Source organism: Elephas maximus, chromosome 5 (assembly GCF_024166365.1).
Source record: "Elephas maximus indicus isolate mEleMax1 chromosome 5, mEleMax1 primary haplotype, whole genome shotgun sequence".
NCBI classification, from domain to species: domain Eukaryota; kingdom Metazoa; phylum Chordata; class Mammalia; order Proboscidea; family Elephantidae; genus Elephas; species Elephas maximus.
The window spans coordinates 107,975,654-109,103,547 of NC_064823.1; the positions used below are offsets into that span (position 1 = coordinate 107,975,654).

The 1,127,894-nt window shown below is 40.6% G+C and overlaps 5 protein-coding genes, 1 long non-coding RNA gene, 2 other non-coding genes and 1 pseudogene across 27 annotated transcripts; 5 read left to right on the forward strand and 4 right to left on the reverse strand.

The window, feature by feature from the left end:
• Positions 1-23,339: 23,339 nt before the first annotated feature.
• LNX1 (ligand of numb-protein X 1) lies at positions 23,340-265,054 on the forward strand. 4 transcript variants are annotated; one of them, XM_049886898.1, is made up of 14 exons: positions 23,340-23,664; positions 98,574-98,653; positions 106,106-106,327; positions 111,685-111,812; positions 137,160-137,640; positions 209,258-209,499; positions 211,004-211,156; positions 217,085-217,287; positions 219,654-220,025; positions 238,824-238,958; positions 244,832-245,009; positions 246,297-246,525; positions 264,327-264,485; positions 264,917-265,054. In XM_049886898.1, exons 5-14 carry the CDS (start codon positions 137,249-137,251, stop codon positions 265,050-265,052), a joined length of 2,199 nt encoding a protein of 732 aa, XP_049742855.1. In that variant the 5' UTR covers positions 23,340-23,664; positions 98,574-98,653; positions 106,106-106,327; positions 111,685-111,812; positions 137,160-137,248; the 3' UTR covers positions 265,053-265,054. The 4 variants fall into 4 exon arrangements, with proteins under 4 accessions (XP_049742855.1, XP_049742856.1, XP_049742854.1 ...); XM_049886899.1 differs by lacking the exons at positions 98,574-98,653; positions 106,106-106,327 and adding an exon at positions 31,945-32,096; XM_049886897.1 differs by lacking the exons at positions 98,574-98,653; positions 106,106-106,327.
• A 1,359-nt stretch (positions 265,055-266,413) lies between these two features.
• On the reverse strand, positions 266,414-357,507 carry FIP1L1 (factor interacting with PAPOLA and CPSF1). 17 transcript variants are annotated; one of them, XM_049886904.1, is made up of 19 exons: positions 357,223-357,505; positions 355,997-356,041; positions 355,862-355,901; positions 351,264-351,321; positions 350,098-350,201; positions 346,389-346,453; positions 345,563-345,670; positions 344,993-345,123; positions 344,622-344,690; positions 324,431-324,534; positions 313,863-313,970; positions 303,622-303,715; positions 301,998-302,154; positions 291,577-291,603; positions 289,531-289,585; positions 287,998-288,053; positions 278,659-278,872; positions 267,328-267,465; positions 266,438-266,655 (listed from the first exon to the last, which is right to left on the reverse strand). In XM_049886904.1, the coding sequence occupies exons 1-19, from the start codon at positions 357,305-357,307 to the stop codon at positions 266,508-266,510; spliced, it is 1,806 nt and encodes a 601-aa protein (XP_049742861.1). In that variant the 5' UTR covers positions 357,308-357,505; the 3' UTR covers positions 266,438-266,507. The 17 variants fall into 17 exon arrangements, with proteins under 17 accessions (XP_049742873.1, XP_049742876.1, XP_049742874.1 ...); XM_049886902.1 differs by having other exon boundaries at positions 324,431-324,540; XM_049886916.1 differs by lacking the exon at positions 278,659-278,872 and having other exon boundaries at positions 266,414-266,655; positions 324,431-324,540; positions 357,223-357,507.
• Positions 305,774-306,149, forward strand: LOC126077441 (mth938 domain-containing protein-like; annotated as a pseudogene).
• A 13,529-nt stretch (positions 357,508-371,036) lies between the features above and the next one.
• On the forward strand, positions 371,037-926,030 carry SCFD2 (sec1 family domain containing 2). Its single transcript, XM_049886901.1, has 9 exons — positions 371,037-372,025; positions 402,161-402,329; positions 439,430-439,557; positions 469,780-469,955; positions 592,665-592,914; positions 861,285-861,430; positions 890,177-890,311; positions 910,330-910,449; positions 924,880-926,030. The coding sequence occupies exons 1-9, from the start codon at positions 371,188-371,190 to the stop codon at positions 924,970-924,972; spliced, it is 2,055 nt and encodes a 684-aa protein (XP_049742858.1). The 5' UTR covers positions 371,037-371,187; the 3' UTR covers positions 924,973-926,030.
• A 7,933-nt stretch (positions 926,031-933,963) lies between these two features.
• Positions 933,964-938,969, reverse strand: RASL11B (RAS like family 11 member B). The gene is made up of 4 exons (XM_049886924.1): positions 938,699-938,969; positions 938,003-938,059; positions 936,550-936,626; positions 933,964-935,513 (listed from the first exon to the last, which is right to left on the reverse strand). Exons 1-4 carry the CDS (start codon positions 938,838-938,840, stop codon positions 935,043-935,045), a joined length of 747 nt encoding a protein of 248 aa, XP_049742881.1. The 5' UTR covers positions 938,841-938,969; the 3' UTR covers positions 933,964-935,042.
• Positions 938,970-1,057,153: 118,184 nt separating this feature from the next.
• LOC126077638 (small nucleolar RNA SNORA26) lies at positions 1,057,154-1,057,275 on the forward strand. Its single transcript, XR_007517807.1, has one exon. It is a non-coding gene; the product is annotated as a small nucleolar RNA SNORA26 (small nucleolar RNA).
• A 43,182-nt stretch (positions 1,057,276-1,100,457) lies between these two features.
• LOC126077582 (translation initiation factor IF-2-like) lies at positions 1,100,458-1,103,029 on the reverse strand. Its single transcript, XM_049887104.1, has 3 exons — positions 1,102,711-1,103,029; positions 1,102,298-1,102,436; positions 1,100,458-1,101,634 (listed from the first exon to the last, which is right to left on the reverse strand). The coding sequence occupies exons 1-3, from the start codon at positions 1,102,958-1,102,960 to the stop codon at positions 1,101,598-1,101,600; spliced, it is 426 nt and encodes a 141-aa protein (XP_049743061.1). The 5' UTR covers positions 1,102,961-1,103,029; the 3' UTR covers positions 1,100,458-1,101,597.
• LOC126077639 (small nucleolar RNA SNORA26) lies at positions 1,101,895-1,102,016 on the reverse strand. The gene has a single exon (XR_007517808.1). It is a non-coding gene; the product is annotated as a small nucleolar RNA SNORA26 (small nucleolar RNA).
• A 615-nt stretch (positions 1,103,030-1,103,644) lies between the features above and the next one.
• Positions 1,103,645-1,116,366, forward strand: LOC126077583 (uncharacterized). Its single transcript, XR_007517772.1, has 3 exons — positions 1,103,645-1,103,761; positions 1,106,914-1,107,084; positions 1,116,346-1,116,366. It is a non-coding gene; the product is annotated as an uncharacterized LOC126077583 (long non-coding RNA).
• Positions 1,116,367-1,127,894: the final 11,528 nt, after the last annotated feature.

The window sequence follows — 1,127,894 nt, forward strand, 5'->3', positions numbered from 1 at the left end:
CCTAATCCCTCCTTAGTGGCGTTTTATAAAAGAGAAGGACAGACATGGAGAGTCACACACAGGGGAAGACAGCATGTGAGGATCTGTCTACAAGCCAATGAACACCAAGAGATGCCAAGGGCTGCCAGAATCTCAAGGAGACAAAAAAGGACAGAGAGAGATCATAGTTCTGTAGACACCCTGAATTTGGATTTCTAGCTTCCAGAACTATGAGACAATAAATTTCTGTTCTTAGGCCTACAAAACAAAACAAGACTAAAGGGGAACACCAGCCTAGGGGCAAGGACTAGAAGGCACAAGAGAACAGGAAAGCTGGTAATCGGGAACCCCAGATTGAGAAGGGAGAGTATTGACATGTCATGGGGTTGTTAACCAATGTCATAAAGCAATATGTGCACTAACTGTATAATGAGAAACCAGTTTGTCCTATAAACCTTCATCTAAAGTACAATAAAAAGTAAAATAAATAGAAATAAATAAATTTCTGTTCTTTAAAACAACATAAAACAGTACTCCATATGTTTATGGATGCACACATATATAGTGAAAGTATAAACTGATATGGTTTTGTATTTCATTGTTTGACTTTTATTTGGGCAACCAAAGAACCACCATGTGTCTCCACTGTCTTCAAATATGAGTACTGCCTCGAGGATGCTTGGAAACTTCAAAATAGCCCTGTGTGTCAACTAGAGGTACTCTCCGACTTGCTAGAGGGTTCTGCTTTGATAACTCCGTCTTAAGGTGGTTCTGATGTAAGCAGAACACCTCATTTTTTTTTTTTTTAAGTTTTCAATTTTATTGCCTTTTAGTATTAGTATCTTTACAAATCCAATCTTTTTCTTTGGGGGTTGAAAACATTATATATAAACTCATAGATATATTTTGATACATACATATGTTAAAAATATGCAAATACATAATACCAACAATTAAAAAAATACACAAATACATGTTACTAACGATAAGATGTACCCCCCCCAAAAAAAACAGACAGTCATAAGCGTGGTTAGTTGTGGCTCTATTTCTTCATGATTTGGGGACTACATGTAGTATCTTCTGCCCCACAAAAAATTTGAGAAGAGATGGAGGGAAAAAAGATATATATCCAGTCTCAGATTGGAGGGAGGGCCTGTGTTATACCAATCACAAATCATGCCCCTCCTGGGTTCAAGAACAGGCTTCTGATAGCTCCTGTCACCACACAGTAGCATATTCAACATTTCCAGCTGGTTTCTCACTGCCCCTAATGGCAAAGTGAGCATTTTTATGATTGATTATGATTAGCTGTATGAGAAGTTCACACAAGTATGAAAATTGAGTGAGACTTTTCTCAGTCAGAGTCCAAGATGAGTGACCAGCTGCTCCACAGTGAGAACTAAGGGAGTAGACAAGAATTAAAATGCCCCATGAGTAATGTAGAAAGAGTTCCATTAAATGTTGGCATAGGTACTGAGGCTGGCTGGGAATTTCTTTCTTTGGAGGTCTCTTAGCAATAAATACGTGAACACCTAACAGGATTTTTTTAATGAGATTGCCCTCATACAGGCAGAGAAATAGATTTAATTGATTTCCCACTCCATGGTTGTATAAAGCTCACATTTTATTTTATTCTAAGAGGAAAACCCACCAACCATCTGTCAGTTTGTCATACTTTTTTGTGTGTTGCTATGATGCTGGAAGCTATGCCATTGGTATTTCAAAAACCAGCAGGGTCGCCCATGGTGGATGGGTTTCAGCAGAGCTTCCAGACCAATACAGACAAGGAAGAAGGGCTTAGTGATCTACTTCCAAAAGTTAACCAATGAAAACCCCATAGATCACAAAAGAATATTGCCCTATATAGTGCTGGAAGATGAGTCCCCTAGGTTGAAAGACACTCAAAATATGCAGTGGCCTCAACAATGGACTCGAGTATAATAACAGTCATAAAGATGGTGCTGGACGGGGCAACATTTCGTTCTGTTGTACATGGGGTCATTATGAGTCATAGGCAACTTAATGGTAACTATCAACACAAGAGGAAAACAGCATCTAGTGACTAATTCAATTCTCCTTTTCCTTTCTGACTTTAGGTGAGTGTGGAACTTTTTATCTTCACCAGCTAGTCCTATAGGGTTAAAGTGTGCAGAGTCCAAGTTGTGCAAAGGATCAGCCCTGGATCACTTCAAAGGAGATTCAGGTTGCCTAAGCATGGGAATAGCTTTCCTCATCATAGGAATCCTCACATGGGATCTTCTCTGGATAAAGATTACTTTCCCTAGAACTGTACTGTCCAACACGATAGTCAGTAGCCACATATCACTATGTAAATTTAGATTTTAGCTAATTAAAGTTTGTTGGCAGGTTAGATATGGAAGTCTCCAGAGAACACACCAACACAAACAAGCAGTCCTGAGCATAAGATCATTGCCTACCTTTCATTTTTCTAAGATGCTTGAGAACCGTAACAAGTGTTGGTCGTCTCAAGTACATGTGGTGATAATTTTTTCTTTTAAAATAGTCTGTTCTCTTTTCATGTGCATAGAAAAGAGTTTAGAAGACTACATTCCTAGTGACTAACAGTGGTCAGCTCTGCAAGTGAGCCACAGGGCAGGAGGAAAAGGAAGAGGGGATGCAGGAACACAGGGGCAGCGGGACTTTCATTTTAAGTTTTAAGTCATAAAACTAATAAAAAGAAGTCAAAATAAATAAGCAAGCAAATAAGCACACTGCTCCAAAATTCTGGCCAACCTTGTTTTACTTCTCTAGAACAACGATTGTAACAAAGAATAAACAACTTTTGCAAGGAAAGCTTGTCAGCTTTCACCTGCCACATGTTTGGCCCACTCCAAAACAGCTGGAGTGGCATTGTTGACCCACAGTGTTTGCACGACTTGTGTTGGCTTCGTGTCCTGGGCTCTGCAGTTCTAAAATTATCATGCAGTTAGCTGGAAGGTTTCCTCTCCTTCACCCTCCAAAATTAGGGAGAGGCAGAGATTTGAATGGTTTTCTTTGCCGAGGGACCATCTTTGCGTAAGAAAAAAATAACTCTTTATCTTATTTAGGGGTCAAATTCAGTGAGAGTCCATTTTACTGCCTGCAAGTACTTAAACACTAACTTCCAGCAACATGTCAATAAGTTTTCTATCATTTTCTTGGTTAAATTGTTCGTTTCATTCCTATTTAAACAAAATCCATGCAGTCATTAAGCTCAGCAAATGATATTCTGAAATGTTTTTCATCTATGTGTTGACTTCCATTTGCACTGAATTTTGATGAATTATACTGTTCTATATAAATCTGCTAGAATATCTTTAAATGTATTTACCAGTAAATAGGTTTTAATGGTGGAGATTGTGTGTGTGAGAGAGAGTATGTTGTTGTTAGCTAGCATCAAGTTGGCCCCCAACTCATGGTGATCCTATACACAGTGGAAAGAAATTGAGCCTGAGCAGTTGCCGATCAAACCATTGTGATCCATAGAGTTTTCATTGGCTGATTTATGGAAGTAGATCACCAGGCCCTTCTTCCAAGTCTATCTTAGTCTGGAAGCTCTGCTGAAAGATGTTCAGCATCGTAGAAACACACAAGCCTCCACTGACAGCAGATGGGTGATGGCTATATGTATACCTATACACATACCTATACGTGTGTGTGTGTGTGTGTGTGTATGTGTGTGTGTATACACATACATATACACAGTGATGGAAAAATGGGAGGGAGCAGAAGAAGGTGGGAAAACCCTTATGGAACATTTAAAGTCTAAAACCTGTCAAAGAAGAGCAAGAAGGAAGGAGGATACTGAGTTTCTATTTAGGGTGATAAATTTGGAAATGGGTAATGATGATGGCCGCACACCAAGGTAAATGTAATTAATGTCACTGAATTGTACATACAAAAAAGCTTGAAATGGAAACTGTTTTGTTATATATTTTACCACAATAAAATTTTAAAAAAGGAGGGAGGATTGCTAAGAAAAGCTTCAGACTGCACTGTAGCTCTGAGAAAGTCTCTCCCATGCCAATAGAGTCTGGAGCAAAGGCTGCATGTTCAGGGAACACCTTTTCTATGTATCCCTTTGGCTTCTCTTACTGAGGAGAAACTTAAAAGAGGGACAAACTGTAGACCATATGAATGCAGTTAGCCACAGGGCATCAACTGGTACTCATCTTACCTCTCTGCCATTATTCATTCTGTTTCCCCTCTGCTATGGATTAAATTGTGTCCCCCAAAAGTTATGCTGAAGTCCTAACCACTGTGTCTGTGAATGTGATCCTCTCTGGGGATAGGCATTCTTTTTTGCTATGTTAATTAAGTCATACCAGAGTAGGGTGGGTCCTAAACCTAATCACTTCTCAGGAGTGTCTTATAAAAACACCAGAATAGAAACAGAGGCACACATACAAGGGAAGACAGATGCCATATGAGGATTGTCTGCAAACAAAGAAACACCAAGAATTGCCAGCAATCACCAGAAACTAAGACAGAGGTCCCACAGAAGCAATCAATACAGCTGAGACCCTGACTTGGACTTTCCGCCTCCAGAACTGAGAGAAAATAACTTTCTGTTCTTTAAAGCCACCCATTTCTGGTAGCTTTTGTTAGAACAGCAGTAGGTAACTACAACATCTACCCTCAACAATCGCCTTAGCAAGTGTTGGTAGTTTATCTGGCAGTGTGAAGTTAGTAAATTAGTCAATACTAATTTACCCTCAGTGAGGTCACCATTTAAGACAATATAACCTGAGGGGAAAAAAACTATTTTGTTCTTCACCAAAACTGCTTCTAAGATTTTATTCCTTCTACTGCCTTAAATTATACTCTATTTGGGAATACCAGAGAATGAGGATGCTCTTTTCTGGGGTAGGTATGCAGAAATTGGGACCATTTTGAATTTTAAGTGTAGGAGGTGGTCCAAGATAGCAGCAGAGTCAGATGCTTCATAATGCCCCTTAAAACAAAGACCCAAGAAAACAAGTGAATAAGATATAGATGACAACTTTGGAACCCTGAGCATCAGAGACAAGGCTGAAGAATCAGACAGCTTGCCACGTGGAAGAAGAGACTGTACAAAAACAGCAGACATGGAGACTGGTGTCCTGCCAGCCAGACCTGCCCAGCACAGCCATATTTAGACAAAGCAAGCAGCATTCTCAGCCAACACCCCCATCACCTGGTACTGCCAAGCAGGAGTAACTCTGCACCCATATCCAGAACCAGGCAGGATCACCCCCTACCCTGCAAAAGTAAAGCACACTCACTGCACACACCATGCCCCTCCAGCCTCATGTGCTGGAGGTCCACAGGCCTGTGGTATCCTCCAACTCCCCTCATCCAGCCTCCCATAAGCACTTGCAGACTGGTGGCACCACCCACCATCCAGCCCCCTGCCCAGGGGGCCCACAGACTGCTGGCACCTGCTTTTTTACTCAGCCACCCATGCCAGAGGCCCTCAGACTGTTGGCAGCCACCTCTCCATCCAGCCACCCACGTTGGAGGCCCGTGGACTGACAGCGCCACTTCCTCTACCTACCCACTCATGCCAGGGGCCTTTGGACCAACAGCTCCCGCTTATCCACCCAGCCACCCATGCCAGGGGTCTGCAGACTGATGGTGCGCCCTCTTCCTCCCACTACCTGCACGAGGGGCCCACAGACTGGTGGTGTACCTCCCCCATCATGCTCTAGAGATCAGGGGAGCAATCTCCAAGAATGCACCTGTAGGCAGAAGGCATTCTTCTTCTTGCCACCTGTACCACCATCCCCCCACTGCAACCAGAGGCTCATGCCTGCTCAGACCACCTTTGCACAGCTCCTCCCACCTAAGGCCATCAGCACAAGCTTCTGTGTCACCCACCTGGTGACCAGCAACCCATACACCCTCACTCTGACCACCCATTAACCAGCAGTGAAAACACACAGCACCACACAGTGACTACTGAGAATGCTCTCTGCACCCATGCCCCACTGATAGGTCATGAAGGCACATCACCTCAGCAGCAATGCCAGTTATATCCTGACTGGCAGCAGCCTACACCCCAGCCAAATGAAGACCGGGAGATCCTAGTGCCCTCATCCATTGTCCACCCAGCTGCAACAGCACATGTTCCACACCTGCAGGCCGTTTGCACTTGCACTGAAACCCCTTTGTACCTCAACACCTACTGAGAAGCTAATCCACCCGTGCTCAGCAGGCATACCCCATCCATTTGAGTACCACTCCCTTACAGCAGATATGGGGAAGTCCTGCCCTGACCTCCAGAGAATGCACTAACTGCTAACATTAAACTTGATACCTCGGAGACAGCAGACAATACCAAATCGTATGAAGAAACAGGATAAAATGGCTCAAACAAATGAGCAAAATAAAGGGGCAGAAAACCTTCTTGAGGAAGAAATTTTAATGGAAATACCTGACAAGGAAGTCAAAAGACTTATTTATAAGACCCTCAAAGAGATCAAGGAAAACATAGATAAATCCAAGGAAAACACAGACAAAACCCTGAAAGAATGCAGGAAAACAATACAAGAACAAAATGACAAATTCAATAGACAATTAGAAAGCATATGAAAACAGCAACTAGAAATACAAAAAATTAACAATAAAACGAAAGAAATGGATAATTCAATGAAAGGACATAGAAGTAGAATTGAATTAATGGAAGACAGAAGTAGAGAAACAGAGGGCAAATCCCTTGATACTAATTTGTTTGAGGAACAATCAAAAAAAAAAGAAAGAATGAAGAAAAACAAAGAAAGCCCAAGAGTTACTTGGGACAGTATCAAGAGAAATAACTTATGTATCATTTGAATTTCATAACAGAAGGAGTCAAAAAAAAAAAAAAAAGCACACAGAGAGTTTTTGAGGAATTGGTGGTAGAAAACTACCCTAATATCATGAAAAACAAGAAGATTTCCACTCAAGAAGTTCAACTATCCCATACAGAATATACCCCCCAAAAAGTCACCAAGATATATCATAATCAAACTTTCTAAAACCAAATACAAAGAATTCTGAGAACACCTGGAAAAAACAAAATATCACCTACAAAGGGGAACCAGTAAGAATAAGCTCTGACTTCTTGGCAGAAACCATACATCCAAGAAGGCAATTGGGTGACACATATAAAACCCTGAAAGAAAAGAATTGCCAACCAAGGATCATATATCCAGTAAAATTACCTCTCATATGCAATAGCGAAACTAGGATATTCCTAAATAAACAGAAATCAAGGGAATTTGTAAAAACTAGACCAATCTTACAAGAAATATATAGGGAATCATTCAGACAGAGAACCAGTGACATTAGACAACAGCCTGAGATTAGGACATGCAACAGTACCACCCAGATACCAACCCAGATAAAGAACTCTCAAAAAGAAAAATAAAGCTACAAACCTGAAAACAGGGAACCAGAGATGTCAATCTGAAATTGATGATAACTTCAAAACAAAAAGTGGGAACAAATGGTGTACTTACAGACCTTCCATATGAAGAGGGTGTCAAGATGATATCTAAAAATAACAGACTGTTTTAAACATAGGATGATAAAGGTAAAACTCACAGCAACCACAAAAAAGAAAATTAACAAACCTACCCACAAAAATAAAGAAGAAAATCAAAAAGACTCAGTAAACACAAAATCAACAAAAACGAAGGAAATGAAAACAGTCCATGAACAAAAAGAACTCAACACAGAAAATTAACCAGAACAAAGGAACTGTCAACACCACAAAATGACAGCAATAAATTCATGTTTATCAATCAAGAAACAGGAAGTGGCAGAAAGGATTAAAAGAAAAAAAAAATGACCCATCAATATGTTGCCTGCAAGAGACACACCTTAGACGCAAAGACATAAAGAGGTTAAAAATCAAAGGACGAAAAAATATATGTACCAAACACATAACCAACCAACCAAACCCGGTGCAGTTAAGTCGATTCCAACTCATAGTGACCCTATCGGACAGAGTAGAACTGCCCCATAGAGTTTCCAAGGAGTGCCTGGTGGATTCGAACTGCCGACCCTTTGGTTAACAGCCATAGCACTTAACTATTACACCACCAGGGTTTCCATCAAGCACATAGTAACCAAAAAAGGGGCAGGAATGGCAGGCTTTATTAATCCATGATAAAATAGACTTTAAGTCAAACTCCATTACAAGAGAAAAGGAAGGACATTATGTAATGACTAAGTGATCAATCCACCAAGAGGATATAACCATAATTAATATCCACACATCCTATGACAGAGATCCAAAATACATAAAAACCTTAACAGCAATGAAAAGAGAAATAGACAGTTGTGCAATATTAGTAGAGGACTTTAACATACCACTTTCAATGAAGGACAGAACAACTAGAAAGAAACTCAACAAAGACACAGGAGATTTAAAAACACAACAAGCTTGACGTCACAGATATATACAGAGCACTCCGCCCAAGAGCAGTTCACTACAGATTCTTCTCCAGTCCACATGGACCATTCTCTAAAATAGACCATATCTTAGGCCACAAAACAAGCCTCAGTAAATTAAAAAATATTGAAATAATACAAAGCATCTTCTCAGATCACAACGTTAAGAAATTAGAAATCATTACAGGAAGAACAACAAAAGAAAAATCAAATACTTGGAAACTGAACATCATTACAATTAAAAACCGTGGAAGAAATTTAAAAAATCCTAGAATCAAATAAGATTAAAAATACAATACATTAAAGTCTTTGGAACACACCAAAAACGGTGCTCAGAGGGCAATTTATAGCAATAAGTACACACATCAAAAAAGAAGAAAGTTCCAAAATCAGTACCTTAACCCTACAAATAGAACAAATAGAAAAAGAGCAGCAAAAGAAGCCCATAGCTGCCAGAAGAAATGAAATTATAAAGATAAGAGTAGAAATAAATGAAACTGAAAACAGAAAACCAGTTGAAACAATAAACACTACAAGCTGGTTCTTTGAAAGGATTAATAAAACTGACAAAACCAAAAAAAAAAAAAAACCCAGTGCCGTCGAGTCGATTCTGACTCATAGTGATCCTATAGGACAGAGTAGACCTGCCCCACAGAGTTTCCAAGGAGTGCCTGATGGATTCAAACTGCCGACCCTTTGGTTAGCAGCTGTAGCACTTAACCACTAGGCCACCAAGGTTTCCAAGACCGATAAACCACTGGCCAAATAGACAAAAAAAAAAAAAGGAGCGAGAGAGAAAGAAGATGCAAAAAACCCTAATAAGAAAGGAGTTGGGTGACCTCACAACAGAACCAATTAAAATAAAAAGGATCGTAACAGAATACTACAAACAACTACACTTCAACAAATTTGAAAAACATAGAGGAAATAGACAAATTCCTAGAAACAGCCTACCTACCTAAACTAAAATAAAATAAACTTAGGTAGAAAATCTGAACAGACCTATAACAAAAGAAGAAATTGAAGAGTTCATTTAAAAAAAAAAAAAACCTACCAAAAACAAAAATCCCAGGCCCAGAGATTTCACTGAAGAATTCTACCAAACATTCAAAGTTGACACCAATACTACTCAAGCTATTCTAGAACATAGAAAAGGACGGAATACTCTGAAATTCATTCTATGAAGCCAGCTAACTCTGATACTAACACCAGGAAAAGACACTACTGAGAAAGAAAATTATAGACCAATATCTCTCATGAACATTGATGCAAAAATCCTCCACAAAATTCTATCCAATAGAATCCAACAGCACACCAAAAAATAATACATCATGACCAAGTAGGATTTGTACCCGGTATGAAAGATAGTTAACATTAGAAAAGGAATCAATGTAATCCACCACATACATAAAACAAAAGAATCACATGATCATCTGAATCAATAAAGAAAAGGCATCTGATAAAGTCCAGCACCCACTCCTGATAAAACATCTCACCAAAATAGAAATAAAAGGGAAATTCCATAAAATAATTAAGGGCATTTACACAAAACCAACAGTCAACATTATTTTCAGTAGAGAGAGACTGAAAGCATTCCCCCTAAGAACAGGAACTAGTCAAGGATGCCCTTTATCACCACTCTTATTCAACATTGTACTAGAAGTTCTAGCTAGAGCAATAAGACAAGAAAGGGAAATAAAGAGCATCCATTCCATCAGGTTGGAAGGCACTCAAAATACAACTGGGGAAGAGCTGCTTCCTCAAGGTAGAGTCGACCTTAATGACTTAGATGGAGTCAAGCTTTCTGGACCTTCATTTGCTGATGTGGCATGACCCCAAATGAAAACAAACATTTCCAAACATCCATTAATAATTGGAGGCAAGAATGTACGAAGTATGAATCTAGGAAAACTGGAAATCATCAAAAATGAAATGGAACATATAAACATTGATATACTAGGCATTAGTGAGCTGAAATGGACTGGTATTGGTCATTTTGAATGAGACGATCATATGGTCTACTATACTGGGAATGACAACTCGAAGAGGAATGGCATTGCATTCATTGTCAAAAAGAACATTTCGAGATCTATCCTGAGGTATGATGCTGTCAGTGATTGGATAATATCCATATGCCTACAAGGAAGACCAGTTAATACGACCATTATTCAAATTTACACATGAACCACTAAAGCCAAAGTTGAAGAAATGGAAGATATTTTACCAACTTCTGCAGTCTGAAATTGATCAAATATGCAGTCAGGATGCACTGATAATTACTGGTGATTGGAATGCGAAAGTTGGAAACAAAGAAGGATTGGTAGTCGGAAAGTATGCCCTTGGTGATAGAAACTATGCCAGAGATCACATGACAGAATTTTGAAAGACCAATGACTTCTTCATTGCAAATACCTTTCACCAGCATAAACGGTGACTATACACATGGACCTCGCCAGATGGAATACACAGAAATCAAATCGACTACATCTGTGGAAAGGCATGTTGGAAAAGATCAATATCATCAGTCAGAACAAGGCCAGGGGCCGACTATGGGAAAAGACCATCAATTACTCATATACAAGTTCAAGTTGAAGCTGAAGAAAATTAGAACAAGTCCATGAGAGCCAAAGTATGACTTTGAGTATATCCCACTTGAATTTAGAGACTATCTCAAGAATAGATTTGATGCTTTGAATACTTATGATCGAACACCAGACGAGTTGTGGAAAGACATCATACATGAAGAAAGCAAAAGGTCACTGAAAAGACAGGAAAGAAAGAAAAGACATAAATGGATGTCAGAAGAGACTCTGAAACTTGCTCTTGAACATCGAGTAGCTAAAGCAAAAGGAAAAAATGATGAAGTAAAGGAACTGAACAGAAGATTTCAGAAGTCGGCTCCAGAAGATAAAGTAAAGTACTACGATGACACGTGCAAAGACCTGGAGATAGAAAACCAAAGGGAAGAACATGCTCAGCATTTCTCAAGTTGAAAGAACTGAAGAAAAACATTCAAGTCTGAAGTTGCAACATTGAAGGATTCTACGGTGAAAACATTGACTCAGGAAGCATCAAAAGAAGATGGACGGAATACACAGAGTCACTGTACAAAAAGAATTGGTCGACATTCAACCACTTCAGGAGGCAACATGATCAGAAACCAATGGTACTGAAGGAAGAAGTCCAAGCTGCACTGAAGGCGTTGTCAAAAAATAAGGCTCCAGGAACTGACGGAATACCAATTTAAGTGTTTCAACAAATGGATTAAGCACTGGAAGTGCTCATTCATCTATGCCAAGAAATTTGGAAGACAGCTACCTGGGCAACTGACTGAAAGAGATCCATATTTATGCCTACTCCCAAAAAAGGTGATCCAGCCAAATGTGGAAATTATTGAACAATGTCATTAATATCACATGCCAGCAAAATTTTGCTGAAGATCATTCAAAAGCGGCTACAGCAGTATATTGACAGGGAACTGCCAGAAATTTAGGCCAGTTTCTGAAGAGGACATGGAGCAAGTTATATGATTGCTGATGTCAGATCCAGCCTAAAAGCAGAGAATACCAGAAAGATATTTACCTGTGTTTTATTGACTATGCGAAGGCAATCGACTGTGTGGATCATAACAAATTATGGATAATATTGTGAAGAATGGGAATTCCAGAACGCTTCATTGTCATTGTGCTCATAATGACCTGTACACAGATCAAGAGGCAGTAGTTCGGACAGAACAAGGGGATACTGTGTGGTTTAAAGTCAGGAAAGGTGTGCATCAGGGTTGTATCATTTCACCATACCTATTCAATCTGTATGATGAACAAATAATCCAAGAAGCTGGACTATACAAAGAAGAATGGGGCATCAGGATTGGAGGAAGACTCATTAACAACCTGCATTATGCAGACGACACAGTCTTGCTTGCTGAAAGTGAAGAGGACTTGAAGCACTTGCTGATGAAGATCAAAGACCACAGCCTTCAGTGTGGATTACACCTCAACATAAAGAAAACAAAAATCCTCACAACTGGACCAATGATCAGCATCATGATAAATGGAGAAAAGATTGATGTTGTCGATTATTTTGTTTTACTTGAATCCACAATCAAAACCCATGGAAGCAGCAGTCAAGAAATCAAAAGACATATTGCATCGGGCAAATCTGCTGCAAAAGACCTCTTAAAAAGTATTGAAAAGCAAAGATGTCACCTTGAGGACTAAGGTGAGCATGACCCAAGCCATGGTGTTTTCATTCGCCTCATATGCATCAGAAAGCTGGACAATGGATAAGGAAGATCAAAGAAGAATCGACACATTTGAATTGTGGTGTTGGCAAAGAATATTGAATATACCATGGACTGCCAAAAGAATGAACAAATCTGTTATGGAAGAAGTACAGCCGGAATACTTCTTAGAAGCAAGGATGGCTAGACTATGCCTCAAATACTTTGGACATGTTATCAGGAGAGATCAGTTCCTGGAGAAGGACATCATGCTGGGTAAAGCACAGGGTCATTGAAGAAGAGGAAGACTCTCAATGAGATGAATTGACACAGTGGCTGCAACAATGGGCTCAAGCATAGCAACAATTGTGAGGACGGTGCAGAACCGGGCCTTGTTTCGTTCTGTTGTGCACAGGGTCTCTACGAGTCAGATCCGATTTGACAGCACCTAACAACAACATCTGTATATACTGACATGACAGGATGCCCACAATAGATTGTTAAGTTTTAAAAACAAGAAAATACAGACCACTGTTTATCATTTAGTAGCAGTTCTCCATTGCTGTATAACAAACCTTCCCCCAAACTTTAGCACCTTAACACAACAATCATGTACTTGGACACAATACTGTGGGTTGGCAATTTGGGTTGGGCTCAGCCAGGACAGTTGGTCTCTGCTACATGTAGTGTTTCTGGAGCTCACTCATATCCAGGTTCTAAGCAGGGATGGCCAGGACAGCTCTCTCCACCTGTTCTCTCATTTTCAAAGAAGCTAATCTAGGCTTTCTCACGTCGCAGCAGAATTCCAAGAGGATGAGAGCAGAAAAAGTAAATCCTCTTGAGACCCTTGGCAGGATTACCACAATATTAATTCCACCAATTTCTATTGGTTAACCCAAAAAACCCATTGCACAGAGCGGTTGGTGTGTTCAAACCACCAGCCTTTCAGTTAGCATCTGAGTGCTTTAACCACTGAACTGCCAGGGCTGCTTCTTTAAAAGGTAGCCCAGAATCAAGCAGTAGGGAAATAGATTCCACCTCTGGATAGGAGGAATTGTGTGGCAGCCACCATCCAAAATGGCCCTCCATCATCCTCACTTCCTGGTATTCCTGCATTTGTGTAGCCCTCTCCTATACCGGCTAGAGCCTTGGTGGTGACGTAGTTAATAGCTCAGGCTGCTAACCAAAAGATCTGCAGTTCAAATCCACCAGCCTCTCCTTGGAAACCCTATGGGGCAGTTCTACTCTGTCCTATAGGGTAGCTACGAGTCAGAAGCGACTCGAAGGCACACAGCAACAACTAAGTCCCACGCTGAGCCAGGGCTGGCCTCTGTGACCAATAGAATGAAGCAGAAGTGACAGTAGGTGACTTCTGAGGCTAGATCATAGCAGACTTTGCACTCGCTATCTTGCTATATTAGATCACTCACTATGGGGGAAGGCAGGTGCCATTTCTTGAGAATACTCAAGCAGCCTACTGTATGGAGAAACACAAATAAAGAGGAACTGAGGCCTCCTGCCAACAGCCAGTACCAATTTGCCAGCTGTGAGAGTAAACTACCTTGAAAGTGGAACCTCCAGCCCCAGTCAAATCTTCAAATGACTGCAGCCCCAGCCAGCATCTGACGGCATCCTCACAAGAGCCAGAACCACTCAGTCAAGCCACATGAACTGTAAGAGATAGCAAACGAGCAGTGTTATTTTAAGCCACTAAGTTTTTGCGTGAATTGTTATGCAACATTAAATAGTAAATACAAGCTGCAAATAATTTGTGGTCTTTATATACATGTATATTAATAATGGTTAATGGTTACCCCTAGAGACTGGTAATAAAGGTGTGTGTGTGTGTGTGTGCATGTATAGGTATGTTATTGTTATTAATGTTGGGTGCTCAGGGGGCAGGCAGATTTATACTTTTACTTGAGGCACTTTTTTCTTCATGCTTGTTTGAGTTTTCCCACTGAGCATGTATTATTTCTGTAATTTTTCAAACAATTAAAAATTAATTTCTCTTTATATGTCAAAGCACTTGTAAATGCAACATGCAGATGAGCAAACCAGATGGTACAAACCCATTTGAGAGTTTTTAGATGCCATCTGGTGTGCAAGCCCTAGACACTGAAAGTTCTAGTAACTGGACAACAAGCCCCCAGAACATTAGCACAGGCTTGGTTTGCCAAGAAGAAAGCTCTCAGGGGAAGTATATCAAGACTAAAGTAATAATGTAACCACAATGAGATTTAAGCATCCGTTTTCCTTTTAAATGAGATTTTCCCTGAAAAGACAACATCCAACCTAGTCACTGAAATGCAATTAGCCCGTAGAGCTGGATCTGGTTAGAACATGGAGAATCTGTCTGAAAAAAAACAAACACAAAATGGGGTCCAGCTGTCTGAGCCAGTTTAGAGAACTACACGTTTAAAACTAAAACACTCCTATATGTTTCCCAACTGCTTTTCCATGGCAATGCGGTTTTAAAAATCAACTGACCCAATCAATTAATCAGTACAACTGAGCAGGCCTTTCCAAAATAACGAGTCTAAAGGCTTTTTTCTTCCTGAAAATAGAGCTGTGTCATTACAGTTTCTTGGAATTTCTTCCCAAAGTCTGAGATAACTCCATGAATTTCTTCCTTGATTATAAGAAGTTTGAAGTGCCCCTCACATTGTTCTTCCTACTTGTAATGTTGATTATTACAGTTTTTATTTATTTATTACATGTTGACAGTATCCTCCAGGCTGGAAACAAAATCCTGGAGGAGGCTATAATCTTTGCCTAACATATGACATTTGGTTCTCTTTTCCATTCCTGCCCCAGAATGTACAGTATGAACTTAGTCTCCTGGCATTGCACAGAGCCCTGGAAATGCCCCAAACTTTAGAAAAAAATTTAAAAAAAAGAAAAGGCGTGAAATAAAGAGATGTATGTGTAAAGACGGCATATCCCTAACCCTAGAGATCATAAAAAAATTATTCAACAACTTCAAAAATTTGTAAGTTAGTGCAACAGTTTAAATCTATGTGTTTTTCCTCCTCTGATTAAAAACTTAAAGGTATTAGAAATGAAATCTGATTTTTCTTGATGCAACAACTCATTTTATATATTCTCACCGCTTTTAGCTGAACCTTTGTCCAAAATCCCCCTCAAAACAATAGCCTGGGGTAAGTTTGTTGTTGTTGTTGTTGTTAGTTGCTGCTGGGTTGGCCCCGACTCAAGGAGTCCCCATGCACAACGGAATGAAAGGCTGCCTGGTCCTGTGCCATCCCCGTAACAGGTTGAGAATCAGACTGTTGCGATCCATAGGGTTTTCACTGGCTGATTTTCAGAAGTAGAATGTCAGTCCTTTCTTCCTAGTCCGCCTTAGTCTGGAAGCTCTGCTGAAACCCGTTCAGCATTATAGCAACATGCAAGCCACCACTGACAGGTGAGAGTGGCTGCACATGAGATGTTTGGCAGGGAACTGAAACCTGGGTCTCCCTCCTAGGACAGTGGGAATTCTATCATTGAACCGCCAATGCCTCATTTGGGGTACCTTAGGTGTGTAAATATTAAAAAGATGGCATTTCCCCCAAAGATTGCAAACTGAGTTTTCCTGGAAGCTGTTAAGAGGAAGTAGCAGCCACTGCGAGCAGTTTAGGATTTATGGAGGGCAGGTTTCAGAGTCAGGTGCCTGAATCCAACGCTCAGCTCTAAGACTCACTGTGATCTTGGGCAAGCCAGCTATAACCTTCTAGGCCTCGTTCTCATCAATGGTATGATGAAATAATTATATGTGAGCAAAGTATTGTGAAAACTATAGATGACATAACACAGCATATAGAGAACAGAAATCCCAGCTATGGAGACGGGATGCATGTCTGTGTGTCGGATTGGTTGACTTAATGGCAAAGCCACTGAATAGAAAAATTCCTTGGGGAATTTGCCTAAGTTTTGTTGAAAAGTCTAGGAAGACTTCATTTTAACACTGGCTTTGGAAACATGACAAACACTTGATTTACACATTTTCTAGTTTTAGTGTGAGACTTTCTTTTACAAGTATTTTATACATTGGTGTAGAAAAAATGATTTAACTGTTTTACGAATGAAGCAAATTAAAATATAACCCAAATTACTGGAAGCTGGGGGTTAGGGGGGTCCCCTTCTGGTTGAAGACAGAAATAAAGAGCCAAAGCAGGTCTTACTAATATATAGTATCAGCTTCCTGAGTACTGGATTAAGAACGAAGAAAGCTTCATCTCTCCTTTCCCCTGAACCATGGGACCAACAAGGGGGCCAACTCCTCCAACCAAGTAGTGATGGGGAAGAACACAGAAGCAAGAGAACAGAGCTCTATCTCAGCTGGCCTGGAGACGCCACATGGCTCGCCTAAAACAGAAACCAGAGGCTGCATAAGTACTCCGTACCCACCCTCCAAGTCGAGAGAAAGACTGAAGGAGGCCTTCACTTCGCAATGCAGCAGTCTAGTCCCACACCTACAGGAGGCCAGGGAAGGATGTGCTCTCCATGTCTCATCAATCAGATTGGTCAGGGTCTCCTGGTCTCACCAATCAGATTGGTCATTTCTCCTACTGTTGGGAGGAGCAAGTCAGGATCTTGGAGGAAGCCAGAAGCATGGTTTGATACTGCACCTTCTTGGGAAACTTGAGAAACGAATCGGAAGTCCCTTCCTTAATATGGACAGGAAAATAAGTATTTCCTGGCTCTGCCTCAACTCAAATAAACACAATCCCTGTGTGAATAAATCATCTCATAGGCATTCCCAATATTGTTCAACTCTAGTTAACCAAGACCCAGATTAAGATGAGGGTTCAGGGAGGGTGTAGCTGGTGATGAGTCACCATAATTTTGCAAATTCGTATAAAACACAAAACAGGCAAACTCCTTTGTTTCAAGAGGATGTGTGCATGTGTGTGTGTGTGTGTGTGCTGGTTGTTTGAATCTGGAACACATTTTTCCCCATAAACTGATGTTCTAAATCTAAAATGGTGTTTAGTTTCCCAAAGCTGGCCTCCAAAAGTCTTTATGACAGTACAATTTCCACTCTGCCCTGTTGTTTTCATGAGGAATGAATTACAAAATCTAACTTGCGAAGCCAGAAACACATAAGTCCTTCATCCACACCACTCCCACCCCCAGCTCTCCCCCACCCCTTCCCTGGGCTGTGGAACAGCACTCCCAGAGGCAATAGAAAGCCATAGACAGTGCTTCCTTGGAAGGGACGACTCAGGGTAGATTCTCCAAGAACACAATTATTTGCTAATTCTCAACATCTGCACAGGGGAAATTATATCTCTGTATCAGAATAAGAACAAGTTAGTACCTCTCAACAGCTATTTAAGAAACTAAGTGATCTTCATTGAAAAAAGATTTTCCCGTTCAATTACTCATTCCTTCATTAAGTGTTGTATTTAAAAATGTGGAACCTATTTTTATGTACCAGGTTCTAGACATATAGTTGTGAACAAAATAAACATAGCTCCTGCCCTTATGGAAGGAAACCTAGCTGGGGTTGGGGGTAGTGGGTATGGGTGGGTAAACCGTATATTAAATGAATAGGCAAATAAAAATTATATTTACAAATTGTAACAAGAGCTACAGAGTCCCTGGGTGGCCCAAAGGACTACTGATCAACAGGTTGTTGGTTCGAATCCATCCAGAGATGCCTTGGAAAAAAAGTCCTGGTGATTTACTTCTGAAAAAGCAGCCATTTGAAAACTCTGTAGAATGCAGCTCTGTACTGACACACGTGGACTGCCCTGAGTTGGAATCACCTCAACGACAATTGGTTAGTTTTATTAAGTGCTGCAAAGGAAAAGTTGGTGAGTGGGGAGTGTCTCTAGGAAATGACATTTGAGCTGAGATCTGAAAAATGAAAAAGAAGCAGAGACAGTGTGTGTGTGTGTGTGTGTGTGTGTGTAAGTCAGTCCAGGAAGAGCAAAGGCTGTGAGATGGAGAAAAGCTTGGAGGGTTCTTGAACTGAGAGCAAGCTAGTGTGGCTGAAGTGTACTGAAGGAGGGGGAGCATAGCTGAGATAATGTTGGAGAGGTAAACAGGAACCAAATATTCCACACTTAGTGGGGCTATGTTGTATTTTATCCTGAGTGCGATAGAAAGACGTGAGGCTTTTATATAGGCTAATGACACAGTCAGAAACCCTGGTGGCGTAGTGGTTAAGAGCTATGGCTGCTAATCAAAGGGTTGGCAGTTCAAATCCACCAGGTACTCCTTGGAAACTCTATGGGGCAGTTCTACTCTGTCCTATAGGGTCACTATGAGTCGGAATCGACTTGACTGCACTGGGTTTGGTTTTTTTTTTTTTAATGACACAATCGGGGTTACCTTTAAAAAAATCTAACCTGGCTGTGGTGTGGAACATAGATTTGGTAGAGGGACTGGGGGCAAGAAGGGAAGCAGGCAGGATAGTTAGGATTGCCTACAGTAACCCAGGTGAGAGATGATGGACGGTCAGTTGGACCCCTGTGATAATGGAAACAGAGGGCAGTGGTTGAAGCTGATGTAAATTTTTGAGGTGGAATTGACAGGATGTACTTATGGATCCCACCACCTGTCTGTCAGTTTGTCGTACTGCGGTGGCTTAAGTGTTGCTGTGATGCTGGAAGCTACACCGCCATGAGTATGTCAAATACCCATGGAGTGTAGCTTTCAGTGGAGTTTCCAGACCAAGACAGGCTAGGGAGAAAGGCCTGGTGATCTACTTCCAAAAATTGTTGTTGTTGTTAGTTGCCATCAAGTCACTTCCGACTCATAGTGATCCCATGTTCAACAGAACAAAACACTGCCTGGTCCTGCGCCATCCTCACAATTGTTGCTATGCTTGAGCCCATTGTTGCAGCCACTGTGTCAATCCATCTCGTTGAGGACCTTCCTGTTTTTCAATGACCCTCTACTTTACCAAGCATGATGTCCTTCTCCAGGGACTGATCCCTCTGATAACATGTCCAAAGTATGTGAGATGTAATCTCACCATCCTTGCTTCTAAGGAGCATTCTGGCTGTACTTCTTCCAAGACAGATTTATTCATTCTTTTGGCAGCTCATGGTATAATCAGTATCCTTTGCCGACACCGTAATTCAAAGGCGTCAATTCTTCTTTGGTCTTCCTTATTCATCGTCCAGCTTTCACATGTATATGAGGCAACTGAAAACACCACGGCTTGGGTCAAGTGAACCTTAGTCTTCAAGGAGATATCTTTGCTTTTTAAGGCTTTAATGAGGTCTTTTGCAGCAGATTTGCCCAATGCAATATGTCTTTTGAATGCAAAAGATGCATTGCATCCAAAAATTAGCCAATGAAAACCCTATGAATCACACCTTAACACTGTGTGATATAGTGCTGGAGGATGAGCCCCCTAGGATGAAACGCATTCAAAACCGCAGTGGCCTCAACAATAGACTCAAGCATACCAATGATGGTGAAGATGGCCGAGGACTGGGCAACGTTTTATTCTGTTGTATATGGGGGTCACCGCGAGTCAGAGCCAACTCAACAGCAACTAACAACTTATGGATTGGATGTGGGGTTTAAGAAAGAAGGCGCATAATGGCAACTCCAGATGGAGCACTTGGGTGGATAAAAAAGCCATTTACTGAGATGGAGGAACAGGAGGAGGAGCAGGAGAAGAAGATGAAGAGCTGGCTTTGAAAGTGTGACGTATGAAATGGCTGTGAGTCGTGGAGCAAGCGGTTGGAAGATCTGACCCACAGATAGGAATATGGGGATTGTTGGCGTAAAGATGTTATTTAAAACCTTGGAGTGGGGCTTTGGACTCCTCCCCTTGTTGCCCTACCCGTTTGTATAAACTATAAGTTATATTCTTATGAGGAGAGAAAGGAAAGCAATCAGTCCATTACTGCTCAAAAAAACTATTTTCTATCTCTTATTATGATAAATCCATTTTAACCCTGATCAATCTCACAAGAGTGAAAAGGGACCTGAGAGAAAGCTAACTCAGGTTCTAGTTTCTTTATCACCATTTAAAGATAGAAATGGCTATTCTAAAAAATTCAGCATTTCTCAGATTTAATATTCCTCCTTCAAAATAGACCCAAAATAAGGCAATTTTCTCTGCAAATAACTGGGCATGCTATCTTTCCAGGATACTTTAAAAACGGGCCATCTTTCCTTCCAAGGGGAAGACAATTTGCTTTCCCATAATTATTAAAATGTTTAAGTACATCTGGACCTTTCTGCTGAGTTGAGATCTGTCACTCACCTAGAATATCCCACACCAAATGGAAATGATGCTCAAAAGCAGTGGAGTTTGAGCAGATCCAGGTCACCATGGTGTAAGTGATCTGGCTTTGGAGAGGGCACATTTGTAAAGTGAAATTAATACATCCTGTTTTCATCTGTGACTTCTCTCTGTTTCCAGTTTTGAACAGTCAGCTGCACTGGTTCCATGATCGTGCACAAAAATTTTGGGGGACGTTTATATGTTTGCTGTTAATCCTAGAATGGACTCAAGTCTTGGACGCCAATCAGTCGGTACTGATCCACATGCTCGGAGGAGCAGAGAGAGAAGTGAAATCTACCTACCTTACCCTTCTGCATTGAAAACCCCAGAGCTGCCCGCAGTACCCACATCTATCTTTGTTCCCTGATCGAAGGCTGTGGAGCAGATGCTGAACATGAAAGCTTCCATTACGTCAGCCCCTTTCCAAAATTTTGGTTTTTCATTTCATGTGATAAGGTTGAAAAGGCCCATTTGACTGTTATAAATTGCCTTCCTCATCAAAGAACTCCAAGACCAAAGTCTATAAACATATCTAGATGCTACGCTTAAATGTAAACCACAGGAAAAGAAAAATGAATTGATATCCAAACTAAATGCCCAGCCCCTAGCCCATCTTCCTCTTTATTACTATAACTCCAGTAAATAAGTCTATAGTCTCTGTTAAAAAGAATGAAAAGCTGACCAACCTCAAGTTGAGAGGTTTATGTGGCCCTAGGGCAAAATACCCCAAAGATCCACCAAACCAGATCCAAGGGTAAATAAGGGGAGCAATTGCCCTGATGTTGCAACTCCTATGTTTATGAAAACAGGCAACTTGGACCCCGCTGGGAGCCATCTCTCTGTCTCCTAATTAACGGTTTTACTTTCCTTTGACCAGTTGCCAGCTGCCCCGGGGTAACCACCATGGCACAGGAGAGCTAACTGCTAACAATTCGAAGTAAAGATGAAGACAATAAAACCCAAAAAGGTTGCAGTGTGACCTAAGGACTGAAGACTAAAAACACATGGGCTGGTTTCTTCTCACCAGGCAGAAGTTTCCAGGCCAGGAACTCAATCTCATTCCATGGATTGTTGATTAAAAGAAGCTTGTAACTGCTAGGCGCCTACTGTCAAAAGGACAAACTAGTGACCCGGCCATGACCAAAACACACCCAGAGCCAAGAGATTTACAGGGCACTTCCTGGTTTGTAAGTCAAAATCACAGCGGAGGGCCTGAGACAGACAGCAGCTAGCAGCACCACCTTTGACTAGAGAGGACATTGGGTACCTGGATTATACTTTTCCTGCATACACACTACATGTGAAATACACCAACGCACATCACCAGAGGGAGACCATGTAACTGATGACCAGTGATGCTGTTTAGAATTCTTTTCCCGCAGCTAGTAGCTTATTGAAGCAATGTCTTTGGCTATCCCTGAAGCTGTTCCCACACAGGTGTATAAGCCTACCTGGTGGGAAAAGCAGGTCATGGGTGGCTAAGTTTGCTCTCAACTACTAATTTAAAGGTTGGTGGTTTTAACCCACCCAGCAGTACCACAAAAGAAAGGTCTGGTAACCTGATTCCGTTAAGATTACAGCCAAAAAAACACTTATGGAGCAGTTCTACTCTGTAATACATGGGGTTGCCGTGCGCCAAGATCGGCTTGATGGCAACAGGTTCAGTTGGCTGTGTTTGTGTGTGTGTGAAAAGCAAGACTTCAAAAGCCCATGTCCAGAAATGTGATTTAACAAATTTTAAGTAGCTGAGTCACTTTGCAGTAGTTTAATCTCTCTAATACTCAATTTCTTTATAAAGTGGGAATGGTGATTATAGGATTATGATGAGAATTAAATGAAATAATGCACATCAGGAAATTAGCATAGGACCAGGCATTCGGTAAACACAATAAATGTCAGCAAAGATGTGGCTGCTAAAGGTGATGATGGTCAAAAGTAAACAGAAGACATTCTTATTTAAACAATAATCCTATATCTTTAGAATTAAAAATCTTTCATAGTGTCACCCTTAAACTTGCTCGTCACTTTTCTTTGTCTACGAACATTAGCTAGCATCCAGTGATGCGTGGTACTGCTTATGGAAAATCTTTGGAAGTTTTGGCAAGGTACTGGAAAAATTCAGGATTGTTTCATTTGCCTGATATAGAATTTCATGCACTTTTCTTTGCACATTTAAAAACAAAAAGACAAGCAGGATTCTGAGACAGGTCCAGTTGGAAGCCCTGGCTTATTTGGGGACTGGTTCTGAGCATGATGATGTCCCAGACCTAACGATGGCCGGAAGGTGCAGTGGCCAGTGTTTGTTTCCTTGTTGATTTCCTTTCCCTGGTTCCAAGCTCATGTTCCCATTGCCTGCAGGAAAACAACATCCAGGGGTGCGGTAGGCCTGACTTGGCAGCCCTAAAGGTGAACAAAAGTGTCCTGCATTTTGGCAAGAGCAGAAGGAAGTTTGAGGGAGGGAGGCTTAGCCCCATCCAAATGGATTTGTCACTGATGCGAACGAGCGGCTGCTCTGAGGGGCTGCTCTCCAACCGAAGTGGCGCCCTGACAGGCTGCCCTCTCTCGGGATCATGGATCTGCTCTGCCCAAACCTTGCAGAAAAGACAGGGGATGTGCTGATTAACCTCTGAGTATACGAAGGCAGAGTGGTCTGCACATATGTCTGGAAGACGAGGTGCAGGAAAGAGAAAGAAGCTTTCCCGAACTACTCTGGAGTCAGAAAACCTCAGCTTCCAAAAGAACTGTCACCTGAGGCCCCTTACACCTGGGAACTGATCCACAGGCAGCAAAGGTAAGATTGCCTGGTTTCTCCACCAGGTAGAATCTCATACAATTTGAGAAAATTTGACTCCTGACTATGCCAGCCTCCCACACCCACCTCTATCAGATGGGCACACACACACACACAAATTCTCTGAGGAGAGCCTTGCTGTTAGTTGCCGTTGTGTCCATTCCAACTCACGGCAACCTCATGTGTGCAGAGTAGGGTTTTTAAGGCCGTGACCTTTCAGAAGCGGATCGCCAGGCCTATCTTCCAAAATGCCTCTGGGTGGGTTCGAACTACCAAACTTTTGGTTAGTAGTCAAGTAATTAACCATTTGTATCATTGAGAAACTCCTAAGGAGAGTTCAGTAGACAGAAATACCTAGTTGTATCTTTTTTCAAAATACCAGAAAGGCCTCAGGACACTTGCTCTTCGCATGCTCATTTTTTCCCCCCGCACTGGTCTTCGCGGAAACGTCTTTCTTCCTTTACTTTCAAGAATGGAAACCATTTGCCAAACAGGTTAGTAAAACTGTAAGCAACCCTGTGAATGGCAATTGGATTGTATACAACTTTATTCTCATCAATATTCAAAACGCAGGCACATACACATTTTGTTTCATTTCTATGATAGGAACAGGTATTATCAGTCCCATTTTACCCATGGAGAAATTTAGGTCCAGAGAAATTGTGACTCAGCCACCGACATGTGTCAACTCCTGCCTCTTTTCACTAAAATGGTGACTGTATGTTCCTAGCCAAGTATCAGGCTACATTCATTGGCACATATTCTGATAAATGGTCCAATGAGAGGATGGAATTTTAAAAATTGGAACTGTCTTGAAAAATGCAGAAATACATCTTCACAGTATCCTGTTTACTTCCATTCCCGGGAATTGAATCCAGTTGGATGAATGTTGATAAACTCTGCTTCCTGTGCCTAGCACTGGGCCAGGCCGTGGTCCCAGCTATACACTCAAGGAGTGCAGAGCCATCGAAGCGGGGAGCTGCACATGGCAGCTGGTGGTAGTGGTAGTTGTCTTAAAGTTGTCTCAGGGTTTAAATGAGACAATGCACGTGAAGCCTTTGCTGGCACATACTAAAAAAATTTTTAAAAACCAGTTGCCATTGAGTTAATTTCGACTCATGAAGACCCCATGTGCTTCAGAGTAGAACTGTGCTCCATAGGGTTGTCAAGGCTGTGACCTTTCAGGAGCAGATTGCTAGACTTTTCTTCTGGGACATCTCTGGGTGGGTCCAAACTGCCAACCTTTTGGTTAGTAGTCAAGTGCTTAACTATTTGCACCAGCCAGAGGCTCCTTAAAAAAACCCAAAACCAACCCCACTGCCGTGGAGTCGATTGCAACTCATAGTGACCCTATAGAGGCTCGCAAGTGCTCAATAAATGCAAACTATTACCCTAGTGGTGCAGTGGCTAAGAGTTAGCCACTAATCAAAAGGTCAGCAGTTCGAATCCACCAGCCGCTCCTTGGAAACCCTATGTGGCTGTTCTACTCTGTCCTGTAGGGTCAATATGAGTCAGAATTGACTCAGCGGCAATGAGGTTTATTAATTTATTTGCTTCTAATCCTGGGTCCAGGCAAGATGCCGTGAATACAGAGAAGAGGGGCCCAGCCTTCAATCAAAGCTTTGTAAATTAGTTGTATGCAACTATGTACAGTTGATAGGTGCTCTGGGATCACACAGGAGGCAACCACTAATCTGTGGGAGTTGGGGTGGGGGTTTGGGAAGCCTGCTGGGTGCGAGAGGCAAGGTGGAAGAGGCTTCAGATCAAGAGGCCTTGTGTGAAGGGAGACGGCACAGAACAGCGAAAAGAGCTATTCAGATTTGGTTTCTAATCCCAGAGTCATCCCCTCCTAGAAGCGTAGCCTAACCAAGTTACTAAATCTCTCTGAGCTTCCATTTTCTCTTCTATAAAATGGAGATGTTTCTATAAAACATAAGTTGGAGAATCATCGTGATAATTAGAAAGAGAACACTAAAAGACCTCTCTCTGTTTCTGGCCCACAGAAGATGCCCAATAAGCAGTAGTTGTTATCACCACTTTAGACCAAGCCTCAAATGAACACGGGGACTGGCACAATCCATGTTCCAGGTAAACACTGAAGAGCTGGTCCTTAGTTATTCCCTCAGACTTTTCTGAGATGACAAAGGAGACCTTGGTGTTTCCACTTCATGGTGCTGGCAGATGAGCCCATCGTCAGATAAGTCGAATGGATTGCATGATCAGATATCATGTGTTATCTCTATCTAGCTATTCAGGAACCTTTCCAGTCTTTACTAAATGAGCGGGGTGAGCCCAACCCTCTCCCACACCTTGGCAGAGCACCAACAGGCAGGAGCTATACCCCAATTCTGCTTCTACGGCAGACACTCCAATCCTTCTCCACCCAGAGTGGCCTCTGAGTACGTGTTCTTTGCTAACTGAATTATTGCTGTTCTCAGCCCTCTCAGTGCACAGAGCTAAGACTTGTGTGTGTGTGTATTTCTATACTAATCTTTACATATTGAAGAGCATAAATTCACACAGGTGCTTCCAATTCCAATCCAACACCACAGAGTTCATTCTTGTTTTGTCCCTTTCCATATTTGTAACTCCCTTTTTCTCTGACAGTGAGATACCTGGCTCCCATTATCCTCAATATATTTCCTTATTTGATCAACCCCCTGACTGTAACCACCTGTGGTCACTACCACAGCTGTCTTCCCCATGCCGACACCCCCTCATCCTGTTTGAGTTCCAATGCCCAGGCCAGGCTGCCCTTTCACAGGGATGCCTTCCTTTGCCATCCAGACTCCAACACTTGTGCTGGACAGCCTTTCTGTTGGCTAACCTCCTCACCCCACTCAGACTATGACTCCCCATGAAGGTCATTTCCCATTATCTGCTTGGACACCATACTCACCTTACCAGATCTCTAACATTCCACGCCAGGGAGCCAGCAGCCCGCCTGCGTGAAAGCCCTTCTCTCCTGCTTCAGCTCTGACAACCTGCCCTGAGCCACTGTATCTTCTCTACCACCCACATGGATGCTCAGCCACACAAAATGGCCTTACGGTCTGAAGTACTTAGGAAGAAAAGGAAAGGGAATGAGGGGAGGGAGGAGAAGAGGACATTCACTCAATTGTGACATCGATGAGAAACTCAAACGTTGCTCTGTGACCATGACATGCATGTGTGTGCGCATGTTGTCACTGTCTTTGATTTGTTGGGGAGTAGAGCATATTCCTCCATATGGATTGGGTAGATGTCACAAACACCAGGCCTTAAAAAGTGTGGTTCAACCGGAGACTTACATCATCCTGAGACCAGAAGAACTAGATGGTGCCCGGCCACAACCGATGACTGCCCTGACAGGGAGCACAACAGAGAACCCCTGAGGGAGCAGGAGAACAGTGGGATGCAGACCCCAAATTCTCATAAAAAGACCAGACTTAACGGTCTGACTGAGACTAGAGGAATCCCGGCAGTCATGGTCCCCAAACCTGTTGGCCCAGGACAGGAACCACTCCCGAAGACAACTCATCAGACATGGAAGGGACTGGACAATGGGTTGGAGAGAGATGCTGATGAAGAGTGAGCTACTTGTATTAGGTGGACACTTGAGACTGTGTTGGCATCTCCTGTCTGGAGGGGAGATAGGAGGGTAGAGAGGGTTAGAAACTGGCAAAATTGTCACGAAAGGAGAGACTGGAAGGAGGGAGCAGGCTGACTTATTAGGGGGAGAGTAAGTGGGAGTATGGAGTAAGGTATATATAAGCTTATATGTGCCAGACTGACTTGATTTGTAAACGTTCACTTAAAGCTCAATAAAAATTATTAAAAAAAAATGTGGTTCAAGCCATGTATTCTATTACATTCAATACTGTTCTAAACTGCATGGCCAAGGCTCCTCGTTATCAGCTCAGGGTTGCTGTTGTGTACCATCAAGTCTATTCCAACTCATAGTGACCCTATAGGACAGAATACAGCTGTCCCAAAGGGTTTCCAAGGCTGTAATCTTTTTTTAATTGTACCTTAGGTGTAAGTTTACAGAGAAATTAGTTTCTCATTCAACAACTTATGCACAGATTGTTTTGTGATATTGGTTGAAATCCCCTCAATCTGTCAACCCTCTACCTTTCCTCCACCCCGGGTTCCCTGTGTCCATCAGTTCATTTTTCATGTCCCTTCCTGCCTTCTTGTCTTTGTTTTTGGGCAGGTGTTGCCCATTTGACCTCATATATATGACTGAACTAAGAAGCACGTTCCTCACGTGTGTTATCATTTGTTTCATAGACCTATCTAATCTTTGGCTGAAGGGGCCATACTCTCAGGAGTTTCTCCAGTCTCCACCAGACCAGTAAGCCTGGTCTTTGTCTGTATACATGTGTGTGTGTGTTGTGCGTGCATGTGTGTGTGTGTGTGTGTGAATCTGAAATTTGTGCTACATTTTTCTCCTGCTCTGTCAAGAGTGGTCAGTGGCAGTCACCCGGGAACATCTAGTTTTTCTGGGCTCAGGCTGGTGGAGGCTGTGGTGCTTGTGGTTCATTAGTCCTTTGGACAAATCTTTCCCTTCTGTCTTTGTTTTTCTTCATTCTCCTTTGCTCTGGGCGGGATGGCACCAGCTAATGTATCTTAGATGGCCACTTGCAAGTTTTTTAAACCCCAGACTCTATTCACCAAAGTTGAATGCATAACATTTTCTTTATGACCTATGCTATGCCAACTGGCCTAGATGACCCCTGCAACCATGGTCCCCAGCCCTCAGCCCCAGTACCTCAGTCCCGCAGGGTGTTTGGGTGTCTCTATGAAGCTCCTATGACTTTGCCTTGATCAAGTTGTGCTGATTTCGCCTCTATTATGTATTATGTCTTTCCCTTCAGCAAAGTTAACACTTCTACTATCTACTTAATGATTTCCCCTCCCCAGCCCTCCCCTCTCTTGTAAACACCAAGGATTGTTTCTCTCTGTGTGTAAACTTTTCATGAGTTTTTGTAGTAGTGGTCTCATATAGCATTTATCCTTTCACGATTGACTTATTTCCCTCAGCATAATGCCCTCCAGATTCATTCATATTGTAGGATATCTAATCTCACAGACTCATCATTGTTCTTTATCATTGTATAGTATTCCATTGTATGTATGCACCATAATTTGTTTTTCCATTCATCTGTTGACGGGCACTTGGGTTATTTCTCTCTTTTTGCTACTGTGAATAATACTACAGTGAACATGGATGTGGATATGTCTATTCACGTGATGGCTCTTATTTCTCTAGGAGATATTACTAGAAGTGGGATTGCTGAATTATATGTTATTTCTATTTCTAGCTTTTTAAAGAAGAGCCACATTGTTTTCCATAGTGGTTGTACCATTTTACAGTCCCACCAGCAGTGCGTAAGAGTTCCAGCCTCCCCAAAACTTCTCCAACATTTGTTATTTTCTGTTTTTTTTTATTTGTACCAGTAATGTCAGGGCGAGATGGTATCTCACTGTAGTTTTGATTTGCATTTCTCTAATGGCTAGTGATCTGGAGCATTTCCTCATGTATCTGTTGGCTGCCTGGATGTCTTCTTTGGTGACGTGTCTGTTCATGTTCTTTGCCCATTTTTGATTGGATTATTTGCCTTTTTGTTGTTGAGGTTTTACACTACTTTATAGATTTTAGAGATTAGACCCTTGTCAGGTATGCCATAGCCAAAATTTTTTTCCCAGTCTGTAGGTTCTCTTTTTACTTTTTTGGTGAAGTCTTTTGATGAGCATAAGTGTTTAATTTTTTAGGTGCTCTCAGTTATCTAGTTTATCTTCTGGTCTTCGTGCATTGTTAGTTATAGTTTATATTCTATTTATGCTGTATATTAGGACCCCTAGTGTTGTCCCTACTTTTTCTTCTATAATCTTTATACTCTCAGGTTTTATATTTAGGTCTTTGATTCATTTCAAAACAGTTTTTGTATATACTGTGAGGTATGGCTCCTGTTTCATTTTTTTACAGATGGACATTCAGTTTTGCCAGCACCACTCATTAAAGAGACTGTTTTTTCCCCATTTAATGGACTTTGGTCCTTTATCAAAGATCAGCTGACACTAGGTGGTTGGATTTATGGCCGGGCTCCCAATTCAGTCCCTTTGATCTATGTCTGTTGTTGTACCAGTACCAGGCTGTTTTGACTACCGTCACTGTACAATAGATTCTGAGATCAGGTAGTGTGAGGCCTCCTACTTTGTTTTTCTTTTTCAGTAACGCTTTTACTTATCTGGGACCTCTTTTCTTTCCATCTAAAGTCAGTGATTAGTTTTTCCATCTTGTTAGATAATGCTGTTGGTATTTGGATTGGGATTGCATTATATCTGTAGATCATTTGGGTAGGATTGACATTTTCACAATGTTGAGTCTTCCTATTCATGAGCATGGTATGTTTTTGCACATACGTAGGTCTCTTTTGATTTCTTACAGCAGTGTTTGTAGTTTTTTTTTTTTTTTTTGTATAGGTCTTTTATGTCCCTGGTTAGATTTATTCCTAAGTATTTTATATTTTTAGGGGCTTTTATAAATGGTATTGTTTTCTTGATTTCCTTTTCAGATTTCTCTTTGTTTGTATATAGGAATCCAACTGACTTTTGTATGTTGATCTTGTATCCTGCTACTTTGTTGAATCTATTAGTTCCAGGAGTTTTCTTGTGGAATCTTTGGGGCTCTCTCTATATAGGATCATAAAAAAAAAAAAAAAAAATGCAAATAGGGATAGTTTTACTTCTTCCTTTCTGATGTGGATACCCTTTATTTCTTTTCCTTATTTCTTATTGCTCTAGCTAGGACTTCCAGCACAATGTTAAATAGGAGTGGTGATAAAGGGCATTCTTGTATTGTTCCCATTCTCAAGGGGAATGCTTTCAGTCTCTGGAGAGATTGATGATGGCTGTTGGTTTTGTATAGATGGCCTTTATTATGTTAAGGAATTTCCCTTCTATTCCTACTTTGATGAGAATTTTTTTTTTTTTAAGTCAGGAATGAGTGTTGGACTTTATCAAATGCCTTTTCTGCATCGATTGAGATGATCATGTCATTTTTTTTTTGTTTTATTTTTGTGGTGCATTACCTCTATTGATTTTCTAATTTTGAACCATTCTTGCATACCTGGTATGAATACCACTTGGTTGTGGTATATTATTTTTTTTTGATATGATGCTGAATTCTGTTGACTAGAATTTTGTTAATTTTTACATCTATATTCGTGAAAGATATTTGTCTATAATTTTCTTCTTTTATGGTGGTTTTGCCTTGCCTCAGTATCAGGGTTATGTAGGCTTCATAAAATGAATTTAGGAGTATTTCTTCCTTTTTTATGTTTTGAAATAGTTTGTGTAGTACTGATGTGAGGTCTTCTCTGAATGTTTGGTAGAATTATCCATTGAAGCCGTGGAGGCCAGGGTTTTTTTGTTGTTGTTAGGAGTTTTTTTTACTACCTCTTCAATCTCTTCTCTTATTATAAGTCTTTAAGGTTTCCTATCTTAGCTTGTATTAGTTTAGGTAAGCAGTGTGTTTCTAGAAATTTGTCAAGGCTGTAATATTTACGGGAGCAGATTGCCAGGTCTTTTCTCCTAAGGAGCCATTGGTGGGTTTGAACGACCGACCTTTGGTTAGCAGTTAAGTGCTTAGCCATTGCACCACCAGGGTCCTTAGCTGGTATGTGGGCAATCACTGCTCATTTTTTCTATTCTACCAAGTCCTAGTTCAGGCTCTCCTTCATTTATTTTTTCAAAAATATATGCTAAGCGTTTCTACCACCCTTATGTCAGCTCACCATACTGTGGTAACCTGCATGTTGCTATGGTGCTGGAAGCTATGCCACGCATGGTAGACAAGTTTTAGCTGAGCTTCCAGACTAAAGAGACTAGGAGGAAATGCCCGGTGATCTACTTCTGAAAATTAGCCAACAAAAACCCTATGGATCACAGAACATTTTCTAAGACTTCAACTCGCTTATTTTGGATGCATCAACAGGAGGGGCCAATCACTGGAGAAGGACATTATGGTTGGTAAAGTGGAGGGCCAGCAAAGGCAACAGAAATGCTCAGTGAGATGGACTGACACAATGGGGCCACAACAATGGACTCAAACATGCCAATGATCATGAAGATGATGCAGGACAGGGCAATGTTTCTTTCTGTTATACACGGGGTCACCATGAGTCAGAGTCAACTTGATAGTAACTAGTAACAATAACAAAGCATTCATTGTGTACCAGATACTGGTCTAGGTTAGGGACACAGTGATTTAAAACACTTTTCTCTGCCCTCAAGGATCACTCTGCTGTGGGAAGCAGACAAGGAGTCATATGGTTGCAATTTCATGAACAAGTGCCATAACAGCCTGCCATGGGAGGCACCTACACAGACATGGTGCTCAGGGAAGGCTCTTCAGAGAGGAGATGCCCAAAGGGAACCTAGAATGGGTAGGTATTAACAAGGTAAAGAAGGGCTAGAATGGAGGCAAAGGGAGTGGTGTGTGAGAAGAGCCACAAGAGTGAAATGTGTGGTAAATTTTAGCAGCTAACTCAGGTAGCTGGTGCCAGGGCCAGAGGCAAAAGGAAGGACTGGAAAGGCAGGTTAGGGCTGGTCCAGGTGGGCCACATACACCATGCCAACAGGGCTGGGTTTTAGACGTTAAGACAAGAGACCCTAGAGCCAAACTCCTAGGTTTAATCCTGGCTCTGCCACTTAATAACTCTGTTATCTGATCTTAGGCAAGTTAAGTCTTTGTGCCTCAGTTTCCTTGACTATAAAACTAAAGATTATAATAGGACTTACATCATGTTGTTGTTGTTAGGTGTTGTCAAGCCAATTCTGACTCAGCGATGACACATTTTTCTGTATACTAGGTAAAAGAACAAATTTAATCATTATATCAATCCTATGAGACCCCTTACTTACCTCATAGGATAGAAATAAAGGTTAAATTTGTTCTCTTACCTAGTGCACAGAAAAATGCATGCATGACATGTAATAAGCATATGATAACTATTAGATTAGGTGTTGTTATCATTTCCAAATAGGCAGATCAAAAAGGGTTTACAACACTGGCAAAGCAAAGGCACCAAAAACATAATTAATTAGTTAAAAGAGAGAGAAACTTAAAAAAAAATAGATTTTGGCACTTAAAGAAACTCTGAAGTTGTTTTCTTTGGAAAAACTATAACTTCGTTGGGTTTCCATAAATTCATTTTATTGGCTTAGTGTTGTCTTTCTTTTGACGTATGGAAGGAGGTGGGGGGCACTGTAACCTTTTTATTGTTTTGATTTCTAAAAGTCCCAGTCTTGGCCTGCATGTTAAGAGGAACTTCTATCTTCTGTTGATTTCTCATTCACCATGATCTGTTAGGAATGGCCTTTGTATGCGTTCGGTGAGTTCTGAGCCAATAGTAATTGTCATGATCTCCTTGTTAAACCCAGCTCCAACCGAGATCAACTCTCCCCAAATCTGAAGGGGAGCCATCTTGAAATGCATCTGAATTTGAAATAGAAATTGACCATGTCTGACTTTGCAAGTGGAACGCTGCTCAATATCCTTGCCAGAAAGTGCATAGTAGTATGAGATTTCCCATTTTTTCAGTCATTCATCCCAAAAGACTTTCATAAGACACTCAAATAAACACCAAAAATACCTGTTTGTTTGTTTGTTTGCTTTGCCCCTATTGTCTCTAAGTCAGTTGGCCAGGTAGCTGTCTTCCAAATTTCTTGGCATAGACTAGTGAGAACTTCCAGCACTGCATTCCTTTGTTGAAACACCTCAGTTGGTATTCTGTCAGTTCCTGGAGCCTTGTTTTTCGCCAATGCCTTCAGTGCAACTTGGGCCTCTTACTTCAGTAGCAGCAGTTCCTGATCAAATGCTACCTCCTGTAATGGCTGAATGTTGACCAATTGTTTTTGGTACAGTGGCTCTGTGTATTCCTTCCATCGTCTTTTGATGCTTCCTGCATCGTTTAATATTTCCCCTGTAGAATCCTTCAATATTGCAACTCGAGCCTTGAATTTTTTTTTTTTCAGTTCTTTCAGCTTGAGAAATGCCTAGTGTGTTCTTCCCTTTCGGTTTTCTGTCTCCAGGCCTTTGCACATGTCATTATAATACTTTACCTTGTCTTCTTGGCCACCCTTTGAAACCTTCTGTTCAGCTCTTTTACTTCATCATTTCTTCCTTTTGCTTTAGCTAGTCTGCATTCAAGAGCAAGTTTCAGAGTCTCTTCGGACATCCACTTCCGTCTTTTCCTTCTTTCCTGTCTTTTTAATGACCTCTTGCTTTCTTTTTTTTTAAACTTGTATTAAGCTTCAAGTGAACGTTTACAAATCCAATCAGTCTGTCACATATAAGTTTACATACATCTCACTCCCTACTCCCACTTGCTCTCCCCCTCTTGAGTCAGCCCTTTCAGTCTCTCCTTTCTTGACAATTTTGCCGGCTTCCCTCTCTCTCTATCTTCCCATGCCCCCTCCAGACAAGAGTTGCCAACACAATCTCAAGTGTACACCTGATATAATTAGCTCACTCTTCATCAGCGTCTCTCTCCCAACCCCTGACCAGTCCCTTTCATGTCTGATGAGTTGTCTTCGGGGATGGTTCCTGTCCTGTGCCAACAGAAGGTCTGGGGACCGTGGCCACCGGGATTCCTCTAGTCTCAGTCAGACCATTAAGTTTGGTCTTTTTATGAGAATTTGGGGTCTGCATCCCACTGATCTCCTGCTCCCTCAGGGGTCCTCTGCTGTGCTCCCTGTCAGGGCAGTCATCGATTGTGGCCGGGCACCAACTAGTTCTTCTGGTCTCAGGATGATGTAGGTCTCTGGTTCATGTGGCCCTTTCTGTCTCTTGGGCTCTTCGTTGTTGTGTGGCCTTGGTGTTCTTCATTTTCCTTTGCTCCAGGTGGGTTGAGACCAATTGATGCATCTTAGATGGCCGCTTGTTAGCATTTAAGACCCCAGATGCCACATTTCAAAGTGGGATGCAGAATGATTTCATAATAGAATTATTTTGCCAATTGACTTAGAAGTCCCCGCAAACCATGTTCCCCAGACCCTCGCCCTTGCTCCACTGACCTTTGAAGCATTCATTTTATCCCGGAAACTTCTTTGCTTTTGGTCCAGTCCAGTTGAGCTGACCTTCCATGTATTGAGTGTTGTCTTTCCCTTCACCTAAAGCAGTTCTTATCTACTGATTAATCAATAAAAAACCCTCTCCCTCCCTCCCTCCCTCCCTCCCCTCCTCATAACCACACAAGTATGTGTTCTTCTCAGGTTTACTGTTTCTCAAGATTTTATAATAGTGGTCTTATACAATATTTGTCCTTTTGCCTCTGACTAATTTCACTCAGCATAATGCCTTCCAGGTTCCTCCATGTTATGAAATGTTTCAGAGATTTGTCACTGTTCTTTATCGATGCGTAGTATTCCATTGTGTGAATATACCACAATTTATTTAACCATTCATCCGTTGATGGACACCTTGGTTGCTTCCAACTTTTTGCTATTGTAAACAGAGCTGCAATAAACATGGGTGTGCATATATCTGTTTGTATGAAGGCTCTTGTATCTCTAGGGTATATTCCCAGGAGTGGGATTTCTGGGTTGTATGGTAGTTCTATTTCTAACTGTTTAAGATAACGCCAGATAGATTTCCAAAGTGGTTGTACCATTTTACATTCCCACCAGCAGTGTATGAGAGTTCCAATCTCTCCGCAGCCTCTCCAACATTTATTATTTTGTGTTTTTTGGATTAATGCCAGCCTTGCTGGTGTGAGATGAAATCTCATCGTAGTTTTAATTTGCATTTCATTTTTTTTTTTTTAATGGCTAATGATCGAGAGCATTTTCTCATGTATCTGTTGGCTGCCTGGATATCTTCTTTAGTGAAATGTGTGTTCATATCCTTTGCCCACTTCTTGATTGGGTTGTTTGTCTTTTTGTGGTTGAGTTTTGACAGAATCATGTAGACTTTAGAGATCAGGCGCTGGTCGGAGATGTCATAGCTGAAAATCCTTTCCCAATCTGTAGGTGGTCTTTTTACTCTTTTGGAGAAGTCTTTAGATGAGCATAGGTGTTTGATTTTTAGGAGCTCCCAGTTATCGGGTTTCTCTTCATCATTTTTGGTAATGTTTTGTATTCTGTTTATACCTTGTATTAGGGCTCCTAGGGTTGTCCCAATTTTTTCTTCCATGATCTTTATCGTTTTAGTCTTTATGTTTAGGTCTTTGATCCACTTGGAGTTAGTTTTTGTGCATGGTGTGAGGTATGGGTCCTGTTTCATTTTTTTGCAAATGAATATCCAGTTATGCCAGCACCATTTGTTAAAAAGGCTATCTTTTCCCCAATTAATTGACACTGGTCCTTTGTCAAATATCAGCTGCTCATACGTGGATGGATCTATGTCTGGGTTCTCAATTCTGTTCCATTGGTCTATGTGCCTGTTGTTGTACCAGTACCAGGCTGTTTTGACTACTGTGGCTGTATGATAGGTTCTGAAGTCAGGTAAAGTGAAGCCTCCCACTTTCTTCTTCTTTTTCAGTAGTGCTTTGCTTATCCGGGGCTTCTTTCCCTTCCATATGAAATTGGTGATTTGTTTCTCTATCCCCTTAAAATATTACATTGGAATTTGGATCGGAAGTGCGTTAAATGTATAGATGGCTTTTGGTAGAATAGACATTTTTACTATGTTAAGTCTTCCTATCCATGAGCAAGGTATGTTTTTCCACTTAAGTATGTCCTTTTGAATTTCTTGTAGTAGAGCTTTGTAGTTTTCTTTGTATAGGTCTTTTACATCCTTGGTAAGATTTATTCCTAAGTATTTTATCTTCTTGGGGGCTACTGTGAATGGTATTGATTTGGTTATTTCCTCTTCGGTGTTCTGTTTGTTGATGTAGAGGAATCCAAGTGATTTTTGTATGTTTATTTTATAACCTGAGACTCTGCCAAACTCTTCTATTAGTTTCAGTAGTTTTCTGGAGGATTCCTTAGGGTTTTCTGTGTATATAATCATGTCATCTGCAAATAGTGATAACTTTACTTCTTCCTTGCCAATCCGGATACCTTTTATTTCTTTGTCTAGCCTAATTGCCCTGGCTAGGACTTCCAGCACGATGTTAAATAAGAGCGGTGATAAAGGGCATCCTTGTCTGGTTCCCGTTCTCAAGGGAAATGCTTTCAGGTTCTCTCCATTTAGAGTGATATTGGCTGTTGGCTTTGCATAGATGCCCTTTATTATGTTGAGGAATTTTCCTTCAATTCCTATTTTGGTAAGAGTTTTTATCATGAATGGGTGTTGGACTTTGTCAAATGCCTTTTCTGCATCAATTGATAAGATCATGTGGTTTTTGTCTTTTGTTTTATTTATGTGATGGATTACATTAATGGTTTTTCTGATATTAAACCAGCCTTGCATACCTGGTATAAATTCCACTTGATCAGGGTGAATTGTTTTTTTGATGTGTTGTTGGATTCTATTGGCTAGAATTTTGTTGAGGATTTTTGCATCAATGTTCATGAGGGATATAGGTCTATAATTTTCTTTTTTTGTAATGTCTTTACCTGGTTTTGGTATCAGGGAGATGGTGGCTTCATAGAATGAGTTGGGTAGTATTCCGTCATTTTCTATGCTTTGGAATACCTTTAGTAGTAGTGGTGTTAACTCTTCTCTGAAAGTTTGGTAGAACTCTGCAGTGAAGCCGTCCGGGCCAGGGCTTTTTTTTGTTGGGAGTTTTTTGATTACCGTTTCAATGTCTTTTTTTGTTACGGGTCTATTTAGTTGTTCTACTTCTGAATGTGTTAGTTTAGGTAGGTAGTGTTTTTCCAGGAATTCGTCCATTTCTCCTAGGTTTTCAAATTTGTTAGAGTACAATTTTTCATAATAATCTGAAATGATTCTTTTAATTTCATTTGGTTCTGTTGTGATGTGGTCCTTCTCGTTTCTTATTCGGGTTATTTGTTTCCTTTCCTGTATTTCTTTAGTCAGTCTAGCCAAAGGTTTATCAATTTTGTTAATTTTTTCAAAGAACCAGCTTTTGGCTTTGTTAATTCTTTCAATTGTTTTTCTGTTCTCTAATTCATTTAGTTCAGCTCTAATTTTTATTATTTGTTTTCTTCTGGTGCCTGATGGATTCTTTTGTTGCTCACTTTCTATTTGTTCAAGTTGTAGGGACAGTTCTCTGATTTTGGCTCTTTCTTCTTTTTGTATGTGTGCATTTATTGATATAAATTGGCCTCTGAGCACTGCTTTTGCTGTGTCCCAGAGGTTTTGATAGGAAGTATTTTCCTTCTCGTTGCTTTCTATGAATTTCCTTATTCCCTCCTTGATGTCTTCTATAACCCAGTCTTTTTTTAGGAGGGTATTGTTCAGTTTCCAAGTATTTGATTTCTTTTCCCTAGTTTTTCTGTTATTGATTTCTAGTTTTATTGCCTTGTGGTCTGAGAAGATGCTTTGTAATATTTCGATGTTTTGGACTCTGCAAAGGTTTGTTTTATGACCTAATATGTGGTCTATTCTAGAGAATGTTCCATGTGCGCTAGAAAAAAAAGTATATTTTGCAGCAGTTGGGTGGAGAGTTCTGTATAAGTCAATGAGGTCAAGTTGGTTGATTGTTGTAATTAGATCTTCCGTGTCTCTGTTGAGCTTCTTACTGGATGTCCTGTCCTTCTCTGAAAGTGGTGTGTTGAAGTCTCCTACTATAATTGTGGAGGTATCTATCTCACTTTTCAATTCTGTTAAAATTTGATTTATGTATCTTGCAGCCCTGTCATTGGTTGCATATATATTTAATATGGTTATGTCTTCCTGATCAATTGTCCCTTTTATCATTATATAGTGTCCTTCTTTATCCTTTGTGGTGGATTTAAGTCTAAAGTCTATTTTGTCAGAAATTAATATTGCTACCCCTCTTCTTTTTTGCTTATTGTTTGCTTGATATACTTTTTTCCATCCTTTGAGTTTTAGTTTGTTTGTGTCTCTAAGTCTAAGGTGTGTCTCTTGTAGGCAGCATATAGATGGATCGTGTTTCTTTATCCAGTCTGTGACTCTCTCTTTATTGGTGCATTTAGTTCATTTACATTCAGGGTAATTATAGATAAATAAGTTTTTAGTGCTGTCATTTTGATGCCTTTTTATGTGTTTGTTGACAATTTCATTTTTCCACATACTTTTTTGTGCTGAGGCGTTTTTCTTAGTAAATTGTGAGATCCTCATTTTCATAGTGTTTGACTTTATGTTAGTTGAGTCGTTACGTTTTTCTTGGCTTTTATCTTGAGTTATAGAGTTGTTATACCTTTTTGTGGTTACCTTATTATTTACCCCTATTTTTCTAAGTAAAAACCTAACTTGTATTGTTCTATATCGCCTTGTATCACTCTCCATATGGCAGTTCAATGCCTCCTGTATTTAGTCCCTCTTTTTGATTATTGTGATCTTTTACCTATTGACTTCCATGATTCCCTGTTATGTGTATTTTTTTTAATTAATCTTAATTTGTTTGTTTTTGTGATTTCCCTATTTGAGTTGATATCAGGACGTTCTGTTTTGTGACCTTGTGTTGTGCTGATATCTGATATTATTGGTTCTCTGACCAAACAATATCCTTTAGTATTTCTTGTAGCTTTGGTTTGGTTTTTGTAAATTCTCTAAACTTGTGTTTGTCTGTAAATATCTTAATTTCGCCTTCATATTTCAGAGAGAGTTTTGCTGGATATATGATCCTTGGCTGGCAGTTTTTCTCCTTCAGTGTTCTGTATATGTCGTCCCATTCCCTTCTTGCCTGCATGGTTTCTGCTGAGTAGTCTGAACTTATTCTTATTGATTCTCCCTTGAAGGAAACCTTTCTTTTCTCCCTGGCTGCTTTTAAAATTTTCTGTTTATCTTTGGTTTTGGTGAGTTTGATGACAATATGTCTTGGTGTTTTTCTTTTTGGATCAATCTTAAATGGGGTTCGATGAGCATCTTGGATAGATATCCTTTTGTTTTTCATGATGTCAGGGAAGTTTTCTGTCAGGAGTTCTTCAACTATTTTCTCTGTGTTTTCTGTCTCCCCTCCCTGTTCTGGGACTCCAATCACCCGCAGGTTATCCTTCTTGATAGAGTCCCACATAATTCTTAGGGTTTCTTCATTTTTTTTAATTCTTTTATCTGATTTTTTTTCAGCTATGTTGGTGTTGATTCCCTGGTCCTCCAGATGTCCCAGTCTGCATTCTAATCGCTCGAGTCTGCTCCTCTGACTTCCTATTGCGTTGTCTAATTCTGTAATTTTATTGTTAATCTTTTGGATTTCTACCTGTTGTCTCTCTATGAATTCTTGCAACTTATTAATTTTTCCACTATGTTCTTGAATAATCTTTTTGAGTACTTCAACAGTTTTATCAGTGTGTTCCTTGGCTTTTTCTGCAGTTATCCTAATTTCATTTGTGATATCATTAAGCATTCTGTAAAGTAGTTTTTTATATTCTGTATCTGATAATTCCAAGATTGTATCTTCATTTGGGAAAGATTTTGATTCTTTTGTTTGGGGGGTTGGAGAAGCTGTCATGGTCTGCTTCTTTAAGTGGTTTGATATGGATTGGTGTCTCCGAGCCATCACTGGGAAACTAGTTTTTCCAGAAAATCCACTAAAAAAAATGCAGTCAGATCCCTATCAGAGTTCTCCCTCTGGCTCAGGTTATTCGGATGTTAATGAAGCCGCCTGGGGAGGGTGGGGGAGGGAACAGAGAGATAGGAGAGTAGCACCTCAGAATATAGCCAGAGTTGCTTGTCTTTCTTGGAATGACTATTATATCTGAGATTCCCGCGGGGCGCGTCGTCTATGTGTGCTGGCTGTGTGGCGATTGCCCCCGGGGGGTCTGGCCCACTGGAGTCACGGTCAGATCCTCCGCTTCCAGCCCCACGCCCAGTGTCAAGGCTCCCCTACTGGGACGGTGCACTCTCGACTCCAAAATCAGTCGCTGCCTCCCGGGGACTTCTCGTCCCTCCAGCCGCGTGGCCGTGCCGCCCCGAAGAACCACTTGGGCCTCCTCCCGGGGTTAGTTCAGATGGGTGGAGCAGCTCCCCGTGCTTGTGCCGTGACCGAGTGTCCCGGCTGGGACGCTGTTCTCCCCGCTCCAACACCAGTCGCTGCCTCCCGGGGACTTCTCTTACCGGCTGCGTCCCACGCCACCCGCGCGACCCGGCTGGGCCCCTTCCCGGGGTTAGTTCAGGGGGGTGGAGCAGCTCTGTGCTTGTGCCGTACCTGACTCGTACGCTGGCTCCAGGCTCTGGAAACAATTGCTGTTTCCCTGTATTAGTTCGTTCTCCATCTCTAAATCTGTGTTTGTTGTTCAGGGTTCGTAGATTGTTATGTACATGATCGATTCACTTGTTTTTCCGTGTCTTTGTTGTAAGAGGGATCCGAGGTAGCGTCTGCCTAGTCCGCCATCTTGGCTCCGCCCCCAGAGATCCCTCTTGCTTTCTTCATGTATGATATCTTTGATGTCACTCCACAACTCATCAGGTCATCAGTCATTAGTGTCCATGAGTCAAATCTATTCTTCATATGGACACAGTGTTTGCAACAATGGGCTCAAGCATAGCAACGACTGTGAGGATTGCACAGGACCAGGCAGTGTTTTGTTCTGTTGTACATAGGGTCACTATGAGTCAGAACTGAATCAACAGCACCTGACAACAACAACAACAACAGTGTTTCCAAAGCAATTCTGCTCCCTGAATGTGTGTGAGGTTTGGAAGGTGGGGTGGGAGTTCATGAAACCGGTATAAAAGTCAATTTGAAATGGAAGTAGGCAATGTTCCAGCAGTGGCCTTCTAGACCTCTGCTTTTGGAGCTGTGAGGCAGTCCTCCTTCCCCTGTAACTGTTTACGAATCAAGAGCCTCACATCCCCGTAGAACCAGAGGAATCAAAAATGGAAGCTCAGAAATGACAACAAAGCCTATCTTTTATTCTTTAACAAAATGGACCACTGACTCTGGGAAAGTTATTAGAACTGTAGAAGGAAAAAAAAATGCTAGGGCTTATAAGGAAATTTCCCATATCTTATAGTTTCTTATAAATGTTAGAGACTTAGATTTCAATACCCGAATTTTATTTTAAGGCTCTTCTCTGGCAAAACAAACAAATAAGAAAAATAAGTCTTAGTTAGAACTTGGCCAAGCTCTCAAAGATTGAGACATTCTCCACAAAAGAGTCTAGAGAACTTACAACTCTGCCAACAGCACAGAGAGATTACCTCCAAAAGATATAAGATCAACATCATATTGAAGATACAGATATGAAAGGGTCTATGCAATATGTTTAATTATTCCGTTATTATTTTTATATTGTTATCTTTTTTTTTTTTTTTTTTTGCTACTAAAACATTTTAAGCTTGCGGTTCTTGACAAGTGGCAGGTGAGCCAAAGGTGGTAGGTAAGAGGAGTTTAAGAGGCATGCACACTGATAGTCTAGTTCTGTACCAAGAGGTGAAGAAATAGACCCAGCAAGAGATTGAATCTGAATTCGAGGTCACAGCCTGTGTCAGGAGAAGCATCCACTTAACCTCCGGTTCTGGGGCAGGAAAGACAGAGGAAATGGAGCAAGCAGGGCCTTTCCTCTTTCTTTCCTGAATACCTGCTCAGAAAGCCAGCGCTGGCTGCTGCGGTTCCTGCCTTTTACAGTTTCCTCCACTTCTGAACATAGGTTTGCTTCATCTCTGAGGAGGTTATAGTTCTGTGCCATGTACTGTTCTGGGTGCTGGGGATACAGCAGAGGAAAGACAGACAATAACCAAGTAGACAGATAAATAATTACAGGAAACGATAAGTGCTATGAATAAAGCAGAGTTAGGGGATAGAGACTGACAATGGGGTTGAGGAACAATGTTATTTTAATAGAGTGGCTAGGGAAGATCTTGCTCAGTTTGCCAGAGTTCCTGCCATGCCCTATTACCCACTCACTTTAAATCATTTGCTGCTATCTGCTTGTGCTATTGAGGTTATTGACTAGATTGGCAGCATCTGAGGTTGTGAGCTCTGCAACAGAAAGATGAGAAAAGTAAAGAAGAATTTAAATTAGGAACAAGAGTAATATAAATAAGAATAGAATGACACAACAGAGAAAACAAGAATGAAGTATGGACACCATAAGAGCCTTCATAGTTGGTACAGTTGGCCATCAGATTTAACTCTGAGCTTCCTGGCAACCAGAGCAGAGGAAGGCATGCTCAGGGACATCATTTTTACCTTCAGAAAGGAAGAAATAGAATCAGTCCTTTAAAGGTACAAAGCTTTCCTTGACTGAACTTGGAGTAGAATTGACCGTGTCCAACTTTGTAAGGGGAGCTGTAATCAATAACCTCAATAGCACATGCATAGTAGTATGAGATTTTCCATCATCTCAGTCATTCACTCAAATACCTCTATTGAGACACTAACGTAAACACTAGAAATACAAAAAATGCCATGTTTTCCTAGTGTCCATAGATAAGAGATGAGGGTGTATCTCATCTAAAATAAACTCAGTAAAGGTGCTTGTGTGAGAGGCTAAGATAGTGCTGTGTAGACCCGTTCCTCCTGCTGACCTCAATTCACAGAGTAGAAGAATGGACAGAATGCCCACTATTCAAACTATCTTCCTTCCATAATCTGTTTTCCCTCAGATGGCTAGACAGAAAGAAAGTAAAGATTAAAAATCAGCAGTTCCTCATGATATGCCAAGGTCCCTGTTTTTGTTAGGTGCTGTCGAGTCGGCTCCAACTCATAGTGACCCTGTGTACAACAGGACGAAACACTGCCCAGTCCTGCACCATCCTCACAATCTTTGTTATGCTTGAGCCCAGTGTGTAGCCACTGTGTCATCCATCTTGTCAAGGGTCTTCCTCTCTTTCTATGACCCTCTGCTTTACCAGGTGTGATGTCCTTCTCCATGGACCGGTCCCTCCTGATAAAATGTCCAAAGTACATAAGATGAAGTCTTGCCATCCAAGCTTCTGAGGAGCATTCTGGCTTTACTTCTTCTAATATGGATTTGTTCATTCTTCTGGCAGTCCATGGTATATTCAATATTTTTCACCAATACAATAATTCAAAGACAGCAATTCTTCTTTAGTCTTCCTTGTTCATTGCCCAGCTTTTTTGCATGCATATGAGGTGATTGAAAATACCATGGCTTGGGTCACACAAATCTTAGTCCTCAAAGTACTTCTTTGTAGTGCAAATGGTTTGTGCTCAACTACTAACCAAAAAAAAGTTTGGTTGTTAAAACCTACCCAGGGGTGCCACAGAAGAAGGACCCTATGCACAAGGTGGCTCTGCCGTACTCCAGGGATGGTGACCGAAGGCCAGGATATCTAACTTGCCTTCTGGAATGTCCCTGGGGAGCTCTGTCATGGCTCCAGCATCCTTGCTGTTGTTGGCTGCCATTGAGTCAACTTTGACTTATAGTGACCCCATGTGACAGAGTAGAACTGCCCCCATCGGGTTTTCTAGGCTGTAATCTTTACAGAAGCAGATCGCCAGGTCTTTCTCCTGTGTAGCTGTTGGGCGGGTTCAAACCATAAACCTTTGGCTAGCATCCAAGAGTGCTTAAACATTGCACCACCAGGGCTCCTTCCAGGCTCCTTAGCTTCCCTCCCTAGAATCCCCTTGCCAAAGGAGCCCTTCCCTTGGGTTCTTAATTTGTGTTAGCTTCATCAAGTATCACCAGACGCAGAGCATAACTATGCTTTTAAACATGTGTCCTGCCCCAGGAGAAAACACATGAGTAAAAATATAGCTAAGCCAAATTTTGTTTCCTTATTTTTTGGCCCGGGTGCTGCCTGGCTGATGCATTATCACCTGGATTACCTTCTGTCTCACTGAAGATTTTGCGGATTTGCTCTTCTGCTGTTGGCAAGAATTGAGGAGTTGTCTGAGGGCCAGGAGCACAGCATTGCTTCCCCCTCACTCTTTTGAAAACCAAGAAGAGCATTTTGACTGTGCTGGTTGTAATCCTTACCCAGGCTTCCTCCACCCCGTTACCACACCTCTCTGTTACTCTGACTAAATATGCCCTTTGAGCCAACCTCACAGAACTGGTTCTCTGGGTTTGTAACAATGGCCTTCCAGAAATACCCAGAGCTCACTTTGGCACGAGCCTCACAGTCCCTGCTTGGCTGTCTCTGGCAGGGAGGCCTTCTGGTACCAAGGTAACCTACCCCCCTGAGATGTTATCCGAGGCACATGACATGGAATCCCACTTGGTCCTGGAATGCAACAGCCCTTGAGTTCCCGAGGATTTGCTATGAGCACTTCCAGCTAGTGTCGTGTTTTCTGACAAAGTGTTTTGAATCCATTTCTTATCATGAACTGTAAATAAGTTTATAGGCATATATTGGCACATCTGCATTAAATACTACAATATATAATACATTGTTTCAACTTAAATCATTTTTCATTCATTTATTTCTTCACTAAAATGAAGTACAAAACAGTGAGTTCAACCTACTCACCAGGTTTTGTTTTGAGGGGGGCAGTGGGATTGTCCTAACTAAGAAGACTTTAGAGTAAATATTTTTGTTGTTGTTATTGTTGTGTGCTCTCGAGTCGATTTCAACTCATAGCAACCCTATATGACAGAGTACAACTGCCCCATAGGGTTTCCTAGGCTGTAATCTTTACAGGGGAGCCCTGGTGGTGCAATGATTAAGTGCTTGGCTGCTAACCAGGAGGTTTGGGGTTGCAATCCACCAGTGGCTCTATGGGAGAAAAGATCTGATGATCTGCTCTGGTGAATATTATAGCCTAGAAAACCCTATTGGGCAGTTCTACCCTGTCCTATAAGGTCACTGTGAGTCAGAATCAACTAAACAGCACACAGATCAGCAGGTCCTTTCTCTCACAGAGCCACTGGTGGGCTCACACCACTGACCTTTCTTTCAGCCAGCAGCCGAGCACTTAACCACTGTGCCACCAGGGCTCCTTAACTGTTTTCGTAGACTCATGAAAACCATCGGCGAACTGACACTGAGTGGCTAGGAAATCCTCCAGGCACGGTGCTTTGTGTTGTGTAGGTGTTCGATTCATGGAATAATAATAATCACTGTCGCTGACTGAGTTCTCTCCACGCGCTAGGTATGGTTACGCTCTTCCGTGGTTTGGCTTATTTTGCGTACTTCTCATAATTCTGAAAAGTACTATTATCACCTCCATTCTTCAGGTAAAGAAACTGAGGTTTAAAGAGATTAAGTAACTTGCCCAAAGTCACCAAAATGTAAGCGGCAGGCTCTGAGTTTGAACCAGGTCCCTCACAAAGCTCTAACAGGAGGTAAGTGACAGAAGGGGAAGTGAGAGGCTGCAAGGTCTCAGGGAACCAGTTCCTCACGCCCCACCCTCTACACCGTATCGCAGCACTTGTCTGATTTATGAACAAAGAATGGCTCTTTCAGAACTTACTTTGGTCATACTCTGCCTATTCTGGTTGACACCTGATTAAATCATACTAGATCAGATTTTCCTCAACCTCAACATAACTGGCATTTTGGGGCCAGATAATTCTTTGTTATCGGGACTGTTCTCTGAGTTGTAGGTTTAGCAGCATCCCTGGCCTCCACCCATTAGGTGCCAGTAGCACCTCCCCATCCCCCCAGTGTGACAATTAGAATGTCTCCTGACACTGCCAAATGTCCCCTGGGGGACAAAATCGCCCCCATGAAGAGCCACTGCACTAGATACACCCAGAGGCAAAGGAAGGTTAAAGTTCCACAGGGACAATGGTAAAATTTCTCGGAGGGTGGGTGCCTTCATGGCTTGGCTGGGGAGACAAGTGGAGCAAGCTCTCTTAGCATCATAGCACCTCCCTGACTGTAAACATAAGCAGGAAAGCCCAAGACTCCAACCTCCCCAAGGGACGCCTCAGTCCCACAGGTGATGAGCACCTACGGAGGCTGCCTACATGGCATGCAGGTGGGTAGAATAAAAGGTCCCTCCAGATGCCCCCAAGGACCATGATTGGTCCCCCTCAGTGTTACCATTCTTGTGGGGAATCTGTGTATATCTGGGAAATGGTCATTTTTTCCCATAGCCATCTCTGTAGCACTCATTTGACCCCAAGCATGAAGGGTTAAAGGGTAGTCTTGCCAGACATGATTTTTGGGTCATACAGAGCATGTGAGGAGGGCCCCAAACTGGTGCTAACCTCTTATCACCTAGCCCAAGGTGGTCAGTGGCCAGAAGGGTCACTCACATTGGGCCTCAAATTGAGAATCATCACATCATCTCCTAAATTATATACATGTTGAATTTTTATGTATGCTCAAAAGCACTAATTTGTTAAATACACACATTTAAAATACATCATGCTTTTTATAAATCTACTTTGGGATTTCTTTCATTTTTAATATCCCAAGAGCCTAAACGTGGAAGTGGCCTAGGCCTTCATGCCATCACCAGAAGGCACAGGTAAACACATAGGAAGTGTGATCCCCAGGTGGAGGGCCCTGTGCCTCCAAGCCCTTCCCCATGCTCTGATTGTGTGGAAAATTCCACAAAGAGGAGAAACACCAGGATAATCCTTTAAATAAAAATTCCAGGATAATTATTTAAATAAAAATATTCAGGGAGAACGTAGAATAACCTCTCAAGACTTAATAATGAGAAAACAGATACCATCACACAGCTATTGTTGTTGCGTGCCACCGAGTTAATTCCAGCTCATAGTGACATCGGATGGCAGAGTAGAACTGCCCCATAGGGTTTTCTTGGCTGTTATGTTTACAGAAGCAGATCACCAGGTCCTTCTCCCATGGAGCCGCTGGGTGGGTTCAAACCGATAACTTTTCAGTGAGCAGTGAATTGCTTAACCATGTGCCACCAGGGCTCCTTACATGCCTATTAAGAGTAGCTAAAATTAAAAAGACTCACCATACCAAGTGTTGATGAGGATATGAAGGAACTGCCGGTGGGAAAGTAAAATGGTACAACCACTTTGGGAAACAGCTTCTTAAAAAGTTAAACGTACACCTACCATATAATCCAGCCATTGCACTTCTACCTATTTACCAAAAAGGAAAGCATATGTCCATATAAAGACTTGTACACAACTTTTTATAGCAGTTTATTGGTAATAGCCCCAAACGGGAAACAACCCTAATGCTCATCAACAGATGGATGAATAAACAGACTATGGTATGTCTGTCCATACAATTGAGCATAGCTCAGCAATAAAAAAGGAATGAACTGTTGATATGCAAAACAGCACGAACAAATCTCAAAATAATAATGCTTAATGAATGCTGAAAAAAAATGTTGCCACTGAGTTGATTCTTACTCATGGAGACCCGTGTATCTGAGCTCCATAGGGTTTTCAATGACTATAATCTTATGGAAGTAGATTGCCAGGCCTTTCTTCCATGGCACTGCTGGGAGGATTTGAATTGCCAACCTTTCGTGTTTAGTAGTCTAGTGCAAACTATTTGTACCATTCAGGGACGTTGAGAGAAAGAAAAACCCTTTGCTGTCGAGCTGATTCCAACTAATAGCGACCCTATAGGACAGAATAGAACAGCCCCACAGGGTTTCAAAGAGCACCTGGTGGATTCGAACTGCCGACCTTTTGGTTAGTAGCCGTAGCACTTAACCATCACACCACCTATGTTTCTATGAGTGAAAGAAGCCAGACAAAACAAGAATACATTCATTTATATACAATTCTAGAAAATGCAAACTATAGTGATAGAAAGGCTGCCTAGGATAATGGGAGTTGACGATTGAGAGAGATTACAAAGAGACACAAAGAAGCATTTTGGGATGATGGATACCTTTATTATCTTGATGATGGTAATAATTTTATGACTATATATACATATATATATTTTTTTTATACATACATATATAGTTGTTGTTGTTAGGTGCCGTGGAGTCAGTTTACACTCATAGCGACCCTATGTACAACAGAACAAAACACTGCCCGGTCCTGCGCCATCCTCACAATCCTTGTTACGCTTGAGTCCATTGTTGCAGCCACTGTGTCAGTCCGTCCTCGTTGAAGGTTTTTCCTCTTTTTCTCTTAAAGTGACATCTTTGCTTTTTTAACACTTTAAAGAAGTCTTTTGCAGCAGGTATGCCCAATGAAATACATCAGTTGATTTTTGACTGCTGCTTCCATGGGCAATGATTGTGGATCCAAGTAAAACGAAATCCTTGACAACTTCAATCTTTTCTCCATTGATCGTGATGGTGCTTATTGATCTAGTTGTGAATAAATAACCAAACCAAACCTATTGCCATCGAGTTGATTCTAACTCATACATCAGGAGTCCCTAGATGGCACAAACGGAGTACTTGGTTACTAACTGAAAGGCTGGCAGTTCAAATCCACCTAGCAGTGCCATGGAAGAAAAGCTTGGCAATCTACTTTCATTTTTTTTTAATAGGTATGTCAAAACTGATCAAATTATACAATTCAAATATGTGCATTAGGATGGACCCCTGTGTGTTTGAGGGGGACGGAGACATAATCATGAGGCCCACTTGGATGATTTCTCCATTTCCCTCTTCTCAGGCTCAGAGGGCACATCCGTCACTCTTCAGCACCGGGTGGATAGCGTTACTAGAGTGAAATGTGAGAAACTCATAAAAAATGCACCCGCTTATTAGTGGCCGGAAGCCCTGCTGCAGGCACCCTCTCACACTCCCTGAAGGGCACCTTTTATCTGGGTAAGTTTCCTCTGGGTGCCAGAAGAGATTACATCAAAATACACTGGATACATTTGCAAGGCTAAAAAAAATCTCTCCTGCTTGAAGAGTGGAGAAAAGAGGGTACCCCCAGAGCAGAGAAAGTGGCTGGTGCAGCTTGGATCCCCTCCAGCATAGTCAGGCCAAAAAAGCATGCAGCGTTCGGTGTTTACTACGGAAATACACCACTCACACAGAGCAGCACCCAGAGCCCAGCCACCTCCCAGGCTCGGGCTCTGCAGGTGCAAGCTCCAATTAGAGCAACCAGGCTTCCAGTGTCTTTTCATCCAGAACAACAGCCCCAGCCAGGATGGAGGAAGGCCTGCAGACCAGACTACGGGGAAACAAAGGCTTTCCAAATAAAAGCAGCTCATGTGGGTCGAACCTGAAACCCCAGCTTCGTTTTCAAAACCTTTCGTTAGAATTAGCCAATGCATAATTTGTGGAAAATCAGTCACTGGCCACAAGGAAACAAACCAGCTGCCTTCCAAGGTCATCCTCCACTTCCTCCAGAAGCTATTTGGGGGGTTTTCTTTTGCACACCAACAAGGCACAGTATTTCTATAATGGCACAGCCTCGTTGGTTGTTCTCACAGTGGACAACAGTTCCCCCTAAACTTGTGTGTTTTTCAGGGTTATGGATGCAGGATGGTCCCTCAGCAACTGTTGGCTCTTCATCATTAATATCCCAACAAGGGTAAAATGAAAGCAGTCACGATCCTTTATTTTTAGCAAAGACGTGTGTGTTTGAGGCACTTGCCAATGCTCTGTCTTCGGCAGAAAAGCACTGAGGCCACAGGTTCATTACTCCCTCCCCCCCCCGCCCCCATGCCCCTTGTTTCTTTAACTGACTTTAAAGAGAAGGTTACGAAGGCTGAGAGGTTTATACAGAGCTCCTTACTTCCTCTATAATCAAGGCAGCTTGTTCCACAGCCAAGGAAGTGCGCCAGAGGAAGAAGGAGTTCTTTGCAGTCTGAGTCACCTCCTCAAGGGCTCTCTGGGCTTGTTTTCTGTCACCACCGCCCTCTGTTAGTGGCTATGTTATGGGTTGAATTGTGTCCCTCCAAAAAAGATATGTGGGAATTCTAGCCCCCTGTATCTGTGAATGTGACCTTATTTGGATATAACAGATGAAATTAGTTAACTTAAGATCATGAGGGTGGCCCTGAATCCAGTATGATTAGATAGACAGATAAATAGATACAGACAGAGAGAGATAGACAGACAGACAGACAGATAATCAAATCAACTCCAACTCATGGTGACCTTATGTACAACAGAACAAAACATTGTGCCGTCCTGTGTTATCTTCACAATTGCTGGCATGTTCGACTCCGTCCTTGTGGATATTGTGCCAATCTGTCTCACTGAGGGTCTCTTTTGCCCTTGTTGGGCCTCTACTTCACCAAACATGATGTCCTCCTCTAACAACTGATCCCTCCTGGTGACGTGTCAAAGAAAATGAATCAGACAGCATTCTATGGTGATCCACAAGGTTTTCATCGGCTAATCTTCAGAAGTAGAGCTGTCTTAGTCTAGAAGCCCTGATGAAACCTGCGTACCATAGGTGACCCTGCTGGTATTTGAAATACAGGTGGCATAGCTTTTGGCAACCTATCAAGACAAAAGCCACTACAGAACAACAAACCGACAGACAAGTGGTGGTGAAGATGACTAATGCCTTTATAAGAAGAGGAGAAGGGAACAGAGACACCCAGAGAACACCATGTGACAATGGAGACAGAGATTTAGAGTTATGCTGCCATAAGCCAAGGGATACCTGAAGCTCCCAGTAGCTGGAAGAGAAAAGGAAGGATCTTTCTCTCAAGGCCTTGAGAAAGCATGGCCCCGCTGACATCTTTAATTCAGACTTCTAGCCTCCAGAATTGGGAGAGAATAAATTTCTGTTGTTTTAAGGCACCCAGTTTGTGGTATTTAGTTATGGTGGCACTAGGAAACTAACAAACTCTACTTTCTTGCCTTCTGGACAATCCTCCTTGATTTTAATATCCAAATTTCCAAACGAGTAGCAACAATTAGAAATGTTAAAAGAATGTTTAAAACTGCTATTCCCAGTACTGTCGTGCTATTTTTTTCTCTCTCCTTCTAGATCTTTAATTAGATGCATTTTTTTCTCCTTAATTAAAGTGTATATTTAACTCCTGATTGTTTCTCTGGTTCGACTTCTCCACTGGGCTTGCTATGTGATGTTTTACCACTCAAATGCCTGTATTAATGCAAAACACCATGAAGACAGGAGGCATGTGGTCATTTGTAGTTTCTTCCCCCCCCCCCCGCCCTTTTAATTTGTTTATTTATTATCTGTTTTTCCACTAGAATGTAAATTCCATGAGGGCAGGGATCTTGTCTGCTCCCTTCACAACTGTATCTCCAGTATCTAGAACAATCTAGATGTATAATAGGCAACCCATTGACCCCATTGCCATTGAGTCAATTCCAACTCATAGTGACCCTATAGTAGTCAGTAGATATTTTTTAAAATATTTTATTGTTGTTTTGGTGAAATTTTACACAGCAAATTAGGTTCCCATTTGACAGTTTCTACACAAATTGCTCAGTGACATTAGCTGTATTTTTCACAATGTGTCAACATTCTTTTTAATTACATTTTGGTTGTTCCATTTCCAGTACTCTAGTTTCCCTGCCCCCTTACCTTCTCATCTTTGCTTTAGAGTAATTGTTGAGCTCGCTCATAATTTCTTTTGAAAATAATTTGTTGTTGCTTGCTACAAATGCAACCATAATGGCTGTCATTCATCAATGATAAATTACTTTCTTCTAACGTGGTAGGTTGAGAAATACCTGGTAGGAACCTTCTAGCTTGCTTCAAGGATTATCTTCAGAATTTGGATTGAAGTGAGATGATCAGAATTTGAGTGACATTTTAGTCTCCATCAGCAGCCTGACCTTGAACAAGGCGTATGTTTCCTCATCAGTAAAACAGAAAGCCATCTCTCAGAATTGACACCAGCTCTAAGACAATCATTCTTTCACATTCTAACATCTCTGAATTTTTTTTTTTTTTTTTTACAATTTATGGTGTGTCATAGTTTATTTGGCAGCATTTTGTTTTCTTTCTGGGTGGTACATAAAATAATGGTGCATATTCTACCCTTTGGCATCTTAGGAGTGATGAAATACGGTAATACTGATACTTACCTCATGGTGTAGTGAGGATTGAGCAACGCTACAACTTCACAGGGTTGTGGTGAAAACTAGACGACCTGTGAAATTATATGTATGTTGCAACCAAAAAAGGAAAAACCAAACCCGTTGCTGTCACATCGATTCTGACTCATAGCAACCCTATGGGACAGAGTAGAACTGCCCTGTAGGATTTCCAAGGAGTGGCTGGTAGATTCAAACTGCTGACCTTTTGATTAGCAGCCAAATGCTTAACCACTGCAGCACCAGGGCCCTTTATATTGCAAAGCACTTGAAAACTAAGGAATTATTGCTAAGACTATAAGAATTTTCTTGCTCCTGAAATAGATAGATCTTTTACTTTTGAAGTGACTCGGGAAATTTCTTAAAAGCTGCGTCATTACCCTCTATGACTCTGATTAGATTTTTATGGAATGATTGGTACAAATAGATGAGCTTACTAAGTCATAAAATTTTTTTGTCATTGGAAAGTGATTCCAGAAAGACTTTGACAACCATTATCTAGAAGAAAGTAAAATATAAGTTTGTTTTTGGAGGTGGGGGTGTAGAGCAGTTCTTTTTCATGCCCATGGTACTGTGACCATGAAGGTGAGTTGATGACTGAGCTTCTCTTACTCATCAGCCATCCCTAAGTGGTGCAAATGATTTGCCCTTGACTATTAACCTAAAGGATGGTAGTTCAAGCCCACCCAGCAGCACCACGGAAGAAAGGCCTATCTGCTTTCTTTAAAAAAAGGTCACAGCCAAGAAAACCTTATGGAGCAGCTCTACTCTGTAACACGTGGGGTAGCCACAAATTGGAATCAACTCGATAGTAATGAGTTTTTTCTTTTTTTTTTTTTATTATTTACTTATGAGATTCTTTACTGGTGCAAATTGGGTTTCATCTCACAGAACTACTTCTGCCTATGTCCTGCCCTCTCTGTGGTAAAAGAAAAGTGAAATCATTGAGGCAGCAATTTAGTCCCAAGTTAGTAATATAACCTGAGATTCTTCCACCTATACCATCCAGATGATCAACTCACTTGCTGCTTTTTCTTACCCTTTGAGAGGGACCAGACTCTGCACACAAGAGTAAAGTTTATAACACTGTCACTAAACAGATGTTTTAAACTGCAGACCTTGATCGTGTTTCCACGTCTGTGTTTGTTTGCTCCTTGATATAAAGCAACAGTATAAAGCCATGAACTTCTGCTGGAGTCCAAGTAGGGACATATGATGGGATTAGCTAACTGGGTGTGTAGGGCTGAAAAGCCTGCTGCAGGTTTACTCCCTGATAGCAAAATACGGAGTTTATTTTATCCGCTGTCCTATTGCCAAAACAGAATAAATGGAAGAGGGTAGAAAAACAGAGTTTTTCAGGCATCTTCTCTGTGCCTGTCATTGTGTAAGGTATTTTGCGTATACTTGTTTCAACACACCTAAAATCACCATTTTACAGTTATAGAAGGTTACACTCGAAAGCAAAATGATTTGTTTAAAGTCGCAGAGATGAGGTACAGAATTACGGTAGCATCCCCGTCCTTCGGCCTCAAAGCCCCACTCTTTCTGTTCTAAGGGGCAAGAGGCCTAACCAGTGTCCCAGAGATGCCATTTCAATTCCTCCGCTGCCCCTGCTCCTATGTCCTTCTCTGAGGTACATTTAAAATCTGGCTCCTTTGTTCATATTGTTGTCTTCTTACCACAGTGACATGCCTAAGCAGGTGCTTATTAATTTTTTTGAGACAATGAGGTTTCATTTTCCCTCAAGCCAGGCCAGGATTCTTTCTTTTTGTTCCCCACTTCTCCTTCCAAAAAAAAAAGTAACAGATGTGCCATGTCTATGAGATTCCTCTTTGATTTCAGGTCCGAATAGCAGGTACTGTCCTCAGTAGTTATTGCTTTCATAGTGCTGCCCAGTAAAGGTTAGTATCCCCCTTTCATAAATGTAGCACTGGAGCAGAGAGGTTTTAACTGGCCTGCCCAAGGTCACGTAAGGAATTAGCAATGGAGCCAGAAACAGGGCCTAATGCTGCTAACTCCCCCGTCGTTGGCTCTATCGGCCCACGCTGCTGTTTCATGCACACTTAGTAAATATTTACTGCTTTAAATACCTTCCCAGCTGCAGTTAGGACAAGACATATATACATATAATACGTATATAAAACAGATGTGAGAAAATGTGAACTTGAATTAGATGTACATGACACCGCTGATATTAAAAGTCCTGGCTACACCCTGAGAGATCCAAGATTTAAGGCTAGTACATTGTCCCTTTTGGTCTCTTGGTTGTTCATTCATCCTCCAGGCAGATAGTATAAACCTCAACTTAAGAGACCAAATACCTGTGACCTCTTGAAAGTGCACCCACTGATGAAAAGGATGAGGAAAATGTTCAATGGGTTGCAACATTCTCAACCTCATGGTGCTATAAAAATATCATACGTTGGAAAAGATAGTAAAAGCCCATTATACAATGGGTTGTTTTTAATGAGTTGGCTAGAATATCAATCAAATCATGCTTCTTCTTCCCAGTAGATGTTAACATTAAATCATATACAACTTACAACAAGATATTAGGCCTATTTATAATTATATTGAAATAATTGCAATGTATTAACACATATTCTTTAATATGAGATATTCAAGGTAAGGGAACATCTATCTAAATAGAAGTTTATATTTTTTAAATGTGATTTTTTTTAAAACTTTGTAGTAAGTTACGTGAATCCCTAGAAAAGGACATCATGTTTGGTAAAGTAGAGGGTCAGTGAAGACAAGGGGAACCCTCAATGAGATGGATTAACACAACAGCCAAAACAATGGACTCAAACATACCAATGATCATGAAGATGACACCAACCTGGCAATATTTTGTTCTGTTCTGTGTAAAATCGCTAGGAGTCAGAGCCAACTGGATGGCAACTAACAGGAAGTCAGTTATGCAATGCAACCCCAAGTCACACTGAAATTAGTAGGACTGTCCCATAGAGTTTCCTAGGCTGTGATCTTTACAGGAGTAAATCACCAGGTCCTTCTCCTGTGGAGCTGCTGAGTAGTTTAGAACCACCAACCTTTTCGTTTGTAGCTGAGTATTTATTTGACCATTTGCACCACCAGGGCTCCTTAACTAAATAAAACAAGGGATTAAGAAAAAAAGAGGGGGATAAAATTGGTTTGCATAACTGGGAAGTCCAGAGGAGTGGACCTGGCTAGGAGCTCAAATGATGTTGCTGGTGTCTCTTTCTCTCTCCACACCTTGACTCCACACTCGGCTTCAGAATGTATTGACATCACTCTCTCTGTCCCCCACCACCCACACCATGTGACAGGAAAAATGGGTGGTGGGTCTCATCCTAACTGCTTGCTTTCAAAAAGGCAGGGAGATCATAACCACAATGAGATATCATCTCACACCCATTTGTTGTTATTAGTTGCTGTTGAGTTGATTCCAACTCATGGTGACCCCATGTGTGCAGAGTAGAGCTGCTCCATAGGGTTTTCAAGGATGTGACCTTTTGGAAGCAGATAGCCAGGCTTGTCTTCTGAGATGCCTCTGGGTGGGTTCGAACTGCCAAACTTTCAGCTAGTAGTTGAGCTCTTAACTGTTTGCACCACCCAGGAACTCCTTCATACCCATTAGGTGGCTCTTATCAGGAAAATGGAAACTAGCAAGTGGTGATTAAGATCTGGGGGAATTGGAGCCCATTGCACTGCTGGTGGGAATGCAGAATAGTGCAGCCACAATCAAAAACAGTTTGGCAGTTCCTCAGAAAGTTGAACATAGAACTGCCATATGGCCCAGCAATTCCCCTCCTAAGTATATACCCTAAAGAATTGAAAGCAGGGACTCAAACAGATACTTGCCCACCAGTGTTCACTGCAGCATTATTCCCTATAGTCAAAAGGTGAAAACAACCCTAGTGCCCATCAATGGATGAATGGACCAACAAAATGTAGTATATACATATATTACTCAGCTATGAAGAGAAATGAAGCTCTGATACATGCTAAGTCATGGATGAACCTTGAAAACATTATGCTGAGTGAAATAAGTCAGACACACAGGACAAACATGTATAATCTCTCTTAAAGGAAATATCTAGATAGGCAAATGCACAGAGACCAAAGTTTATTAGTGATTATGGGGGTTGGGGGGAGGAAATGGGAGTTACTGCAGAGGGGTCCTGAGTTTCTATTTGGGGTGATGAAGAACATTTGGAAATGGATAGTGGTGATGGTAGCACATGGTAAAAGATATTGCCACTGACTTGTACACTTAAAAATGGTTAAGGTAGCAGACTTTTTGTTGCATAGATTTCACCGCAATAAATTTTTTAAAAGGCAGGGAGAGCTATCTTTCTACCTCTAATTCCAAGCATTCTGTCTGGGGAAGGATCCTGATTGACTTAAATTGGCCACCCTTGTACCAATCCCTATGACCACAGAGAAGTGGACTATAGTCAACTGAGGCTGGGTCACATGCCCACCCTTCCTGCTGGTGTTTTGGGGAGTTGGTTGGGCAGTGACACACTATGATTGCACCCTCACTGAGACCCACGGAGTGGAGAAGTTGCTCTTTAAAGGAAAGGCAGTGTGATGCCAAAAGAAGGACTGAAAACTGAGCTGGATAGACAAAAAGTTATAGTTGTCTCAGTCTGTTACACTGAGTTTATGATGATATTTATCATAAAAATCCAGTTGAGTATCAATATAAGGCTGGTATTGGGTGCTCAGGACTGATATATGACTTTCAGATTCTCCACCCTCTTCAATCTAGAGTGTTATAGTGAAGTACTTGACATGATTTACGGTTGAGTTTATGACATTGTGATTTGCAATGGTCTCATTATGCTATTAACAAGAATATCAGTAACAAAATACATTGCTCTCAATCACTGTCTACATAAGTTTACAGTGCTTCCCAAAAAAATATTTTATGAATTCTCATAGGTCTCTTGTGAAGGAGCTGGCAAATATTTAGCTGCAGAGCTTCTCTGGGCCCTAAGGAGGTTATGCAATCTCCCCCAAAGTCCCACAACCAGTTTGTGGCCGAGCCAGTAAACTCCTGCCCAACCTCCTGACTGCAGAGATCAGCTCCCATCTGGGCCACCATTTGGCCCACATGAGGAAGATTGATGAGGGCTCCTATGTCAAGCACTAGCATGATAGATTTTTAATGACCTTAATTTTCATCTTACTGGGAAAATAGCATATCCTTCCCTGCCTGAACACTATTTCAGGAAAAACCACAAACCAGCCTCTTGAGAGTCCTATTTACAAAAATGAACCCAACCTAACTCTGCTGATCTGGCAAAAATTGATAACCTCAGAGCAGCTTCCCTGGCCATAGACCACAGAACAAGGATCAGTATTTCTGGGTATTGCTGGCGTTTTTCTTAGTTTATCATGACCATAGAAGCCCTGGTGGCACAGTGGTTAAGAGCTCGGCTCCTAACCAAAAGGTCAGCTGCTCAAATCCACAAACCACTCCTTAGAAACTCTGTGGGGCAGTTCTACTCTGTCCTATAGGGTCACTATGAATGGGAATCAGCTAGATGGCAATGTTTGTTTTGTTTTGTTTTTTTTCAGACATCACCTAACAACAACACAATTAGAAGCAGAGCAAGGATTCTTCTACAAAGGGTTTATTGACAGAGTGTTCTCAAAAGAGGAGTGAGGAAAGTAGGACAGGGCAGGGGAACTTCTAAATGTCATGAATTGAATTGTGTTTCCCAAAATATATGTCAATTTGGCTCAGCTATGATTCCCTGTACTGTGTGATTGTACACCATTTTGTGATCGTGTTGTAAATCCTACCTATATGATGTTAATGAGGCAGGACTCAATCTACAAGATTAGGTTGTGTCTTGAGTCAATCTCTTTTGAGATATAAAAGAGAGATGCGAGCAGAGAGACATTGGGACCTCATACCACCAAGAAACAAAAGCCAGAAGAATAGCACATCCTTTGGATCCATGGTTCCTGTGCTGAGAAGCTCCTCGATGGAGAAGATTGATGCCAAGGACCTTCCCGCAGAGAGAGAAAGCCTTCCCCTGGAGCTGGCTGAATTTGGACTTCTAGGCTCCTAGAGTGTGGGAGAATAAATTTCTGTTTGTTAAAGCCATCTACTTGTGGCATTTCAATTACAGCAGCACTAGATAACTAAGACACTAAGCAAGGATGTAGGCTCAGCTAGGCTCTAGGTTTAACCTGATTCAACAAGGAACAGGAATTGCACCATGGTTTATCCTGCCTAGAGGTAAGGGGGAAATCCTAGTGGCATAGTGGTAAGCCTGACGGCTACTAACCAGAAGGTCGGGAGATCGATTCCATCAGGTGCTCCTTGGAAACTCTATGGGGCAGCTCTACCCTGTTCTATAGGGTCACTATGAGTCGGAATCAATTCAACGGCCATGGGTTTTGGGTTTTTGAAGGCAAGGGAGCCCCACTTTTGAACCCTCATGTCAGTCAGTGATTGGCTGTGAGCAGTCCCCTGCTGGCCAGGGTGGAGGGGGATGTGGGAGGTATAACGTGTCAGGGGAGCAGCTGTTTAGTAGAAGGCAATTTTCTAGAAAAGGAGGTATCTGTAAGTCACTGGTGGCCACACTCGGAGCAGCTGGGATGGGTGCACCAGCTCAGCAAAGGGGCTCTGGGCAGGACAACAGCATCCACTGCACACTCTGCCACCAGCTTCTCACTGTGGGAGGGCAGAGCAGAGGGGAGCCCAGACAGAGGGGATTGCTGTCCCAGAGGTCATTGAGAACTGCAATCTGAATGCCAATGTCATTTTCAAAGAATCAGATCACTGCAGTAGCCTATCTCAGATAGCATACATCACAGAGAGAGAGTTCCTGTGATAATGCTGCCCTAAATCTTCCCCCAACCGCCCTGCTCCCCGCAGTGACCCACCCGCCTCCCCTCCCATCTAATTCAATGGATTAGAGGAAGCAGTGGACAGAGAACTTTGGCCTTACCTTTACCACATTCGTTTATTTTTCACCAACTCTTTCTCCATTCTCTTCTTCTGCAGGTTCTATTAAAAATTTTCTAACAGGTAATAACTGTAGTATTCCATTAACCAAAGCTTCTCAAAGACTTTGTGAAAAATACAATGCCTAGCCTCTACCTCCAAGAAGATTCTGAATCAATTAGCCCAGGATGTCTTTTAAGTACCTCCTCCAAAAAAATAATAATAATAAGTTGCCACGGAGTCAATTCTGACCCTTGGCAACCTGCGCGTTACGGAGTAGAGCTGTTGCATAGGGTTTTTTCTTTTTTGGCTATAATCTTTACAAAAGATCCCTGGGTTACTCAAATGGTCTGCAATGAACTACTAACCTAAAGGCTGGCAGTTCAAACTCACCCAGCAGTGCTGTGAAGGAAAGGCCTGGTGATCTGCTCCCATAAAGAGTACAGCCAAGAAAACACTATAGAGCAGCTCTACTCTGTAACATATGGGGTTGCCATTAGTCAGAGTTGACTCAACAGCAATGGGTTTGGTTTTTGGTTTAATCTTTATGGAAGCAGGTCACTGGGCCTTGCTTCTGTGGCACCACTGGGGGGATTCCAACTGCCAACGTTTAGGTTAGTAGTGGAGTGGAAACTGCACCACCCAGGGACCCTAAGAACCTCAGGTGGTTCTAGTTGAAGTGAAGACTGAGAATCACTACACCGGGCATTCCTCAATCAGTTTGGGCCTGTATATTAGAATCACCAAGGGCATTTAAAAAACTACTCTTATTTTGGCTTCCTCTCCCAGAGATTCTGATTTGACTGGTTTTAAGTGGGGCCCTGCCCTCAGAGTTTTTGAAAGCTCCCCAGATGCTTCTAATGTACAGCCAAGGGGGAGAACCACTGGCTTCAGGGGGGTTTCTAAATTGTACCACAGGGAAGATGTCAGGTTAGGGAGATTTGGGGCTGTGTTGGGATCGGTCCTGAGAGAAAAAGAGGCCTCAATGGATAGTAGCAGCAGAGGTGGAAGAAAAGACTCTCACTCTTAATTTAGCAATGAACAGTTAGTTTGATCGTAATGTTGTTAATTGTCATCTAGGCCGTTCTGACTTATGGTGACCCAATGTGTGTCAGAGTACAACTGTGCTCCACACGGTTTTCAAGGCTGCAACTTTTCAAAAACAGGCCTTACTTCCAAGGCACCTCCGGGTAGGTACGAACTGCCAAGCTTTCAGCTACTAGTAGAGCGCTTAACTGTTTGTGCCACCCAGGACTCCGTATTTCCTATAAAATGTAAAGTGGAACTAAATTGGGAATGATTTTGTTTCTTCAGGCCTTCTTAGCAGCTTTCTGTTGTAGGCCCACAAAGAGGTTCTGTTTTCTTCGAAAATATGGTGGGTAGGGAAGGGGATTAGTTTGTATGAGACCAGACCCAGGATTAGCTAACTCAGTCAAGACAGTTTAGGCTTCTGCATTACCCCATTTCACTCTTGATCCTCCTTTCCACTGGGTACACAAGCGCTTGTGGAGAGACCATCCACTGAGTACTGAAAGTGCCTTCAGGTAGCTGAATCCCTCATATCCATGGCCTTCTGCCCTCCTTTCTCTTCCCCACTCATCACACACGCGCGCGCGCACACACACACACACTCTCACTCCATAGGACCAGGTTCTATCCCATTCCATCCCAGCGGGCGGTCTTTGCTGCATGGTTCTGGCCAGTGTCCCTTGTTGGCCCACCTAGCCATACCACCCAAGCTGGCCTCCACAGCCAGGTGCTCCCTGACCCACCGTGGTGGATGGTCTTAATGCCAGATCCCGGTGCCCTCTCCCGACTGCTAAAAGATGACATCAACATCCAGTTTGGGGTGGCAAGGTTTTAACACTTCGGTATTAATTTAAAAGCCTTGTTTCAAGCAGGAGCTTCTGAAATAATGTATATATAGGTCATGGTACAGGGAAAATTCACACAATGTCGTTAACCAAGAAACTATTTTTATGGGGAAATACTCAGATTTCCAAAGATAATTCCAGTTGTTTCTCCAGTCCTGCCCTAGACCAGCAAAACATTATAGACAAAATTGGCATAAATGCATTGTATAGATTTTGGCACCCTTTCAATGGAAAGATATTTTGGAGGAATGATTTTTTAAAAAATAGAAGTGTGTATGGTCTTTATTGTAGATATTTAGAGTAAATTCTTTTTTAAAACAAAACAAAAGGTAACACCCATTTAAAATAGCAAGCAAAGGTATGGCTATAATACTTAAAAATGAAACAAAGGGTTCTGTCCAAGTTAGGTGAGTTGGAGCGTTATCCAGGTGAGATCTGTTGGGAAGAAGCACAGACTAACCACCATCCCCCCAATCACCCCAAAGATTGAGCAAACACAGAGAGTGGGCGGCTTTTTTCCCATTGCCCAGGTCTGAGCCTGTTCCTCACCTGCAGCTCAGCTCTGTTGCTTTATTCGTGGGGCAAATGGCTCTGCCGCTGGTTCATAGCAGCCTGGGGCAGGGCCGAGGCCTGGGGTGCAGACGAGCCATTTGGAGGGCAGACCACCCCTTTGACAACACACTCTATCCGGGTCTTAGAGGGAAGCCAAGCTTCAACACTGCCTGGGACATTTTTCAAAGGATAAGCCACAGCGAGGGCAGATGGAACCAGAGTGAGTGAGGCCTCTTAGCACTGAAACTCTGCCCCTTTGCTAGAGTTGCCCTGAACTCGGTCTCTTTCTTGGTTGCGAGGGCCTTGCAGCCATTACTCTGGCTTCTGGGACAGCTTCCAGTTCTATTTCCAGCAAGGACCTCCAAACCTAGTCTCCACCCTACCATCTGCTGTTCTTAAGTGCCCTCGAGGCAGTTCAGACACATAGTGACTCTATATCTAACAAAATGAAATGTTACCGGGTCCTGTGCCATCCTCACAATAGTAGGTATGTTTGAGCCCATTGTTGCACCCATTGTATCAGTTCACCTCATTGAAGGTGTCCCTCTTTGTCTCTGACCCTCTGCTTTACCAAGCATGATGTCCTTTTCCAGCAATTGGTAGACTGATGACATGTCCAAAGTAAGTGAAACAGTCTCTCCATCTTTGCTTCTAAGGAGCATTCAGCTGTACTTCTTCCAAGACAGACTGATTCGTTCTGGCTGTCCACGGTATGCTGTATTCAATACTCTTCACTAACGCCACCATCTAGGGAAGTCCTGTTACACCAGCTAAGCTCTCGGGCTCCCTGAAGACACCGGGTTCAGACCTTGAACTATCCTGCTCCACAGTCCTCTTAAAACCCTCTAAGCGTATCTGGGGCAAATACAGCTGAAGGGGACAAGAAGCATGGGGTATTGGGGCATGTGGTATTCCCACATGTCACACTCATCAAACCAGGCTGACCTCAGGTCCTTAGTCAATCTTTATATAGTAGTTTTTGTCAAAGGTGTGTGAGGAATGAAGGTGCCATCTTCCCAGACGACTTGCAGTGCTTCTAGCTTTATTTCTATCTCAGGCTCTTGGCAAAGATGGGCATATAGCATGCTTTTTATTAGATTGCAAAAGGAAACTTAATACTAAAGTCATTAGTTTTTACGATTATAAAGCTCTTTTTTGAAGCCCCTAAGAAACCTTGGGGCTTTCTTTGGATCATGAAAGAGCTGAAGCCGGACTTGTTTCCTTTCTTTATGGTGAAAAGAGTGTAAAGAAATGACGTTTGACTAAGAAGCAAAGAGACAATTGGCTAACTCCCAATTTTGTAAACTGCCCTATATCCCGTACAGCTTGATGCCCTGCCAATCTGATCTTCATGCTGAAGCCAGATGCTCTTTTCAGAATCCTGTTATGCCCAGCACTTGGCACAATTCAAAATATGTTCAATGAAGTTTTGGTGAATGAATGCATGAATGAATGAATGATCAAATAAACAGTAGCTTATAAACCAAACCAGTTTCCATGGAGTCAATTCTGACTCATGGTGACCCCACGTGTGTTCAGTAGAACTGTGCTCCGTAGGGTTTTCATGGCTGTGATCTTTCAGAAGCAGGTTGCCAGGACTTTCTCCCAAGGCACCTCTGGGGAGATTAGAACCCCAACCTTTCAGTTCTTAGCCAGGCAGTTAACCATTTGTGCCACTCAGGGACTCTATTTCAGAGAGCTAATGTGTATGCATTCTTTTTTTCCTTTTTAACAGTTTTATATAATTTTTTCTGTTGTTGTTTTTGTCTTGCTGTCATATCGAAGAAATCATTGCCAAATTCAACATGATCACAAAAATTTTCTTTGAAGACTTTTATAGTTTTTGCTCTTACATTTAGGCCAGCAAACCATTTTGAGTTGTATTTTGTATATGATATGCCTACACATTTTTAAGATATTTACCTTAAAAATATATCATTCTTTTTAAAAACAATTGAATTTATTCCTTACTCTGCAAAAGATGGCTATTGCTACAATGTTGGGCAGTTTCCTTTAAGTCATTTCCTTATAAATTCATTTAAAAGTACAGTAGCATGTTTATATGTAAAAACTTTTCCTGGTCTTCAGCCACATACATATCATACTTAAGAATTCAAAGAATGTCTGAATATTTCATTTATCACTTAATACATATTTTGAGTTACTAGTGTGTACATGCAGTGCTCCAAGAAGTGGATGGTCCTCAGTGCTAAACGCTGCAGACAGGTCAAGGAGAGAGACAACCCCGGAAAGGCCTTTGGATTTGGTGGTTGCAAATCACAAGCACCCTGTTGTTGTTCTTGTTGTTAGGTGCTGTCAAGTCAGTTCCGTCTCATAGTGACCCTGTGTGCAACAGAACAAAACATTGCCCAGTCCTGCACCATCCTCGCAATCGTTGTTATGCTTGAGCCCATTGTTGCAGCTGCTGTGTTAATCTGTTTCATTAAGGGTCTTCCTCTTTTTCACTGACCCTCTATTTTACCAAGCATGATGTCCTTCACTGGGGACTGGTCTCTCCTGATAACATGTCCAAAGTATGTGAGGCGAAATCTCGCCATCTTTGCTTTTAAGGAGCATCTGGCTGTACTTCTTCCAAGACGAATTTGTTTGTTCTTCTGGCAGTCCATGGGATATTCAACATTCTTCGCCAACACCACAATTCAAAGGCGTCAACTCTTCTTCGGTCTTCCTTATTCATTGTCCAGCTTTTGCATGCGTATGAGGCCTATGAAAATATGAGGGCCCTAAGAAAGCACAATTTCAGTAGAGTGGGACAGCGTATAGTGAGGGCCATGAAGCTGCACCTAAAGATATTATTTGTTGTGAAAAGGACAGAAATAGGATAGTGATGAAAAGGTACAAAAGATTCAGTTAAAAGATTATTCAAAATAAGGGAAACCTCAGCATGTCTGTTGTGGTGAAGAGGGAGCCAGTAGATAGAGAGCCTGAAGGAACTGACAAAAGGAATAAGGTTGGAGGTTCAAGTCCATCCAGAGGCCTGCTGATCTACTTCCAAAAAATCAGCGTTGAAAACCCTAAGGAGCACATTTCTACTCTGACACACATGGGGTCGCTATGAGTTGGAGTCAACTTGACGGCAATTGGTTTACTGTTATATTGCTTTGAGGAATAACTGCCTACAGATAGACCTATGCAAGACTGTATTTTTTTTTTTAACTAAATGAAGTTCAAAACCTAGAATTTGAGCTCTGGGTGAGGACAGAGACAGACCTGGGTTAAAAATCTGGCTTTGCCACTCATTAGCTATGAAAATTTGGGCAAGTTATTTAACTATTCTAAATTTCAGTGTTCACGTCTATAAAAAGGGAACAACAGGCCTACCTCATCAGGTTGTTTGTGCAGGAATTATATGAAGGCTATATAAAAATTTCTTGATACAATTTCTCAGCAGCTGTAAAAAAAAAAAAGCACAACCATTTACTTCAACTACGAATTAAATTGATTAAAATTATATTTTAGTACATCGTAACCCTTTTCCTAGGTCCCTGACTGGCACAAATGGTTTCCACTTGGCCACTAACCTAAAGGTTGGTATTTTGAAGCTACCCAGCAGTGCCATAGAAGAATGACCTGGTGACCTGCTTCAGTAAAGATTTAAGAAAAAAGAAACCCATTGTCCTCGAGTCGATTCTGACTGAAAGCAATCCTATAGGACAGAGTAGAACTGTCCCATAGGATTTACTAAGCTGAAATCTTTACAGAAGCAGACTACCACGCCTTTCTACTCCAGAGTCACTGGTGGGTTCAAATTGCTGACCTTCTGGTTGGCAGCTGAGAGCTTAACCACTGTACCAACTACAGCGCCCCCCCCACCCCCCGCCAAAAAAAAAAGATTACAGCCAAGAAAACCCTCTGGAACAGTTGTACAATGTAACACATGGGATTACCAGGAGTCGAATTCAACTGATGGCAACAGGTTTTGGAACTCTCTTACTACCACTAAGTCACAACAATTTTTTTTTTTTTTAAGTTGTGCTTTAAGTGAAGGTTTACAGCTCAAGTTAGTTTCTCATACAAAAACTTACACACACATTGTTATGTGACCCTAGTTGCTCTTTCTATAATGTGACAACACACTTCTCCTTTCCACCCCAAGTTTCCCGTGTCCATTCAACCAGCTCCAGTCCCTTTCTGCCTTATCTCACCTCCAGACAGGAGCTGCCCATTTAGCCCGTGTATCTACTTGAAGGAAACCCTGGTGGCGTAGTGGCTAAGTGCTACGGCTGCTAACCAAAGGGTCAGCAGTTCAAATCTGCCAGACGCTCCTTGGAAACTCTATGGGGCAGTTCTACTCTGTCCTATAGGGTCACTTTGAGTCAGAATTGACTTGACAGCAATGGGTTTGGTTTGGTTTGGTTTATCTACTTGAACTAAGAAGCACACTCCTCACGAGTATCATTTTATGTCTTATAGTCCGGTCTAATCTTTGTCTGAAGAGTTGGCTTCAGGAATGGTTTCAGTTCTGGGCTAACAGAGAGTCCAGGGGCCATGTCATCTGGGGAAGTCCCAATAATCTTGACAAAAATCTAGGAAGCTCATATGGTTTGTATATGAATTGCTCTTGACTCATCTTTATTCATGCTATAGAGTCAAACCTCTTTCTTATCCGTTTTCCGGTATAACTGAGGTGAAGTTAGCCTGCATTTTAGTCAAGGCATTCATGCTGGCCAGCTTCAATATATTTCAGTCCAGCTCCAGTCACTCAGTCTGGGATGATGAATCCTGAGTGATGACTTCAGCAGACCATTTTGAAATCTTTTCCAGCCCCAAGTTAGGATAAGTTATTAAAGCTCTTTATGACTGAATATCACCATACAACATTTTCCCTAATCTCTGGGTTATGAAAAAATAAGTTGTTTCCACCTTTCTTGTGCAACTGGACAAAACCCATTAAAACTCTCCTCCCCCAAAATTATATTTTACTTCTAAGAGAAATGAAATTGTGAAAGAAAATGCTATTGACTTCTACTTACGTGGGTAGATCTTAAAGTCTTGTGACATAGACATTGGTGAGCAATTTTTTCAGCAACACATGCGTCAATCCCACGGTCTCCCATAGTCTAGTCTCTCCAGCAGTGATGTTTTTCCCAGGAAACACAAGGAACTTTACCACTTTAGGAGTATCTTGTTTTTCTCAGAAGTATCTTTCGTTTCTGCTTTTAAACCTTTTCTCTCTCATGAGCTTCCTCTTTTGTTTTCTCTACTGTATCCTGTTGTAATAAGAGGATTTTGTTTTATACTGATTTGGAAAACTTCCTTCCTGGCATTCAGAATCTCTCTTCAGATGTCAGAATCTGAGATAATGGTCCATTGCTAGCCCTTCGGTAGGGCAGTGATGGAGGGAACAAGAGGAGCTGTAGTCTCCACACACCATCAGGTCGATGTACTTCATATGAGATGTGTGGCCCAGTGTGCATCAACAGTGGTTTACTGTTCACTCCCACGACACCGGGGCATTAAAATGCAAGGCTAGTGTTTTGAAAATTGTCCGTATTTTCTAATCCACGCACCCTTTGAAAAGTCGATGGATTTTCTAAAGAACTTAATCACTCAGAACAACATTGGATTTATTGTATCTTGATCGAGATCCACTCTTGCGTGGCTTACGGCATATATTCATCTTTCCAAAGCAGATTCCATTAAATGGTTTCCTTCTTGTGAAAAACTAAATATACAATGAATAACATGTTTAAAATATTTATTGATTCTTCCCCCTCCGAAACTATTCTGCATGATACTGTAATGGCGGATAGATGACATTATGCATTTGTCAAAACCCATAGAACTGTATAATATGAAGAGCAAACTCTAATGTAAACTAAAGGCTTTAGTTAATAATAACACATCAATCTTGGTTCATCAGTTGTAACCAATGTACCACACTAATGCAAGGTGTTAATAACAGGAGAAACTGTGTGGAGGGGGGAGAGCAGGTACATGGAAACTCTCTATACTTTCAGCATAATTTTTCTATAAACCTAAACCTGCTCTAAAAAATAAAATGTATTTTAAAAATAAATCTAGGGAAATAGGAAACATATATAACTTAGTGTAATCTGCCTATAACTAAACCAAAAAAACAAACCCATTGCTGTCCAGTCGATGCCAACTCATAGCAACCCCACAGGACAGAGTGGAACTGCCCAACAGGGTTTCCAAGGAGCAGTTGGAGGATTCGAACTGCCGACCTTTTGGTTAGCAGCTGTAGCTCTTAACCACTGTGCCACCAGGGCTCCACCTGTAGGCCTCTTTAGAAAGGAGCCCTAGTGGCACAGTGGTTAAAGTGCTCGGCTGCTAATCAAAAGGTTGATGATGGAGCCCCACCTGCCTCTCCATGGGAGAAAAATGTACGGCCTGCTTCCATAAAGATTTACAGCCTTGGAAACGCTATGGGGCAGTTCTATGAAAACTTCAGATAGAATAGATTACAGTTATTAACCTTTAGAGGCTGTTCAAACAAAGCTTTAACTTCTAAAGGGGCCTAAACACACCAAACTCATTGCCATTGAGTCGATTTCAACTCACAGTGACCCTACAGGACAGAGTAGAACTGCCGAATACGGTTTTCAGGGCTGTAAATCTTTACAGAAGCAGACTGCCATATCTTTCTCCCATGGAGCAGCTGCTGAGTTCAAACCACTGACCTTTCAGTTAACAGCCTGAAACCACTGCACCACCAGGGCTCCTTTCCAAAAGGGCCTGCATTCCATCAAATTATAGAACTGTGACATCTAAAAAGACCTGTAAGTTTGCTTAGTCCAACTCCCTCACTTATGCATGAGGAAACTGAGGCCCAGAGAGGTAAAATGGAATGCCCAAAGCAAATCGCTGCTGATTGGCACTGGACTTAGACCCTAGTGCTTATTTCATTTCATGGCAAACCTCTTTCGAGTGTGAGCTGGTAAACCAAAATATAATGAGAAATCTTTATTTAAACTTTTCAAAAGTAGAAACTAAAAAGATTTTCTTTGGGACTCCTAGCCATACCCCAGTCTCCTCCTGCCCGAACTTTCTGTCTAATTCTGTCTGACTATAACTAAACAAGTGATTAGAATTATGTGATCGAGTGGAATATAAATCGTTAGGTAAAATTCACAGGATTGTGTGAGGCAGAGAAGAAAATAAGTCTTCAGGTAAAATTCACTGAAGATGCTGAATCTACATTGGGTATTTAGCACATCTCCTTCATCCATCCATTGTTTCATCAAATGAACACTGAGCGTCCATTAAATGCAAGGCAGTGAGTAAGTCTTGAATCCCTGCAAATTACAGAGAAAAATAAAACTATCCCCTGCCCCCAAGAGGCTCACAAGCTAGTACTGTAGACAACAGATAAACAAGCAAACAAAAAAAAAGGCCACTTTAGGGGACACCGAGCTTCTGCTAAGGGTGTGGAAAAATTCGGGCATGGTTAATGGAGATGGCTAAACAAATGATGAACATATTTAATGACACTGAACTCTACATGTGAAGATTGTTGACATGGCAAATGTTTCATTACCTATATATTTACCACAATAAAAAATGTATTAAAAAAAAAAAAAAGTAAGCTACTGTCAGAGTGCCCTGAGCAGAGGGTTTCCAACTTGTCTTGGGTCAGGGAAGGCAAATGAGAGAAGGGCACTCGAGGCAGAGCGCAGAGAATTAATGTAGCCAGTTTAAACCTGTTGTCATCGAGTCAATGCCAATTCATAGCAACCGTATCAGATAGAGTAGAACTGCCCCACAGGGTTTACAAGGCTGTAATCTTTACGGAAGCAGACTGCCACATCTTTCTCCAGTGGAGCAGGGTAGTTTCGAACCGCAGACCCTTTGGTTAGCAGCCGAGCACTTAACCACTGCACCACCAGTAGCCAGTTAAGATAAAACCACAAATCTTTTTGGAGTAGCTAGAGCAGTGCTTCTGAAACCTTCACACACACAGGAATCTCACAGGATCTTGTTAAAACGCAGACTCTGAATTGGCAACTCAGGGGTGGGCCCTGAAATTCTTCACTGCTAACAAGCTCCCAGGCAATGTCCACGTGCTCTGTGCACCACACTTTGAGTAGCAAAGAGTTACAGGGGAGATGACGTTGGTGACATAAGCAGGAGCCCGCTAATAAAATATTTTGTAGGCCATGCTATGGAATTTGGATTCTCTCTCGAAAATAAAATGAATAACAAATATGCTTGAATATCTTTAAACTGATGTTGGCTTTCTAAGTTTATTGGGAGCTCAAAAGTTATTTCCACTGGGAAATCTCCTCCAGCCTTCCCTGGGTAAAATCACGTGCATGCCTTGATTTAGAGTGTGTTACACTGCATAGGTAGGCAGGTCCCTAGGTGGCACAAATGGTTTGCCTCAGCTACTAACCTGAAGATTGACCATTTGAACCCACCCAAAGACACTGCAGAAGAAAAGCCTGGCAATCTGCTTTTGTTAAGATTACAACCAAGAAAATCCTGTGGAGCAGTTCTAGTCTGTAACACATGAGATCGCCATGCTGATTCACCCATTTATCAAATTCGCTTGACTCTAAGCACTAGGAGGCCAGTTATATCTTTTTAAAGCTTTGAATCCTCAAAACAAAGGCACTCACCACTATTTCTGACCCATAAGAGCTTTTTGATAAACTTCGGACATATGATGTTTGCTCTAGATCAGACGTTCTCAAACTTCAGCAGGCATCAGTTACCTGGAGGGCTTGTTACAACACAGATTGCTGGGCCCCATGCCCAGAGTTTGTGATTCAGTTCGTCTAGGTTGGGGCCTGAGAGTTTGCATTTCTAACATGTTCCCAGGTGAGGTTGATGCTGCTGGTCTGGGAACAGCTCTTTGAGAACTACTTTCTAGAGGAGACCACCAATTACTTCCTACCAAGGGATGTTAACAATGAGGTAACATAGGTTAAGCGCGTGGACTGTAACCTGTGGAATCTTGGGCAAATTACTTAATCTCTCCATGCCAGAGTCCTCATCCATAAAATGGAAATGATGATAACACCACCTACACTCTGGGTACCCTGGGGGCATAGTGGTTAAGTGCTATGGCTGCTAACCAAGAGGTCGGCAGTTCGAATCCACCAGGCACTCTTTGGAAACCCTAGGGGGCAGTTCTACTCTGCCGTATAAGGTCGTTATGAGTCAGAATCAACAGCAACAAGTTCAGTTGTTTTTGTTTTGTTTTTAATAATAATTATTACAAGCCGTGGTGGCAGGCACAATAATTAAGCACTAGGTGTTAACTGAAAGGTCAGGGGTTCGAACCCACCAGCAGTTCTGTGGGAGAAAAGACCTGGCAATCTTCTCTTATAAAGATAACTGCCTAGGAAACCCCTGGGGCTATTCTACTCTGTCCTAAAGGGTCCTATGTGTCAGGCTGACTAGGCAACACACAACAAAAGTACAAAAAAAAAAAAAAAAGGAGCATGTAAAACATCGAAATAAATTATTAAGAGTGAAATGATAATATTTTGGATATCACTAAATAAAATACAGTATTAAAACTAATTTCATCTGTTTCTTTTTACTCTCTTTAATGTGGCTACTAGGAAGTTTGTAATTCTGTATGGGGTTTGCATTTGTGGCTCACCGTCTCTTTTTATTGGCCAGCACTGCCTTGGAGCTTCTGCCCAATAGGCTGTGTGCCTTTGTACAGGCACCTGAAAAGTGTATGCATCTGGGGGTTAGTGAAGCTTAGCCCTTTTCCTTTACATAAAACGCTCTGTACCCAGGGCTTGATTAGCTCTCACCATTAGCATGACTCAAATGCATGTAAACAGGGCAATTCAGTGAATGTTTCCAGTTTTTGTTCTTTGAGTACAAGGCCACCTGCAAAAACAGAGCCTTGTTATCTCAAAGAGCAAGGTTCTGAGCCGTTATTATTTTAGAAAGCACTTTTTGTGTCTCTCGCTAATGAACTACACAGCAAGCCATCTGAAAAAGAAATTTTTAAGGCATAATTACTTCCGTCCTCCAAGGAACATTTTTCCCAGCCTCAAGCCCTGTGCCAAAACATTCTTCACTTGGACACATATTTCTAGATATCAGTGGAAACTGATGGTAGGAATTCTGGAAGGGAAATTTATTTTAAATTGAGCTGAAGACACGAATTTATTAGGTAGGCTCAGTAGTTAAGGGAAATTTATTTAAATAGTGTAGGACTGTCTATCAGCAGGAAAGTTAAGTAAGTTGCTTAAAAAATCAGAATTTTTAACTATAAAAACAATATATTTTATTTTTGAAAATCTTCAAGAACACTAATAAGCAAAGAGAAAAAAAAAAAGTAACCTAAAATTCCCGACCCCACAACCAGAGATAACCACTGTTAACATATGGGTGGCCCTGAGTGTGCAAATGGTTAACATGCTCAGCTGCTAACCCCGAGGTGCCTCAGAAGAAATGCCTGGTGATCTTCCAAAAAATCAGCCACTGAAAACCGTGGAGCACAGTTCTACTCTGACATACACGGGGTCGCTATGAGTCAGAATCGACATACACCAGGTCGCTGTGAGTCAGAATCGACATACACGGGGTCGCTGTGAGTCAGGATCGATATACACGGGGTCGCTATGAGTCAGGATCGACATACACGGGGTCGCTGTGAGTCAGAATCAACCCCATGGCAGCTTTTTTTTTTTTTCCTCTATCCTTCCAGAAATAAGGTTTTGATAAGTGAAATTTATTCTACATAGAGAAAATTGACAGTCCAAGTTTGTCAGCCAATAACAGGACATTTATTTTTCATCCAGTCAAAAATACTTCTCGATGAACTACTATTTCCATATGAGCAACGCATGATGGTACAAAATCATGCATGAGTGAAATAGCCATTCAAAGTGTAAGACACGCCAATGGACGTTCATGTAACAGAATAGGAAAAATTCACTGGTAGAATTCCATATTCCACAGTACAACTAACATTTAAGAAACTACCACTTGTAAACAGGAAATTACTGCTTAAGGTGGTGGTGAGTTTCTGTTTGGGGAAATGAAAAACATTTGAAAGTGGATAATGGTGACGGTTGGACAACATGGTGAATGTAATTACTGTCACTGAATTGTACACTTAAGAATGGTTAAAATGGCAAAATTTTAGTTGTACGTATTTTATGACAATAAAATTAAAGAGAAAAGGTACTTCTATTGGCACCCTAAATTTTGGGAAGACAAATGCAATTTTCATAGACCTCATTACATAACATCCCTGTGTTACGATTTAGTGGCTGGGCTAAATGTAATCCTTTTGCCTTGACTTCAACAAAATAAGAAGGCTATTTACACTACACACACGTAGATGACGTGGGTGGGCAAGTCTCTATACATTTTTCTTTTCTCTTCACCAACAAGTCTGTATAAAAATATTTACTGTTTTCCTATAAATTCATGTATGTAGCATGGTATCCATGTCATTAGGCAGAAGGATGGATTATTCACTGGAGTTTTTATGGAACTGGATTCAAGTGTTTCCCCAGCTGTGTTTACAGCTTTGGGTTTCTACGCCTCTTGAGAAGTAATCAGTTTTGATCATCTTAAATCCCAAAGTAAATCTTCTTTTCTGGAGATTATTCTAGTTGCGAATACAGGTTAGTCTGGCCTTCTGAACCATCTTTTAAGGATGTGACATCCAAAAAATGAAAGCTGCGGTTTTGCTCCGAGAAGGAGAAAAGGCAGATTTGAAAAATGACTCAGATTCTTCCCTGTAAATAGGTAAGGTCTCAGAACTTCCCCGCTCTTTTTTAATTACATCCTGTCTTACTCTCTGGTCATTTCACTGTGTAAGTCTGGTCTCCTCTTGATTGTGTAAGTACCTTCGTAGTCAAGATTCTTAGATGGTGTTATTGTATCATAACTTACACCTGTATAAATTTCTGTAGGACCTAGCACAAGCTCGGACTTACATTATGTTCTCTGTAATACTGGTTTGTTGAATAGTAAAGCGTCCTGATGATTTTTAAAAGTTTTAGAGATTGTAACTTATGGGTGATTTCTATTTAGGGAACTTTTATAAGTGGCTATGTTTAATTCTGCTTGGTTGAAAGCTTCCAGCAGTAATGATACTATTAGCTGCATTTAGAGCTAAGATGCTTGTTAAGAGCCAAGGCTCTGTCATTTAACTAATTCTGTTAGGTTAGGCAAGTCCATTAACCCCTCTGTGCATCGGTTTTCTCATCTGTAAAATGGAAATTAATTATGACTAATTACCGAAATTAGTTAAGTCATGTAAAGTGAGTGGCATAATGACTGGCACACGGATAAGGCTTCAAAAAAACGTTACCTGCTGCTGCTGCTGTTGCTGCTATTACTACAGTCACTATACCCTTGACCACGAGCTCAGTATTCCACCAACTGGAAAGGTTCTCTTGTCCTCCAGGCTGGGGCTTTTGGGAGCTATCTATGTGAAAAAGTGAATCAGCAAGGGAACATCCATAAAGCTGGCCTGGTAAGCCAAATCAACCAGACTGTTCATGCCATGACACACCCAGTACTAAGGAAATGAGATGAAAATGGCAACAGGTGTCACTATGAGAGACTTGATTTGGTCAACATTTGGCGACCTCCCACTGGTTATATGGTGCTGTCTTGGGTGCAGGATACTGAAGAATAGAAATGAGTAAGATCAAGAGCTTGCCTTTGCAACCTTCTGTCTCCAACTAACATATAAGTTGTAATATAGAGGAGCTACTTGTGTCTATGTAGGGAGTGTTTTCTTGGGTTTCTAAGGAAAAAAATAGATGATTTTTCATTATACACAGAAAACTAGAACACAGAATGAAAAAACAGGTATTAATTTAAAGTGTCAAAGCCTCTGTGTCAGTCCGCTATTGCTACATTATAAACCACCCCAAAACTCAGTGGCTAAAGCAACAGCCATTCGCTATTTCTCACAATTCTGTGGATTGTCTGAGCCATACCTCTGCTGGTTTGCCTGGGATCACTCAGGAGCCTGCTTTAAGATGGAAGGCCCATGAGGTCCTCACTCACACATCTGGCAGTTGGCTCTGGCTGTTGGCTCGAGTCTCAGTTCTCTTCCTGAGGCTTTGCGTTCACCAATAAGGTAGACTGAGCTTCTTTACAACATGGTAGACCCAAGGTAGGCAAGAGTGGAAGCTGCAAAGCTGTTAATGCCTAGGCTCTGGAAATCATATACATCCGAAGGCCAGCCCAGGTAGATTCACAGAGGTGAAGAAATAGCCCTTACCTTTTGATGGAAGAGCAGTCCCTGAGTGGTGCAAATGGTTAACGTACTTGGCTGCTAACTGAAAGGCTGGAGGTTTGAGTCTACTCAAAGTTGTCTCTGAAGAAAGGCCCAGTGATCTACTTACAAAAAACCAGCCATTGAGAACTCTATGGAGCACAGTTCTACTCTGACACACATGGGGTAGTCATGCGTCAGACTTGATGGCAACTGGTGGTTTTGTTTTGTTTTTAGAGGGGAAAGGGGGAGAAGCAATGTCAGATTGTTAACTATTGCTGCATAACAAACCACCTCAAAAATTAATGCCTTAAAACAACAATGGGTTCATCTTTCACCGGGATTCACTGGAGGCCATTTTATATTGATTTCCCTCAACCTATTTACCACACTTCAAATTAAGCCCATTTATTATTTATTGGTATGTGTAATTACCCCTTCTGCTTCTGTCTACAGTTAATCAATTTGCAGTGTCAAGACAAAACTAGAGTCAATGATTTGAGGAAAGAGGAAAAAATACATTTTTTTCTCAGTCTCAGAGTTCAAAAGCAGTGAATGAATTTAGTAATAGCTTCAAAAGTCAACTTGGGATAGAGATGAAGAGAATAAATGTTTTAGTAAAGAAAAAGAGCCAGAATTTGAGGTGGGACCACACCCCTAGAATCTTCTCTGCACCTGGAGCTTCCTTTGAAGTGAAGGAAATTGCTCCACCACAAGGAGACTGGAGGAGGCAGGCAGATGTGAACATGGAATGTAGAACCATCAAAAATCCTGTAAACATCAAAGAGGCCATGGGGTCATGAGCAGTAAACAGCGTGGGCTGGCCAAAGGTAACTCAAGTTAGTTCTCTTACTTCTTACACTTTACATCAAATTTGACTCAAGAATTTCATGATTTAGGCAACTAAAAGGTAACAGGAAAGAGGATCTTCTAAGCTTCTGGACAATGAAAAAGGGAGACAGAAGAAGAACTGATGAATTCGAACTGTGGTGTTGACAAAAATATTGAATATACCATGAACTGTCAAAAAAGAAACAAATTAGTCTTAGAAGAAATCAACCAGAATGCTCTATAGAAGAGAGGATGGCGAGACTTCATCTTACTTCCTTTTGGACATGTCATCAGGAAAGACCAATCACTAGAAAAAAAAAATCATCGTTGGTAAAGAAGAGGGTCAGAGAAAATGAAGGACACCCTCAGTGAGATGGATTAGCACAATAGCCAAAACAACAGACTCAATATACTAACGATCATGAAGATAGGGCAGACCTGGGCAAAATTTTGTTCTGTTATACATAAGGTCGCCTTGTGTCAGAGCTGACAAAAACAACAGCCAGCTTCTGGAATTGCTGGACATTGTGAAAGACAGGAATGATGTGAGAAGGGCATTGGCTGAAAGAAGATTGTCATTATAAGAAACTGCACCACAAGATCTGGAGGAAAGAAAATTTCACAGCCCCCAAGATTTTCCCTAAGTGGCAATCTAGCTAGAGAGTGTTTGTATGGAATGAATGGCTCAGGTAGAACTAACAGTCCTTTCCAGCTCTAAAATTCTAAGATACATGGTCAAAAGTGCAACTGTTCCTTTTCCTAGGTACCTGTGATAGAACAAATTCACCTTCTGGATTTTTCTATATAGAGACAAGCAATGGCCTGACACCTTAGAAAGTCTGCCCCAAAATGGTTTGATTTGTTTTACCTTACTTTTTTACAGAGGTTAACCTGGGAGTCACTTCAAGAAAGGAAGTGTGGATGAGAAGGGATAGAGGTAAAAACCACAAAGAGGTACCCATTTCCAGGAGTACGCTGGAAGCTTTCTGCATGCTGTTTCTAAGAAAATGGCTAGGTCACAGAATGAAACGTCTTAGAATTCCCAAGTATGGAAGTCCCAGGGTCAGAAATTCCTTCCTTGAAAATGTGTTGAGGCAGGGGTACAAATGGAAAAGCAAATTTTCCTTGAATGCAAGCAGTTAACTTTGAGACAGAGTCCCTTCTACTAACTGGGTGATTTCTTTATATATGAACAGCACACATTCATATATTTTTGTAAAAGCAAGTATGTTATCACTTCAAACATAGGTACATGTGTGCAGTCTTGTGTGGGTGGTCTTTTGGCATGTTTGTTTCTTTTCCTTTTTTGGCTTGATTTCTCCTCCTTTATGCATATTAGTTTCCAATCCACCCGTTTACCCAATCTGTATTAGTAATCCAGTATGCATCTTTCATATTTTTCCCATGGCTGTATAATCATATACAGAAACATGCATGCACATAGCACAAAAGGAACTTTTTTTATCATCCTTTCTTTTAAAAAAATAGAATCATATTACATATATGATATATATATAAATAGGATCACAAATATGTATATATATATATATTTTTTTTTTTTTTCTCCCTGCATCATGCTATTCTCAGTCAACAATACTTTCTGGAATTTTTTCTGTCAACGAGCGCAACTCTAATTTGTTCTTCTGAATGGCTGTATAATATTCCATCATATGGATATATGGTAATCTATTCAGCCATTCCCCTATTGTTGAAAATATTTCTTAGCTCTTACAGACAATCTCCAAAAATAAAGAAAAACCACTTTGCATATGAGTCATTATGTTCTGGTGATTTTATTTCTTTAAGAGAGATTCTCAGGAAAAGGATTGCTGGCCTGAAGGGAATATGTATTTTAAATGTCAATATTGCCAGACTTCTTCCGCAAAATACAGTGACATTTCTCATTCTATCCATGCTCTGTGAAGAGTATTAATATGAGAACACCAAAGACACAATGTAATTATGAGCCCAAGAGACAGAAAGGGGCACATAAACCAGAGACTACATTAGCCTGAGACCAGAAGAACTAGATGGTGCCCGGCTACAACTGATGACTGCCCTGACAGGGAGCACAACAGAGAACTCCTGAGGGAGCAGGAGAGCAGTGGGAAAAAAAAAAAGCAGACCTCAAACTCTCATAAAAAGACCAGACTTAATGGTCTGACTGAGACTAGAAAGGGCCCAGAGGTCATGGTCCCCGGACCTTCTGTTAGCCCAAGACAGGAACCATTCCCAAAGCCAATCCTTCATACAGAGATTGGACTGGACTATGGGATAGAAAATAATACTGGTGAGGAGTGAGCTTCTTGGATCAAGTAGACACGTGAGACTATGTGGGCTGCTCCTGTCTGGAAGGGGGATGAGAGGACAGAGGGGGTCAGAAGCTGGCTGTATGGACATGAAAATAGAAGAGAGTGGAGGGAAGGAATGTGCTGTCTCATTAGGGGGAGAGCAACTAGGAGTATATAGCAAGGTGTATATAAATTTTTGTATGAGAGACCGACTTGATTTGTAAACTTTCACTTAAAGCACAATAAAAATTAAAAAATAAATAAAACTCAACCTAAAAAAAAAAGAGTACCAATATGACATTTCCTACAATACTACCAGCAATAAATGTTACAGATCTTTTAAATTTTAGACAATCTGATAGGTATGGAGTGATATCTCACTATTTGTTTAATTTGCATTCTTCTCACTTTTGGTAAACTTAAGAATCTTTCCATTTTTCTTGGTCATTTAGATTTGTTTTTCCGTGCATTGCCCATTCCTATCCTTTGCCCATTTTTATATTGGTTTGTTCTTTTCTTATCAAAGTATAAGAAATCTTTGTATATTATAAAATTTAAATCTATTACCTGCATTATATATGTTTCCTCAAATCTATCATTGTCTACTGTATTTTATGCCATCTTTGCCTAAAAAGTTATTAATTTTTAGAGTTGAACATACCTGTCTTTTCTCTCACAGCTTTTGACCACTAAGCCTTAATTAGGAAGGTTCTTCTGCCCCAATGAAATACATATAATCTACTAGATTTTCCTGCAAGACCTTTGCTTTACCTTTCATATCTTTTACTCAAGTATTTGTATCGTATCTTGGAATGTGCAATAAATACAACAGGGATCCTATAGGATAATGATTTGAATACAACAGCTTTATTGAGGCTTCTAATAACTGGTAAGGAAGTCCCCTGGCCCATTTCTATTTTTTTTAATTAACTTGTCTTTTCTTTAGTATTTATTTTTCCATAGAAACCTTAAGATCCTTTTATCCAATTATCAAAAACAGGCAAACACACACAAAAAAACCTTGTGATTTTGAGTGAAAGAGACACGCATGTACACATGCAATTTGAGGAGATTTAACATTATCATGACATTCAGTCTTCATATCCAGGAATATGGTATATCTTTCCATGTATTCATTTCTTATTTTATATATTTTAGCATGATTTTGTGGCTTATCCCCTCTTTTTTCATATATATATATATTTCTAAGTGTTTCATAGGATTTTTTTCCACTTTTTTAATATAATTTTTTGGATATAAATGCTTTACCAAATTCTCCTCTAGTTCTTGGAAATTTTTACAAGGTTCCTTAGGGTTTTCTATGTTTACAGTCATATCATTTGCAAAAAGAGATAGTTTTAATTCTCCTTTGCCCATGTTTATTTGAGTTTTCAAATTTGTTGCCAAAGTTTTATATTGTATTCTCTTTTAGCAACTTTAGTCATTTTAATATTTGTTCTTTCTGCTTCCTCATCTTTTATAATTTTGCTTTTTCTCCTCTTTTTTAAAAATCAAGCTTACTTATCAACTGTGTGGAAGTTTTATATAAAAAGATTTTAAGTTATTTACATATGCTACCTGTCCAGCTTCCTATTTCATTAATTTAAGCGTTTAACTCTATTGAGTCCCTCTTTATTGTTCTTTTTCTCATTTCATAGGATGAGTACTTAGTTTCCTTACTGCTCTTCTTCCTTCTTTACCAGTGAATACCTTCGGGCCACAAAATTTTCCTGATACAGTTTTCACAGAGCCCTAGGGCATATTATAAAGTTCTCCTCTTCACGGCTTTGAAGATAATAATTTCCCTTTTAATTTCCTCTTTGAGCCAAATGTTTTTCAAGAGTATTTCTTAATTTTCAAGTAGTCAATTTGTTGCTCACCTTTTAAGTGTGTGTTTCTTATTTATTGGATTGCAATCAGATGATGTAACCTATAAAATTTTGACCATTTAAATTTGCTGAAGTTTTCTTTGTAGGCGGGTACATGACCAATCTTTATAAATGTTCTGCAGACATATGAAAAATAATGAAGATCCTCTACATCAGGAATGTGGGGTTTTGTTCATTTATTATGTTGGAAGGTAGCATGGCATAGATGTAAAAAAGCAAAGACTCTAGAGAAAATATGCTGGATTCAAATCTTGACTTGACTGTGTAAGCTTGACCACATCAGTAAAATGTGAATAATATCTAATGGGGTTGTTATGATTAAATTATTTAATATTCATAGAGTATTTGGAAATAAATTAGCACATAGAAAATGCTATATAAAACCCAAAAACCATGGCCGTTGAGTAGACTGTGACTCATAGTGACCTTATAGCTATATAAGTAATTGCTATATAAATACTAAGCATTGAGGAACCTCTCTATGTTCTTATTTCTTTCTTTCTACAGAACTGTCTAATACTGACAGAGATATATTGTGTTAATATAAGCTTTTTGGTCTTTGCGAGAACAGCTTATGAGTTAAAACATATTATTCTGGTACTATTTTCTTCTTAACTAATTTTAAGTCATTAAAATGACAAATTTAAAACTTTTGTTCTTGCACGGTTCCTTTTTTATTTCTTTAGATTTTCGGTGCTCATCTTATTTCCTTGAATTTTTCTTATATTTACCACGTATTTTTTTATCCACCTTACCACAGTTAAATTAAAAGTTTTTGCTGTTTAACAAAATTGGTCCCAACCTTGTTCTTACTTGACTAAGTTATCTTGTTCCTCCACCACTACTCCCACCAAAGAGTACATAAGTAACGATTCTTGTTATACTTTAGGATGCTAGATGTTCTCCAGAGAAGTTCAGGGGAGATAAATAAGGTGGCCTGTGTGATCAGACTGAGTTAGGGCCATGCTCCCGAAGTGGTGTTAAATGGACTGAGATCCAGAATTCATTCATTTTTACTATTTCTCATGGTCTTTCATTTCTTTGTGAAGATCCAAGTTTCCATCTGTCCTTCCTGAAGAGCATCCTTTCGCATTTCTTGTAGTTCAGATCCATTGGTAATGAACGTTCTTGGTCTTTCTTTATCTGAAAAAGTCTTAACTTTCTTTCATTTTTGAAAGATATTTCCACTGAATATAGAATTCAGAGTTCACAACTTGTATTTTTTCCCCTTTGCCACTTTAAAGATGTTCCTCCACAGCCTTTGGTTTTCATTGTTTTGATAAGCAGTCTGCTGTCATTCTTATCTTTGTTCTTCTGCCTGAAATGTGTCTTTTCTCTGACTTCTTTCAAAATATTCCCTTCATGTTTGATTTTCAACATCTTGAATATGATTTGTCTAAGGGTACATTGTTTTTTGTGGGGACAGTGCACCTGCTTGGTGTTCTTTAAGCTTTTTTGGATCTGTGTTTGATATCTTTCAATAATTTTGGGATATCTCCACCATTATCTCTTCAAGTTTTCTTTTGGCCTCTTTCTCTCTCTTTCTGCAACTCCAATTACCATAAGGTATTTTTTCAGAGCTCTTGGATGCTCTGTTTTTGTTTTGTTTTGTTTCTTCACTCTTTTATCCTCTTTCTGTTTCAGTATGAGTGATTTCTATTGACCTATTTTCAGTTCAGCAGTCCCTGGGTGGTTCAAACAGTTAAGAGCTTGGCTTCTAATAGAAAGATTGGCAGTTGAAATCTACACAAAAGTACCTTGGAAGAAAGGCCTGGCAATCTACTTCCAAAAGATCACAGCCACTGAAAACTTTATGGAGAGCAGTTCTACTCTGAAACACATGGGATTGCCATAATCAGAATCAACTCAATGGAACTGGTTTTTTTCAATATCTTAATTCCCTGATTCTTTCCTCATGCATGCCAATCATGCATATTACACACTTTTTCCACTAAAACCTTTAGCATATTAATCATGATCAAATTTCTTCTCTGATATCTCCAACAAACTGTCATATCCGAATCTAGTTCTATCAATTGCATTGTCTCTTGATAGTAGTTCGATTTTTTCCTGATATTTCATGTGTCTCATAATTTTTGGTCAAAAGCCAGACATCATGTAAGACAGTACAGAATTAGGTAAGAAACACTTATGCCTAGAAATGGGCATGTCCCTTCTGTGAGGCATTTAGTATAGGATGGTGCCCCAATCTTGTCAGGAGTTGTGTTGTATTGGGTTTTATTGTTGCTATGGTTAACCTCAGTGTATCACACTTTTCTAAGTCCTGTGGTGTTACCTTGTGCTTAGTTTGGGGCTGTGTTGTCAGAAGGTTTTTCTCAATGTTCATTTTTACCCTCAGTTTAGGTCTTCCTTGTGATTCTGTTCCTCAGAGAGGATGTCTCTTGAAGCTCTTGACCCTGCCCCAATTGTAGACTGCTAATGTGTTACATGGAAACACTGGTGGCATAGTGGTTAAGTGCTATGGCTGCTAACCAAAAGATCGGCAGCTCAAATCCACCAGGCACTCCTCAAAAACTCTATGGAGAAGTTCTACTCTGTCCTATAGGGTCGCTATTAGTCGGAATCAAGTGGATGGTAACAGGCTTTTTTTTTTTAATATGTTACTTATTTATGACTATTCCAAAGAAAGGTGATCCAGCCAAATGTAGAAATTATCAAAAAATATCATTAATACCACATACAAGTAAAATTTTGTTGAAGCTCAAACAAAGGTGATTGTAGCAGTACATCCACATAGAATTGCCAAAAATTCAAACCAGATTCAGAAGAGGACCTGGAAACCTGGGATATCATTGCTGATGTCAGACAGACCCTGGCTGAAAGCAGAGAATGGCAGAAAGATATTTACCTGTGTTTTATTGACAATGCAAAGGCATTTGACTGTCTAGGTTATAACAAATTATGGACAACATTGCAAAGAATGGGAATGCCAGAACACTTAATTGTGCTCATGAAGAACCTGTACTTAGACCAAGAGGCAGTCATTTGAACAGAACAAGAGGATACTATATGGCTTTAAGTCAGGAAAAGTGTGCATCAGGGTTGCACACTTTCATCATACTTACTCAATCTTTATGCTAAGCAAACAATCCAAGAAGCTGGACTATAAGAAAAAGAACAGGGCATCAGGATTGGAGGAAGACTCATTAACACCACCTGTGATATGCAGATGACACAACCTTGCTTGCTAAAAGTGAAGAGGACTTGAAGCACTTACTGATAAACATCAAAGACTACAGCCTTCAGTATGTATTACTTGTCAACATATAAAAAACAAAAATCCTCACAACTGATCCAATAAGCAACATCATGATAAACGGAGAAAAGATTGAAGTTCTCAAGGATTTCATTTACTTGGATCAAACATCAACACCTGTGAAAGCAACAGTCAAGAAATCAAATAACACATTGCATTGGGCAAATCTGCTGCAAAGGACCTCTTCAAAGTGTTGGAGAGCAAAGATGTCACCCTGAAGACTAAGGTGGACCTGACCCAAGCCATGGTATTTTCAATCACATCATATGCATGTGGAAGCTGGACAATGAATAAGGAAGACTGAAGAAGACTTGACACCTTTGAATTGTGGTGTTGGTGAAGAATATTGACTACACCATGGACTGCCAAAACAACGAACAAATCTGTCTTGGAAGAAGTGTGGCCAGAATGCTCCTTAGAAGCAAGAATGGCGAGACTGCGTCTTACATATTTTGGACATGTTGTCAGGAAGGATTAGTTCCCGGAGAAGGACATCATGCTTGGCAGAGTACAGGGCCAGTGGAAAAGGGGAAGACCCTCAACAAGGTGGATTGACACAGTGGCTGCAACAATGAGCTCAAGCATAACAACGATTGTAAATATGGCGCAGGACCAGGCAGTGTTTCGTTCTGTTGTGCATAGGGTCGCTATGATTTGGAACCAACTCAACGGCACCTAACAACAACAACAACTGCAAAAGATCTCCTTAGGGAGGCCGGGCCAAGATGGCTGACTAGGTAGAAGCTACCTCGGATCCCTCTTGCAACAAAGACTCAGAAAAACAAGTGAATCGATCACATACATGACAATCTACGAACCCTGACCATCAAACACATATCTAAAGAGTTGACCTGAGTGACAGAGACTGAGAATGAACAACCATAGGGAAGCAGCAACTGCTTTCGGAGCCTGAAGCCAGCATCCCAGTCAGGAAACCTTGGCTCCAGGCTTTGGACTGGGCGCAGGGGGCTGAGCACGTCATCCTGAGACGGCGCAAACACAGGACGCAGCCCTAGCCCCCAGAAGTGACCTCGGGGGAAGCCCAGCCAGTGCACTCCGGCAGCGCAGTGACACAGCTGACAGGAGGAGAAGTCACCAGGAGGTAGTGGCTGGTTTTGGAGCCTGGAATGCGGCGTCCCAGCCGGGGAACCTTGGTGCTGGGCTTTGGACTGGGAACAGAGGAACTGACCAAAGCTTCTGAGACAGCACAAGCACGGGAGGCAGGCCTGACCCTCGGGGGCAATCTCGACCCAGCCAAAGCACACAGGCTACACACCCCTCGGGAATCTCAGATAAAATATTCATCACCAAACAGGATAAGTAACTTTGTCTATATTCCGGGGTGCGACTCTCTCCTATTTATCTGAACCCTCCCCTCCCCTTCCCAGGTGGCTTCATTAACATTGGAATTTCCTGAGCCAGAGAGTGAAGAGCGCTGCGATTTTTCTTTCTTTCTTTTTTTTTTTTTTTTGTCTTTTCCTAACCCGTTCTCCTGGCCTGAGAGAAGCAGCTACAAAAAACCCAGGGACCAAAAATCCTTCCCTAATTAGACTAATAACACAGAACAAGCTCCAGCCAAACATATGTGATCCACAGTCTTGAGCTTTCATCCCTACAGGGAACAAGGTGGCTATTATAATGCAAAGGCAATTCTGATAGGGATCTGACTGTAATTGTTTTAGCGGATTACTGGAAAGACAAGTTTCCCAGGTCTGATATCTCTGCGTATTCAACAGAGCCCTCACTGACCCACAACAGGGAACTGAGGGCTGAAGCTCCCCCCAGACCACCTAACCTCCTGCCTTAGGGGTCTAAGGAGGGTGACACCTACCAATCTGTAGAGGTACTTGCATTGGGTGCCTAAGGTACAGCTGCAGAGCCCACCCACCAAAGTGCTTTAGGAATAGAGAAGCACCTACCTCACTGGCACTTGGGGGAGCCTGTCAGCATCCTGCCCTCCCTGGAGTGTGAAAACTTGCTGCTACTAGAATCTGGTGCACACAACTATCACCACTACTTTTCTAGGTGGATAGGTGACAGTCTGCACCACACACTTGATGATGCAAAATCAGAATCTACTCAAGAATAATGAATGGACTCTTAGGCTTATATATCTGGTTACAGCCCTAACCAGCTGGTAATAGGACATAAGTGATTCAAGGGCTACAACAATCAAGACAGCACAATCTAGTAGCCCATCTACGTATATTGAAAGAAAACAAAACAAGATAAGACTCAGTGAGCAAATATAAAATCACTACAATATCTTAGAGGTAGCTCAGAGACAGCAGTCGATATCAAACCACGTAAAGAAACAGACCATGATTGCTTCTACAACTCCCCAAATTAAAGAATCAAAATCTTTCCCAAATGAAGATACAGTCCTGGAATTGCCAGATGCAGAATACAAAAAACTAATTTACAGAATGCTTGAAGACATCAGGGATGACCTCAGAAATGAAATAAGGCAATCTACAGAAAAAGCCAAGGAACACACTGATAAAGCAGTTGAGGAAATCAAAAAGATATTCAAGAACATAGTGGAAAAATTAATAAGCTGCAAGAATCCATAGAGAGACAGCATTCAGAAATCCAAAAGATTAACAGTAAAATTACAGAATTAGACAACTCAATAGGAAGTCAGAGGAGCAGACTCAAGCAATTGGAATGCAACATGGGGGATCTGGAGGACAAGGGAATTGACACCAATATAGCTGAAAAAAAATCACATAAAAGAATTAAAAAAAATGAAGAAACCCTAAGAATCACGTGGGACTCTATCAAGAAGAATAATTTGTGTGTGACTGGAGTCCCAGAACAGGGAGGGATAACAGAAAATACAGAGAGAATAGTTGAAGATCTGTTGGCAGAAAACTTCCCTGACATCATGAAAGACGAAAGGATATCTATCCAAGATGCTCATCGAACCCCATATAAGATTCATCCAGAAAGAAAATGACCAAGACATATTATCATCAAACTTGCCAAAACCAAAGATAGAAAATTTTAAAAGCAGCCAGGGATAAAAGAAAGGTCTCCTACAAAGGAGAATCAATAAGAATAAGTTCAGACTACTCAGCAGAAACCATGCAGGCAAGAAGGCAATGGGATGACATATATAGAGCACTGAAGGAGAAAAACTGCCAGCCAAGGATCATATATCCAGCAAAACTGTCTCTGAAATATGAAGACAAAATTAAGATATTTACAGATAAACACAAGTTTAGAGAATTTGCAAAAACCAAACCAAAGCTACAAGAAATACTAAAGGAAATTGTTTGGTCAGAAAACCAATAATATCAGATACCAGCACAACACAAGGTCACAGAACAGAATATCCTGATGTCAATTCAAATAGAGAAATCACAAAAACAAATTAAGATTAATTTTAAAAAGAAAAAAACACTCAAAACAGGGAATCATTGAACTCAAAATGTAAAAGATCGCAATAATCAAAAAGAGGGACTAAATATAGGTGGCACAGAACTGCCATATGGAGAGGGAAACAAGGCGATATAGGACAATACAAGTAAGGTTTTTACTTAGAGAAATAGGGGTAAATATTAAGGTAACCACAAAGAGGTATAACAACTCCATAAACTCAAAATAAAAACCAAGAAAAACATAATGACTCAGCAAACATAAAGTCAAATACTATGAAAATGAGGAATACACAATTTACAAAGAAAAACGTCTCACCACAAAAAAGTAAGTGGAAAAATGAAATTGTCAACAACACACATAAAAAGGCATCAAAATGACAGCACTAAACACATACTTTTCTATAATTACGCTGAATGTAAATGGACTAAATGCACCAATAAAGAGACAGAGGGTCTCAGACTGGATAAAGAAACACGATCCATCTATATGCTGCCTACAAGAGACACACCTTAGACTTAGAGACACAAACTAAAACTCAAAGGATGGAAAAAAATATATCAAGCAAACAACAAGCAAAAAAGAGCAGGAGTAGCAATATTAATTTCTGACAAAATAGACTTTAAAGTTAAATCCACCACAAAGGATAAAGAAGGACACTACATAACGATTAAAGGGACAGTAGACCAGGAAGACATAACCATATTCAATATTTATGCACCCAATGACAGGGCTGCAAGATACATAAAACAAACTTTAACAGAACTGAAAAGTGAGATAGACACCTCCACAATTACAGTAGGAGACTTCAACACACCACTTTCGGAGAAGGACAGGACATCCAGTAAGAAGCTCAATAGAGATACGGAAGACCTAATTGCTACAATCAACCAACTTGACCTCATTGACTTATACAGAACACTCCACCCAACTGCTGTAAAGTATACTTTTTTTTCTAGCGCACATGGAACATTCTCTAGAATAGACCACATATTAGGTCATCAAACAAACCTTTGTAGAATCCAAAACATCGAAATATTACAAAGCATCTTCTCAGACCACAAGGCCATAAAACTAGAAATCAATAACAGAAAAATCAGGGAAAAGAAATCAAATACTTGGAAACTGAACAATATCCTGCTCAAAAAAGACGGGGTTACAGAAGACATTAAGGAGGGAATAAAGAAATTCATAGAAAGCAACGAGAATGAAAACACTTCCTATCAAAACCTCTGGGGCACAGCAAAAGCAGTGCTCAGAGGCCAATTTATATTGATAAATGCACACATACAAAAAGAAGAAAGAGCCAAAATCAGAGAACTGTCCCGACAACTTGAACAAATAGAAAGTGAGCAACAAAAGAATCCATCAGACACCAGAAGAAAACAAATAATAAAAATTAGAGCTGAACTAAATGAATTAGAGAACAGAAAAACAATTGAAAGAATTAACAAAGCCAAAAGCTGGTTCTTTGAAAAAATTAACAAAATTGATAAACCATTGGCTAGACTGACTAAAGAAATACAGGAAAGGAAACAAATAACCTGAATTAGAAACGAGATGGGCCACATCACAACAGACCCAACTGAAATTAAAAGAATCATATCAGATTATTACAAAAAATTGTACTCTAACAAATTTGCAAACCTAGAAGAAATGGATGAATTCCTAGAAAAACACTACCTACCTAAACTAACACAATCAGAAGTGAAACAACTAAATAGACCCATAACAAAAAAAGAGATTGAAAAGACAATCAAAAAACTCCCAACAAAAAAGCCCTGGCCCGGATGGCTTTACTGCAGATTTCTACCAAACTTTCAGAGAAGAGTTATCACCACTACTACTAAAGGTATTTCAAAGCATAGAAAATGACGGAATGCTACCTAACTCATTCTATGAAGCCACCATTTCCCTGATACCAAAACCAGGTAAAGACATCACAAAAAAAGAAAATTACAGACCTATATCCCTCATGAACATAGACTCAAAAATCCTTGACAAAATTCTAGCCAATAGAATTCAACAACATAACAAAAAAATAATACACCACAACCAAGTGGGATTTATAGCAGGTATGCAAGGCTGGCTTAATATTAGAAAAACCATTAATGTAACCCACCACATAAATAAAACAAAAGACAAAAGCCACATGATCTTATCAATTGATGCAGAAAAGGCATTTGACAAAGTCCAATACCGATTTATGATAAAAACTCTCACCAAAATAGGAATTGAAGGAAAATTCCTCGACATAATAAAGGGCATCTATACAAAGCCATCAGTCAACATCACTCTAAATGGAGAGAGCCTGACAGCGTTTCCCTTGAGAACGGGAACCAGACAAGGATGCCCTTTTCATTCAAAATTGTGCTAGAGGTCCTAGCCAGAGCAATTAGGCTAGACAAAGAAATAAAGGGCATCTGGATTGGCAAGGAGGAAGTAAAATTATCTCTATTTGCAGATGACATGATCTTATACACAGAAAACCCTAAGGAATACTCCAGAGAACTACTGAAACTAATAGAAGAGTTTGGCAGAGTCTCAGGTTATAAGATAAACATACAAAAATCACTTGGATTCCTCTACATCAACAAAAAGAACATCGAAGAGGAAATCACCAAATCAATACCATTCACAATAGCCCCCAAGAAGATAAAATACTTAGGAATAAATCTTACCAAAGATGTAAAAGACCTATTCAAAGAAAACTACAAAGTAGTAGTACAAGAAACTAAAAGGGACCTATGTAAGTGGAAAAACATACCTTGCTCATGGATAGGAAGACTTAACATAGTAAAAATGTCTATTCTACCAAAAGCCATCTATACATACAATGCACTTCCAATCCAAATTCCAATGACATTTTCTAATGTGATGGAGAAACAAATCACCAGCTTCATATGAAAGGGAAAGAAGCCCCAGAGAAGTAAAGCATTACTCAAAAAGAAGAAGAAAGGGGGAGGCCTCACTCTACCTGATTTTAGAACATATTATACAGCCACAGTAGTCAAAACAGTCTGGTACTGGTACAACAACAGGCGCATAGACCAATGGAACAGAATTGAGAACCCAGATATAAATCCATCCACATATGGGCACCTGATATTTGACAAAGGCCCAGGGTCAGTTAATTGGGGAAAAGATAGTCTTTAACAAATGGTGCTGGCATAACTGGATATCCATTTGCAAAAAAATGAAATAGGATCCGTACCTCACACCATGCACAAAAACTAACTCCAAGTGGATCAAAGACCTAAACATAAAGACTAAAACGATAAAGATCATAGAAGAAAAAAATTGGGACAACGTTAGGAGCCCTAATACAAGGCATAAACAGAATACAAAACATTACCAAAAATGACAAAGAGAAACCAGATAACTGGGAGCTCCTAAAAATCAAACACCTATGCTCATCTAAAGACTTCACCAAAAGAGTAAAAAGACCACCTACAGACTGGGAAAGAATTTTCAGCTATGACATCTCCGACCAGCGCCTGATCTCTAAAATCTACATGATTCTGTTAAAACTCAAGCACAAAAAGACAAACCCAATGAAAAAGTGGGCAAAGGATATGAACACGCACTTCACTGAAGAAGATATTCAGGCAGCTAACAGACACATGAGAAAATGCTCTTGATCGTTAGCCATTAGAGAAATGCAAATTAAAAATACGATGAGATTCCATCTCACTCCAACAAGGCTGGCATTAATCCAAAAAACACAAAAGAATAAATGTTGGAGAGGCTGTGGAGAGATTGGAACTCTTACACACTGCTGGTGGGACTGTAAAATGGTACAACCACCTTGGAAATCTACCTGGCGTTTTCTTAAGAAGTTAGAAATAGAACTACCATATGACCCAGAAATCCCACTCCTCAGAATATACCCTAGAGAAATAAGAGCCTTTACACGAACAGATATATGCACACCCATGTTTACTGCAGCTCTGTCTACAATAGCAAAAAGCTGGAAGCAACCAAGGTGTCCATCGACGAATGAATAGTTAAATAAATTGTGGTATATTCACACAATGGAATACTACACATCGATAAAGAACAGTGACGAATCTGTGAAACATTTCATAACATGGAGGAACCTGGAAGGCATTATGCTGAGTGAAATTAGTCAGATGCAAAAGGACAAAAATTGTATAAGACCACTATTATAAGATCTTGAGAAATAGTATAAACTGAGAAGAACACATACTTTTGTGGTTACGAGGGGGGAGGGAGATAGGGTGGGAGAGGGTTATTTACTGATTAGTTAGTAGATAAGAAGTACTTTAGGTGAAGGGAAGGACAATACTCAATACACAGAAGTTCAGCTCAACTGGACTGGACCAAAAGCAAAGAAGTTTCCGGGATAAAATGAATGCTTCAAAGGTCAGCAGAGCAAGGGCGGGGGTTTGGGGACCATGGTTTAAGGGGACTTCTAAGTCAATTAGCAAAATAATTCTATTATGAAAACGTTCTGCATCCCACTTTGAAATGTGGCGTCTGGGGTTTTAAATGCTAACAAGCGGCCATCTAAGATGCATCAATTGGTCTCAACCCACCTGGAGCAAAGGAGAATGAAGAACACCAAGGTCACACAATAACTATGAGCCCAAGAGACAGAAAGGGCCACATGAACTAGAGACTTACATCATCCTGAGACCAGAAGAACTAGATGGTGCCCGGCCACAACCGATGACTGCCCTGACAGGGAGCACAACAGAGAACCCCTGAGGGAGCAGGAGATCAGTGGGATGCAGACCCCAAATTCTCATAAAAAGACCAGACTTAATGGTCTGACTGAGACTAGAGGAATCCCGGCAGTCATGGTCCCCAAACCTTCTGTTGGTCCAGGACAGGAACCATTCCCAAAGACAACTCATCAGACATGGAAGGGGCTGGACAATGGGTTGGAGAGAGATGCTGACGAAGAGTGAGCTACTTGTATCAGGTGGACACTTGAGACTGTGTTGGCATGTCCTGTCTGGAGGGGAGATAGGAGGGTAGAGAGGGTTAGAAATTGGCAAAATTGTCACGAAAGGAGAGACTGGAAGGAGGGAGCGGGCTGAGTCATCAGGGGGAGAGTAAGTGGGAGTATGGAGTAAGGTGTATATAAGCTTATATGTGACAGACTGACTTGATTTGTAAACTTTCACTTAAAGTACAATAAAAATTATTAAAAAAAAAAAAAGATCTCTTTAAAGTGTTAAATGGCAAAGATGTAAATTTAGAGACCAAGGTGCACCTGACCAAGCCATGGTGTTTTCAATCCCATCATGTGCATGTGAAAGCTGGGCAATGAATAAGGAAGTCCAAAGAAGAATTGATGCCTTTGAATTATGGTGTTGGCGAAGAATATTGAATATACCATGGACTGCCAAAGAAATGAAAAAATTCGTCTTAGAGAAGTACAGCCAGAATGCCCCTTAGAGGCAAGGATAGTGAGACTTCATCTTGTATACTTTAGATGTGTTATCAGAAAGGATCAGTCCCTGGACATCGTGCTTGATAAAGTACAGAGTCAGTGAAAAAGAAGATGTTCAACGAGATGGTTTGACACAGTGGCCGCAACAGTGGGCTCAAGCATAACAACAAACGTGAGGATGGCACAGGACCAGGCAGTGTTTCATTCTGTTTTAAGTAGGTTGCTGTGAGTCAAAACCACCTTGACAGCACCGAACAACAGCAACAGCTTTAGTTGCTAGTATTTTTTCAGTGGGATGGTTGGAAAAGAATAATATAAATTCTTTCCAAAAAGAGTAATATATATATAATGTAAATGGTTTCCTAAGGAGAGAACAAAAATCAGCAGCTCATTAGCAGCTTTGAGTGAACTTGCCATTAGTTTCACAAAATACCCTCCATCAAATCCAAAGAACGACAAACAGATTTTGGCAGCTCCCTTGTTTCTGTACTGTCATTGTCTATAAGAATTGCTCAATGTACAGTGAAATGACCATCAGAAACAAATGGGTGTTTTCCATTTGTGAAATCATAGCCAATTATTCCAGCCAATATGAAGGCCCATGTAACTGGGGTGGTTTTGAAAATATTTAACAATCAGTACAGTGATTTTTAAATTTTTTTTCACAGTATAGGCATCAGCCAATAGTAACAGACCCTACTCAATCAGAACAAATGCCAGGAGAAAACAATTGGTACAGACACATGAAGACACCAGCTGAATATCTACCTTGCCAATAACTCAGTAGTAACTCTGCCAATTCATACCATTTGTTGTTGTTGTTGTGGGTATGGGAGAAAATCTTGATTCTTGATAGAAAGTCAGAAAAATATGCATAATTTGGCCTTTACCCATAAAACAAATAGCAACTGTCTCCGGTTAAAGCAGGAATTAAACTTTGTCTTGGGCGTGGAAAAGAGAATCTTTTCCAATTGTATTATCAGAGGGTGTAGTAAATTTTTCCTGAAATAGTTTAGAGTCTCCATTTTGTCAGAATTATTTTCTTTGAATTCATATTTTATTAACTATGAATTATTTTTGCTTAATTTACATTTAAAGATTTAAAGGCCTGCAATATTGTATTCAAAGGATATATTTTTTTAACTTAATTAAATGATCTAACAAAACCCAAATAGTCAATGGCATCAAGAAAAACTTCCATGATCTGATGATGGATTTTTGGATTAGGGCCCTTGGAAGGGATGCCAGCCATTTATATTGAGGGGTCAGTTTTAATTTCGTCACAGTGAGTTTATATTGCCTCAGGTCAATGAACAGATCTGGGGCCCTCGAAAGCTAAGAATCTGTATATTCCACTGACCTTCGGAAATAACAATGATTCAATCAGGCCCTCGATACATATTCAGAAACATTTGTATCGTTTTGTACCCAAATGCTTCTGAACCATGCTTTGTTCGTTCATACATTCAGTTCATACATTCATTCAGTGACATTATTGAGTTTCTCCATGCACTAGGAACTGAGAGTACAGTGATGAGGAACTCCGCAAATGTAGTGGGGAGTCTGTGACCCCAGGTTTGTTCTACAACTACCTGCAAGCCCTGCTCTACCCCATGCCTGGCCACGTCAACCACATCGGATTCATTTGCTGCCTTAACACTGGAATAACTTGGTGCCCCAAATATTAGAAAATTGCTTTCCTTGGCCATTAGGAACTTCACGATCAGAGCATCATTTAACCTTAATGCAACCGAATATTTGTTCATGCAGTGAATGAGATAGGCAAGATCCTCGCCCACAATTATAGTAAGTATGTTGTCATTGTTAGCTGCCGTGGAGTTGATTCCAACTCATGCCGACCCCATGTGTGCATAGTAGAGCTGCCCCACAGGCTTTTCTTGGCTGTGATATTTACGGAAGCAGATAGCCAGCCCGTTTCTTCTGCAGTACCACTAAGTGAGTTCAAACCACCAACCTTTAGGTTAGCAGTGGAGCGCACACCATTTGCACGACCTAGGAACCTGAACTTTGACACTTTACACCTGGAAAGAACCTTTTGCAGATAAAGAAACTGAGGCCCAGACAGGTGATGACTTTTTCCCTAAACTCATTGTCTCTCCACTAGATGGCTCCACTAATTTTTGTCCTTTGACCTCTCTTTTCTAGCCTCAAAAGTGGTCTCATTTGAAATAAGTCAGACATAAAAGGACATATATTGTATGATCTCACTTATATGAAATATCTAGAATAGACAAATGAATAAAGACCAGACTTTTTACTAGTGGTTACCAGGGGCAAGGGTGTGTCATTGCTTAGGGGGCACTGAGCTTCTGTAAGGGTGATGGAAAATCTTAGACAAGGATCATGGTAATGGTTACACAACATGATGTTATTAATATCACTGAATCGTACACATAAAAATGGTTGAAATGGCAAATATTTCATGAAATATATTTCAACACAATAAAAAAAAAGCTAGTTTCAGAACTTCATATCTACTGTCAATGTTGACTAGGGCCAACTTGAAAAAGTAAGAAAGCTGTCAAGTTTGTAGGCTTTTGAGTATATTAAAATTGTTTTAAAATAGAGTAAAATTGTATATCATGGTTATACAGACCTTCTACTTCCTTCCTCCTGGGACCAATACAAGTGATCAGGTTTTAGCTTTGCTAACTATTTTTCCTTTCTTGAAACAATATCCTGGATGCCTTCACTGGGCTGATCTCCTCAGCCACCTCATTGCTTGCTGCTTTGAAGGCCAAAAGAATGTCCTGGCAGCACTCCAAACATTGGAAGTGTAACCGACCAAGGACTGAACCTTTGCACTCTGATGGCTACTTCTGTGCTTGTTTGCTCTCAGCCATGCTTCCCACATGCTGCTCCCAGCCGTTGACCAAGCACAGCAGTAATTCCAAAGCAGGCTTGTTCCTGGGAGATAAGAGATTGCTCTGACAGCCGACTTTGGCTCAAGGACACTTGCATCCAGTCTTTCCTCTTTCTTTCCTTCACTGAGGTCAGACTCTCATTGCCATCTGACAGTTCTTCCAGCCTTGCTCAGCTCCCTCCCAATTGCCCCTCACGTCTTAGTTATCTAAACAAAAAAACTAGTGCTGCTATAACAGAAATACCACTAGTGAATTGCTTTAACAAGCAGATTTATTCTCTTACAGTCTAGCAGGCTAGAGTCCAAATTCAGGGCATTATCCCCAGGGGAAGGCTTTCTCTCTCTGTTGGCTCGGGGGAAGGTCCTTGTCATCAATCTTCTCCTGGGTCTAGGAGCTTCTCAGCACAGGAGCCCCAGGTCCAAAAGATGCATTCCACTCCCGGCACTACTTTCTTGGTGGTAACGAGAACCCATCTCTGCTTGCTTCTCTCTCCTTTTATCTCTTGTAAGATAAAAGGCGATTCAGGTCACACCCCAGAAAAACTTCCCAGACATCTAATCAGAGCTGTGACCTGAGTAAGGGTATTACATCCTACCCTAATCCTCTTTAATATAACCTAATCTTGCCTCATTAACCACAGGCAGAGATTAGGATTTAAATCACATCAGATCACAAAATGGAGGACAACTACACAATACTGGGAATCATAGCCTGCCAAATTGACATACATTTTCGGGGGACCCAATTCGATCCGTGACACCTCACATGGTTATTTACTCTAACAAAGTCCTTGCATATGTAATCCATCTTGGAGTCTGCTTTTCCACCTGGATCAACCCCTTGTGGTAGATGCCAGACCGCAGATCTCACTTGCTATATTTGGATCCATCCAGTCACTGCAGAGGGTCGCTTTATTTCCATCACTTTGAGTGTGTGAGTTGACAGACCCAGCTTTCTGGCCCTCTTTCCATCATACCAGTGATGACGAGCCACTTTTGATTTTTTCTGAAATCTCATGGTGATTTCCAGGGAAGAACAATAGTGCAAACAGAAGTCAGCAATTTAAGCAGAGGCAAAGAGGTAAGTAGTATACAGATTCTACAGGATGGGAGGAGTCCCTGAATGGTGCAAATGGTTAAGGCTTTTGGCTGCTAACCAAAAGGTTGGTGGCTCAAGTCCACCCAGAGGCACCTGGTGATCTGTATTCAAAACTTCAGTCATCGAAGACCCTATACGGCACAGTTCCACTCTGACACACATGGGGTCTCCATGAGTCAGAATTGACTCGAAGGCAATTGGCTATAGGATGGGCAAATTTGTAGGACAGGAGACTGGGGACAGGGTGAAACCGTGGAAATCAGTTTGGAGAGTCTTGCTTTGAGGTAACTGGCAGCATGGGATGGGCCTGTTGGTGACCCCTGGCACATGGTACTGGAGGGAGTAAAATGCAAAGGGGTGTACAGCATTTTACAGTCTTTCAGGTCAAAACATGGCGACAGGAAAGAAAACAAACAGTAGCCTGGGTGGTATTTTGTCCTGGTTTCTGCTAACTGCAGAAGGTAGTACCTTAGGATAGGTTGAGAGTACACCAGGGACCTCACAGATCTCCTAACTTCAAGTTCAAAGGAACTGGTGTGTGCAGCAGCCTCTAGGGGCAGCGATGAGGAGAGGACACACCTAGCATAGCTGCTGTCCCCTGCCCCGATGCCTTGCAGCTACATAGCCTTGAAGAGTAAGCACCCCACGGTACACTTGGCTTGCTGCCACACTCACACAATAGTCATGGCTGCAAGTTTATGGGAGGATGGACTGGGCATAAACAGTGTTGGTTCAGTTTCAGCTTGACCACCTAGAAGGACTGGTCACCCTAAGGAGACGCTTCGGTGAGAGTCACCCAAATGTGGGGGTGTGAGAACGTCTGTGGCGGGACTTGTTCAAGCCTTTCCAGTCCACCTTCTGGCGAGACCAGCGAAAGTGAGGGAGGACTAGATGAGTGGACCAAACCACATAAACTGGATAGCCTGAGCTGGAAGAACCAGCCTGGCGACCCTAGGCTAATAGCTAGCACCAATACAGACAAAGCCTCGAACTAAGACAGCACAAGCAAGAAACCTGGAGATGTGGGGCCTCTATTCCCCAGACCGGTTAATAACACTGCTTCTATAGGGTTGCTATGAGTTGGAGTTGACTCGATGGCAGTGGTTTTGGGATTTGGTTTTGGTTAACACACTTTCCAGAAATACTCACTGAACTGAGCTGAATGGATTTGAATACAGTGCTGAGGCCTGTTCTCAGACATTCTGATATCCTGGGAGAAATGCGTTCCTGCTCTCTCACCTATGCTTTGGCCTCATGAGCGCAGTTAAAGTCAACATTTCCAATTAGGATTAGTTGAGCTACTTAGTGATGGGGGACTCCAGGGAAGGCTCATCATATGATAATGCTCCCACATTCTCACAATTGGCAAATTATAGTAAGAGAGGAAAGGACTCATTCCTCTGAGATAATCTGAACTCTGGACTGGAAGGGCAGCTTCCCTGCCAACCTGGGAGGAGAATGGCTGCTCCTGGGGCCAGAGTTACCAATATAGAACATGGACATGCCCTCCTTCCACACCACCCAAATCCCTGTCCACTACTCCAATTTGCTGTGACTTAGCCACCAGGAAGTCTAACTTCATTTATTCCAGGCACCTCATCATAGGTTAGTGACATGTGCCCCTACAACCACACAGCTCGAAGAAGGACTGAAAATCAAGGTCACCCCATCCAGGTTCATTGTCTGAGTTAAAGAGGAGCATCTTCACTTGTTCATAATTTGAGAAAAGCCAAATGAACTTACCTTTGCTGAGACTATGTTAGTCAGAATCTCACCACGAGGACGTTTCCCCATTGATGGTGAATGGCTTTCATGATACTCTCTTTCTTAAAATCTTTGACTTAGGAGAGCTAAAGGGATGGGCTCCTTGGCAAGGACCTGTGTTTTTGAGACCCTGTCCTTTCTTGGATGGAAACAAAAGTTCACTGGGAAGGAAAACACTTCCCCACCTAGAAAGTTGGCTTCTTTTGTGCTTATCACACCCAAATAGGCCAGCAACATGATTCTCCTTTGCTTTTGCCCTTTCCATTCCATTTCCCATTAGGACTTCTTTTGTGTGTGTCCTCGAGTCACTTTTATTACAAGTTATTATGAACTTTCAACCCCCTTGGGAAAAAGTTTGAAGAAGTTGGGCTCTTAGGCCTAGACAGAGAACTCTATTAAAAAAGAAAAGTTTATGTAGGGTTGTTATGTGGGAAATGATAATTTGTGCTTCTCCAGGGAGGACTGAATATATGAAAATAGTATCAACAGGAATTTAGATTACAACAATTCTTAAAATGTTTATGATGTTTGAGGTAGGATATTCAAAAAAGGTTTACTGAACTGCCAACTCTACCTTAAAGCAATTTAAATTCATCTAAATATCTCCAGATGTTACTTTCTCCTGTATAGTACAGGTCTTCTTCAAGTTCTTCTCCAGGTGCCAAGCAGCCCTGACTGTGGATGTGAAACTCTGAGGCCGCATTTGAGAGGTACTTCATCTTTTTACTCACTTAAAGAGCTTGCCTCTACATTTGTGCAAATGAGAAAGCTGTAAGATATCTCAACGGCACTGGGCACTGGGTTTAAGATGTCTCAGGTTCTCTGGCGAGACACAAATAGTACCTAGAGGCATGTGTAGGTTCTCGTTCCCATGGGCTTCCTTCTCTGCCTGGTCCCACATGGCTACAGGGTCAAGGTGAGGCTGTTGGGGCCTTGGAAGGCTACAGGCTCTGAAGTCAAATTAGAACTACAGGCAATGTTAGCTCAGCCATTTACTGGCTGGGTGAACGCAGGCAAGTACTTTTTTTTTTTTTTTTTTAACAACTTGGAGCCTTTAAATGAGCAGAAACACACAAACTGGCCCTCCTTTCTCAAGCAACTGTACCTGTAACAAGCTTCCATGTGGCAATTTCCACTTTGCGTCTTAATTGTTTGTCTTTAATGCTGCTTCTCCCTCAACTATAACTTCCTCAAGGGAGATTGTATATTTTTATCTTTGACATTGATTGTGGTGGTGTTTAATACATTACACACAAAAATAGCATTTTTGTTTTATTTGTTGAATAAACGAATGATGGATGTCTAGTTTGTAGCATTATTGTGAAAATTAAATGTGATAAATTTAGCTCCCTTCCCAAAGTAAAAGGTAGTTATGCCTCAAAATTTGATAATGTGAGTTCCCTCCATTCCTTCCTGTGTCTTATATTCATTGTTAGTTCTTTTAACTACTATTTATTGCAGGCTTTCTATGTCCTTTTCAGACACTGGGCTAAGGCCTGCGGATATATGAAAAGGACTACCTGAAAGGAGCCTGCAGTCTAGAAAGACAGTCTTCAAAAAATTACAATCAGTAGAATAAGCCTGTTGCCATCGATTCTAACTCATAGTGACCCTATACGACAGAGTAGAACTGCCCCATACAGTTTCCAAGGGGTGCCTGGTGGATTCGAACTGCCGGCCTTTTGGTTAGCAGCCATAGCTCTTAACCCCTACGCCACCAGGGTTTCCATCAGTAAAACAGCTGTTGAAATTGGAGGCAGTGGTGGTTCAGCGGTAGAATTCTCACCTCCCATGTGGTTTTCTGGGTATGTGGGAGACTGGGGTTTGATTACCGGCCAATGCACCTCATATACAGCCACGACCCACCTATCGGTGGAGGCTTATGTGTTGCTATTATGCTGAATAGGTTTCAGCAGAGCTTGCAGACTAAGATGGAATTTTTCTTTTTTTAGCTGATGTTGCTTTTTATTGACTAAAATAAGAGCAGAACAAGGGCACCATGGGCTGGGTGCATTTGAAAAGCAATGAAAAGAAAGAACCAGGGTTAGAGCCACTTAGCTGTTCCAAAAACACCCAAGAAGCCTTCATTTTTCTCCTGGTGCTGACACACTAAGGAGACTTCACCACGGCCTCACCAAGGCGGGACCACCAATCTAAGGGCTAACCATCCTCTAAAGGGGTACGGTTAAGAGGCAGCCACCACAGCCACCTGTTATGCAGCCCTCTATGCGTTCTGGCAGTTGGATTTCATCATGGAGGTTGTGCCCAGCCAAGGAACAGTATATATATTAAAAGAGCAGAGGGCTTTCTTCCTCGGGTGTGGCTGGTCATGGAAGGGATAGGTGGCTAAGTTGAGGTAGGACTCAGTACATGTGGTTTGTCTAATCTCCACGTCCAAGAATTAGTTCACCCCAGACATGATATGCTTGCAGGCCTGCACCACCTGCACCACATGGCTGTGGAACTTGCCACTGCTTGCCTTGTTGTACTCGCTGAGGGAAAAGTCTAGCACACCCTGCAGTCCCACTCATTCACATCCTTGTCCGTGAGGCCACCTACCAATCTGCTTGTGAAAATCAGCCGATGAAAACCCAATGGATCACAGTGAAACCATCTGCAATCAGTCATGGGGATGGTACAGGACTGGGCAGCATTTCATTCCATTGTGTACGGGGACACCATGAGTCAGGGGCCGACTCGATGGCAGCTAACACCACCAACACCAGAAAGCACAGAGCAGGCACTGATATCTGCTTGGAGAAGCCAGGGAAGGCTCTGTAAAGGGGGTAGCATTTAAGCTGAGCCCTGAAGATGGAGTAGGAGTTTTCCACGCTGAGGGAGGAGTAGTACACCTGACGCCTGGGCTTGTGTCTCAATTCTGCCCATAACCAGCCACGCATGTTAGACAAGTTACTTTACCTCTTCATTTGTTAAATAAAGTTATCTAATGGGGTTTCTGCAAGGATTCAGTGAGATAATGCAAGTAAAATACTTAACATCAATCCAGGCCCTGGTAAATGAACAATAAATGTTAGGATAATGCTTCATGGCTAAGAGCCTAGAAGTGAGAGAGTCTGGTTGTTATGATGGGAACTATAAACAGTCAGATGTTTTGGCATTTCCGAGAAGGACCCCAATAAACAGTACCTTTTTTCCCTACCTGAATTTAGGATGATTTGAGAAAATTTAAAGAGTAAACATAGAAGCCAAAAATATCACCTTTTTAATGTAAATGGCTAAATTGGAAAACAGGGCCTGGCAGATCTGAGCATAGCAGGCTCCCAAACAGAAGACTGTGCAGGAAGGACTCAGATCACAGATGGTTGCAGCTCTTGGCTGCCACTGAGTTGGTCTTCTACTCATGGAGATCCCATGCACAATATAATGAAGTACTATGATCCATAGAGTTTTCATTGAAGCTCTGCCAAAACTTGTTCAGCATCATAGCAACGCACAAGCTTCCACTGACAGGCAGAAGAATGAATGGGAATATCAATGGGAATGCCAAGGAGAGTGACAAGTGCAGTTGGCATTGAATAGCATACATATATGGTGGCACCGACCTTCATGCTCATAGGAAGAGAGAAGGCCAGTATAGGGTACAGATGTTCTTGGTCAGCTTCAAGGAGTTTAGGAACCAGAGGCTGCAATCAGTTCAGAGGAGAAGGTAAAATTTGAGTAAGGTAGTGAAGAACCTAAATGGACAAGAAAATATAGCAGAGAGTAGCATGTTGAAGTTTAAGGTATTCAGAAATGGAAAATTTCCGAGTGGTAACAAGGTCCACGGTGTGTCCCTGAGAGTGGGAGACTCAAGAGAAGTAAACATAAATGTCATTAAAGTTGAGATTAAGTATGCTAGAGGGGACATCCACAGAAACATGGAGGCCCTCAGGATGAGATCAAAATTAACAAGGACAGGAGACATTTTACATCTTTGATATGTGGAATTGGGCCAATTAAAGTAGCTGTGTAAGAAGTATCCAAAACAGAAACAAAGACATGACCACTTTCAAAATAGCAGCAACCATTACCAAAAAATTGCTTAAGAATAATCCACCTAATTTATGCAAGCATTGTTGTTGTTAGTTGCCATTGATTTGGCTCCAATACATGGTAACATTATGTATAAAATTACAAAACATTGCCCTGTCCTGTTCCATCTTCATGATCATTGGTATGTTTGAGTAAATTGTTGCGGCTACTGTGTAAATCCATCTCATTGAGGGATTCTCTCATTTTCACTGGCCCTCTACGTTACCGAACACGACGTCCTGTTCTACCAATTGGTCTTTCCTGAAGACATGTTCAAAGTAGGCGAGTTGAAGTCTTGCCATCCTTGTGTCTAAGGAGCATTCTGGTTGTATTTCTTCTAAGACTTATCGTTCATTCTTCTGGTAGTCCACGATACATTCAATAATCTTCACCAACACTACTGTTCAAGTGCATCAATTCTTCTACTTTCATTGTCCAGTTTTCACATGCATATGAGGTGATTGCAAAGAACATGGCTTGAGTCAAATGCACCTTAGTCATCAAAGCAATACCTTTGCTTTTTAAAATTTTAAGAGGTCTTTTGCAGTTGATTTGCCCAATGCAATACATCATTTGATTTCTTGACTGCTGCTTCCATGGACTTTGATTGTTGATCCGAATAGCAGAAAGGCTGGTGGATTTGAACTGCCGACCTTCTGCTTATCAGCCAAGCTCTTAACCACTGCGTCACCAGGGCTCTTTAATGCAAGTATAGGGGTCATATAAACATAAAGATATTTAAGGTTATAGAATATAGGCACTGTGACAATATAGAGGCAGCAACAATGAAGTCCATTTTTTTTTTCTGTTAAGCCCTATTTGGACTTCTCTACAAAAGAAGAGTGTAGCCACAAATCCATATATAGTAAAACTTTCAAAAAATGTGTGTCATCTTCAATAACTGATTTAAGAATTCTAATTTTTCTGAGATACTCTCTCTCCCAGCCAAAAGCACAAAACCAAAGAAGTTTCTCTTCTAAGCTGTAAATTCATAGGGTATCCTAGAAGCTTGTCTGCATACCAGGTAACACTGAGTTCTGTGTTTGTGAGAGAAATGGGATTCTCTTCCACATACACAGAGCCGCATGGCATTTATCACGACACAAGCTGATGTTTGTGATTGTTACTGATGTTCTCCATAATTGCCTTTCTGGAATCTGCTCATTGGCACTATGTTAAGCCCTTATAATTATCCAGTGAAAGATTTGGAACTGAACTAGTTAAGAAAAAAAGAAGAATTGAGACCAATGTGTTGGAATGCACACAGCAATTCCAACTCACATGCTTAATACTCTCAGAAATTACATAGCCAAAAAGGCTTTTTCTAGAAATGCATTTTATTAAAATTAGATGGAATATGTCCACTTTTGTTGTGGCATTTAGTCATCTTAGACAACTCTACAAGTATCCATGGAAAAAAAAAAAGGGAGCAAACAGGGGCAAAATAATTGTGCCAAATCACGAGATCACGAGGTCCGATCTTAGCAATAGGTTCATTGCCAGGAAGAATCCTTGAGGACGCCAACTTTCATTGTGATGATCTAGAAGAAAAAAGCTTTGAAAATAGACCTCCTTTTCCGTCTTTAGATTTCCCTGTCAAGATACATAAAAAGAATTCAAACTAATCAAAAAGCCCAGCTGAGCTGGCTGGTTAACTAGGACAGGCCCAACCTTGAGTTCAGAGAGCTTTCTAATATATTCCACCTGCCTCTCCAAAGAACAAAGTTTATAGAATATATTGGCTGCAAAGGAGGCTTACTCCTAAAGGGAAAGATGATCATGTAGTAACCAAAATGGTATATCATGGAAGTCCAGCTCAACACTGAAAGCACCATTACTCTTAATAAATTACCTCATGGTCAAAATACTGAATTTAAAAAAAAAAAAAAAGCTGTTTAATCATGATGAAAGCAGCCAACAAAAATGTGAAGACATGAAGCAGTCAGCCCTTGAGGCTTTTTATAATCCTGTCCCAATTTATCCACCCAAATTTAGCATCCAACAGATTCTCTTCATTCCAGCAGGGTGAACATTTCATTGTTTTGTCTTCCTCTCCTCCCCCACCGCATACACAGTTGCTATAATCATTCCTGCCTCCCCTCTTGCTCTGCCCTGCCTGGAATTGTTTGTTCCTTATCATCATCTCTCCAAACGCTTCAAGGTCCAATTCATGCCTCTTTTTCCATTAAGTCTTCCCCAATGGCACTAGTCAACATCAATCTCTTCCCTTTCCAACGCTTCTTCCTACTCATTGCCTAAAACTTGGGAAAGAAAATGGTTTGATCTTAAGGGTTAATACCAACTACTAGTGTTCCTCAAGTTTTATCTTGAGGATTCTGAAGTCACCTCTAAGCTCAAGAGTGCCATGGCCACTTAACAATGACAAAGGTATGGGAGGAGGGAATGGAACAGTGTGTGTCAAGTATTTGCCAACCCTGGTCTAAACCATACATCTTGGAGGGATGTGTATTAGAACTTAATTTTATGTTGCCTCGTATTATCCAATTGTATGTAGTTCCACAGTATGATCATTCTAACAAGCTTTCAGATTTTAAAGGGGGTAGACTGCTGAAGTTATGAAAGAAATGACCATAAAAGATGTCAGAGAGTTAAAACTGGCCTCTCAAGCTGGCATTCCCCTTTGGCATCAGTTTGATAGGCCTAAAAAAGATCATTTCAGGTACGCTGTAAGGGGTGATGGATTTCCTCGTGTGTTTTCTCATAAGAGACCAATGTACAAACCATATTGGTAATTTATTAATTTGCAACTGGAAACATCCCTTTCCAGAATCTACACTCCCCAGGCTTACTTTTCTAGGGTACTTCCTTCTGAATAACAAGATAATTAGGAAGCTGAATCAGAGTCCTAAAAGTTGCCCAGGGAACATGAAATCAAAGCAGGGCCGGTGGATGGTCTTGAGAAAATATTCACATGAGCAACAGCAAACCAGAAAAACTGTCCCTGTGCTACGACAGAGTAACCAAATGCACATGTCCCTCTGACACGGTGTCTTTCTTCTCTGAGCACTGTTTCTTCTTTTCATTTGCTTTTCTAGACTCCATGCAGGCCAATCTGCTTCTTAACTTCAGACAGAGCATGAAGCATCTGATTAAGATTGTGCCACCTCCAGCTTTTTCACTATACTGGATTATAGGCCAGTATTGGATTATGCCACAGCCTCATATCATTTACCACAAGTGGGTAGGTTTTAATTTCAGCTCAGCTGGTATTACAACGCCTTACTTTAGAGTCGCTGCTTACAAGGGATGGAAACCCACTTATGGAAGTTCATATGAAGCAGTTCATAGAGCTGAGAATCAAACACAGCCATGCTTCATGGAACAAGCTAGGAGGCTGATCAGAGCCAAGACTGCCTTCTCCATCTTCCAAACGCCACAGTGATTCTCTCATTCATTCTCTCTCAGAGATAAAACCAACTATCACCAAGTTGATTCCAACTCATGCCTACCCAATGTGTGTCAGGGTAGAACTGTGTTCCATCGAGTTTTCAATGGCTGATTTTTTTGGAAGTAGGTCACCAGGCCCTTCTTCGGAGGCACCTCTGGGTGGACTCAAACCTCCAATCTTTCAGTTACTAGCTGAACACATTAAGCATTTACAACACCCAACGGCTCCCTCTCAGATATGGCATGATCCTTTTCATTTGCCTCTTTGTCTTCTTTTTAACTAACTTCCCCTACTTGCTTATATGCCCAACACAGATGGCAACCCTAAATCTATATGAACTTGGAAATGTACTGATTGGCCATTTCCTCTGTCTCTTAGTGCAAATTCTCCAAAGACAGAATATCATTGGCTTCTGAATAGCCGATGATTTGCTTCATTTGAGTCAGGTGGTCATTCTGACTTTCCAATCAACTGAGGGTGGTGGCTGTCACATGATACAACGTGGGTACTCTGGTGATTTTAAACTATGTCCACAAAGTCTTTGATATTTCTTCCTTTAAGTGATGGAGCCTAATTCTCTTCCCCCTGAGTGTGGACTGGACTCAGTGACCCATTGCTAATAAACTAATAGTGTTCAAGTGAGTATGTGTGACTTTGGAGACTAGATCATAAAAGGCATTGCCGCTTCTCTCTCTCTCTCTCTTATTCCGGGGGAAACTAGCTGCCATGTCAAAAGTACACTCAAGCAGAGGCCACGTGGCCAGGAACTGAGGCATGTGACCAACAACCATGTGAGTGGGCCATTATGGAAGTAGAATCTCCAGGCCCACTCAAGCCATCAGGTGATGCTAACCTCGGCCAGAACCCCAACTGCAACTTCAAAAAGATGCCAAGACAGAATCACTCAGCTAAACTCCTCCCCAAATCCTCACTCCTGGAAATGGTAAGATAATAAGTGTGTGTTGTTTTAAGTCACTAAATTCTAAAATAATTTGTTACAGAGCAATAGATAACTAATACGGATACCAAGCCTTGTTCCTTTAGCTGGGGTCTTGAAAGTGGACATTGTTATACAATTTCTAATTAAAAAAAAAAAAAAAATTTCTACATAGGGTTGATAAAAAAAAAAAACCTGTTTACAAATACCTTTTTCAATAACATAAACGGCAACTATACGCCAGATGGAATACACAGGAATCAAATTGACTACATCTGTGGAAAGAGGTGACGGAAAGGTTCAATATCATTTCAGTCAGAACAATGCTAGGGGTTAAATGTGGAACAGGGCATCAATTGCTCCTATGCAAATTCAAGCTGAAGTTGAAGAAAAGTAGAACAAGTCCATGACAGCCAAATACATTCTTGAGTATATCCCATTTGAATTTAGAGACCATCTCAAGAACAGATTTGATGCATGACCAAAGACCAGATGAGTTGTGGGGTGACATCAAGGATATCATACACGAAGAAAGCAAGAGGTTATTAAAAAGAAAGAAAAGACCAAAATGGATGTCAGAAGAGGCTCCGAAAGTTGCTCTTGAACTTAGTAGCTAAAGCGAAAATAAATGATGAAGTAAAACGGTTGAACAGAAGATTTCAAAGGGCAGCTCAAGAAGACAAAGTAAAATATTACAATGACATGTACAAAGACCTGGAGATAGAAAACCAAAAGGGAAAAACACTCAGCATTTCTCAAGCTGAAAGAACCAAAGAAAAAAATTCAAGTGTTGAGCTGCAATATTGAAAGGTTCTATGGGCAAGATACTGAATGACACAGGAAGCATCAAAAGCAGATGGAAGGAATACACAGTCACTGTACCAAAAAGAATTGGTCAAAGTTCAACCATTTCAGGAGGTAGCCTATGATCAAGAACCGATGGTACTGAAGGAAGAAGTCCAAACTACACTGAAGGCACTGGCAAAAAACAAGGCTTTGGGAGTCGACGGAATAGTGATTGAGATGTTTCAACAAAGGAATGGAGCATTGGAAGTGCTCAGCAGTCTATGCCAAGAAATTTGGAAGACAGCTACCTGGCCAACCGACTGAAAGAGATTCATATTTGTACCCACTCCAAAGAAAGGTGATTCAGTGGAATGTGGAAATTATCAGTTATCATTAATACCACGCACAAGTAAAATTTTGCTGAAGATCATGCAAAAGCAGTTGCAGCAGTACATCTTCAGGAAAGTGCCAGAAATTCAAGCCCAATTCAGATGAGAACATGGAAGGAACAAGGTATATCATTGCTGATGTCAGAAGGAACCTGGCTGAAAGCAGAGAATACCAGAAAGACGTTTACCTGTGTTTTATTGACTATGCAAAGGCATTTGACTGTGTGGATCAGAACAAATTATAGATAACACTGAGAAGAATGGGAATTCCAGAACACTTAATTGTGCTCATGAGGAACCTGTACTTAGACCAACAGGCAGTCGTTCGAACAGAACAGGGAGATACTGCGTGATTTAAAGTCAAGAAAGATGTGCATCAGGGTTGTACCCTTTCTCCATACTTACTCAATCTGTATGCTGAGCAAATAATCCAAGAGGCTGAACTATATGAAGAAGAACGGGGCATTAGGATTGGAGGAAGACTTTTTAACAACCTGTGTTATGCAGATGACACAACCTTGCTTGCTGAAAGTGAGGAGGTCTTGAAGCACTTACTGATGAAGATCAAAGACCATAGCCCTCAGTATGGATTGCACCTCAACATAAAGAACACAAAAATCCCCACAACTGGACCAATAAGCAACATAATGATAAACGGAGAAAAGATTGAAGTTGTCAAGGATTTCATTTTACTTGGATCTGCCCATGGAAGCACCAGTCAAGAAACCAAAAGACACATTGCATTAGGCAAATCTGCTGCAAAAGATCTTTTCAAAGTGTTAAAAGGCAAAGGTGTTACTTTAAGAACTAAAGTGCACTGGACCCAAGCCATGGTGTTTTCACTTACCTCATATGCATGTGAAAGCTGGACAATGAATAAAGAAGACTGAAGAAAAATTGACGCCTTTGAATTATGGTGTTGGTGAAGAATATTGAATATACCATGGACTGCCAGAAGAATGAAAAAACCTGTCTTGGAAGAAAGCTCATTAGAAGCGAGGAAGGTGAGACTTCATCTCATGTACTTAGGACATGTTAACAGGAGGGAGCAGTCCCTGGAGAAGAACATCATGCTTCATAAAATAGAGGAGCAGCAAAAAAAGAAGACCCTCAACCAGATGGATTGACACAGTGGCTGCAAGAATGGACTCAAACATAACAATAATTGTGAGGCTGGCACAGGACGAGGCAGTGTTTTGTTCTGTTGTACGTGGGGTCCCTACGAGTCGAAGACGACTGGACAGGACCTAACAACAACAACAACATAGGGCTGACCTATTTATTACAATCATCCTAAAGTTCTAGGAGCTTCTTATGTCCTAACTCTAAGGATTTTGGCAGTTCAGAATTAGACAAATGGAATATTCTCCAGAGGTTACTGTTGAAAGAGAGTAAATTGAGTTAATTATGCTCCTCTGGGCGTGATATGAGCATCCCTGGTGATGTAGTGGTTAAGCACTTGGCTGCTAACCTAAAGGTTGCCAGTTCGAACCCACCAGCCTGCTCAGCAGAAGATGTTAGAGTCTGCTTCTGTAAACATTTATAGCCTTGGATACCCTGAGGGACACTTCTACTCTGTCCTGTAGGGTCCTATGAGTTGGAATAGAATGGACAGCAACAGGTTTGGTTTTGGTTTTTTATGCTGTTGTTTGCTGTCAGGTGCTGTCCAGTTGTTTCCTCTCCATAGCGACCCTACGAACAACAGAACAAAACACTGCCCTGTCCTGCGCCACCCTCACAATCATTGCTGTATTTGAGCCCATTGTTGCAGCCACTGTGTCAATTCATCTCGTTGCTGGTCCTTCTTTTTGCTTACCCTCTAAGTCAAGGGGTCCCTGAATGGTGCAAAAGCTGCTAACAGGAAGGTTGAAGGCCTGATTACACCACTTTTTTTTTTTTTTACACCCAGAGGGCGGGCTGACGCCAAAACTGCTGGAAGGCGTGGCCTTCCAGATGAATCATCAGGTCAGCCAGCCCGCCCAGGTTCTCCTCCCCGCTTCCTCCCGTGGACACCCCGTCGGAGTCAAGGGGGAGCGTTTGTTTTGGCGATGTTTTAAATAGAGTGCCCTACTGATGAGCTGGTACTTCTTCCTAAAAGACCTGCCTTCATTTTTTTTCCCTAATATAAGGGTAGCCACATTTACCTTAATTTCTATTGGATAAAGAAGTGATAAGGGGAATTTTTTTATTTTTAAACTTCTCACTCTCCTCAAAGCAAACCAAGTTCCCAAATGGGAAAAGGTGGTTTAGACCGCTCTGGGACGGCTTGGGGAAAGGAGCCAGCTCTTGCCTGTGAAGTATCCCAGAGCCTGCCCCGCACCCCGTGCCCTTGACTAGAATTTCTCTTCCTGCCCCTCCTCCATTGCTTTACAAGGTATTGAATGACTGGCCGCAGCCATTCAATGTTGAGGCCGAGAAAATGGAATCGGACTTTTCCTTTCCTTCCCCCTCCCATTTACCCTCCTTCCTCCACTCTACCCCCAGCCAAAACACCAACCAACCAACCAACCAAAAACCTCTAAAGTAGTACAATATTAGATCTTGTTGAACCAAAGCATTTCCAGTCTCAGGAGGTGGGGAACAGAAGAAAAGGGAGAAAGAATAGAGAAAAAAATGGGAATTTCAACTCTCATCCCCACCATGGGGGCTTAAAAAAAAAAAAAAAAAATCCCCACAGGGCAAGCAGGCCTTCCTCCAGGTAGGGAGAATCCATGGTTTCCTCAAGGTAGCACATTCCAGACAGTGAGCTAAATTGCCCAAGGATGCTGACACAGGCCATAGAAATACACAAAGCTTAAAGACAGCTAAGGAATTGTTTACAGTCCTCCTCGAAAGATGCCAAACCTTTTAAAAGTCATAATATCTCTCAGCGGCCCGTTGTGGTGCTGGCTGAGTCCTAGCGTCTCCCTTCCTTTCCTGCTGGAAAAGCTGAAGCAACACACTGACTTGCCCAGGGTCACATAGAAGCTTGAGTCAGAAATAACTCTGACTCTGCCTTCCAGGCTCTAACCAATAGAGCATAGTGCCTTATGACTGTCCTACCACTGGAATCTGAATCATTTAATTTGCTCCTAATTGAAGGCTTGCAGGGGACTGTGACCTCTGTGTGACTCTAACTGCCAGGCAAGCCAAGGTAGGAATGACTGAAGTTTTACCAATTCCTGAATACAGAATTAAAATCCTGGGGTGTGTGGGAGGGGAGGGGGAGTATATAAAAAGTTTGAAAACTCATCTTTGAAACTGCTGATGAGAATCATCTTTAGAATTTTTTTAAATGACTTTGAAAATGTCACCTGCAATTTGTTATTCTGTGGCGCAGAGAAGAACTTGTGGTTCAAGTTGTTGCCATTCAAAAAAGCATTTGGAGGTAAATCTGAGGTATTGCTAAGCGAGAAGCATGAAACTTCCTTTTGTGCCCACTAAATTACCCTCTCATTTGGGTGTTTCAACTCTTCTTTAACTCTTTCATATGCAGCTACCAGGTGGGGGGAGAGGAGCCCTGGTGGTGCAATGGTTAAGTGCTTGGCTACTAACCAAAAGGTTAGTTGTTCGAAACTACTAGCCTGTTCGCAGAAGAAAGAGGTGGCAATCTGCTCCTGTAAAGATTTATAGCTTTAGAAACCCTATGGTGCAGTTCTGGAAACCCTGGTGCCATAGTAGTTAAGTGCTATGGCTGCTAACCAAAGGGTCGGCAGTTCGAATTCCCCAGGCGCTCCTTGGAAACTCTATGGGCAGTTCTACTCTGTCCTATAGGGTCGCTATGAGTTGGAATCGACTCGACAGCACTGGGTGTTTTTTTATGGTGCAGTTCTACTCTGTCCTATTGGGTCGCTATGAATTGGAATTGACTGGATGGCAATGGGTTTGGGGTTTTGGTTACCAGGTAGGGTTAGGGAGAGAGGGCTGGAGTTGGTGAAGCAACCAGGCATATAAATTCAGAACTGTACACGGGGCTGGACACGTGCTGGCCCAGGAAAAGAAAGTAAATTCCATCCAGCAAATTGCTCTAACTGATTCATTTGTCCACTCAGAGACGCCACCTACCTGCTCACAGGTATTCAGGTAAATGATAGGTAGGCGGGACTGCTTCAATCCTGAGGTCCCAGCAATGCTCTTTATCTGTCGAGGCTCCCGTGATGTCACACATTTCCTGCTCCTGACCAACCAATACCCTCCTCCTTCCTCCAGGCACCTGTACACCGAGGCTGAAGCTGGTCACAGCTGGGGCAGCCCAAGGAGTTGCTCCATTCACCCACCAGGAATGAGAGCTGCTCAGTTGCTGCTGATTTGAGAGCCCCAGGCAGAGACTTGAAAAAGTAAGTTGACACCCTCCATTTTTCTCCCTTGGGGTTTAGACCACTAACCTGTGAGGGATCTGAACAGGGAATTTGAATGAAAAATGTATGCTGGATGGCTTAATGAGACTTCAGTTAGCAAGTCCTGGGTCTTTGCCCAAGAGGAAGAAGCTCTTTTGAGAGGGAAGAGCAGAGGGATGCCTTTGGCATTTTGGTTGCAGGGTATAAAGTTCTCCCAGGCCAGATTTTTAATCTTTGTTGTTAGCCTCTGCTTGTCTGCAAAATTGATCAGACTTTTTAAAAATCTTGGAGAAGAGTGGAGCCTTGGTGGCGCAGTGGTTAAGAGCACGGCTGCTAACCAAAAGGATGGCAGTTCGAATCCACCAGCCACTCCTTGGAAACCCTAAGGGGCAGTTCTCCTCTGTCCTATGGGGTCACTATGAGTCGGAACTGACTCCACGGCAACGGGTTTGTTTTTTGTTTTTTTTTTTTGGAGAAGAGTAGAGTGGAGACATTTTTTTACAAATTTAGCTCCGAGGTGCAGACCTGTTCAGCCCGTTTGATGGGGGTTGGGAGGGCCAGTGCCGACTGAGTTCAGTGTTGCCTGATTTTCTGCATTTATCTCGTCAGATCTAAACCTGTAAGACGTCCCTAGTGTTCCTGGGGCAGGTAAATTTTGTTGCCTAGCTCAGAAGCTGTCCACTCCAGCTCCCTCATTCCCTCTTCTCTAAAAAAAAGACTAGCACTTTCTTTGCTCTTTGGTGAACAGATCTTTTAAAACCACCTTGCGATCTGGATTAGAATTGTTTACATTCGCACTTGGACTGGTTGCCTGCTGACCTTTGGCTGAAGTAAAGGTTATTTCCTCAATGCCACAAGAATATAACATCAAGACTAGTGGAGTTTTGTTTTGTTTTTTTGCTGTTGAAACTCCTCTCTCCCACTTTCTTTCTCTTTTTCTTTTAATGACAAATATACCGAAGTGATTGTTCTGCCAGGACCTGAGTTTTTTTTGTTTTTTTTTAAGTAATTTTACCTCTAGGATCCATTTTTGTTTTCCTACTCCTTCTCAAACAGTCTGCATTACGTCTGTTTTTGATAGCCCAATAGCCACACTTTACATCCAACACTGCTATTAGAGAAGGGCCAGGAACCATCACCAAACCAAACGCCCTACTAGGGTGAAAACTTGGGGAAAGAATCTCGTGAGGAACCTGATTCTGAGCACCTTCGTCAGCTGTTTCTCTGAGACTTCAGTTTGCAAATATGTTTGCAGGGAAATGTTAGGAATGATGCCCATATTCGTCCACCCAGAAATTCAAAATTCTTCTAAAGCATAAATTGAAACAAGCTGAGAACCTGTTTACCTCAGACAGAGTAGCTTCTCACCACTGAAAACCAGCCTTGCTCTGGTTGTTAATTTCTCTCTTACTCCTGGGCGGCTTATATTGTTCTTCCTTTAAGTGACGTTTGTGTCTTTTTTTTTTTTCCCTGAGCTTTTGTATCTGAGGGGTGAAGGCAGGTGGCTACTGCTTATCCCTTACTAGAGTTCTCACTTGATTCAGCATTTCCTCAGCAGATGAAGAAAGGGGGAAAAAAATCCTATATCCTGAATCTTCTTATAAAAACGTATCTTTAGGTCACAAACCTATCCAGAAGAAGATTGCATTCCTGCTGGCGTACCATGGTTCATTAGTTCTTTGCGCAATAGTTAATTTAGAATTGAACAAACAATTTCTCACAGCTGCCCAAATGGGCACAAGGAGAGAGTAGAGGGAAGGAGTGTGCTGTCTCATTAGGGGGAGAGTAATTAGGAGTGTATAGCAAGGTGTATGTAAATTTTTGTATGAGAGACTGACCTGATTTGTAAACTTCCACTTAAAGTGCAATAAAAATTAATTAAAAAAAAATAACAATAATTTCTCAGGATGTGCCTGTGTCTCTATTAACAGAACAAAGCTGTAAACAACATGCCACCAGATGTAAGAAAAGAAAAAAATTACAGAGACTGGAATTCAGAGTCAGATTATCTCAGAATGCAGTTGACCTGTTGGGTAATTTGCACACATGTACTGTCCAAGGAGCCCTGGTGGCATACTAGTTAAGAGGTCGGCTGCCAGCCAAAAGGTTTGCAGTTCCAATCCACCAGCCGCTCTTTGGAAAGCCTCTTGGGCAGTTCTACTCTGTCCTGTAGGGTTGCTATGAGTCGAAATCGACTTTACAGCAGCAGGTTTGGTTTTGGTTTGGGTACTGTCCAAAGAGAGGGCAGTGGTGGTTCAGAGTAGAATTCTCACCTTCTATATGCGGGAGACCCAGGTTGGTTTCCTGGCCAGCTTACCTCATGGGTAGCCACCACCCGTCTGTCAGTGAAATCTTGTGTATGTTAGGATGCTGAACTGACTTCAGAGGAGCTTTCAGACTAAGATGGTCTAGGAAGAAAGGCCTGGTGATCTACTTCTGAAAATCAGTCAGTGAAAACCCTGTGGATCACAACGGTCTGATCCCCAACCCATCACAGGGATGGCACAGGGTTGGGCAGTGTTTCCTTCTGTTGTGAATGGGGTTGCCATGAGTCAGAGGCAACAACTGCCCGGTGGGGTGAAAAGACCTGCAGTGGTTCCCTACCTGTAGTATCTCCATCCCTGGGTCTAAGTTGTAATTAAAGCCTGATGGGAAAAAAAGTACAGTCTCTTCCATTTACATCCTTGGGTAAGCTACTTAACTTTTCTCACCCCGCACTTTTTTTTTTTTTATTGTGCTTTAAGTGAAAGTTTACAAATCAAGTCAGTCTCTCATATACTATATACTCCTACTTGCTCTCTTCCTAATGAGACAGCATACTCCTTCCCTCTACTGTCTGTTTTCATGTCCATTCAGCCAGCTTCTGAACCCCTCTGTCCTCTCATCTCTCCAGACAGGAGCTGCCCACATAGTTTCATGTGTCTATTTGATCCAAGAAGCTCACTCCTCACCAGCAACCCTCTCCATCCCATTGTCCAGTCCAATCCCTGTCTGAAGAGTTGGCTTTGGGAATGGTTCCTGGGGATCATGACCTTTGGAATCCTTCTAGTCTCAGTCAGACCATTAAGTCTGGTCTTTTTATGAGAATTTGAGGTTTGCATCCCACTGCTCTTCTGCTCCCTCAAGGATTCTCTGTTATGTACCCTGTCAGGGTGGTCATGATTGTAGCCAGGCACCACCTAGTTCTTCTGGTCTCAGGCTGATGTAGTCTCTGATTTACGTGGCCCTTTCTGTCTCTTGCTGACCTTCCACTTCTTTATCAGTAAAACGGGAAATAATAATCTCTACGATGTAGTGTAGTTGTGATAAGTAAATGAGGTAACATATGCAGAGCATTGAATGACAATGCTTGATGCTGAGTGGGTGCCAGGTAAACATCAGGTCCTTCCTCTTCCTAAATGAATTTTCCTGTGGTGCTTGGAGAAGATAATCTGATGCTATGAGACAAAAGATCTTACATGGCTAGGATTGTTAGGAACTGTGATAGCTCTTGTTGTGGTTATTAATTCTAAGTAATGAACTTCATTGTTAATAGTCTGGGAAAGAAACCAAGCAGGAGGCAGGAGCAGGGTTAAACTATGTCATTAAACGAGTCAGGTAAATTTGCCTTGGCTAGCCTCTGGCACAAACGGTTGATCAACTACTAGATGAAAGGTTGTCGGTTTGATCCCACCCAGAGGTGCCTCAGAAGACAAGTCTGGCAATCTGCTTCTGAAAGGTTACAGCCTTGAAAAGCAGAGGCAACTACAACGACAAAGCCTCCCAGGCATGGTGTTTAGGAGTTGCTGGCCCCTGCTATTTCACCTCCTCTCCTCACCTCGGAGCCCTGGTGGTACAGGGCTGTCATCCCACAAACCAAAACCAAACCTATTGCCACGGAGTCGATTCTGACTCATAGTGACCCCTATAGGACAGAGTAGAACTGCCCCATACGGTGTCCAAGGATCGGCTGTTGGATTCCGATTGCTGACCTTTTGGTTAGGAGTCGAGCTCTTAACCTTAACCATTGTGCCACCAGGGCTCCTCATCCCACAAATGTGTTCTCCACAGCTTCAGAGAAATGTCCTGTTGTCATTTGTTGTGATCTGACTGGTCAGGGAGCCCATTCTGTGTTCATTTGTGCTATCTCCAAGGCAGACTGTGCTTGGTCTTCTTCAATCTTTTAGAGAAATACACTTCACCACAGCCTGGGTGGTCTCCCAGGCTAAGTCGCTAGGGGAACGAGGCAGCCAGTCTGGAGCACACACTGTACTGTGGAAGAGAGGGTTGTGGATCAGTTGGATATGAACATCCCTCTAATGGAATATCTTATGCCCTCCAGTGACCTTAAGTCACTGCACAAGAGCAGGCATGTTCCCGGGACCCTGGTAGCTTCTCCAGGCCTCATGTCATTCCAAAGGGATAACCCAAGTTCCTGTCACTCAAGAGCAAGGTATCATGATTGAGGTTGGCGGGTTGTTAACCACAAGTGTACTACTAGCTTACTTAGGGGGCCCTGAGAAGAAACTTCAGCCTCCCTGTCTATTAGTTTGTCTACCCTTTCAAAAAAAAAAAAAGATGCTACAATGGTGTGCTTCACAAAACCCACCAGTCCTATAACAAGCTAGAATAGGCCTGGGTGAGTAGGTCAGGCTGACTAAGGGAAGGCCAGTGCCTCACTAGGTAATATTAATTTATTCATTTAATTCTTTGTGAAACAGTGCTACTGGCTTTAGGGTAGTGTTCAGGAGCCTGGTCTCTGGCATTAGACTACCTGGGTTCAAAACCCCCTCCACCATGTGCTAACGGTATGATCTGGGGCAGGTTATTTAAGCACACTTTACCTCAGCTGTAAAATGGATTTAATGTGAAGATGAAATGAATTCAGATATGTAAAATGCTTGGAATAGTACCTTGCACAATGTTAGCTATCACTAGTATTATTTTCTTGAAAGGGAGTCAGAGTGGGTAGGATCAGACAGACCTGGGTTCAAGACCCAGTTGTGCCATGTAATTACCAACATGTAAGTTACTTAATACCTCTTTGCCTCAGTTTCATTATCTGGAAAATAGGGATAGTTGCCAAACTCAGTGCTCTTGTGAGGAGTAGTTGAAATGGTTACATGTAAACCCCCTGGCATATATTAAGTGCTCAGTAGGTGTTTAAAAAAAACAAAACAAACAAACAAAAAAACCAGTTGCCATCAAGTTGATTCTGACTCGTGAGGATCTGATTATGTCAGAGTAGAACTGTGCTCCATAGGGTTTTCAGTGCCTGATTTTTTGTAAGTAGATTGCCAGACCTTTCTTCTGAGATGCCTCTGGGTGGATTCAAACCTCCAACCTTTCAGTTAGCAGCTGAGCGCGTGTTAGTCACTGCTATATTATAGAAAACATTTGTTGTGTTTTTTATAATTAGATGTCTTAGGTCGTGAGATAGTCTAGATGTAATGATGATGGAAACAGTAGTAAATTGAGGGCCAAAGATTCTTTGAGCAAAATAGATTCCCTGAGAGACCCTCAAAGGCTTAGAGGAAAACCTTTTAACAAAGACTATCTTGTTTATCTTGGAGTTCCTGGGTAGGGCAGCTGCCAGTTGAAATGCCTGGTCTTTTGCAGACCTGTGGGCAATAGAATTCTGCAATGTGAATAAACAGTGGGTCCTCCTGGAGCAGTGATTCCTGACTTACCTCTCAGTGTCTACTCTTCTTCTCGACCTTGGCCAGACTCTCCTTTTAATACCTGAATTCCTCATATAAAGTGGAGAAGATAGAATCCGCTAAGATTTTGACTACTTGAAAGGCCATCTTAAGATGCTGTCACAGAGAGGGTGTATAAGGGTGGTTCTGAAATGTGTCCTCCTCATTGCTTCAGTATCCATGGACTTCCTGGTGGTGTCTAACGATTACTGATATTTACGTGCTGCATGACATGGACTCACTTTTCTGTGGGTGGCAAATTTATTGTCATCTGACTGTGCCTTTAAAGTATCAAGGGCTTTTCAAAACTGTTTGAAAGAAAGACTGCACCATTGTTTCGGGGTTTTCTGATTTAACCATCTTCTATCCCCCTCCAAAAAATTTTTTTTTAATTTTTTTTATCCCCAAAGGAGGAGTTCCCGGGTGGTACAAATGGTTAAAGTGTTTGGCCACTAACCAAAAGTTGGAGGTTCAAGTCCACTCAGAGGGACTTCAGAAGCAAGACCTGGGAATCTACTTCTGAAAAAAATCAGCCATTAAAAACCCTACAGAGCATAGTTTTACTCTGACATGCCTGGGGTCACCATAGGTTGGAGGTGACTCCACAGGAACTGGGTTTACCCCCAAAGAGTATGAGTTAATATTAAAAACAAAAATGTTGAGTACAGAAAGCTGCACCGAGCTGAAATTGGAAACAGAACATATCGATTGTTCTCTGTAAACCTCTCACATTCACCATCCCCTCTCATCTCATTTTTCTCTGTGGGACACGACACCACAGTGACCTATTCATTGGTTACACAGAGACACATGCCAGGCCAACATAAGGAAGAACTTTCTCAGAATTAGAGCTGCCCATAAATACAGTAGGTTGCCTTTTAGGGTCCTGAATTACCTATCACTGAAACCCATTGCCGTCAAGTCAATTCCGACTCATAACAGCCCTATAGAACAGAGTAGAACAGCCCTATAAGGTTTCCAAGGCTGTAAATTTTTGTAGAAGCAGATCGCCGCATTCCCCTGTGGAGCCCCTGGTAGGTTCCAACTGCCAACCCTTTGGTTAGCAGCCAAGCACTTAAACACTGTACCACCAAGGCACCTTCCTATTACTGAATGTGATTATTTTTTGATATGTTTAGGGCCTAGCACAGACTAGGTGTTTGTTGAATGAATGAATGACAAAAGAATCTGTTTCTTATAACGACTCATACGTTGTTTGTTGTTGAGTTAGTGCTGGCTCACGGTGACCCCTTGTACAACAGAACAAAAGGTTGCCTGGTCCTACACCATCTTCAGGATGGTTGGCATGCTCCTGTCCATTGTTGCAGTCACTGTGTATTTTGAGTGCTTTCTAGCCCAGGAGGCTCATCCTTCTGCACTATATCTGACAAAATTCTGTTGTGATCCATAGGGTTTTCACAGGCTGATTTTCGGAAGCAGGTCTCCATACTCACTTGTAAAATGATTATATAACTCCTCCCAGAGGGTTATTTTAAAGATTAAATGAGAAAATACATGTAAAATTCTCAGCATTTTCTTGCACCTAGTCAACTGCTCAATAAATGGTAATAACGATTATTATTTATTTTATATTATATTCTAAAAAGGAGGGGAGAGAAGAGAGTCCTGCTTCAGGTAGAGGGTAGATAAGATGTCGTCCAAATTTGAGGTCTGAGATTTTTTTATGATAGTTTCTCTATCCCTATTCTCTTCACCCCCTGACCTTCCTCCACTGCTTTTCTAAAAAAACTCCTCCCTCCTTTAGGGAACCATGTTCCTGGACTTGGTGGCTTAATTCTGACACTTGTAACAATGGTAGTATATTCTATCCCAATTAACTGAAGGCGTTTTTTCTACATCACTAATTCATGTCTTGGAATGTACGGACTTAAATTCCACCATTGCTTTCAAGTGACTCTTATTTACTTCTTGTGTCTGATGTATTTGTCAGAGGGACACAAACGACCTCATCAACGGCGGATGGAAACTCCAAGAATTTCCTTTAATAGCCTCTTGTACAATGGGTGGCAATAGCACATGCATGATGGTGCAGTATGAATATGTCATTGCTGTCTGTTGGGATGGTTTGCATAACTTGCTTATGACTGCTTTTGTCAGTCACATGGCCTTTTTTGAATAGGACGCTGCATGTTTAGGCTCCGGCGTGCTCACGGTAATACATGAGTCATGTATTGTTTTCAAACTGCTCGTTAAGTTTATTGTTATACCTGTATTACGTCTGCCACAACACACACAGCTGTTCTATCTGTGGCCCTTTCCACCTCGGGGCCCTTGCAGATTTGGTCTAGCAGTCATCTGGTGAGGTATGTATTGTAACTTATGCATGTCTTAAAAAGGATTTATTACATTTTTATTCTAGAGTAGACCTGCCATCTCTAAGTATGTGGCAGTCTAATTGGCTTCCACCGCATTTTTTCCATATCCCTCAGCCATGCAGAGAAGTGTTGGAGTGGGTCATTAGGAATGTTTACCCCATTCCTGGGAGAATACCTGTGGAAATACATTACCAAAAAAAACCAAACCTGTTGCTGTCAAGTCAATTCCAACTCATAGCGACCCTCTAGGGCAGAGTAGAACTGCCCCATAGGGTTTCCAAGGAGCGGCTGGTGGATTCGAATTGCCAGCCATTTGGTCAGCAGCCTGACCTCTTAACCTCTGTGCCACCAGGGCTCCGTTATGGAAATACATAGTCCCTCTGTTTTAATTTCCTGCGGTTGCTGTAACAAATTATCACACATTTGGTGGCTTAAAACAATAGAATGTATTCTCTCACAGTTCTAGAGAACAGAAATCTAAAATCCAGATGTCAGCAGGGCCATGCTCCCTCTGAAGTCTCTAGGGGAGAATGCTTCCTTGCCTCGTCTAGCTTCTGATGGCTCCGGGTGTTCTTGGCTTGTGGCTACATAAATTCCTTCTCTGCTTCCACCTTCGTATTGCCGTCACCTCTGTGTCTATGTCTCCTTTTCTCTCTCTCATAAAGACACTTGTCTTTATAAGATTTAGGGCCTGACTGGATAATCCAGAGTAATCTCATTTCAAGATACTAATTTAACTACTTCCACAAAAATTCTTGTTTCAAAATAAGATCATACTCATAGGTCCCGGGGGTTAGGATGTGGACATATCTTTTGCGGGGTGGGGAGGGCATCATTCAGCTCACTACACCCTGCCGGTTGACATCTGTATGCACCGGCCCCTCCCACTACTTGTGGAGAGATTGCTTGTTCACTTGGAAATTGAAATATTGGAGAAAATACTGTCAAGAAGAGTCAGAATTGACAGCCACCACCACTATCATTATTTACTTCTGTGTTCAAGACACAATTCAAAGTGTTTTACATTCTTTATTTTTTTTTTTAAAGGCCAGTTGAGCTCTTGCCAACAGTGTGGTGTACCTACTAAAACAAACCAGTAAAGGCTACATACACTAGGTTGCGTTGGTAGACCAGCAGTATCCTAGTTAAGGATGCGTTCGCTCCATTGAACCCTCTGCTGATCAAACCACAACTGGATAAGTGTTGGCTTCCAGGTGCCATGTTTTCAAAGGGACCTTAACCAACTACAGGGCATCCCGGGGTGGACCCTTTACCTCCACCTGGACTACTCAAGAATACAATTGGAAGAACCAGGGACAAAAAGGCAAGACCGGGAGAAACTATCATTGCTGTCTTTAATTTTGAGGGGCTTCATGTTTTGAAGGAGTCAATGCTACACTGAAAGGCGGAACAAGGACCAAGGGTGAAAATAACAAAAGGGAATTTATCAGCTTTTTGAAAATAATGAGTTTCCCATCACAGGGGGTGTTTCAGTCAGAAGCTGGTTTCGGTCAGAAGCTTGGGGAGATTGCAAACAGGATTCTTCCACTTTGTGAGGGTCTGAGATCCATACCAAATTCAAAATCCTTTGATTTCTAAATGAATAATTTTTAAATCTCCAATACAGATTATCAGATTCGTTGACTGATGAATTTGTTCAGGTTTTTCCCCTCGTCTGAGTTCCTTCCCACTTGTCCAAATCCCATGTATCTTTTTTGGTCCTTCCATGACACTACTTTCTTTTCTTGTCCCTTCTCCAAAGCTTGGCTAGGGCTCCTATTTTTTGTGGGGTGTGGGGGGCATACTCACTGCCATTTATTGTGTATCCTCTTGCAGTGTTTTAACCTTTTTTTTTTTTTAATGTGTAATTCCATTTTCCTAATTAGGCTTTTAAACCCTTTAAGACGAAATTGAATTCCCACTGGAACTCCGCCAGAGTTTAAGACACCACCAGGCGTGTAACAGGCGGTCAATGAACACCTGCAGAATTGAAACACAGCAGACAAATGTTGAGAATTCAGATATCTTTCTTCATCTATCCTTCCCCCCATAAAACTGGGCTATCTGTTTAAAAAAAAAATTAGCATTTCCTGAAATTATTTTTTTGGCTTTGATTGGAAGAATGCCAGCTGCCTTCTTTTCCGTGTTTCTGCCCTGATGTCTGTCCTTCCCAGGAGCCTATAGTGGCTATTTGCATGAATGGAGCCCTTGATCAGTGCAAAATACTCTGCCTTCTCTTTTACTGGAGCTGTGGTGGTGTAGCGGTTAAAAGCTCAGCTGCTAACCAAAGGTCAGCAGTTCAAATCCACCAGCCGCTCCTTGGAAACCCTACGGGGCAGTTCTACTTTGTCCTGTAGGGTCACTATGAGTCGGAATCGACACAATGGCAACAGGCTTTTTTGGTTTTCATTTTTACTGTTGGCAGAGGATCAGTTCCATTTGACCATGTTTAGAGAGCAGGAAATGGAAGGACATCATTTTTGGTGCAGGTCTCTGACAAGCAAACCAAGTACGAAAGGTGCATCATGACACCCCAGGGGGAAGAGGTAAAATCTCCTGTCAAGAGAGGCAATACTCCTCTCTAACCTGCCTACGAAAGCCCTTCCCTGGTTTCTAAAACTTGTATCTAATTGGTTAGCCACTTGGGACTCTTTTACTTAACCACTTGCCTTGTTTTTCCCATTTTCTGAGAATCTATGTTCTCAGTTATTGACTCCAGATGTGTTACATTGTCTCTTTTTAGTTCAAATCTCCTTTAATTTCCTGACCATATTTCTGACCTCTTGAAAGACCATTTATATTCTTTTTCTGTCTTTTCTAGTGTTGGCAACATTCTGCAGGCCAGTATCATTCACAGATTTCATTGATGAGTCACCTACTCCCTCTTTAAGACCACTAATTTAGATGGTAAGCAGGAGCAGAACTAATTCAGAGCTTTGCAGCAGCCCACAAGCACCTGCTCTCCTTCGCCTCCCTTTCCTCTGCAATGTGTGGCTCCTCTCTCCCTCGTGACACAAAGAACAGGCATGCCACCCCACTCCCCAACCCTCCAAACCAGGCTGCTGGCTCAACGATGATTTTTATCTTGTTTTAGTTACCTAGCGCTACTGTTACCGTAACAAAAGTACCACTTTAGTGAGTGGCTTTAAAGAACAGAAATTTATTTTCTCACAATTCTGGAAGCCAAAAGTCTAAATAAGGGTCTCGGCTGTGGCGATCCTTTTGTGAGACTCCTTCATAGCTTCTGGTTTCTGCCGGTGAACTTTGGCACTCCTTGGCATCTGTCTTGCTCACTGTGTGTGGCTCCGTGTCTTTTCTACTGTTTTTTTTATAGCTCAGAAACTATTAGGTTTAGGGCCCACCCTACCTGGGTATTCCAAACAGGCTCATACCCACAGGTATGGGGTCCGGGACTTTAGTACAGATTTATAATATGATGTGTGACTTTTTGTCTAGGAATCATGGGTAGGGCAAATGGTTAAGTGTTGGACTGCTAGCTGAAAGGCTGGCCATTTGAACCCATCCAGAGGTGCCTCAGAAGACAAGCCTGATGATCTACTTCCAAAAATCACATCCTGGAAAACCCTGTGAAGCAGTTCTACCCTGACACACATGGGGTCGCCATGATTCTGCATTGACTCAGTGGCAACCAGCAATAATTTTTGTTTAAGTCACCAAAGCACCTAATTCCTTCCCATTACGTGTGAATCTATAAGCTTAGGAGTACCCCACAGAGCATTTGTGCATCCTCCTGTGTATGTCGGTTCACAACTGATATTTATAAAAAATGAGAGCCCATTCAGGATACCTCTGAATCTCACTAAATTTATCTAAATTTTAAAATGTTGTAAACTTACTTTGTTTCGTGGAGGACATTAGACTTTGCTCTAACTTTGTCAATTGTTTTTCTTTCCAATATTCTAACTTAGAGTGACAGCCAGGGCTAAGGCGCTGGTAGTGAATTATTTTAGAAAGAGAGACGAGGCCACCAGTGTGTAGACTTTACTGCTGCTGGTCCATTCGGCTCCTCCATTGGCGTGTTTCTGGTCTTCACGGTCCAGGATGGCATTCCTGACTGGGATTGCAATCTCTGCACTGAAGTGTGGCCTCAGGGTCCAGTTTGAAACCACCCAGCAACCGTTCTGTCCTGTGTAGCTTCATCCAAATTTTAAAGTATTATAAACAAAAAATCTTAAGCTCAGATTTTTGAAGCTAAACGTTACCTTGGCAATCATCTGATTTGATTCTTAGCCTTTAGGTATGAATGTGTTTAAGACACACTGTAAAACGTTAGAATTAGCTGAAGGGATTAAAAGATTCTGAACAACGCTAAGGAAGTCAGCAAAAAGCAAGAGGCAAACTCAACTACAGAACAGCAGAGCCTCACGCTGCTTAGAAATGTCACAATGTCACGCAGGGCAAGGTGTCCTTCCTGGGGAGAACTGTTTAGCAAGTCATTGGGCTCTCTTATACACTCATTAGACAAAGCTCTCACAGGAACCAATCATTTGTGATCCTTTTTGGGACCTGGCTTTGGATTATACTTCTTACGTCTTATCTGAAGGAGGTTGTCCCTCTTGCCCCATAAACCATTCAGCAAGCTGCTCCTCTGGCGTCTCTATCAAGTATAATTATCAGCTGTAGCAACGTCAGTTTAGATCTTGGTTAAAGTTTAGTGACGCATCTATGAAGAGTTTGTAATTCTCTGGTTTTACCATTGCACCATAACCAGGAACCCCTGACTTAGCTGTAGGGAATGGACTTAGGCCCACAAAGGTGGCTAGCGGCAGAGCTGGATCCAAACCTCTTTATTGACACCCCACTCTCTCTAACTGGGTTTCTGAAAATAATAATACCCTTTGGGTACAAAATTTGAGGGGGCACCAAGAATCTTAGTAATCAGATAATATTTTAAAAAATTGAACTTGTTGCAGAAGTCCACGATAAAGTAAAAAAAGCAGTTTTTAAAATTAAAGACAGAAACAGTAAGTAAAAGTTAATTAAAAATTATTTAGATCATTCCTTGGTCAAGAGAAATTGTCAGACATGCCAGGCAGTTCCCTCAGTTGAAAATATATAGTGAAGAAGTGGATTTTGAAAATACTATTATTGATGAGCCCATTTCCATTAAAGCCAGGAAAGTAGAATTCTGTCTGGGGTATAAATAAAATATTTGAACTTAAAATGATGTTCTCAGTTTTAATATACCTTTTTTCCAAATTTTCAACTTTTTTTTAACTACTGTAATGTTCTGGGAAAAAATAACCATTAGGAAAACATATAAACATATAAAAGCATGTACACATTTTTCGCTTTTCTTCAGGTTGCAAGATGGCTCAGCACGGCTTTGGCGAGATAAATGTATCTATTACTAAGGGAAGTATTCAGTGGACTTTCTGAACATACCTAGCAAAGGCAAAGCTGGAATTTTCTATAAGCAAGGCTTCCCAGGTGCCCTTTTCCTGGATAAAGAGGAGAATGGTCCAAGGTGACTAGGTCACCTCCTTAGACACTTTGCTTTTCCAGTGTGTGTCCAGTAATTTGGGGGTGGGAAGATAAGGAGCATCGGAAATTGCAGGGCTCTTGTCTTTCCCACTGCCCCGCCATCAGCTCCCCTGAGCCTGCCACTATTTTAATTTTTTCATTTATTAGGGAATTTCAGTGAAAGTTAATATTTGTGTTATTTGTAGGAGGAAAAAAAGGTTTCTGGTTTGCCATTTATTTTAATGGAAACTCTATCTCTTTTCTTGTGTTACTCATTATTGTCAGTACATTGTAGAACAGGATTGACCAAAATAAAGAAATGCTACCAACCAAAAGGGACAGCCCATACTATTACAATTTTTTTAAAAAAATTCCTGGCATATTATTAATTTTAAGGATCATGAAGTACACTGTGGATTCTAATACTGAACTGTTTAGTCACTGAGGACCTTCTTCTGTCTGTTTAAGCCCACCTAATGCCGTTAAAAGTCCTTGGGGGACACAAATGGATCGCGCTCAACTACTAATCTAAAGGTTGGTGGTCTGAACCCACCCAGCAGCACCAGGGAAGAAAGGTCTGGCAAGCTGCCTATGTAAAGATTACACCCAAGAAAATCCTATGGAGCAGTTCTACTCTAACACATGGGGTCTCCATAAGTCAGAATTGACTTGACTGAACCAAGTTTGGTTTTTTGTTCAATGCCATTAAAATATCTTTGCGTTATCTGAATTGTATCCATAGTCTTTGCTTCTAAAAGCCCTCTGCTTTTCTACTTTATTACCCTTGGGCGTTTTCCCCTCTGTGGCCAAGAATTACTGATAGCTTCCTCCAGATCAGGTCAGTGTCTCTTGCTCCACAGATACGTATTTTGAAAAGGCAGAAGATAGATTTTCTCAGAACTGGGTGTAAAAATGGTGGGCGGGGGGGAAGCATCTGACCTCCTCTAATTTCACGAGGGGGAAGGGAAATTAAGATCAACAGCCCAAGGCTGATTCCTATGAGGCGGAGGTCAGGCATACCTCATCTCTCTGACCTTTTTAGCAATTCTGACACCAACAGTATCTCCCACGACATCCTCTACTTCTCTATTGGGTTCAGTAATTCATTGCAATGGCCACAAAGAACTCATAGCTATGAGTTTTATTAGGAAAGTAACAGGTTACAATTTAGGTTCTTCTCCTCTTCTCAGTTGTGCCTACTGCAGGCCTCTTGGGTTGGCCCGGCCTCTGCCCTGCCGGGGAAAGTGTTAAAAAGCTCTTTAGCTCCATCGATAAGTGTGCAGAAGCACCTACTCCACCAGCAAGCCTCCTGCCCAAAGGCACTCAGCTCTCAGTAGGCCAGGAAGCTCACTGCGCCATCTCCCGCCGGTCTCCTGGTTCTGCTGCCTGTGCTGCCACTGTGTCTCTGCTGCTGCTTCTCTCACCATCTCCGGTATTACAGCTCTCTCTCTCTGTCTCCTGGGCCTAGGAGATTCTTAGCGCAGGGATCCCAGGTCCAAAGGATACGCTCTGCTCTGGTCTCTTTTTCTTTGTGGTAGTCAGGTCCCCAGCCCCTCCATCTCTGGGATGGCTTATTTTAAGCCTAGCAGGATGATGAAACTGACCAATCCCCTCATAGGACTCCATACACCTTATTTGCATGGTCCCATCCCCCCTAAAGGTGCCATGCACCTTATTTGCATTATTAGCAAGCTGTCCAATCCCCTTTGTGGGCCACAAGCACCTTATTTGCATAGACCCATCCACTCATTTGGTGGGAGTTACTAAGACTATGGCTAGAAGGGTCATATTAAGTAATTCACTCCACCTCACAGGGTGTGATTGCTCACATGGTAGCCTGCCTTTGGCTAAGCGTGCATAGAGGTTGTGCACAGGACAAGCTCAGCCCACTTGCTTGGTAACAGCAATGCAAGCTATTGCTACCAAAATCACCACGCTGTCCTATGATGTCTGGTGATCATTCAGAGAAGCAGGTACTCCCACTTTGCTCTGTCTTGGAGTTTTGGGTTTCATGCTACCTATACATTGCAGGAAGAATGCTTAAAAGTTGGGAAATGCACAGAGGGGTCAGGCTAGTAGACTCCGGGACATCTTGTCCTGAAGGCTGCTCAACCTGGGGGAGGACGTGTGGTCTGTCTTCAAATAACTGAAGGCCTTGAGCAATTAGGCATAGTCTAAATAGTTCCTAGGACATTGGTGATTTAGTGGTAGAATTCTCACCTTCCACACGGGATACCCGGGTTCAATTCCCGGCCAATGCACCTTGTGTGTGGCCACCACCTGTCTGTCAGTGGAGGCTTGCTTGTTGCTATGATGCTGAACAGGTTTCAGTGGAGTTTCCAGACTAAGATGGACTAGGAAGAAAGACTTGGTGATCTGCTTCTGAAAATACGAAAATGAAAACCTATGGGTCACAATGGTCAGATCTGCAACCCCTTGTGGCAATTGTGTGCAGGACCAGGCAGCATTTTGTTCAGTTGTGTGTGGGGCTGCCATGAGTCACGGACCAACTTGACAGTAGCTAACAACAAAAAATAGCTCATAGGATAATAATAGTACCCATGGAGGGGGTGGGTGAGTTCTAGGGGTGATCAAATTTTTGCTTAATAGATGGCTTATTTTTTCCTAATTGTTAGAGCTAACCAAATGCAAAGCGATCTATTTTATAAAGTAGTAAAGGCCTGTTTCATTTAAGGTTCACCTCTCAGGGCTCCCTTTCACCTAAAAGAATTTATAGCTACAACGTTCTTTCTTTCACCAGATGAAAGCACCAATGCAAGACACACTGGAATTTGACTGTAAGGATGGGTTCTTTTTAATAATACGAAATCCAGTCACTATTTTTGGAAAACTGTGACTCATGCAGCATTCAAGGGATGCTTCAGAGGCAAGTCTTGTCCTTTCAATAAGAGAAAAATGTGCAATTATTGGTGCAGCATGCCAAATAATAATAGGAAGCCTGCTGGTGCAGTGGTTAGGGCACTCAGCTGCTAACCGAAAATTTGGCGGTTTAAACCCACCAGCCACTCCATGGGAGAAAGATGTAGCAGTCTGCTTTTGTAAAGATTACAGCCTTGGTTACCCTATGGGGGAGTTCTACTCTGTCCTATAGGGTTGCTGTGAGTCAGAATTGACTCAACTGACAAATAATATTTTTATCTATTGCTGTTCTAATAGAGTATATGGTTTATCCTGGCAACTGCATCAGATAACCATTTTCTGTAAGACCAATGTGCTTATAAAGGAGAATTGGCAGGACAATAGCACACCAAAATAAATAAATAAAGCTAAACTCATTGTCGTGGAGCTGATTCCGACTCATAGCTCCCCTACAGTGACCCCATAGGGTTTCCAGTCTATGGAAGCATAGATTGTAATCTATGGAAGCAAGCTGCCACATCTTTCTCCCACTGAAAGAGTGGTGGGCTCAAACTGCTGACCTTTCGGTTAGTAGCCAAGGGGCCACTTAATCACTGCATAGCCAGAGCTCAAGTAGTACACCAGGACCCCATTTTTCTGGTGGATCACCTTATGCAGAAATTTTTCTACTTCCAAACAGGCTGTACTCTAAAGGCTCTTCTTAAGTCTCTATATTTAGTGCACAGTTATGGTATACACGTGACTTCTTAATAACCCTTTTGGTTGCAGGCAGCATTGACTTGATTTTGCTCTGGTATGTATCTTTGTTGTCAGCTGTGGAAGTTCAGAGTCTGAAAGTTAGTAGGCAGAGGAGCTTCTGTACCTGTTTCAGGCCAAACCATAAACTGGTGGGAAAGGAAACAGGCTTTGAGAACAGACAGAGATGGAGCTTTTTCTTGGCACTTCTTAGCACTGCATCGGTGGTTTTGACTATCCCCCGCCAAAAAAAAACAGCTGCCATTGAGCCCATTCAAACTATTGGTGACCCCACATGTGTCAGAGTAGAACTGTGCTTCATAGAGTTTTCAGTGTCTAATTTTTTGGAATTAGATCGCCGGGGCTTTCTATCGAGGTAACTGGAATGGACTCAAACCTCCAACCTTCCAGTTGGCATCCAAGCATGTTAACTTTTATACCACCCAGGAACTTTGGTTTTAACTATACATATCTCTAAAAGACTCATGGTGACCCTGTATATAGGACAGAGTAGAACTGCCCCATAGATTTTCCAAGGAGCTCCTGGCTGATTCAAACTGCTGACCCTTTGGTTAGCAGCCATAGCACTTAACCACTACGCCACCAGGGTCCTATGAGTAGGAATCGACTCGACAGCACTGGGTTTGTTTGTTTTTTTTGTAATCTGTAAAAGCTGTTTCCCACCACTCGTCTGTCAGTTCTTTGTACTGCGGGGACTTGTAAGTTGCCATGATGCTGCAAGCTATGCCACCGGCTTTTAAAATTCCAACAGGGCCACCCATGGTAAGCAGGATTCAGCAGAGCTTCCAGACCAAGAGAGACTAGGAAGAAAGCTCCAGTGACCTACTTCCAAAACTTGTTAGGTGCCAACTCATCGTGACCCTCTGTACGACACAATGAAACACCATGCAGATCTGCGCCATCCTTACTGTAGTTGCTATGTTTGAGCCCATTGCTGCAGCCACTGTGTCAACCCATCTCACTGAGGGTCTTCTTCTTTTTCACTGACCCTCTACGTTACCAAGCATGGTGTCCTTCTACAGAGACTGGGCTCTCCTGAGAAAATGTCCTAATTACGTGAGACAAGGTCTCGCCATCCTTGCTTCTAAGGAGTATTCTGGCTGTACTTCTTCCAAGATAGATTTGTTCGTTCTTCTGGCAGTCCATGGTACATTCAGTAGTCTTTGCCAACATCATAATTCAAAGGTATCAGTTCTTCTGTCTTCCTTATTCATTGTCTGTATTTCACATGCATGTGAGGGAATTAAAAACGTCATCGCTTGGGTCAGGCACACCTTAGTCCTCAAGGTGACATCTTTGATTTTCAACAGTTTAAAGAGGTCTTTTGCAGCAGACTTGCCCGATGCAATATGTCGTTTGATTTCTTGACCGCGGCTTTCATGGGTGTTGATTGTGAATCCAAGTAAAATGAAATTCTCGACAACTTCAATATTTTGTCCCTTTATCATGATGTTGCTTATTGGTCCAACTGGGAGGATTTTTGTTTTCTTTATGTTGAGGTGTAACTTAGCCAATGAAAACTTATGGATCACAACAGAATATTGCTTGATATAGTGCTGGCAGATCAGTCCCCTAGGTTGGAAGGCGCTTAAAACACACAGTGGCCACAACAATGGACTTGAGCATACCAACAGTCTTGAACAGCGGGACCAGGCAATGTTTTGTTCTGGTATACATGGGGTCACCAAGAGTCTGAGCCAACTCAGCAACTAATAACAGAAGCTGCCTCAGGCTCCTGTCCTACCTCCAGTCAGAAGGGAGGAAGAAAGGGTGGTTCCTAAATTACAATAAGATTGTTTCAGTGAAGTTTCTAAACCACCCACGCACACACACCTCAGGAAGGAATCCACTTCCCTATACTTTCTCACTCCGAACTGCAAAAAGCTGTATCAGAGCTTACCTCAGCCAGTGCTGAGGGCCCGTGCATTGTGTAAATTTAAGGGACTCAAAGCTGACAGGCCCACCCTCTTACTCTTTGAGGGAGACAATAGTTTACCTTTTAAGTCTTAATGATTTTTACTAATTTCTTCTCAATTCAGCAGCAATGCACATATATGCCTAAAAACCTCATACATGTTTATAAGTTGCAAACTGAAAATAATTAAAGTCAGGTAAATGATACTAATCAAGTTTCAAAAGTCTACCTCGTTCTTTCTTCAGAGTCGACACCGCTTGTTTAGTCAAATCTCTCATAATCTGTTTCTGTTCATATAGGCTTTATTTAGTTTAAAGCAAAGTCAGAAAATATACGCTGCAGTGTTTACATTAATATTATATTAAGAACCTGATTTACCCTCATGGGAAAGTGCCAGGGAGTTCAAATTGCTCTCAGAAAAAAAAAAAAAAGCAAAGAGAAAAAGAAAAGAATGGAGTTGGAGCTACAGAATGCCATTTTCTTAACCCATTCCATTCATTCATTCTGTCTCAGGCATTGCCACGCTGAGCAAAGCCAAAGAATCTTTTTATTCAGAGATTTGGGGAATACCTCCTTGCCATGGTACCTAAAGAGATTAAAAACTTTCTATTTGATTAGTTACATCATCAGAGTTCTATCTGGTCGTAACCAAGAAAAAGTGGTGAGATGTTTAGGAGCAGAGAGCCCGGGGGGGTTTGTTTCTTTTCTGTGTAATTGACAAGTGATTCGGGGTCCCTGGGTGTTATATATGGTTATCAGCTGCTGACAAAAAGACTGGAGATTCCAGTCAGAAGAAAGGCCTGGCAATCTACTTCCAAAAATCCTATGATTTGAAAACCCTGGGGAGCAGAAAAAGTTCAGAAAAGGAGGATGAGCACGGTAGCACAACTTGAGGAATGTAATCAGTGTCACTGAATTGTGCACGTGGAAATTGTTGAGCTGGCGTTTGTTCTGCAGTGTACATTTTCAACAACAAAAAATAAAATAAAATATAAAATATAAAAGAAGATAGCCCAATAGAGCACAGTTCTGCTCTGACACGCATGGGGCCACCATAAATTGGGATTGACTCAGTGGCAACTGGTGGTATGACAAGTTATTTAATGCTCCACAGCTCTGTTTCTTCGGCTCTTAAATGGGAGGATGAATAGTTCTACCTCTTAAGACTATGGGAGCATTTAAATAACAATATGCATAAAGCCCCTAGCACAGTGCTGGCACGTGCTAAATGCTCAAAATCTGTCAGAAAGCTGAGAAAAAAGGCTTTTTCAACTACCACAAAAACCCCAAGAAAACTTTATTAACAAAGAATCATACATAGAACTCTTTCTGAAAGGCACTTTACAGTATCTAGTCTGGTCGTTTGCAATTGTTTTTCTTAAGCCAGTGTTCTTTGTTGTTGTTCGGGGCCTTCACGTCAACTCTGACTCATCGCAACACCATGTAACAGAGTAGAACTGCCTCATAGGGGTTTCCAGACTGTAATCTTTACAGGGAGGAGCCCTGCTGGTGCAGTGCCTGAGCACTGAGCCGTTGTTGCTGTTGTTAGGTGCCGTCGAGTCGGTTCCGACTCATAGCGACCCTGTGCACAACAGAACGGAACACTGCCGGGTCCTGCGCCATCCTTACAATCGTTGTTATGCTTGAGCTCATTGTTGCAGCCACTGTGTCAATCCACCTCGTTGAGGGTCTTCCTCTTTTCCGCTGACCCTGTACTCTGCCAAAAATGATGCCCTTCTCCAGGAACTGATCCCTCCTGACAACATGTCCAAAGTATGTAAGACACTGTCTCGCCATCCTTGCCTATAAGGAACATTCTGGCCACACTTCTTCCAAGACAGATTTGTTTGTTCTTTTGGCACTGCATGGTATATTCATTCAATATTCTTCGCCAACACCACAATTCAAAGGCGTCAATTCTTCTTCGGTCTTCCTTATTCATTGTCCAGCTTTCACATGCATATGATGCGATTGAAAATACCATGGCTTGGGTCAGGTGCACCTTAGTCTTCGAGGTGACATCTTTGCTCTTCAACACTTTGAAGAGGTCCTTTGCAGCAGATTTGCCCAATGCAATGCGTCTTTTGATTTCTTGACTGCTGCTTCCATGGCTGTTGATTGTGGATCCAAGTAAAATGAAATCCTTGAGAACTTCAATCTTTTCTCCGTTTATCATGATGTTGCTCATTGGTCCAGTTGTGAGGATTTTTGTTTTCTTTATATTGAGGTGTCATCCATACTGAAGGCTGTGGTCTTTGATCTTCATCAGTAAGTGCTTCAAGCCCTCTTCACTTTCAGCAAGCAAGGTCGTGTCATCTGCATAACGCAGGTTGTTAACGAGCCTTCCTCCAACCCTGATGCCCTGTTCTTCATATAGTCCAGCTTTTCATATTATTTGCTCAGCATACAGATTGAATAAAAAAAAAAAAAATTTTTTTTTTTTTTGAATAGGTATGGTGAAAGGATACAACCCTGATGCACACCTTTCCTGACTTTAAACCAATCAATATCCCCTTGTTCTGTCCAAACAACTGCCTCTTGATGTATGTAAAGGTTCCTCATGAGCACAATTAAGTGTTCTGGAATTCCCATTCTTCGCAGTGTTATCTATAGTTTGTTATGATCCACACAGTCGAATGCCTTTGCATAGTCAATAAAACACAGGTAAACATCCTTCTGGTATTCTCTGCTTTCAGCCAGGATCCATCTGACATCAGCAATGATATCCCTGGTTCCACATCCTCTTCTGAATCCAGCCTGAATTTCTGGTAGTTCCCTGTGGATATACAGCAGCAGCCATTTTTGAATGATCTTCAGCAAAATTTTGCTTGCATGTGATATTAATGATATTGTTCTATAATGTCCACATGCAGTTGGATCACCTTTCTTGGGAATAGGCATAAATATGGATCTCTTCTAGTCAGTTGGCCAGGAAGCTGTCTTCCATATTTCTTGGCATAGATGAGTGAGCACCTCCACCGCTGCATCTGTTTCTTGAAACATCTCAATTGATATTCCATCAATTCCTGGAGCCTCATTTTTCGCCAGTGCCTTCAGAGCAGCTTGGACTTGTTCCTTCAGTACCATCAGTTCCTGATCACATGCCACCTCTTGAAATGGTTGAATGTAGACTAATTCTTTTTGGTATAATGACTCTGTATATTCCTTCCATCTTCTTTTGATGCTTCCTGTGTCGTTTAATATTTTCCCCATGGAATCCTTCACTATTGCAACTCGAGGCTTGAATTTTTTCTTCAATTCTTTCAGCTTGAGAAATGCCAAGCGTGTTCTTCCCTTTTGGTTTTCCGTCTCCAGCTCTTTGCACATGTCATTATAATACTTTACGTTGTCTTTTCGAGAGGCCCTTTGAAATCTTCTGTTCAGTTCTTTCACTTCATCAATTCTTCCTTTTGCTTTAGCTGCTCGATGCTCAAGAGCAAGTTTCAGAGTCTCCTCTGACATCCATTTTGGTCTTTTCTTTCTTTCCTGTCTTTTCAGTGACCTCTTGCTTTCTTCATGGATGATGTCCTTGATGTCATTCCACAACTCGTCTGGTCTTCAGTCATTAGTTTTCAATGCGTCAAATCTAATCTTGAGATGGTCTTTAAATTCAGGTGGGATATACTCAAGGTCATAGTTTGGCTCTCGTGGAATTGCTCTGATTTTCTTCAGTTTCAGCTTGAACTTGCATGTGAGCAATTGATGGTCTGTTCCACAGTCAGGCCCTGGCCTTGTTCTGACTGATGATATTGAGCTTTTCCTTTGTCTCTTTCCACAGATGTAGTCAATTTGATTTCTGTATGTTCCATCTGGTGAGGTCCATGTGTATGTATAGTCGCCGTTTATGTTGGTGAAAAAAGGTATTTGCAGTGAAGAAGTCGTTGGTCTTGCAAAATTCTATCATTCGATCTCCAGCATTGTTTCTGTCACCAAGGCCATATTTTCCAACTACTGGTCCTTGTTCTTTGTTTCCAACTTTTGCATTCCAATCGCCAGTAATTACCAATGCATCTTGTTTGTATGTTTGATCAATTTCAGACTGCAGCAGCTGATAAAAATCTTCTATTTCTTCATCTTTGGCCCTAATTGTTGATGCATAAATTTGAATAATAGTCATAGTAACTGGTCTTCCTTGTAGGCGTATGGATATTATCCTATCACTGACAGCGTTGTACTTCAGGATAGATCTTGAAACGTTCTTTTTGACGATGAATGCAGCACCATTCCTCTTCGAGTTGTCATTCCCAGCATAGTAGACTATATGATTGTCCGATTCAAAATGGCCAATACCAGTCCATTTCAGCTCACTAATGCCTAGGATATCGATGTTTATGCATTCCATATCATTTTTGACAATTTCCAATTTTCCTAGATTCATACTTCGTACATTCCAGGTTCCAGTTATTAATGGATGTTTGCAGCTGTTTCTTCTCATTTTGAGTCGTGCTACATCAGCAAAAGAAGGTCCTGAAAGCTTTACTCCAACCATGTCGTTAAGGTCGACTCTACTTTGAGGAGGCAGCTCTTCCCCAGTCGTCTTTTGAGTGCCTTCCAACCCAGGGGCTCATCTTCCAGCACTATATCGGACGATGTTCCGCTGCTATTCATAAGGCTTTCACTGGCTAATGCATTTCAGAAGTAGACTGCTGGGTCCTTCTTCCTAGTCTGTCTTAGTCTGGAAGCTCAGCTGAAACCTCCTCCTTGGGTGACCCTGCTGGTATCTGAATACCGGCTGCATAGCTTCCAGCATCACAGCAACACACAAGCTCCCCGCAGTACAACAAACTGACAGACACGTGTACTCAGCTGCTAACTAAAAAATTGGTGATTCAAACCCTCTCAGTGGCTCTGAGGGAGAAAAGACCTGGCTCTTGTAAAGATCACAGCCTGGGAAACTGTATGGGGCAGTTGTACTCTGTTATATAGGGTTGCTGTGAGTCGAAATTGACCTGACAGCACATAACAACAATCTTTACGGGAACGGATCACCAGGACTTTTTCCTGCACAGCCCCTGGGTGTGTTCAAACCGCCAGCGTTTCAGTTAGCAGCCAGGCATTTAACTGTTGTGCCACAAGGGCTCCTTAAGTGTTCTTTGAACAGAATGCTATGAGGAGCCTGGTGTGTCAAAGGAATAAAAAGCCGACCTGGGGCTGGGTGGGGTGGAGACATGGGCAGAGGTCCTCCCTTCCCTTTTCCCACCCCCACTCCCCTGGAAGGCCTTGAGACACCTGACACCCACCTGAACACCATCTGAAAACCAAAAACCTGGACCAACTCCCCCATTTCACTGTTAAGGGAATGGCCCAGAAATATGAAGTTGTTTTTTTCAGCGGAACAACCAGAGCTACATCTGGCATTCCTACTACAGTGTTTTCCACTACAACACAGTGACCAAGAATGGGAAAGACCAAAACATGTGGGAGTATAAGAAGAAACTCTGAAAGAGAAACTTTAAAACATCTAAAGGTTTAGTTCATAATATGTAAACTTTTCTTCTGTATAGTTGATGATCTTTTGGGTGGCCCGTTTCTATTTTCATGTTTATTTTTCAACTGCTTCTGATGCCACTGAAAGGACTTCCTCTGTGGTTCCAGAACCTTCTATCTGTCTTGTGGATAAATACCAGCTGTGTAGGTTTCCATGAAACTTGACTGGAAACAAGTTCACCCCCTCTTGCACCCTCTACCTTAACCTTCTGTTGTCCCTTTTGATACTAAATAAAATTCTATGATTTCTGACTGTTTTCATATTTGGGGCATTTCACTTCAACCTCTTGACCAGAGTGTTCTTTCAGGCATATTAGTGTAGCACAGAAATGTAAACACAAAGCTGACTCAATGAAAGTTTGAACTCAGTGTATTTTCTTTCCAAGATAAGGCTATGTTTGTGCAAACAACCTCAAACTTTATTTGGAAAAGAAAAAAGATGTAATGCAATTTATGACTGCCATGCTATTTTCAAATGTGGCTAGTTTTCTGTTAGGTTATACATGTATCTTTATATTCTTGAGGAAGCTTTTTTCATTTACTTTCAAAAAAGAAGAAAGTGGAGTTGGAGGTGGGGCAGGCGGGATTCTTAATCTAGTCAGGACAATTGACTGGAGTCTTCCGAGTCCATAACAAGGCAGTCACTCGCCCATAATCATGTCACTCCTTGCCAGGGTGGGCACTAAATCCTGGCTTTCTGAATCCTAGCTCAGTCCCCTGTTCACTAGGCAGCCCTGCCTCATGTCCACTACAAGCCTAGGCCTTCAGTTTGTTTTGAAAACAAAAAGATGAGCATCTTATTCTCTTTTAGGTTTGTGGATGGCTCCTAGAAGATATTGATTTGCTCCCAAGGAACGATTACTTTGCTGGGTGTCCTGCCATATTGTCTCCCAGTCAACCATGAACCAGCCAGACTCTGCCAATGACGCGGACCCCAGCCATGAACCCCTGTGTGTGGTGTGCGGCCAGGTCCACTCCTCTGAGGAAAACCATGTCTACGCCTACAAGGAAGATGTGGATGATGACCTCATTTGCCACATCTGCCTGCAAGCATTGCTGGACCCCCTGGACACTCCCTGTGGACACACCTACTGCACACTCTGCCTCACCAACTTCCTGGTGGAGAAGGACTTCTGCCCTGTGGATCGCAAGCGTGTGGTTCTGCAGCACTGCAAGAAGTCCAGCATCCTGGTCAACAAGCTCCTCAACAAGCTGATGGTGACTTGCCCTTTCGTGGAGCACTGCTCCGAGGTCTTGCAGCGATGTGACCTCGAGCATCACTTTCAAACGAGGTAAGTCCCGCTTCTAAACCAGCCCTGAGAAACCCCAGCCCTCCTGGGGGCAGCTGGAATTCGCCTGGTCTCCCATGGGTGTAGCTGACCTCAGATGCCCTGGGTGCACCACAAGATGCCTGATTCTCTTTTTCTTTGTAACCAATGAAAAAATTAATTTGAAGTAAGAAACGTTTTCGGTTTTAGTGGCGCTGGTTCAGTGTGAAGAAGCAGCAGATGACAGGCAGTGTTATGTGTGTGTGTTGTTTCATTTTTATATATTTATTTTAATAATTTATTTGGTGAAAATATACACAGCAAAATTGATACCACTTCAACATTTTCTACATTTACAATTCAATGACATTGATTATATTCTTTAAATTGTGCGACCGTTCTTGCTATCCTTTTCCAAATTATTCCTCTGCATTGACATAAACTCACTGTCCCCCTGAGCTTCTCATCTAACCTTTTGAGTTGCTGTTGTCATTTTGATCACCTAAAGATAATTCTTTAAGAGTGCACAGTGCTCAAGGCAGACATTCTTTACTAATTAAATTATTGTTTGGTTTAAAAAGGACTTCAGGGGATAGTTTTGGCTTAAGGTTTAAAGATTATTTCAGGGCAATAGTTTTGGGGGTTTATCCAGCCTAATGGCTCCCCAGAAAGTCTGGATTCCATTGAGAATTTGAAATTCTGTTCCATATTTCCTCCCCTTTTGATCAGCATTCTTCTATACAATCTTTGATCAAAACAATCAGTAATGGTAGCCAGTACCAGGCACCAGTTCTTCCAGTCTAATGACAAAGGAGGCCTCATGGAGGCAATTAGACACACATTCCATTTCTGCCTCCAATTCCTGATTTCCTTTTTCCTCTGCTGGTCTAGGGGATTAGAGACCAATGATAAGAACTTGCAAGCTTTTAAGACCCCAGGCACTCCGCAGTGAACTAGGAAGTAGAACAGAAGCACTAAAAACAGCATTAGGCCACTGGGCTGTCCCATGAAACCATGACCCTAAGCCTCCAAACAAGAAAACAAATCCCATGAGGTATTTGGTTGTACATAAGCAGTATCAGCACCTGCTCTATTTTTGTTGTTGTTTCTGTAAAAATATATATAACACAATTTTACATTTTTTAGGAATACCATTTAGTGATATCAATCGCATTAATCATGTTGTGCAACCACCAGCCCTAGTTGCTGCTATGTGTGTGTTTTGAAATGTGAAAAACATTGGAAAGATCAGATAAACAGCTTAGGTCACGAATCTTTATGATCCCCATAAAGATACCCTAGTGAACATGGCTTGTTTTTTCACTTAAGAAAAAATTTCTCCCTACTGACTCACGATTATTAGAATTTCGTCTGTATGGGAGTTGAAAATGCCTCGCCATTCTTTGTGAAGGCGTGCGGTGCTCTCAAGTAAGTTTTAAAAGGAGAAAAGGACATTATGCATGGTAAAGTAGAGGGTCAGCAAAAACAAGGGAAACCTCCGTGAGATGGATTGATGTAATATGCAAAATAAGGGCCTCAAATATACCAACAATTGTGAGAAGAGCGCAGAAACAGGCAATGTTTTGTTCTATTGGATGTAAGGATCACCCTGAGTTGAGTCAGAACCAACTTGAATGCAGCTAACAGTACCGCCGTTTCTTGTGAAGGTGTAAGGTGTTTTCAAGTAAGTTTTAAAAGGAGAAGTTGAGAAGGAGAGTATTTTTTCCCCCAGGTGACTCGTTCTGCTAACTTTCCTGCCAAGATACCCATATTCACAGAATTATGGTGTCTTAGTCATCTAGTGCTGCTATAACAGAAATACCACAAGTGGATGGCTTTAACAAAGAGAAGTTTATTCTCTCACAGTCCAGTAGGATAGAAGTCCAAATTCAGGGTGCTGGCTCCAGGGGAAGCCTTTCTCTCTCTGTCAGCTCTGGAACAAGGTCCTTGCCATCAGCCTTCCCTTGGTCTGGGAGCATCTCAGCGCAGGAATCTCAGGTCCAAAGGACACGCTTTGCTCTCGGTGCTGCTTTCTTGGTGGTATGAGGTACTCAACTCTCTGCTTACTTCCCTTTCCTTTTATCTCTTGAGAGAGAAAAGGTGGTGCAGGCCACACCCCAGGGAAACCCCCTTCGTATTGGATCAGGGATGTGACCTGGTAAGGGTGTTACAATCCCACCCTAATCCTCTTTAACATAAAATTACAACCACAAAATAGAGGACAACCACAGATTACTGGGAATCATGGCCTAACCAAGTTAATACACACATTTTGGGGTGGACATAATTGAATCCATGACAAGGGCATGATTGTCTCTGCTGATGGTCATCATCTCCTGCTCCACTTGTCTGCATCTTATTTTGTCCACTTACATTGTCATGTTCTTGGACATTCTTTGTGTGGATGACTTAGGAGTGGCACTGTGTCTTGTTCCACATGATGTACTCTCTTAGAACAGTTAAGGTACTTAATAAAAGGAACAATAATGCCAAGTTGCTGACATGATTATAGTTACTTTGTAAGAGGAAATGTGGAAGCTGGTATTTATCTTGGTTCCTGTGGTGACAAGGACAGGAGGCAGGCACAGGTATTTTTTGTTAAAGGTCACATACCTTACGTCATGAATCTGAGTCTTTGTCTTTGGGGGCATGCAGGAATTCAGTAACATGGAACTTGGCATCAAAAGCAGTGGCCTGAGTGTGACGCATAGCACATGTTTTCCATACTAATTATGTTGAACTCATTTTTCTCCCCAAAATGTTGAGCCAAATGTATCTAACTCAGCTTTGTTAGTTGCAGCCAACTCTGTTATCATTGGTGTTTCAACTAGAATGAGGGGACACTGGTGGTTCAGTGGTAGGTAGAATTCTAATCTTCCATGTGGGAGACCCAGGTTCAAATTCCAGCCAGTGAACCTCATGCACAGCCACCACCCATGTGTCAGTGGAAGCTTGTGTGTGGCTATAATTCTGAACAGGTTTCAGTGGAACTTCCAGACTAAGGCATACTAGGAAGAAAGGCCTGGCAATCTACTTCTGAAAATCAGCCAATGAAAACTCTATGGATCACAACAGTTCTGTCCGCAGCGGATCATGGGGATCGCTTAGGACCCAGCAGCACTTCATTGTGTTGTGCATGATGTTGCCATGAACTGGAGACTGACTGGATAGCAGCTAACAAGAACAGCAAACTAGGATTCCCCACTTCTCTGATTCCCCGGAAGAAGGCAAGACCAGAGGAGAAGGAGTTAGGGGAATCTCTCTGACCCTCCTTGCAAGTTTCACCCAGTATGATGGGCTTTGTCTAAGAGAAGGAGGCCTGGAGTCAGATGTAAGAAGATACTGACAGGTGCTGGTGCAGAGCCAGGGTCAAGACGAGAGCCACACCTGGAGGGGCAGGTGAGGAATAGGAGAAAAGGCCCTGGAAGAGCCCCCTCCACACAAATCGCTTTCCTATACTCTTTATATTTTACTATCTACCATATTTTTTTCCCCACAAATAATGTGTGCACCATGCCAGAACTGTTTTACTTAATTTTGTCATTTCTTAGAGTTATATATATGGGCATATCATTTTTTTAAAAAAAAAAAAAAAAAATATCATTTACATGTGAAAAATACAGTATACATTTGTGTTTGGGACTGTATTTGTTTCTTATTGCTGCTATAACAAATTATCACAAGTGTAGTAGCTTAAAACAAGACAAATTTATCATCTTAACAGCTCTGGAGGTCAGAAGTCTGAAATGGGTCTTGTGGAGCTTAAGTTGTCGGAAGGGCTATGTTCATTTTGGAGGCTTTAGCAAAGAATCTGTTTCCTTGCCTTTTCCAGTTTGTAGAGGCTGCCTGCATTCCTTGACTCATGGTCTCCTTTCTCCATCTTCAAAGCCAGCATCATAGCATCACCACATATCTCTGTTTCTGCCTCTGCTTTCATCATCACATCTTCTCTGACTCTGGCATTCCTGCCTCCCTCTTATAAAGACCCTTGTGATTGCATTGGAAACTCTGGTGGCGTAGTAGTTTAGTGCTATGGCTACTAACCAAAAGATCAGCAGTTTGAATCCACCAGGTGCTCCTTGGAAACTCTATGGGGCAGTTCTACTCTGTCCGATAGGGTCTCTATGAGTCGGAATTGACTGGACAGCACTGGGTTTGGTTTTTTGGTTTGGTGATTACATTGGGCGTACCTGGATAATCCCAATAATCCTATATAATCTCCTCATCTCAAAATCCTTAGTTTAATCACATCTACAAAGTCTCTTTTGTCATGTAAGGTGACATTCACAGGTTCCAAGGATTAGGATGAGGACATCTTTGGGGGGGGGGTGGTCATTGTTTTGCCAACTATAGTTTTGCAAGAGAAGAATGAGAAAGGAGAGAGAGAAAGAGAGAGGGAATGAAATGGAGGCACTTTCTGGAGAGAAAGTGGACACAGGGCAGCTTCTTCTCATCTCCTCACCTCAAAAACTGATTTGGGGCTAAAGATATTGCTAAAAGTGCCATGATGGCACATGGTTCTGATGATGAAGCTGGAACAGAAGTGGGAAAGGGGAAGGGCTGGGAAGAGGCCACTAGAGACTGATGGGGTGTCTGGGAGAGAGACCTCATTCACACTCAGCTTGTGGAGCTGAATTTCATTCCCCCGCCCGCACAGACTGTGTGACCCACACACCTCAAGAAAGCCCAAGATACAGGCCTGATTAACACTCAGCTGATAATGATATGCACTTTTGAAAAACTACAGTGAGGAAAGAGCCCAACACTAATTGAAATTGCAGCTTCGGAGTCCTTCACAGGCACTGATCAGCCGTGTCTCTTTGGAGAGGAAAGCTCCCACATAAATGAGGCGCTGGGCCTTGACACCTGCTCTTGAAGCACGCCACACTTCAGCTTCCTAAGTGGGTTAAAACCAGCATTTCCAAAAATATATTGTATATATTAGTCATCAGGTGCTTAACATATACTCCCTTTGCTCCCACCCCCTTGGCATTATAGGCACAGGTGAAGAATTTGGAGCTAATCCAGAGCCTGACTGAGAGCCCTCTTGGGCCTTGGGCCTGTGACTAGGCCAGCGGACCGCTTTTTCCTCCCCTCAGAAGGGACATTAAAAAGATTAAGTAGTTAAGGCCTCTGGAGCCTCTTGGACTAGGAAAACGAAGAAGTTATGAGGAGGCAAGTGTTTTCCTTAGACTTCTATATGAGACCTCCATGGTTGGAGGTTGCCTATATGGGAGTGTTGTCTTACACATGTGCTGGAAGATAGCTTTTGTTTATAAAGCTTGGTTTCTGTATTTAAAATGTGATGAGTTAAAAAAAAAAAAAAAAAAAAAAAACTCTTTCACTCATGGCATTTTAATGAATACAAACTAGGCAGGCTGAGAGAGAGAACTATAATTCTGACCCAGACCATTGCCCAGTCACTGAGAGGCTGTGTGGAGGAGAAGCTTTCACTTCCTCGACCTTGAATGGGAGTCACCGTAGGCCTAAGACCATGTCTTCACTGTGTAATACCATCACCTGCATATGATACTTACCAAGGACTCACATTAGGCCAAACCCTGAGTGGAAGAATAAGCTATACAAGCCATGATCTCTGCCTCAGAAGAAGTGGTAAAAGAGAGAAGCTGGATACAAGTGCACATTGACTTGTTTCGTAGCGTAAGTCACTTTGCCCTTCTTTTTCACTCTTGTTTTGTAATAAGGGTAGATAGACCCGTGTTAAGTATTTACTAGAGTGAATAAAGAGATCATTGTTCAATGTTTTGAAAACTGACCCGAATGAAAATGTGATATAATTGGCCCAAGACACACCTGGGTGAAAGCTCCCTGGGGTTATTTTCTTGATTAACTTTGTACCCAAGGTACTGGAAGTTTCTATTCCACAGACTTACCCTTGGACCTCTGTTGACCTTTGCTTCTGTCAGGTGGCTTGTTTCTGCAGTGTGTTGAGTTCCACACAGGCTTGGTTAGCTGTCGACAGTGCAAGGAAGATGTAACTGCAGAGAGGGAATGTAAGGGAGTGGTACCCTATGAAAAGGCAGGTAAGTTGCTAGAAGGCTTGGTGGTCATTTTGGCCCTAGTTAAACATCTCCACAATAATCATGCTTTGACACACATCATTTATGACTTTCTAACTTCGAATGTAACTTTTTCCTGGCTCCTAGTTGGAGTCCCTGGGAAGTACAAATAGTTAACTCACTCAACTGCTAACCAAAAGTTTGAAGTTTCGAGTTCACCCAGAGGTGCTTAGAAAGAAAGTCCTGGCAGTTTACTTCTAAAAAACAAACCACTGAAAACCCTATAGAGCACGTGGGGTTGCCATGGGTTGGAAATGACAGCATCTGGTTTTACAGCTGTACACCTCTCTGTATCCTGTTCCTGGAAAGTACGAGCCCATTTTTCCGCATTACCTTTTGAGTGAACCATTGAGTTTTGGTCAGATTATGCTCCATGCAATTCTTTCAAGAAACAACATTCTCCTGGTCACCTATTCCCAGAAATCTTCCTTAACTATTTCCTTTCTTCCTTGGGTATTTATTATTCATCTATACAAATGCCCAACCCCTCCCCTGACCCTTGTAAAGTTTGACTTTTTTTTTTTTTTTTTTTTGCTATCTTGCCTCTAATCCAGAAAGTTTGGTCCAAAAAATTGACTCTTTAACTAAGTCGAGTCCTCTTTCATTCAACAAATATGTACTGAGTATCTACTGTGTTCCAAGCTCTATGATGAGGAAACAATGGAAAACAAGACCAGTAGAACTCCTGCCTTTGAGGAGCTTTCTGTTTAAAAAAAAAAAAATTCTGTTTAGTGAAGGGAAAAGAGATTAAAAAAAAAAAAAAAAGCAGGAGGTAATAGTGATGCCTGAGATGATATTTAAGATAAATAGGACTTAGCCAGGCAAAGCATGGGTACGAGGGTTTGCATTAGGACTGCTTACTGGCAAGGAAGCTACAGAGCGATCTGTGAGCATTTGAGGGTGGGATTTTTGACCCCAAGGGACTGTGTTAGTTAGGATTATATTTGATAGTAAATAATAGAAAATTCAATTTATAGTAGTTTAACCATGTAGAAGTTTTATTTCTCTTATGTAACAAAAAGTCAAGTGTAGGCAGTTCAGGGCTAATATTATGTTGCCAGATGCCACCAAGCATTCAGTCTCATTCTGCTTTTCAGTTTTCATCCTCAAGCTTGTCACCTCTTGGTCTCAAAATGGCTGCTCAGCCTTCAGCCTCACATCTAAGTTTCAGGCAGGAAGAACTAGACAGGAAGGGAAAAATACAGTGTAAAAACTGAAACTGCTTCCTTTTAAAGAGCTTTTAGGAATGCATTACCCAGCAATTTCTGCTTACGCCTCATTGGCCCGAATTGTATAACATAGTCACCCCTAGCTGTAAAGGAGGCTAAGCACATTACCGCCATGAATAAAACCTAGGTTCTGATACAAGGAAGAGGGGAGATTAGATATGGATAGGCAACAGGGACATAAAGCAACAACAAAAAACAGTATTTTAGTTTCTTTACTGTATTCACATCTATTAATTAATTTTATCATCTTGAAATACAAAGAGGTGAGAGGTTAGATATTCTTATTTCTTTTTTATAGAGGCTTGGAGAGCCAACCCAACACAACTGATTATCAGAAATACAGTCCAATAACAGTATGAAGCTCACACCCTGTACTATACCCCATGTTGCTTATCAGATATGACTTATGTAGTAGATACTGGGCATTCAGAAGGAACATGTCCCAGGACTTTGTAAAACTCCAAATTCAGGAAAAGACTAGAACATGTAATTTCCCTAATAGTGCAAGGGGAAAGAAGGGATAAGAGTAACAAAGCCTCTTGGAGATGGGTGCTGAGCTACCAGCTAGGCTCATTTGCAACTAATATTAGCAATAGCAAGGAGCCCTTGTAGCACAGTGGTTAAGCATTTGGCTGCCAACCAAAGGTTGGCACTTTGAACCTGCCAGCTGCTACACAGGAAAAAGATGGGGCAGATGCCTTGGAAACCCTACGGGGCAGTTCTACTCTGTCGTATAGGGTCTCTCTGAGTCGGAACCAACTCAACGGCAACTTTTTTTTTTTTTTAATAACAACAGCTAACACTTTTCAACACCTGTCTGTCAATTTGTTGTACTGTGCTGGCTTATGTGTTGTTATGATGCTGGAAGCTATGTCACCAGTGTTTCAAATACCAGCAGTGTCACCCATGGTACACAGGTTTCCACAGAGCTTCCAGACTAAGAGTAGGAAGAAAGGCCTGGTGATTTACTTCTGAAAATTAGCTCATGAAAACCCTAGGGAGTCACAAGAATATGGTCTGATATAGTGTTGGAAGATGAGTCCCCTAGGTTGGAAGCCACTCAAAACACACAGTAGCTGCAAGAATGGACTCAAACATACCGGTGATCATGAAGAACATTTTGTTCTGTTGTACAGGGGGTCACCACAAGTCAGAGCCGACTTGATGGCAGCTAACAACAACAACGCTCACTGAGCCCTTTGTACTTTATAAGCATAATCTCACTCCACCCTCATAACAAAACTGTGAGTTAAACACTATTATTATTGTCTTTCTTTTACAGAGGAGGAAATAGAGGTTCAGAGAGATTAAGCAACATGCCCAGTGTCACACAGCTATTATGTGGCAAAGCTGGGGTTCACACTCAGGCCTGTCTGACTCCAGCACCTAAATACCAAGCCCAACTTCCTTTTTGCTGCTCTTCACCAGATCTGACTCACTTTTGCACACCAGCCTTAAAGGGAATGGGATTCAAGTTTGGCCCTCAACAAAATTATAAAGTGTTATATGTCATGTGTCATCAAGGTTGCTTGTCTCTGATCTAAACTGTAGAAGTTAAATCTCCACACTCTAAGGGTCTATCGTATTTAAATTCCGTTAGCGCTACCTCGGGTGAATACAGATTTCTGTTGCCAAATTCCTTAATACGCGGTCCACCGGGGTTGGTCGCACCCCGTAAACTTGTCTCTGGTCTTCTTCCTATAAAGTCTAGTTGTTGTAATTGCTTGGTTGTCAACATAACTACTCCTTTGAGCCATTTCTACTAAGAGTAGGCCTTGAGTTGGCAAAATGGATTTTAATGTTCTTGAAAATGGGATAGAGGGCAGTTCTGGGGTCTTCTATGGCATCCCAGAGCTTAGGCATGCGAAGACAGTCCTAATGTTAGGATAAATGGGGCCTTCTTGTATCATGGATTTTAAAGCTGGGACAGATGGTGTGGTCCGCCAGGCAGGAAAGGCTCCATTTCAAAGATGAGGTGACTGGAGTTCGGGAACTTAAATGAAATGCCCAGGGTCATGCAGCTAGTGTCACAACTTAATTCAATTACTCAGGGGAGAAGGAAGAATGGGGTGACTCCTTTTCTCACAGAACAGGAATCTGTACCTTGCTTGGAATGAACTTGATGTCTGTTTAGACTCTTTGTCATTCTCAGAGGGAATGACGCAGCCTATTCTTGTGTGTTGTTGTTATTGTTAACTGCTATTGAGCTGGCTTCAAACTCATGGTGTTACAGATCGGAACTGAGCTCCATAGGGTTTTCTTGCATAGGAGCAATGTATTTGCAAATGTTTTAAATTAGCAAGAAAGCCGTCCCTTCTCTTACATACGTTAGTGTGATGAGACAGTGGTAGGTAAAATGTCTTAAATGCATATTCTCTGTTTACATGCAGCACTCAGGAGATATGGAGTTGATGTATATTTAAAGGACTCCTATTTCTCTTTGAGCTCAGCTCTCCAGGCACTGTTCCAAAGATGCTAATTTCTTACAGTGTCTTACTGGAGCAAGCGGTAGGACAGCTTTTGGTTATTTGCTTGTTCACACCGTGGGGTCTGAATGTGCCATGTTCATGCCCTCTTCCAGCTCAGTTTAGCTACCAGCCCATCTGCTCCTAGCCGATGATGTAAATGTACCAGCTGCTTCCCAAGAACCAGTCTGCTTCCTCCAGGAGGAGGCAGGTCCCTTCCCCAGGCACCAGCCTGCTTGCTGTCAGCCTCAGCCTCTCATCAACTGTGCTGGGGCCCTCTGTTCTCCCATCTCCCCATCTGAGAGGCAGAGGGGGTAATCCTCTTACAGGCCTGTGATTTGGATGCGTGGTTTCATCTAAGAGCTTTCAGTCAGATTCGTTATCATCTACTGATTATAGGGACATGGCAAGGTTTGTTTAAAGGGGCTTGGCTGGCTGGGACCCCTGCAGCTGACAGAGAGGAGGTGGTCAGGAGGAAAGCAGCACTCTGCACGGAAAATGAAGGCGCTTTTGTTACTGGTCTTACCTTGGCTCAGTCCTGCTAACTACATTGACAATGTGGGCAACCTGCACTTCCTATACTCAGAACTGTGAGTCCCTTCTCTTACTGTGCCTGCCTGTTTCGTGTGTCGGGGATGCTAGGGGTGGGCCCTGAGTCAGTTCCCTGGCTGCTGTGTCTGTTTGGACGGATAAATTCCATATACCCAAGATGTGCTTGAATGAAATGCCCTGCCAACAGTTGAAGCAGTATGCTTGGCTGTCTGTGATGAACAAAAAATACCATCAATGCAGTGCTTTTTTTCCTGCTTCTGTGCCAACGCTGCTGCTTTTTTTTCCCCCCTTCCTTTGGTACTCTGCTTTTTCTCAATAGATGTGTCTTTTCTTCCATAAATAGAACCAAACAGCAGTTAAGAACAGAGCTTGCTTGCACAGATCTGCGGCTTCAAATGGGCATTTCTAATTGCAAACAGACAGTATCCCTTTATTGAGACCATCAGCCTGCAAATACTTACAGTATCAATACAAGGGAAAGCTATCCCTAGGTATAAAAATATATCTTCATTTTATTTTATTTTTGATAGTTTTTAAATACGTGGAAAAGTAGAAAGCACTTGTATTCCCATTGCCTAGTTTTAATAATGTGTTGCCACGCTTGCTTCATATGTTTGATTTTTTTGCAAAAACGATTTGGAGTAAATTATAGCCACCATGACATGTCACCCTGAACACTTCACTAAATATTTCTAAAATATTAGGACTTTTTCCTGCACGACCTGTGTGCGTTTTCTGAGAGGAAATGACTCATGTCCCCAACCTCTACCTTGATGCTTTTCTGGCTCTTTTGCAGACTGATGTGAACAGCTTCTTGCAAGCATATAAAAGTGTTGCTACATGTGCCTCAGTGTTTGGGGCATTTACAAAAATGTGTTTGTCCTTGCTAGCCAGAGATGTAAAAATAGCAAGGGTTGGCTTATGTGTAAATTAGAGTCAGTGGGTAAATTAAAGTAAGGAGTCTAAACAGAGCTTGTAGAACCAGGATTAGAAAAGCTTGGCTGGTCATATTTAGATAGTGATACCACACATGAATATGTGGTGATAACCAGTGTCTCTTTTGTAATTAGCTAGACTAACCAATTTGTCTAGTGCCTAAAGCACAGTTGTTGTTGTTGTTAGCTGCCCTTGAGTAGGCCCCCAAATCATGACGGCCCCACGCATAAGGGACCGAAATGCTACCTGCTCCTGCACCATCCCCATGATCGGTTGCGGATCAGATCGTTGGGATCCACAGAGTTTTCACTGGCTGATTTTCAGAAGTTGATTGCCAGGCCTTTCTTCCTAGCCTATCTTAGTCTGGAAACTCCTCTGAAATCTGTTCAGCATCATAGCAATACACAAGCCTCTACTGACAAATAGATGGTAGCTGTGCACGAGGGGCATTGGCCAGGAATAGATGCTTAATAAATATTTGATAAAGAGAGGAAAGAAAAAGTGAACTAGTTCCTTGGAGTTAGATCATTTGTTTTAATGACTGTGCGTTTCAGGATTATCTGGGCCTAGTATATTGTTAAGAACAGTAACCCCAGTCTATCTTAGATAAGAAAGTTCAAAGACAAAGTATCTGGCCTAAGCCTGAATAATGAGCATCTCTGGGGAATGACATTGTGGAAGATTTCTAGAAAAATATACAATGCAGAGCTAATTGAGATTATGAAAACGTTCCTTCTTCTTGCTTGATGGACACTGGAATCCAATGCCACAGCATTCCTCCGTCATCTGCTATCCTTGTCAGTTGCCACCGCAGTTTCCTAGGACTGCTGCAACAAATTACCACAAATTTGGTGGCATTGGGTACAGAAGTGTATCCTCATACAGTTGTGGAGGCCAGAAGTCTGAAATCAAAGTGTCGGCAGGGCCACAATCCCTGAGAAGGCTCCAGGGGACACTCCTTCCTTGTCTCTTCCAGCTTCTGGTACTTCCACGTGTTCATTGGCTTGTGGCTGCATCACTCTCATTTCTGCCTCTATTGTCACAGGCCCTTCTGTGTGTCCTCTCCTCTCCTGTCTGTGTCTTTTCTTCTTAAAAGGATACTTGTCATTGGATTTAGGGCCCACTCAGATAACCCAGGATTATTTCATCTTGAGTTCCTTAACTGTAAGGATTCAGTAAAACCTTGCTTCATAGGGTTTTCAGGAAGTAGATCGCCAGGCCTTCCTTCCAAGGCACCTCTGAGAAGACTTGAACCTCCAACCTTTCAGTTAGCAGCCAAGTGTGTTAACCATTTCTACCACCCAGGGACTCTGTATCTTTTGTTACATTGCTTAAAATATTAGTTTAGCAAAATTCCCAGGGAAAACCTTAAAGTTTGGTAGGGTGGTGTTAGTGGTGGTGATGTGTTTTATTCCAACTTTCAGATTTCCAGTTCCTATCATCCTTGGAGCAGAGCCCTGTGGCACAGTGGTTAGAAGCTCAGCTGCTAACCAGAAAAGATCAGCAGTTCAAATCCACTAGCTGCTTCTCACAAACCCTTTGGGGAAGTTTTTTTTTTTTTTAACCAACCTTGGAAATGCTTTTCACTTGGGCCTCGTATTCTGGTGGGTGCTGTGACCTGTTCACACCCACGATGTAACATTTGAGAATGTTCTGTGTAAGTTAGGGCCCTGCCTTTCAGAGTAAATGACTGTCCTTCATTTTAGGGTTGTGGTTGTCAACAAGACAGTGGGCACGATCCCTGGAGGATGACCAGTCCCTGAAACTAGTGCTACTGCTATGGCTGAGAGGCTTCTCAGGAAGTCAGGAAATGCTGGCTCTCTTTCTAGCTTACACTCCGATAAATATTTTTGGTTTATAAGTGGAAACACTATGAATAGTATTCATGCCAGAATCTGGAGAGAAAAATTATACTTTATTCCCTGACTCCTGCAGAGATAGTAGTTCTAAGTGGGGAAGGCTTATTCCCACCGGAGTTTTGTAGTCGGGAAATTAAAATGAATGATTCCAATTTCACAACTTGAATCATTGAGGGTTATGGAAAGATGAGGTCCCCTGGAGAAACTGCCAAGAACAGCAGGAGTTATGAAGCCATCCTGTGTATGTCCTTCCTGGGAAGTAGAGTAGGCCCCAGAAGGCAGAGACTCACAACATTTTCTCAAACCAACCTGCAGAAACACATCTCTGACAAATTGCTCTGTCTTCATGCAGCAAGGATGTTCACCTTTAGGCTCACAGGCCAAAAGAATCTTAAACTTAGCTGGGCATTCCAGACTTACAAGTGAGAAGATTGCTTGTCTTAGTTTCATATATCATTCATTAGGCCTTGGTCCCAGCTCCTCAATTTCCCTTTCTCTTTGTCAAGGCTAGCAACCGGTCTTTCCTGATGACGTGTCTGAAGTAAGCAAGTCAAAGTCTCACCATCCTCACTTCTAGGGAACATTCTGGTCTTCTAAGATGGGTTTTATTCTTTTGGCAGTCCACGGTATATTCAGGATTCTTTGCCAACACTACAGTTTGAACACAGCAATTCTTTTTCAGTCTTTCCTTTTCCTTATCCAACCTTTGCATGTATATGAGATGATCGAAAAGACTATGGCTTGGCCCCCAAACACCCTTTTAACTCAGTACCGAAGTCATTCCTGAGGTTCACCCTTCAGCCAAAGATTAGACAGGCCCATAAAACAAAATGCAACTAAATGGGCACACCAGCCCAAAGGTGAGGACAGTAAGGCAGGAGGGAACAGGAAAGCTGGTAATGGGGTTTAGAAAGGGAAAGTGTTGACATGTCATTTGGTGTGGTTGGTAACCAATGTCACAAAACAATACATGTATTGATTGTTTAATAAGAAACTAATTTACTCTGTAAACCTTTATCTGAAGTCCAAAAAAAAAAAGACAGTGGCCTGAGTCAGGTGCACCTTAGTCATCAAAGTGGCATCTCTGCTTTTTAAAACTCTTAAGAGGCCTTTTGCAGCAGTGCTCAGCCCAGTATGTTGTTTGATTTCTTGACTGCTGCTTACAGGGATGGTGATTGTTGATGCAAGTAGAATAAAATCATTGACAACTTCAATTTCTTCTCCATTTATTATGATGTTGTTTATTGGTTCAGTTGTGAGGATTTTTGTTTTTTGCACGTTCAGATGTAATCCAGTTGCTAGACCAATTTAGACCAATCCCTGGAAAAGGACATCATGCTTGTTAAATAGAGGATCAGTGAAAATGAGGGACACCCTCAACGAGAGAAACCCTCAATGAAATGGATTGACACAATAGCCAAAAAATAGACTTAAACATACCAATGATCATGAACATGGCACAAGCCCAGGCAATGTTTTGTTCTGTTAAACATAAGATTGCCATGAGTCGGCAATAGAGGGTCCCAGACAGAGCTGGAGGAAAACGTAGAACAAAATTCTAACTCACTAAAAAAGACCAGACTTCCTGGTCTCACAGAAACTGGAGAAACTCCAAGAGTATGGCCCCCAGACACCCTTTTAGCTGAGTAATGAAGTCACTCCCAAGGTTCACCCTTCAGTGAAAGGTTAGACAGGCCCATAAAAGAGAACAAGACTAAAGGGGCACACCAGCCCAGGGGCAAGGAACAGGAAGGTGAACAGAAGGGAACAGGAAAGCTGGTAAAAGGGAACCCAAGGTCAAGAAGGGAGAGTGTTGACATGTAGTGGGGTTGTTAACCAATGTCATGAAACAATACGTGTACTGTTTAATGAGAAACTAGTTCATTCTGTAAACCTTCATCTAAAGTACAATTAAAAAAAAAGATTGCCATGCGTCGGGGCAGACTTGATGGTAACTAACAACAACAACAGGTCAAGGCTGTATAGCAACGTTAGCTTTACCAGTTCCTTTACCTCCCTCACTAACTTGCACCAGGTATTGGGTTGTGAACTGCATAATCTGGGAAGCATCTTTTTAAAACCTTTGAACTAAATGGAGATCCACACAAGGCATGTCTACGAACCAACCAACCAACCAGCTGCCATTGAGTCAATTCTGATGCATTGCAGCCCCATGTGTTTCAGGGTAGGACTGTGCTCCCTAGGGCTTTCAGTGACTGATTTTTCAGAAGTCGGTTGCCAGGCCATTCTTCCAAGGTGCCTCTGGGTAGATTTAAGCCTCCAGCATTTTGGCTAGCAGCAAGCCTAGTAACGGTGTTTACCATTTGCACCACCCAGGGGCTCCAAGGCATGTCTAGATTGTTGAATTCTTTCTTGTAGTTTAAGAGGGTGGAGGCAGGAAGTATTAGAGGAATACAATGAAACTGGTGGGGGACAAGAAGTATGAGAGGAACACAGTGGGATTACTTCGACATCCATTTCCTCTTCACTTCATTTTCACTGTGTTAACTATTCGCAACACTTTCAAAGTTTAAACCACCAGGGTGAACTTTATGGATTTGCCATATTGAGTCTTTTCATCAAAATTGAAAAGAAAAAAAAAAAAAAAAAACGTGGCTAATCTCTGGGTTTTTCTCTTGCTATGTTTTGAGAATTTGAAGTCAAGTTTGGATTAGGAGCTGGAAGGAAGGAGGCTAAGTAACAGAGGAAATAGAGTGAGATGGGGAAATAACACTACAACAGAGAACAAGCTCCAGTTCCCAGAGCAAAGCCAGGGCCCTTTTGGGTTCAATGACTCTCTCAATGTCTTTCAAAGCATTTCGGTTCCACACGTGTTTAACTGGGCATTTGTTCTCAAATTTTTTAACTTGTGTATTTCTAAGGAAATTGAATCCGCATGTTCCTGGTTCATTTACACTTCGCTCATCAATAGGTTGCTTTGTAATGATTCTTTGATGTCCAGAGAGCCTTGCGATCTCATTTCATTGGTCTTATTGTTTTCTCCTTGAGAATCAGCAAGTTCTCTTTTGCCAGCAGTAAAGCATCTCCAGTCCCAAACCGTTCATTTCCTGGTCTTAAATGTAAAACTCAGGAGTTTCAAGAGGCCACACGCGTGCTTGGCAAGCTGCGTTTGCCTTGCCCTGGATCATGTGACTATGCGTCAGGTGGAGGAAAGGCAAAGTGGAGATTTCCTTCACAGGACATCAGAGGCCTCACTGATTCCTTCATGTTTGGTTTGTTTATTTCCTCCTCCTTCTTTCAAACATGTTGTAATGGAAAATTTCAAACCATACAAAAGTAGAGAGAATAGTATAATGAGCCTCCATGTACTCAGTACCCATCTTCAACAATGATCAACTCATGGTCAATCTCATCTCATTTATATCCCCTTGAATTATTTTGAGACAAATCTCAGAAATCGTATGGTTTCATTTGAGAATATTTTAGTATTTATCTCTAAAGGATGAGGAGTCTTAAAAAATAGAACCACACCACCAGTATCACACCAAAAACAATGAACCATAATTCCTTAATATCAAGTTTAAGGTGGGATAACTTTTCTTTGTATAGATTGTTTGAATCATGAGCTAAGTAAGGTCTAACATTGCAGTTGGTTGCCATATCTCTTAAGCCTCTTTTCCCCTCCTCCCCTTTCTCTTCTTTCCCCTTCTTTGCATTCCACTGATACAAAGGAGCCCCAGAGGTAAATATTCAGGAATATATGAAAAAAAAAAACTTTGCCAGTGAGTTGATTTCAATTCATAGTGACCCTTCCAAGGCCGTAATCTTTACGGAAGCAGACTGCCACATTTTCTCCCGTGGAGTGTCTGGAATGGGTGGAACCACCAACCTTTTGGTTAGCAGCCGAGTGCTTAACCACTGCTCCACCAGGGCTCCCTGAGGAAGGTAGCTTTGGCAAACACCAGATACTGGACTAGTAATGGAAAAACAAGGAAATATTCAAGTTGAGGGAAGTGTAAAGAAAGAAATCTCAAAATATTGAAAAATCTTCATGAATTTAATAATTTCACACTTTTAAGCAAGATGGTGGCAATTGATGACCTTGTCTCCCAGAAGCTTTATAATGGGCAACGTAAATAGAATGGGGCAATATCTTCCAAATATTTTGATTGTAGACCTATGTCATTAAAAAAAATTAGTCCATATTCCCATCATATATATACTTTTATTTGTAAATTATACACATTTACTACTGTGTTAGTATATTACATCCCCTATTCGATGACACTGGGTTTTTTTTAAATAATATATATAATATATTTAAAGGATAAAAGAAAATTATAGCTAAGAGTTCTGTTATAGCCTTCCCACGCTCCTCATGGGTTGTCTTCGACTGCTTGAGGAACAGGCTCTGAAGACTCACTGGTATTAGGACACAACCTCTCAAAGTAAACAGAGGAACATTTCTGACTGCCAGTCTGTGGGGTTAGTCTTGGAAGGAATGAGGCAGGAAATGGCCCACTTCTGCAGGCCAAATAAAACTTGTGGGCCAGAGAAACAGACATCCTTTTCTCTGAGTCATTTTCCCCTTTGGAACCGTTGCTCCTTCCTTCGTGTGGCCCGTGGGGGCCCCACACTCTCCCACCTTCCTCCGAAGCCCCTCCACCTTCCACCACACCTACCTTATAAATACCAAGAGTGGGACCCAGGAGCATCCAGGTTTGTGGAACCTGAAACATAAAGAATTTGAGGGGTCATTTAAAAAAAAACAGAAGACAAAATTAGGAATACACAACTGCTATGTTCCTTTTCAGGGTCTTGGAAAGGCCCAAGCATTCTGGGAACCTTGAAACACTAACATCGGTCTCACGGTAACCCTTGTTTGTGTGAGCACTGAAGTACCAACTTCATCTGTCTTTCTTTCTGACTCCCCTTTTCTCATGCTCTTATGTTTCCCTATAGAACCAGCTCTAAGAACTCCGGTGCCACGCTAAGCCCACTTCTCCTGTATACCCAGAGCTAGAACCATCTTCCTGATTCTTTGTGAACCAAGGAAGTATCTGTTATCCCTTCCGCACCTCTCCCTGCACTAGCGTCTCTACCCATAAGAGTAAGAGAGGGAGAGGCCAGCGCTCCAAGACCATGAATAAGCCCACTTGCCATTCTGAGGACCATAATTAAGTAGCCCACCACTGGAAGGTTGAGGCGGGATACCTTGGTGAATAAAGACACAAGCTCCGGAGTCATATTAACCCAGGTTTGTATTCAGTCTCTGCCAGCTAGGCAACTTTGGGCAAGTTTATTAGCCTCTCTGAGCTTTTCTCAGCTCTAAATGGGGATAATGACAAATACCTCACAGGTTGCTGTGAGTACTGAATAAGATCACCTATGTACAGCATTTAAAACAGTGCCTGATACATAAAATCAGTTGCTGTTGAGTTGACTTCGACTCATGGAGACTCCATGTGTATCAGAGTAAAACTATGCTCCATACGGTTTTCAATGGCCGATTTTTCAGAAATAGATCACCAAGCCTTCTGAGGCACCTTTGGGTGGACATGAACCTCCAACCTTTCAGTTAGCAGCCAAGCACGTTAAACATTTGAATCACCTAGGGACTCCTCCTAGTACATAAAAAACCCTTAAATTATGGGTTCTTTTATTAGTACTAGAAGTAGTTATAAGAACGATTCTAAGAATTCATCAATTCTAAGACATACTATTTAACATACCGAAAGCAGGCTGCATCTTAGAATTGATGGCACCGTACAGGGATAATTGGCAGTGCTTTCCCTCCTTGGTAATGTGTAAAATAATGGTCATGGAGTCTTTGATTTGATGAAATATGGGAATAATTAAATTTCATCCATGGTGAGAATGGATAGGCAGAGATCAAGAAAAATGGAAATGCTGAAACCAGACAGCCCCCCACTTCCCTCCCTCACGGAAGAGGCAGATAAGTGACTTACCTGAGCTAAGAAGGGGTGATGAGCACCTCAGGTAAAGTCTGTGGGGGAGAGGCCTGAGCCACTTGGCAGTGGGTGAGAGCCACGCCTTCCACGCAACTGTGCTTCTAGAGTGGATTCTTCTTTACGGCAACCGCCCTCCCCACCCCTCTGCCCCGCAACCATTCTTCTGCTACTTAGCGCATGGAGGGCTCCTTTCCTTTTTGCCTTGACACTGCAGCTATTTCCTTCCTCTTTCCTCTCCATTTTCTCCCTTCCCTGATTTGAAGGGGAAGACTGAATCCAGCATTTAGTTTTGCTAATTTGATTCCATGGCCCAGAACCATGGAGTTTTAGAGCTGAAGGAGGTCTTGGAGGTGAGCCAGTTCAAACACCTCATTTTTGTAGATGAAACTGAGGCATCATAATTTACTGAAATGACTCAGCCCTACCTGTAACAAGCTAAGTGACCTTGAACAGGTCATATGATTTTTTTTTTTTTCTGAAACAACGATAATGCATTCATTATTTTAATGTGCCAACCAGGAAACGGTAAAATTGGAGCTAGTTGTTAAAATTTTAAACTAACAGCTTTAGGCGAAGCGATGGCATAGATGTGATGCAATGATGCATACAGCCATGCACGTCACCCCTGTTGAACTGAGTGTCCTCTGATGGAGTCTGGGTGTTCAGACATGCTCAGGGACTGGTGTTATGGAGCTTCCTTGTACAATTTTGTACAAATGGAACCTGAGATCATTTGACAGTAATGAAGGTTTACTTCAGAACATGGCATTCAAGAGTTTTCATATGACCCAGAGACAAAGGACAGCAGCCAGGAGGCAGGCAGAGCCCAATATGAAGCAATTACAAGCTTTTGCCTCTGAAGTCACCCAGGTCTGAGTTCAAATCCTGGCTCATCACTTACTAGCTGTGTAACCTTGGATAGATTACTTACTTAGCCTTAGCTAACCATCAACTTCTTCATCCTTATACAAGATCTTTAAATGATAGTACCTGCTAATGGGGTGAAAATTACATACAACATCCATGAAGCAACTCAGTCAGTGCCTAGAACATTGCAAGTGCACTGTAAACATTAGCCGTGGTGATGATAAATAAATTACCTTATTTGAACCTCAGTAAAGGCAGCGATTCCTTATCCTACTGATGAGAAAGCTAAGGTTCAGAGAGATTGAGGAGGTTGCCCTGGATGATACAGCCAGCACTGGAATGCAGGCATCCTGACTCCAGAGCCGGAGTTTTTCTTCCTGCATCTTCCTTGTTGCCGTGGAGATGGTGTTGCTAGGGTCTCTTTGCAGTTCACCAGGGCCAGGTTAGGAGACTGAGACTGACTGTGAATGAGAAAAATAAATTGCTATATAGGTGAAAATATTTGGGTAATTTCTCTCAGCACTTGAAATTATGCTGAAGATGAGAACTTTCCAGCTTGCACAATTATTTCCCACTAAAACAGGCATGAGAGGGCAGACTACAAGTGGTCCCAATAATGTTCTTTAAAGCAGTCAGCCAAACATATTTTTTGGTTTCATGAGCTAATTGATGATAGATTAAAGAGGATCAAAGGAATCCTATTCAAATGCACCCGGACTAACCCTTCCCTCCTAGATGTCCCTACATTTATTTTCATATAGAAAAAGCATCTGGGTACCATCAAAAGTGTGGAATCCTCTCCTTCCCTGTGATGTTGTCAGTTGCCTTCAAGCGGGCTCTGACTCATGGCGACCTTATGTATAACAGGATGAGACATTTCTGGGTCCTGAGCCTCTTCGTGATCGTTGGTATGTTTGAGCCCACTGTTGCAGCTACTGTGTCAATCCATCTTATCAAGAGTTTTCCTCATTTTTTTGGCCCTCCACTTTACCAACTATGATGCCGTTTTCTAGTGATTGGTCTTTCCTGATGATGTGTCCAAAGTAAGCGAGTCAAAGCCTCACCATCCTCACTTCTCAGGAACATTCTGGTTGTATTTTTTTTCTAAGACTGATTTGTTCATTCTTTTGGCAGTCCACAGTATATTCAATATTCTTCGCTAATACCACACTTCCAACACACCAATTCTTCTTCCGTCTTCCTTTCTCATTATCCAACTTTCAGACACATACGAGGCACTTGAAAAATCCATGGCTTGGGTCAGATGTGCCTTAGTCATCAAAGTGACATCTTTGCTTTGTAAAACTTTAAAGAGGTCTTTTCCAGCAGTTTTGCTCAATGCAATACATCACTTGATTTCTTGACTGCTGGCTCCATAAATGTTGATTGTTGATGCAAGTAGAATGAAATCATCAACAACTCCAATTTCTTCTCCATTTATCATGATGTTGTTTCGTGGTCCACTTGTGAGGATTTTTGTTTTCTTCACATTCAGTTGTTATCTGTACTGAAGGCTATAGTCTTCGGCTTTTATCAATAAGTGCTTCAAGCTGTCTCCCTGTGTAGGTCTAAAAGTGCCGTAAGAGACGTGAGGTCGTGTAGGCTTCTGATTATGATGACAGACTCTAGAGCCAGAAGGACCCTGGCTCTGTCATTTATAGATGCATGCTTTTGGGAAATTTCCTTAATTTCTCTGAGTTGTGATAATCACGGTACCAGCCTTTTTGAGTTACTGCGAGGACTAAACAAGATCGTATGTATGCAGCCCTAGTACAATGTCTAGCACATGGACATTATTGATCATTAGATATTTTTATGTTTCCTTCTTTACTATTTGTTATGGGTTGAATTGTCCCCCCGCCACAAGTATGTTGAAGTCCTAGCCTCTGGTAGCTGTGAACTTATAAGGAAATACGGCCTTTATAGATGTAATTAGTTAACTGGACTAGGGTGGACCTAATCCACCATGACTGGTGTCTTATAAGGAGAGAAGAAGACACAGAGAGATACACAGGGAGAATACCATGTGAAGATGGAGGCAGAGATTAGAGTGACGCAGCTATAAGCCAAGGAGTGCCACAGATTGCCAGGAGGCACCAGAAGCAGGAAGAGGCCAGGGGACATTCTCCCTCAGAGCCTTCAGAAGGAATTGACATTGGAGCCTCCAGAACTGAGAGAGAATACCTTTCTGTTGTTATAAGCCACGCAATGGCCTGTTTCCCTAAGCCACAAACCAGTTTTCTTTCTTTGATGCCTGCATACTTTTTCTCTTAGGAAAAGTGTGTGAATGGAACCTAGGGCCATGTGACAATAATCAGGCTTTGCATTTGCACATGGGTATAGGGCAATGGTGCTGGTGTCTTACTACTTTAGAGACTTCTCCTAAGTACCTCTCTTTTGGCCTCTTTGGGGCCTACTCAAGACAACTGGCCTCCTCAGGGAATTATAATTCCTTCAACATCAAAAAGGAATTATTAAATACCCGAGAGGCGCTGATTTGATTAAAAAAAAAAAGAAAAACCCAAACACTTATAGTTCACTTCAGGGAATTGAAATATCCAGTTGGCAACTAGATAGGAATAACGTCCAGGATCAAAAGTAGGTCAAGGGAGGGTGGAGGAGACTAAGAAAAACAAGTGTTCCCTATAACTCAGACATTGCCTCTGCAATTACAAAATAACCAGACAATATCCATTATTCTGTGGGAAATGTGATCAATTTGATGTTTTAAATCCCCCATTCAGTTGCTTACTGTCATTTAAAGGAAACAGGGTGATTAATTGATTTTTCACCTTTCTTTGGTTTCTTGGGACATATGTTCCCCCCTCTACTTGCACTTTCTTGGTTTGGTTGACCGGCTGGATCGAGGCATGGGGACCCCCTTCAAATTTGATTTGATTCCCCCAGTGATTTGGTTCCCCTTCAAATTTGTTAGTTGTTTGACTTTCTTTAACATTCAACGAGAGCAGGGGATTTCTATTCATAAAAATAGTGCTATACAGAAACATTGCTTTGTCCAGCGGATGTAAATTACTTCATGTTCTTATAAAAATATCCAACAAAGGTATTTGCCCTTTCTTGGAAGTTCTTATCCTCTGTTCTGTGTTCTGTTTTCTGAGTGTGATTTTGCAAACTAGGCAAAAATTAAATTAGAAGTTTAAACATAGGTAGTAAAAAGAAAGTATTCATTCCTGGTAAAAGTATATATGATTCAGTAACAACAATATGAGATGTCAGGCATGTTTGAGGGCCTGGGGATTCTACAGTAAACTGATACTTCAGTGAGAGGGCAGTAAGCAGGCAAATATATAATGTATCAGGTGGTAGTAGGTGATGTGAAGTAAATAAACCAAGGCAAGGAGATGCTGTTTTCCATAACAAGGCCTTACTGAGGAATTGGCATTTGAATGGAGATCAGAAGGAAGCCAGGGGAGGGATCCTCCAGAGTGTGTGATGGGGGATGACTGTTGACTGTGGAGTCAGATTGTCCTGTTTGCAAACTCTAAATCCGCCACTTTGCAGCTCTGTGACTTATTATATGGCCTTAAGCCCTCTGCACCTCTGTTTCCTCATCCATAAAGTGGGGATGATGACTCCCACAGCACAGGATTCCTATGAGTAGAGAATGAGACCTCTGTAAAAGGACCCACCTCTTGGGCACACTCGGTGAATGTTGCTCCTGCTACTTCCACTTTTATTGTTGATGAATTATTCCTGGAGGAGGTGGGGAGAATCGTTAAGTGGTAGGATTCTCACCTTCCATGTGGAAGACCTGGGTTCGAGGCTCCACCAGTGTACCTCATGTGCAACCACCACCTGCCTGCCTGTGAAGGCTTGTGTGTTGCTATGATGCTGAACAGGTGTTAGTGGAGCTTCCAGACTAACTGCCTAGAAAGAAAGGCCTGGCAATCTACTTCCCAAAAATCACTCAGTGAAAACCCTATGGATCACAAAGTTCCGATCCCACTGTGTCTGGGGTTACCAGGAGTCGGGAGCTGACTCAAAGACAGCTAACAGCAAACATCACTCCACGTCACATGCTCTGAAAATAGTTTTAAGTGGAATCTGATAATACCAATGGCCTCCCCCCACCACCATCCCCAATTCTTGCTCAGTGTGGATTCCTGCTTAATTTTCCTCATTCCTACACTTCTTTGCTTTCTAAGTTTCTCCAGCCTATTCGTCTCTATATTTTCAGTGGTTTTTCTCTAGCTGCAGATGTGTCCGGGTCTAACCTTCTAGTTTATATTTTTTCTTACTCCTGCCTTGAGTTTTTGCGGCACTCCTCACCTACATGTTCATCCGTAAATTTCGAGACTCTCTGTCTTGGGTCATCAGTCAGGATGTCAATTCAGATTACTGTGATAGCGGGTTGTTAAGACACCGTCTGTAACAACTCCCCAAAACTGGATTTAATACCATTTTTGTTTGAAATTTCTGTCCATTCCCAGTCCCCCTTTGAATCTAGCCAGTTTGGACTAATAGTGAAAATAAAATCTTTCCCAAAACACTGCACATTCAGCTCGTTCCCCTCCTTTGTCCCTTCATGTTCTTAGCTACAATAAGAACGGTGTTATAGCCTTTGAGAGAATCTCATAAACTTGTCTGTGGTCATTTAAATGCAAACTGTCTTCTGGCTATTCATCCCCGGTTTGCTGAGCTTTTTTAGTTTTACTTCCCTAATGTTTACTCCACAATTTCTTTTTTAAACCAACAATTGCATATGTTGTACATTCATTTTTTTACTACCTTTCCTTCTATTTTCTTTCTGCATCAGGATCACATGCTGTTGGTCTTTTTCCAATCTTTTGACATCCCCCTAGAGTGCAAGGTAATTTTTCGAAATAATTATTCATTTTTACTGCACCATTGTTCAGTAAGCATATTAGTCAAATTCTTTTATCCTCCAAGGACGTGTGTCATCTGGAGCAACTGATTTATACGTGTTCATGTTTGCCAACTATTCCTTTACCTATTTTTTCTTGTCCAGAGTTATCTGCATGAGTTTATAGTTTTCAAAATTTCACTTATATATATTTATTACAAAGATATATTTTTAAAGGAGTTCAGCATCTCAGGGTTTTCAAATTATTATTTCAGCCTTCACCTCTTTTATTTAGTAGATCTGTGTACTTTCAAGCTTCTTGGCCTATTTTTTATGACTCAGGGCAAGCATACAGATTTTAAAGCTATTGCTGTGTGAAGTCCTTGGGTTTCAATTCATATTTTTGACTGCTGAGCTTAACTGACACAGTACATTTTCTCAGCCTCTTATTCTTGTTTCTTATGTATTCAGGACTGTTTAGTAATCCTAAAAGTTTCTGACACACAAGTATTTAGAATCCAGAATAACATAATTATGAACTATAAATTTCTTCCAGAAAAAATTAGCAATGGAAGGCACTGATCAGATCAGCTTCTTTAGAAACTACCAGGTCTCTCATCTCTCCAAAGTATGTTGTTGTTGTTTGCCATCGAATTGATTCCAACTCTTACCGACCCTATAGAGCACAGAACTGCCCCATAGGATTTCCTAGGCCATAATCTTTATGAAGGAGCCCTGGTGGTGCAGTGGTTAAGTGCTCAGTGCTAACCGAAAGGTCGGTGGTTTGAACACCAGCCGCTCTGAGGGAGAAAAGATATAGCAGTGTGTTTCCGCAAAGATTTACAGCCTTAGAAGCCCTACAGGGCAGTTCTACTCTGTCCTGTAGGTCACTATGAGTCGGAATCAACTTGATGGCAACGAGTTTGGTTTCTCTTAATCTTTACAGGAGCAGATCTCCAGGTCTTTCTTCCTGAGTTGCTGCTGGTGGGTTCCAACCACCAACCATTCAGTTAGTAGCTGAGAACTCAACCATTGTACTACTAGGGCTCCTTTCCCAGCGTATTAAATCCATTGCTGTCAAGTCGATTCCTACTCATACAACTCCATAGGACAGAGTAGAATTGCCTCATAGCGTTTCTAAGGAGCAGCTGGTGAATTTGAACTGCCGGCCTTTTAGGTTAGCAGCCAAGCTCTTAACCTCTGCACCACCAGGGCTCCTCCCAAACCACAGAGCTTTCCATTATGCAGATAAATTTGGCGCTAATTATCTGCCCTCTCCTCAGAGAAATAATGTTATTTAACCCAACCTTTTTTTTAACATGACCTTGCCAAGTCGACATGACTTTGGAGAGGATTTTGCTGAAGTTTATTCAGTTGTTATGGGTATCCTAACTTAGTTGATACCCCCACCCACCCACTGGAGAATCCTGAAGTCATAGAATACATTCTTGCCATTTATTTTTAGAATCTAATCCAACTCCCTGATTTTGCTAAAGACAAATGTTTGACCCCAATAAGCAAGGACACTTAAATCTGTAACCACCCCAGGCCAATCAATGATTATTCCAAAAGAAAGCTCCGCTTAGGATGCAATAACTTTTATCCTTAACAAACTTTTAGAAGATGGCGTGGCAGTTGGCTTTGAAATTGGTATTGGATTGAAGCCTCATCGTCATTTGGAGCTTTTAGCAGGAAGAGTTTAATCACTGTGCTATTTTATGTTATTCAAATGGCATTAGAGTTGATATTGATTAGTAGGCTGAGTAAAAATAATTGGAGCAACTAAAAATATTCCATTTCCCATTTTAACCACATGGGATGCCCCATGCAAGGCCAGCAAAAATAAATACTGATCAAAGCTGGTTGCAAAGAAACAACAGTCTTACTGTAGGGCAGGCCTCCCCATGCAGCCTACAAAAAGCCATTGTTCCTGTCCTGGAAGCATGCACTTATCTTAAAACACACAGTAACCAATGCCGTTGATAGTGTCAGCTTTAGGTAACAGCAGTCCTGGTAGTGGACACTGATATACACACGTGCACTTCAAAGAGATCAGAGCAGGGGTTAAACCAAACAAGTTGGAACTGAATCATCTTCTGCAAATGAAAGTGTTTGCATGAATCTTGCATGAATCTTATGCTCATGCTGTTAGTGGAGAAATTTCAAAATGCTGAAGTCTTAGGCTAAAATGAGGCATTGTAAAGAAGAAACTGAGGAATATCTGAGTATTAATGTCAGCCCAGACGTAACTCAGTAGGTAAATAGCTCTATACTGTGTTGTTGTTGTTGTTAGCTGCTATTGAGTAAGCCCTCGACTTGTGAGGACTCCACGTGTTACAGAGTAGAACCAAGCCTCATAGAGTTTTCTTGGCTTTAATCTTTATGGAAACAGATTGCCAGGCCTTTCTTCAATGGCACCATTGGATGAGTTTGAACCTCCAGCCTTTGGATTAGCAGCTGATGGCACCTAGGCTCCTCCATATACTATATACTATACTGTTCTCTCTCTCTCTTTTTTTTTGAGAGAGAGGGTAATATACTTTCCCTACTTCTCCAGACTCTACATGATTAGAGGACCAAACGGGGAGGAAATATTGCTGGGCGCCTGCTGGGACAGGGACACGTGGACATTTCTCTGTTCCAGATCCTGGCCTCAGGCATCCAGCAACTCCTCCACTAGGGGCTCTGCTGGCCCCGTTAGGGCCAGAGGGAGCCCTTGACCCATGTGTTTGCTGTAAAGAGCAATTCTGCTGTACAGCACGATGATTACACAGCTGACGTGATTTTAGCCAGGAAATCTTCCTAATTTCAAGTTAAAAACAAAAAACACACAAAACAGATTAAGCCTCTGGAACTGACCCACCGCTTTCAGTTGGACCCAGTTGATTTAGCCCTCTTTCTGGATCCCCTGGACTTGGCCCTGTAAGACTGTCTGCATGAACGTTAGTCGGCTGTGCGGCTTGCTCCCTGTGATGACTTCCAGAAGTTGCTGAACGTGTTGTCCCTATTGAGGGTCTTCAGTTACCTTGTTTTTTCCTCCCTACCCCAAAAGGGCTCTTGTTCCACTGTGTTCGCGTTGAGTCTTTCCTGGCCATGAAAATAATGAGACTGGACACTAATAGCTGCTGCGTTTTGAATTTCTGTGCCGTGTCCCCAGTGAGCTGAACACCTGTGAATTTGAAGGCTCTTTCAGTCACAGCTTTGGAATCACAAATGAGTCAAGTGAGATGCAGGCTACAGGGGAAGAGGTTTTCACCGGACACATGCCATAATACGAGTCGTCCGGCAGAGCAAGTGGATTCAGTCTGACTTTTCCCAAATTTAAAACTTAGATTAATTGGGCCTGCATTGCAATTTTAGTGCCTTTTCAGACATGAACCCTAATTCATTTATAAAAAAACATAGGGTTTCCAATCTCACACCCCACCTCACTTTACGTTCCTGCCTCCTCCTGCTTTCCCCATGAAGTATTGAGAGTCCCAAGCGTGGCGGAACTTTACAAAGAAAGCTGCTCTTGCTAACAAACCATGACGTGGCAGAAGCCTTTTTCTGTTACTGCCAAGCCTTACCCTGAGGCTTGAAGAAGGGGTCCCACCTAACAGTAGTTCTGTGGAAATGTCTAGTCTAGTGGTAGGAGGTGCGGATGGGAATGAACACCCAGACACCATGGCGTGCCATCCCCAGGAGCCATCCAGGCACCCATCCTTCCAGGCCTGTGTGCTACACAGGCTCCCTTTCTCTGAGTTCTGGGTGCTGGGCTTGGGAGTGAGGTTTTTGTGATTATTATTGATTCTATTTTAATGGATATTTACATTTAGCCAATGACCCATTGAAACCAGTCATTGCTTTGCAAAAGTCTTTATATACTTCCTGTTGTTCTGTGCTGTTGAGTTCCTTCTGACAATAGCAGCCCTATAGGACAGAGTAGAGCTGTCCCTTAGGGTTTCCTAGACTGTAATGTTTTTTTTTTTTAATGTTTACAGGAGCAGATTGCCAGAGCTTTTCTCTCGCAGAGACTGGTGGGTTTGAACTGCCAGTTTTTCAGTTAGTGCTTAACCATTGCACCAGCAGGGCTCCTTACATACTTCATATTAAAGAACAAATAAACAAACAAACCCTTTGCCATCAAGTTGATTCTGACTCCCAGAGACCCTATAGGACAGAGTAGAACTGCGGCTGGTGGATTTGAATTGCTAACCTTCTGGTTACCACTCAACCTCTTAACCAATGTGCCACCAGGGCTCCTTACATACATTATATATCACCTAATGTTTCACATTTGGAAAGAGCATAATTAGAGAAGCAATTACTGACAGTACCAAGCCCTGACTAGCCTGAGGATACTCTCTGTTGTCCATCCAGCAGGACTGACTCCCCTACTCATCTCCTGTAAAGAAGGGACTGGATGGACCAGGTTGTGGATATTATGAGGAAGGAGTGCCACTTGTTGAAAGCTGTTCCCTTTCCTTAGGTGTGTTATAGGGTGTGGACTGGGCAGACTCCTGTGAAACTTAGGGCATAGGCTAATGACAGATTGGCAGATAGTGCAATGGTGCAAAGGAAGGCACCTCCGGCTGTCCACCTGTGTGGGGCCCCAGGCAGTACTAAGGATCCCACAGGACTTCGAATGTGGTGGTAGATCATGGTGTCTGGTGCAACGTTGGGCTAGAGTTAAGGGAAAGATGAAGAGAGTGAAAGAATGCTAAAGAACTATAAAAAGGGACCATATCCCAATCCTTTATCACTATTCACTATTTTTGTTTTTGTCTTTGGTACAATAAAAGGAATAAAATGAATCAATGTTTTCTAAAGTACCTGCATCTGGCCACCTGTTGATAGAAACACTACAACCTCCCTCCCTTCTCCACCCACAAAAGAGGCTAGACACAGGAGGACAAGAGCTCATCTCTCAGACAAAAGATTCTGTCAGCCAAGAAAGGGTGGACCTAAGGCTACTGTAAACACAAGACGCCAAGGGTGTTGTTCACTGTTTCGAAGCATTTATGGACATGTTTGTAATTCCTTTATAATTTGCTGGGCATTTGACTCACATAAAAGGTGCCACGTGTTCCTGCAAGTTGGCTTCTTTTTTTTTTTCAACCATCTTTATCATGTGTTTTCAGGTAAATCACTTTTGACAGGAAAATCTATATTACTTCCCTACTTCCCACTTAGTGTTGAGTTGATTCTGACTTGTGGTAACCCCATATGTGTCAGAGTAGAGCTGCGCTCCATAGGGTTTTTAGTGGCTGATTTTGCAGAAATAGATCTCCAGGTCTTTCTAATGAGGTGCCTCTGGCTGGACTCGAACCTCCAACCTTTCATTTAGCAGCTGAGTGCGTTAACCATTTGATCCGCTCAGAGACTCCGCTTCCTCACTACCACTCCAAAATCAAAAGAAATAGACCTAGAGGTGAGTTTCTTCACCAAATGGCATGCCAGCTCAGGCTATAAACAAAAGAATAAACAAAAAGATTTTCCAGATAAAAAACTATAAATAATTACTGCTAAAACCATGTTAGAGATACTTGGAGAAAATAAAGGTCCTGGGGGTGAAGCTAACTGAAAGGTCAGTGGTTTGAAACCACCAGCTGCTTCACGGGAGAAAGACGTGGCAGCCTGCTTCCATAGAGATTTACAGCCTTGGAAACCCTATGGGGTCGCTATGAGTCAGAATTGATTCGCTCGACAGCTGTTGGTTGGTGGTTTGGGCATGAAGCAGAAATTCCATGTTAATGTTAATATTTTATCACTCAGGGGCAAATTAACAAGTGAGCATGGTATGCACGCCTTCATTGTGTTTACCTACTAATCTGTAGTGCACAATTTCACATGGGTTTTCACCACAGCTACACTACAGGTTAGTAAGTAAGCACAGTTAAGCCCCTGCATACCTTGCTTATTGGGTAATCTGTCTCCTCACACTGTATCGTAGTGTAATAAATGCAGTCTACAAATCTTCTGTGATGTTATTGTTTAACCAAGTCGATGGATCACTAAGCATGGAATTAAGAAGAGGAAGAGAACCAGCTAATTACAGAAAACAAAGGAGTGATTTTCGTGAACATTTTGTGCTTCCTCAATGTAATCAGAGAATCTTCAGTCATTCAGAGCATTCATTCGAGGAGCTGGGGTGACATCGGTGTTTGTAAAACTCTTTGTAAAGACGTGATGTGAGAATGCAAACACAGAATGTGGTGGCCCTGAGATCTAATCTAGCTTTGGAAAATCAGGGCTTCCAAACAAATTTTTATAAGGGGTTCCTTACACTGTGTTCAAGGAGGAACATGAAGAGGAAGAAGAAACTGTTTTATGTCACCGAGCACAGCAGGAGTTGCTTGTGGTCTAGGTACCATCACTATTCCACTCAGTAAAACCTCTAGATACTTTACTGTGACCATTTTTGTGCTTATCATCCAAAGTAAAAGCACATCAGGGGATGCCTTCCGTGGCTGGGGCCTCCTGCACTCTGTTAGGAATCTTGTCTTCCAACGAAACATGCAATGAGAATCTGTTCATCTGCGATGGATGATGGGTGGCTTCGGTCACGGGAGGAAATCCTGTCAGGCATTTCCTGTGAGATTCCCACTGAGAGTTTGTTTGACTTTCAGGTAAGAATATAGGAAGTGGATTCACAGACAAGGGCATTGCATTTATGTAGAAATGAACTTACTTGCTCTCTACCCACTTCCCCATGGGTAAATAAGGAAAACTATGCTACCCTGTTGCATGGAATAACTAATAAAATGATAGTAAAGTAGCTACAGGGTGCTCTAAAATGTTCACTAAAAGCAAGTGAAAAACTTGGGTCAGGGCCAGGTGATTAATCCACAGGCTTAAGTCAGAGCAGTCCTTGAAAACTTTTCAGGAGTTCCGACCTTCACTAAGTCTAATACCTTGGTATTTGAACTTCCCCATCTGTAAAATAGGGGTAATGGTGCCTTTGTCAATAGTTACTATGTGCTACATAAAATGTAATAGTGCTTGGTTGGCACAAACGGTTTGCACTTGACTACTAACCAAAAGGTTGGTTTGAACCCACCCAGTGGTGCTATGGAAGAAATGCCTGGTGATTTGCTTCCATAAATATTCCAGGCCATTCTTTCATGGCATTGCTGGGTGAGTTTGAACCACCAACCTTCTTGTTAGTAATCAAGTGCAAACCATTTGTGCCACCCAAGAAAATGCTATGGAACACTTCCGATATGTAACACATGGATCACCATGAGTTGGAATCAACTTGATGGCAACAAGTTATACCAAATGTAGAATTAAAGGTAGTATACCCATGTGCTCATGAACTGAGCCGATAAACAAATGAGAATCAATAGAGGAAATGAGTCCTTGGAGGTAAGCAGAGTAAAACAAGGTATGCTATCCTGGACAGATATTTCATTTGTAGCCACATCAAGGTTGCAGATTTTATGTTATAGAGATAATAATGTTTTGAGAGAAAGACAACGATTGCAATAGAATTTGCAAAAAGGACAAGAGTCATGCCTCAAGCAACCAAAACAACAAGGCTTGGTCTCAGTTGTTTATGGGGTCTGTATAACCTAATTACACAGACTTAGTTTGAAATGGAAACAGCCATATGACTCATATGACTTTGATTATATCCTTTGTGTTCCTTTATCAAAAAGTCTAAAACTTTCAATTATGATGCAGAAAGAAAATCTACTTTTTGTTCTTGTCCAATTGCTTATAGCCATGAGCATTCGTAATTATTTCTAGAAAATGACATACACCTCCATCAGCTCCATGACTTCAAAGAAAAACATTTTTTATTTTCAATAGGTTAATGCAACAAGTTTTTCTTTTCCTCCTTCTACCTACAAACACAATCACTTTTTCCCATTGCAGTTTTTTAAAGGCCCTTTCTTAGACACTCTTGGTGACCCTTACAACAATGCTATGAGTTAGATAGGTTAAGCATTATTATGGGATAGGACACTGAGGTGTTCACAGGTAGCAGTCTAGTCATATGACATGGCTGATGAAGAGAGAGGCAAAAATCTTGACTCTTAATATGACGTTTTCTGGAGTCCCTTAGCCTCCTGTTACACATCAAGCGATCAACATACAGGGCCTAGAATTAACTGGTAGGGCCCTATCCAGCAGCATAGTACACTTGAGAACTCCACACAATCTTCCAGAGCCAAATCAACAAAGCTATAAAGGTGATGGTGGACTAATTGGCAGTGAGGTTGATGTTTCTGAGGCACAGTTGCTCAACATGCTCTTGACTTTCTGCTTGTGGGTAACTGGACCCTATACCTTCTCATGAGAGCTGTCCCATTATTATTGTAAGTCCTATTATTAAAGTCTTCCATGGGTCTTAATTGGTCACTGTCGAGTCAGCTCTGATTCATGGCAACTCCACGTGTCTCACTTGCTGACTTTTTGGAAGTAGATCTCTAGGACTTTTTTCCGAAGCACCTCTAGGTGAACTCTAATCTCTGAACTTCCAGTTAGTAGCTGGGCATATAAATTGTTTACACCACCCAGGAACTCCTTCCTTGGGGTCTCATTTGGGATAAATTGCACGTAGTTCATGACTATTGTTAGTGCTAACGCTTTTGGTGGGCTCATATGCCCACCTTCGGCCCACCCTCATTGCTCTGGCAATCTCATGTCAGCTGGCTGCTAAGGTATGGGCCAACACCCACCACCGGAGAGTCGATTGCGACTCATAGCAACCCTTTAGGACAGTGTAGAACTGTCACATGGGGTTTACAGGGCTGTAAATCTTTACAGAAGCAGACTGCCACATCTTTCTCCCACAGAGTGGCTGGCGGGTTCAAACCACCGACCTTTCGGCTGGAGGCTGAATGCTTTTAACCACTATGCCACCAGGGTTCCTTAAGGCATGGGCAGTGGTTCTCAAAGCTCAGTGTGCATTAGAATCACCAGGAGAGACTGTTAAACCACAAATACTTGGCACCTCTCTTCCTCATAACGCAGGCTTCTCCACCTCTGTGCTGTTGCTGTTTCAGCCAGATAATTCTTCATTGTGGGGCTGTTCTGTGCGTTGCAGGATGTTTCCCAGCATCCCTGGCCTCTACCCACTCACTAGATGCCAACAGGAATCCCCAAGTTGAGGCAAGCAAAATGTTTCTGGACATTGCCCAATGTCTCATGGGGGGCAAAATTGCCCCCAATTGAGAATGATTGTTTTAGAAATTCCAATTCCTAAGAGAAGCAATGAGGTCCAGGATTCCACATTTTAGTAAGCTCCTCAGGTAACTTAGAAACCCTGGTGGTGTAGTGGTTAAGCGCTACAGCTGCTAACCAAAAGGTCGGCAGTTTGAATCCACCAGGTGCTACTTAGAAACTCTGTGGGGCAGTTCTACCCTGTCCTGTAGGGTCACTATGAGTCAGAATTGACTCAAAGGCAACGGTTTTTTTGTTTTTTTTTTTCAGGTAACTCTAACCTATTGCTGTCAAGTTGTCAATTCTGACTCATATAGACCCTATAGGACAGAGTAGAACTGCCACATAGGGTTTCCAAGACTGTAATTTTTATGGAATCTCCAGCAGAGTGGCTGGTGGATTCTAACCAGGACTTTGAACTGGTTTGTTCTGGCTCGACCCCCTGCTGAGAATTTGCCTTTGTAACTAAGGTATACTGAATCAGAATCTACAGTTTAACAAGGCCCCGGGGTAATTCTTAAGTCAGAATGGACATTTTATATATAAATAAGAATCACCTGGGGATTTTGTTAACTGCAGATTCAGATTCAGTATACTGGGGGTGAAAATGCAAATTCTCAGCAGGGGGTTTTGAACCAGAATAAACCAGTTCAAAGTCCCGGTTCTAGTTTCTGACCTTTTGGTTAGCAGCTGAGCACTTAACCACTGCACCAGCAGGGCTTCTTTGGATAACTCTAGCTCCTAGGAACTCCACACCCAGCTCAGAGTCCTTTTATGTCCCTTATTGGGCCTTTTCTTCCTTTTCAACACCCCTCAGCCCCTGCCACCATGGCCACTCAGAGGTTTACAACAGTCTCAAAAATTAAACCTTAGCTCTTCCCTTCCCAGTCCAGGCCCACCCTGCTGTCCAGAAGGCAATTTGAACTTGTTGCCATCAAGTCAATTCCTATTCATAGCCACCCTGTAGGACAGAATAGAACTGCCCCATACGGTTTCCAAGGAGTGCTGTGGATTTAAATTGTGGACCTTTTGGTTAGCAGCCAAGCTCTTAATCACTGTGCCACCAGGGCTCCAGAAGGCAGTTAACAATGAATAAACAAAATCGTGCTATGTGCTGCATCTAGGGGGGCTGTGTGCTTAATAATGGGGTCCTTGCTGTCATTGTGTAAGCCAGGAGAACACTAAATAGTCTCCCCACCCCATGGAGTGGAAAGCATTTAGGTAGCAGGCTCCAGGAGGGGCAGTATTTGGAACAGATGATGCCTGCCAGCAACTTCCTGGTCAGCCTGGAAGTTTCCCTGAAGGAAAGCCAGACCTGGCTTCACCCTCCGGTGAGGCGGCCTCCAGCAGAGGCTCATCCTCCCTCAGTCCAGCACAAGCTGGACACTAGCAAAGCAGAAGCCGGGACCTTCGTTTCTAGAATGAGTGACTTGAATGCTTTCAGGAATTCCGTTGTTTAGTCTGCCTCCTGTGGCTGAAACTTCCTATCCAAACGGTCCTGTCGGGGATGTTATTTTCAAACTGGCATGAGGAGAATTTCCTGTGGGGACTGTCCAAGTGTTGTGTTCTAGAAGAGCTGGTCTATTCAAGAGGACAGGCCTTCTGCAGGGATCTTTAGGGAAAGAACATTTTGTTAAAATAAGCCTGGGTTCAGTCTGTCAGTGCAAGGGCTTCCGGTCTGTGTGTCTCCCTGGGGCTTTTAGCTATTATAGCTGATGGCCTTGTGTCAATAGGTGCTTCTTGAGGGTCCACTGAATGTATTAATGGCATTTGTCTCTTTGATCCACGCTTTTTTAAAATAACCTAAGCCATTATACAGTGACATTTAGAAATAACGTTGCCTTTATTTGTTTCTCGTTGCGAGACTGAATAAACGCTTGGGTGTCGACTTGTGGCTGCTCCATTTCTTATAAAAGCAGATCATCAGGCCTTTCTTCCAAGACACATCTGGGTAGGTTCGAACCATCAACCTTTTGGTTAGTAGTTGACTGCTTAACTATTTGCACCACCCAGGGATTCCTTATAAAAGCACCCAAAATCATAAACCCATTGCCATCGAGTTGATTTCAAGTCATAGGGACCTGGTAGGGCAGAGTAAAACTGTCCCATAGGGTCCGAGGAGTGGCTGGTGGATTTGAACTGCTGACCTTTTAGTTAACAGCCGAGTTCTTAACCACTGAGCCACCAGGGCTCCTATAAAAGCACCAGGGCCCTTTTAACTCCTACCCATCCAGCAAAAAGGAGTAACCGAGGCAGCATTGGTTTCCAGTCCTCAAAGAGACCGCACTGTTTCTGTGCCCTAAACATTCATGAAGAGAGACAAATGTATCACCAGCATGTTGTTGTGATAGAACAAAGGGCAACAACAGCCGCATCTGGGAGAACTCGTGAGGCTCTCTCTTAGAACTCCAAGCATTAATTATGGCCCACTGTCAAGAAAAATGAAGTGCAGAAATTGTGGCTCACCAGCAGCTTGGTTCAAACGTTTTATAAACGGGGGGCATTTCAGTCTCGCGTTTAATCCTTGTTCACAGTTTACACAACGATTATGAGTTCATTCACCTCCCTTTATATTCTCCCCAAGCTTATATGTTTACGTGGTAGGGAAGCCACAGAACAGGCTAAACCAAACAACTCATTTCTAGCTAAAATAATTTATATGAAAAAATATTTTGAAGGCTAAATATTGTCTTGACCACTGTCTATTTCCGTGTGCTTCATCCAGGAAGCCAGGGGTGTAGCTGATGAGATGGACGTATGACTGGGCCAGGCTGAAACACGGAATGCTAAGATTATTCAGGACATTAGAGCTTGTTCAGTCTAAGTTTTTCACTTTACAGATGAGGGACCGGAGCCCCAGAAATGGTTTGCTCAAGAGAATGCAATTAGTTGGTGCAGAAAAGTACAGGCGGTGAATCTTTTTAATTTCTGACCTAGTTTTCTGTCCATTACCCAATTCTTTTCCCCATATAGTGTTCTTTCTCTACATCGTGTTCACAGCACTTTCTGGCCTAACAAAAGAGAGAAAAATTCTCAACTCATGTCAGTTGAGTTTAACTTCCTGCAAGAAATGCAGCAAGACTGAAGCAATGTGTATATATGTGTGCCTGTGCACACATGTTTGTGCAAGGGAGAGAGAGAGAAGCAGAAAGAGAGCATGAGAGATAGAACCGGAGCTAGAGGTATATTGTGGGCCTGTCTGGAAGTTCCAGGACCTTGGCAAGAGATTGGTGGAGAAAGGGAGGAAGAAATAAGTAAGGAAAAGAAGCTGGGGGTTCTACCTGGCTAATTACCTGGGCCCTAGGACTCCACTCCATATCATTGTCTGAAAGGGTCCAGTGAACTTGAGCGTGGTGCTGTTAGTCTTCCAAGAGAGCAGTCTAGGGGTTAGGGCATCATTGTTCTAGCTGGTTTATTTGTTTTGCAATTAGGCTAGCCGGGGTCCCGTATGTAGGGAAAGGGGTTTAAAAGAGCTTGCTTGCCCTGTGTTCTTCAATATGACAGCCACTAGCCACATGTGGCTAATGAACACTTGAAATGCAGGTCTTCTAAATTAAGATGTCCTGCAAATGTAAAATACATTGTAGATTTTGAAGACTTAGTATGAAAAAAGGAATGTAAAATATCTCAATAATAACTTTTCTATTAGATATTGAAATAGTTATGTTTTTATATGGAGTTAAATGAAATATATTACTAAAATTCATTTTACCTGGATTTTTTAAAAACTTTAATTTTTTTAATGTGGCTACTAGGAAATTAAAAGGTACATATGTAGCTTGCTTTAAACTTCTACAGGACAGTTCTGTGTTCTAGACTCTGCATCAAAAAAAGGATTGAATGGAATTAGGATCGTACTGTTTTGAAAGCATAGGAAGTATATGTACATGTATGTGTGTGAATATACATGTATGTAATTTTGTGTCTTGCATTTCTTAATGTTAATTCATAATCATGTTTACATTTTCTTTGCTTTTCTTTACAAATATGGTTTTAATTTTTCAGGGTAGAATGTCCCAAATGTAGAATGCAGTAATGTACACATTGCCAGTACAGATCAGTTTCAACACTCAATCAACATTTCGCAAATTTTATTTTGTCTCCACCACTTTTTTTCTTTTGATGGAATATTTTAAAACAAATTCCAGTTATTATGTCATTTTAACCAGAAATACTTCAACAAATAAAGCAAATAACGTGTTAGTTTTGTAAGTACGCTGTGCTATTTTTTTTTTTTTTTTTAACAGCAGCATGTAAAAAAAAAAAAAACTGGCATAGTGGTGCTTAGGAAAATACCTCACGGGAGGAGGGGGCGATGGGAAAGCAAACGTAAAAAAAAGCACATTATTTGCAAAAAATATGGTAAGTGGTTGCATAATAGTCCATCTTTTGTTGTGCCATAATTTATTAAACTATTCCCTAGACATTGGGGCATTTACTTAAACATGTATTGAAGTTGTTATCAAATTTTCGCTAACTGAAATAATTTATAATGAGCATTCTTTAAAATAAATCTATTTTTTAAGCTAAATTCTTACAAGCAGAATTACTGACTCAAAGTAGATTTTAAAATACTTGCTACGTATACCAAATTGCTTTCTAAAAATTTACACTCCTTTCAGTAGCTTATGGAAGTGCTTCATGGAAGACACTCCCATCAGTGCTGATACACGAGAGTGTTCTCTCAGTGTAGTTTCTTTAATTATAAGTTGCACTTCTTTAATTACAACTGAGGTCAGCAATGTTTTCTTATGTTTAATTTGCCTTGTACATGTCTTCAATACTTCTTCACCATTTTCGGTGGGTTTTGGGGTGCTTTTAATATTGTTTTTGTTAGGTGCCATTGAGTCATTTCTGACCCTTAGCAACCCTATGTACAACAGAACAAAACACAGCTTGATCCTGTGCCATCTTCACAATCGTTACTCTGCTTGAGCCCATTGTTCCAGCCACTGTGTCAATCCATCTTGTTGAGGGTCTTCCTCTTTCTCACTGACCCTCTACTTTACCAAGCATTATGCCCTTCTACAGAGCCTGGACCCTCTTAATACCGTATCCAAAGTACATAAGGTGAAGTCTTGCCATCCTTGCTTTTAAAGAGCACTCTGGCTGTACTTCTTCTAAGACAGATTTGTTCATTTCTCTGGCAGTCCACGGTAGATTCAATATTCTTCACCAACACCATAATTTAAATGTATCAATTCTTCTTTTATCTTCCTTATTCATTACCCACCTTTCACATGCTGAAAATACCATGACTTGACTCAGGCGCACCTTAGTTCTCAAGGTGCCACCTTTGCTTTTTAACACTTTGAATAGGTCTTTTGCAGCAGACCTGACCAATGCAATACATTGTTTGATTTCTTGCCTGCTGCTTTCATGAGCATTGATTGTGGATCCGAGTAAGTAAAATGAAATTTTAATGTACTTTTATATATATATTAAAGATATTAATTCTTTGATCATATATGTCACAATTATTTTTTCCAAGTTATTAGTCTTTTATTTTACTTAAGACCCTTTCTGTATTTTTTAAAACAACATTATTTAAAGACAACCTTAAGGAATGTTTTGAAGTACAGAGTACAAACATTATCTAGAACCACATTGCTCTAACACTGTTATCATTATTTGCTAGTTTTGTATATGGAGGCAAATATATTTTTACATAATTGCAATCAGCCTAAATATATCGAACTTTACCTCTTCAATTTCTTTGACATACGTTGTTATTGTTGTTAGTTGCCATCGAGTAGATTCCAACTTATGGCAACCCCATGTGTTACAGAGTAGAACTGCTCCATGGGGTTTTCTTGGCCATAGCCTTAATGGAAGCAGATCTCCAGGACTTTTCTTCCACTGTACTCTTAGGTGAATTTGAGCAGCCAACCTTTAGGTTAGCAGTGAAATGCAAACCATTTGCACCACCTAGGAACCTTTCTTTGAGTATAGAAAGTTGAGGTCTTCCCCATTCTTAAGTTATCTAAACCCACTGCTGTCGAGTCGATTCCGACCCTACAGGACAGAGTAGAACTGCCCTGTAGAGTTTCCAAGGAGCGCCTGGCGGATTTGAACTGCTGACCTTTTGGTTAGCAGCTGTAGCACTTAACTACTACACCACCAGGATTTGCCTTAGTCATCTCGCACTGCTATAACAAATACCACAAGTGGATGGCTTTAGCAAACTGAAGTTTATTCTCTCGCAGTCTAGGAGGCTAGAAGTCCAAATTCAGCGCACCAGCTCCCGGGGAAGGCTTCCTCTCTCCATTCTTCTAGGGGAAGATCCCTGTCATCAGTCTTGCCCCGGTCTAGAAGCTTCTCAACGCAGTGACCTTGAGTCCAAAGGATGCGCTCTGCTCCCGGTGCTGCTTTCTTGGTGGTGGGAGGTCCCCCATCTCTCTGCTCAGTTCTTTCTGTTATATCTCAAAAGAAATTGACTTAAGACATAACCTAATCCTGTAGATTGAGCCCTGCCTCATTAACATAACTGCCTTTAATCCTACCTCATTAACATCATAGAGGTAGGTTTATAACACCTAGGAAAATCACATCAGATGGCAAAATGATGGACATTCACACAATGTTGGGAATCATGGCCCAGACAAGTTGACATACATTTTGGGGGGACACAATTCAATCCATAACACCCATCTTTAGGCCTGAAAAGTATTCATTACATCTTCTTCTAGTCTTCCCACCATTCTTTCACAGCCCCCGAGTTAATTTCTTTCTCTTGGTTGTTGTCAGTTGCCATCGATTCTGCTCTGATTCATGATGACCTAATGTATAACAGGATGAAATGTTCCCCAGCCCTGTGCCATCTTCATGACCATTGACTGATATGTTTAAGTCCATTGTTGTATCTATTGTGTCAATCTCTTATCCTTCCTTGAGTGAGGGGAGCGCTTGTGTTTTACCTAGACAGGATTGTCCATTTTCCTTAGCTCTGATGACCATGCACTTGAGTCCCAGGGAAATCCTTTCTCAGAGCTACAGACATTCTCTTAGAAATCCTTACAACCATGCTAAATTAAACCCAGACCCATTACTGCTATAGTCAGTTTTCTCCAGGGAGGTTCTATTCTACTATAGTGGTACCTCATATAACCATCATCTTCTAGTTCTCTCACACTTTGGGAGCTTACAACGTGCATGAAACTGTTAAGTCCCATATTTGCACTGCTTGCAGGATAGGATCCCCTAGCACTGGTCCCAGACAACAGGACTTCATGCCTTACTGGGTGACTATACCTCCCAGGTAAAATGTGCCACTGAGGTACTGTCTCTCCTTGACTTGTGGCTGTCAGGTTTTCTGGGAATTGCAGTCTCTACACTGGTGTAGAAATATGCAAATGTGAATGTGATACATGAATATGATAACTATAGCTTGGTTGCCTCGAAAACCAGAACCCACATCACCCTGTTTTTCAGTTGGGATAGCCTCTCTAGGTCCCGGGACCAAGAAGCAGACAGAGAATAGAAGTATTTTTTTCCCCCATGCAGATTCTGTTGTTTCATGAATCAATACATGGGGCAGGCTAGCTATTGGGTTTCTCAGCCCAGCTCCAGTGGCCTTAGCTCCTAGACTGTGTTCCTGTCAATCTTAATTTTGATATTTAGGTTTTCTAATCTTTTCCCCTTGTTGTGTTGTGTTTTCCTGTGTGTTGCCTGTGTTGGTCAGTACTCTATGTGTAGATGTCAATAAACCAGTTCAAACAAGTTTAAGCAAAAACAGTACTGACTCATGAACTGAACATTCCAGGCACCAGTGATCTTAGGGCTGCAACAATGTCATTAAGGCTGTGGCTGTCTCTTGTCATCTTTGCTTTCCTCTGTGATGGCTTCTTTCTCAGGCAGCCTTTTCCCATCAGCCAGGCATTCATGGCCCCAACTCTGATTGATCTGATGTGGGTCACATGCCCCTCCCGGAACCAATCCTGCTGACTATGGACGTCTTGATTGACTAGGTTTGATCATGTGCTTCTCCCTCCCCCACGCCAAGGTAGAACTATTCAGCCAGTCTTTTCAGGCCAGCTTTGGTTCTTATTCACTGGTCAGTTATTTGCTCTCCCTAGTTGCTGTTCAGACTGCACCTGGTTTTTTAAATATTTTGGACGTCATCCCTGGGTGAGCCCACATGATTGAATGATTGATAGTCCCTCCAGGTGGGAGAGGGGTAGTTCTCCAGTGAAAAATAAGCCAACCAGTCTCAGAGGGCTAGACAACTTAATCTATGTTATAAGGAATTTGAGGACACAGATTGAAAGGAAGACACTTGAAAATAGATAAACCTGAATCCTAAGTATTAGATAAACTTAGCATAAAACTTTATTCCTAGAACCTGGCACATAGTTAGATTTACGATTAGTATTTTGGGATGAATGAGTGAGTAAACTATATTAGATCATGAGCACTACCTAATTGCCTTTGCAGTGGGACTAGAATTCCTTTAAGTTTCTCTCTTGATCATTGGAGAATATACTGAATCTGCCAGGGAGGGGCAGCTTTCACGAGGTTCATTGTCCTCAGAAAGCCCAAGAGCTGACAGCCCTGGGTCGCCCTCTCACTGTTGTGCTGTGTACCCTGTACTATGCATGTGTGGGCATGGGGCTTACCACTGATCCAGTAAGGACTCAGAATTCATGGATGGTGCAAACGTTTAGCACCCTTGGCTGCTGAATGAAAGACAGGAAGTTTGAGTCCACCCAGCGGTGCCTTGGAAAAAAGGCCTGGTGAGCTACTTCCTAGAAATCATAAAAAAAAAAATACAAACACTAAACCAGTTGCAGTGGAGTTGATTACAATTCAGGGCAACCCCGTAGGGCTTTCAATAGCTGTGATCTTTCAGAAGTAGATTACCAGGCCTTTCTTCTGAGATGCCTCTGGGTAGACTTAGAACTGCTAACCTCTTGCTTAGTAGCCGAGCACCATTTGCGCAACCAACCAAGGGACTCCTTTGAAAAAATCAGCCATTGAAAGCCCTATGGAGCACAGTTCTATTCTGACACACGGGATCGCCATGAGTTTGTGTCGACTACATTGCAGTTGGCACAGGAATGGAGGTGACAGTCCTGAGGGATGTAAAGAGACACAGGAAATGAGTGTTCCAAGGAGTTAAAAACATTTCCTATGTGTGATAAAGTGTTTGAAATGGAGCTAACTCTTCAAAGGCCAAGGGACGCCCTGGGGCTAAGGACTTTTTATTTATAGACTCAGCTCCAGACTTGTGGAAACTACTGTAGATGCGGGAAAGTACTGCACACCCACTCTCAGGGGTTTTGAAGCCATCAGGTACTGAGCACCACACCCATGGGCAGATTATCCATTAAGCAAGGTAAGCACGGGTTTACTCATGCTTACTTACTACTCTGTACTGAACAATTTCACATTTTTCACCACATCAAAGATTCTGCTTCCAGGTGTGGCTGCCATCTCTCCCAACACCACAGCACCTTCCTATAGAATCAAAGCAAAGCTTCTTTTCAAATTTACAGTCCCTGACGGGGCGGACGACCCAGTAAGCAAGCAAGGTAAGCACAGGCTTACTTGTGTTTACTTACTAACTGTAGTGAAGAATTTCACATTGGTTTCACTTTGTTCACTGCAGATTAGTAGGTAAACCTGTGCTTACCTTGCTTATTGGGTAATTCACCCCTCACCACACCAAATTAAGAGAACACATTTAAGTAGGTGAACTCTTAAAATAGAAGAAAAGTTCCATATAATGTATAATTAAATAACCCGACTTAGATAGCTTGTTTGTACCTTGAATCTGGAAATTAGCTAGTGCATTGAACACGTAGAAATAAAACAGTACCCATTCACTGAAATTCTATCCCTGTTTACAAAGATGGAATGAATGAACTGAACTTGTCTCAAATACAGAACGGAATTTTGCAATTCCTACTGAGACATTTTCGTTGCAACTAATGTCTATAAACACAAGTTTGGGTTGGCTTTCTGTTTGTGTACAAGTGTGTGTGTTTTAATGAGTTTGAACCTTCCTTGACCCAGCGTGGACTTGGTCTCCAATTCATGCATTTTCCATTCCTCTTCTAGCTTACATTTTCTCTTATTCTAGAACGATGATCGCATACTTTATAAAGATGGACATATTCTATATTTTTAAGATTTTTCATTGTGGTAAAGTATATATCACACAACATTTGTCATTTTAAGTGCATAATTAATTCAGTGACATTAATTCCACCCACCATATTGCACAGCCATCGCCACTGTCCGTTTTCATCACTCTGAAAATTTCTTCTATATTTTAACTCATTCTACAAACAGTGTGAGCCTTTTATGGGGCCAGGTTCTGGGAATATAAAGATTTTAAGCCACATTCTCTACCATTAAAACACTCACAATTCAACTGGAGAGATGGACATATTTGCAACTGAAAAGAGCCAGAAGTTACAAAGATGCAAAGGAAAAGAAAAGGATTTCACCCAGAGTGTTAAGAAAGGCTCTTGAAGGTGGAGCAGGGTTTTGCTGGGCACAGAAAGAAGCAAGGACATTTCAAGCAGAGGCTGGAGCAGATGTTAGGGTACGGAGGTGGGTGATGGTTCTCACAAGTGGTCCGTGTGGCTGGAGGGAAGTGGCTGACATCACTTGGATTGGGAAAGACTGTGTGTTCGTTTGTACTTTATCAGCTGTTGGCCAAGAGTTTTCATTGGGCTTTCAGATTTTTTTCCCCAAAAGTAGCCATTCTAACATTAAGTTGCACTCGGTAACGCTGGTTTCGCCACTTACTACCAGGGGTAGGTTGGTTGCGTGGTTGGTAATTCAGACGCAAGAATTCTGGATCATGGAAATAGTTCAGAAGTAGTTGTTGTGTCTCACTTATATAGTGAACAGCACTAATCATTTCACAGCAAGGTAAATAAATTCCCCCAAATTGATTTTCTGATGTAAAAATGGGGATGGACACAGAAAATGTGTGTAGTGGGCACTGTGTCTAGGGACTGTGTTTGCTCATTCATCTCACCACTGATTAGAAGAGGCTTCTTTTTAAATGTGACTTAAATTATCATGGAATCTTTATTAAAATTTTTCATTTCCAAAAAGGCAAAAAAAAAAAAAAAAGTTTTTCTGCAGCTTTAAAACAATGCCCTGCCTTATGTTTTAATTGAATGCCAGTAGCCAAGAGATTATTTGGATTAAATGATAGATTACTGGCAATTTGCAGAATCTAATTCACAAATTGCCCCTTTTCCCATTTTATTAAATGACAGGGTACAGGCTAGCACTGATCAGGTGGTATTTCCTAAAAATGCACTGAGCTTAACAAAGAACTTCATTATTTTAACCATTAGCGTGCGAGGGCCTTCCCCCAGATAAACCCCTTTCCCGGCTTTCAGAATGTTGTTGTGTGCCATTGAGTTGATTCCAACTGATAGCGATCTTATAGGGCAGGGTAGAACTGCACCATAGGGTTTCCGACGCTGTAATCTTTATGGAAGCAGACTGCCACGTCTTTCTCCAGGGGTTCTAACTGCTGAACTTTCAGTTAGCATTCAAGCACTTAACCACTTTGCCTCCAGAGGTCCTTGGCTTTCAGAATATTCTTCCTGAAAGAGAGATGCTGTTTCAACCACGGGATGATAGCATTGTCCACTGTGGTTTTGATCCAAGTTAAGAAGAATCTTCCATGACCTTTCAGAGCGTACCTTTCAGAAAGCAAAGTTTTGAACACCTGAGCTGTTCCCATCCGATAGACTGATGGTTCTCTCCACATGGTGGGATGATTGCCAATTAACTTTGTTTACTGAGAGACAGAAATATTTCTGAGATTTGCTGAGGTCAAAAGAGAGCTGGAATTGCGGCCAGGAAGTCAAGCATGTTTGCTCTGTGTGGTGACCTAGATAAGCGAGAGTAGGCTGAAAATTGGAAAACTAGAAGTAAGGAGGTTAGGAAAAGACTTATGCCTGGATCCTCTTGGTTTACTAGCTGTATGACTTTGCACAAGTGGCAGAACTGTTTTTTTATATCTGTAACAAGGGTGCTAATAGCCCAGGTTGAGTGGCTCTGAGTGTTCTAAATGAGAGCTAAAGAAGAGATTGAGAGTATGTAAAGTTTTGAAGGCCCTCTGGCTACGAAGGGCCATAAAATGTAGATTAGCTATTATTTGTTCAACAGGCAAGAGCTTTCTGAAAGCTTCCAGATGAAGCAAAATTCCCATCTGTGTTGGGGATTCCCTTAATGTGTTTCTATTAAGACTTACCTCCATTAAGGACCTTCTTCACATCATTGTGTAAATTATAAAAAGCACCCCATTAGCAAATGGACAGAGCTTTTGTGCAAAGAAAAGGCCCCTTCCTCCTGGCAGGTGTTTCCCCTTGCTGGCACAGAGCTTGGAACACAGAGCACTAGGTGGGTATCGTACCCCCAACCCCTCAGGCACCTTTGTGAGAGGTCCAAACTGCACAACTATGTTTATTTCCCCTAAACCTCACTTGCAATCTCCTGCATAAATGCAATAAACTTTTCAGGAATCAAGTCAGTCCTGGAGGCAACCATTGCCTAGTAGAAAGAGTATAGGCTTGAATTCATACAGACCCATTTTTTATTTCTTGATCTGCCTTTTACTAGCCAGGTTAGAATTGAGTGGACTTGTCATCTTGGTCTTCTTGCTGTGCAAACTTGGATGAGTGACTTAGCTTCCCTGAATGTGTTTCATCTGTAATATGGGGATTAATGACACCTTTGTCACCAGATTTGGTGATGAGTGGCACAAACGGTTGAGTGCCCAACTACTAGCCAAAAGATCGACTATTCAAACTCTCCCAGAGGCGCTTTGGAAGACAAACTTGGTGATAGGCTTCTGAAAGGTCACAACCTTGAAAACCCTATGGAGCAGTTCTACTCTGCACACATGGGGTGGCCATGAGTCATAATTGACTGAACAACAACTGACAGCAACAACAACAACATTAAATATGACAGATACCATGTATGAAAGGGTAGTACAGGGCTTAACAACTGTTTATTCCCCTGAAGGCCATTTTCTCTGGCACTTTCATGCCTGGCTCTCAACTTTGGGCTCTTTCTGGGACAGGAAGCCTCCACTCTCCATAACTAGCTCTTCAAATCACCAGTTTCCTTGAGATAATAACCTTAATGCTATCAAGGTCCAGCGAAAGCTGTGTTGACTGTAATTTTAAAAGACAAAAAAGTTAGTTTAAACCATAGTACTGTTTTTTATCAAATGAACTTTCAGATTAAACCAGATCTTCCCAAAACACATCGATAGTATTAAGACAGCAACAGTGAGCCAAATCTCCTGGTTTTCTGGAAGAACAAAGACCTGTATCCAAAATGTCAGTTTTATCTAATCCAGTCGATGGTCAATTTCAGAATAGGCTGACCAGCCAGGTTACAATTAACGTTAAAGAGAATAAAAGTTGTGTTCAGAAAATCAGTTCTTGGTATCATAATTAACTAAATCCTCTGTCATTGACAGACGAGCAGAAAGATGGGCGAACAGTGTGAATGGAGACTTCACAGGTTATTCTAGGACAATTTGCAAAGTAATCAAAAAGCCAGTTATTGTCGATTTCAACTCATGGCATCCCCATGTGTATCTGAGTAGAACTGTGTGCTCCATAGGGTTTTCAGTGACCGATTTTTCAGAAGTAGACCGCCAAGCCTTTTTTCTGAGGTGCTTCTGGGTGCGTTTGAACCTCCAACCTTTGGGTAGTAGCTGAGCACATTAACCATTTGCACCACTCAGAGACTCCTTACAAAGTTACCAAAACCAAAAAACCAAACCCAGTGCCGTCGAGTCGATTCTGACTCATAGCGACCCTATAGGATAGAGTAGAACTGCCCCATAGAGTTTCCAAGGAGCACCTAGCAGATTTGAACTGCCGACCCTTTGGTTAGCAGCCGTAGCACTTAACCACTGTGCCACCAGGTACGAGGGCTGCTAATTGTTTCAAGTGTCTGAAACTACCTGAATCCAGTGTAATTTCTGTAATGTGCCTGAGTTTGCCTTCATTTGAAGATATAAAAACTATACTTAAATTTGCATATGAAGCAGGAAATTCAGTCTCCTTCTTGTAGTCTACTGTCTGAATTTTATAGATGTATTTATATTTGAAAACTCATTTCATGATTTATAATAATCATTTTTGAAGTTCAAAAGAGAATTTTCTCCCCATACAGTAATCCTTACTCATTCTTTGTCAAGAGCATAAATCCATGCCTAGGTGGCATCTATAACCTCGCCTGTCAGTTTATTGTACTGTGGTGGCTTGCACGTTGCTTTGATGCTGAGAGCTATGCCACCAGTATTTCAAATACCAACAGAGTATCTTAAAGAAGATGGAAGGAAAACACAGAGTCACTGTACCAAAAAGAACTGGTCGATATTCAACCATCTCAGGAGATAGCATATGATCAAGAACCGATGGTGTTGAAGGAAGAAGTCCAAGCTGCACTGAAGGCATTGGTGAAAAACAAGGCTCCAGGAATTCACAAATACCAAATGTTTAATAAATGGATGCAGCGCTGGAGGCACTGGAGGCACAAGAAGTTTGGAAGACCAACTGACTGACTGGAAGAGATCCATTCCAAAGAAGGGTGATCCAACAGAATGTGGAAATTATCAAACAATATTGTTAATGTCACATGCAAGTAAAATTTTACTGAAGATCATTCAAAAGCAGTTGCAGCTGTACATCAACAGGGAACTGCCAGAAATTCAAGCCAGATTCAGAAAAGGATGTGGAATGAGAGATATCATTGCTGATGTCAGATGGATCTTGGCTGAAAGCAGAGAATACTAGAAAGATGTTTACCTGTGTTTTATGGACTATGCAAAGGCGTTGGACTCTGTGGATCATAATAAATTGTGGGTAACATTGCAAAGAACAGGAATTTCAGAACACTTAATTGTGCTCATGGAGAACCTGTACACAGATGAAGAGACAGTTGTTCAAACTGCCTGTGTGGTTTAAAGTCAAGAAAGGTATGTGTCAGGGTTGTATCCTTTCACTATACTTATATAATCTGAGATGCTAGACTATATGAAGAAGAATGCAGCATCAGGATTGGTGGGAAACTCATTAACAACCTGCAATATGCAAATAACACAACCTTGCTTGCCGAAAGCAAAGAGTACTTGAAGCACTTACTGATGAATATCAAAGACTACAGCCTTCAGTATGGATTACACCTCAACGTAAAGGAAACAAAAATCCTCACAACTGAACTGTCTTAGTTATCTAGTGCTGCTATAACAGAAATACCACAAGTGAATGGTTTTAACAAACGGAAGTTTGTTCTCTCACAGTCAAGGAGGCTAGAAGTCTGAATTCAGGGCTCCAGCCTCAGGGAAGGCTTTCTCTCTCTTCTGGCTCTGGAGGAAGGTTGCTGTCATCAGCCTCTTCCTCTGGTTTAGGAGCTTCTCAGCATAGGAACCTCAGGTCCAAAGGACTCACTCTGCTCCTGCCACTGCTTTCTTTGTGGTATGAGATCCCCCTGTCTCTGCTTGCTTCTCTTTTTTATATCTCAAGAGATTCATTTAACACACAACCTAATCTTGTAGAGTCCTGCCTCATTAACATAACTGTCTCTAATCCTGCCTCATTAACATCATAGAGATAGGATTTACCAAACAGGAAAATCACATCAGATGACAAAATGTTGGACAATCACAATACCGGGAATCATGGCCTAGCCAAGTTGACATATATATATATATGTATATATATATATATATATATATATATGTATATATATATATGTGTGTGTGTGTGTATATATATTGGGGAACACAATTCAATCCGTGGTACAGACCAATAAGCAGCATCATGATGAACAGAGAAAAGATTGAAGTTGTCAAGGATTTCATTTTACTTTGATCCACAATCAACGTTTGTGGAAGCAACAGTCAAGAAATCAGACAACATATTGCACTGGCAGCAAATCTGTTGCAAAAGACCTCTTTAAAGTGTTAAAAAAACAAGGATGCCCCTTTGAGAACTAAGGTGCGCCTGACCCAGGCCATGGTATTTTCATTCTCCTCATACGCGTGCAAAAGCTGGAGTGTGAATAAGGAAGACCGAAGAATTGACGCCTTTGAATTATGGTGTTGGTGGAATATATTGAATACACCATGGAATGCCAAAAAAAATTAACAAATTCATCTTGGAAGAAGTATAGCCAGAGTGCTCCTTAGAAGCAAGGATGACTTTGTGTCAAGTACTTTGGACATGTTATCAGGAGGGACCAGTCTCTGAAGAAGGACATCATGCTTGGTAAAGTAGAGGGTCAGCGAAAGAGAGGAAGACTCCCAACAAGATGGATTAGCACAGTGGCTGCAGTGATGGGCTCAAACACTAGCACAGGACTGGGCAGTGTTTTGTTTTATTGTATGTAGGGTTGCTATGAGTCAGAAGTGACTCGATGGCACCCAACAAGAACAGGTTGGTGTCTCCTTAGAAGAATTTTGGAGAGTCTTGTGGTTTAATCCAGCTGGGGGTCTAAACAATTGTTAATCTGTATTTATGTTATGATAAAACAACTCATAATAAATGAAATGCCTAACATCTTATAAAAGTTTGGAATATCTAGAAGAGCTCAGATCAAAAGGATGCTGGTACCAAATCCAACCATTTAGAGACGAAATCCTTGCTGATATGATAACCCCCTACAGCTTCACTTCCCAATCTCCCGTTTACATTGTTGGAAGATGGGTAAAGGCTTAATCTGAACAACTGGAAAGTCCACATGACCATGACCCTAGTAAATCTGGGGACTCAATTTACTCCCTCTGGAGTAATTGGACAGATTAAAATGTTTGACCCTATTAATTTCAGTGGAAAGAGGATTTAGTCACAAGCATTTCTGAGTGATAAATAAGGTGGTTGGCAAATAGCCAAAGTTTGGATTTTTTTTTTTCTCTAATTCCTTTCTTTGCTACCTCTTCTCTAGGGACTGTTGAATTCCTAGTGAAGTGAAAGGAAAAATAATCACCAGGATTGAGAACTAAAAGGTAACATCAGAGCCCACAAGTAGGAGCTAGGGCATGTTTAGGATTCAGTCAGGAGTCAAAACTAAACATCAAAGTGTCGGAGGATGAATAGTAAAGACAGCGCCTTTAACAGGTCTGCAGGCCCTAAACACTGCTTGTCTAAATTAATTCACTGAGATCATGTGGTAGACCCTGGGTACACAGCAAAAAAGCTGTTTAAGGCGTTTACCCACCTCAAGGATTTTATAAGCTTAGCGAGCACGGTATATATGTGTTGTAGAGAAGTGGATATGGAAACAGGATGCTGGAAAAATAGGCAGTGCTGTTAAAGTTATTCCAATTCTTGTCTGAGTGTAAGGAACCAGGAATCGGGTGACTAATTGTTACATAGGTGGTTGAAATCAGGAAAATAATTAATGAAATATTCTTGTATCATCATTGAACACGTGTTTATTAGATCCTAATGTATCACGCACTCTGTGTAGCTCTGAATAGGATTCTCAGGCTTATTATTATGGTTGAAAGAGGATCCAGTAGGTTTCATTGAAAGGTTTCTACAACTTAAGATAATGGGAAAATATCTTAATGTGGCTTATTTTTAGCCATAGAAATCCATCACTACATTTACTGAGGTGGCCTTTCAACTTATGCCCTGAGCTATATGTAAGTTTTGAGAATATTTTGTAATCATATTGGACATTCTTTGATGGGTTGTATTTTAACTGTATCGGGCAAATAAATAAAACTCTAAGAAGTCGACTCCCAGCATTTTAGATACAACGTGATTTGTGGAGGACATTGTAGTTCAGAGTACAGAGATAGCAGTGAGCCTTAATTCTCACCTTTTCCGGATCTAAATGGTCAGTTAGCATAGAAGAAACCCTGTTCCACCTCTTTCCATAAGGCACCAGCATAGCTAGGCCCCACAACCCGAGGCTTTATCCACAGATGGTTTCAGAACCGCCTTCACAAAGAGATAAGGGAAACTAACCTGAAAGAAAGGGCTCCTGGTCACCTAGCCATCAACAATGAAGTCAGTGATTTCAAGAGTTCACGCAGCATAGATTGGTCAATGGTCAGCTCTAAGTTGATGTGTCCAATTCAGTCAATTAAAATCAGCAATGAGATAGAAATGGTTGGGGCAGTGCTTCTCAACTCTGGCTACACATTGGGATCACCCTGGGAGTTTTCAAAACCACTAATGTTTAGCAGATTCATCTCCAAAGATTTCGATTGAATTAGTCTCAAGTACCTGAGTGGCTGAATTCTTTAAATCTCTCCACATGATCCTATTGTTCAGCCAAAGTTAAGAGTCACTGGATAGGGGGACAAGCGTGTTGACACATTGATGGTAGAGTCAAATCTCAAAAATCTTTAAAATGTGCATTTCACTTGGTCCAGTTACGAAGAAACAAAGCAAAAACATAAATGTACGTATATGTGTGTGTGTAGATGCATAGAAAAAAACACTGGAAGAATAAGTATCAACAAGTTAGCAGGGCTTTTCTTTGGGGGTGGAATTATGGGTTATTTTTAGTTTCTTTTTTCTTGTATTTTCTATTTTTTTAAATATATTTTAAGTTTTATGTATTTTCAAAAATTTATTCCCTGAACCTCTATTGCTTTTAAAACCAGGGGAAAAAAAAGGACTACTTCTATTTGGTTCAAATACACTAAGGAAGTATTTCATAAAGATCTGTCATGTTCTCAACCCTATTTGCATGGTGGAGAATACAAAAGAACTGTAAGACATGGTCTCAGGGAGTTTGCTATCTAGTTAAAGAGACCCAACCAACATCCCTGGAGCACCCTGTCAATTTATAATAAAGACTAAAGGTCCTTGTTTAAACAGCATAGTTCATACTGCACGTGTTTGCCTGTATGTCTTATATCCTGTGCTAGATTGCTAACTACTGGGGGGCCGGGTCTTAGTAGCAGCTAGTCTTGTGCCTTCCGTTGGGTAGACTTTAGTAGCCGAATGCTTGTGGAAGGAATGAATAAATGAATTAAGTTCAGAGAGAAGAATGATTACTATGAAGCTTCAATGGAGAAAGTAGGTTTTGAGGCAGGCCTTGGATAGAATGAGTAGGATTTGTTCAAATGGTGGCCACTCCATGTAAGAAGCCCACTTGGACAAAGACCTGGATATGGTAAATGGCTTTGATGTGAGGAGGGACAGTGCACAGATGTGACCAACTGCTAAAAGCCTTTATCTCCTGCACTGACTGGGCCACTCTAAAGGAATCAAGGAGAGCAATAGTCAAAAGGTGGGCCTGCCAAGAGAAAAGGAGAAAGAAGGGATTTCCAGTAACCCAGTGTCTTAGTTTTCCAGTGCTGCTGTAACACAAATGCCACAGGTGGGTGGCTTTAAAAAACAGAACTTACTTTCTCACAGGTCAGGAGGCTAAAAATCCAAATCAGGGTTTCAGCTGTGTCGATTCCTTCCATGAGCCTCTTTCCTAGTTTCTTGTGTCTGTGGGTCATCCTTGGCATTGCTTCATTTGTAGGCGGGTCATCACTTCATCTTTGTTCTTCTGTGTGCGTCTCTGTGTCTATTCCACTTTTTTCTGTAACTCAGAAGTGATTAGGCTTGGGACACACCCTACACTGACATTGCCTCATTAACATAACAAAGAAAACCCTATTCCCAAATGGGATTACATCTACAGGCAGATAGGGGGTAGGATTCCAGACACATATGTTGGGTGGACACAATTCAATCCATAACGTTCAGTGAATAAATAATAGAATCATCATTCCCTGCAAACAGGAGAAGCATGCACTCTTCCCACCCCCAGGCTATTTGCATGGTGCAATTTTGGGGAAATGAAATAGGATTCTCAGAAAGGAGTAACGTTGTTCCTTTAAATGTTTTGAAAGCAAAGAGGAAACTCATTTAGCCAACATAGAAACTGGCTGGAAAAATTATGATTTCTTGTTGCATGTAGCCACAAAAGGAGCCAAATCTCTCTGCAGGACATATTCTCAAACACAGACCGAGGAAGAACCCAATAAATTTCTCAGTGTCTGAGCGTCACATACCACATCCAGGAGGCCCTGTGACACCCAGCCTAGAAAGGGCCTGGAGAGAGCGTAGTGTTTCACATTCATCCTAAGAGCCTGAATGGAATGCACTTTCAAGAATGAAGGAAATGTTTTTAAATGTCGTCTGGGAATGATTTCCATTCGGGTGCCATCCCTATCCCCAGCTCCACACCGAGCTGTGACAACCTCTGTATGGCCCGTGGGTTCTATAGACTTCACCAAAATGCAAGGCACTGAAAAAAGACGTATAGCAGGCCGCTGGAAACCTAGGCTGCTTGCAGAGCTTGTCAGAAACCTCACTGGGCAGTCAGATCCAGTGTTTAGAAAACTCGCCACCATGAAGTCCACCCTTTCCCACCCTAAAAACACTCCCTAGTCAATCCTGAAATAGAAACCAAAGCACTGTTGATCCATAGTCCAGTTTCCCAAAAATGAGAAGCTAGACTTTGGTCAGGACACTGGGTGACGCAGTAGTTTGCCATGTCCTGCTAGCTGAAAGATAAGCGGTTCAACCCCACCCAGTGGCTCTTTGGGAGAAAGACCTGGTGACCTGCATTCGTAAAGATTACACCAAGAAAACCCTAAGGAACATTTGTACTCTATAACACAGGGGGTCACCATGTGCTGGAATTGACTGGGCGGCAATGGGCTTTGTTTGGTTTTAGACTTCGGTCATTTCCAAGTGTTTTAAAAGTTAATAGAGTAGTTCTGAATGGAACCAAGAATTGCAGGAATCAAGGTTAATTAACAAAAAATAAGGTGACCACCGCCCCCAACACAAACACATCCTAAACCGTGGGCAGTTAACAGAAAACTCAAATCATCTGTAGCATGGAGATTGTCTCCACTCACCCTGCTCCCCTCCCCCAGAAGTGTCCAGGAAAACAACTCAGTGACCCCAAAGATGCCAGAGACTCACAGAATGGATAAACTATCCTGACATCTCTATGAGGAATTGGCCTGGCATGTGGACTGTGCCCAAGTTCTCAAACCATTCCTCATGAGCCACTGACAACTTCACATCTGGTTTCAACTTTGGAATTCTTAGGCGTCACCCCAGGGAGCAGCGCTGGTATTTATCAGGTGCTCCTGGCTATCAGCATGGCTCTTCATAACTAAACAGCGAAGTCGGTTCTTTTAGTTGCTGGGAAGCCCTGGACTTGCGTAAAGTTTGGACCTGCAAGGGCTGCCCAAGAGTATGCTCAAGCAGCAGTTTGGGGTGGCATTTTGGACACCCATTGAAGAGGACGTCATATCAACGTGCACCAGCAGGGACCTGAATACACACACACACACAAAACCGTCCCCAACTCTAGCTTCTGTTTCTCTTCATTCTTTGAACAAAACATAAGAAAGGGAAGAAGATGCTGTAGAGTGTCATGGTTAAGAGTATATTCTTTGGAGCCATGACCTTAACCTCAAACCCTGTTTCTGACACTTATAGGGCTAACAGTTGGTCCTGGTTTGCCTGGGACTGTCCTGGTTTTAAAAGTGAAAGTCCTGCATCCCAGGACTTCCCTGCATGCTCAGGAACCCAGTCAGTCTTGAGCTAACTGGGGCATTTGGTCACCCTAGATACTAACTGTATGACTCTTGGGCAAGTTAACCTTTGTATCAAGTTTCCACATCTGTAAAATGGGTACGATAATCTCACTGATCTCATTAGATTGTTGTGAGGATTAAATGAGTATAGTGCAAAGTGCTCAGAACTGCCAGGCCCACGTTAAGGACTATGTGTGTTAGTTGTTAATATTATTATAAGATGATTTGCTGTGTATATTAAAAAAAAAAAAAACCCACAGCTGTCGAGTCAATTCCGACTCATAGCGACCCTATAGGACAGAGTAGAAATGCACCATAGAGTTTCCAAGGAGCACCTGGAGGATTCGAACTGCCGACCTCTTGATTAGCAGCCGTAGCACTTAACCACTACGCCACCAGGGTTTCCTGGTATATGTATACAGGGTTTAAAGCACCGGCAGCAACAGAATCCCATACAGAGCCAAATTCAACTTTCAGCTCTCCTGCTTTAATGCTATGTCATCTTGAGTAAATTACTTAACCTCTCTAAGCCTCATTTTCCATGCCAATACTAGTTAAAACCAACTGTCCATGAGTTGGTTCTGATTCATGGTGACCCAGTGTGTGTCAGAGTAGAAACGTGCTCCATAGGGTTTCCAAGGGCTGATTTTTTGAAAGTAGATGGCTAGGCTTTTCTTCCAAGGTGGATTCAAACCACCAGCCTTTTGATTAGTAACCAGCTCCCGAGGCAGTCTGGAGTGTTCAGTGGGGTGAGCACCTGCACCGTGTCTGCGTGGTAATAAAGAACAAGCTCATGGCCCCCAGACCTTCTGTTGCCCCAGGACAGGAACCATTCCCGAAGCCAACTCATCAGACATGGATCAGACTGGACAATGGGTTGGAGAGGGATGCTGGTGAGGAGTGAGCTTCTTGGATCAGGTGGACACTTGAGACTATGTTGGCATCTCCTGCCTGGAGGGGAGATGAGAGGGTGGAGGGGGTTAGAAGCTGGCGAAATGGACACGAAAAGAGAGAGTGGAGGGAGGGAGTGGGCTGTCTCATTAGGGTGAGAGTAATTGGGAGTGTGTAGCAAGATGTATATGGGTTTTTGTGTGAGAGACTGACTTGATTTGTAAACTTTCACTTAAAGCACAATAAAAATTATTTAAAAAAAAACAAGCACCGAACAAACGACAGCTCAGGAGGTCACTATATGGCTGTTGTTATTAACAGGAGAAGAGAAGATGTACTTCTAGTGGGCATGGATGGACAAGTGGGCCTCTTTTCTCCTTCTGATAGAGGCTGTTCTAACTACAAGTGCTGTGCGTTTATACTGCCCATTTAAGTATGTGACTACCTGACCTAAGAGACTCCTCTAGAGGAGGAATAAGTAAATCACCTAGAGATGCCCACACACCCAGAGGGATCATTTTGAGCTTCTACCTCTAGGATGCTTGGGCCACGCCTATTCCAAAAGATGATGTGGTTATTTTATGAGGGAAAGAACGGCAGTGAGACAGCAAGCCTGAGGGCATGTGGGGGCCATGCAGCCTTCCTCCCCCAGCCATCAACACCACAAAGCCTGCTCCACTGACAAATGGCCTTGATGACAAAGGGCAGAGGGAAAGGCATAGGAGTGTATATAAAGCTCACAGCTCGTGCTTATAGGATGCAGACCTGGAGATGCCCCCTAGTAAGAGCAGGGTGCGCCGAAGCAAGGGCATCCTTGCCAGCTCATGCTGTTTGTATTTCCCTAACAGCCTCTCAAGGAGCCCTGGTGGTATAATGGTTAACTGCTTGACTGCTAACCAAAAGGTCAGCAATTTGAACCCACAAGTCACTCCATGGGAGAAAAGACCTGACGATCTGCTCCCGTAAAGATTACAGCCCAGGATACCCTGTGGGACAGTTCTACTCTGTCCTATAGAGTCACTATGAGTCAGAATCAACTCCACGGCATGTAACACAGTAGCTGGCAGTGAATAATATCTGTAGTAAAGGATAGAAGATTATAAATAACTTGCTCCTAATTTTCTTTGTTTTGTCCCAGCCTACTTTTATTAAAGTCATCTCTGAATTCTGTGCCAGCCAGAGTGCATGGCATTTTATAGTCTTAGAGTGTATGCCTCGATTAAAAGTCTGTCTGCCTTGAATTCAAATGCCAGCCCCTCCACGTACCAGCTGTGTGGCCTTGAGGAAGTTTATCTCTCTGTGCCTCAATTTCTCATTAGCAAAAAGAGGATATAATAGAATCATCCTCATAGAGCTGATATGGAGATTAGCCAGTTGCTGTTCAGTTGATTCCAACCCCATAGGGTTTTCAATAGCTATTTTTTTGGAAGACTTTCTTCCAAGGTGCCTCTGGGTGGATTTGAACTGCCAACTTTCTGTTAGCATCAGAGCACTTAGGCATTTGCACACGATATGGGGATTAAGTGGGTTAATATGTGTAAAAAGTATAGAACAGTGCCTGGCCCATAGTGAGTGTGCCATAAGTGTTGGCTACAATTATAAGTAATTATGAATTTTGTGAGTTGGGGTTTGAAGGAGAAGAAGATGTACCCACAGATTATCTTAGAGGCATTAATTTAAACTAGTAGAAAAGATGGATGGAAAAAGAGAGCCCTTAACATTAAGTCGAAAAATATCCATTTCCTCTCTGCCAAAAAAAAAAAAATACATAATAAAATTTGGCACAGTGCAAAGACTGGCAACTGTTCCCATGCCTGCACGCTCTGGGTGATCTATCCCACAGGAACACGTCAGCATCTTTGGTAAACCAAGTCAAAAGTGCTTGCTTAGGCTGGCATTGCCTGAGTGTGCTGTGCCTTTAGGACATACTCGCCCGACCTCACGCTGCCCAAGCCAAGAGGCTGGGTTCGAGCTGCTGGTGACTTTGCATCTTCAAGTCTCTTTCCAGTTTGTTTTTAATTTTCTCTTTCTGGTGTTCATTAACAAAAGAAGCAGGAGTGGCTGGAAGAGTTGGGGACATTTTGCCCAGTGGTTTGGAGGCAGAAAAAAGAGGCTGATGAGGGGAAGGAGTGTGTGGTTGGCAGTGATGTAACCAGTCGTTTCTCCAGCGTGAGGACCATTCAGGCTCAAGCTCACACTCAGGGTCCAAACAGATTACCCAAGGGTGGGCTTGCTGAACTGATGACCTCTTTATTAATTGATGTTTACTTCACCCATGACCACACAAAAATGCTAATAATTTTTTTTTCAGGGATATATGAGTTCTTTCTTTTAAAGAAGGCATGTTCATTTCTTCTTAATGTAATGACAGCTAATTTTTTTTTTTAATGTATAGTTTCTGATAGATACGTGAGCAGCTGTGTAATTTGATCCTAGAGAACATGGGTTTTAACTTAGAGAGGGAGAAAAAGTAATCCAAACAAGGAAGAAATGACTTTGCTTAATGTTTTTAGACCAAAGAGATATCATTTAAGAAGATCAAGGTCTGGTGAGTAAAATGTAGAAATAATTATCCAATCTGAACTTGAAATGTTCCTGAAAGGCGTCTGTGCTCAGGGGTGCCGAGGACCAGAGGAGTTGTGTTAATTGAAGTGGAATTACTGTTACTTGGGATCTCTTCCAAGTACCAGGATCAGGACTTAATTAGCAAGGGCAGGTCCTGCTCCAGGGTGGGCTTGGAGAGCTCAGGATGGGACTGTTTTGGAAGCTGATGACGGATGCCTTTATTTTTATCCTAAACGATAAGGTTTCTGGTGCTTCATAATAAAAGAATTGTGAAGTGTTAGTTATCATATATTTAACATGTATAGCCTGCCTCCTTCCAAAACAAGAAGCAAGGCATTCTACAAATATTAAAACATCTGGGCCAACACAATTAAAACTAAAACCAAAACCAAAAACCAAACCTGTTGCCTTTGAGTTGATTCCAACTCATAGCAACCCTGCAGAACAGAGTAGAACTGCCCCATAGGGTTTCCAATGAGCAGCTGATGGATCCGAATGTCCAACATTTTGGTTAGCAGCCAGGCTCTTAACCACTGTGTCACCAGGGCTCCAAAAGTAAAGCAGAAAATATTTAATAAAAAAAAATACAGCTGCCTTTCTAATCTTTTGGGCTGCTTTAACGCAGGCACTAGTAGATACTTCGCATAAATCTTTAAACTTCACAGTAAGTAAACATTATTGTGCCCGCTTCACATATGGGAAACCAGGCTTAGAGGAATTAAGGAACTTGTCCAAGGTCACAGAGCTGGTAGATGGTGGACCTCGGATTCACACCCAGATGTGTTAAACTTAAAAGTCTGAAATTCTTTCCACTCCGCTGTGCCATCCTTCTTCGTAGGCCCTCCCTAAATCTTTATTGAATGAAAAAAATATATATTTCAATATCACTCTGAAAAAACAAAACACCGTACCAGCATAATCCATCAAAAGAAGGTATGTGGTAATTATTACCCTTAGTCCTACTATAGGAATGTTGTTGTTGGTAGGTGCTGTTGAGTCAACTTTCGACTCTTAGCGACCCCATGTGACAGAGTAGAACTGCCCCATAGAGTTTTCTTGGCTGTAATCTTTACGGGAGCAGGTTACCAGGTCTTTCTTCCTCAGCGCTGCTGGGTGGGTGTAAACCACTAACCTTTCCGTTACTAGCCAAGTGCTTAACTGTTGTGCCATCAGGGCCTTAAAATCTGGATCAGACAAAATCCTATCAAAGTTACTAGGGAAGTATGTGAAAAATGAAAGAATAATTGAGAACAGTCTTTCTTCTCCTTTTTCCCACTTTTCTCTCCTGAATTTGAGTGTAGGAAAATCATGAGCTTGCCGAGGATGGATAGCATCGATATCGCAATCAACCACAAGTAATTATGTGTTACAAGCCCTGCGTGGGCATATCCCTCAATTCCCAGTTTGGTAATTTCAATAAGCAGAACACCAAAAGAGTGACTGTTGTTCAGTTCAATTCAACAAAGGTTTATTGAGCATTGATTCTAGGAAGTATGTATAGTATGCAAGTCTTCTGAAAGGTACTCAGGGTAAACAAGACTTTGTCCCTTTATTCAAGTCTCTTATAGAAGTCTTGGTGGCGCAGTGGGGGCGCAGTAGTCCTCAGCTGCTAACTGAAAGGTCAGAGGCTTGAACCCACCAGCTTCCCTTCAGGAAAAAAAAGATCTGGCATCTGCTTCTGTAAAGATTATAGCCTGGGAAACCTTATGGGGCAGTTCTGTTCTGTCCTACAGGGTCGTAATGAATCGGAATAGACTTGACAGCACACAACAACTCAAGTCTCTTATAGTCTCATGGTGCAAGAGCTGTCCAGAGCACACCAGTGAGCTGAGACAGCTGATGTGCCTTGACTGGCAGTCATCAGTGACGCGGGACTCCGTGAGTTAATTCTTCCCAAAGAAGCCATCTTCAATCTAGGGGGAGAAAGCCTGTGTTTTCAAGATTTGGTTCTATTGGTTTCGTTTTGGAGCTAGACTTCCCCCCCCGCCCAAGCAGTTAATTCCAATCTCTGTGAAATGCCCTCATATCATAGTTTTCTGGTCTAGTAACTATTGCTCCATTTGGAATATAGATTCATTGAATATGTTGTTTGGATAGTGTATTTAGGTTTACCCCTCAGTTAAACAAATGTTAAAACTAAAATGTTTGGCCCACCCTCTAAAGTGGCTATAATGAAAAATAAAAAGCATATAATAACTAGTGTTGGTGAGGATGTGGAAAAACTGGAAACTTCATACATTGCTTGTGGGAATGTAAAATGGTTTGGCTGCTGTGGAAAACAGTTTGGCAGTTCCTCAGAAAGTAAAACATAGAATTACCATATGACTCAACAATTCCGATATTAGGCATATACCCAACAGCTAAAAGAGAGAAACAACCCAAGTATCCATCAACTGATGAATAGATAAAGTGCAATGTAGCCATACAATGGAATATTATTCAGACATAAAAGGAATGAAGTACTGATACATGCTACAACATAAATGAATCTTGAAAACATTATGCTAATGATAAAAGGTCACATAGTCTGTGATTCCATTTATATGAAATACATAGAATAGGTAAACCCATGCAGAGAAAAGATTAGTGATTGTCATGGGCTGGGGGAGAGGGGAGGAGGGAAACGAGGAGTAACTGCTTATTGGGTGTGGGGTTTTATTTTGGAACTAGATAGAGGTGGTGTTTGCACAACATTACGAATGTACTAAATGCCACCAAATTGTTCACTTCAAAATGGTTAAGTTTACGTGATATGAATTTTACCTCAATAGGAGTAAAATCCTTGGCCTTATTATTCAAATAAATGTTTCTCTGTTAAGATCATTATCACAACACTTGTTTAATAACTAGATCTTATGCCTTGTTCACGTTTCAGTACTCTTAGCTTGGAGAGACTGAGTATTAAGATGGTGTAGTGTGGTCTTTAACTGGGTAAAAAAACAAATAAGTAACCTAATTAGATAAAAAAAAAAAAAGATAGCCAATATAATTAATTCGCTCCACAGTCTACAAACTTCAGTAAGTTCTATGATCAGTAAAAGCCATTCTTTCATTCAAAAATTATATATCGAGTACCTCCTATATGCCAGTTACTGTTTTAGGGACTAGAGATACAATGGTTAAGAAAATGGGACCAAAATCTCTGCCCTTTTTGGAACTTGCATTCTATAGAGAAGAAATGAACAGGGGATAAGAGGTACGGATAGGATGTGCCAGGGAAGAAGCAGCCATTTCAAATAGAGTGGTCAGGCAAGGTAAATTTTAATCAGAGACCTGAAAGAGATGAGAGACCAAGCCATTTGGGAGCCTGGGTAAAGAATGTTCTAGGCAGGAGCAGCAGCAAAGGTCAAAGACCCTTAAGTAAAAATACTAGGCATGTTTGAGGACAGGGTGGGGCGGGGGGTGGGGGGTGTTGCTGAATGAGAGTGGAATGGAGAAAGTTAAAGGAGGTAAGGTCAGAAATAACAGGGGACAGAAAATATAGGGCCTTGTAGGCCATTTAAGGAGTCCCTAGGTGGTGCAAGCTGTGAACGGGCTTAGCTGCTAACTGAAAGGTTGAAGGTTGGATTCTACCCAGTGGTTCCTCAAAAGAAAGATCTGGCAATCTACTTCCAAAAAATCAGCCATTGAAAACCCTATGGGGCACAGTTCTGCACTAAAACACATGAGGTCACCATGAGTTGGCATCGGCTTAAAGGCACCTGGTGGTTAGGCCATTGTAAAGACCTTATGTATTTAGTAAAATGGAGAGCCATTTTAAAAGGATCACTCTGGCTGCTCTGCTGCGACTACATAGTGGAGGGGAGCAAGTGTGGAAGCAGGAACACCACATAGGAGACTGTTGCAATAATCCGGGCACTGCTGATGGTAGCTCAGACCATGCTGGTGGCAATGGGAGTAATGATACTTAGTTGGATTCTAGATGTATTTTGCAGGATTGTATCACAAGAAAGGAATCAAAGATGAGTCTGAGATTTTGGGGACTGAACAGGAAGGATGTAAGATGCTATTTAATGGGGGAAGATGTGGTAAGAGCTGGTTTGACAGAGCAGATCAGAGTGTTGGAATGTGTTAAATCTGAGACGCCTATTAGACATCTAAGTGAAAATGTGGAGTAAGCAGTTTGATATATGAATCTGAAGTTCAAGGGAAAGCTTCTGGGCTGGAGGCCAAGACCCATGAGGGGAAAAGCATAGAGCCCTAAAGCCTGGATTAAAACCCTAGCTCCGCTTGTGTGAACTTGGACAAAGCCTTTCTCCATTCTAGTTTCCATTTTCTCATCCATAAACTGGAGGTGGTACGACCAATCCTATGCCACAGCGAATAACACACAGTACATGATGTTGTTGTTAGTTGCCTTCAAGTCAGCTCCGACTCAGGGCGACCATACGTATAACAGAGCGGAACATTGCCCATTCTTTGCCGTCTTCGTGATCGTTGGTATATTTAAGTCCATTGCTGTGGCTATTGTGTCAATACATCTCATTGAATGTTTCCTCATTTTCACTGACTTTTTGCTTTTTCAAGTATGATGTTATTTGCTAGTGATTGGTTTCTCCTGATGACATGTCCAAAGTAAGCAAGATGAAGTCTTAACATCCTCGCTTCTAAAGAACATTCTGGTTGTACTACATAACCCAAACCAAAAAACCAAACCCATTGCTATCAGGTTGATTTGGACTCATAATGACCCTATAGGACAAAGTAGAACTGCTCCATAGGGTTTCCGAGGAACAGCTGGTGGATTCAGACTGTGGACCTTTTGGTTAGCAGCTTAGCTTTTAACCCCCCTGTACCACCAATGCTCGTAGTATGTAATAGGAGATCAATGATTTTTGGTTCTCTTCCCAACCCCTTCAGATTGTCCTGTCTTTAGAAAAGGCCAGGATTGATAACAGGATTCAGGGAATGCCTGGGATGTCCACATGAGGAGTGGGGACTCAATCCATAAGCAAAGGGAAACATTTCCATGGGAAGTTTCTGGATTAAAAAGTTTGTGTTTGGTGTGGTTAGCATTGACTGAGTGGAGGGAAGACTGAGGGCAGGGAGATGTGCTAGGGTGTATTGCAAAGCGATGGAGGCACAGGGTCAGGAGGGCCAGGGGCAGGGTGGCGGCTGTGAAGGTGCAGTTGGGGGCTGAGCCACCCTCAGTCTCCTGGGTCACTACCACTCCAACAAAGGCTTTCTCTGAGCCAGTGCTCTGTGAGTCCTCGAGGTTCCCACTGGCTTATTTCCCAGCTGCCTTACCTGAGGACACAAACGAGAGCCTGTCACTATCTCACGGCGACCATCTCCCCACCTGTGCACAGTCTTCCAGGCTGACCCTGGGCCCCCAATTTAAGCAAAGTTTCCAAATCACTCATCCTGTTCCGTGGAGCGGCAGAAGCCTCAGATCCAGCTGTTGGCAGGAAGCTCGCTTCCCTCCAGAGTCCCTAATCTTGATTCTCTTTGCCTGAAAGAGTGTGTACATCCATTAGGGTTGAATGTCTCCCGTTCCCACTAAGTAATAGCTTTGGGCAGGCACTTAGCTCTCCCAGGAGTGAAAGACGAACATTTAAGATTCAGTCTCATGCTTGGAAGCTTCCTTTAGGGGACCCTCTCACCTAGGCATGGACTTGTCCAGCCTCACACAGAGGTGGAGAGACCAAGATTGAGGAAGGAGTGAGAGGAGAGATGGTGCAGCTTTCTGAAGGACTGAAAAGAGAAAAATGGGTCTGACCTACTCCAACTGGCAGTATTTTGCTTACCAGAGGTTGGACATTGGCATCCCATGAGATAGATCTAGGTCCCTGGTGGTATAAACAGTTTGCACTTTACTACTAGCCTAAAGATTGGCAGTTTGAATTCACCCAGTGGCACCATGGAAGAAGGGCCTGGCAATCTGCTTTCATAAAGATTACAATCATCAAAAACCCTATGGGACAGTTCTACTCAGTAACACGTGGGGTCACCATAAGTCAGAATCCATTCAAATGCGATGGGTTTGGTTTTTTGGCTTTTGAGATAGATCTGGCCTGCAGGCATGTTTTATTTATTTAAAACTTTTTGAATTTGTTGCCAATTGTTAAGAATCAAGAGATTTCACATTAAAAACTGGATTTCAGCTTCTAAATTGCTTGCTCTGGCAGCGCTGGGCTGGCTTTCTGAATGCAGCCCTCCACAGAGCTCTGTGGAGGCTGCTGTGTCCTTAAAACAGAACAGCCCTGCTCCCCGCAGCCCCCGCCCAGCCTTGCCTCACTCATTTCCTCACCTGACAAGCATATGAGTGTAGGAGCCTTGGTTTAAAGGAAGATCAGACTGGACAGTTAATGAATTCAAAGTGAAATGACTCAGTGTTTACCTAACGCAGAAGGGAACCGAAAGAGAAAGAATGTGAGGGAATGAGAGTGATCAAAGGGAGGTTGTGTCATTAGCCAGACGGTTATGACGAGGGTATCACGGCTCGCTTTCTTGTGGGCAACTTTTCTTCTTCTCTCATAGGTGGGCAAGTTCACCAGCAAGAGGGAGCACCCCCACTGCAAACTAGCTCTAACTGCCCACCAAACTAAAAAACCCAACCCATTGCCATGGAGTCAATTCCAACTCATAGTGACCCTACAGGACAGAGTAGAAATGCCCCATGGGGTTTCCAAGGAAGGGCTAGTGGATTCAAACAGCTAAACACTTAACCACTGCACCAACAGGGCTCCCAAACTACCTAGTTGGCTGAATTCTGAGAATTATGCCTGCGGTCCATCCTGCTTCTAGTGTCCACATCCTGTTAGCAGTGAGCTCACTGACTCAGGAATTTTTTCAAGAAGGGGGTTCATTATCCCACCCTACACCACCGCCACCCCCCCAAAGAAGGAGACCAAAAGTCCATGGCATACCTAACTTCAGTATTCTTATATTAACACTGATTTTGTCTCTGCTCAGTTCTATATAGGCACTTGGGATGCTACCTTCATTATTACCAAGAAAACTGATTTTCATAGATTCTTTGTTTAGCAAGGAGTCCCTGGGTGGCAGAAATGGTTAATGTGTTCCACTGCTCACCAAAAGGGTGGAGGTTTGAGTCCACCCAAAGGTGAGCCAGGAGAAAAGCCTGGTGATCTACTTCCAAAAATCCTGTGGAGCACATTTCTACTCTGACACACATGGGGTCACTATGAGTCAGGGTCAACTCGACAGCAGCTTTTTGTTTTGTTTGTTTTTTGTTTAACGGACAACATAGCCAAAGTGCATGGTTTGTTCGAAAAATGGTTTCCCACGTTCGTTGATTTCATCCTTCAAGTTCATGGCCATCACCCATCACCACCTGAGAGTACTTAGTGCTCAGGATAACTGAAAGGGAGAATAAATCCTGCTTGCTTTGAACACAACCCAGGGTTCACTGTTATGTTCCTGTACCGGCCAATGCTAATCAGCTCTTCCTCTCCACTCCCCTCTTTTATGCTTGTAAATCAAGAGGCCCTAGGATTAGTCACCACAAAACAGATAATTAGTAAGTACAAGCAGCTACCTTCATAGATCACTCTGTGCCTCAGATTCAAGCTAAGCCAAGAGGCTGAAAAAGCCAGCATTACACAAATATGAGTTTCTTAAGCAGAATCTTTTTTACACCGGGTTATGAGTCTGAAAATCTAAACTAGATCCTTCACCCTCTCCAGCTGTTGTCCAGTCTTACTGTGAGGCCAAGGAGAAGACTACCTACCCATTGTATGGAATTTCCCATTCCTTTACCCAAAACTGTGTTTGGAGCCCCAAGGCTTTGAGACAGAATGATTTCTTAATGGCATAATTTGGGGATTCGGATGTTTTTGAATGCCTTAGCCCTCCTCACCAATGCGTAGCAGAATAAGATGTCACTTTCTTTCACTGGGATATGCTGTGTCCACCAGAAAACCACAGCTTCGCGCTTTTGCCAGCCATTTGTCCGATCGGAAAATTCATTCCTTGCACTGGCACACAGTCAAGGGCATTACCGCCCTGAGAAAAGAAGAACGATTTCCAGACAACTAAATAGTCTTGAAACTTCCTTCCCGTGTACTGCTAACCAAATACTGCTGGCCCGCCTAGAAGTGTTCCGCTCATGTATTTATGACTTTGGAGCTGCTCAAAACACCCTGACTTTTATTTTTTCCATCACGCAGTGTTTCTTCCAATTTTTTGAGTTTCCCGTATCAGCCACTTTGCTATTTTTAAGCGGAACAATTCCAAGCCAAAGTAGCTAATCAGTACGGTAAAACCTCACCATTCCAGCAGGGAGCTTGAACTCTTTCAGGGAAGAGGGAAAGCAGCAGCAGGATGAGCTGAAGGCCCGCTTCCTCTTCTCTAACATGAAGGGGTAGGGTTATATAATCTGTTACATTCTGTTACACTAATATTAAAAACAAATTTCATCAAATCTAAGATGTACCAATAAGAAAGGAAAATTTAAAAAAAAGAACAAAACCCCACCTCCAGTTAACTCTCCCGAAACGTCTTTAACGATGTTCCTTCGATGCGAGAATCAGTCACACCAGCCTTTAGTGGTTGTGAAATCATTCAGAGGCATCTGGCAATTTCTTCTGCCCTCAGCTGCATTGATTGGCATGTAATAGACCATCCTTTTGAACAATCTCAATAACAAATTGTAACCCACTTTTCATTGCCTTAAGAAACAAAACAACAACAAAAACAGCTGCCTTCAAGTCGATTCCAACTAAGGCGACCCCATGTGTTTCAGTGTAGAACTGTGCTCCGTAAAGTTTTCAGTGGTTGTGACCTTTCAGAAGTAGTTCACGAGGACTTTCTTCTGAGGCGACTGTCAGTGGATTTGAACTACCAACTTTTTGGTTAGCAGCCAAGTGCTTGATCATTTGTGCCACACAGGGACCCTTCATTGTCTTGCAAGTGTCTTTATTTCAGACTTCCCATAAAGCATTTGTTTGTCCTTCTGCAAGAAAATATAGAATTGCAGTTCTAATAATAATGAATTTTGCTTCATCAATATTGAATTGACACCCTGCTGCTCTGTTTTTAAGACTTTCTCTACATCCTTTGGAAACCCTGGTGGCATAGCAGTTAAGTGCTGTGGCTGCTAACCAAGAGGTGAGCAGTTCGAGTCCGCCAGGCGCTCCTTGGAAACTCTATGGGGCAGTTCTACTCTGTCTTATATGGTCGCTATGAGTCAGAATTGACTCGATGGCAACAGGTTTGGTTTTTTTTATACACCCGTTACCCCTCTTGCCATTGAGTCGATTCTGACTCCCAGTGACCCTACAGGACAGGGTAAAACTTCCCCGGAGGGTTTCCAAGGAGTGGCTGGTGGATTTGAACTGCTGACCATTTGGTTAGCAGTCAAGCTGTTTAACCACTGAGCCACCAGGTCCCCTTCTGTACACAGTAATTTTTTATTACAAGGCTGAATCACAGTGTAATCTTTTCTAAGACATTTAAATGGCAGCTAAACTCAATAGTAGAGTACCAACTCAATGGAGGTGACAAGATGGACATCAATGACTATTCATCAGGTGCAGGCAATGACTTTGTGTCAAGACTGCCACCTGCAACACCATCGATCACACGTGCATCCTGATCTCAGAGATGTTGAAAAACGGGCATCTTAGAATTGATGAGTTATAGAAATAGCTACTGTTTACTGAGAATTTACTGTTTATCTGGCAAGGTACTAAACTCTTGATAAGCCTAATGTCAATCAAAACTTGCAGCATCCCAAGAAGTATGTCCAGATTAGGAAACCGAGCCATTGCTAATAAAACTGCGCAGATCACACAACTAGGTAAATTTTAGGGCAAGGATTCTGATCCAGACAATAGGGCCCTAGCACCTTCTATTCTCCCTGTTCTGTGGCTCTGCAAGTAATGCAAACCATGTGTGCATATCAACTGCAGTCTGCCCTTGAATTCAGTTTACTTTTAAGAGCATGAAGCGTCACTCCACATAGGCTTGTTGTTATTGGTTACCGTTGAGTTCATTCTGATTCATGATGAAGAGTAGAACTGCTCCAGAGAGTTTGCAAGGCTATGACCTTTCGGAAGCATATCACCAGGCCTGTCTTCTAAGACACCTCCGAATGAGTTCAAATCACCAAGCTTTCACCTGGTAGTGGAGAGAGCACATAACCCTTAAAAGCCCCACCCAGGGAATGCCCAAATAGGGCATCGAAGTGTTATTTAAAATAACCATATGTGACTTTCTGTAAGGAATTGATAAGAATGATTTATAATTACCACATTCATTATACGCAAATTGCCACCTCTTAAAGGAGCACAACAGAAATGATTTCTGCCCTCACAACACCTGTGGAGGCTGGTGTGGCTGCCTGTGGCTGTTCCTCACCACAGCAAGACGAGATAGCTAAATCCTCACGTTTCCTGACCACAGCCCTACCTGAGAGCTGAAGTGACTTGTCCAGTAGCACACAGAAGTACGTTCACGGCACCATATGAACTCAGATCACATCAAATATTGGTCTCTTGACCCTCGAGTCTACTCTTTCTCCACTTCTCCCTGCTGCTCCGATGACTTGTTCCTCACCAAGATTTTTTTTTTTTTAAACTGATGTGAATGAATAAAACCAACACCAGTTGCTATTCAGTTGATTTCAACTCATGGCGACCCCATGCATATCACAGCAGAACCATGGTCCATAGGGTTTTCGATGGCTGATTTCTCAGAAGTAGGTCACCAGGCCTTTCTTTTGAGGCACCACTGGGTGGGCTCCAACCTCCAACCTTTAGGTTAGCAGCTGAGCATGCAAACCATTTGCACCATCCATGGACTCCAATGTGAATGAATAGAGACAATTATATTTTTGTTAAAGACTATAAAGCCGTTTTACTCTCCCAATATTGGAAGATATATGACAATGAGTGAAATTTTTCAGTGCATGGGAATCCCTAATCCCCCTTGTCCTGGCTGCTCAGCGGAACAAGGGAGGCCCTTTCAGACCAACCCAGCAGTAGAGGATGGAAGCCTGTCTCTGGAGAAAAGCTATGCTGAGTAAACTCCAGTGGTTTTGTGGCAACGGTGATTCTGTTTCCATGAACAGTTAAATACAGAATCTGATAGCAACTTTGTACTTGTGTTCAGTGCTCTGGAGGATTTCATTTGGGAGCTAACCCCAAAAGAAATGAGTGAGAGTGAGAATGTGGTTTGGTACAGGGCTTTCACGGTCAAAACAAGCACCAGCAAGAAATTAGCAAGTCCACACAGTTCAAGATTATCAGCCTCAAGCCCTGGTCATATAGATACCACTACAGATTTCATAAATTTGCGCTCCAGGGGCCAGTACAGAGATTTAATGGCATGAAATAAGCATCCTTTAAAATTACTTTCTCAATTTATTAATTCATTTGGTTGGCAAGTGTATATTGAGTTACCTACATGTGAAAAGGGAGGGAGGAATACAGGTATAATCAAATCATGTTGTTTCCAGCCTAGCAAACATGTATTTTTTTTTTTAAATAACATTTTAATAGTAATCCATTTTTAATGGATTTTACAAAAGTATCATTTCACACCAGGCTGGAATAACTGCTCCTTAACTATAGTCTGAGAAGCATTGCAATAAAAAAAACTATACAAAGTGAAAAGTGAAAGTCGTTTGCCACCTGCTTGTATTCCCCAATCCTTCACCAAAACTATCTCATTACCTGGTGCCCCTTGGAAACCCTATGGGGCAGTTCTACTCTGTCCTGTAGGGTCGCTATGAGTCGGAATCGACTCGATGGCAACAGGTTTGGTTTTTTGGTTTACCATCCCTAGAGGCAACAGCATGATGCCTATCCATCCAGATAGGTACATCTGCATAGCAAACATGGAACCCTGGTTAAGTGCTGGGCTGCTAACCAGAAGGTTGGTGGCTTGAACCCACCCAGTGGCTCCAAGGGAGCAGAGACCTGGCCATCTGCCCTCGTAAAGACTGAAACTGTTAAAACAAAGATCATATTAAGCCAATAGTAGAAATTGGTTGAAGTTTATTGAATATATAATTTGTAAATCAGAGTGACATTTCAACTAGAGGGTCAGAAATGTCCTGAAGATGAAAAGAACTGCCAAAATCCTTATACCAAATCTTATTATCATTGGATGGGAAGAAGAGTGGGAACAGAACTGATAAACAAATTTGTGGTCAGGAAGGATTTTCGAACAGCATTGTCTTGAAGAACAATTAAAATAATGCCTGACTTACCCTAAACTTAGCTCCCAGTCTGACCTTTGGAGTTTGTTTCTCAAAACTAACTGAATTCTCCAAAAGGGCAGGTTACAGTCACCAAGGACATGACATACATCCTAAAACAGTCTCTAGTCGGACCTTCCAGTTCCTGCTTCTCAAAGCTGGCTGCGCATAGATAATTTTCTTTAAAAAACCCAATGCCTAAAGGCAAACATCTCTGCTAAGCTGCTTAGTAAGTTATTATTTGACCTGAAGGTAACTTCAGGGAACCAGTTTTTTCAAGGCTGAAAGGGACACCTAAGGGCCTATGTGGGTTACTCCAACTTCCATGAAAGCCAAAAATCTGGATTCCAAGAGAATTAAAACTCTTCCATCACAGCCAAGGAAACCCTATTGGGCAGTTCTACTCTGTCACAAAGGGTCGCTGTGAGTCAAAAATCGACTCAATGGCACCTAACAACAACAATAGCAGAAATGTACTTGAAATGTGGCCCTGACTAAATAATGGCAACAAAACTGAAGCCTTTTCTAACCTCCCCATTGGATTTGTTACAGCTGTAAAGGTGCCTCCCACTATGGCCTGACCAAAGACAGAAAGAGGCGCTCACAAGATGGCGGTCCAGATGGCTGTGTCAGCCTCACAGCAATGGCACTTTCCCCAGAGTTTTCCGCAGCTGCCACCATCTCCTTAATGACAGACCAGCCAGGTCTAGACAACCCTGCCTACGTATCCACGGTGGAGGATGGCCAGCCAGCGAACAGCCCACTGGACCCTGGCCGGAGCAACCGAACTAGAAGTGAGTCAAATGGGTGGTTGTCTGGGAATGGGCTCCTTGCCTTGGGATTGCCCTCTGTGGAATATTCACTGGAAAGTTCTAGAAATGTTTTTTTAAGGGATAATAGTTCTGTTAGCCTTGGCAGCAACCCAATGTCCAATTCTCCAAAGTGAGATAAAACCACAAGTACCTCAGATTACTAAAACTGTGTGCAATCTGACTTGGTGAAAGGGATTGAAACTAGACCTAATGATTCATCACTCTTGCAGTGTCAGTTCCTTCCTATCCATGCAGCTCAAGAAAAATGCTATTATGTTCAGTCCAGCCCAGGGAAAAAAAAAAAAGAGCAGATTTTTAAACAAGTTATACATATGTCATTGTAGAAAACGTAGAAAATGCAGTTAAGCAAATTCTGTAGTTCTCTCCCTAGAGATAACCACTGTTAATGTTTTAGTGTATTGTGTATATATCTTAGAGTCCCTCAGTGTACAAACGGTTAAGCACTGAGCTGCCAACTGAAAGGTTGGTGGTTCCAATTGTAAAAATGGCCTAGGGGCAGTGTCTGACCTCCTGTTACTTCACAAGGGGAAAGGAGAATCAAGATCAGCAACCCAAGGCTGATTCCTGCGAGGTGGCAGTCAGACACACCTTTTTTCTCCTCCATCTTTACCAACTCTGACATCAACCGTCCCTCCCACGGCACTCTCTACTTCTCTGTTGGTTCGATAATTCATTGCAGTGACCACACAGAACTCACAGACCATACTCAGCATTATGGGGTTTATTAGGGATGTAACAGTTACAATTCAGGCTCGGGAACACTCAAGGATACAGTTCTTCCATCAGGACAGCCCCTTCCCAGCCATGCTCGAAGTTATGCCTCTCCTTGGCCCTAAGCCTCTCCCCAAAGGCACTCAGCTTTCTCTCTCTGTGGGCCGGGAAGCCCACCACTCCATCTCCTGATGCCAGGTCTCTGCTGCTGGGTCTCTTGCTACCGCTCCTCACCATCTTCAGGGTTACAGCTTGCTCTCTCTCTGTCTCCTGGTCCCAAGAGCCTCCCAGAGCAGCGATCCTGGGTCCAAAGGACACGCCTGCTCCTGGCTGTTCTTCCTTGGTTATGGTTGTGTCTTCTCCTTACCACGTCTGAGGTGGCTCATTTCAAGCTCAGCAGGATGGCAAAACTGACCAATCCCCTTGGTGGGCTACAATCTCACAGTCCCACCCGATCATTTAAGTGGAAGCTACAAGACCATGGCTAGAAAGACCATACAAAAGTGATCCATCACACTTCCCCAACCCACCTGGTGGCACCGCAGAAAAAAGTCCTGGTAATCTGCTTCTGAAAGATCATATCCATGAAAACATTATGGAACACATTTCTACTCTGAAACCTGTGGGGTCTCTATGAGTTGGAATTGACTTAACAGCAACTGTTTTTTTATATTTATATCTTATCAAATGTGTACCTACAAGATGATTTCTTTTAATACATAGTTGTCATTACTCTCTTCTCTCTTTTCCTCAGCACGGCCCTTTGAGCGATCTACTATCAGAAGCAGATCTTTTAAGAAAATAAATAGAGCTTTGAGTGTCCTTCGGAGGACAAAGAGTGGAAGTGTAGTTGCCAACCAAGCTGACCAGGGAAGAGAAAATTCTGAAAACACCACTGCCCCTGAAGGTACGTGAGCTCACTGGCAAAACTGGACATGGCTGGCCTTCCAGAGTGACTTCAGTGGTGATGACAACATGACCACCACTTCACCTTCTGTCTTAGTTATCTAGTGCTGCTGTAACAGAAAAAATATAAGTGGATGGCTTTAACAAACAGAAATTTTTTCTCTCACAGTTTAGGAGGGTTGAAGTTCAAATTCAGGGCGCCAGCTCCAGGGGAAGCCTCTCTGTTGGCTCTGGGGGAAGGTCCTTGTCTCCTTTCAACGTATGTGGGCCCAGCTTTCCTTGGAAATCTCCACGTGTATTGTCATCAATCTTCTTCTGGATCTACAGGGACCCCACATCCAAAGGAAGCACTCTACTCCTGGCTGTTCTTTCTTGGTGGTACTGAGGGCCCCCTCTCTGTGCTCCTTCTGTCTCTTTTTTATCTTTTATAAGATAAAAGGTGATGCAGGCCAAACCTCAGGGAAACTCCACTTACATCTGATCAAGGCTGTGACATGAATAATGGTGTTGCTGCCAACCTAATCTTCTTTAACATGGCCTAATCTTGCCTCATTAACCACAGGCAGCAATTAGGATTGACAACACATAGGACAACTACATCAGGTCAGAAAATGGAGGACAACCACACAGTGCTGGGAATCATGACCTATCCACGTTGATACATTTCTGGGTGACACAATTCAATCTATGACATCTTCTATGACACTTGTCTTCCAAAAAAACAGACAAAAAAACCCAAACCTGTTCTGTCAAGTCAATTCCAACTTGTAGGGACCCTGTAGGACAGTGTAGAACTACCACATAAAGTTTCCAAGGAGTGGCTGATGAATTGGAATTACCCATCTTTTGGTTAGCGGCCAAATAGTTAACCACTGCACCACGAGGGTTCTAGCTTAAGGCATATAAAGAATAATAATTATAGTCAGAGTTAAAAGCACTCAGAATGTTGCCTGGTATATTGTAAATGCTAGGTAAGTATTTACTGTTATGACTGTGTACAAGTTGTGGCTCTAAGTATATTACCTGTACTAATTCATTTCATCCTCACAAAACCCTTTGGAGTGGCTACTTTATTATCCCCATTTTACAAATGGGGAAACTGAGGCACAGAGGGTTTACTTAGCCCCAAATTACCTTGCTAAAGTTTGAATCCAGGTAACCTGGCTCTAGAATCCATGCAGGGAACTTTGTTAGATCTTAGATTCTGTGTGTTTTCCCCAGTATAAATGAAGTTGAGGAAATACTGTTTTACTTCTTTTTTTTTCATTTTATACTTGAAGAGCAGTAATAAAAATAGCTAACAAAAATGGAGCTCTTCCCTTGTGGCAGGAAGAGCTTACTATGTGTAAGCCACTATCCTAGCCACTGTAATGTTATGTAAAGATTATAAAATCCAGTTCCTGGCCTTACAAGGTTTGCTTTAGTCTGAGTTCTCCAGAGAAACAGAGCTACATATACATACATACGTACGTACGTACGTACTGAGAAATTTCTAAGTCGTTTGAATGTCACACAACAAAACTAAGGGATAGTTATCATCACTTCCACTTTACAGATGAGGAAACAGGCCCCAAATCACCTAGCTAGAAAGTGGCAGAACTAGGATTGTAACTCAGGCCGTCTGGCTCCAGAGTCCACTCTCTTAACCACAGGTCACACTGCTTTTTATTCCTGGGCGTTGGAGGATAGAGCTCAAACCCTCTATATTTATCTGTATTTATCATGCCTTCTGTGAGCTTGTGAGCAGTCATATAAGACCCCTCCTGGCTTATTCATCACCTCTCACCCTGTGTACACACACATATATACACATGCATACACATGCTGTATGTTCTAACTACACCCAACTAATTACAGTCCCTGTAAATACTGTGCCAGAGTCCCTGGGTGGTGCAGTTAACACACTTAACTGCTAACCAAAATGTTGGAGGTTCGAGTCCACCCAAAGGCAATTCAGAAGAAAGGCTTGGCAATCTACTTCTGAAAAATCAGTCATTGAAGACTCTACAGAGCACAGTTCTACTGTGAGACACGTATATGGGGTTGCCGTGAGTCAGAAGCAACTCAACAGCAACTGGTTTTCTAAATACTGTGTCTCTTTCTCTCTTTCCCCTTGCTGTCATCCATCCTACATTCCTACTCCCCCCTCCGCTGACTTTCTAATACATCCTTCCAGGCTCAGCCTAGGCTTTGCCTCCTCCTGGACGCTCTCCTTGACTTCTTGAGTTCCTCTTCCTTTGCATCCTGTATCACTATCATAGCAATGATTGCATTTCATTGTAACTGTACCTACCAGGGCAGGGATTCTTTTTCTGAGTCTTTGTATACGCAAGGCCTAGCACAGTGTCAGGCACATAATAATGTTGACTAAATGTTTGTGCAATGAATAAAGGAAAGGATTATAGCTTCCGTTCTGCCAATGTCCCTCTCTTATTAAGTGTTTTCCCTATAAACTTTTCTACTGCCCAAGCATGATTTATTTGCATGTTTATTGCAGAAACATTTTTTAAGAGATTAGTATGTGTAAGGCACTGGTGTAGGCACTGTAATTTTATGTAAGGATTGTAAAATCCAGTTCCTGGCTTCAAGAGGTTTGCTTTAGTTAGAGTTCTCCAGAGAAACAGAACCACATATACCACGAAAGCTGTAAGAGCCAAACTTGTTGAGACAGCTTTGTTTCTTCGGGTCCTGAAAGTTTTCCACCTTCGACAGGATGCAGCCTTACCACTTTTCTACCACTCGTTTTAGTGGAAAATGTCGGAGTTACCCTTCTCTGACTGGCTTCCATCTTACAGAGGCTCTGGCTTTTGCAGGTTTGACTGTATATATCCAAAAAACACCAAACTCATTGCCATCACATCAATTCTGACGCATAGTGACCTGTGTATATATAAAGACTTATTTGAATCAGCTCATGTGATTTTGAAGCTGGCGAGTCCAAAATCCATAGACCAGGCAGCAGGCTAGAAACTCCTGCAGGAGACCTACGTTACAGTCTTGAGGCAGAACTCCTTCTCTCTGGAAACCTCAGTTTTTGCTCTGAAGCCCTTCACCTGATTGGATGAGGCCCACCCACATTATCAAGAGTAATCTCCTTTACTTAAAGTTGACTGACTGTAAATGTTAATCACATCTACAAAATACCTTTACAGCGACATTTGAAAAAATTATTTGACAAAACAATTGAGCAGCATAGTCTAACCAAGCTGACACATAAAATTAACCATCACAGGGCTCACTCAAAACCGAAAGAAAATAAAATACCACGGGTAGTGTGGTATACATAAACAACAACAACAGCTGTAGAGAGAGGAACTTTACTTCCAAGTGGGGTAGTGTACTCCATGTTTAAGGAATGGTTTATGATCTAGATTAACATTGGGGTATTGAGCGTGTGTTGGGAAGTAATGGAAGATCAGAAAGGACCCTGGATGCCATTTAGGAGTCTGGACTAGATTTGGGGGCAGTGAACAAATGTGAAAGCTTTGAGTGGAGTCACTGAAGGATTTGAGCCATCTTTCAGAAAGATAAAGATGGCGGCCACGTTATGTATGCAGGGGTTAAATGGGGAGAGAATGGATTCCTTCAGATAGGCCAAGAAGTTATTACTCTAGGATGGGGTGAGGTATTTACAGGATTTGTGAGGCAGCACGGCTTCCAAAAATGGTAAGGATCTCATTCCTTCAGCAACCCACAGTTAGTCCTGTGAACTCTCTTGGCATGGCTTATCAGTAAAGAGTCTGGCTCCCCTATTTATCAACTGTATGACCTTAGCTGGGTTTCTTAATCTCTCTGAGTTTCAGCATTTCTTCATCTAAAAAAAACAGGGTTAATGATAATATATTTCATAGAGTGGTTGTGAGGATTAAGCAAACAAACCAAAAGCTATGCAAGTTGCTTAGCTCAGTGCCTTGTATCTAACAAACTCTTGATAAATAATAATTATATCTTTTAATATTTGAAGGAGAACACATGATTGAACAAATTCTTTTCTTCTCAGACCAACACAAGTTTGGCAGTTTAAAAATTACTTTAACCCTTCAAGGTCACTAGGGTCTCATTGGTGTGGTTCTAACTGTCATCATTTACAACGTGACTGGGTAGGTCATTTTGTGCTATCAACGCAACATCCTTGAGCAGTTTAGAACTGGGGGATGGGAGTGTGGGTTTTCAAAAATCTGTTAGGAGGGAGGTTAGAAGGGGTGAAGGAAGGGAGAGGCAAAATCAGCAGCTTTTGATGATTTTTTTCCAAGTCTTTCTTTGCTCAAAGTGGTTTGTTTTAAAAATCCCATTCCCTTTCAGCAGACACGTTCCAACAAATACTTGTGGTATTGCCTACTTAATGTAATCAAAGTAGTTTAAACATTAATTGAACTCAAATCACCCAAGTACCGTTAGCACCAGGAACTGACAGATTAAGACAGCTGCCCCACAGCCTTACAGCAAAGTCAATCGCTTACATTGAATTAAATCTGAAGGGAGGCTAAAGAGCCACATTTACAATATTTCAGGCTTCCTTTGGCCATTGAATTACTTTGTTTACCACATCCTGAATAATTAGAAATAATTTTAACTTTTTCTGTATTGTTCTTAGAGAGTTGAGTACTTGTTAGTTCATTAGAGAAAATGGACTAAGGTCATGTGTTTTTGAAAATAGTCACAGTGGATTATGCAGAACCAGGCCTGCGTTTTGATCTTTCCCAAAAACCAAACCCACTGCCATCAAGTCAATTCTGACTCATAGCAACCCTACAGGACAGAGCAGAACTGTCCCATAGAGTTTCTAAGGAGTGCCTGATGGATTTGAACTGCTGATCTTTTGGTTAGTACCCATGACACTTAACCACTACACCACCAGGGCTTCCTTGGTCTTTTTAGATGACTTAATAATGGGAGAATCTTACGGCCAAGGCAGCCATTAGCAGCTACAGAGGCAGCTTCACCCTCCACATTGAAACTTGAGCCTCAAGCTACTCAGAAGAACCTCTTCTTCCCTGAGCTAGGTGTGGTTTCATCCCAGCACTTGCTGGTGTCCCTTCTGAACACTTCTACTCAAACTGAAGTAGATAAACAATGCCAGTCGGTGCCACTGAAAACTCTACGGAGCACAGTTCTACTCTGATACTCATGGAGTGGCCATGATTTGGAATCAACTCAACAGCAACTGGTTGGATGATCTCTTACTCTCCTTTTAGCTCTGCATTCAGTGCTTTGGGGAGATCAAGGACAGATCTCTCTAAGCCATGAATGAGGCCTTGGCTGTGGCTTCTTTTCTTGATTATGAACTTTCTCTTCATTAACACACATGACTGATAGAGTGGACTGATGATTTCCCAAGCCTGAAAAGCAGAGTCTTCAGGGAAGAAATCTCTGAATGATCTGAGGGGCAGAAGAGCAGATTTGTTCTGTTTTATCCCTAAATAGACAAGTGATAAAATTGCAGCCCATTCCATAACAACAGGCCACGCATCCACTCACTCACTCCTGCTCACTCAGTAAAATCAGCTGGAGGCCCTGTACAGAGACCTGTGTGCAGAACCATGGAACAGCCTGAAATTATGCCCTTAAGAAGTTTAGAGTCTAAAGATGGGGTATAAGAAATTGACAGAAATGATAATAATAGAAGTTTGCGTGTCATGAGAAATAGAGGGCAAACTTCATGGGAAGTGGGGCGTTTGGAGGGACCAAGGGAGAGAGGGATCAGGGCAGAGTTTAAATTGGAAGTAATCGTTTCATGCAGGCCTTGAAGGAAAAATTGGGTTTAAACCTAGGATGAAACACATTCCAAGCAGAGAAACGTACACTGGCACAGAGGCCGGGAAGTGGAAACAGAGAATGAGAGTTTAGTTTGGCTGAAACTAAAGTTTGGCAAGAAGAAATGGCTGGAAGTGTGCATTGGGTGGGTGTCTTATGTCTTTGTCCATTTCAGTCTTTCCAAGGTTGTATCACCTGATTCCAGATGGTGAAATTACCAGCATCAAGATCAATCGAGTGGATCCCAGTGAAAGCCTCTCCATTAGGCTTGTGGGAGGCAGCGAAACCCCACTGGTCCATATCATCATCCAACATATTTATCGCGATGGGGCGATTGCCAGAGACGGCCGACTACTGCCAGGAGACATCATACTAAAGGTAGACACCAACTCTGTGGAGCAGCGATAAGAAGTTAATTTAAAAAAAAACCTTCAGAGCAAATCTTTGTGTAAATGAATGAATGAACAAGCGAATGAATAAGGGAAAACAATATATATGGAGAAGTCACTGTTCATGTTAATTTGACTCTTCATATGAGATTTATAATTGAATTGAGCTAGGTCTTTGTCTCTTTCTCAATCTTTGACTCTCCCCCCTTATATAAATACTTTCCTCTGTCTCTGTATTATTTTTTCTGTCTTTTCCTTCTCCCCTTGTCTCCCTTGCCAGCTTCCCCTGTCCTTCTCCCCCTTCCCTTTCTCCATCTCCTTTCTTCCCTTTCTCTTTCTCTCTTTCCTTCTTTCCACCCTTCCTCCCCCTTTAAACAGCAAACTGTTTATATATAAAACATATAAAATAATATAAAACTGGAGCATATATTCTCTTTTTTGTTACATTATTAAAATTATTTTAAACGAGTGGATTAATGGAACATCTTGTATTTTATCTAATCACTCACATTCACACACCCTCTAAAGTAAATTTCCTGGAACTTAGTAGCCCTGGATAAAAAAAAAAAAGTAATCCCTAAGCTATTCCTGCCAACCCACAGACATTCCAGGGGATACAGGTGGTGGGAGAGAATGCCTTGGATGTTACTGTCCTCCGAGGTTTAGTTGAGGGGAAGGACTTTAAGGAGGAATTTTCAGAAGAAGAGATAGGATAAAAGAGGAGTTGTTTATAAGGCAGAAGTAAAATGTGTGCCAAAAGTGACAAGAACTTTCTCCCCAGTCATATATTTCCTATGTGATACTCAGACAACAGTCTCATCCAATCCCTTCTAGCCTGAGGAGTGGCCAGCTCCTGTCTCCCCATGAGATGTTTCTTTGGCAAACTGGTTGGAATAAGAGGAGAAAAGAATTTAAGGCGGTAATTGCAGAAACGCTGAAATTCCCACTGGTCTTCAAGATGGAGTACAAGACAGGGCCCCTCGACCTCAGGTGGCAGGCAGTCTGCTGTCGGTGACACTCTGCATGGCTTCTTCCCAGTTCTAGTGGAAGCTGTGTGGCCTGGGAGGGTTGCATAATAAAACATTCTGATTCTTGCCGCCAGGACGCTTTAGCAGGCAAACTTGAGCTTCTCCTGGCCTGAGTGTGACGCCAAGTGCTCTGCTCACCTGGGCTTGGACGAAAGATGTGGGCCTTGCCTTTGCACAGGGAAGCCTCCTCCCTTCCCTGGAGAAGCATAAAAAAACTGGTGATTCTACACCCAAGAATCACCTCATTCCAAGGCTCCTCTAACAATTGGCTGCAAGCGCAAGAAATCTTACCAAACTATAGCAATTTGAGAATGTTGTTTCTCCTCCATGGGGCCTCTCTCCTCAAGTATACTGCGTGCAGTGTTGCTATGAAATTGTTTTCTTCCAGAGTGGTGCTACAGCCTCTGGGTGAGCCTGCTTAGCTAGAGTAATTAAAACCAGAAAGGCAATGCTGCTTCAGCTCTGCGGGTCGTTATTGAGGCACAAATGAGAGGAGCCAAGCCGAAGGATATTTGAATAGCATTATAAAGGGATACAGACCTTCAGTAAAAGCCAAAAACTTCCATTCATGTCAGTTTGCTTGGAGCTGTTCAGGGATTTCTGTTGTTGAGGATATGGACAAAAGAGCTTGTAGACAACCGCTTTGAGACCCTACATACACATACATAAACACTCTCAAATATACACACACACACACTGTCACATATGCACAACACACACCACATACAGACACACTCACATACACACACACACATACACACACGTATGCTCTCACATATACACTCTCACACACACATACTCGTACACACATACTCAGCAGTGGTGATTGAAAGTTCCATTATGGAAGAGCTGGGGAGAAAAAAATTGGTTGGAGATTTCTGGAAAGAAAATGCAGTTCAGTTTCATTTGAACAACAGCTTAATGTGATTATTTGACTGAGCTGAATGGGAAAATTTCTTTTTTTAACCTTTTTTTTTTCTCAGCTAAAAAGTAAATTTGGCAGGCAACAGAAATGAAGGATAAATACTTTTGTAATTACCTACAAAATTACTGTGTAGATAATTTTGCGGGCTTGTGTAAGAACAAGGTTGAGGAAAGACAGTTTCTGCTTAAGAGACCTGAAAAAGTGGTAGAGGTCACACTCAGAGAAAAAGAGTTAAAACATTAGAAGGTGGGCAATTTTGGATACAGGATAACCAAACAGAGCAGAGCAATCTTTAAAAGAAGGGCCTGGGTTCTTTGGTGGGCCTGGGCCTTTCCGGAAGGATTGTGGCAGATGGGGCTGACTGCATAATTGCTCCAGATTCTACGATCCACTGTCCCCCAGGTCAACGGGATGGACATCAGCAAAGTACCTCACAACTACGCCTTGCGCCTCCTGCGGCAGCCCTGCCAGGTGCTACGGCTCACAGTGCTTCGGGAGCAAAAATTCCGAAGCAGGAACAACGGACTGGCACTGGACTCCTATGGCTTCCAGGATGACAGTTTCCATGTGATTCTCAACAAAAGCAGCCCTGAGGAGCAGCTGGGAATAAAGCTGGTGCGCAAGGTGGATGAGCCTGGGGTGTTCATTTTCAACGTGCTGGATGGTGGCATGGCGGACCGACACGGCCAGCTGGAGGAGAACGATCGTGTGTTAGCCATCAATGGACATGACCTTCGATATGGCAGCCCAGAAAGTGCAGCTCATCTGATTCAGGTGGGTTACAGATCATTCCTAGGTCCCAGTCAGAAACTCTCATCATGAGCAAAAATGCTCACCACCCTGATGCACCCACCTGTTACTCCCACATTTAACACTCCATGCCTTCCTTTCAAAGAGTCAAGGTGGAAAGGCCAGAGTTTTCAAAGCTTCTGCCCGGGTAAGAATATTACTCAAGTAAATGATGTGTCTCATGGTCACGGACATTCTCTAGGTGTTGTCAGCCATCCAGTCTGACAGCACATAAAGGCACTGGGTTATGAGCTGCAGCCTCACAAGGTTAAGGTCACTCAAGGTCAGCAGAGTTGTATAATCCCCCCACCCAGTACATAAACCCCACTGCAGGGTTCATGATGATAACATTCTGGTCATATCCAAGACATCCACCCAAGACATCTAGTAGTCCTAAATCCCGTAAGAAGCTATGCTGTGCTACCTCCCAAGATCCTATAGACAGAGACCCCTATAGAATTGGCTAAAGCTAAGACCCTGGCCTCCATAGCTAAGTCTAGACCCCTTGAAAAGTCCATGGAAACTCTAGTTGAACCTAAGAGGAAGCTTACTTATTAGCAAGGGATATAAATTATTGATCATTTAGATACAACAGCCTGACACTGATTCAAACTGACCTCTTTCCTGAGCAGTGTGGTGTCACCAAGGCCCAGAATGCATCTTAATGACTTTGACTGGGTTACCATGACATTTCTTAACGTTTATGGACTTTCCAGCTTTATTCTCAGAGGGAAAGACTTTATTCTGGGGTCCTGGATTCTAACTCATTTATTCACTTTATTAAGAAAACACATAGTAAGTTTCTGCTATGTGACTGACCCTGGATTAGATACAGAGAACAAAAAGATGGCAACTACTTCATTTGCTCTCCAAAAAAAGCCCACAATCTAAAAGGAGACATGGCCTTGTTTGTAAATAACTTACCATACGGTATTATAACACTATAATGCAGATCTTCAGTACAGTGCTGGTGCAGAAGAAAAAGAGATTTTTGCTTGGCTGGGTCTAGGAATGCTTCACAGAAGAGGAAGAACTTTCACTGGGGCTTTGAGGAATCGGTAGAAGTTCTCTAGGACAAGGCAAGGAGAGTCATTCTAAAGAGACAGAACGCAAAGCCACAAAGGCCTATTAAGGGAATGGTTAATACTTGATGCATGGGGTGAATATAAAAAAGTAGTTAGAGAGAGGCAAGAGTGGTGGGCAATGTCCAGGCTATGCAGAATATGGTGAGCCATGATCAGGAGCTCAAAGGCCACAAGGCGTCATTGGAAGGGTTTGGGAAAGGAATTGACATGATCTTCTAGAATATCTCTCTGCAGGCGTGTTCTTCCCTTCTGGTTTTCTGTTTCCAAGTCTTTGTACATGTCATTATAATACTTCTCTTTGTCTCATAGGAGAGAGTCAAGATTAGAGACCTTCAGAAGCAGGCCACAATTATCCAGGCTCACAATGTCAGCTTCTATTTAGTGACTGAAGTATTATTACTTCAAAAGTAGATAGTGAAAATTGTACATGTGGAAAACGTTGAGTTGGCAAATGTTATCTGTATTTTTAAAACAATAAGGAATACTTGTATTAAAAAAAAAAAAGAATAGACAGTCAGCAATATTAATTGACTGAGCCCTGTACCAAGCTCTGTAGAATGTAACAAGCAGAAGACAGAGCCTCCCCTCAAGGACCTGATCATCCAAGTACAAAGAAGTCTTCCTAACCTTGGGTTCCGATCATGGAGTTCTTTCAGGTGTTAGCAACTCTTTTCTCCTTCTTGTGTGTAGTATCACATCTCTCCTTAAAGGAAGACCAAGTGGTGGATGGTATTATTGCTACTTTAGATGTGGGCAGACTGAGGCACAGGGTGCAAGGGGACTTGATCCATCAAGGCAGGCAATACATGTGGCGCTTTGACTCTTGAGTTGTGGCTCTTGGTGGTGTCTCAGTTCTGAGGGACACCTGTGGAGCAGGTGCAGAATAAAACCAGAATTACCAGAGGCATTTCTCTTTTGGAGTTTATGTCATCTATTCCCAAATTCGTATGACCAGCCCCAACTTTCCTGAACACCACAATTATATAATCTACTTGGTATCCTTACATGAATGTCTAAAAGACATCTCAAACTTAATGTCCAAAATGAACATTTGACTTCTCCTCACTCCACCCCTTGACAAGCCTGCTTCTCCCTCAGTCTTTCCCAGCCTCTAGAAATGGCACCAAATTTTACCTAGTTACTTGTACCAAAAACAGTCTTTACTGTCTTCAGCACCCCCCACCCCTATCCATTTCTCACCACTTCCTTGGAGCCCATCAACAAGGCCACCATCATCTTTGGTCTGGGCTGCTGCAAGAGCCACTGACTTCTTTGCTTCCACTCCATCCTCTACCTTTGGTTGTCCACACAGCAGTTAGAACGACCGTTTTACAAGGTCACGCCCTTGCACTTAGCCCTCTGGTGTTTCTCAAGATGCAGATTAAAATTGCAAATCCTTACTATGGCCTGCGGAACTATTCATAGTCTGGCCTTTGGTTGTCTCTCCACCTACTTAAGAAAAGGGAAGAATTTCTAGTATTCTCTTCCTTGCTTAACCAGCTCAGTCACATTGCCTCTTGCTATGCAAGGACTCAAATACTTCAAGCATACTTCCACAACAGGGCCAACATTTTGCTTTCATTCTGCCTGGAAGAATCTTCTCCCAAATATCTGAACTACTCATTCCCACGCTTCATTCAGGTTTCTCATCAAATGTCACCTCTTGGGAACACCTTCACTGACTTGTTGTTGTTGTTGTTAGGTGCTCTCAAGTTGGTTCCAACTTATAGTGACCCTGTGTACAACAGAACAAAACACTGCCCGGTCCTACACCATCCTTGCAGTCATTGTTATGCTTGGGCCCATTGTTGCAACCTCTGTGTCAATCCATCTCCTTGAGAGTCTTCCTCTTTTTCACTGACCCTCTACTTTACCAAGCGTGATGTCCTTTTCGAGGGACTGGTCCCTTCTGATAACATGTGCAAAGGTATGGTGAAAGGATACAACCCTGACGCACACCTTTCCTGATTTTAAACCACGCAGTATCCCCTTGTTCTATTTGAATGACTGCCTCTTAATCTATGTACAGGTTACTCATGAGCACAATTAAGTGTTCTGGAATTCCCATTCTTTGAAATGTTATCTATAATTTGTTATGATCCTCACAGTCGAATGCCTTTGCATAGTCAATTAAAGACAGGTAAACATCTTTCTGGTATTCTCTGCTTTCAGCCAGGAGCCATCTGACATCGGCATTGATATCCCTTGTTCCACATCATTTTCTGAATCCAGCTTGAATTTCTGGCAGTTCCCTGTCGATATACTGCTGCAGCCACTTTTGAATGATCTTCAGCAAAATTTTACTTCTGTGTGATATTAATGATAGTGTTCAATAATTTTCTCATTCGGTTGGATCCCCTTCCTTGGGAATAGGCATAAATATGGATCTTTTCCAGTCGGCTGGCTAGGTAGCTGTCTTCTAGATTTCTTGACATAGACGAGTGAGCACTTCAGCGCTGCATCCATTTGTTGAAACATCTCAATTGGTGTTCTATCAATTCCTGGAGCCTTGTTTTTTACCGCTGCCTTCAGTGCAGCTTGGGCTTCTTCCTTCATTACCATCGATCGGTTCCAGATCATATGCTACCTCTTGAAATGGTTGAACATCGACTAATTGTTTTTGGTGTAGTGACTCTGTGTATTCCTTCCATTTTCTTTTGATGCTTCCCATGTAGTTTAATATTTTCCCCGTAGAATCCTTTAATTTTTTTCTCCAGTTCTTTTGGCTTGAGAAATGCTGAGCGTGTTCTTCCCTTCTGGTTTTCTGTTTCCAAGTCTTTGTACGTGTCATTATAATACTTCTCTTTGTCTTCTGGAGCTGCCCTTTGAAATCTTCTGTTCAGCTCCTTTACTTCATCATTTCTTCCTTTTGCTTTAGCTACCTGACATTCAAGATCAAGTTTCAGAGTCTCTTCTGATATCCATTTTAGTCTTTTCTTTCCTTCTTGTCTTTTTAATAACCTCTTGCTTTCTTCAAGCATGATATCCTTGATGTCATTCCACAACTTGTCTGGTCTTTGGTCATTAGTGTTCAATGCATCAAATCTATTCTTGAGACGGTCTCTAAATTCAGGTGGGATACACTCAGGATCATACTTTGGCTCTTATGGACTTGTTCTAATGTTCTTCAGTTTCAACTTGAACTTGCATACGAGTAATTGATGGTCTGTTCCACAGTCGGCCCCTGGCCTTGTTATGACTGATGATGTTGAGCTTTTCCATGGTCTCTTTCCACAGATGTAGTCTATTTGATTCCTGTGTATTCCATCTGGTGAGGTCCACGTGTATAGTCTCTGTTTGTGTTGTTAAAAAAAGGTATTTGTAATGAAGAAGTCGTTGGTCTTGCAAAATTCTATCCTTTGATCTCCTGCATCATTTCTATTACCAAGGCCATATTTTCTAACTTCTGATACTTTTTCTTTGTTTCCAACTTTCGAATTCCAATCATCAGTAATTATCATTGCATCCTGATCACATATTTGATCAATTTCAGTTTGTAGACGTTGGTAAAAATATTCAATTTCTTCATCTTTGGCTTTAGTGATTGGTGTGTAAATTTGAATAATAGTCGTATTAACTGGATTCCTTGTAGGTATATGGATACTATCCTATATCCAGAGATTTTGAAATGTTCTTTTTGACGATGAATGCAGCTCCATTCCTCTTCATATTGTCATTCTCAGCATAGTAGACCATATGATTGTCCAATTCAAAATGGATGATACTAGTCCATTTCAGCTCACTAATGTATGGGATGTTTGTGCATTCTGTTTGGTTTTTGGCAATTTCCAATTTTCCTAGATTCATACTTTGTAAGTTCTGTGCTCCAATTATTAACGGATGTTTGCAGCTGTTTCTTCTCATTTTCTGTCATGCCACAGCAGCAAATGTAGGTCCCAAAAGCTTTACTCCATCCATATCATTAAGGTTGACTCTACTTTGAGGAGGCAGCTCTTCCGCAGTTGTCTTTTGAATGCCTTCCAACCTGAGAGGGGCTCATCTTCTGACACTGTATCAGACAATGTTCCGCTGCTATTCATAAGGTTTTCACTGGATAATTCTTTTCGGAAGTAGATTAGTGGGTCCTTCTTCGTAGCCTTAGTCTGGAAGCTCAGCTGAAACCTACCTGTCCTCCATGGGCTGGTATTTAAATACTGGTGGCATAGCTTCCAGCATCACAGCAACACACAAGCCCCTACAGTAGGACAGACTTACAGATGAGTATCAGACAAACTGACTAAAAAAAAAAAAAAAAATTTTTTTTTTTAATGATGACCCTACCTAAAATAGCACTGCCACCACCCCCAACACACACACACACACACACACACACACACACACACTATATTCTCTAATCTGCTTTTTTTTAACCTACTAAATAGGTAATTACTCGCTGGCAGTCTAGTTTAGTGTAGTACAGTACAGTATTGTATCCCGAGCACTAAAAACAATACCTGGCAATAGGAGGCACTCCATAAATATTTGTTGAATGAATACATGGAGTCAAAATTTTAAAATGTAAATATGTATAAGATATATGCAAAAAGATGTTTCACACATTAATTCCAGTCAAATCATTTACCAGAGAGCAAGCACCAAATCTATTTTTACATCCTATTTGTCTCCAAGATATTATCTCTACTTTTTGTCCCCTTGAATTTGTTCAGTACGTATTAGTTGAACACCTTTTATATGCCAACAGGTATGCAGTACAACAGTAAATAAAACTGATACAGTCCCTGGCCTCGTAGAGCTTGGAATGTACCCCTTTCTCTGATTTAAATATAATTAAGCCAGCCTTAAGCATGTGATTCCAGCCTAAATGTGCCAGTGGGTGAGAACAAAAAATAGACCGTGTCTAAAGGGGCGCACCAGCCCTGGGGCAGGGACTGGAAGGCAGGAGGGAACAGGAAGGCTGGTAATAGGGAAGCCAGTGTTGAGTGTTGACATATTGTGGGATTGTTAACCAACGTCATAGAACAGTGTGTGTACTGTTTGATGAGAAACTAGTTTGTTCTGTAAAGCTTCATCTAAAGTACAATTAAAAAAAAAAATAGACCATGTATATGAAAACACTGGAGTCCCTGGATGGTGCCTACAGGTTGGGTTAACACACCCAGCTTCTAACCATAAGGTTGGAGGTTCAAGTTCACACAGAGCAGCCCCAGGAGACAGGCTTGGCAATCTATTTCTGAAAAATCAGCCATTGAGAACCCTATGGAGTACAGTTCTATGCTGACACACATGGGGTGACCACGAATGGGAATCAACTTGATGGTCACTCGTGTTTTTATGAAAACATTAACAAGGTGAAAATGAATTCCATTTTTTTTCTTCATGAAGAAGCTGTATGCTCTGCATATTTTTTCTGTTTCAAAAACTAGATTTTAGGTGCTCATCAGTGTGTGTGTTGCTACACTTTTCCACTCCCTCTGCAGGTCAGTCATCAAAACTCGCATTCTAGAGATCATCTATGCCAACTATACTTCACAGCGGGCCAAAGAAAAGCACTCCCTTACTCATGTCAGTTTGCTAAATCTTGATTATATGTGGCATTTTCTCTTTGTAGATTAATGACAGAAGAGCAAAAAATTTTTTTCCCTGAGCAAGTTAATTTATGAAATAAAATCTTGCCTAACGGTGGGATTTCCTAAAAGATTCTTCTGCTTACTAAACAATGCCAGTGTGCTTTATAAGCAGGAAAAACCTTAAAAAAAAAAACAAAAAAACCCTAGGGCAAAGCTAGTTGGAAAAGAAATGGAAGAAATAAAATGCTGGAAAAATGCAGCTAAGCAAGCTCTTGTGTTTTTCAAGAGTGGATTTTATTTATGTGATACTTGTAACAGACACCAGGCTGAGGGGGGATTAAACTAAATACCCTTCAAAGGTTGAGACTCAAATTTCCAACCAATCCTTGGCCACGTTGCCTTGGTTTGTGTACGCCATGAATCACATTTTCTTTACCAAGAAATTCCCAGACAACATGTCCTTTTGGTCGTGTTTTCTCCCACAGTACCACACATTCTGTTTTTCTCTACGTTGTTTCGGGGAAGAGTTATTACAGAGAAGCCACAACTGTTTTGAATTTGACCAACTTTACACATGTTGGGCCTTAGCCTAGCTTAGTCAGCAGCAGCCTGGGTTTGCTAGACCCCAGCATTGGACCTACTGAGAGTCAGGCCTCTCTGAGAAGAAAAACCCTGAGGAGACAGAAACCTCCAATACAATATGGGCAATTGATTTACTTAGCAACTTCTTATTCTTAGCTGCCATTGAGTTGGCCATGGCGATCCCAAGCACAACAAATGCTGCCTGGTCTGTACTGTCTTCATGATTGTTGGTATGTTTTAGTCTGTTGTCGTGGCCACCATGTATTTTGAGTGCCTTTCAATCTAGGGGGCTCATCTTCCAGCAGTATATCAGACAGTATTCTGTTGTGATCCATAAGGTTTTCATTGGCTAATTTTTGGAAGCAGGTCACCAGGCTTTTCTTCCCAGTCTTAGTCTGGAAGCTGCGCTGAAACCTGTCCGCCGTGGGTGACCCTGCTGGTATTTGAAATACCAGTGGCATAGCTTCCAGTATCATAGCAACATGCAAGCCACTAGAGTATGACAAACTGACAGATGAATAGTGAATTTGGCAACTTAGTACAACTTTATTTTTCTCCATTGCCAGTTTCCCAGGTTTGATGAGCACCATGTTTGGAATAACTATTAAAGAGACAGCCTTGAGAAACTGGTTGTCATTCCTCAAATAATAAAACGAGGAAATATGGACCCTAGAAAAAAAATCTCAACTTCCCTAGCCTTGGAGAGTCAGCCTATATCCACCCAATAATCAAGCTAAGAATTATTTATTCTGATAATTATATCTATTTTGAGAAGCTCTCATCTATCTGCATTTCTGAATCAGTGAGTTCACATTTACCTAGGAGTTCTAATATATACGATTAATAAATGAAGAAAGTAATTATGGATTTCAAATTTGAGTACGCCTTTTGTGCCTTTTTTTCCCACACAACTCCCAGACTTGTGCCAAAGCTGTAAAAATTCAAAGCCGTTTGTACAGGTGGTGATAAGAGGAATTTTCATTAATACTGACAGATATGTAAATTTTTTTCTGTCATGAATTAATACTTAAATGAGAAGTTATTTCATCAAAGAACAACTGACAACCAGGCTCTTCAGACAATTAAAAAGAATGTGACAGGGCCTTTGACAGAGCCAGAAAACACTACTCCAATTGCCTACATTGGCTCTAAATATGTGATTCTGCTGCCTATCTGCAGAAAAAACAGAAAGTTTGTGGCAATTTACGCATTCAAGTCTTCTGGAGCATTAAGGATCTCAGGTGAAATAAGACCTGATAGATCTGTGTGTTTTTTTATGAATAGGCACAGCTAATACAGAATCTAATGCCTATTTAATAAATTATCTTATCATGCTATTGTAGTAAACTAAATGCACGTAGACCAAACTCTACACAGATTTTTTTTTTATTTCTCACTTTTATATATTACCAGTTGCCACTGAGTTGACTTTGACTCATGGTGACCCCATTTGTGCCAGAGTAGAACTGTGCTCCATGGGGTTTTCAGTGGCTGATTTTTCCAAAGTAGATTGCCAGGCCTTTCTCCTGAGATGCCTCAGGGTAGACTCAAACCCCCCACCTTTCAGTTAGCAACCAAGTCCATTAACCATTTGCACCACCCAGGGATTCCCAGTTTTATGCGGGCCCCCATATTTCAAGCATTCGTGGTAAAGTATGCTTTGGTGTGCTGTGTAGTTTGTCAACTTAGAATTTTATAAGAGCGAATCCCATGCACAGCTGTTGTTGTTAGTTGCCGTCAAGTCGATTCCAACTCATGGAGACCCCAAGTGAGCAGGGTAGAACTGTTCCATAGGGTTTTCTTGGCTGTAATCTTTATGGAATCATATCACCATGCCTGTCTTCTGAGGCACCTCTAGGTAGGTTCAAAAAACACCAACCTTTCAGCTAGTAGTGGAGCATTTAACTATTTGCACCACCCAGGGACCCTACGGAAACGCTGGTGGTGTAGTGGTTAAGTGCTACAGCTGCTAACCAAAAGGTCAGCAGTTCGTAATCCATCAGGCGCTCCTTGGAAAGTCTATGAGACAGTTCTACTCTGTCCTATAGGGTCACTATGAGTCGGAATCGACTCGATGGCAACAGGTTTGGTTTTTGGCGGGGATAGGGACCCTACACACTGGAAATACCAGGAGCTCATGAAACTTCGCTATCCTTTCTGCAGCCCACATATCCCCCAATGCACATTTTTACCCTGAGATAGAATAAATTACGAGAGTAACTTCTAGATACCATAAAAGAAATGGTGTTTGACGCAAAGCAGTTGAGTCATCCTGCTAACTTAGTAATCAGCAGATTTAGGTGCTCAAGAACTAAATTCTTATTTTGACCTTGTCACTGACATATGTATGATCCTATATAAGTCACCATTGTTATCATCAGTAATTTTTTAACACTTCGGAGTTGTGTGCCTCTGGGAACATATGGATGAACATACAGCAATAATCTAGTGGGAGAAATAGGCCAAATAGACAAAATTACCACCACACATCTTCTTTCCTGTTTTGGAGAGATAACCTGGACTAACTAAAAGTGCTAAGGTCCTGTTCACCACTCTTCACCAGAGCCCTCTTATTTTCGGTTTTCCTTGGTCAGATTCTGAGCACTTAGCTCTCTAAATGGGCTACTACTTCTCTAGCAGAAGATATTCACAAATTCTTTTTATAACGTACTAGGCAACACGCTAGATGCTAATGTTACTGTACCATAACTGTTGCCGTTGAGTTGGTTCCAACTTATGGCAACCCCATGTGTTTCAGAGTAGAATTGCTCCATAAGGTTTTCTTGGCTGTAATATTTATGGAGGCAGATCGCCAGGCCATTCTTCTGCCATGCTGCTGGATGGGTTTAAACTGCCAACGTTTAGGCTAGCAGTCGAGCACATACCAATTGTGGCACCCAGGGGCCTTGCTAAGGTTACAGTGGTGAACAAATAGACACACACGGGGCTCATTTTATAGGGAATATCACCTTACAATGCAACATTAGCTCATTCTGGAGTTATGTTTTTAGAGCTCTCAACTTTCTGCTCAACAGGAGGTATTTTTTCCTGGAAGTTCTTTTGATCATTGAAAGGAGAGTAAAGGCAAAGGCTTTGTTTCGGTACCTCGTTGGGTAGCGTGTTGCCAAATCTACAGGAATGACTGGCGACTTTGGTATTTTTTAGCGATATCATTTGGTAACTCTGTTCTGATGCTTCCAGTTGTTTGTGTTGCCACATAAGGTCTGTGTCCCATTACATGGTCTCAGAGCTAGATAACACTGCTGTCATTTGTTCTACAGTAGAAGCCTAGGAGCCTCCCTCTCATTCAGTTAACCAGTAATGAAGAAGATAGGCATCCATGGAGTTCCTGACTTCAGAGAGCACACAGACAACCATCTTTGCTCATACAAGATGGCAGAATCAGTCTCCATCAATGAGGTCTTTGGATGCAGCCAGTCCTCAGTAAAAGACCCTACTCTGTGCTGATCAGATTAGATCTTGTCTTCTAGGTCCAATTCTGCAAACCTCTGCTGCCAAATTCACCAAATTTTTGCAGTGACTCGAAAACATATTAAATATTTAGGAAACTAGGAATAATTAACCTGGAAAAGAGAAGAGCTAAAGGAGGATAAACAGAGTTGTTTTCAAACGGGATTATCACATGGAATTGACTTTGGATGTCTGACATCACTTCCATACCTGTGACTTTTTAATTTTATGGAACCAGGGCTCCACAGTTCCCCAGGGTCTTGTGAGTGCAAGATGGATGAACTGAGAACAGTACTTGAGCAGTTGCTGGAAGGGAGGATAAAGTGGGGCAACCCCAAAGAGGGTAGACAGAACCATCACTACAAGTATACATTGAAAATCAGTTAAAACCAGACTACCCCACTTTGTCATCCTTGGAAAAGAAATCAGTGGGGAAGGCAGATGCAGGATATATCGTTTTAAATAAACAGTCATTGAAGCCTCTGATATTACTGTATGGAACCATAGAGACAAACTCAATAAGCAGCTTATATCATTATAAACCCAAGCATAGCTTTCACCTGTCTCTGTAACAGAGGGCCCACACAGTCAAGCCTGGGTTTCATGTGGGCCTATACTACGCTATGAAGGGTGCTGCTTACGTGGTCTGCTTATTCTGACCAACACAATTTTGACAGCCAACTATCAGTCTGGGGTCTCTCTGTTCTAGCTTCATATACAATAATACCCTGAGGCAGGGTGGTCCTCTTTAACTTAAAACTTTGTTAAGCTAATGCAGGCAATAGAATGAATGAGCCCACATGAATTACATACCCAAACCCACCCACTGCCATCAAGTCGATTGTGACTCATGATGACCCTATTGGACAGAGTAGAACAGCCCCAGAGGGTTTCCAAGGCTGTGATCTTTATGGAAGCAGACCGCCACATCTTTCTCCCGGACAGCCGCTGGTAGGTTCAAACCACAGACATTTAGGTTAGCAGCTGAGCACTTTAACCACTGCGCCACTAGGGCTACTGAATTATATAGTTTACCGAATATTTTATTTAAGCATAACATATATACCAAAAAAAAAAAAAGTGGCACATGCTATCAAGCATTTGCTTTAACTCCAGTCCTTCCTTACGAATGAGTAAATGAAGGCTTTGGCTAGGAGAGGAGCTTGGTGTGAAGTTACAACAATGCCTGGCAACAGTAGGCACTCAATAAATATTTGTTGAATAAATCATAAAGCTGTAAATATGTATTAAATATATTTCACACACTAATTCCATCTCTTAGGGATTTATTATGAAATCATTTGCCAAAGAGCAAATACCAAACCTATTACATGCCATTTGTCCCCAAGATACAAGCACTTTGAAGTACAGATACTTACTTATCAGCTCTTTCTCTGCCTCTGGTTATTGCTGATCCTCTTGGCTACTACATGGAGCCCTGTAATGTGGGGGTGGTAGAAAAATCCTCTGCTCCAGCATACAACACTCCAAAATACTTCTCCTTGCTCTGTGTGAAGTACATCTTTCCTTGATTTCCATCTCTCTGCTCTGTGAAGTTGCTGGTCTGTGCTGCATCCTGATAATATGAGCAGTTCTTATCATCCATAAGAACTGCTTATATGGGAAGTCCCTGGGTAGGAAAATGGTTAAGTGCTCAGCTATTAACCACGGAAGTTGGAGGTTCAAGTCCACACAGAAGTACCTCAGAAGAAAGGCCTGGTAATATCCTTCTGAAGGATCACAGCCATTGAAAACCCTGTGGAGTGCAGTTCTACTCTGACACGCATGGGGCCACCATGAGTCGAATCAATTCCGTGGCAAGTGGTTTTTCTGTTATTCTTCATAGTGGAATTTGGAGGGCAAAGAGCTACTTCTTGGGTGAACACATCAGAGGACAACCTTCACCTTGTAAGAGGTCACACTGTAGCACTCCCAAGCTCCTCCCTCCTGCCATAAGCACTGGATTTGATTGTTTAAATATGGGCTGGCACAGTGGTTAGAAGCACAGGCTGGTAACCAAAAGGTCGGCAGTTCAAATCCACCAGCCACTCCTTGGAAACCCTATGAGGCAGTTCTGCTCTGTCCTATAGGGTTTCTATGAGTCGGAATCAACTGGATAGCGACAGGCTAAATATAAATAAGGCTGCTGGACTGTGGTTCCTTTCTTTGGCCTCTATTTACTCCCACCATATAAATACAGTAAAACCTGGGAAAGCCAGAACCTGTGTAAGGTGGAAACCTGTCAGAGAAGGAAAACTCAAATATTTTCCACTAATCAAGAGCAACAGAAAAGTGGTAAGACTGCACCCTGTCAAAGGCTGAAAACTTGCAAGACCCAGAAAAACAAGGCAGTCCCGTGGAGTTCTCACAGATTTCACTGTATTAATGATACTATTGAGTCAAATCTTGATAGAACAGAGCGAAATAGTCATTAAACAAAACAGAGCAAAAAAACAAGGCTTTCTCTGATAAATGCCACCCAGTTTTAATTCTCCGGTTTTCTCTTAACATTAGATTTTTCCTATTTCTTCAGCTAGAAGTAATTAGTCTCACCTCTGAAAACTCTCACTGTGTTGCCCATATCTCTTTCATGGCATCTACTCTGTCCCTAAAGTAGGCCAAGCTCTGTGAGGGCAGGACCCCTGTCACTAAGGCCCCTTAGTGTAGTGCCTCGCTCAGAGCAGGCACATGTCTGCTATGGGGACAGAATGTTGTGTTGAGAGGCATGACAGCAAGCTGAGGTCCACAAGGGAGAATGTGGATGGAGTCAGCATCCCCTTTCCTTTACCTGCAGACAGAAGAGGGAGTTTCACGCTTCAGCCTTTGGGAGAAAAAGAACGTGGTACAGTAATCAGGCTATCCACGGTGTAACCAGTATGTACAGAAGTTGCCTAGGGACATTTAAGGGAGAGAGGAGAAGAAAGCCCGAAGTCAAAAGGATCTACCTCTAGCCATGTCTACTAAATGAGATAGTCACCATAGTTAAACCATCTTTTTGCCAAAATTTCATATCCTGTGGAAAAAAGTGGCTGTCTTACTGTCTTAATTATCTAGTGCTGCTGCTATAACAGAAATATCACGAATGAATGGCTTTAACAAACAGAAATTTATTCTCTCACAGTCTAGGAGGCTAGAAGTCTGAATTCATGGCACCAGCTCTAGGGGAAGGCTTTCTCTTTTGGTTCTGGAGGAAGGTCCTTGTCGTTAATCTTCCCCTGATCTAGTGTCTTCTCAGTCCAGGGCCCCCGGGTCCAAAGGATGTGTTCTGGTCCTGGCACTACTTTCTTGGTGGTATGAGTCCCCCTGTCTCTCTGCTCGCTTCTGTCTTTTATATCGCAAAAGAGATTGACTTAAAACACAACCCAATCTTGTAGATTGAGTCCTGCCTCATTAACATAACTGCCTCTAATCCTGCCTTATTAACATCATAGAGGCAGGATTTACAACACATAGGAAAATCACTTCAGATGACAAAATGGAGGACAATCACACAATGCTGGGACTCATGGCCTAGCCAAGTTGACACATATTTGGAGGAGGCACAGTTCAATCCATAACACCTACCTCTCTCTTGCAGCAAACTCTTTCTTTGACTATTTGTCATTTAAATGGTAGGTCTGCTTTACCTATCTTCCTGGCACTTAGTATTATTGTTGTTGTGTGCCGTCGAGTCAATTCCAACTCATAATGGCCCTATAGGACAGAATAAAACTGCCCCAGAGGGTTTCCTAGGCTCTGATCTTTAAGACAGCAGATCTCCAAGTCTTTTGCCCCACAGAGCCACTCAATCCAATCCAACCCCACTGGCTTCGAGTCGATTACCAACTCATAGCGACCCTATAGGGCAGAGTAGAACTGCCCCATAGAGTTTCCAAGGAGCGCCTGGTGGGTTTGAACTGCTGACCTTTTGGTTAGCAGCCATAACTCTTAACCACTATGCCACCAGAGTTTCTCCCACAGAACCACTAGTGGATTTAAATCGCTGATCTTTCTTTTAGCAGCTGAGTGCTTAATTTTTGCACCACCAGGGCTCCTGAGCACGTAGTATACGGGTGTGAAATAAAGAAAAAAACAAGTTTCTGCCATTCTCACCTTCAGTCTTTCTTTGACTACCCCTCGCTCCTTTCCCACGCCCACACCATATTCACACCAGTGGAAGAAAAGACTCTGGTGCTGGGGGATGTTTCTACAGATTGAGTCCAGGGCTCATGAGAGATCCAGCCAAGGCAAACACATGAGCCCACTTTCCACCTTACGTTTTCAAACAGTAGGAAAGAAACACATCAAATAGAGTCTCTGTGTCAGCATTTTACAAGGTGGCTGGTAAGAACCACGGATTCAGCCTTGGAAAGAACTTAATTTCCGAGTAACTTGATACCAAAGTTATTACTGAGGTGCAGTTCCTGCCAGCATAACAATGTAATACCCAAGACAGCATTTGAAAATCCAGCAAGAAATTTGTGCTTGAAAATGTGAATTAAATAGTTCTTGCAGGCTGCTCTTTGGCACTTTGTATTTTATCTGGCAAGTTGACTCAATGGGCACGTCTAAAATTTTCTCAGTTCTTATGAAGTGCTTAGATCAGGTGTCTGCTCCTCATCCGAAATGAGCATGCAGGCCTAAAGGCAAACACACTGCTGAGATGTTTCAAAATATCGGAGTTTCCCCAAAGATGAAGGAAAGGAGCAAATCTGGGCTCAGCGATTGAAGTGCTGGCCTGAATGTTCACCACTTCTTATCTTTTAGTAGTTTTTGCTTCAGAGAGCTGTCAAAGATAACCTCATTAGGATAAGGGGGCTTGCAGTACAAAGAAAGAGACACAGTTATTACAAAATACTCTTCCAAGAGTTGAGTTTAGTTGGCTAATGCCATAGCTCTTCACATCAACTTTCTTAATTATTGCTTTTTTTTTTTTTGGACTTGTTATTTTCGTTTTCTGGCTCAGGCTTTATATGCGATGAGAAACATGAGGAAATTCAAGATAGGCAAACAACCAAAGGAAGGATACAGAAGTGATGACTGGGCTTTATGTGAATGGAGGACTTGAACTTTCTTTTGGGGCTCTATTCTTTAGAATTTTCTAGATTTATGTGAAATGAATCAACTCAACTGGACCACTGTCCATTGTGATGCTACAGTAGACACTCTTGCTGAGCGTTGTTGTTACCTGCCATTGAGTTGGCCCTGGCTCATGGTGACCCCCTGCACGATGGGAACAGACAGTTGTGATCCATAGGGTTTTCACTGGTTGATTTTGGAAGTAGATAACCAGGCCTTTCTTCCTAGGCAGTGTTAGTCTGGAAGCTCCACTGACATCTGTTCAGCATCTTAGCAACACACAGATCTTCACTGATAGTTGAGCTATGGCCATGCCGAGGTGCATTGGCTAAGAATCAAACTAGGGTCTCCTGCATACAAAAACCAACCCATTGCTGTCGAGTTGATTCAGACTCACAACGGCCCTAAAGGACAGAGTAGAACTGCCCCCATAGGCTTTCCAAGGAGTGGCTGGTGGATTCAAACTGCCAGCCTTTTGGTTAGCAGCCAAGCTCTTAACCACTGTGCCACCATGGAAGGAGGGAATTCTACGACTGAACCACCACTGCCCCCTACTGAACTTCACCTGTTGTCTTATTAAAAAAAAAAAAAAATCATCTAATTTATAATGACCTAACTTATGGCCCCTGAGTTTCAAGCGGCCAGTGTTGGACAACCATGGGGACCTGATTTCACTAATGGGATTCTTATTACTTAAGGTTTTAAAAACCAGGTCCTTGTTTCTGAGAGTGAGAGTGAATTACATCCTCAGGGAAGGAAGAGGCAGAGAGGCAGGAAGCAAACATCTCAACTCCCATTGTCTGAGCTAGTGGAGGAGACCAGAGCCTTTCCATGACCTCCTTTTATGACCTGACTTTTTTTTTTTTATAACATACCTGTGAAGGAAGGCAGGCCACTGTCCCTCTCTGCTGTGGTGGTGATTGGTCAAGGGACTGAATGAAGAGAAAGACTAATGGGAACTGTATATGTGTTCATTCTTATTTAAAACCTGACTCAAATCAATGTACTCTCCATTTTATTGCCTTACCGGAATCAGTCCTGTCTGGTTGATAATAGATTTTTTTTAATACACTCAAGTTTGATTTAAAAGTAAGCTCTAGACATTAAGCACTTTAAAAAAGAAACCCAGAAGCACGTTTTTCTGCACAAACCAGTTACAAAGTTGAGAAGTGTTTCTAATTTGTTTGCTGTGTGATTCAGTTTTTCACTTTGTGAACCACATCAGAGAGACGTGGCACTTGTGTGTTGCTTGTGCGTGTTTTATTTCTTTTGATTCTACTTTGGTTGAGAAGACTGTAGGAAAAGATTTTCTGGCTTTCTTGCTCACTTGGTTACATTCTTATAAAGTTCTGATAGCCAGTTGCTCAGATAAGAAGTGACAAGGCAGAACTCTGGAAAGCATTAAAATTCTTTAAACCTAAGTCTAAGTCTTGAATACATTATTGAATTCTTTAATATCCTGATGGCTGACAGATTGACAGCTGCACATTTGGCATGCTTTTTTTTTTTTTTTTTAATTTTTCATTGCAGATTTATTTGGCAGTGTTCAGTAAATTTTGTAAACCTCCATCAAGTTTATTAATAAAGAGCCATTTTTAAAAAAAAATCCTTTATTCCAGTGTATTTGCACAACGCTGTGTAATCCAAGTTTATAGGTGATTTTTCCCAGATTACGTTTTCGGTTGGCACCTTCTTGACAATACAGGAGGAATACTTGTTTTACTAATCAAGAAGCTGTCTCCAATCCCTCTGTAGAAACGCCAACCAGCCTCACTGATGGTGCCTACATTTTTCATTCACTTAGTCATCCAGTAGGAATTTAATGAGAACTATTCTGTGCCATGCTGCTTTCCAAGTGCTGAGGATATACAAGTAAGGTCCCTGCCTGCAAGGAGCTCACCTTCTAGTGAGAGAGACACAGTAACAAGTAAACAAACAAGAAAAAGCAATTCATACAGTGATAAGTGCTATGAAGAAAGTAAACAAGATGATGTGGTAATGATTTGGAGAGGAGATGCTTCTTTAGGTAGGGTGGCAAGAGGAAGCCAGTTTCCTGGAGCTGCATTGGAAGGACATTTCCAATAGAGAAAATGGCAAGTGCAAAGGTCCTGAGGCAGGGACAACCTGGGTATGTTCAAGGAAGGACAACAAGGCCCTTGTGAGCAAAGGGGAGAGAGGTAAAAGGCTAAATGGGAGAGGTGGGAAGGCCTTTGAAGGCCATGCTAAGGAGTTTGAACTTCATTCTTAGTACAGTGGAAAACCGCCAGATAGTTGAGAGCAGAAAAGTAACATGATCTGATACACATTTAAAAAAAAAAAAAAAGATATTTTTTAGTTTCGTATTCAGAGAGTGAGCCTTCTGGCCTTGTCTTCCTTGGATTTCTCGTTTGGGTCTCATAACCCTCATTCAGTAAATAGAACACTGTTGTTTTTTTTTGTTTTTAATTCCTACCTGTGAGTCTTCAGTCTCAAGAGTTCTGTGATATTTAGTGACACAGAAAAAGTCCACTTCTAAAGATGAACATGTTTCTAAATTCATTAATTCTTCTGCCAGTAACCCCAACATTACTTTTAAAAACTTTTTACTGTAGTAAAATATATATAACAAAACAGTTGCCATTTCAGCCATTTTTACAGGTACAATTCAGTGTTAATGATCATGCCCCGCATCAAGACCATTTGGACTGGGCTACTACTTGACTCTGTACACACTATTCAATATGGAAGGGCCTTCAGACGTGATTTGTGTGCAGCAGAACCGTTAATTAAAAACAACTTAGCAATGGCTGACAATGTCTTTTCAAAGACTGTTCCATGAGTCAGCCCTTCCCCAGATTTTCCCATGGAGCAATGTTCACTACCTGGTTTAAGAAAAAAGGCACTACTTCTCCTGCTCTTGTCAAATGACAAAAATGAACACTGACATAAAAAAAAAATAGTAAGAACAATGTTTTTCCATTTAAAAGGAAGGTAAAAACAAGCTCACATCTTCCTGCTTGCTTCTGTATGCTGTGGATGGGAGCACCCACAGTGGCTAACACCTGTGTCTTATCACCCAGGCCAGTGAGAGGCGCGTCCACCTCATCGTGTCCCGCCAGGTCCGACAGCAGAGCCCTGACATCTTCCAGGAAGCGGGCTGGAACAGCAACGGCAGCTGCTCCCCAGGGCCTGGGGAAAGGAGCCACACTCACAAGGTGAGGCTCTACCAGGGCCATGTCCACTGCTCCTGCAAGCAGCTGTTTATCAGGGAGGCTGCATACTTAAACATTTCTAAGTATCATCTCTGGACTTTGTCACTTAAAGAAACACTGTTTGACTTGTCTTATAAAACTAAAAGCTCAAAGTGTCATCTTTATGACCTGGTGAGATGACGGGTGTCTTCCATCCAGGCAGGAGAGAGGAGGGTGTGGGAGAGTTTTGAAATGTGATCTCATAGATTGTGTATGGAAACCTGATTTCTAGTCTAAACCAAATAGATGTCAGGCTTTCAAAGAATCGTTTTCCTTATGGGCTGTTTTCCATTCACTATGAAATGAAACAAGAGGTTTGCCTGGTCTCTGGTTTTGGAATATTAAGGTAATCATTCCCCTGCTATTGTTAATTTTTTTCTTTTTTTACAGATGTCACAAAGTCAAATCTGTAGAGGGGCTGCGACTATCATTTAAACACGTGAAGCTCATGTAGTATTAGGGAGTGGTGAGGACTGGGCAAATCAGAGAGTACATGTCCTGGCTTATGGCATTCAAACCCAGTAAACACTGTGATCAAGCAGAATACATCTGTGGGCACAGTCCATGCTTCAGGCCACCAGTTTACTGCCTCTCTTTAAATGGGGTGACTCAGCCCAATTTCAACTTTTCTCTGTGGCTTCTGTTAAAAGTACTGCCTTAACCTTTCCATTTGGATGGGTGTCTAAGCAACACAAACCTTGCTTGTCCAAACCAAGAGTCCTATAAAAAAATTTTTTTTTTTCTATACCCCTGGCTTAATAGCCTATTGTGATGGCAGTGACCTTCTGTCAGTCATTTCTTCTGGAGTCTGGTTTCATTACCTGACTCGTAGCTAGAAAACTCTTACAAGCAGCCCATTCTTCTTGCAATAGAAATGAGGGAATAGCTCCTTTCTTCTACAGCAGGATATGCTTTGGCTTGGAATAACTCATGAGTTGAGTTTTTGAGCAATGTATGCTGAAACAAGAATCCAAATTTTGTTTTTGGAATATCTCTGCCTTATACTCTGTTAATTACACAGCCTACAAGGCTACCCTCCCTCCCCATTCTCTAGCCAGTCATGTCCCAAAAATCCATAAATTCTAGGTTTATTTACAATAAGTAATCAAGACAGATCCTGTACATCCTGCTAAAAATCCTATACAGAACCTGTACATTCTGCTAAAACATTTTATGGATAAGAACTAACTGATATATTTTTGCTAGTTAGCACATTTAAATTAAACTAATGGTATTTATTAGAGGAAAACTAGTTTATTCATTTAATAACTACTTAATTAATTCATCTTTAATTAACTATAATAATTAATTAAAAATGAGTCTTAATAACTAGAATAAATTAACTTCTAGTTAACTAAACTAATAATGAGGCCTCCAGTGGCACTGTGGTTTTATAATTCCTTCTGTCTAACCATCATGAGAGAAACTCTTGTGGCACATTGGTTAAGTGTTTGGCTGCTAACCAGATGTTGGCGGTTCAATCCCACCCAGCAGCTCTGCAGAAGAAAGCTCTGTTGACCTGCTCGGGTAAAGATTACAGCCTAGAAAACTCTGTGAGGCAATTCTGCTCTGTCTCATGGGGTCACTATGAGTTGGAATTGACTCGACTGGACCCAGCAACGATAACCATCATGAGTCACGGGAAGAGCAAGAAGAATCTAATCAAATTTTCCCTGCAACCCTCTGTCATATGATGGATTCCTAGAAAACTGATATAACAAAGTGGTCTAGTGGAAAACTGTAGTTATTTTCATTTTAATTTGTGGTTCTATCTGCCCTCTGAAATGCCCTCACCAGAAAAGAAACTAAGACATGCATGGCTCCTTGATGATTTAGTTTTTAATGTTTCTCCTAAGGTTTTGCTTTGTTTAGGAAACAGTGTAGCTTTTTAAAAGTAAGGGCTTAACTGATTGAAAGAAGTAAAGATTTGTGGGAGATACAGTTTTTATGTTAGCCAGTTGAAAAGTAAGGGAATGATAAGCACCAAATTAAAGAGCCCTGGCTAAAGCACTCGTCTGCTAGCCAAAAGGTCAGTGGTTCGAACACACCAGCTGCTCCACGGGAGAAAAGATGTGGCGGTCTGCTTCCATAAAGATTTACAGCTTTGGAAACTTTATGGGGCAGTTCTACTCTGTCCTACAGAATTGACTCGATGGCACTGGGTTTGATGGTGAAAAGATTAAGTGCTCAGCTACTAATGGAAAGGTTGGCAGTTGAAACCCACCAAGAGGCTCCTTGGGAGAAAGACCTGGTGATCTGCTGCCATAAAGATTACAGCTAAGAAAACTCCATCACATGGAGTTGCTATGGGTTACAATCGATGCGATGGCACCCAAGAACAAGCACCAGATTTAGGAGCGAGATTCTTCTGAGGGAGAGGAAGGGAACGTGACTGTGGAGAAGTCACAGAGGAACTTCAGCCGTACTTACAGCATTCATTTCTGATGCTGGGTTTCAAGGTACATGGGTGGGTCTTTCTGTTTTTTCCTTATGCCTTTTTGCATGTCTAAAATGTTCTTTTTTAAAAAACAAAAATAAATGTGATAATGTAAATATTTGTTTTAGCTGAATGATAAGTATACAGCTGCCCGTGATAATTTTTAATAAGCTTGATCTCTGTCACGATAAGTTATGTTTTTAAACATTAGGGAACATTCTGAGCAGTCCGAAGTAGGGAATGGTGAGTGGGGAGAAAACATAGAAGGAAAAATAAATAAATAAATAAACCTCTGTCATATTTAATTCTTTCCTTTCCCCAAAGTTAGGCAACTATGGGTTCGAAGGTTTCCTAGGGAGACTTGAGTTGTTCCATTCCTAAGCTGTGTCTGTCTCTGGTGGGGAAAGCAATGCCCATCGGAGACACAGGATTTGTGGCATCCCAGTCATTCATATTGAGCCTCTAAGTGTCAACCAAACATCTCTGTGTTCAGTGGCGGGTATCTGTGTGCACACTGCCAGCAAGGCCAGTAGCTGAGAACTGTGGCCCCCTGAGGAAGGGTAAGAGAAGACTTTGCTCTCCAGACATTTGTACCTAAAAGCATAGATAGCACATCTGTGCGGCCAGGAGGACAGAGGTCTCAGCAGTTGAGTCTTACATGTCATCTATTGTATTTGACAGAATTACTTTTGGGTTTGAGTTCTTTAGTCAGTGAGCAAGTTGAACTCTTTCTGGGAAAATTAGGAAATTAATCCTTTTGTTTGTTTTTCTGATAGTTACCTGATCTTTGATAAAGAAAGAAAATTCTTTATCATAAAAAAAAATATGTCATAGATTCCTTTAATTCACATGTTTAAAAATTACCTCTAAAGGCAGAGTGGTGTAGTGGGGACAGCATGGATTTAAAGTCAGACGTCCTGGGCTTCAGAGCTGATTCCTCCTCATGCTGGCTTTTTTCACTGATCAGATTTTTTAAAATGTTGCGTGTCAGCATGCCTGACTTCACACATTTCATTAGATACCAAATAATATTTCTTTCCTTCTCTGAAAAGAGTACCTGGCCAACCTGTACATTATTCAGCCAATATTTATTCACAAAAAAATAATTAAAGCTTCACTAATTCTTACTTACTGGAGTGCCAAGAGAGAAGCCATTCTGAATTATATTCAGAGTAATTCTGAAATATTTCATAAAGCATGTAATTTTGCCACTCTTAAATGAATTTAGTGACACATTTTTTGGACTAAAATTCACTTAGGTAAAAGCCATATTTTTCCTGTAATTCCATTTCTTTTAGCCAACTCTTCCAAGGATATGTGCATGATGACCCATTTCATAAATGACATCAGAGGGGACTTGAATGATTATCCTACTGCAAGATCTCATATACTGATTACCATTAAAAACCTCAATACTGGTAAAAGGATGCTCAAACTTGCTACATAGAAATCCAGTTAAATTATTGAAATATATTTTTCCACCTGGGCAAATATAACTATTGAAAAAACCTATATTGTGGGGAAATCACCATTTTCACAACATGCTAGTGAAATTATAAATGATATAATAACCTTTTTCAAAAGCAATTTATCAATATCTATCAAAATTTTAAATGCTTAGGCTCCTTGATTCAGCAATTCTACTTCTAGGACATTAACATAAAGAAATTAATTTGTACAAGTGTACAAATATGCATAAGAATGTTCATAGTGCCACTGTTTAATTTAGCATATAGCATTGAATTTTCTCAGTCCAGTGTTGTTGAATTGAAATCATAGTTCTCTGAATTAAATTGCTTTTCAAAAGTTGGTCCCCAATGCATCCAGTGTGTGTAATATACTTTTATGTATAAAATTAAAGGATATAACTGACTACATATTATTTACAACTGCTGGAGTAGGAGGAAAGATGGTAATTGGGGGAACCCGGGAAATGTAGTTGTTAGGTGTTGTCAAGTCAATTTCAACTCACAAGGACTCTATGTACAACAGAACAAAACACTGCCCAGTCCTGCACCATTCTCACAATCATTGCTATGTTGGAGCCCATTGTTGCAGTCACTGTGTCAGTTCATCTTGTTGAGGGCCTTTCTCTATTTCCTTGACCCTCTATTTTGCAAAGAATGATGTCCTTTCCCGGAGACTGGTCCCTACTGACAACATGTCCAAAGTAGGTCAGACGAAGTCTCGCCACCCTCGCTTCTAAGGAGCATTCTGGCCGTACTTCTTCCAAGATAGATTTGTTCATTCTTCTGGCAGTCTGTGGTATATTCAGTATTCTTCATTAACACCATAATTCAAAGGCATCAATTCTTGTTTGGTATTCCTTATTCATTGTCCAGCTTTCAACATGCATATGAGGTTATTGAAAATACTATGGCTTGGATCAGGCATTTCTTAGTTCTCAAAGTGACACCTTTGCTTTTTAACAGTTTAAAGAGGTCTTTTGCAGCATATTTGTCCAATGCAATGGGTCCTTTGATATCTTGACTGCTGTTTCCATGGCCATTGATTGTGGATTCAAGTAAAATGAAATTCTTGACAACTTCAGTATTTTCCATATTTATCATGATGTTGTTTAGTGACCCAGTCATGAGGATTTTTGTTTTCTTTATGTTGAGGGTATTCTGAACTGAAGGCTGTAGTCTTTGATCTTTATCAGTAAGTGCTTCAAGCACTCTTCACTTTTAGCAAGCAAGATTGTGTCATCTGCATATCACAAGTTGTTAATGAGTCTTCCTTCAATCCTGATGCCATGTTCTTCTTCATATAGCCCAGCTTCTCAGATTATTTGTTCAGCATACAGATTGAATAAGCATGGTGAAAGGATATAATCCTGATGCACACCTTTTCAAAAAATGTGATTTTAAACCATGCAGTATCCCCTTATTCTGTTCTAACAACAGTAGTATCTATGAAATTGATTACTAATTTTCTTTGAGGGGTTCTATGATTTGGTTACCTGCATATGTTAAAATGAGACTATTTAATAGAAATATGTTTTTCTTTAACTTAGGAAAAATTTCTGATATTAATGATTAAAAAGAATTTTAAGAAATTTTGACACACTCTTATCAGGAATAAATGACTCACTTGAAAAAATTGAGGTATAGTTCACTTTGTATGCTTGATATTTCTCCAGTGGTCTCCAGCCTGTTCCTTGCTCCAGTTTTACTGTCCCATTGCAAATGTAAATTTTCTCTGACTCAGCCTATAGAATTTGGGATAATGTAACTCTCTTGGGGAGGAGGATGGAGATGGGTCTCTCCATATGTCTTTCTCTGTGATTTGCAGGACCGCTATCATATGTTTATGCCATTTGGGTAGCTTTTGCATGTAGGAAATGCAAGCCCCCTTGAGAACAAGCCCACCATGTTTGTTTTTCTGTCTGTGCTTTCAGTCCCTCCACCCTGCGGTCACTTGTCACGAGAAGGTGGTAAGTGTCCGAAAAGACCCCAGCGAGTCCCTGGGCATGACCGTGGCCGGGGGAGCATCACATAGGGAATGGGATTTGCCCATCTATGTCATCAGTGTTGAGCCTGGAGGCGTCATAAGCAGAGACGGAAGAATAAAAACAGGTAAAAAGTAAAGAGACTTAAGGAACTAGGGTGGCAGATGATTTAGCATCTTGCTGGATTAGGTAACACTTTTCAAAATTATCAAGAGAATAGACGGGTGATCTGGCCAGGATATATCATTGTTACCCACTGATAATGATTGACTTGAGTAAAGTTGCTAGACTGGGTTTCACTCCTCTTAGTTTATGAAGCTTGATGTGAGCCACCTTGCCTGCTAGTAAAGCAGGAGCCTTCAAATAATCCCACAAATTAACCAGGGAGCGGATACAGTTCTGGAGGTTCCTGGGTGGTACAAACAGTTAACATGCTCAGCTGCTAACCAAAAGGTTGGAGGTTCAAGTCTACTCAGATGCACCTTGGAAGAAAGGCCTGGTGATCTACTTCTGAAGAATCAGCAACTAAAACTTACTGCTGCTATGGTTATTCTGTTTGAAAAAGATGATATTCAAGGGAGGTAGGAACATGGGAGGGAGACAAAAGAAAAGAGGGGGTGGGGGAAGTACGTATTTAGTTTCTCTTCCTATTCTGCAAGCAACTGGGTGGAAAATGATGAGATCAACCAAGAAGTGACTTGTTAGAGAACATGAGCTAAGGATTATACAATATGGTGTATGAAAAAGGTCAGCATGTAGTAGGTACTTAACCAATGGTAGCTATTACCACCTTTGCAATGAATAGAAATGCTGTTAATTCCTCTTTTCCACCTCTCGAAGAGCATAGTTCCAGGACTTTTTTTGTACCGTTACAGACTCTCCTGCCAGACACTTTCATGGGTAGTGTCTTATTCATGCGTTCATCCATATTTATTGAGAGCCTACTGCATGCCAGGCTCTGTGCAGGTGCTGGGAGCTTCTGCCAGGTGCTCCCCCCTCACACGAAAATCAAGAAACAAAAGGAGTGGAAAAGTAGACTTTCTTTCATTAAATAGTGAATACAGCTAATCTCCCTTCTTTCCTTCCTTCCTTGCTTCCTTCCTCCCTCCCTCCCTCCCTTCCTTCCTTTTTTCCATTCTTTTTTTTTTAAGATAAGAGGCAGATACCGATAAGTATGCTTTAGAAAACCCCAAGTGAGATTCCCATTGAGTTTCCTACTTGCACCTTGGAATGTGCACACTCTTTACCATTTGCTATATGAGAATCAGCCTCATGTCAATAGAAGAGAACAATGACATCCCCTTTGCCCTCACTAATGCCCTGCACTCCAGCCAGCCCCTGCCCCTTTGACTTTAAGGAGAAGTTACTATTTTCACCCTCACTCAGGATGGCTTCTGTTGTCTCTGGCCATCAGGTGACATTTTGTTGAATGTGAATGGAATTGAGTTAACGGAGGTCAGCCGGAGCGAGGCGGTTGCATTATTGAAAAGCACATCCTCCTTGGTGGTACTCAAAGCTTTGGAAGTCAAAGAACAGGAGCTCCTGGAAGACTGCGACAGCCCAGCAGCCCTGGACTCCAACCACAACCTGGCCCCACCCGGCGACTGGTCCCCCTCCTGGGTCACGTGGCTGGAATTACCACGGTGAGTCCCAACGTGACATCCCTGTGGAGGCACGGGAGGAAACAATTACATTTCTTAGGCCACTCTTGTTCCGATTCAGGGCACTAGCATCTTAATGAAACCCAGGCTTGGTTGTGGGACTATTGGTAATAATTCTGTCTTCCCTTTTGTAACTGAAAATGCACGCAAAAATCCTGGGACAGGAGCAAAAACCTGGATGTGGAAACACTGTTAAGCAGTCACATTGAGGAGCAGGCAGGTCTGCTGTGAACAGTTATGTGGATTGTTCATGAACCAAGGAACACAGCTTACAGAGAGAAGGGGAAGAAATCCAGCCTGTGTCCACATGCTCTGGAGCAGAGCTGTACCCCCCCCAGAGGAAGGCTCACCACTTCCTAATTTGCTAGGTGCAGTCTTGGGACCTTGCTTGGAGGACGACTCCATTCCATGGCTTTAGCTCTGCAGCATTCACATGGCCTATAAAGCAGTGCTGCAGAGCCCTTTGCCTCTGCCCAGATGTTGAAGCACGTGCTGGTTGGAAACATTTCTCAGACTATCTCTCCTGAGTTCCTGGTCCTGAAAAGTTCTGGTTTCAAAGTTCAGGGAAACATCTGGGTTGTAATTTTAGTGACATGTAACTAGAGCCTTACAATGAAGCATTTAATTGTCTCACACAAACACTCCAGGGAAAGATTTCTGGGCTGCCCTACTAAATGGCTATCTGAAGAAATTAAATATTCAAAGGGCAGATTCACTGGGGTTCGCTCACCTTTATCAGAGCATACTATTGACTTGGGGAAAAAACAAACAAAAAAAAAAATGCATTGCTGTCAATTCCAACTCATAGCGACCCTATAGGATAGAGTAGAACTGTCCCATAGGATTTCTAAGAAGCAGCTGATGGATTCGAACTGCTGACCTTTTTTTGATTAGCAGCCAAGCTCTTAACCACTGTGTCACCAGGGCTGCACTATTGACCTTACGAATTCCAAATGCGTGATTTAAATGTTAAAATATTAGAGTCATTGAAGATGATATGCCGGCATAGGTTAAATGAGCGAAAGCAGGATATTTGGTTTTAGTACACTTTTTTGAGGGTAGAGATAGATCTCTTTCTCATGTTTTTAATTTTAAATGAGGTTAAAAAATATATATTTGCCTCAAACACTAACTGACCTAGGTTCCTTTTTGAACCTTCACTTACTAGCTGATAAATTATTTTTTAAAATTGGTACACTTTTAAAAAATCTTTAAACATTTGATAACTGAGCGCTGAAGTAGTTTAAAGATCTTTCAACGTTTGAAAACGGTGTTCAAGGGGAAGGTGAGAGCCAGGCTTACTTAAAATAAAACTTTGTTTTAAAAAAATCTTTTTGAAACTGGAATCTATTGAGTCATTTTTAATTTTTTGTTTGAAAGCTATTTTGTCATATAATCAAAGTTTCTTGTTACTCATTCATTTAAAACGGATAAATTTGAGAAGCCTTTTACTCCAAAGACACCAAAGAGTGGCTTTCTTTCCTTTTCCCTTTTGTCACTTGTCCTTGGTAGCAGCACTTCTGTTCTCTTGCTGGAAGTGTGGTCTAGATTTTTCTCCTTTTCTCTGCAAGGAGAGTAGAACAGAAGTGTAAAATGGTGCCAGCACAGAAGACACCGATTTCAAATCACCTTGGCAATTCTCAGTTTCCTTCATTTCCTCCTCTACCCACAGGTGATAAAATAAACACAATACAAAAATACAAATAGTACCAAAGGGAATATATAGAATGAAAAGTAAGTCTTCTTTGCACCCTGTACCCTGGATGCTCCCCAGCAGCAACCTCTGTTACCAATTTCTTGCGTATTTTTCCGAGTAGCGTCCATGTCAGGGTTTGGCAAACTTTTTCTGAAAAGGGTCAGATAGTTTAGGCTTTATGTTCTCTGTCACAACTATTCAATTCTGTTGTAGCATGAAAGCAGCCATAGGTGATACATAAATGAGTAGGCATGGCTGTGTTCCAATAAAACTGTATTTACAAAAACAGGTGATGGGCTGAGCTGTAGTTTGCTAATCTCCATTCAATACATATATGTACATACAACACACACGCACATACACACAAATACAAGGTAGCATACACACTGTTATATACCATGTTTTCTTTTTTAATCTAACAGTATACCTGGGTATCATTTCATATCAGTACATACAGAGCTGCCAATTCTTTTTTATGGCTGAGTAATATTCTATTGTATAGATGTACTGTATTTATTTAACCAGTTCCTAATGGTACTGGACACTTAAATTGTTTTGCACCTTCTACTTTGACAAGCAATGCTGTAATGACTATCACTGTGCATTCCTCACGGACAAGTGCATCTGAGGGCAATTTTTTAAAAAATGGAACCACTGGGTTGAATAATAGCTTTCATAGTCCATAACATCATTATCTGAAAAAATTAATACTGCTCTGGTTGGGGGTCTGCTTACTCTTGTTAGAGTATTTTGTATGTCTTTGGATGGTATGTTCATGTTCAGCAGAGCTTCATCTAAGGAAACCTTGGGTAGTCCAGGCTGAGGATATGTCCCCCCGATCAACGTGACATTTATCTCAGCCAGGAAGCCCAAGGCTACCACCAGCCTGAGACCACTCTTTATGCTAATTTCTTAGTTTGGAGTTTCTCGGATCACACAAATAGATTAAACTCAAATTCCAAACCTTCATGAACAGCAAATCTATTGTTATAAATCCTTAGTAGGCGGCTTTTTTTTCTTTAAATATATAACCTCAGTCCAGAGCCCAGGATAGTCCTGTAATGGTGGACAGATCCCCTTTTCCCTCAGTCATCTTTTTGTGGCTTTGAGGGTTTGAAGTGTTCTTAGTATCACCTTCCTACCTTCCTTAGGCCCAAGCTTTCATTTCCTGACCCTACCTGACCGTGAAAACCCAAGCCTCTCGTTACTGCTATAGCCTGGACTCCTCAAAAAGTACAGCCTAAGGCAAAGAAATTATGTTGTAATTGTTAGCTACTGTCGAGTCAGCCCCCTACTCATGGTGACCCTATATGCACAATGGAATGAAGTGCTGTCCTATCTTGTGCCACCCCATAACCGGTTGTGGATGGGACCATTGTGATCCGTAGGGTTTCCATTGGCTGATTTTTTCAGAAGTAGATCACCAGGCCTCTCTTCCTAGTCCATCTTAATCTGGAAGCTCGACTGAAACCTGTTCAGGATCATAGTAACACGCAAGCCTCCACTGACAAAGTGGTCATGCCTGTGCTTGAGGTACATTGGCTGGGAATAGAGCCTGGGTCTCCCACATGGGAGGCAAGAATTCTACCACTGAACCACTACTGCACTGATTTTTACTTATTAGGGAATGTGATTCCAGAGAACAGAGTTGAGGAAACAGGAATCAGTCTCTGTTTCCTTATAGTTCAACATTCATATCTTTCTCCTCTGACAAACTGGGCCATGGGAGCCCTGCCAACAGCCAGTGTGCCTGTTTCTGATGTTCCTGTGTGAATTGGGTGGTTTTGCCCTTCAGAGTGGTCACTCACTTTGGACCGCTGCCTGGGGCTACACTCTTCAGCCGTGAGTGTCCTCTGACTCCTCTCTGACTTTCGCTGCCTTTGACAGCTCTCCCTCATGTACTGTGACTCTTAGTTTTGTTTAAGATAGAGTTTGCATTTCTGTTTCCAGGTCTCCTAGTTGCTTTTTGAAGCAACTAATTTTTTTTTTTTTAATTGTACTTTAGATGAAGTTTTATAGTATAAACTAGTTTCTCATTAAAAAGTTAGTACACATATTGTTTTATGACATTGGGTAACAATCCCACCACATGTCAACACTCTCCCTTCTCAAACTTAGGTTCCCTATTACCAGCTTTCCTGTCCCCTCCTGCCTTAAAGTCCTTGCCCCTGGGCTGGTGTGCCCCGTTAGTCTTGTTTTGTTTTATGGGACTGTCTAATCTTTGGCTGAAGGCTGAACCTCAGGAATGACTTCATTACTGAGCTTAGAGGATGTCTGGGGGCCATGCTGTTAGGGTTTCTCTAGTCTCTGTCAGGCCAGTAAGTCTGGCCTTTTTTTTTTGTGAGTTAGAAATTTGTTCTACATTTGTCTCCAGCTCTGTCCAGGACACTCTATTGTGATTCCTGTCAGAGCAGTCAGTGGTGGCAGCAGGGCACCATCTCGTTGTACTGGACTTACTTTGGGGGAGGCTGTGGTAGTTGTGGTCCATTAGTCCTTTGAACTAATCTTTCCCTTGGATCTTTAGTTTTCTTCATTTTCCCTTGCTCCCGAAGAGGTGAGACCAGTGGAATATCTTAGATGGTTGCTCACCGGCTTTTAAGACCCCAGACGCTACTCACCAAAGTAGAATGTAGAACATTTTCTTTATGAACTATGTTACGCCAGTTGAGCTGGATGTTCCCTGAGATCCTGGTCTCCACAGACCTCAGCTCAGCAATTTGGTCCCTCAGGGAGTTTGGATGTGTCTGTGGAGTTTCCAGGAAACCCTGGTGGCACAGTGGTTAAGAGCTACAGCTGCTAACCAAAAGGTCGGCAGTTTGAATCCACCAGGCACTCCTTGGAAACTCTATGGGGTAGTTCTGCTCTTTCCTATAGGGTTGCTATGAGTCAAAATCTACTTGACAGCAATGGGCTTGATTTTTTTTTTTTTTTTTGGTTATGGAGCTTCCATGACCTTGCCTTGTACAAGTTCTGTTTGCTTCCCCAGTATTCTGTACTGTCTTACCCTTCACCAGAGTTACAACTTATCTGTTGTCTCTTTAGTGTTTTTCCATTCTCACCCCTCCCCTCCCTCATAACCATCAAATATTGTTTCTTTTTTGTGTGTAAAGTTTTCATGAGTTTTTACAGTAGTAGTCTCATACAATATTTGTCTTTTTTGATTGGCGTATTTCACTGAGCATAATGACTTCCAGATTCATCCATGTTATGACATACTTCACAGATTCATCATTGTTCTTTATCATTGCGTGATACTCCATTGTGTGTATGTACCACAGTTTGTTTATCCATTCATCTGTTGTTGGGCATCTAGGTTGTTTCCACCTTTTTGCTATTGTGAACAATGCTGCAGTGAACATGGGTGTGCATATGTCTAGTCATGTAATGACTCTTATTTCTCTAGGATATATTCCTAGGAGTGGAATTGCTGGATCATATGATATTTCTAGCTTTCTAAGGAAGTGCCATATCATTTTCCAAAACGGTTGTATCATTTTACATCCCCACCAGCAGTGCATAAGAGCTCCAGTCTCCCTGCAGCCTCTCCAACATTTGTTATTTTGTGTTTTTTTTGATTCATGCCAGTCATGCCAGGGTGAAATGGTATCTCATTGTGATTTTGCTTTGCATTTCTCTAATGGCTAGTGATCACAGTCGTTTCCTCATGTGTTTGTTGGCCACTTTAATGTCTTCTTTGGTGAAATATCTGTTTATTTCCTTTGCCCATTTTGTAATTGGATTATTTGTCTTTGTATTGTAGAGGTGTTGTATATCCCTGTAGATTTTAAAGATTAGACCTTTGTCTGATTTGTGATAGCCAAAATTTTTTTCCCAGTCTGTATGTTCTCTTTTTACTCTTTTGATGAAGTCTTTTGATGAGCATAAGTGTTTATTTTTAGAAGATCCCAGTTATCTAGCTTATTTTCTGGAGTTTGTGTGTTGTTAGTTATGGTTTGTATCCTGTTAATGTCATGTATTAGGGCCCCTAGAGTCGATCCTATTTTTTATTCTATGAACTTTATACTTTTTGCTTTATATTTAGGTCTTTGATCTATTTTGAATTTGTTTTTGTGTATGGTGTGAGGTGTACGTCCTGTTTCATTTTTTTGCAGATGGACATTCATTTTTGCCAGCACAATTCGTTAAAAAGATTGTCTTTTTCCCATTTGATTGACTTTGGGCTCTTGTTGAAGATCAGGTGACCATAGGTGGATGGATTTATATCTGGGCTCTCAATTCTGTTCCACTGGTCAATGTTTCTGTTGTTGTACCAGTACCAGGCTGTTTTGACTACTGTAGCTGTATAGTAGGTTCTGAGGTCAGGTAGTGCGAGTCCTTCTACTTTATTCTTCTTCTTCAATAGTGCTCTACTTATCGGGGAGAAGCAACTAATTTTTAAAAGCAGAAGGAAACACAATCACTGTGTGATTCTGAGATCTGAAGTAGGTCCACCTTGGCCTTTTCTGAAAGTCCTTGATATTCAGTCATGCCTCCTATATTAGGACCTCAGGTAGGATCAGCATATGACCTCCCAGTTGTAGCACTGCTTCAGTTTTCATGGGAAAGGGATCCACTGACATCTCTGTCTTGTTTGGACAGAGCCTCAAAGACTCAGCTTCTCCCTGATTGATCAAATGCCATTGACTTAAATGTCTTTAATCATCTGGTATGACCAAAAGTCATTTGCCCAAACTGCTAGCGATTTACGAAGGCTGCAAACAGATTAAAAAAAAAAAAAAAAAATTCACCAAGAAGAAATTTCTCTCCAAGTTAACAAATCTACTTGGCCAAACATTTTTCCCTTTTGTATAACAGCTTTTTGAGCAAATTTATTTCCCCTAGAGTATGACCCAGCCAATTAAACATTTATGTTAACCCTATCAATGAAGAAAAATGATACAGCATGTGAGCTGATCTAGAAACAGGAAATCCATTGTAATCATGTCCTCAGCTGCAGTCTAACACACGGAGAAGAATATGCATGAAGAGGGTGGCATTAGTATGCTGAACCAGTGGGTGTCAGATATTGGGCACTGGCGGAGAGAGTAAACGTGGGTTATAAAGGAAAATGCAAATGTGTTTCCCCCAATCAATAGTGCATTGTGTGCCACCTGGGCAGCAGCTCCAGACTGTGCCTTTTACTTATACAAATTCTCAGATGCCATTCAGTTGGAGGTGATTCAGAAAGCACTGAAGACCCTCTGCTGTATTGTCTGTTGGCTCTCGGGCCCATACTCCACATCTGGAAGTCTTTGAAAACATGCTCTCATCTGGACAAGAATGATCATAATACACATTCATTCCTTTCTCCTCTTGTCTAAGAAGTTAACCTTTTACTTTTCTGAAATTCTGAACATTCTCATGAAGCTCGTCTATACTGACTAGCAGGGAAGCAGATAGCAGTTTTTTGCTTTTCAAGCCATTGTGTCTTTAAAGACCTGACAGTAATTCACAATATGAAGATTCAAAGTTGCTCCCTTTGAAGGAGATGCTACCATAATTTCCTCACACAAGTATGATCAAAGGCTGGATTCCAAAGAGCAACAGTGGTAAACAGGGCTTCAAGGCTCACAGGCTGGAGAGCTTGGTTACAGAATGTCTCTGGGGGTAGCAGGAGGCAGAAGAGACATGGAATACAAGGGACCGTCAGGGGACAGGGTTAAGAGCTACGGCTGCTAATCAAAAGGTCGACAGTTCAGATCCACGAGCTGCTCCTTGGAAACCCTTTGGGGCAGTTCTACGCTGTACTGTAGGGTCACTATGAGTCAGAATCAACTCGACAGCAATGGGGGGGGGGGCGGGGGGCCAGGAGACAGGGCACAGTTGCTGGGTCATGAGCACCTGGACACATTTCTTAATGGTGATTCAGTGTCACAAGTATCTGTCATCTGGGGAGAACAAAGCAGGATGGGCTGAACAGGTCCCATAAGGGCAAGCTTCTTCAGGTATAGACCTGGTCTCCCTCGTCATTAATATTGGAGAAACACGACAACACTTAGACCAGATAGTCCAATTGCCTCTGCAAACGTGTCTGCAAGTCCGTCTGCCCGACGACCTCAGTATTAGTTTTTTTTTTTTTAGTCAAACAACTTGTACATTTTAACTGTAAGGTACATCCACACCATGGAGTAATAATGGTAACAACTGCAGCAGCAGCTAATACTTACCTAGCCCTTTCAATGTGCCAGGCAGTCTTCTAAGAGCTTGGTATGTTCTTTACATTTTCACTCGTTTAAAACTCACAACAACCCTGTGATTTAGGTACTAATATTATCCCCATGTCAAAGATGGGAAACTAAAGCACAGAGTGGTTATTACATGGCTATAAATAGGCAGAGCTGGGATTTGTACCAGGATGTCTGGTTTTGGAGGCTGTGATCAAATTATGCAATACTAAATTTGGTAAGAATTTTTTAACAGGATGTTAACCTGTATTTAGTTTTTATAATTTGAGTTTAGGAGTCCTGGGTGGTGCAAATGGTTAACATTTTCAACTCCTAACCAAAAGGTTGGAGGATGGTACACACCAGAGGCACCTGGAAGAAAGGCCTGGTGATCTACTTCTGAAAAATCAGCCATTGAAAACCCTATGGAACACAGTTCTACTGAAACACATGGGGTTGCCATGAGTCAGAACAGACTCGACGGCAATGGGTCGGGTTTGTGCGGGGGGCGGGGGCAGTCATTTAGGCGGCCGTCTCAGTTATCTAGTACTCTTGTAATAGACATACCACAAGTGGATGGTTTTAAACAACAGAAAGTTACTTTCTTACAGTTTAGGAGGCTAGAAGTCCAATTTCAGGGCACTGGCTCCAGGGAAAGGTCCTTTCTCTGGTCCCTGGGGGAAAACCTCTTTTAGTTTCAGTAGATCTGGCATTTTTTGATTCCTTGGTGATCTTCAAGTGGCATCTATGTTTCTGCTATGCCTAATCTGCTGTTTTTATAACTCAAAGTCAAGTTGGTTTAAGACACACCCTACACTGATGTGGCCTCATTGACTTGACAAAGAAAACCCTATCCAGATGGGATTACATCCACAGGTATATGGGTTAGGATTCCAACATATATTTGGGGGAACATAGTTCAATCCATAACATTCCACCCTTTGGCCCCCCAAAATTCATAACTTTCCCATATGCAAAACACATTTATCCTGTCACACCACTCCACTCCCCATTCCCACTGAGTTGATTCTGACTTACAGTGACCCTACAGGACAGAGTGGAGCTATCCCGTAGGGTTTCCAAGGCTGTAATCTTTACGGAAGCAGACTGCCACATCTTTCTCCTGCAGAGTGCTGGTGGGTTTGAACTGCTGACCTTTCAGTTAGCTGCTGAGCACTTTAACCAGTGTGCCACCAGGGCTTCTGTTTATTCTATCACATCATCCCAAAAGTCTTATCCCATTCCAGCATCAGCTCTAAGTCCAAAATCTCATCTTCTGAATCATCTGTGTTGCTTTAACAGAAATACCACAAGTGGGTGGCCTTAACAGACAGAAATTTCTTTTCTCACAGTTTAGGAGGCTAGACGTCTGAATTCAGGGTGCCAGCTCTAAGGGAAGGCTTTTTCTGTCGACTCTAAAAGTTCCTTGTCTCTTCTGAGCTTCTCCTGGGCAATCTTCATGTGGCTTGACATCTCTCTTACCCCATTTCTACTCTTGTAAGTTACTTGTTTAATCTCTTTTATTTCTCAAAAGAGATTAACTCAAGATACACCCCACATGAATCCTGTTTCATTAACATAACAAAGACAACACATTCCCAGATGGGATTATAACCACGGGCATAGAGGTTAGGGTTTACAACACATATTTTGGGGGGACATAGTTCAAACCAAGTATGGGTGAGGCTCTGGGTGTATTCCATGCTGGGGAAAAATTCCTCTCCATCAGTGGACCTGTGAAACCTAGAATACAAGTTACCTGCTTCTAAAGTACAATGGTGGAACAAATGCAAAGTAGACATTTCCATTACAAATGGAATAAATCAGAGGGAAAGAAGTGTTCATGGGCACCAAGCAAGTCTAAAATCCAGCAGAACACATTATATTCTCTATCAAGACTTGAAAATAATCCTCTCTTCTATGGGACCATCTGGGTCCAGACTCTGGGTGTTGGCCATGCTCTTCAGTTTCTGGGTAGAGGCCCCTCAACCCTGGACATCAGCCTCACCTTTCAGGTCCACTAGGACACCAACCCAGCCCCCTCAACCCGAGGTGGCTCCATTTTCCTGGCCCTTGGGCATGGCAGCCCCACCCTCTACACCTTGGGCAAAGTCCTTATTTTCTGGCTCTTGGGCATGGCAGCCCCATCCTCTTGGCCCACCTGAACTGCAGCCCCACACTCTAGAACCAAGATGGTAAAGATCTGACTCTTTAAAACCTTTGAATCCCCCCCCCCCCCGCTTTGAAATGACGACAGCCCTGCCCTCCATGCTGCCTTCAACTGTTGCGCTAGTCATCCAACTATTCCTGAGATGGTGCCTTCCTTTTCTTGGAGATCAACAGATGTTTGCAACCCTAATCACACCATTAGCCTTCTTCCTGCCTTTAGCACTCCAGGAGGTACAGCTTTCCTTCGATTTATACTGTCTCTGTCCCTTTCACTCTAAACTGATGAGATTTCTGCTGCAATGGTCTATTAGATCCATCAGTCACAAGCTTAATCTCTCCAACAAATTGAGTAGTGCTTCCTTCTCAGTGTCTAATCTGCTCTTTTTATATCCCAAAGGGGAGTAGGTTTAAGACACATGCTATACTGATCTGGCCTCATTAACATAAGAAATAAAACCCCATTCCCAAATGGGATTACATCCACAGGTGTATACGAGTTAGGATTCCACCACGTTTTGGATGGACGCAATTCAATCCATAACAGCGGTTTGGCTGGACTTGCTCACATGTCTATAGAGTTTGGCTGGCTGTTACTAACATCCCACTGATGATGCTATGGATGAGCCCAGAATCAGAATTGGGGGCACTACAAAGTTATGTGACAAGGGGCATGGATACCAGGGGAAGGGTAAAGAATTGGGATCATTAATGCAATTCTTTTGCCACAGTAGGGAAGAATGAGGAGTTAGTAGTTGTTTTGAACATGTTGAGTTCGAGATACCAGTGGAACATCCAAGTTTGATAAATATGTCTAGAGTAGCAATTCCCAAAGTTTTTCATGTCAAGAATCCTATATGCTCTTAAAAATTATTGATGATCTCAAAGAGCATTTGTTTATAAGCCCTGGTGGCATACTGTTTAAGTGCTACAGCTGCTAATCAAAAGGTCAGCCAGTTCATATCTACCAGGCACTCCTTGGAAACTGTATGGGGCAGTTCTACTTTGTCTTATAGGGTCACTATGAGTCACAATCGACTCGGTGGCAAAAGGTTTTTATATGAGGTATACCTTGTAAATTAATATGAGAAAAATTTCAAAGTATTTATGTATGACTTCATTTAAATAATAATAAACCCCATTGTGTTAACAAAAATAACGTTATCTTTTGTGGAAAAAAAACCAGTATTTTCAAAAAATTAATGAGAAGAGTGCCATCATTTTATATTTTTGGAAGTCTCTTTTATGTCTGCCTTAATAGAAGACAGGTGGATTCTCATATGTCCTTGCTTCTGCATTCAATCTATAGCCATATCACCCATCACGTAGCCTCTGGAAAACTCCATCATATGCTCATCATAAGAGAAAAAGGCAAATAACATCTTCGTGTTATTATGGAAACAGTTTTGACCTCTAGACTCCCTGAAAGGCACATACTTTGAGAACAGCACTTTGGGGAAAAGTCTAAGTTAAAGATAGATTTGGGCAGGGCGAACATGCAGATGGTGGCTGAAGAGCTTGGTGCAATATAGGGGCTCAGTGGACTATCGAGGTCTGCTGAGGAAACCTCTCGAAGGAAGCCCTTGAAGAAGGAGTCTGAGAAGGAATGGCCAATGAAAGAACAGAAGAATATCCTATTAATTCAGCCTTATGGGATGGTTAGAGGCATAAGCAAAAGAAGTTGCAGGAAGATACTGGAAGTGAGAGAATGAATACAGTAAGTTACAGAGTAAACTTTAAGGGGATAATCGCTTAGTAGAGTGACATAGCACTAGGGAGAGTCCTTATTTTCAGTCATCCTCTTCCATGGACTCAGCCCAAACTTGTCAACTCTCAGAACTGTTCTCCCTTTGAACTCATAAAGTCAAGATGTTCTGAGCAACAGCCTTCTACCCTTCTAGGTCCCCAGACCCTTCTAGTCCATAGACTCCTCTACTTTTTCCCTCAACCCCCTTCTGTCTTTTTACCTGCATCCTTCTCTTAGTACCCATGAGCCATCACTTTGGCCTTTTTTTTTTTTTTTTAATCATTTAGATCAGTATCTTACTCCATTGCCCTCTGGACCATCAGTCTGGCAAAATCACAACCCCTGATTTATTTAACTGTGTACATTTTCTCCAAGTCTACCTCTAGGTCCCAGAGCACTGCTGGAGAAAATCAAATAACTGATAACCCATTAAATTTAGTCACCACCTCAAAGTGGGCCTTCAGTGCTGCCCAAGTAGCCTCCTGCATTTCTCATCAGGTCTCGTTGCTCATTCTCCACAGCAGAGATTTGCCGTGTACTCCATATACCTTAAACGTCCAATATCTCTACCCCATTCGTTACTTCACAAGCTAAAATCCACTAGATTATACCTCCCATAACTTTCTGCCTTAACACTTCCCAATGCACCTGAATCCGTCTCCGGACTTTCCTCCTGTGATCATGAAGAGACTCTCCTCCTTTCTAAAAGTGATGCTCTGGTTCCTGCCCACTGCCACACTTCTTTTTCAAGGATATCCTTCCTGTCTTTCTGTGGTCTTGACCTCTACCTCTCTGCTGGCTTTATTTTCTTACCAGTTAAATATCTTCAAGTTTCTTACATCTTACAACAGTCACAAGCTTCTCTCAACTCTCTTTTTCTCCTATCCTTGAACAAGCAAACTTTTCGAGAAGTGATCTACACTTGCTGTATCCAGTTTTTTTTCATTCACTTCTCAACCTACCAGGCTCACTTCTCTCCCCACTCTACTCTTGCCTCTAAATTGCTCTCCCTAAGATGACCAAAGACCTGTTTATGGATTAATCCAATAGACATGTTTCAGTCTCTCCCCTGCTTTATTTCTTTGTAATATTTTCTCATCCTTATGGCCCTCATCTGTATCATTACCAATAATTACTACCCCAAATTGCCTTTTCAAGCATTCCACTCTGATCCGCACCTTCAGTGTTTCCAGATCATTTATTTAGTGCTCCCATTCCAACAGACCTTAGATTCCATCTGGTCTGGATGCCGACTTTCGGCCAGGTGGTTAGGAAAGGCTTCTGAAGAAATGACATTTAATCCATGACATAAATAGCAAGCAGCAATTAGCCATGTGCAGCATGGCAGAACATTTCAGGCAGAGAACAGTTAACACAAAAGACCTAAGGTGGGAACAAGCTTGCATAGCCTATGAACAGCCAAAAGGACTGTGTGTCTGGAACCTGCGAGTGAGGAGAGTTGTATGAGAGAAGGTCAGAGAAAAAGATAATGGCCAGGTTAGGTGAGAAGAGAAAGAACTGGAGAAGGAAGTGAACTAGGGGCTCAAAGAATGGCCATGTAAAATTGAAGACCATGACCTTGTAGCAGCAGAACTTCACAGTTGTGTTGCTTTGAAGTTCAGTTTGGAATGCTTTTCCTGCACCTATTGTGGTTGCTAGTTTTGTTTTATAAAATAATGCCTGGCTCTTTCAACTGATTAACCTACTCAAGATGATCTGTGTGCCTTTGGGCACTGGCTCAAACTTTAAAACTACTAGAGCATCACCTGAACAATAAAGAGGGTAAGAATTGTTGCACAGCTTGAAGAATGTAATCGGTCGCTGAATCGTACATGTAGAAACCGTCAAAATGGTGTATGTTTTGCTGTGTAGTCTCAACAACAAAAAAAAACTATAGGGCTCTGTCACGGATTGAATTGTGTCCCCCCAAAATGTGTCAGCTTGGCTAAGTCACGATTCCCACTATTGTATGATTGTCTACCATTTTGTCATGTGATGTGATTTCCCTGTGTATTGTAAATCCTATCACTACGATGTAATGAGATGGATTAGTGGCACTTACATTAATACAATCTACAAGATCAGGTAGTACTTTAAGCCAATCTCTTTTGAGATATAAAAGAGAGAAGTGAGCACAGAAACATGAGGACCTCATACCACCAAAAAATAGTGCCAGGAGCAGAGCATGTCCTTTGGACCTGAGGTTCCTGCACTGAGAGGCTCCTAGACCAAGGGAAGATTGATGACATGGACCTTCCTCTAGAGCCAACAGAGAAAGCCTTCCGCTGGAGGTGACACACTGAATTTGGACTCGTAGCCTACCAGACTGTGAGGGAATAGATTTCTCTGTTAAAGCCATCCACTTGTGGTATTTGTTAGAGCACCACTAAATGACCAAGACAGGCTCAGTTCGCAACCCAAGTTAATATAAATTGGAAATAAACTTGCCAAGGAAGTGTCAACGATAGGATAATATCCATACACATACAAAAAAGATCAGTTAATACAACTATTATTCAAACTTACACACCAACCACTAATGCCAGGGATGAAGAAATTGAAGATTTTTACCAATTCTGCAGTCTGAAATTGATTAAGCATGCAATCAAGATGCACTGATTATTACTGGTGGTTGGAATGCAAAAGTTGAAAACAAAGAAGAATCAGAACTTGGAAAATACAGCCTTGGTAATAGAACTACCACCAGAAATCCTATGACAGAATTTTTGTGAGACCAACAAACAATTCCTTCATTGCAAATACGTTTTTTTTCAACAACATAAGCAGCAACTGTACATGTGGACCTCACCAGATGGAATACACAGGAATCAAAACTGACTACAACTGTGGGCGGACAGAGACAATGGGGAAGCTCAGTATCATCAGTCAGAACAAGGCCAGGAGCTGACTGCAGAACAGACCATCAATGGTTCATATGCAAGTTCAAGCTTAAGCTGGGGAAAATTAAAACATGTCCAGGAGAGCCAAAGTAGACCTTGAGTATTTCCTACCTGAATTTAGACACCTATCAAGAATATGTCTGATGCACTGAACACTAATGACCAAAGACCAGATGAGTTGTAGGATGACATCAAGGACATTATACGTGAAGAAAGCGAAGGGTCATTAAATAGACAAAAAAGAAAAAAAAAAGACTAAAATGGATGTCAGAAGAGACTCTGAAATTTGCTTTTGAACACTGAGTAGCTAACGCAAATGAAGAAATGACGAAGTAGAAGAGCTGAACAGAAGATGTCAAAGGCGGGCTCGGGAAGACCAAGTAAACTATTATAATGAAATGTGCAAAGACCTGGAGTTAGAAAATCAAAAGGGAAGAATACACTCAGCATTTCTGAAGCTGAAAAAACTGAAGAAAAATTCAAGTCTTGAGTTCCAATATTGATGGATTCTATGGGCAAAATATTGAGTGACCGTAGAAAGCATCAAAAGAAGATGAAAAGAATACAGAGTTACTGTACCAAATAGAACTAGTCAACGTTCACCCATTTCAAGAGGTTGCATATGATTCAAGAACCAATAGTATTGAAAGAAGAAGTTCCAGGCTGCACTGAAGGCACTGGCAAAAGTTATACTAGGCAAAATCTTCTTGGATTTGGCCTAAATTTAGAAGATTAGTTCATGGTAGGATAAAAGCTCACACTTAGAGTTTAAAGTCACTATCTCAAGGTAAATCCCCAATGTCACTGATCAAAGACAGCTGCCACATTTCCCAATGGGAAGTGAAATAATTCAACTTAAGGAAAAAATACCCAAGTACTCACCAGTCCCAACTAACCAAGGTCTGATTTTGAGGGCTTAACATATTTAGTTCTGTTAAAGTTAAAATGCCCAACACAACTAAAAAGAAACATTTAATTCTAATGAAATAAAATAAGTAGCATCAATATCCACTTGAATACTACATGACAAGGTTTCTTTTGTTCACTGATAAATCCCAAGTATCTACAGCATCACTAAAAAAAAAAAAGTTGCCATCAACTCCGACTCATAGTGGCCCTACAGGACAGAGTAGAACTGCCCCACAGGGTTTCCAAGGAGTGACTTGTAGATTCTGCCAACCTTTTGGTTAGCAGTCCAGCTCTTACGAACTGTACCACCATATGCACTCAATAAACATATGCAGAAAGATGATCAAAGCAGCTAGTCTCTCTTCAGTATGAAAACAAGGGTTTAGGAAAATAGCCAGACACTCTTGTGACTTAGTATGTTATACTGAACACTTGAACGTTGGAATGTTTTAGATAGGCTTATAGCTTGTCCATATGAAATACGCAGAGTTGACTGTACAGTCCAAGGAGATACTTAATGAAAAAAATACACTTAATCAATGGTCAAAAGAATAAGAAACATTGACAGCAAGTTTCAAGTATTGTTCTATCTACCCATGCATGCATTTTACAAAATCAAGGCTGGGAAATGTTAAGACAGATATTTGATCGTGATGTTGGATAAGAACCTAATTCTCTACCTCCTTTCACCCCAAAATTGAGCACACAGTCCCCCAGGTGAGAATGTAATGCTTTGCCATTTGGGAAAGTCAATTACCTGCTTTGCACAGGAGCCATCAGTGAACCATTCTGTAAATATGGTAACACACCAAGCTCCTACAAGATGAATTTACTGCTAAAATGAATCTCAATGTGAAATACAGCAGATAACTGTTTTACAAGAAAAATATGGTATGCTGTTTGTCAACAGTTGGAATCCACCAGCTGCTCCTTGGAAACCCTATGGGGCAGTTCTGCTGTGTTCCATAGGATCGCTGGGAGTCCGAATCGACTCTTTGTTTTGTTTGCTTAATAATATTCTTACTGAAAGCTATCATTCTGGTGAAAGAAATCAATTATTGTAAATGATATGTATGTATGACAATGGATACAAAACAAAACTGGGTATAGAGTTGAAATTTAGAACATTTGAAAGGCAGTCAAGTAAACCCAGTTTGTTTTATTTCAAGTGGGAGACAACATCATGTAATACGTAAAAGTCATATTAATTGCTTAGCAGGGTTGGTAACAAATGTAATTATCAGCTTCATCATTTAACATTTCACAAGACTTTTTATTGGCTTTTTAAAAAGCAGTTAGTGAACAGTTAAGGTACAGTTTATAAAACAAACAGCCGTATCTTGATTTTTATCAACATGAAAATTCTAATTTTCTCTCAAACAAGTTCCTGCACTACAGCTACACATAGGGTGGACAAGGGGCTTTGAGCTCCTGACACACTTATCATAACTCTAAGTTTGCACTTAGCCTGCACCTATGTTAACACTGATCCAGTTGCCACTGAATATAAAGAAATTGTTTCTTCAATGTACTTTTTATTTTAGCCAAGGATTCTAGTCATTTACAGACTTGTGTGGGCTTCCCTTCTTCCATTCCTTTTCTAACTTGCTATTCACTTTACTACCAGCTTGTGTGTTTTTTCCAAATATGAATTGTTTTTAATAATCTTTAAATGTACAATTTCCATTCACTTTGTCTGCAGGCTTTACTGTAAGCTATCACACATGTAGAACTATATATAAACTGCTATTTTCCAAAGGTTAAAATAACCTCCACAAATTTATTATTAGCATTGTTTTTTTTTTTCCCCCACTGAGGTTGTTTATTCAAATGATTTTTGCCTTCATTAGAAATTATTTATATCCATAAGTAAAAATATGATATCCATGTTTGAATTTTGTTTATCAATAAGGATTTATGCATCTCCAACTCTTTGCTAATACAAATTGAGGCATAAAGTCTTATTTAAACCAAAAACATGGTTCTCTTTCCCAGTAGAAGTATAAACAACATACCAGATGGTGTCATTTTTTTTTTTTAGAGTGTTGAGCTGTGAAAAACAGACAATTTTGACTAAGGCCTGTGATGCTACTTAGCTTTAAAAAAAAAAAAAAAAAAAAAAAGGTCAACAATGGGAAGGGGAGCCAAATCACAACTGTTAAATTTAACTGTGTATATACATTGATTACATTCTATTTCAGACACTTGTATAACTGTAAAGATGTCATATTACGAAGAAACACAGCTGGAAGCCTGGGCTTCTGCATTGTAGGAGGTTATGAAGAATACAGTGGGAACAAACCTTTTTTTATCAAATCCATTGTTGAAGGAACACCAGCATACAATGATGGAAGAATTAGGTAATCATAATGACTAACAACAACAACAACAAAAAAAACCTAAATGTTCAATTTTGTTTTAGAAATAAGGTATATAATTATGAGAAAAATAACAAAAAATGAAGACTACTGATAATTTTTATTCAGCATGGAAGATATTACTACACAAATTTAAGTTTACATTTCTTTTTTTGGTAAGAAATGAAAAACATTTGTGTAGCATTCAACTTCTAAGAAATCCAAAATGATTACATTTACTCTTAGACCCATACTATGACTTCCTTCTAATACAAGCTGAATGGATGGGAGGGTTGGAGAATTTAAGTGAGGAGAATTATAAGTAATGTTATTAAAATTGACAGGTGTAGCAAAAACTAGAGCCATGAAAATAAATTTGCCTTAACTTCAGCTATGGATTAAGATTTTAATCTTGTATCTTGTTTTGTTTTTAGATGTGGTGATATTCTTCTTGCTGTCAATGGTAGAAGTACATCAGGAATGTTACATGCCTGCTTGGCAAGGATGCTGAAAGAACTTAAAGGAAGAATTACTCTCACTATTGTTTCTTGGCCTGGCACTCTTTTATAAAATCAACGGAGTCATAGAAAAACAGAAAATCACAGATAGGCTAATTAAGTTGAAACAATGTATTTATCTTGGGAATTTTTATATTTAAAGAATATATTGTAAAAATGTAAAACTTAATGTCAGGGAAGTATCATCTCATGAAAGCCAACTACACCTCATAAAAAGTAACTCTCAAAAAAACTAGTAAGTTTTTATTCAATGTGGAGGAGGATTTCATCGCTCCACAACTTTATATTTTTCTACTCAATAAAAAGCCCTTAAACAGCTGAAATGATTTGCATGCCCCACTGAATTCCAATCATACAATTAAGTAATTGGTATATGCTGAGGTCTGCACAGGGTACATTATGGGCTTTTAAAAAACAATTTAAAGCCAGAGAGTTTTAAAAGTGCATTACTGAAAAATGTTCCTTTCACCAAATGAGAATAAATATTTTTCAAAAATTATCGCTGTCCTTAATGTGATACTCATTAAGTTCTCTTCTACTGTCACTATTTAGAAGATCCTTGTAATTCATTCTCTCAAATACCATGTTACCTGTTACTAGGGTTATCTCTAAAACTACAGAATTATAAACTTGCATCTTCTTAGTTTTAACAAGAAATGACTAATCTAAAGCACTTGCTATTAAGTTTGTTTTTCGTCACGATACAGCTTCTAACTGTATAAAAACTCCACGTACAGTTCTACCAACAAGCCTTGGAAAAAGCTTCAAGACAGGCCAAACCAGCTTCACCCTGAATAGCCATGAGGTCATTCAAATTTGTCTCACAGTGACCAGTGTTTTTGTACATATGCCGGCTAGAAACTACACCAAGGATGTTATTTCACACGGGCCACCCAAACGCATTATAGATTTTATTAATTCGGATATAAAAGTGCCCCATCTAGTTTCACCAGAAACCCAAATTTAGAACACTAAAAACCTGAAAAAGGTTGTGATATCAAAAACATGTACAAGTCCTTTAATACGCCAGGCAAGAGTGCCACCGCAGTAACGATAAAGACTAGCTTTAATCTCGAGACTGAGAGGTGCCTTTCACTACCTTTTACAATACAACCTCTTAGGAGACTGGTCTTTGATTAACTCAGGAAAATTATGCCCCAAGGTAGAGCCCAGACCTTCATCAAGATACTGTGTATGTACACAGGTAATAATTTGTTTTTAGCTTTAAAAAGCTAAACATAGATGGCTCTTTAAATTCCCCACTGAGTGACTCGTTCAAATTCTTTCTTGGATATAAAGTCAATGCTTTTTATTTTTTTAAAATATTACGAGACAAAGATTTTTAACTTAACATGAAAAATTCACTTTTATTTTGGAAAAAAAAAGTTAACTTTTTATACTAAAAGAACAAGATTAAAGGTAAATTTCTTAAAGATTATCCAGAAAAATAACAAGATTTATAGACTCTACTCCTGGCACTAATATACACAGAAGGCCAAACCCATGCCTATTCTGCAGGTGCAGCTTCGGTGCTCTCCTGCTCAGGGGCAGGCTCGTTACCAGCTTCTTTTCCTTCTTTGCTTCTTTTTGATTTTTTGTGCTTGTGTCTCCTGTGACTGTCTCCTTCTTCACTTTCATGGCGACGTCTACTATTGCTGAAGGAAAAAAAGGTGTAGGTTCTGTTCAAAACTAAGTACACAAGTAGTGACAAAAATCAACACTTTGTACAGATAAATTCTTAATATAAGAGTGGGTTTTAAATAATTCTTTTTTCTCTTTCTCACAAACACATTTTGGGTAGTGATTAGTTTATGTGTCTTTTATGCAGGTATTAGATTTACATTCTAAGCTCCTTTTGATGTTATCCCGGATTCCCAGTATCCATATACTTTATTCTGAAAATCTAATTAGAAATTGAAGTGCTAAACCAGACCAGGGAATAGTTTACAGGTATTAAGACTTACTTTTGATAATACAAGGCATCTTAATTTTGATTAAACTGAATACTGCTTTGCTTTGTATTTACTACTAAAGATTGGTTCATATGCCAAAATTCCTCTTCTCCCAATGAGATAATGTAATATATACCAACTTATTATTTTTTATCCCATGCTAATTTTGGTTTTGAGTATTAAATGTAGTCTCATTAGTTAGATTTATGAATGTCTGTTGAAGGCTCATATTTAACCAACTATTTTAACAGATTATTCTGAATCTTTCAGTTAAGAATACATATGTTCTTTTGGTTATTTGAAAGTCTTTGTTTTTATCTCATGAAGTCAAATTTTAGGTTCAAAATGAATCACCGAGTTTACTAAAGAGCAAACCTGCGAGATGACTTGTGTCTGGTTTCCTCTTTCTCTCTGTGCCGCCTTTCTCTGTGCCGCTCCTCCTTCTCTCGGCTTGCTCTGTGACGCTCATACCCTCTTTCTGCATACTCCCTGTATCTGTATCGCTCTTCGTCACTGAAATTGCAACAGCAACAAGTCTGCTTGACTACTGGACTGTTAAAAGTAGATCAAAATCTGCTAAAAATATATTCTTACTGTAGTTCAGAAATATAAACTTCATACAGCAAACTGCCTTCAGTCCACTTTAGCAAACATTTCAGTACAATATAGAATTTTTATATGACTACTGGCTGAGTCAAACAGAGCCAAGTTTTAATCTTGACTCTGCCAATTACTAGCTATGTGATCATGGGCAAGTTATTAAACTTCTCAGTATGTTCTTGTCAACCAAAAAGATCTGGCTAACAGTTTCTATCTTAAGAGACACTATTTGAGGATTCAATTAACTATTCTCGCTAAGCAGAGTGCTTAGTGATTAGAAACACAGAGCACAGAGCTGGTATACAATTTATCCCTAACTTGTAACAACAATGCGCCAAGCCCTGAGCTAGGCTCTTAGAACAGGAAAAACAAACATGACACAGCCCCTGCCTCTAGGAACACAATCTCAAATGGAAAACGGACACGCAAACAATTAGCCCATGTGTAATGCACAGTCTAAATACATACAAATACAGATGGAACACAGAGAGGACATATTAAGCTTTTCAACAGCCTTCCTGATATGAAGACGAAAGAATCCAAGCTAAACTGATGCGTTAGCACTATGAGAATTAAAAATAAAGGTACACTACTATAAGACAGTTATTGTTTCAAGGCATATTAGGGGAGAGTTTCCAATTGACAAAGCAAAAGTTTTTTAAGGAATTGTTTGGCATTTTTATGAATTTTGTTATACTTTTGAAAACTTTACAAGATTCACTGTATGCTATAAAATATTGGGTCTGAAATTAAGCGATAAATGAATAATAATAATCATAACCAACCTTCACTAAACACTATATATCAAGGACTGTTCTAAGTACATACATGTATTATCTCACAGGGGTTATATATTTAAAAGGGCTACTCTATTTCTTGCCAAATAAAAATCCAAACAATTTTTTGAATATTCAGATGACAGTATTTTTTCATTAAAAGACAACACACAGCTTGAATAGAAATGATTTTACACTTTGGCATCGATAATAGAAATTAAGACCAACAATATCTTCACCCTTAAATAAAAATTCAATTTTACTCTACATTATCTAGTAGAAACAGACATACAAACAGCATTTGGCATTAGACCATTTCAGATGATAATATAATCTCTACTCATTTTTCTCAGCACCTGAAGATTCACCTACTTGACTTTTGTTCTAAACTTCTCTTAATGCCTAATACATTTCAATCTAATAAAATTTGATCACATTTCCCAATCATAAACAAGAAACAGTGACAGCTATCATGCTCAGCAAGACTTCTCTTCCTCCACATACATTTCTCAGTCTTTAGAAAATTAATCTTAGAATTCTAATATAATTACTGATTCAGTAACCTTAGACATCTCTTCAGTTGCTAAAACTGAAGGAAAAAAAGAGCTGAGTCTGTCTGGCAGTGATACAAAGGTGATTAATGTCCATGCTCAGGGCTTCAGCTGTATCACAATTTTAGAAATAAATGACACATAACACAGTCCATATAGCTTTGCAGAAAAGTATTTTGCTCAATTATCTAATCTCAGTAGTGGGCCACGGCTGATAAACAGTTAAAAGATAACTATTAGACTTCCAATACCTCACTCTTTGTATTCCTTATACTTTGTATCTCCCACAGTATTTTAGCGGAAGATTATAGAAAACAAAACCAAACCCACTGCCATGGAGTCAATTCTGACTCACAGCTACCCTATAGGACAGAGTAGAACTGCCCCATATGCTTTCCAAGCAGCACCTGGTAGACTTGACCTGCTGACCTTCTGGTTAACAGCCATAGTTCTTAACCATTATACCCCCAGCGTTTCTGCCTAAGATTACAGGCTTCCAATAAACAACTGCAAAAGTCTACCAAATTTTTGTGATGGAAGTAACGCAAAGCTAATGCTAATAACTTCAAATACATAAATTTAAGTTCCATCTCCATCATCTGATTTTGGGGTAGAATTATACAAACTGGCAAAACTAGAACTGATGGCTAGAGGTAGAGGGTGGTCTTTTTGTACCTCTTTAGACCTGCCCTCCTTTTATGTTCCTCTCTCCATCTCTCTCAATCCTTCTTTTTTTTTTTTTTTAAGGCACAGAAGTCAATTCTTTCTACAATCTAACATCAGTAAATTCTCTCACTTAGAATGGATTAAAATGTCTTTTAGAGCACTATATGCTGAAGAGTTTTGGCTTCTAGATATAAATTTCATGCAAATTAGTAATTGATAATGAAACATCAGTATGTTAAGGAATCTAAATGGGAGTATTAGGAGATGGAAGGAAAGTATGCACCATATAAAAGAACAAGTCAGTCTAACTGTGGTCTAGCAAGAGTAATAACTCAATAATGCTATGCTTAATACGAAGTCATATCGCTGACCAAGTAGTTATTATTGCCTGTGATAATTACATTTTTTAAACATTCTTCAAAAAAAGAAAATTGACAGACAGCGTAGAGTAGTGGAAAAGAGCAGACAGAGGTGGCCCAGGATCACATACTATTTTGCCACTTAGTGAATGTGTGACCCAAGGTACGTTCCTTAAATCTCCCAAGCTCAGTTTTCTTATCTGCAAAATGGGCTGCAATCCTTTCGAGGCTGTTTTAAGTACTAGCAGTAACGTTTATGAAGTGCTTGGTACAAGAGTAGGCACTCAATACACAGCAGCTATCATGCAGGCCCATGCTTAATTTTCAGAAGTAGAACTTTTTTTGTAAAGGTGACTGACCCTATAGTCATTTACCACACATCTAAATTAGAATAAAACAGCAAATGGATACTAGTGTTAACTCCTCTAAAAAACAAGACTCTTACAATGACTCAATCTGGATTTAAACAAAAATAATTAAGGTCAATTATCTCATAATTTGTCATCTGTAACCCTCTCTTCCCCTCCCTCTCACTCTCAAATCAACGCTTGTTAGCTTTGGTGCCTGCAGATTCTGAACATAGCCACATGGTGGGAACTTTACCACAGATGGTGGATGATTCAGTCCCACACACAAAATGTAAAGACTTCTTCTTCCATGCCCGTTTCTGATATGCAGCAGCAGCACAAAGGTTTCTCTGGGCCTGGAAATCATTAGAGCTCATTTCAAACACCCTAGAATGACTAGCCTTCTTTCTGGCCCACAATTAAGCTGCCTAAAAAACAGATGTTGAAACTGGTCTGCAATTTTCAAAACAACGACCCTGTAATTTGTAACACAACACACACAGCATGCCGTATTACTAAAATGCCAGTCTTCAAGAAAAAAACAGCCTTTTCCTATACATCATTTGGCTTTTTCAGACTATGCTTCATTCCTGGGATAATTCAGAACAACAGAAATTCCTTCACCTCACCGCCTCCTTTGGCCTTCAACTTTTACTCAGACTTAGATAAACATTGGCTCCTGCTGCCCTACAGCTCAACAACTTGAAAATGAAGCTTTGTTTAACCATTAACACTTTTAGCTTCAGTAAAATTTAAGTAGCATTTGCGCATGTGTGCATTTGAAATGGAAAAATCAGAGAATTTAGGCTCAAATCTACAAATGTATTTTTTAAGCAAAGGGAATTTATGACTTCTAGCAAAGCAATTCATTTTTGCCTTCTTTACTATCAACTTATCATTAAACTCCTTACTTGTGAATATGTACAATCTAAACAGTGCAGTACTACCCCAAATATACTCCTTTTAAATCCATTAGAAACAAATCATCATTCTGGAAAATAATGCCCTTGAATTTAACAGAATCATGCATTTAAGTAGCTGAAGAAACTGCACATGTTCCACCACACAAAACTGTACACTCACACATACACAAATACATTTATACAGATACATATTACCTTTGTTTGCTTATTTGATCAATAAAATTTTATTAAGTGCCTACAATGTATGAGTCATATAATTAAGAGGCATAAGAAAGAAAAAAGATTAATAAATCCCATTCAGTTTCTCCTTGCACAGTCCTTTTAGGTAAAGTTTTAAGCTACCAACCAGCACTAGTCAGTTTGATAATTATATAAGGCTAAACCTGTAAGGAAAGTATGTGAGTATTTCTGTATCCTCAGCACATGGTGCTGTGCCTGGTACATGATAAGGACTCAGAAAATACTGGATAATGAAGGTCTTTCCCTTTATTGTGTTTATCGTGATCAAGCTCATAAAAAGGGATAATGAGAATGACAAAAATTACAGAATTTTTAAACTACCTAACTCTAAGACTAGAAAGAACTTCGAGTAATACTGCAAGCACATCCTCAGTAGACAGTATGACTTTATCATTAATTTTTCTGTGCTTCCATTTCCTCACCTGACAAGACCTTTTGGGTTGATTTAAGTTTATGATTATATGACCAAACCTAACAAGAACAAATGCTGCCTGAATCAGGCATATGTTCACATCCTGGTTTTATAATGCTACATTTCATACAGCAAAATGAGAAGAACTTCTAGATACATTTATATACCTCATCTGTAAAAACAGCTGGTATAAAAAAATCATCTTGAACTTATTCTACTTGGCTGCTATGTTAATAAGATGCCCAAATTAACGCTATGATAATGATTGTTGTTTGTGGTTAGGTGCCATCTCGTCAGTTCCGAACCTATATACAACAAAACAAAACATTGCCTGGTACTGTGCCATCCTCACACAATCACTGCTATGTTTGAGCCCGCTGCTGCGGCCACTGTGTCAATCCATTTCCTTGACACTCTTCCACTTTTTCACTGACTCTGTACTTTACCAAGCATTATGTCCTTCTCTAGCGACTGGTCCCTTCTGATAAACATGACCAAAGTATGTGAGAAGTCTCCTCATCCTTGCTTCTAAGGAGCATTCTGGCTGTACTTCTTCCAAGACAGACTTGGTCATTCCTCTGGGAGTCCATGGTATATTCAATATTCTTGGCTAACACCATAATTCGAAGGCATCAATTCTTCTTCAGTATTCCTTATTCACTGCCCAGTTTTTGCACGAGGCAATTTAAAAAACCATGGCTTGTGGTTTCAGGGGCATCTAGGTCAATTGGTATAATAAAAACTATGAAGAAAACATTCTGCATCCCATTTTGGAGAGCAGCGTTTGGGGTCTTAAACGCTAGCAAGCAGCCATCTAAGATGCAACAGTTGGTCTCAACCCACATGGAGCAAAGGAGAATGAAGAACACCAAAGACACAAGGTAAGTATGAGCCCAAGAGTCAGAATGGGTCACATAAATCAGAGACTACAATATCAGCCTGAGACCAGAAGAACTAGATGGTGGCTGGCTACAACCGATGACTGCCCTTAGAGAGAGCACAACAGAGAATCCTTGAGGGAGCAGGAGAGCAGTAGAATGCAGACCCCAAATTCTCATAAAAAGACCAGACTTAATGGTCTGACTGAGTCTAGAGGGAACCCGGAGGTCACGGTCCCCAGACCTTCTGTTAGCCCAAGACAGGAACCATCCTGAAGCCAACTCTTCAGACATAGCCTGGACTAGACTACAAGACGGAAAATGATACTGGCGAGGAGGGGGCTTCTTGGATCAAGTAGACACATGAGACTATGTGTGTAGCTCCTGTCTGGAGGGGAGATGTGAAGGCCAAGACAGAAGCCAACTGACTGGACATGGAAACACAAGGTGGAGAGAAGGAATGTGCTGTCTCATTAGGGGGAGAGCATGATGAGAAGTATATAGCAAGGTGTATATAGGGTTTTGTATGAGAGACTAACTTGATTTGTAAACTTTCACTTAAAGCACAATAAAAAAAAAAAAAGAAACACCATGGCTTGGGTCAGGTGCATCTTAGTCCTCAGTCACATCTTTGCTTTTTAACACTTTAAAGAAGTCTTTTTGCAGATTTGCCCAATACAATACAGCATTTGATTTCCTGACTGCTGCTTCCACAGGCGTGGATCACGGATCCAAGTGAAATGAAATCCTTGACAACTTCAATCCTTTTCTCTGTTAATCAAGGTGTTCCTTATTGGTCCAGTCGTGAGGATTTGTTTTGTCTATGTTGAGGTGTAATCCATACCGAAGGCTGTGGTGTTTGATCTTCATCAGTAAGTGCTTCAAGTCCTCTTCACTTTTCAGCAAGCAAGGTTTTGTCATCTGCATAATGCTGATTGTTAAGAAGTCTTCCTCCAATCCCGATGTCTGTTCTTCTTCAAATAGTCCAGCCTCTCTTTGCTCACCATACAGTGAAAGGATTCAACCCTGACACACACCCTTCCTGAATTTAAACCACACAGTATTCCCTCGTTCTGTTTGAACACTGCCTCTTTGTCTGCATACAAGTTCCTCATGAGCAAAATTAAGTGTTCTGAAATTCTCATTCTTTGCAAGGTCATCCATCATTTGTTATGATCCACACAGTCAAACTCCTTTGCATAGTCCATAAGACACAGGTAAATAGCCTCCTGGTATTCTCTGCTTTCAGCCAAGATCCATTTGACATCGCAATGATATTTCTCCTTTTACATCCTCTTCTGAATCCAGCTTGAACTTCTGGCAGTTCTTTGTCAATGTACTGCTGCAACCATTTTTGAATTACCGTCAGCAAAAATTTACACGTGATATTAATGATATTGTTTGGTAATTCCTGCATTCTGTTGGATGTTCGTTCTTCGTAATGGTCAGAAATATGGATCTCCTCCTCGGCTGGCCAGGTAGCTGTCTTCAAAATTTCTTGGCATAGATGGGTAACTTCAGCTCAGCATACATGTGGTGAAACATCTCAATTGGTATTCTGTCAGTTCCTAGAGTCTTATTTTTTGGCAAAGCCTTCAGGTGCAAGAACATTTTGGTTGTTGATCACATCCTATCCTGCTGAAATGCCTAACGTCAATCAAATCTTTCTGGCACAGTGAGTCTGTATTTCTTCCATTTTCCTTTGATGCTTCCTGTGTCATTCAATATTTTGCCCATATAATCCTTCAATATTGCAACTCAAGGCTTGAATTATTTCTTCAGTTCTTTCAGCTTGAGAAATGCTAGGCATGTTCTTCCCTTTTGGTTTTCTAACTCCAGGTGTTTATATACTTCATTATAATACTTTACTTTGTGTTCTGGAGCCGCCCTTTGAAATCTTCTGTTCAGCTCTTTTACTTTATCATTTCTTCCTTTCGCTTTAGCCACTCCACGTTCAAGAACAAGCTTCAGAGTCTCTTCTGACATCCATTTGGGTCTTTTCTGTCTTTTTAATGACCTTTTGCTTTCTTCATGTATGATATACTTGCTGTCATTCCATAACTCATCTGGTCTTTGATCATTAGTGTTCAATGCATTAAACCTACTTTTGAGATGGTCTCAGAATTTAGGTGGGAAATACTAAGGTCATACTTTGGCTCTCATGAACTTGTTCTAATTTCTTCAGTTTCAACCTGAACTTGCATATTAGCAATTGATGGTCTGTTCCATAGACAGCCCCTCTCCTTATTCTGACTGATGATACTGAGCTTCTCCATGGTCTCTTTCCACAAATGTAGTCGATTTGATTCCTGTGGATTCCATCTGGCAAGGTGTATAGTTGCCATTTATGTTGTTGGAAAAAGGTATTAGCAATGAAGAAGTCATTGGTCTCGTACAATTCTATCATGTGATCTCTGGTGTCATTTCTAACAAGGCCATGTTTTCCAACTACTGATCCTTCTTTTTTGTTTCCAACTTTTGCATTCTAATCACTAGTAACTACCAATGCATCGTGATTGCATGATCAATCTCAGAATACAAAAACTGGTAAAAATGTTCAATTTCTTCATCTTTGGCATTAGTGGTTGGTGGGTAAATTTGAATAATGGTCATATTAACTGGTCTTCCTTGTAGGTGTACGGATATTATCCTATCACTGACAAGTGTTATACTTCAGAACAGATCTTGAAATGTTCGTTTGACAACGAATGCATTACCATTCCTCTTCTTTTTGTCATTACCGGCATTAACAGACCATAGGATCATCCGATTCGAAATCGCTAATACCAATCCACTTCAGCTCACTAACACCTAGGATATCAATCTTTATGAGTTCCAATTCATTCTTGATGGCTTTCAGTTTTCCCAGATTAATGCTTCATACATTCCATGTTCTGATTATTAGTGTATGTTTGCAGCTGTTTCTTCTCATTTTGAGTCATGCCACATCAGCAAATGAAGGTCCCGAAAGCTTGACTCCAGCCACGTCATTAAGGTCAATTCTGCTTTGAGGAGACAGCTCTTCCCCAGTCATGTTGTGAGTGCCTTCCAACCTGAGGGGCTCATCCTCCGGCAGGATACCAGAGAATGTTTTGCTGCTGTTCATGAGGTTTTCACTGGCCCCCCTTTTTTAGAACTAGATTGCTAGGTCCTTCTTTCTAGTCTGTCTTAGTCTAGAAGCTCCGCTGAAACCTGTCCACCCAGACTGACCCTGTTGGTATTTGAAACACCAGTGGCACAGCTTCCAGCAACATGGTAACATGTAAGCCACTGCCATACGACAAACTGACAGATGAGTGGTGACTGATAATGATTACTTCTATTCATGTCAACAACTGTCTAGGTAACACAATTTTTATTAACTGTTTTCAAAATTGTTTATTTTTCTATTGTATTCACCCCCCTGCCCTGAAACATTTGTGATTTATTCATTTACACATTTGTCATATGCCAAGCCTTGTACAAAGTGCTGAGGATACAAAAATGAAATACGGTGGTCAGTGCCCTTTAAAAAATATACTAAGACACACTTGTTTTAAAGACAGTATATAGAGTACTCACGGAGCATATTAAGATAATTCTATCTATAAGGTTCAGAGAAGCTCACAAAAGCTGGGATGTGAGCTGGACCTTGAAAGAGGAAGCAAAGATTGTGAGGCAGAGAAGAGAGGAACAACATGAACAACAGAAGTATGAAACTATGGGGGATTTCCTGAAACCCAACCACTTCAGTGTAGCTGGAACATAGGTGTACTGGCTTGGGAAGAAACTGAGGTTAGAATATAGAAAGGTGTGTTGAGATCAGATTGTAAAGTGATTTGTGTATTACAAAGAAGAATTTTGGAATTTATTCTTTGGGCCAGCAGTACATGCTAGTACCTCAACAGTAAATGAGTTCTTCCCAGTGGCACGGAAAGTTCTGGGGAATCAAATTTCAGATCCTCTGCTTCCATATTTATTCTTTCCTAAATCTGAACTGCCTAATAATAAAGACGCAATTAAAACATCACACCAGGTCTCCAGCTGATCTCTTCTCTCACACTCGCTCTCCTCTGCCTTTATAAAAGAAAGGCACTCCTTTCACCAGTCTTAGTATGGTGCAGTGGCTCAGAATATAAAAACTATCACAGCAGCAAAAAGATTTAATTTAAAGTATTAGTATAGTGAGATCTATTTTATTCAAGGCTTCATAAAGCTTCTATAAGGCTTTGTGTCTTCCCCTGTCTTATATACCTTTCTGTTAAGGACAAAGTGTACAGTACAAAATGGAACAATCTGGTTTGTGTCCTGGGATGTTCTAAGTTCAGATATACTACAGAGTAGTAGGGTGGGAGTTATAACAAATTTCCACTAAAGACTCTGCCCCTTCTTTCCCTGAACTAGTGTAAAAAATAAACAAAAAGGTATCCTTCTGAAGTCAACCCTATGAAAGCAAAGCAAAACAAAATATTGGGAGGTAGCACTTCATTTTGGGCTATATGACCATCCTGTTTATCTTAGACTGAGATGGGAAATATAGGTTAACTCATTTATCTAAACATAAAAATTAAACCTGACTTTGTTTCTGACAGAAATTGAGTGTGATTTGGCTGCCTGATTTGACAATAAGAACTGTCTTTTACCAATTAAGTTACACGGTAGCTATTTTCCATATATGCAGTGAGGAAAATCTATAGCTCAAAGGTTTGAATGAAAATAAATATTTAACACATAAGAGGTAAAAGTGTTTCATTTTTTTAAAAATTCTTTTGGTAGAGATGTCTGCTTTCAACAAAACTGGGTTGTAAGCTGAGATATCCTTAAAAATAACTGATAACAGGTTAACTGTATAATTTTGGGCCTATCACTAAATCTAAAGGTGTTCAAATTATTCTGTGATAGAAGTATAACAAAACTGTAAACTTATCTACATATGTATGTGAACAAGATCTCTCAGTGTTTACATCTACATAAAAATTAAAAACAGAGTTAATGGCAAACACTGTTTTATCCTAACAATAGTAATATTCACTCATGAATACATTAACTGGGGGTGAGGGGAAGCTCCTCCATCACCTTAAGATATGCATTTCCATCAATTTTTTTCAAAACGTGCAATATATTTATATTGGAATAACTAAACTTATATAAAAAAATTTAAACATCAAGTTTTATGGTCATAGGACAACATTTAAAACATTTTAACTTAGATACAAAGGGTTGTTGCAGGTAAAATTGATAGGATGATCAATTTAAAACAATTTTTTTTCAAGAATAAAAACATTTTACATTAGAATAAATTCTGTGCGGAAAGTGACACAAAAATACTAATCCGAGCACAAAAAGAAATGCAAAATTTCCAACTGTTAAAAAGAGCCTGCCTTACGCATTCTTTAAAACAGATGGTAGTGTATAACAAATCACTATGATAGTCTTAATCCATTGGATTTATTTAAAAGTGATAATCATTTTATTTTAAAATGCTAATTAAAAAAATTTACTGGAACTCATATTTTTGTAACTATTTAAACTTAAGATGAAAAATCTTAAGATAGCAAGATAAAAATACGAGGGGGTACAAAGTTTTAAAATTCTTTCAAGGCACAAGAGAACAACATGTTTGAAAACTGTTGTTTAAGGTGAATGGGAAGCCTCTAAGAATTAAATAGCCCTAGTGGCGCGGTTAAGGGGTTGGCTGCTACAAAAGGTTGGCAGTGCGATCCGCCAGCTGCTCCTTGGGGATCCTATGGGGCAGTTCTAACCCTGTCCTATAGGGTTGCTGTGAGCCGAAATAGACTCGACAGCAACGGGTTTGGTTTTCTGGGGGTTTTTTTGGATGGTTTTAAAATGGCTTTCCCAAGTGCTCTTCAAGCAATTCTTTCCCAACTGAACTGGGTTTTCCATCCTCATAATCACTATAAATTCTAAAGTCTATATAAAATACATGTGTACGAACTCTTGCACATTCAACAAACCTGTTGAAAACGCTTGGAGTAGGACTGTGGTCGCGCTCGCGCTCTCTCTCTCGGGTGCGCTCACGTTCTCTGTCACGATCACGGTCTCGCTCTCTGTCTCTGTCTCTTTCTCTATCTCGGTCTTTCTCTCTTCTGGCATAATAGTCCCACTGCTTGCTGGTGTCCACAAGACTAGGCCATGAAGGAGCAGAACCAGGAAGGTGGGGAAAAGCAACTAAAGAAAAAACAGAATAATTAAAAACAAAGGTCACAGTCCTTAAAACAACAAAAGACAAAAAAAGAAAGGCACTAAAAAATAAGATAAAACTTTCACCAAAAAAATGCTTCCTTAGATTACAACAGAAATTTCTTTTAAACAGAGAAGAGAAATAATATATGCTTAATACCCACAGTCTGAAGGAAGATCTAGCCACAAATCTTAAAGATGTACTATAGAAAGATGCTTCACCTTGCAAGGTGAAAGGAAATAAGTTAGATAAACTGCAAACCTACCAAAGTCAAAAACGGAAATCAAAATACAATAGAACATCTTCAAAATGTGAAGAGAAAATAACTTAACCTAGAAACGTGTACCCAGCTAAATTATGTTTCAAGAATAAAATAAAAGCATTTGTAGTTTAAAAAAAAAAAAAAAGACAGCGAGAAAGAAAAAGTTATAACCAACAGACCTAATCAAAAGAACATCTGTCAGATGCACTTAGGAAAAAATGAAAATAACCCTAGATAGGAGACCTAAGATGAAAAGAACAAATGGTTGAACAACTAAATGGTTATTATACATGCAAAGCCAAACACTACCTAATAGTAGAGATTTTTTTTAAAAAGAATTCAGTTAAAATAATGCATCACAATAGGATAGTTACAAGAAAATGATTAGTGTTGGAAGGTTTCTGCATTGATGGGCAAGGGGGTTCAGATATTGTTTGACTACGCTTCAAGTATACATGATAAATTTCAAGAGTAATCAGCAAAAAAACAAAATGTATAGTTTCAAAACAATACAGGGAAAAATAGAATTAAAAAACAAAGAACAACCAAAGACCATATATATGAGCAGTATAAATAAAGGAAAATATCATATATGAGCTTAGACGTCAAAACGCTAAATAAATATTAGCAAACAATTCATTAACATGTATACAAAAGAAAAAATAAACTGTCATGATCAAATTAGGTTTATCTCAGCAAAGCAACCAAAAGGAAAAAAACCAAACCCATTGTTGTCGAGTCAATTCCAACTTATAGTGACCCTAGAACTGCCCCACAGGGTTTCCAAAGAGCAGCTGATGGATTTGAACTGTATGGAGGTCCTAGCCAGAACAATAAAACAAAACAAGGGGGGAAGTAACAGAATGAGCAAGGATAGAAAAAAGCAACAACTGTCATTATCTGTACCTATTATTGCCTGAATAGACTTCATAGTGGGGGTTCAGAAAAATGGCTGGCTACAAAATTTAAAAAGAAAAAAAAAAAAAAAAACACGGATCGCAGAATTCAAATCTAACCAAAGATGTGCAAGAAGTGTATGGTGAGAACTATGGAGATTTATTGAAACACATTAAGAACAGATAGACCCAAAGCTGTAAAAAGGTATAAATTCCACATGAAGAGTGTTGAAGTAACTCCAACAATGTATAACACGAGTATGAGCTTGAGCCAGAATACTGACTCTGTCATTTATTGTGTGGTCTTGGGGAAATTACTTAGTCTGGCTGTTCCTCAATTTCTTAATCTGTAAAATGTGGATAACAATATGCCTGCCTTCATAAATCTGTCAAGATTATATGAGTTAATATAAACAAATTGCTTAGAACAGTGTCTGTCACATAATAAGCATTATATAAATGTTAATTATTAATCAAACTCTATATAGAGTTTTTCATGAAACCTGCGAAGTTTGTTTTAAAATGTATATGGAACAAGTGCTCGAAACATCTTACAACGTGAATAAACCTGGAAGACATTATACTGAGTAAAATAAGTCAATCACAAAAGGATAAATATTGTATGATTTCACTTTCATAAGAACAGATACACATACAGAGACCAACGCTCACTGGTAGTTACCAGGGATGGGTAGAGGGTGGGGAAGAAGGGAAAATGCTCTCTAGACAGTTGACACTTGATATTTTTGGAGATGGCAAGGTAACACTGGATATAGGTGAAGTGAGCACAGCTTGACCAAGGTAAAAATGATGTCGATGATGTGTACACGAGAAAAAAGGACATTTTGTTAAACAATGACATACGTAATTTTATGACAACCAAAAAATATGCGTGGATATATCTGTACGTATGTATATATGTATGTGTATAGGTACATATGTTTGGGTATATATACCCATCTGTATATGTGTGTTCATGCACATATATTCATATATTTAATATAGCACATAGGCAGCACAGTTTATGGATACTTCTCAGATAAAACCAAACACCTCACAAAACTGGTTTTCTGGGTTTGAAAATGTACAGCCATAGTCTTGTGGGACAACTTGGTCAACTGGCATAATACAGTTCATAAAGTTCATGTTTTGCATCCTAGTTTGGTGAGTAGTATATGGTGTCTTAAAACTTGTATGCAGCCATCTAAGATACAACTATTGGTCTCTACTTGTCCAGAGCAAAAGAGAAAGAAGGAAACCAAAGACTCAGAGAAGAAATTAGACTATAGGACTAAAAGTCTACACGAACCACAGGCCTCATCTATCCCGAGACCACAAGAACTAGAGTGCCCAGCTACCACTAATGGCTGCTCTGATCAGGGCCACAATAGATGGATCATGATAGAATAGGAGAAAAATGTGGAACAGAACTCAAAATTCTTAAGAAGTCTAGACTTACTGGACTGTTTGAGACTAGGACTCCCTGAGACTACTGCCCTGAGATACTTTTCAAACCGCGAATGGAAATTATCTCAAGGTCACTTTTTAACTAAATAACAGATTAACTCACAAAATAAAGTATATTACCAGGGAATACTGTGCTCCTTTGAAAAATCATCTATACGAGACCAAATGATCAACAATTACTTTGACACAAAGATGAGAAGGTAAGGGGACAGGAAAACTAGAATACTGGAAACAGAATAACCAGAACTGAAACAATGAGAATGCTGACACATGGTGAAAAATGTAACCAATGTCACTGGAAAATCTGTAGAAATTGTTGAATGGGAACCTAATTTGCTGTGTAAACTTTCACCAAAAACATTTTTTTTGTTGTTAAATGTGTATGGAAGAGCAGTGGCCCAAGAATACTTCTCAAGCAGATTACGGCAGATAGCTTTTGCTGTACCAGGTATCAGATTTACTATAAAACTCACAGTTAAAATAGTATTGCATTATTAGCACAACTGAACAGTCTAGAAATCCTAGAAAAAGATTCACATATATATGGAAACTTGACATGTGACAGAGATAACACTGTAGATTCCTAAAGGATAGACTATACAACAAATAGTTGACAACAGGATCTGACTTTATAACATATAAAAATTAATTCCAGGTGGCTTAAGGACTTAAATATGAAAACTAAACTTGAAAACTTTAAGGGAAAAAAATGTATTGAAGAATATCTTTTATGTCTTTAAGGTTGGAGAAAGTAATTGTCCAAATATGAACTCAACTAAAATGTGGTGTGACTTCACACAACTGATAGTGTTTATTAAAAAAAAAAAAAAGGTACTTTCTTTGCTATAGGAACTTTCTCCTTGGAGGGCTTGGGTATTTGTTATAATTATCTCTGCAGCGTACAATACCTACATAGTCATAATAATGTAAACAGTCTTTACTGTTTATCTTTTAGAATAAAAATCTGTCAGAGTACAGATAACAATTTTGGTTACAGGACAGAATGTAAATGTTACAAATAAAAACACAACTGATCAAAGCTGGAAGGAGAAAGGAGAAGGAGAGGTGAAGGCAAGGATACACCAATATCTTCATCTTACACAGCAGAGACTCACGGTACATGAAACAGAGGATAAAACCCAAAAAATCAAACCCACTGCCATCAAGTTGATTCCAACTTATAGCGACCTTACAGGACAGAGTAGAACTGCCCCATAGGGTTTCCAAGGAATGGCTGGTGGATTTGAACGGCTGACCCTTTGATTGGCAGCCACAGCTTGACATAGCTCTTAACCACTGCGTCACCCAGGGTCCAACCAGAGGACTGGCACATAAATAAAAAAGAGGAACAAAAATAGTGATATAACTTTACTAGTGGGAGTAAAGGACAGAAGTAGTGATGGTAAGTGAGCAAAACTCACATCTATCATAGCAGGAAGATAGTAGATGGTATCTAAAGTTACATAAACTAAGAAAAAGAGTGATATGCATATGTAGAAAAAACTATGGAAGCCATCGTAAGAACTAAAAATAAACCATTAAAAATGCTTACTTCCACAGTTCTTTATTATTCCTGTAAGGATTTTTTTTTTTTTTTTTAACTAAGTCTAACTTTATAAGCAAAGTCTTAAAATGACACAATGGCTGTAACAATGGGCTGAACCATAAAAATGATCATGAGGATGGCATAGGACCAGGCAGTGTTTCGTTCTGTTGTACACAGGGTCGCTATGCGTCGGAACTGACTCAATGGCACCTGACAACAATATTGCACATTCAGAACGATTATTATTTTCATCTACAATTACTTAATGGTGTTTTAGGATGATTACAAAATTGTAAATAAGTAAAAATAAAAGTAAAACAGAATCACCAACAAAGACAGAAACCATATTTATCTACATCACAGGGCTTTGTTCAACTAGGATGAAGAAAACTCTCAACTTTCTCCCATTTAATTCTTACAATATGCCTTATAATTGTTATCATTAGAGAAGTTCATTCAAAAGAAAATGTCTCTGAGAGAGGAGCTGGGGGTGGTGAAGAGTGAGCAGAAGATGCTTTTTGATAAACAATGTACATAGGACAGAAACCCTGGTGGCATAGTGGTTAAGTGCTACGGCTGCTAACCAAAAGGTTGGCAGTTCGAATCCGCCAGGCGCTCCTTGGAAACTCTATGGGGCAGTTCTACTCTGTCCTGTAGGGTCGCTATGAGTCGGAATCGACTTGACAGCACTGGGTTCTGGGTATATAGAACATTGATAAAAAGTTAAATGTTTAATTAGCATTAAAAACAAAAATCTTCCACAATGGGGCTGGGTAGGTAATTTCCAGAACAAAGTCTTAGTCTTTCTAATATGGACTATTCCTCGTGGTCATCTTTACTGAAATACACAAGAAATACAATGAGGCAAAGCAAAAAATGCTTTGCTTTTTTAAGTCCCACAAAAGAGGTAAAAATAAAATTTTAATTAATAAGTAATGCTTACTGAGTGCTTAGATATTACAGGTAATTTGCTAAGCACTTTATATTCAAATTTATTTTACAGAGGAGAAAAAAGACTTAAGTTATTTAACTTGTTCAAAGTTACCAAGATAAGATGGACCCAGGACTCAAACGAAGGCTGTCCAATTATGCTACACTGACTCAAAGTTCAGAAAAGGGACCTTGCTGGAGAAGGTGGTGATATTTATAAAAATTAACAGCTAACATTTCAGGTTTATTAAATGGCAGGACTAAAGTGCTTCAATGTATCCTCAGTGAACTTCACCTTATGAGGAAGAATCATGCTCTCTATTCAACAGCTGAAGGTCTATAAATGTCACGTAACTAGTAAGGGGGAGAAGCAAGATTGCAACCCAAGGAATATGACTTCCTGGGTGCCTAGCAAAAAAATATAGTCATTAAAACAGTGGGTCAACACAAAGACTACCTTATGAAATGAATAAATGGTAAACGCATTTTTGAACAAGTTGGTGCAGATATCTAGAAGGTAGCTGGAAATACATGACTGACACATCTATTACTCAAGGCTTATATATTCTCAAGTACAAATGCTTTGAAATCTATTCACTTTTTTCCATCCCCAATGGTATTACCTGGTACTACTAAAAACAAACAAACAAAAAAAAACACCTGTTGCCGTTGGGGTGATTCCGACCCATACCGACCCTAGACGACAAGAGTAGAACTGCTCCATAGGGTTTCCAAGGAGCAACTGGTGGATATGAACTGCCAACCTTTTGGTTAACAGCCGTATCACTTAACCACTGTGCCACCAGGGCCATTATTCCCTCCTCTGGATACTCTAACCACTTCTTATTTGTTCTTCCAAAATAAGCAAGCATTTTTAGCATCCCAACCCTTCTATCCACTCTATAAATCTGTAATTTCCACACAATAAGTAGCCATAGTAGAGCTTTTAAAACTGGAAATCTAAGCAATTTCATTACTCAGCATAAAATTTTTAAATGGTCCCGCGAAGCCTTCAGAATAAGGTTGGAAGCCAATGGCACGGAGATAATGTCCTGCATGATGTCTTGTATCATCTCTAGACATTCTCATGCATTCTCTCTACTTCAGCCACATCACCCTTCTGTCAATTCATAAAGCCTACCATGTTCTTTTCTCTCATGTCTTTGCACAGCTTAGAAGTCAAATCACCTCCTGTTCTACATCTCTGGAGTGGGAGACCCCTCTTCTGTGCTACCATGACACCCTCCTCTCCTATCACTGCACTATCACTTTCAACTTGGCTGTGTCTCCATTAGTCTGTAAGTTCGATGAGGGCAAGCACTGTCTATTAGCTTGCTGCATCCCTAAAATCTAGTACAACGCAGAATATTTTTAAGTGAATGAATGAGCAAGAGATCTAAGCAGAAAGTGATATTGGAAGGACTTGGAAAGAGTGAATGCAGTAAGACCACCTAACTAAATGATCCGAAGAAAAGATAAAACTAGTGTGGGGAAAAGACAAGAGCAAGGTTTGTTAGATGGCATATGATTCAAGAAACAAAGATTACGGACAATGAAGGCTAAGCACTTGGTTGACAAAAAGCTTTGGTTGCAGTAGAGAGCTTAGACATGGAACCTACTTATTTCACGAGGTTAGGATAAAATACTGAAAAGGCGTTCCGTAGTCATCACTCTCTAGGGAGGCTTAACAGTACAGGAATTAATCAAAAGGATGGAAACTAGAAGAAAGAGACGTTTAAAGTTCTTTTTAAGATACAGAATGGAAACTGAAGATGCAGTAAAAAACCAATCATCAGTCTCTCCATTTACTCCTCCTTCCTCCCTAAGGAAGACACATTCCTGTTACTACAATATGTTAAGGAAGCATTAAAAGAAGACGGAAGGAATACATGGAGTCACTATACCAAAAATAATTGGTCACGGTTCAACCATTTCAGGGGGTACCATATGAGCAGGAACCAATGGTATGGAAGGAAGTTCTAGCTGCACTGAAGGCCCTGGTGAAAGACAAGGTTCCAGGAATAGAGAGAATACTGACTGAGATGTTTCAACAAACAAATGCAGTGCTGAAGTACTCACTTGTCTATGCCAACAAATTTGGAAGACAGTTACCTAGCCAACCAACTGGAAGAGATCTATGTTTATGCCTATTCCCAAGAAAGATGATCCAACCGAATGAGGAAATTATCGAACACTATCATTAATACCACACGCAAGTACAATTTTGCTGAAGATCATTCAAAAACGGCTGCAGTAGTATATCTACAGGAAACTGCCAGAAATTCAAGGATGGATTTCAAAGAGGATGTGGAACCTGGGATACTGTTGCTGATGTCAGGTGGATCCTAGCTGAAAGCAGAGAATACCAGAAAAGATGTTTACCTGTGTTTTACTGACTATAAAAGGAATTTGACTGTGTGGATCATAACAAATTACGGATAACATTGCAAAGAATGAGAATTGCAGAACACTTAATTGCACTCATGAGGAACCTATACATAGATTAAGAGGCAGTCATTCGAACAGAGTAAGGAGATACTGGGTGGTTTAAAGTCAGGAAAGGTGTGCGTCAGGGCTGTATTCTTTCACCATACCTATTCAATCTGTATGCTGAGCAAATAATTTGAGAAGCTAGACTATGTGAAGAAGAACAGGGCATCAAGATTGGAGGAAGACTCATTAACAACCTGTAATATGCGGACGACACAACCCTGCTTGCTGAAAGTGAAGGGGATTTGAAGCGCTTACTGACAAAGATCAAAAACCTCAGCCTTCATTTATGCACTACTCCTCAACATAAAGAAAACAAAAATCCTCAAAACTGGACCAATAAGCAACATCATGATAGATGGGGACAACACTGAAGTTGTCAAGGACTTCATTCTACTTGGATCCATAAACAACAGCCATGGAAGCAGCAGTCAAGAAATCAAAAGACACATTGCATCGGGCATATCTGCAGCAAAAGACCTCTTCAAAGAGTGTTGAAGAGCAAAGACGTCACCTTGAAGACTAAGGTGTGCCTGACCCAAGCCAGGGTGTGTTCAATCGCCTCCTATGCATGTGAAAGCTGGACAATGAATAAGGAAGACCAAAGATGAACTGACGCCTTTGAACTGTAGTGTTGGCGAAGAAAATTGACTATTCCATGGGGTGCCAAAAGAACAAACAAATCTGTCTCGGAAGAAGTACAACCAGAATGCTCCTTAGAAGCAAGGATGGCGAGGCTATGTCTCACATACTCTGGACATGTCGTTAGGGGGGATCAGTCCCTGGAGAAGGACATTATGCTTGGTAAAGTAGAGAGTCAGCGAAAAAGAGGAAGGCCCTCTGCTTAACGCAGTGGCTACAACAATGGGCTTAAGCATAACAACGATTGTGAGGATGGTGCAGGTCTCGGCAGTGTTTTGTTCTGTTGTACACAGGCTTGCTATGAGTTGGAACTGACTCAATGGTACCTAACAACAACATAACATTGTGTCATTAAATTTCTCTCCAAAAGTCAGCTTTTCTAGTCCTCAAAACAAGTTTGTTTTCTCAACATTATATCTTCAACATACAAGTTTTTGCTAATCATACATTAGTACTTATGTTATTTTTTTGCATAAAATTATCGATATATTAAATCCCAAATACAAATTTTTTGTTTTGTTTTAAATACAAATGATCTTGTTGACAACTATACCACACTACTGTCAAAGGGCATTGCTTATGACCTTCTGTCTTTCCATTAATCCCTTAAAAGTCCTTTTAAGAAGAGGCGAGGTACAAATATACCCATTATATAACTTTGTATTAATTCTTTAAATTACAGTTGATAATTAAATGAAAATTATGCTGTTAATTTACCTGCAGATATAACTAGAGATAGCTATTTCTTTAGTTAATATTTTTTAAATTGATCTGTAAGGTATTACTTTAAACCATGGAAGCATATTTTTATTCCTTTAAAAATACTTATTTTAGTATTTTGATTCAAATTAAAACTGGGCAACTAATAATATTACTTACCGTTGCCATATGGAAATGCACGTGCAGAACGACTATCATAACCAGAGGAATGTCCACTATGGAAGAAAAAAATGTATTTTGATGTGTGTTACAAGTAGGTTCTGAATTTTAATAGTTTGGTTGCAAATACAAATGTCAAGACAAAACTACAAGGACCTTTATTTAAAAAAAAAAAAAAAAACTTTGGCTTTTTAAACTAAAAAATATTAAACCAACGTGGAGGCTCAGGGAGCTTCCCAGCTGATGACTGGGACACAGAAGCTCTATGCTGTGATCCCTCCCAGACCTCAACCTATTCATCTCTTTAATTGTATTCTTTTTGGTTATATTAAAGCTGTTATGGCAAGTAAAGGAGCCCTCGTGGTACAGTGGTTAAAGTGCTTGATTGCTAACCAAAAGGTTGGTGGTTCAAACCCGCCAGCCACTCCACAGAAGAAAGTTGTGGCAGTCTGATTCCATAAAGATAACAGCACTGGAAAACTTACGGGGCAGTTCTACTCTGTCCTACAGGATCACTACGAGTCGGAATTGACTCAACAGCAAGGGGTTTGGTTTGGGTTTTTGGTCTAAAGTGGAGGGAGTCTCATGGACTCCCAAGTGCAGCTAGCAGCCACTGACCCAGCCCTGGGTGGCTGGGCATCTGAAGAAAGAAGGGCTGTGTGGGCAGCTTGGGTCTGAACAGGAAAGGGAAGCTGAGCTTTCCAAAGACAGCAGCTGGCATGTGGAATGGGATTTGTTATCCACTATACAATTTAATGTCGGAAGTGGGTGACGTCAGTCACCCTGGACTGGTTTACACAACTGGTTTGCCATGAACAGAATCTGTTAGAGGACCCTTACGGTACAGTTGTAAATCAGTAATTCAATTCCACTGACAGAACCAACAAATAATGCTTCATAACATTTTAACTGAAGAAACAATATGTGTTTAACAGGAGCTTAATAAAATTAAATCCTTAGGCTCTCACAACTTCCTGAATTTTATCAATTCTTTGAAAACCAAATTCATGTTTTGATGCTACTGATATAAAGTTTTCACAACTTTTTGTCTTTTTACATCATTTGAATGTTTTCTTTTTTTTTTTTAAAGAAATACACGAGCAAGAGAAACATTCTCTAGGGTAGTATTCTTGCTAACTTAAACACTACATACAGAGTATTAAAAAAAAAAAAAAAACGCCACAGCCATGTGGAATGGATCCAATCCTTCTTTGTGAAAGCTGAGACGCAGTAGGGTAACAAAGAATAAGGTAACTTTTCCTTATTATGGTCCCTAATAGTATCTCTACTTACCTAATCCCCAAATAGATATGCATTATTAATGATTTCCTGTAACCTAGGCAGTTTTAGCAGTCTAGGGTTTTCTTCATCAGTGTGTCATAAATCAGAGCAAGGTATTATTTCAAAATACTATCATTAGCTTTCTTACCTATATAAAATTAAACCTCCGAAAATATTTCCAAGATATGTATACGATTATTCTGTCAAACACCTATCAATGATCAAAAATTTACAGTATCCACACTGATTTACCTTTCTATTGTTGGTATAAGAGACGGAGGTGGAGCGCCTGGTGGAGGAGGAAAACCTAAAAACATTCAATCAGAAGATAAAAGAAGTTAACAGAATGCACATTTAATGTCAAAAGAAAGAAAAAAGGTTGCTGCATATCACTAAATTTCTCTGGGGACATAATGTACTTCTCTATGTTATAATGAACAGGAAGAAAATGGAGCTTAAACTTATAAACAGATTTTTGGAGCTATAAAATGTTACATGAACAATCTGGTCTAAAACACAGAGCACAAACTGAGAGTCAGGACACCCGGTCTTATTTTCAGCACCACACACAGCCCATTTTATGAATGTGAGAAAGTTAATCTCAATGCCTTACCTTTTCCATATATATTATGGTAGTAGTGTTGCCACCAGATATATTATACTTAAGAAGCAAATAAAACAGCATTTACCTCTTTCAAAAATATTTTGAGAGTTTTAGATGTAGAGAAATTTCCTTAAAATGTGTGATTTATAAATAAAATCTTACCAGTAAATATATAAATGCTTAAGGCTGAGAACATACATCACAAAACATGTTTTAAACAGCACAACCCCAGAGAATTTTACAAAGAAAGGCACATAAGGTAGTTTTTGGATTAGTTCAGAAGGAAAATAATTTGCACCTTTGTATCATGAGGTCTGCATTCTCAATAATTCACAATACCTAAGTGAAATACCAGAGTAATAGAGCTGAAAAGGACCTTAACAGCTATCTACTCTATGCTTTCAAATTCAGATAGGCAATAACGCATCCCACCAAAAGAATTTAAGACCTCTAGATATGGCGATTCCATAACTACTGATACTAATTCCTTCCAAGTTTTAACAACTCTCACTATTAAAAAATACATTATATATAATTTAAATTAAATCTCTCATGCTATAATTCATATGCTGTCCTCAATGAGGACAAGAAGCATTCCATTCTCTCTAACCTTTTTATATTTGAAAACACGTCCCCTAAACTTCCTTTATAGCATTCTACATGAAAAATGAATCCCAATCCTCTCAACCTTTCTCCTGGGTCCATTTAAATCAACTTTTGAGCCCTGCTTCAACTTTGCCAGTTCACCATGCTCACCTTCACTGTATCCAGTTTCAGGATCTGTTAACTTCCCTATCAAACACCTTACGAGTGCAAAGTAATTACATTAGTCCTAGAGCACACAATCCTGTTTTACACAGCCTCACAATCAGACTGCTTTTAAACTAAAAAGACACACCAGTGATTCCATTATGACTTTTCCTGATAAGTCTTTTTTAGACACATTCATACACACTCAGCAACTCTCTATCCCACATCTAAACATGTACACTATCTTATGTTATCTGAACTTCACTACTTCTGTTTATCAAGATCATTTTAAATTTAGACTCATCCCTTCCAAGTACTGTCACCTTTCATTCTCTTTGCCTCCTTTGGCTTTTAGCATTGAACTCAGTAAGCATGCATGCTATCACGCTATAAAAAAAAAAAATAACTGACAAAAATGTAAAAAAACAACACTGAGCCAGGTATACACTCCTGTTGATCACATCCTTACAACAATGAGCAAGTAACCACCACTCTAAGAACAACCATCCAACCAGGTGTGAATCCATCTAACTGTCATAGAATTCAGAACGTATTTTCTCACCATACTGAGTTATGCCAGCAGGGTTAAAATCAGAAATCATGATAAGGTCGAAATAAATTTTCTCTTCTCTTGTAGTCACTTTATCACATAAAATATTAATATAAAAATTATATTTTATATCCTATACTGTTTTCTTCACAAATTGATATGGCAAGAATTTTCTCAGAGTCTCTATTTCTACAGAAATGGGTAAGACAGATATAAGAAAACTAAATATCTTGATCAAAACTGGAATGAAGCAAAGGCAGAGCTGAAAATAGGACCTTGAAATCCCAATAGCCTATTCCTAGTCTAACTGCATCAACACTGTCCTTCCTGTAACTAGAAGCTTGAAATTTCATGTTTATTAACAATGATGGAGAAAACATGAAAAAAGTTTTACCTGGAGGTGGTACAGTTATTGGAATACCTAAAAAACAAGTGATGAAATTTAATATAGTAATTGGATTTCATAACCTGTTATGTATTTATGCCATCACCAAAACAAACTTTGAAATAAAACCCCTGGCCTATTCGCTCAAGAGAATCATTCCGTTTTCTTGCAGAGGACCAACAATTCCAGTATAACAAATCTGACTTCCCTGATAAGAACTAACAACTTGATAACATATAGTTTCCCCTAATAGCTGTAATCACAGATGAAGTTAAAGATGTTATAAAGCACACTTGTGCATACACAAATATCAAATCCCATTAACACTAACTAAATTTGATAACCAATGTCTGATATTATCATCCCTAAAAATATGTATTTATATTTTAACATTTTAGTAGGTAAACTGATCAGTGGGCTCATTAATACTATAGGTACAGCAAGATAACTGAAGATGATGGCTATCATTCATTTCTGAAAAGTTCATTTAGATCACTTTACTGTGGTCAGCAGAAGTGAGGGAAAGTTGATGTTTCCCTTGATTTAGGGGAGTACAAAAAGGGGTATAGCCAATTTATATACAGACACCTCCAGGACATACAAAGTTCACTTCTATAGGTATCAGTAAACACTAATTTGAGTGATTCTTATTATTTGTGCATATTATAAACTTCAAAAAATAAGCTATGTATAAGCATTTTCATTTACATTGGTCAAATATACCCTAAACCCTGATGTGGAATTTACCAATAGATGTTTACTGAATACTAAAATCAAATTCAGCATTTTAAATTTAAGAGATGAGTAGAAAAAAATTTAACAACTTTTTCATCAAAAGTTTTATACCATAAATAACTTCAACACAGAGCGGTTTACTAAATCCTATCTTAGAAACTGCATCAAAATTAGTCCCAAAAAGAAATAATCAAATTCATTAACAAAATGCATGGCAAAAAAAAAAAAGAATCACTTTCTCAAGTTTTTTTCTGCGTAATGGAAACACCTGCTAATTATTTATTTAGAAATTTTCCAATGTGCATGTTTTGCCAGAGTAAGGGGTTTCATATAAAAAAATCTTAAAGCAGCAAATGGCCTTAAAACGGAGACTGAAGCACCTGACTTAACTGCCCATGCAATAAAAGGATATGCTAGGCTTATAAAATCAACACAACTGAAAAAGATATGTAAAGCAGCCATCATGTTTCAAAAATCATTAGGCTCTCACAAGAGTCTACTAAACTGACTCACAGTTAATGGCAATTCTCATCCACCCTGAGGTTATCTTGCTGCTTCCTAAGTTACTAAACTAAAAAAACCCAGCAAACAATACAAGCTCGCAGAGTCCCATGAACACCAAACTAAAAAGGGAAATGAAGAAAGGCAGAGAATACTGAATGTTCTTAGTATCTACTAACTGATTCTCTTTAGAATGGTAAGATTTTTTTAGAATATTACTGAGCTTCACTATTTGATCTAGTTTTCACATTTAAATAAATGAATTTTTTAGGCATATAAAATAAAGCACCACACCAAAATCAATCCCATCACCAACATCAACTCCATCACCAAAATCAACCCCTATACTACACTCCTAAAAAAAAAAAATACTACACTCCTTCTTTCACCTAAATGAGTACACGAGCAGCAGCATGCAGCACTTCAGCTAATGCTTCACTACAGCTTACTAAAATGTGAATTCATGCAAAATAACTAAGAAATTACCAGCCAGCCCCCTCAAAATTTAGTCCTCAAAAACTCTGTGAAACTTCCATAAAACATAAAAAAAGTATGACCAAATTATTAAGTACGCTATGAAGGCAGTTAACAAAAAGCCTGCCTTGAATTTCATTCTTACTACAGCAGTAGCACAGGACAGATTAGAGGGGGGAAAAACCCCAACTAGAAGGAATTAAGAACACAATCGAAGAGAAACGTGCTCTACATATATCTCCCCAACTGACATCTACACATCAGAATGCTGGCATGGCACTGAGAAAGGGCCCTTCTTGGGAGGCCCATACTTCATCTAAGACATTATTTCAACGCTCTACTTCATTGCTAAGTGTGGGTTCACTGAATCAGGACTATAAAGTTGATGAAACAATATGGCATCTATTCTTTGAAAATAATCAAATGTATTTTCCAACTATAACTGAAAAAAATTATGTGATATAATGTAAGGCCAATGTCATTCTCATCTAAAAATCACTATTTAATACCGGACTTTTGTTAACAAGAGAAACAGTGTAAGAAAGAAAATTCATTCAAAAATCCCTGTCCTCTAACTCAACACCCCACACCTAACTGGACAACACACACGCTGTTCAACCAACAGACCTGAAATACGTATTTTGTTTCTTTTCTGAATCCATCATCTGTAGAACGAGTATGAAAAAAAAAATTTTTATTTTCCTGAAGACTCTTGTATAACAGTAGTAAAAATAAGATTGCTAGTACTGGCCAAAAGCTTTTGCAAAAGTAATATTCAAGCTCTAATGGGGATGAATAAATCAGTGGTTCTGAAACTTTAGAGTACATCCAAATCACCTAGATGGTTTGATACTATACACGGATTTCTGGGCCCTACTCCTAGAATTCCTGATTCAGTAGGTCTGGGCTGGAGCCTGAGAATCTGCATTCCTAAGAGGTTTCCAGGAGATGGTGATATGCTGCTGGCCTGGGGACACTGTTTGAGAATCACTGTAATAGATTCTAAACTTTCCTAATTGTATTGCTGAACGACTCAGCACAGATGAAATAAATCCCATCCCAAATTTTTATGAAACATATAAGAGCACCTACATGTGACACTTAAGAGTAAAATGGCACAAAGCTGTATGACAGCCTATACCATCTGGCATTCTCAAAAGAAAGCAAACAGAATTTAATTTTTCTAATATGTAATGGTACACCCTTAAATGTCAACAGCTGGGGGAAGGGATCTGAAATCCTATTTCGGGAAATGAAGGAATTCAGGCAAGAGAATAGAAAGGCAGCAGTCCTGCCAAAAATTATATATAAAAGAATTTACTTATATTTTTTAAAAATTCCCGTTTACAAAAAAAAGTAAAAAACTGAATAAAGATCTATGAATTCATTCTCAAAGCATTTTATCATTATTTCGTAAAACAAAGACAAAGAAACTGATGTGGTAGGCAGCTTCTAACATGGCTCCCAATGATCCTTGCCTCCCAGTATCCATGCTGTTATCTATCTGTGGTATTCATGCACTTCCCATCATTGTGGGCTAGACCTAGTGACTTATTTCTACAAACAAAATACAGTAAAAATGATGGAATGTCTCTTCTGTGATTAGGCTACAAAAGACTGTGACTTCCATCTTGCTGGCACTCTCTCTACTGCCTTCTTGGCTTGCATGTTTTGAAGAAACAAGCTACTATGTTGGAGAGGTCCATAGCCAGAGAGGAAAGGAGGCCTTCTCAGTCCAACAGTCCAGAAGACATGAATCCCTCCAACCAACAGGTAAGTGAGCTTGGAGGTGAATCCTTCCTCAGTAAAGCCTTTGAGATGACTATGACGTTTGTGAAGTTTGAAGCAGAGGACCCAGCTGAGCAGTGTGGGATTCCTGACCCACATACCCCATTAGATAATAAATGTATGTTGTTTTATGCCATTATAATTTGGAGTAATTTGTTATGGAGCAATAAATAACCAATATATGACATAACCACCTATCTTTTCTCTATTTGGTTCAGGCAAAAGGAAAACAATGGCAAAGATTATGTGAATTATGCTTCTTACTTCTCGCTAGTAACTCCCAAATTTCATCTTAGCACTACTTATGTTAAGAATAGATAAGCCTGATCATTCCCCTCAGGGATTTCTAATTCGAAGCCATCAAGCGCAGATATAAATTTTACACAAAGGAATTGCGTACAAAAAGGCATGGTTTGTAAAAATCTTTAAATATCACGTTCCCCAGAAAGGCTTTTCTATATATACGTATTTTTAAAATAATACACACGCAAACATACATAACAACCCAAACATACAGACACACATATATACGTGTGATCTGTCATCTACCCTTTAGAAAAATAAAAAATAGAAACAGAATACTGTAAAACTCATGCTTAATAATTAAATAGATTAATTCTTCCTTTAACAAGGTGCAAAATTAGATGAAAGTAATTTTAAAGAAAAAACATGCTAAAGTCACCAGTACATATCACTGCTAAAGGGTGAAAAAGATAACTTTATATTGACTATAAAATGGACCAACTACTTTATCCTTATCAGGATCTCTGCATTCTCTAATTTATAAAATAATCTAAGGCCTCCCAAAACCAAAAACTGTTTTAGACAAATGAAAACATTTCTGATAGAAATGCCAATGCTTGCACAAAGAACTTGTAAAGAAGTTGATCTCTATCAGCTCACATATAATCACGAAATGACTGGAAGAGCAGTGCAAACAAAAGGTAGATATTAAACCATAATTAAACTCTAGAAAACACAGCTTCTATGACATATTAAATATTATAAGGGGCGCATCCATGGAACAAGACATTCAAAAATCAACACCCTAAAGAAAGTTTTAATCTCCATTAAATTTGTATTTAAATTAATGCTAATGGTGCCAGAAAATGCTGTTTATTACATTTAATTAACTTTATTCCCTATTTTGAATTTACTGAAAACACTACTAGTTTAAAATACAGAAAAACCTAACAACAGAGAAAGTGTACCATTTTTAAGAACTTCAAAGAATTCTTTTTCAAAGGGACCTGAAGATAATTTTTGAAATATTTACATTTTCTGGCAAATAGTGTCAGTCGCATCAATTCAACAATAACAGGTTTGCAGCCCTGGTGGCGTAGTGGTTAAGCATTTGGCTGCTAACCAAAAGGTCGGCAGTTCGAATCCACCAGCTGCTCCTTGGGGCAGTTCTACTCTGTCTACAGGGTCACTATGAGTTGGAATCGACGTGACAGCAATGGGTATGAGGTAAATAACACTGACCCCAACAGAAAAGGTGAATTCTTTTTTTGAAATGGCTTTTATGACAGGGTTGGCAGCAACACAATTTTAGTGTGAGAGAGCATGAGTCAAAATCAAAGCCTGAACGGTTATTTTTCAACATATACTTGAAACAACTGAAAACCAAAAAACCTGTCATAAATCTGCTGGGTAAGACCAAAAATTCTAATAGAACTATAAAATTAGCTTGCTGTTGTTGTGTGCTGTCAAGTCAATTCCAACTCACACAACCGTACAGGACAGAAAAGAACTGCCCCCATAGGGTTTCCTAGGCGATTATCTTTACAAGAGCAGATCGCCAGGTCTTTTCTCCCACAGAGCACTGGTGGGTATGAAAGGCAGGTGAATATTATTCAGAAAATAGCTTCTTAGTTAAACAAAACTGTACTTCCTTAAGGGTGCTGATATTAATCTAATACAGGCGGGGCTTTTGCTAAATCAGCAGTTCTCAAAGGGTGGTCCAGGGATCCCTGGTGTTCCCTGAGACCCTTTTCAGGAAATCTGCAAGGTCATAAGTACTTTTATAAAAATACTAACATGTTATTTGTCTTTTTTCACTCTTATTCTCTTACAAGAATATAGTGGAGTTTTCCAGAAGCTTTATAACGTGATATATCACAACCAATTTAATGCAGAAACAAAAACGAGAATCCACCTTTTTTCAATTAAGCCAGGTGGCAGAGATCTGTAAAAATGTAAAGCAAGGATACTCTTCTCACTAGGATTTTTGTTGTTCTGGAAAAATATTATGAGTTTATTTTGAGTATTTTAAAATAAAATAACTTTAAATTTCTAAAGAAAAAATATCAATAGACATAACATATATAAACAGAAGCTCTTTGGGGCTCACAATAACTTTTATGAGAACAAAGGAGTCCTGTGACCAAAAAGTTTGTGAAGTGCTATACTAAAGAACCAGACTGGTAAAAATAATCTAAAGAGAATGTAGGCCTTAGGGGAAATGCAGAAAGACTACAGGTGTGAGCTGCTTTTTTTCCCATGTATCATCTCTAACCTAAAATCAAGATATTTAAGGGATGAACAAGTTGTTAAGTTCATAAGATTAGTAGTACTAGATGACAAGACACTGATGTACATAACAATAGTCTTAGGAAAGAATCTACTTTCTTCTAAAACGCAAAATCTTATACATTTTTAAATCTAGATAAAGAGCTAAACCCTATATCGAACTTTAAAGCAGAGATGCCTTGTCCACGGTCCTGACTAGACAAGCTATGTCTCAGTAAAGCAAACAGCCTTCTCTGAGTAGAACTCTACTCCTGAACTAGATTTCAATTGTTCCCAATTCCTATAGAACATGAATCTTAATGGTGATTAATTCCACAAGAGGTAAGTTAAATGGAATTTGCCAACTATCCTTCAATAACTACATTATTAAAAATAAAGATACTGAAGTAACTTTTAAAAATCTAAAAGGTAATTAAATAAACTACCATAAAACCTAATATAGCTAGCATGAACACAGTTAAAAAAAGTTTGTTCACAATCATTAAGTTCTTTTATTTTAAAAACAAGAAAAATGATCTATCCTGTAACATAAATCTTTGTAATTTTTCTTCCAATAAGCAAGTTATTTCAAAACTGTTTCATCCAGTTAAACATAGATTTCTTAACACAAGTCAGATAAATAGTGAAACTTCAACTGGACTTTTAAAATAATCTGATTCCTGCTCTTACAACCTCCCTCACGTCTCTATCCACAAATACACATGCACACACTTCAATATCAGGGAAATACTTAAAAAAAAAAAAAAAAGAGTATTTTATTGGAATGAATACACATAATCCAATAAAGTTTTGTTACATAGATAATGATCCACTTCAATGTGGTTACTAAGAAAATAGGCTTTGGAGTCAGACTACCTGGATTAGAATTTTCGTTCTGCTACTTTCTAGCTATTATTACTTAAGGGTTTATGAGCCCCAGTTTTCTCATCTGTAAAATTAGAGTAATATTATTTACTTCAGATGATATTCGAGAATCAAATGGAATGAGCTCACAATAATAGTGCGTGGCACTTGGTCAGCAATCAGTAAGTATTAGCTATAGTTTTTATTATTGTTTAGTGGAAGCATGAAACCACATTAATATATTCCTGAAAAGACTTAATATAAAAGAAACTATTTTCTGGTTAACCAGAAGATGAAAGTAACAGGTTCTCCGAAAATTATAGAAGACCTTGATTAGCCAGTATTTGTTTCCAAGCTATTTCCAGTATTGCCACAAGGAACCACATTACTTCCCTATTTAAAAAAGCGAATTCAATAGTCAGACGTTAACTCAGGACCGGAGGTCCCCTCCATCTTTGCTGTACATTCTAATGCATAATCTACTCTTCATATAAATTCACTGGGGCCAGACATACTTTGTCCTCCTTGTGTAACTAACAAGATTTCATATATGTTTTGTAGACGTGTGTTTGAGGGGGAGGGGAGGCAATATATCTCTCTTCTTCTGTCAATATTCAACAGAAAAAGTCTCTTGGATGAGTTGTCTCTTACCTCATCGTTATTAAAGATTATCTACTTATACAAACAGTCATGTCTGTGAACCTCTAAGAATAGCTGACCATAAATTATATCTTCCAAACTACAGCATTTCTGAGAGTAAAATAAGTATGCTGAAACAAAAGCTATACACTGGTACCGTTCCTGGCAAATCTGGATGTCTGGTCATCAAAGTATGGATCATCTCAAAGAATGGACATGGAATATCATTATTATATTTGCCCTATCTTATATAGGACTTTAGTCTTAATAACTTAAGTATTAGAAAGCTAATGTTAACAAAGGCAACATTTAAATCAATTCTCAAAATATTGTTTTCCTTTTAGTATTTCATACAAAAAATAAAAAGGTTTCTCGCAGAAAAATGGAGTATTCTTTAAGGCAATACTTACAACAAGACTTCTGAGCCACACCTTTTTCTCATTAGCCGCTTGTGATTCTTTAGATGATCTAAATTACAGCACGCTCTATAGAACATACTATCATCACGTGGTTCTAAAGTAAATGCTAACTGAAAATGTGGCTTTAAGCGGGAACAACATTCAGCTGGCATATATCTATGCACCCATACTACTGTTTAGAGCCAGTGCTCATTTTGACTGGTAAGTGCCTGTACCAAGCTGTCAATCTGAAAATCACCTCTGGCTTTATAAATACATAAATATGTTAACTCAATTAGCTAGCAGATTTAGGGAATGTCAGTATATGCAAGACACTGCGACTAGCACTACAGGGAAATACAGATGAAAATGCACAATCTATACTCTTCAACAGCTAGCAAAAAAGCAATCTAGTAAAAATAAGAAATAATTCAGACAGTCTCAATTTATAAAAAATATCTGGTTTTAATATGAATTGGTATCCCTCCCCCCGCCCTAGCAAGTATGTCAGTTAGAACTGCTTAAATCAGCATTAGGATTAATCTGTATTCCTTAAATGCTGTCAGGACAGCATGCAAATGTAATCCAAGAACAAGCATAAAAGGAAATCTGGACCAAACAAAACAAAACAAACCCACTGTTTAGAGACCCTATAGGACAGAGTAGAACTGCCCCACAGGGTTTCCACGGAGTGACTGGTAGATCCTGGACAGGTATTTAAAATATAGAAAACATGTAGCTGGGAATTAACTTTAAGTAGATAAACAGATTAAGTAACATAAAAACAATCAGTAATACTCCACAGGATAATCCCATCCATAACCTAAACATGATAAAGAGATTTATTATCCTTATAAACAAAGGTTATACAGCAAAGAAATGGGATAATTTTACTATTCTGACAAAGGTGAATTTCCAGATAATATCAGTAATATCCTAAAGAGCTTTTGAATATTTTTATACCAATCAAATATTTATTTTTCAACAATAATTCATACCGTTTCTCTCTTATTTATTTTAATAAAGAGCTAATTTAAATGTACATCAAATGTTAGCCAATTGAGGGTATATTAGCCAATAAATAAGAAAATTCTTTCAAATTATGTACCTAGTAAAGTTTGAATAAGATTACAGAGCAATCCAGTCTAAGGATCATCTCATTTTTGTACCAACTGACTACATACACTGCTCCTCTTTTAGTCTCATTAATCAAATATGTAAAGAAAATGAACTATTTCTGCATTTTATCTAACTATTCCAAAGGACTAGGGACTCGTTTATGAACTATCTAAGTCCTCTTAACTTTCTTCATTTAGTTTATTCTTGGCATATTAAAGACTCAAGAATCATGGACCCAATCCCAACTTAAGAACAAGAAATTGAATCTTAGAAATAATGTCATCTGGAGTAAGCACCTCTAACCTACTCCAGTCTTTTCTTTCCTCTATTTTTGAGACAACAGAGTCTCTAAAAGCCCCAAGTCATTTTTCCCATTAATTTTTAAAATCTTTTTTGAGGGTAGGGGTGAGAGTGGAAGGGAATCAACAGTAATGTAGATGTGAGACAGAGGACATGGCTGACATTAAGGGGCTAAGGATGGGTATGTTAGGGAAGGACTATATAGGCCCTTTATTTTGGCTCTGTTCTCTGATCACAGTTGGTACCTGAAAATGACGACAGCTCTCTAGCAAACGCAAAGTGAGTGAGAGTACATGACTGTTTAGTACATATTAATTTTATTAATAGAAAGCATAGCCTAACACATCTGACATGCAGTTCTGATTAGTAACGGCAGCTAGTTTTTTAATATTAATGATAGCGCATAATCATATTACCATCTACAACTGGCATTTTTCCCCAGGAAGAAATTATAATCTCACTCAATCTTGTCAGTTTTGTAAAAATTTTCTAAAGTGATAAATACTGAAAGCTTACTGGGAATAAAAGAACGAAAAAGGCCTCTAGCGAGAAGCTGAAAGTGTAAATAAAAATGAAATTTTGGGATTGTTTGTGAATTTTGTTCTCTATTATGACTGACCTAGTTTTTCATGAATAATCAAAAGGTAGCTAAGAATAGTGAAAATTTACATCAATTTTCTGTCTTGTTTTAAAAAAGGAAATACCAAGTGCTTAGCACCCAGATGCAGTCTCCTAAAAGGAAACCAGTATACAAACAAGGAAGAAGATCAGGTTGAAGTTTTTTTTTTAACCATCTCCAATTCTAAAAGTGTCTTTAAAAAATCTTTCAAAACATACTAACATATGGTTTACAATTCAATATGGATTTACACATATACTATTTAGCAACTTTAGCTTGGGTTATTGTACATTCTTTAGATTTACATCAGTTTCAGTGTGAATCTGTTGAAGAGTGAACATAAATATTGTATCTATTACTTTAAACTACGCAATCACTGAAGATCTTACTTTCAAATATAATTTAACTGTTACATTCAAAATAGAAGTAACTCACAGGCTATTTTTTTCTTTCAAAAATCAAATGTCTTATTTACTATTTACCTGGTGGTGGAATCAGAGGTGGAGCCGTACTGACAGTTGGAGGAGGTGGAAGAAATGGAGGAGGTGGAAGGTGGGTGGGAGGAGCTCCTGGAGGGAAAAACGGAGGTGGTTTGCTGAAATTGTTGTCTACTTCAGTAGCTGATCTTTCAGAAAGAACCTAAAATTAGAACATAGTTAATTATAAAGATAAGTAAATGTTCTTATCTAAGATTAAATCAATTTCATTTAATTGAAACGAAATAAATGTTCTAAGATTAAATCAATTTCATTTAATTGAAGAAACAAAAGTTTTATTCACACACAAATATTTATTTGGAGGGATAATATTTCTGTGTTGATATGTGTGTGTACGTACTTAAACACGCATACTTTTTTAAATGTTCATATTCAAAGCCTAGAAAGAACTGAATTCTTACAAAAAAATTCTAAACACCAATTATTTTATAAACAAAACGAATGTTATCCATTTTACCTAACAAGAGTACTCAAGTTAAGACAATGGAATCATTAATCACAGATACTAGCATTAAGAGATTAACATGGCAGAAGACTCATTCACTGTAAAGAGCCTTTCATCTCCAGGTTGCAAAGTAAAAGACTAGAAGGTTGCATGTAACAAACAGCAAAACGTGTAAATAATTTCTTCATGTGAACCTTAGAAACTTAAAACACGGGTTTATACTTGGAAAAAAAAAAAAAGCAGTATTTGCAAAATGCTTGTCTGTATGAACAGGTAAGAGACAGACAGCATAAGAAGTACCCTAAACCTACTGAAATACAACAGCAAGGAAAGTGACATCTAGGAAACTGGATTTTCAACAAGCTCCCTAGTGACTGTGATGTGCAAACAAACAAGTTTTGGAAATACAGCAAAAACAGCCACGTTGTATATTCAGTTTATACTTCTAAGATCCTTTCTGACTAAAGCAGATGATTTAAACAAATAACCCCTCCTTTAATTAACTTTTCCTATATTTAAGTACAGTAATTTTTATAATGCTTCTGCTAATAAGAACATCTTATTAAAAACAAGGAATAAATGATGAAAAAGTGTGACCAAGCTACATAATTTGATCACTGAAAGTCTGTTACTCATCTCTTTACACTCTCACTTGAAAAAAAAGGAAATGCACTTCTGTCAGAAATGTTGTGTCATAATATACCCATACAATGATGCTACCATGAAAAGACTTCGAATCATATTAAGAATATGGGAAAATGCAAATGACAATTTTATATGAAAAAAGGATATGCATAATCATAGTGACAAGGAAGAGATGGACCATAATCTTAAGAGTGGTTATCTTCAAGAGAGAAGACTTACGGTGATTTTTATTGTCTTCTTAAACTTTTCTCATGCTTTCCTTTTAAAAAATTTTTTTTAATGAACCTATAGAATACATGTATAACAGGGGGTTGGGAGGGGACATACAACAATTCTTACTAAAAAAAGATCCAAAAGGTTATAAATTATAAAAGGGAAAGCTTTTGAAATAAATATAAGAGTGACTAGGTCTACATTTTAAATCTCTTTGTTGCACCTAAAGCATACCTACTGAGCAAATTAAATCAGGGCATGGATATAATCTTTAAGTTAGAAATAACTGATTTTTAAATACTAAACCTGTATATTGCTGTTTTCATTTGCCCGTCGTCTTCCTTCTACTCTGCTGATGGTTATAGTCTGACCAATAACATCGATTGCCCCAGACAATCTCCTGTAACATAAAAATGGAATCAATTCAGTTTCACCTAATTAGCTATTGGAAAACAAATGAAAATATTCACTGAAAATAAAATCTAAAACCTTTGCAATATACTTTAAAACCCGATTCACAACACACATTGAAGAAACTTCAATGACTGAGATCTCACTACTTCGTACTGCCATTAAAAGCTGAGTTTCTTAAATAAGCTAGAAACAACACACCCAACAATGATCGTAATATTCAGTTATAAGTATTTACACAGCTTTCCTTCTAAATTTACCATTTTTTAGTATTCTCCAACTGAATTTACCTTTGTGGAACTGAATCACGTGGCAAATGTCTAACGAATGGAAACAAAACGGGCTGATCACTCTAACTGTAACATGTATCACAGTTCCATTACAGAAACTTTTAAAAAATTCCCCAAAAAGGCTTGAAAAGAAAGAATGCTCATTTTCAAACAGAGGATACTTTCCTTATTGATATATTCTAAGCATTAGAATACTAAAAGGGAAGCAGTTTTCCACTCCTGATAACTTGTCTTTAGATGGAAAAAATTTAAATTGTCTGTTTTTACCTCCCGTTGTATTTCTTTTAAAGTTTAAAGTGTAGGATGATATGGAAAAACAGTCTACGACAAAACAATGCTGTAAACGTAACAGGGAAATCGAAGTTAAATTTTAAAAATTACAATGTTAAAAGTCATTGTATACTTGACTACGGACTTTATAAAAGTATATATGCTTAATGAGACACAGAAGTCACTTATAAGAATAGGCAATGAAAAAAATGGAAGCAAATTAGATCAATTTCTCTGTATTTCTGCTCTGAACAATTCTGCCTTTCAAACTTTACAGACGTAAAATACCATGTATCCTTCTACAACCCCCAGTTAGGTTCCTAAAGTGATTACTGATAACAGCAGTTACCATTTGTTGAATTCCTACATGTTACACCTAAACCTTACAATAACCCCTAACTTAAAAATTACTGTCTACTTTTTAGAAATGATAAAACTATGGATCAGAGTGAAGTCATTTATCTGAGTCATATTAGACGGCAAACGTTAAGTTTTAAATATGAGTCTTTCTGACTCCCAAGTCTACAGACTCCTTCCCTTGGGCCATGCTGCCTCATGGAAAAAGGATTCACCTTTGAGAAAGGTGAGAGTTGAAGAGAGTTCATCACAAGTGAACCTTGGAAAGCCCCATAATTTTATGCTCACGAAATAAAGACAGCCCTATAAAAAGTATAAAACGGCATCTGAAATGTCTTCAAGTACATAGTCGATCCCCACTTACCTTCTCTCGCCCACTTAAGACTTCCTTTCTCTATAATTTTAATCCGATAAAAAAATGTTCATTGCCAAATTTCTGATTTTATGCCCGGCTCACTGACTTCCCAGGTTCCCTCATGATTCCAGGGACAAAGAGAGATTTTATTTAACTTATCCGCTCCGATATATCTGGAAAAATATTCTAGTATTCACACAACAGAAAAATCCAAGCACCTCTAATATAAAACAAATATTGTTCCAATTTCTTTCTTAAAACTTAAGATTACAAAGCTATGCCCACCATTAACTTCATACCAAAGCACATGCCATCAGCCCTCTCATGTACAAACATCTCAGACTCCAACATCCTAACAGATACAGGTGTGTATTCTGAGGCTAGGATTTCCCTCATCATTTACTACAATCCAGACATACTGTAAAAATCTTTACTTCTACTATTCTCTTTCCCGCTCTTTTCTATTTCCAATCTCTGGAGTCTACCTTTCCCAACTTTTAAAATTTATTCCCATAAAGGGCAAATTCTCAAAAATTTTCTTGGATTTACAATTTGGATTGCTAATTCTCACAAACTGTTAAAAGCAGCAAAACTTAAGTCTAATACTTTAATTTTTGTGTTAAGCGGAAAGATTTCTATAGCCTTTTACTCTGGATTTCTAGGCATACCTGCTTTCAAAAACTCTGAGAGGAACAAACCAAGGTGAGAGGAAAGCACAGAACCATTTCGGAACACAACTCCAAGAAAAGAGGACATGTGATTTCAGATAAGCTCCTTATGTGTTCTCCTGAAATGGCTTTCCTCTCCTGGGAACAAATTAAAGTACAAGGTTCTACTAAAACCTGTAAGGACTGTAAAGTGTGGCCAGGGTCAGTCCAGTTTGGAATCGGAAAGAAACAAGAACTGAGCACTCTCCTGGTGGGCAGCCTGCAGATATGGAAGAAGTTTATCAAGAAGGGTGCACAGATTCCTGTGACTGGCTGAGAAATGAGTGAGGCCTTGAAGATGCCTTCATCACCTGTGGAGCACCTTGAAAAACAAGGCATTGATGTGCAGGTGCTCCAGACACAGCAGGCAGTAAGGAATATAATGCCTTGATTGCCCAAGGGCTCAGGGTGGAAGTGTTTGGTGCATTCCATTCCACCTGCTGATGGCGTCTTAAGAGGAGAATAAATCACTAAGCAACATACAACCCCATCCGTACCCACTGCCATGGAGTCAATTCCAACTCATAGCGACCCTACAGGACATGGCAGAACTGCCCCATTGAGTTTCTAAGGAGTGCCTGGTGGATTCGAACTGCAGACCTTTGGGTTAGCAGACGTCATCCTTAACCCACTATACCACCAGTGTACAAAAAAAAAAAAAAAAAAACCTCTGGGAAACATGGAAGTATTTATCTCTTAAAGTTTATTTTACATATAGTCAGAGAAATCTAATTACTTTTCTTCAGCTTTAGAAAATTTAAGCAGATTATGTAATCACTAAAGACTCCTAAGTGGCAAATTATTGTATTTCTAAAAACATGCAACTAAGAAATCAGCCTTACTAAATGTATATTCCTGGAAGGAGTCCAGAAAACTCCAACTCCCTACATTTTTATAATAATACACCCATGACCAGGCTTTTTTATCACACGAATGGATTTATCTTGATCAGAAATTTAAAGTTAACTGAGGTTTCACAATTTTGTGCAGAAATATTTAATGACTGGTAAGTATGCATCAAAATAACCAAAAAAAAAAAAAAATCACATAATACTTAATATAGATGAATGATGAAGCAATCCATTGTTACTGTGATGACACATTATGGAAAACAATAACCTCTTGAACCATATTATTCCATGAAAGTTCTTGATAGACTCCTTTTTATTTCACTGCATAAAAAGGTTTACTAGAGGTTCTCTATGAGGAAATCTACTGTAACTTGGAATTCCACATAGCAAAAGTTTAACTGGGCCTACTAACTTCTTTAATGAGACAGACAACTGATGCTGCTACGATTGTCTTCTCCATATTGGATTCAATCATACGATAAAAAGCTGACAGACAGAAACTAACCACCCTGGATAACTGAGTTAATCTACAGTTTAATACAGGCACTGACTGTTCAGAAAAGCCTCTAGCTTTCAATTGACACAGATGAATATGAAACATCTCTGAAATTATGATGTAATTAAATTGTCATTTTAACAATTCTGATGTTCTAGAAGGGGTTGAGGGCTGCTTAGAGATGTAACAGAAATTTTTTAGAACGACACAATCAGGGTCAAGGGAAGACAGACCAAAGACTAGTTGCTAACCTTGTACCACAAATTTATCTGGGCTTTCTACTGTTATCAGCCAAAGTAAAGGACGGCATTAATGACAAAAAGTCTTTAATGTGCATAAAATAAAAAGAAACCATTAGCTCTAAAGAAGGCCTCTTTTCTTGGTAATAATACTAATAGCTAGACTCTACCGACAGTCTACTATACGCTCCATAACGACTGTACTAAGTGCTTTATAGGATTTACTCCTCATAATAACCCTATGGTTAGTCCCATTCTACAGATGAGAATAAAGACAAAAAACCCCTCTGAGTCCACCTTAAAACAAAGTATGATAGGGTGCACGCAATATTTTTCAACTTTTTTGATCACAAAATGCAGTTAAGAAATACCTTTTGTATAGCAATCCAGTATACTCATTATATAAAAAAGTAAAACAAAAGTTACATGAAACAATATTTACACTTACTATAAAGGAAAAAGTATATTGATATCAAATATGATTTTATTAGTATTTAAATATAACAAAGGGAAAAAGCAAACTAAACAATTTAAAACCAAGAAATATTGGTCAAAACCACTAAACTGATTACATAACCCACTAATGGACTGCAAGCTTATGCTCTGAAAACACCGAAATAGGAACAAAGTCTTCAATATTACAACGAAAACAAAACTGCATTTCACAGAGCTGTTTCTCATAACGTGCTTCAATGGCTGGTGAAGCCTAACAGCAACGTACAACTCAGTAAAGGCAATTTAATCAAAGGGAAGCAAGACAATATTGTCTGGGTATACAGCCCTTCTAATAGCTTGATCTAAGGGTTTAACTGTGCTTAATGAGAGGTAAAAGTCTTAACTAGCATAGACAGTTCTTTAACGAGGGATTAGGAGTTCCCTAAACTAAATCAGATGAATACATGTATTCCTCAGACAAGAGTCCACAGTTTGCAGTAAACTTTCAAGTATCAGTGCTTAAAGTTCAGACCCACTATTCTAAAGGAATGGATGAATCCCACATCCTTGCAGAAATCTATGAATGTTGTTTTTTCACAACAGAGCTTTTAGTAAGAAGCAGCACTTGGCTATAATCAAAACGTTTGAGGTTCAAGTCTATCCAGAGGTACCTTAGAAGAAAGGCCTGGTGATCTACTTAAGAAGAATCAACCACTGAAAACCCTCTAGAACACAGTTCTACTCTGAAACACATGGGGTGGCCAAGAGTCAGGATCAACCGACAGCAACTGATTTTGTTTTTTTGGTTTGGGGTCTATTCTCTAGGAAAAAACCTAGAATACGGCTATTCCACATACCCACATTGAAAGACTGATGCATCTAGTATGTCTAACTAAGGTCATGCACCTAAACCTATGGCTGTAACAGTTCTGCATGGAAACTGGCATAGCATCTCTGAAAGTACTTTAGGAAAGAGATGAGTCTTGAAAGACAAGTAGGACGGATCTGGCCACAGGAGATGGCATTTAGATGAAGGAAAGAAGATGAGCAAAGAGAAAAGATGGGGGGAAACATGCGCAGGATTCTAATTCAGCAAATGTACTATCAATCTGCTTACAACACAAGAAATACAATCCACCTTTGAGAGTGGTTATCAGTCTCTTAAAAGACTTTTTTAAAAAGGCAGAGAATCTAAATGAGGATCATACACAGGAAAGGATTCTGTAAGGCTGTAAAATGCTACATGTGTCAGTTCTCCTTATAGCTAAATTTCATCATTTTACTTCAAAACCCAAGCCGCCAAGTTAGCATCTGACTTTAATCTTCATGCCAGAATCAATTCTCTAAATCAGTGGTTCTCAGCCCTACCTGCACACCAGAATCATCTGGGGCAGCTTTTAAAAATCCCGATGCCCAGGCTGCACATCAGACTATCTAAGTCAGAATCTCTCGACCCCAAGTATCAATTTCTTCAAGTTCCCTAGATACTTCTAATACATAGCCAAAACTGAGGACTACAACCCTAAAAGCAGGCCCAAGGCAGGGAGATATTCTGTTCTCCTCTAGAAAGAATGTAAAGTAGGAGATAAAAATCAATATTTCATTTTTTATTACTTAATAAATATAAACTCTTACCCATCAAGGTCTAGTAATTAAGGTAAGGATGTCCTTCATACATATTTTCATATTACTGCCTCAAGTTTTGTGGACTGACATGGTACTGCTTCTATACCTGTTTTTGATTTTTTACTTTTATAAGAATAATTTTGTCTATAGTGACAGTTTATAAAGAAAATTTAATATATTTATGTTTCAGGTAAAGATTTATTAATCATAACTCCTGTCTAAAACTGTCAAAAAAAAATCAGAGAACTTTTTTTTCATGACATATAATTTAATTCTATCATTGCTATATTTAAAGACACTGATAAAACCTGTGATGAGAGCAGAAGTCCAAAGGGAGCCAACACGTAAAAAACGTAAGTCCAAACAGTTTCATTTTACAGATACGAAAAGAGGCTCTTCTGAGTAGTAAAATGACAACACCATGATTCAGGCTCAGGTATGACCAACTCCAAGACCCTTCTCTCTTCCACAAGTGGTGTTCAACAACAACAGTATTTTAGTAGGGGACCTGAATTTTAAAAATGCTGTTACTTTTTAAGCTGTTTTTAAAAAGAAATAAAAAAACTTTGAATGTAAAATATATAATATGCTAAAAATTGACTTACTGGAGGATATGAACATATTCATTAGCGCAGCCAAATTAACTCACTTTTATGCAGAGCTTGGAATAAAACTTTGCCTGCCATCTTTAAGGCTTAACTTCATGCTTTTAAATGTGTCATTGATAGGAAAAGATATAGCTCTTTAGGGGAACTTTAAAAAAATAAGGGCTTTCTTATGTCTAGTCACATAAAATCTTACAAGCTACACACAACATCATGCATTCAAAGTGCTCAATCAAATGCCACAAAGGTACGGGGACAACTTTCCAGTACATTATCTCATTAATACATAATAGTAATAGTAAGTGATGCAAAAACAAACTGAACAGGAACTCTTAGATACAATACTGATTTAACATCCAAGTTTATCGGGTCCCTGGTGGTGCAGTGGTTAAACATTTGCCTGCGAACCAAAAGGTCAGCAGCTCGAACCCACCAGCAGCTCCTTGGAAACCCTATGGAGCAGTTCTAGTTCTACTCTGTCCTACAGAATCACTATGAGTCAGAAGCAACTCTATGGCAACGGGTTTGGTTTGGTTTAAGTTTAATATAACTTTGCTGTGTTTGTCTATTATAAGAAATGCAAGCAGGTTTAAATATTTAGTGATTCAACATTGAAAAGAAACTCACTATTCTTGAGTCTCAATCAGTTAAAAAGCATTCTAATATTGAAAACAATTTCAAAAAATCTAATATTTATAACTAAATGACCTAAGAAAAGCAGAATTTGATATTACAAAATAGAAACAGGGTACATAAATAAACCAGACATTAAGGGTAATTTATAGCAGTCAACCATACTGCCAATTTCAATCTTTGTGTTCATTAAAACTGCTTCATTCTTTCTACTAGCTGGCTTTGCAAGTGTTACAAATCTGAATTAAAAAAAAAGCAAATGTACACCAATAAAACACCATTGGCATGGAGAGTTAGCTTAAAGAGTACTGCTGGAGTTTGGAAAACATCATATTGTACAAATTAGGAAGAATTAAGTGAGAGATAAACCAGATTCTTCAAATAAAGCAGCTTATGAAAAGATCTCAGCCACTGCTTATTTGTTCTTTACAAATAGATCAAGAAACTTCCATATTTCTCAGTCATATTACATGCAAGAACTGAAAACTAGTTTTCTATCTTATGCTATAACAATGTGTATATTACACATCTGAAAAGAGAAAAGGGCTTTTCCCTAGGGTTTTATTCATTTATTAGGAGTACATGGGTGGTGCAATCGGTTAACATGTTTGGCTGCTAATCGAAAGGTTGGAGGTTTGAGTCTACTCAGCACCACCTTGCAAGAGAGGTCTGGCAATCTACTTCCAAAAAATCAGTCACTGAAAAAAACCTATGGAGCACAGCGTATTCTGACACACGTGGGGTTACCACGAGTCAGAGTCGACTCAATGACAAATGAATATCCAAATACTCACTTACTTATCTATCTCTGGAATTTTCAAAAGTGAAAATACAGTGCCAAATTTCCTACTAATTAGAGATTAATCACAAGGTCAGAGTGGGGAGTTTTGTGTTTCCAAGGATATTTTGGGGGGGGGAGGGAGTAGAGGTGATAGAGGCAACATAGGAGGAGTTATACAGTGTAAATACTGAGATCTATTACTTTCTGATATCAGAACTAATATTTTCTCTATAAATTAGTCATCGTATTTCAAGAAATAAAGTATTATCACAAACAGTTATCTTACATTAAAAAAATTCTAAGTCAAAAGATTGCTCTAAAAAGAATTTCAGATGTTATGACATAATAAAGCAAAACAAATATAAAGTTAAAAATTACGTTGAAAAATATCCGATTTTAAACATTTCTATCCTCTGGCTATAAAAGTAAACTTACCTGAACTGCAGGAACACTAAAAGGCAGAAAACTAGTTCTAGCTTTGCCTGTCAACTAGCTGTGAATTTGCGTAAATTCCCTATTTCTCACATCTCCTTTTCCATGTAAACCAGGGACTAACCAGAGAACAAAGAATTTCAGGATTGAAGAGGACTTACAGATGACAGTTTAGCCCCATCATTTTACAAATGTGGAAATTAAGGCTTAGAGACTTTAGGAAGCTTGCCTAAATTCACACAGGTGGTTACTAACAAAACCAAACATAAAATCCAAATCCAACATTTATGCCAAGAAACATTTGTAAGTTTAAGAAAAGTAATCATTCTTTATATGCAAAGATAGCTACTGATTCATTGCCAGTATAGTAGTGATGATGAATTTACACTGAAGTATCTTACTGTGCAATTCTTTTGGGATCAGTAAACAGGAGGTCCAAGTTATTGCCAGCTTATTTAAGTATAAATACAAGTGTGTCCCTGTGCGTGGTATAATAATCAAGTTAATTAATATATGGAAATTTCCACAGAGATGTCAAATGTGAAAAACTGTCAACACTCCACACTTTTCGTTATTTAAAATAACTCTCTTGAAAATGTGTTTCTATTGGTTTTTTCAAAGCTATTTTGGTTTTAAAAGCAAAGATCAATCAATATCACCATACATATGGAAAAACATCTAGAGGACAGGGAATTGCCCCCACAGTTTCCAAGGAGGAGCTGGTGGATTCAAACTGCTGACTTTTTGGTTAGCAGCTGAGCTCTTAACCACTGAGCAACCAGGGCTCCTTTAAAAATAATAGTTATCTCCAACTTTTTATTCTATAATTGGCTAAAACAATACATGCAATTTGTACTCTTAAGAATATAGATAACGTTTTTATCTATTCAATGACTAGACTTACCCTTTTATTTTGATCTTCAAAAAATTAAAATATTTTTTAAGATAAACACTTGCTTTTGAGACTACTAAGCTTACTCTCCAACAGGAAATCCAATCAAAGCAAGTTGACTAGAAATTCTTGTAATTCATGTAGAATATATAATTTAGACCCCACAGAAATCTAAGAAAATTAAATTTTGATAGTGTTTACCCCCTTTAGATTCTGCTTCCTTTGCTTTTCTTTCAGGTGTTATGGTCAAAGTATCTCATCATAATTTACATATTTACAAGTTTGTAAATTAAAATAATCACAGGCACATTAATGTAGCATCAAGCTGCCCAGGAAGCTTAAGGTTGTACAACAAAAGCAGAACAGCAGCAAACAAAATCATCCTACATATACCATAAATGTTTAAAACCTCGAATGGTAAATTGGGAAGTACTGCCGTCTGTATTTACAAGTCAGGCATCAAAGTATAATCTCTCAGACTGAATACTATTGGTAAAGTACTTTCATACCCTAACATATTTGCTTCTCACTACATCCCTCACAGTAGAAGTTATTATTCCTATTTTATAGGCTCAGAGAGATTACATTACCTGTATAAGGACACATGCTTAGTAAACATTAGAACACAAACCAAAATTCTAACAGGGTGAATCATGAGTAAAACCACAGCAACAGTTAAGGTAATGGTACATCCTAGGGCAGCTGGTAGACCCAACTTAATGGAGTGGCAGGTTTATGCAGTAAAACAATTGTATTAGAAAAATGCAGAGGAGTCAAATTTTATTTTTTTTTTAAAATAATGGCTTAGTAGGTTAGATTCTATTTAATAAGTAGTAGGAAGTTCCACGGGATTTTTCAACAAGGCATGATACGAGAAAGAAAAATCAAAGCTACAGCAAGGAGAAGAAAACATTTTATGAGCACTCATTAAGATGGTTCCATGCAACTTATTATATATAATAAAAGGCCAGAGGGAGGAAAGGCAAGACATGGGAGGATATAGCCTGATTCAAAGGTAATTTAAAAACCTAAACTCTATACTGAAAAAGCATAATTTCAGGGGTAAAATGTTGCAGTCTAATCAAAACTTATTATCTCGCTAATAAGACAAAACAATACTGAAGATCTAAATATCAGGGAATATCCAATGTTCAAAAACAGCCTTACCTTAGATCAGGTGATTCGGCCCTCCCATAACGATCCTGCCACTTCCCAACGCTTGAATTGGCTTTTCTGGAGGCAGTACTTGTCTGAGACTGAGAAGAGGTGCTGTTTCTGGTGAGATAAATTTTCTAGGTTTTTTCTTACATATTGTTGTCTCTCACCCCCCTTGTTGTTTCTTTCCTTGACATACTTTTCCTAAAGTTCTGTAGCATGTTCCTATAGTATCATTCTCTTCAAGTCATATAAAATAATTGCTTTGATACTAAGACTGCTACCGGTATTTAAATATAGACATAATACCAACATTTTATTAAATCTAAAATATTTTTAGAAATATTCTTCAGCATAGACATTACCATGTCAAAATGCAGAACTCACAACCAAGGACTTACTTCAGGTTACACTGCAAGACATAAATTTCTATGCTTTCAGGAATCAATAATATTAATTTCTGTGGTTTCACAAAATATTTTATATTTTAGTATTTCTTTCCCTATATTCTTCAGTAACAAGTAAAAGTATTATCAGTGCAACCAATTAACAGTAACAATGACATGTTCCATAAAAAACCTGAACTAAGTATCTGTTTTATAAAAATTCTACTTCAAAATAACAATTCTTTCAAAGTAAAATTCTAAAGAAAGCTAATTTTATCACTGGCAACATACTCCATAAAAAGTTCAGCTATTCACATTCTTGCAAATCTTTACAGGACTAGACTAGTAAGATGCTCTTTCAAAGCAATAGGAAAAAATAAAAAATACATACACACACATATGTTTACATAAAAACAAACACAGGAGGAATAAACCAAAAACTAAAATAAAAATGGTTATCAACAGCAGTGAAAAAAACAGGGAGAGGAGTAATAATCTTCTGAGTATACTTCAAACAATCTCACCTTTGAAACTATGTTAAATGTTATATAACGATAAAAATAAAATAAAAAATGGGTAAATGGAACTCTGTACAAAGTGCACACATTTTCTAAATTTCTAAAAACAGCCAATTTAGAAAAAATTAAATCAAGAAGCATGGAGGAAAAGAAATGCACAAACAGAAACAATGAACAAAATTATATTTTAAATGAATGACATAAACCACTCTGAAGAAAACTGCACAGAATATTTTGATTATATGCCCTCAACCAAAAATAATAAAAGAGAAGAATCGAACAGTTGCCTGACGTATCTTCGTCCACTGAATAGTTTCAATCATTTTACATATTTGCTTTAGATACATCTCATGTAAATAGCATATACTTGGATTTGTGTTTTATCCACTCTTATCTTTCCATTGTGAAATTTTCACTATTTACACTCTCAAAGTATAAATTTCAAAAAATTAAAATACAATTCTCATGCAAATAAAAAAAAGCAAGAAAAGAATCGCAAATAAACCTCGAACTCTATGTAAGTTTGTTCCTTGTAATGCTAAGTGCAGAAGTTCTGAATTCATTTTATGTGTACTCTAGGATTAAGAAAATGAGTATATACATTAAAGCTGTTGGCAACCAGGTTCTCCTTGTAGGGAAAGGAAGATGCAATATGGAACAGGGCCCTGTGGTATTGAACTGGAAGTAAAGGAATCATAAATTCATGATTAATTTATTTTAATATACATGTGGCAATTTCATATTAATAATGCTAGTTTTTTCTAGTTCTGACTGCTGAAAAGGTTTGGAAGTAACTACACCCCATTAGCAACAAGCTACTCCACGAGAGCCAAAGTACAACTTTGAGTATATCCCACCCGAACTTAGAGAGTATCTCAAGAACAGATCTGATGCACCGAAAACTAAATACCAAAGACCAGACAAGTTGTAGGATGACATCAAGGACATCATACATAAAGAAAGCAAAAGGTCATTAAAAAGACAGGAAAGAAAAAGACTAAAATGGATGTCGAGAGACTCTGAAACTTGCTCTTGAATGCAGTAGAGTTGCTAAAGCGAAGAAACGATGAAGTAAAAGAGCTGAGCAGATGATTTCAAAGGGCAATTCGAGAAGACAAAATATTATAATGAAATGTGCAAAAGACCTGGAGTTAGAAAACCAAAAGGGAAGGACAAGCTTGGCACTTCTCAGGTGGAAAGAACTATTTTCCACATAGAATCCTTCAGTATTGCAACTCAAACCTTGAAGGATTCTATGTGGAAAATACTTTTGAAGCATCAAAAGAAGATGGAAGGAATATAGAGTTACTGAACCAAAAAGAACTGGTCAATGTTCAATCATTTCAGAAGGTAGCATATGATCAAGAATTGATGGTCCTGAAGGAATTAACATTGTATTAAAAGCACTGGTGAAAAACAAGGCTCCAGGAACTGATGGAATACCAATTTAGGAATTTCAACACAAGGATGTTAACTTAGAAGTGCTCACTTGTCTATACCAAGAAATTTGGAAGACAACTACCTGGCCAACCAACTGGAAGAGATCGATATTTGTGCTCATTTCCAAGAAAGGTAATCCAACAGAATGTGGAAATTATCAAATATTATTAATATCACACACAAGTACATTTCTGAAGATAATTCAAAAGCAGGTGCAGTAGTACGTCGACAGGGAACTGCCAGAAACTCAAGCCAGATTCAGAACAGGACATTGAACAAGGAATATCACTGCTGATGTCAGAGGAATCATGGCTGGAAACAGAGAATACCAGAAGGATGTCTACCTGTGTTTTACCGACTACACAAAGCCATTCGACTGTGTGGATCATAACAAATTACGGATAACATTGCAAAGAATGGGACTTTCAGAAAATTTAATTGTGTTCAAGAGGAACCAGTACACAGACCAAAAGGCATTTGTTTGAACTGAACAAGGGGATACTGTGTGGTTTAAAATCAGGAAAGGTGTGTGTCAGGGTTGTATCCCTTCGCCATACTTATTCCATCTGTATGCTCAGCAAATAATATAAGAAGATAGACTACAAGAAGAACACGGATCAGGACTGGAGAAAGGCTCATTAACAACCTGTGATATGCAGAAGACACAACTTTGCTTGCTAAAAGTAAAGAGGACTTGATGCACTTACTGATGAAGATCAAAAACCACAGCCTTCAATATATCGAGCCACTACTGGACAAATAAGCAACATCATGACAAATGGAGAAAAGATTTAAGTTGTCAAGGATTTCGTTTTACCTGGATCCACAATCCACGCCCATGGAAGCAGCACTCAAGAAATCAAATAACGTATTGCATTAGGCAGATCTGCTGCAAAAGATCTCTTCCGAGTGTTAAAAAAAAAAAAAAAAAAGACGTCACTTTGAGGACTAAGGTGAGCATGACCCAAGCCATGGTATTTTCAATCGCCTCATATGCATGCGGAAACTGAACAATGAATATGGAAGACCAAAGAATTGATGCCTTTTAAATATGGTATTGGCAAAGAATACTGAATATACCATCAAATGCCAGAAGAATGAACAAATCTGCCTTGGAAGAAGTACTGACAGAATGCTCCTTAGAAGAAAGGATGGAAAGGCTTCATCTTACGTACTTTGGACACATTATCAGGAGGGACCAGCTCCTGGAGAAGGACTTCATGCTTGGTAAAGTAGACGGTCAGCGAAAAAAAAGGAAGACACCCAAGGAGATGGAATGACACAGTGGCTGCAAGAATGAGCTCAAACATAACAATTGTGAGGATGGTGCAGTACTGGGCAGTGCTTTGTTCCGTTATACATACAGTCATCAAGAGTTGGAACTGACTTGACAGCACCTAACAACAGCAACAGCAATGAGCACAGCTAGCACCCAGATCTTGGTTTCTAATTACCATTTCCTATTAAAAGTAATCAGGGCACCTTCGCGAAATGACTACCTCTGGGATGTGCAAGGGAAAGTACAAGATAAACCTGGAACACAGCTTAGTAATACTGAAGAGTAAAAAAAGCCCACAAAAAAATGATGAGGACGTATCAAAAGTACTCCAACTGGCCAAATTTGAAACAGCTGGAATGTGAAAATATATATAAATCATATATATATATAAACCCAAAACCAAACCCACTGCCACTGAGTCGATTCCGACTCATAGCGACCCTACAGGACAAGAGTAGAACTGCCCCATACGGTTTCCAAGGAGCACCTGGTGGATTTGAACTGCTGACCTTTTGGTTAGCAGCCATAGCTCTTAACCACTATGCTACCAGGGTTTCCATATATACAAATAAGCCATATACACACACATATATCCCCCAAAAAGATAATTAATGAGTCTAAAACGATAATAAATTAATAAGTGAGGGAACTGGTAAGGTTCATTTTTAAAGGACAATGTCAACTAATAAATACAAAAGAAACAACAGAGTTAGATAATCACTCTTTTGTAGCCATTACAGTAATAGTTGATTCAGGCAAAAAATCATCAGTGGGTGCTAAAATCTTTGTAATGTTTGAAGAGGGACAAGATACTTACGGTCTCCCCACAGATTACTTAGTAAACACAAAGGAGGAAAACAGTAACTTTGCAGTGGGAAAACAGTAGCTTTGAAGGACTTCACCACCACTAAGTGACTAAAGTTACCACTGATAAGAGGACAAGCTGGCATGACGCATCTCCAGTCTGATACACTGAAATGGACACAGTATCACTTATTTAGTATTCTTGCCTAAAGCAAAACCTGAATCTAATAATAAAGAAACATCAAGTAAACCCAGATTGAGGGACTATCTACAAAACAAATGAACTCTATACTTACAAAATTCAATGTCAAGAAATAGAAAAGGCGGCTGAGAAGCTGTTCCAGATTAAAGAAGACTAAAGAAATATAAGGACTCTGTCACGGATTGAACGGTCTTCCCCAAAAACGTGTGTCAAGCTGACTAAGCCATGATTTCTAGTATTGAGTAACTGTCCACCATTTTGTTATCTGATGTGATTTTCCTATAAGTTGTAAATCCTATCTCTAGGATGTTAACAAGGCAGGATTAGAGGCAGTTATATTAATGAGGCAGGATTCAAATCTACAAGATTCAGTTATAAATGAGTCAATCTCTTTGTAGATACAAAAGAAACGAGCAGACAGACAGAGGGATCTCCTACCACCAAGAAAGCAGAGCCTGGAGCAGAGCACATCCATAGGACCTTGGATCCCTGAGCTGAGAAGCTCCTTGACCAGGGGAAGATTGATGATGAGGACATTCCCCCAGAGACAACAAGAGAGAAAATGCCTTCCCCTGGAGCTGGCGCCCTGAATTGGGACTTCTAGCCTCCTAGACTGTGAGAGAATATATTTCTTTGTTTAAAGCCATCCACTTGTATTTGTTACAGGAGCACTAGATAACTAAGACAGAGTCCCTGCACAGTGACTCTTAACTGAAAGGCTGGAGTCCACCTAGAGGTACTGCAGAAGGCCTGGCAATCTACTTCCAAAAAAAAAAAAAATCAGCCATTGGAAACCTTCTAGCCCAGCTACCACTACCAGCTGTTCTGACCAGGCACACAATAGATGATACCTGATAGAATGAGAAAAAAGTATACAAAATAATTCAAATTCCTAAAAAAAAAAAAAAAAAGGCCAAGCTTACTGGACCAGTAGAAACTGGAAGAAACCCCAAGACTAACACCCTGCAATACCCTTTAAACTTGGAATTCAAACCACTCCCAGAGGTGTGGGATCAACCAAATCAAAAAACAGAGTGGCTCATAAATAATATTATCCATAAGTACTGTGCTCCTCTAAACAACCATCTAAATGAGACCTAACGGGCAACATCTACCCTCGACCAAAGATGAGAAAGTAAGGTGGGACAAGAAGGCCAGATTAATGAAACAGAATAACCAGAATGGAAATAATGAGAATGCTGACACACTGTGAAAAGTGTAACCGATGTCACTGAATACATATAAAAACCCACTGCCATAGAGTCAATTCCGACTCATAGCGACCCTATAGAAATTGTTAAATGAGAACCTCATTTGCTATGTAAACTTTCTCCAAAATCCCACCCTGCCAAAAAAAACCGCTATGGAACACAGTTTTACAGGAGGTCACCATGAGTAGGAATTGACTTGATAGCAGCTGGTCACTGATCAAAAGGATAGAGTTCAATGTAAAGAATAATCCTGGACTAGACAGGGGAAAAGAACAGAACTGCCACAACAAACATTATTAGAACAACTGGCAAAATCTGTATATGGCCTGTATACGAGGTAAAACAACTGATTCATTATTAGATTTTCTGAATTTGGTAATTGTACGTGCCTGTTCTCAGGCAATACATGCTGAAGCACTTCAAAAATATCTTTATTTTTGATAAATTATAAAACTAATGTGGCAAAATATTAACTGATGAATCTAGGTGAACGGTATATAGAAGTTGTGCTTTTCTTACAATTTTATAAGTTTGAATTTTCCTTAAAACATTAAAAAAGGTAAAACTATGAATGAAGGGGGCACAAGGGCTTTCGATGAGGTAGTGGTAATATTCTGTTTATCGATCTGTATGCTGGTTATGTGGGCGTGCTTGGCTTGTGAAAATTTATCAAGCTGTATATTCACAACGTCACTTTTCTGTGTGTACTTCAAAAATAGGGTAAATAATATGAAAACTTTTAAAGATTGAGCACAACATTCTGATATGTACAAATATTAAATATAACATTTGACTTAAGTATTCTAAGATGCTGAGCAGCACAGAAAGCTGGGCAGTACAGAAAGTTACAAAGCCAGGATTACTACTGAAAAAACCTAAAAAAAAAAAAGTTGTGTGCAAACACTACAACAGCCATTTATGCATTAACAAGACAACCTAAGATTTTAAACAATGGAAATATAGTGCTGAGGTTAATAATTCATTACTCTTAAGTATTTGCTGTACAGCCTCTATCATGCCTTAATAATGAATGACATTACTGTCTTCTCTCTAAAGTCAATACACTTTTACTTTCAAAGATGTCTCTCCCATTTCCATAAATATAAGTAAAATAGAAAAAGAGCACACTATTTGTATTAGGGAAAGACATAAAATAAATTTAAGGAAATTTATTTCACATCGACTGAAAAGTATGAAATCAAAGATGAATCTAGAAAACAAACTTTCTTAATAAGCAATGCATGGGTAAAAAAAAAACCCCAAACCAAACTCATTGCCGTTGAGGCAGTTCTGACTCATAACGACCCTGTAGGACAGAATAAAATTGCCCCATTGGGTTTCCAAGGAGCAGCTGGTGGATCTCTTCACCACTGGGCCACCAGGGCTCCTAAGCAATGGGTACTCTCCTTTATATCCAAAAGTGACAGTACTGACATGCTGGGTGTTACTATAAGTTGTGCTAGTAATTACCCATTTTTCCTTTAGTGGTAGCAAAGGACCTGCTAATTTTTCTGTCATTTCTTTACCTCCTTTTTTTTTTTTTTTAACTGGCCCTTACTCCCCTCTGTCCTCTCACCGCTCCTTACTGTCTCCACTTCTCCTTAGATCCACAGTCTATGATTATAATCACCCCCTCATGAATGCTCTCAACCTCCTTGCCCTTCTATCCCTGTCATATATGCCTGGCCTGGTATAACCTCAACCCTGTTAAATCCAACTCTGGTTACTCTTCATGAACACAAGCATACCTGACAATGGCAAGAGAAACACACGAGCAAGCTGGCTTGTCTCATTTTAAACCTGTGACTATTTACTTCCAAAAATGCTGGAAATGTACAGTCTCCCTATGTCATCAGTTTTCCACTCCACTTACTCATTCCCATCAGCATATAAAAATGCTGTAATTTCTCCCATCTTGAAAACAGTCATCTTTTGACCCTACATTTCCCTCCAGCTACTGCTTAGCAATCCTATGTATTTCTTGTAGTTTATTCACAAACCCCCAGGTTACTGTTTCATACCTTCTCAAACCTCTAATATCTTCTTCAACTATCCTCACTCTCACCAGGTAAATCTGTATCCTATTTCGCTGGAAAAAAAACCAAGGTAATCAGAAATAACTTTCAGTTGTTCCCATCACCATTATCTACAAACCCACCTGCACTGGCGCCTTCCCTATGACTATGGATGAACTCTTCGTGCTCCTAATTAAAGCTAACCCCTCCACTTGCACATTATATCCCACCCTCTCTGGCCTCCATAAAGACTACTGCTCTATGAACTACCCCTCCTCACACCCTGCATCAGTTTCCCCTTCTACTAACTCATTCCCCTCAGTATACAAATATACTGCAATTTCTTTCATGTTGAAAAAAATCTTCTCCTGACCCCACATATCCCTGTTTCCTTACAGCTAGTGTCCTATTTCTGACTTCTTATAGCAAATAATAATAATGATCACTGCTTTCTAATTCTTCCCCTCCCATTCTCTACTGAGCTCATTCCAATACATCTTTTATCTTCACCATTACCATTGAAAATGATCCTCGTCAGGATCACCAATGACCCCCACATTTTTAAACCAACAGTCAATTCTTGACCTTCAATTTACTTGGCCAATCAGTAAAAAAAAAAAATTTTTTTTTTTTAGAATCTGAAAATTGCTTATCTTTCCTTCTTTGAAAACACATGCTTTTCTTCCTACTTTACTAGTCATTCCTCCTTATTTCAGTCTGTCACTGCTTCATCCTTACTTTTCTGACTTGCAAGGGTATGCCCATGGGCTCTGCCCTTTTACCACTTCTCTATCAATACTCACCTCTTGGCAATCTAACTTAGTCTCACAGCTTCAAATACTATTTAAACACTGATCACTGCCAAATTTTATCTCCAGGTCATACCTTTTCCATCTCCTCCAGATTCATATACCCAATTGCTTCTTCAAATTTTCCATTTGTATGTATAACAGACATCTCAAATTAATTTATCCTCAATTGAAATCTTGGTCTTCTCCCTCTAAAAACCATGCCTCCTGCAGTCTCTTCCATACCAGTAAAGACAAATCCACCTTTCTGACTGAGTTGCTCAGCACAAAAAAGTTGGACTCATTCTTGACTTCTGTCTACAATCCACATTCGGGACATTCTATTGGCTGATCCTTTGAAAGATACGCAGAATTTGATTACTTCTCACCACTTCCACCATTACCACCTTGGTCCGAAAGTCACTATTATCCCTTGCATAGGTAACGGCTATACCCTCCTAACTGGCCTCCCAGTTTCCTACCTTAGCCTTTCTGTAGCCTGTTCTTAATAAAGCAGTTAAACTGAGGACTTATAAACCTAAATCAGATTATATCATTGCTCTGCTCAAAATGTGGTGGTAGACTCCCCTTTTGTTTTACTTATAAGAAAAGCCAAAGTTCTTATAACGGCAGAAGGCCCTACATAATCTGGCCAAAGGGGGGAAAAAGTGATGGAAGGATCTACATAACCATCCTGTGAGTGAAATACTATCACTACCTTTTACAGATTAGAAAATGGAGGCACAATGAGATTAAGGAAACCGTCCAAGGATACACAGCTAGTAAGTACTAGAGCCAGAATTTGAACCCCAGAGTCTAAGCTCTTCGATACCACTCTATGCCATTGAACACCACTAGCTCAATGAATGAAAGGGGACCTCTTTTTAAAAATGTAGAAACCAAAGTATATCACATATTAAAGGAAAGGATCGATATTCCTTCACTATTATAACTTCTTTAACCAAACATTTCATGAGATTGGGTTTAGTTAAATAATCACAATTGGAAATGTCCATGACTAGCTATTTAGAGAACAGCTAGTCGAAATCCCTGATGGCTTTCAGACATTTAATTTTGGCTGAAAGCTTTAAGAATCTGTATCTTAGGGCTAAAGTGGATGCTCCTATAAGGTCTCTTCCTGCCATTAGTGTACTACGAAATATAATCTCATAAGCGGAAAATACACAACTACAGAATAACAAAAACAGAAAACTGTATAAAATAAATTTAAATAACACAAAAGGTAAACAATCTGGCTGAGACCTAATAATAGTTGTTACTGACTTGTTGCAGGTTCAGAGAAATAACTGAGTTAGGTTGTCTTTAACCAAAGATTAAACTGCTAACATCAAACTTCCCTAGCCTTAGGGTACCCCTTGCCATTTTCCTGGTAATGAGGTGGCCATTTGTCACTTTTAAGTTAAAAGGACATTTGGCAGCATATTTGCCTCTTACGATTGGTACCCTCTAGAAAACAAAGTTAGGTATTATCACATGAAAGCAAAGAAAAAAAAAATGCTTTTAATATTAAAGATTTTCCAGGCTGAATTTTCTACAACCTCCTTTACTAAAATCCATAAGACACCTTTCGGCCAATAGGTCTAGACTTAGGAAGTCCAATAAATCTCTATGTGAGGATAATAAGCACAGAAAACAGCAAGATCATTGTTACTGTCTTCACGTCTCCTGTAAGACGTGTCTTCTTAGACATACCGGAATTACAGACCATTCTTCATTTCCTGCTTATCTAGATTTTTTTTTAAAGCTACAACTAGTACCCAGAGGAGTTTTTCAGAAAGAATTAATTTTGTACAAAAACAAAGAATGTTCCACTTTTTTGGCAGAACATTCAGACCATTTGTATTTTATACAGCACTAATACAATATAAAGACACCAATGTTTTACAATAAATTTGAGTAATAACTGTCTCACTAACCTGCTTGGTGGGAGTCCAGTCTTGAACAGAGAAGGAGGAGAAGTAAACTCAGCTTTTGTAGATGGAAGCACTGTTTCCTTCTCTGAATTTCCAGTTCTTCCCTGCTGTACCTTAAAAAAAAGGGTTATTAGCTTATTTACTAGAATATTGCACTTAAGATTTTAAAATAAATCTGTAACATTTGATGTGCAGATAAAGAAGGAAAAATGTTTTGTTGTTGTTGGATATTTAGTAAAATTAACCAATTTTCAAAAAACATTAAATGAAAGGCACCAAAGATGAATTATGGGATCAAAATGTACCCAACTATTAAAAAGTTCACATTAATGCCACTAAAACGTCCTGTAAACTTAACTCTTTAGAACTTTCATAAATCCCCCTAGATCATCACAGGTAAGTCCAAGGTACTTGGTTATGAACTTCAGAGTTCAAGAAAGGCCTTGAAGAGTTTTTCTCCATCTGTGTTTACTCTTAGCTAAGAAAACCACCAGCGGCCATTTTAGCCACTGTGAGCATCTTCTATTCAGACTACTACGCTACAACACGAACGTGAATAATCTGCCCCTGCACTTCCATGTCATTTCTCTCCTATGCTTTCCCATCACCTTCAACAGTACCACTATCCCACCAGCTCAGCAGACCTAAAAGCTTAAATTCAGGCACTTGTTGTCTCTTTAATACCCCTTTGGAGCCCTGGTAGTACAGTGGTGGACAACTCGGCTGTTAACCGAAACGTAGGCCATTCGAATCCACCAGCCGCTCCTTGGAAGCCCCATGGGGCAGTTCCGCTCTGTCCTATAGGGTTATTATGAGTCGGAATCAACTCGGCAGCAGTGAGTTTGGTTTTTTGCTTTTCTGCTCCTACATACCTTCTGGCTGTCCAGTCAGATTTCTGTAGACTGGTGAAATCTCTCCTTTATTTTGCTTTTCCACTTACATTCCTATCTTAAAATAGTCATCAATTTATTAAATTTAAACAAAGTTCAAGTTAGTTTGACTGCTGTGAGTCAGAATCAATTCAATGCCAATGGCTCTGAATTTTTTAAGATCAAGTTACCCTACACTTGAATAATATCACACCATATTTTATGGTTCATTTAAATTCTACTGCACCCATTCAGACCTAATTCAGCATTACTCTCCTTCCCTGAGAGGCGAAAGCCAAGAGCACCTCAGACATCTTGACCCTGATATATGTAACCACTGATTCAATATCAGAAGCCACCTATCTTTCAACTAGTCATTACTTAAAAAAAGAAATGTTACATATTTGAGCCATTATAGTCTGACCTCTTATTAATAGGGCTGAATCCAATCCCTAGCTGACACCTTCATATAATTAAGGTTCCATTATTGAGATTTTATTTGATAATGAGTTCTACTGCTTAAAAACAAAAAACATTTAAAATGCATTGATCCTAACAATAGGGACAAAAAGACAGAAATGGATTTGATACACATTTGATAGGCAAAACTGACAAGGTCTAGTGACAGAGAAAAAAGTGATTTATTCACCATTTATTAAATATCTACTATGTACCAGAAGCTGAGGCCACAGTGAGAAACACAACAGAATCTCAGGCCTTAGCAAAAGAAAGATACACAAACAATCAGAGCAACATAATAAATGATATGAAAAATAGTATCTACCTAAAAAATGTTATTGGAACACCAAAAAAGAAATTCATTACTCGGCCTGAGGATGTCACGAATACTCACAGAGTTGACACCATAGTCCCAATTGCTCCTCTGAACTCCAATAATATCTATCCAACTTCTTACCTGTCTAATAGGCATCTAAAACTTAGCATGGCAAAACAGAACTGCTCATTTCACCCTATCTGATCCTCCAAGTCTTCACCATATAAGTAAACAGCACTATTATCCACCAAGTTGCTCAAGAAAAATAACCCTAGGAATTTTCCAATACATGTCAACATCCAATATGTTAACTCTACCCCTAAAATACATACTAAATTCCATCAATTATCTCTATGTTCCCTCCTAAAGTCCAAGTATAATACGCCACAACATCTCACCTGATCTGCTGAACAGTGTCTCCGCTTTGGTCTTACTTCTCTAAAATCTACACTCTGTATACAGCCAAAGCAATCCTCCCAAGAGTATAAACCAGTTCATCTCTCCTCTGCTCAAAACTATCCAATAGTTTCCCACTGCAAAGAGAATAAAACCTAAATTTCTTATCACGACCTATAAGGACTTGCATGGTATGGGTCTTGTCTATCTCTTCCACCTGGGTTTCCTCTATTCCTCTCTAACTCATTTCTACTATGATCCAGTCACATGGCCTTTTTTCTGTTCTTTTTCTCAGGGCTTTTGTACTAAATGTCCCTTCTGCTTAGAATATTCTGTCCCCAGATCTTCTTATGGCTACCTTCTTTCTAATCATACAAATGTATCCACAGAGTAGCTTTCCCTTAGTGTTCCCAAACACAATCATGTTGGCATTTTTTATTTTCTTCACAGAATTTCTCACTAATATCATTATCTGGAGTTATCTTACTTACTTTGTTATATGTTTATTGTTTGTATGCTGACATTATATGGTCACTGAAGACATGGACTGTACCCAGTTCAATTCTGTATCCCAAGTGCCTAGTAAACAGTGCCTAGCACACAGTAAGAGCTCAATAAGTATTTGTTATTTGGCTCTTTTGGGTCTGAGCTTAAATTAAAAGTCTTTTCTCCGAAGTCCATCATAGAGCACACAATTTATTACTATATAATTTTTGCCATGATTAATATCTATCTTCCCCATTAAGATAAACTCAAAGAGTGCCTTTTGGGGTCTTAAATGCTAGCAAGCCGCCATCTAAGATGCATCAATGGATCTCAACCCACCTGGAGCAAAGGAGAATGAAGAACACCAAAGACACAAGGTAATTATGAGCCCAAGAGACAGAAAGGACCATATAAACCTGAGACTATATCCGCCTGAGACCAGAAGAACTAGACGGTGCCTGACTACAACCAAGGACTGCCCTGACAGGGAACACAACAAAGAACCTTTGAGGGGGCAGGAGAGCAGTGGGATGCAGACCCCAAATACTTGTAAAAAGACCAGACTTAATGGTCTGACTGAGACTAGAAAGACCCTGGAGGTCATGGTCCCCAGACCTTCTGTTAGCAGAAGATAAGAACGATTCCCAAAGCCAACTCTTCAGATAGGGACTGGACTGGACTATGGGAAAGAAAATGATACTGGTGAAGAGTGAGCTTCTTGGATCAAGTGGACACATGAGACTGTGTTGGCATCTCCTGTGTGGAGGGGAGATGAGGGAACAGGGGGTCAGAAGCTGGCCGAATGGACACAAAAATAGAGTGGAGGGAAGGAGTGTGCTGTCTTATCAGGGGGAGAGCAATTAGGAGTATACAGCAAGGTGTATATAAATTTCTGTATGAGAGACTGACTCGATTTGTAAACTTTCACTTAAAGCACAATAAAAATTATAAAAAAAGATCAAACTCCAAGACCACAAAGTCTGTCTATTGTGACCATTCCATCTAACTTAATATACTTTCTGATAAATGATCAATTAAAAGCTGGGCAGGAAGAAGGGAAAAGAGTGGGAGAAGGGAGATGAAAGGAGTATAAGAGAAAGAGGGAGGGAGCAGAGAAAGGTGAGAAAAGGTATCAGGAAGACAGGGCAGATTTTTAAATATCTGACCATTGCTTGTTTCTCCTTAGTTTTCTTCTCTCCTTAATTTCCTCAATTACTCCTTAAATAATTCTGAAAATCCTGACCATTCTAGCAACCCTCCTTATCAGCTTGCATCATCTCCATCTACTTAACGTTCATCTTCAAATATTGCACTCAGGATTGTATATATTCAAAATTTGTATAATCAGAGCATGATGAAAGTATTATTTCTAGTTTGAGAAATGACTATAAGACCATATTGTTTTGGAAAAAAAAAATCATATCAGACTTTATTCATTCAAACATATCTTGCCTAAAGTCTATATAACCTCAAGAAGCTGAATATTTACCCAAACTGTGCTTTTACTGTACCAGAAATTTTGAAATTCCCTTCACCTGCCCAATATAGCACTATTTAAAAAAATTTACACTACAAACAACATCCAAGGAAAGAAAACTTGGTACATAAATTGTGGTATGTGCAAATAACAGGTTGTTTAAAATATTTATCAAAAAAAGTTTTTAAACCTAGGAAAACATTTACTAGAGGCTAAGTTAAAAAAACAGTAGAACACCATACAAATGTGTTATCACAATTTTATTTAAACCCACAAAAACAAAAAGATTGGGAAAGCAACAAAATTTAGAACTTTGAGAGCAGGTAAGAAAAAATGGTAACTAACTCAATAGATCAAAGAAAGATGGATTCTAAGTTGAATGGGAAAGCAGAGACAGAATTCACAGGACTCCAAAAAGTTCAGCAATTGGCAACCCTAGCCCCCAGAACATTTGAATCCGCCAACCATACATACCCTCCAGAAACCATGGTGGCATAGTGGTTAAGTGCTATGGCTGCTAACCAAAAGGTTGGCAGTTTAAATCTACCAGGCGCTCCTTGAAAATTCTATGGGGCAGTTTTACTCAGTCCTATTGGGTCGCTATGAGTGGGAATCGATGTCACGGCAACAGGTTTGGTTTGGTTTTTTGGTATGTATCCTGTAGGCAGGAGACATATGTCTTCTCTGAAAAATCAGATTACCCCAACAGAAAAAAGACAGACCAAACCTAAAGATACTGACCTCGGGGATTCTGAAAAAAATTAGCCCTACAGTGAAGCCTAAGGAGCTTTGGTGGTGCAATCATTAAGTGCACACCTGCTAATCAAAAGGTCTGCAGCTCAAACCCACCAGAGGCTCTGCAAAAGAAAAGACCTGGCAATTTGCTCTCATACCATTACAGTGTAGGAAATCCTATGGGGCAGTTCTACTGTCATACAGGATGGCTATGAGTTGGAATGGACTCAATGGCACACAACAGCAGCACACGGAAGCCTAAGAAGCAGTGGTGGCAGAAACAATTAAAGCTCTCAACTGCTAACGAAAAGGTTGGTGGTTCAAACCCATCCAGTGGCTCCACAGGAGAAAGACCTGGCAATCTGCTTTGTAAAGAATACAGCCAAGAGGGGGAAGGAGTCAAGATGGCAGACTAGTCAAATGCACCATGCTGTCCCTCTGCAGGAGACATCTGAAAAACCAGGTAAAACAGATACAGATGTCAAGCCTGGAACCCTGTGCATCAAACGAAGGGATAAAGAACTAGATCAAACCTGGAATGAAAGAAGAAACTGAATGAAAACAGCGAACAAGAAGAGGTGAAACAGAGGTGCGTAGCCAACTAGCCAGGCACAATGTGGCCATCTTGAGACAAAGAGGGCAGCAATCACAGGTGAGGGGTAAGGGGGCAACTTCACGGAATTCCAATCAGGAGGCAGAGAAACTGAGAAGAAACATCCAGAGTGAAACAAGGTGGAGAGCAACACAAACCCCCATTCCAGCAGCACAGACCACCAGGGACCATGGTACAAACCATCTCCCCTTCTGAGGACTGACGGCACACTCTCCCCCACCACATGCTCTAGCAGACAGTGGCATGCCCTCTGACCAGGCACCTGCAGACTGGAAGCATTGCCCCCCACATTACCCCCCCACCATAACCAGAGGCTTGTGCCCACTCTGTACCTGGCCTGCCTAGGACCATCACCGAGTTTCTGTGCCCCCGACCTGTAACTGACAACTCGGCCACCCTCGCCCACAACATCCAGCTACTGACAGTGTGCACACACAACACCCAATCCAGTGACCAGTGTGAACACTCCCCACACCCACACCCAGCTGACTGGTCGTTTCACCAGAAACACCAGCTATATCCTCAACCACCCTGCAAGACCAGCAAACAGAGATCCGCATACACACACCCAGTCACTCCCCCCCCCACCCAGAGACAGGCATGAGAACTCCAGCGTAGCCAGACTAGCAACCAGGGTAGCACACACATCCTGCCTACTCGGCTATATCAGAACAAAACAAAACAAAAAATCAGGATGCAGCAAACATACAATAAGACCTTGATGCCTCAGAGACAATATCAAATCAAAGAAGGAGGCTTAGATAGCGCCAGCGAATGAACAAATAAAGAACCAGACAACCTTCCAGAGGAAGGAATGATAATGGAAGTACCTGATACAGCATTCTCTGAGAGATCAAGGAAAACCCAGACAAAACAACAGAAGAATTCACTAAACAATACAAGAATGACAACAAAATAAACAATTAGAAACCATAACAAAAACAACTAGAAATACAAAAGTTACAATAAAATTTCAGAAATGGACAACTTAATAAAAGGATGTACAAGTAGAATTGAATTACTGGGAGACACACTTAGAAAAAGTGTAGAAGAAAGCCTAAGAATTATGTGGGACATCATCAAGAGGAAAAATTTGTACATGATCAGGGTTCCAGAACAGGGGAAGGCAATGGAAAACACAGAGAGAACTGAAGATTTGCTGACAGAAAAACCCCCTTACATTATGAAAGATAAGAAGATATCCATCCAAGAAGCTCAGTGAATCCCTCACAGGACAGACTCTAAAAGAAAGTCACCAAGAGATATAATCAAACTTACTAAAATGAAAGACAGAGAAAGAATTCTGAGAGCAGCTCAGGAAAAACAAAAAAGTCACGTACAAAGGGTAACCAGTAAGACTAAACTTTGATTGCTCGGCAGAAACTATGCTGGCAAGAAAGCAATGGAATCACATATAAAGCTTTGAAGAAAAAAAGAAACAGCCAGGCAAGAATTACATAACTAGGAAAATTGTTTCTCAAATACAATGGCGAAGTTAGAATGTCTCCAGATAATGTCAAAACAACATGAAAACAAAGATGAGGAATAAATGATGCAGTTATAGAATTTCATAGGGAGAGGACATAAAGGCGATATCAAAAAATAAAAGACTGTTCTAGAAGATTAACATGAATTTCAAGACCGCCTAAAGAAAGTTAGCAAACCTACTCACCAAAATAAAAAGAAAAACCATAAAGTCTGAAAAATCACAAAATCAACAAGGAAAGAAATAAAAAGAACATCCACAAACAAAAAATTAGCACAGAAATCTTCAACACCACCAAAAGAAAACAAAATAGTAGCAGTAAACACATACCTAAGGATAATCACACTGAATGTAAAGGGCTTAAAGGCACCAGTACAGGGACAGAGAGTAGCAGAATGGTTTCAAAAAAAAAAAAAAAACACAACCCATCAACATAGGTGTGTACAAAAGATGCACCTTAGGCACAAAGACATAAAAAAAACTAAAACTCAGAGGATAGAAAAAAATATTTCGAGCAAACAATAACCAAAAAAGACCAGGAGTGGCAATATTAATCTCTAGTAAATAAGGCAAAATCGACATTAAAGATAAGGAAGGACATTATACAATGATTAAAGGGTCAATCCACCAAGAACTCATAATCAAACATATACACACCCAAAGACAGCTTCAAAATATATAAAATAAACTGTAACAGCACTGTAAAGAAAAATAGTTCCACAATAATGGTAAGAGACTTTAATGAACCACTTTGGGTGAAGAACAGAACGAGAAAGAAACTCAACAAAGATACAGAAGATCTAATTGCCACAATTAACCAACCTGACCACATATACAGAACACTCCACATTGACAGCAGCAAAGTATACATTCTTTTCCAACATACATGGATCATTCTCCAGGAGAGACCACATTTTAGGCCACAAAGCAAGCCTCAACAAAATCCAAAACATCAAAATAATACAAAGCATTTTCTATGATCACAACGCTACAAAAGCTGAAAGAACAAGAAAAAAAAATTAAATACATGGAAACTGAATAGCACCTTACTCAAAAACCACTGGGTAATAGAAAAATCAAAGATAAAATTTTTAAAAATCCTAAAATCAAGTGAGAATGAAAACCTTTGACACACAGCAAAGCAGTGCTCAGAAAATTTACAGCAATAAATGCAAGCATCAAAAAATAAGAGCCACATTCATAACATTAACCCTACAACTTGAAGAAATAGAAAGGCAGTAGCAAAAGGCAGCCACGGTTACCAGAAGATAGGAAATAATAAACATTAGAGCAGAAATACATGAAATAGAGAATAGAAATAGAAACAATCCACAAGGCCAGAAGTTGGTTCTTTGAAAGGATCGTTAAAATTGACAAACCACTGGCCAAATCAACAAAAGTAAACCAGGAGAAGAAGCAAATAACCTATATAAGAAATGAAATGAGTGACATTACAACAAACCCAACTAAAATAAAAAGGATCATAGCAGAATACTATGAAAAATTGTACTCCGACAAATTTGAAAACCTAGGGGAAACAGACAAATTTTTAGGAACTCACCACACTCCTAAATAGCACAAGCTGAGATACAAAAACTAAACACATAACAAAAGAAGAGACTAGAGAAGCAGTATAAAATACTTCTCCAATATAATAAATATATATATATTTTTTAATATACTAAAAAAAAAAAATTCCCCACCAAAAAAAGCCCTAGCCCAATGACTTCACTGGAGAATTCTACCAAACATTTATTAGAGAAGAGCTCACATCAATACTACTCAAACTATTTCAGAGCATAGAAAAGGAAGGAATATTTCCAAATTCATTCTATGAAGCCAGGCAAAGACATCACAAAAAAGAAAACTGCAGATCAACGTCCCTCATAAATACGTTGTTAGGTGCCACCAAGCCGGTTCTGACTCACAGCAACTCTATGTACAACAGAATGAAACAATGCACGGTCTTGCGCCATCCTCACAATTGTTTTTATGCTTGAACTCATTGTTGAAGCCACCGTGTCAATCCATTTTGTTGAGGGTCTTCCTCTTTTTCACTGGCCCTCCTAAATATAGACACAAAATTTCTCAACAAAACACCAGCCAATAGAATTTAACAACATTATCAAAAAAAAATAATACAGCATGACCAAGTGGGATTCATACCAGGTATGCAAGGATGGTTCAACATTAGAAAATCAATGTCAGACACCACATAAATAAAAGAATCACATGATCATCTAAATTGAAGCAGAAAAGGCATCTGTTAAAGTCCAACACTCTTTCCAGATAAAAACTCTCAGCAAAATACAAATAAATATAATAAAGGGCATTTATACAAAACCACCAGCCAACGGTATTCTCAACAGAGAGAGACTGAAAGCGTTCCCCTTGAGAATGGGAACAAGACAAGGATGCTCTTTATTACCACTCTTATTTAACATTTTACTGGAAATCCTAGCTAGAGCAATAAGGCAAGAAAAGGAAATAAAGAGCATCCAAATTGGTAAGGAAGAAGTAAAACCATCCTTATTCGCTGATGATATAATCCTATAGATAGAAAATCCCCAAAATCCCACAAGACAGCTACTGGAACTAATAGAAAGATGTAGCAGAGTAGCAGTATACAAGATCAACATACAAAAATCAGTTGATTTAAAAAATGAAATCAGGAAAATAATACCATTTACAATAGCCCCCCAAAAGATAAAATACTTAGGAGTAAATCTAACTCGGGACATAAAAGATCTACACAAAGAAAATACAAAACACACTATTGCCAAGAAACCAAAAGAGACCTATATAAACGGGAAAACATACCATGCTCACGGAGAGGAAGAGTCGACACTGTGAAAACGTCAATACTACTCAAAGATATCTACAGATATAATGTAATCCCAATCCAAATTTCAACGGCATTCTTTAATGAGATAGAAAAACTAATAACCAACTTTATACAGGAAGGAAAGATATCCCAGGTAAGTAAAGCACTGCTGAATAAGAACAAAGTACAAGGCCTCACCCTACCTGATCTCAGAACCTACTATACAGCCACAGTAGTCAAAACAGCCTGGTGCTGGTATAAAAACAGACACACAGAAGAATGGAACAGAACTGAGAACCCAAACATACATCCATATGGCTACAGACAGCTGATCTTTGACAAAAGGCCAAGTCCATTAAATGGGGAAGCAATAGTCTCTTCAAGAAATGGTGCTGGTAAAACTGGATATCTAACTGTAGAAAAACTAAACAAGATGCAGACCTCACACCATACACAAAAAATAACTCAAAATGGATCAAAGGCCTAAATACAAAACTTAAAACTATAAAGATCATGAAGGAAAAAATAGGGACAATGCTAGTAACCCTAATATATGGCATAAACAGAACACCAAATATAACTAAAAATGCATACACAGCAGAAAATTAAATACATAAACGGGACCTCCTAAAAATTAAACACTTATGCTCAATAAAAGACTTCTCCAAAAGATTAAAAAGAGAACCTACAAATAGGGAGAATATTTTTGGCTATGACATATGTGACAAGGGCCTAATTTAAAACTCACAGAAAACTTCAACACCTCAACAATAAAATGATAAACAATCCAATTAAAAAATGGGCAAAGGATATGAATAAACACTTCACCAAAGACAACATTCAGGGAGTTAAGATATGAAGAAACACTTGCAATCATTAGGAATTAGAGAGATGCAAATCAAAACTACACTGAGTTCCTCAACATAATAAAGGGCATCTATGCAAAGCCAACAGCCAATGTCACTCTAAATGGAGAGAACCTGAAAGCATTTCCCTTGAGAACGGGAACCAGACAAGGATGCCCTTTATCACCGCTCTTATTCAACATCGTGTTGGAAGTCTTAGCCAGGGCAATCAGGCTAGACAAAGAAATAAAAGGTATCCGGATTGGCAAGGAAGAAGTAAAGTTATCACTATTTGCAGATGACATGATTATATACACAGAAAACCCTAAGGAATCCTCCAGAAAACTACTGAAACTAATAGAAGAGTTTGGCAGAGTCTCAGGTTATAAAATAAACATACAAAAATCACTTGGATTCCTCTACATCAACAAAAAGAACACCGAAGAGGAAATAACCAAATCAATACCATTCACAATAGCCCCCAAGAAGATAAGATACTTAGGAATAAATCTTACCAAGGATGTAAAAGACCTATACAAAGAAAACTACAAAGCTCTACTACAAGAAATTCAAAAGGACATACTTAAGTGGAAAAACATACCTTGCTCATGGATAGGAAGACTTAACATAGTAAAAATGTCTATTCTACCAAAAGCCATCTATACATTTAACGCACTTCCGATCCAAATTCCAATGTCATATTTTAAGGGGATAGAGAAACAAATCACCAATTTCATATGGAAGGGAAAGAAGCCCCGGATAAGCAAAGCACTACTGAAAAAGAAGAAGAAAGTGGGAGGCCTCACCTTACCTGACTTCAGAAACTATTATACAGCCACAGTAGTCAAAACAGCCTGGTATTGGTACAACAACAGACACATAGACCAATGGAACAGAATTGAGAACCCAGACATAGATCCATCCACGTATGAGCAGCTGATATTTGACAAAGGACCAGTGTCAATTAACTGGGGAAAAGATAGCCTTTTTAACAAATGGTGCTGGCATAACTGGATATCCATTTGCAAAAAAATGAAACAGGACCCATACCTCACACCATGCACAAAAACTAACTCCAAGTGGATCAAAGACCTAAACATAAAGACTAAAACGATAAAGATCATGGAAGAAAAAATTGGGACAACCCTAGGAGCCCTAATACAAGGTATAAACAGAATACAAAACATTACCAAAAATGATGAAGAGAAACCCGATAACTGGGAGCTCCTAAAAATCAAACACCTATGCTCATCTAAAGACTTCACCAAAAGAGTAAAAAGACCACCTACAGATTGGGAAAGAATTTTCAGCTATGACATCTCCGACCAGCGCCTGATCTCTAAAATCTACATGATTCTGTCAAAACTCAACCACAAAAAGACAAACAACCCAATCAAGAAGTGGGCAAAGGATATGAACACACATTTCACTAAAGAAGATATTCAGGCAGCCAACAGATACATGAGAAAATGCTCTCGATCATTAGCCATTAGAGAAATGCAAATTAAAACTACGATGAGATTCCATCTCACACCAGCAAGGCTGGCATTAATCCAAAAAACACAAAATAATAAATGTTGGAGAGGCTGCGGAGAGATTGGAACTCTCATACACTGCTGGTGGGAATGTAAAATGGTACAACCACTTTGGAAATCTATCTGGCGTTATCTTAAACAGTTAGAAATAGAACTACCATACAACCCAGAAATCCCACTCCTAGGAATATACCCTAGAGATACAAGAGCCTTCATACAAACAGATATATGCACACCCATGTTTATTGCAGCTCTGTTTACAATAGCAAAAAGTTGGAAGCAACCAAGGTGTCCATCAACGGATGAATGGGTAAATAAATTGTGGTATATTCACACAATGGAATACTACGCATCGATAAAGAACAGTGACGAATCTCTGAAACATTTCATAACATGGAGGAACCTGGAAGGCATTATGCTGAGCGAAATTAGTCAGAGGCAAAAGGACAAATATTGTATAAGACCACTATTATAAGATCTTGAGAAATAGTAAACCTGAGAAGAACACATACTTTTGTGGTTACGAGGGGGGGAGGGAGGGAGGGTGGGAGAGGGTTTTTTATTGATTAATCAGTAGATAAGAACTGCTTTAGGTGAAGGGAAAGACAACACTCAATACATGGAAGGTCAGCTCAATTGGACTGGACCAAAAGCAAAGAAGTTTCCGGGATAAAATGAATGCTTCAAAGGTCAGCGGAGCAAGCGCGGGGGTCTGGGGAACATGGTTTGCGGGGACTTCTAAGTCAATTGGCAAAATAATTCTATTATGAAATCATTCTGCATCCCACTTCGAAATGTGGCGTCTGGGGTCTTAAATGCTAACAAGCAGCCATCTAAGATGCAGCAATTGGTCTCAACCCACCTGGAGCAAAGGAAAATGAAGAACACCAAGCCCACATGACAACTAAGAGCCCAAGAGACAGAAAGGGCCACATGAACCAGAGACCTACATCATCCTGAGACCAGAAGAACTAGTTGGTGCCCGGCCACAATCGATGACTGCCCTGACAGGGAGCTCAGCAGAGGACCCCTGAGGGAGCAGGAGATCAGTGGGATGCAGACCCCAAATTCTCATAACAAGACCTAACTTAATGGTCTGACTGAGACTGGAGGAATCCCGGCGGCCATGCTCCCCAGACCTTCAGCTGACACAGGACAGGAACCATCCCCGAAGACAACTCATCAGAAATGAAAGGGACTGGTCAGCGGGTGGGAGAGAGATGCTGATGAAGAGTGAGCTAATTATATCAGGTGGACACTTGAGATTGTGTTGGCAACTCTTGCCTGGAGGGGGGATGGGAGGATAGAGAGAGAGGGAAGCCGGCAAAATTGTCAAGAAAGGAGAGACTGAAAGGGCTGACTCAAGACGGGGAGAGTAAGTGGGAGTAGGGAGTGAGATGTATGTAAACTTATATGTGACAGACTGATTGGATTTGTAAACGTTCACTTGAAGCTTAATAAAAGTTATTATAAAAAAAAAAAAAAACTACACTGAGATATCATCTCACCCTGATATTACTGGTACTAACCAAAAATACAGAAAATAACAAATATTGGCAAGGTTGTGGGGACACTGGAACTTGTATGCACTGCTGGCAGAAATGTAAAATGGTACAACCACTATGGAAAATGGTACGGTGCTTCCTCAAAAAGCTAGTGATAGAACTACCATATAATCCAGCAATCCCACTCTTAGGTATATATACCCTTAAGACTAAGAGCTGTGACACCAATAGACCTGTACGCCAATGTTTATTGCAGCATTATCCACAATAGCAAAAAGATGGAAACAACCTAAGTGCCCATCAACGGATGAATGGTTTAACAAACTATAGTACGTACACACAATGGAATACCATGCAATGATAAAGGATGACAAATCCACAAAACATCTCACAACATGGATACATGGATGAATTTGGAGGATATTATGCTGAGTGAAGTCAGTCAGTCACAAAAAGACAAATATAATGAGACCTCTATCATAAAGTAACAACAAAAAGTTTTCACACAGAAGAAAAAAAAGAAACATTCTTTGATGGTTACCAGGGATGGGAAGGGGAGAGAGGGAAAATTACTAAAAAGATAAAGAAAAACAAATCAAACCTGTTGCCACTGAGTCAATTTCGACTCATGGCAACCTTACAGGGCAGAGTAGAACTGCCCCACAGGGTTTCCAAGGAGCAGCTGGTGGATTCGAACTGCTGACCTTTTACTTAGGAGCTGAGCTCTTAACCACTGTGCCACCAGGGATTGTGTTAATATTGGTGATGGGAAAGGCAACACAAAATATGGCAGAAGTCGGCACAACATGACCAAGGCAAGAGAGGACACTGAGAGACACAAGAATAAAGGGCAACTACGTAACTACTATATAGCACAGACAATCCTGCAACGATAGTATTAACAATAATTTACAAATGGATTCATAGGCAGATAGATCTACCAAGGTTTGGGATGGTGCAACGGAGCAACCCACCAGCAAACACAAGTTTGGTAGCGGATATTTCTATACACATGACCTTAGGTACTCCTCATATATTAATTCAGGCAATAGCGCACACAAGGGGCACAGTCAGGGAAACCTCTTAGACATAACCAAATACCTCGCAAGATGAACTTCCTAGGCTCAAAGCAAAGGAAAATAGACTCAGAGAACATCTACATAAACTGGCACAGCACAGTTCATAAAGACAATGTTCTGCATTCTACTTTGGTGAGATCTTAATAGCTTGCCATTGGTCTATTCCTGTGCAGAGAAAAGGTGAGTGAGGAAAACTAAAGACTCAAAGGAGCAGTTAGTCCAAAAGACTAATGGACAGCATGAAACATAGCCTACGTTACCCTGAGACGGAAAGACTAGACGGTACCCAGCAACCATTACAGACTGCTTTCACTGGGATCACAACACAGAGTCTCACTTGGTGTGGGAATAAAATGTACAACCAAAAAATCAAATTAGCAAAAAGAACCAGATTTATTTGTATGACAGAGACTAGACAAGACTATGGCCCTAAGACATCCTTTTGACCTGGAACTGAAGCCATTTTGACCTGGAGCTGAACCCATTCCCAGAGACTACCTTGCAGTCAAACAGACAAGCCCATACAATTAGCAATACCATCCTTGAAACAATCAATTATACAAAATAAAAAGGGCAATATTTGCCCAAAAGCAAAGATAAGAAGGCAGGAATGGGGTAGAAAATCAGGACAAAAAGAAATGGGGAACCCAAGGCAAAAATGTGGAGAGTACTGACACATTGTGGGGAACGAAAGGCCATATAGCACTTTATGTACAAAGTACCAGATGTGACTCCAATTTACTCTGTAAACCTTCACCTAATGCGCAATAAAAAAATTTTAAAAATCGGTCAAGAAAACCCTATGGGCCTGTTCTACTCTATCACATGGGGTCACTATGAGCAAAATTGAGTGAAGGGCATACAACAACAATACAGTGAAGCTTACAGTTCCATTTACAAGTTCCATTTACATGCGCAGAGCTTCCAAGAAACTTTGTAGTAGCCCACTCTTACATATAAGTGAATGACCAAGACTAAGAGACATCTGAGAAAAGTGAAAAGACAGAAGCAAAAAATAACAAATTTTAAAAACCAACTTGGATAAACTTTTATTATACCTTAAAAACAAATAAACAAACTCGGGAAAACACACTATGTAGGGAGAAGAAAACCTAGAAGAAAAAAACAAGCAAACCTATGATTAATATCTTCTGAGAGACAGGGAAAAAAGATACTGCATTATTGCATGCAAGAAAAAAGAACAGAATGCGATGGTTAAATAATAAAAAAAAAACCTCTTGGAAATTAAAAATATAATAGCAGAAATGAAAAAGACAATACAAAAGTTGTAAGAGTGAAGAAATCTCCCAGATAACAGAAGACAAATTATGGATAACACTGCGAAGAATGGGAATTCCAGAACACTTGATTGTGCTCAAGAGAAGCCTTTACACAGATCAAAAGGCAATTGTTCAGACAGAACAGGGAGATACTGATTGGTTTAAAGTTAGGAAAGGTGTGCGTCAGGGTTGTATCCTTTCACCACGCTTATTAAACCTGTATGCTGAGCAAATAATACGAGAAGCTGGACTATAGGAAGAAGAACGGGGCATCAGTATTGGAGGAAGATTCATTAACAACCTGCATTATGCAGATGATACAACCTTGCTTGCTGAAAGTGAAGAGGACTTGAAGCACTTACTAATGAAGATCAAGGACCACAGCCTTCCGTATGGACTACACCTCAACATAAAGAAAACAAAAATCCTCACAACTGGGTCAATGAGGAACATCATGATAAACAGATAAAAGACTGAAGTTGTCAAGGATTTCATTTTACTTGGATCCAAGATCAACAGCCACGGCAGCAGCAGTCAAGAAATCAAACGACTGAACTGGGTAAATCTGCTGCAAAGGACCTCTCTAAAGTGTTGAAAAGCAAAGCCATGGTATTTTCAATTGCATCATATGCACGTGAAAGCTGGATAATGAATAAGGAAGACCGAAGAAGAATTGATGTCTTTGAATTGCGGTGTTGGCGAAAATTATTGAATATACCATGGACTGCCAAAAAAATGAACAAATCTCCCTTGGAAGAAGTGCAACGAGAATGCTCCTTAAAAGCAAGGAGGGCGAAACTGCATCTTACATACTTTGGACATGCTGTCAGGAGGGATGAGTCCCTGGAGAAGGACATCATGCTTGGCAGAGTACAGGGTCAGCAGAAAAGAGGAAGACCCTCAACGAGGTGGAATGACCCAGTGGCTGCAGCAATGAACTCAAGCCTAACAATGACTGTAAGGATGCCGCAGGGCCGGGCAGTGTTTCGTTCTGTTGTGCATAGGGTCATTTTGAGTTGGAACGGACTCGACGGCACCTAACAGCAAAGTCTGTTCCTTTGCCCCACTAAACCCACTGCCGTCGAGTCGATTCCGACTCATAGCGACCCTATAGGACAGAGTAGAACTGCCCCATAGTTTCCAAGGAATGCCTGGCAGATTCGAACTGCCGAGCTCTTGGTTAGCAGCCGTAGCACTTAACCACTATGCCACCAGGGTTTCCGGTCCTTCGCCCATTCACCATTATTAATTCAGGCCCTCATTCATTTTATTCCTATAGAACTGAAATGGCTTCTTATCTGCTCTCTGACTCCTCTTTTCCCCCCTCATATTCTGCAGTCCACTCTGCTGCCAGTTCCTTTTCTAGAAACCAGATTTGCTCACACTATTCTACTCAGGAACTTTCCAATGGCTTCCTGTTGCCTACACAAATGTCTACAGGCTAGTTTAAGATTAAGGTCATTGTCATCATGGGTCCATGTCCAGGCCTCTCTCCTATATTATCATCCACCCCAACTTTCTTCTCATGCTGTTTTGCTCATATTGCTCTCTCTGCCTATAATGTTCTTCTCCCCTCTCCTATTAATGAAAATAACTCACTCATCTTCCAAAATCACCTCCCATTTGAATCCTTCTAGACTCTACAAAGTGGGGAGACCCACTCTCTTCTGAACTCCCCACTGCACTTTGTCAATACCAAGGCATAACATTTGTTACAAAGTATCATTCATGTACATGCCCATTTACCCACTCAGATCATGAACTCCTTGAATACAGAGATCCTGTCTTACTACAGTATCTAGCACAGTACCAGGCACATTGGAAGTGCTCAAAGACACCAGGAAAATTGGGGGAGTTTTGTTTTTACCTTATCTCTCCTTGCTCATCTATTTCAGCTCAAACCCTTAACAGTCTATACCTATTTACAAGCTTCTTAGTTTTGGTAAGTGGTGGATAAGTGAATATGAGCTTGGATTTTCTTTTCCCAATCACACCATACATTGCTACCAGAATAATGTTACTTCTAAGTCTCTCCTGCTCACAAATAAGAAATAACTCTTCAAAAGCATCTTCCTAGTCTTCTAGGCTTTCTACACTTGAACCACACTATACAAAACCATCTCTCTTATACCACTTTCCAAAAAGAATTCTGAACCAGTAAGGCTAATTCTTTAACGAATCCTCTCATTGGCATCTACTCATTTAAAACACACACCGTTTCTTCGACCTATAATATTTTTTCTTTTCTATTCCTTGTCTTCAAGGTTCTGATTAAACTGGCACATGCTTTCTACTATGGCATGCTGCTTTAGAAATAACAGAAATAGAAAGGACCTACATATAACATCCAATGTAACTTCTCATCTTCAAATAATGTCTAATCAACTCTCATTTCTCCAAATTTTATAGCATTTTGTCTAAAATACATATTTTGGCACTTAATAATACCTAACAGGTTTACCTCTGCATCTATGGGATACCAATCATATCTTCGTCATTTTTTTTTTATTCCCCAGAGCTTCAGAGTAACAGATAATAAAAGGCAACTAATACTTCTTCAAGGAACTACCCCACAGAAATTGAAACAAGGATATTTGTCAAATTTATCTAAGGTGACCGAAAAACTTTTCTGAAATTCAAATGTAAATCAAATTGCAGCCTGAAAATGCCAAATGCTTCCACATACCACTAACTGCAGAGCTAGGGCATTACTAATAACAGCATCCAACTGACCACAACGTAAAGAAAAAATGTGTATCACACACATTATCAGCATAAACACCCTCTTCCCAAATTAGTATTTCTAACACATATTAACATTTAAGCACATTATCAAGGCAAGAAAAACCACCAGACCTCACTCACCAAATTTAAATTCTTATTCAGAATCTAATAAATCATGAGTCAGTGACCTTTCGTATGATCAAAATCATTTTTCCATAGACAGTATGTATATAAAAAACTCATTCATGATGGCTGCCTTCAATGAGAGACCAGTCCCTAGGAGTTTCTTTTTATTGTTGGGTTTTAAATGTCTACCGCACAAAGATGAAGTATAAAGAAGGTGGCTGTTTATAAAGGAAGTTCTCTTTTCTGCTGAAAGAAAACAGATAGCACCACTGCAAACTATTTCATCATCAACACGATTTTTCTATCTATTCATTATAACCAGTGACAATATATTCAATGCCTAAAGAAGCAGACAAGAATGTATGACCAAAAAGAACCTAATGGTCATTTTAAACAGGATAAACACCATCACGTGCTTTTGAAATATTTACAGCAGAACAAGAACTAAATACTTACCCAAGGTTGGAAGTAAATTAAAATTAAATTCTCTATACAGAATTGTGTCCAGCAGAGCGGCTACATCTGCGGATATAGCACATGCATTGCATAAGGCAGTATTCTGGTGGACAGGGCTGCAGTCCCAAAAGGGGCAGAGTTTTACATCCAGCCCACTGAAGTTCCCTGAGTATAAAACCCAATCTAAAAGCCACTCTGAATCTTTAACCCAGTGGTGATCAATTTAAGAATCAGGTATTAAGGAAAGGAAGAACACACAATCAAAGATGGCAACCAAATCAGATTCCAAGAAAGGTCTGTGGGTTTCTGGATACTAACTTAAGTATGAAAATACAGTATTTTTCTTTGGACTTAGTCTCTGATCATACTGTGGAATGGAGAAGACAGAAGTCAGACTTGATACCCAATTGGAGGTACCAACCTTGAAGTCCCTCACATAAACCTACCCCCTTTAAGTATTTATTTTTAAAAATCAACAGTGTTATCCTATTCTATTGAATTCTTAGAGACTCTCAGAGAATGCCTAAGATTCTTCAAATAGCTTCAACTATGAGACATTACACCGATTACAATGTCATACAAATTATAAGCAATTGTCTTCTTCCTTACCATTTCTAAAAAGACATTTAGAAAAAATAAATCTCCAATTCTACTGATAGAGATCATCGACAATCATCTACAATGAGCTTAGCCTGTTGGCATAAAATTTTCTACCCCACAAACGAACATATACTATGACTCAAAATCACAACATATAGCAAGAATAGTTTTACTTGGCATTTGTTAGTATAATAGGCTACAAATTCACATGCTTGCAAAAGTGGAGATAAACAACAATCAGCAAATTTGTAAGTCACCAGGAAGCTGAAGGTTTGGAAAAAAGGTAGCTATTTCCACTTTAATCTTGTCACTTGAGTAGTGGTATGGGAGCAGACTCAAGAACAAAAAATGAGAGCAACCAAGGATAATTTACTAAAATTCACCTTAAAAAGATTGAATCTGCCATCTTGGATCTCTGCACCTGGTGTAACTTCCATAGTACAGTCTTCGGCCTAAGTTAAATAACATATTCCCCATTAAGATACCACATAATTTTAAATGAATAGGCCATATAAAGACAAACTAGCTGTGGCTAGTCTGCGACTTGAAACTAAGAACATCATATAATCATTAATATGAAATTCTGAAAGGGAAGGAAAGGGAAAAAATAAATAAATATGGTAAAGAGAATGGGCTTTTTAAATTATCATATAGCGTTTAACCACCTTTATAAGGAAAAAGTGATTTATTTGGGGAGGGGGTCAAAATGGACAAATGGAAAAGGCAGGGGTACTGTGGAATATTTACTAATTACCGTAATTTTATTTGTAGTAGAGGTAACTGGTATAACTTCAAGTCCCATTCGTATCCTTTTCTGCTTTTCACAGTAAGCTTTCCAAGTATCTTCATTAAACCCATAATTAAAATAATCAGAAAGATCAGCACCTAAATATAAAACACACTTTCATTATACAAATATTCCAGCTCTTTATGCAGCACATAAACCATAATTTAAAAAACAAATTTAGAGTTCTCTCAGTCCTATCACTCCTTCTAATTTTATTAGTTCTCCAAATAATCACCATAAAGCAAGCAGACTATAAAAAATTTAGATCAAATTTGTTTCCTTTAGAAATTATTTAGAAATACCTCACTAGTAAGATTTATAATTTATAATATAGATAATCATTACTCATTTATAATTTATAATATAGGTAATCATTACTTATTTATAATTTATAATATAGGTAATCATTACTCATTTGCTTAAGACAACAAAAATGACATTAAAAAATATTCTAAGTTGATGCCCAAAAAATACTTTTCTGATAACTATTTATACTAAAAAAAAACTTTAAACAGATATAATCCACGAAAATCTTACCTGGTTTACGCCATGGTTTATCTTCAAAAGAATCCAAATCTACCTCCAAAAGCGGAACTCCATTAATGCTTCCAGGTGCATCAAGGTCCACCCCTTTGACTTTCGTTCCTATTTTATAAAATTACAAAATGGAGATGTAGCTACATTAGCAAGAAGCTGGAAGATAACGCAGACAAACAGAAACATAATACTTTTTTAATATTCCTGGCACCAGAAATGGCAAGAGTTCCAAACAAAGCATTAAGGTTTACCACAAACAGAAGTATGTGGGGGTAACCTTTACGGTGTAGCCATGAGATAAACTGAGTAGAGCGATTAGAGACTTATCCCTTACAATAATGGATGCCTGTGCCAAGAGGAAGTTGCTAACATCCATGTTTAAATCACTGTTTTAATACAGCCTGGGAGCTAAGAAAGGTTTTTACATTTTTAAAGAGCTGTAAAACAAACAAAAGAATATGTGACAGGATGTAGCCTACAAAGCCCAAGATACATGCAGTCCTTTACTGAAAACGTCTGCTGATCTCTGTGATATATGGTCAGAAACTGCTTTTTGTAACTGACCAGTAATAATTTTTTCTTTTTTTAGTTATAAACCCCGGTGGCGCAGTGGTTAAGTGCTACGGCTGCTAACCAAAGGGTCAGCAGTTCGAATCCGCCAGGCACTTCTTGTAAACTCTATGGGGCAGTTCTACTCTGTCCTATAGGGTTGCTGTGAGTCGGAATCGACTCGATGGCACTGGGTTTGTTTTTTTGGTTTTATTTATAATCTATTCAGATATGTGCCTTATTTTTCCATTCATGCAACTGCAAACAGAAACTTTACCTGTAGTTCCATAAACTCTTCCTCCTGTCTTGATGTTGAGATTTACAGGTGCTGTGCCGTAACTCCTAAAAACAAAATAATAAAAATTACCCTGAGAAACTTTATGTAAACAAAACAGCATATTCAATGTGTACAAATTACACCCCCACAGAGTAACAGGAGAGACTGACACTGACTCCCACGTTTTACAAAACATAAACTAGTATTAAAAGTGTGTTGTTGGATCAATAAAAAATGAAAACAAATATTTTAAATATGACTTATTACCTTAAATACCTCCCTGCCACTAACTCAATATCCCACTATAACTACACAAGAAATTTGGGAAGGGGATGAACAGTTGATATACCTGTCTTTATTTCCTCACCTCCTAGTTATTCATCATACAGCAGTCATGTAAGAGTAAAATTTCTTCACCCTACTGCCAAATCCATTGGCCTCATTTCAGTCCTTCCTACACTTGATGTTGTTGATAAATCCTCTTTTGAATACCCACAGAGTACATGTCCAGATTATTCACTCAATTATATGAAATTAAGAAATGAATCTAGGGTAAAAGCAGAGCAAGGGTAGGTGGTCGTAGGTGGTTAAAGATTGAGAGAAAACAAGAAGAAAGCCTCTAGGATGCTAGCAATGTTCTGTATCTTGATCTGGGTGGTGGTTACATGAATGCATATATTCAAAAACTATTTTAAATAAAGTATATCATACATGTGATAAAGTTAACAACAAAAAAAAAATACAAAATCTGGAGTCAGACAAACCTATGGCAAAATTTATGTTTGCCTGGAATCAAACAAACCTATGACAATTTACGTATTGTCAATTACCAGTTTTGTACCCTTGGCCAAGTCATTTGGACCCCATGAGCCTCACATTCATTTTCTGTAATATGGGTTTAGAGACAGTTCCCTACTTTTCTAGATAATGCAATCTTGTATATGAGTGGTAAAATCAAATATACTAAGTAAAATAAATTTACATGTCATGGGGAGTGTGTTAATTTTATGTGTTAACTTGGCTAGGCTACGGTTCCCAGTGGTTTTGCCAAACACTAGACTAGCTGCTGTTCTATAAAGTAATCTAATGCGATATCATCACCTTCTATAACGTAATACAATCAATCAGTTAATTGAAAGGGGAGTTTCTTTAGGACATGGTATGCCTAAATAGGTATTTTCAGCATCTCTCTCTCCCCCCGCCCACTCTTCCTGTCCTGACCTATGAATCTTGGGATGCCAAGCCTGCAGTAGTCTCCAGCCTGCCACCTGACCTACAGATTTTGGACATGCCAGCCCCCCACCATCCTGTAAGCCAGCAGGGGCCTCCAGCTTATCACCTGACCTATGAGTTTTGGACTTTTACTTCAATCCCCTGAAGTAAAGCCCAATCTCTCACACATACGTCTCACTGGTTCTGTTTCTCTAGAGAACCATAAGACAGGTAGGCTTAAAGAGAGGTGATAGAGGGGAGTGGGCAACGAAGGCTAAATTTCTACCAAGCAAAAAGGTATTAATAAGATCCCAACTTATAGATGTTTTCAATGATGTATTTCTTACATCATATACACGTTATTTAATTTCGTTCTTTTCCCTCCCAAGTTCAGCCAACTGGACTTATGAAAATACACAGCTTTTGGTCTGCCTAATAATTATTTCCATATTTTGGAATAACCTAGGTTGGTCATTTTCATTACCACTGTCATTTTCCTGTTTTCCGCTTTTTTAAAAAACCAGGGCAGTAAGATATTCAAATAATTGTATAAAGCTCCACTGCTACAAACGCGAAAAGTATATAGTAGTCAAACTGTTAAACTGTCAAGCATACTATCATCACCAACCTGAAATGTGTAACCATCTTACCAACTGCTTAATTCATTTAATAAATGTTTACTGGGCACAAACTGTTGTCAGATACAGTTCCAGGCTAAACAGAATGAGGAAGTGGACAAATATGATTTCTGCCCTCTTGAGACTTACACATTTTAACAATCCAAATTCACAGAGCAAAAGCAGTCTGGGGGTATCTATATATGACATACAAAAGTTATGTGAAAACCAAATGTATAAAAGTCAAGGACTATCTTTAGATGGTCCTCAGCAGTTTAGTCCTAAATGCTCAATAAATGCATTTCATTGTCTCTTACCTATCTACTTTCCCTACCACACCTTGGGTTTTAAAACATCACTTTTCTTTTTTAAGGCAGCAAGCCTTCATATTCACCATGTGTTAAGAAGTTTAGCTGTATAGAAAACAGCACTCAAGGAAACATGATACAGTGTCTAATAGACCCCCAGATGCTAGATCCTGGGTGTTATGCAGGAACTTCAAAGTAAACACATACATTTATTTTAACATGCTCTTTCCACATTACTCATACACATTAGTACCTGTTATGTTATATACTCAATGAACTGTTCTAGAAACCACCAACGCTGGGCACTGGGTAGAAACCACCAAACCATTTCTGAATCCTTTGTCTTCCTGTCCAACCACAACCAACCCATGTTACTTCTTCTGATTATGCTTCTAAAATATACCTTATTTTCCCAAACCAAAAACCAAACCAAACCCAGTGCCGTCGAGTCGATTCCGACTCATAGCGATCCTATAGGACAGAGTAGAACTGCCCCATAGAGTTTCCAAGGAGTGCCTGGCAAATTCAAACTGCCAACCCTTTGGTTAGCTGCCGCAGCACTTAACCATTACACCATCAGGGTTTCCCTTATTTTCTCATCCATCCCTACACTACTGCTGCTGGCTTAGTTTGGGGTATCATTACCCTTGAACAACTACTTCAAGTCTATTAGCTAATTTATCTCCATGTATGATATCCCAATGACATGACTAGAATTGTCTTTAGCACATAATTCAACTTGCCTAAAAACCTTCAAAGGTTGTACGATGACATAGTAAAAATGTCCTTAATATGACAAATAGGCCCTTCCTAAGTGATTTCAAGCATCCCTTCCCATCTACCTAATACTCCAGACACGTGGTTCCTCCAAACCATACTTCACTAGTCTACCTAAGCAGTACCCTCTGCCTAGATCATCAGTTCTCCCTTCTTCTGTCTGAAGAATGATTCAAAGCAGTTGTTACCTTCTCTGGGATCTTCTCAACACCTGTGGGCTTTTAGCAGCTCTCCTTTCAAAGCTTTCAAATCAGTTCGAACACGTTTCTATTCTAGCACACTGCAATGAAGGTATTTACTCACTTGTCTGTCTTCCTCACTACTTCTGGAAAATAAGGACTGTTCTATGAATTTTTGGCTTCCCATTATCAATTATTACAGTACCAGACAAATAAGATTATACCTTTAAAAAGTATTTGTTGAATGAATGAATGGATGTTTTCACTGGGCAAAAAAATTAAAAAACCTAATGCAGCTGTGGATAAGTAACAAAATCAAAGAATGATAAATGCAAACCGCATTTTAAGGTTTCTAATTCTAACTAAAGAATTTGTACAACTTAATACTTTTCTACAAACACTTTAATTTCAGGAACCAAAAACTCTGCTTCCATGTAACTTTACCTAATTATCTTTTGGAAAGAAATGTTTTCATGGTAAAATTTTGAAGAGTTCTTTCCGATGATGGTAAGATGGAGAAAGTGTAAAAACAATGGAATCAGCCACGAAGGGCTTTATATAGCCGAATTATTTTTGATAAGAGTTTTCAGACAATTGTCACATAAGTATAACTTACCCGTACTGCGGTCCTCCTGTTTTAATGTCTCCTATAGTGACATGAACATCATCCTCATCGTCATCACTGTCACTATCACTATCGTCTTCCGTTTCGGTCACTTTCTACACCAACATAAGGAATTATAAAATACCTTAAATAATCCATTACACCACTTAATATTAGTAACTGAAGTATATACTCATTCTGTTTTTTGAGATGCAGTGTTAGAGAAAGAAAGTTATAGGCTCATAAGGCTGCCACCTATTTCAACACGTTTATAACACTGATGTCCTACATGATAAAAAGGAATATGAATAAAGAAATAACTTTTTCAGCATCATCTTTTTGTAAATAATGGTTTTTTTTAACCATTTATAATTTCCAAATGCAGCTGCAATAAATGTAAATTTCTACAAAATAAGCATTTGAAGAATTCTTTGCAAAAAGAATATGAAGGTAAGAGGAAAACAATTTTAAGATTCACGATCAAAATGCACCAAATAGTAAAGAGCAGCTCAACCATTCCTGGCATTCACTCACACCCAGAAGAGGCCTTGAATGCAAATGGTTGAGAGAATACCTTGTTTCTATCTGTGTAAACTTGGGCCAGTTAAGCAGACTTTATTTTGGCTCCAAAAGGCTTAGTAACATGCTAGTAAATAAGTATATCACCTAGGCAAAATACCTTTGTGTATGCAAGGTCAAGCTTGCAGAATAAGTATTTTTAAGGATTAAGATGTTAAAATATTCATAAGACTAATGATACCTTCATCCCACAAAATACTACTTTTAACAGGCATGGGGTCAGGAACTATTACTTACATTTAAAAAAATATTTGCTAAAAAACCACGACAAACTTACATGACGGGACTCAATGTCCACTTTGAAAATCAGGTTCAGTATGATCTAATCCTGCTGACTATTCAGTGCCTTGAAATCATCAAGCATTGCGCCTTTGCACATGCTGTATGTCCTCTGAAGTCCCTTCCCACTATTCTCTTCCTTGGCAGTCCCTACGCATGCTTTTGATGGCACCAGATGAGGTAGAAGACGTAAAAGGGGGCCAGATAACACAGGATACCGAAGGTCATTTTAAAATTTGGCTTTGTTCCTAAATGAATTGGGAAGGTACTGAAAAAGATTTTAAACAGGAAAATAACCAGATTTCAAAGCCTTATGTTACCGGTTTTGGTACGCCATTTTCCGTAGTTTCATCTTCAATTCCAGATGGAGGATTAGCGCTACAAACAATAAAAATACATGTCAGGTATTACTTTTCCAGAGTACAGATAGCTTATACTAGAATTTTTAAACAATGTCTAACAACAAAACCCACTGCCGTCAAGTCCATTCCGACTCATAGTGACCCTACAGGACAGAGTAGAACTGCCCCGTAGTGTTTCCAAGGAGCACCTGGCGGATTCGAACTGTCGACCTCTTAGTTAAGAGCTGTAGCACTTAACCACTACGCCACCAGGGTTTCCCCAAATAAAGTTTCCTAAAATTAGTGTCCCCTCTGGATGGTAAGAACAAAGACAGTAAAAACTGCCTCTCATTCCATTACATGAGACAAGTACTCATCACTGAAAGTAGAATGGAATTGCTTCCACAATTAGTTAATGACTTGCCACCTAACAGCGGGCTTTTTTTTTTTAAAAAACACTTTAAAATGTGCAGCACATTTAGTCAATTTTACTTATCCTAGATTTTTTCTGAATATCCCTATGTGCCAGGTACTACTGTAATTGTCCAGGGCTACATAACACTGCTTTCTCTTTTTTTCCCTGATGTACAGGGAACTCAGATTTGTGATACCATCACATTAACTCTTAGTATGCCTCTCTCGGGTGTTCTGTTTCACCAACCATACTGGACATATGCCCACTGCTATATAAAAAATAAAGAAAACTGTAAGATTAAAAAATATATACCTTTATGCAAATCTGTCCTACAATTTGATACTAATGAGGAGCTCCAGACCTAATTTTGATAAATTAAAAAATATTTTTTAACGTCAGATAATACTCGAATTTGCCCTTTCACAGCAAGAGTGTAACAATAAACTTTCCATTCCCATGTGGCCTTTAACCCTCAAATAACACTTTCAGCATTAGAGTGTAATTGGTTTCTTGTACTTTTAATAATTATGATTTAGACTGTGAGAATTACTCACAACTCATTTACATACAAGGAAATTGAAGTACAAAGCAACCAACTAGTTTGGCCCCCAAGTCTCACGATTATTTAGTATCATTTCTAAGAAAAATGCCCAGATTTTGACATAGCAGAGCTCCTTTCATTAGATTTCTGCTAATCTTTAAATTTCATTTTATGTCAAGCAGCTTCTATATAAATCAATTTAACCTCTACAGTAGTATTTTAAACATTATCTACAAAGCAAAACGATGAAAAGTAAAAAACAGAAAACTTATCTCCTGTTAAATTTTCATTGTTGTACTGCTTGACTCAAAAAAATAAATATCCAATCATAATTCTTTAGAAGATTTACCTCCTGTCTAAATAAGCTTCTTGATAGCCAGAAACCAGTTCAGCTTGCTTTTTACATGGCACAAAATATCATTACTGTGTTTAGCCAAGACTTAGAAAGATAAAACACAACAAAATTGAAGAGCATAATGCAATGGTTAAGACCATAAACCTGTTGCCATAGAGTCGATTCTGACTTACAGCAACCCTGTAGGACAGTACAGAACTGCCCCACAGTGTTTCCAAGGCTATAATCTTTATGGAAGCAGACTGCCATATCTTTCTCCCATGAAGTGACTGGTAGATTCGAACTGCTGACCTTTTGATTAGCAGCCCAGAGCTTTAACTACTGCACCACCAGGCAATGAACTAAGTCACAAGGAAGCTGGGGCAAATTCTAACAGCAGGTACTCAGGTGGGACAATGACATACCAAGCTAGAACACGGGTTTGGCAAAGCTCCCTGCCCCAATAGATGTACTTTTTTTACAAGTTTTGGAGCCCTCGTGGCACAGTGGTTAAAAGCTTGGCTGCTAATCAAAAGGTCCACAGTGTGAATCCACCAGCCACTTCTTGGAAATCCTATGCGGCAGTTCTACTCTGTCCTGTTCAGTCGCTATGAATCGTCATTGATCTGACAGCAACGGGTTTTTTTGGGGGGAGGGGGCGGTTAGAAGTTTTAATTCTCAATCATCCTTAAACCTGTTGCCGTGGAGTCAATTTTGACTCATAGCAACACTACAGGACAGAGTAGAACTGCCCCATACAGTTTCCAAGGAGCGCCTGGTGGATATGAACTGCCGGCCTTTTGGTAATCATCCTTAAAATGTTAGAAACCTGATAAAATTATATGCTTTTTCTACAAAAATGTTTAAGGGTAGATTTTTTTCCACAAGACGAAATAATTCAATGGCACTCCATTGAGTTTTTGGCAATGATGCTCAGGGAAGGTAGAAAGCCTCTCTCCAATAAATTTAACCAAGTTGTCTATTAGGGAATTAAGATAAACAAATATCCAATGCAGAAAGTAAGCTTTGAGAATTTTAGCAAAAAACATTAGTAAAAATCAATGAAATAAAGATTACCTCATTAAAACGTGTATTTGATTGTGAATTTATACCCTGCAATCAATTAACTTCTTGACCAATTGAAAAACCAAAGAAATATTTAAGCACTTTCACCCCTGGGACCCAGTGCTTTATCTCTTCAAAACACTTAATGAGAAGAAATTTTAAAAATAGTGACAAGTCAATATTAAAAATGTTAAGGACTCAAGTTATTAAAATGGAAGAAGCCCTCCAGCTCTATAGATTAATACTAGCTCCAGCTTTGGGGCTAGCTGAAATTAGGGTTAAGAACTGGGCTCAATACAGAAGTTGGAAACTGCAGTACAAAGTAACTAACTGGGTTTGATGCCAGTCTCACAATTATGTAGCAACATTTCTAAGAAAAACACCCAGTTTTTCTGGGTTCAATACAGAAGTTTCGAAACTAAATGATAAAATTTCAGATGGTATAACAAATGAGTGGGAAAAAAATCTTGTAAAATAAGGGATAATATTTCAGGGTGAGAAAGAATACCCTAATTTCAGCTCCTCCTATTTCTACTTCCAGTTCTCACTTCTTCCCTCCATCCGCTTTTTCTCATAACAGGTTTATTAAAATATAATTCACATACCGTATAATACACCCATTAAAAGTGTACAATTCAATGGTTCTTAGTATTTCACAGACAACTACAACCATCACAACCACCTAATTTCAGAACATTTCATCATCACCCCCACCCCCAAGAAAACACATACTGTTCAGCCCCTCCCCATTCCCCTCCACCCCAACCCCTGGCACTGCTAATATACTGTCTCTTTGGATTGCCTATTCTGAATATTGCACATAAATGCAATTACGTGGTCCTTTTGTCTAGCTTTTTAGCACGTTTTCAAGGTTCATCCATGTGGCAGCGTATCAGTACTTCTTTTACTTGCCAAAAACATTCAATTGCATGACTATACCACTTTTGTTTATCCATTCATCAGTTGATGAGCCCTTGGGTTGTCTCCATTTTCTATTATGAATAAGCTGCTGTGAACATTTGTGTACAAGTTTTTGTGTGGATGTATGTTTTCATTTCTCTAGTTGCATCATAAACCCAACCCATTGCCATTGAGCCGATTCCGACTCACAGCAACATACTCATAGCATCATACAACTGCTAAAGTATCCTAGGAATGGGATTACTGGGTCATATGTTTTTAACCTTTTGAAGAACTGCCAGACTGCTTTCCAAAGCAGCTGCACCATTTTACAATCCCATCAGCAGTATATGAGAGCTTCATTTCTCTACAGTGTCACCAACAACTGTTACAATGTTTTTACTGAAGCCATCCGTGTGGGTATAAAGTGGTGTTTCCTCCACTTTTAAACATAAATATTCTTTAGAGGCTCTTTTTTAAAGAAACCCTCTAACTCCACTCTCATTATACAACACTAAGGTATCTGGGAAGAGTAGTCCGCGTATCTATGCACTTGTATGTTTGAGTTGTTCTGAAATTTAGATTAAGTTCCTGGCTCTTTGTATATGTTCTGTACACGATACTCATACCCTTCTAGTAACCAGGGAGAATCTCACATATTAGTTCATCTCATTTTGAATCCAAATAAATATAAACCAGATTGAAATTATAACCAAAGTGCATCATACAATCAAAAATGATAATGAACTGTAAAAGCAGTAATCTTTTGGTTCCCTTATTTAACATTTTTTTAAAATCAGGTTTATAATCTTTCTTAGTAGACTTATGGTTACACTATATAGGACACCATTGTTGTTGTTTGTTAGCTGCCATCCAGTTGATTCTGCGTCATGGGGTAGAACTGCTCCATAAGGTTTTCAGGGCTGTGACCTTTCGGAAGCAGATCACCAGGCCTGTCTTCCGAGACACCTTTGCGTGGGTTCAAATCACAAACCTTTCAGCCAATAATCAAGCATATAACCATTTGCGCCACCCAGGGACTCCCCTATAAAACACCATATAGCTCCTGAGGAATAAAAAGTTACTAGTGAAAAGTTACAAACCCTAACCTGAAGAACTGCTCCCTTAACTGCTAACAAACAGAAGTGGTATGAGATTAGGTCCTGAAATAAGAATAAACCCGTAAGGATTCAATGTCTTCTGAACTTTAGTCCAACTATTGTAATCACATCAATTATTAAAATGAAATAATTCTGACAATTCCACTGCCAGAACCACGGCATCACACAACTGCTCAAGTAACAACAGGATATTTCACTAACCTGGCATTTTCTTCTTCTGGCCTTTCAACTTCATTTTCATCTACAAAAAAAAAAAATAGTAATAAATAAATAAGCAAGCCACTCTTAAAGGAACTAGTATTATGAAAATCTGAAGTGATCATCACAAGCACTAACCTAGGTCCTTTGCCATATCACTGTGCACATGCACGTCCCATGGGCCTATAAGCACATCCAAAGTTAGATCACCTTATAATCATTTAACAGATAAGTCTCTAATGGAAAAAAAAAATCACCTTACTTCTATAAAAATAAGCTTTGTTTAAGAAGTATTGAAGCTATCCAGATAGTCTACAAAAGAAACCCTACACGTTCCCGTTTCAGACAATACTAGGTTGAATGCTAAATCTTTTGACCAAAGATAAGGAATTTATTTTACAACTGTTATCAAAAGTTTATCCAAGTCACATCAGCACTAAACAGCATGGTACACAAACGTGCACTTTTACTGCACACTCCTAAAGCTAATCAAGAATTTAAATTTTAGGCAAAGAATAAACAATAATTTTCAAAACTGGTGTCGGTAACAGCTGAGAAGAAACTGTTACTTAAAGTTAAAAAAAAAAAAAGTCAAGCCCTTTTGAAGAGGGAACCACAAGACGCATTAAATTTGAGAAAACTACGAAATGATATTGACAACTATTATCCTAAGGGACCTGAGGTACTTCTATGATAAGGGTTAAAGAGCAATCTCTTTTTAAAAAAAAAACACAAAAACAAAAAACACTTCACCTTAACGCAGGGATTTTTCAGGGTTTTCTTTAAGGGCCATAACATGTAATCCATCTCTCTCTTTTTAAGTTATTTTTAAAGCACGACTTTCAGACAAAGAGGTACCCTTGCAGGTGCATTCCATACAAACTGACCATTAAGAAACAAGACGTTAGTTTTGCAGCATTAACTTTATTGAGCTATTATTACAGAATGACTTTCTAAAACAAGGGACGGGAATGGTATCCCACAACCAAGGGGCCAGAAGGGACAAACCAATACACCTCAGAATCGATATGAAACACTGGTGTAAAGAGCGCGGAGGCCAGACGGCGGAGCAGTCTCGGTGCAGAGGCGCGCAAAGCTCCACCGCACGGGCCCCGACCCGCAGCTGCTGGCTTCGGAGGGCCCGGTAGCCAGCGGCTGCAGGGTGAGTGCCTGCTGGGGTCCTGGGCTGGGCTGGGCGGGCTGCAGGCCAAGGAGAAGGGAAGCAGGGGGTAGGGTGGCGCGCAACATGGTAGGCCTAAACTCAGGCCCAAGCCTGAGGACCCGGGACGCCGGCTGTTTGCGGGCCGGGAAGGGAGGCCTGAGATAAACCCCGGAGAAAGAGACAGGGACAGGAAGTTCCGTACCGCCATAGAGCCACTCTTCTTCCTCATCCCCTCCGGTCCCGCCGCTCAGCTCCGACACTAGGCGCTCGACCTCGCCGGCCGACATGGCCGCCCCGAGCACAACTTAAAGGCGGCGATCAACAGCCCCTCAAACCCCTTCCCCAGCCTCGCTGCTTAGGGGCGCGAGAGGGGCGCGAACCCCGCAGAGACAGGACGAAGAAAGCGCGCGACTTAAATCCAGGAAAGGCAGCACAGGCGGCAAACATGAAGACCCCTGCGCAGGTTCGTCTGCGCACGCGCACCAGTACCCGAGCGGTACGGCGTCTCTAGATGGCTTCGCTTCCGCGGCGGCGGCCACCTGAACCTGGTTGCGCATGCGCCGGCGGTTGCCCCGCCCCTATGGAATGCCGCTTTCCTGTTGAGTTTAGTCTTGCGTGTGCTTGTGTTCGCTTGCACAGGTGTTGCTTGTAATAGTCCGTATTGCGTTTGCCAGCAAGTACACCATTGTTCCCTTTTTTTTTTTTACCCTTGATGCTTTGTCTTCCCAAACATTTTTTTTTAATCTTAAGAAAGGCTTTTTTTATCCTTTACAAATTATATCAGCCTTGTTAGAAAATTGCTACTCTAGTCCCGTTTCTCAGAGATGATAATTCATTCCACTTTTTAAAAAATACTAATTTTAGCGGCAAACATTAATATGAATAATACATTCCCTTTGTTGAACAGAGGTGCACGCGCACACACACACATGCACACGCACACACACACAAAACAACCTTAAGGTTAAGGTTTGAGCACTTTCATCCACTACCCCCCTTACTAGAGTAACCACTGATATACACCATTGTGAAATATTCTTTGCTTCACACATACAGTTTTGGCGGGGCTACCTGGGGTTGGCTGGTGTCATGGATTGCATTGTATCCCCCCAAAATAACTGTCAACTTGTCTAGGCCAAGATTCCCAGTATTGTGTGATTGTCCACCATTTTGTCATCTAATGTGATTTTCTTATGTGCTGTAAATCTTATCTGTATGATGTTAATGAGATGGGATAAGCAGTAGGTAAATGCTAATGAGGCAGGACTCAGTCTAAAAGATTAGGTTGTGTCTTAAACCAATCTTTTTTGAGGTGTAAAAGAAAGAAGTGAGCAGAGAGACATCAGGACCTCATACCACCAAGAAAGAAGCAGTGGGAGCATAGCATGTCCTTTGGACCTGGGGTCCCTGCGCTGAGAAGCTCCTTGGCTGGGGAAGATTAATGACAAGGACCTTCCCCTAGAGCCAACAGAAAAAGAAAGCCTTCCTCTAGAGCTGACATCCTGAATGTGTACTTCTAGCCTCCCAGACTATGAGAAAATAAATTTCTCTTTGTTAAAGCTATCCACTTCTGGTATTTCGGAAACCCTGGTAGTGTAGTGGTTAAGTGCCATGGCTGATAACCAAAGGGTCAGCAGTTCGAATCTGCCGGGCACTCCTTGGAAACTCTATGGGGCGGTTCTACTCTGTGCTATAGGGTCACTATGAGTCGGAATTGACTCGACGGAAGTGGGTTTGGTTTTCGTGGTATTTCTGTGATAGCAGCACTAGATGACTAAGACAGCTGGTCTTAGTATAGTATTGTATGTTATTCTGTGACTGACTTTTTTTTTTTTTTAACTCAGCAATGTCTTAGAGATCTTTCCCATGTTAGTATATATAGAACTATGTCCATTTTTAAATGTTTTATAATATTACTTGGACACCTGGTGGCTTAACTGGTTAAGTGCTACGGCTGCTAACCAAGAGGTCGGCAGTGAGAATCCGCAAGGCACTCCTTGGAAACTCTGTGGGGTAGTTCTACTCTGTCCTATAGTGTTGCTCTGAGTCGGAATCGACTTGATGGCAGTGGGGTTTTTATGGGTATCACAATGTGACTATAGCTGTACCCATATTGATAAACTTCCAACTTTTAATTTTTACCACAAAAAAATTACGATGAAGATCCTTGTAAATGACCTTTTGCAGATTTTTACAAGTGTTTCTCCAAGATAGATCATGAAATATGTGATTTCAGTTTAATACAAATAATAAAAATTAAATGGTTTGTATTTTAATAAATAACACCAAATTTTCAGGCCACTTTTGAGAACGTATTTTCCAAGGAAAAAACAAAACTAGGGTCATGGTTCTTAACTATGATTAGCTAGTTGCATGACCTAGTATAGTCAAACTATGTTTCAGTTTTTGCAGCTATAAAATAAGAAAACTGAATAAGATGATCTCTAAGATCCCCTTGGGAAGAAAGGCCTAGCCATCTACTTCAAAAATCAGCCAATTAATACTCTATGGATCTCAATATTCTGATCAACAACCAATCATGGAGATGGTGCAGGAAAGGGCGGCTTTCATTTCCTTGTGCATGGAGTCACCCTGTGTCTGTGAGGGGTGGGAGGTGGGGAATACTTGATGGCAGCTAACAACAACAAAGTCCCTTTCTGTTCTAAAGTTTCCAAACGGAACACTCACTTTTGAGCAGAAGGATATCCGTTTTAGTGTTACAAATTTAGCAACGGGCTTTCTTTCTCTCTAATCAATAAATACTGTTCTTTTATTTATTTATTTGTTACTGAATATCTGCAGTATTTAATAATTTGAAAATTACAGACATGATCCTTAAAAAGCTTTCAGTTTATTGAGAAAGAAGGGTGGGAAATAATTAGCACACCTACAAGGGAAAAGGCAGATGGGCCATATTAGAAGTACAAGTGAAGTGTTTTTACTCCATGAAAACCACACCATTTCATGTTATTTAAACAAACCATGTGGTTTAAATCCCCCCTACATGGGGGGTTGCCATGAGTCTAAATCAACTGGACGGCAACAACAAAACAAACTTTGAATACTCCTCTACCTGCTATTCCCAGTCTCCCTTATCCATTTAGGATAATCTCTTGCATCCTTCTAAATTCTGTTGTGGTATAATGCCCTTTGTGAAATCTTTCATGAATTCTCTTTCATCTCCTCTCATTTATTTATTTATTCAATATATATTTTTAGAGTCTACCAAGTGCCAGATACTATTCTAGGTTCTGTAGATTCAGTAGTTAGTAAAACAAAGTTATTTTTTTCATGGAGCCTTCATTCTAACAAGGGAGACAGATGATAAACATGTACAGTCATAACACCTGCAGTGGTGGGAAGGATTAGGAAGAGTAAGCAGGATAAGGGGACCCAGTTGTTGTTGTTAGGTGTTATCAAGTCAGTTCTGACTCATACCCACCCTATGTACAACAGAAGGAAACACTGCCCAGTCAGTCCAGCCCCATTGTCACAATCATTGTTATGTTTGAGCCGACTGTTGCAGCCACTGTGTCAATCCATCTCATCGAGGGTCTTCTTTTTCGCCGACCCTCTACTTTATCAAGCATGATGTCCTTCTGCAGAGACTGATCCCTCCGATAACATGTCTGTCATGGATTGAATTGTGTCCCCCCAAAATGTGTGTCAACTTGGTTTGGCCATGATTCCCAGTATTGTGTGGTTGTCCTCCATTTTGTGATTATAGTTTTATGTTAAAGAGGATTAGGGTGGGATTGTAACACCCTTACCAGGCCACATCCCTGATCTAGAGCAAAGGGAGTTTCTCTGGAGTGTGGCCTGCACCACCTTTTATCTTACAAGAGGTAAAAAGAAAGGGAAGCAAGCAGAGAGTGGGGACCTCATACCACCAGGAAATCATCACCGGGAGCAGAGCACATCCCTTGGACCCAGGGTCCCTGCACCTGAGAAGTTCCTCAACCAGGGGAAGATTGAGGACAAGAACCTTCTTCCAGAGCCAACAAAGAGAGGAGGGCTTCCCGTGGAGCCGACGCCCTGAATTTGGACTTCTAGCCTACATACTTTGGACGTGTTGTTAGGAGGGATCAGTCCCTGGGGAAGGTCATCTGTGGTACATAGGGTCGCTATGAGTCTGAACCGACTTGACGGCACCTAACAACAACAACCTACTAGACTGCGAGAAAATAGATTTCCCTTTGTTAAAGCCATCCACTTGTGGTATTTCTGTTATAGCGCACTAGATAGCCAAGACAGTCTCCAAAGTTTGAGAGACATAGCTTCGCCATCCTTGCTTCTAAGAACATTCCAGCTGTACTTCTTCCAGACAAATTTGTCTGTTCTTTTAGCAGTTCGTGGTACATTCAATATTCTTCTCCAACATCACAATTCAAAGGCATCAACTCTTCTTCCATCTTCCTTATTCATCATTCAGCTTTTGTGTGTATATGAAGCGATTGAAAACACCATGCCTTGGGTCAGGCACACCTTAGTCTTCAAGGTGATATCATTTCTTTTCAACACTTTAGAGAGGTCTTTTGGAGCAAATTTTCCCAGTGCAATGGATTTGGTTTCTTGATTCCTGCTTCCATGGTTGTTGATTGTGGATCCAAGCAAAATGAAATCCTTGACAACTTCAATCTTTCCTCCATTTATCATGATGTTGCTTATTGGTCCAGTTGTGAGGATTTTTGTTTTCTTTATGTTGAGCTATAATCCATACTGAAGGCTGTGGTCTTTGATCTTCATCAGTAAGTGCTTCTGGGGACCCAGAGTAGAGTGATAAAGAGGAATGGGATGCAATTTTATATGAAATGGTCAGGGAAAGCCAATCTCATAAGGTGATATAAGAGAGCTGAATGGACCAAGGACATAATCCCTGTGGGTTTCTAGATGCATAGACTATCAGATAGAGGGAGTAAGAAATGCGAAGACTCTGAGGCGGAAGCACTATTGGCATGTTCAAAACCAAACCAAACCAAACCAAACTTGTTGCCATGGAGTCAATTCTGTAGTGACCATACAGGACAGAGAAGGACTGCCCCATAGGGTTTCCAAGGCTGTAAATCTTTTACGGAAGCGGACTGCTGCATTTTTCTCCCGCAGCTGATGAGTTCAAACCACCAACCTTTCAGTTAGCAGCAGAGTGCTTAACCACTGCATGACCAGAGCTTCTTTGGCATGTTCAAAGAACCCAGATATGTAGCTGGAATAATGAAAGAGTAGCAGACAAGGTCAGAGACTTTGGTGGGGTGGGTGGGATAGATCTAATACCCCTCTTCTAGACTCTATTCTATTTCTATGGTTGTGTCTATCATAATGTTCAGTAATTATTTGACTAAGCGTATGTTTTCCTCAGATTCCTCGCTAAACCAAATCCTCCCTCAAACAGGGCATCTTGTTTGTCTGTTGCTCCTGTTCCTGGTATGGTGCCTGGCACTAAGTAGACGTTCTTGGCCTTTGCATGGCCGAGAAATGTTTTCGACTATCATAAGGCAATCGCTCAGAGACCCCTCTTTATCACTCTATTTCTCATTCCATAAGTCTATAATAAACTTCATGGTTCCATGGGAGAACCAACTGCCTTTTGCTGAGGGCCCTCTTTCTCCTTTCAGCTGCTTTGATATCAAGGCATTGCTTAAACTGAACTGAAAAATTGATGAATAGTAATTGCTGCATCCAAGTCACCTTTATGGTGGAGGTAGTATTCGAGCTAAGCTTTGAAAAGTAAGATTTCCATAAGCAGAGAAGCCCATAAATCACTAATAACCACTCTTAAAAGGCCTCTTCCTTCCTTGCTTCCAAGGTTAGTTCTTTCCTTCGATATCCTTCCTTAGCTTAAAGACATCTTTACCTCCCTACTAGTTAGGGAAATTCTTAAAAATAGTTTGAAAATACTGTATACAGCTCTTCTTACTCCCAAGTGTTAGAAAACCCCAAGAGTTATTACCTCATCAAACTAGAGTGCTGCATATATTCTGATGATATCTGTCGTCTATTTTATTCATTGTGGTCTGTTGATTCTTGGCAAAACTGTCTGTTGTAATGTGTCTATCTCTGAGAAGTACTGAAAGAAAATGCTTAGTAGATAATGATTAAAATTATGACAAGAGTTGAAGATCAAATAAAAGTGCCCGCTCCATACCTAGTATATAACAAGTACTTGTAAATGTGTTTTGAATGGATATGAATTAATGAATGGAGTAAAAACCAACGAGAGGGAAAATACAAGTTGACCTGGGTTTTAGGCCTGATTTTGCTATTTGCTGCCAATTTAAGATCTGTTGTATAATCTCACCTCAGTTTTCTCGTCAGAAAATTAATATATTAAAATAACATTGTGTACTCACTTCATATAGAGTTGCTGTGAATTGAAATCAATTCAAAGGCACAAAACAACTTCTTGGAATGGTAACAAGATTAAATGAGGTTGCAAATGTCAAACAAAGTAAGACAGAGATCCCCAGGCTGCAGATAATTCCACTGCCTCAAGCAGCTTGCTTGGCCTGTCTCACAATTTTGCATTAGAATCCCAGTTCCCTTTGCTTGGTCTGTCTCATAAAAATCGTGGCATCTGCATAGTATGATTACGAATGTTGCTGACATAACTTGTCTGAACTCCCTACTTGTAAACCCCTTAAAAATAACTTTTCCCCTTGCCCTTGTGGAGCAGTCTTGGCGGTAGCAGCTCCAGCTGCTTCCTTTCCTTTCGCAAAAAAATAAAGGCACCCTTCCACTCTCCCACCTCAGTCTCTTGTTTATTGACTGATACAAGTCACGCCGAGCAGAACGTGGGGTTTCTACTTGTTAACAAAATCACTTGACAGATTAGAGGCAAGCAAGTGATGTATTGTGGTTTAGGCCTTTTTTCTTTTGAATAACCTGAACTACCGCACACGGTAGAGCTTTCTTTCTTCTGTAGGTACTTCAGTGATAAATTAAATCCTAATTATCCACCTCTTCTGCATTCTGATGGCCTTTAACACTAAATTTTACATTGCCTATTGTATCTGGTAAATTGCGTCATCTCCTATTTAAATCTACACACTTGAATAAACTTTGTATACTGTTTAAAGGTGAGAACGAAGTCTTTAATTTCCGTATTCACCACAGCCTCTCTCACGCTGTTTAGCACATTGAAAATAATCAATTAATCCTTAAGTTAAGTGCTGATGGTGCGTATAAAAACCCAAACCAAACCCTTACCATCAAGTCGATTCGATAGTGACCCCATAGAACAGAGTAGAACTGCCCCATATGGTTTCCAAGGCTGTAATCTTTATGGAAGCAGACTGCCACATCTTTCTCCCCAGGAGCGGCTGGTGAGTCCGAGCTGCTCACCTTTCGGTTAGCAGCTGAGCACTTAGCCACTGTGCCACCAGGTATAAACAACAACAACAACAAAATGAACCCACTGCCGTTGAGTAGATACTAAGCTGCACCACCAGGGCTCTTTCTACTAGGTATAAACCAAAAAAAAAAAACCCATTGCCACCGAGTCGATTCTGACTCATAGTGACCCTATGGGACAGAGTAGAACTGCCCAATAGGGTTTCCAATGAGCAGCTGGTGGATTCGAACTGCCAGACTTTTGGCTAGCAGCCAAATGCTTAAGCACTGTGCCATCAGGTTTCCTTCTACCAGGTATGGAGAACCTTAAGATGAGATAAAGGGAGGTAAGTTTGATTTTATGAGCTATAGGAAATAATTGATGGCTTATTTTGAGTAGAGAAGTGTAAATCACACTTTAAAAAGATAAATATGATGGTCGTAAGTGTGTGATTAGGAGAAATTCATTTTACTCCACCAGTACACATAAGAGAAAGAAACGGCTTTTTCCTGAATTCTCTTCTCTGGCTACCCTGTCTCCCAAAGTCCTTTAATCCAATTCCATGCCTTTCAATTCCATCTATGTGATATCAATGACTACCAAATTTCTCTCTGCCTTCTTGACTTCAACCTGAGCTCAGGACAACCTGTTCAAATTGATGTTCTACCTTATCCTTGTCTTGGACATTTAATAGGCTTTTCAAATTTATGAGCTAAGCTGAAGTTGTGAATTCGCCTCCCAAACCTGTCCTGTTCTAGTCCCCTACTTCCCCAGGCTTCCCTATCTTAGTAACAGTAACCGCCATCCAACTGATTGTCAGAGCTCAAAACCAAAGAGCCACCCTTGATTCCTCTCTTTCCCCAATCTGTCCTTTTCACACCTATCCAAATCCATCAGCAAAGCCTGTTAGCTATTCCTAAAAACTATATCCCAAATCTGTCTATTTTTATCTTCACTGCCACCAATCCAATTCAAGTAGCATGAAACCCTTCAGTGGCTTCCTGTTAGATGTAAAATAATACCTAAACTCTCTACCGTGTGACCTAAGCCTGTTCATGACCTGGCAGCCTGTCCAGATGCAGACAGTTACACAGGTTGTACATTGTACAACTTCATGGGGTTCCCCATCTCCCCTCATTCTTACATTTTATTTAATTTTTGTCTACTCTTTTAATGTTATTCCTTTGTATGCTCTGTGCTTATTTCCTCCCAGTTCTTGCAGGCCCGATTCCCAACTCTTCATTTAACTTTCAGTACCTCCCTTTGTTCTATTTTATAAAAATATCCAATATCCTCAATACTTTAGCAGAAGGATATCTTTACTTGTTCCCTTAAATTAACTCTAACCTTCCTCAAATGATGGTACTTCTCCTCATCTTTCTATACTGCTTGCCCATAATTATCCCTCACCCTATTGTATTATGTAGCCTGGAGATAGAATTCTTATTTCTCTGTCACTGAAGGGCTGCTCAAAGACATTTATGGTTCCATTTTCCTGTGAAAGTCCTGATACCATCGGTATTTAGCACCTTTACCCCCTCCCTCTTCGTTTCCCCTCCTTCACAGATGACGTCGGGGTCTGTTCGCAATCTTGTTTCCTCTACCACTCCAGCACCATAGTGAGAAATTTGTATATCCCGTTTGCATTACATGTTTTTTAATCTCCAGGAGTCTAATTATTCAACAACCTTCATTCACTCCATTTTAGCAGTCCACATTCAGGACCACATCCTTGATATTATTATATCTTTTTTTTTTTTTTTAACTTTTATTGATCTTCAAGTGAACATTTACAAATCAAGTCAGACTATCACATATAAGTTTATATACGCCTTACTCCGTACTCCCACTTGCTCTCCCCCTAATGAGTCAACCCTTCCAGTCTCTCCTTTCGTGACAATTTTGCCAGCTTCCAACTCTCTCTATCCTCCCATCCCGCCCCCAGAGATGCCAACACGGTCTCAAGTGTCCACCTGATATAAATAGCTCACTCTTCATCAGCATCTCTCTCCTACCTACTGTCCAGTCCCTTTCATGTCTGATGAGTTGTCTTCGGGAATGGTTCCTGTCCTGGGCCAACAGAAGGTTTGGGGACCATGACCGCCAGGATTCCTCTAGTCTCAGTCAGACCAAAGTATGGTCTTTTTGTGAGAATTTGGGGTCTGCATCCCACTGATCTCCTGCTTCCTCAGGGGTTCTCTGTTGTGCTCCCTGTCAGGGCAGTAATTGGTTGTGGCCGGGCACCAACTAGTTCTTCTGGTCTCAGGATAATGTAGGTCTCTGGTTCATGTGGCCCTTTCTGTCTCTTGGGCTCTTAGTTATCGTGTGATCTTGGTGTTCTTCATTCTCCTTTGATCCAAGTGGGTTGAGACCAATTGATGCATCTTAGATGGCCGCTTGTTAGTATTTAAGACCCCAGACGCCACATTTCAAAGTGGGATGCAGAATGTTTTCATAATAGAATTATTTTGCCAATTGACTTAGAAGTCCCCTTAGACCATGGTCCTCCGCCCTTGCTCCGCTGATCTTTGAAGCATTGAGTTTATCCCAGAAACTGCTTTGCTTTTGGTCCAGTCCAGTTGAGCTGACCTTCCATGTATTGAGTATTGTCCTTCCCTTCACCTAAAGCAGTTCTTATCTACTAATTAATCAGTAAAAAGTAGATATTATTATATCTTAAAGCTGTTTCCTCCTTGAATTTTAAGGGCCATCTACTTTTCTTTGACCCTAACTGTATATTAGAACAACTTTCTTATTTTCCCCCTCCCCCTCCCTCTTTTCTCCAGTCTTATAGAGGTAGTACCAGCAAGCCTGCTTCCCTCTCCTTCCCCCAAATTCATTGCCTCATTCCATGTCCCCAGACCTCCTCCTTCATGCCTACACTTTCTCCCTGTACTGGTTCAGCCTGAACTGGTGCATCACTCCCTGACCTCAGCTCCTTTTCAGTTTACTGTATCCATCTGGCATAACCTTGTACCTGTCTTATCTTCGCCTACATCCTCCTGCTGATGCTGCTGAAAGAAACATGCAGTTGGGCAGGTGGTGTCACAACAAACCCAGGGTCTCCAACATCAGCTGTGCCCACAGCACTGCCTACTAAACCTTTTAAGCGTCTCAGTCTCTTTCTTCTCCCATTCTTTCTAATGACTACTCCCGGCTGTTACCTTTCCTTAAGCCAACTATATCCAAACATTATCTCCAGTTCTTTCTTTGTTTCTGGTTCAGAAAGAAAATGAAGACCATTTGAGTAAGAACTTTTTACCTTCCATCCCCATACCTACATGCTTTTCTAAGTTTCCTCTCATCTTTTCCACTTTTTCTTTTTCCTATTCTATTTTGATTCCTATTATTTCCTATTCTAGTTTGATTCCTCCACTTGTGCTTTTCATCAGAACTCCCACCTGGTTCTATTTCTATGTTTCTTTCTCACTTTTATCAGCCTCTCTCTCTGTTGCCTTTGCAAACATTATAGATACACTTAAGTTTCTCTCTCAAAAACAAAAAAAATCAGCAAATTCACAATTTTTTCCCTTTATTTTTCAATCAATGTCATAAAAAGAATACTTTAAAAATGTCACGTCATGTCTTCACCTCCTATGCGCTTTTCAGCCTAATAGTTTCAGGTTTTCTCCTCCATCACTACACTAAAACTGTCTTGGCAAAGAGCACTATTAGCTTCTAATGTTCAAATCCTATGGATTCTTTTCAGGTTCCATGTAATTTTTCCTTTATCTGGCAGCTGTTACTGTTGACCATTCCATTCTTCTTCCAACTTCCTTCTTTCATGACTCTACTCACCCAGAAATATTGCTGTTTCTCAGAGCTTTGCCTGTCTCCCCATTGTATTTCCTCTTCTCCATGCTCTCCATGAGCAATCTCAAGCACACCCGTTTGCTAACGATTTCTGAATTACCAGGCTTCTCTCCTCCAATCCTGAATCATACATATATCGAACTGTCTACTAGGTGTTTTCTCATGTATCGTAAGCACCTTCAAAACAACATGTCCCAGTTGAACTCAGTATATTTATCTCCAATCTGCTTCTCTTCTGGTTTTCCAAATTTCAACCACTTTCATTTATCAGTCACGTAGCCAGAAAGCTGGGCGTTATCCTGAAATACTCCCTCTGCCTCACTCTCCTTATCAAACCAGTCACCAAGTCCTTTAGGCTCTATCATCCCAACATCTCTTTTGTACACTCCTCACTGTCCAATCCTTTATTCTTATCAACTGTTGGGAAACCATGATGGTGTAGTGGTTAAGTGCTATGGCTGCTAACCAAAGGGTTGGCAGTTCAAATCCACTAGGAAATTCTATGGGGCAGTTCTACTCTGTCCTATAGGGTTGCTATGAGTCAGAATCAACTGGACGGCACTGGGTTTGGTTTGGTTTTTGGTATCAATTGTTGCTCAGAGTTGTTGCTGTTACTGTTTCCTAACTGGTCTCCCTGCCTGAAATCTTGCTCCTCTTTAAATCATTTTCCATGTTTCTATCAGAATCTTTTTTTCTAAAACCCAGCTATGAACAAATTATTTCCACTCCTAAAAATCCCTTAATAGCTCCACATTTGAAAATAAGACTTATCCTAATCTAGTCTCTTTCTTTCTTTTTTAGTTCTTTGCCCCTATTTCTTCTTGGGTCTGTTTTCATGTAATACGCTCCAGTCATATATAACTGTTTGTTGTTCCAAGTAACATGTGCTACTTCATGCCTCTGAGCCTTTGTTCATGCTGCACTCTGCTTGGACTGCCTGGAATGCCCCTCCCCATCCTGTCCACCTGGTAAACATCTGGTTTTCTTTGAAACAACTCAAAAATGATCTCCTCTACGAAACTTCTAACCACTTCCCTTTTTCCTTTACCCAGTCAGAATTTATGCTTCCTCCTTTGTAACTCATATACACCTTTTTTCAAAACTTATTGCTTATGTAACATTTTATTGCATTTGTTTGCTTTACATATGGGTCCTTCTACTTCATTATGTAATTCATTTGAAGGTACAGCTGTGGTTTCTTTCTCTTTATATCCCTAGTGCACCACACAGTGCCTGGAATATTGTACACATTCATTAAAAGGTGGTAGAATATCTATTATTGTATGGAAATGAATCAAACATTCGTTCAACAAACATTTATTGAACACCTGTTACACTCTAGGTGGTGGGGATCCTAGGCCTCTAGTGCACAATGTAGTAGAACAAATCTGCTAAAATTACAATGGTATGACAGGTGCTCAGTGGAAGTGAGAGCAGAGTGTGTATGTGTGTGTGTTCCAACATATGGTGGTGGTGGTGGTGAGTTAGGAAAACCCCCACATCGAAGGTACCACTGGAATTATTCTTTTTGGGTGAGTAGAAATTTGTCTGGAGCCCTGGTGGTACAGTGGTTAAGAGCTATGGCTGGTCAGGTATAAATACTTTATACATTAAGGAATGTATTTCATTAATCATTGTATCTTTTCAGACTCACACAGTGATTATACCTTGTAAATGTTTAATACATATTGCTTGAATGAACCTATGAAGCATTCTGTGCTCAATATGTTTCATCTATTATTCAAGTAAGGAGACCTGGTGGTACAGTGGTTAAGTGCTTGGGATTAATCAAAAGGTTGCCTGTTGGCACCCACCAGCTTCTCCGTGGGAGCAAGATGTGGCAGTCCTATCCCATAAAGATTACGGCCTTAGAAACTGTACGGGGCAGTTCTGGTTCGTCCTGTAGGGTCACTATGAGTAGGAATTGATTCCGCGGCAACAGGTTTGGTTTCATTTTGTTAGTATTATTCAAGCACATAATGTTCCAGGTTGGGAGTAACTGAAAAGAGATTGAGAAATCATGAAGGACTTTTGTGTCATTCTACGGATTTCTGTAGACAATGGGCCAGGAGAAGCTATTCAGAAGGAAAATGATAGGAACATATTAATTTATTAGGAAGGTAACTAAATTGGAGAGAGAAGATGTGGAAAGTTGGGCAATTGATGGGGGATTATTGCAATTGTTTGGAGTCTTGGTGGTGCACTGGTTAAGAGCTCGCCTGCTAACCGAAATGTCGGCAGCTCAAATACACTAGCCTCTCCTTGGAAGCCCTGTAGGGTCACTGTGAACCAACTCGAAGGCAATGGGTTTGGTTTTGATTTTTACTGCCTTTGTCTGGGGGAGTGATGATGGTGGCCTAGATTAAGGTAGTGGCAGGAAGGATGGAGAGGAGGGGCTAGATTTCAGGAGTTTTGAAGCCGAACAGTATTTGGTGACCATGAGACGGAGCGAGGGAAGATAAAGTGAAAATGAGACCAGTAAGATTCTAATGAGGCTTGTGTATAATAACATATGTAAAAACAAACTATAAACTGCAAACTACAAAACATTACACAATTGGTTGTTTTTATTATCTTCTCTGGCTGCTCTTAGTTTAGATGGACAAAGGGTGTACTTTTAGAGATGTGTTCATATTCAAGAAACATCAAATTTTGGATTAGGTTTTATTATTCTTGAGATTTCACAGGGAGAGGGATAGGCGATTTTAGCAGACAGGGAGATGAAAAGAACACGGTTCAGTTATTTTCTTAGCAGTCCCTACCCTTTTTCTCTAACCTCCCCGGTAACCCGAGACTACGGAGCCACGCCCACTTCTTCTAGTCCTGTCCTTCTTTTCCAGAGCCCCGGCTTACTAGCCAATCGTCGCTCTCTCTGACGTCATCATTGTGCGCCGCCAACGCACTCTTTAGAGCCTGGACCACGTGTACTGTGTTGACTGTCAAAGTCTCAGTCCAATTCCCGGAAGCGGTGAATTCTAAGATAAGTTTCTGCACCTGAGTGCCCACGGTGTCCGCGAATCTCCAACCATGAGCGCTCCGGGTGTGCTATCCTTTACTCAGCAAGGTTGGGAGCAGGTGCTAGCCAAAATGAAACGAGCTCTGGTCTACCTGGACGCCGCCTGCGCAGAGAGCCTGCACTGGGGCTGCGGATCCACACGACTTCTGGAGGCAGTGGGGAGTCCTGTGTGTCACCTGCGGGAGTTTGAGCCAGATGCGGCAGGCGGCGGAGCCGAGCAGCCCAAGGCGGTGTTCGTGTTGAGCTGCCTGCTGAAAGGCCGGACCGTGGAGACTCTACGCAAGATCATCCGCCGCAGTCATTTTCAGTACTGTGTGGTGGTCACGGCCGTGAGCCACGCTGTCCACCTCACAGCTAACCATGTACCGGCGGCGGCAGCAGCCGAACTGGAGGGGAAGCATCCGGTGTTCGAGCAGCTGGAGGAGAAACTGTGTGAGTGGATGGGCAACATGAACTACACGGCGGAGGTGCTCCACGCCCCCTTGTTGCTTGCCCCTGTTGCTCCCCACCTTGCCTTGACTCCATCCTTCGCTTCCCTTTTCCCATTGCTACCCCAGGATGTGCATCTCCTTAACAGTGCCCGACCGGACAAGAGGAGGCTGGGAAGCCTGGCTGAGGTGGATGCTACTGCCCTGACCCCTGAGCTGCTGCTGCAGATCAGGTGCCTGGTGTCAGGCCTCAGTTCTCTGTGTGAGCACTTAGGGGTACGGGAGGAGTGTTTTGCTGTGGGTACGCTCAGTCGGATCATCGCTGCAGATCTGGCCAATTATGCCCCTGCCAAGAACAGGAGAAAAACTGCTTCAGGCAGGGCATCAGTGGTCTTTGTGGACAGAACACTGGATCTCACAGGTAAGTGGCGTTGCTGTAGAGTACTTCATAACCACTCTTCAAGGTGCCGGAACTTAAATTGATTCAGCATATATTTTACTGGACTCTTACTATATGCCAGGTGGAGGATGCAAAGATGAACACTGTCTGTGATCTCACAGAGTTTATAGTTTAGAGGGGGATAAAGACAAGAAAATTAGCAATTACAATACAATGTATTAAATGCCGTAATGGGTAAATATTCGCTCAGTGTGCGCTACCTTATTTAAAAAGAAACAGTGACAGCTGCATCTAGCCCGTGAGACTGGAAAAATGGAATTATGCTGACGTCCAAGAGAACTGTCCACCTGTAAATCTTTTAGAAACTTGCAAAAGCCAGTATTTCCAACAATTGTTGAAATCAACTTGAGGGAAACGGGTGTGGTTTTTTTTGGTTGTTGTTGTTGTTAGATGTTATCAGATGACCCAGTGGAAGGAAATCTACAACAAAACATGAAATTATCATAGACAGTTAGTTGACTATTATTGTTGTTAGTTGTCATTGAGTCTACTCCAACTCATGGTGACCTCACGTGTTCAGAGAAGAACTGCTCCATAGGGTTTTCAAGAAGCAGACCATCAGGCCTGTCTTCTAAGATGCCTCTGGTTGGATTTGAACCATCAACTTTTCTGCTAGTAGTAGGGCACTTAACTGTTAGCATGACCCAGAGACTCCTAGTTGATTATTAGATTTCTTTAAATGATTGTTAAAAAAAAGTATAGCTTAAGTTGAACATCACCAGTAAATGATACTAAATAGAATTATAGACACCATTTTCAAATGTTTATTGTTTTAGTCTTGCCTCTGAGTCTATTGAAGATTGGCTAGTCTCAATTGAATTATAGTACTATATTATTTATATATACAAGGAACAAATGTAACCCTTAAAATAGGTGAAGGAGATACTTGACAAAGTGATACTTGACATGTGCATTTGTTTTCAAAGGTCTCTAATTAGACAGGTATTTATCATGCTGCTAGTAGTAGTTTTGGTTTTTTTTAGTGGTATAGGTTGGCCACATCTAAGTTCAGGGAGAATAATCAGGAAACTGACATAGATAAGCATTCCCTTTAGTAGTTTAGGAAAAAAGTTGAATGAAGTTATAAAAGTCAAAATAGCTGTATTTGGGTTTTTGACCTTAATAAGATTAATTTGCATATTATATAATAGAAAGTAAGCTAAATGGTAGTACTGAGATGTAAACTTAATTATGTGCCTAGAAAACTGAGGTGTCACTTTGTTAGTGTAACTGTTATGGGTTAAAGTGTGTCCCCCCAAAATGTGTCAACTTGGCTAGGCCATGATTCTCAGTATTTTGTGGTTGTCCATCATTTTATGATCTGATGTGATTTTCCTGTGTGTTGTAAATCCTGCCTCTATGATGTTAATGAGGGGGAATTAGAGGCAGTTACGTTAATGAGACAGGACTCAATCTACAGGATTAGATTGTATCTTGAGTCACTTTCTTTTGAAATATAAAAGAAGGAATCAAATAGAGAGGAGAGGGACCCCATACAACCAAGAAAGAAGAGCCAGGAGAAGAGAACATCCTTTAGACTCAGGGCTCCTGCACTGAGAACTCCTAGATCCAAGGGAAGATTGATGAGAAGGACCTTCCCCCAGAGGTGACAGAGAGATAAAGCTTTCCCCTGGAGCCTGCACCCTTAATTTGGACTTCCAGCGTCCTAGACTGGGAGAAAATAAATTTCTCTTTGTTAAAGCCATCTGTTTGTGGTATTTCTGATATAGCAGCACTAGATAACTAAGACAATGACTTAAATATAAGTAATAATTATAACATCATAGAACTCTTAGAGGATTAACAAGATAGCACCTTGATGAGTATAAGCTTGTTTAGTTCTTTGAATGGATGGTATAAACTGTTTATACTTCTATTTCTTCAGGCCAAGAATGTAACATACTCTTTCATAATTAATCAACATAGTCACACATTTTTCCATTCCTCCACTAAGACTTCTACTAGGCAAACCTGTCCAGCATCACAGCAACAGCTCTTTTATATCTGGTGTCTCTTCCTTGTACATGGCCCTTTTATGCGTATAGAACAAACAAGGAAAGCATAACTTCTGCCCTCTAAAAGCCTACAATATAAGGCAGTCTAGATTGTTTTAGGAAATAAGGGCTGATAGGAAGAGCAAAGTTGCCATTCAGCAGCAATCATTTCATACTTTCTCTCTCCTCAAGCTTCCAGACCTCATTCCCTTTGCTCACAGTTAGGTTTTTTGCTTCTTGTATCACTTATATCAGCAAATAGAAGAATTCAGAAGGTAACTTCCATATCTTCCCTTTACCAGATCTACCAACCTTTCCATATCTATACCCATGTATTTTTCTTTCATTCCTTCATATCCTGCTCCCTGAAAATCAACTTTTTCACCTATGCACACTAGATCCTCTCTCTGTTCAATTTCTTTATAGATTTTCATCTCTTAAATACCCTCTCCCTTTCCTAGATCATTATTTTCCCCCCTTTCTACTGGATTTTTTCTATGGACACAAAGCCATGGTATTTTCAGTTACCTCATATATGTGTGAAAGCTGGACAACGAATAAGAAGACTGAAGAACTGATGCATTTGAGTTATGGTGTTGGTAAATAATATTGACTATACCATGGAGTGCCAGAAAAACAAATAAATCTGTCTTGGGAGAAGTACAACCAGAATGCTTCTTAGAAATGAGGATTGCTAGACTTCCTCTCATGTTCTTTGGATGTGGTATCAGGAGGGACCAGTCCCTGAAGAAGGACATCATGCTCAGTAAAGTAGAGGGTCAACAAAAAAGAGGAAAGCCCTCAATGAGATGGGTTGACACAGTGGTGCAACAATGGGCTCAAACATAGCAACAACTATGAGGAAGGTGCAGGACCGGGCAGTGTTTGGTGCTGTTGTACACAGGGTCTCTATGAGTTGGAACCGACTTGACAGCACCTGACAACAACATAGATTTCCCTCTTTTAAATACCCTCTCCCTTTCCTAGATCCTTATTTTCTTCCTTCTTTTCTACTGGATTTTTCCCATCAACACAAAACCATACTGGAACATGTGTATCCTTTTTTGACACCTCCTGCTCCACCAACTTCAGTCTCATTTTTTTGTTTGTTTATAGCGAACTTAAAAGAGTTATCTATACTTGCTATCCTACAATCATCTCCTCCCATTCTCTCTCTTAAAAAATATTTTATTGTGGTAAAGTATATGTAACAAAAATTTTACCGTTTTAATGATCTTCAAGTGTACAATTCAATGACATTAATTACATTCACCATGCTGTGCAGAGCCCTGGTGGTGCAGTGGTTAAAAGCTACAGCTGCTAAGCAAAATGTTGGCAGTTCCAATCCATGAGCCGCTCCTTGGAAATCCTATGGGGCAGTCCTACTCTGTCCTGTAGGGTTGCTATGAGTCATATCTACTTAACGGCAATGGGTTTGGGGTTTTTTTTGTTGTTGTTGTTTTACCATGTGTGCAATCATTATTACTGTCTGTTTCCAAAAGTTTTTCATCACCCTGAACTGAAACTCAGTATCTGTTGAGTAATAACTCCTCATTTCTCCTACCTCCTAGTTCCTGGTAACCACTAATAAATACACTTCTGTCTCTGCATTTGATTATTCTGTGATAGTTCACATAAGTGAGATCATACGCTTCTTGTCCTTTGGTGTCTGACTTATTTCACTTAGCATAATGTTTTCAAGGTTCATATCCATGTCATAGCATGTATCAGAACTTCAACTTTTTTATGGCTTAATAACGTTAAATATATATGTCACATTTTATTTTTCCATTCATCTGTTGATGGTGACTTGGGTTGTTTCCACCTTTTGGCTATTGTGAATAATGCCACAGTGAATATTGGTGTACAAGTATCTTTTTGAGTTCTTGGTTTTGATTCTTTTGGGCATATACATAGAAGGAGAAATGATGAATTGTATAGTAACTCTGTGTTTAAGTTTTGAGGAAGCTCCAAGCTGTTTTCCACAGTAGCTCTACCATTTCACATTCCCACCAGCGATGGGCAAATGTTCCAATTTATCCGTGTCTTTGCCAATACTTGTTACCTTCTGTTTTTCTGAAAATAGTTATCCTGGTGGATGTGAAGTGGTATCTCATCGTAGTTTTGATTTGCATTTCACATTAACTAATGATGTTGAGTGTTGTTTCCTGTGCTTACTGGCCACGTGTGTATCTTCTTCCGAGAAATGTCTATTCAAGTCCTTTGCGCATTTTTGATTGGGTTGTTTGTCTTTTTGTTGTTGAGTTCTAGGAGTTCTTTATATATTCTGGGTATAAACCCTTATCAGAATCATGGTTTCCAAATATGTTCTCAAATTCTGTAGGATGTTTCTTTACTTTTTTGATAAAGCCCCTGTATGCATGAAAGTTTTAAATTTTAATGAAGTCCAATTTATTTTTTCTTTTGTTGTTCCTGCTTTTGGTATCATATCTAATAATTCATTGTCAAAAACAAGATCTTATAGCTTTACCTCTCTGTTTTCTCTTGAGTTTTATGATTTTATTTCTTATATTTAGATCATTATTTCATTTTGAGTTAATATGCAGGCATGGTGTCAGATAATGGGTCCAACTTCATTCTTTTACAGTGGAAATTCAGTTGTCACAGAACCATTTGTTGAAGAGACTATTCTTTCCTGATTGAATGAACTTGGCATCCTTGTCAAAAATAAATTGGCTGTAGATGTATGGGTTTATTTTTGGCATCTCAATTCTATCTTTAAACCAATACCAATACCACTCTGTTTTGATTAGTGTAGCTTTATAGTATGTTTTCAAATTGAGACGTCTTAATCCTCCTACTTTGTTCCTCATTTTCAAGATTGTTTTGGCTATTTGGGGCCTCTTGCAATTCCACAGGAATTTGATGATATGCTTTTCCATTTCTGCAAAGAAGGCTGTTGGAATTTTTATAGGGATTGCATTGAATCTGCAGATCACTTGGGGTAGTACTGACATTTTAACATTATTAAGTCTTCCAATCCATGATTATGGAATATTTTTCTATTTATATAGGTCTTCTTTAATTCTTCAGCAATGTTTTATAGTTTTCAGTGTACAAGTCTTTCATCTTCCTGGTTAAATTTATTTCTAGGTATTTTATTCTTTTAGATGCTATTATAAATGGAATTGTTTTCTTAATTTCCTTTTCAGATTGTTCACTGCTGGTGTATAGAAACACATTTACTTTTGTGTGTTGATTTTGCATCCTGCAACTTAGCTGAAGTCAATTATTAGCTCCACTAGCTTTCTTATGAATTCCGTGGGAATTTCTATATATAGGATTGAATAGAGATTGTTTTACTTCTTCCTTTCTGATTTAGATGCCTTTCATTTCTTTTCTTGTCTAATTGCTCTGGCTAGAGTGCCTAGTACAATGTTGAATAGCAGTGGTAAAAGTGGGCACCTTTTGTCTTATTCCTGATCTTAGAGGGAAAGCTTTTAGTTTTTCACTGTTGAGTATGATGTTAAGCTATGGTCTTTTCATAAATGGCCTTTATCATGTTGAGGAATTTCCCTTCTATTCCCAGTTTGTTGAGAGTTTTTATCATGAAAGCATGTTGGATTTTGTGAAATGCCTTTTCTACCTTTGGTTATTTTCTTTCATTGTATTAATGCGGTGTATTATGTTGATTATCTAATTCTGAATCACCTTTGCATTCCTGGGACAAATCCTATTTGGTCATGGTGCAGAATCCTTTCAATATGCTGTTGGATTCAGTTTGCTAGTATTTTCTTGAGGAGTTTTACATCTATGTTCATGAGGGATATTAATTTGTAGTTTTCTTGTGGCGTCTTTGCCTGGCTTTGGTATCAGGGTAATGCTGGAATTTTTTTTGAAAGAATTTAAGCAGGATTCGTGTTAATTATTTTTTAAATGCTTGGTAGGATTCACCAGAGAAGCCATCTGATCTTGAACTTTTCTTTTGACTATGGATTGAATCTCTTCACTTGTTGTAAGGCTATGAGATTTTTCTATTTCTTCTTGAGTCAATGTAGGTAGTTCATATTTTTCTAATTATTTGTCAATTTCATCTAAGTTATATAATTTGTTGGTGTGTAATTGTTCAGTTTTTGTTGTTGTTCAATGCTGTCGAGTCAGTTCCGACACTTGATGACCCCATGTGTGCAGAGTAGAACTGCTCCGTAGAGTTTTCAAGGCCGTGACCGTTCAGAAGCAGATCACCAGGCTTGTCTTCTGAGGTTCCTCTGGGTATGTTCAAACTGCCAGCTTTTTGGCTAGTAGTCAAGCACGTAAACGTTTGTGCCACCCAAACCAAAATCACCAAACTTGTTGCTGTCAAATCGATTCTGACTCTTAGTAACCTTATAGGACAGAGTGGAACTACTCCATAGGGTTTCCTAGGCCATAATCTTTATGGAAGCAGATCATCGCATCTTTCTCCCATGGAGCCACTGGGTGGGTCCAAACCACTGGACATTTTGGTTATCAGCCAAGTGTTTAACCATTGCACCACCAGGTTTCCTATTATATAAAAAAAAATTATACCTACTATCAAATCCAAGTTCCTTACCGGGGTTGTCAAGATCATATATCACCTGTATGTGTTTATCTCTCCCACCTCATCTCTCACTGATCTCCCCTTACATACTCCTGCCTGGGCAGACTGTCCTCCTTGCTGTTTCTCAGACAGCCAAGCATATCTCAGCCTTGGGGCCTTTGATATTCCTCTGAAACTCTGCTTGGAATGTTATTCCTTCAGGTATCCACGTGGCTTTCTCCTTCACTTCCTTCAAGTTTCTGTCCAAGTGTCTGCTCCTCAGAGGGGCCTTCCCTTACCTCCTTTGTTGACACGCTAGCCCTTTACCCTTATATTCTGTAACCATTACCACTACCTATTGTTACTCATTGTTTGTTGCCTGTCTCATCTCATTTGAATGGAAGCTCCTGAGAGGAGGGGCTCTTTTGTTCACTGTTTATCACTAAGCACTCAGAAGAGTACCTCATAGATATTCAGTAAGTATTTATTGAATGAATGGATGAATGCGTGAATTAAAGTTTGCTGCCACCTAGGTAGAGCCCCTGGGTGGTCCAAATGGTTAACATGCTGGGCTGCTAACTGAAAGTCTGGAAATTTGAGTTCCTCCAGAGGCAACTTCGAGGAAAGTCCTAGTGATCTATTTCTGAAAAATGAGCAATTGAAAACCTTATGGAGCAAGGTTCTACTCTGACACACTTAGGTCACTGTGAGTTGGAATCTACTTGAGACCAACTTTTTTTTGCCAACTTGGTATTCATCAAGAGTAACACACTTATTTTTTCTAATTGAAAATGCTTCTGAGAATCTTAAGTTGTATCATTAGTCATTCACAGATGCAAGTGGGTATGTACCAAGAAACACATTTTCTAAATATTCTACTACTTGACTGGGGCTACAGTCACACTTGAGAAAGCAAATAATGATATTAACTAATCATAAATTTGAGTGTTTTATGATTTAAAAATCATTTCTACATTAACTTATTTGATCTGCTTAACATGTAGGTGAGTTGTGTTATTTGTCATTTTAAGAATAAACTGATGTTCAGAAGTTGTTCTTTACTGAAAAGAAACATAAGCACTAAGTAGTAGGTCAGATGTGAAAGAACTGAGCCAGTATTTCTATCAATGTCCAAGTTCAGCATCTTTTATTTTTTTGAATTGTCAAAGTCAGGATTGCTACTACTGTGATGTTAGTGTAAAGGCCTCTCTTCTTTTACATTTGTTAAGGGTCCTTCCTCAGTAGGTGGGTTTACAAGTGTTGTTTAACTTAGTGAAGTTACCTGGTAGGCAGATTGGCATGGGATGATATTCTAGGCATATAAAATCATGTGAAAGAATATTTAAGGTTGAAAAAGACATCTGGTAAAAAGAGAAAGAAAAATTCAGCTACTCTGTCAAAAAAAGGCCTGGGAGAAACAATGAAAATATTAATCTCAATAGCGAGAACATTGAGGGCCCATTATACAAGGTGTGACTATAAAGCCATGAATGTGAACACCCAAGTGCATTTAAAATTGTAAGAATCCTGCTTCCTTCCTGGCTTCCTTCCTACCTTCCTGAGGAATTCAGTTCAAAAGCATTTAGTTGGGGCTGAGCAAGGTAGGTGTACATGCAGAGAGAGTGCCTGCTACACCCAGGGTGTCAGGGCCTAGTTGGTGTGAGATCACCTATATGGGGTGGTGGACGGTGGGCAGCAGCAACAATGGTATGGCAGGTGATGGAGCCGGAGTGGAGTAGGGGGGTTATCCCCAGGGTCTAGTGTGGGTTGTCAGAGCCCAGGCAGGGTAAGGAAGACATCTGGAGTGAGCAGCCTGGAATGGGATGTTGTTGCCTGGGCAGTGTGAGGTAGCAGACCTATTGTGGTATGACTGGGTATATGACGTTGGAGACTAGCAGGGTGAGAGGATCTCCCTGCAAGCTCCAGGTAGGGTGCCAGAGCTCAAGCAGTACATAGAGGACACTGGCACAGGAGCACAGTGGGATCTAACAGTGGCCTCAGGGCATGGAGTACAGGGTTAGGAGGGTGTCTGTAGGGGGGGAGAGGGTGGTGGCTGTGACAAAGGAGCAACCAATCCATTCAATAATATACTGTCGATAATAGGAACCAGGTTTTTTACTGAAGGATTAGAAAAAGGAGCAAACTTGAACAAGCCTTGTGGTTTTGGTTTAGAATTGGAACCTATAGTTTTCAGAAATAAATATAGATGTAAATTTTTGTGTATGTGTGTATTTCTTTTCTCTTTCCACTAAGAGGGAGTGAGAACAGTGACAATCCAGTAGCAATGAACACACCTGACAGACACCCAGATCTTGTTTTTGATGTACGGTTGACCATTGTTCACCAAAAGGAGCCAGGGCTCTCGGGAGGAATGATTGATTCCAGGGCTAGGGCAGGGAAAATACAAGATGAGGTTGGAGCATTTTGTGCTAGAGAGGAAGAAAATGCCTAACCAATCATGGTGCATATTAAAAGGTCATAAGAGTACCAGCGTGAAGATCCTCCTGTTGGTCAAATCTGGGACAATTTGATCATCAGAATAAATAATACTAATGGACTATCACCTACAGAATAAAATAAGAACACCTAAGTCCATGCTGTTATGAATAAATTAATTAAATGGGGGAGAAGTGAAATGAGGTCATTCCTTACAGTAGAATGCCAACTAATAAATGTAGAAGGAATGATGAAATTGGAAAAACACCAACCAGTGTAGCTGGTAAATAAAAAAAAAAAAAAAAAGTAATTAATTCAGCTCAGAATCATTAATGGATGACAAAACTAGTGAGTAAAAGTTTGAAGTGTAATGGGATCTTTTACATAACTTCAAAACATGTCCCTACAAAAATACTCGTTAATTACAAAGGGAAAAAAAGAGTCAGCTTTACAGTGGAGAAACCTGGCAGACACCACCCTAATCAAGTTATCAGAGTCAACATCACTGGCAACGGGACAAATTAAAATTGTGTACCACTTAATGCAATGGGAGGAACACAACATCACTTCTGTGATTTTCCTGTCAAAAATGTATAAATTGAATCTAATCCTGAGGAAGCATCAGACAAACCCAAACCGAGGAACATTCTATAAAATAACTGTACTGTACTTTTCAAAACTACCAAGGTCATGAAAGTCAAGTAAAGACTGAACAACTGTTTCACATTAAAGGCAATTTAAGAGGCATGCAACATGTGATCCTGGATAGGATACTTCAGCTGTTAAAGACACTGCTGGGGCAATTGGTAAAGCTTATATTGGATCTGTGGATTAGATAGTAGTAATGTATCAAACTAATTTCCTGATTTCAAATGTTGTATTGAGATAATAGAGGAGAATGTCCTTGGAGGAGATACACACTAAAAAGTCTTTGTGGGTGTTGTTGTTAGGTGCCATTGAGTTATTCCCGACTCATAGCGACCCTATGCACAACAGAACGAAACACTGCCTGGTCCTGCACCATCCTCACAATTGTTGCTATGCTTGAGCCCATTGTTGTAGCCACTGTGTCCATCTATCTTGTTAAGGGTCTTCCTCTTTTTCACTGGCCCTCCACTTTACCAAGCATGATGTCCTTCTCCAGGAACTGATCCCTCCTGACAACATGTCCCAAGTATGTGAGACACAGTCTCGCCGTCCTTGCTTCCAAGGAGCATTCTGGTTGTAGTTCTTTCAAGATGGATTTGGTGATTCTTTTGGCAGTCCATGGTATGTTCGATATATTTCGCAAACAACACAATCCAAAGGCATCAATTCTTCCGTCTGTCTTCCTTATTCATTCTCCAGCTTTCCCATGCATATGAGGTGATTGAAAACACCATGGCTTGGTTCAGGTTCACCTTAGCCTTTAAGGTGACATCTTTGCTTTTTAACACTTTAAAGAGATCTCTTGCAGCAGATTTGCCCAATGCTATGTGTCTTTTGATTTCTTGTGGGTGGTAGGAAATCACTTTGGCAAATTTCTCTCAAATATTTAGGGAAATAAGGTTCTCTAAAACTATTTCTTGGAGGTTTTCTGTAAGTTCGAATTTATTTATTTATTTGGCTTTAACAAAGAGAAGTTTATTGTCTCGCAGTTGAGTAGGCTACAAGTCCAAATTCAGGGCTTCAGCTCTAGGGGAAGGCTTTCTGTCTCTGTCAGCTCTGGAGGAAGGTCCTTGTGATGCATCAGTCTTCCCTTAGTCTGGGAGCATTTCGGCGCAGGAATGTCAGGTCCAAAGGACGCTCTCTGCTCCCAGCACTGCCTTGTTGGTGCTATGAGGCTCCCATGTTTCTCTTCTTGCGTCTCTCTTTTATATTACAAAAGAGTTTGGCTTAAGATACTATTCAATCTTTTAGTCCTCATCAGTATAACTGCCGCTAATCCATTTTATTACATCATAGTGATGGGATTTACAACACGTAAGGAAATCACATCAGATGATAAAATGGTAGACAATAATACAATCATACAAGGGAATCATGACCTAGCCAAGTTGACAGGTATTTTGGGGGGACACAGTTCAATCCAGGACAGCATCCCTATGTGTACCAGGCTTTTTTCTGCATAGATAATTGTCTGATGTGCGTATGGAATACGATTTTTCACATGTATGTAGATGCTGTTGTGATGAATAAAACACCAGTTCATTTACAAACCTCCGTGAATTCTGTAGGTCCCTGGGTAGTGCAAATGGTCTGCGCTCATCTACTAACCTTAAGGTTGGCAGTTTTAATCCACCCAGTAGTGCTGCAGAAGAAAGGCTGGGAAATCTGCTTCTGTAAAGATTATACCCAAGAAAACCCGATGGAGTGGTGCTGCTCTCTAACACATCGGCTTGCCATTGAGTTGGAACCAACCTGACAGCAGTGACTCAGTGAAATCAGAGTAGATGTGGACGAGGGGAGGCCATGCATCTTATCAGCCAGCACAGGCTGAAAGCACATTTGTTCGCACAGAGGTCCCTATCTTAAAAAAAAAAAAAAATCGTTATAAAAAAGTGCCACATATTTGAAAAGCTTCAGAGTACTAATCAAATTAAATTATCTTTGCCTTCCAGAATAGTCTGGAATGATTAAACATCTCTGGTGGTAGTAATCTCTCAAAGATTTTGGCATTGCAGGTAGTACTCTGGGGCACCTCTTCAACTTAGTAAAGAGTCTTAGTAAACAGTGTAGTGTGCAACTGGTTTCTTTTGATTTTAAAGTCTGAGAGTCTGTGAAGATGTTCAGGAAATGTGGTTCATTTCACTTAAACCGCTGTATGTTTTCTATTACTGCTGTAACAAATTACCACAAATTTAGTAGTTTAAAACAACGCAGATGTATTATATTACAGTTCTGAAGATCAGAAGTCTGACATAAGCCTTGCTGGGCTGAATTCAGGGTGTTGACAGGGCTGCATTCCTCTTTGGAGGTGCTTGGGAAGGTAGACTTCCTTGCTCATTTGGGTTGTTGGCAGTATTAGTTCCTTGTGGGAGCTGAGATCTCTGTTCCTTTGCTGGCTGTAAACTGAGGACCATTCCCAGCTGCTAGAGGCCTCCCACATTCTTTGACTCATGGCCGCCTTCCTCTGTCTTCAAAGCCAGGAGAGAGGTCAAGTCCCTCTCATTCTTTGAATCTTTCCTTTTTCTTTTTAAACAATTTTTATTGTGCTTTAAGTGAAAGTTTACAAATCAAGTCAGTCTATCACATATAAGCTTAAGTACACCTTACTCCATACTCCTACTTACTCTCCCCCTAATGAATCAACCTGCTCCCTCCTTCCAGTCTCTCCTTTCATGACGGTTTTGCCAGTTTCTAACCCTCTGTACCCTCCTATCTCCCCTCCAGACAGGAGATGCCAACAGAGTCTCAAGTGTTCACCTGATACAAGTAGCTCACTCTTCATCTGCATCTCTCTCCTACCCATCGTCCAGTCCCTTCCATGTCTGATGAGTTGTCTTCGGGAATGGTTCCTGTCCTGGGCCAACAGAAGGTTTGGGGACCATGACCACCGGGATTGTTCTAGTCTCAGTCAGACCATTAAGTCTGGTCTTTTTATGAGAATTTGGGGTCTGCATCCCACTGTTCTCCTGCTCCCTCAGGGGTTCTCTGTTGTGCTCCCTGTCAGGGCAGTCATCGGTTGTGGCCAGGCACCATCTAGTTCTTCTGGTCTCAAGATGATGTAAGTCTCTGGTTCATGTGGCCTTTCTGTCTCTTGGGCTGATAGTTATCGTGTGACCTTGGTGTTCTTCATTCTCCTCTGATCCAAGTGGGTTGAGACCAATTGATGCATCTTAGATGGCCGCTTGTTAGCATTTAACACCCCAGATGCCACACTTCAAAGTGCATGCAGAATGTTTTCATAATAGAATTACTTTGCCAATTGACTTAGAAGTCCCCTTAAGCCATAGTCCCCAAGCCCCCGCCCTTGCTCCGCTGACCTTCAAAGCGTTCAGTTTATCCTGGAAACTTCTTTGCTTTTGGTCCAGTCCAGTTGAGCTGACCTTCTGTGTATTGAGTATTGTCCTTCCCTTCACCTAAAGCAGTTCTTATCTACTGACTAATCAGTAAGTAACCCTCTCCCACCCTCCCTCCCTCCCCACCTCGTAACCACAGAAGTATGTGTTCTTCTCAGTTTATACTATTTCTCAAGATCTTATAATAGTGGTCTTATACAATATTTGTCCTTTTGCCTCTGACTAATTTTGCTCAGCATAATGCCTTCCAGGTTCCTCCATGTTGTGAAATGTTTCACAGATTTGTCACTGTTCTTTATCGATGCATAGTATTATTTGTGTGAATATACCACAATTTTATTTAACCATTCATCCGTTGACGGACATCTTGGTTGCTTCCAGCTTTTTGCTATTGTAAACAGAGCTGCAAGAAGCATGGATGTGCATATATCTGTTTGTGTAAAGGCTCTTATTTCTCTAGGGTATATTCCAAGGAGTGGGATTTCTGGGTTTTATGTTAATTCTATTTCTAACTTCTTAAGAAAACGCCAGATAGATTTCCAAAGTGGTTGTACCATTTTACATTCTCACCAGCAGTGTATAAGAGTTCCAATCTCTCCGCAGCCTCTCCAACATTTATTATTTTGTGTTTTTTGGATTAATGCCAGCCTTGTTGGAGTGAGATGGAATCTCATCGTAGTTTTAATTTGCATTTCTCTAATGGCTAATGAACAAGAGCATTTTCTCATGTATCTGTTGGCTGCCTGAATATCTTCTTTAGTGAAGTGTGTGTTCATATCCTTTGCCCACTTCTTGATTGGGTTGTTTGTCTTTTTGTGGTTGAGTTTTAACAGAATCATGTAGATTTTAGAAATCGGGCGCTGGTCGGAGATGTCATAGCTGAAAATTCTTTCCCAATCTGTAGGTGGTCTTTTTACTCTTTTGGTGAAGTCTTTAGATGAGCATAGGTGTTTGATTTTTAGGAGCTCCCAGTTATCTGGTTTCTCTTCGTCATTTTTGGTAATGTTTTGCATTCTGTTTATGCCTTGTATTAGGGCTCCTAACGTTGTCTCTATTTTTTATTCTATGACCTTTATCGTATTAGTCTTTATGTTTAGGTCTTTGATCCACTTGGAGTTAGTTTTTATGCATGGTGTGAGGTATGGGTCCTGTTTCATTTTTCTGCAAAGGGATATCCAGTTATGCCAGCACCATTAGTTAAAAAGAATATCTTTTCCCCGATTAACTGACACTGGGCCTTTGTCAAATATCAGCTGCTCGTATGTGGATGGATTTATATCTGGGTTCTCAATTCTGTTCCATTGGTCTGTGTGCCTATTGTTGTACCAGTACCAGGCTGTTTTGACTACTGTGGCTGCATAATATGTTCTAAAATGAGGTAGAGTGAGGCCTCCCACTTTCTTCTTCTTTTTCTGTAATGCTTTGCTTATCCGAGGCTTCTTTCCCTTCCATATGAAGTTGGTGATTTGTTTCTCCAACACATTAAAAAATGCCATTGGAATTTGGATCGGAAGTGCATTGTATGTATAGATGGCTTTTGGTAGAATAGACATTTTTACTATGTTAAGTCTTCCTATCCATGAGCAAGGTATGTTTTTCCACTTATGGAGGTCCTTTTTAGTTTCTTGCACTAGTACTTTGTAGTTTCCTTTGTATAGGTCTTTTACATCTTTGATAAGATTTATTCCTAAGTATTTTATCTTCTTGGGGGCTACTGTGAATGGTATTGGTTTGGTGATTTCCTCTGTGAAGTTCTTTTTCTTGATGTAGAGGAATCCCAGTGAATTTTTGTATGTTTATCTTATAACCCAAGACTCTGCCAAACTCTTCTATTAGTTTCAGTAGTTTTCTGGAGGATTCCTTAGAGTTTTCTTTGTATAAGATCATGTCATCTGCAAATAGAGATAATTTTACTTCCTCCTTGCCAATCCGGATGCCCTTTATTTCTTTGTCTAGCCTAATTGCCCTGGCTAGGACCTCTAGCACAATGTTGAATAAGGGCGGTGATAAAAGGCATCCTTGTCTGGTTGGTTCCCTTTCTCAAGGGAAATGCTTTCAGGCTCTCTCCATTTACAGTGATGTTGGCTGTTGGCTTCGTATAGATGCCCTTTATTATGTTGAGGAATTTTCCTTCAATTCCTATTTTGCTGAGAGTTTTTATCATGAATGGGTGTTGGACTTTGTCAAATGCCTTTTCTGCATCAATTGATAAGGTCATGTGGTTTTTGTCTTTTGTTTTATTTATATGGTGGATTACATTCATGGTTTTTCTAATATTAAACCAGCCTTGCATACCTGGTATAAATCCCACTTGGTCGTGGTGGATTATTTTTTTGATATGTTGTTGCATTCTCTTGGCTAGAATTTTGTTGAGGATTTTTGCATCTATGTTCATGAGGGATATAGGTCTGTAATTTTCTTTTTTTTGTGGTGTCTTTACCTGGTTTTGGTATCAGGGATATGGTGGCTTCATAGAATGAGTTAGGCAGTATTCTGTCATTTTCTATGCTTTGAAATACCTTTAGTAGTAGTGGTGTTAACTCTTCTCTGAAAGTTTGGTAGAACTCTGCAGTAAAGCTGTCCTAGACAGGGCTTTTTTTTGTTGGGAGTTTTTTAATTACCGTTTCAATCTCTTTTTTTGTTATGGGTCTATTTAGTTGTTTCACTTCTGATTGTGTTAGTTTAGGTAGGTAGTGTTTTTCTAGGAATTCATCCATTTCTTCTAGGTTTCCAAATTTGTTAGAGTACAATTTTTCGTAATAATCTGATACGATTCTTTTAATTTCAGTTGGGTCTGTTGTGATATGGCCCATCTCGTTTCTTACTCGGGTTATTTGTTTCCTTTCCTGTATTTCTTTAGTCAGTCTGGCCAATGGTTTATCAGTTTTGTTAATTTTTTCAAAGAACTAGCTTTTGGCTTTGTTAATTCTTTCAATTGTTTTTCTGTTCTCTAATTCTTTTTGTTCAGCTCTAATTTTTATTATTTGTTTTCTTTTGGTGCCTGATGGATTCTTTTGTTGCTTGCTTTCTATTTGTTCAAGTTGTAGGGATAGTTCTCTGATTTTGGCTCTTTCTTCTTTATGTATGTGTGCATATATCGATATAAATTGACCTCTGAGCACTGCTTTTGCTGTGTCCCAGAGGTTTTGATAGGAAGTGTTTTCATTGTCGTTGCTTTCTATGAATTTCTTTATTCCCTCCTTAATGTTTTCTATAACCCAGTCTTTTTTGAGCAGGGTATTGTTCAGTTTCCAAGTATTTGCTTTCTTTTCCCTGATTTTTCTGTTATTGATTTCCAGTTTTATGGCCTTGTGTTCTGAGAAGATGCTTTGTAATATTTCGAAGTTTTGGATTCTGCAAAGGTTTGTTTTATGACCTAATATGTGGTCTATTCTAGAGAATGTTCCATGTGCGCTAGAAGAAAAGTATACTTTGCAGCTGGTGGGTGGAGTGTTCTGTATAAGTCTATGAGGTCAAGTTGGTTGATTGGAGCAATTAGATGTTCCGTGTCTCTATTGAGCTTCTTACTGGAAGTCCTATCCTTCTCTGTAAGTGGTGTGTTGGTCTCCTACTATAATTGTGGATGTATCTATCTCACTTTTCAGTTCTGTTAAAGTTTGTTTTATGTATCTTGCAGCCCTGTCATTGGGTGCATAAATATTGAATATGGTTATATCTTCCTGGTCTATAGTCCCTTTAATCATTATGTAGTGTCCTTCTTTATCCTTTGTGGTGGATTTAACTTTAAAGTCTATATTGTCAGAAATTAGTATTGCTACTCCTGCTCTTTTTTGCTTGTTGTTTGCTTGATATATTTTTTTCCATTTGTTGAGTTTTAGTTTGTGTCTCTAAGTCTAAGGTGTGTCTCTTGTAGCAGCATATAGACGGATCATGTTTCTTTATCCAGTCTGAGACTCTCTGTCTCTTTATTGGTGCATTTAGTCCATTTACATTCAGCGTAATTATAGATAAGTATGTGTTTAGTGCTGTCATTTTGATGCCTATTTGCGTGTGTTTTTGAGAATTTGATTTTTCCATTTACTTTTTTGTGCTGACATGTTTTTCTTTGTAAATTGTGTGTTCCTCATTTTCATAGAAGTTGAATTTATGTTTGCTGAGTTATGTTTTTCTTGGTTTTTATTTTGAGTTATGGAGTTCTTATACCTCTTTGTGGTTACCTTAAGATTTACCCCTATTTTTCCAAGTAAAAACCTAACTTGTATTGTCCTATATCGCCTTGTTTCCCTCTCCATATGGCAGTTCTATGCCTCCTGTATTTAGTCCCTCTTTTTGATTATTGTGATCTTTTACATTTTGACTTCAATGATTCCCTGTTTTGAGTGTTTTTTTCTTTTTAAAATTAATCTTAATTTGTTTTTGTGATTTTCCTATTTGGGTTGATATCAGGATGTTCTGTTCTGTGACCTTGTGTTGTGCTGGTATCTGATATTATTGATTTTCTGACCAAACAATTTCCTTTAGTATTTCTTGTAGCTTTGGTTCGGTTTTTGCAAATTCTCTAAGCTTGTGTTTATCTGTAAATATTTTAATTTCACCTTCATATTTGGGAGAGAGTTTTGCTGGATATATGATCCTTGGCTGGCAGTTTTTCTCCTTCAGCGCTCTATGTATGTCATCCCTTTGCCTTCTTGCCTGCATGGTTTCTGCTGAGTAGTCTGAACTTATTCGTATTGATTCTCCTTTGTAGGAGACCTTTCTTTTATCCCTGGCTGCTTTTAAAATTTTCTATCTTTGGTTTTGGGAAGTTTGATGATAATATGTTTTGGTGATTTTCTTTTTGGATCAATCTTATATGGGGTTCAATGAGCATCTTGGATAGATATCCTTTCGCCTTTCATGATGTCAGGGAAGTTTTCTGCCAGCAGATCTTCAACCCTTCTCTCTGTATTTTCTGTTATCCCTCCCTGTTCTGGAACTCCAATCACACGCAAGTTATTCTTCTTGATAGAGTCCCTCATGATTCTTGGGGTTTCTTCGTTTTTTTAAATTCTTTTACCCGATTTTTTTCAGCTATATTTTGTATATTGGTATCAATTCTCTTATCCTCCAGGTCCCCCACTCTGCATTCTAATTGCTTGAGTCTGCTCCTCTGACTTCCTACTGAGTTGTCTAATTTTGTAATTTTACTGTTAATCTTTTGGATTTCTGAATGCTGTCTCTCTATGGATTCTCTCAGCTTATTAATTTTTCCACTATGTTCTTGAATAATCTTTTTGATTTCTTCCACTGGTTTATCAGTGTGTTCCTTGGCTTTTTCTGTAGATTGCCTTATTTCATTTCTGAGGTCATCCCTGATGTCTTGAAGCATTCTGTAAATTAGTTTTTTGTATTCTGCATCTGGCAATTCCAGGATTGTATCTTCATTTGGGAAAGATTTTGATTCTTTATTTCGGGGTTGTAGAAGCAATCATGGTCTGCTTCTTTATGTGGTTTAATATCGATTGCTGTCTCCTAGCCATCCCTATGATATTGTAGTGATTTATTTTATATTTGCCCACTGAGTCTTATCTTGTTTTGTTTTCTTTCAATATATGTAGATGGGCTGCTAGATTGCGCTGTCTTGATTGTTGCAGCCCTGGAATCACTTATGTCCTATTACCAGCTGGTTAGGGCTGTTACCAGATATATAAGCCTAAGAGTCCATTCACTATTCTTGAGTAGAATCTGATTTTGGGTCACCAAGTATGTGGTGCAGACTGTCGTCTATCCACCTAGAGGAGTAATGGTGATAGTTGTGTGTACCGGATTCTAGTAGCAGCAGAGGGTCACACTCTAGTGGGGGCAGGATGCTAACAGGCTTCCCCCAAGTGCCAGTGAGGTAGGTGTGTCTCTATTCCTAAAGCACTTTGGTTGGTGTGCTCTGCAGCTGTACCTTAGGCACCCAATGCAAGTACCTCCACAGATTCGTAGGTGTCACCCTCCTCAGACCCCTAAGGCAGAAGGCTAGGTGGTCTTGGGTGAGCTTCAGCCCTCAGTTCCCTGTTGTGGGTCAGTGAGGGCTCGGTTTAATAGGTGGAGATATCAGACCTGGGAAACTTGTCTTTCCAGTAATCCGCTAAAACAATTACAGTCAGATCCCTATCAGAATTGCCTTTGCAGTATAATAGCCACCTTGTTCGCTGTAGGGATGAAAGCCCAAGACTGTGGTTCTCATATGCTTGGCTTGAGCTGGTACTGTATTTTTAGTCAAATTTCAGGACGTCAGGGAAGGATTTTTGGTCTCTGGGTTTTTTGTAGCTGCTTCTCTCAGGCCAGGAGAATAGGTTAGGAAAAGATTAAAAAAAAAAAAAAATGCCAAGCACTTCACTCTCTGGCTCAGGAAATTCCAATGTTGATGAAGCCACCTGGGACGGGGAGGGGAGGGATCAGATAAATAGGAGAGAGTAGCACCCCAGAATATAGACAAAGTTGCTGATCTTGCTTGATGATAACTCTTTTATCTGAGATTCTCGAGTGGTGTGTAGCCTGCGTGCCTTGGCTGGGTCGAGATTGCCCCTGAGGGTCAGGCCCGTGTCCTGTGCTTGTGCTGTCTCGGAAGCCATGGTCGGTTCCTCCGCTCCCAGTCCAAAGCCCAGAGCCAAGGTTCCCCAGATGGGACACCACACTCCAGGCTCCAAGACCAGTCGCTGCCTCCTGGTGTCTTCTCCTCCTGTCAGCCGCGTCGCTGTGCTGCCTGCGTACACTGGCTGGGCTTCCCCCGAGGTCACTTCTGGGGGCTAGGGCTGCGTCCTGTGTTTGCGCCGTCTCAGGATGCCGTGGTCAGCTCCCCTTCGCCCAGTCCAAAGCCCGGCGCCAAGGCTTTCTGACTGGGATGCTGGTTCCAGGCTCCGAAAACAGCCGTTGCTTCCCAGTGGTTGCTCATTGTCAGTCTATGTCACTCAGGTCAACTCTTTAGATCTGTGTTTGATGGTCAGCGTTCGTAGATTGTCATGTATGTGATTGATTCACTTGTTTTTACGAGTCTTTGTTGCAAGAGGGATCTGAGGTAGCTTCTACCTAGTCAGCCATCTTGGCCCTGCTTCTCCTTGGATTTATTTTTAAGTAAAAATTAAAAATACAAAAAAATTATTTTTAGGTTTCTGATAGGAAGACTGCTCAGGGAGAGCCTCCTGTGATATAGAACAATGTAGGGATAAACAGGAAGATTTGGTAGGGACCTGCTTGGAATCATCAAAGATTTAGTTATTTTAAGGAAATTGAAATATAAGAAGCATTTGAAAATAACAAGGACTAGGGAAGACTTCATTGATCAAAACTTTGGTGAATGTTAGTTACTGATATGAAAATCAGTTTGATTTTTAGCTTGAAAATTGATGGAAGTATTATGTTTGAGTTTAAGGATGGGAAAATAATGGAATCGAGAGGCTGTTCATGGGTGTGAGTGGGGCCTGCGTTCTACACATCTAGCTTCTTGCAGGCCAGGATAGTCAAGACAAAGCCGAACCCTCAAAGCAGACTAACAGAAGCAACAAAAGTCATGAGTGACGAAGCTGGTTCCTCAGCAGCTGTGGGAGAGGATTTATGGAACTTGGTTTGAAGGATACTAGTATAGGAAACCACCACCCAGTTGTCAGTTTGTCTTACTATGGTAATTTGCGTGTTACTATCATATTTAAAAAGGGAAACCTTGGTGGCGTAGGGGTTAAGTGCTACAGCTGCTAACCAAAGGGTCGGCAGTTCGAATCTGCCAGGTGCTCCTGGGGAACTCTATGGGGCAGTTCTACTCTGTCCGATAGGGTCACTATGAGTTAGAATCGACTCGTCGGCACTGGGTTTGGGTTTTAAAAAAAATTTTTTTTATCATACTTAAGGAGAGCCGGTAGCGCAGTGTTTAAGAGCTACGGCTGCTAACCAGAAGGTTGGCAGCTCAAATCCCCCAGTTGCTCCCTGGAAACCCTGTGGGGCAGTTCTACTCTGTCCTGTAGGGTTGCTATGAACCGGAATCATTTAGTTTTTGTTTAGTATCATACTGGAAGGTATGCCACCGGCATTTCAAATATCAGCAGGGTCACCCATGGTGGACAGGTTTTAGCAGAGCTTACGGACTTAGACTAGGAAGAAAGGCCTGGCGATCTACCTCCAAAAATCAGCCAATGAAAACCTTATAAATGATGATAGAACAATTGTCCTTCCAGTGCTGCCAGATGAGCCCACTATGTTGGAAGGCACTATACAATGGCCACAACAGTGGATTCAAACACACCAATGTTCGTGAAAATGGTGCAGGACTGAGCAGCATTCTATTCTATTCTGTTATACATAAGGCCGCCGTGAGTCAGAGCTGACTGTAGGGCAGCTAGTAACAACAACAGTATAGGAAAATAAAGCCATTTTCATTAAGCATCGAGAGGTGTCAAGGACTTTTACTTTCCACCCTCATGAGCAAGTGTTATTTTATTAAATAAAATAACACTCTATTATAATAAATTCCATTTCAAAGTTTTTCTATCAGCTGTGATTCTAAAAGCAGATATCACTGTTCCAGACTGATTTCACAAGAAGTATGGATTTCACAAGGAGTATGCTGTTTTGTTATCACAGGAGAGGCGGAGCTGCCAGTTTGTAATTTCCTTGAGATATGAACTTGACCTTGTACAGCAGATCTTGATATTAGAAGGCACAATCATTTCCTCTACTTTTAAGTTAATTCCTCTCTCCTAATGAAACAGAATGTTCTAGACAGAAGCATTATGTCAAGCCCAAACCATTAGGCTTGCCTGTCTGCTGGTGTGTGAAGCCAGGTTTGATTTGTGGTCCCTTCTGAAACCAATCACATTTTGCTATAGTGTGATCTGCTTCCTATTTTAAAATTATGACATGCTTTTCCTTCAGAAGGGATCAAAATTATTGCTGGCTGATGGAGAGTAAGTTTTGGAGGATAGACCGTCATTGAGACTAGTTTATTACTGTGATACTAGTACCTTATAAACTGAAGTCTTTTTAATGGATATCTTTTGAATTTAATCATATTATCTTCCAAATGATCAGTCTATTGTTCATTTGTTTCAAAGGTGTTTCAACATCATGTTATGATTCCGTGATCAACATCATGTTATGATCTTCAGTTGGTACATAGCTGTATTGTCAAAACTTGTTTAAATATTAAAGTACTTTTGTACTAGTGAGTAAAGAGAAATCCTCCACTTACTAAGCACACAAATCGCCTGATTCTGTCATCCAGTGGAGGCAAGTGATGGTCTAGAAGCCTCCAGGTATGAATAGAGGTACCTGCTCTCCCCTCAGAGGTGCTGAGGGACTGAGGCAAGCAGAGATGGTGGCGGTTGTGGCAGCGATGATTGTGGAGGTGCAGCACTTGCCTGTTGTTCAGGGTGGCCCAAACTCAAGGAGGGTGGTAGGGTGGGTGGTACTGAGGGCATTAGTCCTGGCATTGGTCTAGGCCCTGGCATCCGAGAGCATACCTGGCCATGATGCTCAATTTTTTTTTTTCTGATCTCCCCTTTTGGATGCAACAAGTACAGAGAACTGAGGAGCTCATGACTACCAATTTAAGGGGGTGGTTTTTTTAAGAGTTTAGTGAGGTTTCTTAGATCAAGTCATGCTCAGACAGAGGCATTGTTTCGCTAGCTACAGCTGCAGCAAGCAAAAGATTACAGTAACAACTTCTAAAAATCAAAAAGCAATTTGGAAATTCTTACAATGACTTGAATGATTTGAATTTCAATTTAAGTCACTTGCTTTAGAAAATAATACTGGAGTCTTTTTTCCCTGTCCTTGAGCATAGAGAATGTGATCCAGCTGGAGCTGGGCTGCCAAAGACTCACAAGGTCACATCAACTGGGCCCTGAGGTATAAAGACAATGGATAGAATAATCTTGGAAAATGTCTTGTAGGGAAGCTTTCACATAAGCCAGAACACAAAAGACTTTCTACTTTTATCTTTTCCTATTAACATTTAGTCAATAGAAATTTGTTGGACCAACAGAGACCCTCCTGACTGTCCTTACTGAAACCTGTACCAATGATTGTTGAGAGGGACAATTCAAAATGTAGGAGCACAGTTTCTAGCCAATCTGTGAAAAGGTGAAGCTTTCAATGGTTTTGCCCATTCGTAATGTTAATATGTACTGATAACTCTGTAACCTTCCTTGGCAGCATGCTTGTCCGTTCTCCCATTCTTGCCTATTTAATATTTCTTTGGACTCGGACAGACACTAGCTCTGGGAACATGCTTGTCTGCTTCTCAACTTTTGTCTTTTTGAGTATATGCCGAATAAAACTTCCGTTTTGCTTTACTAAACTTTGAGATTTTTTTCCCCTACAACACTCTTAACAAGCATCTTTAATATGGAGACTAAAAGGGAATATATTTTTTAGTTTTTGGTTTATATATATCTGTATATATAGTTAAATGTATGTTACATAAATTTATGTTACATATATTTAAATATATATTATTTATATATACATATATGTTTATAAATATGTAAATATGTTTCTATATAAATATTTATAATTATATTATAAATATATAATTATTGTAATTTATAATTATATTATAAATATTTATAAATATATTTATCTATATAAATATATGTTACATATATTTAAATACTTTGAATACTAAAAAACCCAAAAACTCAACCTGTTGCTGTCAAGTCAATTCTGACTAGTAGCGACCATATAGGACAGCGTAGAGCTGCTCCATAGAGTTTCCAAGGAGTTCCTGGTGGATTCAAACAGCTGACTTTTTGGTTATCAGCTATAGCTCTTAACCACTATGCCACCAGGGCTTTGAATACTATCCCCTAATAATTTATCATTAGGAGATTTATATACTGAGATCTGTTTTTCTTAGATATGAAATTGACAGTAGCAAAAATGACCTCAAATAATTCATAAATATTTGATATTGTTAATATCATGCTTGTAATATAGGCAAGTCTCTTATTGTTTTGTCATGATCTTGGCAGAAAGTAGTATCACTGTCTAATAGTTGGTGTATTTTTTTCAGTAAATATTTACTGAGTGCCTACTGTGTCCTAAACACTGTTCCAGGTGCTAGAGAAGCAGTGGTGAACAAGATAGACAAGTTCCTTGCTCTTCTGAAGCAGTTGATAGTTCTTCAGGGCTTAAAAAATATAAAAAATGTGTTGTAACTGTTCAAGAAGTACTTGTCCCTCTGATTCTGGCTTCCCTGTAGCTTACTTTTACCATGTCTAAACTACCTAGAAGCTTGGGTCCCGCAGAGTGCTTCAGGCACGTTTACACTGAGGATTTAAGTACATTCTGTGGGCTTCTGATTTGTTTCCAGGGACAGTTGAAAAGGTAGACTTGATTTGTAAATCCCTAAAAGGTTTGAGCCTGATTTCCTCTCCCTTCCTCTCCTGCTCTTGAGATCAGCTGGAGTGCTTTGCTAATAGTTTTTTTAAGTTCAAATTCAGAAGGTGGGAGGTGGTGGTAACCTTGGGAGTTAAATTTCCTTTCATGGTTCAGTTCTTCTGAACTTTAGCTTCATCCACACTTTTAAATTAAATCCAAGATTGAAGATTATCTTCCAATCCAGTAGGTGGTCCTTAATTTTGGGATTTTGTTATCTCGGTGTTTTTGTAAGCATTGCTCTGAGTCAGAATCAACTCAAAGACAATGGGTTTGTTTTTGTTTTTTTGGTTTGTTTATATTTGCTTTAAGATGTGGTTGTATGTTTTTGTGAAAGTACTGAAATTCGAGAGTATTAGTAATGGTTAGCATTTGAGGGCTTACAGTTTTTGTCAATAATCTATATACGTAAACCCATCTAATTTTTATAACAATCCTTCAAAGTTAGTATTTTTGTAAGTATCCCCATTTTGCAGATGAGGAAACTGAAGTATAGAGGAGTCAAGTAACTTGTTCTGGTTACACAGCTAGTAGTGGCAGAATCAGGATTTGAAACCAAGCACTTGGTTCTGGAGCCTATCCTCAGAAATATCCTCATGTGTGTGGCCATGGAAAGGCTTGAGAACCCCTGTCCTGGATAGTGGAGCTGATGTTGATGTGATGTAAGGGTTGGCTACGTCCAAAAGTTATTTACCTGCTATAAAGATTTGTTGGATATGGGTGCTGCTTTCACGTTCAGAAAAATAACTTATTTTTTTCTCCACATCCACACCTGCTTTTATATAAAATACAAGCTAGCCAACTCATGTCTTTTCTTCAGAGTCCAGAGGATAAGATTTAAAATAACCATAGGCATAAGGCACAAGGCACTGACTAGATTGCTGGTGTCAGAGCCAGACCAGTATATCCACAAGTCCTGGCTTACTGACTTGCTCTTTGAACCTTACTGGACCTTTTGAGGATTTTCTCATTTGTGAAGAGGGGAAAATATCAACTCTAAAGTGCTATTGGAAGAATAAAAAATGTTCTATTCATTCATTGATATTTATAGAGTATCTGTTGCTCCAGACATCAGTCAAGGAATTGGGAAAATTGTAGTGCTAAATATAACCAAGTCACTTAATACTAGCATGCAGATTCATTTAGGACCCATAGGGTCATTAACATTGTTGTTGTTGTCAAGCGCTATCGAGTTGGTTCCAGCTTATAGCAACCCTATGTACAACAGAACCAAAACCGCCCAGTCCTGCACCATTCTCACAATGAGTATGCTTGAGCCCAATGTTGCAGCTATTGTGTCAATCCATCTCCTTGAGGGTCTTCTTCTTTTTCGATGACCCTCTACTTCACCAAGCATGATGTCCTTCTCCAGAGGCTGGTCCCTCCTGAAAACTTGTTCAAAGTATGTGAGATGAAGTTTTGCCATCTTTACTTCTAAGCAACATTCAAGGTGTACTTCTTCCAGGACAGATTTGTTCATTCTTTTGGCAGTCCATGGTATATTCAATATTCTTTGCCAACACTATAATTCAAAGACGTCAGCTCTTCTTCGGTCTTCCTTATTCATTGTCCAGCTTTTACATGCACATGAAGCGATTGAAAACACCTTTGCTTGGGTCAAGGGCACCACAGATTGATATTATTCTGGTCCCGTTAGGTAAAAAACAATTTAGTCCTTGGAGCAACTGACTGAACTTAGTATCTCAGATCCTTAAGTTGGAAGATATGTAGATGTCAGTTGGGCCAACCCTTAGTTTTTAGATTGTTAAAGCAGATTGGAGTCCCTGAGTGGTGCAAATGGTTAACACGCTTGGATGCTAACCAAAAGGTTAGTGGTTCGAGTGCACCTACACGTGCCTTGGAAGAAACACCTACGATCTACTTCTGAAAAATCAGCCATTGAAAATCCTGTGGAGCACAGTTCTACTCTAACACACCTGGGGTTGCTGTGAGTTGGAATTGAGTCACAACCAGTTTTCGTTCTTGTTTTAAAGTTGTACCAATTCATAGAAGTTGCCCCAGATACACAGGGAGCTAGTGGAGGAAAGAAGCACTAGAGCCCAGATCTCCTATTTTTTTCCCCCCACACTTTGTATGAAAAGATAGCATTGGAAGCAGACTGACTGCATAGCTGTTTGCTAAATTAAAACTTAGAACAGGGAAAAGATAACTGAGTTGTAGTTGACTTTCTCTCTTGAGCTTTTCAAATAATGTTTTTAAATTTCTGGAATGAAAGAAAGATTAAGCCCCCTGAAAATTTAAATGTGATATAAATGTTGATTTTTTTTTTTGGTAAAATGAGAACCTGATGTTACTGTGACATTGAGAGGCCCCAAATGTTTAGTCTATATATGAGTCATATAAATGGCACTGATTAAATTTAAAAAATGAATATTGAACTCTGTAAAGCTGGATATGTGAGAAACTGTATTGAGAGCAGAGCAGGACAAAGAGTTAAAAGCCCATGCCTGCTTTATCCTTTTGATTTGTTAACAAACGTGTTAGATATTCATATCCTTTTGACTAAATCTATGAAGCTGAGTAATTGTGGTCATGTAAAATTGGCATTTTGTTAATTCTCTCTGATGTAACACTTTAAACAGTTTCCAATGGAATGTAATTAATTTTTTTAATTGTTGTTGTTATGTGCCGTTGAGTTGGTTCCGACTCATAGCGACCCTATGTACAACAGAACGAAACACTGCCTACTCCTGTACCATCCTTACAATTGTTGCTATATTTGAGCCCAGTGTTGCAGCCACTGTGTCAGTCCATCTCGTTGAGGGTCTTGCTCTTTTTCGCTGACCCTCTGCCAAGCATGATGTCCTTCTCCAGGGACTGTTCCCTCCTGATAACATGTGCAAACTATGTGAGACACAGTCTCGCCCATCCTCGCTTCTAAGGAGCATTCAGGCTGTAGTTCTTTCAAAACAGTTTTGTTCATTCTTCTGGAAGTCCATGGTATACTGATTATTCTTCACCAGTGGAAAAGCTCAATACCATAATTCGAAGGCATCTTCTTCTTTCTTCCTTATTCATTGTCCAGCTTTTGTTTGCATGTTACGCGATTGAAAATACTATGGCTTGGGTCAGGCACACCTTAATCCTCAAAGTGACATCTTTGTCTTTTAACACTTTAAAGAGGTTTTTTTTTTTTTTTTTTTTTTTTAATTAGGCAAGCTTTATGTATTTCTTGTAAAAAAAACACTTGGAGGAAATGAAGTTTCTGTAGAGTTTACATCAATAAAAGCTTACCATTCAAAGATAACTGTTGTTAAATTTTGGGATATTTGTGTGTGTGTGTGTCTGTGTGTGATATATTTTCTCATTCTTATTACAACAGGAATATATGTTCACCATGGAAAGTTTAGAAGATACAGATAAACTGAAGAGAATAAAAACCACAATTAACCATTCCCTTACTTTGAACATTTAGGATATTAGGATATAAAAGCTACTTTGATTCTGTAAAAGTGACTTCTGACTATTATACCTTAGGAAAAAAATATCAAGTCATCTCATATTTCAAAGTTTCAAGAGGGCTGGATTAGTCAAGAGTTTCAATTTGCAAAGGTTTTAATGAACTGAGATTGCCAAAAACCTCAGAGTTCGGGGTCGGGAGTGAGCAGCAGCGAGATTATAGGGGTGAAACACATTCAGAAAGAAAGGCAGCAGATATAGAATACTTTCTTGTGCCACGTGTCTGTGAGTGGTCAAAGAAAAACAAGAATAGCTTGGGATAAGGATCAGAAGTTGGGCACCAAAGTCAAAGAAAATTTATTTGGAAAGAAAGTGGGTATTTGTAAAAGTTTTTAGTAAGGGAGGAGGGAACAAGTACAGTGAGATATAATGTGAGGTAATCCTAGTATCTCTATTCCAGGCTTAGTTTAAAGACATGAAGTCATAATTCACTTAGACTTTTGACCCTCTTTGGATCCCGGGCCATTTACAATCAGTAGACATTCATTCAGCAAGTATTTAATGAGCAGCTCCTGGGCTGAGTGCTGGGGAGATAACCATAAACCATAGACAACATAAGTAAAACATGGCTTCTTCCAGATTAATGAAATGATCATTCTACTGATGGAATAAAAAGCCTTTTCTTAAACATCACTAGTCACCTTAGAAGCACTCCTGCCGTCTCTGTCTTACGTCACTTTTGTGGGCCTGATTTTTTTTTTTTTTTAGCTAAGAGTATGGCTTTTGGAGTCATGTGCCTCCTTTGTTTGAATTGTTGCTCCATAATTTACAAGTTATGTGATCTTGAGCAAGTGAGTTAAACTAAGCCTTTTACTCTGTAAATGAGCATAGTAATTCCTGCCTATGAGACTTGTTGTAAGAATTAAGTGGATAATAATAATAATACAATACTGAACTTAGTACTTGGTATATCATATCAAAACCAAAAAAATCAAACCCGTTGCCGTTGAGTTGATTCTAACTCATAGCGAACTTATAGGACAGAGCAGAACTGCCCCATGGGGTTTCTAAGGAGCAGTTGGTGGATTTGAACTGCTGACCTTTTGCTTAGAAGCTGAGTTCTTAACCACTGTGTCATCAAGTCTTTGGTATATTATAATCCCTCAATAAATATTAGCTACTGTGATGACAGTGATAATGATGATGATGGTTCCTTGGGTTCCTGGTTTGGCCTTTCCTCTAGTTCTTCTGTCACATTGATACAACAGGGCAAAATTGAGAAAGAGAGAGAAAGAGTAAGAGAGAGAGAGATAATAGGAAGCAAAAAATTAATTTTAAGTGAATGGGATTGAAACAAGTAGATGCGGTAAGTCCCACTTATCTTTGGAGTGATGTTTTCCAAGCACTAATGGCTTTTTAGGAAATTACTTGGTTTCATGGAAAAAACATGAACTGCGTCATTAGTCTTGAATTTCAATTTGAGCTCTTTAACTCATTTGTTAATAAAAGAGTCAATACACATAAAGCACCTCGAACAGTGCCTGGTACACAGAAAGCATTCAATAAATGCAGCCTATCATTGCAAGCTGTCACCATTCATTCATTCATTTATACTTTCCTTTGTCCGGAAAATACTCAGTGAGAGTCTGCCAGCTGCTGCATTCAGTGCTATGCACGGTGGGTCCAAGGAAAACTAAACAAACAGTCTTTGCTATTGTGAAGATTAGATTCTAGCCCAGTAAAGCAGTGCTATTAACAAGTTTTGCCTTTAGGTCTCTAAGTCCTTCTGGCTCTTAGTGTCTTCATCAGTAAAACGAAGAAATTCTTTTCAACCTTGGTGGCATAGTGGTTAAGAGCTATGGCTTGCTAACCAAAAACTCAGCAGTTTGAATCCACCAGGTGCTCCTTGGAAATCCTATTGGGCAGTTCTACTCTGTCCCATAGGGTTGCTATAAGTTGGAATCAACCTGACAGCAACAGGTTTTTTTTTTTTTTTTTTTTATCATCCTATAACACTATTTACCTGTCTGATTATATGCTGATCATTTATTGATTTACTCTATACTTATTCATGCCTACCATATGCAGGCATTGTGCTAGGGGCTGGGGACATAGGAGTAACCAAAGCACACATGGTGTCTGCCTTCATGGAGCACTGAGTTCAACACATGAGGCAGACAGTGACTAGGTAATTGTGAGTTTGGTCAGTGTTACAAAGGGCAAAATACTAGGTTTCTGTTACTGATTTGTATAACAGAAACAAACAAAAAATGTTATTTTTAGTAGAAGATACATTATAAAATATTTTCCAGCTTAATTTTTCCTCCCATTTTATGAGCTTATATTTTCTTGTCTGCTTCAACAGGAGCAGTTGGACATCATGGAGACAACTTAGTAGAGAAGATAATTTCAGTGCTTCCCCAGCTTCCAGGCCACACAAATGATGTGATGGTCAACATGGTAGAGCTCACTGCACTCCAGGCCAAGGAAGAGAATCACAATGTGGTTGCACCAGGCTGTCTCGCACAATCCAAGTAAGAAATGTAGCTTTTTTTCTTTCTCCCTGCTCTCTCTTCCCCTTTCTTTCTCTCCCAAACTGAGTGTTCCTGTAGAAAAGAAATGATAAAGAGTTGCTCTGATTGGAAAATTCATACTGGATAGCATTTAGAAAAAGCACTTCTTTTTCTTAACTTTGAAATAGCCATATCTATATTTTTTTATTAAATATAACAATAAGCCACAAAGTATGGAATTTTATAGAAGTGTCATTTAGATGTAATATAAGCTTGTTCCCAGGGTCAGTCAAATGAGTCAGTTCATGCATCCCCATTTCACAGACCATTTCTCACAAAATTGCATAGAGGCTTATTCAATTTCTTTTTCCCAGTTGACTTTCTCACGTGACAAGAAAGCAGCCCACAAAGCTATGAAACAATGCTGTCTTTTTATATGTAAATGATATGCTCTTGGGCATTGATGGGAGAAATTTTTATTTCTAAGTATATTTGTTCACAGGCTTAGAGAAGTCAGAGAAAGAACATGGTGTGCTTTGAGTTATGCAGGCTTTCAAAAATAAAAGATCATTTTTCCAGAAACATGATTCTAAGAAGATACACTAGTCACCTTCTCTGCTTTGACCTTCATCAACAGGTCTTAGGAGAAAAGAAAATGTATTAGGAGGGGGAAAAAATGTCTAAGTATGTGTTTCCCTTATCTCCATGTTTTGTGTTTCTTTTTTTTTTTAAAGACCTTTCCCCATTATAGTTCAAATCTTAACAAACACATTTGGAATTTCCTATCATATTGGGAATTAATTTTAAGCTCCTGAAGTTTTCAGGGGTTTTGTGGATAGTTAATGACATGTATTGGAGGTCCGGTGTGCGTGGACTAGTCTGGGACGATGCAGGAAAAGAAAAGTTCTGGACCCTGTCATTTTTGTATGCTTATACTACAATGAAAACATATAAAGTCTGAAGTAATTGTGATTGGTAATATTTTTAGCTGTTTAGAGGAACACTCAAAAGTTGATTATTAAAGATTTACTGTGAGCCTTACTCTAGGCTGGAAACCCTGGTGGCATAGTGGTTAAGTGCTACAGCTGCCAACCAAAAGGTCGGCAGTTTGAATCCGCCAGGTGCTCCTTGGAAACTGTCGGGCACTTCTACTCTGTCCTATAGGGTCGCTATGAGTTGGAATCGACTCGATGGCACTGGGTTTGTTTTTTTTTTTTGGTTTTTACTCTAGGCTAAGCAATATAAGGGCGTAAAATAAATGTAAACTATCATTCATGCCTTCAAGGAATAGTTTTCTTATTGTGAAAGTCATGATTCACATACAGGCACAATTAGAAAACAACGGGAATGATATGAAATCAAGACTATGTATCTGCTACTGATTATAATTCCTGCAAGTAAAGAATCAGGTTAATGTAGTCTTTGTAGATCAGTGTGGAAATGGTAGTACTTGAATTAGTTTGGTCTTGAAGGATTTAGAAGTGAGAGAGGACTGGTATGAGCAAAGACATGGAAACAAGAATGATTGGGGCCCGAAGTGATGGATTGCAAGGAAAAGAGACAAGCTTACTGGATCACCACTTACCTCCTTCCACTACTGCCATCACCCCTGTTAACATTTTTTCAGGACTTATCTGTGTTCCAAGCTTAGTTCCAGGTATTTTACATTTGGAAAATCATTTAATTTTCACAATAATACACTGTCTTAGTTATCTAGTGCTGCTGTAATAGAAATACCACAAATTGGTGACTTTAATGAACAGAAATTCATTTTCTTACAGTTCAAGAGGCTGAATTCTACCATCTCTTCAAGACTGTCTAGAGCCTTACTAGATTCGATGAAGCACATCAAAATTCTTCCAGCCTCTACTCATCATGTAATTCCAAAACTACTTCCACATTTTAGGTATTTGTTAGAGCAGTACCCCGCTCTCTGGTACCAAATTCTTAGTTGCCTAGTATTGCTATAACAAAAATACCATAAGTGGGTGGCTTTCACAAACAGTTTTTAATCCGTAACATGCATTGAGGTAGGTATTGTTATTCCCCCATTTTGTTGTTGTTAGGTGCCGTGGAGTCGGTTCCAACTCATAGCGACCCTATGTACTACAGAATGAAACACTGCCTGGTCCTGAGCCATGCTCGTAATCCTTGTTATGCTTGAGCCTGTTGTAGCCACTGGGTCAGTCCATCTCACTGAGGGTCTTCCTCTTTTTCTTTGACCCTGTACTTTACCAAGCATGATGTCCTTCTCCAGGGACTGATCCCTCCTGACAACATGTCTGAAGTATGTAAGACGTAGTCTTGCCATCCTTGTTTCTAAAGAGTATTCTGGTTGTACTTCTTCCAAGACAGATTTGTTCATTCTTTTGGCAGTCTATGGTATATTCAATATCCTTTGCCAATACCACAATTCAAAGGTGTCAGTTCTTCTTTGGTCTTCTTTATTCATTGTCCAGCTTTCACATGCCTATGATGAGATTGAAAATACTATGGATTGGGTCAGGCACACCTTAATCTTCAAGGTGACATCTTTGCTTTTCAACACTTTAAAGAGGCCTTTCGCAGCAGATCTGCCCAACGCAACGTGTCTTTTGATTTCTTGACTGCTACTTTCATGCATGTTGATTGTGGATCCAAGTAAAATGAAATCCTTGACAATGTTGATCTTTTCTCCGTTTACTGTGATGTTGCTTATTGGTCCAGTTGTGAGGATTCTTGTTTTCCTTATGTTGAGGTGTAATCCATACTGAAGGCTGTACTCTTTAATCTTCATTAGTAAGTGCTTCAAGTCCTCTTCACTTTCAGCAAGCAAGGTTGTGTCATCTGCATAACACAGATTGTTAATGAGTCTTCTTCCAATCCTGATACCCCGTTCTTCTTCATATAGTCCAGCTTCTTGGATTATTTGCTCAGCATACAGATTGAATAGATAAACGGTGAAAGGATACAGCCCTGACACACACATTTCCAACTTTAAACCATGCAACATCCCCTTGTTCTGTTTGAACAACTGCCTCTTGATCTATGTACAGGTTCTTCATGAGCACAAGCAAGTGCTCTGCGATTCCTACTCTTCGAAATGTTATCCATAGTTTGTTATGATCCACACAGTAGAATGTCTTTGCATAGGCAATAAAATAGAGGTAAACATCTTTCTGGTATTCTCTGCTTTCAGCCAGGAGCCATCTGATATCAGCAGTGATATCCCTGGTTCCATGTCCTCTTTTGAATCCAGCCTGAATTTCTGACAGTTCCCCGTTGATATACTGCTGCAGCTGCTTTTGAATAATCTTCAGCAAAATTTTACTTGGGTGTGATATTAATGATATTGTTCGATAATTTCCACATTTGTTTGGATCACCTTTCTTAGGAATAGGCAGAAATATGATCTCTTCCAGTCAGTTGGCCAGGTAGCTGTCCTCCAGATTTCTTGGCATAGATGAGTGAGTGCTTCCAGCGCTGCATCTGTTTGTTGAAACATCTTAATTGATATTTCTTCAATTCCTGGAGCCTTGTTTTTTGCCAGTGCCTTCAGTGCAGCTTGGACTTCTTCCTCCAGTACCCTTGGTTCCTGATCATATGCCACCTCTTGAAATGGTTGAACATTGACCAATTCTTTTTGTTATAATGACTCTGTGTATTCCTTCTATCTTCTTTTGATGCTTCCTGCATCATTTAGTATTGTCCCCAAGAAATCCTTCACTATTGTAACTTGAGGCTTGAATTTTTCCTTCAGTTCTTTCAGCTGGAGAAATGCCAAGTGTGTTCTTCCATTTTGATTTTCTGTTTCCAGCTCTTTGCACATATTATTGTAATACTTTGTCTTCTCGAGCCGCCCTTTGAAATCTGTTCAGTTCTTTTACTTCATCATTTCTTCCTTTTGCTTTAGCTACTGTATCTTCAAGAGCAAGTTTCAGAGTGTCTTCTGACATCCATTTTGGTCTTTTCTTTCTTTCCTGTCTTTTTAATTACCTCTTGCTGTCTTCATGGATGATGTCCTTGATGTCATTCCACAACTCGTCTTGTATTCGGTCATCAGTGTTCAACGTGTCAAATCTATTCTTGAGACGGTTTCTAAATTCAGGTGGGATATACTCAAGATTGTACTTTGGCTCTCATTGACTTGTTCTAAAATGGGGTCCCCCATTTTACAGTTAAGGAAACTGAGGCAAAGAGACATTCAGGAACACTGTTAGGAGGAGGTAGAGATAGACTTTGAGCTGGTAGTGTTTGAGTTCAGAGCTACTGTTTTAACTGCTATGCTATCTATGCAGAGGCTGGAGAAGAGCCAGGCTCATTAATGGATTTAAATAGACAACGACGATCAAAACTCAAGTTTCTTTATGATTTAATTTCAGAAGTCCTATTTGTTCAACATATGGTTACGCAAACAACCAAAATTAATTTTGGCAAAAAAGAAATTTTTTAGATAGGTACTGGATGAATAACAGAATCCAAGGAAGGCTTGTTTAATCAGATTTTGTAAAGGACAAGAAATAAGTCTATTCCCGAGATCTAGAAGACAGATGCTCTGGAATAGCTTCTTCTAGGCCTGAGCATCAGAAAGACCGAATTCTGTTTTCAGTATTTGAGTCACTCTGCTTAGGATTCAAATTCCACGGAAAAAGCATAAGATTGACTTAATTTGGGCCATTTGCCTACCCTTTGCCCAATGAGGGTTGAGTGCAGGCTATATTGACTGAGAATTTTGCCAAGACTGTGTGGCATGGTGGAGGGGTAGTTATTCAAAGGCAAACTGGAGCACTTACCAAAAGAAGGGGGAGGGAATGCTGGGCAGGCAAAAATAGCAGATGCACCTTAATAATAATAGCACATAGTTATAGAGGGCTTATTGTGTAACTGACCCTGTTCTGAGCACTTCATATATAGTAGCTTATTTAATTCTCACAACAACTTTATGAGGTGGCTTCTATTACATCCCCTTTTTGCCGACAAGGAAAGAGATTAAATTGCATGACTAAGGTGATACACACAGTTAGAAGTGGTGGAAGGTATATTTGAAATCCAGGCAGTCTAGCTCTAAAGTCAGTGTTTACTATTACTCTGGTACCTCCACAGAAGCCTAATTACAAAAACAAGTATGAATAAGCTTGTCAGAGAAATTTGCAAAAGGAGAGAAAAGAAGGTCCCTGGTAGCTCAAATGGTTTGCTCTCGGCTGGTGAGCAAAAGGTTGGTGGGCCGAATCCACCCAGTGGCTCAGGAGAAAAAACAGGCTTGGTGATCTGCTTCCATAAAGATTACAGCCAAGAAAACTTTGTGGGGCAGTTCTACTCAGTAACGAGTGGAATCTCCTAAGTCATAAATCAACGACCAAATCCACAATAAAAAGAGGGAGGAGCTGCATCCATCATCAATAAGCAGGGAAAGCAAAGGCATTCTGAGACGTATAATAGGACAAACCTAGGAATCAAGTTATCTCTTAGATCTACAAGTACTATTTTTATTATGGCCAGTGTATTTAACCTTGGCTCTCCAGCTTTCACTCTACTCCAAGTGATTAGTCCAAGGCTTAACCCAAGCCAACCTTGGAATCACATTTCTCTTCAATGATTGCTTTAGAAATGGGTAGGTGACAAGAAATAAAGTCTTCTTCCGGCTTCTTAGTCAGGTTTCTTTGTTTCTTTCTGAAAAGAGACTCAAGTAAGAGACATACCTCCCCCCTCCCGGCAGCCCACGTCCCCCAACTCCAGAACTCTGATATAAGTCCTGAAATTACTAGAACCTTGTTGCTTACACTCTGAAATTGAAGCTAACGTATAGAAGGTGGCGTGGCCATGGTAACCGCAGAGAAGAGTGTCTGTAGAAGCCCTAATACACCGTGTCTGGACCTTATATTATGTGGTGAAATATATTTCTTGTCATTTAAACCAAATTGAGCTGCTGTTTTCTATTACTTGCAATCAAAGGCATCCTAACTGATACATTTTCTTTACCTCCTATTTCATCTATAAAATGAGGGCATTGGCCTAAATGACTTCTAAGGTTCTTCTTGGGTTTAAAATAAAAATCCTGACTGAGTTCCTGCTATGACTCAGCCCTGCCTCTGGGCAATTATGAGCTAAGTTCATTTATATGTATTTTCCCTTCTTGGTCTTTGTTCTCAGTGAGTGTCCTTTTCCTCTCGTTAGACTATGAGTGTTATCATGGAATATGAGCTTTGAGTGTCATCCAAGGATGAGAATGTAGTCGTAAATGTCCAAGGTGGTGATGAGTTCTAGAAGAGTCTAAATAAAAAAAGAAGCTTTAGTGAGAGCAGGTTGGTGAAATAGTGGGACTGGAAGTCAGGTTGTTGAAGATAAGGAGATAGAAGGTGAGAAAATTATAAGCAAATAAAGGTTAAAAGCATTAATTGGAAGAAAAATGGTAGTTTCTTTATAATTGCTTTGATGCCTGAGGAAATCATGCTGATTAATTCGTCTGTGAAAGAGGAAATAAATCACAGCTTTCCCAGCAAATTCTTTACTTTCATCAAAATAACAAAAACAACTACCACTACCTTCACCACCAGCACCACTCAGAAACCTCTCAATGAAATGAGTGTGAGGATTAAAAAAAGTTTATATGGAGATGCAAAACAGATTGGTGCTTGGCAACAAATAACCTGCCAATGGAATAATCTTTAAAGAGCAAGTCTCTATGATATAAGCATTTATAATAAAATTTTGTTGCTAATATAATTTTTATAAAAGGCTGCTTGTAGTTATAGCAAACGAAGTTACTGCCAATGCAAATGAGAAATGGAGAACTAAAATGCATTATAACAGGCCTGTACTGTCCCTGGAAACCCTGGTGGCGTAGGGGTTAAATGCTATAGCTGCTAACCAAAGGGTCAGCAGTTCAAATCCACCAGGTGCTCCTTGGAAACTCTATGGGGCAGTTCCACTCTGTCTTATAGGGTCGTTCTGAGTCAGAATCGACTCGACGGCACTGGGTTTGGTTTTGGTTTGGTACTGCCCTTGTCCCTTGGTCCTTAGATTACGTGGAATATTTTAGAAAAGAAGGAGGCAAAATCTTTTCTCTTATGTTTTCCTCCTGTGGAAGAGGATTTCTATTCCCTGTCCCAGCTCCACTCTCCCTAACCTAGTACTCTTTCATTTCCTTGAGCAACCTTAACCTGATGTTCTATCCGATTCACTGCATCTGTGCTCGGTGCCCTGGCTGTGGCCTAAACCAGCATCTGTGGTGCTGTTGTTTTGCCACTCCCAGTGCCCACTTCTTCTTCTGGTGATGTCCATGTGACACAGTGAAAGCAGAAGACCTTATACCATTTGACTCTCTATTTTCTCTCTGATCCCATCTCTTATTCTTTCTTGCTTACTCACCTCTTTCCAGGCACACTAGTTTCCTTGCTCTTTCTCCAACAGGCCAGGCATGTTCCTGCCTCAGGACTTTTCCTCCTGTTGTCCCCCCGACCCACCACCAGCACCTAGATCATTCTCCCAGCAGATATATGCCTATCCCATGCTTCCTTTCTTTCTTCAGGTCTTTCTTCCTTCTTAATGAGGCCTTTCCTATCTATCCTAGCACTTCATATTCCCCTTCCCTATTTCATTTTTCTTTTCCTTAACACTTACCACTTTCTAGTACACTTACTTATGTTGTATTTTTGTTCGTCTCCCCCACTGAGAGTAGGGATATTTGTCTCTTTTATTCACTGCTGTGTCTCCAGAGCCTAGAACAGCGCCTGGCACTCAAGAATTATTTGTTGAGTAAATAGATGGTGATGGATATGCCAGGGCAGGATCCATGAGTGGAGTGAGGTTGCTGAACTAAGGTAGAAAGTGTAAATCCAAACTAGGGCATAGGAGAAGGTAGTTTGGGAAACTCTAGTCTCTAATTATAGAATATTTAAAACACTCTTATTGGATTAGCAAATATAGCAACGTTGGCCCAGTGATTCTACTTTTAGAATTTCATCTCATAGATGTATTTAGAAAAGAGGACTTGAAGCACTTACTGATGAAGATCAATTACTGCAGCCTTCAGTATGGATTGTACCTCAACATAAAACAAAAATCCTCACAACCGCACCAGTAAGCAACATCATGATAAACGGAGAAAAGATTGAAGTTGTCAAGGATTTCATTTTACTTGAATCCACAATCAATGCCCACGGAGCAGGGGCCAGGAAATCAAATGACATGTTGCATTGGGCAAATCTGCTGCAAAAGACCTCTCTAAAGTATTAACAAAACAAAACAAAACAAAACAAAACAAAACAGAGATATAACCTTGAGGACTAAGGTGCACCTGACCCAAACCAAGATATTTTCAGTCGCCTCATATGCATGCAAAAGCTGGACAATGAATAAGGAAGACTGAAGAAGAAATGATGCCTTTAAATTATAGTATTGTCAAAGAATATTGAATATACCATGGACTGCCAGATGAATGAACAAATCTGTCTTGGAAAAAGTACACCCAGAATGCTCCTTTGAAGCAAGAATGGCAAAACTTCATCTCAAGTAATTTAGACTTGTTATCAGGAGGGACCAGCCTCTGGAGAAGGACATTATGCTTAGTAGAGGGTCAGAGAAAAAGAGAAAGACATTCAAGGAGATGGATTGACATTGGCTGCAACAATGAGCTTAAATGTAATGATTGTGAGAATGATGCAGGACCAGGCAGTGTTTTGTTCTGTTGTACACAGGGTCGCTGTGAGTCGCTATGGCACCTAACAACAACAACAGAATTACATGTGGCATTCATTATTTACAATGGCATTTGTAATAGCAAGACTGGTATAACTTCACTGTCTGTCAGTTCAGTAACCTGTGATGCACTCATACAATGAAATACTATGCAACTATTAAAAAAGAATGAAGACTTTGTTTATGTACAGATAAGGAATGAGCTCAGAGGCATACTCCCAACTATGAAAAGCAAGGTGCAGCACATTTATTTATTAAAGGAGGGAAAATATATTTGCTTGTAATGCATTGAATCTGGAAAGTATATAAAGAACTGGTGACATTGGCTGCCTCTGAAGTGGGGAGCTGGGTGGCTGGGGGCACACTGAGAAGTTGATGAGATAAATTAAGATACCAGAGAGAGAAACTTTTACTACATATATTAGTTTGTGTATTTTGAGTTTTCAGTTATGTGAACATATCTCCCATTAAAAATAAATAGAAATTAAACCAGTTGCTGTTGAGTCTATTCTGACTCATGGTGACCCCATGTGTATCAGAGTAGAACTGTGCTCCATTCGGTTTTCAGTGGCTGATTTTTCAGAAATGGTTTGCCAGGTCTTTCTTCTGAGGTGTCTCTGGGTGGATTCACACTTCCAACCTTTTGGTTGGCAGCCAAGTGTGTTAATATACCCCCTAGGGATTCCAATAGAAATTAGATTTAAATGAAAACATTACTTAAAAATAAAACAAGAGAACATTACTTCATCCTAAGCCAGCTTAAGGATATAAGTCTAATGTAAGTCTGCGAAGTGAAAGAAGACAAAGGTTCTGTACTGCACGGAAGGGAAGTTGCTGCCCCTTACCATGGAACCTCTACAAAGTTCCTCTTTCCCACATTGTCCTCCTTCTCTAATGAGCTGTTCTTTCCTTTATTAACTTTCATAAAATTACCAGAAATGCTGTACTGAACTTACTATTACATGTTAGTCTCCTCTACTGGGTGGTAAACTCCTTGATGGTAGCAACTGTGCCTGGCACTACTAAGAAAAAAAAAAAAAAAAACTAAGAGGTGCTAGGGAATTAGAGGAATGAATAAATGATCAAATAAAACTTAACATCAGATTTAAAGTCAGGTGTAAAAATGATGACGTAAGTCAGTGTCTAGCATTGTTGATTGTTTTTAATATGTGCATATCTTATTTCTTCCATTAAGCTCCTGAAAATAGGACTTTTCTAATATGTACTTTTTTCCTGACTGCTCCTCATTGTCCAGGTCAGTGAGAAGAAAGAAAGGTAACATTAAGTGCCTGCATTTTGTCAAGCATTGCGTCAAGCATTGTGCTAGGTGTTTTCAAATACATTATTTCACTTAGCTCTAAAAGCAGCTCTAGAAGGTGGATAGTATTCCTTTTTGATTTTTATAGAAGTTGAAAGAGACTTAAGTAACTTGCTTTAAGCCAAACTTTCCCCATGTGGTTAGATCAGGTCTATATAACCCAGCACCCAGTGCCGTCCATATATATATAAATCAATTCCAAGACACGTTTTTTTTATTATACCACATTGACTCTCAGACACATGCTTAGCTGAATGCATGTATAAGTAAACAAATGAATTCAGAAATTACAGGTACTCTGGTTATAAAAACAGTGTTTGAGCTCCCGTGTTTTTGTTAGTTTTTATTTTGGAGGTAGGAATGTTTTTTTTCCCCCTAGACTGTAGAGCAATGGAGTAAGTAGGTCTTATTTTTTTATAGATAACAGAAATGTAGCTACCATGGTTTCAGCCTAAACAATAATGAGCTACTTTTTTATTAACTTTCACACTATTAAATTATCTGACTAAACCAAAACCAAACCTGTTGCTGTCGAGCCGAATCCGACTTATAGTGACCCTATAGGACAGAGTAGAACTGCCCCATAGAGGCTAGCAGCCGTAGCTCTTAACCACTATGCCACCAGGGTTTCTCAATTCTTCTTCAGTCTTTCTTACTCATTGCCCAGCTTTTGCATGCATATGAGGGGATTGAAAACACCAAGGCTTGGGTCTGTTGCAACTTAGTCTTCAAGGTGACATCTTTGCATTAACACTTTCAGGAGGTTTTTTGTAGCAGATTTGCCCAAGGCAATGTGTTGTTTGATTTCTTGACTACTGCTTCCATGGGTGATGATTGTAGATCCAAGTAAAATAAAATCCTTGACAACTTCAATCTTTTCTCCATTTATCATGATGTTGCTTTCTTTATGTTGAGATGTAATCCATACGGAAGGCTGTGCTCTTTGATCTTCATCAGTAAGTGCTTCAAGTCCTTTCAGCAGGCAAGGTTGTGTCATCTATATAATGCAGGTTGTTGATGGGTCTTCCTCCAATCTGTAAGGATTACAACCTTGAAAACCCTATAGGGCAGTCCTACTCTGTTCTTTACGGTCACTATGAGTTGGAATGGACTGGAAGGCAGTGGGTTTCATTTTTTGTTTAAGTAATGAGATTAAGGCAGAGTGCCTGCAGGCATGAGAGGGCATGTCCTCACAGATCAGTGCCCCTACCTCCAGGTTGGTATAAGCTGGGAGCCTGTCCTGTTCCCCACTTGGACCTCCCGGTAAAAATGACATTTTTTGTCCTTTTCAAGTAAACACTGTAGGCTGAGTAGGAGAAAGGCCTACCACTTCTCAGCGTGCAGCTTACATTATTTAACCTTTTTGGAAATTCTTCCCCTAAAAATCATCTGGACACAGTTACAGGTTTAGAAAACAGAATGAATGAATAGTTTATGCATGGCAAAGTGAAATAAAGTAGGGCTGCTTTCTGAAAATGTCCACTAAGAAAAATTTAAATATGTCAGAGACATCTTAAGTTATATTTCATTAATAGTTACATTTTTTTCAGAATTCTTTTTTTTTTAAGGCATAGAAAGAAAAACAGTTTGAAGTTAGAAATTTTAGTTCTATAATTGCTGACACATTGCAACTTTGTCATGGTACTTGTTAGTTAAGGAATGTGTATGCAAACTCCAGGATCTTTTTCATATTGAAAAATTTAAAATGGTTTGTGGTCTCTCTGTTGTGAGAAGACTGAACTTCGGGTCATTGTGGCTTTGGAATCCGTAATTTAAACGGAAAGTATGGTTCCTTTAAACAAAGCTAAGAACTCTCTGAAGTTAGCTAAAATGGAAAAGCGGGACATAGGAGAGACTCCTTACGTTTGAATGATGAGTGATTGCAGTTGCTAATTAGGTTGATGTTAACTGCCAATTGAAAGTCAATAACAAGTCCAAAAATCAAACTCCTGGTGTATTAACTAATCATGACCTTTATTGGGGTGCTTCATATATAGATCTGAGTGTATTCCACAGTGCGTGGGGATTGTCCCACAGCTCTGGCTACAGTTTCTCTCTCCTAAAACTTGCTGGTATTCTTGCCTGAGGGCCCTTTCCCTTTCTTCTTTTTTTCCCTTTCTTTTCTTCTTCTCTGTCTGATAATACCAGTGTCACACTGGGATAATGGCTGGTGTTGGGGTAACCGGAATTAACAGGCTAAAGGTAGATGCCCTTCTAAACAAAGCTGGAAGGAGAACAAAGTAAAGAATTAAGAGCCAAGAGAGATGGTTTCAGCTATGAGAGTGATTCAAAGGCAGGGAGTTCTGAAAGCTAGGAAGTCAATCTGTAAGCTACACTTTATTCAGCAAATATTTATTAATTGCCTACTGTGTGCCAGGTACTTAATGATGAAGGCAAGATCTCTGCCTTCATGGAACTTACTTTCTAATGGGAGAGACAGATAACAAATAGGTAAATAAGTGAACATATGGTATAGTGTCAGGTGGGAATAAGTGCCATGAGAATGTAAAGGAAGGTAAGGGAGTCAGGAGTGACCGAAGACCTGGAGTCGGGAGGAGGAGTACTGGTTTATATTGTTCTTTTTCTAGGTTCTTGAGGTGATTGCTTAGGTTACTGATTTGAGAATTTTCTTCTTTTCTAATGTATACATTTAGTGTCATAAAATTTCCTCTCAGCCAAGAATTATTTAAAAGTGTGTTGTCTAGTTTTCAGGTGTTTGGATATTTTCCTGTTATCTTTCTGTTGTTGATTTTGATTTGATTCCATTGTGGTAGAAAACATACTCTGTATGACTTTAATTCTTTTAAATTTGTTCACGTTTGTTTTATGGCTCAGGATATGGCCTATAATGATATATGTTCCACAGGCACTTGGAATGAATGTGTACTTTCCTGTTGTTGAGTGAGGTGTTCTATAAATGTTGATTAGATCCTTTCATTTGATAGTGTTATTGAGTTCTATATTCCTGCTAATTTTCTGTCTAGTTGTTCTATCAATTCTTGTGAGACGGGTGTTGAAATCTCCAACTATAATTGTGTATTTGTTTATTTTTCTTTTCTGTTCTATCACTTTTTGCTTCACATATTTTTAAACTCTGGTGTTTGGTGCATACACTTTATGATTTCTGTGCTTTATTGGGAGATTGACTCTTTTATTATTATGTAGTGTCCTGCTGTGTCTCTGGTAATTTTCTTTGCTCTGAAGTCTACTTATCTCATAGCCTCTCCTGCATTCTTTTGATTAATGCTTGCATGATATATCTTTTTCTGTCTTTTTACTTTCAACTTGCCTGTCGTTGTTGTTGTTCGGTGCTGTTGAGTCCATTTTGACTCGTAGCCACCCTATGTGACAGAGTAGAATTGCTCCATAGAATTTTCTAGGCTGTAATCTTTATGAGAGCAAATCACCAGGTATTTCTCCTGCAGAGCCATTGTTGATTCGATTTGAACTGCCAGCCTTTTGGTTAGCAACTGAGCTCTTAACCGTTGCACAACCAGGACACCTTTCAACCTGCCTACATCATTATATTTGAAGTGAGTTTCTTATAGAAAACATAAGCTTTGGTCATGTTTTTTAATCTATTCTGCGAATCTCTGTCTTTTAATTGGTGTATTTAGACCATTTACATCTAATGGAAGTATTGATGTCTTAGACCTTAAGTCTGCCATTGATTTTTTTGTTTTCTGTTTGTGTCTGTGAATTTCATTTTCCTGTTTCCTTTTTCCAGTCTTCCTGTGGGTTACTTAAACAATTTTGAGAATCCCATTTTGATTTACCAAGAGTTTTTTTTTTTTTTTAATTAAAAAAAAATTGTTTTATTTTTTGTTGTTGAGTTGTATGTTTTTTTTGTACGTGACCTTTAAGTGAACATTTACAGTGTGAATTAGTTTCTCATTCAAAAATTTATATACAGATTATTTTCTGACATTGGTTGTAATCCCTGCGATGTGTCAGCACTCTCCCCCTTTCCATCCCAGGTTTCCTGCGTCCATTTGTCCATCTTTCCTGTACCTTCCTGTCTTCTCATCCTTGGACAGATGTTGCCCACTTGGTCTCATATATTTGATTGAACTAAGAAGCATATCCCTCATGTGTGTTGTTTCTTTTATAGGCCCATCTAATCTTTGGCTGAGTCCTGGTGGTGTAGTGGTTAAGAGTTCGGCTGCTAACCAAAGGGTCATCAGTTCAAATCCACCAGCCACTCCTTGGAAACCCTGTGGGGCAGTTTTACTCTGTCTTATCGGGCCGCTATGAGTTGAAATCAACTTGATGGTAACAGGCTTTGGTAATCTTTTGATGAAAGGTGGACTTCGGGAGTGGCTTCGGTTCTGAGTTAATAGCATGTTTGAAGGCCATAATCTCAGGGGTTCCTCCAGTCTCTGACAGGCCAGTTAACTCTGGTATGTTTTTATGAATTTGAATTTTGCTCTACATTTTTCTCCTACTCTGTCTGGGACCCTTTATTGTACTCCCTGTCAGAATGGTTGTTGGTGGTAACCAGGCACCATCTCATTCCTTTGGGCTCAGGCTTGTGGAGGCTGTGGTTCATGTGGTGGATTAGTGCTTCGGACTAATATTTTCCTTGTGTTTTTGGTTTTCTTCTTCTTTGCTCTAGATAGAATGGGGCTAATAGACTTACCTTAGATGGCCACTCGCAAGCTCCCAGGACCCCAGACGCTACTCACCAAAGTAGGATGCAGACCATTTTCTTTATGAACTATGTTGTGTCAATTGATCTAGGTGTCCTCCAAGACCATGGTCCCCAGCCCTCAGTCCCAGCAACTCAGTTTCTCAAGGTGTTTGGATGTGTCTAGTTAGCTTCTATGGCTTTGCCTTGGTCAAGTTGTGCTGACTTTCCCTGTATTGTGTGTTGTTTTTCCCTTCACCAAAGTGAACACTTGTCTACTATCTAATTAGTGATTTCCCTTAGGACAGGGTAGAACCATGCCACAGAATTTCTAAGGAGCAGCTGGTGGATTCAAACTGCCAACCTTTTGTATAGCAGCCAAATGCTCAACCACACTGCCAACAGGGCTCCCTCCTCTGCCTAGGAACCATTAAGGATTTGTGTGTGTGTGTGTGTGTGTAAACCTTTTCTTGAGTTTTTATAATGGTGGCCTCATACGTTATTTGTCCTTTTTGATTGACTTATTTCACTCATCATAATGCCCTCCATATTTATCCATGTTGTGAGATGTTTTGCTAGTTCATCATTGTTCATTATTGTTGTATCATAGTCCATTGTGTTAATGTACCATAATTTGTGTATCCATTCTTCTGTTGATGGACATTTGGGTTGTTTCCATCTTTTTGCTATTCAATAGTTTCTCTTTGTATAGTTTATTTTGGAGTCTGTACTAGGTATTATATTACATATACATAATTTAGCACAATCTACCGGTGGTTTCGTTTTACCAGTTTGAGTGAAATATAGACATCTTAACTCCCTTTGTTTTCCTTTACCCTACCACACTTGATACATAACACTTTAACAAAATGTATGGGAGCTAAGATGGTAAATAATAGGAACAGCATAAATTCATATTTTACCTGAACCAAAACCAAAACAAATGAGAATAAAACCAAGACTTTAATACTTTTAAAAAATCAAATTTTCCCAATTTAGTGACTTTGAAGCTTCACACATTTATGTGCATGGATACGATGTTCTCAATCATGCTGTATGCAGTGATAGATTCTGGAATCACTGTATAATATAGACTAATAGGTTATTACTGATCTTGAAATGGAGCCCTGGTGGCACAGTAGATAAGAGCTTGGCTGCTAACCAAAAGGTCGGCAGTTTGAATCTACCAGCTGCTCCTTGGAAACCCTATGGGGCAGTTCTACTCTGTTCTACAGGGTCGCTATGAGTCAAAATTGACTCAGCAGCAATGAGTTGGACCTTGAAATGACACTTCGTGGTGTGGAATTATAGTAGGGGAAAAGCAGACAAAGGGATTTGCTTCTAAGAGCCTCTATAAAACTGTCACTAACTCTTTATCTTAGACTTTCTTGACACATGAATTAATCTCTAACTTTCCCAGCCTTGATTTTAAGCCAAAGCACACAGATGTTAATACAGGCTAGAATAGAGTTGCCCAGTGGAGCAAATGCTGGCCTTTGGAATGGGTCACAGAAGTAACCTACGGAGACTCAAATTATATTCTTTAGAGTCAGAAAAATGTGCATGGAGAGATGAGTGTTTGGTTTTTAAGTAATCTAATTGTGTTAGTAATTTTAACATCTTCATATTGAGTTAATCTGTTTATTCATTAGAAATTCATGTGAAATGCAGTCTTTCCTGTGCTTTACTGTTTGCCAGAAGGAAATTATTAATAAGTTTATGCTGATTATATTGTTACCATTGATGAACTGGTAGGGAGTAGGAATAAAGAATGTTAATCTGTACTGAGATGAAGTTCAGTTATTTTCTCCCAAGTATTTAAGTGATGGTTAAGAAGTTTATATGTTATTATGTTCCAGTCTGTTTTTAAAGAGGTTTCACAGAGCCTATTGCAGTGCTGAATAAAGATTGTAAAGGAGAATTGATCAACTAGAGTATTCTTTGGAAAGAGATGAAACTTTAATCAGTTCGAGATTGTTCTTTTATTCTCAGCGTTACGATTCTTGGTTCCAGTTATTTATCCTGGAATTAAAACTATTTTGTCCTGGGTTTTATTTAGTTTTCTTAACACTATGATTTCTGCATGGTTAGAGACATTCTAATATGTTTGTAATCTGGAACCAATCACATAGATAGAAGTTCCATTAGCTCCAGCAAGCTACAGAAGAATATATTTTTAGGACATTTTTAATTTTTGAATAGCAAATAAAAGTATATCATTTACAACAAGCTCATCATGTTAATTAAATTTTTTCATCATGTTAATTAAAAGCTATGAGACAATAAATTTATTCATGCTTTTTAAATGATAGCTTTCCCCCCAGTTAGAATAATAAAACTTACAGCTTACATTTGTATAGTATTTTACTCGAATGAATTAATGAAAATCACTTTCCTATAGTGTATGGGGTATGTAGTATAGATGAGAATTGAAGGGTAGAGATAAATGACTTACCTTAAGTGCCAGCTGCATCAGGAGGCAGATCTCCAGGCCTGCGTTTTTCCACTCTACCCTGTTTCTCCCTGACCTACCTGAATATTATATTCAAATTTAATATTTCTGAATTAATCTTATTTTTGCAAGAATACATTTGATAGTTGTAGGAATATTCTTTCACAAATGTGACAGTAGATACAAAAACTCGCTGAAACAATCTGTGGTAAGTTGCTGAGCCACAAGAGGCTGTTTTTGTCTATGTGATTCTTTTAGTGCCCTTGAGCAGCTTTTGTGCAGTTTTTGTTTTCTAGTCTTTACTGTGATATAGTGTTTTTTTCCCACTAAAACTTTATGACCTTGAACAAGGTACTTAACCTTTGAAGATCGTAGATGTCTCCTCTGTAAAAGAATAGAATAGATGATTTTGAAGGAACCTTGTTAAGATTTGAATTTCTCTTATTTTATGATTTACACATGCTGTGTTCAGATAGGAAACCCTGGTGGTGTAGTGGTTCAGTGCTACAGCTGCTAACCAAAAGGTCAGCAGTTCGAATCTGCTAGGCGCTCCTTGGAAACCCTATGGGGCAGTTCCACCCTGTCTTATAGGGTCACTATGAGTCAGAATTGACTCGACAGCAGTGGGTTTTTTTTTCGAGAGTTCAGATGATAAACTCTAGAACATGAATTACATGTGGGTGGTGGTTTATATCTGCTTTGTTCACTGCTGTATCCCCAACCCCAAGAACAATGCCTGGTACATAGTAGGCACTCCTATGCTTTATTCCATAGATTGTTGCTGTTGTTAGGTGCCACTGAGTTGGTTCTGACTCATAGCGACCCTATGTACAACAGAACAAAGCATTACCTGATCCTGCGCCATCCGTGCAATTGTTGCTATGTTTGAGCTCAGTGTTGCAGCTGCTGGGTCAGTCCATCTTGTTGAGGGTTTTCCTCTTTTTTGCTGGCCGTTTACTTTAGTGAGCATGATGTCCTTCTCCGGTGACTGATCCCTCCTGATAACATGTCCAAAGTAAGTGAGACGAAGTCTCGTCATCCTTGCTTCTAAGGAACATTCTGGCTGTACTTCTAAGGCAGACTTGTTTTTTCTAACAGTCTGTGGTATATTCAATATTCTTTGCCAACACCATAATTCAAAGGCATCTGTTCTTCTTTGGTCTTATTCATTGCCCAGCTTTTGCATGCATATGAGGCAATTGAAAATACCATGGCTTGGGTCAGGCACACTTCAGTCCTCAAAGCGAAATCTTTGTTTTGTAGCACTTTAAAGAGGTCTTTTGCAGCAGATTTGCACAATGCAATGCATCATTTGATTTCTTGACTGCTGCTTCCATGAGCATTGATTGTGGATCCAAGTAAAATGAAATCCTTGACAACTTCAGTCTTTTCTCCATTTTTCATGATGTTGCTTATTGGTCCAGTTGTGAGAATTTTTATTTTCTTTACGCTGAGGTGTTATCCATACTGAAGGCTGTGGTCTTTGACCTTTATCAGTAAGAGCTTCAAGTCCTGTTCACTTTCAGCAAGCAAGGTTGTATTATCATCTATTGCAGATTGTTTATTAGTCTTGCTCAAATTCTCTTCATATAGGTCTTCTTCACATAGTCCATCTTCCCTGATTATTTGCTCAGCATACAGGTTGAACAGGTATGGTGAAAGGATACAACCCTGATGCACACCTTTCCTCACTTTAAGCCATGAAGCATCTCCTTGTTCTGTTCGAATGACTGCCTCTTGATCTATGTACAGGTTCCTCATGAGCACAATTAAGTGCTCTGGAATTTCAGTTCTTTGCTGTGTTCTCCATAATTTGTTATGATTCACACAGTTGAATGCCTTTGCATAGTTGATAAAACACAGGTAAACATCTTTCTGATATTCTCTACTTTCAGCCAAGATCCATCTGACATCAACATTGATATCCCTCATTCGATGTCCTCTTCTGAATCCGGCTTGAATTTCTGGCAGTTCCTTGTTGATGTACTGCTGCAACCATTTTTTAATTATCTTCCGCAAAAATGTACTTCTGTGTGATATTAATGATATTGTTCGATAATTTTCACATTCTGTTGAGTCACCTTTCTTTGGAATGGGCACAAATATGGATCTCTTCCAGGTCTTGGCCTGGTAGCTGTCTTCTAAATTTCTCTGCATAGACTAGCAAGAGGTTCCAGTGTTGCATCCGTTTGTTGAAACATCTCAGTTGGTATTCTGTCAATTCTTGTAGTCTTGTTTCTTGCTAATGCCTTCAGTGCAACTTGGACTTCTTCCTTCAGTACTATCAGTTCTTGATCATATCCTACCTCCTGAAATGTTTGAACTTCAAGCAATTCTTTTTGGTACAGTGACTGTACCAAGGGTGGGAGATAAAGTTGTAGGTATAGGAATGCACTAAATTGTATAAGCCTGTTGGCTAAAATAGGGGGATTAGACTTTAGTCTAATGGTAGTAGGAAGCATGGAGGGATTTTGAGCAGGGTAATGACATGATCTCATAGCTTTGAGTGGTCACTTCCAGTCCAAGCCGTCATCATTTCTTTCTTGAACCCACTGTTGTAGCCTTCTACCCTGTTCTCAGATCCATTCTCTGCAATGAGGCCAGAATGACCTTCGAATAAAGCAAAGTTGATCAAGTCTGTTGCTGAAGACGCTTCATTGTTTTCCATTGCCCTTGGTAAAAAAGTTTACAAATGCTGAGGGCAGTGTCAAGCTAGATCTTTATGCTGCATTCGTACTTCTTTTCATTTCCTTGAAAAGGTCTCAAGTTCTCAGGACCACTGCCCACAAGGCTACTCCTTCCTAGACTGCTCTTACTCCATTCCTTACCTAACTCCTACTCATTTTTCAGGTCTCATCAAGTGTCACTTCTTCAGGCATCCTCTGATTTCTACCTCCAAACCCAGACCACATTCGATGTCAGTGCTCCCAGAGCTCCCAGGTCTCTGCTTTTCTCTGTGACCCCTGGAGCTTGCTCAATTATAGCTTCCCTGCTAGACTGCTAGCTCAGTGAGGGCAGGGCACTGGAGGCTGCTCATAGCTAAAGTCCTAGCACCTCACTGAATGCCCAGCACACAGGAAGTGCTTTTATTTTGAAAGAACGAATGAAGGTCTGCTTTCTAGTACCAAGGGTCTACTTCACATATCTTTCTGTATTCAGCAGCTTTCACTTCTGTTGATAAGGAGGGTGATGGATAATGTTCTTAAAGATAATTGTTATAAAATAGTAGTGAAGAGAAAAGATGACTAGTGAAGCCTCTGTGAGTAATTAATAGACCTACCTTCAGAGCCCATTAAGCTCACCACTGATGGAAGTCATTATTCTCTGCTGTGCAAAAAAACTATGACTCAGATTCCTCCCTGTTTAAAATAAGTTAAGAACAGTTGTTTGTTCTCCTTCTATTTCTATTCCCTGAAAATCCTGTAGGTAAGTTTAACTTCCCGTGCATGCTATGAAGAAACTATTTCTCTGAGTTTAGTCACAAAATAGTGTGCACTCACCTTTTACCCTTGGTCTCTTAATTTTATGCCTTCCATCTGATTAAAGTAGCACAGTGATTCAGTATTCAGCCACTTTTTAAAAATTAATGCTGTCTTCTTTATGTTTATTTGGTGATGATGAATATTTCCTGTTAGTTTCTAGCAGACTGCATTTGACATTTCATACATGTCAAACCAAGGCTTCTAATGTTTCATTCAGAGTTGAGTAATTCTGGTGAATAAAGATTTAGGAATTAACAGAAAGGACCATGTCTTCATGTACAAAAGTCTCCTGAATGACTTAAAAAAGCCATTCCTGGGAGGTTTTTATTATGTGTATATCAGTTGGCTTGTAATCTTCAGACATAACAATTTATCATAATGGTTTGATTTTTAAGGATATAAGAGATTCTGTGTATCCAAAAGGGACATGGGGTTAGTATGCTTTTTGATATTTTATGTAGTCGTAACAATATAATTACATATCATAATAATATAATGGATCTTTCCATAGGACAAATATGCTACTTTTTTTTAATGTTGTATACTTAAGGAATCTATTGTAGCAAATAAAATTTTGTTCTAATAGGGAAAATGAATCAAAGTTTATCTTTTTAGAAAATGTGACTTTGAAAACAGAAAAAGGTAGAAATTTTTAAAATTCGTATTCTACAAGCTGTTGGGAATGTTGTTGTCTTAACTCTTTTTGTTACTATAACTGTACTTGTGAAAAAGAAAAAGGATTTTAATAAAAGAAATAATAATATGGGGTACTCACCCATCTTTTGCTGAGTGTTTGAAAATCAGTCAGATTCATACATGTGAACTTGGAGCACCAGGGCATAATGGAAACCATACGAATATAGCTTGTGAGGTATCCAATGAATTTTAGAAATTAGCATTCTAGTTCAAGTCTTTTATTTTACAGAATAGTGTAGTGTCGTGGTTACTAGATAGCTTTTGGAGTTCACAGGGACCTGAGTTCAAATCCTTATTTATTGGCTATGTGATTTGGGCAAATTATCTCTTCAAAAATCAGCTTTTTCACTTATGAAATGGAGTCAATGATTCTTATCCTGTAGAGCTACTGTTCAATGAAATAATATAGTTGTGTTGCTGGTGATATAGTGAGCTCTCAGTAAATTACAATATGATATGTTGTTGTTAGTTGCCATCGAGTTGATTCCAACTCACTGCAATCCCATGTGTGTAGGGTAGAACTCCTCCGTAGGGTTTTCAAGGCTGTGACCTTTCAGAAGCAGATTGTAGGCCTGTCTTCAGAGGCACCTCTGGGTGGGTTTGAACCACCACCCTTTCAGCTCGTTGCAAGAACTTAATCCTTGTGCCATCCAGGCACTCCATAAAGGGACATAAAGCCCCAGAAGGATTAACTGAGTTGTTCAAGGTCACAGAAGCAGTACATGGCATATTGAATGGTAGCCCTGAGCTCTAAATCTTACCTCCTTTTTTGTTTTTTTTAATTAACAATGGAATGTTAGGCAAGTGGCTTTATTTTGTCTCAGTTTTAGCCGTGGCAAAAGGTGAGGACTGAGGTGCGCCTGACCCAAACCATGGTGTTTTCTGTCACCTCATGTCTTAGGCTGGGTTCTCTAAAGAAGCAAAACCAGTAAAGTATACAAATGTATATACACAGAGAGATTTATATCGAAGAAATGGCTCACGCAGTTGTAGAGGGCTGGAACGTTCCAAGTCCATGGGTGAGGATAGAGGCTTCTCCTGATGCACATAGCCATAGGGGCTGGCGAACCCAAGATCAGCAGGTCAGAGAGCGGGACTCTTGCTCATAGGCTGCGAAGATCGACAAATCCCAAAGATTGGTGGGCAAGACCACAGGTAAGCTGCTAGCTCAAGTCCCAAGAACCGGAGGTCAGATGAATAGGAGCCAGCTGTAGGTTCCAGAACAAGCAAAAGCCCACAAGTCTTGCCAGGATATCTACTTATAGTCAATGCAGGGCACACATCCAAGGAAGCTCCCTTCAACAGATTGTCTCCTCACAGTACAGCCCATCATGGAGGAGATCCCATACTATCAAATCTCATCATAGAAGTGATCATACCATCATACGACTATCAAACCACTGAGAATCATGGCACAGCCCAGTTGACACACAACCTTAACCATCACACCTCATATTCATGTGAAAACTGGACTACAAATAAGGAAGACTGGAGAAGAATGGATGGCTTTGAATTGTGGTGTTGGTGAAGAAAATTGAATATACCATGGACTGCCAAAAGCATGAACAAATCTGCCTTCGAAGTATGGCCAGAATGCTCCTTCAAAGCAAGGATGGTGAGACTCATCTCACATATTTTGGACATGTTATCAGGAGGGACCAGTCCCTGGAGAAGGACATCGTGTTTGGTAAAGTAGAGGGTCAGTGAGAAAGATGAAGACCCTTAACGAAATGGATTGACACATTGGCTGCAAAATTGGGCTCAAACATAGCAACAATTGTGAGGATGGTGCAGGACTGGGCAGTGTTTCGTTCTGTTGTACATAGGGTCTCTATGAGTTGGAACTGCCTTGACGGCACCTAACAACAACAACAACAAAATAGAACGTACTTCTCCTTCTGTCTTTCCCAAAATGTAATGAACTTCAAATAAGAACTAGATTGAAAATACCAGCTTTGGCAACTTAGAATTTAGTTTTTTGTTCTATTAGTTACATAGATGACATTTATAGAATGATTTTAAAAAGTTCATCAAAGTCATTTTGAAAAAGGAGAACACTTAAAGAAGAAGTTGAATAACATTGGAAGATGACTGGCACTATGAAGCAACGAAACTGTCAATGGCTAAATGGTGACCCATAAGGTGTATACAGGTGAATGATATCATATAGTTTAAAACAAAAAGAAAGAGCATTACCTACTTTGTAAGATAATGTGGATTTACCTTGCTGTTCATTCTATTCTACTGTATCCTGTATGGGCCTGCATGTGAACTTTAAGGGGTAAATGGTATATTCAGGATTAAAACATAAAACTAACATGAAAAATTGAAAATGTTTGGAATTCTCCATAATTGAGTCTCTTTAATGATTGGCATAATACGAACATGGCATGGCATAGTATAAAGATTACTGGGTTTAGAAGCCAGTTACCTGGGTATGAGTCCTGGTTTTGCAATTTATAAGTTGAGTGTACTTAAGTAAGTCAGTTGGCTTCTCTAGGGCTCTTTAAATTGTGGGAGTAATGATGGCTTAGTGCATGAGGTAAGGATCAAATGAGATAATGCATAAGAAGTTGTTTTGTAAATTCTGAAATGTTTTAAAAATAGGATATATGATGGAATTCAAAAACATACTTTAATATTATATTTTTTCTGCCTTTCAAAAATTTCCTTAATTTAGCCTTGAAAAAAAGAGTTAGGCTGTTTTTGGGTGGGCCTGATAATTAAAAGGATGTTGACCAGCTGTTCCTGAAGTTAAGAGAAAAAACTAAGCAAGACAAAGTAGGTTTATAGTAGAGCATAAAGGGTTTAGATTAGGTATAAATAAGATCTAATAGCAATGTGATTTGTTTGAAGCAATAGTTTTTTTTTTTTTAGCCATATTATAAAATTTTCTTTAGATGCCTTCAGAAACTAAAAGTAAATTTTCATTTGTTTGTGTTGAGTTAGGTAGAGTCTTGCTGAAGATGTAAAGATGATTAATTTAATGTTACATCTAATGTTCATTTCTAACCCAAGAGCTGTAAGTCTATTTGATACCTTAGTTTGGAAATATTTATAGAACTTGAACTCCTCATAAAAGTAACAGTTGTAGTTTTCTGGCTATTTTGTGGCTGTCTACAAAATTTAATGTAGTTAAATTGTCAAGGCAAGAAATTGGTGCATAGGTCATTGCTTTAAAACTTTTATAAGAGAAACTCTAATTTCCTATAGCTTTAAGTGCCTAGGTAATCTATACTAAAGTTATTTTATTCCTAAAGATTAAATTTCTATATTCCAACTTGTCCTATATAGGGGAATTTCTTGAATTGGAATTGGAGTTTTCTGTGTTTTAATGTGTATCAGTAGCAAATGAAGATGCTGACAGTAGTTATCCACATGTGTATGCAGGTAGGTGGAAAAGACAAAGGTACTATGAATAGGTTTCCTTCTACATCTAACGAGAATATTTTCACCTTCGATTGTAGTATTACTACTACTACTGGTACTGTTACTAAGAAGCCCTTAGTAATAGGGTAAGCTAAGGTAGCTCAATGGTTAAGCACTTGGTTGCTAAACGAAAGGTCTGTGGTTTGAATTCACCAGCTACTCTGCTGAAGAAAAGACCTGGTGATCTGCTCTCATAAAGATTATACCCCAAAAAACCCTATTGGGCAGGTCTTCTCTGTCATGTGGGATCACTATGAGTTGGAATCGATGGCACCATTACCACCACCACCACCACCACCACCATTACAACTACTACTACTATTACTAGAGCCCTGGTGGCGCAACAGTTAAGTGCTTGGCTGCTAACTGAAAGGCTGTTTGAACCCACCCAACTGATCTGTGGGAAGAAGACAACAACCTGCTTTCATAAAGATTACAGTCAAGAAAACTCTCTAGGGCAGTTCCAGTCTGTCACATGAGGTCACTAGGAGTCAGAATCGACAGCACCTAACAAGAAAACAGCGTTACTACTACTAGTAGTACTACTGCTATTTATTGAGCTTTTTTGTTGCAGACACTGTTCTAGGTGTTTTAAATATATTAGTGCATTCAATTTTCACAGCAACCCATTCAATATATCCTGTTACCATCCCCATTTAACAGATGAAGAAACATGTACAGAGAGGTTGAGTAACTCTTCTAGGGACATAAAGCTTATATGTGTCAGAATCATAACCTTTTGTTGTCTGGTTCTAGAAGCCATGGTCCTACTCATTCTGTAGCATTGTGTACAACCAGTCTACAACTCTGGTTTTGTTGTAATAAACCTCTGTCTATTGCTTATTCTCTCACCAGGAAAATGGAGAGTTTTGCACAGGTGGAGAGGGTAAAGAATTACATGAAATCCACTATCACGATTACAGTATGAATTTGAATTAACTTTTCTTGACTTACAAAATTCAACATCAGGAATTAATTTATTTTGAAACATCACTAGTATGAAATGTTGCCTATTGGATCAACTTTCATGAGAACACTATTGTAAAAACTCATAAAAAGGTTTACACACAGAAACAATCTTTGATGGTTATGAGGGGGTGGGGAGGGAAAAGCACTAACTAGACAATAGGTAAGTGGTAACTTTGGTGAAGCAGTACACAATGCTGCGGAAGTCAGCACAACTTGACCAAGGCAAAGTCATAGAACCTTTATAGACACATCCAAACTCCCATACGGATGGAGTTACTGAGCTGAGGGCTGGGGACCATGGTCTCAGGGGACGTCTGTCTCAGTTGACATAACATAATTTATAAGGAAAATCTTCTACATCATACTTTGGTGAGTAGCATCTGGGGTCTTAAAAGCTTGTGAGTGGTCATCTACTTGTTTCACCCCATCTGGAGCAAGGCAGAATGAAGAAAACTAAAGACACAAGGGAAAGATTTGTTCAACGGACTAATGGAACACAACTACCACAGCCTCCACCAGACTGAGTCCAGCACAACTAGATGGTGCCACTGACTGCTCTGACGGGGTTACAATAGAGGATCCGAGACAGAGCTGGAGAAAAGTATAGAACAAAATTCTAACTCATAAAAAAAGACCAGACTTACAGATTTGACAGAGACTGGAGAAACCCTGAGAGTATGACCCTTGGAATCCTTTTAACTCATTACTGAAGTCACTCCTGAGGCTCACCCTTCAGCCAAAGATTAGACAGGCCCATAAAACAAACAGTAATACATGTAGCTCAACGATGTATACGACACTAAATGGGCACACCAGCCTAGGGGCAAGGATGAGAAGGCAGGAGGGTACAGGAAAGCTGGACGAATGGAATTGGGAAACTGAGGTTCAGAAGAGGACAGTATTGGCATGTCATGGGGTTGACAACCAGTGTCACAAAGTAGTATGTATATTAATTGTTTAATGAGTGTCTTAGTCATCTAGTGCTATTATAACAGAAATATCACAAGTGGATGACTTTAACAAACAGAAGTTTATTTTCTCACAGTAACATAGGCTAAAAGTCCAAATTCAGGGCGTCAGGTCCAGCGGAAGTCTTTCTCTCTCTGTCGGCTCTGGAGGAGGGTCTTTCTCATCAATCTTCCCCTAGACTAGGAGCTTCTCTGTGCAGAAACTCTGGGTCTGAAGGACGTGCTCTGCTCTCAGTGCTTCTTTCATTGTGGTGTGAGGTCCCCAACTCTCCTCTTGCTTCCCTTTACTTTTACCTCTTGAGAGATGAAAGGTGGTACAGGCCATGCTCCAGGGAAGCTGCCCTTACATTGGATCAGGGTGGTAACCTGAGTAAGGGTGGTGTTACAATCCCACCCTAATCCTTTCAACATAAAATTACAATCACAAAGTGGAGGACAACCACAGAATACTGGGAATCATTGCCTAACCAAGTTATTACACACATTTTTGGGGGTACGTAATTCAATCCATGACATTCTACCCTTTGGCCCCCCCAAAATCACATTCTTGCAACATGCAAAATGTATTCATTCCATCATATAGCAAAAGTCTTAACTCTAAGTCCAAAATCCAAAAATTCCTCTAGAATACAGGTTACCTGCTTCCAAAGGTACAATGGCAGAACAGGCACAAGCTAGACATTTCCATTACAAATGGGAGAAACTGGAGAGAAAGAAGGCATAACAGGCACCAAGCAAGTTAGCAGGACACATTACATTAGCCCTCAGAGCTTTGAAGATAATCCTCTGTTCTCTAAGGCAATTTACACAATAGCTCTGCCCTCTAGACTATAGGTATTGGCCACACTCTTCAGATTGCATGGAGGCCTCTCGGCCCTGAGCTTCAGCTCTGCCTTCTAGGCCCACTGGGACCACAACTCTGCTCCATCAGCTTTAGGTGCACCATTCTCCTAGTCCATCTTCTTGGCAACTCCACCCTTACAAATACTAGAAGCCATTGCTTCACCCTTTGAAACCCCTGAGGTCATGGCCATACCTTTTGAGACTGAGGCAGCTCACCTTCTTGTGTTCCTTGTCTTTTCAGCTTCTTCATGATTTCTTGGCCTCCTAGCTCCTAGGGCCTCATGCCCGCATCTGCCTGCTGAGTCAATTGTTCCAAAGCTCAGTAGCTCCACTGATAAGTGCCCAGAGGCACCCCACTCCTCCAGGAAGCCTCCTGCACACAGGAAGTCAGTTCTCTGGCTCCGTGAGTCGGCAAGCCTAGCTCCACCAATAAGTGCCTGGAGGCACCCCACTTGGCCAGGAAGCCTCCTGCGCACAGGTGCTCAGCTCTCTCACTCTGTTGGTCAGCTCCAGCGCTGTCTCGCTCTGGTCTCCTGATTCTGCTACTGCTGGTTCTCTGCTGTTGCCACTTCTCTGCCACTGCAGGTTCTCCGCTGCGCTGGTCCCCTGCTACTATCACAACTCTATCCATTCACAGTTTCAAAATCGCTTCTGCGTTTTAGGTATCTGTTAGAGCAGCACCCCACTCTCTGGTACCAAATTCTGTTTTAGTCATATAGTGCTGCTGTAACAGAAATACCGCAAGTAGATGGCTTTAACAAACAGAAGTTTATTTTCTCACAGTAATGTAGGCTGAAAGTCCAAATTCAGGGCGTCAGCTCCAGCGGAAGTCTCTCTCTCTCTCTGTCGTCTCTGGAGGAAGGTCTTTCTCGTCAATCTTTCCCTAGACTAGGAGCTTCTCTGCACAGGAACTCCAGGTCTAAAGGATGTGCTCTGCTCCCAGTGCTTCTTTCATTGTGGTATGAGGTCCCCAACTCTCTGCTTGCTTCTCTTTCCTTTTACCTCTTGAGAGATAAAAGGTGGTACAGGCCACATCCCAGGGAGGTGACCTGAGTAAGGGTGGTGTTACAATCTCACCGTAATCCTTTCAACATAAAATTACAATCACAAAATGGAGGACAACCACAGAATACTGGGAATCATGGTCTAACCAAGTTAATACACATATTTTTTGGGGTACATAATTCAATCCATGACAATGAGAAACTAATTTGCTCTGTAAACCTTCACCTAAAGCACAATTTAAAGAAATAATGAGCACACTCAACTCACATGCTGATATAGGAATACAGTACATATGTGAATTACCATGTAGCAGTAATAGTGTGACTTGGTGAAGGAGTAGGAGCAGGAGACAGCAGAGATACCAGTAAATATGCCTTTGATCTTCAGTGCTAATTATTCAGGCAACAAGAATTAATTTATGAATGTTAGTTTAGTAAACTTAAAATGATCATGTGTGTGAGATAATACACAATACTGGGGAAGCCAGCACACAATACTGGGGAAGCCAGCACAACCTGTATAAGGCAAGGTCATGGAAGTGCCATAGAAACGTCCAAACTCCCTGAGGGACCAAATTGTTAGGCTGAGGGCTTCAGGGATCATGGTCTCAGGGAACACCTAGCTCATTTGCCGTAACATAGTTTGTAAGGAAAATGTTCTACATTCTGCTTTGGTGAGTAGTGCCTGGGGTCTTAAAAGCCTGTGAGCGGCCATCTAGGATACTCCACTGGTTTCACCCCTTTGGGAGCAAGGAAGAATGAAGAAAACTAAAGATACAACGGAAAGATTAGTCCAGAGGGGTAATGGACCACATCTACCATGGCCTCCACCAGACTGAGTCCAGCACAACTAGATGGTGCCCAGCTACCACCACTGACAGCTCTGACAGGAATCACAATAGAGGGTTCTAGACAGAAAAATGTAGAACAGAATTCTAACTCAAAAAGAAAGACCAGACTTGCTGGCCTGAGAGACTAGAGAAACCCTGAGAGTATGGCCCCTTGACACACTTTCAGCTAAGTAATGAAGTCACTTCTGAGGTTCACTCTTCAGCCAAAGATTGGACAGGCCCATAAAACAAAGCAAGACTAAAGGGGCACACCAGCCCTGCAGCAAGGACTAGAAAGCAGGAGGGGACAGGAAAATTGGTAGTAAGGAACCCAAGTTTGAGAAGGGAGAGTGTTGACAGGCCGTGGGGTTGTTAACCAATATCATAAAACAATATGTGTACTAACTGTTTGATGAGAAACTAGTTCTGTAAACCTTCATCTAAAGTACAGTTAAAAAAAAAAAAATCACGTATGACCTGGAAGTTAGCATGATCATTTAGAAACTGTTTAGGACAGGAAGTAGACGTACAAGAAAAAAAAAACTGTAGAACATATCTAGACAATTAGAATTATTTATATCATGAAAAGAGTTTTCAAGGAAACATGATGATGCATCAGTGTTAGAGATGATAGACACTATGAATCTCTTCTAAAATGTTTTAATAGACAAGAGTCAGAGGGATACAGGACCTAGTGATTTTAGTGTATGTGAACACATCAGAATTGTATGAATAAAAATACTCAATGTAATTAAGTAAATAAGTTAATCTAATATATTTTAAACTCTTGAACTTACTGAATTAAAGGCCATGGCTACAAGACAATATCATTCATAGCAATAGTAAAGGTAGAAACAACCACACAACTACTTACATTTATTGTGAATCAGAAAAGTGTTTTTATGTGCATTATCTTATTAAATCTTCACAACGACCGTGTGAAATAGTCACTAGTATCACCTCCATTTCATAGACGAGAAAACTAAGGAAAAGAGAGGGTTAGTTATATCCACAAGGTCACACAGTTAGCAAGTATCATTTAGTAAATATTTAGTGAGTGTGCCTACCACGGACTTGGCACTTTTGTAGGTAGTAGGTAATTAGCAATAAGTAAAACAAGTCCCTGCCTTCAGAGAAAGACCTTACCTTCTGAGGGAGATAGACAACAAACAAACATGGAAACATGTAAGTCAGATGGTGATAAGAATTGTGATTTTGTAGAACAGTAAAGCCCAGTAAGGGGGGCAGAGAGTGCTGGGATAAGGTACCGGCATGGGCTTTCATCACTCTTTTTTTAATAATTTTTATTGAGCTTTAAGTGAACATTTACGAATCAAGTTAGTCTGTCACATATAAGCTTATATACACCTTACTCCATACTCCCACTTACTCTCCCCTTAATGAGTCAGCCCTTCCAGTCTCTCCTTTCGTGACAATTTTGCCAGTTTCTAACCCTCTCTACCCTCCTATCTCCCCTCCAGACAGGAGATGCCAACACAGTCTCAAGTGTCCACCTGATACAAGTAGCTCACTCTTCGTCAGCATCTCTCTCCAACCCATTGTCCAGCCCCTTCCATGTCTGATGAGTTGTCTTCGGGAATGGTTCCTGTCCTGGGCCAACAGAAGGTTTGGGGACCATGACTGCCGGGATTCCTCTAGTCTCAGTCAGACCATTAAGTCTGGTCTTTTTATGAGAATTTGGGGTCTGCATCCCACTGTTCTACTGCTCCCTCAGGGGTTCTCTGTTGTGCTCCCTGTCAGGGCAGTCATCGGTTGTGGCCGGGCACCATCTAGTTCTTCTGGTCTCAGGATGATGTAAGTCTCTAGTTCATGTGGCCCTTTCTGTCTCTTGGGCTGATAGTTATCGTGTGACCTTGGTGTTCTTCATTCTCCTCTGATCCAGGTGGGTTGAGACCAATTGATGCATCTTAGATGGCCACTTGTTAGCATTTAAGACCCCAGACGCCACATTTCAAAGTGGGATGCAGAATGTTTTCACAATAGTATTATTTTGCCAATTGACTTTGAAGTCCCCTTAAGCCATAGTCCCCAAACCCCCGCCCTTGCTCCGCTGACCTTTGAAGCATTCAGTTTATCCCAGAAACTTCTTTGCTTTTGGTCCAGTCCAGTTGAGCTGACCTTCTGTGTATTGAGTATTGTCCTTCCCTTCACCTAAAGTAGTTCTTATCTGCTAACTAATCAGTAAATAACCCTCTCCCACCCTCCCTCCCTCCCCTCCTCGTAACCACAAAAGTATGTGTTCTTCTCAGTTTATACTATTTCTCAAGATGTTATAATACTGGTCTTATACAATATTTGTCCTTTTGCCTCTGACTAATTTTGCTCAGCATAATGCCTTCCAGGTTCCTCCATGTTATGAAATGTTTCACAGATTTGTCACTGTTTTTATCAATGCGTAGTATTCTTTGTGTGAATATACCACAATTTATTTAGCCATTCATCCATTGATGGACATCTTGGTTGCTTCCAGCTTTTTGCTATTGTAAACAGAGCTGCAAGAAACATGGGTGTGCATATATCTGTTCGTGTGAAGGCTCTTATTTCTCTAGGGTATATTTCGAGGAGTGGGATTTCTGGGTTGTATGGTAGTTCTATTTCTAACTTTTTAAGAAAACGCCAGATAGATTTCCAAAGTGGTTGTACCATTTTACATTCCCACCAGCAGTGTGTAAGAGTTCCAATCTCTCCACAGCCTCTCCAACATTATTATTTTGTGTTTTCTGGATTAATGCCAGCCTTGTTGGAGTGAGATGGAATCTCGTAGTTTTAATTTGCATTTCTCTAATGGCTAATGATCGAGAGCATTTTCTCATGTATCTGTTAGCTGCCTGAATATCTTCTTTAGTGAAGTGCGTGTTCATATCCTTTGCCCGCTTCTTGATTGGGTTGTTTGTCTTTTTGTGGTTGAGTTTTAACAGAATCATGTAGATTTTAGAGATCAGGCGCTGGTTGGAGATGTCATAGCTGAAAATTCTTTCCCAGTCTGTATAGGTGGTCTTTTTACTCTTTTGGTGAAGTCTTTAGATGAGCATAGGTGTTTGATTTTTAGGAGCTCCCAGTTATGGGGTTTCTCTTCATCATTTCTGGTAATGTTTTGTATTCTGTTTATGCCTTGTATTAGGGCTCCTAATGTTGTCTATATTTTTTCTTCTATGATCTTTATCATTTCAGTCTTTATGTTTAGGTCTTTGATCCACTTGGAGTTAGTTTTGTGCGTGGTGTGAGGTATGGGTTCTGTTTCATTTTATTGCAAATGGATATCCAGTTATGCCAGCACCATTTGTTAAAAAGACTATCTTTTCCCCAATTAACTGACACTGGGCCTTTGTCAAATATCAGCTGCTCATATATGGATGGATTTATATCTGGGTTCTCAATTCTGTTCCATTGGTCTGTGTGCCTGTTATTGTACCAGTATCAGGCTGTTTTGACTACTGTGGCTGTATAATATGTTCTAAAATCAGGTAGAGTGAGGCCTCCCACTTTCTTCTTCTTTTTCAGTAATGCTTTGCTTATCCGAGGCTTCTTTCCCTTCCATATGAAGTTGGTGACTTGTTTCTCCATCACATTAAAAAATGGCATTGGAATTTGGATCGCAAGTGCATTGTATGTATAGATGGCTTTTGGTAGAAAAGACATTGTTACTATGTTAAGTCTTCCTATCCATGAGCAAGGTATGTTTTTCCACTGAGGTAGGTCCTTTTTAGTTTCTTGTAGTAGTACTTTGTAGTTTTCTTTATATAGGTCTTTTACATCTTTGATAAGAATTATTCCAAAGTATTTTATCTTCTTGGGGGCTACTGTGAATGGTATTGATTTGGTTATTTCCTCTTCGATGTTCTTTTTGTTGATGTAGAGGAATCCAAGTGATTTTTGTATGTTTATATTATAACCTGAGACTCTGCCAAACTCTTCTATTAGTTTCAGTAGTTTTCTGGAGGATTCCTTAGGGTTTTCTGTATATAAGATCATGTCATCTGCAAATAGAGGTAATTTTACTACCGCCTTGCCAGTACGGATGCCCTTTATTTGTTTGTCTAGCCTAATTGCTCTGGCTAGGACCTCTAGCACAATGTTGAATAAGAGCGGTGATAAAGGGCATCCTTGTCTGGTTCCTGTTCTCAAGGGAAATGCTTTCAGGCTCTCTCCATTTAGAGTGATGCTGGCTGTTGGCTTTGTACAGATGCCCTTTATTATGTTGAGGAATTTTCCTTCAATTCCTATTTTGGTGAGAGTTTTTATCATGAATGGGTGTTGGACTTTGTCAAATGCCTTTTCTGCATCAATTGATAAGATCATGTGGTTTTTGTCTTTTGTTTTATTTATGTGGTGGATTACATTCATGGTTTTTCTAATATTAAACCAGCCTTGCATACCTGGTATAAATCCCACTTGGTCGTGGTGGATTATTTTTTTGATATGTTTTTGAATTCTATTGGCTAGAATTTTGTTGAAGATTTTTGCATCTATGTTCATGAGGGATATAGGTCTGTAATTTTCTTTTTTTGTGATGTCTTTACCAGGTTTTGGTATCAGGGATATGGTGGCTTCATAGAATGAGTTAGGCAGTATTCCGTCATTTTCTATGCTTTGAAATACCTTTAGTAGTAGTGGTGTTAACGCTTCTCTGAAAGTTTGGTACAATTTCATCACTCTTTTATACAGAGACCTATATGTTGTTATTAGGTGCCATGGAGTAGGTTCCAGCTCATAATGATAATATGTACAACAGAACGAAACACTGCCTGCTCCTGCGCCATCCTCGCAATTGTTGCTGTGTTTGAACCCCTCCTTGCAGCCACTGCATCAATCCATCTTGTTCAGGGTCTTCCTCTTTTTCTATGACCCTCTACTAAGCATGATGTACTTCTTCAGGGACTGGTCTCTCCTGATGGCTTGTCCAAAGTACGTGAGACAAAGTCTTGCTATCCTTGCTTCTAAGGAGCATTCTGGGCGTACTTCTTCCAAGACAGACTTGTTTGTTCTTCTACCAATCTGTGGTATATTCAATATCCTTCTCGAACACCAGAATTCAAATGCGTCGATTCTCCTCTGGTCTTCCCTGTACACTCTCCAGCTTTCGCATGCATATAAGGTGACTGAAAATATCATGGCTTGGGCCAGGCACGCTTCAGTCCTGTGACATCTTTTTTTTTTTTTTTACACATTAAAGAGTTATTTTGCAACAGATTTTCCCAGTGCAATATGTCATTTGATTTCTTGACTGTGGCTTCCATGTGTGTTGATTGTGCATCCGAGTAAAATGAAACCCTTGACAACTTTGATCTTTTCTCCGTTTATCATTATATTGCTTATTGGTTCAGTTATGAGAATTTTTGTCTTCTTTATGTTGAGGTGTAATCTATACTGAAGGATATAGTCTTTGATCTTTATCAGCAAGTGTTTCAAGTCTTCTTCACTTTTAGCAAGCAAGGTAGTGTCATCTGCACATCTCAGATTGTTAATGAGTATGTCGTTTGGGGAGGGATGCTTTGGAGTATAAAAGTAGAGAATGGTGTGGACCATAGGTTTGGGAAAATGAGACTGTAACTCCCCTGCTCAGAATTCTTCAGGTGGTTCTCCATTGCCTTCAGAGCTTTAGAGGCATTAAGTAGCATTCCCAAAGCCCCATAGCCAGTATGAGGAAGAACTTGGTTTCAGACCCAGAGCTGGATGATAGTAAGAAGTGTACTCATTCATAGCTGTTAAGCTTGCTGTTCTCCTTAGAGTGAGAAGTCAGTCACATGTTCCCTGGCTTCCAGTCATCCACAGAGAATCAAATCCATAAGCCTTGGCAAAGAATGTAAGGCCGGCCTTCCCTTTTGCCCTTACTTTTACTCGCCCCTCCGCTTGTACTTTAACCTAGAGCAAAACAGTACTCCTTACAGTGTCAGGTACCCAGGACTTGGCACGTCTGAAATGTCCTTCTCCCTTTTATTTCATAACCAGAATTTTATGTCTTCCTTGAAGCCTTTCTTTACCACTTTCCATCCTAGGTTGAGATATAACTTCTTCCCGTTTGCTGCCTCTGGAGCTTATGTATCTTTGTACTTGCTCATCATCTCCAATGGAAATCATTCCCTGAGTTTCTGTGCTTCCAGCCAGGGTTGGAGCCTCTCCTTGGGGGTCCTAGAGAAATCTATGCATGCATTGATCTTGGCTCTTATCACACTGTGTGTGTGTGTGTGTGTGCGATTTCTTTGCTTACATGTCTCCAAGTTCTTCCACACTCTAAGACACTGAAAGCCCAAGACTACTTTTGTCTATATCTCAATCACGGAGCATAGGGCTTGGCATGTAGTGTATCTGTTCATTTAAATTGAACTTAAAATATTAGATGCACAGTTATAATGATGACAGTTTGGATAAGATTAAAGCAAGTGAAAAATGTTGAGCAATGATGTTGCTCAACATTTTTCACTTGCTTTAATCTTATGTTGACCAAAAAAAAAGATTATAAAAATAACTTTTTTTTTTTAACTAATAGAGCCCTGGTGGTGCAGTGGTTAAGTGCTTGGCTGCTAACTGAAAGGTCAGCAGTTCAAACCCACCAGCTGCTCTGTGGGAAAAAGATGTGGCAGTCTGCTTCCATAAAGATTTACAGTCTTGGAAATCCTACAGGGCAGTTCTACTGCATCCTGAAGTGTCGCTATGAGTCAGAATTGACTTGATGGCACACAACAACACAATAACATAAAATAATTGCTTAATGAGAGATTATGTGCCAGACATTAAACACAGTGCCAAAATGCATCATTCCATCATTCCAAACCAAATTCAAACTTGAAAGATACATCTTATTAGGTAGAACTTTCAAAACCAAATTTTTTTAGATATAACTTCTAAAACTAAAATTTAAAAATGCATTTATTTTGAAATTGCTAAAAGGAATAGGGTAAATGGAAGTGTTGGAGGGGCTTTAAATGGAGGGAAAAGTCTTTAGGAAGAAACAGAGACATCTTTGTTTCTTTATGTTCAGTTTTTAAAACATTACTACAAATGTGTATCCTTGGCTACATGGCAGAGATCTTCCGGAAAGAACACTGTACTTATTCATAATTTGGATATGGCAAGTTGGGTGAGAGAGAAGGCTATGGGGGAAGTGAAGCCAGATAGGACCATGCATAATGCAGTGCTTTGAGTGGTCATCAACCATTAATGTGGAGCCTTCAGTAAGTACCATCCTTGCAACCTCCATTGCAAAGTGGGATACTTAGGCCATGGCTACCCAAAGAAACCTAGTGCCCTCGAGTCGATTCCTACTTAGTGTGATTCCGATTTTTGTTCAATAGGGATCTTACTCATTGGGAAGTCTGTTGAATAATTTTTTAACTGGAATTCCTTTTGCTGATTGCTTTATGTTTCTTAGATAATAATGTTCTCTCAAAGTGACATACTTAAAATCACTGATAAAACATTTTTAGGCATGTGTTTAATCTTGGCTTATGTAACACATGCTATTCTAGCATTGTATTGGTTGGATTGTACTCTGAAATAAATTTTAACATGAAATCTAAGAAAAATAATTGCATAAATGACCCTAGTTTTCCCATGCTTCTCATAGCACAATACAGCTTTTCTCCCCACTCTCCTCCCCACCCCCCTTTTTTGGTTTGATTTTATTGTCTCTTTAATTTCTCAATATTTTGTGCCAGTGAAAATCTTTATTCATCCTAATACTTGGAGTGTATCATGTAGTAGGAAAGACTACACTCTTGGTCAAAACAGATATTTAAAAAATTATTTTGCTTTTAAATCCTTTTCATTATCCAGTAGAAATATAGCTCTTTTTTGGTTTTACTGTAGTGACACCACAGCCAGAGCCCTCTGGGAAGCCTTACTGAGCACCAAGCACAAAGAGGCAGTGATGGAAGTTCGGAGACATCTAGTGGAAGCTGCAAGCAGAGAAAACCTGCCAATCAAGATGAGTATGGGTAAGCATATCCATTTCACCTAGGACAGAAGTGATTGTAGGCTCTGAGGAAGTTATTTAAGACTGCTTAGAACTGTGGGTTAACTCACCCAACATGAAATCTAGGTAGAAATATTGAAGGAATTTGTAAACTGTTGAAAGACTAGGGAAGGAATGTGTGCACACTAACTAACCACTTTGCCTAGACTCAACTTTGGGGATTCTGGGAGAGTCGTTGTTTACAAAGAGTAGTTCCTTTAGTTTTTTTTATTTGAGCTAGAAATACCAGAAGCGGTCTGGGCCTTCTCCCATTCATCCTATTCTACCTCTTCTCACCCCCTCCCCTTTTCTTTTAATCCTTGTCCTTCGCCATTATGGTCCTGAGAGAATGTTCTTTTATTGATTTAGAATTGGTGAATGAACTACTGTACTGGAAAACAATTGCGCAGTTAGACATGCTCTGCTGGCTTCTCACCCTTAGAGTGGTCTGTTAATTGTTCAGTCACATAATTGTTGTCACATCTTCATTGGGGGAATAGCATACCTTATTTTTCTAATTCTTACTTTTTTACATCTTGCTTCGACTTCACTATTAGAAGAATCTGGCTGAAATGGAGTTTAAGTTCTAAATAGCCTTTTTCTTGAGATAAATGTCAGAGAACCACAGAGCTAATGTTTTGATATTAGGAAAGGAATTTGGCTTTATTTTTTAGTTAAATAATTTTATTAAGGTGGAAATAAAGACGGACATTGAATCTAGTTAGCTGGTAGAATTTATTCCTAGAAACTTGCAAAATTTCATTTCCGTGTTTTTTAGAATTAGGGGTTCTTAACTTATTATTATTTTTTTTAACTTAGAATCTTAGTAAACATGAGTACATTTTGCCTGGTGGGAAAACCTTTCTTTGCTAGGATTTGTAGCCCAAGTTCTCGATTACTTATGGGGTCTAAAGTCAAATATCGAGCTGAAGTAGAAGAACAAAATTTTGGAGGTAGAAGAATGTGGGTGAACCTAAGAGGGAAAAAGTTATACAGTGTCATAATGTGAAAAAAAAAAATTATGACTTTTAGTGTGTTAGGTGACTATATAGGAGGGCTTTAAGAAACATAATGATAAAAAAAAAAATGAAAATAGCTAACATTTATTGAGTATATATAATGTGCCAGGTACTCTAACTCTTTACATGGGTTATCCTCACAGTCATTCTATGAGGTAGGTACCTTTTTAAAAACAACCAAACCCATTACCGTCAAGTCAGTCCCAACTCACGGCAACCCTTTGTGTTACAGAGTAGAATTGCTCCATACAGTGTTTTTTTTGCCTGTAATCTTTATGAAGCAGATCACCAAGTCTTTCTTCTGAGTTCTGCTGGATGGGTTTGAACTGCCAATCTTTAGGTTAGTAGTTGAGCACAAACTGTTAGTATCCCATTTTTCAGGTAAGAAAATTGAAGCATAGAAAAGTAAGTTGTTTAAGGCTGTACATCTGATAGGGGGCAGGAATGAAATTCAAATTCAGGCATTTTGATGCCAGGGACTATGCTTTTGACTATAAAATCATCCTGATACAACTAGTGCTGTAAGTCCTATGTGTTGTCTAGTAAAATAAAGTTGCTGCCTTGTAGCCAGCCTCACATTTGACTATTAATTCTTGTTTCTTTTCATTTTTTTTTTTTTCTCACTGTCCTAGGTACACCTCAATAACAAGCAGGTTTACCTTACAGAATTTCTTATCCTTAAGTGTGTTGAAACAAGAACTAATTCAGATTAGGAATCAAGAAAAGTAGGACTGCACAAAGAGTCTTGATGATAAGGTTAATTTATGTCATGTTTCAGTGAGGTAGCCTTATGATCCCATCACAGAGCATAAATCAACTTTTATTGCTCAATGCAGGACTCATGAAAGATCAACACACTTTCCAAAAGGGCTATATCTTTAAAAAAAATAATCAGAGCCAGAAGTAAAAAAAAGGACGGGTAACTCCGTAAGGAATTCAAATTTAAAAATGTTTGGGTTTTCTGTCGACCAAAAAAAAAAACGTTAAGATAAAATGGCTTGCTTTATCCAAAAACTCCAGACATTGGGAGGGGTAGTGGGAGAGAAAAAAGAAAGAAGGAAAGAAACAGAAATAGACAGTTGTGAGCAAAATTTTGTTGTAAGAAAAACCGAAAATATTGGCCCCAAACACTCCATCCATGTGCCAGCTGCAGTTTAGTGAAAGATAACACGGTATCTTTTACAGTTTAGCAACAGATAACACAGAGAACGCATTTCTACTTCGTATCACTGGCTAGGATTTCTGGTGTGCCTCATTTCCACTTACTAACAGATACATGACCATGAACAGTAAGGATGGGAGCTGGAACTGAAACATAATAAGATGTTGACATTTGAAAATGGCCTATCATATAGCTTATCATAAAAAAAAAAAAAATCATGCTCTGGTATTCTAGATGGCTGGAATTCTTTTTCTAGCAGCATTTAAAACTATGAAAGGTACTTTAAACCATGCACTGTTCTTAAAATCCCTGCTGAAAATTCTACTGAAGTATGCATTTTTTCGGCTTCTGATACTTTTGAGAGATTCAACTCATCTTTATATCCTAGACTGAGGAGGCTTGTGTATTTAAATTCACTGAGAAGGACCCATGATTGAAACTTCAGATCCTAAGTATAAATTTTCTCAGTACAGGGTAAGCTCATATTAAAACATTACGAGCACCAAGAGAAATAAACATTCTCTTAAGGGAAGAAAGTTTAATTGCTAAAACAAAGAAAAAAATTCATTTCATCATTTCACATATAAACATATGCCATCTCTTCTAGCATTTGTTATTCAATTGTCAGTTAATGAAATAGACGTGTTCCAGAAAAGTGATTTTTAAAACATTGTAAACTGGATTGTATTTTCCCCACTGACTTTCATAATGATAGATGTATTCTGAAAGTAAAAAGCAAAAAAAAAAAAAGTTGCCATTGAGTTGATTCTGACGCATAACGACCCTGTGTGTTTCAGGAAAGAACCGTGCTTCGTAGGGTTTTCAATGGTTGAATTTGGGAAAGTACATCGCCAGGCTTTTCTTCTGAGATGCCTCTGAGTGATCTCAAACTGCCAACCTTTTGGTTAATAGTTAAGCACTTAACCGTTTGAACCACCCAGGGACAAAAAGCAAATAAAAAAAAAAAAAAAAAAAAAAACCCAAACCCTTTGCCATTGACTTGATGCCAACTCATAGCAACCAAAATGGCCACTCGCAGAAGAAGCGAGTACGGGGCACTCATCTCAAACTGGTTCAATTTGCGGAGTCTCGCTCTCTGGAATACCACTGTGGTTGAGAAGTCTGCATCGATTTGTCCTATACTTCTCCATAAAATGGACATATTCCCAAGTGCCAGACACATTCTGCTAGAGCTGAAGTGAAACAGATGGCTTTTTGACACTGTCCTTTCTTTTGTAGCCAAATTTCTTAAAAGAGTATTCTATGTTTGGCACTTCTATTTCCTCATTTGTTTCTTGCTTATTCATCTAGGAGAGTCTGGCTTCTGAAGTTTTTTTTTTTTAAACTGAAAAAATCTCCCAGACTGCTAAATCTAAGAACAATCTTAGTGATCTCTTTGCAGTATTCACTAATAGACCATTGCCAGTTTTTTGTACGTTTGTCTGTGTTTTCTGTGACTTTAGGCTCTCCTGTGATGGAGTGCAAAGTCAATTATGTCTGATGGTGAATCACAGCCAAACTTCAACTCTTCTTTATCCATAAAAATGGAGAAAATATCTATTTTCTGGGATTTGGTCACAGGGGTGGGGGAATGAAAGCTTGGAGCAGAGTGAAGATTATGACTGTCAAGCAAACAAATTGCTTTGATGCAGTTATATGCTCTGTCTATGGGAAAATCTACATGGGAAGTGTGATCATTAAGATTGTGTGTCAACTTGGCTGGGCCAAGATTCTCAGAAGGTTTGGCAGTTATGGTATAGTTTGGCAGTTATGGTATAGTTTGGCAGTCATGTGATGATGTGATCACCTCCATGATGAGATTTGATATAATGTGTTCACCTCCATGATGGTATCTGCTGTGAGTACCCAAGCAGTTGAAAGGAAGTTTCCTTGGGGGGCGTGGCTTGCATCCAATATAGGTGGACTTTCTAGCAAGGCTGGTGGGCTTTTGCTTGCTGTGGATCCTGCAGCTGGTTCCTGTTCTTCTGACCTCCGGTTCTTGGGACTTGAGCTAGCAGTTTACCTGCTGTCTTGCCTGCTGATCTTGGGATTCATTGGTCTTTGCAGCTTGTGAGCAAGGGCCCTGCTGTTTGACCTGCTGATCTTGGGTTTGCCAGTCCCTGTGGCTACATGAATCAGGAGAAGCCTTCCAGCCTGACCCATAGACTTGAGACGTTCCAGCCCCTATAACTGTGTGAGCCATTTCTTTGATATAAATCTCTCTACATATGTTTATACACTTTACTGGTTTTACTTCTCTAGAGAACCCAGCCTATGACAGGAAGCTAGATTATAAGAAGGTTGTTTGATGAGAGTGAAATAAAAATAAACAGATCAAGCTAGATGATTTCCCCTTTTCTTTCTGGGAAGATGCATTCATTCAGTTTTCCCACTTGTCCTTTTCTAGGCTTTCTGCTGAATATCTTCCTTCTGATTATAGCGTCTTTCTTTTCTAAATACCAGCCTCCACTCCGCCCCATGCCCCTTTTTTCAGCTTAGTTGTAATTCCATTATTGCTTCCCTGTTTCTGCACACCCTTCCCAAATTGCCTTGACTGTATTTGAGTTCGCAAACTTCTGTGGTCACAGTTTTATAGAAAATCTCTTGAGCCACGTTTCTAGATGACAGTCTAATCTGTTACATTGTGATACTTCTTAATATACTCTCCTAGTTCTGGGGCACCTTAGCATCAGCCCCGTACACTCACCGCCATTTTCTCTTTTCCAAATTAAACATGATGAGTTGCTTCAACCATTTCTGAAATCACAAGTCTTCATCACAATTTCCTTTAGTTTGGAGCCACTGACAAAGCTCTATTTTGTAAACATCTCTCTTAAAATGTGATGTGCAGAGATGAACACAGGTGTTGTCTTGTTCTTACCCTCCTTTTGAACACTACCAAAAACCAACCCATTGCCATTGAGTCGATTCTGACTCGTAACAACCCTATAGGACAGAGTAGAACTGTCCATAGGGTTTCCAAGAAAGCACCTGGTGGATTCAAACTGCTGACCTTGTGGTTAGCAGCCGTAGCTCTTAACTGCTACACCATCAGGGTTTCCTTTTGGACACTACGCTTCTCTTAATGAAGCTCCAGATGAGATTAGTGATTTGTGTTTCCCATTAATGCCACACCTACCATAATTTCCTGCTACTTGCTTCGAAAAACAGCAATAAATCAAAACACTTCAAAATTTTATTTGATATACAGGTAGTCTCCAACTTAAGACTTATAATTGAAGTTACAACGAACCACTCTTACAACTGTCCTTTTTTATGATTTCTGTTTTTTTATGTACATATGTATATATTAAAATATATCCAAGTTTTTATTCGTCCAACAGAGACTAGAAGGACCCCAGAGGTCATGGTCCCCAGACCTTCTGTTGGCCCAAGACAGGAACCATTTCCAAAGCCAACTCTTCAGACAGGGATTGGACTGGACTATGGGATAGAAAATGATACTGGTGAAGAGTGAGCTCCTTGGATCAAGTAGACACATGAGACTATGTGGGCAGCTCCTGTCTGGAGAAGAGATGTGATGGCAGAGGGGGTCAGAAGCTGGCTGAATGGACACGAAAATAGAGAGTGGAGGGAAGGAGTGTGCTGTCTCCTTAGAGGGAGAGCAGCTAGGAGTATATAGCAAGGTATATATAAGTTTTTGTATGAGAGACTGACTTGGTTTGTAAACTTTCACTTAAAGCACAATAAAAATTAAAAATATATATATCTGTAAGTTTATATGTAATGTTCCCAACCCCCAAATACAAATAAAGATCAGATTTATAAAGATAACTGATAAAAGGCAGTAATAATGAAAAGTAAAAAAAAAAAAAAAATGAGGTATTCGACTTATGTCAGAACCAACTTACGATGGAGTTATCAAAACAGGTCCGCATTGTAAGCCAGGGACTACCTGTATATTTTTGTTCAACAGTTATTGACAGTATGCTGCTTCCTGTTATTTGTACTTGAATTCATCCAGTTCTGGCTGGATAACAGTTGTGTTTTGATCATATCTATTTTTTAAAGAAGAATTTCATCTAAGATTAAGGGGAGCATGTGTGTGTACATTTGCCTGTGGATGTATGTATATGTGTGTGTGTGAGAGGGAGAGAAATGAGTGGTGTGATTATTAAACTTTGTGAAAAGGATAGGTTAAAACTTAATAAGATCAACACACCATGTGATGTATGGTAATTTATAAAAGGTGAGAAAATCTGGTTGCCTCATAGGATGCAAACCCTGATTATTAACTCTCATACATCTCATGTATTAGCTATTATCACAATTTGGAAAGTAGGGAAGGGAATTCACTTTTGTTGAATAGCTATTTTGTTTCAGGTACTATAACAGAAGTTTTACTTGCTTCTTTTCATTTAATATTCCTAATAATCTCGTAAGTTTGGTACTTTTTTTACTCCCATTTCAAAGATACAGGAAAATTAAGACCCGAAAGGTTAAGTTTTTTTTTTTTTTTCTTCCCCATGATTACTGTGCCAGTTATTAAATTGTCTGTCAGTTCTAAACCCACCCTCTGCTCTGTGATACTGGGACTGGGACCCTGCAGAAGACATTTCTGCTTTTCCAGCTGGTTCCGTTTTAACCAAAAACAAAAAACAAAACCGAACTCGTTGGTGTCGAGTCGATTCTGACTCATAGCGACTCTACTGGCCAGATTAGAACTGCCCCATAGGGTTTCCAAGGAGCAGCTGTTGGATTTGAACTGCTGTCTTTTGGTTAGCAGCCGAGCTCTTTAGTACTGCAGCAACAGGGCCCCTGTTAGGCTGTGCTAGAGGAAGACTGCAAGCCTGGAGGAGGAAGAAGTGACTTTCTTCTTCCTATCTGCTTCCTGTGGACTTTCTTTCTGCTATAAGCACCCTGCCAATGATGCTCCTTTATCCCAGCAGTGGCAGTTCCTAGCTGTGGTAGCAGATGAGTCCAGTGTACAGTTCTTCCAACACTTGCAGAACCAGCTTCATCACACTCCATTCTCCAGCTCTGTGTTTCAGCTCACAGATGCCTAAGTCTAAGTTTTAGCCATTTCAACCCCTTCCTTTTGTTTCCTCTACCCTAGTCTTGGTAGCTGATTCCTGCAATTGCTATGCCTTTGATACCTTAGAGTCTTTTTTGTCCTTTCAGTTATCCAATTAATAATTCTGTGTATTAAAATTTTTTCTGTAACTGGTATGTTTTCTGCCTTCTGGTTGGACCCTGACTGATAAAGTCACATAGTAAGTGAACCAGAATTCAAATCTGGATCTTTCTGCCTTTTATATCAGGCTTCTTTTTAGGTAGAGGAATTAAACTAGTTTGGGGGAGCGTGGGATTTATGCAGAAGGCAGCTACAGAGCTACAAACACAGATATGATTGTGCTTTTTCTCTGCTTAAAATCCTTTGATGGTTCCATGTTGCCTCGAGATAGGGTCCAAACTCCTTAGCCTGATTTTTATAAGATCTTTCTAAAAGCCCTAGTGGCGTGGTGGTTAAGCCCTTGGCTGCTAACCAAAAGGTCATTTGTTCAAGCGCTTTTGGGAGACCGTAAAGATTACAGCCTTGGAAACCCCATGGGGCAGTTCTGCTCTGTTCTATAGGGTTGCTATGAGTTGGAATTGACTTGACAGCAATATGTTTTTTTGATTTTCTGCTTTCTAACTTCACTCCCCCACCCCCCCCACCACAACTGCGCTTAACCCACCGATTCCTACTACCTTCCTTTCCTACTTCTCATTACGAACGGTAAACTTTTGCAGCTCCAGGTCTTTGTTGTCTTTGCCTGAAATGTTTATATTTGGTCGTCCCTCCAGATCCACCCTCCACCCTTCTTTGCCTGTGTCTCAGGAGGCTAACCTTTAGGAGATGCCTCAACAGGCTTTCCTGTTCTCTGCCTTTAGTTGGGTTTGGCCAGTAGGAAGCATGGGCAGGAGATTTGGACAGCGAGAGGAGCGTGTGGTTAGGGTATTGATTGCCCTGCCAGGATACAATTGTTGCAGCCCTCTAACCCATCCCTTGCTGGTTTTCTTTAACGCTCTTGATTTCCCTTAACTTACCAGTTGCTGTGGAGTTGATTATGACTCATGGTGTTCCCATGTGTCAGAGTAGAACTGTGCCCCATAGGGGTTTTAACTTTGATTTTTTGGAAGTAGAGGGCCACATCTTTCTTCCAAGGCACCTCCAGGTGGACTTGAACCTCCAACCTTTTCATTAGCAGTGAGCACGTTAACTGTTTGTGCTACTCATGGACACGTCTCTTAACCTATACCCTTGTAGAAAGTTCCTTTGTTAAACTCTCCTCATTTTTTCCTATTTGCATGTGCCATCTCTTTCCTGGCAGAAACTTGACTAATATAGCCACTCATGTCCTGTTATGAGTTGAATTTGTTCCCCAGAAATGTGTGTCAACTTGACTAGGCCATGATTCCCAGTATTATGTGGTTGTGTACCATTTTGTGACCTGATGTGATTATCCTATGTGTTGTAAATCTTAACCTTATATGATGTTAATGATGTTAATGAGGCAGGATTAAAAAAAAATTAGAGACAGTTATATTAGTCAGGCAGGACTCAATCTGTAGGATTACAGTATATCTTGAGCCAATCTCTTTTGAGATATAGTAGAATTGAGGAGAGAGAGACCTCGTCACCACCGAGCAAGAAGAGCCAAGAGTAGAGCTGTCCTTTGGATTTGGGGTCCCTGCGCTGAGAAGCTCCTAGACCCAGGGGGGGATTGATGACAAGGACCTTACCCCAAAGCTGACAGATGGAGAAAGGCTTCACCTGGACCTGGCACCCTGAATTTGGACTTCGAGAAGAACTGATTCCTTTGAATTGTGGTGTTGGTGAAGAATATTGAATATACCACAGACTGCCAAAAGAACAAACAAATCTGTCTTGGGGAGAAGTACAGCCAGAATGCTCCTTAGAAGCAAGAATGACAAGACTATGTCTCATGTACTTTGGACATGTTATCAGGAGGGATCAGACCCTGGAGAAGGATATCATGCTTAGTAAAGTAGAGGGGTCATCAAAAAAAGAGGAAGACACCCAATGAGATGGATTGACACAGTGGCTTCAACAAGGGGCTCAAGCATAACAAGAATTGTGAGGATGGGACAGGACTGGGCAGTGTTTCGTTCTGTTGTACATAGGGTCGCTATGAGTCAGAACTGACTCAATGGCACCTAACAACAACAACAAACTGAGAGAATAAACTTCTGTTTGTCGAAGCCACCTACTTATGATAGTTCTGTTACTGCAGCACTAGCTAAGACACATCCCAACACACACACACTACACATACCTATAAACGCATTTTTTCTGTCAGAAGTCATCTCATTGTTCATTACCTCATACAGGTGTCACTTTCTCTCTGGCATCTTGCTTCATTCCTTTGCACCCTGCTTTCCACCCCTTCCCCAACAGATAAATTGAGAAGAAAGGCCTGATGATCTACTTCCAAAAAATCAGCTGTTGAAAACCCTATGGAGAACAGTTTTAACCTGACACACATGGGGTTTGCCAGGAGTCATGCTCTCTGGGATGCTAGATTGGTACAATTTTCTAGAGAACACTGGAATCACAGATGGATGTCAAAATATAAGGAGGGAAAGAAAGCTCATTGAAATTGCTTTTTCTTTAGACAATATCCAGATTTACAGGTAACGGACTATTATATTCATTCATTCAAGAGATGTTTCTTATGTGTACCTACTATGTATTAGATCCTAGTAGGGGATAGGAAACACATAAAATATCTTGTTTTCAAGTGAAAAAGCCATTTAACTTTTCAGAATCTGTTTTCCTGTGGGCAAAATGAAGATTTTATTACCTGCTATCTAGTTATGATAATAGATTATCTAGTTATGATAATTAGATGATGATTTATGTGAAAGATAAAAAACAGTTGTCATTGAGTCAGTTCTGACTCCTGGCAACCCCATATTTGTCAGATTAAAACTGTACTCCATAGGGTTGTCAGTGGCTGATTTTTTGGAAGTAGATCTCCAGGCCTTTCTTTCAAGGTAGATCTAGGTGGACTCACCTTTCTGTTAGCAGCCAAGCACATTAACTGCACCACCCAGGAACTCCATGTGAAAGATGTTGTTAGGTGCCATCGAGTCGGTTCCAACTCACAGTGACGCTGTGTACAATAGAACGAAACACTGCCCAGTTCTGTGTCATCCTCACAGTCATTGTTATGCTTGAGCCCATTGTTGCAGCCACTGTGTCAATCCGTCTTGTTGAGGGTCTTCCTCTTTTTCGCTGACCCTCTACTTTATCAAGCATGATGTCCTTCTCTAGGGACTGATCTCTCCTGATAACATGTCCAAAGTACATGAGTTGACGTCTCGCCATCCTTGCTTCTAAGGATCATTCTGGCTGTACTTTTTCCAAGACAGATTTGTTCGTTCTTTTAGGAGTCCATAGTATATTCAATATTCTTCACCAACACCATAATTCAAAGGCGTCAGTTCTTCTTCCATCTTCCTTATTCATTGCCCAACTTTCAAGTATTCTGTAAAAGGAGGGCATAGCATGATGAAATTTTTTATTGTTTCCTGAACAGATAAGAAACATTATAAAAATAATGACCAATGGCCATGCAACTGTATATGAAGAGTCCCCTACTAGATCTAGGGTTGGAATTATTCTGTCTGTAGGATATGTGTCTTGATCATCTCAGTTCGGAAATGTGGACTAGAATGATGGGTTCCACAAGTGAAAGTAAGGATTTGGGTTTAGTTACCTAGTGATTATGTTGAAACCTAAGGAGTGAATCTCTGAGGGAAGTGTGAGGTTGAGTATCCAGAGAGAGAAGGTAGAATGAATGAGAAGAGGGTTGAAGACAGAGCACTAAAGAATATATCTGTTTAACTGGTATGGGGAAAAAGAATCTATAAAAAGAGACAGGGAAAGAGTTCTCATTGAATTAATAATTAAAAATGCCTGAAAGCATTAAGGTCACTAAACAAATGCTTCCCTCTTACACTGCATCACCTACAATGGAAGAACTTGCATTTTGTCTGTTTCTCCATATTCTCATCTATATAGTGGAAATTAGAATTTCTAATGCCCTCTGCATGTACCTTCTGGCTCTATGCTTATAACTTAAATTGGTATTTTTTCTTTTTCTTTCTTTGTTTCCTCCTTTTCCCCTTTTGAGGCTTCTTATGTTTTCCCAACATAAGGAATCCTTAACATAAGAATATGGACTAGCAGTTTAACAACTCTGAGAGAATGATATGGCTGGGGTTGGGAGATTTATTTACTTAGAGGCTCCTTTCAGAGCAGAAATTCCTTTGGAAGTCAGAGTAGACCCAGCAGGGAAAATCTCCCACCCTGGCAGCCTGGTAATCTGCTCTTGGATAAGAGGAGTAAGTTATCCATTCCCTTCCATGCTCTCTGCTTGAGTTTATAAACATTAATGCAGTGTTTAAGTTATCCTCTGCAAGGCTGCATTTTCAAAGAAATCCAAACCATAAATGTCCCTGGTGGTTTTCTGTTTCATTGTTTTGCACAACTTTTAGGGAGAGCTGTTTGTTTTTTGTTACCCCTGGTCCTGTAGTTATTATACTTTATTCAATACTGGCCTGGAAACATATCTTGCAGTAGATTGCTGAATGTTGGAATGATTTGATTGAATTGATTCATAGAATTTAAATGCTCTTTTTACACCGGTTTCTTATTCCACTTATGTAATGCTGTAGAGCTCAAACATTTGTGTTACAAGAAACATATACTATTTCAAGGATATCCCAAAAAACCTTTTTCTGTATTTATGGTGTTATAAAAATGGACATCAATTTCCAGCTGGGCTTTATCCAAGCTTCACTATACAGATGGCTGTATATACTGCCCTTCAAGTCCCTGCAGGAGAAGATTTATAGTTTTTTCCCTCTCCCACCTTTAATAATTTGTTTCAATGTCTAATAGTCATCACGATCAGGATTTTTTTTTTTTCTCATGTCTGACTTAAATCTCTCCACCTGCGTGTTAACCATATTTCTTTGCCCTTTGACCTTAATAGAGGTGGAAAGCAGGCAGTTATTACTCTTCTGTTTCTTTATGTTGAAAGGTAGTGCCTTACCCATTGTACAAATCGGTGATAATAATAAAGCCAAATTTCCCAGAGAAAAATACATGTCTGTTCTACATGAAGCAGACATTATTTTGTTTCTTAATCAAGAGAATATTTCAAAATGTAAACCAAAATTTTATTACTTTAAACTCCACTCTTTGGTTATGATGAGCTGAGGTTTGCTCGCATGTATCAAACACATCTGTCTTGAAGAAGTGTGGCCAGAATACTTAGAAGCAAGGATGGCGAGACTACATCTCACATAACTTTGGATGTGTTATCAGGAGGGATCAGTCCCTGAAGAAGGATATCATGCTTGGTAAAGTAGAGGGTCAGCAAAAATGAGGAATACCCTCAGTGAGGTGGATTAACACAGTGGCTGCAACAATGGGCTAAAGCATAACAATTGTGAGGATGGTGCAGGACCAGGCAGCATTTCATTCTGTTGTACGTTGGGTCACTATGAGTCGAAACTGACTTGATGGCACCTAACAGCAACAACATCAAACATTATTGAAGGTACATTAAATGTCAGCAGCATGCTAGACCTAGGGCACACAAAGATGAATAAGGCCAATACATACAATAGTATGGAAAAAAGTATCTGTTAGGTAAACTGAGGGTATAAACAACGGAACAGTGCAGCTTATATAAGAGTGAAAATCAGCCCAACCCACTGCTGTCAAGTTGATTCCAACTCATAATGACCCTATAGGACAGAGTAGAACTGCCCCATGGGATTTCCAAGGCTATAAATCTTTACAGAAGCAGACTGCCACATCTTTTTCCCTTGGAACGGCGGGTAGGTTCGAACTGCTGACATTCTGATTAGCAGCTGAGTACTTTAGCCACTGGGCCACTACGGCACCTCACTTGAGAGTGAAGATATCTTTATATCTTTAAATCATAGTAGTAAACTAGAGAAAAGTTGTGTTGCAATGACAGAAAAAGATAGTTTTAAAAAGAATGAACCTGCGATTATGCTGGAAAACGAGAAAAGGTACTGTCAGGAGATGAGAATTTTTGAGAACTTTCTCAAAGACAGAAGGAGAATCTAATTGATGGAGACAAAAACAGGGAAATCTTCAGTCTAAGAAATCATAAGTGGGGGGTAGGTCTTTTGATGAAAATCCCAAAGAATCTCCAAATTTAGAAAGTCACTGTATAGTCCTCATAGTTAAAGAACTGCATTTGGAAAAGTTGGACAATTCTATCCCATTTTCCTCTCCACCTACATTAGATTAGCTGTAGTCATGATTTTTTTTTTCCCCTCTAAACTAAAGCTCAGAAAACTGCTCTCTAAAGAGAGTTGACAATCTACCAGTGAGAACTAATAGAAGGGAGTTTTGGAACCTAAAAACGTACAAAGTATGACTAGACTTAAACAATAGACATGGAGAGGGGAAAAAACCAGAAAGGTGGCCCTGTTCAGGGGCTTCCTCTCTGCTTGTACACTTGCAGTGTAGTGAATTACTGTAATATAGCCTATCTAGCCATGGTCTTGTGACTCCCAAAATTGATTGGGTGGGACTATGCAAATGAGGTGCTTGTGGCTTACCAAGGGGATTGGACATGTTGCTAATAATGCAAGTAAGGTGCATAGAACCCTTGCAGGGGTGGGACCGTGCAAATACGGTATTGGAACCCTAAATATGGGATTCGTCCATTTTGCCATTCTGCTAGGCTTAAAATGAGCCTATCCCAGAGGCCAGAGAGGGAACCTCACTATCATGAAAAAGAAGAGCCAGGAGTGGAGCACATCCTTTGGACCTTAGAGTCCCTGTACTGAGAACTTTCTAGAGCCAGGAGACAGAATGCTGTACCGTTGGAGATGGTGAGAAGACTGAGAAGCAGTGGCAAGCATGGCAGAGTCCAGTGGCAGAGAAACGGCAGTAGCAGAAACAGGAGACCAGCACAATACAGCATGGTGGGCTCCCCAGCCCACAGAGCAAGGTTGCTACAATGGGTGTGTTGACCAATGGAGTAAGAGAGTTGTGCGCCTTCAGCCCAAGGCGTCGTGATGGAGTGTGGTATCTCTGGGCACTTATTGGTGTAGCTAAAGAGCTTTGAAACACTTGCCCAAGAGGAGAGACGTCAGGCTGAGGGGCCAAGGGGCCAAGGCCTGAGGAGAGAGGCCTGCCTGAGGGCACGGCTGAGAAGCTCTCCTGACTGAAGAACTATATCCTGAGTCATTCTTGATTTTGAATTGTAACTTGTTACTTTCTAATAAACCGTATAACTGTGAGTATAGTCTGTGAGTTTTGTGTGGCCATTGCAATGAATTACTGAACCAGCAGAGAAGTAGAGAATGCTGTGGGAGGGATGGCTGATGTCAGAATTGGTAAAAAAAAAAAAGGGCTGGAGAGAGGAGGTGTGTGACTTCACCTCATAGGATTCAGCTTTGGGCTGATGCTGATGTTGATTCTCTCTCCTCCCTCTGAAGATAGATGAGATATAACACCACCACACAATTTTTACAACACTCTATGGACAATTTTCTGTCAAGATGCTCCACTTGGGGAAACAGACCTAGCAACCTGTAGAGGAAACCTACGCCAGCTCTCCTTATAAGTAAACATAATCCTTCATTCCTACATTTGAACTGACAGTGATCACCAAAGAGGAGAGAGCCCTTCTTCTTAGTGCCCTTCTGCAGATGAGGGAACTAAACCTCAGAGAGATTATTCCTTCTCTCTGTCATTTTGTGGTTAAGTGCAGAGTTGGAAGTTGAATCCAGGTTTGTTTGCCCTTGATAGTTGATTTTTATTGCTTTAAAATTTTTTAAAAAGTAATTCTAGCACATGTTTATAGAAAATTCAAGACAACATATGTGTAATAAACAGTGAATATTATAGCCCTCTCTCTCCATGTCCCAGTCATCCTGCTCTTCATAGTAACCATAAATAGTAAATTAGTGTCTTGTCCTTCTACGTCTTTTTTTTTTTTTTAAATGAAATTAGGTGAGAAAGTAAGTAATGAAGTATACAGTGAAAAAGATACGTATTAACGGTGGTACAGATGGTTAAGTGCTTGGTTACTAACTGAAAGATTTACAGTTTAAATCTACCCAGAGGTGCCTTGGAAGAAAGGCTTGGTGATCCTGTCCCAAAAGGTCGCAGCCATTGAAAACCCTGTACGCAGCTCTACTCTGAAACACATGGGGTCGCCAGGAGTCAGAATTGACTCAAGAGCAACTGGTTTGGTTTTTGGTTTATTTGGCAATATGTTTTCTGTTGTGGTTTTTTTCCTCACTTTTATTAGTGTTTTGCTACTCAGCATAAAATGCCATAAAGAAAACTTAATCATATAGTTGTGCCTCATTTAAAACACTTTATGTATACTTTAAAAATTAAGTTAAACTAAATCACATTGAAAACATGTAAGGATATGTAAAATTGTAGGAATAGAAGTCTAAATTCATGAGGGGGAATGATGAGAATTGTCATCAACAAAAAGCTGATTCCTACTAGGTGGCATGCCTCCACTCCCCAACCATTTTGCCAGTTTTGACACTAGCCATCCCTCCCATGGCAAACTCTACTTCTCTTCTGGGTTTGATAATCCATTGCAGTGGCCACATAGAATTCACAGACTGTACTTACAGTTAAGTGTTTTATTAAGGAATAGGTTACAACTCGGGATTAGGATCAACAGGCTACAACTCGGGATTAGGATCAACAGGCTACAACTCAGGATCAGGATCAGTAGGCAAATTCTCCCATCTTTAATGCAGGCCAGCTCTCTCAGCTCCTCTTGACTATGCAGGCCTCCTCCCAACCCCCTCAGGACAGGACTCCTCTCAGTCCTCTCGAGACAGGCTCCTCTTGGCCCTGCTTCTGTCGCCACCAGCGCTGTTACTAGTCCTTTTCCGGACCTTTCACTGTGTTGCTGGGCCCTTCCGGGCCTGTCGCTCTCTTCAGTGTTACAGCCCTTGACCTGTGTTACAGCTCTTTTTAGGAGGTTTCTTGCCTTCTCCTCCTCTTGTTTCTTCTCTTTCCTCTTCTTCTTTTGTCCTTCTGCTTCTTTCTACTGATTCTCTTCTTGCTTCTTTCTGTCTGAAAAAAACCTCTGTGAGTTGGCTGCTTCTGTGCACAACTCCTTGCCAATTTCAAGTCATGGACCCTACCAGCAGGGGCCACAAACTGACCAATCCCCTCTCGGTAGGCCACAGACACTTCATTTGCATTATAGGCTAGTCACCTCATTTGCTGTTCTATTGACTAGTCCCTGTAAGGTGCATACCAATCACAGGGCAGGCTGCAGCCCAGGGCCAGACAAAAAGTATCAAGCCACAGGTTGTTTACAGTTTATCCAGGAAATGTCAATCAACCTGGACAAAGTAACAAATGCTCTAGGGTAGAAAACCAGGGCAAAGATAACTCCTCAGGGCTTAGGGGAAAAATCTCACAAGATGTTTTTCCAAAGAACCAAGGCAAATGGCCACATAAAGGAACTCATTTCACTACAGGATATTGGTACAATTATGGAAAACTGTTTGACAGTGTCTATTAAAGATCAGTATACACCCACCCAGCAGTTCCACCTAGGGCATATATCAAATAGAAATGAGTGCTTATGTCTGTCTAAAGGCATGTATTAGAATATGGACAATATCATTATTTATAATAGCACCAAAGCCTGACATCCAAATGTCCTTCAACAGTAGAATGGATAATAGTTGTTGTTAGGTGCTGTTAAGTCAATTTTCAACTCATAGTGACCCTATGTGACTGAGTAGAACTGACTTATAGGGTTTTTTTGGCTGTTGTCTTTATAGAAGTAGATCACCAGGTCTTTCTCCTACGGAGCCGCTGGGTGTGAAGCCAACAACTAATAGGTTCTTGCCCAGCAGACTAGCAAATTGAAGTCAGCCAGACTCGGGGTTGGAAGAACAGAAGGGTTTATTCACAGTTTGCAAACTGGGAGGCAGGCAGGGTCTCACGACCTAAGGCTGCCAGCTCCCTGAACTAAGGCACATTTGCTCCTTATCTAGGGAGTGACATACATATTCATGAACAGTGAGGGGAGGATCTGATGCGTGCGCAGTCCGCATAATTTTTGTGACTGAGTTTTTACGCCTGGCTCTAAAAATACTGCACACAGCCCTAAAAAAATGGCAGTGGCTCACTACTGCCACCCCAGGAAGGTTGTATAGCGGTTAAATTTGGAGTTGGTGCGCCTGTGCCTCTGCCTCTTGCCAGGAGAAGAGAGGAAACCTGGTGAATCAGCCAATCATGGTGAGATGTGAAAGTTGCAACAAATATGTAACAAGAACAGGCTTTTCTAAAAAAACTAGTATTATGGGATGGTCAATAACCCTCTGACTGTTTCAGGTGGGTTCACACCTCCAAACTTTCAGTTAGCGGCTGAGTGCTTAACCATTGTCTCATCAGGACTTCTTAGAGAACAATAATACATGGTAATATAAAATATGAAATTTTGGGTAATGTTGAACAAAAGAAACCGGATGCAAAAGAGTACATACATAAAATTCCATTTATACGGCGTTTAAAGCACACAACAATGATCTGTGGTGATAGTGATAAAAGCACCAGTTTACGTCCGAAGGGTTATTGACTGGATAAGTGTGCGAAGGGACCTCCTCCCTTTCCATCTCAGTGCCACCTGAGGATTCTGAGTCACTCATATCCTTCTGGGCAGGTGGCTCTTTCTTTGCTGTAGTGTCTGTTCACATATTCTACACAAGGCTTTGTTGTTGTTGTTTTGCTCCATCACTTAGTAATCTTCTTTTTCTCTTTTACTTTCCAGAAATTTATACTACAATTAAAAATTTTTTTTTAAAATAACTCATGGTGGTAATTTCAGTATTAAAAAAAAAAGCCAGATTTTAATTACAGCTAAGGTTATTTGAATGTTATTTTTGTTGGTTTTCAGTTTCATAGTTTAACTAAGTATAGTTATACCTTCCAACTGGAAATTTTGTTCAGATATTATTTTTATATGTGTGGATTTAAAGCTGTATATCTTTTTCATAATGAGAAAATTTGGGTGTAGCCTTTTTGGGGGTGATGACAATGTTCTGAAATTGTGTAGTGGTGATGGTTATACAACTCTTTGAATATACTAAAAATTACAGAATTATACACTTTAAGGGTGAATGGTATGTAAGTTACATTTTAATAAAACTGCTGTTTAAAAAAAAAGGACTCTAGGAAATTAAGTATACCATTGTGAAAATAAAATATTCACCGGAAAGTTTAAAGAAAAATCAAGAGAATCTAAAATGTAGGAAAAAAGAACAGAACATCAAAAAGATGAGAAAAGATAAAAGATATACAGAACCAATCCATAAAGTCCAAGAACTATTGGAAGTCTCATAAAGAGAAAGAAAGAAGATAGGAAATTATTAAAGAAATAATGTGAGATCTTACCAAAGATGAAGAAAGACATACTTAAATTCTGTAGGCTTACTGAGAAGCAGATACAATGAATGAAAAAACCTCTCTAGACTGTGACTCCTCAGAGTATGAGGGATAATGAGAAGATCCTAAGGACCCCAAGATGGGAAAAACAAAAAAAGTTCATCAACAAAGAACTCCGATGAGAGTAGCACACATCTCTGATCAGCAACCCTGAATGCCAGAAGATAAAGAAGCAGTGGATTATTTTCAATATCGAATTCTAGATCCAGAGAAACTATCACTAAACTGTAAGGGGGAGAAAAAGTCTTTTTAGACATAAAAGAAGTTTACTTTCCACACACCTTTTTTTAATGAAGCTACTTGAGAACGCCCAGGAAACAAGGTAATACACCAAGAAAGAGAAAAATCGAGAATTCAAGAAGGTCCAACAGAGCAACTAGGGTCACAAAACAGGGTGTGTATAAATTTTTGTATGAGAAACTAACTTGAACTATAAATTTTCACTTAAAGCACACACACACACAAAAAAAGACTATAAAAAAATGAAAAAAAAAAAGGTACAACAGAAGAAAGCAGTAAAAGAGAGTTCTAGGCTGTTGTCTATTCAGAAATGCCTAGAGAACAATCTACCCATAATCGAACAAGAGAATGGAGGAGTTTGGGAGTGAAAAAACAAACATGGATTCCAAAGATAAGACAGTGTATTGCAGATTGGAATAGTTTAAGGCTTCGATTAAGGCAGAAAGAGGTATAAATACATAGTGTAAGGTACATAGATAACTAACAGATGGGAAAAAAGGTGTTGAAATCTATTGTCTGCCTATGGACTGTCTTACATTCTCTTCACAGTTTTGTGTTCCTATCCATTTTATTCCTTTCTGTCATTCTGAAGGAATCTCCTGAGTAGAGGATGTAAACACATGTGCTTAGTCTACCCTCTTAAGCCTTTTTGTACATTATTCATAAAAATCTTAAACCATCTTTCATAAATAAGATTCTGGCTCTCTTACACCAACTGCTGAATTAACATTGAAGTTTTCTGAGATGTTGCTACCTGCCAGCCAATGGTTTAATTTTAGTAGGTTTGCCATCATTGTCTATATATTTACATGGACATTTTTGCTTTAATATATATACAATTTTGAAAACCTTGTGTTTTGCAAAATCACATATCAGGACTCATGGTAAAAAGTATCATTATGGGAAGACCATTCAAAAATCTATGCAATCTTGTAATCAAAGCACTAAGGAAACAACAAGAACTTTGCTAATAGTGCACTGAACCAAAACCCACTGCTGTCGAGTTGATTCCGACTCATAGTGACCGAACAGAGTAGAACTGCCCCATAGAGTTTCCAAGGAGCGCCTGGCGGATTCGAACTGCCAATCTCTTGGTTAGCAGCCATAGCACTTAACCACTACACCACCAGAGTTTCTGATAATAGTATAAGCACAGCTAAAAAGATATAAAATTCCTATAAAGAAATGTTACAGCAAAAGTAGGACTTTATATGAACAAAAGAGTTGAAGGTAGCTCCCTGGAACCGGTTGCTGTCAAGTCAATTCTGACTCATGGTGACCCCATGTAGTCAGAGTAGAACTGTGCTCCATAACCTTTTCAGTGGCTGATTGGCTGATTTTTTAGAAGTAGATCACCAGGTGCCTATGAGTGGGCTCTAACATCCATCCTTTTGGTTAGCAGCCTAACACACTACCCATTTGCACCACCCAGGTTCTCCAGCTTACTAAAATGGGATTGAGGTTCTTTAATTTATGAGACAGGGGCAAATGAATTGAAGATTAGGGAGAATCAAACAGAAAGCACTTCCAAGACAGGGCATATGACCAAACAGAGCCAAGAGAAAGAACTGTTGATAAATGGGCAAAACATACAGTATTCAACTCGTCTGTGTCTTACAGTATTCAGCTGTGCTCATTTACTTTGTATTGTTCAACTGCTGTTCACTTGGTGGCACAAAATGGTAAAATAATGGAAAAAAATCATGAACGAACCAATGTGACTTCTGTGTAATATTGATATTGTTTGCCGATTGTGTATGAGCTAATTCATGTTATAGAAACCAGAGTTTCAGCAGAACATACACTATTTAAATATTTTAATGCACTTCGCCTTTATTTTCTAAAATAATATTTCAAAATGTCAAAATATGAGAAAAACAAATTGCTGGTTTTTAATTTCTGGGAATGCAAGTGTTAAAACACTAAAGCTTGTTTATTTAGCTTTTAGACACTGAGTTTTCAGGAATATGATGAATAAAAACATGCAATGACTAATATTTCTTATGTCAAGAGTTTTTTTAGTTACTTAATTGCCAAATACACTATTTTAGACAAAAATTTTGATGGTAGTTGCTCTTTTTTCATCATGACACAGTTTTGGAATTAAATCAAATCTGGTACTGACAGGTTATTCTTTATTTGAAGAATATCAACAAAGAAACATGTCTGTGTAGATACTTTAAATATATTTTAAGACACCACAAAAGAGGTTGAGAAAGTTATAATTCTTCAAGTATAAGTGATAAATGGAAGAACAGACTCCATAATGCTTTTAAGTTCAATTGATTGAATTTTATAAGCATCACAGAGTATTAAAATATATTATGTCCTCTTATTTTCTAAGTCTTTTCCTTTTCGCCAAGAGATAATTATGTTTTAATCAGAGTTTCAGAAAATGTATAAAAATTGATGGGTGATAAAGTTTCGTATTTTTCTCTTACCTAAATTGAAATCAGAAGCCTGTTTCTCTTTCTCAGAAATGAAATTAAACAGAAAAAAACCTAATCATTTTTCTTACTTGAAAATCACCTTCCAACTTTTAGATGGTCACTTTCAAAAAGTGGCTATGTATTATGCAGTTCTGAAGTAAAATAGCCTTTTTTTTTTAATTTAACATATTGCAAAGCCTTTTGGGTTGGCATTTTAAAATCAAATGTAAATCTATCTGACAAGTCTTCTTTCTTTCTTTAGTAATATGAGGTATCAATAAATTTCTGTCCGTTAGTTTTCAACACTTGGTTCTAGTTGCTTGCTGTTTTAGTTGGTATGTACTAAGTTAGAAACTTTATTCAAGTTGTTAATCTCAGTATGGCATTTCTGGTAGTCAGTTGATTTCTATTTGTTTTCTGCATTGTGATTAACATCAAAATTTTCAAAATGTCACTAGCTTATGTCTTAGAGCATTTGTGTGAAGTAATCCTTTACTGAAATTTAATTTGCATGATATTGATTTTCAGAAAAAAAATCTGATTTCATGACATCTAATGAAGGTTTTTTTTTTTTGAGTAATGAAGTGTTTGTAGTGTGTGTGTGTATAAGAAAAGAATACACAGAGGAGAACATCAATGGTGAGTAATTGCTAAATTCACAATGTAGTGTTCTGTTTGCATTTCTGTTATGAATTATGTGTACTCATTCCTTTAGATAGGAAGGTGTTTCTATCACCAAGGCCATATTTTCCAACTACTGATCCTTCTTCTTTGTTTCCAACTTTCGCATTCCAATTGCCAGTAATTAGCAATGCATCTTGACTGCATGTTCGATCAATTTCAGACTGCAGCAGCTGATGAAAATCTTTTATTTCTTCATCTTTGGCCCTAGTGGTTGGTGCGTACATTTGAATAATAGTCATATTAACTGGTCTTCCTTGTAGGCGTATGGATATTATCCTATCACTGACAGCGTTGTACTTCAGGATAGACCTTGAAACGTTCTTTTTGATGATGAACGCAATGCCATTCCTCTTCGAGTTGTCATTTCCAGCATAGTAGACTATATGATTGTCCGATTCAGAATGGCCAGTGCCAGTCCATTTCAGCTCAGTAATGCCTAGGATATCGATGTTTACGTGTTCCATTTCATTTTTGACGATTTCCAATTTTTCTAGATTCATACATTCCAGGTTCGGATTATTAATGGATGTTTACAACTGTTTGTTCTCATTTTGAGTCGTGCCACATCAGCAAATGAAGGTCCCAAAAGCTTTACTCCATCCACATCATTAAGGTCGACTCTTCATTGCAAATACCTCCTTTCACCAACATAAATGGCGACTACACACATGGACCTCGCCAGAAGGAACACACAGAAATCAAATTGACTACATCCGTGGAAAGAGACGATGGAAAAGCTCAATATCATCAGTCAGGGGCCAGGGGCTGACTGTGGAACAGACCAACAATTGCTCACATGCAAGTTCAAGCTGAAACCGAAGAAAATCAGAGCAAGTCCACAAGAGCCAAAATATGACCTTGAGTATATCCCACCTGAATTTAGAGACGATCTCAAGAATACATTTGACGCATTGAACACTAGTGACCGTAGACCAGACGAGTTGTGGAATGACATCAAGGACATCATCCATGAAGAAAGCAAGAGGTCACCAAAGAGACAGGAAAGAAAGAAAAGACCAAGATGAATGTCAGAAGAGACTCTGAAACTTGCTCTTGAACGTCGAGCAGCTAAAGCAAAAGGAAGAATTGATGAAGTAAAAGAACTGAACAGAAGATTTCACAGGGCCTCCCGAGAAGACAAAGTAAAGTATTATAATGACATGTGCAAAGAGCTGGAGATGGAAAACCAAAAGGGAAGAACACACTCGGCATTTCTCAAGCTGAAAGAACTGAAGAAAAAATTCAAGCCTCGAGTTGTAATAGTGAAGGATTCCATGGGGAAAATATTAAACAACACAGGAAGCATCAAAAGAAGATGGAAGGAATACACAGAGTTATTATACCAAAAAGAATTAGTCTATATTCAACCATTTCAAGAGGTGGCATATGATCAGGAACCAATGGTACTGAAGGAAGAAGTCCAAGCTGCTCTGAAGGCATTGGCAAAAAACAAGGCTCCAGGAATTGATGGAATATCAATTGAGATGTTTCAAAAAACAGATGCAGCACTGGAGGTGCTCACTCATCTATGCCAAGAAATATGGAAGACAGCTTCCTGGCCAACTGACTGAAGAAATCCATATTTATGCCTATTCCCAAGAAAGGTGATCCAACCAAATGTGGAAATTATAGAACAATATCATTAATATCACACTCAAGGAAAATTTTGCTGAAGATCATTCAAAAACAGCTGCAGCAGTATATTGACAGGGAACTGCCAGAAATTCAGGCCGGTTTCAGAAGAGGACGTGGAACCAGGGATATCATAGCTGATGTCAGATGGATCCTAGCTGAAAGCAGAGAATACCAGAAGGATGTTTACCTGTGTTTTATTGACTATGCAAAGACATTCGACTGTGTGGATCATAACAAACTATGGATAACACTGAGAAGAATGGGAATTCCAGAACACTTAACTGCACTTGTGAGGAACCTTTACATAGATCGAGAGGCAGTTGTTCGGACAGAACAAGGGAATACTGATTGGTTTAAAGTCAGGAAAGGTGTGCGTCAGGGTTGTATTCTTTCATCCTACCTATTTAATCTGTCTGCTGAACAAATAATATAAGAAACTGGACTATATGAAGAAGAACAGGGCATCAGTATTGGAGGAAGTCTCATTAACAACCTGCCTTATGCAGATGACACAACCTTGCTTGCTGAAAGTGAAGAGGACTTGAAGCACTTACTAATGAAGATCAAAGACCACAGCCTTCAGTATGGATTACACCTCAACATAAAGAAAACAAAAATCCTCACAACTGGACCAATGAGCAACATCATGATAAACGGAGAAAAGATTGAAGTTGTCAAGGATTTCATTTTACTTGGATCCACAATCAACAGCCATGGAAGCAGCAGTCAAGAAATCAAAAGACTCATTGCATTGGGCAAATTTGCTGCAAAGGACCTCTTCGAAGTGTTGAAGAGCAAAGATGTCACCCTGAAGACTAATGTATGCCTGACCCAAGCCATGGTATTTTCAATCACATCATATGCATGTGAAAGCTGGACAATGAGTAAGGAAGACCAAAGAAGAGTTGACGCCTTTGAATTGTGGTGTTGGCAAAGAATATTGAATATACCACGGACTGCCAAAAGAACGAACAAATCTGTCTTAGAAGAAGTACAACCAGAATGCTCCTTAGAGGCAAGGATGGTGAGACTGCATCTTACATACTTTGGACATGTTGTCAGGAGGGATCAGTCCCTGGAGAAGGACATCATGCTTGGCAGAGTACAGGGTCAGCAGAAAAGAGGAAGACCCTCAACGAGGTGGATTGACACAGTGGCTGCAACAATGAGCTGAAGCATAACAACAATTGTAAGGATGGCACAGGACCGGGCAGTGTTCCGTTCTGTTGTGCATAGGGTCGCTATGATTCGGAACCAACTCGACGGCACCTAACAAGAACAAGAACATAGGAAGGTGGTATTATGTAAATATGTTGACTGAGTCTTAGTCTCAGCTAGGAAATGCTAGCTGGATGAAGTACAAGTATGTTTTTGATCGTAGACACAATAAAGATCTAAACAGACCCTCTGTTGATTTCCATTTCCTGCAGTCTCTCTAAAAAATCGTTATAGCATGGGTGGATTTTATGTATTTTGAGCGGAATTCCAACTTCTTCAGGTTGGTAGGCAGTCTTCCTATCATATAGAGCTCTTCAGGCTTTTAAGAGACTTTGTATTTCTCCAGAATGGTAGTTACCACAACTATGAATAAGTAGTTATTTGTATAATTGTTTAATGAATCCCTCACGATAGACAAAGCTCTATGTGTGCAGGAACTACACTGCCTACCAGGAACCACATTGATATCACCTGCATTGCAGTATATAAAGAAAGGAATGCAGCTCATGGCGGTCTTAGATTTGAACTCCTTTATGGGGTCAGAAGATATCATTGCATAAAAATGTTAATCATTTACACAAAAGGTCTCCACCCCCTAAGATATAATGACATGTAATGGCTTGAATCTCAGTCATTAGTTTTCAGTGACCAAAGACCAGATGAGCTGTGGGATGACATCAAGGAGATATCATACATGAAGAAAGCAAAAGGTCATTAAAAAGACAGGAAAGAAAAAAGACCTAAATGGATGTTAGGAGAGACTCTGAAACTTGCTCTTGTACACAGAGTAGCTAAAGCAAATTGAAGAAACGATGAAGTAAAAGAGCTGAACAAAAGATTTCAAAGGGCAGCTCGAAAAGACAAAGTATTATAACGACATGTGCGAAGACCTGGAGTTAGAAAACCAAAAGGGAAGAACACACTCGGCATTTCTCAAGATGAAAGAACTGAATAAAAAATTCAAGTTTCAAGTTGCAGTATTGAAAGATTTTATGGGGAAAATATTGAATTAGGCAGGAAGCATCGAAAGAAGATGGGAGGAATACACAGAGCCACTGTACTAAAAATAATTGGCCTATGTTCAATCGTTTGAGGAGGTAGCACATGATCAAGAACTGATTGTACTGAAGAAAGAAGTCCAAGCTGCACTGAAGACATTGATGAAAAACAAGAGTCCAGGAATTGACGGAATACCGATTGAGATGTTTCAATAAATGAATGCATCTCTGGAGGTGCTCACTCATCTATACCAAGACTTTGGTAGATAGCGAGGATGTCACTTTGAGGACTAAGGTGCACCTGAACCAAGCCATGATATTTTAAATCGCCTCATATGCGTGCAAAAGCTGGACAATGAATAAGGAAGAACAAAGAATTGATGCCTTTGAATTGTGGTATTGGTGAAGAATATTGAATGTCCCATGGACTGCCAGAAGAAAGAACAAGTCTGTTTTGGAAGAAGTATAGCCAAAATGCTCCTTGTAAGTAAGGATGGCGAAAGTTCATCTTTACATCTTCGGGCATGTTATCAGGAGGGACCAGTTGCTGGAGAAGCACGTCATGCTTGGTAAGGTAGACGGTCAGCCAAAAAGAGGAAGATACTTGCTGAGATGAATTGACACAGTGGCTGCAACAATGGGCTCAAACATAGCAGCGATTGTAAGGCTGGTGCAGGACCAGGCAGTGTTTCATTCTGTTGTACATGGGGTTGCTATGGGTCAGAACCTACTGAGCAGCACCTAAAAATAACAACAGTAGCTTGAATTAATTAGGAAGGCAGCAAGGAGTCATTTATCCTCTTTATTTGTTGACCACAAGGACAGGAATTTTTGTCTGATTTGTTCATGGATTTATTCCTTGCAGGAAGAGCAGTGCTTGGCACGGAAATACTTGTTGAATCAATAAATTAATAAAAGTTAATGAGACACATAATTCAGAAATAAGAAAATAAACAAGCCAATAAAAATGGGCAAAAAATTTGGACACTTCAGAAAATATGTAAGGTGGCAAATAAGCACATGAAAAAAAAAGAAGAGAGGATCAATATCATTAGTCCTTACAAAAATGCAAATTAAGAACACAATGAGATACCACCACGCAGTTACTAAAACCTGTTGCCATGGAATTGATTCCAACCCATGGTGACCCCATGTGTTACAGAGCAGAACTGAGCTCCATAGGGTTATTAAAAACTCGTTGTTGAGTTGATTCCGACTCATAGCGAGGACAGAGTAGAGCTGCCCCGTGGGATTTCCAAGGCTGTAATCCTTACAGAAGCAGACTGCCACATCTTTTGCCCACAGAGCAGCTGGTGGGTTCGAACCACCAACCTTTCACTTAGCAACTAAGTGCTTAACCACTGCACCACCAGGGCTCCTCATAGGGTTATTAGGATGGCTCAAATGAAAATAGCTAAGACTACCAAGCGCTGATGAGAATGTGAGGGGGGAAATGTAATACGTTGCTGGTGGGAATGCAAAATGGTACAGCTACTTTGAAAATCAGCTTTGCATTTTCTTATAAAGTTAAGTATACTCTTGTCTTAGAATTCAGTAGTCCCAGTCAGAAATTTTCCCAAGGAAAAAAATGAAAACATATGTCCGCACACTCACACAATAACTTGTAAAAGCGTGTTTGTGGAGGCTTTATTTATAATTTCTAAAAACTAGGAATAACTCAAATGATCATTTACTAGTGAATGGATAGATAAAATGGCTAAATAAACTATGGTTCATCCATACAATGGAATATTACTTAGCAAAAAAAGGAACAAACTACTGATACAGGTAATAACATGCATGTATCTCAAGTGAAAGAAGACAAATTCAAAGGACTACATACAATATGATTCCATTTATGTGACATTTTGGAAAGGCAAAACTATGGGAACAGAAATCAGATAAACACAAATAACTGTAATCACTGGCCTGGGGTTGGGAGAGAGAGGATTAACTACAAAGATACATAGGTGAACTTAGAGTTACAAAAATGTTCTACATCTTGATTATGATACTGATTGCCCAACTATAGGCATTTGTCAAAATTCATAGAACTGTAAACCAGAAAAGAGTGAATTTTACTGTATGTAAATTATACCTTACTAAGCCTGACTCAAAGTCAACCAAACAAAAAGTTAATGAGGCTCTTCTCTGTTAGTCCTTTAACAAGCAAATTGTTAGCTTGCTGCTTTGAGAGGCAGGATCGAATCTATGCTTTACAAAGGGTCCCAGGAAGTAAATGATCCTCACCTTCCTACTATTATTCCCACTGCTCTTTTTCTTTAGGTACTTACCCTAGTGCACTGGTTGGTAATAAGGAACTTCAAAATTCTTCATCTCTTTAAAAACTGCAATAAAAAAGTAGACAATGTTGCAGACTCTTCAGTTTCTTGTGGCAAGATCTTTGTCTTTTGTGTATTATAATCTTTAGCAGGACCAGGCAATGTTTTGTTCTGTTGTATGTAAGGTCACCATGAGTTGGAACCGACTTGACAGTACCTAAAAACAACAATCTTTAATGTTGGATCCACAGTCAACGCTGATGAAGCAGCAGTCGAGAAATCAACTGACTTAGGCCTGCTGCAAAAGATCTCTTCCAAGTGTTAAAAACTAACATTTCACTTTTAGGACTAATGTGTGCCTGACCCAAACTGTGGTATTTTCAATCACCTCATATGCATGAACAACGAATAACGAAAACCAAAGATGATTTGATATCTTTGAAGTGTTATGTTGGTGAAGAATATTGAGTATACCACGGACTGCCAGAAGAACAAACAAATTTGTCTTGGAAGAAGTACAGCCAGCATGCCCCTTAGAAGCGAGGATGGTGAGACTTCATCTCACAAATTTTGGACATGTTATCAGAAGGGACCAGTCCCTGAAGATGGGTATCACACTTGGTAAAGCAGAGGGACACTGAAGGACAGGAAGATGCTGGATAAGATGTATTGACACAGTGGCCACAACAATGGGCTCAAATGTAGCAATAGCTGTGAGGATAGTACAGGACCGGGCAGTGTTTTGTTCTGTTGTACATAGGGTCTATGAGTCAGAACTTGATGGCACCTAACAACAACAACAACAACATAATCTTTAGCAAAAACCATATTAAGTGAAATCTGCCATTTAACACTGTGTAAGACATTAAGCTCTTAGTACCCTCAGGTGGGGGTAATATTCGTAGCACATGCCTTGTTTGCTACTTTCTGAAGTTGCCATGAAAATTTGAAGAGGCCTTATTTGCAAAATCACTGCATAAACTGGAAAGTGCTAAACAAATGAAGGCGGTTTCATTGCCAAATATAAACAAACCTGGATATAACAATCACATTTGGATTTTAGGTATAGGAGACCAACCTGTATACACAGATGTATGAGTGAGACATGTGGGAAGGATTTACTTGACTTGCATTTAGGTTTGGCCCATTGCCTTCTTGCCCGATGGAGAGAATCTCTGGTATCCAGGAGCTTTGTGCATAGCACTGATGAATGGCTGAAATGAAATTTGACTGATTGGAGGGCAGGAGGTGACTCAGTAGAAGGACTCCTTTGGGCAGAAAATTGGGCTTAGAGGCTCTGAAGGAGCAAATCTTCAATTGTCTTTTGTTTTTTTCTTCCCGTACAATCTAGTCTTTTGCGGGTTGGTGTTTCTTGTTCTAAATCTAGGTGATTGTTGTAGCAAATGTGCTACGCCACCCATACCAAACCCTTTCTTCTGCTACCATCTTTTAGTGTTTTTCTACTCCAGCTCTCCATTCAACTTTGTTCCATGGAGCAGCCAGCTTTTTTTCCCCATGAATATTGTCAGGAGCCCACTGATATCAGTGATAAAGTTTTAACTGTAGATACAACATATTTCTCCTATTTTTTTTTTTTTTACATACACACACACTTAGAAATCTTGCCTTTGGCCTCTTAGATTGCTGTATCATATGTTAAATAGAGGTGCTGTATATTGAGCTGAATAAATATTACTTATTTTGTAACTTTAGTTGAAAATTTATCTACAGCGTATTGCGGAATTAAAAGAAAAAAAAAAAAGACTGGATTCTTCTAGAATATGACCTTGGCCAGATCACTTCACATCTGTTTCCTTACTTGCAAAATGCAGGTTATAGCATCAACTTTGTGGTTCTCGCCAGATTGTTAAAAGAAGCACAATCGTTGAGAAGAGCTTGCACTCAGCTCTGAATTTCTGTGCAAATGTAAAGCAATGGTATTATTAATGGCATCCTTCTCATTAATTCTACCACTCCCAGAAGAGAGTACACTGATAAATTATTATGTTTTTCCAGGGAGAGTAACACCCGGGCAACTCACATCCTATATCCAGCTCTTCAAGAACAACTACAAAGCTTTAATGAATCATTGTGGTCTTCTACAGCTTGGGCTGGCCACAGTTCAAACTCTCAAACACCCGCAGACTGCCAAATGGGACAACTTTCTGGCTTTTGAAAGACTCCTTCTCCAGGTATGTTGCTATATGAGCTTCTTGGGATATTAATAATTAAAATTTTAAGTTCCATGGAAAAACGTGGATATTTATTATAGTCTTAGTAATAAGTCATATTGTTGACATATTGTTCTGAGTCATATTCGCTGAGTACCCCAAATTAAAACTCAAGTAGAAGACTCTTTTCATAACTTTTTTTTTTTAACAGTAACAGCTTTGCTTCCTCAATAAATGCTAAAGAATTTTTTTTTCCCCTGAGCATTTGACTAACCTTTGAAAACTCCTTTTCATATTTAAGCCATTTGGGCCTTTTTTGTTTTTATGACATTTTTATTCTATCTTTGAGTCTTTTGTTGGAGAATATTATAGCTTTTTATACTTTTTCTGACACTACCTAGCCTCTAATCCTTAGAAATCATGTCGCTTAATGATGCTTAGTAAAAGATGAAGGGGCGAGTACTCCACTTGTAGTTTCTGTGAAGAGATTTGTATGTGGAGTTAGGGCCCTTTCGTAATTGATGTGGGAAACTTGTAAAAAAAAAAAAAAAAGCTTTAAAAAATTATAAAGTATTTCAGGCTTACACATAATAATATGAACATCTTTGTAGTCTCCACAGAGACTCAATATAAATTAATCATTTTTTCATATTTATTTTAGACCTTTTTCATTAAAGAAATAAAGCTAGAGATATAGTTGAAGGATATTTGGAGCTATTCCTTTTCCCCATCTGATTCTCTGTTTCCCTTCCCCAGAGGTAATCGTAAACTTGATTCCTTGTTTTTATAATTTTTATTAAATATTTATTTTTTCATAGTTAATGTATAGAGTACTGTGCTGTGGGTTTTAAAACTTATGTAAGTGATATCATACTATAAATATCCCTAAGCAACTTGCTTTTTCCTTTCAACATTTTAGTTTTAAGATAACTCAAGATGCTGTGTATAAATTTAGGTCATGCACCAAAACCACACCATACTACTTGATTGTTAGACCATGCAACAATTGATTTATCCAGTCCATATTGATGTATATTTAGGCTGTTCCAGTTTTCTTGTGTGATTAAAAAGAATGCTGTGCTGAGCGTCTTGGAACATGTCTTTCTCTAGGGCATGTAAATACTTTTAGGTTGTTAGCTGTGTACAACGCTGAGTTTACTAAATATCATCTAACTGATATTATTACCAACCTTAAACTTTTTTTTTCACAGTAGTCAATGCTACCTCTTTGTATAAACTTGCAATTCTCTGATTCTAATGAGACTGAATATATTTTATTTTATTTATTGACTACTCAGTGTTCCTCTTTTATGAATTACTCATTCTTATCCTTTGCCCGTTTTTTGAATCTTTTGATAACAGAAAACTATCTTTATGTATTCTAAATAGTCTAACTTTTCATAGTTATGTTATGAAATACTTTCCCTAGACTATGGTTAGTCTTTTTACCTTTATCAGTGCTCGTTTTATTATTCTAAAGTTTTACATTTTAATGTGATCTAGTTAATTAATATTATGCTTTTTGATTTGTGCTTATTTGTGTTTTATGTTAGAAATCTTTTCTCTGCTATAAATTCTAAATATATTTTTCTACATTTTCCACAAAAATTAACTAATTTTTGATATTTGCATTTTTAATCCACTTGCAAGTTATTTTTGTTTATATATTTGGGATCTAAATTTTTCCCTCCATATGGATAGCCTATTCTCCCCACACTGCTTATGGAATACTGCATTGTACTGTAGATTACTCAGGAGCCCTCGTGGTGCATTGGTTAAAGCGCTCAGCTGTTAACCGAAAGGTTGGCAGTTTGACCCCACCAGCTGCTCCGTGGGAGAAAGATGTGGCAGCCTGCTCCCGTAAAGCTTTACAATGTTGGAAACCTTGTGGGGCAGTTCTACTGTGACCTTTAGGGTTGCTATGAGTTGAATCATAACTTTTTTATGAGTTGAAATCAACTTGATGGGGGTTGGTAGATTACTTGTTCTGCAGTCATTTTCTCCTCGTGTTGACAGAATACCAATTTTACTAGGGTCACTGTGAGTCGGAATTGGCTCAATGGCAATGGGTTCGGTTTTGGTCTATTCCTCTGCTACACAATTGACTCATTTTCTACCTAGTGATTAGTGCAGCAGTTCTAGCAAGTGAGAGGCAATGGGAAGTTTGCTACAGGCTCTTATTTCTAGGATATGCTCTTTCCTGCAGGGATAGAAAGATACATAACGAAGAAACAAGCTTGGTTTTCCACCTCGTGTTGTATGTTTGTGACATGTTGAGCATTTTTTGATAATACAGGGAGCTCACTGATACCATGGGACTGACTGAACAGAAAGATCTAGAAAACCTGAATCCTTAATTATGACTGAGCTGTAGAAATAACCAACTCCTGCCTTACCTCTAAATGTTGTGTTTTGTGAGCTAATTCTTATTGCATAAGCCACTTTAGTTAGTTTTCTGTTATTTGGAGCCAAAATATATTCATTTTTCACCATTGATATGTAATATACAAAGATCCCATTTAAAGTTGGGTTTCTCAGTTTCTAGTCTGTTCCAGTGATCAGATTGTGTGTCACTGAATTAATACCACAGTGTTCTAATCAATGTATCGAGTTTAATGCTTTTCTCCATGAAAGATCCATTAGATTTATTCTTGAGTATTTTATATATTTTAATGCCATTATTAATTAGTTTTCTAAAAGTAAATTTTCTCATTGTTCATTGCTGGTGTATACGATGCTCATAACTTTTGAATAGTGATTATGTGTTCAGCAGTCTTACATTTTGTATCTTTATTTTTTTGTTCCTTGCTGTTATTTATTGGTTCAGTTGGATCTCCTATATGGATAACTTTTTTTTTTTTTTTAGAGCACTACCAGGAACACCAGGGCATTGTTCAATAAAACAATGATAACAGACTTTAAGAAAAATGCTTCTAAAATTTACTATTATGCTGTATTTGTTTAGATTTTGTTTTTAATCAGGCTAAAGAAGTTTGTTCCGATTCATAGTTTCCTGAGCTTTTTTTTTTTAAAGTAACAAATGAGTATTGAATTTTATTCTAATATTTTAGATGGCTAGATAGTTTTTCTCCCTTAATCTGTTAAGGCGGTGAATAATATTTGTAATTTCTTAGTGTTAAATAAAGATCATTGCTTTCCTAGGGTAAGTTCAGCTCAATCAGGCTGCATGTGCACGTGTGTGGACATGTATAGACACACAGAGACAGACAGCACACTTACGCACACACTCTGATGATTTAGTTTGCTAATATTTTATTTAGGATATTTGCATTTAAGTTTATAGGTGAGATTACAAAAACCCACCCAGTGCTGTCGAGTCAATTCCGACTCATAGCAACCCTATAGGACAGAGTAGAACTGCCCCATAGGTGAGATTAGCCTATAATTTTCTTTCTTGTGCTACCATTGTCTGGTTTGGCCCAAGGTTTTAGTAGTTTCATAAAGGCAGTTAGGGTGCATCCCACTTTTTAATTCTGGAAACAGTTTGTATGAGAAAGGAATTATCAGTTGCTTGAAAGTAAAATATGCCTGAAAAATTATCTGGGCCTGTTGCTTTGTTGTTGTTGCTGGTGATGGTGATGGATTTAGATTTTTTTACTTCCAAACGAATTACTTAAACGTTTACAGGTCTATTTAATTCTTCTTTCTTCTTGAGATTATTTTAATAGTTTATATTTAACTTAAATTGTCCATGCATCTATATTTTCAAACTTACTGGCATAAATTTATCCACAGGACTCTGTTAGAATTTTTAAATCTCTATTATATTATATTGTTATTTATTTTTTCCATTTCTTTACTTTCAATTTTCCTTTTCATTATATTTTTACTATATCATTATGAACATCATAGCTGTGTTTTTTAAAAACTAATGATAATTTTTATTAAAAAAAATCAAATTTACAGAAAAGTTTTTAAGAATGGTACAAGGAATCATTTTCTTTCTTGAAACATGTGAGAGTAAATAATTCCTACATCAAGGACATTCTTCATAGCGACCATAAAGCTATTAGAATCAGAAATTACAACTGATATAATACAACCATCTAATTTACAGACAGGAATCCCTGTGTGGTAAAAAAAATGCTTGAGTACTAGCCAAAAGGTTGGCAGTTTGAACCTACTCAGAGGGTGGAAAACAGGCCTGGTGATCTGCTTCCGAAAGGTCATAGCTTTGAAAACCCTGTGGAGAAGTCCTACTCTGCACAAAAGGGGATGCCTTGAGTCAGAACAATTTACAGGCCCTACTAAGTTTTGCCAATTCTCCCAATAATGTCTTCTATAATAAAAAGGACCCAGTCTAAAATCGGAGAGTTGCATTTAGTTATTTTCGTTTCTCTTAGGTCCCCTTCAGTCTGGATCAATTCTTTAATCTTTCCTTGACTTTTATGACCATAACTCTGAGAAAAAGTATAGACCATATATTTTGTAGAACATCCCTCAATTTGAGTTTTTCTGATGTTTCCTTGTACTTAGATTTAGGTTATGCATCATTATCAGGAAAATCTCAATAGTGGTACTGTGGTCTTCTCATTGCATCTTACCAGGTGACGCATATTTTTGATGTATGTGATTACTAGAGATGTTTCCTCTCATCACTTGATTAGTGTCTGCCATCACTGGTGATGTCTGCCAGGTTTTTATTCTATAATGTTCTTCTTTTCCTGTTTGTAATAATAAATATTTTTGAGGATCTATTTTTAGATTCTACCACTGGCCTGTCAGCTTGTCATACTGTGGTGGCTTGCATGTTGCTGTGATGCTGGAAACTATGGTACTGGTATTTCAAATACTAATGGGGTCACCCACGGTAGACACTTTTCAGTGGAGCTTTCACACAAGACACACTAGGAAGAAGAATCAGGTAATCTACTTCTTAAAAAATTGGCCAATGAGACCCTTATGAGTAGCAGCAAAACATTGTCAATATAGTGCTGGAAGATGAGCCCCTCAGGTGGAATACAGTCAATATATGACTGGGGAAGAGCTGCCTCCTCAAAGTAGAGCCGACCTTAATGACGTGTATGGAATAAAGCTCTTGAGAGCTTTGTTTGCGGATGTGGCACAACTCAAAATGAGCAGAAACAGCTACAAACAACAGTTCATAATTTGAACATTTAATGTATAAAGTATGAATCTAGGAAAACTGGAAGTCATCAAAAATGAAATGGAATGCATAAACTTAGATATCCAAGCATTAGTGAGCTGAAATGAACTGGTATTGGCCATTTTGAATGGGATAATCATATGGTCTGCTAGGCAGGGGATGACAAATTATAGAGGGATGACGTCACATTCTTTGTCAAAAAGAACATTTCAATATCTATCCTGACATACAAAACTGTCACTGATAGAATAGTCTCCATATGCCTACAAGGAAGACTGGTTAATACGACTATTATTCAGATTTACACTCTAACCACTAAGGCCAAAGATGAAGAAATTGAAGGTTTTTACCAACTTCTTTAGTCTGAAATTGATTTGAACGTGCAATCAGGTTGCATTGATAATTATTGGTGATTGGAATGGGAAAGTTAGAAACAAGAATTGGTAGTTGGAAAATATGGCCTAGGTGATAGAAACAGTGCTGGATATTGAATGATAGAGTTTTGCAAGACCAATGACTTCTTCATTGCAAATACATTGTTTTACCAACATAAACAGCAAATATACACATGAACGTTGCCAGATGGAATACACAGGAATCAAATCGTCTATATCTGTGGAAAGAGATGATGGAAAAGCACAATATCATCAGCCAGAACAAGATCAGGGGCAGACTGCGGAACAGACTATCAATTACTCATATGAAAGTCCAAGATGAAACTTAAGAAAATTAGAACAAGTCCACGAGAGCCGAAGCATGACCTTGAGTATATCCCACCTGAATTTAGAGACTATCTCAAGAATAGATTTGACACGTCAAACACTACTGACTAGATGAGTTGTGGAATAACATCAAGGACATCATACATAAGAATGGAAAAGGTCATTAGAAAGACAGGAAAGAAAAAGACAAAAATGGATGTCAGAAGAGACACTGAAACTTGCTCTTGAATGTAGAGTAGCTAAAGTGAATGGAAGAAATGATAAAGTAAAAGAAATGAACAGAAGATTTCAAATAGTGGCTCGAGAAGACAAAGTATTATAATGAAATGTGCATGGACCTGGAGTTAGAAAACTAAAAGGAAAGAACATGCTTTGCATTTCTTAAGCTGAAAGAACTGAAAAAATATTTTAAGCCTCCAGTTAAAATATTGAAGGATTCTACGGGGAAAATATTGAAATACGCAGGAAACAGCAAAAGAAGATTGAAGGAATACACTGAGTCACTGTACCAAAACAAATTGGTCAGTGTTCAACCATTTCAGGAGGTAGCATATGATATAGGACCAATGGTATTGAAGAAAGAAGTCGAAGCTGTACTGAAGGCATTGACGAAAAACAAGACTCCAGGAACTGATGAAATACCAATTAAGATGTTTCAACAAACAGATGCAATACTAAAAGTGCTCACTCGTCTGTGCCACGAAATTTGGAAGACGGTTTCACCTGGCTAACCAATTGGAAGAGATCCATATTTATACCCATTCCAAAGAAAGGTGATCCAACAGAATGTGGGAATTACTGAACAGTATCATTACTACTATTACTCAGAAGTAAAATTTTGCTGAAGATAATTCAAAAACGATTGCAGCAGTACATCCACAGGATACTGCTAGAAATTCAAGCCAGATTCAGAACAGGATGCAGAATGAAGGATATCATTGCTGATGGCAGATGGATCTTGACTGAAAGCAGAGAATACCGGAAAGACTTTTACCTATGTTTTATTGACTATGCAAAGGCAATCGACTGTAGATCATAGGAAATTGTGGATAACATTGTGAAGAATGGGAATTCTGAACACTTAATTGTACTTATGAGGAACATGTACATAGACCAAGAGGGCAGCTGTTAGAGCAGAACAAGGGGATACTGCGTGGTTTAAAATCAAGAAAGGTGTGCATCAGGGTTGTATCTTTTTACCATACTTATTCCATCTGTATGGTGAGCAAGCTGAACTATATGAAGAAGAACATGGCATCAGGATTGGAGGAAGGCTCATTAAAAGCCTGTGTTATGCAGATGGCACAACCTTGCTTGCTGAAAGCGAAGAGGACTTGAAGTACTTACTGATGAAAATCAAAGACTACAGAGTTCAGCATGGATTACACCTGAACATAAAGAAAACAAGAATTCTCACAACTGAACCAATAAGCAACATAATGATAAATGGAGAAAATAGTCAAGTTGTTAAGGATTTCCTTTTACTCGGATCCACAATCAACGGCCATGGAAGCAGCAGTCAAGAAATCAAACAACATATTGCATTGGCCAAATCTGCTGCAAAAGACCTCTTTCAAGTGTTAAAAAGCAAAGATGTCACTTTGAGGACTAAGGTGTGCCTGACTCAAGCCATGGTATTTTCTTTTTTTTAAAATAATTTTTATTGTGCTTTAAGTGAAAGTTTACAAATCAAGTCAGTCTCTCACACAAAAACCCATATACACCTTGCTAATCTCCCCCTAATGAGACAGCCTGCTCTCTCCCTCCACTCTCTCTTTTCGTGTCCTTTTCGCCAGCTTCTAACCCCCTCCACCCCCATCTCCCCACCAGGCAGGAGATGCCAACATAGTCTCAAGTGTCCACCTGATCCAAGAAGCTCACTCCTCACCAGCATCCCTCTCCAACCCATTGTCCCGTCCAATCCATGTCTGAAGAGTTGGCTTCAGGAATGGTTCCTGTCCTGTCCCAACAGAAGATCTGGGGGCCATGACCACTGGGGCCCTTCCAGTCTCAGTCAGACCATTAAGTCTGGTCTCATGAGAATTTGGGGTCTGCATTCCACTGCTCTCCTGCTCCCACAGGGGTTCTCTGTTGTGTTCCCTGTCAGGGCAGTCATTGGTTGTGGCTGGGCACCATCTAGTTCTTCTGGTCTCAGGATGATGTAGTCGCTGGTTCATGTGGCCCTTTCTGTCTCTTGGGCTCGTAATCACCTTGTGTCCTTGGTGTTCTTCATTCTGCTTTGATCCAGGTGGGTTGAGACCAATTGATGCATCTTAGATGGCTGCTTGCTAGCGTTTAAGACCCCAGACGCCACTCTTCAAAGTGGGATGCAGAATGTTTTGTTAATAGATTTTATCATCCCAATTGACTTAGATGTCCCCTGAAACCATGGTCCCCAGACCCCTGCCCCTGCTACGCTGGCCTTTGAAGCATTCACTTTATTCAGGAAACTTCTTTGCTTTTGGTTTAGTCCAATTGTGCTGGCCTCCCCTGTACTGTGTGCTGTCTTTCCCTTCACCTAAAATAGTTCTTATCTACTATCTAATTAGTGAAGCCATGGTATTTTCAATTGTCTCATATGTATGTGCAAGCTGTCCCATGAATAAGGAAAACTGAAGAAGAATTGATGGTACTGTTGAAGAATATTGAATAGACCATGGACTGCCAGAAGAACAAACAAACCTGTCTTGGAAGAAGTACAACCAGAGTGCTTCTTGGAAGCAAGGATGGCAAGACTTCATCTCACGTACTTTGGATGTGTTATCAGGAGGGACCAGTCCCTGGAGAAGGACATCATGCTTGGTATGGTAGAGGGTCAGTATAAAAGAGGAAGACCCTCAATGAGATGGATTGATACAGTGTCTGCAACAATGGGTTCAAACATAGCAAAGGTTGTGTGGATGGTGCATGACCAGGCAGTGTTTTGTTTTGTTGTGCATAGTAGGGTCACTATGAGTCAGAACCGACTCGATGGCACCAAACAACGCCAACAATTTTAACAATCAATTATGTTTCTTGGCTGAATTAATTTTTGATGATTGCTGTCATGGATTGAATTGTGTCCCCCCAAAATGGCTGTCAACTTGGTTAGGCTATGATTCCCAGTGTTGTGTGATTGTCCACCATTTGTCATCTAATGTGATTTTCCTATGTGTTGTAAATCCTACCTCTATGATGTTAATGAGGCAGGATGAGAGGCAGTTACGATAATGAGGCAGGACTCAATCTACAAGATTAGGTTGTGTCTTTTTTTTTTTAAGTCAGTGTTTTTTGAGATATAAAAGAGAGAAGCAAGCTGGGAGTTTGGGGGACCTCATACCACCAAGAGAACAGCTCTGGGAGCAGAGCGCGTCCTTTGGACACAGAGTTCCTTCACAGAGAAACCACTAGACCAGAGGAAGATTGATGACAAGGACCTTCCCCAGAGCTGACAGAAAGAGAAAGCCTTCCCCTGAAGCTGGCACCGTGAATTTGGACTTCTGTCCTCCTAAAGTGTGAAAGAATAAACTTTTGCTTGTTAAAGCCATCTACTTGTAGTATTTCAGCCCTAGATAACTACAACAGTTGCCAGATGGTTCTTTTCTAATTCCATTATTCCTTCTACATTTATTGATTGCTCTTCTGTTTTATGGCAAAAAAATTTTTTTTCCTTATTTATATCAGTATGGACTTATGCATTGTGTTTTGTTTAATGGGTAATCATCTGTTTCTATCATTAATTATTTTAATATTCAAATTGTCTCATTTTGGCCACAGTGAGTCCCTTTGAGGTGGTTTCTCTGTCCTTTCAATGTGTCCTATCATTTTTTGACTATTTGGTCATTTTTTGTGTCAATAAATTGAGAATATTTAGCTTGTTGTTTGTTTTTTTTTTTTTTTTAGAGGGGGGTTGTTGCTCATCCCTGGAATCAGCCCTTTCTCCAAAAAGCCCTGACTCCTTTTATTGATAAAGTATTTAAACACCAAGAACTGGCTTGTAGGTGTGCTCATTGCTATTGGGTTGTCACTTATCCTAGGTTCTCTCAGCGGACGGAGCTAGGGAATATATATATGCGTGTGTATACATACATACATTTACATATTTATTTCTACTTCCATGTTTGTCTATTGCTCTATTTATGAAAAACCATGAGTAAATACTGATGCCATAATTCTAATTCAATACCACATAGTTCATTTTCGTTGTCTCCTTTTTGATATTTTTAACTTCCTTCTCTGACAGTGAGAAACCAGCTTCCCATTATCCTCAATGTATTTAATTATTTCATCAACTCCCTCATGTGTAACTAATCTTCTATTACAGCTGCTATACCCCTCGTGGAGGCCCTCCTTACCTTACTTGACTCTGTCTTCCTGCTCCAAACCGTGGCCAACTCACATAGATGTTCTCTTTCATTTCACACAAAGGTGTCCCTGTTTAAATCCTCCCCCTACAAATGCCCTCCTTATTCTGTTCAGGCTCTGACACTCTGTACTGGAATGTTGCTGTTCCCCCACCCTCAGCTGGGTGCTTTTCTCACCCCTTTTGGTTCTGAAAACTCATTCAGGGCTGCTGCCACTCTCCCTTTGAATAACAACCCCCCTCCCTCAAGTGCTCTCCTCACCCTACTTGTGTCCTGATTGCCTGGTACACACCTTCTTACCTTGCTCAGGTTCTGATACCCTGTCCTGGGTCCTTGCTGCCCCATATTTCTGCGTGGATATTCTCCATTTCCCTTGGGTCCTAACATTCCATTCTTTCTGTTGTTGTTAGGCGCCGTTGAGTTGGTTCTGACTCATAACGACCTTATGTGCAACAGAACAAAACACTGCCCAGTCCTGTGCCATCCTCACAATCGTTATATTTGAGCCCATTGTAGTAGCCACTGTGTCAGTCTATCTCGTCAAGGGTTTCCCTCTTTTTTGCTGATCTTCTACTTTACCAAGCATTGTGTCCTTCTCCAGGGACTGGTCCCTTCCTAGTCCCTCCTATTCCCTATGTGCAGAATCCCTCTTCACCCGCTTTAGTTCTAATACTGTGTGCTGAGTTGCTGTTACCTACCTCCCATGGATGCTCTCTTTAGCCCCTTGGTCTCTGACAACCTGTTCTAGACTACCGTTGCGAACTCCCTCCCTCCTCCCTATCCTGCTGAGTGGACAACCTCCTCACCCTCCTGCTGTCCACCACTGGATGTCCTCTTAGGTGAACCTCTCGGTCCCAAACATAACAAAGGTTTTGAAACGAGGCTATATTGAGTTTTCCTCCCAAGGACGATAATCTTTCAACTCACTTAGAGATTTCTGAAGAAACTTGACATAATGTTAATTATAAAACATCTTTTATTTATAATTTCTGGAATCCCTGGTTCCACATTAGACTGCCTCAGATGTGATCATGGCACTCAGTGTGGTTCTTTCAGCTGTGGAAAAGAAATAAATAGACTGGGAAAAACAAATGAGTATTTAAAATACTGAAGTCCCACTTTATCATAATTGTACATCACCCTGGCTTTTTTGTCCTTAGTCGTTTCTGCTCCTTACAAATTAGTGTTTTAGCATAGGCAAATTTGTAAGCTGACCATTGTAATTGCTCTTTGTTTATTAACATGCATATTTTATGTAGTATATACTCATCCATTAGTATAACAAGTCATAATATATGGTCAGCTGTCTCTTTTACGGACTTTGGTTTGAAAGCAGAGCATTTGAGTCTATTTTGAGAATGAGGACAACTTCTAGCTTTTCCCGAAGGGCTTGAGAGCCACCAAGATACAAATGTCAGCCAGCATTGAAAGATGTTTATTTCTTTGGAGACTCTTTTCCACCACTCATTTGTACCAGGCCTCCATCACTGAAACCTCAGTGTTGACTTTATGGCCCAAGTAACGTTATGGACAACTGTGGTTAAGAAAAGAAATTGGCCTTGGATATCCACTGCAATTAAAAATAAATTTCTTTATTTCTTCTACTTACTGACATCTCTTGGTTCAGTGGTTTTGGTGGTCATTTAATGATTAGTCACCAACACATCTGAGTACTATTCATAATTGTTATGTTTGACTCAGGCTTCTGAAAATGAGAGATTTAAGAATTCAGACTAGAGAGGTAGTGTGTTGTCTTCTAAAGAGTGACCTTTTGAATATTTTCGGGAAAATCTAATATTTATTATCAGTGAGCACATTTTAAAAAAACCAAAGAAATTGAAGAGCCTTCACAACTTCCTGTTCTCTCCCTGATCGCTAATATCCAGCATCACAACCTGTATGTTTTATGCTTTCAGTACATGTGTGCTAATACCCAATAATTCTGTTTGTTTAAAATTTAGAAAAGAACAAGCTTATCCTTGAACACTGATACATTTATGGCTCTGTGAATGGACCTGTACACTTGTAAATGTAGCTTTGCTTACTTTTAATCGAAGCACAGATTTATTTAATTTAATGGTAGTGTATGAAGAATTCCTTTTTTATAGTGTAGCGAGAAAGTTTGATTTAGTTTCCTCACCTAAATAAGGATAAAGTATCTGTCTCATAGTGTTATTGTCAGTATTGAATGAGATTATATTGGTACATCACTAAGTAAAATGTAGTATGATATATATGGCATGTTGGAGACGCAAACAGTTAAGCTATGTTGGTGGTTCAGACCCACCCAGAGGTGCCTTGGAAGACAGACTTGGTAATCTGCTTCTGAAAGGTTTCAGTTATGAAAACCCTGTGGAGCAATTTTACTCTGCACACAATGGCTCTCCATGAGTCAGAATCAATGAACAACAACAAACGTTAGTTGTCCTTTGTTGCTGTCAAATCGGCTCTGACTTATGGTACCCTTATGTATGACAGAAGCAAACGTTGCCAGGTCCGGTGCCGTCTTTATGATCATTGGCATGTTTGAGTCCACTGTTGTGGCTATTGTACCAAACATCTCATTGAGAGTTTCCTTTGTTTTTGCTGACCCTGGTGTTCTTTTCTAGCTATTGGTCTTTCCTGATTGATGTATCCCAAATAAGTGAGCTGAAGCTTCATGATCCTTTCTTCTGAGGAGCATTCTAAACTGTATTTCTTCTAACACCAATTCGTTTGTTCTTCTGGCAGTCCATAGCATATTCAATATTCTTTGCCAACACCACAGTTGGAATGCATCTGCATATTAAGCATAGTATAGGTAGTATAGTTACTAAATGCCCAATAAATAGTAATTATTATCTATTCTTTTAGCTGAGCCAAAACTATTACAAGTACCAACCTATTTTATGTGAGTAATGCCTTTAGTATATTCTTACACAGATTTTATTTTCCTAGATTAAAATTTATTAAGGTAGAGTGAGACTATCTCTGAGAAAAATGCTACTGTCTTTTTATACTGTTTGACAGTATTTTCCTTTAAATCTAGATTTAATTCCCTTGGTTTTTATAACGTGTAACTGATGTTTTTATGCTAATAGCCACAAAGACAAAACTTTTATTGACCATAATTTATTGTAGTTTTAAATAATAGCAAGCTATGTAGTAATAGAAACAGCTGTGTTTATACCTCCTAAAGAGACACTTTATGAAAAAATATGTGTATGTACATTTATTTTTATATGTATATATATAATATCCATCTTCAGTTATTTCTTTAGGTACAATTTACATTTCTAAATAAAAAATCTGACTTGGAAAATGATTTTTAAATAAAATGTAAATGAGTTATAAAGCTATTCAAGATAACCCAGGTAAAATATTGTTTTAGTCTTAAATTTTATCTTTGTGATGGAAAATAGGCATTACCATTTTATTAGTTACCAATATAGTTTTTAAAAGGTAGAATTAGTTTCTTATATTCTTTTATTATATAATTTCAGAATCTCTCTTCTATTATAAGGCAACTTACTTAAACTAAATAATGATATGTTTGCTTGTCCTCAACAAATTGGTGGGTTTTACCTTTTCTGTCCTCTGGGGCTTCATTAGCCCCCATGCCATGTGGCCCAACTTGGAAATGTAATATCTCATTTTAGTGCTGTTCCTGACTTCACTAACACCTTGGGAGAACCTGTTTTATCATGACTTGTTTTCAACCATTGGTGGTAATAGTATTGAACCTATCTGGAAAGGAGAAGGTTTCTACCACTCTGCTTCTCTGTGGGCAAGGGACTTGGTACCCAGGGTGGTTTAGCATTGTGGTATGTTGTCACTTGCAAAAATGCCAGTGGTATCAACTGGATAAAGAGTGAGGGAAAAGGCAGAAAAAAAATGATCCCTGAGGTCAGACCTGAAAGCTGTTTACAGACTGGGGAGAGGATTCTGATAGAATTTTTCCTGAGAAGGAAAATTGTGGCAATTCCTTTCCATAATATTACATAAAAAGTGACCACAGAGGCAAGTATTAGAGGGTAACAACTCTCCTCAGCCCCTGCTTTCTGTGAGGAGGGGTTTTCCTAGGCACACTCTTGGCCTCTCTCAGGCCTTTCATTCCCTCCTTTCCTATGGAGAGTGGTGTTTTATGTGGTTGGTAAATTTGGGAAGACTAAATGGACTTAAATGGTGAGAGTGCTGACACACTGCAGAGATTCCGACCAATGTCAGAGAACAATTTGAGCATGAACTGTTGAATGGAAATCTAATTTACTATGTAAACTTTCACTTAAAACACAATAAAATATTTTTAAAAGATGAGTTATATACTGAACAGATAAAAAATTAAGTAAATTCAATTATTAAAGTTTTATAAATTTATATTGCTTTAAAAATACTGGTTGTGGATTAATTGTAATTAGGATATTCTGTCATGATTTCTAAATTTAAAGGTACTATGGAATCCAGACTTTCTAGAACCAATGAGGCTGGCTGACTCCTGAAACTATTGCCCTGCAGAAGTCTTTAAATGTTGAACTGAAACTATCCTCTGAAGGCTGTCTTTAAACCAAATAGGTTAGCTTAATTGGTAAGGAAAGTCTGCCTTGAGTATTGTGGTCTTCTAAAGAGTTATCCATATGTGATCAAATTGACAGCAGCAACTCAAAAGGCTAGATGAAAAGTTTAAGGGGCAATGTATTTATGTTAATGATGGTGAAATAATTTGCTCTGTGACATTGGTTGCAGTATCTGAAATGTGTCAGCACTCACCATTTCTACCCCACCTGCCCTGTTTCTATCCATCCAGTTTCCCTGCCCCTCTTTGCCTTCTCATCTTTGCTTTTACGTAAATGTTGACCATTTGGTTTCGTATAGTTGATTGTTTAAAGAGCACATTTTTCACAGGTGTTATTATTTATTTTATAGATATATAATTCGTTTTGATAAAAAATCTGTAAGATTTAGTTAGAACAATATACCTGAAATTAAGTATACACACTAAGAAGCACTATTTAGATCAAGTGAAGAACAGGAACTTTTGAATACAAAGGCTGTGCTGTGTCTCTCAATTTCTCTAACCATATGCTTTATTTATCCTTCTCTCTCTATAGATTGCTCCAGGCTGTCCTTCTTGGAGGCTTTTTTCTCCATTCTTATCTGTTAGGCATTAACTCCAGTATTAGTGTGGTTGATCTCTCCTTCCGCCACCACACACACAGACACACACACTTTCTCTCACTTCCTCTCCCTCCCTCTCTCCTTCTCTTCTTCCCTCTCCCATGCATAAAATCTTCAATAATGAAAACCAAAGCTGAGGCAAATTTAATTCTGACAAAAAAGGAAACTTGAGGCTTTTGCTATTTCTAGTCCTTCTGACTGGAATGTTCTTTCCTCATCTCTTCTCATGGCTGGCCCAGAGGAAAACTCAAATTCCATCTCTTCAGGGAGCCCTTCCCTGAGTAACTTTCTGTGTTGCTTTGGTTTATATTTGTTTCTCATTTGCAGACATAATTTTGTTTTTATGTATATTCTCTCCATCTGCCAGATTGTAAGAGAAGTGAGAGTAGGGACCTTGTCTACCATATTCGTGAGTATGTCCCAGAGTATAGAATCTTTTTGTTTGCACTTGTAACAGCAGGCTTAGCTGTGCACCCATGGGACTTTGAGAAGTATACTGGAAACATGAAGTTCAACTGTTTTGTCCATGGTTAGTATTTTTAAAGCAATCAAAATATGAAACTCTTTAATTACTAAATTTGTTTATTATCTGTAATTGGCACTTGCAATAAATAAACATTAGAGTGGTTTACTGAAGCCAAAGCATTGCCTTGTTATGACCATTAGGATGGAGGCTTCTTTATGTTTACACTGCCCCTCATCACCTTTTTACATAGCACAGGACCACTCAACTTAATGACCATACTTCCTAGTCACCTTGCAGCTAGATGTGAACAAGTTCTGGTCAATTAGACAGAGGAGAAGTGATATGGGATACTTTTAGGCTGTGCAGTTAAAGGATATGGACATGCCTTCCCTTACCTCTTTCTCTTGCTGGTTGAAATGCAGTTGGATGGCAGGAACAAGACTGGCCGTTTTGGCTCATGTCAGGAAGCTGTGTGTTGAGGATATTTGAATAAATAGAAGGAACATTAGGTCTCTGAAAATGGAGGAAACCCCATACAAGACCTGGTCTACTTACCTGAACTTTTATGTGAACAAGAAATAAATTTCTATTTTGTTTACATCCCTATAATTCTGGGGCTTTGTAACAGCAAACAAACTACATTCTAATTAACATGGTCATCTTTTGTTGCAATATTCATAACTGAAGCTTTTGCTGTAATCCTTATAATTCTTATCATTTTATGATCTGATAAGGAAGTGATCAAAATAAGGAGTTGCCTTGATGCCTGCATTCTTAAACATCACCAGATTCTGGGATATTTAGAAAAAGTGTGTGAAGTTTTAACTGACTGTAATGCAATGCTGAATTGGTAGATTTAGAATTTTTCTGGAGAAATTTATTGAAAAAATCCCAGATGAAGGACATTTGGAATTACAGTGACCTCAGTGGCTTAACATCTTGGGCCCTCAGGATCTCAGATGATTAGAGTCTCTTATTAACTGTCAAGACATATGCCCCATTTTTTTTTCACAATTCAGAACACTTAGTAAGATCCTGTCTCGTCAACAGATAGAATTAATGAACTTTATTCAAAATACAACTGTGGAAGAGCTGCCTCCTCAAAGTAGAGTTGACCTTAATGACATAGATGGAATAAAGCTTTCAGGGCCATCATTTGCTGATGTGGCATGACTCAAAATGAGAAGAAAAGGCTGCAAACATCCATTATTAATTGGTATGTGGGATGTACGAAGTATGAATCTAGGAAAATTGGAAGCTGTCAAAAATGAAATGGAACACTTGAAGATCAATATCCTAGGCATCATTGTTGTTAGGTGCCTTCAAGTTGATTTCAACTCATAATGACCTTATGTACAACAGAATGAAACACACTGCCCAGTCCTGAGCCAGCCTCTCAATCATTACTACATTTGAGCCCATTGTTGCAGCCCCTGTGTCAATCCATCTCAGTGAGGGTCTTCCCCTTTTTTTTTTCACTGACCCTCTACTTTACCAAGCATGATGTCCTTTCCCAGGGACTGGTCCCTCCTGATAACATGTCCAAAGTATGTGAGGTGAAGTCTCACTATCCTCACTTCCAAGGAGCATTTGGGCTGTACTTCTTCCAAGACAGATTTGTTCATTCTTCTGACAGTCCATTCCATGCCAAAACAATAATTCAAAGGCATGAATTCTTCTTTGGGTTTCCTTATTCATTGTCCGGCTTTCACATGCGTATGAAGTAATTGAAAATACCATGGCTTGGGTGAGGTGTACCTTAGTCCTCAAAGTGACACCTATGCTTTAATACTAGACATTAGTGAGCTGAAATTGACTGGTATTGGACATTTTGAATGGGACAATGATATGGCCAACTATGCTGGGGATGACAAATTGAAGAGGAAAAGCATCACATTCATTGTCATTAAGAACATTTCAAGATCTATCCTGAAGTACAGTGCTATCAGTGATAGGATAATATTCATATGCCTAAAAGGAAGACCAGCTAATGTGACTATTATTCAAATTTATGCACCAACCACTAAGGCCAAAGATGAAGAAAGTGAAGATTTTTATGAACTTCTGCAGCCTGAAATTGATCAAACATGCAGTCAACATTCATTGATAATTACTGGTGTTTGGAGTGTGAGAGTTGGAAACAAAGAAAAAGGATCAGTATTTGGAAAATATGGCCTTGGTGATGGAAATTATGTCAGAGATAGCATAATGGAGTTTTGTAAGACCAACAACCTATTTATTGGAAATACCTTTTTTTCAGCAACATAAATGGCCATTATACACGTGGACCTCACCAGATGGAATACACAGTAATTAAATCGACTACATCTGTGGAAAGAGATGATGGAGAAGTTCAGTATCATCAGTTAGAACAAGGCCAGAGGCTGACTGCTGAACAGATCATCAGTTGCTCATATGCAAGTACAAGTTGAACTGAAGAAAGTTAAAAATAGCTGACGAGAGCCAAAGTAGGACCTTGAGTATGTCCCTCCTGAATTTAGAGACGATCTCAAAAATAGATTTGATGCATTGAACACTAATGACCAAAGACCAGTTGAGTCGTGGGATGACATCAAAGACATCGTCCCTGAAGAAAGTAAAAGGTCATTAAAAAGATAGGAACAAAAGCAAAGACCAAAATGAATGTCAGAAGAGACTCTTACACTTGCTTTTGAATGTAGAGTAGCTAAAGTGAATGGAAGAAATGATAAAATAAAAGAACTGAACGAAGATTTCAAAGTGCAGCTTGAGAAGACAAAGTATTATAATGAAATGTGCAAAGACCTGGTGTTAGAAAACCAAAGCTAAGAACATGCTCAGCATTTCTCAAGCTGAAAGAACTGAGGAAAAAATTCAAACTTCTAGTTGCAATATTGAAGGATTCTATGGGCAAAATATTGAACAACCCAGAAGGATCAAAAGAAGATGGAAAGAATACACAGAGTCATTGTACCAAAAGGAATTGGTTGATGTTTGACCATTTCAGGCGATAGCATATGATCAAGAACCAATGATATCAAAGGAAGAATCGAAGCTGCACTGAAGACGTTGCTGAAAAACAAGGCTCCAGAAATTGACAGGATACCAATTGAGATGTTTCAGCAGCCATACGCAACCCTGGAAATACTCACTCATCTATACCCAAAAATTTGGAGGACAGCTACCTGGCCAACCAACTGGAAGAGATCAGTATTTTTGCCCATTCTAAAGAAAGGTGATCCAACAGAATGTGGAAATTATCAAACAATATCATTAATATCAGACGCAAATAAAATTTTGCTGAAGATAATTCAAAGTGATTGCAGTAGTACATCCACAGGGAACTTCCAGAAATTCTGGATGCAGAAAAGGACGTAGAATGAAGTCAGATGGATCTTGACTTAAAGCAGAGGATACCAGAAAGATGTTTACTTTTGTTGACTATGCAAAGGCATTTGACTGTGTGGATCATAACAAATTATGGATAACACTGAGAATTCCAGAACATTTGTGTTTATGTGGAACCTGTACATAGACCAAGAGGCAGTCATTCAAACAGAGGCAGTCATTCAAACTGAACAACAGGAGGTGTGTGTCAGGATTGTATCCTTTCACCATACTTAGTCAATCTGTATGCCACACAAATAATCTGAGAAGCTGGACTATCCGAAGAAGAATGCAGCATCAGGCTTGGAGGAAGATTAACAACCTTGCTTGCTGAAAGTGAAGAGGACTTTAGGCACTTACTGATGAAGATCAAAGACTATAGCCTTTAGTGTGGATTATACATCAACATAAAGAAAACAGAAGTTCTCACAACTGACCATTAAGCAACATCGTGATAAATGCAGAAAATATCAAAGTTGTCAAGGATTTCATTTTATTGGCATCCACAACCAACACTCATGGAACCAGCAGTCAAGAAATCAAATGACGTTTTACGTTTTGCAAATCTGCAAAAGACCTCTTCAAAGTGTTAAGAAGCAAACTTTAAGGACTGAAGTGAGCCTGACCCAAGCTATGGTATTTTCGATCACCTCATATACATGTGAAAGCAGAGCAGTTAATAAGGAAGACTGAAGAAGAATTGATACATTTGAATTATGGTGTTGGCGAAGAATATTGAATGTACCGTGGACTTCCAAAAGAATAAACATACCTGTTTTGAAAGAAGTACAGCTAGAATGCCCCTTAGAAGCGAGGATGGGGAAGCTTCACCTGAATGTGCTTTGGACATGTTATCAGAACAGGCCAGTCCCTGGAGAAGGGCAGTATAGTTGGTAAAATAGACGGTCAGCAGAAAAGAGGAAGACCCTCTACGAGATGGACTGACACCATGGCTACAACAATGATCTCAAACATAGCAACGATTGTGAAGATGGTGCAGAACTGGACAGCGTTTCTTCCTGTTGTGGGTAGAGTCACTAAGAATTGGAACTGATTCAATGGCACTTAAGAACAACGGTTTGTTATAGATTGTTGCCAAAAGAAGTGTCACTTCCAAATGGTTGAGGGAAAAATCTGAAAAGCCTCTTTTTAAAGGAAAATATTCTATACCATGTATTAACAAACAATCTATTGAGCACTTGCTCTCTGTTGGACAGTAAAGCTATAAAAATGAAGTATTAGTGCTATTTGTGCCAAATAGAATTTTCTGGACTAGTCTGAGTACCTAATACTCTTATAGTATCACCTCTGTTAGAAGAATAAGTCCTAGATTCTCATCAATCAATTTATAAATACATTTCTCAAGCTGGTAATTCAAACTTGAAGACCATATAGCAGAGGTTGGACATACAACTCAATAATTGTTACTGGAGCATTTGTCCTAGGTCCAGGTATCCAAATGACTGTTGGCCCCATTTTTTTTCATAGTCCTCTCACATTGGTTCACTGGCCTTAGGATAAAAAAGTTTTAAAAAATGATACAGGTAGAAAACTGTGGGATCTACGTAACCCATTAATAAAATGTTCAATTTATTTGCATTTCGGTTGATATCTTTCTCTATGACTATGGGATCACTAAAATGCTATGTTTTCCACTAATTTATTTTTCTTTGATCCATCTATAAATTTGCATCCAGGTTAGATTTTCCTCTTGAGTTTTACTCCGCAGCAAATATTTTATTGCAACCTTATGAGGCTTACACATTTCTCTGTAAGAATATATCATCTCAATTTCACTTTTCTCTTACAGAGTATTTTATTTTAATTTTGTTCTTCTCCCCTATCACATTATGGTATTGGTTTTTAAAAATAATATAAATGGAAAATAGAAAAAAATACACCCACGAACTTCTCTTTCCCTTTGCACGGGGAGAGCATATTGCCTGATACGGAGTTAGGTGTATTTGTGCCAAGCATCTGATTGGAAAGTGAGAGTTAAATATATAGGCTGTGTAAACTATTGCTTTTCAACTGGGCTTGCTTTAGAAGCAATGATATCATATGTTATTCCAGCTGGAAGCCAGAGTTAATAATCGGGCAAAGTAAGTTCAAGGCTAACAATTTTGGTTCTTAACATTTTGTGGGTCTACCAAAAAAGTTTAAAATACAGACTTTATGCCAGTCCTGAAGGCACATCTGGGTGGGGCTTTATTTTGAGAAAAACGGATACAACCATTCTAGCTTGCTTGACCAAAAGGGAAATAATGGTTTGTGCTTTCCTACAGCAACTGAATCTTATATCCTGAGCCACTCTTTCTGTTTATTTGTACCATGAGGGCCACCCTAATGGTTGCCGGGATTTTTTCCCCCCTCTTTTAAGCATCTGGTTTCCTAAGAATGAGTGGAAATAACACTGTCCAATTGATTTTTTTCTTTTAATGTTATCCTTGAAAAAGCCAATTTTTGGTTAAGCTCCTTCATAGGACTGTTTGGGTATAACTTAATGGCAACTCTTTCTGAAGGAAGCCTATGCCTAGGCCAGTCCAGCTGAATATCTAGAGGTCCTCACCACTTCACTTCTTCTTTTTTAATTAAATTTTAATTGCGGTATTTTATAGATTTTTAATTTCATTTTACATATGTGATAAAACATTTGCTATTTCAGTTTGTATGATTCAGTGACATTAATTATGTTCATCATGTTGCTCAATGATTACCTATAACCATTCTGAAATTTTGCATCACCCCTAACCACTTGGACTTCTGACTTAGGATTCTGAGGGTGCTAGGTGTTATCTTAACATTAGTGGGTACCTGAGATAAGACATTAGGAATTGCATGTGGGTGTGGATTTCTCTTTTATTTATTTATTTTTTCCATTCTCAAAGGTCTACATAGGGTAAATTATTCATCGAGGTTTTTTTGGCCAACAGCTGCTAATTCTTGAAAGCAGGACAAATGTATGTTCAGAGTCTCAAGTTTCCTTCAGCTAGGGTACTGTGGCGATTTGATTGAGCCTGGTTTACCTATGAACCTTGATTGAATGTCTCTACCTTGGTGGTCTCCTCTGTTACTCCTGTTTTGTTTTTTTCCTTAAGAGTTAAGGGACTCAGCAGAAATGGATGAATGCTGAGTAGATGCTGGTCAGTCTATCTGTCTGTCAGTCTGTCTTTTTTTCTCCAGAATGTTTTTGTGCTTGGTGTGATCAGTAGCAAATGATTCAGATCTCCCAAAGGAGGAGCAGTGGACGTGGCCTTCCTCAGCAGTCTCTTTAGTTGGTTTTTTTCCACTGGGAGCAATAATATCTTAAAACTTGCAGTATACTATTACAGTGTCATTTTACAAACATTATGAAAATACTTCTTCTAGAATAACTTATGTCATTTCATATCTGTGCAGAAAACCAAAAAAGTGGACAGTTGGGCATTTTCACATTGGTTGTACCGTATGTTTTTAACAGGAGTCTTTTCTAGCACAATATGCAGCAATACTATTCTCGTTTTTCCATCTCAAGTTTGAGCTCTTAAGAAAGTAACAATTGAGCAAAACTGAGTTGTCAAAAGCCTATTTCAGGTAAAAACATGGTTTGGAAGTGGATAGATTACCAGCTTCCCACATGGAACTATTTCTATTATTTTCCACCTGTGGGTTTTTTTTTTTTTTTTTTTTAATCTTTATTGTAGTTTTATAAGAGAATGCTGAAGATTCCTTTTAGTTGTTAGTTTATGGTGCAGTCTTGTTTTGTTTTTAGTGAGTTCTTTTGTTTAGTGTTGCTGTTTTGGTTGATATGTTAATAAGTGTTTTGAGGTTTATTTTCCGTGTAACACTTTGGATTCATAATTTTTGGATAGAAAAAAATAGGGAATGTAAAATATATTCATCCAATCTACAAATGTTTGTTGAGCACCCATTAAACCTCAGACACTATTCTTTGGCACTGAGGCTGCATTAGTGAACAAGAAAAAGAAAGTCTTAGTTATTGTGGAGTTTATATTATATCTACCCCACATCAGGGAGGTAATTTTATGGTTGAAGTAATGGAAGATGAAAGAGTTTAAGTGACTACTTGTGCTTAGACAGAATATTTTTATATATACATATTTTTTATGTGTGTATTATATATACAGAATCATCGATAAACCTGCCTTAAGAACACTAATTTGACCTGAATTTCCCTTTCTGTTGTGAAAGGTCACAGAGGAAGGTAGGAAAATACAATTGGTCGTGTCTATAACTTGGTCTAATCTTGCCAAATTGTGAACCTTGCCAAAAACTCTTATTGCTTTTCTTTTGCCAGATCACTTCCATTTTCACCTTTGCTTAATAATTGTGAGATCATTCTTTAGTTTGTGCAAGATGTTTGTACTGAAGTTATGAGATAGTTGATCCTCACTACTCTCTCATGTACCACTGTAGAGCTCTTGCTGAGTACCAGGAACCAGGTTTAAGTGCTTCATATGCTTTGTCTTATTCAAACCCTACAATTATAGGTACTGTCCTTGTCCTGATTTTACGGTGGAGGCCACAGAAACTTAGGTTAAGTAATCTGCTGAAGGTGATGTGGTGAATAAGCGATAGAGCCTGGATTCTATCCTGCCTCTGCCTGAACCTGAAGTCTGTGCCCTCAACAACTATACACATTGCCTCAAAGGCCTATGTGAAAAGGCAAGTTTAAATTTTATCATCAGGCTCCATTTCCACTACAGGATGTCCAGCTCTGCCTATTTATCGGCAAATCATCTCTATCTTAATTTATCAGAATATACAAATAAAATCAGGCTTATGATTTTTGATTTTTTGCAGAAATGATCCTTTGGTTTTGCTTTATGATTAAATTGTACAACTTGAATTTCTTCAAATAGTAAGCCCCTCCAAGTGTATCTCATTCATTTTACTTGCCACTTTTCAGCCATTCCTTATGAGTAATAGGTGATGAGTGATGCACGTGGAATAGAGAGGGTTTAGCCACCCCAGTGCTCCACCCCAAAGGCTGAGATACTCTAGTACTGTGAGGCTTGATCCAAACAGCACACAGTTTTTAAGTTCCTACAGAGATTTTGCGTTATTTGCGTTTACTTCAGAAACCTCAGTCATGTTTATGTATACAAACTGTAGATTCTCATTGCTGGGAAGCACTTTAGCAGCAATCTGTGTACGAGTCCCTTCTATGGCATCCTGGAGAGTTTGTGTGGGTCTGTGTAAGACCGAGATTTCTTTCTAAACATTGACCACAGAGACACATTTCACTGGTCGCTTTTAGGGGAAAAATAATCAAGGCAATGGGCTATTTACTTTTTTAAAAAAGCCTCTTTATTTAAAAATGTAGATCAGTGTTCCTGATTTATAATACTGTCTTCTTAAATTGTACTTACTTTTGTCATCTTTCCATGGCTGACATTGCAACTGGTGCTCTTTTGTATAAAATTGTTGAGTGGGGACAGGAAGGCTCTTTGTTATTGAAGGACAGGGGATGCTCAGCAAGAAGGCCAGAAGAGACACTCACAAGAGGTCACTTATCCCAACCACCCCTCCACTCTGGTAGCCATGTGTTTCGTTTTCTACCTCAGGAAGATAGAACAGTAGAGGCAGGAGAAGATCTCTGAAATGTACCCCCATTAGTACTACCTTTCTTTTGGGATTGGCAGTAAATAACCCACAGAAGAATGTAATCAACTGACAACTGCACAAGAAATGTTAAAAATAATTTAGTGCTGGAAGAGTTTTTGTAGGTTGGTTGGGTTCTGGTGAGTATTTTAATAAGACATTTAGGTATAGTGATATTAATATGCAAATCTGGTAATTTTGTTGACCTGTGGGCCTTTGCATATGTTCTTTCTTTCACTGCATCACATTCTCTACCTATCCAGAACGCCTTCACACATTCTTCAGGTCCATGTTAGCCTCCTTTCCTAGCTGCGTTCTCATCATCTTCCACTGATCACCCTGCCTTGTTATTGCCTGGTTTATTTGTATCGCCTGACTCTCTGAAGGTTGGAATCCCATATATCTTGTTTATTGATGTTTTTTCCACCTGGCACATACTAAATCTTCAACAAAATCTCCTCTCATTTTTTGAGTTTAATGTAATAGCAATACAAATTTTGGTGAAACGTTTTTTAGAATTTGATCAAGTTATTTTAAAACTTATCTGAAATAATAAACTGTCTGAAATCACCAATAAAAACCTGAAAAACAATAATGTTAGGGAAAGACTTGTCCAGTTAACCCACATTATCATACTGTAATAATTATCAGTAGTGTGGTATTGCTAGAAGATAGTTCAGAAACAAATGTGGGAATATTTTAATAATTTTTGCATTTAAAAAGGGGGCAGTGGTGGCTCAGTAGTAGAATTCTCACCTTCCATGCAGAAGATCTGGGTTCCGTTCCTAGCCAATGTACCTCAGTGTAGCTGCCACCTGTCTGTCAGTAGAAGCTTATGTGTTACTATGATGCTGAACTGGTTTCAGCGGAGCTGCCAGACTCAGACACACTAGGAAGAAAGACCTGTCAATCTACTTCTGAAAATGAAAACCCTATGGATCCAGTCCCTTTGTGCATGGGGTTGCCATGAGTCAGGGGCTGATTCTGTGGTGGCTAACAAAAACAAGGTGTTTGATAAAGACAGTATCACAAACCAGTGGGAAAAGGAAAGATATTTAATAAATGGTTCAAGATTTCTTATGACTTAGCCATGGGAGTTCTGGATTGTCACTTCTATTGGCCAACCCAGAGTCACGGAGAAGGAATTAAATTCCAAACAAAAAGCAAAGGAGTTGTGACTATGTTTAGTCTACCTCTAGGATTGGGTGATTTTTATTTTCTTTTTGTTTCTGCAGTGTCTATAATGCAAATGTATTATCTTTGTACATTTGAAATGTCTTTTTATATATTTAATTCATATTTCGAAAGAGATAATTCATATAAAGTACTAATTATCATGTCTGGCATAAATAGAGCCCTCTATAAATATCAAGGAACCCTGGTGGCACAGTGGTTAAGTGCTTGCAGGAGAAAGATGTGGCAGCCTGTTTCTGTAAAGATAGCCCATGATTGTCAAATCAATTAGATTCCGACCTGGTGGCACAGTGGTTAAGTGCTTGCAGGAGAAAGACGTGGCAGTAGCCTTCTATAAAGATTACCAGTAGCTGTCACGTCGATTCGATTCCAACTCATACCAATCCTATAGGACAGAGTAGAACCACCCCGTAGGGTTTCCAAGACTGTGATTTTTATGGATGCAGACTGCCACATCTTTCTTCCACAGAGCAGCTGGTGGGTTCAAACTGCTGACCTTTAAGTTAGCAGCCAAGCACTTAACCACTGTGCCCCCAGGGCTCCTCTATAAAGATTACAGCCTTGGAAACTCTGTGGAACAATTCTACACTGTCCTGTAGGGTCTCTATGAGTCAGAATCAACTCAGTGGCAACAGAGTTAGCTGTCAGGATTACCTTTATTCCTTTCTCATCAGAATGGAAATGTATTGGTGGATTTCTATGCATTGGCTCATTTTAAAAGGAATTAAAAAATGTAATTTTGCCTAGGAAAGCCAAAAAGATTTGCATGGGCAGCTGATACTACAACTATGTTTTGTAGGATGAAGGGGGATTTGCTAGTAGCGGCAGGGCTACTAGCATGAGCCGCATCAGCAAAGGCACAGAGCTCTGGCAGTGCGTGGATGCTGCAGGATCTTTTAGTGTAGCAGGGTGCAAATATGAGGCGCGTGTTTGTGGAGAAAGGGCTGAGGCTTGGGAGGAAAGATTAAATTCAAGAGATAAATCAGAAATAGAATATACAGGTCTTAGTGTCTGATGAGCTGTAACAGTTCTTTGAGAGTTAGAGCAAATAAAACTTATCTGTTCACTAGTTAAAGCAATCTTATTATCTGTTTCTGATTCAATTTTCTTTTAACTTCAACATGAATTGTATGTGAATAGGGCAGAATTCAGACCAAGTAATAAACGACATATGGTTAAATTTTCTTTCAAACCAAAAAAATAAAAAAGAGTTGGAGAAAATGACTGGCCAAGCCATATTTCTACATTTAAAAATAACAGGATTTATATATACACATGCACACACGTATTTATATATATACTTTTTTTTTTTCAGAAAGTCTATAGAACCAAACATTTGTCCATCACTTTAGAGTGGTTGTTTCTGCCTCTTGGGCTTACTAGCTTCATTCTTATTGTTCCAGGGCTCTCATGCTCATATGCCATATGGGCCCCACATCTGGTGACCAGTCCATGGTCTTTTGGGGGGAAAAAACAAAACTTCCTTTGAGGGACTACATAAATACATTTCTGTAGAATCTGCTACTGCCCATCTCTGCAGATATCTGGGTTCCAAATTTAATACATGAAGCTGAAATTATATTACTTCTCAACGATAACAGTAACTAGATAAGACATAATAACAAATTTGGCTTTAAACTTTTTGGCACCAGTTTTCCTCCAGCGTGATATCCCTTTGATGTTTTGATGTATCTCTGAAATCATGATCGAACATGGTAGCCTGAACTAGTACTGGATCATTGTACCAAACAAGTCTTTCAAAATCAATATTTTAGGGGAAAAAATGCTACTTGGAACAGCTCTTCCGTTTTTAATGAATTTAATTTGTGCTGAAGTTCAGTCTCTTTTTTTTTTACCCCTGAACTGTCATTAATTATCACAATAAGTTATTAAGCCAAATAACAGCTTCAAATGAAAAAGTTCAAGATATTAGCATATGCTTATCACTTAATAATTTAAAAATTGATCATAAACAGATTATTTGCTGTCCTATAGATAAAAATGACAACTAAGCTTTTTGGAAACTGTGCACATTGGTACGCTTTGCAGTCATCTAAAATGTTCGTGATGAATGTTGGAGCACATACATGTGCAGTGGTTTTCTCCAAGCCAAAGAGTGTGTTGGTAACACAGCCAGGATTCTGTGTTTCAACACTGAAGTTTTTATTCTCTTCTTAACTCATTGAGTCATTGCTGCTTCTCGCACTGTTTTAGAACATGATTAAAATTTGTGCTGTTTTCCTGCGCTAAAGAAAAAGAAACAAAGAGGGGAAAAAGGAAAAGACATAATCCGGATGAGACGGTTGTATTAGAACAGATTTTTGAAGTGCTAGCTGTAGTTGGAAAAAGCTGTTTTAGTAATAAGTGTAATGGGAAAACAATGTGATTAGGAAACTCAGTGATACTGAAACTTGACTCTTTCAAAGTAATGCCAGGTACACCAGGACCAAAGGGACACAGTTAACAGAATCAGACCCATGTGTTGCTAAACATGCTTTTTTTTTTTTTTGTTGTTGTTCTTTTGCTGCCTCTTCTTGTAGCCTCCAATGTTGCTTGAAGGTGTTTGAGAATTGGAAATGTCACCGGCCATAATAGAACTGCTGCATTTTCCTGTTTCTTAGCTCCTTATCATCTTTCGGCAATATCCTTATTCTGTTTCCTCCCAATTTGTTTCCTGGCAGTGACATTTTTTCTTTTTTCTACAGACAGCACTTTATTTATTTTGGTTTTTATGTATTTTTTTCTTTAGTTTTTATTGTGCTTTAAGTGAAAGTTCACAAATCAAGACAGTCTCTCATACAAAAACTTATATACACCCCTCTATACACTCCTAACTGCTCTCCCCATAATGAGACATCACACCCTCTCCCTCCACTCTCTATTTTTGTGTCCGTTCAGCCAGCTTCTGATCCCCTCTGCTCTCACATCTTTTCTCCAGACAGGAGATGCCAAAATAGTCTCATGGGTCCACTTCATCCAAGAAGCCCACTCCTCACCAGCGTCATCTTCCATCCCATAGTCCAGTCCAATCCCTGTCTGAAGAGTTGGCTTTGGGAATAGTTCCTGTCTTGGGCTAACAGAAATTCTGGGGACCGTGACCTTCGGGGTCCTTCTAGTCTCAGTTAGACCATTAAGTCTGGTCTTTTTACGAGAATTTGGGGTTTGCATCCCACTGTTCTCCTTCTCCCTCAGGGATTCTCTGTTGTGTTCTCTGTCAGGGCAGTCACTGGTTGTAGCTGGGCACCATCTAGTTCTTCTGGTCTCAGGATGATGTAATCTCTGGTTTGCATGGCCCTTTCTGTCTCTTGGGCTTGTAATTACCTTGTGTCCTTGGTGTTCTTCATTCTCCTTTGGTCCAGGTGGGTTGTGACCCACTGATGCATCTTAGATGGCCGCTTGCTAGCATTTAAGACCCCAGATGATACTCTCCAAAGTGGGATGCAGAATGTTTTCTTAAAAGATTTTATTATGCCCATTGACTTACATGTCCCCTGAAACCACGGTCCCCAAACCCCCGCCCCTGCTACGCTGGCCTTCGAAACATTTGGATTATTCAGGAAACTTCTTTGCTTTTGGTTTAGCCCAGTTGTGCTGACCTCATCTGTATTGTGTATTGTCTTTCCCTTCACCTAAAGTAGTTCTTATCTACTACCTAATTAGTGAATACTCCTCTCCCACTCTCCCTCCCTCCCCCCTCTTGTAACCATCAAAGAATATCTTCTTCTCTGTTTAAACTATTTCAAGAGTTCTTCTAATAGTGGTCTTATACAATATTTGTCTTTTTGCAACTCACTAATTTCACTCAGCATAATGCCTTTCAGATTCCTCCATGTTATGAAATGTTTCATAGCTTCATCACTGTTCCTTATCGATGCATAGTATTCCATTGTGTGACTATACCATACTTTCTTTATCCATTCATCCATTGATGGGCACCTTGGTTGCTTCCATCTTTTTGCTATTGTAAACAGTGCTGCAGTGAACATGGGTGTGTGTATATCTGTTCATGTAAAGGCTCTTATTTCTCTAGGATATATTCTAAGGAGTGGGGTTGCTAGATCTTATGGTAGTTCTATTTCTAGCTTTTTAAGGAAGTGCCAGATTGATTTGCAAAGTGGTTGTACCATCTTACATTCCCACCAGAAGTGTATAAGTGTTCCAATTTCTCCACAACCTCTCCAATATTTATTATTTTGTGTTTTTTGGATTAATGCCAGCTTTGTTGGAGTGAGATGGAATCTCATTGTAGTTTTGATTTGCATTTCTCTAATGGCAAATGGGAAACCCTGGTGGCATAGTGGCTAAGGGCTATGGCTGCTAACCAAGAAGTTGGCAGTTCGAATCCACCAGGTGCTGCTTGGAAACTCAATGGTGCAGTTCTGCTCTGTCCTATAGGGTCACTATGAGTCAGAGACGGCAGTGGGGTTTTTTTTTTTTTTTTTGAATGGCTAATGATTGTGAGCATTTCCTCATGTATCTGTTCGCTACCTGAATAGATGTCTTCTTTAGTGAAGTGTCTGTTCATATCTTTGGCCCATTTTTTAATTGGGTTATTTGTCTTCTTGTAGTTGAGTTTTTTGCAGTATCATGTAGATTTTAGAGATCAGGTGCTGACTGGAAATGTCATAGCTAAAAACTTTTTCCCAGTCTGTAGGTAATCTTTTTACTCTTTTGGTGAAGTCTTTGGATGAGCATAGGTGTTTGATTTTTAGGAGCTCCCAGTTATCTAGTTTTTCTTCTGCATTCTTTATAATGTTTTGTATACTGTTTATGCCATGTATTAGGACTCCTAACGATGTCCCTATTTTTTCTTCCATGATCTTTATCATTTTAGATTTTATGTTTTGGTCTTTGATCCATTTTGAGTTAGTTTTTGTGCATGGAGTGAGGTATGGGTCTTGTTTCATTTTTTTGCAGATGGCTGTCCAGTTATGCCAGCACCATTTGTTAAAAAAGACTGTCTTTTCCCCATTTAACTGCTTTGGAGCCTTTGTCAAATATCAACTGCTCATATGTGTATGGATTTATGTCTGGATTCTCAATTCTGTTCCATTGGTCCATGTATCTGTTGTTGTACCAGTACCAGGCTGTTTTGACTACTGTGGTGGTATAATAGGTTCTAAAATCAGGTAGTGTGAGGCCTCCCACTTTGTTCTTCTTTTTCAGTAATGCCTTATTTATCCGGGGCCTCTTTCCCTTCCATATGATGTTGGTGATTTGTTTCTCCATCTCATTAAAGAATGTCATTGGGATTTGGATCAGAATTGCATTAAATGTATAGATTGCTTTTGGTAGGATAGAGATTTTTATAATGTTAAGTCTTCCTATCCACGAGCAAGGTATGTTCTTCTACTTATGTAAGTCTCTTTTGGTTTCTTGAAGAAGTGTACTGTAGTTTTCTTTGTATAAGTCTTTTCCATCTCTGGTAAGATTTATTCCTAAGTATTTTATCTTCTGGGGGGCCACTGCAAATGGTATTGATTTGGTGATTTCCTCTTTGATGTTCTTTTGTTGGTGTAGAGGAATCCAACTGATTTTTGTATATTCATCTTGTATTGTGATACTCTGTTGAACTATTCTTTTAGTTTCAGTAGTTTTCTTGAGGATTCATTATGGTTTTCTGTGTATAAGATCATGTCATCTGCAAATAGAGACACTTTTCCTTCTGCCTTGCCAATCTGGATGCCCTTTATTTCTTTATCTAGCCTAATCGCTCTGGCTAGGACCTCCAGCACAATGTTGAATAAGAGTGGTGATAAAGGGCATCCTTGTCTGATTCCTGATCTCAAGGGAAATGCTTTCAGACTCTCTGCGTTTGGGATGATGTTGGCTACTGGCTTTGTATAAATGCCCTTTACTATGTTGAGGAATTTTCCTTCTGTTCCTATTTTGCTGAGAATTTTTATCATGAATGGGTGTTGAACTTTGTCAAATGCCTTTTCTGCATCCATTGGTAAAATCATGTGATTCTTGTCTTCTGTTTTATTTATATGGTGGATTACATTAATTGTTTTTCTAATGTTGAACCATCCCTGCATACCTAGTATGAATCCCACTTAGTCATGGTGAATTATTTTTTTGATATGTTGTTGAATTCTATTGGCTAGAATTTTGTTGAGGATTTTCACATCTATGTTCATGAGGGATATAGGTCTGTAATTTCCCTTTTTTGTGGTGTCTTTACCTGGTTTTGGTATCAGGGATATGCCAGCTTCATAGAATGAGTTTGGGAGTATTCTTTCCTTTTCTATGCTCTGAAATATCTTAGTAGTAATGGTGTTAACCCTACTCTGAAAGCTTGGTAGAACTCTGCAGTGAAGGCGTCCAGGCCAGGGCTTCTTTTTGTTGGGAGTTTTTTTGTTACATTTTCAATCTCTTTTTTTGTTATGGCTCTATTTAGTTGTTGTACCTCTGTTTGTGTTAGTTTAGGTAGGTAGTGTGTTTCTAGGAATTCATCCATTTCTTCTAGGTTTTCAAATTTGTTAGAGTACAATTTTTCGTGGTAATTGGATTTGATTCTTTTAATTTCAGTTGGGTCTGTTGTAATATCACCCATCTCATTTCTTATTTGGGTTATTTGCTTCCTCTCCTGTTTTTCTTTTGTCAGTTTGGCCAGTGGTTTTTCAATTTTGTTAATTTTTCCAAAGAACCAGCTTTTGGTCTTGTTAATTTTTTCAATTGTTTTTCTGTTTTCTATTTCATTTAATTCTGCTCTAATTTTTATTATTTGCTTTCTTCTGGTGCCTAAGGATTTCTTTTGTTGTCCTCTTTCTATTTGTTCAAGTTGTGGGGATAATTCTTTGATTTTGGCCCTTTCTTCTTTTTGTTTGTATGTATTTATTGATATAAATTGACCTCTGAGCACTGCTTTCTCTGTGTCCCAAAGGTTCTGATAAGAAGTGTTTTCATTCTTATTGGATTCTGTAAATTTCTTTATTCCATCCTCAATGTCTTCTATAATCCAGTCTTTTATGAGCAGGGTATTATTCAGTTTCTAAGTGTTTGATTTCTTTCCCTGCTTTTTCTGTTATTGATTTCTACTTTTATGGCCCTATGGTCAGAGAAGATGCTTTGTAATATGTCAGTGTTTTGGATTCTGCTAAGGCTTGCTTTATGACCTAATATGGGGTCTATTGTAGAGAATGTTCCATGTGCACTAGAAAAGAAAGTATACTTGGCTGCTGTTGGGTGGACTGTTCTGTATGTATGTATGAGGTCAAGTTGGTTTATTGTGGCATTTAGATCTTCCATGTCTTTATTGATCTTCTTTCTGGATACCCTGTCCTTTACTGAAAGCGGTGTGTTGAAGTCTCCTACTATTATTGTCGAGCTGTCTATCTCATTTTTCAATGCTGTTAGAGTTTGTTTTATGTATCTTGCAGCCTTGTCATTGGGTGCATAAATATTTAATATGGTTGTGTCCTCCTGGTGTATTGTCCCTTTAATCATTATATAGTGTCCTTCCTTATCTTTTCTGATGGATTTTACTTTTAAGTCTAATTTGTCAGAAATTTATATTGCCACTCCTGCTCTTTTTTAATTGTTGTTTGCTTGATGTATTTTTTTTCCATCCTTTGAGTTTTAGTTTGTTTGTGTGTCTAAGTCTAAGGTATGTCTCTTGTAGGCAGTATATAGATGGATGGTATTTTTTAATCCATTCTCCCAGCCTCTGTCGCTTTATTGGTGCAGAGTCCATTTACATGCAGTGTAATTATGGATAGGTATGAGTTTAGTGCTATCATTTTGATTTTTGTGTGTATGTGTTGGTGACAGTTTCTTTTACCCACTTAATTTTTTGTCTTTTCCTCATATTTGTTGTTGTTGATTTTGTTTCTGCTGAGTCTTTATTATTTTCTTCTATTTTATGTTGATGTGTAGGATAGTTTGTCTCCTTTGTGTTTATGTTAATATTTACCCCTATTTTTCCAAATTTAGACCTAACTTTTATTTCTTTGTATCGCCTTGTCTCCCTCTCCGTATGAAACATCTATGACTACATTTCTTAGTTCCTCTTTATTGTTTTAATGTTGTCTTCTTTTACATAATAACATCTCTGTTTCCCTGTTTTGAGCTTTTTTTTCTCTTGATTTATTTTTGTGATTTCCCTGTCTGGGTTTACCTCTGATTGCTCTGTCCAATGTTCTATTCTTGGGTTGATACCTGATATTATTGATTTTCTAACCAAAGAACTCCTTTTAGTATTTCTCATAGTTTTGGTTTGGTTTTTACAAATTCCCTAAACTTCTGTTTATCTGGAAATGTCCTAATTTCACCTTTATGTTTGAGAGACAGTTTTGCTGGATATGTAATTCTTGGCTGGCAATTTTTTTCCTTCAATTCTTTATATAAGTCATCCCATCGCCTTCTTGCCTGCATGGTTTCTGCCGAGTAGTCCTAGCTTACTCTATTGACTCTTCTTTGTAGGTGACTTTTTGTTTATCCCTAGCTGCTCTTAAAATTCTCTTTTTATCTTTGGTTTTGGCAAGTTTGATTATAATATGTCTTGGCAACTTTCTTTTGAGATCTACCTTATGTGGAGTTCAATTAGCATCTTGGATAGGTATCTTCACATCTTTCATGATATCAGGGAAGTTTTCTGGCAACAAATCTTCAACAATTCTTTCTGTATTTTCTGTTATCCCTCCCTGTTCTCGTACTCCAATCACTCATAGGGTATTTCTCTTGATAGAGTCCCACATGATTCTTAAGTATTCTTCATTTTTTGAAGATTCTTTTATCTGATTTTTCTTCAGATTTATTGGTGCCAAGTGCTTTATCTTCTATTTCATCAGTTCTGCCTTCCAGTTGCTCAATTCTGCTCCTCTGACTTTCTATTGAGTTGTCTAATTATGTAATTTTATTGTTAATCTTCTGATTTTCTGATTGCTGTCTATGGATTCTTCCAGGTTACTAAATTTTTTATTATGTTCCTGAGTAACTTTTTAAATTTCTTCAACTGCTATGTCTGTGTGGTCCTTGGCTTGTTCTGTGTATTGCCTGATTTCCTTCCTGAGGTCCTGAAGGGTTCTATATATTAATCTTTTGTATTCTGCATCCAGTAATTCCAGGAAGGCACTTTCATCCAGGAGATCCCTTGATTCTTTGGTTTCAGAGCTTGTTGAGGTGATCATGGTCTGTTTCTGTATATGACTTGATATTGACTGTTTTCTCTGAGCCATCTGTAAGTTATTGTGTTAGTTTATTTTATGTTTGCTTACTGTATCACAGTTTCTTCCATTGTTTTGTTTTGATATGTCCAAATGGGTTGCTTGAGTTAGCTAGCTTGATTATTTTTGCCTTTGGAGCTCTGATGTCCTGTCCCCAGATGGCTAGAGCTGTTATGAGGTATATCAGTGTAGGAGTCCATTCACTTTTCTTATAAGAATTTAGCTCAGGTGTTCGGGTAGCTAATCATCAAGTGTGTGGTACAGGCTGTGTCCTACAGTGTTAGAGGGGAAGGGGTGATTGTTGTAGTTACCGGCATCTGGTTGCAGCAGGGAGTCACACTCCGAATAAGGCAGGGGGATGAGAATCGTCCCCCATGTGTCTCTGAGGAAAGCATGTTCCTGTTCCCTAGAGCATACAGGTGGATGAGTTCAGCAGACGGACCATGGGCCCCGAATGTTTTTGGTTGTAAGGACTGGGAGGTACCAGTTATCCTTGGACACCTGTCATGGTTGGCTGTGTGATCTGAGTGGAGCCACCAGTCCTTAGGCCTCTGATGTGGGCAGGTGAGAACCCTGTTTAATAGGCAAAGTGGTATCAAACATCAAATACCCACCTCCCCACTGCACAGCTGAAATAGTTCTAGTCTGCCAACAAGGCCTTTTCTCCTGAAATAAGTCTGCACAGGTTCACGAGGGGGAGAAAGATACCAAAGCCCATGGACCATTTATGCCTCAACGGGAACCGTTCTGACCTTTGGTCCCCCAGTTAGTGGAGCTGGGAAATTACCTTTTCCCCAATTGTGAATTTATTCCTTCTCCAAGGCTGGGAGGATGGCTCTAGGCACTCAGCAGGTCCTATCTCAGGCCCAGGGAAATTAACAGGCACTGAAGCTGGCTTGAGGATGGGGGGCACAGTAAAATATATGCAAGTACTTAGTTTTTGCTGAGAGCGCCATTCTTCTCTGGTTCCGGAGGTGTCAGTATGCTGTGAGGTTGGTGCTTCTCCCTGAGGAAACCACAGCTGAACACTAGTATCAGCCCTTTGCAGCTGCTCCTGGTAATAGTGGATAAGGTCTACTGGTGATTCAGGTCTGGTAACTCCTCTCCACTTCTGAACCGTCTCTTCCTGCCCCTCCCAGTCAGTTCATTTTCTAACTTTGCCTTTGATGTTCAGGGCTTTTAGCTTGTCATAAATACACTCATTTCACTTGTTTTTTCGAGTCTTTGTTGTAAGACATCTCGCCGGAAGCCTCTGTCTATTCCGCCATCTTGGCCCCTCCTCTGTGTTTTGATTTCTTTACTTCTGCTTCCATGGGTGTTGATTGAGGATCCAAGTAAAATGAAATCCTTGTCAACTTCAATCTTTTCTCCATTTATCGTTATGTTTCTTATTGGTGCACTTGTGAGGATTTTTGTTTTCTTTATGTTGAGGTGTAATCCATACCTAAGGCTGTACTCTTTGATCTTCATCAGTAAGTGCTTTCAGCACTTTCAGCAAGCAAGGTTGTATTATCTGCATAACACAGATTGTTAATGAGTCTTCCTCCAATCCTGATGCCCTATTCTTCTTCATATAGTCTGACTTCTTGGATTATTTGCTGGAAATATAGAGTGAATTGGTATGGTGAAAGGATACCACCCTGAAGCACACCTTCCCTGACTTTAAGCCACTCAGTATTCCCTTGTTCTGTCCCAATAACTGCCTCTTGATCTATGTACAGGTTCCTCATGAGCACAATTAAGCATTCTGGAATTCCCTTTCTTTGCAATGTTACCCATAATTTGTTATGATCCACATAGTCAAATGCCTTTGCATAGTCAATAAAACACAGGTAAACATCCTTCTGTTATTCTCTGCTTTCAGCCAGGATCCATCTGGCAACGGTAATATCTCTGGTTCCACATCCTTTGGCCTGAATTTCTGGCAGTGTTCTGTTGATATACTGCCCCCATGTGTCTGTCAGTTTGTCATACTGTGTGGGCTTGCGTGTTGCTGTGATGTTGGAAGATATGCCACTGGTATTCAGATAGCAGCAGGGTCACCCATGGAGGACAGGTTTCAGCTGAGCTTCCAGACTAAGACGGACTAGGAAGAAGGACCCAGCAGTCTACTTCTGAAAAGAATTAGCCAGTGAAAACCTAATGAATAGCAGTGGAACGTTGTCTGGTATAGTGCCAGAAGATGAGGCCCCAGGTTGTAAGGCACTCAAAAGTGGACTGAGGAAGAGCTGCCTCCTCAAAGTAGAGTTGACCTTAATGACGTGGATGGAGTAAAGCTTTAGCGACCTTTATTTGCTGATGTGGCATGACTCAAAATGAGAAGAAACAGCTGCAAAGATCCATTAATAATTGGAACCTGCAATGTACAAAATATGAATCTAGGAAAATTGCAAATCGTCAAAATGAAATGAAACGTATAAACATAGATATCCTAGGCATTAGTGAGTTCAGATAGACTGGAATTGGCCGTTTTGAATCAGACAATCCAATAGTCTACTATGCTGAGAATGACAACTTGAGGAATGGTGTTGCATTCATTGTCAAAAAGAACATATCAAGATCTCTCCTAAAGAACAATGCTGTCAGTCATAGGATAATGTTCATACATCTACGAGGAAGACCAGTGTCATGGATTGAATTCTGTCCCCCCAAAAATCTGTGTCTCAATTCGGCTGGGCCATGATTCCAGTGTTGTGTCATTTTCCTATAAGTTGTAAATCCTGTTTCTATGATGTTAATGAGGGACGATGAGCGGCAGTTGTGTCAGTGAGGCAGGACTCTATCCATAAGATTGGATTGTGTTTTGAGGCAATCTTTTGAGATATAAAAGAAAGAAGTGAGCAGAGAGACAGGGGGGCCTCATACCACCAAGAAAACAGTGCCAGGAGCAGAGTGCATCCTTTGGACCTGGGGTCCCTGTGCAGAGAAGTTTCTAGTCTAGCGGAAGATTGATGAGAAGTCTGACAGAGAGAGAAAGACTTCCCCTGGAGCTGACACCCTGAATTTGGACTTTTAGCCTACTTACTGTGAGAAAATAAACTTCTCTTTGTTAAAACCAACTACTTGTGATATCTCTTTCCAGCACTAAATTACCAAGACAACCAGTTAATACGACTTTTGTTCAAATTTACACAGCAACAACTAAGGCCAAAGGTGAAGAAATTAAAAAATTTTTATCAACTTCTGCATTCTGAAATTGATTAAACATGCAATGAGGATGCATTGATAATTACCGGTGATTGGAATGCAAAAGTTGGAAACAAAAAGAGAAGGATCGGTATTTGGAAAATATGGCTGTGGTGATAGAAACAATGCCAGAGATCGAATGGTAGAATTTTGCAAGACTAATGAATTCCTACCTTTTTTCACCAACATAAACAGCTACTATACACATGGACCTTGCCAAGTGGAATACACAGGAATTGAATTGACTACATCTGTGGAAAGAGAGTGAATTATGGTTAAAAAAGGTTAGTAAGGTGTTATTATTAACTGATTTATTTTATGGTGTAAAATTGTATCTATGTGTGTGCATTTATATAGTCTTTTAATAGCTCAGTATCTGACCACATTTCATATATGAATATTCTTTGCATTTCTGATAAATGGTGGAATATATAAACGTATAGACATGCAGAAGAATGTTCAGTTACTTATTTCAATGAATGATTTTGAGTGCCTTGGGTGGTTTTGACAATGTAACTGGTAGTTAGTGTTCCTTGTGCTAGGGTTAGAGTACTGAATATTACAATGTCCCTGCCCTCATGGCACTTATGTTCTAGTTAAGAAAACAGACAAATAAATATAAAGCATGTCAGGTGATAATTAGCATATATGATAATGAGCTAATGAGCTGGTCATGTTGTCTATGGTGTCCTATTGATTGTGCTGGCTTTTAATTTGAGATTGGTGATAAAGGCTATGATGAAAAATAAAGCTGGATCATGAGGATAATAAGCATTTTGGTGTGAGAGCTGTTATATACTGTGTGTATGCAGAGTTGGACATTTCTGAAGAAGTGACATCTAAGTGGAGAGCTGAATGAAGAGAAGGAGCGAGCCATGAGGCCATCTGGGGAAGAGTGTTCTATGTAGAGACAGCAGGAAGTGCAAAAACCTTGAGACAGACATGTGCTTAGAGTGTTGGAGGCCACTGCTGCTGTGGGGTGGTGTCAGGTAGTGGTAGATGAACTCAGAGAGGTGTGCTGAGGAGGATGGCTTAGCAGATTTTGAGGCCTTGTAAGCTCTGGTAGTAGTAGTGTTGATGGTGGTAGTAGCCATTATTATTTTCTATTTTGATCTTAATATGTCTTAAAATGATGCTAAGCATTGAAAAAACTATGGCATTAGTAGTTGGATGAATGGAAGAATTTGAAGAACTCTTTGAATCAACATTCCACTAGTACTTATGCTATGAGATTTCCTTGTATGTCTTAATTTTTTTTTTATTGTACTTTAGATGGTTTATAGGACACACTAGGTTCTCATTATACAAATTATACACATATTAGTTTGTGACATTGGTTTCCAACCCCACAGCATGTCAACACTCTCCCTTCTCAACCTTGGGTTCCTCATTACCAACTTTTCTGTCCCTTCCTGCCTTCTTGTCTCATTTAGTTTTATGGGCCTGTCTAATCTTTGGCTGAAGGGTGAACCTCAGGATTGACTTCATTACTGAGCTATAAGGGTATCTGGGGGCCATACACTCGGGATTTCTCAGGTCTCTGTTGGACCAGTAAGTCTGGTCTTTTTTTCTGAGTTAGAATTTTGTTCTACATTTTCTTCCAGCTCTGTTTGGGACCCTCTAGTGTGATCCCTGTCCAAACAGTCAGTGGTGGTAGCCGGGCACCATCTAGTTGTGCTGGACTCTTTCCAGTAGAGGGTGAGGTAGGTGTGGTTCATTAGTCCTTTGGACTAATCTTTCCCTTGTGTCTTTGGTTTTCTTCATTCTCCCTTGCTGTAGATTGGGTAAGACCAGTGGAGTATCTTAGATGGCCTAGATGCTATTCAGCAAGTTAGAATGTAGAACATTTTCTTTATAAACTATGTTATGTGAATTAAGCTAGATATTTTCGAGATCATGGTCCCCACAGCCGTCAGCCCAGTAATTTGGTCCCTCAGGGAGTTTGGATGTGTCTGTGGAGCTTCCATGACCTTGTCTTGGACAAGTTGTGCTGGCTTCCCAAGTATTATGTAATGTGTTACCCTCCACCAAAGTTACCACTTATCTATTGTCTATTTAGTGTTTTTCCCTCCCACCGTTTCCCCTCCCTCATAACCATCAAAGATTGTTTTCTGTGTGTATGTATGTGTAAACCTTTTCATGAGTTTTTATAGCAGTGTTGTCATACAGTATTTGTCCTTTTGTGATTGACTTATTTCACTCAGCATAATGCCTTCCAGATTCATCCATGTTGTAAGATGCTTCACAGATTCGTCATTGGTCTTTATCATTGCATAGTATTCTGTTGTGTTTGTGTACCCTAGTTTATGTATTCATCTGTTGATAGGCAACTAGGTTGTTTCCATCTTTTTAATATTGTGAACAAAGCTGCAATGAACATGGGTGTGCATATGTCTATTCATGTGATGGCTCTTATTTCTCTAGGGTATATTCCTAGGAGTGGGATTGCTGGATCATATGGTATTTCTATTTTTAGCTTTTTAAGGACGTGCCATATTGTTTTCCAAAATGGTTGTACCATTTTGCATTCCCACCAGCAGTACATAAGGGTTCCAGTCTCCTTTCAGCCTCTCCAACATTTCTTATTTCCTGTTTTTTCAATTCATGCCTGTACTGTTGGATGTGAGATTGTATCTCATTGTGGTTTTGATTTGCATTTCTTTTTTTTTTTTAATGGCTAGTGCTCATGAGCATTTCCTCATGTACCTGTTAGCTACTTGAATGTCTTCTTTGGTGAAGTATCTGTTCATATCCTTTGCCCATTTTTTAATTGGATTATTTGTCTTTGTGTTGTAGAAATATTGGATTTTCCTGTAGATTTTAGAGATTAGACCTTTGTCAGATTTGTCATAGCCCCAAATTTTTTCCCAGTCAATAGGTTCTCTTTTTACTCTTTTAGTGAAGTCTTTTGATGAGCATCAGTGTTTAAGTTTTAGAAAATCCCAGTTACCTAGCTTATCTTCTGGAGTTTGTGTATTGTTAGTATATGTCTCAATTTTTGAATTTACTTTTTACTGGAACCAAAAACCCAACCCAGTGCCGTTGAGTTGATTCCAACTCATAGCGACCCTATAGGACAGAGTAGAACTGCCCCATAGAGTTTCCAAGGAGCATAATGTTTTTGTGTATAAACTCTTAAGAGTTCTAACAAAAGAGCTTTTTTTTTTTTTTTTTTACAGGACCTGACTAAAGGCAGGTAGGCTTGGGAGGACACGCTCACTCTTGTTTTAATTTCAGCCTCTTTTTTTTGTTTGTTTTCAGCCTTCTTTTTATATTCAAAGTCAGGTTCTTGTCAGAGACTTTTTTTTCATGCTGTCTTCCAAAGAACGTTTTGGAAGTTTCATTTTGGCACTATGTATCTCCAAGGTTTTTTTTTTTAAATCCTATACACCTGCAGCAATAAAACAAAAAGATAGTTATTTTGAGTTCTATATTTACTCATCACCTCTTTATGCTTATGGTAGAAACAATCATATCTAAAGTCTTACTGGGTTGTCTTTAGACATTAAACTTTGTAAAATGGCACTGCTTACACTAAATCTACTAAATAATTTAGTATACTTATCATTGCTAGGAAGAATTTATGTGTACCACGTGTTTACACACACTTCGTTTATTGTTATTACTACAGAATTGTTTCACAATTTTAACAATGGGAACAGCCATACTGATACATACAGGCTGAATACTTTCCTTGGCCGACTGTCTGGCTTCCTCTGTTAACTGTTCAGTTTTCTCTTGTGTGCAGAATCTTTTCTAAAAGGCATCAACTCCATCTGCTAACAAGATAGAGGAAGTAGCATGTGCTGGTTAAAAAAAATTAATGATGTCATCATTGTGAATGAGTTAGGGGTCACTTGTGAAGTAGAATTTGAATGGTTCAGTTGGTTTCCTTTTAAAAGCTGCCATCATTTCAAGAGAGCAAATGATCCCATGTAGCAAATGTATACAAATAACTACTCTAAAACTCTATTTCTAACATAAACATCTTTCCTTGTGCCTTAATGCATATTAGTTGTTTTCTCCATGATTCTTTATCTTCTCCCCTTCTAAGCCAGCGTATGTGCACACTCATACACTCACACTCACACTGTCCTTAATTGTGCTGCCTCCTGTTCATGTGCAGATAGCTTTTTGTTTTCTTTGATTTGGATACTCTTTCCAGCCTGTCTGGACTATGTTGTTGGTTTGGGAAATGAGATGGGCAAATACTTACTAAGAAGGTAATTGCTTTTATCGTGGTCACGTCAGCTTGCGTACACTGAAGGTTACACCAACCTAAAAACACTTCCCATGTTTTGTGTTGTTTTGACTCTTGCAAGTTCCAGCCCTTTTTAAGCTATGATATGCAGGTAATTTTACCTTTGAGGGAAGGAGAATGTTTTCTAACAGTAAATTCCGTTGTGTTTTGGCAAATTCCCTCACCCCCCCAGAACAGAAGGAACAGAGATGCCATACCTGAGTCATTTACAATTCAGCTGAAGGAAATTTGGCTTGGGAATATACCACCCATCTGATAAATATTAAAGCAACTGGGGAAGGAAAGGAAAAGTGAAGACGTGATAAAATTCTAGGTAGGAATTAGCTTTGTTAAGCCTAAAATCCAAACTCATTAGATGGCATTTTAGGCTTTTCGGAATACGGTTTAAACCAGTAGATCTCAAACTTTTTGGTCATAAGACCTCTTTATATTCTTGAACATCATTATTGTGAACCCAAAGAACTTTTGTTTATATGGGTTATATTTATTAATATTTACCATATTAGAAATTAAAACAGAAAATCTAAAAATATTTATTTATTAAAAATAGCAAATTCATTACATGTTAACATAAATAATGTACTAGTCATGAAAAGTAACTATAATTTTCAAAATGAAAACGTTTAGTGAGAAGTGTGGCATTGTTTTACATTTTGCAAATCTCTTTCATTTCTGGGTTAATAGAAGACAGCTGGAGTCTCCTATCTGCTTCTGCATTCAATCTTTTGTCATATCACATGTCACATAGCTTCTGGAAAACTTCACTGTATGCTCATGAGAGAATGAGAATGAAAAAGGCAAATGTCTTAGTATTATTATGAAAATAGTTTTGACCTAGTGGATCCCCTGAAAGGGTCCCCCCGGAGTCCCTCGACCACACTTTGAGAACTATTGGCCTCAACAAAGCTTTCCAAGCACACTCTTGTGTCAATCCCCATGCAGCCTCTTAGGAGCAACGCTCCTGCCAGTTCTTCTACTAGCCTGCATATTAAAGACCAGAATCTTAAGTATTAGCATCAAATTCAGTTTATTGGGTGTGGACACCCATTGTGAAAGTGTTCTTTAACTCAAGATATTATGAACATAATAAAAGGGTTAATTGAGAATGAATGGATCCACTTTCTGAAATTAGAACTATAGTTAAAGTCTTCTTAGCCGTGGTGGTCAGGGCTAGATGACTGGTTAATTAAAAAAAATTATTCAAAGGAGAGAATCATAAAAAAGACACAAAGGCATATTAAACATTTTTCATTTACAATGTACATGGTATATTTATTCACCAATCGTTGATGTAGTGCCAAGTTTTTCCTTGAGTAAGGTTTGCCGATTGGCATTCCCCATCTTCTTCCTTGCATAAACAACAATCAAAATGCATCATCTACTATTTCTAATTTTGTATTCTTTAATATAGTGTAAGAACTTAAAGTCACTTGTAAAGCAATCTATGTGCTCTAAAAAACCAAAACCAACCAAACAAACAAACCCACTGCCTTTGAGTCGATTCCAACTCAGAGGTACCATAAAGGACAGAGTAGAACTGTCCTGTAGGGTTTCCAAGGATATAAATCTTTATGGAAGCAGACTGCCACATCTTTCTCCCACAGAGCTGCTGGTAGTTTGGAACTGCTGACCTTTCGGTTAGCAGACAAGCACTTAACCACTGCACCACCAGGGCTCCTAAAGTACTCTAAGAACATTGGTTTGTCACCTTTCTGGAGTATAGGTTCTTGAGGGCAGAGATCAGGTCCTGTCATCTTTGTGTTCCTAGTGCTTAATACAATTTTTGGCAATAATAGATATTTCCTGAAAACTTGTAGTCGAATACATGAAAGGGGGCATGCATCCAAAAAATGCATGAACCAGAGGCTATATAATAAAATTATGTTCAGTATAAATCATTTCTGATGTCACTATTAGTATCATAAAGAAGAACAGTAAAGTGGACATTCATATATTCAGAGAGGAACCGACCGTTTGTTTTGAGCCTCTAGGTCTACTGGGTTTAGGATTGACACAATGGCTACAACAGTGGGCTCAAGCACAATGAAAATTGTGAGAATGGTGCAGGACCGGACAGTGTTTCTCTTGTACATAGGGTCTCTCTGAGTCAGAACTGACACGATGGCACCTGACAAGAACAACTGGGTCTTTAAAGTGAATCACCACATTTTCCTACCTCAGCTTCCAGCTCTCAAAGGGTACACTAGGCACAGATATTAACCAAAAGCCTGACTGTCACCCAAAGGGGAAACCTTGTTGGCTGCCATCCCCTTGTCTAGAGTATCCTCTTATCTGTCTTTATCAGGGATGTGGTAGGATGCATTAAGCACTAAGCTTTTGGGTTGTAGATATTATATTAGTATGTATATAGATTTTTGCCTTGGAAAGTGAGAGCAGGAAGGAAGTACTGTGTATTTTTTAATATGTCACCTGTTGTGCAACCTCCATGGAAGACCAAATCATTCTAGTTTGGGACTTCCCAGGTTTTATTACTGACAGTCTCAAGTCCTGGGAACTTCCTCAGTCCCAGGCAAACTGGGAAGGTTTGTCACCCTAAATCTGTGCAAAGGAGCAGAGAATTCAAATTAGGGTTTTTAGGAATTTAAATATTGGTTACAGTCCTGTTGTGGCCAGTTCGAATTGCCTCAACAGAACACATTTAGTAGCCTCTTCCTAAGAGTCCCTTAGTTGCCTAAAGCAAGTAGATGATGTAAGGCCAAGCTTCTTAGGGTCAGTCTATTCCACTGGAATCTGGTTTACCAAAGGTCACAGGAACATTATCCACTTAATTCATTATTTAATTTTAGGTGTACTTTTGATTTTTTTTTGATTAGATGAAGAGCACTGGTGGTGCAATGGTTGAAGAGCTAGGTTGCTAACTAAAAGGCTTTTGGTTCGAACCCACCAGCTGCTCCACAGGGGAAAGATGTGGCAGCCTGCTTCGGTAAAGATTTACAGCTTTGGAAACCCTATGAAGCCGTTCTACTCTGTCTTTTGTGGTCCCTATGAGTTAGAATCGACTCAGCGAAAGCGTGTTTGGTTTTTGGGTTTGATTAAGATATTTATAACTTTTTTCCAGTTCTTCCTTTGCCTAATTCTGAAAATGTATACCCTTATATTTCTTTGAAATTGTGTCAGGTGGATGTGGTGTTGATTGAGAGATGAGGCAGCTGTGGTAGCCCTGGCATCCATGGGATAGTGTAGATCAGACGACTGGGGGCCAGGAGACTGGGTTTGCATTCCGGCACTGCCACAAAGCTAGCTATGGTGACCTTGGGTAGGTTACTGAACTTCGCTGGACCACTGGTTTGTTCCCCGCCCACCCCCCCCACCATAAAATGGGGATGATTATAATAGCAGTGTCCCAGAATTGCTCTGAATGTTAAGAGAAGTAACTTGCGAGAAAGCATATGACACATACTGGATTATTCAATAAATGTTTGTAGACTCCGTTGTTGATATAGCTCTATTGTTACCTCACTGATAAGAAACTAGTGTATTGTTTCCAATGTCAGGGTTTTCATTTAGGACATAATACATGTACAGAGTAATTAATTGCTGACATAACTACTTAACAATTTCTACTATAGACTTTTTAAACTACTCAGCCATGTTTTTATTATGCCATGACTTTGCATCCAGGTACTTCTATTGTTTAAGTTTGATCTTTTCCAGATATAAAAGATTATTGGTTTTGTCAGCATAGCAATCTGAAGACTGTGAGCCCTCCTCCCTCCCTTCTATGTATTGATCTAGCAAAAAATGTATTAAATCCCCAGCCTTTGCCAGGTACTGTACTAGGCACTGAGCATACATGGGTTAACAGTCTGGGTTCCTGTCTTTATTTTTTGTAACTTATGAACGTTTGTATTATTTGTATATTAGAAGTTTTCTGCATATAACTAGCATTAATTTCTACCCAAGTATTCAGACCATCCTTCCTGAGGTCCTGATCCACTTGTCCAATTTGCTATTGGATATCTGTATTTTGCATGTTTTATAAGTACCTTAAACTCAACATGCCCCAAAGTGAAATAATCAGTTCTTACCCAGAACTAGGATTCCCTTCTACCTTTCCTAATTCAATAAACAGCACCATCATTATTCAGTTACCAAATTAGAAATCTGAGAGAGTTAGTTGACTGTTCCCCCTTCTCCTACAAGGGATTATACTTCTGGACATCACCAGTGTCTGTCCAGTCCCACTACCCTACTTTTAGACATATTTCATGCTTTGATTCCCATAACAGTTTCCTAATTGGTCTTCCTCCTTTATTTATGAAGCAGTTCTAGTTATCATTTCTTCTTAATTTAATTTTTAGTGTATTAATACGTGTGTAAGGAACCCTGATGGTACAGTGGTTAAGCACTAGGCTGTGAACCAAAAGGTCAGCAGTTCGAACCTACTAGCCACTCTTAGAGAAAAGATGTAGCAGTCTGCTCCTGTAAAGATTTATAGCCTTGGAAACCCTATGGGACAGTTCTACTCTGTCCTGCAGGGTTTCTATGAGTCGGAATTGACTTGAGGGCAGGGTTTGTTTATTTTTTGTAATACATACACGTTCTTAAAAAAAAAAACTAGTTGGTCCTCGCTTCATACAGTTGTACAGGACAGTAAAAATGACTGTGATGAGCTGAAGCTATACAAAGTGATCTCTTTTTTCATTAAAAAATTTACTTATTTGTTCATTTTTTCTAAGTGATCTTAATAATCAGTGGGAAAAATTACAATTATCCTATGACCTTTAAAAACGATTTCACTGTTGATTAAAAATATATAAAAAGCCAAACCCACTGCTGTTGAGTCGATTCCAACTCACAGGGACCCTGTAGGACAGAGTAGAACTTTCCCATAGGGTTTCCAAGGCTATAATCTTTACAAAAGCAGACTGCCACGTCTGTCTCCCGTGGAGCGGCTGGTGGGTTCAAACTGTCAGCCTTTTCGTTAACAGCCAAGTGCTTAACCACAGTGCCACCAGAGCTCCTATAAATATATAGGGAAATTAGTTACTTATTTACTACATTGTAATTTGAAACATTAGAAACATTCAGAATTAAAGTGTTTTGTTGTTAGTTATCGTTAGGTGCTGTTGAGTCAGTTCCTACTCATAGTGACCCTACGTATAACAGAACGCTGCCTGATCCTGCACCATTCTCACAGTCGTTATGCTTGAGCCCATTGTTGAAGCCACTGTCTCCGTTCATCTCTTGAAGGGTCTTCCTCTCTTTCCCTGACCCTCTTCTTTACCAAGCGTGATGTCCTTCTCTAAGAACTGGTCCCTCCTGATAACATGTCCCAAGTATGTGAGGTGAAGTCTTGCCATCTTTGCTTCTAAGGAGCATTCTGGCTGTATTTCTTCAGGACAGATTTGTTCATTCTTCTGGCAGTTCACGGTATGTTCAATATACTTCACCAACACAATAATTCAAAGGCATAAATTCTTCTTCGGTCTTCCTCATTCATTGTCCAGCTATCACATGCATATGAGGTGACTGAAAATACCATGGCTTGGGTCAGTCTTATCTTAGTCCTCAAGGTGACATCTTTGCTTTTTAACACTTTAAAGAGGTTTTTTGCAGCAGATTTGCCCAGTGCAGTGCATCATTTGATTTCTTGACTGCTGCTTCATGTAGATTGTGGATTCAAGTAAGATGAAATTCTTGACAACGTCAATGTTTTCTCCATTTATCGTGATGTTGCTTATTGGTCCAGTTGTGAGGATTTTTGTTTTCTTTGTGTTAAGGTGCAATTCATACTGAAGGCTGTAGTTTTTGATCTTCGTCAGTAAGTGCTTCAAGTCCTCTTCACTTTCATCAGGTAAGGTTGTGTCAAGGTCTGTGCATATTGCAGATTGTTAGCGAGTCTTCCTCCAATCCTGATGCCCCGTTCTTCTTCATATAGTCCAGCTTCTTGGATTATTTGCTCAGCATACAGATTGAATAAGTATGGTGAAAGGATACAACCCTGACGCACACATTTCCTGATTTTAAACCATGCAGTATCTCCTCGTTCTGCTCAAACGACTGCCTCTTGGTCTATGTACAGGTTCCTCATGAGCACAATTAAGTGTTCTGGAATTCCTACTCTTCCCATTGTTGTCCATAGTTTGTTATGATTCACACAGTTGAATGCCTTTGCATAGTCAATAAAACACAGGTGTAAACATCTTTGTGGTATTCTCTGCTTTCAGCCAGGATCCATCTGACATCAATAATGATATCCCTCATTCCACATCCTCTTCTGAATCTGGCTTGAATTTTTGATAGTTCCCTGCTGATGTACTGTTGCAGCCGCTTTTGAATTATCTCCATCAAAATTTTACTTGCATGTGGTATTAATGATATTGTCCAATAATTTACGCCTTCTGTTGGGTCACCTTTCTTTAGAATGGGCACAAATATGGATCTCTTCCAATTGGTTGGCCATGTAGCTGTCTTCCAAATTTCTTGGCGTATATGAGTGAGCACCTCCAGTGCTGCATTCAATTGTTGAAACATCTCAGTTGGTATTCTGTCAATTCCTGGAGCCTTGTTTTTTGCCAGTGCCTTCAGTGAAGCTTGGACTTCTTCTTTCAGTGCCATCAGTTCTTGATCATATGCTACCTCTTAAAATGGTTGAACATTGACCAATTGCTTGGAAGTATTTTATTCTTTATTAAAAAATATATCAAGAGCAGTTTGAACATTGCTTGCCTTCTTCTTGTCATGTAACCTACAATATGGAGCCAGCATCTTCTAGGCCTTGGTGAACTGCCCTGCCCTTTTCTAAGTTTAAATCAACTTTCAAAATTTTATCCTTTGCACTTCAATGCATTTATCTCTGAAAGTTCCTTTAATATGAAGTTTTTTTCCCAGCATCCTTCCCCTGGAACATCTTCATCCCCTTCAGAACAACCACTTTCCTCATTTATGTGGATATGTTCGCCTTCACCAATGTCCTCCTGCTGCATTTGTGGAGTCTCTGGAATGGTGGTTGTGTCAACATTTCCACAGTCAGCTATTCTATAACTCTGTTTGCATTCAATTTGAATCGCACTTCCACAGTTAGTACTTTTTATTTCCTGGACTTTAATCTGTGTTGGCCCATTCTGGTTATCCTTTTTTGTAAAATGACATATGGGTTTATCACTGGGAGACAAGGAGGCACCACAACTACATGCGTTGCTCTCTATGAGGAACTGAATAACGGATGCATAGTGACCAATCTCCAACAAACATTGGAAGAAGTGGTGTGATTAGTTACTGATCATGGTGCACACCTATTATTCATGTAGTGATTTGTGGATTGAAGAGCTAACAACAAAGTTTGTAGTTTGAACAATTACAGTTAATACATTAAGGTAGCTGAAAGTAAACTGCATTGTTGGGAGACAGATGTTGATAATTAGTGTTGATAATGCCCAGGCAAATACCATTCATACCTGAATCTTGTAATGTACTATGATTATGTTTACTTTCTATTTTTCTTGAGTTAATAACTACTTTTTTCCCTTTCTAGGTTTTCTTTGTAACCATTACTAATTTTTTGTACATGTTTTAATAGCCTTTTTTTTTTTGTAGTATAATTTTCTATAAGATATAATCATATAAGGGTCAGGGTTTTAATTCTGTGTGTGTGAAGTTTTTTTGTTTGTTTGATTTTACATACTTTCATTCTCTTTATTTCTGGGTGAGGATGTTCAGTTGTCATCCTTGACATCATTCATTCTTTACTGTCATCCTTGGAATTTCATTTGCTTTTTTCCTGGGATGGAGTCTCTCGCATCTCATATCTTTATCTTTCTTGGTTTACTCCCTTGATTTGGTAGAACACATCCTCCATTATTTTTGACACGTAAAAGAATAGTACAGTGGTAAAGGGCATGGTGATGACAGCCTTCAACATGGCTGTCTCTTGAGTCATGCTGCTATAATCTGGACTGCTTGTCTTCTATACCTGGTACATAGTTGTGATTCTGAGTTCTTTTTTTCATGGTCATTCTGCAGAGTCCCTTTTCTTCTTTCCTGCGTTGAATCTCTTGTTTTCTCTATCCCGTGTCTTCCTCTTTTTTGGTTTTCTCCTTTGTTTTTTGGAGGATATTGTCTAATAACTTCCTGAGGAAAAATGGCACAGGAGATGTATTTTTTGAAACCTTGAATAGCTGAAAATGCCTTTATGCTACCCTGCTATTACATTAATAGTTTGGCTGGGTATAGAATTCCAGTTTGGAAATATTTTTCTTCTGGAATTTTGAATACATTGCTCCATTGTGTTCTTGCTTCCAGTGTTGCTTTTGGGATCTTCAAACCGGTTTGGATTCTTAATTCTTTCTGACACATTTTTTTCCTGCTCTATTTTTTTTTTTTTTTTGGTTTTTTGTGATGGAAGCTTTAGGACCTTGTCTTTGTTACCTAGGCTCTGGAATTTCACAGCTATGTGCCATTCCATGCTCATCTATTTTGCTGGACATTCTTTCAATATGGAGTCTCATTATTCTTCAGCTCTGGGAAATTTTCTTGAAATTATGTATGTGTGGGGGAGGGGGAGGTGATTGATGATTTCCTTTCTCCATTTTCTCTTCCTGGAATTCCTGTTATTTGGATGTTGTCTCTTCTTGACTGGTCTTATAATTTTTTATTCTTTTTTTCCCCATTTTCTGTCTCCTTTGTCTCTATTTTTCTGGATAATATCCTTAATTTTATTTTCTGATCCTTTTTTTTTTTTAATTAACATTTATTGAACAGTGGATGTAAGCCAGGCACATCAATTCAATTCTGCCAAGAATTTAATCTGTTTGCTGCCTTCCTCTTAAGTTGTGCGTATTTTATTTATTTTTAATTAATTTTTATTGTGCTTTAAGTGAAAGTTTACAAATCAAGTCAGTTTCTCATACAAAAATTTATATACACCTTGCTAAATACTCCTAATTGCTCTCCCCCCAATGAGGCTGCACACCCCTTCCCTCCACTCTCCATTTTCGATTCCATTTGGTCAGCTTCTGGCCCCCTCTGCCCTCTCATCTCCCCTCCAGACAGGAGATGCCAACATAGTCTTACTTGATCCAAAAAGCTCATTCTTCACCAGTATCATTTTCTATCCCATAGTCCAGTCCAATCTCTGTCTGTCCGCAGAGCTGACTATGGGAATGGTTCCTGTCTTGGGCTAACAGAAGGTCTGGGGACCATGACCTCCGGGGTCATAGTATCAGTCAGACCATTAAGCCTGGTCCTTTTACAGGAATTTAGGGTCTGCATCCCACTGCTCTCCTGCTCCCTCAGGGGTTCTCCGTTGTGTTCCCTGTCAGGGCAGTCATTGGTTGTAACCGGACATCATCTCATTCTTCTGGTCTCAGGTTTTTGGAGTCTCTGGTTTATGTGGTCCCTTCTGTCTCTTTGGCTCATAATTACCTTGGTCTTTGGTGTTATTCTTTCTCCTTTGCTTCAGGTGGGTTGAGACCAATTGATGCAGCTTAAACAGCCACTTGCTAGTGTTTAAGACTCCAGAAGCCACTCTCCAATGTGGGATGCAGAATGTTTTCTTAATAGATTTTGTTATGCCAATTGACTTAGGTGTCCCCTGAAACCATGGTCCCCAAACCCCTGCCCCTATTACGCTGGCCTTTGAAGCATTCAGTTTATTCAGGAAACTTCTTTGCTTTTGGTTCAGTACATTTGTGCTGACCTCTCCTGTATTGTGTGTTGTCTTTCCCTTCACCTGAAATAATACTTATCTACTATTTAATTAGTGAAAATCCCTCTCCCTCTTCCCTCCCTCCCCCTCTCATAACCATCAAAGAATATTTTCTTCTCTGTTTAAACAATTTCTCAAGTTCTTGTAATAGTGGTCTTTTACAATATTTGTCCTTTTGTAACTGACTAATTTCACTCAGCATAATGCCTTCCAGATTCCTCCATGTTATGAAATGCTTCACGGATTCATCATTGTTCTTTATTGATGCATAGTATTCCATTGTGTGAATATACCATAATTTATTTATCCATTCATCCTTTGATAAGCATCTTGGTTTCTTCCATCTTTTTGCTGTTGTAAACAGTGCTGCAGTGAACATGGGTGTACATATATCTGTTCATGTAAAGGCTCTTATCTCTCTAGGATATATCCCAAGGAGTGGGATTGCTGGATCATATGGTCGTTCTATTTCTAGTTTCTTGAGAAACACCAAATCGATTTCCAAAATTTTGTACCATTTTACATTCCCACCAGCAGTGTGTAAGTGTTCCAGTCTCACCACAACCTCTCCAACATTTATTATTTTGTGTTTTTTGGATTAATGCCAGCCTTGTTGAAATGAGATGAAATCTCATTGTAGTTTTGATTTGCATTTCTCTAATGGCTAATGATCATGAGCATTTTCTCATGTATCTGTTAGCTACCTGAATGTCTTCTTTAGTGAAGTACCTGTTCATATCTTTTGCCCATTTTTTAAATTGGGTTATTTGTCTTTGTGGAAACCCTGGTGGCGTAGTGGTTAAGTGCTATGCCTGCTAACCAAGAGGTCAGCAGTTCGAATCTGCCAGGCACTCCTTGAAAACTCTATCAGGCGGTTCTACTCTGTCCTATAGATTTGGTATGAGTCAGAATCGACTCGATGGCGGTGGGTTTTGGTTTTGGTTTGTCTTTGTGTAGATGAGTTTTTGCAGTATCATGTAGATTTTAGAGATCAGGCACTGATTGGAAATGTCATAGCTAAAAACTTTTTCCCAGTCTGTAGGTAATCTTTTTAGTCTTTTGGTGAAGTCTTTGGATGAGCATAGGTGTTTGATTTTTAGGAGCTGCCAGTTATCTAGTTTCTTTTCTGCATTGTTAGTAATGTTTTGTATAGTGTTTATGCCATGTATTAGGGCTCTTAATGTTGTCCCTATTTTTTATTCCATGATCTTTATTGTTTTAGATTTTATACTTAGGTCTTGGATCCATTTTGAGTTGGTTTTTCTCCATGGTGTGAGGTTTGGGTCTTTTTTCATATTTTTGTAGATGGATATCCAGTTATGCCAGCACCATTTGTTAAAAAGACTGTCTTTTCCCCATTTAACTGACTTTGGTCCTTTGTCAAACCTCAGATGCTCATATGTGGATAGCTTTATGTCTGGATTCTCAATTCTGTTATATTGGTCTATGTATCTGTTGTTGTACCAGTACCAGGCTATTTTTGACTACTTTGGTGGTATAATAGATTCTAAAATCAGGTAAAGTGAGGCCTCCCACTTTGTTGTTCTTTTTCAGTCATGCTTTATTTATCCATGGCCTGTTTCTCTTCCCTGTGAAGTTGGTGATTTGTTTCTCCGTCTAATTAAAAAATGTTACTGGAATTTGGATCAGAATTGGGTTGTATCTATAGATGGCTTTTGGTAGAATAGACATTTTTACAATGTTCAGTCTTCCTATCCATGAGCAAGGTATGTTTTTCCACTTATGTAGGTCTCTTTTGGTTGCTTGCAGTAGTGTCTTGAAGTTTTCTTTGTATAGGTGTTTTAGGTCTCTAATAAGATTTATTCCTAAATATTTCATCTTCTTGGGGGCTACTGTAAATGGTATTGATTTGGTGATTTCCTCCTTGATGTTCTTTTTGTTGGTGTAGAGGAATCTAACTGATTTTTGTATGTTTATCTTCTAACCTGATACTCTGCTGAACTCTTCTATTAGTTTCAGTAGCTTCCTTGAGGATTCTTTAGGGTTTTCTGTGTATAAGATTATGTCATCTGCAAACAGAGATACTTTTACCTCTTCCTTACTAACCTGGATGCACTTTTTTCTTTATCTAGCCTAATTGCTCTGGCTAGGACCTCCAGCACAATGTTGAATAAGAGTGGTGATAAAGGGCATCCTTGTCTGATCTCCGATCTCAAGGGGAATGCTTACAGACTCTCTCCATTTAGGATTTTTTGGCTACTGGCTTTGTATAAACGCCCTTTACTATGTTGAGGAATTTTCCTTCTATTCCTATTTTGCTGAGAGTTTTTATCATGAATGGGTGTTGAACTTTGTCAAATGCCTTTTCTGCATCCATTGGTAAAATCATGTGATTCTTGTCTTCTGTTTTATTTATATGATGGATTACATTAATTGTTTTTCTAATGTTGAACCATCCCTGCATACCTAGTATGAATCCCACTTAGTCATGGTGAATTATTTTTTTTTGATATGTTGTTGAATTCTATTGGCTAGAATTTTGTTGAGGATTTTTGCATCTAAGTTCATGAGGGATATAGGTCTGTAATTTTCTTTTTTTGTGGTGTCTTTACCTGGTTTTGATATCAGGGATATGCCAGCTTTACAGGATGAGTTTGGGAGTATTCTTACCTTTTCTATGCTCTGAAATACCTTTAGTAGTAGTGGTGTTAATTCTTCTCTGAAAGTTTGGTAGAACTCTGCAGTGAAGCTGTCCGGGCTAGGGCTTTTTTTTTTGTTGGGAGCTTTTTGATTACCTTTTCAATCTCTTCTTTTTTTATGGGTCTATTTAGTTGTTGTACCTCTGTTTCTGTTAGTTTAGGTAGTTAGTGTGTCTAGGAATTCATCCATTTCTTCTAGGTTTTCAAATTTGTTACAGTACAATTTTTTTTTGTAGTAATCTGATATCTGTCTTTTAATTTCAGTTGGGTCTGTTGTGTTATCACCCATCTCATTTCTTATTCTGGTTATTGCTTCCTCTCCTGTTTTTCTTTTGTCAGTTTGGCCAATGGCTTATCAATATTGTTAATTTTTTCAAAGAACCAGCTTTTGGTCTTGTTAACTCTTTCAGTTGTTTTTCTGTTCTCTATTTCATTTAATTCTGCTGTAATTTTTATTATTTGCTTTCTTCTGGTGCCTGAGGGTTTCTTTTGTTGCTTTTTTTCTATTTCTTTAAGTTGTAGGTATAAATCTTTGATTTTGGCCCTTTCTTCTTTTTGGATATGTGCATTTATTGATATAAATTGACCTCTCAGCACTGCTTTCACTGTGTCCCAAAGGTTCTGATAGGAAGTATTTTCATTCTCATTGGATTCTATAAATTTCTTTATTCCATCCTTCATGTCGTCTGTAACCCAGCCTTTTTGGGGCAGGGTGTTGTTCAGTGTCCAAGTTTTTGATTTCTTTTCCCTGCTTTTTCTGTTACTGATTTCTACCTTTATGGCCGTATGATCAGGTAAGATTCTTTGTAATACTTTAATGTTTTGGATTCTGCCAAGACTTGCTTCATGACCTAATATGTGGTCTGTCCTAAAGAATGTCCTATGTGTACTAGAAAAGAAAGTATTCTTGGCTCCTTTCGGGTGGAGTGTTCTCTATATGTCTATGAGGTCAAACTGGTTGATTGTGGCATTTATTTCTTCTATGTCTTTATTGAGCTTCTTTGTGGATTTCCTGTGTTTCAATGAAAGTGGTGTGTTGAAGTCTCCTACTATAATTGTGGCGCCAGCTGTCTCACTTTTCAGTGCTGTTAGAATTTGTTTTATGTATCTTGCAGCCCTGTCATTGGGTGCATAAATATTTAATATGGTTATGTCCTCCTGGTATATAGTTCCTTTAATCATTGTATAGTATCCTTCCTTATGCTTTGTGGTGGATTTAACTTTAACGCCTGTTTTATCAGAAATTAATATTGCCACTCCTGCTCTTTTTGATTGTTGTTGCTTGATATATTTTTTTCCATCCTTTGAGTTTTAGTTTATTTGTGTCTCTAAGTCTAAGATGAGTCTCTTGTAGGCAGCATATACCCGGGTCATGCTTTTTTATCTATTCTGCAACTCTCTGTCTCTTTATTGATGCATTTAGTCCATTTACATTCAGCGCGATTGTAGGTAGGTATGAGTTTAGTGCTGTCATTTTGATGCCTTTTTTTTGTGTGTTTTTGACAGTTTCATTTTTGCACTTATTTTTTTGTGCTGAAAAGTTTTCCTTTGTATATTATTTGTTCCTGTTTTTCATTGTAGTGGAATTTGTTTTTTCTGAGTATGTTTATCTTGTTTTTTATTTTGATGTGAGCGAGTGTTGGTCTTCCTTGTGGTTACCTTAATATTTACCCATATTTTTCTAAGTTTAAACCTAACTTGTATCTCCCTATATTGCCTTGATTTCCTCTCCATGTGGAAGATCTATGCGTACTTTTTTAGTCCCTCTTTGTTGATTATTGTCATCTTTTACATAGTAACATCACCAATTCCGTATTTTGAGCATTTTTTTAAAATCTTATTTCATTTTTTTGATTTCCCTGTCTGAGTTGATATCTGGTTTCTGTGTTCTGTGGTCTAGTATTGTTTTGAAATCTAATATTACTGATTTTCTAGCCAGAGAATTCCGTTTGGTATTTCTTGTAGTTTTGGTGTTGATTTTGCAAATTCACTAAGCTCCTATTTATCTGTAAATGTCTTAATTTCACCTTCATATTTGAGAGGCAGTTTTGCTGGATATATGATTCTTGGCTGGAAATGCTCTATATATGTCATTCCCTTGCCTTCCTTCATGTGTGGTTTCTGCTGAGTAGTGTGAATTTATTCTTATTTATTCTCCTTTGTAGGTTACTGTTTGCTTATCCCAGGCTGCATTTAAAATTTTCTCTTTATCTTTGGTTTTGGCAAGTTTGATGATAATATGTCTTGGTGACTTTCTTTTGGGACCTACCTTGTATGAGGTTCGATAAGTGTCTTGGATAGATATCCTCTCAGCTTTCATGACGTCAAGGAATTTTCTGCCAACAAATCTTCAACAATTCTCTGTGTATTTTCTGTTATCCTCCCTGTTCTGGTATTCCAGTCTCTCGCAAGTTGTTCTTTTTGTTAGAGTCCCACATGATTCTTAGGATTTCTTCATTTTTAAAAATTCTTTTATCAGATTTTTCTTCAAATATATTGGTGCCAAGTGCCTTATCGTATATTTCCCCAATTCTGCATTCCAGTTCCTCTGTTCTCTTCCTCTTGCTTTCGATTGAGTTGTCTATTTCTGTAATTTTATTGTTAACCTTTGGAATTTCTGATTGCTGTCTCTGTATGGATTCTTGCAGCTTATTAAGTTTTTCATTATGTTCTTGTATAATCTTCTTAATTTCTTCAACTGCTGTGTCTGTGTGTTCCTTGGCTTTTTCTGTGTATTGCCTGACCTTGTTTCTGATGTCATTCCTGATGTTTTGAAGAGTTCTGTATGGTAGCCTTTTGTATTCAACATCTGGTAATACCAGGAATACATCTTCATCCTGAAGAGTCCTTGATTCTCTCTTTTGGGAGTTTGTTGAAGCAATCATGTCTGCTTCTTTATGTGTTTTGATATTGACTACTGTCTCTGAGCCATCTGTAAGTTATTATACAAATTATTTTATGTTTGCTCACTGTGTTCTAGCTTCTTGCTTTGTTTTCTTTAGAATTTTAGGCTACTAGTGTGAGCTAAGTTGATTATTGCAGCCTTTGAAGCACTAATGTCCTGTTACCAGATGACTAGAGCTGTTACCAGGTATGTGAGCCTGGGAGTCCATTCACTAGTCTTGTATAGATTCAACTTAGGTGTCCTGGTAGTTGGTCACCTACCGTGTGGTGTAGGCTCTCAACTACTATTTTAGAGGAGCAGTGGTGATGATTGTGTGCAGTGGTTTCTGGTAGCGGCAGGGGTCACTCTTTGAGGAAGGCAGTGTACTGACAGCCTTCCCTCAAGTGTCAGTGAGGGAGGAGCACTCTCTGTTCTCTAGAGTACTCTGGTGGGTGGGCTCTGCAGCTGTATCTTAGGCACCCAGTGCTTATACCTGTAAAGACTGGTAGGCACCACTATCCTTGGACCCCTTTTGTGAGTGGCTAGGTGGCCTGGATGGAGCCTCAAACCATCAGGTCCCTGCTGTGGGTAGGTGAGGGCCCTCTTTAATAGGCAGAGCCATATCATGCCTCCAAAATCTTTCTCTTCACCACACAGCTGAACAATTACAGTCAGACCTCTAACCAATTTGCCCTTGCAAAATAATACCCACCTGGATCCATGTAGGGGTGAAATGCAAAGTCTGTGGATCACTTATGCCTGGACTAGAGCTGTTTCTGTTCTGAGCTTCCAGATTAGGGGAGTCAGGAAAGTATCTCTCCCCCATTTGTTAATTTGTTCCTTCTCCCCGGCCGGAAGAATGGCTCAGAGAGAGCGCAGCTGGCTCTATCTCAGGCCCAGGGAAATCAACTGTTAATGAAGCTGGCTGGGGCAGAGGGGGGAGGGATCAGCCAGCCCCAATGTAGACACGCCACAGGGTCAGAGGTTCACCACTTTGCTTGCCTTCTTTCGCTGAAGCTGCCGTGTCTCAGGAAGCTACAATCAGCTCTGCCGCCATCGTGCCAAAGAACAGCGCCAAGGAATTGAAACTGAGGCACTTCGCGGGCTCAGAACCTCGTTGCTGCTTCTGCACTGTCTCACCCTCCCCATCACTCAGACTGATTCCTTAATTCTGCTTTTGATGCTCAGGGTTTGTAGATTGTCATATATGTAATTGATTCACTTGTTTTTTTGGGTCTTAGTTGCAAGAGGGTTCAGCAGATGCTTGTGACTAGTTTGCATCTTGGCCCCGCCTCCAGGCTTTCTTTTTTGTTTTTAATTTCTAGAGTTCTTTTTGTGTTTGTATGTATATATGTGTATACTCTGAATTAAAAAAAAAAAAACATCTTATTCTTGCTTTATAAATATAATACCTTATCTTATTTTTCAAGGATGTAAGTGATGCTTTATTTTTTCTTTTTCAGGCACTTACTTCTCCATGCATGGCGTCTTACATTGCTTTTTTCCTAATTGTTTGTTGTTCTCCACCTTCTATGTTACAAGTGTTCCTTAGATGTTGGCTAATCCTGGTTGTAAGAATTAAGAATAGATGTCTAAAAAGTTGGTTTGATGAGCTGAGCTTATGGTGAGCTTGTGGACTGAGGTTTGCTAGAGGTGATCTGGTGAGTTGTTTGTAGGTGAACTATCTGTATCAATATCCGGCCTTTCCTCTTGAGCTAGACATATTCCCCCAAAGAGTGCCCTTCCAATTTCCTGCATGAAATGGAAAAGATCTGGATGCATCTTCTTGGAGCCAAGTGGGAGAAAGGGTGGATAGTGTCAGCGTTCAGCTTTTGGTGTACATTCAGTTAATAATCCCCCAGTTTTTGCCAATTGATCTCTAGGCCCAAACCCTTTGTTTTACTTTCTCCACAGAATAACCTGTCTGCTACCAAGATAGGGGAGAAGCCGTTGCTGAGTGATGTGGAGGGGACTTAAGGATTCAGCTAGTTCTCAGAAAGTTTTATCCCAGTTACTATTAATCTATTCCAATTTTCTCCAGATTTCAAAGAACCTCTTATTACCATTTCTGGAGCTTTTTGAGGTTTCTGTAGTGTAAATAGTTTGTTGTTCAGCTTGTGCATTAGCTAAAATTTGAATATCTTGGTTTTCCTGAGTTCTTTTACACCTGTCCATTGAGTTTCAAGCTCCCAAAAACTTGTTGCTATTATCTCCTCTCTAGTTTTCTTTTCATTTGTAGGTCTATTTGATAAGAAAAAAACTAAAAATCTCTTAAAAAATAATTTTAGTGAGATTTTGTGAGGGATCACATTTAGATGTATTTGTTCAGTTTGCCATCTTAACCTGGAATTCCTTTGATCTTTCTAAAATTAGCAATCCTATTATAAGTCTTTGATTACTTCTCGATCTCATTACAGTCAAATACAAACTAAAGGGAATATCTGACCACACTTTCTCTTTTTATAATTTGTGTCTGTTATTTATGAATGATAATGTCAACCATATTTTCCAGTACATATACAAACTTGACTGAATTTTTTAACTTTTGATTTTGAGAATGAGTTCATGTGTTTCTGATGAATTATTTAAGAAAAATTAAGTGTGCACAGATAAATGACTAAAGTAAATTCATTTGAGTGAGTGAACGTGCGTGTGTGTGCATGTCTGTGTGTATGTGTGTGTGATTGAATCTATTAGAAGCTACACAGGTTAAAACGGAGATTAAATTTATGCTATTAAGACAGTGTTTACTTTTATCTACATTTATCCCTCAACAGTAACTATGTATTTAAGCTTGTACCTGAACATATTTTGCCTAAACCAGGGACTCTCTACCTCATGGAGGAAAACTTCTTTCAATCACTAGTAGAGCATTTACCCTATCTACTGACTTTCTAAACAGGAAGTCCCAGTCTTTTTTCTAGAAACAGATTATTGCTTTTACCCTAAGTAGAAGAGAAACTCTGTTAATAGTCACAGAGACAGTGCTTACATTTTTCTTTCAAATCTGACGATATCAGGATGCCACAGTAATTTTTTTCCATTTGTAATCCTTTTCAACAGTTCAAAGTTTTCAGAGATTTACATTCATAATTCAGATTTCAAACCCCCATGTGGATGTACTTCTTATATCCTACAGTGAGCTTTTTGTTGAGGGTGAAGTAGGAGGTGGAGGGGTGGGAAGAGGATAAGTTGCTAGATGGAGTTTAAAGCTTCATTATGTCTTCATTATGTCAGTGACTCTAGGGTTGACTCAATTTCTTACATCCTGTTTGAAGGATTCAGTTTTAGAGTAGTCATTCATCCCTAGGAAGAAAATTATTACATGACTACAAGCTCTACTTCTGATTTTGGCCAACAGTCTCAGAAATTCTGTCATTGGTCATATGGAAGATGGCCTGGATTCAACCCGTCTGTGCTCTGAAAATGCAATCCAAAGCTTGTACCCTAGTGTTTGTAGGTCAGCTCATTGACCAAGGACGTAAAGAAGGAAGGGAGACAAAAAAGTAAGTGAACATTTATGTACTGTGTCAGAATGCTTTTTCACTATAGGTGAAAGAGAAATGGCTTAAATAATAAGGAAAATATATTATCTATAGAAGAAAATGCTGTCCCCTTCTCCATCACAAATGCCAACATTTGGAGATAAAATCAGTGCTTGCCTTTGAAGGAACTGTGTGGTTACATCAGCTTTACTACAGAAGAACCCTGGCCCCTGCAAACTACTTCAAACAACTTTGGCAGTGATATTTTGGCCTCTGAGAAACTAATTAGAAGATGGGACTATTTACATATTCTTCAAATGACCCAGAGTTTCGAACAGATGTTTCAGGGAAATGCATACCTGGTGCTTTTCTCTTAACCAATTACTTTGTTGCAACTGTCACAGGCTCTTTTGAACAATAATTATGAAGAATTATGTCCCAACTGACAACTCAAATGTACATTGGTTAGCTCAATTTAAGGGAAATTTGGTGGTAATTATAGGCCCAGGTTTTCTATTTAGTCTTGAAAAAGGAATCTATCACAACAATACAACAATTGAGATGACCTTGGAGAAAATGCATAGGGACAGACTACATTCTCCAATAAACACATAGAAGAATCTTGTAGGATCTGTAAACAAACACCACGTGTGCACGTATACACACGCACTCACACACTCACACAACATAGTACCAAAAAACCCCAACTCCAGTGTAATTGAAAGAATAGATAATAAACTGTAGAGAAAGAATAGATAATAAACTGTAACAGAACTTAAAATACTGAAGTTTAAAGCTTACGGCATGTAGATATGATTGCATAAATTCTCGTTGGCTTCATATCATGTTCTTATTATGTTTCAACAATGTTTTGGTTTTCTTAGGATCTCTTTATGTACTTTTTAAATACTAACTTTTATGTTTGTAAAGGAAAAGTTTTAATATTGAGTTTTTCTGTGGAATTATTAGGTTGGAAAAAAAAGTCTTCGTTTGAACTTATATAACACCCTACTGTCTTAAAGTAAGCAAGCAAACCTTTGAGTTGAAACTGAAGGCAAAGACGAGCATAAACACTTGTTAAGACTGTATGAGGCTTGATTCTCTTAAAGTCAGACATTATTGTTCTGTTTAGTGACCTTAAGGCTTTCAAGTATTAAGCAAAAGTTTCTCTCAATCATCTAAACTTACAGAAATTAAGAGAAATCCATATGGATTACTTTTTACAGAAAAAAATATTGCCATTATCTATCTATAGGTTTTATTCTTGAGACCTGGCAAAGAATTTGCTTTTTTCTTCCCCAAACTCCCAAAACACTGTTAAGTCATTGGAAGCCAAGCGTTCAGTACAGTTTCAGTTTCCATACTTTCTAACAGGCCAGCCAAAAGCCATCCTAGGCAGATGGAAAGAAAAATTTATTTCTAGAAAATATGAAGGCATTCTTGTACTTGTAAATATTTTCTTACCCCATATTTTTGAAATTAACATCTAAATTAGCATGGGTTGCCTTGACTTGTGTTTATAAACCAGCTCTGCATTTCATTGTAGACCAAGATGAAATATTCATTTTTTTCCTACCATCTCCCAATGTGATATTACATTTACAATAAAGAACATCTGGATATTTGCAATTGGAGAAGCTTTCATGCCTTTGAAATATGACATTCAATAAATAGTTCTCCTATTGCTTAACAGTAATCAGCGTGTCTTGGATATTTGGGTAGGTTTTTTATAAAAAAGCATTTGCTTTTTGTATCACTTAGGTCATCTTAATATTGTAGGCAGGTAATGAAAAAGCAGGTTTGGCTTCAGGAAAAAAATCAGAAATTTGGTAATTAATTAGGGTAATTATGCCAACGTGGTAAATCTTAACGAATAATGGTCCTTCTTCCTCAGGTCTGGCCTTGAGTGTTTCAAGTGTGAGCATGGTGTTACAATAGCGCCCCCTACTGTAAGGCATTGCTTCGCCCTTTCAAAATAACATCCAAAAAAAAAAAAATAGGAGACTCTAAGGTCGGGGGACAACTATATCTCATTACATTGAGTATTTTGAAAGCATATTCTGATGAACAGGTTTGGGTTCCCGAATGCAGAAATCTAGAATCGTAGTATAAAACATGCTTTTGTTTCTCAGTTTGTTTTCTTTTGAATTAATGTCCCTGCACTCTCTTCCTTTGAGCTGAACAGAGGAAACTTCCCTCCCCCGCCCCCACATGCTTTGGGATGATGGATCTTACTCGGAGTTTTGTGAATGTGTTTTTGTTTTAATTAGTGTTGGTTTCAAGGAATTCTGCATGTCTGAAAAAAACACATGGGGTATCTCTGAGGCTGGATAAAGAATGATGTTTTTGTCCATCTTCAGAGTGGCTTTGGTATTTTTAATAATAGAAACAGGTCTTGCAGTAAAGTATATCGATTCAACCCATCATATCCTGGAGTTCATCCACTCGTAAATCTGTCTCTAAACAATTTTGCGTTCTTTACACTGAATAAAACTGGGAATTCACGTGAACAAGCCTTTGGCATGAGTAAGATTTGCCCCCTCCCATTTTTTTTTTTTTTTTGGTTGAAAGTTGAAAAAAATTTTTTTCTTTTTTATGGATATTGTTTTAACAAAATGATTTTGATGACATTTCTTTTGCCAATGCATATTTTCTGACATTAAAAAACAAATCAAAAGCCACTTATCGTATGAATCATTGTTAAAGTCAGCAGTAATCCAGTGTGTAAAATCTCCCTGTAAAGGCACAGAGGCTAGAGGCTTAAACCTGGAGCGCATTAAATTAGTTCCAGTCTCTCTCGAATGGGCTTTGCCTGGCTTGCTTAGGCAGGCAAAACGGAAACAGGCAGTTTATAACAAGAAGTCTGCTCTAAAAACCATGGGGTTCATTGGAGAAAGATTTATATCCCCCACTTATATAAACATTACAAATGTGGACTGCAAGTAGGAGGGAAACCTTTATCGAAATCTCTTGAAGAGCCTTTTCATTGTGAGTAAAATGGACAGCATGCACTGTTGTTTGAAGACATGCCAGTATTTCGACAATAATCTTTTTCACTGCTTTGCCTGATTAAAATGTGGCATTGTGAGGACTAACCAGACCACCTACTTTTAATTTATTTTCATGATGAGACTATGTTGGCATCGAAAGTGGAGCCAAAAAACTCTGTTGCCAAAGGAGAAAATTGTCATTTTAGGATTAAAAAAATATATATATATATATATATATATGTATAATTAAAGTCTTGGGGTAAGAGAATCTAGATGTCATTCCCTAGCGCCTCTTCACTTAAAATAATTTTTATGTATAAACACTGTCCTGTATATCATGTTGTCTTTAGGATTGTAATAGAACACAGATGAGGCTTGAAATATTTGTTCCAATAAAATGAGAAAGGCTACAAGGAAAGATTACCGTTTGAGATTAGAATAGCTATTTATTTGATGTTTCACATATGGTGATTTGAGGTCCATGAGCAAAATTTCTGTTTCCTTTTCATTTAGTTTTATCTCATTTTTAATATCTTGAAAGTTGCCATATAAATGTACTTTTATTTGCCTCCAAATATGTCTAACAGAGTACTAAGACAAAATTATCTTTTTCTTCAGGCTTGTAAACAGTAACTACTATTTGATGGATTTTAGTCACAGTCCAGGTAGCACTGAATCAGTTTTTCTTAGGATTCCTTCAGTCAGTCTAGAACGTAGCACATTTGTTTGTAGCATTCTTAGCTGGTTCAAAATGCTTGGCTTTGATATTTATAGGATTATTTTAAATGCACCTTAAAATCGGGGCTGTCAGAGTGACACAGTGAAAGCACTTGAAGGACATAATCTGAAACCTGGACCTGCAGGAGTTCAGGGGTTAACATCCCAGCCTAGAAGCTCAGTCCAGGAGGCCAGCTCAGCTTTTGAACGGCCTTTCCACCAGGCCTGTTTGCCTTGACTACAGTTAGAAATAAAGGCAGATTTCTGTAAAGGCAGTGGGTTCATTTGACTTCACCAGGTGTATAGAAGTGAAAGATGTGATTAGGTCCAAACTAAAAGAAATGATGAAGTTAAGGCTTTCTGGACAATAACCTAATTATAGTAATAATTTTAGTGGGTTTAATTTTGTTAAGCTCTTGTTATATGCCATGTGCTATGCTAAATCATGTACATATGTCATTATTTCCAATATTTACAACAACTCAATTTTTTAAATGAGGAACATGGGGTACAGAGGCTTGGGTCACATGCTCAGGTCACATCACTCCCTGGTGGTGGCAGAGCTGGGCATTGAAACCAGGCATTCTGACTATACAGTCCATGCTCTGACTGCTTCATCACTACATGATACATGTTGACTTTTCTGGTTTCAAAGACAAGTGGGGTTTCCACATTACATCTGTAATGTGTAATCCTGTTAATGCCAAGACCTGTCTAGCTTAGGTCCATGTACTTTTTTTATCAGCAGCTCTATCTGTACCTACAGCTATGCTACTGAGATGAGCGGCCTTGAACGTGAGACTAGATTCTTGTGTTAAATACTGGGATGAAGACAAAGGGATAGTATCAAGGGTAACTTGACCTAAAGTTGAAGGAAGCAGAGTTCTTAATCACTTGCAGCTGCTGATACTTCCTTAAACCAAAAAAAAAAAAAAGACCCAAACCTGTTGCTGTAGAGTCGATTCCGACTCAGTGGCCCTATAGGACAGCATAGAACTGCCCCATAGGGTTTCCAAGGAGCAGCTGGAAGATTTGAACTGCTGACCTTTTGCTTAGGAGCCGTAGCACTTAACCACTGGGCAGCCAGGGCTCCAGTACTTTGTTGTTGGGTAAAATTCAGTTCTCTGAGAAATTTGTTCATATTTACCGTGAAGAACAGAATATATATGTTATGAGAATGGGTTTTCATAATACTCTATGTTGGTCTTCAAAAGTAAGGCCAAATGGACCACTGGCAATAATTTACACAATTATACATTCTAAAGAGATCATGATAGGTAATTTTTGGCAATACTGAATTTTTTCTTTACACAGTTGGAGTAAACATAGGCCAAAAGAAAGCAAATTCCAAAGGTATAACCTAATGTAGTGGTAGTAGAAGTAGGAGGAGGAGGAAGAGGAGAAAACCCTGCTCTATAATATGTTTAGTTTGTGAGATAAGAGATACTTTTATAGTTGATGGAAAAAGAAACAAAGGTGTAACCATAGTATTTATACTATTTTAAAATTTAGAAGTAGCCAGTAGAGAAACCAACATTGTGATACAAGTGTCTGGTGTCTGTGTATGTGTGGGGTATGTGGTAGGGATGCAAGTGAGCTAGATGCAATTCTGTCATAGCAGGAAGCCAGCAGATAAAGTCAAAAACAGTGATTTATAGAAGAAGTGGTATAATTATAACACATTATTTAATGACATGATGGTGACCACAAGAGAAAGCAAAACTGAAAATCAACCAGAAGTAGCTTTCTTTGAGAAGCTGGTATGGGTTTGGGAAAGGGCGAGATAGTAAGTAGGCTGTTGCTTTTCATTGAAACCCTTTGTACTATTTGAATCTAAGAGCCATGCCATGCTTTACTTTGACAAGAGTAAAAATATTTAAAACTGGCAAAAGCACTCAAGATTCTACATTAAAAGGAAAAAAAAATCTTTTCACGTATAGGTGGTTTTCTTTTCTCCCTGAACTGGGTATCTCAGAATTTGAGCAGAATGCAGCATATAAGCAACTGCTCTCGGTTTTGTTTAGTCTCAAAAGTTCCCTTTGTTAGTAAGGTGAAGGTTTCCAGAGAAGACATTTTTCATAATCTGCTTGGTTAATTAGACCGGTTTTTTTGATGACTAAAATAAACCTGACCAATGACCTACGGACCATTTTGATTAATTTTCAATCCCAAATTACTGAGCTCCATAGATTTCAGTGATGGATGTAGTGACATGATGCCTCGAGGACTTTTTAAATTATTTTTGTCTTTTTGGTTCCCAGAATATATTTGCACTCTGTAGGTCTGTTTCTTTGTCATAGATAACCACAGCAACCTTGACTGTCTGGGTCTTAAACTGGTACCTGGTTAACCACTGATGAAATTGTGTTATATCTCTTTGGAGGTAGCTAGTAATCCCAGCTCATTATGTATTTTTTTTTATATCAACATTTCTCTCAGTTTCCTTCACAGATTTTTTTTTTTTAATCATTTCTTACATTGTTATTCCTAGATAGACTTTTTTGTTTATATATGTTATTGTTCCTGAAAGCCTTATTTGGCTGAACTTACATAACCTTAAACTTATCTTTCGTTCTCAGGAAATTTTAGTCATTTCCCTGTTTAGAAACCTGACAAGTTAGAAGTTATTTATGGTTATAGGGTTTTTTTAAAAAAAAAAAAAATAAATAAAGAGCTAGTTTTTGATGTATATATTTTTGCATTGTCTGAGTATATAACGCTAGGTTTAGTAATTTCTTTTTGTGCCACTAGCCTTGAATAGATAATGAAACTTTCTCAGTGTACCACCTTGAAAGATTCATATAACATGCTTGTGTTTTATAATATTTTTTAAAAGTACCGTCTTGTCCAAAGGTTCATTTTACTATATGGTGACATCTCTCCTATGGAGAGCGCTTTTACATTCATTATCACATTTAATCATCACAGCAACCCTGATATTTCATTGGTGATGGAGAGGTAGATTGAGTGACACATACAGTTTCACAGTTAGTGATAGAAGAACTACAGTTCAGTGCTTTGCCCTTGACTTCATGTTACTCTGCAGTAGGAGATAAATCTATTGCAGAGGGAGCCAACGTTTAATGAGGCAAACTGCAGAATGGGGGGAGTCCAGTGCTTATGCTTACGAGCAGTAAGGAACTGTATTGCAGTATGTACAGGAGGGCTTTCAAACCCATCAGGGCCAGGCAGGTAATGTGTAAGACAGTAGAGAGGAGTGGGGACAGTGGCAAACCTGTGCATGTGCCCAGTCTCAAGGGGGCAGCTGCTCCTTAGCTCCTCTTGCTATTCAGCAGTTCATCCCCAGTGTTGCTTGAACTTGGAAAATTTCAGGAGAAGTTGCAAGTTTTAATTTTTTTACATGAAATTTTCTAATTTTTAAAACACTTGTCTTACTAATCAAAACTTTTGACTCCCAGGACCTGCAGCTTAGGACCCCTGACATAAATATTAATGTTCCTCTGTTTAGAGGAATGACGTCAAGGATATGATACATGAAAAAAGCAAGAGGTCATTAAAAAGACAGGAAAGAAAGAAAAGACCAAAATGGATGTCAGAAGAGACGCTGAAACTTGCTCTTGAACGTACTGTAGCTAAAGGGAATGGAAGAAATGATGAAGTAAAAGAACTGAACAGAAGATTTCAAAGGGCGGCTCAAGAAGACAAAGTATTATAATGAAATATGCAAAGACCTGGAGTTAGAAAACCAAAAGGGATGAACACCTCGGGATTTTTTAATCTGAAAGAACTGAAGAAAAAATTCAGGCCTCGAGTTGCAATATTGAAGATTCTGTGGACAAAGTACTGAATGACATAGGAAGCATCAAAGGAAAATGGAAGGAATCCAGAGTCACTATACCAAAAGAGTTGGTCAACATTCAGTCATTTGAGGAGGTAGCATATGATCAAGAACCCATGTACTGAAGGAAGAAGCCTAAGCTGCCCTGAAGACATTGGTAAAAAATAAGACTCCTAGAATTGATGGAATACCAATTGAGATGTCTCAACAAATGGCTGCAGCGTTGGAGGTGCTTACTCATCTATGCCAAGAAATTTGGAGGACAGCTATTTGGCCAACCAACTGGAAGAGATCCATATTTGTGCCCATTTCCAAGAAAGGCAATCCAACAGAATCCAGAAATTATCAAGCAATATCATTAATATCACACATAAGTAAAATTTTGCTGAAAATCATTCAAAAGCAGCTGCAGCAGTGTATTGACAGGGAACTGCCAGAAATTCAAGATGGATTCAGAGAAGAACGTGGAAACAGGAATAGCATTGCTGATGGCAGATGGATCTTGCTGAAAGCAGAGACTACCAGAAAGATGATTCCCTGTGTTTTATTGATTATGCAAAGGCATTCGACTGTGTGGATCACAACAAATTATGGACAACATTGCAAAGAATGGGAATTACAGAACACTTGATTGTGCTCATGAGGAACCTGTACATAGATTAAGAGGCAGTTGTTCTAATAGAACAAGGGGATACTCTGTGGTTTAAAGTCAGGAAAGGGGTGCGTCAAGATTGTATCCGTTCACCATACTTATTCAATCTGTATGCTGAGCAAATAATACGAGAAGCTGGGCTATATGAAGAAGAACGGGGCATTAGGATTGGAGGAAGACTCATTAACAACCTGTGTTATGCAGATGATACAACCTAGCTTGCGGAAAGTGAAGAAGACTTGAAGCACTTACTAATGAAGATCAAAGACCACAGCCTTCAGTATAGATTACACCTCAACATAAAGAGAACAAAAATCCTCACAACTGGATCTATAAGCAACATCATGATAGATGGGGAGAAGATTGAAGTTGTCAAGGATTTCATTTTACTTGGATCCACAATCAACATCCATTAAGCAGTAGTCAAGAAATCAAAAGACGCATTGCATCGGGCAAATCTACTGTAAAAGACCTCTTTAAAGTGTTGAAAAGCAAAGATGTCACCTTGAAGACTAAAGTGTGCCTGACCCAAGCTGTGGTGTTTTCAATCACTTTAATCATGTATTAGAAAAAATTTCAGCAAATATTTATTCACTGTTGTTATGGGCCAGGCAGTGTACTAGGCTTTGGGGTAAGTACTGATAGGCATTATGGGTATGGCCTACATTCTAGTGATGAATTCCAGTACAGTGAAGGTTACACAGATCTGCCTGGAGGTAGCATACAATAACATCCTTCAGTCTATTTTTTGTGTCTAAAATAATTTAGGTAGATCAGATGGGGAGTGGAGAGACAACCACCTACCCTTCCTTTCCCCCACATTTATTGCCTCCTTTTAGTTTCACGTAACAGAAATCCAAATCAAATAATGATGGTTTAGATTTGATCCAAATGATGATTCAGGCATGATTTGATCCAGATTTTAAAAAGGGCTCATCAGGAGTCTGTTTCTTTCTTTCTTAGTTCTGTTTTCTTCTTTGTTGGTTTTATTTTTCCAAGTGATGGCAAAGATGCCCTCAGTAGCAACTGCCTTATATTCTCTCAGTGTGAACCTTGGGTGGAAGCCCTGGTGGCGTAGTGATTAAGAGCTACAGCTGTTAACCAAAAAGTCGGCAGTTTGAATCTACCAGGTGCTCCTTGGAAGCCCTCTGGGGCAGTTCTACTGTGTCCTGTAGAGTCACTATGAGTCGGAATTGAATTGATGTCAACTGGTTTTTGTTTTTGTTTGGACCTGACCCTGGGCAGAAAGAATGATTTTTTCCCAGGAGGGCAAATGAAAGTTTCAGGACTGATGCTCCTTGTCCACAGTGAACCTGGCTTGGGCCATGTGCCTACTGAATATTCGCTCTGCCTAGGGAGAGGAATTCATTGCATGACCAGTGCTGGGTCACCTGTCAGTTCCTGGAATTAGGAGATGAGATCAGCCCCACTGTATGAATAAAAATGTGAATGATAGTTCCCCAAAGGAAAACTGGGTGCTGTTATCTAGAGAGGGAACAATGGATAATGGGCAGGAAAAAACAAGTGACTAGCACACCGGGGGACTCTTCAATGGTGAACAATTTAGGCAGCTATTTACTTACCCTGTCCCTCCCTTTATTGTTAACATTTTTTGTCCAAGGTTTATTTTTCTAGATGAAATTAAAGATCTTAGATTGGATCTATTCTCTTCAACACTGTAATTCCATGGCTGTCATTACCCTTAACTTTTGGAACCTTTGTTCAGTAAGAGCTTTAAGAATGAATGAATGGATACACAATTCAGTAAAACGGCGCTGGGCCTGCTCGCTCCTTGCTATGTTAGGAGGATGAGCTAAAAGTGTTCATGTTCAGGCTGTTTTCATTAAGAAATTGGGCCTTTCTTAGATTTATTATGAGGTTGGAAAGCCACTAAACATACACACCATTTTTGAACCATGAGGACTTTTTCCTCTTGCCTATTTCCAAAATGGTTGAACTAATTTTTTTTTTTCCCCTTAGCTGAGACCAAACATTTCAACTGTCAGCCAAGAGGTTCCTTTAAATTTGCAGAAAGCAATGAGTTACAGCATAGATAAACACATATTAGAAGTGTTTCTAGAACTAAAACCATAAAAAACAGATCACTAAATCATCCATAATTAATGTTTGTTTTTGTTTTTTCTTCTTGCTGCTGAGTAAGCATGAGATTAAGGTTTTACCTTTATTCAGTACTGCCTAAGTTTTTTTTTTTAATGCCATTTAACCATTAACCATCTGATGTTTCCTTGAGTTGTTTTTAATACTTAATTGAACTTTCCCACTGAACTACTTGAACTGCTTAGAATCATATAGAACACGTAGACTGAAGACCATTACCGTATGCCTCTCTAAGGAGCACAGTGTAGCCACGGTTGAAAATATATTCTAGTGTCTAGAGTATCTGAATGAGGGGTGGGAGTATCTCCTAATGTTTAGTTTTTTCTTTTGGAAAGATAAGTTTGTTTGCTTTTTAATTACAAAAATATGTTTATCATTGAAAATTTAGAAAACATTTTTGTGTCTTTCCAAAATCATGTATAATTTCGTTATCTAGAGATAATGAATGTTAGCATTTTGGTATGTCTCCTTTCACATCTTTTTAATGTATGTACACACACACATTCTGTTGTTTTTTTTTTAATGAAAATGGAGCCATGTAAATAATGCTTTACTATCATATACTCTTTTGATTCATGGCACTGAATATCTTTTCTGAGTTCAGATATTCAGTTTTGTGAAGGCTTTGTAACTAACTGTTCTGATTATTGGATCATTAAGTTACATCCAGTTTTTTTGGTCTTATAAAAAATGCCATAGTTTTCCTCTTTGTGCATATCAATAATTATTTCCTTGGTATAAATATCTAGATTTCCCAGATCAGAAAGTATAGACCTTTTAATGTTTTTGATGCTTGTTGGCACAGTGCTCTCTAGCAATGGACTGATTTAAGTTCTCCACAATGGTTTTGTAAGCATGCTCATTGCTTCACACCATCGTCAATATTGCTGATTTAATTAGAAAATTTTTTTTCTGATTTTCACCAACACCTTCAATTACTTAATTAGGGTGGGTATTTGTTCATGTTTGTCATTTGTATATATCAGTATTTTATGAAATACTCGGTTCTTTTTTCCAACATTCCTTATTAGGGTTTTCATCTTATAAATTTGTGAACGCTTTTCATATATTTAGGATATCAGTATTTTTTCTCCTGTTTATTATTTGATTTTTCTTTACTTATTTATTGATTGATTTTTTTTTTTTTAGAACATAAATGCTGTTAATTTTTTTTCAGTCAAATCTGTCTACCTTTTCCTTCTTTGGTTTGTTTTTAAACATTTATGGAAGACATTGTGCTAAGCACTTTTATCCTAATTATCTCATCTCGTTCTACTCTACAACTCCATGAGTCAGGTATTAATATTATCATCCCACTTTTACAGATGAATAAATTGACACTACCAATGGCAAATTGGAAACTGAATCCATGCAGCCTGACTCCAGATCTCTTGACCATTTAATTCCTCTCTTGTTTGATTTTGCTCTTGGTGGCAGGTTTAGAAATGCTTTCCACCTCCCAAGATTATGTAAACATTCACCTGTATTTTCCTTCAGTATGAGTATGATGTAATGATTACCTGATATTTAATATAAATGTTTTTCCCATAATCTCTGCATCTCTTTTATTCTGTCGTCTGCACAGAGAATAATTGCTTGTAACCTTTTATTCATGACCTTTTCTTTGTTTTTAAAGCTGCTGCTTAATTCCTTTCATCTTTCTTTCCCTATTAATGCCACCGTTAGTTCATCAAACTTTTGCTAGACATGTACTTTGTGCATCAATCTTGTTCTTGTTGTTGTGTGACATTGAGTTGATTCCAACTCATGGCGACCCCATGTAACAAAAGTAGAACTTCCCCCAAAGGGTTTTCTTGGCTGTAATCTTTATGAAAGCAGATCACCAGACCTTTCTCCAGTGGAGTCTTTGTATCAGCCAAGTGCTTAACCATTGCACCACCAGAGCTCCTTTTAGGCACTATAGAGATACAAAAATAAATAAAGTCTACCCTTCCAGAAACACGTAATATAATGCTGAGAAAAAAAAACCCACCCAGTGCTGTCGAGTCGATTCCGACTCATAGCGACCCTATAGGACAGAGTAGAACTGCTCCATAGAGTTTCCAAGGAGCGCCTGGTGGATTTGAACTGCTGACCCTTTGGTTCGCAACCGTAGCACTTCACTACTATGCCACCAGGGTTTCCTAATTCTAACAAAGAGAATCATAAAGAACCTTAAGGTGAACTATGATAAGTTCTAGAACAGAGAGTCACATAAAATAGTGGAAAAAAGGAGAGGTAGAAAATAATTTTAATTGGGGAAGTAGTATTAAGGAAAGCCTTGTGAGAAAGTGAAATTTAAGTCTTCTCTTGAAGGATGGAAAAAACTCAGACTATAAAATGAGGATAATAATAGAACCATCTCGGGGCTGAGTTAATATGTGTACAGTGCTTAACATGTAGTTAAGAACTGAATAAATGTTAGGTATTGTTTTTATGATCATGAGTTGAGCAAAATTTTGAAAAAATACAGATTGTAGAATAAGTCCTACCTTGTAGGTTTTTATTTTTATATCAGAGCAGCACTGTTGATTTTTTTGTTAGTAGTTATTGGTTTGTGATTTTTTGCTTTACTTTTACAAACCTATTCATGTTGCGCTTGAAGGAGGTCAGGATATTTCTGAAGGAAAATAAATTTAATTAACTTGGAGCCAGTTTCATTAACTTTTATAATAATTTTATGTATTTTCCTTTTATTTGGAAAATTGTTCATTTGTTACAAATAAACCTTGAACTTCTGTTTAGGAACCTTGACAGTCTTACTCCTAGATTGTAATCACAATTAAATTTCCATATCTTCAAACAGTTTTGTATGTATATATATTTACACACACATATATACACACGTATGTATGTATTACATGCACACATACATGAGTGTATATGTTTATAAATGTACATAGACATATATATTTAAGTGCTTTACATTACTGCTAGTAACTAAAACAGTAGCTTAAAATAATCTATTAGAGTAATTCTAGTTTATTTCAGGCAATGAACAGAATTTTTAGAAGTTTGATAATCTTTACTTTTGGCAGACTTGGATGCTTTGAGAACTCTCCTAACTGAAGGTAGGTCCCTTCCAGCGAACAATAGTCTGTGTCAGAGATTAAGCAAGAAGTTCAGAGCCTAGAATGGAATCCTGAAGGCAGTGCTGTATTGCAGTTTGAAACCTGGGAGCAGGACTAGGTCAACTGGATGATGACTGCTGATCTTTTGAACCCCATCTCCACTGTACCTTGAGAAAAGTTTTTAGTCCCCAGGACTTGAGAACAAGCTTCAGGTAGAAGATTTCTATACGTTCACCAAAGGCTAGGCATAGCTCATAATGATCTTTAACATTTATGGAATACTTCAGTGGGACACAATGAGAAAACAGACCATTTCCCTTATTCTTCTCTTCTTTACTCACACCCATCAAAACCCTCACTAGGACAAGTAGTCTGTGTACATGTGCCGTTGAACCCTTTGCTGTGGAGTTGATTCTGACTCATAGCGACCCTACAGGACAGAGCAGAACTGCCCCATAGAGTTTTCAGAGAGCACCAGCTGGATTCGAACTGCTGACCTTTTGCTTAGCAGCCATGGCTCTTAACCACTATGCCACCAGGGTTTCCTGTACATGTGCAGAGTTGGAGAAAACCATAGGACTGACACTAGCCCATATGGTACTATGGTGCAATTAATTATTTTTGTGTGTGGCCTTTCTAGTCATTGTCTTGTAACTCCCACCAAGGTGATTGGGCGGGACTGTGTGATAGGGTAATTGTGGCCAACCAAGGAGATTGGTCACTTTTGCCTTAAAAGAGAACCAATTTCAGAGGAGAGTGGAGGATCCTACCACCACCAAGGAAAAACAGCTAGGAGTGGAAAGCGCATCCTTTGGACCCGGGATCCCTTTGCTGAGATGCTTCGAGAGAGAGCAAGCTGTACCCCTGAAGATGGTGAGAAGCAGTGACAGGAGAGACCTGGAAGCAGAGACTCAGCAGCAGGAGACAGTGCTGTTGGCTTCCTGGCCCACAGATAGAGAAAGCTGAGTGCCCTTGGGAAGAGACCTAGGGCCAGGGAGAGGCGTACTTGTGAGCACAGTTGGGAAGAGGCTGTCCTGGTAGAAGAACTGTATCTTGAGTGTTCCTGAGCCTGAACTGTAACTGTTAACTTCCCTAATAAACCCCATAATCATTGAGTATGGTCTGTGAATTCTGTGTGGCCACTGCAATGAATTATCAAACCCAGCAGAGAAGTAGAGAGTGTTGTGCAAGGAACAGTTGGTGACAGAATTAGTAAAGATGGCAGAGAGAGAAGGCTCCACCGCGTGGGAGTCAGCCTAGCGCTGTTGATCTTGTTTCTACTTCCCCCTTGAAGGGTTGGAGGAGGTCAGACACTGCCCCCACAGTCTTTTTACAGGTATATATATATATAAAAAAAAAAAAACCTTTATAGGAATAAGAAAAAGGCTGTCCTTGCTCAAGACACTCCACTGCTTCTGCTGGAAAATTGTCATAATCAACATACAGATCTCCGTTGTATATGACTGAATTGTGCCCCCTTAGATATATAGTGCATACCTATAAAACTATATGGGATGGCACTGGAAGGAAAAGTGCAAATTGAGAGACAGGGGAGGTGAGATTATAAAGACGGTTTTGAAGATACTTTCACCTTTGTAGTCTCTTAAACTCTGCATACCCTGTTCTCCCAGTGGAGATGCTATTGGCATTTTGGACTGCACAATTCTTTGTTGTGCAGGACTGTCTTGTGCACTGAAGAATGTTTAGTATTTCTGACCCGCCATCTCTGCCTCCCACACTAAATAACTGCAGTGTTCCCCAGTTGTTGTATCGCTTAGAAACACTCCACTACCCATTTGCAGATCACCCCCAGGGGGGACAGTATCCTTCAAACTGAGAACCTCTGCCCTAGCCTCACAATACTAATCCTTAGTTCTCGAAGGTGTCATGTATAAGAGCTCATCCTTCAAGACCTATTTCCTATGCCACCCTCTCTGTAAAAATTTCCAGTCTTCCCTCTAAATAGAATCAATCCTCCCTCTGTGCTCCAACATAGCATCTTACACTGACATCTGTTGAGACCGCATTGTGGTTGAGTTTGAGGGCTCTTTGTCTCTCTGTAACCCCATTAGATTGTAGAGTGGTGGATGAATCTTTCTGGGAAGTTTTTCTTATCTTTCCACTTCTCTACAAGGTCAACTAAAATGTAATCATCTCAAAAACTTATTTTATGAAAGCATTTTGTGTACCCCTTGCAATCAAACAAATAAAGATATCGGGTATTATAATTTAAATCAGCTGGGAATTGCTTCTGTAACATACCTAATATGTTAGTGTTTATTCAGACTAAGATTTTCAAGGATGCTAGGCTGTTGGTTTTCTGCTGCAAAATATTATGCTAGATCAAAATTGCCATGATTCACTACTACTTATGGGAGTAAGACAAAATGTTTTTTGATATGAGTCCTATATAGGCTACTTATCTCAAATTCAATACTGTGAAGGCTTATTATTCCCAGAGAATTTTATGGCTTTCCATATTTCCCTTCGAATTGTGTTTTCCACTGAGCCGACCTCTGCAGCCTGAAGTGAGTGAGGAATATTTTTCTCTTTTATTACTTTATAGCATCTGAGGATCAATTACTTATTAGTAGTGTTCACTGGCTCCTATTTGGAGAAGATGTTTTTATGTCTTGTTTGGTTTGTTTTGAATATTTTTCTCTCAGCAAAAAGAGAGTCATATCTTCATAACAAGTCCATCTACAAAGAGAATGCTTGCTCATCAGGAAAGTTCATCTCTTGTAACTGATAAATGATTTCATGATGTCCAGAGTATATTAAAGCCAAAAACGTTCCCAAGCTTCCATTAAGGGCTCATGATAACAAACAGGATTTGGTCTTTCTACTTAGCACTATTGCCATTTGGAGCAAATAGTAAGTACAGAAGTGAGGCATTAACAAGCTGAGTTTCCTTTTCCCAAAGGCTATAGCGCACCAGCCATCTGGAAGAGTCTTTGGGCACACAAAGCAGATAATGGCTTTATTAGTTAGGATATATCTTAGGCTGCTATAATAACTAGGCCCTAAAATACAAGAGATATAAGCAAGATATAAATTTCATTTTCTTCCATGTAAAAATCTCCATCAGTGGTCTAGTAAGGCAGCTGTCAGTGGTGGGGGCCCTGGTGCCCTCAATTTTATGGTTCTGCTATCCATACTACTTCCATTTTGTGGTCCCAAGTGTTTCCTCTAGTTTTTCCAGACATTTCTTCATTTCATAGATCAAAAATAGGGATAGGAAGTAGGATGTTCTTTTTAAAAGGTAACCCAGAAGTTGCACATAGCACCACAGCTTGCCATCCCATTGGCTAGACCTTAGTTACTTGATCATGGAGATGGGGAAATGTAGTCTGTTTTATGAGTGGCCATGTGCCAAGCCAAATGAAATAAGTTGTGTTATGTTACTAAATAAAGTATGGACATTTGAATATTGGAGCACAAGAAACCGTCTCTACTAACATGGCCTTACTACAAGTTCCAGCGCTGAAAGTCAGCACAATGGATTATATATTTCAGCGGAGTGTCTTAGGTTGGGTTCTCTAGAGAGACATATGTATGTAAATAAAAAAAATACATATATATAGAGAGATTTATTTCAAGGAAATGGCTCATGCAGCTGTGGAGGCTGGTAAGTCCCAAATTCATGGGTCAGACATCAGGCTGGAGGCTCCTCCTGACTCATGTGGTTGTAGGGGCTGACGAACCTAAAATTGAGACGTCAGGCAGAAAACTGCTGGCTCATGGGGTTGCAAGAGCTGGCAAATCTCAAGATGTGTAGGTCAGGCAGTAGACTGCTGGCTCATTTCCCAAGAACTGGAGGTCAGAGGCTGAAGAGTTAGATGTAGGATCGAGTGGGCGCAAGCTTTGCCAGAATGTCCATGTATATTGTATCCAGACAACACCCCTAAGGAAAATCCCCTTAGATCAGATCATAAAATGGAGAATAATTACATAACACTGAGAATGATGGCCTAGCCAAATTGACACATAACATTAATTATGATAGTCCACCCCTTCTCAACCTGGCACCTATACACATCTCCTTAAACCATACACAATCTCTAAATAAAGACAGTTATAAGTTCATACTTACACCTAACATGATAGAACTAACGTGTACAACTCAAAATGCACTGCTTTGTTTACATCTTATATTTTATAAGTGTTGAGAATAAGGAAGGGAAGAAAACAAACATATTTGCCACGCACACACACATATACACGAATAACAAAACAAGGAAGAAATACTCATAACAATTACAGTCCTCATTTCTGCAACTGGTCACATGGTCATAGTTGGTATTTAGAATTACCTTCTTCCACCATCCATTCCGTATTCCCATTCCCTTCAGCAAGCACCTCAGCTGGTTTTGGGGTGACCCAAACCTTCATTTCTGAAGGATCTGGGCCCTTAAGAGACATGTTGGAATTGGGTTGCTATAGTTTTCCATTGAATTTAATTACAGGTCATGGTAGTACAAAGAGAAGTCCTAAATCATCTCGTGTATTCCAGATATACTCTTGTTTACCTCCATTATGTACTATCAATCTGATTTCTTCTTGGTAATCAGGATCAATCACACCAGCCAATATAGTAACTCCCTTCTTTGCCTGTTGATCCAGGCCATTAGGACCACAAAGTGGCCAGGTGGCATTCTAACTTCCAGTTCAATGGGATTAGTGTTGTATCTCCTGGTGGGAGCAGTCCTCTGTTTGGAACTAAGACCTCTAAACTTGCAGAGCATAGGGCCATGGGGACAGGAAGCAAAAATTTTGCGGGTGGGTTACTAGTGGTAATAATGAGTGGTGTCACTTCCATTTCAACACCTTGATTCCTGAACCTGTGAATCTTGTCTATGGGAGAAACAGCACCATATAGTGGATGCTGGTTTAGACATATATAGCCTCCTAGAGAACATTTCCCTGATCTTGCAAAGTATTGCCACCTAGCTGGCACCATAATTGTGTCTTTAGAAGGGCATTCCTTCATTTTTTCAAGCCAGCTACTTTAGCTACTTTAGGATGATGGGGAACATGGTAAGATCAGGGAATTCCATGAGCATGGTCCTGTTACCATACTTCATTTGCTGTGAAGTAAGTCCTTTGATCTGAGGCAATGCTGTGTGAGATACCATGATGGTGGATAAGACATTCTGTAAGTCCATGGATGACAGTTTTGGCGGAAGAATTACGTGCAGAGAAGGCAAATCTGTATCCAGAGTAAGTGTCTGTTCCAGTAAAAACAAAAAGTTGCCATTTCCATGATGGAAGTGGCCCAATGTAATCAACCTGACACCAGGTTTTTCACTGATTGCCCCGAGGAATGGTGCCATATTGGGGACTCAGTGTTGGTCTCTGCTGCTGTAAGATTGGGCACTCAGCAATGGCTGTAGCCAAGTCACCTTTGGTGAGTGGAAGTCTGTGTTGCTGAGTCCGTGCATAACCTCCATCTCTGCCACCATGGTCACTTTGTTCATGAGCCCATTGGGCAATGACAGGAGTGACTGGGCAAAGAGGATAACTGGTTTCCACAGAAAGGGTCATCCAATCCACTTGATTGTTAAAATCCTCTGCTGGTGAGGTCACCGTTTGGTGAGTATTCACATGAGACACAAATATCTTCACTTCTTTGGCCCATTCAGAGAGGTCTGCCAGTATACCTCTTCCCCATACTTCCTTGTCACCAGTTTTCAGTCATGTTCCTTCCAGCCAAACTATTGGCCACAACCCACGAATCACTAAACAATCGAACCCTGGTCATTTCTCCTTCCAAGCAAAGTGAACAACCAGATGCGCCGCTTGAAATTCTGCCCATTGGGAGGATTTCCCTTTACCACTGTCCTTCAAGCAGGTCCCAGTAGGGGCTGTAGTGCTGCCACTGTATACTTTTGCGTGGTGCATGCATATCATGTGGAGCCACCTGTAAATCAGGCATGAGTTTTCTTTTCCCCAGTCAACTGATAACGAGGAACTCCCCATGACGCCACAGATGCAGACTGGGAAAAGGAAGATAATGTGACAGGAGTGGAGACCATGGACAGTTGGACCACTTCCTCATGTAACTTACTTGTGCCTGCAGGTCCTGCTTGAGCCCAGTCTCATATATACCACTTCCATTTAATGATAGAGTGTTACTGTGCACGTCTGAATTTATGATGGGCAGCTCAGACTGCATGAGGACTTGATGGCCCATAGTCAAATATTCAGTCTGTACTAATGCCCAGTAACAATCCAAAAGCTATTTCTCAAAAGGAGAGTAGTTATCTGCAGGGGATGGCAGGGCTTTGCTCCAAAATCCTAAGGGTCTGTGCTGTTATTCACCAAGAGGGGCCTGCCAAAGACTCCAAACAGCATCTCTATCTGCCACTGACACTTCAAGCACCATTGGATCAGCTGAATCATATGGCCCAAGTGGCAAAGCAGCTTGCATAGCAAACAGAAGCTGTTGCAGAGCCTTCTCTTGTTCTGGGCTCCACTCAAAAGTAGCAGCTTTTTGAGTCACTTTATAAATGGGCCAGAGTAGCACACACGAATGATGTATATATTGCCTCTAAAATCCAAAGAGGCCTATCAGGCATTGTGCCTCCTTTTTAATTGTAGGAAGCGCCAGATGCAACAACTTATCCATTATTTTACTTTTAAATTTTTATTGTGCTTTAGGTGAAAGTTCACAAACCAAGTCATTCTGTCATACAAAACTTTACACACACTTTGCTATGTACTCCTAATTCCTCTCCCCCTAATACACAGCACACTCCTTCTCTCCACTCTCTCTTTTCGTGTCCGTTCAGCCAGGTTCTGACCCCCTCCACCCTCCCAGTCTCCCCTCCAGACAGGAGCTGCCCACATAGTCTCATGTGTCTACTTGATCCAAGAAGTTCATTCTTCACCAGTATCATTTTCTATCCCATTGTCCAGTCCAATTACTGTCTGAAGAGGTGCCTTTGGGAATGCTTCCTGTCTTGGGCTAACAGAAAGCCTGGGGACCATGACCACCAGGGTCCTTCTAAGTCTCTGTCAGACCATTAAGTCTGGTCTTTTTAATGAGAATTTGGGGTCTGCATCCCACTGCTCTCCTGCTCCCTCTGTTGTGTTCCCTGTCAGAGAAGTCATCGGCTATAGTCAGGCACCATCTAGTTTATCTGGTCTCAGGCTGATGTAGTCTCTGGTTTATGTGGCACTTTCTGTCTCTTGGGCTCATAATTACCTTGTATCTTTGGTGTTCTTCATTCTTCTTTGCTCTGGGTGGGTTGAGACCAATTGATGCATCTTAGATGGCCGCTTGCTAGTGTTTAAGACTCCAGATGACACTCTCCAAAGTGGGACGCAGAATGTTATCTTAATAGATATGCCAATTGAATAAGATGTCCCCTGAAACCATGGTCACCAAACCCCTGCCCCTGCTACACTGGGCTTTGAAGCATTCAGTTTATTCAGGAGACTTCTTTGCTTTTGGTTTAGTCCAGTTGTGCTGACCTCTCCTGTATAGTGTTGTCTTTCCCTTCACCTAAAATAGTTCCTATCTACTATCTAATTAGTAAAAACCCGTCTCACTCCCTCCCTCCCTCCTCTCGTAACCATCAAAGAATATTTTCTTCTCTGTTTAAACAATTTCGCAAGTTCTTATAATAGTGGTCTTATACAATATTTGTCCTTTTGTAACTGACTAATTTCACTCAGCATAATGCCTTCCAGATTCCTCCATGTTATGAAATGTTTAATGGATTCATCATTGTTCTTCATCTATGCGTAGTATTCCATTGTGTGAATATACCATAATTTATTTATCCATTCATCCGTTGATGGGCACCTTGGTTGCTTCCATCTTTTTGCTGTCGTAAACAGTGCTGCAATAAACATGTGTTTTCAGATTAATGCCAGCCTTGATGGAGTGAGATGGAATCTCATTGTAGTTTTGATTTGCATTTCTCTAATGGCTAATGATCGTGAGCATTTCCTCATGTATCTGTTAGCTGCTTGAACGTCTTCTCTAGTGAAGTGCCTGTTCATATCTTTTTCCCATTTTTTAATTGGGTTATTTGGCTTTTTGTAGTTGAGTTTTTGCAGTATCATGTAGATTTTAGAGATCAGACGCTGATCAGAAATGTCATAGCTACAAACTTTTTCCCAGTTTGTAGGTAATCTTTTTACTCTTTTGGTGAAGTCTTTGGATGAGCATACGTGTTTGATTTTTAGTATCTCCCACTTATCTAGTTTCTCTTCTGCATTGTTAGTAATGTTTTGTATAGTGTTTATGCCATGTATTAGGGCTCCTACTGTTGTCCCTATTTTTTCTGTCATGGTCTTTATTGTTTTAGATTTTATATTTAGGTCTTTCATCCATTTTGAGTTAGTTTTTGTGCATGGTGTGATGTATGGGTCTTGTTTCATTTTTTTTGCAGATGAATATCCAGTTATGCCAGTACCATTTGTTAAACAGACTGTCTGTTCCCCATTTAACTGACTTTGAGCCTTGTGTCAAGTCTCAGCTGCTCATATGTGGATGGATTTATGTCTGGATTCTCAATTCTGTTCCATGGGTCTATGTATCTGTTGTTGTACCAGTACCAGTACCAGGCTGTTTTGACTACTGTGGTGGTATAACAGGTTCTAAAATAAGGTAGAGTGAGGTCTCCCACTTTCTTCTTTTTCAGTAATGCTTTACTTATCTGGGGCCTCTTTCCCTTCCATATGAAGTTGGGGATTTGTTCCTCCATCTCATTAAAAAATGTCTTTGGAATTTGGATAGGAATTGCATGTTATCTGTAGATGGCTTTTGGTAAAATAGACATTTTTACAATGTTAAGTCTTTCTATCCATGAGCGGGGTATGTTTTTCCACTTATGTTAAGTCTCTTTTGGTTTCTTGCAGCAGTGTCTTGTACTTTTCTTTGTATAGGTGTTTTACACCTCTGGTAAGATTTATTCCTAAGTATTTTATCTTCTTGGGGGCTACTGTAAATGGTATTGATTTGATGATTTCCTCTTTGATGTTCTTTTTGTTGGTGTAGAGGAATCCAACTGATTTTTTTATGTTTATCTCATATCATGATGCTCTGCTGAACTCTTCTATTAGTTTCAGTAGTTTCCTTGAGGATTCTTTAGGGTATTCTGTGTATAAGATCACATCATCTGCAAATAGAGATACTTCTATTTCTTCCTTACCAACCTGGATGCCTTTTATTTCTTTATCTAGCCTAATTGCCCTGGCTAGGACCTCCAGCACAATGTTGAAAAGAGTAGTGATAAAGGGCATCCTTGTCTGGTTCCCAGTTGCACGGGGAATGCTTTCAGACTCTCTGTATTTAGGATGATGTTGGCTGTTGGCTTTGTATAAATACCCTTTATTATGTTGAGGAATTTTCCCTCTATTCCTATTTTGCTGAGAGTTTTTACCATGAATGGCTGTCGAAGTTTGTCAAATGTCTTTTCTGCATCAATTTTTAAGATCATGTGGTTCTTGTCTTTCGTTTTATTTATACGATGGATTACGTTAATTGTGTTTCTAATGTTGAACCATCCCTGCACCCTGGTAGAAATCCAACTTAGACGTGGTGAATTATGTTGTTGAATTCTTTTGGCTAGAATTTTGTTGGGATTTTTGCATCTCAGTTCACGAGGGATATAGGTCTGTAATTTTCTTTTTTTTGTGGTCTTTTTTTTTTTTTTTTTTTTACCTGGTTTTGGTATCAGGGATATGCTGGCTTCATTGAATGTGTTTTGGAGTATTCTGTCCTTTTCTATGCTCTGAAATACCATTAGTAGTGGTGTTAGCCCTTCTCTGAAAGTTTGGTAGAACTCTGCAGTGAAGCCATCCGGGCCAAGGCTTTTTTTTTGTTGGGAGTTTTTTGATTTCCTTTTCAATCTCTTCTTTTTTTTTTTTTTTTTTTGTATGTCTATTTAGTTGTTGTACCTCTGTTTGTGTTAGTTTAGATAGGTAGTTTTTTTCTAGGAATTCATCCATTTCTTCTAGATTTTCAAATTTGTCGTAGTAATCTGATATGATTCTTTTAATTTCAGTTGGGTCTGTTGTAATATCACCCATCTCATTTCTTATTCAGGTTATATGCTTCCTCTCCTGTTTTTCTTTTGTTGGTTTGGCCAATGGTTTATCAATTTTGTTAACTTTTTCAAAGAACCAGCTTTTGGTCTTGTTAATTCTTTCAGTTGTTTTTCTGTTTTCTATTTCATTTAATTCTGCTCTAATTTTTATTGTTTGCTCTCAGTTGGTGTTCTCAGGGTTTCTTTTGTTCTTCTCTATTTGATTTTGGCCCTTTCTTCTTTTTGTTTGTGTGCACTTATTGATATAAATTGACCTCTGAGCACTGCTTTCGCTGTGTCCCAAAGGTTCTGATAGGAAATGTTTTTATTCTCATTGGATTCTATGAATTTCTTTATTCCATCCTTAATGTCTTCTATAACCCAGTCTTTTATGAGCAGGATATTGTTCAGTTTCCAAGTGTTTGATTTCTTTTCTCTGCTTTTTCTGTTATTGATTTCCACTTTTATGGCCTTATTCTCAGAGAAGATGCTTTGTAATATTTCAGTGTTTTGGATTCTGCTAAGGCTTGCTTTATGACCTAATATGGGGTCTATTGTAGAGAATGTTTCATGTGCACTAGAAAAGAAAGTATACTTGGCTGCTGTTGTGTGGAGTGTTCTGTATATGTGTATGAGGTCAAGTTGGTTGATTGTGGCGTTTAGATCTTCCGTGTCTTTATTGAGCCTCTTTCTGGATGTCCTGTCCTTCACTGAAAGTGGTGTGTTGAAGTCTCCTACCATAATTGTGGAGGTGCCTATCTCATTTTTCAGTGCTGATAGAGTTTGTTTTATGTATCTTGCAGCCCTGTCATTGGGTGCATAAATATTTAACATGGTCATATCCTCCTGGTGTATTGTCCCCTTAATCATTCTATAGCATCCTTCCTTATCATTTGTGGTGGATTTAACTTTAAAGTCTGTTTTGTCAGAAATTAATATTGCCGCTCCTGTTCTTTTTTGATTGTTGTTTGCTTGATATATATTTTTCAATCCTTTGAGTTTTAGTTTGTGTCTCTTAAGTCTAAGGTGTGTCTCTTGTAGGCAGCATATAGACGGATTGTGTTTTTTTATCCATTCTGCCACTCTCTGTCTCTTTATTGATGCATTTAGTCCATTTACATTCAGTGTAATTATGGATAGGTATGAGTTGTTTTTTTTTTTCTGAGTTTAATGCTATCATTTTGATGTCTTTTTTTGTGTGTTGTTGACTGTTCTTTTTCCCACTTAGGTTTTTGTGCTGAGTAGTTTATCTTTATATATTGTGTTTTCCTTTTATTCGTTGTTGTTGATTTTGTTTCTGCTGAGTCTCTATTTTTTACTTGTGTTTTATTTTGATGTGTAGGATAGTTAGTCTCCTTTCTGGTTACCTTGATATTTACCTCTATTTTTCTAAGTTTAAAACCTAATTTTTATTTCTTTATGTCACCTTGTCTTCCTCTCCATTTGAAAGATCTATGACTACATTTCTTAGTCTCTCTTTCTTGTTTTAATGTTGTCTTCTTTTACATAATGACATCGCTGTTCCCCTGTTTTGAGCATTTTTTAATCTTAATTTATTTTTGTGATTTCTGTGTCTGGGTTTACCTCTGATTGCTCTGTTTAGTGTTCTAGTCTTGAGTTGATACCTGATATTATTGATTTTCTAACCAAAGAACTCCCTTTTGTATTTCTTGTTGCTTTGGTTTGTTTTTTTTACTAATTCTTTAAACTTCTGTTTATCTGGAAATGTCCTAATTTCACCTTCATATTTGAGAGACAGTTTTGCTGGATATATGATTCCAGGCTGGGAATTGTTTTCCTTCAATGCCTTGTATATGTCATTCCATTGCTTCTTGCCTGCATGGTTTCTGCCGAGTAGTCCGAGCTTATTCTTATTGACTCTTCTTCCTTGGTGACTTTTCCTTTATTCCTAGCTGTGCTTAAAATTCTCTCTTTATCTTTGGTTTTGGCAAGTTTGGTTATAATATGTCTTGGTGATTTTCTTTTAAAATCTGTCTTATGTGGAGTTCGATGAGCATCTTGGGTAGACATCTTCTCCTCTTTCACAACATCGGGGGAAGTTTTCTGCCAAGAAATCTTCAACAATTCTCTCTGTATTTTCTGTTATCTCTCCCTGTTCTGGTCTCCAGTCACTCATAGGTTATTTCTCTTGATAGTGTCCCACATGATTCTTAAGTTTTCTTCATTTTTTTAAAATTCTTTTATCTGATTTTTCTTCAAATATATTGGTGCCAAGTGCTTTTTCTTCAGTCTTACCAGTTGTGCCTTCCACTTGCTCAATTTTGCTCCTCTGACTTTCTACTGAGTTGCCTAATTGTGTAATTTTATTGTTAATCTCCCGAATTTCTCATTGCTGTCTCTCTATGGATTCTTGCAGCTTATTGAATTTTTCATTATGTTCTTGAATAACCTTTTTAATTTCTTCAGCTGTTTTATCTGTGTTTTCCTTGGCTTGCTCTGCGTATTGCCTGATCTCCTTCCCAATGTCTTGAAGGGTTCTGTATATGAATATTTTGTATTCTGCATCTGGTAATTCCAGGAAGGCACTTTCATCTAGAAAATTCCTTGGTTCTTTGTTTTGAGAGCTTCTTGAAGCAATCATGGTCTGTTTCTTTAAATTATTTGATATTGACTGTTTTCTCTGAGCCATCTATAAGTTATTGTATTAGTTTATTTTATGTTTGTTTACTGTATCCTAGCTTCTTGCTTTGTTTTGTTTTGATATGCCCAAATATGTTGCTGGAGTGAGGTAGCTTGACTATTTTCGCATTTGAAGCTCTGACGCCCTGTCACCAGATGGTTAGAGCTGTTATCAGGTATAGCAGTCTAGGAGTCCATTCGCTTTTCTTGTATGGATTCAGCTCAGGTGTCCAGGTAGCTGATCATCAAGTGTGTTGTACAGGCTCTGTCCTACAGTCTTAGAGGGGCAGTGGTGATTGGTGTAGGTGTCTGATTGCAACAGGGGGTTATTCTCTGAACAGGACAGGGGGCTGAGAATCATCCTCCATGTGACTCTGAGGAAAGCACATCCCTCTTCCCTACACTGTACAGGTGGCTGGGTTCTGCAGACAGACCATGGGCACCCAGTGCTTTTGGTCGTAAGGACTGGGAGGTACCAGCTATCCTTGGACCCCCATCGCGGGTGGCTGGGTGACATAAGTGGAGCCACCAGTCCTTAGGTCCCTGATACGATTAGGTGAGGACCCTGATTAATAGCCAAAGTGTTGTCAATCCACAAACACCCACCTCTCCGCTGCACAGCTGAAACAGTTGCAGTCTGTGAACTGGGGCCTATTCTCATGATGTAGGCCTACACAGGTCAATGCAGGGGGGGAAAGTTTTCAAATTCCATGGACCATTTATTCCTGGACAGGAGCTGCTTCTGTCCAGGATTCCCCAGGTTAGGGGGGCTGGCAAATTATCTTTTCCCCCAGTTGCAAATTTATTTCTGCTCCAAGGCTGGGAGATTGGCTCCAGGCACTCAACAGGGGCTATTGCAGGCCCAGGGAAATCAACACCCTCTGAAACTGGCTTGGAGTCAGGGGGCACGGTAAAATATATGCAAGTACTTAGCTTTTGTTGAGAGTGCCATTCCTCTCTGGTTCTGGAGGTGTGAGTAGGCTGTGCAGCTGGCTGCTTCTCCCTGAGGAAACTGTGGCCAAACACTACTAGCAGCCTGCCGCAGCTGCTCCCACGAATGGTGCCTGAGGGATCCCGGCGATTCAGGTCTGGTAACTTCTCACTGCTTCTGAACCATCTCTCCCTCCCCCTGCTGCTCAGTTTGTTTTCTAACTTTGCCTTTGATGTTCAGGGCTCCTAGCTTGTCATAAATATAATCATTTCACTTGCTTTTTCGTGTCTTTGTTGTAAGAGGGGTCTCTAGAAGTGTCTGGCTATTCCTCCACCTTGGCCTTATCCTTTATTTTAGAAGGAATATCTCGACATGCCCCACAATACGGAGCCCCTAGAAATTTCATTGAGGTAGAAGGCACCTGAATTTTTGTCAGATTAATTTCCCATGTTCTAACACAAAAATGTCATATCAATAAGTCTAGAGTGATTGATACTTCTTCCTTACTAGGTCAGGTCAACATAATGTCATCAATGTAATGGACCAGTATGATATCCTGTGGAAAGGAAAGGCAATCAAGTTTCCTGTGGACTAAATTATGAAATATGGCTGGAGAGTTGATGTAACTCTGTGGTAGGACAGTGAAGGTGTATTGCTAGCTTTGCTAGCTGAAGGTAAACTGCTTCTGGTATTATTTTGAAATCACAGTTAAGAAAAAGGCATCTGCCAGATAAATAGCTGCCTACCAGCTTCCAGGAGATGTATTAATTTCCTCAGCAGTGAAACTATATCTGGAACAGCAGCTACAATTGGAGCCACCAGCTGGTTAAGTTTATGGTAATTCACTGTCATTCTCTAAGATCCATCTGTTTTTTTTTGTACAGGCCAAATAGGTGAGTCAAATGGGAATGTGGTGGGAATTATTATCCCTGCATCCTTCAAGTCCTTGATAGTGGCAGTAATCCCTCCAGGAATGTGGTATTCCTTTTGATTTACTATTTTCCTAGGTAGGGGCAGTTCTAATGGCTTCCACTTGTCCTTCCCCACCATAATAGCCCTTACTCCACATGTCAGGAATCCAATGTGGGGGTTCTACCAGTTGCTGAGTTTGTCTGTTACAGTTATTCATTCTGGAACTGGGGAAATTACTATGGGATGGGTTTGGGGACCCACTGGACCCACTGTGAGATGGACCTTAGCTAAGACTCCATTCATAACTTGACCTCCATACATCCCCTCTCTGACTAGTGGGCCACAGTGACATTTTGGATCTCCTGGAGTTATTGTTGGTTTACAGCTAGTGTCCAGTAATCCCTGAAAATTTTGATTATTTCCTTTCTCCCAGTGGACAGTCACTTTTGTAAAAGACTGTAGACCCCTTTGAGAAAGGCTGGGAGAAAGATTAACAGTATAAATTTTTGGCAGTGTAGTGCAGTTCTTCCTCAAGGGGCCCCAGCCTCCCCTTCATTCAAGGGGTTGTGGATCCGTAAACTCGCTCAAGTCTGGGAGTTGACTGAGGGGCCATGACTCACCACTATTGTGATTGAAGTTAGACTGTTGTTCACCTGACATATAATTCTTCTGCTTGTACAGCCCAGGTAAATGTTTAGTGGGTTTTCCATCGATTTCACTCCTAGGGACACCATGACTAAGTAGCCAATGCATGCTTCAGTGAACCAACCAAATAAACTATTAGATTCTTTTCTAACCTCTTGAGTTGAAACATTGAATGAAGAATCTGTGCTTAGTGGATCCATATCAATAAACTCAGATTAATCCAACTTTATGTTCCTTACACTATTATTCCACATGCTTAGTAGCGATTCCCACATATATTCACTAGGTTTCTGTTTGCATATATTAGAAATATCAAGCAGTTCTTTTGGAGTGTAGTGTACCTCCTCTGGATCACACTTTGTACTTTATCTCTTGGGACTCACTGAGACTTAAGTCTAGTTTTAGGTCCAGAAGCAAGAATGGGTGGGGGTGGGTCCTGGGGATTTTCAGCAATGTGTTGTAAGGCGTCTGCCTCAGGTGATGTCCTAGATGCTGCCTTTGGTGATGTCCCTGACAAAGACTCTTCAGGCACAGCTGGGTTAATCTCATCAGATGGGGGAGGAAGTTGTAAGGGTGACTTAGCAGACGGAGATGGAGTAATCTTGTCAGATGAGAGTAAGAGGGCTGGTTCTGTTGGCTGGAGTTATTCAATGGAATTTAGGGGATTAATGTCCCCAGCTTCATGATTACCTTCTCATATGTCTCCATCTGAAGTTTCACGATCCCATTTCTTCCCAGTCAGTGCCCTCACTTTAACTTCAGACACCATTCAAGGTTAGGAATTCAACTGGCATTGTAATTCAGCCACTCTTACAATAAGACTGTGGGTTTGGTTTTTCGGCAGTATCAGCTCTGCTACTTCAAAAAATTAGGCTTTCTTCTAGGGCACAAGTGGCACCTTTCAGGTTTTCTTTTGTGGTGCTTTAGCAGTGGAAGCCCTGGTGGCGAAGTGGTTAAGTCCTACGGCTACTAACCAAAAGGTCGGTAGTTTGAATTTACCAGGTGCTGCTTGGAACTCTATGTGGCAGTTCTACTCTGTCCTATACAGTCACTGTGAGTTGGATTCGACTCTAAGGCAGTGGGCTTGGTTTTTGAGCGGTGACTCTGAAGCCCTGAGCTCATTTCTTTCTTTCACCGCTTTGTCTAGCAAAAGCGGGACCAATCAACCAGCCTCCCTATACTTCTCAATTTGACAGAAATGCTGAAAAGTGTCAAATACACAATCACCCAGAACCTTGTTTTTCACAAATATTTGATTCAATGGTGGTGATATTTTATGTATTTCTACTGCCATCTCACATCATGGATTAGCAGTGACCTCTTCCTTACTGGAATTAGAGGCATCAGTGTATTTAAGTCTCACCAGACTTGGGAACCAATTCAGAAACCTCATCCTTAGGATTTTGTCCTTCTAGAAGCATTCTCAGTACCAAATTCTTAGTTATTTAGTGCTGCTATAAAAGAAATACCACAAATGGGTGACTCTGATAAGGAGAAATTTCTTTTATCACAGTTTAGGAGTTCAGAAGTCTGAAATCAGGCTGCCAGCTCTAGGGGAGGGCTTTCTCTCTCTGTCACCTGTGGAGGAAGGTCCTTGTCTCTTGAGCTTTTGCTCCTGGGAAATCTTCACATGGCTTGGTATCTCTCTTCCTCCATCTCTTTGATTCTTTTGCTTGCTTGTTTAATCTCTTTTATATCTCAAAAGAGATTGACTTAAGATACTCTCTACACTAATCCTGTCTCATTAACATAACAAAGACAACCCTTTCCCTAATGGGATTATAACCACAGGCATAGAGGTTAGGATTTACAACACATATTTTTGGGTGACACAGTTCAATCCATAACTAGGACATTTCCTAGTTCATTTTATACTGTCTGAAAGACATTTCTTACATCAGTTAATGCTAATGGAACTGTCCTTGCTTGGATTAATTGTTCTGTTTGTCAGCAGCATGCAGGTATGAAGCCAAGAACAGGAAGCCTGTTATACTTCAAGTCGAGTTCAGGAGGCAGGAATGGAAGCTAGCACAAATGTGTTCTCGTTGGTGTTATCAACTATGTTATGTACTAAGGCTCTAAACCCCAAAAAACCCATTGCTGTCAAGTCGATTCCAACTCATAGCGACCATATGAGTTGGAATTTGGATAGGGGGCCCTACCATCTGAATTTCCAAAATATTAGGGTAGAAGAGTTCATGAGTTCCCAAGAATAGCCGTGCTTTTATGCCTTATGTTCTTATTCTTGTTAAATGTTATTTTGCATTTCTTAAGGTTTTTTTTTTTTCTCCTAAATTTACTTTGATTTCAAAAAAATAAATTCCTCATTCTCTCTCCCCTCTCCCAGGCCACTCTCTCTCTTCTCTTCAGATTTTGCATAATTTTTACCTGTTACAGGAAACTTCACCTGATCTTTCAGCTCTGGATTGGTTGCCCCAAATGTATTCTCCCATAATAGCAGGAATGTTATTTACTGTGTTGAGACTAACCCTGTGTATTGTAATTGCCTATTTGTATGTTATTATCCTCCATTAGACTCTGAGCCATATTAGGGGATTAACCTTGTTGTTAATTCACCAATACACTCCTATCTAGCTCTGTGGAAACCCTGGTGGCACACTGGTTAAGAGTTTGGCTGCTGACCAAAAGGTTGTCTGTTCGAATCCACCAGGTGCTCCTTGGAAACCCCATGGGGCAGTTCTACTCTGTCCTGTGGGGTCTCTATGAGTCAGAATCGACTCAACAGTAATGGGTTTGGTTTTTGGGTTTATCTAGGTCAGTGCGTGGACACACATTTGTTAAATAAATGTAAGATGAAGAGAGGAAGAGGAAGGGAAGGAAAGCTAACAAAAAGGAAAAAAAAAAAAACACGGGAGAGGAAGAAGTACATTTTATTTTATTAAAATCCTCATGTTTGAAACTATTTCTGTCTGACCCACCCAACTGGTAACCTGTTCACAAAGCAGTGAGAACAGTGGTCTAGAAGGCTTTGTCCCTCAGATGCTTGCTTGCTTAGCATGGTAGTTGTTCCTTTCTCCCAATTCAGGTCTCTCCTCTAAGTTTATGATAGAAAGCAGATATAGGGCCTGGTGGGAGTGAGAGGATTTCTATGTTGGCTCACTGATCTTGGGCCAGGGTAATAGTCTTATTTCCTCCCCATGCTATCTCATCAGTTTACTCCCAGAAAGCTTCAAGGGACTTAAGGAGAATTTAAGTAAGGGTTTCAACTATGCAGTATATTCCACTACCAGTTTACAAAAACAAATTTCCATTGGTGTTATCTATATTTTAAAGCACTATTAATTAAAAAATCTAGTGTTTTTAGGCTTGGCAAAATACATTCTACTTATGCTTTAAGTTATAGACTTTTGAAAGAAAGTTTATAAATAGACATGTTTTTACTTTTAGTATGTTATTTAATTTAAATTTAAATATTTACTGAATCATTTTTGTTATGGTGCATTCTGTTATTATCTCCAAACTTGAGAGCTCTTTCTCAATTTCAGAAGTCTGCTCTGTCAAAAGAAAGCCTATATATATAAAACCCAAAACCCAAACCATCGAGTCGATTGCAACTCATAACAACCCTGTAGGACAGAGTAGAACTGCCCCGTAGAGTTTCCAAGCAGGACCTGGTGAATTCGAACTGCTGACCTTTCAGTTAGCAGCCGTAGCACTTAACCACTACGCCACCAGAGTTTCCATATATTTATAATTTGAATGGATAGAAAAAATTGAAAGTGAAATATAATGTGGAAAGTAGAAAGATGTGATGAATGAGGTGAGGAAAAAAAAAATCACCACACTTATGAACTCACGGTAAGTCTTGGTGATAGGTTCTCAATAATTAAGGAAGCCAGGGGCTCGCAAGATATAAGGACTTCATTTGTGTTATGGAATTGTAGAACAGGAATCAGGGACCTTTGAAATACTCTTTGTGCGGTACCCTGATTTTATAGACAAGGAGAGGAAAACAGAGAGCCAAAGTGACTTCTCCAAAGCTCCTGAAAGTGGTAGTTGTCTTAACTGCTAGCCAAGTGCTCTTTGATTTTTCAAACTGTCATGGCCTATAGCCATGTGGTCTGATACAATATTCGATGTGGACAGAGTTAAATATGCCACAGTGTTTTAAATTACTCACTGATCTTTTTTCACTTTAAATATTTTCTGGGGGAAAAAAAGGCAAAGCATTAATAAGCCAACTAATAACAAACTCTGATTCAAGGTAGTATTTCAAACAACTTAGTAATTAATTTCAGTATACAATGAATGCTTAAAGAAAATGGAAAGATTTCAGAACATAGTTATTGTATAAAGTAATCGAATCACTGGCAGATTAAAACAGTTACTTTGTCTCGCTCCATGTGCAAATGAAGTTTTACATTTAGTACGATTTTTTTTTTTTTGGTTTATATTTGAACAATTTGGAAAATATTATAATTTTCTCTCAAGTGAGTTTGCACATCCAATTTCCTAATCTCTACAAACAAGAAATTCAAAAATTCAAACCAACCTCAAATATATGGCTTTGTGTGTCTTTGTTTTAAGAAATATAGTTTATTTCTGTACTAATAATATTTGCTTTGTACTTAAGTGGAAAAATGATTAACTCTGAAAATGATTTGAAGTCTTTTCTATTTTTTAGGTACTTTATAAGTTCTTGTTCTTTAGTTTAAATTCCTGTGGAAGTCTACAAGGATGGCTAAAATGTACAGCCAATATTGGGGCAAAAAAGTTTTGCTTGTAAGTCAGCTAAATGTGAAACCCGAGAGTAAACTGAAATTGGAGCTGAGTAAGACTTGCTATGTAGTCAATATGGCGAAATGGTCGGTTGCAGACGTGTGAATCAATCATTTACACTGCGCTGCTTAGTCACCAACGTTTGCATGGATGATGTGAATCTTTATTATAAACAAAAATCAATCTTGCCAATTGTACTGAATAAAAGGCATTTCTTTTGTTTGAGGACAAGAGGTGGGATGGGGACTCACAGTTTCGTATAAGCACTGATTCAGATCTATTTCCTTTCGTGGTAAGTTTATTATTGCATCCCTCTCCTTCTCTTCACCCCGCACACTCTTGGGACTCTAACAAAATGAGAAATATACCAATTTCACATTTCATTAATGTGAGTCTCGTTCAATTCTTCCTAGTGGCTAATTTAATTAATTAATGGAATAGCAATGGAAAATAGAGTTGATTCATTTGACCAGCATTTGTTGAACACTTTAGAACATGCTTGGCACTGTAATAGGAGCCAAGTGTACAAAGATGACTAGTATTCAGAATTTTGAAGATATTATTCTGTGAATCCAGCTTCTATTATTGCTACTGAGGAAACTGCAGTCACTGACGTGTCAGTTCCTTTGTATGTGATCCTTTTCCCTTGGCTCCTTTTCAGATGTGTGTGTGTGTGTGTGTGTATTTATGATGTCTAATTCTGGGTTTCTTTACATTTGTCCTGCTTGGCATAAATTGTATTTCCTGTGTTTGTATGTTTATGTTTTTCATCAGTTCTGGAAAATTCTCATGTTATCTCTTCAGTATTACCGTTTTTTTTTTGGCAGTAACATTCTCACGTAAATAATGTGCATAGTGCCTACAAAATAACGTGTGAGGGGGTTGTGAGGTTGACAAAAAAATGTAATGCAATATGGTATGTCTCTTCTCTATTTTTTTCATTCAGGGACTCCAATTAAACATGTTTTATATCTCATTTAATAGTCTTTTCATATTTTATGTCTTTTTTTGTTTCTATACTGTTGTCTTGGTAATTTTTTATTCCCTATTTTACTACTTTTCTCTTTATTATTTGAAGTCAGTATTTGAGCTTTTAAGTTCAGCTATTATGTTTTTCACATTTAAGGAGAAAACCAGTTTTTTAAAGGTTATTTTTAATTTTTTCATTTTCATCTTTTATTTCTTTGAACATTTCATGTATACACACGTTCATCACTTATCTACATGGTTAAGTTCTAAACACTAGGTTGTTATGTGAAAAATGGCATTATGCAAAAATGAAGGATGACCATATCAGGTCACAAAATGGAAGATGACTACATCATTACATAACTGCCAAATTACATTATTATATAACTGCCAAACTACTGAGAATCATAGCCCAGCCAAGCTGACACATAGCCTTAACCATTACAGGCAGCGTTACTCTTGCCTCACAACTCTGTGTTTGTTACTGCAAGATGTACATCGTTAATGTGCGAAAGTCAGATAGTAGATTTTTTACTATTGTTGTAAATGTGAAATGTCAGATAATGAGATAGTTGAAAAGTGAGGAGAAGGTGTAATTGGTTTATATTCTTTAATTGATAACTCCACTATTGAAATCCTTGGGGTCTAAATTTTCTGTATGGGGTTTCTGTTGACTCATTCATGCCTTGTTTTCTTGTATGTTTTGTAGTTTTCTGTTATGAGCGCATCTCTGGTGGAATAATTCTGGGTAATTCTACAGGCCTAAAGTCAGGCTGCTTTCTTTCAGAGACGATTTGAATTGGCCTCTCCCTTTGGGTCACTAGAGACTCTACCAATCTGCTACCATATTAGACCACTTAAGGGGTTTTGGATTAATGTAAGAGTCACAAGTTCAGCTCTCCCACCTTGAAGGGGACTCAAGGCCAAATTTCTGGATTCCCATATAGAAGCCAATAGTTTCCCTAAGGCAGTCCCAGCGTTCTGTCTGATGACTGGCTTAAGCTCACTGTTCGGCTTTTTTGTTTTTTGGCCTATGCAAATTTTACTTAAATTCTTGTAAGCCAGCAATGAGTTAAAAAATAAATTTATTATCGTTCATCCTGGATGTGATTGTATCATAGCAAGAAGGCCTAGTATTTCACGTGGAAACTGAAGTTCACCTTTAGTGATTCATTTTGTACATCGCCCCCTCCTCCAACAATCTGAATGTTGTTAAAAAATGAAAAATCATATAATTAACCTTGAAATTTTTTTTAGATAATGGAGTGCTTTTACGAGGAGAAACATTGCCAGTTACAGAGACTAGGTCCATATTGAGAAAGAACTGTTTCTCTCTCTTCTCCGTTTTGGCAGACAGTATAATCAAAGTAAAACTTTATTGTTCGGCACTGTCTGTCTTTATCCTAGGTCAAGAGGTATTTAAGTTTTTTTTTTAAACGAAATTAAAACTCAAGCGTTTTGGTTTACGTGCCAGATTATTATCCTAATCACAAGTATACCATTTAAAATAGCCCACAAGATATTCCAAGGGGGTGCTTTTGAATGCCTAAGCAAATCATTCTCTGGGGATATAAAGTTAATATTCTTATTTAGTTCCTTAGAAAAAGGAAAAACAGGAAGCCACAGACATTTAGTCAGACAGATAAAGGTTCAAATCTCTGCTCTGCCATATGCTGCGTAAGTGACCTTGGACAAGCTATACTGAGTTCGAAGGGCTTTAACAACCACATCTGGAAAAGAAGAGCTACTTGCAAAATTGTTTTAAGGATCAACAATAAATTATATAAAGTCAATGTTCAGCAAATGAAATCTGTTACTGTTACTCTAAGCCTGTCTCGGGGCCTTTACCCTTGCTGTTCTCTTTGCCTGAAACACTTTTCCCCCAGATATCCTCATGGTTCACCTGTCATCTCCTTCACCTCATGGCTCACTTGTCATCTCCTTCAGCTCTAACTTAAATGCCACTTCTCCGTGAGAACAAATCTGACAAATTGCAACAGTTCTCACCTGGTCCTAGCTCACTCTGTCCCCGTCTTTGCTTTATTTTTCTCCATAGAACTTTCACGATCTACATACGTTACTTATTTATAGGCATACCTCAGAGATATCACAGGTTTGGTTCCAGACCACTGCTATAAAGCAAATATCACAATAAAGTGAGTCACACAATTTTTTTGGTTTCGCAGTGATGTAAAAGTTATATTTGCACTATTTTGTAGTCCTTTTGGAGCCCCGGTGGCGCAATAGTTAAGAGCTCGACTGCTAACCAAAAGGCTGGCAGTTTGAATCCACCAGCCTCTCCTTGGAAACCCTGTGGGGCAGTTCTACTATGTCCTATAGGATTGCTGTGAGTCAGAATCGACTCAACATCAACAGGTTTAGTTTTTTGATTTTGGTAGTCTATTAAGTGTGCAATAGCATTATGTCTCAAAAAACGATGTACATACCTTATGTAAAAAATACTTTATTGCTAAAAAATGCTAACATCTGAGGAGCCATAATCTTTTTGCTGGTGGAGAATCTTGCCTTACTGTTGATGGCTGCTGACTGATCAGGGTGGTGGTTGCTGAAGGTTGGGGTGGCTGTGGCAATTTCTTAAAGTAAGACAACAGTGAAGTTTGCCTCATCGATTGACTCTTCCTTTCATGAAGATTTCTCTGTGGCATGCAATGCTGTTTGATAGCATTTACCAACACTAAAACTTCTTTCAGAATTGGAGTCAATCCTCTCAAACACTGCTGCTGCTTTATCAACTCAATTCATGTAATATTCTAAATCCTTTATTGTCATTTCATAGCATCTTCACTGGGAGTAGATTCCATCTTAAGAAACTACTTTCTTTCTTCATCCATAAGAAGCAACTCCTCATCTGTTCAAGTTTTATTGTGAAATTGCAGCAATTCAGTCACATCTCCAGGGTTCACTTCTAGTTCTCTTGCTATTTCCACCACATCTCAGTTTTTCCTTCCATTGAAGTCTTGAACTCCTTAAAGTCATCTGTATAATGTTAATATTTCATTAAAGTTGATATTTTGACCTCCTCCCATGAATCATGAATATTCTTACTGGCATCTAGAATGGTGGATCCCTTCCAGAAGGCTTTCAATTTACTTTGCCCAGATCCATCAGAGGAATCGCTACGTATGGCAGTTATAGCCTTACAAAATGTATTTCTTATATAAGAAGACTTGAAAGTCAAAATTTTTCCTTGATCCATGGGCTGCAGAGTGGATGTTGTATTAGGAGGCATGAAAACAGTATTAATCTTCTTGTACATCTCCGTCAGAGCTCTTGGGTGACCAGGTACTTTGTCAATGGGCAGGAATATTTTGAAAGGAATCTTTTTTTTCTGAGCAGTAAGTAAACAGGGGGCTGAAAATATTCAGTAAACCATGTTGTAAACAGATGTGCTGTCATTCAGGCTTCGTTGTTCCATTTATAGAGCACAGGCAGGGTAGATTTAGCATAGTTCTTAGGGGCCCTAGGATTTTCGGAATAGTAAATGAGCATTGGCTTCAACTTAAAGTCACCAGCTACATTGTCCCCTCACAGAGGCAGCCTGTCCTTTGAAGCTTTGAAGCCAGGCATTGATTTCCCTTCTCTAGCTATGAAAGTCCTAGATGACGTCTTCCAATATAAGGCTCTTTTGTCTACATTGAAAATCTGTTGTTCAGTGCGGCCACCTTCATCGATTATCTCAGCTAGGTCTTCTGGATGACTTGCTACGGCTTCTACATTGGCACTTGCTGCTTCACCTTGCATTTTTATGTTATGGAGACGGCTTCTTTCTGCTAGCTTCAGACTTTTCTTCTGCAGCTTCCTCACTTCTCTCAGCCTTCATAGAACTGAAGAGTTAGGACCTTGCTCTGGATTAGGTTTTGGCTTAAGGGAATGTTGTGACTGATTTGGTCTTCTACCCAGACCAATAAAACTTTCTTCGTATCAGCAATAAGGCTGTTTAGCTTTCTTATCATTCATGTATTCACTGGAGTAGCACTTTTAATTTCCTTCAAGAACCTTTCCTTTGCATTCACAGCTTAGCTAACTATTTGGGAAAAGAGGCCTAGCTGTTGGCCTATCTTGGCTTTCACGTGCCTTCCTCACCAATCTTAACATTTCTAGCTCTTGATTTAAAATGAGAAACGTGGGACTCTTCCTTTCACTTGAAACTTAGAGGGCATGGTGTGGTTATTAGTTGACCTGATTTCAATATTTTTGTGTCTCAGAGAATAGGGAGGCCCTTTGAGAGGGAGGGAACCAAAAGACTGGCAGTTCGAATCCACCAGCTGCTCCTTGGAAACCCTATGGGACAATTCTGCTCTGTCCTATAGGGTCTCTATGAGTCAGAATTGACTTGACGGCAGTGGGTTTGGGTTTTGGTTTAGGAGAGAGAGAGAGACAGGGGAATGGCCGTTCAGTGAAGCAGTCAGAACACACTCAATATTTATAGATTAAGTTTGCCGTCTTATGTGGATCTGGTTCATGGTGCCCCAAAACAATTACGGTAGTAATATCAAAGATCACTGATCACAGATCACCATTACAGATATAATAATAATGAAAAAGCTTGAAATATTGCGAGAATTACCAAAATGTGACACAGAGACATGAAGTGAGCACATGCTGTTGGAAAAATGGCACTGACTTGGTTGATGCGGGGTCGCCACAAACCTTCAATATGTAAAAAATGCAATATCTGCAAAGTGCAACAAAGCGAAGCACAATAAAATGAGGTATGCCTGTATTTTATTGTTAAAATAATGCTTTTGATAAGTTTTATTGGTTTGGGGATAAGTTTATATACTAAAACCATAATCACGATCATTATTGTTATTTCCTGACTTTTAGTCTCAGACCATGACTGCAATTTAGCACGTTTACCAGAATCCAAATTCCTGACTCAGTTGTTTTCTGCATTAGTTTCCTATTGCAGTGGTAGTAAATTGCCACAATCTTAGTAGCTTAATATAACACAAATTCATTGTCTTACAATTCTGGAGATAAGAAGTCAAAGTGGGTTTTTCAAGACTGTCTTAGTTATTTAGTGTTGTTATAACAGAAACACCACAAGTGGATGACTTTAACGAATAGAAATTTATTTTTTCACAGTTTAGGAGGCTATAAGTCCAAATTCAGGGCACTGGCTCTAGGGGAAGTCTTTCTCTCTGTCCACTCAGTGTGAAGGTCTTTGTCTCTTTGCAGCTTCAATTCCTAGATTCCTTAGCAACTGTGTGGTTTGTATCTTCCTCTCAGTCTGTGCTTGCTTGCTTGCTTAACCTGCTTTTTTGTATCTCTTAAGGGACACCCTACACTAATACTGCCTCATTAACGTAAAAAAGAAACCCATTTCCAAATGGCATTATAACCACAGGTATACAAAAAACAAACAAACAAAACCCAAACCTGTTGCCCTCAAGTCAGTTCCAAATCATAGCAACCCTATAGCACAGAGTAGAGCTCCCGCATAAGGTTTCCAAGGAGTAGCTGGTGGATTCAAACCGCCAACCTTTTGGCTAGCAGCCATAGCTCTTAACCACTGTGCCACCAGGGCTCCAACCACAGGTAAAGGAATTAGGATTTACATCGTATATATTTTTGAGGACACAGTTCAATCCATAACACAGGACTGAAATCGTTATGTTGGTGGAGCTGCATTCCTTCTGAAGGCTCTAGGGAGGGCTCTGTTTCCTTGCCTTTTCCAGCTCCCAGAGGCCGCCTGCCTTCCTCGGCTCATGGCCCCTTCCTCCGCCTTCAAAGAGAATTACTCTAACCTCTACTTCTGCTATCATATCTCCTCTTTCTAAATGTGATCCTTTTTCTTCTCTTTTACAAGGACCCTTGTGATTACACTGGGTCCACAAGGTAGTCTAGGATAATCTCCCAATCTCAAGACTCTTTTGCAATGGAAGGTAACATATTCACAGATTCTGGAGGTTAGAACCTGGGCATTTTTGGATGCCGTTAGTCTATCACAGTTTCAAAGTCCAGCTTGAAGTCTGGCTGCTCTGTGTGCTTCATTTTCTACCCTGGGCAATTTACTCTGTGTCCAAACCTTAATTTCCTTGTCAGTACAATAAAGACAAAATATCCTGCATTGAGGGTTATTAACATTAAATGTGAAAATATATGTCATATCTAACTCAGTAACTCTTGAATACCCGATTTGGGACTTGGAGTTTTGGTTAGGGTACTAGACTCTAGAGCAGTGCCTTCCAGTAAAAATATAACGTGAGCCACAGTGTAAACCACACATCTAACTTTACATTTGGGTTTTTAATAGTTATATTAAAAGAAAAGGAAACAGGTAAAATTAATGTTAACCATGTATTATATATTTTATGTAGCCAAATATATCTAAAATAACCAAAATATTATCTTTCAACATAAATCAATACAAATTATCCATGAGATATATTGCATTTTTTTTAACTATTCAAAATCTAGTATATAGTTTACATTTATGATATATCTCAATTTGGACTAGCTACATTTCAATAGCTAGTTTCAGCTAACCTCACTAGCTACATGTGAGCTACCATATTGGATAGTGCAAGTTTAAAATACCCACTCTCATTTCCTTAGATAGCAACAGCACTTACCTAATACTGTTTTTTTTTTTTTTAATTTTAAATGTTCACAGACAGTTCTGATTCTTGAAAGGTGAAAGTAAGGAGTTTATTCATTTACACAATACCACCTTTCCAACTAAATAATTAAGGGAATTCCAGATAACAGTAAAAGCTATGAAGATAATATAATGGTTTAAAGAACGGGGCTAGAAAAGCGTGCTACTTTAGACAGTATGGGCAGAAAAGATCTCTGAGAAGGTGACAGCTGAGGTGAAATCTGAAGGATGAGATAGAATCCTCTCATCAACTCAATGAATTTTCCCCATAGAAATATCTAGAAAAGATCATCTAAGCAGAGAGAACAACTGTAAGTGCAAAGGCCCTGAAGAGGGAACAGCATTAGAGCAATCAAGGAATTGAATGGTGGCCAGAGTGATTGGAGCATCCTGGGTGGAGGGAGGGAAGAATGGTGGTGGGAGAGGGAATGGTACTAGATAAAACTGGAGAGGGAAGCAGGGGTCTGATCATGTAGGGCCTTATAGTTCAGTGCAAGGAGTGTAGATTTCATTGCACACCATAACTCTCTGGGACTAAAACTCCATCAGACTTAAAACAGTAATTAGACTCTTTTAATCACACTGATTAGTGTTTGTTTTTCATTGATTGAACACGGGCAAGAACTTTCTATTCCAAAATGTATACAAGTATGCAACTACAGAGACAACACACACACACATACACTCAGTCGGACCCCTCTGCTTGCCTAATTCTTATTTGTGGCTTCTTAAAGTATCTTTGTCCTGTTTTCCTAGGAAATGAAGCTGGAGGAGAAATTTACATGGTAATGCTTTAAAGGGGAGGTGGGAGGGGGATAGAATCCTGAATGGCAAGAGTGAGGGAAAATGGAAAAATGAGTCAGCAAGTCATGGATATGAGGGACGCTGCTTTGTTAAAAGAAAAGAAACTGAGTAGAAATTCTGCACTGCTTGTCACTCCCATAAGAAAGCAACACAAATACAGGGGGATACATTACTGAGCTGGCCGTAGCCTCACAAGAAACACAGCTGGCTGTTCCATCACAGGGGATAGCTCTGGAGAGGCTGTTTAGCGCTATTGCTACTTGGATTGATTGACGGGTAAGGAATTTATCTGTCAGGTCTTTTCAGTCACCCTGTCTTTCACTGGTCTTAAAGTTCATCAAGTCCTGTTAACTATACTCACTTCCACATGGTGTTCTCAGGACTCTCTACCGAGGGAAGCCAGAGCCTCCGTAGGACTAATTGGGTTGGACCTAGGCATGAAGCTGCTGTGGCTCCACCATAGTGGGTGTGTTGGAGCCATACCAAAGCTGTCCTTGGGGAAGGCTGAGTTAGTTGGCAGTGCTAGGATGAGGTCGGAGTGGGTTGGGTAGAGCACTGTGGGCAGGTGAATCTTTAGAAGCATGTATGTAAATATGTCTAGTACAGCCGGTCTCTTTCTAAGTAGAAGCATGATTTTGAAGAGGAATTAATAAAATAGTAATAAATGTAATGGTAAAGCAAGTATAGAATTTATTACAGTTTATAGAGTGATCATCTCATTTATATCACTTGAAAGCCTTTTGAGGTACGTGAAGTTATCCTCCACATACCTCACCACAGACGTTAAATACTCTGCCAGGCAAGTGGTAGACTGGGACTTAAATTACAGCTTTTGGTGTTGTCCCTTTAAGGAAATGAGATGTTCACCTGCCGAATCAACACTAGTGCATTTTGAAAAGAGGAAAAAACATTTTCAAGTAGCCTTCAATCAATTTCTGTAAAATATGATTTGAGGGGATCTAGAAAGGCTTTCTATGCCAAATTACTGCTCAACTACAGGGTTGTTATGAGTTGGAATTGACTCGACGGCACACAACAACAGTAACCATGGAACCAGAAATGTAATCATTAAAGAGTCATCTCACTTCCTCTTAGGTTCTGTCTCTCTTCTTTTCTTTTAAAAGACAGATTCCTCTTAGAAGAGTTAAACTATTCCTTCATTTCTTAGAGGAAGAATGTTTCATTTGTTTGTGATAACAAAGAAACCATGAGTGAGTTCTGGGTACTTGGTGGAGACAGGGGAAGGGCAAGTCAGAGACAGGCAAGTGGAGACCACTAAAGGCAAATTTCATGGTTTTGCCTTTGAGCCCCCGTTCTGGCACTCGGGCTTTTCTGGAGCTTGTCTAGACTTTCCCTCTGGAGCAGAGGACACTGTTCCAGCATTGCTTCCAAGTAGCCACGCTCGTGATTGGCCTGGTCTAGCCATCTGCAAGATTCTGGTTGGGATGCTCCCAGGAGGGGTTCTAGGGCCTTGTCTCAGCCCCATGAGCCTACGAGTTCCTGTGGACAAGTCTCAGTTATGAGAAATGGTGCTTTGTCACTGAATAGACATTCTGCATTGCTTGTCACTCTCATAAGGGAGCTTGAGGCTTTGGGTAGTGCAGCGCCCTTCTTCTTACTTCCCATCAAGCGATATGAAATGTGTTGAAATAGCACTTAAGATAACTTGTTCTGGTTTTCACAGACAGCTTTTACGCTGACATTTTCCCCTAGTGCCTACGCCGCTTTTCTCTCCCTTCTGTCCATTCAGTAGTCTGTGCTTTGTTCTGTGGATCCTGGGAGTCAAATTCTAGCACAGGCCTGGGAGTGTAGTATCACATTCTCCATTAAGATAGCTAAAATTTGTATTTTTTTTCCCTTCTCATACAGACCCTAATTTGCCAAAAATGCAGCTCCTTTGCTAAAGTCAGCAAAATGACATCATTTCATTTGTCTGATAAGAGTTGCAAAATTGTTGCATATCCAAATTCAAAAGCAAGAAATCAAGCAAACAAGAAAAAGGAACAACAGATTTTGCAGTGACGGATGCATTCTATGGAATATTTTGTTAATAAAGGCAGAGCTGACTGAGAGCTCAAGCAAAGAGTGGCTACATCAGGTTGGCGCTGATTGGAGGAGTGTGAAATTTTTTATGGAGGCTTTGGAAAGCTCAGTGTTGACCTGTTTTTATTATTTTTATTGGCTCCCTTGATGATAGACAAACAGGCCTAACCTGGGGCCAACAGAACCAGCAGGAAATTTAAGTCACAGATAGTTACATTTTAAAAACTCAGGTTTTTAGAGGCCGCTCAATCATTGTAATTGATTGATGATAACATGGCAATGAGAGCTCTTAAATCATGAAAGGTGGCCAGATAAAGACAAATGTCTGGCGCTTTTGTTGGATGCACACTTCCAGCTCCCCATGGTGTTCTGCTCTCTGAAGGAGGAGCCTGTCCCTTATTTCATGCAGCTTATGGCCCAGCTGGCCTGTTTACAGAAAATCGCCTCTTCAACTTGGCAGTTCTGTTTGAGAAACAGCATAACATAATTTCCCGAGAGATGGAGAAAAAACATTACTGAAAAAGTTTATATCCCCCATAAAACATATGTGTGCTTTAAACTGAACAGCGATTGAAAATTGTTTTTTCCATCTTACTCTGAAATCAAGGCCCTTCCTTTTTCCCCTAGCGAAAGGTAAGTGTAGCTGAATCTGATTATTTGATGAATCCTGTAAGCTTCTCATGTTTTCCTTCTGTTGCTTTGGATAAATGCTAATCTGTAACAAGAACTCTAAGTACATGGTTCTGTTCTTCCCAGGACGCAGGAAATGGGGCCTGGTAGAATGGCATTTTAAAAACATTTTACTGAAGTAAAATATAATATAGGAAAGTACACGTGTCATGAATGCACAGCTCAGTGAATTTTTTCTAACTGAACACATCTGTGTAATCAGTATCCGGATCAGTAAACAGGACATTACGAGGGACCCCAGGAGCTCCCCATTTGCTGCCTCCCAGTTACTATCCTGACAAGGGATAAACAACAACAACAAAAAGACCCATTGCCATCCATTGGATTCCGACTCATAACGACCCTATAGGGCAGGGTAGAACTGCCCTATAGGATTTCCAAGGCTATAAATCTGTATGGAAGCAGACTGCCACGTCTTTCTCCTGTCCCAAGGGAAAGGGACTTCTAAAAATGTAGATTAGTTTTCCCTAGTTTTTTTTATGTAAATAGAATCATATAATATGTTCTTGTCTGCTGTCTTTCATTTAATATTTGTGAAATTAATCCATATTGTTGTTTTATGAAATTATAGATCATTCCTTCTCGTTGCTGTGTAGTATTCCATTGTGTGGATAAAACACTTTTTCCCTAATGGCGAGTTTAATAGGACCGTAGAATCTGGCTTCACTTCCGCTGAGGACATCTCCATTTCTCACTGCTCCACAGACACAGAATTCCAGCTCATTCCAAGAGCCCCTTATGGGGATACATTTTAAGAAACACGTTTATGCTTTGGGATTAGCTTGTCCATGTTTCTTTACACCTGCTTATTTTCTGTATTAAATCTTTTTGGTATATTTTAGCTTTCTTGCCTATTACTCAAGCCATTATTTTGTTCTCTACAGAATCTTACCCTTAATTCAGGTCCCCTTTCTCTCTGTCCTGAGCTTAGATATCTCCCTTCCCAAAATACTTATACCTGCCCCATCCTTACATTTTACTTCAGTTCGGCCTTCTCTGTTATCTCCTTTGAACCATCTCCTCCTGCTTTCAGCTGCCATGCTTTTGTTTGCTCAGGCCAGAACCTTGGGTTAATTCTAGACTGCTCTCTTTCTCTCACAGCCTATATCCACTTCATAAACATGTTGTGCTGGTTGTAGCTTCAAAATTTAACTGATTCACACTACCTACAGTGCTCCTACCCTGGTCTGAGACACGTCATTTCTCTCATGGATTATTGAAATTGCTTCCTAATTGTCTCCCTGCTTCTACCCTTCCCCACCACAATTTGTTCTCTTCATGACAGCCTGAGTGATATCCTTTTCAAACGAAAGTGAGAGCATGTCCCTCCTCTGCTCACAAACCCCCATGACTTCCATTTTGGAGGTAAAGCAAAAGTTTTAGCAATAGCCTATGTGGTCCTGAATGATCTGTCCTTTTCTCTGTCTCTTCTCTTACCACCCTCCCACTTCCTTATTGCGGTCTCCTTACTGCTCCAGAAACACAGAAAACATGCTTCCATTGCAGAGCCTTGGCACTTGCTGTTCCCTTAGCTTAGAACACCTTTTTTGTGAGATATTAACATGAGTGACCTCTTTCTTTTTCCTTCCTTCCTCCTCTCTCTCCCTCTTTCCTTCCCTCCTTCCCTTGCTCCCTTCTGCTTTCCCTTCTCTTCTTTCTTTCCTTCTCTTCCACCTTCCCTTCCTCTTTTTCTTCTTTCCTTCTCTCAAATATCACAACTAGAATAACACAACCCTCACCCATTACTCTCTATTCCTGTATTAGTTTTCTATTGCTGTGTAACAAATTGCCACAAGTTTAGCAGCTTAAAACAATACAAACTTATTAGCCTACAGTTCTATAAGTCGGAATTCTGGGCATGGCATGGGTGGGTCTCAGCTCAGGGTTCACAAGACAAAAATCAAGTTGTCATCTGGGCTGCATTCTCACCTGGAGCTCTAGGTCCTCTTCTGAGCTCTGTCAGGTTGCTGCCAGAATCCAGTTCCTAGCGGTTGTAGGACTGAGGTCTCTACTTGCTGGCTGTCACTTGGGGTCTCATCTCAGCTGCTAGATGTGTCTGCACTCCTCGCCACATGGTCTTCTCCATCTTCAAAGCCAGCAACGAAGGATCTCCCTGGTGGCTAATCCTTCTCCTACTTCAAATCTCTTTCTCCAAGAAGGGCACTGCCCCTTTTAAGGGCTTATCCAGTTTAGTTAAGACTCGATTGTGAGGATGGCACAGGACTGGGCAGTGTTTTGTTCTGTTATACATAGGGTCGCTATGAGTCAGAACCTACTCGATGGCACCTAACAGCAACAGCAACATCAAAACTAAGCTCTGTTTCTTAAAGTCAACTGTGTAATACAATGTAATGTGATCATGAAGGTATCCTATTATATTCACAGGTCCCTCCCACATTCCCAATATGTAGGGCATTATGTAAGATCTTGGACTTGAGAGTCATCTTAGAATTCTGCCTACCACAATCCCCTTTACCCTGGTTTATTTTTCCGCATAGTTCTTATCATCACCCGACATGACAAATTTATATATTTATTTACTTATTGTCTATCTCAGTCTCCTTGAGGATGAGAATTTTGTTTTGTTTACTGATATATCCTCCTAGAACATATAACAAATATGGCATATAGTAGTAATCCTATAAATATTTGTGGATAATTTAAAGAATGTAGTATTTCTTTCATGCAGATTCTCCATATTCTCCTTTATTCTATATGTGTTCCTCACCCTTTTTGTCTACGTATCCTCCTACCTGAAAAAAATGGCTTTCAGTGAAGAGACTATAAACTAGGAAAGTCTTCCCTTCTCCTCCTTCTCCCACTCATTGTTTAGGTGGTTTTGGCCTATCACTGGCTTCTGTGGCTATTTCTGTCTGACCACCTACTGAAGAAGTCAGAATGGATGCTGGAAGCTGAACCTGGGAAGCAGAGGCTAACTGCGGGCTGAGGGCAATCTCATGAAGCAAGCGAGTGTGTGAAACCTTTGGTTCAGGGAAGCAGACAAAGATGCAAGAACCAGGCTCAATAAAGCCTGCATCTGAAGACAGAGACACAGAGTGAGTGGGTGCTAGAGGTGGCAGTTAGACAAATTCCTCAATCTCATTGTACCTCATTTTCCTCAGCTGTAAAATGGGAATAAAAATAATTTCAACCTCATAGGTTTATTGTGAGGATTAAATGTGTCAATCCATGTACAGTGCTCAAAGTAGTGTCTGGCATGTGGTAAGCGCTCCTTGTGTGTTAGCTGTTAACAGTCATACAAAGGAAGAGTGCCCTTTACATAATGCCAGGCCATTGAGGCAGCTGCTAAGGGAACTGAACCTATTCAAACAGTTTCCACACCACTGATTTGCCACTCTCTTTCTGCTGCTTCTCCCCTGAAGTCCATACCATAGTCCTCATGCGCTTTTTCAAAGCAGCTGTCCCTAGAGAACATTTCTACCGTCTTTGATGACTTCATCATCTGATCCCTTTTTGTGCATTTCTCTCTGGAGCTTCCTATCCTTTCTCACATAGTGGTGCACATCAAAAATTTTGCTGTTTGTACAGCACACAGTGGGTTGACAACTACAGAAACTGGAGGCCATTGGCTGCGGGCACTGGCCTGAATGGGCAAGTCTGCTTAACATTTGTAGCTGAAACCACATACCCCTCCACCTGAAGTTTTAACCTGACTGAGGTTTTAGGACCAGTCATACAAGCTCTAAGGAGCTGCAAGTTAGTAGATCACACCTGTTATGTTGTTAGCTCACTGCAGGTCTTGCTCTATTTGATTCACCTGTTAGCTGGGTTTCCTTGGCTCTTTGTCCTGGTCAGAATCCTGGTCTGGTACCCTCTCCTGAGAGTCCGGATTCCCCCTGCCTGAACCTACATTTCTTTCTGACTGGGAAGCACTGGAAAGGAAACGCAGTGTAGTGGACCAGGTGTGAATTTTGGAGATAGTCTTGGGTTTGGATCCCTAGCTCAACTATTTACCACCTGATGTCCTTGACATGGAAACCCTGGTGGCATAGTGGCTAGGTGCTACAGCTGCTAACCAAAGGGCTGGCAGTTCAAATCCACCAGGCGCTCCTTGGAAACTCTGTGGGGCAGTTCTACTCTGTCCTGAAGGGTCGCTATGAACCGGAATCGACTTGACGGCACTGGGTTTGTTTTTTTTTTGGTTTTTTGTCCTTGACAAGAAACCCTTCTCTACCTCTGTTTTCTCATCTGAAATAATACCTGTGTTACAGGGTTTTTTTTTTTTACAGGGTAATTGGGAGGATTAAATGAGATAATATACAATTATATCTTTATAAATTTTAATTTCTTTTTCTGGTATCAGCTACTTCATTATAAAGGCAAGGATTTTTTCATTACAACTATGTTCAAAAAATGAGCAAGGTGCATTTGGAATAAGATGTAGTTCTTGCCATCAAGGGTTTCTCAGTTTTAGAAGAAAGCTAGGTATGAATAAATAATTAAATTCAATGTGATAAAACCCACGGTAGAGGGAAATAGAGTCCTCTCTGGGATTGCAAAGTAGCCATATTTAAGCACTCAGGTAAGATCCGTAGGTGGAGCAATTCTACTGGTTTGTGCTCACCTACTAACCTAAAGGTTGGCCATTTGAACCCACTCAGCAGCACTGTGGAAGAAAGGCTTGGCAATCTGCTTCTGTAAAATTATAGCCAAGAAAATCCCGTGGATCAGTTCTACTCTGTAATTCATGGGGTTGCCACGAGTACAAATCTACTTAATGGCAATGGACTTTGTTTTTTTTTTTTTTTTTTTAGGGAAAGTCATTTGAGTTTACTCATGAGGTGAAGTGGGGAAGGTGGGGAAGAGGGAAGTAAGCATGTACAAAAGCACAAAAGCTCATGGAAGTAGTTCAGTAAAGCTGAAGTGTAGCCATGAGGAAAGGATTCATGATGGATGAGGCTGAACAGTTAGGACCATTGTAAAAAACAGTTTGGGGGATGTGTCTGACTTCCTCCGACTCCACAAAGGGGTAAGGAGAAACAAGATCAACAGCCCAAGGCTGACTCCCATGAGATGGAGGCCAGACAAGGCTCCTATCTCTGCCATCTCTACCAATTCTGACACCAACTGTCCCTCCCACAGCACTCTCTACTGGGTTTGATAATTCATTGCAATGGTCACACAGAACTCACAGACCATTCTCACAATTATGGGGTTTATTAGGGAAGTCTCAGTCACAGTTCAGGGTCAAAAACGCTCAGGATACAGTTCTTTCATCAGGATAGCCTCTCCCCAGCTGTGCTTGCAGGCACGCCTCTTCCTGGCCCTGAGTCTCCACCCAAAGGCACTCAGCTTTCTGTCTCTGTGGGCCAGGAAGCCTACTGCTCCGTCTTCCACTGCTGGGCCTCTGCTGCTGGGTCTCTTCTGCTGGTCTCTCTTTCCTCTGTGGTGGTGGGCACCTCCTCTCTGCTTTGGAATTGGGTCTTTTTTAAGGCAAAACTGACCAATCCCCTTGGTAGGCCACAATTACCCTATCACACACTCACCTGGGTGGGAGTTACAAGACCATGGCTAGAAAGGCCACACACAACAGTAATTAATCCACTGCAGCCATGAAGGTCAAAGGAATGCATATGTCATGTTCAGGACTTTATCTGGAGGGCAGTGAAACCATTGACTAATTTTAAGTGCATCAAATTTTTGTTTTAGAATGAGGTAATTCATGGCTAGAGATTATGGTAGTTGCAGCTTGGTGGTAGAGGCAGGAACGGAAAAGAGGAAATGGATACATAAAATCATCAGAACTTGATGGCTGATCTGATGTGGCAGGGATAAGGCGAGCTCTAGTAGAGTCCAACTTTCTGACTTGCTCAACTGGAAGAATGATGATACCCTATAGCAGTATAGGACATACAGAATGAAGAGCAGCTTTGGGGCTAAAAATCATTGTTTCCATTTATCTAAATTTTGCATTAGATTTGCAGATGAGATATACAAGTGGAGACATCCAATAGGCAGTTAGCCATACAGACTTGCAGGAACAGAGAGAGATTTGACTGGAGATACATGAGTTGTATTAGTGAGAATTCAAATTAAGGTGCAGAACAAAAGAACCCACGAATACAGTGACTCAGAAGAGTTTATTTCCCTTTTACATTGCAGTCTAGAAATAGGTGGGTGGTCCAGTCCAGACTAACAGCTCTGCTCTTCTCATTGTGTAGGGCCTTGCCTCTCAAAATGTGGTGCATGGGCCAGCAGCATTGGCATCACCTGGGAACTTGCTGGAAATGCGGAATATTCAGCACCAATCCCAGACCTAATGAATCAGAATTTGCATTTAGCAAGAGTCCCTGGGAGTCCACATGCACATTAAATTTTGAGATGCTCTGATCTAGGGAACTCATCTTCCTTCTATCATGTTGCTCTGCCTTCTTCTCTAAGAACATAGCTGAAGCTGGCCTAACACATTTTTTCTGCATTTCAGTTATGGGAATGGGAAAAAGAGTAGAAAGTAACCAGCTTTCTTTTTAGGATGTGACCACGTTAAATTGGTAAATATTGATATTTACCGTGTTAGAAATTAAAACTGAGAAAAGTTTAAGACGTGTTAATTCCTTTGAGAATTATAACAAACATATTAATGCTAATACGAATAATTTATTTCTATAGAAAATAACTGTATTTCCAAATTAGAAATAAATAAGTGAAAATGGCATTGGTTCATATTTTTATGAATTTTTTTATTGTCTGGCTGAGTAGAAAACAGCTTGATTTTCATATTTGCTTCTTCATTTAATATGTTGTCTTATGCTGTTTTGGTTGAATTACATGAAAAAAAATCCAGCCTCACAGAGTTGGAAATGGGAGGAATATTTGATACCTTTTCAGATGTTTGTGGATATTCTTTTTTTGATACTACACCTAAGCTTTACAAGTGGTAGTTTCTGAAAGGTAAGCTGCAGTATGGAACCTGAAACCATGTCAATGAACTTTTCCTACTCTGTTACATTAAAATTCATTGGTCTACCTTGTATTTTGAATGGCTCTGTTACCTATGCCTGCTTTTCTATGCATTGTTCATTTGGAAAATATTAGTTCAGATCTTCCAAATGTTGACACATTTCATTATGCAAGGCAAAAAAAAAATCCCATTTGTTAATGTCACCACTGATCTCATCAGAAAAGTCTCTATATACAGAGAATCTGGCAGTGGCAGATACAAGTTTTCCAAAATCTGAATTTTTACTTAAAAGCCAGAATTTTATCATCAACAATAAAAGTCTGTTGTTTTCCTTGAAGGGACAGGCTCACTTTGCTTATTTTTGAGAAAATTATTGCCAAATACCCAAGTCTTAGTAATCAGTCACAGTTTCTCTGTTATTCTTTTGAGTAAAAATTGTGTTGCACGAGAGAAGCAATTAGCTGACAGCTCAAACCATTGTGCAAGTGCTTTTCCTAGAGATAACCATTGTACTTTCCGATACAACAAAAAATATATATTTTTTTCATTGTACTTTCCAATACAACAGAAGTGCTTAATTCACGCTTCCCATTATGTCACACAGAATATTAAAAAGATGTTTATTTAAGGACTGAGATTTAATAAGATTAATACTTTTTATTGCCTCATCAAGGTATTCTTAGGTGAAACTTGCTCCCCTCCCCCAACTGAGAGTACGTAAGATAGTGGTAAAGAATACAATGACCATTAGTATAATTTGGAGCCACTGGCTTTATCTGTGTTAAGATATCAGCAATTTTACTCACCATTGCTTTTGTTCTGTTAGTACAAATGTCAACACAGTGAAAAAGGCAAAGAATGTCTTCTTGTTGTTGTTGTTAGGTGCTGTTGAGTTGGTTCCAACTCACAGACACCCTGTGTACAACAGAACGAAACACTGCCTGGTCCTGCGCCATTCTTACAGTCTTGCTATGTTTGAGCCTATTGTTGCAACCACCGCGTCAGTCCATCTCATTGAGGGTCTTCCTCTTTTTCTGTGAGGAACTAGTCCCTCATGATAACATGTTCAAAGTATGTGAGATGAAGTCTCACCATCCTCGATTCTAAGGAGCATTCTGGCCATACTTTTTCCAAGACAGGCTTCTGTTTGTTTTTTGGCAGTCCACGGTATATGTATTATTATATTTTTATAATAATACTAAGGATTTCTTAGCATTATTATAAAAATACTTTTGATCTCTTGGACCTCCTGAAAGGGTCTTTGGGAACTCAGAGTTTTACAGATCACGCTGAAAACCATTGCCCTATATTATTATTCAAAGTCCTGGTGGCGCAGTGCTTAAGGGTTCGCATGCTAACCAAAAGGTTGGAAGTTTAAATCTACCAGTCGCTCCTTGGAAACCCTATGGGGCCCTCCTACTCTGTACTATAGGGTTGCTATGAGTTGGAATTGACTTGATGGCACCGGTTATTGCTGCTGTAGAGATTTGCCACAAAGTTAGTGGCTTAAAATGAAACGAATTTATTATCTTACAGTTCTGAATGCCAGAACACAAATCTCACTGGGTTAACATCAAGGTGTTGACGGGGCTGCGTTCCTTTCTGGAGGTTCTAGGAGAGAATCCATTTCCTTGCCTTTCCCAGCTTCTAAAAGCTGCCTGCATTCCTTGGCTTGTGGCCACTTTTCTTCATCTTCAAAGCCAGGAACATTGCCTCTCTCTGACCCTTCTTCATCATTGCATCTCTCTGAAATAGCTAGGAAAGGTCCTTTGCTTCTAAGGACTCATTGGATTGAACCCACCTAGATAATCCTAGATAATCCAGGACAGTCTCCCCATTTTAAGATCTCTAAACTTAATCACATATGCAGAGTTCCTTAAGCCATGTAAGGTAACATACTCACAGGTGCCAAGGACTAGGACATGAACCTCTTTGGAGGATCATTATTCTGCCTACCTCCACTCTTAGTAAGTAAGCATTAAGTTTTTGTTGAAGGAATGAAGGAAGGATCTTATTCCATGGCTCATTTCTGAGGGTTTTGCTCTTCCCTGATATTGCAAGCTGATTGTTTAAAACTCAGTTGAGATGCTGTCACTTCCAGGATTTAGATGTTTCTCCACCGTGTTCCCAAAGTACTTGCTACCTCTTCTAAAGCACTGATTTACTGCATTTACAGCTGTTAACTCCTACCCCTGGTGGCGTAGCGGTTGAGAGTTTGGCTGCTAACAAAAAGGTCTGCAGTTCAAATCCACCAAAGGCTCCTTGAAAATCCCATGGGGTAGTTCTACTCTGTCCTATAGGATCACTATGAGTAGGAATTGACTGGACGGCATCAGGTTTGGTTTTTTTGTTGTTGTTGTTTATTCCTACCCCCACTCACCTGTCACCTCCTTGAATCTTGTATCTTGCTCTCTGTTCTTTGTATGTCAGAGGATAGCATAGTGCCTGGAAGATAGTGTGTACACAGTGAACACTTGTTGGTAAACTCATGAGTACACCAATGAATCATCCTTACACACACCAACTTACATTTTTGCATTTGCCTGAGAATATAAAAAAGTCTCTTCCCCAGAGAAACAAAGTGGCTTTAATTATGAAACTTAAACTTCATGGCAAACTCTTTTGCTTGCAATGATGTTTTGGGCAGAAGGGCCTCAGGCACTCCCTCAGGCCTCCGCTGGCAGCACGCCATGAGCCTGCACACACGGCTGGGCTGAGGCTTAGATGAGTTGCAGAGATGGGTTCTGTGCAGCGGTTTAGAGTGCCTGGAGTTTTCCTGAGTGTCAGCAGACTCTGCACCACACAGGGGCAGGTGTGGAGCCAGCCGCCTGCTGTGCAGCCACATGGAGAATGGCCCCTTTGCTCCTGGTGCCCGCAGAGGCAGCCGGCATGGAAACTGACTCTGACTTTGCAGAGGTGTTTTAATTCAACCCAAAAGTTAGCGTTCCTAAAGACAACATGCATTTCAAAGAGGGCCTTTTTTTTGGAGTTACTGGGGACTGATTCAAAAATAACAGGAGTCTCAGCTGCAGAATAAACAAAAGGTTTTGTCACTCTAGATGAAGCTCCAGTCTTCCACCTCCTACTAGTTTTTTTTTTTCTTACTAGTAGGCCCATTTATATCAAAATGAATGAGAAATTTAATCCTGGATACTTCTTAAAGAAGCTGTTTTTTGCTTCAGTCGTGGTTTGCTGTGTGTGTGCTTTTTTAATGACAATGTTCAATAATGTTTATATTGCCTTTGACCTTTTACTAACTGTTGTATTTAAGTTCCAAGATGTGGTTTCAAACCCAGTATTTGTAGGATGCCTCTCATTCCTTTGGAGCCCTGGTGGCCCAGTAGTTAAGTGTTCACCTGCTAACCAAAAGGTCAGCAGTTTGAATCCACCAGCTGTTCCTTGGAAACCCTAGAGGGTAGTTCTACTCTGTCTCATAAAAAAAAAAAAAATTTTTTTTGTCTCATAGGGTCGCTATAAGTCAGAATTGACTTGATGGCAACAGGTTTCTCCCTCCTTTGAGACCACTAACTTCCTATTTCTAGAAGGTATCTCATTCCCTTACCAACCATGATAATCAGGTCTGTTCGGTAAGAAAGGAGCCCAGGGAGTGGTGGGTAGTAGTAGTAATAATAATTATTGTTGTCATTAGGTACTGTTGACTCAGTTCCAACTCATAGCAACTCTATGTACAACAGAACAAAACACTGCACGGTCCTGGGCCAGCCTCACTATTGTTGCTATGTTCGAGCCCATTATTGCAGCTACTGTGTCAATCCATCTCATTGAGGGGCTTCCTCTTTTTGGATGACCCTCTAATTTACCAAGCATGATGTCGTTCTTCAGGAACTGGTCCCTCCTGATAACATGTCCAAAGTACATGAAACAAAGTCTCGTCCTCCTTGCTTCCAAGGAGCATTCTGGCTGTACTTCTTCCAAGGTAGATTTGTTTGTTTTTCTGGAAGTCCGTGATATATTCGATATCCTTCTCCACCACCGTAATTCAAAGGCATCAATTCTTCTTTGGTCTTCCTTTTACACTGTCCAGCTTTTGTGTGCATATGAGGCAACTGAAAATACCATAGCTTTTGTCAGGCGCATCTTAGTCCTCAAAGTGATATCTTTGCTTTTTAACACTTTAAAGAGGTCTTTGCAGCAGATCAGCCCAATGCAATACGTCATTTGATTGCTTGACTTCTGCTTCCATGGGCATTGATTGTGGATCCAAGTAAAATGAAATTCTTGACAACTTCAATATTTTCTCTGTTTATCATGATGTTGCTTATTGATCCATTTGTAAGGATAATAATAATATGCTATGTGACTTACTTCTATTGTTTAATCTTCAGAACAACCTTATGAGGTCAGGACTGTTATCTTATATCCCCAAATACAAGGTAAAGTGTTTTCCCCAAAATTGTTGTCATTGTTGTGTGCTGTCGAGTCGATTCTAACTCATAGCAGCCCTATATGATAGGGTAGAACTGCCCCATAGGGTTTCCCAGGCTGTAAGCTTTAGAGGAGCAGATTGCCAATTCTTTTCTCCTGCGGAGCTGCTGGGTGGATTTGAACAACCAACATTTTGTTAGCAGCCGAGCACTTAACCTTTGTGCCACCAGAGCCCCTTTCACCTAAATTGCCAATCAGAAAGGAGGGAGTAGCTTTAAATTTAAGTCCTAGCAAAGGCTCTCCTTTGTGGAGAACTCGCTCAATTATTTTAAACCATGAAGTAGTTTAAACAATTGTCCTAATAATATACAAATAGGAATCTGGTTTGGAATCGCCTAATATTCAGGCATTTGTAGTATTGTTCCCATTTTATAGATGAAGAAACTGAGGCTTGGAGAAGTTAAATAACTAGCTCAAGGTCACATACCTAGTAAGTAGTATAGTCAGGACTCAAACCCAGCCATATGACTCCCCTATCTTCATTCTTAATTGTCCTCGGATTCTGTGGGTTACCTTTAAAAAGACTTCAGTCTAGCGAGTCGCTGTTCTTTTCCTTCCTTCATGTTAAAGTTTCATTCTGTTGGCACAGATCAGAAAGTGGATGTACATCCAGTCTGGGCCACACTTTTACCGATAGCACTAGCCCACCTTCCAACCCAAGGCAGCACAGGGTTTCCTCTGCTTCATCCTTGCTAATTGACCACCCTATTGCTACCTAGGTCAGTCCCTTACCTTGGCTGATGCTTCTGGTTCTGAGGAGTCCTTCCTCACACTGAGCCCTGGGGCTTTCACAGTCTGAAAGAAAGGAGACCAAAAGTGCTGCCTGGATTTGTCTCTTAATAGCTTCCCTTTTTTTCTTCCTTTCTCTCTCCTTCTCTTCCTCCCTCCCTTCAGTAAACATTTTATTTTATAATAGTTTGATATTTACAAAAAAAAAAAAGTGAAGATAGTATACAGAGTTACTGTGTACCCCTCACGTACATAGTTAAAATTTTATATTACCACGGCACATTTGTCAGCACTAGGAAACCAACATTGGTACATTACTGTTAATTATAAACTCCAGACTTCTTTTAGATTTCATTAGTTTTTTCTCATTCTCTTCTAGGATCCCATCCAGGGTACCACATTACATTCTCTTGTCATGTCTCCTTAGTCTCTCATCTGGGGTGTGACAGTTTTCCAGTCTTTTCTCGTTTTTCATGACCTTGACAGTTTTGAGGAATACTTGTCAGGTATTTTGTAGAATGTCCGTCAAATGGGATTTGTATGATGTTTTTCTCGTGGTTAGAGTGAGGTTACGGATTTTGGGGAAGAATATCACAAAAGTATGAGGTGCCATTCTCATCAGATTGTATCAGCGACATGTGATATCAATATTACTTATCTCTGGTGATGTTGGAAACCCTGGTGGCTTAGTGGTTATGTGCTACAGCTTCTAACCAAGAGTTCAGCAGTTCAAATCCACCAGGCACTCCTTGGAAACTGTATGGGGCAGTTCTACTCTGTCCTATAGGTTCGCTATGAGTCAGAATTGACTTGATGGCAGCAGGTTTTTTTTTTTTTTTTTTGGTCTGGTGATGTTAACCTTGATCACCTAATCAAGGTAACCCTCCACCCCCCACCATACATACACACACACACACACACACACTCACACACACACACAGACACCCTTTTCTTTCCATACTGTTTTTTGCAAGTCACTAAGTCCAGCCTACATTCAAGGGGGTGGGGAATTAAGCTCCACTTCCTGGAGGGAAGAATGTTTACATAAATTATTTAGAATTCTTCAGTAAAGAAGATATATCCTTTCTCCCACATTTATTTATTTATTCAGTAACTCATTTATATCGGTATGGATGCATGGATGATTATTTTATATGTTGGGCTATAATCCAATACTACTTTATTTTGTTACTCAAATTGTTCCACCTTTGGCCATTAGGGGTTCCTTCAGTTGTCTGCCGTGCTCTCTTGATGTGCTCCCATTTTTCTAGTTTTTGAGCACTTCCTTAATTTCTGGCACTACAAGATCTTCCAAGGCCACCTTGTATTTTCTCCCCATGCTTAAATCACCATTTCTCCAAGAATCTCCTCCTCCTTTAATTGAAGAATGGTATTGGAAACTAAGGTCTGGCTGCTGGGCCTGCTTTTTGCTGTTGGGGTATCACTATGTCTAGGTTCTTTTAGTGGACCGAGTTAGGAAATATGTGATCACTGCTCACGTAGGCAGCAGTCAAGACATCAAATGACATATTGCATTGGGCAAATCTGCTGCAAAAGACCTCTTTAAAGTGTTAAAAAGCAAAAATATCACTTTGAGGACTAAGATGAGTCTGACCCAAGCTATGGTATTTTCAATTGCCTCATATGCATGGGAAAGCTGGACAGTATAAAGGAAAGACCAAAGAAGAATTGACACATTTGAATTATGGTGTTGGAGAGGAGCACTGAATATACCATGGACTGTCAGAAGAAAGAACACATCTGTCTTGGAGGAAGTTCAGCCAGAGTGTTCCTTGGAAGCGAGGATGGCGAGACTTTATCTAGCTTATTTTGGATGTGTTGTCAAGAGGGACCAATCACTGGAGAAGGACATCATGTTTGGCAAAGTAGAAAGTCAACAAAAAAGAGAGAGACCCTCAACGAGATGGACTGATATAGTAGGTATAACAATGGGCTCAAACAGCAACAACTGTGAGGATGGCACAGAACCTATCGCTGTTTCTTTCTGTTATACATAAATTTGCTATGAGTCATAACTGACTTGAGGACACCTAACAACAACAACAACAACATATCAGCTTATGTTACACATGTGTCCGTAATTATTTTTGTATCTATGGTAAAGCTTTCCTTTTTCAAGCATTTATATTTTCTTGTGTAGTCAACAATGAGATTATGATTTGCTGTTCTTCACCACCAATGGTAATGTGTGAAAAGGAAGAAGAAGGTGAAAAATGGAGACCTTAGGACAAATAAGACTTAGAGCCCAGCCATCTTCCAGTCAGATCATGTCATTTTAGAGATGAAGAGATCGTGAGTGGTTAAGGGACCAGTTAGTAGAATAGTCAGGATTACACCTGGTTTTTTGGAATGGAATCTATTTATTTCCACCTTAATCATATAGCTTTTTAAGACTGGTTAGTATTCTTGGTTTTTTATTCAACTCTGTTATTTACTTCCTGGATACATTAAGCAGATTTAGAATGCAATTTTAGTAATCGATGTGTACAAATATTTCCTAACCAAGTGAAGTAGGCTGAGTTTCACTAATGAGAGATTTTGCCCTCTAGCATTACATCTCAGATCTATGAGTTCAAAATCAGGCTCTAGTGGCCAAATGTTGGTTAGTGAATCTTTACAAATAACTATGATTATTTTACCCTGTTTTACTTTTTATAACTATCTTTAAAAAATTCTTTTGCTCTTAAGCATAAACCATAGAGGCCCATTAGAATAGGTAGTTTATGTATATGTCTGCTTTCTAGAAATGGGATACAAAGAAGTGAAGGAAACTGTTCAATGTCATCCAAAGGGTTGGTGATAAAACATGAAAACCAAAGCAATAGCCTCCAAGTCTATTGTTTTCACAGGTCAACCACATAGCTCCTTTCCTTTAAACTGCTTTTGGCAGCTTATAAAGCAAAGAAACAATACTTGAGGGTTTCCCTCAAAAAACTCCAAGGCTATAGGACAGTCCTAGAATGTCTTCAAACCTTTTGCCCCCCACCTACTACCTTTAAAGAGTGTGTGTATTTATACTTGGTAAATCATGTCTTGTTATCATGTAACAGTAAAAATCTCTGTTCTGTTCTTTTCCATTTTTCCTTATCCACTCCAAAGTCTTAGCATTTTATTTTTGTGTGGAACATTGTGAACATCCAAAATTTGCAATGAAAGTAAAAGGTTAACAGCTGTTTTTCATGTACCAAATAATATAATTGTTGACCTTAACCCTGAGATGATGTATTCAAATTTTTCCAGGTGTGAAAATGACTTGAATAGAAAAACTTGTTTTGGATAGTTGTCTCAATACAGAATCGTATTCAGCTACTTGCTGTCAACTTCATTCAGAAAGAGAGAGAGAACTTCTATAGGTCTTTCTTTGTTTTAGTGTTCCCTTCTTAACAGGGCTTTCCTTATTTAAAATAGTGCATACTCACACACACACGCGCGCACACACACACACACACACACACCCCTTAAAGTTTCATCTCCCTTCCCTTTTATTTTTTCCGTAATACTTAAATCACCACCTAGCATACTCCCTGATGGCACAGTAGTTAAGACCTCAGCTGTTAACCAAAAGGTTGGCAGTTCAAATCTACCAGCTGCTCCTTGGAAACGCTATAGGGCAGTTCTAGTCTATCCTATAGGGTCACTATGAGTCAGAATTGAATTGATGGGAATAGGTTTAGGTTTTTGGTGTTTAGCATACTATATGCTTTACTTATTTAGTTCTTTGTCTTTTTCTTCCAACTAGAATATAAGCTCAGTGAGGACAGAAAATTTTTTTGTGTTCCCTGTTATATCCCCAGACCTAGAATAGTCCCTGGCATATAAACTTCTGAACGAACACTTCTGAATGAATAATGCAAAAGCTGGAAGTTGTGATAAGTTTGGCCCTTCATTTTAATACATATACTTGTGTCTTATTTTACAGGGTTATTTCATATTATAGGAGCCCTGGTGGCACAGTCATTAAGCATTCAACTGCTAACCAAAAGGTCAGCAGTTCAAATCCACCATCCGCTCCTTGGAAACCCTATGGGGCAGTTCTACTCTATCATATAGGGTCACTATGAGTTGGAATTGACTTGACGGCAACAAGTTTTTTTTTTTTTTTTGGTTCATATTATAGGTAAAATTAAATCACTTTATTTAAAATGGGGACTTACCTAGTCACCAAAAGTATCAGAATTTACTCTAGAAATGTGTATAGTTCCTTGGAAGCTATGCACTTTAGTAATGCTGACTATTACCACATGCAAGGAATTTTGTAATTTTCTGCTTAATAACACTCAAGACTTTAGTGGAAGAGCTAAAAGGAAAAAAAATCTAAATTTGTAAGGTGAATTACCTTCAGATGCACCCAACAAAATCTTTAACCCTAAGTGACATTACCCAATTTGATCCCTTATTCTATTTGCCACATTTAACAGAAAATGACTTTTTGTTATTATAAAAAATATATATGTATATCTTCAACTAACTAATATTTGCCAATATAGACAATATTTAAAAGAATATGCTGTAAAATCTGAGATGATTTCATTGAAGGAGCATCAGCATTCATTTTAATATATAGATACTTGTATTTTTTAATCCAGGTATATATATATATATATTTTTTACAAATATACATATTTGTAAAAAATTTCCAGTGTCTGAAGTGCTCACATATTTAGTCTTAAAATTAGTAGACTTTTCTCTGTCTACTATGGGAGATGATATACAAAGGTCTACGACTTGGTTAGCCATTTTTAAATTAAGTCTGTGAAACAACAAAAATTTTATTACCAAATTTCTTGCAGTATTCTCTTGAAGACAAGAAACAAACAGATAAAAGGAATTAGACAGTGAACATCAGAGATTTGTAAGATATTTGGACTAATTTGTTGCATAAATTACACCTTTGTACAAGATTGACGTATTTTCATGTTATCTTCTTTTATTTCAGAGCATTGGGGAGTCAGCAATGTCTATCGTGTTAAATCAGCTGCTGCCCATGATTAAGCCTTCTAGCCAGAGGACCAGTGATGACTATAGCCCTGAGGAGCTGTTGATCCTCCTAATATACATTTATTCTATCACTGGGGAATTCACCGTGGATAAAGACCTGGGCAAGGCTGAAGAAAAAGTGAAGAAAGCATTGGCCCACGTCTTTTGTGAGGAATCAGAGTTGTCACCGTTGCTGCAAAAAATCACAGGTGAGTGTTTAACAAAGATATAGGACAGAAACAACACTGATATGGAAAATAGGTTTAAAAACAAAAGCTGTTTAAGGAAGAGGTCGTAACCATCTTTGTGGAGTTGTTTAGAATTTTATGAGGCCTGATGAATGCTAGCCAGCCTTTAAGAGCAAAGGCTTTCATTGTAGTATTTTTATTTTTCCAGTTGTGGTAGTGAAATAACCTCCTAACTGCTTGTCAGGATTCATTCTCCCTAAGAGCAAAACCTTTTTTAAAATAGCAAAATACTCAAAGGGCATACTATTTTTAAGGAAAAATAAAATGTAGTACATCCTATTCAAAGTGTTTCTGTTTACAAATTCTCTTTGAGGTTGTCGTTTTCAAGCTTAAGAAACAAAAAACAAAACAAAACTTTTGCTTAAGCAGTTACATAACGTTATAGGATTAAAAAAAATTGTAGTTTCCAGGAATAGCTCCTTATTTTGACTTTTCATATTTCATTTTAAATTTGAGTTAATTGATATTATCGAATAATACCCAAACATCCTCTTAAAGTAGGCTATGCTGATTTGGGAGAAACATTTAAATATATTATCTACCTGTTTTCATTTCCAGTAAGAACTAGAATATAATTCATGGAGGCATTAGTCTGTGTTACTTTGTATCAAATTCAATATTGTTATTTATATTTTGTGTAAAGTTACTTTCCATTAGTATAGATTGAGTGTGTCTATTTGTGAGAAGTTAATAAATCTTATACGCAAACTTAAATACTTTAAAAACATACCAAGTTTCCATCCATTCATGAGTATGTGGGTGTGTGTGTGGTGGGGTGGGGGGCAGGGATGGGGTGTATAGGTGTATATAGACCTTTCTTTTCAGGAAGGCTCAATTAAGGAAGATTATAAACTTTTTATCCTGACCCCTGTTGTGCCTCTTGGGAGAAGTGTCCAGATTGCTCAGACGCCGCCCTCGTAGCTGTAAACCTAAGCATTCTGGGCATGTGTGCTTTGTTTTGTGCCCACTGCTGACCTTCCCTGTATTTGGTTATGGAAAATGAAACCCTGATGAGATGGAAACTGAATGTAGTTTCCATACAAATGAAATGTTTCTTCGCTTACTATAGAACCTGTTTGTCAGCTTAAAATCTGTTTAAGAAAAACTTGTGGAATTTGTTCCCATTTCATTAAATACAGTACTATATGTGATTGCATGTGCTTGTTTGGATAAAAATGAATATTGATTTATAAAGGTTTAATATGGTTTATAGAGGCTTAGAACAGTGCTTTGATTCAAGGTAAATTTGAAGTCTAGGAGAATTTAATTGGAAGTTATTCTTAAAATGAGTAATTTCAGAAACAGACAACAAGGATGGTGTGTTTCAGCAGAGATTATGTGGATAGCTTTTTTGTAGCATTCATATGTTGCCGTATTATTTTTGGAATTGAAGCCATGCTATAAGACTATTCATTTAATATTTGCTCAAGGTGTTCATTGATCCAGCATTTCATTCTTTACGAGTTTCTTTACTTATGATTTCTCAGGATATTGCATTTTCTTGCTTTTAAATATAATTTCACATTTAAAGACACTTTTGTGCATTCATGCTTATGACAGGAAAATTTGTAAGTTTAGAGATTGACAGTTGCAAAATAAGATTTGTGGAAAATTTATAATATTTTTAAATTTTAGAGACATTTTATTCTATGATACTAGCATATGTTGCTGCCTAGTTTAACTTTGGATGTACAGTTTAATCAGGGTGGTAAGTGAACCCACCACTGAAACACACACACACACACAGATCAGCCTCTGTGGCCACCAGAAGAGCTGTATTTCTGGACATAGACTTTTACTTGGCTGCTGTAGACATACATAAGTATGTTGAAAAGTCAAATGGCTGCCGAGGAGAATGTTTAATCTACATCTCAGGATAAAAAGTAATAGAATAATGTCTGGGCAGTGGTGACTCAGTCTTATAGAAGAGGGTGGGTTATCCCTGTATATAGTAGAATAATTGACTTTCAAATGTGCTTAATCTGTCCTGGAACTAAGTTAGCGTGGCTTTTATTGTGAATTTGTCCACAGTATTATGCTTTTGATGTTCTGATATATAGACTTTTGGGTGGATGGCAGAATTTATTTTACACCTATGCACATTTTGTGGTTTTTGAAACTTTGGTTAAAAAGGAGTTATGGAAAACAGGCACTTGATCAGTGTAAGAATTCTGCTTTTTACATAATGCTTCATTTTTATCATCTTAACTTTTGATAAAATCAGGAAATCAATCTTTTTCTGCACTAAAAACTTAAGCGTGGTTGATGGCAACATACTATTTATTTTTTAATCTGCCATCTTTTTAATAGACTCTAGTGGAAGTTAAATTTTTCTGGAGTGTTGGACAAAGCTCTTTTTTTCTACTCACACAAAATAAAATTAACAAGGACTAGCTCTCTGAACACAGAGATGGGGAACTGTAAAAAGAAAATTAGTATGGCCTAAATATGCCAATTAGTGTTATGCTTTCTCAGCCTTGCTAAGTTCAAAGTGAGTATCAGTTTCCATATACATTAGTGTTTATATGGCGGTCACAAAGGAAAACCATTTGAAATTTCTTCAGAGAATGAAATCAAAATGCTAAGATCTATGAAAACAGGGAACGTCGTCATACAGGGAGGTGTATCAGAGAAAGCGTAGGATTTGGGAGGCAGAATTCTTTGATGCAAGAAGTCCTGGCTCTGCCATTTCCTAGCAGTGTGTGTGTGTGTGTGTGTGTGCACGTTCATGGGAAAATTACTCAGCATCTTTAAACCTTGATAATAAATATAATTGTCCTATTGACCTCTCATGATTTTGCTGAAAATAAAATGACTTATGTGTGTGAACTAATTTTTGGTCCAAACAGTTCTGTATGTAGGTAAATTTACTTTTATTACCATTATTATTTTGGAAGTGCCTAGATACCAAATAGGATAGTGCTTCCTGATCTTTTTCACGTCATGGAGTACACAGACAATGAGAGTGTTTGTATACCACACTAAAGTATGTGGTCAGAGAAAGGCAGCCCCGGGGGCTCTGGTTACTCTGGCCACTCCAGGCCCTACTCAGTTGACCTTTGGGCTGAGGTGAATCAGCAGCTTGGCACACCTGTAACCAATTAGGGACAAATGAGGTCTCTAAGCTATGTTGGTCAGAAAGCTCTGAAATTGGGAAACAAAAAGAAAACTTGCATATTGGCTTCTGATATTCAAAACTATTTTAGAAAAATTTCTTTTAGGTGGATAGTTTAGCATTACTCATTGATTTATTTTCCCTGAACTTTTGTAGTATCTTTAAAGAAAAAGTCAGTAAGGATAGATCTAATTATGTAAACCTTAGTGTAAAGCTAGGGAATGAATGACTTAAAGTATCTAAAAATTCCGTGGTTCAAGATAGAGGCATAGTAATACCATAGGAACAGTGTAATTTGCATTTATTGAACTCTTCTTTTACTACCTGTTGATAATTTGGGATTAGTGATATCTTAGTTATCTAGTAAGGAACCCTGGTAGTGCAACGGTTAAGTGCTCAGCTGCTAACCAAAAAGTTCGCAGTTCGAACGCAGCCAATGGCTCCACTGGAGAAAGACCTGGTGATCTGTTCCTATAAAGATTACAGCCTAGAAAACACTACTGGGCTCTTCTCTGTCACATGGAGTTACTAAGGGTCAAAATCTACTGAACAGCACCTAACAACAGCAGTTACTTAGTGCTGCTATATATAAATACCACAAGTGCATGGCTTTAAAGAACAGAAATGTATTTTCTTACAGTTCAGGAGGCCTAGAAGTCCAAATTCGGGGCAATAGCTCTAGGGGAAGGCTCTCTCTCTGTCAGGTCTGAGGAAAGATCCTTCTCTCTTTCAGTTTCCATAGCTCTTATGTTGCTCACTTCCTTGGCGACCCTCAGGTTGCATCTGTCTCTCTCCCACTCCCCTTGTGCTTCTTTGTTTCTGTGTCTGTGTTGCTCCTTATTACTCAGAAGTGATTAGGTTTAGGACACACCCTACACTGGTGAGATCTGATTAACATGACAGAGAAACCCCTATTCCTGAACAGGATTACATCATAGGCATTGGGGTTAGGATTCCAACACGAACATTGAGGGAATACAATTCAACATATAATAATTGATCACTGAGTCCTTGCTTTAGGATGGCACCTGGATGTATGTAATGGAAAATTGACTGGATTAAGTTTACAAATAAAGATCTATGTTTTCTTGACAAGAAGTTCAGAGGTAGGCAGAACTGAGGCTCCTTTTAGCATCCTTCATTCCTGTCCTTAAGCTGTGAATTTTGTCATCATGTTCATGAGGTGGGCGCTCATCTACTAGGCCTTGTGCCCATGTTTCAGCCATGAAGTGGAGAAGGACAAAGGCAAAAGGCATATATGCTACCCAAGTTGGTCACCTTTTCATGAGGAAAACAATAGCTTCCCTGAAAGCCCCACCCAGAAGACTTATTTCTTTGGCTGGACCTAGAACTAGCTACCAGAGAATCTGATGAATCATTAAACTGGGAGTATGTTTGTCATGAACAAAGTCAGGGCTGTGTTAGAAGACAGAAGGCAAGAATGGATATTAGGTAAGAAACTTGTATTTGCTACAATTATCTTTCTAGACTTCCCTGACAGAGGAAATTCTAAGGCTAGATAATATACTGTGAAGTGAGGTGATATCCTGAGTGTTTTAATATTATAGTTATAATATTGGCATTTCTTTTCTAGTATATGTAGCATGCTTGTGTCACTGGACTTATATCACAAACATTCTCAACTTTTCAGTATTTATTGAACACCGTCCCTGTATCTAGCATTATTCTAAACACTCTAAGGATAGAAACACTGGGGCGATGGTAGTAGAGTGTAAAGGCTATAAGCATAGGCTTTGTAGTCATGTGGATCCAAGTTATGGTTCTGACTCTTAGTAGCTGTGTGATCTTAGGTAGCTTGTTTAACTTCACTGATTCTGTTTCTTCATTAATAAAATGGAAATAGTAATAGTATCAACTATTTATTCATGAAATAAAACAGTTGGAATGCTTGGTAGAGATCTGGTGCATGGTGTATTCTCAGTGTATGTTATCAATACCGTCGTCATTATCTTTATCATCATTGTTGTCCTTTTATCACTGTTGTCATCATCATCATCATCAGCCAATGCCTCTCCCCAGAGAGATTGCAGAGTCATTTTAGAGATAAGACTAACATAGAAAACAATAAAAACAACAAAATGAAAATTATATCAAATATAATAAAGCATCCAAATGTGTGTTTTTGAATGTTATGATGACGTGGTATTAAAATGACATCTATGAATAAAGAATTTCAGTTATTGTGTTGGATCTAGCCAAACAGAGTCTCTTGTAGACAAAAAAACAAAACCAAACTCATTGCTGTCAAGTTGATTCCAAATCATAGTGACCCCATAGAACTGTCCCATGAGGTTTCCAAGGAGTAGCTGATGGATTTGAACTGCTGACCTTCTGGTTAACAGCTGAGCTCTTAACCAGTGTGCCAGCAGTGCTCCTTGTAGACAAAGATAGGGGTAATACCAGGTAATGACAGCATTATAATACCTAATAACCCTAAGTACTAGGATGGATAACATTTTGAAGAATGGGAATTCCAGAGCACTTAATTGTGCTCACGAGGAACCTGTGCTTAGACCAAGAAGCAGTTAATTGAACAGAACAAGAGTATACTGTGTGGTTTCAAATCAGGAAAGGTATGCATCAGGGTTGCATTCTTTCACTATATTTATTCAATCTGTATGTTGAGCAAATAATCCAAGAAGCTGAACTATATAAAGAAGAACTTGGTATCAGGATTGGAGGAAGACTTATTAACAACCTGCATTATGCAGATGACTCAACCTTGCTTGCTGAAAGTGAAGAGTTGAAGTGCTTACTGATGAAGATCAAAGACCACAGCCTTCAGTATGGATTATACCTCAACATAATGAAAACAAAAATTCTCACAACTGGACCAATAAGCAACATCACAATAAACGGAGAGAATATTGAAGTTGTCAAGGATTTCATTTTACTTGGATCCACAATCCATGCCCATGCAAGCAGCAGTCAAGAAATCAAACAACATATTGCATTGGGAAACTCTGCTGCAAAAGACCTCTTTAGAGTATTAAAAAGCAAAGATGTCACTTTAAAGACTAAGGTGTGCCTGACACAAGCCATGGTATTTTCATTTGCCTCATATGCATGTGAAAGCTGAACCATGAATACAGAAGACTGAAGAAGAATTGATGCCTTTGAATTATGGTATTGGCAAAGAATATTGAACACACCATGGACTACCAGAAGAACGAACAAGTCTGCCTTGGAAGAAGTATGGTTAGAAGTCTCCTTAAAAGCAAAGATGGCAAGATTTTCCCTCAAGTACTTTGGATGTTTATCAGGAGGGACCAGCCCTTAGAGAAGAACATCATGTTTGGTAAAGTAGAGGGTCATTGAAAAATAAGAAGATCCTCAACGAGATATATTGACACAGTGTCAGCAACAATGGGCTCAAGTATAACAACCATTGCGAGGTGGCATAGGACTAGGCTTTGTTTTGTTTTGTTGTACATAGGGTTGCTATGAGTTGGAACCAACTCAACAGCACCTAACAACAACAACAACAGTAACACTCTAGTGTCAAAGATCTTATTGGAGGGCAGAATTCAGCCTGTGGGCTTCCACTTTGCAATCTCTGTACTAGAGCCTCTGCCTCAGGTATTGATCACAGAAGAAAGCTTTTAAATCTTTAACTCTAGAAATCACTAGAAATCTGACGAATATCCAGGCATATTAAATGATGCACTACATTTTCATCAGAAAGCAAAGGAAGGACATTGTACTCTTTTTTCACTTCCTTTAACAGGAAGAAAAAAAAAATCACATTCATTTACAGTTTAATCTGGGATTAGTTCACCAGTAAGGTAGCACAGATTTTCCTTCTGAATGGATTCTGTTAAAATACCATTTTAGTGGAAGTAGACTTCTCACAGAACTCTGTGTGCTGGATGGAAGGTGGTGAGAGGCAATTCTGGGTTTAATATAAGGAAGAAATCTCGGGAAAATAATGCCAGCCGGAAATCCTGACTCACTCCAGGGAGAAGAACTCCCGGCACTGGGAACTGACATAGGATTCATGCTTTGGTAGGAATTGCATTAGTTGAGCTCTAAGACATTTTAGGCACAGGAACCCTGGTGGCCTGATGGTTAAGAGTTCAGCTGCTAAACAAAAAGTTGGCAATTCAAATCTGCCAGGTGCTCCTTGGGAGCCCAATGGGGGCAGTTCTACTCAGTCTTACATAGTCATATAAGTCGGAATCAACTCTACAGCAATGGATTTTGGTTTAAGACATTTTAGGACTTTAAAACATTAGAATGTGAAGGATAAGTTTTGTGGAAGGGATGGTGCATAAATAAGTTTTCAACTTCTGTGAAGATGGTGCTTTCCTCATTAGATCTATAGCAGTACTTTGGTTGCTTTGTAATTCCCAAAACCCTGGCATAAAATAGTAACATAGGGATTCTTATTACTCTAACAGGAATAATCAGAAAAACTACACATTGGTTTGCGTAAAAATGTATACATTATCTTCATGCTGGATCATGCTTTTTTTTTTTTTTTAATTGTCTTCAATTTTGACCTTAAATGATTTTACTTTGTAAATTTTTCTTCTGTGTTCCTTCTCACCAGTCCATTGTTCTGCTTAAGGTAAGCAAAAGCTGAGGGAGGGTGGGTCCTGTTTGGAATGCACTATTCTTTTTTTTATTCTTAGGGACACTGGTGAAAGTCTAGGGGGCTCTCATCAGGGATTCTCTTGCATTCCCTAATCTAGCAGGGGAGAGGCTCTTTATCAAATCTGAAGGAGGAAGGAATTGAGGATTTCTCATTCAATGGGTTGTAGGAGGTAACTCATGTTACTTTCAGTTCTGTTTTCCAATGGAGAACATATATGTGTTCTTTTCACTAGTAAAACAAAGCCAGATTCTGTAACCAGTCTAAAAAAAATCTATTTTCAATGACTTGTTTATGATAGCTTTCTTCTTTTGAAAAGTCCGGGTGAACACAGACCATTTTTTTTTATTGCTATTTGTGGCTGCCACTTCATTATAAAAACTTTTGTCTCCATTAGCACAAGGCAAAGACGCTTTGTTTATTATATCAGGAAAGGTATGGTCTTCAAACAAAGTGTTTTTCACACTTGGCTAGGTTCTTTTTTCTCATCCTTGTGGAAAGTTAATCTTCCTAAAAGATGAGGAGCTAATAAGAATATTGCCTCTTAGGCTTCCTTTACTGCCTCCTCTGCGTCCCCCCTCATCTCCTCATTTCCCTCAGTAATTCATCAAATTGCAAAATACACATTTCTAAAGATTTCTGCTCCTAAAGGCACTATTCCTATTGAAAAACAGTTTTCAAGATTTCAAAAATCTTTCTCTTGGGAAATGATGTCTTAAACCTTGAACATCCTTCCTGGCGTGGCTATGATAAGAGTGTTGCTGTGTAACGGGAAGAGTGATTGTCAAAGTCCGTCACCAGCCTTCATGTTGCTCACACTTGAATGAAAACTTTGGTTCATTACAATAGGTGACAGTGTACAAAACTGTGAGTGTGCAGAATCCACCCATTCGGCTAAACGACAACTTCAGGATATGCAGAGGAGGGAGAATTTCATTTCAGAAAGGACTTTGCCTTATGTCTTGGTTCTACTTTTAGGGACTCTTAGCTATTGTGGCATGCCAGTACTAGACTTTTCCATTAAGGAGTACACCTTCAGCTCTAGTGTTTCAGATTCCTTGTTTCATGGCTGCCAAAGCAAAACAAAACAAAAAACCCAGCTTTAAAGAATGTTGTTTTCCATTATGGTTTGCAGCACTGTTAGATATAATAGAGCATATTTTTCCTCTTGATTTCCAAGATTTCTGCTAGAAACTCTGATAAAGAACATATGTCTGTTCGAAATCACTCCCATGAGAAATGTTAGAACTGTTACATTCGGTTTTACTGTCCAACATATTAAAATAGTTAACCACAGCACATATTACTAGACAGCTATATCAAGTGAAGTTTAAAATGTTTAGTTCATATTTAAAATTTATCACAGCTGTATAGAAAGATATTTAGAGCTGCCTATTATTAAGGTAACTATAGGGTCTCTATGAGTCGGAATTGACTCGATGGCAATAGGTAATTAAGGTAACTGCAAGAGGAACGTGTGAAGATGTAGCAGTCTGCTTCTGTAAAGATTTACAGCCTTTGAAACCCTATGTGTGCAGTTCTACCCTGTCCTGTAGGGTTGTTATGAATCAGAATCAATTCGGCAGCAGTAGGTTTTGCTTGGTTTTGGTTTATTAAAGTAACTAACTAGTTAAGTAATTTGCTAACATATTACAGCATCACCACAAACTTATTTCTCAAGTACTTAAATTTCCATGCCACGTGATAAAAACGACCATTCTTAACTAAGATACTAGGATGATCTTCTTGACATTTATACATGCAGTAATGCATGAGACATACTGTCCTTATCACAAAATTTTGTATTTGCTCATAATCACAGTGCGTGTGACAGAGAGAGATTAATTATCAACAAGTCTTATTAACTGTGGTATAAATTTCTCAGGCATGAAGGAGTAGAAATGAAACTTATGGAATGTAAGAGGATATTTCTTGAACACATAACTATGGATCAAATAGGAAATATGGCGTAGTTGAAAACAGCACAGGGGAAGGAGGCCTCAGTTTTACTCCTAAATACACCCCCAAGGTGTGCAACCTGAAAGAAAGTCACTTAGCTTGCTTCAGACTCAGTATCTTCATTATAAAATGAGGGTCTTGTACTAGACAAATCTAAGGTCTCTTCTTTCTCTATCATTCAATGGCTAGCTTCATATGCTTGTTGTTTTTTTCTAAACCAGTAATGTTCCTCCCCTACATCCAAACAGCTTCTTCTTAATACTGTTATTTTCAGGCATCCCACCATCATCTCAGGAGGGAAACAGTGGAGTTCACTGTCTCAGCTTCATCCCCTATAGCAGTTGGCCACTCCCTGCTCTGTTTGCTTTGAGATGCTGTTTATACCTGTCGAAAACTGCTTCCTTATCCCAGGCACACATTGACCCTATGGCCTTCTCACTGAGCTCCCTGACTCTCATGGCTACCCATCCATTCATCAAGAATCATGAAGATGGCACAGGACTGGGCAACGTTTTGTTCTGTTATACATAATTCAATCCATGACATATATTTTAGCTTTTTTGTGTCATACAGAAATTTTTTATTTTTATATCCAAAAATCACCTTTTCCCCTTTTTCACGAGTTTGCTTAGAAAAGCACATGCTTGTTTGATTTAATTAAAACAAAAAACTTAAATATTAATACATTACCATTCAAAGTTAACTCCTTACCCCTTCAAACTAGTGGGAAAAAGAACTTCTCAGCCTTTGCCTTTTTTTCTGTCTTGGTAGCCCTAAAAATAGAAAGAACTAATTTTGCACCAGGAATTTGATTTTCATCTTTTAGCTATTTTGTTCTCTAGCTTATTTGCTAGCGTGTTTGTCTCTCTGCTGACACTCTCTCTGGGAAGTGATCACGAGTAAGAGTCATTGTTTAGCAAGTCCTTCATCTAAATATCTTTTTCAAATATGGCTCTTTAAAACAACTGGCTGTATTCATTAAGGCACTTTTAGTATTAAGGGACAGAAACGTAACTCAAACTAGCTTAAGGAAAACAAAAAAGCATTAAAAGGAATTTATAATTTACTGGTTCACATCACAGGGAAGTACAGAGATACAGCTAGTTTTAGGAGTGTGGGGGTAGGAGCTCCAACAGTGTGGTCAGGGATATCTGTATCTTCTAGCTTTTCTTCTCCTAGCTAATAGCCTCCACCTTTCCTGTCTTACTGTTATTAAATGCCAATCAGATACAAAGGGTCTTTGGCTTTTCCCGAGTAAGAATACACACAAAAGGCAAACTTTATCTTCAGCAAGCTTTATTTTGCTTGAGTCAAGCAAAAGGAGTCAGCAGGGGACTAAGCCTCTCTAAAACGTTGACTCTAAAAGGGAAGCAAGGCTAAGGCTTATATAAGTTTGGTGGAGACAATACAGTAATGAATATTTAGTGGGCTTCTTTCAAGGGGCAGGTACTTCTCAGAATGGTGGTGCATGTTAATTAGGTTGCACATGCATCTGGCATCCAAGATGGAACCCTCTGTTATTCAAGATGGAGTCCTCTTCGCAGCCCTTGGCATCACTTATTATGGGATATAACGCAAGCGCACTGATCTTCGGCACTACATCACCATCTTTGGAGGACTAAGGCAGGTTAAACAGCGGTCTTACTTTGTTCATCTGCGAATGTGGGAGCCTGTAAAGGGGGAAGGGACTAGAAAAACACTAAGAAGGAGGTGGTAATTCCTGTGTTGTTTCAACCTTATCTCATGTTGACAGGGTGTGGTTCCTGTTTATCCAACTTCTAGATGGTAATCTTTTAACAGCTCTTTTGTTTCACCAGCACAGTTAACTCTATCTGTCTCAATACAACTACCCCTGTGTGTTGGGATAATCACCTCTCTTCTCTCCCAACCCTTCCTGGCTGTGTCATTCCAGGATAGAAACCCATAGGGGCAGAGGGTACAGCTTTCTTCTGGAGGCTGTGGATCAATCCAGGAAAGGAAATTGACTGATTCTGTTCAGTCAATGGAATACCCTTTGGCCAAGTTGAGTCATGAGCCATAACTGTGTGGGGGCGGGGGGGAGATGGGGTGAGGAAGAGCAGGGATTTGAAGAAATGAGCTCTGGGCTGAGTACTGTGATTTACAGTCCCCATCAGTATCACTTAGAATATGTGGTAGAGTGATTCCTCAAAGGAAATTATGTTGTTGTTAGTTGCCGTCCAGTCGATTCTGACTCATGGTGACCCCATGTGTGCAGAGTAAAACTGCTCCATAGGATTCTCAAGGCTGTGACCCTTTGGAAGCACTTCACCAGGCCTGTCTTCTGAGGGGCCTCAGGGTGAGTTTGAACCACAAACCTTTGGCCAATAGTTGACCACTTAACCTTTTGCACCACCCAGGGACTCCTAAAGGAAGATATTAACAAACAAAGACTAGGTATGTTCACTGTGACAGCATTAGCTAATAAATCAGTTTTATATCATTATATTAAAGAAAATTACAACTGTCTTGTCTTCGCTATCTTGAGTTGAGTATTTTACCTGTAGATAATTGAAGATGTCACTGACTCTGGCATAGTTGCTTCAAGATTAGGTGTTTGTATGCTTGAAAATAATTGTCTAGAATTTTCTCCAGTGTCTTAGAAAACAGTTTCAGAACAACTTTCGAATAAAATGACTCTTAGAACAGAAGTTGCTTTCACCATTGATTGGCCCCAACACTCAGGTAGCAGTAGTTGTGCCTGTCATGCATGGCTGTGGAATTTTACATAATTCTTTGAATATGAGCTTTAGAAGAGCAAGGATTGTCATTGGGGCAAATGTTAAAACTCCACTCATGTTTATACATTCCTTAAAAGTACTTACAATTGGATTTTTTTTCCTGATTACAGAACTCATTCTTGTTCATTGTACAATGCTTGAAAGATCTTTAGAAAGCAAGAATAAAATAATAATGGAAAAGGAATTACCTGTAAACCCACTGCCCAGAAAAAACTACTGTTAGTCTTTTGATGTAGTTGGTGCAAAACTATTGCTGAGTAGAAAGTCAGATCCTTTTTATGCTTCCCAAGTGATGCATCAGGTGGCATTTTGTTTTTGTATTTTGCAGTTAATCTATTAAAACCAAGAAAACCAAATCTACTGTTGTCGAATCGATTCCAACTCATACAACCCAGTAGAACAGAGTAGAACTACCTCATAAAGTTCCCAAAACTGTAATTTTTTTTTATTGTACTTTAGATAAAGGTTTACAGAACAGATTAGCTTCTCGTTAAACAATTTTTACACATACTGCTTTGTGACATTGGTTACCAACCCCAGGACATGTCAACACTCTCCCCTTCTCAACCTTGGGTTCCCTATTACCAGCTTTCCTATCCCTCCTGCCTTCTAGTCCCTGTCCCTGGGCTGGTGTGCCCCTTTAGCCTCATTTTGTTTTATGGGCCTGTCTAATCTTGGCTGAAGGGTGAACCTCAGGAGTGACTTCATTACTGAGCTAAAAGGGTATCCGGGGGCCATACTTACAGGGTTCTTCCAGTCCCTGTCAGGCCAGTAAGTCTGATTTTTTTTTTTTTTTTTTTTTTTGTGGGTTAGAATTTTGTTCTATATTTTTCTCCAGCTCCATCCAGGACCCTCTATTGTCATCCCTGTCAGAGCAGTCAGTGGTGGTGGCCATGCACCATCTAGTCATGCTGGACTCAGTCTGGTGGAGGCTTGTGGTCCATCAGTCGTTTGGACTAATCTTTCCCTTGTGTCTTTGGTTTTCTTCATTCTCCCTTGTTCCAGACAGGCTGAGACCAGTGGAGTATCTTAGATTGCCGAAAGACTATATATCTTTAGGCAAGCGGAATGACACATCTTTATCCCGCGGAGTGGCTGGTGGGTTTGAACCACTGACCTTTTGGTTAGCAGCCAAGCACTTAACCACTGTGCCACTAGGGCTCCTTGTTAAACTTATAGTTCCTAGAAAAAGAAGGTGCAAGTGTACTATCAACATAAGGCTATTAAAGCTAACATCGGAAGGAAGTGGTTGAGACTGCTGTGCTTGAGTCCTAGAAGTTCTAAAAGACATTATTCCTGAAAAGGTAAAATTATCTGAATTCGGAGTATAGAAGAAGATCCCCTGAGCCCAAAAGGAGGATCATTGTGGCCTTGGATGGGAGGAAAAACACTAGGGTACAAGCAGTTCTACCTAAAATTGCAGCAGAAGAACCATTTTTAAAAGTCCCACAGGTGCATATCTTTGACTTATTTTATGATGTGAGGATGGAAGATAACTTTTGAATAACCAGAAGGAGAACTATGTGTGCAGCCCAGTGCTATTGATTCATACTTCAAAATCTGGTTTTAAATGTAACCAAGAATGTAATTCCCATAGAAGCCTGCCTTTTTTTTTTTGCCTTTATGTGTTGCCTGTTCTTTTGGTTTTTTTTTTTTCTGTCCTTAGCACCTGGTCTGAATTGGCCCCAAATGGAATGGTAATTTTCACTGAAGTGTTTATAAAATGAAGCCCCGTTCTCCTTTTTATTTTTCACTTTTTTTAAACACAAGACATATGCCTGTGCCTTCTTGTCAGGCTCTTGAGCCGTTGCCAAACTGACAGGCAGCCAGCTGGAACAGGAAATTGATATGGTGCGGTGTTTATTAACAATTTACATTTTTCATCATGCAGATTGCTAAGGTTTTAATTTTGGAAGCTGTGGTTTCGTCCAAACTATACCCTAAAATGAGGGAACTCTTTATTTACTTATCGTTTGTTGATGTGGATAACAGAAACTGTTAAATCTGTGCCACCCTTTTCACATTGTGATGTAGGATTTGGGGTTTGTTTTCTCTACAGATCACCACGTTGCAAGGAATTCAAAGTTTGGCCAAGAAAGATTTCTTCATAGTTAAAATGCGACTGGCTACTTCCTAACTGAGAATGCACACCCCTTCTTTTAAAGCATAAAAACAGCGCACCAAGTAAACAGTAACAGTTCAGTTATAATTTGTAGTATTCTGGTCATCTCTTTCACGTTCAAAAAGTGAAACTTATCTTTTCATCTACTGAAAAGGTTTAGAATGCTTTTAATTTTATCCCGGAAACATATTTGAGGTACCAGTTTATTCTGTCATTGTATCTTTATTAGTATTTTTAAACGTTAATCTCTTCCTTACCACCCCGCCCCTCCCCTCCTCCCCTTCTAATCTCACACCTCTAGGAGAGAAATCAGAAAACACGCACACACTATACCTTATGACGGGTCACCTTGGGAGTTTGAACACTACCTTCTTGATTATTTCAAGTTATTCTCCTTGGGAACACGGAAGCCCAGACAAAATGACATCATCTGAGACAAGTACAAGCCTTTTATTTTAGAAATGGACGTTTAATGGCTGTTGACTTTAGGGCGATTATAGCATCTCAGAGTAGCAGCCCTGCCGGATATTAGAATGGAAGTGTTGAAGCTGTGATACATCAGGGCAGCCGTACACAGTGTTTCGAAAAGAACAAAAGCCACCAGGGTATATTCGTTGGAATTTTTTTTGTGAGCTATGGGCAAATAAAAATCAAAACACCAAATCTCTAATTACTTCTTTATTGCTATTATCTTTGCAGTTCTCTCTTGGGCCAATTTATGCCTAAGTTTATTTTAAACTCAGATTCAGCATGTGAAAATCAGAATAAAAATTCCGGGAACATCCATATATGGACTTTTTGAGTGGCTTGTTTTTTGGGGACATGCCTCTTGTTTTGCAATTTGGCAAGGAAAAAAATCAGTGTTTTGTTTAAAATAATAAAATAGTAAAAACGTACATGATCAGGCTGAAAAAAATCTGGGTCATTACTCTCCAGGGTAGGGTGGGGATAGAAACGGTTACCAAATAGTGGGCTACACCCATGGTGTCCTCTGTGTCCAGACCAGAGTGACACACCCTTCTGCACTAGGCTTTTCAGAGCAGTAGAATACTATTTTTCCATAGTCACCTTCTCACTCTGGAGGCCATTTTATTCTTTCAATCTCCACTCCAACCTTAGGCCTTTCAGTTCCTTAAATAGATCACGCTGCCTCCAGACCTGAGGTCCTTGCACAAGCTGTTTCCTCCATCTAACTTCCACCCCAGCCTAGTTATCCCCTTCAGAACTGAGCTCAGAACTACATGTCCGTCCTGAGGTCAGCCTCCTTGAACCCCAGACTAGCTCAGCACTCTAACCCCGTATGTGTTCTACAGTGAACACAGTTTATTATAGATTTGTGTGATAAATTGCTTAGTGTCTGCCTTCCCACCCATACCATAAACTCCATGGGAGTTTTGCTTACCATTGTATTGCAGACACCTATGGTGCTTGGGCCACACATGTTGTTGTTGTTGTTAGCTGCTGTCAAGTGGACTCTGACTCATGGTGAACTTAGGTATAGCAGAATGAAACTTTTCCCAGTCCTGTGTCATCTCAGAGTCACCAGCACGTTTGAGTCCATCGTTGTGGCTATTATACCAATCCACCTTACCGAGGGTCTCCTATACCTTTGTTGGCCCTCTACGTTTCCAAACATGGTGTCCTCCTCTAGTGATTGATCCCCTCTAGGTAATGTGTCTAAAATAAGTGTGTCAGACAGTGTTCTGTGTGACCCATAAGGCTTTCATTGCCTAATTTTTGGAAGTAGATTGCCAGGACTTTCTTCCTAGTCTGTCTTACTCTAGAAGCGCTGCTGAAACCTGTCCACCATAGGTGACCTTGCTAGTATTTGAAGTTCTGGTGGCATAGATTCCAGCAACACACAGGCCACCACAGTGTAACAAACTGACAGACAGTGGTGGTCGGGGCACACAGAAGGCTCTTTAAAAAAAAAAAAAAAACCTATTGCCATCCAGTCAACTCCAACTCATAGGACCCTATAGGACGGAGAAGAACTGCCCCACAGGGTTTCCAAGGCCGTAATCTTTACGGAAGCAGACTGCCACATATTTCTCCTGCGGAGCAGCTGGTGGGTTAGAACCACCGACCTTTTGGTTATTAGCCGAGTGCTTAACCACTGCGCTATCAGGGCTCTTAGTAAGTATTGAATGAATGAGGGAATAGAAAGGAAGCTCTTGTTCAACTCCGGTGTTTCCTCTGATACTCTGCAACAAGTAAATTCCTTTCAACTTTAGCAGAACTCAGCTTTGGAGAAGCGTTGATGAAAGAAGAGAAAGGAACATCAGAGGAGACTAGAGCTATGAATGAGAGAGTTTTGAAATTCCACTGTTTGATAATAATGAAGTAAATATTTTATATAGCAAAAATAAATGATACCAGTGATCAATAGGGCTGTACTTTTGTGTTTTAATATTTTTTGTTGTTGTTGCTGGATTTTCAGCTGCTTCTTTCCCCATTTTTATTTATTTTTGCATCTTTTATTGCTTTGCCCTCCTTCCCTTTTGTCACCTCATCTTGCTTTGTTGGCCAGCTGGAATGCACACCTGGAATGCAGAACACTTTTTAACTTATCTTTTAAAGCTCTAGGGTCCTTCGGTGGTACAAGCAGTTAGTACCTACTAGCCAAAAGGTTAGCAGTTCAAATCCATTCAGCGATGCTGTGGAAGAAAGGCCTGGAGATCTACTTCAATAAGATTACAGCCATTGGAAAACCCTGTGGAGTACAGTTCTACTTTGATACACATAAAGTCACCATGAGTTGGAATTGACTCAGTGGCAACAGGTTTGGTTTGTTCTTTTGGTTTTAATCCTCTGGTGCACTGAACTGGAAACCCTGGTGGCGTAGTGGTTAAGAGCTATGGCTGCTGATCAAAAGGTCGGCAGTCGAAATCCACTAGGTGCTCCTTGGAAACCCTACGGGACAGTTCTACTCTGTCCTGTAGGGTCGCTATGAGTCAGAATCGACTTGACGGCAATGAACTTGGGTTTTTGGTTTTGGTGCTCTGCAAATTCTTCTCCAACCTGATCATAATGGGACTGAAAGCCTTTCTGAGGAGGGTACCCATAGCAAGCAGAAGAGCTTCCTCCCAAGATGGCTACTCTTGGGGATTCTTGTCAGGTGTGGCTCATCTGTAAAGCTAATACACTGTAGTTAGGTAGGAAAATCATTTGTCCCAAAGTGTGAGGTAGCTTCAGGGTACCAATTATTTGAATTACTAGGACGTTTGGGTATTATTTGATAATGCCAATTTTTTAAGGAAGGTAAATTCCTGGAGCCCTGGTGATACAGTGGTTAAGAGCTTAGGCTGCTAACCAAAATGTTGGCAGTTCAAATCCACCAGATGCTCCTTGGAAATCCTGTGATTTGAAAGTGACTTGACAGCACCCAACAACAACATACACCATGTTAAAACCAGTGAATGTAACCTAACACGATCTAGCTTTGTTAACTGGCTGTAGTTTCACCTTTTTTTCTCCTCACTTCTTCTGTTTCTTCCTTCAATCCTTACTGAGCAACAACTATGTGTCTAAAGTGGTGCCAAGCACGAGGGATGCAACAGTGAATAGGGCAAAGTGCAGGCAAGGTGTATATTTTCACAGGGCTTACTTTGAAGGGAAGGGTGTCTGTCTTAGATGCTGCAGATATCCCTTCATTTTGGCCAAATTCTCCAGAGTTTTGCCTTGAACACCCTCTGAAAGATTCATTTTCCTTCACCCTTGACAGAAGGAATGCCTGTCAGTAGTATCCAGCTGCAGCCTCTCTGCAAACTTTGTTAACAAATCTCTCCTCAACCAGCTTCAGTAGTCGTTTCTGGCTGCTCCCCTAAACCTTCCCAGTCTAGATGGAGCCATCTCTCTAGAAAGGTTTTCTAAAACAGCTTCTTTTTGTACCATATTTGCCCTCCCCTCGATAATTAAGCCGTAAACCTTGTCAGTCAATCATGAAAATTTGCATTCCTAAATTACAACATCACATTAGGTAGTCTTTCATTTGTAAGGAAAAGACTTGGGGTAATATAATGTTTAGGAGTCCCTGGGTGGCACAGTTAACACGTTCGACTGCAAACTAAAATATTTGTGGTTCAAGACCACCTGGAAGTGCCTCAGAAGAAAGGCCTGGCAATCTGCTTTCCCAAGATCAGCCATTGAAGACTGTATGGAGCACAGCTCTACTCTGACACACTTGGGGTCGCCATGAGTTAGAGTCAACACTACAGCTACTGGTTTAAAATAATGTTTAATATAAAGTGGTAGGAGAGTGTTTACTCCCACCTCCATGTGCCTGTTTTTCTGCTTATGTGTAGCCTGAGGCCCTGTCATTAGACGTGTGTGCCCATTGGTAGAAACCTGCATGTCCTGGTTTCTGAGTTTAGCTTCTTGAGTACAGGGAGTTGACCAGCCTGTTTGCACACCTATTGTTTTCTCTCACACGTACAGGTAAATATATGATAAATGTTGCTTATGATGAGTGACAATGTTGCAAAACGTTAGTGAAGGAGAATGAGGACTAGAAAGGCTTTAAAACAGCAAACCAAACCCATTGCCGTCGAGTTGATTCCAACTCATAGCGACACTATAGGACAGAGTAGAATTGCCCTATATGGTTTCCAAGGCTGTGATCTTTATGGAAGCAGACTGCCACATCTTCCTCCCACGGAGCAGTTGATGGGTTTGAACTGCTGACCTTTGGTTAGCAGCTGAGTGCACTACCACTGCACCACCAGGGATCCTTTGAGAAAGGCTTTAGAACCAGGTAAATAATATGTTTATGACTCCTTCTGTTTTCTCTCCTCATGGTTTAAATAATTTTATTTCCATTTCTACAATAAACTATTTTCCAGCTATATTATATTTTTATGCCATTTCTTATCACTAAACACATTCCCTATTCTTGCTATAAAACTCCTACCCATTCTTTAAGATGCAGTTCAAATGTCACTGCCTTCTTTATTCCTTCCCTAATTGTCCCAGCCCCAAGTGACCCCTATGCCTCTGTATTGATTTGTTTTTTTAGGGCACTTATATTTATATTGCCTCAAATGTTTGAATCTTGTACACATGTATTCTTTATACCTGGGTGATGTTGGACAGGTTCCTTAATCTCTCTTTATCTCCACTTCCCCATCTCTAAAATGGAATATAATAGTGGTGGCGTAGGGGTTAAGAGCTATGGCTGCTAACCAAAGGATTGGCAGTTGGAATCCACCAGGCGCTCCTTGGAAACTCTATGGGGCAGTTCTACTCTATCCTATAGGGTTGCTATGAGTCGGAATCAACTTGACGGCAACAGGTTGTTTTTATTTTTGGTTTTATCTCATAGGATTACAAACAGTATTAGTTACTATCATTATTTGTAATCTTTTCTACTAGAGTAAGCTCTTTAAGGAATGCCATTCACCTTTTTGTTCCTACCTCCTATTTTTAAGTTATGGTGCTGAATGAGTAAGGGAGCAAATATTGGGTCTTGATATTTTCATGCTGTTCTTCACTTTTTCTTCTTAAACTGGGTTTAGAGTAACTGGAGGCTAGACCGATACTCTTTGAGGTCTAGAACAGGCTCTGAGATTTGTTGATGAGGGAAGTATTCAATAATGATTAATATAGCTGTAAAATCTTGCTTTATAAAGCTCTGTTGGCTGTATTACAGAAATATTTTTCCTCTATTCATGATCTGGGCAGTGAAACCAGATATTCTTCCCCAAAACCACTTAGTTCATCAAGGATTTGACTCTGGTATTTTCTTTTACATGTACATATTTGGAACTGAAATCTTTTAATCCATACATAGTTGAAATGAACTTCCTTTCTTCTATTTCTTTTCTTTCAGGAAAATCTTCCAGGTTGGGTTGTAATCACCTGGCCCTCAGCTCTCTCTGGTCCAAACGTGTGAGGCTCAGTTAGCAGACACAAGTACATTTGCCTAAGTGAGAAGATGAGCACTGACGGGGTTGGTAATCGCTCTTTCTCAGTTACATGGCTCTGTTTTTCTAGCGCATCAGTCAGCACTAATAGAAAGTGATGTTTATTGTATACCAAAAATGTCCAAGCACAGCACCAGAACTATCTTGTGAGATAATCTAGCTCACTGGGCTTTTGATGAAGCAATAAAGTAATATGTGGCTCCTCTGATAGGACAAAGCCCTGCTCCAGAAATGTTCTCTTTCTGTAGGCTCATCACGGGGCACACAGAGCCTTTAGCCTCCTGTGCCCAGGTATGGAATTGCCTAGACTGTTATTACCAAAGGCACCTGTGGAGATCCATTTGCATTCTTTTCTGGATAGAGTCATTTTCAAGCACTCTTCTGTAGTCCCTCTGTACCAGAATCACTTGAGATAACTGTTAAAAATACAACTTTGCAGGTCCTACCTACACCTACTGAGTTGAGGAGCTGGGCCTGGGGGTCTGAATGGAACTGGAGCAGTACATTCTGTCTGGAGCCCCTTGATCAGGTGTGGGGAGGGGCTGTCACTTCACACATGACAGCATTCGAGGTATCCGAGCTTCACCCTCTTTCCTGGAGCTCCTTCTTCAATGGGGTGGGAGTTGTCCACTTGCAGAGGGTCAGTAGGGGGTTCTTAGCAGAGTCTTAGGCATCAGTGAGTATCATATCTTACAGGCACTCGACTGATGGCTTGCTGGTCTTGTCAGTGGTCCTCTCATGTCAGCAACAAGGTGGCCACCTGGGCACTGGCTCAGTGACTCCCTCATGCTCTCCTGTGTATGCATTTCCTTTCTCTTTCTGTTTCCTTGGCCCAACCTAGAGCATTTTTATCTAGTCTGGGAGTAAGAAAGCTCTGCAAGTATGCAGCCTAATCTTTTTTACTTTAAGCAGCTTACTTTGGACATATCATCAGGAAACACCAATAGCTAGAAAAGGACATCATATTTGATAAACTATAGGGTCAGTGAAGATAAGGGATATCCTCTGTCATGGATTGAATTGTGTTCCCCCAAAATATGTGTCAACTTGGCTAGGCCATGATTCCCAGTATTGTGTGATTGTCCACCATTTTGTCATCTGATGTAATTTTCCTGTGTGTTGTAAATCCTATCTCTATGAAGTTAATAAGATGGGATTAGTGGCAGTTATGTTAATAAGCAAGACTCAATCTACAAGATTGGATTGTGTCTTAAGCCAATCTCTTTTGAGATATAAAAGAGAGAAGGGAGCATAGAGATAGGGGGACCTCATACTACTAAGAAAGCAGCACTGGGAGCAGAGCATGTCCTTTGGACCTGAGGTTCCTGCGCTGAGAAGCTCCTAATCCAGGGGAAGATTGATGACAAAGACCTTCAGAGCTGACAGAGAGAGAAAGACTTACCCTGGAGCTGATGCCTTGAGTTTAGACTTCTAGCCCACTAGACTGTGTGAGAATAAACCTGTGTTTGATAAGGCCATCCATTTGGGGTATTTCTGTTATAGCAGCACTGGATGACTAAGATACCCTCCATGAGGTTGACTGACACAGTAGGTACAACAATGTACTCAAACATACCAGCAATCACGGAGATGGCACAGAACTGGGCAAAGTTTCGTTCTGTTATATGTAAAGTTGCCATGAGTTGCAGCCGACTCTGTGGCAGCTAACAACAACAACAACAACAACACAGCTGTTTAAGCTTAATGGTCAAGTACTTGCAACTTTTGTTTTTTTATTTACGCAGAGGATGTGTCCTGTTTATCCGGCTGGGATAGGGTGGGAACAGGAAGACAGAAGCATACATTGTAATGTATGCATTTTTAAAATAACTGCCCCAATGATTCTGATTACTGCAAAATCTGGGAGCCATTGGGAGGAGCACCCTGAATTTAGGCTTAGGTGCTACCCTGCCTTAGTAGGATAGGATCCCTGGAAGTCAGCTCGCATAAAAAAAAAAAAAAAAGCAAACCCACTGTTCTCAAGTCAATTTTGACTCATAGCAGCCCTACAGGACAGAGTAGAACTGACCCATAGCGTTTTCAAGGAGTGGCTGGTGATTCAACCTGCCATCCTTTTGGTTAGCAGCCAAGCTCTTAAGCACTGTGCCACCAGGGCTCCTTAGCTCACGTAGATCCTGGATTTGTGTTTCCTTGAGTGGGATTCCCATCTCATGGGTTCTTTTCATTCCCCATTCCCATGTCACGCGCATTGCTCTGAGCGTCCAGAAATGCATATATAATTTGGAATTTCTGTGAAGATCTCAGTCATTTACCCTGATGATTGCTGGGGCCTATTACATCACCAAACTTCAGTGTCATGCCCACCCACCCTTTTGGGGGCTGGTCTTCCTTCCTCTTGCCCACCCTAAGCCCTTTCCTATCGTGTGTCCTTTCAAGGGCCCTCAGGACTGAGCTCATTTTGATAATACATTGGGTAAGCCATAGTCACACAATCAATTTATATATTTTTTAATCACTTTGAAAAGTTACTTTTTCCTAAGTGTTATAAAAATTAAAATACCCAATTTTTGAATCCTAGCCTCCTTTCTGCTATTGCAGTGCACAAATTACAATTTTGACGTGCCCTCAACATTAATAGTATTGTTTATTTTCACTATATATTTCTTTTATGAATTGTTTCAAGATCAATATTCTCTGGAGGGGGAGCCAGGAGGAGTTGTAAAGTTGCAACAGTAGTAGCTAAGGTGATTAGGTTAGATATTTGTTGTTAAGCGGCAGGCACTACTCTAAGGCCTTTAAAGGCGTTACTGGATCTTAGTCCTCGCAATGGTCCTGATTCAGCTAGTGTCATTATCCTGTTTTTACACACAGGGAGGAAGAGTCACAGACAGATGAAGTAACCTGCGTAAGGTTGCCTGGCTTGGAAGTGCTGAGTCCCAGCAGAGCCCGTGCTCTTAACCACTATGTTACAGGCTTCTCTGGGATGTTCTTTCCAGAGCCCATTAGAACAAATGTGGAACTGAGATTTCATTTCCTCCCGTTTCTTTGCCAACCTTTTGGTGAAGGAGCTGATAGGTATAGAAGTGGAAATAATAGAGGTGGGAGAAATGAAAATGAAAAAAAAACTGATGACTAGAAACATCTACCATGTTGTTCTTAATTGAAAATGTGATTTGTAATGAAAATTTTGGCTATAGAAGAGTAGATTAGCAGAGTAGCCCCTCTAAAGTAGTTTAATAGGAGCAGGAAAGGAACTTTGGATGTACGTTAGATTGTAAATAGTCTCACAGTTCAGAAGGAAGTCTTAACCTTCTTGTGTGAATAAACCCCAACTTACTATAATAAAATTAAATATAAGGGCAGCCACCATTTATTGCTGTCGTTGTTAGATGCTGTCAAGTCAACTCCGACTCATGGCGACTTTATGTACAACAAACTGAAACATTGGCTGGCCCTGCATCGTGTCATAATTGCCAGGGTGTTCGAGTCAGTCACTGCAGCTATTATGCCAATCCATCTCACTGATGGTCTCCCACACCCTTGTTGGCCCTCTACTTGTCCAAACATGATGTCCTCTTCTAGCCATTGATCCCTCCTGATGATGTGCTCAAAGCAAGTGCGTTGGACTATGTCCTGTTGTGATCCATAAGGTTTTCATCTGCTAATTTTTGATTGCCAGGCCTTTCTTTCTAGTCTGTCTTAGTCTGGATGCTCTGCTGAAACCTGTCCACCATGGATGACCCTGCTGCTATTTGACATACCAGTGGCATAGCTTCCAGCATCATAGCAACATACAGACTACGGCAGTAACACAGACAGGTGGTTTTTACCGTTTATTAAGTACCTACAAAATGCCTTAGGTTTTTACCACATTTAATCTAAACAATAATCCTGTGAAGTAGGTCTTATTACCCAGTTTTAGAGTTAAGGAAGATGGGGCTCAGAGAGGTTAATTGGCTTATGTAATGTCACACAGCTGTTAAGTGAAGGAGCTAAAGTTCAAACTTAGGCCCATCTGGAGCCAAAGCAGAGTTCCTCATCTCTGTGCCATGTTGCTACTAATTCCAGAATAAGCGGCTCTGGTATTTCCTTCTCACCTATTTACTCTGTTTATTTCTCATTGTTTATTGTGACACAGCTGTTCCTTTTAGTGGCCGAAGTTCTTGGCAGGACAGGGTTTGTGCTGGGACTCTTCCTTCCCTTTCATGGGGAGTGAGCTGGAGCTTGTCAGCATGTCAGGGTTCGGAGGTCAGAGTCCAGGATTTTTTCCCCTTTGGATTTTTTTAATTTGGCACCAAAGTAAATGAGTCTTGGGAAGTCATTCCTTAGGTGATGCCATTAGGTCAGAATCTGGTTTAAATGGATAACATGATGTGATGACGGCAGCTGAAATATTAAAAACAACAACTCCTTTTGGAAAAGCAGACAAGAAAAATGAGAGCAATCTTGGTAGCTGCTTATATTAGTGGTCTTGATTAATGTCTGCTTTAAAAAAATCAAATTGGTAATGCTTCTGTAATCATTGCGCCCGTCATAACCAATTAGTTGTGTTTATGTAATATAAAACTACACAGACAGAGCTGGCTGCTATATCATTTTCTTCCAAAAAGGGGATCAAGATCACATGCCTTGCTGCCTCGTTCCGAACCTTCTCTGCCAGAGACGGCATTCTGATTGTGACAAGGCCAGTTATATAAGCATGGCACTGAGTTAGATCTGCCACTAATTCACAGAGTCACATCTTTTGTGGACTTGAAAGGAACCTGCAGGAATTGCTCATGACAGCGTTCTCCCAAGTCAGTCAATTAGCCTCTTTCCTTCACATCTCAGAAGAGCAAACTGGATTGCAGACTGGTCACCGGCCAGCTTTAGTTGGTTTGCAACCTTGTTTTGTTTGACCTATTCAGTACCTGTGAAAACTTTCCATTTAAAGCCAAGCTTGAAAGTAAAGAGACTTCACAAAATACCTGGATTTGTTTGTTTCTCTTTGAAAAATATAAAGAATGGCAGGCATCAGTTGGAATGAGTCATGGCTGCCTCATCAGAAGGTGTCTGTGTGCCCCAGCTCGCTGCAGCCCAGCGTCCAGCCCTGGTTTTATTCTCTTGTATTACTTGCTGGGCCTCCAGGTACAGTGGCATTTGTGGCCCCTGCTTCACCATCACTGCCAGGTTCTCTCTAGAGTGGAGAATGAAAGACTATAATAAGCAGCAGTTCCGAGCCATTTGGGAATGGTTAACTAATCATTGTGTCCCTCTCTGGTTAACAAGAACTGGAGATCTGTACATTCATGAGTGTCTGTAGAGGCCCAGAAAGGTATCAGGCACAGTATGTGGCACAAATAGGCACTCCACAAACACCTGTTAGATGAATGAATCTACAGTGAGAATGCCACTCCTAGGTACTTGGGGAATTGGGGTCATTTGTTTGGCTGGAAGAACAGACATCATGGGGCAGTTTGGGACTGTTAATGATAATCGACACACATGCAGTTGGATGACAGCTAGCCATTTTTAAGTTTCCATGAAATACAGGACTTTATTTTGTGGTGTGGACACTTGTCACTGAAGTCTTTTGGGGACATTAAACTTTGTTGACCTTATAAAATTTCAACTGACTTTCTTTCTTTGCAGTCAAGCAAAAAGTCCTCTTAGATACACTTACGTCTGACATTCTCTCTAACCTGATGCTGTCTACTTCTCTCAGTGTGGGCTATGGCACGGGGGCTGTATTTCTTGTCTCTGTCCCCTCTGTGTCTCTGTGCCCCAGAGACCTTTGGTGTTAACCAGGCAGTCTTGTTTTGTTAATAGAGCCCTGCCCTTCAAGGTCAAATACAAGTAATTAATGCTTCTGTGACGATTGCTTAAGAACAAGGGCTCCACAGATTACCCGGGTTTGAGCCCTGGTTCTGCTACTTATTAGTTGCATGGCCCTGGAAAGTTTTATTGAACACTTCTGTGCCTTAATTTTCTCATCTGCAAAATGGGTATCCTACTGGTACCTGTATCATAGCGTTGATAGTTTTTGGTTTAATGTTTAAAGATTATCTCCGGACAGTTGTTTTTGGGGTTCATTCAGCCACAATGGCTCCAGAAAGACTGGATCCCATGAGAATTTGAAATTCTGTTTTGCATTTTTCCCCTTTTTGATCAGGATTCTTCTATAGAATCTTTGATCAAAATGTTCAGTAATGGTGCCTGGGTACCATCCAGTTCTTCTTGTCTCATGGCAAAGGAGGTACTTGTTAATGGAGCCAATTAGACACAAATTCCATTTCCTTTTTTCAGTTTTTTACTTTCCTCCTTCCTCTGTTGCTCTAGGTAATTAAAGACAAATTGTTTTGCCTTGGAAAGCTGCTTGCAAGCTTTTAAGACTCTAGGCCCTCCGCAATGAGCTAGGAGGTAGAACAGAAGAACTAAAAACAATGTTAGGCCAATTTTCTGGGATGCCCCATGACACCATGATGCTAAACCTCTAAACCAAGAAAACAAGTCCAATAAGGTGTTCGGTTGTATATAAGCACCGTCAGCAGCTGCTTTTCTTTTTGTCAAGAATGTCCTTTTATCAGAGTATAAAAATATCACATGCCTTTTTTCCCCCTTGAATATGATTGGGTTTAATTTTATAAAACAACCTTTCAGCTATACATACACACATACAAGGGGCCCATTGCTTTCCTGGTTATGAAAGGCAGATGAGGCTTGTTTGAGGGAAGGCAATTATCTTCCCATAGTTATTACTATTCTGTAAAAATCCAACACTCTCTTTCCCCTGATTACTGCAGAAAAACAAGGCTCTGATTTCTGCATAAGCTCCCTGTAGTAAGAGTCCAGCTTTGGAATGTGGTGTGATTTCACTGCTGATCAGCCCTGGGGTTCTGGTTTTCATTGCTGTTATTGGAATACCTCAATTTATCTGCTTTCCCCAGGGGATTACAGCACTCTTCAGGGGTTTGTAAAGTTCTGAAATGAAAGCATATTTCGGGGGTAAGATGTGCATACCCCGTACAGTGGCAGCCCTTACGAGGTTAATAGTGTAAGTTAACCTTAAGGAGGCTTTTTTTTCTTTCCCCCCCCTTCAGTCATCAAACCAAAGGGTTTTCAAACCGGCTTTATTACCACCTCTTCCCCTAATCCACCCCATTACTTTGGGCAGAAACTTGATTTCAGGGAGCTGTGTTGTAAAGTAAATGTTCATGTTGGACCTTTTTCTTTCCAGTTACTTGAAGATTCGTTTTGGGTCTACACCAAGAAACGGTGAACTCTGTCAGTGTTATAGTTGGTTCGCAAAGTAGCTTTTGAACTCCACGTTATAGGGATACCACTGACACAAAGGCCTTGCATTAAAAAAATAATAATAATGTAGTGTGGTAGTTAAAAGGTGAAGAGTGTCCTCTAGACTCAGAATCTAACGTGGCTCTGCCAACTAGTCTCTTCCTCTCAGTTTCTTCCTCTGTAAACGGGAATCTAGGAATACCACCTTCGCAGAGTGGTGGGAAGAACGAATGCTTGGCCTGCCCATAACTAAGCGCTCAGTAAACACTATGCTGCTGTGGTTATTGTTACTGTTATCATGCTTCACTCTAGACTGAATTTAAATTATGAGATCTCATCTTGTCAAAGCAATTTCTAAACACTTTTTTGTTGGTCAATTCCAACTCATGGCAACCCCGTGCGTACAGGGTAGGGTTTTCAAGGCTGTGACCTTTCAGAAGCAGAACACCAGGACTGTCTTCCAAGGTGCTTCTGGGTGGGTTTGAATCTCCAACCTTTTGGCTAGTAGTTGAATGCTTAACTGTTTGCACCACCCAGGGATTCCTTCCTGATAGAAATATTTGAATTAGCTCCCTCTTTGTGATCATACTTCATTTCACATTTTATTGACCACTACAACTTGTTTATCTAATCAGTATCTACTCATAGATAGAAATATGCAGTTACCAATCTGCTGTTATTTACCGTTAATTCCTAGTGGATCCTGAGCTGCTCCAGCCAGTGATTTCATCAGTCCTCACCTGTTTTCTGAGTGCCTACCATGTGCCAGGCAGGAGTGGGCACTGGGACACAGCAGTGAACAAGAAAACACCCCGCCCTCAAGGAGCTTGTGTTTTAGTGGCAGTATTTATTTAGCCCATACTTATGTCCCTCTCATGCTGCACAGTGGCTGGCATACAGTAGGTGCTCAAGAAATGCATGTTTTCGTCAGTTGAATGGAATTACCTGTCACAGAAGTCTAACATGTTTCTGAGAATTTTTCTTTAAGAAAAAATAATCTCAGATTTTTCCATGAAAGGGCAACCCGGTCTTCATGTTTTGTTTTGTTTTTTAACATTCTACGTGATTCTTAAAAAAAAAAAAAAAAAAAGCCAAATCCATTGCCATTGAAGTAATTCTGACTCATGGTGACCCCATGTGTTACAGAATAGAACTGCTTCATAGGGTTTTTTTTACTGTAATCTTTATAGAAGCAGATCACCAGGCCTTTCTTCCACAGAGCTGCTGGGTGGGTTCGAATTTCCAACCCTTAGGGGAGTAGACAAACACAAACTGATTGTGCCACTCAGGGACCTTTCCATCAGTCTGGTTGGGTGGAAAAATAGATATAGATGATTACTGTTTTCCTGATGTTTGAAGTAACCCTTCAGTATGATCCCATTCATATAAAGCTCCCTGTGGTGTTTGTATGCATAAAGAACTATATAAAAGGAGGTTTAACAAAAATAAAAACTAAGGTTGGTAGACTTGCACTTGAACTTAACTGGATTTTGCAAAGCTTGATAAGGGTTCGGTTTCTAATGTATACAAAACTCCTACTCTGCCTGGCACACCAGCAGTCTCCCCTCTACACCTCTAAAAAAAGAAGAAAGACAGTAGGGGTGGGGTGGGCAAGGGAAAGTCAGAAGGAAAAGGTATTAGGTACTTGGCTTTGTATAAAATGCTTTTCCTTCTTTTTAAATCACCTCTTACTTGTGAGGGAAATGCTACTGGCTCCACTATACAGACGAGGAAGCTGAGGCTCAGAAGTTAAGAAACTTTCCTAGGAATACTGTTATAGATTGCATTATGTCCCCCCAAAATATATGTTGGAGTCCTGACTCCTATACCTGTGGGTGTAATTCTATTTAGAAATAGGGTTTTCTTTGTTATTTCAGTGAGACCTTATCAGTGTAGGGTATGTCCTAAACCTAATCACTTCTGAGTGATATAAAGAGCAGCCTAGACACAGAGACAAGCAAGTACAAATGGGAGAAGATAGATGCCAAGAAACTGAGGAATGCCAGGAGACAAGGATCGTCCTCCAGAGCTGACAGAGAGAGCCTTCCCCGAGAGCCAGTGCTCTGAATTCAGACTCTATTCTCGCCTCCTAAACTGTGAGAAAATAAATTTCTGTTCTTTAAAACCACATATTTGTGGTATTTCTGTTATAGCAGCACTAGCTAATTAAGACAAACACCCAGTTAGGAGTCTTGCAGGAATTAAGACTCTCTTACCTCAGGGCTTCTCTGGGGCAGGAGGGACAGATCACAAGGAAGTAGTAACTTGAGGAGTGCTCCTTCTGCTGCTGCTCTTGTGTTCAGCTCTCCTCAGGCTGGGAGGGCAAGGCTCGAAGGCATGCAGCATATCTGGGATCCTCTCACGGTTCCAAGGTGTTTCGGTTTCAAGTAGATTTTAAGTTTACATGGAGTGCTACTGTTCTCTTGTTGTTGTTGTCAGGTGCTGTTGAGTCAGTTCTGACTCATAGTGACCCGATTAATAACAGAATGAAACACTCCCTGTTCCTCCACCATCCTCACAATTGTTGCTGTGCTTAAGCCTATGTTGCAGCCACTGTGTCAATCCATCTCATTGAGGGTCTTCCTCTTTTTCACTGACCCTCTACTTTAACAACCATGATGTCCTTCTCCAGGGACTGATCCCTCCTGATAACATGTCCAAAGTATGTGAGACAAAACCCTCCTCTCCTTGTTCTGTTGGTTTTCTTTCTTCAATAAACCCCCAAAAACCAAACCTGTTCGTGGTCGAGTCGATTCCAACTCATAGTGACTCTGTAGGACAGAGTAGAACTGCTGCATAGAGTTTCCAAGGAGTGCCTGGTGGATTCAAACTTCCGACCTTTTGGTTAATAGCTATTGCTCTTAATCACTATGCCACCAGGGTTTCCTTTGTCTTCAGTAGCTTCTTTAATTTTTAGCCCATGTAGAATCCAGGATATCTGTGTCAAGGTGATGGCACCCAGAGACTCTGTGGTTGCTTAACCTGTTGGTATTTCAGGACATGTTAATATCCTTCTGCCCTCTACCATCTCCTTCAAAACCCAACCACACCATTCTAGCTCTGTTTTTCAGTGAGAAGTATATGACACAGGGCTCTTTCAGTTGTCACGTATGAAAGAAAACCCACCCAACTGAGTTAAACACAGAAGGGAGTTTATTGGTTCACAGAACCTAACAGTCAAGGCCACCCAACTTCAGGCACAGCTGGATCCATAGGCTCAAACAGTGTTAACAGGACTGTATCGTTCTCCACCTTGCCAGCATTCCTCTCTACAAGCCAGGCCATTCCCAGGTAGTTACCATTTCTGTTTCTCCCTGCCTTTACTATTGATGTTCCAATTTTCCTTCTGACACTCTTTCCCTTCTGTATGAAGAACTTCCTTTAGCAACTCTCTTAAAAACAGATTTTCTAGCAATAAATTCTCTTAGTTTTCTTTCATCTGAAAATATCTTTATTTCACCTTCAATCCTGAAGGATATTTTCACTGAACATAGAGTCTGGGTTGACAGTTCTTTTTTGTAGGCACTTTAAAAATGTTGTTCCACTTCCTTCTGGCCTCCATGGTTTCTGATGAGAAATCTGCAGTCATCTGAATTGAATTTCCATGCTTTAGGATGCCTTGAGTTCAGGCTGGAGGAAACAAGAAGGGGGAAATTGTGAACTCCCCACTGGTTAGCTCCGTGGTACTTCAAGTTCTGGTCTTTTGGCCTAATCCACCTGCTACTATTTATTTTTCAGAGTTCTTAAATGGAAGTTTTGTGAATATTTTCCAGGTTTTATAGTTGCATTCAATGGGAGAGAAGAGGTAGAGTGTGCTTACTTCAGCTTACTCTGAACCTCTCTATGCATCTGCGTCTAGCCAGGGTTCAAGGTTGTCAACAAAAGACACAGATCACACACAGACGGTGCATGGACTAATGCTTTACTCACAGAGAGAAGAAACAAAGCAAGGTCAGCTTCACTCTCATCGCTAGTGGGTTACATCCCGCAGCTGATGCAGGGCAGCTGTTGTGCATGCACCCGTCTTGTACCACAGGTGGAGGACTCCGTTCCCTCTCTACCAGGAAGAGATACAGAAGTGGAGTTGGTCAGGTGCCATAAGGTGCCTGCACATGAACAGAACAAAGAAAGTTACTGTATACTCAGAACAGGGAGAGTCTTCCTTGATAAGGAGAAGAAACTGGGAAATAGAGAAAAACACAGTTCCCAGCCTCTACTGTCAGAGTATGTTCTGGACTAAGGTTTCTGATTAGGTAGCCCAGATGGGAGGTACAGGGGTCACGGCAGACTGCGACTGTTTTAAAGAGGTCTGGATATGTAGTTCAACAGAAGCTGTTAGACCTGTTTCATGTTAATAAATTATCTCATGTTAATAAATAATCATGTTAATAAATTTATTAACATATATTTAACAAACACATAGTTCTTACTACGTGCCAGGCATAATTTTATGTGTGTTAAAAATTAATTTATTTAATTCTCATGAAAGTCCTATGAGGTATATACAATTATTGCCTCATACTTTACATATGAGAAAATTGAGGAACAAAAAATTGAAGTAACTTGCCCAAGTCACACAACTAGCAAGTGTTGGAGCCAGTATTCAAACCTCCAGGGAGTCTGCTTTCAGAGTCTAGCTCTTAATCGTTACACTAAGCTGCCTCTAATTAATTTATTATAATTAAAATTTTATATAATAATAAAGAGCAAGAAGAAATAATAAAGAGCAAGAAGATGAAGGAAAAAAGAATAACTTCATTATCAAGCACTTCGTATATCTCTGTTTTCTATTAATCACTTTATAGACATTATCTCATTTAATTCACTTGTTCATTCATCCAATTTTTTTTGAGAGTTATGTCAGGCACTGTATTAAATGCTAGGACTCCAAAAGGGAATAAGACAAGCAGGTGTCTGCCCTGATGGAGGTTTTATTCTAGCAAGAGAAGAATCATTAAATAAATGATTTGCAGATGAACTATGTGATTTCAGTTGTGAGACGCATCACAGAGGAGGCTTTTTTTAACCTAGATGTATCAGTCAGGATAGGATAGATTATTTTGCAGTAACAAATAACCCCAGTATTTCAGTGGCATAAAAAAGATGAAGATTTCTATATGTCCATCAGGGGCCAGCTGAGGGCTTGTTCTACATCATCATCATTGTCCCCCTCAGTGCAGGACACAGCCTGACAGAGCACCCAACAACAAGTACATTACCATTCTCAGGAGTAGAGGGGAAAAGCATGGTAAACAGTGTTAGCCCTAAACCTTTTCCCAAGAAATAACAGAGTAGTTTCTGCTCACATTTCATTGGCCAAAGCTAGTGACATGGCCACTCCTAATTCATAGGGCCTAGGAAAGGTGCAGTTCCACCTTGTTCCTAGAAGGAAGAGAGCCAGAAATATCTTGGGAGAAGCACTAAGAACTACCAGACTGGTCTTGAGGTCAGGGAAGGTTTCCTTAGGAGGAGATGGCTGAATTGAATTCTGAAGAGAAAGGCAAAGGGATGGAGGATGGGAGGGCAAATGTGGCTAAAGTGCTGTGAACAGACTACTACAAATCTGGGTAAGCTAGTTCAGTGATTTTGGCATTTATCCTGAGCAGGGATGGATTACCCAATAAGCAAGGTACGTACCAGCTTACATCAAAGCTGTGGTGAAAGCCATGTGAAACTGTGCACTACAGATTAGTAAGTAAACACAATTAAGCCCTTCGTAAAAACAGGTGAAATTGTGCACTACAGATTAGTACATAAGCACAAGGAAGCCTGTGTGTACCTTGCTTCTTGGTTAATCCATCCCCAATCCCGAGAGCTATGGAAGACAATGAAAGTTTTTAAATGAGGTAATCCTCAGATTTGTGTTTTAGATGAGATCCCAGGGCTAGTGTGGAGAATGGATGGGATGGAGGTAGAACAAGAATGTATAAGGATAGACCAGTGAGGAAGCTGTTGTCCTAGTATAGGCTAGAGAAGATGGTGACTTTATTTAGGAAGTGACAGTTGAGACAAGTAGTTGGATTGGAGATTGATGGGCTAATCCTCCAAGATCCCCTGAGAAATTTATTATTTATTTATAATTTATTATTACCCCCATTCTCTCAAAATAAATGTTTGGAGAGAAAATAGCTTTGTTAGTTAGTGGCAAACCTGGGGTTCAGACCTGAGCCTGATTCCAAAGCTTGTGCTCTTAACTACCAAGTCACATTACTGCAGCGGAATGTGTGGAGAAGGATTATTTTATCTCCCTGTAATGGGGAAGGGTTGGAGACTCCGTGATGCAAATTTCTAGGGTGCTTATTTGGTCCAGATGGAGGCTGCAGAGTCTTTCATGCAGATACCAGGACTCTTACTGTTCTCTGCTCACCATAGGGGCCTGGGGTCCTGAGCCATATCAGCTGTGCAGTAAATCCCTGTCACATTTATGCTGATATGGTGTTAAACTCAAAGTTGAGAACCTTATGTAAATGCTTCCATTTAAAATAATGTATGCACTAAGCTTAGAGACTTATTTTATTTTAAAATGCCTTAGGATTGGTTTAGGTAGCTTAGAGATTACAGTTCATCTGGATTCCTTTCTTCCTCCTCCCTCTCCTTCCATTGTCTGGTCCCTTTTTCTTTCTTTCATCTATTCATCTTGCCATCAAACATTCCACCTGCATCCCATCCATTCTCCACACCAGCCGTGGGATCTCATCTAAAACACAAATCTGAAGATTACCTCATTTAAAAACTTACTGAAAGGCAATATGGCATAGTGATTCAGAGTGTGGGCTCTGAAATCCTTCCATAAAACCCCTTCCATCCCTTCTATTGATGTCAGAATCCCAGGCCTAGCTCAATATTCACTGGTCCATGAAGCCTACTCAGCCTTCGTCAACCAGTCCTGAATGGCTTTGACTTGTGGCTATTTGAAATGCATTTATTACTGGGTGGGTAACCCTCTTCTTGTTCTCTTTAAGAATGAGGATCTCATTCTTTATGCTTCTTTCACTTTCCCAAATGCACACATCATGGTGCTAGGCAGTTACTTCTGAATACACCCAGAAACAGAAGAATGAATGATATTTTGTCTTAATCTCTACATGCTATTAATATTTGAACATGATAAGCTGTGAAACACTATAAATAATCTTAAAATATAATCATTAATAAAATTTTCAAATAACATGATGAGAAACTCAACATATTCAAATATCTAAAATTTAAATGGAAAAATTAGCAATGTTGTCATGGAAGCTTTGAGTGTAAGAAATGCAAAAATTTAACTTGTGCAGTTAATTTTCTTTTCAGTTCTCAGTGATATGTCCAAAGACTGACTTGGTGTCTAGGAATATCTCATCAGAATAGCTTTTCAAACCAAGTAATAACTTAGTATACCTTTTGTTTTAATTCTTGCCTTTCCAAGTATCACAGTTTTTTTGTTTTAACACCTGTGTATTTTTATTTATTTATCTATTTTTATTATTGTACTTTAGATGAAGGTTTACAGAACAAGCTAGCTTCTCATTAAACAGTTAGTACGTATATTGTCTTGTGACATTGGCTACCAACCCCACAACATGTCAACACTCTCCCCTTCTTGACCTTCGGTTCCCTATTACCAGCTTTCCTGTCCCTTCCTGCCTTCTTATCCTTGTCTCTGGGCTGCTGTGCCCCTTTGTTTTATGGACCTACCTAGTCCTTGGCTGAAGGGTGAACCTCAGAAGTGACTTCATTATTGAGCTAAAAGGGTCCAGAGGTCATACTCTCGGGGCTTCTCCAGTCTCTGTCAGGCCAGTAAGTTTTCATATTAAAAGAAGTGAAATGATATTTACCAGAAAGATCTGTAATTAAAAAAAAAAAGCCAAACCAAACCCATTGTGGCTGAGTCGATTCCGACTTATAGCAACCCTATAGAACAGAGTGGAACTGCTGCATAGGGTTTCTAAGGAGCGGCTGGTGGATTTGAACTTCTGACCTTTTGGTTAGCAGCTGAGATCTTAACCACTGTGCCACCAGGATGTCTGATTACTCATGTTCTATCCTATTTCCTCTTTCCATACCAAACCTCCAAATATGCTGTGCTGATGACCCCATGAGCTGTGGGGAACAGAACTGTGGGGGAATATTAGGCTGTCGCTGTTATGATATTCTGCAGTAAGGGTTAGCCTAAGCCATTCAGCTGGCATGGATTTTTTTTAAATGAACTTTATTTTTTAGAACAGTTTTAGATTTATAGTAAAATTGTGAAGACAGTACAGTGTTCACATATACCCTATACCCAGTTTCCCCTATTATTAATGTCTTATATTAGCATGGTACATTTGTTACAAAAAAGTAATGATCAAATATCGATACAGTATTAACTGAAGTTATTTCATTTAATAATATGAATTATTCATATTTCTTTAGTTCTTACCTAGTAAGAACTACATGATGACCTACATTACATTTGGTCATCATGTTTCCTTAGACTTACCTCATTTTTGATGACTTTGACAGTCTTGAAGAGTACTGGTCAGGGATTTTGTAGAATGCTGCTCTTTTGGAATTTGTCTTTTTTTTTTCTCACGATTAGACTGAGGTTATGGACTTTAGGGAGGAAGACCACAGAGGTTAAGTGTCTCTTTCATTACATCATATCAAGAGTATATACTGTCAATGTAACTTCTCATTGTTGATGTTGACCTTCATCACCTGGCTGGGGTAGTGTTTGCCAGGTGTATCCACAGTGGAGGTACACTTCTATCCCACTTTCCAAACTGTACTCTTTAGAAAAAATAAGTCCTATGTTCAGCCAACTTAAGCAAAAAAATTGCGTTCCACCTTCTTCTGTGTGGACTATCTAGCTGAATTATTTGAAATTCTTCTACACTGAAGATTTCTCTCTTTTTCCTTACTTATTTATCTATCCAATTATTTATTTGTATCGGTATGGATTGATGGGTATTTATTTTATACTTTGGGCTATACTCTAGTATTGCTTTATTTATTTTGTTGCTCAGATTGGTCCAGTTTTTGCTATTGGGAGCTCTCTCAGTTGGCTCCTGTTACCTTTGATGTGCCCCTTCATTGTAGGTTTATTTATTATTATTTTAGTATTTCTTTACTTTTGGCACTACCAAATACTCCAGGCTTACCTTATGTATTTCCTGCCTCAGCATATGAGGAAACCCTGGTAGTGTAGTGGTTAGGTGCTACGGCTGCTAACCAAGAGGTCAGCAGTTCTAATCCACCAGGCACTCCTTGGAAACTCTATCGGGCAGTTCTACTCTGTCCTATAGGGTCACTATGAGTTGGAATCTACTTGACAGCAGTGGGTTTGGTTTTTTTTTTTTTTTGGCCTCAGCATATGTTTATTAGACAAAACAGATATGTATATGCATGTATATGTGTGTGTGTATAATTATACATAGTTATATATATATAAAGGTATATATTATATGTAGTTACCTATATATACTAGGACAACAGCTGTTGTTGTTAGGTGCTGTTCAGTTCTATCTCATAGCGACCTAGGTACAACAGAATGAAACACTGCCTGGTCCTGCACCACCCTCACAGTCGTTGCTGTGCGTGAGCCCATTGTTGCAGCCATTGTGTCAGTTCATCTCATTGAGGATCTTCCTCTTTTTCACTGACCCTCTACCAAGCATGATGTCCTTCTCCAGGGACTGATCCCTGCTGGTAACATGTCCAAAGTATGTGAGACATAGTCTTGCTATCCTTGCTTCTAAGGAGCATTCTGGTTGTACTTCTTCCAAGACAGATTTGTTCTTTCTTTTGGCAGTCCATGGTATATTCAATATTCTTTGCCAACACCACAATTCAAAGGCATCAATTCTTCTTCAGTCTTCCTTATTAATTGTCTAGTTTTTGTATGCATATTAGGCAATTGAAAATACCATGGCTTGGGTCAGGCGCACCTTAGTCTTCAAGGTGTTATCTTTGCTTTTTAACAACTGAAAGAGGTCTTTTGCAGCAGATTTGATCAATGCAATGCGTCATTTGATTTCTTGACTGCTGCTTCCATGGCTGTTGATTGTGGATCCAGGCAAAATGAAATGCGTGACAACTTCAATCTTTTCTGCGTTTATCATGATGGTGCTTGTTGGTCCAGTAAGGAGGATATTTATTTTCTTTATGTTGAGGTGTAATCCATACTGAAGGCAGTGGTCTTTGATCTTCATCAGTAAGTGCTTCAAGCCCTCTTCATTTTCAGCAAGCAAGGTTGTGTCATCTGCATAATGCAGGTTGTTAATGAATCTTCCTCCATTCCTGAACACTAATGACCGAAGACCGGGAAAGGTGTGGAATGACAACAAAGATATTATACATGAAGAAAGTAAGAGGTCATTAAAAAGATAGGAAAGAAAGAAAAGATGAAAATGGATATCAGAAGAGACTCTGAAACATGCTCTTGAACATCAGGTAATTAAAGCAAAAGGAAGAAATGATGAAGTAAAACAGTGGAACAGAAAATTTCAAAGGGCAGCTCGAGAAGACAAAGTAAAGCATTATAATGACATGTGCAAAGACCTGGAGAGAGAAAACCAAAAGGAAAGAACATGCTTGGCATTTCTCAAGCTGAAGGAACTGAAGAAAAAAATTCAAGCCTCGAGTTGCAATATTGAAGGATTCTATGGGGAAAAGCATCAAAAAAAGATGGAAGGAATATACAGAGTCACTATACCAAAAAGAACTGATAAATGTTCAGCCATTTCAGGAGGTAGTACATGATCAGGAACTGATGGTACTGAAGGAAGAAGTCCAAGCTGCACTGAAGGCATTGGTGAAAAACAAGGGTCTGGGAATTGAAGGAATGCCAGTTGAGATGTTTCAACAAGTGGATGCAGTGCTGAAAGTGCTCACTCGTCCACGCCAAGAAATTTGGAAGACAACTACCTGGCCACCTGACTGGAAGAGATCCATATTTATGCCTATTCCCAAGAAAGGTGATCCAACTGAATGTGGAAATTATTGAACAATATCATTAATGTCACACGCAAATAAAATTTTGCTGAAGATCATTCAAAAGTGACTGCAGGAGTATATTGACAGGGAACTCCCAGAAATTCAAGCCAGATTCAGAAGAGGACGTGGAACCAGGGATATCATTGCTGATGTCAGATGGATCCTGGCTGAAAGCAGAGAATACTAGAAAGAAGTTGACTTGTGTTTTATTGACTGTACAAGGGCATTCAACTGTGTGGATCAGAACAAATTATGAATAACATTGTGAAGAATGGGAATTCCAGAACACTTAATTGTGCTCATGAGGAACCTGTACATGGATCAAGAGGTGGTATTTCAAACAGAACAAGGGGGTACTGAATGGTTTAATGTCAGGAAAGGTGTATGTTGGGGTTGTATCCTTTTACCATACTTAATCAGTTTGTATGCTCAGCAAATAATCTGAGAAACTGGACTATATGAAGAAGAATGCAGCATCATGATTAGAGGAAGACTTATTACCAACCCGTGTTATGCAGATGACACAACCTTGCTTGCTCAAAGTGAAGAGGACAACAGCTACATGTATGTATGTGTATATATATATGAATATATTATTTTTACTTTATTTATTTCTACTATAATCATACCTTTCATTCTAATCTAACCCCTCAGGGTTCTCCCTTGCTTTTGTCCATTCCATATTTGTATCTCTTTTTTTTCTAAATTTTATTTGTTTTGTTGAGAATATACACAGCAGGGAAACCCTGGTGGCATAGTGGTTAAATGCTATGGCTACTAACCAAAAGGTCGGCAGTTCAAATCCACCAGGCGCTCCTTGGAAACTCTATGGGGCAGTTCTACTCTGTTCTTTAGGGTCGCTATGAGTCAGAATCGACTTGACGGCAATGGGTACAGTACGGTATACACAGCAGAACATATACCAATTCAACAGTTCCTGCGTTTACAATTTAGTGACATTGATTACATTCTTCGAGTTGTGCAGCAATTCTCATCCTCTTTTTTGGAGTTGTTCCTCCCTCATTACCATAAACTCACTGCATCCTAAGGTTCCTTTCTAATCTTCCGAGTTGCTGTTGTCAATTTGATCCCATATAGTTTTTAAAGGAGCATAATGCTCAAGGCAGACCTTTTTAGTTAAACTAAACTATTGCTCAGTTTTAAGATGACTTCAGGGGATGTTTTTGGTTTAAGGTTTAAAGATTATCTCAGGTCAATAGTTTCAGGAGTTCATCCAGCCTCCCCGGCTCCAGAAAGTCAAGAGTCCATGAGATTTTGAAATTCTGTTCTGCATTTTCCCCTTTTTGATTAAGGTTCTTCTGTGAAATCTTTGATCGAAATGTTCAGTAATGGTAGCCGGGCACCATCCAGTTCTTCTGGTCTCATGGCAAAGGAGACAGTTGTTTGTGAAGGCGATTAGCCACACATTGCGTATTCTCCTCTTATTCCTGACTCTCCTTTTCCTCTGTTGTTCCAGGTGAATACAGACCAGTTGTTGTGCCTTGGATGGCCACTTGCAAGCTTTTAAGACCTCAGGCACTACAGAACGAACTAGGAGGTAGAACAGAAGCAATAAACACATTATTAGGGCAATTAATGGGGATATCTCATAAAACCATGATCCTGAATCTCCAAACCAAGGAACCAAATCTCATGAGGTGTTTGGTTGTACATAAGGAGCCTCAGCAGCTACTCTTTTTTTTTTTTTTTTTGATCATTGTTGTAAATATATCTATCACACAGTTTTTGTCAATTCAACTTTTTACAGGTGTACAACTTATTGACAGCAATTATAATAATCGGCTGTGCAATCCTGTCCTTAATGCAATATTTTCATCACCATTAACCTCTCTTCTCCCCCTCCCTGCCCGCCCTTCATAATCACTAATAAATTTTGGTCTCTGTACATTTGCTTTTCCTTGTCTTTTTGTGTAAGTGAGATCACATGATATTTTTTCCTTTTGTGATTGGCTTATTTTGCTCAGCATTTGGTCTTCAAACTCTATCCATACTGTAGCATGTATCAAGACTTCATTTCTCCTACTGGCTGAGTAGTATTGCATTGTATGTATGTAGCATGTTTTTTTTTAATCCATTCATCTGCTGATGGGTACTTAGGTTGTTTCCAACTTTTGGCTGTTGTGAACAGTGCTGGAAGGAATTTTTTGAGTCTCTACTTTCAGGTGTTTTGGGTATATATACCTAGGAGTAGTAATGCTTGGTCATATGGTAGTTCTATTTTTAGTTTTTTTGAAGAACTGTCACACTGTTTTCCACAACAGCCGTACCCTTTTGCATTCCCACCAGCAATGGATAAGCATTCCAATTTCCCCACATCCTGCCAACATTTGTTAATTTCTGTTTCTTTTTATCTTAGCCATCCTAGCAGAAGTGAAATGGTATCTCATTGTGGTTTTGATTTGCATCTCTCTGAGGACCAATGACACTGAGCATTTTTTCATGTGTTTGGTAGCCATTTTAATGTCCTCTTTAATGAAATGTCTATTCAAGTCCATTGCCCAGTTTATGATTGGGTTATTTGTCTTTTTGTTGTTAAGTTGTCTAAGTTTTTAATATATTTTGGTTATTAAATTGATGTCCGATATGTGGTTTCTGAAGATACTCTCCTAGTAAGTAGCTTATCTTTTCACTTCTTTGGTAAAGTCTTTTGATGAACTAAAGTTGTTAATTTTTATGAGGTCCCATTTATTTATTTTGTCTTTTGCTGTTTGTGCTTTTATTATTATATTAGATAATCTATTTTTAAAATTATGGTTTAGGTGTAGGTTTATAGAACAAATTAGATACTCATTAAACAATTAATACACAAATTGTTTTGTGACATTGGTTGCCAACCCCGTGATGTGTCAACACTCTCCCCTTCTCGATCTTGGTTTCCCCTTTTCCATTCTTCCAGTTTTCCTGTCCCTTCCTGCCTTCTCATCTTTGCTTTCTGGCTGGTGTGGTCATTTAGTCTTGTATACATGGTTGAACTATGTGTTATTGTTTGTTTTCTAAGCCTGTCTAATCTTTGGCTGAAGGGTGAACTTCAGGAGTGACTTCAGTACTGAATTAAAAGGTTGTCCGGGAGCCATACTCTTGGGGTTTCTCCAGTCTCTGTCAGACCAGTAAGTCTGATCTTTTTTTGTGAGTTTGAATTTTGTTCCACGTTTTTCTCCCACTCTGTCTAGAACCCTCTATTATGATCCCTGTCAGAGCAGTCAGTGGTGGTAGCCAAGCACCATCTAGTTGTGTTAGACTCAGTTTGGTGGAGGCTGTGATAGTTGTGGTCCGTTAGTCCTTTGGACTAATCTTTCCCTTATGGCTTTGGTTTTCTTCATTATTCTTTGGCCCAGACAGAGTGGGACCAGTAGATGTGTCTTAGATGGCCACTCACAAGCTTTTAAGACCTGAGACACTACTCACCAAAGAAGGATGTGGAACATTTTCTTTATAAACTGTTATGCCAGTTGAGCTAGATGTCCCCCAAGACCCTGGTCCCCACCCCTCAGCCCAGTAATTTGGTCCCTCAGAGAGTTTGGATGTGTCTATGAATCTTCTATGACTTTGCCTTGGTCAAGTAGTGCTGAGTTCCCCAGTATTGTATACTGTCTTACCTTTCACCAAAGATAATCCATTTTTGAAAGCTAGGCCTGACAGCATTGCCCCTGTTTGTTCTTCTGAGAGTTTTAGTTTGCACATTTAGGCCCTAAATTCAAAAATTCAGAATCCCATCTTGAATTTGTTTTTGTGTATGGTGTGAGGTATGGATTTTGTGTCATTTTTCTGCATGTGGAAATCCAATTTTCCCATCACCATTTATTGAAGAGACTTTTCTGTCCCCGTCGAATGGAATTAGCACCCTTGTCAAAAATCAGTTGACCGTGGATGTGTGGGTTTATTTCTAGACCCTCAGCTCTATTCCATTGGTCCATATGTCTCTTATTATAATAGTACCAGGCTGTTTTGATTACTGTAGCTGCATAGTACGTTTTAAAATCAGAAAGTGTGAGTCCTCCTACTTTGTTCTTCTCTTTCAACATTGCTTTAGCTATTCAGGGCCTCTTGCCATTCTATAAAGTTGAGGATTGGTTTTTCTATTTCTGTAAAGAAGGCGGTTGGTGTATCTCACTTTTTATACAGGGAGAGACCTGGTTACCAACAATGTCAACACATTTACTCATTTGCTTAGTCCTTCAGTGTATAAACAAAAACAAAAAATAATTTCAGGATTGCTCACTCATACCACTGTGAAAAACAAGCCTACTAAAAATGTTCAAGATTTGCTTAGAGTTCTATTTTCCTAGACTAAAGGTATTTATCAAAGCACTGTGTTCTAAAGTATCTTGGATTAGTTCTTCCCCAGCCTGCCCCACCCCCAGTGTGGTTCTCTTTTTTATTTGGAACACAGTTGGCATCATTTATTTCTGTTTGCATTCAATGTTAGGGTTCTCCCCCATGTGTATTTATTTCATTATATTTAACATACGCAACATTAACATTTTTCCAAGTGTCAAAACTATACAAAAAGGTGTACTCAGAAGTGTCACTCATTCCTCTATCTCTTCCAACCCGTTTTTCTCCCGCCTCACCTCTTTGTAGGCAACCAGTTTCATTGGTTTCTAGCTTATTCTTCCTGTGTTTCCTTTTGCAAAAATAAGCTGAGAAATGTATAGTTTATTTCATCTTCTTTCTTACACAAAAGGTAGCATACTATGTATTGTTTTGTACTGTTCTTTTATTCACTTAATAGATCCGGGAAATTATTCCTGATCAGTTCATAGAGTGCTTTCTTATTCTTTATTTATTTTACATCTGCGTAGTACCCCATTGCAGTAGCCTTGGTGGCTCAGTGATTAAGCACTTGGCCACTAACTGAAAGGATGGCGGTGTGAACTCACCAGCCACTCTGCCAGAAAAAGATGTGACGGTCGGCTTTCATAAGGATTACAGCCTTGGAAACCCTATGCGGCAGTTTTGCTCTGTCCTATAGGGTAGCTATGAGTTGGAAATGACTCGATAGCAAATAGTTTGTTTCTTTTGTTTTTTTAGTGCCCCATTGTGTGAATGTACCACTGTTTACCCAACTATGTTTGGAAACTTAGGTAGTTTCCAATAATTGTAATTATAAATAGTGATGCAGTGAATAACCAGTACATATGTGTTTTCTTACTGTTGGAGGTATGTAATCAGGATGAATTCTTAGTTGGGTCATTATAGTCATGGTATTGTTGAGTCAAAAGTAAATGCATATAGTTTTGTTAGATATTGCAGCATTCTCCTCTGGAGGCCTTGTACACTCATTGCCTTCCTATCAGCTATGTATGTGATGGCCTGTTTTCTCTCAGCCTCACCAACAGATTGTATTGTCAAACTTTTGAAGTTTGGCCAATCTGATGGAAGAAGTGGTATTTCAATATATTTTTAATATGCACTTTCCTTTTAAGTGGAATTGAACATGGTTCCATATTTTAATGTTACTTTATATCTTTTTCGTGAATTATGTATTCATGCCTTTGCCCATTTTTCTACAGTATTTTTTATCTCTTTTTCATCAACTTTTAAAAGTTCTTTAAAATTAGGGCCATTAGCTCTTTATCTGTGATATATTTGCAAATATTTTCTTCTATCTTGTCATTTGTCTTTTGACTTTGCTTACGGTGTTTTTACCATGGAATTTTTTTTAGTCAAATATATCAAACCTTTTTGCAGAATCTGGATTTTGAGTCATAGTTAGAAAGACTTTTCTTCCCTCACATTATGGAGGAATTATAGAGGAGTTCAATAATTTTCAAAATTAATTATATATTGTTTTATTTTTTAAAATAGCTGATCAATTTGGAATTTATGCTATGGGTGGCATGAGGAATAGATCAATATTTATCACATTTTCCAAATGACTATCCAGTTGTCCTAATACCATTTATTAAAAAAAATTTTGTATCATATGCTAATTTCCCCCTGTGGCCGGTTCTCTTTCTGTTTTGTTGATCTGTCTGCCCATCTATTTGTGCTCCATTTTAGTTATAGAGACTTAGTAGTATGTTTTTATATCTGATCTGGCTATTCTCCCTCTCACAAATCTTTTTTTTCATTTTTTTCCCTAAATATTTTTCTGTGACTGTCTTTTCATATGAACACTAGTATTTAATAAAGTTTAATTGTTTATTTCCAGGAAAAAAAAAAAAAGCTTATTGGGATTTCACAAAATTTGTAATTTAAATTAAGAGAACAGGCGTTTTTTGATGATCTTGAGATGTCCTAAACAAGAACAAGGGGTGTCAAGTCTACATTTGGGTTTTTTAGGTGTGCTTTATGGTGTTGTTCATATATGTTTTAAACTTTTCTTTTTAAGTTTATTCCTAAGTATTTTATCTTTTTCATTGTTATTGTAAATGGGGTTTTCTCTACCATTATGTCTTCTACCTTCAACTGATGTTTTTAGAATTTCTGTTTAAAAGCACTATTTAATACATTTTTTTTTCATTTCAACCAACCATCTCAGCATAGCCAGACTGTGTGTTATGCACCAAAGATATTTCTTCCATGAGTAACTTCCTCTATGTCAGTAGATAAATTCAAAACTGTACACATGTACTGTGCGCTAGATTCCACAGGAACGCCTCACTATCCAGAATTTAAAAGGTCAATTAGTATCAAAAGGAAAATGGCATTTTCTTAAGTCGCTCTTTAGATTAGTGGAACAGGAAAGTTGTCACAGGGGTCAAAGAAAAGAACAGGCCCAGAGAGATACACCAGTCTCCTTATCAGTTCATCAGCATGTACTGTTTGTACATGGCTTTGTCTGCAGCACAGGAGTGACTAGTGCAGCCACATGAAGCCACTGGTCCTGAGTTTCTGTAAGCCAGTCCTTTTATTTATTCATTATTATCATTTTTTTTTGTACTTTAGGTGAAGGTTTATAGAACGAACTAGTTACTCATCAAACAGTCCACATATTGTTTTATGACATTGGTTGCCAACCCCACGACATGTCAGTGCTCTCCCTTCTGAGCCTTGGGTTCCCTATTACCAGCTTTCCTGTCTCCTCCTGCCTTCTAGTCCTTGCCCCTGGGCTGGTGTACCCCTTTAGTCTCCTTTTGTTTTATGGGCCTGCCCAATCTTTGGCTGAAGGGTGAACCTTAGGAGTGACTTCATTACTGAGCTGAAAGGGCGTCCAGGGGCCATGCTCTCAGGGTTTCTCCAGTCTCTGTCAGGCCAGCAAGTCTGGTCTTTCTTTTTGAGTTAGAATTTTGCTCTATGTTTTTCTCCAGCTCTGCCCGGGACCCTCTGTTGTGATCCCTGTCAGAGCAGTCAGTGGTGGTAGCCGGCACCATGTGGTTGTACTGAACTCAGCCTGGTAGAGGCTGTGGTAAATGTGGTCCATTAGCCCTTTGGACTAATCTTTCCCTTGTATCTTTTGTTTTCCTCATTCTTCCTTGCTCCTGAAGGGGTGAGACCAGTGGAATATCCTAGAAGGCCGCTCACAGGCTTTTAAAGCCCCAGATGCTACTTACCAAAGTAGAATGTAGAACATTTTCTTTATAAATTAAGTTATGCCAATTAAGCTAGATGTTCCTGGATACCATGGTCCCCACAGCTCTCAGCCTAGCAATTTGGTCCCTCAGGGAGTTTGGATGTGTTTATGGAGCTTCCATGACCTTGCCTTGTACAAGTTGTGCTCAAGCCAGCCCTTTTCATCATGCATGAGAGTAAAAGTGTGTTAAGGATTATACCATATAGAAAGTATTGGTAAGTTTCTTCCCCATCCATGGGCACTACAGGGCTTCATTATAAACTTTGACATTATTTTCTGTCTTCACTGAGGCATTTGAAGTTGTGCCAGAAGAAGACCTGCCTTTTCTATGCTTAATCTCACAGCTGTGGGTTTGCATGATTCATTCAGAAACAGTTTGAATTATGAATCTTTGCATAGCCATGATAGTTTAATGAAATCTTACTGTTTTTTACAAATCACTTTCAACATTGGTGTAGTTTACACCTGGTACATAGAAAATATAGTTTTTCAGAACACAGAATTGTTTTTAGTAAAACCAGAAAGTTGTCTTCTATAATTCTTGAGACTCGCTGGGTTGGGCCTAAGGTCATATGTTTTTCTGCAGGGAACCTGTGTGTCTGTTCATTCATCCCCATCTGTTCCTCCCTCATCCAAATTTTATCCTCACAGCGTGCTTTGTCAGAATATCTATAAAAGCATCATTTTAATAATAAGCATTTGTACTGTAATCCTAATGAGCTTCCAATGCCGGATTTAATCAAGATAATTAAATTTTGCTAGCATGGATAGAAAACGGTTATTATGGCTAATTAGCTAATCAGATTAAGAAACCATTTCTCTCTCTCTCTCCCCACACATGTATGATGCATGCACACACATTTGTTTTTTTATTTATATAATTTATTCAGCTTTTAATCATTGTCAAGGTACTTCTGGCTCTTAGTAATCTTGGGGTCATTGCCACAAATACTAGTATTTCTAAAATGTAATGAACAGTAATAATAATAAAAAAAAAACAAACCTGTTGCCATTGAGTCAATTTCGACTCATAGCCACCCTATAGGGCAGAGTAGAACTACTCCATAGGGTTTTCAAGGAACAACTGGTAGATTCGAACTGCTGATCTTTTAGTTAGCAGCCAAGTTCTTAACCACTGTGAATAGCTAATGTTTTTTATGCACTTAGGTACCAGGCACTATCCCACAGGTTTTACATATACAAATTTATTTATTCTTTGCAGGAGCCCCAATTAAGTGGTTGCTAATTTTTTTTTTAATTATACTGCATGGAACAGATGAGAAAACTGAGACAAGTTAAATAACCTGCCCAAGATCACCTGGGTAGTAAGTGTTGGTAATTCATGTGCTCTTATCTACCACAGAAGTGACCACTTAGCAGAAGTGAGGGCTAACAGTCCTGGTTCCTAACATGACATATAAGGGAGTACTGTTATTATCTTTTTCCCTACCGGCTCCGGCTCCCTGATACACATTCTGGTTTCCTTTTAACTTGTCTGCATCATCATTTATCTAGGTATTTCCCATAGTTCCAAATCAACTTTTTCTTTATATTTTTCATGTTCACTGAGCACTAATGACGTTCAATTCAGTGTCTTGTCCAGTGTTTTATAAACAGTCACATACCTTTTATCCATAAAAACCTTTTTTATTAAGGCAGAAAAAAAAAAAAACCTTAATAGATTATCACCCTGTAAGGAGGTATTTTGTGACGAAAAGGGCTAATGCATGTTCAGTGGTCACAAGGTAAGAGTAACATGATGATAACTTACTCTCTTCTATTTCACCTCTCAGCTTTGTCAGGTGGGAGAAAGAGATTGCTGAAATAGTCCTATGTGTTTATTACCTTTGTGATCTGGAAAGCTGATGGAGACTTGTAACCATTACAACTTCTTTTTATCTAACATTAATGGTAGTAGTAGAAGTTATAGATGCAATAGTAGTGGTACAATTTATTTAACGAATATTTATGGATACTTACTGTGTGCCAGGCACTGTTCTAGGTGCTTGGGATGCATCGGTGAACAAAATAGACCATGATCCCATGGACCTTGCAGTTTAGCTGGAGGCGACAGACAATACACAATAAACATAAAAAATAATAAATGATAGGGTATGTTAGAAGATGACTGGGGCTATGGAAAGAGTAATAACACAGAGGAGTAAAGGGAGTCTGGAGTGTGTGCGTGTGCACGCATGTGTATGCACATATACACATACATATGTGGGTAATATTAAATAGAGATGTCAGGGTAGGACTCATTGAGAAGGTGAGATGTGAGCAAAGATTTTAAAGAAGTAAGGGAGTTAACCAAGTGGCTGTAAGGTGGAAGAGCTTTCCAGGGAGAGGGAACAGTTATGGCAAAGACTCCAAGGGAGGAGTGAGCCTGGAATATTCAAGGAACAGAATGAGCAAAGGGATGGCAGGGGCGGGGGCGGTGGCTGGAGAGGGGGAATGTAGTAGCAGATCATGGAGGGCTTATGAGCCATCTTAAGGATTTTGGTTTTAACTCAGAGTGAAATGTAGAGCCATTGTAGGGTTTTAAGCAGAGGAATGACATAATCTGTCATACTTTTTTAAAGGATCACGCTGTCTGTTCTGTTGAGAAGAGACTGAAGGGAGGAGTAAGAGTAGAAGCATGGACATCTGTTAAGAGGCACGTGTTAGAAGGCTCTTGGAGTAATCTAAGTAAGAGGTGATGGAGGCCTAGACAGGGATGGTAGTGGTGAAGGAGGTTAAATGAGATCATGTTCTGTATATGTTTTGAAGGTTATGCCTAGAGGATTCCCTGGTGGATTGGATGGTAGGATATAAGGGGGAAAACACAGTATCAAATATGACTCTAAGGTTTTGGTTTAAGCAACTGGAAGGTTTGGAATTAAAGTCAGCTCGGAATTGACTTGATGGCAATGGGTTTTGTTGTTGTTTTTGTTTTTTGTGGGGACAGGGAAGGCTATATGTGAGAAGTTTTTGCAGGAAGAACAGAAGTTCACCTTTGGACATGTTGGATTTGAGACGTCTTTTGGACATCCAAGGCAAAAATTTAAGAGCTGTTATAATGTAGATGTTATCTAAAGCCATGAGACTGAGTGCAATTACCAAGAGTGACAAAAATGGAGAAGAGAATAGGACCAAGGACTAACCTTAATTGAAGGGGAGAAGAAAGGAACCAGCAATGGAAATTGAGAAGAAGCAACGAATGAAGTAGGAGGAAACCCAAGAGAATATGGTATCTTTAAAGCCAAGTTACCATTACCTGTCTGTCAGTTGGTCAGATTGTGGTGACTTGTGTGTTGCTCTGATGCTGGAAGCTATACCACCACTATTTCAAATACCAGCAGGGTCAACCATGGTAGACAGGTTACAGTGGAGCTTCTAGACTAATACTATGAAGAAAGACCTGTCTATCTACTTCCAAAAATTATCCAGGGAAAACCCTATGGATCATAACAGAATATTGCCTGATAAAGGGCTGGTAGATGAACCCTGTAGGTTAGCAGGCACTCCAAATACACGCTGGCCACAACAGTGGACTCAAACATACCAGCAATCATGAAGATAGCACAGGATCAGGCAACATTTCATTCTGTTGTATGTGAGGTTTCTATGAGTTGGAGCTGACTCAATGGCAATTGACAGCAAGGCCAAGTTACAGTATGTCAAAGATGCTGTTAATAGGAAGGAACCCTGATGGTACCAGCGCTTGAGAGCTCAGCCGCTAACCAAAAGGTCAGCAGTTTGAATCCACCAGCCACTCCTTGGAAACCCTACGGGGCAGTTCTACTCTGTCCTATAGGGTCGCCATGAATTGGAATCGACTCGATGGGAATGGTTTGGTTTGGTTTTGGTTTATTAGTAAGAAAACAGGAAGGCTGAATTTTGACCACTGTATTTTCCAGCATCGAGTTTGTTGGTGACAGATGCAATAGCAATTTGCAAAAGCAGTTCAACCAGTGAAGGGGGAAAAGCTTGGCTGGAGTGAGTTTAAGAGAGAACGGGAGAAGAGAAATTTAAGAGAGTGACTACGGACAACTCTTTGAAAGACTTAGGCTATAAAGGAAAGCCAAGGAGTATGGTGCTAGCTGAAGGGGAAAATGAAGTCAGATATATATATATTTTTAAGATGGAAGAAATAGAAGCATATTTGTATGCTGATGGAAATGATCGAGTAAAGAGTAAAAGAAAATGATGATACTGGGGAAAAAAGGCAGAATTGCTAGAGCCACATACTTGAGTAGACAAGGAAGAGTGGGATGTAATGCACAACAGAAGGGTTAACTCTAGTTAAGGGTGAATTAAGGGTTATAGAGTAACAGCCCCACTTACAAACAAGGAAATTGAGGCTCAGAAGATTATGTGGCTTATCTAAGGTTACATCCCTACTAAGGCTGAACTGTACCTACACCTACATCTTTCTAACGCTGTCTTTTTTCCCCCTCTCTCCCCGGGCAAGGTGTGTAAATAATTTTAAGACGGTAAAGATAGTTTTAATGCTATTGACTTTTTTTAGTCACATAGTTTAAAATCCAAAAGTTTCACATGTGGTGAAAAAGCTCCCTCCCATCCTGATCCCTCTCCCACCCTGTTATTGTTCCTAGAAACTAATGCTGCAGTTTCTTGTAGAGATAGTCTATATATTTACATACAAAAACGTGTATTTTTCTTCCCTATATAAATGATAGCATTGATTATGCCTTGCTTTTTTCACTTAATGTATACTTTTGCATATCATTATGTAAGGAGCTTTCTCTTTCATGTTCATGGTTGCATAGTATTCTGTTTATGAGTGTGCCATAATTTACCTAAGTCATCTCCTTTTGTGATAGCCATTTAGGTTGTTTCTAATCTATTGCTTTTACATAGTAAGTAACCTTGTAGATGCATGATTTCATACCTGTGAGTATGTCTATAGGATATATTCTTAGAAGTGGAACTCCTGGATCAAAGGCTCTACACATTGGTAATTTTGACAGATATCGTCAAACTGCTCTCAGTGGAGATTATACCAGTTTTTCTCACATCAATACATTCCACTCTCCATCCAGCGGTCAGAGTGAGCCGTTTAACTTAAGTCGAAGCATGTCATTCCTTCAGCAACTATTTGCTGAACACCTACTATATGATAGTCAGTGTTATGAGCACTGGTGTAAAACCTCTGCTCAGAACCTTTCAGTAGCTTCCCCATGTGAGTCAGCAAAAAAGCCAAAATCCATACAGTTGCTACAAGGCACTTCATGATCTGGCTCCTCTTCTTCCCAACCTTTCAACAGTCTCTCTTATTCCTCTGCCCCTACCTTACTTCAGCTGCACTGACTCCATTGCTCCTCTTCAAACACACTGAGTATGCTCCTGGTACAGGGACTTTACCTTTCTATCCTCTCCTCCTTGGATACCACTTGGCTCACATTCTTACTTTCGCCAGAGCAGCCTTTCTGGCCAGCCTATATAAAATAGCAATAATCCCCTCCCAAAATGGGCCTTCCCTGTCCTCCTTAGTCCACTTTATTTTTTTCTTATCACCATTCAAAGTACTATATTTTTACTTTTGTCATCCCTCTCCCCTGGAAACCATTAATCTGCTTTCCATATCTCTAACTTTGTCATTTTTAGAATGTTGTGTAAATGGAATCATATAGTATGTGACCTTTTGAGATTGGATTCTTTTCCCAAATGCCTTTCAGATCTATTCAAGTTGTTGCATGTATCAATAATTCATTCCTTTTTACTGCTGAATTGACTTGACGGCAATGGGTTTGGTTTTTTTTTATGGGTTTAGTATTCCATGGAGAGTCCCTCGGTGGTGCGAACAGTTAACCTTCTCAGCTGCTAACAAAAGGTTGTAGATTTGAGTCTACCCAGCTGTGCCTCAGGAGAAAGGCCTGGAGATCTACTTTCAAAAAATCAGCCATTGAAAACCCTATGGAACACAAATTCTACTCTGACACACGTGGGTTTGCCATGAGTCGGAATCTACTCTATTGTAACTTGTAACTGGTAGTATTCCATGGTTCATATGTATGTACCACGTTTGTTTAACCATTTACTTGTTGAACAACATTTTGATTGTTTGATTTTGGGCTATTACAAATAAAGTTGCTATGAACATTCATATACAGGTTTTCCCGTGGGTATAAATTTTCATTTCTTTAGGATAAATGCCCTAGAGTGTAATTTTTGGTTATATGTGTTTAGTTTCTTAGGAAACTGTCTAACTATTTTCAAGTGGCTGTACCATTTTCCATTTCCATTATCAATGTAAGGTCGTTTCCCAATCGTAATACAAATTCATCACATTACAGGCTGGGACTATGTCTTTCTGTTTCTGAATATACATTTCCAGCACAAGGCCTGGCATATTGTATTCTACAAATATTTGTTGAAAGAAGTGAAGCACAAATGTGAGCTGTAATTTATACAGTACATCATGTGATCATTTCTAATTAGTTTGATTTCAGTGGGCTTATTTTGCATGTGTAACATTCTCTTGTAATGTTCGTTAACTTTCTTTGTGGTTACCTTGAAATTTACCCCTATCTTCCTAAGTTTGACCCATCCTTTTATTACTTGATATTGCCTTGACTTTCTCTCCATTTGAAAGTTCTGTACCCATACTGTTTATTCCCCATTTGTTTTTGGCATTGTTGTCATTTACAGATTGATCTCCCTGGTTCCCTGTTGTAAATCTTTTAGTTTTGTTTTACCTTTGAGAGCTCATTACTTAGGTTGGTATCTAGCTGATGCTGTTCTGTGTCCTAGATTCAGGTTGTTATCTGATGTTGTTGATTCTCTAACTGAAGGACTGACTTTAATATTTCTTGTAAGTTTGGTTTGGTCTTTACAAACGCTTTTAATTTCTGTTTATCTGGAAATGTCCTAATTTCATCATCATATTTGAGAGAGAGTTTTGTAGGATATAGTACTCTTGGTTGGCCAGTTTTTTCTTTCAAGGTTTTATCTATGTCATTCCATTGCCTTCTTGCCTGCATAGTTTCTGCCGAGCAATCAGAGTTTAGTCTTATTATTTCCTGTTTGTAAGTGACTTCAATTTCCTCAAGCTGTTCTCAGGATTCTTTCTTTGTCTTTGGTTTTGGAGAGTATGATTATGATATGTGTTGGTGACTATGTTTCGGGACCTATCCTATATGGGGTTCATTGAGCTTCTTGGATGGTCAGCTTTTTGTCTTTCATGATACTAGGGAAGTTTTCCATCAGTAAATCTTAAGTTATCCTCTCTGTGTTTTCCATTTTCTCCCCCTGTTCTAGAACTCCAGTTACACGCAAATTTTTGCTATTGATTGTTTCCCACATAATTCTTAGGTTTTTCTTCATTCTTTTCTCTGATTTTTCCTCAAAGTGGCATCAATGGATTTATCTTCAATTTCACTGATTCTGTCTTCTGTTGATTCTGTTTTGCTCGTAAAACCTATTGAATTGTCCATTTTTGAAATTTTGTTGTTTATCTTTTGCATTTCTAATTGCTGTTTTTGTATGATTTCTAGTTATTTATTTTGATGGTTTTTTCTTGTATTATTTTCCTGAATTCTTCCATCGTTTTGTGTTTTTCCTTGATTTTGGCTATGTTTCAGTTGGTTTTGTCTGTTTTTTCCATTATTTTGTCTATTTTTTCCTTAGTTTTGTCTCTCTTTTCCTTGGTCTCTTTCCTAATCTCTTGAAGAGCCCTGAATATTAGACTTTTGAATTCCATATCAGGTAGTCCCAGTGCCTTTTCTTCTAATAGAAGGTGATCTGGTGCTTTATTTTTGTCACTTGCTGGAGTCATTTTGTCCTGCTTTTTTGTATGTTTTGATATTGTCTGCTGCCTCTAAGACATTCAGGTATTATTTTCTTTATTGATTGATTGTAGGTTTATTTGTTTTATCCTGCTTTTTTGTTTTGTTTGATTATGTCTGGGGGGGGTGGACCGGGTGTGCTTTGTTGCTTGCTTATCTGTGGGCATGATAGTTCTCACTGCCTTATCTGGGTAGGGAGGGCCAGTTACTCAGCTATGGTGTAGCAGGGCAGGTCTGGCAGGAGGGGGTGGGGCAGGGATGGGCGCATTTGTCTGCGGCATAGCTTGGCGAAGCCAGTGGGGTGGGGGGGCATCATCAGGCCACTTTCACTCAGGGCTGTGAGGCGCAGTGGGGCAGAGCTGGTAGTGAGGAGGATGTTGCAGACCCGATTTCTCTTAGGGCCACAAGGCACAGTGAGACAGAGACAACAAAAAGAGGGGGAATGTCACAGGGCCAGTTCTGTTTGGGGTTATGGGGGATGGCAGATCAGAGCTGGCGGGGAAGGATGTCACAGTGCCAGTTCCACTTGGAGCTGTGGGCACAGCAGGGTGGAGCCAGTGGGGAGGATGCCAGAGTGGCGTCAGCTCTGCTCAGGGCCACTGGGCATGGTGGGGTGGAGGAGCGAGGTAGGAAGGGGGTGAAGGGAGGGGTGGATGAGGCTGGATAGAGGAGAAGGGTAGGAGGGTTTCGTACTATGGTCCCCAACAGTCAGGGCTGCCCAGATAGGGTGGTTCATACTGCTATTCACCAGAAGAGTGGGGGTTGTAGAAGCGTGCTCCTCTAGTTACCATGTGAGAGTGTCTGGGCACTTCCTTGAGCTGCAGCCAGCAAACATAGTCTTACTTCACTGTATGGGTGTTTCCACTCTTCCTCTGTCTCCTAGTGGGAATTCCATGAAGGTGCTTTTATTGAGCTCTTGGTGCAGGCTTATTGGCTTTATTCAAAGATGGCCACACTGTGTTGTGCTGGTTGATAGGGAACCTCCACTCCATATCTCTACTCATTTGCTGTTTTCTATCAATTTCTTCTCAGTGCTTCTGATCTAATACTTTTCCCTTCATTGACTGTTCAGGTTCCAGAATTGACTTCTGTATCTGTTCTACTTGGTTTTTCGGGTATTTGTTGCAGAGGGATGGCTTAGTGCATATGACTAGTCCACCAACTTGGCTCTCCCTCCTCTTTTGTAAAGTTGATGTCTCCTTTTTTGTCACACCTGCCTAAAACCTTCAGTGATGTTGATTTTGACTGTGTAAGATTTGTATTTCTTTAATTGTATTTATATTTCTTTCCTGTTTGGGTCTTATGGTCCTGTCCCACATTCTTCTTTGACGTATTTATTTAGCAAGCACCAAGATTCTAGAAATGCAGAGTAAAGGAGGCTTGGTCTCTGCTCTCAAGAAGCTTCTGTCTTATGAGGTTTAATTGTTTAATCATTGCATCTTTAAGAATTTGGACATCCCAGCAAAATATAAAATAAAGGAATTTTTTTAAGGATAAATTATAGGTTGTTATAATTGAAAAACAAGTGTGACCTAGAGTGTTGTAAAAGGAGCCCTGGTGGTACAACATTAAGCTCTTGGCTGTTAACTAAAAGATTAGTGGCTCGAAACTATCCAGCGGCTGCACAGGAGAAAGATCTGTTGATCTGCTTTTGTAAAGATTACAGCCAAGGAAACCTTATGGGGCAGTTCTACTCTGTCACATGAAGTCACTATGAGTCAAATCAATTTGACAGTACCCAACAACAACAACAGAGTGTCTTAATATTGAAAATGTGATATTAATAAAATGTATTATAAATACCAAACTCTATAGCCATATACTTCAGAGCGCATTTCTTCTCCCAGGAATCCTCAGGTCTGTCTGTGTTACGTCACAGGTCACCAAAGCAGTATTTATGAAAGTTGTAGCTACCAGACTCTGAACGGACTTTAGGGGTTCTAAATTTGAACTGCTGAAGGTTGAACTAAACTGCCATTTTCTGGAACAGTAAGTCATAATTAACTTTTATCTAGCAATCAAATTTATGTAGATATCTCTGGAGAAAGCAATCAAATTTATGTAGATATCTCTGGAGAATTATATTAATATTTTTTAAGGTATTTTCCAGAATCTGGATTACTGGAAGTCCCATCAGAGACAATATATGCTTGAGGGATTTTTTTTTCAGCTTTTTTACATTTTGAATCTCTTGTTAATATTTATTTTGGGATCTATACACCTCCCTAGAGCAAGGCTTGTCAGATTTCTTCTTTTGTCCGTTATCCTCTTTTCCCTACATCCTGAGAGTCAAGTCTTTATCCTTAATGGACAAGATCTCTCTTCCATCTTAGAAAAACTCACAGAATCCTTCCCATCCATTATGAATATCTCTTTTACTTTGGATCTACCAACTCTCACCTCTCTCCTTTCAACGGTCATGAGAAACACTAAGTTTCCTTTCCTGAGCCCGTGGATTTAAACTTTACAAATCTCAAGGTTTTCTCTCTCATGTATGAATGGCTGTATTAGTATAATGTAGTATAAGACAGCACAACACCGATTTGTATAATCTCTCCCAAATTAAACAGTATGACATGGCAGTTATAAGAGTGTGGTCTTAGGGTCACATGATGAATCTGTGAAGGAATGTGCAGTCGTGAAGATTAGAGGTGAAAATCTGTGGTTAGGCAGACCTGAGTTTTAGTCCCTGATTCCTGGATTTAGGCTAGTCTCTTAATATAAACTTCAATTATCTCATCTGTAAAATGAGAATAATAATAGCAGCTTATCTCACTGTATTGGTATGAAGCTCAAAGGAGATAATAATATATCTAAAGCTCTGAATACAATACTTGGGACATTTCAGTGTTTCATAAATATAGGCTTTTAGTTGTAAGCTTCATGAAGGCAGGGACGTGGTGTGTTTTATTTATGGTTTATACCCAGCACCTAAAAACTATGCCCATGGTAATTTTTCCACAAATATTTGCTGAATAAGTGAGTGAATAGTTATTAAAGATCTCACCCTAGAATGCTATTTCTATGGTCAGTATTCTTTCCCCATTCCAAGTCCCATGCTATAGGCGTTTTCATTCTAGTGCATTTCTTTTCTATCCAGATTTTATGGTCCATTCCCACATTCTTCTTTCACTTATTTATTTAGCAAGCATCAAGGTTCTAGGAATGCAGAATGAAGAAGACGGTCTTTGCTCTCAAGGAGCTTCTGTCTTACGAGGAAATACAAGTAAACAGGTTGTTTCCTAAAAAGGTGTTCCCTTCTGGGTAACTTTCCTTCCTCCTTCTAATCTCTTGTGGCATTTTCAATGAGTTTAACATGTGCATTTTCTAAAAATCAGTGCCATGTACCACTTGAATCCAACAGAAAATCTAGCAGTTAGTAGGGAGATGTTTATTTTCACATTCTTATTTTTTGCTTTCTTGCCAAAATAGTTTTCACTTGTTGTCCTCTCTCTGGCTGGCTTGCAGTAGAATTGTAGATAGAAAGCAACAGATGTCTGGGAAGAGGGTTTCGCAATATCCCTTGGGCCTAGTGAAATCCTACTTGCCACCCAGAAGTCGCAGTTTCTAACAAAGCTTCTCCAGCTTGTTTTCCATTACAGAACTATACAGTGCTTGAAAGTCACCATAGCATATTTCATTATTACCAAAGTGAAGTCCTGGCTCTTGTAGTTCTCTGTAGAAGAAGAACATATATAGAAGAAGAGCTATATATATTGGCACAAATATCTTTAAAATTAATTTTCTTTTAATGGTTGAGAATGTTTTGAAATGTAGCAGGGGAAATATGTTTCTACAACTTCACTTCTTTAGAAATGATGGCGAGCAAAGATATTCTATGAATTAATAACATTAGTATTTACTCCAGATGTAGGTTCCAAAACTAATTTTAAAATATGAAAATTTTACAAGCAGATTGGCCATCAAGAGATGATCCTAACTTCTATCCATTGGCAAATAATTTGCTCAGAATTATTTTGATGCCTTGTCAAGTATGTTTGTTCTAACTTGTATAGAAAAAAAATTTTTTTGTAATAGATGACTTGTGACAAAATGGATTTACTGTCTCCTATGAAATTTTTTATTTGCCCGTTTTGTAGATATTTGTCTCTTTTGTAACTACAGAATGAAACAGGGCAATTTGACTTTTTTTTATGCCAGTAGAGGAATTGTAAACTGTCCCTTCTCCAATTATTTTGCCAAAAGTATAACTGTAAAAACCCCTGGATTTTAATTTTCGTTACTTTCTCAAAATGAAAAAAATTCATAAAATTTTTTTGGTTAAAAAATTCAGCATAATTGGATTTCATCAAAATTAAATGCTTTTGTGCCTCAAAGGGCACTATCAAGAATCATTCTGAAACAGAAACATAGTAATCATCCAGAGTTCTGATTTTCCCCTGAGGTCTTATTAAAAGGTAAAAGTCTTAAGTGTAGTAATTGTTGATGATAGCAAATATTCCTCCCAGAATAAAAAGGACAAATTATACAGAAACCACCTAGACTTTGTTGACCCCCCGCACTAAGAAAATTGCCTGGAATTCTACTGTAAGCGTGGTAGATTTAACCATGCATTGTATTTACAGGGCATTAGGAGGTAGATTGTGGTTTGCAAAAAGTAATTGAAATAATGTTGTGGATACCCCCTGAAGCTGGAACTATCACATAACTTACCCTATTTTATCTACTCTAAGATACATATTTCTTTCAAATTTCAATATCTCTCAGATGTATCTTGCAGTCAGTAGGTGGTGTCTTGGTGTTAATGAAATACGGTAATTTTGTATTGTGTGTGTTTGCTTTTAATGCCTTTCTAGAGTGGTTAGCCATACCAGATGAACTCTTCTATTCCCTAAGGGCTATTTATATTAAAATATCGTTGACAGTGCATCCCCAGTGGTATGTTTATTTTGAGGCTTTGAAACTGAGTTGTTGACATATCTCCTAATTGAATAAAAAAATAGTTCTCAGAGGTTAAATGAAGGCTTCCCACATCCCCTCCCAGTCTTTTTGTATTATGAGTATTAAGCATGATTGCCTTTCTTCATTTCTTTATGGGCCAGAGAGAAAAGGGCCCTTCAATATGTCCTACTTTCCCTTTTGTAACTTTGGGCCATTTGAAGAGGTAAGTGGAAAATAATTAAGTTATTTGAAAAATCCTGCTTCTACGTATGCTGTTTTGCTTAGAAACTTTGAGTACAAAGTCATTAATGTTTATATTATACAGAATAATTTTTTTTTTTAATTGCTGTGAGAACATATTCTAATCATACCATAAAATCCTATAATACAACAGAGTTAAAGTTTTGTCCAAGTATCTAAGACCTTTGGAACCAGAAGGCCTTGGATCCTGGGTGGCGGTTGAGAGGATATTGATAACCCATAGTCTGCGAAATGTTCGCTTTACCCCGTAACAAAGAGTGAACCTGGTAATTATAAATGGTGATACTTTTTAAAAATTTAAACATGAGATGAGAACTCAGAGTATACTTAGGCTAAGGAACAATTGTCAAGGGTAGTGGAGATGGGAGGAGGGTATTTTCCTTATTAGAACACTTGGTTCTCTGTGATGGTGTCCTTTTACAGAGGCAAAGCTGCATTGTCATTACCTTTAAACAAATAGTTAATCCTAACCATCTGTCTATATGTGTTATGCAAAAAGAATATCTAACTATTCCCACAGTGAGGAAATGAGCTTCTTCATGTGTATATTAAAATGTATGTTTATGTATTTATATCTTATTTTATGTGTTTTCTACATAGCATAGATATCTATCTGTATATGCCATATAAGCATCAAACATCCCCTAGGGTCTTATATCAGTGGTGATTTGTAATGAACAGAGTGACTTTCTCATGCTCTTAGTTAAGAATTTGAAATTGGATCATAAATTCACATTTATAAAGCATAGTGTAAGAGGTAGGGGAGCATTTAGTAAGAGCCTAATAATGGTTGTGCCAGGAATTATATGAAGAATGTTAATTATTGGGTGCTTTGAATAACTTTTATCCAAAGCACTCAATAATTACCATTCATGGAGCCCTGGTGGTGCAATGGTTAAGAGCTATGGCTGCTAACCAGAAGATTGGCAGTTTAAATCCACCAGCTGCTCCTAGGAAACCCTGTGGGGCTGTTCTACTCTGTCCTATCACTATAGGGGTCAGAATCAACGTGATGGCAGTGAGTTTAGTTTTCTTTCTTTTTTTTTTTGTTTTTTGTTTTTTGTTTTTGGATAACTTTTACTTTTCAGTTTTCATTACTATAGTCGTAAAAAAAAAATCTCTTGGGTGCTTGAGTGACCACATGTACTGGACAGTCTCTCTCTTTCCACTTTCTTGGCAACACTGCTCAGACTCCACCCTAGTAAAAAGAGGAGTAGCTTTTAGAGAGTGGGGACAACTACAGGAAGTCAAAGAAACTCTGAGTATTGACTCTCCCTACCTCTCTCTGCTGAGGCATTATAGCTGGTAATGTTACACACAGTCACATTGCAGGGTATCACATGGAAAACCTGTTGCAGACCTAAGATAACTCTGGATTCTTGTTTGATTTACAGCACATTCTGTGTACAATCTTAATCCAGTGGCTCTAGTAAAAGAACAGTTTGTAGCCATCTGGCAGATTTTTTAATTTTATGAAGTAATGCAGCCTTGTGAACAAGACCATAGATACTGGAGTCAGATCACATGGGTTCAAATTCTGTTTCCACCACTTACTAGCTCTGTGGTCTTGTGCAAGTTCCTTAACCTCTCTGTACCTCAGGATTCCTGTCTGTAATGTAGGGCAGGTCATAGCATCTGTCCTGTAGCCTTATCATTGTAAGTCAAATGATAAATGTGAACTGCTCCTGGCATTAACAGCAAAAATGCCTAAGGAAATGCATCTTGATTTGCTGTAGAAGGTAGGACTTCCAATTTGGACCCTATTACTATAGACAAGGAAACCCTGGTGGCAGAGTGGTTAAGAGCTATGGCTGCTAACCGAAAGGTCAGCAGTTTGAATCTACCAGGCGCTTCTTGAAAACCCTATGGGGTGGTTCTACTCTGTCCTATAGGGTTGCTACGAGTTGGAATCAACTCAACGGCAATGAGGGTATGTGTGTGTGTATTAGAGACAAGCACAAAAATACACAGAGTAAAAATTGAAAACTTGAAGTATTTTATCAGTCAAATAAAAAATGAATAACTTTTTAAATTATGGATTATCTCTTTGTCAAAATGAAAACTTTAAAATTGGACTTTGCCACCAATTTTTCATTAATAATTAATTTATGGCTGCTCATTTTCCATTTCTAGAACAAAAGTAGGTTTCTGGCCTGTAAAGACTTTAGTGATTTGCATTATTTGCTATGAACATAGGATAAATTGAGGATGAACGCAATTTAGTGTAGTACAAAGAATACGAGCTTGGGCATATAAAGACCTAGTTTTAAAATTTGGTTCCACCACTTACTGCCTTGTGATTATAGGCAGGTACTTAACTTCTCTGAGCCTCAGTTCCTTGTTGGTAAAAGGAGACTAGTAAGGCAACAGTACAGCACAAATAATGGTGCCCTCCCTTAAAAAAAAAAAAGAAAAAGGCTTCTAATTTCATCAATAACAATTCCTGTTGACAATGTAAAGGATATAAAAAAATCAGTGAAGGGTTATGGCGATTCTGGTGGTGATGATCCTTATTTTAAACGTGCTGTAGCTTGACAACGACCATGGTATACCTGGCTGAGCCCGGCGTACACAAGTTCTCATGCAGAGTTTTGGCCTGAAAAGCGAGACTTACAGTGTATATCATTAGAAAACTGGTATATGTTTTAGATGTAAAATCCAGTAAACTAATAATGATAGCTAATTGCATAACCTTTTGCGAATTGCTTAATTGTCGTAGGTCTCATTCTTGATATGGGATGGTCGCACTACATGACTTTCCAGAAATAAATGTCAATGATTCCTGGAAAGACAGACATAGCTTTAATGCCATAGAAAAGACTGAGCATTTGTCGAAGCAGGATATACCAGAGTTTTCCATGATTTGTTCAAAATACTTGTTCAGATTTGATATGAGAAAAGCAAGAGTAAAAATTAGATCTTAAAACTGAAATATGACCTATTAAATATTGTCAAGCACTTAAAGGAATCATATTAAAAAATCTCAAAAGCCCTCATCTACCGTGGGCTTCAGAAGAACAAAGAAATCAGTCTAGAAGAAATACAACCAGAATTCTCCTTAGAAGCGAGAAGATGGCAAAACTTCGACTTACTTACTTTGAACATGTATGTCATCAGGAAAGACCAGTCACTAGAAAACAAGGGAAACCCTTAATGAGCTGTATTGACACATAGCTGGAACAGTGGACTTAAACATACCTACTGTCATGAAGATGGTACAGGATCAATGTTTCGTCTTGTTATACATAAGTTCGCCATGAGGCAGAGCCGACTCAATGACAGTTAACAACAGCAATGTTGAAGCAACTGCATGTGGAAAACTCCGATTTTTATTATTTTTACTGTGATACTGTGAGATCTTAGAATTAAATGTGATCACACTTAGGCTGGTTACCTACTTATGTAGCCCCCAATGCTGTTTTCCTCAAAAGAACAAAGGAAAGTTCCTCTTTATAGGAGGGAAATACAATGCAAGCTCTGTGATGATGGCATTAGATTCTAGTACATACGCATCTTAAGGTGGAACTGCATTTCTAAACCTTTTCTTGGCATGCTTTGAGCAATCTAAAAATGACTTCTGCTGCATTTAAATGAGTATCACTGCAATGCCTGTTGTATCTAGATTCTACCCTGCTGCTGAATGTAGAAATAATTTGTTCTCAAAAAAAGGCAAATGGGGAAAAGAAGCCTATTGGATAAACCTAAGTGCAGCTGCCGGTAGCCTGTTCTAGACCAGTGTGGAGACATGCTGCTGAATTGGTCTGGCACAATTTAAAGGTTCATCACATTTGATTGACAATTATATTTAAATGCTTGGAGTTGGCAGGTCTTTTTTTCCTCACAGCTTTTAAAATTACTCCTTTTGCCACTGATTGGTCAGTATCCCTCATTTTCCTCTTAATATTTCACTAACACCTCTACTCCTGACAGTAACGAGGACACAACGCCAGCCAGATATCAGCGCTCACTCAGCCTGGCTGCGGCTGGGGAGCAAGGCTGACAGAGAGCTGGGGAGCAGAGGCTTTTCGTAAATAATGGTGTGTCCTTGTCAGTGGTTTTGGCCCTTGCAGGATGGTAACATGTTTCCGTAGCAGATGGGTCAGCTCTGGCCTGCCATTCTCTGTCTTTTGAACTTCCTGTCCAAGGGTATGGTTTTCATCAACCTTGATGCTGTAGAGAACACCTACTTTATAAGACTGAATCTTTTTTTTTTTTTTTTTAGCCCAAAGAAAATAACAGAAAGTTTTTGTGTATAAAAGGTTTCTTTGGAAAGGACTAAAAGGGGGTGAAGTAACCAGCCCAGATGTCTAAATGAAAAGTTGTAACTGTGATAGTTTTTTCTTATAATTCAAGAAAATTAAGACTGAGGGGAGCAACCCTTTCTAAGCTCAGATTTCATTAAATGCCCTTAAGAAATTATACCTTTAGCTGTAAAACTGCCTTCCCCTATTTTTTTTGTAAACAATCCTTGCACATGTATGTCATTTTGCCCACTCGTGTCTACAAATCTTCTGGCAGGAGAAAAAAAAAAAGACTTTTACCTTTTCTTTTCAGCATCTTGATCTCATTTTCAGAAGGACAATCCAAGTGCAGTGTTTGTGGGGGGTAAGCAGGGGCTGGAATGCTTGGTATGCTAGGCTCATTCCAATGATACTTACTGCTGGGGACTAGACGTGGCTCCAGTAAATTATAGGGACCCAATCAACCTTATTAAAAAAAAATTAGACCCATAAAAATTAGCTTTATCCAAGCAATAGAAAGTGAATACGTTTCAAAGCTTTGTGCATTTCCAGAGGGAAAAATAGCACATGTATTTCTGTCATGTGTGTCAAGTGGAAACATAAGTCTTCTACTTTAAGAAATTCTAATAGGTAAAACCAGATTCTTGGTGACACAGTGGTTAAAACACTCAGCTGCTAACTGAATGGCTGGAGGTTTGAACCCAACAGCCTCTCTGCACAAGAAAGATGTGGCAGTCTGCTTCCAGAAAGATTAAACCAACCAAACCAAACTCTCTGTCGTCAAGTCAATTCCGACTCATAGCATCCCTATAGGACAGGGTAGAGCTGTCCCGAAAGGCTTCCCAAACTGTAAATCTTTACGGCCACATCTTTCTCCCAAGGAGCAGCTGGTGGGTTTGAATCTTCAACCCTTTGGTTAGCAACCGAGCGCTTAAACCACTGTGCCACTAGGGCTCCTTCCGTAAAGATTACAGCTATGAGTTGGAACCAGGTTTGATATGGAAAAATACAAACATTAAAAGCAGAAAGTAAGTGGTGATTACACACCGTCCTACATTTACAAACATACTTTCTGATTATTATTATGTGGCAACGAGAAGCAGTGGCAAACTGTTAAGAGTCAATAGAGATAATACGATTTACAAATGTTTAAGAAACAACTTTGTTGAAAAACTTGGCAACGAATATTGGCGATGGTTGCACAACATGATTAATGTAATTGGTGCCACTGAATCATACATGTTAAAAATGTCGAATTGGCAAATGTGTTATATATGTATTTTACAACAATAATAAAAGAATGTTTAAAAAAGGATTTTGCATATGTAGTAAGAATGTGTAACACAATCAGAGAGAAACAGTCTCTCAGAAATTTTAAATCCAAATAAATATGATGGAAAAATATAATTTAATTAATTGAAATATGATTCACATGTAATTTTTGAAACAAAGAAACATTCCTCCACGCTGGTGCCCTGAGGACCACCAGAAAATCAAAGCTCATCTGCTATACCTGACTAATTTGCTTAAGAGGGCCCACATGTAAAGATGTTGACCCTGAAACCATTAAGGAAGGCTTTTATGTTAGAGGTAAAAGTAGTCCCTTCCAAAGGTGAATTTTGTTTCCATTTGTGTCTGAATATTTAGCAGAAGTGATGAGAAGCCTAAGCCCCGAACAGCGCTTGTCCAGCGTGGCCTGTGTTGTAGGGACTGTGCTAATGTGCTAGAACAGAAAACAGAGAAGGATAGTACTTGGAGCAGGAAGAAAGGAGAAAGGACAGGGTAAGGAGAAGTGGCCGTGGTGGTCTTTAGGAATCATTTGGTAAAAAGAATCAAAAACCCATCCAAGGTCTCAATCCACCTGGATCAAAGGAGAATAAAGAACACCAAGGTCACATGATAACTATGAGCCCAAGAGACAGAAAGAGCCACATGAACTAGAGACTTAATTCATCCTGAGACCAGAAGAACTAGATGGTACCTGGCCACAACCGATGACTGCCCTGTCAGGGAGCACAATGGAGAACCCCTGAGGGAGCAGGAGATCAGTGGGATGCAGACCCCAAATTCTCATAAGAAGCCCAGACTTAATGGTCTGACTGAGACTAGAGGAATCCCGGCGGTCATGGTCCCCAAACCTTCTTTTGGCCCAGGACAGGAATCCTTCCCGAAGATACCTCATCAGACATGGAAGGGACTGGACAATGGGTTGGAGAGAGATGCTGATGAAGAGTGAGCTACTTGTATCAGGTGGACACTTGAGACTGTGTTGGCATCTCCTGTCTGGAGGGGAGACGGGAGGGTAGCGAGGGTTAGAAACTGGCAAAACAGTCATGAAAGGAGAAACTGGAAGGAGGGAGCGGGCTGACTCATTAGGGGGAGAGTAAATGGGAGTATGTAGTAAGGTGTATATAAGTTTATATGTGACAGGCTGACTTGATTTGTAAACTTTCACTTAAAGCACGATAAAAATTATTAAAAAAAAAAAAAAACCCATCCAAACTAGATCAAGTGAAAGGGGGACTGATTATAAGGAAAAATGGGAAATGTCAGGGAATCCAGTTGCAGGAAGTACAGCCAAGCTTAAGAGGAGCTGGGCCATCAAGCATTCAGCCTCAATGAGACAGTCTTGCTCGAGGACGTTTTCTTGTCTTGCTTCTCTGTACACATTGGTCCCTTCTCCTCCTTTCAGACCAGCATTCACTGCTTTGCCCTTGGTTTCTGCTTCTCCACATGCTCAGTCAACTCTCTGGCTGTATCCTACACGATCTTACACTTCATTTCTCCACAGCTAACTAAACCAATTTCAAATTCCCAGGAAAAAGAACTTGACTAACTCAGCCTACGGATGAGCTTACCTTGGATCCACCAAATATAAAAAATTATTGTGGATTGAGTGCTTACTGTGTACCAAGTCCCAGGCTAAGCATTTTACCCATAGTTTGTTGTTGCTGTTAGTTGCCATCAAGTCAGCTCTGACTCAGAGCAGGTCCACATACAACAGAAGGAAACGTTGCCTGTACCATCTTGGTGATCTTTGGCATGCTGGAGTCCATTGTTGCGGTCATTGTGCCTTCTGAGTGCCTTCCAACCTAGGGAGCTCAACGTCCAGCACTATATCAGACAATATTTTGGAGTGCTCCGTACGATTTTCACTGGGTAATTTTTGGAAGTAGATTGCCAGGCCTTTCTTCCTACTCTAAGTCTGGAAGCTCCACTGAAACCTGTCCATCATGGGTGACCCTGCTGGTATTTGAAATACTGGTGGCATAACTTCCAGCATCATGGCAACACACAAGCCACCACTGTTTGACAAACTGACAGATGGGTGGTGATTACATGCCCTGTCTCAGTTAATTCTCAAGCACTCTATCCAATCCCGCAAAAATAATACCAACCTCATAGGGCTCTTGAGAGGATAAAATGAGATAATGTGTTACAGTAAAGCACATGTCACAAAATCTAGCCTCTAAGAAGGGGTTCACCAACATTAACTCCTAACGGAGATAGTATGAATGAATGAAGCCTTGCTGGATTAAAGGGAAACACTCCAAAGACCTGAGTTCTCATTGTGGTTTTTGCCAACAACTAAGTGTCTGACTTCCATAGGTTTCTACTTGACCAGATTATAAGATACTATTAACTTTTTCAGGTATGATAATGGCATTATGGTTGTGTTTTTAAAAGTCTTTGTCTTTAAAAGAAATATGATCTGAAATAATTTGTGGATAAAATCATATGATGTCTGGGATTTACTTCAAAATAATTTGAGAGGGGCCATGAGTTATTAACTGTTGAAGCTGTGTCAGGAATTTTATTATACTATTTTTTCTATTTTCGTTTATGTTGGAAATTTCCCAAAATAAAAAGTAAAAATCAATAGATTGGAATAAGATCACACACGTCTTTCCAACTCTAATATTTTTTTATTCTACTCTTTGGCACAATATAAATCTCAACCAGTATTTATTCTGAATCTTCAGCTAATATAACTGGTTTTTGAGTTTTATGCAACTGGGATCTTTTAAATTACAAAATAATGTGAGATAATTAGAATACAGTTAATTATTAGCCCCGACTGTCCCCTTCCCCAGATTACCACTGCTCCTGCAGTAATCAGGATATCTTTCCACATGCTTTTCTATGGCATTACAAACATTTACAGATATAGATATACCCATAAACGCATAGCCGTTGAGTTGATTCTGACTCATAGCAACTGTATAGGACAGAGCAGAACTATCCCATAAGGTTTCCAAGGAGCGGCTGGTAGATTTGAACTGCCGACCTTGTGGTTAGCAGCCAAACATTTAAACACTGTGCCACCAGGGCTCCAATATGGATGTAGATATATCTATATATAGATATAGATATGTAGATATAGATAGGCTGTGTTTGTTTTTGTTTCATTTTTAAAAATTGAAGTATCTGTTTATCACTTATTTACCCATACATCAAGTACATCCCCCCAAGAAGTAGACATGGATTAACTCATTCTTGAAATAGTTGCAAAATATCCCATTGTCTATATATTAATTAGGGTATAGGTTTGGCTTCTCTAAGAGTGGCTTAAACTGTAAGAGAAACTTCTCTTGCAACTAATAGTCCAGGCAAGAGAAGTCAAGGGTTAGATGGCAGCTTCAGGGTGTTAGGGACCAAGTCTCCTGATTTATTGCTTCACCATTCCTAGAATGTTACATCTATCCTCAAGGTCCAGAATGGCTCACCACCAGGTCACATTCTAATGAGTGGGAAGGGGATAAGGGCAGGAGAAGGCATGCCCCTTCCCATCAGTGTCCACACCCCGAAGTTACTAACATTACCTTCGTTCTCCCATGTCCCAGAATTTAGTCACATGGCCACACTCTTCCATTATTGACAGATACTCAAGTTATTTCCTTTCTTATTGCCATTACAGACAGTGATATATTGACGTTCTTTTACATAGATTCTATGTTCTTGTACTGTTACTTCAGTAGGATAGATCCAGAAACACAGAAGTGCTGTAAACCTGCATTTTTACACATTATGAACCAAAACCCTTAAAGAAAATGTTGGAGTTGGGTACGTATTTTAGTTGATAAAGACCTCTAGTTACCTCTTGATGGCACTGTCTCATGCTCAGCCATCCTGTTTTTGACAATGTTGCCATACTTTTCTAGTTATGTTTGGATAATTATTTAATATTTTATTGCATTTAATTCTTATTTATGAAAAACTAGTGAACAGTGGAAAACTGGAGGTTTTGCTATTAGTGGCTACTAGAATGTAAACTTCCTGAGAGCTGGATTTTGTCTCTTTTGTTCTCTGCTTTACTCCTAGCACCTAGCAGAGTGTGACACATAGTAGGCTCTCAGGACACATTTGTTGAATGAATGAATAAAATAAACAAATGAATTTTCATCAAGGCAAAAATGGAAATGATTAGGAGCACTAGAAATAGTAAATCTTTAGACTAAATTAGATACTGTCTTTAAGCTAATCACCTGGGTGTTCATTCGTGAAAGAAAAGAAGAAAATTAAATGAGATATATAAAATGCTAGAAAGATGCCACTGAAGATCATGCAACATGTAGTGAGGTAGTGATAGAGAGGGCTTTAAAATTATGAATGCAAAGTTATATCAAAAAATATTCTAGTGTTTCAAATGCGAATTTTATATGTTCATGGCTTGTTGGTAGGAATATAGCCTGTTAAAGACATCTTTTACAAGAAGAGAAGGTGGATTAATATTTCATGACAAAATTTTTTAAAAGGTTAAGATCATCAGAGCTACTGCTACAAATCCCTATCAGCATGTCTTGGTTCTCGATACTAAAATCCCTCTCTCTTTCCTTAGGTAGGTAGGTAGGTAGTTAGTGTGTGCCTTTTTCATCCTTGAAACTATTCATCTCTGTTAGGTCAGGCATCATGTCTATTTGGCTTATCATGGTATCCCCAGCCCCTAGCCCAGTGCCTGGCACATAAAACCAACAAACCAAACTCATTGCTATCAAGTCAGTTTTGACTCATAGCAACCCTATAGGACAGAGTAGAACTGCCCCCTCGGGTTTCCAAGGCTATAATCTTTACAGAAGCAGAATGACACATCTTTCTCCCATGGAGCAGCTGGTGAGTTCAAGCTGCCCACCTTTCGGTTAGTGCTTAACCACTGCACCACCAGGGCCCCTTGCCTGGCACAGAGTTGGTGCTTAATGAATGGTGAATAAGTGCAGGAAAGACTACTTAGTAGTTTAATTTTCATTATTATGTTTAATGTTCATATTAGTCAATATTCTTTAGGTAGCAAGTAACAGAAACCCATCTAAGACCAGCTTCAACAAAGACGAGGATTTTATTAGGAGAAGGGTCAGTCCAGGTAAAGACTACAGGAGCCATTGCAGCACTGGACATCTCAGAGACTAAAATTAGGGTCAGGATTGCTGACAGAACTCTGTTACTTTGTAGAGACAAGAGTTGTCTTGTCCTGTTTTTGTGTGTGGGTGGTGATCTTTTAAGTATCTGAGAGCCCTGGACTCATACCCTAATAACTCAGCCACAAGGGAAGAAATTTCATCCCACCAGCTCCAATTATAAAGCTATTGTGGAAGCCCTTGGCCTGCCTTGGATTGTACATTGAGAGTAGGATCTATTACCAGAAGAAAGATGTGGGTAAGGGGGAGAGTAACGGTGGTGATAGGAAAGCATTGCATATTAAACTAAAGAATTTTTTTTTTTAACTTTTTATATTTTAAATAATCATGTGCAAATTACATTACTACACCCAGTGCCGTCGAGTCAATACCGACTCATAGTGACCCTACAGGACAGAGTAGAACTGCCCCATAGAGTTTCCAAGGAGCGCCTGGCGGATTTGAACTGCCGACCCTTTGGTTAGCAGCCGTAGCACTTAACCACTACACCACCAGGGTTTCCAATTACATTACTATCTGGGACAAAAAAGAGAGTAGAAATAATTTTAATATTATTAAGAACATTTTAACATCTAAAATTTTATTCAGTTAAATGGAAATAGAATTCCCCTTTTAGAACATGATTCTTATGCCTAGCTTGTATACATTTGACTTTTTTACATGTTCTTAAAACAAATTTTTTTTAAAAATAGGAGATGCCTGTACACATACTATAGTCATTGGAATAGTAATAAAAGCATGGGGTTGGGAAAAATTCACCTTGGTTATATTTTTCACTTCATTGTTAACTTTGGGCAAAAGACTTACCTTAAGCCTCAGTTTTGTTGTTTATCTGTAAATTGATGGAATTAAACACTCTATTTCCTTCACAGATTGATTTTGGAGATTCAGAAAGACAATGAATGTAAAAAATGGTTGATTATAAAGTACAAACATTAGATGGTTATTATTGTATCCTACATATATTTCTAAAGTGATATTCTTAATTTGGGGTCTATTACAAGCAAATTTTATGTGTTTGAGTTGGTTAAGATTGGTTCAACTGTGAGTGAACACTAAAAATAACTGTGGCTTAAGCAACATATAAGTTCATATCCCTGTCAAGTACACAAACTCCAGAAATAAGTATCTGAACAAATGTTGTGGCTCCATAATCATCAGGGACCTAGGCTCTTTCTGTCTTGTTCTACTTTACGAAACATGTGGCTTCCTTCTCGTGGTCCAAAATGAGCTCAAGCTCTCAGCTGTCGAATCTGCATTCAAGCCAGCAAAAAAACAGGAGAGGGAGGAAAAGTTTGAAAAGGCTGTGCTCCCTTACCTTTAAGAATACTTCCTGGAAGTTGGACATTACCCTTAAGCTTGAATCTCATTGGCCAGGATGTAGTCACATGGCCACACCTCACTAAAAGTGTGACTAAGAAATGTAGCCTTTGTGCTGGAGGCTCCATGACTAAACAAAAAGTACCTAATAGAAGAATCTTGTCCTCCCTGCCGCAATATGTGTGTGAGATATATATATATATCACGTAGGTAGAAAAATAAGTCAGTCAATCAATAAGTACAGATTTGGTAAGTTGTTGGGTACACAGCATAGCTACCATTTGATAATGAGTGTTCATTATTTTAATTCACCTCTTGATGAATCACTTTGCACACCTAAGTCAATGATTTCTTTTTTCATGCACTCTTATGATCTATTAGTTAAAAGATTCTTAAGTAATTACAAAATTTATCTACAGCCTTTTCTCCTTTCATCATTTTGGATACTAATTAAGATTCTTTGAGAATTAATTAACTTTTGCCTTTTACAGCTAGTTTAATTTCAAGTTAATAAAGCCTAGTGAGCATTTTTCTTAGTTCAATTAAATTTTTGTTTTTAATGCTTTTGCTTTGTACAAATCATCTGATCTTTTTATTTTTACCTCATTTTAAGTAACACATATTGAGCAACACATAAAATGTCAAAAATTTTAATTTAATTCATTTCCAAAATAAACAGCTGATAAAAGCAACTCTTAAGAATGTAAACAGTTGTTAGACATTTTAATGGTTTTATTTTTGTTTTTATTGTGCATAGTTGTGCTTCTGCAGAAATTTGTAGCTATAAATGATTGAGTTATTTATTTTAATTAATATCTACTAGGAATTTTGTCTCTTTAAAAAAAAGTCAAATGTCAACATTAAAACCCTTGACCAAAACATGCTCTTACTAATTAAATTGTCAAAGTAAAAGTATGTCAGGATTTTTTTAAGTATAAAAAAAGTGAATTATGCAGCTATAAAAAATAGATTAATTAACACAGAAAGATGTGTATGGTGTATTGTTAAAATGGAAAGGAAGGTTCTGAAACAAGTATGTAATATGTTCCTTAAAATATGTAAGTGTCAGAGAGATAACAGTCTGTAATAATTATTCCTGCTGCCCAATCATCTAATAGTTGCTAACTTCTAGAGTATTCCTTGTATATTGTATAACTTTTCATAGTATCAATGTTGCATTTCTTTTATTATCAGAGGGAAAAAACTAACTTAACATGCTTTTTTTCATTTTGGATAAGAGTAAATTATAGGAAAATCAATGAACAAAGGTAGCATTCTTTTTTCTTTTCACCACAGAACTCTATCCTTAAAAAAAAAAAAAAGCCAATTAGAAGGTAAACTTCTATGCCTCGTGACTGACTACTGTGATTTTTAATTTCACTCCAAAAACTTTTTTATCCTGTTGCTTTCATTGATGAAGCATCTTTTTCTTGCCTGTGGTAGGCTGATACACTGAATTACAATAAGTTTTTTTTTTTTTTTTATAAAAATACAGTAAGTCAATACGAATTAGAAATTCAGTCTCCTGGATATCCTTCCCTTCAGAGGCACTGACTCGATGCTAATGAGGATGTGTATATTACTTATTCCAAGGTGTGAGATTAGCAGATGACTGCTGGGCAAATCAGTAAAGTTTTTGTGCACTGTGCAACCAAGAATAAACCAGCTATTTTAACCCAAGCCCAGACATTCCCTTCTCTGGATTCCCTAGCGGATCCTTCAGCTGAATCTGAGCCTTAAAAATAAAGCCACTTTTTATGCTTCTCTGTGTGCTCTGAGAATCCTGCCAAAGCCTTCTGTGAGGTATCTGTGAATTTACCCTGGGAGAACACCACACTGTGTCCCTGGCTTCCTGTTCTAAATGGCCCACTCCAATGACACACTGTAATACTACTCAAGGTAAAGAGAATGAGCTGCCAGAACCTATTTATCACTTTGCTGGCCTTGGACCATGCACATCCGTCTGAAGTTAAACAAGGGTCATAGGAAGAGCTTGCCTTTTCTCCCGCCTTGCCAACACTAGTGTCTTGTGTAAAGATTAAAATAAATTGTCTAGTGTTTCACTGGGTTGGTTTTCCCATCCTACAAAGTGCCACTCTTTAAGGATGTAAAAAGAATGAGCTCGGGCAAATAAATGCTTGCAGTTTTGCAAATAAATACTGAATGTTCCAAGCTAGGAGAAATTGAGTAAATAGACCATGGTTACCCATAAAATAGAATATTATGTTGCCATTAAAAATATGTTGAAGAATACTTAATAAAGTGAAAAAAGGCCAGACTATTCCATTGTATAAATAATTATGATATATTTAGCCAAAATAATATGTAGAATATGATCCCAGCTTTGTTTAAAAAAATTAAAAATATATACGTAGGAAGAGTTATAGAAAGATATATTCCAATGCCCTTTGTGTAGTTATCTTTGAGTGGGAAAAATATGCTTGAATTGTACTTCCATTCTTTCTGTTCTTCTTTCTTTCATCAGTATTTGCTAAATTTAATAATCAAAAAATGAACTTATTTTCCAATGAGTTATTTAGTACTGATGCTTATCTAAAATAGAAAAATTTTCAGTTAATTTGAAACAAAAGGAACAGTTTTTGGAGTATCTTATTTCTAGCAGTTAAGTTTATATATATATATTTTTTCAAGGCCTTTTAAATTTGCACTAATTGGCCATCTTTTATTTTCTCAAGATTATGGATTAGATCAGTAAACACATGCTACATTAATACTTGAGTTTTAACAAGCCATAAGGGCAGTGATCATCAGCAAGATGGTTCTGGCTTGCAGTTTAGAAAAAAGTAAGGACTGATTACCTTGAAGATTTTTAGGTTCTGGTATGGTAGATATCTTCCTCTGTCTGCCTCCTCCTGGTCTCTTGAACCAAAAAACTATATCACCTTCATCTTTCTCCTAGTCATAGACCAAAGCAGACTATTTACCCCCTGGATTCTTGTATGTGTTGATGAGGACACCTGTCTTCAGAGGCCTGGCATCAGTGGGCTTGCTGTGAGATCAGTTCAACGCAAGACACCCTTTCCAAAAGGTTACCACAGTGCCATTACAGCCACTCTTTTGGTTAAGATCCCGCTTCCAGAAAACCTTTATGTACGAATATATTTTCATATTGACCAAAAACAAGGTCTGAAGCCCAGGATGAGTAAATCATGTTTGAGGTGGGTACAGGAGCTAGAAAGTCAAGATACACAGGATTGGGATCCCAAGAAGCAGCATGAGGCTACAGGGAGAAAGAGAAGAGCAGGTGGAAAGGAACCAAGTGAAATGGGTGGAGGAGATGCCACTTTATCAGTGGTTGGCCTGAGGTAAAATTTTAGTTGTCAGTACTAAACTAACTCACTAGCTAACCAACTAAATATACTTACTTCTCTCCAAACCTCTTCGCTTCCCTTTCATCCTTCCATAAACACATGCTAGGTGTCTACTGTGTACTCAGCTCTATGCTAAGTTTGAGGATATAACCTAAAAAAACAAGTAGATCCCAACTCATGGTGACCCCATGTGTGTCAGAAAAGAACTGTGCTCCATAGAGTTTTTATGGCTGACTTTTTTCAGAAGTAGATCACTAGGCCTTTCTTCCAAGGTGCATCTGGGTAGACTTGAACCTCCAACATTTCAGTTAGCAGGTGAGCATGTTAACATTTGTACCACCCGAGGACTCCTCTGGGGGATATAATGGTGAGTAAAAGCATCCACGGCCCCTTTCCCTCATGAAGCATATTGTCTACTGGGAGCAAATTGATCAAATCACCACACATGTAAATCTGTGGCTGTGACAAATGCTGTGAAGGAGAGGTACACGTATTATAAGGGGGTTTGGATCAGGGAATTAGGCAAGACATCTCCAAGGAGGTGACACTTCAGCTGAGGTCCAAAGGATGAGTTGGAGTGATGTAGGCAGGGGGAGTGAAAGCTTTTGCAGACCGAGGGGACAAGGTGTGCTCTGGCTTGGTCTAATATTGCAGCTTGGACAGGGGCTCCTGGAGCACTGGGAAGAACCTCCAGTTTTTATTGTTCTGACTCCTGAACCACCCCACAGATCTGTCCAGGTACAAACAGGTAGTCTTCTGAACCTGTGATATCCATTTTTTGTGTTTTGCTTCAGCTATAAAATTTGTTTTTACAGCTGTACTTTTTGGTACAGAATTTGAACAAGTATCATAAAACAATCACGAGGAGAGAGCACACACATTGACAGTTTTGATTTTGATTGCTAAATGGCCAGTGTCACCCAGCAGTTATTTTGTCACCTTGATAACTGTAAAATAAGCACCAAAGGTCAGGCTCTCATTTTTTAGGTTGTCTTCATAATATGCGTCTGAGACACTTCTTAATTTTGCTTAACATTGCAGCTCTTATTTTAGCTACAAGCCAAAAAACAAGAGTCTTGCCTGCAAGTTGTTTACTTTGTAAATTTTTTTGATAAGGTAAAGAGTTTTGTCCAGCACTGTTTTTAATGCTTGAATTTAGAGAACTTCAAAGACAATTAGACCTGGTCAGAACATTCATCTGTGATTATTTTCATGGTGAGATGGTAGTATTAAATCTCCTGATGTTAAGGGAATGATTTTACTTCAAAGCATAGTTCCAGAATATTCTGTCTAGTCTTGCCACAAGTTCATGTTTCTTAAAGTTGCATTCTTGTAAGACCTGTTCAATGGATACAGTAGCAAGAAAATAGATGAAAAACACATGGTGTTCTTACTCCAGGGCTCAGTTGATCATTTTCTTTTTTAAACCTCAAAGTCAGCAATCTTACTCATTTCTCGAACACATTGGATTGTACCATGCATGTGTTAAAACTGTTGACAAATGACAAACAATACAGTATGGAAGTGGAACGGCTGAAGAAAGCATTGTATGTATTTTTTTTTAAGTTGAAAAGAAACCAAACTCTTATTTTGATAAGATATAGTAACAGAAACCAAATGGAATAAAATCAAAGTATTACAGAATTATTTTTAAGATAAACTTTTTGGAAGAGAATGCTTGTGTTATTAAATAATGTTGACTTAAGAGATACTGTGACAGACTGAAGTGTGATATTGTTAATGTAGAAACAGAATAACAAGTATGGTCTTTAAATACGACTATGCGAATATGTGTAGTTTAAGAAAAAATAATAGATTCTTTTAGATGAACAGGAGTCTTATTGATGGCTTTCTAGCATAGTTTCTCAGCAGGATTGCAGAGATTTTGTACACTTCCTCCTAACCTGACATCTGAATTACTGTTTTTAAGTGTTGTTACAGTAGAAGTATTTATTTTCTTTCCATATATCCCTTTCATATGTAGACCAAAGTTTGTGTCTGTTATCCTTTTCTCCAGGTTACTTGCCTGGTCTGTATCCTTGAAGTAATTTATATATGGCATAAATATTATTAATTCATAAGAGCCATATTGAATTTATTATGTTAAGTGGTATAAATGATCTATGCCCACTAGTGGTTATAGTCCTGTGGTTTATATAATAATTATTCTACTGAGACGAACCTCTGCTGAAAGTTTCCCTGATACTCTTTCAAGGTATTCTGCTGCTCTGACTTGAGTTCTCTTCCCTACCTTTCTTGACATTTTTCTACCTGCCTTTTTTTCTTTTTGCCTTCTGTAACTACAAAATCAGGACCAATGGCTGTCAAATTGACTCCGACTCATAGTGACTCCATGTGTATCAGAGTAGAACTGCTCCATAGGGTTTTCAGTGGCTGATTTTTCAGAAATAGATCACTAGGCTTTTCTTCCGAGGCACCTCTTGGTGGACTCGAACCTTCAGCCTTTCAGTTAGAAGCTGAGTATGCTAACCATTTGCACTATCCAGGGACTTCTCTGTAACTATAGAAAAAACTAAATGGCTGTTTTCTATTTAAAAAAAAAAAAAATAAAACATGCCTTTGGTTTTTTCACGAGTGAACCTTTAGAAGCATTTATTCTAGTGGAAAACAACAGCCCAGAAGGTAATAGTGATAATATTATTAATTATAAATCATAATTTATTGAGCACTTGATATGTCACCCACTAAGCGAAGTGCTTTATATCAACTATCTCATTGAACCCTATGAAATCGGTGCCTTTATTATGCCTATTTTTCATATGAGGAAATTGAAACTTAAGAAAGTTAAGAAACTTGCCCAACGTTTCATAAATAGTAAGTGGTCGAGCTGGTATTCAAACTTAATGGGGCATATTTTAAGACTATGGTTATTTCTTTTTCCATAGGAATGATGCCACACTCTTCAGTGCATTAGGGTATTTTTTGGATTGAGTTTATTCATTAACAGCCTTGCTGTCTCATGTCTGGAAACCCTGGTGACATAGTGGTTAAATGCTACAGTGCTAACCACCAGACACTCCTTGGAAACTCTATGGGGCAGTTCTACTCTGTCCTATAGGGTCGCTATGAGTCGGCATCGACTTGATGGCAACAGTTTTGGTTTTGGGTTTGGTCTCATGTCTGCTTTCAAAGATCTTTGGTAATCAGGGACTAATTACCTGGATTGTCCTCAGAGTTTTCTGAAATAACATAGAAAGTAAATAATGTTGCTTGTAGTTTTGAAAGTAAGGCATGAGTGGGCTCTAACATGTCTTCAGGACATCTATCCAAGTAATAAGTCCCTCTCTACTTCTCATTTCCAAAAGATAATTTGCATTACCAGGGTATCATTAGAAATTTATTTAAATAGCAGCTTTCCTATTGCATTCAAGTGTTTGATCATCAAAAATGAATGTGCTGGCATTTTTTGCAATAGCCAAAAGGTAGAAACAACTCAGGTGCCCATCAGCAGATGAATGCGTAAACAAAATGTAGTGTATATACATACAGTGGAATATTATTCAGCCATAAATAGAAATGAAGTTCTGATACCACCACACGGATGAATCTTGAAAACATGCTTGGTGTAATAATTCAGACCCCCCGACCAAAAAAAATTTTTTTGTATGGTCCCACTCGCATGGAATACCTGGAATAAGCAAATCCATCAAGACAAAAGTAGATGAATGGTTACCTAGGGATGGGGGGAGAGGAGAACAGGGAGTTAAAAAAGAAAGAAACGAAATAACTAGTTTAATCCTAGGAAAGGTCCCATTGAGAGAGAGAGAGAGAGAGAGGTGTTTGCTAAGGCCTAGGGGGCTGGGACTCTGATGGAATCCGAAGCGGCAGAGAGAAGGACATTGAGAACTCCAACAAGGCCTTGATTCTCTATAGGACAAGGATAGGTTCAGTAGAGGGGTGGAAGCAGAAGGTGATTTTTGGGTATACTGTTAAATGCTCAAATTCTATTAAAAATACAGTAAACAAGCAAGCATTTAAAAGTCTGTATTATGCTGATATGATGTTGAAGTATCAGTATTCTGAAACTCAGATTAATCAAGCTTCTTCCAGAAATGTAGCTTCATTCAGGCAATATATAGGTAGTTGACCGGAGCCATACAACTAAAGCATCAGAAACTTAAAAAAAAAAAAAAGATGTGTTGGGAGCCATTGTCAAAAGGATAAAGGTAAACTTGAGATTTTGTATAAAGGACAAACTTCTTAAGGAAGGAAAGAAATGGGAATGTGAGGCTGCGGTTTGCCTCAAAGTCAGCCACAAATGACAAAAAAATCCAGGACAGTCAGCAGACGCCTTGAGTTTAGTTGGAATAAAAATCTGATAAGCCCGGAGCCTGCCAGAGTCATCCGTCTCCCAGAGCTGGTCATGTTCCTCTGAGGTGGTCCTAGTTGCTGTCAGTTGTTGTCCAGCTGATTCCGACTCATGGTGACCCCATGTGTGCAGAGTAGAACTGCTCCTTGGGTTTATAAGGCTGTGACTTTTTGGCCTTTCAGAAACATCTCTAGGCCTGTCTTCCAAGGTGCCTCCCGGGTGGATTTGAATCTCCTGTCTTTCAACTAGTAGCCGAGCACTTAACTGTTTGCACCACCCAGAGTCCCAGGTGGTTAATTTAATTAAGTAAAGCTACTTTTGGTTATTGAGAAAGTAGTTTGGAATGAAGAGATGTTGAAAAATTGTAGGCGCCTTTCTCAAATAACGGAGCCCTGGTAGCGCAGTGGTTAAGAGCTCAGCTGCTAACCAAAAGGCAGCCAGTCTGAATCCACCAGCTGTTCCTTAGAAACCCTATGGGACAGTTCTACTCTGTCCTGTAGGGTTGCTGATCAACTCGACCGCAATGGGTTTTTTTTTTGGTTATCAAATAACAGGGGACCTCATTCAAGTTATGCTTTTTCAGCTTCCTCATTTAATGAGAGATAAACAGTGTTGTCCAAGGGTCAGACAGACTTAGGTTTCGATTCTAACTTACCCATTTATTAGGTTTTTGACGTTGGTCAAGCAACTTCACCTGTCCGGCCTTTACTTTCCATATCTGTTAAAGGGGATGATAGTATGTGCTCCTTAGAATCATTAAGCAAGTTTATGAAAGTGAGGTCAGGCTTCTCTCCTTCCTTCCCTTTCTACCTCTTTATAAAATGAGAATTACCATTTTAAATGCATTTATGGTATCTTCCCTCTAAGGAAATATGCCTTTCCTGTTAATTTTTGGAGAATTGTTACATTGGGGGATAAATTACATACAGAATAAATGCTTTGGACTATTTTATTAGGGCTTCCAATATAAAGATTACAGTTTTATACATTTAAAGTTGAAAGTCCTAAGATTAATATTCATTAAGAAATTATTAACAAAGTTTAGCAAAACATTATTCTAAATACTATTTCCAATTGTGAAGAAGAATGAAATTGCTAAATTAATCCTCATCGTGTTATTATCAAGTATATGTTAAGCTCCTACTATGTGCAGGACATTGTTTTTAATATTTTAAGTATGAAAATATATTTTTATTGTTAAAGCTTTCATTTTGTCAGCTCAATATCAAAAGACCTTAGGAAAATACTAGATGAATAATTTTTTTTTTCTTGGTATAGAAGGGTCAATTCACACTTGTAATAGTGCTTTAATATCTTGTAATAGTGATTTAATTAAATCATATAGGTTGCATTAATAATGCTTTTTTTTTTTTAATTACTCAAGAGGCCAAATCCCTGAAAAGTACTAAAAAAGTAAGGGTGTGTGTATGTGTGTGTGTGTGTGTGTTTAATCACACATATGATATTGCATCCCCTCCCACTGAAGTGAAATCACTTTCTTTTTCTGGGTGTCATCATTGAGTCATGGTTTCATGGTGGAATGAAAATCATAAGATTCTAGTAAATTTTTTTAAAAACACAAGCAAGAAGGCTCCTAATTTTGGTTATCAGAGTGTCATTCTCCACACTCCCGAGTTCCCAAATGACCAGCAATAATGTTTTTTGCTACTAGCTATGTATGTTATGATACATAAGCAAAAATTACTGGTAATTCTTTGTGTGGGTTCTCTGAAAATTACCATTTGAGTTTTAGCATAGATACAGAGGAAAATTTCCAAATCAGTGTTTGGAAAGCAAACGTAACTCTTCCAGGAGAGAAAACTACTACTACTACCACTAATAGTAGTAATGTTACATATTACATTGTATAATTACAATCATCATAATAGCTTTTTTTTTAATCACCTAATAGCAGCCTGTTACCTCCCTGGACTATATCTGGATGTAATAACATCGGACCAGCTGGCTGTCTCACCCCTCTGTTCAACTGTGGGTTTGGGAAACGTGACCTACTAGTCCTCTCATATCAACTTGTCTACTAGTATCACATTTCTTTTTAACGAACTGAAGGAGGGCTAAGTAAGGCAATCAGATTTGCATAATGGAAAGAAAGGGACATATTGCCTTTGTGAGAATTTCTGGTGTGACACAAGTCCCTAGAGGAAAAGTTCTTAAAAACGACCATCTGATCTCCCAGCCTGAAGCACTTCATACATAGGGTGTTATTTTCCAAATGAATAAATAACACAACTGCAGTAAGCAGAACTTGCCCTAAAGGAACCCACAATGTAGAGGCAACAGAAGGTAGAACCATGGACCTCCATCCACATTAAGAGCCTGTCATACTCTTAACAGACTTCCTGATTTGTATTCTTCTTCTCCTCCTTTGCATTCAAAATACCTTCTGGTATGCAGGAGAGGAAGATTCCTGGGACAAGAGTGGACTGGATAAATCATAGTGGTCCACTCAGTGATTTGCAGCCAGAGCTCTCGAGACAGACTAAAACTAAACAAGTTGCTATGAAGTTGATTCTGACTCGTGGCAACCCCATGTGTGTCAGAGTAGAACTATGATCAATAGAATTTTCAATGGCTGCTTTTTTGGAAGTAGATTTTCTTCCGAAGCATCTCTGGATAGATGCAAACCTCCAGCCTTTGAGTTAGCAGCTGTTATAGTTTGAATTTTGTCCCCACAAAATGTATGTCAACTTGGCTAGGCCATAATTCCCAGTATTGTGTGGTTGTCCATTTTTGTAATCTGGTGTAATTTTTCTATGTGTTGTATAACCTCTGTGATGTTAATGAGGTAGGATTAGAGGTAGTTATGTTAATGAGGCAGGACCCAATCTACAGGATTAAGTTGTGTCTTGAGTCAATCTCTTTTGAGAAACAAAAGAGAGAAGCAAGCAGAGAGGAGAGGGACCTTATTAACACCAAGCAAGAAGAACCAGGAGTGGAGCACATCCTTTGGACCTGGGGTCCCTGTGCTGAGAAGCTCCTAGACCAGGGAAAGATTGATGACAAGGACCTTCCCCCACAGCTGACAAAGAAAGAAAGCAGCAGTCAGGAAATCAAAAGATGCGTTACATCAGGCAAATCTGCTGCAAAAGACCTCTTCGAAGTGTTAAGCAAAGATGTTACCTTGAGGACTAAGGTGCGCCTGACCCATGCCACAATGCTTTCAATTGTCTCATATGCGTATGGAACATAAGCATATGAGACAACGCATATGCCATTTTATTCACAGCTGCTTTTTGTTGTTTTGGGAGGTAAAAGGTGAGATATTAATAAATACGTCTCCATCTATTTCCCATTTCCATGCCTAGTCTTTCTTCTCTATTTTGATCGTCTGGTGAATGTCTTGTGCCCCATCAGATGAGTTGATGTGATGGGGATGTTAATATGTTTAAAAAACATATGTCATTAATCCCATACCTGCATATACTATCACACAAAAGCACAGACAATTTAGCAGCTTGAATTCATAAGGCAGTTCATTCTAAGGAGCCCATATCCTAGATCTTATCCACCACTGGTGCTGAGATCTGATTTCCTCTAAAACAAACAAACAAAAAAACCAAATCCGTTGCCATCAAGTCAATTCTGACTCATGATTTCCTCTAGTCACTATTTATTGCTGACTCTTAAATTCACCTTCCACTCACCCCTAAGAGGACCCCAAGTTCTCGTTTTGCTCAATCTGTTCAGCAACTGAATGATGGACAAGGTAACCTAGGAAGATTTTAATAGTGGCAAAATATTTTGCAGTTGTTGCTGACTAAATAATTTACTAAATGGTAGGTGAATGACATCTAGAGACATTGACTATGACTTTGGACATTTTGCCAAAGCTGTATAACCTTTCTAATTCTGGAAATATTAAAACAAATGAACAACAAATCAATCAGTCAATTAAATGGGAAAAAAAAAAAACTTCTTAGAATTGCTGATAGCGTTCTGTTCTCATCCAGTAAATCATATGCTTCTGTGGTAACGATCTGGAAATGTATGTCCTTCATTCCAGGAAATTTTCTTGTATTATTTCCTTGGTACTTTGCTCTCTTTTTCTATACCTTCCATTGTTCACATATCAGATTTCCTGGAATGATTCTCCAATTTTTTTTTTTTCTTTCCTGTTTTACATCTCATTGTGTTTTTGTTCTGCTTTGGAAGGTTTCTTCAAATTTATCTTTCAGTGTTTCTGTTGATTTTTTAAAAAATTTCTACTATCATTTTGAATTTATGAGATATCTTTCTTGTTTTCTAAGTGTTTTTTTTCAAAGCATCCCGTTCTTGTTTCATTGATGCGGTATCTTCTTTTCTCTCTAAAGATATTCATTACAATTTTAGTAATCCTGAAGCTGTTTGTATTCCCTCTGGATTTATTTATTCTGTTTGTTTTGATCTCTGTTTTTCATGTTGGAGGTCTGATGACCGTGGGTACCTATTCATATTTAAAAGTAAGGCACTAAAGACATCACTGAAAGTTCTTTGAATGGGTATGCTGCTCTATGTTCCCATTGTACCTTGCTAATGGGATGGATGGCTGTTAGGTAGGCCCGTCCCATTGCCTTCAAGTCAATTCTGACCCATAGTGGTCCTATAGGACGGAACTGCCCCATAGGGTTTCCTAGGCTGAAATCTTTACAGGAGCAGACTGCCACATCTTTCTCCTGCAGAGTGACTGATGAGCTCGAACCACCAACCTTCTGGACAGCAGCCAAGCACTTAACCACTGTACTACCAGGGCTCCTTATTAGGCAGGCACCTGCACTTAAATAATAGTATCTGTGGGCCTTTTCTCTTGAGTTGTTCGATTTTTTAAAAGAGGAGAAATGGTTCCTTAGATTGAGGTCTGTGACCTTGGATAGGGAAAATATATATATATATATATATCTTTTTTTCACTGACCTTAATTGAAATTAGCATTTATTTTAATTATGAATGTAAGCAACAAATTGCAGTAATATTAACAGTATTTGTAACTTTGTTAGCAATAGAAGTCAAGATATTTTCTTTCACATTACAGTTATTGCAGATATCTTGAGAGATCATTTATGCTTTTCACTAATTTGTAATTCCAGTAGTTTTGGATCTGACTCTAGATCTTATTATAAAATAAGATAAAATGTGGTAATAAAGATGTACATATCTCACTATATCATAACTTTTTTTCTATTCTGAGAGATGAATTTCAATATGATTGGTGCCCTAGTAGTCTACTATGGACTTTATTTTATGCATTGAAAAACTTCATTCTAATGATGGTTCCATAAGCTTCACCAGACTGCCAGAGGTATCTGTGGAACAACACAAAAAGAGCTTAAGAACTTTCTTGAAGGTTGAAGCCTCATTGCCAGCATTCATGGAGTTCCTGAAAGTGGAGAAGATAAGTATAGCTATTAAGTATTTCACCATTTTCCCTGTTCTCTTTGTCCTAGTCTCATCCTTTGCTGTTCCTGGTGCCCCTGGTTTGGGGAGCTTGCTGTTTTGGGATTCCCTGGGTGGTGCAAACAGTTAAGCGCTTGACTACTAGCCAAAAGGTTGGTGGTTCAAAACCACCCATAGGCACCTGGGAAGATAGACCTGGCAATCTTCTTCTGAAATGTCATAGTCTTGAAAACCTTCTGGGGCTGTTCTACTCTAAAGCATTGGGTTCCATGAGTCAGTATAGACTTGATGCCAGCTAACTACAACTGTCTTATTGTATCCAGGATTAACCTTCTATTTCCCTGTGAGGCAAGGGAGAGGCCAGTCACCTGGCAGTGTGCCTGGGCCGTGGAAGGAATCTGATGATCTAACCAGCTCCTTATTTAAAATATCAACCACTTCTTCCATTTAGCTCCACTCAGCATCTTGGTCCACCGTGGCTCCTGGTGCCCCAGTTTCTGGTCTTTTTTCTGAGGTATGGTGGCACAGAATGGCATGCCACCTGATAGTTTGCTCTTCGCTAAGTCACCGCTTATCCATGTGATTTCTAGCTTCCAAATGTCTATTTTCATTTTGCGTCAAATTTCATCTTCAGTCCAATTTTCTCTTTCTTGTGGGTACCTTTTTTTTATTGCTTTGTTGTCAATTTTGTGTGCCTGAAGCACAAGCAGATGTAAACTTGTATATTCAGTCTCCCATGTTTAACTGAAAATTCTCAACCATTTTTTCTTAGGCAATTGTTGAAGAACTCATGCTCAGAGATCCAAGCCAAATGATCTGGTTAAGGGCAAGATGTTAGGGGTGATTTTGTTTTCCTCTTTGACGATAGTTTTGAACTTCAAATTGAAATCCCTTGGGGAGTGATTTTTAAAAATATTTGTGCCTGGTCCCATCTCCAGAGATTCTAATGTAATTGGCCTGAAGTGTGGCCTGGGAATAAATAGTTTTAGAACCTTTCCAGGTGTCTCCAATGTGCTGCCAGTCCACTGGTTTATGAACTTTGCTCCTGAAATTCAGAATATTAAATGTTAAACAGCCATTTTTCCTGGGACTCTATGTGTATTTGAACTAAAGATAGGGTCAGCTACCTATGTGGTTGTCTGACTAGCTGGTATGTCAAAAACATATCAGTTCTGTTTTTCTAGCTGTAACAGTAATTCAGATATTTCCTGAAAATAACGAATCCTGCTCTGTCCCCCACAATTCCGTGGAAACATACTATTAAAGTATTACTTACAAATAACATACAACTCTTATTTAAATAGTATGTGTGGTAACATGGAATACCAAAATCACCATCTTTGCCTTAGCATTGCTATTTAAGGTAGAATGTTAAAAATTAATCATATTTGTAATTGGATTTGTAATTGGATCTATTCAGATTTTACCTTTATCAGTTAGCCCTGTTTACCTGGGGGAATTATGTGCTGAATTTCTGAGATTGCTTGTATGGACTGTGCTCAGTACTTTTCTGTACTTTAGGGTATCTTCACTATATAAACTGGTATTAAATTCCTGTTAATCTCTTCATTGCCTCTTAAAAAAAAAACCAAACCCAGTGTTGTCGAGTCGATTCTGACTCATAGCAACCCTACAGGACAGAGTGGAACTGCCCCACAGAGTTTCCAAGGAGCGCCTGGTGGATTCAAACTGCCGACCCTTTGGTTAGCAGCCATAGCACTTAACCACTATGCCACCAGGGCTTCCTCATTGCCTCTTAGCTGCTCAAAATTAGTATTTATAACTTTACTTTTTGGCTGCTAACAGAGTATGAGGTATATATGGCTGTATTTTTATGTTCTGCCACATATGGGCAGGTGTAGCGGTGGTCCCCTAGTAGAATTCTCATCTTCCATGGTGGAGAGAGACCCAGGTTCCATTCCTGAACAACGCACCTCATGCACAGCCATCAGCCATCTCTCTGTGGAGGCTTGAGTGTTCCTATGATGCTGAACAGGTCTCAGCAGGGCTTCCAGAGTAAGATGGACTAGGAGGAAACGCCTGATGGCCTTACTTCTGAAAATCAGCCAGTAAAAACCCTATGGAGGGCGGAGCCAAGATGGCAGACTAGGCAGACGCTACCTCGAATCCCTCTTACAACAAAGACATGGAAAAACAAGTGAATCGATCACATACATAACAATCTACGAACCCTGAACAACAAACACAGATTTAGAGACGGAGAACGAACTAATACGGGGAAGCAGCGATTGTTTTCAGAGCCTGGAGCCAGCGTACCAGTCAGGTACGGCACAAGCACAGAGAGCTGCTCCACCCCCCTGAACTAACCCCAGGAGGGGGACCAGCCGGTTCCGCAGGCAGCGTGGGACACAGCCGGTAGAAGAAGTCCCCGGGAGGCAGTGACTGGTCTTGGAACGGGGAGAGCAGCGTCCCAGCCAAGGAACCATCCCGCCGGGATTTGGACTGGACGCAGGTACGGCATAAACACGGAGAGCTGCTCCACCCCCCTGAACTAACCCGGGGAGGGGGCCCAGTTGGGTCGCGCGGGTGGTGTGGGACGCAGCTGGTTGGAGAAGTCCCCGGGAGGCAGCGACTGGTATTGGAGCGGGGAGAACAGCGTCCCAGCCGGGACACTCGGTCACGGCACAAGCACGGGGAGCTGCTTCACCCACGTTAACTAACCCCGGGAGGCGGCCCAACTGGTTCGCGGAGGCGGCACGGCCACGCGGCTGGAGGGACGAGAAGTCCCCGGGAGGCAGCGACTGATTTTGGAGTTGAGAGTGCACCGTCCCAGTAGGGGAGCCTTGTCGCTGGGCGTGGGGCTGGAAGCAGAGGATCTGACCTTGACTCCAGCAGGCCAGACCCCCCGGGGGCAATCTCCACACAGCCAGCACACATAGGCGATGCGCCCTGTGGGAATCTCAGATATAATAGTCATTCCAAGCAAGACAAGCAACACTGGCTATATTCTGAGGTGCTACTCACCTATCTCTCTGTTCCCTCCCCCACTCTCCCCAGGCGGCTTCAATAACATCCAAATAGCCTGAGCCAGAGGGAGAACTCTGATAGGGATCTGACTGCATTTTTTTTTAGCGGATTTTCTGGAAAAACTAGTTTCCCAGTGATGGCTCGGAGACAACAATCCATATCAAACCACTTAAAGAAGCAGACCATGACAGCTTCTCCAACCCCCCAAACAAAAGAATCAAAATCTTTCCCAAATGAAGATACAATCCTGGAATTATCAGATGCAGAATATAAAAAACTACTTTACAGAATGCTTCAAGACATCACAAATGAAATAAGGCAAACTGCAGAAAACGCCAAGGAACACACTGATAAAACTGTTGAAGAACTCAAAAAGATTATTCAAGAACATAGTGGAAAAATTAATAAGTTGCAAGAATCCATAGAGAGACAGCATGTAGAAATCCAAAAGATTAACAATAAAATTACAGAATTAGACAACGCAATAGGAAGTCAGAGGAGCAGACTCGAGCAATTAGAATGCAGACTGGGACATCTGGAGGACCAGGGAATCAACACCAACATAGCTGAAAAATAATCAGATAAAAGAATTAAAAAAAAATGAAGAAACCCTAAGAATCATGTGGGACTCTATCAAGAAGGATAACCTGCGGGTGATTGGAGTCCCAGAACAGGGAGGGGGGACAGAAAACACAGAGAAAATAGTTGAAGAACTCCTGACGGAAAACTTCCCTGACATCATGAAAGACGAAAGGATATCTATCCAAGATGCTCATCGAAACCCATTTAAGATTGATCCAAAAAGAAAAACACCAAGACATATTATCATCAAACTCGCCAAAACCAAAGATAAACAGAAAATTTTAAAAGCAGCCAGGGAGAAAAGAAAGGTTTCCTTCAAGGGAGAATCAATAAGAATAAGTTCAGACTACTCAGCAGAAACCATGCAGGCAAGAAGGGAATGGGACGACATATACAGAACACTGAAGGAGAAAAACTGCCAGCCAAGGATCATATATCCAGCAAAACTCTCTCTGAAATATGAAGGCGAAATTAAGATATTTACAGACAAACACAAGTTTAGAGAATTTACAAAAACCAAACCAAAGCTACAAGAAATACTAAAGGATATTGTTTGGTCAGAGAACCAATAATATCAGATATCAGCACAACACAAGGTCACAAAACAGAACGTCCTGATATCAACTCAAATAGGGAAATCACAAAAACAAATTAAGATTAATTAAAAAAAATAATACACATAACAGGGAATCATGGAAGTCAATAGGTAAAAGATCACAATAATCAAAAAGAGGGACTAAATACAGGAGGCATTGAACTGCCATATGGAGAGTGATACAAGGCGATATAGAACAATACAAGTTAGGTTTTTACTTAGAAAAATAGGGGTAAATAATAAGGTAACCACAAAAAGGTATAACAACTCTATAACTCAAGATAAAAGCCAAGGAAAACGTAACGACTCAACTAACATAAAGTCAAACACTATGAAAATGAGGATCTCACAATTTACTAAGAAAAACGCCTCAGCACAATAAAGTATGTGGAAAAATGAAATTGTCAGCAACACACATAAAAAGGCATCAAAATGACAGCACTAAAAACTTATTTATCTATAATTACGCTGAATGTAAACGGACTAAATGCACCAATAAAGAGACAGAGAGTCACAGACTGGATAAAGAAACACGATCCATCTATATGCTGCCTACAAGAGACACACCTTAGACTTAGAGACACAAACAAACTAAAACTCAAAGGATGGAAAAAAATATATCAAGCAAACAATAAGCAAAAAAGAAGAGGAGTAGCGATATTAATTTCTGACAAAATAGACTTTAGACTTAAATCCACCACAAAGGACAAAGAAGGACACTATATAATGATAAAAGGGACAATTGATCAGGAAGACACAACCATATTAAATATTTATGCACCCAATGACAGGGCTGCAAGATACATAAATCAAATTTTAACAGAATTGAAAAGTGGGATAGATACCTCCACAATTATAGTAGGAGACTTCAACACACCACTTTCGGAGAAGGACAGGACATCCAGTAAGAAACTCAATAGAGACACGGAAGATCTAATTACAACAATCAACCAACTTGACCTCATTGACTTATACAGAACTCTCCACCCAACTGCTGCAAAATATACTTTTTTTTCTAGCGCACATGGAACATTCTCTAGAATAGACCACATATTAGGTCATAAAACAAACCTTTGAAGAGTCCAAAACATCGAAATATTACAAAGCATCTTCTCAGACCACAAGGCAATAAAACTAGAAATCAATAACAGAAAAACTAGGGAAAAGAAATCAAATACTTGGAAAATGAACAATACCCTCCTGAAAAAAGACTGGGTTATAGAAGACATCAAGGAGGGAATAAGGAAATTCTTAGAAAGCAACGAGAATGAAAATACTTCCTATCAAAACCTCTGGGACACAGCAAAAGCAGTGCTCAGAGGCCAATTTATATCGATAAATGCACACATACAAAAAGAAGAAAGAGCCAAAATCAGAGAACTGTCCCTACAACTTGAACAAATAGAAAGTGAGCAACAAAAGAATCCATCAGGCACCAGAAGAAAACAAATAATAAAAATTAGAGCTGAACTAAATTAATTAGAGAACAGAAAAACAATTGAAAGAATTAACAAAGCCAAAAGCTGGTTCTTTGAAAAAATTAACAAAATTGATAAACCATTGGCTAGACTGACTAAAGAAATACAGGAAAGGAAACAAATAACCCGAATAAGAAACGAGAAGGACCACATCACAACAGAACCAAATGAAATTAAAAGAATCATTTCAGATTATTATGAAAAATTGTACTCTAACAAATTTGAAAACCTAGAAGAAATGGATGAATTCCTGGAAAAACACTACCTACCTAAACTAACAAATTCAGAAGTAGAACAACTAAATAGACCCATAACAAAAAAAGAGATTGAAACGGTAATCAAAAAACTCCCAACAAAAAAAAGCCCTGGCCCGGACGGCTTCACTGCAGAGTTCTACCAAACTTTCAGAGAAGAATTAACACCACTACTACTGAAGGTATTCCAAAGCATAGAAAATGACGGAATACTACCCAACTCATTCTATGAAGCCACCATCTCCCTGGTACCAAAACCAGGTAAAGACATTACAAAAAAAGAAAATTATAGACCTATATCCCTCATGAACATTGATGCAAAAATCCTCAACAAAATTCTAGCCAATAGAATCCAACAACACATCAAAAAAAGAATTCACCCTGATCAAGTGGGATTTATACCAGGTATGCAAGGCTGGTTTAATATCAGAAAAACCATTAATGTAATCCATCACATAAATAAAACAAAAGACAAAAACCACATGATCTTATCAATTGATGCAGAAAAGGCATTTGACAAAGTCCAACACCCATTTATGATAAAAACTCTTACCAAAATAGGAATTGAAGGAAAATTCCTCAACATAATAAAGGGCATGTATGCAAAGCCAACAGCCAATATCACTCTAAATGGAGAGAATCTGAAAGCATTTCCCTTGAGAACGGGAACCAGACAAGGATGCCGTTTATCACCGCTCTTATTCAACATCGTGCTGGAAGTCCTAGCCAGGGCAATTAGGCTAGACAAAGAAATAAAAGGTATCCGGATTGGCAAGGAAGAAGTAAAGTTATCACTATTTGCAGATGACATGATTATATACACAGAAAACCCTAAGGAATCCTCCAGAAAACTACTGAAACTAATAGAAGAGTTTGGCAGAGTCTCAGGTTATAAAATAAACATACAAAAATCACTTGGATTCCTCTACATCAACAAAAAGAACATTGAAGAGGAAATAACCAAATCAATACCATTCACAGTAGCCCCCAAGAAGATAAGATACTTAGGAATAAATCTTACCAAGGATGTAAAAGACCTATACAAAGAAAACTACAAAGCTCTACTACAAGAAATTCAAAAGGACATACTTAAGTGGAAAAACATACCTTGCTCATGGATAGGAAGACTTAACATAGTAAAAATGTCTATTCTACCAAAAGCCATCTACACATTTAACGCACTTCCGATCCAAATTCCAATGTCATATTTTAAGGGGATAGAGAAACAAATCACCAATTTCATATGGAAGGGAAAGAAGCCCCGGATAAGCAAAGCACTACTGAAAAAGAAGAAGAAAGTGGGAGGCCTCACTTTACCTGATTTCAGAACCTATTACACAGCCACAGTAGTCAAAACAGCCTGGTACTGGTACAACAACAGGCACATAGACCAATGGAACAGAATTGAGAACCCAGACATAGATCCATCCACGTATGAGCAGCTGATATTTGACAAAGGACCAGTGTCAATTAATTGGGGAAAAGAAAGCCTTTTTAACAAATGGTGCTGGCATAACTGGATATCCATTTGCAAAAAAAATGAAACAGGACCCCTACCTTACACCATGCACAAAAACTAACTCCAAGTGGATCAAAGACCTAAACATAAAGACTAAAACGATAAAGATCATGGAAGAAAAAATTGGGACAACCCTAGGAGCCCTAATACAGGGCATAAACAGAATACAAAACATTACCAAAAATGATGAAGAGAAACACGATAACTGGGAGCTCCTAAAAATCAAACACCTATGCTCATCTAAAGACTTCACCAAAAGAGTAAAAAGACCACCTACAGATTGGGAAAGAATTTTCAGCTATGACATCTCCGACCAGCGCCTGATCTCTAAAATCTACATGATTCTGTCAAAACTCAACCACAAAAAGACAAACAACCCTATCAAAAAGTGGGCAAAGGATATGAACACACATTTCACTAAAGAAGTTATTCAGGCAGCCAACAGATACATGAGAAAATGCTCCCGATCATTAGCCATTAGAGAAATGCAAATTAAAACTACGATGAGATTCCATCTCACACCAGCAAGGCTGGCATTAATCCAAAAAACACAAAATAATAAATGTTGGAGGGGCTGCGGAGAGATTGGAACTCTTATACACTGCTGGTAGGAATGTAAAATGGTACAACCACTTTGGAAATCTATCTGGTGTTATCTTAAACAGTTAGAAATAGAACTACCATACAACCCAGAAATCCCACTCCTGGGAATATACCCTAGAGATACAAGAGCCTTCATACAAACAGATATATGTACACCCATGTTTATTGCAGCTCTGTTTACAATAGCAAAAAGTTGGAAGCAACCCAGGTGTCCATCAGCGGATGAATGGGTAAATAAATTGTGGTATATTCACACAATGGAATACTACGCATCGCTAAAGAACAGTGACGAATCTGTGAAACATTTCATAACATGGAGGAACCTGGAAGGCATTATGCTGAGCGAAATCAGTCAGAGGCAAAAGGACAAATATTGTATAAGACCACTATTATAAGATCTTGAGTAATAGTAAACCTGAGAAGAACACATACTTTTGTGGTTACGAGGAGGGGAGGGAGGGAGGGAGGGAGGGAGAGGGTTTTTTATTGATTAATCAGTAGATAAGAAATGCTTTAGGTGAAGGGAAAGACAACACTCAATACATGGAAGGTCAGCTCAATTGGACTGGACCAAAAGCAAAGAAGTTTCTGGGATAAAATGAATGCTTCAAGGGTCAGCGTAGCAAGGGCGGGGGTCTGGGGAACATGGTTTGTGGGGACTTCTAAGTCAATTGGCAAAATAATTCTATTATGACATCATTCTGCATCCCACTTTGAAATGTGGCGTCTGGTGTCTTAAATGCTAACAAGCGGCCATCTAAGATGCATCAATTCGTCTCAACCCACCTGGAGCAAAGGAAAATGAAGAACACCAAGGCCACACGACAACTAAGAGCCCAAGAGACAGAAAGGGCCACATGAACCAGAGACTTACATCATCCTGAGACCAGAAGAACTAGTTGGTGCCCGGCCACAATCGATGACTGCCCTGACAGGGAGCACAGCAGAGGACCCCTGAGGGAGCAGGAGATCAGTGGGATACAGACCCCAAATTCTCATAAAAAGACCAAACTTAATGGTCTGACTGAGACTGGAGGAATCCCGGCAGCCATGGTCCCCAGACCTTCTGTTGGCCCAGGACAGGAACCATCCCTGAAGACAACTCATCAGACATGAAAGGGACTGGTCAGCGGGTGGGAGAGAGACGCTGATGAAGAGTGAGCTAATTATATCAGGTGGACACTTGAGATTGTGTTGGCAACTCTTGTCTGGAGGGGGGATGGGAGGATAGAGAGAGAGGGAAGCCGGCAAAATTGTCACGAAAGGAGAGACTGAAAGGGCTGACTCAAGAAGGGAAGAGCAAGTGGGAGTAGGGAGTGAGATGTATGTAAACTTATATGTGACAGACTGATTGGATTTGTAAACGTTCACTTGAAGCTTAATAAAAGTTAAAAAAAAAAAAAAAAACCCTATGGATCAGAATGGTCTGACCTGCAGCTGAACATGGGGATGGCACAGAACCAGGCAGTGTTTTGTTTTGCTGTGCCTGGGGTCACCATGAGTGGGGGCTGACTTGATGGTAGCTAACAACAACAGTACCACTACCACATGTGGAAAACTGATGGGAGCCCTCTAGTTACCTTCCCTCCCAGCCTTGAGTGCATATACCTGCTCCCTGCTCTAATGAGCAAGGTCCCTGTCCCTGGCATTTTTGTCTTTATCAGCTGTACTCCATTTCCCTCCCTTGTCCTCATTTTTTCTCTTCTTTCTCAATCCTTTGGTCTTCCCATTCAGTGCCCCTTCTCTTCTTCCCCTTCCATCACTGTGCCCCATTATATACAAGAGTCTAAAACCGAAGAAGATGGGGAAAAGTATAGAAAAGCATAAGGTGCTGGTGGCTAAAAATCATTCTTCCCTTTACTAGAAAAGCTGACCAATTAGAATATCCTGTCTATGGGAGAGAGCCATGACACTTCACACTACTTGAGGTTGTTCAAATTGTATTTCATGTATGATTTTGCAGTCTGAATGAATCACATTTAGGGGAAAAAAGTTAGATGTAAATCCCTTTGTTGTGGAAAAAACAATTAACATTTTCCTGTAAAATCTATTCTTTCCCTTCCTCGAGTTCAGCAGCTGTACTTTCTTTGAGGGGCAAAACATACACATTTCACCTTAACGTTCCAGAGACATTGACGTGGCCCGATGGTAAACTGTGACCAAGACTAAACGGTCAGGATTTGCTGTAAGAATGGACATCCCGTGGGTCCTCATCTGAGGTCATTAAATTGATTTAGTCTAAGTCCACTGGCTATATTTTAATGCAGCTTAGCTGTAAAAATACAAGGCCCCATTGTGTAATACAGGCAGTGCGTTGTTATTTTTCTAGGACTGTCAATGTAAAAAATGTGTCTGTTTGCCTTCCCCTATGACCTGAAAAAAAATTTAGCTGCGTTACAGAGGAGTAAGACACCCTGGACTGTTGGTTCTGGAAGGCACCTTGAGGAATAACATACAAAAAATCTGGCAAAATAATTTGGTAAAGATGCCAGGGATACACATGTTCCTTTGGGGCCCTTTATTACCCTTCCTTTTCAGTGAAGTACTGAGGCAAGGAGTGAGCCACATTACGGCTGGTGGTTCCTCTGATGGTGGTCTGCTGTGCCCAGAGAGGTCATCTTCACTGCAGCCAGTCAGGAGAGAGGCCAAGCAAGTGGGTACATGCCCCAATGCCCAGAACCCTAGGAAGCCACACTAAATGCACTGTGCCCACGATTTGCCCAAAATAAACTAGGTGGCATTTGACTTGCCAGGACATTTAATATAATGTTTGTTGTGGGTTGCTACAGTACCCATGCATCCATTATAAGCCTCTTTTGAGTCCTGGTGTTTTTCTTTTCCATCTCCTGTGTTTTCAAGGGGTGGGGAGATGGGGGGACATGTGGACATTGGTAAAAATTTCTTCACATCTGCCATCCTGTGGGTTCTTCCAGGGTGGTTCTGCTTTATTTCAGTTGGTACTGGAATGCATACAGGAAATCAGCACACAGCTTTATGCGTGGTTTATAATGGGCCTATTTTTAGACCCCTTTCCAGACCTCTAGGAGCCCTGGTAATGCAGTAGTTAAAGTGCTTGGCTACTAACCAAAAAGTCAGTGGTTCGAACCTAGTAGCCACTCCACAGTAGAAAGACGTGGCAGTCTGCTTCTGTAAATATTTACTGTCTTGGGAACCCTGTGGAGCAGTTCTACTCTGTCCTATAGGGCCACTATGAGTTGAAATGGACTCAATGGCAGTAGGATTGTTTGCATTTTTCCAGACCTCTGGGACTCCCAAGCATTCGTTCCCCAGAGTAGCTCTCCAGCTGTGAATGATTAAGTGCTGCAAGTGGACACAGGGGAGACACGGTCTCTACCATGTCACTCTTCTGCCTGTCACCCTGCCGTGATGTATGCTTCTAAGGTGGGTCTTTTGAGAGTGTCACCACTGCCACAGAGTCTGGAGTTTCACAGGTGTGAGTTAGAACCTGAATGCTGACACATCCTAGCTATGTGGCCTCTAGAAAGTTACTTAACCTCTTGGAATCTCAGTTTCCTAATAAGTAAAGTGGAGAATAATAGCAGAGCTTCCAGGGGCTGCTTTGAAGATTCAATTAGATAATGAATGCAAATTGCCCAGCAGATCATAAGCACTCAATAAATGTTAGATACCACAATTAACTGTTATTACTGTGAATACCCTGGCCCATCTCACACTCAACTCTCATAAAAACAGATATCCAAATTATTGTCATTGCCACTTCTCTCCCCTTAATCTATATTACATTTAGCTTTTTAAAGTTGAACTTCTGTTTTAAAAAAGAAAATAAAAAATTCATCTTTGATGACTTAGCTATTCATTTTAATTCTTTACTTCACTCATCTCTAGCTTTTTACTATACTCTAAAAGGTTTTAGGAAACCCTGGTGGCGTAGTGGTTAAGTACTACAACTGCTACCCAAGAAGTAGGCAGTTCGAAACCGCCAGGCGCTCCTTGAAAACACTGTGGGGGAGTTCTACTCTGCGCTGTAGGGTCACTACGAGTCAGAATTGACTCAACAGCAGTGGGTTTTGGTTTAAAACGTTTTAGTTTCTTTAAATAAAACAGCTTTGGTTAAAATGTCCTCTCACTCTTTGCTACATATCATGTGTCTGTGTATTTTTTAATTCAAGTTCAACAAATATTTATCAGGCACCTTAGAGCCCTGGGGAAACCCTGGTGGCATAGTGGTTAAGAACTATAGCTGCTAACCAAAAGGTCAGCAGTTCGAATTCACCAGCTGCTCCTTAGTAACCCTACGGGGCAGTTCTACTTTGTCCTGTAGGGTCGCTATGAGTCGGAATCGACTGGACGGCTACGGGTTTCAGTGTGATAGGCACAGTGCCAGGGGCTAAGGATACTAGAAAAAAAAAAAATTTTTTTTTTTTTTTTTTTACAGGGGATGATTAATACAAGATTCTTTCCCTGGAAGAGCCTGAAGTCTAGTTGGGGAAGAAGACGTGTAAGAAGTTAACTAAGAGACTGAGTGATAATTTTCATGAAGTATAAAACCAAACCCATTGCCATTGAGTCAATTCTGACTCGTAGCAACCCTATTCTATAGTCTTGAGGTATAAGAGGGATGAAAAAGACACAAGCAGAACAAGGAAAGGATGCTTGTTCTGCTTCCTTCCTGACTCGGCCCTGGGGAAGCTTGGGAGTCATCACCCAGAATGTGCAGAGTTGCTGTCAGGTAGACAGCAGACCACTTCCTTTCTAGGCAGAGGAAATAGCAGGTGCAAACATATTGAGGTGAGAAATGGAATGACAATGCCTAGAGATTTTGAAGGAGAACGGTGTGTCAGGAACATAGCTCCCAGGTATGGCGCATTGGGAACTGAGATGAGAGCATCTGGAGGACCTAGGTAACGAAGAGCTTCGCATGCCTTACTGAGGAATTTAGACTTTATCCTACGGCCATTGCCGGTTTTCAGCAGTGGAGTCCCTGTTTTCTTTTCATTAGAGTACCACTTATAGTAAAATGCACAGATCATAAGCCTGCAGCCTAATGAATTGTTCATATGTATATACCCATATAGCCCTCGCCCAAATTGAAATGTAGACTATTTCCAGCACCCCAGCAGCTAGCTCTCTTGTACCTCTTCTTATCCATTCCCCTAGAAGTAAGCACCACTCTGACTTCTATCACCATGCATTACTTTGGCCAGCTTTGAGCATCATATAACTAGAATCATACAGTCATTGTGTATCCTTTTGTTTGGCTTCCTTCATTCAACATTTTGTCTGTGAGATCCATCCAAGATATTGTACTTAGTAGCAGTTTTTCTTCTTTTAATGCTGTGTAGTATTCCACTGGACTCAATGCAGTATTCCATTTTGGCCAGGGTTGTTTTGTTTTTTGTTTTCAGTCATTCACCTAAACTTATCCAGAAGTGGACTAAGAATAGATTCCTTCTTCACTTTCATTTTAGTCCTCTTTGCAAAGTGCTGCTTGTATAAGCCTCGATTATCACTTAGGCTTTAAGTTGGGTACTGTCTCACTGTCTCACCTGAAGACCAAGGATCTGTCAATAGATGGCACATTTGAGACCTTGTGCATCTCAAATAAAGATTGGCCCACAAATGTTCTAGTTAATAATGCAAAGTCTTTATTTTCTTGCTTTTCTTCACTGACTTCCATGGCCTTCTAACTCATTAATTAACAAACGATTATCAAGAACTTTTTAAGTACCAGACACTGGAATATGTGACAAGGAGTTCGTGATGAGCAATCAGTCAAGGTTTCTGCCCTAATCTGAAGGGCAGAAAGTGACAGGGAGCTGAGAAGTTAAGAATGAGCAGAAGTTAACTAGGGAAAAGAGGGCATTCTAGGCAGGGAGAACAGTAGGTGAAAAGGCCTCAAGGTAGGAGGAAACTCTTAAAATTCCAGAAACTAAAAGGAAATTAGTGTATCTGGAAAGAAGAGGGGAGGAGTGGAGAGTAGCAGAGTTGAAGCTGAAGGTGTAGGCAGGAGCCCGATCATGTGAGAGCTGGAGGCCCTGTTAAGGATCTTGGATTTTATTTTAAGTGCAATGGAAAGCTTTTTTAAAGGTTTTAAGGAGGGGAGCGATGTGGTTTGTATTTTTTAAAATAATTAGATTCCCTGTGCACTTTTATTAAAAGAAAATGGGCCTGTTGTTGAATATCTGGCCTGTAGGTTTGGGCCCTGTAGGAAAATCAACTCTAATTGAGGGAACAGTCATTATTCTTTCATGACTCCATCTCAGTTTTAACACGTTCAAATCTTTTCTGTATGTTTTCTCTTCCTTGCGTCCTAGGATTTCAGAACTTCCTTCCCTTGACTGGGATGGGAGAGGAAGTACTCAGCAGAACTAATTTTAAAATCTTTTTTTCTTCTTTAATCAAGGTCTTCTTAATGGTGGTAGACCTTAGGAGAGATAAACACTTTGCTATATCACAAGTCTACTTCAGTGCCATTAGCTTTACCCTATATCCATTTTGAGAAACAATTTAGTGACAAAGCAATAGTGTTAATCAGAGTAATTAACCGTAGCCACTGTAATAAAAACCCCAAATCAAAGCAGCTTAATCTAATAAAGTTTTATTTTCTCACTCAAGCCAAGTGTGGTTCAGGCAGCCCTCTTCCAAGAGGCCACTAGGTACCTGGCCTCCTTCCCCTAGGGGGTTCTACCTTCTTGGAGCCTTTAGTTCACAACCACACTGTGGGCAGAAAGAGTGGGTACAGAAGATTGTGCTAGATGTTCTATTGCTGCCCCTGGAACGGGCTTGCATCACTTCTGTGTACATTCCACTGTCCAGAGCACAGTCACATGCCTCCCAAACCTAGCTGGAAGGAAGGCTAATGAATGTCATCTTTCTGAGTGCCAGGAAGAAAAATATAAGGGGTGAGCATCTAGCCAGTCTGTGCCAAAGTGATAGAAAATGTGCTAAAATTTTTGTTGCTTTTTTAAAAATTACATTTATTAACTCTTGTATTCAGTATGTGTTTATTAAGTGCCTACACTGTGCGAGGCACTAGGGTACAGTGGAGAACAAGACAGACATAGTACCTGCCCTCGTGGAGCTTACAGTTTAGCCAGAAGATGACCAGAAATAAAATAATCACACAAATAAATGTTTAATTATAAATTATAATAAGGTCTTTAAAGGAAAACAGCATGATGTTATCAGAGTACATATCAGTGGGGACTTGACCTAGTTGAGAAGTGTTCCGAGAACTCCTCTCCGAGGAAGAGACATTTAAGCTGCCACTTGTCAGGTGACAGCAAGTTGGGAGACAGAGGAAAGGCAAACAGAACTCTGCAGATTTCAGAGGGAGTTTAAGGAATTGAAGGAAAACAGTGTGGCTGAAGCCCAAAGAGAATGGGGAGACGTGGGGCTGAGGCAGGAGAGGGAGGCAGGAGCCAGATGGGCCAGGGCCTGTGAGCCATGAAAATGAGCATCTGGGGAAATAAAATAGTGGGAAGCCATTGAAGGATTTTCAGCCTAGGAGTAACATGATCATATCTGTGTTTTATTAAAGGTCACTGGCCTCAGTGTGGAAAATGGATTGGAGGGAGGCCAGAGACAGTGCCAGCAATCAGGTGCTTTATCTGTGTGGCTTTTTCCTGATTTTTGTTCTTCCTTCATAGCCTCCCACCACTATATGCAAAACTCTCAGGCTCCAGTGGAACGACTATAATTTTTAGTTCTAGACATGGAGATGGTATCTGTATTATTGAAGCAGAATAATCTAATCCAATTCTGAGCTCTTTGTCAACTTGAAATATCCCTCATGGCCTCTACAGTCTGTCTTGATTCAGTGAATGAAGTCAGGTATTTGTCCAGACCGTTGCTGGCTAGGTTTGCCGCCACTTAATCTGGAGCTGCCAGAATGCAGTGCGATGCCCAAATGCCATTTTGAAAACATCACCCCATGTATCCAGCATTATTGGGGGCATATGCTATTATCCCATAAGATCTTCTTTCTTTTAAGTATTCGAAGGTATTTGTAAGGATTTCTTATTTAATTTCAAGGGTGAACATAAAAATAATATTAAACATGAGGTTTATTTATTTTTTTTTTTGGTGAAAATACACAGCAAAACATACAGCAATTCGACAATTTCTACTTGTACATTTCAGTGACATTGATTATATTCTTCAAGTTACACAACCATCGTCGCTAAAAGATAAAGGCTTAAAGAAAAAATTCTTTACCTTCATTATATAACTATTTTTATGTGTCACATTAGAACATGTCAAGACTTGTGTGTATATATCAAATATCTTCTCTTATTTTTCTTATTTCTCTTTTTTATAGCCATAATACAGTGGCCTATCACAGAGGTAAATAAATATTTGTTGACTGAATGAATACACGTTAATTGAAGGAATTTTTTAAACACTGAAAAGCCAAATGGAAAAAATAAAAATGACCCACAATAGAACCTAACATAAAAAATGACCCATAATCCCTCCACTGAGAGATAGCGTTTTGCCTGTATATTTTACATAGTTTTGACAAGTCTGACACAGTGTATTTTACATAGTTATGACATTTTGCATCCAGCTTTTTTAAAGCAACAATTTCTATGATCTATCTAAAATGTTTTATATAATTTTCTGATGTGAGGTAGTCACAGCAGATATCATTACCAGAGATTTTATAAGGAGATAAACTCACACTCAGATTAAAAAATAAAATGCCATTGAGTTGATGCCAACTAATGGCAACCCCTTATGTGTCAGAGTAGAACTTGCTCTTTAGATTTGTCAATGGCTGATTTTTTTCACAGTGGATTACCAGGACTTTCTTTTTTAGGTGCCTTTGGGTGGACTTGAACCACCAACTTCTGGGTTAGTGGCTGGGTGCCCTAACCATTTGTAATACCCAGAGACTCTACACTCACATCAGACGACTTGATACAAGGGGCAGGGCTTGGCAAAACTGCATAATTTCAACCGACACATTGCCTTCATTCACTAAACCTGGCTGCCTCCCTGCTCACTCATATATGTGATTTTGTCATTGGAATAAAAAAAATGAGAAGAGGCTGGTTAACAGCAGTAAAGCATAGTAGTAAAGAGTGCTAGGAAGCCAGACTGCCTGAGTTTGAATCCCAGCTCTACTGTGTGAGCTTGTACAAGTTACTTAACCTTTGTAGACCAACCAGGTAGGGCTGCTGTGAGGATTAAATAAGCTAACACATTATATGAAAAGAGCACAGCACAGTGCGTGGCACATGATACACATATGCAAGCATTTGTTGTTATTGCTGTTGTTATTATTACCATCTATGATCTACACCCAGGTCACTGTGCTTTCCTCCTCTCCTGCCTACAGTCAGATTTTGAGTGTGCCAGATAGCACAAGGCTTCTAATGGAAATGCTGGGCAGATGTTCTTGACATCGTTTATGCACTTTTGCCCTCACTGGTGGATTCCAGACTCTCAATGTTTAAATTTGTTTCCAGCAACAAAGTGCCTCTCCACATGGAAATAAACATGTGAAGTCTCTTGGGTTAAATAAATTGAACTAGGTTGAAAGCAGATATTCCCCTCTGTTGTGCTCATTCTTTGGGATGTGTTTTCTAATACTCATTGCACCTCTGATTCACTCTGCAAGCTATAAAGACCTCCCAAATTAATGTTAGGATGGTTTCCTTTTCCTTTTTTATTTGTTTAGATCAAGATATTACCTTAAAGGCTAAAGCGAACTACTAAGTGTCAAAGTATTCTCAAGCCACCTTGCCCCAGAAGCAACTGGGTCTTAATCCCTAGCCAGTGTACACACCCACTCATAAATGGCCACTCAGTGCAGGCGCCTGGGAGCTGTCACATTTGGAGAAGAATTAGACAGCTGTGCAAAAATATTATCAATTTGTTGAGATGCCTATTTCAGATAAGGTTTCAGTCTCGTTTCTCTGAAGAAAACAAAACAAAAAAACCCGGCCTTGGAGCTATTGGGAAGAAACATGTCTTTCATGGCCTCCTTTGCATATAAACAACCTAAATAGAACCACAAAACCTAAATACAGGAGAAAGCTTTAGTTATGCTGAATTACAAAATCACAAGAAGATGTAATGTGTCAGTCCCCTGAGAGGAGCATGTCTGTGTGTACATGCATGTGTGTGTGCACTGGGGGGTGTGTGTGTGCTTGTGTATGAATGAGGAGATATCATGGAGAACAGTTAGTTAAGGGGCCGAGAGGAAATGTAACATGTAACACTTCTAGCTTGGAAGACAATTGTGATTTTACACTTTTCAGAGCAGCAGGGGAGAGGTGTAATAATACCTTCATACTGGGTGGACCTTGCTTTGCAGAGCACTAGACTGAGCTCTGTAGGAGCTGGAACTTTGTCTTTTTTTTTGTTCATCCTCAAGTACTAGAACATTCTTGGAATATAGTAAGTATTCAATATATAGTATCAAAAAAAAAAAAAAGGCGAAAAGAGATTCAAAATTTGGAGAACAATGACTATAGGCATCATTGTAAGAACACATAGCATTGCTCAAGTGGGAGTATCAGGTACCATTAAACCCAACACTTTCTAGTTCCTGTTAAAATATTATTTTCCAGGGCTTATTCTTACTTTAGGAGCCCTTGTGGTGCAGTGATTAAAGAGTTCGACTACTAACCGAAAGGTTGGTGGTTTGAAACCTTCATTGGCTCCAAGGGAGAAAGATGTGGCAGCCTGCTTCCGTAAAGATTTACGGCCTTGCAAACCCTATGGGGTCGCTCTGAGTTGGAATCAACTTGACAGCATTGGGTTTTGTTTGTTTGTTTTATTCTTACTTTATAATTTTTTACATATCACAACAGAAGTGTGTGCTCTTTTAAAAAAAATTATATGTAATTTAGAATCATTTATGCCGCTGCTGAGTCAATTGTGACAGTACTCAAGATCTGTTTTGAAAAGATTTTTCAGTATAGATTTTTCAGCCTTGCAGTAGAATAGGAATAAAAACTAACTGAAAATCTAGAGAGCTATATTCTGATCCCAGCTCTACCTCTTGGTGGCTGTTTAACCTTTGGAAAGTTAATTTGCCTCTCTGAGTCTTAGTTTCCTCATCTTTAAAATGGAGTATTTAGTTAAATGATCTCTAGGAGATTTTTGAGCTCTACAAAGCTGCAGGTTTTTATTCCACGCACAGTCAGTTCCTTACGTTTTAAGAAGCTGGATTATAACTGTGAGAGAATTAGTCTATGAAGAGCGTCTCAAGGCATTGTAAAACTTTCCTTAGTTGGGAGGAATTTAAGTTAAGATAGCCATAGACTACTTTTTATTTTCCAAAAATATTTAAATGTATGGTGGATTGGCTGATTGGTTCATTCATCCCAGAAGCACAAGCATTTTTGAACACCTGTGTGTGTGTGCGTATGTGTGTGCACGTGCATTGTGTGCTAGACACAGAATACCTTGTTTGGCAGACTAAAAGGTATTCAGCTCTATAAGGTGTAATCCAATTTTTAGAAGGAAGTTTTGGAGAAAATAAATTTTTAAATGTGCTTCATTATACAAAGAATGAGAAAAGATGCTATTTTATTCATATGTATAATATACCTGTTGTAGTTATTGTTAGGTGCCGTTGAGTTAGTTCCAACACATAGCAACCCCATGTACAACTGAACGAAACACTGCCTGGTCCTATGCCATTCTCACAATCACTGTTATGCCTGAGCCCATTGTTGCAGTCATTGTGTCAATCCGTCTCATTGAGGGTCTTCCTCTTTTTCACTGACCCTCTAGTTTACTAAGCATGATGTCCTTCTCCAGGGACGGATCCCTCCTGATAACATTTCCAAAGTTTGTGAGACATAGTCTCGCTATCCTTGTTTCTAAGGAGCGCTCTGGCTGTACTTCTTCCAAAGCAGATTTGTTTGTTGTTTTGGCAGTCCATGTTATATTCAATATTCCTCACCACCACAATTCAAAGGCATCAGTTCTTCTTCAGTCTTCCTTATTCATCCTTATACATTGTCCAGCTTTCACATGCTTATGAGGCGATTGAAAACACCATGGCTTGGATCAGGCACACCTTAGTCTTCGAGGTGGCATCTTTGCTTTTCACTACTTTAAAGAAGTCTTTTGCAGCAGGTTTGCCCAATGTAATGTATCTTTTGATTTCTTGACTGCTGCTTCCATGGATGTTGATTGTGGATCCAAGTGAAATGAAATCCTTGACAACTTCAATCTTTTTTCCATTTGTCATGATGTAGCTTATTGGTCCAGTTGTGAGGATCTTTGTTTTCTTTATGTTGAGGTGTAATCCGCACTGAAGGCTGTAGTCTTTGATCTTCAACAGTAAGTGCTTCAAGTCCTCATTACTTTTAGCAAGCAAGGCTGTGTCATCTGCATAACACAGGTTATTAATGAGTCTTCCTCCAATCCTGATGCCATATTCCTCTTCATGTAAACCCAAAACCAAACCCACTGCCGTCGAGTCGATTCCAACTCATAGCGACCCTATAGGACAGAATAGAACTGCCCCATAGAGTTTCCAAGGAGTGCCTGGCGGATTTGAACTGCTGACCTCTTGGTTAGCAGCCGTAGCACTTAACCACTATGCCACCAGGGTTTCCTCCTCTTCATATAGTCCAGATTATTTGCCCAACGTACAGATTGAATAAGGTGAAAGGATACAACCCTGATGCACACCATTCCCGACTTTAAGCCATGCAGTATCACCTTGTTCTGTTCAAACAACTGCCTCTTGATCTATGTACAGATTCCACATGAGCGCAATTAAGTGTTCTGGAATTCCTACTCTTTGCAATGTTATCCATAATATGTTATGATCCACACAGTCGAGCGCCATTGCATAATCAACAAAACAAAGGTAAACATCTTTGTGATATTCTCTGCTTTCAGCCAGGATCCATCTAACATCAGCAGTGATATTCCTGGTTCCACGTCCTCTTCTGAATCTGGCTTGAATTTCTGGCAGTGCCTTGTCAATATACTGCTGTAGCCACTTGTGAATGATCTTCAGCAAAATTTTACTTGCATGTGATATTAACAATATTGTGCGATTATTTCTGCATTTGGTTGGATCACCTTTCTTGGGAATAGGCATAAATATGGATCTCTTTCAGTTGGTTGACCAGGTAGCTGTCTTCCAAATTTCTTGGCATAGACAAGTGAGCACTTCCAGCACTGCATCTGTTTGTTGAAACATCTCAATTTGTATTCCTTTAATTCCTGGAGTCTTGTTTTTTGCCAATGCCTTCAGTGCAGCTTGGACTTCTTCCTTTAGTACCATCAGTTTCTGATCATATGCTGCCTCCTGAAATGGCTGAACATTGACCAATTCTTTTCAATACAGTGACTCTGTGTATTCCTTCCATCTTCTTTTGATGTTTCCTGTGTTGTTTAATATTTTCCGCATAGAATCCTTCAATATTGCAACTGGAGGCTTGAATTTTTTATTCAGTTCTCTCAGCTGAGAAATGGCTGAGCATGTTCTTCCCTTTTGGTTTTCTATCTACAGGTCTTTGCACATGTCATTATAATACTTTACTTTGTCTTCTTGAGCTGCCCTTTGAAATCTTCTGTTCAACTCTTTTACTTCATCATTTCTTCCTTTTGCTTTAGCTACTCTATGTTCAAGAGCAAGTTTCAGAGTCTCTCCTGATGTCCATTTTGGTCTTTTATTTCTTTCCTGTCTTTTCAATGACCTCTTGCTTTCTTCATGTATGATGTCCTTGATGTCATTCCACAACTCGTCTGGTCTTCAGTCATTAGTGTTCAACACATCAGATCTATTCTTGAGATGGTCTCAAAATTCAAGTGGAAAATACTCAGGGTTGTGCTTCAGCTCTCGTACATTTGTTCTCCTTTTCTTCAGTTTCAACTTGAACTTGCATAGGAGTAATTAATGGTCTGTTCTGCAGTCAGCCCCTGGCCTTGTTCTGCCTGATGATAGTGAGCATTTCCATTGTTTCTTTCCATAGATGTAGTAGATCTGATTCCTGTGTATTCCATCTGGCAAGGTCCACGTGTATATGGACCTGCATTGTGTATGAAATCATAAGTTTTGAAAGTAGAGTAATTAATGTGTTACTAACCCTCAAAAATTTTTTTCTGAGCTAAATTACATAAGTAATAATATATTGGCTATAGAGTATTGGTTCCTAGCAGGCAACAAAATATATTGTTAAATGAATTATTCATACCATGGTTATGGGGTGAGAAAAGCAAGCACCAGTATTATATTTCATTGAATACTAATAACTAAAAAGCCATTCTATAAAACAAATGTGAATAAATTCCAGTAGAATACATGCACTCAAAACAACAATATAATAAAACCTAGTACAAAGGAAGTAGCAACATACCATGAATGTGCCTGAATTCTTATACAGGTCACCTGAGTTTTCGTGAAACTCGCCTCTTTGCTGTAATGTGTTGGAGCCGCAAACTTTGCTACCAGGAGTAGCGTGGCTATTCTGTTGTCCACTGGATGCAGATGGCAGACTTGATAGTTGAATTTTCTATTGCAGTAGTATTGCTTATTTTTAGTATATTTTTAGTTGCATAGTTTGGTCCTGAGTATATTAAAAGTTACCAGACTCAAAGCAGGTTTTCTGTTGGGAGACGAAAAGGGGAGGCAGATGGATACAACTTATATGCTGGCAAAAACAACAACAACACAAAACTATAAGAAATAGCTCTTGCTTCCTAATGACTTAAGAGTCTAAAGATGGAGACAGACATATGACAATTAGTGATTCTAAATCCTGGTGCATCAGTGTCACTGAGTGAGTTTTGTAAAATTAAAAGAAAAAGAAATGAAGTCTTGTTGTTGTTGTTGTTACTTGTTGTCATATTGGCTCCAACTAATGGCAACCCTTTGTGTGCAGAGTACAGCTGCTCCATAGGGTTTTCAAAGCTGTGATCTTTCAGTAGCAGATTGCCAAACCTGTCTTCTGTGGCATGTCTGGGTGGACTCAAGCTGTCAACCTTTTGGCTAGTACCAAGGCTGTTGCCGTCCAGTGGATTCCAACTAGTAGCCGAGCACTTAATTGTGTCACCCAGAGACTGACTACTAAATCAGTATTTTGAACAACAAATTATTTACTAAGGCTGGACTCTAGGATACATTACAGCAAGTGGTGAGTGTGCAGTTCCAATGCCTAGGCCAAGGCCAAGTCCTGAGGGGTCTGTGTGACCTGCTAAGATGATTAGATTTTATCCTTTAAGCAGCGGGGAATCATAGAAGCTGGAGCCTAAAGTGATCACACTTGAGTCTTGAGCAAATTACTTAGCTGAGGGAAACAAAGACCTGTGTTACAAGGATGGTGTTGTAGTCTGGGCCAGTAATACTAAGGGCCATGGGATGGAGAGGAGGTGACAACTGTTAAAGAGGTGCTTAAGGGGGAGCATCAATAGGATCTAGCGTGAGTTTTAAGAGAGGGTTTCTGGTTTGGGGAACTAGGTGTTGCATGGTACCATTTTGGGGGAGAACAGGTAAAGAAGAAAGTCTGGGAAGGAAATAATGGGTTCCATTTTGGCTAACTGGCTTTAGAATGACTGTGGAACACCTGCCAAATAGGCAAAATCACATTGTCTCCAAACTGGCCTCCCTGTTCCTGCCTTTGCTCCCTTGGATTCCTTTCTCGTCACAGGCACCAAAATTTTACTTTGAAATCATAAGTCAGACCATATTGTTACTTTGCTCAGAAAATCTGTCTGTTTCAGTAAAAGCCAAAGTCTTCCCAGCTGCCTACAAGATCCCACGTGACGTAACTTCTCACAACTCCTACCACTCTCACCTTGCTCACTCGCCTGTAGCCACACAGGCTTCCTTTGTGTCCCTTAACAAGCTAGGTCTGCACCTTCCTCAGGGCCTTGGCATTTGCTGTTCTCTCTCTTGGAGGTTGAGGTTTGTTTTTTTCTTTTTTTTTTCGTTTGTTTTGGCCTGTGGCACAGTGGTTAAGAGTTAAGGCTGTTACCCAAAAGGTGGGCAGTTCAAATCCACCAGCGACTCCTTGGAAACCCTGTGGGGCAGTTCTGCTCTGTCAAATAGGGTCATTATGAGCTGGAATCGACTCAAGAGCAGCGGATTTTTTTGGTTTTGGTGTTTGAGCCACGAGTGGGATCCGGCACTAAAGAAGTGAAAGAATGTCTCATTCTTTCACCTGTCTTGGGTCTTTGCTGGAACATCTCCTTCCCTGCTTAAAATCTCAACTTCCCTCCCCTCCCTTGGTGTTCCCTATGCCCTTTTCAAAATTCCCGCATTTACATCTCTAGCCCAAATAGCTTTCTGAAGGACAAACCCATATTTTCAATTACTGCTCATTCATTCATTTAATCCACAAATATTTTAAGCACTGTTGTAAGCACTGGACAAAGAGCAATGAACAAAATAGACAATTATTCATGCCCTCACTGAGTGGGATCTTGTAGGCAGCTAGGAAGACTTTGGCTTTTACTCTGAGAGAAGCAGACAGATTTTCTGAGCAAAGTAATAATATGGTCTGACTTATGATTTCAAAGTAAAATTTTGGTGCCTGTGATGAGAAAGGAATCCAGGGGAGTAAAGGCAGGAACAGGGAGACCAGTTTGGAGACAACGTGATTTTGCCTGTTTGACAGGTGTTCCACAGTCATTCTAAAGCCAGTTAGCCAAAATGGAACCCATTATTACCTTCCCAGACTTTCTTCTTTACCTGTTCTCCCCCAAAATGGTACTGAGACAGACAATATACAAAGAAATACAACACATATTATTATTTTGCTGTACTTTTTTTTGGTGACAATATCCTAGTGAAATTAGAGAAATCACTTGAATAGACATATGCACATCCATGTTCATTGCAGCATTATTCATAGTAGCAAAGAGATAGAAACAACCTAAGTGCCCATTAACAGAAGAAGAAAGAATAAACAAACTGTGGTACACACATACAATGGAATACAACTCAATGATAAAGAATATGACGAATCCACAAAACATCTCACAACCGGATCAGCCTGGAGTATGTTATGCTGAGTAAAATAAGTCAATCACAAAAGTACAAATATTGTATGAGACTACTATTATAAAAAGTCAAGAATAGGTTCACACATAGAGAGAGAAACATTCTTTGACGGTTACCAGGGATGGGGACAGGCAGGGAGAAAGAATCACTAACTAGATAGTAAACTTGTGTTAACTCTGGTGAAGGGAAAGGCAATACACAACATGGTGGAAGTCAGCACAGTGTGACCAAGGTAAGAATAAAGGCCAACTATGGTAAATGCTGTAACATATACAATCCTGCAACAACAGTAATAACAAACAATAATTTTTAAGTACATACATAGGCTAATATGTGTGCTAAATAGATGAGCGAGGTCCTATGGGAGTATACCTGCATACATATATAGGTATGGTTGTGCATAGTTTTACATATCTACGTGTAAATGCTGCATGTCTATTCATATATATAATAGAACACATAGTGTGCACAGTTGTAGAAACCACTAGACCTCAGGACTGAACTATTGGACTTGAAGGCTAAGGACCATAGTCTTGGGGGACATCTAGGTCAGTTGGCAAAACACAGTTCATAAAGATATTCTACATCCGAGACTGGCGAATAGCGTCTGGGGTCTTAAAAGCTTGCAAGTGGCCATCTAAGAAGTTACCTATTGGTTTCTTCTCACCTGGAGCAAAGGAGAATGAGGAAAATCGAAGACTCAAGGAAGGAATTAGTCTAGAAGACTAATGGTTCACATGAACTACAGTTTTCTCTAAGCTGAGACAAGAAGAACTAGATTGTGCCTGGCTACCACTACTGACCACTCTGACCAGGATCACAATAGAAGGTCCCAGTTAGACTGGGTAAAAAATATAGAACAAAATTCAAATTAAAACAAAAAAAAAAAGACCAGACTTAACTGGTCTGAAAAAGACTGGAGGAACCCCTGAGACTGTTGCCCTAAGACAGTCTTCTAACATGAAACTGAAGACATTTCTGGAGGCCACCCTTCAGCCAAATGATAGACAGGAATATAAAATAAACAATAACCATGAAGAATGTGCTCCTTAGAATGATCAACTATACGAGACCGAAAGGCCCAAAACCTAAGATGAGAAGGCAAGGAGGGATAGGGAAACAGGACTACTGGAAACAGGGAACCCAGGGAGAAAGTGAGGAGAGTGCTGACACATTGCAGGGATTGCAACCAATGTGTATTAGAATTGTTCTTTGGAAAACTAATTTGCTATGTAAATTTTCACCTAAATCACAATTCCCAAAACCCATTGCTGTTGATTCCAACTCATAACGACCCTATAGGACAGAGTAGCACTGCCCCGTAGGGTATCCAAGGAGAAGCTGGTAGATTTGTACTGCTGACCTTTTGGTTAGCAGCTGAGCTGTTAACCACTATGTCACCAGAGCTCCAAACCACAATAAAAAGTTCAAAATAAATAAATAGAAAATATGCATAACAAAACATACACTCATTCAACATTTTCTACATGTACAGCTCGATGACATTGGTTATATTGTTTACACTATGTCACCATTCTTGCTGTATCTACCCATATTATTTCACCACCATTAAATTAGAATCTCTGTTCCATAAATGTCTCCTCTGTGTTTTAGAGTTACTGTTGTCAATTTGATCTCATATAGGTAATTCTTTAAAAGAGCTCAATGCTCAAGGAGAACATTCTTTACTAGTTGGGCTAGATGACTTCATGAGATGGTTTCAGTTCAAGGCTTAAAGATTATATCAGGGTAATAGATTCAGTGGTTTCTTCAGTCTCAGTGGGTCCAATAAGTCTGGTTTCTATAAGAATTGGAAGTTCTGTTCCACATTTTTCTTCTTTTGAACAGGATTCATCTGTTGGATCCTTGATCAAAATGTTCTTACTGTAACTTTTATATTGCTTGCTCAACAAACCTGGACAGAAGGATAGCAGAAGGGGCTTGCATCAAGTTCAGGTTTAGCAGGACAGTGCAGCAGCAGAAGGAGGTGATGGGGATGAGGACATTCATAAGAAGGGCTAAAATATTGAATGATGAAGCCTAGGGTGGACTAAGAAGAAAGCAAAATCCCAGAAAATACAGCACAGTTTAAGGAAGAGAGAAAAATAAGTCATATTCCCTTTGTCCATAAGATTTCAATCAATTCAATTTACTTGATTCTAGTTAAAGACTCAAAATATCCTTAAAGTTCTATTTAATTACTTATTCCTTTATTTGGTTCAGCAAATATTTATTGAGCACATGTCATGTGCCACTCATTGTCATAGTCTCTAGAGAAATAGTACTAAGCACATTATAGAATTATAAAGTGGGAAGGGACCTTAGAAATAAATTAGTCCAGAATCCCTACATGTTACAAATCAGAAAACCATGCTCCTGAAGGGTGAAGTGACTGGCCCAATGTCACATAACCAGTTAGTGACAAAGCTGGGATTCAAAACTGGATCTTCAGACTCAAACCAGTGTTCAGTCCCCACATCACACTGTCCTCATTTCTTGGGATTAAACTTTTTAAGGTGTACAGTTACCATTTTATAATGGGAATCCTGCGAAAGTAATATTTTCTTTAGATAATTACCTTTTCAGCCCACTCTTTAGAAACCTCCATTAAATAAAGTCCAATGCATCAGTATACTAGAAGTGACCAGAGAACAAATTGTTAAATCTATTAGTTAGGAATTGTGGTTGCAGGCAAAAGAACTCTACTTGAGCTAGCATACACCAAATAAAGAGGAAGTGGGGGAAGAATTATTATAGGTTACAATATCTGATTGGTTCAGGTTGAATCATGTGTTTGCTCTTTAACCAGGTGTCAAAAATGAAACACGTGAAGATCGATTTCCTAGGCATTAGTGAGCTGAGATGGAATGGTACTGAGCATTTTGAATTGGACAATCACATGGTCTACTGTGCTGGGAATGACAAATTGAAGAGGAACAGCATCGCATTCATTGTCATAAAGAACATTTCAAGATCTATCCTGAAATACAATGCTGTCGGCAATAGGATATCAATACACCTACAAGGAAGACCAGTTAATATGACTATTATTCAAATTTATACACCAACCACTAATGCCAAAGATGAAGAAATTGAAGATTTTTACCAACTACTATAGTCTGAAATTGATTAAACATGCAATCAAGATGTGTTGATAATTACTGGTGATTGGAATGTGAAAGTTGGAAACGAAGAAGGATCAGTAGTTGGAAAATATGGCCTTCATGATAGAATCAACACCTAACATCACATGATAGAATTTTGCAAAACCAACAGCATATTCATTGGAAATACCTTTTCAACAACATAGACCGTGACTATACACATGGACACACAGGAATCACATCAGCTACATCTGTAGAAAGAGACAATGGAGAAACTCAATGTCATCAGTCATAACAAGGCTAGGGGCCAACTGCAGAACAGGCCATCAATTACTCATATGCAAGTTCAAGGTGAAGCTGAAGAAAGTTAAAACAAGTCCACGAGAGCCAGAGTACAACCTTGAGTATATCCCACCTGAATTGAGACCATCTCAAGAATAGATTTGATGCATTCAACGCTAATGACAGAAGACCAAGTGCATTGGGGGATGACATCAAGGATATCATACATAAAGAAAGCAAAAAGTCATTAAAAAGACAGAAAAAAAAAAAAAGACCAAAATGGATGTCAGAAGAGACTCTGAAACTTGCTCTTGAATAAAGTAGCTAAAACAAACGGAAGAAATGATGAAAGTAAAAGAGCTGAACAGATTTCAACATGCAGCTTGAGAAGACAGAGTCAAGTATTATAATGAAATGTGCAAAGACCTGGGATTAGAGAACCAAAAGGGAAGAATACGGTCAGCATTTCTCAAGCTGGAAGAACTGAAGAAAAGACTTAAGCCTCCAGTTTCAATATTAAAGGATTCTATGGGCAAAAATTAAATGACGCAGGAAGCAACAAAAGAAGATGGGAAGAATACACTGAGTCACTGTACCAAAAAGATTTCATCGATGTTCAACCATTTCAAGAGGTAGCATATGGTCAGGAACTGATATTACTGAAGGAAGAAGTCCAAGCTGCACTATAGGCATTGGCAAAAAACACAGCCCCAGGAATTGACAGAATACCAACTGAGATGTTTCAACAAATGGATGCAGTGCTGGAAGCACTCACTCATCTACACCAAGAAATCTGGAAGATAACTACTTGGCCAACTGACTGGAAGAGATCCATATTTGTGCCCATTCCAAAGAAAGGTGATTCAACAAAATGCGGAAATTATCAAACAATATCATTAATATCGCATGCATGTAAAATTTTGCTGATGATACTTCAAAAACATTATAGCAGTACATCAACAGGGAGCAGCCAGAAATCCAAGCTGGATTCAGAAGAGGATGTGGAATGAGGAATATCATTGCTGATGTCAGATGGATCTTGGCTGAAAGCAGAGAACACCAGAAAGATGTTCACCTGAGTTTTATTGACTATGGAAAGGCATTGGACTGTGCGGATCATACCAACTTATGGATAACATTTCAAAGAATGGGAATTCCAGAACACTTAGTTGTACTCATGCCAGACCTGTGCGTAAACCAAGAGGCAGTGGTTCAAACAGACCAAGGTGATACTGCGTGGTTTAAAATCAAGAAAGGTGTGCATCAGGGTTGTATCCTTTCACCATACTTATTCAGTCTGTATGCTGAAAAAATAACCCGAGAAGCTGGACTGTATGAAGAAGAATGCAGCCTCAGGACTGGAGGGAAACTCATTAAGAGCCTGCCTTATGCAGATGACACAACCTCGCTTTGCTGAAAATGAAGAGGACTTGAAGCACTTACTGATGAAGATCAAAGACTACAGCCTTCAGTATGGATTACACCTCAACATAAAGAAAACAAAAATCCTTACAGCTGGAACAAAGAGCAACATCCTGATAAACGGAAAAAAGATTAATGTTGTCAAGGATTTCATTTTCCTTGGATCCAAAATCAGTGCCCATGGAAACAGCAGTCAAGAAATCAAGTGAGGTATTGCATTGGGCAAATCTGTTGCAAAACACCTGTTTCAGATGTTAAAAAGCAAAGATGTGACCTTGAGGATGAAGGTGTGCCTGACCCCCCAAAAAATATTTTCAGTCCTTTCATTTGCATGTGAAAGCTCAACAATGAATAAGGAAGACTGAAGAAGAACTGATTCCTTTGATTTGTAGTGTTGGAAAATAGTATTGAATATACCATGGACTGACAGAAGAAGGGGCAAATCTGTCTTGGAAGTACAGCCAGAATGCTCCTTAGAAGGCAGGATGGCGAGACATCATCTCATGTACTTCAGCCATGTTTTCAGGAGGGACCAGTCCCTGGAGAAGGACAGCATGCTTGGTAAAGTAGAGGGTCAGTGAAAGAAAGACTCTCAATGAGATGGATTTACACGATGACTGCAACAATGAACTCAAGAATAGCAATGATTGTGAAGATGGCGCAGGCCGGGGCAGTGTTTCATTCTGTTGTGTATAGTGTTGCAATGAGTCAGAGCTGACTCAATGGCACCTAACAACAACAATTTTTCTTAGACGTCTCTTGATTTTCATGTATTTGATGGACCATTCAAATAATTAAGCAACCTGAAACTTTAAATTTAACTTTATTTATTGCTTCTTGTCCAACTTATGAAATCAGAAAGTAGATGTTTTCTCCTACTGCCTCTTTTCTTATTAATAGCATACATTGTTGAGGGCACAACTAAGGCTGAGAGAGAGACTTAGATATAGGGTCACTATGAGTTGGAACCCACTTGATGGCACTTAACAACTGTAAACTATATAGAACCCCAAAAGATGTCTGTGTTGGTTGAATCTTCCAAGAGGCAGATGCTGAGATTGAGTTAGAACTCTGTTGGGAGAAGAATGGTAATGCCTGTGAAGGATAAAAGGGGTCAGGAGCAGAATTGAGCAGGGAAAGCCTTCAGGTGTGATGTTGATCTGACAACTGTGAAAGAAGGAAGAAGGATTGTTCAGGGAGAGCCTCAGACTACAATGCAGGTCTGACAAAGGCTTGGCTAACCCAGTGGGGAACTCAGGAGCATAGATCGCCTATTAGAAGAGACTCTACTAGGCAGAAATGGCCAGGCCCTAGTGCCCTCGCTGTACTCAATCATTGGCTGGTACTGCCTGGTAGGAGTCTGGCTTTGGCTCAGAGGCAGAAGCAGATGCTGATGGGTTAACAGCTGGAGGCTGTCCACTGATTGCACTCCTTGCAGCTGAAAGGCATGTTCTTTCTTGAAGGAGATCCAAGTAGCCAACTCCAGGGCAGCCACAATGTCCAACATTCACCACGGCACGTTTTACTTACGAAATGCAGGAAGCATATAATCAGCACATCAATGTCAAACAGTAAGAGAGGTTTTATATTTTGAAAATACATTTGGGGAAATTTATTATTATTATTTTAAAAGAATGTTTCTAAAGGGATTCATTGTTTTTTGTTTTTAGTTTAAATAATACAGAAGTATACAATTGTTTCCCCTCTATTCCCAGTTAACCACTTGAGAAATCTGGTGTCCTAACAAACTTTTTTCTATGCCATATCCAAATAGAAATAAACATGTTGATAGATTATTTTGTATGTAAAAAAATGGAACTGTATTAAAAGGAATAATCCTGTAGTAGTATTTCGCAAACTGATTTCTTCATTCAACAAGACACAACCTTTGGCACACTTTTACTTCTTTCCCCACTCTAACTTTCATGTTTTGTTATAATTACCTAGAAAATTTCTTCCAGATAATTATTATTTCTTCACAATGTTTCTTTGTTTTAATCTTTGCTCACAAGTGCTTGAAATTTCACAGCAACATGGTCAACAATTTAGAGTTAAGCATCATCAGTTTATTTTGTCAACACCGTTTGTTTGTCATATGCTGTCTCCCTACTTCATTATTTGTTAGTTGACAGCCACCTAAGATCTCCAGCCTAGTCAGATGCTGTAATTTTGCTGCCATCTGTTTCCTGCCTCTATTTGGCTCAAAGCCATCACTTTTACTTCCCTCTTCACCGATGTGGGCATCATCTGATTCCCATAGTGCATTTCCTGCTTCCGTCTGAGCTGCTCTTGCCTTCAGCTTTTGAAAACAGAGCTGTACTGAGATGTTTTCCTACCCTCCTTCTTTCTCATCCTTGCTTTCTTTAGTAGGAAGCACCTTGATTAATGTATAATACAACTGAGCTTTTGTTAGCTAGACCCATTGCTGTTGCCTGGAATGGTGAAGTGGTATTTATTTTTAGAAGTAGGGCCTGTGGCCTCATTATTGTTCTGACTTATGAAATCCAGGTACTTTCTGGTTTCTCTGTCCCAAAAGAAAAAATTTGTCCTAGTGCTTCAAATTTGAAGGTTCAGCCCAGCCTTGCTGCAAGACAAACCAGAGATAGCATTTGGCTGACAATCACGTAGTCCCAAGAAGACAGTCCAAGTAAGGCAGTCAGCTCTGAATGATTCTGGGTCTCAAATAGGTTGCTAAGCATAAATGGGAGAAATTAGGATAGAATGGTAATATTCACCTGAGAAAATAATAGTCTTGGGAAAAACTAAAGAGGAAACTAGTTTAATAAATGGGATTTTTTTTTTCTCTGAAGAACATTTTGTCTTATGCAAGAACTTTTCCATATACAGTAAAACTTGCAAAAGCTGAAACCTGTATAAGGTGGAAACCTGTCAGAGAAGGAAGATCCAAATATTTGCCACTAAATAGAGAGTGACAGAAAAGTGCTGACTCCACCCTGTCAAAGACGAAAAACTTACAAGACCGAGAAAAACAAGGCAGTCTCATCGAGTTCTGACTCTCACAAGATTCACTACTTTATTAATTGTGGTATTTAAATTCTGCCTTAAAGTTACAATTTCCAGGCACTTCAGTACATATTTCCTTTTTTAATGTTGGATTCAGAAAGGTAAAATACATGATATATTGAACCAAGCTGAGAGGTTTTTGTTGTTTTGTTTTTAATTCTTTTTTTTTGTAATTGTGGTAACAACATGTAACAAAACATTTGCCAGTTCGACAATTTTTACATGTACAATTCAGTGACATTATTTTCATCATTTTGTGCAACCATTACCAGTGTCCTTTTCCAGATTATTTCACCACCATTAATAGAAACTTAGTGCTCCCTAAGCAATGGATCCCTCTTTTCCCCTCCTCTCCACCCATGGTAACCACTAATAAGCTTTGGTCTCTATATGTTTGCATATTCTAGATATTTCATATAAGTGGGATCATTGAATATTTGTCCTTTGCGGACTGACTGACTTCACTCCACATTATATTTTCAGGTTCATTCGTGTTGTGGCATGTTTCAGAAGTTCATTTCTCTTTTTTTTTTAGTAATTTTTATTGTGCTTTAAGTGAAAGTTTACAAATCAAGTCAGTCTGTCACATAAAAGCTTATATAAACCTTACGCCATACTCCCACTTACTCTCCCCCTAATGAGCCTACTCCCTCCTTCCAGTCTGTCCGTTCGTGACGATTTTGCCAGTTTCTAACTCTCTCTACCCTCCTATCTCCCCTCCAGACAGGAGATGCCAACACAGTCTCAAGCGTCCACCTGATAAAAGTAGCTCACTCTTCGTCAGTATCTCTCTCCAACCCATTGTCCAGTCCCTTCCATGTCTGATGAGTTGTCTTCGGGAATGGTTCCTGTCCTGGGCCAACAGAAGGTTTGGGGACCATGACCACCGGGATTCTTCTAGTCTCAGTCAGACCATTAAGTCTGGTCTTTTTATGAGAATTTGGGGTCTGCATCCCACTGTTCTCCTGCTCCCTCATGGGTTCTCTGTTGTGCTCCCTGTCAGGGCAGTCATCAGTTGTGGCCGGGCACCATCTAGTTCTTCTGGTCTCAGGATGATGTTAGTCTCTGGTTCATGTGGCCCTTTCTGTCTCTTGGGCTCATAGTTATCGTGAGATCTTGGTGTTCTTCATTCTCCTTTGATCCAGGTGGGTTGAGACCAATTGATGCATCTTAGATGGCCGCTTGTTAGCATTTAAGACCCCAGACGCCACATTTCAAAGTGGGATGCAAAATGTTTTCATAATAGAATTATTTTGCCAATTGACTTAGAAGTCCCCTTAAGCCATAGTCCCCAAACCCCTGCCCTTGCTCCGCTGACCTTTGAAGCATTCAGTTTATCCTGGAAACTTCTTTGCTTTTGGTCCAGTCCAATTGAGCTGACCTTCCATGTATTGATTATTGTCCTTCCCTTCACCTAAAGTAGTTCTTATCTACTAACTAATCAGTAAATAACCCTCTCCCACCCTCCCTCCCTCTCCCCTCTCATAACCACAAAAGTATGTGTTCTTCTCAGTTTATACTATTTCTCAAGATCTTATAATAGTGGTCTTATACAATATTTGTCCTTTTGCCTCTGACTAATTTCACTCAGCATAATGCCTTCCAGGTTCCTCCATGTTATAAAATGTTTCACAGATTCGTCACTGTTCTTTATCGATGCATAGTATTCCATTGTGTGAATATACCACAATTGTTTAACCATTCATCCATTGATGGACACCTTGGTTGCTTCCAGCTTTTTGCTGTTGTAAACAGAGCTGCAGTAAACATGGATGTGCATATATTGTTCGTGTAAAGGCTCTTATTTCTCTAGGGTATATTCCGAGGAGTGGGATTTCTGGGTTGTATGGTAGTTCTATTTCTAACTTTTTAAGAAAATGCCAGATAGATTTCCAAAGTGGTTGTACCATTTTACATTCCCACCAGCAGTGTATAAGAGTTCCAATCTCTCCGCAGCCTCTCCAACATTTATTATTTTGTGTGTTTTGGATTAATGCCAGCCTCGTTGGAGTGAGATGGAATCTCATCGTAGTTTTAATTTGCATTTCTCTAATGGCTAATGATCGAGAGCATTTTCTCGTGTATCTGTTAGCTGCCTGAATATCTTCTTTAGTGAAGTGCGTGTTCATATCCTTTGCCCACTTTTTGATTGGGTTGTTTGTCTTTTTGTGGTTGAGTTTTAACAGAATCATATAGATTTTAGAGATCAGGCGCTGGTCGGAGATGTCATAGCTGAAAATTCTTTCCCAGTCTGTAAAAAACTGGTCTTTTTACTCTTTTGGTGAAGTCTTTAGATGAGCATAGGTGTTTGATTTTTAGGAGCTCCCAGTTATCTGGTTTCTCTTCGTCATCTTTGGTAATGTTTTGTATTCTGTTTATGCCTTGTATTAGGGCTCCTAGGGTTGTCCCTATTTTTTCTTCCATGATCTTTATTGTTTTAGTCTTTATGTTTAGGTCTTTGATCCACTTGGAGTTAGTTTTTGTGCATGGTGTGAGGTATGGGTCCTGTTTCATTTTTTTGCAAATGGATGTCCAGTTATGCTAGCACCATTTGTTAAAAAGGCTATCTTCTCCGCAATTAACTGACACTGGGCCTTTGTCAAATATCAGCTGCTCATATGTGGATGGATTTATATCTGGGTTCTCAATTCTGTTCCATTGGTCTATGTGCCTGTTGTTGTATCAGTACCACGCTGTTTCGACTACTGTGGCTGTATAATAGGTTCTAAAATCAGGTAGAGCGAGGCCTCCCACTTTCTTCTTCTTTTTCAGTAATGCTTTACTTATCCGGGGCTTCTTTCCCTTCCATATGAAGTTGGTGATTTGTTTCTCCATCACATTAAAAAATGTCATTGGAATTTGGATCAGAAGTGTATTGTATGTATAGATGGCTTTTGGTAGAATAGACATTTTTACTATATTAAGTCTTCTTATCCATGAGCAAGGTATGTTTTTCCAATTATGTAGGTCCTTTTTAGTTTCTTGCACTAGTACTTTGTAGTTTTCTTTGTATAGGTCTTTTACATCTTTGGTAAGATTTATTCCTGAGTATTTTATCTTCTTGGGGGCTACTGTGAATGGTATTGATTCGGTGATTCCTCTTTGATGTTCTTTTTGTTGATGTAGAGGAATCCAAGTGATTTTTGTATGTTTATCTTATAACCTGAGACTCTGCCAAACTCTTCTATTAGTTTCAGTAGTTTTCTGAAGAATTCCTTAGGGTTTTCTGTGTATAAGATCATGTCATCTACAAATAGAGGTAATTTTACTTCCTCCTTGCCAATCCAGATGGCCTTTATTTGTTTGTCTAGCCTAATTGCTCTGGCTAGGACCTCTACCATAATGTTGAATGAGAGCGGTGATAAAGGGCATCCTTGTCTGGTTCCCGTTCTCAAGGGAAATGCTTTCAGGCTCTCTCCATTTACGATGATGTTGGCTGTTGGCTTTGTATAGATGCCCTTTATTATGTTGAGGAATTTTCCTTCAATTCCTATTTTGCTGAGAGTTTTTATCATGAATCGGTGTTGGACTTTGTCAAATGCCTTTTCTGCATCAATTGATAAGATCATGTGGTTTTTGTCTTTTGTTTTATTTATATGGTGGATTGCATTAATGGTTTTTCTAATATTAAACGAGCCTTGCATAAAAAAAATCCCACTTGGTCATGGTGGATTATTTTTTTGATATGTTGTTGAATTCTATTGGCTAGAATTTTGTTGAGGATTTTTGCATCTATGTTCATGAGGGATATACGTCTGTAATTTTCTCTTTTTGTGATGTCTTTACCTGGTTTTGGTATCAGGGATATGGTGGCTTCATAGAATGAGTTAGGTAGTATTCCATCATTTCTATGCTTTGAAATACCTTTAGTAGTAGTGGTGTTAACTCTTCTCTGAAAGTTTGGTAGAACTCTGCAGTGAAGCTGTTCGGGCCAGGGCTTTTTTTTGTTGGGAGTTTTTTGATTTACCTTTTCAATCTCTTTTTTTGTTATGGGTCTATTTAGTTGTTCTACTTCTGATTGTGTTAGTTTAGGTAGGTAGTGTTTTTCCAGGAATTCATCCATTTCTTCTAGGTTTGCAAATTTGTTAGAGTACAATTTTTCGTAATAACCTGATATGATTCTTTAAATTTCAGTTGGGTCTGTTGTGATGTGGCCCTTCTCGTTTCTTATTCGGGTTATTTTTTTCCTTTCCTGTATTTCTTTAGTCAGTCTGGCCAATGGTTTATCAATTTTGTTAATTTTTTCAAAGAACCAGCTTTTGACTTTGTTAATTCTTTCAATTGTTTTTCTGTTCTCTAATATTTAGTTCAGCTCTAATTTTTATTATTTGTTTTCTTCTGGTGCCTGATGGATTCTTTTGTTGCTCACTTTCTATTTGTTCAGGTTGTAGGGACAGTTCTCTGATTTTAGCTCTCTTCTTTATGTATGTGTGCATTTATCGATATAAATTGACCTCTGAGCACTGCTTTTGCTGTGTCCCAGAGGTTTTGATAGGAAGTGTTTTCATTCTCATTGCATTCTATGAATTTCTTTATTCCCTCCATAATGTCTTCTATGAGCCGGTCTTTTTTGAGCAGGGTATTATTCAGTTTCCAAGTATTTGATTTCTTTTCCCTAATTTTTCTGTTATTGATTTCCACTTTTATTGCCTTGTGGTCTGAGAAGATGCTTTGTAATATTTCGATGTTTTGGATTCTGCAAAGGTTTGTTTTATGACCTAACATGTGGTCTATTCTAGAGAATGTTCCATGTGCGCTAGAAAAAAAAAGTATTCTTTGCAGCTGTTGGGTGGAGTGTTCTGTATAAGTCTATGAGGTCAAATTGGTTGATTGTAGCAATTAGGTCTTCCGTGTCTCTATTGAGCTTTTTACTGGAAGTTCTGTCCTTCTCCGAAAGTGGTGTGTTGAACTCTCCTACTATAATTGTGGAGGTGTCTATCTCACTTTTCAGTTCTGTTAAAGTTTGTTTTATGTATCTTGCAGCCCTGTCATTGGGTGCATAAATATTTAATACGGTTATATCTTCCTGGTATATTCTCCCTTTAATCATTATGTAGTGTCCTTCTTTATCCTTTGTGGTGGATTTAACTTTAAAGTCTATTTTGTCAGAAATTAATATTGCTGCTCCTGCTCTTTTTTGCTTGTTGTTTGCTTGATATATTTTTTTCCATCCTTTGAGTTTTAGTTTGTTTGTGTCTCTAAGTCTAAGCTGTGTCCCTTGTAGGCAGCATATAGACGGATCGTGTTTCTTTATCCAGTCTGAGACTCTCTGTCTCTTTACTGGTGCATTTAGTCCATCTAAATTCAGGGTAATTATAGATAAGTATGTGTTTAGTGCTGTCATTTTGATGCCTTTTTGTGTGTGTCGTTGACAATTTCATTTTTCCACTTACTTTTTTGTGCTGAGACATTTTTCTTTGTAAATTGTGTTCCTCATTTTCATAGTATTTGACTTTATGTTTGCTGAGTCGTTACGTTTTTCTTGGTTTTTATTTTGAATTATGGAGTTGTTATACCTCTTTGTGGTTGCCTTAATATTTACCCCTATTTTTCTAAGTAAAAACCTACCTTATATTGTCCTATATCGCCTTGTTTCCCTCTCCATATGGCAGTTCTGTGCCTCCTGTATTTAGTCCCTCTTTTTGATTATTGTGATCTTTTACATATTGACTTCAATGATTCCCTGTTTTGAGCATTTTTTTTCTTTTTAAAATTAATCTTAATTTGTTTTTGTGATTTCCCTATTTGAGTTGATATCAGGATGTTCTGTTCTGTGACCTTGTGTTGTGCTGGTATCTGATATTATTGATTTTCTGACCAATTTCCTTTAGTATTTCTTGTAGCTTTGGTTTGGTTTTTGCAGATTCTCTAAGCTTGTGTTTATCTGTAAATGTTTTAATTTCACCTTCATATTCGAGAGAGAGTTTTGCTGGATATATGATCCTTGACTGGCAGTTTTTCTCCTTCAGTGCTCTATGTATGTCATCCCATTGCCTTCTTGACTGCATGGTTTCTGCTGAGTAGTCTGAACTTACTGATTCTCCTTTGTAGGAGACCTTTCTTTTATCCCTGGCTGCTTTTAAAATTTTCCCTTTATCTTTGATTTTGGCAAGTTTGATGATAATATATCTTGGTGATTTTCTTTTTGGATCAATCTTAAATGGGGTTCGATGAGCATCTTGGATAGATATCCTTTCGTCTTTCATGATGTCAGGGAATTTTTCTGCCAACAAAGCTTCAACTCTTCTCTCTGTATTTTCTGTTATCCCTCCCTGTTCTGGAACTCAAATCACACACAAGTTATTCTTCTTGATAGAGTCCCACATGATTCTTAGGGTTTCTTCATTTTTTTTAATTCTTTTATCTGGTATTTTTTTTCAGCTATATTGGTGTCAATTCCCTTATCCTCCAGATCCCCCACCCTGCATTCCAATTGCTCGAGTCTGCTCCTCTGACTTCCTATTGAGTTGTCTAATTCTGTAATTTTACTGTTAATGTTTTGGATTTCTGAATGCTGTCTTTCTATGGATTCTTGCAGCTTATTAATTTTTCCACTATGTTCTTGAATAATCTTTTTTATTTCTTCCACAGCTTTATCAGTGTGTTCCTTGGCTTTATTCTGTAGATTGTCTTATTTCATTTCTGAGGTCATCCCTGATGTCTTGAAGCATTCTGTAAATTAGTTTTTTATATTCTGCATCTGGCAATTCCAGGATTGTATCTTCATTTGGGAAAGATTTTGATTCTTTATTTCGGGGTTGTGGAAGCAATCATGGTCTGCTTCTTTATGTGGTTTGATATCGACTGCTGTCTCCTAACCATCTCTTAAGACATTGTAGTGATTTATTTTATATTTGCTCACTGAGTCTTATCTTGTTTTGTTTTCTTTCAATATACGTAGATGGACTACTCGATTGTGCTGTCTTGATTGTTGTAGCCCTTGAATCACTTATGCCCTATTACCAGCTGCTTTGGGCTGTTACCAGATATGTAAGGCTAAGAGTCCATTCACTATTCTTGAGTAGAATCTGATTTTGGGTCTTCAAGTGTGTGGTGCAGACTGTCACCTATCCACCTAGAGAAGTAGTGATGATAGTTGTGTGCACCAGATTCTAGTAGCAGCAGGGGTTCACACTCCAGGAGGGACAGGATGCTGACAGGCTTCCCCCAAGTGCCAGTGAGGTAGGTGTGTCTCTATTCCTAAAGCACTTTGGTGGGTGGGGTCTGCAGCTGTACCTTAGGCCCCCAGTGCAAGTACCTCTTCAGATTGGTAGGTGTCACCCTCCTTAGACCCCTAAGGCAGGAGGCTAGGTGGCCTGGGGGGAGCTTCAGCCCTCAGTTCCCTGTTGTGGGTCAGTGAGGGCTCTGTTGAAAACGCAGAGATATCATACCTGGGAAACTTGTCTTTCCAGTAATCCGCTAAAACGGTTACAGTCAAATCCCTATCAGAATTGCCTTTGCATTATAATAGCCACCTTGTTCCCTGTAGGGATGAAATCCCAAGACCGTGGATCACATATGCTTGGCTGGAGCTGGTTCTGTATTTTTAGTCCAATTAGGGAAGGATTTTTGGTCCCTGGGTTTTTTGTAGCTGCTTCTTTTAGACCAGGAGAATGGGTTAGGAAAAGACCAAAAAAAGAAAAACCGCAGCTCACTTCAGTCTTTGGCTCAGGAAATTCCAATGTTAATGAAGCCGCCTGGGAAGGAGAGGGGAGGGATCAGATAAATAGGGGAGAGTAGCACCCCGGAATATAGACAAAGTTACTTATCTTGTTTGGTGATGACTGTTTTATCTGAGATTCCCAAGGGGTGTGTAGCCTGTGTGCGTTGGCTGGGTCGAGATTGCCCCCGAGGGTCAGGCCCGCGTCCCGTGCTTGTGTTGTCTCAGAAGCCGTGGTCAGTTCCTCCGCTCCGAGTCCAAAGCCCAGCACCAAGGTTCCCCGGCTGGGACGCTGCACTCCAGGCTCCATAACCAGTCAGTGCCCCCCGGTGACTTCTCCTCCTGTCAGCGGTGTCACTGCGCTGCCTGCATGCACTGGCTGGGCTTCCCCCGAGGTCACTTCTGGGGGCTAGGGCTGCATCCCATGTTTGCGCCGTCTCAGCTCCCCTCCGCCCAGCCCAAAGCCCAGCGCCAAGGTTTCCTCACTGGGACGCTGGCTCCAGGCTCCGAAAGCAGTTGTTGCTTCCCCGTGGTTGTTCGTTCTCAGTCTGTCTCACTCAGGTCAACTCATTAGATCTGTGTTTGATGGTCAGAGTTCATAGATTGTCATGTATGTGATCGATTCACTTGTTTTTCCGAGTCTTTGTTGCAAGAGGGATCCGAGGTAGCTTCTACCTAGTCAGTCATCTTGGACCCCTCATTTCTCTTTAAGACTCAAGAATATTCCATTGTATATCTGTATATACCACATTTTACTTATCAATTTGTCTTAGGCTGAGTTCGCTAGAGAAGGAAAACCAGTAAAGCGTGTAAATATGTATATATAGAGCGATTTATATCAAGGAAATGGCTCACGCAGTTGTAGAGGCTGGAATGTCCCAATTGCATGGGCCAGGATAGAAGCTTCTCCTGACTCATGTAGCTGCAGGGGCTGACGCACCCAAGATTGGCAGGTCAGAGAGCAAGGCTTTGCTCACAGGCTGCAAAGATCGATGAATCCCAAGATCAGCAGGCAAGACTGCAGGTAAACTACTGGCTCAAGTCCCAAGAATCAAAGGCCAGACAAACAGGACCAGCTGCAGGATCTAGCACGAGCAAAAAGCCCCCAAGCCTTACCAGAAGTCTGCTTATATTCCATGCAGGCCACATGCGCAAGAAAACTCCCTTTCAACTTACTGGCTACTCACAGCAGATCTCATCATGGGAGTGATCACATATTGAATCTCAACAGGGAAGTGATCACATCATTACACGACTGCCAAAATACTGAGAATCATGGCCCAGCCAAGTTGACACACAACCTTAATCCATCACATTCATCTCCCCCACGTGTCTGTCAGTTTGTCGTACTGTGGGGGCTTGCGTCTTGCTGTGATGCTGGAAGCTATATATGCCACTAGTATTCAGATACCAGTAGGGTCACCCATGGAGGACAGGTTTCAGCTGAGCTTCCAGATTAAGAAAGACTAGGAAGGAGGACCCGGCAGTCTACTTCTGAAAAGCATTATCCAGTGAAAACCTTATGAATAGCAGCAGAACATTGTCTAATATAGTGCTGGAAGATGAGCCCCCCAGGTTGAAAGGCACTCAAAACATGACTAGGGAAGAGCTGCCTCCTCAAAGTAGAGTCGACCTTAATGACATGGACGAAGTATGAATCTAGGAAAATTGGAAATAGTCAAAAATGAAATGGAATGCATAAACATTGATATCCTAGGCATTAGTGAGCTGAAATGGACTGGTATTGTCCATTTTGAATTGGACAATCATATAGTCTACTATGCTGGGAATGACAACTCAAGGAGGAATGGTGTTGCATTCATCATCAAAAAAAACATTTCAAGATCTATCCTGAAGTATAACGCTGTCAGTGATAGGATAATATCCATACGCCTACAAGGAAGACCAGGTAATACGATTATTATTCAAATTTACGCACCATCCACTAGGGCCAAAGATGAAGAAATAGAAGATTTTTACTGGCTGCTGCAGTCTGAAATTGATTGAACATGCAATCAAGATGCATTGATAATTACTGCTGATTGGAACACAAAAGTTGGAAACAAAGAAGAAGGATCAGTAGCTGGAAAACATGGCCTTGGCAACAGAAACAATGCCGGAGACTAAATGATAGAATTTTGCAAGACCAACGACTTCTTCATTGCAAATACCTTCTTTCACCAACATAAACAGCGACTATACACATGGACCTCGCCAGAGGGAACACACAGAAATCAAAATGGCCACACCTGTGGAAAGAGACAATGGAAAAGCTCAATATCATCAGTCAGAACAAGGCCAGGGGCTGACTGTGGAACAGACCACCAATTGCTCATATGCAGGTTCACGCTGAAAGCGAAGAAAATCAGAGCAAGTCCACGAGAGCCAAAATATGACCTTGAGTATATCCCACCTGAATTTAGAGACCATCTCAAGAGTAGACTTGACGCATTGAACACTAGTGACCGAAGACCAGACAAGTTGTAGAATGACATCAAGGACATCATCCATGAAGAAAGCAAGAGGTCACTGAAAAGACAGGAGAGGAACAAAAGACCAAAATGGATGTCAGAGGAGACTCTGAAACTTGCTCTTGAGTGTCGAGCAGCTAAAGCAAAAGGAAGAATTGATGAAGTAAAAGAACTGAACAGAAGATTTCAAAGGTCCTCTCAAGAAGACAAAGTAAAGTATTATAATGACACGTGCAAAGAGCTGGAAATGGAAAACCAAAAGGGAAGAACAGGCTCGGCGTTTCTCAAGCTGAAAGAACTGAAGAAAAAATTCCAGTCTAGAGTTGCAATAGTGAAGAACTCCATGAGGAAAATATTAAATGATGCAGGAAGCGTTAAAAGAAGATGGAAGGAATACACAGAGTCATTATACCAAAAAGAATTAGTTGATATTCAACCATTTCAAGAGGTGGCATATGATCAGGAACCAATGGTACTGAAGGAAGAAGTCCAAGCTGCTCTGAAGGCATTGGCAAAAAACAAGGCTCCAGGAATTGATGGAATATTAATTGAGATGTTTCAACAAACAGATGCCGCACTGGAGGTGCTCACTCATCTATGCCAAGAAATATGGAAGACAGCTTCCTGGCCAACTGACTGGAAGAGATCCATATTTATGCCTATTCCCAAGAAAGGTGATCCAACCAAATGTGGAAATTACAGAACAATATCATTAATACACACGCAAGCAAAATTCTGCTGAAGATCATTCAAAAATGCCTGCAGCAGTATATCGACAGGGAACTGCCAGAAATTCAGGCTGGTTTCAGAAGCGGATGTGGAACCAGGGATATCATTGCTGATGTCAGATGGATCCTAGCTGAAAGCAGAGAATACCAGAAGGATGTTTACCTGTGTTTTATTGATTATGCAAAGGCATTCGACTGTGTGGATCATAACAAACTATGGATAACACTGTGAAGAATGGAAATTCCAGAACACTTAATTGTGCTCGTGTGGAACCTTTACATAGATCAAGAGGCAGTTGTTCAGACAGAACAAGGGGATACTGATTGGTTCAAAGTCAGGAAAGGTGTGCGTCAGGGTTGTATTCTTTCACCATACCTATTTAATCTGTATGCTGAACAAATAATCTGAGAAGCTGGACTATATGAAGAAGAATGGGGCATCAGGATTGGAGGAAGACTCATTAACAACCTGTGTTATGCAGATGACACAACCTTGCTTGCTGAAAGTGAAGAGGACTTGAAGCACTTACTAATGAAGATCAAGGACCACAGCCTTCAGTATGGATTACACCTCAACATAAAGAAAACAAAAATCCTCACAACTGGACCAATGAGCCACATCATGATAAACGGAGGAAAGATTGAAGTTGTCAAAGATTTCATTTTACTTGGATCCACAATCAGCAGCCATGGTAGCAGCAGTCAAGAAATCAAAAGATGCATTGCACTGGGCAAATCTGCTGCAAAGGACCTCTTCAAAGTGTTGAAGAGCAAAGATGTCACCCTGAAGACTAAGGTGCGCCTGACCCAAGCCATGGCATTTTCAGTCATATCATTTGCATGTGAAAGCTGGACAATGAATAAGGAAGACCGAAGAAGAATTGACGCCTTTGAATTGTGGTGTTGGCAAAGAATATTGAATATCCCATGGACTGCCAAAGGAACAAACAAATCCGTCTTGGAAGAAGTGTGACCAGAATGCTCCTTAGAGTCAAGGATGGAGAGACTGCATCTTACATACTTTGGACATGTTGTCAGGAGGGATCAGTCCCTGGAGAAGGACATCATGCTTGGCAGAGTACAGGGTCAGTGGAAAGGAGGAAGACCCTCAACGAGGTGGATTGACACAGTGGCTGCAACATGGAGCTCAAGCATAACAATAAGTGTAAGGACGGTGTAGGACTGGTCAGTGTTCCGTTCTGTTGTGCATAGGGTCGCTATGATTCAGAACCAACTCGATGGCACCTAACAATAACAATAACAACAACCATTCATCTGTTGATAGACATTTAGATTTATTGTACCTTTTGACTATTGTGAATAGTGCTACAATGAATATTGGCGTATTATGTTTTTAATTGTATGTTAATACGTAAGAAGAGTAATTACAAACTTGAATAAACATGTTTCTAGCATCCTTCAGCTGCATCTTTTCCACTGGGAAATCTGTTGTTTGGAGCCCAACCCATCCCTTTTTGGATGTGCAGGTCTTCATGACAATTCTCCAGTGTTTTCTCAAAATAGGACATTTTTTGAAAAGTATCATTAAGTTGAACATATTTGGAAAGACATTTCACTCTCAACTGATAAGCACAGTTTGGATGTATGGTGAGCTTTACTTGTTTAATTATAGATGAGATTTACCTCTTGGAAGACGAATATGTGGTAATCAGCCTCAAAGATGGCCCCCCATTGATTCTCACTTTCTAGGGTTCACATCCTTGTGTTGTCTCCTCCCACGCTGAAAAGCACAGACCTGTGTAACTAATAGGATATAGCAAAACTGACAAAGTGTGGCTTCCAAGACTAGGTCATAAAAGATATTATGGCTTCCACCTTGATCTCCCTTGGATCACTCCTTCTTGAGGAATTCAGCCACTTTGTCATGAGGACACTCAACCAGTGTTACGGGGAGTCCACATGATGAGTCTGCACCAACTTGCAAGCAATGTGAGTGTGCTATCTTAAGAAGCAGATCCTTCAGAGCCAGAATGTCCCAGTTAAGCCACTGTTGAATTTCTGGCCCCAGGAATTGTGGGATAATAAACTTCTATTGTTGCGTTAAGCCCTTAAGTTTTGAGATAATTTATTACTCAGCATTAATACAGACAGTATCACAATTCTGACATATGAATTGAGACATAAAAGCATACCCCACATAGTAGGTCCATGTTTCAGACCTGCACATTATTATGAGTTTCATTATTTATAGCTTCATGTTCCTTTTCCAAATACCAATTAAATACCGAATAAAGAATTTTTTTTTTTAAAGATAACAGGAGTCATCCGTTCTTTTACGATTCCCTACAGCTTCTGATAATTCTTCCGTTACAACTAGCAGAATGTGAAATCGAGAAAATAGTATGGATTTCATACATGTGGTTGCAACTTCTTTCTTTCTTCAACACAGCAGTTTTGCTTTTGTTGGGTAGAAGAAAGTACTGAATCTTATTATTTTTATGGAATTTTTAACATTGTCTAGTCTAGTGATTTTTTAATACTTTTATAAGTGGAATACTTTTTATTCCACATAAATTTTGCATGGAGCCCTAATATCTGAAAAAGTTAGTATTTGGTTAGAATAAATATATTTTGTAAGATAAAGCACAAAGGTGTTTATAAAAATAATCACAACAATGAGACTTCAAGAATTCTTTTTTTTTTTAATATAAGCTGAAGTAATGCTTATAATGAATTAAGGCATTTTGGTGTACACAAAAATTTGAAATTGGGGATTATGGATGATAATTGTAATCTTATATCATCCTTGGCATCCAGTTATTTCTCTGGCTTGTGTTGGTTGTTGATTTACATGCTAAACTCCACTGTGGCTTGATACAACAGAGGTTTATTTCTCATTCATATCACAGTCCGATATAGGTCAGACAATTCTCTTCCAGTTAATGACTTAGGGACCCAAGTTTCTCCATCTTGTTTTATAACTTGAAGCTGCCAAATGGGGTTGGACTGGGTAGGAAGTAAAAGGCAAAAGGGAGAATGAAGAAGGGACATGTACACTTAACTGTATCAGCAAGAAAATTACACAAAAATGTTTACTCACACATGGGGTCACCATGAGTCAGAGAGATTTGATAGCACCTGGTTTGGAGTCCCTGGGTGGTACCAACAGTTAACACACTCAGCTGCTAACTCAAAGCTTGGAGGAGGTTCAAGACCACCCAGAGGCATCTTGAAAGGCCTGGGAATCTACTTCCGAAAAATCAGCCATCGAAAACCCAGTGGAGCACAATTCTACTCTGACACACATGGAATCTCCATGACTAGGAGTTTACAGCAAATGATTTGGTTTCCATTTGTCAGAATTAGTCACATGGCCAGTCTAACTGCAGGGGAGTAAGGGAAATATAAAGGAGCATATGGGTATTAGTCAGCAGCAACAATCTCTGCCAAAATTAAAAAATATTGCCAAAATACTGATACAGATAGGTAAGCAGATGGTTCTTTTTTTTTTTTTTTTTTTAAAGGCGTACCTTGCATATCCAAATACTTTTCAACTAAACAGTCCCAAGTCTGTTAATCTGCATGGCACACATTGCTGCTTTGATGATTTCCAACAGATATGTAACACGTGTAATTGTGCATTTGGGGGTTTTTATTATTAAAATGTGATTTTTTAACTGATAAAACAGACAGTTATGGAGTCCCTGGAAACAGTGCTTTTTCCACTGCTCTAGCCCCGTCAAATCTCAAGCACATTTATGCGTCCAGTGGCATCCTAAATGTAGTCATGTATCTTGGTAAACTTTCATATTACTACCGCAACTGATTTATACAGATGCGAAAGCATAAGAGTACTAAAGGCCTTTTGCAGTGTATCTTATTCTAAATCCTAAAGGGATTTCAAACTCAAATATTTGCAGGGAACAAACAGGTCATGGGAATGTGAAAAGTAGACCTGAGTCACACCACAAGGACTGGGCACCCTTGCTCAGCTCTAGCAGATTGTGGCCATGCCCGAATAAGGACCCAGTGTTCACAACTCTTTTAATTCTTTTTATTTAAGAGAAGCCTTAAAGTCTATAATATCAGGTTGTTAAAACCAGCATAATGATTTTATATACTTCCAGATTTGGGATGGGGATTGATGGCAATTCCAGCACTATGGTATATAGAAAACCAACGAAAATCATGGTACTGTAACAGTCCCAGCCAAGACCAGCTTTGTAAACCACATCGGCGTTACCAGTTACCATAGGGTACAGAAGCCATTGGAAGCACTGTCCAGCTCTTAATGTGTTTGAGATATGTTCTATCTTTTTGGTATAGCCTACTTGTCCCTCAGCTTATCTTAACACCGTAGAGCATTTTATGCTTCATGCTGTTATATTGAAAAGAGGACAAATATAAAAATAAGGACGCTCCCGAGGGCAGTAGGCAATAGAAATGAAGAGCTGGGTAGGGACCTGAAGTAGAGCTGCGCTATGGGATGCCTGGCAAGATAAAACTCAAGTATTTTGCCACTACCAGTTCCAAGTAATTTTCGTACCATTGAAATAGTGAAGACCAGCTTTCGAAGTCACGATTTGTGTATTTCTTAAGAGCTACATCAAACCAACCCTAAGCCACATGTATGAAGTGACCTCTTCCATTTTCAAAGATGGAGACAATATGACGCATTCTCTTTGTTCCTCTCATCCTCACCTCATACTTACTCTTGCAAAGCTGAACTCTTACACTTCACAAAATCTACGGGACCCTAATTGGGTGCACAAGTTATTCACTTAGTTGCTCACACTGGATATCCTGTCTGCTCATTTAAATCCTGCTTTACTGTGCACAAGTGTTGTAAATGGGTAACTGTAGTGTGATGTTGGTATATACTGCATAAAAGTGTGGTTAGAGCAATTTGACTCCAAAGAAACTCTTTATGTCTACCAAGCTATGTGTAATCATTGTAAATCTCTATTAAGTGTAAAACATATCGTATAAATCTACCAGGTCCACGAACACTTTCCTTCCCATCACTATCAGTGAGAATGTCTCAGGCATCCATACAGCTATTGGTGGCAACATAAGATGCAGCAGCAGTGAGGGTTCTAGAAACAAGCCTCTGCCATTGGGGATGCCACAGATGGTTGCACAAGCTCTTTTAATTAGCATACTATTGACCCAATAATAGCTTCTTCTGAGCAATTAGTTTATATTCCAGTCTAACCAGCTGGCATGGATATGCTGTTTAAGGACCGCATAATAAAAGTCTTTATGAAAATACGCATAGCATATGTCTACTAGCAAATTTATAGACTGAAAAGTCCCTGTGGTTTTCTTTCTTTTTTCCTTTTCTTTCTTCCACCAGATAAAGGAAATGAATAAATATCCAAACCCTGAGAAACTATTGAAGTTCAGCAAGGACCTTATCTCATTCATGAAAGATTTTGTATCAATAAGTTTAAAATCTTTTAACCTCTGTTTTCAATTTAGTTATTATTTTCACCTCTTGGTGAAAGTCCTTTACAAAATTCATCAATAAGGTATGAGCCTTTAAAAAAAGCGCAATACTGGTTGGCAATGCTGAAAGTTCCATGATGAATTTGCTACTAAGAGGCAATGAGCAAGTATGTGCACTGGAAAAACTGGATGTGGCTTTGGTTTGCAGAAAAGATAGGAAGCCCAAAGAAGAGCGATATTCATCATTGCACAATTTGGGACAACTTAAAGAAATTTTCAGCTAAAGTAGTCAGAACAAAGCAAAGAATCTGTGTTAAATACAGCTACTTTCTTTCCATTGTATGTACTAGCAAGCTCCTGTAATGAAACATTATAACATCTCGGATTATTTTATTTTTGTTGCAGTGTAGGAAATCAAATATTGGTTTAAACGAGCCCTATCTTATGAAACTGAGCTGTGGTTAGAGAAAAAATATCAAATTTCCAATGTGGATTGTTTGTAAATAGAGATCCTTCTTCATTTGATTCACTTAACTCCATTCATTCAATATTTCAGTAATTCTAGACGATTGAATTTAGTCAACCTTACCTCCCTCTTTCGTATTCTTTATGAGCCTCACCCTCTGGTAGTTACATGTGCTCAGTTAAAGATCTGTTACTTCATCTGATGACGTTAGTCAGCAAATAGCAACAATGCCATAAACAGAAATACAAAGTCGGGGAAATTAAGCTCCAACAGGAACATATGTAGGAGTTCAGACCACACATCCATTGCGTCTTTCTTATGCACACAGCACTGTGCTAGATGTTGATAGAGGTGGTTTGTTAGTAGTGTGAGGTGACTGCTGTCTGACAGCCACATTGGCAAATAAGCACAAGCAAGCCACATAGTTAGCAATTCAAGGTAGAATGAGTTTAAGTATCAAGCAAGTGACACCAGAGATAAATCTGGATGAGATTCAGAGTAGAAAAAACAGATGAAAGCAGCATGAAGAGGTGGGAAGATCAGTGGCTCTAAGGTCAGACAGTCTTTGAAGGGAATCTTGTATTCATCTCATAACAGCAACATGGCCTTAAGTCACTTAATGTCACTGAGCTCCAATTTCCTTATCTGCAAAATGGGGATCAAAATGCCTTTTTTACAAGGTTGTTGTGATGATGAAATGAGATAACATATGGGAAGTCTGTGATATACAGGAGGCACTCATTAAGTGGTAGCTATTACTATGGCTGGAGTTCCTGTGTGAGGCAAACGGTTACACTGCTTGCTTGGTAACCAAAAACTGGAGGTTGAAGTCCACTCAGAGGTACCTTGGAAGAAAGGCCTGGGAATCTCCCTCTGAAAAATTGGCCATTGAAAACCCCATGTAGCACAGTTCTACCCTGACATACATGGGGTCGCCATGAGTCAACTCAGTGGCAACTGTTCTGTTTGTTTTGTTTTTATTACTGTGGCTATTGTGATCCAATAGAGGCCAGAATGGGGCAGCCACTCCTCATGTAAAAGATATCCTTGAACTTGAGGACAGTGAAAAATTTGGTTAGGGCTTGGCATTCAAAGGCAGGAATCAGAGAGAAGACTGCCCCACTAGAAATGTGTTTTAAAATGTGCTAAAGGACTTTAAAGAATCTTAGAGTCTGATAAGAGATCCTTGAATGACAGGAAGAGAAGTTCAGACTATATTCTGTTGGGAGCCATTGGAATATTTTGAGCAAGGAAGTTATCTAATGAAATTGGTATTTTAAGGCTCTTATTCTGATAGATATGCAACTTGGATTAGAAATGAGAGAGTCAAGAGTGAAGGATGAGAAGGAAAGGATGAAAGACCATTTATTGAATACCTATAGTGTGTGTTTTAGACAATGGACTGAGAGCCAATCTCTGATTCCAAGTGGGGTTCCCACAAAGGAAGAATCTACCTACCTACCTACCTGTCTACCTATCTACCTACCTACCTATTTTCCTCTTTGGTGAAATAGAAAGTGATAGCATAAAAGAACTTTTCAGAATTCTGAAGGGACCAGACTACAGCAGCCAAACTACCATCTTGAGAAAGAATTATGGTGCTGACAGAATGAGATCTCAGAATGCAAATTCTATTTGAAGGAATATTTTTGTCTTATTAAAATACTATAAAATATTTTTTCTGTTAACAAGTTTATGTGTTCTTTTCTGTTCTTTCCCTACACCCGTCTGTACTTACAGTAAACTTATAATGGATAAGGCTTGGATGCTTCAGACATGAGACATGATTGCTACATAAAACTCACCATTCACATTCATTTTCATTAAAACCAGACTGTCTTAAAATGAGAGCCATTTAAAACAAGCTCTTTGTGAACATTTGAACATCTGTAAGGAAATATACAGGAGCCCAATTACCAGTCTGAAAAGTTGTATCCAAGAAAATCCAGTTGCCTTTACAGTTGAGAATGGGCCAGGGAAGGTGATTTCATTTTGGCAGACTCCTGGTCCATGGAACTCTCTGCAGCCTCATGAAAGGATTTGCCAACTCCGAAGGGGGTGTGTGTAAGAGCAACCACAACTACGTCTACAGAGTTCTCTGATTGGCTTCTAGTGAATTCCAGTAAGTAGCTCAGTAAACCAGAAAGCAGGCATTTTTCTAGGCTTGTATCTCTTCAACATGCTGTTCTTATTAAGGAAAATTCTGGGAATTATGTGGCTCTTAAAGAGTCGATTTGTGTTTCCAATTAATTTTCAAAAAACGTTAGGCTTAAAGCCTACCATTGGCCAAGACGTTTAAAAAGATCCATAACACCACCATTTCATTTTTACTGAATAGTCTTAAAAAAAATGTCCAGATTCTGGCTTACCTGCAAGTGGAATATTCCAAGAAAATATTCAAGACCTATATTCCCAGCATATGGTTGAACTGTGACATCATGTTCATTGTTGAATTGTTGTCATGTTTATCGTAGATTGCCTTGCCTTGCTTGGCCAGGATGAGTTCTCTGGCCTGTAACTGATATATGTGGTTTTAATGTGATTAGGTATTTTTTCTGTGAAAAGATGACTTTAGATTTGAGAGACTTAAGGATTAGAGGCTGTGAAAAGCTTTGCTCTTACATGCACCTGTGCTTACTGGATGTGTCTCATATTGGTTTGCCTTTTTCATTGGTTACATAAAATGTTCTTTGAAACTTGGCAAGCAGTTGCTGATTGGCAACACAACTACTTCTGTAATGTACTATTGGGTTGGGTTTCATTAAACTACACACAAATGCTGGCTCGAGGGGAAACTGCCAATCTTACCCTCAAATCTAACTCTAAGCTCAGAATCAAGCTTCCATTTAAAATGATTGCTGAAACCCATTTTTAAGTGCCTGGCATGAATTCATCTAAATTCTGTGCTTTTGTGGGAAAATACCTGCATATCTTCAGCTCAAGGCATAAGATTTTCTATCTTTACAACTTTGCATTATGAAAAAATGTATACTTGCTTAAGAACTCCATACATAAGTATAATATGTAAATCATAGAAAATGGAAGTCCCTTATAGTCAACTTCTCAGAAAATTTCACTCTTACTGTCTTAGGGAGTGTTTCTTCATTTTTTTTCCCCCTGTGAGGTTACTAACATACATGTGCATATATTCATTAAAATAAGATCACTGTATGCCTACACTTCTAAAACTTATTTTTCTTTTTTATATCTTTTCTTGCTACAATATACAAACAGTTAATATGCTCGACTGCTAACTGAAAGGTTGAATGTTCAAATCCACCCAGAAGTGCCAAAACAAATGCGACAGCAACTGGCTATTACGTAAAGACCTACTATATATTTTTTTTTTCTTTTTTTTTTTTCCTGCTATATGGAAACCCTGGGTTCGTAGTAGTTAAGCGCTACGGCTGCTAACCAAAGGGTCGGCAGGTCTAACCTGCCAGGCGCTCCTTGGAAACTCTGTGGGGCAATTCTCTGTCCTATAGGGTCGCTATGAGTCAGAATTGACTCTCTGGCACTGGGTTTGGTTTTTGGTTTATAGGGTCGCTATGAGTCAGAACTGACTCGACAGCACTGGGTTTGGTTTTGGTTTGGTTGTAGGGTTGCCCATAATTTATTTGGGCAGTCCTCTGTTGATGGACATTTACGTGAGATATTTTTATCCACTTTTTAATTCACATACAGTAAAGTTCACTCTTTTTGGTGTAAAGTTCTATGAGTTTTGATAAATGAGTACAGTCATATAACCACCACCACAATCAAGATACAGATCAGCTCCATCGCATCCAAAATTCCCTAAAACTACCTCTTTGTAGTCAACCCCTTCGCACATCCCAGTCATTGGCAAACACTGATCAGTTTGTTGTCTATTCCTATAATTTTTTCTTTTCCAGAATTTCATAAAAATGGAGTTATACAATATGTAGCCTTTTGAATATGGCTTCTTTCACTTACATAATGCACTTTAGATCCATTCATCCATTTTGTTGCTTGTATCAGTATTTCATGTCTTTTTATTGCTTAGTAGTCTTCCAGTAAATGGACTTACCAGCTTCTTTACCCATTAACCAGCTGAAGGACGTTTTGGTTGTTTCTGTTTTTTTGAAATTATGAATAAAACCTCTATAAATATTCATGTATAGGTTCTTGTGTGAACATAAGCTTTATTTTACTTGGATAAATACCCAGAGGTGGGATTGCTGGATCATATGGTTAAGTATCATTTGGTTTTAATTTGCATTTCCCTAAAAGACTAATAGTAGTGAACATCTTTTCATGTGCATATTTATCTTCTTAGGTGAAGTCTGTATTAATATCTTTTGTTTGTTTTTTAACTGACTTGTTTGTTTTCTTATTATTGAGTTTTGAGATTTCTGTATATTCTAGATACAAATTCTTTATCAGATGTTGTTTTGCAAATATTTTCTTCTGGACTGTGCTTTTTCTTCTTTCAACTGTATCTTTTACAGAGCAGAAATTTTACATTTTGATGACGTCCAATTTGTAATTTTTAATGGATTGTTATTTTGGTGTCATATCTAAGAACCCTTTGCCTAATTCAGGGCCTCAAATATTTTCTTTGTTTTTGTCTACAAGTTTGATAATTTTTGCTCTTACAATCAGGTTTATGATCCATCTAGAGTTCATTGTCATATAAGGTGCAGGTTTATTCTTTTGCTTATGGATGCTCAGTCGTTTCAGCACCATTTGTTTAAAAAGTTATCCTTTCTTTATTGAACTGCCTCCCCACATTTTTCAAAAGTAATTGGCCATGTATGTGTGGATATATTTCTGGACTCTTTATTCTGTTCCAGAGGTATGGATTTTAAAGGTCTACCAGATTGCTTCTAAAGTCATTCCAAGAAATGAAGCTACCAAAAATCATTTAGACTATGCTCTCATTTATAGCTTAATGAAGTCTAAGTGAAAACATTTTATAGTTAAACTCAGGTCATGAAAACTTCTGTTGTGTAAGCCAGAGGTCTCCAGTGTAGGGTGTACACACAAGATGATCTAAAGAGGCATGGAGGAAAATACGAGCACTTCTACGTTGCTACGAGGGACCCTGACTGCTTGTTTACAAAAAGGCCTTGCCTCATTGCCTTCTTGCTTCTTTTGGAGTGCTTTAATAGGATGTGGTGCAGAGCAGAATTGATCAGGAGGAAGAGTAAAGTTAATGAAAACAATGTATGTACCCCTTGGTTTAAATTTTTTTGGTAGTATTTTTCCAAAGATAAAGATTGGTGTTGAACTTTTCCAGATTCTTCCTAGTAGGGAAAGTGTGAAATTACAGAATGATTCCTCCAACACATACACGCACCACATCAGAAGGAAAATGTTATAGCTCAAAAATGTTTGGTATTTAAGCCCAAAATAATAAAATTCTTTTTTATCACTAAATGCTTACTTTTCTTCTTATATTGAAACAGAATATTAGAATCTACCATTTTTTTTTTTTAGTTTCAACCTGCAGGGTTCCAAAGCAACTTACAAAATTTGTATAACACATCTTTTGTTTCAGAAATGGTTCAGAAACTGCACCCACCTACCTGCCTCTCATCTACAATGTGCCAAGGTTCTATACACTGGCCCTACCTAATCCTCACAAGTCCTAGGGATGTTTTATCAAATGAATGAATCAGCTCTGTAGCAGAAGTCAGAAAAAGGTATTTCAGCTAAGTGGAAAAGAGCTAGGCAGTCGCTCTCCCTGTATACTTAAGCCAGAAAATGCTTGACCAGGGACATCCTAGAACCTTGGGGAAGATCTTTCTTCCATCTACTCCTTTCTCTCTTCCTTACCTCCCTTTCTCCCTCCTTCTTTCCTCTGTATCTGGTAAGTAGCATTAATCCATGTTTTGAGTAAATTAGAGAAGGAATATGACCCAGTCCCTCCCTGATATTTTAGTTGGACAGTATATACGAATCCACAGAACAGATAAGTAATACTATGGTATGATTCACAAAGAGTTCTCCTACAAAACCTGGTTTTATCAAGCTCAACTGAGATTTCTTTTTACCAGTAAAACAAAATAGTGGCAGTCTTCTGCCCAATTTGCCAAAAAGATACAGAGAGATGGAGAGAGAAAAAGAGAAGTTAACGGATAAAATTTTAAGCATTTTCTCATATATGTTTTTCTTAAAACTTTAACACTTGCTTCCACTAGTGTATCCTAAAAAACCCCTTGCTGTCAGGTCAATTTTGACTCATAGAGACCCTATAGCGACCCCATAGGACAGAGTAGAACTGCTCCCATAGGATTTCCAAGGAGCAGCTGGTGGATTCAAACTGCCAACCTTTTGTTTAGCAGCCAAGCTCTTAACCACTATGCCACCAGGCTCCCAGTCTATCCTAGAAGAGAAAAAATAATAGAATCTGAATTAGCACAAAAATTTAGTTATTTTTCATATTAAAAAAAAGAACTGCTATAGTGACAAATACAAAGAGTACATGGAATTACAGTTGTTGGAGGCTGTGAGGAACTTCTCTAATCATCTTATCCATGCCCTTCTGGAAACTGACCTTGGACAGGTTAGCTCAATTTCCTGAGGTCACTATCCAGGATACTTCAAGTTGTTGCCTCAGACAGTCACAAAGGAGAGAAGTGTGCATGGGCCCCCAGTGACTGAGAAGGCCTCCTGAAGGAGACCAAGGAAACACGGCCTGGAGGGATGGGGAGGATTGGGTAGGCTGAGTTGATGCGTTCACAAAGCTTTAGAGGTTAGAGCCACCCAGGCAAACAAGCCAATGGTTCTAGATAGGGGTCTTAATTAGAGGTTAGTCCTCTCACGGCTGGTAAAGTCAGTTAGGAACTAAAGGGGATCTATTACACATGTATATATTAATTCTGTCAGGTCATTAGGGTGACAGTTAATACATTGCTGCTTTTGTGTGTGTGTGATCCCACTGCGGCTTTAAAACAGTAAATCACACACATCTCATTTGGCCAGAGAAGTTATTTTATAACTTCACAATTTTACTAGCAGGGAAAATCTGGAAACAGTTGAGTAACCATTTTCAACATGAGAATTTGTCATTTTCTGTTCCTTGTTTTTTTCTTTTTCCCCATTCTTTTTTTTAATTGCTTAAGTTTGAGTTTCGTTAAGTTTCTTTTACTTGCCCTGCACCACACCCTTTTTCAGTGACCTTCAAGAAGCAGTCTCTGCTACCCTGGTTGCCTGGAAGTTATGTAGTATCTCAGATGTTCAGAAGGATTTGGCTCCTAGAGTGATTTCTAAAAGTTAATCCATTGCCGTTAAGTCGATTCCAACTCATAGTGACCCTATAGGACAGGGTAGAACCACCCCATAGGATTTCCAAGGTTGTAAACCTTTATAGAAGCAGACTACCACACTGTTCTCCCGCAGAGCGACTGATGGGTTCAAACCAGAGATCTTTTGGTTAGTAGCTGCACCACCAGGGCTCCTGTCCTAAAAATTAGAGGTCAGGAAATAGTAACATGATGGTAACCAGTATGGATTTGTAGGGTTCTCACTGTAGCTTCATCTTGGTGTCCACAACTGGTAAGAGATTAATTCAGCCTTGGCGGTGCCCTGATACCATTATTTCATGTTTCATGCATCGCTGCAAACCTGGTCTGTGGCTTGGCCATAATGCTGTGGAAGAGCTGGGTTGGGAACTCAGGTGAGAGTCATCTATTTATCCAACAATTAACTATTGAATGTCTACTATGTACCAGGCATTATGATAGACATCAGAAATGTGTCTCCTATGGTGCACAGCAGCAGGCCAGATGGACCCTCAAAGGTGAATAAGACATGTTCCTGTGCTCAAGGAGCTTGCAATGTGGTAGTTTCTCCTGTATGAATTGAGTAGCTCTTTTTTTCTCTTTTTTTAATTCAAGTACTCAGTATTTATGGAGTCTGTGGGTGGCACAAATGGCTAAGCTCTAGGCTACTAACTGAAAGGTTGGCAGTTGGAATCCACCCAGAGGCACCTCAGACGAAAGGCCTGATAATCTACTTCTGAAATATCATAGCCATTGAAAACCTTATGAAATACAGTTCTACTTTGACACACATGGGATTCCATGAGTTGGAGTCAACTTGGCAGCATCTGGTTTGGTTTTCTGTATTTTAGTATTTATAGCAGGAATAGTCTGTCCTCAGATAACTGGTGGTATCACAATAGAATATGCTGAGAAGGTGTAAAAGTGAAAAGGTCTACTTTGGAATTGAAAACTTGGGCTCTGAACAGTTAATGGGAAAGAGCTATCTTCCTCCTGTAAGAATGATCTCTAAATTATACCTACTCAGCATTCTCCATTAGTAAACTCAAAACCAAACCCATTCTGTCAAGTCGACTCACAGCGACCCTATAGGGCAGAGTAGAACAACCACATAGGGCTTCCAAGGCTGTAATCTTTATGGAAGCAGACTGCTACTATCTTTGTCCCATGGAGTGGCTGGTAGGTTTGAACCACTGACCTTATGGTTAGCAGCCAAACACTTAACTACTACATCACCAAAACAACAACAAAAAAAAAACCCAGTGCCGTTGAGTCGATTCCAACTCATAGCAACCGTATAGGACAGAGTAGAACTGCCCCATAGAGTTCCCAAGGAGCGCCTGGCAGATTTGAACTGCCAGCCCTTTGGTTAGCAGCTGTAACACTTAACCACTACACCACGAGGGTTTCCACTGCAGCACCAGGGCTCCTTTTTTCATCAGTAACACAGAGAATATTCAGTTTTCTTTGATGTGTTTCTTGGTTTGAAAGAATCTATGCTTTGGGCATCAATTGAACTAACGATTATTTTTATGGAGTAACAGAAATGTTCGCTTTTATGTTGATTTTTTAAATTTTGTTGTAAAATGAAAATCCCCATCTGTGCTTCATTCATGACAACTTGGAAACAGATATTTTTAAGTGTAAAATGTGATTTGAGAATTTGAAAAAAACTTAGTGTGGTATTTATATAAGCAAGTATAGATTTCTGTTTAAGAGGTGGCCACCCAGAAGGGCTAGGCTACCTTCCCTCTGTTGAACACCCTCCCTTCTTCTTTTCATTCCTTCCCTTTTGTTCCTAACTATAATAATAGAAGCTTGCAGCAAAGCAGCAGAGCAGGGCTGCACAGACGCTCACAGATTGAATTTATCACACATGCCCTGTTCAGCCATGAAGAGATATGGTGCAGTGAAGCCCATGGGCCAAATGTACCAGATACTCACAGAGCCTAAGCTGATATTCTGTGGAAAAGCAATTTAGAAGCTGTACTAATGTCTTCAGGTTACTAAGGACTGCCTTCTCCAAACTCACTGAGCCCTCAGATAGTCTGGGCCAATGTGTGATTCTTGAGGTGGTGACAGGAGAGAGACAGGGACAATGGAATCCTTTTGGCAGTAACATCATTCCACGGTTCAGCTTAAAACCTTATGTGGAATGGCTGAAGGCCAAGGAAATGGCTGTAGGCATTAGAAGTCACCTTTTAATATAATATTGTCAGCAATTGTGGGAAAAGTCATGGAGTTTTGTTTTTTTTTTTTAAATCTTGTCAGAAAGTGACTGGCCCAGTTTGGCATTGTATAGCCAGTGTTTAAAGCAGGTCAAACCCAAAGTCTATAAAGAACTCATAATGTCTTAGCTTACCATTCTTTCATTCGTTTATCAATTATTCATTGATTGCCTACTTTATTTAACTTTCCCTCAACATCCCCCCATCCTTTTCTTCACTATCGTCCTCCAAATCAATGATGCCATTTTTTAAAAAATAAGGCTTTAAATTTATGTGTTAACCTGTTACCCAAAGCATGCTGGATGAGAAGCCTTTGATTTTCAGTGCTTTGTAGCCTGTTTGGACACTTGGTAGCCCATTTGAGTTGAATAAGAACTGGACCAACTACCACCTCCTTTGAGGTCTTTTCTGGCAAAAAAAAATTTATGTTAGAACCATTCATATTAGGGAGGTAAGCAAATCTTCAGGTCTCTGGGTTTCCTTGAGATGGCTAGGATTTGCCATATAACCAGTAACTAGCTGCTACTGAGTCAATTCTGACTCATGGCAACCTCGTGTGTGTCACAGTAGAACTGTGCCCCACAGGGTTTTCAATAGCTGATTTTTCAGAAGTGGATTGCCAGGTCTATCTTCCGATGAGCCTCTGGGCGGACTCAAACCTCCGCCTTAAGGTTAGCAGCCGAGCATGTTAACCATTGGCATTTTTAGAAACATAGCCACAAGCACTTAATGAAAGTATACATCTTGAAAACAGCAGGTTTCCGTTGGTTGGTTGTTTCCAGATGCCCAAGCAAAGCTGCTGCTGACTATGGAGTTTACATTCCAAGCCAGCCTCAGATTCTCTTGAATTATAGTCTCTAGAACTCTCGCTTGTCATCAGCATGGATTTGCCCAGGATCCCCAACCCCTCAACCAAAGAGAGGTATCCTCAATGTCAGAATGAAGCTTCCCCTTCAATGATTAGCTTTATGTGGCGAGAGTATGAAACAGCCATTGGTGACAGTGCTCACACTCAACATCTTTAGATTTCACTCCGGAAGCCCTTCAGAGTGGCACTTGGAGTTACGTTTACTAAAGTTCAGCCTCATTCCAAAAGAGATCTAAGTTGGCTTAAATGCAGTAATAATACCAAGACAACAACAACAACAACAAAAATTAGAGTAGAAAATAAAATTAAGATAAATAAAATCACTGAATATAGTTACAAAAACATAAAATAAAAGTCATACAGTCCTATGTAATTGTTAGATATGGGCCTAGATTTGGCAGAAAGCTTCCTAGCAGCCAAAGGAAAGAGGGAACTAAGATTAGTAAGAATCTTAGATCATGGAGGAGACTAACTGATGGTCACAATTCCGCATGCACAAACTCCACCTTTTAAGAGTAGGGGCTAAGTCACCTGGATGCTGGTCATCTCCTGTAGCCATACCAATATTTTAGGTTCACGTATGTCCTGGATTCCTATTCCTGAAGTATGCCTTGGAAGCTGGTACCCTGATTTTCCCAAGAGCACTGTCGAAGTCAAGAATGTATTGAATTGGAGTCACAGCTGCAGATTTCAGCTCCTCATCTCAACAATAACCATCTTGTGGGGAACAAATTCAAATCAGAAAGAAGGAATGAGACATAGGGAAAGGAACTAGGAGTTCAGGATTAGATGTGGCATCACAGGAAAGGATTTCTTCTCCCCAGAGTCTTGCTCTACATTCAGACCCATGTGCCCATAAGTCTAACTATTTATTTAACTCCCTATGCACAGAGGTCTCAAGAAGACACAACTACCTATGTGCACCATAAATTAAATCAAATGCCTGTGAGGTACTAAAAAGTTTTACTGTGGCTTTCTTTAGCCCTTTGGAACATTTTCAAAAAGCACTAGGCCAGCAGGGGCGCTGCTTAATCTATAGATTTACCTTGTCCTATTCATTCACCGGAAACCCTGGTGGCATAGTGGTTGAGTGCTATGGCTGCGAACCAAAGGATCTGCAGTTCATATCTGCCAGGAATTCCTTGGAAACTCTATGGGGCAGTTCTACTCTGTCCTGTAGGGTCGCTATGAGTTGGGATCGACTCGACGGCACTGGGTTTGGTTTTGTTGGTTTTATTCATTCACCGGAAACCCTGGTGGCATAGTGGTTAAGTCCTATGGCTGGCTAACCAAAAGGTTAGCAGTTTGAATCCACCAGGCGCTCCTTGGAAACTCTGTGGGGCAGTTCTACTCTCTCCTATAGGGTTGCTATGAGTTGGAATCGACTTGGCAGCAATGGGTTTGGGTTTTTTTGGTTTTATTCATTCATTTATTCAACAAATAATTCTTGAACTCCAACTATGCCAGGCACTGGGGATAAAGCAGTGAATAAAAATGTCAAAATCTCATGTACTCGTACAGTTTATAATTATTATTTTTGTTGTTACTGTTAGGAAGAAATACTTGCCTTTGCTTGCATTTTTCTAGCTTACCACTCAGTCTCTTAAGCATTATCTCATTTTTATTTTGATCTTTAAATTACCCTGTGAGATAGTTTGCCAGACTTTAATCCCTTTTCTTACAAATCAGGAAGAAGTTTGAACTTGCCAAGGTCACACAGAACAGGGATTCAAAACCAGGTCTCCTGACTCCCAGGCCTAACTTTTCTTTGTTATACATTCTTTGTCTCAGTTGGGTATTTTCACTTTATTTGCTGATCTCCAATTTGCTAGCTATGAGTTGGAATTGACTCGAGGGCAACGAGTTTGGTTTTTTGACAACGTAGATACAGATATACAGATTTCTCTGAAAACTAAGCAAATAATGACAAATAATCAGAACACAGTTTTTTAAGGCCTGCTGCCTGGCTTAAATGTCAGCCTCCACTGGCCTTACAAGCTCTGGCCATGCGGTCTCAGGCATTTTCAGGGTAGAGAAGAACAGAAAGAAACTGTGTTGTTATTTTTGTCTCTTTCAGCTAAAAAATTCAATCCCCCAGTAAGAGAAAATAGCACTTTTTAATATTTGTCCCTTTTTACATGCATCTCTCAATAGTTAACTTGCATTTGATATTCATTTGCAATCTAACTTCCTTTCCCAATCTACCGGAGATAATATTTTTCGTATTCCCAAAGCTTAAAGAGCCCTTGTGGTGCAATGGTTAAAGTGCTGGGCTTCTAACTGAAGGTTTAGCATTTCGAACCCACCAGCTTCTCTTTGACAGAAAGACTTGGTGATCTGATCCCGTAAAGATTTCAGCCTAGGAAACCCTGTGGGGAAGTTCTACTCTGTCCTTTAGAGTCACTATGAGTCAGAATCAACTTGATGATGGCACAAAACAACAACAAAGCTTAAAGAACAAGAAACTATAGTAGAAGAAGGATTTCCCACAACAACACAAATCACTTAACAACATCTCCAGTGGCATTAACCATCACGCTCTATAATACATGGACCTATGACCCCTCCTCATTTTTCACACCGGATCGCTGGCATTCAGTCAATGGGGTAGAATTGTCCCAGTAATGTTTTCCATCTGCTGACTTGGCATAAGTCGTCATAGCGTGTCACCTGGATTCTGTCTTATGGTCTCCAGGGCAAGGCTGGAGGCACTGCAGAGGAACAACTACCATATTCATCTGTCAGCACTGTTTACTTTATTGCAACAAAACAAAATTTTGCTGAAGTATGTAAAAGAAGTTTACTGGGGATGGGGGGAGATTCATGAAAGTCTAGTAAAAAAGCCTGAAAAGCTTCTCCCCACTGTCTTCCTCTTCTCTCCCCCACATCTTCAAATCCTGACAGAGCTCAAACATCACCTTCTCTAAGGAGCTTTTTCCCAACACTCTCACCTTCTATGTGCTCCTGGAGAACTTATTTCATACTGCATTGTATTGCCATTATTTATTTATATTTCCTTCTCTCCCACTAGACTGTAAACTCCTCAAAGAAGAACAAACATTCTATCTTTTAAAGTGCTATGTTATACCATACAATATGTTTTAGCTCAGATAATGACCTGCAAGTTTAGAAAAGGTAACCCCTGTTCATTTTAAACTAAATCTATAGGAGTAAAATATGTTTTAAGCTGCTGTTTATAAAAAAGAGGTAGTTACAGATTTTCTCCCTTACACAAAAAGTTACGAATCAGTGTTTGGGGTTTTAGGATATTCTTTTAAAGACAATTTAAAAAATACAACTGAAAATTTTTATTGTTGAAAACTGAGAGAATATTTTAAACTATTCAAAAATTATTTAAAAGTGACCTCTAACATTTGACAGCTCCATCATCAATTATATGGCATAGTAAGTGCACAATTATGCTTCTAAAATGGATCTCTGTTTTAAACGAGAATTTCAAAGTATTGGTATTTTATCATCTAAGAGATGTTTATGTTTAGTCATAGCAGAAATTATTTCTAAATGAACAAACGACTTCTTTAATGGATCACTTTGATGCTGGTTAGGGAGAGACGATGAGGTGACCACAGGAACATTTCTGGAGGGAAGAATATCTTGTACAAAATTTTGACTTGAACAAAAGGCAAACCATTTACACAAGCATTAAAACCCTCCACACCAAATTCTCATCAAAGGGCAGTGACAGGTATTCAAGACTGGCTCTTCCCCAAACAGTAACCCAACTCCATCTTCTTCAATGCATGGTTACTAAGACCCCCATGCTCATCCACCTCAAATGGCCTCTCCTGACTGTACGGGAGGCTGGGAAATATGGGCTTTCTGTGTGCTACCCAGGAAGAAGAGGAATGTGTGTGGATGAACAGCTATCTAGTCTCTGAGATACACCTGAAATCATCTCGTGGGAAACCTTGTTCCAGGCATAGAGGAGTGCGTGTGGACAGGAAGATACAAACACCAGAGCTATTTGAATGGGAATTATCAGGACTTAGTGACTGACTGGGTGGGGAAGTGGAAAGACAGAGACAGTTTCCTAGCCTTTCCCTGTATCTGCTTTTTTGCAGCTTTCTAAAAATTATTTCTAAAAAAGCAACTGGAGGAGGCTCTGAATTGTCTATTCCAAAATTGTTCTGAAACAGTGACCTGTTCACTGATAGTATGTTTATAAACTGGCTTTTCATGTCCACTCTGGACCATATGAATTTTTCAAGGGACCATAGTCTGGAAAAAAAAAAAAAAACCTAATTAATATAAATTAACATTAGCAAGGATAATACTGTTACAGATACATTAAAGGCCCGAACGGTGATTCAAGTCATAAAATGACATACTAATTTAGTGTGTGGGCACCAGAGGAAGATCTATTATCTATTCAAAAAGTCTTCATAAAAGAAAAGAATCAACCAAGACAAGCTGGTTGCTAATGGTTTTGGCATGGGAGGAAAAACTGCATTGCAATTCTCAGAAGGTGGGTTCAGGAAGGTCAGTAGCCCAGTGTCAACCTTTGTGTTTGGAATCTTTCATATTGACTCACCAGACTCTTGTAATTTTGTGAGCTAAATAACAGAAATGTAGATAGAGGTCTCTGTGCCTGAACTTTAAACCTCCTGAGTAGCTTGTTCTTTATGATAATAATTAGCATTGCTTGGGATCCAAAGCAGAGTAGTCACCAAAGACCTACAATATTAATCTAAATTAAACCAGTGAGTGACCAGCAGAGAACCTATTGGGAAGATGGGGGCAGGTAGCTGAGTACCACAGCTGCAGAACTTTGTACATTGTTTGGAAGTCTGACTGGAGGTTTTTTTTTAATAAAAGTAATACGTCTGATATAACAAAAGTATTTCTGCAACATTGAAACAATTACATATTTATGAAATGGCAAGGTTTTCCAACCCCTTTAAATTCAAGTGGAAGTTTTACTCCTAATTTCCTCTTCTGATGATGAAATAAATTTCCTTTTATAATAAGGCCCGTCGTGTTTTTTAAAATTAAGTAATATCTGCTTATGGTAGAAAAGTATGTAGATAAATTTTTTTAAATCAACTTTAATCCCATCAAGTAGAGATAATCTCTGTAATTGTGTTACTTTTTTTCAATTCATATGCATGTTTACGTGAATATATATACACACACACACACACACACACAAATAAAGTTTTAAATACACCTACCCCTCACTTATGGACTATGTTGTTATCTGACATTTCGCATTTACGGCAACGGTAAAAATCTTCTACCTGACTATTTTGTGCATTAACGTCTGCAGTAACAAACAGTGGTGTGAGGCAGGAGTAACACTGGCTGTAACAGTTAAGCTTATGAATCAACTTGGCTGAGCCATGATTCTTAGTTGTTTGGCAGTTATGTGATCATGTAATTTGATAGCTATGCAATGATGTAATTTGGTATTATATAATGATGAAATTTGGCAGTTATGTAATGATGTAGTCATCCTCCATATTCTTTGAAACCTAGCCATGTCAATAAATAAGGAGTGGGTATATAAGTTAACCTTTATATCTGGAATACTTTCTAAATTATTAAAACAAACAAACAACAACAACAAAAAACCCATTGCCATTGAGTCAATTCCGACTCATAACAACCCTGTAAGACAGAGTAGAACTTCCCTATAGGTTTTCCTAGGCTGTAAATCTCTACAGAAGCAGACTGCCTCATCTTTCTCCCTCAGAGTGGCTAGTGGGTTCAAACTGTTGACCTTTTGGTTAGCAACCAACCACTTAACAACTAAGTTGTTAGTTTCCAAAAATTTGCATTTAATAGCTGTACACCTACCATAACCCTTTCGTGACCAGTGGGACATACAGAGCCCACCTAAATTTTTTGCATCTGGGGTCCAGAGGGACATATATATCCCACATAATTTTTGTGATCTGATTTTTGTTTGATGTGGTCATTCTGCAGTTTTGCATAATGCCAATTTTCACATAACAACCTGGTCTTTGGAATCTAGCCATGGCAGTAAGTGAGGAGTGGGTATATTATATTCTGGGATCTACTGTTATTTATTTAATCATTTTCCTATCTGGGGGCATTTTGGTTGTTTCCAGATTTTGAATATACTTCTGTGTATAAATCTTTTTCCTTATCTTTGGTTACTTTCTTAGGATAAAGTCCTAGAAGTGAAATTACTAGGTCAAAGGTTATATCCTTTTTAAGGCTTTTTGATGAATATGATCATATCATGCTGCAGAAATTTGCTATAGTTTATTCCCATCATCTAAGTATGACAGGGCTTGTCTGAGCAAAGCCATTGTCACCACTGAGTATTACTCTTTTTTATCAAGTAGAAATTGCAACATTCAACTGGGCTCGCCCCTCCATATCTTTGTAAGCTGCCCTGCTTAATGACTGGCCAGATCTAGTACATACTGTCTGAAAGGCTATTACAACAAGCCTAATTATGTCTGTCCTCAGTCTAAAGGTTAATAAGAACATACAAAAACAACCTAAGATGTGTCTTGCACAAACACATGCATTACATAGTTCTTAATGAGCAAGGTCAGGCTGGTATGACTTTTCTTATATTTGTATGTCCTAAGCATCCTTTGGGAGGGTTGTGTTTGGTCTCCAGGGCTGATATGCTGGGTCTCTTTCCCGTAAACGTCTGTCTAGCAATAAAGGAAACTCCAAGCGTGAAAACTGCACATCATGGGCCCAGTGGAGTTACCCTGCTGACAGAGAATTGATTGACTGCATATAAATCACTCTGACTTGAGTGATTCTGTCCACTCAGGGTGAATTGGGGAGAAATCATCAGAAGGAAATTGGCCTCTGAAGTGTGAGAGCATTGGATTATTGCCGTCAGGAGCAATGCTTGTCAGCATTGCATTTTTGCCCCGTTCCGGATCTCACATTATTTGGAGCAGTATTGAGAGCCGTAAGAGTTAGATCTACCTTTCTCTAGGTGTTCTGCTTATTTCCTTTTCCATTTTAGTAATCTATAAATAGTGGATTTATTACAGTTTATTCTGGCTTATAATGCTTGGTTTCTTGTGTAGCAATATCAAAATCCCACCAACTTTTTATTAAATGCTTCACAATGCCACAGAAATTCATTCATTCTTTCAATAAATATCAGGGTCCAGCTCTGTCATAGTCCCTGGGGTTGAAACAGTGAATAAAACAATCAAACCTCTGCCAACACGGGGTCTACATTCTGGTGTGGGAAGACAATAAACAAATATGTAGCATGTCACATAGTGTTAATAGCTTTGGAGAAAAATAAAGCAGGGGAAGAGGGTAGGGAAGGCATGGTGTCAGGAGTGGGTGTGCTATTTCATACAGGGTGATCAGGAAAGGTTTCCCCCAAAAGGGAGCATTTGGACAGAGACCTGACAAGAGCAAGGCAGTGAACCTTTTGGATATTTGGAGAAATGGCATACCAGGTAGAGGGACTAGCCACTGTAGAGGCCCTGAATTGGTGGATGGCTTGCTTGGCCTGTTTCAGGGACAGCCAGAAGGTTGGAATGAGCATGTGGAAGTAGGGAGAAAGAGAGGTGTCAGAGTTCTGGGCAGGTAGGGCTTTGTCACCCTTAGTAGGTACTTTGACTTTGGCTCTGAGTGAGAAACGGGGTCATGGAGGGTTTTGAGTAGAGAAATGATATGATTTGACTTTGATTTCCACTGGCAGCAGAGATGGGTTATCTGCAGAAACAGGAGGAAAGAGCACATGGGCACAGGTACAGAATTTGGAAGGTGGGTGGTGGCAGCCCTTAAAAGGCCTCATTTGATGGCTTCTGCTTCTTGGTGAAGTAGGAAGCAAGGCTGCCAGCTGGGAGTGAGGTCGAGGGGATGAGGTACTGGAGGGTTGGGGAGAGGCGAGGGTCTGAAGTAATGGTCTGGGAAGGTGAAAGAGTGAATGAAGCAGAGAAATGTAGGAGGCTTATGAAATGACATAGTCATAAATACATGATTATCAGCATCTTGAGGCAAAGGACCAGTTCGGTAAAATTTATTTTTGAAATTACATTCTAATTTTCCTTCAACCAGCTGCCTCCCCAGCCCTCAACCTGTAGGCCTTGGCTAGTTTTCTCAGCCAGTCGTGGTATATTACAACTCTAATAGTGTGGTTATAAGAACTAAAATCCTAGACTGGTATAACTGGGAAGGGCCTCAAAAATCATCTGACCCAACCACTTCATTTTACAGATAAGAGATGGAAACTCACCCATGAGATAAACTGTTCTGCATATAACTCATGAATTGTAGAGCTGATCTCAAATCCTTGTCTCCTTATTCCTAACCCAGTGTTCCTTCCCTACAACAAATTGCTCTTTATTTTCCCAAAAATTAATCTAAAAATGACTTGATCTTACTAATGGTGGTTGTATATATGTAAGTTCATATTCTGATAGAATCTAAATGGCTTAACTTTAAAAGATAAAATAAATACTGGGCCAAATACTTTTTAATTTTTTTTAATTTAGGTTTGGAAAACCCGTGTAACTCCAAATAGTTCACCTTGCACATTAAATACAGATATAAAACATCATCATTACCATCATCAGAGATTTGGTGAGCTACCTCACCAATTATTTCCTGTAACATGTTTTTATTTAAGTCAGTTCTATTCATCCTGCCTCTTCTTGTTTTTTATATGTGATTTAAATGTTTTCCATGTTCATTTCCAGTGGGTGAAGTGTGGTCCATGTGGTACCATTGCGTAAAAATTCCACTCCTGGACAATTGCCCTCCTCATTTTTAGGAAGCAAAAAATAGTCTATTATATTATAATTAGTCAGTGGTGCCCACCCAAATATGATTATTATAGAAACAGCTTTTGCGTCTTCTCTCTTGTAGGGAAGGAAATGGGGATGGGATGAGAAGAGAGGGTAAGATTTTGGTCATTTTTTAATGTCCTAAAATACCATCCGGGGAAAGAGTCCTGGTTTTTCAGGTTCCCTAACAGACTTAGAAACAAACAACAAAAAACACATACAAACCCAATTTAAAATTCACTGTTCCAAAAAGTGAGAAGTATAAATTTTCATTCATCTATCTTCAAATTAGAATCTCTAACACCATTCATTTATTTGGTCTGGTATAAAGACAGTTTAGAATGCCCACTTATGGCTAAAGAGCTCAGGAGTTTTAGCTAGATAGAAATCTTATACAGTGAAGCATTGGAGTTTGGAAAATTTGTGTGAAGATATTAAAGACTTTTAAAAGATTCATACTATACCAATCAGTGTATTGCCTTATAGTTTGTCCACTTTTTCTTAATATTCTTGACCACTGAAAATGTTAGTGCAGGTCAGCCATCATTTTGTTTTTTCCTGCTCCTGCATGATCCAGGAGTGGTAACCCAAAAGCTAAGTTTGTGACATCAGATTTATTTCCATGGCAACTGATTGTAATGTTCCAAACATGGGATTACTGACTGGTTCAGGACGAAGGTTAAGGAAGATTACTATTTTGGATAGGATGACCCAACACCAATGCCAAGGGGAATATTATCAGAGCTGCTTCCAGCAGTGTGTCCTTTTCAAAAATGTTCTCCTTGTTCTGAGAGCTTTATTTGTTTTATTCTGTCAGGGTTTTTGTCATTGTTGTTTAATGATTTAACTTTATTTATTTATTTAATCCTTCCCCCCAACCTGGATGTGAGAAAATAAGAAAACTGATTATTTTTTAGTGTTAGAAGCCCCCTGTCTTAAGAAGCAGTTTCATCTTCATTTAATTCTTCTTGCAAAAATAAGATTTATTTTGGAACTTCAGTCAAATACATCTGTACTTTGTGGTAGGCAAACATCTGTCTTCCTATAAGAACTGCTGGCCTTCCTGATGTTAGATAAACCCATGTTGCTCTCTGAAAGCCCCTCAAAGAAAAGAGAAACAATGTACTACTTGGCAGTGGGAAAGAGAAACCCATTCATTCATTAACCCAGAGTGCCTCTTTGTGGCTAGAACAAGTTACTACAGAAGGAAGAAGAAAGTATCCGAACTGTTAGCCAATTTACTCCCCGTTTCCTCCCAAACTTAATAATTTGTTAAGGTAGGTTATATTTTGATAAGTATATTATTTGGCAATATAGATACAAAGCTTCTGGGAACACATAGGCTGCGTTATCATCCTGGGAGACAAGACAGTGTTAAGAGGGCGCTCAACTTGAATTATTTTTCTAATAATGATGGAAAGCATGTGCTGGTCAGTTTTAAAGTCTCATCTGAACTGACTGATGATTGACAACCTACATTTGAGAGATATTGCTTCCTCCGGGAGGCCCACTCTGACTTGCCTGCCACCTGCTCCAAAGGTTCCATTAGTTGTAATTTTTTTTCTTACTTGTTTTATTCCTTACTAGGCTATCAATTCCTTCAGGGCAGAACTGCTTCCTTACTCATCTCTGTATTCCCCGGCACATAGTAGATCTTAAATAAACACTGGATGAATGATAGGAATTTAAGGGCCAACCATGGTAGATCAGAGGCATAAAATCCATAGCCTTGACCTCTGTCCTGACCATCCAAGTATATGGTTAGTCTTTATTACTGTGTTTTTCTGTCCTTACTCTTTTTAAATTGCTTTAAATATAGTGAGCTTTATTTAATGAGAAACTGAGGTAGCAAATAGCTGACCTTGTAATAAAGCTGGACATTTTAACATAGCTTCTCTCCTCCCCCTGAGTTGCTGGCTTTTGGTTTGTTTTGCTAAATCATTAGCTTGTAATGTCTACTTTTTATTCAAAACATCTGCCACCCAGTAGTACACCAGTAATACTTTCTAATGGATACTATAAGCTCCAAACAAAAATGGCCTAATGTATCCTAATAGTAGGGAATGTTGAATTATGCTAGTTTTCACAGATTAAGGGTTCTAACCATTTTTGAATTGCCCCTTTAACCTCTGCACTGAAACATACTATGTGATACACTTTTTTTTTTTTTAAGGTGCATTTAACTATGGTTTGAGAATTGATCTAGATACCACCAAATTCATGCATTCATTCACCAAACACCAGTTTCCTCCTGTGCGCTTGGCATTGTGCTCGGGTTACAGAAGTAGATGAGACAGCCCTTCCTGGGCCTCAGGGGAGCCAAGGGAACCCCCGTGCAGCGTGGTCTGTGCTGTCACTCAGATATGTGTGCACTGAGGGCTGGGTAGTGCCTCTTAGGTGCTGGATGAATGCTGGAAGAATTGAATTCCAGACCTTTCAAGGTAAGTGGAAACACCTTTGTGTGTTGCAAAGCAGAACTGAAAATAGCATCTTGGATTACAGGAGAGAATAGCTGGGCAAATCATGTTACATAGCACACACTTAAAAAGTTTAACTCGGGCAAGGCGAGGAAGGAACGCTTGGATTTTAGGTGTGGCTGGTAAAAAGCAGACTCAGGCCATAATCCCTTTCTTACCCCCCCACGCTGTGGATCACTAACTTTGCCTTTCCAAAAACTCTGAAACCTGCTTCTCCAGATCTTTTTACATAAATTGGCCCTTCTGCCTGGAACAATCACTGCCTCCCCTTCTCCAGACCAATTCCTCCCTTTACCTTTGAGGCTTCCTCCAGGAAGCCTTCCCCAAAGACCCTCCTCTCTCTCGTAGCACCTACCTCTGCAGCATAACACTTACCACATCAGAATGTAAAGGCCTGTTCACCTTTTACCTGCCTGTCTCCCCACACGAATGTGATCTACACAGGAATTGGTGTGTGTCTGTTTTTCTCCTGGGCCTAGCATTTGCTTGGCACCTCACAGCTTAATAAAGATGTGTTGACCTTATTAGTTTATTAATTCCCAATGGCATTTCTGTGTGTGACTTCAGTATACTATTTTTTAGTTGACCCTTTTCGTTTTATGCTAGGGAAGAGACAGCCACAGCCCTTTCCATATAGATGAGGGGGGGATATAAAACCCCTCGTTGAATAAAATCCAAGCAATAATATCCTTCCGTCAGTGGTAAGCATGGGAAGTTTCTTGGAGTGTAGAAAAGAACATATACCATGTTTTTACATGAATAACACATGCCTTCTAAGTTTGTTGCTATTTTTTTTACAGCTACATGTAAAATAAAATTGGCATAGCGGTGTTTATGAAAATACCGCAGTTGGCAAACAAACGTAGCAGGTATACGTTATTTTTGTAAAAACATGGTATATTGTTCTTTAATTATTATATGTTTTCTATCCGTTGTTGTTGTTGGGTGCCATCGAGTTTATTTCAGCGACCCCCTGTGACGGAGTAGAACCGCCCCCACAGGGTTTTCTTAGTTGTAATCTGTATGAGAGCAGATTGCCAGGTCTTTTTCCCCACGTAGCTGCTGGGTGCGTTCGAACTGCCAACCTTCTGATTAGCAGCTAAGTGCTTAACCCTTGCACCACCCCCCTGCAGCCCCCCAGTGCCGTCGAAGGTGATGAGTTGCACCACCAGGACTCCTTATTTTCTATACAGGTGTAGTGTGTGTATGGATTTACTTAAAAAGGAAAACATACTGTCTAGTTGCTGCTCTTGAGCCTGTTTCATTATCTGTAAATGAGGGGGTGAGCCTGATGATCTTAGAGGACCTTCCAGCAAAAGTTCTAGGAAGCTATACCATAAATACTCTAAAACATCTCATTATTGCCAAAAATTAACATAATGTTAACTAAGATTTTCTAGAGTATGCATAAGTAGTTTAGAAGAAACTTAACAGCTACTTAAGCTAAATCTAGCACACAAGAACTAAACAATTATTTGTTGACTGAACTAAATAATTATTTGTTGAATGGATGAGGGGGGCAAAAAAAAAAAAAAATCAAAAAGAAACAAAACCCAATAGTAAGACGGGAAACTCACTGTTGATGGGATTTTTGAGAAGGAAAAGAACTGTCTGCAAGGGCACAAGTGGAAATTTTAGTGAAGATGAGTTATATAAGCAATTCCGTAATTTATTTACATGGGAATACACTGTCTTTACAGTGAAAAGCTCTTATAATAAGGAAATTGGGTCAGGGAGTAAACATAGCTGTGTTTAGAGGACAGTACTTGATGCACCTGCGCACTAATGATTTGATGAGGTGTCTTTTTGAAATGTGGTAACGAGGAATCAAAGGAAGGTACTGGAAGGTGTGAAGGAAGAATTGCCCTTTCCCAACAGGTTTTCCTCCCTTGCCCTGTTTTTTGGGGCTTCTAACAAGTTTTTAAGCAAGAAGTTGCAAATGTGTTTGTTGTCAGAGAGGCCACCATTTGGAATTGGTACGGGAGCTCTGCAGCTTCTTTTCTATGTAACAGTCTAAGTGCGGTGGAGTTCAGTCTAGCTAGGGCCCCTTCCTGTCATAAATAAGATTACTTTCATTTCACTTGTGGAGTGTGCTATTCCTCAGAGCAATGAATTTCCTCTGTGCCTTTGAGCACATAAACATGGTTTTCATTAGCTTTCGCTCTTAAAAAACAAAGAGAGAGAGAGAGAAAGAAAAAGGAGGGGAGAGAGAGGTAGGAGGAGGAGAGGGAACCTGAGCAAAATTAATAAGATGTCAATTAACTCCATAAATGCAGATTTGTTTTCTGCCAACTGACTGGACCATGTTTGTGAATAGTGCCAGAAAGGCACCAGTTCGTCTCTTTCGAAACGCTAAGAAAAATGAAGTGGTATGAATCCTACCCTACATAAACAAAGAAACAAAACAAACCAAAGGGGGAAAAAGGAGACAGAGAAAAGATTCTTTGTCTAATCTTGTTTTAAGGAAAACTATCTAAAAGTACCTCAGAGTGGGTCCCCCAGGCGAGACAAATAGCCCCAGGCTCCTGTATAATATGAAGCACATCACAAAGGACCAACTGTCTAGCTAGGATCACAGTGCGGCCTCTGCACCCACCTCTCCTGGCTTTGCCGTGTGTGTGTGCGCGTGCGTGTGTGATTTTATGCTAATGAGATACCCTAGTCTTTCCCAGTTTCAAACTTTACCCCCCTGAGATTTGTAAGTCATGCAGTTCATATGGATTAAATGTGCAGTTGTTCAGTCTTATGATTTGGAATCTCTGGTGAAGGAGTCATTATACCATGGCTTTTTTAGGATTTTCTTGTTCTTGATAGTGCATACTTGAACCTGAAAGCTGTTTAGGCTCCACTGACCCTTTGACTTCTGCTAGGATCTTTTTTGCTGTTGTTAACGGAAATTTCAGGGCGGAGGGTGGGAGGATGGGGGTTTTCTCAAATCCTCCCAGAGAAGGAGTTAAGACTTTTTTTTTAAGTCTAAAAACAGTATTCCAAAATTACTTATTCTCGATGGAAAATCAACCGATTTTTCTTCCCAGGATCTTTTTCTGTCCCCCAAAACCAATGTCTATGTGGGCCCCCAACTCATAGTATATTATGTACCTATTTATGCTTCCAGAGAGGAAGAAATAATAATGCTCAGAAGGCATCCAGGAATTGAATTCTGAGCCACAGGTTGTTGTCACTGACAATTCATGTCAGACCAAACTTGTAACCCAGAAAAAGGAGCCTGAAGCGGCTCACAGGGAGTTGTCTTCCAGCCCAGTTTTGACCTCCTGGATAGGTGTTCTTGTTACAGTCTAGAAGTACAGCTGGTTCCCATTTGAAATTAGAAGGATGGAGTTGTTTAGGAGTCAGTCCCTCTCAAAGGTAAAGACTGCTTTGCTGACATGTCTGCAACCCACTGCAAGGAACCTTAAAAGCAAGCTTCCATTTCACTTAGCTGTAGGACAGGAAATTGTTTCTGGCTTGTTTTTGTTGTGAACAGAGAGAGCACTGCATATTAAAAATTCCCTGTAGTTGTTTAATATTTGCTCAGCAGTGTGCTTAGTGTGCTAGTCCCTAATCAGGTCCTTCTCATTCAGTAAATCATGTCAACTCTGTCACTGTTTTGATTGGAAGCATGAATTTTAACATTGAAAATCTCACGGGATGGTAACCCACTGCAGCTGTGAAAGGCTGGGGCTATATACTGGTATTATTAAAGGTACCTGAGTGACTTTCTTTGGCGGTGGGGCGGGGGGGGGAGGCAGGGAGGTAGCTAAGATGGAGTGAAATTCACAAGGTGCACAGAGATTTAGGATGAAGGTTTTATTATGACCACAGCTCCAGAACAATACCCTCATAGAAATAGATACAGAACAATAACAATTGCTCCATGAATCTGCAGACATAGTATTTCTGCTGTCTTTTTTCCTTTTGGTGGTGGAAAAAAAGTCCAAGTGTAAAATATGAAACCAGATATCTTTAGTGCTTTTGAACAGCGTTTTAACTGAATGCTCTTTCAAAGTACTCTATGGAAACAGATTTCACCTTTCTTTCTTGGCATTTTGACATATTTGCCATTTATTTTTTTATATTATTAATTCTGGGAACAAAAGGTGAGCAGAAATTTAAAATTTTTCTTATTCTAAGGGCATAACTGAGTATACTACTTTATCTTACTGTATTTGAGATCTGAAGGAAGAAGAATGTTCGCAGGGCATAAAGGCAGTGTTTTGGGGGCTGGATTCTAAGGAAAGGGAAAGGGAACAAAGAGAAACTGAAAACTTCTGCTGAAAGGGAGACCATATACGGATACCACACCTAAGAGTTTTCAAGAGTGTTAAAGAATGTTCATTTGTTCATTCCTTTTTCAATCATTTATGCCTTTAACAAAATTTTATTGAGCATCTACTCTGAGCCCAGAACTGTGCTGGGAGGTCTAGTTTAAAGGCAGCTTGCCCACAAGGACAAGGCTTCTTGCCAAGAATGTTCTGTCCCTGTTGCTGTAGTTTTAAGAAGCAGCTGTACTCCCCAGTTCAACCTTGACATTGAGCAGAACTCAGCGTGTCCACATCTGAAGGCACAAATCTGTTCGCTTGACGGTTGTGCTCTTAATTGCCAGCATCTTTGCTATTGTGTAAAAGCCATCATTCATTTTGAAGGCAATCTTCTCCTAATTGGATATAAATCTCTGTTGTATCTAGAACAAGCAGCAAAGGGACCTAAGAAACAGTTTGTAGATGATACTTTAAAGTCATTTAAAGACATGAACTGTCAATTTGGAGTAATTCTAAAGTTAGCTGTCATGAATAAACATCAAGAAGATCTTGCAAAGCTATGGAAGTGTGGTGAATGTGTTTTCTTTGGGGCAAGAGGAGGATAATAATTAGGGAAGAAAATTTGGAAATATCTACTTGACAAAGCAAATACACGACTTTTCAGGACTTGGTGATCATGCATGAGTCTGGACATTGTGGGAGATATGAGGAAGGATAAGATGGTCTCTAGCCTAATCTAGCGGAGGAAATGAAACATAAGCCCTTGACTTAGAAGATGATGTACTCCAAGCTATTGGGGCAGCCCAAGAAAATATAGTGAGCACTGAGCTCCTATAGGCCAGAGGGCCAGTGAAATGCTAGGGTCCTTGGAAACCACGGAAAGTTACAGGAAACCAGACTGAAAACACATACAGAGCCATCCCGTCTTCCTACCTGGAATGTGTATGCTGTTCCTGGCCTTGCACATAATTGGATAAGGTTCAGAGAGATGCAGTTAGAATGATAACGAGGGGCACGGGGTGATGGTGAGAGAGGACAAATGCCATATTAGGGAAAACCAAAAAGGTTAGGATTCTCAGTCTGTAGAAGTGGAGGCAAGACTAGTGACATCTGTAAAAGGTTATATATAAGGTCAACACTAAATCTCAGTATTACTAGAACCAGAGAGAAAGCCATAATCAGTTGTACAACCTTGAGCAAAATGTTTCACTTCTTTGGGCCCCAGTTTCTTCTTTTGTAATACAGATGCCAAAGTATGTTCAGTGACACATCTGTACTGCAAGATGGTATTCCTTAGCATACTGTATCTTACTCCAGGAGATTCACCATCCATGTTCATATTAAAAGCCCTCAGAAGATCATTCTTAAGGAAAACCTATTTAACTTTCTGGACCTCAGTCAGTATTTCCCAAATTCATTTGACCATAGAATCCTTTATTAGTTTAACACTTATGAGCACTTTGAAACATACTTTGGGTAGCACTGGACGTCAAGATCTTAAGTTCCTGGAAGAAAGTTAATTCAAGACAAAGGAAGTACTGTCTGACAGTGCAAAACTTGTTACTTATAGAGCCGATACAGGAAGAAAATAATAAAGTTTGCAAGGAGTAAGGGTTTATAACCATTTATGGATGATAACAGGTAATTGGGAGATTGAAGCCGACAATGTGAAGGAAAACCATTACCATCCACACAGTGTTCTTTAGAGCTGCTAAGACCTAGGATTCCCTGGGCGGTGCAAATAGTTAACACACTCGGCTGCAAACTGAAAGATTGGCGGTTCAAGTCCACCCAGTGGTGCCTCAGAAGAAAGGCCTGGCAATCTACTTCCCAAAAATCAGCCACTGAAAACCCTATGGACCACAGTACCACTCTCACACACATGGAATCGCCATGAGTCAGAACTGACTTGATGGCAAAAAAAAAAAAAAAGGACCTAGGCCTCCACATCAGGGTTTAGTTTCTTCTATCAGGACATAGTATGTGTCATAAAAAAAGAAAATGCATAGAGGAAGCATGTTTAAGTTTTGGCTGAATCAAGCAGATAGTCCTGCATGATAGTGAACTATAGTCAACTAGAAAATTCTCTTGGACTTTGAGGCCAGTCACATTCCATTATTTAAAATTTGGATGAATGTCCACGAAGACCGTATCAGCTGCATTCTCTAGCCGTTTCGGAAGGCCTGGCCAAGCATTCAAGTTCAACAGTTTTGTGACTTGTGGGTATTTTTCTCCAGAAACTTTTTGCTGTTGTGAAGAGTGTTTTATGCATGCATCTCTTCATCCCGTGACCCACTGGCTGACTCTCATTCCTTTCTCTCACTTCCCCACCTCACTGAGCATGTTTTTATAGCCACAATGCCCTTCCAACATTGTGAAGTGTTTTTCTGTTATTTATTGGACTTTAGGGAGAGTAAATGAATACGGTCGATTGAAAAACTAAGGCTTTCTCGCCCTCCAGTACATTTTAGCCTCTGTTCCTTTTGCTTCCTCATTGCCATTGTGCTGGATAATCTCCATTTCTCACTCTTCTCCACTCTGCTCTGTGCCCGGAACAGGGAGGGGAGGTCATCCTGTGTGGACTGCCCCAGTGGGCTCCCATGCCGTATAGCTTCAGGTTGGGATGGGCTAATTGGTTGGCACATGTCAGGCCACTCTCTCCACAGAGCCCCTTTGTGTTTCCTAGTGTTCTGGAAATGGCTTCCCCCTCAGGCCTAGCTGTGCCTCCCTGTTGTTACTAGCCCTGGAGCACTGCAACTCGACTTGTTAGTTCCCTTAAACCCTGTCCACACCTTTGTAAAGTAGCCCATTTATTAACCTCTCCTCAAGTTAACCAAAAAACCCAAAAACCAAACCCATTGCTGTCAAGTTGATTTTGAGTCATAGCTACCCTATAAGACAGGGTAGAACTGTCTCATATTGTTTCCAAGGAGTGGCTGGTAGCTTTGAACTGCCAACTTTTTAGTTAGCAGCAGTAATTCTTAACCACTGTGCCACCAGGGCTCCATGTATCCTCTGTTCCCTGCAGAATCTGACTGATACACCCACCTTCCCGTAACCTTCTCTGCCCTTTTTGCTGTCTAGCCAGTGACATCTTTCAGTAGAGCCCAGCTTAGGATCACCTTCTTCAGGAAGCCTCTCTGTTCTACAGGAGTCCCTCTGTGAAGTCTCCTTTCATTTAAAATCTGCCCCACTCATCGGTAAGGTTTGTAAAACAATGTTGTTGTTAGTTGCCATCCAGTCAATTCTGACTCATGGCAACCCCAAATGTGCAGAGTAGAACTGTTCCATAGGGTTTTCAAGGCTGTGACCTTTCAGAAGCATCTGAGGCATCTCTGGGTGGGCTTGAACTGCCAACCTTTTTGTTAATACCATTTGCGCCCTCCAGGGACTCCTCCCTGCACTCATAAGCACTTAGCAGTGCTCTGTTGTGTACTGCCTGAAATGCACCAAGACCGATGCTCTTCATGCTGATGCTTCATGGCTATGCAATGAAGGCGGCTAATGAGAAGAGGTGGCAAGCTGGCAGCCTGCCTGCCTTTAGCTGGCCAATTAGCAAACTTAAAGGAGTACTTCTAGGCACTATTAAGCAAACTGTGGAGTTGGGTACTCTTATGATCTCCATTTTACAGATATGGAAACAAACAGAAATTAGGTAGCTTACCGAAAGACACATATATAATAAATGCTGAAGCCAGGATTTGAACCTAGGAAGTATCTGGCTCCAGAATCTATGCTCTTAACATGACACTAAACTATTCCTTACAGTATTCTCAAATTTTTGAATTACCAGTTATAATTCAAAAATTCAGATTTCATTTTAAAACCTACATTTCTAGAGTATTTTAGAAAAAAAAAAAAAGAAAGCAAGATTTGGCTGTTGGGGCCCAAGTGCCACGGCGACAGGTGGCCAGAGGTAGGTCGGAGCTGTGTTCAGGCAGGGAGTGTGCTCTCCAGCTTGCGAGGGTCTGTATCTCTGTTCCAGCATTCATACTCCTTCCTGACTTGTGGCCGGGTAAGAATGATGTTTACGTGTGGCCATTTGGAAACCACTCACAGGCCCTTAGTTATTTCCCACATGAATGAACTCCTGTTACCTCAGCTAAGTTTAGGTTTTCAGAGGGCAGACTCCCTGTTTTAAACTTCTTTCAACACTTAGCACAGAATATGTTATACTTGATAAAAATGTGTGCAATTAAAGAAAACTTACTTAACTGAGGTGAGGTGACTTAGGTAACTCAGCAAGGATGTGGGAGACATCTTTGTTTTTAGATTGGGTTTAATCCCTTAAATCGATTTGCTTCTAAAGCCAAACAAGTAAAATCTATGAATAGTCCTAAAACATAGGAGCTGTTGGCGCTGTTGCTACCACTCCCAATTCCGTCTCTAGGCCCAGTGGAGTGAAGTTTGTGGGAGAGAAAACTCTCACTACTTGAAAGAAGGTTGTAGGAGGGCAGAGAGCCAGGTTTTTGGGTGGAGCAAGAAGGTGAAGGGAAAGTTCAGCGGAGAAGTTAAGAACATAGTAAATTTTGCTGCTTCTGGACCTGAGTTCCGGGAGCACAGGGTTTGGGAGCTGGGCCTAGGAAGATGGAGGTGGAGTAGGAATGTGCAGAGCCGTACTGGGAACAGGAGCCAGGTAACCTGGGAACCTTGGGTTTCTCTTGGTGATGGAAGTCAAAGCGGATGCAGGATATGTTGAAATTGATCCTGATGGTCCCCAAGAGCAGACTGCAGTAGTGAGGCAGTTGAAATAGAGGCAGAGCTGGGGGAAAGGGAAAGTCTTGCCAGAAGCACATGGAGCTCTGGGCCCTCCTCCTTATTCTTCTTTTCTGTGAAGTGTGGGGTTGGATGCATGACAGACAGGAATGCTAATTCAAAGGCAAGTTCTAATATTGTTATTGTGAAGGATGCAGCAGGATGCCATGTTGGTGAATGATGCCTTTAAATTTGTGTGTTTATACAAAATTTAGAAGGCTGTACTGGAATCTGGATGTTACTACAAAGCACAACTATGAAGTTTCTTTCAGTCATGTCAAGAGCACCTAAGTCTTATTTTTTTTCAATGTGATGTTCTTTGGGACTCTTTAATTGCAACTTCCATTATTCCATTTATTATAGTTTTACCCTTATTTATGCGACTAAAGGATTTTAGGAAATGGATGCAAATTTAAGAAAATGAATCATTTTTCTGAAAATAAGGGTCTGGCATATTTTAAGCATGCCTATGATTAAGAACATAAAGATCTTATAGGGCTTGCTGCTCTCTATTCAGTTTAATGTACAAGAAGAGAGAGACCCCACAAACTCCCCCCAGGAGCAGGAAAAGCTGTAAGTGGTCGGGGTTGGTGGGGGGGTACAGAGTTGGCTAAGACTTGGGGCTCTTGGTCCTTCCTTACTGTATTTTTATGCAAATAATGCACATCTTCTATGTTTGTTTACCAACTGCTCCCTCTCCCCCCCGCCCAGGTATTTTCATAAGTGAGCTATGCTTTTTTTTTTTTTTAACAACAACATGTAAAAAAAAAAATTGGCATAGGCACTTACGAAAATTCTTTGCTGGGGGAGGGAGCGCTTGGCAAACAAATGTAGAAGGCGCATGTTATTTGCATAAAAATATGGTAATAGGGTCAGACGTTATGACCTCCATAAGGCGAGCCAGGGACTTTCCTGTCAGCAAAGGTCGGAAGGGGTGGGTCATTGTCATTCACGACTCCTGGAACTTAATGGAAAATACAAAATTTTCAAATCTCTTCCAGGTCTATTGCCTTGGGTGTATGGACTTGAGGAATGTGATGATTACCAAAGTTGATAGTAGAAATCCCCATTCTCCAAAAACAGTTGAATTTTCAGAAAGAAAAGGGAAGAGGGGGGAAATATGCCCCAACAGTAAGCAATTTCTCTGATTCTCCACCCTCCTTACTTCCTTGTTGCACCGCCTGTCCTCAGGGCATCATGCAGAGAAAATCACCAGGGAAAATTTCTAGGATGCACTTGGCGTACATGTAAATGCTGAACCCTGTCCACCACCCTGCTTTCCTCTGGCTCATCTGCCCCAACCACACATGGCATGTGTCAGGTGCTTTCAGATTCCAGCTCTACCACTTACTAGTTAATTGTGTGACCTTGGGAAAGTTATTTAATCTCTCTGTTCTGTCATCTGCCAAATGAGAATCATAATGGTACCCTGTAGGGATTAAATGAACTAAACAGTGTCTGGTATGTAGAAAGTGTTATCTAAGTATTCATTATGGGACTTATTTTAATGACAAGAACAGTGGGTGCTGGGCCAGCCACCAGGTCACTTTTACATAAGATAGAGCCAGATTTACCTTTATGTTTCTCTGGTAAGCAGGCATCCGTCATTGAAGTCGGTCCAACCTGGCCTCTGTGTGGCACATGTTTACATCTCCTTTCCACACTCTGCCGTCTTGTCTTCTGGTTCTCATGTAGGTGAGATGCTCACTGGACCAGACAGCTCTAGACTAGAGCTGTTCTGAATCAGACCCTAAGGTCGCCATCACTGACCACATATCGTGTGTATGTTGTTATTCAGTTTCCTTTTGTGGCCGAGGAGTGGACACCTAAGTACTGCTTCTTTTTATAGAAGGCTCTGACTAGTGTATTTGTTGATTAAAAAGGAGGCTTCACAGGGCATTCATTTTAAAAAGCACAGTAATACTTAAGAACCAGGACTATTTCAGGCATTTATTGCAAACTATTGATTTCCTAAAATAAGGAGGGCATACGTTTTGTTTACTTCCTCCTAATGAGAACTCAGAAGTTTGAAAGCTTTCCCCACATCTCAGCCTGCCCTTTCCTAAGAACTGACACAAGCATCTGACCAGTGCTATCATTAAGGGTGTGATTTCGCTTTGAAAAAATTCCTCTTCCAGTGTTCAAGCAGCTTTGTTGACCAAAAGCATATTAAAACAATCATATTTCAACTCTTATCACAGATGCCTTTCTCCTCTGGGAGATATTTTTGATCCCTAACCCATTAAATTAAGTACTTCCTCCTCTGTGCTATTTCTATACTGGGACATACCTTTACTGTTGTACTAATCACACTATTTTAACACTTAATGACTGTTCAATAGTGTCTACTATGTGCCAGGCACAGTGCTAGACTCTAAAGATCTAACTGCAAATAAGACTTCAGAACAGCATCATCCAATAAAACTTTCTGTGATGATGGATGTGTTCTCCATCTGCACTGTCCACAATAGTAGCCACTATCCACATGTGGCTATTGATCACTGGAAAGGTAGCTAGTGCAACTGAGGAACTAAATTTTTAATTTTATTCATTTAAATTTACATTTAAATAGCTACCAACGGCACTGGGTTTTACTGGGGTTAGCTAGGGGCTACTGTATTGAACAGCACAGCTCTAGAATGAATATAAAGCTCATAAGGACAGAGATCTTTCTCTTTATTGTTGTACTCCCAGCACCAAGAACAGTGTCTAACCAAACAACCAAACCCACTGCCATCAAGTCCAATCCAACTCATAGTGACCCTATAGGTCAAAGGAGAACTGCCCCACAGGATCTCAAGGTTGTAAATTTTTACAGAAGCGATTGCCACATCTTTCTCCCAGGGAGCGGCAGGTAGGTTTGAAGCACCAACTTTTTGGTTAGCAGCTGAACACTTTAACCACTAACATATGGTATGAATGAATGAGCCAGTGAATTAATGAAAGAGAGACAAAGTATCTGCCCTTGTAGAACTCAGAATAAAGCAGGGACCTACATCTGTTTATAGATCTTTAAGTCCTAGAAAGAAGGGATTGCCTTTTCATTGCTTGTACCCTTAGTTTATAGAACAAATCTAGGAGGTGCTCAGGAAATGTTAGCTGAATCAGATGCTGAATAAATGCAAGATGACAATGGTGATGGTGGTAATCACAGTCATGGTGTTACCCGGTGCTCTTGTGCCAGACAAGCAGTGTTTATGCAGTCTGGTTATCACATCCCCTCCAGGCCTTCTAAGCCCATCAGACAAGTCTGCCTTTTCTGACATATCCTCCACCTCTGTGCCTGGCTCCCAGCTTGACTTAGAAATCCAACAATTTACCACTTACTACTGATGAAGATAAAGATCACAGCCTTCAGTATGGATTACACGTCAACATAAAGAAAACAAAAATCCTCACAAATGAACCAATAAGCAACATCATGATAAATGGGGAAAAGATTAAAGTTGTCAAGGATTTCATTTTACTTGGATCCAGAATCAATACCTGTAAAAGCAGCAGTCAAGAATCAAAAGATGCATTGCATTGGGCAAATCTGTTGCAAAAGACGTCTTTAAAGTGTTAAAAAGTGAAGATGTCACCTTGAAGACTAGGATGCTCCTGACTCAAGGCATGGTGTTTTCAATTGCTTCATATATGCATGCGAAAGCTGGGCAATGAATAAGGAAGACCAAAGAAGAATTGACGCCTTTGAATTGTGGTGTTGGCGAAAAATATTGAATATACCATGGACTGCCAAAAGAACCAACAAATCTGTCTTGGAAGAAGTACAACCAGAATGTTCCTTAGAAGCAAGAATGGCAAGACTATGTCTCACATACTTTGGACATGTTATCAGGAGGGATCGGTCCCTAGAAAAGGACATCATTCTTGGTAAAGTAGAGGGTCAGTGAAAAAGAGGAAGACCCTTAAGGAGATGAATTGACGCAGTGGCTACAGCAATGGGCTCAAGCATAACAGTGATTGTGAGAATGGCCCAGGACTGGGCACTGTTTCACTGTTGTACATATGAGTCGAAACCAACTCAGTGGCACCTAACAACAACCACTGTCTAAGAGTGTGTTTTATTGACGTTTGACTATGTGGGTCATAATAAATTTTGGAGAACATTGCAAAGAATGGGAACTCCAGAACACTTAATCATGCTCATGAGGAGGAACCTGTGCATAGATCAAGAGCAGTCGTTTGAACAGAATGGGGAAATACTGCATGATTTAAAGTCAGGAAAAGTGTGCATCAGGGTTGTATCCTTTCACCATACGTACTCAATTTCTATGCTGAGCAAATAATCCAAGAAGCAGGCCAACATGAAGAAGAACGGGGCATCGGGATTGGAGGAAGACTCATTAACAACCTACAATATGCAGATGACATAATTTGGCTTGCTGAAAGTGAAGAGGATTGAAGCACTTACTGATGAAGATCAAAAACTAGCTTTCAGTATGGATTAAACCTTAGTATAAAGAAAACAAAAATCCTCACAACTGGACCAATAAGCAACATCATGATAAATGGAGAAAACGTGGAAGTTGTCAAGGATTTCATTTCTTTTGGATCCACAATCAACGGTCATGGAAGCAGCAGCCAAGAAATCAAATGACGCATTGTATTGGGCCAATCTGCTACAAAAGACCTCTTAAAAAGCAAAGGTGTCACTTTAAGGACTGAAGTGAGTCTGGCCAAAGCCATGATGTTTTCAATAGCCTCATATGCATGCAAAAGCTGGACAATGAATAAGGAAGACCAAAGAAGAATTGACGCTTTTGAATTATGGTGTTGGTGCAGAATATTGAGTATACTATGGATTGCCAGAAGAATATTGAGTATACCATGTTATTTTCACTTTTAGGACTAAGGTGGATCTGGCCCAAGCCATGGTGTTTTCAGTAGTCTCATATGCATACAAAAGCTGGACAATGAATAAGGAAGACCAAAGAAGAATTGATGCTTTGGAATTATGGTGTTGGCAAAGAATATTGAGTATACCATGGACTTCCAGAAGAACCAGCAAATCTGTCTTGGAGGAAGTACATCCAGAATGTTCCTTAGAAGCAAGGATGGCATGACTTTGTCTCACATACTTTGAACATACTATCAGGAGAGACCAGTCCCTGGAGAAGGACATCATGCTTGGTAAAGTAAAGAGTCATCTCAATGAGCTGAACTGACACAGTGGCTACAGCAATGGATTCAAGCATAACAACCATCATGAGGATGGTGCAAGGCTGGGCAGTGTTTTGTTCTGTTGTACATAGGGTCGCTATGAGTCAGAACCCATTCAGTGGCACCTAACAACAACAACAAGAGTAAAAACTTGTACTCTGTTAAAGTAAAAACAAAGAGATTTATTTAAGGTAGATACAGCCCGAGCTGGGGAAAATACTGACTCTCATAAAGTGAAAATCAGAGCTCCAAGGTGGTGAAGCTGCAAACACATTTTTATAGAGTGAGAACAAAGAACTTGATTTAGGAAATAATATTGGAGACATTATTCCTTGTCCTTGAGCATAGAGAATGTGACCCAGCTGGAGCTGGGCTCACATGGGCTCACAAGGACACATCAGCTGGGCCCTAAGGTATAAAGACAATAACTAAACTAATCTTGGAAAATATCTTTTAGTGAACTTTCACATAAAACAGAACACAAAAGGCTTTCCACTCTTAACCATTTTCCATTAGCATTTAACCCAGTAAAATCAAACCCAGTGCCGTCGAGTAATACTAGCATTTAGTGAACAGAAATTTGTTGGACCAATGAAGACCCTCCTGACTGTCTGTTACTGAAACCTGTACCAATGATTGTTAAGAAAGGCAATTCAGAACATAGGATCACAGTTTCTAGCTAATCTTTGAAAAGATGAAGCTTTCAATGGTTTCGCCCATTTCGTAGCGTTAATATATACTGATAACTCTGTAATATTCTTTGGACTTGGGCAGACTTGGTCGTGGCAGCATGCTAGTCCATTTTCCCCTTCTTGCCTATTCTGTAATATTCTTCAGATACGGGCAGACATGACTGTAGCAGCATGCTTGTCTGTGTTCCCACTTTCGTCTGCTCTGTAATATTTCCTTAGACTTGGGCAGACATGGCTCTGGTAGCATGCTTGTCTGCTTCCCACTTTTGCCTTTTTGAATATATGCTGAATAAAATTTTATTTTTGCTCTACTAAATTTTGTGATGTGTTTTACCCTACAACAAACTTTAGGTCCACTATCTTGATTGGAAGTTACAAACTTAGATCAGTGTAAGGATTATTTGAAACAGGGACTCATCTGGGATTGGGTTACTAGGGGCATGTGGGCATTCTGGATTGGTAGTTAAACGGTTTAAGGCTCCTTGGGAGCAAGCTGTAGATGAGCTGTTTGTTTTAAGGTATCTTGGGAACTAGTTAACAACATTCTGATTGGTGCTTGGTGAGATAAGGTAGTTAAGGGTGGGATATCTAGAAACAAGGATCTTAATATGTTTGGTTTAAAGAATATATGTGTATTTTCTTCATTTGTTACTATTTGGTCATATGTGTGTTTGCAAGGGGGTCACAAGATGATTACATAATGGATTCTATGGGCACAGAGGGTAAAAATTAATTTGATTAGAGGAAATCTCTGAGAACATCTTACACAAAGTGTTTCAATATACTGCCTTCTGCGGGCTTCATGTGACATGCTTTTGACATTCTGTAGCCTAGCTAGGAGAAAAATATTCCCGTGGCTGCATGATTAAGTCTATACAGAGATTGACTGCTTAGAGTAGAGCAGGCTTTCCTCAAAATGGGGTTTGAATTTAGACCCAGAAGCAGCCTCCTTTTAGTCATGTCAGACACCCCAAAGAGTTTTATTTTAGGGTGCTCTTTCTCAACTGCCACACCCCGTTTTCCATTTAGCCCTGCATTTCTCATGAACAACCTCTTGGTTCCTCTCTCCAGTCTGCTGCTTCATTTGTTGTCCCACATCCTTCTGGTCTTCCTCTTCCGTTCTTTCCCTTCTCGACAAACATGACCTGAGCTGTCAGATTATTCCATCATCTCATTAACTGCGAGACTACTTAGTATCATAGAGTGGAAAAAGCACTAACTTTAGAGTTAAACTCCTTGGATTTAAATCTCAGCTTCAGGGCTTACTACTTACGTGAACTTGGGCCAGTCACCTAAACACCTGGACCTTCAGTTTCCTCATTTGCAAAATAGCATAACAATGCATTTCTCATATATGTACTATGTGAATTAAGTGGAATGTTCTCTGTAAAGTGCACAAAGAGCACAACACCTGGTGTTCGATAATTGTTAGCTCCCTTTCCTCCTTGAATAGATGTATATTTATTCCTTAATGCATAAGTACATATGGATTAAAGTCAGTTTGTGGTGTTCAAGTTTTACGTACGCTTCACCCTTTTGTATTATCCTACATATCTGTTTCACTAATTCAGAGATTAAATAAACTAGTTTAACTGTCATCTAGAAAGCCAGTTTGTTTTAATTGTTCTAATAAAGCAAAGCTAATTGTTAAAATAAAGCATTGTCTCTCACAAAAGCACTGGGCTAGTCTGCTTCAGCATAGTAGATGTTCCTCTTTACAAGTAAATGGAAGTCAGATTTCCATTCTTTTTCTCCATTGCAAATCTAGCAAACCAACTGATTAAGCAAAATAAATGAAAAAAGAAGAAAAAATAATGGAAAAACAATTGAGTAAAAGGCAGGAAAGTAAGCGTGCCTTTACTATAAATTCTTCAGGGTGGCTTAGTGTTAATTACCATTAGTCTGTGCTCTCTCTTGACTGTTCTGGTTGAAAGGGCAACAATTTACTCACCTACACAATGACTGTAGAACAGTCCTTTGAGGGAGATATCTATGGTTCTCCATAGCCATCACATTCTCCCCTCCCCGCAAAACAGCATGAACCCTAAGCAACCCTTCAGCAGACTTAGGCCTTAAGGAGGAAGCCACACTGTACTATGCAATTGTAGTTAGTTTTGATTGCTGTATTGCAAAGCTGTATTTGAGGAGTGGAAACCCTGGTGGTGTAGTGGTTAAGAGTTACAGCTGCTAATCAAAAGGTTGGCAGCTCGAGTCCACCAGGCGCTTCTTGAAAACCCTATGGGGAAGTTCTACATTGTCCTACAGGGTCTCTATGAGTAGGAATCGACTTAATGGCAATGGGTTTGGTTTTTCTTGGTTTATTTGAAAAAAAAAAAAAATTTTTTTTTTTTCAAATGCTAGTGTGTTTTTTTATTTACTGTAACACCTAATGCATTGTTCTTGGTTAATTACTGCAATGCTAGAAGAATTGTAGATCCTTCGAGATCAATGCAAGGACTATTTGATTCTAGTCTCATCTCCTGCTATCAACTAGCTGCATGACCTTGGACAAGGTCTTAAGGTTTCAGATTCCTCATCTATCAACTGAGAAGTCAAGGAGTGTGGTTGTTTTACTATATAATCTCTCATATTACGCAAGACTATGATACTATACCATAGCTATTAAATATGTGAACATTTGCATTTATAAACCCAAACCAAACCTATTGCTGTTGAGTTGATTCCAACTTATAGTAACCCTATAGGAGAGAGTAGAACTGCCCCACAGGGTTTCCAAGGAGCAGCTGGTAGATTCAAACTGCCAACCTTTTGGTTAGCAGCCATAGCTAGCCATAGCTATTAACCACTGTGCCATCGGGGCACCTTTGCATTTATCGTAGTTGTTAAGTATGAGGGAAGATTAATATAAATCATTGAAGTCCCACTTTTACAATATTTTTAACTGATATAGGGGCTAACTGTATAGGTTATTAGAAAACTTTAGCCTTTGGAATGAAATGCAGCTTAAGAGTCATAGTCAATGCATACACATAGAAAATAAAGAATAAACTCTATCTGTTTTGTAATGGAGAATTATTTTCACATTTCCCTATTCTGTTGTTCTTGGAACCTTAATGGCATTGCAAAGTTTATTTATAAAATAAATACATATTAAATTTCCACTATGGGCCAAACCTTATGGAGTTCAGTTCTCTTCTGTAACACATGGACTTATCATGAGTTAGAATCAACTCACTGGCAGTGGGTTTGGCCTGGTTTATGGACCAAGCAGGATGCCAAGCACTGAGGAGTTCAAGAAGACTGGAGCACAGCCCCATTCTCAAGGGGTCCAAAAGTCGGAGCAGGAGATGGAACAAAGTACTCTGGGGGGTGTAGTACCATTTAGTTGTGCCCTGGAAGTCAACGATGGTCTCCTGAAGGAGTGGATTCCTGCCTGTCCAGGAAAGACTGAGAGGACAACAAGGAATTCATTTTTGACACCTCTTTAGAGTCTCCAGGGTGACCTGACATTCAGTCATGCCAGTCATGATGCAGAAGATGGTCCTCTTTTAAGTGATTTCAGGAAATTCATAGTTAACCCAAGAAAGAAGTCATGGAAGCAGATGTAAAGTATAAAACAGAAAGTCAAATAGACAAGAATATGAACTGGAGACTGTTACGGTTTTAGATGGCAATGAAATAAATCAAAAGGACTTATTTGTTCTTCTGATGCCTTAGGTAAAATCACTTATATATGTGAGTGCCTTAGATGGCAAAAACCACTGCTGCAATGTTGCCTCAGTGTTCCACCTTATTATTTAAATGCCAGTTCTTCATAAAATTCCTACTGGAGTCTTTGGCACAGTCGCTCTTTGAGTGCCAGGTACAATAGATGAGGGGATCTGACATAACACCTGGGATGAGGGCGCAAAAGGAAAATATATAAACCAGCTAATCTCAGCCAGAACCGTATGCCAGCAGTGAGACTTACCTCGGGTATTTCCTGACATTCGAGTGTGCCGAGCTTTAAAAAATCAGTCCCCTTGTACCTCTGTTGGTTTGCATTCCCTGCAAAATGTCAGTCCTCCTCTTGAGAGGAAGAATGGCACATGGTTTCCACATAGCCCTAGCATCTCTTGGAGCTTCTTTAGAGTGAGTCAAAATCAGTAACTTGTGGTCTAGGTGGCATGCCATTAAAAATCTAGTTGTGTTTAGCACAGGGATCTAGGAGCATTTGGTGCAAACTCTAGTTAAGACTTTTCCAGTGGGTTCGGCTGTGTTTAAAGATTTATTGGAGCTGGGGACCATGGAAGGCTTTCTGTAAGAAGTAGGATCTAAGCCAAACCTGACAGATAAGTAGGAGTTAATCAGATGAGGAGAACAGAGAAAAGAATATTTTGGGTAATGGGATTAGCATATGCAAAGGTCCTGAAGGGGGTAAATTCAGAACTGGGGATAGCTTGAGTGCAAAGTAGTAAGTAGTGAGAGGTAAAGCTGAGTGGGTGAGCAAGGGGCAGATCATGAAGGGCTTCATTAAGGTACCCAGACTTTACCCTAAAGTTTTCCACCGGCCTTGTGAATAAAGAACCAGAAAATAAATGTTACGGCACCTTGGTACGCATTGGGCAGGGGAAGCATGGCCCTCCCACGTGATAGCATGGTGTTCCCTCCACCCCCAGGGTCCAGAGCAAAAAATGCTATGTGTCTTTCAGACACACATCCATTCATGAAATCATCTGTTGAATGTGAAATGTAAATCTTAGTTCTATTTCTTTTCAAAAATCTTTCATCAAGGTAGAAACAAAGCAAAGAACAATAAGGGCTCCATCTCATGTAAATACATTTCACAATTTCTTCCCCATCAACTATTTTAGTAATGCTCTGTCTCTGGGCAAGAAGTATAGAATTATCCTGTAATCTGATGAGGATTATTAAATGGAATACAAATGAATTAATTTATACTCTATTAATTTTGAAATCGTGGTAATTCATACTGGCATTAGACTGAATTTTCCTTTGTTCTAACCGTAAAATAAGGGATTCAAAGCAATTGAACGGTGTAAACAAGGTTTTAGGGCATTGACAGTTGACATGCTAATTATAAGTTGTTGTTAGTTGCCTTCAAGTTGGCTGTGACTCATGGTGACCTTATGTATAATAGAATATATTGTTCAGTCCTACACCAATTTCATGATTTTTGGTATGTTTGAGCTCATTGTTGCAACTATTGTGTCAATTCATCTCATTGAAGGTTTCCCTCAATTTCCCTGACCTCCTCCTTTACCAAACAAGATGTCCTTTTCTAGCAATTAGTCTTTCCTGATGACATGTCCAAAGTAAGCTGGTCAAAGTCTAAGGAAACTTCTGGCGGTATTTCTTCTAAGACTGATTTGTTTGTTCTTTTGGCAGTCAATGATATATTCAATATTCATCACCAACACCAGAAATATGCTGTTGGCAAATTATATGTAGTCCTTGGCAACCCATTAATTAACAAGGATTTTATTAGCCAACATTCAGGTCAACTTAGAAAGGTCATCTTATGTTTTTGAAAGTAATAATTATTCAGTTCTTTAAAAATCAATTCCACATATTAACCCTTTATTGCTAATTCAAGCTGTCCCCAAATGAAATTTCAGAGAGAAATTATAGAAAGTATATATTTGTTTAGATTTACAGAAAAGGATATGGCATGTTTTGCCCCAGGTGAGGGTTTGTCTTCATGACACTTTTCACTCCAGTCCTGTGACTCAGGGCCTGTTGGAATGGGTCACAGCATTCAGAATGTATCTTAGCCTAAACAGGATTTAATAGCATCACATGTCATTATTATTACTCGAAAGCATTTGAAAAAGTACTTTGAAACATCACTGATTTTTCATTTGTCACAGATGCAAAAATAAACGCCCAGTAGATTGGGATTCCTTCATTCATGTCAGCAATGCTTGAGTGACTCCTGTTTGTGGGATCCTGCCACAGTGGAGCTTCTGACTATGGAGAAGTAGCCCCACATCTACCGTTGTCTCTCTAGCTCAGGATGAAGGGGTTGGCACTGGGCTGATTGAGATAGGTGTCAGAAAAGTCAGCTCTACCTACCTTTTGAAACTAATATTCCCTTTAATTTCACAAATATGGGAATATAGGTTTGAGAAGTGGAATTTAATCTCTTATCTTTGAGAGGCTGTGAGTGTGCATTTCTCCAGGATAATTACAACTGTCTCATCACATAAATTACTCAAAGGGATGTTACCAGATAAATTAATTCTTTCTTAAAATAACACTAACCATGCTTCCATTTTCCTGTTGGTTAGCAATATTACAATACTTTAATATTTCATGCAAGGTCAGGGGCCATGTCTGTCTTAACTCCAGACCACAGTCCCATAGCACATAGCAGGTACACACTAAATATTTGATGAATAAATGCTAAAATGTTACCCCTTCAATGTTAAATGCTCTTTGATGATCCCAGTCCTTGCTAGCGACTACAGCTTTCCTCGTGCTCTAGTCCCAATTTCACTACTAACTAGCAGTGTGACCTGGGCAAAGACACACTCTATGGGTGTTCATTTATTCATCTGTGAAAGGAAGGAGTTAGATTTCATCAACTTGAAAGTCCCTTGGATTTATACCAATATCCTACCAGGTGTTTGAAAGAATTAGATCATCTAATAAGGAAGAATATAAGGAAAATCGTGTTATTACTACACTTGATTTGCAAGCGGACCAAGACATTGCCTTAACCTTTCATTGTGCCTCTCTTGAAAAGAGATTTACCAGCATCCCAAATCCCAGCCACAGTCAAAGAGCTGCCAGGGCAACAGCATAGAAAACCTCTAGGCAAAGGCACCAATCCCTCATCTGACTGTTTACATGGAGGATTACGTTGTATGCGAGCCCTGGGTCTTTTTGTTCGAGGCCTTTTTCAGAGGGAGGTGAAGGGACCCAAACCCTGAGTGTGGCCTTTTTGATGATTTGTCATGCTTAAGGCCCGAGGGGAAAAAAAAAAAAAACAATCTCGGAGAGCCTTTCTGTGAAGGCTAGACCAGCACTTCCTGCACTGTCCACTCCAGACCTCGCTTCCCCTGGTTCTACTCCAAGGTGGGCCCCATGTAAGGAGAAAGCTTGTCTTTCCGCACCTCCTCCTAGGAAGGGTGAGAGAACACACCACAAAAGGTTTTTGCCTGTTTTATTCCTGCCATAGAAAGTTCCAATTGCCCTTACCACCAAGCCCCACCTGTTTTTCCAACCCAAACCCAGTGCCATCGAGTTGATTCCAACTCATAGCGACCCTATAGGACAGAGTAGAACTGCCCCATAGAGTTTCCAAGGAGCACCTGGAGGATATGAACTGCCGACCCTTGGGTTAGCAGCTGTAGCACTTAACCACTACGCCACCAAGACCTCTTTTATTCCTTGATCCAACTCCAGAGGGCCCCTATTCTAAGAGAAGAATGGGAGGAGGGAAGCCTGGAGCACCCCCCAAAAGCTGCATGTGGAGCCAACAATAACAGCTAGCTGTACACAGACAAGGGTCCAGGAGGAGAGTTCTGAAGTGGGCTCAGGGGGATACAGTCCTAAATTTTCCCAGCATGGAACAGGCATGGAAAGGTACCTTTGGTTTGGGGGAGGAAGGCCATGGTCCCTGAGCCAAACCTAGTCAAGAACTGGCCTGGTCATGCATGCCCCTGAGTCACGATAAAAGTTAAACATTTGAAATGTGCCTGATGACACGGCTGTTCTGTGTCCTTCAAATGCACATGTGCAACCTAGTGCTCTTTCTGCGTTTTGAAAAAACATTTGATTGTGCTTCTAATGAGTAGCTTTTCCAATAGAAGCGTTGAGTGCAACCATATCTTCTCCTTCTCCTGGTTTGATCCTTTGTCTTGGCTCCTGACCTTGCTCCTTCCCCACACAAGGCAGTTTTCTTGATTGGAAGGAATAACAGATGCAGACAGCCTAATTTGTTCTTGGCAAGATCCACAACCTGCATTGCTACAAGGGTCAGGAGAATCATAAATAATTCATGGGGTTCTGGTTTTCTGAGATGAGATGGACCAAATTAGTTAGGATTTTACTTTGTTCTCCCACTTTTCACCCCAAATCCCAAGCACCCCAATAGCTGCTTCTTCCCTAAGCCAGCATCTTCCCTTTTATTCCTTGACAGGGAAAGGAAGAGGGGGCTCTGTCCAAATGAAACACATTGAGCTGGTATGTGAAGATGCTGTGATGCAGAAACTGGGACATCTTGAAAGCTGAAACATAAAACAGCATTTTTAAAAGGAAAAATAACTCCAATGTGTTTTCAATATGCGCTGCACAGGAAGCAGGGCTGGAGGCTCCAGTGATGCTCAGAGGAGTCAGCTCCAGCTGGAGGGTTTTTATCATTATTCTGTTATCGTCTGTGCATCAGATCTCCAAGATCTTTTCTGTCCAGCTCTGGGAGACAGTGGGTCCTAATGGCTAGAGAGACTTGAAATGTCAGTGTGACCCTGTGGCTCCTCTGTCTTTTTCGGCATTTAAAAATCCAGATGATGAGCCTGGTCCCTATCTGACTCAGGGATCGTAAATGTGTAAGCAAACTCTTCCGCAACAGGAAGTGACCTGTTATTTAAGTACTTTGGGCCTTAGTGTCTTTAAACTAGAGATTGGGGAAGAAAGGGACTCAAAAGGCAGCACTGAGATTTCACAGTTGGTGGTGGTAGCTGCTGTCAATTCAGCCCCCGAATCTCGGTGACACCATGCACAATGGACTGAAACACTGCCCCAGTCCCACACCATCCCCATGATCAGTTGCAGATTAGATCGTTGTGACCCATGGGGTTTTCACTGGCTGATTTTTTGAGAAGTACACTGCCAGGGCTTTCTTCCTAGTCTGTCTTCATCTGGAAACTCTGCTGAAACCTGGTCAGCATCATAGCAACCCTCAGGTTCATGAGGTGCATTGGCCAGTAATCTAACCCAGGTCTCCCACATGTAAGGCAAGAATTCTACTACTGAACCACCTCTGCCCCTTGGATTTCAGAGTGGTGACTGAATGAGATCCGAATGCCAATCTGGCTAGATCTGGCATCAGATAAAAACCCAGCCCAGTCTCTTTTACCGTTGTCAGCAGGACCAGCCTTCCTGTCTGCCACCACAGGGCCTCACAGGTTAGTTACAGACTCTGAGGCTTACTGGGTTGTAGAGCAGGAAGGGAATGGGGCAACCTCAGTCTGTGTATAGGGGAGACAGTAGCAGCAGTGTACTCCACCCGGGATGCCACTGGTGATTCACTTATACCCACCCTTCGTGTTGCAGAGGTAGAGATTTCAAAACCCCCTCCCTTCTCTCCTTTTCCCTTTGGCACTCTTGTTTTGTCACTTTCCTTGGAGGTGGGGTCAAAAAGGTGTTAGTTCCTCAAAGCAAGCTGTATTTAGCAGTTCTCAACAAAGTTCTACTCGGTCCTATAGGGTCGCTATGAGTCAGAATCGACTCGACGGCATTGGGCTTTGGGTTCAACAGAGATTTGTTAGGTTTGAAAGGGGATGGAAGGGTTTTGGATTAACTGTGAACTTTACTCCTCATACTATTTTACCAGGACCAGGCATGATGCTAAGTGCTGGTCAAACAGAAAGGACTTGGTTCTTGCTTTTAAGACTAGAAGAGGAGACACAAGCAAACACAATAGTTCCTCTATGGTATCACTTTGCTTCCTTCCTTACAATAGATATTATTTAGAGGTAAATTAACTTCTTCTCCAGCAACAGATCTTGGTGGTATCATTAACACAGCAGACATTTGTAAAGTTTTTTGTTGTTTTTTTTTTTTAATAATGATGATGGGGTATTGATAAATATATCTTTGTGATAGTATGCGGATGCAGATACTTTCCTTCTTTCCTGGCATTACTGAGTTGTTTTTGTTTTTGGGTTGTAAACAGTGAGGACAGAAACTATGTCAGCCTAAATTGTTCTGTGGAACCTTACAGGCACACAGGACTTTATTAGGCAACAGTGTGGTAGAGGGCAGAGCAGAAGGAGGGAAAGAGGGCTGGAATCAGAGTCCAGGCCACACGGGAGTCCAGGGAGCATGTGGGTGTTTGATGCCTCTGTTTACTCATCTTTAAAAGGAGGTCCCTGTGCTGAATGGGCCAGATGATCTTTAAGGTTCCTCACTGAACACTGACCGGGTTTTGCCACACAACTCCTTCCTTTCACAGATAAGGGGAACTGATGCCAGGACTTGTCCAAGGTCAATACTAGCAGAGCCAGAAGAAGAATCCAGTTCTCTGGCTCCAAGTCCCTCATTCTTTTCACTTTCTTTCACACAATTTTAGGGTGACCGGAGGGAATATAAGATGTTGGCGAAAGTTTAGAACTTTGTAGAAAAGTAACGTAGCAAGGCAGTATGGGAAATAAAGGGGAATCCTTAAGGCTTGGTCGCAGTCCATCCAAAATTTGTCCAGAATATCTGGGCTCCCCCAGATATAGCCCATTGTGATCCACTCTCCTGCCATTCATTCCACCAGCCTGGAGAGTTCACCCAGGAGTAGGCCTCATCCTGGCTTGTGGGGAGTTGCTGCCTTGAACTGGAGTGGCCTCCAGTGTTGCCCCACTCCAAACGCAGTGGTCAAAAGTTGGGTCAGCCCCAGGACTGGGAGGATAGGTGGAGGGCCAGGCAAGGCACATCTGTACGCTTACTCCCTCACCACAGCACCACCTGCCAACCTGTGGCTTGGTCACCAGTCATCTTTGTGACAACCCCAATTATCTTCCATGCTTCCTTCTGTTTCTACTATTTTTCTGAGGGTATGAGTAGACTCTTTCTACTCATGCCAAGTACAAAGCAGTCTATGAATTTCAGTATATAAAAAAAAGCGCCTGTCCTGTTATTGTTGTTGTTGGCTGCCACTAAGTCAATTCTGACTCATAGAGATCTTATATGACAGAGTAAAACTGCCCCATTGTGTTTTCTAGGTTGTAATCTTTACACGGAGCCCTGGTGGTGTAGTGGTTAAGAGTTTGGCTGCTAACCAAAAGACTGGCAGTTTGAATCCACCAGCCAGCCACTCCTTGGAAATCCTATGGGGGCTGTTCTACTCTGTCCTTATAGGGTTGCTATGAATTGGAATTGACTTGGCAGCAATGGGTTTGGTTTTTTGCAGTTTAATCTTTACAGGAGCAGATTGTCAGCTCTTCCTGCAGCAGAACTGCTGGGTGAGTTCAAACTGTCAACCTTTCAGTTAGCAACGAAGCCCTTAAACATTGCACCACCAGGGTTCCTTGAGAGTGAAAATTATTTCCATCAATTTTATGACCATTTTACCATTGCAGTTTGGAAACTTGTGGTTGGAAATCCAGTCATATTGTCAGCTTTTCCCTGAGTCACATGGAGTGGCATTTTGTCTTCATCACAGTCCATGTGTGCTGGCCCCTGAGCACTGTCTGTTTCTCCAGTGTCCTTGAAGCCATCATTTTGAGGAGAGCTGCAGCATATGTAAAAAATTATGCAGAGCCTGTAAACACACTTGAGACCAAAACATAGAGCGGCTTTTAGGTATGCATCCAAGTGAGCCACCAAAGGTATTTGGATGATTTGGACGCAGCACATAAATAAAATGTCCAATTAAAGGAAAAAAAACGTGCTTAAGAAAAGACTTCCACACACTTCTGAAGGCTGCTTGGGAATTTATTCTCTGTACAGACGTGTGCATTTTTTAAATTTATGCCCCACCTCGTTCCAAAAGGATCTGAGAGAGCTTTGGGACAAATATTGGCAGATAGAGCAAACCGAACTCAAAATTTCAAGGCAGAATGACTTCCTGTCTGCACAGGCCTCCATTTTCTAAAATTATGGCTCTATCCCAGGCTCTGGAACAGATCCTACTATTATCTAGAGAATATTAAAAGAGTATTCTTCCCCCATTAATTGGGCAGAGCAGTGTCAAGGCACCTTGAAGCTGGTTCTGCCCAGCCATGGGGCATGTAAGTCCAGTTGCTATGGAGTTGATTTCAACTCATGACAACCCCATGTGTGTCAGGAGTAGAACTGTGCTGCATAGGGTTTTCAGTGGCTTCTTTTTCTGAAGTGGATCACCAGACTTTTTTTTTGAGCCACCTTTGGGTGGACTGGAACCTCCAATCTTTCAGTCATTAACTGCTTGTATCACCCAGGGATCCCACAAGTCTAGGAACTAGGCTTTTTAATCCATCTTTGGTGATCAACTCCTTTCACGCAACCTATACCTAACTTTTGTATCTGGATGCCAGTCTTGTTCCCCAAGATCAGGTCCATCCTCAATAACCCGTTTAATTACTCTACTCCTCCAGATTTGGGAACCTTTCATCCTCTCCCCAAGCAGGGTTCTCCCCTTCCACCTGATCCCTTCTCCTCATGTAGAGGGGTAAGAACGTGGACTTGGAAGTCAGCAGATCTGGGAGTGAATCCCAACTCCTTGTAACCTTGATCAATTTACTTTATTTATTTATTTTTCTCTCCTTATCTTTAAATGGGATTAATTATAGTACCAATCTCAGAGGTTGGGGTAAGGATGAAATGAGATAACGCGTGCCAGGTGCTTTGCACGGGGCTGGCACGTAAGTATGTGATGCCTGGTTGCTGTTGTTATTAAACTTATGTCTCATCAGGCGTACTAGACATCAACTACCCATCTGCCTGAATCTCCCCTATTACCTATGAGCAAGCTTTCCTGGAGGCCAGATTTACTCACCCTCTGCCCCTATCCCTCAGGATACCTTCTAATACCCCTGTTTGGGCCCCCCCTTCCTCCTTTCCCCTTTCCCAGCCCACCATCTACCACTGATCAGCATAGCCCCCTGACTCTGCTCACCAGCAGCCTGCCTTCCTTACACTGTTCACCTGTAGCCACATTCAGGCATGTGTGTCCAGGCTTCCCACATTGTGCACCACCACATCCACCCTGGTTCTGATGGAAGGGAAAGTGAAACTAATGCTTAAGATCTAAAACAGTGGTCATTTTCCTAAGATCAGTGTATTTCTCCCTTGTTAGAAAAGCAGCCCGTTAGTTATTTTATGACTTTTACCTTTTTTTTTTTTCATTCATTCTAAAATAGGGGCTACAAGGATGAACAATATAGTCACGGCACCTGCCCTCAGTTTGCTTACAGTTTAATAAGGGAATACTATAGCTGGTAGAAGATTACACATTTATTATTTCAACTCAAAATAACTTTGCAATTTAAACGACTCTTCCACTTGGGCAAGTTACCTGACCCATCTGTGCCTCATTCCTTCATCTGAAAAACAGGAACTGTTATGGATTGAATTGTGTCCCCCCAAAACGTGTGTCAACTTGGCTAGTCCATGATTCCCAGTGTTGTGTGATTGTCCACCATTTTGTCATCTGATGTGATTTTCCTATGTGTTGTAAATCCTACATCTATGATGTTAATGAGGCAAGACTCAATCTGTAAGATTAGGTTGTATCTTAATCAATCCCTTTTGAGATATAAAAGAGAAAAGGGAGTGGAGAGACATGGAGACCTGTTACCACCAATAAAGCAGTGCCAAGAGCAGAGCGTGTTCTTTGGACCCACGGTTCCTGTGCTGAGAAGTTCTTAGACCAGGGGAAGATTGATGACAAGGACCTTCCCCCAGAATCGACAGAGAGAGAAAGCCTTTCCCTGGAGCTGACACCCTGAATTTGGACTTCTAGTCTTCTAATCTGTGAGAGACTAAATTTTGCTTTGTTAAAGCATCCACTTGTGGTATTTCTGTTATAGCAGCACTAGATAACTAAGGCAGGAAACATGACAGTCTCTACCTATGACTTGGCAAGCAGCCTCAGCTCTCCCCCTCAGCTGAGCTCCTCAGTGCAGTACACAAACTGCACACCTGTATAAAGAACCCTAGATTAGATAATTCATGTTAAATAGTTATAACAGTGCTGGCACATTGGAAGTACACAATAGTAAGTTATCATTACTTGTAATGGTAAAGCAAGACTAATGACATCTGGAAATTGATATCATTCTGAAACTTGTGTATTTTTGCAGCAGTTTTGTCTCATTAGAATCATGCTTGTAGTCAACCTTAAACGTAAGAGGACATCTTAGTATCAACAGTTCATCTTTCAGGAGCCACTGAATCATGTAAGATGTCTCTTTCATTTTTGACCCCTTCTTCAGCACTCCTTCTAAGAGGATAATAAATGAGCATGGTAAATTCCCTGCTACAGTTAACTACTGTCTATGAGATGCGTCAGGAGGTTATCTGAAAGCATTTGGAGAAATGACAGATTACCTTGAAGCTATTTATGCATGCGACACTAATGAGGAAAAATTGAAGGAGGCATGAAGGTTGGGAGGGAGGGAAGGAAGGAGACGGTGCCAGAATGGGAAGAGTGAAGGCAGAGGAGGGGAGTCAGAGGAGAAAATCAAGGGAGGTGAGCAGCCAAATCTGGCATGAGCAAGCAGAGGGGGTGGAAAGGGGCATCAGGAGGGTACGGAGAAAGAGAATTCATCAGTCAAGCAACAGAAAAGGCAAAATTTTGAGAAAACAGGATGCATCAGGCACTTGGGAAGAAAGTGAAATAAAAGAACAAGAAAAAAACCAAACTTGTTGCCATCAAGTCTATTCCGAGTCATGGCAACCTGGTGTGTTATAGAATAGAATTGGTCCATATGGGTTTCTTGGCTGTGATCTTTATGGAAGCAGATCACCAGGCCTTTCTTCCCTGGTGCTACTGCATGGCAACCTTTGGGTTAGTAGTCAAGCACAAACCGTTTGTGCCACCCAGGGATCTGCAGAATAAGAGAGGAAAAAAAAAAAAAAAACTCAGAATGACTGTAACTCAATGCCAAAAGGGAAAACATAAACTATTAGATTATGTCTATTTTATGTAAACAAAGGAGTGAAGACTTTGTATGACAGAAATTATTGAGCTCCTCTGAAGTCACTACTGTAAGTATTTCATGGCATTTTTAGACTTTCTTTGCATTATATTTGAAATGGACCCACAAGGCAAAATTACAGAGTGTTTATCATAAACTGATCTCCAATGGATTCTTAGCCATCTATTTTGAAACTTTACATCTTGATCTGTCTTCTCACTTTGGTATCCTTTGTTTTAATTAGTCCCTGAGCGGCACAAACAGTTAAAACAGTCGACTACTAACTAAAAGGTTGGTGGTTGAATTCACCCAGAGACACCTTAGAAGAAAGGCTTGGCGATCTGTGGAACTGATTCGATGGCAACTGGTTTGGTTTTTAACATTGTTTTAGCACCCAGAAATGATTCTAACAAACTTTTGGAGAAACACACTTAGAAGTTAACATTTATCATAAAACCAAGTCGTTTTACCTACTACTTTGGAGTAGAGAGAAAACATTGTACAAATAAATAAGAATCATATGTACTGGCTCCCGCCTCCTTTACAGCCTTCATTTTTAGAGTTTCTGGCTCTAAAAATATGAAGGAGAGATTGAAAATAGAAAAAAAATTGGCGGCTTTATTATTTTGAAGTTTCTTGGAATGAGGTCAGAGATAAGTTTAGAAAGTCTAGCTTCAAAAACGTGCTTCAGATTCATGTCTGATAATTCTTGCAGAGTCATGGAATGGAAAACAGAGATGACCCTAAAGTTTTTTGAGAGTGAATGTCATTGTGATGTTTTGCTTATATTATTTTCATAGATAGCAGGTAGTTGTATGTGCCATTACCTTCTCCATTAACAGTGTAAAAAGCACAAAGAGAAATTCAAGTAAATGAAAAGATGGAGATGCACCATGTTGAAAATACATCTGAGCAGAAGTTACTTAGTTAGAAATATAGATAGAAGTTAGTTCTGGGAAGAATTTATCAATTATTCTGATGTACGATTAGTCTTTCCTTATTATGTACTCAAAGTAAGCAAGACAAAGTTTTGCCATCCTTGCTTCAAAGGAGCATTCTGGCTATACTTCCTCCAAGACTGATTTGTTCCTTCTTTTAGCAGTCCAAAATGATGAAAATGATAGATTGTCAATCCCTGATTTTGATAGATTTCCCCATCCTCAGAGGACATAGTTCACCTTTCCATGAACTCTACATAAAGAAAAACTCTATAGGGACCTGTACTCTGGAAATTGCAAGAGAAAGGAGAGGAAAAGGAAAACAATACAGTCGTGTGCCACATAATGCCCATTTGGGCAACGTCTCACCGCATGTACATCTGTGATACATTAACTTCAGAAATCCCTGTCTTAGAATGGGACGTAGCAGACATAATCAATGTAACCAGGAGGAAACCACCATCTTTGCACCTCGGACCAGGTCATGTTTGGGGAACGTACCCTGGGCTTGTCCCACAACCCTAGACCTCATCCTCAGCAAACTGGGCCTGCAGGGCTGCCTGGGCCTCCAAAGAGCCTAATGCCTTCCTGAATGCCGCCGGGTCTTACCTAAAGGCCCAGTCCCCAGGCTCTACCAGCTTAACGTGTGCCCTCACAGTGCCCTCGCTTCCCTGGGACACAGCTACCAACCCTGGCCGGGACAGCAGCAAGCAGAACTCCAGGCCCTCCCTGTCCCTTAGGAAGGAATACTTCACTGTCTCAAAGTTGCCGTGAGAAAATAATATGGTGTGTGCACAACACCCAAATCACGTAACGTCCTATTGTGGACATTAAGCAAAGCATGACTGTATCTAGAAAAGCATTGCCTTGAAGAGGAAGGAGGTTTGTGAAGAAAGCGATGTCCATCTGAGAATGAGAGATTGATCGTCTGTATTGATCGTCGTTCATGTCTAGATTGAAAGGATAAAACTGAGTGGTAGACATAGGATTCATCCCAAATTCCTTTCAGAGTATCGGTTGTTTGCAACTAAAAATAGAAAAATGTTATATATAATAGCGCCTAAATTCTCACAAAGAATTAGATTGAGCCATGAAATTTCCATTTTAGAGATGAAAAAATGCAAACATTAGCAGTTTCATGTGGACTTTTTTCTTAACCTCTCATCACACATATTAAATGGTGCCTCATAGTGTAGCACATTTTAAAATTTAAATTTAGGTACTTGTATAATCCCAGGATTAGATCCTATGACTTGAAGCACTTACTGTTGAAGGTCAAGACTATGCTTTCAATATGGATTACACCTCTACATAAAGAAAATGAAAGTCCTTACAACTGGACCTTTAGACATCGTGATAAATGGTAAAGAAATTGAAGATGTCAAGGATTTCTTTCTACTTGGATCCACAATCAATGCCCATGGTAGCACCAGTCAAGAAATCAAATGATGTATTGCATTGAGAAAATCTGCTGCAAAAGACCTCTTTGAAGTGTTAAAGAACAAAAATGTCACTTTGAGGACTAAGATGCGCCTGACCCAAGCCATGAAATTTTCAATCGCCTCATACACACATGAAAACTGGACATGAAAATGGAAGACCAAAGAAGAATTGATGCATTCAAATGGTGATGTTGGTGAAGAATATTGAACATACCATGGACTGCCAAAAGAAGGAACAAATCTGTCTTGGAGGAAGTACAGCCAGAATGCTCCTTAGAAGCAAGGATGGCAAGACTTTGTCTTGCTTGCTTTGAATACATCTTAAGGAAAGACCAATTGCTACAAAAGGATATCATGTTTGGTAAAACAAAAACAAAAGAAACCTTCCATGAGATGGATTTACACAGCGACTGCAACAATGGGCTCAAACATAGCTACGATTGTGAGGATGGCACAGGACTGGCATTGTTTCCTTCTGTTATATATAAGGTCACTGTGACTAATTAGTAAAGAATGTCTGTCTTGATCATTGTGCTCTTTCAAAGAACTATCTACGTGGGATCAAATTGACAACAGCAACTAGGAAGGTTAGATAGGAAGCTTACTGGGCAGTTTATATTAATGGGGAAAAACAATTTGAAAAGGAGAGTGAGAACATTTGCACAATTCAAAGAATGTAATCAGTGTCACTGAATTATATACGTAGAAATTGTTGAATTGGTATATGTTCTGCTGTGTATATTCTCAACAACAAGAAGAAATAATAATAAGTTATTTAAAAAACAAGCAAACACAATAATCCCTTGACTAGATCCTAAACTTCTTAAGGGGAAGAATGGTGTACTATTTATCTTTGCATTCCCTGCAGGGCCCAGCCCACAACGGATACTGAGAAAATACTTATTAACTGACATTACACACCCAGAGTCATGCTTGAACTTGAGGCATCATTATTAGCCACAGAAGTTGCAGAATTAGATTCTTATCATTGAGCTTTCCCTTGATAATACAAAGTGAAAAGTACAAAAAGCTGTAAACACCTTATATGTGACCAGCAACTTAAAAAAAATTTTTTTCTCTCGTCCTTCTAAATTGCCCAGGGAAGGGAGAGAGAGGGGGAAAGGCAGGAAGGTGTCTCCTCCAGAGTGCAAAAATCAGCTATGGATGCAAAAGATCTAGAATTCCACCCTCGGCCCCAGATACCTCCACATCCACGAGAGGTGGCTAGAACAAGATCTGCTTGCCTATGCTGTTGTTGTTGTTAGGTGCCATTGAGTCGGTTCCAACTCACAGTGACCCTACGCACAACAGAACAAAACACTGCCTGGTCCTGCGGCATCCTTACATTTGTTGTTATGCTTGAGCTCATTGTAGCAGTCACTGTGTCAATCCACCTGGTTGAGGGTCTTCCTCTTTTCCGCTGACCCTGTACTCTGCCAAGCATGATGTCCTTCTCCAGGGACTGATCCCTTCTGACAACATGTCCAAAGTATGTAAGATGCAGTCTCGCCATCCTTGACTCTAAGGAGCATTCTGGCCTCATTTCTTCCAAGACAGATTTGTTCGTTCTTTTGGCAGTCCATGGTATATTCAATATTCTTCGCCAACACCACAATTCAAAGGCGTCAACTCTTCTTCGGTCTTCCTTATTCATTGTCTAGCTTTCACATGCATATGATATGATCGAAAGTACCACGGCTTGGGTCAGGTGCACCTTAGTCTTCAGGGTGACATCTTTGCTCTTCAACACTTTGAAGAGGTCCTTTGCAGCAGATTTGCCCAATGCAATGCATCTTTTGATATCTTGACTGCTGCTTCCATGGCTGTTGATTGTGGATCCAAGTAAAATGAAGTCCATGACACCTTCAGTCTTTTCTCTGTTTATCATGATGTTGCTCATTGGTCCAGTTGTGAGGATTTTTGTTTTCTTTTTATCGAGGTGTAATCCATACTGAAGGCTGTGGTCTTTCATCTTCATTAGTAAGTGCTTCAAGTCCTCTTCACTTTCAGCAAGCAAGGGTGTGTCATCTGCATAATGCAGGTTGTTAATGAGTCTTCCTCCAAACCTCATGCCCTTTTCTTCTTCCTATAGTCCAGCTCACCGTACAGATTGAATAGGCATGGTGAAAGAATGCAACCCTGATGCACAGCTTTCCTGACTTTAAACCAATCAGTATACCCCTGTTCTGTCCAAACAACTGCCTCTTGATCTATGTAAAGGTTCCTCATGAGCACAATAAAGTGTTCTGGAATTTCCATTCTTTGCAGTGTTATCCATAGTTTGTTATGATCCACACAGTTGAATGCCTTTGCATAGTCAATAAAACACAGGTAAACATCCTTCTAGTATTCTCTGCTTTCAGCCAGGATCCATATGACATCAGCAATGATATCCCTGGTTCCACATCCTCTTTTGAAACAGGCCTGAATTTCTGGCAGATCCCTATCGATATACTGCTGCAGCCGTTTTTGAATGATCTTCAGCAAAATTTTGCTTGCGTGTGATATTAATGATACTGTTCTATAATTTCCACATTCAGTTGGATCACCTTCCTTGGGAATAGGCATAAATATGGATCTCTTCCAATCAGTTGGCCAGGAAGCTCTGTTCTGTATTTCTTGGCATAGACAAGTGAGCACCTCCAGGGCTGCATCTGTTTGTTGAAACATCTCAATTGATATTCCATCAATTCCTGGAGTCTTGTTTTTCACCAATGCCTTCAGAGCAGCTTAGACTTCTCCCTTCAGTACGATCAGTTCCTGATCGTATGCTATGCTAGCTTCCCTGATGTCAGGCAGGAATAAGAGCAAAAGCAGAATATTTAGAGGAATTGTACACCACTTCTGTCCCCCTCAACGTTTTGCGATAAACTATTTTTTTATTCCGTGGCAATCTCTTCAGCATTGTTTCAGACCTTTCCCCTCCCTACCCACCGCATCACACCCTCTCTCTGGGTTTGTGTGATCTGATTGGAAATTCCCAAGAGTGTTTAGGCTTTGTTCTAGAGTAGATGAACAGAGCTAGAATTGTAGACAGTCCTTTGTTGCTTGTTTGGAGAAACTTTTTTAAAACTAAGTCAATTCTAACCTGCTAACTTTGACCGAGAATTCCGACAGATACTGGAGTCTTCTAAAATTATGAATATTTGATGTTTGTCTTTTCTGAAGTATTTTTTAATGAAAAAATTAAAAACTTGCATCTGGCATTGTGCAGTCTTCTAAAGGAAGTTTTCCAGACACATTTGGGGCGTGACTTCTTAATAGAATAAAACTGCCATGGTTTTGTAAAATACTGCAGTGTAGCACTAGACACCTCAAAAAAATCCTCAGATTTATCAACACCAAAACCCCCAAAATTACAAACATAGTGTTAACATTTTATTATAAATGCATCTGGGATCTCAGTAACTTAAAAGGCTTCTATTTTCTCATTTAGGATGAAACATAAGGCTAATTAATAAGATATGGAACTAAACACCATGCCAAATGAAATAAATATTCAGTAGAAATAACTAAAATTACTTCAATAGAAAGATCCTAAAACTATACTCTGAAGAATGCTGAATATGTTCGTATGTTTTCACTAACGCATACTGAATATTCTGTCCAGCTCTTAGAGCTGGGTAACAGCAGGGCAAGGATTGCCCCAAATGCCAGGAAGCAGTCATATAGTCCAACCATATTGTTGTTGTGTGTACTGTAGTCGATTCCGACTCATAGCCACCCTATTGTTGTTGTTGTTAGGTGCCATCAAGTCCATTCAGACTCATAGCAACCCTTTGTACAACAGAATGAAACACTGCCTGGTCCTGTGCCATCCTCTCAATTGTTGCTATGTTTGAGCCCATTGTTTCAGTCACTGTGTCAATCCATCTCATTGAAGGTCATCCTCTTTTTCTCTGACCTCAGCTTTATCAAGTGTGATGTCTTCCACGGACTGGTCCCACCTGATGTGTCCAAGTACATAAGACGCAGTCTCACCATCCTCACCTCTAAGGAGCATTCTGGCTGTACCTCTTCTAAAACAGACTTGTTCCTTCTTCTGCAGTCCATGGCATAGTCAATATTCTTCACCAACACTATAACTCAAAGGCATCAATTCTTCTCCTTTCTTCCTTCTTCATTATCCAGCTTTCCCATAGGTGACTGAAAATGCTATGGCTTGGGTAAGGGACACCTTAGTCCTCAAAAGGACATCTTTGCTTTTAACATTTGAAAGAGGCCTTTTGCAGCAGATTTGCCCAATGCAATACATCATTTGATTTCTTGACTGCTACTTCCATGGGTATTGATTGTAGATCCAAGTAAAATGAAATCCTTGACAACTTCAAACTTTTCTCTACTTATTGTGATATTACTTATTGGTCCAGTTGTGAAGATTTTTGTTTTATGTTGAGGTGTAATCCATACTGAAGGCTGTAGTCTTTTATCTTTATCAGTAAGTACTTCAAGTCCTTCGATTTCAGCAAGCAAGATTGTGTCGTCTGAGTATGAAGTTTGTTAGAGAGCCTTCCTCCAATCCTGATGCTGCATTCATCTTCATAGAGTCCAGCAATCCTATAGGACAGAGTAAAACTGTCCCATAGGGTTTCCTAGGCTGTAATCTTTACTGAAGCACACTGCCACGTCTGTCTCCCACAGAGCAGTTGGTGAGTTCAAATCACCAACCTTTCAGTTAGCAGCCGAGTTCTTAATCACTGCGCCACCAGGCCTCCTCCCAACAATATTAAAGTATTTTATGATTAATACCTTAAAACCCCAAGAGAAGTTTTAAAACTTAAATTGTGTAAGGCTTAGCTGCACAGCTCCCAATTAAATGAGTGAGTTATGTTTTTAAATACCCATGTCCTACTCAAAATTCCAGTTTTTAAAAAAGCTATAAAATATGTTACTGGAGACAGACTCAGCTTAATAAGTTGCAGAAGGTTTTTTTTTAATAATTTTTATTGTGCTTTAAATGAAAGTTTACAAATCAAGTCAGTCTCTCACCCAAAAACCCATATACACCTTGCTACACACTCTCAGTTACTCTCCCCCTAATGAGACAGCCTGCTCTCTCTCTTTTTGTGTCGTTTTTGTCAGCTTCTAACCCCCTCCACCCTCTCATCTCCCCTCCAGGCAGGAGATTGCAGAAGGTTTTGATAGTTCATTCACACTTTAATTTATAAAAGGTGTGCAAGTGAGCAAAATTAATTTTTTCATCTTTTCCATTATCAGGGAGGGCACACAATCCAGCTGCATTTCATTATAGTTATTTTGGAAAGTCAAAGACAGCTCATAGGATGATGATCAAGACAATTCTAGGCCTCTGCTGACCTAAGGATTTGTCATGTATGATCCAACAATAAAAAGAATGATTTAGACTTGTTTAGGATTCAGAGTTTACAAGCAATTTCCCATTCATTCTGTCATTCAGTGGTCACTCTTTGGTCATATTTGCCTCCAAAGAACCATAGTTTCAGAGCAACTTAAACCTTTGTAAGCTTTCTAATAAATCTAGTCCCATTGGAAAGCATTTAATTCCACTGTCAGTCACCTTGTGACTCCTTTGTTTTGTTGATAAAGAATTAAAAGCAGATTTGATCCTCATAACAGTGTTTGCTAAGTGTCCTTGACAATGGTGGCTTTGTGGCACGGTGCTGAGGCTATTATCCTAAAGAACAACACAGAATGTACTCTGAAAGACAAACTAACCCTCACGTTCTTCACCTTGTAATGTCAGTGGTTTTAATATTATACATGTCCCTTTCCTTTGTGTCAATGTGAATATATCCAAAGAGCCTCTGCTTCTCTCAAAGTTAGTGTTTTCCAAAAAAATACCTCTGGAGTAACTTAACTAACGGGGGTGAGATTTACAACCTGTTTCACCGACAGTGAGTAGGCCTGACACATGCTTTTTGAATCGTCCTCCGTTTCTGTCTCCTCCTTCACGTACACAAGGCGCTCTAGTTGCGCGGTAGAGAAGTGGTAAATAGATAACCATATTTTTATTAGTTCACATTGGAACTCAATAAAAATGCCTTCTCTAAAAGAGAGTGGAGGATAATGACCATAAATAATGTACAATGGAAATCCTTGAGAATGGACTTTCTGAAAATATTATTGTTGTTGTTAGGTGCTATGGAGTCAATTTTGACTCATAGCGACCCCATGTAAAACTGCCTCATAGGGTTTTCTTGGCTGTAAGCTTTATGGGAGCAGATTGCCAGGTCTTCCTCACATGGAGCCGCTGGGTGGGTTCAAACTGCCAACCTTTGGGTTAGCAACGGAACGCTTAACCATCATGCCACCAGGGCTCCTTTGATAACCCTATTTACTCAGTTGAAAAGCTATGCGGAGTCAGTAAGAAGCTTTCTCTTAGAAAAAGAGATGTCCAACAAAATGTCCTAAATTTTCCAGAATAGATGTCAGATGGGACATCAGGCTTAATGAGGTCCTACCAGCAAGCTAGGATACTAGGTTTACTCCTAAAGCAAATACAAATGCTTCTTATTCCATGCCCCATGTAATGAAACCAAGTCAGAAAAAAAAAAAAAAAAAAAGGTTTATATCTCAAGCTCCTCTTGATTTTTTCCAGTAGAGGTCACCATTTTCATTATCTAGATGGGTTTCTAAGTCTTAAACATAGGATCTGGTTAGGTCTGTAAATTAGAATTAAAAATTATTAAAAGGACCATGAAAACTGAGCCCTCAGCTCCTAGAACTGAGAACAGACCCTCTACAAGCCGCTTTATTGTGTGATTAAAGAGAAACTAATAGTTGTCTAAAAAATGTAGGTTGTTCAAGAGGCTTAATTTACACCTTGGTGTTTGAGATGAGTTGCCACTAAGCTAAAGTAAATACATCTTCTTTGAATGTTTGCACATGTGCATACACACACACGTGCACACACACACACGTGCACACACACACACATGCACACACACGTGCACACACACGTGCACACACACGTGCACACACACACACGTGCACACACACACAAGTATGGTTTTAAAATTATTTTGGCTGCTTAAAAATGTGGCTCCCCCTACTTTAAGAACATTTAGCATAAAAGAAAATCACCGATACTGTTTATTGCGAATCTCTGCTGTACTGTGATTTTAGTAATATCAGCCCTTAAAATCAATTCTATAAAAAAGTGTTAAAAATGATAAATGCATATATTGAATGCTTGAATTTGGTTTTATAGGGTCTATATGGAGCTTTTAGGAGTTCCTGGGTGGTGCAATGGTTAAGTGCTTTACTACTAGCCAAAAGGTTGGTTGTTAAAACCTGCCCAGAGGTACCTCTGAAGATAGGCCCGGTAATATGCTTCCAGTAGGTCACAGCCTTGAAAACCCAATGGAGCAGTTCTACTCTGTACACAGAGTCACCATGAGTCAAAATCGACTCAAGGGCAACCAGCAACAACAAATATGGTACCTTTAAGTGGCTAAGCAAAGAGTTATGTTTGCCCTTTTTTTCCTATAGTTCTGGGCTTTTGAAAGCTCTATTGTCTAGCAAGCATTCAGGCCTTATGTTAAAAGCATTGAAACAATACCTTATATAGGTTGAACCATAACCTTGTCAGGGATCAAGTAGTTCACATTGAAACTCAGTAAAAATCCCTCTTTAAGAGGGAGGAACAATGATCATAAATAATGCCGAATGGAAATCCCTGAGAATGAACTTTCTAAAAATATTGGTTGCCTCATGTGGAACACTATTTTGACTGTTTCCGTCATCTCCCTGAAGTAAATTTGGATGAAGTATAGATAAAACCCATTGCCATCATAGTGGCCCTATAGGACGGAGTAGAACTGCCCTGTAGGATTTCCTAGGAGCAACTAGTAGATTCGAACTGCTGACCTTTTGTTAACAGCCGAGCTCTTAACCACTGCGCCACCAGAGTTCCGAAATATAGATTTAAAAAAAAAAACAAACAAACCCGTTGCCGTTGAGTCTGTTCCAACTCAGCACCGTACAGGACAGAGCAGAACTGCCCCGTAAGGTTTCCAAGGAGCAGCTGGTAGATTTGAACTGCTGACCTTTTTGGTTAGCAGCCTAACTCTTAACCACTGTGCCACCAGGGCTCCAAAGCATAGATAGCAGTACAGAATCCTCACAACTGGAGCAATAAGCAATATCACAATAAAAGGAGAAAATACTGAAGTTGTCAAGAATTTCATTTTACTTGAATCCACAATCAAAGCCCATGGAATCAGCAGTTAAGAAATCAAATGTATTGCGTAGAGCAGATCTGCTGCAAAAGACCTCTTACAAGTGTTAAAGAGCAAAGATGTCACTTTGAGGGCTAAAGTGCACCTGCCCCAAGCCATGGTGTTTTAAATCACCTCATATGCATCCAAAAGCTTCCTTATTCCAATGAATAAGGAAAAAAGAAGAATTGATGCCTTTAAAAAATTATGGTGTTGGCAAAGAATATTGAATATACCACAAGCTGCCAGAAGAATGAACGAATCTGTCTTGGAAGAAGCACAGCCAGAATGCTTCTTAGAAGTCAGGTTGACAAGACTTTGTCTCATGTACTTTGGATATGTTATCAGGAGGGACCAGTCCCTGGAGAAGGACATCGTGCCTGGTAAAGTAGAGGGTCAGTGAAAGAGAGAAATACCCTCAACAAGATGGATTGACACAGTGGCTGCAACAATGAGCTCAAGCATAACAACAATTGTGAGGATGGAGGAGGACTGGGCAGTGCTTCATTCTGTTATACATAGGGTCGCTATGAGTTGGAACCAACTCGATGACCTAACGACAGCAACAACAACGTAAATAAAGGTGCTACTTCTCCAGTGGATTGCTCCATGTGCAGCCTTAGCTGGCTGCTGAATAATTTTGAACAGTAGAGAGCAGTAGAGGAGTATCTGAGCTCAATGCTGACCAAAAACCAAGATTTTTTTTTTTAAGGCCTTTACATAAAAAGTCATTTTTTTTTTTAAATGAAGACATGGTCTCTTGAAAGGACAGCCAGCTTCCGCTAACGGTGAAAGACACATTTGAACTATGCTGTAAATGTATCCATTTTAGAGCATGGATAAATAACATCCAAATAATAAACTATCAAAGAGGAATGCTAGTATTTACACTGATAAGCTGTTTATTTATTATAAGTTAAATAAAGTGGTTTACTTTGGAAAAAAAAAAGGAGGAGTGGAAAAAATCAGTAACAAATTCTGTGCAAGCTTTAGATCATCATTAGTAACTATAATCCAAAGAAGTCCTTGGACTGATTCAGTAGGAGAGTCATCAAAATCATTTCTGTGAACACCGATCTCTACCAAACATTCGGTACATTTGTATCAATTGATCCATGTGTCTATCACTCATTATATAGTCGTTGTAACACTGATATGTTTCTTCTCGGCTTTGGTAGCTCTACTGAAGTGGTAGTGGCAATGGCAATAGGAGTAACAACAAGATCACCACCACCACGCGTACAGTGCCGTATACTGTGCGAAACACATCTATGTGCACTGTCTGCATTTCATGTCCAAAACCATTCTTGGTTCCTTGCCCTTCTCGTCTCATAAATAGAACCACCATATACCCAAGCCAGAAACATAACAGCCATCCTTGATGACTCCCTCTTCCTTACCTCTGCAAGTTCTCTTGACTCCAGTTCTAAAATCCAGTCCCTTTTTTCCAACTGCACCATCACACCCTCACCTGGCCCACATCATCTCACACCTGCACTACTCTAAGAGCTTCCAGCTGGTCTTTCTCTTCCCAGCAGCACTGTGATCTTTATGTTTGAAAACACAGATCAGATCCCAGCATTCCCCTGTGTGAAACCCCTCAACTGCTGCCCTTTAAACTTGGAATATAATCCAAACGCATTACTGCAGCTCACCAAGCCCTGACCTTCTCACCTGTCTCATCCTGTACCCACTCCAAGTTCTTTCTGACTCAGGACTTTCTGTGTGATGTTGCTTCTGCCTGAAGGCTATGAGATTTCAGGGAAGTTAAGTTTCTGGGCCTTGGCTTTCTTCTCTCTAAAATAGGGAGATTGGTCTTTTCTAGCAATGACATTCCTGTTTCTTTTGAAAAGACAGTGGTTCTCATAAATTAATCTTTCAACAACCGTCTACCAAGCCCTGATCCTGAAATAATATGAGAAGTTGTCACAGGCCCATTGGAAAATATTTTCCAAATATAGTACAGGGATATAAAATGCTTTGAAACTGAGATGCATATGTTAGCCAGCAATGTTTTCAATTAATGGAGGGATGTTTATACCATGTGAGAAGCCTTAGAGCCTGAAATTACAGCATGGCAGTTGACTTAATCTTTCTTAGAAAGGTAATTCACTGCTCTCTCACTGGGTTCTATCCAGATGTACCAGTTACATGTGGGTTTGTATCTAAATTGGCATTCTAACTATCCTCCATTAAAAGTGCATTTTCAAGGTTTGTACTCTTCTCATCAGCAGGATGTTGTTGCCAAGTTTCCAGTTTCAGATTGTCAGGCACCCAAGCCAGAATTCTGGACCAAATTTCCTTTCTTCCATTGCCTGTGGCAGATAATAAACAATGAGATGCTCCTAAACCAGTGTATCATAGAAAATGAAGGTAAATTCTTGAAATATGTTTATTTATAAACTGAGCCAACCCCACACCAATTTGATCCAGTTCTGCAAACTTTGTTTGCCAGGCACCATATCAAGTATGAAGCTATAAGTGGATCCTGGCCCCAGTTTTCCAAGAGCTCAAGGTCCAGTAGGCAGACCAAAATGCAAACAACTCATGTCAGAAGTCTCGTGGAAAAATAGAGGAAGATGCTGTGTGCTCTGGGGTAACAAAGTGCTTCTCTCAGCATGGGGGGATCAGGGAAAGGGTGGTGGTTGAATTGTATTTATCTGTCAAAGAAGAAAATGTTGTCCCAGGAGAAGGAGCCATGTATGCAGAAAAACAGAAGTGCGTCAGCAGTGTCCTTTGGGGAATAGCCTGGGGTTTGAGAGAGCCTGTGGCCATAGATAAAGCCGACGAGAGACACAGTGCCATGTTGTGAAAGGCTTCCTGTGGCCCACATGCTCTCCGTAAAGTCTGAGCTGTATCCTGACATACTAATAATAGCAACAGTATTTTCAAAAAAGAAAAACTTTTTGCTGTCGAGTCCGTTGTGACTCATGTGACCCCAAGTGTCACAGAGTAGGGCTACTCCATAGGGTTTTCTTGGCTATAATCTTAATGGAAGCAGATCACCAGACCTTTCTTCTGCTATACGCTGGGTGAGTTCCAAATGCCAACCTTTAGGTTAGTTGTCGTGCGTAAACCGTTTGCACCACCCAAGGGCCTACTAACAACAATATTACCTATCATTTATTGAGAGCTCAATAAATGCCACTTTATTTGAAATATCTCATGTAATTCTCACACAGCTGAGATTCTAGTCCACATAGGCCATCTCTTGAGCCCCGTTATGAATTACTATGCTATTCTACCTCCAAGAGAAAAAGAGCCATTGAAACCATGTGACCTCGACAAGAAGCTACTCAACACCTCTGAACTTCATTTCATTATTTATAAAATGGGAATAATCTTAGTAAGTACGTACTGGGTTGTTGTGAGAACCAAACAAGTTAACACGTGTAAGATGCTTACTTAGCACTGTGCTTGGCACATGGTACACACCTGCTGCTATTATTATCATTATTTATAATTTGAAGATTCTAAGAAATAGAACAATATAATCATTTGCATTTTAAAAGATGACCAGGAGTGCAGGGTGAGGAAGACTGAAGGCAAGGTTGCCACTGTGACAAAACCAAGGGACAAAATTCACTCTGTAGTCTGTATAAATGGTGCCACCTTGAAACTGTGGTATTCAGCAGTCCTGAGCAGAATAAGATCAGAGTAATCCAGAGATGATGAAACCTAAATGGAAAGAACAGAGAGGAAAAAGCAATGATAGATATTTAGAAACCAGAGTTACCAGGCCTAGTGATTGAGTCTACCACTCGTACTGTGGTGGCTTACATGTTGCTGTGATGCTGGAAGTTATACCACCAGTACTTCAAATGCCAGCAGGGTCACCCATGGTTGACAGGTTTCAACGGAGCTTCTAGACTAAGATAGACTGGAAAAAAAAGGCCTGGTGATCTACTTCTGAGAAAATTGCTATCTTATGGGTAGCAGCAGAACATTGTCTGACATAGTGCCAAAAGATGAGTCCCTCATGTTGGAAGGCACTTAAAGTATGACTGAGGAAGAGCTTCCCCATCAAAGTACTGTCAATCTTAATGACATAGATATAGTAAAGCTTCATTTGCTGATGAAGAATGACTCATAATGAGAAGAAACAGCTGTAAACATCCATTAATAACTGGAACATGGGATGTACAACATACGAATCTAGGGAAATTGGAAGTCATCAAAAATGAAATGGAACACTTGAAGATCAATATCGTAGGCATTAGTGAGCTGAAATTGAATGGTATTGGGCATTTTGATTCAGACAATCATATGGTCTACTATGCTGGGAATTACAAATTGAAGATGAATGGCATCACAGTCATTGTCAAAAAGAACATTTCAAGATCTATCTTGTAGTACAATGCTGTCAGTGACAGAATAATATCCATATGCCTACAAGGAAGACCAGTTAATACGACTATTATTCAAATTTACACACCAACCATTAAAGATAAAGATAAAGAAACTGAAGGTTTTACCAACTTCTGCAGTCTGAAATTGATTCAACATACGATCAAGATGTGTTGATAATTACTGGTGATTGGAATGTGAAAGTTAGAAACAAAGAAGAAGGACCAGTAGTTGGAAAATATGGCCTTGGTGATAGAAGCTATGCTAGAGATCACATGAAAGAATTTTGCAAGACTAATGGCTATTCATCGAAAATACCTTTTTTCAACAACATAAACTGTGAATATACACAGGTACCTCCATGTATGGAATACACAGGAATCAAATCGACTACACCTGTGGAGAGAGAAGATGGAGAAACTCAATATCATCAGTCAGATCCAGGCCAGGGGTCAACTGCGGAACAGACCATCAATTGCGCATATGAGAGTTCAAGCTGAAGCTGAAGAAAATCAAAACAAGTCCATGAGAACCCAAGTATGACCTTGAGTATATCCCACCTGAACTTAGAGACCATCTCAAGAATAGATTTGACACATTGAACCTTAATGACCAAATACCAGATGAGTTGTGGAATGGCATCAAGGTCATCATATATGAAGAAAGCAAACGATCATTGAAAAGACAGAACAGAAAGAAAAAAACCAAAGTGGATGTCAGGAGAGACTCTGAAACTTGCTCTTGAACATAGAGTAGCTAAAGCAAAAGGAAGAAATGATGAAGAGCTGAGCAGATTTCAAAGTGCAGCTCAAGAAGACAAAGTATAATTAAATGTGCAAAGACCTGGAGTTAGAAAACCAAAAGGGAAGAACATACTTGGCATGTGTCAAGCTGAGAGAACTGAAGAAAAAATTCAAGCCTAGAGTTACAATATTGAAGGATTCTATGGGTAAAATATTGAACAATGCAGGAAGCATAAAAAAAAAGATGGAAGGAATACACAGAGTCACTGTACCAAAAACAATTGGTTGACGTTCAACCATTTCAGAAGGTAGCATATAATCAAGAACCAATGCATTGAAAAAAGAAGTCCAAGCTGCACTGAAGGCACTGGTGAAAAACAAGGCCTCAGGAACTGACAGAATACCAATTGAGATTTTTCAACAAACCATTGGAACACTGGAAGTACCTAATCCTCTGTGCCAGGAAATTTGGAAGATAGCTACCTGACCAACCAACTGGAGGAGATCCATACTTGTGCCCATTTCAAAGAAAGATGATCCAACAGAATGTGGAAATTATCGAACAATATCATTACTACCACACACAAATAAAATTTTGCTGAAGATAACTAAAAAAAGGTTGTAGCACTAGATAGTAGACAAAAATTTTTTTAGGTGAAGGGAAGGGCAACACATAACACAGATAGAGTCAGTACCTGGACTAAACCAAAAGAAAAGAAATTTCCTCAATACAACCAAAAGCTTCAAAGGCCAGAGTAGCAGGGATGGGGGCCTGGGGACCATGGTTTCAGGTGATATCTAGGTCAATTGGCATAACAAAATGTATTAAAAAAAGGTCTGCATTCCACTTTGGTGAGAGGCGACGGGGCTCTTAAACGCTAGCAATGATGGCCATCTAAGATGCATAAATTGGTCTCAACCCACCTGAAGCAAAGGAGAATGAAGAGCACTAAAGACACAAGGTAAATATGAGCCCAAGAGACAGAAAGGGCCACATAAACCAGAGACTCCATCGGACTGAGACCTGAAGAACTAGATGGTGCCCCACTACCACCTATCACTGCCCTGACAGGGAGCACAACAGAGAATCCCTGATGGAGCAGGAGAATAGCGGGATGCAGATCTTAAATTCTTATAAAAAGACCAGACTTAATGGTCTAAGACTGGAGGGACCCTGACGGTCATGGTCCCCGGACCCTTCGATAGCCCAAGATTGGAACCATTCCCAAAACCAACTCTACAGACAAGGAATTGGCCTGAACTACAATGATGCTGGTGAGGAGTGAACTTCTTGGCTCAAGTAGACACATGAGACTATGCAGGTGACTTCTGTCTGGTGGCGAGATGAGAAGGAAGAGAGGGATAGAAGCTGGTTGAATGGACATGGAGAATACAGGGTGGAGAAGAGGAATGTGCTATCTCATTAAGGGCAGAGCAGCTGGGAGTGCATGGTGGGCTGTGTGTGGCTTTTTGTATGAGAGACTGACTTGATTTATAAACTTTCACCTAAAGCACAGTAAATACATTAAAAAAAAAAAAATGGTTGTAGCAGTACATCAAAAGTGAACTGCCAGAAATTCAAGCTGGATTCAGAAGAGAATATGGAACAAGGGATATCATTGCTGTTGTCGGATGGATCTTGGCTGAAAGCAGGGAATACCAGAAAGATGTTTACCTGTGTTTTATTGACTATGCAAAGGCATTTGACTGTGTGGATCATAACAAATTATGGATAACATTGTGATGAAAATGGTAATTCCAAAACACTTAATTATGCTCATGCAGAGCCTGTATATAGATCAAGAGGCATTTCGTACAGAACAAGGGGATACTTCATGGCTTAAAATCAGGAAAGGTGTGCATCAGGGTTGTATCCTTTCAGCATACTTATTCAATCTGTATGCTGAGCAAATAATCCAAGAACCTGGACAATGTGAAGAATGCAGCATCAGGATTGGAGGAAGACTCATTAACAACAGCATGACACAACCTTGCTTATTGAAAGCTAAGAGGAACTGGAGTACTTGCTGATGAAGATCAAAGACCACAGCCTTCAGTATGGATTACAATTCAACGTAAAGAAAATAAAAATTCTTACAGCTGGACCAATAAGCAACATCATGATAAGTGGAGAAAATATTGGAGTTGCCAAGGATTTCATTTTACTTGAATCCACAATCAACACCCATAAAAGCAGCAGCCAAGAAATCAAACAATGTATTTCACTGGGCAAATCTGCTGCAAAAGACTTCTTTCAAGTGTTAAAAAGCAAATATGTTACTTCGAGGACTAAGGTGAACCTGACCTAAGGTATGATATTTTCAGTTGCCTCATGTGCATGTGAAACCTGGACGATGAATAAAGAAGACCAAAGCAGAATCGATGCATTTGAATTATGATACTGGCAAAGAATATTGAATATACCGTGGACTGCCAGATGAGCAAATAAATCTGTCTTGGAAGAAGCACAGTTAGAATGCTCCTTAGAAGCCACGTGGTGAGACTTTGTCTGGTGTACTTTGGACATGTTATCAGGAGGACCAGTCCCTGGAGACGGACATCATGCTTGGTAAAGTGAGTCAGTGAAAAAGAGGAAGACCCTCAACGAGATAGATTGACACAGTGGCTTCAGCAATGGGCTCAAGCATAGCAACAATTGTGGGGATGGTGCAGGACTAGGCAGTGTTTCATTCTGTTGTACGTAGAGTTGCTATGAGTTGAAACTGACTGGATGGCACCTAGCAACAACAACAATCTTTATGGAAGCCGACTGCCACATTTTTCTCCCACAGAGCTGTTGGCAAGTTCAAGCCACCAACCTTGCAGTTAGCAGCTGAGCATTTAACCACTGTGCCACCAGAGCTCCTGCCATCGTAATAGCTACCATTTAAGTTATTATTGTCTGCCAGGCTCAAAGCTGCAAACTTTGCATACATTACTGTATTGTATTTAATCCTAACAAGCACCCTGACAGATACTTCATTTTATACATAAGAAAGTTGGGCTCAAGTATACATAACTCAGGCTTTATTCCTAGGCATTGGTTAGAATGTCTGTTAAAATACAGGTTAATACGAGAGTAGGGACAAACGCTAGGGAGAGCAGTGTCCAGACATCCAGTGGAATTCTCTCTTGGCTCAGGGATATACTCCCTTGCTCCTAGGGTGACAGTCAGCATTTCCTAAGCCTTGATCCTCTGCAACTTCTTGAACAAACTTCCATGTTAGGTCTGTTGACCTTGAGCTGCTAATTCTGCTTCTTCCTCAGTTATGATAACCATTTGCTTTACTCTGCTGCCCTCCCAACAATACCCTTTTCATTCCTTCATTCATCCTCTCCACAAGTAATTATTGAGTCCTCTCTATGCATCAAGCACTGTTCTAAGGATTGGGGATACAGCACTGAACAAAAAAGATTTCGTTTGGATTTCTATTCTGTGGAACTTGATTCAATTGGGTGCAAACAAAAGATAAACAAGTGAAGAAATCACCCAGAGTCTTACTTTGTAATCAAACCTCTCAATTTCATACTCCAAGACTCCTGACAAGCCACACAACAAAAACCCTCACGTGAGCTTTTTCTCATCTGCCATAGGCAGTCTGTTGATCCGTCTTAAAGACTGTTAGATTTCATAGATGGGATAGCCTTGGTGTCAGCATTCCTTACTCATAAACCTGGATAATGAACAAGGCTGTGTGGCCGCTACTAACTCCTCTATATCAGTATTTCTTTTTATTATATGCTCAGCTTTCCAATAACTACAGCACAAGAGAAACTAGCCAGTCACACTGTCATTATTACCAAAGGGCCTGCCTTAGGTCCTTCCATCACTAACTGAATGGTATAATATAGAAGGAAACCTGATGCCCTCTTGTTTAGTCCTTCCTTGTTGGATGCCTCTATATTTCGTCTGGGCTATAATCCGGCCCCTTGAGCCCATTAGATCCAAAGGCATCCGCTGTTTTTGGAGGTAGATTGTAGCCATTCTTTGATATTGTCACCTTTCCCACAAAGTTCTCACCTCCCCAACCTTGGAAAGGGGGAAGGGGTGTGATGCCTACCCTCTCTATCTTAAGGTGGAACACGGTATACCACTAATATTCTTAAGAAGTAAATCCTAAGTCTTTAGTAAATGTTTAGGTTCATAAATGGTACTATAATAGCACATAATTTCTCCTATAAAGTACAGACCTTTAAAGATAGTACAAATATTGTACAGAAATAATTTTATTTCTTCTAAAAATTATCAGTACTTAGAACTCTTTATGATTCTCTTCACTTCCAGTAGCAGCACAGTGGGGGAAATGGTTCCAAGTAAAATTTGCTACATCAAGGGAGTTATAGTGATTTCAGTAAGAATAACAACAACAATAAAAACTGGCCTCTTATAGTGCTCACTATGTGCTAGGCTGCATGCCAAGAGCTTTACATATATACTCTTTTAATCCTCCAACAATCTTACAAAGCAGATGCTATTATTATGCCCATTTCTCAGATGAGGAAACTAAAGCCAGAGAGGTTAAATAACTTGCCCAAGGTCATCAGGTCATGAGTGGTGGGACCAGGAATCAAATCCAGGCTACCAGTCTCCAGAGTCAATGCTCAAAATCTCAAGTCTCTAATGTTTCTCAGTATGAGAGAACAGTAAAGCTATGATGAGCTCTAGAGCTCACGAGTGGAGCTTCCATTACTGCCATCCAGTCCAAGGCATTCAGATCATTCAAATCCATGCCTCAGTAGAATGTCAAATGTTCACATGTCATAGGTGTTCAGATCACTAGGAATGTTAACTCCTACAGCACTAGTGGCCTATTGACATTCTGACATTACTGAGCCTACCCGCCCTTCATCCCTGGGTGATGCAAGTGGTTAACATGTTCAGCTGCTAACTGAAAGGTTGTAGGTTCAAATCTACCCAGAGGCACCTCAGAAGAAAGGCCTAGCAATCTATTTCTGAAAAATCAGCCCTTGAAAACCACATGGAGCATAGTTCTACTCTGACACACATGGAGTAGCCATGAGTTGGAATCAACTCTACAGGAAATGGTTTTACCCATACTTCTACATGGTTCATCAAGCTTTGCACTTCTAGTTTGTTGTGCAGTCCACCTCCCTTCTTTCCTCTCTACCAGACTTTTTATTATTTCAGGAGGAGATGAAGCCTTGGGAGATAGACATCTCTCAGGTCTGGAGATGATACTTCTGACTAAAGAAGAAAGCTGAGGGGAGGGGAGCCCCAATTTCCTACAACTTGTAAAGGATGAATAATTTTCTTCTTGATTTTTGAAGAGGGGCATGCCTTCCCTAACAAATTCTGTTTATTAAGGTTATATCAACTTAAATACAGTAATAGCTTACATAAAAAAAAAATTTTTTTATAGCAACAGCTAAAATTTGTTTCCAGTCTTTCTTTTATAAACCTTTCATTATGAATCCAAATTTGTACCAGAATAGAATCTTAGAAACAACAGATTGTTTTCTTTCATATTTTTGAGCTTTCTATCCTTTTAAAATGTTTTGTATGTTAAAAAAAAAAAAAAGGTAACTGTATTAAAGAAAACTGCCAATTTCAGAAAAACAATGATTGATATCCAGTTTCACATGTTGTCTTCCAGTCCAGACTCATAATTGTATATGTGTTTCCATAATCATGCTCAAAGCTCATACTGGTTAGTAGAAACTAGGTTTTGCTCCAGTAACACAGTCCCCAAATATCAGGGGCTTCATACAACTCAAGTTCTCATCTCCCTCACTCTGCGTCTCTAGCCCAGGTCAGCAGAGGACTGCACTTATCATTGTCACTCAGGCAGGGGCCCAAGTGGCCAGCCTCCATCATGACATATGCTTCCACACTCGCCGAGGCAGGGGAAGGGGAAAGGGCAAATTACAGACAGGCTTTTCAAGCTTTGCCTGGAAATAACACTCATTCTGCTCACTTTCCACCAGCCAAAACAAGTCACCTAGCTAAGCCAACTTCAAAGGGGATATAGAGATAGGTTGTACAAACCTACCACGTGCCTGGAAGGACCAGAGATGGAGTATTTGAGAACAGCCCTTATGACTTCCATAACTATTACATTCTATCATGAACCTTAATTTACTAAACCATTTTCCTACTGTTGGATATTTGAGCCAAAAGCAATGAGTTTAAATATGACTTTAGAAGACATACTTGAATGAGTTTTATGGCACTGTCCTCAGGTAATATTTGGCTGCCTCTGCAAAATATCCTTTGTGCACACACACACGTGCATGCGCACACACAATCGCACAGACACACACACACAATCTGCTCCCAATCCCCACACCAGCAGCTTTGCTCTCACAGTTTGCCAACTCTGTCTTGCAGTAATAGAAGTATAAATCAGAGATCTTGACACACCTACTTTCCTGTGGCTAGGCTCTCAACCACCTCTGTGCAGTCTTCCTCTTTTGAGGTGTTTATAATAGTATTTAGCTTCTATGCCAGCCAGCTGCAACTGCATAAATGTGAAACACACACATACACACACACACGGAGAGATCTGATCACCTGTTTGCCCTGTGGCCACAATGGAAAGATCAGACACTAACAAAGCCCAGCTCTACAGTACAGCCAAATGGGCCTGTATGTTCTGATTTGCTCTCATTTAAACTCGGGTTGTTGTCATAAGTACCTGCTGTAGCCTCTGACTTTGTGCCTTTTTAAGAATGCCTTTTGTGCTTCACATTTAAAGTGTCAAGCCACAGTCCTTTCTGCACAGTAGATTGACAGTACCCTGTATCCTTAGCCCTAGCACAGTGCCTAGCACACAACAGTCCATAATACAAACAAGAACAGAGATGACTTTAGAAATGAAATGAGGATGTATTGAAGGTTACTCCCTGGGTGGTCCAAACCGTTAACATGCTCAGCTGCTAACCCAAAGGTGCCTCGGAAGAAGGGCCCTGGAGATCTACTTCAGAAAAATCAGCCATTAAAAACCCTATGGAGCACAGTTCTACTCTGACATACATGGAGCCACCTTGAGTCAGAGTCAACTCTACAGCAGCTGGTTTACACTGAAGGTTGTGCTGCCCCTGGGAACGCAATAGCATTCCCAACTATAAAATTTCCTCTGTTAATCAAGGTCAAAGGAACATTGTGGCTTTTGAATTGAATTATTGTGTACTGCCAAGTTTTTAGATTATAATGTAAAATTTTAGTAGGACACTAGAGCCACTTGGCCTGTGGTTGAATAATTACATTTAATTAAAAAATGAATGACTGAGAGGTTGCTGGCTGAAGTTATATTGGAACTGGGCAACTCAACATAGATGGCAGTGAGATGGGGAAGGGGAATGAACAGAATTGTACTGAGCAGGGCATGACGCATAGGCCCCAGAGCCCAGGTGATCCACAGAACAGGGTCCTGAAGGCCTTGCAAGCTTAGGCATGGCTCAGGAAAGTGCTGGTACCACCAGGCACAAACTAGCAGACACGGTAATAGAGAGAGATTCTAGGAAGAATCACCAGCAGCTGTAGTTTGATGAGGAAATGTGTCCATTAGTGCACAGTGACTGGGCCTAGAGAATTGAACTACCTCCCCAAAGAAGGAAAGCTGGGACTGGCAGGAACTAAGAGACATTATAGTATATTCAGACTATCTGGGTTCTAATACTGGGACTGCCATTTATTAATTGTGATCTTCTGCTAAATTACTTAACTTTGCTATGCTTGAGTTTCCTAATCTGTAAAATGGGATTAATTATAGTACCCACATCATGGGAATGTTGGAGGATTAAACAAGATAATGTTAGAACGAGTACTTTCATGTAATTAGTGCCTTAAATGTTAGTTCTGAGAGGTGTTATTGGATCCCAGATGCTAAATGGGGTTTAGGGCAAGGTCCCAAAACTAGAGGCAAGCTGGGATTCCATATAGAAGGCAACAGATTCCAGAGACTGAAGATTTAGTTGGAAAGAAGAGTGAAACCATGGTGGAAAGATCTGGAATGTGCCTTTGTGAAGTTGGTTATAGATGCAGGATATGGGAAGAACCAGAAAAAAGAGCCACTTTGCCTAGGGTAAGGCATAGTTGGGATTGCTGGAAAGATCGTTACAGGCCTAAAAACAGAAATTATATGTCTTTGAACATTTCCTTAAAGCAAAACAAAAAACTGACAATTAGCAATTTAGTTGTGTATATGTAGATTTGGGAGTTCCTGGTAAGTAAATGATTGAACACACAGCTAGTAACTGAAAGGTTGGTGGTTCGAATTCATCCAGGGGTGCGTCAGAAGAAAGGCCTCGTGATCTACTTCTGAAAAATCAGCCACTGAAAACCCTATGAAGCACAGTTCTGCTCTAAAGCACATGGGGTCACCATGAGTCAGAATCGACTCGACTGTAACTAGTAAGTAAATCTGGATTCCATGTAAGCATGTCAGAACTGAACTGTGAGATGTCAATAGTATATAATAGATGTCATTTTTTATAGGATTGTATCTCAGTGACTCTTACAGAACATGTCTTAGAACCAGAGGGCTGCAGGACCACTGGAGAAATGTAGGTATTGGTTTCTGGAAAATGTGCAGCCTTCTTTGGACAGTAAAATATCTCCCTTTCCTATTTTGGAAGATTTGGACCTGTTGGCTAAAGCAATTAGCAGTGACAACCAGTTACCATAGAGTCAATTGTGATTCATGGCAACCCCATATGTGTCAGAGTAGAACTGTGTTCCATAGGGTTTTCAGTAGCTGATTTTTCAGAAGTAGGTCACAAGGCCTTTCTTCCCAGGGACCTCTGGGTAGACTCGAACCTCCTACGCAGCCCAGTGTATTAACAGTTTGTACCACTCAGGAACTCCTAGCAGTCACTACTAATTACAGCGAAACCTGTGAGAGCCGGAACTCAATGGGACTGCCTTGTTTTTCCGAGTCTCCTAAGTTTTCTACCTTTGACAGGATACGGTCTTAGCACTTTGCTGTTGCTCCTTTTAATGGAAAATGTTTGAGTTTTCATTCTCTGTTAGGTTTCTGCCTTACACAGGTTTTACTGTATTTAATGCTGGGTTAGATCTGACCTGATGATATATACATACATCTTCACCCTTCTGTTAACCTCCTGTGCCTGTAGCTGGTCTAGAACTTAAACAGCTAACAATAGGCAGAAAAATTCCTGACCTAGTTTTTGAATCTTTACATGATACATAGATAAAAATAATTTCTCTGCACTAATTAATGCAAAAGTCTGAAAACATAACAATTTGAAGGCTTTCCATTTCTAAAATTGGTGCCCAAAACATTGCTAAGTGGCTTATTTTAGGGAAGGATGTGTTAGTTTTAATCAACATACCACTGAGCTATTCAATGGAAATAATACAATAAAAATATTTGTATTACTACTTCTCACAATTAATCACAAGAGAATAATGCAATTTGGGAAGGACAAATGTATGACTAATTCCTCACTCCCTTTAATACCAGCTCAATTTTGCAAGACCAAAGACTTTCTTATTGCAAATACCTTTTTTCAACAAAATGAACAGCAGCTATACATGTGGACCTCACTAGATGGAATACACAGGAATCAAATCGACTATATCAGTGAGAGACGATGGAGAAGCTCAATATCGTTAGTCAGAACAGAACCAGGGGCCAACTTCAGAACAGACCATCAATTGCTCCTATGCAAGTGCAAGTTGAAGCTGAAGAAAATTAAAACAAGTCCATGAGAGCCAAAATACAAACTTGAGTGTATCCCACCTGAATTTAGAGACCATCTCAAGAATAGATTTAACACGTCGAACACTAATGACCAAAGACCAGATAAGTTGTGCGATGATACCAAGGACATCATTCATGATGAAAGGAAACAGCCATGAAAAAGATAGGAAAGAAAGAAAAGACCAAAATGGATGTCAGAAGAGACTCTGAAACTTGCTCTTGAATGTAGAACAGCTAAACTGAATGGAAGAAATGATGAAGTAAAAGAGCTGAATAGAAAATTTCAAAGGGCTGCTAGAGAAGACAAAGTAAAATATAATGAAATGTGCAAATACCTGGAGTTAGAAAACCAAAAAGGAAAAATATACCCAGCATTTCTCAAGCTGAAAGAACTGAAGAAAAAATTCAAGCCTTGAGTTGCAATGTGGAAAGATTCTATGGGCAAAATACTGAACAATACAGGAAGCATCAAAAGAAGATGGAAGGAATACACACTGTACCAAAAAGAATTAGTCAGAATTCATCCATTTCAGGAGGTAGCATATGACCACAACCCAATGATATTGAAAGAAGAAGTCCAAGGTACACTGAAGACTTTGGCAAAAAACAAGGCTCTGAAAATTGACACAATACCAATTGAGATTATTCAACAAATGGATGCAGTCCTGTAGTGTTTATTCATCTGTGCCAAGAAATTTGGAAGGCAGCTACTTGGCCTACCAACTGGAAGAGATCCATATTTGTGCCCATTCCAAAGAAAGGTGATCCAACAGAATGCAGAAATTATTGAACAATATCATTATTATCACACACAAGTAAAATGCTGCTGAAGATAATTCAAAAGCAGTTGCAGCAGAACATCAACAGACAACTGCCAGAAATTCGAGCCAGATTCAGAAGAGGACGTGGAAGAGGGATATCACTGCTGATGTCAAATGGATCCTGGCTGAAAGCAGAGAATACCAGAAAGATGTTGTCTTGGGCTGGGTTCTCTAGAGAAGCAAAACCAGTAAAGCTTATAAATATTCATAGAGAGAGATTTATATCAAGGAAAGAGCTCATAAGATTGTAGAGATTGGAACGTCCTAACTCCGTGGATAAGGATAGAGGCCTTTCCCAATTCACGGAGCCACAGAAGCTGGTAAACCCAAGATCAGCAAGTTGGAGAGCAGGGCTGCTGCTCACAGGCTGTGAAGGTTGAGAAATTCCAAGGTTGGCAGGCAAGACCACAGGTTTCTCCTGATTCACGTAGCTGAAGCGGCTGGTGAACCAAAGATTGGCAGGTCAGGGAGCAGGACTCTTGCCTGCAGGCTTGCAGACGAATCCCAAGATGAACAAGTAAGATGCTAGCTCAAGGCCCAAGAACCGGAGTTCAGACAAGAGGCAGCTGCTGGATCCAGAACAAGCCAAAAAACCTTGGCAAGGCAAGTAGGAAGGAAGTAGATGGTGGAAGGCAGAGAGATGAAGGCTGAGGGGGCGATGAGCCACCACAGGCCCTGTTCCTACTGGTACCGCTCAGCAGATTCCATCATGGAGGTGATCACATATCAGATTTCAACAGGGAAGTGATCACAACATTACACAACTGTCAAAACACTGAGAATCATGGCCCAGCCAAGTTGACACACAATCTTAACCATCACAGATGTTTAGCTGTGTTTTATTGACTATGCAGAGGCAGTCAGCTGTGTGGATCACAGCAAATTATGGATAACATTGCAAAGAATGGGAATTCTAGAACACTTAATTGTGCCCCTGAGGAACCTGTACATAGACCAAGAGGCAGCCATTCGAACAGAAAAGGTGGATACTGCATGGTTTAAAATCAGAAAAGGTGTGCATCAGGGTTGTATCCTTTTATTATACTTTTTCAACCTGTATGCTGAGCAAATAACCCTAGAAGGTGGACTATATGAAGAAGAACATGGCATCAGGACTGGAGGAAGACTCATTAACAACCTGCAATATGCAGATTACACAACCTTGTTTGCTGAAAGTAAAGAGGACTTGAAGCACTTACCAATGAAGATCAAAGACCACAGAATTTAGCATGGATTACACCTCAACATAAAGAAAACAAAAATCCTCACAGCTCGACCAATAAGCAATAACATGATAAATGGAGAAAAGATTAAAGTTGTCAAGGATTTTGTTTTACTTGGATCCACAGTCAATGCCCATGGAAACAGCAGTCAAGAAATGAAATGGCATGTTGCATTGGGCAAATCTGCTGCAAAAGAACCTCTTTCAGGTGTTAAAAAGCAAAGATGTCACTTTAAGGACTAAGGTGTGCCTGAACCAAGTCATGGTATTTCCAACCCCCTAAACCCTGGTGGCATAGTGGTTAAGAGCTATGTCTGTTAACCAAAAGGCTGGCAGTTTGAATCACCAGGGGCTCTTTGGAAACTCTTTGGGGCAGTTGTACTCTGTCCTATAGGGTCTCTGTGAGTCGAAATCGACTCGAAGGCAACAGGTTTTTTTGTTTTTTTTCGTATGCATGTGAAAGCTGGACAATGAATAAGGAAGACTGAAGAAGAATTGATGTCTTTGAATTATGGTGTTGGCAAAGAATATTGAATATACCACAAATTGCCAGAAGAATGAACAAATCTGTCTTGGAAGAAGTACAGCCAGAATGCTTCTTAGAAGGGAGGATGACAAGACTTTGCCTCAAGTACTTGGACATGTTATCAGGAGGGATCGGTCCCTGGAGAAGGACATCATGCTTGGTAAAGTAAAGGGTCAGCGAAAGAGAGAAAGGCCATCAATGAGATGGATTGACACAATGGCTGCAGCGATGAACTCAAGCATAGCGATTGTGAGGATGGCGCAGGACCGGAAGTGTTTTATTCTGTTGTACATAGGATCGCTATGAGTGGAAACCAACTCGATGGCGCCTAACAACAGCAACAGTTTTTCTTAGACATCTCTGGACTTCCGTGTATTTGATTGACCATTCAGATAACCAAGCAACCTGGAACTTTAAATTTACTTAAGTTGTTATTGCTTCTTTTCTTGTCCAGCTTATGAAATCAGAAAGGAAATGTTTTCTCCTTCCACTGCCTCTTTTCTTATCAGTAGCATAATCTTGTTGAGGGCACAACACACAAGGTTGAGGGAGAGACCTAAACTGCTACTCTTCAGGTTTACAGAAGAGATACCTGTCTCAGAGAAGCTGTTTCCTCCCTACTCTGACAAAACCAGAAAGAAGAAAGGGGATTTGCATTCATTTGATGGAGAGACTTCAATACAGTTACTTGAATACAGTAACTGTACTTTAGGTACTTATATCTGAAGTAGTTCAGTTTAAGATAAGGAACATAGGGAGAGGGATCACAAAAACAAAATGTCAAGTAAAGAACACAGGTGGTTTCAGAAAGATAGATTGCGTTTTAGAACCTGGCTCCAAGAAATGGGGAAGACAGTTCAAGGACCTTACAGCAAATTCTTAATTCAAAAGAGTTAAGTATATGCAATACTTTTAAAGCAGTAGGGCAAGTGACCCCAAATATTGCCCCTGTTCCCCTGACCTCCTGTTGTACCAGAAGAAAACAACAACAGCAAAATTTATGACAATGGAGAGAAAAATATTTCCTTTTTCAGTTGGAAAGCAGATGAACCCAAATGATCCCTATAGTCATCTCACTCATATATATTTGTTCTGTTTGAAAATATATTTGTTCTGTTTAATAGAGGGTAATTAAAGTGCTTTAGTAGTAATGAAGCACTTCTGGCAACTTAAACTTGGTCAAGCTTGGGTTTGATATGTAACGTCTTGCTTTGAGTAAAGCCAGTGTTTGTGTGTGTCATGGTAGGGGAGGATAGAGAGAAGGAAATCAATGAGCTTGTATACAAACAAGTCACTTTGTGTGGTGTTGAGGCTTTGGCCCTTCTCTCTAGTCTCTCTCTTTTTGGGATCTCATCCAAACTCAGAACTTCAGCTATTTCATCTTTTAATTTGGAAAAGAAAGATTCACAATAGCCATAACAGTAAAATAGAGGGCAGGCTGTCCTGTGTGAAAGGGATTAAACTTCATCTCAGAGACTGACAAATTCCATCATCTGGGAGCACCAGCCTGGGGGTGGAGCAGGGTTTGGACCACTGATTAAAAGAAGCAGTGGGGGAGGAAGGGAAGGAGACGTCAACTTTTCACTACTGTAATGTCCCTATGAGTTGGAATCACCTCAATGGCAATGGGTTTTTTGTTTTTTTAGTCTATCCCATGGTCATGCTTCTTCCCCTAAAGTGTTTTCATCATAATCTTAACAAAAGTACCATGTTAACATATTACTTTTAAAAAAAGTTAGAAAGACAAACACTTTTTGAGAATGTGGCCAAGGGGAATTTCCTCCCCAGCCCAGGTATGCTTCTCAACTATGTCACCTTCAGGAGGAAATACTGAATCTGTGGATGGAATTTATAAGGAAGACTATTTCAACTCAATAAAAGGAAGCATTTTCTGTGAAAGCTACCTGGCAACAAAGTTGATGGCCTCAATAATTTGTAGGGTGCCAGGGATAAGGACTATTCAGGGTGAATGGATGTCTGTCAGAATCTCTGTCAAGGAGATTTCTGCTTTGGGTAGAAGCTTCTGGTAGGTCTCTTCTGAGGCCAGTTAGAACTGTGAGTTTTCCTCACCCCCAAATCTGCATTGGCAACTCTTATTTCCCTCCTGAAATCATGTTGTTGTTGTTAGATGCCGTTCAATCAACTGCCAACTCATGGCAACTTCATATATGTCAGAGTGAACTGTGCTCCATAGGGTTTTCAATGGCTGATTTTTTCAGAAGTAGATCACCAGGCCTTTCTTCTGAAGTGCCTCTGGATGGATTCAAACCTCCAACTTCTTGGTTAGCAGCAGTGTATTAACCATTTGCATCATCAAGGGAATCCCCTGGAATCAGAGCTATAGAATTGGCTTAAACCTCACAATTCACCTTGCCAAACCATATGCAGAGAGGTTAAGAGACTACCATCGTCACCTTTGAGCTCCAGCCCCACTCCTCCAAATTCTCTCAGGGGAGAGAATTCATCCCCCCTTTAAAACCGGCTACACCTTGATTTCCATCAGTGGAACCACCATCTCAATTCAGCGGTGCAGAGACTCAGCACCATCTCTGCCTTCCCTTTCCCTTCCTTCCCACAACTAGTTACTAGAAGTCGTGCCAGTTCTTCCTCCATAATGTTGTTCCAAGCCTCCTTTCTCATTCCTACCATCATCATTGCAGTATCATCCCCAGCCTGTTAATACTGCCTTATAAAATTTCCTGATTCCAACCTTTCCCCTCTTCAAGCCATACTACAGACTAATGCTGTCGTTGTGGTTAGGTGCCATAGAGTCGATTCTAACTCACAGTGACCTCATGTGACAGAGTAGAACTGTCCCATAAGGTTTTCTAGCCTGTAATCTTTACGGGAACAGATCGCCAGGTCTTTCTCCCACAGAGCCACTAGGTGGGTTCAGACTGCCAGCCTTTCGGTTAGCAACCACTCGCTTAACCATTGCACCACCAGGGCTCCTGCAGACTACTAAAAAAAACCACTGCTAAAAACCAAACCTGTTGTCATTGAGTCAATTCTGATTCATAGTGACCCTATAGGACAGAGTAGAACTGCCCCATATGGTTTCCAAGGAGTGACTGGTAGATTCAAACTGCTGACCTTTTGGTTAGCAGCTGAGCTCTTAACCACTGCCATCTACACAGAATATAAAAGTTGAAAGAAAGAAACCTGAGAGTTCCTCTTATTCTGCCTTCTATCCCATGCATGAACTCTTGCTAAAACATTCTTCTTTCATCTGTATGCCACTACTGAGAAGTCATCAGTGGCTTCTCTTCCTTTTCGGATATAAAGTTCTTCCGTGGCACTCATGGCTCTCATTCTGTTCCTGCCAAACCAGACCCCATCTTACCTTTCCACTGGTCTTTCACCAACTTGAGCCAGTGAGGCAGGTTTTCTTACTTTTCCATTAACACTTTTAGACGTTTCTACCTCTAAGTTACAAGTGACAGCAAATCAATTCAAACTAGCTTTAAAAACAAACAACAACTAAAAACCTAGCTCATATTAAATAAAAAGTCTAAAAATAGAGCTACTTTCCTCAGTATTTATTTCCAGCAGTCTGTCTCTATCTTGGATCTGCCTTCCCATCTGTTGGCTTCATTCCCAGGTCAGCCTTCTCCAAGTAGTAGCACAACAGCCACCAATAACTCCAGGATTATATCCTCTGAGCTAAGCAACCCACAAAAGGCAGAATTTTTCTCTACAAGTCATTCCAGTAAAAGTCTTAGGATCACACCTCACTAGACTGGTCTGGATCATGTGCCCATTCTGAGCCATCATAGTGGCCAGAAGGATAGAGTGCTTTGGTTGACAAGGTCTAGGCCAGCCACACCTGAATCACAAGGACCAAATGTAAAACAGTGGATTTCCAAAGAAAACTGAGGGTGTTGTTGTCAAAAGAAGAGGAGATGAAGGCTGATATCATTCTCTTTACCCAGAATGTTCTGCCAGCTCCCTCGACCTCTCTCCAAGGCCCAGCTTAGGTCCCGCTGTAACCACTGACCTATTGCACTTGCTCTCTGGACCATTCCCAGTCTCTAGGTCCTTGAAGGCAGAGAAGGCATCTTTACATCTTTGCATTTCTCATAGTACCTAGGATGGTCTTTGATGCAAAATAAATTTTTGTTGTGCGTAACTTTTACAAATGTGTGTGTATGTGTGTCAGAAAGAGGGATGATAACTAGACAATTGATAAGTGGTAACTTTGGTGAAGGGTAAGACAAGCATACAATACCAGGGAAGTCAGCACAGCCTGACCACGGCAAAGTCATAGAAGATTCATAGACACATCCAAACTCCCTGAAGGACTGAGTTACTGGGCTGAGGGGTGGGGACCATGGTCTCGAAGGACATCTAGCTCAACTGGCATAACATAGTTTATAAAGAAAATATTCTATATCCTACTTTGGTGAGTAGTATCTGGGGTCTTAAAAGCTAGTGAACAGCCATCTATGATAACGTCTACTGGTCCCACGCCATCTGGAGCAAGGGAGATTGAAGAAAGCCAGACACAAAGGACTAATGGACCACAACTACCACAGCCTCCACCAGACTGAGTCTATCAGAATTAGGTGGTATCTGGCTACCACCACTGACTGCTCTGACAAGGATTACAATAGAGGGTCCTGGACAGAGCTGGAGAAAAATGTAGAACAAAATTCAAATTCACACACACAAAAAAGACCAGACTTACTGGTCTGACAGAGACTGGAGAAACCCCAAGAATATGGCCCCGGACACCCTTTTAATTCAGTACTGAAGTCACTACAGAGGTTCACCCTTCAGCCAAAGAATAACAGGCCTATAAAACAAAGAATAATACACGTAGATCAACCGTGTATAGGAGACTAAATGAGCATACCAGCCCAGGGGAAAGAACGAGAAGGCAGGACTGCTCAGGAAAGCTGGACGAATGGAAATAGGGAACCCAAGGTCAAGAATGGGAGAGTGTTGACATGTTGTAGGGTTGGTAACCAATTTCACAAAAACAATACGTGTATTGTTTACTGAGAAACTAATTTGCTCTATTAACTTTCACCTAAAGCATAATTAAAAAAAAAAACTTTCCATGTCAATAAATACAAGTCTACATCATTCAAAAAAAGAAAGAAAGAGGGATGAGGTACACAGGAAAAGCAGATTCCATCTGCTTGGAAAGATATCAGCAAGCAGTCCTTAGGCCCAGTGGTTGCATGATTGATGCAGGTATTCGACCATCTTGGTAGCCAGTGTTGAGGTCTCTATTAAAGAGATTTTGCATCCTTACGTGTTGGGCAATAAGACGATGAAGTTACAAAGCACATTGAGTATAGGCTATTTAGTCACTCTGGTCTCAGCTTCAGCAGGAAAGGAGCAAAAAAAAAAAAAAAAAGGATCAAAAGGTAAATTAGGGGAAAGAATGAAGACAGAAGGGTAAAAGGAGTGTTGTAAGGGGAACATAAGAACAAGTCAAGACCATCGTCAACAAACAAGACCTACTGGCTCTCAGTGCAAATAAGGCTCTCACACTCTTCATGTACAGCCTAATTTTACTGTTTTCTTCTGCGTGTGTGACTTGAGTATGTGTGTATGTGTTTCAATTTGGAAGCATACCTATCCCCTCTACCTCTCTTGTACTGTGCATGTTCTTTGTTCCAGTGACCCTTTGCTCAGTAACTAGTTCCATATGTTTATTGGCTTCTATTTGTAAAGCAACTTTAAGAAAATTCTTTTAGCTAAGGTCATGTCATCTTGGTTTTGCATTCCTTTTAAATGGGAAGAATGTGTTTGGTATGGCTTAAACATTTTTAGAGACTGAAGAATCCGTGTCATATATGAAGCAAGATCATATATAAAGTTGATCTAAAGAAGATGTTCAGGATATTTTGGGGTTAACTTTGGGACCAATGAAAAGGAAAGGCTTACATTCTTGAAGAGTCCCTAACAAAGGGAAACCCATGGGCCATTATAATAGAGACGGATGAGATTTAGAAGTCATGTAGTTGGGGTTCATAAACTTTAACATGCTTAAGAATTACCTGGGGCTCTTGTTAAACAGATAGATTCCTGGGCCTCACCCCCAGAGATTCTGATTTAGTAGACCAGGGGTAGAGCCCAAGAATCTGCATTTTAATAAGCACTCAGGTAATTGTGATGAGTGTGGTCCACGCACCACACTTTGAGAAACACTGACCAAGGCCAACCTTTTGTTATTAGCACAGAGAAACTATAGCCAGTAGTTGCAAAATGACCTGTTGAACATCACAGCCATTATAGACTGCAACTAGGACCAAGGACTCCTAATGCCCTGTTCAGAGCTTTGCCCCTCCGCCTCTCGTGAAGAAGCATCATAGCGTAGTGGTTAAGAATATGGCTTCAAGAGTCTGCCTGGGTTCTAATGCCAACTTGACCACCACCGAACCATAAGACCTTATGCAAGTTACTTTACCCCTCTAAACCCCAGTTTCTTCCTCTATAAAACCAAAACTAAATAAATAAATAAAACCATTGCCATTGAGTTGATTCTGACTCATAGTGACCCTATAGGACAGAGTAGAATAGCCTCATAGGGCTTTCAAGGAGCACCTGGTAGATTCAAACTGCTGACCTTTTGGTTAGCAGCCAGTAGTTCTTAACCACTGAGCCACCAGGGCTCCTTCTTCCTGTATAAAGTAGGAATAATAATAATACCTACTTCCAAGGGTTATTGAGAGGATTACATATGTTAATATACATAAAACATTTTGCATAATGTTCTGTCACACAGTGACATTTTTTATGTGCTTGTGGAGTTCTCATTACTGACCTTTCATTAGGGTTCCACCCTTAACCCCAAGAACTGACTTTTGTCTGCTTTCCATCTGATCCCAAGTATCTGCATGTACAGACAGGTGGCCTTGTCACAGCCACCAAAGGCACAGGGACAAAGGGTAAAACCCCCAGACGGGAAGCTCTAAGCTGGGGACAGTTGGGTTCTGTGTCAATCACCCATTCTCGGAACTGCAGAGGGGAACATGTGGCTACAGCTGAGAAATAGTGTCTCTCTGTCCAGCTCTGGAGAAGCTCTCTTGTTACTCAGAGACACCAAGCCACTCCATGCCAATGGCTCTCGTACCTTTTAGCAAGCTCTATGGGTAAATATAGTTCCAGCAGGTAAGTAATTTACCACAAGCAATAACAATAAGCCGATGATGATACTTAACCATTAACCTGAACTTATTTTTTTTTTTTATTATGTATTAGGCATTAAGCTGTACAGAAAGACACCTTTTCTCAGCTGTAGCCACACGTTCCCGCCTGTGGTTCCAGGAGTGGGTGACTGACACAAGACTCAACTGTCCCTAAGTTAGAGCTGCCCACTTGGGAGCTTTGCCCTTTGTCCCTGTGCCTGTGGTGGCTGTGACAAGGCCATCTGTCTGTAGACACACAGACATTGGATCAGATGGGAAGCAGACAAAAGCCAGTTATTGGGGGTGAGGGTAGAACCCTAATAAAAGGTCAGTAATGCGAACTCCTCAAGCACATAAAAAATGTCACCATTTTATAGAATGTTAGTGTTGAAAGGAACCTCAGAAATCTTGTCCAGCACCCTCCCCGCCTCAATTAATGATTGAGAAAAGGTCCTGGTTAGAGACAAGGCTGGGATAAAACTACTAATTCCCTTCCTGACCAGAAATAAACACATAGAGCCTGCCTTACAGCATTAACAAAGGGCCTCACATCCCAGTCAGGTTTTAATGTGCGAGCGCGAGTTTGTAACCTTGTAATAATGACCGGGGTCAGATGTCTGTGCATGGCTGTCTTTGCTAATTGGACTGAGAGTGTCATTGTTTCCTCTCCGCACCTTGGGAAGTAAAAATAGCCCTGATTAGTCTAAAGGACCAATTTTGATGCAATCAGAGAAAAAGAACCTTTTTCCCCTTTGTGTCTGACTTGATTTCTCATGTACAAAGAACTTGTGTTCCGAGGAGATGGCAGTTTGGATCATGACAATCACGTTTACTGTTCAACTACACACGGAGGCCGGCTGTCCGATTAAATGGCCTCTCTTAAAAACAGCACCGACCAGCCAGTTAATAAAAAACAGCCCTTGCTGAGTCCTGTGTGAGGTGGTTAACTTAGGTTCACATTAACAAATGAAACTATAAGTAGAGCCTTGGACTACTGGAAACACATGCCTCAACCAGTTTTGGGTTTTCATCAAAACCCAGGGCGCCTGGCCCACCCAGCACTTAGATCTGCATGTTGAGGTCTTGTCTTTGTGGACAAAGTCAAAGGAAAATTGAGTCAAAGGAGTCAGGCCTGAGGAGAATACTTTTGCCGAGCTCTCAGGAAGTAGCCTCCCCTCTCTTTTTGGGGGGCTGTGGGGATCTGGTGTGAGGCCGCCATTGTGAGGCTGCAGAGGAGATAGGAACAAAAGCCCGGTAGACTTAGTGAGTGATGGCCATTGGAGCTGCTTGGTATGTGGGCCTCTGCCTTTGTGAGGAGGTCAGCCAAGATTAGTGAGAGCCCATAAACTGCTACGTCAGGGAGAGCCATTGCTGTTCTCAGCAACTGATAGCTGGCAGCAGCTCCCAACGCTTTTTTTTTCCCCCAGTCAGACTCCATACTGCTCCCAGCCAGCTGATTCTTTAACTCTTCCGCTCAGAGCAGCAGACGGTGACAGTTCCCCAGACGTTGCAGCTTTAGTGTTCATCCCCGACGTTTAGGTAGCGTGCCAGGGTTATTTATGTAACTAGAATAGCACAGCCAGCACATGCGGACCCAGGTGGCCTCCTCACCCATCATCTGTCACAGCAGCCTCTGTACATCTCAGGTGGAGGTGCTGAGGCCACACTGGGTCCTTGCATTTCCAACTATTCTGCTGTACGGTGGTTGCAGCCCGCTCCTCTGAAAGAGCAACGTTTGTGTTGGAAGCCCATGTGGTTTCTACAATTGTGGGGTATTTTTAATCTACCTGCTCTCCTCCACTTGAATGGCTCTAGTCTCCTAAGCCTCGTGAATCCCCAAAACATCAAAGACCTGAGTTGTGAAGAAGCATTTTGTTCCAACCCCCAGTCCAGGTTTGCAAGGATTTCAGCTCCTCTATCACCTTCATCTCTCCCTCTGGCCCATTGTGCTTCTGGCTGCTTCCCCCAGGGAGCTCCCTGCAGTAGTGCAGAGGCTTGAGGGCCCAGGACTAAAGGGTCCTTGTGGTGGATGTCTATGGTTTTGTCTGCCTGGTGCCCAGTCCTTATGAGAATTCTTCATGGAGAACTGCTCTTCTTCCTCCTCCATCTGATTCTAATGGGGTCTGTCCATGATAGAACCTTACCTTTCCAGTCACAGAACTTACCTAGCTTAAGTACTTCTCTAAGATTTTATTAATTGATATGAAAGGATGAGTGTTTCTTCTTAGCCATGGAGCTGGGAAGATGTGCTTGTAAAAGGTGGCAGCAGCTATGTTTTCATGTTGAATAAAAGATGCCTGTCTGCAGGAGAATGAAGTTGATTCTCAGAGAGAAGAGACAGGAGATCAAAAGTGCCTGGTGGGTTCCAGGTCCTGATTTCACTGTCTCCAGAATCCAGCTGGTACCTGCCCTTCTCTCAACTTGGTTATATGGGCCAATAAAGTCCCCTCTTTGCTTTAAGATAATTTAAGTTGGATTTCCATCACTTGCAGTCAAGAGTCCTGTCTAATATAAGCATCTTGACCTGGTCTCTTTTCTGAAGCCACCTACTTACTCTCCTTTTGTCCCTCAGCAGTATCTCCACTTCAATCTCCAAGGAGAAGGAGGCTTTCCTTCCAAGTGTGACAGGTGGTTGTGGTATGCTGTTGGGGAGGCAGCTACTGGTTCAGGGATAAAAGTTCTTTGAGTTCCTAAAGGAGGTCTGGGACTTCTTCCAGACTTAAAGCTCTGGCTGTGGAGAAATTTACCCGAAGGCCCCTCGTGTCATCTCAGAGACCCTGCAGCTGGGAGGAAGATTGGAACCCATGGTAGCCTTCACTTCACCTGCAAATCTGAAGTCCTTACATGTCCCCACTGACCACAGCCATAGTTATCTCAACCTATTATGGAGTACTAGGTTAATATAATGGATTATCTTCTGTCCCAACTAGCTGCATGTCCTCACATTGTAACATTCTACCTCAGGCAATATAAGAGATATTTTTCTTAGCCTCAGATCATTGTGGTTGATCACTGCCTTTGTCCCCGAGTACCATCATGGAAGAGCGTACATTTTTCTACTTCTGTGTATGTAAGTATATTATTTTTTTGTTCTACATGCTGAGGTAGAATCTGCTGCCAGGATCTTTTTATGAATCTCTTCCAAAGTTATGACAAGACTTATTTTCTATGATATTTAGACTAAGGCTAAGAGCAGGGCTCTAGCATCCAATCACCTGGTTGGGTTCCCTGCTTCATCACTTACCTATGGTGCCCCTTTAAACAAATCACTTAACCCCCCTGTGCCACAGTTTCCACGTGACAAATGGGGATAATAATAGCACCTGTTTTATAGGACCAGGGTGAGGAATAAATCTTTTAAAACACATAAAGGGCTTACACATAAATGTTCTATCATATTGTTGTTGTTAGTTGCTGTCAAGTCAGCTCTGACCCACGTACACAGAATGAAACGTTGCCTTGTCCTGCTCCATTTTCATGATCACTGGCCTGCACGCGTCCATTGTTGCGGCCACTGTGTATTTTGAATGAATACCTTCCAATCTAGGGGGCTCATCTTCAAACACTATATCAAACAGTATTCTGTGGTGATCCATAGGGTTTTAATTGGCTAGTTTTCAGAAGTAGACCGCCAAGCCTTTTTTCCTAGTTTGTCTTAGTATGGAGGCGTCACTGAAACCTGGCGGCATAGCTTTCCACATCACAGCAACACATAAGCCACCACAGTGTGTCAAATTGACAAACATGTGGTGGATCACATTAGTAAGCATGTAATAAATGTTAGCAATAATGATAATAGTTGTTGTCATTGTTTTACATGGAGCTTGTGGGATCTGGTTTCTTATGTTATGACCATATATTTTGCTTGTGGAAAGTGGAACTTGGCAAAATTGGCAGAAAGAAGACCAATGGAGTGCAGGAAGAGAAAGATGCTGGCATGGCCTCTTGCTGGTAGCCCTGAGCAGAGAGCAGTGCTGAAAACCCACTGCCTGGAGTCTTCCTGTTGCATACAAACACAGAAGAAAAATCCTCGAACTCTGGCTGCCAACTGTGGAAAGCCTGGCCATGTATCTGCTATCTTTTCCTCCTAAACAAAACTGCCTTTGTGGGAGAAAAGGGACCTCAAAGGGTGGGAGGAAAGTAGCGGACAGATGGAGTGAAGAAAGTTTCAAGAATAGGGTACAGCGTGGGAGAAGGCTTGACGTCAGGAATAGGAGGGGTGGATGAAGAGGATGGATTGAGGTTCTTATGTGGATCAAAAGAGCAGGGAAGCAAAGCAGCAGATGAAAAGGAATATGAGGCCATGGAGATAGGAGCCAGCTCCTTGGGGGAGGAGAGAGCCCCTTCCATGGCTGTCTTTTATGGCCCTAAAGAATCCTTCCTCTTCCCACTTCTCAGTCAGACGTGTACATCTGCAAACCCACCAGCCCCTTGAGTGAATGTTTATGCTTAAAGGACGTGATTAAACTCTGGACTTAATTTATGCATTTCTTTGATACTGATGCAGCTGTGTAAGCCATGGTTATTTTATTTACTTTTTTCAGGCACTTCCGTTATGATTTTTGCTAGACTCCTTGCTCCCTTTTCTTGTTGCTTTTCCTAGCCTTTCATCTGTTTGCCTGTGTGTATTAGGTTGAAGTTCATGAAGTTGCTGTTTTTCAGCCATTTTTGACTTGCCAAAACAGCAATTTCATGGGATTCAACCTAATAGTTTCAAGTTTGGATTGTAGCTCTCAAGTTCCCAGGGGAGACCGACTACAGCCCTCTGCCCCGCGTGTCTGCCACTGATGATAGGTGGTCGATGATGACAGAAAACTGTCCGTCATGAATGGAGAATGGATATACGGGCAGCTCACAGGCAGACTGCAGTACTCTGTGCCGGGCACCGCCCCGAGCCCTACTCACATGTCAGCACGCGTGGTCCTCACACCAGCCCATGGCATAGTATTTGGAGTCCCCATCTGTGATGAGGGAAGGGAGGCGCAGAGAGGTAAGTTAGCTTGCCCAGGGTTGCACAGCTAGTAGGTGGCAGAACCAGGGTTCGGACTCCGACAGCCCTGCTCAGGAGGAGTCTGTGGTCTTAACCACTACACTACAAAGTGATGTTTGACCGAGCAGTCACGTAGTCGGCAGTGCTCATCTGTCAATCACTGTCGGCTACTATTTTTATGATTAATCAAATATTCCTGGCCAGACTTCTGGTTTTGTTGGATATTTTGTATTACTGTTGGCTTGGATAAAGTAGTGTTTTTGGATAAATTCTAAAATAAATTAATTAGTAATTACCCATTTGAGGAGTCCCTGGGTGATGCAAATAGCTAAACACTCAACTACTAAACCAAAATGTTGCCAGTTTGAACCCACCAATGGCTCTGTAGAAAGAAAAACCTGACCATCTTCTCCTATAAGTATTACAGCCTAGGAAACCCTGTGGAGCAGTTCTACTCTGTCATACAGGGTTGCTATGAGTCAGAATCAGCTTGATGGGCCCTAACAACAATAATCATATACCTACCACCACCACCTCCACCACCTCCACCAACTCCACTACCAAAGGGCTTACATATGAATGTTCTATCACATTGTTGTCGTTAGTTGCTGTCAAGTCAGCTCTGATGCATGCCACCACCACCTCCACCTCTACCACCTTGACCGCCTCCACCACACCACCACCACCACCACCTGTACCACCTCCACCTCCTCTACCACCTCCACCACCACCACCTCCACCACCTCCATCACCACCACCACCGACTCCACCACCTCCACCTCTACCACCACCACCGACTCCACCACCTTCACCTCTACCACCACCACCGACTCCACCACCTCCACCTCTACCACCACCACCACCACCACCTCCACCTCTACCACCACCACCGACTCCACCACCTCCACCTCTACCACCACCACCGACTCCACCACCTCCACCTCTACCACCACCACCGACTCCACCACCTCCACCTCTACCACCACCACCACCACCACCTCCACCTCTACCTCCACACTCCTCCTATTACTTCCTCACACATTTGTCTTAAAACAGACACTTTACAAAGTGTTTTTATATACAGGTTTTCACTCATTCCTCACAATCCCTGTTTCCTGGATTAGGAAATGATATTCTGGCAGGGTAGAGGACTTTCCCAAGTCTTCTGTGAGTTCCATCCACAGGAAAGCAGGTTGTCATGATTCCATGTGAGGTTCTCCCTAGAATTCACTTGATAGTGTTAAAAAGATGGGTTTGCTGGAACAATGGTGGTGTAAGAGCCAGGCAAGCCTTGCCTTGACCCCCTGCTCCATTGTCTGTGTAACCTCGGTGAGAAGATACATCCTCCCTGATCTCTGTTTATTTTTTAGATCGGGGACAGTTACCAAGTACCAGTATTGGTGTCTGATGCTGTCCCTGAACTTCTTTATATAGTAGACGTAGTGGAGGTTTCTTTCCTGCCTTTTTGTTCTACCTTAGAGTGTCTGACCAGTGTTACTCCAAGTCACAGTCATTGGCAAAATCTGACACCAGGTCTCTAGGGTGTAAAACAAACCAAACTAAATGCACATTCTTTATGGCTGTAAACTGTTGTAGTTAAATGACTGCTTTTAGAGTTTTTCATTTGTCCGATGGGGATAATAATAACAGCAACTCCCGCAAGGGCTCCTTGAGAGGACTGAAGAAGATAATGTATGAATGACAGGGTGCACACTTTGCAAGAGCTCAGATAGTGCTGCAGCTGTTGTTGTTACCATTATTCATTCATGTTGTTACTTCCAACAGGCCTTAATATTCAACCTACCTGCAGAGTAAGTCATTGGTCCTATGGGATGTAAATACTTTTGTGTTTCTCTGTGGCTACTATAAAGATACTTTTCCTAGATTTCCAGATGGTAGTTGTCGTTTTATCATAGGTTCTTTACTATTTGGTGACTTTCTCAGGGAATCTTTAGGTCATGTGAAGATTTCTATTTTTATCTGGGAAAAAGCGGGGGAGAATTTGGTGTTTTAGGGAATGAAAGGATTATCATTTTTTTAATGGACCTGTTTCCAACATGTGTCCCCTTATCACTAACAGGTTGTAAAGCTGTAAAGCTGCCTGTTCCACACCAAATCGTGGGTTACATATCAGAAAAGATAAACGCCCTCAGCAAACTGCACAGTGGCTACATGCTGTTTGGCTCACGGAGATACTGCCGTATGTGGTTACTAGTTATTTTTTAAAAAATAATTTAAACTATTACAGTAACAATGGAAATATTTTAAAGTCTGTGTTTAGTATTTGTAGGGGGAGAAGATAAATTTTATTCCCCAGTAAAATTAAACTGGCCTCATTTAACTTATTTGCTTTGTTTGTCTCACAGGGATTGTCAGCTTTTCAAAGGTGCCAAGTCTTAAGCTATTCATTCCTTTGCAGCAGCAGAATGCAGAAAGCTAGAGAGGAAAACAGCTACCTTAAGCTTACGCCCTAGAAAGATCCCGTAACTGTGAGGTATTACTGTCTGCATCACCACCCCATCCCAGCCATCTCTGAGTGTGGGGGTAGGGACTTTTGACCATTACTGAGACAGAGAGAAAACAGAAATGTGATTTTCCTGCTTTCCTCCTATCTTCTGGCCTCAGTTCAGGCTTCTCTTTACCAACCTGGCATGAATCTGTCCCCAGGTACTAGCCCTAGGTGCAGATACTACCCTACTGCCTTTACCTCTACCATCTCTTCAGGAGTTTGTTCTTAAAATACTGGTCACCTGGAAGCAGAGTAACTTATCCTCTGAACAGTGTTGGAATGCATTTTAATACTCCAACTCCCTTTTTTAAATCCGTCATCATTAACACCATTAGTCAGGATATTCTGTGTTTTGCTGCAGTAACAAATTAATATCAAAAGCTCAAGGGCCTAATTCAACCAAGAATTTATTTCTTGTTCATATTACACATCCAGTGTGGCTCAGTGGGGTCTCCATTGCACACATTTCCTGAAGGACCCAGACTAATGGAGGCCAGCTTCAGCATCTGGAATTAGAGGCCTCCACACTATGGTGAAGAAAGAGAAGAGCTCAAGGGTCTCATAAGCTTTTAAATGCTTCAGCTGAGAAGTAGTGCCATCATTTCTTCTTACAGCCTGTTGGCCAGAACTAGTCATATGGCCTGTCCATTGTGAGGGGGACTGGGAAATGAGGAGGATCACATGGGTGTTTAATAAGTAGACAATGTCTTTGCCACAATATCTCCAAAAATTTTTCAATATAACGGAGTAGATTATAACTTTCTGAACATAATTTAGCCTTCCTAAAGGCATTGGGGAGCCCTGGTGGCTTAGTGGTTAAGAGCTAAGCTACTAACCAAAAGGTTGGCAGTTTGAATCCATCAGCCGCTCCTTGGAAACCCTATGGGGCAGTTCTTCTCCATCCTATAGGATCGCTATGAGTTGGAATCGACTAGATGGCATTGGGTTGGTTGGTTGGTAAGGACATTGGTTGGCTAGATAGGAGTTGACAGTTTTCAAAAACTTCCCAGTTCTCTTCTGTCCTCCTAGACCACTTTGTATGCACTTTGATTGTACGCCTTACCATATTGCATTATATTTAGTTGTCAATGTATCTGTTTTCGCTCCCTCTGCCTCTCCTCCTCTCTCCTAACTAAATTACCAAATCCTGAGAACAGAAAACAGGTATATGTGTATATGTTCATGTGTGTGTATTTTTAAGCATTGCTAATACTTTGCAAAGTGCCTAGTTCTCTGGTGATTCAGGAAGGAATAAAGGGAGGAAATGAAAGAAGGAGAGAGAGAGAGACAAAAGAGTCAGAGGGTAGGTTAATTATAAACTAAACTCATCGATCATGGGTTGATTTTTACCAACATAGTGGGCACAAAAAAACCCTGGTGGTGTAGTGGTTAAGTGCTACGGCTGCTAACCAAGGGGTCGGCCGTTCAAATCCGCCAGGCACTCCTTGGAAACTCTATGGGGCAGTTCTACTCTGTCCTGTAGCATCGCTATGAGTCGGAATTGACTCGATGGCACTGGGTCTGGTTTTGGGTTAGTGGGCATGAATCTCAAAATAAACAGTTAAGTGTATAAAAAACATAACTTTAAAACATTGTCTTTCACTCTCTTAATTTATATGTTGTACTCCTATTCCCCTGGTGGTAAAAACTTACTATCTGGCAATTCCAAGTCCTCCGCCTCTATTTTCCAGGGCCATGTCTAAGTTTTGAAACCAATTCTGTAAGGAGTAGGTACCTGTTCCACAGGTGCTACCTGTCTCTGAAGGCATCTTCTGTGATATCCTTTGTTCCATTAATCTCCATTGTCATGGGCGGCCCCTTGTTCCTGTTTAGAAGACATCTTTGGGTCCAGCACACTCTGTCTCTCTGAATGTCTCTGAACTCCATTAGGTCACGAGAAGCATTCTGCTACCCCTGAGCAAGGGGCCACAGGTAACCCCAAGAGTCTACTCTAAGCCTTCAGTAAGCCACACTGGAGCACATACAGTGCGGGGCCATGGAAAAGTCTATGGCTTTGTCTGACCCATGCCCGAGCCATTTCTGCTCTGAGTCTTCCGCTTTTCTGGGCTCCATGTAAGAGATGAGGCACAAATTCTCTTTGTTCTAAAAACCTACAAACCTGTCTAGAGGTTCTCTCCCTCTCCTTCCAAGGCATTGCTACAAAGATAAGTAAGGAGAAGGGCCCCCTTTTCTTAGGGACCTATAACATTTGTGAAGTCTCTAGATGGTGCAAACAGTTAAACCCTCTACTACTAACCGAAAGGTTGGCAGTTCAAACCCACTCATGCCTCAGAAGAAACACCTGGAGATCTACTTCCGAAAGGTCACAGCCATTGAAAGTCCTATGGAGTGCAGTTGTACTCTTCAACACACATGGGGTCACCATGAATTGGCATCAACTTGATGGCAACCAACAGCAATAACAGTGCACCCAGCAGGACAGTAGGCACTAGTAGACAGTGTATAGGACAAGGTGAAGATGCCCCTAGATTAGATTTAGAGACAAAAAAACAAGTAGATTACGTTGAGAGTGGCCCTAGTGCTGGCATATATTGATAGATTTTCCTCTTCACACACATACAAAATTGCATTTCCTTTGATCCATCCCCTTTAAATGAGCTAGGTATTGAGATTTTAAAGTTAGGCCCCGAGGATACACAGGGCATAGAAAGAAGCAAAATTGGCTTCTTTCCTCCAAGACTAGGAAAAAAAAAACATTGTCGTCGAGTCGATTCCAACTCATAGTGACCCTATAGGACACAGTAGAACTGCCCCATAGAGTTTCCAAGGAGCACCTGGTGGATTCGAACTGCTGGCCTTTTGGTTAGCAGCTGAACTCTTAACCACTACGCCACCAGGGTTCCTAGACTGGAGAAATGTCCCTGGTTTGTGAGTGGGGTGGGTGGTATATGATGGGGGTGGGGTGTGGTGGGGGTTGGGGGTGGGGTGTGATGGGGTGGGGTGGAAGTAGAGAAGAGCTGATAGGGAAGTAAGGAATAAACAAATGTTATAAACCATTTGCTATTGAGTTAATTCTAACTCATGATGACCCCACATGTTGCAGAGTAGAACTGTGCTCCTTGGGATTTTCAAGGCTGTGACTTTTCGGAAGCAAAGCCCAGCCCTATCTCCCAAGGCACCTCTAGGTGGGTTCAAACTGCCAATTTTTCAGCTAGTGGTTGAGTGCTTAATCATTTGCACCACGTAGGGACTCTTTTTTTTTTTTTGGTGCATGGAGTAAGATAACCCACAAAGGTGTTTGTCGGCCATTAGTTCATCACTTGGGCTGTCCTGTAGGGTTGCTATGAATCAGAATTAACTCGACGGCAATGGGTTTGCTTTTTTTTTGTGGTTTGGTTGTACTCACAGTAGACACACCGCCAGCTTCACTCTGCACATTGGAGACACATGCTGGAAGGCCAGGCTTTGCCTCCCCACCATGGGGTTCTCTGTCTAGAAGCTGCACTTTCCTCTGTTCTCTGGATTCTGTACCAAGATTCAGAGACATCTTGCCCATTCTGACATTATGATAGTGCAAAAAACAACAGCAACAGCAACAACAAAAAAAACTGTTATCATCGAGTCAATTCCAATTCATGGTGACCCTATGTGTTACAGAGCAACACTGCACTCCATAGGGTTTTCTTTGTTATGCTCTCTATGGAAGCAGATTGCCAGGTCTTTCTTACACAGTGCCACCAGGTGGGTTCAAACTGCCAACCTTCAGGTTAGTAGTCAAGTGAAAACCATGTGTGCCAACCAGGGACCTTTTGGTAGTGTAGGCCTGGCTTATTTAGGCCCTAAATAAAAAGATGAAAGATTTGTAATTTTGTTTCCATGGTGCACTTAGATATGGCCCTTGTGCCTCCCCTGTGCATCTCTGCATCTCCCAAGAAATAGGGAAGATTGGTGCTGAGACTCTGGGTTGGTCACAACAGACTACATTTCGAACAATGGAGCCAGTGGACCAGGGGAAGTTTATTTTCTCTGTACCCCTCAGTAATCTTGTAGGAAAAACTGTCTGCCCTGAACCCTGAGGGAAGATAGCCCATATAGAAAAGAGCCCCAGAACACCTGTTGGTTATGTCCAAAATGAAAGTTATGGGCCTCAGACATCAAAAGGGAGAGTGGCTGGTTTCAGAAACAGCTGAAGCTACAAATGGTTGTGGGAGATAAATGCATTGCACCCATAAAGGGCAGCCCTGTGCAGGCCCTGGACTCCCAGGCACTGATTCCTTAACCGTATTTTCAGAACGTACATATTGGAAAAGATCTCACTATTAAAATATAAACATATAAATAAATAAATGTGTGTGTATGCGTGTGATGAACTAGTGTTCTAAGGGTATGTTGTTGTTAGGTGCTACTGAGTCAATTTCAACTTCTAGTGACCATGTGTGACAGAGTAGAACTGCCCCACAAGGTTTTCTAGACTGTAATCTTTACAGAAGCAGATCACCAGATCTTTGTCCGGTAGAGTGGTGGAGTGGCTGGCTTGGTTCGAACCACCAGCCTTTCTGTTAGCAGCCAAGTGCTTTTAACCAGGGCACCACCAGGGCTCAGAAGGTTAGTGTCATGTAAAAAGTTATGATGAGATCATGGAGCACCAAACAGGCCAAGTGACTTTGCCTCAGGTCCTACACAGTGTAGTGGCTGGGAAACATCTATCAAAGTCAAATCTTCTGCTTTCCGTCTGTGTATTTTCTCCTCCAGAAACTTTTGTGCTCAGAGTTTTAATTCAGTTTGATGATTCAAGAGTCTTTTTAAGCCCTGTCTTAAGATGCTTGCTTTTAATAAATTGATATTAAAAGTGGCTGATTAGAGAGAACAAAATAGAAGGCATGATGTGGGAGAAAGAGAATATACATTACAGCCCTGGAAATAGACACAAAAAAGAATCAACCCACCGATTTTTTTAAACCTAGCCTATCCACCCCCATGAAGTATACAGACGGGCAGGATAAAGAATGGACCCAGCATTTTCTCCCACTGGTTGCTAATGCTGGTGGCTGTCTCCTCTGGGGTTATAACCATGTACATACAAGTAGGAGTTGGGAATTATTATATTTCTGTGTGTGAACCAATAGTTACAAGTGAGGAGACGTAACATGTCACCACCATTGTTGTTGTTGTTAGGTGCTGTCAAGTTGATTTTCTGCTCATAACAACCCCATGTGACAAAGTAGAACTTCTCCATAGGATTTTCTTGTCTGTAACCTTTACGGGAGCAAATCATTAGATTTTTCTTCTGTGGAGCTGCTGGGTAAGTTCAAACTGCTAACCTTTTGGTTAGCAGCAGGGTGCTTAAATGTTGTGCCACCAGGGCTCCTTAGTATGTCACCACTAGTAGGAGAGTATTAGTGTTGATTTACTTCTGTGCAGTTCTATATAAAGTTGCACTGCACTTACTAGCATCTTTAAGGTCACTTTAAAGTCATTATAGTGCTCTCTCTTTACAAAAGGGGAAACTGAGACTCAGAGATCAAGATCTGTCCAAAGTTCTACAGCAAGTCCGGGTCCTCTAACTCCAAATCTCTTGTTTCTCCTATGGCATCCCACCTGCATCAGTCATGGTTTGTCAGTCTTTCAGGGACCATGGGCCTTGGTGAGAGAGAGTGCTAGGAGGGCCGTGACTCCGCTAAGAATCGTACTGTCGTGGGATGAAGCAGAGAAGAAACCAAAACAAAAACCAAACCCACTGCTGTCGAGTCAATTCCAACTCATAGCAACCGTATAGGACAGAGTAGAACTGCCCCATAGAGTTTCCAAGGAGCGCCTGGCAGATTTGAACTGCCTACCTCTTGGTTGGCAGCCGTAGCACTTAACCACTACGCCACCAAGGAGGGAAGAGAGAGCGTATTTGTGGAGCACTTGCTTTTTTCCAGGCACTTGATATCCTTTATCTCATGTCAGCTCTTTGTTTTATTTACACTAATAAACATTGCAGTCTTTCAGCTAAGGGTCCCAGCCTCTACTGCTATCCCTGGTGGTACTGGGTAGTGTCAGACTTTTAAATTTGTGTCATTCTCATTCCCCTTATTATGTGTAAAGTGGCACAAATGTGCATGCTTTTTCACAGTTCATACTATTTCTTCTGTGATTTGCCTGTTTATATCCTTTGCCTACTTTTCTACTTGGTTGGTTGTCTTTTTCCTTTTGATTTTCTTATTTTGTCACTTGTCTTTTGTCTTCGTATAGTCCTTTGTTGGTTTTATATGTTACAAATATCTTATACTTAGCCTAAGGCCTGTGTTTTCACCTTGTTTGGGGCATCCTTCAATTTTTCTAAAAATTTGAAAGCTTTGTGAGTTTTTTTTTTTTTTTTTTTCACATTTAGGTTTTAATACACCTGATTTTTTTTTTCCTTTTTCCCCCTGTATATTTTGTGATACTGGGATCACATTTTATTTTTTTCCAAACACCACTCGTTAAGTAGTTCTTCCCTTCCCTGCTGAATTTCCGGGCTGTCGTGGTCATATATCAGGTTTTCATATATACAGGGGCTGTTCATGGTCTCTCTGTTTTGTTCAGTTGATCTATTTGTCTATTCTTGAACTGATGCCATACTGTCTTAATTACTGTATATTTCTAATGAGCCTTGTTCTTCAAATTTGTTTTGGTTATTCTTGACCTTTTGCTGTCTCATAGAAGCTTGAGAATCAATTTGCTAATTTCACACACACACACTCTCCTCACTTTTGTGTTTTGATTAAAATTGTGTGGAATTAATAGATTAATTTTCAGAGAGTTGATATTTTTACAATACTGATTCCTAATGGAACTTGGGTTTGACCTGCCACAAGTGTATGAATACCAGAGCCTGCTTTGAGTCCTGAAACAACGCCTAGCTTCTGCCTGCCAGTGGGCCCGTGAATGAAGAGCTCTTTCCGAATGGCCATCCTTGACTGAACCTTGAGTTCATTACAGCAGATATTTTTCTCTATAGCAAGCCAAGGGGGATAATGATTATTGCAGTGCAATTTGCCAAGATTTTTTTCTAGCCGAGTGATCAAATACATGTAATTAGGCAGAAGACAGCATGTAAGAACAGTACAAGGGCCAACCTGGCTCTGACAGATGGATCCCAAGATGGCCTGAATGAGAACGTTACATGCACCAGAGCACAGTGAGCAGTCTGCGTGGGCTGGAAACTCTGTCAGCAAGACAAGGGATTCAAAAATAGAATAATGGGAAAACAAGAACAGTGTCTTCAAGCCTGCTGGGTTTGACATGACCCAGCCAATTTCATTCCAAAGATTACCCTCTTTCCTCTGATGTGTATTTTCTTATTCCTCCCAGCTTTCCTTCCATAAATACCTAAGGCCCAAAGAAAAACAGTCCCCAAATTGTAGATAGTAATAGCACAAATCCTTTATTCTGGATGCCTACGATACTGTTAAATGAGGTTTCTTTTTTTAGAGGATGAGAGCCTATTTCTTTTAACTCTTAATATTTTCAAGGAGATAAAATAAATAGCTGTATTATGTTAAACTACAGAAGCAAAAGTAATATTTGTGAGCAGGGGATAGAAATTGTGGTGATTGCTCATGACCTTAGCCATAGACATTGTCATGGTAAGTCCTTTATACTTCCAATTATAGAAAAACTCTTGAGAATTTTTTCTCTTTGTTCAAGAAGGAATAATGAATTTGAGGTTTACACATCAAACATGTTTTTAGGACAAATAAGATGGGCAAATATTCCCGACTTTTTAAAACTTGGAATACCCTAACCTTTGGTAATTTTTTGCACACAGAAATCCCTACCCTTCTAAAAGTACTCAATGGAATATATTTTTCAAATGGAAAATTTTAATATTTTGCATTGAGATTTTGAGGATATTTTCTGAAGCCTTCTGAGATAAGCCTATAAGGTCCACAAGTGAGAATCACTGCTTTGGAAGATGCATTTTACACCAAGAAGGAAAACAGATGGTCTGTGGTTTCTAAACCTGGCTGACCACCAGAACCAAGTATCGAGCTAAAAATTTAGATCCCCAGATGCCACTCCCGGAGATTCTGAATTAGCCATCTATGACAAGCAATTTTCTATGCTTTTGAGGCAAGCAACTTTCAACTTTTTACAAGTAACCTATTTCATTTTTCTGCTATAATTAATCATTCCAAATACATAGGTTCTATTTTCTTCTAAAACTGTAAGAGCTAGAAGACGAGTTAAAAGGATGCAGCATATGATATTAAAATCCAGTTAATTTAAGAATAAGAGAAGAATAAAGAAAAAAAAAATTCGATGTTTAAAAACCAAAACCAAACCCATTGCCATCGAGTTGATTCCAACTCATAGCGACTGTATAGGACAGAGTAGAACTGCCCCATACAGTTTCCAAGGAGTGCCTGGTGGATTTGAACTGCCGACCTTTTGGCTAGCAGCTGTAGTTCTTAATCACTATACTACCAGGGTTTCCTTTTGATGTACATAAACCCTAAATTCATTATTCCTTCTTGAGCGAAGAGAAAGGAATATAACAGTTCTCAGGTGTCTTTCTATAATTGAAAAGTTAAAGAAAGACAAAGAGTTAAATTTAAAGTCAGTAAAAGGCTCGTCCCATTTGAAATGTTTTGTTTTGTATTGCTTGGAAAATATGCCCAAGAATATCTGATAACAGAAGCCTGCGGAAAGGTCTTGCTCTAGTGGGAGCTGTAACTTTCTGTTGATAAGGAATTCTGTCCCCTTGGTTTTGTTTATTGGTGGTGATAGTTTTAGGATTTGATTTTTTTTTTTTTTTCCCTTGACTTTAGCAGAAGTTCAAGTCATTTTCCCATGGATTAACACTGGGAACTGACGAGAAAAGAAACATTTTCGAAAAGGTCAATGTTAAATCTTCATATTATGTCTATGCCAAGGATGAGATTTTGCCAAAGTTCCAAATATGTATATTGAAGGGGGAAGGGATTAGAAAGAGAAAATCTTAATTAAGTGCAGACTGAGTCTATAGAAATTGGGACACAACCAGATTTTCTGGGATAGGCCTTTAGTTCCTTAAAGAAAGGTGAGTTAAATGCATAATTAAATGAGATTCACACACTTGTAATGTATGGATATAGTCTCATGGAACAAAATTTAATCATTACAGATAAAATCACAAATTCCTTGCTGTTACCCTTTTCTAATTCCACTCCCGTTTCCATAAGTAACCCTTGTCACTGGTTTAGATATAGTCTTCTACACTCTTTTCTAAGCATTTGCACACAAATGTATGTGCAAAGGTATGCTTAGAATCATATAGGGCTTTTTTAAGCATGTATATCATACCATATATGTTATTCTGTGACTTGATTTTTCCACTTAATATGTCTTAGCATTCCTTTTAGGTTACCTCAGAGACCTACCTTGTTCTATTTTTAATGACCGCATAAAGTCCTATCTTATGAATTTAACCATTATTTATTGATGCACATATTAAGTAATTGTTTCTAATTATTCTCAACTACAAACCATGTATAATGACTACCCTTCTACATGTTTCTTTGTACTCAAGTAAGATTATATCTAGGATAGATTCCTAAAAGTATAATGGCTGGGTCAAAGGAACTGTATGTTTATAATTTTAGTAGCTACGAAGTATATTGCCCTCCAAAATGAATATACTAATGTATATACCTACCAACCCTGTACACTGTCACCACACTTTCATATTTTCAAGCTTTAAAATGTTTACCATTCTGACGGGGGAAAAGAACTGTTTTGTATTTTGATTTAATGAGATTCAATTTTTAATACCTTTTAAGAACTGTCATGTTAATAAATTCGCATACCCCATGTGCACACAGATACACACACATGCATGCAGAGGAAACCTTTGACCATATGATCATGTTAAGATTCACCATAAGTACACCTTATTGCAGTCTCCAGTCATTACTGCCTCCGGAGCCCAATTTTAAGACAGAATAGGTAACTACTGTGGCAACCAACTTTGTGCTAGATACTGGGGGGAAAAAGAAAACTACATATTCCAGGATCCAAGCTATTCACTAACAGAAAGAAGTTGTTCCATAACTCAAGAGCACTTGATAGTCTACATGGTCCTTTTCAGCTCTAACTTACTATGATTCTTCTATGAGATTAGCTAGTTGACAGTAATACACAGGGTCTTGAGGAAATGGGATTCAGTAGGGAGGAGATGGCCAAGAAAGATCTGCAGCTATAGTGGACACAGAAAGGCTTGATTACCTTTGGGCAGCACAGAGGCATTGGGTAACTACAGGGAGGGGTATCGGCTAGAGACCAACTTCCCCTGTCCACCAGTAGACCTTACCTTGCCTACCTATAGCTCTGCCCAGACGGATTTGTCTGATCAAGCATTAGGAGAGTGTACCCAGCCAAGTAACTGAAATGTACTGAAAACTAGATTAGAAAGTTGAAATAGCTCCTCCATGATGTCAGCTTAGACTGAAGAAGAGCAGCCAGCCCATTGTGTCCTTGAGAGCAAAGTATAGATAATAAATGTGCTATTAGAACAGCATTATGGTTGTTAGTTGACGGTGAGTTGGCTCCAACTCATGACAATTCCACGTACAACAGAATAAAACATTGTCTGGTCCTGTGCTATCTTCTCAATCATTGGTATGCTTGAGTTCATAGTTGCAGCCACTGTGTATTTTGAGTGCTGTCTTGGGTTGAATTCTGTTCCCCAAAAAATGTGTGTTATCAATCTGGCTGGGCCATGATTTCCAGTATTGTGTGGTTGTCCTCCATTTTGTGATTGTAATTTTACGTTAAAGAGAATTAGGGTGGGATTATAACACCCTTACCCACGTCACATTCCTGCTCCAACGTAATGGGAGTTTCCCTGGGATGTGGCCTGCACCACCTTTTATCTCTCAAGGGATAAAAAGGGAAGGGAAGCAAGCAGAGAGTTGGGGACCTCATACCACTAAGAAAGCAGTGCCAGGAGTGGAGAGTGTCTTATGGACCAGGGTCCCTGCATAGAGAAGCTCCTAGTTCGGGGGAAAGATTGATGAGAAGGCTGACAGAGAGAGAAAGCCTTCCCTTGGAGCTGCTGCCCTGAATTTGGACTTTAGCCTACTTTACTGTGAAGAAAGAAATTTCTTGTAGCTAAAGCCATCCACCTGCTGTATTTCTGTTACAGCAGCACTAGCTAACTAAGACAGGTGCCTTCTAGCCCAAGGAGCCCTGGTGGCACAATGGTTAAAAGCTACAGCTGCTAACCAAAAGGATGGCAGTTTGAATCCACCAGCTGCTTTTTAGAAACCCTATGGGCAGTTCTACTCTGTCCTATAGGGTAGCTATGAGTTGGAATTGACTCAAAGGCAACAGGCTCACCTTCCAGCAGCATATCGAACAATATTCTGTTGTGATCATAGGGTTTTTGTTGGTTAATTTTTGGAAGTAGATCACCAGGTCTTTCTTCCTAGTCTGTGTTAGTCTGGAAACTCTACTGAAACCTTTCTACCATGAGTGACCCTGTTGATATTTGAAATACCAGTGACATAGCTTTACGCATCCTGGCAACATGCATGTCACCAATGACAGACAGGTGGTGGGTTAGAACAATTCCAATGTTCTTGTGGAGAAACAAAGTCATGGCCCCTGTTTCTTTATATGTTAAAAGAACAATCTTTCTGACCATGTGATCTGGCATGGATTCTGAAAGTTGGAATAATATAGTTGATACTATTCTTTTATGCCTATGATCCCTTCTTTTACTGCTTACCCTATTTGTCAAGTTTCTGCTCTTTAATGTTAGACATTAGGGGCATGAGAAGGAGCCTACACTTCCAAGACATGGTTGTTAGAAGGCAATATCATTTTCAGTGTCCTCTTCCCCAGCCACCAGCTTTCGGCGTTGAACTCAACAACACTGTTGCAGTGTGGAAATCTTTTTAAAATGAGATAAGTAGTGATATGTCATTTCTCTGAATAATGAAATAACGAATTCTCAGTCTTGGTCTAAGCCAACCTAAAATTAGTATTGAAGTCTTATGCTATAATTACATTAATCCAGACTAAAAGAGACAGAATGTGTTTAAAATTACAGGTGTTATCTGTCATTCAATAAAATCCATTTGAGAATATTTTTAGTGCTTATTATCCTTGTCAGTTTCCAAGGATCTCATTTATCTGCTGAGTAATTATTTGCACCACTGACATTTTGACATCCTGGGGCTTTTATGTTTAGGCTCTTATTTCATTTATATTGTTTGGTAAATAAAATGTTCTCAGTGGGCTAAAAATAAAGATGTACCATATGTCTAAATTTACCCCTCCCATGTGGTTCTATTTTACACACATTGAAGTGTTGAGAGAACAAGGAAGCCGAGATGGGTTATGCAGGGTCTCTCTTCACGTCATCCCTATTATGCTAGATTTTCATTTACATAGTGGATAAGCCTGATACCTATCTTCAAAATGGATTTAAAAAAAAAAAAAAAAACCCTGAGTTACTAATACGTCTCCTTTAATATGAGATATTTAGAAGTCAGCACAGTCAGCAAGGCAAGCTCTTGATCATAGTGCAGGCTGGGGGCTACAGCTTGCTTTCTTGTGTCAGGCATACCATCTTGAGTCACCAGGCTACTCCCACAACTTTGTTTTGTTTTAATTATTTCTTACTATTTTAGAATGTTTTTCTTTAGTAGCAGCAGTTTAATGTCAAATTCAGATAATGCCAAATTCCCATCTGCTTAAAGCTTTTTTTTTTTTTTTGCTTTTCCCTTCCATGGAAGATGTATGTAGATAACTATAACTGCCTCTACAATTATCTATAGTCTTTGCTATATAGACAAATCCTATTTTGGTGAAGAATAGTCTCACGTCAAAAAAGCTCAGAATAGCTAAAATATTTCCAAGGCCAAGCCTCTGTGCCACTTGTTTCGGGCAATATTCACTAGAGTGAAATGCGCTCTCCTTGTGCCTCTGTCCCTCTCCCTTCTATAGTTCCCACCCTGAGATGTTGCTCAGTAAGAGTGCTACCTAAAGAGAACAAGCTAACTTTCACTGAGTGCCAAGTACTGTTTCAAGGCCTTTCCATATATTACCTCATTCACTCCCCCAGCAACTCTATGAAGAATCTACTGCTATCACTGCTACCACTGTTTCACAGATGAAGCCCAGAGAAGTTAGGTAACTTGTCCAGGCCCACTTAGCTAGTTGTTGGCAGAACCAGGAATCATACAAGTCTCCGTGACTCCTGAGATCAGGCTCCTAACCATCACACATTACCTCTCTTAAGTCAATGCCTCCAGCCAAGATGGTCATGCCCTTCCAGACCAGTTCCCATCTCTTTTCAGATCATATCAGCACTGGAATTGGAACTCTTACCCAAGATGACTCTCAGAGTACCACTCACTTTCCAACTTCTCCATCAGGGCCCATGGCCCACCCTCCTCCCCATTCCTTGATGAGATAGCTCAGCAGCCAGCCTTTTGCCAAATCTTCTGCAGCTTCTGCTCCTCCCTTTCCTTTTTCTTTGACTACCAGTTATCTCCTGTCTGCCACTTCGAGTCAAGATTTTAACCCTTACCTCTGCTTGCTGTGCATTCTAATCCTTCCACACAGAGAACCAGCTATAGAACCAGCAGTAGCTTCTCTTTAACTAATACAGAAAATTAACACGGCCTCCCAGCATTCACCATTCAGTGGGTAACTTGTCGCTATACCCATGCTTTTTGAGATTTCCTCATCTCTCATCAGGGCAGGCCCTGTGTTGAAGCTAGGCAGTCTGTCTCAGATGAAGCATTTGGAGCATGCCTTCTGCGTGCCAGATAAGTGAACCAGAGCGAATGTCTGACTTCCAGAAGTGCTCAGTCTAAAGGCAGAGACAGGTTCAACACAATGGGGTGATGCATCAATGCCGTATTTCTGGGAGCTTTGAGGCTAAGCCCCTGGGCGAGCAGGCCTAGAAGTGGAGCGTTTAGCTTTCCAGACTCTGCTACTGAGAAAGACCTATCCAAATAAGCTGCAGCAATTGCCAGAAAAGCAATCCATCCTGTCTGCCATGCACAGCTTTGTTTTTATTCAGAGTACTTATTACATTTTAGCATTTCATTCTATGTTTATTTGTTTACCTGTCCCCTGAACTAGGATTAAGAGCCATGAAGTAGGAACTTTGTCTTGTTTATAGTTGCATCCCCTAGAAACTGCACCTGGTACATAATAGGTACTCAACAAATAGATATTGAATTAATTTAGTTAGCTGGAAGTGACCTTCTGGAGCTGTGTTGAGAGCAGGTGTGGGGCCGCATACCACCTCTGCAGGAAAGAGCTGCAGGATTTAACAATGTCTTTCATGGGCTTGGAAAGAGTCACAGCACCTAAGGCTGTTAAATAGCCCAAAGAGAGGAATTGTGCCTTTGATTTCCAATGTAGGATTTGTTTCTTTTCCTAGACTCCGTGCACCTGGATAATGACCTAGCAGCCCCTAACCTGGAGACACTTCCACCCAGGAGAGCCATTTATTTCTTAACTTCCTGATGGGAAGGATCTCCTTCTGAAGTTCAGAATAGGACCCACATCTCTAAGTATAATCAGAACAAGCCTGAGTCATTCCAGAATCAGTTACTGGGTTGTAAAGGGCCTGACCTGGTGATGCTCACCAGCCCCTAAGCTTCCTTAGCAGCCTTGCTGACCTCTGCTACTTCTGTTCATTCTTCTGTCAGGTGACTGCTCAGTATTTATTGAGTGAGTGTGACGTGTCAGACGCTTATACAAGATCTGGTGAATATGACAAAGACTCACAGACAAGCCAAGGAGGCCAATGAGCAAATTGCCCCTCAGTCATCCTGATTTGGGGCACCACTTACCCCCAGAAAATGTGTGCTCCCTGCTTGGGCCTGAATTCCTGAGCCAGCTGCCAGGGGCTGCCGTTAACAACAGGGCAGAGCTGTTGTCCTGGCTTTCACTCGTGCTTTGATGTCATCAGCCAGTGGCAGCATGCTGCCATAGTTCTGTGTGCCAGGGCCAGGCATATGCCATATTCTTACAACGTACAAGTCTCAGCAGGAAGAGAATTACATTAATGGCACTTCTTTATTTTGCCATTATTTCTCATTTTCTTTCCTAGCTTTCCTTTCTGTACTGTTTTTTTTATTGTTGTTTTCTTTTCTTTGTGAATACTCCCAAGCCCTACCCAATCCTTACGCCAGCCACATAGCTCTTATCACACTGTACTGAAATTGCCAGTTTATTTGTCTGTAGCCTACACTAGACTGTCAGCTCCTCAAGGACAGGGTCCGTGCCTGTCTTGTTCACTCTGAGGATCCTATCACAGTGCCTGACACATGTATGCATGCCACACGTGTTTGGTGAATGACCACATGTCTTTCCCACCGAGTGTTCCTATGTTTAGCCGTTAGAGTAAGCTGGTTTCATATGCTTTTTGTAGACAGCATAGCACATTTACAAAGTTCAGACAAAGCCAGATTTGAAGCCATCTTTGTCACTTATTAGTATATAACTTTAGCTAAGTCCCTTTCTCCCTCTGAACCTCAGTTTTCCACATCTGTAAGACAGAGGTAACACCTAAGTTGAAATCGACTCAATGGCAGCGAGTTTGTTTATTTAAGAAAATTAAGTGTAATATCATGTATATATGTAAAGCATAGTAGTGATCAATGAATATTTGTTGTCACTTACCTTCTTTTTGGCTATATAGATTCTTAATTCGTTTTCTTCTTTATCATCCAGAGTTTGAAGGGCTAGTACTTATATCAGTTAGGATGGGCTAAGGTCCCTGGGTGACACAAATGGTTATGCACTCAGCTACTCACCTAAAGGTTTGTGGTTTGAACCCACCCAGCAGCGCCACGGAAGAAATGCCTGATGCTCTCCCTCTGTAGGGATTACAGCAGAGAAAGCCGAATGGAGCACTAATACTCTGTAACACATGGGCTCCCCGTGAGTTAGAATTGACTCCATAGCTATGGATTTTGTTTTGATTTTGGTTTTTTAGAATGGGCTAGTAACAAACAACCCCAAAAATCTCAGTGACTTTGAACAGCAATGATTGATTTCTCCTCTGTGTGGTATATATTTCAGGTCTGTGGGGGTCTGCCTGACAGCCAGAGGCCTCATCGTAATACATGCGTCCATGATCACTGAGGCAAGGGGAAGGGGACCCGGTGAATCCCATGCTGGCTTTTAAAGACTTCGACTCGGAAGTGGTACTTGTCACTGCCACTCATATTTTACTGCCCAAAGAAAAGCCCATGGTCCCAACTCATTCGGCACGGGTAGGGGTAGGAGTGGGGTATACAATCCTACCACACACCAGAAAGAGGAGAATGGGGATGTTGTTGAATACCAGTGACTACCCTAGCAGTATTGAAGATGAGTTGACTTTGAAGTACAATGATTTAAGTTACTTTGACCTGGATTGAGAGTGAGAATTGTTAAGCCAATGAATAAAATCAGTAAGATTATAATGGTGAATATTTAGCCTTTGAGAAAGAACAATTTTTTTTTTTAGGTAACCTTTTTTTTTTTAATTGTACTGTAGATGAAGGTTTACAGAACAAACTAGTTTCTCATCAGTTAATACATACATTGTTGTATGACATTGGTTAACAACCCCACGACATGTCAACACCCTCCCTTCTCAACCCTGGGCTCCCTATTACCAGCTTTCTCAAAAGAACAGATTATTTTAAGGATGTAAAATAAAGTGTTATTTAACTACCAGCCACTTTAGTTATAATCCACTGTTAAATATTCATCACAACAGGCAAGATCGCTGCTTATTAGCCTATTACTGATTAACCGTAGTGTCACTATGCATTTACAAGTAATAAAAGTACCTTCCTTTTCATATAACCTGGTATTTAGGCTTATCTTACTATAGGCTGCCTTTTCTCCTAGTTATTGGTTAAATTTGAGCAGTTTTACTGTACTTATGCTGTAATTTTTATCATAATCAATCAAGTGTTTACTGATTATCCACAGTGGTAAAACATAACATTTGAGAGCACAGGCTCTGGGTCCAGACTGTCCGCCTTCAAATTCTGGTTCCGCCGTTAATTGTCTTTGTGGCCTTGGGCAAGTTACTCAACATGTCTATGCCTTTTTTTTTTCTCACCTGTAAAACAGGTATGATGGTAGCACGTACCTCATAGGATAATTATGAGGATTAAATGAATTAATACATATAAAATACTTATGCTAGTGCTCAGCACATAGCAAGTGCTCAATGTATATTAACTATTATCATCATTTTTAGACACAGTAGGGAAATACAAAGGAAGTTTGTTGCAAGGAGGGATTTTTATGTTTTGTTTTCTGTTGTATCGGTGCTTAGAAGAGTGCCAAATGCCAGACACTCAGTAAATATTCGTCGATTGAATGAATGAATGAGCTCCCTCTGGTGGGATTTAAAAGCCAGCTTAATCCTTGATTCCTTCCTTGAAATAATAAGAGATTTTCCTTCCTTCCTTCTCCTAAAGCTAACTTGACCGGCATTGAATTTTCAGGATCTAGAACAGACGAGCCACTGACCTTCATAGCTGAGGGTTTTCATTTCCCTTTCACTTGCCAGCTCACTTTCAAAGAAATTCTGGCAGTGATGCCAATCCCAAGCTTTACTGACTTCCCTTCTCTTCACACCCTCAGTTGGTGACTCTGGCATTACAATATCAAACATCTGACAGCCGAGGCCATGCTTCAGTGGAATTTGGATGTTGTTGTGTTATTTAACATGGCTCTTTGCCCCATTTAATTTCATTGTGTTCTTACTGTCAGAAAGAGATGAGGTGGTACTGAAAATGTTTGGGCATGTGAAATTCAAAGCTGGTCTACTCTCTACCCCTAGCCAGCAGCCCCTTCCAGATGGCCTGCTTCCCTCCCAGGACCCAGGTATTCCACTAAAACCCCTCATCAGCACCAGAAGGTAGCCAAGCTTGTGGTTCTACCTTCCTTCCCAGTCTTCCTCATCCCCACGTGTGTGTGTGCGGGTGCGCTCTCTCTCCTCTTGCGCCTCCTGCCATGGACTCAGACCTCTGAGCTTCCTCAATGTCAGCTAGGCTGATACGTGAAAATGGTCCTAAACCAAAAATTATCTTTCTCTACTCTTGGCTGTGGACTGAAATTAGTCCTGTTTGGATTCCCTAGAGCAGTCATCTTTCAAAGTGAAGGACTACTCTCCTGCAGGTACATCTGGCAATTTTAGGTGGTTGAGGAGATGACTTTATGTGGTATGCAAGTATGCCTTTAAATAGCATCAGATCCCAGAGTAAGAATAAGTATTTTTCATTTTTCTGTCAATCACTGTCAGTCAAGGAGAAAGTCTCAGCTTGGAACTAGGCTGTTCTCAACCTTCTTGTTCATCTACCTTCTTAACAGAGAGCAGACCTTGGGCTCAGAGATTTGGTGGACAACAATATGCAGCTAGAATTAGTAATTTTTTTATTGTATTCATTTTTAGGGTTCCCTTTCTCCTTATACTTGTTTCCCACTTAAGGTATTGATATTCAATTCCCCTTTTAAATACATGTGAAGTAAGAAAAGTGAATTGATTTAAAGAATATTATTAAGTAAAGAAGGGAACAGATGTACGGTACAGGTATAAGATGGAAATCGTGAAGGTGCTACATGGATAGAATCAAGGACACACTGTTTTAAAGGAATAGCCAACAAAACATGGCTAAGCCACTGTACTGGGCACCACATTGGTCACGTGAGAGTATCCTATTACCCTTCTTCCTGGAGAGGAGTTGGTGGCATAAACACAAGTTGTAGACATTGGATGGTCAGCAGAACAGGCCAAACCTGTAAGCAACTCTGGAAGAGTACCAGAAGCTATAGGGAAGCTGGCTATTTGTTTATTCATGGGTCCACAGTGGTGAACGAAATAGGAAAGGTCTTTGCCTTCTACTGCTTGCGGGCAACACTAAACAAGGATATAGACTATTCTTCCAGCCAGTCTATTTTTGAAGCCAAAGTGATTCTGATCATGTCATACCTCTGCTCAAAATCCATCACTAGCTTTTCATCGCAGAGTGAAAATGTCCTCACCTTGGCTACAAGGCCCACGTGATCTGGTGCTGCCTGCCTCTCTTGCCTCCTCTGCTTCCCTTTCCCCCTTGTTTACTCCACTCCAGATGCTTGGCCTCCTTGCTGTTCCTGAAACCCCCTCTTCCCATTCCTGACTCAGGGCCTTTGCACTTGCTACTGCCTAGAAAGCTCTTCCCCAGGTATCTGCAGTGCTTGCCCACTCACTTCATAAAGATCTCTGCTAAAATGGCACCTTCTCCAAGGGGTGCCATTTTTTTTTTTTTTTGACCATATCCAAAATGTATTCCTCCATTTTTCTTCTGAGCTCTTATTTCTAATGACACATTATGTATGATTTATTTGTTCACTTATATATTGTCTGTTTCCCCTCCACTGAAATGTAGACTCCATGAGAGCAGAAACGTTGCCTTGTTTGTCCCCAGTGCCAGGCTAGTAGTTGTTAGTCAGCTCTGACTTATGGGGACCCCACATACAACAGAACAGTACATTGCCTGATCCTGTGCCATCTTCATGATTGTTGGTATGCTCGATTCTATTGTTGAGGCCACTGTGCTTTTTGAGTGCCTTCCAATGTAGCAGACTCATCTTTTAGCACTATATCGAACAATAATCTATTGCAGTCCATAGGCTATTTTTCAGGAGGAGGTAACCAGGCCTTTCATCCTAGTCTGTCTTAGCATGGAAGCTCTGCTGAAGCCTAGCCTGCATGTATGACCTGCTGGTATTTTGAAATACTGGCAGCATAGCTTCCAGCATCATAGCAACACACAAGCCACCACAGTACAGCAAACTGACAGGCAGGCGGTAGGCTAGCAGTTGTTGTTAAAAACACCATGGCTTGGGTCAGGTGCACCTTAGTCCTCAAAGTGACATCTTTGCTTTTTATAATATTTTGAAGAGGTCTTTTGCACATTTGCCCAATGCAATGCATCATTTGATTCTTGACTGCTGCTTCCATGGGTGTTGACTGTGAATCTAAGAAAAATGGGATCCTTGACAACTTCAATATTTTCTCCACTTATCATGGTGTTGCTTATTGGTCGAGTTGTGAGGATTTTTGTTTTCTTGATGTTGAGGTGTAATCCATACTGAAGGCTGTGGTCTTTGATCTTCATCAGTAAGTGCTTCAAGCCCTCTTCACTTTCAGCAAGCAAGTTGTGTCATGTGTGTGCCGCCGGTTGTTCATGAGTCTTCCTCCAATCCTGATGCTTGTTCTTCCTCATAGTCCAGTTTTTCAGATTATTTGCTCGGCATACTGATTGAATAAGCATGGTAAAATGATGCAACCCTGACACACACCTTTCTTGACTTTAAACCACACAGTATCCCCTTCTCTTGAATGACTGCCTCTTGGTCTATGTACAGGTTCCTTATGAGCATGCTTAAGTATTCTGGAATTCCCATTCTTCGTGATGTTATCCATAATGTGTTATGATCTGTATAGCTGAATGCCTTTGCATAGTCAATAAAACACAGGTAAACATCTTTCTGATATTCTCTGCTTTCAGCCAAGATCCATCTGACATCAGCAATGATATCCCTGGTTCCACGTCCTCTTCTGAATCCAGCTTGAATATCTGGCAGTTAACAACATGGGAAACTTAATTCATGTCACTGAATTCTATACATAAAATTGTTATATATATTTTACCACAATACAAAATTTAAAAAATAAAAAGAATATCCTCCTGGTGGGCACAGGGAAGCTGTCAGCAGTGCTTTCCTCCACTCCCCAGCTTTCAACACAGTGTCTGACACACAGTTAATAAATAGTTGTTGAGTGAGGGGGGAAAAAAAAGGAACCTACTTTAGATGGGGTGATCAAAAAAGGCCTCTTTGAAGACGTGCCATTTAAGCTAAGACCTAATGTATGATAACAGAACAGTACAGGTAGAGGGAGTTAGGTGTGCAAAGCCTCTGTGCTTGGAGCATGCTAGGGGATGAGAGAAGACCAGAGTGCCTGGAGCCCCATGAGCTGATCACACGAGTTATATAAAAAGGTAACAGCCTTAATGAGACTAGTCAGGAGCAAAGGAGAAATGAATAAAGGCAAATGTTGGGGTGGGGAGTGGTCCTGAAGGAGACCCAGGAAACAGAACCATAATGCGAAGGAGGTACCTGCCTTGGTGAGCTCTTGAGACTGTGAGGCTGTTTCCCTTTGAAAGGAGTTGGTTATTCATTAAACAAGTCTCCCTCAAGCCATTTCCTATTTATGTGACTTGACCACTCTCAGCTTCTATGATCTCACCTGAAAAATGGACAGGACATCTACTCTGCAGGGTTGCTATCAGCACAGTTCCCAGCACCTGGGAGGTACTTCATTAACATCGTTATTGTTGTTGGTTGCTGTGGAGTTACTCTGACTCGTAGCAACCTATGTACAAAAGAACAAAACACCCAGTCCTGTGCCATCTTCATGATTGTTGCTGTGTTTGGTCCACTGTCTCAGCCCCTTTGTTAAAATTAGCTGACTCTAACTTTCTCATGTGCGGCACTCAGTACAGGAACTGTGGTGGTATACAGAGGAAGAGAGAGGGCATGAACCATGCCTCTGAGTAACTTATAACCATCTTATGAAAAGACGTGTGCTCCTGACATTGCATAAGAAAAATATCATGAACACATCTGCAAGTGCACACTAGTCTCTAAGGCAATGTCTCCCAAAGGGTGCACTCCATGGGTCTGCAAGAGAATTTCAGATGGATGCAGATGAACATTTTTTTTCATAGTTATGTTGTTTCTAATGCATGTTAAAATAAGGAAATATTAATATATCATATGAGCTTGCATACTAAAAAAAAACCCAAACCCGTTGCCGTCACGTCGATTTCAACTCATAGTTGAACTAGAGGACAGAGTAGAAATGCCCCATACTGTTTCCAAAGAGTGCCTGGTGGATTTGAACCGCTGACCTTCTGGTTAGCAGCCGTAGCTCTTAACCACTATGCCACCAGGGTTTCCGTGAGCTTACATAGAACCAAAAACTAAGTGTGAGTTGACTTTACATCCCAGAAGACTAACGGTACCGGCAGCATGTGGAAGTGGCCGAGGTGAAGGTAAGACTTGAATGGCTCGCGTTCAGGAAACATGGATCTAATGTACATTGTTGTTGTTGCTACGTGCTGTCGAGTCAGTTCCGACTCATAGCAACCCTGTGCACAACAGAACAAAATATTGCCTGGTCCTGCACCATCCTCACGATCGTTATGCTTGAGCCCATTGTTACAGTGACTGTGTCAGTACATCTCATTGAGGGTCTTCCTCTTTTTTGCTGACCCTGTACTTTACCAAGCATGATGTCCTTTTCCAGGGACTGGTCCCTCCTGATAACGTGTCCAAAGTATATGAGACGAAGTCTTGCCATCCTTGCTTCTAGGGAACATTCTAGCTGTATTTCTTCCAAAACAGATTTGTTCGTTCTTTTGGCAGTCCATGGTATACTCAATATATTGTTTTATAGGCCTGTCTAATCTTTGACTGGAAGGTGGACTTTGGGAGTGGCTTCAGTTCTGAGTTAACAGGACTCAGCAAAGCAGGCCTCAGGCAAACTTGACAAAGCCCAGGGGAAGAGAAGAGGTATCTTAGGGAATCAGTTTTTCTAAGACACTTATTGACTTAGAAAGGGTGTGTAAATCAAGGGCTGTGGCTGACTCTGAAAAACATAGAGGAATGTGCCTGGCCCCACACTTTATTGGCTGAGTCCGTGTTTTTTGTCAGGTTTTCTTCCCCATTAGAAATATAGACTGTGCTGTTAACTTCATTCAGAGACACAGAAATTCTGAAGACTTCATTAAAGGGTGAAAAATGAAATTGAGTGTATGATTTCTGTTAGGCATCAGGGAGAGATTAGGTGGTGGAGCTGTGGCAGCTAGTGATGTTCGCATCTGAGGAAACTAGGAATATTAGTCCAAGTATTTCAAACACCAAACCTGTTGCCACCGAGTCCATTCCGACTCTAACCCATAGGGTGACCAAGGAATGGCTGGTGGACTCGAGCTGCCAACCTTTTAGTTAGCACCTGAGCTCTTAACCACAGTGCCACTAGGGCTCCATGGTGTAGCCAGGTATAAATTGCACCACTACCCACAAGCCAGCCTTCCTCCCTCACCAGCCAAAGCGAACAGGACTTTGGGCAGCCATGGCAAAAAAAAAAAAAAAAGGGGGATGAGACTGATTAATATTATTGCTTTTCAAAATTGAAATGTCTTTATTATTTTGCTAATTAAAAAGTTAAAATTATATGCTTATTAAAATATCAAAAAAATACAGAAGTCCATAAAGTAGAACGTAAAAGTTCTTCATTATTCCAGAGATAACAACCTTAAACAGGTAACTGGTCATTCATTCATTCAACAACTATTTACTGGGCACCTACAGTGTCTAGGCACTATTTTAGGAGGTTCAGCTACATCAGTAATTAAAACAAAGACCTTGGTCCTCATTGAGCTTACCTTCTAGAACTACACTGTCTAATTCAGTAGCCACTAGTCACATGTGGCTATTTAGATTAATTAAATAAAATTTAAAATCGAGATTCCCCAGTCATATTAGCCACATTTCACGTATTCAATAACCATATATAGCAAGTGGATATCATACTGAACAATGCAGATACAGATAATTTCCATCACTGCAGAACATTCTATTGTATAGCACTATTCTAGAGAAATAATGACTGTTAACAGTTAGCAATATATTTTTCTGGATTTACGCGCACAGTGCACACACACACACACACACACTCCAACCCCACTGCCATTCACTCTGTAAAAGATAATATATATCATATATAGCATATGTAGTATACATAGAATCCCTGAGTGGTACAGTTAAGTGCTTGACTGCTAGCCAGAAGGTTGGTGATCACAGTTCACCCAGAGGTGCCTTCAGAGACAGGCCTGGTGATCTGCTTCTGAAAGGTCAGAGCCTTGAAAATGTTATAAACCAGTTCTACTCTGCATACACGGGGTTGCCATGAGCTGGAATTGACTTGATGGCAACTAACAATAACAATGTACATATAACCTACTCTTGCCACTTAACATACCACAGGCATCTTCTTTTATCAATAAATAATATATCAAGCACATCCATTTTTATCCTCATGTTGATGGATGTTTAGTTCCAATTTTTTATCATTATAAACAACATTACTGTGAACATCCTTAGAATTTATAAACCAGTTAAAACCAGTTGCCATCAGGTCGATTCTGACTCACGGTGGCCCCATGTGTGTCAGAATAGAACTGTACTACACAGAGTTTTTAATGGCTGGTTTTTCAGAAGGAGATCACCATGCCTTTCTTCCAAGGTGCCTCTGGATGGACTCAAACCTCCAACCTTTCAGTTCACAGACTAGTGTGTTAACCATTTGTTTGACATGTCTGTAATCCTTTCTTAACATAAATTCTGTGAAGTGGGATGAGATAATACATGTAGCATCTGTAGCACACAGTAAGAACTCAGTATAGGCTGGCTATGACAGGGTAGGGCCTTGTAGAAGTCTCCGGAGGTGGCCATTCCTAGAAACTGCAGTTTCCTGCCTAGATCAAGCCCTGATGCTTTTCACCACCAACAAACCAGAAGGGGCAGCCAGCCTCTGGGAATGTGAAGCCCTGAAGCCATAACTGACAATTCTCTGTGGAGTTTTTTCAGAAGAATTGCTTGTTTTGAGCCCAGCCACATGTTACATTTATTGACTACCACGAGCTACCTGGTCCTGGATGAGGCGCCAAACCTGCTGCAGCCCTGAGGCCTGTCTCATTTTATGAGTTCACAATGAAACCTTTGTGGCAGTTTCAGGGGGGAAATGATGGCTGTTAATTAAATCTGGTCCTGCACAGTTTTTTTCACTAAGAGGGAAGCAAACAAGCGCTTGGTACAGAAATGAAGGCAGTCGTGTGCGGGTGTGTGAAGAGAGAATTCAAGGGTTTCCAACCTGGCTTATCTGGGTTGATAGCTTTTCTTTCCCTTGTGAGGGTCTAAAAGAAATTCTAAACATTTTGGAGTTTTTATTTCTATCCGAACTCTCAAACTCCCTGCTCTTTCAGGGAAACAAGAAGCTAAGACCTTGCTCAGTTGTTGAACATACATTCTGCCTTCAGATTGCAGAGCTGGCCATGGCTCTCTCTCCCTCTCCAAACTCATCCATCAGGCTGAGAATTCCGGCTCTGAGTCTGTTCCCCTGTCACCCAAACTCATCTCCCATGACATTGGTGGATGTAGAACAGCTTTGAAAACAGCTGTGGGCTTAAACATGTCCCTGCCCAAGAGCAAGTGGAAGCCTAGAAACCCAAAGTCTCTGTGAGAACTCATTTTGTCCACAGAGTTTAAAGCACCTTGTTAACATCTGTGTGGTTCAACCTAGCCATCTCTTCCAGAGGGTGAGGTAAATGGGTAAGAGACCCTGTTGGAGTCTAAGGCTGGGCTGGTGGTTGGCACAGGTAAGGAGGCCTAGAAGACTGCAGACAGCTACCATCTCCACCCGAGCAGGGAGCCTTGCTCTGTCCTCTGGGCCAGAGCAGTGGGGAGAAGGGTTGCCTTCTTCCCTGCTTCCAGATCCTGACTCCAATTTGAATGTGCTTTGAGCTGTGCCTTGCAAAATGGAGGTGCCTCTCTAAACTTTCCTGATTTCTCTGCATTTGTTTCTGACAGTCATCCTTGGGGCTATTCCTTGCCTCAAAAAGGGGTGAAGATATTCAGAGTAGCCAAAAGGTGGAAACAGCCTAGATGTTCATCAACAGATGAATGGATAAACAAAATGTGGTACATACATATAATGGAATATTACTCCACTAGAGAAATGAGGGCCTGATACATGCTACAACATGGATGAACTTTGAAAACATTATGTTTGAGTGAACTAAGTCAGTCACAAAAGGACAAATACTGTACTATCTCATTTATATGAAATATCTAGAATAGGCAAGGTATAGAGATCAAAGGTCCTTGGGTGGTGCAAAGGGTTAAGCGTTCGACTACTAACCGAAAGGTTGGCAGTTGAAACTCACCCAAAGGCACCTTGGAAGACAGGCCTGGCACTCTGCTCCCGAAAGGTCACAGCCTTGAAAACCCTATGGAGCAGTTTTACTCTGCAGACATGGGGTTGCCATGAGTCAGAATCGACTAGATGGCAACGAACAACAACAGAGAGATGAAAGTATATTTATTAATGATTACCAGAGGCAGGTGGCAGGGAGGAGGAAAGGAAGACACAATGCTTAGGGGACACTAAGCCTCTGTTAAGGGTGACAGAAAAATTTGGGAACGGTTAATGGTGATAGTTGAACAACACGATGAACATATTTAATGTCACTGAACTATACATGTGGAGATTGTTGAAATGGCAAGTTTTATTACCTGTACATTTACCACAATTTAAAAAAAAAAAATGTTTTTTAAAGGGGGCAGGGAGGGTGAGGAGAGGGCAAGATTTTTACCCTCAGGCTCATTGGCAACTCTGCCTGGACTTCATCCCATCTCTGAGTCAGGCATGGCTAACCCACGCACTAATCCACACTGCCTCCAAAAGAAAATACAGAAGTGATAGATAAGGGCCCTCATTTAGTGGGAGCTTAAATTTCAGGCATAGCCGTGTTGGCTCAGTTCAATGGAGATTTACAACAACAGGTGCAGTGGAACCTTAGATTGAAGCAGCCAGCGATTTGTGTGTGTGTCGGGGGCCGGGGGTGGTGTCTCATTTGATCTGTCTGCTACTGGAAGAAAAATAAGCTCCCTTTGCTCTTCTATTCTTTTAAGAAACAAAAGGAAAGAAAGAAACTTTAGGGCAATAAGCTTCCCTTTTATTCTCTCTTTTTTCTCAAGTAGATCAGAAAATGTTCCCATATTACTAACTGCCGCATCTCCCAAAAAATATAAATAAAAAGACACTGCTGCCCCTCTGCACTGGCAAAATGCCATGATAACAAGCTCAGTGAGCCTGGGCTGAAGAAACATTAATGGAGAAGAAAAGATTTTTAAGTTTTCAAGGACTCTTCTAAACGACAGTGAGAACAAGAGGAAGGGGAGTGGCAGGTTGTAATTTGAAAGGCTTTTAATAAAGCTGTGATTTAGACTTCTGATTTCATCCTTTTCTACAAAGGGACAATTAGCTGTAGCAGAGGTTTGTGTAATTAGCAGAGAGGCCTCTCCCTGAGTGGTTTGTTCATTGTAACTTTAAATAAGAAAGTATTTCCCAGTGTGCATCGCAGCCAGAAATTACACCACATTATTCCCACACAGTTTTATTGGTATTTCTAAAACAAAGTACAATCTTATGTCTTAAAAAAAAAAAAATCTCCATCCATGTTCAATGGGCCTTTTTAAACCAGCATCAAGTCTGGACATGAACTAAGATTAGCAGAAATAGCGCTGCTCCACGTAGTCCTTCCCAGCTTCCTTCTTGACCTGCACCTCAGACTTCCAGGTAGTCTTCTTGGGGAGCTCTGGCTGCCACAGCAGCACCAGACAGGACCCCGCACACACATCCTTGCACTAGAGGACAGGGAGGGACAGAGTTGGAGCGTAACAAGGTGCAAGGCAGGTTGTAGGAGTTGGCACATCAGGCCGGCTTCCTGGAGGGCAGGTGGGATCAGCCTCCAGCAGGTCTCGGAAGGACGGTCCATGGCAGGAGCATCTGGGCTCCCGTTTTCTCCTCTCTAAGATGCTGGACTGGCTCATTGGATCTGAAACTATGCGCTGGGGGAACACCATTCCCTGTGAAAATCAAATGACAGCCTTTTCCGAATTCATAGGAAAATAAAGCAAGCTAGTCAAATTTTCCCCGCCCTAAGTTTTTACCCATTCTGCATTTTATTGTCTTTGATGCTGCTTGAGCTTGCATGTTGTTGTTAGCTCCTGTTGAGTCAGCCCCCAACTCATGGGGACCCCATGCTCAACGGAACAAAATGCTGCCTTGTCCTGCACCATTGCCAGGATTGGTTTGGGATTGTACCATTGTGAGCCACAGGGTTTTCATTGGCTAGTTTTCAGATGGAGATTGCCAAACCTTTCTTCCTAGTCTGCCTTAGTCTGGAAGCTCTGTTGCAACCTGTTCAGCATTATAGCAACATACAAGCCTCCACTGAAGGAAGAGCGGTGGCTGCACATGACTTGCATTGGCCAGGAATTGAACCTAGGTCTCCCACTTGGAAGGTGAGAATTCTACCACTGAACCCCCAAAAGGAGGAAACAAGAACAAGCAAACATTAACATAAAAACTGCCAGCTGTGCTTCACTTGTGTGCATGTTGTGGTGACTTTGCATGCATGTGATATAGCCTTGTTTTCTCCTAGTTCAGATGAAATTAGTCACTTGCCACCGTGTTCCACAAAGTGTAGCAGGACTTCCAGGTGCTCTGCCATTAGACAGCTTTTGAAAACAACCAGATCCAAGTAATCTCTCAAGTCTGCTCTGAGAGTCTCGCAAACCATTCAGAGCTATTCAGAGCCACCAGAAATGTCAACACACTTTGAAAGGGGACTGATTATAGTATAAATGGTAAATTAGTTCAACAGAGTAAAATAAAACAACCAACCTTTTTGGAAGCACTCGTAGTGAGATCTGCTGGGTTAGAGAACTGGGCGGTGATTACTGTCAGGATCATGCGTGTAGCCCTCCTTGGGACTAGGACAGTTTTGTGAATGTGAGCTCTGGTGTAAGTGGCTATATGGGGCATTACCCCCACCTAGGGAGCTTTCATTGCTGAGAAAGGAGTGCAAAGTCCAAATGACATGAGCGAGAGGTGGTTTCCCATGGTGACAGTCTTATAGTAGGAGATCATGTAACCGATCAAAAATCGAACGGCTAGGGGCAATGGTGGGTCAGTGGGAGAATTCTCGACTTACATGCAGGAGACCCAGGTACAATTCCTGGCCAATGTACCTCATGCACTGCCACTACCACCCCCTCAGTAGGAGGCTTGTGTGTTGCTACGAAGCTAAACAGATTTTAGCTGAGCTTCCAGAATAAGAGGGACTAGGAAGAAAGGCCTGGCAATCATCCCATTGTGCATGGGGTCACCATGAGTCAGGGGCCAACTTGATGACAACTAACAACAACAATAAACCTTTTAAAAGAAATAGCCTTCAACATCATATTTCAGTTACTCAAATGCTGAGTTTTAGGATCTGACTAAGGTGTATTTAGGTTGATTTACTAGGACAACACAGAAACCAATGTATGAAATTGTATTACTTAATATGATACAGTATCACAACTCTTTGTGCAAAGTTCTTATGTTCTGCTTGATACCTCTTTTATTTAGCTACCTAAAATCACAAGATAAAGAACGTTTTATTACTGCTTCGGCAGTTAGAGGAGCTACATTGGAGAGATTTTTTTTTTAAAAAAACATCTTTGAGGAAATTTTTGGTGATACTTGGGGCTATTTTATTGTTTTTGAGACAATCCATGATTGTCTATTTTACTGCCTTCTTGTCACTTTCTGGAGCCCTGGTGGTGCAATGGTTGAGAGCTACAGCTGCTGACCAAAGGGTTGGCAGTTCAAATCCACCAGTAGCTCCTTGGAAACCCTACGGAGGCAGTTCTGCTCTGTCCTATAGGGTGGCTATGAGTCAGAATCAACATGACAGCAATGGGTTTGGTTTGGTTGGGCTGAGGTATCGCTTTCTGAAGTAGCACAGGCATTCAGGATCAAGGGCCTGACTGCCCAACTGTCTGTGTTGTTGTGTGCCATTGAGTTGATCGCAACTCATAGCGACCCCATGTGACAGTGTAGAACCGTTTCATAGGGCTTCCTAGGCTGTAATCTTACAGGAGCAGACTGCCCGGTCTTTTCTCCCACAGAGCCACTTGTGAGTTCAAACCTCCAGTTTTGCTTAGCAGCCAAGCACTTAACCATTGCGCCACCAGGACTCCTTACTGCCTGCGTACCTGACAGCTTACCTCACTGGTAACTTGACTTTGCATCCTGCCATGCAATCCTACCTTTAGAAATGCAGGTCATGAGGTGTATTCCTGCTGGGTCTCCTTCCTCCAGAATTCCCTACCACATGATTTTTCACAAAAAGCCTCAGAGCTTGGGCTAAAATCTGGGCAGCCATGTGCAAGTATGTCACATTCTCTCTCGAATGTAACAAGTCTTTCCATGTCCACCACACAGCCCAAACCTGCCTAATAATAGTAGCTTGCAGCCGTCACTTGTTCCTTTTATCAGCTATTTTTAAAAGTTAAATTTGCTGGAGGCTTAGAAAGTAGTGGGACTGGTTTTGTTTTGTTTTTTATGATAGTTGAGACATATAAAAGGTTATATGATATATATGTTATAAAGAATAGTTATATAGTGAACATCCATGAACCCACCACCCAAACCGACTAGACTCTTACCAATAACCAGCAGCTATCTGCGTTCTTCCCTGTCCTGTCCCTTTGCTTGCCCATCTTCCCCCCTGTAGGGGAAATCACTGTTCTGACGTTCAGGTTTATCATCTCTTGATTTTTAAAAACAACGTTATCACATATGTATGTATACTTAAACCATGTAGAGTTTAGTTTTGCTTAGTAAACAAACAGAATATATACAGCCAATTGAGGTTGCTCTTCTAAAGTAGCCTTTTTGGGAGTTTATCCACTTTCCCAAGTAGGCTGCAGTTGCTCACAACCATCTGGGAGCTCTTTGTTTGAAATTCCCTGCAGTGATAGATTATCAGCTGCTCAGGAAAATCTGTGCCGCTGTTTTACAGCTCCCTTGGTCCAGCTCTTTTTTTCTGTAACCTCTCTATTTTCCCCATTCATTCATTCAAGAGCTAGCTAGTGGGTACCTTCTGTGTGCCAGACACAGTGCTAAGGACCAGCAGTGACTCAAGGAGAGTCCCTGCTCTTGCTGGAACTTATTGCCACCTCCCCTCTCCTCTCTTGTCCTTCATCATTTGAGCAGTAACTGTAGGCCACACTCCAGGGTGTGGAGTGGGATTCAGTAAACAGAGGGCCCATGGAATCCGTGCAGATTGGAAGCTAGAGGGCGGATTCATGAAGGCAACCTCAGGAAGTGGTGAGCCTCGGTGAATGCCTACAGGTCTTGGGCCCTTTGTGGCCGCCTCTGGGTATTTCTGACTCTGATTTTCTTTGTTAGGCCAGCCTTACTAACACATTCATCCAAGAATATTTATATTATTACCTCCACACCTATTGAGAAGCCCCTGCCATGTGGTATATAGATCAAGAATTCTTCGATGGAGAAGGAAATCCACTCTCAAGACCTGAATATATATGTGTGAAGACACAAAGTCATTAAACATTAGGTTGATTAGGTTGATGACATAAATACAACTGCCTGGGTAGTATAAATATGGAACCTCAGAAAATGGGTGTGAACATATATACATATATACACATACATACATATATGTATGTATGTATACATTCATTTTCTGAAGTGCCACATTTTATATATGTATACATATACATATGTGTTGGCAAAGAATATGGAATATACCATGGACTGCCAGAAGAACAAACAAATCTGTCTTGGAAGAAGTACAACCAGAATGCTCCTTAGAAGTGAGGTTGGTGAGACTTCATCTCACTTACCTTGGACACGTTTATCAGGAGGGACCAGTTTCTGGAGAAGGACATCATGCTTGGTAAGCAGAGGGTCAGTGAAAGAGAGGAAGACCCTCAAGGTGAGATGGATTGACACGGTGGCTACAACAATGGGCTCAAGCATAGCAATGACTGTGAAAATGGCACAGGGCCAGGCAGTGTTTTGTTCCGTTGTACATAGGGTCACTATAATTGGAACTAACTCAATGGCACCTAACAACAACAAATAGGCATACATATATTTTAAATATGCATGTGTATATATATGTGTATGTTCTTAACCAGCCTCCATGTAACCTATTCACTGGAATAACTGACATTCTGCAGTCCCTCTATAAAATATAACAACTAATGCCACAGTGGCTGCAACAATGGGTTCAAGCATAGCAACAATCGTAAGGGTGGCACAGGACTGGGCAGTGTTTTGTTCTGTTGTGCATAGGGTCGCTATGAGTCGGAACCGACTGGACAGCATCTAACAACAACAAATGCCAAAAGTAACTCTGACCCCTCATAACGCTAAAGCGGTTTCTCTGCACCCATGCACATCTGCTGTGCCCAATGGAGTTGTGTCCTTCTGAAGTCAGTTCTATTTGTTCCCAAATAGAACTTATGGGACCGCCTTATGCCAGCTGTACTTGTTATTAAGTCGCGATATTTAATTCAGTGTTTTGCATACTTGTGAAAATAAGAATTCAAAAAGAATAGTGTCAAAGTAAAAATGAAACTGATTGTCTTTGAAAGACTTAGTAAAGATGAGTCATTTAAAAAAACGCTTTTGGGATAGGTGTGAACAAGGCAACTGTGAAAGTTTGAAGAAAAAAGAAACATTATAATCTAGAAGAATTCTGCACTCAGATTGTGCTAAAAGTGTCTTTAAGTTCTTGTTCTACTTTAAGTGGACTAAAATTGGAAATCCTAAATGGTACATAATGGCTTAAGAAGAAAAAAAAAAAAACGAAGAAGAAAGACGATCCTAATCAGCAGACAGTACTCAAAGCAAAGGCCTTGGCCTTTCATCAAACGATTGGTGAATGAAAGTACTTGTGTATGTTTTCCTTTAAAACAAAATGTTTACTTTGCGTGTGTGTTTGTATTTGTGTGTGTAATTTTTCACTATCTCTATCTTTCAATGACTTTTCAATTAAATAATCACCTATTGGTCCCAATCACATTTGAAAAGAGGCCTCTATTGTAGATTTATTTCAGCACTTACCAAGACTGCCCTGTTCAAGAGTGGTCTTATATGGTCAGCTTCACAAAAAGATTTCAGATGTGAATCCACTTGCTGAGATTTGTTTGGTTTTTCATTTCGTGTAGTTTTGTCTCCATTTGCCGAACATTTATCGAGAGATACAGGAAAGGTTCCCCTTTAAAAACAATTCTTTGGAAAGAAAAGGCATTGTTAGGCTGCGGGATGGATGAGGGGTTCATGACCTCTCACTGCCCAGCCCTTTCTGGCATGTCACACCCCCAAGCTGACCTTTTTTCTGTCTGCCCCAGGAGCCCGTGGAGGTGGGTCCCCTGCTGCTTGGGGTTTGCTGAGAGGCAGAGGGCAACGATGCAAACTCAAAAGTGGGTCCAATGTTCTCAGCCTCTGGACCAGTAGAAGAGTGAGGAGACCAGCCCTGGGTAACTTTGGTCCAGATGAGAGAATGGTCTTGAACAGGCTCAAATTATATATATATACATATATATATATGTATGTATGTATATACACACACACACGCATATATGACTTGACGGCACTGGGGGTGGGGATATATACATACATATATAGGTAAAAACTCATATAACACAAAATTAGCCATTCTAAAATGTACAATTTAGTGGCATTTAGGACATGCAAAATGTGCAACCACTACCTCCATCTAGTTCTAATACATTTTCATCACCCCAAAAGAAACCCCTTAAGCAGTCCCTCCCTCTTTCTCCTTTCTCCCAACCCCAGGTAACCACTAATCTGCTTTCTGTCTCTGTAGATTTACCTATTTTGAATATCTTATATGAATGGAATTACAATATATAACCTTTCTATATCTGGCGTCTTTCACTCAGCATAATGTTGTTGTAGCATGCATCAGTACTTTATTCCTTTGTATGGCTGGATAATGTTCCATCGTATGGATCAAATTATATTTTTTGACCCTAGCTTTTACCAAACAGATGTGAAGGGCCTTTAGAACTATAAGGAGAATAATATCAGTAAATAGGGAGGCATTTCATATCCTATTCCAGCCATGTCCTCCTCCTGCCCCCACCTTATCCAGCCACACAAGGAGCATTCTTTCTTTTTGGCCTGCATAAACGAGTGTGCATAAGTGCACGTGTACATGTGCATAGTGGAAAACCTTAGGGCAGGGCTACTTCAGCTCTTAGACACACCAGCCTCCCAATGTGAGAAGCTTCATTATGCTGAATGCCTAAGGGAAAAAGCCAGACTTGTGGCAACTAGGTTCTTGTGAAATGGCGCCCCAAACACCAGAAAGATTCAAGCCTCCTCCCCGAGAGAACCAAGTGGAAGCGAATGACTGGAGTAGGGAGTATGGCTTCATCTCGGCCATCCCAGGAGGACTGTTAAGCTATTCAGCCTACTTGCCATTTGAACTTTGTTGTTGCTGGAAATGTGGGTCCCTGCGGAGTACTGAGCCATGGAAACCACTGTTCTCGCCCTGCTGAAATAAAGTGACTTCAGTAAGCAGAGAAGGGGAATGGAGGGCGGGCAGGCATGGACACAAAAGCCCTGTTTTCTTGCTCCTAGAATTAAGTAGACCCTTCCCCAAGAGATCTTCAAGCCCTCCAGAAAAAGAAATAGCAGGAGCATGAGTCACCCCTCGCCCCCCATTTTGGAAGACCACAGGGGACCCTGGAGGACTGAGGGCCTCTCTTATCAAGCAGTAGGGAATCGAAGTACCCAGACCGTGCTTGGCTAAAAGGCTAGGATCAGCTCCTGGTTTATTATCTATTTAACTAAGTGGATTAAGTGAGAAGTGACTGGAATTGTACACTTAGATTTCCCTTACAAAACACTGTTATCTCATAAGCTGGCTTAATGGAACGGGCTGTCAGGGGCTTATTAGAAGTAACTGAATACAGCACCTCACAGAGCAGAGATTCACAGGAGGCTAGGCGGCCAGGCCTGGTCTACCTCACACCTTGTGTAGCTGAAAAAGACAAGCCTGGGGGCTAGCTGCCAACCACACTGTTGGCATCTACCCCCAGAGACAGGCCAGGTTGTCCCAGAAAGAAAGGCATTTGCCACTCACTCCATTTTAAAAGCATTTCTTCAATTTTAAGGGTAAATTGAGTGTTTTATGCATCTTTTATATGTATAGTCTTAGCACATGTGTAAGACAATAGGATATTGTGGTTAACAGGACCAACTTGAGTTAGACTCCAAGGATTTGAGTCTTAGCTTTAGCACTTAGTAGTTGAGTGGCCTTGTGTTATTTCTCTATGGCAAAATTCCCTCATCTGCAAAATGGGGATAATGATAGTACCGACCATATCGGGTTACTGTGGAGGTGAAATGAGTTAGTACGTATAAACGTCTTAGGATAGTGCCTGGCAGAGCTATTATTATTATTACGGAAAAGAATCCATCCCTTTTAGTAGCTTTTGTGCCCTATCTATTAATTGCAAGAATTTGAAAGAGCTGCATTCACAAGTGAGATTCTGCACGGGGAGAGGCAGTGTCTGCAGGAGTCTGCAGCCAGAGACATATTTGAACCCTGGCTCTGCCAGAGACATGATGTCATCTTACTACACGAGTCATTTATCCTCTCTGATCCACATTTCTCACCTCTGAAAAATGGAGATTAAAAATATCTTTCCCCTGAATTATTGTTCAGTAGTGGAGTGTAAAACATGACCTTCAATATGAAATTTTCCAAGACTGAGTCTGATGTTCTCAGAAGCTATAGATTTCCTTCACCAACAATAATTATAATGCCTTCCATTCATAAAATACTTTCTCCATTATTTTATCCAGTTTTTTCAATAATTCTATCAATTAGACTATTATCTCTGTCATACAGATGAGGAAACTGAGAGGCAAAACAGGTTATGTTCTGTATTAGTCTGTTACAGATGATAGAAACAGCAACTTTAAAGAATGAATTGCAAGTTTACAAATATATTTGCTAAGCAACCCCTCTCTCGTCCCCTCTTCTCCCCTCCCCTGTCCTCCCCTCTCCTCTCCTCTCCTCTCCTCTCTTCCCCTCTCCTCTCTCTCTTATTCTCTGTTCTCAATGACCTCTTTGGTACTAAGATTTCTAAACTCCAGAAATAGCATCCATCTAGAACAAGTCAAGTCCCTGATATTCTGGGAGAATAATTATGTTCTAGGACAGGTATCAATAAACTTTGTCTGTAAAGGGTAAGATAGTTAATATTTTAGGCTTTGAGGGCCAAGTTATCTCCATGGCAAATATGCAACTTTGCCATTGCAGCACGGAAGCAGCCAAATGGTCATGGCTGTGTGCCAATAATGCTTTATTTATGGACTCTAAAATTTGATTTTCCTACAATTATGGGTCACAAAATATTATTCTTTTCTTTTTTTTTTCAACCATTTAAAAATGTACAAACTATTCTTAGCTTGCAGATGATGGTCCAGCTTTCACCCATGGGCTGCAGTTTTCTAGCTCCTCCTCTGGAAGAAGACAATTACAATACCCTGCTCTGATCTAGATAGGTGCAAGTACTGCAGAAGCTCAGTTTGGAGCTCTCAGAGAAGGTTTCCTGAAGGAGGTGTCACCAATGCTGAAGGACAAATAAAAATTAGGCCAGAAAGAGAGAAGGGGGCAGTGAACCAGAGGAAGCAGCAGGTGCAATGGCAACGGCAAGAGTGTGAGAAAGCACCATCCACTCCAACAACGGCAAGGGAATTGCTTTAGGAGAAGTGCAGAGGGACAGTGGTAAGCGAAGAAATCCGTAGAGTTTTCATGGCTGTGACTTTTCAGAAGTAGATCACCAGGCCTTTCTTCTGAGGCTCCTCTGTGTGGGTTCAAACCACCCACCTTTTGGTTAGTAGCTGAGTGCTTAACCATTTGCAGTCCCAGGAAACCTCCACAAGTGTGAAGGGAGTTATAAAGGTTTTGCTCAGTAATTTCATTTTATACTGAAATCCGTGGGCAACCTTTGAAAGCTTTAAGCTGGAACCTCTTAATTAGTATTATTGTATTCCCACCATCCTGAGCACATATTAGGGGGTCATTAAAGGTTTTTTGAATGAATACATGCACACTTAAATAACTTCTGCTTTTCGTTCCTCATTTAATTTATGATTCTGCTTTCTTCCTCCTTTGCTCACTTCCACTTTGTTGCCCTGCCTTCTTCTTCCACTTTTCATCTTTATTACCCTTTTTGCTTTACTTCTTTTGTTTTATTTTTACAAACTTGAAAAATGAATTGTAACTTGAATAAATCATGTGGCCATAGACGTCGTATGTAAACATGAAAAAATGTAACGCTGCCAATAGCAAGAGCGGAAATCAGTGTGGCCAGCTAAAATGCTCTCCCAGCTAATGAGCAGAACAAATAGAGAGACTGACCAAAGTGTTTGCCCCAACTTGCTGACATTACCTCTGCCTAAGCCACTGAAACTCCCAAGCAAATCAGAGACATCCCAAACCAAATCAGAGACATCCCAGCCTTCTCCTAAATGGAAAAAAAATCTTTTTTATACAAAGAATTGGAAACATTTCTAACACTTTGGAAACATTCTGAAGAGTATAACATTCAATATAGAATTTTGATAAGTGAATATAAATCTTACTTTTGGTAAAGATTGAGGTAATCATGAGAAACGCTTGTTGTTGTTAGGTACCATCAAGTTGGCTCCAACTCATAGCAACCTTATGTATAACAAAACTAAATGTTGCCCGGTCCTGCACAATCCTCACAGTCATCGCTATGTTTGAGCCCATTGTTGCATCCACTGTGCCAATCCATCTTATTGATGGTCTCCCCCCCCTTTTTTTTTTTTTTTGATGACCCTCTACTTTACCAAGCATGAAGTCCTTCTGTAGCAATTGGTCCCTCATGATGATATGTCCAAAGTAAGTGAGACAAAGTCTCACCATCCTTGCTTCCAAGGAGCATTCTGGCTGAATGTCCTCCAGGATAGATTTGTTTGTTCGTCTGGCAGTCCATGGTATATTCAATATTCTTTGCCAACACTACAATTCAAATGGGCATGTTCTTCTTTGGTCTTCCTTTTTCATTGTCTAGCTTTCACATGCATATGAGGGAATTGAAAAATACCATGGCTTGGGTCAGGTACACCATAAAGTGACATCTTTGCTTTTTAAGATTTTTGAACAGATCGTTTGCCACGGATTTGCCCAATACAATATGTCATTTGATTTCTTGACTACTTCTTCCACAAGCATTGATTGTTGATCCAAGTAGAATGAAATCTTTGACAACTTCAATTTTTTCTTCGTTTATCATGATATTATTTTTATGGGCCCAATTGTGAAGATTTTTGTTTTCTTCAGGTTCAAGAGTAAAATATCAGTTCTATTTGACCTGGTGTTCCAGAGACATGTACATTATAGAGCATTTGGTTTGAGGATAACAGACAAATTGGAAAGGGTTAATAACAAGTTGCATTTGGACAGTTGGTTTGAACAATGGAAATAATTGACTTTTTCAGGAAAGTTTTACTTTGCTTGTGAACTTTAAGACTTTTTTTCTGCCCCCCCCCAGCAGTTTCTTTGACAGCCTTATTTTTCTTTTGGGTTCATTTGAGTTCAATTTACCAGCAATCTTCAAATATTTCTATGAAACAGTTGGCCTAAACTTTTGTAATTACTCAGCCTTTGTTTAATTAATTTCTATATATAGTTTATAATTTTCAATAAATAATCCATAATTTCGTAGATAATTCTATCCCACTCAGCCCAATGGATAAACATCATACTCCTCACTTTCCAAAAACTTGAAATAAACCATATGGAAAATTGGATGACTCTTGCTGTTCTGTAGAAAATAAATTACTTTAAACAATATTAGCTGGATTGTCTTTTGAAGGAATTGAATGAGGATTGTCTTTTGAAGGAATTAATATATATGATATTAGAGCTAATAGTGTTTTCTTTCTCCTTGTTTTCATGCCTTTAATTTGAAAGGGTAATAAATACTACACAACTCCTATATATAAGTGATGTAATTTCTCGTATCTTAAAATGGCTTAAAAGAGTTTAAGGAAGGGAGCCACATGAATGAATGAGAAGCCATAACTTTCCAGAAAGTAGATTAGTGGTTGCCTAGTCTGGGTGGGGTAATGGTGAATGACTACTAAAGGATACAGTGTTTCTTATTGGGGTGATGAAAATGTTCTAAAATTGCTCCTGGTGATGGTTACACAACTATGTAAATATGCTAAAAGCTATTGAATTGAATACTTTAAATGGGTAAATTGTATGGTACATGAATTATATCTCAATAAAGCTGCTCCAAAAAAAATAAAATAAAATGTGTACCTGCTCTGACTCTAGACTGCCTGGGTTCAAATCCCTATGGAAGTTCTAGTATCTTGGACAAGGATTTGGGTACAAATACTGTATTTGGGAAAATTTCCTGGGAAGCACAGTCAGGAAGCAGGGAAGTGAGGCAGGGAAGGAAGAAAAGGGCTAGGAAGCCTGATGGCACAAGTGGTTAAGCGCTCAGCTGCTAACTGAAAGGTTGGCCGTTCGAACGCACCCAGGGATTCCGCACAAGAAAAGACCTGGTGAACTGCTCCCATAAAGATTAAACCTATGGAGCAGTTCTACTATGTCACATAGGGTCGTTATCAGTTGAAATCAACTCAATGGCACCCAACAACAACAGCTAATGAGTGAGTTATTCTTGTGGGCAACTGGGTCTCAGTCCTTCTGGGACCTCCCTGAAAGACCATGCAGACTACAGAATTCTCCCCTGAAGAGATGAAAATATGGCTTGTTCCTGAGAGTGTTGACTCCTCAGTTCTTCCAGCCTACCCCACACGCAGGCCAAGCATGCTCCACCAACCAGAGAAAGCCGTCAGACAGGAAGAGAGAGAAAAAGAGAGACAAAAGGGATAGAGATATGTAGGTACTAGTAGGAAGCAGTCAGAGTACACAGGAACTAGTCACCAAACCTACAGGTGAAGTTACAGGCAAGGCATTAGCAATGTCAACTTACACAGGTGTTACTTAATCTCTCTGCACCAGAGTTTCCTCATCTTTAAAACAGGAAAAATAATGCTGGTTGCCATCAAGTTGATTCCAACTCATGGCAACTCCACGTGTGTCAGGGTAGTACTGTGCCCCATAGGGTTTTCAATGGCTGATTTTTTGGAAGTAGATCACCAGGGTTTTCTTCTGTGGCGCCTCTGGGTGGACTCAAACCTCTAACCTTTGGGTTAGCAGTCAAGCATGTTAAGTTTGCACTACCCAGAGACTCTGGAGAAAATAATGTTCACTTGTTGTGAGGATTAATGAGTTAATGTATCTGAAGTATTTGAGAGCCAAGAATGCTCATTGTTTATCTTTGTGCATTTTTTTTAAATTTATAATTCATCCATGATTGTTTCTGTTTTGAATGAATTTTTAACAAAATAGAGAATAAATTCATTTATCATAAGTTTCAAAAAGAAATAGATTCACTGCTGAGAGCTCTCTTCTTGTTAGGCCACCTTTGTGTATCATCAGCTTTAAATGGCTGCCTTTTAAAAAATGCCACGTGTTTTGTTTGCACATGAGACAGACACCTATCACAGTCAGTTCTGCTATTGGAGCAACTCTAAAATTTTTCTTATTCTTACGGTTCTATTTTATGGAAGCTGTTGGAGGGACCCAGACAAGGGAGGTCCATCACAGCCCTCTCTTGTATTTTCCTTTGTGTCGCCTCATATTTTCCCAAAGCTGTGTTCTGAGGATAATGGGCCCTGGGGAGCTTTCTGTCTGTGAAACTTCTGCAGTCTAGGGATTGAAGCCAATGGCTGCAATCCCAGCACTTCTGAGTTCTATTTCTGTCGAAGGCATTTGCACTCAATATGTTTCGTTGCTTGTGGAGAATTGAAACGGTCCAGTTGGTGAAAAAAAAAAATTTTTTTTTTTTTTTGGTTGGTGAAGAGCCAGGGAAAAAATAGGGTTAAAAAGAATCCCGACTGTGTTATATCGTGCTCAAGCTGTCATGATTAAAATTTAATTTAAAGATTTGCTCACCCAAGAAAATATCTCTGGATTGTTTCAGGCTGTGACTCTTCGGTTAACCTGACACTGCACAAATCTCAAGGTGTTGTGAATGAGCTCATGAGTTCGCTTCGGGATGTTGCTGGAGCTCGGGAGCTCATGAAACAGTTCAAGTCTGTATATGTTCCTGGAAGTCACACCCACCAGGCAAGTGCATATGTTTTCAAGTAACCATCTAATCAGTGTTGTATTTTTAGGACCCAGACTCTGCGACTACAAGAAAGATGTCAGGTTTTGTTTATTTTTTTTTTCCCAATAATTTCTACATGTATAATTTAGCAGCATCGATTACCTTCTTCATGTTATGCAACCATTTTCACTACGCTTTCCCAAATTATTCCACCACCATTAACATAAACTCAATGCGCCCTAAGCAAAGACTCCCCCTTCCCTCCTCCCTCCCATCCTTGGTAACCACTAACAATTTTTGATAGCTCAAACAATTAAGCACTAAACTACAAGCCAAAATGTTGGTGATTCAAACCCACCCAGAGGCGCCTCAGAAGACAAGACTGGTGACCTTCTTTCAAAAGGTCACAGCCTTTAAAACCCTATGAAGCAGTTCTACTCTTCACATGTGGGGTTGCTATGAGTCAGAATCTACTCGACAGCAGCTACCAAAACAATAACAACATATATTTGCTTACTTCATATAAGTGAGATCACTCAGCATATTGTTTTCAAGGTTTGTCCATGTTGTGGCATGCGTCAGGACTTCATTTCTCTTTATGGCTAAGTAGTATTCCATTGTGTTGATTTACGACATTTTCTTTATCCATTCATCTGTTGATGGACAGTTCGGTTGTTTCCACATTTTGGCTATTGGGAAAAGTGTTACAGTGGACACTGGTGTACAGGTTTCTGTTTGTGTGTTCCTTCTTTCACTTCTTCTGGGTATATAAGGAAAGGTTTTAGCTTTAACCTCTTTAAAATGAGGGATTTGGGCTAGATGAATTCCAAATTCCCATCCAGTTCAAAGTTCAGGGTTCCACTGAATCTGAAAGCCTCTCAATTCATTTGTGCCCCAGGTTTAATGCCATGGGACAAGCACTGGGTTGGGAGTCGGCCACTGCTTTATAATTATGGCCTTGTCACAGACTTATATAACCTTAGGCAAGTCCCTTCACTTCTCTGAGCCCCGGAAATTACTACATCTGCCCAGTGAGGGGCTGGACGTAGATGGTTCCCAAGTTTCTGGAGTCCGTAACAATTTGAACAATTAGAATGATAAGAGTACATGATGATACTATGGCAAGGAAAATGGTTTACACCTGGAGGAACATACTTGTTATCTGGAATTCCTCCACTGCTTTCTAAGGAGGGCAGGGGAATCTAAGGAGGCTATTTTGACCATTGAACAGGAAGGTAATGTAAGGATCCAAGATTGAAGGTACCAGAAAGGGGAAATTGCTCTGTCAACACACAAACCAAACAGGGACAGGAGACAGAGAAAGACCCAACGGGAAGCTTAAGGAGTGAAGAAAGACTAGAGCCACCAAGGCTGGAGAGTCTCTGCTGGATAAGGAAGAAGAGAGGACTAAGGTTCCTGGCGGACAAAGATGAGCTTTTAGGTAAAAAACATATGCTTCTGATGGCAAAGATCATGAAGTTTTGCTGTGTGATGGGTAAAGGAATCATCTCCTTCATTTCCCCACAGAATCTTCAGCAATATTCACTCTTTTTGCAAAGGTCTTTTGGAGATGTGCTATTAGTGGGGATTATGACATAGTGAGAAATTCAAATTCAAAATGCTGACTCTTTAAGATGAGTGTATACATGAGAGCTAAGTTTATTCACTATAGTTCAGCAAAATCCAAGTTCTTCCTCCCATAGATTCATATAGTAGCTGACACTTGAAGAGCACTTCTACATTTGATTTTGCCTTTAATGTTCACAGCAACTAAATAGCCAGAGAGATATTATTATCCCAAAATCCAGGAAGGTCAAGTGACTTGCCACAGACACACAGGTAACTAGGGGCATATAGAGTGGTCTTTGCTGCCAACACAAAACCTTCTCTGTCCATCGTATCATGGTTTGTATTGAAACTCTAGAAATATGGATTGATGGTGCCGATGGTCATCCGAAATCACCCACCAAGATACTAAAGACTGGCACTCAATTTAGAAACATAGGATTCCCATCCTTTGTTCAGGGATCTGAGAATACCACCACCAAGAAATACAGATAAAATCACTCAGAAAATTAGTCATATGTAGTTTTGTCATTTAGAAAATCAGTAATCTTAACAAATTCAGAAGACATGATAGAACTGGTGATAAATGATAAAATTAGACTAAGGAATGCCAAGAAGCAAGTGATTGCTATAGTTGGCAAAGGGAAAGAAACACTAAATTAATGAGGTCTTTCGTTTTTGTGATCATTGTAGTGACTGATTTGACCAAATTTACATAAACATGTATTTGTTATGAATTTGGGGCATGAGAAGGACAATGGTAAACTTTCTAGAGTTTATCTCCCTGTTGTCAACACTCATTTCTCTAAGCCTCAGAACCCTGTCCTACAGCCATGGACTTTGGAAAATGGCCCTTCTCCTTATTCCATATACTTTCCTTATAGTGAGTCAATAACGTCAGCACACTCACTGAAAATCCTAAATGTCAGTGAGCGGGAAATGGGGTGGGTAGGAGGAGGGCATGTGTGTATGTTGAAGAAATTGAATAAATAATGATGCAGATACATAGTGAAATGCATGTCATAGATCTAGATGTACTGACCAGGGATTGTATTTGAATCCCTGTGTCAAGGCATGCTTCTTAGGGTACTCAAACTAAAACAGGTCCAGGATCTCTTAGGTGAGAAAGACCTATGTAGCTCATTCTGGAAAAACATTATTCCGTTTTTGTAATAACATTAAAATAAAAGGCATATGTGTATATATATTTGATAAATCTTTAAAGATTGGGGAAAATTTTATAGTGGTTACTTCATTGGGGGGAGAGAAAGACTGGACTGGCACAGAGGAAGTCTGGCTTCTTGCTTTACATTTACATATATATAGAGAGAGCGTTTTCGATGGAATTATGGGTAATTTCTACCTGTTGGAGTTTTTCAAGATTTTTCAAATTTAAAGAAGTTTTAAATTACAGATATAAGCCCTGTGAAGATGGGGATTTTTATCTGTTTTGTTCTCTGCTATATCCTCAGTACCTATAGAGGTATCTTACACATAGTACCCAACATAGTAGATGCCTAATAAATATTTGTTGGAGGAACCTTGAATACATACATCTTTAGTATGGGAGGATTTGTTGGGACACAAAGTGTGTGCAGTGTCCAGACTAAAGTCACAGTCCAGCTGTCTGGTTTTGAAGATGGACTTAGGCTAACTTTTTAGCCACCACTTCTCCCAGTTTGGCCCTCAGCCCCATGGCTCCGGAAGCAATCTATGCTGGAATCTAAGTTGAGATGCCCTGGGCTCCCAGGGCACCCAGGAAAGCATTAGATATTGTCTAACCCGGGGTTCCTATTCCAGGCCTGACCTGAGCTGTGCATCTGGGCTCTAGCCCCTAAATCTCCACCCCAGCATCATCAGAGCCCCCTACCAATCCCAGCCTCCCTCCCAGTGCACCTCTCTCCTGCTCTGATACATAGGAGCTAACGCTCAAAGCCATTCCGACTTTCCCTGCAGGTAGGAGAAAAACCAAACCCGTTGCCATAAAGTTGATTCCAACTCATAGTGACCCTATAGGACAGAGTAGAACTGCCCCATAAGGTTTCCAAGGAGTGGCTGGTGGATTTGAATTGCTGATCGTTTGGTTAGCAGCCAAGCTCTTAACAATTGTGCCACCAAAGCTCCTGCTAATAGCAGAGGCATCTCTTTTTTAACCTGCATCCATTACCCTTTGAGGAAAATGTGTCAGTCCCAGTTTAGATGCAAAAAGCAGATACTGCTGTAATCATTTTAAGGAGAATGTGATTTAATACAAGAAATTAAGTACTGTAAACTCTCTCTGGAATAGCTAGGCTGGGTCTCCAGCAATGACTCCCAGAACATCACCACAGATCTGGCCCTCCAGCGGCCTCATACCTCTGCTCAGTCAGGAGAGGGGGATGGCAGAGATCAAGAGGTAGCCACAGGAGCTTAAAGAACGTACTGCTAAAGCTGGAGACGGCATCTCTGTTTGAGCCTAGTTCAGTGCTTACCACCTAGTGGACAGGTGGGTGGGTGGATAGATAGATGGGCAGATACATCAGCTTTGGACTATGAGTCTTATTCAGAATGTTGTTGTTGTTTTCTTAATCCTTAGTAAGAGGGAAGTTAGCACAGAAGTTAGCAGAATAGACTTAGAGCCAGAGTCTCCAAGTATATAGCCCAGCTCTGCCCCCTACTAACTATGTGTGACCTTGAGCAAGTCACTTCTCTCTGTGCCTATTTCTTCCCCTGTAAGAAAGGGCTAATAATAGTAGTTTCTTCATAAAGATACTCTAATGATTCTTCATTGTGAATGCCTTTTTTCAACAACATAAATGGCAACTGTACACGTGGATCTCGCCAGATGGAATACGCAGGAATCAAATTGACTACACATGTGGAAAGAGACAATGGAAAAGCTCAATATCATCAGTCAGAACAAGGCCAGGGGCCAACTGTGGAACACACCATCATTGCTCATGTGTAAGTTCAAGTTGAAGCTGAAGAAAATTACAACAAGTCCGTGAGAGCCAATGTATGACCTTGAGTATATCACACCTAAATTTAGAGACCATCCTAAGAATAGATTTGACACATTGAACACAAATGACCAAAGACCAGACGAGTTGTGGAATGACATCCAGGACATCATACATGAAGAAAGCAAAAGGTCATTAAAAAGACAGGAAAGACAGAAAAGACCAAAATGGATGTTAGAATAGACTGCAAGTTGCTCTTAAGTGTAGAGTAGCTAAAGCAAAAGCAAGAAATGATGAAGTAAAACAGCTGAAAAGAAGATTTCAAAGGGCCACTCAAGAAGACAAAGTAAAGTATTAAAATAAAATGTGCAAAGACCCGGAGATAGAAAACCAAAAGTAAGAATACGCTATTTCTCAAGCTGAAAGAAGAAAAAATTCAAGCCTTGACTCGCGATAGTGAAGGATTCTACAGGGAAAATATTAAACGACACAAGCAGTATCAAAAGAAGATGGAAAGAATACAGACAGTCAGTGTATCAAAAAGAATTGGTTGATGTTCAGCCATTTCAGGAGGTAGCATATGATCAAGGACCAATGGTACTGAAAGACGAGGTCCAAGCTGCACTGAAAAAAAAAAAAAAATTTTTTTTAGAAGGCATTGATAAAAAACAAGCCTCCAGGAATTGACAGAATACAAACTGAGATGTTTCAACAAACAGATGCAGTACTGGAAGCACTCACTCATCTGTACCAAGAAATTTGCAAGACAGCTACCTAATCAATCGACTGGAAGAGATCCATGTCTGTGCCCATTTCATAGAAAGTGATCCAACAGAATGCAGATATTATCGAACAATATCCTTACTACCTCACACAGGTAAAATTTTGCAGATCATTCAAAAGCAGTTACAGCAGTACATCGACAGGGAACTGCCAGAAATTCAAGCCAGATTCAGAAGAGGATGTAGAATGAGGGATATCATTGCCAATGTCAGATGAATCTTGGCTGAAATCAGAGAATATCAGGAAGATATTTACCTGTGTTTTATTGACTATGCAAAGGCTTTCGACTGTGTGGATCATGACAAATTTGTTTCTGTCCTATAGTCTACTTCTACCTGGCTGTGTGAACTCAAGCAGATTAATTAGCATCTCCAGGCTTTGGTTTCCTCATATTAAAGCTGAAAGAACTACACACTCAAAGTTTTAAAAAATAACCTGATTCTGGACCAATGGATGGATGGGTGGGTGGGTGGGTGGGTGCGTGGATGGATGAACACATGAACAAATGAAATACTTTTTAATCTGAAAAAAAATTCTGTCTAAGAAGATGAAAGGAGAAAAATTCAGTCATAGTATAGCAAAAAATAAAAGTTAATAAGCCATGAAATAATCAAATAAAGTCATGAACAGTTTTGAACAGATATTTTTCTATGCCGTCTTGGATTACAGCAAAGGAATACCTTCTGCACATGCCTACGTTTCCAGAGATATTGCTTGTTTAGAGTCAATTTTGCAAAAAAGGGAACAGTACCTTCACTAGCAGGACGAGAGAATCCACAGCTGCACCAGCACCAACCAGAAAAGCAAGGTCAGCATCCCCTATTGATGGGAATGTGGTTGTGGTGACAACTCAGGTTTTCTTGGAAACTGCTATCCTAGGCCATCTTTCAAAACCCAAAGCAAACCCATTGCCATAGAGTCAATTCTGACTCATAGCAACCGTTTACGGCAGAGTAGAAATGCTACTTTCCAGAGCTGTAAATCTTTATGGGAGCAAACTGCCACGTTTCTCCTGCGGAGCAGCTACTGAGTTCAAAATGCTAACCTTTCAGTTAGCAGCTGAGTGCTTAACCACTGCGATACTAGGGCTCCCATAAGCCATCTTTAAAAAAAAAAAAAAAAGGAGCACTAAATTCATGAACATGTTGAGGTTACCTAGTTTCTCAAAATTGTCCCTGACTTAATGTAATGTCAGAATCTGATATTATGCATATCTTTCCTTAAGGGCTAGAGTTCAGGTCAATAAAAAAATGTTGTACACCCGACCACACATTATTTCTACCATAAAAATGTACACCCTAGTGAATGTAAATGGACTACATGCTCCAATCAAAAGGCAGAGAGTGGCAAAATAGATTAAAAGAAACAAACAAAAAACATGTTCCAACTGTATGCTGTTTATAAGAGACACACCTTAAACCTAAGGACATAAATAGGTTGAAAGTGGAAAGATGGAAAAAAAATATTTCATGCAAATTGTAACCAAAAGAGAGCTGGGCAACAATCTTAATATATCACCCAACATCAGGGATCTAAATATATAAAGCAAACACTGATAGAATTGAAGGGAGAAATAGATAGTACTACAATAATAGTTGGAGACTTCAACACACCACTTTAATAATGGACAAAACATCTAGAAAGAAGATCAATAAGGAAATAGAGGACCTGAATGACACTATAAAGCAACTAGACTTAAAAGAAATATATAGAACACACCACCAAAAACAGCACAATATACATTCTACTCCAGTGCACATGGATCATTCTCCAGGATAAACCACATTTTAGGTCACAAAGCAAGTTTTGATAAATTTTAAAAGATTGAAATCATACAAAGTATTTTCTCTGACCACAATGGAGTGAAGCTAGAAATCAGTAACAGAAAAAAAAAAAACCTGAAAAATACAAAAACATATGGAAATTGAACAACACACTGTTAAACTACTGGTGGGTCAAAGGAGAAATCACAAATTTCCTAGAGTCAAATGAAAATGAAAGAACAACATATGAAAACTTATGGGATGCAGCAAAGGCAGTACTCAGAGGGAAATTTATAGCAGTAAATGCTTACCTAAAAAAAGAAGAAAGATCTTAAGTTAACAGCCTAACGTGACAACTCTAGGAACTAGAAAAAGAAGAGCAAACTAAGCCTAAACCTACCAGAAGAAAGGAAATAACAAAGATCAGAGCAGAAATAAATAAAATTGAAAGCAGAAGAACAATAGAGAGAATCAATAAAACCAGATGTCGGTTCTTTGAGAAGACCAATAAAATTGACAAACCTTTAGTTAGTCTGAAGGAGCCCTGGTGGCACCGTAGTTAAAGCATTCAACTGCTAACCAAGAGGTCAGTGGTTCAAACTCACCAGCCACTACCAGCCACTCCTGAGGAGAAAGTTTTAGCAGTCTGCTTCTGTAAAGATTTACAACCTTGGAAACCCTATGGGGCAGTTCTGCTCTGTCCTATAGGGTTGCTATGGGTTGGAATCAACTCAATGGCAATGGGCTTTTTTTTTTTTTTTTTTTTAGTTTGGTAGCTAGACTGGCAAAGAAAAGACAAATAACCAAAATAAAAAATGAAAGAGAGGATATTACAGCTGACCCAACAGAAATAAAGAGAATTATGACAGATTATTATGAACAACTGTATGGCAACAAACTGGATAACCTAGATAAAATGGGAAATTCTTAGAAGCGCACAGCCTACCCAAACTGACTTAGACGGAAATAGAAAGTCTCAAAAGACCCATAACAAGTGAAGAGATTGAATCAGTGGCCAAAAACCTCCCAACAGCAAAGATCCTGGACCAGTTTGGGGAGTTCTACCAAACATTTATGGAAGAATTGGCACAATTCAGCTTAAACTCTTCCAAAAGATAGAGAAGGAAGGAATATTCTCTAATTCATTCTGTGAAGCAAACATAAACCCAAACCAGGCAAAGACACCACAAGAAAAGAAAACTACAGGCCAATATCTCTTATGAATACAGATACAAAAATCCTCAACAAAATACTGGCAAACAGAATACAACAGCATATTAAAAGAATCATACACCATGACCAAGTAGGATTTATTCCAGGAATGCAAGGATGGTTCAACATTTGAAAATCAATCAATATAATACACCACATCAGTAGAACAGAGGGAAAGAACTGCTTGATCATCTCTGTGAATGTGGAAAAAGCATTTGATAAAATCCAACACTCTTCCTTGACAAAAACCCTAAAGAAGATTGGAATAGAAAGGAAATTCCTCAATATGATTCAGGGCCTGTATATATGAAAAGTGGACAGCCAAAATTATACCTAATGGAGGAAGACTGAGAGTTTTCCCCTAGAAAAGGGGAACAAGATAAGGATACCCACTCTCACCATTTCTATTCAATATTGGAAGTCCTAGCCAGAGCAATAAGGCAAGAAAAGGAAATAAAAGGTATCCAGATTGGAAAAGAAGAAGTAAAATTGTCCCTGTTCATGGATGATATGCTTCTACATATAGGAAATCCCAAAGAGTCCACAAGAAAACTTCTAGAGCTAATAAAAGAATTTAGCAAAGTTGCAGGGTACAAGGTCAACAAACAAAAATCAGTTGGATTTCTATACAGCAGCAATGAGAAATCTGAAAGGAAAATTAGGGAAACAATTCCACTGACAATATTATATGAGACAATAAAATATCTAGGAATAAATCTAACCAAGGACATGAAGGACTTATACATGAAAACTATAAAACACTGCTGAAAGAGATTAAAGAAGACTTAAATAAACAAAAAGATGTTCCATGTTCATGGTTTGGAAGACTTAGTATTGTTATGATGTCAGTACTACCAAAAACAATCTATAGATTCAAAACAATCCCAATTAAAATTCCAACAACCTTCTTTACAGAAATAGAAAAACTAATACTCAACTTTGCATGGAATGGCAAGATGCCCCAAATAGCTAAAACAATGTTAAAAGAGAAGAACAAAGTAGGAAGACTCACATTTCCTGATTTTAAAACATACTGTACAGCTACAGTAATAAAAATAGCTCTTACTGGTATAGCAATAGACACATAGACCAATCGAATAGAATTGAGAGTCCAGAAATAAACCCACACACATATGGTCAACTGATTTTTGACAAGAGTGCAAAGTCCATTTGATGGAGAAAGAAAATTCCTTTCAATAAATGGTGATGGGAAAATTGGATTTCCATGTACAGAAAAATAAAACAAGGCCCATACCTCTCACACCATACACAAAAAACAAATTCAAAGTGGATTTAGGACCTAAATGTACAATCTAAAACCATAAAATTCTTAGATAAACAAGCAGGAGCAACACTGTCAGGCCTGGATTATCTAATATAATAACAAAAGCACAAACAGCAAAAGACAAAATAAATAAATGAGACCTCATAAAAATTAAAAAATTTGTTCATCAAAAGAGAGAAAGGACAAGCTACTGACTGGGAGAATGTCTTTGGGAACCATACATCCAAAAAGAATCTAATAACCAAAATATATATAAAACTTTGAAAACTTAACAGCAAAAAGACAAAGAACCCAATCATTAAATGGGCGAAGGACTTGAATAGACATTTCACTGAAGAGGACATTCAGATGACCACCCAAAACATGAAAAGTTGCACAGCATCATTAGCCATCAGAAAGCTGCAAATCAAAACCACCATGAGATAACCATTTCACTCCTACTAGGATGGCTAAAAACAAAAAAAAAAGAAAATAACAAATGTTGGCAAGGCTATGGGAAATCGGAACCCTAATCCATAGCTGATGGGAATGTAAAATGGTGGAGCCATTGTGGAAAACAGTATGGTGGTTCCTCAAAAAACTAAAAATAGAGCTACCTACTATATGCCCCAGCAATTCCACTCCTAGGTATATGCCCAAAAGACTTGAAAGCAGAAACTCAAAAACAGACGTGTATACCAATGTTCATTGCAGCACTATTCACAGTGACTTAAATGTGGGAACAACCTAAATGCCCATCAACAGATGAATGGATAAACAAGATGCAAAAATATTTTGTATAGCCAGTAGGAGAAATGAAATCTTGATACATGCTACAGTATGGATGGAGCTTGAAGACATTATGCTGAGTGAAATAAACCAATCACAAAAGAACAAATATTGTATGACCTCACTTACTGTATTTTTATGCAAATATTGCATGCCTTCTATGTTTGTTGGCAAACTGCACCCTCCTCCTGTGAAGTATTTTAGTAAGCACCACTGTGCCAGTTTTTTTTTTACATGTTGCAGTAAAAAAAAAAAATTAGCATAGCACACTTACAAAAATACCTCATAGGAGGAGGGAGTGGTAGGCAAACAAGTGTAGAAGGCATGTGTTATTTGTATAAAAATAAGGTGTATAAAAAGACAAGAAGAGAGGCGGGGCCAAGATGGCAGAATAGTCAGATGCTTCCTGTGGTCCCTCTTATAACAAAGACCCGAAAAAACAAGTGAATTGATTATATATGACATTCTAGGAGCCCTGAACATCAAACACAAAGTTGAGGAGTCAGACTGAGTGGCAGGGGGAGGGAGAGACAATTTGGAAGCAACGGCAAAGTGCCAGACTTGACCTGGTCAGCACCCTGCAGGCTGAATTGACTAGCGCACGTGGGCTGAGGCAAGCGATAGTGGTTGGGATACATTTTCCACGTCAAAAGAAACCAAGCATCAGAGAGTCTGCACAAGCCTCCAGAGCCAGGGAGAAGTGGCACTGGATCTACAAAAGTTAAGTACTAGCGTATAACCTACCGTGTGGGATCAAAATAACCTTTCCCCCCCGGGAAATGCCTCTCTTCCCCTCATCCGCCCCTCCCCATTTGGCCCCGGTCCTGGTCTGGCAGTGTTCAGTGCTTGCCATACCCCCTAGGCTGGAAGTGGGACCTTTCATGCCCGAGCCAGTCTCCCAGCATTGGGGAGGGAACAAATAAATAAATGAACAAACAGGAAAAAAGAAACTGTCAGCTCCCCTAAGCTGGGAACTCAGGGCAGGCACTGTGCCTTTCCTTACGCACAGGCATAAGGAGTCCTTGGACTTCAAATGCCTTTCACCCCTGCTTAGACCTGTGTGGGCCCATTCAACAGTGTAGACCCTCATCAGCATAGTACAACAGGGTATATACCTGAAGCCTATTTCCAACTGCAACAGCTAAGGGGGGTGCAGATTTGTGACACTTGACACTGCTCTGCCCATTAAGCAGGGTCCTCACCTACCCACATCAAGGGCCTGAGGACCAGTAGCTCCTCCCACTCCACCTAGCCACCCCAGACAGGGGTCTGAGAAAAAGTAGTGCCTCCCAGTGCTTCCAGCCAACAGCATTGAGTGCCCAAAGTCCACCTGTAAAACACACCCACCTACATGCTGTAGGGGACAGGGACACACCTTCCATCTAGGCACTCAGGAGCAGCCATCAACCCCCAGCCTTGCTTAGCACATAACCCCCTACTACAGCCAGATACCTGTGTCTGCTCCAATCACCCCTACATAGCCCTGACCATCTAGGACTGTAGGTGAGAGCTTGCACTGCACACTCAGTGACCCACAACCTGGACACCTGAGCTGAGTCCACACAAGAGAAGTAAATGGACTCCTGGGCTCACATACCTAGTAGCAGCTCTAACCACCTGGTGACAGGATGTAAGAGCTTCAAAAAATGCCAATGATTAAAATAACTCAGATGATCAGCCTATTTGAAAATATCAGAACAAAACAAGAACCTAGGACACAATAAGCAAAATTCAGTAAATAAATATAATAACTTATTGATGGCTCAAAGACAATAGTTGATATCAAATCACATAAAAATGCAGACGATGATGGCTCCAGCAAGTGACCAAAACAAAGAACCTGGAAGCCTCCTCAGAAAAAGAGAAGGTCTTGGAATTACCAGAGGTAGAATTCAAAAGATTAATATACAGAACTCTTCAGGAGATTAGGCAAAACTCAGACCAAGCCAAGGAACACAGAGAGCAACAGAGGAATTTAGAAAAGCTATACAAGAGCAAATAGAAATAAAAAATATTAACAGTAAAATTTCAAAATTAGACAACTCAATAGAAAGCCAGAGGAGCAGAATTGATGCAATGGAAGTCAGAACTAGTGAGACTGAAGATAAAGCACTTGCCACTAATTTATTCGAGGAAAAATCAGATAAAAGAATTAAAAAAAATGAAGAAACCCTAAGAATTATGTGGGACACTATCAAGAAGAATAACCTACGAGTGACTGGGTACCAGAACAGGGGTGGAAGACAGAAAATACATAGAGAATGGTTGAATGTTCATTAGCAGAAAACTTCCCTGATATCTTGAAAGATGAGAAGATATGTATCCAAGAAGCTCATCAAATCCCACACAGAGTACATCCCAAAAGAAAGTTACCAAGACATATAATCAAACTTGCCAAAACCAAAGATAAAGAGAGAGTCTTAAGAGCAGCTAGGGATAAACAAAAAGTCACCTACAAAGGAGAGTCCATAAGAATAAGCTTGGACTACTCAACAGAAGCCATGTAGACAAGAAGGCAATGGGATGACATATATAAAGCCTGGAAGGAAAAAATTTTCCAGCCAAGAATATTATATATTCAGCAAAACTGTCTCTCAAATATCATGACAATATTAGGGCATTTCCAAATAAACAGAAGTTTAGGGAATTTGTAAAATCCAAAACAAAATTACAAGAAATACTAAAGAGAGTTCTCTGGTTAGAAAATCAATAACATCAGATAACAACCCAAGAGTAGCACACAGGACAGAACAGATTTCAACCCACGTGAAGTCACAAAAATAAGTCAAAGCTGAAACACTAAAAATAGGGAAACAGAGATATCAATATGTAAAAGATGACAACATTAAAACAAAAAACAGGACTAAATGGTGTAGTCATAGAACTTTAATACAGAGAGAAAGTTAAGGTGATACCAAGAAATAAAAGATTGGTTTAAACTTAGAAAAATAGAGGTAAAATTTAAGGTAACTACAAAGGAAACTAACAAACCTACACACATCAAAAAAAAAAAGAAAAGAAAAACATACTCAGCAAATACAAAATCAACAATGAAAAACCTGAAAAGCAAATACATAAAGAAAAATGACTCAGCACAGAAAATTAAGTGAAAAAGAAACTGTCAACAACACAAAAAAAGAGATATCAAAATGGCAGAACTAAACTCATACCTGTCAATAATTACACTTAATGTAAATGGATTAAATGCATCAATAAAGAGACAGAGAGTAGCAGAATGGATTAAAAAACATGATCTGTCTAAATGCTGTCTACAAGAGACACACCTTAGACTCAAAGACATAAACTAAAGCTCCAAGGATGGAAAAAAATATATCAAGCAAACAACAATCAAGAAAGAGCAGGAGTAACAATATTAATCTCTGACAAAATAGGCCTTAAAAGTAAAATCCACCACAAAGGATAAGGAAGGACACTATATAATGATTAAAGGGTCAGTACACCAGAAGAACTTAACCATGAAAAATATTTACACACCCAATGACAGAACTTCAAAATACATAAAACAGACTATAACAGCATTGAAAACAGAAATAGACAGCTCCACAATAGTAGTAGGAGACTTCAAAACACCACTTTCAGTGAAGGACAGAACATCCAGAAAGAAGCTCAATAAAGACACATAAGATCTAAATGCCACAGTCAACCAACTTGATCCCATAGATATATGCAGAACACTCCATCCAACAGCAGCCAAGTATACTTTCTTTTCCAACACACATGGAACATTCTCCAGATTAGACCACACATTAGACCTCAAAGGAAGTCTTAACAAGATCCAAAATATCGAAATATTACAAAGCATCTTTTCTGACCCTAAAGCCATAAAAGTAGAAATCAATAACAGAAAAAGCAAGGGAAAAAAATCACATACATGGAAACTGAACAACGCCTTGCTCAAAAACTACTGAGTTATAGAAGAAATCAAGGATGCAGTAAAGAAATGCATAGAATCAAATGAGAATGAAACATCCTACCAGAACCTTTGGGACACAACAAAAGTGGTGGTCAGAGGTCAGTTTATAGCAATAAATGCACACATCCAAAAAAGAAGAAAGGGCCAAAATCAAAACATTAATCCTACAACTTGAACAAATAGAGAGCAGCAAAAGAAGCCCTTAGGCACCAGAAGAAAGGAAATAATAAAAATTAGAGGAGAAATAAATGAAATAAAGAGAATAGAAAAACAGTTGAAAGAGTCAACAAGACCAAAAGCTAGTTCTTCGAAAAGATCAACAAAATTGATAAACCATTAGCCAAACCGACAAAAGAAAAACAGGGGAGGAAGGAAAAAACCCAAATAAGAAATGAGATGGGCGAGATCACAACACACCCAACTGAAATTAAAAGAATCACAACAGAATACTATGAAAAATTGTACTCCAACAAATTTAAAAATCTAGAGGAAACGGACAGATTTCAAGAACCATTACCTACCTAAGCTAACACAAACCGACATAGAAAAACTAAATAAACCTATAACAAAATAACGGATTGAAGAGGTAAGAAAAAACTCCCAACAACAACAACAAAAAAAGCCCAGGTCCTGATGGTATCACTAGAGAATTCTACCAAACCTTCAGAGAAGAGTTAACACCATTACTACTAAAGGTATTTCAGAGCATAGAAAAAGATGGAATACTCTCAAACTCATTCTATGAAGCCAGCATAACCCTGATACCAAAACCAGGTAAAGACACCACAAAAAAAGAAAATTACAGACCAATATCCCTCATGAACATAGACACAAATATCCTCAACAAAATTCTAGCCAGTAGAATCAACAACATATCAAAAAAATAATTCACCATGACCAAGTGGGATTCATACCAAGTATGCAGGGATTGTTCAACATTAGAAAAACAATCAGCGTAATCCATCACATAAATAAAACAAAAGATAAGAACCACGTGATCTTATTAATTGATGCAGAAAAAACATTTGACAAAGTCCAACACCCATTCATGATAAAAAAAACTCAGCAAAATAGGAATAGAAGGGAAATTCCTTGATGTAATAAAGAGCATTTATACAAAGCCAACAGCCTACATCATCCTAAATGGGGAGAGTCTGAAAGCATTCCCCTTGAGAACAGGAACCAGACAAGGATGCCCTTTATTACTACTCATATTCAACATTGTGCTGGATGTCCTCCCCAGAGCGATAAGGTAAGAAAAAGAAGTAAAGGGCATCCAGATTGGTAAGGAAGAAGTAAAAGTATCTCTATTTGCCAATGATATGATCTTATACACAGTAAACACCAAAGAAGCCACAAGAAAACTACTGGAGCTAATAGAAGATTTTGGCAAAGTGTCAGGGTACAAGATAAACATATAAAAAAATCTGTTGGATTTCTCTGCACAAACAAAGAGAACTTTGAAAAGGAAATCACCAAATCAATACCATTTACAATAGCCCCCAAGAAGATAAAATACTTAGGGATAAGTCTAACAAGAGACATAAAAGACCTATACAAATAAAATGAAAACAACACTACTGGACGAAACCAAAAGAGAACTACACAAGTGGAAAAACATACCATGCCAATCGATGGGAAGACTCAACATTGTGAAAATGTCAGTTCTACCCAAAGCAATCCCGATCCAAATTCCAATGACTTTTTTTAACAAGATAGAGAAACAAATCATCAACTTCATATGGAAAGGGAAGAGGCCCCAGATAAGTAAAGCATTACTGAAGAAGAAGAACAAAGTGGGAGGCCTTCCGCTACCTCACTTTAGAACCTATTATACCGCCATGGTAGTCAAAACAGCCTGGTACTCGTCCGACAACAGACACGTAGATCAATGGAATGGAATTAAGAAGCCAGACATAAATTCATCCACCTATGAGCAGCTGATATTAGACAAAGGCCCAAATGAGGAAAAGACAGTCTTTTTTAAAAATGGTGCTGGCATAAGTGAATATCCATCTGCAAAAAAATGAAACAAGACCCATACCTAACAGCATGCACAAAAACTAACTCAAAGTTGATCAAAGACTTAAATATAAAATCTAAAATGATAAAGATCATGGAAGAAAAACTAGGGACAACACTAGGAGCCCTAATGCATAGTATAAACAGAGTACGAATCACAACAACACACAAACAGCAGAAGAGAAACTAGATAACTGGGAGCTCCTAAAAATCACTTACACTCATCAAAAGACTTCACCAAAAGAGTAAAAAGACAACCTACAGACTGGGAAAAAAAATTTGGATACAATATATCTGCTAAGGGCCTAATCTCTAAAATCTATAAGATACTGCAACACCTCAACAACAAAAAGACTGTCCAATTAAAATATGGGTAAAGGATTTGAACAGACACTTCACCAACAGACATTCAGGTGGCTAACAGATACATGAGGAAATGCTCATGATCATTAGCCGTTAGAGAAATGTAAATCGAAACTATAATAAGATACCATCTCATCCCAACAGGGCTAGCACTAATCCAAAAAACACAAAATAATAAATGTTGGAGAATTGTGGAGAGACTGGAACACTTACGCACTGCTGGTGGGAATGTAAAGTGGTACCACCACTTTGGAAATCAATTTGGTACTTCCTTAAAAAGCTAGAAATAGAAGTACCGTACGATCCAGAAATGCCACTCCTTGGAATATATCCTAGAGAAATAAGAGCCGTCACACAAATAGATATCTGCACATCCATGTTCATTGCAGTACTGTTCATGATAGTAAAAAGATAGAAACAACCTAGGCGCCCATCAACAGACGAATGGATAAACAAATTATGGTACATACACACAATGGAATACTATGCAGCAATAGAACAGTGATGAATCCGTGAAACATCTCACAGCATGAATGAATCTGGAAGGCATTATACTGAGTGAAATTCGTCACAAAAGGACAAATATTGTATAAGACCACTATTATAAGAACTCAAGAAAAAGTTTAAACACAGAAGAAAACCTTCTTTTATGGTTACGAGGGCGGGGAAGGAGGGATAGGAGAATTCACTAACTAGATAGTAAATGAAAATCATCTTAGGTGAAGGGAAGGACAACATGCAATACAAGGAAAGTCAACACAACTGGACTAAACTAAAAGCTAAGAAGATTCTTGAATACAACCAAATATTTCAAGGGACAGAATAGCAGGGGCTGGGGTCTGGGGACCATGGTTTCAGGGAACATCTAAGTTAATTGGCATAACAAAGTTTATTAAGAAAGTGTTCTGCATCCCACTATGGTGAGTGGTGTATGGGGTCTTAAATGCTAGTGAGCAGCCATCTAAAATGCATCAATTGGTCCCAACTTACCTGGAGCAAAGGAGAATGAAGACCACCAAAGACACAAGGAAAATATTAGGTCAAGAGACAAAAGGAGCCACATAAACTAGAGACTCCACCAGCCTGAGACCAGAAGAACAAGATGGTGCCTGGCTACCACCAACGACTGCCGTCACAGGGAACACAACAGAGAGTCCCTGACGGAGGAGAAAAGTGTGGAGCAGAACTCAAATTCATGTAAAAAGACCAGACTTAATGGTCCAACTGAGATTCGAGGTACCCTGGAGGCCCTGGCCCCCAGACGCTCTGTTAACCCAGAACTAAAACCATTCCTGAAGCCCACTCTTCAGACAAAGTTTAGACTGAACTGTAAAACAAAAAATAATACTCATGAAGAATGTGCTTCTTAGTTCAAGCAGATACATCAGACAAAATAGGCAGCTCCTGTCCAGAGGCAGGATGAGAAGACAGAAAGGGACAGGAGCTTGTTAGATGGACACGGGAAACCTGGGGTAGAAAGGGGGAGTGTGCTGTCACGTTATAGAGATTGCAACTAGTGTCACATAACAATATGTGTTTAAATTTTTGTATGAGAAATTAACTTGAGCTGTAAACTTTTACCTAAACCACAATTTTAAAAAAAGACGAAACAAAAAATAAATAAAAATAAAAAGATAAGAAGAGGTAAATGTATAGAGACCAAAGTTTATTAGTGGTTACCCAAGACTGATTAAGGTAGGGTTGAACAGCCGATTATTGCAATTGCTGTCAGTAAGTTGTACACCTATAAAAAGTTGAATTGGCAAAAGTTGTGTGGTAGATATATTTACAACAATGATCAAAAAAAAGCAGCTGCTGAGGCTGCTTGTGTACAACCAAACACCTCCTGGGATTTGGTTGGTTGGTGTGGAGGTTTAGAGTAATGATTTTGTGGGACATCCCAGTTAATTGGCCTAATAACATGTTTAGTGCTTCTGTTCTACCTCCTAGTTCATTGTGTAGTGCCTGAGGTCTTAAAAGCTTGCAAGTGGCCATCCAAGGCACAACAATTGGTCTCTATTCACCTAGAGCAACAGAGGACGAAGAGTCAGGAATAGGAGGAGGATATAGAATGTGTTAAAAAGCAAAGATATCACTTTGAGAACTAATGTGCGCCTACCCAAGCCATGGTATTTTCAGTCGTCTCATATGCATGCAAAAGCTGGACAATGAATAAGGAAGACCGAAGAAGAATTAATGCCTTTGAATCATGGTTTTGGCAAAGAATATTGAATATACTGTGGACTACAGAAGAAGGAACAAATCTGTCTTGAAAGAAGTACAGCAAGAATACTCCCTTGAAGCAAGGATGGTGAGACTTCATCTCATGTGCTTGGGACATGTTATCAGGAGGAACCAGTTCCTGGAGAAGGACATTGTGTGTCAACTTGGCTAGGCCATGATTCTCAGTGGTTTGGCAGTTATGATATAGTTGGGCAGCAATTAAATAATGTAGTCATCTCCTTAATGAGATCTGATATAATGTGAACACCTCCATAATGAGATCTGTTGTGAGCAGCTAATCAATTGAAAGGGAGTTTCCTTGGGGGTGTGGCCTGCATCCAATATAGGTGTAATTTCTGGCAAGGCTCGCTGGCTTTTGCTGGCTGTGAATCCTGCAGATGGTTCCTGTTTATCTGACCTCTGATTTTTGGGACTTGAGCTAGCATCTTATCTGTGATCTTAAGATTCTTCACCCTCCACAACCTGTGAGCCAGAAGCCTGCTGCCTGACTTCCAATCTTGGATTCTTCAGCCCCTGTGGCTGTGTGAGTCAGGAGAAGCCTCCAGCCTGACCTACAGGCTTGAGATTTTCCAGCCTCTACAACCACTTGAACTATTTCCTTGATATAAATCTCTCTGTATATATATTTAGAATGTGGCATCAGGATTGGTGGACGACTCATTAACAACCTGTAATATGCAGATGACACAACTTTGCTTGCTGAAAGTGAAGAGGACTTGAGGGAGCATCAGCCATTTCTATTCCTTGGAGTAGTGCTGTGACCGAGCACAAAGCAGCCCATAGGGCTATCTGGGAGGTATTCAGTTTGGTCTCTGAGGCCACTAGAATCTCATGGGGTGGGTACAGAAGTCCTATAGCTTGAAAGTTTTATATCCTACAAAAGCCAATTTCTCAGGCATAGCTTTCTGGATTCCTTCAAGAGGCATGTGCAGTTATATAAGAGTCATTGCACTCAGCACGCCCACAGCTCAGCTTCCTATCAAATATTTATAGTCCTCCTAGTCTGAGGAGCCCTAGTGGTACAGTGGTTAAAGCGCTCAGCTGCTAATGTAAAGGTCTGTGGTTCGAACCCACCAACCACTCCGCAAAAGAAAGATGTGGCATTCAGCTTCCTTAAAGATTTACAGCCTTGGAAACCCCACGGAGGCAGTTCTACTTTGTCCTATAGGGTCGCTATGGGTCGGAATCAACTCGACAGCAACGAGTTTTGATCTGATGCAATTTACCAAGCAGGGGTCATTTTTATCATAAGCCATCTTGCCTGGCTATACATTTTACATTCTTCCCTTATCAGGTTTCCAGGGAAACAGCTAGAAAGTTAACCAAAGGTCAAATTCTCATGCAGAAGGGAAAAAGGATTGTTAATCCTTTGCCTACAAAATGCTCAACCTGCAACTTGCAATCGTTAGGAAAATAATTATATTAATGTTTCAATCCAAACTTAACAGTGTGTTGACAGAAATAATGCTATGTGTTCCCCAAACTCCATTTCCTTTCCCTGCTGAACACACAGACCACATTTTCCAGATTCCCTTGCAGGTAACTGTGGGGTTGTAACTGAGTTCTAGAGATGAACTATAGGTACAAATGATACATATCCCTGTCAGCCCTGGCCCATGAAATCGCACTAAACATCCTCCACATTGTCTCTCTTTCTTCTGCTGATGAGATGCAAAGGCATTACTGTAGGGTTCATCTGCCCTGGGGAGTGGAGGAACCAACCTGGGTCTCTGAATAACTGTGTAGAGCACAGACTCTCTATTGCAACCCACACTGAATGTGGTGGGAAGGAGAAATAAATGACCAACAAGCAAAGGAAAGAACTAATTTGTTTGAGATTTTAAATCTTCTTTCTCATAGGTTTGCTATGAGTAGGAATCAACTTGAGAGCAATGAGTTTCCCACTCCCTCCATAAAGATGAACAGGCAAAGAATGTTTGATTAGGAAACTAAAATCACTGGGGTTTTCTCTTTTAATGTCAAGGCAAACTAGATGACTAATTTCCCATTGCCCTTTCTAGCATGTGAGAAAAACTTTGAGCAAGGCACTAGAGAAGAGACATCTGTCTCCCTTATCACCAACTTCCAAATGGTCAGTTGCTGAGAAGCAGGTAGCAAGTGAGCTGAGTACTTCTGCCTGAATTCATGTTAGTCAGAGGGCTCTCATCTAAAAAGCCACTGCCAAAGCTGTTTTATTCCAATCAGATTTTAGTGCCATGACTTGGGGCACAGAACAATCCAAACTAAGTGGATGAAAGGAAAGAGCCAAAGGTTCCCATCATTAAAACTCTAATTGGAAAAAATTACGAAATGCATTTGCTAAGAAGTCATGAGACAAATACTGCTTTGTAGCTAAGAAAATCTTGCCCTAACACTGTAGTGCTTTTTAAATGTACAGTGGTATTTAGTGGCATTATGCTTAACCTGTTGCCATCAAGTCGATTCCGACTCATAACGACCGTATAGGACAACGTAGAACTGCCTCATAGGGTTTCCAAGGAGTGGCTAGTAGATTCAAACTGCTAACCTTTTGGTTAGCAGGCCAACTCTTAACCACTGTGCCACCAGGGCCCCAGGTGTTATGCTTACCTGCTTTAATAAAGAATTTCCAAAAACCCATTGCCGTATTTAGAAGAGTTTTTTTTTTTCCCTACAACATTTAAGTGGGAAAACCTAACTTCTCTTTACATTAATAATACTGTATTTTTAGCAAATGCTACACCCACATAAATAATGCACCCGTGAGTATAATGCACGGTGCGCAGCATAGCGTGCTTATAAAAATAGCGTGAGGGGGTGGTTGCGAGGCAAAAGACATGTAACAGGCACATTATTTGCATAAAAAATATGGTACTTACATTAGGGTGTTTTTGGTTACAAGTAAAAATAGAAAAAGATTGCAGACTGGCATAATCAGGAAAGGTGAGTTATTGGATCATATGACTTAAAAGTCCAGAGGACGTAAAGCTTCAAGTCATGAGGGCCAGTGCTGGGGTGATGCTGGAAGAAGTGAAAGGGCTTTGGAGTTGAGAGGCAATAGCATAATCACTAGCACATCTCTCGTTGTTGTTGTTGTTAGGTGCTGTCCAGTCCATTTTTGACTCATGGTAACCCCATGTGTTGGAGTAGAACTGCCTCTAGGGCTTTTTAGGCTGTAATCTTCACAAGAGCAGATCTCCAGGTCTTTCTCCCTTGGAGCCACCTGTGGGTTCGAACCACCAACCTTTCAGTTAACAGCTGAGCACTTAACCTTTGCACCACCAGGACTCCTTATATCTCTCTCTAAAAAAAAAAAAACAATGATAATTCAAAATTGTTGCTATGTAGAAAAATGATCAAAGAGAATGCAGCCAAAAAATATAAGAAATGAGTATTACAGAGCTATGTCAGGAAGTTAATTGATAAAACATTTGTTATTTTTTCTGGATTATGTGGTGTGTTTATTATCTGTTACTTTCTGTATTTTAAATTGTGTTTTTTTCTCTCATTCTAAATAAATGTTGTTGTTAGGTGCCATTGAGTCGGTTCCAACTCATAGCAAACCTATGAACAACAGAACAAAACACTGCCCAGTCCTGCACCATCCTCACAATCACTGTTATGTTTGAGCCCATTGTTGCAGCCATTGTGTCAATCCATATCACTAAGGGTCTTCCTCTTTTTCACTGACGCTCTACTTTACCAAGCATGATGTCCTTCTCCAGGAACTGGTCCCTCCTGATGACATGTCCAAAGTGCATTAAATCAAGTCTCGCCATCCTTGCTTCTAAGAAGCATTCTGGCTGTGCTTCCCCCAAGACAAATTTGTTGGTTCTTCTGGCAGGCCATGGTATACTCAATATTCTTCACCAACACCATAATTCAGAAGCATCAATTCTTCCTCAGTCTTCCTTATTCATTGTCCAGCTTTTGCATGCGTGTGAGGAGATTAAAAATACCACCCGTTGGTCAGGCACACCTGAATTCTCAAAGTCACACCTTTGCTTTTTAACACTTTAAAGAGGTCTTTTGCAGCCAATTTGCCCAGTGCAGTACATCATTTGATTTCTTCACTGCTGCTTCCATGGGTATTGATTGTAGATCCAACACACGTATAACACGTGGCATAGCGCACTTCCAAAAATAGCGTGGGAGGAAGTTGCATGGCAAAAAACGGGTAATACTACCAACACTACTCTCTACTCATATCTCATTGCCCAGAATTTAATTACAGGGCCACACACAGGGAGGCCCAGAAATCTTTTAGCAAGTTGATAATGTGCCCAGCCAAAATTCTGTTGTCCTTGAGTGATGCAAACAGTTATGCTCTGAACTACAAGCTGAAAGGCTGGCAGTTCAAACCCACTCTGAGATGCCTCATAAGACAGGTCTGGAGACCTGCTTCCAAAAGACCACAGCCTTGAAAACCCTATGAAGCCCAGCTCTACTCTGCACACTTGGGGTCACCATGAGTCAAAACTGACTTGACAGCAAATAACAAAATTCTTTTACGAAGGAAGAAGTCAACGAATATTTGATGAGACTACTGATAATAAAATAGCAGAATATTGGCCAAAGGATTTCTCCTTTGGAAGAACTTTTAAAGAGATTAAAGTTTAAATTTAGAAGATCAAATGTCCAGAAAGGCCAAGACGATGGTAGTGTTCTCAAAACAATTTATCAGGAAAGAGAGTATATAGAATTCAAAGGGCATTCCACGGCTGTTTCTTTCTTTTTTTTTAATTTAAAATAATGTTTATTGCATTATCTTATGATTTAGAAGTATATACATATTAATTTTGGAAAATATAGAAAAAGAAGAAAATAAATGCTCCCTAAAAATGATATTGAACAATATCACACGCAAGTAAAATTTTAATGAAGATCGCTCAAAAACAGTTGCAGTATACATTGACAGGGAACTGCCAGAAATTGAAGCCAGATCCAGAAGAGGGCGCAGAACAAGGAATATCATTGCTGATGCCAGATGGATCTTCGCTGAAAGCAAAGAATACCAGAAGGATGTTTACCTGTGTTTTATTGACTATGCAAAGGCATTCAATTGTGTGGATCATAACAAATTATTGATAACATTACGAAGAATGGGAGTTCCAGAATACTTACTGGTGCTCATGAGGAACCTATACATAGACCAAGAGGCAGCCATTCCAACAGAACAAGGGGATACTGCGTGGTTTAAAGTCAAGAAATGTGTGCCTCAGGGTTGTATCCTTTCAGCATACTTAGTCTGTATGCTGAGCAAATAATCCAAGAAGCTGGACTATATGAAGAAGAATGCAGCATCAGAATTGGAGGAAGACTCATTAACAACCTGTGCTATGCAGATGACACAGCCTTGCTTGCTGAAAGTGAAGAGGATTTGAAGCACTTACTGATAAAGATCAAAGACCCCAGCCTTCACTATGGATTACACCTCAACATAAAGAAAACAAAAATCCTCACAACTGGCCAATAAGCAGCATCGTAATAAACAGAGAAAATATTGAAGTTGTCAAGGATTTCATTTTACTTGGATCCATAATCAATGCCCATGGAAGCAGCAGTCAAGAAATCAAATGACATATTGCATTGGGCAAATCTGCTGCAAAAGACCTCTTTAAAGTATAAAAAAGCAAAGATGTCATCTCGAGGACTCAGGTGCACCTGACCCAAGCCATGTTGTTTTCAATTGCGTCATATACATGGGAAAGTTGGTCAATGAATAAGGAAGACCAAAGAAAATTTGACGCCTTTGAATTATGGTGTTGGTGGAGACTATTGAATAAACCATGGGCTGCCAGAAGAACAAATAAACCTGTCTTAGAAGAAGTACAACCAGAATGCTCCTTAGAAGTGAAGATGGCGAGACTTTGTCTCAAGTGCTTTGGACATGTTTTCAGGAGGGACAATTCCCTGGAGAAGGGCATCATGCTTGGTAAAGTAGAGAGTCACAAAAAAAGAGGAAGACCTTCAACAAGATGGATTGACACAGTTTAACTATAACAGTGGGCTCAAGCATAATAACTATTGTGACGATGGTGCAGGACTTGGCAGTGTTTTTTTCTGTTGTACATAGGGTTGACTCGATGGCACCTAACAATAACAACAACCCCCCCTAAAATAGAAATACCGTAATTAACATTTTGGTATACTTTACTCCAATCTCTTTTTAATGCATATAAAATTTATTAATATTTAAAGAGTAAAAAGTGGTCATTCTTGCTGTTTGTAGCAGTGTTTTAAGCTGAGCTTAAGAAAAAAAGTGAGACTTCATCTTGATTATTTTGGACATGTCGTTAGGAAAGAACAATCACTAGAAAAAGACATCATGTTTGGTAAAACAGAGGGTCAGCAGAAATGAAGGAAGCTCCCCATGAGATGGATTGACACAGTAGCCACAACAATGGACTCAGACATACCAGTGGTCATAAAGATGGTGCAGGAGCAGGCAATGTTTCCTTTGGTTATACATAAGGTCCCTAAGAGTGAGATTGGAATTAATGGCAACTAGCAACCACAAGAAAAAGCACACAGTGAAAAGTCGTCCTCCCACTTCTCCCTTGACTCATCCCCACCCCACCCCACTCCATAGTCACTGCCGATGGTGGTGATAGTTTCTGTGTATCACAACAGAGTTTATTTTTTGCATATGTCAGCAAGTATAAGCATTCATATTCTCCCTGGCACTTTTTACACATCATAAACACTGTCCCTCACCACGCTTTTTTCACTTACATACTGCTCTGTACCTTGCGGTTTGCCATATCAGCACAGAGCTTCTCTTGCGGCTTCCATGGCCTTCCTTTGTGTGAATGTACCATCCCTTTTAGCTAACAGTTCTCTGTTGTTAGGGTCCCCGTGTGGCACAGTTTGTGCTCAACTATTAACCTATAGGAGCCCTGGTGGCTCAGTGATTAAGAGCTTGGCTGCTAACCAAAAGATTGGCAGTTTGAATCCACCAGCCACTCGTTAGAAACCCTATGGGGCAGTTCTACTCTGTCCTATAGGGTCTCTATGAATCAGAATCAACTCAACAGCAACAAGTTTCCTGACCTACAAGTTGGCAGTTCAAACCCAACCAGCAAAGCCATGGAAGAAAAACCTGCTGATCTACTTCCATAAAGACTGCAGCAAAGAAAGCCCTATGGAGCAGTTTACCCTGTAACACATGGGGTCACCATGGGTTGGAATCGACTCCATAGCAACAGGCTTGGGTTTTTTTTTTTTGGTTATTGATGGTTACATGGGTTGTTTTCAATCCTTTGCTATTACAAACAATAAACAACATTTTATGTATCTCATTTGCATGTATGAGCATATCTACAGAACAGATTCCCAGAAGTAGAACTGCTAGGTCAAATGCATTTGTAATTTTAACAGATATTTCCAAATTGCTGTCTACGTTGATTGTAACAATTAACACCCCTACTAGCAGTGCATAAGAGCGCCTGTTTCCCCCACCTCATCAAAAGAATGTTTTCTAACGTTTGGATTTCTGCCAGTCTGATAAGTCAAAAAGTCTATCTTGGTATAGCTTTAATATAAATTTCTTTTATTATAAGCAAGGTTAATCCTTAGCTTTAAATAAAAAAATTCCTGTCTTATCGGTGTTCCCGTTCAGTGCTTTACCTTTCTTAAGCATTTAGCCGTGAGATCTCTGGGCATGCAGTGGTCTGTTTGACTAAGGAGCACAGAAGGGGTAGAAACTTCAGCTGAACAGTTGCTAGTTCTCCCTGCATCTTATCCCTGAGAGATGTACCAGCTACATTCCAGCTGAACTATTATTTATGATTTCAGTGGCTTATACCCTGTGTTTTCTAATATATATTAAGTAAGAAAATTGGGATTGGAATAAAGAGTAAGAAATGACTGTAAAAAAGCCAATGAAGTCAGAGATGAGGCCAGTACACAAAGAGAGAAGCAGAGTTCAAGACAGGCTACATCTCAGCACTGCTCTGTCAAAACCTGGCTTTTCTGGGGCTATAATAAATGATATGGAGCCCTGGTAGCTCAGTGGTTAAGCACTCGACTGCTAACCAAAAAGTCAGTGGTTCGAACTCACCAGCGTTTCTGTGGCAGAAAGATGTGACATTCCACTTTGTAAGGATTACAGCTTTGGGAAACCTGTAGAGTAGTTCTATTCTGTCCTATAGAGTCACTATAAGTCGGAATAGACTCAACAGCAATGGGTTTGATTTGGGGGTTTTATAATAAATCACAAGGGAGTGCATTGAGGGAAGCCATTCCTTCTTTCTTTGCCCTTCAGGCTCCAAATTCCAGCGCCATACGGGACTAGAGCAGCAGAGGCAGCAACTAGGATTAGGAGAAAGGTAGTCCAGCAGATGTGAAAGGAAGTCAGAGGAAGAGCTTGGTAGTAAGAAGAAGCAAAGTGGGGGAAACACACTCAGAAAGTTCAGTGGTCAAAAAAGCAGCCACCTCCAAATCTAACCTCAATGTGTGAGTTATTTAGGTCACAGAGAAGGAAAGCATTTAGCACCATTTATCAAATGTAGGAGTTACTGAAAACTAACATCCCAGTTCTACTGAAATTCTTACAGCGCCACGTGGTTTGCTTTCTCTAAGCCCTGATCTCAGTCAGACTCCTTTTTGGCATCTTGGCTTCCTTTTCTGGCCAAGTCACATTCTAGCAGTTGATCCCTATAAGGAAATAGGGATTTCTTTAGGCTTGGGTGGAGGCCTGGCCGCACAGTGGTTAAGAGCTATGGCTGCCATCCAAAAGGTTGGCAGTTCAAATCCATCAGCCACTCCTTGGAAACCCTATGGGGCAGTTCTACTCTGTCCTGTAGAGTTGCTATGAGTCAGAATCTACTCAATGACAACGGTTTTTTTTTTTTTTTTTTAGGTTTGGGTGGCGCAAGTGGCTTGCAATCAGCTGCTAAACTAAAGGCTGGCTGATCTAACCCACCCAGCAGCATCATGGAAGAAAGGCCTGGTGAACTGCTTCATAAAGATTATAGCCAAGAAAACCCTGTGGAACAAATCTCTGTAACACATGGCGTTGCCATGAGTGAGAATTAACTCAAAGGCAGCGGGCTTGGTTTTACTTTTAGCCTTGGATAGTGATAGCCACATTATAAGTAAACATTTGAATTCCTAGTAGAGGGAATAATTCTAAAGATGTTTAGGAAATATTGTAGACCATCCTCATGTCTGTATTAAATGACAATACTTTGTTTTCCAGTATACTTTGTGCATAAAATTGTCACTTTAAATCTAGATTGAAAAATTAGCCATACTATGATTATAGCTCTGGTGAAAGACATTTGCTTGCATGAGGGAATATGAGAAGCAAAATAGTGCTAGAGCTTTGGGATGAAAACTTAAAAAAAAAACAATGTTGTTGTATTGCCTGTTACCAAAAACCAAACCCACTGCTGTCAAGTCGATTCTGACTCATAGTGACCCTATAGGACAGAGTAGAGCTGCCCCATAGGGTTTCTGAGGCTGTGATCTTTACAGAAGCAGACTGCCACATCTTGCTTCTGTGGAGCAGCTGGTGGGTTCAAACCTCTGACCTTTTGGTTGGCAGACAAATGCTTAACCTCTGTGCCATCAAACCAAAATAACCAAACCCATTGCCATCAAATCGATTCTGACTCATAGCAACCCTGTAGGACAGAGTAGAACTGCCCCACAGGGTTTCCAAGGAGTGGCTGGTGGATTTGAACTGCCTTTTGCTTAGCAGCAAATGCTTAACCACTGCACCACTACGCCACCAGAGCTCCTTCTGTTGTCTGTTAGCCACACACACACAGAAATTCACAGCCATTGCTCAGTATCAAAATAAGATTGTTTTGCTTCTTTTGATGCAGATAAAGCTGTTCTCTCTGTAGACAAACCAAACAAATCCTTTTTACTTATAGCACAATATTTTGTCTTTCCAGGCCTCCTACAAGCCATTGCTGAAGCAAGTAGTGGAGGAAATATTTAATCCCGAGAGGCCAGATCCCATTGATATTGAACACATGTCTTCAGGCCTCACTGATCTCCTTAAAACTGGATTTAGCATGTTCATGAAGGTAAAGTAACCATGCGGAGGTAATCCTGAGCCAATGTTCTCCTTGCTAGGCATGAAAATCCTGGCACTCCGTTAACCCGGCAAGTGCTATGCAAATAATGTTCCGTGTTTTGGTGCTTCTAAAACCAGGCCTGATCTTTGTTTAACTCTTGCTTAATAAGCAGCCCCTGCCTTTGCAGTCTCATAAGCTTCTTGTCCATTTGTTCATTCAGTCCCTCACCAGTCTCATACAGCTTCTTCTAACCTTAAGCACTATGATCATTTCTGATTAATACGTACAGCATAGGGTTGAGGACCCAGCCCTTCAGCATAGCACTACTGAAAACTTTTCTCCTCATGGCCCACATTTTCACTTAACATGAACCCATATACGAGTCACAGGTCTTAGTGATACCCTTTGCTCTTAATTCTAAAACTTATTGTGTAGGATAATGAGTAACTCTGCTCAGTTATATGACTAATATTTCTCCAAGACCCATTTCAAAATGAGTTTTGTTTTGGCTCAGCTGAGTCCTAGGTGACAAGAGCTAGAATTCTCTGGCTAATATAGGAAGTGGGTCCAAATTACTGAACAGCCCTTGAAGCAGAGATAAAAGGAGGAAAAAGTACACAAATGTGATCTATTTTTAACCCACCGTACAGTTTCTAAATTTAAAAGGATCTAAACAAGATTACAGGCTGACCTCCCAGTCTCTGTCAAGATTTCAGTTGTAATAACTCTTAGAAATAACAAAATATTTTACCAGCTTCAAAGCGTCTTTGAAAACATGGATTAATCTACATAGAAGATCTGGCCTTTCAGAGCTCAATAAGTGCATATTCCAGGAAAACTGGTCCACTCCAAAAGCCAGCGCACAGAAGCCAGACAATCAGACTCTCAACCAAGCAGTAAAGCAGCTGGAGCTCACACACAGGTCTCCTTCCTGCTGGTCCCAATTATTGTCAACTTCTGGTATAGCATGTGGCTGGTGCATTTCCCTTCTGTTTTCTTTGTTGTCGTTGTTAATAAACCAACACGGTCAGCTTCTCAAAAGCGGTTAGGGGCTGCTGTGTCAAGTATAAGTAAGCCCAGGGTTGTCTGGTGGCTCCACTTCTTAAGTAGCTCTTCACGGGTTCACCTAGGAATCAGACTAGTCACGGTTTGGGACCTTATCCACATGAGCACCCTCATCCTTCATGCACTAGCTTGGACTTACACCTGAGGAGAGATGTAAGTGACGACTATGAACTTTCAGCTCTAGTCCATAAGGTCTGAGGAAGGCCCAGTTGCCCACCTGTCCTTTACTGCTGCTTTGGCCAAGGCAGCAAGTAGAGGCTCCCACCCGTCTGCACTTGGCTCACTGTGCTGACCAACCACTAGAAAAGGACTTCATGTTTGGCAAAGTGGTGGTTTAGCGAAAGTAAGTGAGGCCCTCAATGAGATGGTTTGACACAGTGACCGCAACAATGGACTCAAACATACCAACAATCATAAAGATGGTACAGGACCCTGCGACATTTGGTTCTGTTATACATAAGGTTGCTATAAGCCGACTCAATGGCGACTAACAACCACAACAAAGCAGTGTAGGCAGAGGAGGCCCTGACACAGCTTTGTCCAAAGAAGTTCCACAGAAACAACTGTTTCTTAGAAAAAAGGGTTCTGCGATCAAGTATGTTGGGAAACACTGAGTCAATCAGCATTCAGTTGCTTTTTTTGCTGCTGGACTTCACAGCATCTTTAATATGCTAATGACCTTCACAACTCTCCCAGAGGCCAATATACTAGAATGTGGCATTGTGGGAGGACTGCCATTTGCATTTTCTTCACAGTTTCCAAATGTGAGACATCACATTTAATTAAAATTATCCTTTGAAACTCTGCAGGAGGATTTTTACATTTCTTCCTGCCATCAGAAGCAACATTCTCCTAAAATGGGCTTTACCTCAGAACATATTTGGAACCATCTCGGGCAGCACTGGGCTGCTGGACTTCTCTTCACTCAAAGCCCCAGAGTAACGCTCATGAAGAAATTAATGCTCTGCAGCTTGAGACTAATCTCAAAGGGAGGTTTTCAAGTACAGGCATGCATCGCTTAACATCTAGGATACATTCTGTGGAATAGGACGTCACACAAACAGTTTATCTAAGGTTCCAACATATTCTTCTGCTACCTTCACAGTAGCACTCACAGACTCACCATTCGCTTTCACATTATGCAGTGAAAAAATGATTGAAGCACTTGAACCACCCAGAGCCAGCACTAAATCGGATATCGTAGGCTGGCCCTGCTTTTTCTTTAAGCATCTCGAACAAGCTTCGTGCCCCTCAACATGTTGAGAGGAATTCACTTTTGCGTTTTGTCCTCAATCCACGTCCTTCGCGGTTTCTCCATATCTGATACACGTAGGTCCCTCTCACATTTTCATCAGCCTTGTAGCTTTCAATGGAGCTAAACCTTTAACAGCTTGGAGAATTTTTTTCTTTGTTTTTGAGGTTACGTCCATCCACTGCATCCCAGTCTCCAGTCGGGGTTTCTGAACTGTATTACAACCTTACGTGACTACGGACATCTATGTTAGTCAGTCGGTTGTTGCCTGACGAGACATTATGTGGCACGTGACTGTAATGGTTTTAAGAAGAAGGAATTTGTGTTCCCCCAACAGCTGTCAGGATTCATTCCTCAGCCCTCAGCTGCTGGGGCCTCTACTCTCAGTTGTCAGGAGGTATCTCATCTGTCTGCAGAGGGCTGGGGGAGTCACAGTGGGTTGGCCCCACCCTACCACCCAAGGGACAGTCTTTTTGTTTGATTTCTAAATGGACTTTGTTGGGTGGCTCTTCCTACCATTCCACAGAGTTCAGCAAGGAAAGTTACCTCTGGCCATGGGTTCAGGGTCTAAACAAAATTGGGATAAACTTAAAGAGGAATAACCAGTGGGGCTTAATTGTGTAATGAATTGTGTCCCCTAAAATATGTATTGAAATCCTAACCCCTATACCTGTAAAGGTGATCCTGTTTAGACATAGGGTTTTTGTTGTTGTTGTTGTTAAGTTAATGAGGTCATACCAGTGTAGGGTGAGTTCTAATGCTAATCACTTCTAAGTTATAAAAAGAGAAGAATAGACACAGACAACACACAAGAGGAAGATGAGTGCCAAGGAACACAAAGGATCACAGGCAGACGCCAGAAAGTGGGAGAGAAGCTCACAGAAGGAATCCAGACAGCCTAGCCCCTGATTTGGACCTTTAGCCCCCAGAACTGTGAGAGAATAAATTTCTGTTCTTTAAAGCCACCCACTTGTGGTATTTCTGTTACAGCAGCACGAGGAATCTAAGACAAGCTTTGAGGGAAGTAACTGTGAAGCCATCAGGAGACGGTATCTTATACTCTGCTTTAAGGTGCATGGAGAGAGGAGAATACCAGATGCAAATGGAGTCTAAATGGTCATGGCCATTTACTGTGTCTCTCTTGTTCTGTTTTCCATTGTTCTCATCACCTCAAAGCTAGACAGCTCGACCATGGGGCAAGCCAAGCCGTTTCCATCCATTTATGTATTTAATCCTCACAACAACCCAAGGAGGGAGAGCCTATCATTATCCCTGCTTCACTGATGAGGAAACTGAGGCCCAGAAAGTTAAGCAGTAGGTGTGAACTTCCAGAAGGCTGGGATTGGTTCTTACTCTCCTCTGTATTCTCAAGTGTTTTTGAAAGAGCACACAGTAAATGGTGACACCAGGATTTGTCCCCACGTCAGCCTCATTCCAAAGCCCATGTTCTTAACCACCACATTTTTTGACTCCAGGTTGCTGTCAGAGATTTTCTTGGAAGTTAAATAGTCATATAAAATGAATTCTGGCTTTCTTCATGATTACTCATTAGCACTAACCACAGTGTCCCTTTCCGGTATCTATCCAGCTCATCGATAAAATCCATGCCTGGTACCTCTGGGATCTGCTTCCCAGCCTTCTCTCTCAAAACTCACTGGTGCTGGGCCAGAAACAAACAAAAAGATGAGCCTGATGAGTCAAGGCATCCCTGTGGGATCCTCTCCATGCTTAGAGTGCTGCGTACAGAGCACTTCCTTTAGCCAAATGGGAACATTCGAGAGGTGAGCTTCTGGTCTGTCCTGCTCTTTCTCAGGGCTCACAGATGGCCTCCCAGGTGATATTGGCTCCAGGTCACCCAAAGACATTTTATGTAGGCTATGCAGGGGGTGAGAATAGATGGAGAAGCAGTGAGAAATGAGCTGGGAGACAGAGTCAGAAAATAACCCCATGAGGCCAGTGGTGGTTCAGTGGTAAAAGTCTTGCCTTCCTTGTGGGCGACCTGGGTTCAATCCTGGGCAATGCGCCTCATGCACAGCCACCGCCCATCTGTCAGTGCAGGCTTGCATGTGGCTATGATGCTAAACAGATTTTAGCAGAGCTTCTAGACTAAGACACTAGAAGAAAGGCCTGGCAATCTACTTCCAAAAATCTGCCAATGGATCACAATAAAGATGGTGCAGGACCAGTCATTGATTCATTCTATTGTCCTTGGGGTCACCGGATGTCAGGGCTAGCTCAATAGCAGCTAACAACAGATATCCCCACAGAATGTACTGTGTGTGCCCTCACAAGGGGATAATAGAACATAGGATTTTCCAGGTCTCCTGTGTCTTCTTTAGGGTTCCATGCCCCTTTGTGCAAACTTCTGTGGCAGTACTTGTGCATTGTTTTGTAATTACGCATATTAGGTATCTTCCTCCAGACTAGAAGTCCTTGGGTAATACAGTTGGTTAAGTGCTCAACTACTAACCAAAAGATTGGCAGTTAAAACCTACTCAGAGGTGCCTCAGAAGAAAGGCCTGGCAATCTTCTTTTCTAATGATCACAGCCTTGAAAACCCTATTGAGCAGTTCTACTCCATACACATGAGTCACCATGAGTCCGAATTGACTTGATGGAAACTAGTTTGGTTTGTGTGTGCTTTTCCAACTGCACAACCCGTTAGTGGGCCAAGATATCAGTGGACTGTAATCAACATTTTTAAAATGAAAAAAAAAAATAGAATAGATCAGAGTTTATTGCATCTAGAATGGTGGAACAAAAGAATCAAAACACACATACATACATGTACAATGTATTTCTTACTCTTAAGTCACAACAAAAAGAACGTGGAAACTATGGCTGTGAGAACCAGAGGGCTGGGCCTAGGTCTCGTTCTTTTCTGCATCCGTATCACCTGACCTTTGTGTAGGCTTTACCTACAGTACCAAACCATAAACCAAACCCATTGCCATCAAGTCAGCCCCTGCCTCATGGTGACCACATATATTGCAGAGTAGAAACGCTCCATAGAGTTTTCTTGGCTGGCATGTTAATGGAAGCAGATCACTAGGTCTTTTTTTCACAGTACCAGTAGGTGGGTTCATCCTGCCAACCTTTAGGTTAGTAGTCCAGTGCAAATTATTTGTACCACCAGGGACCTATTTACATACAGTAGGACTCACTAAAAGGAGCCCTGGTGGTGCAATGGTTAAGGGTTCAGCTGCTAACTGAAAGGTTGGTGGTTCGAACCCACCCAGCGGCTCCATGGGAGAAAAAAACCTGGTGATCTGCTCCTGTGAAGATTACAGCCTAGGAAACCCTATAGAGCAGTTCTACTCTGTCATGTAGGGTCATTATGAGCCGGAATCAACTCCACGGCACATAACAACAACAGGACTCACCACAGATTTGGAGGTGGTCATGGGTGAACTGTTACAGCTTTTACTCACAAAGCAGAGCATCTTCAAGTCTTTGGCTTCTCTTCCTGACTCTGCTGCCCTTAAGCCAAAGCGCCATTTCAGCAATTTCACACGAGATGAAAAGCAGCAGCCAGATCAGTCAACTTCAGTGACCCTCAAAGGAGTCCCTGACCCTCCTTTACAGCAGCTACTGAGCAAGGCAAGCTGGTCATGATTTCGTCATTACGTGACACCGAAGAGCAGGGTCCACTTGCCGGGCATTGATGGAGCGGAGATGGGTACCAGGGTGGAGATGGGAACTTGCCTTGGCCAAGGGGTGAATTATCCAAAAGGCAAGGCAAGTACCATGCTTACCATTCCTGCTAGGGATGTGAAATTGATCACTACAGACTGGTAAGCAAGCCCGTGCTTACCTTGCCTTCAGGGTCATCCACCCCTGTCAAGGACTGGAAATGTGAAAAAAGGCTTTGATTCTGTAGGAAGGTGCTGTGGTTTTGGAAGAGAGACGGATGCCACCCCTACCTAGAAGTAGAGTCTTTGATGTGGCGAAAACGTAAATTGTTCACTACGGATTAATAAGGAAGCACAAGTAAACCTGTGCTTACTTGCTTATTGAATAATCTGCTCATGGACCTTGGGCACATCACTTAATCTCTCTGGGCCTTAGTTCCTTGTCTGTAGAATGGGAATAATAACAGTACCTACTTCATCCGGCTCCAATGGGAATTGGATGAGTTCATGCATGTGAAGAAGCACTCAGAGTTAATGCATGTGAAGTGCCTGGCCTACAGTAAGTGCTGTGTTGCATTCGCTGTTCTATTTTTAGAAGCTTGTGTCCCCTGCCAGACTGTGACTCTTGAGAAAAGGGCTACTTTGAGTATCTTTAAACCCCTGCACATAGCAGTGCTCAGCTTTTGGTGCACACAGCTTAATTGTCAGGTGAACAAATGAATAAATAGAAGAGAATAGACTCACTTGCCTCCCAACCAAAGAAGATGCACGCAAGCATTTATTTCCTCTTTAACTCTTGATTTGCTGTTGCCAGAGACCTGGGTGCAGACTTCTTCTGTTGAGCTTGTGTGTGGGAAGCCATGTTTATAGGCTGTGATGTATTTTACAGACCCCCATTTTCTTCCACTGTGAGCTCAACCTGTTGACCTCCTCAGTTTGGAAGGGGGGGTATGGATTATGGCTCCTGAGGCAAGCTGTAGGGAGCCAGTGAAATTCAATGCATGTACCAAAGGAAGAGAAGAGAAGCCAGCAGGACCAGATCCTGGCCACCCAGAACATGGAGGCAGAGCCCAAAACAGCTCCAACCCCTGGCTCTGCCAGGGAGCATTTCAGAAGCACAGCCCCCGAGGGCTGGGAGGGAGCGAGTGTTCAGCTTTGTGAATGTTTGCTGAGGCGCCTCAAGCAGCCCTGGTGCTTTAGAGTAGTGGAATGCAGAGGCAATCTCAGCTCTGTAAACGTATGCAGGCAGTGAGAAAAAGTTAAAAAAGCTCGCGCTTCTCAGATTGTCCCAATCAAACAAATGCTCTCTGTTTGCACAGGGAAGTCGAAGCTGCTGGGTTTTACCCTTCCTGGAGTCAGACCCTCATTTGCATCATACTAAAACGTGTGAAAATTACTTTCTTTACATTGCTTTGCCATGCTTCCATATGTAAATCCGTGTTCTGAAATTACGCCCTAGGAAGTAAATGGTCTCTGACAAGTTCACACGGAATTCAGAATCTCCAGAGGACTGTTTAGTCTCCCGGTGTTGCTGTTTTCTATTGCTGTGTAACAAAAACCAAAACACCAAACCCGTTGCCTTCGAGTTGATTCCAACTCAAGGCAACCCCATGTGTTACAGAGTAGAAATGCTCCATACGGTTTTCTTGGCTGTATTCTTTATGGAAGCAGATCTCCAGGTCTTTCTTCCATGGCCCTGCTGGGTGGGTTCAAACCACCAACCTTTAGGTTACTCCAAAAAAAACCCCACTGCCATCAAGTTGATTCTGACTCATAGTGACCCTATAGGACGGAGTACTACTACGTCATAGGGTTTCTAAGGCTGTAAATCTTTACTGAAGCAGACTGCCACATCTTTCTCCCACAGAGCAGATGATAGGCTCGAACTGCAAATCTTTCAGTTAGGAGCCGAGCGCTTTAACCACTATGCAACCATGCCTCCTTAGTAGATGAGTGCAAACCATCTGTACCACCCAGAGACCTTGCTAGGTAACAAGCCTACCCAAAACATTGGTTTTAAATACTGTTGATCTGTAGTCTGGGCAAAGCTTAGCAGGAAAAGGTTCACTTCCAAGATGGCTGGCTCATATGGTGAGCAAGTTGATGCTGACCCCCAGTGGTAACTCAGCCAGGGCTGTAGGCTGGGGGCTCAGTTCCTCTCTGCCTAAGTCTCTCCATGTGGTCTGAGTGCCCTCATGGTATGGTGGCTGTGTTCCAAGGACAAGCATCCTAAAAGAGAGAGCCAGGAAGAAGCCATATAGAAGCTCAGCCTCAGAAGTCCCATAGCATCACTTCCATTATATGTTGTTTGTTTAAGCAGTCACAAATGCCCACCCAGGTTCAAGGGGTGGAGACATATACTTTTCGCCAGGAAATATTGCTGTGGACATTTTTGGAAAATACCATCTGCACACCTAAATATATGTTTGGTTGTCTAGCCTGGCAAGGACGGAGGCTGAACCTAGGAGTTTTCCCTCCTATCAACACAACAGAAAATCTACTCCTGCTCCTGACTTCCATGGTGGTACAAATGGTTACTCACTTGACTATTGGCTGAAAGAGTGGTGGTTGGAGCCCACCCAGATGCTCCTCAGAGGACAGGCCTGGCAATCTGCTTCTAGTCATCACCATGAATCCAACTCGTCTGCAGCTAGCAGTAACAACCTGACTTGGTTTCAAAACAAGTGAGCCCAGAAAGGGTTTGATAATGAAAAGCCTGCCTAATGTTTACCTATAATCTTTTTTTTTTTAATTGTGCTTTAGGTGAAAGTTTATAGAGCCAATTAGTTTCTCATTAAAAAATTAATACACAAACTGATTTGTGACCTTGGTTCCCAACCCCACGATGAGTCAACACTCTTTCTTTTCTCCACCCCATTTCCATTTGTCCAGTTTTCCTGTCCCTTCCTGTCTTCTTGTCTTTGCTTTGGGACTGGTGCACCCACGTAGTCTCATATATATGATTGAACTACAAAGCACATTCCTCACTCACATGTGTTATTGTTTGTTTTATACACCTGCCTAATCTTTGGCTGAGGGGTGAACTTTAGGAGTGACTTCAGTTCTGAGTTAAAAGGGTGTCCAGAGCCCATACTCTTGACGTTTCTCCAGACTCTGTCAGACCAGTAAGTCTGGTCTGTTTTTGTGAGTTTGAATTTTGTTCCACATTTTTCACCCACTCTGTCCGGGAATATAATCTTAAAAAAAAAACTTCCTGGGTGATATAAAACAGCTGGAGGACTTTACCCTCCCAGGCTTCTTCCATTTGATCCCTGTAAGGCAAACCAGACAAACGGGGGAAAGAGCAAGCATGCCCGCTAGATTGTTCTTCCTGTGATTCTAAGAAAGTGTTTCGAGTCATCTTGATGTACTTCTCAACCAGAGAGGAAAGAATTGTGGTTAGCCACATGGAGCTGTCGGCTTCAAAGGGCAGTGCCCTGGGGGTGGTCCCTCAAACCGGTGAGAAACAACTTTGGCAGAATCTGACATCTTAAAACAACCAAGTCTTCCCTCCAAAATGCTTGTGCATGGAACACCTTGAGCTCCTTAGAGGAAAAGCTTGATAGTGATCTAATAAATAAAACATAACTTACCCCCTCCCACTTCAATGTTAATTTATTTTAAACTAGCGTGTCTAATAGCGCTTTTAAAGTGCGTTTCTGGAATTTTGTGGTTTGGATTTCAGTCCCCTGAAAATAGTGTACTTTATATCTACTCCATGTGTTTGGACCCTAACTTGTTTTGACTAAAGGACATGGTTTGTCAAGATGTTTTCTCTGCTGGAATTGCCATGAGGAGGCTGGGTTTTATCTGTTGAAACAGCATGAACCCCTTTTACCTCCTTTTGCGTGTGCTTTTTCAGAACGTTTGTTCGTTTGTTTGTTTGTTTCAAGTGTGTGCCATCTCTTATGCCATGCTTAATTGGCAAAAATAAAAGATTTGTGGAAAAGACTCAAAGAAGACCCAGTGCTTGCCTCTGGGCCCTTTGAGTTGTTATGAGAGTTTCATTGCTGGAGGCAACATAAAAAGCCCCACAAGCAGAGGTGGAACAACTGTTCAAACAGATCTTGAAAAGCCGGTGATGATAGGGCATAGTAGTTGAAACTCTTTCAGTTGCAATTAGGATGCTAACAAATTGAGTCACCTTAACCAAAGAAAGAAGAAATCGTGATGAGGACCCAGAGGTATCTCAGGGACTCCAAGGGCAGCAATGCAGTGGGTCTCAGGAAGGATGGGAGTGCGAACTGGAAAGCCACCAGGAAAGCAGTTCTATGAGACTTGCTCTACCCTGTGGAGGAGTCCTGGCTGATGCAAATAGTTAAGGATTTGACTAGTAAAGGGAAGGTTGGTGGTTCAAATCTACCCAGAGATGCTTCAAAAGAAAGTCTTGGCGATCAGCTTCTGAAAGATCACAGCCATTGAAAACCCTGTGGAGCACCATCTGTTCTGACCCCACATGGGATCACCATGAGTTGGAATCAACTTGCCAGCAACTGGATTTTTTTTTTCTACCCTGTGAAAAATGCCGAGAACAGTGGCCACCAGCGTAAGTGCTCAGGAGATATTGGTTGAATACATGGCTGCATAGTTATGCCACAGCTTTTGGTTCTTTGTAGGAGCCCACCTTCTACTGAACCTCATCTGTCTTAGGCCGATTCTCAGTTGCCAGGAAAGGGTCTCTAGTCCTGGGTCAGGGACCCATTCCTGAACCAATCAACTGTGATTGAGGAGCAGGATCACATTGTTACAACATGGCTGCCTGGAGCCACCCCTATGACCATGTGAATGAGAAGACTGTTGGCTCGGGGGATAGACAGACACCTGCAGAGGCAGCTACAGCAGGGGTGAGGGATCCTGGGGGATGAAGGGCAAAAACAATGGGCTTCAGGTGAAATTCGACTTCAGAATTGGTTTCTTAGTCAGGATTCTCTAGAGAAACAGAACCAGTAAGAGATATTTACATATAGATAGAAAGTTAGAGAGAGAGAAACTTACTTCAAGGAATTGGCTCACACCATTGCGGACCGCTAATGGGGACTGGCAAGTATAAGATCCATAGGTCAGGCGACAGAGTGGAGACCCCTGCAAACTTGCGTCCCAAAATCTGTAGGTCTGATGATGAGAAAAGAGTGTTCTGGCAAAATGTCTTTATAGTCTGGAGGCAGAACACACCCTAGCAAAACTCTCTTTTTGCTCTTAAAGACTTCAACTGATTGGACCCTGCCCACATTGTGGAAGGTAGTCTGCTTTACTTGAAACCAACTGATTTAATTATATGTAATTATTTTATAACAACAACTGTTGTTGTGTGATTAGGTGCCATTGAGTTGATTTTGATTCATAGTGACACCATGTGACAGAGTACAACTGCCTCATAGGATTTTTCTAAGCTGTAATCTTTATGGGAGCTGATCACCAGGTCTTTTCTCCTGTGGAGCGGCTTTCTGTTAGCACCCGAGTGCTTAAGCATTGCACCATTAGGGCTCCTTATAACAACAACTAGACTAGTGCTTTTCCAAACAACTGGACACCGTAGCCTAGCCAAGTTGACACATAAAATTAACAGTCACACTTGGTGTATGAGAACTGGAAATGAACTTGGAGGTATTTTGGTCCAGCTCTTCATTATTCACATAAGAAAAATGAGACTCAGGGAGGTGAACTCTTGCCTTGAACCATTATCCTTAATGGTGTTTCTGACAAGAGGAAAACATCTCAGCCTTTGGGATTTGTTGATTAAATTAGTACAAGCCCTAGAATTCCTGTTCCCAACACTATTTATAACCACTGTTTGTATTTGCTTCTTTTTGGTTATGTTCCATCCTATAAAGTAGGACTTTGATTTTTGTCTAACATTAACTAAATATAATTCATGAGTTCTAGTGAGGCGGATTTTGGTAGGGCATCTTTAAACAAAAATTTGATTTTCACAGTCTATGTATTTCTTCTGCCAGTGAGCAATTATTGAGGAATTATTTTGTGTGCTAGCCACTGTTGTGGGTAAAGAAGATACAGAAACAGATTAGATACCTTACCTTCCATTGCATAGCTGACATTGTATAGCTTACAGTTTACTAGGGATATGGACAAAAAAAAATTGAGAAGTGCAAGAAGGAGGAGTAGCTCATTCATCCTCAGGGAGCCTGAGAAAGCTTCCCAGAGGAGGCAATTTGATCAAACAAGTAGGAGTTAGGAACAAAGGGATGAAATGCCAGGGTGCATTCAGGGAATTACAGGTAGTTCCAAGTGGCTGCAACTAAGGGTGGCAAGTAGAGAATGGAAGAATATAATGACCAAAGAAGAAACAGTAGCTAGATCACAAAGGGAGTCCCTGGGTGGTATAAATGCACTCAGCTGCTAATCAAAAGGTTGGTGATTCAAGTCCACACAGAGGCACCTCAAAAGAAAGACCTGGTGATCTATTTCCAAGAAAATCAGCCATTGAAAACCCTGTGGAGCACAGTTCTGCTCTGACAAACATGGGTTGCCATGAGTTGGGATTGACTCAATGGCAACTGTTTTTTTAAGATCTCAAAGGGCTGAAGCTTTGAAATTGGACCAAAAGTAATCAGATGCCATTGAATGTTTTTAGGATATGTCATCAGTTTACATTATATAATGATCACCCTGTAACAGTGAGAGAGAGGAAAAGTGAGGGCCAGTCTGGGCTGAGGTTGGGAAGAGAAAATGAGAGTCTGAGCTCGGGTAGGGCAATGGGTCACTCTGGTGGGGTCCACAGGACTGGGTATTGATGGGATGTGGAAGTAAACGAGAGGAAGTTGTGTAGGATCCCTCGCTTGTCTGGGTGACTGGGTGGGCAGTGTTGACATTCTCTCTGGTTGGGAAGCAGGAATGGAGAAGATAACTTCCATTTTAGATTTGTTGCATGTAGAGGCCTGTGAGACAGCTCTGAAGCTCAGCAGAGCCTGGGCTAACAGTGACCACCTGGGGCCACTGGCGTGTGGAGGCACTGAACCATGGCCAGGGTTGGGTCACCCGGGGATGGTGTTTGAGAGAAGGGGGTGGGGCCATCAGCCAGAGCAGCCAGGAACAAAAGCATGTTATGGAGCAAGTCGAGCAGAGAACGCCTCTAAGGAAAGTCCAGGGAGGAAAGAGAAAAACTAAAAGGACTTTGGAAGCAGAGCAGGTGGTGGAGGGAAGCTTCAAGAAAGGGAAAGCCATCAACTGCAGCAAATGTGGCCAGGAAATCAAGCTCAACAACAGAGCGGCCCTGGCAGCGTGAAAACCTCTGCAATGTGCAATGAGCAAGGCCCCATGAGGAACCTAGTAATTGGCTGATGTTTCTGAAGAGCTAAATGTGCAGAGTTTTAATAAAAATGCTTTCAGTTTCAAGAATGTGTTTATAAATGAAGGTATATGGAATTGCAAGAACAGTCACAAATCTGTGGCGAGGTCAACTTGGATTTAAATCTCAATACCACAGCTTATTGATAGGGTGACTTTGAACAAGTTACTTTAATCTCATTAAGCCTCAGTTTCTTTACCTATAAAATGGGGCTTCTGCCTGCTTCATGAATGCTAAGGATTGCATAAAATAATGCTTGCCCCTCCTCTGCTTTTTCTGTATCATTCTTACTACCTTTTAATATACTGCACAATTTACTTATTTTATTTATTGTCATTCTCTCTGAACTAAAATAAAAGTTCTATGGGACCAGGGATATTCTTTTTCATTTAGTTCACTGCTGAATCCCTGAAGACCAGAGCAGTGACTTGCACATAGTAGTTGCTCAATAAGTATTTGTTGAGTGAATGAATGCAGGAAGGAAAAACACAGTGCTAGTTAAGAGCACGACTACTAACCAAAAGGTTGGTGGTTCGAACCCACCCAGAGGTACCTTGGAAGACAGGCCTGGTAATCTGCTTCCGAAAGGTCACAGCCTTGGAAACCCTATGAAGCACAGTTCTACTCTGCACATATGGGATCATCACAAGTCCGAGTCTGCTCAACAGCCACTGGCGGCAACAACAGACGCAAAGGCAATGATAGCACTGTTATTAATTCCTGTCGGGAGAAAGACATTACCAAGGCCCACCTTCAGAGTCAGAAGGAGCGTCTCCAGGGCCCAAGGTCCTCTAAAGGTCAAAGTTCCTGTTGGATTTTCTCCCTTCTACAAGGCCCTGCCCATTTTTGGAGAAGGAGGGCCCTGGCCCTGGCCTATTCTAGGGACAAGTGAGTCACAGACGAAGGAAAGCTGAGTGAAGGAGCATTGATGGAGGAAGAATAGGCAACAGAGAATTTCCAAACTCCCAGAGAGCTCCAGAGAAGCCAGAGCAGCAGAAACCCTCCTCTGGACAACCCCAGAGAGAGAAGTTGCTCAGACATCAAAGAGCCCTCTCAGGGGCCCACGCCTGCAGAGAGCATCTCAGCAACCTCTGCCTGAAAGGCTGGGGGAAAAATGGTGGCGGGGAGACTGCCTTCTCTGCCAGGACTGGTGTCTTCAAATCATAGCCAGGGAGGGTCTAGAAAATGAAAGAAAGGGTAGTGACTCTAACTTGCTTTATTAATCTGCGAGTTGGCTATGGCGGTAATGATGCTTAAATCTTTCATCTTCAAAGCCCCTTACAACATGAACTAACATACAAACAGGGTTCAGCCATGTGTGGCTGATTAGAAGGAATGTGTTATTCTGATGGAAAAGACTGAAAGAACTCCACTTCCCAATAGCATTCTGACTTGACACGTGCTAAATGGAAAGTCTGGTATCAAAACATAAATCTAAACAGAAACCAAAATAGCAAACACCACCATGCATTAATTGGACCCATTTACTTGTACCAAAACCAACATTCCCTCTGCCCCTTAGCCTCAGGGTATTTTTCTTTGTTGTTGTTGTTCATTTCTCTTTTTCCCTTTTCATCTTTCAATACATCCTTCCAAGATTCTCGCAACACACTTCAGAGTCCAGACTGTCTTATGGGAAGCATATGTCCTTGGAAATGTACTGTACCACACTGGTATCTTGGAGCCAGTTGTATTTCTGTCCTAGGATTAAGTGAGAATCAGCAATTGTTTGCTGGGCTGGAAGGAACCTCTGGGTTAGTTACTCAGCCAGGAGAAACAACACATAAAGCAAAGAGAGAGTTTCTAAAAGATCTCTAAGAAAAGAAGGGTATCTACTGATAACCTTTGGCTTTGACTCATTCATTCATTTATTTATTTTATGCATGCAACACTCATTGAGAGTTTACCATGTGCTAAGTACTAGGCTCAATGCTGAAAATACCAAGATAAACATGATCAGTACCTACACTTACAGCTTACAGTCCAGAGAGGGGACAGAGTAGCAGCCCAGTTTGACAAGACGGAGTCAGAAGTATCTTGGCAGGTTCGGGTCATGGGCAGGAGTAGAGGGCTGGTTAGAGAGAACTTTTCACTGAAGAGGATGCTTGTGATAAAGAGTAGGAGTATCCCTAGTGGTTAAGTGCTTGGCGGCGGTTCAAATCCACCAGCCACTCTATGGGAGAAAGATGTGGCAGCCTGCTTCTGAAAAGATTACAGCAGTTCTCCTCTGTCCTGTAGCATCGCTGTGATTTGGAATACACTCAACAGCAACAGGTTTTTTGTTTTGTTTTTAGGAGTGAGGGAGGAGCCCTGGTGGCACAATGGTTAAGCGCTCGGCTGCTAGCTGAAGAGTTGGTGGTTGAAACCCACCCAGCAGTTCTACAGGAGAAAGACCCAGTGATCTGCTCCCCTAAAGATTATAAGATAGAAAACCTTTCTTTGCCTCTTTACATGGGATCACTATGAGCTGAAATCAACAGCACCTAAGAACAACAACAGAAGTGAGGGAGGCAAAGGAGGGAGGGAAAGGTACTTTATATAGAGGAAACTATATATGTTACATGAAACAATATGAAACAGTTGATACTCAAACTATTTCATTACTGAAATGGTCCAGGCACTGCCCAATAGAGCAGATGGAGGCCAAAACTCACACTGCTGTGGCCGCAACTAGTACTTATGGGTTTCTGATCTTTCCTACTGATATGGAAAAATCTCGGGGTATATAGTTAAGTGAAAAAAGCAAGGTACAATGTAGGGTGTTAGAAGTGCTGGTGGTTATTCTTGGGGTGGCAGGGATGGGGGTAAGGGGTGCAGGAGAGCTTTCCAGGGCATTGGTTTTGTTTCTTGGTCTGGGTGATGGCCACACAAGTGTGTTTACTTCACGAAAATGAATCGAGCTCTACACTCAAGATAAATGTGCTTTTCGGTGTGTATGTTACACTTCAATAAAACAGTCAAAATGCAATATGATGCGTTAAGTAGGGCACGAGTCACTGTGGATCGCTCCAGCAAATAATGTGTGTAGAAGATGAAAATAGAGAGATACACCAAAGCCACATTATAAAAGCCTTATACACTGAATTCAGGGTGTTGAACTTTATCCTCAGAGCTTTGAGAATCTACAGAGAGAATCTGAGCACAAGATACCACTGAGAGATGTTTAAGAATGTGGCTTCTGGAGTTTAGCCCCCAGCTCCCTGATTTAGTTACTGTGTGTAAACTTCGATCTCTTCATCTGCAATATATGCTGATAATTGTTAACCTCTTAGAGATATTTTGAGAACTAAATAAGAGAATAAACAAAAATATTTAGCACATTGTCGTGTGCTGTCGAGTGGATTCCAACTCATAGTGACCCTATATAGGGCTCACTATATTCAATAATAAATATTTGCACTTTAGAAAGCTTACTCAGGCAGGAATGAGGAGAATAGATGGGGGATGGCCAGACCAGGAACAAATTAGAAAGCTTTAGAAGTAATCTGAGGATAACGGTAGTTCAGTGGCAGAATTCTCATCTTCTATATGGGAGACTTGGGTTTGATTCCCAGCCAACGCACCTCGTGCACAGCTACCACCCATCTGTCGGTGGAGGCTTGCGTGTTGCTATGATGCTGAACAGGTTTCAGCAGAACTTCCAGTCTAAGACAGACTAGAGAGAAAACCTTGATAATCTGTTTCTGAAAATCAGCCAACGAAAACCTTATGGATCACAAGGGGTCCAGTCTGCAACCAACCATGGGACAGGACCAAGCAGTGTTCTATTCCATTCCACTGTGCAAAGTAAAGAAGTAATAAGGGCCTTAGGCAGGGACAGTGAGAAGCAAAGGGATCTTAATATACCTGAGGAGGTAGCATCATGGATTTGATATGGGAGACAAAAGAGACAGCAAAGTTTAAGATAATTCCCAGGTGTCTGGCTCAGGTGACTGGGAATATGGTGATACTGTTAGAAATTCAAGAGTGGGGACAGACTTAGCGGGAAGATCATGCATCAAGTTTGGGACCTGCTGAGTTTGGGGATCCTGGGAATATCTAGGTTGTGATGTCCATAGGCATTCAATAGAAATGTTTGAGCTAAAGTCATAGATTTGGGAAGAATATAAGAAGGCATGAGAGTGGATGAGGTCCTCCCAGCATGGTGTACTGAGAAGAGCAAGGGGCCAAGGATGGAACTTTCAATAACATTGACTGTATTACTTTCTAGGGCTGCTGTAACAAAGTGCCACGAACTGGGTGACTTAAAACAACAGAAATTTATTCTTTCACAGTTCTGGAGGCTAGAAGTTCAAAATTAAGCATCAGCAGACCCTAGGGGAAGAATCCTTCTTTGCCTCTTCCAGCTTCTGGTAGCCCCAGGCATTCTTTGGCTTGTGGCAGCATAACTTCAGTCTCTGCCTTCATCTTCACATGGTTGTCTTCGCTCTGTCTCTCTGTGTCTTTTCTTCTCTTCTTATAAGAATACCAGTCATTTTGGATTAAGGCCCATCCTGCTCCGGTATGACCTCCTGTTAACTAATTATACTTTGCAAAGATACTGTTTCCAAATAAGGTCACATTCACAATTACAGGAAGTTAGGACTTGAATATATCTTTTGGGGGGGCACAATTCAAGCCATAACACCAATATTTGAAAGGGAAGATCAAGAAAAGGAACATATGAAGAAATATGAGAAGAAACAATTGAAGGAAACCAATTGGAAACCAAAGAAAAAACCAAGAGAGAGTGCATTTAACAAAGGCAAAGAGGAGGAGGGTTTTAAGAAAGGTGACATCAACTGTGATAAATGCCACAGAAACATCCAGTTAGATGAAGACATTGGTTCCTACAGTATGATGGCCATCGGTGACTTCAGTGAGAGCAATTCCAGTGGGTTAGTAGAGCAAAAGCAGGATTGCCGTGAGTGTGGGGTACATGGGCTGGGTGAAAGCAGTCAACAAATACAAATTTCTGTTAGCAGTCAAGGGGAAGGAAGGAGAGACAGGACAGGTTGCCAGAAGAGGATGAGGAGTCAAGAGATAAAGATAGACGAGCTCTGTAACTTTTACTAGTATTCATCACCACCCACTTTGAAGTTTAGGTTTTTCTTTCTTTCTTTTCTACCGTGAGTTTCTTCTCTAGAGGTCAAGGAGTAACTTGTATAACTTGGAACACATAGTGTATTATCATTTTAAATATTTTTAAAATAAGATGTTGAGGCATGAGTATATTCAGGCAAAGGAGCATGAAGAACCCAGATGAGAAAGGAGTCAGGACAGGGCTAGGAGCAAGGAATAAGGACCTCCTCTTCGCCTGCTGCTCCTTGGCGCTGTCCGCGCCGCACAGGTGGCCTGCACATTAGCGTGAGTGAGTGGACACTCATGCCTCTGTCCACCCTCTCCTTGCCGGAGCTGAAGCCTCTTCCTCCCACCGTCTGGTTTCAGTGGCCATGCAGACAGCTGGGAGCATCCTTCCTATACGCTCTCTGTGCTGGCTGGGTCTCCGGCCTGCTGCACACCGCTGTGAATGCTGGCCTCCATGACTTTCCTCATACTATCTCTCCGGCCCACTCTTCACCAGACCAACTCTGCCTTCCACATAAGAATCAAAACACACTCTTATCAGGAACCCCCACACGCCCCCTTCAATTATTCACTAAGTACACGTATTGGTTATTTTGCATTTCCCGAGAAGTGACTGTGAGTCATATAATAAAACTGGTCAGTGAGTCCACAAACCACTAATATACCCAATCCCTAATAAGGCATAAGCCAAGTGCTTCATTGGTGAAATCATAAAGATCCGGGAGGATTGCTCCGCAGCACCTAGTTTAGTGGTCCACACAGAGTAGGGCCTGTGCCGGACTGTTAAGCCCCTTGAGGGTAGCCTGGTCTCCTTCATCTTTTTACACCCCTCCCACCCCACCCCGTGCAGACTCACGCTTACCTAGACCTTTGATTATTCATTAATTCCACAGCCATTTCTGAAGCACCTATGAAGTGCCAGAAACTGTGCTAGGTAAGCTGGGAATTCAGCAGTGAACCAGGCAGAGGAGGTCCCTGCCCTCATGGAGTTTATGTTCCAATAAGGAGATGACCAACAAGGAAACAAACAAACACACACAATTACCACAGGCTGCAATAGTTTTTTTCTGGGTAAAAATAAACAGGGCAATGCAACAAAAAGGGGGGTGGGGTGACATATTTATGCTGAAACCTAAAGAATGATAAGGAAGAAGTTGCCCCCTCAGCCTTCTCTTCCTGTAAAATAGCTCCCGCCCTTTTAACTTTTCTTTCAATATAATCTTTGTTTAAAGGGATATAATAAAGTGACCAAATCCCTGGGTGGCACAAATAGCTGATGTGCTTGGCTGCTAGCCAAAAGTATGGAGGTTCGAGTCTACCTAGAGGCATCTCCGAAGAAAGGGCTGGTGATCTACATTCAAATTATCAGCAACTGAAAACGCTATGGAGCGCAGCTCTACTCTGACACGCGTGGGGTTGCCATGAGTAAAAACCAGGTCCGCAGGAACCGGGTTTTTTTTTAAGGTGATGTGTTATGCATTTTTCTGGTCAATGAGTCCACAAACCACTAATATATCTGATCCCTAATAAGTCATAATTTCTCTGAGGCTTGTTTATCCCACCTGTATCATGGAGGTCACAGGCCTAGGGACCCATGGAAGCATGATGAAGATTACCTGATAAAAAAGATGACTGAGCAGTGCCCAGCTACACGGCGCCTGCGCCAGTGCCGTCAGTCTGATGCTGCTGGCGGTTTGTCTTGCAGGTGAGCCGGCCTCATCCCAGCGACCACCCTATCCTGATCCTCTTCGTGGTGGGCGGGATCACAGTCTCCGAAGCCAAAATGGTCAAAGACCTTGTGCCATCCCTGAAGCCAGGAACCCAGGTACGGAGTCCTCTGATGCAATCCCGAGTCCTGAGGCAGGAACAGGAGCGAGGATACCAAGCGCCCCCTCCTGCCCTGTCTCCTCATCTCCTTCCCTTCCACCCATCCTCCTTCTGCTCATCCCATGGTCAGCCATCCTCCTGGCAGCCGGACCCAGCCCAACACTCCGTGGTAGAGTAGTAACTCTTTTTAGTAAAATTCATCATGACAGGTTAAATTCTGTCACCAAGCAAATCTACCCTTCAAAGAAAGAAACTCTGTTATTTGCAAAATAAACAGCTCTCCAAATGGGCGGGAATGGGAAGCAATGGAGGGAGGAGAGAGGTTCTCCTTTAGAAGCCCTCTCTGGCCTCTGGGCTTCATGGGCTAAAGTGCTATTATCCCCATTCCATTCTCCGTAAGGGCTTATATTCCCTGGTGTCCAGTCAACGCTTAATTACTCAGGAGTTTTCACTGCTTTCCAGGCTCCAGATAATTGAGGGGTGACTCCCAGGGCCACCTCCCAACAGTGGCAGTTAGAGGGCAGGGCCAGAGGAAGAGTTTGGGAAGAGGCACTGTCAAGACAATGACTAGTGTTTGTCTCCTCTGTAAGCTCTTGTCCAGTCATATCTCATTCCCCAACAAGAAGCTTGGTCCAATACCCCAGTGGTTAAAAGCACAGACCTTTTTATTTGACATCCCTGAGTTCAAATCCTGCCTCTGCCTGTTACTACCCAGGTGATCTGGGAGAAAAAAAAAAAAAAAAGCCCTTTAACCTCTTTAAGCCTCAGTTTTCTCACTTGGAAGTGGGGCTGAGGTGGCTGTGAAATGCAAGTCACATAAGGTTTGAGATGTGCTTCTTAGCACAGTGACTGACACCTGGCCCTCAATAAAGGGTGGTGACAGTTATTTTATATACACTGGGTACACATTGAGTCAACGGAGCTGGTCTACTGGATGGTACTGAATAGGTTTCAGCAGTTTCCAGGCTAAGATGGACTAGGAAGAAAGGTCTGGCAATCTACTTCCGAAAATCAGCCAGTGAAAACCCTATGGATCACAACAGTCAGATCTGCAACCAATCATGGGGATGGTGCAGGACTCGGTAGCATTCTATTTGTTGCCATGAGTTGGGGCTGACTCGGTAGCAGCTAAGAACAACAACAACACAGTTATTATCAACTGCTTCTGAGATGTCACTGCCCTGCTCTGCAGGAGGGGCAGCAGGAGCCCAAAGAGAGAGACATCAGGGAAAGAAAGGTCCCTACCTCTGGCAGTTCCATCCTGGCTGGGAAGCATATCCTGTAACTCAATGGGTTCCTCAAAAGCAGACCCTAAGACAGAGACATGAGGGCAGGTAGTTTACCTGGGAGGTGATCCCAAGAAGCAGAAGTGGGGGACTAGAGAAAGGGGGACTCCTTAAGGGCACCTTTCCACCTTAACTCCATTTCCTGACAACCCTCTCCTTGGTTCACATGTGATAGTCTAATGAAGGGGGAAAGCCAGAGAGGGTGCATTGTGGGCAAGTGAGGCTCAGTCTCCTGGGGTCCTCTGAGGAGCTGGATATTGTATGCCTCAGAATTGTCCTGCAGAGGACAGGGAGCCTGGGACACCTTCCCATCGACTCTCATCCCCCCTAGGGGCGTTATCTTCCCAACACAGGGAAGCTACCCAGCTTTGTGCCACCTCTGCAAACAGCTACGCAGCTTCTCTAACTCTGGAAAAACCAAAGCAGAGAGATGCAAGAGGGCACGCTTCAGGTGGGACCCTGGCAAGTGAGAGACCTGTGCTCCACAGGTGCATAGGCAGGTGGGGGGGTAGGGGGGAGGAAGGGAGGAGGGACAGGGCTGCTGCCTTTGTCTCCCACCTCCACCTACTCCCGTGCTTGTCCACTCAGTCGTCCAAAGGAGCGCCCATTCTCCTTCCGTGACTTCTCTCCCATTGCTCCAGGCACTTCTCACCTCTCCTCTGGCATCTACAGTCTATACTATGCAATGCAGCCCTGGACTGCTTGCTGGCTGGTTCATATGTGGTAGTCTCATCTTCTCAACCAAACATGAATTCCTTGAAGACAAAGGTTGGGGCTTCCCAGGCCTGAGCACAGGGCAGGAGCTCAATAAGCCTTGTGGTTTGATGGATGGATTGACAGCAAGAGAGCTGGCTGGGCAGGAGCAGTCAGTGTTGTTGGAATGGCTGGGCCACCCAGATTCCTGGCTGCCTCTAGCCATCGAGCCAAGGAATAAAATCTGAAAGTCTAGGAGCCACAGTAGGTTCTTGAGCAGGAGAGTGGCCACTCATTGGCTGTGACCATTTCCGCAGTGACTACCACCTGTCGTGTTCATAACCTGTCGTGTTCATAGCTGGTGAAATTTCCGATAAATTGGTCAATTCTGCCTCATTTCATACTCTATCAACAGTGTTAAGGATCTTCTTAATGAGTGATTGCCTCTTTGAGCAAGACTTTTTTTTTTTACCAGAACGCACACTTCTTGCCACCCCTGAACCAAATTCTTAGCTCTCCGGAACAGTGATGCATTGTAACAGCCTGACAGACATGTTAATCCCCACTCTAAAAGGAGAAAATGCAGATGTTTTCAAAGCTGTGTGACCTGAGTTTGACAACAGAGGCCTGGAATCTGCACTGGCTTTGCTGCAATCTGACCCTGTGCTCAGTCATCTGCAGAAAAAGCTTCTCAAAGAATTTTGGGCATAGGGAACAGCCTTGACTGCTACTTGTCCTTTGTGCAAAAACCTTTGCTGAAGAGTTAACAGGCCCTAGGAAGCCTCCAAAAGCAGCAGAGAAAAACAGAGAAGGAGTCGTTTATCATAGGGCCCTCCATATCCGAGCTTTTGAAAGGAGATGGATTACCCGGATGTTTACTGAGTGCCACCTGCTGAGGTGAAACTCCTGTTCTTAGACCTTTCTTAGACCGACAAGCAACTGCCCCAGCCCAGCAGCTAGCCCTCTGCCCAGAGCTGAGACATGACCAGCTTCCCACTATTAAAGAGTGACGGAAATTAGGCCTTGCTGCTCCAGCTGTATGCTAAATAGGACTTCTGTTGGAGATGTGTAAATTAATCAAAGGTCAGTGCTACTGAACGAACCTTTGCTCCAACAGACCATCAAAGACAAGTCAGGTAGCTAGGAGAATAACTCTGACATGATTATCTATAAAAACCCATTGTCACCGAGTCAGTTCTGACTCCTGGCAACCCCATGTATCGCAGGATAGAACTACTCTGTGGGGTTTTCTTGGCTGAAATATTTATAGAAGCAGATCACCAGGGCTTTCTTCTGTAGTGCCGCTGAGTGGGTTCAAACCATCAACCTTTAGGTGGTTGTTGTTAGATGCTGTCGAGTTGGTTCCGACTCATAGCAACCCCATGCACAACAGAGTGAAACACTGCCTGGTTCTGTGCCATGCTCACAATCGTTGCTATGTTTGAGCCCATTGTTGCAGCCGCTGTGTCAATTCATCTCACTGAGGGTCTTCTTCTTTTCCACTGACCCCATAGTAACCAAAAACAAAACAAAAACAAAAACCATTGCATCTAGTCGATTCTGACTCATAGTGACCCTGTAGAACACAGTAGAACTGCCTCATGGGGTTTCCAGGGCTGTAATAATACAGAAGCAGACTGCCACATCTTTTTCCCCACAGAGCAGCTGGTGAGTTCAAACCTCTGACCTTTCAGTTAGCAGCCAAGCACTTAACCACTGCACCACCAGGGCTCCTTTTTAGGTTAGTATTCGAGGGCAAAGTCTTTGTACCACCCAGGGACCTTGATTGTCTGTATCAGCAGCGATAATACCGTATCTCCACCACCCATCTGTCAGTTTGGCATCCTGTGGTGGCTCGTGTGTTGCTGTGATGCTGGAAGCTATGCCACTGGTATTTCAAATACCAGCAGAGTCACCCATGGTGGACAGGTTTCAGGGAAGCTTCCAGACTAAGACATACTAGGAAGAAAGACTTGGCAATATATTTCCAAAAGTTAGCCAATGAAAACCTATGGATCACAACAAAATATTGTCCAATATAGTGCTGGAAGATGAGCCCGCTAGGTTGGAAATCACTCAAAATATACAATAGCTGCAATAATAGACATATTAACAGTCATGAAGATGCCATAGGACCAGGCAACGTTTCTTTCTGTTATAGATAAGGTCACCGTGAGTCAGAGCTGACTGGACAAAAATAACAACAATGTTGTATCTAATAATTATATCCTGCCGTTAACATCCAGCCTATAATTGAACATCCCCAGTGATGAGGTTTTGGCTCCTCCCACTGCAGCCTACCTGAGCCTCGGAGGACTTCGACTGTTGTGAATGTCTACCCTAAATGAAGCCCAAATCTGCCTCCTTATAGCCCTCACTCAGTAGTGATAGTTCTAGCTCTTGGGCCACACAGAATTTAAAAGCCAACCAGCAAGGCTCATCCCCTCTTCCATATGACAGTTCTGCAGGCATATGAAGATAGCTTCCACATCCTGCTCCAGGTCTTCTCTTCTCCAAAGTGAATATCTTCAGTTACTAAAACTGACCCCCTCATGACGTAGATTTGATTCCCCTAACTGGTGTAGAAGCTCCTCTGTCCCTGTTGGGCTCCCTCTCTCATGCTCAACTGGAACTGAAAGCCATATTCTTGGTGTGGACTGATCAGTGCAGATGAAATTGGAGCCCCCTCCTCCTCCTCCTCCTCTTCCTCCTTTATATCATGGCCTTCAAGGCCCCATATGATCTTGCCCCTGCTACCCTTTAGGGCTTCATTTCCTACCATTCTTCTACTTGCTGAGTCCCTTCCAGCCTCAAGAATTTTGCACATTTTTAACTATTGTATTCCCAGTATTTCAAACAGTGTCAGGCACTTAGCTGGTGTTCATGAATGTTCATTGAATGTCAAACCTTGAATACTAGAAACTTTACTGTGTTATCGCAGTGGAAGACAAAACTAGCTCTTCTGGAAATCACACCAACCTGTCTATTCATATTGAAATTATGGGCAACTAAAACTTTGAACATGTCATCTGGAAAGACTAATTCCTAGAAAAAGACATAATGTTTGGTAGAGGGTCAGTGAAAATGAGGGAAACCTTCAATGAGATGGATTGACTCTATAACTACAACAATGGACTCAAACATTTTATAGATCTTGAAGATGGTGCAGGACTGGGCAGTATTTCATTCTGTTATACATAAGGTTGCTATGAGCCAGAGTGAACTTAACAACTAACAACAACAACAAAACCACTTTGTCTTTTATATCAATTCCTATTTGTCTGTATCTTCCCTATTTATTTATTTGAGGGTGACTTTTGGACCAAAGTATAGGAGCTTACAACGATCTCTATTAAATTGGATTAATTGATTATTCAACAAGCATTTGTTGGGCATCTGCTCTGTGCCGAGCACTGTTCTCTATGCTGAGCCAGACCAGCTCCTGCTTTCAGGGAGCTTCCATCCTAACAGTGAGAGACAGAGAATAAACAAGGAAACTCCATTCAGTGACGAGGGCCACAGAGGACGTAGGTGGGTGCTGTGGTGGGAAGTGACCAGAAGGAGGAGGAAGGGCCTACCTTAGATGACATGTGCTCCTCATGAAGAAGCCCTGGTGGCACAAATGGTTAAGCCTTCTACTGCTAACAGTGAGATTGGTGGTTCAAACCCACCCAGCGACTCCATGGGATAAAGATCTGGCAAATTGCTTCTATAAAGATTTCAGCCAAGAAAACCCCATGGGGCAGTTCTACTGTGTCACACGGGATCACCATGAGTTGGAATCAACTCAGCGCACCAAACAACAACAACCACCTCATGGCAGAGAAGGCATTTAAGCTGAGACTTGACAGTCATTCAGGGATTAGCTTCTGAAAGGAAACTGATAGAATTCATTTAAAGCACACCCAGAAATGAATTCTCTTTCACAAAAAGTGACAAGAATAGCATGAAAATTGGAATCCAGAAACTGTATTCCCACCACAGGCTTCAGTTCCTTCCCTGCTAGGCCTGTAGGAGTGTTAACCTCCTCTTAACAGGGCACGTTTTCTCTGTTCTCTCTGCCCCTGGCTGTTGGAGGATGTGCTGGTGATAGGAAGTGGTCAAGCTGGAGAAAGCACTCTTTTCTGACTACAAAGCAGGGTCAGGGAGGGCAGCTGTCCCCACCCCAGGCCCCAGACAGCCACAGGCACCAGCCAGGAGTCGTTCCCCAGTGCCCTGGGCTTTGGTGCACATGTGCTGACACCAGCTCTGTGTCCTCGTTCACTAGCTGCCTGGTGGCTGAGCTCTGTAACCTGATGGGAGGCAGAGAGGCCCGCAGAAGCCTGTGATTGTGGGAAGAAAATGACAGGGAGGGACCCTCCCAAAAATACAGGGAGAGGTCAGCTCAGGAAAAGGAGGAAGACAGAGTGGGCAAGTTGACCTTGCCGTTCCCTGCTGTCCCTGGGCACATGAGTGTCACATACACATGCCGTCATGCAGCGCTACATTTCTGGAGTTGAACACTTAGTGAGGAGTGATAAGAAAAGAAAAACAGTAGACCCTGAAATATGCTCACATACACACAATTTTGCACACATCCCTAGGCGTTCAAGAATACCTAAATCCTGACTCTTAAACCTGGCTGCACGTTATTCTGAAGTTGATGGGAAACTCAGGGAAAGGAGTTGGGTGATATTAAACAAAAAACAATCAGAAGGGACAGAGGTGATAAGATGAGCTGAAATCTCACACATCCAGTTCTTTAAAAACCAGTTGCCATAGATTCCGACTCATGGTGACCCCATGTGTGTCAGAGTACAACTGGGCTCCATTGGGTTTTCTGTGGCTGATTTTTCTGAAGTAGATCCCTAGGCCTTTCTTCCGAGGAACCTCTGAGTAGACTTGAACCTCTAACCTTTCAGTAAGCAGCTGAGCGTGTTAACCATTGGACCACCCAGGGACTCCTCTGCCTCTCTAGGAGATCCTCAAAAGTATAGCATGCTAAGCCCGAGGGCAAGAGAAAGCAGGTCAAATGGTCCACATAAGCTTCCCAGTGAGGATTGATCATGACCGATCAAGCCCATTTATTTAATCCACTGTCCCACTGGGTTGATGTTTAACACAGGCGTATGAGCATATGCATGTACACGTGCAAGTGAAGATGGATAGTACAGCGCATATGACACGTGTTCAGAAAATATTTCATCAAATGGATAAAAGTGCATGTTGGTCGCTGTGCCCATGTGGGTTCATTTTACTGGGAAAATGAAAGAAAGAACATAAAAGGGATTATCCCCTACTCCTTTCCAATTGGAGTCCCTGAGTGGTGCAAACAGTTAATGCTCTCTGCTGCTAACCAAAAGGTTGGAGGTTCAAATCCACCCAGAGGTACCTTGGAAGAAAGGTCTGGTGATCTAGTTACAAAAATCAGCCATTGAAAAACCAGTGGAGCACAGTTCTACTCTGATACACACAGAGTTGCCATGAGTTGGAATTGACTCGATGCAACTGGCTTTTTTGTTTTTTTTTTCCTTCCGGATCTCCATGTTAGAAATCAGAAGGATATGGAATCTAAATCCTAGACTGTTCTGCTTCCTCTGTGTTCAGCAGAAATACAGCAGGAAGGCTCTGGCACCTACAAATTATAGAGAGAGCCAAGAGAAGTGGAAAGCCGAGAGGACCATCAGTCTCTGTGGGCTGGGCTGATGGTGCCGGAGTTCCAGGCAGATGCAAGAACGAAGCCTGACAAGTCCCTCTTCCTGCTGGAGCGGAGCCCTGTGCGGAGTCCCAAAGGCTGCTTTAGGGGCTTGGTCCCATGGCTGTTAGGGAGGCCTGGTATCCTCCACCCCCATCTCACAGTCATCCAGAATATGCTTCTGATTACATATTTCTCCCTAGTCCGAGAGGCCTGTTGTTGATTAATGAGCTGCATCTTCAAATACTGTCACAATGATGTTGCCTGCAGTTAGCAACCTTTGTTGACAGCTAAACTATGTTTGTCTAACAGCTACAATGTAATTCAGGCTATCCAAAGAAAATTTATATCAATTAAATACCCTGTTCCTCATGTTTAGGTATAAAATCTATCTAAAGATTCTCTCCACTCTGGTTGTTCTTGTGGAAGGTGTCTGGTCAGTGGGTAGTGTGAGCAGGTGTGGCAGGATGGGCAGATCTCCGAGCATGCCGGGAGCACCTGTACTCCTCTGGCTTGAGAAAGAGGCTCTCTACCTCTGCTAGGCCTCTGCTCCCTATTGGTGGGTGGAGTTGAGTGGTCAGGAGCTGATGGGCCAGGACTGAGATCAGCATACTGTTGAACTCTGAATGACACCCAGGTCTAAGGCCCAAGTTGAGGAGAAAAAAAGAGAGAGGGGTGAAGGAGAAAGGGCAAGGACACTTAAAAGGACAGGAAAAGGATTAGAACATACAGAAAAAACAGTCATGGTGGGCAGTGATTGAGTCTCATTCATGGAAATTTTCATCCATGCTCTCTGTTGCCTGAGAAAAGACCAGTTCTCTGAAATGAATTCTTTGATGTTCAACTTGCCTGGTATCACACATTTCATGAGGCCTATATGGTGGCACAGTGGTTAAGAGCTTGGCTGCTAACCAAAAGATCAGCAGTTCGAATCCGGCACCTGCTCCTTGGAAAGAAACTCTATGGGACAGTTCTACTCTGTCCTACAGAGTTGCTGTGAGTCCACATCAACTTGATAGCAACGGGTTTGGTTTTTTGGATATTAGTAAAATTTATATCTAATAGGCCACTTACAGACTCTTTTGAGCACTTTCTTTTTCAATTTTACGTGTCTTTTTTTCTTATTTGGCCTATTTTTTAGAATGTTAAGAACTATTTTAGCCAAATAATGCAGAACTGCCCATAGTTGAAGGGGCTAAGAAATATTGAAAACGCTCAAAAGCAGCCTGAATACCAAAAGATATGTAAGATGTAAAAATATTTAAAAGAGCCATCAACTATTAGATTGTATAGGAAATGCTAGCAGTGTGACCCTACACGCTCTTCAAAATAGGAAGTTTAGACAAAGAGGTTTTTAGTTGAATTGATTTGAGACAAATTTACCCAAAGCTATTTGACCATCTTTTTTTAGTCTCTCTGAGTGAAAAGCTTTCTGCTGTCCTTGCTAAACTCACTGCCTCCTTCATTGTCTTTTTGTGCTTGTTCATTTATTCATTCATTCAATCAATCATTCAGTAGCTCACTATATCAAGGATCTGCTGCTACATGTCAGCCACTGTGATAAGATACAGTGAAAAGACTCAGCAAAAAAAAAAAAGAAGCAGGAAATTCAGTGAGAGACATAGGCAGCCTTGGGGTAGAGAAGGTCCAGGAAGGCTTCTTGGAGGTGGTGATGTAGGAACAGATTGTTGAAGGGCACATGAGAGAGGTCTTCAGGCAAAGGGCGGGGGAACCCATGTTTCAGACAACAAAGCAGCACCAAAATTCTAGTTACAAAACTGCGAACAGTTTAGGGTGGTTGGAATGAAGAGCTCTGGTGGTGCAGTTGTTAAAGCGCTCAGCTGCTAACCTAAAGGTCAGCGATTCAAACCCACCAGCCGCTCCACAGGGGTGAAAGATGTGGCAGTCCGTTTCTATAAAGATTCACAGCCTAGAAAACCGTATGAGGCAGTTCTATTCTGTCCTATAGGGCTACTCCAAGTTAGAATCTACTTGGCAGCAATGGGTTTGGGTTTGGGGGGCTTTGGAATGGGGAACTGGAGTGTGGAGTGGTGAGCAGCAATCGGATTCTAAAGTTCTGGAATGTCCTCTTCAGCAAGCCAGTAAACCAGTTGTTGTGGTGTCAGTTTCAACTCATGGTGACCCCAGGTGTGTCAGAGTAGAACTGTGCTCTGTAGGGTTTTCAGTGGCTGATCTGGGGGCTTATCAGAGGGCACTGGGAAGGCAATAAGGGTTCTAAGGCAGTGAGTAATTCCATCGGATTTACAGGTCAGGAAGATGGCTCTGGCAGCTGAGCCTCCCTCCCCCACCCCCTGTCACCTCAGCTCCAGTGACTGCTAGGAGCGTAATAGGAGAGTGCAGCCAAGGATGATGATAATGAAGGTGGTGACGGTGATGATGACAATAGCAGCTGCCATTTTAAGCCCTCAGGGGCCTGTCATTATATTAAATATGTCCATGTTTGATCCTCATAAAAATCATATGAGATGGATATTATTATTCCCACCCTACAGAGAGGAAATCGAGGCTTAGAGTGATTAAGCAAATTCTCTAGGGTCACCCTAAGGTTATGCTCTTAACCACACTGTATGACCTGGCAAGGATCCTTGGTCTCAGTTCTTTCTCCCCTCCTCCAAAGGCCCACTAACCTACTTCATCCATGAGCCTCCTCAGTTTTCCATCTGTTTCTTTTCACCCTTCCACGGAGCAGGTCCCAGACACAATCTAGTTGAGCCCTCAGCAGCCTCAGGCTGATGTGCTGTGTAAATACCTGCTTGTTTATGTGTGAGGAGTCTCGTCTTCATGTCCACAGTCTCTGTCAGCCATGGCTGGAAGCCCAGCACATGACCTGATAGCGATGAATTCTTTTGACTCAGTTGCTGCTTCTGTAGAAGAGTTGGCATCAGCTGAGCCTGTAACTCTTTCTCTCCAAGTTCCTCAAACTTGCCAGCAAAACTTAAGCATCCCCGAAGATTCCTTTAGCCCTTACGCTTGCCCTCACCACAGCCAGAGAAGAATCCCCCATCTTCGCACTGGGACTAAGTACCAAAATGGCTGGCGAAGGTGGGGGTCGGGGGAGCTGTGGTAAGTTAGGGAGAGAAAAGAGGAGCTTTGGATAATTACCAGCCTCTACTAGCTCAGAGGAGTCTGCTTATAGAGGGTGCACAAGGGATTTTCGTCTTTATGTATTTTTAAACATATATGAATAAGGACTTGTATGGGTCTATGAAGGAGTCCCTGGGTGGCAAAAGGTTGGCGGTTTGAATCCACCCAGAGGCACCTCAGAAGAAAGGCCTGGTGATCTACTTCTAAAAGGTCACAGCCATGAAATCCTATGGAGCAGTTCTACTCTGCAACACATGGGTCGCCATCGGTTAGAATTAACTCTACAGCAAACTGATTTGGGTTTTCCTGGTGGTCTATGAATCCCTAGGGAGTCCATGGACCTCCCATAAAATTATATTCAAAATGTGTGTATGAACATATGTGTATTTTTCTAGTGAGTTCTAAGCTTTCATAAGATTCAGAAGAAAGGAGGCCAGTGATCAATCACAAAACCATGTAAAAGAGCAGCTAACAATTACCTATCCCCTCTTGTGCTCTTCGTACAGGACCTCATGTAATCCTTGTTGCAATGCCATGAGTAGGGACAGTTTTCCTTCTGACACAGATGAGGCAAGTAAGGCTCCAAGTGATGTGACTTCCCAGGACATTTGCCAACCAGTAATAGAGCTGGGGTGGGCTCAGAGTGTGACTGACAGCACGGCCTGGCCTGGGAGCCCCCATTCTCAATCACCTCTTAGGTTAGGTGTAGAAGACCCGGAATAATGAAAAACCCTTTCCGGAACCATGTATTTAAATGGTGTGTAAGCTGTGTGTGGATGAGGGAGAGGTTCAGATAAAGAGTATGTGAGAATTCTAAGGGTGTGCTAATATTCACCCAGCTAAGGGCAGTGATTGTTCAGCGGTAGAATTCTCTCCTTCCATGCGGGAGGTAGATTCTATTCCTGGGCGATGCACCTCACGGGCAGCCACCACCTGCCTGTCGGTGGAGGCTTTCATGTTGCTATGATGCTGAACAGACTAAGACAGACCTGGAAGAAGAATCTGACCATCCACATCTGAAAATCAGCCAGTGAAAACCCTGTGGATCACAAGGGTCCTGTGCACAGCCAGTCAGGGGACAGGACCAAGCAGTGCTTCATTCACGTGTGCATGAGTCAGGAGCTGACCCAGCGGCAGCTAACAACATCCACTCACTGTCCTCAAGTTCTCATTACAGGGCCTTTGAAGAAAAATGTGTAGCACAAATTTCAGTGTATTTTTTTCCTGCCAATATGTCTTGGCTGACATTAACCATATTTTTTCTTAAGATAATTCTCTTTTAAGAACAAGAAAAATAAATGCCTCCAAAGACTAATGATTTTTTAAAAAACAAACTTTTTAATAACCCTCACTCCTTTCACAACAAAAAAGAAATAAAAGCTGTAAAATGCCTCCTTCTCTCTTCCCTGCCCCTGACTTGAGCCCCATCCTCTTTTCCTCAGCATTACAGTGTGGACTCTGCCTTTGACCAGTGAGCTAGTTGAAATGGGAGTTGGTTAGTTTGTTTGATGACACCTGGGACAACCTGCCTTGGGAAAAATAGTCCCAGTGTGTAGCCCCAGCTTGCACTGCTCCCAAAAAGAACAGCCAGTGTCACCAGGTGAAGCCCAGTGACACTGTGGGCCTTGGGATTACCTTCGCTCAGGTGGTAGGCTGTGGAATTCTGACTCTAGTATCTTTCTCCCTGTGTCCCTCCATCACCTTCTCACCTGTTGTCGAGTCTGCCCCGACTCACAGCAGCCCTATGCACAGCAGGATCAGGCTGTTGCAATCTATAGGGTTTTCACTGGCTGATTTTTCAGAAGTAGATCTCTAAGCCTTTCTTACTAGTCCATCTTAGTCCGAAAGCTCTGTTGAAACCTGTTCAGCATCATAGCAACATGCAAGCCTCCGCTGACAGACATGGTGGCTGCCATTGAGGTGCATTGGTCGGGAACTGAATCCAAGTCTCTCACAGAAGGTGAGAATTCTACCACTGAACCACCACTGCCCCCACCTCTTCACCTAAACCTATTGCCACCAAGTCGAACTCAATTAATAGTGACCCTATAGGACAGAGTAGAACTGCCCCATAGGGTTTCCAAGGCTGTAATCTTTACAGGAGCAGATCACCAGGTCTTCTCTCCCTTGCAGCAGCTGCTGGGTTCAAACCACTGACCTCTTGGTCAGGAGCCAAGGACTTAACCACGGCACCACCAGAGCTCCTTACCTTCTCACCTGTTGTTGTTGGGAGCCGTCGAGTTGATTCTGACTCATAGTGACCCCATAGGACAGAGTAGAATTGCCCCATAGGGTTTCCAAGGAGCAACTGGTGGATTTGAACTGCTGACCTTTTGGTTAGCAGCCGAGCTCTTAACCACTACACCACCAGGGCTGCTTGTGCAGAACTTTCACCAGGCCCTTGCAAAGCACATCACATTCCCAGCCCAGCCTTGGAAAACAAACTCTTCCAGTGTTGCATAGAGAAATCTGCCCCACAGTACTGGTACAGACTGAGGGAAGCAGGAAGGCTCACCACAACTTTAGGCCAGAGAGGCCCAGAGGTCCAGGGTAGATTAAAGCAGTCGTACTCTAAGCCCTTGATGACAGAGAAGTGACTACAGAGTCACTAAGACACTGGAACCAGTCTGCATAGGTTGGAATCCTGGCTCAACCACTTGCTGTGCATCCTTGGCAAGTTCCATAACTTTCTATACTTTATTTTCCTCATCTGCAAAGTGGGAATAGTAAATGTACCTACTTCATAAGGTTGTTATGAGAAATAAATGGAAATTAAATGAGATAATCCTCAGTAGCTGGCACAACATAAGAACTCATAAATATTAGCTGCTATCATCATCACCAGAGCCCTGGCGGTGCAGTGACTAAGAGTTCAGCTGCTAACCAAAAGGTCAGTGGTTCAAATCCACCAGCCACTCCCTGCAAACCCTTTGGGGCAGCTCTGCTCTGTCCTATAGGGTTCCTATGAGTCGGAATCGACACGACAGAAACAGATTTTTTTTTTCATCATTATTATCATCATCATCATTGAAGCCTTGGTGGCACAACGCTTAAGCTCTCAGCTCCTATTCTAACCGAAAGGTTGGCAGTTTAAACCCACCTAATGGCTTCACAGGGGAAAGACCTGGTGATTTGCTCCCATAAAGATTACAGCCTAGAAAACCCTATGGGACAGTTCTACTCTGCCACATGGGGTTGCTATGAGTCGAAAATTGACTCAACAACACCTCACAGCAACGTCATCAGCATTGACAGCAACAACAGTATCTACCTCTTGTGTGCGACTTCGCATGCTCCCTGAAAAAGGGAGAGACCTCAGTACTGAGAATCCTAAAGCCACAGTATGATCAAATTCAATTCAGCAGCAAGGCAGCGGCCAGGATCAGCCTCTCAAATACACCCAGCGCTGGTCTCAGCCATTTTTAGTGCGCCGTTCATAGACAACACACACCTTCCCACACAGCATCCTTCCCACGCTGGGCACCTTCTCTCCACCCAGGAAACTGGCACCAGGTGGTTTCAACCTGCCACCATCTGCCTTTTTTTCCACTGTGTCCCACTCCATATCTTCCCTCAAAGAAATTCTTTGCATTTTTATTTCCCATCGTCTAATAGCCTGGGATCAGCTTCCCTAATTGTCTGTGGTGTGTTTGCCCCCTCCCATTGGTAGGTCATTGTGCTGTCCACACGACTCCTGAAACCACTTAACATTCCTGAGCTGCTATTTGCAACTGACCGGCTGCATCCAGACCTTGGCTTCTGAGCGTCTGCGAAGGAGATAAGACCGACCAGAGCTGGAAATACCAATACTATTGTCTGTCACCATTCAAGAATGCCTCCCAAACCAAAGTGCCCGTGTTACTAATTACGGGCATGATTGAATTCTGCCTGGCCGGTCTTGATAACCAGGCAGAGGTACTTTGTTTGGATTGCTGCAGTTCTTCAAAACAAATTTTTTTTTTTTTTTTTCGTTTTTCTAATGATGTCGAGCTGTCTTTCAGCTGGCCTGATGAGCACTAATTCCCACTTATCCTTAACCCTCTATTTGTAATCTTCCTGCTTCCACCTGCAAGTTCATTAATTCTAAATAAATGCCTGTTGGCAAGTAGTGTTGGTAGATTACAAATCTTCTGGTTTGAAGTTGCTCAAGGAGAAACTAGACATGTGTTGGGATGATAAGTGTGAGGAAAATTTCACTTTTCTTAAGATTATGTAACTGAGGAAGGAACATATAAATAGGGTCTGAGGCTTCGTTTCTCTCTTGATCTGAAACATTTCTGAAAAGGCGGGGAAGGGAGGGGTAGTGGCCAGGGCAGTGCTGGCAGTCTGCGTGCATTGTAAATCCACCGCCTTAACAAAGGGCCCCATTGTTCCAGTTCATTCACCAGGCAGGGCTGCCAGGCTGCTTGGAACCGTAGGTGGGAGAGAGGTGGACTGGGGCCCTTACAGGTTTCCCTCCCTCCCAAAGGAAGGCCCCAGTGAGAGATATTTGGTCCCAGGGAGTCTAGATCATAACCCCAATCCCTCTGACCTGTGTGATTTCAAATTTGTATTGGAATATAAAGCTTTCTTTTCTGTAAGTCTAAATTTTCTTCCTGGCCATCTCAGAAAAACCTAGACCCATCTAGTGAAATTATATAAGAACTATGGGAAAAAATGAACTGCCTGGAACCCACACATTTGTAAGTGTGTGGTTGATGGAAATTTCCTGCATCCCCAAAAGAAGTTTGTAATAAAGAGAACTGAAAACAGTTTCTAGTATGGATTAAACAGGTGGAGGAAATAAAATGTAAACCAAAACACTCAAGCGTCTCTGATTTTAGTTCTCTACAAAACACTATCATTTTATGGAAAACAAACAAACTGAGGTTGGAAATAATTCTGAGATGTAATCAAAGCAGGGTTTTTATAGACACAGATGTTCTTTTTCCTGCCCAAGTGTGTGTTCCACCCAACACCAGTTCTTCCATGGCCCTCAGATATGGGGGGCCTCCCATACTTGTTTTATGCTGCTTATCTGGAAGTCTTGACTTTGGCTAAGGAATAAAAATTACAGCTGCCCAAAAGAAATTATAATTAAAGCAGAGAAAATTACTACTTTCTAAAATAAGAAAATTAAGACGTAACCTCTTACGTGACTCTTCTACGTTCATTCATTCCCCAAATACCGGGAGAGCACCAAACATGCTGCTGGGCTCTGGGATGAATGAGGTGAGGGATGAGCCACACACATCCCATGAGCGGCTGACACTCCTCCTAATGCTTCCGCCCTAGGTCAGTAGCTATTCAAGGTTAAGTTCTAAACCATGTGTTTATATGCAAGGGAAACTTTCTGGAAGTATACAAAACCAAACTGCTAACAAGCAATTACCTCTGAGAAGGAATATAGAATGGAAGAGCTAAGAAATGTATTTGTGTATTGCCTTTGTGACTTTAACTGCATTTTTACCAGTTAGTTTTTTATTTAAACTTAATATTCAAAAGCTTCTAACCTGAAATGAGAAAAGGATGATGTTACTGGTTGTAAGTGTTATCCGCAAAGCAGTTCCTGTGTCCTGAAAATGTTCTCAATACTATATTAAATGTGACCAAAGGCAGTCTCTGAGCTGTGGGGGAACATGTCAAAAGTTTGGTTGATAATCACCTTGTTCCATCTGTGTGGTCACTGGTTGGAGGAACTGAGCTAAGTAATCAGGTAGTGGAAAGGTTTAGAGGAAAGGAGAGCTCCAAGAAGTCTGTAATAACCAGAGTTTGGCTTGAATAAGAAAGCAGGAGTCTCCTTGATTAAAAGGAAGGCTCAAAATGGAAACTTGGTATAAATCCTGCAGAGGGCCTTGAACAGATAAGAAAAAGACAGGGACTCAAGAAACAGAGCATTGTGCCCATGGAGAAGCCTCCTGAAGCCTGGCTGGTGTTGGCTTGTTCTTGTACTCATTGCCAACCGAGTAGGAAGAGCTAGCAGGAGCACTGGATTAAACTCTCTACCCCCTGTGAAAGAGCAGTGATTGGAACTGGGCCCCGAAGCTTTCTCTAGATTCAAGTCCTAGCTCCGCTACTCAAGAGCTGTAGATTTCAGGGTCTACTAACAAAAAAAAAAAAAAAAAAAAAGGTCTACATCTGTAAAATTCAGATAATAATGATACCTACCTCATGAGAGGAAGCCACCCCTAACACAGCTGCTAGCACTCAACACCCAATGAATGTGGGTGTCCATTGCTGAGGGCACCAAGAAAGTTCTCACGAAATTCTGACAAAGTATCAACAGGAGGATAATGTCAAATGGAGAGAAAATTTGGAGGCACTCTTGGGGGGACAAGGAGATGAGAAGATGTAGGTGGAGTAACATCGTGGTGCCACATACTTCTGAGGTAGTATAATGGCCCAGAGGTTAGGGCAGTGTCCGGAGCCCAGTCTGCTGCCTGGGCTCCAATCTCACCTCTGCCACTTTGTAGTTCACTTCTCCTGTTCTCAGTTGATTCTATAAAAATTGGATAATGCTAGTACCTACTGCATCAAAGTATTAGGAAATTAAAGGAGTTAATACTTGTAAAGCAATCAGAACGTGGCACGTGATAAGCTCACTAAGAGCATTTGAAACCAGTAAACCAGTTGCCCTGGCGTCAGTTCTAACTTCGTGGTGACCCCATGTGTGTCAGAGAAGATCTGTGCTCCACAGGATTTTCAATGGCTGATTTTTCAGAAGTAGACCGACCACCAGACCTTTGTTCTGAGGCACCTCTGGGTGGACTCGAATCTCCAACTTTTCAGTTAGCTGCTGAACACATGAACCATTTGTACCACCCAGGGACTCCAAGAGCATTTATGAGTCACCATTACTGGTAATAAATGATGATTGCTCATGCAGGACCATATGTCTCCAACAGAACCTTCTCCATCAGAGTCAGCCGCCAAGTAGTTGTACAGATTCCAAGACTGACACCTTAATTTACCATTTCAACCTCATCCAAATGTATCAGTTCTAAAGTGATTTTTTTTTTTTCTCTCTACCAGATGTCAGCCACTTGAAGGTGCACTGAAAGGTTAGGCTGAGTTGGATAGTGGTGGTTTCATTGCTCTCAGGCCCAGGCATGAATGTTTACCACTTATAAGCCCTGGCTGGCCAGGGCCAAAACAGGCACATACAAATGCAAACTCCTGCCAAAGACTTCACAGGCCCTTCTTTATAGGCACAACTGATAGAGGTGTACATACTTTGTAGCGATTGACTTCAGCCTTTATAAACCCTCCTCTTGGAGTCCACTTCCCAGCAAACAGAGCTGGCACAGCAAAGCATTTGGCCAGGCATCAGCCAAGTGTCATCCCCAGAAGGCCTGGACATATGAAAGGACTGTTTACATCACAGACCCTCCATTAAAACAGTTTCTCAAATAGCAAGGAATTCCACCAAGCCCTCCCCAAGACCACTATTATTTATTTTACCCTGGTTAGCAGACACAGACTCTCAACAACAAATAATCCACTAACACAAATGCTGCCTGCAGGCCCTGCCCCAGAAACTTCATCTCTGTTTTGAAAGAAATTTAAAAAGACAAAATCAAATGATGGAGCATTTGCAGAGTATTTGGCAAAGGAACATGGGGGTGGTAGGGTGATGGCTGGGGTCTTGCCAAAAACAGTAATAACCCTAATCCTGTGCTGTTCCCACCAAATTTAGGAAAGTAATCAGGACACTAAGTACTTTCTGGAAACTCCTCTCTTTAGACCCCAAAGAGAATGCAAAAAAAAAAAAAAAAAAACACCAGTTTCCCTGAGTTATTACAACTAGAGCAAGACCTATAATTCCTTCTGGGCCATTTTCTGAGGGACCCTGCTGGGCAGCCCCCTTTTCCCCCAATGGGGTACACCCCTCCGCGCAGTCAGGAACATGCTTACCCAACTGCTCATTTGTGAGAGATTGGTCAACAAACTTGTTCTTTGCCCAGACGACACAATTGCTTTCTCACCCTTGGATTTTATTTAAGATGAATGTTAAAATCTCGTTTTTGCATAAATCACGGGGATCGTTATAAATACACCCACGGCTCCTAAACTCCGGGTTAGAAGTTGGCTGGGGTGGCAGATCCGTTGATCAGAGCCTTGAAAACGCCAGACGCGGCGAGAAGCCCTGGAGCTCCGGGAAGGTCTCTCCATCTCGCACAGCGCGCAGCACCAGGCGGGCTGGAGAGTGTGCCGAATGTTTTTGATTTGAGGCAGGGAGGAAACTCGAAAGCCAGACATCACGACAGACATGGATCTGGTTCTGAGACAGACAGGCTGTGCTGGGGCCTCCGCCCCTACCTGCACGTCTTTATTAGTGAGCTGGGACTGGAAGCCAGTGAGCCGCCGGCTAACGACAACAGCAGATGTGGCCATAGCAGCGAGGGGGGCCTGGGGCTAGTGAGGAGCCACAAGCTTATGGCAGCAAAAGGAAGACTGAGGGAAGCAGGAAAGCTAACCTGGGTCAGGGCAGGGAGGGCCAGCGTCTACAAGTGAAAGTAGAAGAGAGCTCCACAGGAGTGATTTGCTTAGAGGGGTCAGAGCTGGAAAGCAGAAGGCCTGGAGTCCTGGATCTGCCACGTGCTGGACTAGTTACTCAGTTCTTCAGACTTTCCCTTTTCCTCACCTGTAGAAGGGACCAAAGATGGATGGTGGGGTTGTTGTGGAGAATAAGTCAGTTATTTTAAACACCTTGCCTGCCACTCGGGTTTGCAATAAATAAACCCAAGCTGGAGCCCTGGATCAAAACTCTCTGACTCCCAGCTAAGAAGCAGTGGTTAGAAGCGGAAAGAAGTCTTCTCTGGGTTCAAGTCCCAGCTCCTCCGCTCCGGAACTGTGGATCACAGCATCTGCATTGGGAAAATTCAGATAATAATGGTACCTACCTCCTGAAAGGGTTGATACAAGAGGGAAGCCATCCCTAACACAGCAGCTAGCACTTAACACCCAGTGAGTGTGGGTTTTTACTGCTGAGAGCACCAACGAAGTTCTCTCACAAAATTATGACAGAGTGTCACCAGGACACTATTCTGTAAGGCCTGGTGTCCCAGGCAAGCAATAACTGTTATTCCCTGTGTGGCCCTACACAGGTCATTTAGGAAAGTGAGGCTCAGTTTCCTCATTTCTAAAATGGAAATGGTAGCACCTTCCTCACAAGATTCGTCAAAGTATTAAAGGAGATAATTTATAATCTGGCACATTGTAAATGCTCAATAAATTCTCGTTCCTTTCCCTTCTCCACCTCCCCCCAACACGTACATCCCTGCCTTCCCTTTCCCGGGTGGCAGAGGTGTCTCCCTACCTAGAAGAGAGGGGTCTCTCAGAGGGGTAGTCATAGTCCAGAAATTCAAATAAAAAACAGGGATTGGAGGTAATGGGAACTCTCTGTCCTTTCTGCACATTTTTCTGTAAACCTATAACTGTTCTAAGAAAATAAAACCTAAAAAACAAACCCATTGCCAATGAGTCAATTCTGACTCATGGCGACCCCACGTATTACAGGGTAGAGCTTCTTCATAGGGTTTTCTTGACTATAGTCTTTATGGAAGCAGATCACGAGGACTTTCTCCTGTGGCCTTTCCCCTGCAGCACTTCTGGACGGGTTTGAATCACCGGCCTTTCAGTTAGTAGCCGAGACTAAACCGTTTTCACCACCCAGTTACCTCTAAAAAATAAAAGCTATTAAAAAACAAACAAAAAACCAGGGATTAAATGAAAAGTGCTAATAATGAAAGATGAACAAAAGTAACAAAACATGAAGGTAATTCACAAGAAGGGAAGACAACGTGGTGTATTCTAGAAGTCAAGGCAGTTGAGATGGTGGACAGAACTGAGACTGGGTGGTTTCCACCCTAGACTCTGGCCTCTCTTCCCTGGAATGCCTTAAGCAAACCACTTTACGTTCTCTGGATGGACTAGAGCTCTGAGACCCCTTCCAGCCTGCCCGCCTAAGGTGAAGTATGAGAGATTGAGTCCAGGCCAGGGATGGGAGGTGAGGGGCAACTGTTATTGCGTGAGGTCAGGAGGTCAGGAGGGTCAGGCGCAGCTCGGCAAGGGAACAGGAGAAGCCTGAGAGGTTCGCAGACTTGTGGAGCGGATAGAAAGGAAATAGGGGAAGCAGTACACTAATAAAGAGTGGGAGCACAGCCCTGCTCAGCCCCTTTGCAAGACAGGGCCCACATGAAAGCTGTTTATCTTGTTTAATTCCAGAGCATGGGTAAAAGAGCATTGTTAAGTATATAAAGATTAGCCTCTCACCCACAGCACATTATTAATACATTCACATACAGTGAGGAGAAAAAAAAAAAGAGTAGACTCAAGTCGTTGGAGATACTTGCCTTTGAATTGAGACTTTTTTGAGTCACATGTTAGTGTCTCCCACCCTCACCCACCCCACCCACACACCCTTCTCAGAGGTTAGGTAGGCTTGAAGTGTAGAAAATTACACTCCATATAAAGAAGACTTGGAATATCACAGAAGCCCTATCAGGAGCAGTCAGGATATTCACCCAGTGGGAAAACAGATTCAAAAGCCTGGCACCATACCATGGTAAAACCCAACCCACTGCCGTCAAGTCGATTCCGACTCGTTGCGACCCTATCTCAATATGTGTTCATTTTGGCTGTTATCCCGTGGCTCCAGGGCCCCACATATGCAACAGTATCTTACATATGAAATGATATAAAGTAGTATTGTTGTTAGGTACCATCGAGTCCATTTTCAACTCATAGTGACCCCATGTAACAGAGTAGAACTGCCCCCATAGGGTTTTCTTGGCTGTAATCTTTAACGAAGCAGATCGCTAGGTCTTCCTCCTATGGAGCCATTGTGTGGGTTCTAACGGCCGACCTTTTGGTTAGCAGCTGAATGCTTAGCCATTGCACCACCAGGGCTCCTTATAAAGGAATAAGAACATTGATATAGTCAGAAGACATTGATTCAGGTCCTTTGTGTGAACTTGACATCACTCAAAACTCTGAGCCTGTTTTTCTCATCTACAGGATGGTAGTAATACCTTTCCCACTCTCCTCCCCCACCCTCCTCACAGGGTTATCCTGAGGATTAACTGAAAGCAGGTATCTGAAAGCACTACTCAAACAAATCCATGGTGTGATTATTTGCCCATAAAGATGGTGACTCACTCGGTTTGCATGAAAGGCCTCCCAGCCCCAGATGCAACCAGATGAGAGACCTGACAGGTTTAAGGCATATACCTGTGGTAAATGCTCCATGGGAGTGGCTCCTGGAACAGCTCGGAGCTTCTACATGAGAATGAGGTGAACTTCCTGAAAGCAGCACACCCAAAAAAGAGGTTTGCCAAATAAAGCATGTATGGAGAAGCAGTAATCTTGTGTAGAGATGTTAATACCTTGAAGGCTTTGCTAAGAGATGTCCTAACAGCATAAAACATATAGCAGACATGTCTTAAGTTTTCCTGTGGAAACCTAAAGGAAAATGATATATGCTCGTCTTGCAATATAAAGCACAAATTAACAACACTTACCATAGGCTGCAGCCTTTTGACGAGCTATTTAACTTGCTGTGTAAGCCTGTTTCCTCATCTGTAAAATGGGGCTAATATACTGCATTGGTTTGTGACTTAAGAGAGAACCCCCGGAAGGCATAAGGCCCGACTCAACATGCCCAATAAACATAAGATACTAAGTAATACTTTAACTGAAGGGCAGGTTAGCATTTCCATAAAAGCTAAGTTGGGCCATGAGACTGGAAGAATTGGATGGTGCCTGGCTACCACTGCTGAACATTTTGATCAAAGACTCTATACAAGAACCCTGATCACAAAGGGGAGAAATGAACAGAACTTCAAATTCTCATGGAATTCATATTTTCTGGAGCCACTGAGGCTGGATGAACCCCTGAAACTATTATCTTGAGAAAATTTTTAAATCTTACCAAAAATACCCCCTGAAGTCTTCTTTAAACCAAACAATATTTAGCTTAATTAGTAAAGAATGTCTGTCTTTGGAAAGGGCCACATGAACCAGACTTACATCATCCTGAGACCAGAAGAACTAGATGGTGCCCGGCCACAACCGATGACTGCCCTGACAGGGAGCACAACAGAGAACCCCTGAGGGAGCAGGAGAACAGTGGGATGCAGACCTCAAATTCTCATTAAAAAAAACCAGACATAATGGTCTGACTGAGACTAGAAAAATCCCAGCGGTCATGGTCCCCAAACCTTCTGTTGGTCCAGGACAGGAACCATTCCCAAAGACAACTCATCAGACATGGAAGGGGCTGGACAATGGGTTGGAGAGAGATGCTGACAAAGAGTGAGCTACTTGTATCAGGTGGACACTTGAGACTGTGTTGGCATCTCCTGTCTGGAGGGGAGATAGGAGGGTAGAGAGGGTTAGAAACTGGCAAAATCGTCACAAAAGGAGAGACTGGAAGGAGGGAGCGGGCTGAGTCATTAGGGGGGAGAGTAAGTGGGAGTATGGACTAAGGTGTATATAAGCTTATATGTGACAGACTGACTTGATTTGTAAACTTTCACTTAAAGCACAATAAAAATTATTTAAAAAAATGTGTGTCTTTGAACATTGTGCTCTTTTTTAAGAACTATCTATATGGGAACAAATTGACAACAGCAACTCAAAAGGTTAGATAGGAAGCAGTGAGTTTATGTTAACAGGGAAAGAGTTCAGAAAAGGAGGGTGAGAATGGAGAAGAATGTAATCAATGTCACTGGATTTACATGTAGAAATTGTTGATGGATGTTCGCTGTGTATATTTTCAACTTTATAAAAATAATTTAAAAAGTCAGATGTCTACTCTTTTGGAATGAGGATTTATTGTACATAAAATAAATTAATTACAGTTTAAGCCAAAGCACAAGTGGCTTTTTAAAGTGCATCTGTGTAGGGGATTTGGCGGGGTAGCCCCTGCATCTGTTCGCTTGCTGTCAAGAGTTTCCGTATTCTAGCCACCCATCACCGTGACTCAGTTGGGCCTAGGAAGCAACCCAACGTCATTGCCATGAGCTGTTTACACAAATCACACCAAAATCAAATGATACATTTTTTTTTTTTCTGTACCTGATGCAAGTTTTAAAAGTTATACAGTCTCACAATGACTCAAAGTCTGGGGCTGAAGAGTTTCAATTCACAACTACACAACACACACCCAAAGAACCATACCCAGCCTGTGTCAGGAGAAACCACGCCTTCCTGTAGACATTCTGTACATGCAAGCTTACATATGTCTGTACAGAGAACAAACAGGTCCTCACACACAACCTGTTCTTTTTTTGAAAGGAGGAATTTCTTCCTTGTTCTTTAAAGGAAAAAATCTAGGGATCCTTCAGGTTAGAAAGGCATTCTGTAAGGAATAGTGTTCCAGACATGCAAATCATAGTGATAAAAAATAGCAATTCTTCCTTTTAAGGTTAAAAAAAAAAGGAAAAGGAAGAAAAAAAGTGGGGGAAGCACGTGAATGCCTAATACGCTCTTTCATTCCCACTGTAAAACACATCAATATATTTTATGACACTACAACTGATCATCATTTACAAAGTGGTTAAGAACAAAAACCAAAGCGATTACACCTCTCCCCCCACTCAAAAAGAAAAGACACGGAGTACATTTCACAGATTCAGAGCCTGGCTTGGTGAGCTCACTGATGCCTCATCAATTCTGTCCTCCTGCTCAGAACAACGCTTCCTTTTCCGCAGCAGTTCCAGAGGCCCTCTTGGCCTCTCTGCTCCAGCTCTTTCTGGAACCATGAATTACTGCCAGCATTCAACGTTCCTGCATTGGAAGAACCTCAGGCCCTCTTCCTCGGAAGACCAAACTCCCTAGAGTGCCCCTGCTTCAGACAGAGGTGACAGTCCTCACTTTGGCAGATAGGGCTTGCTTGAACCTCCTCTTCAGATCCTGCATATTGGGTGACTTGGGCCTGGGGATGAGGGAGGTCCTTCGCTTCTCTGGTGTGCTGCTGGGCTGCTGTTTGTGACTCACTTCTTTGCACAGCACATGGAAGGCATTGTACACATCATTGTAATTCTCACTGACAGACACCTCATAGAAAGAGCAGCCCAGCATGCTGGCCAGCTGCAGTCCGAGCTGAGGATCCACCTGCTTGACGTGCAAAAGGTCAGCTTTGTTGGCCACAACCACCACAGGCAGCCGGGTGCCCAGGTGTAACTGCTGGACGTGCTGGTGGAGCTGGCCAATGAGTTCATAGCTCTTGTAATCGGTGATGGAGAAAACGATCACCACAGCATCGGCCCAGCGAATGCACCTATTCAGCTGTTCACTGCAGCTCAAGCTGTTTTCATGGACCTGAAAGAGAGCAGAGAGTGCCACAAAGGGCCCTGGCATGGTTACACAGCAAATTCAAAAGAGCCCTTCACAGTAATACCAGGTTACAGGCCATAAACAAGTAATATCCCCACACACTTCAGCCTTCTTGACAATATGTTGATCCAGCTGCACAGAGTTGGAATAAATAACAGTGCGGCTCACCACACTCAAGTGGAAAATTGACCTGCAGAGAACTCCATGCAGAGAGACTTTGTAGTTGCACAAAATGGGAAATTAACTGGCTAGACAGTAAGTCTGGGGAAGTCAAGATAGGAGCTGGAAGCATTTAAACCTGGATAACTGCCCAGTTCAAGAGGGGGAAAAAAAACCCACTAGGAGGGCTCTTTTGTCTATAGAGTAACTTTCTAAAATACAAAAGTGATTCCAAGTATTAGAGACTATAACTCGATGTTTGGTTTTTAACAAATGATACATTTATTTTTTTGTACCTGATGCAACAGTTTTAAAAATAATACAGTCTCACAATGACTCAAAAAGTCTGAGGCTAGAGTTTTAGTTCACAAGTATGCAACACATGCCCAACGAACCATCTCCATCCGGTGTCAGGAGAAACCACGCCTTTCTGCAGATTTTCTGCACATGCAAGCTTACATATGTCTGCACAGACAACAGTCTGGCCCTACACATAACCTCTTTTTTTTTTCTTTTTTTGGAAAGGAGGACTTTGCAAAGACACATATGTAAAACTGACCTTTTTAGCCATAGGAAGGAAAACCTTGCCAATTTCAAGTGTATTTGGTCTGGTCTTTCCTGATGTGTTGAGTTCTCCTTAGGGGAAGATTTCTGCCCTTTAGCCAAACCTCCCAAATTAACCATTTACTACGGCTGACCAGCAGCCAGATGTAATTGAAGTGTCAGACAACATGCAAAAGTCTAGACTTGACTCCCCAAATTTCATTCCTCCTTAGGCACAAGATAACTTTGAGAACAACGGAACAATTCCACAGCCAAGTAGACCACCCTTTAACCCATTACATATCTTAGAGTTTCTCACCTGAATACCTGGAGTGTCCTGAACCTGAATAGCCAGGGTTTCACCCTCTATTTGGACTTGTCTGGTATAGAGATTACCTATAAAGGCAAAAGGAAAAAAGATTATGTTTCTTCCTTTTTGCATAACTTTTAAAACATTTTGGTTTTTTTTAGGTAACAAAAGAAAATATAGCCTGCCCCAAAGGCACACAAATAAACTATAGTTCATTTCTATTTAATAGGCATATTTCAAATTTTTTAAAAACTGAATTTTTTTAAACCCCATGTTAGTGGATTTATTGAAACCATGGCAAAGTTTGCATGTTTTTGGGAACTTGCTTTGTTTTTAAATGGAACTTCCATATTTAAAGTATTTCCTTGGAGCATATTTTCTTGCAGCATATTTTCTTGCTCAAAATGTGTGGGATTTCTATTTTATTTTAGTACTTTATCATTCTTTGACATAAATTCATATCTTAGCTACTAGATATAATGGTGTGGTAGGCAAATATTGGTAGTAAAAGCAGAGACAACACCGACAAGTAGAAAAAAATGTGGCATTAAGACAGCCAAATCCACATCAAAGCAGAAGGCTGCTGTCTTATCTGGTGATGGCTTACATAAAACCCACCCACTGACCTGAGTCAATTCCAACTCATAGCAACCCTATAGGACAGAGTACAACTGCCCCATAGGGTTTCCACGGCTGTAAATCTTTACAGAAGCAGACTGCCACATTGTTCTTCCTTCCTGGTGGGTTCGAACTGCGACCTTTGGTTAGCAGTGGAGCACTGTAAACGCTGCACCACCAGGGCTCCCTATGGCTGATACAGCTCATTCCAAATAACCTCCTGTAGGTGCTGCATGTGATGAGAGGGGCTCAGCAACGTGCTAACAGAGCATATGTAGTAAGCCCTCTAAGCCTCTCCAGTGGCTATTCCCGACGACACGGATTTGAAATACCTGCCCTCTCATTTATCCAGAAAATCTGCTCCTAAAATTCTACCATCTAGTTATTTTTTCGTTGTTAAGAGAAGTTTAGGTTTACAACTGCTGTTCTTTGGCCTTTGCTTTTAAAAGGTCAGCTCTGAAAGGCAATAGCCAGCAGAGAGGGAAAGGGGTGGAGGAGGAGGGGCTGGCCATCTTTTTTTTATGACTTTTGCAGGAGTGTTTTGGAGGGAGAGGCTCCTGAGTACAAAGGGTACCTCCAACTGGGGTCCCTATAGTTAAAGCATACCAAGGGGAATATTTTCAGGCACTTGATGAAATAAATGAGGAATGGGTTCGAATGGAATGAGGCCACATGGCAGTTATTGGGGGGGGGGGGTGGACGTTGGGGGGGCATACAAAGCTGAATGTAGCCAGATTCTGATGCTTAGCATGTCACTCTGAAGGAACCTGCGGGAGGCACCGAAAAATGCAAACAGGAGTGCTGTTGCAAGTTGGTAACATTTTCCTCAAGTGCACTTCCTCACCTGCATTTCTTTCATAGTCACCGATGAATCGCTTAGTGAGGAACCGCACCACCAGAGCTGTAGGTCAGAAGAGAAACCAGAAAGGGTGAACCATGGCACAAGAAGTGAGATTGCTCTCTACCCCACCCCCAGCCAGGAAAACAATTCTCACAGAGACAGCTATGGAGGGCCACCAAGTGAAATTCCTATCCTGCAGCTCCTCGACCCTCCTTCCAGAGACAAGGGAGAGGGGGCTGGAAGGCACCGTGAATTATGACTCTGTCCAGCTGGAAGGGTCATTTGGCCCACCCCCCTCCTCAGAGCCCGGCTGAGCCACACCTAAGCCTTTCAGCAGACAAATGTCTTTCCTAACCTTAAAGACCTCCAGGAGGGGTTACGTGCACCGGCTCCCCTCTCTGTGCCAGGCACTGCCAGGGGCTCAGAAACCACAAACTTCTGATCCAGTTGTGCCGGCGGTGCCGGGCAAGTCGCCTGGCCATCCTGGATCCCATTACCCTCATCTGTATAAGGCGGGGGTTGGAAGCGAGGGTGGCTAAGGTCCCTCCCGGAGCCGCAGCGGATTTATGGGGTGGGGGGGCCGGTCCAGAGGCAGCTCCCAACTCCCGCCACACGCCTCGTTCATCCGCAACTCCCAGCCGAGGTCGCCCACGCCCAGCCCCAGAAAGAGCGGGTTGTCGCCAGAGCACGAGGACTCACCGGTCTTGCCCACGCCGCTGGCCCCCACCACGGCGATCTTGACCAGGCGGCGGCCCGCAGCCCCCAGGCAGCAGTCGGCGGCGGCGGCGCTGCCCGGGGCGGGGTACTCGGCGATGGTGCACATGTTGTGAATGAGGCGCATCGCCGCTCCGACCAGGGCTGCGCGCGCCGGACGGGAGGCGTGGAGCGGCAGGAGGCTCGCGCTGCGCGGGGGCGACGGGGAGGACGGCGCCGGACACTCGCGGCCCGAGACACCGGAGACGCGCGGCGCGGCTGCTCTGGCTGGAGCTGCTGGCCCGGCGCGCGCCGTTTTCTCCCGGGCCGGCCCCGCCCCCGCCCCGCGCCGCCAATCCCGGGGCTCCCTGCTCGCGGCCCCGCCCCCGGCGCCCGGAGCCAGTGCGGAGCCCCGTGAGGCGCGGGGGAAAACGGGGCAGCGGCCGGAGGGGCCCAGCGTGCGGGCGGGCGCTCACCGCGCAGCCGATGGCCGGCGCCTCTCGGGGCCCCGCTGTGCCGGCGCGGGGCAGAGGCTGTGGCTGCGCGGTCGAGGCGCCTCGGGCTCGAGGAAGCGGGCTTGATGGGCGGGTGGGGGCCGGGCCGGGGAGCAGCGCCCCTCGCGCTGGCCCGGCGTAGATACCTCCATGCCGCCGGCCACCCCGGCCTCCCGAGGGCGATTCCCCGGCGTCTCCTGCGCCCCGGGCCCATCCCACCTGCCCATTCCCGGGCTCTCCGCGCACCCGAGGGGAACCTGCCCGCCGCCGGCCAGGACCTCGAGGCCGTCAGTGCCCGGGCCTGCCCGGGCCCGGGAGTACCGGTCCTGCTACCGAATGCTTTCCTGTCTCCTTAGTTCGGGGCGTGATTGTATTGTCTTGGGTGAATCCGGGGTGGTATCCCGGAACACAGATTTGGGTACAATTGCAATCATTACAAAGACCCCATCCCCACCCCCTTGAAATATGACGTTTGACTTGGGCAAAATAATGTCACCCGTTTTGCTCTAGACTCAAGCTCTGGCAAGCTCACGTGAACGCACATACGGTCGGTCGGTCTCATGTACAGCACACCCGGCGCCAAAGCAAGAAGTGATTAGAAAGCACACTTCCTAGCGCCTCACACATAGTCACAGCTCCTCCAAGAGCTGAGAAAATGAAAGAAAACAGTTACCCCAGCTGCGACGTCTGTGATACCAACTCCATTCGGAGGCAGAAACATGAAAGGACCTGCACTTTAGTCTCTAGTCATCAGGAAGGCCAAATTTAGTTATGTGGCTTGATGCCAAGGGAGATGTTGGGCCTGCGCTTAGAAAATCTCAAGCTCCAGCCCCATACATCCTTCTCAGAGAAAAGAGTCTTCAATGGCAGGTTTAGCTCCCGGTTCAAGCAACATTCTGCGGTCTGAACGCTGACTGCAAAAGACCCTCACCAGACACTCAGGTTGACCACCTCCTTACTCCCATCCCACCACCCTTTCCTCCCCGCCCTTCCCACTTGTGGGCCCCCAAATATTCCAGAGACTTCTTTCCTGTGAGCGTATGTCTGTGGCTTTGTATCTGTAGCAACATTAAAGGCTGAAACGTAAAATAAGCAAATTCCTTTATTTACACAAGTAAGACATCTATTTTGTCCCCCTCCCCCACTGAATTGACAGTATTTTGACAGAATTTATGATGGTGACCCTGTGCAGACTCTAAGATGAACCCATTTTAGGTGTTTGCAGGAATTCAAGGGGAAATGAAAAAGCAATCTCAAGGTGCTTTGGTAGCAATTCTTCTAGGATGACCAACATAATTAGCAAGACACACAACCTTAGCAATAAATATAATAAAAACTTGACTTATAGGGAGATGACTAGGACAAAATAAGTTTAGCCACTTGAGTCAGGAGGAAAAAGAGCATTTCCAATGTATACCACACCTTTCTGAATGCTTTAAATCAAACTTGAATTTTGCGGTGTTATAAAATCAAACTTGTTGTTGGGTACCACTGAATCAGTTGCAACTTAAAGCGATCCTGCATGCAACAGAACAAAATACTCCCAGGTCCTGCACCATCCTCACAATCATTGCTATGCTTGAGCTTGTTGCAGCCACTATGTCAAAAATCAAACTCGGCAAGTCTATAATTACAAGTAACTTTGTGCTTTTTAGCCCAACACTCTCCCCCTCAAAAGCCCTCAATTCTATCATACTTACATGGTAAGGTAATTATGCATCCTGAAGTATATGTTTAGACTGCTTTTTACACACACACACACTCACATGCACACACAGAGGACAGAAGTTGTTAAGGGAAATTTTGCTTTGAATCATTTTAGCTTTTGAAGCTTGATTTCTGTTCGCATGAGTCTGTAGCAAACCTATGATTTTTCTGTCTGAAACACAAAGGCTGAATTTGGTAGTCTTATTTTAGGTCTAAAATGATCTGGCTGTGCTTTAAAGAACGCAGGAAAGACAGAAAACAATGGAGGAAAGAAAGGGGAACTATTCAACTTCCAAACATTTTGCAAATAGCTCTATCCCCCCCCCCCCATGATGACTCTGAAAGTGAACTCATCTTGGAAATACTTGGAATTAATTTTTTAAAAAAAGAGAAAGAGAGAGAAAGGGGAATTAATATATATTGAGGACTTTTTTTTTTAATTCAGGCTGTGGGCTAGGGATTTTGCATATATAATATCATTTTACTCTGACAACAGTCCAATGAGGTACATATTATTATTAATTCCAGTTGTAGTTATCTATTGGTAGTTAGTAAACTATCCCAAACTTTAGTGGCATGGTTCTGTGGGTTGACTAGGCTCAGCTGGGGGGTTCTTGGTTGGGGTCTCTCATACGGTTGCAGTCAGACAGCCTCTGGGCCTGAAGTCATTTGAAGACTCAACTGGGCTGGAGATCCAAGATGGCTTCTTCATATGTCTACATTTCATCTGGAGTGGGTGGAGCACCTGAAGCTGGCTAGGCATCTCTCTCTCCATCCAGTCTCTTCTTATGGCTTCCTCACAGTATGGCCGCTGGCTTCCTGTAGAGTGAGCATTCTTAGGCAGGAAATGGAAGCTGCCAGCCTCTTAAAGTCTGTGCATGGAAATTGACACAGCGTCCCTTCTACTATATTCTGTTTGTCAAGCAGTCACAGGGCCCAGATTTGGGGGGCAGGAAGGGACACAGATCCCACCTTTAGATGAGGGGGGAAAAAAAAAAACCCATTGCCATAGCTTTGATTACGCCCCATGGTGACCCTATAGGACAGAGTAGAACTGCCCCATATGGTTTCCAAGGAGTGCCTGGTGGATTCAAACTGCCAACCTTTTGGTTAGCAGCCACAGCTCTTAACTACTATGTAGTGTCAAAGAATTTGTGGTCATCTTTAATTCACCACACTCCCATTTTACAAATGAAGAAACAAAGTCTCAGGGAGGTTAAAAAATACCTCCAAGTCACATGGATCTATACCAGACAGAGCCAAAATGTGGAGAAAGATTGATAACATTTAAAATAACCAAGATGATCACGATGAGGTGGTATCCTATGATGCAGTGTTACAAAGTGGTTTTAACTGCTCTCTCTTCTTTGTTTTTTATTTTTGGTCAAATTAAAAGAGGCCAGAATGGGAGGGGGTTAAAACATGAGGGGCTTGGAGAGGAAAGAGAAAAACCCTTTGCCAAGTTTTGATTTTGCCTCAGCACCTAGAGTTTCTATCACCTCCTTTGATCTTCAGAGCTGATCTTTGATCTGAGAGCTTCCAGACATAGTTCAGTCTCTGGGAGTCCTTAGGATACCAGAATATTAGTTCAACAAATATTTATACTCAGAGGGCAACAGGTATATCAGGCACTGTGCTGGGTGCTGGGTCGACTCTGGCAAACAAGATAGACACAGCCCTTGCCGTCACTGCAGTTACATTTAAATAGTGTGGGAGACAGAGAAATGAAGGAGCAATTTCAGTACAGTGTGAGAAGGTGCTTCATTGGGGGACACACAGGAGCTATAGGAGAACACAGGAGCCCTGGTGCACAGCGGCTAAGCGCTCAGCTGCTAAGGGAAAGTTTGGCGGTTTGAACTCACTCAGTGGCTCTGTGGGAGAAAGACCTGGTGATCTGCTCCCATAGAGATTAAAAAAAAAAAAAAAAAACCAGCGCCGTTGAGAGATTACAGCCTAGAAAACCCTGTAAACCCATTGCCATCGAATTAATTCCAACTCATAGTGACCCTATAGGACAGAGTAGAATTGCCCCCTAGGGTTTCCAAAGAGTGCCTGGTGGGTTCAAACTGTGGACCTTTTGGTTAGCAGCCATAGCTCTTAACCACTACACCACCAGGGTTTCCAGAAAACCCTGTGGAGCAGTTCTACTCTGTCACAGGGAGTCGCTATAGTCAAAAATAGGCTAGACGACACCTAACAGCAACAACAAAGGAGCGCTAAAACCCAGACCGTGGAGTTTCCTGACAGAAGTGAAAAGTATGCGTGATGTGTACAGGCATGTGTGTGTGCGCATGTGTACATTGCATGGGTGCCCATGTATGTGTGAATATGAGGCAGCGGGTTGGGTGTGAGGAGGGTAGACTGAGATGGGTTCCTTTGCAGAGGAAATGGCATTTGCCAGTAGACAGTAGATGCTCGGTAAATATTTGTGGACTGTGAATGAGAAAGTGAGTAAATGAATGCAAAGTTCTCAAATTGAAAGAATAAAGTCAGGGAACAGAGATTTGTTCCCAGTGGGTAGACAGAGAGAAGACCCCTGGTGATTTCTAAGGTAGGGTACACATAATGATGCAATAAGCCCCTCAACTGCTGTCGTCCTCCCTTCCTCTGTGGAGAACATGACCCACAAAAGTGAAACGGGCTTCGTTTCAATCCATGCCACTCAGGTTGCTCCATCAGCCCCCTCTGAGCAGTCAGGCCTTGGGAAAGAACCAGATTGTTTTTGTTTTTGAAGGTTGATGTGAACTCTGCCTGTTTAGGTCCATTTCTTAGTTTCCTAGGTCTGCCATATCAACAAATACCAAAAATGGGTAGCTTTAAAGAACAGGAATTTATTTTCTCCCAGTCTGAAGCCTAAAAGTCCAAATCAGTGTCTCGGCCATGACAATTCCTTCTGTGGACCTTTCTCTTAATTTCTGGTGGCTATTGCAGTCCTTCAGAGCCCTCTGGCACAGTGGTTAAGAGCTCGGCTGCTAACCCAAAGGTCAGCAGTTTGAATCCACCAGCCACTCCTTGGAAACCCTATGGGGCAATTCTACTCTGTCCTATACAGTCCCTATGAGTTGAAATTGACTCGATGGCAATGCGTATTGCAATCCTTGGTGCTCCTTTGCTGCTTATAGATGCATCTGTATCACATGGAATCTCCCCCTATGTGTGTGTGTGTCTGTCTGTCTGTCTGTCTCTGTCTATCCTGATCTTTTTATAAGACACCACTCAGAAGTGATCATGTTGAGGACTCATCCGACTCTGGTACGATCTCATTAACATAACCAAAGAAAACTCAAACAGTCATTTTGCAGGTACAGGGGTTAGGACTTCCACATTTATTTTTGGGAGACACAATTTGTCTTAGTAATCTAGTGCTGCTACAACAGAAATACCACAAGTGGATGGCTTCAACAAACAGAAGTTTATTCTCTCATAGTCTAGCGGGCTAGAAGTCTGAATTCGGGGTATCAGCTCCAGGGGAAGATTTTCTCTCTCTGTTGGCTCTGGAGGAAGGTCCTTGTTGTCAGTCTTCCTCTGTTCTAGGAGCTTCTCCATGCAGGAACTCCAAGTCCAAAGGATGCGCTCTGCTCCCAGAGCTGTTTTCTTGGTGCTATGAGGTCTTCTGTCTCTCTGGTCACTTCTCTCTTTTATATTTTAAAAGAGATTTGTTTAAGACACAACCTAATCCTGTAGATTGAGTCCGGCCTCATCAACACAGCTGACACTAATCCCATCGCATCGACATCATAGGAAAATCATATCAGATGACAAAATGGTGGACAATCACACAATACTGGGAATCACGGCCCAGCCAAATTGATACACACATTTTTTGGGGGAGCAATTTAATCTATGACACAACTCAGTCCATAACAGTCCAGTAAACACACACCTCTTCTGCAATTTTAACCATAAAATGATTTAATACAGGTAATTGCCTGCTTTCTATATTGTCGGAAGGGCTAGAGTAGTGGGCATCAGGCTGGGCCTATAGAAATGACTCCCAGAGCAGCACTGTAGAACTGGCCCACCTCTTCCATAACCAGGAAGACGGGGAATCAAGAGGCCTTTACTCTTACCACTGCTGTTGTCTCTCAAAACCCACAGAGCTAGAGACTGGACATTTGAAGGATGCTGCAGAAAAGTTCAACATCTCCACATGGTGCTGGCAACAGAAGCAATTAAAGCAATCAACAAACAGAAAGATGGCTTCCTCCTTGCTTCTGCTTAGGAAATCTTATTTGAGTGCATCTGACTAGTGAAATTAATTTGTCTCCATTATTCTAGGTACAAGAGGGCCTGGGAAATGTCATGCTTAGCTTTCTAGTCTGGGCAATACATGAAGCCACACAAGTGCGTAGGAGGGAGGCTGCGTGTTACTCCATTTCCTCCGCACTTCCCCAGGGGTCTAAAAAGCATAAAAAGGAGAGATTATACTCCAGCACACATACTTTATTTATTTTTAAATTTAAAAAAAAAAAACTATATTCAGGTTCTTTTGTAATTAATTGCTTTGAGAACACCCTTCAAGACCACGATTTCCATTGCTTTTATGTAATATGTATTAATACCCACCTCTGCTTCTTTTGATCTGCTTTGCCATAGTCTGGCCCTGGGAACATCTACTGTATTTTACATCTACTGTATTTTACCAGCTCCATTGTTTTAGTAAGGGCATTCTAATTTTCCTTGGGAAAACCCCCCTTCCCCGTTCTCATGCTGCTGCTGGTGGTGGTGGAGTGCTTCTAGCCCCTAATTCCAGGGGTGGGTGGGCCAATGAAATCCCTCCCTTGGAGTTTTGCTGGAGCTATCAGAAAAGGGGTCCTTCATCTGCACTGGTATTAATCAGCTGGTAGAAGGTGAGCCTGGCTCCAGGTGACCATTTTGGCCACCTCAGAGGGGAGCCTTCCTAAGAAAGAAACCACCACAGAATAAAGCAAAGTCGAGAGGTAGAGAGAGCCAGGACCCTAAAGACATCTTTTCCAACTCTGCATTCAGCCATGCCTGCAAATCCAGATTTACTGCTTGAAATTCCCAGTTACAAGAGCCCATGCATTCCGTTTTGGGGCTATTCTGGTTTGAGGTGGACCTTTGTCCCTTGTTCTGAACAAGGCCTCAGATATCCTGTGGGGTGGGGTTGTGGCCTCTGCTTGTGCCACGCTGAGATTGACCCCTAGCAACGCTCCTCATTCAGACCCTTGAAAGTCAGCCATTCCTCCTCCACCGGAAATCATAGCTACTAGGCAGTCACTTTCTTTTTATTTAAAATTTGTGGCTACCATGTCAGTGCCATCTTGTGATCTATAGAAACAAGCATCCAGTCCAACTCCTCTGAGAAGTTCAATCCCTCTTACAATATCCCTGCTAAGACATTGTCCAACCTAATCTAGACTACTTCCAGGGTGGGAACTCCCTACCCTCCACAACAGCACATTTACACCGAGCTAGTAACTTTTGTTCCTAGATTTTTCTATGCAGAAAGACAGATTTTGGCATATTCACAACCTTTCCAAACACCTGTTCCATTGCTCGCCTGCCTTCCACAGTAGTTTGGAAAAGACTGGCCAGGGTAAAAAGGACAGGTGGCTGCCTGTGACATGGCATGGTAAAGGAACAGCAAACTTGGGAGGTGTGTTTTTCACATCATTATTGAGGATAACTTGTAATAAAAGTTTTTAGTGTTTGATTTTAAAACGTAAAGAGAATGTGCTCAGAAACAGCCCCTGGATTAAAGAGGGGAGGTAATTCATTTTGAGCTGCTTATTTTCTAACAGTCTTCTGAGGGAGAAACAGAGACAGATATAACTAAGCGTGATAGAGGGTTCCCATCCAACACCTTTATGTGATGTGTGTTCAGCGCCTTGCAGTTCTATGCATTCCACTACATACAGCTGTCCCTTCGAAGCACTGTGCCTGGTCCACAGTTGGTGCTCAGTGATTCCTCTTACAGTTAATAGTCAGCCTTTCTTCTGGTCGAGGTTGGACTGAAAGACAGCCAGAATCTCTAGGCTCAAAAGGCAAAGTGGGAGGGAAAGGAGATTGGAGCTCAAATGAAAAAGATGCACACACACACACACACAGATCTCTTGTCATTAGAAATATCACCTTTTGACTAGGACACTCTAACTTTGAGAAAAGTAAGATCCTTAAGTTCCAAGATAGGAGGATGGGCCTCAAATGGGTTTTCCCTCCCCTTCCACATACTTGATTGGTTTCTATGGTAGCAAAATCGCCCACATTCCCCACCCCCCTTCTGCATTCAGGAAGAAAGACTAACTAGTATTCTACAGTTATATTCCCTTGCTACTTAATCAGATTTTATCTTCTTTATTCAGGAGGGTTTTCTCCATGTTCCCTCTCTATTTCAATATAATATATAAACTGAAGGTAAAAGGAAAAGTAGAAATAGTCTTTTTCATTCAGGGCAAAATCTGTGATTTTTCTTCCCCTTTTAATGATTTGAGTCTTAATAGCCCAAGTCATTTTTCTGTGAACATAGAATGCCCACTTGATAAGCAATCCGATGACAGGTATCTTAGAATAAATTCAAGTTTTAAACCTTACTTGAAATTTACTGGTGAATTTCCACTCTGTTTTTGTTGGGAGTAGGAAAAACCTCAGTTCTCATTTTCCCAGAGTTTTTAAGAACATTGTTAAGAGTTTGCTTAGACGAATGAAAGGTCTAATAATGTGGCAATTAGAGATAATGCCCTTTTGGATCACTTTCTTCTTTTCTCCAGTGGGAAGAATTTTACAAGCGTGCCCATCTGCCGCTCTCCCTCTAACCCATCCGGAGAGAAATATGTGTCTGTCTTGGTCCCAGGAAGCCCAGCTCTTGGGATACTTGACAAGATACTGCGATCAGGAGATACACACAAGCAAAAAAAAAGTTCAGAAAGACTCAGACAATTGAGTCAATTGTTTAAGGGGCCTCCTTGGTTTCAAATTCCTAAGTAGATTGGACACACCTAACATTAACCTCTAACTACCCCTGGGGGTGCAGAAAAGGTCACTCGTTGTTGTTAGGTGCCATGTGTTGGTTCCGACTGATAGTGACACTATGTATGACAGAACAAAACACTGCAGCGTCCTGTGCCATTCTCACAATCGTTGCTATGTTTGAGCCCATTGTTGGAGCCACTCCTGGTTTGTCTTAACATAGAAGGGGTATCCTCTTCCCAAAGCCTCAGTTCCTTAGGATAATATACTAAGCTAAAAAAAAAAAAAAAAAAAGCTAAAAGGAAATCATAAATATTGACATATGATAAGGAGAAAGAACAAGTTTCATTTTTCCTCTATTTCAAGAGTCACCTGGAAAGTGAGGAATTAAGTCCCATTTGGGGCCAAAGTCACTGATTATCATTGCTTTAACTGTCTCTCAAAATTACAGTAACCATCAAACACTGCCAAACTCCTAATTAGTGCCATTGTCCTCAAGTCATTCAACAACATCTAAAATATTATAGGCCATGGTATGAATTACAGAATTTGAGCCCCACATGAGCAGAGGTATATACTTGGTTGCTAAAGTTATTTGGTTGCTAAAGATGCAAATGAGAATGTGATCATTTCTTATAAAAAAAAAGTTATACAAGTATGAAATTCAGTCACTACCGAAAGGCATCCTAGTTGTAACAATAGCCTACGAAAGTTTAGGAAGTTCACCAAGACATTTGCATTGTTAATACGTTTTCCTTGTGGTGAAAAAAGAAAATGGATAGCATATAAGAAAAATCTGATTTGATGGCTTTCAGGAAATGTACAAATGACTCACTCACTCCATTTGAGAAGGGTACTGGTTTCTATATAAAGAACAAACTTAGCCCCCAAAATAGAATGTAGCTGGCAGAGGAATTACACATTCCAGGCATCAGGAGCACGAAGGTTGGTATGCTGGGGCATCTCTGCTGGGAATGGTGTGTGAAGCCCATTATTAATTCATCTGGAATGTAAAGCTCTCCACTCCAGGATCTTGTTTCAAGATAGAAAAACTCCAGTATTGCTTGAAACGATTGCTTAACTGGTTGTAAAAGTTTAAAAAACAAAATAATTTCAAAGAATGTGTACCCCCAGGCTAACTCAAAAATATATTTAGCTCAATGGTAAATAAATTATAATAGATTTAGTGCCATTCACTATGTTGAATATTCAGTGAGATTAGACATATGAATACACACCACACCAGCTGCCATCAAGTCCACCCCAGGTGTGTCAGAGTAGAACTGTGCTCCACAGGGTTTTCAATGGCTGAGTTCTCGGACGTGGATTGCCAGATCTTTCTTCTGAGAGGCCTCTGGGGGGACTGGAGCCTCCAACCTTTTAGTTAACAGCCAAGTGCTTAACCGCTTGTGCCATCCAGCAACATCGTAGGAAAAGTGTCCTGTAATTCATACAATTTTAATATTTTCATATCTTCATTGTAAGACTGAAGCAAAGGGTTATTTTTTTCAGCCTGGATTGTCCTTTAATCAGTTGTTGAGAAGTAGTTTATTTATAATTGTCAAATCCTTTCCCAAATTCCTCTTTACCTGGGCCTAGATGAGAAAGGATAGGATGGAAAGACCACACTGAAGCCTTTCTTGTGTTCTTTTGCCAAAGCTCGCAGTAGAGCCAAGAGCCAAGGCATTCCTCTGCGGTCTATCCCCCAGGCAAGAAATGGAATCATTTCTTTTGGACAAGTTATTGCATTGTGTTATCAACCAGACGCACTGTGATTTTAGGGCAGAATGCGGCCAGCTCCCTGTGGTTGCAGCACACGCTAGGCCCAAGAAAGTTGTGGGGAAGGATATCAAGATTGTGTACTGCCCAGTAGCAGGCTCAAGGAGTTTCTCAGCAAATCGGCCACCTGGTAAGACCTCAGCAGCTTCTGCCTCACCGTTACGAAACAGCGGACTCATGCAGTCCAGTTGCTGTCCAGCCAACTCTGGCTCATGGCGACCCCACGTGTGTCAGAGTAGAACTGTGTTCCATAGGGTTTTTAATAGATGATTTTTCAGAAGTAGATCACCAGACCTTTTTTCTATGGTTCCTGTGGGTGGACTCGAACCTCCAACCTTTACAGTTAGCCAAGCGTGTTAATTGCTTGCACCACCCAGGTGCTCCAAACCTGGCCCATAAGGAGGAGGCCCATTTCAAGGCATGACCTGCCTCCCTCTCTTTCCCTCCATCCTTCCTCCTCATTTCACCTAAAGGCCCAGTGCCACCTTGAACTTGGGGTTTAAGCTTATTGTGGTCTTTACCATTCTACATGCAGTACTATTTATTTGTTCATTTATTGGACAACTCCACATAATGTAAGCTCTACAAGGGTAGAGATTTTGTTTTACTTGCTGCTTTATCTCCAGAAGGAGTGAGTGAACAAATGAATCTGTGCATTTTATATGCATTAAGAAACAATTCACAGGGACCACAGCAGATAGTCCCTGACGGAGCAGGAGAAAAGTGGGGTGCAAAATTAAAATTCTAGTAAAAAGACCAGACTTAATAGTCTGACTGAGACTAGAGGAACCTCAGAAGACATGGCCTCCAGACACTCTGTTAACCCAGAACTAAAGCCATTCTCAAAGGCAACTCTTCAGACAAAGAATAGACTGGACTATAAGACATAAAATGATACTTGTGAAGAGTATGTTTCTTGGCTCAAGTAGATACATCAGAGTCAGTGAGCAGCTCCTGCCCAGAGGCGAGATGAGAAGGCAGGAAGAGACAGGAGCTGATTGAATGGACTCAGGAAATCCGGGGTGGAAAGGAAGACTGTGCTGTCATGTTATTGGGATAATAACTAGGGTCACATAACAATGCGTGTATAAATTTTTGTATGAGAAACTAACTTAAGCTGTAAACTTTCCCTTAAAGCACAGTTTAAAAAAAAAACAAAAACAAGGCAGGATCCCAGAAGGACTGGGGTATGGAACAAATCAAGCACAAAGAGAGAACTTACAGAGAATAAGTCAGAAGCTCACTCACTTATGGGAGCTGAGCTGGGAGATATGTTGGGGACAATTTTTGTGAATAGTGTATAAACAAACTATCAAAAAAAAAAAAAAAGAAGGAAGGATTCAGTAGAGACAGCCTGAGGAAGCTAGAATTGTACAAATGGAGATCCACACCTGGAGAGAGCAGAAGAAGAGATGGAGGTGAGAACACAGACAAAGAAGTTGGCTTTGGTGGTAAAGCAGGCCCTTGGGCTGCTCCGGTCACTCCCTTAGTCTTGCCACTCTCTTTCCACTGGCGCCAGTACAAGGATGAAGACAAGGGTTCTGAAGCCTGAAGTGATTGTGAGGGGGAGAGGATGGAGAATGCTGCTGCTGGCTGGCACAGGTCTTAGGGAAGGAGAATTAAACTCATCTGCCGTGAATGGGGGTTGGACTGAGGAGAGAGGAGAGGTTTGAGGAGAATGGAACAGGTGGGCGACCTACACTGAAAATGCTTCAGCATGAACTGAAAGGACCAGCTGGAATGACAGACCAGAAATATGGTGTGTGTGGGTTCCAGCAGCAACATTCTGTGTGAAGTAGAAGCAGAGAAAGGGGTGGCATCTCAGAGAGCCCAGGGAGTGAGTTTATCTAGGACTCTGGTGAGTGGCTGATTCTGGAATCTAAGTGGAAGGTAAACGAAGGATGTCCACGAGGTGCCTACCTGGAGGAGAATAATAGTCAATCATTCCTGAAGCCCTTCTGTGGGCAGGGGCTGTGCTGTCCACCATGAATCCTATGACTGGGCCTCTCCTGCTTAGAGTTGTATGAATGGACTTGCATGCTGGACTGTACACTCCAAAGGGCAAGGACTGAACTTTTTTTTGTTTTTTTTCTTACCTCTGTAATTTCAGTGCCTGGCACATATCAAAAAAAAAAAAAAAAGTTGCTCTTGAGTCAATTCCTACTCATGGAGATCCCATGTGTGACAGAGCAGAACTACGCTCTATAGGTTTGTCAAAGGCTGATTTTTCAGAAGGCCTTTCTTCTGGGGTCCCTCTGGGTGGACCAGAACCACCAACTTTTCAGTTAGCCGCAAGTGCATTAACATTTGCACCACCCAGGGACTCCAGGCACATATTTATTATTGTCAGCTGCTGTCAAGTCAGTCCCCGGCTCATGATGACCTCATGCCCAATGGGATCAGAGTCCGTCTGTAGTGTTTTCATTAGCTGATTTTTTTTGGAAACAGAGCACCAGGCCTTCTTCCTAGTCTGCCTTATTCTGCAAGCCCTGCTGAAACCTGTTCAGCATCATAGCAACACAAAAGCCTCTGCTTACAGACGAGTGGTAGCTGCGCTTAAGGTGTATTTAACGGATATCAAACCCCGGTCTCCCACATGGAAGGTGAGAATTCTACCACTGAACCACCAATATCAGGACTTCAGTAAATAGTTGCCAAATTAAATTAAATGAGAGCAGTTTACATGAGGGTGATGAAGAGTAAGAACAAGGACTTGCAAGTGTGGTTGTCTATTGTCCACTGTCTCATGTGTGTCTTGTCCTGGCCCTTAAGGAACTTACACTCCTTCCCCTACAATGATAACTAACACTGAGTGAGCAGACATCATGTCCCAGGCACTATTCTGAGCACTCTATGCTTATTGACTCCTTTCTAATTGTCACAAGAATGCAACAAGGCAAGGCTGATACTGTTTTCATTTCTTTTTGAAGACGTGAAATCCAGGCCCAAAAAAGTTAGGCAGCTTGCTCAAAATCATACAACTAGGGAACAGGCAAGGTGAAATTGGAACCCAGTCTGGCTCCAGAGCCCACTCCCCATAAGCTGCTGCTTGATTCTCCTGCCTAGCTACCCAGGGCAAAGTCCCCTTCATCCTCAGCCTTTATCTCACCTTCTCATCTTTTCTGTGACTTGCAAGTGGAAGAGGTTTGTACTTAGAATGGAATGTGTGAAATGCAAGGATGAAGAGGGCAGTAGGTTGGGAAGAAGGCTGGGGTCCCAACCTAGCGTGTGCGTGTAAGTTGGTTTGGGGAACAGTTGTTTAAAATGACTTCTGAGATAACACACCAGAGATGAGAGAATTTCCCCCTAAAGCTGTGTGAATTACAGCAAGGGCACAGAGACTTGCCATGATGTTACCTCCGCCAGTTTAAAGCCAAAACATAGAAAGTTTAGGACTGGTTAACCAGAAAAGCAATGACAAAACTAAGACTCTCGACCTGCTCCTAGGGAGGAAGGGTGTGCAGATCCCTTCTTGAATTTAAGTGTTCAGTTTTTCAGGCCAAGGCCTGAAAAAGAAACCACTCGGAATTGACTCTGTGGAGTGGAATTCAGTTCAATGCCAACCATAAACAAGGCACTCTGCAAGGTTCTCAGAAGAGGAAATGTGGCATTTTCCTGTCTTGGTGATTTGCTTTTTCCTCCTTCTGTCCTTCTATTACATAACGCCAGCCCCATTCAGAGTAGGAATAGTGCTTCACAACAGGGCTAGCCTTCAATGACGAAGATTACATTTGCTGAACACTGGTGACCACTGACAAATGCCACAGCTCCACTTGAGCATTTAATCATCAACAGAACCTTCTATTGCTTCATACGTTCTGTCCATGTGACCATTATGTATAGGTAACAGGCTCCAGCAGAGGCTTGGAGGAGAGGATGCTATTTCTGTCTTGGGCAGAAAGTTCATTCTACTTCTCTGGTGTCATGGATTGAATTGTGTCCCCCCAAAATATGTGTATCAATTTGGCTAGGTCATGATTCCCAGTATTGCGTGATTGTCTACCATTTTGTCATCTGATATGATTTTCCTATGTATTATAAATCCTACCTCTATGATGTTAATTAGGTGGGATAGGCAACAGTTATGTTAATGAGGCAGGACTCAATCTACAAGATTGGATTACATCTTGAGCCAATTTCTTTTGAGATATAAAAGAGTGAAGCAAGCAGAGAGACAGGCGGGACCTCATACCACCAAGAAAGCAGCACCGGGAGCAGAGTGCATCCTCTGGACCCAGGGTTCCTGCACAGAGAAACTCCTAGTTCAGGGCAAGATTGATGAGAAGGACCTTCCTCCATAGCCAACAAAGAAAGAAAGCCTTTTCTGGAGCTGAAGCCCTAAATTTAAACTTCTAGCCTACTAGACTGCAAGAAAATTAATTTATCTCTGTTAAAGCCATCCACTTGTGGTATTTCTCTTATAACAGCACTAGATAACTAAGACATGTGGCAAACATGCTTGCTCTTGGCTGTCAATTGTCCCATCAACCTGATGCTGAAAATTTGAAAAAATTGATGTTTTTTAAGGGTAAAAAAAAAAAAATTTTTTTCACAAGAAATATACCCTAGAAATATGTATTTAATAATAAAGTAGTGTCAACCAAGTTTATTTGTTTAAATCACCATGTACTTGTGAGGCAATATAAAGGTCACTGAAATAATTTGACATGATTCCTGTCCTCAAGGAATTTACAGTCTAGCTAGGAAGGCAAGATCTACAGAAGGAAGAATCAACAGTATATCATGATCCATAAAAATTGAACCATTACCTATATTTTTGCAACAATAAAAAAATTGTTCAAAATCATACTTAAGAAGAAAAAGGAATATCTGTAAGGGCTGGAATGGCCACAGGAGAATTCTTGGAGGAGTTGAAAGTTGAGCTGGACTTTGAAGGATGAGTGAGGTTTGAATGAAGGAGCACTTTGGAAGGAGTAATGAACGTACTGTAGTGAGGGGGTGGGAGTGGCTGCACTGACAAAGGATTGTGTTAAAATGAAGCAGGAACTAGGATTGAATGAGTAAGATGTAACGAGATTATGGAAGGCCTCGAAAGCTGGAAGGGAGGACATTTAGACTTGAGTCTTGGTGTTTCTAAGTAAGCAAACCCAAGGTGCAGACATGTTCAAGGGGCTATCACAGTAACCAGGTACCCATTGGCAAGAGATCTGCACTCCAGAATTTACTAAAACTATTGAGAGATCAAAGAAACTAAGAGAAGAAAAATTATGACTATGGCAAACGTCAGAAATAAAGACCGTTTCAATGACTGGTTTCTCCATGAGAAACAAAGCAACAACTACTGATGCTAGTGCCCTGAGGTCCACATATAGGATGAAGCAGAAGTAAAGGAAAACTGGAAGTAAGAGGGGTGAATGGTGGAGCCTGGGTGTCTTAGATTGGGTTCTCTAGAGAAGCAAAACCAATAAAGTGTATAAATATTTATAGAGAGAGATTTATATCAAGAAAGTGGCTCATGCAATCATAGAGGCTGGAATGTCCCAAGTCCATGGGTCATGATAGAGGCTTCTTCTGATTCACACAGCTGCAGGGGCTTACAAACTCAAGATCAGCAGATCAGATAGCAGGCTCTTGCTCACAGGCTGCAACAACTGACAAATTCCAAGATCGGCAGGCAAGATTGCAGGTAAGCTGCTAGCTCGAGTCCCAAGAACCAATAGTCAGATGAACAGGAGCCAGCTACAGGATCTAGAGCAAGCAAAAAGCCCATGAGCCTTGCCAGGAAGTCCACTTACATTTGATGCATGCCACACGCCACTTAATTGTGCTCATTGTGTTCGTAAGGAATCTGTACATAGATCAAGAGGCAGTTGTTTGGACAGAACAAGGGGATAATTCATGGTTTAAAGTCAGGAAACTGTGCATCAGGATTGTATCGTTTCACCAGATGGACTCAATCTGTGTGCTGAGCAAATAATCCTAGAAGCTGGACTATACAAAGAAAAATGGGGCATTAGGATTGGAGGAAGGCTCATTAACAACCTGCGTTATGCAGATGACACAACCTTGCTTGCTGAAAGTGAAGAGGGCTTGAAGCACTTAATGATGAAGATCAAAGACCACAGCCTTCATTATGGATTGCACCTCAACATAAAGAAAGCAAAAATCATCACAACTGGACCAATAAGCAACATCATGATAAACAGAGAAAAGATCTACATTGTCAAAGATTTCATTTTACTTGGATCCACATCAACACCCACGAAAGCAACAGCCAAGAAATCAAGGGATGCATTGCACTGGGCAAAATGGCTGCAAAAGACCTCTTTAGAGTGTTGAAAAGCAAAAATGTCACCTTGAAGACTAAGGTACACCTGACCCAAGCCATGGTGTTTCCAATTGCCTCAGATGCATGCTAAAAGTGGACAACGAATAAGGAAGACTGAAGAAGAATTGACGCCTTTGAATTGTGGTGTTGGAGAAGAATACTGAATATACCATGGACTGCCAAAAGAATGAACAAATCTGTCTTGGAAGAAATGAAACCAGAATGCTCCTTAGAGGCAAGGATGATGAGGCTGCGTTTTATATACCGTGGATATGTTGTCGGTAGGGATCAGTTCTTGGAGAAGTACATCCTGCTTGGTAAAGTAGAGGGTCAGTGGAAAACAGGGAGACCCTCAATGAGATGGACTGGTACAGTGGCTGCAACAATGAGCTCAAGCATAACAATGATTGTGAGCATGGCGCAGGACCAGACATTGTTTCCGTCTGTGGTACATACGGTTGCTATGAGTTGGAATGGACTCGATGGCACCTAACAACAACACAGTCCCAAGGAACTCCCTTTCAACTGATTGGCTACTCATAGCAGATCCCATCATGGAGGTGATCACATTATATCAAATCTCATCATTGAAGTGATCACATCATCATAACCGCCAAATGCTGAGAATCATGGCCCAGCCAAGTTGACGCACAAACTTAACAATCACACTGGGTGTCCACAAGTCCAGAGAAGGAGGATAGTGAGGACTAGGAATCCTAAAGAATTGGCTGCTTGAGCAGAGCTTGTCTGGCAGCTAGAGTAAGCAGCCAAAATTACCTAAGTAAAAAGCAGACAGACGTGGGAACAAGACGAACCTAGAGGCTGATACTGTCCAGCCAATATTTATTGAGTGCCTACTGTATGTCAGAGGCATTGGTGGTTCAATGGTAGAATTCTTACCTTCCACATGGGAGCCCCAGGTTGAATTCCCAGTCAACACACCTCAACTACAGCTACCACCCATCTATCAGTGGAGGCTTGCGTGTTGCTACGATCTAAACAGGTTTCAGCAGAGCTGCCAGAATAAGACAGGCTAGGAAGAATGGCCTAGTGATCTACTTCCAGAAATCAGGCAAGGAAAACACTGTGGATCACAATGGCCCTATCTACAACCAATCATCAGGATGACAAAGGACCAGGTGGTGTCTCGTTCTCTTATGCATGAGGTCTCCATATGTCAGAGGCCAACTTGGAAGCAGCTAACAATGACTATTATGTGTCAGGTGTGTGTTAAGAAAAGTCAAGCTAGAACAGACAACTCAGTGGAAAGGAGAATCTTGGGTCCCAAGGAGAGACACCAAAGCATATCCAGCCAGAATTTCGTCCATTCATTCATTCGTTTATTCACCAACAAAATTGATTGAACACAGTCACCGAGTTCCCCAACTCCAGGAGGCCTCATTCACATTGTTTCTTATATAAATGGCATCCCTGGAGCACCGTGTAGAATAAATATGAATGGCATCTTTGGAGCTGTGCATCAGGGTGGTCTGGATGGCATACCTACTATGTGCCAGGTGCTCACTCTTGTAGGTGTTTATGACGATAGGTTCAGGGACAAGTCCAAGAATAAGAATCAGCCAGGCAGGCAAGGTTGGAGGTTGGAAGAGCAGAAAAAGATAAAACAGCAAAAAGTGCACGTACAAGGCCCCAAAGCAAACCCCAGCAGACACCAGGGACTGGGCCAGCTCTTATTCAAGCTCATTCATTCCAGTCCCCCTATTTACAATAGATGTGAAGATGCTCTTCTTGTAGAGAAAGAGGTGAAAATTAAAGTACATTTATAGGCAGATGTGGGGTTTATAAAGTAACTTCTACAAAGCCCTCAGGTGGATTGCCTCCCTTCTTTTTTTTTTTTTTATTTATGACGAAAGGTGAGCACAAGTACAAACAGGTTCAGCCCTTCTGGAGCCAGAGCAAACATCTCTAACGTGACTCTCAAGCCTGTGCCGTGGAATAGATAAGTGGCTCTACTGCCTCTGGAAGGCTCCTGACAAAGAGTTTCAAACCTGTGATGACACCTTTCTCTCCACCTCATCAAACACTTGCTTGAGTGAGAAAGGTGAAGTCAGTAAACATTTATGGACTGCTTTGCCCTTATTTCTGAAAATTTGCACTTTTCCTTCTTAGTGGTCACATGACTTACTGAGCATGACCTAACCGTCACAAGTCTGGCACCCAGTGAGCTCAAGGATGCTTTGAGGAACTTGATATGAATGTCAGATGGATGGCTTATATACTGGTAAGCTGGCAGTCACAGCAGATATTTAACTGCTTAAAACCATGCAATGACGTTTCCATAGAAAGGCTGGATCAGCAACGACTCTCTGTACACCGCTGTCCCCACTCATACTTAAATCCCTCAGTCCTTGGGTCATTGTTGGAAATGGTGTCAGCCAACACGTCTGATGCTAAAGAACAATCCATGATGCCTTTAGCTAATACAGAAGGGCCTCTCTTAGCTAAAGGCCAGAGGAGGAACAAGGCTGGCTGGAGTGGTTTCTGTTTTACCATGTAGATAAGTACGTTTCTAGAGAGAATAGGTGAGCCTCTGGGTGGTACAAATGGTTAAACACTGGACTACTAGCCAAAAGGCTGGGGTTGGAACCCACCAGAGGTACCTTGGAATAAAGGCCTGGTGATCTGCTTCCGAGAGGTCACAGCCTTGAACACCCTGTGGAGCAGTTCTACACACACATATCCAGTTGTCATTAGTTAGAATTGACTCTCCAACAACCAGTCTGGATGTTTTTTGTTGTTGTTGTTGTTTGTTTGTTTGTTTGCTTTAGTGATAGTGATTACAGGAAAAAAATCTTTCTTTGCAAATTAGTCACGATATTCCCCGAAAAAAAAGACAAAAGACCTATTCAGACTGGCTTAAGGATCAAAATAAAATTTATGGCCTCATGTAACTGAAACTCCAAAGGTAGATATGGTGAGTTCAGGCATAGCTCGATTTATTGGTTCCAACAATGTCAATAGTTCTCAGGCCTGCTGCTTATCTCTTGCCTGTCTTCATTCTCAGGCAGGCTCTGGCCAGGTGGTTGTCCCTGAAGTTCTAGGCTTACATCAACCTTGAAACTAGCAACTCCCAGCCAGAGGAGAAGAATTCTTTCTCAGTAGCTCAAACAAAAATACTAGATCTGAATCTCATTGGCCTGGCTTGGATCACGTGCCCATCCCAGAGCCAACCATCCTGGCCAAGAGGATAGAAAATGCAAGGCCTGGGTCATGCATCCAGCTCTGGACCAGAGGGAATGAGTTCAGCTCACTGGATCTCTTGGACTAAGGATCTCTTGGACTAGGAGTGAGGATAAGTTGGTTAAAAACGGGAAATGAATGCCAGGCAGGTCAGAGAGTAGATCTCCAAGTTGTCCATCCCTCCATGTGTAAATGAAAAATCTCTTGGAAAGCCCTAATTCACACTTTTGGGGCTCCCAGATCACACAATTAGAATAGAACGCAACCTGGATGGGCTAGGATATGCTGTCTTGGAGCCCTTGGGGAACTTTCTGCCTCTCTTGCTAATAGGTAAGGTGTCTCTATGGAAAACAGAATTTAGATGGCATTTCTGAAAGGGCTTTCATTCCCCAAAGACTGGCCCACATGCGTTGGACAATAACACTTCATGGGGTAGAAGGGCTGTCTTTTTATATCTCCTGGTCTAAGTTCCACATTTCCCTGGGCAGCACAAATGGTTAAGCACTGGACTACTAACTGAAAGGTCAGCAGTTTGAACCCACCCAGAGGCTCCTTGAATGAAAAACCTGTTGATCTGCTTCCGAAAGGTTACAGCCGTGAAACCTCTGTGAAGTGCAGTTCTACTCTGCAACACACGGGGTCGCCATGAGTCAGAACTGACTCAAGGGCAACTGGTTTGGTCTAAGTCCCAGGCTCTACCATCTGCTTCCTATATGATCTCAGACAGGTTAATTAGCTTTTCTGAGATTCTGTTTCCTCTTGGGGTGGTAAGAATTACTGCATACTCCCTACCTCAAAGACTGGTGAGGAAGTGAACCCTTGAAATTATGAGAAAGTACTTGATGGATTATTATTAGTAGTAATAATAGCTGTAATATGCTGAGCACCTCCTATGTGCCAGACAATTTCATACATTGTTTATATTATTTGCATTTTAGAGTTAAGAACAATGAGTCCCAGAGACAAAGCTAAGGAATTTAACAACAGCCACCCAGCTAGAAAACAGAAGTCAGAATTCGAACCCGGGCATTTTTTTTTTTTTGGTCCCAAAATCTACATTCTCTCCACTAGGCTGCATGGCCTCTGTGGCAAACACTGTTGGTTGCCTTCCCAGAAGCCATCCTCTCCCAGCACCATCCTTTCTTCCTAACCAACAAGATCCTATTTTGTCTTGGGTAGAAATGTGCCAACCCCAAAGAACCAATCATGATTACTCTAAGCCAATCAAAACTATCCCATTCCCATTTGCTGGATATTTACTTCCACCGTCTCCCTTGCCACAGAGGTAGTCAATAAGATATAAGGAGAAGTCTTCTGAAGGGGGTTCTGAAAGTATTTTCTAGCCAGATAAAAGGGCACATACTTTTCTTCTTCCCCATTCCTTCCTGCTTGGTACACCGATGTGAGGACAAAACACCTGGAACTGTGGCAGCCACTTTGTGACCACAAAACATCAAGCACAAGGATAAACAGTCAAATCGATGGCAGCGCAGAAGTGTGATTCTTAATTGATATCTTTGAGTCAATGAATAAAAGACACATGGAGTCATCTTCCTCAAGTAAAAAAAAAAAATCCTGCAAGTAAATTCAAACTGATAGTCCATTTTAAATTTTTTTTATTGTACTTTTTTTTTTTTTTTTTGTACTTTAAGTGCAAGTTTATAATTCGTCAGTTTCTCATGCAAAAACTTATACACACATTGTTAGGTGGTCCTAGTTGCTCTCCCTATAATGTGACAGCACACTACTCCTCTCCACCCTCTATTTCCCATGTCCATACAAGCAGCTCCTGTCCCCTTCTGCCTTCTCATCTCGCCTCCGGACAGGAGCTGCCCATTTGGTCTCGTGTGTCTGCTTGAGCTAATAAGCACACTCCTCACCAGTATCATCTTTTTTTTTTTTTTATCTTGTAGTCCAGTCTAATCTTTGTCTGAAGAGTTGGCTTCGAGAAAGATTTTAGTTTTGGGCTAAAGAGAGCCTGGGGGTCATGTCTTCTGGGGCCGCTCCAGTCTCAGTCAGACCATTAAGTCTGGTTTTTTAGTAGAACTTGAGTTCTGCACCCTACTTTTTTCTTGCTCCATCAGGGACTCTCTGTTGTGTTCCCTTTTTTTTTTTTTTTAATTGTACTTTAGTTGAAGGTTTACAGAGCAAACAAATTTTTCATTAAACTGTTAGTACACATATTGTTTTGTGACCTTGGTTGCCAACCCCACGACAAGTTAACACTCTCCCCTTCTCAAGCTTGAGTTCCCCATTACCGCTTTCCTGTCCCCTCCTGCCTTCCCATCCTTGCTTCAGGGCTGGTGTGCCCATTTAGTCTCATATACGTGGCTGAACTACATGTATTATTGTTTGTTTTATGGGACTGTCTAGTCTTTGGCTGAAAGGTGAACCTCAGGAGTGACTTCATTACTGAGCTATAAGGGCATCCAGGGGCCATACTCTTGAGATTTCTCCAGTTTTTGTCAGACCAGTAAGTCTGGTGTATATATATATATATATATACATACATACACACACACACGTATACTTTATTTTATTTTTTTATTTTTGTGTGTGTTAGAATTTTGTTCTGCATTTTTCTCCAACTCTGTTCCAGACCCTCTAACCCTCTATTATGATCCCTGTCAGAGCAGTCTGTGGTGGTAGCCAGGCACCATCTAGTTGTGCTGGACTCAGTCTGGTGGAGGCCATGGTAGATGTGGTTCATTAGTCCTTTGGACTAATTTTTCCCTTGTGTCTTTGGTTTTCTTCATTCTCCCATGCTCCTGAAGGGGTAAGACCAGTGGAGTATCTTAGATGGCTTCTCACAAGCTCATAAGACCCCAGACGCTACTCACCAAAGTAGAATGTAGAACATTTTCTTTGTAGTCTATGTTATGCCAATTGAGTCACATGTTCCCAGAAACCATGGTCCCCAGAGCCTTCGGCCTTCGGTCCCTCAGGGAGTTTGTATGTGTCTATGGGGCTTCCGTGACCTTACCTTGTAGAAGTTGTGCTGGATTCCCCAGTATTGTATACTGCCTTACCCTTCACCATAGTTACCACTTACCTACTGTCTATTTAAAGTTTTTCCCTTCTACCCGTCACCTCTCTCATAACCATCAAAGATTGTTTCTTTTTATATGTAAACCTTTTCATGAATTTTTATAGTAGTGGTCTCATACAATATTGGTCCTTTTCTGATTGACTTATTTCACTCAGCATAATGCCCTCCAGATTCATCCATGTTCTGAGATTTTTCGCAGATTCATCATTGTTCTTTACCGTTGCATAGTACTCCATCGTGTGTATGTACCATAGTTTGTTTATCCATTTGTCTGTTGATGGGCACCTAGGTTGTTCCCATCTTTTTTGCTATTGTGAACAATGCTGCAGTGAACATGCGTGTGCATATGTCTTTTCGTGTAATGGCCTTTATTTCTCTAGGATATATTCCTAGGACTGAGATTGCTGGATAATATGGTATTTCTATTTCTAGTTTTTTAAGGAAGCACTATATCGTTTTCCAGAATGATTGTATCATTTTGCATTCCCACCAGCAGTGCGTAACAGTTTCAATCTCCCCACAGCCTCTCCAACATTTGTTGTTTTTTATTTTTTTGATTCGTGCCAGTAATGTCAGGATGAGATGGTATCTCATTGTGGTTTTGATTTGCATTTTTCTAATGGGTAGTGATCTTGAGCATTTCTTCCTGTATCTGTTAGCCATTTGAATGTCTTCTTTGGTGAAGTCTCTGTTCATTTCCTTTGCCCATTTTTTAATTGGATTATTTGTCTTTTTGCTGTAGAGGTGTTGGATTTTCCTGTAGATTTTAAAGATTAGGCCTTTGTCAGATTTGTCATAGCCAAAAAATTTTTTCCCAGTCTGTTGGTTCTCTTTTAGTTCTTTTGATGAGCCTAAGTGTTTAACTTTTAGAAGATCCCAGTTATCTAGCTTATCTTCTGGTGTTTGTGTATTGTTAGTTATGGTTTGTATCCTGTTAATGCCATGTATTAGGGTCTCTCGTGTTGACTCTGTCTTTTCTTCTATGACCTTTACAGTTTTTGGTTTTACTTTTCGGGCTTTGATCCATTTTCAATTAGTTTTTGTGTACAGTGTAAGGTGTGGGTCCTGTTTCATTTTTTTTGCAGACGGACGTTTAGTTTTAACAGCACCATTTGTTAAAAAAACGATCTTTTCCCCATTTGGTGGACTTTGGGACTTTGTCGAAGATCAGGTGACTGTATAGTCTCTATTTTTAATTTGAATCTAAGGACTCAGGTAATAGCCAGTAAAGCAACAAAGAGATAAATTGGGATAATAGAAAGAGATATGAGAGTAAAGAGACGTGGATTCCGGTCCCACTGACTAGCTTAGTAACCTCCAGTGAGTCCCTCTACCTCGCCGTACTTCAGTTTTTCCGTTTGTAGATTAAACAGATGTTTAATCTGTCTGTTGGATTATAACTTTTCTAAGCTCTCCTCACCTCTCTGAAGTTCACCAATTCTATGATTACCTCTAAACCAGGGGCTGCTCTGAGCCCTGTAGGACATGAGGCCCAACAGAAGAAAGGGTGCCTTGAGGAGTAGAATTTAGGGTTATTCCAGAGACCTTGACCTGAAAAGGCACACTTTGTAAAATTTGGCTTAGGAGCCCTGCTGTGCTGTACTTGGCTAAATTCACAAATTAGTTGTAGCCAGAAGTGATATTTGAAATTTTATCAATTTTATGGCATGAGCAATCAGAGGGACCAATCAGAAGGAACTCTGGCAAAAAGATAAGAGAGAATGTTTTGGTTTGCTGAAAATATAATGAATTACGGTGATGGTTACACGGTTGTATAAATTTACTACAACTCATTGAAATTTACACTTAAAATGGATGAATTTCATGGTATTTAAATTACACCTCAATAAAGTAATTGTAAGAGCTAAAAAAGAAAAGAAAAAAAGGAAGGAAGAAGAAGTGACTCTGGCTGCCACACAGCGTGTAGGGCAAATATCGGTTCTAATTGTAACATGCAGCTTCCCTGACATTTCTTGTGATCTCACACCTTGCTTCCCAGCATTGATTCAAACCTCCTGCACCCGCTGTAGCTATCACTGCTTCCGGGGTCCCCCAGAGCCACCTTGGTTTCGTGGTTTGCCAGAAGATTGACCTCCACCACCATAAGAGCCAGAAGCTCTGCCTCCAACATTTTGACCCTTTTCTGAGACAAAATTTGAAGATCAATTGTTTTAACTGCCAAAAGCATTGTAGCTTCTGCCACTTCCATCATTCCCAAATTCATTCATACCTTCTCCAACACCACTATATCCCAAAAGGACCATAATCACTAAGGGTTGATATAGTCAATTTCTTCCAAACAGAATCTCAGCCACAATCAAAGCTTTCAGAGCCACTTTGACACATTTAGCTGGATGAAGCACTGGCCAAGCCTTTGTTAGATCAAACTCTCATCACTCCACAGTTGTGGCCATTCACAGTGTAATCCTCTGGGCAATAATTTTATCCACAGAGTCATGGTCATTGAAGATACCAAAACAATGCCTCTCTCGCCTGACTTTAACCATGTTGATCCTTCTACACTGCTCAGAATAGTCCCTAAAGAAGTGTTCTGTGTTATCCTTAACCAAAGACTTTTGCCCAGTTAAGCGGGCACCTGGCCTTTGAGAGTCTTCTTTTAAGACAGTCCTAAAAAAAAAAAAAAAATTTTTTTTTATGGTTCACCAGAGAGTATTCGTTCATCCACCTTGTGTGACCTTGCATCTGTGGCTGCTTCTACTTCTTCCACAGTAGTATATGTGACAAATACAATGGAGTGCTCGCCTCTCTCAATATCTCACAGTTACTGAAAATTCCTCATTGTTCAAAATGGCTCCTCAGGCTCTTATTGTTCACCTCCAAGATCGAGTGTCCAGTGAGGGCCCTCTGCAGTGATGTGACTTCAACATGGCGGCAGCCAGAGCTGACACTGCCATGACCCTTCCTCAGCGGTGTCCATGACAGAAAGAAGCTGACCAAGACATGAATCTCAAAACTTTGTTAACTTACAAACCAAGTAGCTACAATAGTAAGACATTTTTTTCGTTTCTTAATGACAACAAAGAAGCTCAGATCATGCTTACCTAAATGCATATTCTTTACCTTGAATATTCTGGTATAGCTATTTTACACCTTCATGACTAAACCTTTTTTCTTTTTTCTTTTATCATTGGTTTAATCACCTTATTGTTCCATATTTCCATCTTTGTATGTGTACGTGTGTGTGTGTCTTCAACGAACCAATGTCAATTCTCAACATAGTTACGTAGTTGAGGAAATGTAGAGGAGATATCTACAAATCCTAAAGCGAGAAAGAAAAAATAAGCCACAAACCTTACACTCATGTTTAGGTTGTGAGTACTGAATCTGATAGATTTAATAAAGTAGTTGTTAGAGTGTTGATTAAGGTTAAGAGTTGGAGTTATGAAGTCAAGAAGCCTTGAATAGTTATGCTCTTCCTCTTAGCCTGGCTGAAAAACATTCCCTCAACAAGGACAACTGTGTCTGTGCAGGCCTCATACTTTGACAAGGGAGTGAACCTCCAGGAGAACATCATAAAATACAGGAAACGGCTGTGCTGCAATGAATCAATGTTGCGAAATAAGACTGTATGGCAGACATTATTGCCTGACTAATCTACAGCCAGCCTCAACTCCCCCGCCCTTGTTACTTCCACTACAGAAGCAGAAAAAGCTAAATTCTCGTTTCCCAGTCTCCTTGGGTGTGACAGAGTTCTGGCCAATGAAACAGAAGAAGTGGAAGTTTGTTGAAAGTTTCAGAAAAACCTTTTGCTTTTCCAAATAAAAGCTACAGATTTAGCTGGCCCCGCCGGCCCTGCCTAGTATTGGGAGGAGGTCAGTGTATGGGCACCACAGCTGGTAGAAGGATGGATGTGGTAGGTGGAGAATGTGGACTTTCTCTTCTGATTGCATTATTCTCTCGTTAAAGTACAAAGTAAGGCTTCCAGCTGAGATTGAGGTTGGGGAAGGAGATGTTGAGGAGTCTGAGAAGGAGGTGGTTGTTATTAGTTGCCATCAAGTTGGCTCTGATTCATGGCAACTTTAAGTATAACAGAATGAAACATTGCCTGGTCCTGCACCATCTTCATTACCCTTGGTATGCGTGAGCCCACTGTTAACGGCTATTGTGTAGTACTTTCCAACCTAGAAGGCTCATCTTCCAGCACTACATTGGACAATATTCTACTGTGATCCATAAAGTTTACATTGGCTGATTTTCAGAAGTAGATTACCAGCCCTTTCTTCCACACTGTCTTAGGAGGTGTGAAATAGTCATGGGTGCTGGAGTAAATAAACTAGGGACTTACACTAGGGTTATTGGGAAGACTCAGGACCACTCAAGTTTATTGGTCAAGAATGGAAAGTGAGACTAGCCAGCATGGGTGTGTATCTTTCTTCAACATTGTCCATTGACTTGCATGCAGGCATGGCGTAGGATTTAACTAGACCAAACCAAACCAAACCCACTGCCGTCTGGCTGGTTCCAACTCATAACGACCCTATAGGACAGAGTAGAACTGCCCCTAGAGGATTTCCAAGATTGTAAATCTTTACGGAAGCAGACTGCCACATCTTTCTCCCATGGAGAGAGAGATAAAGGGGTTGGAAATTTTTGCAATGAGGTAGCTATAGACACGGATCATGGACATTGTGCTGAGAAAGAAGGGAAATAAGAATAGGAGATGGGTGAGGGCAAAAAAAAAAACTATTTATAGACTTAATGGGATCTTTACCCACTGGGTTTGGAGAATTGTTTAAGTTGCACTACTAGAGGAACTGACTTGGAAAAATGGAAGATGGTGATCTGAGAGTGGATGTTTGAAATTGAAATTAAGGAGGAGGTGTAGTTATTGGTCGTGACCAGATTGTGATACAGATCTAGTGTTCAGAGTAGAAAATGGGGGCAAAAAGGGTTATGCTCTCCCCTTCTTGGATATAGATACCCAGATCTAGGACCTGAGACCCCACAGTACTGTCTTGCCCTTTCCCACCAAACCGACCCGTTGAAGCCATCAAATGGAAGCTAATCCTCCATGTAGTATATACTATGACCCACTGAGCTTTAAAACTTTCCCTCTCTATCCCTATTTGCAAACTCCAAGGAGGAGCCCAGTTCAAGAAAAACCTCAGCACCAGACAAAGAAGCAAGACAGGTCCTTGGGTGAGGAGGAACTTGGGAGTAGTGGCAGCTTAGTCTGAGAACAAGGTGAGGGCTCAGTAATTAGAAGTGGTTGCAAGGTTAAATGGAGTGAGTCCTTGGTACAGGGTGTGCTCCGGGGCTGAGAATTCCCGTCCATTGTTCAGTTGGGGAAAGCTAAGAGCTTGGCGTTCAGGTGAATGTAGAAGAATGGGGTAAAGCTGTGCCTGGCTGTGAAGGTTAAAGAGTAAATGGCTGGGGGCCGAGCAGGACACTGTGTTTACAGAGTAGGATTTCAGAGCTGAGAGGGACTTTATGGAGAATCGAGGTCATCTTCTGCCTCAGTTAAGGTTAGGTATAGTTGCACATAACAAAAATCTTGGGGCAGATGGTCCCAGGCAGGCACAGTTGCTCTACAGTATTGTCGAGACGCCAGGCTCATTTTCTTGCCCGCCACCCTACCTGTGACTTCCAATTGAGTTATGTTATTCCGGGTAAGTTGTTTTATCTTTCCTGGGTTTAGTTTTCTTATCTGAAGAATGGGAGTAGTAACAGCTTACTCTACTTCAGAGTCTAATGTGCAAATTAAATAAGATAATATGTGGAAAGTGCTTAGTGCCAGTGCCGACACAATAAACCTTAGCTATTTGGAAGAAGAATAGATGCCTCTGAATTATGGTGTTGGCTAAGGATATTGAATATACCATGGACCGCCAAAAAGAAAGAATAAATCTGTCTCAAAAGAATGCTTCTTAGATGCAAGGATAGCAAGACTACGTCTCACATAATTTGGACATGTTATATGGAGGGGATCAGTCCCTGGAAAAAAACGTCATGCTTGGTAGAGGGTCAGTGAAGAAGAAGAAAACCCTCAGTGAGATGGATTGACACAATGGCTGCAACAATGGGCTCAAGCATAACGATGATTGGGAGGATGGAGCAGGACCAGGCAGTGTTTCATTTTGTTGTACACAGGGTCGCTGTGAGTTGGAACCAACCTGATGGCACCTAACAACAACAATTATTACTTGTAAGGAGGCCTGGTGGCACAGTGGTTGAGTACTTAGCTGCTAGCAGGAAGTTTAGAGGTTCAAACTCACCACTTGCCCTAAGGAGAAAGACGTGGCAGTCTGCTCCTGTCAGGATTTCATCCTTGGAAACTCTATGGGGTACTTCAACTCTGTCCGATACACTTGCTATGCATCAGAATTGACTTGACAGCAATGGATTAATTACAAACATATATATTTATTTTAATCAGGACTAGTACAGTGCCAGGCATATAACCAGTTGCCATGGAGTCCTGGTGACCCCATATGTGCAGAGCAGAACTGCTGCATTGGGTGTTCAAGGCTGTGACCTTTCGAAAGCAGATTGCAAGGCCTTTCTTGTGAGGTTTGAACTGCCAACCTTTTGGTTAGTAATTGAGTGCTTAGCCATTTGTGCCACCCAGCGACTCCTCTGGACATATAGTACATGCCTAATAAATAATTATTGAATTAATTATTTATTATCGTTATTATTGTTATTGGCACAAAGTACCCATGAGCTACGTTCAGAGCCCACTATATTCACACAGCACTTAGGAAGGGTCTGGTTTGTGTTTGACCCCTTTTATTCCAAATTGGAACTGCCCTGGGGTGTTGTTGTCAAAAGGTAGCCGATGGCGGATCAGCCCACATCATCCCAGCAGAGCCTGGGCCTCCCCAAACGCAGCTGCCTTGGCCAGACCAAACCCACTGCCTTCAGGTCGATTCCGACCAGATGCAGCTAATGGCTTTTGTTCTCCTGCCAAATTCCCCCACCCGTCTGCCTTTGGGAAGAGCGAGAAGACATTGTTGAGTCCTTCAGAGGCCAGCACACTAGGAGCCAGGGAAGGGGAAAGAGGAGCCGGTAACGGAAGGTCACTGGAGGGGACGTTCCCGGCATTCTGCACAGGCCTGGGAGGCGTTTCCTTTCCTTGTGCCTTGGGGAGCCTCTGCATGTGCAGCTCTGCCTGGAGCCTATCTGCAATTCCTTTCTTCCAGGGTCACTGAGGGATTGTGGCGAGAACCCTCACGGAAGTCAAAACAAGCCTGGTGATGTGAAAACCATGTGAAAACTTGGCCGAGCCCCATTTCAGCCTAATGCACCTCCCAGACATCCCGAGTACACTCAGACACTGGCCCTCTGTGAGGTTGGAAGCCTGGCTCCCTCGCCCCATTCTACTGTGATAAAATTAAAAAGGATAGAGAAACAAAGAAGGTGGCCAACCTCTTTTCTATCGTCTGTATGTCCCCAAAAGGAGCCCTGGTAGCGCAGTGGTTAAGGAACTCAGCTGCTAACCAAAAGGTTGGTGGTTCAAACCCAATAGCCGCTCCTTGGGAGAAAGATATGGCAATCTGCTTCCGTAAAGATTTATAGCCCTGGAAACCCTGTGGGGCAGTTCTACCCTGTCCTACAGGGTCGCTATGAGTCAGAATCAACTCAACAGCAGTGGGCTTTTTTTTAGTTATATGTCCCTAAAGAAACCCTTGTGGCACAGTGGTTAAGCACTTAGCTACTAACCAAAAGGTTCCAACCCACCAGCGGCTCCACCGGAGAAGAGACCTGGCAATCTGGTCCCATTAAGATTATAGCCTAGGAAACCCTATGGGGCAATTCCACTCTAACATATAGGGTTCCTAGGAGTATGAACCAACTCGACGGCACACAACAACAACATATATGGGTGGTACAAATAGTTAACGCACCCAGCTGCTAACAGGTTGGAGGTTTGAGTCCACCCAGATATGCCTCAGAAGAAAACCCTTGTGATCTACTTCTGAAAACCCTAGGGAGCACAGTTCTACTCTGACACACATGCAACTGGTTTTGTATGCTTTGAAGGCCTTAAAAACAAAATGATGCTGGGTACTTCAAGTGATGAGCTTTTGTGGGGTACATGTTTCCTGCCAGGCTCATTCACAGGGCTTCTCATTTCTTTCACTTGATCCTCACAGTGATCCTTATACCCATTTCAATGATGAGGTCAGCAAGGTTTACGAGGATAAATAACCTACCCACAGTGTTTTTTACAGTTACATAGCACCCAGCTGGGGGTCAAGTGCAGGTCCATCTGGCTGGAAATCTTGACCTTTTATTATTACACAGCTGCCTCCTGGAAAAGCTCTTGATTATTTCAAACAAATTTATCAGCATTCCAGGTCTTGCCCCAAGGCTTAAAAAACCAAACCCATTGCCATCAAGTCAATTCTGACTCATAGTGACCCTACAGGACAGAGTAGAACAGCCTCACAGAGTCTCCAACGAGTGGCTGGTAGATTAGAATTGTCAACCTCTTGGCTAGCAGCCAAACGCTTAACCACTGTGCCACCAGGGCCCCAAGGCTTAGCTTGCAGAAAAGATGTTTCCCATTCAACAGAGAAATTGAGACGTAACTTTTCCTTTATGTTTTATTATTTAATCTTTGAACAATACTGTAACATACCAACTGCTATTTATACTTGAAATTACTGAATTTCTGTGCCTGTTGGGGTGTGGAGAGGGGCTATATTCCAGAGCCATCATTACTGTAGCGTTAAAGTTAAATGTTCTTCTAGTCAATAAAAAAAAAAAAACTAAGAAAATGAGAGAAATGACTGTGCAAGTATAATCGTTTGTTCTTTGTGTTCCCAAGGATCAGAAAAACAATCCTGATGTGCAAATACATTTGCAGGCTATAATCTATTTATAACCTACAATTTTCTGTATATCCAAACTAAGTCTTCTTGGGGTGGTTTCTGACAAATAAATAACCTTAAAATCATTTAAATCCATTTTAAAACTCAACAATTTTGGCAGGCCCCAGGTGTTCTGAACTTCTTTCTCCATGAATTTTAGGAGTGGCAGCTGGAGGTGGAGCCTGCGATTACGAGCTGCCTGGGTCACTTCTGAGCTAACTTTAAACTAGTTGCCATTGAGTCAGTTCCAACTTACGACGACCCCATGTGTGTCAGAGGACAACCATGCTCTACAGGGTTTTCAATGGCTGATTTCTTCAGAAGTGGATTGCCAGGTCTTTCTTCCAAGGTGCCTCTGGGTGTACTTGAACCGTCAAACTTTTGGCTAACAGTCTAGTGCACTAACTGTACCACCCATGGACTCCAGAGCTAACTTTAGCTCCCGATCATTTTAGGAGACGTGAGGAGGATCTGCACCAACTTCTTCATAAGGAGATGCACTAACAGGGATGAGGGAAAGGAAGACACAGCAGGGCATGGGCCAAACAACCAAAGTAAAGGGGATGAAACAGCCTAAAAGCCCTTCAGTAGCAGTCTGAGAAAATGAATCACTAGACATCCAGACAAACGGGGCACCATACAGCTGTTAGGAAGAATGGGTTGGAGCTAAGGGACTGAAAAGGAAAAATCTTTACTTTTAGATTTACAACAAATCTTTTTATTGTAAATTAAAAAACAAAAAGTGCAGACCACTGTATAGTATGCTTCTGTTTTTTTTTTAATTGAGAGTTATCTATAGCTAGAGCTTTCTGTCCATTTGTGTGTCTATCTTTCTATTTAACTCTTTACAAACAAATATACCTGGAATGTCTCTGGTTTGATACATAATAACTGTTACAGTGGCTGTTTCTGGAGAGGAAAACTAAAAGATCAGGAGTGAAAATGATATTTAATTTTCACTATATATCCACTTACTGCATTTGAATTTTAAAACTTTTTAAAAATTACTTTTTCAATGTTACTGTTAGGTGCTGTCAAGTTGGTTTCAACTTATAGTGACCCTTTGTTAACAGGATAAATTGTTGCTCGGTCCTGTGGCATCTGACAACAGTAGGTATGTTTGAGCCCATTGTCGCAGGATTTTATGTTGTTGTTGTTAGGTTCTGTCGAGTCAGTTCCAACTCGTAGCAGCCCTATGTACAACAGAACAACACACTTTCTGGTCCTGTGCCATCCTCACAATTGTTGCTATGTTTGAGCCTAACGTTGCAGCCACTGTGTCAATCCATCTCGTTAGAGGTCTTCCTCTCTTTTGCTGACCCTCTACTTTACCAAGAATGATGTCCTTCTCCAGGGACTGGTCCCTCCTGATAACATGCCCAAAGTACATAAGATGAAGTCTCACAATCCTTTCTTCTAAGGAGCATTCTGGCTGTACTTCTTCCAAGGCAGATTTTTTCTTTCTTTTGGCCGTCCATGGTCTCTTCAATATTCTTCGCCTACACCATAATTCAAAGGCATCAATTCTTCTTCATTCTTCCTTATTCATTGTCCAGCTTTCACATGCATATGACATGATTGAAAATATCATGGTTAGGTCAGGCACATTTTATTACAGCAAACATTTTTTAGCACTTACTACATACCAGGTATTGTTCTAAGCCTTTCACATGTGTAAACTCATTACACCCTAAGTGGTAGGTACTATTACTATGACAATTTTACAAATGAGAAAACTGAGCAACAGAGGTTACACCCCTAAACCCATTGCCATCCAGTGGGTTTTGACTCATAACAATCACGTAGGACACAGTAGAACTGCCCCATAGAGTTTCCAAGAAGTACCTGGTGGATTCGAAATGCTGACCCTTTGGTTAGCTGCTGAGCTCCTAACCACTGCGCTGCTATACCTCTACCCATTGCCGTCGAGTCAATTACGACTCATACCAACCCTATAGGACAGAGTAGGACTGCCCCATATGGTTTCCAAGGAGCACCTGGTGGATTCGAACTGCTGACGTTTTGGTTAGCAGCCATAGCTCTTAACTACTACACCACCAGGGTTTCCACTATACCTCTAGGAAGTGGTAAAGCCAGAATCTGAATCCAAGTAGAGGAGCTTCAAAATCTAATACCAGATGCATGTTCTACTTTTAAAGAATAACAAAAATGCTGTTTTCAAAATGTCAAGGGGAGTTGTTGTGGTCGGTTTTGACCCTGAGAGTGACACCATCCCTGAGTCTGTGATGGGCAAGTACAGTTTTCAAGCATGACTCACGCTAAGGGGTGGGTTGGGTGTGGATTGGAGGCAGGAGGGTGTGGTGAGGACTGGGTACCCAGTGCCCAGGTTCCCAAGCTCCTCAAAGAAGAAACTGAAAGTTTCATTCTCAGGTAGCCCTCAATCCCCACTTTTCTATTGCTAATTAAAAATGTATATAAATTAACTCTTACAATTTTTTTTTTTTTTTTTATTGTTACATGATTTTGCAACACTTGCTAGATACCTTGTTAGTACACCAAAGGGAAGAAATGAAATGACAGCCTTCTCCTGGTCTGGAATGGGTGGAGGGAAATTGAAACCCCTCTCACCATGGTTTTCTTTACAGCATTAAAGAAGCACATTGTGTTTTCTGAATGGGTCCTGGCTACAGTGAAAATGGCATTCTTTCTGCAGTCACCATAACCCTGAGTCAAGGTTGCCGTACAGGCCATCTGGCTGAAAATCCCACAGTACCGTGTTTATATTCAAAGCATTACTAATTGCCTTGTTAACGGGGCTCCTCTCGAGAGAATGAAATTTAAGCAGAGGAATATCAAAGGGTGATTTCAGAGAATTGAGTTGATCCAGGACCTGATAGCATTTCCAGCAACCAGTCTCAGAAGCCCTGGGGGGGGCGGGGGGAGAACATTTTAATGGTATTACCAGGAGGATACAACTTGTCCAGGCAGATTTGCAAACAGGAAAGGGGGCAGAGACCATTCTTGTCTAGACATCTGATTAGCAGGAAATTGTAGGATTATGAGGAGTGTGGATTTTTCTGGCAGCCGTTTGTGAAGAGGTCAGGCTTTCTGCACAAAGGGTTGGATGAAAGAACATTTGTCTCCAGTAGAAAATGCTGACTGCTCCTTATCCTCTTTTGGGCTCCAGCAGCCAGTTTGGGAACAAGTTGTTGTGAGGTGCAGTTGAGTCTGTTCCGACTCATAGCCACATTATGTACAACAGAACAAAACATGGCCCGGTCCTGCTGCGCCATCCTCACCATCATTGCTATGCTTGAGTCCACCTTTGCAGTCACTGTGTCAATCCATCTTATTGAGGGTCTTCCTCTCTTTTGCTGACCCTCCACTCTACCAAGCATGATGCCCTTCTCCATGGACTGGTCCCTCCTGATAACATGTCTAAAGTACAAGAGACAAAGTCTCACCATCCTTGCTTCTAAGGAGCATTCTGGCTGTAGTTTCTCCAAGACAAGTGTGTTTGTTCTTCTGGCAGTCCATGGTGTATTCAGTATTCCTTGCCAACACCATAATTCAAATGCATCAATTCTTCAGTCTTCCTTATTTATTCTCCAGGTTTTGTATACATACAAGGCGATTGAAAATCTCACAATTTGGGTAAGACACACCTTAGTCCTCAAAGTGATATCTTTTCTTTTTAACACCTTAAAGAGGTCTTTTGCAGCAGATTTGCCCAATGCAATACATTATTTGATGTCTTAACTGCTGCTTCCATGGGTGTTGATTGTGGGTCCAAGTGAAACGAAATCCTTGACAACTTCAATATTTTCTCTGTTTATCGTGATGCTCTTTACTGGTCCCATTGTGAGTATTTGGGTTTTTTTATGTGGAAGTGTAATCCACACTAAAGAGTGTAGCCCTTGATCTTCATTGTTTAGTGCTTCAAGTCCTCTTCACTTTCAGCAAGCAAGGTTGTATTATCTGCATATCACATATTGTTAATAAATCTCCCTTCAATCCTGATGCTGCGTTCTTCTTCTTATAGTCCAGCTCCTCAGATTGTTTGCTCAGCATACAGATTGAACAAGCATGAAAGGATACAACCCTGATGCACACCTTTCCTGATTTTAAACCATACAGTATTCCCTTGTTCTGTTCAAACGACTGCCTCTTAGTCTATGTACAGGTTCCCCATGAGCAAAATTAAGTGTTCTGGAATTCCCATTCTTTGTAATGTTGTCCATAATTTGTTATGATCCACATAGTCGAATGCCTTTGCATAGTCTATAAAACACAGGTAAACATCTTTCCGGTATCCTCTGCTTTCAGCCAGGATCCATCTGATATCTGCAGTGATATCCCTCATTCCAAGTCCTGTTTTGAATCCAGCTTGAACTTCTGGCAGTTCCCTGTTGATGTTCTGCCGCAACCATTTTTGAATTATCTTCAGCAAAATTTTACTTTTGTGTGATATTAATGATATTGTTCAATAATTTCTGTATTCTGTTGGATCACTTTTCTTTGGAATGGGCACTAATATGGATCTCTTCAGTTGGTTGGCCAGGTAGCTGTCTTCCAAACTCCTTGGCATAGATGTGTGAGCACTTCCAGTGCTGCATCTGTTTATTGAAAATATCTCAGGTGGTATTCTATCAATTCCTGGAGCCTTGTTTTTCACCAAAGCCTTCGGTGCAGCTTTGGCTTCTTCCTTCAATACCATTGGTTCTTGATTATATGATACCTCCTGAAGTGATTGACTGTTGACCAATTCTTTTTGGTACAGTGACTCTGTGTACTCACAGCCTTGGGCAATACGATCTTTTGAAGAATTCAGTTTTAGGAAATGAACTCCAAGGGTCAGTTTGGGAGCTGTGTTCAGGGTAAATCAGTAATTATTTTAATTGTTCTTCAAGACAATGCTGTATGGAAATCCTGTCTGACCAATAATTTGTTTATCATTTCTGTTCCCACCCTTTTTTCCATGGCAATGCCGATAAGATTTGGTATAAGAATGTTTTGAGATTCTCTTATTTTTGGAATATTTTTGACTCTCTAGGAGAAATGTTATCCCAATTTGCAACTTATATATTAAATAAACTTCAGTCAATTTCTATTATTGGCTTAATATAATTTTTGTTTTAACAGGAGTTACAGGGTGTGGGGTGGTCTGATAAATAATTTGTGCTTGGATTGTGAGAAAGTCAGGTAAACTTTGGGTGTGTGTGGAATGTTGCCATGGTCTTGGGTAATGGATGGGGTCCTGGAGATGACAGGTGGGCTCTAAAAGGAAATGGACTCAGAGTCAAGAAACTGGAGGTGCTGGGGCAGTTTCCTGATTTTGAACGTAGGGGAAATTCCTATTGCTTTCCCTGTCCCTGCCCTTGTCCCACCTGAGCTCTCTCTGTCCAGTGCCCAGTCATCCGTTACTGCTCACAATCCTGGGCTGCATACTTTGCCGTGACCTAACACAGGGCACAGCCAGATGCCGTCTGTGAGAAAACCACAGCCCTGCTCCGCGTGGAAGCAGGTGCCACTGCAAATGCAGCAGTTGGGTTTAAAGAAGAAAAAGGGTAATTATGTCCGTCAGGGTCCAACCAGGAAGACAGGAGCCGCCCTGTGCTTAAAACAAGGAATTTATCCCAGAGAATCGGTTATGCCCATGATGGAATTGCTGGGAAGCCAAACAAGGGTTGACGAGACAACCCAGATCAAGAAGCTGCTACCGCCCTAAGGCTGGAGAGACCAAGGGAGGTGACGGGCTGTCTGGTGGGAGTTGAGGCCATGGAGGAGCGATGCGGAAGACACTACCCAAGGCAAGGAGGGAAGAGGACGGAGATATCTTGGCTTTTCTCCTTTGGCTCCACCCTCTCATCTCCTGCAATGCCTCCCATTGGCTGAACCAAGCCAGACGTCAGCTGGGTGGTGAGGGAGACTGGGAAACACAGCCTACAAACGTCAGCACCCTGTCACACAACAGGGGCAGGGCAAGTTTGGACAATCGGGGCAGAGCAATAGGGTTATATGGGGACCTGGTAACGGCACAAGGGTTAAGAGCTCAGCTGCCAAACAAAAGTTTACCAATTTGAATCCACCAGCCACTCCTTGGAAACCCTATGGGGGCAGTCCTACTCTGTCCTATATGGTTGCTATGAGTCAGAATTGACTCAATGGCAATGGGTTTGGGTTTGGTTTAATACGGTTAGATATTCTAGAAAACCCTCTGCCAATATCCTGTGCTTTTCCTCCGTAAATGGATAAGTTCATTTATAAGGAATAACACAAAGCTGGTTCCTATGAGATGGAGGTTAAAGAGGTTCCAAATGTCCAACTTTTCCAAGCCACTGTACCGCTCCATTATCTCCAACATCAGCTACTGCCCATCCCCTCTCTACTCTCCCTCCGGTCTTTGGGTTCCATAATTCACTCCAACAACTCACAGAACTCATGAAACCTACTTATATTAAGTGATTTATTAGGGAAGTAACAGGGTAAAACACGGGATCAGGAACAACTCAGAGCTAACAGGGACAATTCAGGCTACAGTTCTTGATCAGGACAGCTTCTTCTCGCCCTCTGCTGCTGGGCCCTGCTCTGGGGCCTTGTTGGGCAAGTGTTACAGCTCTTAGTTCCATGTGTCTGCAAGTCCCACCGCAGCTGTCTTGCACTGGTCTCCTGGTCCCTGCAGTTTCGTGCAGCTATCACTCTTGTTACTGCTGTGCCGCTGTCCCTTGCTGTCTTCTGTGTTATAGCTTCTCCCTGTCTCTCTCTGTATCTCCCTTTAAGCCCAGACAGTTGGCAAAACTGAACAATCCCGTCATTAGGGTTCCATACACCTTATTTACATTAGCAGCAAGCTGTCTGGTACCCTTGGTGGGCCATGAGGTTCCTATTTGCATAGTGCCACCCAATCATTGTGTGGGAGTAACAAAGATTATGGCTAGAAGGGCCATGTTAAGTAATTCACTGCACCACACTCTGCAACAATAAGAATTAAACCACAGAATGAAATATTTGTGTAATTATCAGCCTAGTATCTATCTTAGTTACCTAGTGCTGCTACGACAGAAATACCATAAGAGGGTGGCTTTAACAAACAGAAATTTATTTTCTCAGAGTCTAGGAGACTAGAAGTCTGAATTCAGGGCACCAGTTCCAGGGGAAGGTTTTCTCTTTCTGTCAGCTCTGGGGGAAGGTCCTTGTTGTCATCACTCTCCCCCTGGTCTAGGAGCTTCTCAGTGCAGGAACTCCAGGTCCAAAGGACAGGCTCTGCTCCTGGTTCTTCTTGCTTGGTGGTATTAAACTCCCTCTCCTCTCTGCCCACTCCTCTCCTTTATATCTCAAAAAAGATTGACTGAAGATACAGCTAATTCTGTAGATTGAGTCCTGCTTCATTAACATAACTGCCTTTAACCCTGCCTCATTAGCATCACAGAGGTTAGAATTTACAACACATAAGGTAATGACATCAGATCACAAAATGCAGGACAACCTTACAATACTGAGAAGCAAGGTCTAGCCAAGTTGACACACGTTTGAGGGGAGCACAATTCAGTCCATAATAGTGTCTCTTTTACCATCTCCCCACCCTGCCCACAATCCCACACACTAAACTCTATGAAGACAGGAATGAAATCTGCCTTATTTGCTGTACCCAGGATGGTAAGTGGTTCCTAGTAGATTCTTAATAAATATGTGTTGAAAACAATTGAGTGAATGAGTCAACGTGTCACACATTGAGTACAGCATGAAGGATTTCAGATCTAGGGGAAGTAGCACTTGAACTCGCCACAACCTCCAAAAGGACTAGGTCGCCCAGCCCTTTGGGTTGGACTTCTGAAAGTCCAACATCATGAAGCTTCTGCAGGATTTTAGAATTTAAATAGATTTGACTCAATCACAGTACAGAATTTACATAGTCACTTGAGAAATATGAGATCATTGTGTAAACTATAAAACAATGCATTGTTAGAGATTATTGTAACTATTACTACATTTTGCATGGGTAAGCCCACCTCATGCATCTACTTAGAGTGGCAAGGAAGAATCTTAGGGTTCCTCCTTTTTAAGGCCTGGTAACATCTGGGCACAGGCTGTTCCCTGTCTTAGTGAATTATAAATATAATTTCCAGGTGACAATTTAAGCCATTTAGTCACAGAAAGAAATAAAGAAGAGGAAGATGAGAAATTATGTAGAGACAAACATTCAAAGGAAAAAAGACAGACATAGAGCAGTTCACACATTTCTAGGGAAAAAGGAGGCAAAGTGGGGCCTGGGGTGGAGTGGGGGAGCACTGAGTGAGGATTAGACACCACAGTTGCAGTAGGAGCTGAGAGTTTGCGATCAGGAGTCAATAGGAAGTGAATAAAGCAAATGCCAATTAGTGCAAAGGCACAGTTGAAACTTGAGTGAACAAATTTAATAAGACCAGAAAGTGACTGTTGTCGTGTGCCCTCGAGTTGATTTTGACGACCCTACAGAACAGAGGCCTAGTGGTTAACAGCTCAGCTGCTAACCAAAAGGTCAGCAGTTGAATCCACCAACCTGCTTTTTGGAAACCCTGTAGGGCACTTCTACTCTGTCCTATAGGGCTGCTATTAATTGGAATTGACTCAACGGCAACTGGTTTGTTTTTTTGCTTATAGGACATGGGGTTTTCTAGGCTGTAATCTTTACAGGAGCAGATCGCTGGGTCTTTTCTGCCACAATTAGCTAAGCACTTAACTATTACACCACCGGGGCTCCTTAAAAAGTGACTAGCAAGTTAATATAGATTACAAACAACAACAATAACTAATGTGTTCATCACTTACAATGTGGCTACCATTGTGTTAAGCATTAATTCTCCAGACAAACCCTGTGAAGTAGAAACTATTATTTTCCCAGTTTACTTGTAGGAAACCAGTACATATAGGTTATGGGTGGTTTTTTGTTTATTCCTTTTTTGTGAGGCATTTTTTGTTTGTTTGTTTTGACTTTGTAGCATCCATTCACCTTCCTAATCATGCTCTGGCTTCCTTTTGAGGAGTGTAGTAATAAGTTTCCAAGGTAGTCCCCAGTGATCCTCACCTCTTAGTATTCATACCCTTTCTAGTCCCTACCCACATTGACTAGGACTGACCTATGTAACCAAAAGGAAGTTGCAGAGTTAACAGTGTATGACTTCCAAGGCTAGCTCATGAAATACCAAGCAGCTATCACCATGTTCTTTTTTGGATCACTGTCTCCGGAAAGCTGGCTGCCACGTTTTAAGGAGGCTCCAGCAGCCTTACGAAGAGGTCCATGTAGTGAGGAACTGGGGCCTTCTGCCAACAGCTAGCACCAACTTGCCAGCCACATAAGTGAGCCATGTGGGAAGCAGATCTTCCAACCTGTAGCTAAGCTTTCAAATGACTGCTGCCATGGCTAACATCTTGACTACAACCTCATGGGAGAGAGACCCTGAGCCAGAACCACCGAGCTAAGCTGCTCCTGAATTCTTGGTCCACAGAAACTATATGAGATAATAAATATTTGTTGTTACCTTAAGCCACTGTTATGGATTGAATTGTGTCTCCCCAAATATGTGTTGTAAATCTTACCCTCTATTTTTGTAATCCCATTTGGGAATAAGGGTTTCTTTGTTTTGTTAATGAAGCCATGTCAGTGTAGGTGTGTCATAAGCCAATCTCCAAACAAGTTAGGCACAGAGAAGAAAGCAGAGACAGGGAAAGATAGATGCCACAGCACATGAAGATCACCAAGGAACCCAGGAAAAGAAGCTGAAAAGAGACAGGGACCTTCACACAGAGCCAACAGAGAAAGAATGCCTTCTCCTAGAGCCAGTGCCCTGAATTCAGTCTTCTACACTCCTAAGCTGTGAGACATTCTGTTTGTTAAAGCCACCCACTTGTAGTATTTCTGTTATAGCAGCACTAGATGCCTAATACAGCAACTAAGTTTGGGGATAATTTGCTATACAGCAATAGATAACAAATATAAGAAGTTACTTTTCCTCATTGGATCCAAGGGGAAGCATGTGACCTCCACTAGATCAAGTCAATGGTTCCTTGTAGCTATTTAAGCAGAGTGAAAATGTCTGAGGTTTATTCAACCTGATGAGCCTATTTCTGCAAAACACTTTTCCTATAGCTCTTGATTCACAACTCTGTAGAAGGACCTGGTGCCTACCCATTTTGGAACCTGGTTCTTCTGACTTCCCATCAATTCTGTGAGGACCCAAGAGCCTTCTAAAAATTCCTTTTTGCTTCAGCTAAGCACAAACTAAGAAGTCCAAGCAGTACTGAAGGCACTGGCGAAAAACCAGGCTCCAGAAATTGTCGAAACACCAATTGAGATGTTTCAACAAACGTATGCAGCACTGGCAGTGCTCACGTGTCTATGCCAAGAAATATGGAAGAGAGCTACCTGGCCAACCAACTGGAAGAGATCCACATTTGTGCCTACTCCCAAGAAAGGTGATCCAACCAAATGCAGAAATTATCTAACAATATCATTAATATCACACACAAGCAAAATTTTGCTGAAGATCATTCAAAATCAGCTACAGCAGTATATCAACAGAGAACTGCCAAAAATTCAAGCCGGATTTAGAAAAGAATGTCAGATGGATTCTGGCTGAAAGCAGAGAATACCAGAAAGATGTTTATCTGTATTTTATTGACTATGCAAAGGCATTCAACTGTGTGGATCATAACAAATTATGGGTAACATTGTGAAGAATGGGAATTCCAGGACACTTAATCATGCTCACGAGGAATTTGTATATAGATCAAGAGGCAATCGTTTGAAAAGAACAAGGGGATACTGATTGGTTTAAAGTCAGGAAAGGTGTGTGTCACAATTGTGCCTATTCACCATACCTATTCAGTCCATATGCCGAGCAGACAATCCGGGACTTTTTTTTTTTTATATGAAGAAGAATGGGGCATCAGGATTGGAGGAAGACTCTCTAACAACCTGCATTACACAGGTGACTCAACCTTACTTGCTGAAAATGAAGAAGACTTGAAGCACTTACTGATGAAGATCAAAGGCCACAGCCTTCATTATGGATTACACCTCAACATAAAGAGAACAAAAACCCTCACAACTGGACCAATAAGCAACATCATGATAAACGGAGAAAAGATCAAAGTTGTCAGGGATTTAATTTTACTTGAATCCATAATCAACACCCATGGAAGCAGCAGTCAAGTAATCAAAAGATACATTGCATTGGGCAAATTGGCTGCAAGAGATCTCTTTAAAGTATCAAAAAGCAAAGATGTCACCTTGAGGACTGAGAAGAGCCTGACCCAAACCATGGTGTTTTCAATAGCATCATATGTATGTGAAAGCTGGACAATGAATAAGGAAGACTGAAGAATTGATGCCTTTGAATTGTGGTGTTGGCAAAGAATATTGAATATACCATGGATTGCCAAAAGAACAAACAAATCTATCTTGGAAGAAGGACAACCAGAGTGTTCCTTGGAAGCAAGGATGGTGAGACTGTCTCACATACTTTGGACATGTTGTCAGGAGGAATCAGTCCCTAGAGAAGGACTTCATGCTTGGTAAAGTAGAGGGTCAGCAAAAAAGAGCAAGACCGTCAATGAGATGGATTGACAGAGTGGCTCCAACAGTGGGCTCAAGCATAGCAACAATTGTGAGGATGGAGCAGGACGGGGTGGTTTTCGTTCTGCTGTGCATAAGGGTCACTACAGCAACAACAAGCACGAACTCTGGTGTTAGACTACCTAGTTCAAAACCAGTTTCACTACTAACTAGTTCTGTAACGTTGGACAGGTTGTTTACTCTCTCTCTGCCGTTACTTCCTCCTATGTAAAAGAATAGGACATGCTAGTACCTACCTTACAGGGTTATCATGAAGATTAAATAAATTATGTATATCAAGCATTCAGAACAGGACCTGGTACAGATTAAGAAGCACCTTTACTAGCCAGAAACTGAGCTCAGGTCACTGAGTAGTCAGTAGTGCAGAAATGATTTGAGACCCAACTGGATCCCACCTCTCAGGCCCTTTAATCACTCCTGGGTGGTAACAGCACAGCCTTATTGGAACACAACCCTAAGACACACCACCACTACCCTCCCTTGAAATTGTGCCAGAATTAAGCTTTAAAACAAGGCAGGCAATGGCCCTCAGCATGCTCTGGCAGGGTTACAACCCAGAAAATAGGAGCTCCTTCCCTGTGTCCATTCCCATTTCTATCACACAGTCTTATCTCTTACTCCAACAAGGAAGAACAGCCTTCCCTGGGTGCCTTCTACCTCTTACTTCATTTACCTAATTTTCAAATGACATTTTGATGCAGATGAAGAGATTTCTTTTGTTTGCCTTATCATTTTATTGAGACCAGAGTGAGCAGACTGCAGGAGGCAGGTAGCCCCAAGAGAAGCTGACAGGTACCTTTGGGCAAATAAGCAAGTATTCCAGGCTACTGAGGAATCACCTAGGACAGGGAAGAGTAGACTTTGGGGATTAGAAGCCACCTTAAGAACCTGGAGAAAATGGATGAGAAAGTGGGCAGAGTTTGTGGGCAGCAGAATTAGGAGCACAGTACTCCAGCTAATTAGCAAGATCAGGATTTACGCACATCACGGGACTCCTATAGAGGTCTTTACTCATCCATTTATTCTTCCAACGAATATTTACTGAGTATCTACTATGTGCTAGACACTGCTGTAGGTACTGAGATCACAGCAGTGAAGAAAGCTGTCAGAGTGATTGCCCTTGTGGACTGACATTTTAGTGGAAGGGATGGACAAAGTTAAGTATATAATATGTAAGATGAGCACTAAGAAAAAATCATGGCAAAGACTTAGCTTGGGATCTCTAGAAGCAGAGCCTGAGACAGGGATTCTGTGCAGGTGATTTGTTCAGGGAGTGCTCTCAGATGAAAGAGAAAGAAGTAAGCGAGGTGGTAAATGGGAAAAGGCTGAGGAATAATGTGGTTGCAAGGTAAAGTTAAGCCTTGATAGAGATGAGAGTTTATTAGTGTTTACCAGTTGTGGTATGGTGGGGGCAAGTGAGAGTCATTGCTTAGGGGGCACTGTGCTTTGTCTGATGGTTGTGAAATAATTTGGAAAAGGATAGTGGTAATGGTTACAGAACAGGATGAATGTGATCAAAGTCACTGAATTGTACATGTAAAAATTGTTGAATTGGAAACATTTGGTTATTATAGTAGGATAGAGGTAGTGTTGGACCTAGTCTAACTTCAGGGAGAAAGAGAATCAGCATCAGCACAAAGCTGATTCCTATGAGGAGAAGGTCAGACATACCTCCTCTCTTCAAACTTTTCACCAATTCTTACACCAGCTGTTCTCCCCATGGCACTCTCTGCTTCTCTGCTGGGTTTGATTATTTGTTGCAATGGCCACACAGAACTCACAGAGCATACTCACAGCTATATGGTTTATTAGGGAAGTAACATGAGATCAGGATTAACTTGAAAGTAGCAGGAATAACCAGGATACAGTTCTTCAATCAGGACAGCTTCTTCTAGGCTGCTGTGCTTCTGGGCCCTCACTCAGGCCTGGCCTCAGCCCCTGCTCAGACAAGTGTTGCAGCTTTTTAGCTCTACCAAGTGCCTGGAGACACCCCACTCCACCAGCAAGCCTCCTGCCTGAAGGTGCTCAGCTCTTTTGCTCCATGGTCAGCAAACCCACTATAGTCACCTTGCTCCATGCACCATGAAGCCCACCATGCTATCTCACACCAATCTCCTGATTCTGCTCCCACAAATCCAGTATTATAGCTCTCTCTGTCTCCTGGGTCTAGGAGGTTCTTTGCACAGGGGCCCGAGGTCCAAAGGGTGTACTCTACTCCAGGCTTTTCTTGTTGATGGTAGTGAGAACTCCCCCAACCTCTGTGGGATGCATGCTTATATAGGCAAGTGGCTCAGTCCTATTGGGTGGATTTTATGTATCCTATTCACATAATAATTGATCAACCTGGACTAAACTGGCCAATCTCCTCTTAAGTGGCTCCATATATTTGCATAATAACTGACATTTTCTGCTGGCAATGATTGGCTGCTTCCCTGAGCAAAAGTAACAAGCTTCTCCAAAGGACCAGGGCAACTGTAACAGGGGAAAATATAACAACTTCTCAGAGCCCAGGAGAAAAATCTCCCAGGCTGTTTTCTTTTTCTCTCTTTTTCCTAGAACCAAGGCAAAAAGTCACATAAAGAAACTCATTTCACATTACTGGCAGTAAAAAAAAAAAAAAAAAAGTAGAAAATAACAAATAGTTGGAAAGATTGTGGGGAGATTGAAACTCTTACAGACTGTTGGTGGGAATGTAAAATGGTCCAACCAGTTTTTGGAAAATGGTATGGCACTTCCTCAAAAAACTAGAAATAGAAATACCATATGATCCAGCAATTCCATTCCTAGGTATGTACCCTGAAGAAATAAAAGCCGTGACATGAAGAGACACATGCACACCAATGTTCATTGCAGCATTATTCACAATAACAAAAAGATGGAAACAACCTAAGTGCCCATCGACAGATGATTGAATTAACACACTGTGGTACATACACACAATGGACTACTACCCAACAATAAAGAATAATGATGAATCCATGAAACATCTCACAGCGTAGATGAATTTGGAGGACATTATGCTGAGTGAAATAAGTCAATCAAAAAAGGACAAATATTGTATGAGACTACTACATAAAGTAACAGCAAAAGGTTTACACACAGGGGAAAAAAAAAAAAGAAAAAAAATTCTTTGATGGTTACCAGGGAAGGGAGGGGCAGGGAGGGAAAATTACCAGTTAGATAGAAGACACAAGGTAATGGTGAAGAGAAAGACAACACATAATACGGGGGAAGACAGCACAACATGCCCAAGGCAGGAGAGGACACTGAGAAGAATACAAGAACTAAGGACAGCTACTGTAACTACTGGGGCCCTAGTGGTGGAATGGTTAAGCATTTGGCTGCTGACCAAAAGATTGACAGTTTAAATCCACTAGCAGCTCCATGGATAGCCTATGGGGCAATTCTACTCTGTGCTATAGGGTGGCTACAAGTCTGAAACAACTTGATGGCAACAGGTTTTGTTTTGGTTTTACAGTAACTACTATAGCTTAGACAATCCTACAGCAATAGTATTAACAAACAATAGTTTACGAATGGACAAACAGGTAGATAGATACTCAAAAAGGTATGGGAATTTTTAAAGGAATACACCCGTCGGCAGATAGAGGTTTGGTGGTGGATATTTCTGCATACATGACTGCAAGTGCAGCTTATGTAGAGCACACAAGGGGTATAGTCAGAGAAGCCTCTTAGACATAATCGAACACCTTGTAGAATGAAATTCCTAGGCTAGCAGACAAAGGACCATAGACTTGAGGGTATCTATATCAATTGGCACAACATAGGACATAAAGATAATGTTCTGCATCCTAATTTGGTGAGCAGCATCTGGGGTCTTAAAAGCTTGCAAGTGGCCATCTGAAATACAACTATTGGTCTCTTCCAGTCTGGAGCAAAGGAGAATGAAAAGAAACAAAGACTCAAAGAAGAAATTAGTCCAGAGGACTAGCAAACCACATGAACCACAGCCTACATGACCCCAAGACTGAAAGTACTAGATGGTGCCCAGCTACAACTACCATCTGCTCTGACTGCGGTCACAAAGAGCATCCTGGACAGGGCAGGAGAAAATTGTAGAACAGAAAATCAAATTCACAGAAAAGACTGGACTCACCAGTCAGACAGAGATTGGAGGAACCTCTGAGATTATGGCCCTGGGACACCCTTCTGACCTGGAACTGAAGCCATTCCCAGAGACCAGCTCCCAGCCAAACAATAGGTAAGCACTTAAGATAAACAGTAACACCCAAGAGGAACATACTCCTTAGAACAATCAATTATACCAGATCGAAAGGGCATTATCTGTCCCAAAGCAAAGACGAGAAAGCAGGAAGGGGTAGAAAATCAGGACGGAAGGAAATGCGGAACCCAGGGTGGAAATGGGGAGAGTGAGGAATGAAACCGAAGTCATGAAACACTTTAAGCTTAACTAATTTGCTCTGTAAACTTTCACCTAACGCACACACACAAAAAAGAATCTTGTGTATGAAATGAGTTTCATACTGAGCCCAGTGACTCAGAATAGGATGGCAAAACTGGGAAAGCTCTTGTAGTCTATTTGTAAAACTCCTTTCATGAGTGATTCATTCATTTCAAATCAAAATAGAAATTTTTATCCTCCCTCCCCTCCAAAAAAGAAAATAAGCTAATTTTACCACAATTAAAAAAAAAAGTTAAGCCTTGGTGTGATCCCCAGGAAACCCTGGAATATTCATAGAACACTGCAGAATTTTCCCCGCCTTTTTTAGTTTTTTTTTTTCTTTAGGTAAGAAAGCCAGCCTCTTGTGCCGCTGTATCTTTCAGTCGCTGGTCTGCGGGCTACCTGGGGCAGGTGGGGGAGGAGAATTTAACTTTCCAGCCAATGCAGTGCCTGTCAGCCAAGGGCAATTCTCCAGAGAAAAAGGGCATCTGTGAACCATTAGCAGTGATATTCCTGGCAGCTCAGGGTAAGTACACTAATCAGGTAAAGATGGGGCAATAACAATTGTCTACTATAAGAGTAGGGGGATACAGAGTGACACTGGAAGTTTCTGAGCAGAGGAATAACATGATCTCACTCTTTTAACAAGTTCATCCTTGCTGCCATATTGAGAGTAGACAGAAGAGGCCAAGGTTGAAGTCTGGGGGGCCAGTGAGGAGGTTATTCCAATAATACAAGCGAGAGGAGACAGTGACTTGGCCCAAAGTGGTAGAAGTGAGGGTGATGAGGAGTGGTTAAATTCTGGAAATATTTTAGAAGTCAAAACAATAGGATTTGCTGACAGACTGAAGGTCAGGCATAAGAGAATGAGAGAAGTCAAGAATGACTCAGAATGAAAGAAGGCAAGAGTAACTCCAAGGTTTTTGGCCTAAGAACTAGAAAGATGGTTTCCATTAACTGAGATGGTGAAGCTGTGGGTGACACATTTTTGAGGGGATAATCAGAAGTTCAGTTCTGGACATATTGAGTTTGAGTGGTTGTACAGGAAAGGGTTAACTCAGCGGGCCTGGGCTGCTCAAACCCTGCACTTTCCCAAGGTGTTCAGGGTTGGCCTTGGCCTGGTTCCTGGGAGATGACCACTGAGCCTTGGAGTACTCTGCCTGATTAGAGTATCTTTGGATGCCTGAGGTTTTGGGCCACACTATATCAGTTCAACCTCTGGGGACTAGGGTCTGAGTAGCTGAGGTCGGTCACATGGGCACTGGACGTCTGTGACTGAACCCTAATAAAAACCCTGGACACCAAGGTTCAGGTGAGCTTCCCTGGTTGGCAACACCTCACGTGTGTTGTCACACATCAATGCTGGGAGAATCAAGCAGTGTCCCTGCAATTCCACTGACAGAGGACAACTGAAAGCTTTTGCCTCGTTTCTCCTGGACTCTATGCTATGTGCCTTTTCCCTTTGCTGATTTTAATCTGCATTCTCTCACTAGAATAAACTGTAACTGTGATTATAGCAGCTTTTCTGAGTCCTTCTAACGAACCATTGGACCTGAGGTGATCTTGGGGACCCCGATACAGATGTCTATTGAACATCCAAGTGGAAATGCCAAGTAGGAGTTGTCAGTTAGAGATGTCACTTGAAGCTATGAAACTCTTTTTGCATGATTGAGCACAACGCCACAACTGCACATGCAGGAGGCCACAGCTACCAATGAGGTTGTGCATGTGGGAAATGTGATGACCACTGTCAGAGGAAGATTATGGGAGCAAGAAGGGTGAGTGAGTTGAGAGCTAGCAAATCTGTCTTTGCATCTCTTGCTCTCTTCTTTTCCCCACTGGAAAAGTGATGCCTTCTCCACTTCCCCCACTTTTCTATTGTACCCTGGATCCCTGGAAGACCTGCGCAAAACGCTCCCAACCACCTATCCTGGTGTTGTTCATGCCTACAATTTCCAGAAAACAATCACGCTTCATCACCTTCTTGCAGGAAATAGGTTCAGAATAAACAGAAAGGCCCAAACTTCTACGGAAGAGTCTGTTTATAACATTTTAAGATCTTGCTTATGTTTCAATTCCCCCTGCTGATCACTGTTTTGGTACTACATCTCCTGTTGCCTGCAAATGCAGTACCTGAGACTGAGGGCATCTTGCCAAGTTGGGAGGGAATTTCTTGTGAGCGCCCACAGAAGACATTAGGTACCTGGGAGTATGCCAACATGGCAATAAAGAAGCAGAGGAAGGAGGGAGTAAAGCTAGCCCTGGGCCAAGGGCCAGGAGCAGACTCAACCAAGGCATATGGTTTCCCAGGCAGGCTAATACATTGTTCGAATTGTATTTCATTGTTGTTATCAGAGACCCAACAGTGATATCTTAAACATGAGAGTTATTTTTCTCTTATATTAAAAAAAAGTCTAGAGAGCTTCTAAAGTGACTCCACAAATTCATTAGGAACTCAAGCTTCTTTTAGCTTTCTGGTCCACCATTCAGGGTTGCTTCATGATCCAACATGGCTGCTGGGAGCTCCAGCCATTACATCCACATTCCAGGCAACAGAAAGAAGAAATCAAGGAAGAGTATAAAAAGTATGCACAGCCTCTATGCTTTAAGGGGCTTTCCCAGGAGTCTCATATGACAATTCTGCTTACATCTCAATGGCCAGACCTCAGGCATGTAGCCGCACCTACTTGCAAGAGAGGCTGTGCTGTGTATGGAGCCAATGAGAGTGACTGGAGAAAATGAGGAGAATGAGGGCTTTTAGTAGCAGCATAGCCTCTATTTTACTGCTCGGAGCAATTCTTCTCTGGCTCCAAACTTGTATATCCACCTAGCAAAAAAAAAAAAAAAAAAATCACTTCATAAAGCACTTTGGAGACTGTGTTTATTATCTCTTTTTATTCAAATATTCCCTCAGAGAATATCAAACGATTTCTCCCAACCATGTTATACTCTCTTGGAGAGGAATCCTAGTAAATAGAGTTTGCTCCACTTTGATGCATTTCCAGAGATGTTTCAGCTCAACAGCATTGTTTAAACTCCCTTAAAAGACGGATGGTCTGAGAAGTTACCTAGCAGATCCACTCATAATTCTTGCTCTGACTAGAAGACAGTTCTAGTCCTAGCAATGGCACTATTTGAATCCCTTATTCATTTGGCAAATATTTGTTAAACATCTGCCGTGTCCAAGGCATTATGTTAGGCATTGTGAACCCAAGAACCAAAAAATGCAATGTCATTGCCCTCACAGTGCTCACAGGGGTTATAGAAAATTTACAGGCACTTATAATACATGGCCACAGGTGTGCTAATGGGTGAAGTGTGAGGCTCCCTGGCAGTTCATTGGCAGGGTCTTTGACCTTATTTAGAAGTGTCATGGAAGGCTTCCATAGTGTGACCTTCAGATTGAGAGGTGAAGGGCAAGGAGATGTTATTTAGTTTGTGAAGGAATTTGAAAAAAGAAGTCACAAGATCAGAGAGCGAGTGATCATTGTGGCCACCATGCAGAGGGGCAAGAGTGAAGGCAAGGAGGCCCGGAAGGAAGTTGTTGCTTCATTCCTGAAAGGTAACTGGGAATGAAGAGAGGGGGATGCATACAAGGCTATATTCTGGAGGAGGCATCAAGAGAATTTGGTGACTGGTTGATAGGAGAGGACCTATTGGGATGGGAGGAGAGATTCAAACATGATGGCAGGTTTCTGGTTTCAGAAACTCTGAACGGTGAAGTATCATAGACATAGATAACACAGGAAGACAGAACGGCCCCTGACACTGAAGGACCTGGAGCCTTGGAACTGATGTGTCCCCACAGCCCAAAGCTTGCTGCTCCTCTCCCTCTGCCCACACCTTGAGGAATCTCACGCATGGACCCTCTGGCCTGCACAGTCAAGCTCCCCCTACTTCCCCCACCCATACAAACAGCTACCCTTGGCCTGTCCCTCAGGCTTAGGCGTGCTCCCAGTAGTGCCTGCAGTGGATTGTGCCTCCAGAGGACTGAGCAGGGAAGAGGCCTGCACAGGCCTTGGAAGAAGCCAGAGCTAGAACATGAGCATGGGAGGGGAAGCACAGGCTCTGGGTGAGCATACCCTTATGAGGAAGGATTTGACCAGAAGGGAATCATAGTGGGGTCCTAGGAGTACATGACCCAGGGTAGAGATCCCAATAGCCCAGATCTAAGGGAAGAACTGCAGGCAGAAGAGGGGAGTGAGGGAAGACACTGAATTTAGTTCTGGGCAGGTTGTGTGTTAAGGGTCTGTGGAGATTACCAGTAGTAGTCAGAGTTGTCATTCTGGAGCTTAGGAAAGAGATATTGGAGTCACAAGTATGCCTTGTCACCTTCAGTATCCTCAGGATCACAAGTATGAAACAGGACTACGTCAGGGTGTGTGAAGTGGTGTTGATGAAGATGTTGAATATACCGTGAACTGCAAGAAGAACGAATCCGTCTTGGAGGAAGTACAGCTGCAATGCTCCTTAGAAGACTTCATTCATCTTGCTTACTTTGGACACACCATCAAGAAAGACCAATTGCTAGAAAAGTACATCATGGTTGGTAAAGTAGAGGGTCACCGAAAACAAGGGAGGTCCTCATGAGAAAAAATGACACAACAATGAATTCAAACATACCAACAATCATGAAGGTGGCACAGAACCAGGCAAAGTTTTATTCTGTTATACTTAAGGTCAGAGCTGACATGATGGCTACTAACAACGATGATGAAGATGGCACAGGACTGGGCAATATTTCGTTCTATTGTACATGGAGTCATTATAAGTTGGACCTGGTTCAATGGCAACTAACAAAATGTCAGACAGTGTGATGTGGCCCTGAGATTCTTTCATGCGCCAATATTCTCTGTACCATAAACTAGTTTCTTCCACCTCACAGCTTTGGCCGGGGCTGGCGTTCCATATGAGAGCAAAGCAAGAAGTCTGTCCGGAGGGGCCCAGCCCAGCCCGTCACCAAATTCTTGTAATCAGTTTAGTTACACAACAAAATTCAGATCCGAGTGAAGATTAGCAGAGGTCGTTTGGAAAGAGCACTTTGAACTTCACAGATGAAAGCCCCATCCCCCATTCTCACAAAGAAAGGCCACGATATTAAACGTGACATAAACACATTGCCATCCCTGACCTCACTGCCGCAGATACCGGGAGACTCGGCAGCCGGCTGGGTGATCAGTTGGCATCCCAAATTGCCTTCCACCGTGGCATTCCTCTCAGGTCTCCCAGAGTGGGGAAAATGGATTCTCTCCTCAGCCCGCTGCTCCTGGAATTGCAAGCATTCAGGGAACCTGGCCCCCTCGGCCTGCCTTCTCCTCCAGGCCTAGTGTTTGCAGCTTGTATTGCAGAGAAACAAGGCTTATCTGCCTCCCACCACCTCTGGATTTCAGTGGCACAGTGCAGAGAGGGGAAGGAGAGGAGCCGATCCCAAGAGGCAGAGCTGGCCCTCAGCTCAGCCTGGCCTGCTGCTCTTGGGTTATTGTTCCCAGATGGGGACTGTCAAACCCTGTCAGCCTCAGATCCACTCTGAGAGCGTTACATCCGCATTCCTGGAATGTGTAACGGTGCAGGCTTCACCTTCTGTGGCCCTCAATTCAATAACATGTCAAGTCCTTCAGTCTCACCCAGAGCTAAAACCCTCTCACCCACTCACTGCCTTTGCATTTGGAGCGCACGTGCAATGTGGCTGTATAAACATTTAAGCGGGGCCAAGGGGAGGCATATTTGGTCTGAGCTGATTACACTGAGTTGTGTGAGCCAACTGGGTCTCACCTGTTAGTGCTGGTTTCGTGAGGAGCGTTGGAAGCCAAGAGCACATTGACTATGCGTCCTTTGGCCTTGGGACGGATTATTGTGAATGCCATCCCAGGGTTTGGCAGCCTATGGAACCTGTCAGCAGGAGCATGGCTATTTGGCTAGTTTTTCTTTATTTTAGGTCATGGCCTGGCTAATGGCACCACAAAAGGCCTTGCCAGGTACTGCTGGAGGGATCCTGGTGCCCTTCATTCCCCACTCTAGGTACTGGGGTCTGCCAAGATGGAGGCCCTTGTACCCAGACCCTTCTACACCAGTCCTGGAGATGCCACTTGGAGTTGTGATGCTTTTCCCACCCCTACTCCCTTCCCCATCCCCCCGGCCCCCAGTAGGCCCTTTCCACCACAAGTCAATTCTCTTTGACAAATCTGGAATAAATTAGGCTCCTGTCCAAACAGCATTAAAACTGCAGACCACAAGGGTGCTGACAGGAACAGATGGGGAGACCTGGGGTCCAGGGACGGTAGGTGACTTTCTCAGCATCACACAGAGGTTGATGACAGAGCTGAATGTATAATCCCAGACCTTTGGCTTCCCATCCAACAGCATTTCTGATGCAAGAACTCAGCGAAATTCTGGATGAAAACGTAATTCCTGAGAAGTGATGAGAGATGGATCGTCGGGGGTTTGAAACTCCAGAGTCCCTACCAGGTCATGTTTAGTGAGGAGGTCATCTCTGAGGGGGATTTGACATGCTGGGCCTCCTGCTATCGTGAGGAATGTCCTCAAGTAAGGCCCAATGATGTGACTTTTTATGAATTTTTACATTTTAATTTGCGGAGTATTGTAAAATCAGAGCAATTTTTCCCCTTAATTTTTTTGGTTGCCCAACATAATTCTGACCATTTGCATTTAAGTGGTCTTTTTGAGAGGTTTTGAGGCACTTATCAACTCTATGACCCAGGGAGCAGCCTCTGGGGTTAGAAATTCTTGGTCTACATCTGCCCTGTGATACTCCCCCCATGTCCAATGACTCCATTAAAAAAAGTTACTATGGAGTTGACTCCTGCCAATGGTGACCCCGTGTATGTCAGAGTAGAACTGTGTTCCATAGGGTTTTCAAAGGCTGATTTTTTTAGAATTTTTTTTTAGGTCACCAGGCCTTTCTTCCATGGCCCCTCTGGGTGGATTTGAACCATAAACCCTTTGCTTTGCAGCTAAGCGCATTAATCATTTTATCACCCAGGAACTCTGATTCCATTAAACTGAGTCATGTAATTCAGTGGATTCCATAAAGAAGATAAGAGCTGGTGCAGAAAATGCTATGGTTCAGGCTTTCCACCTACATTGGACTGTGAGTTTGGGCAAATGGATGTTTTGCACTTGACCTCAATGCTTATCCTAGTTCTCAAGAGACGGAGATTACAAACTGGCGATTTTCCAAGAATCCACTGGCCAACTTCTTGCATCTGTGATGACATAGTCCTTGCAAGGCATCAGTTGGTGTTTTGCACTCAGGGATGGCTGTGTTCATGCCCTAACATCCAACAACACTGGTCCAAAAGAACCCCCAAGTCTGCTGCCTTCTCTTAGCTTCATCTATTGATGGAGGTTAGTTGCCCAAATCCCAAATCTCCTGGTTGCATAACTTTGGAAGTAACCATTCTAATAAACATGTTTTATTTTCTTGCCTCACTGCTCTTCTTTGAAACTTCTTGTTTACTATGGAAGAGCTAAGAATGTAAATACATCAAGGGATAGTTCTCTCTGCCCCCCAAGGCTTGAGTTGCACTAAGTGGAACCATACCTTCGGTTTCTTCCCAAACCAACGGGTGGAACCAATTTAAAACCTCATGATCATGCAATGCATGTGCAGAAAGTCGCCTGCGTGTTCTAATGTTTCTACCAAGAAGGACATAATGTTCTTGTTGTGTTTTATCCACCAAATACAGGCACTCTAAGGGCAATAGGTCTAAACAATTGGCCACTGCTTAAATCAATTAGGGTACGGCTATACAATGCGCCCTTTTGCAACCACAGAAAGTCATGCTTTAGAAGCAAATTTAATGACACGGGGAAATGTTTATGGTGTGCTATTAAATGAAAAATGCTGCTTGCAAAACAGAATGAATGTACAGTATGATAACAATTATGAAAGTTCATGTATACGCCCATAGAAAATTGGGAGGGCTATACTCTAAAATGTAAACACTGATGGAATGCTCAGAGCCATGGATGTACAATAATGGTCCAGTTTCTGCTCGGTGCAAGGGTATCCGTGCCTGAAAACCCGGCACAGGGCTGTGCCTGCTGGGAAGGGCCATCTTGTTCTACCTATACAATGGCACCATATAGGCCGCCAACAGCCTGGGAATTGTGGGTGATTGAAATTTTTCTTCTATGTGCCTTTTTATGTTTTCCAAAATTTCTTCAGTGAGTATGTGTTAATTTTGTATCAGCTTTAAAAAGCCACGTATAATATAACCAATTTGTAAAAGTTCATTGGAGGAAAATCAAACACTAACTGAATGTTGGATGATTTTGTTGCTGTTGTTAGCTGAGGCTGAATCAGCCTCCGACTCACGGTGACCCCATGCACAATGGAATGAAATGCTACTCTGTCCTGCACCATCCACGTGAAAGGTTGGGGTTCAGACCACTGTGATCCAAAGACATTTCATTGGCTGCTTTTCAGAAGTAAATCACCAGGCCTTTCTTCCCTGTCTGTCTTAAAACGGAAGCTCCACTGAAGCCTGTTCAGCATCATAGCAACGCACAAGCCTCCACTGATAGACAGGTGGAGGCTGCACGTGAGATACATGATGTTATTCAGTAATTCTTTATTATTTTTAAGTGTGATAATGGATTGTGGTTTTATTTTTTAGAGAGTCATTAGATTTTAGAGATGAATGTTGAAATATAGGAAACCCTGGTGGCATGCGTAGTGGTTAAGTGCTACGGCTGCTAACCAAAAGGTCGGCAGTTTGAATCCGCCAGACACTCCTTGGAAACTCTGTGGGGCAGTTCTATTCTGTCCTATAGGGTCGCTATGAGTCAGAATCAACTCAACGACACTGGGTTTGGTTTTTGGTTGGTTGAAATATATGGACAGATAAAAATGATATGAGGTTTGGGATTCACTTCAAAACGATATGGCAAGCAATACTGCCCAAAGCTATCTAGAGATTCAGTGCACTCTCAATCAAAATCCCAATAGCCTTTTTTGACAAAGATGGAAAAACCAATCCTCAGATCATATGGAATTTCAATGGGGTCCCTAATAGCCAAGGAGTTATTGAAAAAGAAAAATAAATTTGGAGGACTCACACTTCCCAGTTTCAAATCTTACTACAAAGCTACAGTAATCAAACCGTGTGGTACTAGCATAAGAATAGGCACAAAGACTAATGGAATAGAATTGAGAGTCCAGATATAAACCCAAACATCTATGGCCAACTGATTTTGACAAGGTTGCCAAGATCATTCAACAGGGAAATAATAAATGGTGCTGGGACAACTGGATAAACACATACAAAAAATGAAGTTGGACCCCTATCTGACTCTATGTACAAAAGTTAACTCAAAATGGATCAAGGACCTAAGTATAAAAACTAAAACAATAAACAATTAAAACATAGGGGAATGGTTGCACAATTTAATATAATCGATGTCACTTAATTGTACATACATGTGTAAATGGTTGAATTGGTGTATGTCCTGCTGTGTATAATCTCAGCAACAACAAAAATAAAATAAATTATATTTAAAAAAAAGTAGGTGTAAAACTTCGTGACCTCAGACTCATATTTGGCAGTGGAATCTTAGATTTGACCTCAAAAAGCAACAAAAGAAAAAATAGACTAATGGGACTTCATCGAAATTTTAAATTTTTGTGCATAAAAGGACATTATCAAGAAGGTAAATAGATAACTTACAGAATGGGAGAAAATATTTACAAATTGTGTGTTTGATAAGGATTTGGGTACCCAGATAATACAAATAACACACCTCAGCGACAAGGAAACAAACGACTCGATTTAAAAATGGGCAAAAGCCTTAAATGGACGTTTATTTAAAGAAGATATACAAATAGCCAACAAATCATATGAAAAGATGCTTAACATCATTGGTCTTTAAGGAAATGCAAATCAAAACCACAATGAGATACCACTTCACACTCAGTAGGATGGCTATAATTAAAAAGACAGAGAAAATAACGAATGTCATTGGAACTCTCATGCATTGCTGGTGGGAATTAAAATGGTGGGAACATAAAACTATGAAAGACACCTTGGCATTTCCTCTAAAAGCTGGACATAGAATTACTGTATGGCCCACCAATTCCACTCTGAGGTATACATTCAAAACAAATGAGAACATGTGTCCACACAGAAACTTGGACCTGAATGTTCATTGCAGCATTATACATAATAACCAAAAGATGGAACAACCCAAATGTCCATCAGTAGATGAATGAACAAATAAAACGTGATACGCTCACACAATGGAATATTACGCAGCTACAAAAAGGAATGAAGTACTGATACATGCTACAACTTGCATAAACCTTGAAAACAGCATGCTAAGGGGAAGAAGCCACACACACACACACACACACACAGATCATATACTATATGATTCTTTTTATAAGAAAGACCCAGAATAGGCAAATCCATAAAGACAAAAAGCAGATTCATGGTTGCCAGACCATGAGGGAAGGGGGAAACAAGGAGTGATTACTTAATGGGTATGGGTGTTCTTCTGGGGTGATGAAAAAATTCTGAGACCAGAGAGAGGTGGCTATGGCACAACACTGAGAATGCACTGAAGGCCACTGAATAACTTTAAAATGGATAATTGCATGTTATGGGAGTTTCGCCTCAACTAAAAAAAAATGGCTCAAAAAATTGTAATAATACGGGAGGTGGTGAGTAGGATTATAGCATAGAACAAGAATTGCCATGAACTAATGATTTTTGAAGCTAAGTGAGGGTACATGTGGGTTTGTAATACTATTCTATTTTTCTGTATGTTTCAAATTTCCATAATACGAAGTTAAAATAAAAACAGAAAATTGGTTTAGGTTATTGTGTCTGAGATTGTCCTGAGTCTTCCCTTATGTTTGCTTCTGGAAAAAGCGTGCAGACCTACAGCCTTCCCGCGCCTGGGGTGCAGTGGTTAGTGAGCGTGTGATGGCGGGCTGCCCACGAAAGCCAAGAAGGAGAGTCTCAGCACACGGGCCACCTTCCCACAATGGTGGCTGCTTTTCCCTGTGCCTGGCATCTCCATCAGAGCTAAACACAGATATGGGAGAGCCAAACCAGCCAAACAGGGCAAAGTAGTGACAATACTGCCATCACAGCTAAAGACAGTCTGGATTGTGAACAACAAATTTCAGTCCTTGACAGGAGCCGTCAAATAACTGTCAGTTTTAACTGTGTAAAGATAGGTAACCAGTTCATCTCTACTACAGCAAAAGAGGGGAAAGGATTAATTTACAGTGGGAAGAAATGGATTTAACTACATGGAAAAACTGAGTACTAGTAAGGGATTGTTACACCCACAGAGTTATTATATCCTCTAGAAATTCCTTCACCAGGAAGTAATTAAAAAAAAAACCAGTGGCTTAAGCCATAAGTACATATATCAGTTAGTTAACAAGTAGTCAACAGGTAGGCAGTCTCAGGGTTGGTTCAGCAATCCATGATGATATCAACCAGTCTTCTGTTCTTTTTTCTTGAGCAGATTTTTTTTTTTTTTAATTTTAGGCTTACTGCCTCATGGCTGCAAGATGGCTGCAGAAGCTCCAGATGTCACAATCTTATGTGGCCACATCCAAAGGCAGAGGGAGGAGAGCAAGACAGAGGCCTCCATGTTTACTTCTTTCTTTCTTTCTTCTTTCAGAAAGGAAAACTTTTGCCAGAAGCCTCTCAGCAGACTTACCCTTAAATCATATTGGCTAGTATTTTGTTGCATGGCCGACTCTAGCTGCTAGGGAGATTGGAATATGAGTATTTGGCTCTTCCAGGCCCTTTGGGAAGGGAGAAGAGGATTAGCAGTAGCTGCTGTGCCACCAACAGTGGCTACTACGGTTATGGAAGAGAGCTATGGAGTATAAGTCCTCGTTCTGAAAAAATTTTTGCTAATTCTAGGAAAACTACATAATGTTGGAAATTACCTCTAACTACATCATACAAAGAGATCCACTGATAACATTTTGGTGTCAGGCGTGTAGCTTTAAATGGAGATGGATCTCTTTGACTGGGTACCCGAAGCTAAGTGGAAACAGGCAGAGGGTCTAACCCAGGCCTTCCAGGTCCGTCGTAGATTTGTGAGTCAAAGTAAAACGCTCTTCCTTGACTTCCTACAGGAGTCCCTGGATAAAGCAAATGGCTAAGCCCTCAGCTACTAACCAAAGGGTGGAGGTTAAAATATACCCAGAAGCATCTCAGACTAAAGGCATTTTTACTTCCGAAAAATCAGCCATTGAAAACTCTATGAAGCACGGTTCTCCTGTGACACACATGGGGTCGCCAAGAGTCAGAATCAACTCGACAGCAACTGGCTTTTACTTCCTATACTCCTCAGGGACAGAGAGAAAGATTCAGATGGGGTTCACCAGTTATGTGTTGCTCCTTAATTAACCATCCAAAAAGTTATTGGCTTTAAACAGTAACCGTTTATTATTGTTCATGTTCGCACAGGTCAGGTATTTGAGCAGAGAAAGTTAGACTCTGCTTCACATGGTGTTGGCTTCATTCAGCCGACAGCTTCTCTGGGCTCAGAGGCCTAAGATGGCTTCATTCTTTTCTCTGGGGACTTGGTACTGGCTAGCCGCTGGGATGCCTTGTATCTCCCCGTGGCCTTTCTCAACTAAACCAGTTGCACTCAAGCTAATTCCAACTTAGGGCGACTTCATGGGTGTCAGAGTACAATTGCGCACCGTAGTTTCAATGGCTGATTTTTCAAAAGTAAATCGCCAGGCCTTTCTTTCAAGTCACCTCTTGGTGGACCCAAACGACCAACTTTGTGGTTTGTCAGCTGAGCGTGTTAACTATTTGCACAACCCAGGGACTCCCTCTTTAGACTAAAACCAAACCTGTTGTTGCCGAGTCAATTCCAATTCACAGTAACCCCACAGGACAGAGCAGAACTGCCCCACAGGGTTTCCAAAGCTATAATCTTTGTGGAAGCAGACTGTCACATCTTTCTCCTTTGGACTCATAGTGGCCCTATAGGATGGAGTAGAACTGCCCCATAGAGTTTCCAAGACTGTAATCTTTATGGAGGCAAATCGTCACATCTTTCTCCCTTGGAGTCGCTGGTGGGTTTGAACTGCTAACTTTTCAGTTAGCAATCATGCACTTTAACCACTGCGCCACTAGCGCTCCTTCTCTTTCTTGACTAATGGTGCCTATAGTGTCCTCTCCCTCCAGTGGGATGGCCTCAAATTCTTTACATGGTGACTGCTTTTCTCAAATGAAAGCAAAATCTAAAAGGTTTTTTAAGGCCTGGCCTTGGAAGTCCCAGAACATCATTTCCTCCATTTTCTATTTGCTGAAATAAGTCACATGGCCAGTCCAGGTTCAAGGAGAGGGAAGTAAACTCCACCTCTTGATGGAGGCATGCTGTGTGGGGGGAGTTTTAACTATCCTTGAAACAGTCTACCACAAACGGCAACAGATCAGCTCAGGAATAGAGAAGTTGAAAAAAACACACATATACATAGGTCCTTCATGGCAAATGCATCGAAATCCACAACTGAAAGTAGTTTTACCTTTAGCAGCTGTCAGTATGAATCAATAGTTGTTAGTTGTTGTCGAATCAACTCCAACTCTTGGTGACCCCACGTACAGCAGAACAAAACATTGCTCGGTGCTACACCATCCTCACGGTTGTTGATGAGCTCGAGTCCATTGTTGCTGCAACTGTGTGTTTTGAGTGTCTTTCAACCTAGAGCGCTCATCTTCCAGCACTGTATCTATTGAAATCTATAGAGTTTTCATTGCTTATTTTTCAGAAGTAGATTGCCAGTCCTTTCTTCCTAGTCTGTCTTAGCTGGAAGCTCTGCTGAAACCTGTCCACCATGTGTGGCAGATTTCTCACAGTTCTCTAATCCCTAACTAGTATTTGAAATACCTGTGGCATATCTTGCAGCATCACAGGAACATGCAAGCCACCACAGTACAACAAACTGCAGGGATTTAGTCAATGAATCAACTGGAGCAATGAATGATTCTTTTCAAATAAGAGCTTCCAAGTTTGTAGAGGAACTTCTGTCAACCATTTAGGACAGTGTCCTGGTTAATAAATAGCACTAACCCAGAGTCAGAATACCTAGGTTGAAATCCCAGCTCCCACATTTAGCCCTGTGATTGTGTTGTCGTTAGATGCCATTGAGTTAATTCTGACTCATAGCAACCCTATGTACAGCAGAATGGAACACTGCCCGGTCCTGCGCCATGCTCACAATCATTGTTATGCTTGAGCCCATTGTTGCAGCCACTGTGTCAACCCATCTCATTGAGGGTCTTCCTCTTTTTCACTGACCCTCTACATTACCAAGCATGACGTCCTTCTCCGAGGACTGATCCCTCCTGATAACATGTCCAAAGTGTGTGAGACGTAGTCTCATCGTCCTTGCCTCTAAGGAGCATTCTGGCTGTACTTCTTCCAAGACAGATTTGTTTGCTCTTTTGGCAGTCCATGGTGTATTCAATATTGTTCGTCAACACCGCAGTTCAAAGGTGTCAATTCTTTGGTCTTCGTCCAGGTTTCATATGCATATGAGACAATTGAAAACACCATGGCTTGGGTTAGGCACACCTTAGTCTTCAAGGTGACACCTTTGCTTTTTTATACTTTAACGAGCTCTTTTGCAGCAGATTTGCCCAATGTACATCTTTTGATTTCCAGAATGCTGCTTCCGTGAGTGTTGATTGTGGATCCAAGTGATTTAGGAAATAATATTGGAATCATTATTCTCTGTCCTTGAGCATGGAGAATGTGACCCAGCTGAAGCTGGGCTCACAAGATCACATCAGCTGAGCCCTGAGATAAAGGCAATAGATGGGATAATCTTGGAAAATACATTTTAGGGAACCTTTCACAAAAGAAGCCAGAACACAAAAGACCTTCCACTCTTTTTCTATTGGCATTTAGTGAATAGAAAATTTATTGGACCCATGAAGACCCTCCTGACTATCATTACTGCAACTTGTACCAATTAATTCTGAAGAAAGACAATTCAAAATATAGGATCACATTTTCTAGCCAATCTGTGAAAAGGTGAAGCTTTCAATGGTTTTGCCCATTTTGTAGTGTTAATGTATACTGACGACCCTGTAATATTCTTCAAACTCGAACAGACGTGGCTGTGGCAGCATTCTAGTCCATTTTCCTGTTCTTGCCTATTATGTAATATTCTCTGGACTTGGGCAGATGTGGCTGTGGCAGCACACTTGTCCTTTTTCCCATCCTTGCTTACTCTGTAATTTCCTTGGACTCAGGCAGACATGGCTCTAGCAACATGCTTGTCTGCTTCCCACTTTTGTCTTTTTGAATATATGCCAAATAAAACTTTCTTTTTGCATTACTGAACTTTGTGATGTTTTTCCCCTACAACACAAGTAAAATGAAGTTCTTGACAACTTCAATCTTTTCTCCATTTATCATGATGTTGCTTTTTGGTCCAGTTGTGAGGATTTTTGTTTTCTTTGTGTTGAGGTGTAATCCATACTGAAGGCTGTGGTCTTTGGTCTTCATCAGTAAGTGGTTCAAGTCCTCTTCACTTTCAGCAAGCAAGGTTGTGTCATCTGCATAACGCAGGTCATTAATGAGTCTTCCTCCAATCCTGATACCCCATTCTTCTTCATATAGTTCAGCTTCTTGGATTATTTTCTCAGCATACAGATTGAATAGGTATGGTGAATGGATACAACCCTGATGCACAACTTTCCTGACTTTAAGCCATGCAGTATCCCCTTGTTCTGTTCGAATGTCTGTCTCTTGATCTATGTGCAGGAATATCATTGCTGATGTCAGATGGATCCTGGCTGAAAGCAGAGAATACCAGAAAGATCTTTACCTGTGTTTTACTGACTACGCAAAGGCATTTGACTGTGTGGATCATAACAAATAATGGGTAACATTGAGAATGGGAATTCTAGAACACTTAATTGTGCTCATGAGGAATCCTGATCTCACATCCTCTTCTGAATCCAGCTTGAATTTCTGGCTGTTCCCTGTTGATACACTGCTGCAGCCACTTTAGAATGATCTTTGGCAACATTTTACTTGCTTGTGATATTAATGATATTCTTCGATAATTTCTGCATTCGGTTGGATCACCTTTCTTGGGAATAGGCATAAATACGGATCTCTTCCAGTCGGTTGGCCAGGTAGCTGTCTTCCAAATTTCTTGGCATGGATGAGTGAGCACTTCCAGTGCTGCATACGTTTGTTGAAACAGTTGTAGGGGAAAAAACATCAGAAAGTTTGGTAAAGCAAAAAGAAAGTTTTACTCAGCATGTATTCGAAAAGACAAAAGTTGAGAATAGAAAGAGCATGCTGCCAGAGCTAATGTCTGCCCAAGTCCAAGGAAATATTACAGAATAGTCAAGAATGGGAAAACGGACGAGTGTGCTGCCACAGCCACGTCTGCCAAAGTCCAGGGAACCTTACAGAGCCATCAGAATATATTGACACTACAAAACGGGCAAAAACATTGAAAGCCTCACCTTTTCACAGATTGGCTAGAAACTGTGATCCTACATTTTTGAATTGTCCCTCTCAACAATCATGGGTACAAGTTGCAGTAATGATAGCCAGGAGGGTCTTCATTGGTCCAATAAATTTTCTATTCACTAAATGCTAGTAGAAAAAGATAAGAGTGGAAAGCCTTTTCTGTTGTTTGATTGGCTTTATGTGAAAGTTTCCTAAAAGATATTTTCCAAGATTATTCTATTTTCTTTATCTCAGGGCCCAGTTGATGTGTCCTTGTGAGTCCTGTGAGCCCAGCTCCAGCTGGGTCACATTCTCTATGCTCAAGGACAGGGAATAATGACCCCAGTATTATTTCCTATATCTCTGCAGGTATTCCGTCAATCCCCGGAAACTTGTTTGTCACCAGGGCCTTCAGTGCAGCTGGGACCTCTTTGGTACCTTTGGTTCCTGACCATATGCTACTTCCTGAAATGGTCTTTTTGGTATAGTGTGTCTGTGTATTCCTTCCATCTTCTTTTAATGCTTCCTGCATCTTTTAATATTTTCCCCTTAGAATCCTTCAGTATTGCAACTTGAGGGCTGAATTTTTTCTTCAGTTCTTTCGGCTTGAGAAATGCCAAGCATGTTCTTCCTTTTTTGGTTTTCTGCCTCGAGGTCTTTGCACACGTCATTATAATACTTTGTCTTCTCAAGCCACCCTTTGAAATCTTCTGTTCAGCTCTTTTACTTCACCATTTCTTCCTTTTGTTTTAGCTACTCGATGTTCAAGAACACGTTTCAGAGTCTCTTCTGACATCCATTTTATACTTTTCTTTCTTTCCTATCTTTTTAATGGCCTTTTGCTTTCTTCATGAATGATGTCCTTGATGTCATTCCACAACTTGTTTGGTCTTTGGTCATTCATGTTCAATGCGTCAAATCTGTTCTTGAGATAATCTCTAAATTCAGGTGGGATATACTCAACATTGTATTTTGGCCTGTGATTTTAGGGCAAGTTATTCACCTTTGCTCTATTTGCAAACTGGGGATATTTCTGCCTAGTGAATATATGGATCCTTAGAATGGTGCCTGGCACAGAGCACACACAACTAATGTGTTCATGTTATTTTATGCATTTTACACCAATTATTGGGTTTTCTTTCTAGTGTGCTACTGATTCTATTTTTTTATGCGTGATGAAATCCATTTCAGACACTGTTCACTACAAAAAGTAGCTGCCATATTTTCTGGAGCTGATTTTTAAGATCTAAATAATCAATATCAGTATCTCATTTTTAAGCTAAAAAGAATCAGTATCAATATCGCGTTTTACTAGACCCTCTCAACACCATTTTACACAATTGCTCACTCTCTCTTTTTACACCAGCTCTTCTTTTGCCCTCCATGGCACCACACTCCCCTAGTTTTTCTCCCATACATCTGTTGCGGATTGAATTATGTCCTCCAAAAGCGTGTGTTGGAATCTTAAGCTCTGGTGATGCGATGGTTAAGAGCTAAGGCTGCTAACCAAAAAGGTCAGCAGTCTGAATCCACCAGCTGTTCCTTGGAAACCCGATGGTAAATTCTACTCTGTCCAACAGGATCGCTAGGAGTCAGAACTGACTTGACTGCAACAGGCATACCTGTTGGTATAATTTCATTTGGGAACAGGGTTTTCTTTGTTATGTTAAATGAGGCTATATCAGTGCAGGGTGTGTCCTAAACCTAATCACTTCTGAGTTATAATAAAGAACAGATTAGACACAGAAGGAAGCTCAAGTGGGAGAAGATAGATGTCATGTGAGGATTGCCAAGGAACACCAGGACTATAGAAGCTGAAAGAGACCAGAACCTTCCCCCCGAGCTGTCAGAGAGATTTCCCCTATAGCTGGTGACCTGACTTCAGACTTCTAGCCTCCTAAACTGTGAGAAAATTAATTTTTATACTTCAAAGCTATCCACTTTTGGTATTTCTGTTACAGCAGCACTAGGGAATTAAGACAGTCTCCGACTCCTCCATTTTCTTGTTGCTCCTCGCCCTGTACCCAGTCCCCAAATGCTGGAGCTCCTGGGCCCTCTTCTCTTCTTTTCCTTAAACTTTCTCCCACATGAGCTCGACTATTTCCATGTCTTTAAGTATCACGTAATTTGCTAAAATTCCCAAATCCATATTTTAGCCAGAACTCTCCTCTGAGCTCCCAAATCATATATCCAACTCCCTCTTTGACTTCTCTATTTGGATATCACACAGATATCTCAAATCCAGCTTCTCAAAAACTGAACTTCTACCAACTCCCCCAAACTCCAACACCTGTCCCCTCTCAAGTTTTCTCCATCTCGTTGAAAGACACTTCTATACCTTCTGTTGCTACAGCTAGAAAATGGAATCATCCTTCACATTAACCTCTCCTTTCACCTTCCAGGTCCAATCTATTGCCAAGTCCTCTCAATATCATTAGATCAAACCATATGAAATTACCATTTTTTAAACTAAGAAATGGCCAAATAGTGACAATTTCATATAGTTCAAACTAATGCTTTCAAAATACGTCTCAAATCTGTCCACATTTCACCTATCCCCACTGACATCCCAGGGACCACTGTAGAGACTTTCCAACTGCTTTCTCTGCTTTCATCCCCACCCCCACAGACCAATTTTCATGCACAGCCAGCACACTCTTGAAAACATGAATTGAATTATGTCATTTCCTTGCGTAAAAACCCTTCAATATCTTCTCTAGCTCGTCTCATGCCTTGCCTTCCCTCAGGCCCTCTCTCCACCCACATTGTCCTCCTTTCTATTCCTCCTATGCACCCAGCTCATTTCCATCTGAGGCCTGACTGGGCTAAGATCAAGGTGTCAGCAGGGCTGCATTCTTTTTGGAAGCTCTGGGAAGAATTGGTTTCCTTGCCTCTTCCAGCTTCTGGGGGCCACCCATATTTGTTGGTGTATGATCCCTTCCTCCATCTTCAAAGCCAGCAAGACAGTGTTGAATTCTTCTCTTGTCGAATCTCTCTGATCCTTCTTCCATTGTCTCATCACTCTCTGTCTACAGCCAGGAAAGTTCCTTGCTTTTAAGGATTCGTGTGATTAAATTGGGCCCACCTTAATACCCCAGAATAATTTTCCCATCTCAAAGTTTGTAGATTTAAACACATCTGCAAAGTCTTTTTGCCATGTTAGGTAATAGATTCACAGATTCCAGGGACCAGGGCATGGCATCTTTGGGGGGCCATTATTCTGCCTACCATGCTATTCAATAAATAAACAAAAACAAACAAACAAACCAGTTGCCATCAAGTTGATTCCAACTCATGGTGACCACATCTGTTTCAGAGTAGAACTGTGCTCCAACAGGTTTTCAGGGCAATGGCCTTTTGGAAGCAGATTTGCAGGCCTTTCTTCTGAGGCATCTCTGGATGGGTTCAACCCACCAACCTTTTGGTGTACTGTTTGCACCACCTGGGGACCCCTACCCTTCACTCAATAAATACTGCTGAATAAATGAATGAACTGGAGAAAGAGCAGGGGTTAAGAGCACAGCCCCTGGAGCCAGCTGCTTTCTTTCAGAGCTCATCTCTACCACTTGTTAATCCTGTGATTTTTGCAGGTCATCTAACCTTTCTAAGTCTTGGATTCTCCAAATGCAAGGGTGGTGCAAATGGTTAAGTACTTGACTACTAGCCGAAAGGTTGGCAGTTCAAACACACTCAGAGGCACCACCGTAGTCAGGCTGGCAATCTGCTTCGAAAGGCCACAGTCTTGGAAACCCTATGGAGCAGTTCTACACTGCATGCATGATGTCACCACGAGTTGGAATGAACTCAATAGCAACTAACAGCAACAACCTAATGGCCTTCCTTCATATGTTTGTTGGAAGATGAGTTAATATATATATGTGTGTATAATGCTCTTATACATATAAAGTTCTTGATAAGCGCTCGCTCTTATTATGATGATTTGAAAGCTGCAGGTGCATCGATGCTACTTTTCAGTTTTGCCCCATGTCATTGTATTCAGTAAAACTTTAAGGTGCATCTGTGTGCGAGGCTGTGTGATGTAGTGTGGGCTGGGGCAGAGGAAGCAGGTTCTCAGGACCAGATCGACCACTCTAGTTTTGCACCCTTCTGCAGATGACACAGAACTTACCATCTGTGAAGTTAGGAAACTTAAGCCTTCCTCACAAGGTCCTTGTGGGGATTAACTGAGGTCATATGTATGACATATAACATGTGTCCAGTAATGGTGATTTTGTGGTCAATGCCATATGACCTATTATGCCAAAGGCTTTGCAACACCCTACCAGGCCCTGCAGGAGACCTGGTGGTGTAATGGTTAAGCATTCAGCTGCTAACCGAAAGGCTGGCAGTTAAACCCACCCAACGGTTCCATGGGAAAAAGACCTGGTGATCTACTTCCATAAAGATCACAGCCAGAACAAAGAAACAAACCAAAAAACCACTACTGGGGAGTTCTAGTCTGACACATAGAGTCCCTATGAGCTAGAATTGACTTGACAACAACAACCAGGCCTGCACACTCTAGCTGCCACCTCTGTCTTCCCTGTTGCTTCTCTGACCTCATCTCTGCCATCTCCTCTCCCGCTCACCCTCCTGCTCCAGGCACACTGGCCTCTTTGTCAGTGCTACACGGGGCACACTCCCTGCCTTAGTCTCCTAGTGCTGCTGTAACAGAAATACCACGGTGGGTGACTTTAACATCAGTAACTTATTTTCTCACAGTTCAGGAGGCTAGAGGTCTGAATTCAGGGCACCCGCTCGAGAAGAAGGCTTTCTGCCAGCTCTGGGGGAAGATGCTTGTCTCAGCTTCTGTAGCTCCAGCGTTCCTCGGTTCCCCCGTCAATCTTCACATGGCATCTATTGTCCCCTCCCCCACAACCCCCGTTTCTGCCTGTGCTTGCTTGTCTCTGTGTCTAATCTACTTTTTTTATAACTCAGAAGTGATTAGGTTTAGGACGCACACTATGCTAATGTGGCCTCTTTAATATAACAAAGAAAATCCTATTTTTGAATAAGATTACATCACAGGTATAGGGGTCAGGACACATATTTGGGGGGCACAATTCAATCTGTAACACTCCCCTGAGAGTGGGCTGTTCCCTCTGCCTGAGCCATTCTTTCCCAGATGATCACACAGCTGGTTTTCTAGTCTCCTTTAAGGCTTCACTCAAATATCACTTTTCCATGAGATCAATTCTGACCACACTATTTAATAGCTGCAGAACTGTCTTTCTGTCTCTCTCACATACACACACACACCAGGTACTCCTGATGCCCCTTTCCCTGTTCTAGTTTTTATTTTCCATAGCAATTGCCACTGTCTAACATGCTATATATACCATTTCTTGTTTATAAGGTTTTTTTGTGATTTCTTCCTCTCCACTAGAGCATGAAACCACATGGGCAGGGATTTCAGTCTGGTTTGTTCACTGATATAACACGGGAGTCTAGACCTAGAGCAATGATGGCACCTAAGCAGCTCACTAAATACTTGCTGAGTGAATGGATGCCTGAATGAACAGATGTCACATTACCAAGAGTCAGTGGCCCACGCAGCTTCTGGCATACAAGCTTATCGTTAGTTGTCACTGAGTTGATTCCAACTCCTGGTGACCCAATGTGTGTAGAGTAGAACTGCTCCATAGGGTTTTCACGGCTGTGACCTTTCAGAAGCAGAGTGCCAGGCCTGTCCTCCAAGGCTTCTCTGGGTAGGTTTGAACCACCAATCTTTTGACTAGCAGTGGAGCGCTTAACTGTTTGCACCACCCAGGGACCCGTTCATGCAGGAGTCAGTAAATACTCATTGAATAAACTGAGACTGAATAGCCAAGGACTTAGCCTTGGGAGAATCCAAGGAGATCATACTTAGGGGAAGTTCGTGAATAAGAATCAGCATAAATCTGATCCCCAGAATGTAGAAGTAATCAAATCCTCACTTTCCCACTTTTCTATCATGTCTGATGCTAGCCGCCCTTACAACTCTTTCTCTCTCTGACCCTAGCCACCCAGAGCTACAGCAAATCTCCAAGATAAAAGGACAATTTCAGACTGCCAAATATGCAGACAGCAGCTGCAAGTTTGGGTAGTTCACACACCCTGAGCTTCTGACCTGCTGGCCACAGATTCAGGTTTTTCTATTACCTTTTCAGGATGCCAGCCACAAGGTTGGGGGCCTCTCTTAGCTTCCCTCACCTTCCCCTGCTGGCTCCCTCTACTCCTTTGGGTCAATAATTCACTGGAATGACTCACAGAACACATGGACAGTACTGGTGATTACACATTTATTATAGCAAAAGGATACAAATAAGGATTATTATAAGGAATAGATGCCCAGGCAAGGTCTGGAAGAATTCCCAACACAGCCTTCCACATCCCAAAGAGGGTGAGTCACCTTCCCTTCACCAACCAGGAAGCTCTCTGAGCATCCCTGTTCAAGGCATTTATCAGCCAGTCATGATGGAGCCTTCACTGCATACGCATAATATGCTAAATCATGCCTCCTGAAGTTAGTTGACTTCTGCCTACCTGGTGAGTCTATTCTGGTCTGGCCAGTCCCCACTCGTTAGCACAAATCCTCAAGTGAGGTTTGGAAACTTCAGGTAAATTTAGCTCAATTACTTCCAGGATTACTTCACAGGAAACAAAGATATTGACCAAAATTGTTTTCCATTACCACACAGGGGAATTAATCCCTTCCTAAATTACTTTTTCTAGTTCTATTCTCCTCATCAGATTTCAAAATCCTGAAATGCCTCCTTTAGGAGTAATGATTTTCCACTGGTGATTCAGTGTTAAATGGTTCCTGAGCTGAAAATCACTCCCCCCAAATTAGAAAAGGTTACACTTCCAAAGAATATTTATTCGTCCTTTAATAAGGTATAATTAATCACAGCAATGCATATAGTGATCAAAAATAGTTTCCAAAGAGCAATTTAATGCTAGATAATTACAAACCAGAGGGTTTGATGCTGCTAGATGGGACATTGATGGCCAAGCTGAGCAGACCAAATGTTCCATGGAAGAGTAAAGACAGAAGTGTGCCCTGCCCCTACTTTCAGATTGCTGCCACCCCCTCAAACCCTCCCCCCCAACACTCATTTGCCCTTTAAAAGCTGCTTCTTGATATGCTTACATCTTTATTTCCTGAAATAATGGTCTTTAAGACTTTTTTAAAAAAAAAAAAGAAAAGTAAAAGAAAGATTAGCTGGTTAAGAATGCAATTTTAGGAGACTAGTTTTTGTTTGGTTGTTTTGTATCGCTTCTCTTTGGTTGTTTTGTCCTTCTGCAAATTTACAGCAGGACGGAATTCTAGATAGATAGATAGGTGTTGTTGTTGTTAGGTGCCGTCAAGTCGCTTCTGACTCATAGCAACCCCATGTACAACAGAATGAAACACTGCCTGCTCCTGTGCCATCTTCATGATCATTGTTATGCTTGAGCCCATAGTTGCAACCGCTGTGTCGGTCCATCTCATCGAAGGTCTTCCTCTTTTTTGTTGACCTCTACGTTACCAAGCATGATGTCCTTCTCCAGGGACTGGTCCCTCATGAGAACATGTCCAAAGTACATGAGATATAGTCTTGCCATCTTCGCTTCTAAGGAGCATTCTGGCTGTACTTCTTCCAAGACAGATTTGTTCATTCTTTTGGCAGTCTATGGTATATCCAACATTCTTTGGCAACACCACAATTCAAAGGCCTCAATTCTTCTTCAGTCTTCCTTATTAATTGTTCAGCTTTCAAATGCATACAAGGTGATTGAAAACACCATGGCTTGGGTCAGACGTACCTTAGTCCTTTTTTAAGGCTTTAAAGAGGTCTTTTGCAGCAGATTCGCCCAATGCAATGCATCGTCTTATTTCTTGACTGCAGCTTCAATGGGTGTTGACTGTGGATACAAGTAAAATAAAATTCTTGACTTCAATCTTTTCTCTGTTTATCATGACTTTGCTTATCTGTCCAGTTGTGACAATTTTTGTTTCCTTTATGTTGAGGTGCAATCCATACTGAAGGCTGTGGTCTTTGATCTTCATCAGTAAGTGCTTCAAGTCCTCTTCACTTTCAGCAAGCAAGGTTGTGTCATCTGCATATTACGGGTTAATGAGTCTTCCTCTAATTCTGATGACCTGGTCTTCTTCATATAGTCCAGCTTCTCGGATTATTTGTTCAGCATACAGATTGAATTAGGTGTGAAGAGAGGATACAACTCTGACACACACCTTTCCTGACTTTGAGCCACTCAGTATACCCTTGTTCTGTTCGAACGACTGCCTCTTGATCTATGTACAGGCTTCTCACAAGCACAATTAAGAGTTCTAAAATTCCCATTCTTTACAATCTTATCCATAATTTGTTATGATTCACATAGTCAAATGTCTTTGCATAGTCAGTAAAGCACAAGTAAACATCTTTCTGGTATTCTCTGCTTTCAGCCAACATCTATCTGACATCAGCAATGATATCCCCCATTCCACGTCCTCTTCTGAATCTGGCTTGAATTTCTGGCAGTTTCCTGTCTATGTACTGCTGCAACCGCTTTTGAATGATCTGCATTCAAATTTTGCTGAAGATAGATTTTTTTTTCCTTAGTGAAACAGGAAGACTTTTTTTTTTTTAATTAACTTTTATTGAGCTTCAAGTGAACGTTTACAAATCAAGTCAGATTGTCACGTATAAGTTTATATACATCTTACTCCGTACTCCCACTTGCTCTCCCCCTAATGAGTCAGCCCTTCCAGTCTCTCCTTTCGTGACAATTTTGCCAGCTTCCAACTCTCTCTATCTTCCCATCCCCCCTCCAGACAGGAGATGCCAACACAGTCTCAAGTGTGCACCTGATATAATTAGCTCACTCTTCATCAGCATCTCTCTCCTACCCACTGTCCAGTTCCTTTCATGTCTGATGAGTTGTCTTCAGGGATGGTTCCTGTCCTGTGCCAACAGAAGGTTTGGGGACCATGGCCGCCGGGATTCCTCTAGTCTCAGTCAGACCATTAAGTCTGGTCTTTTTATGAGAATTTGGGGTCTGCATCCCACTGATCTCCTGCTCCCTCAGGGGTTCTCTGTTGTGCTCCCTGTCAGGGCAGTCATCGATTGTGGCTGGGCACCAACTAGTTCTTCTGGTCTCAGGATGATGTAGGTCTCTGGTTCATGTGGCCGTTTCTGTCTCTCGGGATCTTAGTTGTCGTATGACCTTGGTGTTCTTCATTCTCCTTTGTTCCAGGTGGGTTGAGACCAATTGATACATCTTAGATGGCCGCTTGTTAGCATTTAAGACCCCAGACGCCACATTTCAAAGTGGGATGCAGAATGTTTTCAAAATAGAATTATTTTGCCAATTGACTTAGAAGTCACCTTAAACCATGGTCCCCAAACCCCCGCCCTTGCTCCGCTGACCTTTGAAGCATTCATTTTATCCCGGAAACTTCTTTGCTTTTGGTCCAGTCCAATTGAGCTGACCTCCCATGTATTGAGTGTTGTCCTTTCCTTCACCTAAAGCAGTTCTTATCTACTAATCAGTAAAAAACCCTCTCCCTCCCTCCTTCCCTCCCCCCTTCGTAACCACAAAAGTATCTGTTCTTCTCAGTTTATACTATTTCTCAAGATCTTATGATAGTGGTCTTATACAATATTTGTCCTTTTGCCTCTGACTCATTTCGCTCAGCATAATGCCTTCCAGGTTCCTCCATGTTATGAAATGTTTCACAGATTCGTCACTGTTCTTTATCGATGCGTAGTATTCCATTGTGTGAATATACCACAATTTATTTACCCATTCATCCATTGATGGACATCTTGGTTGTTTCCAGCTTTTTTGCTATTGTAAACAGAGCTGCAATAAACATGGGTGTGCATATATCTGTTTGTGTGAAGGCTCTTGTTTCTCTAGGGTATATTCCGAGGAGTGGGATTTCTGGGTTGTATGGTAGTTCTACTTCTAACTGTTTAAGATAACGCCAGATAGATTTCCAAAGTGGTTGCACCATTTTACATTCCCACCAGCAGTGTATAAGAGTTCCAATCTCTCCGCAGCCTCTCCAACATTTATTATTTTGTGTGTTTTGGATTAATGCCAACCTTGTTGGAGTGAGATGGAATCTCATGGTAGTTTTAATTTGCATTTCTCTAATGGCTAATGATCGAGAGCATTTTCTCATGTATCTGTTAGTTGCCTGAATATCTCTTTAGTGAAGTGTGTGTTCATATGCTTTGCCCACTTCTTGATTGGGTTGTTTGTCTTTTTGTGGTTGAGTTTTGACAGAATCATGTAGATTTTAGAGATCAGGCGCTGGTTGGAGTTGTCACAGCTGAAAATTCTTTCCCAGTCTGTAGGTGGTCTTTTTACTCTTGGTGAAGTCTTTAGATGAGCATAGGTGTTTGATTTTTAGGAGCTCCCAGTTATCTGGTTTCTCTTTGTCATTTTTGGTAATGTTTTGTATTCTGTTTATGCCTTGTATTAGGGCTCCTAAGGTTGTCCCTATTTTTTCTTCCATGATCTTTATCGTTTTAGTCTTTATGTTTAGGTCTTTGATCCACTTGGAGTTAGTTTTTGTGCATGGTGTGAGGTATGGGTCCTGTTTCATTTTTTTGCAAATGGATATCCAGTTATGCCAGCACCATTTGTTAAAAAGACTATCTTTTCCCCAGTTAACTGACACTGGGCCTTTGTCAAATATCAGCTGCTCATATGTGGATGGATTTATATCTGGGTTCTCAATTCTGTTCCACTGGGGAAGACATGTTTTGAAGAGTGTTTAGAAAATACAGATAAGCAAAAGGAAGAAAATATTTAAACCAGCTGGTACCCCACTGCCCAGGGACAGCCATGACCACTGGTTCACCCTGTGTGTCTCCCTCCTCCCTCTTTTAAATCTCATGAACTTCCTCATCCCCTACCCAACTGGCCCACCTCAATTTTTGTTCAGCTATGTCAGCTGCATTGAAGGCAATTCAAAGATGTCATGTATCAAAGTCATTGCCATTGCTAGGGCTAAAGAGACATTTCCCACAGTGACCGCAGAGGTCAATAACAACCTGTCAACACCCTCAGCCTTGTCACTTACACTGTGCCTTCAACTGCTGGATCCACTCCTACAGCAGAAGGCATCTTCTTGCATTAGTTTTTCAGGAGTTAAATCACAGGCCTCCGGAAAAGGTGATGTGGCTCACAGCTATAGCTCCACCCAGGAAGACATTCTGGTCCTAGTTCTGCCTCAGAATTGTTGTGGACCTTTTTCCTCCACCAACCAAAGAATGCAAAGAGTAAAATCTATCTATCTATCCATCTCTCTTAGTTATTGCACTAATAAAAAGGTGCAAAGTGGACAAATCCCACCTTTATTGCTAACCTCAAGGTAAAGATCAGCATGAATCCAATTCCGACCTGGAAATGGATCCAGTCCTTACCTTTTCACTTCTCCATCCTTGTTGCTGGACACCCTTGTGGCACTCTTTCTCTCTCTGACTCTAACCACCCAGAGTTAGGTCAGATTTTACAAGTTAAAAGAACTCTGTGTTTCAGATCAACTGGCTGTGTAGCCCTTCTCTGAATTACCCACCCTGAGCTAAGTCAGAGTTTAAAAGTTAGAAGGACTCAGTCCTTTCAACCATCAAATAAGCTGATGCCAGCCTCTGTTGACTCTCATTTGCCCCTTTTGGGTTTGTTAATTCTCTAGAATGGCTCACAGAATTCATGGAGATGGCCTATACTTACAATTACCCATTTATTATAATCAGAAAGGATACAAAACGAAGATGCAACAGGTGAGGTTTGAGAGGGGTCCTGGCATGAGACTTTCATTGTCCCTAGGGATGTGCCATCTTCCTGAGAGCACATACTCTTGCCAATCTGGAAAACCCCGAACTTCTGTGCTCAAAGCCCTTTATTGACTTCATTGCACGGTCATGATTAGAGTCTCACTGTGTAGTCATAACAGATTGAATCATTGGATATGCATTATGTCCCCTCCTTTCCTGAGGTCAACTGACCAGGTGTGGTCTTTGGGGCCCCCACTCATCTACACATATTTTAAAGTGTTGCCTGGCTGTTTTAGAAAACAAAGGCACCTTGATCGCTGGTAAATTCCAAGAGCTATCTTTCAGGAACTGAAGACAAAGGCCAAATACAGTCCCTCCTAAACTGAACACAGAGGTGGAGGAGATGGAACAGCATTTTGTACCATTGTGCAGGGGGTCACCATGAGTCAGAGGCCAACTCAACAGCAGCTAACAACAACAAATGTGTGTGTGAGTGTGTGTGTGTGTGTGTGTATCCTGACCCAAGCCATGATATGTTTAGTTGCTTCATATGCATGTGAAAACTGGACAATGAATAAGGAAGAAGAATTAATACCTTTGAACTACGGTGTTAGTGAAGAATATAGAATATACCATGGACTGCCGGAAAAACGAACAAATTTGTCTTGGAAGAAGTACAGTCTGAATGCTCCTTAGAAGCAAGAAGGGAGAAACTTCACCTCACTTACTTTGGATGTGTTATCAGGAGGAACTAGCCCCTGGAGAAAGACATCATGCTTGGCAAAGCAGGGGGTCAGTGAAAAAAAGGAAGACTCTCAACAAGATGGATTGACACAGTGGCTGCAACGATGGGCTCAAACATAGCAACGATTATGAGGATGGTGCAGGACCGGGCAATGTTTTGTTCTGTCATTCATAGGGAAAGCACATAACAACAACATATATGTGTAAACAACTATGTATATATACACACACACATACATATACACATATAATTATGAACAACTGTATCTATACATAAATATGTATAGATATAATATAGTTGTGTATGTATATATATACACACACATACATATATATAGTTTTTCCCCCACATTGAGTTAGGTGCTATAAGGGAAAAGAACAGCAAGAAGAAAAAAAATAAAAGGGGCTTGGTCAAAGTTGGCCAAAGACTGCCTGTCTGAGGATGCAACATATAGACTGAAACATGAATGACTAACAGAAGTCATCCAGGTGAAGAGTATTCCAAGCAAGAGGAACGACATGTAAGGAAGGAGAGAGTGGGGCTGAAGTGTAGGGAGCCAGGGTAAAAGAGATGAAAGATAAGGTTGAAGAAATAGGCTAGGGCTGGTTCAGGTACGGCCTCATAGGCCTCATTAATTACCCAGGATTTTTTCCTAGAACAATACAAAGTAATTTGTTTCATTTAGGTTAGGCTCAGCTGCAAGTGTCAGAAGCCAAAATAGTAGTGTTTTAAGGCAGAAATTTTTCCCTTTCTCGTATGAGTTATTTGGTGTAATCTATCAGAGGCTATTATGCCTGTGTATAGTATCAGGGACCTAGCACCTTCTATCTTCTATCTGCCATCCTTGGCATACAGCTTACCGCTACCTCATGGTTCAAGGTGGCTGCTTGAGCTCCAGCTACTACATACATGTGGCAGAGAGGAGAGAGAAGCATATGTTTCCTCCCCTTCGGGACACACATCACTTCTACATACTCTCAGTGCCCAGAACTTAATCACATGGCCATGCATCTCTTCTAGGGAGGCTGGGAAATGGCGTCTATGTTCTGGGCGCCCACGTACACAGCTGATTAAAAGTGAGATGCTTTATTACTGAGGAAAAATGGGTAAATAGATAACCAGCAATCTCTGCTATAGCACTGAAGGATTTTAAGTAGAGGAATATTTCTTACATTGGCAAAATACGATATAAGGCAGAACATTGGCTAAATTGTCAAGATTCTCAATTCTACAGTACCTCCTATATATGATACTATCCTCTAGATAACCTTGAGAATTCACTCTCTGGGTCTTGAATTCTTCATCTGTAAAAGGGAGGCTATCTGGCCCGTCTCATAAGAGTGTCATGGGAACTAGTGAGGTAATAACAATAAAAGGGCTTAGTGGAAATGCAGAAGTAATCATTTTTAAGGGGGATGAGACTTTTGAGAAATACCCAATTTGTGAACTACTTAGAGACTTGGAAGCACCAGGGAAAGACGCATTGCTCCATCATTCTGTTATTCATCCTATAGCCCAGCAATCCAGCAAGAATGGGGAAGCAACCAGCAAGAAGTCCTTAAGTGGACAGAAGTGGGCTGATGTCATCAGCTTCCTTGAAAATGCCAAAGTTAAACTGACTTGCTCACTGAGCCTTGGGTCACAGAACACAGTTTACTGAGATAAATGACTCAGTGGGACAGAACACAGAATGTGGTTTCCAGGAAAGCGAGGCATGGTAACATGTCCCATGGAGACAAGCAAGGTTTTGGATGAGTTGGTCTCTAATACCTGGAGTAGAGGCAAAACAGGGACAGAGCTAGAGTCTGTTTGTTCTTATTCTGAAAAGCTCCCTCTCTCTAGTAATAAAGTAAAATTGTTGATGTTGTCAGCCACCGTAGAGTTGGCTGCCAACTGCACACACAATGGAACAAAACACTGCCCAGTCCTGGGCCAGCCCCATGAACCATAGGATTTTCATTGGCTGATTATTTAAAGTAAATCACCAGGCCTTTCTACCTAGTCCATCTTAGTCTGGAAGCTCCACTGAAGTCTGTTCAGCATCACAGCAACTTGCCAGCCTCCACTGACAAGGAGGTGGTACATTGGCCAGGAATCCAACCCTGCTCTTCCCCATGAAGGGGAGAATTATACCACTGAACCACCGCTGCCCCTAATAAAATTAGCTATTACGTATGGACCACATACTGAACAGCAGGCTCTGGGCTAAGCTCTTTACATAATCTCGTTCAACACTCAATAATCCAAAGAGGTACCAACCACAACGCCATTTTACAGATGAGGAAGTTGAATACTAGAGCCTGCAGTTACTATGGGCTTTGAGTAGGGTTCTATGCTAGGAAGCCTGTCTCCATAGCCCTTGAGCATAAACCACTAATTATCCTGCCTCCAACTACCTAAGGGCTTAAGACACCTCACTTCCAATTCAGCCCACAGTCTGGGACTGGGTTTGACGTTTGTAGAGATTAAAAAAAAAAAAAAAAGACACAGTCCTCAAGGAGTTCAGAGGTTTGTGGGGAAGACAGACAAACGGAGAGTGAATACGTCCAGTAAGTGTACTGCTAAGTACGCTGAGTGGTTGAAGTGCACTTAGGAAGAAGGCCTAACTCATCCTGGAGGTCTTCCTGGAGAAAGCAATGCCTGAGCTGAGTCTGATGTCTCTGATTTCCATACATTTGAATGTGTCTAAAATAGCATCCATGCTATACACACACACACACACACACACTAAAAAAAAAAAAAAAAAGTTGCCATTGAGTCTATTTCAACTCATGGTAACCCCATATGTGTCAGAGTAGAACCCTCCATAGGGTCTTCAGACCAAAACCAAACCAAACCTGTTACTGTTGAGCTGATTCTGACTCATAGCGACCCTACAGGACAGAGAGGAACTGTTCCCATAGGGTTTCCAAGGAGCGGTTGGTGGATTTGAACTGCCGACCTTTTGGTTAGCAGAGAAGCTCTTAACCACTTTACTACCAGAGCTCCATAGGGTCTTCAATGGCTGGTTTTTCAGATGTAGATCACCCGGCTTTTCTTCTGAGGCACCTCTGGATGGACTTGAACCTCCAACTTTTCAGTTAGCAGCCTAATGTGTTGACCGTTTGCACCACCCAGGGAATCTGAGTGAACATTTAAAAAAAAAAAACAAAACCCAAACCTGTTGCCATAGAGTCCCTTCCGACTCATAGCGACCCTACAGGACAGAGCAGAATTGCTCCATAGGGTTCCCAAGGAGCGCTGCTGGATTCTAACTGCCGACCTTTTGGTTAGCAGCCATAGCAGGCCGTAGCTCTTAGCCACTGCACCCAGGGCCCCACATGAAAATTACTGCTTTATAATTACGCATCTCTTGGTCTGTCCACCTGACCCTTCTGCTTTCTTTACGAACATAGCTCCAGGCACCACTGGTCTACTCACATGGAAGCCTGGCTGGTGTGGGTTTTCCTGAACCTCAGCTCATCCATATGATGGCTCAGGCATTTATTTCATTTGGGGTTCCAGCAGATTTGGGGGCAAAGTGCAGCCTCGCATGAGTGCCCAAGAGAGGACAGAGGCCAGGCTCACACCTACCCCACCCCTGTCTGGAGAGTCCAGCCTCCCCATGTGAACCAGGTGGCTTTTTCTTTCCCTCACAGTCTTTCACTATAGGCCTCTGTTACGACCTTCATTCTCCCTTTTATCCCCAAGATAGCTGTTCCTGTGTAGAAGCCCTGGGTTACATTTGTTTTCCGTTGGAAAACACAGGGCTTGAAACTAAAAAAATGAAAGCATTTGTTCAATTTTCAATTGTTATTCTGGGCATAATCACGTGGAAGTCTTCCCTCTCTGCATCCACCCATCTGAACATTTGTTCTCCATGTCACAGGGGCAAGAAAAAATGACAAGTCTGGGATTCCTGCCCACTGCAAGAAAGTAAGATCAAGAGAGGGCCCAGCAGGAGTGGACAGGGACAGCTGGGGTGACTGGCCTCCTTGCTTCTTGAGAGGTACAGCATTTCAGGTATTGAGATAGTGTCTAATACGTGCACAAGAACACAGACACAGAATTTCTACAAAGGGTAGAGTTGGGGCACCAGGCTGGACAGAAGGGAGTGGAGGTGAGGGTTGAAGGGACTTGCTTTGAAGCTGTGCTTTTCTATCAAGTACAGTGTTTCTATCAAAGATGGAAGACTGGGCATTATGGGGTGAGGGCTGAAGCCTTAAGACTGGAAGAAAGGAAAGATAAAGGGAGAGAAAAGGAAGGAGGCAGGGAAAGAAAGAATAAATGAACAGAAAGAGGGAGGAAGAGGAAAGAAACTTAAGAACCAGGGTTTTAAAAATCAGGCTATTATTAGAAATGTTTGCAACATTTTGGCCAAGGTTGAAAGTCCATATTTCATGAAAAAAAATTAAACCTTTACCCTTAGGACTAGAGCTCAGATGTGGCATTATGGTGTGATTAAAAGAGTTTGAGGGAAAACAAAAACAGAATTGATTTTAAATCCTGATGCCGCTACTTCTTAGCTGAGTAACCTAGGATAAGCCTCAGTTTCCTCATAAGTAAAATGGTTATAGGAATAACCTGGGTATTGTTGTTATTAGATGACATCAAGTTGTTCCCAACTCATAGCGACCCTATAGGACAGAGCAGAACTGCCCTGTAGGGTTTCCAAGGAACAGCTGGTGGATTTGAACTGCTGAACTTTTGGTTAGCAGCTGAGCGCTAAACTGCTATGCCACCCAATACCTGGGCAGAGAGGTGAAAATGCCTGACACTGCGGGCACCAGGCCCTGAGTAGACAGTGGTTGGCCTTTCCTTCCCTTCTGGGATTAGAAAACTTTGTGGTTTGGCCTGAAGACTCCCTATGGGTCACAACCCCTATGAGAGGGATCCCCAAGGAAGGCATTTCTACCACTGTGGGGTGTTCGGAGGCCTGTGGGGCTGAGGCGAGAAGAGCAGAGGCCTTGACATTGCTACAAGACTTAAGGATGTGCAGGAGAAAGGAGAGCTGTGCTTGGGCGGTATCAGGCTTCCAGCTCTCACCAGCCATTTTGCTGATAATCCCTGCTGCAGTAATTTTCTCACGTATTAACCACTTTTCTTCTCTTATTTTCTGCTTATAGCCTTGTGATACTGTGGGAAAAAATGTACCTTCTGTTCAACATTTATATCCTATATCCAGATGCAGAATTCAGCTCTGGCCGTTGCCCCCAGTTTTGAGGGTCATGGCCCTTAAGTCCTTTCTTCAGGAGCTGTCCCCCGCCCTTCAGCTGTGTTGACCTGTGCTGAGCTCACTCCCCTGAGAAGGCATTCGGCTCATATTCAGGTTCTCAGAACTGGGCCCAGTTTGCTGTAAACAGCTGAGTGTGTGTGTGTGTGTGTGTGTGTGTGTGCGCGCGCACATGTGTGTGTCCCTGAATGCATGAGTGAGTGTGTGCATGAGTGTGTACATGTATGTACGCTTGGGTATGTGCACACATATGTGCATGTGTGCACGAGTGTGTGGGCGTGCATGCGTGGGTGCGGGTGGGTACATGTCAGGGTGTGTGTGTGGATGTGTGTGCAAGTGTGCATGTGTATGTGTACATGGCTGTGTGTGTGCGTGAGTGTCTACGTGCATCTATGCATGTTCCCCTCCAGTGTGGCACCTTCTGTCAGCACTTCCACTCTCTTCACAGCCTCTCTTTTAGTAAACTCATTCCCAATCCTTTGAAACATTTCACCCTTAAACCCACAAGGATATCAAGATTGTATTCAGCATCAGGAATTATATATATTTTTAAAGCCACTTCAGTCCCTGGCATGACCATTAATCTGGGAGCATTAAACTTTTGAATTTTTCAAGTTGTTCCATGTGTAAGTTTAAATGTGACCTTTTCTTTCTTCGTTTAGCAAGTTAACTAATCATTCTGACATTGTCCTTATTTTTAATGTTAAGAAACCCCACAGTACTTACTTGCACTATGTATTTCTGACAACTCTTAAGAAGATTTGTAGTCAGGGAAAAAAAAAAAAATGTCTTCCAAGATGGGCTTTAAATAAGATAATTCTTTAGGAATGAAGTTAAAAGAGAAAACTCACATGTAACTAACTGCTTAGGAATGTGCTTTAACGCAGTAATTTCTTAACGTGATGACACAGTGTAAATACATTTTATTTGCAACGTTCTTGAAACAACTTATCGAGGCACTAAATGGTATGGAATGAAATACTTCTCTCTTAGGTAAGAGAATCAAGTGCTCAAAAGAAAAGTAGAAGTTAATGCCTATTTCTGGGATATCTCCAAAGGAAAAGAAAAGAAAAACTAAACCTTATTAAACATTGAAAACCTAGTATACTTAAATTAAGTGGTTCACTATAGTTTATCTAGATAAGGATACATGGCAATACAATGAAACTATTTTAGTCTGGGATATATAAGGTGCAATTGTAACATTCTAATTTTTTATAACCCACATTTGGCTCTTCACAGGGATCTAGTCTCTCGCTTCAGGTATTCAGGTATGTTTAATTTTGTCATAAAATTTATTGATGTATTTCATAAATAGAAATGCACATTTTTATTGTGCTCAGTAAATATACAACAAAACATTTACCTTTTCAACATTTTTTTACAAGTACAGTTTAGAGACATTTTCATGTAGGAGTAGAGATTCCTTTTAAAAATAACTATTTCTCATTGCTCAAGGAGTACAGAGTTTTGTTTGGGGTGATTTTAAAAAAAGCCTAGGTGGGAAAGAGGTAAGAGAACATACCTACCTGCAGATATAGGTTTGGTGATGGGTGTTTCTACATACACAGCTGTAGCTGCTGCTTGTATATTAATATATACAATGGGGCACACAAGGGCCACAGTCAGGGCAACTTCTTAGGCATAACCAGACACCTCGCAGGATGAAGTTCCTAGGCTCAAAGGCGAGGGTCCGTAGGCTTGGGGGTCATCTCTGTCAATTAGTACAGCATAATAGGATGCAGAACCTTATGAACCATGTTGTGCCAGTTGACATAGATGAGCTGCCCCATAGGGTTTCCAAGGATCGGCTGGTGGATTTGAACTACTGAACTTTTGGTTAGCAGCTGAGCTCTTAACCACTACACCATCAGGTCCCCAGAAGTGTATGTTAGAAGGTGATAAGTATGCTATGGAAAAAGAAAAAGCAGAGCAGAGAAAGGATTTTCAGGAATTCAGGTGACACCGGCTGGAATTTTAAGAAGGGTAGTCAGAATAGATGCCATTAAGAAGGTGACAATTGAGCAAAGACTTTCAAAGGGGTAAGGGAATTAGCTGGAGAATGGCTCTAAGGCAGGAGCATGCCTGGCACCTCAAAGGCAGGCAAGGAGGCAGTGTGGCTACAGCCAAGGACACATGGGGGAGGGTAGTAGGAGGTGACATCAGAGAGGTGGGGGAGGCAGATCACAGGGGTTGGACATTCCACCCTGTGTGGAGTGAGGAGCTACTGCAAGGTTTTATGCAAAAGAGTAACATGATTGGACTTATGTTTTGGAAAGCTGACACTGTCTGCTATTTTAACAATTGACTATAGAGACTGCCTCGGTTTCCTAGTGCTGTTGTAACAGAAATATCACAGTGGGTAGCTTTAAAGAACAGAAATTTATTTTCTTACGGTTTACAAAGCTAGAAGTCAGAATTCAGAGTTTTGACTATAAGAAAAACCTCTCTGTATGTGTGTGTTAGCTCTGGGGAAAGAGTCTCATCTCCACCATTACTCACTTTTTTGGTTGATCTTCATATGACATCTATCTTGCCTCTATTTGTGCTTGCTAGTCTCTGTGTCTATGCAGCTCCTTATAACCCAGCAGTGATTAGATTTAGGACACACCCTACGCTAACATGGCCTCATTAACGTAACAAAGAAAGCCCTATTCCCAAATGGCATACATCCACAGGGTCAGGACTTGAACACATGTTTCAGAGGCACAATTCAATCCATAGCAGGGACCAAGGGCAGAAACATGGAGTCTGTGTGTTGGCCTCTGCAGTGAGAGGTCAGTCTTAGATCAAGGCAGAAGTAGTGATGGTGGTCAAAAGTGGTCAGATTCTAGATATATTTTTAAGGTAGCACCAATAGGATTCCTGTGGGATATGACTTGGATGTGGGGTATGAGAGAAATAGAAGTCAAGGATTTACTCTATGGGTTTTGACCTAATCACCTAAAGGGATGAATTTGCCTTTAACTGACCTGGGGGAACCTGCAAGAGGAACTGGTTTTGAAGAAGACCAGCAGTTGAGTTTGTCACGTGCTAAACTTCAGGTGTCTATTAGGGAAGCCCTGGTGGCACAGTGGTTAAGTGTTAGGGCTGCTAATCAAAAGGTCAGCAACTGGAATCCACCAGCTACTCCTTGGAAACCTTATGGGGCAGTTGTACCCTGCCCTATGGGGTCACTATGAGTTGGAACCAACAACAACAGGTTTTTTTTTTTTTTTTTTCAGGTATCCAAGTGGAGATATTGAGAAGGCAGTTGGATAGATGACCTTCTGGAGTTTGGAAGAGAGAGGTGGAATTGAGATATAAATTTGGGAGCCATTGGCATATGCATGGTATTTTTAAAACCATATCATTAAATAAAGGAGCTCCAGTGGCACAATAGGAGCCTTAGTGGCACAGTGGTTAAGCATTCAGCTACTAACAAAAAGGTCGCCAGTTTGAATCCACCAGCTGATACTTGGAAACCCTATGGAGCAGTTCTACTCTGACCTATAGGGCCACTATGAGCTGGAATCAACTCGACAGCAATGAGTTTGGGTTGTGGTTAATGATGCCACTGCCAAGTGATTGACTGTTAACTAAGCAGTTGGTGGTTCAAATCCACCCAGCAGCTCTGTGGGAGAAAGCCATAGGGATCTGCTTCCATAAAAATTACAGCCAAGAAAACCCTATGGGGCAGTTCTACTATGTCACATGGGGTCACTATGAGTTGGAATTGACTCAATGGCACCCAAGAACAACAACATTAAATAAGATCACCAAAAACAGACTGTGAAGGAGCAGGCAGTAAGGTAGGTGGAAAGCTAGGAGAGCCTGATAGCCTGGAAGCCAAGCAAAGAAGAAAGATCAGCAGGAAGGAATGAGCCAATGTGGCAAAGAGCGCAGGAAAGATGAGGACTGAGAAGCGATTGACACATTCAGCAGCCTCACCTGAGGAATACAGTTTTAAGAAAAAATGAGAGGGGAAAACTTGACAACAGTGAGTACAGAAAAGACTGACTTTTGCTGTGAAATAAAGGCGCCAGTAGCTAGCTGAGGAAGCATAATCTACAGGACGTGTGGGGTGTGTGTGTCGGGGAGTTGTGTGTAATTGTTTTTAAAGAACGGGAGGGGGATGATAGCATATTTGTATACTATAGGAAGGGTCTTGAAGAGAGAGAAAACTTTCTGATGGAGGAGAGAGAACTGTTGGAACAACATATTATGTAAAGGGATGAGATCTAGTGCAAAGTGGAAGGGTGAGTTTTAGATTAAAAAAATATAACAAAACAACAAAAAAAAGTTGCTGTCAAGTTGATTCCGACTCATAGCAACCCTATAGGACAGAGTAAAACTGCCCCGTAGTTTTCAAGGAGCGGCTAGTGGATTCAAACTGCTGACCTTTCGGTTAGCAACCAAAAGCTTAACCACTGTGCCACTGGGGCTCTGAGTTTTAGATAGAAGCATGGAAAATTTATCTATGGTAAAACATGGATTCAGATGCTGGTAAGTGGGCAGATGTAACGGCAGCCTGTGAACATTCTCTTCTGATTGCCGCAATTTTCTCACATATTAATTAAGCATCTACTGAATGCCCAGGAGTCACAGGCGACACAAACATTAACTGCTTAACTACTAACTGAAAGGTTGACAGTTCAAATCCACACAGAGGTGCTTCAAAAGAAAGGCCTGGCGATCTCCTTCCAAAAGGTCACAGCCATGAAAACCCTATGGACTGCAGTTCTACTCAACACACATGAGGTTGCCATGAATTTGAGTTGATTTGAAAGGAACCAGTACTAGTAGTAAATGCCCAATAATAGGGTACTCATTAGGTCATTATGCCAGATTCTCTGCATCTTTGCCATGCCTTTGCCTCACTGGTATAGTAATAACTCACAAATATTTAGATTATATCTAGAATAGGCCCTGATGGCACAGTGGTTAAGCATTTGCCTGCTAACCAAAAGATGGGCAGTTCAAGTCCACCAGCCACTCCTTGGAAATCCTATGGGGAAGTTCTACTCTGTCCTATAGGTCTCTATGAGTCAGAATCAACTTGAAGGCAACAGGTTTGGTTTTTGTTTGTTTGTTTAGAATAGGCCAATGCATACAGACCAAACTTCGTTAGCACTTAGCAGACATGGGTAAGAGAGGGGAATAAAGAGTTGCTGCTTGACGGATACTGAGTTTGCATTAAGGGTGATGAAAAAATTGGAAACAGATAGTGTTAATTGTTGCACAATTTGTGAATGCAGTTAATGTCACTAAATTGCACGTGCAAAAACGATTGTAACGTTTTGTTGCATATATTTCACCATGTTAAAATTAAAAATAGGAAATTTAGATGACTTACTGAGTTTCAAGCAAAAGGGGTAGTGGTAACTATAGAAACCTGGAGAGAAGCATCTTTCCAAAGCCCTTCCTGAATACTTGGGCCCTTCTTGGTAGTCAAGAATTTAAAGAAGTTACCTTATCATCCATTACTAAACAGAGTTCTGAGCCACTACACCACCGGGGTTTCCATGCCAAAAAGAGTTGTGCTAAAAATAAGATATCCCCGTTCTTATCTGAGTTTTGTCAGATAAACTGCCAACATCTACATCTACATATTTGGAAACATCTACAATAATGCTGGTGGCATAATGGTTAAGAGGTGTGGCTGCTAATCAAAACATTGGCAGTTCTAATCCACTAGGCATTCCTTGGAAAGCGTATGGGGCAGTTCTACTCTGTCTTATAACGTCCTATAGGGTCACTATGAGTCGGAATTGACTTCACGGCAGTGGGTTTTAGTTGGTAGCTTTTTTTTTTTTTTTTTAAATAATAACACTTGCATATTTGGAAACATCAGAAACTTTGGCATCATTTGGTATTTTTACAATTTTATACTTCCTATATAGATATTTTGCTTTTGTGTAGACATGGCTAGGCAGTACAAATGATCCACTTGAAATAAGGCTGTTGTTACAAATTGAACTGTCTTCCCCAAAAATGTGTTATCAATTTGGTGAGGCCATGAATCCCACTATTGTGTGATTGTCCACCATTTTGTCATCTGATGTGATTTTCCTATGTGTTGTAAATCCTACCTCTATGATGTTAATGAGACAGAATGACAGGCAATCGTGTTAATAAGGCAGGGCTCAATCTACAAGATCAGTTTATATTTTAAGTCAACCTCTTTTGAGTTATATAAGAGAAAAGTGACAGGGGAAACTCATGCCACCAAGAAACAAGAGCCAGGAGAATAGCCCATCCTTTGGACCTGGGGTCCCTGCACTGAGAAACTCCTCAAATGGGAAAGATTGATGACCAGGACCTTTCCCCAGAGCCGACAGAGAGAGGATGCCTTCCCCTGGAGCAGGTACTGTGAATTTGGACTTCTAGACTCCTAGAATATGAGAGAATAAGTTTCTCTTTATTAAAACCTCCACATATGGTATTTCTTTTATAGCAGCACTAGATGACTAAGACAGCCACTGTCCACAAAAGCCTGTTTTCATCCTCGTAGAGATGCTAAAAGAAAGAACACAGTACTCACTGAACCATGAGAAACAAAACATGACCACCACCTTACCTTAATATTGCCCATGAAAATAAAGATTCCCTTATATTTAGAGCTGAACTCTCTCACCAAATTTTCATTTCATGCTTTAATTCTCACTCCAACCAATTAAACTCTTCTTATTTCTTTTGTTACCTCAAGTAAGCAATAATCAGAATAATCTGATTTGCATGGGTTTATGGCATTGGCTACTTAGTGATGTTGTCCTTAGGAATGAAGTCAATGGGAAATCTACTAAATATTTACTTGATCTGTGCACGTGGAAGAATTCTAGGTCAGATGAATAGAAGTCTAACTTGAATTGCCAGAATAAAGAGTCACAGCCCCTTAATCAGTTATCAGACTTGAGCCAGTTTACAGACCCAGAACTCCTTAAACGAAGGGGAGGCCGGGTCAGAACCCCACTAAACTGCCAAAATTTATACTGTTAATCTGTCTCCCAGCCTTTTATGAGAATGACTGTTCATTGGGGAAAAGGAAATAATCAGATTTTTCTGCAATTACTGGACACTGCCCTGAACAGACACTAATTCCAGGAGTCCCAAAATGTCACTGTGGCCAACCAGTCTGAGTGAGAGCATATGGAGGTCAGATTATGAATGCAGCCTTAGCTCAGGTCCATCTCACAGTGGGTCCGGTGGGTCTCCAAACACACTATAGTGATTTCCTCAATTCCAGAATGCATAATTGGAATAAACATACTCAACAACCGGCAGAACCATCACACTGGATCCCTGACATGTGGAATTAGGGCTACTATGGTAGGAAAAGCCAAGTGAAAGCCATTAGAACTGCCCCTACCTAGGAAAATAGTAAACCAAAAGCAATACCACATTCCTGGAGGGATTGCAGAGAATAGTGCCATCCTCAAGGACTTGAAGGAAGCAGGGGTGATTATTCACACCACATCCCCATTCAACTCGCCTATTTAGCCTGGGCAAAAAATAGATGGACCTTGGAAAATGACAGTGGATTATCGAAAACTTAACCAGTTGGTGACTCCAATTGCAGCTGCTGTTCCAGATGTAGTTCCATTGCTTGTGCAAATTAATATATCGGTTGGTACCTGGCATGCGGCTATTGACCTAGCTAATGTCTTTTTATTGATTCCGGTTTTGAAAGACCACCAGAAGCAGTTTGCCTTCAACTGGCAAGGCCAACAATACACTTCCACCTCAGAGTTATATCAGCTCTTCAGCTCTGTGTCATAATTTAGTCCACAGAGAATTTGATCGCCTTTCCCTTTCACAGGATGTACACTGGTCCATTAAATTGATGATATTATGCTGATTGAACCTAGTGAGGAAGAAGTATCAATGATGCTAGACTTATCGGTAAGACATTTACGTGCTAGAGAGTGGGAAATTAATCCCACAAAAATTCAGGCACTTTCTACCTCAGTGAAATTTCTAAGGGTCCAGTAGTGTGGGGCATGTTGAGATATTCCTTCTAAAGTGAAGGGTAAGTTGTTGCATCTGGCCCCTCCTACAACAAAAAGGAGGAATAATGTCTGTTGGGCCTCTTTGGATTTTGGAGGCAGCATAAGCCTCCTTTGGGTGTGCTACTCTGGCCTATTTCTCAAGTGACTCAAAAAGCTACTAGTTTTGAGTGAAGCCCAGAACAAGGGAAGCCTCTGTGACAGGTTCAGGCTACCATGCAAGCCACTCTGCCACTTGGGCCATGTGATCCAGCTGATCCAATGGTACTTGAAATGTCTGTGGCAGATAGATATGCTGTTTGGAGTCTTTGGCAGGCCCCTATTGGAATTTTGGAGCAAAGCCCTGCCATCCTCTGCAGATAACTACTCTCCTTTTGAAAAACAGCTTTGGCGTGTTAACCGGGCTTTAGTTAAGACTGAAAGCTTAACCATGGACCACAAAGTCACTATGCGGCCTGAGCCGCCCATCATGAACTAGGTGTTGTCTGACCCACAGAGCCATAAAGTCAAGCGTGCACAGCGGCACTCCATCATTAACTGGAAGCCGTATACATGAGATCGAGCCTAAGCAGGACCTGAAGGCACAAATAGGTTACATGACTCCTGTCATATTACCTGCCATTTCCCAGTCTACACCTATGGCCTCATGGGGAATTTCTTACTATCAGTTGACTGAGAAAGAGAAAACTCGTGTCTAGCTGCAGATGATCCTACATGATATGCACGCATCACTCAGGAGTAGACAAATAGCAGCACTATGGCCCCTTCATGGGACCTTCCTGAAGGACAGTGGTGAAGGGAAATCCTCCCAGTAGGCAGAACTTCAAGCAATGCACCTGGTTGCTCATTTTGCTTGGAAGGAGAGATGGCCAGATGTGTGATTGTTTAATGATTCGTAAGCTGTGGCCAATGGTTTGTCTGGATGGTCAGGTACTTGGAAGGAACATAATTGGAAAATTGGTGACAAGGAGGTATGGGGAAGAGGTATGTGGAAAGACTTCTCTGAATGGGCCAAAAAAGAGAAGATATTTGCGTTGCATGTGAATGCTTACCAAAGAGTGACCTCGGCAGAGTAGGATTTGGCAATCAAATGGATAGCATGACGCATTCTGTGAATATCAGTCAGCTTCTTTCCCCAGCCACTCCTTTCATTGCCCAATGGGGTCATGAACAAAGTGGCCATGGTGGCAAGGATGGAGGTTATGCATGAGCTCAGCAACATGGACTTCCACTCAACAAGGACGATTTGGCTACAGTCACTGCTGAGTGCCCAATCTGCCAGCAGCAGAGACCAACAGTGAGTCCCCAATATAGCATTATTCCTGGGGATGATCAGCCAGCAACCAGGAAAGCACAGCATTTTGTTCTTATTGGGATAGACACTTACTCTGGATACGGATTTGCCTTCCCTGCACACAATGCTTCTGCCAAAACTACCATCTGTGACCTTACAAAATGCCTTAACCATCATCGTGGTATCCCACACAGCATTGCCTCAGATCAAGGGACTTAACTTCACGGCAAACGAAGTACAACAATGGGCTCATGCTCATGGAATCCACTGGTCTGACCATGTTCCCCATCATCCTGAAGCAGCTAGCTTGATAGAACAATGGGATGGGCTTCTAAAGACACAATGACAGTGCCAGCTAGGTGGCAATACCTAACAGGATTGGGACAATGTTCTCCAGAAGGCTGTATATGCTCTAAACCAGCATCCTACATATGGTGCTGTTTCTCCCATAGCCAGGATTCATGGGTCCAGGAATCAAGGGGTGGAAATGGGAGTGGCATCACTCACTATTACCCCTAGTGACCCACTTGCAAAATTTTTGCTTCCTGTCCCTGCAACCTTGTGCTCTGCAGGTCTAGAGGTCTTAGTTCCAAAGGGAGGAATGTTCCCGCCAGGAAACACAACACTGATTCCATTGAACAGGAAGTTAAAAATGCCACCCCATCACTTTGGGGTCCTCATGCCTCTGGATCAACAGACAAAGAAGGGAGCTACCGTATTGGCTTATGTGATTAATCCTGATTACCAGTGGAAATTGGATTAATATTACATAACGGAAGTAAAGAAGAGTATGTCTGGAATATAGGAGATCTCTTAGGACATCTCTTAGTACTATGATGTCCTGTGATCGAAGTCAATGGAAAGCTATAGTAACACAATTCTGACATGACTACTAATGGCCCAGACCCTTCAAGAATGAATGTTTAGGTCACCTCACCAGGCAAAGAACCATGACCAGCTGAGGCGCTTGCTGAGGGCAAAGGGAATATGGAATGGGTGGTAGAAGAAGATAGTTTTAAATACCAGTTACAACCACATGACCAGTTGCAAAAAAAAAGGGCTGTGATTATTTGTAGCATTTCTTCCCTGTTTTGTTACATGTGCATATGTTTGCGTAAATGTGTGTGTGTGTGTGTGTGTGTGTGTATTTTCTTCCCTCCCTTTTCCATTACTTATTATTATAAGATATAAAAGATTTATTGGGGCTAGTGTGTTTTCCATTTTATGCGCTTTAGTTGTACCATGATAGGTGCAAGTATGATTTTATAATTGTCTTTATTTAGAGATTATGTATGGTTTAAGGAGATGTGTTCAAGTGCCAAGCGATGTTTAGGTTATGTGTCAACTTGTCTAGGCCATTATTCTCAGTGGTTTTACAGGCATTATGTAATCATCTTCCATTTTATGATCTGATATGAGCAGCCAATCAGTGGAAAGGGGAATTTCTTTGGGGACTAGATCTGCATTCAGTATACGTGGATGTTCTGGCAAAGCTCACCCTGTCTTGATTCTGCATCCAACTCGTCATCCTCTGACCTTCAGTTCTTGGTTTTGTGAGCCAGCAGCCTGCTCCCTGGCCTGCGTATTTCGGGATTCACCAGCTCCTGCAGCCATGTGAGCCATTTGCTTCCCATCTGACCTGCCAGTTTTGGGTTCGTCAGCCTCTGAAGCCACGTGAATCAAAAGAAGCCTCCAACTGATGCCTGACCCACGGATTTGAGACTTCCCAGCCCCCACAACTGTGTGAGCAATTTCCTTGAAATAACTCTCTATAACCTGTTGCCATCGAGTCTATTCTGACTCATAGTGACCCTACAGGACAGAGTAGAAATATATGTATACACACACACACACACACAAACTTGTTGCCGTCGAGTCAATTCTGATTCATAGCGAGATCTGGTGGAAAACAGGTAAAATTGTTGACTACAGATTAGTATGTACACACAAATAAGCCAGTGTGTACCTTGCTTATTAGGTAATCCAGCTCTGTCGGTGACTAAGGGATCTAACCAATTACTACAGCAGAAAACCCATCAGTTTAGACCGAAGGGAACAGAGAAAGAAAGAAAGGAAAGATCACTGCCTGCCTCTTGGAATCGTACAGGCAGGAAACAGGTCGAAGAAGCTACATCTATAGTCCTCCAAGAAAAGAGAAGAACCATCCCTAGAGCAGCTCAGACATCAATAGAACTTTTGGAAGGCTCATGGGAAGCAGGGCTGCCTCAGTTTCAAAAGGTGGAACCACAGCCTGCTGGGTTTCAAAGGGTGAGGCCATGGCCTCCTAGGTTTCAAAGAGGCAGATCTTCACCAACTCGGTTCTGGAGTGTGGGGCTACTGTTCATGAGTGTCAGGGGGATGAGGCCACTGCCCAAAGCTGAGGGGGTAGGGCTACCATGCCAAAGGGGCAGAAGAATGGGGTCTGCTGGGACTCACAGCATGGTATCACCACTCAGAGAAACTAGAATACCAAAAGCAAACCAAAACCCATTGCTGTCGAGTTGATTCTGACTCATAGCAAGCAACCCTATAGGACAGAGTTAAGGGCTACCCAAAGCCGAAAGAGCAGAGTTGTAGTTCTACTGGGCCTGGAAGGCTGAGCTGAAGCCTAGGGCTGAGGGGTTTCCACCCAGAAAACAGAGGATGTGGCCAACACCCAGAGCCTGGAGGACAGGGCCATTGCCCAGATGGTCCCAAAGAACAGAGGATTATTTTCAAGCCCAAGCACTGTAGACATTTTGCGTCTTGTCCCTGCCTACTGAAAGTCAGTAGTATCTCTCCATTTATTGTGATAATGAAAAATGCTCCACATATTTCCAAATATCTCTGTGGTTGAGGACCATTGATTTAGTCCAAAAGCTTCACCTTTTCAGATGAAGATTTGTTCCAGAAAGGTAAAGTGACTCACTTATGCCACACTGCCAATTAGCAGCAGAACTGGGAGAAGAATCCAAGTATCCTGTTCCAAGTTGAGGACTTATTTCAACATGTGGTGTGATGGTTAATTTTATATGTCAGCTTGGCTAGACTATGGTTCCCAGTGGTTTGACCAAATGCTAGACTAGTTGCTGTTCCATAATGTAATGTGTGTAAAGTAATGTGATCACTTTTCATATAATCAATCAATTGAAAAGGGCTTTTCCTTAGGACGTGGTCTGCCTCCAGTCTAGAAATAGGTATTTTGGCAGAACTCTCTCCTCTGCGCTCTTACCATCACATGACCTACGAATCTTGGGATGCAAGCCTGCAGGAGTCTCCAGCCTGCCACCTGATCTACAGATTTTGGACTTGCCAGTTGCTGCAATCATGTAAGCCAATCTCTTGAAGTAAGTCTACCTATGTAGATAGATGGATGGGTAAATGGATGGATGGGTGCATGAGTGGGTGGGTGGCTGGGTGAATGGATGGATGGATGGATGGATGGATGGATGGATGGATGGATGGATGGATGGATGGATGGATGGATGGATGGATGGATGGATGGATGGATGGATGGATGGATGGATGGATGGATGGATGGATGGATGGATGGATGGATGGATGGATGGATGGATGGATGGATGGATGGATGGATGGATGGATGGATGGATGAAGAGAGAGAGATAATCTCACTGGTTCCCTTTTTCTAGAAAACCCTAAGACATGTGGCCATATCAGTTTAGAGCGCTTTTAACTGCAAATATGAAAATCCAATTCAACCTTACTTAAGTAATTGCGAAATTGATCAGCTTACATGACTGGAATTCCAGAGGCAGAACATGCTTCAGGATTGCCTGAATCCAGTGGCTGTGGCTCTATATACTTGTGACTTAATTTGTTCTTGCCTTCCTCTGTGTCAGCTTTATTTTCAAGTTGATAGCAAGATGGTTACAGCAGTGCCAGGCTTCAAATATGAAAGGCAACAGCCAGGTGAAGTATAAAAAAGTAGCTTTCAGAAACTCTCCAAGAAAATGAGGAAGAACTTCTCCCAGAAGTTCCTGAAAACTGCTTCTGAAGTCTCAGTGGCCCATCTTAGATCATATACCCATTTGTGAACCAAATTCTAACCAGAAATATGTAACAATACTTAGATCAGCAGGGTTCTCCTAGGACTGGGCTAGGATCAGCTTCCCCAGACTGTGTTGGACAGGGGTGGATATCTGAACAAAATCAAGTTTCTATTAGGAGAATGGACTCTCCTTCTACCAGCTAGACCACCATCAGTGTCACGATAATGACCCTGCCTCCTTTGCAGCTTACTCTGTTAAATCAGCTACCCAGTTATTCAGTCTGCAACTGTGATGCCATATTCTTTTGAATTCTGCGATTGTTAGTGTTTTGTGTCAATTTGGCTAGGCTATGATTCTCAGTGGTTTGGCAGACACTAAACTGGTTTCTCTTCCATAACGTAACATAATATAATCTCTTTCCATCATGTGATCTGATGTGATCAGACAATCAGTTGAAAGGGGGAGCTTCCTTCTGTAGTACATAGGGTGGTGTCATGGATTGAATATGTCCCCTAAAAATATCTGTCAACTTGGCTAGGTCATGATTTCCTTGTATGATTGTGTGATTGTCTGTCAGTTTATCTTCTGATGTGATTTCCCTGTACATTGTAAATCCTGTCACTATGATGTAATAAGATGGATTAGCAGCAATTATACTGATGAGGTCTACAAGATTAGGTAATGTCTTAAGCCATCTCTTTTGAGATATAAAAGAGAGAAGTAAGCAGAAAGATATGGGGACCTCATACCACCAAGAAAGCAGTGCCAGGAGAAAAGCGTGTACTTTGGACCTGAGGTTCCTGCACTGAGATGGTCCCAGACCAAGAGAAGGACCTTCCTTCAGAGCCAACAGAAGGAGAAACCCTTGCCCTGGAGCCGGCGCCCTGAGTTTGGACGTTTAGCCTACTGGACTGTGAGAGAATAAAATCCTTTTTAAAGCCATCCACTTGTGGTATTTCTGTTACAGCTGCACCAGATGACTAAGACAGGTGGCTGTGGGTCAGAGCCAACTCAACAGCACCTAACAGGAATGACAACAGGTATTTCAAGAAAGGAGGAATTTAATACTGGGAATTAGATGTATTAGAAGGGCCAGAGAACCAGAAGTCAGGCGGCTGCCACTCTATGGTGGCTTTCAAGGGCAGAGCGCTATAATGACAATACAGGTATCAGGAAGCTATTGCTGCTACTGCTACTGCCTCTCCAACTCTCATTATCAGGAAGCTGGTGATCACACACTGGAATGCAGAGCTCCCTGTGACCATTTCATTAAATTACCAAACCCAGTAGAGAAAGAATGCCATGGGGAGAACAGCTGATGTCAGAAATGGTGGAGAAGTTGGAGATCAGGTGTATATTTGACCTCTGCCTCATAGGAACCAGCTTGGTGCTGATTCTTATGGTTGCAGTTTTCCTCTAAGTTGGTGTTCAAGAAAATTCCCTCCTATTCACACTGGTTGACATAGAGGAATTATTACCAACTGTTATTGAGAAAACCTAGATATAAGAAAGTGTGAGTATCAAATAAGAAAATCAAGATTTGAGTAAGGAAATGAGTATAGTGTTGTTATTGTTAGGTGATGTTGAATTAGTTCTGACTCATAGCAAACCCATGTATAACAGAACAAAACACCGTCCGGTCCTGCGCCATCATCACAATCGTTATGCTTGAGCCCATTTTTGCAGCCACTGTGTCAATACATCTCATTAAGGGTCTCCCTGTTTTTTACTGACTCTCTACCAAGCATGATATCCTTCTCCAGCGGCTGGTCCCTCCTGGTTATATGTCATCCTCACTTCTAAGGAGCATTCTGGTAGTACTCCTTCCAAGATAGATTTGTTCATTCTTTTGGCAGTCAATGGTATATTCAATATCCTTCACTAACACCATAATAAGATACCATTTTATAAACTAATGATGATGTTGCTGTGTGCTTTCGAGTTGATTTCGATTCATAGCAACACTATGAGACAGAGTAGAGCTGCTCCATAGAGTTTTCTTGGCTGTAATCTTTCATAAATAGATTGACAGGTCTTTCTCCTGTGGAGTAGGCTGAGCAGGTTCGAACCACCAGCCTTTTGGTTAGCAACCAAGTGCTTAACCGTTTCTCCATCAGGGCTCCTAAACTAACAATAGAAATATGTATATGTAAGTGTGCATCTATACATATACGTACATTGTTTGTTGTGTGTCGTTTAGTCAGTTCTGACTCATAGCACACTATATGACACGGCAGAACTGCCCCATAGAGTTTCCTTGGGTTGTAAACTTTACTGGAGCAAATCACCTTGTCTTTTCTCCAATGGAATGGCTGATGGGTTCGAATTACTGACCCTTTAGTTAGTAGCTGAGCACTTAACCATTGCCCACAAGGGCTCCATACATATATGTATACACACACATACATATGTATATGACTATATAAGCATGAAGCACAGAACTATATATATCTGGTTGTTAACATGGATTACCAGCACAGGTGCAGGTACGAGTAGGGGTGGGAGTTAAAATGCTACGCGTAGAAAGGGTAAAAAAAAAGAGGGGGGATGAGGAAGGCAAAGAGAAAGAAAAGAGAAAAAAACAGAAAAAAGCTTTTTAAAAAAGCTCATTGTTTTCAGCATGACTAACTCAAAAGTCACCCTCAAACCCCATAATTTAAGCAGCTTTTGTCCTAACATTGACCTGTAAAAGATACCATCATTCAGGCAAGTACATTATTGCGATTGATTTACGTGGCAGTGAACGGTATTTTTTTTTTTAATTATCCAGATGTTCTAGAATGAAATTGTTTCCATTTTGAAAAGCAATTCGGCAAAAGCCACAAAAATTTTAGACTATTGATGCAGAAATTACACTTCTAGCCATCTAGACTAAGAAAAAATCAGAGATTTGTGCAAACTTTTTGGTTTAGAGTTGTTATTTTAGTACTAATTATAACAGCAAAAACAAAAGAAAACATGTCTAGCAAAAATTTATTGTATAGGTCCATAGGATGGAACTTCACGCAACCACTAAAAATTATGTTTTTAAGGTTTTTAACAGGAAATTTCTTATAGGAAATTACTCATGACATGTTAAGTCAATAATAAAACAAGCCAGAAAATTATGTACTATGTGATTTCACGCTGTTAGACACAGACACGAACACAGTAAGAATTCCTTAAGGAAATTCACCAAAATATTAATGGTGACTAGCTCTAGGAGGTGGGTTAAAAATGATTATCATTTTCTTTACTTATTTGTGTATTTTCCAAATTCTCTAGAAGGGACTATGTTTTAGGTGGAATGATCTCCTTGTGCTCAACTGATATATGGGCAATCTGGCCGGCAAATCAGTCACCCCTGTGACCCATAGACTATAAATTTTATTTGGGCAGGTGTCTTCTTAGTATTGTGTCCCCATTGCCTAATACATGGTAGTAGATAGATGGATGGATAGATGGGTGTGGATAGAGGGATGAATGAATGAATTTGGTTGATCCGGTGGGCCAGGTAAGCGTTCCCTTACTTCATTAATTCCCATTCTCTCTTCGTGGTACAGAAGGGCTTTCTCAGAGATTAGAGGACCATTTGTTGATTAAAGTATAAGTACTACTTTCACTTTCTTCTATATATATCAGGTTGTAAATTAAAGAGATGATAGTATTTGTAAGGAAGAGCCAGAAATAACCAGAAGTCATCAATGCATTTGTTAATACAACATAGGGAATAATTGTAGGTATGTATTTGATTACATGGGATTGGTCCTCAGATTCTCTACCTAGCCTCATCCATATTCTTTGTAGAGTCCGTTGTTCTTGAGCCTTCAGTCTTCCATGGCAATGAGGAAAGGTGGAAGCCAATATCACACCAGAATGGGCTAGGTGAGGTAGGGTATTTTGTACATTTAAAACTCATGCCATATCCTTTGAGACTTCAGAGTTTCTAAAACCAGAAAATTCTGTGAAATGACTGTTCTGCTCAAGATAAATATATTTATACCATTTTGAGCATTTACTTATGTGTTGTTTTGAGTTGCCATTGAGTTGGTTTCAATGGTAGCCCTAGCTACAACAGAGCAAAACATTGTCTGGGCCTGTGCCATCTTCATGACCGTTGATGTAAAAATGGCATGGGAGTGGCATCTGACTTCCTCTAAATTCCCAAGGGGGAAGGAGAATCATGATGAACAGCCCAAGGCTGGTTGCTATGAGGTAGTGTTCAAATATGCCTCCTCTCTCTGTCATCTTTACCAATTCTGACACCAACTGTCCCTCCCATGGCATTCTCTACTTTTCTGCTGGATTAAATAATTCATTACAATGGCCACACAGAGCTCACAGACCATACTCACTGTGATGGTTAAGATTGTGTGTCAACTTGGCTGGGCCATCATTCCCAGTGTTTTGGCAGCTGTAAATGTGATCACTTCCTTGTTGAAATTTGATATGTGATCACCCCCATGTTGGAATCTGCTGAGTGGTACTGATGGCGTTGGGGTCTGTGACAGCTCACCACCCCCTCAGCCTTCATCTTTCCGCCTTCTGCTGCCTACTTCCTTCCTGCTCACCTTGCAAAAGTTGTTGGCTTGTTCTGGATCCAGCAACTGTCTCTTGTCTGAGCTCTGGTTCTTGGGACTTGAGCTAGCAGCTAAACTGTCCATCTTGGGATTTGCAGATCTTTACGGCCTGCGAGCAAGAGTCCTGCTCCCCAACTTGCCTTTCTTGGGTTCGCCAGCCCCTGCAGCTAAGTGGCTTAGGAGAAACCTTGTGGTCTTGCCTGCCAACCTTGGGGATTCCTGCACCAACCCAGCCTGTGAGCGGGAGCCCTGCTTTCTGAACTGCTCATCTTGGGTTCACTGGCTTCTGCAGCTTCGTGAATTGGGAAAAGACTCTATCCTGATCCAAGGACTTGGGACATTCCAGCGCCTACAATTGCATGAGCTGTTTCCTTGATATAAATCTCTCTATATATATTTATATGCATTACTAGTTTTGCTTCTCTAGAGAACCCAGCCTAAGACACTCACAATCATGGAGTTTATTAGAGGAGTAACAGGTTACAACTCAGGAATGCTCAGGATACAGTTCTTCCAAAAGGACAGCCTCTTTTCAGCCATGTCTGCAGGCATGTCTTTCTCTGGCCCTTTGGCCTCTGCCCAGCTTAGGCAAGTATTACAAAGCTCTTTTAGCTCTGCTGGCAAGTGCCCCAAAGTACCCCACTCCACCACTAAGCCTCAGCCCAAAGGTGCTCAGCTCTAGCTCTGTGGGTCAGCAAACCTAGCTCCACCAAGTGCTCAGAGGCATCCTACTCCACCAACCTTCTGCCTGAAAGCACTCAGCTTTCTCTCTCCATGGGCTGGAATGCCCACCATGCCGTCTCCTGCCGCCGTTTCTCTGCTACCACTTCTCACCATCTCCAGTGTTACAGCTCTGTGTCTTTCTCTGTCTCCTAGTTCCAGGAGCTTCTCAGGGCAGGGATCCTGGGTCCAAAGGATGTGCTGTGCTCTTGGCCCTTCTTCCTTGGTGGAAGTGAGATCCTCTCCTTCCCACCTCAGGGATGGCCTAGCAGAATGGCAAAATTCACCAATCCCCATGGTGGGCCACAGGTACCTTATTTGTACAGTCCCACCCAATCACTTGGGTAAGAGTTACAAGACCACAGCGAGAAAGGCCACGAGAAAGCAACTCATCGTGCCACAGTTGGTATGCTCGAGTCCATCGTTGCAGCTACTGTCTATTTTGAGTGACTTCCAACCTAGTGGACTCATCTTCCAGCACTATATTGGACAACATTCTGTTGTAATCCATAGGGGTTTTCACCGGCTAATTTTTGGAGGTAAATTGCCAGGCCTTCCTTCCTAGTCCGTCTTATTCTGGAAGCTCTCCTGAAACCTGTCCACCATGGATGACCTTGCTGGTATATGAAATACTGTTGGCATAGCTTCTGGCATCCTAGCAACACACAAGCCACCACAATATGACAAACCGACAGACTAGATGCTGAACTTGTATATTAAGCACCTAATAATGTAATTGTATTCAATCTTAACAATATTTATAAAGTAGAAAATATTATCCCTGCTTTATTTATGAGGAACCTGAGAGGATATAATTTGCTTAAAGGTAGTAAATGATAGTCAGGACTCCCAGCTGAGCCTGTCCAGCTCCAAAACCCCGGCCTTAGTCCACAACACCAGTCAGAATAGCATCCTGGTTACCTCCCATTCCAACTGTGTGAAAGCAAGTCCTTCCTGTGTTGCTTTGATGCATTCATTTGCAGTCAGTTAAACTGGTTTTTAAATAGACTTTGTTTTCTAATGGATGATAATACTTCCTTCTAGTACTAGCTTTCTCTCCAGATGCCCAGGGACATTTCAAAGTCACATCTACACAGTAACAAATTATGTTTTCCTTAACAAATTTCTCACCTAGTCATAAAATGGTGGCAGATGTTGCAAGTGTGAGCTGGTGTTTACATCCTGGCTGTGAGAGGTGGTGCAGGAAAACATCAAAGTTTTGTGGGTGAAAAAGAGTCGCCTCTGATCTTCACTTCAAAGACAAACAAACAAAAAAGCCTCCCCAGCAACACCTTTGAGATTAATGTCAATCAGGTTTTTTCCTCAACTTGCCTATACAAGTATGAGCGTGGTAATGAGTGAAGCTTGTTAGGAAACCAGAAACCTCCTCTAAATGGCAGAAAAAAATACCTACAGCACACGCAGGGAACTTCTTTCTGATTGTGTAATGGATTAAATCGTGTCCCCCAAAAATATGTGGGGAAGTAATCCCATTTGAGAATAGTGTTTTCTTTGTTACATTAATGAGGACTTATCTATGTAGGGTTCTTCTTTAACCAATCACTTCAGAGATATAAAAGAGCAGATTAGGCGTGGGGAAGATTGACACTACCTGAAGACAATGGAGGCAGACCAATCTATGAGCCCAGCCAGGAACTCCAAGGATGGTCAGCTAGAGAAGTTGAGACAAGAATTTTCCCATAGAGCTGACACAGAGAAAGAGCCTTCTTCTGCTAGAGCCAGTGCCCTGAATTTCCACTTCTAGCCTCCTAAACTGTGAGAAAATAAATTTCTGTTCATTAAAGCCACCCACTTGTGGTACTTGTGTTACAGCAGCATGAAGAAATTAGGACAGATTATAAGAGAATTTTAGTAAATGGACGCATATTTTTCCTTAACACTGATTAAGAGAGGAAGACAGCAAGGTCCCATCACAAGAGTATTTATTCTTAAACCCAATAATCTAAACATCTAACAACATTCTGTAATGACTGGAGAACTTTCCTTTCCTTTCTCTTCAGCTTCATTAAGCCTTTTGTTCTGGGTCTAGGGCTTGCTCAAGATTCCCATTTCCACTTCCATAAATAGATGCTGATGGGACATGGCAACCTGTTGAAGGCACCTTTGCTCCTAGAACCCTTCCCAGGCTATACGATGTCTCACTCCTGTCTCCCACCGTTCCTCGTGCTCCTCTACCACATCACCCACTGTACAGTCATCATCCAGGGGCTCTTTAAGAGCCAGGACCATGTGTGGATCATCTTTACATCCCAGGCACATAGCCCAGTGTTGGTGCTAAGTCAGTCCTATTATCCCATGAAGTCCATGAATGGAAGTGCAGACCTACCCTTTGCCCATATGGCTGAAAACAAGAGTCCTCAGGAGGAGTCTGGGAGAGAAGAGGGAGAACACTTGAAGGGGAGGTCAAATGGAGCAAGGATGGGTAGTTGGAGTATGTTGTTGTTAGTTGATGTTGAGTCAATTTTCAACTCACAGTGACCGTGTGTGACGGAGTAGAACTGCCCCATAGGGTTTTTTAGGCTGTAATCTTCATAGGAATATATCGCCAGGTCTTTCTTCTGTGGAGCTGTTGGGTAGGTTTGAACCACCAACCTTCTGGTTAGCAGCTCAGCACTTAATCATTGCAGCGCTGGGGCTCCTTCAGTTAGAGTACATGGTGTGGAAAGGCCCAAGAAGTCAGAGGAAGCGTATTTAGTAGAAAACGGCTCTACTAAAAATGAAGAGGTGATAGTAGGACAGCCATTGCAGACTCAACTTCTAATATGGCTGCCTCAATATAGTTCTGGATTTTAAAGGATTCTAAACTAAATCCGGAAACCCTGGTGGCATACTGGTTAAGAGCTATGTCTGCTAACCAAGAGGTCGGCAGTTCAAATTCACCAGGTGCTCCTTGGAAACTCTATGAGGCAGTTCTACTCTGTCCTATAGGGTCACTATGAGTCGGAATTGACTCGACGGCAACAGGTTTCTTAAGCTAAATCCCACATCACTATAAGGAAAAGCACCTTCAGCCCCCAGACAGCTGAAATTACTTCCCTTGTAATCAGTGTCCACAACAGACCATAACCTTTTTCGCTCTTCCCATCCAGAAGTATTTGGACAGTATGCTACATTCATGTATTACACACTTGAGTGAAGTTAATGTGGTGGTATCCTCATTTGTGTAGTAAATGCTTAAGAGCTTCCTCAGTGCTTCACATCCCTGACCTCCATGATGGGTCTGGAGAATGTGTCCCGAAGTGAGCTTGTCAAGATTCACAGATGGATCAGATTAGCTGTAAACAACCTACTGTGCTACATTCATTTGATTAAGGGCATTATGAAATACCATAAAATCGATTCAAATTATTTTCAATTGAAATATTCTGAACTTCACAATTTATTCAGTCAACAAATATTGAGTTTCAAATATATATATATTCTGTTGTTGTTGCCTTCAAGTCAATTCCAACTCATGGTGACCTCAGGTGCATCTTACAGAGTAGAACTGCTCCATAGGATTTTCAAGGTTGTGACCTTTTGGAAGCAGATCACCAGGCCTGTCTTCCAAGGCACCTCTGGGTGGGTTTGAACTGCCAACATTGTGGTTAGTGGTCAAGGGCTTAACCATTTGTGCCATTCAAGGACTGTGCTAGATGTAAGGGTATGGCCTAATACAGCCCACGATCTTGGTAAAACTAATAGCAGGAAAAGCCATACTTAAAAATGGTACAGTCTGCCCATTCACTCCACACTTCTACAGCCATGGCCATCAAAAGTGTAGAAGAATGTAAGCAAGAGCAAAAGACAGAATATTCAATATTTCCAGCTTTATCTGAATACCAGTATATATGAAAAGAGTGATTCCTCCTCTGAGTTACTGAAATGAGGTGAGAGTTGATTTTGGAAATTTTATAAACAAGAATTGCTTTATTCTTTATGTAAAATTCATTCCAACTTCCAATAAGAACATTAATCACAGCATAACCAGAAGCACCAAGCAAGTATGTTGGATGGCTCAGTTGCAAAGAACCAAATCCACACTAGCTCTCTTCATGTCAGCAGATCCCAGAGGCCTGGGGGTAAGGAGAGGCTGCCACTCCCTGCTCAGGTCCTTCTCTGAAGTCATCAATCAGAAAAGATGCTCTTCATCACCTGGAGATGAGTGAAAGAAAGAGCAAAGGAAAGCCAGATACATGCTTGTACTGGAAATGTTGTTAGCTGCCATCATATGATCCCCAACTCATGGTAACCCCATGCACAATGGAATAGAACCTTTGTGATCCACAGGTTTTCATTCACTGATTTTTCAGAAGTAGATCTCCAGGCCTTTCTTTCTAGTCTGTCTTAGTCTGGAAGCTCTGCTGAGGCCTGGTCAGCACCATAGCAACACTCAAGCCTCCTTTGACATTAGTTGTGGCTGCACTTGGGTGCATTGGCCAGGAATTGAACCTGGGTCCCCTGCATTAAAAAAAAAAAAAAAAATACCATTGAGTCAATTCCAACTCATAGCAACTAAAAACAGAAAAAGCAATAGCAGACAAGAATTCTACCACTGAACCACTACTGCCCCCGCCTGGAATCTATAGGAGTGGGGAATTAAGCACTTCCCCCTAACCAGCTCAATATTTTGAAATAGTTGATTTCTTTCTTCATAACTCTGTTCTGGACTTTGACTTTCAAAAAATAAGTAAATCACAACGTACGTCTGACCTAATTGCTTAAATAAGGACCACACTCTTCTACAGCAATGTAGAACAATAATAGTCATAAGATAGATGGATGGCTGGCAAGCAGGCAGCAACATTATATAGGACAGAACAAAACATTGCCCAGCCCTGCATCATCCTCAAAATCACAGAGTGTTTATGTTATTGTTGTGTCTATTGTCCCAAACCATCTCACCCTTGATGGCCCTGCAATTCACTAAGCACAATGTCCTCCTTTAGGAGTTGTTCCCTCCTGATGATATGTGCAAAGCAAGCAAGTCAAACAATATTCTGTTGTGATACATAAGGTTTTCACTGGCTAATTTTCTGAAGTTGATCACCAGGCCTTTCTTCCCAGTCTGTCTTAGTCTGGAAGCTCCACCGAAAACTGTCTACCATGGCTGACCCTGCTGATATTTGAAATACCTGTGGCATAGTTTCCAGCATGACAGCAGTAGGCAAGCCACCACAGTACAACAAACTAACAGATGGGTGGTGGAACAGTTGCCTAGGGTGGATAGAAGAATCTTCTGTCTTGCAGGAGTTCTGCAAAATCACCAAGTTTAAGAGGGTACCAACAATTCCAGGCCCTCAGCATCAGTACTGGGATTGATGGAAAGACCTCAGTATGATCAGGAGGCACCACAAAGAGATTATCACAAACTGCTCACTGGCTTTGACATGTAAACTTCCCTAGATACAACATCCTGGCACACCAATTTACTTTAGACATTATTTCTTCCAGCAATCCAGCCTCATACAATGTAAGCTTTAATAATGCACTTCAGATAAATTTGTGAATCTTACTGAGTAGAAAGAGTGCATTTTTGAAAAAATAAATAGATCTTGATTTATAAGGCAACCCTTTCACTTCCTTCCTACTGTTTTGATTATCGCTTGAAAAATTTATCTTATTCTCCTTTTGTTTAAATTTAGGAACTGGAATTTTAAAAAAGCAGCCGATAAGCAACATAGTCCAGATTTTTAAGTTTTAGCTTAATATTAACTCATCAGAAAAAAAACTAGCAGATTTTCATTTTTCATGAAAATATAGCAATAAAAATGCATTTGCAGTTACAAAATAGGTCAAGGTCATTTGTGGTGCTCATTAATCCTGCCACTTCTGTGAAAAAATGCTAAAAAGCATTGCCTACATTTTGCACAAAAAAAAAAAGTAACAGGTTCTGTCTTGCTCTGCGTATGATAGCAAAGCCTGCGGTAGAGCTAGAAATAGAACCTCAAGGGATTTGTGTGCCTTTTTTTTTTTTTTTTTTTTTTTTGATGTAGAACAGGACTCACTCAAGTCTCTTTAAAATTTTGTTACAGAAAACATAGGTCTATCTTTTCATTTAATTTTCTTTAATAGAATTAAATAGTTCATTCGAGCTGTAGTTTCAATTGGATACCTTATGTAAGTTAGTTTAACTGACCGTCCAAATACAATTTACATAGTAATCTCAGAATACATTGGATGTTAAGCATAATGCACTGCATGTAATCATTTTAAGGAACTCTTTTTTAAAAGAAAAGGCAATACTTAAAATGCAATATAATCAAATGCTTTAAGACAGGAAGCACTATTGTTTAAGATCAGTAGGTAAACATGTGTCATGGATTGAATTGTGTCTCCCAAACTATCTATCAATTTGACTAGGCCATGATTCCCAGTATTGTATGATTGTCTACCATTTTGTCATCTGATGTGGTTTCCCTTATGTGTTGTAAAGCCTATCACTATGATGTAATGGGAAACCCTGGTAGTATAGTGGTTAAGAGCTATAGCTGCTAACCAAAAGGTGGGCAGTTCAAATCCACCAGGATGTAATGAGCTGGATTATTGGCAGTTACACTGATGAGATCTACAAGATTAGATAGTGTCTTAAGCCAATCTCTTTTGAGATATGAAAGAGAGAAGTGAGCAGAGAGACACATGGACCTCATACCACCAAGAAAGCTGTGCCGGGAGTAGAGTGCATCTTTTGGATCTGAGGTTCCTGTGCTGAGAAGCTCCCAGACCAAGGGAAGACTGATGACAAGGACCTTCCTCCAGAGCCAACAGAGAGAGAGCCTTCCCCTGGAGCCGGTGCCCTGAATTAGGACTTCCAGCCTACTGGACTGTGAGAGAATAAAATTCTTTTTGTTAAAGTCATCCACTTGTGGTATTTCTGTTATAGCAGCCCTAGATGACCAAGACACTTAGTTATCTAGTGCTGCTGTAACAGAAATACCACAAGTGGATGACTTTAACAAACAGAAATTTATTCTCTCATGGTTTAGGAGTCACAGTTTAGCCCTCTTGTAAGGCTGTGACTCAAGATACACCCTACACTGATGCTGCCTAATTAACATATTAAAAAAATCAAACTTGTTGCCATTGAGTCGATTCCAACTCCTAGCAACCCAATAGGACAGACTAGAACTGCCAAATAGGGTTTCCAAGGAGCAACTGATGGGTTTGAACTGCTGACCTTTTGGTTAGCAGCCAAGCTCTTAACCACTGCGCCACCAGGGCTCCCATTAACATACAGAGTTTAGAGTTTACATCATACCACAAAATGGGAGATAATCACATCAGATCACAAAATGGAAGACAACCACAAAGTACTAGGAGTCACAGCCTAGCCAAGTTGACACATGTTTTAGGGGACACAATTTAATCCACGACAATGTGTACCTTCTAATATGGCTGCCTCGATATAACTCTGGGTTTTAAAAGATTCTAAGCTAAATCCCACAAACTCTTTAAGGAAAAGCACCTTCAAAGTTATAGAAATTGGGAATTTCATGCTGTCATTCTGTTCTCACCATCTTGTCATTGCAGCTATAATTTCAGTTCCCTTGAAAGTCCACCAAGTTTGTGTGTTTGCACACCTAAGTGTACAAGTGTTCAGGTAGAACTTGAGCCACTGGCTGCTAGCCGATTTGAGTGTGCTCAGAATTCTTAATGTGTTCACCAGCTATCACCCATCTATACTATCAGACTGGGAATAGAATAGACCTCACAAGATTTTGGTAATATGTGAATCCACAGGTACAAAATAAAGAATTTAATAGTGCCAGAGTCCCTGGTGGATGCAAAATCCATGTGCTCATCTCCTAGCTGAAAGGTTGGAAGTTCAAGTTCACCCAGAGGCACCTAGAAAGAAAGGCCTGGAGATGTGTTTCTGAAAAATTAGCCATTGAAAACCATATAGAGCACAGTTCTACTCTGATAACCATGGGGTCACCATGAGTTGGAACTGACTCACCAATGACTGCTACTAGGTAAAGTGCAAAGATTAAATGAGATGATCTACAAAGAACAGTTAAAGGCCTGCAGAACTTGTAGTGTGTGCTTAATAAAGATTAGTTATTATTTGGTAACATGGGGGCCTGAACACATGCTTGTCTTGCAAACATCAACTTTTTATTGATATGTATTTATATGACACATTTTTAATAAGCATCATTTAAGGGCATTTTAAACATAGCCTGGAAGATCTAGCATGATCTGGCTGCCACCAGCGTCTCTGGCCACATTTGCTTGTGCCCCAGTTTATAGTATCATGCCTCACCCCACACCCTCCTCCCTTTGGCTTTTTGTGCTGAAGTCAAAGCAGACTTCCTCTATTTCCATGAGTGCACTGAGCTCTTTCCCACCATTAACACTCTGCACAAGCTCTTCCCTCTACCTGGAACTACACCACATGCCCCTCTTCTCTGCCTTATAAACTGATCCTCAATTTTCTGTTAAATTATCCCTTCCTTAACAGATCTGTCAATTTGTCCTCTTGCAGTGGTTTGCATTTTGCTGTAATGCTGGAAGCTATGCCACCAGTATTTCAAATGCTAACAGGGTCACCCATGGTGGACAGGTTTCAGAGGAGCTTCCAGACTAAGGTAGATTAGGAACAAGTCTACTTCTGAAAAAATTGGCCAGTGAAAACTTTATGAAGAGCAGTGGAACATTGCCCGGTATTGTGCTGGAAGATGAGCCCCTTGCATTGGAAGGCACTCAAAAGATGACTAGGAAAGAGCTGTCTCCTCAAAGTAGAGTTGACATTAATGACATAGATGAAATAAAGCTTTCAGGACCTTCATTTGCTGAGGTGGCATGCCTCAAAATGAGAAGAAACAGCTGCAATCAGCCATTAAAAATTGGAATGTGGAACATACGAAGTATGAATCTAGGAAAATTGGAAGTTGTCAAAAATGAAACGCAATGCATAAAGATCAATATCCTAGACCTTAGTGACCTAAAATGGACTGGTATTGGCCATTTTGAATTGCATAATCATATGGTCTTCTATGCCAGGAATGACAAATTGAAGAGGAACAGCATTGCATTCATTGTCAAAAAGAACATTTCAAGATGTACCCTGAAGAACTATGCTGTCAGTGATAGAATAATATCCATAAGCCTACAAGGAAGACCAGTTAATACCACTACTATGCAAATTTACGTACATGGTAAATTTACATACCATGCACTAATGCCAAAGATGAAGAAATTAATGATTTTTACTAACTTCTGTAGCCTGAAATTGATCAAACATGCAATCAAGATGCATTGATAATTACTGGTGATTGGAACGGGAAAGTTGGAAACAAAGAAGAATTGGCAGTTGGAAAATACGGCCTTGGTAATAGAAATGACGCTGGAGATCACGTGATAGACTTTTGCAAGACCAACCACGTCTTCATTGCAAATACCTTTTTTCACCAACATAAACAGCAACTATACACATGGACCTTGCCAGAAGGAATACACAGGAATCAAATTGACTACATCTGCAGAAAGAGATGATGGAAAAGCTCAATATCATCAGTCAGAACAAGGCAGCGGCTGGCTTGACTATCAATTGCTCATATGCAAGTCCAAGTTGAAGCTGAAGAAAATCAGAACACTTCCACAAAAGCCAAAATATGACGTTGAGTATATCCCATTTGAATTTAGAGACCATCTCAAGAATATATTTGATGAACTGAACACTAATGACCGAAGACCAGGCGAGTTGTGGAATGACATCAACGACATCATACATGAAGAAAGCAAAATGCCATCAAAAAGACAAAAAAGAAAGAAAAGACCAAAATGGAAGTCAGAAGATGCTCTGAGCAAACGGCCATCTAAGATACTCCACTGGTCTAACCCCATCTGGAGCAAGAGAATATGAAGAAAACCAAAGACACAAGGGAAAGATTAGTCCAAAGGACTAATGGACCATAACTACCACAGCCTCCACCAGACTGAGTCCAAGAGAACTGGATGCTGCCCGGCTACCACCACGGAAAGCTCTGCCAAGGATCACAATCGAAAGTCCCAGACAGAGCTGGATAAAAAGGTAAAGCAAAATTCTAACTCTCTCTCTCTCACACACACACAGACCAGACTTATTGGTCTGAGACTGGAGAAACCCCAAGAGTATGGCCCCCAGACACTCTTTTAGCTCAGTAATGAAGTCACTCCTGAGGTTCAACCTTCAGCCAAAGATTAGACAGGACCATAAAACAAAATGAGACTAAAGGGGCACACCAGCCCAGGGGCAAGAATGAGAAGGTAGGAGAGGACAGGAAAGCTGGTAACAGGGAACCCAAGGTTGAGAAGGAGAGAGTGTTGACATGCCATGGGGGTAGCAACCAATGTCACAAAACAATGTGTGTATTGATTGTTTAATGAGAAACTAATTTGCTCTATAAACCTTCATCTAAAATACAATTTAAAAAAAGACAAGACTCTGAAACTTGTTCTTGAACATCAAATGCTAAAGCGAATGGAAGAAATGAGGAAGTAAAAGCTGAACAGAAGGCTTCAAAGGGCATCTGGAAAAGAAAAAACCAAGTACTATAATGACATGTGCAAAGACCTGGAGTTAGAAAACCAAAAGGGAAGAACACACTTAGCATTTCACAAGCTGAAAGAATTGAAGAAAAAATTTGAGCTTTGAGTTGCAATTCTGAAGGATTCTACAGGGAAAATATTGAATGATGCAGGAAGCATCAAAAGAAGATGGAAGGAATATACAGAGTCACTGTGCCAAGAAAAAAAAAAAAGGCCAATGCTCAACCTTTTCAGGAGGTAACATATGATCAAGAACCAATGGTACTGAAGGACGAAGTCCAAGCTGCACTGAAGGCACTGGCGAAAAACAAGGCTCCAGGAATTGACGGAATATCACCTGAGATGTTTCAACAAACGGATGCAGCACTGGAAGTGCTCATTCGTCTATGTCAAGAAATTTGGAAGACAGCTACCTGGCCAACCAAATGGAAGAGATCCATATTTATGCCTATTCCCAAGAAAGGTGATCCAACCAAATGCAGAAATTATCAAGCAATATCATTAACATATGCAAGCAAAATTTTGCTGAAGATTATTCAAAAGTGGTTGCACCAGCACATCAACAGGGAACTGCCAAAAGTTCAAGCCAGATTCAGAAGAGGACCTGGGATAGGGGACATCACAGCTGATGTCAGATGGATCTTGGCTATAAGCAGAGAACACCAGAAAGATGTTTATCTGTGTTTTGTTAACTATGCAAAAGCATTTGACTGTGTGGATCATAACATATTATGGATAACACTGAGAAGAATGAGAATTCCAGAACACTAAATGTGCTCACAAGGAACCTATACATAGACCAAGAGGAAGTCGTTCAAACAGAACAAAGGATACTTCATGGTTTAAAGCCAGGAAAGGTATGCATCAGGGTTGTAGTCTTTCACCATACTTATTCAATCTGTATGCTGAGCAAATAATCCAAGAATCTGGGCTGCTTGAGGAAGAACGCAGTATTAGCATTGGAGGAAGACTCATTTAACAATCTGCGATATGCAGATGACACAACTTTGCTTACTGAAAGTGAAGAGGGCTTGAAGAACTTACTGATCAATATGAAATCAATATGAATTGCATCTCAACAAAAAGAAAACAAAAACCCTCACAGCTAGACTAGTAAGCAACATCATGATAAACGGAGAAAATATTGAAGTTGTCAAGGATTTCATCTCACTTGGATTCATAAGCAACACCCACAGAAGCCGCATTTAAGCAATCAGATGACGTATCGCGTTGGGGAGATCTGCGGCAAAAGACCTCTTTAAAGTGTTGAAAAGAAAGGATGTCACTTTGAGGACTAAAGTGCACCAAACCCAAGCCATGGTAATTTCAAGTACCTCATATGCCTGCAAAAGCGGGACAATAAATAAGGAAGGCAGAAGAAGAATTGATGCCTTTGAATTATAGTGTTGGTGAAGAATATTGAATATACCATGGGCTGCCAAAAGAAGGAACAAATCTGTCTTGGAGGAAGTACAGCCAGAATGCTCTTTGGAAGCAAGGATGGCAAAACTTAGTCTCATGTACTTTGGACCTGTTATCAGGAAGGATCAGTCCATGGAGAAAGACATTATGTTTGATAAAGTAGAGGGTCAGTGAAAAAGAGGAAGACACTCAAGGAGACAGATTTACATAGCGGCTGTAACAATGGGCTCAAGTATAGCAAAGATTGTGAGAATGGTGCAGGACCAGGCAGAATTTTGTTCTGTTGTACCTGGGGTTGCTATGAGTGGGAACCAATTCAACGGCACCTAATGACAACAACAACAACCTCATAGCTGGGTCCCTGACCTCTATTTTCACTCTTGTCAAGTGATAACTTTACATTTTTTTAATTGCTATATTAATGTCTTATATTAATATATGTCTTATATTAATGTCTGTCTCACCCACTAGACCAAAATTTCCACAAAGGCAAGGGTGTGGGCAGAGAGGTAGGAGGCTGGGGGTAGAGGGGAAGCACCTGAGCTGAGTCCTGGATGGCTGCGTGAAAGAACAAAAAAGAGAAGAGTGTGTCAAAAACACAAATGCTTAAAGGAATACCAAAACTTAGCATAACAGAATGTATCTATTGTGAGTTCATGCGACTCATATTGGGCAACATCAACCCAAACTTGTCAGGAAGGTTCTCCAAAAAGGGTGCATCTAAAGCAGGTTACATAGGTCATTGTGACGTTAAATTCTCAGAAGATAACATCAAAGAACAGGGCAAGGTTTCAGGGTTCATTAGTTATAGAAACAGAATCACCAAGGACACGCCATACATCCTAAAACACGGCGTTCCTGCTTTTCGAAGCTGGCTGCACACAGATAGATAATTTTCCAGAAGAACACAATGCCAAAGGCAAAATGGTCTCTGCTAAGCTGTTTACTAGGTTATTGTTTGATCTGAAGATGACTCCAGGGAACCAGCTCCCTCAAGATTCAAAAGGACATCTAAAGGCAGATGGCCTGGGTGGGTCACCCCAATTCCGTGAACCCAGAAATCTGGATTCAAGGAGAATCGAAGTGGTTTTTGTCAGGTGGGATTGAAGGAAGAGAATGAACTCCAGGACAAGCTGACTTTGTAGTATCTCTGGGACATCCAGAGGGCTGATGGGTTTCAGGGCTTGAACCTCAGGAAAGTGAGCAGGCCTGGAGGGCCACCTCTGCATAGGAGGCAGTGTAGGATGGCAGAAAACAGGCAGGTGGGGGTCTAAAACTGGAATCCCAGCTCTGTCGTGAATTGTATGGTTTGGGCAAGTCACTCAGGCTTTCTTGGCCTCAGTTTTATAGATCTCTAAGATGGTGATAACTATACATTTGTATAAACTAATTAGCAGTGTGCTTGGTCTATAAGTAAAATAAATGTTAGTTAATTTTTTTATGATCTATCTTGCAAGGTTGCTTTAAGAATTAGAAATAAATACAGTCCAGTGTTTGGCCCTCAATAAATGATATTGATTAATATAAGACACGGGATATTAGTCAGCAAGGGAAAGAGGGTATAGGAAAAAAAGTTCAGGAGGAAGGAGACAAGAACAACATTTGAAGGTTAAGAAAGAGACAGGAAGTGCTTTCTGAAGACTAACAAGGGGGTAGGAGAAGAAAATATAGATCCTGAAACTGAGGGAAGAAAACATTCGAGGAGGGCATGGTCAGCAGTATGAAACAGGAGACAGATAAGGCCCACTGGTTTTGGCACTGGGGAGACCACCTTTGACTTTGCAGAGAGCAGTGAAATGGGGAGAAGGGAGGCCAGCTGTGGGCAGCGTTGGGTAGCTGAGGCATTGAAGACAAGTACAGACACAGCCTTTCCTAAAAGTTAGTCACACAAAAAAGAGGAAAGGTTGGTATCTGGGAGCTAGGGGACAAGTGGTAGAAATCTTTTCTAGGCAAAAGAAATCTGTGTATTTGATTTGCAAAAGAGCAAAAGACAGAGGGAGTCAAGCAAAAAAAAAAACCAAACCTATTGCCATCCAGTTGATTCCAATTCATAACCACTCTATAGGACAGAGTAGAACTTCCCCACGGGGTTTCCAAGGCTGTAAATCTTTATGGAAGCCACATCTTTCTCCCACAGTGAAGAGGCAGAAGACAAAAAATAAAGAATGGCCTGGTGGAGCTGAGAAAGCCAGTGGGGATGGAACCCAGGGTGGGGGGAGGGGAAGTGGACGTACCTTGCAGTGGCATCACTACGGGCGTGTGGGCAGTGTGGACCTTACCAGGTGACACTGTCAGGGGGTTGTGAGCAGTGTGGACCTTACCAGGTGACACTGTCAGAGGGGGTGACACCAAAAAGTCTGTCTATAAAATTATTGTGCAGTGTTTCAATAGAATTTTTTAATAAAAATATCCCTGTAGTTGTAACAACAACAACAAAAAATTCATAAGCCCAGTTTAACTGTATCAATATACTTACAAGGCTAAAACTGTATGCTAATTTACTTTTTAAACCTTCTAATGCACTCCAGTCAGAGTTTTCATTATCGCCCAATTACAATGGCGCTTCAAATCACGTGGTTTCATCTGCACATGCTACAAGCAAGCCCTGTTGTTTTCATTGCTGCCAGTGTTTTTATAGTTGCTGATTTTGTCAAACTTTCTGGTGTTTTAGCTACAATATTGTGATAATTCGCATGCGGAGTGACACCATGAGTTACTGCACTGGGTGATACCAACCCCGTGATGCCACTGGTGTCTCATCCCTCCTGCTGGCAGAACAATGGGAAGGAGAAAGCAAAATATTGACCATTCAAGAGTTGGGAGAAGAGGGATCAAGAAACTGATGGGTTTAAACCTATTCCGTTCTGGTGATTTGAATCCACCCAGCAGGTTGGAGAAGAAAGGCCCGGCAATCTACTTCCATAAAATTGTTGTTTGTTGCCACTAAGTCAAGTCTAACTCATGACAAGCCCATATGTGCAGAGTGGAAGTGCTCCATAGAGTTTTTAAGAAGCAGGTTGCCGGGCCTGTCTTCCAAGGTGCTTCTGGGTGGGTTCAAACTGCCAGCCTTTCAGCTAGTAGTCAAATGCTTAACCGTTTGTACCACCCAGGGCCTTTCTGTAAGATTACAGCCATTGAAAACCCTATGGAGCACAGTTCTGGTCTGACACACATGAGGTCACCATGAGTCAGAATCGAGTCCTTGGCAACGAGATTTTTATCCTGTCCTTACAACAGTTAGTCATCTTGAAAAGTGTCCTCTTAATAGTGACTGCCACTAGGACTGTGATCCATGTGACTTGCACCTTAGGATGATGGCCTTTGTCCCCCACATTATCAAATATGAACCAAAATAGGGTCTTAGTCAGGTGTACAGAGTGCCAACAAGCCATTGCTCCTGGAAAAGGACCTTTCCAAAGCAGCGCAGTAACCTCAGTCCAGTTTTGTTTCTTTGTATCTTAGTATCAGAGGGGCATTTGTTCACAGAAAAGACTGCAATTTTTAGTTTTTCAAGGAATAATAAATGCTTTTTTCTCCTTAGCACTTATCACCATAAATACATATTTACTTCTTTGTTTTTTCACTTAGCATAATGTTCCAAGGTTCATCCATGTTGTTGCATGCATCAGGACTTCGTTTTGGCTCTTTATGGCTGAGTAATATTCGTTTGTATGTATATGCCACATTTTGCTTATCTATCCATCTGTGAGGAAACCCTGGTGGCATAGTGGTCAAGTGCTACGGCTGCTAACCAAGAGGTCGGCAGCTGGAATCCGCCAGGCGCTCCTCGGAAACTCTACCGGTCATTTCTACTCTGTCCTGTAGAGTCGCTATGAGTCCAAATCGACTCGACGGCAGTGGGTTTTTTGGGATCCTTCTGTGGAGGGACACATTTTAGCTAGTGTGAATAGCTGCAATGAACATTGGTGTACAGGTTTCTGTTTGCCTTCTTGCTTTCAAAACTTCTGAGTGTGTACCTAGGATTGGGATTGCTGGATCATATAGTAGTTTTGTGTTTCATCTTTTTGATGAACCACCAAACTATTTTCCACAGTGCTCCATTTTGTGGAAACCTTAGTGATGTAGTGGTTAAGTGCTACTGTGGCTAACTAAAAGGAGGAATCCACCAGGCGCTCCTTGGAAACTCTGTAGGGCAGTTCTGCTCTGTCCTACAGGGTCACTATGAGTTGGAATCAACTGGACCTCAATGGGTTTGGTTGTTTGGGTTGGTACCATTTTGCATTCCCACCAGCAATGGATAAGTACTTTGTTTTGTTTTTTAATCTTCACTAGAATGCCCATTTAAGGATTAGAAGGGTACACTGCACACAGGAGGGACTGAATAAACCAATGTTGAATGCCAAAGTGAATAAAAATGTGGCACTGGAAAGAGCAACTGACTCCGGGTGAGAAGCCAGGCTCTGAGGTGGGGTGGGGGTAACCGAGAAGGTCTCCCCAGAAGAGCCCTCGAAGAAGGCACATTAGCCTGAAAGGACAAAATCCAACAGGGTCAAGGCCTGGGGAGGTGCTGAAGAATCCGGCTCACGAGGAGCGCTCCCAGACATTCCCAAAACGACGCTGGCTGCAGGGTCGGCCAGTCTTTGAGCCACACCAATAGCCAGCGCGGCCAGGGCCCGCGAGGACCGCAGGCAGCCAATGGCGGGGCTCGGCCCTCCCTGCCCCGCCTCAGCCTCCCCACGATTGGCTGTCTGTCCGGCGGCCTCGGGCCACGCCCCAGCGCCCTGGGCTTTTCCTGTCTGCTCTGCTAGTCTGTCTGTCCCTGGAGCTGGCGGTGAGTGTCGTTCGGTCCTGCGCGGCGGGGAGGGCGGCCCCGGGTGGGGTGGGCTCGCCCCGCGTCCCCTCGAGCTTTGCCCGCCCGGAGCCCCGCTGCTCCCGGCGGCCAGAACGCAGGGGTAGAGCAGCCAGCGCTCGGCGGCCCGGGGGGCTGGCGGCCGTGCCCGTCCCGGGGCCGCGCGAGGCACAGGCGCCGCGCCCAGGCCCGGAGGCTCCCGCCGGCGGCGCGGGGCGGCGCGGCGCGGCGACAAGGTTGCGCTTTGCTTCCCCAGGCCGGATCCGCGGCTACTTTGTGGCGGAGTCGGGGCCCGGCTCACCCGCGGCGGCAGGAGTCGGTCTGGGCCGACCTCGGGCTCCGGGAGTTTGTCGCAAACGTCTGCGGAGGTGCAGCGGCCTGAGCTCTGAGCGCAGGTAGGTCCCTGACCCTGAGCGAAGCGAACCGACCAGGCTCCGAGCGCGAGCACGTGGCCGATGGCGGCGGGAGGGTCCCAGGCACGTGTTTGGTGCCAAGGCCTGAATCCGGCTTTTCCTTCGGGAAAAGGACGTTTATACACACACGGCTCCACCCAGCAGAAAAGCTGTTTCCACTGCGATTTGAGAGCCTGAGGTCCACGGGGTTCTGATGAGAGGAGAGTGTAGGAAACAGTGAACGGGAGAACCTCATAAGCACAAATGCGAAGGCGCCCTTTCCTGTGCCCTTTTAAGGTTGCTGCAGTGCTTTAAGAGGCTAACACAGAAGGGTAAAGTAAGACTCCATAAAACCCAGAGAAGAGACTGGAGAACTCCTCTTTGGATCCTGTCTGGAGTCACAGCTGAACCAGAAGAAAATTTCCGTAGAATTTAAGCACCTGTCTTACTACATTCTTAAACAGCACTTAGCACAAGTGGTAAACTTTGTTTTGATGACTTAGGCAAAGTGTTGGCAGTTGACGCATGCTAGACTTTTCTGGATAGACTAGAGAGTTTTCTAGTAGATAAAGAGAATTTGGAAGCCTTGTTTTTTTTTCTTTTTTAAGGTAGAAAAATATAATGTTTCAAAGAATAAACTTTGGGTAATCATCATGTGTGCTTATGAACTAAAACTTTTTTTTAATTTCCTTTAGGTAGAAAACCACCGAGTTTTTAAACTGCAACATCTGCTGTGCTTTGCTGGCTTTCCATGGACATTTCAAGATGCTGTGTTATGGAGTGGTGTCTGTCTGGCTGTAGTGTCCAGCATCAATACACTGTAGGGTCAGCGCAGAGGTAGTTTATTGTATTGGTCACTAAGCTGTGTGCTGAGTCTTATGGTAGGTTCCTTACATTCGTCTTTCTATTTAATACACGTGGCATTTTACACATGAATAAACTCAAAAGGTAGATAACTTGCTAAGATTATAACACTACTGAAAAAGAGCAAGGCTTAGAACAGGGTATCTTGTATGCTACCTTTCACATAAAACAAGGGGAGATAAAAATTCACATATATATCTGCTTATTTTGCAAATAGAAATTCAGGAAGGATAAAACAGCAGCTAATGAAAGTGGTTACATGTAAGGGGGTGGGTGACTAGGAGTTGAAGGGAATATGGCAGGCAGTGAGATTTCTACCCCCTTTTGAGTTTTGATGTACACAAATGTCCTACATTGTCACACTGATAGCTTGTTCACACAGAGAAAAATGATTGTTTTAAGTTACTTTAAAAAAAAAAAAAAAACAGTACTCTGGGTATATCCTTAGAGATGAATTTATTATTCATAGTAACGTTGATGTGAAAAGAAGGTACGAAATGGAAACTTCCATTGGCACACAACAGTATGGAAAGGTTTGTCCTATTTCTGTACCTACCTATGTGTGTTAGGAAAAACTCTTGGATTGAAACTAGAGAAGTTCCAAAGAAGCCATTATAAGATAGGCAGTATAGAGTGTGGTGTATGGGTCATAATTAGGTGTTAATTCGTGTAAAGAGGTAGATGAAGGACCCAGCATGCTGAATTAGACAGGATGGTGGAAGTGGTAAGCATTTGGAAAAAGAAATTTTTATATTCTAATTTCTTGACACAATCTCAGTTTTTCTTCTGTAAAATGAAGACAAACAGTAAAGGATAGATAGGGCCAGTACTGAGCCCTGAGGGACCTTTTCAGGTAACACAGTGAGTTTATTATTAATTTCATTTCAGGAAAAGGCTAATTACTGGACCCTGAATTCAGTGCTCAAAGGTCCTTCTGTTAAAGAAGTCTCTTCTGACTACCATGTTTAGAGTTGTAAACTTTTCTCCCACCCCTTTTACCCTTTTTATCCTTCCCGGAATCTGTCACCTTGAGACAAACTATATTGTTTATTTGTATGTCTATTGTCTGTTCTGTCTAGAGTATAAGTTTCACAATGGCAGGTGTATTTATTGAAGGATGAAGAAGACGGTTGTGGTGAGGATTATATAATGCATGTAAAGCCTTAGAGTTGGCCATGGACATTACTCAACTAAATGTAAGATCAAGTTCACTCATAGCCAGCTAGCAGGTTTTGAACTTTGTCATTAGCTGTTGTCAGATGTAAGTTTTTCAAAACTTTTAAATATTATTATACCATTTGGAATGGCTTACTTGTTTCCCTTTTTAAGTATTCAGGTACACACATATTTACTTAGCCCTTTACAATATCAATTACTACCAAAATTGAGAGACGTGGCTATAAGACTAGAATGCAAATTACTGGAATTTTAGAAAATAGCTATTGGACAGATAAGGTCTGATTTTTTTTTTTTTTTTAATCATATGAAGCATAAGTGATCTTGAGATGTGATGAGCCACACAACATTGGGTTAAAAGTTGACTATCTTTTGAGACTGTAGCTTTATTGCTCCCATAAGTAAAGTCTGTAGGGAATAAAAAGTCACAAAAAACAGTCTCAAAAATTACTGATGATGGACACAGGCATTTTTGATATTTGAAACTCTTAAGCTATTTTGTAAAAAGAAATCTTTCCATCATTATGCAGCAGAGCACAAAATAAATTGTTTGGCAAACAAGTTTATTGGCCAGCCCTAAAGGATCACCAGATGTTTTAACAATTCATTGAATTATTTGTCAACATATCTTTACCAAGACTCTTAATGAAAGATACGTTAAGGCAATTGTAACCAACTCTGTTAAGATTAAATCCCTTGAATGATGGGATTTGATGAATGGGAAATGATGAATGATTTGAACATTCTAACCTATAAACAGAATTAAGAGGGCTCCCCAGAAGACATTGTTTTTAAATGTTTCATTCAGTATTTGATACACTGTAGAAGTTTTGGATTAATGAATGGAAAGTTAAACATCAGAGTTCCCAGGTAATGTTGATGGTACTGGGAGAAGATTATAAAATTATCAGCTAACACTTCCTTAGTGCTTAATATGTGCCAGGCAAGGCTGTAATTTATCTGGTGTATTATAAATAAATGCTGTATGTCTTAAATTCAAATGTCTGGTCTGTTACTAACCTAACAGGTTTTTATTCTAGCATCCACCCTTTTGTTTTCTTAAACTTATATGCAGTGACTCCTGATAGTCATTATCCATAAATTTCATTTCAGGAGAGTAAAGAGGATTTTACAAAAACTTGCTATAAAAATGGGTGTTGGATGTGATAGGGTTGGGTACCACTGACATTAATCCCAGGTAATTCTCTAAAATCCGCTCTCCATCCCAGTAACACTAGGATTCCGAACCCCCACCCCCTAGGTTGTAAGATATAAAGCACAGTGCACCTGTCCGAAGCATGAGAACCTGTGATTGGGCTCCATGATTCAGTTGCCTGTGTGCCTTAGAATACCACCGTGATTATTTAGCAATTCCATAGTCCAAACTGGGTCCAGCTCCAGCAGAAGGCTTTCTGTCTGGAAGATCCTTGTCATCAATCTTCCCTTTTGTCTAGGAGCTTCTCAGAACAGCGACCCCAGGTCCAAAGGATGCACTCCACTCCTAGCACTTCTCTCTTGGTGGCATGAGGTCCCTCCCCTGGCTCAGTGAGCAGGGGACACAATACAATCCAATACACACAAGTTCTAGTTTTTGCAGGTTTTACTGTACATTTAGTAATTAGAATTCTACTGTGAGGCAGATCTTTTATCTATCACCATGGATTTTTGGATATATACAGTATTCTTAGGGTTATAATCCAATACTTTCATTATTTATACTGTTGCTGAAATTGTTGCAGCTTTGGGCTTCGGGAGCTCTTTCAGGTGAACTCCTGTGTCCTGACATGTCTCTCCCTCTCTCTCTCCCCCTTTTCCCGTCCTCTCTCTTTTTAGAACTTCCTTATTTTCTGGTGCTTTAAGATGCTCCAGACATCTTGTAATTTCCCTGCCCCAGCCTTAAAATCAGCCATTTCTCCTGGATCTTTGTACTGAAAAGTGGTGTTTAGAAACCAAGGCACAAGATGCACTAGTTGCTGCTAGGGTGTCACTGCTTCTAGGCCCTCTCAGTGGGCAAACCTAGGAAATACATGTCTGTATACTAACCCATGTACACACACATATATATTTCTGGGTCTAGGTATGTATGAAATGAGCTCATACTAATCTCTCCAACTCTAATCTAGCACCAGCATTCATTCTAGCCTTCTACTCCTTACTTATTTATAACTTCTTTCTTAGACTCTGAGAAACCTATCTCCTATTATTTACTATTCATTTACTTATTTGTTCACACTAGTGTATGTGCAAAGTAGTTACAGATTGCTAACTTGTACACCTATAAGAAACAAATTTACCAACTGTAGTACAAACCAGTTGCTGCCAAGTCTATTCCAACTTTCAGTTACCCCATATGTTACAGAGTAGAATGGCTCCATAGGGTTTTCTTGTCTGTAGTCTTTATGGAAGCAGATCACCAGGCCTTTCTTCTGTGGCACTGCTGGGTGGGATCCAATCTCCAGTTTAGATTACTAGTCAAATACAAACTCTGCCACCTTAACTGTAGTGCAGTGTTTGTCTTCTGTCTTTAGCTTTACATTATCCAGTCAAAACACTTTTCAAAGTTAATTAGGTCAGCTCCCAGATTTACTCATATAAAATGATAACTTATAAACTAATTGCCAGGAAAATATCCGGTAAGAATTGGCATTTAAAAAGCTCAATTCATAATTCTGTGGCCATTTCAGAATAAACCTCTTTAAAGACTGATCCGTCATTGGAATCTAGGTAATCCAGATACAAAACGCAAGAGAAGAAAATCGCTTCATTCTCTGAAATCATTTAAGGTTGGTTCCTCCTTCAATTCCTCCAAAACTAAACAGGTGGACTGTTGGAGAACAAATACTTATTATTCTGCTGGTCATTACATTGTGACCTTACAGAAGACAGAGTTTAAATGTAGCAATCTTAAAGTTAACAACCATCAGTCAATACCACTGCAAAGAAATACTGCAAGGGAGCAGTGTCTGCATTACCTTGCAACAATTCTGCAACATGTAGCTTCCTTTCAAACCCAGAGATCTGGAAAACCAAAGATGAAGTAAATGCCGTTCAACATACAAAATTATAATATATAGCAAATTACAACTGTGGGGAAATACATACAGTAAAAATAATTGTTACAGGGAGAAAAATGAGGATGATTTTCTCTATTTTTCAAAATGGGTACTGTAGGATTTAAAATTTAATTTTTGGAAGAGAGATTTGTGGTGATGGAATTATTTTGTATCTTCATTGTGGTGGTGGTTACAAAAATATTAACATACGAAAAATGGCACAGAACTGTGGAATATTGGTACACATGTTATGCCAATGTCTTACAGTTCTGTGCCATAACACGTGTTATACCAATGTTAGTTTCTTGGTTTTGATATTATACTATAGTTACTTCCATTGGGAAATCTACATGAAGGGTCCATGGGATCTCTCTGTACTATCTTTGCCACTTTCTGTGAATCTATAATTACCTCAATAAAAAAGTTTAAAAAACTAATGACATTTTAAAGCTTCAAATTAAACTTTATATTACATATATATATTTATATGCGTATATGCAATATATGGGAAACCCTGGTGGCATAGTGGTTAAGTGCTACAGCTGCTAACCAAAGATCAGCAGTTGAAATCTACCAGCTGCTCCTTGGAAACCATATGGGGCGGTTCTACTCTGTCCTATAAGGTCACTATGAGTCAGAATCCACTCGATGGCAACAGGTTTGGGTTTTGTTTTGTTTTGTTTTGTTTTGTTTGTATGCAACATATATAATATAATCTATTTTTGGTTGCCTTGTTTTAAAAAAAATGGGTTTCAAATGACTCCCTGTGACTGTCACTCTGAGACACCCTTTAAACCTAGAACCAAGCCTTTCGCCTGAGATCATCTTTTAGCAAAATGGCACAGTGGCACACAAAATAAAGGATTTTACCTGTACAATTGGTGCTGTACTTAAAGATCATCAGTATGAGACCAAAGGGTCAACAATTACTCAAAGGCAAAGATGAGAAGATAAGGGGGTAGGGAAATTAGAGTACTGGAAAGGGAACAAACAAAACACAAAGAGAACAGTGACACATTGTGATAACTGCAAATAATGTCACTGAACAATTTGTATGGGAACTGATGTGGAAATGCTGGTTAACAAAACAAACAACAATAAAAATGATTGTGTAAAAAATATATATATGTAGGTTAGGAGGTTTCAAAAGACAATGGGTAGAAATAGAAACTAAGGCATAGTGTTTTTGAGAAACACCATATAAACTAAATGTTTACTGTTGAAATAGTAAAGCTCTTATATAGACCACCAGACATACTTCCTCCTGGTGGGCCCTGCTGCTCATGTGTAATGCTTGTTGAGTGAATGAATGAAAGGATGAGTGTACAGAGCTGGGCTGGGCCTTATGTTATCATCTCCCCAAAACAGATGGAATGCCGATGGCGAGATTAGTTCTGAACTAGAATCAAGGTCACTTTTTACATTTCATTTCCCTGCCTCCATTCCACGTCCCACTATTCTTTAGAACACAAGTTTTCACTGAGTTCTCTTACCTAAACCTACTTTGTTATTTCAAATTCGAGGGTAGGGTTGGAAGGAGATGGTCACTTCTAACTATTTCTTTTCCTCTTAAGACCAAAAGGGGTACGGGTACAGAATATCAACTGGCACTGCTTGGTTTACTTGACCTTAAGTTTAGTCTTCTGGTTAGGAAAACATTATTTCTAATACAAGATTCATTTTAAACTAAAGCTTGTTCAATATCTGGACCCTAAATTTAGTTGCTAGGACTTTATCCTCTTTTTTTTTCAGGAAGAGAAAACAAAACTGTTAGGTGCTGTTAAGTCTGCTCCGACTCATAGCAACCCTATGTACGACAGAATGAAACATTGCCCGGTCCTGCTCCTTCCTCAAAATTGTTGCTATGTTTGAGCCCATTGTTGCAGCCAGGGTGTCAATCCATTTCATTGAGGGTCTTCTGCTGTTTTGTGGACCTTGTACGTTACCAAGCATGACGTCCTTTGGTCCCTTCTGACAACATGTCCAAAGCACGTAAGATGAGGTTTCGCCATCCTCCCTTCTAAGGAGCGTTCTGGCTGTACTTCTTCCAAGACAGATTTGTTCTTTCTGCTAGCAGTCCATGGTATATTCAATATTCTTTGCCTACACCATAATTCAAAGGCATTAATTCTTCAATCTTCCTTATTCATTGTCCAGCTTTCCTGTGCATATAAGGTGATTGAAAATATAATGGCTTGGGTCAGGCACACCTTAATCCACAAGGTGATATCTTTGCTTTTTAACACTTTAAAGAGGTCTTTGCAGCAGATTTGCCCAGGGCAGTACATCGTTTGATTTCTTGACTACCACTTCCATGGTGTTGATCGTGGATCCAAGTAAAATGAAATCCCTGACAATTTCAACCTTATCTCTGTTTATCATGATGTTGCTTATTGGTCCAGTTATGAGGATTTTTGTTTTCTTGATATTGAAATATAATCCATACTGAAGGCTGTAGTGTTTTTAACTATACATATATATAAACCAAACTCATGGCCGTCAATTCTGACTCATAGTGACCCTATAGGACAGAGTAGAACTGCCCCATACGGTTTCCAAGGAGTTCCCGGTGGATTTGAATGGCTGACCTTTTGCTTAGCAGCTGAACTCTTAACCACTGCACCACTAGGGTTTCCTTTTTAACTGTAATACACAAAAATTCTCAGTACACATTTGACCTCATTTTTCTTTTGTCCTGAAGTTAGATAACTGTGAAAAGAACCTTAAACAACCCTCTATAAAGGGAATATGTAACAGGTTACAATTCAGGATACTGTTCTTAGGGTAGCCTCTTCTCAGCCATGCCTCTACCCTGCTGGGGCAAGTGTTACCAAGCCCTTTAGCTCCACCAATAAGAACCCATCCCCCACACACATTCCTGCAGTAAGCCTAGGCCCGCACTCAGCCCTCTCTTCTGTGGGTCTGTGAGCCTAGCTCCACCAAGTGCCCGGAGGCACCCCACTCCACCAGCAAGCCTCTTGCCCAAAGGTACTCAGCTCTTTGGGTCCATGGGTCACCAAGCCCCACCACAGCTCTATACACCTAGAACTCTAGAGAAATTGAGGCAAGCAGGTGACATCACCCATCACTCCTCATTCACTGATAACTTCAGCACTTGGCTCAACGTCTTCCTTTTCATTCCTAGTTCTGTATCTTAAGGAGCCCCTGGGTGAGCAAACAGTTAAGTGCTAGACCATGAACCAAAATGTTGGTGGTCCGAACCCACCCAGAGGCACCTCAGAAGGTTATAACCTTGAAAGCCCTATGCAATGCAGTTCTACTCTGCACACATGAGGTCATCATGAATCAGAATCAACTGGATGGCAGCTGGTTTGGTTTCATTCTAAACCAGCTGCCATTAGCCATTAGTGTTAGTGATCTGCTATTCACTTTAGCTAGCTATTCTCATATAGCCTTGACCTTATTGTCACCATTAATTCCACTTTCTGGAATTAATGACCACCCCCTCAATCCATTCTTTGATTTTATCATACTTATAGTCTCACCGTAGGTATTCTTCAACCTTATTGTGGTGTCTCCACTCCATTGAACCTACCACTTTCACGCTGTTGGTTATCCCCTTATTCCCTCTTCTCACAGCTTAGATGTCATCATTATGGAATAACGATTTAGTGACTATTGTTATAGTCAGTCCTTGCTAACATTCTTTTCTATTTTCTCACTTTTCCCTCCACTCTATTCACCTTACAAACCACTGCTTCTTCTAGCCTGGACTACTGCCACCTGCTTTAATAGCCCCCCCACCCCCCCACCCCTCGCCAAATCCATTATTTGTGCATCAGGCAAAGGGGACTTTTAAAAATATAAATTTGCTGTTGTTAGCTACCATCAAGTCGGTCTGTGACTCATGGTGACTCCATGCACAACAGAACAGAACGCTGCCTGGTCCTGTGCCATTCCCATGAATGTTGCCAATTGGACTGTTGTGATCCATAGGGTTTTCATTGGCTGATTTTTGGAAGTAGATCATCAGGCCTTTCTTCCCTGTCTTAGACTGGAACCTCCACTGAAACCTGTTCAGCAGCACAGCAACACGCAGTCCTCCACTGACAGGTGGGTAGTGGCTGTGTCTGAGGTGCATTGGCCGGGAGTAAAACCCAGGTCTTCGGCATGGAAGGCAGGAATTCTACCAATGAACCCATAATCCTCTTGTTTAAAAGTCTCTAAGGGCTTCCCATTGTTGTTGTTGTTAGTTGCCATCAAGTCAGTTCTGACTTATGGTGACTCCATGTGTGCAGAGTAAAATAAAACCCAAACTCCTTACTTGGCCTGTAAGACCCTGTAAAATCAGCTGCTTTAACTCCCCAAGTTTGTTCCCCTCTTGGGGCCTTTGCTGTAGCTGTTTCCCCTCTCTAGAATGTTTACCCTGCCCCTGTCTTCACATGGCTGGGTTCACCTTCTCACTCCAGTCTCAGTGTATTGTCTCCTTTGACAGATTTCCCTTGTCTGAACCCCCAATCTACAGAAGCACTGCAGTCCTTCACTTCATAGCACTTCACGCTACCTAGTATTTTCTCTTTCCCTTCTAGAATGAATGAGGGGTCGTGGGTGCCATAGCCATCACTGAATGTAGGAGCTTTTGAATTGAGAATAGAAGTGATCCCTTGTCCTCTTGTAATCTCATTTGTGTTTTCAAATTGAATGATTTCTTTATTATTCACTTATTTATTCACCAACAGCCAACAAGCATTACTTGAATACTTACTATGAGCCAGTATTATTGTAGGTATTGGACATATAGCATTAAGCAAGACAGACATAATGTTTACATTCTAGCAAGAGGAGACAAAACATACACAAACAGTAAAGCAGTGCTTTGATAACTGCTCTATTGAAAATAAAAACAGGGCGATGTGCTTCAGTGTGGCTGGTAAACTACCTTTCAGACAGCAGGGCAGAGCTCTTAAGTGAAGGCTCTGATCTTGATAAGCTACTTTCTTGCTGTGGATTGGGATGGTGATGTAATTTTGCTGGGACTTGGTTCCCTTGCTGTAAAGTGGAAACAGTAATTACAGAAACTATCTCATTGAGTTATTGTTAGATTATGAGTTTTGCATAGAAAGTGTCAGAAAGTGACACACAGAAAAAAAATTTAACAAAGTTTTTATTATTACTTTTAAACCAAGAACTCATAAGGCATCTCAGAAGAAGAAACGTTAAAGCTGAGGTCTAAAGGAAAAGAAGAATCCAATCTTGTGAAGATGGTAGTTGGAGAGAACATCCCAGGCAGAAAAAACAGCTGAGTCTTTACTCAGGTGAGAGCCAGCTCTTGATGCTGTAACTACAGAAGTTGTCGTTTCCAGATTATAGGGACCCACTCGGCTGGAAACTTAAAAGTTGGAGGTTCGAGCCTATCCAGAGGTGCCTGGTGGAGAAAAAGGCCTGGCGATCTACTTCCAAAAAAGTCACCCCTTGACAACGTTATGTAGCACAGTTCTACTGTGACACACATAGGGTTTCCATGAGTCGGAATCATCTCAATGACAACTGTTTTGTTAATTATATTTAGAATCTTCCGTATGAAATTAAAATTACATTAAAATTGAAATTGTACAACATATACATTTATAGAATCATAAATAAATAGATATATATCTAATTAGCCTCAACCTTCAAAACTTATTCTTACCTACGTAATCATCCAGTGTTTATTTTTTTCCCTATCTACCCTCATCTTTTATGCCTGAAAACTCACTCTGTCTGAGAACATGCTCTCCAATTGCTCAATTCCTTTTTTCAAAGTCTCCCAGTAATAACATTAAAAGCTTAAATGGTACTATGTAGCAGAAACTGTACTCGATATTTTTAACTCATGTAATCGTCCCAACCCTATGAGGCAGATGATATTTTTTTTCTGTTATGCTTTAGATGAAGGTTTACAGAGCAAATTAGTTTCTCATTAAACAATTAATATACATTGTTTTGTGACATTGGTTGCCAACCCTGTGACATGTCAACACTCTCCCCTTCTTGACCTTGGGTTCCCCTTTTCCGTTCATCCAGCTTTCCTGTCCCCTCCTTCCTTCTCATCCTTGCCCCTGGGCTGGTGTGCCCATTTAGTCTCATATATCTGGTTGAGCTGCATGTATTATTGTTTGTTTTAGGGACCTGTCTAATCTTTGGCTGAAGGGTGAACCTCAGGAGTAACTTCAGTACCAAGTTAAAAGGGTGTCCGGGGGCCATAGTCTCAGGGTTTCTCTAGTCTCTAACAGACCAGTAAGTCAGGTTTTTTTTTGTGAGTTTGAATTTTGTTCTGAGGTAGATACTATTATTAACACCATTTTATAGAAGAATAAATGAAGAGAGGTTAAATAACCTCCCAAGGTTCCAAGTTACTAAGTGGTGGGAGCCAGGATTAGTACCCAAGCAGCCTGCCCTAGAGACCATTTTCTGAAACCACTCTACCCAGTCTGGTTAATAACTAAACAAGTAAATATATGCCAAATCGTTTGTTGTTTAAGTATTTTATATTTTGTAGCTGTTATAAATAGAGTCTCCTGTTTTTCAGCAGGTTATTACCTGTTACACAATGATCCTACTGAATTTTGTCTATTCTTCTTGCCACTAACTTATTTCTATATTTCCAGGATTTTTTTTTTTTTTAGCCGATTCCTTTGGATTTTCTAGGTATACCAATCTCATCACCTGCAAATAATGGTGCTTCTCACTTTTTCGTGTGTAATTACAAAAAAAATAATTACAAAGCCATATTAAATAATAATTATGTTAGTGGGAGTTACTTTTTTTTTTTTTGTCCTAAAATTAAAGAAAATGTGTCTAGGGTTTATTATTTGATCTAATTGCATAAAAGTTTGCTTTTACATATTTGAATGTATTCATCTTTTCCCTGATAGGAGCACCCATTTCCTTAATAACAGCAGGCAGATCAGAGATCTCCAACCTCCACCCCAAAGTTAAATTGTAATTATTCTGGCTAGAAGATCTTGAAAACTTGAAAAATGAATGTAATTCTGCTAAGTTGGGTTTGAAGCAATGGGGAACCTAAGGTTGTACCAGTTGACGTCAAGCCGATTCCAACTCATGGCAACCCCTTGTGTGTCACAGTAGAATCGTGCTTCATAGAGCTTTCAATGGCTAACTTTTCAGAAGTAAATCTCCAGGCTTTTCTTCCAAGGCACCTCTGGGTTGACTTGAATCTCCTTTGGGTTAGCAGTGGAGCGTGTCAACTCTTTGCAAGATCCAGGGAGGTGGAGATTGTCAGGAAAGGAAAGTGAGCTTTAGATGAAATAGTATTTGCTTATTAATTATTTAGGGCACTAGTTCTCAAAGTTGCTGCACATTGGAATCACCTGGCAAGATTTACCCCCCCCAACACACACACTGATTTGGGGTCCCACCCCTAGATATTTTGATGCAATTGGTCTGGGATGCAGCTTGGATATTGGGATTTTTTTTTTTTTTTTTTTTTTTGACTCCCCAGGTGATTCTAACAGATGGCCAAGTTTACAACCACTAATTTACAGCAGACTTTAAACCTCTTTCTTTACGTATGCAAATTATGTTTAATAGGGTTGTGTAGCCTAGTAGTAAGGAGTCCTGGTGGTACAACAGTTAAGCCCTAGGCTGCCAACCAAAAGGTTGGCAGTTCTAACCTGCCCAGCTGCTCTGCGGTCCTTGGCAGAAAGACCTGAATATCTGGTCCCATAAAGATTACAACCTAGAAAAATGCTACAGGGCAGTTCTACATTGTCACATGGGGTCACTATGAGTCAAAAACTGGCTCAGCAGGACCTAACAACAGCCTACTAGTAAAATAGGCCAGTGGGTGAGCTATGAACCATTTTTCCCAACTCAATTTAGAGTGTTACTGTTAAGAATATAATACAGGGTGTTTTAGTAATTGTCTTAACAGGTTTTGTTTAGTGGTTGCTTTTCCTCATGCCAGTTTTAAGAAGGCAGCACTTACACTTTCATATCAATTGTTAGCAGTTATAAAACTTTCACACTTGTGCAGACAAGTAGAGGCATAAAGCTGAAATCTATCATGCTGTGCCGTGAACGCTATTGTGTACGGCACGCTTTGAAGCAGAGATCAGAGGTGTCTTTCACCCGTACACTTTTGATGTGCTCCTGCCAGGAGGGGACATGTACATACCAAGCAAAACAAAGGCATCCACATCACTATATTTTATTAAGTGAGACATTTATCAAGAGAAGTATAATTTGTCTTTGACTGGATAATGTTCCTGGCATCCTAAAGAGAAAAATAAATTGAACTGGATCTTTACTCTTTGGCATCTATTTTCTTGGGGAAAAAAATGAGACCATTTATAACTGTCTAATTGGTAAAAAGAAATGGATCACAATGTAGTCCTGATGTTCTGCTTTAGGTAAGCTTTCTTGGCTTGGTTTTCTAGTACAATTGTATCATAAATTCATGTTGGATGCATGTGACAAATTACTAATATTCAGAATTTCTAAATTCTAAAAGATATCTAGAATACTGTCCCACTGCTAGAACTTGACTTTTTCACTACTGTTTAGGAGATCTAGCACATATGCTTCCTTGGCAGGCAGAGGATTCTAGAACTATAGACTCTAGACCTCAAAAGGACTCCAGAACTCTAGAAATGTGCCCTCAAATGTGGTTAGTACAACAGAGGAACTGAATTTTTTATCTAATTTTAATTAAAATAGCTGTTTGGCTAATTTGGACCGCACAGATACAGAAGAACTTTCCATCTTCATCAAAAGTTCTATTGGATAGCACTGCTCTAGAAGCAGGGCTTTGAACTAGTTCATTCTGGTTCGAACCCCTGCTAAGAATTTGCCTTTCCACACTAGATATACTGAATCAGAATCTATATTTTAACAAGATCTGTAGGTGATTCTTATGTATAATAAATTCTGAGAAGCATTGCCCTACTAGTGGTTATCAGAATCAGTCCTAACTAGTGGCAATTAGCCTTGCCTGGGAACTTGTTAGAAATGCCAATTCTCAGCAGGCGTTTGAACTGGGAGGAACTGCTTTGAAGCTCTATCTAGAACGCATCAAGAAGCCAGTATTAGATATTTCATTTCATAGCTACTGGCCATCTTGAATTCATTGTTGGGTTGAAGTCCAAAAATATCTACGTAAATCTTTTTTTTTAGAAATTTGGAACACATTTCCCCATAGTTAGGTAAGACCCAGGTCTTTTGACCTTCCACTTTTGGCAATGAAAACATTATTTCAGGGAGAGAGAGTTTAGTGCTTTGGAAAACATTAAAAAAAAAAAAAAATCACATACAATAAAACATGTAGCCCCAAACCACAGGAAAAAAATCCTTGCTGCAGTACAATTACCAGTTTAGTTGCCATCAAATTGATTTGAACTCATGGTGACACCAAGTGTGTCAGAGTAGAACTGTGCTCCATAGGGTTTTCGATGGCTGCTTTTTCAGAAGCGAATCACCAGGCCTTTCTTCCAAGGTGCGTCTGGGTGGGCTCAAACCTCCAACCTTTTGGTTAGCAGCTGAGCGTGTTAACCATTTGCACTGCCCAGGAACTCCGTGTAGTGCCGTTACCTATACTTTATTTTCTGCTGTCATCCCAGGTCATACTTAGCAATTCTCTTTTAGAGGAATTTCCTAGGTGTCACTAGCTGTGTTTGAGGGAGTTTTTCCTTAGACCTGCAAACAGAGGTCTGAGTCAGACCTGGCTTCTCACGCCATAATTATCCTGTTGATTTTAAGTGACATTGAAGTCTAGGGACTGTAAAATAACACATTTGTACTTATTATGTCCTTCAGGTGTTACTTTTTAGGCTAGATACATTTATTTCTTCCTACAATGCTTGTATTTGATAACTGTTCTTGCCAAATGCTTTGTAGGACTGTGATGACTATTTCATCTTAATTTCCAGACTTGAATATAATATGTCTGCATCAGAGCACTTACTCTGCAAGATGCACTGAGCTAGATCCCAGGGAGACAGTAGCAAATAAAAGGATAATAAGAGTTGCCATTGAGCATCTACTGTAATCCAAGCACTTGCTTTTGTTTTTAATGCTGTTAACAACCAAATAACAAGCAAAAAGCAAAACAGTTCTGTGAAGCCGATTCTGACTCATAGTGACCCCGCGTGTGTCAGAGTAGAACTGTGCTTCATCGGATTTTCAGTGGCTGATTTTTCAGAAGTAGATCACCAGGCTTTTCTTCTGAGGAGCCTCTGGATAGACACAACCTCCAACCTTTTGGTTAGCAGGTGAGTGTTAACTGTTTGCAACATTCAGAGACATTAGTAACAACACTGCATTTTTCAGATGATAGAAGGAAGGCTCTTGTGGCTAGTAAGTGCTGGAGCTGTTCCGTGCAGTGGATTACATAATATGGGTCCTTTTAGCCATGCATGGTCTTATAACTCCCACACAATGGTTGGGTGGGAGTATGCAAATAAGGTGTTTGTGGCCCACTGTAAAAATGGTGTGGGGGTAGTGTTTGATCTCCAATCCCACAAGAGGGAAACAAAACCAAGATCAAGAGCACAAGGCTGACTCCCAGGAGGCGGAGGCCAGACAAGCCTCCTCTCTCCACCATCTTTACTAATTCTGACACCAACTGTCCCTCACATAGCACTCTACTTCTCTGCTGGGTTCAATAATTCATAGCAATGACCACACAGAACTCCAAGACCATACTCACAATTATGAGGTTTATTATAAGGGAAGTAACAGTTATAATTCAGGCTCAGTAATATTCAGGATACATTTCTTTCATCAGGACAGCCTCTTCCCAATCATGCACGCAGTCGTGCCTCTCCCCAAAGGCGCTCAGCTTTCTCTCTCAGTGGGCTGGGAAGCCCACTGCATCATCTTCTGCTGCCAGGTCTCTGCTGTTGGGTATTTCTTGCCACTGCTTCTCACTGTCTTCAAGGTTACAGCTCTCTCTCTCTCAGTCTCCTGCTTCCAGAAGCTTCTCAGCACAGGGATTCCAGATCTAAAGAACATGCTCTCTGCTCCTGGCTGTTCTTCCTTGGTGGTGGTAGGATTCTCCTCTCTCTTCTAGAATTGGCTCTCTTTTAAAGCAAAACTGACCAATCCACTTGGCAGGCCACAGTTACCCTATCACACAGTCCTACCCAATCACCTCGGTGGGAATTACAAGACCATGGCCAGAAAGGCCACACAAAAGTAATCAATTGCACTGCACCCATCAAGGGGGTTAGACAGCTTGCTGCTAATGCAAATAAGGTGCGTGGAACCCTTATGGAGGTAGGTGTATAGAACCCTAATGAGGGGCTTTTTCAGTTTTGCTATCCCTTTAGGCTTAAAAAGACAGCCAATTCCAGAGCAGAGGGGGGACCTCACTACCATCAAAAGAGGAGCCAGGAGCGAAGCGCGTCATTTGGGCCCAGGGTCCCTGCACTGAGAACCTTCCAGGCCCAGCAGAAGGAGAGCTGTACCATCGGAGAAGGCATGAGAGGGCAAGAAGCAGCGGCAAGCACTGCAAAGAAACAGCAGGAGCAGTACCAGGAGACCAGGAGGAGACGATGTGGTGGGCTTCCCAGGCCACGGGGCAAGGCAGCTACAGTGGGTGTGCTGACCCGTGGAGTCAGACAGATGAGCACCTGTGGGCAGGAGACATGGTGGTGGAGTGGGGTCCCTCCAGGACAGGGGCAGATTATCCAACAGGATACCTTGCTTAACAAATCTTCTGTAGTGAACAGTTCAACTTTTTTTTTTTTTTTTTTAACCACATCAAAGATGCTGCTTCTGCTTCTAGGTATGGCTGGCATCTGTTTCTCTCTCAACCCCACAGCACCTTCCTGCAGAATCAAAGACTTTTTAAATTTACAATCCCTGACAGAGGCAGGTGACCCAGTAAGCAAGGTAAGCAGTGGTTTATTTGTGCTTACTTACTAATCTGTAATGAACAATTTCACGTGGGTTTCATCAAAGATATGGTGAAATCCATGTGAAATTGCTCACTACAGATGATCCAGTCAGCAAGGTAAGCACACACTTACCTTGTTTATTAGCTAATCCACTCCTGCTCCAGGCACTTGTCAACTAAAGAGCTTTGTAACACTTGTCTGAGCAGGGCAAAGGCCAGGGTCAAGTGGGGGCTGGAGACTGAGAGAGGAGGCCTGTCCTGAGGGAGTCAAGAGGAGCCTGTCCTCAGGGGCCAAGAGGAGCTCTGCATAGCCAAGAGGAGCTGAGAAAGCTATTCTGCGCAGATGGGAGACTTGGCCTACATGCTTCCTGATCCTGATCCTGAGTTGTAACCTGTTACTTCCCTAAAAAACCCAGTAACTGTGAGTATGGTCTGTGAGCTGTGTGTGGCCATTCAAGGAATTATTGAACCCAGTAAAGGAGTAGAAAGATTACCCAGTAAGCAAAGTAAGCATGGGCTTACTTGTGCTTACTTTCTAATCTGTAGTGACCAATTTCATATCCCCATCAGGGACTATAAAATTGAAAAGAGGCTTTGGTTCTGTAGGAAGATCCTGGGGGTTGGGAGAGGGACAGATGCCAGACATACCAAGAAGGAGAATCTTTGATGTGGTGAAAAAATATGAAACTGTTCACTACAGATGATCTGGTAAGCAAGGTAAATCCCATGCTTACCTTGCCTATTGGCTAATCTGACCCTGGTGCCATGGGAGGGATGGCTGATGTCAGAGTTGGTAAAAAGGTTGGAGAGTGGAGATATGCTTGACCTCCACTGCATGGGAGTCAGCCTTGGGCCAGTGTTGATCTTGGTTTTCTCTTCTCCCCCTGAAGTTAGACGAGGTCTGACGCCACGCCACCATGCCACCATTTTTACGAGCTATTTGAGCTATGAATTCCACTCCTCCCCAGCCCCCCCCCCCACCACCACACACACACACTGGAGCCTATCAGACTTAAAAAGGGGTTTTGTTTCCTCTCAAGGAACATACCTCATAATAGAGGAGCCAAACACAAAATACCAATAATCCACAGCAGATGTTCCAAAAGGGAAAGTGCACAAGGAGTGAGTGTGGTGATGAATCCTGCCTGCAGGTCTCTAGGATCCAACATTTGAACCCAGTCTATAGGAAATAAGCCAGATTGCCCCAGCAATTTTGTCCTGTGAACATCTCCTGAAATCTGTTTTCCTCGTAAGAACCTTCTAGAATGACCTGGGGAGAGGCTACAACCTTCCCTCTCCCTATTCTCTAAAGACTCAGATCTCCACCAACCTACCCAGCCCCATAATCTTGATGTGTACTAAAAAACTAATATATCTCCCATTCATTCCTAGCTAGGCTTTTCTCTGGTCCTACTTTTGAAGATCAACATTGCTAAGGAGTGGTCAGTGCCCTCTTTAGGAGTAAACCCAAAAAATCCCAAATTCCTTGCTGAAGGGTTGATTCCAACTCATGGTGACCCCATGTGTTACAGAGTAGAACTGAGCTCCATAGGGTTGTCTTGGCTGTGATCTTTACTGAAGCAGATTGGCAGGGCTTTCTCCCTTGGTATACTGGGTGGGTCCGAACCGCCAACTTTTCAGTTGGTTAGCAGACAGGCACGCACTGTGCCACCCAGAGACCTTGTCCTTTAGGAGTGTAATTCTCCAGAAAAGAAAAAGGACAAAGGACTTACACCAGCTATCTTTTAAGGAGAAGCCCCTGGATGGTACAAACGGTCAAGCATGACTACCCAGACCCACCACCCAGCACATGACTACTAGCCAAAAAGTTGGTGGTTCGAACCTACCCAGAGGCACCTCAGAAGACAGGCCTGGTGATCTGCTTCTGAAAGGTCACAGCCTTGAAAACCCTATGGAGCAGTTCTACTCTGTACACACAGGGTCACCAAGAGTCAAAATCAACTCGATGGCAACTGTCTTGGTTATCTAGTGCAACTGTAACAGAAATACCACAAGTGTTTGGCTTTAACAAAGAGAAGTTTATTCTCTCACAGTCCAGTAGGCTAGAAGTCTGAATTCAAGGTGCCAGCTTCAGGGCAAGGCTTTCTCTCTCTGTCAGCGCTGGAGGAAGGTCCTTGTGATGATGCATCAGTCTTTCCTGGATCTGGGAGCATCTCAGTGCAGGAACCTCAGGTCCAAAGAACCCGCTCTGCTTCCAGCACTGCTTTCTTGGTGGTATGAGGTCCCCTTATCTCTCTGCTCACTTCTTTCTTTTATATCTCAAAAGAGATTGGCTTAAGACACTATCTAATCTTCTAGGTCTCATTAATATAACTGCCACTAATCCATCTCATTACATCATAGCGATAGGATTCACAACACATAGAGAAATCACATCAGATGACCAAATGGTAGACAAGCATACAACACTGTGAATCATGACCTAGCCAACTAACAACAACATCTTTTAAGAAAGTTTCCCAGAAGCTTTCATACAGCACTTCGGCTAATGTCCCATTAGCAGGAATATAGTCACCTGGTCACATCTAGCTTCAAGGGAATCTTGGAAATGCACTCTTCCTTCTAAGTGCTCACGTTCCAAATTAAAATTTGAGAGATCTTTCTCCCTAATTTTAGGCCAATGATGCCTGCTAACATCACTTCTATTTAATATTGAACCTAACCAAGGCACAAGGCAAGAAAAAGAAATAAAAGGCATAAGAACTGGAAAACAAGAAATAAACTGTAATTATTCATAGATGACATGATTATATACCTAGAAAATCCAAAAGACTCTTCAAACAAATTATTAGAGTAAAAAAGTCTCTCAAAGAATGTAATCAATGTCACCAAATTGTACATGTAGAACTGGTTGAATTGGTGTGTTTTGCTGTGTATATTCTCAACAACAACAAAATAAAATTAAAAAAAAATTTTTAAAGGTCTCTGGATACAAGGTCAATGTACAAAAACCAATTTATATACTAGCAACCAACAAATGGAAAATGAAAAAGTTTAAATGATTCTAAGGTATCAAAAAGCATCAAATATCTAAGAATAAATCTAAGAAGAGCTATATAACCTTTCTACACTAAAAGCTAAAAAGTATTATTGACAAATTAAAGAACTAAATAAAGGGATATACCACACTCAAGGACTGAATGACTTAATATTGTGAACATATTAATTTACCCCAAATTAATCTGTGAATTCAATGTAATCACAATCAAAATACCAGCAGCCCTCCCCCCATAGAAACTGACAAACTGATTCTAAAATTCATATGGGAATAATGCAAAGGGCCTCTTGACGCCACCAACAGGGCTGGTGGATGGACGCTATGTAGTGGACGCGGTGATGTGCTGCCCAGATCTCCCTTTAGGACTGAAGAACTTCATCTCTCCACTGCTGGGAGTGCAAAGAGTATACTCACCAGCCTCTTTGGAATTGCCTTAGCTGCAGAGTCTCCTTATCCACGGTATACCTCCTCCCAGGACAGCCGGCATCCAATGCCTTCTTGACACAAGGGTGCAAAGGCCTAACTCCCTCACTCCAATTTGGCTCAACTCTGCAGGAGCATCCTAGCTTCAGAGCTCACTGTGGAGTTAGCTGAGGCCTTAATTGAGATTGTATCATAGCTCAGCTTTTCACTCTGCTTAATTCTGCTCTCTTTCCTTCCCTTCCACAGGTGATCACAGGATCATTTACTGATAACTTCCTGCACATTAATTTCCATTTGAGAGTCTGTTTCCTGAGAAATCAACCTATGATGCTAGTGTTGTTATTATCCATTTTCATTTTTATGTAAGTGTAACACACTCAAGTTTGAAGGTAAAACCATGTTTCTGAAGAACGAATGAACTATATATAAATATATAGTATGGATGAATCTAATGAACATGTAAAAAACTGGACAGAAAAGAGTACATGCCATAATGATTTCATTTATGTAATGTACAAACACAAGGATACTACTCTCAGCTGTTATAAGTCAGGATAGCGGTTACCCTTGATGTGGGGGTGGGGGAGGGCGGCTAGTGACTGGAGGGAAATACTCCTGGAGTACTGATTATGTTCTGTTTCTTGAGCTAGTTACAGGTTACATTAGTGTGATTCATTTGAGAGATTTCAGCAGGCTGTGCATTTATGATGTGACATGGTATACTTCACTAAAAAGCAGTCTCAGCCACAACCTGTAGGCAATAACAGGCCACAGAAAGATTTGATACTGGAGAGACTTAAGAAGGATTTGAGAGACACGATCAGATTTGCCTTAAGAAGATTAATCCTTAGCTTTGTAAAGGATGGATTGGAGAAGGAAGGCAAGATGAGTTAAGAGGCTGTTTGTAGAAGTAATCTAGGCAAGAGATTATGAAGACCTAACTAAAGTAAGAACAGTAGGGATGAAGTGGACAGGGTTATGATAGTAGATATTTAAAGGGCAAAAGACAGGACTTGGGCAGGTCACTAAATCCCCCAGTGCTTCAGTTTCCTTGCTTGAAAAATGGGAATGATAACAGTATCTACTTCACTGGGTTATTTTGATGATTTAATGAGTTAAGACATAGTGGGTTTAGTGACTGTTTCAAAAGAATCAACAGTAGAGTAGGCGGAGCAAGATATAAAGTACCGAGAATAGAAAGCTTCAAGAGAAATATCTGAATTAGGCAAAGTCCATGCCACTCTCGCTTCTCTCAATCACAGGTCTAGGACTAGGTCACAGGGGAACACAGGGTAAAAACGCAGGGTCAGGAAAAAAAGGCGGGACACAGAACATGTCAGAATCTGGCCGTGATATGGACCACGGGTTAAGGCTAGGGTTCAATTCAGAGGACCTGTGTACCAGGATGAGGAACTCACAGTAAATGTCGACATTCCTCCTCCTCCTCCTCCCTACCCTGTCAGCTGAAGGGCCGGAGCCACTGAACAGGTCAGGGACTCAGCTGAGGTGGGTGCAGTCGGGGGCGAGAAATGTGCCAATAGGACGCGAGCGTCCCCGTGCTTAGCCAATTGTATGCCCCCAGTTGCGCCCCATCCAATGACTGGCGGCGTATCACAGGGTTCCTACATTTCCCAGGATTCCCGCGCACGTGGGGGAGCGTGTCAGAACTCTCGCGAGGGTGCAGGCCTTGGGTAGGCAGGCCTTTGGGCTCTTGGCCCGGCTGTCTAGGGTTGATTCCCCAACTCCGGCGTCCGCAACGCCTGGTAACCTCTACCGGCTCCGTAACTTGAGCCGAAGGGCTTAGACGAAGGGCTTAGAGGAGGTGAGCGCGGCTCGGGAGTCTGACGAGCGCAGACAGGGAGCCTCCTGTCCTGGAAACCGGGGCACACCGTAGGCGCCGAACGAACGCAGGCTGTACCTCCGCAGGGGCAGAGATCCCCTGTCAGAGGCGCTCTGCTGCCGCTTGGCTGAGGGAACAGTGTTGGCAAAGCGTGTTCGCGACTTGATTAGGCACTAACACTCACTCCATTTGTGTTATAAGGTTTGCAACATTGGAAGGGACATTTTAATTAAAAATAGTGGGCGTCCTAGTTTTACACATTTCTTGGTGAGTGCAATAGAGTATGCTTATGGGGTTATTCGCCTTAGCTAGATGGCCAGCTCTTGTTTTCCCAGCCCGTTCCTAGCACAGGATTTTTCTGCTAATTTAAAGCTAGTTCACTTGGGACTATAGGGTCACTATGAGTCGGAATCAACTCGACAGCGGTTTTTTTCACTTGGGATAAGATCATATTCACAGTTCCTTTCTAATGCAAACACTTAAAGCAGCCTTAGTCACCTTGCAAAAAGATAATGCAGATTCCCCCAGTAATGAAACATGTCAATACGTATGGAATTTTTGCACTTAGCAAACAACACAGGACTATCTTAAAGTACTTTAACGCTCCAAGTCTTGAGTTTATATTTTCACTGAAAAGAAAGCACTGGGGGAAAGAAAAAACTATTATCAGATTAGGAAGAGAATATTTAACCCTGTAGGTATCCAGATCTTTCATGGACCCTTATTAAGGTTTGTGGTGCTGTGGAAGGCTCAAACATAAAAATTAGAGCTAAGATTTAAAAGCTCCCCTATAGATTTAACACTCTAGAGTCAAAACGAATCATTGGAAAACCTTGTTTTAATTTTAATCTCAGCTTCTGCATTCAACAACCATAATTTGTGAAAATCGTTTTCAAACTTTGATCCAAGAACTAAAAGAAATTCATTCAAGGCTTTTAAGATGGTATTTTTCAATGTATTTCTGTTTGTTTTAAACTTTGAATACACTAGGTAGTGTTTGCAGGATGAATTTAGGGAAACCAGTACTTATGTGTCCCCCCACATCTGTCAGTTTGTCGTACTCTGGCAGCTTGAGTGTTGCTGTGATGCTGGAAGCTATGCCACCAGTATTCAAATATCAGCAGAGTCACCATGGCGGACAGGTTTCAGCTGAGCTTCCGGACTGAAACAAACTAGGAAGAAGGGCCCGGCGGTCTACTTCTGAAAAGATTTAGCTAGTGCAAACCTTGTTTGATATAGGGCCAGAAGATGAGCCCCTCAGGTTGGAAGGCACTCAAAAGATGACAGGAAGAGCTGCCTCCTCAAAGTAGAGTTGACCTTAATGATGTGGATGGAATCAACCTTTTGAGACCTTCATTTGCTGATGTAGCACAACTCAGGATGAGAAGAAACAGCTGCAAATATCCATTAATAATCAGAATCAGGGCCGTACAAAGTATGAACCTAGGAAAATTTGAAGTTGTCAAAAATAAGATGGAACACATAAACATTGATATCCTGGACATTAGTGAGCTGAAATGGACTGGTATTAGCCATTTTGAATCAGACAATCATATGGTCTTCTATGCCAGGAACAACAGCTTGAAGAAGAAAGGTGTTGCATTCATCATCAAAAAGAACATTTCAAGATCTCTCCTGAAGTACAATGCTGTCAGTGATAGGATAATATCCATACGCCTACAAGGAAGACCAGTTAATATGAATATTATTCAAATTTATGCACCATCCACTAAGGCCCAAATTGAAGATGTTTACCAACTCCTGCAGTCTGAAATTGATCAAACATTTAATCATGATGAATTGGCGACTGGAATGTGAAAGTTGGAAACAAAGAAGAAGAATTGGTAGTTGGAAAATATGGCCTTGGGGATAGAAACGATGCTGGAGATCACATGATAGACTTTTGCAAGACCAACAACTTCTTCATTACAAATACCTTTTTTCACCAATATAAATGGTGACTATACATGTAGACCTCGCCAGATGGGACACATAGGAATCAACTTGACTACATCTGTGGGGAGAGGTGATGGAAAGCTCAATATCATCAGTCAGAACAAGGCCAGGGAGAAACTGTGGGACAGACCATCAATTGCTCATATTAAAGTTCAAGTTGAAACTGAAGAAAATTAGAACAAGTCGATGAGAGCCAAAGTACAACCTTGAGTATATCCCACCTGAATTTAGAGACCATCTCAAGAATAGATTTGACGTGTTAAACATTAATGACTGAAGACCAGACAAGCTGTGGAATGACATCAAGGACATCGTACACGAAGAAAGTAAAAGATCATTAAAAAGACAGGAAAGAAAGAAAAGACCAAGATGGATGTAGGAAGAGATGCTGAACCTTGCTCTTGAATGTCGAGTAGCTAAAGCTAAAGGAAGAAATGATGAAGTAAAAGAGTTGAACAGAAGATTTCCAAGGGCAGTCAAGAAGACAAAGTAAAGTATTTTGATGACATGTGCAAATACCTGGAGATGGAAAACCAAAAGGGAAGAACATGCTTGGCATTTCTCAAGCTGAAAGAACTGAAGAAAAAATTCAAGTCTTGAGTTGCAATATTGAAGGATTCTATGTGGAAAATATTAAATGACTCAGGAATCATCAAAAGAAAATGTAAGGAATATACAGAGTCACTATACCAAAAAGAATTGGTTGACATTCAACCATTTCAGTAGGTACCATATGAGCAGGAACCGATGGTAACTGAAGAAATCCAAGCTGCACTGAAGGCACTGGCAAAAAAATAAGGCTCCAGGAATTGATGGAATATCAATTGAGATGTTTCAACAAACGGATGCAGCACTGGAAGTGTTCATTCATCTATGCCAAGAAATTTGGAAGACAGCTACCTGGCCAACTGACTGGGAGAGATCTATATTTATGCCTATTCCCAAGAAAAGTGATCCCACCAAATGCAGAAATTATCAAACAGTATCATTAATATCACATGCAAGTAAAATTTTGTTGAAGATCATTCGAAAGCAGCTGCAACAGTATATTAACAGGGAGCTGCCAGAAATTTAGGCTGGATTCAGAAGAGGACATGGAACCAGGGATATCATTGCTGATGTCAGATGGATCCTGGCTGAAAGAGAAAATGAGAAAGATGTCTACCTATGTTTTATTGACTATGCAAGGGCATTCAACTGTGTGGATCATAATAAATTATGGATAGCATTGCAAAGAATAGAAATCCCAAAACACTTGATTGTGCTCATGAGGAACCTGCACGTAGATCAAGAGGCAGTCACTTGAACAGAACAAGGGGATACTTCATGACTTAAAGTCAGGAAAGGTGTGCGTCAGGGTTGTATCCTTTCATCATATCTATTCAATCTGTATGCTGAGCAAATAATCGAAGAAGCTGGACAATATGAAGAACGAGGCATAAGGATTGGAGGAAGACTCATTAACAACCTGCATTATGCAGGTGACACAACCTTACTTGCTGAAAGCGAAGAGGGCTTGAACCACTTACTGATGAAGATCAAAGACTACAGCCTTCCGTACGGATTACGCCTGAACACAAAGAAAACAAAAATCCTCACAACTGGACCAATAAGCGACATCATGATAAACAGGGAAAAGATTGAAGTTGTTAAGGATTTCATTTTACTTGGATCCACAATCAACTCCCAAGGAAGAAGCAGTCAAGAAATCAAAAGACACATTGCTCTGGGCAAATCTGCTGTGAGAGACCTCTTTAAAGTGTTGAAAAGCAAAGACGTCATCTCGAAAACTAAGGTGTGCCTGACCCAAGCCATTGTGTTTTCATTTGCCTCCTATGCATGTGAAAGCTGGATGATGAGTAAAGAAGATCGAAGAAGAATTGATGCCTTTGAATTATGTTGTTGGAGAAGAATATTGAATATACTGTGGACTGCCAGGAAAACAAATCTGTCTTGGAAGAAGTATAACCAGACTGCTCCTTAGAAGCAAGGATGGCGAGACTACGTCTCATATACTTTGGACATGATTTCAGGAGGGATTAGTCCCTGGAGAAGGACATCATGCTTCGTAAACTAGAGGGTCAGTGAAAAAGAGGAACACCCTTAATGAGATGGATTGACACAGTGGCTACAACAGTGGGCTTCAGCATAACAAGGATTGAGGATGGTGCAGGACCAGGCAGTGTTTTGTTCTGTTGTGCCTAGAGTTGCTATGAGTCGGAACTGACTCAATGGCACCTAACAACAACAACAATACCGACATGTTAGTATTCTTGGGACCCAACCACACATATTGTATTACACAGACTGTAATGACAACAACATCCAATTCTCTTGCTTTATATTTGGAAATAGACTATTTTGGTATATTGGGTTAGACTGGGATAGATTTCAACAATGCGCTAAAGCATAGCAACAATTGTGAGGATGGTGCAGGACCAGGCAGTGTTTCATTCTGTTGTGAATAGGGTCACTATGAGTGGGAACCGACTCGACAGCAACTAACAACAACGTAACAAGGGACACATTTCAGCCTCTCAATCAAAATCAGTGGAAAAGCTGTAATTTCAATCTAACTCGTTCTAAATACGTAGCCAAAGAAACTGGCGGCTTACATAATCTTATTAGGATGACTTTTTTTTTTTATCATAAGTGCTTTTTGGAAGTAAATGCTACCTGCACATAGTCCTTCATTTCAAGTATCATTTTCCTATCCATTTGATAAGTTAGAAAATGCTGATTTATTTTCTCCTGTTTTGTAGGTGGGAAATAGAAGGCATTCAAGCTGAGATGATATGATTCTGAAACCTTCATCAACTTCTCCAAAGATTATTTGCAATCTTCTGTTGTAATAATTATTGAGGTGTGCCCAGAACTGATTTTTTTTGTCTATGGCTTATAAAATAAGGGTAGGAGTGACTGTTGCTAGGATATGTTATAACATGTTTCAGTGGGCCACAGCAGTGCTCTCAATGTTGACTAGGTAAGTTTGATAGTAGATGTGAATAGAATTATTCTTTTTGTCACCATAAAAATGAGTGAGCGTTATTTAGAGCAAAGAATGCATATTAAACTTTGTGTAGAGTTAAATCAGTCTGCAAGTGAGACACTTGAAATGCTAAAAGTAGCTTATGGTGATGCAATAATGTTAAGAGCAAGAGTTTTTGACTGGCAAAAAATGATTAAAGAAGGTAGGGGTGATATCCATGATGATGCGTGAAGTGGTCGACCAGTTACACACAGAACTCATGAAAACATTGAGAGGGCCAGAAATCTGGTTTGCTCAAGTAGCCAATTAACTGAGAAAAATAGCTGAGAGGTTAAATTTAGACAAAGAAGCAAACTCATTCTGAAAGAAAACTTGCACATGAGGAAAGTTTCTGGGAAGATTTTATCTTATGCTAATTTCGGTTGATGCTGCTGCAGAGGCCAAACCAAAATAGAACTACACAGGAACCTGCAACTTCAGTGTAGGTTCAAGGCACGATCTTATTGTGTTGTTTCCTTGATCTTGAAAAAATGTGAAGCAAAACAAGAATAAGCTGAGCTTCTTCAAACAATTTTCATTGGCTTCGTAGGTATGTAATTTAAACAGAGTGAAGCATGTAGAGTTGATGTGGCTAAAAGTAGAGAGCGTGGTGCTAGAAGCTTATTGGGAAGAGGCTAGCTAACTTGTTACCTCAGAGTGAGGTAGTCCTAAACATGGGAGTCTTTGTGCCTTATTTCTTAACTGCAGATTGGACGGTTAAACACTTAACAGAGAGCTGGAGAGGGAGCTAGATGGGAATATCTCAAAAAGGAGTGAGAAGAGAGTGGTCCATTTGAGGTAGAAGTATTTAGATTTGTAATAAGGAAACTTCTTTTTGTAGCAGGAGATTGAGCTCAGATGTTGGAAGCAGGTATTCAAGTCTGTCAGCCAGAAAGAAATAGAGGAGGCTGTAAGGAATGGCTTGTGGTTCCAGAAAAAATAAACCTATTTTCTCCCCTTCCACCTGCCCCCCCCCCAAAATCGGGACCTGATTATGATCAAAAGCTCACAATACCATCTATTTTTATATATAATCTAAATTCCAACTTGAAACAGATTTTTGTGTATAAGCTGTTCAGGTCTGGGATTTGGTATAAAGGGTAGAAACACAGAGCTCAGTTTTGATCCTAACTTCTTTCATTAGGGGAATGAGATTCCATAGGTTGAGAAGAGTTTCAGAAAGCATTACTGTAATTAGCAGCACATAACAACAGCACACACAATCTTGTCAATAAGCGACTGAATTTTTCCCACGTGTACTGCTGACACTGTGTGGCTGCTCATACCCTAAGCTCCAGCTCTAATAATAGTCATCAAAGGGAAGGTATTTTCTTGATATTCATGAGGCCACAAATAGGCAATAGCTGAAACACTAATAAAAGCATCAGTAATCCATACCAGAATTGATACAGATAAGGTATTCTTATACAAAAAAATAAGAACAGCTTCACATAAAATAAATTTTGATAAACCTAAAAAATTATGTGAGAAAGAGAATTTCAGATATTTTTGCACATTAACATTAGCCTTTTAGTTGGAGGAACCAGTTGAATCATGTGCTGCTTGTCCCACAAGAATAATTTTTGAGTTCAACTAGTACAAATTTATCATTCAGTATTGGCTCTGTGGCAACCTAGATACACCACAATTACAGTATAAAGGGCTTAGAGTGAGAGCCCTGTGATGTTTGACCCTGAGAAGACTAGTTTTGTTAGTTATACTGTTAAGGTTTTGTTTTGTTTTTTTGTAAGTTTCTAAGACATTCAAGTTTATATTTTGTGGAACATGAACCAGAAATAACGAAAGTTGTTTCCGGAAAAATTGCCTCATTTTAACAGGCTGTATTACCTCTGGGGCACTGCTGACCAAAGTTGTATGGCCCACAGTACAAAAATTACAATTAGGAAAATATCTTTCCTATTGTCTTAAGTTGTTTCATTTACTAAACTCTGTTATATTGTAACTTGATGCTTTGGATGGTGTTTTGTGCTGTGTAAATGAAATTTATTAAAAGTGTACATAAATAATAACTGACATTTGAATAAACCATAAGTTATTTATATTAGTTTTGGTAATCTGTGTCTTATTATGTGGCATTTGCTACTCCTGCTTATTTTAGCCACATGTTCATGCCTCTTATGATTAAACTCCATATACAATTTTAAGCTCATTGCCATACCTCTGGAATCTTTAAAATTGACTACTAAGTAAATAAGATCTTCTCCTGCCCCTAAATAAGGCACTAATAGAAGTCCAGTGTAGGAGATAGCATGATATGGTGGGGTTCTAGCCCCGGCTTTATTTGTGATCTTAACCTGTCTATCTGTATTAGTTTCCTGTGGCCACTGTAACAAATCACAAAACTGGTGGCTTTTAACAACAGAAATTTATTCTCTCAGTTTGGGGAGGCAGAAGTCCAAAATTAGTTTCACTGTGTCAGTATCAAGGTATCAGCAGGGCTACAGGCCTCCCTCCAGCGGCTGTAGCGGAGACTCCATTCCTTACCTTTCCAAACTTCTGGTGGCTGCCAGCATTCCTTAGCTTATGGCTGCTGTATCCCTCCAATCTTTGAGGCCAGCATTTTCAAATCTGTTTCTGCTCTGTCTTCACACTGCTTCTCTGTGTGAGATCGCCCTCTTCCTCCCTCTTATGAGGGCACTTGTGGTTGCATTTAGAGCCCACCAGGATAATTCAAGATAGTCTCCCATCTCAGGATCCTTAACTTCATCACATCTGCAAAGACTCTTTTTCCAAATAAGGTAACATTTCCAGGTTTCAAAAATTATGACCTGATCTCTTTGGGGGCTGTTATTCAACCTACTATGCCATCTCTGTGGGTTTCAGAAGGTGTACTCTCATGTAAAACAAGGTGGTTGCACCATGTAAAGAAAACGGCATGGGATAATCAAGGTCAGCCCACGGCTGATTCCTGTGAGGTGGAGGTCAAAACTACCTCCACCCTCCAACATTTTTACCAATTCTGACACCAGCCGACCCTCCTATGGCACTCTCTGCTTCTCTGCTGGTTTCTGTAATTTGTTGCAATGGCCACGCACAACTTTTTTTTTTTTTTCATTTTTATTGTGCTATAAGTGAAAGTTTACAAATCAAGTCAGTCTCTCATACAAAAATTTATATACACCTTGCTATATACTCCTAGTTGCTCTCCCTCTGATGAGACAGCATACTTCTCCCCTCCACTCTCTATTTTCGTGTATATTTGGCCAGCTTCTGACCCACTCTGCCCTTTCATCTCCTCTCCATACAGGAGCTGCCCACATAGTCTCATGTCTCTACTTGATCCAAGAAGCTCACTCTTCACCAGTATCATTTTCTATCCCATAGTCCAGTCCAATCCCTGTCTGAAGATTTGGCTTTGGGAATGGTTCCAGTCTTGGGCTAACAGAAGGTCTGGGACCATGACCACTGGGGTCCTTTTAGTCTCAGTCAGACCACTAAGTCTGTTTTTTTTTTTATGAGAATTTGATGTCTGCATCCCACTGCTCTCCTGCTCCCTCAGGGGTTCTTTGTGTGTTCCCTGTCAGGGCAGTCATCCATTGTAGCCAGGCACCATCTAGTTCTTCTGGTCTCAGGCTGATGTAGTCTCTGGTTTATGTGCCCCTTTCTGTCTCTTGGGCCCATAATTACCTTGTGTCTTTGGTATTCTTCATTCTCCTTTGCTCCAGGTGAGTTGAGACCAACTGATGCATCTTAGGTGGCCGCTTGCTAGTGTTTAAGACCCCAGACGCCACTCTCCAAAGTGGGATGCAGAATGTTTTCTTAATAGATTTTATTATGCCAATTGACCTAGATGTCCCCTGAAACCATGGTCCCCAAACCCCTGCCCCTGCTATGCTGGCCTTCAAAGTGTTCAGTTTATTCAGGAAACTTCTTTGCTTTTGGTTTAGTCCAGTTGTGCTGACCTCTTATGTATTGTGTGTTGTCTTTCCCTTCGCCTAAAATAGTTCTTATCTACTATCTAATTAGTGAAAAACCCCCTCCCTTCCTCACTCCCCACTCTCGTAACCATACACACAATTTTTTAATCTTTACAGAAGGTTTTTACTTTGGGTTTTTAATCCTTACAGAAGCAGACTGCCACATCTTTCTCCTGCAGAGTGGCTGGTGGGTTTGAGCCACCAACTTTTTAGTTAGCAGCCAAGCACTTAACCACTGTACCAGCGGGACTCCTTTGGACTCCATGAGGCCCCTTAAAATGAATTCCCTATCTTTCCCCAATGTTCCTCATCTGGTTGTAAAACTGCTTACATCTTTCACCTGGTATAATGCTTTAGTCCAATGGAATTCAAACATTTTAGCATCAAAACCCTTTCTACTAAAAAAAGAACTATCTGGAAAACCAAAGTGTAAACAGGCCTGCACTGGTTGAAGTTGGGTTGTCGGGGAGGGAGGAGGGTCTGTGGTGGACCTTGAGCCTGACCTGTTCACCCAGCCCAGGTGAACTTCTCAAGGGATGAAGAACCACCACTAGGACTCAGTGGAGTAGAGCAGTGTGTGAAAGCAGTGGTTATTCTTGAAAATAATTTGCACACATTAATACTTGTTGTTTTATAATACCTTTCGTCTTTCATCTTGACAGTAACTAGAAACTGTTGTCATTCTCTCAGCCTGTTTCCTGTGAACCAATGTTTATACACATTCCTGTTCTACCAGAATAACTTGCTGTAGCCTGTTAAGGCTCTAGGATTAATTCTATTTTATCTCTCAGTTGTACTCTACCCTTACCTACTTAGCATTTGAAGAAGTTGTTTCATGTAGGGCTTTGTCCCCTTCCTGACCCATGTTGCTAACTAATCACAGCACTCTTTCCTAAGGAGGGCTCTATTAATGGATCAGATTTAGCCCTCAAAGAAACCCAGTAAATGTCAATAGCTGAAGTTGAGCACATACCTATGTAATTTTCACTTATTCGCTTACAGCTATTGAATTGCACCTTTTTAAGAATACCAAAAAAACCAAACCTATTATGAGAGTACACCCATGTGCATCTATAGGTTTGGCTGTGGATATTTCTATATACATATTTGTATGTGCAGCATGTATCTCCATATATATAATATATAACAAAGCACATGGGGGCACAGTCATGGAAACATCCTAGACATAACCAAACTCCTTGTGGGACTGAGTTACTGGGCTTGAAGACTAGAAAGATAAGGACTATAGTCTCAGGGGACATCTTGGTCAACTGGCATAACATAGTTCATAATGACAATGTTATACATCGTACATTGGTGAGTAGTGTCCAGGGTCTTAAAACCTTGGAAGTGGCCATCTAAAATACAACAATTGATCTCTTTCTGTCCAGAGCAAAGGAGAGTGAAGAAAACCACAGACTCAAGGAAACAATCCAAAGGACTAACGGACCACAGAAATCACAGCCTCTACTAGCCTGAGACCAGAAGAACTAGATGGTGCCTGGCTACCACTACCAACCAGTCTGAACAGGATTACCAAAGAAGGTCCCGGTTAGAGTGGGGAAAAGAAGTAGAACAGAATTCAAATTCACAAAAACAACCAGATTTACTGGTCTGAGAGAGACTGGAGGAATTCGAGATTATGTCCCTTAGGCAGTCTTCTAACTTGCAACTGAAGCCATTCCTGGAGATCACCTTTCAGCCAAATAATGTTGTTGTTGTTGTTAGGTGCCATTGAGTCGGTTCCGACTCATAGCGACCCTATACACAACAGAACGAAACGCTGCCCAGTCCTGAGCCATCCTTACAATTGTTGTTATGCTTGAGCTCATTGTTGCAGCCACTGTGTCAATCCACCTCGTTGAGGGTCTTCCTCTTTTCCGCTGAGCCTGTACTCTGCCAAGCATGATGTCCTTTTCCAGGAACTGATCCCTCCTGACAACATGTTCGAAGTATGTAAGACGCAGTCTCGCCATTCTTGCCTCTAAAGAGCATTCTGGTTGTACTTCTTCCGAGACAGATTTGTTCGTTCTTTTGGCAGTCCACGGTATATTCAATATTCTTCGCCAACACCACAACTCAAAGGCGTCAATTCTTCTTCTGTCTTCCTTATTCACCGTCCAGGTTTCACATGCACATCATGTGAGTGAAAATACCATGGCTTGGGTCAGGCGCACCTTAGGCTTCAGGGTGACATCTTTGCTCTTCAACACTTTGAAGAGGTCCTTTGCAGCAGATTTACCCACTGCAATGCATCTTTTGATTTCTTGACTGCTGCTTCCATGGCTGTTGATTGTGGATCCAAGTAAAATGAAATCCTTGACAACTTCAATCTTTTCTCCGTTTATCATGATGTTACTCATTGGTCCAGTTGTGAGGATTTTTGTTTTCTTTATGTTGAGGTGTAATCCATACTGAAGGCTGTGGTCTTCAAATTTACGCACCAACCACTAGGGCCAAAGATGAAGAAATAGAAGATTTTTATCAGCTGCTACAGTCTGAAATTGATCGAACATGCAATCAAGATGCATTGATAATTACTGGCGATTGGAATGTGAAAGTTGGAAACAAAGAAGAAGGACCAGTAGTTGGAAAATATGGCCTTGGTGATAGAAACAATGCCGGAGATTGAATGATAGGATTTTGCAAGACCAACAACTTCTTCATTGCAAATACCTTCTTTCACCAACATAAAAGGCAACTATACACACGGACCTTACCAGATGGAACGCACAGAAATCAAATTGACTACATCTGTGGAAAGAGACGATGGAAAAGCTCAATATCATCAGTCAGAACAAGGCCAGGGGCCGACTGTGGAACAGACCATCAGTTGCTCCTATGCAAGTTCAAGCTGAAACTGAAGAAAATCAGAGCAAGTCCACGAGAGCCAAAATATGACCTTGAGTATATCCTGAATTTAGAGACCATCTCAAGAATAGATTTGATGCATTGAACACTAATGACCGAAGACCAGACGAGTTGTGGAATGGCATCAAGGACATCATCCATGAAGAAAGCAAGAGGTCACTGAAAAGACAGGAAAGAAAGACCAAGATGGATGTCAGAGGAGACTCTGAAATTTGCTCTTGAGCATTGAGCTGCTAAAGCAAAAGGAAGAATTGATGAAGTAAAAGAACTGAACAGAAGATTTCAAAGGGCCTCTCGAGAAGACAAAGTAAAGTATTATAATGACATGTGCAAAGAGCTGGAAATGGAAAACCAAAAGGGAAGAACATGCTCAGCATTTCTCAAGCTGAAAGAACTGAAGAAAAAATTCAAGCCTCGAGTTGCAATAGTGAAGGATTCAATGGGGAAAATGTTGAACGACGCAGGAAGCATCAAAAGAAGATGGAAGGAATACACAGAGTCATTATACCAAAAAGAATTAGTCAATATTCAACCATTTCAATAGGTGGCATATGATCAGGAACCAATGGTACTGAAGGAAGAAGTCCAAGCTGCTCTGAAGGCATTAGCGAAAAACAAGGCTCCAGGAATTGATGGAATATCAATTGAGATGTTTCAACAAACAGATGCAGCGCTGGAGGTGCTCACTCGTCTACGCCAAGAAATATGGAAGACAGCTTCCTGGCGAACTGACTGGAAGACATCCATATTTATGCCTATTCCCAAGAAAGGTGATCCAATTGAATGTGGAAATTATAGAACAATATCATTAGTATCACACGCAAGCAAAATTCTGCTGAAGATGATTCAAAAATGGCTGCAGCAGTATACCGACAGGGAACTGCCAGAAATTCAGGCCGGTTTCAGAAGAGGATGTAGAACCAGGGATATCATTGCTGATGTCAGATGGATCCTGGCTGAGAGCAGGGAATACCAGAAGGATGTTTACCTGTGTTTTATTGACTATGCAAACACATTCGACTGTGTAGATCATAACAAACTATGGATAACACTGCGAAGAATGGGAATTCCAGAACACTTAATTGTGCTCATGAGGAACCTTTACATAGATCAAGAAGCAGTTGTTCAGACAGAACAAAGGAATACTGATTGGTTTAAAGTCAGGAAAGGTGTGCGTCAGGGTTGTATTCTTTCAGCATACCTATTTAATCTGTATGCTGAACAAATAATCCGAGAAGTTGGACTATAAGAAGAAGAATTGGGCATCAGGATTGGAGGAAGACTCATTAACAACCTGCATTATGCAGATGACATAACCTTGCTTGCTGAAAGTGAAGAGGACTTGAAGCACTTACTAGTGAAGATCAAAGACCACAGCCAAATAATAGGCGTATAAAATAAACAGTTAACACCATGGGGAAAGTGCTTTTTAGAACAATCATCCATATGAGACCAAAAGGGCAACATATGCCCCAAAGCAAACACATTGTGGGGATTGCAACCAATGTCATGGAACAATTTGTGTATAAACTATGAGTGGAAACTAATTTCCTCTATAAATCTTCATCTAAAGCAAACTAAAAAAAACCAAATGTGTTGCCATTGAGTCGATTCCAACTCACGGCAACCCATGTGTTACAGAGTAGAACTACTCCACAGGCTTTTTGTGGGTATGATCTTTAAGAAGCTGATTGGCAGGCCCTTCTTCCATGGTGCTGCTGTGTAGATTCAAACCACCAACCTTTAGGCTAGTAGATAAGTGCAAACTGTTTCTATCACCCAGGACATTTTTTAAAGAAGAAAAAGTAATTAATCTTTACTGTGCCTTGGAAACTCTATGGGGCAGTTCTACTCTGTCCTATAGGGTCGCTGAGTCAGAATCAACTCGACGGCACTGGGTTTTTGGGTTATGCCTTCACATTAACCATAGTTTCTTCATTCACACTCAATTCATAAAAATGTGACCACAGATCATGGGTTATTTTGCCCAGGTAAGTGAAAAAATTAAGATTCACTCAGCTTGACTTATGTCTCAGAACAAGATTTCTTAAGAAGCCAGTAAATGTATTAATGTGAAAAGATAAAACTTACCACTACCACCCTAGTCAAGCCGCTCTCCCTTCTCTCTTGGATTACATCAAAAGCCTCCTCACTACAGGAAACAGCAAAGAAACCTGAGAAGTGATCACTTACATAGGAGAAACCATGAGTATGATGTCCTGAAAAGCTGTAGGAGCAGAAGTGATGGGATGTCACTTCCAAGATCAGGTTATAAAAGATGGTGGCTTCCATCCTGGGTGCCAACTTTCTCAGCTCTCCTCTGGGGGAAGCAAGCTGCCATTTTGTGAGGAGCCCTAAAGAGGGGCCCAGGAGCAACAAACTGATGCCCCAGACCAATGACCAGGTAAGTGATCTCAGAAACAGATTCTCTAACCCTCTGTTAAAACCTGACTGAAACTATGAGAGACGGTGAGCCAGAACCAGCCAATTAAACTGCTCCCATATTCCTGGCCTCAGAAATTGTGTGAGATAATAAAGGTTTGTTCTTTAAGCTATTGGATTTGGGGGTAATTTTTTCAGCAGCAATAGATAACTAACACAGAAGTCAAGCTCAGAAAGTATGTCAAGGATGATAGCATGATCAATTATGTCAAGTGCTGCTGGGTAAATCAAAGATGATGACAAGGCCCCACCCTTTTATAGCTTGGGGACACATTCTCTAATTCACATGGAAGTTTGAAAAAGTTTTAGAAGGTAATTTTTAAAGTAACCAAAATAATAATAATGCTCATTAATTTTTATATACATTAATGCATTCTGAGAAAATGTAAACTCAAACTGAAACATCTCTGTTAGCTGGGGATTTCTATTAACTGGAGAGGAGTACAGTTAGGGCCTGACCAAGACAGCCTTTCCAGAAGCTACCTTTGCACCTCTAAGATGTACTGTTTTGCCAACATTATAGGTCACACTATGAGTCAGAATTGACTTGACAGCAGCTGGTTTGGTTTTTGGGTTTTATAGGTTACAAAAGTAGTTTAGTTATTGAGCTGTTACATTTAAATCTTTTAATGTTGGCCTCAGAAACTTAGTAAGTTTTTTAGCTCCTCTAACCAGAAACAAATAACCTCACAGAGATGTCCCATCTCTTTTCCCTGGGACTATACTTATTTTCAAATGTACCAGCTTTTGGGGTACTGATATTATTCAGCCCTTAATTCAATGTCCTCAGTATTCTTACATTGCTGTTGTTGTTAGTTGCCATCTAGGTAATTCTGACTCACGGTGACCCCATGTGCAAAGAACTGCTCCATAGGGTTTTCAAGTCTGTGACCTTTCAGAGGCAGATCACCAGGCCTGTCTTCCAAGGTGCCCTGGATGGGTTCAAACCATCAACCTTTTGGTGAGTAGTTAAGCGCTTAACCATTTGGGCCACCCAAGGACTCCCTCTTACACTGCTAAGCCTGCACGAATCAAGAAAATTCAATGTCAACTCTACAGCATTCCAGAATTTCAGTGTTTCAGGATAAATACGTTTTACTGTTGAGAAGTGATTAAATACTCTCATACATTTCTATGGTTACTATTGTAATGGTAGGAATGAGTCACTTTAAATATCTTGTTAGACTCCCCAGATCTTTTGAGATGGACAAAATTAAGTCTGATGTTCCATGTTGATTCTTAGGGTAATGAAATAAAAGTAAAATTTTGGAGTGCTTTTCTAATGTTTCCTAGTATAAACCTACTAGAATAAAGGAGGGCATAGCCAGAGGTGGTGGTAGTCATCAGTTAGTTTGTCATACTATGGTGGCTTGTGTGTTGCTATGATGCTGGAAGCTATGCTGCTAGTATTTCAAATACCAGCAGGGTCACCTATGGTTTCAGCAGAGCTTCCAGACTAAGACAGACTAGGAAAAAGGGCCTGGTGATGTACTTCTAAAATAACTGGCCAATGAAAACCTTACGAATAGCAGTAGAACACTGTCTGATATAGTGCCAGAAAATGTGCCTCTCAGGTTGGAAGGCACTCAAAATAAAACTGGGGAAAAGCTGCCTCCTAAAAGTAGAATTGATCTTAATCACATGGATGTAGTAAAGCTTTCGGGACCTTCATCTGTTGATGTGGCGTGACTTGAAATGAGAAGAAATAGCAGCAAACATCCATTAATAATTGGAATGTGGAATGTACAAAGTATGAATCAAAGAAAATTAGAAGTTGTCAAAAATGAAATGGAACACTTCAATGTCAATATCCTAAGCATTAAAAATAAATAAATAAAATAAAAAATAAATAAAAAGCATTAGTGAGGTGAAATGGACTATCAGCAATTCTGAACTGGACAATCATGGTCTGTTGTGCTGGGAATGACAAATTGAAGAGAAATGGTGTTGCATTCATTGTCAAAAATAACATTTCAAGATCAATCCTGAAGTACAACACTGTCAGTGATAGGAAATACGACTACAAGGAAGACCAGCTAAGAAGATGATTATTCAAATTTACGCACCAACCACTAAGGCCAAAGAGGAAGAAATTGAAGATTTTTACCACCTTCTGCAGTCTGAAATTGATCAAACATACAGTCAAGATGCATTGATAATTATTGGTGATTGAAATGGGAAGTTGGAAACAAAGAAGGATCAGTAGTTGGAAAATATGGCCTTGGTGATAGAAACAATGCCAGAGATCACACGACAGAATTTTCTAAGACCAGCCACCTATTCATTGGAAATACCTTTTTTCAACAACATAAATGGTGACTATACATGTGGATCTTGCCAGATGGAATACACAGGAATCAAATCGACTACATCTGTGGAAAGAGATGATGGAGAAGCTCAATATCATCAGTCAGAACAAGGCCAGGGGCCTACTGTTGAACAGACCATCAATTGCTCATATGCAAGTTCAAGCTGAAGCTGAAGAAAATTAAAACAAGTCCATGAGAGCCAAAGTATGACCTTGAGTATATCCCACCTGAATTTAGAGACCATCTCAAGAACAGATTTAATGCATTGAAAACTAATGACTGAAGACCAGATGAGTTGTGGAATGACATCAAGGACATCATACATGAAGAAAGCAAAAGGTCATTAAAAAGACAGGAAAGAAAGAAAAGACTAAAATGGATGTTAGAAGAGACTCTGAAACTTGCTCCTGAATGTACAGTAAGCTAAAGTAAATGGAAGAAATGAAATAAAAGAGCTGAACAGAAGATTTCAAAGGGTGGCTTAAGAAGACAAAGCAAATTATTATAATGAAATGTGCAAAGACCTGGAGTTAGAAAACCAAAAGTGAAGAACACATTCAGCATTTCTCAAGCTGAAAGAACTGAAGGAAAAATTCAAGCCTCGAGTAGCAGTATTGAAGGATTCTATGGGCAAAATATTGAATGACATAGAAAGTATCAAAACAAGATGGAAGGAATACACACAGTAACTGTACCAAAAAGATTTGGTACAACATTCAACCATTTCAGGAGGTAGCATATGATCAAGAGTTAATGGTATTGAAGAAAGAAGTCCAAGCTGCACTGAAGGCACTGGCAAAAAAAACAAGGCTCCAGGAATCGACAGAATATCAATTGAGATGCTTCAGCAAATGGATGCAATGCTGGAGGGGCTCACTTGTCTATGTCAAGAAATTTGGAAGGCAGCTACTGGTCATCTGACTGGAAGAGATCCAGATTTGTACCCATTTTAAAGAAAAATGATCCAAGTGAATGCAGAAATCATTCAAACAATATCATTAATATCACATGCAAGTGAAATTTTTCTGAAGATGACTAAAAAATGGTTGCAACCATACATTGACAGGGAACTGCCAGTAATTCAAGCTGGATTCAGAAGAGGATGTGGAATGAAGGATATCACTGCTGATATCAGACAGACCTTGACTGAAAACAGAGAATACCAGAAAGATATTTAAAAAAAAAAAAAAATTTTTTTTTTTTTTTACCTGTGTTTTATTGACTATGCAAAGGCATAGTGCATGGATCATAACAAATTATGGATAACATTATGAAAAATGAGAATTCCAGAACACTTAATTGTACTCATGCTGAACCTGTACACAGACTAAGAGGCAGTTGTTCTAACAGAACAAGGGTACGGATACTGCGTGGTTTAAAATCAGGAAAGGTGTGCTTCAGGGTTGTATTCCTTCACCATACTTATTCAATCTGTATGCTGAGCAAATAATCTGAGAAGCTGGACTATATGAAGAAGAATATGGCAACAGGATTGGAGGAAGGCTCATTAACAAACTTCAATACGTAGAGGACTTGAAGCACTTACTGATGAAGATCAAAGACTACAGCCTTCAGTATGGACTACACTTCAACATAAAGAAAACAAAAGTCCTCACAACTGGACCAATAAGCAACATCATGATAAACTGAGAAAAGATTGAAGTTGTCAAGGGTTTCATTTTATTTGGATCCACAATCAACACTCAAGGAAGCAGCAGTCAAGAAGGCAAATTATGTATTGCATTGAGCAAATCTGATGCAAAAGACCTCTTTGAAGTGTTAAAAAGCAGAGATATCACTTTGAGGACTAAGGTGCCCCTGACTTGAGTCATGGTATTTTCAGTTGACTCATATGCATGCAAAACCTGGACAATGAATATGGAAGACTGAAAAATTAATGCCTTTGAATTATGGTGTTCACAAAGAATATTGAATATACCATGGACTGCCAGAAGAATGAACAAATGTGTCTTGGAAGAAGTATAGCCAGAATCCTCCTTAGAACCGAGGCTGGCAAAACTTAGTCTCATGTTCTTTGAACATGTTATCAGGGGGGACCAGTCCCTGGAGAAGGACATCATGCTTAGTAGGTTGGTGAAAAAGTGGAAGACCCTCAAGGAGATGGATTGATAGTAGCTGCAACAATGGGCTCAAAAAGGCAACAATTGTGAGGATGGCACAGAACCGGACAGTGTTTCGTTCTGTTGTACATAGGGCCAAGATGAGTTGGGACCAACTGGATGGCACCAAACAACAACTAGCCAGAGGTGATGGGATATGACCATTTCATTTAGAATAATCCTATAAGAAGGGTGTGTCACATTGCGGTTTAGACTTAGGCAGCACTTTTACCCCCGGGGGTAGAAGCTGTTAGTTGACTTGTATGAGGGCAAGAACTAAGGTTCAAACTTGTGTCTAACTCCATATCCACTGTTTTGTCCACTGATGTGTTCACAATGCCTATGATAGTACTTGGCCCATAGTAGGTGCTCAATTATTTGTTCAATGAACACTAAGAGTAGTATTTTGGTATTATACAAAATAAGTACTAAATACCAGTCTTGCCACTTTGTTCTAGTAATGACCATACAGTATTATGAAAATGATCCTATAATAATGCACATTAATAAACACTGAGTGCTTACTACCCATGTAGTTAGATATACCAGGTATCACTCAATTATTTTTTTATTTATTGTGCTTTAAATGAAAGTTTACAAATCAAGTCAGTCTCTCACACACACCTTGCTTGTACTCCTAGCTGCACTCCCCGAGACAGCACATTCCTCCTCTCCTCCCTGTATTCCGTGTCCATTTGATCAGCTCCTGTCCCCCTCTTCCGTCTCATCTCACCTCCAGACAGGAGTTGCCCACATAGTTTCATGTGTCTGCTTGAGCCAAGAAGCTCACTCCTCACCTGTATCATTATCTTATACTCTAGTCCAATCCCTATCTGAAGAGTTGGCTTTGGGATTGGTTCCAGTCTTGGGCTAACAAAGGGTCCGGGGACCATGAGCTCCAGGGTCCCTCCAGTCTCAGTCAGACCATTAAGTCTGGTCTTTTTATGAGAATTTGAGGTCTGATTCCCACTGTTCTCCTGTTCCATCAGGGATGCTCTATTGTGCTCCCTGTCAGGGCAGTCATTGGCGGTAGCCGGGCATCATCTAGTTCTTCCAGTCTCAGGCTGACGTAGTCTCTGGTTTATGTGGCCCCTTCTGTCTCTTGGGCTCATCTTTACCATGTCTTTGGTGTTCATTCTCCTTTGCTCCAGGTGGGCTGAGACCAACTGAAGCATCTTAGATAGCTGCTTGCTAGCATTTAAGACACCCAGACACCTCTCACCAAAGTGGGATGCAGAATGTTTTAATACATTTTGTTAGGCCAATCGACCTAGATGTGTATGACTCAATTTAATCTATTGTAACTACCCATTTATAGTTAAGGGAACTGTGGCTAAGTAATGGCCTATGATCATATGGTGATGATTTGAACCTAGTGTCTTAACATTATGCTGTCCCTGTGAGTAAGTGGGAGTCCCTGAGTAGTGCAAATGGTTAACGCTCAGCTGCTAAGGGAAAGGTCGGCATTAAAATCCACCCAGATGCACCTAGGAAGAAAGGCCTGGAGGTCTACTTCTGAAAAAACAAGCTATTGCAAACCTTATGGATAAGCCTACTGGAAAAATTTGGGAATGGTTAATGGCAATGATTGAACATGATGAGTGTAATTAATGTCACTTAACTGTACAAGTGTAGAAATGGCAAATGATCTGCACCTACTTACAACAAATCTTTCTTTTTAAACCTACTGGTCTATTCTGACAAAGTCAAAATTGACTTGATAGCAATTGGTCTGGTTTTCTGAGGTGACAGCAAGCCAGTAACTTGAACGTCATATATAATTCAACTCAACAGAACAAGGACTAATACTAAACTTAATTGTGAATGATGCCACTCCTTGTATTATACCCATGATATAAAAATTCAAATTAACTGATAAGCTACAATGTGTCAGACAGTTGGCTAGAGCCTAAGAATATGGTGAGAAACAAGATGGCCTTTACCCCTAATATTGCAGAGCCTGCAGAATGCAAGGGCAAGAGCTAAAGTTAGGCAAGTAAACATTTAACTGTAAAACGGGCCTTTCTAAGTGCTGTAAGGCCATTACGATCCTACAGAAATTCAGATTGAGAGCACTAATGGGGAAAGGGGGCAGTGGTAAAGATCAGAGAAGAGTTAGGAACGAGTAGAAAAATGTACCGGTAGGGAGTGCTGTAGGTTGAAGTCACAGCACCAGCTCAAGAGTCCAGAAAGCAAGCTGTGACCTTACAATGGTCTAATACCCATCCATCCCACCCTGCATGCACACTGACATGAAATCTCCACCTAAGCTCATTTCTTTGCACTCTCATTGGCCTCTATGATTTTCTTCTGCCAGGAAACTCTCCTGCAAATATACTTGTATATGACATCTCCCTCAGGTCCTTTCGATCTTCTATATGGAGTCCTTCCAGGGCCAGACCCATTTAAAATTACAAATGCCCTCTACTCATTAGAAAATTCCCCTAATGCAGGGATTGCTGTCTGTTTTATTTACTACTATACTCCCAGCATCTGGCAGTGTCTGGCTAAGAGTAGGAACCCAAATACTTGTTGAATCAATTAACTAAAGAATTTTCTATGAGGCTAGACTGTAGAATATAATCTGGTGTATAGAAACAAATGACATTTAGATAGAAGGGCTAGGGCAGTTATGAAATAAGCATAAAAACAACTCCAAGGTATGTGTTAAATAACTTTATTTAAAAGCTCTGGCAAAGTTAGATATTTGTCACCGACATAACAGGCTAATATAAAAATTCTCATCACTAAACATTCACAGCTGGTCAATAGGAATAAATTTGTTCTAGCATGTATTATACCTGTATGTGTCTTACCAGAATGCAAATTTCCTTTCTATAAGAAAACTTTTTCTATTACCTCCAGTATCTTCACTGTGTTCTTTACATACTTTTACACCTCATTTACAGTACATACAAGAGCTCAGCTGCTAACCAAAAGGTGGGCAGTTGGAATCTACCAGCTGCTTCTTGGAAACCCTGTAGGGCAGTTCTACTCTATCCTATAGGATCACTAGGAGTCAGAATTGACTCGATGGCAATGGGTATATATATATACACACACACACATATAACAATACGACATAAGGAGCCCTGGTGGTCCAGTGGTTAAGCACTTGGCTGTTAATTGAAAGGATGATGGTTTGAACCCACCAACACTCCAAAGAAGAAAGATGTGGCTGTCTGTTTGTCTAAAGATTACGGCCTTAGAAACCCTGTGGAGCAGTTCTACTTTATAGGGTTTCTCTGAGTCAGAATCTACTAAACAGCAACAGGTTATATACTACATATATCACAAATACCACACTGACAGAGATACTCCCTTTGTGCCAAATTTTGCAAAACTTCTCTAGGTCCAACGCAATTAAATACTATGAAGAACTTATATCCTTAACAGCTCTTCTGTGGTCTCTTCCTCTAAACTGGGCTAGTCTGTTTAAGTTTTTTTTTACACCAGGACACCAAGCCTCAAGTGCTAAATGATTTTCCAAGGTCTCAGCCAAGCTGCACTTGAAAGGTTCCTGTTTAGGACTACTCATACCACTTACATGTGAAGGGACATTAAGCAAGTCACCACCTAATCTCTATGCTTCTCCATCTGTAAAATGGGAGAATAGCATGTCTCATAGAGATGTAAGAATTAAATGAAAAAAATGCACATAAGCCACTGTTAACCCTGGTCACCACCAGCATTGCTCTACTGCTTTAATTCCGTTGTGGTGCATGGACACATGAATGCTACAAGTTACCTAAGAAAATCAGACCTCATTAGTGGTACTTCACTGGAACTGTTCAACGATTAGTGTTAAGTCATTTAAAACACCAGCCTCAGATCATCCGACTTGACTGGCTTCTCCCTGTAGTTCCAACCTATTTAAAAAAAAAAAAAGTTTTTAAATGTTAGAAGACATTTGAGATAGATTCTTTTCATTTTGTCTCAAAGGATTTTCAGGAAAAGCCTTATTTGTACATTTATTCCAGTTACCCGCATTTTTCTACTTTCAAAGAAAAGTATCTAAATTCCCTTATCTATTTGCAACTATTATATGGTATTCCAGAATAGTAAGAAAGCATCAAATATCAACATTTTGCCTAAACTCATCATCGAAAGAGTTACTTTCTTCTGGTTCAGCTGTGACTCCAGACAGGATCCAAAGAGGAGTTCTCCAGTCTCTTCTCTGGGTTTTATGGAGTCTTGCTTTACCCTTCTGTGTTAGCCTCTTAAAGCACTGCAGCAACCTTAAAAGGGCACAGGAAAGGGCGCCTCCGCATTTGTGTTTATGAGGTTCTCCCGTTCACTGTTTCCTACACTCCCCTCTCATCAGAACCCCGTGGACCTCAGGCTCTCAAATCGCAGTGGAAACAGCTTTTCTGCTGGGTGGAGCCGTGTGTGTATAAACGTCCTTTTCCCGAAGGAAAAGCCGGATTCAGGCCTTGGCACCAAACACGTGCCTGGGACCCTCCCGCCGCCATCGGCCACGTGCTCGCGCTCGGAGCCTGGTCGGTTCGCTTCGCTCAGGGTCAGGGACCTACCTGCGCTCAGAGCTCAGGCCGCTGCACCTCCGCAGACGTTTGCGACAAACTCCCGGAGCCCGAGGTCGGCCCAGACCGACTCCTGCCGCCGCGGGTGAGCCGGGCCCCGACTCCGCCACAAAGTAGCCGCGGATCCGGCCTGGGGAAGCAAAGCGCAACCTTGTCGCCGCGCCGCGCCGCCCCGCGCCGCCGGCGGGAGCCTCCGGGCCTGGGCGCGGCGCCTGTGCCTCGCGCGGCCCCGGGACGGGCACGGCCGCCAGCCCCCCGGGCCGCCGAGCGCTGGCTGCTCTACCCCTGCGTTCTGGCCGCCGGGAGCAGCGGGGCTCCGGGCGGGCAAAGCTCGAGGGAACGCGGGGCAAGCCCACCCCACCCGGGGCCGCCCTCCCCGCCGCGCAGGACCGAACGACACTCACCGCCAGCTCCAGGGACAGACAGTCGGGCGGCGCGGGCTGCAAAGGTCCAGGGCGCGGGGCGGCTCAGCTGTGGACTGGCAGCCAGCCAGTCCCGGGGCAGGCGGGGCGAACAAGCGGGACCGGCAGCCAATCGCCGGAAGGCTGGAGCTGGGCTAGGTAGACCCGGCCGTAGGCGGCCCGCGGTCTCCGGCCGCCCCGGCTCTCTGGCGCTCGCTGTGGCGGAGGGACGAGCCGGCCCTCCGCAGAGCATCGCTCCGAGAGACTCTGTAACCGGGGTGTGGGGCTCTTCAGGCGCATCAGCAGGCCTTGGCCCACGTGGATTTGGTGGTCTCAGGGAAACGTGCGTTCTTCGGGGACTCTCCTGCGGGGAGGGAGGGTCTTTGCAGCTACTGCAGAACTGGGCCGAGACTCTGCGATTCCCTTTTCTAAAACCAAAAAAAAAAAAAAAAACCCAAACCCGTTGATGTGGAGATGATTACTGACTGATACCGACCCTATAGGACAGAGAACTGCCCCCAGAAGGTTTTCGAGGGGCGGCCGCTGTTCACCCACCTTTTGGTTAGCAGCCGAGCTCTTAACCTTCGCGCCACCAGGGATCGTTCCTAAAACCACAGAATCAGATACAGCGTGTTCAGGGCCTGCCTTCTGCTAAACCGTAGGCGTAAAGAAAAGCAGAAATAACATCCTGTTTATCAAGCTCACACCCATGGCCCCTTCCAAACCTGGGACGACCAGCCCCCTTTCCTCAAGCTCAGGGCTCTTTCATAGGTACACCGGGCTCAGCCTGGGGCGGTGAGCCTTCCCTGGGTGACAGACTCAAAACCTGGCAAACGAGTCGGTGGAATAACATTGAAATATATATTCTAAGTGCTTACTATCTGCTAACTAATTTAATGGATAGAATGTCTTTTACTATACCCACATTATAGATGGGGAAACAGATGTGTTGAGCAACTCGTTCGAAGGCACAAAGAAGCTAGCAAGTGAAGGACCTGGAATTTGAATCCAAGCAGCCTGAAGGCTTACTCTCTGTTACATTGCTTCTACCCAGGTGTGTGGGGTGGGGCAGTAAAGGGGGGGGGCACGCAAAACAGCCTACATGACTGGCTGATCAAGGTAGGCATCTCAGGTTGTGCTGGAGTGTACAGGTCTCAGAAAGACCACCAGCTTGTGCACAGCGCTGAGGTAAAACAGGAAAGCATTTGACCAGTTCAGGGATCCAAAAAGCATAAATGGAATTTAGGGACACAGGAGCAAAATGGCCTGAGATGAGGGTGGCCTAGGGCCAGACCATGTCGGAGGCTCTAGTGCTTTGTATTTTATGCTAAGAAGAATGGGAAGCTGATGAAGCATTTTGCTTTTTGTTTTATTTTTTTAAAAATTGCAATCGAGTCAATTTCAACTTGTAACGACCATATAGGACAAAGTAGAACTGCCCCCATAGGGTTTCCAAGGAGTGGCTGGTGGATTTGAACTGCTGACCTTTGGGCTAGCAGCTGAGCTGCTCTTAACCACTGTACCACCAGGGCTTCTTTGTTTTATAAAATAAAAAATTTTTTTTGTGTGTGTGTATTAGTTACTACCAATCAGGTGGCTTATAAGAACAGAAATGGATTGTCTTCGTTTTGGCCGGTGGGGGCAGGGTCGGGGTAGTAGTCTGAATTTAGGGTATCAACAGGGACACGTTCTCTCCCAAAGCTCCAGGGGAAGAGACTTTCTTGTCTCTCAGCTTCTGGTAGCCTCGCGCATTCTTTAGCTTGCAGCTGCAACATAACTCCATCATCACGTGACTATTTTTTCTGTCTCTGTGTCTCTTCTCTTTTCATAGGCACCACTCAGATCAGATTAGCACTCACCCTAGTGTGGTATGACCTCATATTAACTGATAACATCTTCAAAGACCCTATTTCCATTCAAGGTCATGTTCATAGGTACCAGGGGTTACAACTTCAATGTATCTTTTTTTTGGGGGGGGTCACAATTCAACCCATAACAATGAGCAATGATAGACTGCTCTAGGGTGTGATTTAGGATGTGACGATGCTGATTTTGGTGGAGAGAAGGATTTGAATGCTCTTTGTAAGGTCACTGGGCATTGGCCTTTGTAATAAATATCTTCAGATACAAATTTAGCAATAAATTCAAGCAATCGTCACTACCTTGCAGGCACTCATAAGATCATATTTAAATGGATTAAGGTGGGAGAGGGAACACCAGTGTACTGTCCCTTCACATTTCTTTTCTCCAAGCATGTCTTAGGTCTTGAGTCTGTTCTTTTTATAGTCTTATATAGCCAAGGCATCCCTGGGTGGCTCAAGCTACTGACCTACAACAACGCTAACCTAAAGGTTAGCAGTTCAAACCCACCCAGTGGCACCATAAAAAAAGGCCTGGAGAATCAACTGGAAAGCAATGGGTTTGCTTTTGTTGTTGCTGTTTAGGGTAGCTTCCATGAGATTCTACCAGTCCTTTAACAATGAATGCGAGCAACCCTCAAGGGAGGAATCTGAGGACAGAAAAGAAAATCACTTCAGTAAAGGCATTAATGAAGGAATTCAGTGGCAACCTAGTGGAGGATGTGGGAAGGTGTGCCTTCCCCCAAATCGGGTGAAAGAAATCGGAAGAGGTTATAGGGTTGCTGTGAGTTGGAATCGACTCAATGGCAACGGGTTTGGTATGGGTTTTATGAAAGAATTATGTTAGGGTTTAACTTGAACTCAGGAGACAGTTTACCTCAATCTGAAGGGTACAGGTTTGGTACCCCTTACTATCTTAGAGAAAGAGCCCCGGTGGCACAACGGTTAAGTGCTCAGCTGCTAATGAAAATGTCAGTGGTTCAAACCCACCAGCTTCTCTGAGGGGGAAATATGTGGCAGTCTGCTTCCATAAAGATTACAGCCTTGGAAACCCTATGGGGCAGTTCTCCTCTGTCCTATAGGGTCACTATGAGCCGAATCAACTCATCAGCAAAGGGTACTGTCTAAAAACCCAAACCAAACCCATTGCCATTGAGTCAATTCTGACTTATAGCGACCCTATAGGACAGAGTAGAACTGCCCCCTAGGGTTTCCAAGGAGTGGCTGGTAGATCTGAACTGCCAACCTTTTGGTTAGTAGATGAGCTCTTAACCGCTACACCACCACGGCTCCCCCGGTACTACCTTAAAAAAAAAAAAGAAAGAAAGAAAAACAGAAAAAAAACTAGTTACCATCAAGTCAATTTTGACTTATAATAACCTCATATGTTTCAGAGCTGATCTGTGCCCCGTAGAGTTTCCAGTGACTGATTTTTCAAAAGTAGACTGCCAAGCCTTTCTTCCAAGGTGCCTCTGGGGACATTCAAACTGCCTACCTTTTGATTAGTAGCTGAGCACTTAACCATTTATGCCACTCAGGGACTCCTAGGGAACATAAAAAGGCCCTGTATCCTGAGAACTGGCTTCACCTCCCTGGCCAAGTATCTCACTTCAATACAGTTGACAAGTTCAGATCGTTTAAAATGGTGATATGGTTTTCTTGCCTTAGTGGAGAAATGTCTTCCCAAATTTGAGAAGGTTTAAAATTTAGAGATGATGAAGCAAAAACAAGCCCATTTTATTATGCTTTTGTTTTAGATTCCAGGTAATCTGTATTTGTTATGTGAAATGCTTATGATGCAGTTTAAAGGGAATTGAATCCATTGAGATATTTCGTTGGGCAGATTATTTGAGAGGAATTTAGTCTATCCAAATTTAGTCTGTCAGAAAACAAACAAAGAGACCTAGAGAGACAGGGATTCAGGTGGAAAGGCACTGGAGACATGTTGACAGTCCTGGTGGGGATGTAATGTGTTCAAATTCCCCCACTCTCCCAGCTCAATGGGCTGGTACATTTCCCTTTACCAGTGTTAAGCCCTCCCCTCTGGGCTCTGGGCTCCATCCCTGCCAGCATCCTTAGCCCTCTGCCACCCCAAGCTATTTGTGTTTCTTTCTCTCTGCCTCTACTCTCACTTCCTCTCCCTGGCTTTCAGCTCCTCTGTGTATATACACTCTATCTATAGTTTCAACCTGAATAAACTTCCCCTCCATCAAATGTCCCCCATCCCCCAGGTGCCACACATTCTCTACTCCTTTTCCTAACAAACGTTCAGAAGAAATTCCATTTATATGTTTCTACTGCCTCAGCCCAGCATAGTCTGACTTTCTTCCTCCCTATTTCCCTGAAGGAAACCCCTGGGTGGTGCAAAGGATTGCTGCTCTCCACTGCTAACCACAGGGGTAGAGATTCAAGTCAATGCAGAGGTGCCTCGGAAAAAGGCCTAATGATCTACTTCTGAAAAATCAACCACTGGAAGCCTTATGGAGCACAGTTCTACTCTGACACACAGGAAGTCTCTGTGAGTTCTGGGAGTCAATTCCGAGACAACGGATGTATTTCTTACCTAATCTGTCTGTGGTATATGAGACCATTGACTACTGAGCCCTGGGAATCTTCTTCCACCTGGGCTTCTAGGTCCCCACTTGCCTGGTTCTCCTGACATTCCTCTTATCCTTCCTTCTTACTCCTACCCTTCAAATGTTGATTCTCACTCCATTCTTTCTCACCTCTTTTCTCTTTTCATTCTATACATTCTTGCTAACCAACTTCTGAGGTGTGATAATAACAACAACAACAAAAACCATTTACACCGAGTCAATTCGACTCATGGCATCCCCGTGAGTTACAGAGCAGAACTGCTCTGTAGGGTTTTCTTGGCTGTAATCTTTATAGAAGAAGATCACCAGGCCTTTCTTCCATGGAGACGCTGGTTGGATTCAAACTGCCAGTCACAAACTGATTGTACTACACAGGGACCTCCATGAAAATAATAACCCCAGATAATAGATGTCATTTATTGAGTGCTAGACACTTTACATAAGTTATCTCTAATTTCTTAAAACAATTCTGCAAGGGAGATAATAAGAATACTAGCAACACTGAATGAGCACTTATGAACCAGTCATAGTATTTAGCTCCTTACATGGAAGTCCCATTAGCATCACCTTAGAAATCATAAACTGAGGCCAAGAAAGCTCTAGTGACTTGTCCAAACAATACAACTCACGGGAGAACTGGATTCCAATCCTAGCCCACTACCTGCCTCCCTTCCATCACCCTACACTGCCTCCTATGCAGAGGTAACTCTCCAACCCAGGCCACTCTTCCGAGCCTTAGGCCTCATACACCCACTAGCCCTCCATGTATCCCTGTCTGTGTATCCTGAAGATGCCACAAAATCAGCTTGTCTCAAATGGAATTCATTCTCTTCCTCTGACTCCTTCCTCTCCTGTTCTCTGTCTTGATGGATAACAACTTCTTGGCCCAGCTATCCAAGACTCAGTCCAAATCCTCCCCTCTCTCAACCTCCTCCTCTCTCTCTCAGCCTCCCCTTTTCTTGTCCTTTTCTATTCAGTGAATTCTTCCCATTGGGACATCCCATAAGTCTTCCCTCTTTTCTCCACCCCTCTCCCCTGTCTGTACTTTAAGTCTTGGCTCCCATTAGGTACTTTCTGGCCCACTGTAGCAGCCTTCACTCAGCCTCTCTGCTTCCAGACTTGCCTCCTCTGGTAAATCTCCCACACTGCTATAATCTACTCATGTCCCTTCTCCATTAAAAAAAAAAAAAATTTTTTTTTTACCCTTAAATGACTCTTTACTGCCACCAGAATCAAGACCAACCCTCTGCCTGTCTCTCTAGCTCCTCCCAGCCTCCACACACCTATTAGGAGTCAACCTTGCTGAACTGATCACAGCTCCCTGAATGCTCTTTCCAGCACTGTCCAATATAACTTTCTGCAATGAGGAAGATGTTTTAATATCTGAGCTTTTTGGTAGAGCAGCCACATTGGCTACTGAGCACTTCAAATGTGACTAGTACAACCAAGGAACTACATTTTTAAATCTTAATTACTTTTAATTAATTTAAATTTAAATGGTCACATGTGACTGGTGGGTACCATATTGGACAGCACCGCAGTTTATACCCTTGATCTCAAAGTGTGGTCTACCACTGTGGGCATCACCTGGGAGCTTGTTAGAAATGCATACTCTCAGGTCCCATCCCAGATCTACTGATTATCTGCATTTCAACAAGATCCGCAGGTGACTTGCGTGCACACTAAGATATAAAGGAGCACTGCCCTAAGCTGTCTCTGGCTTCTTTGCCTTTGCAGAGGGTGTTCTGTTTGTTTGCACTGCCTGTCCACTCTCCTTTGCTTCTTAATGCCTACTAGTCCCTCAAGAGCCAACATCTTCAATCACACCATGTTGTTAACATCATTATCTGGAGGGCAGCTAATAAAAAAAGTCGGTGGGAAGGGCTGAAAGTGTCTATGATAAAACTGCAGGTATCTTGTAATCCCAAGGATCTACATTTTATGTGGGTTTGTTAGTGAAAAGATGATTACTAAAATGTTAATGGTGATTTCTCTCAAGGTGGTAGGATTTCAGGTGTCTTTTGCTTTTTAAATTATCTTTAAAGTATCATTCAAATTCTTTATAATGAGCATATGTATTATGTAATCAGAAAAAAAAATAGAGTTATTTTAGCTAGAAATCAAAATAAAGGGAAAAACACAATAGAGGTATTTTCTCTGGCAGCAATGGATGGCCAGAGACGAGACTGGATTCTGCCAGGCTGGTGCTGGGGGTCCCCAGGGCTGGGGACACTGAGGAGGGCAAGAAAGGCAGGAGTTAGGGCAGGAGGAGGGAGTTCCTGAAGATCATACTGGAAGATTTTACAAAAGAATTTTTGTGGGCATGGAGGCAATAAACTTCCTGAGCCACTTGTGTCCTCCAGGAGTTTCTCTTCAGGCAAATTTTACCTGTTCTTAATTTACATATAACATACATAATTGGAGCCCTGGTAGCACCGCAGTTAAGCACTCAGCTACTAACCGAAAGGTTGGTGGTTCGAACCCAGCCAGCAGCTCCATGGGAGAAAGACCTGGCGATCTGGCCCCATAAGGATTACAGCCTAAAAAACCCAATGGGGTAGTTCCACTCTGTCATATGGGATCACTATGCATCGAAATAGACTCGATGGCACCCAACAACAACAACAGCAACACTATATATAAATATAAAAAAATAAAATAATGCCTATTTTATCTGTCTGTATGTAATTGTAAGAATATGATATCAGAATAAAGTATAGTGCTTTACAGAAATGCCTCTAACAGTTAGAGACACATCTTTCTTATAATGCTCTCATTTCACCAAGGGCCGGTAGCAGCCTTGGCATTGACAACCACTGACCTGAAACCAGAAAAAGAAAACAGAAGGATCTCCCAGCAAGATAAAGGAGACCTTGCCTGCCCTCTCCTGTGGCTATTTGCCTACCCAGATAGACCTGATCCTAACACAATAATAATTTCCCCTCTATCCTCTGCCTGCATTCTATCTGTGGCTAAACACCGAGAGGTAGTAGTTAGGTGTATGGAGCTGGTCGCCTGCAATCATTAGAGGCGTCCACAGAGGCACTGTCACTTGTATGTTATCAAGCTGATTTTCGACTCGTAGTGACCCTATTTGACAGAGTAGAACTGCCCCATAGAGTTTTCTAGTTTGTAATCTTTACGGAATGGATCACCACGTCTTTACCCTGCAGGGTCGCTGGGTGGATTTGAACCACCATCCTTTTAGTTGGCAGCTGAGAACTGTTGCACCACAGGACTCCTTACTGTGACTTGGGTGGCATCTAATGTGGCCCTGCCTGTCAAGTGGACTGCTCCATCAAATGTTCTATTAAGAACCAACGGCCTTGTAAATTGGCTATTGCATTTCTTTCTCTAGGTTTTGGCAATTTTTTTCTTTGTTGAAAAAATGTGACAGCCGCCTATTGTGGAGAAGGTTATTTTAAATTCATGGTAAAATGTGTTTTGCTGAGCTGTGGGATGCAATTTCTGCAGAGCTTAGTGGGCTCAGCTGTGGAAGTCAGCGGGCTCCAGTTACAGGATAAGGCCTCAAAAAGCCACAGATATGAATGGAGGAGACAGTATAGCCTGGGGCCAAAACACCATCTGTATTCTGCACAGCAATTTTTCTGCAAAAATGACAGGATATTCTGAAATTTAATTAAGTGGCAGGGTGAAGGAGGCATTTTTTGGTTAGATAGCCACCTCTTAAGGGTATTATACAAATGTTAATTCAATTCTAAAGACAGATATAAAAAAATTATTTTATTTTAGAACAAAAGTGGTTCATCTCAGTGAATATTGAACCTAGTGTTTTCAATCAGCCTTCTGTAAGTGTATGATACATGTTTATATCTATACATCTGTATTCATTCATTAATTTACCTATGGTCTGTGCCCACTTCTCCAGCTGTGCAATGGCGGCTCCAGGGAGGTAGTGTAACTTGGATACCAGGGCAGAGCCAGACTTCGTGAAGCTTATACAACGCGGGTGGTCCTTCTTAAGAAAAATGATGCAAAAAATATCTCACTTTGATGCATCAAAAAGAAAAACAAACAAACACGTGAACACAGTGCTAGAATCCCTCCCAGGCTCTGAATGGGGTCCATGCAAATAAAGAGCCCGAAACTTAAACTTTGCTTCATTCGGGGAAAACGTTGTTGTCTGCTGTTCAGTTGGCCTCTGACTCATGGCAACCCCATGCAAAATGGAACAAAATGCTGCCCAGTCCTACACCATCCCATCCTCAGTTGGGGAGTGGACCATTGTGATCCATAGTGCTCTCACTGGCTGATTTTTGGAAGTAGATCACCAGGCCCTTCTTCCTAGCCTGTCTTAGTCTGGAAGGTCCGCATCATAGCAACATGTGAGCTTCCACTTGACGGATGGTGGCTCGAACCTGGGTCTTCTGCACTGAAGGTGAGAATTCTACCGTTGAACCACTAGTGGCTCAGAGGAAAGCTTTGGCTATCTGTGATGGTTAATTTTATGTGTCAACTTGGCTAGGCTATGGTTCCCAGTGGTTTTGCCAAACACTAGACCAGTTGTTGTTCCTTCTGGGCCTGTCGCTGTCAGCTCTGCCACTTGGCCCTTTCTAGGCCTTTCACCACCTTTGGTGTTACAGCCCTTGACCCATGTTACAGCTCTCTTAGGAGGTTCCTTGCCTCCTCTCTCTGTGCTTCTTCACTCTTCTTTCTTCCTTCTGCTTCTGTCTGCTTCCTGTCTGAAAAACCTCTGTGGGTTGTCTGTATATATACATATATATAAATTCGTAGTCAATTTCAAGGCATGGCTCTCCCACAAACTGACTGCTAACTGCCCAATACCCTTTAGGAAGGCCACAGACACTTCATTTGCGTAGGAGGCTATAGTAACTTCATTTGCATAGTCTATAGTCACTTCGTTTGCATAGTATAGCGATCATTCCCTGCAAGGTGCATACCGATTACAGGGCAGGCTGCAGCCCAGGACCAGACAAAAAGTATCAAACCAAGTTGTTCAGAGTATACCCAGGAAGTGTAACAGATTTTCTGGGGTAGAAAACTAGAGCAAAGGTACCTTCTTAAGGTTTAGAGGGAAAATCTCTCGAGGTGTTTTTGCTAAAGAACCAAAGCAAAGGCCAAGCAAAGGAATTCACCACACTTAAATTAGTAAAATACTTCTGCTTTGAACATTGTGCTCTTTTAAAGAATTATCTATGTGAGATTAAATTGACAAGGGCAACTCCAACTCCAAAGGTTGAATGAGAAGCTTAGGAGGCAGTGAGTTTAGGATAATGGTGGTGGAATAATTTGGAAAGGGATAGTGAGAATGGTAGCACAACTTGAAGAATGTAACCAGTGTCACTGAATTGTTTATGTAGAAACTGATGAAATGCTATATCTTTGGCTATGTATACTTTCACCAAAAAAAAAAATTTTTTTTTTTTAAAAAAAGGGAAATGGCAATAAATAAATAAATGAATGAAAAGGCCAATTCGGTAGACCCTTAGAGCAGCCACCATGCTTTCTGGACAAAAAAGTCACTGGGAGGTGATCTGGAACAGTATAGCACCAGATTTCTCCACCCTCTCTGTAACAGAATATGTATCATGTGTTCTTTTTAATGTCTTGCACACATGTAATTCCATATCTTCCTCAGGCCTTCTGTCATGGACTGGATTATGTCCCCCCAAAATTGTGTGTATGAACTTGATTAGGCCATGATTCCCAGTATTCTGTCATTGTTCTCCATTTTGTGGTTGTAATTTTACGTTTTTTTTTTTTTAGGATTAGGGTGGGATTTTAACAGCACCCTTACTCAGGTCACCTCCCTGATCCAATGTAAAGGGAGTTTCCCTGGGATGTGGCCTGTACCACCTTTTGTCTCTCAAGAGATAAAAAGACAGGGAAGCAAGCAGACAGTTGGGGACCTCATACCACCAAGAAAGTAGCACCAGAAGTAGAACACGTCCTTTGGACACAGGGTCCCTGTGCCTGAGAAGCTCCTCGACCAGGGGAAGATTGAGGACAAGGACCTTCTTCCAGAGCCACAGGGAGAGACAGATTCCCCCTAGAGCCAACCCCCTGTATTTGGACTTGTAACCTACTCTACTATGAGAAAATAAATTTCTCTTTGTTAAAACCACCCACTTGTGGTATTTCTGTTATGGCAGCCCTAGATGATTAAGACACTTTCTTTTGAGCTACTTTTTCTGTTTTCTAACTTAGGAAAGTCCTAATAAAAACTTAAAGTCCTCTTAGTTTTTATCTCCTCCCTTTATCTCATTTGTGTGGTAAAAAACCTAGCTTATTCATAATCAATAAGTGTCAGAGGGGAAATAGGGACATCCATGTTTAAAGGAAGAGGGAAGTAGTACATTTAAAAGTGAATTCCAGTTAAGAAAGAACTTGAGAACAACTTGTAATTTATTTGCATTTTTTTGTTTTTGCATTTATTTGTAATTTATCGTTCATGCGTTTATTCATTGTTTATATCCTGTTTCAGTTCAAAAGCGATTTGAATATAGTTTACAAAAATACATACAATGAGATTTAAAGAAAATTGAAGCGTAGGGTAAATAAGATAATGTCAGGGGTTAGTACATAAAATACAATCCATGAGGCTCTGTACAGGTGCTGGAAGAAGGCCAAAAACTTTGCTCTGATTTGCTTGGCAGTCATTGCAAAAATCAAGAAAATGGAAATAATTCAGTTGCTCAAGAGATTTAGTTTGTTGAAGAATTACCTGGCAACTCATGAAAGGTACCAGAAACTGATTTAGTGGGCTTGAGGTGTGGCCCAGGAGTCTGCATTTTTAACATATCAGTTGATTCTGATACAGATACTCTCAGAGCACACTTTCAGAAACACTGCTAAAACAAAGCAAAACAAAAACCAGTTGCCATCGACTCATAGCGACCCTGTAGGACAGGGCAGAACTGCCCCATAGAGATTCGAAGGAGCACCTGGTGGATTCGAACTGCTGACCTTTTGGTTAGCAGCCATAACTCCTAACCACTACGCCAACGGGGTTTCCAAATCTTGACTTTAATGGCACTTGGCATTTCACAGCAAAGCTCTAAGAGCAACTGGTATGTCACTGGCTGAGACTTTGCTAAAAAATATTTCGTTTTTGGTGGCAATATACATAACCAGATGTACATCCATTCACAATTTCTACATGAGCAGTTCAATAACATTGTTCACATCGCATTGTGTTATCGTTCTCACTATCTCTACCATATTATTTATCACCATTAATTTAGGCTCTCTACACTGTACCCCTTAAAGTTATCATCTGGGCTTTAGATGAACTGTTGTCAGTTTACACTCATAGATAACTCTTTATAAGGAGCTATGCTCGAGGCAAACATTCTTTATTAAAAAAAAAAAATTCTTTATTAGTTGGGCTAAATTGTTGTTCAGTTTAATGATGGCTTCATTCATGGGGTAGCTTCAGTTCAAGGTTTAAAGATTATTTCTGGGCATTAGACTCAGGGGTTCTCCCAGTCTCAATGAACCCAGTAAGCCTGGTTCCCATATGAGTTTGAAGTTCTGTTCTATACTTTTTCTCCTTTCAATTAGGATGCATCTATTAGGTCCTTGATAAAAATGTTCAGTAATGGTAGCCAGACACCATCCATTTCTCCTGGCCTCATGGTAATGGAGGTAGTAGTTTTTGGAGGCAATGAAACCTGCAGTCCGTTTCCTTCTCTGATTCCTGGATCTCCGTCCTCTGCTGTTCCAGGCAAATTGAGATCAATCGTTGTATCTTTGTAGATGGCTAAGACTTTCAAAAAATGAAGTTGGAAATATTAGTTATAGAATTACTAAAAAGAGCTTAAATTAGTATCTTAACTGCTGTCTTCTGGGTTGGAGATAGACATTTAAAGGCTTGATGTTCGAGAAAATTGTGTTGTAGATGTTAATAATCCTCCCTGGAGTAAGTGAAGTAGCCAAGTTTAGCTTTAAAGGCAATGAAAGTAAACTGACCTCTAAGAATTAAATTACTGCACAGATCTTTACAGTATTGACCTCAAAACTTACAAAGCACTCTGATTAATTAATCAGTGTACTTTCTGTTTCAGGAAATTTCAATTCTTAATCTCAAGCCATTTTTCTCTAAGATAACCAAGAACAAAATAATTCATAGGAATTCTAAGATAGCTAGACTCTCACTCTAGAAATAAAACTAAGTGCAACCATTGTCGTTTTCAACACTTTTTCTTGATCTAAATACTGTATTTTACAACATCAGAAATGCCTGAGTATGGAGAGCTGTTTTCCCTTAATTCAATGAAAAGAGTTTTATTTCTCCTAATAGATGCTTTTAAGGGCCTTTTAATGGTTCTCGAGCACTCAAAGCTGCAGATGGAGTTCCATTTACCCTGTGCATCTCATTAAGTGATTACAGAAAGGGTAGTGTGGCTGAGGGAAAAACCACCAGTGCTTTTGTGGACTTAGAGAAAAAGTGGATTTCGGGATACGAGAACTGAGTTTTGACTGTCTGGAAGGGCATTTCTAGTGGAGTGATCAGGGGAAGGGAGTGTTTTGGTTCCTGAGTAATAATCACCTCAACTTCTTGCTCTGTCCTCTTGACCTCATTGGGTCAAGAAGGAAGGAGCAGGTGCCTACAGCAAAATTATGTATTTAAGACTTTTTATTATGGAAATGCCCCAGCATACACAAAAGTAAGAATGGTGTAGTGAGCCTCCATGTATCCGGCATCAAGCTTCAGCAACTAGCAACATTTTGCCAGTCTTGTTTAATTGGTCCACCTACACTTATTTTTGCTTGGGTATATTCAAGCAAATTCCAGTCATTGTGTATTTTCACCCATAAACATTTTAGTATGCAACTCTAATTGATAAAGACGATTTTTTAAAACACAACCACCATGGTATTATCACAGCTCTCAATAATTCCATAGATTTTGACTCATGGTGACTGCATGTGTGCACACTAACTGTTTGCACCACCCAGGCCATATTCAGATTTCTCTAATAGTCTATAAGTTGTTTTCTTACAGTTGGCTTTTTCTAATCAGGATCCAAACTTGGTTATACCTTTAAGCCTCTTTTATTCTATAACAATCCTCCTCCCTTCACCTTATCACTGCCTCGTTGTGGAAATTGGGTAATTTGTCCTGTAAAATGACTCATCTTCTGGATTTGTCTTATTGCTTCCTCTTAGAGTCGTTTAACTTTCTTTTTTATCCTCAGTATTTCCTATTTCAATCACCTCATATGCATGTGAAAGCTGGACTATGAATAAGGAAAACCGAAGAAAATTGACGCCTTTGAATTATGGTGTTGGCGAAGAATATTGAATATACCATGGACTGCCAGAAGAATGAGCAAGTCTGTCCTGGAAGAAGTACAGCCAGAGTACTCCTTGAAAGCAAGGATGGTGAGACCTCATTTCATATATTTTGGACATGTTATCAGGAGGGACCAGTCCCTGGAGAGGGACATCATGCGTGGTAAGGTAGTAGGTCAGCGAAAAAGAGGAAGACCCTGGATGAGATGGATTGACAGAGTGGCTGCAACAATGGGCTCAAACATAGTAACAATTGTGAGGATGGTGCAGGACCAGGCAGTGTTTTGTTCTGTTGCACATAGGGTTGGTGTGACTTGGAACTGACTCAATGGCACCCAACAATAACAACATTTCCTATAAATTGGCTTCATGAGATTCAGGTGGAATTTTCTGGGTAAGAAAACTTCATACTTCCTAGTGAATTACATCATAAGGCATATAATGTCCATTTGTCTGACACTTAGGGATGCTCAGTTTCATGAGTGTCTACATGGTGTGTCCATCTGATTGTGAAGTTAGAAACCCTTCCACTGAAAGGCTTTAGCTTTTATGTTCATTGCCTACACCTGTTGAGTCGATTCTGACTCATAGTGACCCTATAGGACAGAGGAGAACTGCCCCATAAGGTTTCCAAGGCTGTAATCTTTTACAGAGCTAATGCCACATCTTTCTCCTGCAGAGTGGTTGGTGGGCTTGAACAAACAACCTTTCGGTTAGCAGCCAAGTGCTTAACCACTGCACCATTTTTTCATTAGTACTTATAAAACAGTGATTAAAAAAGGTCTATCATTCCTTCTGCATTTATTAGTGGAACTTACATAATGAAGACCTTTCCCTCATAAACTTAGTTACCCTGAAAGAACATTCATCCAGGAAAAGCAGGATAGAGCCTTATTTCTTTCCCTTTATTTATTAGATTTCTGAGTAATCCAATCTCTGTTAATAACAGAGCAGGTTTCGTATTATCATAAATTCAAGAATTTTTATATGTTAGACATCTCATCAAAAGCCATGTTTTTCTAATTTTTTTTTTGTTTTTCATTTATTGTGCTTTAAGTGAAAGTTTACAAATCAAGTCAGTCTCTCATACAAAAACTTATACACACCTTGTTATGTACCCCTAGCTGCTCTCCCCCTAATGAGACAGCACACTCCTCCTCTCCACCCTGTATTACCCGTGACCATTCAATCAGCTCCTGTCCTCCTCTGCCTTCTCATCTTGCCTCTGGACAGGAGAAGAGCCATGTTTTTAAAATCGATGCTGGAGACTGAATCACGATATATTACCAGCTACCTTCCTTCTGAAATAGTGTTTCTCAGAGTAAGACCACAGACCATATATATGAGAATCCCTTGGGGCATTAGTTAATATGTAAATTCATGGACCCCACTAGGATTTATTGGGTCAGAGTCTCTAGGAGCAGAGCGCTGGAATCTGCGTTTCTAACAAACTCTTCTAAGGATTTCTAGAACGGGGAAATGGACAGCTTTGTGGAGGAGACCTCATAGGAGCTTGGGAATAAAGTACTAACAGGGTACATACTGGAAGGTCCCTGGGTGGCGTAAATGGCTTATGCTTGAAAGGTTGGCAGTTCGAGCCTACCTAGTGGCCCGCAGAAGAAAGGCCTGGAGATCTGCTTCCATAAAGATTGCAGCTAAGAAAACACTATGGAGCTTAGTTCTACTCTATAACACATGTGGTCACCCTGAGTTACAGTCAACTTGATGGCAATGAGTTTGGTTTTTTTGGGTACACACCTGAGCAGTTACTGCAAAATAAGGTCACAGATCAACCACGGATGATTCAGGAGAAGGCAGGATATGGACCCTTCTGGAATGACCAGATGAGAGTAGTGTTATGCAGGGCTAGACTCCTTGCACAGCTATATCTTGGTTGAGACAATCTGGGCTCTGACTGCCCATTGTTATTACATCTCTGGGAAAATTTTACCACACTAAATCCTGTAGAATATGTTTCTATATGGCATTTAGCTAATTTCTCCTGTGGCTTCCTGTGGACGGAGGGTTATTCACATCCATAGCCTCAGGTCCTGCACAGCTGCTCCCACTGGGCTCCAGAGACTCCCACCGCATGATTTGTGTCTTCTGTGAGGTAACATTGTTCCTCACCCATTAGGACCTGGACTACCATTTGCATCTGAAGTATCAATTAGCATTGTTCTCATAATTCTATTTTTGAGTTGCTCATCTCCTCTAGGGAATGCACTTTCAATATTTTATTAAAGTCCCCTAATGCTTGACATTTTGAGCAAAACATTCATTTGGTTGGTTTTCCGTAAAGGTGACGATCCATTTTTGTAATTTCATTTGCCTTTATTTATTGAATTTTAAATAGCATTGTTGAACGCACTGACTCATAGGGAAGAAAAATACAGATGCTTAACAGAAGAACCAGACTTACAGATCTCCTTGCAAATAGATATTTTGCAGATTAGAGAAAGCTAAACTACATCTCTCTGCATTTTTCTGCTCAAGTACTTGGGAGGAAGGGACGGGAATCAGGTTTGTGGGGGCATAATGGGGATTCCCAGATTTCCTGTGTGAATGCAGCTCCCCTGTATGCCAGCGAAACACTGTGTCCTGCCAATATCCAGCCTGTAGAAAGGGCATAGAAAAGGACAGGATTGGACAATCCAGCAAGGCCCTGCAGGGAACCGAAATTACATGCAGCCTGTTTTGAGATTCTTCAAGCAGCTGCCAGTGCCCTGGCATTGTTGCCCCCAGGCTGAAACTTGACCTTGAGACTATTTGATTGTAAACTCAAATGCCTATGGGGGCTAGGAAGGTAGCATAAAGGAATGAAGAGGGTTGGATGGGAGACAGCAGTGAATTAGGGAGACATATCCCCACTGAAGGAATCCTTGGGTGGTGCAAATAGGTAAGTGCTTGACTACTAACCTAAAGGTTGCCAGTTCAAACCCACCCAGGGGTGCCTTAGAAGAAAGACCTGGTGATCTGCGTCTTAGAGGCCACAGCCTTGAAAACCTTACGGAGTGAAGTTCTACTCTGCAGCACATAGGGTCGCCATGAGTCGGAATTGACTTGGTAGCAACTTTTTTTTTTGTTTAATTTCATCGAAGGTGGCCACCACTACTCACTTCCTGGATGCTACCGAGAATGTGGGCCCTGAATGGCTGGAGCTTTTGATGTTTCAAGAGATGCTAATAATCTGGATTTTTATGTGAAATCTCAAGATTTCAAACACTGGCTTTAATTCAAATGGTTTTTAAGCACGATTTGGGGCTTGTGATTTAGGGGATCCAGTATTTTAAAATAATACCACAAACGAAATATAAGAGAACTCGTATTTCCCAGATCAAGATGAGTCTATAGCTGCTGTGCTGATGCTGTTAGCAGAGACTCAAACCATAAACCTTACAGGGACAAATTAGCTTTATTGTGGTCAGTAGCCAGAGGCTAGACTTTTGCCGTTGTGTGCTATTTGTCACCTAGGAGCTCTGGAGAAATGCATATGGATTGGTACAGAGCCATAACTCCAAGTCCATTCCCTATTGATCGTGGGCCAGATATGACATCTTCCTACAAGAAAGGTATCGTATTACTGAGCTAGCCCCGCTCCTAAGTCCTCAGAGAAAAATAGAGCTGAGTACATGTATTGCTTTATAAAACTCTAAGCCTTGACTTGCTGCCAAAGAAGGTAGTGAGAATCTATACAGACAGCTTTTGTCTTTGTGAAGAGTGATAGCTAGATAGCTTGTTCCATTGGGGTTGGGTTTCAGTGTTGTCTTCTAATTAGTTAGGGAGAAAAAGTGTGGCTATATAATTACAATATATGGGCATACTGATCTTTTTCATGGTTAGCGAAATGTACTTAAAATATTAATCTGAACTTTGGGAAATTAGAATTGAGTTTAAAGAGAAATTTTAGACTCGAGAAAGTAAGTCTAATGATAAAATTCTGAGTAGGCTATAAAAGGCTATACGTGAATAGAATAGACTCCAGTCACTCTAGTTCTGGCTCTGCCTGCAGTGCATTGTCTTAATCATTTAACCTCTCTTGGCTGCAAATTGGTTGAATTCGATGAGTCTAACCGTAACATTCAGTTGTTCTACAGCTTACCTTTCAATTAAAAAAAAAAAAAAGATGGCAGTTCCTCTGATACTGCTTATAACTGCCCTCCCCCCCCCCAAAAAAAACAACCACCACCTTCTGCCATTGAGTCGATTCTAACTCATAGTGACCCTATAGGGCAGAGTAGAACTGCCCCATTGGGTTTCCAAGGAGCAGCTGGTGGATTCAAATTGCTGACTTTTTGGTTAGCAGCCAAACGCTCAACCACTGAACCACAAGGACCTCATTGATATTGCTTATAGCCTTTGAATATTCATTACTCTATGTGGTTTGGAAACCCTGGTGGCGTAGTGGCTAATTGCTACAGCTGCTAACCAAGAGGTCGGCAGTTCAAATCTGCCAGGTGCTCCTTGGAAACTCTATGGGGCAGTTCCACTCTGTCGTATGGGGTCACTATGAGTCGGAATCGACTCAACGGCAGTGGGTTTGGTTTTGGTTTGGCTATGTGTTTCTGTTTTGAGGAAATATTAGACGAGTCTTTCTGTTTACCAGATGGGCAGATGGACTTGTTACATGTCTATGTTATTGCTTTTGTATGAGTGGTGACATACGCTGATCATCAAGGTGGACCTAAAAAGGAAATAGGATGATGTAGACACATCACCAAAAATATTTTTATGAGCATTTGAAGTCATATATGGTTTTCTCTGTTCTGCTATAAAAGGAAACACAATTGGCTGTTTATTAAAATAAAAAAAAAGAAAAAGTTTATTAAAATACAGTACTTTAAATTAATACCACAATGGCATATGACTGTGTACCCACCCAAATGGCTGATGTTAAAAAGTTTGACAATAGTAAGTGTGGGGAGGAACTGGAGCAACCGGAACCCTGGGCCTCTGCTGGTGGGAGTATAAATTAGTATGCCCACTTAAGGGATCTGTTTCACATTATCTACCGAAGTTGAGCAGGTGCATAGCCTGGGACCCAGCAACTTTGTGCCTAGAAATGTGTGCATATGTACACGTACAAGAATGTTCCTTGTAGCATTTTTGGCAATAAATAACTTCAAGCTAGAAAACATCCAAATATCCATCAATGGTGAATTTGTAAATAAATTGTGACAAAATCTTCATAGAATGGAATAATATACAGCAGTGAGAGCTAATGAACTGCAGCTTTTCTGAACATGAATGAATCTCACAAACATAATATTGAGCAAAAGAAGCCAGACACAAAAGAGTATACACTGCATGATTTTATTTTTTTAAAGTAAACGTACACACACACACAAAGCAACCAGGCCAAGCTAAGTTATGGTATTAGAAGTCAGGTTAGGGTTTACCCTTGGGGGAGAGAGGGGTAGTGACCGAGAGGGAGTATGGGGCGGGGGGCTTCAGGGAAGCTGGTAATGTTGTGTTCATTGACCTGCGTGGTGGTTACACAAGCGTGTCTGCTTTGTGACAGTTCACTTGGTTTATGCACTTTTCTGTATGTATGTTATGTTTTAATTAAAAGTATTTTAAAACAGAAAAAATACAATGTTTCATGTTTGGCACAATAACAACGCCTATTTAAAAAGTTCTAGTAACCTGTCTGAATCAGTTACAGCTATTTTTTTACTCTGTAAGTTCAAACTCTGTATTTTATGACACTGACCAAATAACTCATAACCAGGTGCTGTCAGATTGATTCTGACTCCTGGTGACCCCGTGCTTGTCAGAGTACAACTGTGCTCCACAGGGTTTTCAATGGCTGATGTTTTGGAAGTAAATTGCCAGGATTTCTTCTGAAGCACCCCTGGAAAGACTCAAACTTCCAACCTTTCAGTTAGTAGCTGAACGCATTAACCGTTTGCAGCACCCAGGGACTTCTTGAATCAATTAATACCCTTAAAATGTTTGAATCATTTACCTAGTTCATGTAGATCTTGAAAGGCTTAACGCTGAGTAAAGCATTCTGAGTCAGTCAGTTCCTCAAAGCCTACTCTATGTTGGCCCCTGGTGACAGCAGCATTGAGCAGTATATATACAGTGCTTTACAATGTACGGAAGCCTTGGTGGCATAGTGGTTAAGAGCTACGGCTGCTAACCAAAAGGTTGGCAGTTCAAATCCGCCAGGTGCTCCTTGGAATCCATATGGGGCATTCCACTCTGTTCTAGAGGGTTCACGGCACGGGTTACAACGTACGGAGCACCACACCCACCACTAGGAGATGCTATCTGTATGGTCCTTTCAGTGTAAACTACAATCTGGCCATCTGACATAATTTTTCTGAGAAGAAATGGAAGAGTGGAACCCTAACCCCTGGCCAGAGACAGAGCTGTACAGCGAGAGAGTTCAGGGCAGTCTTGTTTTCAGTGGACCACATGGTTTCCAGTCTTCTAGAAGCACAAGACCAAGGAGGAGGATGATAGGTGCTGACCCTCTGAGGGAAGTCTCACACCATGTGCCACATCTGATGCCAATGCTCTCCCACCAGGTGGTGGTGATGGGGTGGTTATTAAAGCTATGGAAGTGATCACACATGGTCTGGGGTATAATCTAGCTAAAAGAAATAAATTTTCCTTTATTGTAAAGTAATGTTTATAGACATGGAAGGAATGTAGATGCTGCCCCCCCCAACCAAAGTCTGTTCTAAATTCCATCAGGCTATAGAACAACTATTCACCTTACCGTTGTTGTTGTTGTTGTTAGTCACTGTCCAGTCAGCTTTGACTCATGGTGACCTTATGCGTAACAGAATGAAATGTTGCCTGGTCCTGTGCCATCTCCATGATCTTTGATATGTTTGAGTCCATTGTTGAGGCTATTGTGTCCATCCATCCCATTGAGGGTTTTGATTTTCCTTGTTTTTTGCTACCAAACATGATGTCCTTTTCTGATGGTTGGTCTTACTCTAATTCACTGCCATCTAGTCAATTCTGACTTATAGCGACCCTATAGGACAGAGTAGAACTGCCCCATAGGGTTTCCAAGGCTATAATCTTTACTGGAGCAGACTGTTCCATCTTTTTCACAAGGAGCTGGTGATTTTGAACCATTGACCTTTTGGTTCACAGCTGAGCACTTTAATCACCGCACCACCAGGGCTCCTCTTGTCTTATGCCAAAACCCAAAACCAAACCTTTTGCCATTGAGTCGATTCCAATTCATAGCGACCCTATAGGACAGGGTAGAACTGCCCCACAAGGTCTTCAAGGAGTGTTTGGTGAATTTGAACTGTGGACCTTTTGGTTAGCTGCCAAGCTCTTAAACGCTGTGCCACCAGAGAGTCTGTAATTAGTGTTCTTGTCTTCTGCCCCTCTTACTTTCAATCATTCCCCTATTCAATAAACATTTACTCAGCACCTACTATGTGCCTATAGTTTTGAGGGATACAGCAGTGAATAAAACCCCTTGGGATCATGGAGCTTATGTTCCTGCTTACTTCACTGAAAAGAAGTCCCTGGGTGATGCAAACAGTTAACCAAAATGCTGGAGGTTCGAGTACACCTAGAGGAGCCTTTGATTCCCTTTCTCTCTCTAGCTGCTGAGTTCTCTCCTTACTTAATGGCCATCTCTAGGAAGTCTCATTTCTTGGGCAGTTCATTTGCTTCAACTTCCTCACCACACACTTAAGGGCTAACCACCCGCCCCCGCCCCCCCCCCCCCACATTCACAAGGGCCGGGCTGTCATTATTCTATATAATTTAGACCAGAACTTGGAGGCTACAGAAGACCATCAAGACAGCAGGATGGTGAGTAAAATACTAGTTGCTATCGAGTTGATTCTGACTCATAGTGACCCTATAGGGCAGAGTAGAACTGCCCCATGGCATTTTCAAGGAGCGGCTGGTAGATTTGAACTACCAACCTTTTGGTTAGCAGCTGAACTCTTAACCACTGCACCACCAGGGCTCCTGGTGAATAAAATGGTGCTGGTCAGTTCAGTAAAATGTTTCAGGTAAGATAATTACCTGCTAAGTATCTCCTATGCAGGTGCCTAGCATTATGTTAGGTATTTTAGGTTTCTCAAAAATATGTAAAAAATGATTCTTGATTCAAATTTACCAAGGAAGATGAGATTAAGAAGACTTCTGTGGAAGTGAGGCTGGAGTTGAGCTTTGAGGACCGAGTGTATGTGAAATAGAAGAACTGGCTGAGGACTGGGCAGTTGTGTGCCTGCAGGCTGGAAGCATGGAATGTGGTGTGTTTGTTTGGTTAGGAGTCAGAGAGGGTGCGGGGGGCGGGGGGGCAGAGCAGATTAGGGAGGTGCTTGCAAACCAGGCAGAGAGTCAATCACTGAAGGTATTTTTGAGCTATTCAATTGTCTGCTACTTCTTCTCTCCTTCCCTTCAAAGCCAAACATGTTTTCTTACTTCCCTTTCACTTATCAACCCATTCCAATATATATTCTATCCTAACCATTCTACCCAAACTGCCCATTATAGAACTGAAAGGACTCTTTTAGTAATAGGCTTTGATGAAAGAATGCTTACATGAGTCTTGGTGGGTTACTCTCTAAGTTTCAGTTTTCTTTAAAATGGGGATTATAATATTACCTCTTTCATAGGGTTATTGCAAGTATTAAATGTATTAATGCATGTTAGAGCTCTATTCAAGAAGTAAACATTACTACTATTAATTGTCTTCTTTGATCTCTTAGCTGCATTCGATACATTTTGGCCACTTGCTCCATCTTGAAATACTCTTCGACTTTGGTGTTGTTGCATGTTTGTTTGCTTTTCTTCAACCACTTCGGAGGCTTGGGCTTAATTTTCTTTGGCTCATCTTCCTCCACCTGATCCTTGCATGGTGGAGGTCTTCATGATCTTATCATAGTCCCTTGTCTATTTTCACTCTGTGCTCTCTGTCTAGGCAATTTCATCTATAATCTCCTATCCTCCATCATCTTCTATATATTAGTTATTCTCAGATACTTATCTCCAACTTAGACTTTTCTCCTGAGCCCCAGACTTGTAAAGTCAAGGGCTTCTATTAGAACTATTCAAATAATTCGTGGTTATCTCAAACTCAACTCATCTGAATAGAGTGAGCTTCTCCCCAACCAACTACACCTGAATCTCCTCCTTCAGCGTTCACTAGCTGAAAACATGGGATTACTCTTCAAGTTAAAAACCTGGGTCTCACCCTTGTCTCTCATGGACTGCTGCACCTGAACCTTAGTGTCTGAAAGGCGAGAAAGCTCCCCAAAGTAGAATTTGGGAGCTGTTACTGCAGAATGGATGGCAGGCTGGCAAAAACAGAATTCCACCAAAAGTGATTGGTTGGCTGGAGTCATGCATCTCACACTTTCTGCTCACTTGCTTCAACTTCCTTACCACACAGTAGAATTTATTAGGACTGCGATGGTACCTGAGAGCCTGTGCTTCTAAGAAGCTCCCAGGTATAGCAAGGGGCTAAATCACACTAGTTAGAGTGTCTTCTCTCCTCAAACTCCTTTATTCTGTTTAGTGCCAGCTTATAGCCCATCCTTCCTTTTGTCTACTTTTCCGAGTTCTAACACTCTATATCTTCATATCAGCTGCTCCCTGTAGAGGAGCCCTGGTGGCACAGTAGGTAAGTGCTTGACTGCTAACTGAAAGGCTGCCACTTTGGACCCACCAGCTGCTCTGCAGGAGAAAGATATGGCAGTCTGCTTTCATAAAGATTATGTGGGCAGTTGTACTCTGTCTTATAGGGTCGCTGTGAGTTGGAATCAACTCGACAGCAATGGGTTTTTTGTCCCTATATGTGGAACACTTTCCTTCCAAGCTCTTCCATTAATTTGTCAACCTTTTCAAGATCTTACTACCTCCAAGTAACATTTCTTCACTGGGTGAAGCTGAGGTTGTGATTATTCTTTTTCAACTCAAGCCTCTTCCAATTTAGAACTGTGAATATGAACCTTGTAGTAGTGTAAAATGTATTTAATTATTCATGAGTCTGACAAGATACGCTGTGTTCAATTGATTTGTTGTGTATGTAATTCACTGCCTGAGTTTTTGGTCTTGATGTTAGTCCATGTTGAACACCTTGGTTTTGAAGTTGTTTTGTGACATTCCTCAAAATTTTAAACCTTTCTGGCCTCAGTTACCTGCATGGCCATAGTTTGGGTCTTGCTGTCTTCCCCTCCTCCCCCAATGTAATCAGCCAGGGTAGCACACCAGCTTCACTGGGGACATGATCTGGACAGAATACTTGACCCTCAAGCCTTATTTTACTCATCTGCAAAAAGGAGATAATAATGTCTACTACCTGATAGTTATTGTGCCGACTGAAGACCATGAATATAAAACACGGGTGATTGATAATGGTAAGAAATCAAGTTATCTTCATCGTTATCATTGAGTCGTTAAGGCAGAATGACTTAAAATAAGCAGAAAATGTTATTTCTTCAATTCATTCAAAAGTATAGGGCCCATAATGATACCCCCCTGGCTCCCCCTCCCCACACGTTGAGTTATTTCTATCCCAGGTTCTTGCTATATTAGGAGCTAACCCAGTGCCGTCGAGTCGATTCCGACTCATAGCTTGTGGCTCTCAAATCTTATGTGGATAATGCTAAATGGCTAACATAGGATAGGGTGATATTTTCTCAGTATGTTATCCTTGGTTAGGTAAAGGTTATTTTCAATTATATTAATTTCTCTTCTAATTCGATTTGTCATTAAGTATATGGGTTTAAGAATTTATCACCCATTTCACTTCTACAACTTCCCTTTTGAAGGCACTGAATTGCAACCTTGTATGTAGAATTGTTTCACACATTTGGAAATGTGCTTCTCCAATTCTTATGACTATATTTGCTAAGTGATGTACAGATTGGCGCTTTGAGCTGGAAACCATGACCTTTTATGGCAGGAAACGTGTAAAAGTCCATATGGCTCCTTTCTAAAAATCCAGAGAAGTTGGGTGCACCTGAGGGGGGGTATGTTTTCCTTGAAGATACGGAAAAATCTTGTTCTTATTCTTTCCGGACTCAAGTAGCTGTTTTGACAGTTCCCAGCCCATGATCAGAACTGGGACTTCTCCTTTGTACCTGCTAATGTCACAAATTGCCTGAGCCGCGCCGTTTCTGGCCTCCGCCCAGCCCCAGATTCCTCTCCCTTTTCGGCGCCCTTTCCCAGGCAGCCGGCCCGTGGCTGGCCAAGGCTTTCTGACCACTCCCATGTCCTGACCCCATTTTACTTCTTGGGCACCCGCCGGTGCCATTCGGCTAGAACGCGGGAGAAGAACGGGAAGTTGGACGTAGCACCCCTACCCCTCGCCTTCTCCACTCGTCAAAAATAAAAATGCGGGGCTGTTGGGGGTCGGGAGGAAAGGCAAGGAAAAGTGACGACGGAAAACGGCCCCCTAGCCTGCCAGCCTGGGCTCAGGGCGCCCGCCTCTCCCTCCTGCGCCCAACGCCTGGCG

Coding starts and splice junctions, on each gene's coding strand:
- LNX1 (XM_049886899.1), top strand. CDS start 137,249: ATGAACCAGCCAGACTCTGCCAATGACGCGGACCCCAGCCATGAACCC. Junction 238,959..244,831: donor AAAGGAGCCACACTCACAAG/GTGAGGCTCTAC, acceptor CTGTGCTTTCAG/TCCCTCCACCCTGCGGTCAC. Junction 245,010..246,296: donor AGACGGAAGAATAAAAACAG/GTAAAAAGTAAA, acceptor TCTGGCCATCAG/GTGACATTTTGTTGAATGTG.
- FIP1L1 (XM_049886902.1), bottom strand. CDS start 357,307: ATGTCGGCCGGCGAGGTCGAGCGCCTAGTGTCGGAGCTGAGCGGCGGG. Junction 288,054..289,530: donor CTTATACCAACAATAGAAAG/GTAAATCAGTGT, acceptor TTTCTTCCATAG/TGGACATTCCTCTGGTTATG. Junction 266,656..267,327: donor AGACACAAGTCATCTCGCAG/GTTTGCTCTTTA, acceptor TTTTTCCTTCAG/CAATAGTAGACGTCGCCATG.
- SCFD2 (XM_049886901.1), top strand. CDS start 371,188: ATGAGCGCTCCGGGTGTGCTATCCTTTACTCAGCAAGGTTGGGAGCAG. Junction 402,330..439,429: donor GGCTGTCTCGCACAATCCAA/GTAAGAAATGTA, acceptor GTTTTACTGTAG/TGACACCACAGCCAGAGCCC. Junction 910,450..924,879: donor CCCTGAAGCCAGGAACCCAG/GTACGGAGTCCT, acceptor TCCCATTGGTAG/GTCATTGTGCTGTCCACACG.
- RASL11B (XM_049886924.1), bottom strand. CDS start 938,840: ATGCGCCTCATTCACAACATGTGCACCATCGCCGAGTACCCCGCCCCG. Junction 938,060..938,698: donor CAGCGGCGTGGGCAAGACCG/GTGAGTCCTCGT, acceptor TCTGACCTACAG/CTCTGGTGGTGCGGTTCCTC. Junction 936,627..938,002: donor TGACTATGAAAGAAATGCAG/GTGAGGAAGTGC, acceptor TTGCCTTTATAG/GTAATCTCTATACCAGACAA.
- LOC126077582 (XM_049887104.1), bottom strand. CDS start 1,102,960: ATGCTCTGCGGAGGGCCGGCTCGTCCCTCCGCCACAGCGAGCGCCAGA. Junction 1,102,437..1,102,710: donor GTCTGTCCCTGGAGCTGGCG/GTGAGTGTCGTT, acceptor TTGCTTCCCCAG/GCCGGATCCGCGGCTACTTT. Junction 1,101,635..1,102,297: donor GGCCTGAGCTCTGAGCGCAG/GTAGGTCCCTGA, acceptor TTTTTTAAATAG/GTTGGAACTACAGGGAGAAG.